This window comes from Schistocerca gregaria, chromosome 2, assembly GCF_023897955.1.
Source record: "Schistocerca gregaria isolate iqSchGreg1 chromosome 2, iqSchGreg1.2, whole genome shotgun sequence".
NCBI lineage: Eukaryota > Metazoa > Arthropoda > Insecta > Orthoptera > Acrididae > Schistocerca > Schistocerca gregaria.
Window position 1 is genome coordinate 954,607,956 of NC_064921.1, and position 1,122,290 is coordinate 955,730,245.

The 1,122,290-nt window shown below is 42.2% G+C and overlaps 2 protein-coding genes and 1 non-coding gene across 4 annotated transcripts; 2 read left to right on the top strand and 1 right to left on the bottom strand.

Annotated features, from left to right (window-relative positions):
* The first annotated feature begins 115,494 nt into the window (after window positions 1-115,494).
* LOC126335431 (clavesin-1-like) lies at window positions 115,495-853,180 on the top strand. 2 transcript variants are annotated; one of them, XM_049998711.1, is made up of 8 exons: window positions 115,495-115,598; window positions 678,757-678,907; window positions 730,078-730,172; window positions 772,925-773,075; window positions 818,230-818,423; window positions 823,334-823,444; window positions 850,339-850,483; window positions 852,325-853,180. In XM_049998711.1, exons 1-8 carry the CDS (start codon window positions 115,572-115,574, stop codon window positions 852,384-852,386), a joined length of 936 nt encoding a protein of 311 aa, XP_049854668.1. In that variant the 5' UTR covers window positions 115,495-115,571; the 3' UTR covers window positions 852,387-853,180. The 2 variants fall into 2 exon arrangements, with proteins under 2 accessions (XP_049854668.1, XP_049854669.1); XM_049998712.1 differs by lacking the exon at window positions 115,495-115,598 and adding an exon at window positions 625,165-625,287 and having other exon boundaries at window positions 852,325-853,072.
* A 36,491-nt stretch (window positions 853,181-889,671) lies between these two features.
* Window positions 889,672-1,039,450, bottom strand: LOC126335432 (clavesin-1-like). The gene is made up of 6 exons (XM_049998713.1): window positions 1,039,341-1,039,450; window positions 937,441-937,535; window positions 904,877-905,203; window positions 898,225-898,335; window positions 890,030-890,171; window positions 889,672-889,945 (listed from the first exon to the last, which is right to left on the bottom strand). Exons 1-6 carry the CDS (start codon window positions 1,039,429-1,039,431, stop codon window positions 889,899-889,901), a joined length of 813 nt encoding a protein of 270 aa, XP_049854670.1. The 5' UTR covers window positions 1,039,432-1,039,450; the 3' UTR covers window positions 889,672-889,898.
* Window positions 1,039,451-1,077,465: 38,015 nt separating this feature from the next.
* Window positions 1,077,466-1,077,540, top strand: Trnat-ugu (transfer RNA threonine (anticodon UGU)). The gene has a single exon. It is a non-coding gene; the product is annotated as a tRNA-Thr (tRNA).
* The last annotated feature ends 44,750 nt before the right edge of the window (window positions 1,077,541-1,122,290 follow it).

Sequence of the window (1,122,290 nt, forward strand, 5' to 3'; positions counted from 1 at the left end):
TCGCAATCAGTCACGCCAATCAGCTGAGGATATCACTGCGGTAGGTTGGTACCGTTGGGCCTTCAGAGGCCTGTTCGGACGGAGAGCCGGAGAGTATTTCCTGTCCCATTTTACAACATATCATGGTACTTCATATCTAATTAAACGAGATATCAATTTTAGCTGCTAAATTTGAAATAGAAAATGCAGAATTGTCAACAGACGTTGTTGTGAATTGTGACCTACACAGAATCATTTCAGGAAGACACTTAAAACGTGTTTTTGTTTCTCTTTGTTGAATAGATCGAAATAAATTTTTTGGTGAAGTACATAATATTTTAATTATTTTCCAACCAAAATGTGAAATGTGTGATTCACTTATCTTCCCACAACATCTAAATTGACAATCCTACATTCTTTGGATTTTTCACATCGTCATGGGCAAGGTATTCCGCATACACATACCATGAAATCTTAGGGTTTTGGGTTTTAGCTAATAGTCTGTCCAGTATTATTGCTATGGTTTTTTTTCTTTCTTACAAGGAATCCGAGCCCTCTCCGGTGCGGTTTTAAATACAGTGTTTTGCCAGTAGCAATGGCCTCCATTGTCGTATTATGTTTTTTAGTCTCCTGCAATTACTTCTGGTTTTGTGAATTCTTTTCTGCTTGAGTTATGGCCGCAGCTCCTCTTGCTAAAGAACCAATGACTGACAATCTGACATATGCAGGAATTAGGGATGAAATGATTCCACCGGATATATAGGTATTAGAGAAATCCAAGGCATTTCATTAAGTCTTTTTCTTCCTTCTCTTTGCCCCAAGGAACTTTACCCAAAGCCACCGCTGACTGGATGAAGCTTATTAAATATTCGATAAGTTTTTCTCTTCTTTATTGTACGATGAGGTGCAATCGTAATAAACCTGAAATATATTCCACGCCCAATTTCACTGTGGTACACATTGCTGTATCGATTGTGAATGCACCAATACATTGTCCTATACTAATGTACTTTCTTTGACGTATCTTCTTGGCTTTATCAGCTAATAATCGATCCATAGTATGACGATCTGCTAAACCTTGATTTTTAGCATGCGCAATATTGCGCTCCTTGCGTACATCGTCTAGTATATTAATTCCCTTATTGCCATGCGTACACACTTTCGCAGCTTCTTTCGATGTCGACAGAAGTTGTACCCAGGAGTATGAGAGGATACCGAGAATACCAGCCCCACTTGTACTGACGCATTTCATGCTACGAGACCTACATGTTCTACTACAAAGAAAACTGCGTGAGTTCACTCAACTGTTGTGCTTTAAAGGGACACCGAGCCATTAATGTAAGCCTGTATTTTGCTGCTTAAGTCGATTCTTAGCACTCCTTTTCAATCTTTGCTGGATCATTTTCTTTGCTATCCTCTTGTGCGTTTGTTGGTCAGGGGAAAAGCTAACTTTGATAACAGAGGTTCGCCAGTTGTTGTATTCCGAAGTATTTCTACTTGGGTCAAACCTGCACTCAAATGAGGTGACTAATTTATTATTGTTTCGAATTCAGGAATCTTTCTGCCAATTTATTATGGCAATCATTACAATGAATTCCACCGAAACAGAGCCTAGTTATTTCATAACTATTTTCACTGATTAGCTTTTAGAGTTAAATTTCGATATTTTTATGTACTTGATTTTAAATTCGTCCATAAACTTCTTAAATATTTACTTACAAAGTTGCCTACCATTGTCTGATTATAATTTTTTGGTATATGGCAGTCAACAAAGTAACCTGTTTCAAGGCATCTTGTAACGCTCTTAGCTGTAGTTGCCCTGGGAGGGTATCATTTTATGCGTTTCGACCAGTATCCTAATATAACAAAGATATATATTGCTCCTCCTCTGCCTAGAGTTAATGGACCATAGAAATCCTCAACAATTGAGTTCCACAATCCCTGATGAATTATTGGGTAGAGAATGTACTTATACTGTAGAACCAAATCTTTTGATTTTTGGCAAAGTGTGCACTGTCAAATATTTGCTCTAACCAAAGTTCTCATACTCGTCTATAGTAAAATTTGTTAATATGTGTTACCCTTCGTACACAGATGTGATCAATTTATGGACTGTCTGATGCAGAACACATAACCTACATTTCTTGTCGAATAACCTTCTTCTCCAATAAACAATTTCATTACACAGTCGCCAATATTTGCTGCTGCAGTACTTTCCACATACAGGTCACTATTCTGTTCCATCATAACTGTTTAAGCTACCGTTTTTCATGAAAATTAGATATCTGTGATTTCAAAAAATGGTTCAAATGGCTCTGAGCACTATGGGACTTAGCTTCTGAGGTCATCAGTCCCCTAGAACTTAGAACTACTTAAACCTAACTAACCTAAGGACGTCACACACATCCATGCCCGAGGCATGATTCGAACCTGCGACCGTAGCGGAAGCGCGGTTCAAGACTGTAGCGCCTAGAACCGCTTGGCCACTCTGGCAGGCTATCTGTGATTTCATGCAGTCGATGGCTTTCAACTCTCTGCAAGGTGACCCAGCTACAACAGCCATGGATCATGATCACCTCATCTGGGCCTGTCTGGCTATTGTCTCGGCCTAGCAGTAGCAGTCATCAAGCCCACCCTGTGAGTGAATGCCAGGTAAACCATGCAGTTGCATTAGACTACTCTCTGGTTGCTGGTACTTTTGGCGTAGGATCCTGAAATCGCTCACTTGTAACACTAATGCAGTATACCGATATCCAGGTAACTTTCTTCGTGCTTGTCGAGCAGTATAGGAAAGGGAACTGCCTAAAGTCATCAGCAACCTTTAATATCCTGTCACTGGGTGCAAACCAATTCTCTACCACAAGTTGCCGTTCCCTTCTCCCAAAAAGGCAGAAATGCTGCAGGGAAAAGCATTATAAAAAGCTTGAGGAAGGATGGTGGGATATCGTGGAGTCTAGTGCAGAGTGGTATCGAACTGTTACTGAGAGCATCATACTGAGCCATTTTTCAGTATACAGGAAAGATGGTCTGGCAAGGTGCTCAGCCATGTTGATGTATACTCACAAGTTTCTGATCCAGTTAATGGAGGGGAGCAGTTTCATCCCTCTTCCAGAAGATTCTGCTGTTAGAAAAGCACGTATTAATGACCCGAATCTAGGTGAGATGGATGAAATTGTTTTGTATGGTCACACACGGTTTGCAATAAAAATTATTCACCTCATCCACATCTTACAGATACATCCACGAGCACTACAACTTCAAAGTCATTTAATTCCCAGTCACGTTCCCAGAACTACCAAAATTCTAGAGATAGAACCCTAATTATTCGGTTCACATTTACACCTTGGCGGTAGATCAGAAAACAAAGCAAGCCAGGAAATGCAAAGAATAAAGTAGTAGGACCCATCTACTTTTCCACTGTAGCCAATAAGCGTCCCAAACACGTAGATTTACTGCCATTCATCACTACATCCGAATTAACAACATGTCCTGCCTACTTGCTTCCAAAATGAGTACAAATTAGCATAATCCTCTAGCGAGCCCACTGCATATCCTTCACATGACTATTTCCAACTTCCCTATTGGGTGGCACGGTGGTACCCCAAGTCGTCCTACTGTGAGCAACGTCTTGGAATAGCGTCCCCAGTAAGCAGTACCAGCAATGAGAACGTTACCCTAAGTAAACCACGTAGGCAGAGGACATCGAGTAACATCCGATACACATCTTCCCAGATCCATCCACTTTCTAATCACAGAATGCAGAACAGAAATCGTAAAATATAATTCAATAAAATTTGGCAAGAAAAACTCCTAAATCCTTCGGTTTCCCTCTTACTCTGGCTGCTCGCCATTCACACACTCTCGAGTGAATAGTGTGACAATTGGAGGATCGTGATCCCGTCTACACAGATGCATGTCATGCCATAACAGGGTGACTTTCAGTTGGAGTGCAATACGCTCCTCATGGCCGCAAAATCGAATCACTACTTCGTGCACCCTATGCAGAGATGCATCATCAATGTGCAGGCACTCTTTGAAGTCCTTGAGAGTGAAAGTCTGTGAGGCCATATGATGCACCCCCTTAGCTGCAGCCGGCTGCGGTGGTCTCGCGGTTCTAGGCGCGCAGTCCGGAACCGTGCGACTGCTACGGTCGCAGGTTCGAATCCTGCCTCGAGCATGGATGTATGTGATGTCCTTAGGTTAGTTAGGTTTAAGTAGTTCTAAGTTCTAGGGGACTAATGACCACAGCAGTTGAGTCCCAAGGTGCTCAGAGCCATTTGAACCTTAGCTGCATTTGGATGGCACGTGCATCTATACGCTGGGCATACATTTAGGATCAGAGCGCCATAAACTCCACAATCTTCGAGCCATTCGCCACATCTTTCATCTCTCCAATGACCTTCCTGTTCCAAGATATTATATTAGTACCATAACGATTAAGCCACAAATCCAGATGTGTCACATTCCTTTCATCCCACAGATGAAATTGTATTGATATTAAGTAACTTGGGATCAGTGAAGTTTTGATTTGCAATCTCATACTTGAATCACTACATACGGCAATTCGAGACGACTATTCCTTCTTTGAAGATCGTGGTCCATTTAAAATTTGGCCTGACACTGTAATCTCTTGCGTCGTAACGTCCATTTTAAGGCTAAACTAAATCCTTGGTGGGTTGCTTCTCTATGATTTTGCCGAAAACTGATTTATTCATTAAATTGTAAAAATCCTTTTTAAAATCATACATACCGAGAGCCCTCTTTTTGGTGTTAATATCAACCGGTGTCACTGGGTAAGGAGATGCTGTGGGTGATTCTAATAAGGCGCATCACAGTCTGAGACAATAATGGAGGTCTCTATAGTGAAGAATGTATCTTCACTTATTCCCTAGCGTTGTTATCAGTTTGGGGACGGAACCATTCCATGGGATGCACTGGGTCTGCCTGCAGGACATATCCCACACTAACATCTACAGCAATATCTTGGATCATTTTCCAAAGCTAACGATTTTCTCTCTGGACAGCCATCGGGACCCTACAAATGACAGAGTTTGTTGCATGGCATGTCCATAGAAATTGTTTACGTCAAAATCAACGACATAACGTAAATTGTCAATGGGCCTGTTCTCCTCCTCAGGCATCCTGCATTCGACAAAAATCAACATATCAACATCGGTCAACAGTTCAACGTTAATAAGTGTCTTTTTTTAAGATTGCACACTATAAAAGCCCTTTCGGTGTACTAGAAGGCAGGATCCAGAGTGTACATTCCCAGGCTTAAACACCAGAATTTCTCAAAATATCGAAGGAAAGTGCACATCTGTCTCCATGTACATATTTTCACATCCCTCTGAATCAGAGATGTGAAACTCCTGCTAAACAATTAGCACATGCCTATACTCTACATTCGTTAAGGCAGTGCCTCTAAGTTTGCTGGTGAATTTAATAATACTGAGCAATGTGGTTGTGCAGGGTCTCTCCATCGACTCCAAGTATTTGTATGGAAAACCCCCTTCTTCGTCACAAACTGAAACTTTGTATGATCGATATATGCAGCTCTAGCGGTATGCACTTCCTCCCGACACGTTGTCTCATCAAGCTTTAGAAGAGGTGTGTGCATGAATCGCAATGATCACGGAAGCAGAGTGCTAGTATTGACGTGATTCGCTTGGAGAACGAAATGTAGATTTCTACATCGTCATACATGACACTGACCTACTCATTTTTCAACGTGAAATCATCCAAGTGCTCAGCGAGAAAGTGAGCAACATTCCCACTCATATTATGGAGGAAGATGGGTAAGTGTCCTGGCAACTTATATTTGAAGTTGCATGTGAGCTGCACCGGAAAACTTTCCCTTTAGATGACGGAGATCTCTACGTGGAGGTTCCACTTTTCTATCCAACGGTAGCCCACAAATATGACTTTTTAAATGGTTCAAATGGCTCTGAACACTATGGGACTTGACATCTGAGGTCATCAGTCCCCTAGAACTTAGAACTACTTAAACCTAACTAAGCTAAGGAAACCACACACATCCATACCCGAGGCAGGATTCAAACCTGCGACCGTAGCAGTCAAGCGCTTCCGGACTGAAGCGCCTAGAACCGCTCGGCCACACCGGCCGGCTATGACTTTCTACCGGATGCTTCTATAAGGCATCATTCTCCTGCAATTTGGTCACTGAAATGTCGTTGCCATACAGAACACGAACACTCAATGTGAGTTTGTCACGCTGAGGAAGGAGCCATCTCACAGTATTATCCCTGACATATGATTCGAATTTAATTACATTGGATTCATATGAACACATAAGTTTATAGGCTGCCACATATAGCACGTACTATTCCGTGAAAGTTGTGTGAGGGGAATTGGGGTCAAATTCACAATACACCACAGGAAGTAGTAATACATCGTCAATGTTACACCTCGTACATGGTCGTGAGACGCTCCAATCACAGCAGGAAAAGAAAGTTTTATTTGTTAATGTAACTAACCCAAGTGACCTTAGTTTTGCCGACGATATTACAGAGTTCTTTGATAAAAGAACTTAAAACAGTTAGATTTAATGTACGTCTGATATTCAGTTACTCAGAAGTTTGTGAATACTCCCATACGTTTTTGCTGCATTCCATCATACAAAAAAAGACACAGAAAATGACCTAATACAATGTGGGGAGACAAAGTTAGCTAACATCCAGGAGCAACATGGGCGCCTACTACTGCAGGATGCAAGGCCAAGAAAAGACTACAGGTGTCTCTTATTCTTCAGTGGATTTTGAATAACTGTTGATGATGATAATAACCTATTTTGACCCTGTTGTATAATACAGACATAACTTCTGAAGCTAAAATTCTATGAAAACATATTATTGTATTTGGCTCTTAGCATTATGTATGATAAAGAACGTAAATTTGTGACGTGGAACTAAATAAGACAACACACAGTGAAAATGCGGAAAAACACGGAAAATTGTGTGGCTATTAGTTAAAACAGTATTTCACAAGCTAAAAGTGCAAATAAAGGAAAATACATCTAACAGTGTTTTATTCAACTGCACACAGTTGGAGATAGATATATAATATCTTACAAGGACCCACTTAATTCCACGAATCAGTTTCGAAGGAACGTCTTTGGAAAGGATGATGCTGTGCTACTTTTAAACGTGTTATCTAAGCCAGTTAGCGAAATAAGCTAAATTTCAGTGAAATTTAAAGGTGTACCCATTGAGTTCCTGTAACTTTGGTGACGACATGTTTTTCACTATTCATATACTTGGCAGTCCGTAGTTAAGCACTTCTGTGGATAACGAGATCGTGGACTTATTCAGTCAGATATTTCCCGCACTTAGCATTCGGGAAATAAACTGGATGACTTTTTTGTAATGCATACACCAATAGAAGCACAAAGGAGAAATGACACTGTAAAAATTAAGAAGGGACGCATTGCGGTTACCAAAAACATGGCTCTAATCTATATGGGAGTTAACATCTGAGGTCATCAGTCCCCTAGAACGTAGAACTACTTAAACCTAGCTAACGTAAGGACATCACACACATCCATGCCAGAAGCAGGATTCGAACCTGCGACCGTAGCGGTCGCGCGGTTCCAGACTGAAGCACCTAGAACCGCTCGGCCACAGCGGCCGGCTCGGTTTAACAGCTCTACCATTTTCACGCATCTGAACACCATCATAAGCTCTGCTATTCAGCTATCTGTACAGGAGTTCTGAGAAGCGTGCAACACAGAACGCAACATGGTCGGTGCAACAGCTACGCCACCCTCTAAATTAGTGGTGGGGAGTGCCTTTGGAACAGTAATGTATCGATAAAGAATTTGATACATGCCACAAATGGGAGAAAATATGCAGCCAGTCATCACCACCAACAGTACAAACGATCCAAACACCCACTCTAAGCCAGGAAACTCCATTTACCTCTGGTATCTGGAAGACTAATGATAGAATCCGCAGAAGCTACGGAGCATACGAGAAGTCTTCAAACCAAAAAAAGTTTTGCAGTCCACCGTAAAATTGTGGCAAGGGTTCCCAGACATTCCAACACATCGTGCAAGTGTGTACATTAACATCATAACCAGACACTGTGTAAGATTTCTTGACACTGAACCCAAATGCCATTGTTTGTATTGAGAAACGAAATTGAATGTTATTTAATGACCCTACTTAATCTGTTTCTCGTAGAATTCAGATGGAATAATGCGACGCGGAATTTTCATTAGACGGTGATCCACTCACCGTCCCCAAAGGCACGGTACAGACGTCCCCATTGACCTGCTGGGTACCCTTACGCTGGCGTGTGTCAAGAGTCTTCCCGAAGCAGCACTGAAGTAACCGTTATTCATACCTCCACCGTCAGATCGCAAAACGAGGCTGTAAATAGGCACGCTCGATGACGTACTGTACAGTGAAGAGTTCCGCGACAGAGCTGAGAATGCCAGCGCATCCCATCATACACCTTCGCTAGTAAGCAGACAGCCACGTTCACGGAGGTCCGGGGTTCGATGTCGCCAAACCATCCGTGGTTTCCGGCGAACTTGTCAGTCCTTGTCAAGTCGCCACCAGCTCAGCTAACGGCATCCGCTCCTGCCTACGAAGTCGCTGCCTATCCACCATTTGGCCGCCACCGCAGCGTTTCGTCATTTCGCCACTTTGTCTAATATGAGGGCTTTAGGCAGGGCCGCCTCCACTTGTAACGGTTTTTCTCGTTCTCGTCGATACGGTACCACAACGTTTAAGTTCTACCACTGTAAAGACGGAAGATCCGCGATTCTAAATGTCAGATCTGTGTAGTAAGTAGCGGCAGGAACACCACCACAAAATCACGCAGCACTGACACTCCAAACCAAGGACTCTCGGAGAGAGATTTTAACCGTGTTCAACCTAACGGTAAAGTATCGGAACTATTTTCTCCGAATTATACAGTTTGTGGGATAAGCAGTGAGAATAATTACCTTTGGAAACCTTTTATCAGACAAAGTCTGTTGTAACAATAAACTATTTCGCTTAATAAAACGGCCGCCAGCCCAAATCGGGCACAGTGTCTACACAAAAAGATGCAGTCAGTTTTCGACACTGAATAAATAACTACTTTCGCTCACTACGTTATTTAAACACAACCACTTAATTTCCATTTACTATAGTCACTTGGCTGTAAGTACTATTAACTCCACTTTCTGTTACTTATGGAATTTATCACTATACTTCAGTAATTATTTGAAGAAGACACACATATGTTTCAAGAAGGATACAAAAAATCTTAAACATACAGGGTGCTTGAAAAAGAATACCAAAACTTTAGGAATTTAAAACTCTGCAACGACAAAAGGCAGAGCTAAGCACTATCTGTCGGCGAATTAAGGGAGCTATAAAGTTTCATTTAGTTGTACATTTGTTCGCTTGAGGCGCTGTTGACTAGGCGTCAGCGTCAGTTGATGCTAAGATGGCGACCGCTCAACAGAAAGCTTTTTGTGTTATTGAGTACGGCAGAAGTGAATCGACGACAGTTGTTCAGCGTGCATTTCGAACGAAGTATGGTGTTAAACCTCCTGATAAGTGGTGTATTAAACGTTGGTATAAACAGTTTACAGAGAATGGGTGTTTGTGCAAATGGAAAAGTTCTGGACGGTCGAGAACGAGTGATGAAAATGTAGCACGCATTTGTTCGCAGCCTAGGAAAACCGACTAGCAGAGCTAGCAGAGAGCTGCAAATTCGACAATCAACTGTATGGAGGGTTATGAAACCTTATCGTCTGAAATTGGTTCAAGCACTGTCTGCAGCTGATAAGATTAAAAGAATCGATTTCTGTGATTTAATCGTTGCTCAAATGGAAACAGATGAATCTTTCGTTTCAAAGATTGTGTTTAGTGATGAAGCAATTTTCCACACTAACGGGAAAGTCAACCATCACAATGTCTGTATATGGTGCACTGAGAATCCGCGGGAAACAACTCAGTATGAATGTGACTCGCCTAAGGTGAACGTTTTCTGTGCCATTTCAGCCAATAAAGTTTTTGGTCCCTTTTTCTTCGAAGGTACTACTATAACTGGACTACAGTATCTGGAGATGTTAGAGAATTGGCTGTTCCCTCAGCTCGAACAAGAAGCACAACAATTCATATTTCAGCAGGATGGAGCGCCACCACATTGGCACTTATCTGTCCGTAACTACCTGAACGTCAACTACCCGAGGCGATGGATCGGCCGCCAGGCAGCCCGTGACAGAGCACTCCATCATTGGCCTCCAAGAAGCCCTGATCTTACCCCCTGCGATTTTTTCTTATGGGGGGGGGGGGGGATGTTAAGGATATGGTGTTTCGGCCACCTCTCCCAGCCACCATTGATGATATGAAACGAGAAATAACAGCAGCTATCCAAGCTGTTACGCCTGATACACTACAGAGAGTGTGGAACGACTTGGAGTATCAGGTTGATATTGCTCTAGTGTCTGGAGGGGGCGATATTGAACATCTCTGAACTTGTTTCTGAGTGAAAAAAAAACCTTTTTAAATACTCTTTGTAATGATGTATAACAGAAGGTTATATTATGTTTCTTTCATTAAATACACATTTTTAAAGTTGTGGTATTCTTTTTGAATCACCCTGTATATTAACAAAACAATTATTTAACGCGATTAAATTTCATTCCTTTAGGACTGTTATTTGATAATGTTTTACTAACACCAATATTTGTCTGGCTTTCTTTAACATGGAGAATCAACACGGACAATTACTGTTAACATTGTTGCAGTGAAACAGTTATGTTACTTTACTTTCAGAAATGCTATTGAAACCTGATCCTCATGGTCACGCAAAGCGGTGGCCCTTAAACTGATACGTGCGAACTTTAGTATTTAATTGTGATATTCAGAATTTACTACCAAAATAGTACTATTGCCAGTAATTTACCATTATTCAAGCTTCAATAAACATCAGGATACTCGGAATAAATTCGTTTAGGTAAGGACCCTACTGAGGTAAATGAAATAGGAAAATTACGGTTAAACACAAAGGTACATTTAGCACTTATATTCCACTGATTGAAGATGGATGGTTCATACTGTGATACACTTCTAAATAAAGTACTTTGCCTGTTACTGATGTCGAAGGCGGCGCGAGGCGGTGCTGCATAGTAACACTGCGCAGGTACGGCTCTTGATGTACATAGCTCTGTCTTCCTCTTGGTGCCGACGATAAAATTGCAAATTCCATTCCACCACAGAACGGAGTTCCGTTCTACCTATGATCCCTGCACCTTTTCAATTTACACTACTGCTTTCAAAAACCCTATGTATGAACCATCTACAATTGCATGACAGCATATACATACAAAATTGACATAATTAATTAGAGTTGTACTTCAAATACTACATAATTATTTATAAAATATGTTTTAATACATTTATTCCATCTACGTCAAAGAGGTTATTTTAAACAGATAAACTACACTTAAAAAAAAGCTTACTTTCTTTATAGTATTTTTTCAAAATTATTACGGACTTTTTTAAAATATACAGATTAATATGTGACTGTAGCCTTTCCCGCGTAAACTATTGATGAAGGTTTCTCGGGTCTCCAGTCCGGTGGTAGCGTTGATATCTACCGACGTTTCGGGAAGTGTCATACTACTGACTTCGCCAGAAGTTGGGTAGTATGACACTTCCCGAAACGTCGCGAGATATCAACGCTACCACCCGGCTGGAGACCCGATAAACCTTCATCTATACAGATCAATGGCAGTATTATCTTTACAATAGCATTACACACTACACTGAAGACGAAGACGCCATGGGTCGTCGCTAGGTGTATCCACCGGAGGACGGTCACCTATACCTTCACCAAATCGACATTCCTGCTTCGCTACTAATCCACGACGCATGGATGGAAGAGCGGCCAGCCACTCTTGGCCAAAACAAGCAGCACTCCTCCCGCTTCTCCTCGTCATGTCCTTGCACCTCTCTCCCTCCGACAGATTGTGGAAGTAGCCAGTTACATATTGTATAACATACACTTCAAGAAAAGAGAAACGATGTACCACGAAGGAATTAACCGAATGGGACAGAAATTGGTAGATTAGTTGTCATGTACAGACAGACAAATTATTACAATTGCAGAAAAATTTGATGATCTACTCAAGAGAAAGAGCTTCAGAAACTGAGCAAGTCAATAATGCGTTGGTCCACATTTGGTCCTCGTTTAACCAATTATCTGGCTTGGCACTGATTTGTAGAAATGTTGTACGTCCATCTGACAGATATCGTCCCAAATTCTGTGCCATTAACATGTTACATCGTCTGTTGTGGCGTACCAACACAAGAACAAGGATAGCGTACCAATAGGGACAAGAAAGGTGGCACGAAGGGCGCCAAAAACAGAAATAACAATCATCCATTTATTGCACCATTACACACGCACATCATGATATATGAGACAATATAATTGCCATACTCAAATCTATTATGACAAACAATATGTATCACGAAGGGCACACTCAATGGAGTTTAAGAAACTACAATGGCACATGAACTCCGCTATGGTAAACAGTGTGCATTATGGAGGCCGCACAATTTTACCAGTGTAAGAAATTAAAATAATACTAGCATAAAATTAACTAAAGTGGCTTGAAGGAAATATTGATGAGGAGACCACGACGGGGCCGCAAGGGAGGAGGCTACACAATACTCAACTCAGGTGCACCAAAACAAACAACGGACACCAGGCCGCGCCAACAACGGACACGTAAGGCACGCAACTACTCTCTCCGTTGCGGTTTCGCGCGTTCCACCCAAGTAATAGCTACCTGAAACGTTTTGATGCTTGGAACAGTACACCAGTGATCAGCAAATTAAAAAAAAAACAATAACATGACATAAAAATACAATAATTTAAGAACATCACATCATATGACTAAGAGCTTAAGGTTTTTCAATAATTAACAGATTACGAAACAGGTAAAGGGGCATGTGCCACTATTACATCTTCCGTATTTAGACTAATAAATTTCTCAGTACCCACGTTGCAATTAACGCAACAAGAATTAAATCATTTTAGTGATAATGTTACTTTAAAATAATAATAAAATCATTTCACACAGCAGAGGACCAACAATTGACCGATAGGGTACTCCCCAGTGAAGCAGTTCACACAAGTGGTACTCCACGGCTCCGAGCACACAGCCCCATACAAAATGCAACACAACCACTGCGACCCGGCGTACTACCAGAACCACCAGGCAGTAAACCAAAACCGTACTCAGCCAAAACAAGGACCGACTTTTAAAATAACGAGACCTACCCCTGGGCGGACAACAGACCAAAAGCCGGGAAAACCATAAGAAACCTCAGCCAGCTTAATACCAAAACACAATGTATGAACAATATGCCAAACACTTGACCTCTCAGTTTAAAGGCGCGAAGGTGGCTCCGACCCGCCTGCTGAGGTGCCAATCGTCGTACGGAGTGCCTCATCAAGCTTAACCTTCGTTAACGGAAAGCGGAAGCACCACAAGACAAAATAAACTCCAATCTAACTGCCAAGGCAAACTCTAAGGAGTGCCACTCGAAGACTACGCACTTGAAGATCAAACATAAAGCACCCAGACTTACGTGCCGCTGAACGACAAACTTCCATCACCAGCGTCTAGTACAGTACGGAGAGCAGCGTTGTTGTTGTTGTGGTCTTCAGTCCTGAGACTGGTTTGATGCAGCTCTCCATGCTACTCTATCCTGTGCCAGCATCTTCATCTCCCAGAACCCACTGCAACCCACATCCTTCTGAATCTGCTTAGTGTAGTCATCTCTCGGTCTCCCTCTACGATTTTTACCCTCTACGCTGCCCTCCAATACTAAATTGGTGATCCCTTGATGCCTCAGAACATGTCCTAGCAACCGATCCCTTCTTCTGGTCAAGTTGTGCCACAAACTTCTCTTCTCCCCAATCCTATTCAATACTTCCTCATTAGTTATGTGATCTACCCATCTAATCTTCAGCAGCGTACCCCATCAATATACATCCATGGGACGGTAAACGAGGATAGCAATCCCAGCCACGGAGGGACAGGAGGATGAAATGGCATCCCGCCGCACATTGAAGGTATTTCAAACTCAGGCTCGACAAACTACAACAGGCAAGATTTTGCTCCCCTTGCGAATCAAGTTAAACGGCACACCATGCCGCTGTCCACACTATTGACCGTAAAATCACGGTCCGGTCTTCCCATCGGGCCCCACTCGGCGTCCAGACGCAAACAACCCCAGCCGAGCCGAACTGTCTCCACGCCAAGGCAGACACCTCTTTCCTCCTCACACGCCTCCAGCTAAGCTCCGGCCAGCGATCACACACGGAAACAACCGCCTAACGCCAAAGCGCTGCCTGAGTGAAAACTCAGCACTAAGATCGATACGGACTTGGAAATAAGAGAGCATCGTAACAGGTCCTCATTCAAGCAGTTGTCGGGCTTGGCACTGATTTGTAGAAATGTTGTATGTCCATCTGAGAGATAAAGTCCCAAATTCTCTGCCATTGGCATGTTAGATTGTCAAAATCCGGGGTGGTTGGAGGGGCCAGGCCCATAATGCCCCTAAGGTTCTCAGTTGCGGAAAGATCCGGCGACCATGCTGGCCAAGGTAGGGTTTGACAAACACGAAGACAAGCAGTAGAAACTCACCCATCGTGTAGGCAGGCATTATCTTGCTGAAATGTAACCCTAGGTTGGCTTGCTATAGAGGGCAACAAATCAGAGCGTAGACTATCGTCGACTTACTGCTGCGCTGTAAGGGCGCAGCTGACGACACCCAAAGTGATTCTGCTATGAAGAGAAATGGAACGCCATATCATCATTCCTGGCAGTCACCCCACGTGGCGGCCGACTACTGCTGTCTGGAGCGCCTCCAACCACACCAACTTTGGCATGAGTCCCCCTTAGAATTGAGCCCAGATGACCAGCGAAAATGCGTCTCGAGACGCCTCAAACAGTGGTTCGTCCATCCTGACTGTAGCCCACTACACAGCACGACAGCCGGGGGATGTGGTGTGGGGTGCTATTTTTTTCTTTTCTTCTTTTTTCATAACAGGACCCCTTTGTTTGACAGCCACGTGACAGTGTCCACTCGCACACGGCGAGAATCTCTATGCTTGTCTTCGCGCCTGCCAAACCCTACCTTCGCCAGCTAGGACGCCGGATCTCTGCCAATTTCTCATTTGGAGCGTTATGGGCAGGGTCCTCCAATAATTTCGTGATTTTGACGATTTAACACTTCAGCTGGATGTAATTTCGCACAATATCCCTCAGGAGAACATCCAACAACTCTGTAAAACAATGCCAAGCTGTATAAGTGCTTGTATAGGAGACAGAAGTGGACCGACGATTTATTGACTTGCTAAGTTTGTGAATTTCCTTGTCTTGAATTTGTATTTTTTCTGAAATTGTAATCATTTATTTCTTTGTACATATACATTACATTTACCGATTTCCGTCCCATTCAGATCATTCCTTTAGGTGCCTTATTTTTTTGTCTTAGAATATATTTAAGATATTTAAATGTTTTATATATTTTTGTTAGTACCATTGATTTATGGTTTACATCTGTAACATAGTGTATAATAACCCCAGGTGGTCAGCCGTGCACTAAATAAATCACTCACTTCGCCATACTGCCAGAGTTATTTTAAAGACAGGAGCTCCTTTTATTCATGAAAACTTTACTTCGTGACGGATCTTTCAACAACCATGAAACCTTTCACACTTGTTGGCGTTTACTTGGGAAAGAGGATCTGAGGCTACCCTTTCGTCGACGTCGAAGTTACCAGAGATGTACTGAGGGTGGGACAAAGAAATAGTCTTGCTTTTTTTTAAAAAAAAATAAAGCCATTCGACATTAGTCTGAAATAATTTAGCGTAGCGTAGGACTTATATCAGGATTGCAGCACGTACACATAAATCTGTGGCTTCCTAAATAAAACTTCAGTCTTAACGTGTACACTCTCTTACTCGCTGATAACACCTGTCTACTGTACGCTTGTATCCATAGCCAACCGATTGCGTTCATCTTACGATTTTTATAGTACTATGATGTGTTTAAAATTTCCAGATTGTTACATTATAATGAAACGGCGAGGCATGTTTCAGAGGTACACTATGTGATCAACCCTATCTGGACACCTCGCTGGAAATGACTTCCAAGTTCGTGGCGCCTTCCATCGATAATGCTGGAATTCAATATGCTTTTGCCCCCCCCCCCCTCCCCCTTAGCCTTGATAACAGCTTCCACTCTCGCAGGCATACGTTCAATCAGCTGCTGGAAGGTTTCTTGGGGAATGGCAGCCCATTCCTTACGGAGTGCTGACCTAAGGAGAGGTATGGATGTCGGTCGGTGAGGCCTGGCACTAAGTCAGCATTCCAAAACATCCCAAAAGTGTTCTATAAACTTCAGGTCAGGACTCTGTGCAGGCCAGTCCATTTCAAGGCTGTTATTTTTGTGTAACCACTCCGCCACAGGTCGTGCGATATGAACAGGTGCTCGACCATGTTGAAAGATGCAGTCTTTCTCTTTAGCAGTGGGAAGCAAGAAGATGCTTAAAACATCAATGTAGGCCTGTGCTGTGATATTGCCACGCAAAACAACAAGGGGTGCAAGCCGCCGCCATGTAAAACACAACCACACCATAACACCAGCGCCTCCGTATTTTACTGTTGGCACTACATACGCTGGCAGATGACGTTCTTCTGGTATTCGCCATACCCACATCCTGTCATCGGATCGCAACATTGTGTACCGTGATTTGTCACTCCACACAACGTTTTTCCACTGTTCAATCATCCTATGTCTTTGCTCCTTACACCAAGCGAGGCGTCGTATGGCGTTTACCAGCGTCATGTGTGGCTTATGAGCAGCCGGTCGACCGTGAAATCCATATTTTCTCACCCACCGCCTAACTGTCATAGTACATGCAGTGGATCCTGACGCACTTTGGAATTCCTGTGTGATGATCTGGATAGATACCTGCCCATTACACATTACGACCCTCTTCAACTGTCGGCGGTCTCTGTCAGTCAACAGACGAGGTCGGCCAGTACGCTTTTGTGCTTTACGTGTCCCTTCACGTTTCCACTTCACCATTAACAGTGGACCTAGGGATGTTTAGGAGTGTGGAAATCTCGTGTACAGATATATGACACAAGTGACACCAAATCACCTGACTACGTTCGAAGTCCGTGAGTTCCGCAGAACGCCCCATTCTGCTGTCTCACTTTGTCTAATGACTACTGAGGTCGCTCATATGGAGCACCTGGCAGTAGGTGGCAGCGCAGTGCACCTAATATGAAAAACTTATATTTTGGGGGCGTCCAGATACTTTTGAACATATGAAGCTGTTAGCACATTTATGTGGTGATTTCTTCGTAACACTGGGACTTCATGGGGCGAAACGCTGTAAAAAATCTGCTCATTTCCTATGTTTCCTATTTATGCATAATATACGAAAGCGTCAGCAGTGATTTTATCTATTCTCCACAATGGCACTAACAAGTGCTTTTGAATGAAGTAAGAGAAGAAATGGTAAGAAATTGTTCTCGTCCTTAGGTTAGTTAGGTTTAAGTAGTTCTAAGTCTAGGGGACTGATGACCTCATGTGTTAAGTCCCATAGTGCTTAGAGCCATTTGAACCATTTTTTGGAGGGGGGGGGAGGGTTGAAAATGCGCAACTTTTGTATCAGGGGGTAATATTTTCGGTTTCTAGAAGATGAGACCATCAGCTTAGGCATTCATATGATTCACATGATCACTATTCTAAGACGATGTGCGCAGAAGTTGCGCCACATAAAATTAAATATCTGAATATTTAATATGTGTCCAATATAAATAAATTGTTCTCCCTAAATGTTACTGAAACTTTTATTGCAGCTGTGTTTTACACCTACACGCCTGCACTCAAAGAGTTTTCAACTTTCCGCTCGTAAAACTTTCTGAAGTTTGAAGGGTATGTGGTGATCTTTTGTAATACATCGTTTAGTTCTTTTTAGACACCCCTATCTCGAGCAAAAAATTTGTAAATGTTTGTCGTGATTGATTATTTCTCAAAAGGCAAATGAAAACGTTGATCATAAATGTAGTTGTAAATAACACTCCAAAGTTGCATGTAGATCCGTGTAAAAGAAAGAACCTTGAGAAGTCGGGTTGTTCTTTTTTCACTGCGGTTGCTTCGACAGTTAGTTAGTTAATTCTTGGTACACTGAAGAACGCTTCAACATATGAAGTACCTATTCTTACGAAGTACGTGGTAAGTTTCCTGGTGTCTATCTTGTTTCTTTTTCTTGTCAAACGCCGATGGTTGATCAATAATAACGACTACTCTCATTATTCCCTGAACTTTACGTCAGAGCAACAGCTTTACAGTTCGAGGAAGAGCAAAGAGGTGATCACATCATTACGAAGTTATTGATTAGAGGTGCCTCGAGTACATCATTTAAACTTTTTGTGCGTTGTTTTTCTCTCACATACTTTTAATGTTCGACCGAGAAGCCACAAAGTGACATTCCCTGAACGATTCATTACTTAAATGCTCATGAAAAAAGGAAAGAGTTCGTCTTACATATTTTCCATGACGGTAGCAGTAACAGGGAGGTATACTGGTAAACGTCTCAAGTTCTGATTTAATGCATAGCGTAATAATGTTCCCTTTGTGATTCCTCGGTGTTACGTAACTTTTCTTGTTGTCAGAGATCATTCTCTCTTGGTTTGTGATATCTTGTCTCTGGCTGGTTTATGTGTTATATGACTTATATCTATTTTACCTATTTATTCTCTTTTCAGACGAGCAGAATTTTTTGATTTTTTTTTTTTTTGCGCTTTTATCTAGCTGAATACGCGATTGATCTTTCATCTCCGCCTCAGAATAGCAACGCGCAGTTTATGTACACAGAAAAATAGGTTACATGACACGAGAGAATCCGGCCGCACTATTAAAAATATAGTAATTGCCATAATCGTATAGGGGGCAGAGGGCGTTATTATTCAACACTAGCCGATCCTGCTACCGTTAAAATGATTAGAGCTGCAAGCTGAAAGATTTTCCAACTATATCACCACCTCACCACATGCTCTTTTCTTTTCTACGACGAGTCCTTCAGGTTCAGTATTTGTTGCACGTAGCCAAAGGAACTGTTGTTATGATTACTGCATGCCATTCACTTACTGCAAGCATAAGCAATATGTGTGGCACTGCCATGAGCAGTTTGTGTGCACTTCATATTGATTGCCTGTTTGTTTCCATGCGACCATGTTCGTGAACAGGAAATCTTACAGCAACACTCCGAAGAGAAGTAGAAACTCTTTCATAATCCCTTCATATGTTGGGGCCCATTTCTTTGGCAATGAGCTTGTACACCCACGGAGAGTCGAATTTGAGATACCTATTGTGTTGCAAGAACAACGGCCACAAAATGAGCACGTCAACCTTCTCAAGGGATGCGATTAGTTTCAGCTAAACTTGGAGCAAAACAGGCTTGAACTCAAAATGTTCAGATGTGTGTGAAATCTCATGGGACTCAACTGCTAAGGTCATGAGTCCCTAAGCTTACACACTACTTAAACTAAATTATCCTAAGGACAAACACACACACCCCTGCCCGAGGGAGGACTCGAACCTCCGCCGGGACCAGCCGCACAGTCTGTGACTGCTGCGCCCTACACCGCTCGGCTAGTCCCGCACTGCAGGCTTGAACTGAAGGAAAAGAAATAACAGTAAATGAACAATGAAACTGATCACTTATAAAGTCAAATACTGTTCAGAGATATTTTCTGAATATTTTGCTTAATGGGACTCGTGGTCTCCACGGGATCGTTATGGATTAATTGTATTTGGTTTCATTTATTAGACCGATTAGTCTTAATCTCTGTATTGCACTAAAGCCAACCATTTCGGTCGACAGACCATCATGAGACAACATTAAAAGCAGCGGTGACGTGAGCTGGAAGAAATAGCTGTTGAACATGAGGCTGATAACCACTCAATGTGGTGTAATACGGTGTCGCTCTATGCTTTGTTTTGTGCAGTGCTTATTTAGAGCAGAAATAGCGATACTGTTTATTGGTCCTGACGTTTGTATCCAACATAATTAGGTCGACTACACGGGTCATCAGTCAACGCTCACACAGATTTTTATTTCTTGCCTGTACCGGTATGTACTTTTTAGTAACTTTCAATAGCTCATCACGTTTCTTCACCGGAAACTCAGTAAGCCTGGCAGAAGTGAAGATATCCGCTAGTAAGCCGTGAGGACATGTGCACTCTATCATACCCTTGGCTCAGCAAGGTACACACAAATTTGTGTAAGCATTGACTGATAACGTTTATAGTCAAATTTAACGAGCTCAAGGCGGCTCTCCGCTAGCAACATGGCAAGTGAACAAATAATTAGGTTGCAAATTCAACGGACTTTATTTTTCAACACTTATCACCTAGAGCAGAAGCAGTAAAAAGACACTACGCAATTCTTATTATTATTGATATTATTATTGTTACAGTATTAATTCATACAGAAGTCAATGAACAACAACATTTTGCTGTATTCCTGTTATCTTTCGCCAAGCCTCTCTATTCAGTGCCTCCTCCTTCCGTATCCATCGATGCTCCATTATTCCGTTGATGTGGTCATTCAAATGGTTCAAATGACTCTGAGTACTATGGTACTTAATATCTGAGGTCATCAGTCCCCTAGAACTACTTAAACCTAAGGACAACATACACATCCATGACCGAGGCAGGATTCGAACCTGCGGTCATAGCAGCAGCGCGATTCCGGACTGAAGCACCTAGAACCACTCGGCCACCGCGGCCGGCGATGTGGACATTCCTAGAAAGTCGTGGTCTCCCGCATTTACGTGAGTCAGGAGGTTTCCGTTCAAATGTGTTTTTTGGCCGTTAATGATCTGACATTCTCATTAGATGCCCATACTACTTTAGAGATTTTCTTTCCATTCTGTATGTCAATGTTTCATCTAACTTCATTCGAGCTCTCACTTCTTCATTAGTGATATTTCAGATTCTTCGTATTCTGGCACCTGGTCATAATGATCAATTTCCACAACTGTTATTCTTCTTTTCAGGTCAGCACTTTTTTTATACGATAAGACGATCTTTTACTGCATTACTTCACAAATTACAATGCTGTACAAAACTTAAGGACGAAAGTAACTTTCGTATGATGCGTCAATGCGAATTAACGTAACTTGATAATGTTTAGAGTAAATATGGAAACAACTGCTGCAGTATAGATCAAAACATAAATTCAAGAAATACGCAATGAGACAAACAAAAATGACCCCTTTCTTTATGAGGGTCCACTGGACAATACAAAAGGCGGGACGTGGTTCGTAACAAGGTTTTGTGATGACTGCGGACGGTACTGTTCAACATACTCCCAAGCGGCTAGTAACGTTGGTAAGGAGTTCTTGTGGTAGGGTGTTCCATTCCTCAACCAGCGTTGTTGCGAATTGCCGGATGTTCACTGGGCATATGGATGTGTTGCAGTATGTCTCCTCAACGTATGCGACACATATTCGATGAGAATTAAGTCGTGGAACGGGCAGGCCATTCCATTTGCCCAATATTCTCTCGTTGCAAGACCTCCTCCACCTGCTGTGTTGTATGCGGTCGCGCACTGTCACCCATAAAAACGAAGTCAGGCCCCAATGAACCCCTGGAAACACCCACGTGGGGAAGGAATACAATGTCACAATAACATTGACAGATGGGTGCACAGTCCTTAAAGATTTGTTGATCAAGACGGCCATGCAGTTTTATCGCTCTCCACAGCATGACATTTTCCGCTAATGCTCCTAGGTGCCTTACATGTTCCCACCTTGTAGATAACCAACAGTCTACAATCAACAAGAATGTGGAACATCACGTGAGAAGCTGTAGCCAGAATAGTGTAATAAAGCTCAGAAAGACACACAGGTGACCATTAATATTGTAACTCTAGGAAGGGTATAAAATAACAGAACTTTTCCCATACTTCATACACAGTACAGTAGGAATAATTTAGGGGATATCTTGGTGGCATACTGGGTGCGAGATTTGGTACACAGAGCTGCCACCTCTGGCAACAAGACTTGCTCTAACCTGGTTGGTCCTCGAGTTGGGCTGAACTTGGATGATTTATGAACCACGGACTGCTCAACCGTATGTTTCCAGTGACTGATAGATGAGGAGAACGTACTGACCAGAGAAACAATCGAATACCCTCTGCAGGAAGGTAGGACTGGACACAAGTGTTACAACTAATTTTGCGTTATCTTGTTGAAAGGTAACTTTATGAAGACCTCGAAGATACAGTACAACCACCGCCTTAACTCGTCGGGTATATCAACGGCTGTCCAAATTGACTCTCAGAGGTCATCGAGTTATTTGCCATGCGGTTTCACAAGCTGCGTCATAGCCGCGAATTGAAAAGTCATCCGAATGTAGAATACATTTCCTTTCCTTTACGTCTACGGTCACAATTTTTTTGTCATCGAGACACCGGTTTTAGTCTATAATGATCATCGGGTTTTATAATACTCCGGTGACAAAAAATTTGTGACCATAGGAGTAAAGAAAAGGAAATTTTTACCATATGGTTTTTGGTGGAGAAGACGTTGTAATTCTATTAGAGACAGCAAAGGAGTTGGAAGAACAGTTGAACGGAATGGATAGTGTCTTGAAAGGACAATATAATATCAACATCAACAAAAGCAAAACGAGGATAATGGAATGCAGTCGAAATCAAGTCGGGAGATGCTGAGGGTATTAGATTAGGAAATGAGACACTTAAAGTAGTAAAGGAGTTTTGCTATTTGGGGAGCAAACTGATGATGGTCGAAGTAGAGAGGATATAAAATGTAGACTGGCAATGGCAAGGAAAGCGTTTCTGAAGAAGAGAAATTTGTTAATATCGAGTATAGATTTAAGTGTCAGGACGTCATTTCTGAAAGTATTTGTATGGAGTGTAGCCATGTATGGAAGTGAAACATGGACGATAACTAGTTTGCACAAGAAGAGAATAGAAGCTTTCGAAATGTGGTGCTACAGAAGAATGCTGAAGATTAGATGGGTAGATCACATAACTAATGAGGAGGTATTGAATAGGATTGGGAAGAAGAGGAGTTTGTGACAAAACTTGACTAGAAGAAGGGATCGGTTGGTAGGACATGTTCTGAGGCATCAAGGGATCACCAATTTAGTACTGGAGGTCATCGTGGAGGGTAAAAATCGTAGTGGGAGACCAAGAGAGGAATACACTAAGCAGATTCAGAAGGATGTAGGTTGCAGTAGGTACTGGGAGATGAAGCGCACAGGATAGAGTAGCATGGAGAGCTGCATCAAATCAGTCTCAGGACTGAAGATCACAACAACAACAACAACGGTTCTTGGTACCAATATACCAGGTGATAACGAGCTCAGACATATTTCGTTGTCCTCGGAGCACCCATTTTGATGCTATATACATAACCAGGACTTATCTGAAAGACGTCGTGGCAATCCTGTGGTCATTGTCGCCATTGGGCGTACCACAGCCAGTGCCCCTTTCTCTCGTACCGCGTCAAGGGAGCCTCACCAGCGCTTAGCGTGCTGACGTTTGAAATGTACCATCTTTATAGTGTTGCTATATCAGTGGCCTGAAGTGTATCTTGATCCCCAATCGTGTTGCTCTCTGTGTATCAAGGAAAGAGGGTTCTTCTCTTAAATGAATATCGTTGGTGCCAATTCAGGCGTACTTTTGGTTCACAGAACATTTACTTCTGGTGATAATATTATGTGTGAAATGACAGGTTAGTAAAGTTGTCCAGCTGCTTGTTTGCTAGTTAGGACCAAACCTTGCAGCAGAGTCGAGCAGTCTGTGTTTGTCTTGACGCTTCTCGTTCGTACGTCAGATACGTTTTGTTCACGTATTGTGCAGTACAATTTGTCGACAATCGTTCTCTCTGTACATTTGTCGCGTATGGAACAGGAAGGGGAAGAATAATGGCAGTACCGTAAGTACCCTCCACCACACATGAACTATCAGATCTTCCCTTACTTTCGAACAATCAAAATTATTTTTTTCAGGCTTCAAATACTTTTTCAGTCTCTGTTATCAGTAATGGTGAAAATTCACAAGAAGTGAAAGAAGTTCGAGGGTTTTCGTCGAATTCTTTACAGACGGTGAGAATTAACGCCATTTGCTTATAAAGTAATGACATGTGTTAATTGAAGTTTTCCAACGGATCGGATAGTCCATAATCTTGTACAGTGCGTATCGTTTTTCTCATGTTGCACTGAACTGCAGCGGTACAACCGGCCTCTACAAGGCAACGAGTCTGCAGTGGCTTGTCATTGTCTTTCCACTGGAGATTCCGTGGATTACGGGGAAAGTTATCCTACTCGGATTAAGTGGTCAAGGAAGCTGTGGAAATACAATTAGCAGACAACCTGCTCAACCGAGACTAGGGTTTCCAGCTCGACAAATCATGGTAACCCCTCATTTCACGACCGAGCTCTGAAAGCTAAGATAGTTCTAACAAGGGACACCTTTGACCTCGAATGCCCAGAACCGCACGGAACCATGTTTAGACTAACATTCGATCATAAAAATAACAGTGGTATGTATCATTTCTATTCAACACTTGTCTGCTGGCGTCATCAGACGGTGGCATTCTGTAGCTGCATTAAAAAGTGCTCGAGCTGCGTGAATGGGTTACCTGCAGTAAGAATGTTTCCCTTGGAGTTTTCACTTGTGGGTTATCGTGTCAACTGTGTACATTGATATCATGAAGAAAATTAATCCTACGAATGGGGTCCAAATATTAGGGTTATCGTTACGACGTGCTGAATACAGAAATGAAATCGCTGCCGAGAATAGAGAGCTTGTAGCTATATTATACAACACAATAACCCAGAAATAAATGGAATATAATGGAAATAACACAGAAATACATGACGTTTGACCGGACAGCTACACTGATTTTGAAGGACACGAATTACCTGAACGTGTCTGTGCAAACAGTACACAGTGTTCATCTCCGGAGCAACAGGAACAGCCTATTAAAAGTCAATAAAAACTATCCCCACCCAAAAAGTACAGGTCCAGTGCATTAGAAGATATCGATGACAGCGTACCAGCGAACATTAATGAAGACTATAAAAATTGTGGCCTGAGTTCCTAAGCAGACTAATGAGACGCTATACGTGCATTAAAAGTAAATCAAATTGCGGATTAATTCTAAATTATGAGTGTAGCAGAAGGTATCAGGAGCCCGTTTGAAAGAAAACATACTGTCAGAATTACAAACTATAAAAGAACATGTAGTATCGCCATTTGATAGAACAAGGTCGTAAGGATCTACAGTCCACTAATGGCTTTTACAAATGTAGGGCTATAAATAAATAAAAATGGTTAGTTTGAACAATTTCAAAGCGTCGATTTCTTTTATCGACAAAGAGTGAAAACGGTATTTCTTCATCGTCAACACTGCCTCACAGAGGACAGAAAAGTACAGTTTGTTGCAGTCTGTACATAGATCTACCCACAGCTACACAACTGATGTGGCTTTATCAAAGACCTGTATACTAGCGATTGAGTTATACAACTGTTTTCAGGAGGTGTGAAAGGCATTTTCGGTCCCAGTATTTCAAACAAGCCTGAAAAAAACCTGCCTAAGGAACATTCAGGTGAAGGCAAGCAAAAGTGGAAAAATGACTAAAGAACACATGAAACGTTTTCTAACTCCAGTCCTTCGTGAACATGTAACAAGCGGAAAGAGCGTATTGCTGTGTGGTTCCTGGTCAGCTCATACAGATCGTACCCTACTAGACGCAAGTTTTCCAAACAAAGATGTTATGATGAAAATGATGCCATCAAAAACAACAAAACATTGCCAACCCCATGATGTTTACGTCTTTCGGCAATATAAGCTCTATTTCGTAAGGACTGCTGATTTTGTAAGATTACAATGTACCAAAGCTGCATGACCATTAGTCAACAGCAAGCTTCACTCTGTGATTTACAATTAATTTTCTGCTCTAAAGTATACGCCTATGTTGCAGCATGCTTGGCGAAAGTCAGATTACGACACTGACATACCCATATCATTATCTCAAAATGTAATTAGAGTGGGTTTTGATACTGGATTGCTTGAATGCGAATGTGATTTTGAATGTAGAAACATGGCGTCAGGGGTGGGCACACTGCTCTATTCCACTTTGTTTTTAACTACTTCATCGAAATCCTGCATCTGTAGTATGAGGACTAATACAAGCAATACCAAGTGTGAAGGATATGTGTATTTTGCACTATTATAATTAATTCAGTCTAAGGGCTTTTGCACTGTTAATTAAAAATACAATAAGACACTGACATCATTAAAATACATGTAATTTCCCTCCTATGGTACTGATATCTTACATTTTGTTTCTCTCTTAAAATGGCAGTTGTGGCAGAATTGCTACGTTTGACATGTAAATGACGTAGATTACTGTTTTTTTTATTATTATCGAGTCCTATTCTAAGCATCGTTTCGTGCGGTTCTAAGCGTTCGAGGTCAAAGGTGTCGCTTGTAAGTCTTCACTGCCTGGCATTCAGAAATATTACACATTTCATAATCACCCACATAATTGGCAAGCAATATTGATTCGCTGTCTGCATTTGTTTTGTTTTATTGTCAGATGCGTTAAGTTTTATCTGTGATTGACTCTGTCTTGACTATCACTGTCATCTCTGACACATGCACAATTACCTCACAGTATTATGCTTGAAAGCGACTCACCTTGAGAATAGCTGAAAGGTTGTCATTCGAAATATCGGAACAACAAGACCCCGGCTGCACTCCTGAAAGTTGATGGAATGACATGATTGGCAATCTGTGCCTATAATTGGCAAACAGTGGATTTAATTGACTTCAATTCATAATTCGTGATTCTCGTCGAATAAAGATGGTTTTCCAGTATTTTTCTGAAAAAAATATCTTCAGAGTGACTGATTTTTTTGTGTCTGGGCTGCAGATGAAAGGGATCCCGGAAGTTCTATACTGACGCAGTTTTCGAGGCCGACTATGTCACGAATGGAACTTGAACTGATGAATCAGCAGAAAACAGCTTGAGGTATCGTGCCACATTTATGCTGAATGATGAATCAGCAAAGAACTTGCAACAGAAAACTACTCTCCACAAATAACAAAGAACAGACGAGATCCATTTGCTTCCCGGAAGTGACCACGAAGATCAGGCAAGCGCAATCATTAGCTGCTTACTGATTATAAAGTCTGGCGTTCGGAAGAGTAATAGAGAAACGATTCGCGGAACTTCAGCAAACTGTTCTAATTGCATTCCTCGCTTTAAAAAGAAAACTGGTGGATATGATGTCTCCAACTGCCAGCTTCGAGAAGTCGAAGTAAATTGTGAGATACTTGGGTAAGTGTTTCTTAACGTACTAACCAGCAGGATGGAAGCAAGTGCAGAGAAATACATATGAACTGTCGAAAATGCCAATTATGCTGGGATACAGGTAATTCCGTGATCGAGCTTTATAATGTATTTCATGGATGTCTCCTAACTCAGTTTATTCCGTAAAGTGTCCCATGTGAATGGTTTAGCATGTTAACAGCGCTGTTCCTGCATTGTCAGCATACAGGAGTTCACGAGCGACTATCTGGCAGCGCTTTGTCTTACCTTTCAGCAGACTGACATTGAAAAGCCTTCCATCTTTCCTAGTATGCAGATGTACTCCAACATTGCAATTCTCGAAAGCCACTTGGAGCAGACCCGAGAGGAAAATTCCAAAAAGTGTAGGTGCCAACACACAGCCTTGTCTTACGCCACATACTGAATGGTTTAGATGATGCTGCAATTGTTGCGAACTCCGCAGAAGAGCTGCAACAGCTAGTATCAAGATTTAGTCACTCATTCCACATATTCTCGACGAGTGTAAACAGCAGTAAGACCGTAATTATGGTTCAGGGTACTAACACAAAGCCGAGTATCACACTAGATGGCACTACTCTGCAAGTCGTAGATAACTTCTGCTATCTTGGATCTACTATAGAATCAAATATGTCTGTTGACAAAGAAATTGATGCTCGCATTGGAAGAGCTGCGACAACTTTTGGCAAACTCTCTACACGTGTTTGGAAAAACAACAAACTGTCTTTGACCACCAAAATTCTTGGATATCAAACTTGCGTCTTCAGCATCCTTTTATATGCACCGGAAACATGGACTACCTATGCCAAACAAGAACGCCGCCTTAATACTTTCCACATGCGGTGCCTGAGATCCATTCTCGGAGTAACGTGGAGGGACCGAGTGACCAACGAAGCAGTGCTATCTAAAACTAACTGCAACAGCATTTCAGCTATCTTGAAGCAGAGGCGACTCCGCTGGCTGCGACACGTCCACCGTATGGATCGTGACAGATTACCACGTGAGGTGACGCTTGGAGAGATCTCCATAGCCAACAGACCTGTAGGACGTCCTGTATTGACGTCCAAGGACTCCTGTAAACGAGATAGGGAGAGCTTTGGAATCGACACAAGCAGATGGGAGGCACGGGCTAGCATGAGACCAGCGTGGCGTGATGATATATCATCTGGAATGTCGAAGCATGATGAAGGCTTGTTAGATAGAAAAGGCAGAAAACGCTTCGCAATGCTACCACTGCTCCTGCCTCAGCAGCCAGATACACTTGTGACAGTTGCGGAAAGAGATGCCGTGCTGCCATTGGCTTGACAAGTCATATGAAACAATGCAACTCATAAGCACACAGACACTACAACAATAATCTACCAAGATGTCGTGGCTAATATATATCCTGCATTGTTACTCGACGTCAAACAATTAAGGGAAGAGAGAGCGTAAAATTCGATGCTAGCATTTAGTGAACTCTTGTGTAAAACTAACGATAGCTTAAGGCTTCCACGTGGTGAATAGATCGCTAACAGCTATTCTAAATCTATTGACACATAAAAGAAATAATATAAATTTAGCCCACGAGTGGGAGAACATCTTATAATCAGGAATTCTAGATTAGTTTTCAGCTCTTACTCATGGAACACTGGTGAAAACAGTTCCTTTCACGACCACAATTCAAACCTGCTACTTTCGAGACGAGTAGTATTTGGCTAGCGTATGTTAAGAACCCCATCTACAGGAGCAGGCATTCGAATATTCGAATGGATTTAATATACAGAACTGAACACATTTTAGAATTTCTTGACACGCGTGTACACGTTTCATGTGGGCAACCTCTTCGGCCCGATTTATGTTTTCACCCATAGAGAGACGACAGTGTAAGGCAGGTGTTCCCGTTGATATAGGCAACAGCATCGTGCTCTTAGAGCGTCATCAAATATGCCTTGAGTGAAACTTAGGTGACACGTAATTGCCACAACAGAGCTTACTGGTATGAGTAATTAATTTTAATATTGTGACCTCTACGTTTAATCCAGTGTAGTTCCTGTGTGCTGTGGAGGACGTCATTAAATAATGTATTAAGGATGTTACGATGGCAGGAAACACGATATTACTATAACGTGGTTCGTTTTGATTTGAGGGGAGGGGACCAAACAGAGAAGTCATCCGTTCCATCGGATTAGGGAAGAATAGGAAAAGAAGTCGGCCGTAGCCGGCCGCGGTGGTCTAGCAGTTCTAGGCGCTCAGTCCGGAACCGCGCGACTGCTACTGTGATTTGCAGAGTATCCATGTAGATGTAGATGTAGATGTCTCGCTCTGTGTGTTTTTATTCTGTGGCCGGCTTTTAACATGAGTGTGACTCCGGTGTATTTTTAGTGCCCCACAAATTGCCAGCTGTGTTCTTTTAACTTTATGTCGACTTTTTTAACTGTCCTCCAGTGAATGTCTCCGTATTAGCGTATATTTCAACTTCCACCATCTCCAGTTAATGTTCTTCTGTATCTCCCTTTTCCGCCCTTTTTAGGTATGAGTTCCCTTTTTTTAAATTTTTTGTAACGCCTCTGCGCTGAAGAGCGGTGGGCTGTACTGCTGCCAGCCATCCCCTGCCCGTATGGGGCAGGGGCATGAAATTACAATAAAGGAAAAAAATGCGTCGGGCCATGGATATGAAGTTCTTATTTCTCCTGTTTTGATTTAATATCAGCCAGTGCTGGATTTCAGGAGGGGCTTAGCTGAAAACCTGCATCCCTGTTGATATGATTATATTCCTTATGGATATGCACAGCATCCTTAAGAGCACAGTCCCAGAAAGATGGCGCTGAGGATGAACCTTCAGTGTTATCGCGAAATATGTGATTCCTCGCGTCCAGGCAATGCTCCGCTAGCGCTGATTTATCGGTTTGCCCCAGGACGATGGTGATCAACACAACGCTTTTGCACGGATCCGCTTGCTTGTCCAGTATAAGATCTCCCACACTGGCGTGGGATCTTATATACGCCAGGTTTCCTAAGACCAAGGTCGTCCTTACCCCAACACAACAAATTCCTCAATTTTGCTTGTGGCCGAAAAACACATTTTATATCGTGTCTCTTGAGGATTCTTTCTATTTTTGAAAACTTGCCGTTATATTTCGTAATACGAGGTTGTTATCTATGGTTTTAGAGCTCAGAAATATCCCTTCATTTCTTCGTTTATTAGTATTATTATCATACATAATATGAGAATATTAACAAAGAGTAACTAAATTACCAAAAATTTCTTTTTGTCGCACACTTTGCTCAGGCCAAGTCATATCAGAGTCACCAAAAATTGGTGGACTAACGATGGAATTACTACTCTACATTAAAATAATATTAGAGGTAGAGGTGTAAATGTGGAAACCCAGTTTGTTTTTGCTGTATAAAAGAAATGTTTACACCTGTTTCAACTTCAAAAATTAGCCAAAGCTAATTCATAATGTTTTAGCAATGAATGAAATATTATGAAACACAAAAACTAAATATGTTAAAAATTAAAAACCTTTTTCTGTTTGCACAACAACTCACTAATTTTTCAAGAAGTGCGGGTAATGTGGAAACGCCTTAAAATTGTGGGAAACTGACTACTTCAAAAGAAAACTATTAAAATGGTAGAAACTATTTTATTTTATATTAAATTTAAATTATACAAAAGTATCTTTAAACGCAACTGCAATAGAAAAATGCTTCATAAGCGAAGTTCACTTGCAAAAATCCCAAATGTAATTATCTCCTTCATTTCCGGAACACAAAGAGTGATTCCACTCCTCACACACTACACATTTAATCCACAATTCTCCCCGAACGTCTTTGGAAAATGCGGCTCCATAAAAAATACAAATGGCATCTTCTTCAGTAGGTTTTTTTTCCTCAACGCGGAGATCCAAATTTGACTAGCCGCACGTGACAGTTGGTGCATTGGGTTCTTCATCCGAATCCTCATATAACTTAAGCTGTTTTTTGCATGGCTTTCTAGGAGGAGCTTTACGTTTTTTCTTGCTTTTGGCAGGTGCCTTAGGAAGCTTCTGTTTACCCTTCAGTAAGGAGTCTTCAAAGCTTGTTTTATAAGGCGAAGAAGTCAAGACAGCTGATGTACCTGGCTTACGACCTCTGTTGGAAACCTTCCTCCTTAGAGGAGGGATTGGCATGATATCTTGTGGGGTGGGGACACAAACGTGTTTGATGAGTTATTTGACAACGATGTTGATCTTCTGCTTTCTCTTTGGCCATCTTCACTTGGGATGTCAGCTGCTACAGGTCTGAATGCGTCCTGAGTGTCTTCTTGTCTGAGGTCCTTACTTCCATCTGGAGGTGCTGGATTCTCATAAGTTCCTCTCAGACTTCTGGCCTCATATAAGGCCGACGTGACAACTATAAAGTCGATTTCAGCAAAAACAATCGTGTTACATGGGAAAATACCAGTATCCAAAAATCCTTTTGCAGCAATAGAGCCAGTCTGGCACTTTAGGTAGGCTTTCCCAAACAACTTAGATATGTCATATGGTCCTAAGGGCCGGCTGATGTGCCGCTCCCAATGGCGAACATACTCAGCATAACAGGTTTTTAGAGTGCCCATGAAGGTCTTACCAAGTGGCTAAGTTTTATGAGAGGTGTGAGGCGGGATGCTCACGATTTCAACATGGTTCTCCCTTGCACATTCTATAACTTGAAGGTTCTGGCATGACTGTTATGCCCATCAAGAATTAACAACACTGGAGATTCTTTTGAGGGAGGTGCCTTAGAAATGAAGTGGTCAAACCACTCGGAGAAGAGCTTAGTTTGTATCCAGCCTGAAGGATGGCATTTACCAATTGTTCCAGGTGGTGATCCTTTCAGTAGAGTATCAGTCTAGTTCTTCCTGGAGAAGATCATCATTGGTGGTATGAAATTATCGCCAGCACTCGTGCAGCATATTACAGTCGCCAGGGATTCTAGCTGTGCTGATGTGCGGGCACCTACTTGACATTTACCTTTCGGTACAGTTACATGCTCTGGACGACAGAGAGCCCAGTATCGTCCACATTGTACACACGATCAACATTATAGGAGTGTTTACTGTACTCAACTTCCAAAATGTCAAAAAACTTGTCTACAACTTCTTTGTTGAACCCGTTTGATGTCGAGAATGAAGTCCCCATAGGTTTGTGGATTGTGAGTTTATTTCTGTATCTTCTAAGGAAAAGGTCAAACCAAGATCTACCCGCAGCATTTGAAGTAAAAGGCTCATTAATATTATTTCTTTCCGCTAGCTGGTATGCTATTTTCTTGACATCTAATCTGGTAAGGCCATAGAAGCGATTACCCACTTCAATCAGATACTGTACCAGCTGTTTCTCAGTAGCATCAGGTAGTACAGGCTTACGTTCAAGTCTCGAAGAAACACATTCTTCAGATGACATATCACTATGCACAAACGTTTGAAGTGTCGTCTGAAGTACACTGAAAGCTTTTACTGCTCTCCTTAACCCCATCTGCTTTTCCCTTAAGGCTATCGTAGCCTTAATCATGTTTTCAGCATCCCACTTCTTCACAATAGCTCTTAGCTTTCGATCAGTTAACTGTCGTGGCATCTAGGAACAGACGCAAAACGTATTATAATTAATGTATTTGATGTTGGTATTGTGCAAAAGTTTCCACAATGCCATCGTATGTATGCTTCCACATTACCTACACAATGACCATTTTAAATTTCGGTAGATTACATTAAGCAACTATCCATTTAAGGTTGACAAAGGACTGCAAAAACCTTCTATGCACCTCCCTTTGTAAGCTATCAGACGTAACGAAAGATAACTACAAAGTATGTAGATAAATATAATACCATAAATTGCCTCGAAAAAGGTTTAGAAAATGCGTGAACGTAAATTCCATCACTGTCACGGCGTCTGTTGCTCAACTGATTGCTAACCCTCTATAGGAATTATTGCAACAATTTCTGGCTTCCCCGACTAAAGTGCAGGCCAGATACTAGACGTTTCCACATTTCCCACATGCTTCCACATTTACACCCCTACCTCTACGTTTTTCAGGCATATACAGGGTGGTCCATTGATCGTGACTGGGCCAAATATCTCATGAAATGAGCGTCAAACGAAAAACCTACAAAGAACGAAACTTGTCTAGCTTGAAGGGTGGAAACCAGATGGCGTTATGGCTGGCCCGCTAGATGACGCTGCCATAGGTCAAACCGGTATCAGCTGCAGTTTTTAAGTAGGAACCCCCATTTTTATTACATATTCGTGTCGTACGTAAAGAAATATGAATGTTTTAGTTGGAGAATTTTTTTTCGCTTTGTGATACATGGCGCTGTAATAGTCACAAACGTATAAGTACTTTTTTCACTATCTCCATATGGGTCTGTCATCCTTGGATTTGCACAAATCGTTACTGAAAATCATTTTCCAGACACGAGCATCACAACCGGTACTGGTAGCCATGTTTTTGGCACTTCTCAGTGTTTGCATGCTTGCATCCTGACAGAGTAGACGTTAGTGAGAATTTGAAAATAAAGGTAGAGCTGCCATTTCTCAGTTTAGAATGAACTATCAACTAATATGAATAAAGCACGTCACGTTTCGTGTTTCACGTACAATGACTCAGTTTCTCATCGACTGTTACTAATACCATCGTTTACAGTCGAGACATTCATTTAAGGCGATTATAAGAGGAAGGCGAAGAAGAACTCTTCTTCTCGCGTTGACAAAAGGAGCCCCGTCACTACAAACTATAGAGTAAGTAGCAGAGCATGGAGTGCAAACACCAGTCTTTGCCTGAAGCAAAGATGTTCAGAGCCTCAGCTTCTACTGTAAGGTTGAGGAAAACAGAGTAGTTGGATATTAAAGGTCCACTGTTGATCAATGTACTCCTGAAGGTTGTAACGTAACACCTTAAATTAGCCCTAAAAATATAAAAAATTTAAAATTTATCTGTAACCCCCAAAGACAATTCAGTAATATCGACCAAACAGACAACCTATTACTCTCTGATACAACCTATATGCAGGAGTGTAAGTAACTGTTCGTTAATAACTGTCATATTATTATCATCTATGTTCAGAGTAGTAAATACGACTGTAATATTTTTTTGTCAATAATTGTGTATTATCATTTTGTAACACAACGTTAACGTGGCGGGTATCCAATCGGGGTACTACATCCATTTGTTTGAATGACCTTGCAGTGGCAAGTGAAATTTTAATAGTGCCAGTATTATGTCTACTTAAATAAGGTTTGGTGCGGCTGTTGTATTTATGACGCAAAAAGTCATATCTCAAAATTATGGATAACAGAATGCCAAATTATCGTCATAATTCGAAATGGAGTTTTGAAACAAGGCAACTCCTAGTACAATAGCTCCTACAGGCAACATGGTACGCTGGATATCATGCCATCAGCTTTGAGACTTGAAGAGCTTGGCTACTTATCAGCCAATAAAACTACAACATCTTCAATAACTAAGGCGCCAACGCTTCTGTAAATTTAATTGTGGTTAGAACTTTTCAGAATATTCCAGTCACTTAACAATATGCATCTTTTGAATGCAGGCTGGTAGTCAAAAAGCTTCTTAAATTCATTCTCCTAGTGTCACTTCGTTAATCCTATTTCCTGCTCATAAATTTATGAAATGCTTCTGCTTAAATCGATACGATCTAAAAAAATCGCGTTAGAATCCAAGTTATAGACAAAGGCTGTTTTCCAGAAATTCAAATTAAACTTAAATATAACTGTGTAGTAGCTTAAAGAATTAAATATTGTGGTCACTTCGATAACATGCTGACAGGTAGTAACTTCACAATTTTAAAATAATTGGTCGTAGTGGTCTTCAGTCCTGGGACTGATTTGATGCAGCTCTCCATGCTGCTCTATCCTGTGCAAGCTGCTTCATCTCCCAGTACCTACCGCAATCTACATCCTTCTGAATCTGTTTAGTGTATTCTTCTCTTGGTCTTCCTCTACGATTTTTACCCTCCACGCTGTCCTCCAATGCTAAATTTGTGATCTCTTGATGCCTCAGAACATATCCTGCCAACTTTAAGTAATTACTTTCTTCAAGTTCAATATTACCTTATTGCAAATTAACTTTGACCTAGAGACAAGACTCTGAAAGTAGTAGGCACGATAATGGCCATCATCTTTAAAGTTTTTGAATCATGTAATTAGTGAAAGTTTAAGTATTTACTTTCACTAATTACATGATTCAAAAACTTTAAAGATGATGGCCATTATCGTGCGTATTACTTTCACAGTCTTGTCTCTAAGTCAAAGTTAATTTGCAATAAGGTAATATTGAACTTCAAGAATAATAATAACATTATTCCTGAAATATTAAATTGCTCCTTCAGACTTGTCGACCGAAATGTTTGCACAATAACATCTTTTACGGGCGCCTGCCTCAAGGTGAGGCAACTTCAGTTTTTTTCAAGTCTTCAAACTACACACAGCTGTGATGGGGATAAAACCAAATTGTAAGAAATCAACTCATGTATATAGTGAAGTGGTCAATCTCTTGTGCACCAACATTATAAATAATAAACGCCAATACTAACCGACTGAGCGAAAGTATTAGCTTTCTTGGAAAGAGTGTGTGTCGTGAACAACAGCTTCGCAGACGAGCCAAGCGTCGCGCCGGCACAAGAAGAGAGGGTAGGGCGGCTCGTTTGCACGCAACTGCCAACGTGTGTACCACGCGATCTGTTACAAAATGATTTAGTGAATCGGTCCCACGAGAAATCAGTGGGTTTGGTTATTGGATCGAACACCTAATAGTGATCCCTAATGTGAGCTACTGTACGCCTCCGTTGTTGGGTGTTCAACGTGACTGGCTCTCATGCGGTTGGTCCAGATTCAGTCCCTGGTATTGCCAAGTAGTTTTCCTTGGTGGGAGGACTGGAACGGGGTCCACTCACCAGCCTCACGAAGCCAGCTGAGGAGCTACTGGAATGAGAAACAGCTGCTTCAAGATTTGCAAATCTGGCAACAGCCGGGAGAGCAGTGTGTTGACCGATGACCCTCCGTATTGCGTCCAAATGCGGCCATACGGTATAGGATGACACAGCGTCCAGTCGGCAATGCGCGGTCCTCTTGGTCTGATGGTGGAATTATCTACCTTTGATGAGAGCTGCTGCGAGATTTATTTATTTTTTCATAATCTATTTAGTTTTTCGTCATCTGACTGGTTTCTTGTGGCCCAACACAAATTCCTATCCAGCGTTAATCTGTTCATCTCAGAGCAGCACCCTACCAACAATTATTTGTTGAATGTATTCCATTCTCTGTCTACCACTACAACATTTTTATGCTCTGTAGCTCGTTCTGATACACGGAAGTTATTCCATAACTTCTTAACATGTGAGCTGTCATCTTGTCGCTGCCCCTTACAGTGTTTTCCACGTTTTCCTTTCGTCGCCGATTCTACATCTACATCTACATCCATACTCAGCAAGCTACCTAACGGTGCGTGGCGGAGGGTACCCTGAGTCCTCTATCAGTTCTCCCTTCTATTCCAGTCTAGTATTGTTCGTGGAAAGAAAGATTGTCGGTATGCCTCTGCGTGGGCTCTAATTTCTCTGACTTTATCCTCATGGTCTCTTCGCGAGATATACATAGGAGGGAGCAATATACTGTTTGACTCCTCGGTGTAGGTATGTTCTCCAAACTTCAACAAAATCCCGTACCGAGCTACTGAGCGTCTCTGTTGCAGAGTCTTCCACTGGTGTTTATCTATCATCTCCGTAAAGCTTTCGCGATTACGAAATGATCCTGTAACGAAGCGCGTTGCTCTCCGTTAGATCTTCTCTATCTCATCTATCAACCCTATATGGTACGCATCCCACACAGGTGAGCAGTATTCAAGCAGTAGGCGAAAAAGTTTACTGTAACCAACTTCCTTTGTTTTCTGACTGCATTTCCTTAGGATTCTTCCATGAATCCCAATCAGGCATCTGCTTTACCGGCGATTAATTTTATATGGTCATTCCATTTTAAGTCACTCCTAATGCCTACTCCCAGATAATTTATGGAATTAACTGCATCCAGTTGCTGACCTGCTGTATTATAGTTAAATGATAAACGATCTTTCTTTCTATGTCTTCGCAGCACATTACACGTGTCTACATTGAAATTCAATTGCTATTCCCTGCACCATGCGTCAATTCGTTGCAGATCCTCCTGCATTTCAGTACAATTTTCCATTCTTACAATCTCCCGATATACTACAGCATTATCCGCAAAAAGCCTCAGTGAACTTCCGATGTTATCTACAACGTCATTTATATATATATTGTGAATAGCAACGGTCCTACGACACTCCCCTGCGGCACACCTGAAATCACTCTTACTTCGGAAGACTTCTCTCCACTGAGAATGACATGCTGCGTTCTGTTATCTAGGAACTCTTCAGTCCAATCACACAATTGGTCTAATAGTCCATATGTTCTTACTTTGTTCATTAAACGACTGTGTGGAACTGTATCAAACGCCTTCCGGAAGTCTATGAAGTTCTATGAAGAACCTCCTCTTTCCCTATCTTAACAATCCACTTCATTTCCAATATTCTTCCATGGCCAATATATACACAATCAGAAATTTATTACTCAAATTAAGGCTTATGTTTGATACCAGTAGGCTTCTCCTGGTCAAGAATGTTCTCTTTGCCCGAGTTAGTCTGCTTTTTATGCCCTTCTTCCTTCGTCCATCATACCTTCCAGGACGGCATATTTCTGCTTTGTGATCACCCATTTTGTTGACTCCTCGCCATTCTCATTTCTGCGACTTCTTGTTACTTTTATCCCTCTCTGGTTGTGGTATCGATAGCTACGATGCCACAACGTAGGTGCGCTCTGCTAGGTTGACACTACGACACCGACACCGACGACAGCGCCCTCAAGCCGGCGCTGTGCAGCTCTACGAGCGTCGCTTCGGATTCAGCCCATTTGATTCCGAGTAGACGACCAAGCAACATAGTTTCTATTTCATAGTGGTGAGCCACTACAGATTTTGCCTTTGTGCCTTGTAGCCGATGTTCGATTGATGAACGGCCTCTTACCTATGTGCTCATCTGTACGCAAAGTTAAGTAAAAGAATTATAACCTAATTGCAGTACCAAGTGTTCTACCTCAATTACTCTTCCTAGCTTCATACATTCGGCCTACCCTTCAGTTTACAAGAGCAGACCTAGTCGCCTCCTGCCACGCGGGATACAGAACTGGTTTACTCTCAATCTATGTATGGCAAGAAACAAAACACTGAATCAAAACTACGACGAGATGAAAGTTTCTTAACATTGTTTTAGGAATATGTGAACTGTCATACAACAGATATCTTGGGTTTGTTTTTAAATAACTCATCTGCTACCAGTCACCATTTTCTGTATTTTATATTTCGCACGACCCGTTTGGGGAAATGATTCCCATTTTCAAGTGCGGTTTTTTTTGTATTTGTTATGTCATTCCTATGTTATCGATGTGTGAGATTCTGCTTCACTTCGCTGACTTCAAGTTTCCTTATGGTCTATTTGTGCGGAGTCTCACACCCACTAAACATCACACACACACCTGTTGTACAAAGAAACGTTCAAATGTGTGTGAAATCTTATGGGACGTAACTGCTAAGGTCATCAGTCCCTAAGCTTACACACTATTTAACCTAAATTATCCTAAGGACAAACTCACACACCTATGCCCGAGGGAGGATTCGAGCCTCCGCCGGGATCAGCCGCACAGTCCACGACTGCAGCGCCTGAGACCGCTCGGCTAATCCCCCGCGGCGCTTGTTGTACACTGTTAACCACCGATAACATCGAAAATGTTTTCGGTGTTTAAAAGTGTACAACAAGTTGTGTGTGATGTTTAGTGTGTGTGAGACTCTGCACAAATGGGCCATAAGGAAACTTGAAGTCAACGAAATGAAGCAGAATCTCACACATCGACAACATCACATTGGAATGACATAAACAAACACAAAAAATGCACTTGAAAATGGGAATCATTTCTCGAAACATGTCGTGCGGAAAATAAAATAAAGAAAATCGTGACTCGTAGCAGAGGAGTTATTCATAAACAAACCTACTGTTTTCACAGTCGCAGGCTTTCATAACCATTTATAATGGATAAAATCAGATTAACAGATATCTTGTTCATCTAGATTTCTGAACTTTTCTTTATGTAACCTGACCAGTAAACATTCACATGAACCATCCTCAGCTATGACATGAACCATCCTCATATATAACTGTACCGTTTCTAAAATGGTTCCAATGGCTCTGAGCACTATGGGACTTAACTGCTGAGGTTATCTGTCCCATAGAACTTAGAACTACTTAAACCTAACTAACCTAAGGACATCACACACATCCATGCCCGAGGCAGGATTCGAACCTGCGACTGTAGCGGTTGCGCGGTTCCGGACTGTAGCGCCGTTTGTAAAAGTATCCCGTGCAGTTTACCAATAAAATTTAGACGCGAGTGGAACAGGAAAGAGGGAAGTGATACTGGTATACAGGGCACCGTCCGTCACGTACCTTAAGGTGGCTTGCTGAGTATGGGTGTAGATGTGGGTTGGACTAACCAGGATACATCGCGTAATGAGGTCTAAGGCGAGCTTCTACTCTGTATAGGGAGTACCCGTATACATACCGTCACATTTAAGGTGAGCTGTCTACATAATTCGACTGAGCGGGCTTGCGCAGCGGTGAGACATTGGACTTGCGTTGGTACGCCAATTCTCGTACGCCAGCCCTTGGCTGACAGTCAGAAATACTCTTGTGAATCCTTCAACCAGATTAGGAGCCACAAACAAGTTTCAACAACACTTAATGTGGTCAACGAATGGATTGACTGAAGGGCCAAGGATAAATAAACAGCTATTACATGCTTCCTCGCTGTCCACATGCTTACCCTTCTTTGACGTATGTCAAATGAGACCACGTGACTCTCTTCTTACTGTCGGTGTCGGTGGTCAGCTTCGTCACTTGTGGAACTTTGCAGGCCATATCTTTCTAGAGAACAGGACTACGGGAGGATTGCGGTTCAAGTCCCTTGATTTACTTTTACTGTGCTTTCCCCAAATCGTCAAATGTGAATGCCGGTTCTCTTGAAAGGGAACAACCGAAGGCATGGGCTTCGTCTCTAATACCCTTGGCGTCGAGGATACGTTAAACCGCAGTCTTCGTTCTTTTAATCATAGAATGCTTCGATCATTGACAGTTCTCTTGCACCTAACTAACCTCTGTACCCTATGGCTTGTCCTCATCAGATGTTTCTGTACTTCTGATGGTATGACTGATCGATCACTTGTCGTTCCTCAGCTGTCAAGTGTCAAGCGATTGGCTGCTCAGTGTCCTCTCTACCTGCTGTTCCAGTCCGAGACAGTCGACGGCCATGCAGATGCACGTCTTCGACGCGCCACTGCAGACTGCAATTGATTCACCAAGCAGCAAGTTTAGAATATGATTAGACCTTAATGATATCACCGTTTCACACAAAAGAGCTATGGAACTCAAAATGCGGGCCCAAAGAATAACAATAATACCGTAATTCTATTAACACTTCTGATGATGCGAAAGTATGAAACACTTTATTACACTAAAATAACATCAGGGTGTTTCAAAAATATTCATCCGCTTTCACCCTCCACTTGAATGGAGGTAGAAACTATTTACAGAAGAGTCATCAGATTTTACAGAGGTGTATTTTTTATACGTAACAAGAGTAAGGATTACTGGACCAATTGAACTTTATGGTACCAATATATTTTGAGGAGCGTTACACATTCACATTAAAAAGATAACTGTTTTAACATGAGCGCGTACACTCCATAGCACAGTTTTTATGAACTGACAACGTAATTTATATTACGATACGATGAAAGTGTATTATTCATGGTTTTGTCACCTGACGATAACATTTTATATTTTAGCTAACTTGATTCTATCACTACCTTCATCGGTCAGGTGGTCAGTGATTGAGATTGACGTGAGTGTATAAGTAAAGAATTTTACAAGCAGCTCAAGTCGGAAGTAGGACATTTTCCCTTATGTTAGCACTTTCCGTTCGGCAGAATTTGGTCCAATCTCGGCCCTAAAACACGCGATTGACAATCTACTATACAAAAATACGCGATACACTGAATTATTTTCGAACTTTGCATTTCCCGTTTTTATAAATTACGTAATCGTTTTTCTGGGTTACAATGTGTAAACAAAAAATCGATAAATACTGGCCATCCTATTGATTTCACCTTAAAAACGATCAAAAAAGTAATTTGGTGGAAAATTTGTATCCGTAAAACATGTAATTGCTTTCATTCCGTTGATACAATTTACGACAAATGTCACTGTACTTACCAAATTTCCAAATTCTATGTAAACTATAGCAAATACTAACTGATAACTTATTAAGTAAATTCTATCCTGAAAACACAGTTCTTTTCATAGGAACTATTTCAGTTGGTACAAAAATGCAGTATTCTCAAATGTAAACAAACTTTTCTCTTTAAAATATTTCGTATTTTCTTATTTTTAATTTAGGTCCATATAAAATATCATTTGTAACTATTTTAATCTTCAGATTTTGATAACTATAGAAAGAAACATTTTCCTTAGATTTTTACTATTATTAAAACATAATGTCATCACTGTAATTAATTAGACAAACAAAATTCCAGAACACTCTAGTGGGAAGTCTAAGTTCACCCAACGCGCGTCAAAGAGTTAGTTCGTATTTTGCATTGGAATGAGACACTTGAGAGTTGGCATGTCTCTGTAAGAAACTCGGACTTAGACAGTCATGTTATCCAAAAATGCGCGGCATTGAAGTCCTTTGGTTCATCCAGGCACGTTGTTGTCGTAAGGTTCTTATGATGTAAATGTTTTATATGTTGAGTGCAAAATGTGAAATTTCTTTTAATTTGACGATTTAATGTGAACTACCGTTGATGATAATTAAGAAGACATGTCTGAAATAAATCAGAGACCGAGTACCTGCTTTATTCTACTAATTGTAGAAAATTAATTATGAATGATTCCTATACGTAAATACTAAAAACACGAAAATAGACAAAACATCCGGTAAATAAGAGCACGCTACTAGAAACAAGTGTATCTTCTTTACATTAAATGAAAAAGAGTGTCATTTCAGCGTTCATACAGCCTTGGAGTGAGGTACATTTTACAATTACATTTAGTATAGAAATTTTAATTTATCTTTCACGACTGTTCTGTATGCCCTCTAACGGAGGCACAATGAACATCCCAACTTCTGCGCTCACGTCTGGAGTTACTAGATTCACTGCTCTTTCTATGCATCGTTTCAGTGCCCCTAAGATTGACGGAAGAGCTCATATATAGACGGAGTCTCTCGCGAACTTGCGCTAAATGAGCATCACAACGGATCAGAAGGCCTTGGAGGCCAATGACGCATTTGAGATCTACACTGAAGAGCGAAAGAAACTGGTACACCTGCCCAATATCGTGTAGGGCCCCTGCCAGCACGCAGAAGTGCCGCAGCACGACATGGCATGGACTCGACTAATGTCTGAAGTAGTGCTGGAGGGAAATGGTGCCATGAATCCTACAGGGCGGTCCATAAATCCGTAAGCGTGCGAGGGGGTAGAGATCTCTTTTGAATGGTACGCTGCAAGGCATTCCAAGTGTTCTCAACAATGTTAATGTCTGGGGAGATTGGTGGCCAGCGGAAGTGTTTAAACTCAGAAGAGAGCTCCTGGAGCAACTCTGTAGTAGTTCTGGACGTGTGGGGTGTGGCATTGTCCTGGTGGAATTGCCCAAGTCCGTCGGAATGCACAATGGACACGAATCGACGCAGGTGATCAGACAGGATGCTTGTGTACGTGTCACCTGTCAGAGACGTATCTAGACATATCAGGGGTCCCATTTCACTCCAACTGCACACGCCCCACATCATTACAGAGCCTCCACCAGCCTGAACAATCCCCTGCTGACATGCAGGGTCCATGGATTCATGAGGTTGTCTCCATACCCGTACACGTCCATCCGCTCGATACAATTTAAAACGAGACTCGTCCGACGAGGCAACTTGTTTCGAGTCTTCAACAGTCCAATGTCGGTGTTGATGGGCCCTGGCGAGGCGCAAAGCTTGGTGTCGTAGAGTCATCAAGTGTACACAAGTGGGCCTTCGGTTCCGAAAGCTTGTATCGATGATGTTTCGTTGGATGGTCAGAACGCTGACATCTGTTGATGCAGGGTTGCACTTGTGTCACGTTGATGTATTCTCTTCAGCCGTCGTTGGTCCCGCTCTTGCAGGATCTTTTTCCGGCCGCAGATCTGTCTGAGATTTGATGTTTCACCGGATTCCTGATATTCACGGTACACTCGTGAAATGGTCGTACTGGAAAATCCCCACCTCATCGCTACCTCGGAGATGCTGTGTCCCATCGCTCTTGCGTTCAAACTCAACGTTCAAACTCACTTTAATCTTGAAATCCTGCCATTTTAGCTTGAGCAACCGATCTAACAACTGCGCCAGACATCTGTCCTGTCTCATACGCGTTGCCGACCGCAGTGCCGTTTTCTGACTGTTTACATACTTCGGTATTGGAACACGGATGCCTAATCAGTTTCTTCGGCGCCACTGTGTATTACTACAGTGGACGTAAACTGCAGCTCGCGGGCTGCCTGTGGCTTGAAATCAAGTACACTTAAGCTTTGTAATAATCTGCATCTAACAAGAAACTGCAGGATCCAAAATCGTCAACAAACCATCAGAAACTCTTAAAAGTATAGTTTTTCTTCTCAGTAACGAACAAAAATACTTTTAGTGACGGTAATATTTCAATAAGTGCTTAATTTTAATTCACGTCGGTGAGTTAGGTCATGACCTAAGTCAAGTTAGCCGCTTACCTCAGAAGCAGAGGGGTGAGTAGCTCGGCCACTAATTTTCTTCCAGTACTTTTACTTCCAGTACAGACAACTCACGGGCGGAAGCGACTCGTGAGCAGCTGTGGTATAAATTTCAAACACAAGGAACATGGATTCGTGAATGCGTATTATAGAGATTTGTCGTCTTCAGATTCAGTATATATTTGTAGCAAGGAATATGAAATTAAATTAATGTTGTTGTGATGCAACGTAATGAGTAGAAGAAAAAATACAATAAAAACATTTAGCAAACGCTTATGATCGTGTCTTATATTGCACAATACAGGTACAGTTACTTTTACTAATCAATCAATCATCCACTTTCTGAATAATCAATAGAATAGGCCCCAAACGTTTAATTGCTGCAAAAGACATTAAGAACAACATTTCTCTGTGTAAATAAATCTGCATAGTAAGGAGAAAAGGTCATGATTTAATAAAGGGGATGTATTGTTGTGCTGTTCTGTTAAAGAATATTCTACAGCAATGTTTATGTATCGAAACTTGATAAATGCTTTGTAAAGCAATTTGAGGCAGTCCCGTAATTTGTTTTGACTGTACAAAAGCAGAAGCTGTACTCCTTCTTTCTCTCTCTTTCTCCCTCCTTCCCCCCCCCTCTCTCTCTCTCTCTCTCTCTCTCTCTCTCTCTCTCTCTCTCTCTCTCTCTCTCTGTCTCTGCCGGCCGAAGTGGCCAAGTGGTTCTAGGCGCTACAGTCTGGAACCGCGCGGCAGCTATGGTCGCAGGTTCGAATCCTGCCTCGGGCATGGATGTGTGTGATGTCCTTAGGTTAATTAGGTTTAAGTAGATCTAAGTTCTAGGGGACTGATGACCTGAGAAGTCCCATAGTACTCAGAGCCATTTGAACCATTTTTTTCTCTCTCTCTCTCTCGTTTGTTTTCGATGGCTGTTTCGTAAAATGTAAGTTTTACTCTCGTATCTGTAACTTTTGGTTCAATAATTCGTTAACTTAATTATATAAGCCGTGTTCGAAAGAAGGAGTCTACATTCCCCTTCCCTTAATGTAACACCTCAAATTATTACGTTGTATTTCAGAACTTTTCAGGTTTCACGAATGAGAGTTGCCGACAAATTATGTGGTGGTGACAAATGAATGCAACTAGTTTTCAATTGGGATTTACTTTTTATCAAACATTCATTTCAGCGTCTCTGAGATCTCTTTTGCCCATCTTTTCTCCACTACTGGCCATTAAAGTTGCTACAGCAAGAAGAAATGCAGATGTTAAACCAGTATTCAAAGGACAAATATATTATACTAGAACTGACATGTGATTACATTTTCACGCAATTTGGGTGCATATAATCTGAGAAATCAGTACCCAGAACAACCACCTCTGGCCGTAATAACGGCCTTGATGCGCCTTGGCATTGAGTCAAACAGAGCTTGGATGGCGTGTACAGGTACAGCTTCCCATGCAGCTTCAACACGATAGCACAGTTCATCAAGAGTAGTGACTAGCGTATTCTGACGAGCCAGTTGCTCGACCACCATTGACCAGACGTTTTCAGTTGGTTAGATATCTGGAGAATGTGCTGGCCAGGGAAGCAGTCGAACAACTTCTGTATCCAGAAAGGCCATACAGGACGTGCAACATGCGGTCATGCATTATCCTGCTGAAATGTAGGGTTTCGCAGGGATCGAATGAAGGGTAGAGCCACATGTCGTACACATTTGAAATGTAACGTCCATTGTTCAAAGTGCCGTCAATGCGAACAAGAGGTGACCGAGATGTGTAACCAATGGCACCCAATACCATCACACCGGATGATACGCCATTATGGCGATGACGTATACACCCTTCCAATGTGCGTTCACTGCGATGTCACCAAACACGGCTGCGACCATCATAATGCTGTAAGTAGAACCTGGATTCATCCGAAAAAATGACGTTTTTCCGTCCGTGCACCCAGGTTCGTCGTTGAGTACACCATCGCAGGAACGCCTGTCTGTGATGCAGCGTCAAGTGTAACCGCAGCCATGGTCTCCGAGCTGATAGCCCATGCTGCTGCAAACGTCGTCGAACTGTTCGTGCAGATGGTTGTTGTCTTGGAAACGTCCCCATCTGTTGACTCAGGGATCGGGACGTGTCTGCACGATCCGTTACAGCCATGCGGATCAGATGCCTGTCATCTCGACTGGTAGTGATACGAGGCCGATGGTATCCAGCACGACGTTCCATATTACCCTCCTGAACCCACCGGTTCCATATTCTACTAACAGTCATTGGATCTCAACCAACGCGAGCAACAATGTCGCGATACGATAAACCGCAATCGCGATAGGCTACAATCCGACCTTTACCAAAGTCGAAAACGTGATGGTACGCATTTCTCCTCTTTACAGGAGGCACCACAACAACGTAACACCAGGCAACGCCGGTCAACTGCTGTTTGTACATGAGAAATCGGTTGGTAACTTTCCTCACGTCAGCACGTTGTAGGTGCCGCCACCGGCGCCAGCCTCGTGTGAATGCTCTGAAAAGCTAATCATTTGCATATCACAGCATCTTCTTCCTGTCGGTTAAATTTCGATCTGTAGCACGTCATATTCGTGGTGTAGCAATTTTAATGGCCAGTAGTGTATCAGTATCCGGGCAACGTAACTATGCAAATTGTGTAATTTTGAGATCGGTCACTGGCTACGAAAGAATACCGTCGGTCAGTGTTCACTTCGGTACGATGCCGTAGGGCGGAATGCAATTTCATTATTAACACGTAAAAATTTTCTATGCACCATTCTACCATTTCGGGAGCTTTGCCACCGGCACAACTGATTGGAAAGTCTTGTAATACTATCCAATTTTTCAAAAAATATCAGTAATATTACACTCCTGGAAATGGAAAAAAAGAACACATTGACACCGGTGTGTCAGACCCACCATACTTCCTCCAGACACTGCGAGAGGGCTGTACAAGCAATGATCACACGCACGGACACACCAGGAACCGCGGTGTTGGCCGTCGAATGGCGCTAGCTGCGCAGCATTTGTGCACCGCCGCCGTCAGTGTCAGCCGGTTTGCCGTGGCATACGGAGCTCCATCGCAGTCTTTAACACTGGTAGCATGCCGCGACAGCGTGGACGTGAACCGTATGTGCAGGTGACGGACTTTGAGCGAGGGCGTATAGTGGGCATGCGGGAGGCCGGGTGGACGTACCGCCGAATTGCTCAACACGTGGGGCGTGAGGTCTCCACAGTACATCGATGTTGTCGCCAGTGGTCGGCGGAAGGTGCACGTGCTCGTCGACCTGGGACCGGACCGCAGCGACGCACGGATGCACGCCAAGACCGTAGGATCCTACGCAGTGCCGTAGGGGACCGCACCGCCACTTCCCAGCAAATTAGGGACACTGTTGCTCCTGGGGTATCGGCGAGGACCATTCGCAACCGTCTCCATGAAGTTGGGCTACGGTCCCGCACACCGTTAGGCCGTCTTCCGCTCACGCCCCAACGTCGTGCAGCCCGCCTCCAGTGGTGTCGCGACAGGCGTGAATGGAGGGACGAATGGAGACGTGTCGTCTTCAGCGATGAGAGTCGCTTCTGCCTTGGTGCCAATGATGGTCGTATGCGTGTTTGGTGCCGTGCAGGTGAGCGCCACAATCAGGACTGCATACGACCGAGGCACACAGGGCCAACACCCGGCATCATGGTGTGGGGAGCGATCTCCTACACTGGCCGTACACCTCTGGTGATCGTCGAGGGGACACTGAATAGTGCACGGTACATCCAAACCGTCATCGAACCCATCGTTCTACCATTCCTAGACCGCCAAGGGAACTTGCTTTTCCAACAGGACAATGCACGTCCGCATGTATCCCGTGCACCCAACGTGCTCTAGAAGGTGTAAGTCAAGTACCCTGGCCAGCAAGATCTCCAGATCTGTCCCCCATTGAGCATGTTTGGGACTGGATGAAGCGTCGTCTCACGCGGTTTGCACGTCCAGCACGAACGCTGGTCCAACTGAGGCACCAGGTGGAAATGGCATGGCAAGCCGTTCCACAGGACTACATCCAGCATCTCTACGATCGTCTCCATGGGAGAATAGCAGCCTGCATTGCTGCGAAAGGTGGATATACACTGTACTAGTGCCGACATTGTGCATGCTCTGTTGCCTATGTCTGTGTGCCTGTGGTTCTGTCAGTGTGATCATGTGATGTATCTGACCCCAGGAATGTGTCAATAAAGTTTCCCCTTCCTGGGACAATGAATTCACGCTGTTCTTATTTCAATTTCCAGGAGTGTATAACCAGACAACTAATGTTCCGAATGGTGTCGGGTTTTAACTATCATTATCGCATCTTTAACTATAGGCAGCCTATTGGGAGGCCCAAATACTATCTTTTGTAGGTTACCAATTAATAATATGATCGGAGCTTACGCTGCCCGAGGTGCTGCACAACAATGGCGGTATTGGTTCTCGAGCAAAAGAAAGCTAGACGACCACTGGTCTAATGGTTACAGATGTAGGCGGTTCAGTGCCGTGCTGATGAAATTCACACCGTACAGTTTTAACTGAATTGTACCTGTTGAAACAGAGAGCTTAAGACGCATTTTGAAGCTGTGTTACTTCTATCTCCATTCAGCGCACATCCTGCAGAAGGATGCTGAAGATTACTCGGGTAGGTCGGATATCCAAGGGAACGAACGAATTGCTTGAATCAGGGAGACCCCTATCTTCGGTCACGTGGCGAGCCAACTTGTATCTTACGCCGACGTAAACTTTCAGTTTCGATATGCAATTTTAAATATACCCCAAATTTATAACTTCGTTCAAGTGGAAGACGTATTCTAGTGGAAGACGTATTCTTGGGAAATTATATAAACCTTTTTGAAACACCCTTACAACAAACGAATGATGGCCGTACTTTTACAGATAATTAAATGAGGAGAGTGTTCAGAGATCGGTTATTGACGGCGCGTTTGAGATGTGACGAATCAAGAACCTGGTTCTAAACAAGTCACGTAGATCACCGCGCATGTAGGCACGTAAGAGTTCACTGAAATGGCAGAGATACTAGCTGGTGTGCTGGCATTTTGTCAGCGTTACGTACGCCTTTCACCTGGTACAGTGACGGCGAACTAGACGAGAATTAGTGTGCGCAAAAAATCAAATAGAGTTGAGACAGAATCCGGACAGCGAACACTGACCTACATTCAGGTAATCAACGCTCCATTGGTCTCCAATGCAGACGGCCATTATGTCACGCGTCATGCTGTGGCAGTCCTGTTTTATCGTTACGACGTACGGCAGCCGCTATTCTCTTACTTAAGAAAAGAAGGGCGTCCAATCTCCGGCGCCAGATTCGAATTAGGTTTGCCGTACTTACCCAGAATTGTTTGAGTTTAGTACCAGGATAATTTCCTCATTTCCGATTATGATAGTCTCCCCACCCTTATCCAGTCCTTCCCTAACAATCTCGTCGTCGCCAGGATGGTAAAGTCCTTAGGTCCGGATGTTTAGAAGTTAGAGAATAATCGTCGCAAGAAGATTTGTTCTCAGAGACACATTCACGCTCAAGCCATCGTCTGATAACTTCTTCTCCTTACAAAATTCCCTACCAGCAGTTACCACGCACACCAAAACTTCGGTATTGCATTTCTCTAAACACTAACGTAAAGAAAATGAAACATAAGAAAATGAATAAAATTACGCCATTTCTGTACGCTGGCCAGCAGTAATCATACAGTAGTTACAAAGCCTAGTGTAAATTCCATACACTGAAAACACTTCAGACAACCTCGCAAAAAAGTTAAAGTCTCATAACTACAGACCTGCATTTTATAATACTAATAACGTATCAAAATTTTTGTTCAATAGTAAAGACAAACTGAAACCCTTGGCCCAGAATGGTGTATCTAAATTTACGGCAGTGAGCAGTATGAAAAAGTGTATACTGGTCATTCAAGGACAGCTGTGGCAAACAGGCCACGTGACCATAAGAGAAGATAGCGATTAAGGGAGAAATATTCGACCATTGCTGATTATGTTTTAGCAGAAAACCATTCGTCTCATGTAGAATGCAAAATTTTGCATTCTGTCAAGAAAAGCACGAAGATGACCATACTTGAAATCAACAAACACATTACGCAGAATGGTACTTAGTACTAAATAATCAGACTCACTTTCCATAGTCTCGATTGTTAAATTAAGTTTTCATTACCAATACTTGATTCAAACGGCAAAGATGCTAAATGTACTCCACATAAAATCTTGTTTTGCCCATTTTTTAGTTACTGTAATTATTGTTATGTTTTCCTACATCAAGACGTTGTTATTTTTGTAAGTTTTCTGCAAATAATATCTGTCTAAGGTCATTTCATGTTTATCTCTACATGCGACATTCAATTTTCACCTGAAGATGACCTGAGAAGCGGAAAGCCGTTTCGTGACCAAAGAAATACAATTTTGCAGAACATTACCACCGTTTTTAATACGATTATCGTGTTCTGCCAAGCACTGAAGGAAACTGTAGTTATTGTTAAAACCGTTCCCATTGTTTTTGCTGATTTCCATTGACAAAATTAAGTACCATTTCTCTAACCAGACCAGTCTCAAAATTATTGAGATGCTATAGTTGTGAAAAAGTATCAGCTGCTTCGACGAAATACATTCAGTCATAAAAACAAGCTTTGAATGGTTGGCAGGTTAATTAAGGCCGTCTGTTTCAGAAATGGTGCAGACACGGAAATCTCTCGTGCGCGTGTTACGACTGGCACCTACATTAATTTCTTGTTATTGACTCAGTAAAGAAAAATCATCTTCAGTAGGCTCTGGTTCGTTTTCTCAACTGACAGGACACTGAAGTTAGATGGATAAATTTATCAAGAGCAATAGTTTTTACACTGAGATTTTCACTCTACAGCGGAGTGTGCGCTGTTATGGAACTTCCTGCCAGATTAAAACTGTGTGCCCGACCGAGACTCGAACTCGGGACGTTTGCCTTTCGCGGGCAAGTGCTCTACCATCTGAGCAACCGAAGCACGACTCACGGCCGGTACTCACAACTCTACTTCTGCCAGTACCTCGTTTCCTACCTTCCAAACTTTACAGAAGCTCTTCTGCGAACATTTACACTGATCAGTCAGAACATTATCACCACCTATCTAATAGCCGGTACGTTCACTTTTGGCATGGATAACAGGGCGACGCATCGTAGGTTGTAAGCAACGAGGCCTTGGTAAGTAGCTGGAGAGAGTTGGCACCACACCTCCATACATAAGTCACCTAGCTCCCGTAAATTCAGGAGAGTGGAGCTATGAATTCTGACGCCACGGCCAGTCACATCCCAGAAGCATTGGACTGGGTTCAGGTCTGGCAAACTGTGGGTCCAGCACATCAATTGAAACTCACCACTACATTCCTCGGAGCACTCCATGGCACTCCTGGCCTTGTGACATTGTGCGTTATCCTGTTGGAAAATACCATTGCCGTCGGAAAACACGATTGTAATGAAGGAGTGCAACCAGTGTAAGATACTCCTTGGTCATAATGGTTCCTTGCACGAGCTCCACTGGAGCCGTGGATTCCCAAGCGAATGTTCCCCAGAGCGTAATGGAGCCGCCGCCAGCCTCCCTTCGTCAGACATTAAAGATATTAAGGGGGGACGTTGATGGAGTTAACCAAATATGTCAACTTTCGATTTATTTTTTATTTGTTAGTACAACTCATGGACAATACGTTCCCAGAGTTTCAATGTTGAAATCGCATCCGAAGTGCCTGAAAATTAATTAAAATTGTGACGCGGCCTCCCTGCCACGCCCACGTTTTGAAGCAGCACTTCAATACCAACTCAGTAAACAACGATTCTGTGTTTTACATTCAACCAAACGTGTGCGGGATACATCTAAAAGGCCGTAATACATACTCTTTGGTTTTACAGATCATCTTTGACTCTGTCCCGTATCTTATAAACAATAACAAACTAGCTGCATCTTTTATGACGAAGCAATTCTTTTTTTGCCTTTTGTGACTGACGGAGATTTATACAAGTGTTCGATTCTTTCTTCATTCAGTCATGCCACGATCACAAAGAGTGTATAAAAAACTGGATAAACTGCGTTTGAATAAGTTAGAGAATGGAAGAAGCGACAAACAAGAACAAACCAGCAATGAGTCTTCCTCCGAAGTAAGAACATCTGCTGAAAATGTGAACTCGTCTCCTAGTAGCTCCAAGCGAAAAATTGGTGGGGTGAATGGTGCATACTACAGCCAATCTGCATATTGTGTGCAAAACATGCGATGCTGATAGCTCATTCAAAACTTCTAAATGTAAAAACTGCAACTATGAAGATATTATGTTTACCTATGGCTTGATGTGACATGAAGAGCAAAAAGTTGGAAGATGGAAAGGACAATGGTGCACACAACATACTCACAAAGAAGACGAAAGACTCTCTTCAAGTGTATTACGGCAAGGCTATCAGACAAAACCCATCCAGTGTAAATGACATGAAAAGTCATTTCATATTTCCATATTCATTACATATTTCCACATATAGTCAACAGATGAACACCCTATTCATAATCTGTGCCACATTAGCTGGTGTATACAGGGTTTTACAAAAAGGTACGGCCAAACTTTCAGGAAACATTCCTCACATACAAATAAAGAAGAGATGTTATGTGGACAAGTGTCCGGAAACGCTTAATTTCCATGTTAGAGCTCATTTTAGTTTCGTCAGTATGTTCTTCCACCTACGATCAATGGAGCACGTTATCATGATTTCCTACGGCATGCTCTACCTGTGCTGCTAGAACATGTGCCTTTGCAAGTATGACACAACATGTAGTTCATGCACGATGGAGCTCGTGCACATTTCAGTCGAAGAGTTCGTACTTTCACAACAACAGATTCGGTGACCGATGGACCAATTCCATAGCCTCCACGCTGTCCTGACCTCAACCCTCTTGACTTTCATTTATGGGAGCGTTTGAAACCTCTTGTCTACGCAACCCCGGTGCCAAATGTAGAGACTCTTCGTGCTCGTGTTGTGGACGGCTGTGATACAATACGCCATTCTCCAGGGCTGCATCAGCGCATCAGGGATTCCATGCGACGGAGGATGGATGCATGTAGGATGGATGAAGGTATTAGAAAGACTGGGCTTCAAGATAGGAAATTTTACTCAAGACATCCTGAGAAAAACAGATTTACAGCGCGTCTCTGCAGCTGAAAAGTCAGTTGAAGACTTGGTAAAGGAAAGAAGACAGACAAACCAGAAGAGAAGCCTTGAAGAGAAAGACGACCCAGAGTACAAATGTGGTGCCTTCTGAAGAAGTGACATAAGGAAAAATGTTACGTTGAATTGCGTTTCCTGAAAAAAATTGTTTTTCAAAGTTTATGTACCTTTTCCTCAGATTCTATGAATGCTAGAATTGTGAAATTTTGTACACATATTTCTGCAAACCTAATAAACTTTGACTGGAGAGCAAATTTTGAAATTCTGATTACAAGCTGAGATATGGGACAAAGTTGGAATTTTGCATGAATTTAAAACCGTACTTGTGGCATTATAATCAAAAATTACGAAAATTCTCCTATTTGACATATTCTAAAAACCTCATGAGAGAAGCTTACAACATATAAAGAGATGAAGCAGAGAAATTTTTGTAGAAATCTCTTGAACACTTTCTGAGAAAAACTAACATACATTATTTTTTGAAAATAAAACTTCAAATTTCATTCAAAAAAAGTTGAATATATATAATCAAAGGATTCAATATGTAAATGTGTTAGTTTCATGTAAAGCGTGGTACAAAATTTCATAGCCGTATCTCCAAAATTGTGGATTTGCTGCATTTTTGAAATAGTGTGCGTGTTTCATCAACGTCCCCCCTTAAGGAGCTATTCTTCTGGAAGACGACGACGGATTGCCCCCACCCCCACCCAATCGGCATGATGAAGAAGGTATTGGGATTCATCAGAACATGCAACGCTAAACCACTGCGCCAACGTCCAGCGCCGATGGTCAGGTGCACATTTCAGACGTAGTACCCGATATCGTAGAGTTAACATTGGCACACGAATGTGTCGCCAGCTGCGGAGGCCCATCGTCTGGAGTGTTCGGTACACTGTGTGTTCAGACACACTTGTACTCTGCCCAGCATTCAAGTCTGATGTTAGTTTTGCTTTAGTTAAGTTTTAGTTATGTCATGTTCCGTCGATCATTTCCCCAGTTATTTTATCGATATGATGTGGAACAACTCAAATGGTTCAAATGGCTCTGAGCACCATGGGACTTAACATCTATGGTCATCAGTCCCCTAGAACATAAAACTACTTAAACCTAAGTAACCTAAGGACAGCACACAACACCCAGTCATCACGAGGCATATATAAATATACATACATGAATAGTGCTAATATTAATATTACTGAAATTTTTAGTTCTACACATGCAACTACATTTAGAGGTACAATTTCTTTTTTTACCATTTCTGAAACAGAAACTCGTCCATGGAGTAGAATGAGTTGTCCAAAAGAAATTATTTTAAGCTAGATTTAAAACTGGATCTGCTACCTGCCAAACACTTTATTTTGTTGGGCAAATGAACAAAGATTTTTGTTGCTGAATAATGTACTCCTTTCTAAACAACTGACAGCTTCAGTAACGGATAGGAGAGGTCATTTTTCCCTCTAGTGTTGTACATATGAACATCACTCTTCTTAGCGAATTGAGATTGATAATTTGTAACAAATTTCATTATCGAATATATGTACTCTGATGGCGCAGTTAACATATCTAACTCCTTAAAAAGGTGCCTGCATGACGTCCTTGGGTGAACACCACTAATTATTCTCACTGCTCTCTTTTGTGCAATAAATACTTTATGTCTAAGTAATGAGTTACCCAAGAAAACTATTCCATAAGACATTATTGAGTGGAAATATGCAAAGTTCGTTAGCACGCTGATCTGTTTATTACCAAGACAAGCGATTATACGAAGGGCGGAAGTTGTTTGAGATGCTCAGTAATATGCTTCTTCCTGTTCAAGTTGTCATCTATGTGAACACCCAAAAATTTGGAGAAATCTACCCTGTTAACTGAGCCCTGTTTGTATGATACATCAATTGTCGGTATGACTCTATTCGGTGTACAGAACTGGATATAGTAAGTTTTTAAAATTAAGGGAGAGTCCATTTTCTGAGAACCACTTAATAATTCTTTGAAAGACATCCTTAACAATATCTTCAGTTGCTTTTTCTGGAATGGGATTTATTGTAACACTCGTGTCATCTGCAAAAAGTACTAGTTCCACTGGCTGAACGTTAAGTGGGAGGTGATTCACGTGAATAAGGAACATCAGAGGACCTAAAATTGAACCCTGTGGGACTCCCTTTCTGATAACTCCCCATTCACTAGAATCTACCACCTTCCCAACATTATTTGTGCTATTCAGCACAACCTTTTGCTTTCTGTTCATTAGGTAGGATTCAAGCTAGCTGTGTGTGTAGCCTTCAGTTCCGTAAAACCTGAGTTTTTCTAAGAGTGTGACATGATACACACAGTCAAATATCTTGGAGAATTCACAAAAAATATCAACTGGCGATAATTTTTTATTTAGGGCTTGTGCTATTTGATGGGTAAATGTGTTAGATCCCTCACAGTTAGCCAACTGTCCTCTTTTATGAGCCTGTTTAGCCTACGATGTCCGGCATGTGTAATGAGAGGTGACATCCCAAGCCCACGACCTCTGGACGTGGTTTCACAACTATTGAAGGCATTCAGCGGAGCACCAAAGCGTTCGCCGAACAGGCGACAAGTCGTGCAGATTCCGAAATGCTCGTGCCGAGCCTCTGGGCCATCACACTGTACCCTCGGTGAAACTCAGATAGGCCACTTCCCATTCTACACATGGACAGCACGGTCACTGATACTGTATGCGCCATGAGTGTGACTAGCTGTCATTCCTCGCCTGGACGGGTTTATATCGATACTAGGTAGGTGGTCATAATGTTCTGGCTGATTATGCCTCTGTGCGATTACTAATTTGTGTTATATTCGTGGTTCTTACACGAAGTTTACATTGGCAGCAATGAAATCGTTCTGTACTCAGCTTCAGATGCGGGTTCTCTAAATTTTCCCAAATAGTGTTCCTGAGAATGAAATTCGCCTTTCCTCCAGAGGTTGCCAGTTGAGAATTTTTAACATCGTGCAGCCCCGTCAGCAACTGTGAAACTTAAACACATAAGATGTCAGGCTCAGTTGCAAATAGAAACCGGTCTTTACCTAGGATTCAGCCAAAATAATTTGGCCTTCTTCGGAAGTTATTGACACTAAGCTATTACATGCCAAAGTTTGGCCATGTCAGTATAAAACTAGAGCACCGTAGTACCCAGTCATAAATCTACATTTCTTAGCTGAAGAGAAACATCAGGCCCCAGCGCGGACGAAGTCGGTAGGCCGCGAGGGCTGCGCCGCAACAAATCGCAGCGAGCAGCTATGTACCGAGCACCGCTAACGGTCATGCGTGGAAATATAGATGCATAAACACTAGCTAACTTTACGTTAGGAACTGGACTAATATAACCATTAAAACTGTTAATGGCGTAATCTGTTACCGAACTTACTTCTGAGGAGAACGAGAACCTGAAACGTCCCCTTAGAAAAATTATACATGACTGTGCTTAAACTGACACAATATTTTATCGCATCGCAATCTGACTTTCAATAATCCCTACAAAAGAATGGCCCTGACTAACATTAACATATATCTTTCACAAATCACTTACCTCACAAAAATCTTCGTTACTCAAGCTACTGCAATTCAGGGAGCGCCACTACTGCCAGCTAAATAAAAGATTCGAACTACTGAAGGCACTAACTACTGATAGGCATAGTTAGCAAATGAAAGATTTTGATAGAGAACAAACAGTGTATTTACCTTACTAGTGTTCAAAAGTCATAATGTATACAGCACTTCATGACATCCAGTCTTACAAATTTCAAAACTCCGCCATCTCTCTCCCCACATCCACCACTGCTGGCGGCTCACCTCCAACTGAGCAACGCTACGCGCTGTTAACATCCACCTACCCAACACTACAATGGCAGATAACAATGCATACTAGCCACAGACTGCAGACAGCACAGCCAGTGATCTTCATACAGAGCGCTACGTGTCGTTACCAATTTAAAAAAAGCACACAGTCTACTTACAAACCCTATAAACGGATTCGGAGCCCGTAAGAAAGACTAGCTATTACTCGGCAAAAAAATTATTCCTCAATTTTTAATACATTACTATTCGACTAAAGAAATTGGAGCCAGGTGTCGGCGACTACAAAGGCACTGTAACATCAGGGCCGGTGAAGCAAAGATAGAAAACCTTCAGAAAATAGGGAGACTCTTAGTGGCATATTTTAAGAGTGTATATTCTACGAAAAACAGCCTCAAAAAGAACTTGCTCCAATCGTTCAAGAATACTAATGACAAATTATTTCGTTCTGGGGTGTACAAAATCACCTGTGGTGGTTCCCCGAGTTATTACACCTGCCCGACAGGGAGAGCCCTCTCAGCTACATGTAAAGAACACATACCCACGAAAAGCGGTGATGGCTTGCGTGGCTCGACTTTTGCCGAGCACCTTGTTCAGTTGGCCCGTGCTCAAAATCCACCAAACAACACAGAGCTGTTAAACTGCGAGGTTGAAGGCACTGGGCTCGGCATCCTTGAGGAGTTGCAAATCTTTAAACACCTGTTGCCTGAAAAAGAAAGCCTACCTAATGACCAGCTACATTTAAGAAATAAGAACTTTTTCGAAGGTTTTCAACCTTAGCTTCACCGGCCCTGATGTTACGGTGCCTTTGTAGTCGCCGATGCCTAACTTCACTTTCTTCAGTCGAAAAGTTATATACTCAAAATTGAGGAATAATTTTTTGCCGAGTCATAGCTAGTCTTTCTTGCGGGCTATGAATCCTTTTATAAGCTTCTCGTTCTCCTCAGAAGTAAGTTCGGTTACAGATTGCGCCATTACCAGTTTTAATGGTTATATTAGGTAGCTACTGTTTGTGCATCTATATTTCCACGCACGCATGTCGCATGAACATCGGCGGTGCTCGGTACATAGCTTCTCACCGTCCGCGCGGTGGGGCCTGATGTTTCTATTCAGCCCAAGTAATGTAGATTCAGGACTGGGTACTACGGTGCTGCGGTTTTATACTTGACATGGCCAAACTTTTCCATGCAATAGTTTAGTGGCAATAGCTTCTGAAGAAGGTCAAATAACTTTGGCTGAAACCCAGGTAAAGATTGATTTCTATTTGCAACTGAGGCTGACTTGTTATATGTTGCCATTTGAGTTTCCGAAGCATCTCCGTAGTAACTGCTTGTTTGCCACATCTACCGATAATAAATTTGTCAGTCTCCCTCTGAAATACTTCCTAGTCTTGCTTTAATCTGACCTGATGATAATGCCAAACAAGAATGGATGGCACTAGTGTTCTATACGCGATCTCCTTTACAGATGAATCATAGTTTCCTAATATATTTCTGGTTAATCGAAGTCGACCATTCGCTTCCCCTACGAGCTCGTTTCAAAAAATGGCTCTGAGCACTATGGGACTTAACGTCCGAGGTCATCAGTCCCCTAGAAGATGCTTACGGTAATTTGGTTTCGTAGGCCCGTTTCTTTCAAATGGGTCGAAGCACTATGGGACTTAACATGAGCTCATCAGTCCCCTAGACTTAGAACTACTTAAACCTACCGAGCGAGGTGGCGCAGCGGTTAGCACACTGGACTCGCTTTCGGGAGGACGACGGTTCAATCCCGTCTCCAGCCATCCTGATTTAGGTTATCCGTGATTTCCCTAAATCGTTTCAGGCAAATGCCGGGATAGTTCCTTTGAAAGGGCACGGCCGATTTCCTTCCCAATCCTTCCCTAACCGGAGCTTGCGCTCCGTCTCTAATGACCTCGTTGTCGACGGGACGTTAAACACTAACCACCATCACCACTTGAACCTGAGTAACCTAAGGACATCACACACACCGATGCCCGAGGCAGGATTCGAACTTGCGACCGTAACGGTCGCTCGGTTCCAGACTGTAGCACCTAGAACCGTTCGGTCACCTCGGCCAGCGAGCTCGTTCCATTTCACATCGCTTCGCAATGTTACGCTTAGATATTTGATAGACGTGGCTGCGTCAAACAGAACACTACTAACATTGTATTCGAATATTATCCTACTCATTTGCATTAGCTTATAGTTTCCTACAATTAGAGCTAGCTGCCACTTATCACACCAATTAGGAATTTTGTTTAAGTCATCTCTTCTCGTCCTACAGACAGTCAGCGATGACGCCTTCCCGTTCACTACAGTATCATCAGCGAATAGACGCAGATTTATGTACATGAATCGAAGACTGCAGAAAGGAAACAACTCCAAAACTGTCAAAATTCTTTTTGTTACATCAAAGGCGTTCAGTTGGATAGGCGTAACGTTTACTCGCCGGCACAGAACTTGTGCACAATCAATAAAGTGCCGATAGCAACGTGTACAAGGCAGTGTACTGCAGAAATGGATGGGGATTGTAGGTATTTTGTTATCATCAGGAGGAAAGTGAGAAAACAGGAACGATGTTACAGTGTTAGTGAGGTGATACACCTCACATTGGATTCTTCGCAGGAGAGAGGCAAATTGTTGTCGTGGAATAGAAGGCTTCACAGACTGCAATAATTTATGGCGAAAATTCTACAAAAAGAACTTGCATTTGTAACGATTCTTATGGGAAAGTTTTTCCAGAGGAAAATAAGATTTCTTTTGCTATCCATCAAAGTATCAAATGGTTCAAACGACTCTGAGCACTATGGGACTTGACATCTGAGGTATTCAGTCCGCTAGAACTTAGAACTACTTAAACCTAACTAACCTAAGGACATCACACACATCCATGCCCGAGGGAGGATTCGAACCTGCGACCGTAGCGCTCGGGCGGTTCCAGACTGAAGCGCCTAGAATATCAAAGTATCACGTATTTAGTTTCAGCGAAGTTGCACCAAAAATAACTCAGTGTAAGATAAACATCAATGGCTTGTGAACTGAAAGATGAATTCGGAACTTTCAAAGAAACGGGGCCAGACGTTGTGGCCCAGCGGTTCCAGGCGCTTCAGTCCGGAACTGCGTGGCTGCTACGGTGGCAGGTTCGAATCCTACCTCGGGCTTGGACGTGTGTGATGTCCTTAGGTTAGTTTTGTTTAAGTAGTTCTAACTCTAGCGGACTGATGACCTCATGTTAAGTCCCATAGTGCTTAGAGCCATTTGAAAGAGACAGGCCTATGAAACCAAATTAACGTAAGAATCTTAAAAATGGTTGGTATTACAAAATTAACTTTCATTCTGGAAGAAAATAAGCATTTTGGAATGAAATTTTGACATACTCGACAAGAAATGGTAATGAAACTGAAAATAACATTTAAGTCCATGAACTTATTTTCATGTAGTAATGTTTAAAATGTATTTAGTTTGAGTGAAATAAGTAAAATAAATTTATATTCTCAAAAGATAAGGCTTTTAATTTATATACGTATTGCTTGCCGCAAAAAGCGAACACGTCCAGAACTAAAAAGTTAAGCTAACTGTAACACAAAGTTCGGTAACAATTGTGGTGTTGTCCGAAGAATGAGGTCACATGTTACAGTTGGTACCTCGCAATGGCACCACAAGCTAAAGACAGTCGCTGCCAGACGCAGCAATGAGTGAGAAACGTCGGCGTAGATGCGCCCACAGGAACTTCCACACGCCGCCGCTGTCGGAAGATTAGTTACGCCAGCGCCAAGCCCCCCTCACGCTACACTGTAATCATCGCCTACGATGACAGCATCGTGTTAGCTCAAGTGCGGCTTAACACATCCGCGTCGGAAGTGTGTATCAAAGTTTGCAGTCAGTTGTACACTGAGATGTGACTATCGTTCAGTATTCAATCAAACGATAACAGTTAAAATGTCCAGCAACAGCAGCACAAACGTAGTGGCATTCCTATGGACATGGATTGTTTGTAAGTTAAGTATTTTTAGATTTCTCAAATTTTAATAAAGCATTCCAATATTCTGTGTCTATTGTCCTCCGGCAGTAAATCTTGGCTAGCTAATGTACATCACAAAAGTTACATAATCTAAAGCTGTGGTATTTTTCTCCATGTACGGACAAAGACGATTTTCCATTGCAGCTTGTACAGCTAGGTTAAGGCTCTAGACCTAGCCCTAGAGTTACCCTTATACATAAGCATATCCTAAACCGATTATAAAATCTATAACTTGTTAAATGCTACAAATCGGAGGATTATGCTATAAAAATGCAAAATAAATACATGAACTACCTTTCAGACAGCACACAGACACCAAAAAATTATATTAATTTTGTGTATCTTCCTGACCTATTAATTAGATGGCTGAACTTATTTTATGAACACCAGCTACTCTATTCGTGGCTGAATCTTCGTAAATGCGACTGTCAATAGGGATTTTGGATTCAAGCGATTTCTTTGTTTCGAATTTGATATCTGTCAAAATAGAGAAACTCTGCTCACACAATAAGTAGAGGCGAATAGAAGGAGGTGTAGCATGACAACGTTACTAAGTTCAGATTACTCTTTGCGTGCATTACACCAGAAATCACAAATTGATATGCTCGAACAGTCCACGAGTGTACTGCCAGTCCATAGTGTCCTACGGGCACAATATTTCGGGGATCAGACATGTCGCCATCGTCAGGTGCGTGACGAACTGAGCTCCTGAGGGCGTCGGTGTAATTGCCGCGTCCGCCCTGGTCGCTAGTTCGTTTCCTTTGCTGAGCGTCTTTTTAACTGGACTAAATGCTGGTTCCCATGCCTTGCTGAGGCTATAGCCGCAATCTCGATTGATGAGTCCGTCCCTGGTAAGAATTTCGAAAGCCTCTCTAACGAAGCTGGCCCAGTACTTAGATGTCTGTGCCAAGACCCTGGTATGTTGGTAGTTCAGATCGTGATTATCGGACAAACAGTGCTCTGCGACCGCCGACTTGTTGGGGTACCAGAGTCCATTGTGCCTCTGATGTTCTCCGCAAGTACCTTCGATGGTGCACACTGTCTGTCCAATATGAGTCTTCCCACACTGACACAGAACGTGGTATATGCCGGCCTCTCGCAAACCGAGATCGTCTTTGACACTTTCCACTAATGCTTGTGTTTTATTGGGTGAGCAAATGACAGTTCCTACTCGGTGTTTCCTCAATATTCGTCCTATTTTCCCCGATAGTGGGCCAGTGTACGATATATAGGCAGTGGCTACCTCCACACGCTGTACTGTAGAGGTGGGCGGAGAGCGCGTCTAATCTGCCATTCCGAGTATCCGAGTTTTGAGGTGTTCCAGCTCATGGAGCAGACTCTCTGCGTCAGAGATGGTGTGCGCCCTGTGCGGCAGTGTTTTTAGCACCCCATTCCTCTGGGAAGGGTGGTGGCCGCTATCCACATGCAAATACAGGTCGGTGTGCGTTTTCTTCCTGTATACCCCGTGGCCCAGGCTGTCATCCGCTCTTCTTTTGACCATGACATCCAGGAATGGTAATCTTCCTTCTGCTTCGGTCTCCATAGTGAATTTTATGTTCGGATGTATGGAGGTCAGGTGTGTAAGGACGTCTAGGAGCTTGTCGTTTCCTTGGGGCCAGATCACGAACGTGTCATCCACATAATGGAGAAAACAAGTAGGTTTCCATTTGGATGACGCCAACGCTTCCTCCTCGAAGTACTCCATATAGAAATTCGCGCCCACAAGCGAGAGTGGGCTCTCCATTGCGACTCCTTGTGTCTGTTCATAGTATTCCCCATTAAAGAGAAAATACGTGGAGGTCAGAACGTGCCTGAAAAGGTCGCTCGTCTTCTCGTCAAATTTCTGTGCGATAAGCTCAACTGACTCTCGAAGAGGCACACTGGTGAATAATTAAACAACGTCAAAACTCACCAGGGTATCTGAGTCGTTCACCTTGAAGTTGTCGAGACGTTTTACGAAATCCACAGATCTACCAAAGTGATGAGGGCATTTACCCACATAAGGGCTTGGTAATTCTGCCACGTATTTGGCCAGCAGAAAACGAAGAACCACATCACATACCTCTACGGGGAGGAGATGTATCGCAGCATGAAGAAATTCGACAAGTTGCGCCACCGAAGGAGCCATTTGCTGAGTGATCCTGCTTTTCTGAAGAGATGTGCCGATCAGGTTGTGCCAAACTTATCTAAGGTCACGCATCACGTCACATCAGATCAACGCTGACCCCACAAAGAAACACTTCTCAAAGACGCGGATTTACCAGATGGTGTCGCCAAGAAATTGACACATCAAGGACCTGTACCGCCAAGACTTTATGGACTCCCTAAAGTCCACAAAGAAGGGGTGCCGTTACGCCCAATTGTCAACTCTAATGTTTCCAAACAGCTTGCGTGATACATTTTTCTACGGCGCGGTCTAATGGCGCCTTGTCACGGTTCACGCGGCTTCCCCCGTCGGAGGTTCGAGTCCTCCCTCGGGCACGGGTGTGTGTGTTGTCCATAGCGTAAGTTAGTTTAAGTTAGATTAAGCATTGTGTAAGCTTAGGGACCGATGGCCTCAGAATTTGGTCCCATAGGCTCTTACCACAAACTTCCAAAAAAAAAATTATTGTGATACGTTTTTCAAGAAGTACAAGCAATATTTTTCCAGCTGGCTTCCCGGGCATGAAATGGGTTTTTAATCAGTACCAGCTATGAAATAATACAAGTTGTTCAGTCCTTTTTCAAAATACAAATTAAACTTTAATTATCACCTAAGCTAAATTTAATTATGGTGTATCTCCGGCACATAAATACTTGTGGTCCATTTCTCCCAAATAACACTGCTCCACCTCTCCTGATTGTCCGGGAAAGATGGTCTGCAGGGAGCGAAATTGCTGGACATTTTACGTTAGTTTGATGCCTAGACATCTGTCGAGCTCGCAGTAGAAGAACTGCATGGATATTGTGCAAACTATGCCTCAAAAGTAAAATTTCATGAACACATTATAAAACTTTTCGGCTTACCAGAACAGAGAATGGTACCGTCTCGAGAGCTAACACGAAAGTAATAGCAACCCTTTACACCACGTTCGTTCACAAAACAGCTTTCTCACAAGTAGCGAGAACTACTAACTACCGGTGCATTTGTGAAGTGTGCCACTGGTTCTCTGGTTACTTACTTGTATGGTTTTACCTGGCTGACAGATCATTGTGTTCCAGCACGGTAATAACTTTCTCATATCCATGTACATCTACATCTACTTGATTGCTTGTACATCTACATCTACATGATCGCTATGCGATTCACAGTAAAGCGCCTAGCACAGGGTTCATAGAGCCACCTTCAATCTATATCTCTACCATTCCACTCCCGAACAGCACGTGAGAAAAATGAGCTCTGATTTCTCTTATTTTATTACAATGACCATTTATCCGTATGTAGGTGAGCGTCGACAAAATATTTTCGTATCCGGAAGAGAAAATTGGTCATTAAAATATCGTGAAGGTATTACACCGAAACGAAAAGTGCCTTAGTTTTAATGACTGCCACCCCACTTCGTGTGTTATATCTATCGCACTCTCTCCTCTTTCGCGATAACGCAGAACGAGTTGCCTTCTTTGAACTTTTATGATGTTCTCCGTCAATCCAATCTGATGCGCATCCCACACCGCGCAACAATATTCGAGAAGCAGACGGACAAACACAGCGTAATCTGTCTCTTTAGGGAACAAGTTGCATCTTGTAAGTATTCTGCCGACAAACCGCAGTCTTTGGTATGCTTTACCCACAATATTATCTATGTGATCGTTCCAACTTAAGTTATTCGTAACTGTAATTCTTAAGTATTTAGTTGAATTCACAGCTTTTAGATTTGTCTGATTTCTCATGTAACCGTAATTTAGCGGATTCCTTTTAGTACTCACTGGATAACTTAATATTTTGGTTATTTGGAGTCACATTATCACCTTTCGCACCATATAGTTATTTTGTCGAAATGATTTTTCAATTCGCTTTCGTCATCTGATGACTTTAGAAGACAGTAAATCACAGTATCATCTTCAGACAATCTAAGAAGGCTGCTCAGATTGTCTCCTAGATCACTTATATAGATTAGGAACGGCAGAGAGCTTACATCACTTCCCTGGAGAACGCTAGGTATCACTGCTTGTGTTAGATAAGAAGGATACATTCTGAATCCATGTTGGCTATAGGTCAATAATTCTTTACGTTCGACGTAAATCGTAGTATATGTTCCACAATCCTACTGCAAATCAACGTTTGTGATATGGGTCTGTATTTCAACGGATTACTCTTATTTCCTCTATTGACTATTGGTGTGATCTGTGCAACATTGCAGTTTTTAGGTGCGGATCTTTCGTCGAGCGAGTGGTTGTATACAAATTGCTAAATATGGTGCTGTTATATCAGCATATTTTGAAAAAACCTAACTCGTATACCATCTGGACCGGAGATCTTGCCTTTATGAAGTGATTTAAGCTTCATCGCTGCACCGAAGATATGTACTTCTAAGATTACTCATGTCATCTACTCCGGTGCCTTTATTATTCCTGACTCGTCTGAACTGTGTTATTGATGTATTTGTGGTACTTTGTCAAAGTATACGTATTTAATATACGTATTTAACTGAATCTGTAGTCGACCCTTATTTAAATAATCGTGCTTCGCCTTTCCGACCTTAATCTACCATCACACTTCGTCTTGTCAATTGTGAATTTGAAGTAAGCTGCAGTAGTTGACTAATTCTATTCTTTATGCGCGGTTTATTATATTTTTAATTAATTAATTAATTTAAGAAATTTGTTTAAGAAAATTCTCTGCTTCTAATTCATTTTTTGTATTTTTGTTATGATTTGCAGTGATTTTATTTAGATTTTACTTCAATCTTTTAAAAGCTAAGTAATATGAGTCTTTGGTTTTAAATACCACAGGAGAGCTAGATATACGTCCCACAGCGTCGATCTCGCTGAACCTCGTCGGAACTGCTCCACCTGAAATCTCTAAAATGTTTATTTCGCTACGTAGATTGTTCGGCACAGCTAGGTGCTATGTTGTGTGATGCGTATGGATTGATGTGTCCAACTTTTTTTTCAACGAAAAGTGTATTGCTTCTGATATATTCTCTCGAATATTGACCGTGAAAAGATGCAGGCTCGCACCATCATTCCATATTGCACCTCCGATCGATCTACGTCTTGCGATATCTGAAGAATGTTTGTCAAATCTTTTATAAATTGATAAAAATACACCTTGAATGCGTATTATTTTATTGAATTTGTTTATTGAGCCATCGACTAACTAAACATTCACAACGGAGCTTAACAGCGTCGCACAACAATAGCAAAATCTCTCCAAAATAAAAATCGTCCGATCTCTGAGAAAAATGAAATGATTGTATGGCATTGTCGGCCAGGAAGCCCCATGCGGGGGAGTTCCACAGCCGTATTGTAAGTTCTTTTTAGCTGACGCCACTTCGGTGACTTGCGGGTCAATGATGATGAAAGACTCACAACACCCATTCCCCTGCCGGGAATCGAAGCCGGGCCCCTTGCGTGGAAGGCAGAAACGCTCCTGCTACGCTACGAATGCGGACTCCGATTTCTGTAATTGCTTCCGTAGCACGGAACGTCTAATTCTCGCAGGCAGTTTATACTACTCTTGTAATTAATAATTCGCCGCACCTTAGCCGAAGGCGTTTGCAATTTGCAATCCATTACAGCGGTCGGCGCAAGGAGTCGGTTAGTAGTTGGTCGTTCGAAGATACACAGCTGAATACGCAGTTTGTCCTATTCGCATCTTGACTCTGTCATCTTCCTTTTCAGTACTATTACTGTCGCTGGGGGCTGAACAGACGATTTCGAACCTCATTTTCTTAATAAAATGACTGAGTTGGTAAGTATAAACGGAACCCCGCCTTCTGTGTCACGTTTTAAGTACGGGCTGAAGAGTTCGTAAGTTGCTTCTAAATTTTTAGGATAGATTCAAATAAAGTTCATAAATTAGTTACGAGACATTACATTGAAATACACTTTTACTGTTGCTACGTTTCACTATCACGTTTTGTTCTGCAACACTTGGGGCACAGAGATGTATACTAGGTTTTGTTACCGAACTGCCCTGGTAGCACGCGATACACTTCGATACTAGCACGTGGCCACTACTCCGTTTCCTACCCCCTTCCCCCCCCCCCCCCCTCCCTCGTCGTGCCTGTTGAGTCATTTATCCTCACCTTGAAACGTGAGAGAAAAAAGTTTGGAGGAGCAGGAGCCAAGGGCGTCACCTGCGGTTTATACGTGGATCGTCATTTTGTGTGCAGATTAAGATTAAGCAGAAGACCGAAGAATAAAAACAAGTCACATATCTGCACTGTCACCTCGGGACAGGTTAAAATATTCAGCTTGTCTGGACAGCGCATACTCACGTGACAGATAGCAGTTCTCGGCCTTCTCTGTCATAGCAAAAAAGAGAAAGCAGCTCTCCATATAAGGATAAATATTTTAAAATGAGGTAAGAAGTGAGCATCGGGTATGTTTCGCTACTTTCAGTTTGATTTACTGAAACACAAATGCTATATTTCTTCAGCGCCTGACTTTTTTTTTGTCGGTTTTATTCAGCAGGTGCCTTAAACTGATAACCATATAGTGTATTCCTGAACCCACGACCTAAAGATTAGATCATATGTCAAAATGACACTAAAATGCAATTTTTACAATAATTGTGTACTCCAAGCACCCGAGGGAATTACTATTGTCAGGGAAATTGCTATAACATGACATTACAGAGCGAAACTTTATTCTGTATGTTAGAAGACTGACACGGTAATAACATTTTTTCGCTACAACAGTTGTAAATCTAGCCTTGCATCGTTTCTCTGGACTTCTTCTTCTGTATTTTTAAATATAATCCAGCAGTATGGCTTGCAGTGTAATTTGCACTGTGTATTTGTATATCTATGAAAGATCTTGTCCTCTTGCCTATTTAACAATCCTAGTATATGCAGGTTTGAAGAAAAACTGCGAACTCGAAGTTCACAGCGGTATACCTCGTATAGAGGTATACAAAAATGTACATCACAGATTTTCGCCGATGACGTATTTTCGGTGCAAAATAAAATTGAAATAATGAGAAGTTTGGTGACAGTGTGATCGCATGAGCGACAATTATATTGATTCAGTGTGTCACGACGGCGCTGTCCATTTAATGCAGTGGTTAGAGAGTTAGGTTAGAATATTTCAGGTGGAGATTCCAGGAGTAAAATCTTTACCGTACACCATTGTCACCATAGTAAATGAAACATTTGTTGCATAGTTGAGCAGGGACAGCGCTTGTTGAGTAGGAACAACATCCTCATCAAGTGCCTGGGGCCATGTCTTGATAGCATGAAGCATATCCCGCCGCCCCCCCCCCCCCCTCCTTCCTAACAAGCCTCGTTTTGGCGCCTACTTACTGAGCTAATGAGAGGTGCTGCAGTTCCCATTGTCCCATTGGAATGAGTAACGCTTCTCAATTTCAATGAAAACATTCGAACTATTTAAAAGAAGATGAAGAAAGTGGAGTAATGTGATATCCCATTTTCTAAATTAATTGGACAATGACCGCTCTAAAGACGAAATGACACGAAAGTAAGAAAATTATGTAAACGTAATCTTTGACTTTTCACTCTGAAGTAACGTCTTTTGAAACAAATGATTGTAGATTCTTTATCGAGGAGTCTTGTCTCCCTCACTCTCTTTTGTCTTAGCCTCCCATGTACGGAGAACACTATTTGTTAGGAGATACGATATTTTTAATACCTGCATATTTTATGTCAATAAATCAGTTAAACTCTGAAATTTTCTTATTTAAAATGAATTATTGTATCTACCTTGTCCTAACCAGTATTTACCTGTTTCTGCATTAATTTGAGTCGAGGCGGTGTGGAAACCGGCATGAGGTGATGCAATAGATCCGCCGCGATTGTAGCAGCTGACAAGCAAATTTGCTTTGATTATCCTTCATGATTTACGAGGTTCGATTGCAGTTTGTTGTACGCACTTTTGTTCACGCCAGCAGTGGCGATTAAAATCTTTATAATCGATAGAAGTCTAGCAGTGCCTTGTTAATGACTGAACATGAAAACCATAAAGGCCGATTTTACAGCAAACATTTTATTCGTTTCTTTTTCATTATCATAAGTCTCATATTCCCTTATAATATTGCTGCTCTCATCAGTTTCATTAGTAAACATTTTTAATTATTAACTCTGCACTGGTAGAGAAGTTTTATAATATGCACATGGTTAATAATTGCGTCAGCCGACTTTAATCAATTTAGGTATCCATCGAGATGCAGCCGAGACACTGAACATTGCCACCGGCTATGAGACGTGTTTGCCTTCTGCATGATGTGAATTTCGTATTTGACACGACCGTTTGTAAGCGACTAAGTGACCTAGATACTGGCAGAGAACTGTGATGAACCGGTTTTCGTAGTCTCTGAGCACATACAGCAGCGGACGCGTTAGTGTGTTAGGCTATTATGTAACTTTACGCAATAAACGGGAATGGATAGTCGTTCTACATTTTTAAAAGAAAAACATATATCGACAGTTGTATGTTCTTCATTGAAGTTTATTTTCGATATATTACATGGGAAGTGTGAATTTTTCTCTTAAAAGTCGGTGAGCAAAACGCACGACAAACGTCATCTATTGTTCACATAGCAAATGTTTAATATTTTTTGTTCTCTAGCGTCATCCATAGGGTACTGAGCTATAGGCCCAATAAAAATTAATCGCCAGCTCCCCGTCGCAAAAATATTCCGTTATTGAAGTTGGATTAACAGGACGAATTCCTCGTAAACAGGGCGAGGCGCCAAATTACTTCACCTCTAATTCCTTTTGACACGTTAAAAATATTTGTAATCTGTCTAATGTAGGTGAAAACCTAGCAGTGATCTGAACTCGTGAAGTAAACAGCACCGCCTTCTCGTAGCTTCAGTAATACCCGACATACATATATCAACTTTGTTTCCGTTTCTTTTACTCTCTATCTGTTCAGTAGTTGGATATATGTCTGTGACCCTTCATGCTTTGAAAATACTGTAAATATAATTAACTTACGATTTTTTCTCTGTGTTAAATATAGGCACATGTAATGTAAAAGGAAAAATGTTTTTCTGTGATGTAGTGCCACGTGTACGATAAATAAATAATAAATAAAAATTTACTTTTATTTATTTCAAATAAAAATTAAATTATTTCTTCCGTTTTTACATATGCTCTGTCAGTTCCGCCGGCAAAGAATCGTACATTAAAATAATAAATTAAATAAATGAGGCCAATAATTGTGGTCGACAACAAGAAAGACGTTATAAAGCGCCCACCGTTTCCCTTGTTGAATTTTTGAAACAGTTGAGAAACATTTGCACCATGTCACCATCGTACACGATCCAGCACTAATGAATTTGCTGCTGTAAACATATCTGGAGTCATTTTTTACACGCAGCAGCAATTCTCTTTCTCATGTCCTCCACAGTCTAAAGCACATTTGTGTGTGTGTGTGTGTTTGTTTTGTAAACGTGCTCAATGGCGAGATTGTCAGCTCCCTCACGAAAACTAGTAGAAGCGAATGTGGTTAAAACATCGAACATATTACAAAATAAAAAGAGGAAATCTGACATAAAACAGCACCCACTCTATGTGTTACCCACGGTCATCCGCACAGTCGCACTATCTCGCAAGCTATAAAATAGCGTAAAAATTGTCAGACAGTCTAAAACTGTCAATTAAAATACAAGTAATATAACTGGAAAGCTGAAATAATTACACGTGAAGGTGTGATTGTCTGATCCCTTAAAAAAGAGCATCGATGAGCCAGCCACGAGAGTAACATATTGGAAAATTCCTCCTTAAAATTTTAGGTAACAAGTCTGACATCTTGCAAAATCTTATAAGTCGTACCAGATTCGTTTCATTGTCAGATAAAGTAGAGGATACATCTCTATGTAAATTATCTGATGGCCTCTTGTCTGCATGTAAAACGTCGTCTACTAAACGGGTGCACTGTGATCTATGAGTCACAATCAGCAGACTTGGGAGGCTCCTCCTGCAGGAACAAGAAGCCTTACGTCTCAGTGTTGTGTCCTAAGTGAAGATGAGTGAGAAGGATCTCATTCAGCCAGTGGGCTTGACAGAAGGATCGCAATGGCCGAGCTGCTGACTTTACTTGGCGCAGGTTTTTGTATGTCACTTTCGTCCCCTCTCCTTCCGAAGTACGTATAACTCTGGACCTCAACAGTGAGGTGACAGCATGAACGGGGATGGCACACTGGAGTATCGGATTATCGCGACACGCCTCCTTGGCTGCTGCGTGTACTACATTTCCGTTGATACACAGGGACCGTGTTTCCCGGCAGAAAGACATCTCCTTCCACCGCCTTTGTAGGAGGAGAACGGCGCCCTAGATTTTCTGGACTAATTTATCTGCTGAACACAAGGGTCGCAGAGATCAAAGACACTCAGGGAGTCGGAACAGACAGAGAATTAGCACTTGCAGCACTTCCCATCTGCTACAGTGACCTGAAGATCACGAATAATTTAGCATCAAACACATTGAAGGCCTGAGGTAAGCGGATATTGAGGACACGATCAAGAAAAACAACAGAACAGTCTGCGGAGTCCTAGTGTTAAGAAACATCAGTAAATACAACAACATAGTAGGGGGTCTCAATTAAAATGTCGCAAAATACTGTATAAAACAGAGACAGGAGTGTAGCCTCTCCTGTACTGTACTGAATCTAAAATTATTCTAGGCCTCTGTAGTAATCAACACTGGATTTAAGTGTGAATTTGCCCCACATCAAGTGACTCCAGATCACGCGTCACGCAGATCCCAGATGGCGCTACTGCTCGTCGATAATTGGAGAAAAGGTGTTCCATACCTGGAAGAGCAACGGTATGGTATGCTGGTGGATTGGGAACGGCGACGATTTCTTACACTTGACGCCCCACATGAGACACCGCCGGATGGTGAGTGATGGTTCGACACCTCCAGCTCAGGGATAGATGGTCTTGCAAGCTTCCCTCATGGTGAATGGCATCAACGAACTTTAGGGAAGAAAGTTACGCTGATACACTATGTGATCAAAAGTACATGGACACCCCCCAAAAACATACGTTTTTCATATCTGTAAGAGATCCATGACTAAAGAATTTGTTGCTACACTCGAGCAGATGTAATTTCGATGGATTGCTCACGTGCTGCCTGCGATATGTAAGCTATAAGAGAATCTGAGACCAAAGAGCAGTGTTGACTGCAGTAGGAACTGTGTAGCAGTAGGAGTAAGTAGTTGCTAGCTAGCAGTCGTGTGTGTGGAGTTGGCTGGGCCGGTCGTGGGAGCGATGGCGGTGCCTGAGCGTATAATATAAGGTAAAAGCAGCCTCGCGCACATGTGGTATTGTTATATCATGTCCCATGTAAATGTTTCAAAAAAATCTCTTAATAATAATCTTTCTCATAAAAAGTAACTTTTGACAATCATTCACTTCAATTTAAAGATTTTACTAATTTCTCCAAGCCTTGGTCATCCTGATTATTGTAAAGAAAAATCAGTTCTTTCTTTTTATGCATGACAAATCTATCTTGCAGCATTGCACTGGGCTGCGCCAGAAAAGTTTAGTTTCATATAGGAGCAGATATATATGCGTTATCCGGCGACTAGACTGAGGTAAGAATTTTCAATTTATTCAGTATGATCTTTCAGAGCCATGACGCAGCACTGCTGAATTCCAAAATTTACCAGGTTAAATTGACAGTCAATTATTGAAAGGTTATAAGTGAGCGACAATTTTATCGAGAGGTTTGTCACATTGTATTATTGTTAGGTTACGCTAAATTTCAATGCTATACATATTTTCACTGTTGGGTAGTTACGCTAAATGCGAATATTATTCATATTATTTATTTTGTGGGGAGGTTACACTTGGCGACAACCAGCCAGGACCGTATTTTTGTGAATTTCTGAGAAGCAGTCAGTTATATATCTGCTGTTATTTACTTAATTTTAAATGTAATTTGCATCTGGCGCAACGCATTTACTAACTTGTCACTCTTTCTTTCACAGGTCATCGGCAATTTATTGCTCTTTGTTGTAATTGTATTTGTTCCATTTTTGCTTTGTCTCTGTTTCATTTTGTGCTTAACTTTGATTTGTGAAAATGCTGCGAAAAACTGCTAACAGTACATCGCGATGTGCAATGAGTGAAAAAGCTCACTCGAATAATTTCACCGATCATACTAGCGACAGTCAGAGTAATAATGAAAATCCTCTAATTACAGATAATCAGTGCGTGCCGATCACTAGTAATGATTTTAATGCTAATGATGAGCAAACAAATTCAATTGTGTCCTCTGTTAATTTAACGACAATTGATGACGCTGCACGTTCCGTTACAATGAACGCTGCCCAGTTTAACACTCCTGATTTGCAAAATTTACACAGTGAACAGATAAATTTTTCTCACGAAGATGAACAATGTAGTCAAAATACGTCAGATTTATTTGATTCCGAGGTAGTGACCCACAATGCACATCCAATTAGCAAACCTTTTCGTGAATCACACAGTGACCAAATGGTTTCACAAAAGGTGACAAATGCAGATACACCATCACACAGTACAGAGAATAGAGTCGGTACTTTTGGCTTCGATCAAGTTGTAGCATTATTGCTACAATTAAATGAAAAACAAGACGACAATTTCAAACGACTTTATGAATCGAACAAACAACTTAATGAATGTTTTAAGCAGTCGAATGAAAAACACGACAGGTCGATCAAACAAATTAATGAGAAAATTAAACAGATTAATGAACAGATTGCAGCCGTTGCCGTGCAACGTCATGATACTAAAGAACAATTACGTGAGGAAATTAAGGCTAGTGCTAGGAATAGTAGTGAAGAAATTAGATACGTTGAACAAGAGTTAAGTAATACACATGCAGCCACAACGAAATTACTTAGAGATGAAATTAGTGCAGTCGCTAAACAATGTTCTAAAAACTCATCACAGTTACGCGAAGAGTTTAAATTAATGTCATCAGAACTTTCACGCACACTGGATGCGAAAGTAGACACGAAATTTGACCAACAGAATAGCCAATTTGACGAATGTTTTAATCACCACCTACATAACAGTGAAACGCGTTACCGTAAATTTATACAAGAACAGAATAAAGTAAAGAAACAAGTCATGGAAACAATTACGGCACAGAGACAGGAAGATAGCGTAAGTTATTTACGAAAGCAAAAACATACGTAGACAACAACATTGCTACATTATCAGGCGAAATCGTACAGTTGGACACCGAATTGCGTGATGAAATCTCCGATCTTAAAACAAAAGCAGACAAACACACATTAGACTTTCAGATAATGACCAACAGACTTGAAAAGTTGGAACTAATATAGGATCCCGATGCCATCAAAGCAGACGTTAAGAAATTGAACAAAACCACACGTAAAATGCAAAAACAAATTAATGCTTGTGACACTAAAAACGACGATCACGTAAAAGCATTGCCTGAAAATTTTGATGAATTGGCCAGTCGTATTGATGTTATCGAAAATAACAATGACACCCAATCAGACGATACATCACCAATTTCGTTCAATCAAACACCCGAATTCTAACACTTACAGCAGACAATCAGTGAGATAGGTTCGTCCAATAATACATTACGTAGACAATTGTCATCTTTACAGCAAGAAATGACTGAAATGAAAAATGTTACAGCCTCTAGCACGACACAGCATACGCCATATTCCGATCATTTGTCACACTCACACAGCCAGTGTAACTTAGGTAATCTACAGAGAGTATGTGACTTGGATTCCGGGCAGACACAGACAAACGGATTATCATACAATCCTGAACCAGTTCACACATTCAGAGACGACAACGTTGATTATAAACAATTTTTATCCGTAAAAAAATCTAAGGTATTTAATAATGACAGAACACAAATACATCCTTTAGACTGGATACGACAATTTGCTTTCGTATTTTCATCAGCTTGGCCTGAAATGCAGAAACTAGAATTGGCCTGGATACAACAATTTGTTTTTGAATTTTCAACGGCATTGCCTGTAACGCAGAAGCTAAAATTTATTTGCAGTGCATAAGAGACCTCAGGGGATTCATTACACTTCGATGAATATGTGCCGTAGCGTGCACAGGGCCCCGAGCCGTAGTAGTGCTATTTCTTCTTTAGTTTTCTGCACTGCTGCCTACGCTTTTACTATCATTTATATCAATCAAAACAGCTCTTCAACTATCGATCTATCTCGAATTAGGAATGAGTAAAGAAAACCTGATATGACAAGTTTTACCTGAAGTGACAGTTTTCATTAGACACTCCCGAAATGGCAAGAACTAACAGCATAATTTTAATAACAGACTAAATTATAATTATCAGTATCGTCAAAATTATCAGCAACAGGAAACACATTTTGGTAACAATAAAGGTTTTTCCCTTCAACAACAACAAAACCAGTCGGTTAGCATACATAACCTACAATGTAGTCTGCACGGTCAACCAAGCTTTAATGTTTCGCCGCCTACATGCATAGCGTCGGCGCCGACAAATAGTAACGCACAGCAACAAGGAAATCACTACGTACATAAAACACACCATTTCAACTCATATCGCAATGCGCCGTATAGCAACGATTATTATGACAGACGTAAAAGTAAAGAGCTCAGTTTTCAGCGTATGTTTAATAACAGTCGGTCTTACCAACAGCAGAATCATCCGCAACAACAGATTGTCATGAATGAACCAGACAGTAGATATCATCCCGAACCTAAAACGTCAGGAAGAAATAACAGAACAGTACAAATAGTCGAGATGCCACGGCATCCTCCCGCAAATAACAGCACGTCAGAAAGAATTTGACTAGATACAGTACAGACTGAATCTTTCAGCAACGTAAGCAATACTTTTGACATACAGACTCTCGTTCACGAAAATGTTATTACGTTTGACGACATCCGAGACACTCTTTTGCATGAAAAACCAGTTATTCAAAAAACTATTTCCCACCCTGTCATTGTAGTAAGGATTGGATCATCCAAATTTTCAGCAGTAATCGATTCAGGATCACCTATGTCAGTTATAAATGAAGAAACCTTCAGCCAATGTAACAAAGAGAATATTTATCCTACGTTACCATTAGGCAAAACTAAAGTAAAAGGAGCATTATCTAGTGAAGGAGTAGATGTAAAATTACAGACACACTTATTATTTTGTATTGCAGGTCATACGTTCCATTCAAATTTTTGAATTGTTCCCTTATTCACAACAGACGTTATTTTAGGTACGAATTTTCTGGTACAACATGACGCAATTATTGACTTTCAAAATTCCTATTTAATGTTAAAGGATGAAAATGTGCAACTGGCATTAGAATTTCAGCACTCTTTACCTGCAGAAGAACAAACAATTAATCGGACAGAGGTCATTTCTGCATCACGTAATATAGACTGTCATTCCACATTGTTCACAGATACGTATGTTCACAACGACAGTACACCAGACGAAGCCGGCTATGACGTTCTGCAAATGATTTCTGATAAAGTAAAACAAAGCAGCGCAAATACAGACGACGAAGATACGCAACTACGCAAAATTCCTTTACAGCAAGCTCCAGTTTTTGACAACATCCCTGATACTATGTCTGGTGTTACGTAGGAATTTCAAGTTAAACAGCATGACACATTTAAAGCTAAACATTATCCTATTCCGTATATCCGAACACAAAATACTGTGGAAGACGCACTATGCCGTTCTCTCAGCAACAATCAGCAAGACATCGCAACCAACTTCTGCCAATCAAATTTCAGCGTCATGTATATTCAGCAAGTTGCATTTGAAAATTTCATTTCGTCGCCATTACGAGACACAGCACACGAGCAGAGCAAAGACAACGTATGGAAATAAATTAAACACTTTGGCAAGATAGGAATAACGTTAACATTAGAAACCATTATACTGTATGCAAGAATATTCTGTTTCGCCGCTCTTACCCTGACAGCAACAACTGGTTATTATGTATTCCTGACGAGCTTGTTAACAAATTAATTTGGTATACTCATTTGAGTTACGCACATTATGGAGCCAGAAAATGTTTTCTTATACTGAGACAGAATTGTTATTTTGCCAACATGGAGAAACGTATTCGACGAGTTTTAGCGTCATGTAAAATGTGCCAGAAAGCTAAATCAGACACGACTTCACATATTCCTCCGTTACATCCTATTGTACCCGTTAAATTAAGACACATGGCCGCTGTAGACATTTTTGGTCCGATTCCCAGAAGTAACAGAGGATTTTGCTATATCTTTGTCGCTGCTGAACTCACTTCGAAATTTGTTACCTTCAGTCCGTTACGCAAAGCTACTGCTAAATCTGTTTCGAATCCATTTGTAAAACATTTTCTGTTGCATGTAGGGCATGTATTGAAAGTAATTTCCGACAATGCGCCACAGTTTCGATTTGCGTTATGGAGACGTATGTTACGAGCTAGAAACATTTCTCCGATCTATATGTTCAAGTATCACGCTTCTTCGAACCCTTGTGACCGACTAATGAAAGAAATTGGTAAACTAAGTAGAATATACTGCCATAAAAAACATATTGATTGGGACACACACACATACTCTCGTTCTAGGATGTAATTAACTCCATACCAAATGAATCTACTATGCTATCTCCGACTGTTATATTGAAAAATATTGAACCACCTAACAAAATTAAAGGATTAGTATCTTTTCCTACAAAGCGTCGACTACGCCATCATGGAATAATTGACACTGCACTCAACAACATCAAACGTGCCGCAGAGCGCCGGAGAAGACAGCAAAAACAGGTTTGTACACGCCGTGACTTTCACATTGGACGGAAGATATTAGTACGCACCCATTATTTATCCAACAGAGGAAAGAGTAGATGCAGTAAATTTGAACTTCTATACGCAGGTCCATATAGAATTCGCAGCATTCCTCACCCTAATGTAGTGCACGTCGAAACTTTGACAACCAGACAAAGCAAGGGCAATCACCGTGTCTCCAATATTAAACCCTTTATTGAATGAACATACTTTATGATTTATCACACTGTAATGCCATTTCCAGATATATATATGACAACTTACTTATGATGATTATATTTTTTCTTGGTAAGGTAAGGTTAGCAGGTAGCTTTTCTTGTCGTTAGACATCAGACAGTGCGCGTTTTTCATTTGTTTATGTATGATTGTTTTTCTTTCGAAAGTAGAATTTTTCTCTGTATGCACTACGAAATCTTTAAGATGTAACAAACACCAATTGACATAGACATTTTATCTTATGATATCTCAACATCTTGACTATTTTACATTTTTTGCTACTACATTATGGTACTGTGTGTACATTTTTTGCACTTGAAAACTGTCTATGTTTTTATACGTTTTCTGTCATGCTATGTTGTATGCTTATTTTTTATATCACTAGAAACAAGTTTTTATTAAATGGATATATAAATTAAATGCAAGATATTAATCCATATTCATCATTTTCAGATAGCAATAACGTGTAAAAGAAATAAATTAAACAAACCACAGTGGCTTACTATGAAATGGAAATTTAACCATCGGAATGAACAAAAGAAAATGCAATATTTTGTCATGAAGAGTTAACTGGATCAGAATTAACAAGCATTAACACGAATATACTATATACATGGTACGATCGCAGTCTTAACTAATTATTTTTCTTTCAGAATACGAGGCGATTGATGCAAGCTGTCAGACAGAACTACACATGTTAATTTTAGTGATGAAATATGCTAGAAACAAGAAACTTTATAGTATGAATAGTTATATGAAGTAAATGATAATTTGAATAATGAATAATCATGTGTCTACTTTTTGCAGATGATAATAAATGATGATGAATAGTTATATGAAGAATATTACTATGAGTAATAAAGTTTTTCTTTGCAGGTGATGATAATGATGAAGTTATTGCAGATGAGAATAATGATGAAGTTTATATATTTACTATTAGTTAAGAGATGCTATGTAGCTATTTAAGTATTTGTTGCAGTTCCTTTTGACAGTATGTCTTATGTTGCATAGTATAATGATTGAATGTTTTGGGAAAGACAGCTAGAGTACATACATATTGAGTACACGTTTCATTACCTGTTAATTCGAAGTTCACTACTTTTCAGCATAACATGAATTTCTTCTTTCAGCTCAATAATCCATTTTGTATTTTTTCCAGAAACTTTTCATGGTATTAATATGCTATAAACACTTCGTTATGAAACCTATTCTAATGTTGCATTTTTTTACCCAGTTGTGTGTATCATTCATGAATATGATCACATATACATGATGTTTTGTAACAATGCATAAATGCTATGCCAATGATTACTGTAATAAGACGTATTATGAATGATATTGTAACACTGCATAAATGCTATACCAATTGTCACTGTTATAAGCTGACTTATGCATAAATGCCATGTCAATCATTACTGTAATGAGAGGACATGATGCGAATAATTACTGTAACGAGATGACTTATGTTTCCAATGATTACTGTAATAAGATGACTTATGCATAAATGCTTTGCCAATAATTTCTGTGAATAATATTTTATTGTACTCTATAAATTTTATGCCAATGATTACTGTAATGAGAAGACTGATGATGCCACTAATTACTGTAATTAGATGACTTATGAATAATGTTTTGTAATAATTACTGTAACGAGATGACTTATGAATAATGTTCTGTAATACTCCATACATAGTACAGAAATGTTTAGTAACTAACCAATGAGTGCCAATAATTATTCAAATCGGTTGATACACTAATGTAATTCTCAATGATGACTAGCATAAGACTTAATGTCCTTCACCTTCAGACCTTATTGCCAGTAATTACTGCAATATCCGTATGTCCTGTCCATTCTCATGATCATGGAGAACTATATTTGGTTTTTGCACTAATTTTCTGTTGATGTGAGAGTATGGATTCTACAAGAATGTGGTGTTGACATATCAAGCTGTCCATCACCTTGAACGATGGAGATGTCAATATGGTCCTACTGTTTGGTGTACCTAATGTACTGCCAAAATGATAACATTGAATATAATACAACATTTCAGTGTCTTGGCTACACTGATAAATACTTCAGGGAGAAGAACTTCAGAGTGGCTAACTTGGTGTTGTGCTTCTGTAGAAAGATATGGACTTTCAGTGCAGCTACGTGCCACCTACTGTGCTACAACCATGATGCAATCCTTCCCATTCCTTTCCTAGTTCTTATAAAATGGTAAAGACTTACACAGTGCGTTTAAATTCTTGCCAAATGATAAAGACGTATACAGTGGGTGAGCAATTCATTTCATTTGTTAATATGATCAGTTGTCCTAAATATGCTAGAGACTTCTACAGTGTGTGGACTTTATTTCATTTGTTAATGTTTTTATTCATGTAAATATGCTAAAGACTGTGTTTGTGCACTTTATTTCATCTGTTAATGTGATTAGTTCATGTAAAGATGCTAAACTTTTACAGTGCGTATGCACTTTATTTCACTCCCTGATATGTTTAATTCACGTAAAAATGCTAAAAACTTTTACAGTGCGTGTGCACTTTATGTTATTCGTTAATATATTTTCTACACCTTGTGTCATTTCTTGATATGTTCTGTACTCAGTGCGTGTGCACTCTATTTCATTTCGTTATATGTTCTGCACTTCTCAATAATGTATATACTCTGAGACTGTAGACTTAGTAACTAAATAGATTATAGAAAAAAATTGTTGCTCATGGCAAGTCCAATTGACTCACCATCGCTGCCAAATTTTTGACCCCCCCCCCCCCCCCAGTGGAGGGTTATGTAAGAGGTCCATGAATAAAGAATTTGTTGCTAGCGCACTCCAGCTGATGCAATTTCAATGGACTGCTCAGGTGCTGCCTGCGATATGTAAGCTATAAGAGAATCTGAGACCGAAGAGCAGTCTTGACTGCAGTAGGAACTGTGTAGCAGTAGGAGTAAGTAGTTGATAGCTAGCAGTCGTGTGTGTGGAGTTGGCTGGGCCGGTCGTGGGAGCGATGGCGGTGCCTGAACGGTATAATATAAGGTAAAAGCAGCCTCGCGCATATGTAGTATTGATATATCATGTCCCATGTAAATGTTTTTAAAAAAAATCTCTTAATGATAAGCATTCCCATAAAAAGTAACTTTTGACAATCATTCACTTCAATTTAAAGATTTTACTAATTTCTCCAAGCCTTGGTCATCTTGATTATTGTAAAGAAAAATCAGTTCTTTCTTTTTATACATGACAAATCTATCTGCCAGCATTGCACTGGGCTGCGCCAGAAAAGTTTAGTTTCATATAGGAGCAGATATATATGCGCCAACCGGCGACTAGACTGAGGTAAGAATTTTCAATTTATTCAGTATGATCTTTCAGGGCCATGACGCAGCACTGCTGACGTCCAAAATTTACCAGGTTAAATTGACAGTCAATTATTGAAAGGTTATAAGTGAGCGACAATTTTATCGAGAGGTTTGTCACATTGTATTATTGGTAGGGTACGCTAAATGTCAATTCTATACATATTTTCACTGTTGGGTAGTTACGCTAAATGAGAATATTATTTATATTATTTTTTGCTGTTGGGAGGTTTCGGAAGTTATTTTGTGGGGAGGTTACATATTGTGTGCATTGTGCTCCACCTTCTGCCAGGAACTCCATATCAGCAACCTCAGTAGTAATTAGACATCGTGAGGGAGCAGAATGGGACGCTCCACGGAATTCACGACTTTCGAACGTGGTCAAGTGATTGGAAATTTGCGGTAAGGAGTATGAGACCAAACTGTTGACGTCACCGGTCTCTAGGGTAAGGCACTTTTTAATCTAACTTAGACTTACGCTAAGGACAACACACGCACCCATGCAGGAGGGAGTACTCGAACCTCCTGTTCCAACATCTTCATTTCAGAGTAGCACTTGCGACCTAGGTCCTCAATTACCTGCTGGATGTATTCCAATCTCGGTCTTCCTATGCAGTTTTTGCTCTCCACGTCTCCCTATAGTGTCATGAAAATCATTCTCTGATGTCTCAACAGATGTCCTATCATTCTGTTCCTTCTTTTCAGCGTTTTCCACATATTCCTTTCGTCTCCAATCCTGCGCAGAACCTCCTCATTCTTTAACTTATCAGTCCGCCTAATTTTCAACATTCGTCTGTAGCACCACATCTCAAATGCTTCGACTCTTTTCTGTTCCGGTTTTCTCACAGTTCATGTTTCACTAACATACAGTGCTGTACCATTCTTAGAAACTTCCTCCTCAAATTAAAGCCTTTGTTTGCTTCTAGTACATTTCTCTTGGTCAGGAATGGCCTTTTTGCCAGTGCTAAGCTGCTTTTGGTGTGCTCCTAACTCCGTCTGTCATTTGTTACTTTGCTGCCTGGGTAGTAGAATTCCTTAACTTCATCTACTTCATGACCATCAATCCTGAATAGTTTCTCTCTGTTCTCATGTTACAACGATGATCGGACAATATTTACTTGGCGACACACTATTTTTCGGGTACCATATCACGTTGCAACGAGATCGCAGCAGATGGGAGGTTTAGGCCCCCCTAAAGTTGGCGCCAAGGCTTCTGCTTTATTGCTTCGCATCCCCCAATCACTTATAGCGGGCCTTTTTGCCCGTCTGCGACCTGCAGCACCTAATGCCTCCAGTGCATGTCGGTAAGATAAACAATACATTATGGCATGTTCGCGAATATTTTGTTGATGTCGGTTATTTGTGGATTGATATTCTTCCCCAGTCGAATCTCCCTGTCAAAAAGCTTTTACGTCGCTGGAGTTCCCAAATCGCGTTTCCTCTGTGGAGTCCCTGTCGCCAGAAGCAGACTGGAATGTTCGATCCAATGTCAGCCTACCTCTTTTTCCGATTGGCGTGGCGTCCTCATGGTTTGATGTCGTTCATAACCTTCTCCTCACGAACAATCGACTTTTTCGCATTGGATATAGTGGAACATATCGATACAGTCGTTGGCATGAAACGAATACATTACGTCATCGGTTAGTCGCCTGCGGCACAGACTCTGAAGTTGGCTCTGCTGACAATTGGCCTTTCTTGCCAGGACGACGGAAGCGGCAATCTCCAGTGAGATTTTCCAGCGTCCCGATTCAGCCTTCTTTCCCAGAACGAAGAACAGTTCGGTTAAGTGGCTTGTTGGACATTATGTTCATCTCGTGGTGCGGAACGGTATGACCCGAACTCTTATGCCTTGTATCAATATGTTGTTACAGTACCCTGGACATGGCAGAGAATGCCAAGCTATCGTGAGCTTTTGTGAGTATGCTGCACCTGGTATTTAGACGTCAAGGATTTGTATGAAGTGCAGAAGCTCTTTTCTGTTCGAATGTTTCATTGTTGTTGCTTTGCTTTTGGTAACGTTGACAAAAAGGAATATGTTGAGCTAACTGGTCGTCTTGGTATTTTTTTCACGGTCCCTTTTCACGTGTATTGTTAGTTTATTTCATTTTTGGTGGCCCTGGTTGTCTTTTTTGTTTAATTAATGAAAATAAAAATTGTTGCCGACGTCGACTAAAAATGATTATTTTCTTTTAAATGTCATAAACCACGTAAGTCCGATTTTGTTCCTTTCCTTTTTGAGAAGCAAGTTGGTTTCAACAAAAAATAAATAAATACATAAGGATAACAAATTAATGAAGTTTATTGCCGTAATTGAACTGACAGTGCTTAACTTTGTCTTTTTCCAAATGAAGTGTCGCAAGCGATTGGCGACACGCAAATAATCAATGTCCTTGGATATATACAATTTCCATGCAAGCAGTTGAATTGGATCACAAGTCTCAGCTAAACAGTTGGGATGACAGCTCGCGTTCGAGTGCGGCTCTTCTCGTGCGGTCGAGGGTATCTGGAAAGCGCTTATATTCTCTGCGGACAGAAGCCGCTCCTGTCGTGGTGCAGTCCTAGTCAGCGTACTATTGGCTGACGTCCTCTCACAACCTTCTCTGCGATTACCTTCCATGCCGACGTGCTGGCGCTTGATGTTCTGCTGGAACAAAAAAAAGGGCCAGTATCATGTACCAGTGACAGACATCGAGGATTCGACCCCTGTGCGCCTTGTCTCTACCAAATCTCAAGCTGACCATGTCCACCCTTTCCTTTAAAAAAATCACCGTCATTCTGCCAACAGTGTTGTTAGAGTTTTCGGAGGTGCAAATTGAGGTTCGGGGTTCCCTCTTGCCACTTAGATGAGAAATTGCCTTAAAAGGTGGAAGAATCAGCAATTATCAGTGGCATAAGGATACAAAAAGCACTGGAAATCACTGCACTAAAGACACACAATATGTATCCATAGGACATGTGACCTGTAATTGAAAAAGTGTCACGATGATCCCTCCATTGACAGGACGGCCAAGGGGAAAATGACCATAAGAAAAATATGGAATTACAGCAACGGGACAAAGTTCTGAACCGTGGCGCCACTGAGTTAGTAGACTCTTCTTTCTGGCGCTACTGCTTCAAGGGTAGTATCGACTATCCCTCTTGCGGCTACATTGTCAGCAAATATGAGGAAGAGTTGGTACCTGTGGGCTGTGCCATTAGAAGGTCTTTGCTTGCCGATGTATATATACGAGTTCGCCAGCCCGAAGGGGGGGGGGGGGGACATTCGAGGGTTGGATCCCCTCACTTCCTAATCTAGGACTAACACTGCCTGGGAAACACTCAGGGTATACCTTCGACTTGGAAGAGCCCCAACCGTGCCTGTCGTGTTGTCGCCCGTCTGCACGCCGTCACTGCTGCCCGTCGTCCGATCCTCACCACCGCCGCCGCCGCCGCCTCCCGGTGCTCGCTGCTGCTGTTGCTGCCGCCGCCGCCGCCGCCGCCTCCCGGTGCTCGCTGCTGCTGTTGCTGCCGCCGCCGCCTCCCGGTGCTCGCTGCTGCTGTTGCTGCCGCCGCCGCCGCCGCCGCCTCCCGGTGCTCGCTGCTGCTGTTGCTGCCGCCGCCGCCGCCGCCGCCTCCCGGTGCTCGCTGCTGCTGTTGCTGCCGCCGCCGCCGCCGCCGCCTCCCGGTGCTCGCTGCTGCTGTTGCTGCCGCCGCCGCCACCTTCTTCCGGTGCTCGCCGCCGCCCAGCGCTCGTCGCTGCCCCACGTTTAAGTTCCTTTCGTACTTCGGCGACTCCTGTCGCCCGTGGGCACTGCGTGCAATCATGGACACTCCCACAACCACCATCATCTACACCTCCCCTTCACCTGTAACACCGTGGAAACATCGTGGAGTGCTTCCTCTGGGAGTAACCCATCTCATCCACCTCCCCTACTCACAGTCTCCTCCACCTCTATCTCCTCCTCATCAGTGTATCCCCACCTGTATGTCACTCCTGCCCCTGCTCCTGCCCCTGCTCCTTCCCCTGCTCCTGCCCCCTCCCACTCAAGTCGCTGGCTGAGACGACATTCCTCCCCTCCCCCCTGCAACTACCTCTGCTTCCCCCACCTGAGTCACTGGCCGCTGCCTCACTGTCGCCACCAAAGAGTGCCATACCCTCTTAGCCAGTGCCACTGCCTCACAGGAAAGCCCTGCCTCCCACCACCTCCCCATCCATCCAGTCCCTCATCCCTTCTCCCAGACTACACCTGGCAAAAAATCTTCCAAACGCCCCAGTGGTGACCTCTCCTCCACCCTCTCATCCAAAAAACCACTGCCCACCCCACCTCCCTCTGACCCCGCCATGGATACCACCCCACCTCGCTCCTTCCACCCACTTCCCTGTATACCTTCATCCTAGCCAACCCTGATCCAAAATTCCTCAATGCCCACACCCTCACCCTTGAAATCCGGAAGTACATCTCCAGTGCACCCATCACACAACTCATCCCTCGCAGAGACTCTCTTCTCATCAAGTCCCCCTCTCCCTCTTTCCATACTGATCTCCTCCAGTGCCTTCCCCACATCACATTTGCCCCCCATGCCTCCCTCACCCCTTTCCTTATATCATTCTCTCCCCATCAGCTCCAACCCCCTCATCGTCCACCAACCCTCATCGCCGTGATCACAAAACTCAGCCCTGTGTTCACGGAGGCTGATGTGTAGGCGGAACTGAACGCCCACTCTCCCTGGAAACCTGCTTGGCCCAACCGTATTTACAAGTACTCTGGCCCTACTTTCCTCATGTGTACATTTACAGAGTCTGCTTCCACCATCAACTACCTGCTCATGCAGGCAGCCCTGATTTTCAGATGCCGCTACCCTATTGATCTGTCCCATTCTCCTCCTCAGTCCTACTGCTGCCAGTACTGTCTCCTGTATAACGACCACCTCACCCAAAACTGCAAGAACCCCCCCCCCCACATGCGCCAGTTGTAAAGCCTCCCACTTCCTTAAACAGTGTCCCAACCTCGCCTCCCCCCCCCCTTCCTGCAACACCTGCAACAAACCCCACCCCACCTATTCCTCCAAATCAAAGCCAAAACCCCTCCCACTAACCCTGAGCTCACTGTCCCACATTCACCCCATCGACCCGCCCATCCACCCCAACAATTCCCTCTGTCCTCCCCCCTACAGCAGCAGATATTATCCGATTCCTCACCATAGTCCTGCAGAACATACACCCCTTCCTGCGCCCCCACACACTTCAGCAGATTTCCCTTGCTCCCGGTCTGTTTTCCACTTAAACACCTATGCCCCCTACTCCCACAACCAGGCCCACTTTACCTTCATCTCTCTCCTCATCCCACTTCCTTCCCTCCTCCAACCACCTGGCACATCCCCAGTATTCTCTCCTCTACCTGAACATTCACTCACTCCCATCCATTGCCTTACAGGTCGAAAGCCACCCCCTCACCTTTCACGACCCCCACTGACATCACCCATGCCTCTTCCTTCCTTCAGAAGACCATCTCTGATGCTGTGGAGACTCATGTCCCTACCAAACTCGTCCACCGTCACCACCCTACGCTCTACCACCACATGCTCTACTGCTTCTTCCTCCACATCCGTGACTGGTATACACTCATCCACCAATGGCAATTACAGTGACACATCCGGAACCTCCTTACAACAAAGAAACGCCGTGACTAGTGCCAGACATGCACACACCTCAACTCCACCCTCCCTGCCAACTCCTCCAAGTATTGGTCAGTCTTCCACTGCCTTACTGGTAGCCATCTCACCCCACATTACCCAATCCTCCATGATGATCGACCGTTTCCTGACAACCCTAGTAAGGCTGACCATTTTCTTCCCACCTCTCCGAGGTCTTCTCCATTCCTGACAATTCCCATTTGGATTACTCCCTCTTCCCCATTGTCCTTGAGCGCACTGACACCAGTGTCCCTCCATTCGCCCCTAGCTTCCAGTACTTGGATCGGTTACCCCCCTCAGACGTCAACACACCTCTCTTCACACGCGACATCATACTCATCCCCCACTCCAAACGAAACATTGCCCCTTGTCAGGATGGTGTCACCTACTGCCACATCAAGGAATCCTCCCCATCCTTCCTGACTGTCCTTGCTTCCCTGTACCATGTCCTCCTCTCCATTGGATTTTACCTCGGACTGTGGAAGACTTCCCTTGTCCTTCTGTTCCCTAAACCCAACAAACCCTGCTCTAATACCTCTTCCTATCATCCCATCTGCATCACATACGTGTTCAGTGAGGTCTTCGAGGCCATCCTCTCTCACCATATTCACCGTCACCTTAGCCAGCACCATCTCCTTCTCCTTACCCAATATGGGTTCCAGCCTTCCTTCTCCACCAACGACAAGCTCCTTAACCTTACCACTCTTCTTTCCTTCCCAGTTACCTCCCGTCTCTCCACTATCTTTGCTTCCCTTGACCTCCAGAACTCCTATGACCATGTCTGGTATCCCGGGCTCCTCTTCGAACTACAGATCTATGCTCTCCCAATCAACTTCGTCCATCTAGTTTCTTCCTTCATTTACCATCGTCCCTCCTATGTTAATATCCACAATTCCAATTCCCACACTTTCTATCCCTCTGCCAGCGTGCCCCAAGGCTCTGTCCTTACCACTCTCCTCTATCTCCTGTACACTTCTGATATGCCCAAACCTCCCCCACCTGTTCATCTTCTCTAGTTTGCTGATGACACCACCTTCCTAGCCCGTCATCCTACCCTTCAACAGTCCCAACATACCCTCCAAACCCACCTTGACCAATTCACTAATTGGTGCAACCAGTGGTTCCTCCATATCAACCCCTCCAGGAGATCATCATAGGCCACACCACCCACCCCTTCCATCTCTATGATTTCTACTTCACCATTTATGGTCGGCCTATCCACCTCACTCCTACCCTCAAATACCTTGGCCTCACCCTCGACCACCACCTCTCCTAGACTCCCCATTTCCTTACCATCCAAAACAAAATTCACAATAGACTCCGCCTGCTGAAGCTCCTGTCCAGCCGAACATGGGGTCTGCATTCTTCCATCATCCTTCACACCTACAAATCCTTGATCTGCCCCATCCTCTGTTATGCCAGCATAGCTTGGATTTCCACCCCTCCCAGGTTCTATAAATCCCTACAAACCTCCTCAAACGCCATGCGCTCCACCTCGCCTTCCGCAACCGCCTTCCATCCCCCACACACATCCTCGACCTCATCCCCTTCCCCCACTTTCTCCTTTTCCTTGAACACATCTGCACACAATATATTGTCCGCCGCATTGATCCCCCTCACCCCCTGATGTCTCGCTTCCTCTCCACCCCAGACTGTTACAGCACCTTTACCATTGTGTCCCACCCTCTCTCCATCGCCACACCCTCCGCCTCCTTTCCCAACAGAACTTCCACCATCGACCCCTTCTGGATGATGAGCTTCCCCCTGACATCTATTCTTCCTACCAACTCTAACCCCATCTTCCTCCTGCCTCCTCCTCAGTGCTCCTCCCTCTCCTCTCCCTCCCTTCTCCTGAGCGGCTTTCCCCTCCTACTCCCCCTCCCTCTCTTGTGCTGCCTTGTCTTCCCTCTTTAACTCCTGCCTCTTAGTGAACCCACTGACACCCTTACTCTCTTCATCCTGCCCCCTCCCCATTTCCCCTTGCTCTCCCCTCCTTTTCCATCCTCTCTGGCTTCTTCCTCGGCAGGTCCCACCTCACAGGTTTATTCTTCATCGTGTGTGCTCCAAGTGGGTTTTAAGTGTGTTGTTCTGGAGTGCTTTTAATACTGTGGCCGACTTTAAACCCGTGTGTTTGCCTTCAGTGTCTTCTTTGTGTTTTAAGAATCGCCAACTGTGTTTTTTAACTTTATGTCTAGTTTTTTAATTGTCGCCCCATGAATGTCTCCATGTCAGTGTATTTTTACCTGCTTTATCTCCCCTTGCTCTGTTTTACGTTCCCCTTTTTATCGCCTTATATATGTAACATTTTATTCTTGTCTTAGTTGTCATGTCACTCGGCTGAAGAGTGGCGGATTGTGCCACTGACAGCCCTCCCCTGCCTATATGGGGCAGGGGAATGAAATCACAAGAAGGAAAAAAAGACGAGGGAGGAGGCACGAAGTTTGGGGATTGGCGGTAGCGTCGCGACAAGAGGCACTCACGAGGTCCAAGTGGCCTAAGCCATGAGCTGCGTAAGGAGGGTCTGCACGGAGGGTCCAGAATACTTCACCGGGGTCCGTGTCGACCATAAGCAGCAGTCCACCATCCCGTCGGTGGGTTGGCAACATTTGAGTCAGACGTCCGCTCGTGTCCTGGCTGCCTCCTTCTACTTGGCTTTCGTTGGCAGTACTCAGTAACTGCCATAACGCACCATGGATCCTTGGAGCTGCTTGACGATAACGGGGAGTAACACTCTGCAATATTCGTGGTGATTGGTGTCATTGTCTATCCGATCTCCTAATTATTTTTTGGTTTGTACCCACCTCTCAGAGTTTTAATCGGTCGGCTCATTGGTCATGAATATAGACCGTAGTATTGTGCTAGGCACTAGTTGTCGATTGAAAATTTGTTCTGACATTTTATCGCCCTTCCTTTCTAGTTAATACCTGGTCGTTAATGTTTTATTGAACCTGCTCCTAGCCGGAAATACAGTCAGAAAAATTGTACCAAGGCACTGGGGTCGTGCGGTTAGATTTAAATGTTAACCGATTCAATTCCTTGATTGTAATTGTATTTGAGATAATCTGAACTACCTATTGTACGTAGCTGTGCGTTCCTATCTTTGAAAGACTGGGTCTTTATTGGTATATTTTTAACTGGATCTTGTGGTTCCGCCGAGTGAGTTCTCTTGTAATAAGTGCTCATACTTAATGTTTTAAAACATTCCTTCAGAGCGGCGTTCATAAGTGAGCAGCAATTTAACTTTTGACATATTAATAGCCAACTGTCACCAGGGCTTTAGTCAGAATAAGACTGTCGTCAAAGTGCTGGGTTTTGACCCAGTCGCACCTTGTTGGTGATTGAAATGAAAAGGTTGCTCGCTTTGAAGCAAGCCTTATTATTGTCATAATTGTTTCCTTTAAGCATAGGTGCACATCTCAACCCCGAACTTTTCGACATACTGTCTCTAAATTTTAAAAAAAATTACGTCATTTGTTTGAGTAATTGAAGTGCTCTTCTCACCAATATTACTTATTTTCTTTTTGTGCTGCAGAAGGTCATTTCATAAGAGAAACTGTGTCCAGCTCGGTAGTAAACAGCGCTGTTTCACCCGATAACGGGCGGGCTACAGGTCTGGGCTATTTTAATTATTTTCATGTTGCTCTTGTTTTGATTTTTTGCTTGTAAAAGCTTATTCATCTCAGAAATTTGTTAATTTGTAAATAAAACCAATTTATGATTATATATTGTTAAATAAAGAGGTTGTGTGTAAGAAAGTTACATTTGTTGGTCCTCCCTTCCACGTTATCCTTACTACCTACGTCTCCCCCCCTCCAATCAGAAATTAGTGTTTTAGTCGCCATCTCGATGCTATTTTACGCATATATACACGTCAGTCCAATTGGTGCCTAAAACATCATTCTCAGCTCTAGAGTAAGTACACCAATATAGTTTCAATGCCTAAATGGTTACAAATAATAAAATAAATTAACTTTTGAGATTAGAAATTAGGCATAAGAGATCAATGTCTTGTAACTGCAGAAAATATGTGTTAGCTAAAATACTATCCTATGTAGACAAGCAACAAACAGACAGTCTGGTTTAATGAAGGAATTAATTAATTATGCATTCTCTTGGTGTAATTAAATGTTTCCTCATTTTAGTTATTCTGAGACACAATTTTAGGAGGTACAAAGACAACGTATAATGCAATACCCTACCAAAATATAAGGGTTTATACTGATTGATAGATATCGTTTTTATTACAAATGACTCAGGCCTATTACAGATTATATAAAATAAGAAGCTTTGATGAAGGTTGAAGTATTAAGCTATCGGAATAATGATGCCAGAGATCTTCAAACATTTACAGACTATATTCCCTATAAACTATAATTAAATAAAACCGGGATCTAAGAAAAGTGTGTGTTGTGGAAGCACACATTCATATGAACAACCTATTCAAAAGACAGACAAACATAGAGAACACTTTATTTGGAGGGAAGGAAGAAGCACGTGTTTTGACGAAGATATTCAGGTAGACTGTTATCGCAATATGCAAGAATAATTACAAATCTCTATGAAAAATCTAGCTTCGCAGAAAATTAAAATTGTAATGTTTCCAATACGATTTCACACACCGTATCATACAGTACCCTACCAAAATATAAGCGTTTATACTGACTGATAGTCATAATGAGACTTCACATTTAGTATTTCCACGTCTGACGGTATTACTTTTTTAAAATACATAAAACTCGTTTATTGGTGTAACCTAAAAATAAACCTTATAATCTTAACCCTTAATGTAAACCCTATAACCCATAATCAGTAACTCATAACCCATAATCTATAACGCATAACCTATTTATCAGAGACAAGGGTATCGTCAGGTGTGCACCAGGGAAGTGCGATAGGACATCTCTTCTTCTCTATATACTATATACGTAAATGACCTGATCGGCAGGGCTAGGAGAGATGTGCAATTGCTTGATGATGATGTCATAGTCTACAGGAAGTGTCACCGTTGTACGACTGAAGGAGGTTACAGATTAAAATAGGCAGAATTTCTGTTTCGTGTTACAAAAAAACTAGTGCTACCGCACGTTTTGCTCGATTCATTAACTGTGTGATACCACCAACATGCTGGCCGGATGTAAATTTGTTTCTTATGTAAATTTTGTAATCCACGTATGTGAATTCTTATAAACTGTTCTGGCTGCTTGGAACAATTTTTCCCTATATATAATTTTTCATTTAAATATCGATATAATTTTAAAACTTTGATCTTACACTATGAACAATAGTTTAAAAGTAAGTAATAACAAATACTTTAAAAACAGTTCTTCATTCTATTTTAAACATTCACTTTTAAATGCCAGTGGCTGGTGGGAGGACGACGTAACTTTCGTGGAAAACTACTGAGAAAATTCATAGAACCGCATTTACAGCCTGCTGCAGAACGATTCTATTGCCGCCAACGTATATTCCGCGTAAGAACTGAAAGGCAATAGAAATTACGGCACGTACGGAGACAAAGAGGCTGTCTATTGGAACACAAAGGAAATGACCATATGTAGAAGAAACGTGGTTTGAATCATATGTGTTAAATGAAAACAATGCGAACATTCAACTAGACGCATCTGGGAAACATCGCATCTCGTCCTCAATTTGGTCGGGAAATCTTAACAGCTAAGAACAACTGAAGTGATCAGATGTGACAGTCTACTATGCATCCATAGTAATGGGTTCGAAAGTGCGTAACTTTATGTCTGCATAGTGCACTGTATTCTACACCATAGTGATCGAGATGGTTATACAGAGGACTTTTTTATATTGAAATTTCATACTTTATTCCCTCTATTCGACTGTATAAAATAGTATTTTCTATATCCAACCATATGTGAAGCATAGTTGAAAACACCTGCAGTACAGCATGGCCATGTTCTTCAGAGTCTACTCCAACAGCTCTGCTGTGTCCAACTGGAAAGAGTCTCAGTAAGTCGTCACAGGTCTTCTTCGTACGCAAAAGAAGATAAACCACTGTGATGATTGAACTGTAAGTACTGGAAGTGCGGGGACGGAGTGTTCTTATGGGAACTAAAGAAGCATGATGGCCAGCTATACATTTTTTTTAGCAGTAATAACACTTGCACTCTACGGCCTCAATTATTTTCTGGATGTATTCCAGTCGCTTGATAACCAAAGATGTTGTAGCATCCTGTACCTTCTTCTCATCAATATTTTCTGCTTGTTCCTCTCTCCGTCAATTCTGCTGAGAACGTCCTCATTCCTTATGTGCCTAATTTTCAGCATCCTTCTGCTGGCATAACCCCTGTATCAAATGCTTCGATTCTCTTCTTTTTCGGTTCCCCCACAGTTCATTATCCACAAGCAGACAATGCTGTGCTCCAATCTTACATTATCAGAAATTTCATACTCAAATTAAGGCCGATGTTTGATTATAGTACATTCCTCTTGGCCACTAATGCTCTCTTTGCCTTTACTAGAAGACATTGGTGTTAATGTGGTGCTGGTGAAGGAAGAGTAATAGTAAGTTGAAGGGTGTTCTATAACCGCCCGTGCGGAATACCAGAACTACCTTGTGGCTATAATTAGACTTACTCTTGCCGGCCGCTGTGGCCGAGCGGTTCTAGGCGCTTCAGTCCGGAACCGCGTAACTGCTACGGTCGCAGGTTGGAATCCTGCCTCGGGCATGGATGTGCGTGATGTCCTTAGGTTAGTTAGGTTCAAGTAGTTCTATGTTCTAGGGGACTGATGACCTCAGCTCAGAGCCATTTGAACCATTTTTGAGACTCACTCTAATTAATACGTTATATCGAGGAAAATAATTACTGTATGAGTACCAAACCAGGTAGGATTAATGTCCAGAGTACGGGGTGCATGATTTCTATGCGTCACAGCGCCACCGTCCAGTTCCAATTATGGCCACCAGGTGCCATGGCCAGTCATCATGACTCTTAATCTCACACACTTGACCAGTCGCAGCGCACTTGTTGACGTGTCAACATCAGCTTGAACAAAAGGAGCAGGGCATTATTGGTGAAGCTCTATTAACAAAACATCAGTAATGCTGCAGCTGCACTTGGAGAATATCCCACGCTGAAAGGATTACAGAAGGGTCCTCTTTCTCCACCTGCTGTACGGAGCATGATGAAGAAGTTAGAATCAACTGGAGAACTCGACGGCGTTCCGGGAAGAGGCCGACGACCCGTTGCACCACAGGAGGTTGATTAAATCGCTCTTGCTATGGCAGACAACGCTGTGCGCAATTCCCAATTGTCAAACAGTGCGCGTGCTACGTCACGACAGTTGAACATTGCGTGGCCTACTGTACAGAAGGTGCTTCGAACCACTCTCAAATGATATCCGTACAAGGTCCATATCCTATAGCAGCTTGCACCACTGGACGCACAGCGACGTGATGATTTCGCTCTCCACAAGGATTGAAGTTGGTGAAGGCTGGCACTGGACCATTCTGTGGACAGAAGAAGCTCATTTTTCTCTGACGGTTGAGGTGAACACACAGAATTGCTGAGTAAGGGGATCTTCACCTCCAGTCTCTGTTCATGAAGTTCCTCTATATGGTGAAGGTGTAGCCGTATGGTGTGGCTTCACTGGCCATTCGTTTTGGAACAGATTAGCGATCAAGGACCGAAGACGTGCAGTGTTGTGTTGGCCGAAGAGCCAACACCGTGTTACTAGAGGAGACCGAAATGCACGCGTTTTAGCTCACGCAGGCTGGCGTGAGGAGGGAATATCTATACGGACGTGAGGTCTGGAACATGACAATGATTTAGAATTCAGAAAGCGGACGTAATTAGTTTGATACTTGACTTTAATCCATTAATGATTAACGTCGCTCTTGACGGTACATGATTCACAATATTATCTGTTCAGAATACATTCTTGAAGTTATTACCTATAGGAACAGAATATGGCGCCTTGCTAGGTCGTAGCAAATGACGTAGCTGAAGGCTATGCTAAACTGTCGTCTCTGCAAATGAGAACGTATGTAGACAGTGAACCATCGCTAGCAAAGTCTGCTGTACAATAGGCGCGAGTGCTAGGGAGTCTCTCTAGACTAGACCTGCCGTGTGGCGGCGCTCGGTCTGCAATCACTAATAGTGGCGCCACGCGGGTCCGACGTATACTAACGGACCGCGGCCGATTTAAAGGCTACCACCCAGCAAGTGTGGTGTCTGGCGGTGACACCACATGCAGTGTGACTGTCCAGCGTCACTGCGATATGCTTCGCCAGCATGTCATACCCGACACAGGAGAGAGACGCATTGAAGTAAATAGTTTTCATGCAAGATGGGGCCCTACTGCACATCGCTCGTGAAGTTCACCTGCTTCTCCGAAACACGTTTGGAAACGATCGAATTTTCAGCCTATCGTTTCCTATACTTGGCCTGAACGATCACCTGATCTCTCTCCCTGTGATTTCAGGTTGTTGGGCTACCTGAAGTACGGACTTTACCAGTGGAACATTCACACATGTGCTGATCTCAAGCGCAGCATATCAAGAGAGATAAGCATCATACCTACGGACATGCTTCGTTCTGCTGTGCAGAATGCAGTCCTGCGCTTTCAGACTCTTCTGGACACTGATGGGAGCCATAATGAGGCCCTTTTGTAGCAGTAACGGTACAGGTATGCAATGGTATGATGTAACGTAGCAGCATATTGGAAATATTTCAATTAAATTTATCCTGCACTACCTCCATGTCCTTGACATTAACGCTACCAAGTTTGGTACTCGTACGATAATTAGTTTCTGTATGGAGAAGTTTAATTATAGCCATCCAGTATAAGTTTTTCTGCTGCCTGAACGAGGTCGGTGTTGCCATTTCGACCACAACGTCGCCTGACAATAAGAGAAGTGCGGAACACGTTTTGTAAAATACTTCCTACTGCTAACTAGTACATCACAATAACTCACAGCATTTCTTAAAACTCCTCTTACCACAGAAACCAAACAGGACACGGTCATGACATTTTATGGATGGACGTAAATGATGTGTACTTTCATGTCAAAGGCGCTCAGTTTGTGTCCGCTTTAAATGCTGTGATTTTTAAGAGACGACGCTAGGCTAGAATCCTCCCTTACGTAACAGAAAATACACCTCAAATTTAAATTCTATCCCTAACGTTGATATTTTAACACACATCTGGATCAAAATTAGCAGCGTTTGAATATCTTCAGCGCCGCGTTGGTTTATGGGCTCATTTGACCCCATATACTGCACTCCTGTCGAAAGAAGTTAACCCTTTCCTCTATTTACTCGACATCAAAACTAAATGCCACTCGCCAAGGCTTCAGCTACTGAATATCGAACTAAGAGAGAACGTGGCTCTGATTGCGGTACAGTAGTAGGAGATTAACATGACTTAATAGTCAGCAATGAAGGCTTTATATAATATTCATTCTACAGTTGCCACATGTAATGCGAGACAACCACATTTTAACATGCCTGCGATTAAGGTGACTTGATAAGTGGTTGTGCTGACTTAAGAGCAGTCCTGCTGCAACCTACAATCGTTTACAATTAAACATGGAAAAAACACATTCTATTGCAAATTCTTCGCACAGGATGCTGGACAGTGCAATTAGCAAGCAAATAAAAAAGTCGCACGAACTATTCACAACACACGGGTGACCGAGGAACTGAGGAAAATTACACCGATAATGGCATCCATTTAAAGTATTTTAGCGTTGCGTGTGTAGTATTTACCACGGCCCATTCAATTTTACTGGATTTACAATCCACAACTGACCGCTCTACTTGTATCAGCTTTTCCTCTATTCACAAAAAAACTTTCCTCTCAATTTTATTATAGTTTTTATCTTTTCCACTAACAATGCTTCCCTACCGCTCGCAATATTGAATTTTCTATTAGCCTACTCATTGTTTGCTGGCCTCCTCAACCCAGTAACCATCAACGACCCCTTGTCACATCAGTAACACTCAAAACTGAAATATCTTAAATTGGTATGTAATGTTTTAGGAATGCGCCGACATATTAAGTATAATAATTTAGGAAACTTATTGCATCAACACAATACTCGAAATATTTTATAAAAGATGCAAAAATAAGGCCGATTTTCAAATGATCTTCGGATAATCACTAGTAACAAAACTTTTGTAAGGCCACTGAAACAGTGGCTGAAACGTTGCTTTGATACAGTGAGATTTATTTTACAATGTGACACTATGACACATATAACATGATGTGCAGAAAACATTTTTGTTCACCTACTCTAAGCTACCTAGCCAACGCACAATTAAATTTGAAACGTCCCCTTTGAACAATTATACATGACTGTGCTTAAACTGGCACACAATGTTTTTGGCTCAACGCAATCTGACTTTCAAAAATCCCTACAAAAGAATGGCCCTAACTAACATTAACCTATACCTTTCACAAATCACTTACCTCACAAAAATCTTCGTTACTCGAACTACTGCAATACGGCGAGCGCCACTACTGCCAGCTAAATAAAAGATTCAAACTACTAAAGGCACTAACTACTGATAGGCATAGTTAGCAAATGATAGATTTTGATAGAGAACAAACAATGTATTTACCTTAATAGTGTTCAAAAGTAGTAATATACACTCCTGGAAATGGAAAAAAGAACACATTGACACCGGTGTGTCAGACCCACCATACTTGCTCCGGACTCTGCGAGAGGGCTGTACAAGCAATGATCACACGCACGGCACAGCGGACACACCAGGAACCGCGGTGTTGGCCGTCGAATGGCGCTAGCTGCGCAGCATTTGTGCACCGCCGCCGTCAGTGTCAGCCAGTTTGCCGTGGCATACGGAGCTCCATCGCAGTCTTCAACACTGGTAGCATGCCGCGACAGCGTGGACGTGAACCGTATGTGCAGTTGACGGACTTTGAGCGAGGGCGTATAGTGGGCATGCGGGAGGCCGGGTGGACGTACCGCCGAATTGCTCAACACGTGGGGCGTGAGGTCTCCACAGTACATCGATGTTGTCGCCAGTGGTCGGCGGAAGGTGCACATGCCCGTCGACCTGGGACTGGACCGCAGCGACACACGGATGCACGCCAAAACCGTAGGATCCTACGCAGTGCCGTAGGGGACCGCACCGCCACTTCCCAGCAAATTAGGGACACAGTTGCTCCTGGGGTATCGGCGAGGACCATTCGCAACCGTCTCCATGAAGCTCGGCTACGGTCCCGCACACCGTTAGGCCGTCTTCCGCTCACGCCCCAACATCGTGCAGCCCGCATCCAGTGGTGTCGCGACAGGCGTGAATGGAGGGACGAATGGAGACGTGTCGTCTTCAGCGATGAGAGTCGCTTCTGCCTTGGTAACAATGATGGTCGTATGCGTGTTTGGCGCCGTGTAGGTGAGCGCCACAATCAGGACTGCATACGACCGAGGCACACAGGGCCAACACCCGGCACCATGATGTGGGGATCGATCTCCTACACTGGCCGTACACCTCTGGTGATCGTCGAGGGGACACTGAATAGTGCACGGTACATCCAAACCGTCATCGAACCTACCATTCCTAGACCGGCAAGGGAACTTGCTGTTCCAACAGGACAATGCACGTCCGCATGTATCCCGTGCCACCCAACGTGCTCTAGAAGGTGTAAGTCAACTACCCTGGCCAGCAAGATCTCCGGATCTGTCCCCCATTGAGCATGTTTGGGACTGGATGAAATGTCATCTCACGCGGTCTGCACGTCCAGCATGAACGCTGGTCCAACTGAGGCGCCAGGTGGAAATTGCATGGCAAGCCGTACCACAGGACTACATCCAGAATCTCTACGATCGTCTCCATGGGAGAATAGCAGCCTGCATTGCTGCGAATGGTGGATATACACTGTACTAGTGCCGACATTGTGCATGCTCTGTTGCCTATGTCTATGTGCCTGTGGTTCTGTCAGTGTGATCATGTGATGTATCTGACCCCAGGAATGTGTCAATAAAGTTTCCCCTTCCTGGGACAATGAATTCACGGTGTTCTTATTTCAATTTCCAGGAGTGTATATAGCAGTTCATGACATCCAGTCTTACAAATTAAAAAACTCCGCCATTTTTCTCCCCACATCCGCCACTGCTGGCGGTTCACCTCCAACTGCGCAACGCTACGTACTGTTCACATCTAACTGCCCAACACTCCAATGGCAGACAACAATGCAAACCAGCTACAGACTGCACACAGCACAGCCAGTGATCTTCATACAGGGCGCTTCGTGACGTTACCAATAAAAAACCCACACAGCCTACTTACAAATTAACCCAAAGACATTCTATGTGGGTGTACCCACATTTGCCATTAAATAAATGAAGAATGAAATTTAAACCTTAGAACACTACCGGATCGTTTTTGTAAAACATCTGTTTAGTTTATCAGAGCTATCAGCCATCAGTTTCTCTTTTGTGTCAACCTCTGCATCTCAGAGTAGCATTAACTGCCTACGTCCTCAGTTATCTGTTACATGTATTCCCACCTTCTTCATACCATGGAAGTTATTCCCTGGTGTCTTAACATGTGTCCCACCACCCTGTCCCTTCTTCTTGTCAGTGTTTCATATTTTTCTTTTCTTCGTCGATTCTGTGGAGAATCTCCTCGTGCCTTATCTTATCATTGCGCAGCACTACATTTGAAACACTAGAATTCTCTTCTGTTCCGGTCTTCCCACAGTCCATGTTTCACTACCATCCAATTCTGTGCTCCAGACGCACATTCTCAGAAATATCTTCCTTATATTAAGGAAAAGACTTCTTTTGGCCCGGAATGTCTCCGCTGGTCTGCTTTTTATGTCTTCCTTAATTCGTCTGTTAGTTGTTATTTTGCTTCCAAGGTGACAGAGTTCATCTATTTCGTGTTCGCCAGTTTTGATGTAGAGTTTATCGCTAATCTCAATTCTGTTACTGCTCATTATTTTCGTATCTTCGGATAACTCTCATTATGTATTCTGTACTCAGACTGGATTGTTGATTCCATTCAACAAGTCCTGTAATTCTTCTTCACTTTCACTGAGGAGTCCGCCCCGGTAGCTGAGTGGTCAGCGCGGCAGACTGTCAATCCAAAGGGCCCAGGATCGATTCCCGGCTGGGTCGGAGATTTTCTCCACTCAGGGACTGGGTGTTGTGTTGTCCTAATCATCTTCATTTCATCCCCATCTACGCGCAAGTCGCCGAAGTGGCGTCAAATCCAAATACTTGCACCAGGCGAACGGTCTACCCGACGGGAGGCGCTCGTCACACGAGGACAGCAATGTCATCAGAGAATCTAATCAGTGATATCCCTTCATTCTGAATTGTAAGCCAATTCTTGAGCCTTTCCTTTATTTCCGTCATTGCTTCTTCGATGTATGGATTGAGTAGTAGGGGTGAAAGACCCTTTTTAATCCGAGTTCTTCGTTCCTTGTCTTCCGTTCTTATTTTTCCCTCTTGGTTCTTGTACGTTTTGCATATTACATCTATTAGCATACATATTTTATATTAAACCCATTTTTCTTAGTATTTCGAACATCTTGCCTCATTTTCACATTACTGGAATATTTTTCTAGACTGAAAAATCCAATGAAGTGTTTTGCTTTTTCTTACTTTCTGCTTCCATTATGAAGCACATTGTCAGAACTGCCTGTAGGATTCCTTTACCGTTTACAAAGCCAAACTAACAATCTTGTAACAAATTCTCCAATTTCTTTTTCATTCTTCTGTATATTTTTCCTGTTAGCATCTTGGATGCAGGCCATAGTATCTCCCGTACTATATGTGGGACTGTGCGGATGATATTTTTCCAGTGTCTTAAATTTTACACACCAACTTGAATAATCGTTTGGTTAGCCTTCCCCTATGATTTTAGAATTTTCTTGGGGATGTTAGCTATCCATAGTACCGTATCAATACGGCACGTATAAGAGGTCCTCCAAAGCGCTGTTCAAACGCTACACTCTAATACTGGATCCCGCATGCCTACCATGTCGACTCCCTCGTCTTCTTCCATCACTTCATCACACAGTTCGTCCCTTCTTTTAGGCTTTCAGTATACCCTTGCTACCTATCCGCTCTTTCTCTGCGCTTAACAATGGAAGTCCTGTTGCTTCCTAGATCTTGACGTCCTTGCTTTTAATTCAACCGAAGGTTGTTTTGACTTTCGTACACGCTGTTATAGACCTTCCGACGATCACTTATTTTTCGATTTCTTCCCATTTTTCTGGAGTCACTTCACCTTGGCCTCTCTGCATTCCTGTTTATTTGAATCCTAAGTGACGACTGCCAAATTCCTGTTTTTTTTTTCTTAACATTTTAGAACTTCCGTCTTTTGTGAGCAAATTGAAGTATTTATTCTGTTACTCAAGAATTCCTCGCCGCTACCTTCCTTTACATATATTTCTCTGTCCAACTCCCATAACTGCTGTTTTTAGAGATGTCCATTCCTCTTCAAGTGAACACCCTGCCATGGCGTTCCTTATCGCAGTACCCCTCTTCTTTCGACATTGATTCTTCCAGACGATTCTCTTAAGTTTCAGTCTACTCGTCATTATTACTAAATTGTGGTCAGAGTCCATTTCTGCTTTTGTGCCCGCCTTACAGCCCAATATCAGATTTTGGCATCTCTATCTGATCATGAAGTAATCCATTTGGAATTTGCTCGTGGCTCCCTGTCTTTTCCACATATACCTTCCCCACTTGTAACTCTTGAACAGACTATTCGCTATTACCATGACATTCATTGCAGAAGTCCATTGATCTCTCTCATCTCTCATTCCTACAACCAAAGTCATACTCGTATTCTTCCGCAACCCTTTCTTCAATTTCTTCACCTACAATCGTGTTCCAGTTCCCCATAATTATTAGATTTACCTCTCGAATTACTCGATCATTATCCTTAGATACTTCCTCCGTCCCTTCACTTCCTGCTTGTGATGCCGGAATATATACGAACTATTGTTGTTGGCTTTAGTTAACTGTCGATTCTGTAGGAAATTGACGTACCCCTGAATTGCACGCAATATTTCACACTGTATTATACTTTCCTGTTCAAAACGAATCCTAATCCTTTATACCATTTTCTGCTTTTGTTGATACTACCCTATATTTGCCTTACCAGTAATCCTTATCATTTCTCCATTTCACTTGACTGACACCCACTATACCTATAACAGCCTTTGCATTTCTCTTTTCAGATTTTCTAGTTTCCTTACCACGCTAAACTTCTGATATTGCACGCTTTTACACTTAATATGCCGTGTCACTTGTCTCTTGGTTATTCAGTCTTTTTCTCTTGGTTACCTCCAGCCTTGGCAGTCCCGTCCAGGAGATCCGACTTGGGGCGCTAATTTGGATTATTTTTCAATGCAGAGATCATAATGACATTTTTAATTACATGCCATATGGCCTGTGGATACATGTTGTGGCTCTCTAACGCAGTTGTTTCCATTGCCTTCTGCATCCTCAAGTCAGTGACCACTGATGATTCTTCAGCCTCTTAAGGTCAGTTTCCTGCCCCAAGGACAATACGTTGTCCTGAACCTCTGTCCGCTCGTCCATCCTCTTTGTTGAGGCCCTTGGCATAACGACAGTGACTCCTTACACCAGAAATCTTTGACCGTGATTGCTGATGCTTTTATTCAAATAATAGCATCCAAAGAGGCTAACCCTGGACTACCGTTGCACGTCTGTACATCTGTTATTATGGAGGCATAAACGTTGAAGCAACAGTTGGCAAATAATAATCAGTCATATATTTCACGGCTGCGAATCATAATTTTCAGCCGTTAGCAGGAATCTTCTGAACTTTACAGATTTTACAGCTTAGGTACAGCGCAACACGTCAACTTTGACACTGTGCATTCGGCCACTATTGTTATATCTGCAGAGCTTAACTTCAGCACCTTCCACGCTACCACCTCAGAGTGTGTTTCCGCCACCCCTTCAAGCAGTACGTAAAATAATATTTGTACTATCCACGTCAGTACAAGGTGAGTGAAGAATGTCATATACCGTACCAGAAACATTTTCATCCCTTTCTGTATCCAGGGACTGCACACTACTAATATTTCTATTTTTCTCGGTCTTGTGAACGAACAGTTGTAGGTGAAGAAATTGAAGAAAGGGTTGCTGAAGAATACGAGTATGACTTTGGTTGTAGGAATGAGAGATGAGAGAGATCAATGGACTTCTGCAATGAATGTCATGGTAATAGCGAATAGTGGGTTTTACGTAATCTAAGATTGAGAAACCCAACTTATTCCTAAGGATGTTCGGTCTCTAAAAGAAAAGCCATCATACGCAAGCATAAAGTTCCTATAATTCTGTAACAAAATAACATCATTGAGATAGATGTATTGTTCGCTTGATGTGCCAAAATGACGTCACTGGGATAGACGTGTTGTTCGGTTCATCTGCCCTGAAGCCACGGTTAATGACTGGAACAACGTGGAACTTTTTTCCGTCGCTTGGGAATGTCCGTTGTTCCAGATATATGCGTTAAACTGTTGGCACAAGACAGTCCAGTTTTATCACGCATCGATATACAGGGTGTTGGGACATTGCCGTTACAAACTTCTAGAACTTGGATAGGGGGGTGAGTGCATAAAATTTTGAGTAGGAATCTGTGTCCGGAAAGGTACCGTTTCCATTCTACGACAGTGTAAATTCAGATGCTTATCTCATCCACTTCAGCTTGAAGAATTGTATTAGGCGTGACGCAGTAAAATTATCACGTAACATTTCGAAAGGATACATAATGAAACATCTATCACATAAGCACGTTTTTTGTATTACCTCTGAAATATTACGTGTTTACATTAGTCCAAAATAAAATAGAGCCCAGCATTATGTACGTGCAGAACAGTACTGATGCATTACAGCAGCGACTCGATGAGACGACCACCAAATTTGTTACAGACATTATATCTACGAAGTATGTTCTGATACACACTCTCCATCCACCTGGTGTCTCTTCAGTTTCTAGAGTTGCGCCCAGAACTCTTGCCAGCAGATCTTCTTCTGTCTCTACAGGAGTCTCGTAAATTACACTTTGCGCACGACCCCACAAGAAGTAGTCCATAGGAGTTAAATCCGGCGATAGTGGAGGCCACACAGTTGAACCATCTCGGCTTATCAGTATTTCACCGTATCATCTGTTGAGATGTCTCCGAACCGTACGTGACAATTGAGGTGGTGCACCAGCGTTCTGACATGTTGACGGGTATTTAGTGGCACCTGTAAAAGACATCATAAAATCTGCTGCCCTGCCCTGAAATCCCGAAAGATGAAAGAAATAATTTTAGTTCACTGTTACCTGTCCGCTTCTTTGCGGTATGACTGGTTTCATTTAATGAAGTTTGAATGCGCCGCGGTAGCGGCTCGTTCGTTCGTAGCGCAGCTCTGCACCACGAATAATATTTAAATAACTGAAAATGTCTTAAAGGGATGGGATAAAATAACAGGCAAGCTTATTACAAATCATAATGCAACTTTTCACTAAGTAACTCTATTCAAAACACTTAGACAGATTAAATTCTTACACACCTTACCAATCAATGACTAATGGCATCCTTCTCTCAATCTGGACAAAATAATGCTACACAAGCATACAATATAGCGTCACAGGCTGTTCCTACTCACCTAACTCCTCAAAGACTACAGAGAAATTAATGCTCGGTCGCTACTATTTATGCTCGGGCGGATCTCGGGCCACACATGGTCAAATACCTGTTGTCATAGGCAGGAAAAGTAGGTCTTTTTTAGGATAAATCCAGACAACAGGTTCCCCTGCCTAAAGAGTATCTCTAGCAGTTCAAAAAATACTGAAACAATCACTCACAAGACAGATTATAACACTTCAAAAATCACACATACCAGATGTCACAAAGAAAAACAAACCATCGGAAAGAGTAACATGGGGCATTTCACAGACTTAACAATCCTCCATCAAAACATGCAATCAATAAAAAATAAAATACAAGCATTAGAAGTTGAGCTCCAATCTTTGAACTGCACAGTAGTTTGTATTACTGAGCACTGGTGTAGAGACACAGAAATCCAACATGTAGTATTATCATTGTATGAAAGGGCAAACTCTTACTGCAGAACTACTTCAAGGGGTGGAGGATCATGCATTTATATCAGAAAAGGAACACAGTTCAAATCTAGACATGACCTCAGTACAGTAAGTGAAGACAAACACATTGAAATATCAGCTATTGAATTATCAGGGCTCGATATCACCAAGAAATTAATCATTTTGTGTGTGTATAGATCTCCCAGTGGTAGTGTGGACACTTTTTTCAATAAATTAACAGAAGTTCTAGATAAAGTCTCAAGTACAAAGGTCAACATAATTCTGTGTGGGGACATAAACATCAACACTAATATCATAAATGAATCCAGCAGCACCTTCATAAATATCCTTCAAAGTTTTGGCATGGACCTATTGGTCAATAGTGCAACAAGGGTTACTACAATGACTGCATCAGTAATTGACCATGTGGCCACAAATATAGACAGGGAAAAATGTGATGTAGCTGTAAAAGATCTCGGACTATCAGACCATCTCTGTCAAATAACAACAGTAAAATCAGGCATCGAATCATTCCCTAAACTACAAGCCTATAAACGACATCTATCAGAAATCAAAATAAAAGATTTTTCAAAAGAACTAGAAAAACAAAACTGGGATGAAGTGTATAAGGAAACCAATGTGAATATGAAATTCTCCAAATTCTCCACATTGTTTAAATTGAACTTTGAAACAGCATTTCCAAAAGTATGCATGACTGTATCAACATCTCACAAAAACAGATGGATAACAGCAGGTATTAAGAAGTCCTCCCAAACACTTAAACACCTCAGTTCCATGAAAAAGATTCACAATGATCCAGAATTCTTAAATTTCTATCATAGATACAAAAAGATTTATAGGAAGGTGCTGATTGCTGCAAAAAAGTCATTTAATGACAAAATAATATATAATGCAGAGAATAAAAGCAAAGCAGTCTTGGATGTTATAAAAAAGGAAACGGGGAGAGGCAAACAAACGCAGAATAACGTACTGCTAAGGGAGGGGGATAAGGTAATAAATGATCCACAACACTTAGCAAACTATGTAAACGAGCATTTTTCAAGTATTGCAGAGAAGTTACAGCAAAAATTCCCCAAAACAAATATAACACCTGCAAAAATTGTTGCACTAGATACAATGATGTTACTTCCAACCACAGAGAATGAAGTCAATAAAACTGTTCAAAAGCTAAAAAATAAAAAGTCAGAAGGCTGAGATGATGTACCAATGTGTGTACTGAAACAATGCATAGGGATTATACAAGGCCCATTAACAAATATAATAAATGAATCCTTCACATCAGGGACATTTCCAGAGCAGCTAAAACAGGCAAGAGTTGTACCTTTGCTTAAGAAAGGTAATGCAGAAGACATAGAAAATTACCGGCCCATTTCCCTGCTGTCAGCATTCTCAAAAATAATAGAAGCAATTATGAAAGACAGATTAATGAATTATCTGAATAAATACAATCTTTTAAGCAAATCACAGTTTGGTTTTCGAAGTGGCAAAAATACGGAGTCAGCCATAGTAGAATTCACAAAAGTTGTACTTAATGCTCTTGATAAAGATGAGTGTGTCACAGGCATATTTTTGGATCTTTCTAAGGCTTTTGATACAGTCGACCACAAAATTCTATTAAATAAATTAGAAGCATTAGGAATAAGAGGGGTAGCTAATGACTGGTTTCGATCATACCGAACAGATAGGGTATAAAGAGTAGAGATAACACATACTTCAAATAGATCTAAACATTTAGTAAAATACTTATCAGAACCAAAACATATTAATATAGGAGTTCCACAAGGTAGCATATTAGGACCAATACTATTCCTGATATACATCAATGACTTTCCCAGTAGTGTTACTCATGGTGAGAAAATTCTCTTCGCTGATGACAGCAATATTATAGTCACTGAGAGAACAAGAGAACTCCTTACCGAGAAAGCAAATGAAACTCTCAAGGAAGTTTACGATTGGTCAATAAGCAACAAATTGACATTAAACATAAAGAACACTAATGCCATGAACTTCAGTTTGAAGAGGAAAAATGACAATGTTAAATTAAATGTAGATGGCACCTCTATAGACTGTGTAACAAATGCAAAATTTCTAGGAATGAATATTGACTCTCAGCTGAAGTGGTGCGAACACACAAAGGTACTTGCAAACAGAATGTCATCAGCATGTTATGCCCTTAGAATTCTATCATCTGTGTGTAACATGCAGTGTCTTTTAGTTACATATTATTCATATGTACACTCAATTCTTAGCTATGGCATTCTTTTTTGGGGAACAAATCCACAAAATATGAACACAATTTTCAAACTCCAGAAAAGAGCCATAAGAATAATAACCAGAAATAGTAGTCAAGCTCATTGTAAAGATCTGTTCAAAACACTGGGAATTTTAACTGCTCCATGTGAACACATTTACCAGTCAGTTGTACACATCAAAAGTAACATTGGCAATTACTGCACAAACAGCTCTGTCCATGACCATGCAACAAGAGATAGACTCAACTTACATTTACCAAGAAAAAATAAACATAAAACTCAAAACAGCATTTTCTACCAAGGAATAAAACTGTACAATAAATTACCAAAAGAGATTAAAGAAATTTCAAAAATACACTTATTTAAGAAGGCAGCTAAAAAGTACCTGTTATGCAATACATTTTATACATTGAAGGATTACTTAGATAAAGCAGAGTAGGGGTTTGATAAAAAATGTTATACAAACAAATAATAATAATAATGATGATTATAAAACATCCAATATTAGACATAACACCTTCACTTTATTATTTTTCTTCTTTTTTCCTTTCTAGAGACACTCTCCCCTCAAGCTATGCATAGCACAATACTAACACCTCTTCCTCTTTCTGAGCTCAACATCTCACTCATTATGAAGGGATGCTGACTCAGTTTTTCAGGATAGCAAATGGGAACTTGCAGTACAGAAAATGGCCCATGAGTACTAAAAGAAACCAACTAAATTTCAATTACGCGATAAGTCACACAAATCTGAAGGCTGTAAATTCAGCTACATACTTAGGGATTACAATTACAAATAACGTAAATTATAACGATTACATAGATAATATTGTGGGTAGAGCCAACCAAAGACTGCGATTCATTGGCAGAACACTTAGAAGGTGCAACAGGTCTACTAAAGAGACTGCTTGCACCACGCCTGTCCGCCCTATTCTGTAGTATTACTGTGCGGTGTGGGATCCGCATCAGGTGGGACTGACGGATGACATCGAAAAAGTACAAAAAGGGAGTGGCAATCATTAAAACAAAGGCGTTTTTCGTTGCGATGGGAGCTTCTCATGAAATTTCAGTCACCAGTTTTCTCCCCAGATTGGGAAAGCGTTCTGTTGGCACCCACCTACATAGGGAGAAATGATAATCACGATAAAATAAGAAAAATCAGGGCACTTACAGAAAAATTAAAGCGCTCGTTTTTCCCGCGCGCCGTTCGAGAGTGGAACGGTAGAGAGACCGCTTGAAGGTGGTTCATTGAACACTCTGCGAGGCACTTTATTGTGAACAGCAGAGTAATCACGTAGATGTAGATGTAGAACAGGTAGAATAGTAATTTTAATTTCAAAATCTAAACGTAAATTTGTTTGAATCGTGTTGGTTGGATGTCAGTGACCAGTTACATGAGTGCCACTGTCATCTCACGTTTTTAATATTCCGCGAGCGCCACAAATCCCGATATTTCACCATCTCGTCGAAAAGCTACTCATTGATAGCCCTGCTAATCCGCTCTCTTAGGTACATACTGTAATTCTCCAAAGCATAATTATGTTGAGATGGCTTGGTAAGAAGGAAGGAAAGGTTAGTCACGAATAAATGTAAGAGACTTGCCATACCCTCAAATGTAAATGAGACGCGCTTTGTCTTCTAATAAATAGAAGTTACAGTAGCAATGGATTGATAGTTACAGTCGTGTTTGGCGCCTATTGCTTAAGACGAGAGCTCACGGAAGACAGTGGCATCAGACAAACGTCTTCTCTTGCGTACCTTGTATGCTCCCACGTTAAATATAATTCTTCTTACAAATCACGTACTCACTACGAAGACAATTTTTATTCACATTATCCATTTCTAGAACTCCAGAAATCTATATTAAGCACTTGTTAGTTTAACATAGTTACGACAGAGAAAAATAGTACGAGTGTGTAAAGAAACTATCACTTGCATTAATCAACTTTGCACTGCCACACGATTCTTTCAATAATGATTCTAAAGTATAATCTTTCTCGTCTGCCCAGAATAAACGGAATAAAGGAACGGGATTCAGTACTGCCATCATGTGACGGTCGGCCATCTACGTGTTTCAACTTTTCAAGACAAGGTCATCAGAGGTTTCGCATCATGTTTATGCAGCATAATGACTCGAGATCGCAATCCTATCGACATTCTAACAATTGTCACAATTGTAAATCATACTTGTGCACACATTCCAAGTCACTTCCTACTCGTAGACGTTACTGCGTATTATAATTGCGGAATAACCTTTCACTACTCAGGTGCCCTTTCGGACACTTTAAGCAGTGTCCGAAGAGCGACTGTACTTTGAAAGTATTATATTACACCATAAAATGAACTTTTGTCCCGCATTCATCTACGTGACCTCCCTCTCAGGCAGCCTAGTTGCGGTTTAATCTTAGGACTGCATCAACAGCTTAGCTGGTGTTCCCTCCACTGAACATATGCTTCCGTTCTCGTGAGACACAGTTGATGTATTCCTTTTTGAAAATGAATAAAAACGTATGAACCTGAAAGGTTAAGAACTCTTGGGACTATTTTATCTCTCTGTGTGATATCTCGATCTATTGTAGCAGGCCAATATGGGGATCCCCCTTTGGTATAGCCGTTCCGCGAGCTTTTAAGCTGATAGAATACTCTAGCTAAGTGAAGATCCTTCCAGAACAATCGAAACAGTTTCTATCTTCTCGCACAAACGCCACGCCCATATGACTTCCGCCTACTTCACACTCGCCCTCCTGTTTTAAGCAACCCATCCCTTCCATACGCAACGTTCAGGTGTTATCCTACCTAGTGTCATTACAAGTGCTCCCTCTTAATTTAATTGGAACACGAAGTTTTATTTCACGTCGGATTGTGGGTGACGTAAAACTATTCACTTCAGATTTTAGTGAAGCCTTTGGTTATTACTATTGTTGATAGGTGTCATGCATAATTTTCGTATCGGAATCGATTGTGAGCGAGCAGCGATGTTGTAAAGCAGTATCGCAGAAGTTAAGCTAGTATCTCTGATTTGCGTGAGGTGCAGTCGAGCCGAAAAAGTTAAGCTGTTTTAGAGTGAGGCAGACAATGTTAAGCTCTTTTAGACTGGGGTAGCAGTGATAATATTATGTTTCAAATTTAAAGTCTCAATTTATCAATTTGTTCAGTCCACATGATTGTATCAAGATTGTAAAGGAAACTGATGTGTGAAGGAAGAAGTCTAATGGAATGTGAAAGGTAAATATTATAATGACGTTACTTTGTTTTTCACTATTACTGCGTCCTCGGACTAATTTGGGTATTGTACTGAGAGTTGCTAGATATGAGAGATACGAAAGTGGATTTTTTGGGTGTTAAGAAATTCATTAAATTTAAAATCTGCCTTGAGCACTTTTTCTCAGTATACAGTGTAAAGTGGTGTCATTTATGCGCATATCTCATATTTTACCAACTTTTCTCTTACAGTTTTTAATAGATCTTGGAACCAAGTGTGTTCGCAAAACAGTTCGATTTGCAGTTATCAGAGAACTCATCAGCTTTGCAAAATCAATTACTCAAGTTTTCATATCAAAGTTTTTTATTCAGGCAGTTTATACTGTTCAAAATTCTTGCAGTCATAGTGACAACTTTCACAGTACGAAATATTTCCCTTTTTAATTACGACAATTAATTAGTATTAAAGTGCAGCTTTGATTTCACAATACGATAGTACAAGTTTCATTACGACAGTTCATATATTATTACAGCTTAGAGCTTACAATCATAAACAGTACTTCAGTCATATTTTTAATTATTTTAAAAGAGAACTTACACTATATATTATTTTCAATTATTTTAAAGAGCACTTTCATTATTATTAAGTGTAAGCTCTACAACGCTTCTTGAAACGGGAATGATCTACGGCTTTTTTCCGAGAAGATTGAGAATCGCTTCATACATTAAGCAGTATGCGTTCCATCCAACAAAGATGAACAATATTGATGAAACAATGCTGATGTCCGCCTACGTAGCGTTTCTTCCTACCACGCAGAGGGCCCGGGTTCGATTACCGGCAGGGAATCATTTTCATCATCATTGGCTCGCAAGTCGGCAGAGTGGCGTCAACTAAAAAGAACTTGAAAACAATACGGCGGCCGAACTCCCCCGCATAGCGCCTCCCGGCCAACAATGCCATATCGTCGGTGAAGAAACAGTACCGCGTAAGTAGCAAAATAAGAATTTTACACGAGAGACAAAAAACTGTCTAAAACGCCTAATACATTTCACAGCGGCGCTAAATTTGCATCGTAGCACTACAAGGAAATATTAAATCAAATAAAAATGTGAAACAAAAAAAATACGTTTTAGAAAGCTTAATTACGGCACATACGCGGAATTTTTTCGGTATTTATGCCATGATCTGCTACTCAAGCGGTATTTGTTTGCCAGTCTCCCGGCACTGCTTGACACTTTTACGTTGGTATTTGGTGCTGAGAGAGCTACTAAGAACACGTTTTGGAGCATTTATCATTTTTATTGAAAGACTTCATAGAAACATTTTAAATAAATATAGTGTTTACATAGTTGCGATAATGTCTGCACATTTCTTCAAGAGAAATCCTAAAATCCTAAACGTCATTCAAAGCAGAAACAGTGAATTAAACTGCAGTGATACTCATCACACAGTTACCTCCACGATAATTTTCATTCATAAGGAATGTTGTCATAATAACTATGACAATCTTTAGGAAGAACAGATTTAAGTTGTTGTAAATGATCCCATTTGGATTTCTTGATTTTCCGTCTTTCCTTGTATAGTTTCGGGAAGCAAACATTACCAAGAATTTTCCTCGGACGCCTCGGTAATTCTTGCCACACCTCGTTGAAACAGCACTTGTAGTAAATAATACCATTTGGGCGGTACTGTAGCGCCCTCAGATCGGTAACTGTAGGCTCATTTTTTACAGCTCTTCCGGGCCTAATTGAGTCGTATGGTTACAAACTTTTCTCTGCGTATTTGATGAAAAAGGAATAATCTTGGTAAAGGACTTCGTATGGCTTTGGCTTTTTTCTCGCTTCTTTAGATATCATAGCGTATTGGCTAGGAAGTGTAACTTCACGTCCCTTAAGCTTGCACTCAATGGAACTGTGAACTGAGTCACATTCCATCTGAGTATGGCCTTTCTACAAAAACTTTTGTGTAATCAATACTCCAGTATCAATTGCTAATCTTAAAAGAGCATTTGATGATATCATATTTCTATTCTGATATGTGCAGCCGTCAGAATACAGAATGACTTGAATGGAATTTTCCTTAATCGTTCAGGATAGGGTGTCCACGATGCATGAGGCAAAACATGATGCAACTAAATCACCTTGTGTTTCATCGAACCAGTAACATACTGCATCACGACTTTCTAAATTATACATTGTAAAGTTATGAACAGTTAATTTTGTTTTATAATAAACTGCACTTGCACTTAAAAATGGAGCTGCTTTCAGGGCCTGTTAAGTCCATGGTGTACACTGAGCAGAGCTTCTGTTGGGCTTCTTTCTTGTCAACATCTTTTTGCATCCCTGCCTGCTCTTTCCACACATCTCCAAGCCTGTAACTACAACACAAGTCGCACTGGTCTTTCTTGGGGGAAAATAAGCTAATATTACCATAATCTAAATTCAAGTTATACGAAGCTCAGCTTAATGGTGAAATCTTCTCCGCATGACATTTTTCCACATAGAGTCCATACAGATGTTGTTTGGGTTGTAGAATAGGCTCAAGGTACAACTTCAAGGAGGATTTCCTGCAGTAATGCAACGGAAGTTTCGGAAGAGAGTCCAGGAATTCTTTCATGAAGGTTCTCTCATCTTTCTTTTTCGACTGTTTGATTCGAGGTTGTGACGATTCTGTGTCAGGACTCATCCCATGTGTGGAATTACCCAGCCAATATCGGACTGTCCATTCTTTAATCCCAAGAGCATTGAGAAACATCTTTTTGCATACTTTATGTTTCCCCAGCTCATTTTTCAAATGATAATTGAGCCTCCCTTTCCTCCTGGATTCGCCAATGTTCTTCCCTGGACGTTCGGTTGGAATTACGTCTACAAGGTTGATAACGTAAATCTTTCTCTGATCCCATGACATCGTTTCCCAAAATGTGTTAAATACTACCTGCCTATCATCAGCAGAAAACTGATGACACTTCCTTTGAACGGATTTCAGGCACTTCTTCGAAGTACATGTTGGACCTAATTTTCTTGCCTCTCTTGGAGTATCATGAGTCATTATACCAATTCGACTTCTTTTGTATCCAATATACACCTGTCGACGCATTCTCAGAATTTTATTGCCATTTTTCTTCCAATCTTCAGGATGTGGTTTAGACTTCCGTTTCCTGTCACTGCTTACATCACTATAAAATTCTTGGCCTTCACTGTCGGCATCATTATTGCTCCCGTGATCTTACGATAATTTATGCAGAGTGTTTGGCAAACAATGAGTACCATCGTATAGCAATGAGTGTGACGTACTGTCGCCTTTAGTGGAAACAGTGACTGTGGTTTCATTTTGAGCATTGTTGGATACAGTCACTGAAGTTTCTAGATGGAAAAATATTTATATGTTAATTTAAGCTGACTAAGATGTAGCTCAACTCATGTATTTATGAGAATGACGGCATCATTAGCACTATTAATAATAATCCCAAGAAAATTTACCTGCGTCATTAGATGTTGCAGGAACAGTAACCGAGAACCCCATACACAAAATTAATTCTTCTTCGGTAAATGTAACTTCAGCGTTACGACTTTTCTTGCCGGTTGTTTGTTCTGCATTTACGGGAGATCCTACAAGAAAGTGGACTGTCTAGAAATCTTTGGCAGAAATGAATACAGCACAGAACAAGTGAAGAGGGGACGCTCTGATTTATATCAAAATAAGACACTTGCGGTGCTACTAACATTCAAAGGTGAATAATAAAACAATTTACTTACTGCTCTCAGTCACTCTCAGGAACGATTCTCCGCTTTCATAAGCTGATTTCAGCTGAGAAACAATTTCTTCTTCAGTAAAAAAGTCATATATATCGCTGTCCATTATCACGAATGAAGCTACAAGCATGGGACCACTTTCGAGCACTGTTAAATACGTAATAAGGCAGTAGAAATGTGCTGTGGCTGCGCGCGCTTTTGTATTTACGCGGTATTGTTTACAGTATCCATAGATTGTAGATACGCGGTATGTAATACTCTATAGATCCGTGGTATTGCCATCTATTTATTTGCTGAGTCACATACGCGGTATTGTTTTAGATAATTTTTTGTGGTAAATAATTATAAATTCGTCATTATGACGTTAAGAGCAGATGTGCGTATGGTCAACATCGTCTGACTGAAGAACGAAAAATCGCCAATTTGTCAGTTATGCGGTATTGTTTCTTCAGCGACGGTATGTTCATTTCATTTTTCATTGAGTGTATGACTCCCTTGCAATCCGTGCGTGAATGAGAGCATTGTGACACGCTGAACTGTAAACAGTACGAGGACAAAGAGCGTTAGCACACAGCGCAGCTGCTGAGAGGTCAGAGACGGGCTATCACAGGCGCTGCCGATAGCAGAGCCCTGTCTGCGCCAACAGCACGCGTCCGTGTGACAGTAGTGTGTGTGTCAGAGCACAGTGCAGCGGGTTTCGTCAGTGCAGCGGCGCGTACGTCCGAGACATCGCTACCATGGCAACTGCGGCGTCTGCGAGCGAGGTAAGGTCTCATCCGCCATTACCTGCGGTCAAGGAGACCGACTGTGGTCTGCACTCGGCATGTCGAGCCCCTAGACGGGTATTAACGCTCCGTGATGGCTGACGTGCCTCAACGGGGTCACGGGTCGTCACCCAGGAGCTCAGTGGCTGCCGAAAGCTGCAGCTGCATGGTCGCCTTCCTTTTGTGCCTGTCGCGCAGCGAGCACATAGTTTGCATATAGTTCTGCATACGGGACGAGGCGTTCTCCTGTGTCATTAAGCATTATTACGTCCCGCAGTTAACGTAATTACCTGAATGGCTGTTTCGTTTCGTAATACAGTAACCGCGGCCGAGTTCGCGAAACTCGAGTGTTCTTGACCGCAGTTTCGGCGGTTCACTCCCTTTTGTTCAGACAGTGGAAACAGTGACAGAATTATCTAACGCAATTGCAAATTTCTGTGGTAAATTTCTGCTCTATAAGTAGCGGGTCGTGGAGAGTGGGTAGAGTGTTGTACATAGAGAATAAGGTAAAAAGAACACACGATGTTTTTTGGTCAATTTTTCGAAATACTGATCGACGATTGCGCACTCGAGACCGGTACAACCATTTTCCGATATTTTCTACGGTTTTTGTTTGAGTTAGACGTGAGGTTGCGCTTTGTGCAGCTTTCGTAAACTTTTCGCGTTTTAAACATTTAAGTGCTGCGTGATATATTAAAGACATCTGTAATATATTGTTAATCGTTCAGATACAGAATTTCATGGTGAGTAATTATATACATAACTGTTTATACAGGGTCATTCAGGTGCCCCTACTGTTGTCATTCTACACAACCCGCTATGGTATATCTAGCCTTCAAGAACCACGCACGGGTTTTCATATTCTCCCGCTCGCTACGCGCAGACTACTAGCCCTGCACGCACCTCCTTCTCACTTATCCCTCAAGGCAGGACTTCTAGCGGCAATCGTGACATTACACTGTACAAAAATTTCAGACTAGACGAACTATTCCCGATATTATACCTTATTTGGTCTCTATTGATTGGGGTCTTACGCCACCCAGATAGTCGGCTATTTCATTAAAATTATTAATATAAATATGCCCGTGAGGGTAAAGAAATAAAAACCATTTTTTAAATGTTACTCTAGAACTAATTACGTTGACAACTCGAGCAAAATGTAAGCCCTTCCAAGCACAATAGTTTCGTAGTCAGCAGCCCTGACGAATTCAACGATGTAATTGTCTATTTTATGCTGTTAAAATCCACAAAATTGTCAGGTAAAATTTGCACAACCCGCAATGTTATATCTAGCCTTCAAGAATCACGCACGGGTTTTTCATATTGTCTCGCTCGCTAAGCGCAAACTACTAGTCCTACAGGAAAAGTGACCAGGACCTTGAGACGCACCTCATCGCCCAGACTCATCCCTCACGTCAATTTTACAATTTGTAACTGCTGGACGAAGCCGGTGCGTATTAAGTCCGCTCAATGCATATCAAAACAGGACGGATATAGGGAATAGTTCAAGTAATCGGAAATGCAAGGAGTGCCACAAACAACATACTAGAAATCCTGAAGTGAGGGATGAATGTGGGGATGAAGGTGTGTTTGATGGTCAATTTTATAAGTTTTTCTTGAATTACTCGCAGACCGTGGCCTCCAGTCAAAACATGTCCCAGTATAAAATTTAACGACATCAAATTTCCTACAAGAAAGGCCTTGTACATTTTTCTGCAGGACTAATGGCGAGCGAGAGAATATGAAAATGTCGCGCATGATTTTTGAGGAACAGATACATTGCGGGTTGCATGAAATGACAACGGCAGGGGCAGCTGAATCATCCAGTGTAACATGAGGACAGCTAAGGCATACTTCATCGGTCGTGCTCCATCGTGTACAAAGAAAGAGAAGGTATCTTACTATGGAACACATGATACTTGAAAATGTAAGGAACCCGAGACAGAAGCCAACAGATAAATTGAAATGAGTTTCGTTAACATATTAACAGTCCTTAGTATCTTGAAAATGAAAATTTGTGTTTATTTCCAGTAGCTTCTGTTTCAATATATATTTAACGTGTGAATGGTTTTTGATAATACTTCTGCCTAATTTGAATTAGTTTACTGATTATTGGTGTGTGTAGAGTAATAACGTAACACATAGAGAGTTATTGACAACATTTTCTCGATTTCAATGCTTTTAAATTTCAGTCCAATATTTGTTCCTAAGTACTTGGCCATGTCGTATCTTGGAACTTGTTTTCGCATTACGATAACCCTTAATTTTCAGGAGGAATTTTTTGTAATTTCAGAAGTAGACTGCGACACATAAAGAGATGAAAACCATCATTTAAAAATGGAATAATTAAATATATTAAGAGGCGAAGTCGTAAAAATGTATGAAGATACAACATTGTCTGCTACTGTTGATTGAGATCCTGTCCTCATTTCCAGAATACTAAGACAGGATCCCTCACTCACTCTTTTAGAGATAAGTATGCAACGGTCTGGCACCGAACTAATACGTCCTACCGTCCTGCAAATTATCAACAGAAACACGAATATGCCAATTACACACACCTCAGACTCTTACAAAGTACTTACGCTAAAGATTACGTGTGTCAAATACTATTCATAACTAATGGAGAAAATTTGCCATCGATTTCAGCTGTATAACAGAGTCTCGGGAAATTCCATCTCTACAGACCTTTTAATACTATTTCTTTTGCTTCCAGTTACTTTCATGTTTATTACAAGACCTGTTCATGTAGCATCAAACATGTACTCCTTACTTCAGAGATAGTAAAGTGAATCAGAGTCAGACTGAAATTGTTCTCGATTAACAACCATTGATATGCTTCACCATTCAGTCTGAGTGAGACTTTTAGACGATTTATCAAACCGGGAGAGTCCTCCATCACCGGCTCAGAAAGTCAACACGTGTGCCACGGGAATATACTCGCTTGAATCCTTGCGAACATCACTGGACACGGGAACGCCACTGTCTACAGCGTGACACTGGAACTAAACACTAATTGAATGGTGATGGATGTTAGAGGAATTCACGAATATTACTGTTCAGTAACAGCTTCTGCGTACCCATGATCGATCAAAGATCTCAATATGTTTCCAGGTGGAGCCAAATGAATGTAAGAATAAAATCTCCTCAAGAAACTTTGTTCACTTCCCTGTGCTACGCGCAAATTTCCAACAGTTGCATTACTAACATAAGAAGAGACAAAATTCAACACCTTTCATTTGATCCTTGAAGTTTATAGTGATTCACGAATAATTCAATACCTGTATTTACAAAGGTACTATGTAAGCCATTTTACAGTGTATGGCGGAGGGTACTTCTTACCAATATTAGAGATTTTGTTTCTTGTTCCATTCGCATATCCGGCAAGGGAAAAATGACTCTGTATGCCTCTGTACTCGTCCTTATCTCTGTATTCGGAAAGTAAGGACCGAATAGCCGTAGGTAATCGAAAGTCGCGTAAACTCTGAAACGTGCATACGCATCGCTTCCCGACGTGCCTTGTTCGTCATTCGACGTCATTTGCACGGGTATTGTAGCAGCGTACTATTTACAGTGGCAGTTAAAAGCGATTAAAACACTTGATCAGCCTAACGACTGTGAAATACGGTTAGTGATTTGCTTTTTGATTGCTAGGAACGTTACAGCAGTGGAAATTCATCGACAGATAAATGAGTCGCATGGTCTCAGTGCGATAAGTGACAGCAAACTGCGTAATACCGCGAGAGCTTTCAAGGACCGATGTCCATGATGAACAGCAATCAGACTGACCATCACCGATCTGAAAGGATCTGATCAAAACCGAGGACGAAAAGATTCGTGAAAACCCGTGATTAAAAATTTAATGTTTCGTGAGGGTGACGTATTTTTCATCCAAGCATTCCCATTTAAGTTCTCCGAGAGTTTCTGTTACACTCTCTATGGGTTATATCGAGTTTCTACGATCCTAGCAGGGCGTCTTCTCAAACGTTTTTGATCTTGTTCTTGTTGTGGTCTTCAGTCCAGAGACTGGTTTGAAGCAGCTCTCCATGCTAATTTATCCTCTGCAAGCTGCTTCATCTCCCAGTCGTGTGACGCCATTCCAGTGACATTCAGATTCTGAGGTGATGTGAGAGATCCTCGTTTCGTCCCTTGTGACAGTGTTCTCTAAAAATTGGTCACTTTGCTTCGATATTGTTCCGAAAAATCAAGCGCATAAGCCATTCTTTCCATTTTCTATTTCACTGTAAGCTGCCTGGGTTACTGGGAACCGAACATTCAGACAATTTACGAAATTACAATTATTCAGACACAATTTTGTACAAATTTGTTCCAGCCACACTCGGAAACTCCAATGTTAAATGTTAACATTGTGAATCGCGGGTTTTCACGAATCTTTTCGTCTGTTCTTCTGTAGCACCACATTTCGAAAGCTTCTATTCTCTTCTTGTCTAAACTATTGATCGTCCACGTTTCACTTCGAATACATGGCTACACTCCATACAAATGCTTTCAGAAACGACTTCCTTACACTTAAATCTATACTCGATGTTAGCAAATTCCTCTTCTCCAGAAACACTTTCCTTGCCATTGCCAGTCTACATTTTATATCCTCTCTACTTCGACCATCATTAGTTATTTTGCTCCCCAAATAGCAAAACTCATTTACTACTTTAAGTGCCTCGTTTCCTAATCTAATTCTCGTTTTGCTTTTGTTGATGTTCATCTTATATCCTCCTTTTAAGACACTGTCCATTCCGTTCAGCTGCTGTTCCTGTCCCTTTGCTGTGTTTGATAATGTCTCGAAATACTATGCGATTTCGCTACATGCGCACTGCATTTTTTCCGGAACCCTTTCAACAAATCTAAGTCTTCTACTCGCCTTCCCTAATACTGTTTTCCAATCTGGTATTGCTTCTTAGTATTATCCGCAAACACTAACACGAGGTCATATATATCAGATGTTCACCTCTAATCTTGTAACCGGATGCTATTTCTTTCTCTTTGTTACTGGAACTATCTTGCACATATCACTCTCTTTCAGCATTTCCATCGAGCAGCATTTTCTGTAGACAGAAGCACCGCCAGAGAAATACAGAACAGCACTGATGAGCCCTTCTGATATCTCTCTTACCTAAATTGAAAACATTAGAGATTACATTCTGCTGTCTCTGTGCGTATCGACGTTACTATCGCCTCTATGAAACATTCACCGTCCAGTATAACGTGCGGGTTCGATAATTAATATTTATTTATTGATCCAAACACGTATTTGCGAAGACATTGCCTATCACAATGTCTTGCCTGTAGTGGTCGTCACGAAAAATCATAACCGCTGCCTACAGCTTTGTTTGCCACACTGTTAGCAGTGCAATAGTTCAGCTCCACCTGCGTTTTCCGTCTCCCGTTGAACGGTGGGCTGACGTTTGGTAGAGAGCGAAATACAGGGTGATTCAAAAAGAATACCACAACTTTAAAAATGTATATTTAATGAAAGAAACATAATATAACCTTCTGTTGTACATCATTACAAAGAGTATTTAAAAACTTTTTTTTCACTCAAAAACAAGTTCAGAGATGTTCAATATGTCCCCCTCCAGACACTCGAGCAATATCAACCTGATACTCCAACTCGTTCCACACTATCTGTAGCATATCAGGCGTAACAGTTTGGATAGCTGCTGTTATTTCTCGTTTCAAATCATCAATGGTGGCTGGGAGAGGTGGCCGAAACACCATATCCTTAACATACCCCATAAGAAAAAATCGCAGGGCTTCTTGGAGGCCAGTGATGAAGTGCCCTGGCGGCCGATCCATCGCCTCGGGTAGTTGACGTTCAGGTAGTTATGGACAGATAAGTGCTAATGTGGTGGCGCTCCATCCTGCTCAAATATGAATTGTTGTGCTTCTTGTTCGAGCTGAGGGAACAGCCAATTCTCTAACATCTCCAGATACTGTAGTCCAGTTACAGTAGCACCTTCGAAGAAAAAGGGACCAAAAACTTTATTGGCTGAAATGGCACAGAAAACGTTCACCTTAGGCGAGTCACGTTCATACTGAGTTGTTTCCCGCGGATTCTCAGTGCCCCATATACAGACATTGTGACGGTTGACTTTCCCGTTAGTGTGGAAAGTTGCTTCATCGCTAAACACAATCTTTGAAACGAAAGATTCATCTGTTTCCATTTGAGCAAGGATAAAATCACAGAAATCGATTCTTTTAATCTTATCAGCTGCAGACAGTGCTTGAACCAATTTCAGACGATAAGGTTTCATAACTAACCTTTTTCGTAGGACTCTCCATACAGTTGATTGTGGAATTTGCAGCTCTCTGCTAGCTCTGCTAGTCGATTTTCCTGGGCTGCGAACAAATGCGTGCTACATTTTCATCACTCGTTCTCGGCCGTCCAGAACTTTTCCCTTTGCACAAACACCCATTCTCTGTAAACTGTTTATACCAACGTTTAATACACCACCTATCAGTAGGTTAAACACCATATTTCGTTCGAAATGCACGCTGAACAACTGTCGTCGATTCACTTCTGCCGAACTCAATAACACAAAAAGCTTTCTGTTGAGCGGTCGCCATCTTAGCATCAACTGACGCTGACGCCTAGTCAACAGCGCCTCAAGCGAACAAATGTACAACAAAATGAAACTTTATAGCTCCCTTAATTCGCCGACAGATAGTGCTTAGCTCTGCCTTTTGTCCTTGCAGAGTTTTAATTTCCTAAAGTTGTGGTATTCTTTTTCAATCACCCTGTACTTGGGCAGAGCCTACGTGTAATGCTACTCCAATTGGAGTGTGTAATGAGCGAAAAGACATACGAAAACAATCTAAAATTGTCGTACGAATATGCTGAAGATTTTTCTGATCTGGTAATACATATTTTTCGCAAGTTCATAAAATGACGACAAAGGCTTGTGGCATCTCGGAATAGATTCTATTCATATCAACAGGTCAGAATCTGCACATTTCGACATGTGTTTTGGTAGTACAAGAAGGGAATGTAAATGACAATGGAAATCTATGGAAACTGACGATTTTGATAAAAAATTAGTCCATAGAAGTGTACTTAATACTACGACAGATTAGAGTATCCAATAGCTACAAAAATAAAGGGTGATTTCAATGAAAAAAATTAGTCCATAGAAGTGTACTCAATACTATGACAGATGTGAGTATCCAATAGCTATAAAAATAAAGGGTGGTTTCAATGAAAAAATTAATTATTCTGGCTCAGAAACGTTCGTTCTCCATGGATCAAATGACTCTGAGCACTATGTCACTTAACATGTGAGGTCATCAGTCCCCTAGAACTTACAACTACTTAAACCTAACTAATTTAAGGACATCATACATATCCATGCCCGAGGCAGGATTCGAATTTGCGACAGTAGCGGTCGCGCGGTTCCAGACTTAAGCGCCTAAAACCGCTCGGCCACACCGGCCGGCTCCTTCTCTATCTCCAATCATATAGTATTTGATTCAGAAAGTGTAATGGTAGACGAAAACATTTAATGGAATACAGAAACATTGCAGCAGCAAGAATATAGTTTTGTGTACAATGCACTTATTGCTTGCTGAGACAATAGCCTTTTAGTACACTTTGCTAAAACTTGGGTTTCAAAAAACCAACACACGAATGAATTTCGTCGACTTCAACGAAGGTAGCGTCCTGAAAGTACGTACAGCTACTTTTGTATAGCGTATTCCGCGATTTGGGGAACGGGTGTTGTGACGAAGGGTCAGCAGGACATGATAATAAAATACTATCTGGAGGTAGGAAATATTCTCGCTCGTATTACGGCGAGTCCTCGTAACAGAACTCCTGACGGCGGCATACAAGTACCCGCGCGCTGCCGGGCATGGAGTCTGTCTTAGATAAAATGCGTTCATAAGGTGACACGATACAATAATGTATGATGTTAGCAAAATTAATTTTATAGTTTTGTTAATAACTTTCTCGCTGGGAGCTTCTACAAGGTCCAACAGAACGCAGATTCATCAGCGACGTCTTTGGTTAGCCGCTCGGAACAGTTTCACATCATTACTGTATTTTATTTTTATTTCGAAATACTTCCATGTTTTCACGATAAAATATTTATCACATGCATCTACAAACTTTCACAGTTTTCATACATTTTTCAGTCCAAATATGTCAGTGATTCTGTTTTATTAATAGATTGAACTAAAATAATTGTTCTTGAAAATTTCTTGCAATGTTGATTTTTTTTTTTTTAGAGCGAGTAAGAATTTTCTTTTGGAAAGTACTCTATCATATTGTAGAATAAAAATAGAAATCTCATATTTTTTTCGGAATTTGTCCCAACATTTGAAATTACCACTAAATGGCAATTGTCTTCTTCTTGCGGGAGTTCTACAGGTGTCGCCGCATCCAGCATCTCTCACCAAACACCTCGATCTCACCATTCTTCATCATCCTTCTCTATTCTTCTTCTCCCAGTCACTTCTTCGGTACCATTTAGCCACACTTTCCGTGGTCTCCCCCTTCTCTTTCCAGCACGTTGCCGTCAAAGTACTCTCTTGTGCCGACCAGAGTTGCCCTAGTGGTTCTAGGCGCTACAGTCTGGAACCGCGCGACCGCTACGTCTGCAGGTTCGAATCCTGCCTCGGGTGTGGATGTGTATGATGTCCCTAGGCTAGTTAGGTTTAAGTAGGTCTAATTTCTAGGCTACTGATGACCTTAGAAGTTAAGTCTCATAGTGCTCAGAGCCATTTGAACCATTTTTGTACTCTCTTGGAATATCTATCTTCAATCCATTCTTTTGACATGCCCAAACCGTCCTTGCTGGCTTTTTTCCATTCTACTCATAATACTAAAACAAGTCTCTTTCCTTTCTCTTACTGCCTCATTTTTTACGTGGTCAAGTCGTGAAATTATGCATGCTCTTCTCAAGTGATCCATTTCTGAAGCTTTTTTTCTATTTCTTTCTGCGGTTCATTATTAAAGCTTTAAGTCTCTTTATTTCTGTGAGTTGCCAGCTCTCACTCCTATAGTGCATAGGTTCCACGAAAGATTTGTAAAAATGCATTCTCTTTTCTGAGTACCGAAGTACGGGATTTAATTTTTGGACAGACGACCTTCGCTGAGTGATCGATTGTTGCATATCTCTGTAACATCGTCCATCACATGGCAGAGTGCTACCCAGTTCCTAATCTCTTTACACTTTAATAATATGTCCGTCAATGTCTAAGTTAATCTTATATTGCCCTAAACATCTACATTACATCTCCGCAAAATTTTTAGAGTTCGTTTTCTATACTCATACTCCTATAATCATACTCATTACTCAAGACACTACAACTACATGTCATAACTGAGTCTTTCCATAAAACTGAAACCACGGCTCACTCAGGCCGTGCATACACTGAAAGTGACCTGTTTTCACGAACAGCGAAGAGTAAGGTAATCACTGTTCCAGATTTGTAACATCGCTAGAATTATCAGCAAGCAGAGATAGCTATTACCAGCTCTTGCACGCGATGACCTGCTCAGTGTGTCTCGAAATCGATTAAGACGTGTTACACTATATGCAGAAAATTAAAATACGTACTTATTGCAAACATCAAGTATAGTCATCTGGGTGTATGACCCACTCCACACCACTTTTGCAAATATCTGTGATGGATGTTGTCTTTCCGCACGCTCCTGCGGCTGACTGACGAATGCTGTTCCCCTCAGGTGACAGTATGCAAAATTCCAAAATGATGGAGAAGGATAAATGTGTCAGTTTGAGGTAAGGGACGGTGGTCCAGAAACAGTCGAGTCGAAAGTTATGTGCGAAAATCCTGATCCGTCTGGCAGTGGAATACGTATTATGATATTGCGGTTGTTAAGACTGTAGGGGAGGCAACTTCCGTAGTAGCGTTCTTTCATCTTCGCTACTGTGAAACAAATCTCTTCTACTGAACAAGTATCTATATCTCTCAGGGAATGTATTTAAGAGTCCACATTTACTGGATACTTTTTTCTTGTTTTGGTCTGTACTGCATCCTCCAAAAATATGAAAATGAAGAGCTCGCAGTAGAAGAGCTGTGTTTCAGACCATCAAATACGAACGTTTGCTCATAGCAGTTAAGATACTTATTTTGTTTACTCAGCATATTTTTCTAGTTTTGGTCCATACCGTCACCTCTGAAAGTTGCCTACAGTACAGTCTTAGCAATCGCAGTACCGATGTATCTATTCCACTGTCAGACGTGTCAGAAGGATTTTAGTTTGTAACTTTCGACTCAGCTGTTTCCGTACTAGCATCCCTTACATCAAATCGATACGTTTATCCTTATCCATCATTCCTGCAAGTTTATAACGTCTTCACGGAATCATCCTGTATGTACCGTCTGTCTAGAAGGTTCAGAGACTGATTTTATTGCTGGTGAATAATTACGTCAGTGCAATCACTACAGTGACAGCTTGAATTAACATCTTTAAGCATTATTCGATTAATCAGTTTTAAGTAGAGGACGTGTGGCTGAAGTGATCAACGTTCTTGTGTCACAAACTGCAATGGAGCAGCAACTCTAAATAAAGTGTTAAAGACATTCTCTAGAATGTTTTGAAGAAGATAAGAGTGTGCGCTAAGTCTGTTCTGCACACGGAGACTTCAGATCAAAAACAAAGTTTCGTGAACGCTTACAGCGACTTGATTGAAATTCAAAATGCGGAAAATTCTATCCTGAAGGACAAAAATAATAATCACGGGTAACGATACTTTTGTGTTATCAGTACGAATCTACCACAAGCCGACAACAGAAATTCACATGCAGGGTAAATGCTTTGACGTGAAAGCTGAACAAATGAAATAAGATACCATTTCTCTTTATTGACTGTCGTGAAACCGATGCATACAACTTATTACAGACGAATTTTGTTACGTTAACTGCTCAGTTTAGCACTTAGTTTTACATAGGTGCGCAACCTTTGCTGATGGACAACTCTATAACTAACACAAAACACTCTATAAATTTTACATAGAGCGTTTAGGCAGTATAGGAAAGACGCTGAGCTATATCCGTTATATTTGTTGGACTACGCCTGAACAGCAGTCAGTTAACGAATGGATCACTGTCGACTTCCAAAATGATTCTTGTTATGAAGCAACAACCGAACCGCAGCAGATGTCTTAACACTCCCGCACCATTTGCCATCGTATGATGGTCTTGGAGAATAGCAACAGAAGTGCGGAATAGAATGAAACAGCGATACATGAAACCATGAACCACCTTAATGCGTGGCCGCGGTGGTCTAGCGGTTCTAGGCGCTCAGTCCGGAGCCGCGCGACTGCTACGGTCACAGGTTCGAATCCTGCCTCGGGCATGGATGTGTGTGCTGTCCTTAGGTTAGTTAGGTTTAAGTAGTTCTAAGTTCTAGGCGACTTATGACCTCAGAAGTTGAGTCCCTTAGTGCTCAGAGCCACCTTAATGCGTAACAACAGGAAATATTCATGCATTTATTTTGCTGGTAAAATTACGGACATAGCGCCAAACATCTAAGCAGACATTCTTCATATATTCTGCTAACATGAAATATGCTACTAGCTATCGATTAACTCAGACAACAATGAGACAAAACACAGTGAGTGCATCTCCGAACGTACTTCAAAGTTTAACATCTTGTCGACGTCGAAGTATCACAACCTGCTTAAAGGAATTAAACCAGAATTTGCACTAAGTTACTTATAGAAAACTATGACAAACCTAATAAGGACGAACTGACTGGTATGTGAACGTAGCAGCTCCGGAATACGAAGGCAGTCGCCTAACAAGTTCCCTACCTCGCTTGCTCATGAATTTCCAAAAGTTCTCTACAGATATGAAGAACGAAGGTGACTCACACAGGTTAAAGTCAAGGATGCCATTTTTCCACCGTCCAAAGTGCAAGAGGCCAGTGTGTCATCGCTGGCTAACCTGTTCAGCTTGTTTGTAAAACAGGTAAAGGGATATGTTTCCGCTCAGGGTCTGTGTTTGCTCTGGTCTTATACAGCAGAAGTGGCTTCAGTTTTCTTGAGTTACTTTTATTGCACATCTGTAAACATTCGTGTGGCTAATTTAGTGAGACTATCTTACCTTTATTCTACTGTATATGTTCCTTTAAACGGATGTGTGCCATAGGCCATACATATACAAGTAGTGAGAGAAAATGTGCAGTGTAAACATAAACACAATGAAGTCCCCGACAACTGCTGCTGTTGTCAGCAATGAGGTGGAATCATATCGAATTAAGAAGGCACAAGTAAACTGCTGATAGGAGGAGAAACTTTGATATCTGCAGGCATTCCCTGAATTACCCAAGGAGTGACGATGAGTTATTCTGTCATCGTTTATTCTTTATTTATTTGTATAATTGTTCTACCTGTCGATATTTAATTATATACGGGAATCGTAAGACACAATGGTTTCAATTAACGTATAAATAACTATCTTCCTGATACGCTGTTCACGACAACCTACTACTTCATTGATGTTGGAAGTTCCTGAACAGCAGCTAATGCATGGGCTTTGCTAACAGTAAGCCGAAGTGGGTCACGCCCTATATGGATTTTGGGAAAGCCAATAACTAAGTGGGAGTCTCTTGTAGCTCATGTTTGGCTGTGGGAGTTGTTGCGACTAATTGAGGCTGCGTTTAATCACGAATTAATTAACATATTCCACCTGTGTTATGTGCTTATGTCTTTTTATTTTACAACAAGTTCTTCTGACAATGTGGTCATGGATAGCTCTTTGTTCCCTGTTGTGTATAACCTTCTTTTATGTATGACTTCGAGGAACAAGTTCTTGAGTCTAAGGAATTTAAGCCTTCTTCCTTCTTTACAAATGTGGCTTTCCTTGTCAACTGGCCTCAAAACTATAGAAATTTGGCCCTCTTTGTGATGCATCTTATCTATGTCAACTGGAACGTTCCGTTTTCTCTAGAGATAAAAACGGGTATGTACCTTCCTTTCTCGCATCTCGTGGTCGTGCGGTAGCGTTCTCGCCTCCCGCGCCCGGGTTCCCGGGTTCGATTCCCGGCGGGATCAGCGATTTTCTCTGCCTCGTGATGGCTGGGTGTTGTGTGTTGTCCTTAGGTTAGTTAGGTTTAAGTAGTTCTAAGTTCTAGGGGACTGATGACCATAGATGTTAAGTCCCATAGTGCTCAGAGACATTTGAACCATTTGAACCTTCCTTTCTATGGCTTGTTGACTAGGAAGCAAGGTGGTGATACTCTAGAACCTGCTGTTTATATAAAGCCAACTGACAGACAATTTTAAATCCGCGCCCATAGTTGATACTATCTGACTAAACGAGAAAAGATGACCCCCCACAGTTTGCCAGTTGGGTCAGTTCATCTCTGGTACGCCTTCAGACAGTACGGTTACAGTTGGAGACAGACTGGGCAGAAGATGCGCTACCAGACAGCTGTAAATATGGGCAAAAGGGAGTGGGGGGTATGGGGGCAAGACTTTATCGAGAAGGTTCCTGTGAAGACAAGTTTTTTCCCTGTTTAAGTAGTATCACAAACAATAGAGATGGCGCAAAATGTGGTTTGTTTCGATTTCCCTATACAATTAGTGTATTTTAGGATCTGCAAGTTAGATGTATATCGGATTCCATGCAGCTGTGATTTGACACACAGGATGTAATAAAAAAATTGCCGATAATTTTCAGGGTGTTGCAGTGGGTGTTTTTAAGAAAAAATGAAAGACAAATGGAAATATTAACTAACGACGCTATGATACTTGTAGCCACGCCAGCCCTTCTGCGGAAACGTGAGTTTGTACGCGGACGAACTGCAATTTGTGTTGTTGCAATTGTGGATCATTCGTTTCCATCTAACAACATGAATGCTTTTCGGAACAATGGGAGAAGTTATGTTTACGGTCCGTGGGCGAAGAAACTTGCTGTTGCTACGGAAGTTACGGTCTAGCAGCAGGTGTTGGCCTTTTGTTATTGACAAGTTGTAGTATATTTCGATGACCCTTCCGGACAGGTGTTCGTATCTTCTGTTCTAAGTACCAAAACGAGGTTTGTCGACAATTGGTAATTGCCAGAGCAGCCTCTAATTTTGTAGTAATGTTGTAGTTGGCAAATATACGGTGACAATTATTGAACTACAGTTGTAAGTAGGCTGTTTAGGTTTTCTTATTGGTAACGCCGCTTAGCGCTCGGTATGAAAAATCACTGGCTGTGCTGTGCGCAGTCTGTGTTTAGTTTGCATTGTTGTCTGCCATTGTAGTGTTGGGCAGCGGCAGCTGGATGCTAACAGCGCGTAGCGTTGCGCAGTTGGAGGTGAGCCGCCAGCAGTGGTGGACGTGGGGAGAGAGATGGCGGAGTTTTGAAATTTGTAAGAATTGGTGTCATGAACTGCTATATATATTATGACTAGTGAGGTAAATACATTGTTTGTTCTCTATTGAAATCTTTCATTTGCTAACTGTGCCTATCAGTAGTTAGTGCCTTCAGTAGTTTGAATCTTTTATTTAGCTGGCAGTAGTGGCGCTCACTGTATTGCAGTAGCTTGAGTAACGAAGATTTTTGTGAGGTAAGTGATTTGTGAAACGTATAGGTTAATGTTAGTCAGGGCCATTCTTTGGTAGGGATTTTTGGAAGTCAGATTGCGTTGCGCTAAAAATATTGTGTGTCAGTTTAAGCACAGTCTTGTATAATTTTTCTAAGGGGACGTTTCATATGTCGACCCTTAGCCGAGGATACCTCACTGGAATCTTCTGATTTTTTCTTGTAGTTTGTGTAATTAATGTAGATTTTTTTACTGCTAGCGCGTAATCATAGAGAGAATTTCCTTTGTAGTTGTAGTCTTTCATTGTTGTACAGTACAACAGTTGTGGCATGCATGTAGAGTTGCACCAAGTATTTCGCAGCTGCGCTTGCAATTAACTAGATATTATTTTCAGTGCTATGTTAATGTGTTCTCTTATTTTTGTTCTTCAAACTGTGTTTCTCTGTGTTGTCATGTGAAAAATTGTGACAATAATGGCGTGTGAAAAACGTAACACTAGGCTCCAAAGTAAACTGAGAAATGACAGTGAAGACGAAAGCAATGTGTTAACGTCACCATGTAATGAATTCACTAATGTTCAAAGTAGTAATTTGGTAATAGCGCATAGGGAAATGGAGCGGGTTGCAAATAATGGTGTAGGCAGTGAAACTATTAGTGAACAGGGAAGCGTTATCGATCGATCGGTCGGCAACAGCTCGCCTCAGGATTCCGAAATGACAGGACACAATCTTGCAAATACTGTAGATTCAGATTTTGCGTCCTCACCGTTTTCTCAAATAAATCAAGATACATTTTCTGCTTTTCAAAATGCGAATATTGCCGGTTCAAATGCACTGCCGAAAAGCACTGAGGAACATGTTTCAGACACCAGTGCACTGTTATTACAGTTAATGCAACAAATGGGACAAAGGCTACAAAAGTTAGATACAACGCTTGAAAAAAATCAGAAACAAATGGGACAAAATCTTCAAAAGTTAGACACAGTGCAACAAAATCAGAGACAAACACAACAAAAGCTTCAAAAGTTAGACACAATGGAACAAAATCAGAGACAAACACAGCAACAGTTGGACACAATGGAACATAATCTTCAAAAGTTAGACACAATGGAACATAATCTTCAAAAGTTAGACACAATGGAACAAAATCAGAGACAAACACAGCAACAGTTGGACAGAATGGAACATAATCTTCGGAAGTTAGACACCACACTTGAACAAACATGTGAAGATTTAACTACTGAGTTACATAACATTGAATCGAAATGTCAAAAAATCTGTAATGACGTAAAAACACAAATTTGTGAGCATTTTCAACCTATTTTTTCGCTGCATGAAAACTCATTACAGAATCACGAAGCAGCCATAAAAGAATTGCAAACTGTTGTTCGTGAAAATCACGACACCTTGCAAGCTAAAATGGACTCAGTTGCATCCACCGATTCGGTTACGCAACTTGCAAGAACTCATGAAAACTTAAAGGACACAGTAGATTCGATTTCAACACAAATGGACACTCTGAAACTTGGTTCAGAAAAACACGCTGAGGAAATGTGTTCACTATCGGAGAAAGTAGCCGAACTTTCGGATCAGTTCACTAATTTATCTACGAAGGTAGATGATAATCTGAATGACACAAAACCGGTAGTCTTTAATGACACAGAAGAGTTCGAACAAATTAGGAAATTCAAACAAAATCAGAATCAAATTAATACGCAACACCAAAGAGAAATCCGGGAAGTACAAGATCAGTTGACACAGGTAATACAAGAATTACGTATTTCAGAGGACACTCGCACTCCAATACGGGAAGAGGGACATAAAAATACGGAACTGCCACAAAATAACAACACAGGGCACTTTGGAGATTATGAAAGAAATTGGCAAAGGACACTGAATTTTGAGATGGAACCGCCGAAACGACGTAACAATGACCGATATGCGACCCGCCGACACGATGATTTTGACTATAAGCTGTTCATTACTACACGTAAATTCAAAACATTTAAGAATTCTGGCAACGACATTCATCCACAAGCGTGGCTCCATCAATTCTCTCATTGTTTTCCTCCCAACTGGTCACTAGAGCACAGATTAGAATTTATGTGTGGCTACTTAGAGAATGAACCAGCTGTAAGAATGCGATCGGTCATTCACGATTGCCACAGTGAAGGAGAATTTTACCATGCCTTCCTCTCAGCATATTGGTCCCAAGCCACACAAGACCGAGTAAAACATGGCATCATGATGATGAAACATTTCGAACAATCTGAATTTTCCAGTCTTGTGAAATATTTTGAAGACATGTTGCACAAGAATCAGTACCTGTCAAACCCATAGAGCCCATCAGAACTCACCCGCATTTGCTTAATCAAATTGCCTGAACATTTAAGACAGATTATTTTAGCAGGACGATGCAAAGACGACATTGAAGCTTTTCAGGGACAGTTACAAGAACTGGAAATTGACACTGACAATCGCGGAACGCGAAAACAGGCGCACAACAATTACAGGTCACACCTGTCACAATTCCGCGATGACAGAAATAATACACGACAAGGCTATTCGTACAACGTAAATCGTGACCAAAACAGACACACCCGTATGACAACCGTTGGCAGAGTAGTAATTATTACAGGGAAAGATCACCTCTCCGCAGTAATGACTATCACAGAGACAATCAGAGAAACAGACAATATGGCAACCAGATCTATTATTATCACGGGAGACAGAATAACTTCAGACGCAAGGGTCCACAGCGAAGTGATAATTCAGGGAGAAATTCTCCACCACATGACCGACAAACAATTAATTACAGAAATTACCGACATGACGACAGACGATATGATCGTAACGACAGACCTGAATTGCATCAGAACTGGCAGGATTCAAACAAAGCAGGGCCCTCTCGGCAAGGTGAATTGGTAGAAGTTAGGTCTCCTAATCCCAATAACGACGCGCGACAACAAAAAAACAGACGATGACTCTCACCGCAGGCAGCCATGTGCGCCGGCTGGCTCAGAGAAAAATAATATAAGCTAACCTTGAGCAAAATTACAGTGTTCTTTACTGCTGTATACCACATGATGATTGACTTCAAGTTGATTTGCTGCATACTGAGGAAGAGTAAAGGTTTACACCACATTTCACATGTAAAACCGTTTATTGAAATATAATCTGATTTTTAACTTTGTCTTTGCCATAAACCATTTCACTTCACATTTCTAGTATGCTTTGTCACACTGAGAAACTGTTAACATGCAACAATGTTTGAAGTTTACTATCCAGTCTAGAACCTACGGAACATATTTAGACAGTATTTACGAGTGCATTGTTATAGTGAACAGACATCACTGTGTTATTGTGTGTGTACATTCTTGCTTGTTAGTTGCACGATTACGTAACGACTATAAGGCTCACATACTTAGAACATTTACCAGTATTGCTAATGAGATTTTAATGCAAAATTTTGGTTTACATGAAAATACATTCTGGATTTAAAGTACTTTCTGAGAGATACCAGATGACACAGTTGTTAGTTTATGTGACAGCTACACGATTTTATCACGACGCTACTAATGAGTGACAATTTACAATGTTGCTTTTGCGGTGTTTCTGTTTTATATCTGCGCAGTTTTCTGAATTCTTCTGGAAAGGAAAACATGTTTTAGTAGTAACTTTGTGGTATAGCTACAATGAGACAGCCTTTTCTGTGGCACAACAATATGTTACAGTACAGTACAGCATTTCACTTTTGTTTATCATGAGGTAAGTACATTGAATTCTGCAGAACTTAGCTTTCGGAGGACGATAACTACGACACTTCCACAGAGATTATCTTACAAGAAGACGCACAGTTTAGCGCTACAGTACACGTGTTTGAGTGATTAATTTTGTACTTAAAACATTTATTTTTAAAGATGTTTGAAATACAATGATACAAAGGTTTTCCGTGATACATTTCATTCCATTGCTGTAACCTGTAACATCTGAGGATACAATTACATTAATCCTCAGGGGGGTACACGCCTACTTTGTGTACCATGTGTTTGGCAAGCACAAGGAGCCCTAGCTAATATGGTATTTGCTTATACAACTTTACACATCAGTACCATATTTCTCTAACACATAAATTACACAGCTATCTGGTTACTTAACTGAGAGAGACAAACATTTACTTTACTACATCAGTGATAGATGTTTACGTAATTACACCATTGGATAACTTCACACTTACGAAGTTGTATTTTGTCTGTACTTTGTGAACTGTTCATATTTTTTCGGAACCATTGTGATACTATGAGAGCTTTGAATGACATATTTGGTATGGGATCACGATTTTTAAAGTACGTTTGAGGCAGATGACACTTTTGACATGAGCAGAGAATTTTTTTTTAGGTTTTGAAATTATTGGAGGAAGCTATAGAGATTTTGAGAATTTGACTGTGGTGTTATGATGTTATTATTACGACGACGATGTGAATTATGCTGCTGAGGTATGTTTAAGCTGATGCTATATGAGTTATTTGGTTATGCTACGTATCTGTTATGATGAAATATTGAAGAAGTGTCGACGAATATATATATGTCTACTAAGGTAAGAAATAAGTAGTAGTGGTTAGGGACTCTGATTTGTGAAAAAGGATGTTTCGAAACCAAGAATCGTACTTTAAGAGTTACGAAATGAGTGTATATGCGTGAATGTATCACTATGCTGGCGAAAATTTTTTGGACACAATTATATTTAAATGATTTTATTTCTACAGATTTGTAACGCAAATTCTTGACCTGTGAATTATTTTTTTATATGAGACTGCCACTATAGCGGAAACTAGTGTCGTTAATATTTCGATAAGACAGTTAAGAGACCACCTGCATGTAATGCGTCGTGGGCTCCCAGCTGCGCGACAACCACCTGACAAAAGAAGGCCATTAGTGTGTGCCTGTCAGAGGCACAGGTGGAAAAAAAAAGAAAAGAGGCCATTATCCTCGCTATTGAGATTCCTTTGTAGAAAGCATTGCAAATACTACACGCCCAAACTTGAAAACATATGATTACACTATGGAGCTCTTAATTTATGATAGTTACTAAAATGCCTAATGAAACGACGAGAAACATTTCATGGCTATTGTCCTGCTAGTTGAGAGAAATGCCACGTGGCTTGCTTTATGCATTTATTTACTCATTTTGTTTAATATCTAGTTTCTAACTGCACTGAAGCATTGGTTAAAATAAATTTTATGGATGTACTAATATAAATATTTTATGCCTACAGACCCAGTAAAGAATAATTTTATGATGTACTTAAAAAAAAATGAAGGAGCTCAAAAAGACATTTCCCTTCACAGGAATTGCATACAGAATTTTCTTTTCAAGTACATGGTAATATTTTTTTTTACAATAAATTTTTGTGGTGCACCACTTTAATTATATAGACATTAAGATGTGAATATACATTTCCGTTATCTGCGTTGTTGTCTTCAGTGTACTATTTTTTCTGCTTGTCGGTTTGTCATGTTTAGATATAAGTTATTACGTTTATTGCTGCTTGCTTTGCTTACCTGCACCTTTTTTTCATTGCTGTTTGTATTAATTGTTTTGATCTGCTGCATTGCCTCGTCCCTTAGTTAAGCATCTGAGCTCAGTAGATTTAAGTTAGCTTAAGAGGGGGTAGCCTATATAAGAGAATGAGTTGCGATGGATTTGAAGAAATGCACTGAGAGGTTATATGAGAAAAATACAGAAAGCAGGTATAGGTAGGATTTTCTTGGAAAATAAATGATGAAGTAAGAAATATGTGAACATATAAATACAGAAAGCATGCTTGGATAGGATTTTTTTGGTGGAAACAAATGTTGAAATAAGATGAAAGATCTAAGGAATGAAGTTTTGGGTTGGACTGCAGTACCAAATGTTACCCTGAAAACAAACCCTGTCCTTTCCTTTTGTATATCCCACTATATGTTTGTGTACCCTTGTGTATTTGTTTTCTTCCTGTCTCTGTGTACTGTTTCATAGAATTTTTTCTCTTCTAACACAAAGCTACATTCACTATGATGAGGAATACTGTCATCCTCAAATATAATTTGCATTAATAACATGTTATTTACTTGGTAAAGATTTTTACACATTATTTATTATGTTTTGTTCTAATGCTCATGTGTGAAGTTGATGTTTCAAAAGTTATTCTGATCTTTATGTATATACTTATGTCATAATTTTTGTAACACTGATGTGCATGTTTATTTCCATTCTTTCGTAAAGCCTGTTTTACTGCAAAAGTTATCTGTACTATTATGTTCTTTAATGATATATTTTGTGCCTTTGTTATTGTGTTCTCATGTTATAAAATTGTAATTGACACCAGTTCATCAAATTAAGTAACTTGTAAATTACATTTCACTGCACATGTTTCTGTTGGTCATAGTATATGGACAATATGTGAGAAGTAGGGGCTGATAGTGTTTGCAGGTGCGTTAATAATTCAGTAAGGGACTGGATAACAGCATTACTGGTTCTAAGGACATTTCAAAAACTATTTTTGTGAGTGCACAAGTGGCGGTTATGGACTTGCTATATTATACGCAAGACTCTTCAATGGTGATTGTGCACCTGCACAGTCAAACAGATGGCTGCTGGCCATCTCTACAAGGACTACAGTGGGTCTACACCTCTGATGACCCACCAATACCATTATTTCTACAAGGACTGCAGTGGGTCTGCACCTCTGGTGGCCCACCAATAGTAATCTCTACCAGGACTACAGTGGGTCTGCTCTGTGATGACCTACCTACCGATAGTCTTCAACGTCGACTGACTCTGCTGTGGCCCATTACCTGTCTGCATGTCAAGAGTCAGCACTGTCTTTCGTTGGAAGGACAACACTACTTCTTCAAGACTGCTTAGAAATCGACTACTTCCAAGTGCAATTTCTTTTATTGCTCAGACTTTGAAAAAAACACTGCAATTTTACTATGATGAACGATTAGGACTGTCTTTATGGACTGTGAGAGAATTTTAGCTTCTGACCAACATTGTATCAATAAGTGTGTGCATTTGATATCTTTGTTATAGTAATTATGAAAAATTTTATCAAATCATTAATGGCCACTGCCCAAAACAATTTGTAAAATTTTTTTGTGGGAACCACGGGGGCTATGTACGTAGGCTGTTTAGGTTTTCTTATTGGTAACGCCGCTTAGCGTTCGGTATGAAAAATCACTGGCTGTGCTGTGCGCAGTCTGTGTTTAGTTTGCATTGTTGTCTGCCATTGTAGTGTTGGGCAGTGGCAGCTGGATGCTAACAGCGCGTAGCGTTGCGCAGTTGGAGGTGAGCCGCCAGCAGTGGTGGATATGGGGAGAGAGATGGCGGAGTTTTGAAATTTGTAAGAATTGGTGTCATGAACTGCTATATATATTATGACTAGTGAGGTAAATACATTGTTTGTTCTCTATTAAAATCTTTCATTCGCTAACTGTGCCTATCAGTAGTTAGTGCCTTCAGTAGTTTGAATCTTTTATTTAGCTGGCAGTAGTGGCGCTCACTGTATTGCAGTAGCTTGAGTAACGAAGATTTTTGTGAGGTAAGTGATTTGTGAAACGTATAGGTTAATGCTAGTCAGGGCCATTCTTTGGTAGGGATTTTTGGAAGTCAGATTGCGTTGCACTAAAAATATTGTGTGTCAGTTTAAGCACAGTCTTGTATAATTTTTCTAAGGGGACGTTTCACAGTGAAGGGCGGAATAAATTGGTACACTGGCTAATATCGTGTAGGGCCCTCGCGGGCCAGCAGAAGTGCCGCATCACGGCGTGGCATGGATTCGACTAATGTCTTAAGTAGTGCCTCAGTGACCTGACACCATACATCCTGCAGCGCTGTCCATAAATCGGTAAGAATACAAGGGAGTGGAGATCTCTTCTGAACAGCACTTGGCAAGGCATCCCAAATATGCTCCATAATGTTCACGTTTGGGGAATTTGGTGGCCAGCGGAAGGTTTTAAACTCAGAAAAGTGTTCCTCGAGACACTCTGTAGCAATTCTAGACGTGTAGGGTGCCGCAATGTCCTGCTGGAATTGTCCGAAGTCCGTCGGGATGCACAATGGACATCAGTGGACAAAGGTGATCAGACAGGATGCTTATGTACGTATCACCTGTCAGAGTCGTATCTAGAGGTATCAGGGGTCCCATATCACTACAACAGCACCATACCATTAAAGAGTCTCCACCAAGTTGAACAGTCCCCTGCTAACATGCACTGTCCATGGATTCATGAAGTTGTCTCCATACCCGTACACGTCCGTCCGCTAGATACAATTTGAAACGAGACACGTCCAATCATCAGCAGTCCTATGTCGCTGTTGACAGGCCCAGGAGAGGTGTAAAGCTTTGTGTCGGGCAGTCATTTAGGGTCTTCGACTCCAAATGGTTCGCACGCTGACACTTGTTGATGGCCCACCACTGACATCTGCAGCAGTTTGCGGAAGGATGCACTTCTGTCACTGTGAACGATCTCTTCAGTCGTCGTTGGTCCCGTTCTTGCAGAATATTTTTCCGGATACAGCGATGTCGGAGATTTGATGTTTTACCGGATGCCTGATATTCGCGGTACACTCGCGAAATGGTCGTACCGAAAAATCCCCACTTCATCGATACCTCGGAGACGCTGTGCCCCATCGCTCGTGCGCCGACTATAACACCACATTCAAACTCACTTAAATCTTGATAACCTGCCATTGTAGCAGCAATAACCGATCTAACAACTATGCCAGACACGATTTGCGTTACGACTTTCAAACTGCACGGTTGGCAGCGGGGCATGATGGGAATTAGTATGCGTAAGTACGGTTTGCTTCAGTGACGAAGGCCACTTACATTTGGATTGTAAGTAGGCTGTTTAGGTTTTTATGTTGGTAACGCCACGTAGCGCTCTGTATGAAAATCACTGACTGTGCTTTGTGCAGTCTGTGGCTGGTTTGCATTGTTGGAATATTTGCTATTGTAGTGTTGGGCAGTTGGATGTGAACAGCGCATAGCATTGGGCAGTTGGAGGTGAGCCGCCAACAGTGGTAGATGTGGGGACAGATATGCCAGAGTTTTGAGAGCGGACGATATGGGCGTGTGTTGCCAGAAACAGTAAATTTGTAAGACTGGATGTCACGAAAAGAGATATATATATTATGACTTTTGAACACCATTAAGGTAAATACATTGTTTGTTCTCTATCAAAATCTTTCATTTGCTAACTATGCCTATCAGTAGTTAGTGCCTTCAGTAGTGAGAATCTTTTATTCAGCCGGCAGTATTGGCGCACGCTGTATTGCAGGAGTTTCAATAACGAAGATTTTTGAGAGGTGAGTGATACATGAAAGGTATAGGTTATTTTAGTCAGGGCCACTCTTTTGTAGGGATTATTGAAAGTCAGACTGCGTAGCGCTAAAAAAAAATATTGTGTGTAAGTTTAGTGACGATCAGAGTAAGCAAAGAGAGAAATGTCTGAGTACGTTCAGTTTTACTCAGCTGTTTGAAAATCAAATAACGCAGAGGTTTTCCAGCAGCTGTCATTTATAAAAATTTTCTAAGGGGATGTTTCAGGATGGGTTCGTTAATAAGTAGAACTGGCGCTTTTGGGGGATTGAGAACCCGCATATCGCGATCGGGAAGCCTCTTCACCCTTAATGGCTGACTTTTTGGTGTGCAATTTCCAGTCACGGAATAATCGGTGCGATATTCCTTGCACGGTGACTACTGAACGATACACGAAGGTTTTGGAAGATGATTTCCTCCTCATTATCCAAAGTGACCCAGATTTCGACAAGATGTGGTTCATGCAAGACAGAGCTCGATCGCATAGAAGCCACAGACTGATGGAGGAGCATTTCGGGAACCTTATCCTGGCTCTGAGGTAACCAGAGGCCACTGGGATGGGCGTCGATGGGGCACCGTATCCTCCGGATCTGAACACATACGACTCCATTTTATGGGGCTATATTAAAGAAAAGGTATACAGTAATAATACAAGAACCATTGCTGAGGCGAAAAGAGCCATTCAGGTGGTCTTCGACAGCATCGATGTTCCGACTCTTCAGCGGGTCATGCAGAATATCGCTATTCGTCTGCACCACATCATCGCCAATAATGGCAGGCATATCGAACATGTCATTACCTAAATCCGAATATCTGTAGTGACGTTTACATGTGGAATAAAGTGTGTGCACGCCTTAGTTTGCAACTAATTTACGTTTTTTTTTTTAATATATATTTCAGTAATGGTCACCTTGTAAGTTTGGCGAACGACATAAGGTTAATAGGAAGCGTACTCCCTGCTACAGAAAGTAGTGCTTTAACGAGGTGATGCGCTTGCACGCCTTAGCTGTCTCGTCGCGGGTCACAGTCGGGCACAACGAAAATAGTGTTGGCACACTATGAGCACTAATCAACAGTCGTTAATTACAAGGAATATTTATACAACACTCAGCTTTTGTGTGGTCATGGTATGAATATGTGGCACTGAGCTTAAAATTCTGAGTACTGGTCTAAACTTAATGAAGCGAAGGACGGATAACTAATCTAATGTTTGTAGTAGCTGCAGTCTAGCTCTACTGGGTGTGACAGTCTCTAACTTTTTGATTCTGTTAATAACACACACTGCGACACCCGCCAGCTACTTCGGCGCTGCGCGAGGATTGCTGGATAACTAATGGCAGCTACTAGCATAGGAGACAGCTGGCCGAGTGGAACTGTTCTTCCGCTTTTAACCACGAATACCAGATGAATGTTCGTTTGCGAACTGTTTGTGAGGTGGAATCAGCGCCTTCTGTGGCGTCGGAGCGTAATACGGCGGATAGATCGGACTATCTGTATGACTTATGGCGGAAGCACAACATGGTCTCGGTTATGTGCGCCATTTGTGTGGCTCCTACCCCTGACTATGTGAAGCCATGCTGGAGACTAGCCCTGCCGTGTGGAGCCCTCTGCGCATATAGCTGTGTACCGCGTCTAATGGCAGACATAGCAGGCAATGAAAGCTCTAGTATGAATCCAGATGTTGTTGCTGCTTTGGTCTGCAGTCCGAAGACTGGTTTAATGCAGCTCTGCATGCTGCTCTACCCTGTGCATCTCCGAGTACCTACTGCAGCCTAGACCCATCCTTCTAAGTCCGCTGTCTGTGTGAATCCCAGTATTGAAGCGTATATAGATTGTTTAAGTGGAACGATGACCTTTCTGTAATGGCATCCAAAGCTGTTGAGAAAACAATCTAACTGGGGTGAAATTACATTAGGCGTTCCACAAGGTTCGATCATGTCTCCCCTCCTGTTCTTGATATATGTGAATGACCTCCCTTCTTATGTGAAACAACATGCTGAACTTGTGGGGCGGCGAAGAAGTCGTTTAATGTTGAACGAAAGTTGAACATTGCCACCTTAAATCACGCGAGCCTGGCAACTAATTTGGTGGCCAGTCAGAAAGCGATGGGAAACTTACTGACCTTAGTTCCCAGTCTGCACGGCCACATTCCTGTACAGCCCAGCTAAACGAAAAATATCCATAGTTCTTCACGGGATTAGGGCTGCTTCAATAAAATTTAAAGTTCCAAACAAGATTTTATTATCTTAAAGGCTCACACAAATTACTCGAAACTTCTGAAAATGCTAAAGACATTAAATATTGTTAATTCAGCCAATCGTTTAATAGTTCAGAGGCGACTTCTACAGCAAGTTCCTCCCGAATAGTTCATTACTCTAACTAACGGTGCTCTATTAATAGTTCGCAATAATGTTAAAAAAAAAAGATTAATGGTCGCCTTGAAAGTGGAGTTAGTCACCACTTGCCACGCGGAATTATACTTCACACGGACGGCACAATAACAGTTTGTTACCGAAGTCTAAACGATCCAGGACGGTGTACAGTCCTCGCGATTTTCAATGTCCGTTTACATTGCTAAGTACGCGCATGTCACAGCCCGCTATGACGTCACCCGAGGCGAGGCGCGATCGGACGTTAAGCTCGCGTGGACTAGGCGTTGGTCTAATGCGGAGTGAGCTTACTACTGCCTCTGCCGCTCTTTTTATATAGCTCCGGCGCGTACCGCCAAGAGAGCATCTGTTCTTTCCGTTCCTATGCAGATGCCTGCAGCCTCCAAATGATCGCTATCTCAGGCACATAATCTTAAATATCACATTTAATAATAGCTTTACAAACTTCTCAATTTTTGTATACATACATCGGAGCCGTACAAAAGCACGTAGAAAATCTCAGCCCGCTAAAATTAAAACTTTACTCTCTAGAATTTTTACAATGGAACTAACGGTAGATTGTTACCTCTGAACTATAGCTTTATCAAGACTTGTATCAGCTGTTAATTATGCTACAAGACTAAAACTTGGTGTAGCTTTGTTAATTGTCTTATCTGATCATTGGTCTTAAAGAATTTGTTTTATCATTAAAATTTAAAGTACTTAATCTATAATGCTTATGTACATTTTACTCACAAAAGTAGTTTTTACTAAATTACTAAAAAACTAGAAGAGGTAACTGATTGTGGTATTTCCATTATTATTATTAGGGTGAACTGAAGCATCCTACCAATTTTCAATATTGTAGCTCTATTATTTCGCGCCTCTGATTTTTCCGAAAAACGCGGATTCTGGAGTCAATTTTAGTTTTATGGTTTTGGAAACCAGCACCACTCATTAATGACTTCTTACTGCACCTTCTCACCAAATTTTGGCTTCCTAGCGTCATTATTTAGCGCCTCCTATTTTTCTTTCAAAACGTGAATTTTACGTAAACTACTAATTTTATAACATTAAGATTTGTTACCTGAAACATTATTACATAGAACTATACTTTAACAAAGTTTTACACACAAATCTTAATTTTTACTTTTATGTTAAATGTGGTGCAATACTATATGCAGGCGCGTTACGATGACGTGACGCTACTAGCAGTGAACTAGGGTAAGTCCCGTGCACTCGCTCGCCTCTGTATCTTCTACATCTACATCTACATGACTACTCTGCAATTCACATTTAAGTGCTTGGCAGAGGGTTCATCGAACCACAATCATACTATCTCTCTACTATTCCACTCCCGAACAGCGAGCGGGAAAAACGAACACCTAAACCTTTCTGTTCGAGCTCTGATTTCTCTTATTTTATTTTGATGATCATTCCTACCTATGTAGGTTGGGCTCAACAAAATATTTTCGCATTCGGAAGAGAAAGTTGGTGACTGAAATTTCGTAAAAAGGTCTCGCCGCGACGAAAAACGTCTATGCTGTAATGACTTCCATCCCAACTCGTGTATCATATCTGCCACACTCTCTCCCCTATAACGCGATAATACAAAACGAGCTGCCCTTCTTTGCACCCTCTCGATGTCCTCCGTCAATCCCACCTGGTAAGGATCCCACACCGCGCAGCAATATTCTAACAGAGGACGAACGAGTGTAGTGTAAGCTGTCTCTTTAGTGGACTTGTTGCATCTTCTAAGTGTCCTGCCAATGAAACGCAACCTTTGGCTCGCCTTCCCGACAATATTATCTATGTGGTCCTTCCAACTGAAGTTGTTTGTAATTTTAACACCCAGGTACTTAGTTGAATTGACAGCCTTGAGAATTGTACTATTTATCGAGTAATCGAATTCCAACGGATTTCGTTTGGAACTCATGTGGATCATCTTACACTTTTCGTTATTTAGCGTCAACTGCCACCTGACACACCATACAGCAATCTTTTCTAAATCGCTTTGCAGCTGATACTGGTCTTCGGATGACCTTACTAGACGGTAAATTACAGCATCATCTGCGAACAACCTAAGAGAACTGCTCAGATTGTCACCCAGGTCATTTATATAGATCAGGAACAGTAGAGGTCCCAGGACGCTTCCCTGGGGAACACCTGATATCACTTCAGTTTTACTCGATGATTTGCCGTCTATTACTACGAACTGCGACCTTCCTGACAGGAAATCACGAATCCAGTCGCACAATTGAGACGATACCCCATAGCTCCGCAGCTTGATTAGAAGTCGCTTGTGAGGAACGGTGTCAAAAGCTTTCCGGAAATCTAGAAATACGGAATCAACTTGAGATCCCCTGTCGATAGCGGCCATTACTTCGTGCGAATAAAGAGCTAGCTGCGTTGCACAAGAGCGATGTTTTCTGAAGCCATGCTGATTACGTGTCAATAGATCGTTCCCTTCGAGGTGATTCATAATGTTTGAATACAGTATATGCTCCAAAACCCTACTGCAAACCGACGTCAATGATATAGGTCTGTAGTTAAATGGATTACTCCTACTACCCTTTTTGAACACTGGTGCGACCTGCGCAATTTTCCAATCTGTAGGTACAGATCTATCGGTGAGCGAGCGGTTGTATATGAGTGCTAAGTAGGGAGCTATAGTATCAGCGTAATCTGAAAGGAACCTAATCGGTATACAATCTGGACCTGAAGACTTGCCCGTATCAAGCGATTTGAGTTGCTTCGCAACCCCTAAGGTATCTACTTCTAAGAAACTCATGCTAGCAGATGTTCGTGTTTCAAATTCTGGAATATTCCATTCGTCTTCCCTGGTGAAGGAATTTCGGAAAACTGCGTTCAATAACTCCGCTTTAGCGGCGCAGTCGTCGATAACAGTACCATCGGCACTGCGCAGCGAAGGTATTGACTGCGTCTTGCCGCTTGTGTACTTTACATACGACCAGAATTTCTTCGGATTTTCTACCAAATTTCGAGACAATGTTTCGTTGTGGAACCTATTAAAGGCATCTCGCATCGAAGTACGTGCCAAATTTCGCGCGTCTGTAAATTTTAGCCCATCTTCAGGATTTCGCGTTCTTCTGAACTTCGCATGCTTTTTCCGTTGCCTCTGCAACAGCGTTCGGACCTTTTTTGTGTACCACGGGGGATCCGTTCCATCTCTTACCAATTTATGAGGTATGAATATCTCAATTGCTGTTGCTACTATATCTTTGAATTTGAGCCACATCTCGTCTACATTCGCATAGTCAGTTCGGAAGGAATGGAAATTGTCTTTTAGGAAGGCTTCTAGTGGTACTTTTTCCGCTTTTTTAAATAAAATTATTTTGCGTTTGTTTCTGATGGATTTGGAAGAAATGGTATTGAGCCTAGCTACAATGACCTTGTGATCACTAATCCCTGTATCAGTCATGATGCTCTCTATCAGCTCTGGATTGTTTGTGGCCAAGAGGTCAAGTGTGTTTTCGCAACCATTTACAATTCGCGTGGGTTCGTGGACTAACTGCTCTAAATAATTTTCGGAGAATGCATTTAGGACAATCTCGGAAGACGTTTTGTGCCTACCACCGGTTTTGAACAAGTATTTTTGCCAACATACCGAGGGTAGGTTGAAGTCCCCACCAACTATAACCGTATGAGTGGGGTATTTATTTGTTACGAGACTCAAACTTTCTCTGAACTGTTCCGCAACTGTATCATCGGAGTCTGGGGGTCGGTAGAAGGAGCCAATTATTAACTTAATTCGGCTGTTAAGTATAACCTCCACCCACACCAATTCGCACAGAGTATCTACTTCGACTTCACTACAAGATAAACCACTACTGACAGACACCAACACTCCACCACCAATTCTGCCTAATCTATCTTTCCTGAACACCGTCTGAGACTTCGTAAAAATTTCTGCAGAACTTATTTCAGGCTTTAGCCAGCTTTCTGTACCTATAACGATATCAGCTTCTGTGCTTTCTATTAGCGCTTGAAGCTCAGGGACTTTTCCAGCGCAACTACAACAATTTACAACTATAATTCCGACTGTTCCTTGATCCAAGCACGTCCTGTAATTGCCAAGCACCCTTTGACATTGCAGCCCATCCCGCACTTTCCCGAGGCCTTCTAACCTAAAAAACCGCCCAGTCCACGCCACACAGCCTCCGCTACCCGTGTAGCCGCCAGCTGAGTGTAGTGAACTCCTGACCTATTCAGCGGAACCCGAAACCCCACCACCCTATGGCGCAAGTCAAGGAATCTGCAGCCAATACGGTCGCAAAACCGTCTGAGCCTCTGATTCAGCTGATACAGCGCTTGCTTTGCTTCAAACTGACACTGTTTTCTCATGATACAAGCATAATTATTAATCCAGTAAAAGAAAGTCCGATAGAAAACGATACAAATAAGGTCTTTGGAAAAGTTGTTAATTGGTTGAAAAAACACAGTACATCCAGTTTTATGCTACAGAAAGTATAATTCCTTCAATAAACATAGCACATCAAAAGGAGTCAGTAGCCAGGGTAGAGCATACTAAGTTTCTGGGTGTACATATAGATAATCTTAACTGGAAAGTTCATACTTTGGATCTCCTAAAGCGACTAGGTTCGGCAACTTTTGCAATCAGAACAATTGACAATTTTGAGGATGTAGAAATTAGTAAGCTAACATACTTTGCATACTTCCACTCTCTGATGTCATACGGAATATAGTTCTGGGGCAACTCAACACTTAGACAAAAGGTATTCACTGCTCAAAAGAAAGTAGTTAGAATAATGTGTGGAGTTCATAGTCGCACATGTTGTAGGCATCTATTTAAAAGGTTTGGAATTTTCACAACTGCTTCACAGTACATTTACTTAGTAATGAAATTTTTTCTCAACAACATGGACCACTTTAAAATCAACAGCGACATTCATGATTATAATACCAGAAAACAGAAAGACCTGCACTATCCTTTACTTAACCTATCTTTGGCACAGAAAGGGGTAAAATATGCTGCTATAAAGCTTTTGGATAAATTACCAGATGAAGCAAAATGTCTGACAGACAGCAGCAAAAACAAATTGAAATCATACCTCCTTCACAACTCCTTCTATACCATAGATGAATTCTTTTTCACAACTCCTTCTATACCATAGATGAATTCTTGAACATGAGTAAATAAATCTGGAGATATAATATATGCATTTTGTGCCATTTAAGGCAATGGGATAGCTAATAGAAATATTTAGGTATAACATTATAATGTAAACAAAAAAAGAAAAAAGAAAACAAATACTTGTTTCCTGTGTGCATTTGACACGTTCCACATCATAACGGTTTTTCCGTGCTATTCATCAATGGAACACGTAACTAACAATTACGCTCTTTAATGTTGGCGTTGAACCTTTAAGCAAAAATATACGAAAAATGTGCTGGAACTGAATGTCAAGATGCCTATAACCTCCTATCACGGTATAAAGACCGCCAAATGACATGAAGTCTCTCTCTCTCTCTCTCTCTCTCTCTCTCTCTCTCTCTCTCTCTCTCTCTCTTCTCTTTTGATAGCTGTCGTTTGCTTTATCATAAATATTTGTCCAATTAATGCTAAATGTTATTATCTTTTCATAAAGAAAGGCATTATCTTCTCAGCAATCTTCAAATCGTGATCTACACCCTTATTTTTTTTATTTGAAATTAGTGCGTTTACTCATGGCACTTTTCTAGCCTTTGTCTGCGGTCACTTTCAAAACTTAAATTAATCATCGGTTTAACTAATTTAGTACGACTGTAATCTGAATTGCTAATAATCCATGTATGACCACAATGAAATAAAAAGAGTGAATGGCTGAAGCACAAATGAGAACAATTCAAGTCTACAAAAGTAATGTCATGTTTTTATTCGTCCTTTTATAGCCACTATCGAGCTGATAAATCTTACAACAAATGACGAACATAAATCAGGAAAGGAATGGTGCTTGATTAGCAAAGCATTCATTGGTGTGGAAACTATACAAGCTCCCCCCCGAATTAGGCCCTTTTACAAAGCAATCACACATAGTTTACTTGGTCCACTGTGAGGTCAAATTCCATTCAAATGGAATCAACTACGACAAGGTACACCGCAAACTATGGTTCACGGAGAACAGGAAACCGTGACATCATTTAACAATCATACGCCAGTGCAGCAATACTTTACCCTTTCACCTTGATTCAGGCAGCAGCAGAAAACGGCACGCTGTGGCCAAGGAGCGGAGTTCGTCAGCAGCTGTAATGTTCTGACGCGTCCACGAAAACTTGCAAACTGCGCGGATTGGTATTCTGATTATTAGAATTCGAGCCCTGAAATCCCGGCAGACTTCAACGTGAGATGCACCAATTCCATGGTCAGGCCAACCAATTTGACTCCTAGGCACGGCGGCGCATGCTGGAATTGTCGAACGTCAGACGACCGACTCAGGAATGATAAGTTCACCCTCGCGACACACGACATGTCCGAGATGATATGCAGTTCCACTGTCGGTACAGTTGGAAACTGCCACTGGCTCTTAGTCCATCCCAAGTTGCATACCACAAGTCTCACGCACTAGGGAAAGACCGGAAGTTCTCCTCCAGGGGAGGATCAGAAGACGAAAGAAAACAAAGAATCGCAAACACTTTTCACCTAGCCTCGTAAAGGAGCAGAATTACCAGTGAAAACCCACCTCCATGTTCTTCAAACCAATCGAATTTACTGAATCTCCCCTCCTTCGCTGTTCTGCTGATCTGGTAGCCAATCCAGACGCAGCACCGGGTTTCCCACGCTAGGGGATCACGCCTCTGCTTTGCATATCCTGAGGGGACCCAACCAGCGACTCAGAATCTCTTTTGTCTGAAAGAAAGAGAGATGTACATTAGGGAGCGTCATTCTCACGGTAAGAATGGCCATGTTTTGGCAAAATACGTCTACTTAGATGGAATCAAACTCCCTTATTTACGAAGACATATAATCTTTCCAGGCCGACTACTTCCAACACTCGAAAGAAGGCTATTAACCTTCCCAGACAGTCGTGCCTGTAAAATATATCTTTTTGTTTCGTTCGATAAAAGAACCTGGCGACTTCCTGGCGTTATGGGAGTTACAGTCATGCCTCCCCTAAACAAGTGCACCAGCTACTGTGATCGTCCCAGCTTCTAACATTTCTCCTGCATCTTAATTCCTACATCCAGATTCTCTCTTGCTTCCTCCAATACGCCCGGAATCCTTCTTCATAAAGAGTGCGCTCCAGTAGGTTCTATATACAATCTACTTTCCCCCAGTTATCAGAAGTTCCTATCAGTCATCGTCATTGTTTTCCTTATCAGAGATTTAAGAACGGCGTCACGACCACTCTAGACCGGCCTCCAACTCAGTGAATGTAATTCACAAATAAATAAAACAGATCGTGCTGCAGTTGGTACCTTGAGAATGACGTGCAGGTTGTATGTAGAAATATGTCTATTTGACAGTTTTTACCTGGCCGTATTCCTGTGAGATATTGGGACTGTGGGAAAAAGGTGAGAGTTTACAACTGTTAAAGTATTTAAGAGACCAATTAAAACCCAGATGAAACCCTGATACAAAATAAGTTCGTTGAGACTATTAGATAAGTGCACATATTGCCCACTTCTATTCCCGTGTTCCCTTGACATTTAGTCCAGTAGGTGTTCAGAGCAAATATGTACAGAAAATAAACATGAAAATGAAACGAAAGCCTAATTTATTTATTTATTTTTAAGAAGATTTTTTTTTTTTTGCTTACAGAACTTATCAACTGGAAATATCGAGAACATAGGTTAACAAGTTTTACTATCCACTAGCCCACTGTATGGTATACGCATGAAGTGTTGTTGAGAGGACAACATGTGGGTTATACACAACGAGACCATTGCGAATGAGGGTGGTGCCACATAACTGCTGGAAGAACTAGAATCGCTAGACACTCGACGAGATACCATAGCAGTTCGCGAAAGCTTGCTTATAAAACTTCAGGCCTGATATTGGGCATTATAAAACACATTCTGCTCTTGTGATGAGGGCCGCGCGGGATCAGCCGAGCGGTTTTGGGCGCTGCAGTCATGGACTGTGCGGCTGGTCCCGGTGGAGCTTCGAGTCCTCCATCGGGCATGGATGTGTGTGTTTTTCCTTAGGATAATTTAGGTTAAGTAGTATGTAAGCTTAGGGACTGATGACCTTAGCAGTTACGTCCCATAAGATTTTACACACATTTGAACATTTTTTCCTGAATTAACATCGAGATACAGTAGTGTCCAAAAGTGAAGCAACAAACCGCTATTTCCCGGCCCTGTGTCTAATTCATGATATGATTGTACAAACTGTCAACAGATGTCCATACGATCGTGTTCTGCACGAAAGGTGGCGTTCTGTTCAACGGACAACCACTCCAGCGATAACGCCAGGGCACCTACCAAACGTGGTAGTGTTTACTGGGTAGTCCCACATCCACAATCGCTGTTTACACAGTCACAGACGGCGCGATATGGCACAGAGAAAACGCCCACCAGACTCTCTCCGGTGGAGGGCCACAGGAAGAATGGAACCAGGACAGACACAAAGAGATGTGGTCCGATGGCTTAATGTGAATCGATCTGTTGTTTCTCCAATGTGGTAACAATTAATGGAGTCCGAGTCTGTATCCCAAAGACCAGGACAGGGCCTATCATGTGTGACATCAGAAAGAGAGGACCGTTATTTGGCTGCGAGGACATGACAGTACCACCTTAGTACTGCGCGGCAACTGGCATCTGACCTCGCAGCGTCAACTGGACGTGTTGTATCGAGGCAAACAATGTACAGAGCGCTTCTGTAGAGTGACCTCTATTGTCGGAGACGTGCTGTATGTGTACCTCTGACGCTTCTTCGCAGAAGTAAACATCTAGAGTGGAATCGTCATCATGCCGCCTGGACGGTCAAACAATGTGCCAATGTTCTTTTCAGAGACAAATTCCAATTTGGTCGGGAGAGAGATTCTCGATGAAATTAGAATCTGGAGGGGACTTGAAACACGATTTCGGGATTAAAACATTCTGGAAAGAGACTGGTATCGAGAAGGATCATTAATGCTATGGGCAGGGATTTTGTTGACCGTTACAACACCTCTTCACGAAATTGTATGAGTGAATCGGCAAGGTTTAACTGCTCTCAGGTATGGTGATGAGTTCTTGGGACCCCATGTGCAGTTTCTGCGAGGTGTTGTGAGCCCAGACTTCCTACTGATGGAGGACAATGCTCGACCTCATAGACCACTGGTGGTTGATGCTGTCTTGGAAACGGAAGATATTGCACGCCTCATAGACCACTGGTGGTTGATGCTGTCTTGGAAACGGAACATATTGCACGCATGGCGTGGTCTGCCCGCTCTGCCGATTTGAATCCCATAGAGAATGTTCGGGATGCACTAGGGAGACGGGATGCATCACGTCAGCATCCACCAACCACTCTCCAAGACTTGAGAGCAGTTCTGCGGGAAGAAAAAAATGGCTCTGAGCACTATGGGACTTAACATCTGAGGTCATCAGTCCCCTACAACTTAGAACTACTTAAACCTAACTAACCTAAGGACATCACACACATTCATGGCCGAGGCAGGATTCTAACCTGCAACCTTAGCGGTCGCGCCGTTCCAGACTGTAGCGCTTAGAACCGCTCGGCCACTCCGGCCGGCTCTGCGGGAAGAATGGGCGTTATTGCCTCAACATGTGATTGATGACATCATTTGAAGCATACCCTGTCGTTATCAGGCCGGTACTGCTGCCGGAAATTATTACACCGCATATTAAGCAGTTGTCGAAATGCGTGAATACAAATCCGTTAAGCTGGAAAAATGAACATTGGTGTCTACTGTTTTAGCATGTTGCAGTTGTTTACGTTCTGTATTCTTTACTTTGTTTCTTCTTCACTTTCTGGCAAAATCAATGTAACCTTGCAAAATTTCCGTTTGTTGCTTTAATTTTGGAGACCAGTATAGATTTGAACTAATAATGCTTTTGAGAACTGTCGCATGAGGACACATTCACCCCACGCTCAGGCAATTACCGCTCGTCTCCTCTTTACTCACTTCTCTCAGGTGCTGTGGGACCGTGTGAGTGAAAGCTACTCGCATACTGAACGACTTATTACTTCCTTCAGTATAAACTTACAAATAATTTGAGAATGGAAATAATTAAGAGAGACTGGAATTGACCAAAACAAAATATTTCCAAAGGCTGTTGACAAAATTTACGGGGATATTGAGGACTGTTTTCTTAGTATTTTGGTATAATGTATCCTTTCTCTCCTTTGACTCATTACAAGGTATAATTCAATTTTAACTTTTCCAGTGTGTTATTCCAGTCACGATAGTTTCTGAGAAAGCACCTTCTTAACAGTGAATAAGCAAGTAATATGCAGTTACCAAGCCGGCCGGAGTGGCCGAGCGGTTCTAGGCGCTACAGTCTGGAACCGCGCGACCGCTGCGGTCACAGGTACGAATCCTGCCTCGGGCATGGATGTGTGTGATGTCCTTAGGTTAGTTAGGTTTAAGTAGTTCTTAGTTCTAGGGGACTGATGACCTCAGCAGTTATCGCTTTATCATTGTACTTTAACTCTGTACAGTTAGCACTATCGCTGGCTGTAAGGGAATGTTGCGTAAACCCAAAATAAATAAAACATTAGTTAAATGCTTTCGTAGAACCAGGAATACCGGGTGCAGACAAGGTTCTACGCACAGCTCCGCTTCCCCTAGTTCGGTCTTACTCCTTGTTTGTTTAGCCGGTGGCCGACTGCTGTGTTGTAGTGTTTACACTACAGGATTATATATTTTTTCGATGTCATTCGAAAAAAGGACCTTCGAAGAGGACTTCAACTACGTAACCTGATCAGACAGTAACAAGATAACAGCGGTGTCCCTCCGTGAGGATAAGAAATTGCACAAAGGTCTGCCTATCTGTACCAAAAACGCAGAGAAACAAATAACTCATGTACTCCCCTACCACGATATCGCTGCACTTGGTCGTTATCGGAGACACACGGTGACGTTACAGTAAACAAGTAGAGTTCTGACTAAGGAAAACGCGTCGCTCTGTCACTACTTTCACGTCAGTTGCGTATTTAAGGTCGATCCCAATTACGCGCTGACTCGCGAGAAACCGACCGAAGCGCCCTCTCTCAAAGGTGCAGTGAAACTGCGGCCGACATACGCAATGCGTGTGTTTACCTGGTCACTCGAAGCCCTGCGGTCGGCACTCTGCTGTTGTAGTAACCAGGCAAGTTGTTCGCGGAGCTATTCAGACTTCCGCAATGCATGAAATAGTGGGTATGTTGCTTACATTAGTGATGGATGTTGCTCATTTACAGTTAGAACAGCAATGTAGTTGTATGCTTGAAGGTATCCTCATTGTGCGAAGCTTGGATGATCTCTGTTTGCAAGCATTATAGAAAAAGTACAGGGTACTGAATGTGTGAAGCATAAAATACGCCAAGGCAGAAGAACGTCAAGAGATGAGAGAAATACACCAAAGATCTGAGCAGCGGCAACGAACATCGACATGTAACTACGAGGCAGCTCGAATATGCGCGTGGGATATCCAAAGGAGCGTTCTGCGAATACCATATTCCAACGAATTTCAACCTTACAACATTCCACTCTATCAACAGCATCACAGCAAAGATCTTCATAATGGTTTACAGTTCTCCGAAAGATGACTACGAAAACTGAAGAGCACTGTGCCGTTTGTATGCAATATTTATTTTACAGGTTGTTAGACGTCTCTTCTATTAAATTCATACAATACTCTTGTAGTAGCCAGCAATACATGAAATCGATCCAAGTAACACAAACATGGCTTTATTCATAAACCTCTGAACAATAACGGAAATAAGCTTCTCGTGGCTCCACGCGTAAAAAGACAAAAGAATCATACGCAAGGTGCAACATAAGCGATACACAGAACAACTGATATGTGCGACACGAATTAAAAGAACGTAGTGAGACTGCGTGAGGGTCCCACCGCGCGTATGAAGGCGGGACTCGCCAATAGACGGCGCGGACGAGTCAGTGCCGTGTGCACGCTTCAAATACAGGCGACCTCTTAATGGGCGGCCAGCGCTGATTCAGACGGCGGTTGATTTAAATACATACACGTGGCGACACAACACTCCGCGCTGTCACACTCACGCACTAGTAGTAGGATACAGCATCTCTAAACGGACTTCCGTCACTTTTCTGAAAGAAGTGTAATTGAAGGGCAAGTTCACTTCACTAAAACACAAATGTTGTTTAGATGTATGTTTTTAGGAGAATGAAGAAAACCACAACAGTTGTCGAGCCAATAACTTCTTATTGTTTACGACCGGTTTTGGAGTAAAATAATTGAATTTTCTGGCGTATGAACCATGGACCTTGCCGTTGGTGGGGAGGCTTGCTTGCGTCAGCGATACAGATGGACGTACCGCAGGTGCAATCACAACGGAGCGGTATCTGTTGAGAGGCCAGACAAACGTGTGGTTCCTGAAGAGGGGCAGCAGTCTTTTCAGCAGTTGCAGGGGCAACAGTCTGGATGATTGACTAATCTGGCCTTGTAACCCTAACCAAAACGGCCTTGCCGTGCTGGTACTGCGAACGGCTGAAAGCAAGGGGAAACTACAGCCGTAATTTATCCCGAAGGCACGCACCTTTACTGTATGGTTAAATGATGATGGTGTCCTCTTGGGGAAAATGTTCCGGAGGTAAAATAGTCCCCCATTCGGATCTCGGACGGCGACTACTCAAGAGGACATCATTATCAGGAGAAAAATGACTAGCGTTCTACGGATCGGAGCATGGAATGTCAGATCCCTTAATCGGGCAGGTAGGTTAGAAAATTTAAAAAAGGGAAATGGATAGGTTAAAGTTAGATATAGTGGGAATTAGTGAAGTTCGGTGGCAGGAGGAACACAACTTTTGCTTAGGTGAATACAGGGTTATAAATACAAAATCAAATAGGGGTAATGTAGGAGTAGGTTTAATAATGAATAAAAAAGTAGGAGTGCGGGTAAGCTACTACAAACAACATAGTCAACGCATTATTGTGGCCAAGATAGACACAAAGCCCACGCCTACTACAGTAGTACAAGTTTATATGCCAACTAGCTCTGCAGATGATGAAGAAATTGATGAAATGTATGATGAGACAAAAGAAATTATTCAGGTAGTGAAGGGAGACGAAAATTTAATAGTCATGAGTGACTGGAAGTCAAGAATAGGAAAAAGGAGAGAAGAAAATATAGTAGCTGAATATGGATTGGGGATAAGAAGTGAAAGAAGAAGCTGCCTGGTCGAATTTTGCACAGAGCATAACTTAATCATAGTTAACACTTGGTTCAAGAATCATAAAAGAAGGTTGTATACATGGAAGAATCCTGGAGATACTAAAAGGTATCAGATAGATTATATAATGGTAAGACAGAGATTTAGGAACCAGGCTTTAAATTGTAGGACATTTTCAGGGGCAGATGTGGTGTCTGACCACAATGTATTGGTTATGAACTGCAGATTAAAACTGAAGAAACTGCAAAAAGATGGAAAATTGAGGAGATGGGACCTGGATAAACTGGTTAAACCAGAGGTTGTACAGAGTTTCAGGGAGAGCATAAGGGAACAATTGACAGGAATGGGGGAAAGAAATACAGTGGAAGAAGAATGGGTAGCTCTGAGGGATGAAGTAGTGAAGACAGCAAAGGAATAAGTAGGTAAAAAGACGAGGGCTAGTAGAAATCCTTGGGTAACAGAAGAAATATTGAATTTAATTGATGAAAGGAGAAAATATAAAAATTCAGTAAATGAAACAGGCAAAAAGGAATACAAGCGCCTAAAAAATGAGATCGACAGGAAGTACTAAATGGCTAAGCAGGGATGGCTAGAGGACAAATTTAAGGATGTACAGGCTTGTCTCACTAGGGGTAAGATAGAAACTGCTACAGGAAAATTAAAGAGACCTTTGGAGAAAAGAGAACCACTTGTATGAATATCAAGAGCTCAGATGGAAACCCGCATCTAAGCAAACGAGGGAAAGCAGAAAGATGGAAGGAGTATATAGAGGGCGATGTACTTGAGGACAATATAATGGAAATGTAAGAGGATGTAGATGAAAATGAAATGGGAGATACGATACTGTGTGAAGAGTTTGACAGAGCACTGAACGACCTTACGATTTATGTTAGATGAAAGATTACGGAAAGGCAAACCCGCGTTTCTAGCATTTGTAGACTTAGAGAAATCTTTTGACAATGTTGACTGGAACACTTTCTTTCAAATCTGAAGGTGGCAGGGGTAAAATACAGGGAGCGAAAGGCTGTTTACAATTTGTACAGAAACCAGATGGCAGTTACAAGCGTCGAAGAGCACGAAAGGGAAGCAGTGGTTGGGAAGGGAGTGAGACAGGGTTGTAGCCTCTCCCCGATGTTATTCAATCTGTGTATTGAGCAAGCAGTAAAGGAAACAAAAGAAAAATTCGGAGTAGGTATTAAAATCCATGGAGAAGAAATAAAAACTTTGAGGTTCGCCGATGACATTGTAATTCTGTCAGAGACAGCAAAGGACTTGGAAGAGCAGTTGAACGGAATGGACAGTGTCTTGAAAGGAGGATATAAGATGAGCATCAACAGAAGCAAAACGAGGATAATGGAATGTAGTCGAATTAAGTCAGGTGATGCTGAGCGAATTAGATTAGGAAATGAGACACCTAAAGTAGTGAAGGAGTTTAGCTATTTGGGGAGCAAAATAACTGATGATGGTCGAAATAAAGAGGATATAAAATGTAGACTGGCAATGGCAAGGAAAGTGTTTCTGAAGAAGAGAAATTTGTTAACATCGAGTGTAGATTTAAGTGTCAGGAAGCCGTTTCTGGAAGTATTTGTATGAAGTGTAGCCATGTATGGAAGTGAAAGGTGGACGATAAACAGTTTGGACAAGGAGAGAATAGAAGCTTTCGAAATGTGGTGCCACAGAAGAATGCTGAAGTTAGATGGGTAGATCACATAACTAATGAGAAGGCATTGAATAGAACTGCGGAGAAGAGAAATTTGTGGGGTCAGGGATTTTCTCTGCCTCGTGATGACTGAGTGTTGTGTGATGTCCTTAGGTTAGTTAGGTTTAAGTAGTTCGGAGTTCTAGGGGATTGATGAGCATAGATGTTAAGTCCCATAGTGCTCAGAGCCACTTTTGAGAAATTTGTGGCACAACTTGAATAGAAGAAGGGATCTTTTGGTAGGGCATATTCTGAGGCATCAAGGGATAACAAATTCAGCATTGGAGGGCAGCGTGGAGGGTAAAAACCGTAGAGTGAGACCAAGATATGAATACACAAAGCAGATTTAGAAGGATGTAGGTTGCAGTAAGTACTGGGAGATGAAGAAGCTTGCACAGGATAGAGTATCATGAAGAGCTGCATCAAACCAGTCTCAGGACTGAAGACCACAACAATAACAACTGGCCTATAACAAAGCATAAGGGAATTAAGCTTCTCTTCTACCAAATTAAATATTATTTGTTCAAGAACAGTTGCGGTTGGCTTCATTCTTTGAAAATGGACATGTACAGCTGCGGTTGCCCTATGAAAAAGAACTGTTAGCTGATTATCTTGAATTTGCCCCTGTTGTCTCCTTTCAGGGTAATTATGACCTCGTATACGTCCTATACGAAGAGATATACTATTTCTAGATTTTTCAGGTTGTTGGTTTTCTAAGTAGAAAATGAGCAGTTTCTCTATTACGTCTTCTGTGTTCACATATTCGTACATGATAGGCTCACAAAATATCTTGCAACCTGTTGATGCATAAACTGACATTTGAACATTACAAAATGCCAAATTACTTTATAAATCTTATATATTTGTGTCTGAGTCAATGTAATTCCACGAATGTTAAATATGTATTCAGTGAAATTGTATTTCACAAACTGTATAATGCTCGGTATTTATACAAATTTGCTATTTAAATTTATGTGAAGGCACCGGTACCCCTTGTTCTCGTAGATTTTATAATACATTTTAAGCTTGGTGACATCAGACGACGTAGCATAGTTCATAAACGATGGGCAAATCAATCTGCGTAATATAGTCTACTCGTCAACTACTAATCCACGTCATCTCATATATGTGGATAAACAATTATGTTGTGAAACGTCCCCTTTGAAAAACTGTACACGACTGTGCTTAAACTGACACACAATATCTTTAGCGCAACGCAATCTGACTTCCAAAAATCCCTACGAAAGAATGGCCCTGACTAGCATTAATCTATACCTTTCACAAATCACTTACCTCAGAAAAAATCTTCGTTACTCGAACTACTGCAATACAGCGAGCACCACTACTGCCAGCTAAATAAAAGATTCTAACTACGGAATGCACTAACTACTGATAGGTATAGTTAGCAAATGAAAGATTTTAATAGAGAACAAACAGTGTATTTACCTTAATAGTCAAAAAATATATGATAGTTCATGACATCCAGTCTTACAAATTACAAAACTCCGCCATCTCTCTCCCCACGTCCACCACTGCTGGCGGCTCACCTCCAACTGCGCAACGCTACGCGCTGTTAGCATCCAGCTGCCGCTGCCCAACACTACAATGGCAGACAACAATGCAAACTAAACACAGACTGCACACGGCACAGCCAGTGATTTTTTCATACCGAGCGCTATGTGGCGTTACCAATAAGAAGACCTAAACAGCCTACTCACATAGCCCCCATGCTCCCCACAAAAAATTTTTACAAATTGTTTTGGGCAGTGGCCAATAATGATTTGATAAAATTTTTCATAATTACTATAACAAAGATATCAAATACACACACTTATTGATACAATGTTGGTCAGAAGCTAAAACTTTCTCACAGTCCATAAAGACAGTCCTGATCGTTCATCATAGTAAAATAGCAGTTTTGTTGATCAATGTCTATGCAGTAAAAGAAAATGCACACTGAAGTAGTGGATTTCCATGCAGTCTTGAAGAAGTAGTGTTTTCCTTCCAACAGAAAGACAGTGCTGGCTCTTCAGATGCTGACAGGTAATGGGCCACCACAGAGCAAACCCACAGCAGAGTCAGCCCAAGTTTTGAAGAATATTGGTAGGTAGGTCGTCACAGAATAGGCCCATTGTAGTCCTGGTAGAGATTACGGTATTGGTGGGCCACCAGAGGTGCAGACCCATTGCAGTCCTTGTAGAAATAATGATATTGGTGAGTCATCAAAGGTGTAGACCCACTGTAGTCCTTGTAGAGATGGCCAGCAGCTATCTGTTTGACTGTGCAGGCGCACAATCACCATTGAAGAGTCTTGCGGATAATATAACAAGTCCATAACCACCACTTGTGCACTCAGAAAAATTGTTTTTGAATTGTCCTTAGAACCAGCAATGCTGTTATCCATTCCCTTACTGAGTTATTAACACACGTGCAAACACTATCAGTCCCTACTTCTCACATATTGTCCATATACTATGACCAACAGAAACGTGTGACGTGAAATGTAATTTACAAGTTACTTAATTTGATGAACTGGTGTCAATTACAATTTTATAACATAAGAATGCAATAACAAAGGTACAAAATACATCTTTAAAGAACATAACAATACAGATAACATTTGCAGTAGTACAGGCTTTACAAAAGAATCGAAATAGCAAATATATCAGTGTTACAAAAATTACAACATAAGTACATACATAAGGTTCAGAATAACTTTTGAAACATCAACTTCACACATGAGCATTAAAACAAAACACTATAAATAATGTCTGAACATATTTACAAAGAAAATGACATAGTATTTGAAAAATTCTACAACATAAATCTTATTAGCTAAACACATAAAGACAGGAAAAAGACAAATACACAAGGGTACATAAACACATAGAGGGATAATACGAAAGGAAAGGACAGGGTTTGTTTTACTGCAGTATTTTGCATAGAGATCTCCCTTAGTTCATCATTTTTCCAAAAAGTCCTATCTAAACCTGCTTTCTGTATTCGGTTCACATCCTCTTTCAAAAATAGTTTTTCTCCACTGTACACTACTTTTTTGGCCAAACCAGTTTCTTAAAGCTTCTCAACGCTTTTCTTCCAATTCATCATAGTTAGTTTCTTATATAGTCTACCCCCTCTTAAGCTAACTTAAATCTACTGAGCTCAGATGCTAAACTAAGGGATGAGGCAATGCAGCAGCACAAAACAATTTACACAAACAACAATGATAAAAAAAATGGAAATTGGCAAAAAAGGCAGCAATATCACAACTAATATAAGGCAATGCGCAGCAAACAAGAAAAATAAATCAGTAATAAAATTGGCTTATCCTAGTAATACAAAGTGACATTCAGCAGCACTATGAATGGCAAACAGCCGCAGCAAATGCTATAACTTATACCTAAACATGAAAAAGCTACAAGCAGAAAAAAATAGTACACTAAAGACAACAATGCAGATAAGGGAAAGATATAATCACATCTTAATGTCTATGTAATTAAAATGGTGCACCACTACTTATTCAATGAAATAAATTACCAAGTACTTGAAAAGAAAATTATGTATGCAGTTCCTGTGAAGGGCAATGTCTTTTTGTGCTCCCTCATTTTTTTGGAAGTATATCACGAAGTTATTCTTTACTGGGTCTGTAGGCATAAAATATTTATATTAGTACATCCATAAGATTTATTTTAACCAATGCTTCAGTGCAGTTAGAAACTAGATATTAAACAAAATGAGTAAATAAATGCATAAAGCAAGCCACATGGCATTTCTCTCAACTAGCAGGGCAATAGCCATGAAATGTTTCTCGTCGTTTCATTAGGCATTTTAGTAAATATCATAAATTAAGAGCTCCACAGTGTAATCATATGTTTTCAAGTTTGGGCGTGTAGTACTTGCGATGCTTTCTACAAAGGAATCTCAATAGCGAGGATAATGACCTCTTTTTTTTTTCTCCACCTGTGCCTCTGACAGGCACACACTAATGGCTTTCTTTTGTCAGGTGGTTGTTGCGCAGCTGGGTGCCCACGACGCATTACATGCAGGTGGTCACTTAACTGTCTTATCGAAATATTTACGACACCAGCTTCCGCTACAGTGGCAGTCTCATATAAAAAAATTCACAGGTCAAGAATTTGCGTTACAAATAAGTAGAAACAAAATCCTTTAAATAGAATAGTGTCCAAATAATTTTCGCCAGCATAGTGATACATTCACGCATATACACACATTTCATAACTCTTAAAGTACGATTCTCGGTTTCCAACATCCTTTTTCACAAATCAGAGTCCCTAACCACTACTCATTATTTCTTACCTTATTACACACATATATATTCGTCGACACTTCTTCAGTATTTCATCATAACAGGTACGTAGCATAACCAAATAACTCATATAGCATCAGCTTAAGCATACTTCAGCAGCATAATTCACATCGTCGTCGTAATAATAACATCATAACACCACAGTCAAATTCTCGAAATCTCCGTAGCTTCCTCCAATAATTTCAAAACCTAAAAAAAAAATCTCTGCTCATGTCAAAAGTGTCATCTGCCTCAAACGTACTTTAAAAATCATGATCCCATACCAAATATGTCATTCAAAGCTCTCATAGTATCACAATGGTTCCGAAAAAATGTGAACAGTTCACAAAGTACAGACAAAATACAATTTCGTAAGTGTGAAGTTATCCAACGGTGTAATTACGTAAACATCTGTCACTGATGAAGTAAAATAAATGTCTGTTTCTCTCAGTTAAATGATCAGATAGCTGTGTAATTTATGTGTTAGAGAAATATGGTACCGATGTGTAAAGTTGTATAAGCAAATACCATATTAGCTAGGGCTCCTTGTGCTTGCCATACACATGGTACACAAAGTAAGCGTGTACCCCCCTGAGGATTAATGTGATTATATCCTCAGGTGTTACAGATTACAGCAATGGGATGAAATGTATCACAGAAAACCTTTGTATCATTGTACTTCAAATATCTTTAAAAATAAATGTTTTAAGTACAAAATTAATCACTCAAATACGTGTACTGTAGCGATAAACTGTGCGTCTTGTTGCAAGATAATTATGTGGAAGTGTCGTAGTTATCGTCCTCTGCAAGCAAAGTTCTACTGAAGTCAATGTACCTACCTCGTAATAAAGGAAGTGAATTGCTTTGCGTATAAATATCTTAGTTATTACGCTTATTGCCGTGATGAAGACAGTACTATGCTGTAACGTATTGCTGTGGTATGGAAAAGGCTGTCTAATTGTAGCTATACCACAAAAGTTACCACTAAAACATGTTTTACTTTCCAGAAAAATTCAGAAAAACTGTGCTGATATAAAACAGATACACCGCAAAAGCAACAATGTAAATCATGTCACATATTAGTAGCGTCGTGATATAATCGTGAATCTATCAAAGAAATCAAATGCTAAGTCATCTTTAATCTCACAGAAAGAACTTTAAATCCAGAATTTATTTTCAAGTAAACCAAAATGTTGCATTAAAATCTCATTAGCAGTACTGGTAACTGTTCTAAGTATGTCAGCCTTATAGTCGTTACGTAATCGTGCAACTAACAAGCAAGAATGTACACACACAATAACACTGTGTCGTGTGTTCACTATGACAATGCATTCGTAATTTCTGTTTAAATAAGTTCTCTTGGTTCTTGACTGGATATTTAACTTCAAACATTGTTGCATGTTAACAGATTCTGAGTCTGACAAAGCATACTGGTAACGTGAAATGAAAAATTTTATAGCAAAGACTAAGTTAAAAAGCAGATTATCTTTCAATAAACGGTTTTACATGTGAAATGTGGTGTAAACCTTTACTCTTCCTAGTACGCAGAGTTTCAACTTCAACGCAATTATCATGTGGTATATGTCGGATTCTGTAAGGTCCACTGTAAACTAGAAAGAATTTGTGACTCAAGTGTTTCTTCTTATGTGACAATGGATGAGCCTTAATGAGAACTTTCTGACCAATATATAATTTCTTTGCATTTGCTTTACCATGTAATTTTTTTCTTTTGTCTGCAGCATAATTTATATTTTTAATAGCCAAATCAATTATGTCTTTGTGTCGAAGTTTACGTGTATTCGGAAAAGGTACAAGCTCTCTGATTCTGTTAGGTGGTTCTTTATTCTTCAGTACAAGAACAGGTGGTAAAGCAGTGGAGTCATGAGGCATTTCATTCAGCACGTTTTGAAATAAGTGTAAATATCTGTCCCAATGCTGATGCTTTCTGTGACAATAAAGTCTGCAAAGCTTATTGATTTCTTTCATAATCCGTTCAGACGGGTTACAATGTGGTGAGTACAATGAAATAAAAACAGATTTGATTTTATGGTTACGAAGCATGCGTGACCAAACAGCAGATCTGAATTGCGGTCCGTTATCTGAAATTACTTTACTAACGTGTCCAACTTCACGTAAGAAATTTCTAACAAAGGCGTTGGATACAGACCGTCCAGTGGCTTTACGTAACGGAGTGAAAGAAACAAATTTTGAAGTAAGTTCAACAGCGACTAGAACGTACGAAAATCCATTAGATGTTCTGACAAGCGGTCCCAAGAGATCAACAGCAGCAAATTCTTTTAATTTAGAAGGAATGATAGGAAACAATGGAGCACGATGAGTGACAGTAGATGGTTTCGCCTTTTGACAAAGTTTACAAATAGACAAGACTCTTCGAATTCTCTTTTCCATATTGTTAAAATAACAAGTCGTTCGAAGAATATGATAACATTTTCGTGGACCAAAATGTGCATAACTGAAATGAATGTACCAAATGAGCTTATTAACAAAATCGTCTGGAATGCAAAGTACCCATAGCTTGTCATCAACAGTGCATCGTTTGAACAGTATGTTGTTTCTAACCAGATAATAATGCCGAATCTGTGTGTGTGTCTTTTCATGCCATTTACTTTTGATGTCTTTCCAAATCGGATCTTTATCTTGTTCATGAGCAATGTCCTTTAAAGATGTGGTGATGAAGTTTTCAAAGGCGACTTTCTGGATGTAAAGAATACTAAAATTTCTCTCGAGGTTGCTTTCTGTGTTACTTTTCTCGAGCCCAGCCGGTGCGCGTGACAGTGCGTCCGCAACAATGTTCTCCTTGCCGGGAATGTAGACTATTGTGAAGTGGAATTCTTGCAGAAACAATGCCCAACGTTTTAACCTGTCATGATTTAATTTTGAAGACATAAGAAATTGTAATGCACGATGGTCACTGTATACTTTAACGTGCTTACCATAAAGAAAGAAACGGAATTTGTTAAATGCCCAAACGATAGCTAAAGCTTCTAATTCAGTAACGGAATAATTTTTTTCAGATTTTGTTAGCACTCGGCTAGCAAAAGCAATGGTTTTCTGAACAGTAATGTCATTTTCTGTGGCTTCTTGAAATAAATGGGCACCAAGACCGACTTTAGAAGAATCCGTGCTAAGGCAAAAATCTTGTGAGAGATCTGGATGAGCTAGTATTGGCGCGTTAAGTAACGATTCTTTCAAAGAATTGAATTCCAACTGTGCTTGGTCGTCCCAGTTCCAAATAGTATTTTTTTCCGTGAGGGAACAAAGTTTTGGTGTAACTAGAATTTGCATATTCAGAAAACGACGGTAAAAATTTACGAGACCTAGAAAACTGCGGACTTGTTTTTTTGTGGATGGAACTGGAATGGCTCTGATTGCTTCTAACTTTTCAGGATCCGGCTGGATGCCTTCAGAAGAAATAATATGTCCCAAAAACTTCACTTTTGTCCTACCGAATTCAGACTTTTCCAAGTTAACTGTAATTCCAGATTCTGCAAAGATATGTAACACGCTGTTGAGGATGCGATTATGTTGTTCCCATGAGGCTTCTGCTATCAGAATATCGTCCACATATAAGGTGATGTGACGTTTTAAGAGCTCAGGTAATATGGAATTTAGCCCGCGAATGAATGCTGCCGAGGAAATGTTCAAACCAAAAGGAAGTTTCCGAAACTGATAACAAACGCCGAAACAAAGGAAAGCTGTATATTTTCTACATTCTGGATGAAGTTCGATCTGATAAAAGCTGGATCTGAGATCAATGGAAGACAACACTTTTACACCATTAAAATTTTGAAGAAGTTCTTCCAACGTTTGCGGCCTGTCTGTTTCAGGAATAATGATAGTATTGATTTGTCTCGAATCTAAGACAAGCCTGATCGATCCATTTTTCTTCTCAACAACATGTAATGGATTGTTGTATGAGCTTACTGCAGGCTCAATAATGCCCTCGTCAAGCATAGATTGTATTTCTGTTCTAACACGGTCCCTATAATGTGCTGGAATTACGTATGGTCTAACACAAAATTTTGTATGCTCACGAACACGAAATTGGTATTGAAATCCCTTGATTGTTCCTGTTTTGTAAGTAAAAACTGTGGAATGTGCTTGTAAAATCTCAAAAAGGTCCTGCCTATCAGTGTCATTACAATTCTCAATTGTTTGAATTTTATTCTGAATTAACTCATTAGTTTCAATTGTGCCGTCGATATAATCCCTGTCAGTACTTGCAGAGCGACTGTTAGTGTCTAGTTCCGTAGAAAATTCCGAACTGTTGTCTAACAGAAGGTAAAGCCGATTAGTTTCCTCGTCATGGTTTGAGAGCCAATCTTTAAATTTCAAATCTATTGACTTACCTTCTTTCTCTAAACTTATTTCAGCATCGTGAAAGTTTAAGATTGCTTTGTTTTCATTCAAAAAGTCTACTCCCAGTATAATTTCCGTCGACAATAATGGAACAATAAGAAAATTCATAGAGAAGCTGTGGCTTTGACAAAAGAATTCTAAGTTGGTTTGTTGGCGTACATCTACACTTTTTCCAATGACTGCACCTTGTAATTTAATCTTGCGTAACGGAAGTGTGGGGCAATCTTTCGATTTGCTGCATTTACTAAAAGCTGTTTCACTAATTACTGAAATGGGACTGCCTGAGTCAAGTACTGCCGTAAATTTTACGTCATTTACTGTAATGTGAATCACAGGATATGCAATGTTGTTATGTTTTACGTCCTGTTCCTGGAGTAAGATGTCCCTAATGTCTTCCATTTTTACGTAATTACTAGCTACGGCAGCTGCGTCGTCAGTTTCAGATGTACGTTTTGTGGCTGCCAGCGGTATGAGTCATTGTCTATTGTGTCTTTGTTGGCGCGCGTCGTTATTGGGATTTGGAGACCTAACTTCTACAAATTCATCTTGTCGAGAAGGCCCTGCTCTGTTTGATTCCCGCCAGTTCTGCTGCAATTCAGGTCTGTCGTTACGATCATATCGTGTGTCGTCATGTCGGTAGATTCCATAGTTTCTTTCTTGTCGGTCACGTGGTGGAGAATTTCTCCCTGAATCGTAACTGCGCGCTGGACCGTTGCGTCTTAAGTTATTCCGTCTCCCTTGATAATAATTATTTTGGTTTCCATATTGTATGTTTCTCTGATTGTCTCTGTGATAGTCATTACCGCGGAGAGGTGATCTTTCCCTGTAATAATTACTACTCTGCCAACGGTTGTCATACGGGTGGTGTCTGTTTTGGTCACGATTTACGTTGTACGAATAGCCTTGTCGTGTATTATTTCTGTCATCGCGGAATTGTGACAGGTGTGACCTGTAATTGTTGTGCTTCTGCTTTCGCGTTCCGCGATTGTCAGTGTCAATTTCCAGTTCTTGTAACAGTCCCTGAAAAGCTTCAATGTCGTCTTTGCATCGTCCTGCTAAAATAATCTGTCGTAAATGTTCAGGTAATTTGATTAAGCAAATGCGGATGAGTTCTGAGGGGCTGTATGGGTTTGAAAGATACTGATTCTTATGTAACATGTCTTCAAAATATTTGACAAGACTGGAAAATTCAGATTGTTCGAAATGTTTCATCATTATGATGCTATGTTTTACTCGGTCTTGTGTAGCTTGAGACCAATATGCTGAGAGGAAGGCATGATAAAATTCTCCTTCACTATGACAATCGTGAATGACCGATCGCATTCTTACAGCTGGTTCATTCTCCAAGTAGCCACACATAAATTCTAATCTGTGCTCTAATGACCAGTTGGGAGGAAAACAATGAGAGAATTGATGGAGCCACGCTTGTGGATGAATGTCGTTGCCAGAATTCTTAAATGTTTTGAATTTACGTGCAGTAATGAACAGTTTATAGTCAAAATCATCGTGTCGGCGGGTAGCATATCGTTCATTGTTACGTCGTGTCGGCAGTTCCATCTCAAAATTCGGTGCACCTTGCCAATTTCTTTCACAATTTCCGAAATGCCCTGTGTTATTATTTTGTGGCTTTTCCGTATTTCTAAGTCCCTCTTCCCGTGTTGGAGCGCGACTGTCCTCTGAAATACGTAATTCTTGTATTACCTGTGTCAGCTGATCTTGCACTTCCCGAATTTCTCTTTGGTGTTGTGTATTAATTTGATTCTGATTTTGTTTGAATTTCATAATTTGTTCGCACCCTTCTGTATCATTCAGATCATCATCTACCTTTGTAGATAAGTTAGTGAACTGATCTGAAAGTTCGGCTACTTTCTCCGATAGTGAACACATTTCCTCAGTGTGTTTTTCTGAACCAAGTTTCAGAGTGTCCATTTGTGATGAAATCGAATCTACTGTGACCTTTAAGTTTTCCTGAGTTCTTGCAAGTTGCGTAACCGAATCGGTGGATGCAACTGAGTCCATTTTAGCTTGCAAGGTGTCGTGATTTTCACGAACAATAGTTTGCAGTTCTTTTATGGCTGCTTCATGATTCTGTAATGCATTTTCATGCCGCGAAAAAATAGGTTGAAAATGCTCACAAATTTGTGTTTTAACGTCATTACAGATTTTTTGGCATTTCGATTCAATGTTATGTAACTCAGTAGTTAAATCTTCACGTGTTTGTTCAAGTGTGGTGTCTAACTTTCGAAGATTTTGTTCCATTGTGTCTAACTTTTGAAGCTTTTGCTGTGTTTGTCTCTGATTTTGTTCCAAGGTGTCTAACTTTTGAAGATTTTGTTCCATTGTGTCTAACTTTTGAAGCTTTTGCTGTGTTTGTCTCTGATTTTGTTCCAAGGTGTCTAACTTTTGAAGATTTTGTTCCATTGTGTCTAACTTTTGAAGATTTTGTCCCATTTGTTTCTGATTTTGTTCAAGCGTTGTGTCTAACTTTTGTAGCCTTTGTCCCATTTGTTGCATTAACTGTAATAACAGTCCACTGGTGTCTGAAACATGTTCCTCAGTGCTATTCGGCAATGCATTTGAACCGGCAATATTCGCAGTTTGAAAAACAGAAAATGTGTCTTGACTTATTTGAGAAAACGGTGAGGACGCAAAATCTGAATCTACAGTATTTGCAAGATTGTGTCCTGTCATTTCGCAATCCTGAGGCGAGCTGTTGCCGACCGATCGATCGATAATACTTCCCTGTTCACTAATTGTTTCACTTCCTACACCATTATTTGCAACCCGCTCCATTTCCTTATGCGCTATTACCAAATTACTACTTTGAACTTTAGTGAATTCATTAGATGGTGACGCTAACACTCTGCTTTCGTCTTCACTGTCATTTCTCAGTTTACTTTGGAGCCTAGTGTTACGTTTTTCACACGCCATTATTGTCACAATTTTTCACACGACAACACAGAAAAACACAATTTGAAGAACAAAAATAAAAGAACACATTAACATAGCACTGAAAATAATATCTAATTAATTGCAAGCGCAGCTGCGAAATACTTCGTGCAAAACTACATGCATGCCACAACTATTTTACTGTACAACAATGAAAGACTGCAACTACAGAGGAAATTCTCTCTACAATTACGCGCTAGCAATAAACAAAAGCTACACTAACTACACAAACTACAAGGAAAAAAATCAGAAGATTCCAGTGAGGTATCCTCGGCTAAGGGTCGACATATGAAATGTCCCCTTTGAAAAATTATATAAGACTGGTCTATGTGAAACGTCCTCTTTGAACAATTATACACGACTGTGCTTAAACTGACACACAATATCTTTAGCGCAACGCAATCTGACTTCCAAAAATCCCTACGAAAGAATGGCCCTGACTAGCATTAATCTATACCTTTCACAAATCACTTACCTCAGAAAAAATCTTCGTTACTCGAACTACTGCAATACAGCGAGCACCACTACTGCCAGCTAAATAAAAGATTCTAACTACGGAATGCACTAACTACTGATAGGTATAGTTAGCAAATGAAAGATTTTAATAGAGAACAAACAGTGTATTTACCTTAATAGTCAAAAAATATATGATAGTTCATGACATCCAGTCTTACAAATTACAAAACTCCGCCATCTCTCTCCCCACGTCCACCACTGCTGGCGGCTCACCTCCAACTGCGCAACGCTACGCGCTGTTAGCATCCAGCTGCCGCTGCCCAACACTACAATGGCAGACAACAATGCAAACTAAACACAGACTGCACACGGCACAGCCAGTGATTTTTTCATACCGAGCGCTATGTGGCGTTACCAATAAGAAGACCTAAACAGCCTACTCACAGTTGGCCAGCCATTGTGTGGTGCAAGCGTTTCAAGAATCGCAGCATGAACCCTGTTTTACTTGTGAGACAATATAGCCATAACTATCTACAGTTCCTATTAATAATCTGCCGCCGTTATTCGACGATATTCAATGAACGTGAGGTTATACAGGTGGTATCAATATGCTGAATGTCCGGTCCCGCAGAGATAATTACAGACGCTCGTACAGATATGACCTTAGGAGTTTGTTGGAATGGTCGTTCGGGAAACACAAATGGTCTGCACTGACACCAGACTCCGTACCTCTGTACTTTTATATGCAGTAAAAATTAAAACAAAAGAACTACAAAGCAACACCGCCGGCTCCGTACGACATGAAATACCGTACAACACAAGTCGGAGTTTCGCAAAGTCCAGATGAAATGTATCCTGCGGTGTAGTCTGTTCAGAGACGCTTTGTACGATGTATCAGAGGTCCAGATTGAAATTTTGAGAATTTGATACGGAAGCCACTGTAATAAACCCACAAACCGTACCTGAGATACGTGTTTCCACAAGCTAGTACAAAGCTTCTATTGACTGCGGTACAAAGATTTCCGGGGTTGTAATCAGTTTACTATTTGATCAAATTCAATACATATTATCTTCTTCGAAGGTTGTTTCCAATGGCACAGAAAACGTATGTAGTTGTTTTATTAAAAGTGCGCTTTACATTATTATTAATAAGATTTACTGTTTCTGAAAATTCCCCACATTGTCATCAACTGCCAGGAAAAATGGGAAACGACTTCTTCCGGGCAACAGAGATTCGTATCTCAGATTACCGAAAACTGCTCCTCGATGTTGTTATGCGTCCTAGAGATATTAGTTGTTATCCAGCATACAACAACAGTTGCAAACACTAATTCACAGATGCGCCACAAATGTTTCAAGCAGCCAAGTAATGGGTAATAAAATGAGGATCCGTTTGCTCCACTACTTTCGTTTTCGTAATGTACAGATTAAACCGTCCCAAAAGACTACTGGATTCACGTGTCTCATTAGACACCTAGGGTAAGCATAAAACTCGATTTGTCTCATTACAGAAAAAAATTCTGCCAAAACTGTTATCTAGGTGCCCATTGTATAGGTTGGGCCAAAGACATCTGGAAATACTTAAGTTAACTTCGCTCTTGCGAAGTAGTGGAGAAATAGGGCAGCAGCTGTAGGTCCGATATTGGAACGATACATTACGTAAAATAGACCGTCGAGGACGTTGTGCATATTAGAGATTAAGGAGAAGAGTAATGACTGAAAAATGAAAAAAAATAAGAGCAGCTGATTTAGAAAGCAAGGCAGCAAGTGTTAATGCGAGATAATTATCGTTCCGCTACGGTTTCCACGCAGTAATAACCACAGCTGAGGAATGGAGATAAGAAAAAGGTTGGCAGAGTTGTTTTGGCGATGTTGCTGAGATATTATGCTAAGCAGGTGAGGCGATGAACCATCGATAATCAACTGGAAGGCGTGAAAATGGACGGACGTCTTTCGCAAGAAGATCCCGACGAAGCGTGAAATTCCGTACAGAGGAATCAGTACTTCGAAGCAGCACCTAGCATTTTGAAAGAGACACTGGAAGAACAAAGATTATCTGCTTGCCGGAGCCGATTGTTAAAAATAATTTCGAAAAGCAGATGTTCTTTGACAAATCAGTCCCAAAAAAATGTTAATAAGTATATCACTCGCTACTTGGCAGGACTAATTCGTATTTAAAAATGTTTGCAAGGAAACCCTTATCTACAGAATGAGTTTTCTTCTAAGGGGACCATCATGCGGTTTGTCTTCGTCAGAAGCTATAGTATGCAGGGAAATACAAAAATAAATTTAAAAAATAGCATGATTCACCAGGATGTGTTTTAAATTACTTTATTTCCACTACTACACTACTGGCCAATAAAATTGCTCCAATAAGAAGAAATGCAGATGATAAACAGGTATTCATTGGACAAATATATTATACTCGAACTGACATGTGATTACATTTTCAAGCAATTTGGGTGAATAGATCCTCAGAAATCAGTACCCAGGACCACCACCTCTGGCCGTAATAACGGCCTTCATACGCCTTGCCATTAAGTCAAACAGAGCTTGGATCGCGCGTACAGGTACAGGTGCCCATGCAGCTTCAACGCGATACCACAGTTCATCAATAGTAGTGACTGGCGTGTTGTGACGAGCCAGTTGTCCCGCGACCATCGACCAGACGTTTTCAGTTGGTGAGAGATATGGAGAATGTCCTGGCCAGGGCAGCAGTCGAACATTTTCTGTATCCGGAAAGGCCCGTACAGGACCTGCAACATGAGGTCGTGCATTATCTTGCTGAAATGTTTCGCAGGGATCGAATGAAGGGTAGAACTACGGGCCGTAACACATCTGAAACGTAACGTCCACTTTTCAAAGTGCCGGCAATGCCAACAAGAGGTGACCGAGACGTGTAACCAATGGAACCCCATACCATCACCCTGGGTGATACGCCAGTATGGCGATGACGAATACACGCTTCCAATGTGCGTTCATAGCGATGCCGCCAAACACGGATGCGACCATCATGACCCTGTAAACAGAACCTGGATTCATCCGAAAAAACGACGTTTTGCCATTCGTGCACCCAAGTTCGTCTTTGAGTACACCATCGTAGGCCCTCATGTTTGTGATGCAGCGTCAAGGGTAACCACAGTCATGGTCTCCGAGCTGATGGTCCATGCTGCTGCAAACGTCATCGAACTGTTCGTGCAGATGGTCGTTGTCTTGCACACGTCCCCATCTGTTGACTCAGGAATCGAGATGTGGCTGCACGATCCGTTACAGCCATGCGGAAAATATGCCTGTCATCTCGACTGCCAGTGATACGAGGCCGTTGGGATCCAACACGGCGTTTCGTATTAGCCTCCTGAACCCACCGATTCCATATTCTGCTAACAGTCATTGGATCTCGACCAACGCGAGCAGCAATGTCGCGACACGACAAACTGCAGTCGCGATAGGCTACAATCCGACCTTTATCAAAGTCGGAAACGTGATGGTACGCATTTCTCCTCCTTACACGAGGTATCACAACGACGTTTCACCAGGCAACGCCGGTCAACTGCTGTTTGTGTCTGAGAAATCGATTGGAAACTTTCCTCATTTTAGCACGTTGTAGGGGTCGCCACTGGCGCCAACCTTTTGTGAATGCTCTGAACAGCTAATCATTTGCATATCACAGGATCTTCTTCCTGTCGGTTAAATTTCGCATCTGTAGCAGGTCGTCTTGGGGGTGTAGCAATTTAACGGCCAGAAGTGTAGTTTCAGACATGGTCCATTCTGAAGCGCATCAGACATCAGAATAAACCGCTTATCTTTTCAATTGCACTGCTCAACAAAAGCTTGGAATACTTTCGTAATATGTATTTTCGATACTGGAGGTCTCATTTACCTAGGCAATTCATGAATTATCTAGTTATAGCCCCTATCCTGGATGGTGCTTTGTGTCCGTTTCAGAATGGTTCAAATGGCTCTGAGCACTATGGGACTTAACCTCAAAGGTCAACAGTCCTCTAGAACTTAGAACTACTTAAACCTAACTACCCTAAGGACAACACACACATCCATGACCGAGGCAGGTTTCGAACTTACGACCGTACCGGTCGCGCAGTTCCAGACTGTAGCGATTAGAACTGCTCGGCCACCACGGCCAGCTGTGGCTGTTCCCCAGTCGTGTATCCCAGTCATGTAAACTTACCGCTGCCGCTGCGGCACACCGCCAGCAGCACAGCTATGACAACAGCTTGATTCAGTTTGTGTTCAGCATTAAATACCACACCTTGTAGAGGCATACAACACTTTGACATAGTCAGGATTGTGGCATTGCTTTCTACATCTACATCTACATGACTACTCTGCAATTCACATTTAAGTGCTTGGCACAATCATACCATCTCTCTACCATTCCACTCCAGAACAGCGCGCGGGAAAAACGAACACCTAAACCTTTCTGTTCGAGCTCTGATTTCTCTTATTTTATTTTGATTATCATTCCTACCTATGTAGGCTGGACTCAACAAAATATTTTCGCATTCGGAAGAGAAAGTTGGTGACTGAAATTTCGTAAATAGATCTCGCCGCGACGAAAAACGTCTTTTCCTTTAATGACTTCCATCCCAACTCGCGTATCATATCTGCCACACTCTCTCCCCTATTACGTGATAATACAAAACGAGCTCCCCTTTTTTGCACCCTTTCGATGTCCTCCGTCAATCCCACCTGGTAGGGATCCCACACCGCGCAGCAATATTCTAACAGAGGACGAACGAGTGTAGTGTAAGCTGTCTCTTTAGTGGACTTTTTGCATCTTCTAAGTGTCCTGCCAATGAAACGCAACCTTTGGCTCCGCCTTCCCCTCTATATTATCTATATGGTCTTTCCAACTGAAGTTGTTCGTAATTTTAACAACCAGGTACTTAGTTGAACTGACAACCTTGAGAATTGTACGATCTATCGAGTAATCGAATTCCAACGGATTTCTTTTGGAACTCATGTGGATTACCTCACACTTTTCGTTATTTAGCGCCAACTGCCACCTGGCACACCATACAGCAATGTTTTCTAAGTCGCTTTGCAACTGATACTGGTCTTCGGATGACCTTACTAGACGGTAAATTACAGCATCATCTGCGAACAACCTAAAAGAACTGCTCAGATTGTCACCCAGGTCATTTATATAGATCAGGAACAGTAGAGGTCCCAGGACGCTTCCCTGGGGAACACCTGATATCACTTCAGTTTTACTCTATGATTTGCCGTCCATTACTACGAACTGCGACCTTCCTGACAGGAAATCACGAATCCAGTCGCACAACTGAGACGATACCCCATAGCTCCGCAGCTTGATTAGAAGTCGCTTGTGAGGAAAGGTGTCAAAAGCTTTCCAGAAATCTAGAAATACGGAATCAACTTGAGAACCCCTGTCGATAGCGGCCATTACTTCGTGCGAATAAAGAGCTAGCTGCGTTGCACAAGAGCGATGTTTTCTGAAGCTACGTTGATTACATATCAATAGATCGTTGCCTTCGAGGTGATTCATAATGTTTGAATACAGTATGTGTTCCAAAACTCTACTGCAAACCGACGTCAATGATATCGGTCTGTAGTTCGATGGATTACTCCTACTACTCTTCTTAAACACTGGTGCGACCTGCGCAATTTTCCAATCTGTAGGTACAGATCTATCGGTGAGCGAGCGGTTGTATATGATTGCTAAGTAGGGAGCTATTGTATCAGCGTAATCTGAAAGGAACCTAATCGGTATACAATCTGGACCTGAAGACTTGCCCGTATCAAGCGATTTGCGTTGCTTCGCAACCCCTAAGGTATCTACTTCTAAGAAACACATGCTAGCAGCTGTTCGTGTTTCAAATTCTGGAATATTCCATTCGTCTTCCCTGGTGAAAGAATTTCGGAAAACTGCGTTCAATAACTCCGCTTTAGCGGCACAGTCGTCGGTAACTGTACCATCGGCACTGCGCAGCGAAGGTATTGGCTGCGTCTTGCCGCTTGTGTACTTTACATACGACCAGAATTTCTTCGGATTTTCTACCAACGAGTCATACACAGAAAGATGTTCCAGATCGGTTATATGCCACTCAAATTGGTGTGTCTAAGATGTGGAGAAAGTACAGAGAGACGATAAATATGATTCATGGCCGTCGTATGACAACACCAATGCGGCATCGTTACCTCCAGTTGTCAGCATGCAGGCGCCCAACATCAACTGCCAGGAAAAATAGGAAATGACTTCTCCTGTTCAACAGGGATTCGTATCTCAGATTAACCAGTGCATCAAGGTGGTCCTCTATCCAGAAGTCCATAAGAACTTTTGCACTGAACCACCGCAACCGACGCAATCGAAGGACTTGGGATCTTGCACATCGGCACTGAACCATTGTAGAATGGAGTAATGGCATGATTGCTGACGAAACCAGGATTGGTTTGAGACTGGACACTATACTTGTTAGTGTTTGAAGAAGCGCTAGACGACACCAGGAACTCCGATACGTTCAGCAAGTCCATCCTTTTGCAAGTGGAAGTGTAATATCCTGGGCGCTAATAATGATGGGACGGTGGAGCCGTGCAATTCCCATCTACGGCATTTGATCGGTCCCCAATACCTCCAAGAGATTCTACAAACGATTGTAAGGCCCTACAGACGTGAAGCCGGTGACAACTGCATGCTGGTCGATGACAATGCTAGAGCGCTCCATACTCTAGCAGCGACTCGGTATCTTCAAAGCTGTAACATCAACCGAATGCATTGGCCAGCACAGTCCCCATACATGAATGCAATTGAGCATGCATCGGATCTGTTGAAGTTGGCCGATGCACAGTTTCCGAATTCGACTGACAATCTTCAGGCGCTCACCGAAGCTGCCATTGAGGTGTGGAACATCATACCCCAAGATAAACTCGGTGGTCTCATACAGAGCATGCCTTACGGAGTGGAAGAACTCATCCATATTCAGGGAGTACATACTCACTGCTAAAGACTGATAATCATCACCATGAGATAAAGATTTTCACTGCGTTTAGTTTCAAGATGTATACTTAGGAGAGAAACTGGTTTATTTCGTACTGACTTTTTGTAACCAACCAAAAATGTTCTCGTTTTGTTAATAAGGTATCGTATAAACCTCAATGGGTGTACTATAAGAAGTCGTAGTAATAAACTCTAGGACATTCCAAACTTTTCTTGAGGTATGTGTCTGTATCATGCATTTGTAGTCCCGGCTACGAGAAATTTAATGTATTACCGTCTCATGATGGGCACAAATTAGAATCTACCAGAAAATGTTAATGTGTTGCAAGCATTTCCTTTGAATCCATGCGGTGTTTTGGAAAAACACCAACATCAAAATGAAATACGAGTATAAACTGTGACAAGGAACGAAATGAAGTATTCGCTTCATTACAAGTTAACAACAAATTAGCTATAGAAAAAGGTGCAATGACTTGAAAATAAAATAATCTTAGAGCTGTATTTCTCATCGTAGCAATCATGGTTACTGACACTGGATGTATATTTAAACAACAAATAAAGGTGAATAAAGAACACAATAAGTTTAATGAACAAATGAAGTACAGGCAAACCAACCATGATGAAACAGTTTTCACTACTTTATTCTGTACCCGAATGAAGTATATGAAACATCACATTCGTTTCCTTCCAAAAAGAACGTTTATCTGTACACCAGATAAAATGTGTAGAATGACATAAGGCTAGCCATACAACATCAGATCATTGTAACCTGTGCTCCTTGTTACGTGTCATGTTAGGAGCTCTCTCTCTCTCTCTCTCTCTCTCTCTCTCTCTCTCTCTCTCTCACACACACACACACACATACATACACACAAAATCACACTCACGGTCACACATCCTTATGGGAATGCGGCCCACTAACTTTTTCCGTACTCACTGATATTTCGACAGGGTAACACCACATCCTTCTCAAGGCACAAAGAAATCGAGAAATTACCATGCATTACAACTTCAAGCTTGGGTGAATGAAGTGTACCAACCTGGAACCAAAACACCGTAAGCGTAAAGGCGACACAATCTTTAAACAACTAGTATCACCACACAATCAGATTTGACCGTGACATATTAATTAACTAAGAGTGAGGAAGTAACGCTCTGTCCCTCAATTGTTTGACGAGGGGTAGAGCAGGTTTCCAAGCCAAGTTTAAGCAAAATTCTACCCCACTACTTACAACCTCACTGGCACGTTTTACCCTCAACAGCAGCCTCAAACTGCAACTCCAGTAACTGGAAGTGTACACCAAAATCTCTGTGTTGCTATATTCCACCAGAGTGATCAGTACCAAGGAAGTGTTCTCCAGTCGCAGATTTGTCCGATTTTTGCAATCTTGTGTGGCGCCTGTGCACTAAACACCGGTCCACAACATTCCTGATGGTCTGACCAATGAAAGACATGCTACAGCTACAGGGAATTCGATGTACATCCTCTTATGCAAACCAAGATCATCCTTTACAGTTCCTTAAAAGGTCATTAATCTTAGATGGTGGTCCGAAACCACATTTTACACCCTGCTTCCTCAGAGTACGACCAGTTATGTTGGAAGTACTGCACGTTTAAGGCGAAAAAAGATATAGACTTAGGCACCACTTTCTTATTCCCACCATTCACCGGATTCACAGTTGGTCGGAGACATAGCTGCTCTGTAGAGCAGGATAGGCTGCGATCTGTGGCAAGTCTGACGACAGAGCACCGTACTGGTGCTGGCAGAAGGGCTTCGGAGCACACCGATCAGCGCACATTGTTCAACATGGGGCACCGCAGGAGATAACACCTATGTGTTCCCAAACTGACTCAACGACATCGTCATTTACAATTACTATGAGCATGGGATCATAGAGATTGGTTCGCGAATCAATGGAAAGTGTCGCTTGATTGGATAGATCACGTTTCAAGTCGATAATGGTGTCGGAGTATGGTGTCATCTGGTGAACAGCTCATCCAAACATACGCTATTCCACAGACGCAGGCTGTACAGGATAAAACACGGTTCAATCGCATTATTGTGACCACTGCCCACGTTAGCCGTCAACGTGCAATGACCAATTACAGATTACTGGTGGCAGCACAGGTGGTGGATGGTACATAAATCGTGCCGGCGGGACACGGAAAACAGTGAACTAGCTCTACTCATGCGGAAACGGAGTGATTTATCTGACGTCCAAAAGGGCAGGATAATCGGCTGTAGGGTCAAAGGCGGAAGCGTGAAACGCCTGAAAGCAAACGCACTCTAACAATCGTCGAAAGGGTCCAATCCGGAGAGCGTTCCCTTGGTGATTTCGTCCGCAGCTCGTGATCTAGTGGCTAACGTTGCTACCTCTGGATCCCTGGGTCCTGGGTTCGATTCCCGGTCGGGTTGCGGATTTTCTCCGCCCGGTGACTGGGTGTTTGTGTCGTCCTCATAATTTCATCATCATTCGCGCAAATGGCGAGATGGGACTGTGTAAAGCTTGGGAATTTGTACAGGTGCTGATAACCGCGCTTTTAAGCGCCCCACAAACCAAACATTATCATCGTCATAGGTGACTTCGACGTTCTGGAAGGCATAGTTAATCAATACAAGTATGCATGATGCATGCATTACTGCAGATCTTGTCCACCCGTACACGATGTCTGTTTTTCCTCGACACGATGGCATCTACCAGTAGGACAATGTAACGAGTCACAAACCTTGCAGTGTACGAGCATCAGGATTATTCTCCGCATTATCTTGGCACCTAACTCCCCGGATTTAAACCCAGTCGAAAATCTGTGAGATTGCTCCGACCGGGCTGTTCACGGCGTGGATCCTCAGCCGAGATAACCAGATAACCAGCACAGCGATATGGCTCCACATCCCTTTCGGTACCTTGCCGAACCTCATTGACCATCTCCCTGTATGTCTCGCAGCGGTACCCGCTGCAAAAGGTATTCACTGAAGCTTTTGATAGGTGGTCATTGTTACGTGACTGGGAAGTGCATTATGCAGTGGGGACATCCACCTGGGTTTTCATGGGGAGTTGTGGTAACAATAGATGTCACCATTGCACCTGTAGACTACGTGAACATTATTACGAGCAGCCCGCCTCGCTTTATGCTTGATTTCTTTCCTGACAGGGGTTCCATCTTTCAGCATGACAGCTGTTCGTGTCATAAGGCCAGAATAGAGTAACAGTGGTTTGAGGTGCATGATAGTGAACCTGTATTGGCCACTTAATTCCCCTGCTCGTAAACCGATGGGCGACACTTCGCATGCTATCGGGAGCCATCGGTAATTTCGTGACGTGTGCGTGCCCATCTGCTACCACATATCTCCGGAAACATATCGCGGACTTGCGGAATCCATGCCATGCAGAATCTACATCTACATCTACGTGGATGCTCTGAAAATCACATTCAAGTGTCTGGCAGAGGGTTCATCGAACCATCTTCTCAGTTCTCTATTATTCCGATCTCGTATAGTGCGGCTGAGGAGATACGCCTCGAACGGACCGATCGCTGTGGTCCCACAGATTTTCGATTGGGTTTAAATCCGGGGAAATCGGTGCCAGGATAATGCGGTAGAATCATCGTGGTGCTCTTTCCGCACTAGGCTCTGATTTCCCTTTTATATCGTGGTGATCGTTTCTACCTATGTAGGTCGGGGTCAACAAAATATTTTCGCATTCGGAGGAGAAAGTTGGTGGTTGAAATTTCGTCAGAAGCTTCCGTCGCAAGGAAAAACGCCCTTCTTTTAATGATGTACAGCCCAAATCCTGTATCATTTTAGCGAAATTCTCTCACATATTTCGCAATAATACAAAATGTGCTGCCCTTCTTTGAACTTTTTCGATGTACTCCGTCAGTCCTATCTTCTAAGGATCCCACACCGCACAGCAGTATTCTAAAAGAAGATGGACAAACGTGGTGTAGGCAGTCTCCTTAGTAAGTTTCCTGCGAATAAAATGCAGTCTTTCGTTAGCCTTTCTACAACATTTTCTGTGTGTTCCTTCCAATTTAAATTGTTCGTAATTGTAATTCCTAGGTATTTATGTGAATTTATGGCCTTTAGATTTGACGGTTCCACTAACATTCATGTGGATGACATCACACTTTTCGCCGCCGGCCGCGGTGGTCTCGCGGTTCTAGGCGCTCAGTCCGGAACCGCGCGACTGCTACGGTCGCACGTTCGAACCCTGCCTCGGGCATAGATGTGTGTGATGTCCTTAGGTTAGTTAGGCTTACGTAGTTCTAAGTTCTAGGGGACTGATGACGACAGATGTTAAGTCCCATAGTGCTCAGAGCCATTTGAACCATTTGTTGAACACTTTTCGCCGCTGTATTGAGTTCGAAACATGGCCCAACACGCTATTAAGCCGTCATAAAGTGGTGATCATAAAGTTTTGCCTCATCAGTGTAAGTTTTCGTCTTATTTCGATCTGCACTATACCATGTAGAGTTACGGGAAAATTTCTTCAAACATCCTGTGGTATGGTCTCGAATTAAACATATATGCATTCGGTCTAAACTTCTCAGTGGCCACACAGGAGGTAACACTACCCATCCTCTGCACTGGGAAATGTGTTCCTTGCACACATTTCAGATGCACCATGCTCTACGAGAGACGCGTAAAATTCCTCTTTTCTTACGTGGTATCATCTTCACCTTTTCTTTTTTAGGGCCCCTGTAATAACTGTATTAAAATTCAAAATATAAAACTATTTTGTAAATGATGGTTCGTATTATTCGGTACGTATATTTTGAGTTACGTATCTTTATAAACGATACCTTCTTTAGCAAGGAAATGTGTTTTATAATAGCTTTTTTTTTTAAATCTGATGTTAGCCTGGAGAGGAATAAGAAGAAGAGTTATCTGGCTAAAAATACTATTTTACGATCGAAGGAAAATAAATGGTGCTAAGCAGAAAACTTAAAAAAACGGAGACGTTAATGAATTAAAACCAAATTATCAAATGCACATGCTATATACAAAACATCAGAAGTGTCGAAGAGGATACTGGATACTGTAGATTAATGGTGGTCAACCTGTCTTGATCAAGTGCCTATACTGAAATTGTGGGGCAGCAAGCTGGGCAGCAAATGTACCGATCTTATTATTTATTAGTAACCTACATAAATTACTATGATATGAGCCCCAAAAGACTATCTGCAGTAATCCTGCGATAAGTTAACACCTGCTCATAAATACTGATCTTCAGAAGTCGACACCATTCGGGACACTTTTTGTCTACTGTTCTCACTTTCAGACTGCCGCCATACTCATCGACCCTACAGCTGTGACACTATAATTGCTTGACGAAGTCCTGTGTGTGTGAGCGGATGATTAACTGATTGATAACAGTAATTGTACTTATACTTAAATACATTATGAAATAGGAGACACCACAACGAACATTTACTATATGTCTTGAATGTCATTTTCTTCTACTCACCACACCTATCGCAACGTCCTTAATTTAATTTCATATTCTTGCAACAAATACGATTATATACTACATTTGAAGATGACCATCCCTGTATCGGGCTTTCATACGTCTATGTTACTTCCGTTTGAAATTTTTACAGTAGCTGATCGGCTCGAGGCGCACACACGCACATGAGTTGCCAGTACTCGAAGACAAACAGTGAAACATTCCCTCGCCTGTATCTTTTACCGCCGCAGTGGTCATGCTGCTTACCACTCCGCCCCTGAGGTGAGAGGTCAAGTTAGGTAGTGGCAGAATTCAACAATGTCAAATAAAATTAAGCACATGTTAAAATACTACCGCCCCGAAGTATTTCTGCTTCTTACTGAGCAGGAGAACGTTACTTGACGAGTTTGGATTCGGCTGTTAATTCATATTACAAAATAACACTGAGAAACGTGGCCTGACGGAAACTTGATGCGGGCCGCATGCGGCCAGCGGAATGCAATCTGACGAGTACTGCCGGTTACGATGAACCTTCAACATCAACAAACACCAAGTAAGTAAGGAAGAGTACCGTTGCGCTTACAGTCCTGAAACATTTGTTATGATATACTGTACACTCGCTTACAGCGGTAAAATGGATTCAGTATCAGATTTATATCGTTAGGGTAGTAGTTAAACTTACACAGGACAAACAGTTTAATATTTGAACTGTACCCCGGTTAAAGCACTTACAAAACTAGGACTGCTTTGAAAAGCAAACTGATTCACCTCATTTGGTAACAAGTATCAACGAAAAACAATACTTCATTAACTCAAATACGAGTCTGTGGCAGGTCACGAAATTGTCACCTGTCCTCGTATGCTTCCATATTTCGTGAAGCCTGCTTAACTGGCACTCCCAACAGTTATTACTGCAAAGAACAGTCCCTTGTAATGTTTCGCACGAGAATATAAGGAGAAATACTGACCAGTTCAGTCATTTCGTTTGATTTCTTCTAGTCCAAAAAACTTATAATCGATCTCTTCCTTCTAAAACTCTATGTCGACAGCGCGCCTTTGTAGGTTCGTGAAGTCGCGTGTGCCTCATTTCGTACGAGGTCGTCGCAGCGGGCATCAGTCACTTGGAAGGCTGGCACTCGCTCATCCGAAATGTGACCGCCGGCCTTTACTTGGCCGGACACCTCTTCCTTGGCATGATAATAGCGAACGTCATTGTCGCGTGCTGTCGCTGAAGACTTAGTACCTTGTGAGGGTCTTCGAGGCCAACAAACAGTGACGAAACGCACGATTTGTGTCGCTGAGGACACCGGGCATGGTCTCACGATAACGCGACACAGCGTTTCGTACTTTCCCTGTAAGGCGAACGCAAAAAGTGAGTTATTTTTCTAGTCTCAAACTGGCAGTCTCTCACGCATTTCTTGTCTACTGTAATCTAAGCACGCAGTCGTGAGTCACCTCCTTCGTTAGCGAATTCTTAAACGCTCTGTCGGGTTTCAAGGTCCTTACTCCGTTGTACTTTGTGTTTAATCACGCCGTGAAAACGTTTTCGTTCACGTAACTCTAGGCGCTGACTTGTATAACTGATTCACAGCTTCTGTTGAGGCTTAGTTCATAGTTCTAAAGCTCTAACCAACAGCTGATACCAGCAATTCCTTCTATTAGACAGAATACCTTTCACGTTTGACATAAGAAACAAGTAATAAGTTACACAACCGTCCGGCCTTCGCGTTATACATCAGGTGTTCTTATAACTGGCTTGCTGAGGCGGTTCACAAGTTGAAAAATAATCTCAAACAGCATGGTGCCTAAGAGAAATAAACACCCTTCGCAACGGCACTTGCTTAAAAGATCCTACCTGACCACTGTCTGTTACAATAAACAGTTAATTTTCTGATACTTTGACGATTTTGTGGTGATCATTTGCCTTACGACACATTATCGCCGAAAACAATGTTCTTGACACTTGAGCACCAGCAAGAACTGAGGCAGTCGGAATCTGTTTTCACAGGACAGAGCGGGTAAGGTTGTGAGGTTGTGGAAAGGGGCCAAGATCAGTTACTGTTAGTTACACAAGAGCACAGAACTTTATTCCTCGAAAACACAATGCACAGTTTTCTCTTTAAAACAACAAGGATCAATCCACGGCTGAGAGCCGAAGCATCCTCTCATAATAAGGTTTAAATAATTCTTTTTGAAAGCAAGGATTTAGAAAAACTGATGAAGGACTTACTAAAGTAAAATCAAAATATCCTTAAATACACTCCTGGAAATTGAAATAAGAACACCGTGAATTCATTGTCCCAGGAAGGGGAAACTTTATTGACACATTCCTGGGGTCAGATACATCACATGATCACACAGACAAAACCACAGGCACATAGACACAGGCAACAGAGCATGCACAATGTCGGCACTAGTACAGTGTATATCCACCTTTCGCACCCATGCAGGCTGCTATTCTCCCATGGAGACGGTCGTAGAGATGCTGGATGTAGTCCTGTGGAACGGCTTGCCATGCCATTTCCACCTGGCGCCTCAGTTGGACCAGCGTTCAAGCTGGACTTGTAGACCGCGTGAGACGACGCTTCATCCAGTCCCAAACATGCTCAATGGGGGACAGATCCGGAGATCTTGCTGGCCAGGGTAGTTGACTTACACCTCCTAGAGCACGTTGGGTGGCACGGGATACATGCGGACGTGCATTGTCCTGTTGGAACAGCAAGTTCCCTTGCCAGTCTAGGAATGGTAGAACGATGGGTTCGATGACGGTTTGGATGTACCGTGCACTATTCAGTGTCCCCTCGACGATCACCAGAGGTGTACGGCCAGTGTAGGAGATCGCTCCCCACACCATGATGCCGGGTGTTGGCCCTGTGTGCCTCGGTCGTATGCAGTCCTGATTGTGGCGCTCACCTGCACGGCGCCAAACACGCATACGACCATCATTGGCACCAAGGCAGAAGCGACTCTCATCGCTGAAGACGACACGTCTCCATTCGTCCGTCCATTCACGCCTGTCGCGACACCACTGGAGGTGGGGTGCACGATGTTGGGGCGTGAGCGGAAGGCGGCCTAACAGTGTGCGGGACCGTAACCCAGCTTCATGGAGACGGTTGCGAATGGTCCTCGCCGATATCCCAGGAGCAACAGGGTCCCTAATTTGCTGGGAAGTGGCGGTGCGGTCCCCTACGGCACTGCGTAGGATCCTACGGTCTTAGCGTGCATCCGTGCGTCGCTGCGGTCCGGTCCCAGGTCGACGGGCACGTGCACCTTCCGCCGACCACTGGCGACAACATCGATGTACTGTGGAGACCTCACGCCCCACGTGTTGAGCAATTCGGCGGTACGTCTACCCGGCCTCCCGCATGCCGACTATACGCCCTCGCTCAAAGTCCGTCAACTGCACATACGGTTCACGTCCACGCTGTCAGGGCATGCTACCAGTGTTAAAGACTGCGATGGAGCTCCGTATGCCACGGCAAACTGGCTGACACTGACGGCGGCGGTGCACAAATGCTGCGCAGCTAGCGCCATTCGACGACCAACACCGCGGTTCCTGGTGTGTCCGCTGTGCCGTGCGTGTGATCATTGCTTGTACAGCCCTCTCGCAGTGTCCGGAGCAAGTATGGTGGGTGTGACACACCGGTGTCAATGTGTTCTTTCTTCCATTTCCAGGAGTGTATTTCCTTTTAAGGCACAAGAATTTAGATAAACGGCTGAAGGCCTTACTTAAGTAAAATTAAAATATCTTCTCGGCTAAAGGCCAGAATAATATTTCAGATCAACAAGGAAATTCTTTAAAAGGTAAGCATTTACCAATTTCGGCTAAAAGCCATATTAAGGAAAATTTGAATTAATTCAGATGGTTCAAATGGCTCTGAGCACTATGCGACATAACTTCTGAGGTCATCCGTCGCCTAGAACTTAGAACTAATGAAACCTAACTAACCTAAGGACATCAGACACATCCATGCCCGAGGCAGGATTCGAAACTGCGACCGTAGCGGTCGCCCGGGTCCAGACTGCAGTGCCTAGAACCGCTCGGCCACAATGGCCGGCTTGAATTAATGCCTCGGCTGAAAGCCCAATAATATTTCAGCATCATAAAAGCAACAGTACAACAGACAACCTTCTTAGGAAAACTTGAAATATCTTAACGGCTGGAGGCCCAAAAATTATTCAAAATAATTCAAGAAAACTTTAAGATAAGCATTTACACAGTATGGCTGAAGGCCATTTTAAGAATTCAAGGTAATTAAAGAAGAACCTTACAGATAGGAATTGACACATTATGGCTAAAATGCACAAATTTTAAAACAAACGCGGCTGAATGCCTAAATACAGGGCAGACAAGAATTTTAAATAAAACACGGGTGAAGGCCTAACTTATAATACTTCACTGAAGGTCCAGCTGAAGGCAATATATTGAACACAGAACAGACAAAATTAATATACGGCTGAAAGCCTGGCACAGTACTTGCGACAAAAGAAAATCACAATCACAAACAACAGAACAGGGTGCTCAGAAGTGTTGCAAGGGTAGCCTGGGGAGGAAATTAACAACAGTTTAGGTGAGACAGGCAGCCAAGCGTGACACTAAATAATCAGGTGGCAGCACGATCTACACTGAAGAACCAACCAACAACCCAATCAATTCCCCTCCGTCGCAACCCACCAACTGGCTACTCCAATACGCAGAGAGCGTTCATCTGCTCAGCGAAAATCACAGAAGCAACACACAGTTCAACGTAAACACTTGCACCAAGAACTCCGACAATCCTAAAACCAATCACCGTGCAACAACAAGGACAAATAACAAGTGTCACACACACAGAGTGAGTTTCCATAAGCGGTTGGCGACCAAATACAATTGGTCCGATGAGACGACTGACTGAACGACCAACCAAGGTCGTTCCCACTCAAGTTATAAGTTCCGGCAATTGTCGGGCGAGTCTTGGCAGTCCGAAGCTGACTACAGCTCCAACCCAACTCAACTCCATGTCCGTTCGGAACTCGGAGACACGGCGATCCGGGCACACTGGCTCGGACCCAACCACGCAGAGGTAACTCTTGCCCACTGACCACGACATCTCTGCGCAAGGAAGGAACCAACCCACGTCCGGCAATATGCCCAACTGACGAGGCCCAGAAACGGTCAACAGAGCAAATACACTTCGCCCGATGAGACGAGCAATCGAAGGACCAACCGACGGTTGTCCCGCTCCAGTCTACTTCCGTCGGACAGATCATGAGTGTCGCCGGCGGTCGGCGAGCACTGGCTGTCCGCACCTTACTGCCGCTCCGTCCGCGACTGGTGCTCCGTCCCCAACTAAACTCCCTACAGACGGCGAGCCGGAAATACTCGCGGTCGCTCCAGAGATAGTACGACAGTGCACTTATCGATAAGCACTGCTGCTGCCACTCACGGGCAGGCAAACCAGCAACTTGGTGACGCCAGTAAATATAACAAGAAGGAGGAAACAGTACTGTAAAGACAAGGTGACAAGCAATAAACGTCATGAAGGCTAGCCACAAACGGCTCAGCAGCTATAAAGAAAAATATTCTGCAATCTTCTTCGCTCGCCAATCTTAACGTTCGTTGCAATCGATTTAGGTAAAACTGTATTTGTAAAGAGTGTAACACTCTGAAGCAATGGTGTGCAACACACCACGATAAGAGGATGTGTAGAACAACAGAACCATAATAACAGAGCTAAACGGCAGGGAGGTGACGTGCACGTAGGTCTAACAGCGTCCTCTTTTGCGTGATCGGATAGGTCAGTTTTACGCAACGCTTAGTCGATGCGGAGCCGTCTTAAGAAGTGGGAATGGGTAACCAAGTGCCACTATGCGTCGCCATCCAAACAGGAAAGCGTGCCGGTCTCTGGCACGAATACGCCCGAAGGCATTACTCTACCATGCAAATGTTGGGGTTACACTTGTCCGGTGTGAGACGTTCCGGAGGGGAGGGTCGAGGGTCCACTAGGGGCCGAACTGCACAATAACCCTGGGTTCGGTGTGGGGCGTCGGTATGGTTAGTGGACTGCTGTAGCCTGTTTTGGGGTTGTGTACCAATGCGGGCTATGGCGAGGAGAAAACCTCTCCGTCGTTTCTAGGTCTCCAATTGCATACAATACAACACAATGCCTCGCCAACATCACAGTGCGTTCTCTAATGGATCCGAATGATCTGTCGATGGGAGATGGGTCTGTCGTTCTGTGACACAGAAGCTCGTACAGGACATGCTGCTTTAACCGTGGACCGTATGAGGAACCAGTGGAGAGAAGAGGGCCGAACACAGTGTAAGACGTCGTGGTCTCCTGACCTTCATTGTTTACATTTCTGCCCTCACAATCATATTCTGCACATCAAGACCCTTCATTCGAACCCAAACTAGATAAGATAAAGTCAAAGTTTATGAATTCATGTAAACGATATGCAAATAACTAGTAAATTGCAAGTGCGCACCGAGATTGAAATAACCGAGGCTAGCGTACACACACACATTCAAGACACGAAGGTCGCAGGGGCTTTTAGTTCGGGAGAAGCAGACCGCACGCTGGGAGGCCGGTCCCTTCAAAGGATCAGTCAACCTATCTACGATGGACAGTGACTGTCCATTGAGGAGACAACGTTTGCCTGAGTGAAAGGAAGAATGACCCCGTGTTCGGCTTAAAAGCAGATTCCGCTACATTGTGTGGGAGCGCCCAGCCTACGCATTCTTTACAAACATAGCACGCAGTTTCAGAGGTCTTCACAGGGAGACAGCAAACGCCAAACGCCAATGCTACATATTTCCGGATTGGTCGCCTTAAACGAAACGTCATTCTCCCGTTTTAGAAGAGCAATGCTGATTAGCAGACGATATTCCTGACGCCTTGAGCTTAAGAAGTAACCGAAGAGACCGAAAGATATACCCCTTCACGTCTGGCGTGGAGAGGAGCCATTGCGTTGTCGCTCTTGGAGCGAGAACACATAACGAGAGTGTGTGCCCTCGTAAGTGTACTCAAAGAGCGAGGAACAAGTCTCTCGTCAGTACTTCACTGGAAGAGCACCTCTGTCGAGAGCGAATCGGAGTGCGACTCTATATTGAGTCCTTGCGATTAAGCGTTGTTCACTGTGTTGGGCGCCACACTTATTGTGTGGCGTGAACGGACAGAGTTATAGTTAAACGCCTGCGAGCGAACATATGAGTGACATCGCAGTGGACTGGTTATCTGACCGGTGTACCACGCCAATAGTTAAGACTAGGGGCGAATAGGATTCCTTGACTTCATCAAGGCGTAGGGAGAGTTTGATTGGTGAAGGACAATCCAGATAGAACGAGAGTTGTCTTATTTATCAGCAGCGAGCGGTACAGACAGCAGTCATCGCAGCTTACGGTACTGTGCGCTACAGCTCTTGCGAGCCCCATATTTCGTCCACAACAGTACACTTCACTGCATTTCACACGCGACAGCCTCGACCGTACCTAGCAACATTCTAAAGGATAATTATTCAAGTTGAGTAGGCCCGCCTCTCAGCCATTGTGCCAAGTCAATCTTAAACTTTGTATAGAAATTTCATTAGCGAATCCTATCCTTGAGAGGTAACTTATATTCCGAAATGAACCCAGAGATAACCATTGTGGTTTCTCAGAATTTTTGCAAAATAAATAATAATTTTCGTTAGTTTCATGTTTTTCTTACACTAATTAGCACTACACCAGTACCCTAGTATCCCACTAGTTACGTAAGAAATTTTGTGAATTTTTGTGTCATTTCCTTAGAGTGGACGACTCCAGAAGATATTTATTGCCGAAAGTTTTTCAGGCATTTCTCTTTAGAACGCTAGGAGCGTCTGTCTGACTTGTGTAGTAGTATGGGGGTGGAAATTGCATCTTGCAGGAGCCACAGGACAAAGGGTACATCTCAGATTAATCCGTTGCGCCGAATGACAGAATAGCACCCACACGCCCACAACAGTACCGCCAGGGTACTGGACGACACAATGTGACCACAGTGTGAAATAAGCATCCTCTTGTCCCCTTGGTCGTAACAGACAGAGTAGCATCATCCACCGTGCTGGCGCGACGTTGCAGCACAACGTATGGAGGCACGTGTGCGTGGACGGTTCGACGATGTCTCCTGCGGACTGGACTGGTGGCACGCATGCCACTGCGTCGGCTTTAATAGAACAGACTCCGCGCACACTGAAAACTGCAATGGGCACCTGAACGCCAAAAATATTGTGCTGAATGGCAATATGTAATGTTTTCAGACGAGTCCCACTTCAACTTCTCTTACAGAAAGGCCGCATACACGTTCGACACCGCCGTGGTGAATTCAGTCGAGCACTCCGCATGTTTGAGCGGCTTAGCGGCGCCATTGCGTGTAACATGTTATCACACTTCCTACGCCTTGAGGGCAATCTGAACAGCTACCGATACATCAGGACGTTTTACACCCTGAAGCACCGCCCCTCCAGCAGGTCGTTCCACATGCTGTGTTTCAACAGGACAACGCCCGGCCGCATGTGGCGACGAATGAGGAAGCCTTCTGCGAATAACGACGGATACCACTGCTACCTTGACCCGCCCGTTCGCCTGACATGTCACCCATCGAACACGTCTGGGATAAGGTTGGTCGGCACTTTGTTCGTTCAGGTCCTCTTGTAGCCGTAGATGATGCTTTGTGGACGCGCCTACAAACGGCGTGGCAGGGTATTCCCCAGCAGCATGTTCAGGTGCTCTTTCATTCCATGCCACGACGTCTAGCGGTTCTGACTATAGCATGTGATGATCTACTCCTTACTCAATAACCAAGAGATTACATTCAACAATTTAAAAAACTTTCTATCCAAGAGTGAGAAGGACTAGCGCACTGAGGGTTCCGTACACACTTTATTATGTATAGAGACAGTTCATCCATTCAGAGGATCGAGGATATTGAGAATTTTTGCCCATTATAGAAACTGGTACTCGCAGGATATAGGTCTCAAGGATTCCAAGACATCCCACAATGTTTTAATTCCGAGTCTGATGTCGGATAACAAATAACAAAAGAAATATTTTTTCGTGTGATTTAATTACAAATTAACAACTTCAAAATTTTCCCTTTACTTGTACTGTGAAAACTTGCTTCTTGCCAAATTTCATAACTTTAGATCAATGAGAAGTACCCTATAGGTTTTAATGACTGCGCTTTACGAGTATCAAAATATGTAACATAAATGACCGTACCTCGTGACTGGATTAACTTCTAAAGTTACAATTTCTACACGGCCAAGGAACCATAGACCTTAGTACGGAACATAAATTTGACCTTGATATGTCAGCTTCTTCCTGAGAAAAATGATTCTTAAACGTTGGGCAAACAGACAGACAGACGGACAACGACGCGATCCTATAAGGGTTCTGTTTTCACATACTGGGCCCCGCATCGCTACAAATGAAGAGGTATAGTACCACTGAACATCTCGTACACGTAACGGTATCATCGTTTTTGGTCTTAGTAACTCAGCGAAGACCTTTTCACGCTTCCGCGAACCTACACTACTGACCATTAAAACAGCTACACCAAGAAGAAATGAAGATGATAAACGGGTATTCATTGGACAAATTTAGTATACTAGAACTGTCATGTGACTACATTTTCACTCAGTTTGGGTGCATAGATTCTGAGAAATCAGTACCCAGAACAAGCACCTCTGGCCGTAATAACGGCCTTGATACGCCTGGGCATTAAGTCAAATGGCGTGTACAGGTACAGCTGCCCATGCAGCTTCAACACGATACCATAGTTTGTCAATAGTAGTGACTAGCGAATAGTGACGAGCCAGTTGCTCGACCACCATTGACCAGACGTTTTCAATTGGTGAGAGATCTGGAGAATGTGCTGCCCAGGGCAGCAGTCGAACATTTTGTGTGTCCAGAAATGCCCGAACAGGACCTGCAACATGCGGTCGTGCATTATCCTGCTGAAATGTAGGGTTTCTCAGGGATGGAATGAAGGGTAGAGCTTCAGGTCGTAACGCATCTGAAATATAACGTCCACTGTTCAAAATGCCGTCAATGCGAACAAGAGGTGTAACCAATGGCACCCCATACCATCACGCCGGGTGGTACGCCAGTATGGCGATGACGAATACGCGCTTCCAATGTGCGTTCACCGTGATGTCGCCAAACACGGATGCGACCATCATGATGCTGTAAACAAAACCTGGATTCATCCGAAAAAATGACGTTTTGACATTCGTGCACCCAGGTTCAACGGTGAGTACACCATCGCAGGTGCTCCTGTCTGTGATGCAGTGTCAAGGGTAACCGCAGCCATGGTGTCCGAGCTGATAGTCCATGCTGCTGCAAACATCGTCGAACTGTTCGTGCAGATGGTTGTTGTCTTGCAAACAGCCCCATCTGTTGTCTCAGGGTTCGAGACGTCGCTGCACGATCCGTTACAGCCATGGGGATAAGATGCCTGTCATCTCGACTGCTATGATACGAGGCCGTTGGGATCCAGCACGGCGTTCCGTATTACCCTCCTGAACCCACCGATTCCATATTCTGCTAACAGTCATTGGATCTCGACCAACGCCAGGGGAGTAAAAGCTTTGGAATGGCTTACATATAGAAAAATGGCGAAAAAGTACAAGGAAAGGGCAGAGTTGGTATAAAAGTATAAATCGATCAGATACCATATTGAGACTGAAGAAATGTGACAATCACAATTAAGGGTACAGAGATCTAATATTTAAAATTTCTATACTTTAACAAACTCTTTGGATGCAACAGCTTTTCTTTAAATTAAGGAAGTCACCTCTGCATGAAGTTCTGGAAAAGAGGATTAAGTAAGAAGAAGTAACAAACGTAGAATAGCAGCATAACTAAGTAATATGTAGCAGTCAATGTGAAGTAATTCCTTTAGTTTATAGAAGACGGTTCAAATGGCTCTGAGCACTATGGGACTTAACACCTATGGTCATCAGTCCCCTAGAACTTAGAACTACTTATACCTAACTAAGCTAAGGACAACACACAACACCCAGCCATCACGAGGCAGAGAAAATCCCTGACCCCGCCGGGAATCGAACCCGGGAACCCGGGCGCGGGAAGCGAGAACACTACCGCACAACCACGAGATGAGGGCTATAGAAGACGGTAACAGCGATCAACGTAATGAACGTTAATCTATATAATTTTGTATCAAACATTAGCCCACACATTACTGAAATATACAGCATTAAATTGTGATTCCGTTAAGGAGTTATCAGAAATGATTGACACTTCTCCCGATATGAGCTATAGTCATAGAATGAAATGGCTGTACGCACAGATCAGTAAAACTATATTTTCTGGCGAAAAAAAAAACTTACTGGGCGAGGATGTCTACTTCTTATTTTTATTGTGTGTTGACGTACATTGTGCTGTTCGAACACCGTTTCAGCAATATGCCTCCATTTCACTCTATGCCATCGCACTGAATATTCATTTGGTATAGCATTATGAAACGCGTTCGGAGGCGTGTTATTGCGTCGTATTTTTTATCTGTGATTCCTGTACTTCAAACTATAGCGACACAAACTGAAAAATACACTTCTACCAAACTGTATGCAACTATCTGATCTGCATAGTCCATGTAGATGCACACGAGTTTGCCGATTAAAATATATCATGAAACAAAATACATGCAGCCAATCTGTGTTTCACCGAAGTGGGGGAGCTGGAATAATGGGTGCAACACTTGACACAAAGCTCGACAGTCCAAAAATATCGTGTAAAAGAGGCCTCTGGCAACTGGTACTATTATTACTTTTCATTATTCACTGTAGGATTCAGCGTGTTACTGGCGCGCCATCGGAGTGAATCGTTCTCAGAGGTTCATCGGAAAGAGCAATAAAATAAGTAACCCAAAGAGAAGATTCAGTTTCTTCGGACACTCCCAACAAATGACTGCGAATACGCTAACGAATTAGATATTCCTGTAATTCTGGTAAACGACACCAGCAATATAGCAATAAGAAAAGAACAAGAAATAAAAAACAGAAAGAATCGGATATAATGTAAAGAGTTTTTAGAACAAAATATTACACTAACAAATCTTTAATTGCATAAAAATTCAGCTTACGTACGTTTGTGCTCGCTAAACTCGAAAAGTAGTAGATCGGTCGACTTGAAATTTTGACACAATGTTGCACCCGAATACTCGCATCTTTTTATGTAGCTACCGGAGCGCCGTATTCTATGTAAAGATATATATGGAGGGGATGGCAGTGTAGAAAAAATCTCATCTCATGTCCGCTTGTTCAAAAATCTCAAATTTCCGGATGTTCTTCACTGAATTTTTTGAAATTTTGTCACAACGCATTTTTAAAACCTATTTTTAGTATTGACACATACAATAAAAAATAAATAATCGTGTACTATATAAAAGGGAAATATTGTTATCAAAATTTTCGAAAAGTACTTGGCTGATTTACTTCAAATTTCTACACTATACTCTAATGAATATTCGGACAGACACAGGCTGTATTAATTTATATATATATCATTTCTAAATACGTATATAATACATACAGGGGAAACACTGTTACCAAAAATCTCCGATTTTTACATGCTTTTTAAGAAACTTTAGGAAGGACATAGGAGATATATTTCAAGTGTATGTAATATATGAATATAAATATGTGTGAAACATGAAATAGTGTAGCGTTGTTAGCAAAAACCTCGAAAAGTTCTTGACCGATTTACTTCAAAATTTAAACGATACTCTATGAAACATTCTGACAAACGATGACTGTATTCATGAACTTCCTAAATACTGTTCGAGGATAGGACTCGCAACTTGCGATAATAAATCTTTATCTTCTTTTAGTATCCATCACAGTTGTGGTAATAGTCTGATCACCACTTTTCAAATCATGGCCTTTGACGTAAGTGTAAGGATACAGTTTCCACCAACATACATGTGTGTATCCAAATATTAATTATTCATCACCAGTAATCAACACATAGATTCAAAATGATAAACTACGTCGAGCATACAATGTAATTTCTTTCCAATCGACGGCAGCGCAGCAAATTTATGCCACGGAGACGTCGCGAATTCATGATGATTCCATAGGCTACCAAACATTATGTCGATGTCTGTGATTACGTTACTATATTTTGAGCCACTTCAACAAATATAAGTTTATTGACAGGCTACTTACGCAGGCCATACTTTCTCCACAATGACAGAACTGATGTTATTTGTTTAGAGAAACAAAAAACAAACAAACAAATTAATGGACGACACAGCAGCGTGTCGTTCTTCCCACTCGGTGTACGAGATTGGAATAATAAAGAATTGTGAAGGTGGTGTGATGAACCCTCTGCCAGGCATTTAAATGTGATTTGCAGAGTATCAATATAGATGTAGATGTAGAACAGTAAAGGATATTCCCTGCCAAGGACGTATCAATGCAATGCAGAAAATAAATCACGAATACAGTTTCACTTTCCATCTAGATTGAAGTCCTTTAAATGCCTCACGAGATCGGATCTGACATGTATGAGTCATCCATAACCTTGTTTACAGCACAATACCGTCACAAATATTAATGTTATTAAAGAAAGGGTTAGATAATTTGAATGAGGGTGACGACATGGATATTAGAAGCCCACTACTTGGGAAAACGAATCGTTTTTAATTTCGCATATTGTGCTTTCCCTACAGATATGTCGAACCGAGAAAAATTTTGATTCCACTGAATAACAAACATGGGAATGTAACAAGTAAATCATGAGTTGTCATTTGTCGTTCTCACGGACAACATCACGAGTTCATCTCTGGATGTCTGTCTCTAACTGAGGGAGTAAAACGAGCGTAACAAGCGATTGACTGTCGATAGCTGATGTCTGTCAATATTCTGATAATTTCAAAGGAGACTGAATAAAATTTTTAGTTTAACAATGATTAATTTTCTGTAAAGGAAACATACATTGCATAAAGCACACTAAAATCGCAGATAATGAATGTGATAATAACATATGGGATAATAAATAATAAAACTAGGTACAGATCAAATTCCTAAATGACAAGCCACCAAAAAACTTACGAGAAGTCGAAATGTTAGACTTTTTAATTGAACTAGCAAAGGAAAGTTGGCATGTAGTAGATGCAGCGTAGAGGGAAATCAAAGTAAGTGAAATTCTCTGTTTATCAGTTTTACTCAAACTGAACTATAAAAACACATTTTCAAATGAATCCACAACAGTAGCAATGTCTCACAAACACAACAGAATAACAGCAAGTATTATAAAGTCCTCTCAGACCCTTATTCATCTCATTTTCAAGAAAAGTGTTCATACTAAGCCAAAGTTTTTAATTTTCTACCACATTCTCAAAAAATTCGTTTAATGACTAAATAATATTCAATGCAGAGGAGTTCTATTTTTCTGCTGCAAATTGCATTATAGTGCCCGAAAGACACAAACGAACACTTGGCAGAGAAAGTAAATGAGTCTTCAGTGCAGTTTACTGAAACAAAGCTATTTAAAAAAGCAGTTATGAAGTACGCGTTATGAAAAATATTCTTAGCAGGAAAGGATTAGCCAGATAACACAGAGTAGCAGTTTGGTTAAAACTCTAAGTAAATAATAAAAACTTCTATCATTTCACAACACTTCTCCATCACAAAGTTTTTTTTTAATCCTGAATTTCACGATAAAACTCAGGATTGGACAATACTAATATTTCATCTTCTTTCTAAGATCTCATTATGGAGGAATAGTGCTCAGGTTTTCAGGCAAGCAAACGATAAGTTCCAATACACGAAATGGATACCAGTCAGCTGATACTGTACGTATATAGGGTGCGTAGTGTGTGCGATGATTTGTGTTAAGAAATCGCGAACAGCATAATACTAGGTTTTAACTTTACAAAATAAAGTGTGAATAATGTGTACAGTGATCGGTACTAGGAAATGAACGAATAGTATGGAACTAGCTTTTCACCTCATTACGTGATTCCCTTGCTAGACTGTATAAACAAAACAGTATTGCACTCTACATATGAACAAAACGCGATTCCGATGTTTTGAACAGATTCGCTTTATATTGGGGAGCACAGAGGCTCTAGTTTCCATTTGGCCATTACGATTCACGTTTCCACAAACTGCTTCACACAAATGCCAAGATTATTTCTGCTCTAAGGCGAAGGACGAATACCTGTCGCCCGCATCTCGTGGTCGTGTGGTAGCGTTCTCGCTTCCCACGCCCGGGTTCGATTCCCGCCGGGGTCAGGGATTTTCTCTGCCTTGTGATGGCTGGGTGTTGTGTGATGTCTTTAGCTTAGTTGGTTTAAGTAGTTCTAAGTTCTAGGGGACTGATGACCATAGATGTTAAGTCCCATAGTGCTCAGTGCCATTTGAATGCCTGTCCTAACCCAGAAACACTTTAATCTGCGAGTCTGTAAATAACTGTATATATGAACTTTCTTTTTTTTCTTTTATTAATAAATAATATCATGACATGTTCTGTTTTGTTGTAAATGTGATCTGTGGTTTAAAGAAACTACTACAACGACTACTACTAGTGCTGCTGCGATTATTGCTTATTATGTATGCATAAAATTGTTTCGAGGTCTTGTAGTGTGTTGTGACCCATTGGTTGTGTATTTTTAAATTTTATGGATTACATAATTTTCTCTTACTCTCCTCATACGAATGCATTTTCTCTGACAGTCGTTGAAGCAATACCAGATCGTAGTTTTCGGAAAGACTAGCTACACTAGCGCACCTGATTGCCTGTACAAAAAATATTCCGCTAAAAACATGAAACGTCCCCTTATTAAAATTATAAATTGCTGTGCTGACAAACTTCTACATTATTTGATACAGAGACAGCTGAGTAAAAATGAATGTATTCAGACATTTCTCTCTATACTTATTCTGATCATCAATAAACTGACACACAATATTTTTAGCTCAACGCAGTCTGATTTCCAATAATCCCCAAAAACGAATGGCCCTGACTAACAATACCCTATACCTTTCATGAATAACTTACCTCGCAAAAATCTTCGTTACTCAAATTACTGCAATATAGCGAGCGCCAATACTGCCAGCTAAATAAAAGATTCTAACTACAGAAGGCACTAACTACTGATAGGCATAGTTAGCAAATGAAAGATTTTGACAGAGAACAAACAATGTACTTACCTTAATAATGTTGAAAAGTCATATCAGTTCATGACATCCAGTCTTACAAATTTCCTTTCTCTAACGGACACACGTCCAGATCGCCCGCTCTCAAAACTCTGGCATCTCTGTCCCCAAATCCACCACTGCTGGCGGCTCACCTCCAACTACCCAATGCTACGCGCTGTTCACATCCCACTGCCCAACACTGCAATAACGAATATTCCAACAATGCCAACCAGTCACACACTGCACACAGCCCAGCATTGATTTTCATACAGAGTGCTACGTGGCGTTAGCAACATGAAAACCTAAACAGCCTCCTTACAAACAGCGTAACAGAAAAACCAACACAACGAGAAACTACGCACGCCGTGCAATAGCGAGAGTTTGTAATGCGTAAATAGCAATCAAAGTTCGGCAACAGAAACACTTCAACTCCAATATAAACAGAGTTTAATTTTGTTCAAGAACTACATAATTTAATATGATTAATAACAATTATTCGTCTGACGATATAGTGCTCGCTTTGACCGACAAACAACTAAATTGATTACAGTAAGATCGTTCGGTTGAAATAGGAAATCGGTCTCGCCACGTCGCTCTCTCGCTGTGCAGTACGTGTTGAATCCTGCCTACTCGTCAAATATGGAGTGGCTAGGAAATCTGCTTTCCGGATCGCTAGACAACATTCAAACAAATGGTAGTAATGAGTTTTTATTACAAAATGAGCAATTGCAGTACTTAACTTTGACAATAACACAGAAGTGCCGCAAGCAAATGGTGACCTACGCAATAAACAAGCTTCCTCGGTATTAATACTTCCTAAGGCGCTGCTATAAAAGTGTATAATCTTGATGCTGCTGTTCAACTGGGCCGCCGTCTGTCGAGCGCGGCGCTTAATTTCTCTTTGCAAAGAGGTCGCTGCTGTCGCGTTGTCGTCCTGGAGAGCGGTCGCTCAGTGCGCGGTTGGCTGACGTCTTCACCGCCTTCTCTGTTCTCTCGTTTCCCACTGGCGTGCCAGCGCTTGACTTTAAGCCGTAACAGTTCGATTTTTGTTCTGACCGCCGAACTTACGAAAGAATTTGATTTGATCCATAATAAATGGTCTTTGAAAGCCTGCGACTGTAGAAACAATAGGTTTGTTTATGAATAAACAAATCTTCTGCTATCAGTCACGATTTTTCTTTATTTTGCTTTTCGCTCGACGCGTTTCGAGAAACAATTCCCATTTTCAAGTGCAACGTCTAAAGAAATGGCCTAATACACACAAAAAAAACGCACTTGAAAATGGGAATTATTTCTCGAAACGCGTCGTGCGAAAAGTAAAATAAAGAAAAATCGTGACTGGTAGCAGAATATTTATTTATTCATAAACAAACCTACGAATGAATTATTAAAGATTCTCGCAATTAGAGACTATTTGTGACTAGCAAGAATATAAATGTCATTGGTGCTCATTTCATAGGTAGCTATTTAAGCTGTACTCTTAGCTTCCTGCATAACCACACCAATGGAAGTCACAGCGTGTTCAGACAAAACAGTCACATATTTTTTTAGTCTGACTGAACTCACAAAGTCGAACAACCTCTCCTCTGAAAGAGATCGATATTCTGAACCATTAATAAGAATGTCCGAATATCATTTACAAATGTAAAGATGAAAAAAAGAATTAGAATATAACGAGAACACAGACCTGCTTCCTACAATTACATAGCTCCACGTCACTAACTACAACACGACAGTGAACACAAGCAACTTTCAACGACAATGTGTTTCATCTTAGGACCTCCTGAAGGCTTTCGCCACAGATGTGTCATTAACTGACATTTAGTTGTAACAAATCATACCATGACTGATATGTTCATGATAAATCTTCAGTACACCATTTTACTGATGCAGCCTGCTGTCATAACATACACATTAAGAGGTTTGTGAGAAAAGTAATGAGTTTTTTTCTTTTTCAGACAACAGTATTGTCCCCTTGTAAGCAGTTCCCTTCGGCAACTGTACATCGCCCAAATCGCTGTTCCCAGTCTTGGTACCAGCGCTGAATGGCTTCAACTGGCACCGCCTTTAAGATATCGGCCAAATTCTTTTGAATTTTCCCCAGAGTCCCAAAATCAGATCTGTTTAAGACATCTTTCAGTTTCAAGAAAAGAGAAAAGTCACAAGGACTTAGATATTGTGAGTAGGGGGATTGTGGAACAGCTGGCCAATGTGGCCGAGCGGTTCTAGGCGCTTCAGTCTGGAACCGCGCGACCGCTACGGTCGTAGGTTCGAATCCTGCCTCGGGCATGGATGTGTGTGATGTCCTTAGGTTAGTTAGGTTTAAGTAGTTCTAAGTTCTAGTGGACTGATGACCTCAGATGTTAAGTCCCATAGTGCTCAGAGCCATTAGAACCATTTATTTTTTGAACCATTTTTGATTGTGGAACAACAGGAACGAGTTTTGAGGTAAAAGATACCGTGATGGAAGTTGGCATGTGACATGAGACGTTGTGATGATCCAGCATCCGCTTGTCTACATAGACCAGTCGCACCAGATTGACACTTTCCCTCGGCCTTTCAAGGGAGTCTTTGTAAAACACTTGGTTGACTGTTTATCCTCGAGAAACAATCTCACAAGAGTATGCACAAGTACGATGTTATCGCCTATTTTTTTTTATATTTGAAGATCTTACTGAGCGAGGCTCAACTTCAACATGTTCTTGGTTTTCCACAAATGATTTGCGCCAGCGAAAACGTTGTGTTCTTGATAAGGAATGTTCCCCCTAGGCCTGTTTCAACTTTTCTGAGGTCACTCTCGCTTATTCCCCAAGTTTAACACAAACCTTGATGCCATACCGTTGCTCTAAATTCCGCTGTTCCATTTTCGTAACACACACAAAAACAAAACCCACTGATGGCGCTCTCAAAAATCGCGTAATGGCTGTACGGAACTGACACTCGTACTGGGCATGTACAGAAGCGGAACATTACAGCGTTGCCAGGTCGGTCGCAGTGTTGTCAGCTTCATTACTTTTCTCACATATCTCGTATAAGACAAAAACAGCTAAATACCCCGAAATCCAATACGGCGTTTCGAAAGTGAGCGATTTCCGATTTCACCCAAATAATATTGTAGAATACTCATTTCTGTTATTCGTCCAAAGTATATCACAGCCTATTAGTACAACAGACGCTGGGCTTGGTGATCTAGCGGTGAAGGAAAACCGGAGCGAGGGATTAGCCTAGCGGTCTAAGGCCAGAAAACAGGAGATGTTATATTTTGTTATATTTAATGTTATTCTAATAATTTATTTACCTTACACTCACTTGTATATTTTTAACTGGTACCTTGAAGAACTGTTGCTTTGTGTATATATATGTGCTCTCCGTTTGTCCTTAGGATAATTTAGGTTAAGTAGTGCGTAAGCTCAGGGACTCATGACCTTAGCAGTTAAATCCCATAAGATTTCACACACATTTGAGCATTATTTGAAGGAAAACCAGAGGTCGTGGGTTCAAATCCTGACCGGACTGTGAAAGTTTTCAGTCTGCCTTTAAACTAGCCTTCACCCTTCAATGATGCGAGCAGCTACCAGGAGCGACACGTAGTTCGGATTTCACAGTAAACTGGAAGTCTCCTTTCCCCCATTAAATGATGGGGTAGATTAGGTATATGCAAGTCATCGAAGTGCTGCCGAGGAGAAAGTAATTGTGATTGCGGTTGCGGATAAACGAGGTATACACTGTAGTGTGTTAATGTTATGCCTTTCATCAGATAGATTCAGGTTTAGCTTCCTGCCACGACGAGGTCATGGCAGATCGAGAACAAGCGCAGACTGAACTAGTTTTGGGAAGGTCAACAGCTGCGTCGTTTTCAAAGGAAACATTCCACCAGTCACCTTACGTAAGTAATCGAAATCACGGAAAATCTAAATCTGGATACAGAAAAATTAGGGCAACCACTGCTGTGGGTGATCATCTTGAGGATTAAGAAGCCTCTTCAGCTGTGTTTAATTTTTTTATTATCAGATCACAGCCTGTTTCGAGGCAATGAAATCCATATCGTCAGGTGACATCACAACTCGCATCTATGCGCACTCCCGTAACACGGAACGCGACAGCTTACTGTCAGTTTCACATGATGTGGTTTTCAGTGCCTTGAAACAGGCCGTAACTTGATAATACACGGTCCAGTCACATTAAAGTTACCACTGCTTATATTCGACGTCAGCGTGCAGTAACTACTCACAGACAGCAGGTGGTAGCACTAGCTATGAAGGGTATATATATATATATATATATATATATATATATATATATATAAGCACTAGCTATGAAGGGTATATATATATATATATATATATATATATATATATATATATATATAAAGCTCGCCGAGGCACACGGAAAAATCGTTGTCTTAATGCGGTCTTAATGCGGAGACAAGACGATTTGTTGGACGTACAAAAAAAAAAAAAAAAGAAACGGCTCTGAGCACTATGGGACTTAACTTCTGAGGTCATCAGTCCTCTAGGACCTAGAACTGCTTAAACCTAACTAACCTAAGGACATCACACACATCCATGCCCGATGCAGGATTCGAACCTGCGACCGTAGCGGCCGCGCAGGTCGAGACTGTAGCGCCTAGAACCGCTCGGCCACACCGGCCGGCGACGTGCAAAAGAGCATGATCATGGTGTAAGGTGGCAACGGTCTTGCACCTTACATGAGTCCATTTAACGTGACTGTAATCAGTTTGTGAGCATTTTAAGGTCAATAAAAACAACTGACAGCAGTGCAGCCGCTTTGTAGATAAGTAGTTGTTTGCTTATGTAATACTCTAAATAACAGTGTAGGAAATCTGTGAGGGAACGCATCGGCCCGCTGGCTAGGTAATACAGCAAGAATTACGTGATTTTGTAATTATAAGATTTTGCGGAGACGCAGCATGTGAGACAGAGCTGGGCTACCTCCCCGGCTAGCCGCCGAAGGCCACGCCTAACGGCTTGAATGGTGAACTGGGGAAGTTCTGTAATCCGTTTCGAGAGGCCACGGAGGCCGACAGCCTCTGAGGAACTGAGGGACGCGCGGCTGCAGGTGTTCAAGTGTTTACCAAAACAGAGCGGTGGATAGCTGGACGGGCTTTCCTGTGCGTGCTCTCGCCTATGTCCCACTAATTTTACGCCTTCGAATAACTCAAGTGGGGCAGGCCATGAGTTCTGAATAACAAACCTTTCAGTGCAAGGGTCTGTGTTCGCTACGACGTGGAATCTTAATGCGAAATTCTCGAGTAATCTCTTAGGAGGAAAATTCCAAAAATGGCTCTGAGCACTATGGGACTCAACTGCTGTGGTCATCAGTCCCCTAGAACTTAGAACTACTTAAACCTAACTAACCTAAGGACATCACACACATCCATGCCCGAGGCAGGATTCGAACCTGCGACCGTAGCAGTCGCACGGTTCCGGACTGCGCGCCTAGAACCGCGAGACCACCGCGGCCGGCAGGAAAATTCCAGTAAACGTGTTATTGCTCACAGCTGTGGTTCTTCCCATCCGGCGTGGGCGGAGTTTACTCGTGAAATTTTGTAGAAAGAGAAGAATTGTGGAAAAAAGTTCTATTCCCAGGCCGTAGATTGGTCGGCACTGGCAAACTGGGTATTTTGAGAGCTTCTAGTGATGTGATCGCTCGGTAAAAGTTGAGGTGGGAAAACAGAGGTGAAGAGCGATCTTGCTCGACTCGCTGTTAAGGTCTTCCGTTCTGGGCTCTCGTACTGAGATGACCTTAGCCAAGTCGTGTCCCGTCTTGGTCTTTCGTTCTGAGAGGACGTTAGCATCGCCAGCTCATTGCTGACGGAAAGATTGTCGCAATTAGAGAAGTTTATGGACAGCGGTCTGTTGTCCGAGTAGTGTAGGATCGTACTTTCCGAGACGCCACACGCCGACCGCACAGCCACGCCGTCGCCGTCGGAGACCGCCGCTGCAACAGGAATATTACGGTGAGATCGCTCCCGCTTCGGTCTGTGTTAGGAGTAGCGTTAAATAGTTGGACCACGTGTAGTTGCTGTTTCCACAGAGGTTTCACGGTACTTTGGGGTATAGTGGTTCTTCGTATTTTACGTATTGTGTCGATGTCAGCCGGTCAGCTAAGTTATAAGAGATCGCGTTCTGGACCGATTTTAACGCAGTTCACTGTCAGTACCTAGGATGGTAATTTGTGAATTGCTCATTGTGTTTTATTCAGCACTGATCTGAAGGTTATAATAAAATTATTGTGATTCAGTAGAGCCTTTACTTTCAGTAGTTGACCCTTTTGCTTTATTTTATTTTTGTGTATGTGTTTGATGTCATTGAACACCCTAAGTGTTCATGATCGCTCATATTTGGAAGTAAAAATAGGTGTGATTTATCATTAACACAACCACCGCAGATTAATTAGGGGTGACAGGGCCACATTTAAATCTGACGTTATCCATTTTTACGTACAGTTCCACTCCCAATTTGTCTTTAAGTTGTTTGTCAGGGGCGAACACACGCAAAATCGGACAAGCAACGGGTGGGGTGATACAATGGCTTTCGCGTCAGGGGAGCAAGCATTTCCGAACCGACCAAGTTTGTAAACCGTTCGTGTGCCGCCGTGATTTAAATGGCAAAATGACGATATCCAAAACTTGCGGCGCGGCAGTTATTTTGCACCACGACTATAAATGACAGCGGTGAACGACGGATGGGGGTATGTGTACAGCCGAATAGATGTTTAAATGTTGAGCAACTCGCTATCCAGATGATTCATGGGGCTGCCAACAGAGTCTCCCTCTACATCTACATCTACATACGTACTCCGCAATCCACCATACGGTGCGTGGCGGAGGGAACCTCGTACCACAACTAGCATTTTCTATCCCTGTTCCACTCCCAAACAGAACGAGGGAAAAATGACTGCCTATATGCCTCTGTACGAGCCCTGATCTCTCTTATCTTATCTTTGTGGTCTTTCCACGAAATGTAAGTTGGCGGCAGTATAATTGTACTGCACTCAGCCTCAAATGCTGGTTCTCTAAATTTCTTCAGTAGCGATTCACGAAAAGAACGCCTCCTTTCCTCTAGAGACTCCCACCCGAGTTCCTGAAGCATTTCCGTAACACTCGTGTGATGATGAAACCTACCAGTAGCAAATCTAGCAGCCCGCCTCTGAATTGCTTCTATGTCCTCCCTCAATCCGACCTGATGCGGATCCCAAACGCTCGAGCAGTACTCAAGAATAGGTCGTATTAGTGTTTTATAAGCGGTCTCCTTTACAGATGAACCACATCTTCCCAAAATTCTACCAACGAAACGAAGACAGACTATCCGCATTCCCCACAACTTCCATTACATCCTTCTCCCACTTCATATCACTCTGCAATGTTACGCCCAAATATTTAATCGACATGACTGAGTGAAGCGCCACACTATAAATGGAGTATTCAAACATTACAGGATCCTTTTTGCTATTCATTTGCATTAATTTACATTTATCTACATTTGGAGTTAGCTGCCATTCTTTTCACCAATCACAAATCCTGTCCAAGTCATCTTGTATCGTCCTCCTCAAGAGTTCAGCGGACATTGCTCTTTATGGACCCCCGCAATAACCGCCTGATTCATGCACCTCTGCTGACTGTTGTCCATTGGCGACGAAGGCTGAAATGTGCACGCTAATACCGCAAATGGACACCCACTGACCGGTGACAGATGACCGTTTCAGATGAGTAACGTTTTATGTTCCACCGGTGTGAAACGTCTGAAAACACGTACCCTGCAACAAACGCCGGAAGGGTCCGGTACGGTTGAGGGAGTGTTATTGTCTGGGTAATCTTTTCGTTCCATTTCCTGGTTATATTGCAATTGTGGAAGGCACAGTGGGTCTATCAAGTGTGGATCTATCTTTGGTATCCATGTCAACCACTACATCCAGTTTGTTTTTCCTCACCACAATGGTTTCTACCAGCAGGACAACCTAACATTTCACACAACTCGCAGTGTACGTGCATAGGTCGAAGAGCACCAGGATGAGTTTATTACAATACTAGCCATTAAAATTGTTACACCAAGAAAAAATGCAGATGATAAACGGGTATTCATTGGACAAATATATTATACTAGAACTGACATGTGATTACATTTTCCCGCAATTTGGGTGCATAGATCCTGAGAAATAAGTACCAAGAACAACCATCTCTGGCCGTAATAACGGCCTTGATACGCCTGGAGATTGAGTCAAACAGAGCTTGGATGACGTGTACAGGTTTAGCTGCCCATGCAGCTTCAACACTATACCACAGTTCATCAAGAGTAGTGACTGGCGTATTGTGATGAGCCAGTTGCTCGGCCACCATTGACCAGACGTTTTCAGTTGGTGATAGATATGTAGAATGTGTTGGCCAGGGCAGCAGTCGAACATTTTCGGTATCCAAAAAGCCCGTACAGGACCTGCAACATACGGTCGTGCATTATGCTGCTCAAATGCAGGGTTTCGCAGGGATCGAATGAAGGGTAGGGCCACGGATCGTAGCACTGTTCTAAGTGGCCGTCAATGCGAACAAGATGTGACCAAGAGGTGTAACCAATGGCACCCCATACCATCACGCCGGGTGATACGCCAGTATGGCGATGATGAATACACGATTCCAATGTGCGTTCACCGCGATGTCGCCAAACACGGATGCGACCATCGTGATGCTGTAAACAGAATCCGATTCATCTGAAAAAATGACGTTTTGCCATTCGTGGACCCAGGTTCGTCGCCGAGTACACCATCGCAGGCGCTTCTGTCTGTGATGCAGCTTCAAGGGTAACCTCAGCCATGGTCTCCGAGCTGATAGTCCATGCTGGTGCAAACATCGTCGAACTTCGTGCAGATGGTTGTTGTCTTGCAAACGTCCACATCTGCTGATTACGGGAGCGAGAAGTGGCTGCACGGTCCGTTACATGTGGATAAGATGCCTGTCATCTCGACTGCTAGTGATACGAGGCTGTTGGGATCCAGCATGGCGTTCCGTATTGCCCTCCTGAACCCACCGCTTCCATATTCTGCTAACAGTCATTGGATCTCGACCAACGCGAGCAGCAATGTCACGATACGATCAAATAGGCTACAATGCGACCTTTATCAAAGTCGGAAACGTGATAGTAAGCATTTCGCCTCCTTACACGAGACATCACAACAACGTTTCACCAGGCAACGCTGGTCAACTGCTGTTTGTGCATGCGAAATCGCTTGGAAACTTTCCTCATGTCAGCACGTTGTACGTGTCGCCACCGGCGCCAACCTTGTGTGAATGCTCTGAAAAGCTAATCATTTACATATCACAGCACCTTCTTCCTGTCGGTTAAATTTCGCGTCTGTAGCACGTCATCTTCGTGGTGTAGCAATTTTAATGGCCAGTAATGTACCTTGTCTGTGAGAAAGAATAGAAGTTTGGTATTTAAACCGAAACAGTTGGATATTCAGGGACTGTACTCTACGCCTACCACATCTAGCCTGGAAAGGAAAGCAGTTATGGTTATTAACATTCCTTCGAAGATTTGAAGTGTTCATTAGCGACTGAGTCATTAAAGAATCGAAACTATAAGATAAATAACTACTAGTATGCAACATATTTATTTTTAACAATATCTGAAGAAACAAACTACACAAGCTAATGTCAGGAAGATACATCGATTGCGAATAAATTTCACAAACTTATTACAGCTTCTATATCATCACCAATGTGTATTTCTTCAGACATTGTTAAAGATAGGTATTACATGCCTCAATGGGCAAAATAATGATCGTAAGATAAACGTTGAATATGTTTTGTCTCTTTGAAAATCTGTGGTGGAAATCCAAGTAAGGCTGAGAGCGATGGGGTCGTAGACAGTATGACACATTATGCAGGTTCGAGCCGGTCCTGGAAGCATGCCCGGATAGCCGAAGTTTTTAGGGCGACCACTCGGGACAAGCGGGAAATCGAAGTTAGAGTTCCGATCCGGCACAAATTTTCATGTGTCTGTAATAGGTAATATCCTCGTATCTAACGCAGTTTGTCAGAGAGACTCCTAAGTTGCGAATAAATTTCAAAAAATCGCATTATGTTATGGCAGAAGTTGTTGTTGTTGTGGTCTTCAGTCCTGAGACTGGTTTGATGCAGCTTTCCATGCTACTCTATCCTGTGAAAGCTTCTTCATCTCCCAGAACCCACTGTAACCCACATCCTTCTGAATCTGCTTAGTGTAGTCATCTCTTGGTCTCCCTCTACGAATTTTAACCTCTACGCTGCCCTCCAATACTTAATTGGTGATCCCTTGATGCCTCAGAACATGTCCTACCAACCGATCCCTTCTTCTGGTCAAGTCGTGCCACAAACTTCTCTTTTCCCCAATCCTATTCAATACTTCCTCATTAGTTATGTGATCTACCCATCTAATCTTCAGCATTCTTCTGTAGCACCACATTTCGAAAGCTTCTATTCTCTTCTTGTCTAAAATATGTATCCTTTACGCTTTCCTTGCCATTGCCAGTCTACATTTTATATCCTCTCTACTTCGGCCATCATCAGTTATTTTGCTCCCCAAATAGCAAAACTCCTTTACTACTTTAAGTGTCTCATTTCCTTATCTAATTCCCTCAGCATCACGTGACGTAATTCGACTACATTCCATTATCCTCGTTTTGCTTTTGTTGATGTTCATCTTTATCCTCCTTTCAAGACACTATCCATTCCGTTCAACTGCTCTTCCAAGTCCTTTGCTGTCTCTGACAGAATTACGATGTCATCGGCGAACCTCAAAGTTTTTATTTTTTCTCCATGGATTTTAATACCTACTCCAAATTTTTCTTCTGTATCCTTTACTGCTTGCTCAATATACAGATTGAATAACATCGGGGAGAGACTACAACCCTGTCTCACTCCCTTCCCAACCACTGCTTCCCTTTCATGTCCCTCGACTCTTATAACTGCCATCTGGTTTCTGTACAAATTGTAAATAGCCTTTATGGAACGGAAATAAAGTGCTTGTAGAAAGATCGGCACCTGATTTTTCTGACAATGTTAATTTTTCTGTATTAACGTTCTCTCCATCGTTTCCTTAGTTACAGAGAAAGAAAACTGTCCATTATCATACACGATCAAAATACATAAATGTGATGTACTAATAAAATGAGATAGTGCAGTGCCTTAAAAGTATTGGAAAGCATGTGGCAGATTTAGTCCTCGGACCTGGGTGGACTCATCTCTTACTTTGCTAGATAGGTGATTTCTACAAAGGTTGGACATATTTTACTTGAAATTTAATATATACTATGAATTCTAAGTTCGTTTTGGGGAGTATAAACGAAGCATAGCTGCAGCATATCAGTTTTCTATGGGCAATGTCTTTTTTCGTAAAACAAAACATTCTGATGCGGGTAATATGTGTATTTGTACTTCTGTTAACTGGCACGAAACAAGTGGACTGTATTTACAGCAGCAACTGAAATGGTGAAGATTAATAATTCTTTGAAGCGCTCTTTGTAAGTAGTTGCAGTAACGTCAGACTCTGTACGGTATATACGAGTAGGAAGCTAAGTTTCGTCTGCTACGTAGATCTAGGCAGTGGACTGGAGAATTTCATTTTCTTCCTCTTCCGTTAAGCGTTTGCTTTCGGTATTACATAATACAACCTTCCGTCTAGCCTAGAAGGTCTGTATCCTGTTTCATCATGCAGACAGCAACCGTTGCGATTTGCTCACTCAGGAAACTACAGAGCCGGCAAACTAGTATGTAACTTCACGAGCTATCTCAATTGCTAGTGTCTAGTTGCTCGGTGCTCACCTACATAATTTGACTGCGAGATGGAAGTGCTACCTCCCAGAACGATCTGGAGTTTTTGTGCACGTTTTTCCACTGTAAGTCGTGCTTCAGGTCGCGCATCGCTAATTTAAGTCAAGGCTATTTAGGTGAATGATGTTGGGAACCTGAAGACTGACGTTTATGGTCTGTAGTTTTTAAAATATATGTTTACAAAATGTATACGTTTAATAAACAGTCCGTTAAAGAATAAACTGAAGTCTCACTCTAACATAGTCTACAATTAACCCTGAATATAAAAAAAGTTTACTATCTCGAAGTTATATGCTCCAATTCGATACAAATATTTGTTAGGAGGACTCATTTCAGCGACTGCTCCATCGTGAAGCGAAAGATTTCAGTGAGGACCCAGTCTTTTTTTTTGGCTGTATTATTTCTCCACCGTATTTTTCAACAAGGTTTCTTATTCCCATACGATTATCATGAGGCCTTGTGTATAGTTACATTGGACTTCTTTCCTACGATGGATGGAGCGGGGATCTGCTGTTGCCTATGGCCGTTCCACCCTTGAATATCAGTCTGATAAAGTTTCTCATTCATGTCCCCATAGGAAACCAAAAATATTAACAGTTCATTGATTTAACTGTGGTGTAATGCCATGCTCAGCAGGAGAGTCATTACGAAGTATAAGTGGGTCATCGACAACACAGTGCGTCAGTTTCTACATTAAGAGAACCCAGAAGAAGGTCACTGCAACTGTGTCCAAGGCGTTGTTTCATCCATCTAGTTAAAATTTTATCCATACAGCCTGAGGTGATCCTACAAACAGAAAATTATTAGGCCAATATCAAGGACTATCCTACTGCACGTGCCTCAAGAAGTACGACCACAAGACCTATTGACATAGAACGTCAATCAGCTGACTTCCCGAATTAGCGTCAGAGTCTGACTAATGGACTTTAACACTGTTACAAAAAGTACTCAACTCATTGTTAGTGGCACACATTCTGAGTATCAAGAAATACAAGCAACCGCCTATGCTTCAACTTCTGACGTATGGCATACAGATTAACAATATCATGGTTAGAACTGTTCCTCTCAGAACGGTTAGCGAGCATGTTATTGTATTTGCCGACAACTACTATGAAGGCTTGTAGCAGTGCAATGGTGTTCATAAATAATTACGATAGAGACTAAATGAGGACAACAACAAAATCTGTGACTACAGCGGTAAAAAAAAAATCATTTGCATTTATATTTTAGGTAGTGAGGAAGCTTAACAACTTTTCCGGCAGAGAAACCATGGAACTTATTAACGGTGTTTCACTGATTGAGAAGTAATTAAGATCAACTGCAACCAGATACAAACGACCACATGAGTGTATGATATTTTTTATGCGAAGAATATGAAGCGTCAGACACACATCAGACAGAAAAGGAGCTAATGAATAAAGGAAACAAATTTCTGCCATGAGTTCGCGATCATTAACACTTCCATTACTAAATTAATAAAACAAACTCTGTTTTTTTGCGTTGTTCCACAAATTTTATTGGTAATGTTACAGCACGACTTAGGTTTCGGGTTATAAGCCAATTTTCAAGTATATTACTGATTTCCAAAGATGATAATGCACAGACAAACATGATGAGAAGGCAAAGCTAGGCATCTCAACTTCTTAAGATATCGATCCCAGAACATCTTTGAACAGGCCCAGTTAGTATGTCTCTTTCACAGTGATGAAACGTATGTGACATTCCTTAGTGAGCGGCTGGAAGAAATATGTAAGAAATAAAATTTACACTTAATAAGAAGTTAAAAGTGATCAAACCATCAACACATTCTGAAATATTCAAACGACTTGAAGTATCTGAATTTAAGTTATAACGTGTGACATGAAGAAGCTTGATGTCAGTTTGTTACAACAATGATTATTGGACAGTATCAAGAAAAACAGACAAACAACAATTAGTTTTAAACGCTTCTTCTTGTACATTACGTAAAAAGTGTACATTTAATTCAGCACTATTTGAATCTAATTCTCGTAGGAACTGTTCTTTTTTTTCTACTGAGGACGACTTTTGCACATCTGACTTGGATAAGGAGTTTAACACCAGTACCCCATCGGCGAGCTTCGTGAACAGTATGGCATCATAGGAAAGTATCTAAACTGTAGCACGTGTCGTCATCATTGTACTTCTCATGTGCATTGTCCGCACAATCGAACATATATACGACACCACACATTCCACTGACTCGTCTTGCAGAAATGCTAATATTTCATCTGCCACATCTTTCTCACTGTGCGAAATTCCTTGGGTTCCTTCGGCAACTATTGTTGTAGATGTAATGGGATATTTGCTTTGTTTATGGTTGCCTTCGCTCTACTTACAAGTGAACCTCCCCATCGCACCCCCCTCAGATTTAGTTATAAGTTGGCACAGTGGATAGGCCTTGAAAAACTGAACGCTGATCAATCGAGAAAACAGGAAGAAGTTGTGTGGAACTATAAAAAAATTAAGCAAAATGTACAAACTGTGTAGTCCATGCGCAGGATTGGCAACATCAAAGAGAAAATAAGTTCCGCACTGCCGTGGTCCCGTGGTTAGCCTGAGCAGCGGCGTAGCAAGGGGTCCTTGGTTCAAGCCTTCCTTGGAGTGAAAAGTTTAATTTTTTATTTTCAGACAATTATTATCTGTCCGTACGTCCGCTATATTTGCTGGACTCATATTGCCTACGGAATACATCTCACGTATTTAATGCACTCTCGTCCAAAGTAGCGAACAGTCAACTGCCAGCCAGGGAGCCTCGTTAGCAGGAATACTCTCTCTTCCGTGCGCTGTAGTCGACTGACGTCGTGTGTTTCGATGTTTGTTTAGGTGTAGCGTCCCCATACTACGGCACAGTTACCTCGCATCGGACGGACGGAATGACAGATAATAATTGTCTGAAAATAAAAAATTAAAATTTTCACTCGAGGGAGGCTTGAACCAAAGACCTTCCTTTCCGCGGCTGCTCACGCTAACTACGTGACCACGGCGATCCTAATCTCATATTATCCTTGATTTTGCCTATGTTAAGCATGAACTACTCAGTTTGTATATTTTGCTTATTTTTTTCATAGTTCCACACAACTTCTTTCTGTTTTCTCGATTGATCCACTGTGCCAACTTATAACTACATCTGAGGGGGGTGCGATGGGGAGGTTCCCTTGTTAGTACCAACACCACTAGCACTGCAGCACTGTAGTGAGTTACCCATTGACTACGAAATTTAACTACGCTCTGTAGCGCCGGCCGTTGTGGCAGAGCGGTTCTAGGCGCTTCAGTCTGGAAACGCTCTGTTGCTACGGTCTCAGGTTCAAATCCTGCCTCGGGCATGGATGGGTGTGCTGTCCTTAGGTTAGTTAGGTTTAAGTAGTTCTAAGTCTGGGGGACTGATGACCTCAGATGTTAAGTCCAATATTGCTTAGAGCCATTTGAACCATTTTTTTACGCTCCGTAGCCTCATGCTATGCTTACCTTTGGATGCCTCACATTCCGGCCCCCTGTTGCCATCAGCAGACATTGTTGTGGTTGCATTGCTAGACAATACCTCGAAAGCCACAAACTCTTCTATTCTCTGAAAGAGTTTAACGATTTGCATAGTCAAATACCTGGTGCAGATCACCAAAAATCACGGTACCCTCAGCCGTATGCTGAGGCCAGGTCTGTCATCTAACCTGACCACACCTGATATCTTCTTGTGTGGTCTCTACATCATACTCTGCAAGCCACCTAATGGTTTGTGGTGGAGGGTACGTTCGGTACCACTATCTGATTCCTCCAACCCTTTCCCACTCGCGAATAGCGCATGGGAAGAATTATTGTCGGTAAGCATCTGCGTTGGCTCTAATTTCTCGAATTTTCTCCTCGTGGTCAATACGCGAGTTATATGTGAGGGAAGTAATATGTTGTCAGACTCCTTCTGAAAAGTGCTGTCCAAAAATTTCAATAGAAAATCTGTCTGTGATGCACAACGCCTCTATTGTAACGTCTGCCAGTGGAGTTTGTTTAGCATCTCCGTAACGCTCTCTCGCCAGCTAAATGATACCGTGACGAAACGCGTCGTCCTTCATTGGATTTTCTCTATCTGTTCTATCAGTCCTACCTGATAGGGATCCCAGGTAGATGAACAATACTCAAGAACCGGGTGAACAAGCGCCTTATAAGCCACTTCTTTCGTGGATGAGTTACATTTCCGTAAAATTCGTCGGATGAATGTGAATCTGGTGTATGCTTTTCCCACCATCTGTCTGATATGGTCATTCCACTTAAGATCGCCCTGGATAGTTACACCTAGATAGTTTATGGCAGAGGCTGTCTCCAGCTGTTTGTGGTCCATAATGTAGCTGTACAGTAGTGGACTTCTCTTCCTAGGTACGCAGAATATGTGAAACGTCCCTTTAGAAAAATTATACATTACTGTACTTAAACTGACACACAATATTTTTAGCGCAACGCAATCTGATTTTCAAAAATCCCTACAAAAAATGGCCCTGACTAACATTAATCTATACGTTTCACAAATCGCTTACCTCACAAAAATCTTGGTTACTCGTACTACTGCAATACAGCGAGCGCCACTACTGCCAGCTAAATAAAAGATTCAAACTACGGAAGGCACTAACTACGGATAGGGATAGTTAGCAAATGAAAGATTTTAATAGAGAACAAACAATGTATTTACCTCAATATCATCAAAAGTCATAATACACTCCTGGAAATTGAAATAAGAACACGGTGAATTCATTGTCCCAGGAAGGGGAAACTTTATTGACACAGTCCTGGGGCCAGATACATCACATGATCACACTGACAGAACCACAGGCACATAGACACAGGTAACAGAGCATGCACAATGTCGGCACTAGTACAGTGTATATCCACCTTTCGCAGCAATGCAGGCTGCTATTCTCCCATGGAGACGATCGTAGAGATGCTGGATGTAGTCCTGTGGATCGGCTTGCCATGCCATTTCCACCTGGCGCCTCAGTTGGACCAGCGTTCGTGATGGACGTGCAGACCGCGTGAGACGACGCTTCATCCAGTCCTAAACATGCTCAATGGGGGACAGATCCGGAGATCTTGCTGGCCAGGGTAGTTGACTTACACCTTCTAGAGCACGTTGGGTGGCACGGGATACATGCGGACGTGCATTGTCCTGTTGGAACAGCAAGTTCCCTTGCCGGTCTAGGAATGGTAGAACGATGGGTTCGATGACGGTTTGGATGTACCGTGTACCATTCAGTGTCCCCTCGACGATCACCAGAGGTGTACGGCCAGTGTAGGAGATAACTCCCCACACCATGATGCCGGGTGTTGGCCCTGTGTGCCTCGGTCGTATGCAGTCCTGATTGTGGCGCTCACCTGCACGGCGCCAAACACGCATACGACCATCATTGGCACCAAGGCAGAAGCGACTCTCATCGCTGAAGACGACACGTCTCCATTCGTCCCTCCATTCACGCCTGTCGCGTCACCACTGGAGGTGGGCTGCACGATGTTGGGGCGTGAGCGGAAGACGGCCTAACGGTGTGCGGGACCGTAGCCCAGCTTCATGGAGACGGTTGCGAATGGTCCTCGCCGATACCCCAGGAGCAACAGTGTCCCTAATTTGCTGGGAAGTGGCGGTGCGGTCCCCTACGGCCTGCGTAGGATCCTACGGTCTTGGCGTCGACGGGCCCGTGCACCTTCCGCCGACCACTGGCGACAACATCGATGTACTGTGGAGACCTCACGCCCCACGTGTTGAGCAATTCGGCGGTACGTCTACCCGGCCTCCCGCATGCCCACTATACGCCCTCGCTCAAAGTCCGTCAACTGCACATACGGTTCACGTCCACGCTGTCGCGGCATGCTACCAGTGTTAACGACTGCGATGGAGCTCCGTATGCTACGGCCAACTGGCTGACACTGGCGGCGGCGGTGCACAAATGCTGCGCAGCTAGCGCCATTCGACGGCCAACACCGCGGTTCCTGGTGTGTCCGCTGTGCCGTGCGTGTGATCATTGCTTGTACAGCCCTCTCGCAGTGTCCAGAGCAAGTATGGTGGGTCTGACACACCGATGTCAATGTGTTCTTTTTTCCATTTCCAGGAGTGTATATAAAGCAGTTCATCACATCCAGTCTTACAAATTTCAAAACTCCGCCATCTCTCTCCCCACATCCACCACTGCTGGCGTCTCACCTCCAACTGCGCAACGATACGCGCTGTTAACATCCAGATGCCGCTGCCCAACACTACAATGGCAGACAACAATGCAAACCAGCCACAGACTGCACACAGCACAGCCAGTGATTTTCATACAGAGCGCTACGTGGCGTTACCAATAAGAAAACCTAAACAGCCTAGTTACGTATGTTATATTTGGTCGTGCGGTAGCGTTCTTGCTTCCCGCGCCCGGGTTCCCGGTTTCGATTCCCGGTGGGGCAGGGATTTTCTCTGCCTCGTGATTACTGGGTATTGTGTGAGGTCCTTAGGTTAGTTAGGTTTAAGTAGTTCTAAGTTTTTGGGGACTGATGACCATAGGTGTTAAGTCCCATAGTGCTCAGAGCCATTTTTTATGTTACATTTATTTACGTTCAAGGTCAAGTGTTAAAGCCTGCACCATTCATCAGTTCTCTGCAGGTCGTTCTGCAAATTCTTACTATCTTCTGGCTTTGCTACTTTGGTACAGATAACTGCATCATCTGCGAATAGCCTTAAAGAGCATCCGAAAAGTCTTAACATGAGACTCGAATCTGAAGAGGAACGGCAAGCAACTTCGCTACCTGTTCGAACAACACCAAGGTTGAGGTGTGTGAGAAGTGTATGAGATGATGCCATGTATGCATAGAAGCTGGGAACGTTACTTTTAAATATATCTACTTCAGTTGTTATCACCATCAGCAGACTAATGGCACAGTCGAGTTTTTCTCAAAAAAAAATGGTTCAAATGGCTCTAAGCACTATGGGACTTAACATCAGTCTCCTAGAGTTAGAACTACTGAAACCTAACTAACCTAAGGAAATCACTCACATCCATGCCCGAGGCAGGATTCGAATCTGTGACCGCAGCAGCAGCGTGGTTCCGGACTGGAGCGCCTAGAACCGCTCGGCCACAGCGGCCCGCAGTTTTTCTCATTTTCTCTCCAACTGTTATCTGGTTTCCTAATCTCAGACTGATAACCCTCTCCATCATCTCTATAATTTTTTTTATTATCAAAACAAAAACATCCTGTACCAGTCAGTTTGCGAAACACAGAACAGCTAAGCAATATTTTTTAGGATTTCCAAAAGATAATATGCTTCCAAAAGGTAATATGCTCTTTTCAATTATTTCAAGCCGTATTTTTGTCTCTCAGATCTAACAACGAAAGTGTTCTTTTTAGTTCTTCACCTATAAAGCTTTTGTAAATTCTCTCAGAATTTAATAGTGTTATTTTGTCTAACTGTTTTTTCGATATAGGACATTCGCAAGTGTCTGCAGTATTTTTATTGTATCACAACTCCAGTTCCACCAAATCTGGACATGATTGGTTTCACTCCTCAGATCATTTTTAGGTAGCGATAAGTAAACTGCAGGGGCCCCTCAGTCACTGTACCCAAAAATCTCAATCTTCACACCCTTTAGTTAGATACATAAGTAGTTTATAACCGTAGTGTTATGTCCTGTAGGACAGTACCCCTACTGCTTCTAGTAAGTAACAGGAAAAAAATTTATTCGGACGCCAACGCTGTTGATAACAAGTATGCCCCTGTTATCGCGTTGGATACAGCCCCATGAGTTGTGACGCCGCCAATTGTACCACACTTCGTTAATACGTAACAGGTATACATTCTGAAATCGAATACTTTATCTTTCTTGTTTTGTTATACCTAAACGCATTTTGGAAATGATAAACTGTGTTCGTTGAGAATTTTACTGAATATGGTGCAACTGAACTGACATGTGTTGGAGCCAAGTGCTAAACTTTCTAGTGTTATTTATATTGTATAATAAATCTTAGAATATGTCTTAAGTTTTACTTATCTGATGCTTCAAAATGTGTGGTAACTATTTTGTGACGCAAAGTTCGAAGCATATCTTGCTTTGTCTTATTTTTCTTTAGGTAAATGTGAAATAAAAAAGCTGTTTATTTTCTAAACTTCCTATTTTATATAGCATTTGCAAACACAAGTTTGTCATGTCACATGTTTCCAGCGTCTGTTCTACGAATGCACAACACCACATAACAGCAAACGAATTTCATTGTTCTCAGAAAGTAATAAAGAGGAATTACATCAGTTCTCAGAGCTTACTGGCGTCGCCTTGATTTGTATTGCGTAGATTTTATTTCTACTTTTCTGGGAAGTCTAAACAAGGACAGTTTGGTTTAAGAAAAAATGTGAACACAGCGAAAATTCAAATGCATTGATTAGCTGAAGTAAAATAAATCAGTCTACGGAACTCTTTCTAGAAATTATCTCTTTAAACACAGCTTACCATAACGGAATGCCTGTATGACAGGAGACTTCCTCTGTACATTTTCTTTGTTGCTACTCTCCTCTAAATTTTGGTGTTCATGTTGCTATATGAGAATTAAGCGACATTGTGAAGAAAATATAAAAACTACCTTTTTTGTAGATCTCTGCTTGAAAAATGCAAACCGTTTGTCAGCCATTTTTCTAACGTCGCTCCTACATTCAATAGTAAACATCGTATGAATGAATTACCTTTCTGTAATTTCAATTAATTTATGATTCTGATGTGTCAGTGGAGCATACATTTGCAACTTACGCAAGTCCACTGATAACAATTGTTACTCAGGAATTTCTGCACTTAAATTTGTGACAAGAAAAATAGCTTTAACGATAATAGTTAAATAAGATGGAATAGAACAACTACGCTGATTAAAGTGCCGTACGATCCCCGACCACGTTTCACACATATTGTAGGAAGACATACAATACTAAAACACTTGTTGAAATCTGTGACTTATTAGAGAGAACGTTATCGAGTTGGTATGGCAATTATAATCACTTATTATTAAATGTGTGTTAAATGTCGGAAATAAATTGTAAACTGCAGACTTTGTGAGAAGCTGAAAGGGAGAAAACATATCACACACCAGTTTTGGTATAGACTTCCGTCACATTTAGCCCTTAAGACATAATACAGTGAAACTTCACATTCATTGTTTCTTCTAGTCATGTGCACATGACTTCATAAGTAAATCTCTACATAATGATAGCAAATTTCAGTAACAGTCTGTAGCTTAGATGGCGAAAACAACACTGATCGAGTGATTCCAAATTCATGCGCTTCATAAATAATATCTTTATTTCCATAGATAGAGGTAGTCTCTTGCATTCGACGTTCTCATATTAACGAAACGCTTTCGATCCAATACCACACCGACACTTACGAGACTTGCTTATATAATCAGTATAGATGCAATGACATGAAATTATATCAGTGAAAACTGACCATAAATGAAGAAGCCACAAAGTAGTGAAAATGTCGTGAAAAATGGAAATTTGTGCCTCATCAGGATTCGAACCTGAATTTCCAGACTTTCGCAGGTGATTACCTTAACCGCCTAGACTATCTGAGCTCAGAAAGAAACAGATCTTCATTTGTCGCGAGATACTCGTTAAATGGATGTTCAGCAGTTTTCACTGGCACCACATCGTGTCTCTGTACTGCCAGTGATTTCATCCCCATAGATCCAGTGTGTATGTGTGTGTGTGTGTGTGTGTGTGTGTGTGTGTGTGTGTGTGAGTGTGTTTGTGTGTGTGATTGTGTATTAAAAACAAGTTTTCCATATATAAGGAGCAAAATAATACTAAAATATCCAGTAAATATGGGCTCTAAATGCACACATTAAGAGCTACTAGCAGTTGTTCATCTTCGCTGCTGTGAACCGTATCTCTTCTGCTACAAGCTCTTTGGTGTTACGAACGACCAGCAGAATGCAGTAGACAAATGAGGACAGAACCCTGTGTTAATGTCAAAAATGGCTCTGAGCACTATGGGACTTAACATCTGTGGTCATCAGTCCCCTAGAACTTAGAACTACTTAAACCTAACTAACCTAAGTACATCACACACACCCATGCCCGAGGCAGGATTCGAACCTGCGACCGTAGCATCGCGCGGTTCTGGACTGAGCGCCTAGAACCGCGAGACCACCGCGGCCGGCTGTTTTAATGTCCGTGGATACATCGCTCAGTAAACATCTGATGGTATTATTACAGTAAACTATTCACAGTTCTGGATAAAGGCAGCGCATACATTAATTCTAATGAAACTAGGTTGTGTTTTTATAAGTCTGCGAGAATCTTACACATTACTGTGTTATCTTTGCACTGATGGCATGATGGGACCCTATTGTTCCACACAGGACATGTCAGACATGGTCATCAGACAACAGAAGATCATGTTAGACATTTCCCGTTTGGTAGAACAAAATATAAGATCAAATCAGTCACCTTTACTACTCTTTCAGTCTTTCAGTTAGGCATTTTGGAAGATTATACCCCCATCATTTATTTCAACAGAGGACTAGATGATTTTTATGTGGGAAAACTGTCACACTGTCTTTCTGTGATTACATACTGCTTTTCGAGTCGTATTTATATTATGTACACTTTCTGAACTAAAATAAACAAAGCTGACGTATTAGTATAATCGGATGATTCGCAAGCTCTATGCTACGGTATCTCGAAGTAAAGTTTTATGATGTTACATATCTCTGTAGCTAGTTTACGCTGCTACCCTCGGAAAAAATGCTTTTACTGATAAAATACCCTGTTTTTATCATAGTAATTTTTGTTTAGACTATAGCATCGCTTTTGTTACCGCCAGATTCGATACACTTAATGTTAATTTTCCATTTGGCAGTTACTACGTGTTAACAAAGATAATTATACCACGCCACTTTGTAAATCTAAAATAAATAGATAAGTTTAAAAAAAATGAAACATCAATAAGTCGCGATTTGCGTTGTCCAGCTCCGTTAGTGTTATGGGTCTATTGCTGAACAGCTTTCACCTCCACTGTTACATCTCCGTCAGCTTTCAGTAAAATTTGGATTGAGCTTTAAGCCTTGTGTGGTGAAAGCTCCTTTCACTGTTCGTTACTTTTACACTATGTGATCAAAAGTATCCGGACACTCCCAAAAACATTATTTTTTCATATTAGCTGCATTGTGCTGCCACCTACTGCCAGGTACTCCATATTGGCGACCTCAGAAGTCATCACAAATCGTGAGAGAGCAGAATGGATCGCTCCGCGGGACTCACGGACTTCGAACGTGATCAGGTGATTGGGTGTCACTTGTGTCATACATCTGTACGCGAGATTTCCACACCCTGAACATCCCTAGGTCCACTGTTCCCAATATCATAGCGAAGTGGAAACGTGAAGGGACACGTGCAGCACAAAAGCATACAGGCTCACCTCATCAGTAGACTGACAGAGACCGTCGACAGTTGAAGAGGGTCGTAATGTGTAATAGGCAGATATCTAACCAGACCATCACACAGGAATTCCAAACTGCATCAGGATCCACTGCAAGTACAATGACAGTAAGGCGGGAGATGATAAACCTTGGATTTGATGGTCGAACGGCCGCTCATAAGCCACACATCATGCCAAACGACGCCTTGCTTGGTGTAAGGAGCAAAGACATTGAACGATTGAACAGTGAAAAAACGTTGTGTGGAGTGACGAGTCACGGTACACTATGTTGGGATCCGATGACAGGGTGTGGGTATGGCGAATGCCCGATGAACGTCATCTGCCAGCGTATGTAGTGCCAACAGTAAAATACGGAGGCGGTGGTGTTATGGTGTGGTTGTGTCTTTCATGCAGGCGGCTTGCACCCCTTGTTGTTTTGCGTGGCAATATCACAGCACAGGCCTACATTGATGTTTTAACACCTGTCTTGCTTCCCACTGTTGAAGAGCAATTCGAGGATGGCGATTGCATCTTTCAACATGATCGAGCACCTGTTCATAATACGCGGCCTGTGGTTACACGACAGTAGCATCCCTATAACGGACTTGCCTGTACAGAGTCCTGACCTGAGTTGTATAGAACACATTTGGGATGTTTTGGAAGCCTTACCGACCGACGTCGATACCTTTCCTCAGTGCAGCACTCCGTGAAGAATGGCCTACCAACCACCCTTCCAGCACCTGTTTGATCGTATGACTGCGAGAGTGGAAGCTGTCATCAAGGCTAAGGATGATCCAACACCATATTGAATTCCAACATTACCGATGGAGGGCGCCACGAACTTGTAAGTCATTCTCAACCAGGTGGCAGTGTACGTTTGATCACAGAGTGTATCTGCTCATCAAGGTAAACTGTTAATTATAACTGTACAGTGGTGCCACCTGCTAAGTGACAAAGTGACTGGCCGTCAAGAGTTGCATGTTTATGTTATTAAAAAAGTGCACGTTTTTCCTTATTTTTACAGATAACTGGATTTTCCCAAATCAGATGTTTTCTTCAGGTAACTGTCAGCAATTGATATACGTTTCAGATAACACATGACACTTGGTTCCAGTAAAAAAAAATTCATTTATTTGCTACTGGTTTCGGTCAACGACATCATCTGGTACGAAAAATAGGCTAATGCACGTGACATGCCAATCAATTTGAACTATAAAATTGTATATATGTCGAAGAAATTAACAATAACACAGAACACCGACCTTCGTCATGTACGTATGAGTTCTGTGACGTTGTGCAATTGACACCAATATAAGTTTAAGAAAAACAAAAAAAAATGTACAAAAATATATGCGCAGTAGAACTCCTTATTTTCTGATTAGAACCGAGTTCCAGTTACTTATATTCAAAGAAAAACGAAAGGTTATTCGTGGCCTCTTTGGACGTGTGACGTGAAAGTTCGATTCAATAAATGTGGAATCATACTCTCTCTCCAACGCGTTCACTGCCTGCACCTACCAAACAGCTCGCTTTCTCTCTCTCTCTCTTCTTTCTTCCTTTTCACAAATCGCTGCGTGAAAAACGTTTATGTTTTAATAGAGCGAAAGTATAAGGCGCACGAAGTGAAGGTCAAGAGAGGATGTGCTTAGGCAGGTACTGGTTCAGCTGGGACGAGGCTCAAGTGGATTAAATAAGAGAAAGGTGTACAATGTAAAGTAGCACGAAGCGTCTCAAGCAGAAGTAGCTTAAGCGTATTCCAACATAGTGAACAAAAAAACTCCCTGTCGAAGGCGACTAGAGTACGCTAATCGCAATGCAGAGCAGTCTTACGTTAGGGCAGTGAGTAGTTTTCAAGGCAAACATCTATACCTAACAAGTAGTTTCCTGCCTTACTACTGGTATTAAAGCAAAATCGCAAAATATTCAGCAGAGCCATGTCCAAAACCATCTCGCTCCCATATACGCTTGTATGTAAAGAGTCTGGAACACGTTATCACAAATCAAAATTTGATTCCATAAAAGAAAGCAAAAAAAAGAAACAAATCAAGATGGACAGTTCTATAAAATCAAAGCAACCTAGGATACGCAAATTTTACGCATTGTATGATGACTTGCTGATCAGACATCGATGATCTGTGTAAAGAATCTGCAGACAGAAGAAAGCTGTGTAAGTTAACGCACTTTTCTAATGGTAAATTGACATACTTTTCTGGTTAGTGTTATAACTGGATCGAAACACAGATTCTCTATCATGTCACCCCTAGTGGAAGCGAGAAAGCACTATATCAGTCATCTCTACAAATAATGCAACGATGAGGACGGTACAACGAACTAAAAATTTTTTGTTTAGGTGTTTGTATTACTCTTGCGCAATCGAAGAGGCAAAGACGGAAGCAAAAGGAACATTCAGTAGTGCAGTTAAAATATAAGGCCAATGAATATCAGTGATAGAATTCGCTGATGACATTGCTATCATCGTTGAATGTGAGGAAGAATTACAGGATCTGTTTAATGGGATTAACAATGTAATGAGGAAAGTATATGAAATGAGAGTAATTTAAAGAAGTAGCGAGGAGTAGCAGAAATCTGAACAGCGAGAAACTGCAGCCCAAGTAACACACGAAGGGAAAGAATTCTGCTACCTTGGTAAGGAAATCATGGAGACGGGCGAAGCAAGGATAATACATGTAGCAAACCAGGACAGGAAAAGACAGCATTATTCGGTAAATTAAGTCTACGTATATGAAACATAGGTCTGAATTTCGGAACGAAATTCCAAAGAATGTACGTCTATATGACAGCGAATCATATTTAAGACTACTTGTTGTTGCTTTTGGTACGTTTTCTTCAATTAATCATCTATCAAAAAGTAAAGACTATCACCGGTAGACACCTGGCGGCGATAAATGATCAAGTGATAGTAGATCAGTTATCTACCGGGGTTGAAAATTATTAAATTATCTGTACTAAAATCGCTATTAAAAATAGGGGTTGGTGGTAGAAGGGTGAAAATTTAGGGTTGCTTGTGTTTTGTAAAAATAAAAATAAAAGTTCTGTCCAAAAATTAAGAAAAGAATTTTGGGGTTGACCACCTTTATCACTTAGAAGTATGAAAAATAGATTATGACCGATTCTCAGACCTACCAAATATACAAGTAAAATTTCATCAGAATCGAACGAGCCGTTTCGGAGGAGTATGGCAACTAACACTGTGATACGAGAATTTTATGCATAAGAATGGATCCCGAACACTAAGGGGACTGCTAAGACAACAGCTGTAGAGATTCTATGCGGAATCGGTGAGGAATTTGTCGAAAACACACACTTGAATAAAGGACAGATCAATAGAACATGTGTAAGACGTAGGGAAGTAAACTCCGCGGTATACCTTTCTAGAGGAACCCCTAGAAAGGAAAAAGTGTAGGGGAAGGCAATAATTAATATATATTATGCAAGTAATTGAAGGCGTTAGTTGTAAGTGCTACTCTGAGATAAACTGGTTGGTTAAGCAGACGAGGTCGTGGCGGGCGTATGAAACCACTCAGAAGACTGATGACGGAAACAGCAGTTTTACTTTATTGACGCAGTGTTTTATGATTATTGTCTCATACTTCGTAGTTGACCTTCTAGTGTTTCTGACTGGAGTAAATACACTACTGGACGTTAAAATTGCTACACCAAGAATAAATACATATTACAAATGACATGTGATTACATTTTCACACAATTTGGGTGCATACATCCTGAGAAAACAGTAACCAGAACAACCACCTCTGGCTGTAAAACGGCCTTGATACGCCTGGGCATTGAGTCAAACAGAGCTTGGATGACGTGTACAGGTACAGCTGCCCATGCAGCTTCAACACGATACCACAGTTCGTCAAGAGTAGTGACAGGCGTAGTTTGACGAGCCAGTTGCTGGGTCACCATTGACCAGACGTTTTCAGTTGGTGAGAGATCTGGAGAATGTGCTTGCCAGGGCAGCAGTCGAACGTTTTCTGTATCCGGAAAGGCTCGTACAGGACTTGCAATATGCGGTCGTACATTATGCTGCTGAAATGTAGGATTTCGCAGGGATCGAATGAAGGGTAGAGCGGCGGGTCGTAACACATCTGAAATGTAACGTCCACTGTTCAAAGTGCCGTCAATGCGAACAAGAGGTGACCGAGACGTGTAACCAATGCCACGCCATACCATCACACTGGGTGATACACCAGTTAGGCGATGACGAATACACGTTCCAATGTGCGTTCACCGTGATGTCGCCAAACACGGATGCGACCATCATGACACTGTAAACAGAACCTGGATTCATCGGAAAAAATGACGTTTTGCCATTCGCGAACCCAGGTTCGTCGTTAAGTACACCATCGCATACGCTCCTGTCTGTGATGTAGCGTCAAGGGTAACCGCAGCCACGGTCTCCGAGCTGATAGTCCACGCTGCTGCAAACGTCGTCGAACTGTTCGTGCAGATGGTTGTTGTCTTGCACACGTCCCCATCTGTTGACTCAGGAATCGAGATGTGGCTGCACGATCCGTTACAGCCATGCGGATAAGATGCCTGTCATCTCGACTGCCAGTGATACGAGGCCGTTGGGATCCAACACGGCGTTTCGTATTAGCCTCCTGAACCCACCGATTCCATATTCTGCTAACAATGATTGGATCTCGACCAACGCGGGCAGCAGTGTCGCGATACGATAAACCGCAGTAGCGATGGGCTACAATCCGACCTTTATCAAAGTGATGGTACGCATTTCTCCTCCTTGCATGAGGCATCACAACAACATTTCACCAGGCAACGCCGGTCAACTGCTGTTTGTGTATGAGAAATCGATTGGAAACGTTCCTCATGTCAGCACGTTGTAGGTGTCACCACCGGCGCCAAACTTGATTGAATGCTCTGAAAAGCTAATCATTTGCATATCACAGCACCTTCTTCCTGTCGGTTAAATTTCGCGTCTGTAGCACGTCATCTCCGTGGTGGAGCAATTTTAATGGCCAGTAGTGTAGATTAGTCCGAAAATCATTACACAGTAGAATTATTTCAATGTAATCAAAGGAATCGGAAGTTCCATTCTCGTCGCATGATGTTTCGACTGCGTCTCTTGTTACTATGAGGCAACAAGTACGCGTTCACAGTCTGGAGTCCTAAAAATCACAGGAATTATTTGTCAGTTCGTTAGAAAATTGCATAGAAAAGTGTCACAACTGGTCGACAGATGAAACACAGAGACAGGTCAGCGCATGCCAAAACGACCGACATGCTTTACTGGAACCGGGCAGTGTCAAGACAATGCGAGACCACACATCTTTATGTCTTATTAAAGCTTTCCAATTTGCTAATGACAGTGGTCTTGCTTAGGGTACAGTGAAAATTACCAAGTTGGACAGAGATTTGTCAGTGTGATATGGCCATACATAATGCAGAAGCCTGTATAAGGGAACGGACTAGTAATCATGTTTAATCTGAAATACCCCGATACTCAGCGGTAATTACATTGTTCGCCGATTAGTGGATAACAGCCACTGGAGAGTGTGGTACCGCTGATTGCAATGACGTCCCGTGGAAACCAGTGGGGCAGATGGCTATCGATGCTGCCGCCAGTGGCTGGGAACTTTTCGCTGGGGGCGGCGGCGCGACGCCCAACACCCGTCCCTCCCTCCCAGATCCCGACCCAGCAGGTTTGCACTCGTCCGCCCGACTCTCACCTACACTCTTCCAACCTTCTTACCCCCTGCGGGTTTCCCAGAGCTCGTACAACCGACAAAGTGAAAACTGGGCTACCACCGCGCGATTAAAAACCGCAAGTGGCTGCATCCGCTCCGGATATCATGTTCGATGGGACGACTGGGCACGATTCGCACTTTGCAATAAACTAACACGACGAATTGGAATTTTTTTAATTCACAAATGTTTGGCGGTCCGTTGGCGTGGCTGTCTGTTTAAAATCTACGTAAGGAGCAGTGAATCTCAAGTTCGTTTTTGTTATAATTACTTTTATTTACGACACGGTACGGATGCTTTGCTCCATCATCAGGTGGCAACTCTGCCGTTAAATTTAGGTGCTTTGCGACTGCGAAATAAACGTCAATCTATCTGCAGACCTGAGGGTCTTCGTTATGTAATGTCCTCTAGAGGTGTTGCCGAGCGGTTCTAGGTGCTTCAGTCTGGAACCGCGCGACCGCTACAGTCGCAGGTTCGAATCCTGCCTCAGGCAAGGATGTGTGTGATGTCCTTAGGGTTAGTTAGGTTTAAGTAGTTTCAGGGGACTGATGACCTCAGATGTTAATGCTCAGAGCCATTTGCCCATTTTTTTTTCTTCCTCCAGACCACAGCAATAAAGCTTGACATCTTCACTTTCTATCAAAAGTATCACAGATGTTATAAGTACACTTACCATTTAGCTTGACACATTAACTTTTTGCGCACTTTGCCTGGGATTTATAAGCAAAAATTCGTAAAAACTGACTTTTTAAGCTCAATTATATTAACTTTTCCAAAATATATTTGACATGTTACAACTACACCTGTTTTATTTCAGGTAAATTTGTAAATCGTAAAGGTGTTAAGGAAAATTGTCCCAGTTCTTACAAATAACGACTCACTGCGCACGTTAGCCACATAAACAATAACAAAACTCATATTACATAATGTTGTTGTTGTGCTTCTCAGTCCAGAGACTGGTTTGATGCAGCTGTCCATGCTACTCTATCCTGTGCAAGCTCCTTCATCTCCCAGTACCTACTGCAACCTACATCCTTCTGAATCTGCTTAGTGTAGTCATCTCTTGGTCTCCCTCTACGATTTTTACACTCCACGCTGCCCTCCAATACTAAATTGGTGATCCAGTGATGCCTCAGAACATGTCCTACCAACCGATCCATTCTTCTAGTCAAGTTCTGCCCCAAACTCCTCTTCTCCCAAATTCTGTTCAATACCTCCTCATTAGTTATGCGATCTACCCATCTAATCTTCAGCATTCTTCTGTAGCACCACATTTCGAAAGCTTCTATTCTCTTCTTGTCCAAACTATTTATCGTCCATGTTTCACTTCTATACATGGCTACACTCCATACAAATACTTTCACAAACGACTTCCTGACTCTTAAATATATACCCGATGTTAACAAATTTCTCTTCCTCAGAAACGCTTTCCTTGCCATTGCGAGTCTACATTTTATATCCTCTCTACTTCGACCATCATCAGTTATTTTGCTGCCAAATAACAAAACTCCTTCACTACTTTAAGTGTCTCATTTCATAATCTAATTCCCTCAGAATCACCCGACTTAATTCGACTGCATTCCATTATACAAGTTGTGATTTTGCTGTCGTTCATTTTGTATCCTCCTTTCAAGACACTGTCCATTTCATTCAACTGCTATTCCAGGTCCTTTGCTGTCTCTGACAGAATTACAATGTCACCGGAGAACCTTAAAGTTTTTATTTCTTGTCCATGATTTTAATACCTACGTCTAATTTTTCTTTACTGCTTGCTCAATATACAGATTGAATGACATTTTTCTCCTTATAACGACGTCCTCTTGAGTAGTGCCCGCCCGGAGATCCGAATGGGGGACTATTTTACCTCCGGAATATTTTACCCAAGAGGACGCCATCATCATTTAATCATACAGTAAAGCTGCATGCCCTCGGGAAATATTACGGTGCCATTCGCAGTACCAGCACAGCAAGGCCGTTTTGTTTATTGTTACAAGGCCAGATCAATCAGTCATCCAGACTGTGGCCCCTGCAACTACTGAAAAGGCTGCTGCCCCTCTTCAGGAACCACACGTTTGTCTTGCCTCTCAACAGATACCCCTTCATTGTGGTTGCACCTACGGTACGGCTATCTGTATCCCTGAGGCACCGCAAGCGTCCCCACCAACGGCAAGGTCTCTCTCCCATAACAGACACATTCGTTAAAAAAAGTGCATTGTCTCCCCTGATTTCCATTTGTCCAGAGCATCGACTACCACACACAACACCACTCGCATCTACATTACAAACAAACAAATACCGAAATGCATACAGAGACAACAGCGCTAACGAAAGACAAGCTAAAACCACATGGCGACTGTTGGCAGCATTGTAAAGAACAAACACAAACCATCAACAGACAATTAAGAAAACACGCAAGGGGAAATGCTTCCGTGAAATGTGCTCGCAAACGCCGAAAATCAGACGTCCCGGTGTGTGCAGTACAACGAGATACAATTTTGCGTATGTGACAACAAGATCCCAAAAAAGTAAGTATAACAAAATAGCCATTTAACCTTACGAAAATTTGCGCTCTAAAAACTTGTATCGCAACTAAAAATAACATAATACAAACTGTAATCTCCACCTACACAATTGAAGTCCCTTACTCGTTTCCGTCTGTATGTTCCGGCTATTCTCGTTTTTACAAACAGGTAGTCTGATTTAGGAGGAAGCTTTATGTATATCATATTTAAATATTTCGTGCTAATTGGATAAACCACGACCCGTGCCGCCCCGAAAACGATGCTTTTGACATCTAGCGGTGATAGGCGCAAGGCTAACCGACTACCGCGCTACGCCGGTACGAGCATCGTACATCGTTTATGAACAGCGTTTTTTGTACAAAGTCCCCCTGAAATTTTATGCTGGTGATCCCTACGGTGTAATGTTTCGAAGAAAAGTAATCCTGGTAAACTGACGCAGGGCTGCACTTCGATCGTTCGGGATGAGGCTCAGACGTCCCGTAAAAATCCGCTGAGTCGTTCACAGGTGATAGTCCTATGGGCGGCTACACGTCTTTTTTTCGCAGCAGACTTCAGTCAGACCTTACCACTAATCGCTACACGAACGAGAGCGGACGAAATCAAGGCCTCCGCCATTGCCACCTACCGGTGAATTGCAGAACTTCTTGGAATCATCCATACGGAATACACATTACAGTCTCCCGCAGTGTTTCCCTGTCATTATGTGAAGGTTATGATTTCAAGAGCTTCACTGAAGCGTGACCGATGCTCACCCAAGTGTTCATTACATCCACAGCCTGGCCATAACATGTTTTCTCAGGCTGCTACTACCTATTACCAGCGCAATGCGAGTGTTTCCCTCGTAGCAGTTATACTCAGATTCATTATCATTACGATGACGTCTACTGGAACGCTTGCTCTTGGTGCCCTATCAAAAGCGTCCGTCTGATCTCCCTGCAGTTGTGAATGTTCCCCGCTCGACCCGAGACGCCGCTTTCCGGGTTATGTGCCCAATTGTTTCCCGTTTTGGGGTTCGTACATGCTCTGCTGCCTGCACGTCTCTACGGATCAAGTCAGTGTTGTCCAATAGGGAATTAACTGGAAGCCAGTGTGTCAGACAAAATAACTGTTGCCAGAATCTTTACATCTATACATATCTTGTTCTTCCACATCCAGCCGGCAAAGGTGGGTGAGCGGTTCTAGGCGCTACAGTCTGGAACTGCGCGACCGCTACGGTCGGAGGTTCGAATCCTGCGTCAGGAATGGATGTGTGTGATGTCCTTAGGTTAGTTAGGATTAAGTAGCTCTATGTTCTAGGGGACTGATGATCCCAGAAGTTAAGTCCCATAGTGCCCAGAGCCATTTGAACCATTCTTCTACATCTGCTTCTATATCTACATGGCTTCTCTCTAAATCACACTTAAGTGCTTAGGAGATGTTTCGCTGAACCACCTTCATAATTATTCTCTATTATGTCATTTTCGAACAGCGCGCGGAATAACGAACACCTGTATCTTTCTGTGTCAGTTCTGATTCCCTTATATTATTGTGATGCTCTTTTCTTCCTACGAAGGTCAGTGTAAACAAAATATTTTCGTATTCAGAGGGAAAATTTGGTGATTGAAATTGCGTGAGAAGATCCCACGGCAAGAAGAAACGCCTTTGTTTCAATTATATCCACGCCAAATACTGTATCATGACGGTGACATTCTGTTCCCTATTCCTAATGCAAAATGTGCTGCTGCTCTATGAACTTTCTTGACGCACTTCGTTAATCATATCTGGTAAGGATCCCACACCGCACAGTAATACTCCAGAAGAGGACAGACTTAGCATAGGTTGTCTCTTTAGTAGGTCTGTTGCATATTCTAACTGTTTTTCTGATACAAGGAAGTCTTTGGTTCACCTTCCCTAAAACATTATCTGTGTGTTCTTTTCAATTTAAGTTGTTCGTAATTGTAAATCCTAGGTATTTAGTTGAATCTACGGCCTTCAGATTTCACTGATTTACCGTGTACCCGAAGTTTAACGAATTCCTTCTAGCACTTAAAAAAAATCGTGTGACGAGGGCCCCCCGTCGGGTAGACCGCTCGCCTGGTGCAAGTCTTTCGGTTTGACGCCACTTCGGCGACTTGCGCGTCGATGGGGATGAAATGATGATGATTAGGACAACACAACACCCAGTCCTTGAGCGGAGAAAATCTCCGACCCAGTCGGGAATCGAACCCGGGTCGTTTGGAATGACAGTCTGTCGCGCTGACCACTTTTTTTTTTAAACCTCATTTTGTTCGATTTCGTTCGTTGTATCTGTTCTTGGCGGACGTCGAAAGACACCCGTTTCAGTTCGTTGTTGTTGCATTAACTCAGTTTTTTTTTATTACAGGGGGAAATGAGCCGTCTGACCGAATAGGCTGAGCTACCGTGCCGGCTAGCACTCATGTAGATGATTTCACACTTTCCATTTTTAGGACCAACTCCTGACTTTCGCACCATACAGGTATCTCTTCAAAATCGTTTGCCATTAATTTGATCTTCTGATGATTTAACTTGACGATAAACGACAGAATCATCTGCAAACAACCTATGACGGCTGCTCAGATAGTCTCCTAAATTGCTTATATCGATGAGAAACAGCAGAGGACGTATAACACTACTTTGTACCTTGAGGAAGGCCAGAAATCACTTCTGTTTTACTCGATGACTTTCCGTCAATTACTACGAACTGTGGCCTCTCTAACTTGAAATCACGAATCCAGTCGCACAACTGAGGTGGTATTCCACAAGCATGTAATTTTGGTTACAAGCCCCTTGTGAGGGACGGTACCAAAAAACTTCTGCAAACCTATAAATACAGAATTAATCTGAAATCCCTTGTCGATAGCATTCAACACTTCGTGTTAGTAACGAGCTAGTTGTGTTTCACAAAAATGATGTTTTCTACATCCGTGCAGCCTATGTGTCAATAGGCCATTCTCTTTGAGGCAATTCATAATGTTCGAACCCAACGTATGTTCCGAAACCCTTGCATCATACCGACATGGGCCTGTAGTTAGTGGATTATTCCTTAAGCCTTTGTTGAATATTGCGTGACCTATTTAACTTTTCAGTCTTTGGGTACGGATCTTTCGTCGAGCGAGCAATTGTATATGATTGTTAATTATGGATATATTGCATCAGCGTACTCTGAAAGGAATTTAACTGGTATACAGTGTGGTCCAGAAAACTTGCTTTTGTTAAGTGAGTTAAACTGTTTCCCGAGGATATCTGCTACTAACTTACTCATGTCGGCAACTGTCTTTGATTCGAAATCCGGAATATTTACTTCGTCTTCTTTGGTAAAGAAATTTCCTCTTCTTTAACAGCGCTGTCATCGATACTATTTCCACTGCTATTCTGTAGATGTTATAAATTAAAGTCTCGCACCACAGTTTCTGTTCTTATACTCAGGGTCATCTCAGGAACTTCTGTATACATTGTGGTGGAACCAGTTTGTAGAATTTCGTGGCTTTAATTACTTATAAATGATATTTCAGGTAGATCAAAAAATATATATAAAGCCAGTTACCTATTGTTGAGTGTAACATTTCGTTTGATCTCAAAAATGATTATTCCGGATAATATTTGTCACTCTGGTAAAGATATCTCCACTTGACGTTGTGTAGGAATGTTGTCTGTGAAGTCGTGTGAGTGGCACTAAATTGCATATCATTTATCAGGTTTTACACAACTGTTACTTAAGATGGAAGCACTTTTCTCTAGCAAAAGGAACAATTAGTCAAGAAATACTACCCGCGCACAGCACTGACGCATGTCTCCTATTAAGATATCTCATTTAAATCGTCCGAAACAACTAGGCTTCATACATAAGCAAATAAGAAATTGATTTACGTAACGTGCTGTGAGCACTATTTTTAAAGATTAAATCTGAGTTGAATTCTTTCTTTTCCAGTAGATTCGGGACCACCGGTGCACATTTATTTCCAATCATTTGTATGTAACAACATTTATGTTTGTTAAAATTCTCGATTCAAAACTGCCGCGGAGGTATTTTTGCTAAGATGGCGGCGGACACACGATAGTCAATTTGTCTATTGTTATTCTTGATTCTACATCTACATGACTACTCTGCAATTCACATTTAAGTGCTTGGCAGAGGGTTCATCGAACCACAATCATACTATCTCTCTACTATTCCACTCCCGAACAGCGAGCGGGAAAAACTAACACCTAAATCTTTCTGTTCGAGCTCTGATTTCTCTTGTTTTATTTTGATGATCATTCCTACCTGTGTAGGTTGGGCTCAACAAAATATTTTCGCATTCGGAAGAGAAAGTTTGTGACTGAAATTTCGTAAAAAGGTCTCGCCGCGACGAAAAACGTCTATGCTGTAATGACTTCCATCCCAACTCGTGTATCATATCTGCCACACTCTCAACCCTATAACGTGATAATACAAAACGAGCTGCCCTTTTTTGCACCCTTTCGATGTCCTCCGTCAATCCCACCTGGTAAGGATCCCACACCGCTTCTATATCAAGTTAATATATTCAGATAAAACTCTTCAAGCCTTTTATTCTCTATTCTTTAGCATTTAAAATTATTCTCAATGAAAAATGTTTCATATTTTTTATACCAGATGCCGATGGCATTGTAATTCTGTCAGAGACAGCAAAGGACTTGGAAGAGAAGTTGAACGGAATGGACAGTGTCTCGAAAGGATGATATAAGATGAACATCAAAAAAAGCAAAACGAGGATAATGGAATGTAGTCGAATTAAGTCAGGTGATGCTGGTTGAGGGAATTAGATTAGGAAATGAGACACTTGAAGTAGTAAAGGAGTTTTGCTATTTGGGGAGCAAAATAACTGATGATGGTCGAAGTAGAGAGGATATAAAATGTAAACTAGCAATGGCAAGAAGAGCGTTTCTGAGGAAGAGAAATTTGTTAACATCTAGTATAGATTTAAGTGTCAGGACGTCGTTTCTGAAAGTATTTGTATGGAGTGTAGCCATGTATGGAAGTGAAACATGAACGATAACTAGTTTGGACAAGAAGAGAATAGAAGCTTTCTAAATGTGGTGATACAGAAGAATGCTGAAGATTAGATGGGTATATCACATAAGTAATGAGGAGGTATTGAATAGGATTGGGGCGAAGAGAAGTCTGTGGCACAACTTGACTAGAAGGGATCGAATGGTTGGACATGTTCTGAGGCATCAAGGGATCACCAATTTAGTACTGGAGGGCAGCGTGGAGGGTAAAAATCGTAGAGGTAGAGCTAGAGATGAATACACTAAGCAGATTCCGAAGGATGTAGGCTGCAGTAGGTACTGGGAGATGAAAATGCTTGCACAGGATAGAGTAGCATGGAGAGCTGCATCAAACCAGTCTCCGGACTGAAGACCACAACAACATCTAGTAAACTCCTCTGTAAAGTTACTAGCGCTAATGGCTGCGCTCCTAGTTGCGGGGCTGAAATCTCAACACTTAAAAACATCAATTAGATTGGATTACAACTGAAATAAATACAAATTCAAGTCTAGACAACAGCGACTCTATTTTTCAAATAATAATGAACAATGTAGTTACAGGTTTTCTCTTTACAGACCTCCCACGTTTCACGTCCGAACAGTTCATCGGTTATCACAGGAAGAACAACTGAACCACAATTATCACAGATAAGAAAAATGATTATAATTGTCATTGTCTATGAATGTAGTTCTCTGATAATAGTTTTAATTCACACAGAAATTAAATTATTACAGAAATAATGAAATAATTATTTTCATTTTTAAACGATACAGTCTTTTTTATACGTAGTATCGATAATGTTTGTTGAAGTTTGTACACTTACAAGGGGAGGCCGCCAATTGTGAAATACAGATTCGATTCATACTGCGCACAGTAAAAGCTCATGGCCACAGGTGTAATGTGGTAAAGCACCAAGATGCACTTCTCAGCTGTTGTCGAGAAAATCGACAGTTAAAATAAAGCGTTACCTTGAAATACTCTCTACGATTAATTATTTTCAACAGCGTCGTGGCGCAGCGGTAAGCGCTCGGAGTCGTAATCCGAAGGTCGCCGGATCGAATGTCGTGCCTTGCAATTTTTTCTTTTTAGTATTTCTTTTTGTAATTCAAATGTGTGTATATACACACACACACACACACACACACACACACACACACACACACACATATATATATATATATATATATATATTCCAGGCAATCAGTTGCAACAATTATGCATATAATAAGTTGTTGAAAGTCGTTTGTCGTGGAAAAACTGGCGACTTTGAACATCATTATGTTTTCCGCAAACAAAGTTGTATTTCACAAATATTATTAATTGTCTTCATAATGTTAACCACGTATAGTCAACGGAAGACGTAGAAACGATATTCCGAAACGAATACGTATAGCGTAAGTCAAACGTTCGAATTAGAATAGAAACCCCACGAACACAAATTTGCTGTGGCAGGTATGAGATATAACCTCCGTTACTCGCTCGTTACACTTGAAGGACAGATGTTGAAAGGACCGAAACGAGCCGCCGCATAACAGCGTAGTTGCCTGCTAACTTCGATAGAAGGTAGATGCGGTCCCTAGCGCAACTTATAACATCGTCGAAAATCAGTGCGGACGTGAGAGCTTTGGTACACCCTGTGAAAGAAACGGAAAAATGCAGGCGGTACAATTGGAGAGCGATCCGCCTTCACCAACATGCATAAGGAATTCATTAATAGTTTGTATATATATATATATATATATATATATATATATATATATATATATATATATATATATATATTCCCGGCAATCAGTTGCAACAATTATGCATATAATAAGTTGTTGAAAGTCGTTTGTCGTGGAAAAACTGGCGACTTTGAACATCATTATGTTTTCCGCAAACAAAGTTGTATTTCACAAATATTATTAATTGTCTTCATAATGTTAACCACTTATAGTCAACGGAAGACGTAGAAACGATATTCCGAAACGAATACGTATAGCATAAGTCAAACGTTCGAATTAGAATAGAAACCCCACGAACACAAATTTGCTGTGGCAGGTATGAGATATAAACTCCGTTACTCGCTCGTTACACTTGAAGGACAGATGTTGAAAGGACCGAAACGAGCCTCCGCATAACAGCGTAGTTGCCTGCTAACTTCGATAGAAGGTAGATGCGGTCCCTAGCGCAACTTATAACATCGTCGAAAATCAGTGCGGACGTGAGAGCTTTGGTAAACCCTGTGAAACAAACGGAAAAATGCAGGCGGTACAATTGGAGAGCGATCCGCCTTCACCAACATGCATAAAGAATTCATTAATAGTATATATATATATATATATATATATATATATATATATATATATATATATATATATATAATTACAAAAAACTAATAATGAAAAAATGTTGGATGGAGCGAGATTCGATCCGGCCATCTTCTTCGAATTACGAACCCGAGCGCTTACCGCTGCGCCACGACGCTGTAGAAAATTATTAATCGTAGAGAGTATTTCACCGTAACGGTTTCTTTTAACTGTCGATTTTCTCGACTACGGCTGAGAAGTGCATCTTGGTGCTTTGCCACATTACACCTCTGGCCATGAGCTTTTATTATGCGCAGTATGAATCGAATCTGAATTTCACGATTGGCGGCCTCCCCTTGTTAGTTCATTTTAACGTCTTGTGGCTAGAACAAAGTGTTGTGGATATTACAGCAATCCGATACGGTTTTCAGTAACAGAATGATTCAGGCAGAACCGAGCGACGCTGCAGATAGCAGTTTCCAATACGTCCACGACGTGTCACTCCAAACGCCAATTTAATATGGTCCAGATAACATTCGTGTCTCTTCAGAATTTTCCTCGTACGCGCTGCGTACATCAGTTAAGTTATATGAATGTGATGACATTCTTTTACCTACTATTGTTTTCTGAATTTCAGTCATGAATCCATACAATGACTCATAGATAAAGCACCTGCTGTCCGAGACAAGTCGTTCCGCCGTACATATTTAGTGCCAGCAGTGCAGAGTCGAGTCGCGCACAAGGACAGAAGTAAGTTTCCTACCCCTATTACGTACCTTGGGCTCACAGAATTTTATTACATTTCAAATGGTCAGAACGAATAGGGTACTGAAATGAAATATTGCTATTTTCAGACTTATTTTATTACAAAGCCAACCCGTGAATTTCCAGAATTAGTATAAGATCAACGTACAAAAAACACGAATCAAAATACACAGGTCGATGTTGACAGCTGGCAAAGTTATTAAAGAAGAACGGGGTCAAGCTAGAACGATCCCTTCCTCAAGGTAATTGCAATAATGCTTTCTAACTACACGTGAGGTACTGGATTGTGAATCACTAGCTGATCACCGAAACGACACGGGTTGGTTGAAATAAAGGGCTGCAGACCAGATGGACTTTCTGCTGTTAAGACTGATTCCTCACACAAAGACTGCTAATAGTTCCGGGTTGCCGATATGCTCACCACTGAACTACCCCATGGGTGATGTGGAGACTGGCCGTTGATACGCAACAGCAAAGATAGCAACCGGCGTGCCGTTACGCAGAGATGTGAAGAGAATAATGGCTGGTGTGCTGCAAAATGAGAACTGTCCGCTGTGGCGACTCTCTGCCAATTTTCCAATGAGAAAGTTTGTCGCCAAAAACTGTGCTTTACCCCATTAATCTTGGCGCCAGATGAATGTGCGTGCATTCCACACCTGCGACGGACAATGCTCTCCTTCCCAGAGCAGACATAAAGCTCGGTACCAGTCTGTCGGACGCACACCCAATGTGGGTAATACGCAGGCCACTGGCCGTTGTCCTGCTGAAAACTGGCCGCCCTCGTGGGCCGACTTTCTAATGAGAGGCCACCGCCTGCGCACACAAGCAAAGTGGTGACGCTTTTGTAGAAGCCCAAGTGTTTTCCTGGAAGAGCCTAAGGCTGTTTCGTTGACTTCTGCCGCTCTGGACACATATCCCTGCTGTCCTCGCCTACACAGAAAAAATCTAGTGCCACAAATATTATTACTATCGGCAAACGGACTCTGTTGTTCCCTATCATGTCTACAGTTAACCATCCTGATGGCTCGCTACGTAGCTGAGATCGCTATAATGCCTCTACAGGGACTACAGAATTAGCAAGGAGTGAAAGATAGCATGCCCAAAGGGTGGCCACCTTTCACAGTAATATATCTGTAAACACATTTATTATATCCATACAGCAAACATATACTATAAGCCACTGAGGACGCTTCGAAAATAAAAAGAAACCAAACTCTTATGGAATTAAACCAATAGCTTTTCATTTAGCTGTGTAGTCAAACCATATCTCCAAGAAGATATTAATAATAATAAGCATATATACATCGAATGCAAATACACTTGTAACGTCTCTGGTGAAGTTTGTCAAAACTGGATGCGTTACAGTCAAATCCATGTTTACTTGTATCATCTCTGGAGATATTTGTAAACTATGATTGTATCAGTTTCAAAAACATTTGCTCTTCAACACGTTATCAGATACGTTACAAGTAAACAGAGCTACTATAAATAATTCATTCGTTTTCAAAGTTCTATATTTTCCAAAGGATCAAATGTATAAATATAATATTGTTGTTGTTGTTGTTGTCTTCAGTCCTGAGACTGGTTTGATGCAGCTCTCCATGCTACTCTATCCTGTGCAAGCTGCTTCATCTCCCAGTACCTACTGCAACCTACATCCTTCTGAATCTGCTTAGTGTATTCATCTCTTGCTCTACCTCTACGATTTTTACCCTCCACACTGCCCTCCAATGCTAAATTTGTGATCCCTTGATGCCTCAAAACATGTCCTACCAACCGATCCCTTCTGCTAGTCAAGTTGTGCCACAAACTTCTCTTCTCCCCAATCCTATTCAATACCTCCTCATTAGTTACGTGATCTATCCACCTTATCTTCAGTATTCTTCTGTAGCACCACATTTCGAAAGCTTCTATTCTCTTCTTGTCCAAACTAGTTATCGTCCATGTTTCACTTCCATACATGGCTACACTCCAAACAAATACTTTCAGAAACGACTTCCTGATACATAAATCTATATTCGATGTTAACAAATTTCTCTTCTTCAGAAACACTTTCCTTGCCATTGCCAGTCTACATTTTATATCCTCTCTACTTCGACCATCATCAGTTATTTTACTTCTTAAATAGCAAAACTCCTTTACTACTTTAAGTGTCTCATTTCCTAATCTAATCCCCTCAGCTACATTCCATTATCCTCGTTTTGCTTTTGTTAATGTTCATCTTATATCCTCCTTTCAAGACACTGTCCACTCCGTTCAACTGCTCTTCCAAGTCCTTTGCCGTCTCTGACAGAATTACAATGTCATCGGCGAACCTCAAAATATTTACTTCGTCTCCATGTATTTTAATACCTACTCCAAATTTTTCTTTTGTATCCTTTACTGCTTGCTCAATATACAGATTGAATAACATCGGGGAGAGGCTACAACCCTGTCTCACTCCTTTCCCAACCACTGCTTCCCTTTCATGCCCCTCGACTCTTATGACTGCCATCTGGTTTCTATACAAATTGTAAATAGCCTTTCGCTCCCTGTATTTTACCCCTGCCACCTTTAGAATTTGAAAAAGAGTATTCCAGTCAACATTGTCAAAAGCTTTTTCCAAGTCTACAAATGCTAGAAACGTAGGTTTGCCTTTTCTTAATCTTTCTTCTAAGATAAGTCGTAAGGTCAGTATTGCCTCACGTGTTCCAACATTTCGACGGAATCCAAACTGATCCTCCCCGAGGTCCGCATCTACCAGTTTTTCCATTCGTCTGTAAAGAATTCGCGTTAGTATTTTGCAGCCGTGGCTTATTAAACTGATAGTTCGGTAATTTTCACGTCTGTCAGCACCTGCTTTCTTTGGGATTGGAATTATTATATTCTTCTTGAAGTCTGAGGGTATTTCGCCTCTCTCATACATCTTGCTCACCAGCTGGTAGAGTTTTGTCATGACTGGCTCTCCCAAGGCCGTCAGTAGTTCTAATGGAATGTTGTCTACTCCGGGGGCCTTGTTTCGACTCAGGTCTTTCAGTGCTCTGTCAAACTCTTCACGCAGTATCGTATCTCCCATTTCGTCTTCATCTACATCCTCTTCCATTTCCATAATATTGTCCTCAAGTACATCGCCCTTGTATAAACCTTCTATATACTCCTTCCACCTTTCTGCCTTCCCTTCTTTGCTTACAACTGGGTTGCCATCTGAGCTCTTGATATTCATACACGTGGTTCTCTTCTCTCCAAAGGTCTCTTTAATTTTCCTGTAGGCTGTATCTATCTTACCCCTAGTGAGATAAGCTTCTACATCCTTACATTTGTTCTCTAGCCATCCCTGTTTAGCCATTTTGCACTTCCTGTCGATCTCATTTTTGAGACGTTTGTATTCCTTTTTGCCTGCTTCATTTACTGCATTTTTATATTTTCTCCTTTCATCAATTAAATTCAATATTTCTTCTGTTACCCAAGGATTTCTAGCAGCCCTCGTCTTTGTACCTACTTTATCCTCTGCTGCCTTCACTACTTCATCCCTCAGAGCTACCCATTCTTCTTCTACTGTATTTCTTTCCCCTATTCCTGTCAATTGTTCCCTTATGCTCTCCCTGAAACTCTGTACAACCTCTGGTTCTTTCAGTTTATCCAGGTCCCATCTCCTTAATTTCCCACATTTTTGCAGTTTCTTCAGTTTTAATCTACAGGTCATAACCAATAGATTGTGGTCAGAGTCCATATCGGCCCCTGGAAATGTCTTACAACTTAAAACCTGGTTCCTAAATCTCTGTCTTACCATTATATGATCTATCTGATACTTTTAGTATCGCCAGGGTTCTTGCACGTATACAACCTTCTTTCATGATTCTTAAACCAAGTGTTAGCTATGATTAAGTTGTGCTCTGTGCAAAATTCTACTAGGCGGCTTCCTCTTTCATTTCTTAGCCCCAATCCATATTCACCTACTATGTTTCCTTCTCTCCCTTTTCCTACACTCGAATTCCAGTCACCCATTACTATTAAATTTTCGTCTCCCTTCACTATCTGAATAATTTCTTTTATTTCATCGTACATTTCTTCAATTTCTTCATCATCTGCAGAGCTAGTTGGCATATAAACTTGTACTACTGTAGTAGATGTGGGCTTCGTATCTATCTTGGCCACAATAATGCGTTCACTATGCTGTTTGTAGTAGCTTACCCGCATTCCTATTTTCCTATTCATTATTAAACATACTCCTGCATTACCCCTATTTCATTTTGTGTTTATAACCCTGTAGTCACCTGACCAGAAGTCTTGTTCCTCCTGCCTCCGAACTTCACTAATTCCCACTATATCTAACTTTAACCTATCCATTTCCCTTTTTAAATTTTCTAACCTACCTGCCCGATTAAGGGATCTGACATTCCACGCTCCGATCCGTAGAACGCCAGTTTTCTTTCTCCTGATAACGACATCCTCCTGAGTAGTCCCCGCCCGGAGATCCGAATGGGGGACTATTTTACCTCCGGAATATTTTACCCAAGAGGATGCCATCATCATTTAATCATACAGTAAAGCTGCATGTCCTCGGGAAAAATTACGGCTGTAGTTTCCCCTTGCTTTCAGCCGTTCGCAGTACCAGCACAGCAAGGCCGTTTTGGTTAATGTTGCGAGGCCAGATCAGTCAATCATCCAAACTGTTGCCCCTGCAACTACTGAAAAGGCTGCTGCCCCTCTTCAGGAACCACACGTTTGTCTGGCCTCTCAACAGATACCCCTCCGTTGTGGTTGCACCTACGGTACGGCCATCTGTATCGCTGAGGCACGCAAGCCTCCCCACCAACGGCAAGGTCCATGGTTCATGGGAGGAAATATAATATGATAAGTTTAATTTACGTTACAAACGTTTTGTTAACAGATCGTTGGTTTCAGTCTACAATGACCATCATCAGATCTGCAGCGAAAAATGAATACATTCGCATATTGTCTACAGATTTAAAAAAAATAATAATGACGGCGTGTGACGAGGGCCTCCCGTCGGGTAGACCACTCGCCTGGTGCAGGTCTTTCGATTTGACGCCACTTAGGCGACTTGCGCGTCCATGGGAATGAAATGGGGATGATTAGAACAACACAACACTCAGTCCCTGAGAGGAGAAAATCTCCGACCCAGCCGGGAATCGAACCCGGGCCCTTAGGATTGACAGTCTGTCGCGCTGACCATTTTTTCTTTTTTTGCATTGTGTTCGTTGTTAATCGTTGTGTTTGGTCGTTGCGGACATCACATGATATCCATTCAAGTGCGTTGTTGATCCTTTCACTCAGTTTCTTTTATTACAGAGGCTAACCAGCTCTCCGACCGAACAAGCTGAGCTGTCGTGCCGGAGACCACTCAGCTTAAAGACCGCGTAATGAAAAGTACTACTGGAATATATATGCGTTTGTGCGCTTTAAGTATGAAGAGGCATACCTGTTTCATAGAAACAAAGTTCTAATGTACTGCAGCATCGTCAAATATTAAATGCAAAATCGGCACCAGCATCGTCAGATATACACTCCTGGAAATTGAAATAAGAACACCATGAATTCATTGTACCAGGAAGGGGAAACTTTATTGACACATTCCTGGGGTCAGATACATCACATGATCACACTGACAGAACCACAGGCACATAGACACAGGCAACAGAGCATGCACAATGTCGGCACTAGTACAGTGTATATCCACCTTTCGCAGCAATGCAGGCTGCTATTCTCCCATGGAGACGATCGTAGAGATGCTGGATGTAGTCCTGTGGAACGGCTTGCCAGGCCATTTCCACTTGGCGCCTCAGTTGGACCAGCGTTCGTGCTGGACGTGCAGACCGCGTGAGACGACGTTTCATCCAGTCCCAAACATGCTCAATGGGGGACAGATCTGGAGATCTTGCTGGCCAGGGTAGTTGACTTACACCTTCTAGAGCACGTTGGGTGGCACGGGATACATGCGGACGTGCATTGTCCTGTTGGAACAGCAAATTCCCTTGCCGGTCTAGGAATGGTAGAACGATGGGTTCGATGACGGTTTGTATGTACCGTGCACTATTCAGTGTCCCCTCAACGATCACCAGAGCTGTACGGCCAGTGTAGGAGATCACTCCCCACACCATGATGCCGGGTGTTGGCCCTGTGTGCCTCGGTCGTATGCAGTCCTGATTGTGGCGCTCACCTGCACGGCGCCAAACACGCATACGACCATCATTGGCACCAAGGCAGAAGCGACTCTCATCGCTGAAGACGACACGTCTCCATTCGTCCCTACATTCACGCCTGTCGCGACACCACTGGAGGCGGGCTGCACGATGTTGGGGCGTGAGCGGAAGACGGCCTAACGGTGTGCGGGACCGTAGCCCAGCTTCATGGAGACGGTTGCAAATGGTCCTCGCCGATACCCCAGGAGCAACAGTGTCCCTAATTTGCTGGGAAGTGGCGGTGCGGTCCCCTACGGCACTGCGTAGGATCCTACGGTCTTGGCGTGCATCCGTGCGTCGCTGCGGTCCGGTCCCAGGTCGACGGGCACGTGCACTTTCGCCGACCACTGGCGACAACATCGATGTACTGTGGAGACCTCACGCCCCACGTGTTGTGCAATTGGGCGGTACGTCCACCCGGCCTCCCGCATGCCCACTATACGCCCTCGCTCAAAGTCCGTCAACTGCACATACGGTTCACGTCCACGCTGTCGCGGCATGCTACCAGTGTTAAAGACTGCGATGGAGCTGCGTATGCCACGGCAAACTGGCTGACACTGACGGCGGCGGTGCACAAATGCTGCGCAGCTAGCGCCATTCGACGGCCAACACCGCGGTTCCTGGTGTGTCCGCTGTGCCGTGCGTGTGATCATTGCTTGTACAGCCCTCTCGCAGTGTCCGGAGCAAGTATGGTGGGTCTGACACACCGGTGTCAATGTGTTCTTGTTTCCATTTCCAGGAGTATATATATAAATAACACCACATGCACGAGCCATGTTGTCAGTAGCATTACTGTTCAAAACAAGCTGCCGTACAGTAGCCACAAGATGTGTGTTTCGTAAGTTCACGCCGCCCGTGGTGGCCGAGCGGTTCTAGGCGCTACAGTCTGGAACCGCGCGACCGCTACGGTCGGAGGTTCGAATCCTGACTCGGCCATGGATGTGTGAGATGTCCTTAGGTTACTTAGGTTTAAGTAGTTCTAAGTTCTAGGGGACTGATGGCCCCAGAAGTTAAGTCCCATAGTGCTCAGAGCCATTTGAACCATTTTGTAAGTTCAACAGATGTCGCTAACGTAGGCATATACTAGTTTTGAATGATTAATTGAACAGCGTAAAATAAAGGGGAATAGTTTTTTTTTAATATTATTCCGTGCACAATCAATCTAGAATATTGGCACTTGAGCATATGCCAACTACTATCTCTTAACTCTTCCTCTTTTTAACAATCTGACTTATTGGCGTGTTCTATTTCATCGCTTTTTATTAGAGTATTGCCTCTTATACGTTATAAGTTCATTACAGACTTCAACTATTGTATCCCTCTTTATTTTACGCTGTTCAATTGATCATTGAAAACTAGTGTATACCTACATTATCGATATGTGGTCAACTTACAACAAAACATCTTGTGGCTCCTGTGCTACTGACAACATGACTCGTGCATGTTGTATATATATATATATATATCTGACGATGCTGGTGCTGATTTTGCATTTAACATTTGACGATGCCACTATGGCTGCAGTACAGTAGGACTTCGTTTTTATAAAACAGGTGTGTCTTTTCATACTTACAGCGCACAACCGCATGTATACGACAGTAGTACTTTTCATTATGGTCTATTTATTGTTTTTAAACTGTAGACAATATGCGAGTGTATCTATGTTTTTCCAATTTTTTGCTGCAAACGTAATGATGGTCATTATAGACCGAAACCGGTAATCTGTTAACAAAACGTTTGAGACCATAGACGTAAATTAAAGGAAACTTATTGTTTATACGGGTCACTGTTTTATTCGCGACAATGTCGCAGCTTGTGATATGACTGATAAATCAACACGACTATAAGACTTAACCATTGAAATACGCAAGATGTTTATCAGTTACAACAATGCAGCGTGCATTCAGAAGGGATCATGGAACAGAACCGTCATTTAAACAGATCATTTTGCGTTGTATCGACAGTTTGGGAGACTGATTTTCCCTGTAAACGGAAAAGTACGTGTCGACCATGTGTGCCAGATGCAATCATGGAGATGGTGAGGGAAGTTTCGTATGCAGTCAAAAAGGAATCAACAGTCCACTCAAGCCACGTTCTAGGAATACGGCAGCAAACCATCCGCAAGGTTTTAAGACGGCGGTTACATTTCAAACCGCACCGTCTGTAGCTCGTGCAACAATTAAACCCGGAAGATTATGGCCGGCGCCTCCAATTTTGCAAAACAATTCAGGATGCTCTAGAGGCTGAACATTTTGCCTCCAAACTGACACTCAGCGACGAAACAATTTCCCATTTAGTTGGAAAGCATAAGCGTGAGGCACTGAAAATCCTCAATTATGGCACATGAACGAGATTTGGCGAAGGTTAATTATTTCTGTGGAATGTCACAGACGAAGCTGTATGGGCCGTTTTTCTTTGGTGAGAGGGCTGTGAAGAGTACCTCTTACCTTGATATGTTGCAGTTGCAGTTGTTTCCACAACTGATTGGTGATTCGGAGAATGTCATCTTCCAACAGGACGTGCACACCCTCATTAGACATCGATGCCGGTCACTACCTAAACGATGAACTTTATGTTGTGTAGGGAGTAATGATGAAGGCGATTTGGAACTGTTCTCTTGCCCCATCCTCTACCCCTCTCGTCCTCCCCACCCCAGGTCGACTGACCTAATGCCTTGTGAGTCTTTCCTTTGAGGGTACTTTAAGGACCGTGTTTACATACCGTCACTGCCAAGAACACTGGAACAGCTCAGAGAACTCATCAGTGCTAATTCGATGACCACTGACAGGATGTTGCTACATATAGGGCTATTCAAAAAGAAGGAACAGATTTCAAACATTTATTATATAAAATACATTTTAACCGTCAACTGCTTATTTGTCTCATTAGTCATCTATCAGTTTCTGTTTCTAACCATCGTCCAGGTTGTAGCGTACAGCAGATTAGTTAAAAGCAACTCATATTTCTTTAAAACTGAACACTGTCGGAATTAGCAAGTGAAATTGTACAAACACCTGATATAATTTATCTTACAATACTGACAGTCTATATTAATGGATATTATTCTAAGCGCTGGCTTTCATAAAAGCCTTTGTTCTTTTTGATCCTTTTTGGATTACCGATTAACTCAGATCCTTCAGCGTTTGCTGCAAGACAGGAGATACTTCGTCTGTCTCCAAGACAAGAAGAGTCGATGGAGAATTCAGAAAAAATGGTCTCCCTCAGGGAAGTGTGCTGTCTCCGCTGTTATATAATATCTATACATATGACCAGCCAATTAACTCTTCAACTAAGTCATTCACATACGTTGATGATACAGCACTCGCTGCTCAAGGTGAGACCTTTGAGGAAGTAGAGGTGAAACTGACAACAGTTCTTGAAAATTTGGACAAGTATTACGATGAAAACCGACTGAAACCGAACCCTGGAAAGTCTGTGCATTCCATCTTAGAAATAGGGAAGCCATAACGAAACTGAACATCACTTGGAGAGGAGAACAACTACTCCACTGCGAAATTCCTAAATACCTTGGGGTGAAGATGGACCGTTCCCGCACATTCAAAGCCCACTGTGAAGAAACGAGCTTCAGAGAAAAAGCGCGGAACAACATCATCCACAAACTTACAGGAACCACCTGGTGTGCCCAGCCAAAAGTGCTTAGAACATCTGCCTTGGCGCTTTGTTTCTCCGCCGCAGAATAGGCAGCACCCGTCTGGCAAAACTCTGCACATGCTAAACATGTAGATACACTCCTGAACGAGACAGGACGCATTGTTACAGGCTGCTTACGACCTACTACTGTCAATAAGCTGTACCAAATTGTGGGTATAGCACCGCCACGCATTCGAAGGCAAGCTGCAACAGAAGTGGAGAAGAAAAAAAAAACAAGAAATCGACTCTAGACATCCTTTGTTCGGACATGACCCTCAGCAGCCACGACTGAGGTTAAGAAAAAGCTTCCTACAGAAAACTATGGCAATTCGTTCATCTCCCAGAACTCGCAGAGAGGAGCTTTGGCGAGACTCCTTAGCTGAAGACAATCACATAACCGTCAAGGAGGAAATAGCCGAAGTTTCACACCTGTCATACGTGACCTGGAAGACTTTGAACAGACTGCAAGTTGGGGTGTGAAGGTGCAAAGCCGGCCTCAGGAAGTGGGGCTTCAGTAATGAGGAGGAAACTTGTCAGTGTGGAGACGTACAGGACGAATGACATCTACTAGTCTGCAGGAACCTACTGGCTACATGCACTGTTTCTGATCTTGCAGCAGCCAGCGAAACTACTGTGATAACCGCAAAATACTGGGGCCGTCAAAAAATGTGAGCGTCTTGTTGCTTGTTTATCTGCTGCTTGTTTGTATATATTATAGAATCAGTGTCATAAATACTACTAGACATATTTAATTTTGCAAATGTGTTATGTTAATCAATACTTATTAGTTTTTGCAATTGTTTTGTGTCCTGGACTCGAAAAACAAAAACAAAACAAAACTGACAGTCATATCTCAGTATTTTAAGACAAATTACATCTGGTTTTTGTACAATTTCACTCGACAATTTCGATATTATTCAGCCTCAAAGGATTATGAGATGTTTTTAACTAATATGTTGTACCCTGCATCCTGGATGATGGCTAATAGCGGAAAACGGTAGATATGTAATGGGACAAATAAACAGCTGATTGTTAAAATGCTTTTTATGAAATACTTTACGACTGTTGAGCCTCACCTTATGGAAACATTACAAACATTTGTTGCTTCCAAACTACAAAAGACATAAACACAATTTCAACGTTCCTGGAAAGAGAAAAGTTCGAATTTTTATAAATTCAATGTGGGTACCATGTGTTAAACGACAAATATCAAAACGGTGGCTCATTTCCTGACACACACGAAGCAGGTGGTCTCTCGTTATCAAATTCCCAGCATCAACAATGAGATGTTCCAGACTTTCAAGAGTGTTAGGCATAGGGGGATGAAAACGCGGTCTTTTGCGTAACCGCGCATACGAGAGTCACTACGTTTGAGGTCTTGAGACCTGGAAGGCGATCGGCGATGAAGTTCATCTTCTTCTCCTCCTCTTCCAATCCAACGTCTTGGAATGGTGTCATTCAAGTAACGTCCGACATGCTTAAAGAAATGACGCGAGGCACCGTCTTGCTTGAAGATGAAGTTATATGAATTTATTTTTCATTTTTATTTATTTGTTTATTGTTCCGTGGGACCAAATTAACGAGAAGTCTCCTTGGTCATGGAACGAGTCAATACATGAAATTATAACACGATAGTGGAAACAGATCAAATGAAATATAAAAAAAACATATTCAGGAGACAATTCGTAAGATTAAATAAAGAAAATCAACAATGTAACACTGGAATTTGCTTAATTTTTCAGCTCTTCCAGGAGCTCCTCGACAGAATAGAAGGAGTGAACCATGAGGAAACTCTTCAGTTTAGACTTAAAAGTGTTTGGGCTACTGCTAAGATTTTTGAGTTCTTGTGGTAGCTTATTGAAAATGGATGAAGCAGAATACTGTACTCCTTTCAGTAAAAGAGTCAAGGAAGTGCATTTCACATGCAGATTTGATTTCTGCCTAGTATTAACTGAGTGATGGCTGCTAACTCTTGAGAATACGTTAATATTGCTAACAACAAACGACATTAAAGAAAATATGTACTGTGAGGGCAATGTCAGAATTCCCAGACTATTAAATAAGGGTCGACAAGAGGTTCTCGAACTTACACCACACATAGCTCGAACAGCCCGTTTTTGAGCAAAAAAATACCCTTTTTGAATCAGAAGAATTACCCAAAAAAATAATACCATATAACATAAGCGAATGAAAATATGCGAAGTAGACTACTTTTTGTGTTAAACTGCCACTTATTTCAGATACTGTTAAAATGATAAATAAATCAGCATTTAGTTTCTGAACAAGATCCTGAACATGGGATTTCCACAACAGTTTACTGTCTATCCGAACGCCTAAGAACTTGAACTGTTCCGTCTCCTTAAAATATGCCCATTCTGTCTGATCAAAATATCAGTTCTTGTTGAATTGTGAGTTAGAAACTGTAAAAACTGAGTCTTACTGTGATTTAGCATCAAATTATTTTTCACAAACCACGAACTTATTTCATGAACTACATTGTTTGATACTGTTTCAATATTACACCCAAGATCCTTCACTACCAAGCTGGTGTCATCAGCAAACAGAAATATTTTTGAATCACCTGTAATACTAGAAGGCATATCATTTATATAAATAAGAAACAGCAGAGGCCCCCTCACCGACCCTTGGGCAACGCCCAACTTAACAGTGGCCCATTGGGACTGACCATCACTACCACTCTCAACATTGCGGAGAATTACCTTCTGCTTTCTGTTCTTCAAGTAAGATAGAAACAAATGTAAGCTACTCCCCTTACTCCATAATGGTCCAACTTCTGCAGTAATATTGAACTCAACACAGTCAAAAGCCTTCGTTAAATCAAAGAAAACACCTAGCGTTCGCAACCTTTTATTTAATCCGTCCAAAACCTCAGAGAGAAAAGAGAATATAGCATTTTCAGTTGTTGAACCATTTCTAAAACCAAACTGTACATTTGACAGCAAATTACGTGAATTTAAATGCTCCAGTAACCTTGTATATACAACCCTCTCAATAACTTTAGCAAACACCGATGGGACAGAAATAGGTCATTTTCACGTTGAGGAAATAACCAGGTTCGAAGCATGTCTAGATAGGTTAGTTCTGTTACAGTTTTCCCCATGAAGTAGAATGCAACAGCACCAATGCGCAATGCGGTCGTGATTTGAATGCCTAACTGGACTGTTCAAATTTTAAACTGTTGTCTGTCCAGTAACGTCGGAATTATGGTGCTACCTTTTGTAATTTGAAGATATAAATGTCTGAAATGTGTTTCTTCTTTTTGAATACGTTTGGAATGGACATAACTACCGCTTGCATGTGTGTCGTGTGAGTAGAGAGCAATCATAAAATATCTGCAGAGTCAAAAATGCAAACTTATTGAGTTTATGCATCTATTGATGCATCAATCATATTTGTACATATGATGCATTGAAAAATATAGAGCTCTGAAAACTAAAGAACCATTTGTAGTAGCCCCGTACTTATAATATCTCAAGTAAATTTAATAAAAAGTGAATATCTTAAGCTAAAATGGTAGTACTGCTTACGTGAACATCTCTGGTGAGGTTTGTAAAAAGTGACTGTGTTAACTGTGATAAAAAAATACACAATGAACGTTGGTTTCCCGCGACAGCGAAGCAGCTGCTGCCTGAAGACGGATTAAGGCGCCCGAAGCGCGTGGTAAATAAAAAATAAAAATTTAGTGATTGCTTATGTTGTGTTTGACTCCTAAAATATCACGTATTTCAGCGTCAGGTCACTCAGACACTATCATTACCGGTTTAATCACTGCCATCATATGATCTGCTCTAAAGATGCGAAAAAAGGGGACAATCAAACGTTAGGACAGTACGTTACAAATATACGTTTTTAGATACGTTAATCAGCAAAATCGTCTTCTTAACAGATCAGGACAGGCGCTCACAATGTAACCATAAATGCACCCCGATTTTGGAGCTGCAGGCAATAGTTAACTGCGTAATGGCATAGTGCTGAAAAATTTAAATTCCAAAATTGCCCACAAGATAAAATTGATTGTGAGATATTTCCTTTTTAAAGAGAAAACTAGTGAAAAATGTCGTACCTACGGGTGTAGGTAACCTAGACGTACATTAGAAGCGGGCTAACTGACGCTCGCTTACAGAAGCAATGCCAGAGTCGCCAACCGGTCCCACCCATTCGCAAGTGAACACTAAACAGCCGGTATAAAAGAACTGTTAAATCAAGCTATTTACAGAGCCGGTAAAGAAACTCCAGCAAAGACAAAAAAAACATTGTTCAGAATGAGATTTTCACTCTGCAGCGAAGTGTGCGCTGATATGAAACTTCCTGGCAGATTAAAACTATCTGCCGGACCGAGACCCGAACTCGGGTAGAGCACTTGCCCGCGAAAGGCAAAGGTCTCGAGTTCGAGTCTCGGTCCGGCAAACAGTTTTAATCTGCCAGAAAGTTTCAACATTGTTCATTTTACTGCACATGGTATTTCTTCTTAAATTCGTCAGAAATTCAACCTCTTCAAGTCAGTCCAAATGACGCCCGTTAGGAACATGACAAATATCACGATTTTTATCTGCCTGCCCTACTTTGTGTCAGCATTAAAGAAAAACGACAACCAAAAGCTGTTTTATTGCTACCTATGTAACCACGTTCTTAATAACAAACATCAAAAGACCTGGCCGTTTACCCTACGGCAGATTTCGGCTAGGTGCCACATGTTATCTCATACGTACCTCACGTTGATTATTTACTGTGAGCTACTGTTTCCTTGCCCCGTATTTTACATCAGATTGTCAAGGAAGAGGTGGTACTCGTAGAAGGAAGGATGAAAATTGACAATTATCGTCCCGTCGATGAGGAGGTCATTAGAAAGGGAGGTAAAAGCTCGGATAGGACACGAATGAGGAAGGAAATGCACCACCTTCTTTTCAAAAGCGTTTTCTCGGTTTTCGTTTTAATGGATGACGGTACTCACGTTTAACACGGAAAGCTAGCACCGTTCTTCTCTCAAATGTGGCACCAATGTCTTCACCAATATGCCATTTGGTTCGGCGCTCTTCGAAGAAGGCGTGCACGTTTTTCCCCCAATAACGAGAGAGTTTAAACATGAAACTATTGTGAGCGAAATATGTTTCCATGTTAAAATAAATTGGCGGTAAACGAAACATGCGAGAAATACTACTTTCGAGCTCGCCTAATTTGATTACACTGCATTAATTCCGTTTCCTTCTTACCGGTATTGTACATCGAACTGTATGTGCAGTATATTATTGTTTCTATGTAAAAATCTGTTTATGATTTTGTAGTGTCTTTTCCAGGATCAAATGTATATAATATTTTCGAAATAGCCCAATTTTTAACGCCTTACGGCATTTGAATGAGTATACTTTACATAATGTTCCGCATTTCTGTTATATTTGGGACAAGAATTGCAATGTTGATTTCATTGTCAAATTCGTCTTTGTGTTGCCCTTGACCAGTCTTTTGACTTATCTCCAAAAGTCATCTTCTCTCATAACCGTCGTCTTGCGCACATGATTATCATCATCATCATCAACTGTAACAAATCCATCCGGTGATACTTTAGAACAGTATCAAAGACTACAAGATTTTCTGCGATTGTAGACAAAAAAATTACAGTACCTACATTTTAAAACGAATATCCGTGCATATCGCTTTCACTGATCACTGCCTCGAATATAGTCATGACATTTGTAATAAAATTCACTGATTTCGCAGTACAATACACTGACTTCGACATGCGCATCATCGAATTCCAAAACTGAATTCTTGAAACAGAAAGGCTTTCAAAGTATTGTTTACATACACTGAAGAGCCAAAGTGTAGGGCCCCCGCGAGCACGCAGAAGTGCCGCAACACGACGTGGCATGGACTCGACTAATGTCTGAAGTAGTGATGGAGGGAACTGACACCATGAATCCTGCAGGGCTGTCCATAAATCCGTAAGAGTACTAGAGGGTGGAAATCTCTTCTGAACAGCACATTGCAAGGCACCCCAGATATGCTCTATACTGTTCATGCATGGGAAGCTTGGTGGCCAGCGGAAGTGTTTGAATTCAGAAGAGTGTTCTTGGAGCCACTCTGTAGCCATTCTGGGTGTGTGGAGTATCGCATTGTCGTGCTGGAATTGCCCAAGTCCGTCGGAATACACAATGGACATGAATGGCTGCAGGTGGTCAGACAGGGTGCTTACGTACGTGTCACCTGTCAGAGTAGTATACAGACGTATCAGGGGTCCTATATCACTCCAACTACACACGCCCCACACCATTACAGAGCCTCCACCAGCTTGATCAGGTCCCTGCTGGCAATCTGGGTCCATGGATTCATGAGGTTGTCCCCATACCCGTGCACGTCCATCCCCTCGATTCAATTTGAAACGAGACCAGTCCGACCAAGCAACATGTTTCCAGTCATCAACAGTCCAGTGTTGATGATGACGGGCCCACGCGAGACGTAAAGCTTTGTCTCGTGCAGTCATCAAGGGTACAGGAGTGGACCTTTGGCTCCGAAAGCCCATATCGATGATGTTTCGTTGAATGGTTCGCACGCTGACACTTGTTGATGGCCCAACATTGAAATCTGCTGCAATTTACCAAAGGGTTGCACTTCTGTCACATTGAACTATTGTGTTCAGTCGTCGTTTGACCCGTTCTTGCAGGATCGTTTTCCGGCCGGAACGATGCCGATGATTTGATGTTTTCCCGCGTTCCTGAATTTCACGGTGCACTCGTGAAATGCTCGTACGGGAAAAACCGCACTTCATCGCTACTCGGAGACACTGTGTCCCATAGCTCGTGCGCCGACCATAACATCACGTTGAAACTCACTTAAATCTGGAAAAGCTGCCATTGTAGCAGCAGTAGCCGATCTAACAATTGCGCCAAGCACTTGATGTCTAATACAGGCGTTGCCGACCGCAGTGGTGTATTCTGCCCGTTTACATATCTCTGTATTTGAATAAGCATGCCGATAACAGTTTCATTGGCGCTTGAGCGTATATCTTCACGCGTTTGTCAGTTCACTTTTTCCAGCATATCAGTGATGCTCTCCCATGCGTCAAACAAACCTCTTAACAATTTTGCATGATCTGTTTAGTACGATTTCCACTCAATTTTAAGCACTCCCCTTTGTAGACTGATTGCATTTCGCTAGTATTCTACCAATGAACCGAAGTCAGCCAGTTTCTTTACCTATGACTGTGCCTACGTGATCATTCCATTGCATATCACTATAGATTGTTACACCGAGCTATTTGTATACGTCGGCCGATTCCAACTGACTTATTAATAATGTAGTCATACAGGGATGTTGTAACTGAATGTTACTATTAATTCAGCCCAAACATCGACGATAGCAGATAACTTAATTCCTTCTTTGGTTCACTAAAGTGGGTGGCAGTTTTCACGTGAATACTATCAAATTAGACACTTGCTCGACCGGGCGGCACTTGAAATGAATTCGGGCAATGCAATAAGAAATAACAAGTAACATTCATTAAGAATAAGTTAAAAAAATTACTTAACTATGGAAACAGTTTTATGCATGTGCTTACATCCAGTACCTAACACAGAGAAATCTAAATAATTTTGATTAACGTCTTGTGGTCGGGGTTCATAGTTATGTAGAGTTTTTTAAAGAACATAATATTCGTCGTTGCCCTGTAGAAATGATGTATTTCACTATTGAGTTGCGGTATTCGGGCCATTTTCAGATAGCACTGCAAAATATTTTGCTTGGACGTATGTCAAGCTTTAAAATCCTCCGACACATATAGGAGTCATCCGCTTTTTTCATTTATTGTCATTTAATTCCCCGTGCGGGGGCGGGCTGCGGCAGCGAAATGTTCACTCTTCGGCCTGCACTTTTTTTGGACATAACTCAATTAATAGCATGGGAAGTAGGTTACAGTACACTAGTTCGTCCACTGTTCGAATACTGCTCAGCAGTGTGGGATCCGTACCAGATAGGGTTGATAGAAGAGATAGAGAAGATCCAACGGAGAGCAGCGCGCTTCGTTACAGGATCATTTAGTAATCACGAAAGCGTTACGGAGATGATAGATCGACTCCAGTGGAAGACTCTGCAGGAGAGACGCTCAGTACCTCGGTACGGGCTTTTGTCGAAGTTTCGAGAACATACCTTTACCGAGGAGTCAAGCAGTATATTGCTCCCTCCTACGTACATCTCGCGAAGAGACCATGAGGATAAAATCAGAGAGATTAGAGCCCACACAGGAGCATACCGACAGTCCTTCTTTCCACGAACATTACGAGACTGGAATAGAAGTGAGAACCGATAGAGGACTCAAGGTACCCTCCGCCACACACCGTCAGGTGGCTTGCGGAGTATGAATGTAGATGTAGAAATGTGAGCACTGAAGTTTCTGGGTGCTGCTGACACAGTGGATTCGGTGCTGAATTGCGGGTTGCTCAGATGCGACGAGTTGCAGATGATACTGATTTGGTTTCTGCTTGATGAGCACCTCCACACAATGGGAAGACGGAAGGGATCATGGTGGCACAGTGGTGAGTGAAATGAAGAATGGGGATGGGGAGCTGGCATTGATGTTGTAGAGGAGGGGACATGGTGTGGTTGTGAGGGGAGTCTTGTGGAGGAAAGGATATACGGTGCACAGGGGTTGGAGAGACTGCTGAAGGATGAGTGGAAATTTATTAGGCGAGAGTGTCTACTTGGGAAACGAGGAAGTGAGAGTGCTTTTGAGAATGTGTAGCAGTGGTGTTTAAGTGAAGTACCGAATGGGCTACCTGGGATGACATGATAGAGGATTTTTTTTCTGTTTGAGGACAGTTTTCAATGGTAGAGAAGGATGCAGGGAGTTGTTAGGGTGAAGTAGTATCGATAGGGCGGATTGGGACGGTCAGTTCATGTTTCGTGGGAGGGGATTTGGCTGTACACTTGCATGAGTAAGTGGGATGGGATGGGTAACAAGTGTTGCAGGTGGGTAGGGACTGAAGGTTGGGACAATGTTGGTACAGGTGGTTGGCTTTGCACTGGGGGCAGGTAGGAAGGTTTTTGCAGTGTGAATGAACAGTGTAAATAAGCCTTTTGTAACAATGGTTGGCTTCGGCTTGGGATCAGGAAGGCTGTACTTTGTGTTTACACTGATAGATGAAAGCTTCATTCTGAAGGAGATGGTGTATGGTTGAGGGATCTTCAAAAAAGATGAGAATGAGGAATGTAGGACCAGAAAATTAATGAATTCGAAGGGCAAATCCAGGAGTCAGTGTGGGCATTTAGCCCCCACTCAGCTCTCCTCATTGTTATCTCAGGGTCAACCAACTTGATCACAGCACATAGTTGTAAGAGTTGGTGGGTGGTGGGGAGGTTGGGGTTATCTGGGTTGTGGTAGGTTGAGTGGGAGCAGAGAGACATTTCGAGCAAATGTGACGGTAGTTATTGCATTAGGTACATTTGTAAATCAGGGTCAGAGGACTCAATGATTAAGGTGTATTTGCGGAGTATGAGTTGTGATATGTTGAGGTTTAGAAAATACTTGTCTCATTTCGAGGTAAAGCGTTTTGGGATTCAGGAATCTGACACCAGGATGCTTGATGACGAAGGAATGTATTGGAGATGTGTGGGGTGGGATGGCGGTGGTCGCCATAGTTTCTGATGTGTGCAGCTGATGGGAAAGGAACGGTTTAGTGTCAGAGACAGGTGGTATATCTGTGTTAGGTGGGTTGCAGGGATCGTTTGAGGATGGGGTGTCACAGGACATTCACTGTGGACCCGGACGGGATTTTGTACAACTTGTTAGGTGGAGCTGCTGGGACTGAAGCTGATCTTGAGGCAGATGTAACTGATGAGGTAACAGTTCAACCATATGTTGTTGGTGTGGGTTTGATTTTTGCTGGAGTAGCTATGGCTGATGCTTCTGTTTCTGTACCCAGACGCCATGATGATGGTGGTCACAAAGGAGCAGCAGTAAGGGCTGGTGGCACTGCTGACTGGTGCAGCTCTGACGCTGGTAGCAGTGGCGGCTGTGTCGACGGCAGCGGCGGTGGCAGTGGAGGTGCAGCACACGCTGGAGTGATGTTATCTGCAAATGAGAAGTCAGTTAAGTCTGGGAATCCAGTGTATGTGAGTGGGTAGATGGATTGAGTCATCCGGGTAGAAGGGAAGGAGGGAAAGGAGGGAAGAGAAGGCGAGGACACTGAGTAGTTGGTAAAGGAGTAAGTGGAGGTGAAAGTGGAGTACATGTAGCAGTAGATGATTGTGGATGTTGTAATTGCAGGTTGATATATGGCTGAATGAGGATGGTGATAAGCAAGCGATGTCAAGCTGATGCAGGCGAAGATAGGCAGCGAAGATGTGGGTTGGCGAGAAGTAGCGACGACCAGTGGAGAGGGCGAGAACTGATGGAAAATGTGGTGACTGACAGCGAGGACTATCAACAAAAGCGATGACTGGTAGCGAGGGCTGGCAGCGAAGGTGATGAGGAGTGATGAGGACTGGCAGCGATGGAGACGACATAGACGGCAACAGATGGAAACTTTTTTCTATCGAGATTGCAACCCTGAGAACAGCCTAGGCAGTTGTTGTTCCTGAGGGGAAAAGAGATTCCAGCGCTAGGATTCATGTCATCGTGAAAACCAAGTTTTTTCAGTATGTAATTACAGTAACATCAAACGTGTACAAAGCTCTGTACGTCGAGAAATCATGTAAATTACGTAAACTTTTACCATTGTTAACATCCTTCACATAAATCGCTCAAATCAATGTCTTCACACACTTTTTACGTGTGAAATAAGGCCGTTGGCCTCACACCATCAATATTCGTCACAAAGGAATTCGGTGCTAAAGACTCAAACATTTTCAGCTAAGGGGACCGCCGTCGAAGGATTACAGGGCGATGCAGTCAAAAGCAAGAACGCCTAAGAAAGAGGCTGAAACTGAGATAGAGGAAGAGAAGCTGCAAATTACTTATCTACCTTGTGTTGGCCCAGTATACACACATATTGGCCCAGTATACACACATATCTGTAGACTCCTATGGAAACATGGCATCCAGTGTATTCCGCTGCCTTCAAGTAAGAAAAACGTATTCTTTGTGTTGTTAAACATGATCTTGGTCTCCGAAAGCAGGTTGCACATCGCATTCCATGCGTACGTGGCGTGCTTTACGCGGGACAGAGCATCAGAGCAGTCAAGAAGAGATACAAGGAACACCAACGGCATATTCTACGGAAACTACAACGCAAATCAGCTGTCGCCGATCACTGCCTCGAATATAGTTGTGAAATGAAATACGATGAGACCAGTATCGTGATGTAAACGCACAGTTTTTTGGCACAGCATAATTAAGGAGTCCATGGAAATAAATATACCACAAAAACATGGATTACAGCAGATATTATTGAGCTTATAGAAAACAGAAGATTATACAAAAATGCAACTGAGGAACAAGGAAAAGCTGAATACAGAAGACTAAGGAATTTAGTTAATAGAGAAGCTAGGAAAGCAAAAGAAAATTTTCTTGGAGAAATGTGCAGGAAAGTAGAAGAAAATATGCAAAACGGAAGAACTGATTTAGCCTACAGAACTGCAAATCAATTTTTTTTAACAAACGTAAAACAGTACTCTCAGGCACAATAGAAAATAAAGAGGGGAAAATGCTGTTTGGTGAAGACATGCTGAAGAGATGGAAAGAATACATAGAGGAGTTGTATGCTGGAACACCTCTTTCGGAGGAAGTAATAGGAGGAGAAGAGGAAGTAGACGAAGATGACAAGGGAGATGACATTCTGCAAGAAGAATTTGACAGAGCTCTAAAATAACTACAGGACAACAAAGCAACGGGTATTGATGACATCCCTGCAGAACTAATAAAGAATGCTGGTGACGGCATGAAAATGATGCTGCTTAAACTTATTAGGTCCATCTATAACACAGGAGAGATACCGACAGACTTCCAGAAATGTATCATTGTTCCTATACCAAAGAAGGCAGCAGCTACAAAATGTGAACAGCACCGAACTCTTAGCCTAATATCACATGCATCAAAAATTCTCATAAAAATAGTTCTGAAGAGAATTGAAGAGAAGGTGGAGGATATGCTGAGTGAAGATCAGTTTGGTTTCAGAAGGGGATTGGGAACAAGAGAGGCGATTCTGGCACTAAGACTCATTATCGAAAAGCAATTACAGAAAAATAAACCAACTTATATTGCCTTTATAGACATGGAAAAGGCATTTGATAACGTTATCTGGCAAGAGATGTTCAGAGTGCTGAGGAAAATTGGAATAAAGTACAAAGACATCCGCGTGATACTCAGTTTCTATAAGAATGAGGTGGCAGTGATTAGGAACTGTCACTAGGAACAACAAGCAAATATTAGAAAAGGGGTAAGACAAGGATGTGCTCTCTCTCCTCTTATATTCAATGCTTACATCCAGGAAGCTATAGACCAAGTTCGAGAAACTACTGAGGTGGGGATCAAAATTAATGGGCAGAAGATAGACATGGTACATTATGCAGATGATATTGCTATAGTCACGGAGACAGAAGAAGATCTAGAGGAAGTCCTCAGAACAACGGAAAAAATTCTATACAATCAGTATGGAATGAGAATAAACAAGAAAAAGACTAAAGTGATGGTATGCAGTACAGGAGCAGAATATGAACCTCCGAGAATTAGAATTGGAAGAGAGGAGCTGGAAGTGATACAGGAATTTACTTACCTGGGAAGCAAAATCACAAGGGATGGTAGAAGCCGGAAAGAAATTGCGACCAGAATACAAAAGGCCAAAATTGCATTTAATCGGAGAAGGAACTTACTCACCAGCAACAACATCAGTCTGAAAATAAGGAAACGCATCATGAAAGGTTTCGTTTGGAGTGTGGCCCTATATGGATGTGAAACTTGGACAGTTGGAAGAGCAGAGAGAAGACAGCTAGAGGCCCTGGAGATGTGGTGCTATAGAAGGATGATGAAGAGCAGCTGGACAGACAAAGTAACAAATGAAGAGGTGCTTAGAAGAGTACAGGAAACCAGATCTCTGTGGAGGCACATCCAAACAAGAAGAGACAAACTTGTAGGGCACATCCTACGACACAACAATATCATTGGAACAATAGCAGAAGGAGTTATTGAGGGAAGGAATCGGCGGGGGCGACCAAGGATATCATACATGCAACAGATCATGAATGACGTTGGATGTAACACATATGTGGAAATGAAGAGGAAAGCAGACAGAAGAGAGGAATGGCGCTCTGCTGCAAACCAACCTCAGGGTTGAACACTAAAGAAGAAGACAAAACCTCATAAACAGGAACTGCACTTACAATTTACACAATGCTTTATACTCTCATCAGCCGCTACCTGCATGACGGTTGGAAAACGCTGAAAGAATTTGCGTTTCGCCGAATATTAGTGCTAGCTTCGAAAAACTAGAAAGCATCAAAGGCTGTAGAGGGCTTCGAAAATCGAACTCGGCTGTAAACAGACGTGTGTGACCAACATTAGTAGACATTCTCTTTGTAGTCCAGGCAGCGATTACACGTAACAATGGAAGTCGCAACAACTGCCTTGTTTGTCGAAATATTGTGCGGAAAATGAACACAACTAGGCAGAACACCCGGAAGCTCGCTATTAATCAATCATGCCAAGAAAACCTGAAACATGTACTTCAGTATTTGCATACCGGTGGGACACGTAGACTGAAATTTCAACCTTATGCGAGCTTATTTTTCGTGCAGGACGGACGCATTTCTACAGCTATTGGGTGTGTGTAACTTTTCAGGCTGAAATCACATCATGCACAGAGAATGTAAACATGCAGCTTATCACTATCTTTCCGGGTTTAAGAGAGTTCACATTATTAGCATGAGAGGCATGGGAGCATCATATCGACAGATCACACTGTCAGGTGGCAGATCAAAGCCAATGTGTCCGTAAGGGGCCTGTTGAAAGGTCACAGCAAGCAACAGTATTCGAGAGCCTCACCTATACAACTCCTAGAGTCAAGATGTGACGAGCTGCTGGATGTGCCAATAGGACTGATCCAATAAGGATTGAAGGGAGGCTGAATGTTCGCCAGTATGTGGCAAGTGTATGAAATCTAGAATTTACTTAATTTATGAAAATATTAATGAGCTTTTACATTTCGAACTTCATGTTTAAAAAAACTCAAATTTTATAGTTAATTATCTCAATTTTTACCACAGTTTTTAACAGATTCTGAAAATTTTGTAGTTTCATACACCTGTAAGCATGGTTTGTATTCTGCGCAAAATTCATCGAAGAATCTCTTACTTACTGAAGAAAAGTCTACCTATAGCAACAAATGTAGCCAATAGTAACTGAAAAAATGATGAAATTTTACATGTAAAAATATTTATTTTTTTATGTTTTTGAACTTCCACTGCCATGAATGTGAATCCTGAATCCTTCCTAGGCATGCTGACAAAGTTTTATAAATTTATTTGTAAAAGTATAGACAGTGGAAATTAAAATGTCATGTGGTGCCTCTCCTGCTCCAAGTCGGCCCGTTTAACGTCCTACCCCCCTTAAGGCGGCACTGAGTTTGAATGAGGTTCTGTAATAGAGCTGCGAGAAGCTGGATGTTCCTTCTGCGATACTGCAGAAAGACTTGGCGGAAATGTGGCCACTGTACATGACTGCTAGCAGCGGTGGTCACGAGAATGTACAGTCACAAGGAGACTGGTATCCGAAAGGTCACTTTACACTACTGAGAGAGAAGACCGCCATGTTCGGCGTATAGTTCCGGCGCATCGCACTGCACCTGCAGCAGCAGTCTGAGCGGCAGTTGGCACCACAGTGACACGATGAACAACTACAATTCGAAAATGTCAGGGACTTCTCCAGGCCAGAGGCCCTGTAGCGTACATTCCACCGACCCCGAACAACTGTCATTTGCGACTTCAGTAATGTCAAGCGAGGAGCTCACTGGAGGGCAGGGTAGAGATTTTTGGAGTCTGCTGATGAAATCTGGTTCTGTCTTGGTCCCAGTGATGGTTGTGTGTTGGTTAGTCCACCTGAGATCCTGCAAACAACCTATCTGCGTGCTACACACACTTGAAGTACACCTGGAGTTATGGTCCAGGGACCGATGTTTTATGACATCAGGAACATTCTCGGGGTTATGCCACACACCCTGAATGCAATATTGCACCTCAGTCTAGAGATTTGACCTGTTGTGCTGCCATTTACGAACAGCATTCCAGGGGGTGTTTTCCAATAGGATAACGCTCGCCCACATACCGCTATTGTAATCCAATATTCTCTAGTGTGTCGACATGTTGCCTTACTCTAATCGATCACCATATCTGAGCACATATGGGGCACCATCAGATGACAGCTCCAGCGTCATCGACAAACAGCATTAACCGTTCATGTACTGACCGACCAAGTGCAACAGGTTTGGAACTCCATCCCACAAACTGACATCCAGCAGATGTACAACACAATGCAAGCACGTTTTATTACTGGCATTCACCGTTCTGGCGTTTACTCTGGTTATTAATGTACCAGAATTTGACATTTGCAATGGCTTATCTCTCGTTTACGTTGAAACGTCCCCTTTTGAACAATTATACATGACTGTGCTTAAACTGACACACAATATTTTTAGCGCAAAGCAATCTGACTTTCAAAAATCCCTACGAAAGAATGGCCCTGACTAACATTAACCTATACCTTTCACAAATCACTTACCTCACAAAAATCTTCGTTACTCGAAGTACTGCAATACAGCGAGCGCCACTACTGCCAGCTAAATAAAAGATTCAAACTACTGAAGGCACTAACTACTGATGGGCATAGTTAGCAAATGAAAGATTTTGATAGAGAACAAACAATGTATTTACCTTAATATTGTTCAAAAGTCATATATATATATATATATATATATATATATATATATATATATATATATATATATATATATATATCAGTTCATGACATCCAGTCTTAACAAATTTACTCTTTCTTAATGAGACACTTCCAGATCATCCGCTCTCAAAATTCCGCCATCTCTCTCCCCACATCCACCACTGCTGGCGGCTCACCTCCAACTGCGCAACGCTACGCGCTGTTAACAACCAACCGCCCAACATTACAATAGCAAACAACAATGCAAACCAGCCACAGACTGGACACAGCACAGCCAGTCATTTTCATACAGAGCGCTACGTGGCGTTACCAATAAAAGAACCTAAACAGCCTAATTACAACGTTAACCTCGAATCTTGCAATGTTAGTTACTTAAACATAGTATGTTACCTAGACAAATGTATTCCCAAGTCTTCATTGCTCTACATTAATCATTTTTTGATGCTGTGATTTTTTCCGTAAGTCTATACAGGGTGTTTGAAAAAGAACTCCCTAAGTTTAAGTATAAATGGGGAAATTAATGAAATTACTGAAAAATAACATCGATGAGTAAATATCATGAAAGAGAATTTCTTCAAGTTTTGTTTAAAGTTAGTAGATTTCCACGTGAGACCCATTTGTTGCCCTGCACACGTCGAGACCCTATTCCAGTTTTCGCCACGTATTCGCCAACATTTCTGGTGTAACTGTCCCAACCGCCGCGATGATTATTTCTCGTAAATGATTGATGTCTCTGATCTGTCCACTGTACACAATATTATTTATATCTTTCGAATGTACCTGTAGGTTTTATTTCGTGTAACAGTTACAAATTGTAGGCGCGCAACTTCAGTGTTTTATGCACATCATACACAGCACCTTTAGGCACTCATAATTGTAGACTACGTCTGGCCAATGACTTCTTCGGGTTCCGAGCATACGAAACATGGATCTGTTCAGCAACACCTTCAGAAGTTCTCGGGCGACCTGGTGATTTTGCTTTTAAAACAATACCGGTTTCTTTGAAAGATTTTAGCCAATGACGGATAGTTTTTGCTGTAGGTTGTTCACCACCACACTGACGTCTAAAATTACGTTGCACTGATATAACTGACACAGTTTTCACAAGCCAAATAACACACTGAGCTTTCCGTTGCTGATTACACATCTATATCTACATGGATACTCTGCAAAATCACATTTAAGTGCCTGGCAGAGGGTTCATCGAACCACCTTCACAATTCTCTATTATTCCACTCTCGTATAGCGCGCGGAAAGAATGAACACCTATAACTTTCCGTACGAGCTCTGATTTCCATTATTTTATCGTGTTGATCGTTCCGCCCTATGTAGGTTGGTGTCAATAAAACATTTTCGCATTCGGAGGAGAAAGTTGGTGATTGGAATTTCGTGAGAAGATTCCGTCGCAACGAAAAACGCATTTCTTTTAATGATTTCCAACCAAAATCTTGTATCATTTCTGTGAATCTATCCCATATTTCGCGATAATACAAAACATGCTGTCTTTCTTCGAACTGCTTCAATGTACTGCGTCAGTCTTATCTGGTAAGGATCGCACACCGCGCAGCGCTATTCTAAAAGAGGACGGACAAACGTAGTGAAGGCAGTCTCTTTAGTAGATCTGTTACATTTTCCGAGTGTCCTGGCAATAAAACGCAGTCTTTGGTTAGCCTTCCCCACATTTTCAGTGTGTTTCTTCCAATTTAAGTTGTTCGTAATTGTAATACCTAGGTATTTAGTTGAATTTACGGATTTTAGATTAGACTGATTTATCGTGACACCGAAGTTTAACGAGTTCCTTTTAGCACTCATGTGTATGACCTCACACTTTTCGTTATTTGGGGTCAGCTGCCACTTTTCGCACCATTCAGATATTTTTTCTAAATCGTTTTGCAGTTTGTTTTGATCTTCTGATGACGTTGCTGAGTTGCTCTGCACTGCACTGCACGCACGCCTGGACTAAATTGTGGGAACAGAGGAAAAGAAAGTAGGACTGGTGCCGTCTCAACCTCAAGCAGACCTGCCAATTTCAGGGGAGCCAAACTTGGAGAGTTGATGAATCAAACACTACAAACTAGAGCAGTATATGTCACTTTGTACAGATTCTAGGACACACTACCACTAGGGAGATCTTTTTCAAACACTCTACATTGAATCCTTAGTGCACAATCCATGTTGATATTTGTAGAAGACATTTTCTTTCGCTAAGAACGTCGTAATACATGGGCATAAAACATGCTTCTGCAGACGGATGTCAGCCATGTAATGTACTGATTATGTGCGTCTGTAGTTTAATACCCATTATATGATGAACATCTCCAGAAAGTACGATAAATATAGAGCTGATACTTCGAGTTTCAACACTTACGGATTTCCGGTATTGTAGTACCCTGAAGACTTACAAGCTCGCACGTATCAACTGAAAGGCTATAGATATAGGGTGACCAAATTATTTTCGGTGAAAACCGGGACACATTCACCCGGGTGCCAATGGACACCTCATTCCACATGTACACAGGTTTCTAAATTTTAAATATTAATGTTCTGTTGATACACTTTGTTAACCCTATTATTATTACTAATAAGAGGATACGAAAGAAGATATAATCTAGTTTATCTGTATAATTAATGACATTTAATAAACGTATACAATAATAAAGAAATGTATTGCGATTTTACAAAATTTTACAGCCATTCCACATTTAATGAATTAATATTAACATGAGCTTTAATGTTACTGAGCACTTGTAGATGGAATTGACTGTTCTTGGAGAAAACGGTATTTTTCACTGCCTCCAGTCTTCTTGATTATGTCTTTGTTCTTTGACACACAGTGATAACACTGGGCACAATCCATTTTGTATTTGTACAGGATATGCAGGATTGCTTCAAGAGAGTCCACCTCCATTCTGTTTCTTTCATCAGCCCACTGGATATTCATGAACGAAAATGTTATTTCCACATTGGCATTATGGGCTGGGATTGCAAATAAATACCTTGCAATTATTACCAACGCAGAGTAATGCTGAAGAGAGTCACAGCTTTAAAAAAAAACTCACCCACTTCTCATGACATTCCAATGGTGTTTTTTTTTTTCATCATTGCACTTGTGAAGACTTTCTTCAACAAAGTTTGTCAGTATGCCGAACTGATCAAAGAGAATGGAATCATCGATTTCAATCTTTTTACTGCTCAAATAAGAAACTGTCTCTTCAACACTTTCCCATTTTGGCACTCTCTTCAGTAACATCCAATCAAACAATGGCGATGCGGGTAAATATGAGGCGCTTCACTTGCTGAGTTATTCTACACAAGTGTCATAAAACTTGTTAACTTCGTCTCTAAAACTCCTTTCCGCTGCTTCTGATACTTCTGCTCTTTTAAGGACAGATTTAACATTAAAAGAAATGAACTGTTGTTCTCTCCTCTTAGTAACAGTAACATCAAAGAGAATGGAATCATCGATTTCAATCAATTTACTCTTCAAATAAGAAACTGTCTCTTCAACACTTTCCCATTTTGGCACTCTCTTCAGTAACATCCAATCAAACAACGGCGACAAGGGTACATATGAGGCGCTTCACTTGCTGAGATATTCTACACAAGTGTCATAAAACTTGTTAACTTCGTCTCTAAAACTCCTTTCCGCTGCTTCTGATACTTCTGCTCTTTTAAGGACAGATTTAACATTAAAAGAAATGAACTGCTGTTCTCTCCTGTTAGTAACAGTTTCCAGAGTATTTGTCAAAACATCATTTACCTCTATTACAGTTTTCGTGCTTCCCTCAATTTCCTTTATCCCATGCTGCAAAGTGCTAAGCTGACTGTGAATGAACCATAAGTAGACTTCACTTAAAGGGTTACTGAAAAACTGAACAATATTTTGGGGCCTTTGTCTTCATTTTGGAAAAAAATCTTTTAATGGTTCAAACAGGCGGTTTACTCTTTCAACTGCTGGAAACAGTGATAACCAGTGACTTTTCGAGTGACACTTAGCAAAGTGCTAAGCTGACTGTGAATGAACCATAAGTAGACTTCACTTAAAGGGTTACTGAAAAACTGAACCAATATTTTGGGGCCTTTGTCTTCATTTTGGAAAAAAATCTTTTAATGGTTCAAACAGGCGGTTTACTCTTTCAACTGCTGGAAACAGTGATAACCAGTGACTTTTCGAGTGACACATTACATTGATATATTCAGTTCCCACATAATCACAGAACTCATTAAGCCTCTCTGTTCTAACAGTATATATATATAAAAGTGTGAGTATACCTTCATGACGATAGTTTCAACATCACAGCTTAAACAGTCAGCAGATGTCTGCACGCTATTGTGCCAGGGCGCCCTGTGCCTTCTCTGTTTTCATGCAATGTTGCCTTTAATTTGGTAAATACGTTACATTTGCCTTGTCTTTTTAAACCACCAAAGTTTGTGTTGGTGTTGTCTCCACAAAATGCCACACATTTATTTTTCTCAAGATCAAACATTTCTATAGTATTCATATAAAATCTTGAAATTTCGTCAGATGTTTCATTAGGTTGGGAACTCGCCTTCAAAAGTTTGGTCTGAATTCCCCGATTAATATCGAAAAACTGAACAACAAACTGAAATATTTTAGTGGCCTTATGATTGCTAGATCAGTGGATATCCCGTAGAAAGAACACTTTTTGATGTATTCAAGGTTTTCCTTTACACTCTGGGGAGCAATAACTCCTTTCAGTAAGGCTGACACTTTAGTTCTTGCTGAACTAAACTTTTTTGCAATGGAAGAATCATCAAACATAATACTGTTAAGCTTATTAGTACAATCACTAGATCTATAGGTCTGCTGATGTTGTACTGTGTGGTAGGCTAGTGTAAGCTCGGCTGCTCGAACTTTTGTCTCTTCACTTGACTGATGTTTCACAAAATAATTTTGTAGAGTTTTACTGCAGCTCGGTGCACTGTATCTGATAATGTGTTTCTTTGACCTGATGTGATCAACTATGTCGGAACGTCCACCATGACTTATACTAATAAAACAGTTACTTACGCAACACTCTGCTTCGTAATCAAAACGACCTTTTTTAATGAAATTCCATTCCTTGGAATAACAGTCACTGAACTTGCAGTTTGTCTGACAAAACATCAACTACTACACTGTTTTGACAATGAGTTTATGAGTAAGTGGGGCGACAATCGGACGGTTTCATAGCTCTGTTATAATAATACAACTTACTACTTGTTGGGAAAGTACCGCTCAAAGTAAATTATTGCCTGAGTGTATCAATACTGATACTGTGAATACTGGTATGTGACCATGGAGGTTTTAGACAAATAAGCTGAATCATATTAATTTCTTGTGTTGTATTTCCTTTAATATAGCGAAATCCCAAAAATTTGAGGAAGTTTACGAAATGTATTTAAAAACTGTATTCCGGGACTATCGATCGTCCCGAAACAAATTTTAGGAACACCGGAACACAGGGATGAAAACCGGGTCAAACACTGTTTTCCGGGACGTTAGGTCACCGTACTGTAGAACCACTCGTGTGCCGGGTGACCGCGCTGATTGGTGGTCCAGTGGCAGGTGGCCTCGCTTGTAGAGGAGCGAACACACAGACTTGCTTAAAACACGTGCAGACTGGATGGCCTCCATTAGCGACGCCCAGCGGTTGCGTGCCGCCCCACGGGCGAGCGCGCCCGCTCTGGAGCCAGCGCAGGTCCAGCGATGGTACGCGGCGCGCTGCTGGACTACGTCAAGGTAAGCGGGCGTGACGTGTGAACCGTGGCTGGCGCCCGTGCGCCTGCTCAACGCCTCCGTCCTTCGCAGGTCCCACCTAAATGGCTCGTCAGGGCCACGCAGTAATGTACCTACCAAACGCTACTTTTACATCGAACCGCACTTCCGTATACCAGCGGCACTTACAGCATGTTATAAATAGCTTTTACACTGTCGACCTTCTTGCTGCTATTGACAACTCGAGACAAGTGAGTCTACTGCAGCGCTCCTGCCATTTTAACCCTGAAGTGAATCTCATCTGTCTTCGACTGGTCATTTTTGTTTACACGTCGGCGCCGAGAATGGGTATGTGCTGAGAGCTGTCTGCTGCGCAATCTGGCACCGGAAAGGTGGAAATGAGGTTATGGGGGGCCATCCATTTCCACGAAAAAATCGAAATATAGTAACATATTTTTCAACAAGCAATCATAATAAAGTTTATTAATGACCAAGGTAGAGTTCATAGTGGATGTTCCTGTAGGAGGTCGTTTCGTAAATCCTCTATACTCATGATAACTAAAAGAATACGAAAAATGTTGTTCAGACATTTCAAAACACATAAATTTATTTGCTTATCAAATATATACTTGCAAACACAAAAACAATATCTACGGCTGTTCCCGGCGGAGGTTCGAGTCCCCCCTCGGGCATGGGTGCGTGTGTGTTCGTCCTTAGGATAATTTAGGTTAAGTAGTGCGTAAGCTGAGGGACTGATGACCTTGGCAGGTAAGTCCCATGAGATTTCACACACACACACACACACACAAACAATATCTAGAACGTAGTAAACTGCGCCTTTTTTGCATTAGCTTATGTATCTTGGTTCCTTTCTAAGTGGCAAATAACATCGAGCATTATTTTTCTTATCATATAATTTTGACTTTTATGTATTTAATTTCTGACTTATGCATAGTGTAGGCCTTTTCTCTGTGAAAGGTAAATACGTTTTTGCTTTGAGATATTTCGTTCCTCTTGTGGGAGAAAACTAGTAGGAAAAATACCAGGATCTCGTGCAGCATTTTCAGTGGGTCATGAAAACAAACCAAACAACACAGTAACGATTAAGAAGACGCGAAAGCGCTCAATCCATTTCTACGTAGAATGGGAGTGAGTTCGGCCGAAACAGATTAGCTTCTAATGACAGTAGACGTCGCTACAGTCCGCTGTTTTTGCGCATGCACAGTCTATGGCACAGTTGAAAATTCATAGACATCTACTGATTTACACGCAGGCACGAAAAGTACACGTACTTCGAGTAGACGATTCTCACCCGATAGTCTCTCGTATAAAACGAGTTTAAGTAAGAGCGACTTCTTTGTCTAAGTTGACTATTTGTGGTAGGTGCGCTTCACATGCCGCCGCGTAAAGCAGCCACCAATCACGTCACGGGTGGGTCGGTTACGTATTAAGCAGTTGATTGTGGCGAGTGTAGAGTTCTAGATACACGAGTCTGATCAAGAATGCACATGTGTAGGTACAGGGGATGGTAGCGCCTGGTAAAATTGGAAGTTATAACCAGTTATCGACGAGCTCACTCATATTACAGTAACAGATTTTTTGTGAACTTGGTCTTTATTGTCTTGCTTAATTTGTTTCCCTGACACTTCGGAAAGATTGTATGAGGATTGGGTATTTGTCCTATCAATGTTCTCCAACACCAGACACGAAAGTACGAATGAAAAGAGTTATTTAGGTTTACAAAATATGGAGAAAGGAAATCCTACGTTGGGCTTTAATCAGAATGTAAGCAAAAAACAAATATACCTATTCAAGAAAGCAAATAAAAATTCACTTGACGCCTTCCTGAGAGAATCTCCACCCATTCCAAATTAGTAATATAAGTGAAGACGAGATGTGGGTTGAATTCAAATAAATAGTATCGGCAGCAATTGAGAGATTGTAAGAGGTCCATGATTAAAGAATATATTGCTAGCGCACTCGAGCTGATGTAATTTCGATGTACTGCTCACGCGCTGCCTGCGATATGTAAGCTAGAAGAGAATCTGAGACCAAAGACCAGTATTGACTGCAGTAGGAACTTGTGTAGCAGTAGGAGTAAGTTGTTGCTAGCGAGCAGTCTGGTGTATCGTGTTGGCTGGGCCGGTCGTATGCAGCGATGGCGGAGCCTGAGCGTTGTAGGATAAGGTAAAAACAGCCTCGCGCATATGTAGTATTGTTACATCAAGTTCGATGTAAATGTTTTTAAAAAAATCTGTTAATAATAATCTTTCTCATAAAAAGTAACTTTTGACATTCATCTCAATTTAAAGAATTCACTAATTTCTCCAACCCTTGGCCATCCCGATTATTGAAAAGAAAAGTCAGTTCTTTCCTTTTATATAAGACAAATCTATCGGCCAGCATTGCACTTAGCAGGAAAATTTCTTATAGGAGCAGATATATACGCATTATCCGGCGATCTAATTAAGGTAAGATTTTTCAGTTTATTCAGAATGATGTATCAGGGCCATGACGCAGCATTGCTGACGTCCAAAATTTACCAGGTTAAATTGACTGTCAATTATTGAAAGGTTATAAGTGACCCACATTTTTTTAAATGAGACATTAGTCACATTTTATTATTGATACGTTACGCAATTTTCCTGTTGGTAGGTTATACTGAATGTGAACGACATAATTATATTTTTTTACTGTTGAGTGGTTTAGGAATTTTTCTGTTTTGAGGTTACACTAAATGAGAATATTATTCATATTATTTTATTTTGTGGGGAGGTTACAAGATTTATACCAAATAAACTAACAAACGACGGAGCTTATCCTCATTGGTACGCAAAACGGGTTATAACATGTTGCAGAAACAACGAAACAAACATGCCAAATTTAAACAGACCCAAAATCCCCAAGAGTGGCGATCTTTTACAGAAGATCGAAATTTAGCGCGGATTTCAATGCGAGATGATTATAACAGTTTCCACAACGAAGCTTTGTCTCGAAATCTGGCAGAAAATACAAAGAGATTCTGGTCGTATGTGAAGTAAGTTAGCTCATGAAAGAACTAATGGTTCAAATGGCTCTGAGCACTATGGCACTTAACATCTATGGTCATCAGTCCCCTAGAACTTAGAACTACTTAAACCTAACTAACCTAAGGACATCACACAACACCCAGCCATCCTAGCCATCCCTGACCCCGTAAACAATTAATGCCTTTACTGCGCGATAACCATGGAGATACTATCGAAGACAGTGCTGCCGAAGCAGAGTTACTAAACGTAGCCTTCCGAAATGCAATGCGTTCACACAAGAAGACGAAGTAAATAGTCCAGAATTCCAATCGAGAACAGCTACCAACATGAGTAACGTCGAAGTACATATCCTCGGAGTAGTGAAGAAACTTAAACCACTTAATAAAAGCAAGTCTTCTGGTCCAGACTGTATACCAATTAGGTTTCTTTCGGAGTATGCTGATGCATTAGCTACATACTTAACAATCATATACAACCGTTCGATCGATGGAAGATCCGTACCCAAAGACTGGAAAGTTGCACAAGTCACACCAATATTCAAGAAAGGTAGTTGGACTAATCCACGAAATTACAGGTCCATATCGTTCACGTCGATATGCAGCAGGATTTTGGAACATATTTTGTGTCCAAACATTTGAATTACCTCTAAGAAAACAGGCAACATTGGTTAAGAAATCATCGTTCCTGTGAAACACAACTAGCTCTTTATTCACATGAAGTGTTGAGTGCTATTGACAAGGGATTTCAGAATACTTCCGTATTTCTGGATTTCCAGAAGGCTTTTTGCACTGTATCACACAAGCGGCTCGTAGCGAAATTGCAGTGCTTTTTGGAATATCGTCTCAATTATGTGACTGGGTTTGTGATTTCCTATCAGAGAGGTCACAGTCCGTAGTAATTGACGGAAAGTCATCGAGTAAAACAGAAGTGATTTCTGGCGTTCCCCAAGGTACTATTATAGGCCCTTTGCTGTACCCTATCTATATAAATGATTTGGGAGACAATCTCAGCAGCCGTCTTCGGTTGTTTGCAGATGACGCTGTCGTTTATCGACTAATAAAGTCACCAGAAGATCAAAACAAACTGCAAAACGATTTAGAAGAAATATCGGAATGGTGCGAAAAGTGGCAGTTGACCTTAAATAACGAAAAGTGTAACGTCATCCACATGAGTGCTAAAAAGGAACTCGTTAAACTTCGGTGTCACGATAAATCAGTCTAATTTATAAGCCGTGAATTCAACGAAATACCTAGGTATTAAAATTACGAACAACTTAAATTGGAAGAAACACATTGAAAATGTGTGGAAGGCTAACCAAAGACTGCGTTTTATTGGAGGACACTTAGAAAATGTAACAGATCTACTAAAGAGACTGCCTTCACTACGCTTGTCCGTCCTCTTTTAGAATAGCGCTGCGCGGTGTGCGATCCTTACCAGATACGACTGACGGAGTATATTGAAGCAGTTCGAAGAAAGACAGCATGTTTTGTATTATCGCGAAATATGGGATAGAGTCACAGAAATGATACAAGATTTGGGCTGGAAATCATTAAAAGAAATGCGTTTTTCGTTGCGACGGAATCTTCTCACGAAATTCCAATTACCAACTTTCTCCTTCGAATGCGAAAATATTTTGTTGACATCGACCTACATAAGGAGAAGCGATCACCACGATAAAATAAGTGAAATCAGCGCTCGTAGGGAAAGACATAGTTGCTCATTCTTTCCGCGCGCTATACGAGATTGGAATAATAGAGAATTGTAAGGTTGTTCGATGAACGCTCTGCCAGGCGTGATTTGCAGAGTATCCATGTAGATGTAGATGTAGACGTACATAATTGAGTTCGTAGGGATTGCTCAGTGAGCGAATTCTACTTGCGCATGGTCAGTTCCTCCCCCTCCCTATGAGGCCGGAATAGAGCTGTGGCGGACGCTTACTTGGGCTTCCATGAGACCTGTAGTGCCGAGGTTACTGTGGCAGTTGTGAACTACGTGAACATTACTGCAGACCTCCTGCATCCCTTCATGATTGATTTCTTCCTCAAAGTGGTTCTAGGCGCTACAGTCTGGAACCACCCGACCGCTACGGTCACAGGTTCGAATCCTGCCTCGGGCATGGATGTGTGTGATGTCCTTAGGTTAGTTAGGTTTAAGTAGTTCAAAGTTCTAGGGCACTGATGACCTCAGAAATTAAGTCTTATAGTGCTGAGAGCCATTTGAACCATTTTTTTCTTCCACTTAAGGGGATGGCATCTTCTAGCAAAGTAACTGTGCCTACTATAAATCCAGAATTGTGTTATATTCGTTCGAAGAGCAAGCTAGTGAACTTCGGTTGACGTCTTGGGCATGAAATTCGCCTGTCGGCAATAAACGGGAATTGCCTGATCTGTAGGCAGACATGCTACTACCTACGGAACACTACCAACTACTTGTTGAATCTGTTCCACACAGACGCGCTGCTGCACTGCCTTTCAGAGGTGGACCAACACACCTATTAAACAGGTTGTCAGAATGATTTGACTAATCAGTGCGCGACACATGATCGCCTGGTTCCAGTTCTGTATGATCGACAGTGATCCATCTGACGCAAGGGACCCTACCACAGTTCAAAAATGTTCAAATGTGTGTGAAATCTTATGGCAGTTAACTTTTAAGGTCATCAGTCCCTAAGCTTACACACTACGTAACCTAAATTAACCTAAGGACAAACAGACACACCCATGCTCGAAGGAGGACTCGAACCTCCGCCGGGATCAGCCGCACAGTCCATGACTGCAGCGCCTAGACCGCTCGGCTAATCCCACGCAGCCCCTAGCACAGTCTAACAAGGTACATCCTGAGGGCGAGGCCTCGAGTTGAGTCTTGAAAGTGTTGTGTTAACAATTATGGCAGGAAAAATGTTAGCTGCTAATGTCTCACCATGTGCATCAGGAAGGCGACAGAAAATGTGCGTCTGGGAGGTGCAGATATCAAGCTTCTATGGGACGTATACACAGGGTAGAGGAGAGGAAACGCATGTTTTTCACTATTGAATGACTGGTACACCGTTTTATAAAAATAAAAAAACCAGCATTAAGTGATAGATTTTTTAATGCAATTTTGAGATATACGTACTTTAATTAGGTTCAAAAAATACTGTCTTAGAGATGAGGTCCTTCTTGCTGAATACAAATTTAGATCCTCTCCCGATAGTTGTGCATGGCTTTCTCCAACATTTCATTCTTCAGGTCATCGATTGTGCGAGGCTTGTTCATGTAGACTTTTGATTTTAAATATCCCCACAAAAAGAAGTCGTATATCGACAAATCGGGTGAGCGACGGGGCTAATAAACAACACCATATCTCGAAATAACATGTTCAGGGAACATCTGTCGAATCACTTCCATGGATGTTCTCGCCATGTGAGCTGTGGCACCGTCCTTCTGAAAGCGTATTTCTCTAATGTTCACCTGACGCCTTTCAACTTCTGGATGAAGAAAGTTGCTTAACATTTTAACGTAGAACGCTGATGTCACAGTAGCTGCAATTCCTTCGTCTTCAGAAAAATCCCCATCTTTGAAATGCAACACCACATTGTTACTTACACTTTGGTGTAATTCATGTGGGTTCTCTAGCGCCCAGTACCGACAATTTTGAACACTGACGTAACCGTCTACACGAAAATGTGCTTCATCACCCATGAAGACTGTAGCATCTGCATCTTCTGTAAACATTTCGCCCATTACGCGACAAAACTGTTTTCCTGCACAAAATCCCATTCACTAAGCTGCTGGACGATCATTATCTTGTACGGGTGAAACTTAAAATCATCGTGTAAGATGCAGTGAAGCGAATGAAATGACATACCCAGCGCTACAGCCAGTCGCCTAGCCGATCGTTTCGGACCAGCAAGAACTGCCGTTCTCACTAGGCATACATTTTCCGGAGCACGAACTGAACCGGGAAGACCAGGTGGTTTCTTTATCATCACAGATCCAGTACTTCTAAACGCTGCAGCCCATCGGAGTACAGTATTTCTATCAGGCACTGCACCTCGACATCCAACTCTAAAATTTTTACAGAAAAGACGTTGCACTGTGACTACGGAATCATTGTTTCTGAAGTACTGCTCGACAACGAGCACACGGTACTCTACGCTCCAACTCTCCATAGCGACTAAAGCTGCATTGTGTGGGCAGTCTGCCAGCATTCATTCAAGGTCAATACCCCCTCTCGTCGCCGCGTACTAGCGGATCAAAAAACATGCGTTTCCTCTGCTCCACCCTGTATTACACGTCACAAAATGGACATCGCAGGAAATGTTCAAAACAAACCATTAACGTACACCACGGACACCGAAAGAAAACTAGCATTCCACAGTAATCACGCACAATTAAGATAGGAGGTGAATTTCTTGTTAGTTACAAACTGTACGGGACGTTCAGCTAGATATCCACCGACATACAAGTTTTCTGGGTATGGTTTCGCGTCATAATGTAATAAAACTACTGGTCTGGATAAAAACCAACGTTTCGGCTACGGTTGCAGCGGTCTTCTTCTGGGTCTGTTGGTTTACCAGTTTTGTACATTACGACGTGGTACCATACCCAGAAAACTTTTATGTCGACTAACTCTGGCCGCGGATGCCCACGCAGTTGTATTCGTTGTCCACTTTTAAATGACTTATACAGAATCATATTGGTGTAACGGGGTGATGAGAACTGATGGAATGTGACGGCATGCAATGGAATGCTAAACAGTTTGTCGTGGAGCTTTTCGTGAAACTGGCTATTCTTCAATGCTTAGCTGCAATAATATGTTTTGTAGACTGAATTTGTCCAGTGGTTCCAGGTGGTTTGAAGTGTTACGTCACACACATTTCAGGAAGGATAGTTTGCTCTAAAGGAGTATGATTTTTATCCACAGGCCAGAAATCAAACAAAAGCAAGTTATTTTGACCAGCTATTGCCCAAAAGGACTGCTCATACCATAGCAGTAGTTCTCTTACGCCCATTTTCCCACTTTTGCTTGTTGTGACGTAAATATTCCCTACTGTCCTTTCAACATCACGCAAACCAGAAAGAATTGTAGGGGGCAGTGCACCTCTAACTTCTCGGAGCACAAGAAATAACTTTCTAGTCAATTTACCATCAGTGTGCCCCAACTATCTGCATCCAGTGTAAATCGGATGTGTTTCAAATGTCTGCGACGCGTGTAACTGAGGCAGAACGTGGGGACCAGCCCGGTATTCACCTAGCAGGATGAGGAAAACCGCCTAAAAACCCCATCCAGGCTGGCCGGCACACCGGCCCTCGTCGTTAATCCGACGGGCGGATTCGATCTGGAGCCGGCGCGCCCACCCTATTCCAGGAAGCAGCGCGTTAGCGCTCTCGGCTACCCTGGCAGGTACACATTCCACTGACTCACCTTGCAGAAAATCTAATATTTCATCTGCCGCTACTTTCTCACTCTGCGAAATTCCTTGGGTTTCTTTCTGACAAAATGTCAATTTCGTCAACTGTTGTTGTAGATATTATTCAATGTTTGCTTTGTTTATCGTTGCTATTGTTGTGCTTTATATCAACACTTGTAGCACTGCTTTGAGTTACTCGTCGACTAAGTAGTTTATCCACGCTCCGTGGCCTCATGCTGTGCTCACTATCGCATACCTCAAGTGCCGCCCGCTGTTGCCATTATCAGACTATATTATGGTTGCATGATACACCAACATGTGGGGCGTCGAATGTCGTAAAAGTCATTGGCCTTTTGTGACCTCGCACTCAAGAGGTTCCTTGTAAGATAACTATCCCAACAATCCGGCTTATCTTTGTTACCCACTGCAATCGCAGCGCGCAAAGCGGGCTACGAACTACACTTCTGAATACGATATCGAATAAGGACAAATTTTATGGTTTATATTGATTTGCAACATAGTTTTTACAGTACGGAGCGAATGCAGTGCCATAAAAATCCACAATAACTAAATGCTACCTTACAGGGCAGTTTGTGTACGATTGTCTTGTAACACGGAGGTATTTATTAAATAATGCCTTCTTCTTCTAAGAACGCGAAACAAAAATGCTAGTAAACAATAGAAGACCAGATCTTCTGAACAAAGACTTGGTATAACTATTCAACAACGTGGAGTTTTGTTCGCTACACTCCCAGTCAAATCACTGAATGAGGAACGCAGGAAACTTGTATGGAATGTAATACCTACATCATTTAACGTATGAAATAAACCACCTGAAGTGAAAATCATACAGACGTGATAACTGTTGCCCAACACAGAAGAAACCAATTCCACAATAATTGTTACATCTGCGCCACAACTGCCGGCCAGGGTGGCCGAGCGGTTCTAGGCGCTACAGTCTGGAACCGCGCGACTGCTACGGTCGTAGGTTCGAATCCTGCCTCGGGCATGGATGTGTGTGATGTCCTTAGGTTAGTTAGCTTTAAGTAGTTCTAAGTTCTAGGGGACTGATGATCTTAGAAATTAAGTCCCATAGTACTCAGAGCCATTTGAACCATTTTGAGCCACAAATGGTAAAACCTTCAACACTTTCGCTGTCGACGCAAAAGTAATTACATTTACGAAATAAATGTAAATGTTGTGTGACTAGGGCCTCCCGTCGGGTAGACCGTTCGCCGGGTGTAAGTCTTTCGATTTGACGCCACTTCGGCGACTTGCGCTTCGATGGAGATGAAATGATAATGATTAGGACAACACAACACCCAGTCCTTGAGCGGACAAAATCTCCGACCCGGCCGGGAAGCGATCCCGGGATTGACAGTCTGTCACTCTGACCGTTTTTTTTTTATTGATCTGATTTTGTTCGTTTTTGTTCCTTGTATCTGCTGGAGGCGTACGTCGCAAGACACCCGTTTCAGTTCGTCGTTGTCCATTAACTCAGTTTTTTTTATTACAGAAGGCAGCTAACCCTCTGACCGAACACGCTGAGTTACCGCGCCGGCAACCACTCAGCTACGGGGGACGGTCTATTCGGGTATTTGAAAGTCGAGTTTCTATAGCAAATGTTTACACGTCAAGGAAAGTCACTATCATAATAAGAACAGACATCAACGGAAATTCGAGTATATGCTTCTCGAGCATGACATATGTGTTTATATTCTCTCCTTTCAGAAGAGCAAACTGCAATTATGCACATATTCGTAAATATTTCTTCATGAATAAGTTGTAGGTTATATCATTGAATCAGTGAGATTGGGATGTTTTTATATTTATTTTCCAGTAATCATGTCTCTTCGTAGTTCACTAATGCACTGTTTCGGTCATTAAGGAGAAAAGAACTATAAACGAATATTATCATTAACGTATGTGACTGTCATCTTTCTCATCGCTTGGAGCGCTAGGGGCGCTGTACCATCAAATTGGAACAACTTTCGCAGCAGACAGTACGTGAGTCGTTTGTGTTACGGTGTCCCTACTGCATGCACAAATTGCATGCATCACTCGCAGTAGGTGCCGTGAAGTTCGCTTAGCGCGCCGCAGCAGGCGCAAGTATTACACCAGCGGTGTGAATGGCGCGCGTCCCAGAAACAGCTGCCGCCGAGGTCAGCGAACGTGATGACATAACGGTTCTGCTCCATCTGACGTCCGTCATCATAAACAAGTGATTGGTGGCCGCAGGAGCGTATGGCTCATTTTTCGTCACCGTACACACTACATCTTATTCAAATCTTCTGTTTTCGCTTGTAAAGGTATGTGTTGCCTGATTACATGTTTCACGTAAATTTTACTTTCGACACTGGTTTTGTTTATAATTTTTATGGCTCAGGACCTCAATCGGTAAAACGGAGCTCTTATAAGATCACCTTATTGCCAATTTTCTATCTGTCTGTCAGTCTTTATGTCCGACTGATCAAAACCTTTTGCCTCAGGAACGGATAGACGTGTCAAGTTGACATTTACGTCACATAATGGTGTCTACAGTTCCTTTATGGTCTAAAAGCCGAAGGTCAAAAGATACGGCTATTTATATCACATGTCTTGATACTGGCATTTACACGTCAAAACCTATAGGGTACTCTCCAGTGGTATAGAATCATGATATTTGACAAGAAACAAGGTTTCACTGTACAAGTAAAATTAAAATTCCGAACATTGTGAATTCGAAATCATATAACACGTAAAAAAATTTTGTCTTTTCCTATCTGGCAGTTTGCCTGCCCGTCCGTCTGTGAAGCCCCCTTTTTCCCAAGAACAGGCTGGCGTTCAAGTTGAAATTTATGCCAATTAGTAGGGTCTATAGTCACTTGGCGGTGTAATACAAGCAAGCTTCTAAGTCCATACAACCAAAAGTTTGATCATTTATGTCATATATTTTGATACTAACAAATTCACTCATTAAGGCCTATAGTGTCCTTCTCCTTGACGTAGAATCTTGAAATTTGGCAATAAGAATGATTTCACAGTACAATTAAAACACAAAATCAGAAAATTTTTAATTTGTTTCTACAACACATGAAAATGTATTTCTTTTGTCATTTGTTGTCCGACTTCAAACTAGAAATTATAACATTCATAAAAATCTTGGAATTCCTGAGACCAATATGTTACCTGAATCTATGTCGACAACAGAAAAAAATCTTCGAGACCCTCGATTGCTGGGATAGATGAACTGTCTATACACGTAATCAAGTTTGTACGGAACTCTCAGTGATTCAGTTCTAGTCGCACTTGGTCATTCTATTTGCTACATCGGCTTCAAAGGCGAAAATTCTTGTGAAATTAGCATCCACATATAAAATATTCATTCTGAACAAGAAACCAAAGGAAAAAAAACCTATTACACGATTTTAAACTGAGTAAGAAGAAGCTTGTACCAGGACGAAGAAACGCATTGCAGGGTTCATACACAGTGCCACAATTAATTATTTCTTAAATCAGTTAAGGCAGTTTCCAGTAGCATGGTCACGCAAATGAAGAATTTGAAACATGTTATTTCGACAGTATCAGCATGCTCTAATGGTGCGGTAACCGAATATACACTCCTGGAAATTGAAATAAGAACACCGTGAATTCATTGTCCCAGGAAGGGGAAACTTTATTGACACATTCCTGGGGCCAGATACATCACATGATCACACGGACAAAACCACAGGCACATAGACACAGGCAACAGAGCACGCACAATGTCGGCACTAGTACAGTGTATATCCACCTTTCGCAGCAATGCAGGCTGCTATTCTCCCATGGAGACGATCGTAGGGATGCTGGATTTAGTCCTGTGGAACGGCTTGCCATGCCATTTCCACCTGGCGCCTCAGTTGGACCAGCGTTCGTGCTGGACGTGCAGACCGCGTGAGACGACGCTTCATCCAGTCCCAAACATGCTCAATGGGGGACAGATCCGGAGATCTTGCTGGCCAGGGTAGTTGACTTAAACCTTCTAGAGCACGTTGGGTGGCACGGGATACATGCGGACGTGCATTGTCCTGTTGGAACAGCAAATTCCCTTGCCGGTCTAGGAATGGTAGAACGATGGATTCGACGACGGTTTGGATGTACCATGCACTATTCAGTGTCCCCTCGACGATCACCAGAGGTGTACGGCCAGTGTAGGAGATCGCTCCCCACACCATGATGCCGGGTGTTGGCCCTGTGTGCCTCGGTCGTATGCAGTCCTGATCGTGGCGCTCTCCTGCACGGCGCCAAACACGCATACGACCATCATTGGCACCAAGGCAGAAGCGACTCTCATCGCTGAAGACGACACGTCTCCATTCGTCCCTCCATTCACGCCTGTCGCGACACCACTGGAGGCGGGCTGCACGATGTTGGGGCGTGAGCGAAAGACGGCCCAACGGTGTGCGGGACCGTAGCCCAGCTTCATGGAGACGGTTGCGAATGGTCCTCGCCGATACCCCAGGAGCAACAGTGTCCCTAATTTGCTGGGAAGTGGCGGTGCGGTCCCCTACGGCACTGCGTAGGATCCTACGGTCTTGGCGTGCATCCGTGCGTCGCTGCGGTCCGGTCCCAGGTCGACGGGCACGTGCACCTTCCGCCGACCACTGGCGACAACATCGATGTACTGTGGAGACCTCACGCCCCACGTGTTGAGCAATTCGGCGGTACGTCCACCCGGCCTCCCGCATGACCACTATACGCCCTCGCTCAAAGTCCGTCAACTGCACATACGGTTCACTTCCACGCTGTCGCGGCATGCTACCAGTGTTAAAGACTGCGATGGAGCTCCGTATGCCACGGAAAACTGGCTGGCACTGACGGCGGCGGTGCACAAATGCTACGCAGCTAGCGCCATTCGACGGCCAACACTGCGGTTCCTGGTGTGTCCGCTGTGCCGTGCGTGTGATCATTGCTTGTACAGCCCTCTCGCAGTGTCCGGAGCGAGTATGGTGGGTCTGACACACCGGTGTCAATGTGTTCTTTTTTCCATTTCCAGGAGTGTATGTACACTGAAGAACCAAAGAAACTGGTACACCTTTCTGATATAGTGTAGAGCCCCAGCGAGTAAGCAGAACTGCCGCAACACGACATGGCACGGACACGACTAATATCTGAAGTAGTGTTGGAAGAACTGACACCACGAATCCTGCAGGTCCGTCCATAAATCCGTAAGAGTACAAGAGGTAGAGATCTCTTCTGAACAACACATCTCAGATATGCTCAGTAATGTTCATGTCTGGGGAGTTCGGCAGCCAGCGGAAGTGATTCAACTCAGACGATGTTCCTGGAACCATTCTGTAGCAATTCTGGGCGTGTAGGCTGTCGCATTGTCCTGCTGGAATTTCCCAAGTCCATCGGAATTCACAACGGACATGAATGGATGCAGATAACCAGACAGGATCCTTACGTACGTGTCACCTGTCACAGTTGTATCTAGACGTATCACTGGTCTCATATCGCTCCAACTGCACACGCCCAACACCATTGCAGAGCCTCCACCAGCTTGAACAGTATCCAGCTGACATGCAAGGTCCATGGAGCCATGAGGTTGTCTCCATACCCATACACGTCCATCCACTCGATAGAATTTAAAACGCGACTCGTCCGATCAGGCAACATGTTTCCAGTCATCAATAGTCCAATGTCGGAATGTCGGTATTGACAGGCCCAAGCGAGGCGGAAAACTTTGTCTCGTGCAGTCATAAAGAGTACACTAGTGCGTCTTCGGCTCCGAAACCCGATATCGACGATGCTTCGTTGCATGGTTGCTCCTCTAATCTACTTTCCTTTCTTCTGGATCCTGTTAACTTGCTTGACACTAGATTATTTAGTGGTTCTGAAACTCTAACCGTATTACGGGATATGGATAAACTTTCGTTTCCTATCACACTATATGACAGCTGTTCTCCAGCAATTATACCTTCGATTTACTGTCATGTATCTACCGCACATGTCAGATAGGAGGTTTAACATTCGCACATCTTAAGTACACAATCCTTTAGGTATCTAAAATTACGTTTTATCACTGTATACGCCACATCATTGTTTCCTAAAAAATGGAAGATATATATATCTTTCTCTCTCCTTTTTTGACGCATGTCTGTCGCTCAGTCTCGGTTATTCTCTTTTTCATTCCTGTTAATTTCATCCAAAAACACTCGGTCTCATCGCCGACAGAAGCGCTATACTTTCTTTCTTTCAAGGAGAAAGTTGAATGTTAACAGGGTTAGCTTTTATTTCTCGCATTTATTTACTCTCCCTCTTGCTAAACTGTCCTATCCTGGTCATTTCTTTCTTCGTGGCATTCTAGTCCCACTAATTTCATTGTGCAGGCCGTAGCACACTGCAACGGAAGATTTTCACTCCCTCTTGCCTGTCCCAGGTTTCCAACACCTTACTTGCTCGTATGTTGTAGTTCTTTCACTTTTTGATTTCACTCTTCTGTTCACCACTACTAGGATCCGAACCCATGACTTGCTTTGGTGCAGCTTTCACAGTTCGCTACTTGGTGTTTGACCTTTGTCTAACCAGTTTATAGTTCTGTATCTCTAGATCATTTTGAATTACACATCTTTCTGTTGTGATCTGGGAAGGAGGTATTCGCAACAACTAGTTGAAGTCTGACATAGATCTGAAAAAGCCTCTTTCGTCTTCAGCTACCTAAGCGTAATTTATGTGCGGACACCTGGAAAATCGCGCCTGCCCGTAAATCTAAAGTGCAGTAGGCGGTTCGCGCTCTGGAGTAGTGCAGTGCGTCAGAGCGCCCGTTTTAGCCTGCCCAGCTTGGCGCTGCTTCTGCGTCTGCTTCTCGTCTCATGCAACGTTTACGCAACAGCTGAGCCGCGCAGCACGGAATGCGACGCCAGCGGTCGCCTGTTTACAACTGGCGCTGTCCAGTCGCGGATGCTCCGCCACTAGATACACTGCTGGCCATTAAAACTGCTACACCAACAAGAAATGCAGATGATAAACGGGTATTCATTGGACAAATATATTATACAAGAACTGACATGTGATTACATTTTCACGCAATTTGGGTGCATAGATCCTGAGAAACCGGTACCCGCAACAACCACCTCTGGCCGTAATAACGGCCTTGATACGCCTGGGCATTGAGTCAAACAGAGCTTGGATAACGTGTACACGTACAGCTGACCATGCAGCTTCAGCACGATACCACAGTTCATCAAGAGTAGTGACTAGTGTATTGTGACGAGCCAGTTGCTAGGCCACCATTGACCAGACGTTTTCAGTTGGTGAGAGATCTGGAGAATGTGCTGGCCAGGGCAACAGTCGAACAGTTTCTGTATCCAGAAAGGCCTGTACAGGACTTGCAACATGCGGCCGTGCATTATCCTGCTGAAATATAGGGTTTCGCAGGGATCGAATGAGGTGTAGAGCCACGGGTCATAACATACCTGAAACGTAACGTCCACTGTTCAGAGTGTCGTCAATGCGAACAAGAGGTGACCGAGAGGTGTAACCAATGGCACCTCATACCATCACGCCGGGTGATACTCCAGTATTTCGAAGACAAATACACGCAGCCAATGTGCGTTCAGCGCGATGTCGCCAAACACGGATGCTACAATCATGATGCTGTACACAGAACCTAGATTCATCCGAAATAATGTCGAGGACACCATCGCAGGCGCCCCTGTCTGTGGTGCGCCGTCACGGATAACCGCGGCCGTGGTCTCCGAGCTGATAGTCGATGCAAACGTCGTCGAACTGTTCGTGCAGATGGTTGTTGTCTTGCATACGTCCCCATCTGTGGACTCAGGGATCAAGACGTGGCTGCACGATCCGTTACAGCCATGCGGATAAGATGCCTGTCATCTCGATTGCTAGTGATACGAGGCCGTTGGGATCCAGCACGGCGTTCCTTATTACCATTCTGAACCCACCGATTCCATATTCTGCTAACGCGCGATAAACCGCAATCGCGATAGGCTACAATCCGACCTTTATCAAAGTCGGAAACGTGATGGTACGCATTTCTCCTCCTTCCACGAGGCATCACAACAACGTTTCACCAAGCAACGCCGGTCAGCTTCTGTTTGTGTATGAGAAATCGGTTGGAAACTTTCCTCATGTCTGCACGTTGTAGGCGTCGCCACCGGCGATTAGTTTTGTTACTGCCGCGCTGAGTGGCCGCGCGGTTAGAGACGACATGTCACGGATTGCGCGGCCCCTTCCGCCGGAGACTCGAGTCCTCCCTCGGGCATGGGGGTGTGTGTTGTTCGTAGCATAAGTTAGTTGAAGCAGTGTGTAAGTATAGGAACCGATGACGTCTTCAGTTTGGTCCCATAGGAATTCACACACATTTCAACATTTGTTACTAAATAAACCGTATTCTCAGTTCTGAGTATGTGTAGCGCATTCATTGGAACTGATCTAATCATGCTGTGTTGTGATACGTTGTGAAATGCTTTCACATTGTACTTTCATATTTGCACTTATCAGTATAGTGGGAGTCTTTTAATCGACAGGGGAAGTGGCGGACACGGTCTGTTATGGTCTGGCAAATGAAAACAATCGTCAACCTCCGTCTCGCGTATGCTGAAAAATATCCAGTACGCAGGGCACTGACACAACGTAAAAGCATTTCACAAACTTATCAGATGACAGATTGATTCCATTACAACTAAAGTAGGCTCGCACCTACCAGAATGAATACCGTTTACAGTAACAAAGCTAACAGATAATTACTGCACGCTGGATGCATCAACAATAAGAGAGGAATGTGTCCTCGTTTATTTGCCACTCTCTGTAGGTCGCTCATAAGAGCAAAGAGTATGCAGTAGAAGAGTTGTGTTTCACAATGAACAAATGCTCATAGCTCTGAAGATATGTATTTTAGAGCCCATATTTACTGAATACTTTTTCCTTGTTTGGCGCGGTACTATCACCTCTAACAGTATGGAATACTTGTTAATAGCGACCGGCCGTTGTGGCCGAGCGATTCTAGGCGCTTCAGTCCGGAACCGCGCTGCTGCTACGGTTGCAGGTTCGAATCCCGCCTCGGGCATGGATGTGTGTGATGTCCTTAGGTTAGTCAGGTTTAAGTAGTTCTAAGTCTAGGGGACTGATGACCTCACATGTTAAGTCCCATAGTTTTTAGAGTCATTTGAATGATTTGTTATTAACATCCTGTATATTTTTCGTCTGAGGTGTACTTTATTGTGCTTGTTAAGCTGGGGGAAGTTGGTACTTTGTTATCGCTATTAAAAGGTCTGTTCAAAACATTCTGGAACATTCGTAATTTCACGCCAATGGTGTGTTGGAGCTAAATGCTGTTGGCATCCCTGCACACGCTTGTGTTTTAATGTGTAACTCTCTGAACTTTCATTGTTGTATTTCTGTTAGTTAACGTTCAGTGCTGTATTGAGCAGAACGTTGTTTTGCACAGTTTGCGAATTCCGAGATGCCAGAGTTTGAGGAGCACGGCGTCGGAATTAAATTTTGTGCGAAAGTCGGGTAAACAGCTACAGACACACAACAAATGATACAGGAAGCCTAGGTGAGAGTGCTTAAGCCGTACTCGGTGTTACGAATGGTTCACACGGTTTTGCCGGACGGAAGTTACAGATGACCGTAGTTCAGGACACCCTTCGACATCTACCAAGGACGCTCATATCAGAAACGTCAGCGAAATTGTGCGTCCCAATCGAAGACTTTCTGTCTGAGAGATTGGAGAAGAACGTAACATTTCAGTTGGATCATGTGATGAAATCCTGACACAGCATCTAGGAATGCATCGTGTTATCGTCAATTTCTTTCCACGGCTCATGAGTCAAGGCCAGAAAGACCTTAGCCTCACAGTCTATGAAGAGCTTTTGGATCGCCCAAATGAGAACGAGATTTTGCCTTAAGAGAACCATAACTGGTCATGAGACATGGGTCTACGGTTATGATGTTGAAACCAAGGATCAGTCTTCACGATGGGTCGGGGAAGGTTCCCCAAGACCAAAAAAGCCCGTCAGGTCAGGTGAAATGCCAGAGTCATGCTGATAGTCTTCTTTACTTTTTTTTTACATTGAGGGATCAGTTCGTTGTAAATTCGTGACACAGGGTATTATCGGGACGTATTGCGACGCCTGAGGGAAAATGTGAGAAGGAAACAGCCTAAAATGTGGCGAAACAACTCATAACTCTTCATCCCTGTTGGTGCGTGACTACTACACAAAAAACGAAAACACTGCGTGGCCTCATCCTCCATACTCTCCAAAAAAATGGCTCTGAGCACTATGCGACTTAACTTCTGAGGTCATCAGTCGCCTAGAACTTAGAACTAATTAAACCTAACTAACCTAAGGACATCACACACATCCATGCCCGAGGCAGGACTCGAACCTGCGGCCGTAGGGGTCATCGGCTCCAGACTGTAGCGCCTAGAACCGCACGGCCACTCCGGCCGGTCATACTCTCCAGATCTGGCCCCTGCGGATTCTTTTTTTTAATTTTCAGAGTTGAAAACCCCGTTGAAAGGACGAAGATTTGCAACGATAGACAAGAAAAAGAAAATTCGCGGACGCCACTTTGCGCGATCTAAAAAGAAACGTACCAATATTGCTTTTGAAAGTGGAAACGGCGTTGGGAGTGGTGTAGCAATTATGCAGGAGAGTATTTCAAAGAAGACCAAGCATAATAAGTATTGCCCATTTTGTCGCTGGAATGATCCATCGTTTGCCCCTGCTACACGCGTGTGTACTGTCCTTACCAGCCGGCCGCTGTGGCCGAGGGTTCTAGGCGCTTCAGTCCGGAACCGCGCTGCTGCTACGGTTGCAGGTTCGAATCGTGCCTCGGGCATGGATGTGTGTGATGTCCTTAGGTTAGTTAGGTTTAAGTAGTTCTAAGTCTAGGGTACTGATGACCTCAGATGTTGAGTCCCATAGTGCTCAGAGCCATCTGCACCATCGTTTCTTACCACGTTACTTCCGTCAACGCCACCTGGTGGCATTCAGTCTTGATGTTTTGCCATGTTAGTTCATACTTCTTCCTCCGCCACTGAAAAGGCCTTCCAACATGACTTCGAAGACTAAATTGTGTGGAAATAGCTCAAGTAGTAACAAGATAACACCGCAAACCACACTCTCGACGTCTGAAAACGAGGTAAACGATACAGAAATCTGATGTGCAATAAGATCCTCTTTCAGTTCGCCTGTAGCTGTTCGCAGATGACATGTAGCCCGACGACTTGCACCTTCAACAAGATAACGCACAACCCCATCGCACCTACAGTGTCATATAACACATCACGTGTTTAAGTTACGTTATGTTCCTCCCCCCTGGGGTGACGTCGAGTATCGAGAGGAAACAAGAAGTATCTATCACCGCAGAGATACTGCACAGTGAAACCTTCCCGTCTCTTCTATATGTCTTTTGTTAATGATAACCTTCCCTTAGGATTTCTATCTGTTGCTTAATAATAACAAATGAAATCTTCCCTTTGAAATTTATTCTCTTTCTCAATCTTCGCATACAAATTTAATTGCTGCTTATTAAAAGTGATTTGCTGATTATTTCGACGAAACATAGAATGTGTCGTCGTCGTGGCCCTCAGTCGTTATCTGCAATAACCCAAAACTGTTTCTTCTCTTATTTTTACTGTTACTGGATCGCCATCTGACTACTACATCGAACTGCGAAATGAATATACTTACTCTGGTTTACTATACTCTATTAACTGCTGGTGGGCTGTCATAATAAGTGGCTGTATTTATTACCAAAGCTGACGTTATTCTTTATTAGCAAAGCTGACGTTATTCTTTAATTAATTTGACTGAAGTTATGTAATTCATAGTTACACTTTCTCTTGACAACAATAACATTTTTGCAAAGTTTTATGTTGATAGTTTTTGGGATGGATTATAATCAGTAATGCAACATTGCCGGCAAAAATTAATTCTATTCTGAAAACGCTTCAAATACTTACTGTTCGTAATGAAATGATTTTACGAACCCTCAAATGGGACTTACTTTTTTACAATAATCTTACAACTAGCAATGTGCAAACATACCTTCAGTAGTCTTGAGTTTCTCAAAAAATTAATTCAATAATATTAGTTCCTCATATTATAATAGTTAACTGATGTCTCTGTACATCCGTTTATAATCTCTTGTAAATCATAGCTGGTGGCTGGCACGCACACTACTCCTGTCAACCTCTCGCTTCAGGTCTGCTACCAACTCGCTTCACATCTAGCTTACTACTTACTGACATCCTACGAACGCTAAAGTGCGGTCTCTCCTGCCAACAATGCTTTCTGGCGCAGACAATCCCTGCTGCCATCACAAAATGTATCAGTGCGCGGTCTTTCCCGCTCTTTCCTTAAAATGTATCCTTACGCGGTTTCTCCCGCCCTTTTTAAAATTATATGAAATTGCGGTCTCACTTGTCAACAATACTTTGGTGCAGACATTCCCTGCCACCACAATTATTTCCAACATGACAAATATAAATTATTCCTACTTAATCCTATTAATAAAACATAAACGTCTTTCATAAATTGTGATTTGACAATAGACAATAGAAATATACACGTCTTACAACAGCAAAGTAGTATCACGAGGTGCCAATGAAATGCGAGGAAGAAGCCGCGCCTCCTGTAGTTCCCAGGCGCCAACGCCGCGCCTCTACCCTGAAATGGTGTCGCCAGAGGCCAGGAGGGCAGTTCTCGTCCCGGTCGGATCCGATCCTGCCCACTTCTAGGAAGTTCCTGTGGGAGTCACGTCGAACTGCTGTCCACTCCCTTGACACAGACCGTGTCAACCGTCGTGGAGTGAAGAGACTTAGTCTCCTGTGAACTGTGCCTACCCGCCAACGCTACCAGAACTGTGTCAATAAGCGTCTACGAACTTTTGTTTTCTAGTGAATGTAGGGCAGTGATTCCCAATCTTTCTTAGACCATTAGCCCTGAGTGCAATTAGATATTAGTTAGTACCCCGCCATTACTCACCCGTTCCCACTGTCTGTTGCCAGCCCCACCTCCCTCACATTATCACCAACTTTAGTACGTAACAAAACTGAACAATGAAAAACGTTTCTTGGAATCATTTTATTTTTAAAATGATAAATGATTAATAATATTTAGTGTGTGTGTGTGTGTGTGTGTGTGTGTGTGTGTGTGTGTTAGAATGAATGACGAAGGAATTCGCGATGCATCGCAAGTGCTACTCACAACTCCTTCCCAGATAAGAAAGCTAATTATCCCGTGCATTACTCCTCTCCATTGCGGTACTTGTATGATCTGCACACTGCAACCACATTTAAAATCAACCAAGTTAATACGCGTATTAAAAGTATTCCACTACATTAAGAACAGTATAAAATTTCTCTGCAAACAGTTAACTACTTGAGTATTTGGCAATCGTTAGTGACAAATCGCTCATGCAGTAGGAGTCATGTGACAGAATTCAGTAATAATTATGTTCGTTCAGGTGTTTACATCATCACTTTATTCCAATGTTTGTTGCTGTTTACTGTCACACCATCATAAGCCCTTAGACGTACTTACTTATTACACATGTCTCCTTGCTACTTTGTCTTGTATCTATCATTACAGTATTTTATAGCACAGCCCCCCCACCCCCCACGCCAAGAACTGCTGTTCATATTTATGCATTATGTTGCAAGTTCCAGCACGTCGTTAATATTCGACGACGCTGTTAGACACAAGATGTGTTGCAGAAAACAACAGTAGTTTGTTTTTGTAGTATGTTTTCTTTATTGTATTTTTTTTTCTCATTGCTGTTTGCGACATGCTTCCGGGGCTGGGATGGCAGTATCGTTGAGTGATGTTCCAATCAGGACCCTTTTAAGGACAAAGATGTTGACTGATGCGCTGCACCTTTCCTTTCTGTTTTTCTTATTAACCATAGACTGGCTCATGCCGACGTGCATTTATAGTCCTGACAGTTCATACGGCCAGGCATAAATCTTGCTGGGTTTGGCGCAACACCCCCAATGCTCTGACTCGATTTCCTTCGTGGAAAAAGCAAAACCCCCGACAAAACATGTCCTACCCTAATGATTAAATTTATTTAGAACTGTTTCCAACATATAAACTGAAAAACAGCTTTCTAGTATAAAGTATTCTGAAAAATTTTAAAGTTATTTGTTATAGATATCTTTTATTTAAAATATTTTCTTTATTAACCTGTTGTGCCGCGAGGGACAGAAGAACGTATAAGCGTGTTGACAGTTACAACCTTGTAAAATATTCGCCACCTGTCGATGGCACTTTCTCCTTTAAATGCACGACTACGGTGGACTTACGGTAATGGAAAATTTCACTCACATCGCTGCCAGTATAGGAGTCGCGAATCGGTTTTTTTTCTGTACTGCTCGAAGTATCATTACTGCCTCCCGGATGTATAATTAATTTTCCCGGAGCACCTTCGTACCTGCCAACTCTCTGTTGGCTCCTACAGCGATGTTCACTATTTTACTGAGCCTTTCTTGTGACATTGTGCACAGCTTCCGCAAATAGCTTATCAACTACGTAGCTCATAAACTTTTATTTGAAGGAACTCATTGTTTTATTAGCACCGATGCACATTCAATATAACTCAAAATACTCCGTTAATAACAATGATAAAAAATTCTCTTCTTACTCGTTCACACGCTCGAGATGTAATCTCAAATTGTTTTTTTAGGCTTTTCCTTCTTAATCCAATCATTATTTCGTATACCAGAAGAGAAATTACTCTGTGTCGCTAAATTTTCAGTAATAAAATTTGAAATTCGATCACAGTCGCCAATTTTGTCATACGAATGTGCAAAAGCCAAGTACTTTTTTGCTGCGCCAGAACAAAGAAAAATTACAACGGAGTACTAGGTGCATTCAAGTTCTAAGGCCTCCGATTTTTTTTCTCTGGATTGGAAAGAGAGAGAAACATGCTCATTGTTTTAAAATGAGGCCGCGTTCATTGTCAATACGTCCCAGAGATGGCAGCACCGTACTGTCAGCGGCGAGAATGAGAACTGTTTTAAATACTTGAAATGGCGACGTTTTCCTTACTTGAACAGCATGCCATTATTCGTTTTCTGAATTTGCGTGGTGTGAAACCAATTGAAATTCATCGACATGTGGTGATGGAGTTATGGATGTGTCGAAAGTGCGTTCGTGGGTGCGACAGTTTAATGAAGGCAGAACATCGTGTGACAACAAACCGAAACAACCTCGGGCTCGCACAAGCCGGTCTGACGACATGATCGAGAAAGTGGAGAGAATTTTTTGGGGGGATCGCCGAATGACTGTTGAACAGATCGCCTCCAGAGTTGGCATTTCTGTGGGCTCTCTGCACACAATCCTGCATGACGACCTGAAAATGCGAAAAGTGTTATCCAGGTGGGTGCCACGAATGCTGACAGAGTGGCTGCCTGAGTGGCATGTTGCCAAGCAATGTTGACGCGCAACGACAGCATGAATGGGACTTTCTTTTCATCGGTTGTGACAATGGATGAGACATGGATGCCATTTTTCAATCCAGAAACAAAGCGCCAGTCAGCTCAATGGAAGCACACAGTTTCACCGCCACCAAAAAAATTTCGGGTAACCGCCAGTGCTGAAAAAATGATGGTGTCCATGTTCTCGGACAGCGAGGGCGTAATCCTTGACCATTGCGTTCCAAAGGGCACTACGGTAACAGGTGCATGCTATGAAAATGTTTTGAAGAACAAATTCCTTCCTGCACTGCAAAAAAAAAAAACGTCTGGGAAGGGCTGCGCGTGTGCTGTTTCACTAAGACAACGCACCCGCACATCGAGCTAACGTTACGCAACAGTTTCTTCGTGATAACCACTTTGAAGTGATTCCTCGTGCTCCCTACTCACCTGACCTGGCTACTAGTGACTTTCGGCTTTTTCCAACAATGAAAGACACTCTCCGTGGCCGCGCATTCACCAGCCGTGCTGCTATTGCCTCAGCGATTTTCCAGTGGTCAAAACAGACTCCCAAAGAAGCCTTCGCCGCTTCCATGGAATCATGGCGTCAGCGTTGTGAAAAATGTGTACGTCTGCAGGGCGATTACGTCGAGAAGTAACGCCAGTTTCATCGATTTCGGGTGAGTAGTTAGTTAGAAAAAAAAATCGGTGGCCTTAAGAACTTGAATGCACCTCGTAAATCGTAATTGGGAAGATTTGTGAAATAAAATTTTAAAAATGCCTGTGTGTAATTTATCATGCTGGGTTGAATGTCTGTAAACTACTAACTATATCACTCTATCCTTTTTTACGTCGTCCCGAGACCTTTGCGACCTGCTCGACAAAAACAGTGAAGATATGGTCGTATGGTAGAAACTTCGCACATGTACACGCCATCAGTGAGTGGTTGGAGTTGCAATTCTCCTTGACAGATAAAATGGTCATCAGAGTGCATTAATATTGTTCGTTTTATGTGATGTTACCAGCCTGATATGCTACATAAGAGGTGTGAGTAGTGTCGAATGTTGAGTTACTACTGTGTGTTACACAGATGTTCCACGTATCGTGAGAGAGAACGCAATCAGCCCCAGGCAGAATTTGAACGGGGTCTTATTGTGGTTTTCAGTTGAACGGCTAGTCCAGTCATGCCATATCCAAATTAGTAGGGCATTCTGATAGTAGTGACCAGATTTTAGAATCGCAAGAGCGGGCTTACTAGTCGACAAGATTCTAGATGACCAGAGACGATCACCACAAGGAAGAATCACCGCATTGGGCATCAAGCGCGAAGTATCCCCATTCACATCCGTGGCTGCCATTCGAGAAGAAGTAATGGACTTCCTGCAACATTCTGCGTCGGCCCGCACCATTCGACACACACTAGCAGCAGTCAGCCTGCAAAAATAACCGTCCTGTGCGTAAGCTACCGTTAACACTACACAAACGACTGTTTTTGGAGTGATGCCCTGACAAGGAGATGTAAAGTGCTGATGAATGGCTTCCAATTGCATTAAGAGACAAATTGCGGTTGTATGCTACCACAGAAGACCATCGTCAGCGAAAAGAGCGGCGACCTGGTGAGAAGTCCCGTTCTTCAATGTCGTCGTGTGAGGAGCCATAGGGTATAACTTGAGCTAACGGCAGGTACTGCCTGAGAGAACTCTTGAGGCGCAGCAGTACGTCACAGACATCTTGCGTCCCCATTTACTACCTCTCATGCAGCTGTACTGTCCATCAATACAGAGCTCGTTCACACATGGCACGTGTCTCTGTGAACTTTCCGTGTGATGTTGAGGTACTGCCGTGACAAGCTCAGACGTTAACTCCACCCTAGGGCTAGTATCCAGGATATCAAGGACTAGTTACAGCAGCTACAGGTCAGCTTGCCCCAGGAGAGGATACAGTGGCTTTAATTCACCTTTCCCGTGTGAATCAGTGCATGCATCTGCAAGGTGCAATATTTGTGGTTTACTTATACTAGGATTGAAGACAACCGTGTAAGTTGAAATGACGTGTTTAATGTCGCAATATTAGCACAAAAATGCACGCTTTTACACAGTTTTCAATGTGACAGCAAAAAACAGTTGTCAGGATAACGTATCTCATCTACATCAAAAAGTGAAATAATCCTAAACACAACAATATTAAATCTTACCCCTCAGAAAGTTAAATAATTCTAAACACAACAATATTAACTGTTTTAGCCTACAGTGTATGGTTAGTTATGCGACAAATTGGGCAAAAGATTAACTAAGGTCGCTCGAGTTTACAGTGGATACAAGCTGGTGAACCAACATGTTTTATGCCTCTGCACGTGGTATTTACCTTAAGCTGCGATGAGCTGTCGTCTGCTAGGCCGCTCTCTTCCGCTGAAATTCCTATGAACCTAATTAAAGCTTTGCTGAATTTCCCAGCAGAAACTTTCCCTATGTTTCTTGTTATGCAAGAAAACATGTACTCATCCCTAGTCTTAGAAAGTGGCGATATACATGCGCATGGTTGGAGCAGAGTGCATATTATAATGCCCTCTCAGTTCTCACAAGAATAATTAACTGGCTGGTTCGTTTTTCCGCAGTTGGAGCTAAACGATGCTACACCTAACTTTTAGCTGTATGTCAGCCGCTGTGAACGCAGTGTTCGCCCAAATTTCTTCTCTGCGTCGTACAGAGCGTTATGCGCTCCATTCTGCACTTGACGCCAGTTCAGAGAAGAGTCCTCCAAATTTCCGTCTTGTCTTACTCATAGCCGAACTGTCTCCCCACCTGGGTTCTTTCGTTCTTCACGTCACGGCTTTTTCGACCAGTAGGAGCGTTCCTCTTATTTTGTAGAGCCTCTCTCTAACAGTCACAGGGTCCCTACCATTAAATTGCTTCGAAACTTTGGATCTTTTCTCCTTCCTAGCGCGTTTCCGCGAATTGGACGTTTTGTGCGCGTTCCAGACGCCTAAATGCCTACATTGACTCTCTCATGTGTGTAGCACTCGCTGAACACGTGATCGAAAATGCCTCACTGGTTTCGTTCATATCCCTTTGGAATTCTGAAACAGTTTTTAAAAGCTTTCTTTCCTGTCCTCCCTCAGATGGGCCGTTATACTCGCTCTCCCCGTCTGAGTAACCTGGTCTGTCGTTGACCTGGCTTGGGACTCTCCTTTAAGTGGTTTCCTTGGTACCCCCAGCAGTGAGGCCTTGCCTTTGCTCGCCCCCTGAAATTCCAAACTAAAACGCCTCTCGCTGCTTGTTGCACCTTCTGCTCATAGACTTGCATTATATAGGAATGGTGTGTTAATTACTGTCGATTGAGTGTCATCCCTGTTTTGCATATTCACCTTCCCGTTGTGATGTATAAAGCTCTCATGTAAGGTGAGAATCTCATCTTCATTTATTCTGCCACCACACATCCAGGCCAGAGGGAGCACAACGTCATACTCATAAGTAGACCCACACTGTAGCGTTCACTAATCAGTGAAGGAAAAAAAAATTGCAGCACTAAGAAGAAATAGTGCAACATAGACGAAAATTAATAGAGGGAATAACAGTGGCGATAGTAGCGCCACTATAAGGTTCCACATCATTTTTGCCTGCACTGCAATGGTAGCTTCTTACCTTTGAGATTGAATGCAAGGAGTTGATGTCGGTTGTTAATGCTTCAGTAGTGACAAAAGCGCCTTTATCATCACTTCACTGAGTTTAAATCAGGTCGTGCTTGTAATAGGGCTGCGAGAAGCTGGATGTCCTTTCTGCTATATTGCAGAACGACTTGGAGGAATGTATGCATTGCACACGGACACGACTGCTGGAAGCGGTTGTCACGAGAGTGTACGATCACAAGAAGACCGTTCTACAGAAATCCATACGACACTATTGAGAAAAGAAACTGTCGTGTTTGACGTATGGCTCTGGCGCATCCAACTATATCAGCGGCAGCAATTTGAATGAGCGGCAGTTGGCACCACACTGACACAACGAACTGTCACAAATCGGTTACTTCAAGGACAGCTCTTAGCCAGACACCTTGCAGAGTGCATTCCACTGCCATTTGCGACTTCAGTGGTGTCAAGCGAGAGCTTATTTGAAAACAGGATGGAGGTCTTTTGTGTTTTCTGGTGGTATCTCGTTCCACCTTGGTGCCTGCGATGGCCATGTGTTGGGTCAAAGGACGCCAGTTGAGGGCCTCCAGCGAACCTGTATTCATGCTAGACACACTGGACGTACACCTGGAGTTACGGTCTGGACTGCCATTTCTTATGACAGCAGGAGCACTCTTGTGATTATTCCACGCACCCTAACTGCAAAATTGTTCATCAGTCTGGTGATTCGGCCAAGTCTGCTGCCACTCAAGCACAGCATTTCTAGGGGTGTTTTCCAATAGGATATTGCCGTGCGGGATTATCCGAGGGGTCTGAGGCGCTGCAGTCATGGACTGTGCGGCTGGTTCCGGCGGAGGTTCGATTCCTCCCTCGGGCATAGATACGTGTGTTTGTGCTTAGGATAATTTAGGTTAAGTAGTGTGTAAGCTTAGGGACTGATGACCTTAGCAGTTAAGTCCCATAAGATTTCACACACTCCAATAGGATAACGCTCCCCCACATACCGCTGTAGTAACCCAAGACATGACGCCTTGGCCTGCTCGATCACCAGACCTGTCTCTAATCGACATCATCGGACGACAACTCCAGTCTCATCCACAAACAGCATTAACCATCTCTTGTATTGACTGACCGAGCACAACAGGCATGGAATTCCGACCCAGAAACTGACATCGCGCATCAGTACAACACAATGCATACATGTTTGCATTCTTGCATGCAACATTGTGGCGGTTACACCCGTTATTAATATACCAGCATTTCACATTTGTAATGGCTTATATCGCACTTACATTAACCAATTTGGTAATCACTGAAATAACATCACACGCCTTTTCCCCTTCTAAGTACTTCACTTTTTTTTGTCAGGCCGTGTGTACTAGAGATAGAAATGGGCTACGTGTACTCACTTTAAACAAGTCAGCGGGTCCTATACATCATCTCCAAACTTACCGTCTACGTACACTCTGAGACATGAATTGTCAGCCTCTGCCACTGCCAATTACAGCCGCAAACTCGTTGTTTAGGTTTTACGGCTACAAGTGAAATCCACCAGTGTAGAAAGGAGGGATAGTATACGAGTTCACGAGTATAATCAATGACTCGCGGCATTGCCAATACATTAGCAACCATTGGGAATTTCTGACGAATTCCTCTCCTGTGCCAACTTCAAAATATGTTCAAATGTGTGTGAAATCTTATGGGACTTAACTGCTAAGGCCATCAGTCCCTAAGCTTACACACTACTTAACCTAAATTATCCTAAGGACAAACACACACACCCATGCCCGAGGGAGGACTCGGACCTAAGCCGGGACCAGCCGCACTGTCCATGACTGCAGTGTCAACTTCATCTCAGAGTAACACTTGCTACCTACGTTCTCAATTATTTGCTTGATGTGTTCCAATCTCTGTCTTCCTCTACAGCTCCCTCTAGTACCACGGAAGTCATTCCCTCGTCTCTCAACAGATATCATCCTGTCCCTTCTCCTGGTCAGTGTTTCCCACATTTTCCTTTCCTCTCCGACTCTGCACAGAACCTTCTCATTCCTTGCCTTATCAGTCCACTTATTTTTCAACATTCGTCTGTAGCACCATTATCTCAAATACTTCGATTCTCTTTTCTGCCGGATTTCCCACAGTCCATGTTTCACTACTCCAGACGTACATACCCAGAAACTTCTTCCTCAAATTAAGGCCTATGTTTGATACCACTAGCTTCTCTTGGTAGGGAATGCCGTTTTTGCCATTCCTAGTCTGCTTTTGACGACTTCCTTATTCCGACAGTCATTGATTATTTTACTCCCTAGGTAGCAGAAATCCTTAACTTCATCTACATCGTGACGATCAAGCCTCATGAATTTCTCACTGTTTTCATTTCTGCTGCTCCTCATTACTTTCTTCTTTCTTCGATTTACTCTCAATCCATATTCTGTACTCATTGGATCGTTCATTTCATTCAGCAGATCACGTAATTCTTCCTCACTCTGACTCAGCATAGCAATGTCATCAGCAAATCGCATCATAGACATCCCTTGACCTTGAATTTTAGTTCCACTATTAAACCTTTCTTTTATTTCCATCATTGCTTCTTCGATGTAGACATTGAACAGTAGGGTGAAAGACTAAGTCCCTGTCTTACACCCTTTTTAATACGAGCACTTCGTTCTTGGTCGTCCACTCTTTTCTCTGGTACATATTGTATATTACCCGTCTCTCCTCCCTATAGCTTATCACTATTTTTCTCATAGTTTCGAACATCTCGCAACATTTTACATTGTCGAACGCTTTTTCCACGTCGACAAATCCTACGAACGTGTCATGATTTTTCTTTAATCTTGCTTTCATTGTCAACCGCAACGTCAGAACTGCATCTCTCCTATGTTTACTTTTTCTAACGCTAAACTGATGGTCATCTAGCACATCCTCAATTTTCTTTTCCATTCTTCTGTGTATTATTCTTGCCAGCAACTTGGATGATTGTGCGATAATTCTCGCACTAGTCAGCTCTCGCAGTCTTCGAAATTGTGCGAAGGATATTTTTCCGAAAATCAGATGGTATGTAGCCAACTACACACCAACGTGAATAGTCGTTTTGTTGCCAATTCCCCAATTATTTTGGAAATTCTGATGGAATGTTGTCTATCCCTTCTGCCTTATTTCATATTCAGCCCCCCAAAGCTCTTTTAAATTCTAATTCTAGTACTGGACCTCTATCTCTTCTAAATCGACTACTGTTTCTTCTTCTATCGCGTCAGACAAATATTCTCCCTTTCAATGTATTCTTTGCAACTATGCGCTCTCATCTCTGCATTTGGCAGTGGAATTCCCTATGCACTCTTAATGCTACCACCATTGCTTTTAATGTTACCAAAGGTTGTTTTGACTTTCTTGTATGCTGAGTCTGTCCTTTCGACAATCATTTCTATTTCTTCACATGATCATGCAGCCATTTCCTCTTAGCTCCCGTGCACTTCCTATTTATTTTATTCCTCAGCAACTTGCATTTCTACATTCCTGAGTGTCATCGAAGATTTTTGTACTTCCTCGTTTCATCGATCAACTGAAATAATTCTTCTGTTACCCGTGTTTTCTTCGCAGTTACCTTGTTTTCACCTATGTTTTTCTTTCCAAATTCTGTGATGGCCCTTTATAGAGATGTCCATTCTTCTTCAATTGTACTGCCTTCTGGACTATTCCTTACTGCTGTATCTACAGCCTTAGATAACTTCGAGCGTATCTCGTCATTCCTTAGTACTTCAGTATTTGCTTATTGATTCTTCCTGACTAACGTCTTAAACTTCAGCCTACTATCACTGCTAAATTGTGATATGAGTCTATCTTCTACTGGTTACGTCTTACAATCCAGTATCTGATTTCGGAATCTCTGTCTGACCACGATGTAATCTAGCTGAAATCTCCCCGTATCACCCGGCCTTTTCCAGGTATACCTCCTCCTCTTGTGAATCTTGAACAGAGTATTCGCTATTAGTAGCTGAAATTTATTGCAGAACCCAATTAGTCTTTCTCCTCTCTCATTCCTTGTCCCAAGTCCATAATTCTCCTGTAACCTTTCCCTCTACTTCCCCTACAACTACATTCCAGTCCCCCTGACTATTAGATTTGCATCTCCCTTTACATATTTTATTGGCCTTTCAATATCCTTATATACTTTCTCTATCTCTTCATCTTCAGCTTGCGACGTTGGCATACCTGAACTATCGCTGTAGCTGTTGGTTTGCTCTCAATTCTGATAAGAACAACCCTGTCACTGAACTGTTCACAGTAACACACTTTCTACCCTACCTTCCTCTTCATAACGAATCCTACTCCCGTTATACCATTTTCTGCTGCTGTTGATATTATCCTATACTCATCTGACCAGAAATCCTTGTGTTCTTTACATTTCACTTCACTGAGCCCTTCTAAATCTAGATTGAGCCTTTCCATTTCCTTTGTCAGATTTTTAGGTTCCCTACTACGTTCAAGCTACTGACATTCCACGCCCCGACTCGTAGAACGTTATCCTTTCGTTGATTATTCACTCTTTTTCTCATTGTCACCTCCCACTTGGCAGTCCCCTCCCAGAGATCCGAATGGGGGACTTTTCCGGAATCTTTTGTCAATGGAAAGATCATCATTGCGCTGTTTCAATTACAGGCCACATCTCCTGTGGATACACATTATGAGTCTGTAATGCAGTGGTTTCCCATTGCCTTCTGCTTCCTCATGCCGCTAATAGTTTCTGATTCTTCCGCCTTTGGGGGCAGTTTCCCACCCCTAGGGCAAGAGAGTGTCATGAACCTTTGTCCACACCTCCGCCCTCTTTGACAAGGCCCTTGGAAGGATGAGGGTGACTTCTTATGCCGGAAGTCTTCGAACGCCACTGCTGATTAGTAATCTAAATTTAAGTAGTAACGCAATTCGAAGCCAGGACAGCGAATGTTCTGGTACCCAATCGAAGACACTACCCCTAGACTATGGGTGCATAGTTATGGTGTGTAATTATTATTAGCTGTGATCGGATCTTATAGGATCATGCGAAACCTTTACGTGTCAGTCTTCGGAGTTGCCAAGCATCTGTCAAATTTTTTTCTGCATGGTATATGTTCCTTTTTTTCAGATCACTTTGTTCTTGGCCTGGTGCTGACTTCATTCCCGGGCAGTACTTCCCAGTTGCTAATTTTTTTTAGTTTCTATTGAAAATGTAGAAAATACCTGGATATATGTACACATGGTGACAATTATTCAACTATATGAAAAAACCTAAGTTAATTACAAACTACGGTGTACACACACTTTATTCAACATGTAAAGGCCACTACAGATATTCGGATTTATGTTATGACAAGTACGACATGCCTGCCACTATTGGCGATGACATTGTGCATGGCCCGCTGAAGTGTCGGAACATCGATGCTGTCGATGACCTCCTGAATGGCTGTTTTCAGCTTAGCCAGCTTAGCAATGGTTTTGGGGTTATTGCTGTACACGTTGTCTTCAATATAGCACAGAAAGGAGTCGCATGTGTTCAGATCCGGAGAATATGGCGGCCAATCGAGGCACATGCCAGTGGCCTCTGACTACACCAGAGCCAGAATGCGGTCCCCAAAGTGCTCCTCCAGGACATTAATACGATTCTGCTTCGATGTAGTAGCGTTCCTTCTTGGATGAACCACATCTTGTAGAAATCCGGGTCCCATTATATAATAGGGATGAAATCATCTTCCAAAATCTCCATGTAACGTTCGGTAGTTACCGTGGCACCAAGGAATATCGCACCCACTCCTTGACTGGAACTGCACACCACCCAGATACCAATGGAGGGTGAAGAGACTTCTCAGTGAAACGCAGATTCTCAGCCCCCTAAATGTGCCATTTTTGCTTATTGACGAACCCATCCAAATGACAGAGGGCTTCGTCTTCGTCGCTAAACCAAATGAAGTCCCATCACACCCCACAACCAACCGTGCAGATTGAACTTCCTAATTTCTGTGTGTGTGTGTGTGTGTGTGTGTGTGTGTGTGTGTGTGTGTGTGTGAACGTTTCCGAAGACTGCTGTAAATTTTTTGTGGTATTAATCTCTATTCAGAAACTCTTTTCTGTTACGTTGTTATACACACATTTTTTGACACGTTACTAGTGTCTGATTAATTATTATAATAAATTTTGGAGCTGTCTTCGAGAGATTAACAGAAATGAACATCAAGCTTCAAACTCGCTATTACTCCATAAACGCAAGTTTCCATGACCAAAATAATGTGCGAATAGGGCGTCTTTCGGTTTCAGGGACATAATAGTGACATTACTGTGCACCTTGCTTTCGTTTGAGAGAGCACGTATGTTCTCTCGTCGTAGCGGTGGAATAAACTGGCATATAACTACACTCCTGGATAGGGATAGTTAGCAAATGAAAGATTTTAATAGAGAACAAACAATGTATTTACCTCAATATCATCAAAAGTCATAATACACTCCTGGAAATTGAAATAAGAACAGCGTGAATTCATTGTCCCAGGAAGGGGAAACTTTATTGACACATTCCTGGGGTCAGATACATCACATGATCACACTGACAGAGCCACAGGCACATAGACTCAGGCAACAGAGCATGCATAATGTCGTCACTAGTACAGTGTATATCCACCTTTCGCAGCAATGCAGGCTGCTATTCTCCCATGGAGACGATCGTAGAGATGCTGGATGTAGGCCTGTGGAACGACTTGCCATGCCATTTCCACCTGGCGCCTCAGCTGGACCAGCGTTCGTGCTGGACGTACAGACCACGTGAGACGACGCTTCATCCAGTCCCAAACATGCTCAATGGGGGACAGATCCGGAGATCTTGCTGGCCAGGGTAGTTGACTTACACCTTCTAGAGCACGTTGGGTGGCACGGGATACATGCGGACGTGCATTGTCCTGTTGGAACAGCAAGTTCCCTTGCCGGTCTAGGAATGGTAGAACGATGGGTTCAATGACGGTTTGGATGCACCGTGCACTATTCAGTGTCTCCTCGACGATCACCAGAGGTGTATGGCCAGTGTAGGAGATCGCTCCCCACACCATGATGCCGTGTGTTGGCCCTGTGTGCCTCGGTCGTATGCAGTCCTGATTGTGGCGCTCACCTGCACCACGCCAAACACGCATACGACCATCATTGGCACCAAGGCAGAAGCGACTCTCATCGCTGAAGACGACACGTCTCCATTCGTCCCTCCATTCACGCCTGTCGCGACACCCCTGGAGGCGGGCTGAACGATGTTGGGGCGTGAGCGGAAGACGGCCTAACGGTGTGCGGGACCGTAGCCCAGCTTCATGGAGACGGTTGCGAATGGTCCTCGCCGATACCCCAGGAGCAACAGTGTCCCTAATTTGCTGGGAAGTGGCGGTGCGGTCCCCTAGGGCACTGCGTTGGATCCTACGGTCTTGGCGTGCATCCGTGCGTCGCTGCGGTCCGGTCCCAGGTCGACGGGCACGTGCACCTTCCGCCGACCACTGGCGACAACATCGATGTACTGTGGAGACCTCACGCCCCACGTGTTGAGCAATTCGGCGGTACGTCCACCCGGCCTCCCGCATGCCCACTATACGCCCTCGCTCAAAGTCCGTCAACTGCACATATGGTTCACGTCCACGCTGCCGCGGCATGCTACCAGTGTTAAAGACTGCGATGGAGCTCCGTGTGCCACGGCAAACTAGCTGACACTGACGGCGGCGGTGCACAAATGCTGCGCAGCTAGCGCCATTCGACGGCCAACACCGCGGTTCCTGGTGTGTCCGCTGTGCCGTGCGTGTGATCATTGCTTGTACAGCCCTCTCGCAGTGTCAGGAGCAAGTATGGTGGGTCTGACACACCGGTGTCAATGTGTTCTTTTTTCCATTTCCAGGAGTGTATTTTGTTTGCGTTGAACGACCTTTAAATGTTTTTCAAAAGTGGTTCAAATGGCTCTAAGCACTATGGGACTTAACATCTGAGGTCATCAGTCCCCTATATTTAGAACTACTTAAACCTAACTAACCTAAGGACATCACACACATCCATGCCCGAGGCAGGATTCGAACCTGCGACCGCAGCAGCAGCGCGGTTCCGGACTGAAGCGCCTAGAACGGCTCGGCCACAGCGGCCGATTTTGTATGTTTTCGTTTGAATAGCATCGAACTTATTTTCAGAAATCACTCGTTTTGAAATGAAGCACATTATCAATTACATTTACCAATGGTATCCGCTGCATTACTTAATTTTGGCTTTGTAGCCTCCACAGTCTCACAAAACACACCTTCGTTAGAGGCCTTGTGGGAGAAAGAATGGCTGGCGGTGACGGCCAATAAACTGCGGTTGGTGAAGTCAACAACTCGGTCATGGCGTTGCTCAGGCCGGAAGAAGTGACGCTCACGTTTCTTCGAATTGGGCACTGTCCTCTCACTCATAGCTTTCTATTACGGCGGGAGGATTCCCCGTTTTGTGATGAATGTGGTGTGCACATCCCTGTCCGCCACATTTTATCAGACTGCATTTTATACCGTGATGCAAGGGCAGAAGCACAAGTTGATGGGGATCTGCCATGTGTTTTAGCTAATGATAAGACGTGTGTGTCTAGGGTTTTAAAGTTTTGTGATGTGTCTGGACTCTGGACTAAACTTTTAGGCTGGAGGTTTTAGGATATTGCAAAGTGGCTGGCTCCTCCCTTTTTTCCTTGGGGTCAGCCAGCCACTTCCATCTGATACATTGTTTTAGCTCCCTCTACCACTTTCTTCTTGTGTTGTCAATGTTTTACTGCTGGTGGCATGTTTCATCAAACGCTTCGGTGTGGGTAGGCCCATATTTTTCCAAGCTTGTTACCTGTGTTTTACATTCTGTTCTATCTTACTGTTCTGCGTGTTTTCTTGACACCCGTCTCAATCTGTTGCCGAGAGTGCGCTGAAGACCTTGCTGCCGTGCGCCCATACAACCCTCTCCATCCATCCGCACATGTGATCCCGACAATCGGTCATTTGGCCCTGTGAGCCCTGCACTACAATAGCAAGATCGTGCTCTCAAATTCTGTGCTGTCTCGACTTGCCTTTCTCAAAAATGGCTCAAATGGCTCTGAGCACTATGGGACTCATCTGCTGTGGTCTTCAGTCCCCTAGAACTTAGAACTACTTAAACCTAACTAACCTAAGGACATCACACACATCCATGCCCGAGGCAGGATTCGAACCTGCGATTTAGCAGTCGCGCGGCTCCGGACTGAGCGCCTTAGAACCGCTCGGCCACCACGGCCGGCTCTTGTTTGTTCTTTGCGATTATTTGGCGCCTGTCCTCAAGTGGTGCCCGGGGCCTGACAGACCCCTTTACCCCACCGCTCCCCCCCCCCCCCCCACCCCCCCTACCCACTTCGCTCAAAACCTGGATTTGCTATCCTAAATCGACGGCGCGAGCCGTTCACAGCTGGCTCAGTTCCAAGGCTGAGAACTTCTATGCAGGGGATTTGGAAAAGCTAGTATGGTCACAAAAAAGCTTTCAAGTGAGAGGCGATTACAGAACAAACGGAAATCAGCAACCGGAATAAAACAAAACGAAGGTGTGATCAGCGCTGCAGCGTTGACTTACAGCAACGACACGATCGCCGCGGTGCACTGCACCTTTTGTCGATCAAGGATAGCTGCACGCCGCTGTTGCAACAGGGCCACCTCTTACGTCATCGTGAGTCACTCGACCGCAGCTGCGTGGCACTTTGAGCAAACGCTACTACAGTCTCACACGTCACAAGCAGACAGCGCTCACTACGTCAGTAGCTGGGCTGTACGTATCAAACGGTTCAGACCAGCAATACCGCGTCTCCAACTTGAAAATTGGAGACATGGGTGACCTGCTTAAATTGCCTAATCTCAGTACAGCTGATTTTGAAGAATGGATTTACCTCTGAAAATGAATATTTATGCTAGTTGTGCTGTTAATACCGAGAATTCATAACACTTTAAATCTGTCGAGCAATGCAGAAAGGCCTGCAGCTGATCGATGCTGGGCGCAAGGGATTGTCTGCTGACATTGGGTATAAACAACTGTAATGTACAGGTGGCAAGACTCGTTATTTGTGGCACTGACAGCGTGGGTAATATGAAGAGGAGCGATCCCACTGTATAGCGGCCTGCACATGTTCTGCAAAACTATATTTATTCGATCAAGGAACCGTTTTTCGGCTTCTTAGGCCATCTTCAGGTTACCTCAAGGTGGCCTGAGAAGCCGCAGGCCGGTTGGTGACAAAATAAATAGTACTACTACAGTGGCACTCACCTGAGGATGGCCAGAAGACTCTGCGCCGAAATATCGTGGCAGGAAGTTACTGATATCCGGCTGTTCTCCCGTGTTTTTATGGAACAAAATAAATATAGTTTTCCAGAACATTAGGAAGTGTAATGAAGTAAATGTTCCGCAAGACAGCTGTGATTTGGAAATTCTGGGAATGTATGGTAAGGTCTTATGGCACCTAACTGCTGTGGTCATCGGTCCCTTAGCTTACACACTACTAGCGTACCTCAAACTACCTTGCGCTAAGGACAACACACACACCCATGCCCGGCGGACGACTCGAACCTCCGACGGGGGAAACTGCGCGAACCGTGACATGGCGCCTAAGACCACGCGGCTACCCCGCGCAGGAGCACTGATTTCTTTATTGTCACAACTGGTTTCGCTGTACTAAAACGGCGTCTTGAGGTGAAAACAATACCACATTAGCGTATAATTCGTAGTCAAAAATGAAACACATGAACATGGGAAGTCGTCAAAATAAGTACATTGGAGCGAGTAATGCGACGATGAACTTGTGGTAGTTGCAAGGATACAGCACAGAAGGCGCTTAGGTGTGTACTGACAAAAGAAGTTGACGTACGATCGGCTGACTGCCTTCCTGGATGTACTCCAGCAACCACCACAAGTGCGTCGTCGCATTTTTCGCCCCGATTTATTATTTAATTTAATTTGATGACTCCCTGTCTTCAAGGGTTTGATTTTTGGCTACGAACGTTGGGGGCGTCTTGGTGCGCTAATGTGACACTGTTTTCACCTGTGGATGCTGTTTTAATATAGGGAAAACGGTTATGACAATACAGAAAGCACCAATTACAGCTGTCTTGTGGATCATTTTACTTCCATTCATTATGATGTTAAACGGCTGTGGCTGTCCACCTTATAAAGTTCTATGTGACATTAGGAAGCGTTTTGATATGGTCATCATCATGTTCTGCCAAGCACTGACGAAAAATTCAGATCATTTTTTGTACATTATTATTATATGACGACGGACAACAATACTTGGAGTTATCTTTTGGGCGACAACTTTAAGTCTCTGTCGGTCCATTAAGGCCAAGGGACATCGGCTGGTACGTATTTGTCGATTCAAATAACTTAACCAACAGCCATATATTTTGGGTTATTTTATTCTATACATCAACTACTACCAGTTCGGCAATTCAGTGTTGCCATCTTCAGTCCCCATACGTTTATTTTGCTTTAACAAGCATATTGTATGATGCATAAAAGTTGAACCGTAAATCCGAGTTGGTGTCACACTTTGATATGAATCAGTTGCATAACGGATCGGATTTACGGTTCCAGTTTTATGGCATCATACGATATGCTTGTCAAAGGAAAAATAAGCGTATGGGGCCTGAAGATGGCAATATTTAATTGCCGAAACTGATAGCATTTGATATATAAAATAAAATAACCCAAATTAAACGACTGGTGGTGAAGTTCTTTGAATCGAGAAAAACTTCAAGTCGAGTCCCTCGAAATCCATACTTAACAAAACTGTAAACTGAGTTTGCTTAAATAAATAGCTCAGAAACGCAAAGAAGTAACATTTAGTCACTTGAGAACTGGGAAAACCCATTTAGATACCAAAGTTTCTGTACAATTCATGTTTGCAGCTATGAAACAAAATTCTCAAAAAGTACAAATTATAGAAAGTTAAGGAAATTCGTTTCTCAAAGAAACCATACAAATCATGATATCGCTCAACGTCAACTGAAAAAGAAAGCTAGCTCCCTCACGACTTCGGTAATGTTGCAATATGACGAATTTCGAAATGTACAGCTGTAAGGGGCAGTCAAACGGATGAAAGACAGATGGAAAGAAAGTAATGGTGGACAACACTGGACCTACCCTCATATGTAGAGAGAGGGGACACGTAAAGCACACCGGAAGATTGTTGAAGATGATCATTTTGGTGGGCTAGGTGTTATGGTGTGAGGGGGCACAACGTTACATGGGCCTATAGACCTCCAAATCTTTGTACTCGGTAAACTCACTGATCATTGTTGTTGTGACACTGTACTCCTCCTCGATGCGCGTTCAGGGATTCATTCGACCCTGTCTTCATTTTTAAGTATGACAGTGCGCGACCGTATCGAATACTGCATATATACCATGTATTGGCTAGAGTGATTTCTGAGGACTCGTTAAACTAACAGATGAAGGAAATTCCTCTGAGCACTATTGTTTTCATTATTTGTTTATCGTCTACTTACTCTTACCAGGTTAAATTCTCTGAACCTTTTCTCATACCCGACTACGAACTGTGCCACACAAACTTCACAATTTGCCATCATTTATTTAACTTTAACCTGGAAGATCATATGACACTATGGCCATGGTTTTTGCTACCCCTTAAGGTTATATCTAACTCACGTGTCTGACGCTGTCTGACTGTTATGACTGCAGTTCTGCAGCGGCAAGAACTGCTACAAGGTGCTAAGGAAGAAAGTGGAGTCAGCCAGAGTTAACCAAGACAAAAATTGAGTGAGGTGGCGCAGTGGTTAGCACACTGGACTCGCATTCGGGAGGACGACCGGTTCAAACCCGTGATTGGGCATCCGATTTCGCTTTTCCGTGATTTCCCTGAATTGCTTCAGGTAAATGCCGGGATGGTTCACCTAAAAGGGCACAGCCGACTTCCTACCCAATCCTTCCCTAATCTGAAGGAACCGATGATCTTGCTGTTTGGTCCCTTCCCCCAAATCAAGCAACCAAGACAAATCTGAAACTCTACATTTTTATTAAAATAATCCCAAAATATCTCTCCGTTATGTCTGATAGACATAATAATAATCCATCGAAACTTTTCGTGAAAATTTTTGTAGCTACCCAGTGGACTCTTCTATACTGCAACAATCACAAGTATTTCGTTTCTGAAGAATAATTTACAAGCAGAAACGTCTATACCCTGATCTACACAGAATTTACTTATTTTCACTTTTTATATTTATATTTCTTTTTTAATGACTGTGACAACTGTACATGAGTATGCCACTAATTTGTATGCACCTCCAGTATTTTAATGCTAAAAGTAAGAACGAGTCTGCTACGGTCGCAGCTTCAAATCCTGCCTCGGGCATGGATGTGTGTGATGTCCTTAGGTTAGTTAGGTTTAAGTTTATCTAAGTCTAGGGGACTGATGACCTCAGATTTCCTTCCCATAATGCTCAGAGCCATTTGGACCATATTTTTTTTGAACGAGTCATTATCCTTCCTGGAATATTTATAAGGATTAGCTGGCAGTGGTTTGTTTTGGATGCAGAGCCACGAACATAAATACTTGGTCTATTTCGGGAGTTGTGGTTAGTGATCGAGCAGCGACGGCCTTACTTTCGTAATGTACTGAAGTTTTGAAATAGCCTTCTTTGCATGGAGCCATTGAATGTCACTAGATCCTCTCACCTTGTTAGACGAGTGAGAGCGTCGTGCTGAAACACTGTTGCACACGAAGATGAAGAGAGTGAAGCTTCTTGAAATGTTACACGGTGAACTTGTTGTTCGACAGATAACACGATAAAGTCACTTGAATGAAATTCATCGACGACTTCTGCATTCTCACACGTTTAAGTTACTGTTGCGAGAAACGCTGTGGCAGACACTGGTTTAATCATTATTTATTTCGCATTTAGAAGCAGTGCAGAGACTGGCTTCATCATTATTTCTATCGCATTTAGAAGCAATCTATGTCTTCACCTGTAAATAACTTCATGCGTTAGGTGCTGTAAATTTGATATAGATACGAGTTTTATTTCATAAATAATGTCGAAGTCTTTACCATTTTCTTACAATAAACTCAATTACTGAACCAATTACTGGTTTTGGTCGTGACTGTGTAGTGCTGCATCCGTCTACGGTAATATGTAAAGTGAAGGTGGAGAGGGAGAAAGGAAAGGAAGAAAGGGAAGGAACTGATGACATCAGGTGTATCAGGACTTCATACGGGATTAGGTGGCGAGAAGTGAAAATTTATGCCACACCGGAATTCGAACCCAGGACCTCTTGCACAGGAGGCAGTTGCGTTATCTGAAGTGTGTTTCAAATGCAAAGAGTATCTTCGCACTCTCTCGAGTCGACCCACATTCCCATTCAGAGCTACCTATACGCAATTCCCGTCCATATTCTCCTCCATGATCGTTAATTTTAGATGCCAGCCGGAATTTGAACGATAGCGTACAACAGCGCAATAGATTGTGGATTCATTGAGCAACGACGCGACTCGTCTATATGAAAGCGTAGTGTCTGCTCTTTTTCGGACATGTCCGGAAGACGAGATATCACCTGGAATCCTCAGCTGTGATAGGCTACAGATTATTGAAGGTGCCTAGTAAGCAGGAAATACCGATTTCGACTCCCGGTCCGGCACACATTTTCACTAGTCTCTGCCGATTCTGCATAAAGTCTCGAAGCAGCTGATATGATTTCCTTCCCTTTCCTTTACTTTTCCCCTTCCACCTTCAGTTTACGTAATACGTATCACAGCTGCGGATTCCGAGTGATGTCTGTCCTTTCGAACATGCCAGAAAGAACAGTCACCACGCTTTCCTGTAATAATTTACGGTAAAGAGAGCAACAGACTAACAATACGAGTACCATACACACAATTAGAGATATATAGCTGTGTGAAACCCATTAATTGATGAAAGGAGAAAATACAAAAATGCAGTAAATGAAGCACGCAAAAAGGAATACAAACGTCTCAAAAATGAGATCGATAGGAAGTGCAAAATGGCTAAGCAGGGATGGCTAGAGTACAAATGAAAGGATGTAGAGGTGTATATCACTAGGTGTAAGATGGATACGCCTACAGGAAAATTAAACAGACCTTTGGAGACAAGAGAACCACTTGCATTAATATCAAGAGCTCAGATGGCAACCCAGTTCTAACCAAAGAAGGGAAAGCAGAAAGGTGGAAGGAATATATAGGGGTCTATATAAGAGCGATGTTCCTGAGGACAATATTATGGAAATGGAAAACGATGTAGATGAAGATTAAATGGGAGATATGATACAGTGTGAAGAGTGTGGCAGAACACTGAAAGACTTACGTCGAAACAAGGCGCCGGCAGTAGACAACATTCCATTAGAACTACCGATAGTCTTGGGAAAGCGAGCCCTGACAAAATTCTACCATCTGGTGAGCAAGATGTATGAGACAGGTGAAATATTCTCAGACTTCAAAAAGAATATAATAATCACAATCCCAAACAAAGCAGATGTTGACAGATGTGAAAATTACCGAACTATCAGTTTAATAAGTCACAGCTGCAAAATACTAACACGAATTCTTTACAGAAAATGGAAAAACTTGTAGAATCCGACCTCGGGAAAGATCAGTTTGGATTCCGTAGAAATGTTGGAACACGTGAGGCAATACTGACCGTACGACTTATCTTAGAAAATAGATTAAGGAAAGACAAAACTACGTTTCTAGCATTTGTAGACTTAGAGAAAGCTTTTGACAATGTTGACTGGAATATTCTCTTTCAAATTCTGAAGGTAGCAGGGGTAAAATACAGGGAGCGAAAGGCTATTTACAATTTGTACAGAAACCAGATGGCAGTTATAAGAGTCGAGGGGCATGAAAGGGAAGCAGTGGTTGGGAAAGGAGTGAGACAGGGTTGTAGCCTATCCCCGATGTTGTTCAATCTGTATATTGAGCAAGCAGTAAAGGAAACAAAAGAAAAATTCGGAGTAGGAATTAAAATCCATGGAGAAGAAATAAAAACTTTTGAGCTTCGCCGGTGACGTTGTTATTCTGTCAGAGACAGCAAAGGACCGGAAAGAGCAGCTGAATGGATTGGACAGTGTCGTGAAAGGAGGATATAAGATGAACAATCACAAAAGCAAAACGAGGATAATGAAATGTAGTCAAATTAACTGGGGTGATGCTGAGGGTATTAGATTAGGAAATGAGACACTTAAAGTAGTAAACGAGTTTTGCTATTTTGGGAGCAAAATAACTGATGATGGTCGGAGAGGATATGAAATGTGGATTGACAATGGCAAGAAAAGCGTTTCTGTAGAAGAGAAATTTGTTAACATCGAGTATAGATGTAAGGATCAGGAACTCGTTTCTGAAAGTATTTGTATGGAGTGTAGCCATGTATGGAAGCGGTACGAGGACGATAAATAGTTTAGACAAAACGAGAACAGAAGCTTTCTAATTGTGGTGCTGAAGATTAGATGGGTAGATCACATAACTAATGAGGAGGTATTGAATATAACTGGGGAGAAGAGAAATTTGTGGCACAACTTGATTAGAAGAAGGGATCGGTTGGTAGGACATATTCTGAGGCATCAAAGGATCACCAATTTAGTACTGGAGGGCAACCTGGAGGGTAAAAATCGTAGAGGTAGAGCAAGAGATGAATACAGTGAGCAGATTCAGAAGGATGTAGGCTGCAGTAGGTACTGGGAGATGAAGAAGCTTGCACAGGATAGAGTAGCATGGAGAGCTGCATCAAACCCGTCTCTGGACAGAAGACCACAACCACAACAGCCGTGTTGAAACGCAAGAGTTCACATAAAACTCGTTAGTCCTAAAGAAAAGAAATTTATTCTTCGTTTCCTTTCCTTTTTTAAAGAAAAGGGGCTATAATGTTGTCCGAATTTTTCCCGTCATATTTTCGCAAGAAGTCGCTACCTCCCATCCGTCGCTTTTAATTTCAGTAAATAGAGACTTGAATAGTTGCGCCTTTGACAGGGTGCATCTTGCTTTGCAAGCGACATTTAAGGCAGTTTACCTTCACCCAATGCAACTGTTTCGGCACAGGATATTTGCTTGGGAAGGCTCTAACAAGAAGCGTGAACAAACGCGTGCTTAATTCATCTTAATGGCTGCTTGTCTCATTGCGCAGAGTATTTATTTCTGTAGCGACGCCGTTGACGTCACTCGAGTGTCTGAGGGGAGTCGTGAGGAAAGCACTACATCTGCTTCATAGAAACTATTTTACACATGTGTGGGAGGTCTGAGAATTATTTACTGAGTGAAATTCTGATTAAATGTATCAACAGAAAATCAACCCATAACCTGTTACAGATTAATTAAAAGTAAACGAAATTTTAAAGATTATTTCATACGTATTTTAACTTGATGTCATGTAAACTCAAGATTTTTGCGCGGTAGTTGTGATAATTTCAACAGAAACCAATCTGCTAAACCCCTTTCCTTTGTTTCGATAATAATCTCTAAACGGCGTGAGCACGGGTAGCTGTTGCAGGGTTTTGTGTTCTTTTCTACCAAACCGCATAGAGCTCTGATTCACAATCTGGACACTGATTTCTAGTTCCAACATTTCGCTGAAATTTAGGAAAAGCTCACAAGTCCTGACTGACATATTCGCATTTTCTGTGGTGTTTCTGTAAAGAATATTCATTTTGGATTTTTTTTCGACCAGTTCAATTTTCATAAATCCTAACGATGTATTACAGCCAGAAACGTAGACATTTCGAAAATTAAGCTTTCAGTTATTCACTATAGCACGACCAACGATAGGCAGAATAAATGATTCAATACTTACGAATTAGTGTCACGAGTTTTTCCTATCATTTCTGTCAGTTTTCTCTCAGTTTTTCCGCAGGTCTCTTTTACAGCAAGAATTCGGAATTCTCTGTTTTCGCAGTATTTTCCAAATTGCACCATTAGTCTAAGGTGGGTCTTTCCCATCTTTTATGACTTTCTATGGTGCCTAATTATCTAAAGCAAGGTGTTTAATGTCTTTCACAATTGTTCGGCATTGACCAAATATGAACTTAATGCAGTCAGCTCGCCCCGTAAGTAGCTTGATGGAGACCGTCTATCGACGACAACTCTCCTTAGCATCATGATGAACCTTTTGCCTTTAGTGGTCATTGTTTCTGTAATAGCTTCATGGTCTCTAGCCCCTTTCGCACGTGTGACATTATAGAAAACATCGGAGCTATCTGTAGCTCAAACATCTAGAATGTTACTTCCGTGTTTATGTTGACGGACCAGTTGTTCGGGGTCAGATGTCACGCAGTGCATTCAACATTACTTCGAAAGGCTATTTGTCCTTACTGGTCCTAATCTGTGCAAAGTTCTTCCAGTCGATACTGGGGTATTAAGTCGCCACCTAATAGTACCGTATACTATGGATATTTTCGTACTTTCGGTTGTAGGTTGTCTTTGAATGACTACGACAGATTTGTCTGACCATTAGGAGCATCCGATTGTTAGGGTAAGCGGGGGCAAATTTGCGCACTAACACTTTTCTTTTTTTTTTTCTTCCGGTTTTCAGGTTGCATGACAATGAAAATTATACACACCTAGGATCATACTTTATACGATACCGTATGTTCGAGATTGCTTGTATGGTGTATTAAAGTTGCATTTAATAAAATGTTACAAATGAAGAAAATTGACAAAATCTCCTAGCTTGGGATAAACAACCTCTCGTTACGGGGAAAATTCCACACAAAAAGAAATTATTAAAATTATAGCATACTAAAGGAGAATTACAGTATTTCTTACCTGCTGCCATTATTAACTTGTAGTAATGTTTCACAATGCCAAAATAGTCACATCACAATCACCATCATAACTGTCTCTGTCATCTTGATCTTATTACACGTCACAAGATGACCCTGACATACCACTAATTTAAATACAAAATATGTTATTTATATTACATAGAGCCCCCCGTAGCTATGCAGTATTCTTCAATCGCAGATTTTGTTGCATACTTGAGTTTCACCATCACACGATACTGTATCCATATCTATCAAAGTTTTGACAACAGTCAGTTAAGATGGCTACCTATAAACAAACAACAAATCATTGCACCTGTTTTAGAGACTGTGATAATTGCTACAAGAATCACTCGAACAAGTCATGTCACTTAACCATATTCCGGCCATTTCGTAGATATCTGGCCGCCTATGAAATTCTACAGTTTGTCATACACAGGGGTTGGATGATAATATGGGAACACCAAAAACACAACACATACGGAGTAGGAACTCTATTGGCATGCGAAACAGCTTTCAGTTGTCTCTGAATGGACAAATACGAGTCTTGTATGATTATCGAGGGAAACTTATGCCGTTCTTCCTGCAAAGTACACTACTGCGCATTAAAATTGCTACACCACGAAGATGACGTGCTACAAGCGGAAGAAGATGCTGTGATATGCAAATGATTAGCTTTTCAGAGCATTCACACAACGTTGGCGCCGGTGGCGACACCTACAACGTGCTGACATGAGGAAAGTTTCCAACCGACTTCTCATACACAAACAGCAGTTGACCGGCGTTGCCTGGTGAAACGTTGATGCGATGCCCCGTGTAACGAGGAGAAATGCGTACCATCACGTTTCCGACTTTGATAAAGGTCGGATTGTAGCCTATCGCAATTGCGGTTTATCGTATCGCAACACTGCTGCTCGCGTTGGTCGAGATCCAAGAATGTTAGCAGAATATGGAATCGGTGGGTTCGGGAGGGTAATACGGAACGCCGTGCTGGATCCCAACGGCGTCGTATCAATAGCAGTCGAGATGACAGGCATCTTATCCACATGTAACGGATCGTGCAGCCACGTCTCGATCCCTGAGTCAACAGATGGGGACGTTTGCAAGACAACAATCATCTGCACGAATAGTTCGACGACGTTTGCACCAGCATGCACCGCAGCTCGTGGTCGTGCGGTAGCGTTCTCGCTTCCCGCGCCCGTGTTCCCGGGTTCGATTCCCGGCGGGGTCAGGGATTTTCTCTGCCTCGTGATGACTGGGTGTTGTGTGATGTCCTTAGGTTAGTTAGGTTTAAGTAGTTCTAAGTTCTAGTTCTAAGGGACTGATGCCCATAGCTGTTAAGTACCATAGTGCTCAGAGCCATTTGAACTTAACGGGAAATCTGGGTACACGAATGGCAAAACGTCATCTTTTCTCATGAATCCGGGTTCCGTTGACAGCATCATGATGGTCGCATACGTGTGGCGACATCGCGGTGAACGCACATTGGAAGCGTGTATTCGTCATCGCCATACTAGCGTATCACCCGGCGTGATGGTATGGGGTGCCACTGGTTACACGTCTCGGTCACTTCTTGATCGCATTGACGGTAGTTTGAACAGTGGACGTTACATTGCAGATGTGTTACGACCCGTGGCTCTACCCTTCATTCGATCCCTGCGAAACCCTACATTTCAGGAGGATAATGCACGACCGCATGTTGCAGGTCCTGTACGGGCCTTTGGTTGGTTGGTTTAAAGATTATAGGGACCAAACTGCAAAGGTCATCGGTGCCTTGTTTGATAAAAACACAGAGCATATTGAAACTATCCACCAGTCAGGCGAAGCACTAAAATAAAAATTCCGGGGGAAGAAAAGCCCCAAGGTTAATGTTAAGACAACATGGGAAACAGAGAACAGCAGAAAAAACAACATATAGAAGAAAGGCAGAAGGAATTAAAACTGTAGAGCAGAGGACTGAGGCTGGCTGATCACGAAAATAATAGGACGAGCCAGCCACTCTGCAACACGTGAAACCTGTAGCCTAAAAGTTTAGGGTGCAGTCGAATTACAACACAAAACTAAGTAAAATATACAGCACAAAAGAGGGTGACGCAATAAAATTAGAGGGACCTATAAAAGCCGCTTGCTCGAATAAAACTTAAAACACGATCTGCCATAGAGACATTGTCACTTAAAAGAGATGATAAATCACCCAGGAGATTCAAAGTTCGCCTGAGGGCTGTTAAAAGAGGGCATTCCAACAACACATGGGCCACCGTCATGGTTGCACCATAGCGACAATGAGGGGTGTCCTCTCGACGCAACAGATGACCATGCTTCAACCAAGAGAGACCAATGCGGAGCCTACACAGAACAACAGAATCCACGCGAGAGGCCCGCACTGAGGAACCCCACACAGGCGTGGTCTCCTTTACTCGCCGCAGCTTGTTGGGTCTTTCTGCATACAGAAAATGTTCGACTGCTGCCCTGGACAGCACATTCTCCAGATCTCTCACCAATTGTAAACGTCCGGTCAATGGTGGCCGAGCAACTGGCTCTTCACAATGCGTCAGAGACTACTCTTCATGAACTGTGGTATCGTGTTGAAGCTGCATTGGCAGCTGTAGCTGTACAAGCCATCCAAGCTTTGTTTGACTCAATGCCCACGCATATCAAGGACGTTATTACGGCCAGAGGTGGTTGTTCTGGGTACTGATTTCTCAGGATCTATGCACCCGAATTGCGTGAAAATGTAATCACATGTCAGTTCTAGTATAATATATTTGTCCATCTGCATTTCTTCTGGTGTAGCAATTTTAATGGCCAGTAGTGTAGTTGCAGCCTTCTCCCCACAGTAGACAACAAAGGCTATAAGAGACCTGGTGACGGTGATGCGAAATTTCATCCTCTTGCTCACAAAACCCCCCCATGAACCATGGACCTTGTCGGTGGTGGGGAGGCTTGCGTGCCTCAGCGATACAGATGGCCGTACCGTAGGTGCAACCACAACGGAGGGGTATCTGTTGAGAGGCCAGACAAACGTGTGGTTCCTGAAGAGGGGCAGCAGCCTTTTCAGTAGTTGCAGGGGCAACAGTCTGGATGATTGACTGATCTGGCCTTGCAACATTAACCAAAACGGCCTTGCTGTGCTGGTACTGCGAACGGCTGAAAGCAAGGGGAAACTACAGCCGTAATTTTTCCCGAGGACATGCAGCTTTACTGTATGATTAAATGATGATGGCATCCTCTTGGGTAAAATATTCCGGAGGTAAAATAGTCCCCCATTCGGATCTCCGGGCGGGGACTACTCAGGAGGATGTCGTTATCAGGAGAAAGAAAACTGGCGTTCTACGGATCGGAGCGTGGAATGTCAGATCCCTTAATCGGGCAGGTAGGTTAGAAAATTTAAAAAGGGAAATGGATAGGTTAAAGTTAGATATAGTGGGAATTAGTGAAGTTCGGTGGCAGGAGGAACAAGACTTCTGGTCAGGTGACTACAGGGTTATAAACACAAAATCAAATAGGGGTAATGCAGGAGTAGGTTTAATAATGAATAGGAAAATAGGAATGCGGGTAAGCTACTACAAACAGCATAGTGAACGCATTATTGTGGCCAAGATAGATACGAAGCCCACACCTACTACAGTAGTACAAGTTTATATGCCAACTAGCTCTGCAGATGATGAAGAAATTGAACAAATGTACGATGAAATAAAAGAAATTGTTCAGATAGTGAAGGGTGACGAAAATTTAATAGTAATGGGTGACTGGAATTCGAGTGTAGGAAAAGGGAGAGAAGGAAACATAGTAGGTGAATATGGATTGGGGCTAAGAAATGAAAGAGGAAGCCGCCTAGTAGAATTTTGCACGGAGCTCAACTTAATCATAGCTAACACTTGGTTTCAGAATCATGAAAGAAGGTTGTATACGTGGAAGAACCCTGGAGATACTAAAAGGTATCAAATAGATTATATAATGGTAAGACAGAGATTTAGGAACCAGGTTTTAAGTTGTAAGACATTTCCAGGGGCAGATGTGGACTCGGACCACAATCTATTGGTTATGACCTGTAGATTAAAACTGAAGAAACTGCAAAAATGTGGGAAATTGAGGAGATGGGACCTGGATAAACTGAAAGAACCAGAGGTTGTACAGAGTTTCAGGGAGAGCATAAGGGGACAATTGACAGGAATAGGGGAAAGAAATACAGTAGAAGAAGAATGGGTATCTCTGAGGGATGAAGTAGTGAAGGCAGCAGAGGATAAAGTAGGTAAAAAGACGAGGGCTGCTAGAAATCCTTGGGTAACAGAAGAAATATTGAATTTAATTGATGAAAGGAGAAAATATAAAAATGCAGTAAATGAAGCAGGCAAAAAGGAATACAGACGTCTCAAAAATGAGATCGACAGGAAGTGCAAAATGGCTAAACAGGGATGGCTAGAGGACAAATGTAAGGATGTAGAAGCTTATCTCACTAGGGGTAAGATAGATACTGCCTACAGGAAAATTAAAGAGACCTTTGGAGAGAAGAGAACCACGTGTATGAATATCAAGAGCTCAGATGGCAACCCAGTTCTAAGCAAAGAAGGGAAGGCAGAAAGGTGGAAGGAGTATATAGAAGCTTTATACAAGGGCGATGTACTTGAGGACAATATTATGGAAATGGAAGAGGATGTAGATGAAGACGAAATGGGAGATACGATACTGCGTGAAGAGTTTGACAGAGCACTGAAAGACCTGAGTCGAAACAAGGCCCCCGGAGTAGACAACAGTCCATTAGAACTGCTGACGGCCTTGGGAGAGCCAGTCATGACAAAACTCTACCAGCTGGTGAGCAAGATGTATGACACAGGCGAAATACCCTCAGACTTCAAGAAGAATATAATAATTCCAATCCCAAAGAAAGCAGGTGCTGACAGATGTGAAAATTACCGAACTATCAGTTTAATAAGTCACAGCTGCAAAATACTAACGCGAATTCTTTACAGACGAATGGAAAAACTGGTAGATGCGGACCTCGGGGAGGATCAGTTTGGATTCCGTCCAAATGTTGGAACACGTGAGGCAATACTGACCTTACGACTTATCTTAGAAGAAAGATTAAGAAAAGGCAAACCTACGTTTCTAGCATTTGTAGACTTAGAGAAAGCTTTTGACAATGTTGACTGGAATACTCTTTTTCAAATTCTAAAGGTGGCAGGGGTAAAATACAGGGAGCGAAAGGCTATTTACAATTTGTACAGAAACCAGATGGCAGTCATAAAAGTCGAGGGGCATGAAACGGAAGCAGTGGTTGGGAAAGGAGTGAGACAGGGTTGTAGCCTCTCCCCGATGTTATTGAATCTGTATATTGAGCAAGCAGTAAAGGAAACAAAAGAAAAATTTGGAGTAGGTATTAAAATTCATGGAGACGAAGTAAAAACTTTGAGGTTCGCCGATGACATTGTAATTCTGTCAGAGACGGCAAAGGACTTGGAAGAGCAGTTGAACGGAATGGACAGTGTCTTGAAAGGAGGATATAAGATGAACATCAACAAAAGCAAAACGAGGATAATGGAATGTAGTCAAATTAAATCGGGTGATGCTGAGGGAATTAGATTAGGAAATGAGACACTTAAAGTAGTAAAGGAGTTTTGCTATTTAGGAAGTAAAATAACTGATGATGGTCGAAGTAGAGAGGATATAAAATGTAGACTGGCAATGGCAAGGAAAGCGTTTCTGAAGAAGAGAAATTTGTTAACATCGAATATAGATTTATGTATCAGGAAGTCGTTTCTGAAAGTATTTGTTTGGAGTGTAGCCATGTATGGAAGTGAAATATGGACGACAAATAGTTTGGACAAGAAGAGAATAGAATCTTTCGAAATGTGGTGCTACAGAAGAATGCTGAAGATTAGATGGGTAGATCACATAACTAATGAGAAGGTATTGAATAGAATTGGGGAGGAGTTTGTGGCACAACTTGACAAGAAGAAGGGACTGGTTAGTAGGACATGTTCTGAGGCATCAAGGGATAACAAATTTAGCATAGGAGGGCAGCGTGGAGGGTAAAAATCGTAGAGGGAGACCAAGAGATGAATACACTAAGCAGATTCAGAAGGATGTAGGTTGCAGTAGGTACTGGGAGATGAAGCAGCTTGCACAGGATAGAGTAGCATGGAGAGCTGCATCAAACCAGTCTCAGGACTGAAGACAACAACAACAGCTCACAAAACCATCCCAGGGCGATGCAAGCTGAGTGATTAGGGGTCCTGCCATCTTGGAACGCAGCACAGCCATTGGGAAAGAAACATTGTACCATGGAATGCACCTGATCAGCCGAAATGGTCACATAATCCTTTGCAGTAATACGTATCGATCCCGCGCCGTGCTTCACTCTTAGAATGCAAGCTCGACCAGAAATTGGAAACAGTGTGAAAGAAGGCTGATCTGACCAAATGATTTACTTCTATTACTTTGTAGACCAGGTTTTACGGTTTCTGCACCAAGTTTCCCCGTTGCAGGCTTTTGCGTCGTTGAAAAATGGTTTTGAAATTCGAGCTCGTCCTGTAATTCCCTGGGTGTTACTGTGGTGCTGACAGTATTAGCGGGCGCGATATTCAGTTCTGCAGTGATGGTTCAAATGGTTCAGATGGTTCAGATGGTTCAAATGGTTCAAATGGCTCTGAGCACTATGGGACTTAACATCTATGGTCATCAGTCCCCTAGAACTTAGAACTACTTAAACCTAACTAACCTAAGGACATCATACATCACCCAGTCATCACGAGGCAGAGAAAATCCCTGACAACGCCTGGAACTGAAGCCGGGCGCGGGAAGCGAGAACGCTACCGCACGACCACGAGCTGCGGACTCTGCAGTGGTTTTAGCGCTTATAGTACCCTTCTTTTTCATCATAACCATCTTCAATGACTGTCTGTCTCGATCACTCAACACAACTTTCGGCTGCATTGTGACTTAGCGATAAAAATGTTCGAAACGTTTCTACGGATTGTGTCAGAACTCTCCATTACATTTAAAGCAATATAACCAACTTAACTCTGTTGTTTGCATTGTGTAAGCACTCAGATATCGATAATAACAATCTGAGGGCGAAACATGAGAGGGCGACTCCAAGCATTTTTGCAAGACGAGGTCTGCCTGTGAGAGTGGAAGTAGTAGTGTCGGCCGAGAGCTCAGAGACAGAAGACGTGTCACGCTGCCCCCACGTCGGTGATGGCAGATCTTACCACACTCAAGGCCTTATTTCATTTATATAGACAGGAGAGATTTAGATGGCTTAACTACGCTTGAGGATGGAATTCAAGGTAAAATTCGGAAGCTTAGCGCTAAAGCAATTGCGGGGTTAGGTTGGTTGGTTGGTTGGTTTGGGGAAGGAGACCAGACAGCGTGGTCATCGGTCTCATCGGATTAGGGGAGGATGGGGAAGGAAGTCGGCCGTGCCCTTTCAGAGGAACCATTCCGGCATTTGCCTGCAGTGATTTAGGGAAATCACGGAAAACCTAAATCAGGATGGCCGGACGCGGGATTGAACCGTCGTCCTCCCGAATGCGAGTCCAGTGTCTAACCACTGCGCCACATCGCTCGGTTGCGGGGTTAGGCTCGTGATTATTAGTAACTGGTGATTATTAGTAACTTGTAGCAGTTACTTCTGTAAAATATCTGGCAGTATGCTTGCGGAACGATTTGAAGTGGAATGATCGTATAGAATTACTTGTTGGTAAGGCGGGTACCAGGTTGGGATTCTTTGGGAGAGTCCTTAGAAAATGTAGTCCATCAACAAAGGAGGTGGCTTACAAAACACTCGTTCGACCTATACTTGAGTATTTCTCATCAGTGTGGGATTCGTACCAGCTCGGGTTGACATAGGAGATAGATAAGGTCCAAAGAAGAGCGGCGCATTTTGTCACAGCGTTATTTGGTAACCGTGATAGCGTTACGGAGATGTTTAGCAAACTCAAGAGGCAGACTCTGCAAGAGAGGCGCTCTGCATCGCGGTGTAGCTTGCTGTCCAGGTTTCGAGAGGGTGCATTTCTGGATAAGGTATCGAACATATTGGTTCCCCCTACTTTTACCTCTCGAGGAGATAACGAATGTAAAATTAGAGAGATTCGAGCGCGCACGGAGGCTTTCCGGCAGTCGTTCTTCCCGCGAACCATACGCGACTGGAACAGGAAAGGGAGGTAACGACAATGGCACGTAAAGTGCCCTCTGCCACACACCGTTGGGTGGCTTGCGGAGTGTAAATGTAGGTGTACATATAGATGTAGTCCGAGTTTGCATTAATCCCATGTTTTGCTTGTCAGTTAATAAATAATAAATAATAATAATTATTATTATTCATATTTAATCAATAAATATGCTGTGGTTATTAAATATTATTGTAACTTTGAAATTGACATAATTTTTTAACCGGTCACTCAGCCATTATTGATACCTATGTCATTATTATTGTCATTGTCTATTATTGGTTTCTGAAGTTTTAAATAGAGTTAATTAATGAAATCTCTGCCCACAAGTTATTTAGTAGTTAATAGATCCCAAGCAAACTCCTTTTTATTAAATACATTCTTCGTAACAATAAGCTTCAGCCGCTGCTGCTATATGCTGTTGCTAATTGTTCTAAAGAGGCAGTCATCTAAAGAGGTGAGTGCAAAACGTATGGTCAAAACAGAGACACAGACACACCACAACATGTCATGTATTCTAACCCAGTATATTCCATTGCACAAGACACATACTGTTTCACTCGTAAATTCCTATTCAAAAGCATTGTCAGATAGCTTAGGCATTGATTGTTACAAGTTCATTTGTTCCCGTAGCTTTTATATTCAAATTCGCAGTCAGATAGCTTACCCAAATGTTAGTTTTTAAGTTTTTCACGTAACGATCTGTTGAGGGCCTAAAGGAGAGTGAAACTGACAGTCATGCAACGCGCACACAGTGTTATGCAGGGTCAGATTCCGTTTACTGATAGCTCAGGTTGCTTATCGAGTCCGTTTTCAGAGACGTACATAGACATATTTGTTGTAGAAACGTCATGTATTGGTTGCATATACGTTACACGTTGTGCCTTCAAACACCAAACACTGCGGCTAGCTTGGTAATAACGGAAGCACCCACCATATCAGCACCGACAATTTACCACACTCGAATCCACTTAATGCACTCACAGCTACACGGAACACTCTTTTGGCCAACACTGACACATGCATCGTATTGAGGACGTAGCACAGGTGCCGTTCGTAGTCAAGTAACACAGGACAATCTTGAGGCTTGAGTAACGTCAGCATTTATGTTCAAGCACGGATTTCTCGCAGTGTCTCCCATTTTCTTTTGCAATCCTTACAAAAGAATTCTTGACCTCCATCACAAGTGAATTGTAGAAGTCTTAATTGGGATCATTCTTGCCCAAATTTAATACTTAGAATTCCTTACCTGCCAGTCAGTTCGAGGAACATAACGCGCTTGAGTTTGTGTGTTTGTGTGTGTGTGTGTGTGTGTGTGTGTGTGTAAAGAGATAGGCGAACCTTCATACGCAAGCTGTTGTGAAAGAGATAGGGTTAGCAAAGGCGTAATACCTTGTGAGACCTGCTAGTTGAACCGACGGCGCGCAGCAAAAAGTGGAACAGGACGTAGGCCAACGTCCGCTAAATTTGTAGTGTCTGCAGACTGGTGGGTTCAGTTGCGCATCGTTGGCTGTACCACGGCCTAAACACTCCTCTCGTGGGACAGTTTACACTCCTTCCGTCGTGTAGAAACCGGCACCGCCAAGCTAATTCCAGCGTTCTGCAACAGCTCCTTTGAGGGTTCAGGTTGCGTTGTGCCTGGCTCTCGTAACAGTGTGCGTATCCTAGACAACATCTATGATAGGAATTCTGTTTACAACGGCTTTACTTTACTTTTATTAATTTATTCACATTTCCTTTATACCTTCCATGCCATGGAGTCATCACAGTATGCGATGAAACACAATAGAAAACGAAGCGTTTTACATGATACACCTGTAAAATCAGAAGTTGTTACGTTGAAGTTGAAGGAACAGCAACAGCTAAGTCTAATTACTGGCTGTATCGCCGTCTTTTATGACAAGATAGAAATCAGTCTGCAAAACTTTAGTAATGAATTTCCATCACTGTACAGTCGGTAAAAGCAGTACTGTGTATTATCGCTTGATTTTGTTTACTCAATAAGCAGTCATTCATATTTTTAAACTTTTATTGGTGTTGTTCACCTCACGCAAATATCTCTGCGTCCAGTAAAAACTTGTACACGATATTTCTCGACTTAAAAATTGTGTAAAGAGGAACCGAACAAATCCCTAGCGACTCTAGTCTCTTTTACAATAAGATATGTATATGGGTATACTTAGTTCATTATTGTACACATTTTCGTTGCGTCTTCCCGAGTTCCAAACTTTTAATCTATATGAAAGCACCATGTTGTGTCCATGCTCCTACCTCTTACATATTATGTACTTCATCTGACGTTTACAGGAGGAAGGCAGATTACAGTTTAATGTCCCATCGGCGACACTGTCATTAAAAGACTGAACACATACTTGGATATAACAAAATTCGGGAAAGGAACCAGACACGTCTTTTCAAAGGAATCGTTCTGCGACTACTATAATCAAGGAAAGTCGTAGAATATTTACGAAGCATCAACGTGACAGGAATGCGGCAGCCAGTTGGTTGTGCACTGTGACGTAGTTCAGAACAGACAGCACGTACCATTCTAAAACCATTATCGTTAATGCAACTGTATCAGCATTGTGTGTTCAAATTCTTTGCATATAATCAACACAAATATCTCACCACAGCTTCTCAGCGTACTAACAATCCACGAATAACAGTGGTCAATTTCTTCATTCCTATGTCGGTTATGGGTAGCTCTATCAACAGTCTGTTTACTCCGATACTGTGCTAGTAATCACTGAAACATTTCATTTTTGTGTGTGTGTGTGTGTTTGTGTGTGTCACGGCACATGTTTTGTCTTATTTACACTGAGGTAACAAAAGTCATGGGCTAGTGATATGCACACGGTGGTAGTATCGCGTAAACAAGGTATAAAAGGGTAGTGCATTGGCCAAACTGCCATTTTTACTGAGGTGTTTCATGTGAAAAGGTTTGCGACGTGATTGTGGCCGCACAGAATTAACAGACTTTGAAAGTGAAATAGTAGTGGGAGGGGGGGAGGGTACACGCATAGGATATTCCATTTCGACAATCGTTAGGGAATTCAGTATTCCGAGATCCACCATGTCAAGTGTGTAGTGAGGATACTCAATTTCGGCCATAACCTCTCACCAAGGACAACACACTGGCCGACGACCTTCACTTAAGGGCCCAGAGCAGCGACGTTTTCATATGGTTGTTAGTTCCAACAGACAAGCAACACTGTGCGAAATAGCAGCAGAAATCAATGTGGAACCTACGACGATTGAATCCGTTACGACAGCGCCGCGAAATTTGTCGTCAATGGGCTTTGGCAGCATACGACCGCAGCGAGAGCCTTTGGTGACAGCACGACATCGCCTGCAGGCCTGTCCTAGGCTTGTGACCATATGTGTTGGACCTTACACGACTGGGAAACCGCGACCTTATCAGATGAGACCCGATTTCATTTGGTAAGAGCTGACGGTAGGGTTCAATAGTGGCACAGACCCCACGAAGGTATGGACCCAAGTTGTCAGCAAGGCACCGTGGTTCCATACTAGTGAGGACTTTGTTTGCGTGGAATGGACTGGGTCGTTTTGTCCAACTGAACCGATCATTGATTGCGAATGGTTATTTGTGGCTATTTTAAGACCATCTGCAGCCACTGGAGTTTATTTTGCCAAACAACGATGGAATTTTTGTGGATGACAATAGGCCGTGTCACCGGGTCACAGTTGTTAGCGATTGGGTTCAAGAACATTCTGGACAGTTCGAGGGAATGATTTGGTCACCAGACCGGCCAACATGAAGCCCATCGAACATTTATGGGACATAATCGAGAGATCATTTCATGCACAAAATCATGCACCGGTAACACTTTCGCAAGCATGGGTCAGTATTTCTGTAGGGGACTTCCAACGACTTGTTGAGTCCATGCCGAATCGCGCTGCTGCAATATTACCGGCAAAAGGAGCCCTGACACGATATTAGGAGGTATCCGATGACTTTTGTCACATGAGTGTAGTCCAAATATCAAGACAGGAATGGAGGTTTATAATGTTTCTTGCTTACAATGAGGATTTGATGTACACGAGCACGTTTTACAAGAATTACCACCTTTGGCACTGATGCCAAAAATGCAAAACGAGCAAGAAAACTAGAGTTAAACGTGCAAGGAGGTAATACATCCTCTCGTGTGGAGAGAACAGAAGATAGAACTCATCCACTGACAGGTTTTAAGTCAGGGATGCACAGACTGCGTCCAGCCATTAATCTGGCGGCGACCGTCCCTCGCCATCCGTACTTGTAAATTGACAAAAATTGAGCCAAACAGCAATCAAAGGGGTGTCGAGCTTCAATTTAATGTGTTAATAATGTTTCTGAAAGCATATATTTTTGCAGCTACATTTGTTAAACAAAAACTATATTTGTGAAGTAAATGATATTAACTAATTATGTATATGTTTTTTTTTTTTTCTTCTCTTGGGGATCTGACATGTTCAGTGACGGGCTTGCAACCCGCAGTACTAACTAGTCTGTACACCCTTGTTTTAGATGAGCAAGCAGCGACGTCTGTATCAACAAAAATTATTTTAGTTGTTGCGTACACAGCTACTGCTATGAATAACGCACTCATATCAGTCAGTGTGCAGTATGCATTGCCGTTTCGTGCAGATACTGATATAATGAAACAACTATTCACGGGGTAGCGGACTATGTAGACTTCCCGGCGTATATCAAATTCTTGTCGGGTTTCCAGCTGGATCACACTGCCGTCTGAGCACATTATTTCAGCGGCCCACCTGGCCGCCATCATCAGGCGAGAAAAGCTACGCTGCTCTCGCCGATAATTGATTCCACTCGTAAATGACTGCACCTTTATATGCATCGGACGTACAACAGCGCATGCGCTAGATACATTGCGCCCGCGCTCAATCATTGGACACAATGTTTACCGAAAACCGAAAGGTATTTACATGCTACCAGTTGCCATCCACCTTTAGACCTTGATTAAACGAGCATATGCTGTCCCGGATGCTGAAAATTTACCACAGGAGCTGCCACATCTTAAGGACGTGTTCAGTAATAATGGCTATACAGACCGACAAATTCGACGTGCTTTTGAGTTTGGACCTCTACCTGAACCTTCTGGAGACACCTTTAGGTCTGTGGCTTTTCTTCCGTATGCTGGGAATGTGTCCGCCAGGATAGGTAGACTTTTGAAGAAATACCGGATCAGATATGTTTTTCGTCCGTCAGCTAAGATTCGAGCACTTCTTGGCTCTGTTAAAGATGATTTAGGTTTGAGGAAGCCTGGAGTTTACAAAATACCGTGTGAGTGCGGGAAAATTTACATTTGCCAAACTATGTGTACCGTCAACGACAGGTGCATTGAACATCATCACCATACGCGATTATTACTAGCAGATAAATCTGCGGTGGCTGAGCATTGCCTTACAGAGGGACACAGGATGCTGTACAATGAGACGCCAGTAGTTGCAAATGCTTCTCGTACTGGGGTTGTGTTTTAAAAGAATCTATTGAGATCAGATTAGCGGATAATATCATTAATCGTGATATAGGATACCCGCTAAGTAGAACGTGGACTCCTGGCTTATCAGACATGAAGAAACAATGGGATCTGAATCGGCCGGCTATGAATAATCATGCCAGGGGACAGCAGGGATGATTGAGCACGTGCGCACCTGTCTATATCGCACGTCCGATGCATATAAAGGTGCAGTCATTTCCGAGTGGAATCAGTTATCGGCGAGAACTGCGTAGCCTTTCTCACATGATGATGGCGGCCAGGTGGAGCGCTGAAATATTGTGCTCAGACTACAGTTTGATCCGGCGTGAAACCCGACAAGAATATGATACGGGATAGCACAGATGGCAATGACGTCTACTGATAGGGGCAATATTTCTGACCACTGGCATTCGTCGGGGTGGTAGGGAGGGAGAAGAAGGACTGTTTTCGCCACCCCGCCTCACCGCTCGTATAAATTTTTCTTAGCTGCCTGCTCTACACCTGGATGGTCGGTTGAGGATCTGAACCTCTCTCTTCTCGAAGGTGAGACAGAGGCTTAACACGCTCGGTACCCCCGCCCCGTCAGGCTTTGTAGCTCAGGGAACGGTTGGTGGCCGACGCCATGCCTAGCGTATTCTGACCATCGACGCCGTCTAGCGTACGTTTTGTATACCGCGTGGGCCGTATTTGCCTCAGTCCGTGCCCGGGAACTCTGTAGTGAACGTCGATCGCGATTTAGCTGTTGGTTTATCTTGCTACCATTCTATGGTGAATCTTGTGCTGGTACATTTATTTGTTTTCAGTGTATCGTTCTTTATGAATAAAACAATAAAATGCCTCTGAGCACTTTGGGACTTAACATCTGAGGTCATCAGTCCCCTAGAACTTAGAATTACTTAAACTTAACTAACCTAAGGACATCACACACAACCATGCCCAAGGCAGGATTCGAACCTGCGACAGTAGCTGTCACGTGGTTCCAGACTGAAGCGCCTAGAACCGCTCGGCCATAACGGCCGGCAATAACAAAACAATTATTTTCATTGTAATTACACATGGATTTAGAAAACATCGTTCTTGTGAAACACAACTAGCTCTTTATTCACAATAAGTGCTGAGTATTATTGACAAGGAATGTCAGATCGATTCCGTATTTCTGGATTTCCGGAAGGTTTTTGACACTGTACTACACAAGCGGCTCGCAGTGAAATTGCGTGCTTATGGAATATCGTCTCAGTTATGTGACTGGATTTGTGATTTCCTGTCAGAGAGGTTACAGTTCGTAGTAACTGACGGAAAGTCATCGAGTAGAACAGTAGTGATTTCTGGCGTTCCCCAACGTAGTGTTATAGGCCCTTTGCTGTTCCTTATCTATATAAACGATTTGGGAGACAATGTGAGCAGCCGTCTTCGATGTTTGCAGATGACGCTGTCGTTTATCGACTAATAAAGTCATCAGAAGATCAAAACAAACTGCAAAACGATTTAGAATGGATATCTGAATGGTGCGAAAAGTGGCAGTTGACCATAAATAACGAAAAGTGTGAAGTCATCCACATGAGTGCTAAAAGGAACTCGTTAAACTTTGGTCATACGATAAATCAGTCTAATCTAAGAGCAGTAAATTCAACTAAATACCTAGTTATTACAATTACTAACAACTTAAATCGGAAGGAACACATAGAAAATGTTGTGGTGAAGGCTAACCAAAGACTGCGTTTTATTGCCAGGACACTCGGAAAATGTAACAGATCTACTAAAGAGACTGCCTTCACTACGCTTGTCCGTCCTCTTTTAGAATAGCGCCTGCGCGGTGTGCGATCCTTACCAGATAAGACTGACGCAGTACAGTGAAGCAGTTCGAAGAAAGACAGCATGTTTTGTATTATCGCGAAATATGGGATAGTGTCACAGAAATGATACAAGATTTGGGCTGGAAATCATTAAAAGAAATGCGTTTTTCGTTGCGACGGAATCTTCTCACGAAATTCCAATCACCAACTTTCTCCTACGAATGCGAAAATATTTTGTTGACACCGACCTACATAGGGAGGAACGATCGCCACGATAAAATAAGGGAAATCAGAGCTCGTACGGAAAGATGTAGGTGTTCATTCTTTCCGCGCGCTATACGAGATTGGAATAATAGAGAATTGTGAAGGTGGTTCGATGAATCCCCTGCCAGGCACTTAAGTGTGATTTGCAGAGTATACATGTAGATGTAGATGTATACACAAATTTTATTTTGATAGACATGTCTCAGAACACATTTTAATTTATAGTTACTATCTTCAAAAGGAAATAATGTCCTCTTAGTCCCCGCCTGTTGTAGGACATGTCTACAAAACTAAAATTAGTGCGTAATTATGCTGAAAATAGGTATTTTATATATCAAGAACGGCAAACTGAAAGAAAGGCATGTAACTGCACAAGTTATACCACAGAATGGTAGAAAGACAAACCAAAAGCTAAATCACAACCGACGTTCACTGCAGTGTAGCGACGGCCACCTGCCTTTCCGCCTCCAAGCCTGGCGAGGCGGCGCACCGAGCGTGTTAACCATCACTCCGATTAGCTCGCCCAATGCCTGAGAGGGTCAGAGACGGCGAAGGTCGTAAGCGTCCCATTCGTTTCTTTTCTTCACTTCATAAGACGTTGGGTAACAGTAGACGTTGGCAGTAAGTCGACCTTGTTTCCTTATCGACAATAGCACTTAGCGACAATCAGGAGGGAGTTTATAGCGAGAACACGAGTCCCTGGCACTCCTTCCTTGTATTTGTTAAAGCTTTCGACACTAGTCGTTTCCAGAGCCGGCCGTGTCTTGCGCGCTATGACGTACACGAATACCTCCACTGGTTTTAACTCTTTATAGGTTAGCAGTCGATATATTGCCCATCTACCATAAGTGCGAAACCGTGTACGTTTTCTATAGAAAAATGATCCTTAAAGATGCATCACGTGTTGCTAAATGGATGGTGTACTCTCAAGCGACCACTTTTTCTTTGCTTGGTAGAACATTCTTATTGAAATGGTAGTGGCTAGGCGACCACTGTCCACGTGAGGAGTGTCTTGGGTGGCGTTTTGTGTGTACGAGAGAAAATCGTCCCACTGGAGGCGCAATTAATGTGAGGATTTGTTAAAATGTAAGGTATGTATGAAATTTATTGAATTAATAGTTACGTGCTTTACATATACGTTTTAGGTACCTAAATAGAGACTACACGTAATAATAGAGAGATAGCTGAGAGCGTGGTAGCAAAACTTGAGTGTTGTTTATTACATTTTCTTAAAAGGGCTCTTTTATCAATATTTACGATATACCTCGATAACATGCGAGTAATTTACAATATCTATAAGCTAGTTTTAGTGTCTGGCAAACAAATTATTAGTAAATGAACAACGACAAAACGTAAACTGAAATAACCTCGCATTTCATTATTACAGATACACAGAACTAAGAACACCTTTACATTTCGAGAATTGGAAGAGATGTCATCACAAGACTTCGAGAGTTTGATAGGCGTTGATCAGGCTGTTGATTCCGAGTGTGGAGGTGATTCGGATGCCGAAAACGTATTGCCAAATACTCATCCCACTAACACCAGTAGGGGAGATAATTCATCCCTTGACTCTTGTAGCGATTTCATTCCTCCATCACCTCAACAAACATGTGTAATCCCTGAAAGTGATGAGAATGAAGTCGAAAGTGAAGAAGAGGATGAACGTGATGATGGTCATGTTAGGCCTACCATGCAGTACAATTTTTCAAAAAACGTTACTGATCCTGCCATATACAATTCAGTAAATTATTCACAGGGTTTTGGAACAAACATTGAAGTGGATTTAGAATCCCCTATAGCTATATTCTCGGAGTTTTTTCCTATCTTTACCTTAGAACATATTGTGGGAGAATCTAATCTTTACGCTAATCAGAAAGGTACTGATCTAAATGTGACCACAACTGAATTGAAAGCATTCCTTGGTGTAATTCTTATAATGGTTTTCCACAGACTTCCCAGCATAAGACATTACTGGTCATCTGATCCCAATTTATTTGTTAACAGAGTAGCTTCAGTTATGTCTGTCAGAAGATTTTTGAAGACAGTAAGGTTCTTGCATCCAAACGATTCACAAAAAATGCCAAAAAAGCGAGAATGTGGGTATGACAAAATGTATAAGCTTCGTCCACTTCTTACTCGTCTAAACCAATTTTTTTTTAAAAACTTTTAGACCGAGCCGATTTGTCAGTATTGATGAAAGCATAGTGGCTTTCAAAGGTAGGACTTCCCTAAAGTAGTATATGCCAATGAAGCTTACAAAACGAGGATTTAAAATTTGGGTTGCAGCCTGCAGTGTTACAGGGTACGTGTTATCTTTTCAAGTGTATGAAGGAAAATCTGAATTCAATGAAGAAGGTTCTCTAGGTGAAAAGGTCGTTTTGTCACTTTCAAAACCATTCCAGTTTTTAGGGTACTGCCTTTTTTTGACAGATTTTTTTACTAATTTACCATTGCTTTTTAAATTATCGACTAGAGGAACATTTGGTTGTGGAACAATGCTTCAAAATAGAAAATATTTTCCTAAAATGTTATTGAAAGCTGACAAGCACATGAAATTAGTGCAGCATGACTCTGTTATGGAAGATGATATTTCTATAACAGACTGGAAAGACAGAGGTACAAAATCAGTAGTAATTGGGAGCAACATGCATAACCCTAGTGAGATGTGTCAAGTGTCTAGTAAAAACAAGAAGGGTGAAAAGGAGAGTATTGAGTGTCACAAGGCTGTTGCTGACTATAATAGCTACATGGGATGGGTTGATAAATTTGATCAACTGATGTCTGCCTACAGTGTTTCATGGAAATCAAGAAAGTGGTGGATAAAATTATTGTGTTACTTTCTGGATGTTGTAGTTGTCAATTTCTTCATTCTTTATTATGAGACTGCAAAAATGGCACAGTCTTATAATGGAAGGCCACTTCCACATCTAAATTTCCGCAGTATCTTGGCCAATGAGTTAATTGGAACTTTTTCTAGCAGGAAGACATGTGGGCCACAAACTTTCCCAAAGGTTATTAGCACAAAAACAAAGTTTAAGGGCAAAAATGTTTCAAACGTCGATCCACAGATAGTAATTAATGTAGGGGCACATTGGCCACAGAAGGGTACGAGCAGGTGTGCTCATTGTAGCACAAAAAAGCAATCCAAAAGAAGTATTGTATCCAAGGAATGCAAAGTTGCGCTTTGCCTTCCTTGTTTTCACCAGTTTCATTCTAAATAACACGTTTACCACTGGAATTTATAGTATTTCATAGTGTTTTATTGTTTGAATAGTGAAATGTGTTCAGTTTTTGTACTTAAGTACATCAGTTAATAAACTGTATCTTACTTGCATTCAGAATGCCATGTTTTTATTGATCTATACCAGATATAAAGAGGTGGTCTTTGAAAATGACCACCATCCGAAGTAGTCTAAGCCCCACCCAAAATGGATAATGGTCTGTACATCAACCACCTATTTCTTCCTTTCAGTTCCAAGGCAAATGAACATAAAATAATGCTAAAAAATAATGCTAAGTATATTACATGCCTATGTAAGTCAAATGGGATGCAATAAAAATATTACCTTTCAAATTTTCAGAAAAAATTTTTTGTCCTATAAAGGGTTAACTGTATCATTGTATAAAAAGCTTCCAGTAATGGGCGTAGAGCATTGCTCCAAAGACATTGGGCATTATTAGAAATTAAGTGTATGAAAGCAAAGTACTCTTAATTTAGAGAGAAAAGGAAATCAAGAAATTTATACATAACATGCTTAAATTCAGCAGTAATCGATGAATGAGCAGCATTACAAAGTGTCGAAAACTCAGATGACATTGGAGTATTGTAACCAAAATGTCACAAATGCAACGTTCCTAAAATACAGATTTTCTGTTAAAAACGACTGCGAGGAAGAAAACAAAATAGCACATTGTTGCAGGTACAATTTTTGTTTAAAATTGTGTTTGCAGATAGCCAATATACATTGGATAGACTGTTTGTCTAATGGTTTAAACGCCCTGCTATCGCCGTTGAAACGGACTACAAGAAGCAAAATTAAACGCAGTTTTCATTTCAAAGCACAGTACAGCACTTCCTCACTTCAGTCAGTTTTTACACAACACCTATCCATTATTGTTTAAAAAATCCTAACAGTAAGTCATCGAAAATTTTTTAGATTTTGTAAGCACTAAATTGCGGTAAACCGAAGATGGACCTCAAAATTTAATGGAGTCTGCTTTTAGCAGCGAAATTTCAAAATGGTATAGTTCCTGTACTTCATTCCAGTCAAAAAAGCATTCCATCAAAAAGAATTGCCTTTTCGTGTTCTGATGTAGAGCAACATCTCTCAGGTCTAGATCCAGTGAGTACGGTTAATGACAGTATGCGTTCATTTTTTTATATAGTCAAAAACTTCCTGTCAAAAATGATCAAATGTGTGTGAATTTCTAAGGGACCAAACTGCTAAGGTCACACTCCTTAAACTAATTTATACTAACTTAACCATGCCAGAGGAAGAACTGGAACCTCCGGCGGTAGGGGAACAACTACGTGTCAATCAGCGCTGTAGTGTGTAGCCGTTGGGCAGATGTTAAACTGCTGATCACCCACCACAGTACAGGCCGTTTTCTCAGCATTGTCTCAGTAGTTCAGCATCTCCAGGTAATGAAGATAAGCCTGTACTATTTTGTTCAAAATTTTAATATACGTCAGCCGCTTCACCTCGTTAGCATGTTTTCCACGTTAGTTATCATCTGTTTTGCTTTCATCGCTTAGATTACGCAGCACTTAACTCGATCGTTGCTTGGATTCTGAGTCATATCTACATGCTCTCTTTGTCAGAAAAGTTCCACGACAGCTATTTTCATTTCTACGTTTGCAATACTAAAAATCAACCATGTTATTTTTCTGTTACCTGGTATCTGTGCGTTCTTGAAACGATTTTGACGATGTTTCCTCACAAAATCACTAAGCGGTAGGGCCGTGCTTGGCGACACACAGTTTGGGTTCTTGGCGGCTTATTTACGGTGACACAGTTGATGCTGATTGTGAGCGCAGAATAATAGTAAGTTCTGCTTTAAGCTCGTGAAAACCCCTAGTGAAACGTGGACAATGATTAGGCAAGCATATGCGGGCGAGGTACTTTCATGAAGTCGTGTTTTCGAGTAGCACAGGAAGTTTCGTGAAGGCAAACATTCAGTGAAGAACGATCCCGGAGCTGGCCGCCTGTCTGCAGCACATACCGATGTAAACGCGGACCGTGTATGGCAGTTATCACAAAATGACTGTCGTGTAACTCTATGTGCGATATCAGAAGAAACTACTTTCAGTTGTGATGTCTGTTATAAGATTTTACGCTACCTAGGTAGCAGATGTGCCTAACTTCGTCTACTTCGTGATCACCAATTCTAACGTTAAATTTCTCACTGTTCTCTTTTCTGCTACTTCTCATTACTTTCCTCTTTACTCGATTTACTCTCAGTACGTATTTTGTACTCATTAGACATTCAGCAGGTTCTGTAATTCTTCTTCACTCTCACTGAGGACAGCAATGTCATCAGTGAATCTTATCTTAGATATTCTATCACCTTGAGTTTTAGTCCCTCTCTTGAACATTTCTTTTATTTCCGTATTTCTTCTTGGGTATATAGATTGAACAGTAGCTGCGAAAGACTACACCCTTGTCTTACACCCTTTTCGATTCGAGCACTTCGTTCTTGGTCTTCCACTCTTGTTGTTCCCTATTGCTTCTTTTACATATTGCATGTTACACGTCTTTCACTGTAGCTTACTATTATTTTTCTTAGAATTTCGAATATCGTGCAGCATTTACATTATCTAACACCTTTTCCAGGTCGAAAAAGCCAAACTGATCGTCATCTAACACATCCTCAGTATTCTTTTACGTTCTTCTCTATATCATTTTTTCAGCAACTTGGATGAATGAGCTGTTAAACTGATTCTCACACTTTTCGGCTCTTGCTATCTTCGGAATTGTGGAGATGTTTTTCCGAACGTCTGAGGGTATATCGCCAGTTCAAAATTCTACATACCAACTTCAATAGCCGTTTGGTTGTCACTTCTCCAACGATTTTAGAAATTCCGATGGAGTATTAGCCATTCCTTCTGCCTTATTATTATTATTATTATTATTATTATTATTATTATTATGTAGTATTATGCCTAGTGGCAGGTCCATGTCTTCGTACGGAGAATTTCTGATTCCACTGTTTCCTGTCTTCAGCTTCTTTCTTCAGTCTGTATTATCTCCTTCCATCTTTCATGTCATCCAGATGTTGAATTCTTCTTCTTCTTCCTTGTCCTGCGTTTCCTCTGAGTTTCCCTTCGATGACCTCATGTATGAGTCCCTCGTGTCTAAGTACATGTCCAATCCAGTTGGTCTTTCTCTGAAGAATTGTACGCAGAATACTTTTCTCTCCTACTGTTCGCAGTACAATGTCATCGTCATTTTTTATGCGATCTGTCCACTTGATCTTTTCCATTCTCATCCAGCACCACATTTCAAAGCTCTCTAAGTATTTTTGGTCCTACTTTCTCATGGTCGATGTCTCTGCTCCATACTGTGCAATGCTCCAAATGTAGCACTTTATCACTTTTTTCCTCAATACCATCTAACATTCATGGTGGTGTCTGTTTGCTCTGTATCGTGTCTCCCTACCACTTTCGCGCAACGACGCTCTGACCGTGTTTTTTAGGGAATTGACTAGTTTGAACCTGGGACCTGTTGTTGGTAAGGAGACGCCAGACCACACATGACATGTAGAATTCAGAAGAGTTCAGTGAGACTAGCGATGATATAACCAAATACTTAATGATTTCAGCGTCAGCTCCACTGCACTCCCTGTAAAAGAATCTTAATACTAACTAAATTTAGTGGAAGGGGTTCAAGGCTTTCCTATTTTTAGTTAGCTGGTAAAATAACGTCGAAAAAGCAGTTAAGTTTACCATTGGAAATTTTATTCTACTCACAAAAACATCGTTTATAAATTGCACTATTGATAAGAGGAAGTGTTTTAATACAGGATGGTAAAACCCAACTGCGTTCAACAAAAATGTGAACGAATATTCCCTGAAAGGGTTTGCAAGCTCTACAATGGATCAAAGGATGACCTATGCCATATCACATCTATAATCTAGGTTTAAATTAAGTTTCACAAAAGAAAAAACTATCAAAATGGTCTACAGTGACCCTCAATTATCTTTAATTACTTATCTAACTTGTCGTAAATTACAGTGGCTGATGTGTCTGATGTGGCTTCTCAATAATTATATAACAGAAAAATCATCGCGTTTCAGATTTTTACTTCAACTGGGACATGTGAACACCATAAGCTTTAATTGACGATCGACACTAGTATTACGAAAAAAGGGGGTGTAACAGATGAGACTTCTGCAGTTCTGAGTGAAGCTTTATGCGCTGTTATGCAGCATCGGGTGCGTTCATTAGCTTGTTGGTGTTCGTCAGGAGGCGGCGGCCGGCGCAGCAAGCCATCCAGCTCGCCGTCTCGGAACTAACTAACTTCGCCTAACTTCTCCTTATTACCATTTACCGAAGTTGGTTAAAAAAAACTATCTGGCTGTGTTTTCATCTGAACAATCAGGGTCTCAATGTTAACCTTAAGCTGCGCCTACAAAAATTCTGTCTATCCAATGAGAAACGTTATACTTTTCGTGGTGGGGCAATGTTTTTAAAGTTTGCAACGTAACAGAGACGCGAAAAAGTCTCACGCTAAAACATGCAGCTAGTGTGGTCCTTTTAACGTTATCGTAAGATCTGTACTGTTCTTCTGGAGGGGTCTATCTTTTAACATGGGCTGGGGAGTGGTCCTAACGTAACAGACAAGCGAAAAAGACTCACGCTAAATCTTGCCGGTGGTGTGGCCGTTTTTGTGTTATCGTAAGATCTATACTGTTTTTCTGGAGGGCTCTAGCTTTTAACATGGGCAGGGGGGTGGTCCTTGACGTAACAGAGACGCGAAAAAGTTTCACGCTAAAACTTGCAGCTGGCGTTGTCCTAGTGGTTAGCTGGCGACGTGGGTCTCCAGTCCGTCCCTTATCGTAGGGCCTTCTAGCTTAACACGGTTCTGCTCTCTTCTTCTGTTTTCGTTTCTCCCCTCGGAACTGCGTCTGTCTCACGGTAGGAAGGTATGACATGTATTTAGGCGTTCTTGTGTTAGTCTGTGGTATTCCATTTGCTCACTCGTTACTCGTATTACTTTGGTTAATTTAATGCCACGATTTATTCGGAGCTATGTGACATACTACTGGATTTGCTTATCATGTCAGGGTTTTCATGGAAGGTGTTGGATTTGCCTGACACCTTACAACCAAACTGAACTTGCTGGTCAGCAGAGTACTCTTCTTATTGAAAGCACCCTTGGCCATGGTAATTCTTGCTCGGATTTCGTTGGTGCATTGGGCATCCTTTGTGATAAAACTTCCCAAGTACTTGAACTGATTCACATTTTCCAGTTCCCGATTGTCAACAGTTATCTTCAAGTGTTTCTCACGTTTTGATATGCTCATCACTTTTGATTTTTCGATGTTGATTCCCATGCCGTATTTTCTCTCCGTTTCCACCAAATTGTTCATCATGTGTTGCAGCTGTCTCTGAATTTTGGCGAGCACTACCAGGTCGTCTGCATACTTGATGGTGGTGATGAGACGTCCTCCTACTTTGAAGTTCCCGCATCCTTTCAGCGCTTCTCTCCAGCATTTCCCCATACAGGTTGAAGAGACTTGGCGACAGGCAATATCCTTGTCTCACTCCCCTTCCTATTTCCACGCTGTACGTTTCTCCATTGTTCAGTCGTACCTTTATCCTTTGTCCCAGGTACAAGTTCCTTATAAGTCTCCGATCTCTCCAGTTGATTCCCATTTCCTTAAGGATGCTCATCAATATATTCCAATTGACTCTGTCGAAGGCCTTCTGCCAGTCTATAAAACAAGCGCCAGAACTCACTCTGACAATATCCTCATCATGCCAATGGCGTCTCTGGTCCCTTTTCCTTTCCTGAAGCCAAATTGGTCTTCTCTCATCACTTCTTCAATTTTGTTTTCCAACCGTCTATTTAGTATTCTTGCAATGATCTTTGCCACATGCGATATCATACTAATTGTTCTATAATCACTACACTTCTTGGCTTGCTTTTTCTTCTCAAGAGTAACCATTGTGTCGTCCAGAAAGTCTTCAGACCATTCTCCAGTTTCATAGATGTTTATGAGTTGTGTCAGAACTTTCAAACTTTCGTTTGTAATTTCGTTAAGCAAATCCACTGGTATGTCGTCATCCCCTGTAGCTTTCCTACTCTTCATGTCCTTTATCGCCCTCTCTACTTCCCTTGTCAGTATAATGGGCCGTTTTTCATTTTCGTCAATAGCTTCCTCTGGCTCTATGTCGATGTCATCTGGGCGATGTTCTGTATCATATAGTTTTCTTATATATTCTTCCCATGTTTTCAGCACTTCCACTTGTTCAATAACCACTTGTCCTCCAGAACCTTCTATTCTGAACGTCCTTACATTTTTGTTCTAGCCTTCTCCCAGTTCCTTCATTTTCTGGTACATGAGGTCGTACATTCCTCTTCTTTGTAGTTCTTCTATTTCGTCATACATTTCTTCTAAGTGTTCACCACTACCAAATTATTTCTGTGACAGGATTCTACTAGCACTCCTCCTCTGTTGTTTCTTTTTTCTAACCCTTACAGTCCAACAATGTTTGTTTCATTGCGTTGTACAACCACACTATTCCAGTCACCCATGATTATGGTACTTACTTTTCCTGTTCCTTCAGACTGAATGATGTCTTCTATTTCATCATACATTTTCTCCGCTTCTTCGTCATCGTGAACTGATGTTGGCATGTTCACTTGGACTATTAGAATGTCTACTGGCTTTGCACTTATTTTCTCAAACATTAAACGGTGACTATGACACACGACTTTATTCACACTTTGCACTAATTGATTTCCCCATCACTACTGCTACGCCACGTTCAAAACTTTTGCCAAAGGAATAAAACATTGTGTAATTACCTGATACTATTTCACCACTATCTGTCCACCTCATTTCACTTAAACCCATTATGTTCACTTCACATTTGCCTTACTCGATCTTAAGTCTACCAAAGCTCTTTATCTCTTCTTCTATCACGTCTTATTCAATCACGTCGTTAGATAAGTCTTCCCCCCTCCCCCCCTCCCCCATAGAGGTCTCCAGTGTACTCTTTTCACCTATCCACTCACTTCTCTGCATTCAACAGTGGAATCCCCATTGAAATCTTAATGTAAGCGCCCTTTCCTTTTATTTCACAGGAAGTTTTATGGCCTTTTTTATATGACGAGTCAGTCTTAACGACAATAATTTCTTTTCCTTCTTCTTCACGTTCTTCATGCAGCCATTTTGCCTTGGCTTTCCTAAACTTCTTACTTATTTCATACTTAACAGACTTTTGTATTTCTGTGCTTCCGAATCTCTCTCAACAGTTTTTTATTCCCTCTTTCGTTGATCAACGTATTTCGTCTGTTACCCATGGTCTCTTTGCAGTTACCTTCCTGGTACCTACTGTTTTCTTTCCAACTTCTCTGAATCCCGTTTTAGAGATGTTCATTCCCCTTCAACTGAACTGTCTAGTGAACTACTCATTATCACAGTTTCTGTAGCTTCAGAGAACTGTCTTCATTCCTTAGTGCTTCCTTGCACACTGGCTCTTGCTGACTAGTCTCTTAAACACAAGCCCACTCTTCATTATTACTAATTTGTGAACTGAGTCTATATTTTCTTCCGGGTACGGCTTACAATCCACTATCTGATTTCGGAATCTCTGTCTGACCACGGAATTTTCCCAGATCTCCCGGCATTTATCAACTATACCTACTCCTCTCTTGATTTTTGAACAGAGTATTCGCTATTACTAGCTGAAAATTACTGCAGAACTCAATTAGTCTTCCTCCTCTCGCGAAATGCTGTACAACCTCATACAATTCGGCGAAATTATCTGAAAGATAACCGATGGTTTGTTGGGTCTCAGCCGCGCGGCATTAGCCGAGCGGTCTCAGGCGCTGCAGTCATGGACTGTGCGGCTGGTCCCGGCGGAGGTTCGAGTCCTTCCTCGGGCATGGGTGTGTGTGTCTGTCCTTAGGATCATTTAGGTTAAGTAGTGTGTAAGCTTAGGGACTGATGACCTTAGCAGTTAAGTCCCGTAGGATTTCACACACATTTGAACATTTTTTTGCTGTGTCTCATGGTAGTGCCTTCCGCATTAGTGAAAAAGTGTATCAGAGCCGTGCGTCGTCATTGTCTTTCTTGGAATAGGTGGTACATCGACGGATGTTCTGCAAGGACACGATTAGAAGTTCGAGATAAGACTACAGTCCCTTCCAGGTGACGGCGCATGAGCAAGGAGGCCTGCACCTTCCTTCAGTGAAACACCATTTGCTGGACTGGCAAAAAAGACATCGTCCCTGTCATGAAAAATGGAGTAATAAGAGTGCAATGTATTAATTTGCCATGTCTTGACTTCCTTTCCATATCTCATCAATGTTTTACTGAGGGTCGGCTTTGCACAGGGAAGTCACTAAGATAAAGTGGAATCATAGGTGTCGCGACGACGTCAGCATTGTTTCCACTCATCCTCGACCATATGGCCACAGTTTGCGGAGGTCAGGTGGGCAACAATGAATTCCCACACACCACGACCATGCCACACACACGCTGTCGGGCGAGAGTGACATCGCAGATATATGTGTCATGGACTGAGAAGTTCGTGGGCCAGACTTCTACAAGACGAGTGCCATCAGCAATGGAGCGGGTGAGGTAGATATGGTCTATGTGGCTTGACGAGTGAGCAGTGTAAAATTCGTAACACAGTTGGGTCGGCCGGCCGCTGTGACCGAGCGGTTCTAGGCGCTTCAGTCTGGAACCGCGCGACCGCTACGGTCGCAGGTTCGAATCCTGCCTCGGGCATGGATGTATGTGATGTTCTAAGTTCTAGAGGACTGATGACCTCAGATGTTAAGTCCCATAGTGCTCAGAGCCAGTTGGGTCCGTGGAGCTTCGTCCAGGTATCAATGAGTCGCAGGCGACCGATGACCACTGACAGACTTGCACAAGGTGAAACCACGGGAGTTAGTCAGTGGTGCTAGAGTCGCGTTGAAGTCCCCACCGAGCATCAAATCGTCTTGTGGGCCTGTGAAGTGCGGTGTGACGTCCTCAGTGAAGAATGTATGTCGGTCACGTTGGCGGCTAGAGCCAGATGTGGCGTAGATGTTAATGATAGGACGCCAAGTATGCTGCCGTACGGTGGGGAGGTATACGACATCCTCTACAGAGAGACCGTCGCGTAGGAGGATGGCGAAGCCGATGTCACTGTTCGGAGGCATGAAACACATGGGCACTTTAGCCGGTGGGCACTTGGAAGTCATCGAAGAATACCTCACGTAGGAGTGCAGTATCAACATTCGTAGAGTAGATGGTGTCTCGGAACTTGGCCAGTTTGTGAGGGGCTTGGATGGAGTCAAGACTCACTGTGGCAACACGGTAGTGCTGTGTACGGTCCCTTGCAGTCGATACAAAACGCGTGATGGAAGCATCCGGTGGGTGCAGTGGCCATGATTACGAGCATTGCGCCAGCTCATGCGCCTCTGTCGGGTGCTCCCGCTCATACACACTGGTAATCTGATCCGCTCCTTCTTCAACACCATCAGGATGGTGACGTCGAATATATGTGGCAGTCTTGTGCTGTCAGAGTGGGGGAAGTGAGTGCTACGGCGAAAACTGTGGGGAATCCATCGTTCTCTTGCAATGGCGATACTGAGCACGTGTTCTGGATTGAGAGAGGATCTGCCACACGAGGGGCGCCAGGGGTGGCTGCACCGTGTGACTGGACGTAATATGGAAGGTCACTATCACTCTTCTGGTCGTCATCTCGCGAGGCAATCTGAAGGAGGGCGTCGTCAGAGAGTGATCGTCGCGTTTCTTGCGCTTCCTGACGTGTTGTTCGGAATCAGAGTGTGGTCGCCCACCGTCTGATGCCGTACCCGCCTGGATAAATGGAGAAGTCGGCAGCAGAAGTCGGAACGACATCTAGTTCGAAGCCCATGGTTCGACTAGGGTCGTCTGTCATGGTCCTGAAATTGGATAGTCTCGGTTTGAGCATTGGAGGTGAGGAAATGCTGGTCCGCCGGCGCGTTCTGCTGTGGTGGGTGGAATTGGCGAGGTATCAGGTGTATCCTGTAGTGACGTGGCAGGGTTCTGTGCAACCGTCGCGTAGGTGATGGGTAGGGACAAGAGCGTCGATGCTGGGGTCACTTCATCCAGCTGTGCTGTTACAAACGTCGGAGTAAACATTCGGACTGGACATGTCCTTCCTGCCCACGTTCGTGACTGGCCATCGTACATGACGATAGTCCGCACACCACGAATCATCAGGTATGATGTGTTTCGTCAGCTCAGTTATGATCTGCCGGACGCCATTTAACCCGGGGTAGGTCGTAAATGTTTGCCACTTCTCCGCGAGGCGACCCAAGACGTTTCCATACTATTGGAAAGCGGCAATGACCACTTCCTGAGGTATTTAGAACGGGAGCTTACACGCCCTCAAGAACCGGACACCGAATCCAGTATGTTCCACCGTCACTGGCAGCAGAGTTGTAACTTCATGTCTAAAGTAAGGTGTGATGTTTATGTCTAACGAAGAACAGTTATATCAAGTGGTGTGCTGACTGCACATCTGATTATGTGTATCTGTGCATGTGGTATGCGTACTGTAAGACCTTCAGTACACACACCATCAGATTATTTGACTTGTCGTTCTAACGAAGTAGGCGAGTGTCAAGCAATACGTCTCGTGGTCTTATCGTGGCGTGTTTATCTTCTGCCGTTAGGTCACACGATAGAAATGCCACTTGCACGCTTAGAGCAGCAGATGACGGTGACCAACTTTAAACAGAACTTGATTAATTTTCACACATATTTATTAAAATAATAAAAATTATAGATATTACGTAAATTGATTCTGAATGCTGTTTACAATTGACAATCTGAAATTCCTTTGGTCTTGGTACGTCAATCTTACTCTCACATATCTCTGATACTTGACAAAGTGTCTATCCATTTATCTTCATGGCTATGTACAGGAATATGATAATCTTATTAGGTGCAGACTGATACTTGACTATAGACTGGTACAGACTGATGCAGACATATGCAGGCTGACTAATCGGAGGTCTGTACACTCGTTATAATACCTCGCGCGTTCGGGTATCACTGCGCGAGTGTGATCCGCGAGGAGAAAAGGTTCTACGTTAGTAGCAATCTCATTGGCTGCGTTACATATTAATACGCGGATCGGCGGAAGCAGAATTTGGCCAGTCTCTAAGACAGTGCCATCTCGTAGTACGGAGACGGACGAGCGCTGCGCCTGCGCTGTTGTGCTTAGCGGGGCGCACTCTATTGGGAAAGTTGTGTACGCGCTGACTACGCGGAACTATGTACACAACAGTACGTTTATCTGACCCTGTTCTAAACAATCTGTCTACTAGCAAGAAAGAAATACCAGTAAACCCAAACAAATTAAAACCTGTCAGCGAAATGACAAATCAGAGGTAAATACATTCAGATCTAATCGATCTTACTACGCTCCTGTAACTGTGAATAAGTGCAAAAGTGGTCCTTGTGCGAAAATCCATAAACTGTGTGAAAGAAGTTTCTTATCTTGTATTGGTGTCGCGTTGAATAGCGCTTTGCTCTGCTCTCACAACTCTAAACTAACTACAGTTACAAATACCAATAACAAGATTTTTGACTGAGACACATTTAGAATTTGTTTTAATAAAAACGACTTGGAAGGCGGAACACGAATGAGGGGAATGACTGAAATCCACTACTGGCCATTAAAATTGTTACACCACGAAAATGACTTGCTACAGACGCGAAATTTAACCGACAGGAAGAAGATGCTGTGATATGCAAATGATTAGCTATTCAGAGCATTCTCACAAGGTTGGCGCCGGTGGCGATACCTACAACATCCTGACATGACGAAAGTTTCCAACAGATTTCTCATACACAAACAGCAGTTGACCAGCGTTGCCTGGTGAAACGTTGTTGTGATGCCTCGTGTAATGAGGAGAAATGCGTAGCATCACGTTTCCGACTTTGATAAAGGTCGGATTGTAGCCCATTGCGATTGCGGTTTATCGTATCGCGACATTGCTGCTCAAATTGGTTGAGCTCCAATGACTGTTAGCAGAATATGGAATCAGTGGCTTCAGGAGGGTAATACGGAACGCCGTGCTGGATCCCAACGGCCTCGTATCACCAGTAGTCGAGATGACAGGCATCTTATCCGCATGGCTGTTGCGGATGGTGCACCCACGTCTCTATCCCTGAGTCAACAGATGGGGACGTTTGCAAGACAACAACCATCTGCACGAACAGTTCGACGACGTTTGCAGCAGAACGGACTATCAGCCCGGAGAACATGGCTGCGGTTACCCTTGACGCTGCATCACAGACATGAGCGCCTGCGATGGTGTACTCAGCGACGAACCTGGGTGCACTAATGACAAAACGCCATTTTTTCGGATGAATCCAGGTTCTGTTTACAGCATTATGATGGTCGTATCCGTGTTTCGCGACATTTCGCTGTACGGACATTGGAAGCGTGTATTCGTCATCGCCATACTGGCGTATCTCCCGGCGTGATGGTATGGGGTGCCATTGGTTACACGTCTCGGTCACTTCTTGTACGCATTTACGGTACTTTGAACAGTGGACGTTACATTTCAGATGTGTTACGACCCGTGGCTCTACCCTTCATTCGATCCCTGCGAAACCCTGAATTTCAGCAGGATAATGCACGACCGCATGTTGCAGGTCCTGCATGGGCCTTTCTGGATATAGAAAATGTTCGACTGCTGCCCTGGCCAGCACATTCTCCAGATCTCTCACCAATTGAAAACGTCTTCTCGATGGTGGCCGACCAACTGGCTCGTTACAATACGCCAGTCACTGCTCTTGATGGACTGTGGTATCGTGTTGAAGCTGCATGGGCAGCTGTACCTGTACACGCCATTCAAGCTCTGTTTGACTCAATGCGCAGGCGTATCAAGGCTGTTATTACGGCCAGAGGTGGTTGTTGCGGGTACTGATTTCACAGGATCTATGCAACCAAACTGCGCGAAAATGTAATCACATGTCAGTTCTAGCGTTATTTATTTGTCCAATGAATACCCGTTTATCATCTGCATTTCTTCTTCTTGTAGCAATTGTAATGGCCAGTAGAGTATGTTACTTGAAAAACTTACCATATTGCGAAATTGACTTGGAATAGTTAAGCCATATCTAAAAAATTACTTGGGGTTACATACAAAGCAGGTGTCATTCAATTTCGTTCTACATCAAAAGCGCATAATTACCTGAATTTGATTACTTTATTGTAGATCGATGTAACACTGTGTAGAAAGGTCTTTCATCAAAATTTCATAACAATATTTGTAGCGTTTTCTGAATTAATTTTACTTCAAACTTATTTCTTCCATAAATGTTTGCTACACAGCACTGAAATTATCACACTGAAGTTTTAATACTAAGCGACTGCCTACTGCGGAGCGTCGCAGCAGACACTGGCAGCCTCTGCCTCTGGCGCGCTACTCCTGCTACTCCAGAGCAACTGCCTACCACTGCGCGACCTAACTTAAGCTCTTTGTCACACCTACCCTGTCTCAGCGACAGCTGCCTCGCAGGGTTCTTTCAGACGTACATCTTTGTAATCAATAGATTGCTTATGCTCTTGGATAATAGAGGAAACGAGAGGCGTATGGTACACCAAATATTTGGGCGATGGTGATAGTAAGGCACACAACAATATGTTGAACTCTAAACCATACGGGGCCGGCCGGTGTGGCCGTGCGGTTCTAGGCGCTACAGTCTGGAGCCGCGTGCCCGCTACGGTCGCAGGTTCGAATCCTGCCTCGTGCATGGATGTGTGTGATGTCCTTAGGTTAGTTAGGTTTAAGTAGTTCTAAGTTCTAGGGGACTGATGGCCACAGATGTTAAGTCCCATAGTGCTCAGAGCCATTTTTTTCTAAGCCATATGGAGATTCCATTATTCGCAAAATATAATGTGTACGCCATGTTCAAAAACGTTTGGGAACAAGGCTGAAAAAAGTAACTGTTGATATGAGAGGAACAACGTTAGAAGATGGAAAATTGTTGACCGGACAAGCTCGGTTAACTAAAACTGAAATGCAGGTATAGTATGGTCAGACAATTAGGAGAAATAAAGAAAATCTGGAGGCAATGAAGAGAGCTGTTTGGCCCATATTCTTCCACAAGTCCTCTACGGATGATAAGCCATGTCATGGATTGTTTCCATCAGGAGAAAATTAGTGGTGCAAATACAATAGGGCTCAGGCAACAGGAGAATCTTATTGTCACCAGCATTCTCTTTCTGCTGCTGTTATTACAGCAGTTAAACCTATTTTCAGAGACTTGGCTCATCCTGACCTTCTAAGGAATTGTCTGCATGGGCAGAAACGGAACCCGAATGAATGTTTCAGCAGCATAATTTGGAACCGCCTTCCTAAAGCTGTATTTGTAGGTATGCATACAATGAAACTAGGATTTCATGATACAATTGTGGTAATATTGGAATGTGTTGGGTACTGAAAAAGCTGGGAATTAATCGTGGTGAAATTATGATCACTGGGCTGCAACCTGGGAATTAATCGTGGTGAAAATATGATCACTGGGCTACAACATTGCGATAAAATGAGGATAGCCGATGCAGACAGGTCATCATCTAATATGGCCAAGAAAACAAGACAAACATCCAGGAAGGTGAGAAAGAAGCTGGAAGACCTGCTAGAGGCCAAAGAAGGGCCATCATATGCAGCAGGATAGTTTGAATTTACTGTAAGTAACAAATTTCAAAAAGTGTTCTATAAAGTCAGTTTCCCGCAAACTAAAATTTTCAGTATATATGTCCCATTATATCAGAAACTATCATAGATAAATGAATGAAATTTTCAGAGACTCTGCATAACATAAAAAGCCACCTCTGGTACTACATTCATTAATATTCCCCCTTTATGAAGTTCACAAAAAATATTTTCTGCAGAAAAACTCTAATACTTTTTGTTAATAAATTTACAAAAGTACTTCATAAAAACTATGAAATGGATAAAGTAGATTTTAAAACAGTTGACTCTATTAGCATCGTGTAACACACAGTAAAAATATTAAGGTTCTGCATCAAATAGTTTTATCTGAAATGGGTCGAATACTTGCCTAAATTAACATGGGTCAGATAGGCAGGGTGTGGTCTCCTTAATCGTCGCACGGTGGTAAAGAGTGCGCCGTGAGGTACGTCATTAGGGGACTCTGTAAACACAAATAGCGCGACGCGGAAGTAAACAACTCCGAAAGCGGAATGCTGGCCGCCGCGCGGTGCAGTTCCACACGCTACCACGGCTCAGAGCCAACTGACGCATAGGCCATGGGTTACTTTTCAAACCCAAAGTGTAGGCAATAATTCTTAACACATCCCCATCGAAACCATCGCCAGTGAAATGCAGTACAAATTATATTGAAAACACAACTAGAGCTAGACCGCACTACCTCGAGACTGAAGAAACCAATTGCGCTTGGTGATGTGAATAACTTTTGCTGAAGATCGTCTCATGCGCACACAAATCACTCGCTGTGAAACACCAAACAGCTTTTAATAAGCTTCTCACAAAATTAATTGTCTTAGGTGCTCCACCGGCAGCACAGAATACGGATTCGCTTATAGCTAGATCTAGGTCCGTAGGCGCAGCTAGTCTCGTCTGTCACTAGTCCGACCCCGTCTCCTGCAACGGCCTGGTGTGAACAGCATGGCGCATCGCAGGGCCAGTGGTCAACTGTAGCACCGAGACGCCACGGCCCCAGAGGAGGAACTCAGACAGACCAAGAACGCACAGCCACGCTGTCCTAGGGTCCTTCCCACGGTTCGTGAGGCTCTCCCCGTAGGAAGTTTCAGTCCCCCTCGAGCACGGGTGTCTGTCTCGTCCTTAGCGTAAGTGAGTTTAAGTTAGATTCAGTAGTGTGTAAACCTAGGGACCAATAACCTCAGCAATTTGGTTTCATAGGAACTTACCACTAATTTCCAAATTTTCAGACTGCGCGGATTGCACTCTGAAAGCCGGCAGACGGAGAAGTTAAGCGCTCTACCGCGACGCCATAGCGCTTATTGCTATGTTACAGAATCAACAATAAGATAAACGGAAGAACCCTGCCAGCCGATGTGGCCGAGCGGTTCTAGGCGCTACAGTCAGGAACAACACCACTGTTACGGTCGCAGGTTCGAATCCTGTCTCGGGCATGGATGCGTGTGATGTCCTTAGGTTAGTTAGGTTTAAGTAGTTCTAAGTTCTAGGGGACTGATGACCTCAGAAGTTAAGTCCCTTAGTGCTCAGAGCCATTTGAACCTTTCCTCTGTTTTTCAGTATCCTACTTCTTTCCGCAGTGATTCTTCCGGATAATTCTCTTAAATTTCACTCTACTCTGCGCTGTTACTAAATTGTTATCTGAGTCTGTATCTAGCGGTGGATACATTCTGATATGCAATACGTGGTACTGGACTCTGGACCTGATCATCCAGCTGAAAACTTCCTATGTATCCAAGACTTTTCCAAGTTTGCGTTTTCCTCGTGTGATGCTTGACAGCGTAATTGCTTTAACTACTGACATTTATCACATGGCTTAATTCGGTTTTCTCCTCACTCATTCGTATTATCAAGTCCATATGGTCCTGTAACTGTCCATTCCCCAATTACCGTGCTTTCATTTCCCATGGATTTTAGATTTTCATTTCCCTTTACATACTGAATTACCCACGGATAATCCTCATATACACTCTCGATCTCTTCGTCTTCTGCTTGCATCATAGACATGGTTCAAATGGCTCTGAGCACTATGGGACTTAACTTCAGAGGTCATCAGTCCCCTAGAACTTACAACTACGTAAGCCTAACTAACCTAAGGACATGACAGACATCCATGCCCGAGGGAGTATTCGAACCTGCGACCGTAGCGGTCGCGCGCAACATAGACATGAATACGTCAGCTATGGATGTTAGTGTGGTTTGTTGTCAATTCTGAGGAGACCAATCCTATAACTGAATTTTTCATATTTACTCACTGTCTCCCTTATGTTCCTCTAAATTTCGTAGTAAAATGTTACTGAATGTCACAATAACATATCAGTTTTCTCTACATAAAAAGCACTGTCCCGTCTGTGTGATTCATTCACTGACTCATTAGCGCCCAGCTCAAACCGCTAAGAATAGAAACTTGAAATTTGGAGAGGGTGTGGATCTTTTACTGTACGTATCGCTTAAGAAGCGATTGTTCGAAATTCCACTCGTGAGGGGGTGAAATATGGGATGAAAGGCATTTGATAGTATGTAGCTATTAATACAATTTTGAAGACAGAACTATGAAAACTGGTATTTTGTTTCTCGATCAGAAATTAAAAATTCGCGTGTTTCAGCATTTTTGAAAATTCAACCATTATGGGGAGGGGGGGGGGGGGGGGTAAAATAATGGATGAAATTTTATTGGAAATAAATCACTACTAAAGAACTACTAAAGCATTTTTAAAGCAATGAGAACTGATATTCGAGTTCTCGGTTAGAAATGAAAAAATATGTATTTCAGTAATTTTGGAAATTCAGCGCTCTGTCACGAATGGGTCGCGGATGTGAGTAGAAATGCATAAGACTGCAGAAGATGAACATGTAGGAAAGCAACCTAATGTCAGCCAGGGCGCTGGGAAGCAGGAGACGTTGCGTTTTTGTGGCAAGGGGCGCTGGAGCTACATGACCAGCTACGACAAAATATTCTGAAAGGACTACAGGATACGGGAGACGCGCATGATCACGGGAGACTGCATCAGACGAGCCTATATAAGCAGGGCCGCTGGTGTTGCTAGAGAGATTCCTTCGACAGTTGCCTCAGACGCTGGACCTGAGTTACTGTCCAGTCGGGATGGGACTCAGTTTCTCATGGCACTTAGGTGCACAGGGTACATGGAGGTTTGCACAACTTACATTCAATGTGTTGGTGCCCCTTATGGTTCGACAGTGGTCTTATCCTACCTCGTGTTTCATCTCGGTTATTTCATCAGAAGTATACGTCCTTCATCTCCCCGAATTCCCTTATCTGCAAAGAATTTCCAGCTTGTTTTGCAGCTGATGAGCTCGAGCTGGACGAGCCAGCTCATTACTGGATTTAGCGTCTAGCTCCCATCTCGATCCGCTCGCAGGAAACTACAGAGGCGACACATGGTAGGGTTTTGCATACACCGAGAAAAGAAGTAGAAATTCTGACCGTGTGCGGGCGGGCATTATCTTCCTGAAATGATAATCCAGGAGAGCCTGCCAGAATGGGCAACAAAACGGGTCGTAAAATGGTTCAAATGGCTCTGAGCACTATGGGACTTAACATCTTAGGTCATCAGCCCCTAGAACTTAGAACTGCTTAAACCTAACTAACCTAAGGACATCACACACATCCATGCCCGAGGCAGAATTCGAACCTGCGACCGTAGCAGTCACGCGGTTCCTGACTGAAGCACTTAGAACCGCTCGGCCACCGCGGCCGGCAAAACGGGTCGTAGAATATCGTTGACGTACCGGTGTGTTGTGAGGGTGTCTCGTAGACAACTAGCGGCATCCTGCTGTATAAAGAAATGACACACCAGATCGTCACTCCTAGCTTAATCGGCGAATAGCTCAACACTAGAATAAAAGCGATGCTAATATTCGACGACGTTGAAGCAGGGCAAACGCACCGTCATGAGGGAAGTGGTCGACCTAGAGAGACGACAGAAGTTGAGAAACGTGCAATCGTTATCATCGATCTGATTTACAATCGGTGCTTCAGTGACCACAAGAGCCCTTAATAAGCGGCTTACAGAAAGTGGGCTGAGCTCAGGGCGTCTTTGCACCAACCACCATTCACCTCCGTACGCCAACGAGCCAGTTTCCAGTGGTGATGAGCACACTGGGCACATTCGGCCTGGTATCTCACTGACTGCAGTAGAATTGTCTTCAATGATAAATCCCGCTTCGAATTGACGACCGGTGAAGACGTGTCTAGCGACGCCCCAGACAGCGGTAGGTTACAATCCTGATTGTCGCCCGCCATACCGGCCAATAACCGGCAATGATGGTGTGGGATGCATTTCCTTTCATAAGGGAACCCCTTTGGTTGTCATACGCGGCACCTTTACAGTACAGCGGTAATCGAAATGGAAACGAGCGTTTGGCGTCATTGGCCGGGAGGCAACTTGCGGGGCACGTCCGACCCCCTTGGTGCAGGTCTTATTACTTTCGACGCCACATTTGGCGACCTGCGCGATGAATGGGGATGAAATGATGATGAATACAACACAACACACAGTCCCTGAACGGAGAAAATCCCTGATCTAGCCGGGTATCGAACCCGAGACCCGTAGGACGGCAGTCCGTCAAACTGACAGTTCAGCTATCGGGGCGGACTAGTACAGCGATACGTCGACGATATTCTACGCCCTTATTTTGTTGCCCTTCATCGCAAGCGAACCTGCGTTTACGTTTCAGCAAGATAATGCCCGCCCGAACATGGCAAGAGTTTCTACTGCTTGTCTTCGTTCTTTCCAAACACTACATTGGTCATCATGGTTGCCGGATTTTGGCGCATTACTGGGATGGTCCTCTAACCAGCTCAGGATTTTGACTATGTAACACGCCAGTTGGGCAGAATCTGGCACGATATCCCTCAGGACATCCAGCAACTCTATCAATAAATGCCAAGCCAAATAACTGTTTGCATAAGGGCTTGAGGGGGGCCAGCGTGGTATTGCCTTGCTCAATTTGTGAAGCTTTTTCTCTTGAATGAACCATCCATTTTTCTGAAATTATAAGCATTAGTTTGTCTGTACGTATCCATCACATCTACCGATTCTGATAATTCTTAGGTGGTGCGTAGCTTTTCTGTTATAGCTGTCTTTTTTTTCTTTATGAGTTTACGATATTCCTTTTTACAAATATTTCATCATTTAGGTCAAGTGTTCCCATAAACGTTCAGTCTGAGGCGCTCACTTTGAATGCCATAATGACTGAGTGAGAATGCCACGGAGTCATCCTTCGACGTTGCGCGGGTACAGGGTACGACAACACGCATTTTCCGGTTCGACGTGCATCTTTTTTGTGCCGTTTCCAAATAAATGCAGCGCCAGCATGACCACGCAACAATGTCGAACCCGTCTCACCGGCGGCATCTCGTGACGTGGGCCAAGGTCAGCGGGTGTTGCGCCAGCGGGGTCGGTGTTCGGAACAGGTTCCAACACCTGCAGGTCACAGGCGACGGCTGCAGCCTCTGCACTGACCCGATGGCCGTCGCGGGACGGCGGAATAGTTCTGCGGAATCTGCTGCTGTTCACCTCCCTGGAACGTTGGACACGTTCCTGCTAATATCTCTAAGTTCGTGTGTATCCTTCCTATTGGTAGTGCAAGTCACTGATAATGCCTGCGCTTAGCATAAAAGTATATGACGAATATATAGTACTGAAGTATACGTAAAATGATTATTGCCCTCTGAGACCGTCAGTATAATCGTAAAAGTTCGTAAAGTAATTTTCGGCGTAGAGTAAATACGTGACTGAAGAACCTCAGTCTTGAAGGCTCCACAAAGGAGCGATATGTCGTTTGCGGTCTAGGTAACAATAATGCCCGCTATTAGTCGCTCGCTTCGATCCCGCTATTTATCAAGGAATAGATGAGGAGCTGGTGACGTCACGGCTTGGAATTCCTCACTCCACTACACCGCGCAGAGTGAAATGAAGAACCTAACCTGTTGGATATTTGCCTCTTGGTGAGGGACGTGACCAGCGAGATGCGACATCTTTTTTAAGCCAAAAACGGAATTGCATTGAGTTAAGCTACCTACGTATGTGGTGGGATCTCTCAAAAGATAAATAATAATAAAATGACAGAAAACTACATACCAGTAGGTAAAGGCTTCACATGGTTAATGTTTTTTGTGTCATAGCTTGTGCACTACGACACAATGTTGACCCAAGGTAGCGCGTCTTTTAGGTGCAGGTTGCATATTAAATATTAAATAGTGAGAGTTATAGATACAGCCTGTAGACAGTGTGTGCCATACGCAGAGGATCAGTTAAAATGCTGAAGACCGGGATCATGACAGGAACGTGATGGAACGGCAATACCCGATTAGAGCCTGGCCCACGTTCTGGCGTTCTGTGCATCCCCCCTCCCTCGCCCCGTACTCGAACACGGCGGCTCGATCCTCATGACAAGTTCTTGTTAATCACAAGTACATGACACGGGCCAGCTTGCACGGAATGAACATGGTTGATTCACCTCGTTACACATATTTCGGGATGATGCACAGGGATGAACAGTGGAAAAGCAATGGTAGTGTGGACTCTGACAAGTCTGTAATTCTTTACCCAGATGTGACATACTTCCCGTGACAAAAAAATCAGTGCGATCAACTGCATCGCATGGATGGCGGTGAAATGGATATATGACTTCAATGGAATGAACGAGCTGCAATTTTGGGTTTGTGTACTTACACGAACAGGAAAAGAAGATACACTGCTGAACGAACTTTAGAACACGTTGCACCAATTTCTTAACGAGAATGTTTATCAATCCTCCCAACAGCTGGGGGTGTCCCAGTTCTGAGAATTTTTACTACGTAGATAATTTTGATTCGATACAGGAACGAAGCGTTACAGGCTGCGGATTTTTGAGAAACACACTGGCTCTCCTCTTTTGTAGGAAATAACGTACTTCTACACATCGATTTCAAGAGCGAGATTCGTTTCGCAGTTTCATTCGAATGGAATGAAATTTTTTTAGAAGCTGCTCACTATCAGTGAAATAGATATGTACAGGAACACACAAACATGAGCTAGTCCTTAATAGCAAAAATGTCACTGTGTAACTTGTGCTTAGTTTCAGACACAGACTGGCAGTCACGTCAGGATTTCTGGCTGCAGGAGAAACATTCCAGTCGTCGAGCATTGGAACAAGAATTTCAGCAAATACATCATTTATTGAATAACACGGACTTATAAGGTAATATTTCTATTAAATGAATAAGAATGAACTACAATCTGAAAGAAAACAAATAACGAAAAAAATTGTTGGAAAGAGATTGATACGAATCTCATACTTTTGACTTTAATACATCGCTATCAAGTAGAGCCACTGTATGTGACATACATTGTCTGAAGGCTGTATATACGAATATCGTTATTTGATATTTATAATGCTAAATGTACCAAAAAGACGCGCTTTTGATAGGTCACCATTGAGCCGTAGCACTGAAACGGCAAACTTTCGAAGCACGCAAGATTTTAACACTGCAAGCATGAACTACAAGAAGCCGTTTCCTACGGATGTGTAGTAGCGTGTCCTGTAATTATAACAAATCGTAACTAAAACGATGCGTTTTAGAGAGATTCTCAATTTGCTGATGCTTTGAAACAGTTTAGATTCGTATCACATACCCTGTCAGAAAGAAAACCCACCAAATACGATGTTTAACGCCATACAGTATGGCGGCTGCTATGTTCTGCTTGTGACGCAAAACCTGATCGCATCCTGTCCACAAGGCAAAAATCTAAAATACAAGATACATTATTTCACGTTCCGCTGTGTGATCTCATTTCCCCATAACCATAAACTGACTAAATAGTTTATAACAAATTCCCCGCTACGAATGACTTACATACACGTCATTCTCGAACATTCCTCGCGTGACCAATTACGTTGTTGTACGTTGTACGTTAACCAGGGACCTAGAAACGACGGAGAGGCTCCGTCCCCGCCGCAGCCGCAGTGGTTCACAACCCCACGAATACTGCCGCAGTCCACTTCACCCCTCCGCCGCCCCACACCGAACCCAGGGCTATTGTGCGGTTCAGCCCCCGTTGGACCCCCCCCCCCCCCTCCCCCCGGGGAACGTCTCACATCACACGAATGTTACCCCTAAGTTTTCGTGGTAGAGCGATGGTGGTGTACGCGTACGTTGAGAACTTGTTTGCGCAGTAATAACCGACATAGTTTGACTGAGGCGGAATAAGGGGAACCAGCCCGCATTCGCCGAGGCAGATGGAAAACCGGCCAAAAACCACCCACAGACCGGTCGGCTCACCGGACCTCGACACAAGTCCGCCGGGCGGATTCGTGCCGGGCACCAGGCGCTCCTTCCCAATTCGGAAAGCCGTGCGTTAGATCGTTCGTCTAACCGGACGGGCACCAATTACATCTACATCTACATTTATACTCCGCAAGCCACCCAACGGTGTGTGGCGGAGGGCACTTTACGTGCCACTGTCATTACCTCTCTTTCCTGTTCCAGTCTCGTATGGTTCGCGGGAAGAACGACTGTCTGAAAGCCTCCGCGCGCGCTCTAATCTCTGTAATTTTACATTCGTGATCCCCTCGGGAGGTATAAGTAGGGGGAAGCAATATATTCGATACCTCATCCAGAAACGCACACTCTCGAAACCTGGCGAGCAAGCTACACCGCGATGCAGAGCGCCTCTTTTGCAGAGTCTGCCACTTGAGTTTGTTAAACATCTCCGTAACGCTATCACGGTTACCAAATAACCCTGTGACGAAACGCGTCGCTCTTCTTTGGATCTTCTCTATCTCCTCCGTCAACCCGATCTGGTACGGATCCCACACTGATGAGCAATACTGACGTATAGGTGGAACGAGTGTTTTGTAAGCCACCTCCTTTGTTAATGGACTACATTTTCTAAGGACTCTCCCAATGAATCTCAACCTGGTACCTGCCTTACCAACAGTTAATTTTATATGATCATTCCACTTCAAATCGTTCCGCACGCATACTCCCAGATATTTTACAGAAGTAACTGCTACCAGTGTTTGTTCCGCTATCATAAAATCATACAATAAAGGATCCTTCTTTCTATGTATTCGCAGTACATTACATTTATCTAAAGTTGAAGTTTACGGTTTGCTGTTTAGTGTTATTTGAAATTTGAGCATTGATTAATTGCGTTCATGTTAGATATAGGAAGTGTTTTGATTGACCTGTCCCAGTTGCATTTATCTGTATATGTACATTAAGAAAGTAATGTTGACGATCATTTGCCACTCACTGCACCAAGTGCCTATCCGCTGCAGATCTTCCTGCATTTCTCTACAGTTTTCTAATGCTGCAACTTCTCTGTATACTACAGCATCATCCGCGAAAAGCCGCATGGAACTTCCGACACTATCTTCCTACTGTTACTGTATAGTAGAAAAACTTCACACGAATCAGTTTTCCATTCACACAGTCTTCCACTCTCATAACTAAGAACAATAATAATTGTAATTCATAAACAATTAGAAAATTAAAGGAATAAAACTGGAAGTAAATATGACACTATTTTGACTGCAGCCCAGTGTTCCTCAGGTAGTACTCCTATCATATCGCATAGAAACTACATACACTGGAGCCATCTGACGCCACCTGTCTTGCGTGTGACTCATACTGCACGTCTAACCACTGCTGTAATGTCCAACCTGAATAGGCATGATGCGAGGCGCTACGCCTTAGATGCTGCAGTAACTTCATTACTTGTTCTTGGATAGCAGGAGAATGTGAAGGTGTTACGACGTGTCTGATGCACAATACGGCTATTGTGGTGGTCAGATGTGGCCGATCGGAAACTAGACGATGCCGATGACAATACTTGCCTCACATTCCCATGCACTCCATCTAGTCAGTATCACATCCGAGTGCTTCAAAAATGCTGATATTGCACTGTTCGACCAGCCACTGAAATGCAGACCCACAAAAAAATGCACGTGTAATCATTTACTTTTCCGTCAATGGTGTGCAGGTGTACGTAGTTACGTTGACATCCGACCATGTTTTGTGGGTGCTTGATTGTTTTGGTGAGGCTGTGTGATTTGCTTTCGAGTTTCACTTGATTACTACAGCATTATATTTGTTGCACGCTTGCGTTGCCCCTGTTCCTTTCTGTCGACAACGCCAGCTTCATTAATGTTGGAGTGTTATTTTTGTAAAGAATAATTACGAACACAGCGACAAATAAGATTCAGCAGATTGCATTGCGAAAACTGAACACCTGCTAAATACGTTTATTACAGAAGTTATGTTCTTACGACAAGTTCGCTGTACGAAGACCGGCAACTACGTGTACTGTGCCACTTTGGGTTTTTTCCCTGTTTGTTCCCCTGTTTATATTCTTAGATTGCGGAGTAAAATAGTAATTACGTGCATCTGTTATTAAAAAGGAAGGAAGAAAAATCATGGTGTCATTTACGGCGCATCGTAAAACCTGACTGGACAAACAGAGGGGAAGACCTTGACCATGTCCTTTTTCAAAGTAATCATGCAGGTATTCATGTTAAGTGAATTAGAAAAGTAATGTAAAACCTGAATTTGGATGGCCTAACATGCATCTGAAGTCGGGCCCCTTGTCGTAATGCATGTCTCCTCGCTCGGTGTCATTTTTGTTATTATGTGATCATAAACACTAGCCTAATGTTTATTTTTTCAGTGATAACTCTGAAAGATATTAAATGTACTATTCACAGTGTTAAGCATAACACTTCCTACTTCGCTTATTAGAAGGAATTGCTTATATTGTTTATTAAACGACTATTTCAGCTACATTTTCGAATTGTTTATTAAAAACTCATAATGTAGTAAGAATCAACGGATGATTACAGTTGTCCGTTGCAGCCATTTTCTGGTCCACCACGCAGCTCTAACCTTCTCGTAAAACGGTCCTATGAGTTGTCATATGACGGGGCCTCGTTAGTAATGCCATTTTGTATACACCTCACTTACGTAATATGGTATCCAACACCAAGGATGAAACAAGTTTATTAAATTACTTTCACTAACTGTAATAAATTACATATTGGTAAAACATGCAGGGCTATAACAGCTAGGACGAGCATCAGCGTAGCTGGAGATTACGTAAGTCAGTCTCCACTGTTACTGACCATGTCATTAAGGAAGACAGATACAGAGTCTACACGGTAGGGCTACATGTAGCCAACAACGGAAAAAACAGTGTATTAGAAGCTCTTGAGGCAAATAAATACTTCGCTCAAAACTTCACCTGTTCAGTTACGGTTGAATACACAGCCGCTCTTACGCTTTACATGATCAAATCAACCAGCCACACACACTCAGCCCCCATCGTAATGATAACATGAGTTTCCACAAGGACTATCCGAATAGTACTGTCTTATTCCTTACGAGGTTTTTTCTCCCAGTCTTTAACATTACATTCATAACACCTGCACACTTTCGTTGTGTGCTCTGTTTGATATTATCCATTTTGCAAATTCTAATTTAATATTGTAATTTAATATGTTTTGAGCGTAACATGAGCAACGAGCGCTCAATTTGATTTTTTTTTTTACCTAATGTCACGGCAAAAGAGCATCTGTGTGTTGTCAGTTTCTTTGTTCCTAGTGTTAGTTTTGCTACGTACTACTGTCTCTTGTGGGCGCTAATCATCTGGTTCCTTAGCATTTTGAAATAAGTGGCCTATGATCTGAATCAGGCGATACGAGGTCTTTCATGAACTACACGTGTGAGGCACGCGTTTGTAAAACGTTTACATTTCTGCATCGTCCATGGTAACACTACCTCAAAAACAATAGCCTATTCAGTCGTCTGTGGTACGTCAGCGGTTTGTCCCCGTGTCCCTATGAGGTTACATGACGATGTTAGTGTTAGAAACAGTGCAAACTGATAAGAAAGTGGTTGTTATGCCTCGAGTTAGGTGTCTCTTTGTTAATAGGGATTGTTAACGGAGGAGGGGGAATTGCACTTTAAGGTGTACATCGAACCATAATGCTATTTGTCGTATTATGCATAGAAAGTTAGTTATACGAGGTGCATTCAAATTCTAAGGCCTCTGATTCTTTTTTCTCTTTACTGGAAAGAGATAGAAACATTCGCATTGTTTTAAAGTGAGGCCGCGTTCATTGTCAATACGTCCCAGAGATGGCAGCACCGTACGGCAGATGGAATTTTACCGCCAGCGGTGAGAATGAGAACTGTTTTAAATACTTAAAATGGCGACGTTTTCCTTACTTGAACAGCGTGCAATCATTCGTTTTCTGAATTTACATGCTGTGAAACCAATTGAAATTCATCGACAGTTGAAGGAGACATGTGGTGATGGAGTTATGGATGTGCCGAAAGTGCATTCGTGGGTGCGACAGTTTAATGTGTGACAACAAACCGAAACAACCTCGGCCTCGCACAATTTGGTCTGACGACATGATCGAGAAAGTGTAGAATTGTTTTGGGGGATCGCCGAATGACTGTTGAACAGATCGACTCCAGAGTTGGCATTTCTGTGGGTTCTGTGCACACAATCCTGCATGACGACCTGAAAATGCGAAAAGTGTCATCCAGGTGGGTGCCACAAATGCTGACAGACGACCACATGGCTGCCCGTGTGGCATGTTGCCAAGCAATGTTGACACGCAACGACAACATGAATGGGACTTCCTTTTCGTCGGTTGTGACAATGGATGAGACGTGGATGCCATTTTTCAATCCAGAAACAAAGCGCCAGTTAGCTCAATGGAAGCATACAGATTCACCGCCACCAAAAAAATTTCGGGTAACCGTCAGTGCTGAAAAAATGATTGTGTCCATGTTCTGGGACAGCGAGGGCGTAATCCTTACGTACTGCGTTCCAAAGGGCACTATGGTAACAGGTGCATCCTACGAAAATGTTATGAAGAACAAATTCCTTCCTGCACTGCAACAAAAACGTCCGGGAAAGGCTGCGCGTGTGCTGTTTCACCAAGACAACGCACCCGCACATCGAGCTAACGTTACGTAACAGTTTCTTCGTGATAACAACTGTGAAGTGATTCCTCATGCTCCCTACTCACCTGACCTGGCTCCTAGTGACTTTTGGCTTTTTCTACAATGAAAGACTCCGTTGCCGCACATTCACCAGCCGTGCTGCTATTGCCTCAGCGATTTTCCAGTGGTCAAAACAGACTCGTAAATAAGCCTTCGCCGCTGCCATGGAATCATGGCGTCAGCGTTGTGAAAAATGTGTACGTCTGCAGGGCGATTACGTCGAGAAGCAACGCCAGTTTCATCGATTTCGGGTGAGTAGTTAATTAGAAAAAAAATCGGAGGCCTTAAAACTTGAATGCACCTTGTATTAAAAGCTACAAAAATCGTAGGACCGATTGGGAATAAAATTTGTAACTTAAATATTATAAACAGGTTAAAATTTGACGTGTCGTCGGCTTAGAGTGAAACGGTAAACATTTGGTAAATTATGCGGAAGGTATTTGAATCACCACGTAACTGATTTGTAGTTTGACAAAAACATGCTGAGAGATAATGAAAGTAATTATCTCTGAGTGCAGCTGTTCGTTTAAGTTTCTTCCTCTTTAGATGGTATTCGTTGTTCGTAAGACATTTCACTCATGTAAAATTATTCTTTGTAACACGGCAATAGCGTCTGCTTCTTCAAGAATTACTTGAAACTACTGTGTTTTTACTTAAACTGCTGAGTGAAATAGAACCTACTGAATGTTTTGCTTGTTTTTCTAATTTCAACATTGACCTACAGAATTTTCCTTCCCAAATACAACTCAAACTTATTGATTTCATTTATGACCCACAATATAAAAACGCAACGCAATCTCACTGCAAATAATTAACACAAAAGAATGGCCCTGAATCAGAAGAAATCCTAACAATAACCCACACATATCATAAGTCGCTTACCTCATAGAAAACCTTCATGACACGAACTACAGCAAATACAGCAAGCAGGATCTGTAGCCAGCTAAATAAAACGGTTCTAACTACTGTAGGCTCTAACTACTAATAGGCATGTGGTTATAGGAAAGATTTTGTTGCAGAACAAACAATGTATTTAGCAGATTATACCTTATTCATGTGACAACCAGTTCCAAAAATTATATAATCGCCAATAGTGCCATTTCCCAAACATTTCCAGAAAAGAACTCCCTGATTTCAAAATTAAATATCTCGAAAACAACGATCGATAGAGCAATGCAGTAAACGGTATGTTTATTGTGAAAGCTGTAAGGAGTTTACACAGCAGTTTGAAATAATAGTTACAAAAGCTGCTAAGAGATGGCGCTGTAATTGCCATACGTAACGCCTAGTATAAATAGTGATCCGAAGCCCAGAGCGATCAGTTCCACTATTGAAACCTGAAAGGAGGTTAGCGTACCGAAGGAAGAGATTAAAACCATGTACTCCATTGATCAACGCGTGTTTCTGGTGCTGGAGTACCACAGGTTTGAAGAGAGTCCTACGGCAACACAGCGAAGTTCTCAACTACGATTTAATGTTCCAAAAGGACCCGATGCAAAAACCTTTCGTACGCTCTTCGCAAAATTTCAACGAACAGGCAGCGTAACTGATGATCTCATGGGACATGTTGGCTGCAACCAAACCGCAGTTACGCCTTAAAATAACGCCCCAGTTTCTGGAATTATTCAACGAAATCCAATGTCATCCGTCCGTAGAATTGCACTGAGAAAGAGCCTACACACGTTTCCATTCAAAATTCAAACGCACCAGGCCATACCCGTACGAGCTGTGCAACAAAGGGTTGTCTTTGCTAATCAGGTGCTCACAATGATTGATAGTGAAGGATTTGATGTTGGCTGCATCCGGTTTACAGATGAAGCACACTTCCACCTGAATGGATACGTGAATAAATATAACTGGCGATTTTGTGGTTCCGAAAAGCCATATTGATGTGAAGCGTAACCCCTGTATTCTCCTAAAGTTACTGTGTGGGCTGCAGTATGCAGCAGAGCCATTATTGGCCCTTTTTTCATTCGAGAAACAGTCACTGGTGCACGTTACGTTGCAGTTTTGGAACAATTTGTCGCCACACAGCAAGAGTTAGAGGATCGACCAGGTACTGAACGGTTTATCCAATATGGAGCCCGACCACATCGGACCGAACAAGTGTTTCGCTTTCTTGAGGAATACTTCGGGAATCAAGTCATTGCTTTGGAATATCCCAAATTTACTGGTGCAGGCATAGATTGGCCTTCATATTCGCCGGATTTGACTCCCAGTGACTATTTTTTTTGTGGGGCACAGTGAAAGACATGGTCTACCCGAAGCATCCCGCCACGCTGGACGAGCTTGAATCGGCGATCTCTGGGGCATGTGAATCCATTTCGGTTGACACACTACTAAATGTGATGGCGAATTTCATTCTTCGTTTGCGCCACCTCTGTAGTGCCAATGGTGAACATTTTGAAAACATTGTGATGTGATTGTTTGCAAAGATTGTTTTCATACGATTATTTCACTTATGTATGCTGATATGAGCTGTACAGCGTACAGCGCCATCTCTTAGCAGCTTATGTAACTATTACTTCAAACTGCTGTATAAACTTCTTACAGCTTTCACAATAAACATACCGTTTACTGCATTCCTCTATCGATCTTTGTTTTCGAGATATTTAATTTTGAAATCAGGGAGCCCTTTTCTGGACACCCTGTACATCCATCATCATTTACAATCCATGTCCAACCAATACTAAATCTCCATGACGGACACACGTCCAAATCGTCGGATCGCGCTAACACTGCTAACCTCCATCACTGCTAACTACATCCAGCATCTCTACGATCGTCTCCATGGGAGAATAGCAGCCTGCATCGCTGCGAAAGGTGGATATGCACTGTACTAGTGCCGACATTATGCATGCTCTGTTGCCTGTGTCTATGTGCCTGTGGTTCTGTCAGTGTGATCATGTGATGTATCTGACCCCAGGAATGTGTCAATAAAGTTTCCCCTTCCTGGGACAATGAATTCACGGTGTTCTTATTTCAATTTCCAGGAGTGTATAACCAGGCTACTTTCATACCAACCAGCTCTTGCGCTACCAGTGGATCGAGGTCAAGAATTTCAGTAAATAACATAACAGGCAGTGAAGCACCTTCTCTCGAATCGAGGTCAGTACTAACACTGTACATTTATCACTCATGAAGCTCCAATGCTTACCGTCTGATTAGCTGAGCGTAGCTGAAAGGAAAAGCATCTTCTCCTTCCTTTGGTAGTATTGAATGGTTGTCCGCAAAACAGTCCAGAAAAAAACATTATCCTTACTAAGTACCAGTATATTTTGATATACTATATTATTCGTTACTTGTTTAGAAGACACTGCCTGTCACATCTGAAGCGTGGCTTCGAATACTGAGCGCAGGAAGAGCGATGTTGTGGGAGCATAGGTCAATGAATGCTGGGAGGAAGTACTAATTAACTGCATCGTCCTGGGTTCCCTGACTCTTCGGGTACCGCACATGTAGAGCATTGCCTTTCACCAACAGAATATCGTAATGCGGCCAGTTTTATGCCTCTAAGTCTGCAAGCATATCGTGCAATTTGTTGTGAAATATTATTAAAAATTTATCTTAAACCAGCGACTTACTGGTTGCTCTCATTATTCGAGCGGTTTGAAAGAATAAAATAAATTGCTTTATCGAATCCTATCGCTCATTGGTTGAGTACCAGCTTGGCAATCGACAGGTCTAGGATTCAATTGATATTTGGTGCTTACTTACATGACGGATGTGTAGCTAGAGGTGTAACATTTCTCATTTCAGTAATGTAAGGGAGTTCTGTTACTTTATAGGTAATGCCTCAGGAAATACTTCATTTACTAATTTAAACTAGTTCAGATAGTTGAACAGCGTAGCATTATTGTGTTCTAACTGCGGAAATCAGCCACTACCTTTCGTGTCCCTCTTTTTGTGCGTGCCGAGCATTAGTTTAATAGGTCTTGTTACGGACTGTGAAGAATCGAAAAGTGATAACAAAGTCGCAGATCTGATCGTTAGACAGCTTTCTTGGCTGACAAATTCTATATCCAATTAGCGCCCTGTGATCTGTCATCCACATTACTGTCAGCGGTCCTTCCTCCTGTGGAAATGTTTCACTTCATATACCAGTGCGCTGTGATGTTAGCTATAAGTAGGTAATCAGTTCTGACTGTCAGTAATTAATAATTATCAGTATCATATTCCTCCTACGCACAACATTCTCGTACTTGTATGTGTACGACTAGTACGTTTTACAGCCTGAATTACTCTAAATCTGAAAGCAATCAGAGCGTAGCTGCGTGAAATCTAGTTCTATGTTTAAGTTCATATTTGGCAAATTTCTGGTTTCTCTGCAAAGCGGCTTCCGTATATCATTCATAATTAAACAAGAACAAGTGAAATTTTATTCCAGTTTTATGTCAAGAGGCGGCTCAGTCGCGAAGGTAGAGTACCCATGGACGACGCGAATCAGCAAAATTGTTGAACAATCAGTAATATCGCATTTGGCCTCGCTTATTATGGCTTTGCGATGTTTCTATGAATGACTACGCGAAAACTCAAATGATTCTCACAACAAAGTTGACCGAGATGACGAAGCAGTTAAGTTTCTATACTCGTATATTCAATAGGAGTGAGATTCAGATCTCAGTCCCGCAATTCAGATGTTTCCCGTGGTTTCTGTAAATCGCAAGTGCGGTGTTATCCTTTGGAAAGGACACGGCGACTTAAATCCCTTTCTTAGTCCAGTTGTTGCTCGTGCGTCATTCCCCAGAAGTCTCGTCGACAACAAAACGTTACACCAAAATCATTCATTCCTCCCACCTCCAGCCCCATTTACTTATGTGTCCTTATTGAATAGGAAGTTCTCTAACAATGAAACTGATTAATCTTAATTCTCACCTGTGCGTCGTACCACGGGTTATGATCACCCGTTTCCAAAAAGTGTTGCTCTAGAGCTATGTAAGAGTACCAACCAAAACAATACACACTCCAGGATACATCTTGTGAATACCCAGTAGCACCGCCTCTTCGCAGTAGTCTACATTCGGTGATAACGGGAGTGCATAAGAGCATAAGATCCTTCAGGTATACAATATCCAAATGAAGCGATTCATCGATGGTTAGATCTCGTAGCCACATGAAATGGGGGGAGAGCGGGGTGGAGGGGGGGGGGGGGGGGGCTGGCGATTGCCAAGTTTCGCCCGGTATTGCAAACAGTACTAGACATGGGATTAAAATCAGATTATTTAGCGGGCCAGTCGAGGAAGCTAGGAGACATCACTGTTTCTCAAACAAGGAACGTATGCATGCAGCCCAGTGAACACGGATGTTCTCAGACTGGAAGACGGAAGTGTCCACAGCATACCCACCATAAAGCTGTAGAAATAATGGTGACATTTGGCCACTAAGAAATTCGTTCTATTCCATTTTCATGGTATGTGAAAGTATAACCATACCATGGTATAAAAAACATTCCCACAACACCACAAAATCACATCCAGATTTAACTATACATTCCACACACTTCAGGTTAAATAGTTCATTGGTCCGTCCGGATAGTCGACGCAGCGTGTATATGAAAAGAAGAAAATCGCGACTCATCAGGCCACTCTACCCGGCCCCAGTCAGCTACTTTCAGGTTCAAGTACCGCTGTTAGCGATGGCCTTTTAAGAGGTCTCCGACTCCAAATATCCATGACATTCAGCTCCCTTCGCAATTTTCACCTGGAAACTGGTTGGGATACACCCTATGTACTTACGCCGTGTCACCCGAGTGTGAGCGGTTCACTATTCCCTGCGAACATAGGCAGTGCACACTGATACACCACTCCATCAAATTACCTTCCATTATGAATGTGGAATGCACTCAACGACTGTGGCACGATTTTCAAAACAGTGGGGCACTGCAATCAGTCGTCCTTTCCTTTCAGGCTTTACTAAAGCAAATCTAGATTTCTGATAGTAACTAGTCATTATCACTGCAGTATTTCAGAATTTTATTACATGCCCTAGTACTTCAGTCCCCTGTCGTTCGGGCTCCTGCCACTATTCATTTGTAGTAGGCTGTTTAGGTTTTTATATTGGTAACGCGGTAACGCCACGTAGCGCTTTGTATGAAAATCACTGGCTGTGCTGTGTGCAGTCAGTGGCTAGTATGCATTGTCATCTGCCATTGTAGTGTTGGGCAGTTGGCTGTTAACAGCGCGTAGCGTTGCGCAGTTGGAGGTGAGCCGCCAGCAGTGGTGGATGTGGGGCGAGAGATGGCGGAGTTTTGAAATTTGTAAGACTGGATGTCATGAACTGCTATATACATTATGACTTTTGAACACTATTGAGGTAAATACATTGTTTGTTCTCTATCAAAATCTTTCATTTGCTTACTATGCCTATCAGTAGTTAGTGCCTTCCGTAGTTTGAATCTTTTTATTTAGCTGGCAGTAGTGACGCTCGCTGTATTGCAGTAGTTTGAGTAACGAAGATTTTTGTGAGGTAAGTGATTTGTGAAACGTATAGGTTACTTTAGTCAGGGCCATTCTCTTGTAGGGATTACTGAAAGTCAGATGCGTTGCGCTAAAAAAAATATTGTGTGTCAGTTTAAGCACAGTCATGTATAATTTTTCTGAGGGGAAGTTTCACATTCGAGACTCATCTCGTAAATTATGCTACCGACAAGACAGAATAAATGCCTCTTCTGCGCGATAGCAATGGAAATGCTATCGATGACAGTGCTGCTAAAACAGTTTCTAAACACTGTCTTCCGAAATTCCTTCACCAAAAAAGATGAAATAAATATTCCAGAATTCGAATCAAGAACAGCTGCCAACAGGAGTAACTTAGAAGTAGATATTCTCGGTGTAGTGGAGCAACTTAAATCACTTAATAAAAGCAACTATTCCGGTCCAGACAGTATACCAAATAGGTTCCCTTCAGAATAAGCTGACGCAATAGTTCCATACTTCATAATCATATGCAACCGCTTGCTCAACGAAAGATCCGTACACAAAGACTGGAAAGTTGCACGGTCAAGAAAGGCAGTAGGCGTAATCTACTAAATTACAGGCCCATATCGTTAACGTCGATATGCAGCAGGATCCAGGAACATATATTGTGTTCGATCCTTACGAATTACTTCGAAGAGAACACAAAATCAAAATCAGCACGGATTTAGAAAACATCGTTCTTATGCAACACAACTAGTACTTTACTCACACAAAGTGTTGAGTGCTATCGAAAAGGTATTTCAAATGGATGACGTATTTCTAAGATTTCCAGAAGGCTTTTGTTACCGTGCCTCACAAGCGGCTTGTAATCAAGTTGCGTGCCCACGGAATAACGTATCAGTTATGTGACTAGATTTGTGATTTCCTGTCAAGAGAGGTCACAGTCCGTCGTAACTGACAGACACTTATCGAGTAAACCAGAAGTGATTTCTGGCGTTCCCCAAGGTAGTATTATAGGCCCTTTGCTGCTCTTTACCTACGTAAACGCTTTAGGACACAACCTGAGCAGCCGTCTTAAGTTGTTTGCAAATGATGTCGTCGTTTATCGTCTAGTAAAGTCATCAGAAGATCGAAACCAATTGCAAAACGATTTACATAAGATATCTGTATTTGGGAAGATAGGCAACTGTGAGTTTACCCAGAAGAGTGCTAACAATAATCCTATAAACTTCGGTTACACGATAGATCAGTCTGATCTAAAATCCGTAGATTCGACTAAATACCTAGAAATTACAGTTACGAAGAACTTAAATAGGAGAGAAGACTTACAATATGTTATGGGGTAGGCGAACCAAAGACTACGATTTATTGGCAGAACACTTCGAAGAAGCAACAGATCTCTAGAGAGTTTGTTTAACTACGCTTGTCCGTCCTCTTTTGAAGTACCGCTGTGCGGTGCGGGATCCTTACGGAGTGCATCGAGAAAGTTCAAAGGAGGGCAGCACATTTTGTACTATCGAGAAACGGGGGAAAGAGTGTCACGAACATGATACAGACTTTGCGGTGGAAATCATTAAAAGAAAGGATATTCTCAAGAAATTTCAGTCACCAACCTTCTCCTCCGAATGCGAAAATATTCTGTTGATGAGCATCATAATAAATGTATTGAAGAATGTTTCGTAAATTTGCATTGCAAAAATGGTTCTCGCATGTTTAGATTTCCAAGTAACTCCGAACGAAGAAAAAGATGGCCAATAACTTGCCGCAGAGACAACTAGGAACCAGGACCTGGCGCTCAGTAGTGTATTATATGTATATGTTAATAAAAGTAACTATAAACATGAAACCAGTTTTGTACAATTACGTTTCTTCTTCCATACGAAAACTATACGGGTTCGTCTCAAAATTTTTCGATTTCTGAAATATTTTGCATTGGCAAAGAGGAGAGGAATGTTTATTGCGACATATTTATACGTCATAAATATACATATACAAAGTGAATGACGCTTAAACCCATCTCTTACACAGATACGGTTGGACGAATAATAATCAAGATATTTTTAAAGCAGATTGATTATTGTGAGGGAATCTGTATAACTAACTTAACCTATCCTGGCGAACGCAAAATGAATACTGGTTAAATCATAGATGAAACTATTAATAAAAATTTTCTGTCGTGCAACATGAAACTATACATCTTCCCACTATGTACAATAAAAATGCTGCATTTCATAAAGTACTTACTTAGGATAAAAAATAAACACCACTATTGCAAATGCCTATATTTGGGCAAAAACAAATAAATAGGCACAGGCTGTTACTGCATAACAGCCTTGGTTGAAGATATTGGTATCTAGTTCTTACCTCATTACATTAAGTATTTACAATCTACCACGCAAGTTCTGAGCTTGTATTTGTGTATTGTATATTGTATAATTACTGTTAAAAACACTTCATACATGTATGAAATGTTGCAAAAACTTGCGTGAATACGTTAACTACCCACTAGGTAAATATTGGCAAATCTGTTTTCGAAATAAAAAACGCCTTCTCTTGCTGGACTGTACTTTATTCCCCCATAGGCGTTTCGCCTTTGTTTCACTTTAAGACACAGAGCAGTAAAAAAACGATATTGAATGATCAAGCACATACGCCAAACAACTCATTGTTTACACTATAGATAACAAATGTTTCATTACATGATAACTATAATAATAATAAAAAATAATACCACCCAACCTCCTTTGCACTCACTTGTCACGCACCTCTTTGTCTCTCTCTCTCTCTCTCTCTCTCTCTCTCTCTCTCTCCCTCTCCCGTCTTGAAGTTACCGTTTTCGATCAAATGTCTATATTAGTGACAGAAGACTGATAGTGCATCAGACTAACTTTCTTTCTTTCTTTCGCTTGTGCCTTTTTTCCCGCCCATACGCACTGTCGGCATAGTTAATCAGATGTGGCAGTATTTGTTTAAGGGATGGACGGATGCCCTTCCTGCCACCACCCCATACTCCCCGGGAAGGAATTAGTGTACCCCAACTGTCTGCGACTAGTGTAATCCATGGAATAGTGCGAAACTGTTCACATGTCTGCGAGCTGTGGAGCTGAGGCGGAATGTGGGGACTAGCGCGGTATTCACCTAGCGGGATGTGGAAAACCGCCTAAAACCCACATCCAGGCTGGCCGGCACACCGGCCCTCGTCGTTAATCCGCCGGGCGGATTCGGTCTGGGACTGGCGCGCCTACCAGAGTCCAGGAAGCTCTCGGCCAAACTGGCGGGTAGTGCATCCCACCAACAAGGGCAGACAAAATGAAAAGTGGGAAGAAAAATGTTCGAAACATAACAAAATGCTTATATTTCGTAAATAGAGCGGTTGTACGACCTCCAGCATGTGACCAGATGAGAGGAAATGCAGATGCCAACTAAAAACGCAAATCACTTATTTACAGATAAAGCGAGAAGTCAACTGTTTTATAATCTACGAATGATACATATCAAAACGAAAGTGTATCATAACGGTATCATAATAGAGCCCACCGATAATGCCTTAAAGTGAAAAGAGGCGAAATACGTCTGGGAGGATAACATACAGTGCAGCAAGAAAAGGCTCTTTTTCTTTATGTACAAAGCAAATGTTTCTGTACTTACTGCGGAGGATGGCCACGCAAGCAAACTCGTTATTGGCGAATCAGATTTGGGGAAAAATTGACTGACGATTCAGCCTATTATTTAGGAGCTGCCAGCCCCCATACCGTCAACAGCATTCCAAAGCGACCGGTGCGCTCCAATTTCTGTCCTGTTAGCTTATTACTTTCAGCTCAGGACAACTGGTGTAGCATTATGCCGACACACTAACCCAAGCCCTCTCCCCTGCCCCCCCCCCCCACCAGTCTCTCTCACGCTCTCTGTCCCTCACTCTCTGTCTCCCTCACTCTCTGTCTCCCTCACTCTCTGTCTCCCTCACTCTCTGTCTCCCTCACTCTCTGTCTCCCTCACTCTCTGTCTCCCTCACTCTCTATAGAAGATTCGTGACCGAAGTCGGTGAGGGGCGCCGATGAGTCATAATCGCAATGGCCCAAGGAAATAAGAAGGGATATGAAAAGTTTTAAAGAGTGTCATTAAGCCTAAGAACCAAATAAACTTGAAACAAGTTAAGCAAGCCGGACTTATTCGTAGAGCGTACCTCATGTTGCGCTGACTCACGAGACAGGGAATTGAGCCAAGCGCAATTAGAGTTTATGTGCGTGACTGACAACTTTTTACTTTGTTTACTTGGCAGCACGGGTGGGATTTTATGTTGTTATTGTGGTTTTCAGTGCGAAGACTGGTTTGATGCAGCTCACATTGGTACTCCATGCTGTGCAAGCTTTTTCATCTTCGAATAACTACTGCAACCTACATCCTTCTGGACCTGTTTATTATATTCATCTCTTGGTCACCCTCTACGATTTTTACCACCCACACTTCCCTCCAGTACTAATTTGGTGATCCCTTTATGCCCCAGAACGTTTTCTATCAACTTATCCGTTTTTAGTGAGGTTTTGTGATAGATTTCTTTTCGCCCTAATTCTGTTCAGTATCTATTCATTAGGTTCATGATCTGCCCATCTGACCATCATTTTTCTGTAGCACCACATTTCAAAAGTTTCTATTCTCTTCTTGTGTTAACTGTTTATCGTCCACATTTCACTTCCTTACAAGGCTATAATCCAGACAACTACCTTCAGAGAAGACTTCCTTAGACTTAAACCTATATTTCATGTTAAAAAATCTCTCCAGAAACGCTTTTCTTCTCATTGCCAGTCTATAACCTCTCTACTTGGGCCATCATCAGTTACTTTCCTGCCCAAATAAAATTAGTGTACTACTCTTAGCGTCTCGTTTCCTATGCTAATTCCCTGATTATTTCGATTACGCACCGTTACCATTGATTTACTTTTGTTGAAGATCATCACATATATTCCTTTCAAGACGGTGTCCACTCCTTTCAACTTCTCTTACAAGTCTGTTGCTGTCTCCGACAGAAGTAGAATGTCATCGGTAAACCTCAAAGTGTTTATTTCTTCTCTCTGGACTCGAATTCCTACTCCACATTTTCTTTGTTTCCTTTACTGCTTGCTAAATGTAGAGATTGAGTAATGTTAGGGTTATGCTACAACCCTACCTTACACCCTCCTCAACCACTGCTTCGGGTTTTATGTCCACTACGGGCCATTAAAATTGCTACACCACGGAATTTACGTGCTACAGACGCGAAATTTAACCGACAGTAAGAAGATGCTGTGATATGGAAATGATTACCTTTTCAGAGCATTCACACAAGGTTGGCGCCGGTGGCGACATCTACAACGTGCTGACATGAGGAAAGTTTCCAACCGATTTCTCGTACACAAACAGCAATTGACCGGCGTTGCCTGGCGAAACGTTGTTGTGATGCCTCGTGTAAGGAGGAGAAAAGCGTACCATCACGTTTCCGACTTTGATAAAGTTCCAATTGTAGCCTATCACGATTGCGGTTTATCGTATCGCGACATTGCTGCTCGCGTTGGTCCCGAGATCCAATGACTATAAGCGGAATATGGAATCGGTGGGTTCAGGAGTGTAATACGGAACGCTGTGCTGGATCCCAACGGCCTCGTATCACTAGCAATCGAGATGACAAACATCTTATCTTCATGGCTGTAACGGATCGTGCAGCCACCTCTCGATCCCTGAGTTAACAGATGGGGACGTTTGCAAGACAACAATCATCTCCACGAACAGTTCGATGACGTTTGCAGCAGCATGGACTATCAGCTCGGAGACCATGGCTGCGGTTACCCTTGACGGTGCATCACAGACAGGAGCGCCTGCGATGGTGTACTCAGCGTCGAACCTGGATGCACGAATGGCAAAACGTCATTTTTTCGGATGAATCCAGGTTCTGTTTACAGCATCATGATGGTCGGATCCGTGTTTGGCGACACCGCGGTGAATGCACACTGGAAGTGTGTTCGTCATCGCCATACTGGCGTATCACGCGGCGTGATGGTATGGGTTGCCATTGGTTACACGTCACAGACAACTCTTGTTCGCATTGACGGCACTTTGAACAGTGGACGTTACATTTCAGATGTGTTACGACCCGTGGCTCTACCCTTCATTCGATCCGGGCGAAACCCTACATTTCAGCAGGATAATGCACGACCGCATGTTGCAGGCCCTGTACGGGCCTTTCTGGATACAGAAAATGTTCGACTGCTGCCCTGGCCAGCACATTCTCCAGATCTCTCACCAACTGAAAACGTCTGGTCAATGGTGGCCGAGCAACTGGCTCGTCACAATACGCCAGTCAGTACTCTTGATGGACTGTGGTATCGTGATGAAGTTGCATGGGCAGCTGTACGTGTACACGCCATCCAAGCTCCGGTTGACTTAATGCCCAGGCGTATCAAGTCCGTTATTTCGGCCAGAGCTGGTTGTTCTGGGTACTGATTTCTCAGGATCTATACGCCCAAATTGCGTGAAAATGTAATCACAAGTCAGTTCTAGCATAATACATTTGTCCAATGAATACCCCTTTATCATCTGCATTTCTTCTTGGTGTAGCTTTTTTAATGGCCAGTGGTGTATTTTATTGTATTCGTTCAAGCGAACATCGTCTCATTCTCCAGTTCTGCCTCTAAAACCGTACATAAAAATTGTGAATACCTCAAAATTGCCAAACCTTAACTGCAGATCGATGCCATGTACTACGTTGCATAAAGGAGGAGAAAAGTCGGGAAGGACATCAAAGACGATACCGACAACTACAAAAAGTTTGCCTCTCTTCATATGACAATGACAAATATAAGCATGTGTGCAAGGATTTGAATTAATCACGCCGATGTGAAAAAACGTTTCATTGTCTACTACAGGACTCATTCTTCACGGTGCTGACAAGGATATATAGTTAAATGTACTTCACGACTCTTCTTTATGTTGCATGTTAACTTGAACTGTATGTCAAGGACAGCTGTTGGCAGCAACTCGTATCCTAGCAAGAGCAAACTCTCTTTCCTATTATTAGTATGCTGTTCAGTCTTCTAATTTGCATTAGCACAGCAGTTCCGTAATTCCACGATGCAGGACGACATTCGACGGTTATTATTATTCATCATTGTTCAATGGCAAAAAATGTTAAATTTTTTGATTATTATTATTCTTAATAAATATGGCAGTAACTGTCATTGATGTACTAACTTTCATTACCATGAACGTGCGGAAAACTAAGCTGAAGTTTATGTTCCGTATGCGCTTCTGAGACCATTTTGTTGCTTTGTAGCCTGCCGGAGTGGCCGTGCGGTTCTCGGCGTTACAGTCTGGAACCGAGCGACCACTACGGTCGCAGGTTCGAATCCTGCCCCGGGCATGGATGTGTGTGATGTCCTTAGGTTAGTTAGGTTTAATTAGTTCTAAGTTCTAGGCGACTGATGATCTCAGTCCCATAGTGCTCAGAGCCACTTGAACAATTTTGAACTAGATGTGTTAGTAGCAAAAATTAGTAAAAGAGAGAAAACTATACAACAATTCCAAGATATTTTAAAATGTTTGATAAGTTCTAGACATGAATCAGTAAATAATGGCAACCATGGAATTCTGAAAGTAATGAAGCTTGTAAAACTATTCGAGGTATGTAGAAAAAGAAGACGCCCTGAGAAGATAACATTTCAGAAGAAACTATCTGCAGAATGTTTGAGTAAAAAGAAAACTCTAAATCTGGAAGAATACTGTAACTATTCTACGTGATGAGAAAAGGGACAGGAAAGAGACAAAAAGCTCCCGTAATGTACAAGTTGCTTATTAAAATTATCGCCGGTACGTGAAGGAAAGGAACAAGCTGGTCTCAGAAGGAAATATAGCAAAATGTGCCAATTTCAACACCTAAAGGAAGTGACAGACACAAGTAATGCTTCGAAATCAGTTCCAATAAAGCTTTACTGAATGTAAGAGCCGTTGAGTAACAAGACTTAGATTCTGTTTGGTACAGTACTGAAGAATACAGAGAGCATATCAAAATTGGTACTACAAGGCGTCGTGGCTGGTAGAAAGTTACTATGTCGGCATACTGTGCTAATAAACGTATGTTCGAAAACGCTTCATTTGCTTGGTAGCATCACTAAAATGCGGAGGAGATCGCAGGCAGTTTGGAACACACAAGCCAGGCAAGGAGTAAAAGAGACAATGTACACAGCCGTTAAGTTAACACCAGTTTAATCCAGTTGCAACAGGTACTCAATGTGTACCATCGCCACCAACTTAGATACTTTTTTTTTTCCTCCATCGCCTGATGTCATGCCGGACTCTTGGTCTCCTCACTCACCACCCTTAACGCCATTCGATTTTAATTTCTGAGAATACATGAAAACCCAGTTTTACGAGACACATGTGGAGTCACCACAAGAGCTATTGGCACAAATACAGACAGCAGGCGGACTCATCAGTGCTACACCGGCAATATTTCCAACCGCTTGGCAAGACCTCATCAGGCGGAACACAAAAATTACCGAAGTCGGTGACGCTCTTATTTAGCACCTTCTGTAAGTGACAAACTGGCGTTTTCTGACAGTAATGTATATTCTCTCCTTTATTCACTGCGTAGCTTGTATGGTCCAGACTATCTAAATCCTCCTCTACTTTTCAGAGACGCTAGCACGCAAACGAAGCGTTTTCGAACGTATGTTTACTCGTAAAATATGTCCACTTGGTACCCATCTACAAACCACGACGCCTTGTAACATACCCTTTGATATACTCTGTATACGTCAGCGCTACAGATTCCAGTAGGCTTCATTTGGGTAGTGATAAATTCAGATATGAAAGAAGACTTCGGAAAAGAGATACTGTTTAACTAAATCCATTCTTAGAAAACTTAGAGGATTTTTCAGTTCCTTAAACTGGGAAAACGTAGAAAAAACACATGTTAATGGGACATAAACGAACCTCCATTGTCTTTCTGATGACGCTGTGCTATTTGCTTCTAGTTCAACTACAACAACGAAAATACAGGGTGTTTCAAAAATGACCGGTATATTTGAAACGCCAATACAAACTAAACGAGCAGCGATAGAAATACACCGTTTGTTGCAATATGCTTGGGACAACAGTACATTTTCAGGCAGACAAACTTTCGAAATTACAGTAGTTACAGTTGTCAACAACAGATGGCGCTGCGATCTCGGAAACTCTATAGTACGATATTTTCCACATATCCACCATGCGTAGCAATAATATGGCGTAGTCTCTGAATGAAATTACCCGAAAGCTTTGACAACGTGTCTGGCGGAATGGCTTCACATGCAGATGAGATGTACTGCTTCAGCTGTTCAATTGTTTCTGGATTCTGGCGGTACACCTGGTCTTTCAAGTGTCCCCACAGAAAGAAGTCACAGGGGTTCATGTCTGGCGAATACGGAGGCCAATCCACGCCGCCTCCTGTATGTTTCGGATAGCCCAAAGCAATCACACGATCATCGAAATATTCATTCAGGAAATTAAAAACGTCGGCCGTGCGATGTGGCCGGGCACCATCTTGCATAAACCACGAGGTGTTCGCAGTGTCGTCTAAGGCAGTTTGTACCACCACAAATTCACTAAGAATGTCCAGAGAGCGTGATGCAGTAATCGTTTCGGATCTGGAAAATGGGCCAATGATTCCTTTGGAAGAAATGGCTGCCCAGACCAGTACTTTTTGAGGATGCAGGGACGATGGGACTGCAACATGGGGCTTTTCGGTTCCCCATATGCGCCAGTTCTGTTTATTGACGAAGCCATCCACGTAAAAATAAGCTTCGTCAGTAAACCAAATGCTGCCCACATGCATATCGCCGTCATCAATCCTGTGCACTATATCGTTAGCGAATGTCTCTCGTGCAGCAATGGTAGCGGCGCTGAGGGGTTGCCGCGTTTGAATTTTGTATGGATAGAGGTGTAAACTCTGGCGCATGAAACGATACGTGGACGTTGGCGTCATTTGGACCGCAGCTGCAACATGGCGAACGGAAACCAGAGGCCGCTGTTGGATCACGTGCTGCACTAGCTGCGCGTTGCCCTCTGTGGTTGCCATACGCAGTCGCCCTACCTTTCCAGCACGTTCATCCGTCACGTTCCCAGTCCGTTGAAATTTTTCAAACAGATCCTTTATTGTATCGCTTTTCGGTCCTTGGGTTACATTAAACCTCCGTTAAAACTTCATCTTGTTGCAACAACACTGTGTTCTAGGCGGTGGAATTCCAACACCAGAAAAATCCTCTGTTCTAAGGAATAAACCATGTTGTCCACAGCACACTTGCACATTGTGAACAGCACAAGCTTACAGCAGAAAGACGACGTACAGAATGGCGCACCCACAGACTCCGTTGTCTTCTATATCTTTCACATCACTTGCAGCACCATCTGTTATTGAAAATTGTAACTACTATAATTTCGAAAGTTTGTCCGCCTGAAAATGTACTGTTCTCCCAAGCATATTGCAACAAACGGTGTATTTCTATCGCTGCTCGTTTAGTTTTTATTGCCGTTTCAAATATACTGGTCATTTTTGAAACACCCTGTATGATCTTAATAGAGTGTGTTAGAATTTAGTTCCGAAAATCAACTCCATTAGAACTAAAATAGAGCTTTTATCCATTATAGATGTGGTACAATGGGACTGTGATGCATAAATGTTTCCAGTAATTACTACTATATGTCGCCTTTTGTTTTATTCTTCACTTTTTATTTTCGTTCAACGGTCTCCATTGCCTAGCGGTTCATCAGATGGTATATATTTATCGCATGTTTGAAGCATTTGGGGGGGGGGGGGGGTCTCGTAGCTGTGGCAAAAGTTATAAACAGAACATGTGAGCACCGAATGTGGTGAGAATTATTCACATTATGAGATCGATTTAGTTGCACTACTTACAGTTATCAGTATGTGTTGGTTTGTTATTGGTGCACACATTGTTTTGGAGAACATACGTATATTTTCCACTGACATTAATTTTACACCATTTCATAAATTTCGCCATGCTAAACTCAAAATCATGATTATGTTCTAAGAGTTAGTGTTGAAGCAAAAAGTTTCTTTATTCAGCACTTGTATTGCACTTTGGCAACAGAAAGTATATATTTATTTGTGTTATATCTATTATTCCAAAAACAACGTTCACTTAAATTACAAACTTGACATGTGCTATTTACAAAATCCATTAAACGACTTTGGATGAAATTTCATATACAATTTAAGTGCTGAAGTTTTGTTTGAGATTTATCCTAATTTTAAGAAACATTGATCATTTCTTATGAAATAAATATTAGAGCTCCATATATATATCTAGTGCGCGCACACGCACACACACACACACACACACACACACACACACACACACACACACACACATATATATATATATATATATATATATATATATATATATATATATATATATGTGTGTGTGTGTGTGTGTGTGTGTGTGTGTGTGTGTGTGTGTGTGTGTGTGTGTGTGCGCACTAGAAGAAGAGGAAGAGTGATGAACAAGTGTGTCAAAGTGGAAAGGTAGTGAGATTTTTTGTTCTGTGTTGTTTAGTTTTTGAAGTTTAAAAATTCATTGAAGGTTTGAAAAGAATTGATTGATTGTTAAGTCAGTTTGTTCATTTAAGATGGTGTGGGGTGATTTGTCGTTATGAGTGAAAATCTCTAATTGTTCCAGGAAATCCACCGTTATTCCTTTGTCTGCAGTGTGTGGATATGAAAGTGTTTTTCTGTCTGTAATTGAATGACTTTTGTAGTAGGTGGGCTGGGAAACTTGATTTATATAAACTTTTTAAATGGAATGTATCTGTATGCTCTTAAATCGAACTGCAATATTTCTTCCTGTTTGTCCCATGTAGTAGCAGGAGCAGCTGTCACAGATATATTTATATATATACCAGATTTGCGAAAAGGTGGTTGGGCTGTTTTAGTGTTATGAACTATTTTTTTTGTATTTTTTTGGTTGTGTGAAAACTTATTTTGACTTTGTGTAGTTTAGTTTTACAAGTTGGTATGAGATGCTACTGATGAAAGGTATGGAGATACATTTACTTTCCCTCTCCCATTCAGGACTGTGTTGATGCTGTTTGGTTGCTTTTTAATTTTCATCTATTTTATCAACTATAGAAGAGTCATAAGTATGGTTGTGGGTTATTGTTTTTAAAATGTTTAGTTATTTGGGTTTTACATCAGGTTCAGCAAGAATTTGTTTCCAAGTTTGAAAATGAATGCCGCATGTCTGAAAAGGGTAACCAACGAACACGGGCCGGCATGAGTGGCCGAGCGGTTCTAGGCGCTACAGTCTGGAACCGCGCGACCGCTACGGTCTCAGGTTCGAATCCTGCCTCGGGCATGGATGTGTGTGATGTCCTTAGGTTAGGTAGGTTTAAGTAGTCCTAAGTGCTAGGGGACTGATGACCTCATAGTGCTCAGAGCCATTTGAACCAACGAACACGGAAGTTCCCTGAAACTCAACACGTCCAGTTCATTACCTTGTGTGCAAGCGTGAGTTTCTCCGCAAATACTGGCCGTGTAGTCACGTGAAACAGAGGTGCAAGAATATGCGTGGAAAGTAGTAATTTTCGGGGACGAAGATACGATATTTTGTTATCATTTCAGTGCACACAAACGTTTTGCTTAACCATTCACTCAGATAAACAAGCGAAGAGAATCATTCCGTCAACAAATGAACTCCACTCAGTGTCTGTGACTGCTGTGGAGCCAACAACTAAACTTTGACGGTATTATTAAAAGCTGGAAGAAAAGAACGTGATGAATTCCAAGTGTGTAGGTTATCAATATTTTATTCTTATTTATGCTTGTACAAAGAAGGCCACTGCATGATAACACAAGATAGAAGCCGGATCTGAAATCTCTGCGTCGATTTACAATGGCCAGCAACATCCTGCGCAAGGAATGTTGTCCGCGAAAGCCGAGCGGTGCCGCGATAACTGACAGGACAGTCGTGAGTTGGAATCCTGGCGCCGCCGTTTATCCTCACCCTGACACCAGCGGTAGCTTTCGCTTGTTAATTCACGAGTCTCCCACACTCTCTCGTTCCCGTCCATAACTCATTCTTGCGACTTCATTTGTCTTTAGCGATCGCTTCTGATGCGACCTTGAGATACGAGCAGTCTACTAATCATGCCGATGCGTTATGTGTCAAGAGGAAAAATCGCAACCTTTTCTTACAGCAAACAGATCTAGGCCGAAGAAAACAGCATGACTGCGGACTTGAAGGAATCCGTGTCTGGGCGTTATCTCTGTCATCTTGTCGTTGAAGCCATAACCCGAATATCAGTCACCCCTTGTGACTGAGAGAGAGCATGGCGAACACTGTTCTTCAGAACGTCTCTGACATGTATCTGCTACAGAAATCTTAAACATATTTTATATTTGAATATAGTGATACATCTGGAAAAATGGCAGGCATCATCAGGCAAAGAAACAATAACGTGAAATTCAAACTGTAGTTTAGACGTGCAATACTGTACAAGACACGATGCAAAGGAGCGTGGTGAATTTCACACTGTGCCCCTTGATTACCACGCTCCTCGTAATTACATTGAAATATTGCTGACAAACTGGTAGCAATTGAGCCATCCTGGACGGATAGTTACTACAAACAACAGAAGTAACTTGTTACATGTTTTACGAAAGCCAAACAGAGCTCTATGTTGGTAAGTCGGCACATCACATTACTCGTAGCCACAGAAATCTTCAAATGCCGAAGCTAACTATGCCAATTTTATCATCAAGAAATTACACAAATATTCATTTAGAGTTGATTAAGGTTTCAAGGAAGTGTAGAGCCTAATATATGGTTTTAAATACAAAGAAGGGAAGGAAAACGCAGAACATGCTCTGCTATGTATAAAGCAGGCTGAATGAGTCACTGCTACAACCAATTATGTCATCCAACACATATGAATAACGCCTGCGCGGAGAAAGGTGGAATGAAATTAGTAACGAGCTTCTTATTGTAAGGTTAAGTTGAACTGTAGTCCACCGAGATGTAAAAACTAGCTTCCGTCCTCGTAGTGACACATTAGGAAAAAAAAAAACTGGAGTAAAGTAGAACATGTAATTCTGAGTAGTAGTAAATGTACCGCAGACATCTTGTGCAAAATCTCATTACTGTTTCATCATTCACCGTCATTAAACGTGATCACCCCCGGCGCCCAGCTCCTAACGCAGGCCTGGATATAGTGAAACTTTCTAAAAATACGTTTTGATGTTTCCCATGCAGTGCATCAATTCGGCTATCAGATTACCCCGTAACCTGACTTACTAAAACCTAACATGAAATCTCAACAACTTAATGAAATGTGAATGAATAAGACTAGAAAACATGCAGCAGCAATATGGATGCGAAATATGATGACCATAATACTGGGACACATCAGGAGAAGGATTGCGTCCAGTAGCCAACAGTGAGTAGCGGATGTCAAATATCTGATGGCGATTGTGATGATGATGATGATGATGATGATGATGATGATGATGAAGATGAAGATGATGATGATGGTGATTACTTCTACCTAGAGATGTCAGATAATACACTGCAGTAATGCTGTTGTGATGCACAAAGGCTGTGCGCAGCTGTGTGACGTGACAGAAAGTTACACAATGACTAAATGCAAGAGTCGTAGGAATAGGACCTTTAGACGTAATAATTCGGAGCAAAGGACGACGATAAGTCATTGGGAATGATTTTAATGCAGGATTATCAGCTGAGTGGCCTTATAGCAGTAATAAGCCGGAACGAGACGTGTAAATCCTCCTAATTAACCAGGCCCCTTTTCACAGAGAAGTAGAAAATTAAAAATGCCTAAGCGACAACAGAATCAGTCATAAGTTTAATATACAGAAACCATCAAATGTTCAGAATAACACATCGAAAAATTAACTTTCACTATCCAAAAACAAATTTACGTCGCGTTGTTATTTACATAGGTCCGACACAAAAAAAGAATAAATCCACTGCAGCTTGATAATGGGAAATAAAATGTAGATTAATTGCTTTTTTATCATATAACCTGTATCTGACATTTGTCTCCTTTTGTTTCAGGTAAGTCCCTACGGGTAATCGACGAGACACACTACTGCGCCAGCTTATAGTAACCTACTTCTCTACAATTCCGAGAGTACTGTCTATCATCGAGGTAATGTATTTGAATGAATTCCGAGTCCTGGGCATTGATGAACTTCAACATGAAAGCTACGTCACCCCGAAACTCATTTTGGAGCATTTCGTGTGGCACAAACGTCCGCTCTGACTATAACTTAATGGAAATGCCTTGTGACTAGGGCCTCCCGTCGGTTAGACCTTTCGCCTGGTGCAAGTCTTTCGATTTGACGCCACTTCGGCGACTTGCGTGTCGATGGGGATGAGATAATGATGATAAGGGCAATACAAGACCCAGTCCCTGAGCGGAGAAAATCACCGAACCAGCTGGGAGTCGAACCCGGGCCGTTAGGTACGACATTCCGTTGCGCTGACCACTCAGCTACCAGCGGCTGACTATAACTTAATGAAAGACAAGAAGATACAGAAACATTTTCGTTCTTCGGTAGAAGAGTGATGGAAGTAAGGTAAAACTTTTGATCTCTTGCAAATCTTCTATGGGCATTGGAAGCAGTTCTTTGACAAACTCGTTACATATGATAAAACCCGGGTGTTTCATTTAGGTATCAACTTCAAAAGGCTGTCGACGAAAGAGAGCCATTCAGGATCTCTGTGCAGAAAAGTCACGAACTGCCTAGAACAAATTGATGGCAATAACGTGGGAGTCGTAGGCGGGAAGGAAGCGATTTTCATAGACTTCGCGACCATAAAGCAACTACTTACGGGAAGAACGCTATTGTTCATAGAAAAACTGCAACGTGTTTCACGAACAAAGGAACCTGCGGTACAGACAAGGGACAAACAAGCTGCTTCATGGAAAGCAAGGCCGCGAGCTGCAACTATGACCTCAGAGCACTAGACAGCTGGGCTAAACAGTGGTATAAGAATCCTGTACACGCCCGACTAACACCAAACGATTTGCACCTGTTTGCGATTCAAGACTTTTCAGTCTGAACAACAGCGTAGTGGTAAATAAATAAATACCGGGTGACTCGCTACCCGGTGCAAGCTCTCAGGTTTGACTTAACTTTGATGGCTTGCGTCTAAGTTTTGCTACTCGTTTTGTCAAGCAGTTTCTCATTTGATCTCGCGAGACTGTGTGACCCCACGATAAGCCGTTCGTATCACCTCGTGCGTAACTGTAGATTTCGTTCTTGTGTGCCTGCCGCTGTGGCCGAGCGGTTCTAGACGCTTTAGTCCAGAACCGCTCTGCTGCTACGATCGCAGATTCTAACCCTGCCTCGGGCATGGATGTGTTTTATGTCCTTAGGTTAGTTAGGTTTAAGTAGTTCTAAGTCTAGGGGACTCATGACCTCAGATGTTAAATCCCATAGCGCTTAGAGCCGATTGAACCATTTGAACCTTCTTGTCTCGAGGCTATCGAAGAGAAATTCAAGATTTAGGGAACCGTGAATGATCATTTTGTACATACTGCATGGAGTGATTTCCAGATTAAGAATAGCCTCGTCACAATTTTGACTTGAACTATACTCAACATTTAGTTCGTGTATGGAGATGTCAGTCTCGCGCTGCATCAAAAGAGTATTGGGCGCCGTCATGAAAGCTTAGCTCCTGGAGAACCTTTTGACAATGAATATTCAGAACTAATCCTTATGTCTGCTACGCAGGAAATTTTCTTACGGTTCGAGTCATTCAGACGAACGGTCAATATCATATCTACCATCTCACAGTGCTTCTCTTCTAGTTTTAACATCCACCTCCTGAATTCCTTCCTAGAGTAATAACCCTAGCAAGAGGGGCAAGGAGGGAATAGTTAACAGTAGCCTACGGATTGCTTCCAAATCGAATCATTCACTCTGTACATCAATAACTATGACTTTGAGCGCAGAGACTGTAATAGAAGTAAAGTACAAAGGAATAGGCTTCAACTTTAGACAATCTAGCGTTTGAAAGGTATTCGCAAACAATAATTAAAGTAGTCTACAACAGACTAATGGCTGCAAACAACAATTTCCCCATCGCAAAGCACAAGATATTTCTATGAACGCAATTCACATTTGTCGTTCCAAATGTCAGCTTTCAATTTTACAAGGCAATATCTCACAAAGTTCATATGTAACTCAGAATTCCGATAACCACTTTCAGGCATAATCGGTAAGTTTCTCACCCCACTGCAGAACTGCAACCCAACCGTGGAAGTGAAACCTTTTTACGAAATATTTTTTGCTGTTCGCAGAAATTTGAAGAAAAGTAGATCAAAAAAGTCGTACCGTTACTTTCATACAAATATTGTTTCAAATAAGTACTACCACCAATTTCAGTTTAAGAGATCTTGAGATTTGGTGAGAGAGACTAATTGGTCTTAAACTTGGCCTATATCAAGATTTATATTTAATGTACAAAAGCTATAACTCAGCGGAATGTATGAATTATTCAAGCTTCAGGTTCTGTGAGTATCGGCATGAAGGAAAAGTATCAGGTTTGTGGAAGCAGTCAGAAAGTGACTTACCTACAGGGAGTTTCAAATATGTCCGGCATATTTGAAACGCCAATACAAACTAAAGGAGCAGCGATAGAAATACACCGTTTGTTGCAATATGCTTGGGACAACAGTACATTTTCAGGCAGACAAACTTTCGAAATTACAGTAGTTACAATTGTCAACAACAGATGGCGCTGCGGTCTAGGAAACTCTATAGTACGATATTTTCCACATATCCTACATGCGTAGCAATAATATGGCGTAGTCTCTGAATGAAATTACCCAAAACCTTTGACAACGTGTCTGGCAGAATGGCTTCACATGCAGATGACATGTACTGCTTCAGCTGTTCAATTGTTTCTGGATTCTGGCGGTACACCTGGTCTTTCAAGTGTCCCCACAGAAAGAAGTCACAGGGGTTCATGTCTGGCGAATACGGAGGCCAATCCACGCCGCCTCCTGTATGTTTCGGGTAGCCCAAAGCAATCACACGATCATCGAAATATTCATTCAGGAAATTAAAGACGTCGGCCGTGCGATGTGGCCGGGCACCATCTTGCATAAACCACGAGGTGTTCGCAGTGTCGTCTAAGGCAGTTTGTACCGCCACAAATTCACGAAGAATGTCCAGATAGCGTGATGCAGTAATCGTTTCGGATCTGAAAAATGGGCCAATGATTCCTTTGGAAGAAATGGCTGCCGAGACCAGTACTTTTTGAGGATGCAGGGACGATGGGACTGCAACATGGGGCTTTTCGGTTCCCCATATGCGCCAGTTCTGTTTATTGACGAAGCCGTCCAGGTAAAAATAAGCTTCGTCAGTAAACCAAATGCTGCCCACATGCATATCGCCGTCATCAATTCTGTGCACTATATCGTTAGCGAATGTCTCTCGTGCAGAAATGGTAGCGGCGCTGAGGGGTTGCCGCGTTTGAATTTTGTATGGATAGAGGTGTAAACTCTGGCGCATGAGACGATACGTGGACGTTGGCGTCATTTGGACCGCAGCTGCAACATGGCGAACGGAAACCCGAGGCCGCTGTTGGATCACGTGCTGCACTAGCTGCGCGTTGCCCTCTGTGGTTGCTGTACGCGGTCGCCCTACCTTTCCAGCACGTTCATCCGTCACGTTCCCTGTCCGTCGAAATTTTTCAAACAAATCCTTTATTGTATCGCTTTTCGGTCCTTTGGTTACATTAAACCTCCGTTGAAAACTTCGTCTTGTTGCAACAACACTGTGTTCTAGGCGGTGGAATTCCAACACCAGAAAAATCCTCTGTTCTAAGGAATAAACCATGTTGTCCACAGCACACTTGCACGTTGTGAACAGCTCACGCTTACAGCAGAAAGACGACGTACAGAATGGCGCACCCACAGACTGCGATGTCTTCTATATCTTTCACATCACTTGCAGCGCCATCTGTTGTTGAAAATTGTAACTACTATAATTTCGAAAGTTTGTCCACCTGAAAATGTACTGTTCTCCCAAGCATATTGCAACAAACGGTGTATTTCTATCGCTGCTCTCTTCGTTTTTATTGCCATTTCAAATATAACGGTCATTTTTGAAACACCTTGTATTATAAGTATTTATGGGGCGGCGGGTTAAATATGAATGTTTGTGGTTGTTGAGTTGCCTTTGTTGTACGCCCTCTTTCTCACGCGAGTTTGGCGACTATTTTTGTGCCCAGCCACAAAGGGATGGAGAACTTACTGACCACAGTTTCCAGTGTGCATGGCCACATTTCGGTCCAGCCCACTGAAAGAAATATTTCTATTCTCTTTCTACTGATCGGGATCAGGACTGAGATTATAAATAAAAGTATGAAGGTGTAGTACATACATAGACACTCCTGGAAATGGAAAAAAGAACACATTGACACCGGTGTGTCAGACCCACCATACTTACTCCGGACACTGCGAGAGAGCTGTACAAGCAATGATCACACGCACGGCACAGCGGACACACCAGGAACCGCGGTGTTGGCCGTCGAATGGCGCTAGCTGTGCAGCATTTGTGCACCGCCGTCGTCAGTGTCAGCCAGTTTGCCGTGGCATACAGAGCTCCATCGCAGTCTTTAACACTGGTAGCATGCCGCGACAGCGTGGACGTGAACCGTATGTGCAGCTGACGGACTTTGAGCGAGGGCGTATAGTGGGCATGCGGGAGGCCGGGTGGACGTACCGCCGAAATGCTCAACACGTGGGGCGTGAGGTCTCCACAGTACATCGATGTTGTCGCCAGTGGTCGGCGGAAGGTGCACGTGCCCGTCGACCTGGGACCGGACCGCAGCGACGCACGGATGCACGCCAAAACCGTAGGATCCTACTCTGCCGTAGGGGACCGCACCGCCACTTCCCAGCAAATTAGGGACACTGTTGCTCCTGGGGTATCGGCCAGGACCATTCGCAACCGTCTCCATGAAGCTGGGCTACGGTCCCGCACACCGTTAGGCCGTCTTCCGCTCACGCCCCAACATCGTGCAGCCCGCCTCCAATGGTGTCGCGACAGGCGTGAATGGAGGGACGAATGGAGACGTGTCGTCTTCAGCGATGAGAGTCGCTTCTGCCTTGGTGCCAATGATGGCCGTATGCGTGTTTGGTGCCGGTCAGGTGAGCGCCACAATCAGGACTGCATACGACCGAGGCACACAGGGCCAACACCCGGCATCATGGTGTGGGGAGCGATCTCCTACACTGGCCGTACACCTCTAGTGATCGTCGAGGGGACACTGAATAGTGCACGGTACATCCAAACCGTCATCGAACCCATCGTTCTACCATTCCTAGACCGGCAAGGGAACTTGCTGTTCCAACAGGACAATGCACGTCCGCATGTATCCCGTGCCACCCAACGTGCTCTAGAAGGTGTAATCAACTACCCTGGCCAGCAAGATCTCCGGATCTGTCCCCCATTGAGCATGTTTGGGACTGGATGAAGCGTCGTCTCACGCGGTCTGCACGTCCAGCACGAACGCTGGTCCAACTGAGTCGCCAGGTGGAAATGGCATGGCAAGCCGTTTCACAGGACTACATCCAGCATCTCTACGATCGTCTCCATGGGAGAATAGCAGCCTGCATTGCTGCGAAAGGTGGATATACACTGTACTAGTGCCGACATTGTGCATGCTCTGTTGCCTGTGTCTATGTGCCTGTGGTTGTGTCAGTGTGATCATGTGATGTATCTGACCCCAGGAATGTGTCGATAAAGTTTCCCCTTCCTGGGACAATGAATTCACGGTGTTCTTATTTCAATTTCCAGGAGTGTATTTAGTAAAGTATCTCTAGCACAACACTTTGAATGTCAGTAAGTTCAATTGACAGTAAATCTTTCTAGCTCAAATGGTTCAAATGGCTCTGAGCACTATGGGACTTAACATCTGAGGTCGTCAGTCCCCTAGACTTAGAACTACTTAAACCTATCTAATCTAAGGACATCAACCACATCCATGCTTGGGGCAGGATTCGAACCTGCGACCATAGCAGCAGAGCGGTTCCGGACTGAAGCGCTCAACCGCTCGGTCACAGCGGCCGGCTCTTTCTAACCTAAACAGCACTATTATCAGTTCAGAGGCGACCTCTACGGTACGTTCCTACCAAATAGTTCTTCGCTTTGACTACCAATACTCAACTAAATGTTCAAAATAAATGCTCGCCACATAAGTGGAAATAATAGTAACCACTTCCCACGAGGATTTGTAACTATCACGGACTGCACACTAACAGTTACTTTAGCAAATATCTAAGCGGTCGAGGACGGTGTACAGTCGTCGCGAGTTCAATATCCGTTTTTACGGCAAATACGCGTTTTGTCACAGTCCCTCTCTGGCGTCATCCAAGGCAGAGCGCAATCCGACGTTTAACAGACACAGATCTTCAAAGTGGCTGAGTGCGAATTGACCCTTCTGACTGCCTCTCGGGCTGTATTTATATATGTGTGTCGCAGCGGACGGCCAAGGGAATATCTGTTGTCATCTGCCTTATGCACATGGCAGCAGCCTCTGAACGACCGCTTTCTCGGACACATAATCTTTAACAAGAAAGTTATGAATTAATTTAGAATCATTCTAGAATTTTTATAATGGAACTAACGGTAGATCGTTACCGCTGAACTATGACATTAATAGACACCGTATTGTTTAATTCAATGATTCTAAAATTTGGCATAGCTCTATTATTTAGTAGGTTTTATCAAGTGCTGTTAACAAAATTTTCTACCATTAAAATTACAAGCACTTACTCTGCCACAAATGGGTATATTTTACTTACAAAATTGGTTTTCATTAAATTACTCAAAAACTATAAGAGGTAGCTTAACGTAGCCTCTTAGTTATTATTTATAGGTTGACCTGAACTATCATAGGAATTTTTACGTTTCTAAGTTTAATATTTAGCACCTTCAAGTTTTCTTAAAACGTGGATTCAGACTGTAATTTTTATTCTATTATTTTGAAACTTACACCATTTGGCCGTGCGGTTGTAGGCGCCACAGTCTGGAGCCGAGCGACCGCTACGGTTGCAGGTTCGAATCCTGTCTCGGGCATCGATGTGTGTGATATCCTTAGATTAGTTAGGTTCAATTAGTTCTACGTTCTAGGAGACTGATGACCTCAGAAGTTAAGTCGCATAGTGTTCAGAGTCATTTGAACCATTTACACAATTTACTTATGACCTACATAGGTACATTCTGACCAAATTCTGGCTTTCCAGCTTTATTACTTAGCGCCATTTGTTTTTTCTTAGAAATGTATTTTATTGAGAACTATTGATTTAATTATTTTAAGACTTGATATATAAAACGTAATTACATTCAAGTATATGTTGACAAAGTTTGAATTTAAAATTGAATTTAAAATTTGACTTTTAATTTTATACTAATTATGGTGCAATATTTGTGCGCTACACATAGACGGCCGGCCGCTGTGGCCGAGCGGTTCTAGGCGCTTCAGTCTGGAACCGCGCGGCCGCTACGGTCGCAGGTTCGAATCCTGCCTTGGGCATGGTTGTGTCTGATGTCCTTAGGTTAGTTAGGTTTACGTAGTTCTAAGTTCTAGCGGACTGATGACTTCAGTTGTTAAGTCCCTTAGTGCTCACAGCCATTTTTACGCGCAGACGCGTCAAAGTGACGTGGCGCTACTAGCAGTGAACTGGGGTAAGTACCGGCACACTCGGTTGCCTCCGTGTCTCACCAACGAGACAGCGCTTGTATCGCTTCATACTTATGTATAATGAATAGTACTGGGTATCGCTAATAACTGCAACTGTTATACTCAGTTGCTACTACGGTTGTGCTTATCGTGTAAATAAGAATACATTTTAGACCTATTTGCAACTTAATGTTTCTTTCATTTTCAGTCAACTGTGTCTCACCTTTTCGCATCATCAATGAGCAATTAAATAAAAGATAATTGCTTAAGTACTCACATAGGCCTAGATATTAGTTCAGGAATATATTAATTATAATGTAACAGCTGCAACTCCAAATCTATTGCGATGGCTACAATAAATTTTAATATCAGATACAAACAACATATAAGGGCATTGAAGACTGAATGTACCTATTCCACATATGTAGAGCATTTAATACAACAAAATCATCACCACACTGCAATAAAAGCAGAAGTGTGAGAGTAATAAGATAACTCTCTACGATGAGCATTGCATGCACAAGGTCATCGAGAAAAATGAAAATATCCACAATGGCCCGAAAACCAAAAACGAAAGGACGATACTTTTACTAATTCACAGCCTACTATAGAACCAAGAACGAAATTCTCAGATTAAAAAGGGTGTTGGACAGGGATGTAGTCTTTCATATACATCGATGAGCCTGATGGAAGGAATGAACAGTCTAATGAGTGTACAATATGGACTGAGAATAAATCGAAGAAAGATGAATGTAGCAGAAATAAGATAAGAAAGAAACGTACCATTAAAATTAGTGACTACAAAGTAGATGTAATGAAGTAATGCTGCTACGTTGGAAGCAAACTAACTCGTGACGGAAATGAGATTAAAGAACTTGATGTTAGTACTGGAGACCAGGGGGCCTATCGTTCATATCGGTCTGTGTAGTAGCTTCGTTTCGGTAGTGACGTCATTTACGGTTCTTTATCGAAAGATCCTATTCAGTACGCTTCTGAGACCTGTTACCGAACGGTCCTCCCACCGATTTTACGACAATTGTACCGAGAGAAGGAGACGAAGGGATTATGCTCCCGATGAGGCAAAATAACACACGACGGACGAAGCAAGGCAGACCTGCACGGTGAGATAGAGCATTCCTCTCTAAACGTTCTTTGGTGTCAAACACAGGACCTAATTTGTGGAAGAAATTTCTGAAAAGGTATGTTTGGGGCATAGCATTATATAGCAATGAGTCACGAACTGTGGGGAAAGAGGAAAATAAGAGAATGGAACTCGTGGAGAAATGGTGCTATAAGCGAATTGTGAGAATCAGGTGAACTGGTAAAGGTAAGGAATGAGGACGTTCTCCTCCAGTGAGGAAAGGAACTTGAGGTAAACACGGAAAAGAAGAGACAGGACTATACTGTTTGTATTTGGACATCAAGAAATAATTTCCACAGTACTACAGGTAGGTGAAGACGGTAACAACTGTTGGGAAAGACAGATATGGACCCTAAATAATGAGAAGTGTTGATCATCCACATGAGTACCAAAAGAAAAACGTTAAATTTCAGTTAAAGGATAAATCATACAAAAGGCTATCAGTTCAGCTAAATACTTAGGGATTAAATTTACGGACAAGTTAAATTGGAACGACCACACAGATAACGAACCAAAAACTTCATTTTATTGCCAGACCGCTTAGAAGATACAATAAATCTACTAGACTGTCTACACTACGGTAGTACGCCCTTTTTCTAGAGTACCGCTATGCTGTATTGTATTCTTACCGGATAGGACTGACAGAGGACATCGAAAAAGTTCAAAGAAGAACAGCTCGTTTGTATTAGCGCGAAATAGGGACGAGGGTGTCGCGTGTATGATAAACGAGTTCGGGTAACAATCATTGAAACAAAGACGTTTGTCGTTGCGGCTAGATCTTTTCACAAATTTCAATCACCAATTTACTTCTCTGAGTACGAAAATATTTCTTGACGCTGCGGCGGCTCGGTACTTTCCGTCCCCTTACGACATACCTGCACCTACCTGTGAACATTGTCTCAGCATATCTGTAGGGAAGCCGAGCGAAACCTACTGTACTTCGACGTGAACCAGGATGCAATTAAAGTCACTAAATCTACGTTTCGGGAGAAGGTTCTCACACGAAATGAAAGGTTGGAAATTTTGTCCTTAATTAATATATTCCAAAAAATGCATTTGAGCACTATGGGACTGAACGTCTGAGGTAATATATTCTGAAACTTAGGTGAACAAGTATCACTGCCAAGCCCATGCTAGTCTTAACACAGTCACTCACAATCCCTTTCACGCACGTTAGCAAGTTTATGGTGTTGCATTTCCCGAAAATGTAATAGGTACAAAAATACATATTGTTTTTGGTTGAGAATGCTCGCCAAATATTAATTCTGTCGGTACCTAAAGCACTCACAGTTTCTAGCCACCGACCTGCTCAATATGCCAAGCGGAATTTATGTCTTTTCTCGTCACAAAACTCACTTAAAAATTCCGAAATTTCTACACACTGAATTAACTTTCCCTTTACCATGAACTTACTATACAAATCCATTCTACAAAAATCCCCTTTGTCCACATCCACACTTCTTCTAAATGTTCCCACACTAAATCCCACTACATAACTCGTTAAAAAATTATCTTCATATTAACCTTACACCACACTCACACATCATTCATACTGCTAAAACACCTTTGTAACATTTTACCTACACAAAAAGACATAATAACACTTTATGAAAATACTAGAACAGTTTATGAAAAACATTCTATTACTTTAGTGCACTCTAGTGGGCACAACCGAAACTAAATCAAAGTACCCTATCGAATACTGTCCTCTATCGGCTGATACATAAACTACGAGCTCGTCCACTCTCGCGTCACCATCTGTCACTACCCAGATCTGAGACACATCTCCTGCTCCATGGCAGGATCGGTATACGGCGCTACGCCTGAACGTCCATCTGCTTAGGGAGAAATGATCATTATAATAAATACGAGAAATCAAAGGTCGAAAGGACAGGTGTAGATATTGTAATACATCCAACAAATATTTGAGAAAGTGGAGTGCAAACAATACTCTGAGAAGAAGAGATTGCCACAGAACGGGAGAGGAATTCGTGACAGGCAGAATCAAAAGGAGAGGAATTCGTGATGGGTAGAAGCAAACCAATCACAAGAGCGACAATCCATCCCGTCCATCTTCCCAAAGAAGAAATCGAATTTAAAGAGTCGCGCGGGATTAGCCGAGCGGTCTAGGGCGCTGCAGTCATGGACTGTGCGGCTTGTCCCGGCGGAGGTTCAAATGATTCAAATGGCTCTGAGCACTATGGGACTTAGCTTCTGAGGTCATCAGTCCCCTAGAACATAGAACTACTTAAACCTAACGAACCTAAGGACATCACACACATCCATGCCCGAGGCAGGATTCGAACCTGCGACCGTAGCGGTCGCCCGGTTCAAAACTGCAGCGCCTAGAACAACTCGGCCACTCCGGCTGGCGGAGGTTCGAGTCCTCCCTCGGGCATGGGTGTGTGTGTTTGTCCTTAGGTTAGTTAGGTGTAAGCAGTTCTAAGTTCTAAGGGACTGATGACCACAGATGTTAAGTCCCGTAGTGCTCAGAGCCATTTGAACCATTTTTTTGTCCTTAGGATAATTTAGGTTAAGTAGTGTGTAAGCTTAGGGACTGATGACCTTAGCAGTTAAGTCCCATAAGATTTCTCACACATTTGAACATTTGAATTTAAAGAAACTATATCGGACCCCTCTCCTCACTACCCCAATATTCCATTCCACCGCTTCGCTCTACAGTCTCATGATCCTTTAGTCACCCCTGCAGCACTGTACAGCTAGCTAAGCTTTGTGAAATGAAATGCGTTATTGAGACACCGTCTACTGGAAACGTACACTTTGTTCATCTAATGCCTATACAAGAGCCAATAAGAACAGGAGAAGGACGAAAGACACCAAAGTGACCAGACACAATACTATAATTTGAAACAGTAAAATAACCTAAATGTGCTGCTAGGAAACATTACACGAATCATAATAAAATGTGCATAGCTAATATCTTTTAAATTTATAGACTACTGATGACTCCAAATACGAAAAAGATGAAACAGCTTTGGTTGAAAACAAATTAAACATTCAGTTGCAAATGATTGATAATATTATAATATTTATTCTTAGCTACGAAATGAACATAACACGGCGTGTACATAAAAGAATGTCCCAGTTATAACCGAGCGAGGTGGCACATTGGTTAGACACTGCACTCACATTCGGGAGGGGGGGGGGGGGGCGACGGTTCAATCCAGCGTCCGGCCATCCTGATTTAGGTTTCCCGTGATTTCCCTAAATCACTCCAGGCAAATGGCGGGATGGTTCCTCCGAAAGAGCACGGCCAACTTCCTTCCCCATCCTTCCTAATCCGATGAGACCGATGACCACGCTGTCTGGTCTCCTTCCCCAAACCAACCAACCAACCAACCCACTTATAAATTTTGATAACACCAACTGTAAGCGTTCTACGGTGGTGGCTCAAAGTTAGAATTAGAAAGTAAGTCAAACAGGTTAATACAAGCGCATGTGGTTACTACTTCGTTGTTTCCCACTTGCAACGCAACATACAATAAACTTCGACTTCTGTGCGCAAATCGATTTGTGTTCTGCAGTTTGCAAGAGTGAATCTGTAATTTCAATTCGTAGAGCGTTTTTTTTTTTTTAAAGTTCAATTGTGATGCTTTAGCCTATGGCATGGTCAGTTCGAAACGATCAGGTGTGTATGTAAAGGGAAAAGCATGGAAAGATCAGAGGTGTCTGAAGATGATGTTGACCCTGTCAGAGCATCTTAGCTCTACAGTCCTAAGAATTTTGTTCGGGAAGCAAATATGGAACATCATTTGCCAAATGCGGCAGCATGGAAGGTCTTTAGAAAACGTTTGCACATGCGCTCTTACCGGTTAAAATTGGTACATTCTCTAAAGCCAGACAACTTTTGTGCACGCTATAACATCGCAAATGAAATGTTGGGGCACTAAGTTCACTTTCTTGATTGTGTGATGGTTAGTGATGTTGCAACTTTTCATCTCTAAGCGAAAAGGTAAATACCCAGAATGTTCGCATCTGTGCATCAGAACATAGTCATGAACTAGTTGAATATCAGAGAGATTACCCACGTCAAGTGTACGGACAATTGTTCTTTCCGCTGAAGTTGCTGTACTGAGGTTGCGTAGTTGCATATGTTGCAAGAATAGGTCGTTCCCCTTTATAAGGTGAATCTGATATCTTTATTTGGAGACTAGATGTAGCCCCTCCCTACTGTCTCATCTCTTTGTACGAAGTCCCTGTCCGTTAGATTGGTCGTTATGGTCAATACGACGAAGCTCCTTTACGCTGGCGTTCTTATTCACCTGACCTTGCGCCATGCATTTTTTACTTTGGGACTTTATGAAAGATCGTGTCTACGTTCCGCCACTATCTAATGATTTTCCAGGGTTGAGACAAAGTATTGAGGTGGCTGTTGCTTCCATTACTCCGGACTTGTTAATGAAATTGTGGGAAGAATTGAATTTTAGGTCGGACGTGTGCACTTATGGAACATTTGCAAGAAATACTAGGTCAGTTTACCTTCAATTTGATGCATGGCTAGTTGTAAATAAGCTAAATTAAATTGTTGTAGTATTCCATTGAAACTGAGACATTCTATTATGGACACCATATGTTAATGGAGGTGGCTTAGTTATTTATCAACGGAATCTATATGTGCCGATGTGCCCGGTTTACACTTAAAAGGCTTTAAATTACCTTCACAAGACGTTCATCATATAACCTTGAACCCACATGATTTCTTAGATTAACAGCTTCATGTTAATGACCTCGAACTTTCCCTCGTCTTAATTCAGTTTTCCTCCAGTAAGTATGCTAATAGTCACGGGCTGCCTGTATTTGTCGATTGTGTTTCTAACGTAAGATTTATTTCTGTAAACCTGTTTCATTAAAGAAACACATCGGATGTCTGCCAACGGGTTGTGAATTATTCTTTATTTGTTCGTTTTCTGATTCTCGTTTTTCTCAAGTTATTATTCCAAAGTGCTTCTCGCATACCACACAATTCAATTTCCTCTTTGTATTCTTTCTTCTTCTTTATTTTTTCTTCAGACCACAAATGCCATGAAAACTTGAGTACTTAACAACGTATCCTGTGAGACTCGCAGTTACTATTATGGTAACTGCATTGTACGAGTATTTGTTACTTATTGCTCTGTTTCTCTGTTAAAGACCACAGTTTGTATGTTACGCAACTACTGCCTCTGACGAGGAACACGGTTAGTTGTTATTGCATCATCATCGTTGAGGCAGCATGTCTGAACCTCCCACGTTTAGCTACATGCCTGCCTTCCTAGCACATACGTTTAACTTAGTCGTGACGACATTAAATGAAAGCGGACATTCCTTTTAACGAAGTGCTCTTCTTTATTGTAAACAACAGGTGTGATCGATCAAGCATTTGTTAGCTTGGAGGTAACTAATTTTAACCTGACGACGAAAGAACTGGGCTAACAATGGGGAGACGAAGTGGAGGCATTCATTGTTCTTGTTGTGGTCTTCAGTCCGTAGACTGGTTTAACGTAGCTCTTCATGCAACTCTGTTCTGTGCAACGCTTCTCTTCCTGCATAACAAGCGTAACCTGTATCCTTCTGAATTTGCGTACTGTATTCACGTCTTGATCTCCCTCTACGATTTTTAATCCCCACATCTCCCACCAGCAGCAAACGGAAGATTCCCTGATGTCTCAGAACGTGTCCTATCAACCGATCCTTTCTTTTAGGCAAGATATGAGGCAGATTTATTGTCTCCCCAATTCCAATCAGCACCTCCTCATTAGTTACGCGATCTACCTGTCTAATCTTCAGAATTCTTGTGTTGCACCAAACGCCAAAATCTTCCATTCTTTTCTACTAAAATCTGCTTATCTTCCACGTTTCATTTACATACATACCTACACACTTAAATCTGAATTCGATGTTAACAAATTTATCTTCTTCAGAAACGCCTTTCTTCCCATTGGTAGTCTACATTTTATATCCTCTCCATTTCAGCCATTATCAGTTACTTTTCTCCCCAAATAGTGAAACTGATCTACCACTTTTGGTATTTCGTTTCCTTAGCTATCTACCTCAGAATCACCTGATTTCATTCGACTGCAGTCCATTAGAGTTGTTTTTTTCTTTTTCCGTTCAGCTGCTCTTCTACGTATATTGCTGTCTCAAGGCAGTATTGCAATGCCATCGGCAAACATGAAAGATTTTACTTCTTCTCCCTGATCTTTAATTCCTACTCCATACTTTTCTTTGGTTACCTTTACTGCTTACTCAGTGTATAGATTGAATAACATCGGGGTAGGCTACAGCTCTGTCTCACTCCTATCTCAACCACTGCTTCCCTTTCATATCCCTCAATGCCTGTAACTGCAGTCTAGATTTTGCACAAGTTGTCAATAGCCTATTGCTCACTGTATTGCATCCCTGCCATCTTCAGAATTTCAAAGATAGTATTCCAGTCAAAATTATCAAAAGCTTTCTCTAAATCTATAAATGCCACAAACGTAGGTTAACCTTCCCTTAACTTATTAAGAGAAGTCGAAAGGTCAGTATTGCCTTCCCTGTTGCCTCCATTTCTCTGTAATGCTGATTGATCTTTCCCGAGGTCGGTTTCTACCACTTTTTCCATACTTCTTTAAAGAATTCTTGTTAATATTTTGCAACCTTGACTCATTAAACTAACAATTCGGTACTATTCACACCTGTCAGCACCTTCTTTCTTTAGAATTGGAATTATGGAATTATAACATTCTACTTGAAGATAGAGGGTATTTCGATTGTTTCATACATCTTGCACACTAGATGGAATAGCTATGTCATGGCTGGCTCTCCCAAGGCTACCAATAGTTTTAACGGATATCATCTACTCCAGGAGCCTTGTTTCGGCATAGGTTTTTCACTGCTTTGTCAAATTCTGCCCACAATATCATAGCTCTCATCTCATCTTATTCTACGTCCTCTTCCCTATCTATAATATTGTATTCCAGTTCAGGTCCCTTGTACAGACCCCCTATATAATCCTTCAATCTTTCAGTTTTACCTTCTTTGCTTAGTACTGGTTTTCGATCTGAGCGCTTGATATTCATACAGATGCTTATTTTTTCTCCAAAGGCGTCTTTCATTTATCTTTGGGTGATATGTATATTTCCCCTAGTGACATAATCTTCTATACTCTTACATTTGTCCTCTAGCCATTTCTGCGTAACCATTTTGCACTGCCTATCAATCTCATTTTTTAGACGTTTGTATTCCCTTTCACCTGCTTTATTTGCTATATTTTTATATTTTCTCCTTTCATCAATCAAATTTAGTATGTCTTGTGATGTCTAAAAGGGCTTGTCTTTTTACATACTGGATATTCTACTTACTGCCTTCACTGTTTCATAGGTACCCATTGGTCTTCGACTGTATTTCTTTTCACTGTTCTAATCAATGTTGCCTAATGACCCCTCTGAAACCCTCAACAATTTCTGGTTCTGTCAACTTATCCAGGTCTCATCTGCTTAATTTCATACCTTTTTGGAATTTTTCCAGATTTAATCTATAATTCATTACCAATAAATTGTGGTCAAAGTACACAACTGCCTTACCAGTTGTACGTCTCATGTAAGTGATCAACAATACTCTCCCATGGTGTTGGTATTCCAGAGGCCGTCTTCCATCAGTTTGATGACGTGATGAAATCGATCAACTTGCTCACTTAAGTCATTTAAATTATTATTAAAGAAATAAAGATGGCTGTTCATTCAATCCTGGTGCTCATCAAACAGCCCAATTTCTTGGCCGTTTGCAGGAAGCTGGCTGCAACAGAAATATAATGCAAGTCCTTTCTGTGACTAAAGACTTTTTGCCGGCCGATGTGGCCAAACGGTTGTGGGCACGTCAGTGCGGAACCGCGCGACCGCTAAGGTCGCAGGTTCGAATCCTGCCTCGGGCATGGATGTGTGTGATGTCCTTAGGTTAGTTAAGTTTAAGTAGTTCTAAGAACTAGGGGACTGATGACCTTAGCTGTTGAGTCCCATAGTGCTCAGAGCCATTTTTTGAAAGACTTTTTACAGCCTCGTTGAATATTTCAAAGCTTTCTTCACACTCACATTCCGATCCAAATTAGAGTTCGCACATCGCTTCTCGAAATTCATGTCCAACAAATAAGCCAGCTTTCTATTTCGCATGTCATAGTACCACAGAACAAATACCAAAGGGCTTGTCTTAGTCGATGCAATTTCAGGGTGTTCCAAAAACACCGACAAACTTTAAGGACAGATTTCTTATACAGAAACATCGGTAAAGTGTTAGTAAACATGGGCTCTAAAATACATACATTAAGGACTATGAGCACTTTTCCGTTTTCGGTATTAGGAAACGGGTCTCTTCTACTGCACAATTTTTGCTTTCCGTGTTTTGGGAGGAGGAGGAAAACTGACCAAAACGTAAAACATGACTAGTAAACAGGGGTATGAAATGAATGCTTTAAGAGCTTTGAACACTTGTTCAGCTTCGCTCGTGTAAAACACGTCGCATCTAGTGGACAAGTGCTCACTCAAAGCTCTGAGGGTATGCAGTTTAGGGCCCATGTTTACTAGCCACTCTTTTCCTGCTTTGGTGCATAGTATCTCATCCTAAAATATGTAAAACAAAGAGGTTGCAGTAGAAGGGATGTGTTTCCTAGTAACGAAGAGGAACAAATGCTCATGTGTCTTAAGGTATGCGTCATAGAGCCCTTGTTTACTAGCCATTTTGTTCTTTTTTTTTTTTTGGTGAAAGGAATTTGCCGTTAAAGTTTGCTGGTTTTTATTTGGGACACCCTGTATGCCGACCAGTGCAACATCCGTTTTATGTCCATATGCTAAGTGAAACAGAGTGGGAAGTCTACAACATTAAAATTATTAAAAAGACATTTTTTAACAGTTGGTAATAATTTAAGAAGAGTGGTCATATGGTTTCTGTTATCATATTGAGATTGATGATGAGGTCCCATCTTCCGAGGAGCGTAGGGAACGATGCGGGAGACTCGCACAGCCGGACTAGGCAAGGTCCTGGTGGAGATGGTTTGCCATTGCCTTCCTCCGACTTTAATGATGATGATGAAGACGACACAACAGCACCCAGTCATCTCGAGGCAGGAAAAATTCCTGACCCCGCCGGAAATCGAACCTGGGACCCCGTGCGCGGGAAGCGAGAGCGCTACCGCAATACCACGAGCTGCGGGTTGACATTGAGATTCGCCATATTAAAAACGACGATGTTTCATTTCTCCGTTGAGCTGAAATGTTTTTTTTCGCTGGATATGTCTTTACGTGTTGCATTCATCGATGTTTGGTGACGTCTTCTGGGTACCTCGTGTTCACCATCGCCAGTGAAACTGACATGAAACAGACACAGTCTATGATTCACTGCCTAGACAACATTTGGAATTAAGCCGAGTACATCAATGTACAACGTAATGATCAGGAACTAGTTGCCACCAATTTTCCTGCTATTTATAGCTAGATGTTCGCGCTGAAAATTTACTCTGCCACCAGCCCTAAACTACATTCTACAGTACAGACTAACCGCTTTGCGTCCATACACCTACACTGTAGAACCTGATCTACTGCTCAGTGCAAAATAAGCGTTAATGGCTTAATACCTGACTCGCAGGTACTACCCAACCTAAAAACGTACCACTTTTAAAGTTAAAATTATTTGTGTACACCTGGAGTAAATACAGACGTAATATTGAACAGTCACCAATATAAATATCTCACTTATACCCATCACACACTGTATATAAAAAACCAGCTTAGCGCCCACTGCTATGCTCACGTATTCTGTATGGTGTGCACAATTTTTTTTCTTTAATCAAACTTTTTGTTTTTCACAAATTGCTATGCCTTCTAAGCTTTTCACGCTAATTAAGAGCATAGAAGGATAGTCTTTTTCAAATGTACTTCTGACCAAAAAGCGATTCTAGTTGCTGGAGCCCAAAGTTTTTTTTAATCATACGTTTCGCATTCCTATGGTGATATTTCCATGGGAGCTTTCATCCCCTAACATGTATTTCTTTATATCTAACAGAAGAGTTAAAATTCCAGTTTTCATAAATATGTAACGAAACATTTACTTTTAAATTTTCACTTCCTACTTCACCGCCTAAGGGATTGAATTTTCAAAAAAATAACAAAACATGTATTTTTTAAATTTCTAACAGAAAATCCAAAAAACCAATTTTGATAGATTTATCTTTGAAAGTGTTTTCATAAAGGAATAATTTCAGAAGACTTTTCATGCCCTATTTCACTTCCATAGAGCTGTAGTTTCCTGCGAGCGAATCAGGATGGGAGCTAGACGCTAAATGCAGTAATGAGGTGGCTCGTCCAACTCGAAGTCCTGGTGCTGGAAAACAAACTGGAAATTCTTTGCAGATACGGGAACTCGGTGGGATAAAGCACGTATAGTTCTGATGAAATAACTGAGATGAAACACGGGGTAGGATAAGACCACTGTCGAACCTCAAGAGGCACCAACACATTGAATGTAAGTTGGGCAATCCTGCACGTACCCTGTGCTGAGTCCCGTCCCGAGGGCAGAGTAACTCAGGTCCAGCGTCTGAGGCAACTGTCGAAGGAATCTCCCTAGCAGCACCAGCAGCCCTGCTTATAGAGGCTCGTCTGATGCAATCGCCCGCGATCACGCGCGTCTCCCATCTCCTGTCGTCCTTCCAGAACATTCAGTCGTAGCTGGTCATGTAGCTCCAGCATCCCTTGCCAGAAAAACGCAACCTCTCCTGCTTCCCAGCGCCCTGGCTGACGTTAGGTTGCTTTCCTACATGTTCGTCTTATGCAATCTTACGCATTTCTGCTCACATCCGCAACCCATTCGCGACAGAGCGCTGAATTTCCAAAATCACTGAAATACTTGAAACTTCCTGGCAGATTAAAACTGTGTGCCCGACCGAGACTCGAACTCGGGACCTTTGCCTTTCGCGGGCAAGTGCTCTACCATCTGAGCTACCGAAGCACGACTCACGCCCGGTACCCACAGCTTTAGTTCTGCCAGTATCTCGTCTCCTACCTTCTAAACTTTACAGAAGCTTCTGTAATCTGTCAGGAAGTTTCATATCAGCGCACACTCCGCTGCAGAGTGAAAATCTCATTCTGGAGACTGAAATACATATTTTTTCATTTCTAACCGAGAACTCAAATATTAGTTCTCATAGCTTTAAAAATGCTTTAGTAGTTCTTTAGTAGTGATTTATTTCCAATAAAATTTCATCCATTATTTTACCCCCTTAAAGGTTGAAATTTCAAAAATGCCGAAACACGTATTTTTTATTTTCTGATCGAGAAACAAAATACCAGTTTTCGTAGTTCTGTCTTCAAAATTGCCTTAATAGCTACACACTATCAAATGCATTTCATCCTCTGTTTCACCCCCTCAGAAGTGGAATTTCGAACAATCGCTTCTTAGGCTACGTACAGTAAAAGATCCACACACTCTCCAAATTTCATGTGTCTATTCTTAGCTGTTTGAGCTGGGCGGTGATGACTCAGTGAGTGAATCACACAGTGATTTTTATATAAAGAGAACTGATATCCTATTGTGACATTCAATAATAGATTAGTAAGAAATTTAGAGGAACATAAGAAGGACAGTGAGTCACTATGAAAAATTCAGTGATAGGATTACTCTCCTCAGAATCGACAGCAAACCACACTGACATCGATAGCTGACATATTCATGTCTATGTTGCAAGCAGAAGACGAAGAGATGGGGAAAGTATATGAGGATTGTCCATGGGTAATACAGTATGTAAAGAGAAATTAAAATCTAAAAGTCATGGGAGATTGAAACACGGTAATAGGGGAATGGAAAGTTACAGGACAATATGGGCTTGATAATAAGAATCAGTGAGGAGAAAACGGAATTGAATTTTGTGATAAATTTCAGTTAGTATACGCTGTCAAGAATCACACGAGGAGAACGCAAACTTGGAAAATGTTTGGAGACACAGGAAGTTTTCAGCTGGATGATGAGATACAGAGTCCAATACCAGGTACTGGATTGCAAAATGTATTCACCGGTAGATACAGACTCACATAACAATTTAGTAATAGTGAAGAGCAGACTGAAATTTAAGAGAATTGTCAGGAAGAATCACTGTGGAAAGAAGTAGGATATTGAAAAACAGAGAAATGATGCAACGGTTGTTGAGCTACCCAAGGCTGCAGGTATTTCGATAATGAGTAACACAGAACACGTTTCACTTGAAGAGGAATGAACATCTCCAAAAAAAAAAAAGCAATGACAGAAGCTGGGCAGGCAAAACACAGGTAAGGAAGGTATTGCGAAGAAACTGTGGAGTGTTCAGTTGATCAACGAAAAAAGAAAGTTTAAAAATGTTCAAGTAATTACAGGAATACAATTTAGGAATGCGACAAATAGGAAGTTCAGGGTAGGCAAGACGAAATGTCTGCTGAAAAACACGAAAACGGAATGGGCGTCGGAAGGACTGAATCAGTACATACGAAAGTCAAATTATTCTTCAGTAAAACTAAAAGAAAGAACAACAACATTCAAGCGAACAGGAATTCCATTATTAAGCTCGGAGGAGAGAGCGGAGAGGTGGAATGAGTATACTGAAAGCCTCTATGAGTGGGCTGACTTGCCTGATGATGTGATAAATGAAGAAATGGGAGTCGATATAAAAGACTTGGGCTTAAGAGAGCCAGTGACGGAGCCAGAGCTTAGCTGAACTTTGAAAGACATGAGATCAGATAAGGCAGACGGGATGGACTACATCCCTCCGTAATTTTTCACATCATTAGTCTGAAATGGCAAACAACGGCTATTCACGTTTGTGTATAGAATGTATGAAACGATATACGTACCATCAGACATTGGGAGAAATACCATCCACACAATTCCGAAGATAGCAGGAACAGATAAGTCCGAAAACTACCTCAGAATCAGAGGAACAACCCATGCGTTCAAGTTGCTGACGAGAATAATATACGGAAGAATGGATAAGAAAACTACGTAAAGGTAAATCCACCAGAGAGGCAGTTCTGATGTCCTGCTTGATAACGGAAGCAAGACTTAAGAAAGATCAAAACACGTTCACAGTATTTGTGGGCCTAGAAAAAGCATTCGACAATGAAAAGTTGCAAGGTGCAAATTCTGAGAAATGTAGGAGTAAACTGTGGGGAAATATACGATACGTACAAGAGGGACCAATAAGAATGGAAGACACAGGACGAAGTGATGGCATCATACATTGAGAAAGCAATGACGGAACTATAAAAAAGTTTGAAAGGTGGGATTAAAATTCAGGATGAAAGAGTATCAGTGGTAAGATTCGCTAATGACATTGCAATCCTCAGTGAAAGTGAAAAAGAATTACAGGACCTATTGCGTACAGAATGGAGACTGAGAGTAAATCGAAGAAATACGAAAATAATAAAGAGTTGGACAAATGAAATTATTGCCGGCCGTAGTGGCCGAGCGGTTCTAGGCGCTTCAGTCTGTAACCGCTACGGTCGTAGGTTCGAATCCTGGCTCGGACATGGATGTGTGTGATGTCCTTAGGTTAGTTAGGTTTAAGTAGTTCTAAGTTCTAGGGGACTGATGACCTCAGATGTTAAGTAGTTAAGTGCTCAGAGCCATTTGAACCATTTTTTTTATAGGAGGTTATTAAAAATTAGGTGGACTCATAAGAAATGAGAAGATTGTCAGTGGAATCAGCGAAGAAACGAACATATGAAAGACACGGGACGATAGTACATCTGTTAAGACAGTAAGGAGTAACTTTCATGGTGCTAGATGCAGCTGTAGTGTGTTAAAACTAAAGGGAAAGACAAGATTCGAATACATTCAACAAATAGTTGAGAATGCTGGTTGCAAGTGCTATTCCTAGATGTAGATATTAGCACAAGAGAGAAATTCCTGGTGAGCCCCATCAACCGAGTCGGTGGACTAATGTCTGAAAAAAACTGACATTTGTACAAATGATATTCCGTGTAAATGCAGCAAATAGTTGTACACAAAGAAGTGAGAGCCTCTTACTAGAATTCATTATTATAAATATTGAAGTCGGAAGACATGAAATTCTTGTAGCGTACAAATTATTCAAGTAACTTGCAGTAATACTGTTCTCTTACAGAGTTCTAATGAATAAAATATTTTTGTTGTGCTGGTGACGTACTGACAGCAAAATTAATATATTTTTTTTTATTAAGTTGTGAGCTACTATTTCTTCCTAGTTCAACGTCACTTAAACATCATAATTAAAACAAAATATACATATAAAAGATTTGGCGGAGCACTTACTGGTGGCACGTGTTTGGCTTGTCCAGAAGAAAACGTTCAGAACATAGCGCGGCTCTACGACATTTGTATTGGTGGAGCACACTCCCTGTCATTACCATGCCCAGCAGATCCGCGGAAATTTAATTCGGCGTTAAACACCGACAGTGAGTTGCAATTATCGTTCACCGAAGTCAATATTCACTGCGAAAGCGTCGCCTTGTGTAAGTCAAAGCGTCTTTGACATCTGTTTCCTGGTAAAGTAAACCACTTAGGAGACTCCACGAAGTCATCCCTGAAAACAGTCTCTGACGCAGATTCGAGAGCAATCGTCGGTTTTGTCTGAATTTTTGAGATAAGCGTTTGTTGTATATCCGTTCCCGGACGAAGCTACTCCGTAGATACCACCGTTTCCTGCTATTGCGTTTGAGAAATACGGCTGTATCCGGCGGATTCTGAGCGGGTATTATTCACCTTTAATAGCACACGTTCCTGCTTAGTCCAATAGCGTAAATGAAGTGCATTGAGTCAAAAAGGAGAGGCAACGAGGCATTTGATTAACCTTACAGCAATACCATGGTCTCCTATGCAAACAAGTTAACTTTACAAAATTTCGGGAAACTTCGAAATGAATTCCCCGTTTAAGAACGACGTCTTTGGGTTTAATATATTCCAACTGAGACACTCGTGGGAAATAAACTACCATGGTAAAAACAAATAGACCCACTGCATTATGTACTACATTATTGCTGTGTTGCAATGGATACTCACATAATGTTCTGAGTTCGGATTGCGAAGAAAAAAAAAAAAAAAAACTTTCACACAGCTTTGAATGACGCGTAAGAATGTGTGCAGAAGGAGGAGAGAGGGTGAGGTAACGTGCTTCAGTAAGTAAGAGCTACACTGCAACCAAAGCTGTGCGTCAGTATATCATACAAATATAGAAAGAGGTGAAGGAGTAACGCATGATCCATTGGAACTCGAAAATGGTAAACGAGTGCATGATGGGAGTGGTTCTATGGGTATCAGGCGGTAGACTAAGGCGTGATCTGTGTCTGAAGTTTCTTCCCCTACTCCAGCAGACATGTTCAGTGGCTATAAAGACACCGATATTTAAGTTTCAAATGGCTCTGAGCACTGTGGGTTTAACATAGGTCATCAGTCCCCTAGCACTTAGAACTACTTAAACCTAACTAGCCTAAGGACAGCACACACATCCATGCCCGTGGCAGGATTCCAACCTGCGATCCTAACAGTCGTTCGATTCCAGACTGAAGCTCCTGGAACCGCTCGGCCAGACCAGCCGGCCATTTGATTTTCAATCGTAAACTTATTACCTAGCAGTTTCTGCAAACCTATGAAAATTTGCGTTTAAAAAATAAATACTGCATATATATACATATCCTCTAAGAGTGTGTCACGCAGTAGTGGACGAAACTTTCGGCGCAGGAACATGCCTTAGAAAATAGTCTAACGTCTGTAAAACCAGTTATTCGTGAAAAGCTGCATTGTATATGACAACACAATGCGAGGCAATACAGTGAATTAAAGTTATACATTTCGATGATTTCGGAGATCAGGCCTAGCAATTGCTGGATCTGAGGCTATTAACATCACAACAGAAGAAAACGCGTGAAACGTTGATGAACTTATTCGTAACAAATTCAGATCATACTGTGCACGTGTGTGAGTAATGGAACCGTTTCAATTCTAACCAAATGATGGGGTTATATAAAAGTTGTTTCACTGGGTTCAGTGGCGCTTGGAATGGACCGCGATGCAATCCTGAAACAACGCGTGTTGTTACGTGGAGCTTTATGGATTCACCAAGTGTGATGAAGCCTGGCTCATTAGTTTCAGTTCTTGAAAACTAAAGCCAATCGATAAATTCGTGGGTTCAGTTCCTCCGCATTGAAATAAACCGTGGCTTTCCAGCTCATGAAGTGAAATTTAGTACCATGTGGAAGGATTGATCGTTTCACAGTTTTGTCGTGGAAAGCCATTACCGAAATAGCAATGTAGTTTGTCCTTAAACAAGTTGAAATATTCAATATAAGAATGTATACGAACGTGCATTCGTCTCACGGAAACACAAATAGATGCCGCGCAAACAATGGTTCATATGGCTCTGAGCACTATGGGAGTTTGAAGATACTGGTTGGGCAGCACTGTGATTCATCAAGTCGACAATGCCAATTTGGAAACAGTGCATACATGGTTGTTTACATCTTTGTGCGGTTTTAGTGACATCTCTGAACAGTCAAAAGGACTGTCTGTGGTACGAGATCCACAGTCAACGTCTATCTTTAGGAGTACTCGGGACTGGGGTGATGAAAAGCATTTTTTAATGTGTGTATTTGTAATAGTGGTTGTAGCTTGCTCCAACCGGCGCTCCACGTTGCAGATGCATTGTCCTAAATTAGTGAGTGAGGTTTGTATGGAATTCAGTATGGCACGCTGCTATGTACTGAACTGACCAGTTACTGTGGTAAAACCATTTGGTTATTTGTGCATACTGTATTCTATATAGTATTTTAACATACCGATCTTTTCAGATTATTTGTCTTTGTTATCATTAAATCAAGAGACGATTGTGAAGCGCGGTTGAAACTAGTCGCCTTTTTATAAAAGAAGTGTAGCGATCTGGACAGTGTAACAAAAATTTTGAACACCCTGTGTCTTTCTTCTTTCTTTTGCTAGTGCCTCGTCCCGCATTCTGCGCAGGGTCGGCTTGGTTGAGTCGGATTTGGCGTGGTTAATTTTAAGGGGTGGCCGGATGTCCTTCCTGCCGCCACCCCATACCCCCCAGGGCGGAATTAGTGTACCCCAGCTGTCTGCGTCTAATGTAAACCATGAATAAGTGCGAACGTGTTACAAATCTCTGCGAGGCGTGTAACTGAAGCGGGACGTGGGGATCAGCCTGGTATTCACTTAGTGGGATTTGGAAAATCGCCTAAAAACCAGATCCAGGCTGGCTGGCAGACCGGCAGACCGGCCCTCGTCGTTAATCGGCCGGCGGGATTCGATCCGGGGACTGCGAGCCTACCCGAGTCCAGGAAGCAGCGAATTAGCGCTCTCAGCTAACCTGGCGGGCTGTAAACACTCTGTGTATGTGGCTCAATGTTCATTCACGGTTGGTACTATAAATGTTGTTCCTTTTTTGTTGCAAATAATTGTTCCTCGTTTGTACAAATGGTTCGAATGGCTCTGAGCACTATGGGACTCAACTGCTGTGGTCATCAGTCCCATAGAACTTAGAACTACTTAAACCTAACTAACCTAAGGACATCACACTCACCCATGCCCGAGGCAGGATTTGAACCTGCGACAGTAGCGGTCACGCGGTTTCAGACTGAAGCACCTAGAACCGCTCGGCCATACACGCCGGCGTCAGATAATCGAGAAATATTTTGATTGCTCTCCAACCACTGAAACATTTTGTGGCAGGTGTGACAGTTTATATCAAGCTTTTTATATATTCGGATTCGAAACTTGTTTTGACAACAATGAAATCTATTACTGAAGTCAACTGAAGATAATACTGTTAGCGACTATGACAGCCCTTACTAAAGAAGTCCCAGTTAACATGTCACTGGAAAGAGGAGCCTTAACGAACGTTTAAGTGGGAGATCCTGTTTCGTATCTGTTGACACACCTGACACACGTCCTTGGGTATAGAGCAGCGATGTGGGACAGGTGAACGATTAAGGAACGATGAGATCTCCTTTCCGTCTTATAGTTTGGCGGAAGTTTCGAGAGCCTTTCTGACAAGTGTATTATGGCCCATTCCCAATACTGCCGCGTGTGGTACTGAAGTTGCTTATAAACGATGTCAAATGTGACTTTGCGTTATGTTTCGTATTTACTCGCTTTCACTCTGGACAATCACAGTGCTAAGGCGGCCGTGTCGAGTGTCTGTCAGTCATTTATGACATTCATTCTGGCTCAATGGAACGACCATTTCGCCCTTCCACTAACGGTTGCGCTACACTTGTTTGTTTCCTCATATTTGCGTAGTACTTTGCAAGTCAATATGCCAAGCTGCGATCGTTGTCGATAAACATCATGAAAGTTCTTTGAAAGATGAGACTGCGCTTTCAATCAGGCTGCTTCTATTTAAAAGAACAAGAGTTTTCCCGACTTACGACAGTTTCGTCATAGACCATCCAAAGAAAGACCTTATCATTTCCAACAGGCTATTTGGCTACAGTACCACTTAATCACAAGCTTCGGTCGGGTACTCATTTTCAAGAGCGCATATGAATGTGGACACTTTATCCTAACCTCTGTATTAGCATCTCTAACTAAAACTGATAATGTGGGCTGGTGACGTCGCAGTCTTGTTGGTCCAAGATATTTCCATCTCAAGTATTTTACCTAGAAAAGAGGGGCTGAGAAAGAAGGAGAAAAGGTGTAGTTTAGCTTACTGCCTACATTTACGCCTTTAGGTGAGGACAAAAGGTCAGACTGAACAACAAATGGTGTGATGAGAGGAGCGGAAGGAGATGGGTTTAAATATAAATCTCTATTTCTTTTCTGTACTATTTTGATATTATGTTACTGAATCTGTTCCCATGTACTATTTACTACTCATCTGAACAGTCGTAAAATATCGCCACCATCTTGCTTAAGTTCATCTAACATACTCTGATAAACAAACTTCTCTGTTACTGCACTGCACCGCGCTTGTACATTGACCACAAACATAAGCACTCATTTACACCTTCAAGCTCACTCACACACCGACATGTCAAGCATAGTTTTAAGTAGTGACAGTAGTGACTTATAATAATGATAATAATAATAATTACTAGTAACTAACGGAGTGTATGTTAAACTGATGATTAGTGTCTGTAATCCCATGGCATCATGAATCTTATTACGTCTCGACTTCCTTAATGTAAAATTACTGTGCAACAGCTGTCCTGTAATCAGTCTTCAACTTGTGTGAAGCTAACTGATTGTACAAATAACAACACTTGACTGTGAGAGAAATTACAGTGTCTATGTGATTCACTAAGTTGTACTGGCTACAGTTAACCTGCATCAGTTTGCAATGTTTTCCTTTTACCGCAGGTTTAATTTAGATTTTATTATTTAATTTCTTGTTGTAAAATAATATTTTAACGTTTAATTAACATTTCTAAACTGATTTAGGTATGATCGAGCTAATTTGGAGTAATCGTAAATACTTATTGTCATGGTCCTATGTGTTCTCTTCTAGAGATGTATATCTGAGATTTGCCTTCCTTCGGTTGTAGACAGTCGCTGGTTGCAGGAAGCATGCCATGTATCTCTGAACCGCTGTCGTGCCTGAACTGCGTTATCCTGTCTGCAAATGGCGTGTCCTCTTCCTCCAAATTTTAATAAATCTACTGAAAATTAATACAGCGAAGATTCCACTCCAAACAATAGAGCAAAGTACACTAAACGTCTTGTAGAACATTTCGGAGAATCCGGGATTGGTTTCAACGAGGTATTTTGTAGAAACACAACTTTTCACTTTCACCAATGAATACTGGGACAGTTGATGTATTTGATCACGAGATGCACTTTTATTTCAAAACTTCACTTTGAGCAAATCATATACTGTGCTCCTACAAGAAAATAAAAGTAATTCTGAACTATCTGTCATATACGTAAGTCCGCGTAACATTCGTTCGTTGGTAACCACAATTCCTTAGTCTGCTACAGTCCGTCTTCACGAAACAGTCCATGTAGATCTTCTGTTTTCCCGTGAAAGAAAATTTTACTAGTAACTGCACTTAACATACGCTCTTCTTTCGTCTTTTCTGACCCCACAACTACTCAGAGTCCAAAAAGCTACTCAGAAGTTCTTGAAGCACGATGTAGCTGTCTGCCATTTAATTAACCTTGATCTCTTCTCTCTTGCGATTTTCCGCCAGACAATTAATTACTTCCTTCCTCCGTCTCCAATCTGCTTCTCTTCTTTCTGTTACCCCCTCCCCCATCGATTAAATAATTTTTGGGGTTTCGTGCCTCAATCTGTAAAAACGGAACCGTTTTAGAATCGCATTGTTGTCTGTGTGTTTATCTGTCGGAATGTTAAGCACCCTTTTCCTCAGGAACGGGTAGACGTAACAAGTTCAGATTTACGTCACATATTAGGGATTATGGTCCCTTTGGAATGTAAAACTTTCAAGCTTTCAAGTCAATTTAGTCAAAATGTATGGTCATTTATACCAAATATTTTGATACTCTGAAAGTCACTCATCGAATCTTACAGGGACTTCCCGTTTACCTAGAATCATGAAATTTTGCTAGAAGCAAGATTACACAGTACAAGTGAAGTAAAAAGATCTCAAAATGGTTAAATTGTAATTATGTCACAAAAAAATATCTTTTTGCCGTTATAAATACATCGCATTCGTCATCCGTCACATTACTGCATCAAAACATAAAATTAAATTTTAGTCAAGTTTTAGTAAGTAAATACAAAATAAATCTTCTGTAGTACATACAGTATACAAGCTGAATAGTCCAGCTCGCTTCTTTTTTGTACGTACGAGCTATTCTGAGGAGCTACTGTAGAAATTTTGATACGGTCTCGGAATTCCCTGAGCCAATATCTTGCCACTATCTATATCGAAAACAGGCAAAAACTGTTTAGATTCTCGATTCCCAGGAAGGATGAACAGTGTTTATGTTAACGGCATTGTGTGAAATCCGCCATTCTATAGAATCCTTGAATCGAACGTCAAAGTATAAAAAGGCTGATATTTTATCATTGCCTAAGCATTGTATATTGCCAGATTGTCTGATGGCAAAGTATATAATACACCTAATCCCGCCATTTTTTTCCCACCACTACTGTTTGCGGTTGCGTTCGGCTCTTTGTTTGACGTTGCGAAGACAACGCATTGTTGTACGGTGTTCAATTATCACGCCACGAATATCGTCATTATAGCTCTCAAGCGTATAGCACCCGGCTGAAGTTCCACATACGCCCATCCGTCAACCTTTGCCGTTGTTCACATACCATGTCTGAGGGGGGTGTAGTGCCAAGACAGTAGTCACGCCATGGTGACGTGCAACTTCGGGTCTGCGATGAATTATCTCAAGTAAATAACTGTGTGTTCCTAACCGAAACCAGTTATCAAATGTTAGTCAACGCTGTAAATAAAAGGCTAAGACGAACAGGAAGAAGGAGCCATGGGGCTATTGGCTGCTGAAGCATTAGGACGCAATGATGGTCGAGAATAAGACTAAGTTGATCTCGTCTGTTTAAAGAAGGTACGAGTGCTATTCAATTTTGCGTCGCTGACTCCGAGTTATTTGACATTCTCTATAAGGCCCATTTGGCTATTGGTCATGGAGGACTGGACAGGATGTTGAAAGAACTTTCACCCAAGTATAAGAACATTACGCATTTGATACTTAGCTGTACATTTACCCTTGTGAGCCTTGCCAGAAAAAAAACAAAAAGGTGTTAAAAAAAAGGTGGCCTGTTCTAGCCAGTGGTTTCTTAGGTATTCAGTTCTCATTGTAAGGTCGATCTCATCGACTTTCGGTCCCATTCGGTCCGCCCCGGGAGCTGAGTGGTCAGCACGACAGAATGTCAATCGTAAGGGTCCAGGTTCGATTCCCGGCTGGGTCGGAGATTTTCTCCGCTTAGGGACTGTGTGTTGTGTTGTCCTACTCATCATCATTTCATCCCCATCGGCGCGCAAGTCGCCGAAGTGGCGTCAACTCGAAAGACCTGCAGCTGGCGAACGGTCTACCCAACGGGAGGTCCTCGCCAAAAGACATTTTATTTAGTCCCATTCTAATAGAGAGTATAAGTTTATAATGATCTACCAAGAACATCGCACTAAGGTTGTAGTTTTCAGGGCTCTGACGTATAAGAGAGCAGAAGAAGCAGCCTGCAAGCTCATCGACATACTTACGTTACTTGGTGCTCCAACGATTCTACAGACCGATAACGGCAGGGAATTTGAAAACAATGTGGTAAGCAGCCCAAGGGAGCACACCTTGAAGACCGTCCACGGTGAGCCTCGCCACTAACAAATTCAGGGGAGTGTGAAGGAGCCAATCATAACACTGTGCTCAGTGCTTGGATGCAAGATGGAAAAACTAGCTGCTGGAGTGACGGACTTCGATTCGTCCGATTTATGAAAAACAGAGCTTTTAATTCTGGGATTAACAGGTCACCATAGGAAGCTCCATTAGGCTACAAAGCAAGAGTATGTCTCTCAACTCCCGCATCTCGTGGTCGTGCGGTAGCGTTCTCGCTTCCCACGCCCGGGTTCCCGGGTTTGATTCCCGGCGGGGTCAGGGATTTTCTCTGCCTCGTGATGGCTGGGTGTTGTGTGCTGTCCTTGGGTTAGTTAGGTTTAAGTAGTTCTAAGTTCTAGGGGACTGATGACCATAGATTTAAGTCCCATAGTGCTCAGAGCCATTTGAACCATTTTGTCTCTCTACGTCGCCCGTACCTGACAACGTTTTACAAGAAATTAGTGCAAGAGGCATGGCTCCCTGCAGGAAACATAGAGGAGAATGTAGTCCATGATGAAGGAAACCAAAACAATGATGAAGCCATGGGTATCGAAGAGCCTACCATTTCTGTGGTTACCAAAAACCCTTCTTTTTCTGATCTCTGTTGCGGCTGTTTAAAACAAACGAGCGGTGCTCATATTTGTCAAAAGTGTGGCCGAATCGTTCATACCATCTGTGGACATTCTCCTCAAGAAAATGACGAAGATGAAGTACAAGGTTATGCGATTAACTTTCTGTGCAGTGTTTGCTTCAATACTGAGAAATACTAGAAATTGAACCCTGAGGTTCAGGCAAGAAAAAGAATGAAAAGGGATTCTGACAAAATACTTCCTCTTTGTCTTTCGGTGCCCCTATGCGTGTTCCTATTCCCAACGTTCGACAAAGGATGAACAGCTCATGCAAGATCAGAATTCAACATACGTCCAAAGAACTTAACGGGAATTGAAGGTGTTTCTGACCACGAAATACCTCTCCGATCTGCAACGACAGGGAGCTGCAAAGGATTCGTCAGGTGTTTGTACAACAAAAAAGGCCAAAATATGTGATGTCTCTGTGCCAAAAAGAAAATTAAGGCAATTTAAAATGTTACTCTTACCTACCTTGTTGCAACAAGTAGTTCACGCCAGTTCTGCGTTGTGTTTTACGGTAACAGGACTCTGTTAGCATTCTTCTCTAAGTCGTGAATTGTATTTACACGATCAAATTGCCAAAACGTAAAGTGTTTTTGTGATGAAGAAACGTAAGTACTTACTGCCAAGTACTTCATTCTCAGTTTTGATTCCATTACTTTCCAGTAAGAAAATCCTTCGCCTTATTTCGTAATTTTGTCCTTCAGTTTCAAATGCGTTTTAATTAATAAAGGCTTCTCATCTCATGACATTTTAACGCTTTGCGTAAATGGTACTGGTCATTCTGTAGAATGTCTAGGAATGGTATAGAATGCTTAGGAAAAGCATGTAACAGTTTCACAAAAAACTTATATTCCATAGTTTGCCTAAAACCATCCTATACATCAACTTGGCATGCTATATAATACCTGAATTCCACACAATGCCGGTAGTGTATATGAATACGTAATTCAGTTTGCACAGAATCCTCAGTGCGCAAGTCGTACTCGTACTTGGTTAATTTTTTTCTGACCGAATGTCTCAGCTTACAGTCTGTCTCCTAGAATCTAGCACATCGTAACTCACCGCCCGCAACACACTGTTCATTAGGTTTACGAATTCTCCTCAACAGCTTCACTCCTTCTCATTACCGTACTTGTTTCTACACCCTTCTCCGCTGTGTCTCTCTAAATGCTGCTCTAAAATACACGTTTCACCATAATAACATGAACGGTTCCTCAACTAAAGTACTGCTGTCATCTCACACTATCTTTCCACAGTTAATTGTCAGTTTTCTCATTTACAGAACGTAGATAAAAATTACAACCTAACGGACATAGCACTAGCGTACATACGTTTAATACATTAATATTACACAGAAGCACAAGAAAATGAATAAATTAATAAATCAAATTTCGCACATTCAGATATACACAGTTATATATTTGTATTATCAAAATCAGCAATATATGTAATAACTCTACTTTGGAAAAATAGTGAGTCAGCAAAACAGAGAATACTGTGAAATTCACAAAAAGCAGTTACAAATATAACGCTAGCCTGTTATACATCACTCTTCCCTAACAACCGAACCTTTAGTCATGTCACGGGAAAAGCCACGTATAACGCTAACTTGCCACGTAAACATGCACAAGCGTGGCGCGAAACAAGCTAACATTACCCTCTGAGAGGATTTCGAATTTTGACCGCGCGTGTATCTAATGGACAAAGGTTTCGGATTATAATTTTGAATATGGTGAAATTAACAGAAAAACTAAACGGACTTTAATCTTCGGAGTCAATGAAAGTGGTAAAAATCATATGTGAATGAAAACAATAAACGGTCGCCAGCCCAATTAGGCATATTAATTTGGAAATATATTTTTAAGAAAATTGAACATTGGTTATTACAGTTACTTTCGTTGATATTTCCCTTTCAATAGCGCACAGGATAAAAACTGACACAAGGCACTCTTAGCTGTGTGTAGCAGCAGTTATCAATAACGCACATACCATTAATTATGGAAAGCAAATTTGCACCAAGCTCATACTAAGAAAAACTTCAGTCAAGATCGTTAATTAAACCAGTACTGAAATGTTACTGTATGAAGTTCGAAACGAAATTTGGACATGAGGGGCTTCTATCTTAACTGACATGTAAAAACACAAATCAGATAAATAGTATCGTAAATACACTGTTTATACTCCTCCACATATATCAGTTTTCCTTAGCAGCAATAACAGTCCAATTATCTTTCTAATATGTGGAGAATTGATGAGGACTCATAAACTATTATAGTGTCACTAGTCAAGCTTTATGATAATTTCAGTAAAAAAAATCAACTAATTCAGACAAAGCTAATCCTTCACTTCACTTGGAGTAGTTCACAATTTACTTTGCAAGACAAAAAAATTCAACACTGAGCTCAAATAACTTCGAAAAAGGAATCATTCATGATAGGAATCGAAGCACCACTATTTTTGAAATGAGCTTAACTTATTTGTCTTTTTTACCACCTGTGAAGCAGGTATTTTAGACAAAAACATTTACACAATCTGACACTGTATTCCTGCAAAACTCTACTTTGCAATAAACTATGAGTACTTCAGCAAAATCCTATCTAACTTCACTTTTGTGGTTTTAACTTTTGTTACTCCTTTTACATTTGATGAACAAAAAAACCACTTTGAATCACTTGAATGCAAAAATTGTTAATTTAAGACAGGATACTCGATTTTAGTAGCACTTAGGAGAGGACCCTGCACAGGTTCGTGATCAGAATAGAACAAAAAAATGCTCCAATGTGTGTGAAATCTTGTGGGACTTAACTGCTAAGGTAATCAGTCCCTAAGCTTACACACTGCTTAACCTAAATTATCCTAAGGACAAACACACACACCCATGCTCGAGGGAGAACTCGAACCTCCGCCGGGACCAGCCGCACAAGATAGAACATGTGGTTTCGAACACAGATTTATAGCATTTGGATTATTATTAAAACCACACATACAATTTACTGGTCCATGCCCATATACACAGCTGTATGTATGAAGTTAGTAAAGCAGTGGCGAAGTTTTGGTGACAAGCGACGTGGAAGCTTAATGTACTCACGGCTCTTAAAGTACGAATGCTCTATAAAATCTCTGTTTGGCGTCGGATTTTCAACATATTAGAGCCATTCCTTTTTCCGAGAATACCAAATAATAGCCAGATCAACGACCGAGGCAAAAGTCCTTTGCAAAGCAGCTCCCAGTTGCCTCTCTTGACACCGTCGAAGTGTACCGTGCTACGGCTAGCCACATACTGCGTATTGTTCACACCAAGGAGCCGCCCAGTTACACCGCCAAAACCACCTTTTACATCGCGCCAAGCCACTTTCGTTGCGGAGGGATTTCCCTACGTCTTTTATGTATTACAAATGCAAGTGCCCTAAGCATGAATCAGCTTTCAACAAACATTTTTTTATGATCATACACATATTACAATAATTTATCCTTTAAACAATTCATTTTGCTTTTTCCATATACACATTACAAAGCTCTAATTTCCTGTCACAAATCAAGGACTTTAACTAACAAAGAATACACACTCAATAATTGCAGATACATAGTCAGTATAAACCTATTTCTGATGTATGTGTTACACAAAGGACGAAAATATTTCTCACACCGTGACGGTGTAGGAAATTATTTCAACGTTCACAACAGATTACTTTGCAAAACCATAGAAAAATTAGTTATATTGGTTGATTTTTGGAGTCCCGTCCCTTTGTTGTATACAACAGATGCACAAAGCTAACAGCATCTCTTATTCAGCCTTAGATAATGTCTGTCATCTCCGTCTTCCTAACTCCTTCCCATTGGAAGGGGGTCCACTTTTTGTGTCGGTGTACGCCATTTCTTACGATCTTGCGCTTTCCGTGGGTTTAGCCTTCTTGATCCCACATCTGGATTTGTATTGTCTACCCACCGTAAAGTAACTCTTCCACGCTGTGTCTGGCCCTCTACAGTCCGATGGTGGGATGAGCTGGTGGCTGAACTTGGTGGTACCAGTAAGGCGTGTACATGGATACCAACAAAGTCTCCATTCTTGCATATTCTCATTGATTGGAGCTGCTCCAGCTAGTTGTCGAATCACTGTGTGTTGATACGGTCGAGTAGAGAAATCCTTAACGATCTTCTCAATACTCACACTTCTTCGACACGTAGTGAGTACTCAGCACTTCTAGGTGCTAGATAAGGGAGCTCGACTCACCACTGTTCGGTGTAGTTTTGATTTTAGGCGAATTGCCATCTTATTATCACAAAGAATACCAGTGACGTCTCTCAATCACATCCACGTCGCTTTTATTCTTGCTTGTTTAGCCATCACTCTGTGGTAGTAAGTATTTACAGGTAGTACTAATACTCCATGAAGAAATAGGACGATCACGTCTAAATACACTACTGGTCATTAAAATTGCTACACCACAAAAATGACGTGCTACAGACGCGAAATTTAACCGACAGGAAAAAGGTACTATGATATGCAAATGATTAGCTTTTCAGAGCATTCACGCAAGGTTGACGCCGATGGCAACACCTACAACGTGCTGACATGAGGAAAGTTTCCAACCGATTTCTCATACACAAACAGCAGTTGACCGGCGTTGCCTGGTGAAACGTTGTCGTGATGCCTCGTGTAAAGAGAAGAAATGCGTAACATCACGTTTCCGACTTTGACAAAGGTCGAATTGTAGCCTGTCGCGACTGCGGTTTATCATATCGCGACGTTGCTGCTTGCAATGGTCCAGTGACTGTTAGCAGAATATGAAATCGGTGGGTTCAGGAGGGTAATACGGAACACCGTGCTGGATCCCAACGGCCTCGTATCACTAGCAGTCGAGATGACAGGCATCTTATCCGCATGGTTGTAACGGATCGTGCAGCCACGTCTCGATTCCTCAGTCAACAGATGGAGACGTTTGCAAGACAACAACCATCTGCACGAACAGTTCGATGACGTTTGCAGTAGCATGGTCTATCAGCTTGGAGACGATGGCTGCGTTTACCCTTGACGCCGCATCACAGACAGGAGCGCCTGCGATGGCGTAGTCAACGACGAACCTGGGTGCACGAAAGGAAAAACGTCATTTTTTCAGATGAATCCGGGTTCTGTTTACAGCATCATGATGGTCGCATCCGTGTTTGGTGACATCGCGGTGAACGCACATTGGAAGCGTGTATTCGTCATCGCCATACTGGCGTATCACCCGGCGTGATGGTATGGGGTGCCATTGGTTACACGTCACGGTCACCTCTCGTTCGCATTGACGGCACTTTGAACAGTGGACGCTACATTTTACCTGTGTTACGACCCGTGGTTCTACCTTTCATTCGTTTCCTGCTAAACTCTACATTTCAGCAGGGTAATGCACGACCGCATGATGCAGGTCCTGTAGGGGCCTTTCTGGATACAGAAAACATTCGACTGCTGCCCTGGCCAGCACATTCCCCAGATCTCTCACCAACTGAAAAGGCCTGGTCAGTGGTGGCCGAGCAACTGGCTCGTCATAATCCGCCAGTCACTACTCTTGATGAACTGTGGCATCGTGTTGAAGCTGCATGGGCAGCTGTACCTGCACAAGCCACCCAAGCTCTGTTTGACCCAATGCCAAGGCGTATCAAGGCCGTTATTACGGCCAGAGATTGTTGTTCTGGGTATTTATTTTTCAGTATCTATGCACCCAAATTGAGAGAAAATGTAATCACATGTCAGTTCTAGTATAATATATTTGTCGAATGAATACCCATTTGTCATCTGCATTTCTTCTTGGTGTAGCAATTTTAATGGCCAGTATTGTATTAAGGTCGGCGAATGGAAGGCTTCTGGCAAAATGCAACGCATCCGTAAAGAAACTCACAGATATGGCGCTGGTATGATCAATTTTAGTGTATTCTTAGAGTGACTGAAATCCGCATCAAGTGTGCATGAGAGAAACATCGAACGAATCACAGGTGCTCTGCTAGGAGCGTAAAGGGTCGATATGGCCAATACGTAAGTATACAGAGATACTCAGGGAACTTAAATGGGAAGTCTTGGAAGAAAGACGGCTTAGAAGTCGCTAAACCCGGATGAGACACTTTTAGAGAATATGTACTAGAACAATGCTACCATTATGCTGCCACTGTTGTATATCTTTCGTAGAGACATGTGAATAGCCATTGACCTGTCTCCACTGGAATGAATTACCGTCGTCACCTTTGGTGCGATTTTGTAATTGAATTTTCAAGTATTCATCTTAGTCAAGAAAACCCTTTCTCTGTATTTCGACGACAGTGAAACTTTTTTTTTCAGTTTGTTTAATCGATTGTGTCCAGTTACGTGGGTGTTTCACATGTCTGTTGAAAGTTTTCCGTTTTGTCGGTCTGTGAGATAAATCACACTCCATGTGGATGTGTCCAGAAATAAGAAATTTATGATCGATTAGTTACAAGGATGGGGACTTTTGAAGGGCAAACATGCACATCACTGCAGTATGGTTTTTGTTATTTTAACCTGGGCAGACGTTGGAATACATAATCAATGTTTTTATTTCTTGTTCGATATCCTGAAGTTTAGAGTAACTCGAAAGTAATGGTCTGTGTTTCGTAACGGATCTTTGCAGTTTCTTTATTAACAGTACTTAATGCTGCAAGCTGTATCAGCTGCCTCATGATGTCCTTTCATAGCTTCTGTTGTATTTTCTTTCATCATAGGTCGCAAATGTGTTAGTTTTCGGTTATTTTGTAGTGAGTTTCATCTTCCGTAACTCCTCACAAAGAAACCCCTTATGACGCATTACCATTAACCCCTATTTCTCCAGTATTCTCTTGATGTAGTGATATTATCGTAAGCTGTTGGGCTTTACTACAGTCTCTTCTTGAATAATGTCTCTCGTATTTTGGAATTTTCCTGAAAAATTTTCTGATACCGGCTCTAACACCTTCCTTTTTTCATTCTTGAGCCTATCAGTATTCCGTATATCTGAATTACTAACAAGGAACTGCTCTTCTTTTTTATTACTGTTTCCACGGATCTTCTTGATTCACCAAATAGAAACAAGAAACATGGTTTACGATGCTGCTCCTGCCTTGCAGCTGCGTTCTCCTGGTCTGAATTTTTTTTTTTTTTTGCCCTTGTTCTTTCTATGAGGCTTTACATGTACATTAATCGTCGATTGAAACCCTCCATTCCCCAGTATTCGTTAAACAATGTTTTACGTCTTTCAACTGCTAATTTTTCTGAACACCTGTTCCTGCACGATAGTAAAGGTTACGATTCTCTCTTTGAAGTACGTTTTGCTGACACCTCCCTTCATCTCATACTGCAAGTCCTCATTTGGAAGAATTTCACATGAATCTCTTTTTCTGCTGTGTCTCCCTCTACAGCCATCTCTTCCTGAGAGTCTCCTTTTCCATAAGATGTTTCGCTGGCTAATTACCGCTCACCTCGTCATTAGATTCGCTGATGATGGAATGATATAGTTCGTCTCCTTTTCTTATTATCGGGATACCATCATCAAAATCAAGGGATCGTATCAATATTTGATCTGCGGCTGGTACATGACTGGATGTGTTACGACCCAGAAAAAAGACACGAAATTCTTTACCTGCGAAGAAATAAGAATTGTTTGCTAATCTGTGGAAAAGTTGTTGCAAACACTATTACTCATATTGTCTGTTTTGAAAATAGATAATGAATTACCCTGGCACTTGAAATTGATGCACGGTAGCCACTCATTGATGGTCCACGTTTTTAATTAACCTCTGGTTTTCGATAGGTGTACCAAGGCAGGTAGTTGTGTATTGTGAATGCAATAGGTACCAAAATAAGAAAAAATGACGAACATTTACCTGGTTCTGCATTCTCAGCATGATTGTGAACGAGCTCCTGCTCTTGATGTTCATCGCTGGTCTCAAGTTACGATACATGTTGCACTTGGTAGCCTTTGTTCTTCACAAAACTCTAAGACTAGACTGACGACAGCACGACACGTAGCAGAGGTCAACGGACTTGACTCGTTATATACGCTCCCATCCACCATAAGCTTAGGGAAGAATGTTTAACGTCAGGATGGATGGACTTCACACCCTGTTCGCTGCACTAGGTCAACAATTTCGAATATAACCCACTATAAACGAATGCACTGCTCAGCAAAGGACGAAAGTCAGATCTAACAAAATGTTCCCAGATAAGAAGTGAAGTGCGTGCAAAGTAATTGTGAACTGAACTCGTTTTCGCTACTTTCGGACATAACACGCTATCAAATGGTAGCACAGATACACTCCTGGAAATGGAAAAAATAACACATTGACACCGGTGTGTCAGACCCACCATACTTGCTCCGGACACTGCGAGAGGGCTGTACAAGCAATGATCACACGCACGGCAGAGCGGACACACCAGGAACCGCGGTGTTGGCTGTCGAGTGGCGCTAGCTGCGCAGCATTCGTGCACCGCCGCCGTCAGTGTCAGCCAGTTTGCCGTGACATACGGAGCTCCATCGCAGTCTTTAACACTGGTAGCATGCCGCGACAGCGTGGACGTGAACCGTATGTGCAGTTGACGGACTTTGAGCCAGGGCGTATAGTGGGCATGCGGGAGACCGGGTGGACGTACCGCCGAATTGCTCAACACGTGGGGCGTGAGGTCTCCACAGTACATCGATGTTGTCGCCAGTGGTCGGCGGAAGGTGCACGTGCCCGTCGACCTGGGACCGGACCGCAGCGACGCACGGATGCACGCCAAGACCGTAGGATCCTACACAGTGCCGTAGGGGACCGCACCGCCACTTCCCAGCAAATTAGGGACACTGTTGCTCCTGGGGTATCGGCGAGGACCATTCGCAACCGTCTCCATGAAGCTGGGCTACGGCCCTGCACACCGTAAGGCCGTCTTCCGCTCACGCCCCAACATCGTGCACCCCGCCTCCAGTGGTGTCGCGACAGGCGTGAATGGAGGGACGAATGGAGCGATGAGAGTCGCTTCTGCCTTGGTGCCAATGATGGTCGTATGCGTGTTTGGCGCCGTGCAGGTGAGCGCCACAATCAGGACTGCATACGACCGAGGCACACAGGGCCAACACCCGGCATCATGGTGTGGGGAGCGATCTCCTACACTGGCCGTACACCTCTGGTGATCGTCGAGGGGACACTGAATAGTACACGGTACATCCAAACCGTCATCGAACCCATCGTTCTACCATTCCTAGACCGGCAAGGGAACTTGCTGTTCCAACAGGACAATGCACGTCCGCATGTATCCCGTGCAACCAACGTGCTCTAGAAGGTGTAAGTCAACACCCTGGCCTTCAAGATCTCCGGATCTTTCCCCCATTGAGCATGTTTGGGACTGGATGAAGCGTCGTCTCACGCGGTGTGCACGTCCAGCACGAACGCTGGTCCAACTGAGGCGCCAGGTGGAAATGGCATGGCAAGCCGTTCCACAGGACTACATCCAGCATCTCTACGATCGTATCCATGGGAGAATAGCAGCCTGCATTGCTGCGAAAGGTGGATATACACTGTACTAGTGCCGACATTGTGCATGCTCTGTTGCCTGTGTCTATGTGCCTGTGGTTCTGTCAGTGTGATCATGTGATGTATCTGACCCCAGGAATGTGTCAATAAAGTTTCCCTTTGCTGGGACAATGAATTCACGGTGTTCTTATTTCAATTTCCAGGAGTGTATATTAGATATACGAGGTGCATTCAAGTTCTAAGGCCTCCGATTTTATTTCTAATTAACTACTCACCCGAAATCGATGAAACTGGCGTTACTTCTCGACGTAATCGCCCTGCAGACTTACACATTTTCCAGAACGCTGACGCCGTGATTCCATGGCAGCGGCGAAGGCTTCTTTAGGTGTCTGTTTTGACCACTGGAAAATCGCTGAGGCAATAGTAGCACGGGTGGTGATTGCGCCGCCACGGAGAGTGTCTTTCATTGTTGGAAAAAGCCAAAAGTCACTAGGAGCCAGGTCAGGTGAGAAGGGAGCATGAGGAATCACTTAAAAGTTATCACGAAGAAACTGTTGCGTAACGTTAGCTCGATGTGCGGGTGCGTTGTCTTGGCGAAACAGCACACGCACAGCGTTTCCCGGACGTTTTTGTTGCAGTGCAGGAAGGAATTTGTTCTTCAAAACATTTTCGTAGGATGCACCTGTTACCGTAGTGCCCTTTGGAACGCAATGGGTAAGGATTACGTCCTCGCTGTCGCAGAACATGGACACCATTATTTTTTCAGCACTGGCGGTTACCCGAAATTTTTTTGGCGGCGGTGAATCTGTGTGCTTCCATTGTACTGACTGGCGCTTTGTTTCTGGATTGAAAAATGGCATACACATGTCATCCATTGTCACAACCGACGAAAGGAAAGTCCCATTGATGCTTTCGTTGCGCGTCAACATTGCTTGGCAACATGCCACACGGGCAGCTATGTGGTCGTCCGTCAGCATTCGTGGCACCCACCTGGATGACACTTTTCGCATTTTCAGGTCGTCATGCAGGATTGTGTGCAGAGAACCCACAGAAATGCCAACTCTGGAGGCGAACTGTTCAACAGTCATTCGGCGATCCCCCAAAACAATTTTCTCCACTTTCTCGATCATGTCGTCAGACGGGCTTGTGCGAGCCCGAGGTCGTTTCGGTTTGTTGTCACACGATGTTCTGCCTTCATTAAACTGTCGCACCCACGAACGCACTTTCGACACATCCATAACTCCATCACCACATGTGTCCTTCAACTGTCGATGAATTTCAATTGGTTTCATACCACGCAAATTCAGAAAACGAATGATTGCACGCTGTTCAAGTAAGTAAAACGTCGCCGTTTTAAGCATTTAAAACAGTTCTCATTCTCGCCTCTGGCGGTAAAATTCCATCTGCAATCTCTGGGACGTATTGACAATGAACGGGGCCTCATTTTAAAACAATTCCCATGTTTCTATGTCTTTCCAGTGCGGAGAAAAAACATGGGGGGCCTTAGAACTTGAATGCACCTCGTAAATGTAGTCGTAAGTCCAACAAAAGTCCACCAGATATTTTCCATGTTTGAAACTTCGTCGAGTCTGATCAAGATTTACGATTTTAAGTGTGTGTGTGTGTGTGTGTGTGTGTGTGTGTGTGTGTGTTACTCGGGGTGCAGAATAGCTCAGCATAGTAATTTTTTCACATGTTCCAAAATATTACAATGATTTAATCCATCACGGGCAACACCATTGCTACAAGTTCCTCGAATATAATCTATATTCTGAAATGCTTGTGTAACGGGATCTGAATAAAGTACTTTCAGTCAAGGATTTCTCAACACTTGCTTCTAGTTCGGAACATGCATATTACGACTACAAGAACTGGAAATGTAAGTCGTTCGGACGGTGAAATGAGCGTTGGCGGCCTTGGCGCATTCACTACTGTAAAATAAAACGTATCACGGCCACCGCCAGAAGAAAAGGAGAGCAGGTAGAGCTCTCAGGGAAATAAAATAGTCTCGTAAGCAACAACTTCTCAAGAGTTCTTGGACTGTAGGGCCATAATATAACGTACGGTACATTTCAGTGTCCAGAAACGTTAGTTTAATTATATTACTCAGATTAGGAAATGAGACGCTAAAATAGTAAATGAGTTTTGCTATATGGGGTGCAAAATAATAACTGATGATGGTAGAAGTAGAGAGGATATAAAATGTAGACTGGCAATGGCAAGGAAAGCGTTTCTGAAGAAGAGAAATTTGTTAACATCGAATATAGATTTGTCAGGAAGTCATTTCTGAAAGTATTTGTATGGAGTGTTGCCATGTATGGAAATGAAACGTGGATGATAAATAGTTTAGACAAGAAGAGAGCAGAAGCTTTCGAAATGTGGTGCTACAGAAGAATGCTGACGATTAGATGGGTAGATCAGATAACTAATGAGGAGGTATTGAATAGAATTGGATAGAGGAGAAATTTGTGGCACAACTTGACTAGAAAGAGGGATCGGTTGGTAGGGCATATTCTGAGGCATTAAAGGATCACCAGTTTGGTATTGGAGGGCAGTGTGGAGGGTAAAAATGGTAGGTGGAGACCAAGAGATGAATACACTAAGCAGATTCAGAAGGATGTAGGTTGCAGTAGGTACTGGGAGATGAAGAAGCTTGCACAGGATAGAGTAGCATGGAGAGCTGCATCAAACCAGTCTCTGGACTGAAGACCACAACAAGAACAATAGAACATAAAAACATATCAGCACCTGAATACCGATACATAAAACTTCTGGGGAACTATAAACAACCACACGGAATACCGTAAGCTAAATAGCATTGTAACGGAATTCCAGAGAAACGACTTTTTAACTGTTGGACAAAATGAAAAGGTATATGATACCGTTTCTACACTTGGATTCTTTCCCTTAATTATGTACGCCGGACCGGAGCGAAGCAACTTTATGTGTCACGCATGAGAACTAAAAGTACACACTGCGGCCTAAGTTGTACAGGAAGTGCAATGGACGGTGAAAAAAACCGTGGAACGAGAAAGAGATAATTTATTGAATCTGGAAGCAGTTTCTGTTGAAGGGCATACGGAAGGGAGCATTTTCTAAACGTGCAGGATGACGAACAAGGCACAACGCGGTGGACGGTGCAGGACGCCCCATCAAAGTGCTCAGTCACCGATCAACTATGATCACGATAACAGTGGGTGAGAAGGTAAAATATGCACACAGACTGAAAGCTAAGTACGCAGCCACTTAATATGAAAGGATATACAAACGGTGGAACAAAAAAGAATAATAGTAACGTAGCAAATACGCATACAAAGCCGGCCGGCCACGCAAAACAAGCTGTTCGAAGAAGGCGGACAGCGGCAAGAAGTCCGGCCAAAATCAGAAAGGAATTACGAAAGAGGCCTGCACTACTGCAGAGATAAGATACTAATCAGCGGGCAACGAATCATCGATGCGGTGCGTACTGTGTCCTTTGACACAGCGAAGCGTAAAAGATAAGCAGGAGAGAGAAAAAAGGCGCGGTTCAGCCGAAGAAGAATATGAAGAATGGAAGAGGAGAATGGTCGCAAGTCAACCAGCCGATGAGAACGCACAAACGTCCCGCTAGTTTCTCGAACAAAACCTGTACGATCATAAGCAGCTAGTAACATCCAATCAGTTTACGTCATTAGAACAGGATAATTTAAGTAATTTATTAGAAGAAGAAAATATAATAAATTATTTCTAATATTTACTCAAATTATTACAGTTAAACTTTGTGGGAGCCATAGCAAACAGCGTTTATAATGAAGAATTGAAGACAAGAACTTAGATTACAAGTTTACCCGTTAGTGGCTTTGAAAACAGTAGGCGCTGTTGTCATACCTAACGGAAAAAGAACAAAATGCCGAGTGTTTTTGAAATTTGAAATTAAAGAAGATGTGCATCGCGTGACCACAGTCGTCGTGCCGCTTCGCTAAAAGAAGATGTTGAAGATGAATAAAGAAGAAATAGGCAACAGTAGAAACGGGGTAAAATGCGGTTACTGCATCGATGATTTCAGCCGTAAATAGAAACATTAAAAAAGGTAGGACGATTTTTCTGTTTAGCAGAAGTGACAAAAAGCACATTACAGAGTACCTGACGGCTCAACACAAAAGTTTTGTCTCAAGTACAGATAGTGTTGTGGATCAGTGGACAAAGTTCAAAAACATCGTACAATATGCGTTAGATGAGTACGTGCCAAGCAAGATCGTAAGAGATGGAAAAGAGCCACCGTGGTACAACAACCGAGTTAGAAAACTGCTGCGGAAACAAAGGGAACTTCACAGCAAACATAAACATAGCCAAAGCCTTGCAGACAAACAAAAATTACGCGAAGCGAAATGTAGTGTGAGGAGGGCTATGCGAGAGGCGTTCAATGAATTCGAAAGTAAAGTTCTATGTACTGACTTGGCAGAAAATCCTAAGACATTTTGATCTTATGGCAAACCGGTAGGTGGATCAAAACAAAATGTCCAGACACTCTGTGACCAAAATGGTACTGAAACAGAGGATGACAGACTAAAGGCCGAAATACTAAATGTATTTTTCCAAAACTGTTTCACAGAGGAAGACAGCACAGCAGTTCCTTCTCTAGATTGTCGCACAGATGACAAAATGGTAGATATCGAAATAGACGACAGAGGGATAGAGAAACAATTAAAATCGCTCAAAAGAGGAAAGGCCGCTGGTCCTGATGGGATACCGGTTCGATTTTACACAGAGTATGCGAAGGAACTTGTCCCCCTTCTTGCAGCGGTGTACCGTAGGTCTCTAGAAGAGCGTAGCGTTCCAAAGGATTGGAAAAGGGCACAAGTCATCCCCGTTTTCAAGAAGCGACGTCGAACAGATGTGCAGAACTATAGGCCTATATCTCTAACGTCGATCAGTTGTAGAATTTTGGAACACGTACTATGTTCGAGTATATGACATTTTTGGAGACTAGAAATCTACTCTGTAGGAATCAGGATGGGTTTCGAAAAAGACGGTCGTGTGAAACCCAGCTCGCGCTATTCGTCCACGAGTTTCAGAGGGCCATAGACACAGGTTCACAGGTAGATGCCGTGTTTTTTGACTTCCGCAAGGCGTTCGATACAGTTCCCCACAGTTGTTTAATGAACAAAGTAAGAGCATATGGACTATCAGACCAATTGTGTGATTGGATTGAAAAGGTCCTAGATAACAGAACGCAGCATGTCATTCTCAATGGAGAGAAGTCTTCCGAAGTAAGAGTGATTTCAGGTGTGCCGCAGGGGGGTGTCATAGGAACGTTGCTATTCACAATATACATAAATGACCTTGTGGGTGACATCGGAAGTTCACTGAGGCTTTTTGCTCATGATGCTGTGGTGTATCGAAAGGTTGTAACAACGGAACATTGTACTGAAATGCAGGAGTATCTGCAGCGAATTGACGCATGGTGCAGGCAATGGCAATTCAATCTCAATGTAGACAAGTGTAATGTGCTACGAATACATAAAAGATACATCCCTTATCATTTACCTACAAAATAGCAGGTCAGCAACTGAAAGCAGTTAATTCCATAAATTATCTGGGAGTACGCATTATGAGTGATTTATTATGGAATGATCTTATAAAGTTGATCGTCGTTAAAGCAGATGCCAGACTGAGATTCATTGGAAGAATCCTAAGGAAATGCAATCCGAAAACAAAGGAAGTAGGTTACAGTACGCTTGTGCGCCCACTGCTTGAATACTGCTCAGCAGTGTGGAATCCGTACCAGATAGGGTTGATAGAAGCGATAGAGGAGATCCAACGGAGAGCAGCGCGCTTAGTTACAGGATCATTTAGTAATGGTGAAAGCTTTACGGAGATGATAGATAAACTCCAGTGGAAGACTCTGCAGGAGAGACGCTCAGTAGCTCGGTACGGCCTATTGTTAAATTTTCGAGAACATACCTTCACCGAAGAGTCAAGCAGTATATTGCTCCCTCCTACATATATCTTGCGAAGAGACCATGAGGATAAAATCAGAGAGATTAGAGCCCACACAGAAGCATACCGACAGTCCTTCTTTCCACGAACAATACGAGACTGGAATAGAAGGTAAAATCGATAGAGGTACTCAGGGTACCCTCCGCCAACCAACCGGTAGGTGGCTTGCGGAGTACGGATGTAGATGTAGATGTTGAAAGAGATACTAGTCGTAAGAAGCAGTACACTACGGAAGAAATGAGGTGGATTACGTGAAGAAGAAAGAGAAAGGACCATTAACACTGAAATACTTATAAACGTTCACTCACACCTACCAAGTAACTAAATATGCATTTACAGAGGTAGATATAACATTTCAAGATTTGCTTGGTGTTGTGAGAGCTGTCAAGTTAAACTGTCCGATGCCGAATCCAATACTACAGCAAACTAAAAAGCCAATATTCGACAAATCACATTAGTCTAAAACCATCGTGGGGCATTATAATAGAACCGACCGAGTGCCTTAGCTACTACGAGATCACGTACTACGTTTAAAAGCCAGTGCCGGTGTCACCAAATATCACATAAATTATGTTGAATAAATTGCTGATGAGTCCCAACTATCACCTCAAGGTAACGTCATGAGAAATGGCTACATATAAATACAATTACGTACATACACCGCAAATCACCGTATGGTGCATGGTGGAATATAGTGCACCATTATACACATACACTGTTGATAGGAATTTCCACTCGTAATCTTGCCATTTATAATTCTTGGTTGTAAGGTGTCAGGCAAATCCAACACCTTCCATGAAAACCCTGATATGATAAGCAAATCCAGTAGTATGTCACATAGCTCCGAATAAACCGTGACATTAAATTAACCAAAGTAATACGAGTAGCGAGTGAGCAAATGGAATACCACAGACTAACACAAAAATTCTTAAATGCATGTCATACCTTCCCACCGTAAGACAGACGCAGTTCCGAGGGGAGAAACGAGAACAGAAGCCGAGAGCAGAACCGTGTTAAATTAGAAGGCCCTACGATAAGGGACGGACACCCACGTTTCCAGCTAACCGCTAGGACCACACTCCAGCCGCAAGTTTTAGCGTGAGACTTTTTCGCGTCTCTGTTACGTTGCAAACTTTAAAAACATTGCCCCACCACGACAAGTATAACGTTTCTCATAGGATAGACAGAATTTTTGTAGCCGGAGCTTAAGGTTAACATTGAGACTCTGATTGGTTGGATGAAAACACAGCCAGATACCTTTTTAAACCAACTTCGGTTAATTTTAGTAAGGAGAAGTTAGGAGAGAGTTGCTTCCGAGACGGCGAGCTGAACGGAGCTGTGCTGCCCGCCGCCCCCTGACGAACACCAAGTTAATGAACGCACGCGATGCCGCATAACAGCGCATAAAGCTTCACTCAGAACTGCAGAAGTCTCAACTGTTACACCCCCTTTTTTGCGTAATACTAGTGTCGGTTGTCAATTAAAGCTCATGGTGTTCACATTTGCCACTTGAAGTAAAAATCTAAAACGTGATGATTTTTCTGTTATACAGTTATTGAGAAGCCACATCAGCCACTGTAATTTACGACAAGTTAGATAAGTAATTAAAGATAATTGAGGGTCACTGTAGACAATTTTGATAGTTTTCTCTTCTGTGAAACTTAATTTAAACGTATATTATAGATGTGATATGGCATAGGTCATCCTTCGATCCATTGTAGAACTTGGAAACCCATTCAGGGAATATTCGTTCATATTTTTGTTTAACGCAGTTGGTTTTTACCATCCTGTATTAAAACACTTCCTTTTATCAACAGTGCAATTTACAAATGATGTTTTGTGAGGAGAATAAAATTTCCAGTGGTAAAATTAACTGCTTTTTCGTCATTGTATTACCAGCTAACTAAAAATAGGAAAGCCTTGGACCTCTTCCACTAAATTTAGGTAGTATTAAGATTCTTTTACAGGGAGTGCAGTGGATCTGACTCTGAAATCATTAAGTATTCGGTTATATCATCGCTAGTCTCACTGAACTCTTCTGAATTCTACATGCCATGTGTGGTCTGATGTCGCCATGAGCTCCATGAGCCTATAACAATCATAGTTATTGAAACAAGTTCATAATTATTTTTGTAAGAAGTACGGAAACGTGTGTGACGATACATCTCTGAAAATACTAGTATATTGATTGGGTTCAAAACAAAAAAAAAGGAGCTCGAACAGAAAAAATTAATTATTCCTCCTACGAATTTGATTGGGTTCAAAACAAAAAAAAGGAGCTTGAACAGAAAAATTAACTATTTCTTCTACGAATTATAAAAAAATCAATTCTCAACCATTTGACTGCGAGTTTGAAAATATCCTCTAACGTCTCCTAACAACTGTTCTGCAATACTCCTTAGCCGGCCGAAGTGGCCGTGCGGTTAAAGGCGCTACAGTCTGAAACGGCAAGGCCGCTAAGGTCGCAGGTTCGAATCCTGCCTCGGGCATGGATGTGTGTGATTTCCTTAGGTTAGTTAGGTTTAACTAGTTGTAGGTTCTAGGGGACTAATGACCTCAGGAGTTGAGTCCCATAGTGCTCAGAGCCATTTGAACCATTTTGCAATACTCCTTACGTAACAGACAACTTACCTCGTCTTGCCGCAGCATCTGCGACATGCTAAAATATTTCAAAAAGCAATACTGCGATCTGTGCAGAGTGCATTGCATGGACTAATGGCAACAGTTACTGCCATACTTTTGTACCTAGAAACTGAATGTTCGGGAGGGGTTTCGTCAGCTAACCTTAACGATGTAAAGAAAACTGAAAGAAACCAATAAAAACTTCTAATTTACTATATTCAGAAAATTTATGCTTTAAATGTTGACAAACTTTACAGAAACTTTTAATTATTCCAGAATGTGTATACTCAATAAACACGTTTCTGGGCCCAACAAATTATTCCAAGTGTATCTGTTGTGGTTGGCAGGAGAGCCAATCGTGTTTGTCTAAAGGAGGCCGAAATGCACGCGTCTTAGCTCACGCAGGCAGGCGTGAGGTCTGAAACATGCCAAGGGAATTAGAATTGAGAAAAACGGACGTAGCTGGTGGAATACTTAACTTTAATCCATTAAGGCTGAACGTCGCTCTTTATGGTACATGATTTACAATATCAATAGTACGGATACTGGCGCCTTGCTAGGTCGTAGCAAAAACGTAGCTGAAGGCTATGCTAACTATCGTCTCGGCAAATGAGAGCGTAGAAGTCAGTGAACCATCGCTAGCAAAGTCGGCTGTACAACTGGGGCGAGTGCTAGGAAGTGTCTCTAGACCTGCCGTGTGGCGGCGCTCGGTCTGCAATCCCTGATAGTGGCGACACGCGGGTCCGACGTATACTACTACCGGACCGCGGCCGATTTAAAGGCTACCACCTAGCAAGTGTGGTGTCTGGCGGTGACACCACAGTATCCATACTCAATTATCACAAAATCCCAACAGTGCCCTAGCAACCAACGACTACTTGCAGCGAAAAGGCAAATTACCAAAAAATCCTCAGTAAATACGATCATGGCAGGCTGCGACCTCTCGTGTCGAGCAGTTTCTCTCCACCGCACCCTGCGACCGACCATTTCCGACTTCCCTCGACAGCAGCTCTCTCGCTACTACTCCCGATAATAATATCTCAGACTCAGAGTTTGTGTATGCACACAGCAGAATCATAGACGTACATATTTCATTATAAACTCTTCACGTACGCCAGTTAATTTCATGTATATTGTTTTCGTCGTGGTCTTCAGTCCAGAGACTGGTTTGATGCAGCTCTCCATGCTACTCTATCCTGTGCAATCTTATTCATCTCCCAGCACTTACTGCAACCTACATCCTTCTGTATCTGTTTAGTGTATTCATCTCTTGGTCGCCCTCTATGATTTTTACCCTCCACGCTGCCCTCCAATACTATTTCTCTTCTTCAGAAACGCTTTCCTTGCCATTGCCAGTATACATTATATATCCTCTCTACTTCGACCGTCAGCAGGTATTTTGCTCCCCAAATAGCAAAACTCATTTACTACTTTAAGCGTCTCATTTCTTAATCTAATTTCCGCAGCATCACCCGATTTAATTCGACTACATTCCATTATCCTCGGTTTGTTTTTGTTAATAAGTGTCAAAAAATCTTTGCGTTCTTTTAGAGATAAATGTAAATCACTTTGATTTATCTCCAGTCGGGCAAGAAGAAACTACCACCATCTTGAAAAATCATGCGCATCGAGGTAAATGTTCACATGCACCCAATCTCTATGTGGTGTAACTCAATTCATGCAATTTAATGTTCAAAGATAATCCTCTTGTCAAAGACTCGATGCGTTTCAGCCGCAAATTACTCCTTCTTTCATTTACAAACACAACTTCCGTTGAAAACTTATTGTCTGTTGCTTTGTATACCAGCAACTAAAGAGGCATTTCGTTCAAGTCGCTACCATTTTTTGTTGTAACTAAGGACATGTTTCGGTTGGTCCCCATTTCCAATAGCCCAACTTATTTCAAAGCAACATATTTTTACTAACAGAACTGTTTGTTATGCATAGAGTGCACCTTATGTTACATTCGTGCTAATTACATAAGACACGCCGGCTGGACTAGCCGAGCGGTTCTAACCGCTACAGTCTGGAACCGGACGACTGCTACGGTCGCAGGTTCGACTCCTGCCCCGGGCATGAATGTGTGTGATGTCCTTAGGTTAGTTATGTTTAATTAGTTCTAACTTCTAGGGGACTGGTAACCTCAGCAGTTAAGGCCCATAGTGCTCAGAGCCATTTGAACCATTTGAATTATATAAGACAAAGTGAAAATAACCTAGAAATCCTCACTGTAAAAAACACCTATTTAAAAATGTCGTTACAACCTATTAACAGCTATCGGTGTGATGTAACTTCACATATATGTTTACTTCTTTGACATACAATTTTATCTTATGTGGGTATTACATAGTAACTAAATGATCATTCATTATCTCAAAAAAGATGGTGTTTTTTAATGGTGACCGCTTTCAATCTACACGGACCCTCTTCAGGCTGTAAGACGTCTCTTTCAGTGATCCGAGCAGACGCTGAGCTGAGCCGAAACTGTATGCTAGAAGGTACAGTCGTTCGAGCTTCTGGCATATAGTTCGGCTCAGCTCAGCGTCTGTACGGATCACTGAAGGCAAATTCTTACAGTCTGAAGACGATATGTATAGATTGAAATCGGTCACCATTAATAAGACACCATATTTTTTGCGATCGCTGTTTCTTTCAAATATGTTGTCAAAAATCGTTAAGGTATTACATATTTCATACCTGTAACTGCTTGTATTTTCTACGACTTGTGCGCTACTCTTCATACACTATTGGCAAAATGTTACTTTTTCAATAATGCTGACTACTACAATATCTCTTTAAAAATAAACTGTGAAGTGAGCACTTCGTAGAGATAAAAAGGCAGATATTTCTATTGGTGACTAGGAAAGGTGTACTGAAGGACATTACATCAGTATTTCTTCATCTGCATACTAATAATTATAGATATTAGGAGTTTAGGTCCATTAGTGCCTGCAAGTACATGTGGTAAGGACAGGCCATTACTGCTTACTTTTCTCTGGGCAGCATATTAGGAGTTGACGTGTGGACAAGTAGATGCGAAACGGTTAGTATATGCTGACAGGCGTAATCCACTTAGTGGTGCAGTTATAGCCATGTGGAAAACATCAGTTTGCATAATTTGTGATGTGTTTGTGGGAAGACCTTTTGACACAAAAAGAAAAAAAACAACCATCACACTGTTTTGTGTATGCATTAAGGTACCACATATAGATGTATCTGCACTTATATCCGTTTCTCCCTTATATGTCACAGACAATGCTACTTTCAAAGATGGTGTCAAATGATACAAGATATCACATTTATCGACAATTGCTTTACTGACGCCCATTATCACAATCATTAGCGATGTTTCAAATTAATCTCATCATAAGACATGCATATAAAACTTATTTCATGTGCAGTCATACACAACATTTATACTCAAGTACTTAAACACACTAACTTCTTTATTATGTGTTGTACGAATTTGTACTTAAATAAGGTTGTGGAACTGTCACTTTCATTACTTAGGATTGGAAAGTAAACTTTATTTTATTCAGCAACCATCACAATAGAATTTGAATGACCGTGTCTCGCTAACCTTATGTCGCTGACCTTGTCTCGTTCTGAGGTGAGAACTAGTCACTAATGGGAATGATCTTGTCTCGTTGACCTTGTCTAATTGACCTTCTCTCGTCTGAGCTGAGAACTAGTCAGTAATTGGAAATATACAGTTTCACAGGGTATTTGAACAATAGTTTGACTGGACATTATTACGGGATGTACATAATTCAGAGGCAGAGGCGATTGTTATGCAAAGTGTTATGATCGACCGGTGATGGAACTCACAAATCTCGAAATTCAGATATAACTAACTTAGTATAAACTTAATTACTATAACTTTTTTATCCCCGGTTTTAATTCAAATATATTGGGTTCCCTACATTGTAACACGGGAGAAATCCATGCACACAGCCATTAATCTACTCTGGAAAACGAGTAATTTAAAAATTATTCAAACACGTTCCCATGATGTTTATTCATTTGCACCATGCACTCCTCGCTAAAAAAATTACTGATTGGTCTGGAGTAATTAATTCATATAGTAATAGGTTAAACATTGCATCATTTCAATAAAGACATCACTGAAGTCTCATGTATTTTAAAACTGTCTTCAAGTAAAGTTTGCATCCTTTTTTTTTGTAAGTTACAACCGAAACGCTCCATTACCGATTGTAGAATCATAGTAATTAGTAATACAGTTCATCAAAACAGCTTTATGTCACGGTTCTCTTGCCACATTTTGTACCCACATTAAATAAAACTGGCTTTACGAATTCAGACACAGCCGGTCAGCGAGTACTCGGAGATCCAGTATAATATTGATAGCCTTACTGAAGTGGCATAAATAATATAAGACCACAAGTGAAAATGGTAGCGGACTTTATGCGACAAGTAGAGGAGGCAGACGGCAAAGATATTAGCCAAGCTCACAACTGAATGTTCTAGTGAAATCCAATAACAAACTTAAAGCTCCAGTGAGAAGAGAGTGCGGAACTTTCAGGTGCATTTCATGTGCAGCTGATTTAGTTCAGTTGGTGCGGAGGAGAGATCGCGCTACTGTCGAAATGGTGAATAGCACACTTCGAGATGTCACATGGCTGAAACACAGTCGACGGTGCACCGGCTGTCTGCAGTGATAGACAACACGGGCGGCATCGAGTGCAGTTGTTTGCGGCTAGATCGTTTACGTCCAACTAATGAGGCCTTCAATCTCTTAGAGCTTGTGGGCATTGCGCTTTTCAAATGCCAGCTTTCCAGTGATGTGCCTCGATTCTGAGAACGTTCAACATACTGACCAGCTCCGCAACGAGGGCGCGGAGAGAAAGGCCCTTGCCCAGAGCGCAGCCACAAAGCGGCACAAAAACTGAGTGAAAAACTGAAAAAAGAAGGACTGCTTCAGAATTAACCGGAGGAAGTGCACAACACCTCGTATTATTGTCTTCTGCCAATGAGAAGGAGCCCTTATCTCGGCCCGTGATGGTATACCAGTGGTTTCCAAACTTTTTGAGATCATTTTCCCTGAGTGCAACCAGATACTTGCCAGTAACTGCCCTCCTACCTCCCCCCCTCCCCCCACCCCACGCCTCCCACAAAATTAAATTTTATTAAACCAAGAATTAGTGAGTCAGTGAGACAATTGTTGCTATTTATTTCTAAGAACGTTTTTAAAGAATGTTGAAGCAATTTCGAGTGCATCGCTAATGTTACCTGTAACTCCTTTTTATAAAAGAAACCTATCTATCTGCATTGAGGATTGGGACTTGCTACAAAGCATACTTCCTCTGCACCACTCCTCTTCCTAGCGACACTTGATTGGCCCAAACTCTGCACTCTGATTTAAAAGCAACCAAAGTAAAATGTGTGCACTATACTTACCCGTGCTGTTTGAACATCTCTTGACTGCTGGACCCCTTACTTCCGAACTGGCAGAAATTGGAAGACTTCAAGCTGCCATGCTTTGTGCCTCACCACTGACCACTACCACTATTATTATCATCATTATTATTATTATTAATAATAATACAGTGTAGGTCCTACAACAGATTAGTAACCATTACGTACATAGTTACTGTTATGTTATACTGTTTAATATTTCGTTTATTTTTATGAAGGGAATAAAGAAGCAATTTGTGACTATTGTCGGAGCTACCTACAATTAGGACTAGCTATTTTCATTAGATATGTAAGCATATGTTACATACACGTCTTAATTTTAGTGTCGTAGATGTAAGGCATAAAGTTTGTGTGTAGTGGATGGGCTGTGTGAGTAATATGTCATTCACACTTACGTTTCACAAGCTGTATTACATACTACATTATGTCATACATTAATGCTAGTATTTGAAAAGAAATGCAATTATTGGCAACTTACGTAATCATTATTACAGTCTAATCAAATACTGATAATAGTGATCTTAAACATAATTTAGTCTCATGACCGAAACTCAATCCCACCCTATTGTCTTTTCGTCTCTAAAAATTACATTTAACCCCTCAAAGGATAATTACCTCCAGGTTGGGAACCACGTCTGTAAACGAATTCGGTTTGTGGTTCGCGCTTTGTCATTTCTACTGTGTCATTAAGTCCAAGTAGTTTCGTTCACACAGTTGTCGCGTACACAGTTCTGTCAGTTTTAACAGTGGAGTTCTTGCTGTTACTGCGCTACGGTAATCGGCGACCGGATGCTGAAACCACAGAGCTCAATACTAAACTGGAGACACAACTCAAAGGCGTCTTTGTCTAGAAAACACTGATGGACTTTAGGGCAGTCGCCATGTTGGGAGGGGGCGATGAGAGGGAGGGGTACTCGTAGTTGTTAGTAGTGCTCGCTCTTACAACATTAGAATAACTCATGCAGTGAAGAGCTAACCAACCCTAGACATCATCACGTGATACCAGTTAACAGTAATTTCATTTCTCCCGTTTAGCAGAACGACTTGACAGCTGGCCTCGACCTAAAATGGCGATAGTGACGTCATCCGTCAAAGATTTGCTTTGTACATTAATTTCCCCAGTTTATATCGGCTGAAACAAATACTCCGTTCGACCGAAGACTTCCGAGTTCTGCCGATTCCTGCCGGCTGAGGGCAGGAGCTACTCTCGATCGTGAAAGAAGCAAGCAAAACAAGTGGAGGAGGTAAATAATTTACTTGCCCCTCCGGCCTGTATCTTTGCTCTCCGAAATATCGGCCGGTAGGATTCGCTGTGTAAATAACAAACATTTCGAGACTAAGCCTTCTGTGGCTGGTTAATAATATTACGGGACTTGTTAATCGTTGTGCCTATAGGCAGCTGTACTTCCCATTCAACAATCAGTTGGACCCTTACGTGCATCCATTTTTTTATGAACCCTTTTTAAACAAATTGTATACTCTGCCACGGGTAATCAGCTACACTGCTCATGCAAGTAATGCTTCGTTATGTGTAAGATATTTTTGTTATTCTAACGCGAATGGAAGTCTGACTCATGCTAAAGCATGGAAAGTCTTAAGTTTCTAAGCTAATCACTCTGCTAAAGTTTTAACCATTGTAGTTCTTACATGGACCTGGGAGGCTTTTCGGGCTTTCCACGAAAAACCTGTCTATGTGTGAAGAAAATGAATATCTTGATTTGAAAATCTTTCTCCTCACGTAACGTGTACTTTAGCTAATGTATTGAACTGCTGAGCAAAACTGATAGTCGGCTGCCCATGAGCCGCGTATGTGAAAAGTGTCTTGAAACAGAACTTTAAACTTTATGAAATGCAAATATTGAAATAAAGAAAATGGATCAATTAAATGCCAAAGGAAGCTAATTGTGTTCTCAATGAAAACAATATAACTAAAACTCAGTACCGAAAAATATTATGAACGTTGAGTGTTATGAAGTGCAATGTTTCACTTGTAATATCCTCAAAAATAAATTATTGCTCTACTCGCAAGAAAATAACTATTTGATTCACCATTACTGTTCACTGAAAACTAACCTGCTTGCTAGTACGACACCCAACAATCCTGACTACAAGCTGTATGATCAAGAATGCGAGGTAAGATCTCCCTTGAAATAAAAGCGACTTACCTCTTGCTCGGCATACTGTTTTTGTGACTGGAGTATTGACGTTATCGAAAGAAAATACAAACTGGCAGATGCAGCAGCTGAAGATAAATAATCTACTCTAAAGCTTTTGCTTGTCAGAAGCAATCTGTTGCTGCGTGTGGCGCATGGTGCAGTGCACACACGACAGAAAATTTAAAACTGTGTTATGTACCATGGAGGTAGATTTTGCCTTTAAAAAATCGTTTGTGAGAAATCAAACTCTGATTATTGACAAAAAGACTGCACCACATAAGTAGACTCTAATTCTCTCTTACAAAAGCACTGCAAACATAGCTTTACAATTCCTCCAAAATATTTACCGTCAATATAAAGAACAAGAAAGTATTATAAAAGAGTTTTCATCTTCATAATTAAGTATTCGAGATGGTTTCCCCAGATTCACAAATAATTCCCTAACAACTCAACTCTTCGCTACTGTGCCTCAAGTAAGAATGCCCAGCGCTGCGTAACTGACTGACTAGCAAATTAACCACGGGTAAAACTAAACACAGAGTCAAGAATCTTATTCACGACTGATGCACTGCGCTCATTAATCTTTGTCCCAGTACAGCAAAGGCGAATTATTTACAATAGTAGAAAACATGTGAGAACCTTACAGCTTCAAAGGAGACTTTTCGTGTATCGGCACTTGCACTGTTTTTTTTCGGCCGCATAGTATTGTGCTTCATTGTGGTTTACCACATCGATGCGGAGCTGAACATGACGCGCGTTGTTGCTAGTACAATCAGACCAATTCCTCTATCCTGTTTTCTCCTGCTAAGAAATATTTACATCTGTGGCTACCTACCACAAATTCGCATAACTGAGTCCCTGCTTAGAGATTACCACAAATACAAGGGAATAAGCAATTACCCATTCATCACGATACTCCTGTCTAACGAAGAAACAGGTTTCGTTCGAGTCATCGCCCACTACAGTACGGTACAAAGCTAGCTACAACTAACACCAAAGCAAGAGACCTCTAGAAAAAGATACGCCAACACATCAGAAATTACTAAGAACGGTAATGGCTCGAGAACATAACTGAGAATGCTGTTGTCGAACTTAACAGGAAACTGTGTGTCACATTAAATAGAATTCGCACTGGATGTGGTCGGACACATATGCTCATCCCGCACGCTATTCGTTCGTTTCCTTCGGCAGTCAACTCGACTGAATAGAGTTATCGAGTAGAGTAGTTGTACTTTCCTATGTAGCACGCGCGTCCGCGTCATGTTTCATACGTTTGTGTCTGGCACATAGATAGCTAACACATACCTACGAGAAACGTCGCGCTCATTCTAGTCATCTCGATAAGTTATTCTGTCTGGAATTTGTTCGAGAAATGTCACGAATATTCTACATTTTGTACAGAGAACATTCGAGGTCGACAATGCAGGAGGATCGACTTAAGGGGGGACGTTGCTGAAAAACACACACTATTTCAAAAATGCACCAAATCCACAATTTTGGAGATATGGCAATGAAATTTTGTACCACGCTTTACATGAAACTAACACATTTACATATAAAATCCTTTGATTATACAGGGTGATTCAGAAATGCATGTAAATATTTTAAGGGTGTATTTGTGAGGTAAATATGAGACAAAAATGTTCTATAAATGTTTTTTCATAAACGTTTAATTCCAGAGTTATCGTTAAAATACGAAAGTCAGGTCCGTATCAAAACGACGTCAGTGCAAGCATCAGGATGCCATATTCTGGTACGTAATGCACATACGTATCTCCCAACAGTTGATTCGAAACTGCATGAATAGTGTTTGTTTGTGTTTGCAATTGCTGTTTACTCCTACTGTACAGAAGATGGCGCTGATGTTGTTGGTAACGGAAACGTACTTCCTGTCGTTCATTCATCATCGGAAGGCTACAGGTTTCGTGCACATGATGTACTCAAACAGTGAGTATGCTGATATGCACCTTGTGTATGGTGCAGCAGATGGAAACGCACTTGCAGCAAGACGAAGGTACAGTGAGCTGTTTCCAAGACGACGGTTACCAAGTCATCAGACGTTTGTATCTGTGGACAGACGTATGCGGGAGTATGGCATTCGTCCTGGGCCTCATTCAGGTCGACCACTTGAGCATGCAGTGAACGTCGAGGAACATGTTTTGGACCTGGTAGACCAAGATCCAGCCATCAGTACGAGACAAATTAGTGCAGCTGTACGACTTCCACAATCTACTGTATGCGGCTGCTTCGGAGACAACAGTTGCATCCATTTCACCTGCACAAAGTGCACGAATTGACACCTGCAGACTATCCTCACCGTCAGCAATTCTGCCAGTGGTTACAAGAGCGTCATTTGAATGATCCAATGTTCATTCGGCGGATATTATTCACAGATGAGGCCATGTTTACTCGTGCGGGTGTAATCAATTCGCATAATATGCACCAGTGGGCTGTCGAGAATCCTGGCGCGAGAATTGTGCGTGGATATCAACATCAATTCTCCATAAACATTTGGTGTGGTATTGTGGGGAATGACTTACTCGGACCTCATGTTCTACCTCCTAGGCTGACTGGGCACGCTTACCGCGAATTTTTGGAGGGGGAATTGCCTGGATTGTTACAGGATGTCCCTCTTGCAACACGAGCCACCTTGTGGTTTATGCACGATGGTGTTCCTGCCCATTACAGCCGCAACGTAAGGGCGTACCTCAATGATGCGTATCCACATCGATGGATAGGTCGCGGAGGACCAATTGCTTGGCCAGCCAGATCACCTGACCTGAACCCTTTAGACTTTTATTTATGGGGCCGACTAAAGACATTGGTGTATTCTTCTGCAGTACCGAACAGAGAAGTGCTACAACAAAGAATTGAAGGTGGTTGTGAAATTATTCGTGGAGAGTTGAACGGACTGTGTAATGTGCAGAGATCATTGCGGCGACGAGCACGGGTCTGTCTGCAAGTTCAGGGACAGCATTTTGAACATGCATTGGATTAAGATTTGTGGAAATACAGTACAGTACTGTGTAAATTCTTCACGTATTTTCCTTAGTTATTTTGCATTGATTTAGTTCAATCAACAGGAACTAAAGTAATACAGTATTCGCGAGGAATTGTTTCAGTTTGTTACGTCACGTTTATTTACCAGTTTGCGTTTTTAGTCCAATTGCACTGTAATTAAACTGTGAACTCTGTGAAGTAAATACTTTACGTTGTATTGAATGTATTATCGTGTTTTGTTCATAACTCTGTAATAAGCCAAGTATAGCAAAAATTGTATAGAACATTTTTGTCTTATATTTACCTCACAAATACACCCTTAAAATATTTACATGCATTTTTGAATCACCCTGTATATCATTAAATACAATAGCTGCATCATAAGTTGCAGTTCTGCCAACTGTAGCAGATGCAAATGCGTTTTTAGGGCATCGTTTCCATACGAGTGGATTTAGAGACTCATTTGGATTTTGGATTTTGCCATCAACACACTTTTTGAGAAGTGCAGGATCGGCCAAAAATGATCTATAAAACCAAAGAGTATGTATCACGGCCTTCTAGATGTATCCCGCACATGTTCGGTTGAATATATTCAACATTATAAAATAAAATTTGAAGTTTTATTTTAAAAAAATAATGTATGTGCCTTTTTCTCAGAAAGTATTCAAGAGATTTCTACAAAAATTTCTGTGTTTCATCTCTTTATATGTTGTAAGCTACTCTCATGAGGCTTTTGGAATAGGTCAAATAGCAGAATTTTCATAATTTTTTAATTATAATTCCACAAGTACAATTTTAAGTTCATGCAAAATTCCAAGCACTTTGCCCCATATCTCTGCTTGCAATCAGAGTTTCAAAATTTTATCTTGAGAAAACGTTTATTAGGTTTACAGAAATATGTGTACAAAAATTCATAATTCTAGCATTCATAGAATCTGACGAAAAGGTACGTAAACATTAAAAAAAAACTTTTCAGGAAACGCAGTTTAATGTTCATCCTAACTGTTTTCATTGTGTCACTTTTTCAGAAGGGACCACATTTGTACTCCAGGTCGTCTTTCCCTTCACGGCCTTTCTTCTGGTTTTTTGTTGTCTGTCTTCTTCCCTTTACCAGGTCTTACACTGACTTTTCAGGTGCATAGACGCGCTGTAAATTTGTCTCAGGATGTCTTTAGTAAAATTGTCTATCTTGAGGCCCATTCTTTCTAATACCTTCATCCCCCCTACGTTCCCATCATTAAATATAATAGCTGCATCACAATTTGCAATTCTGACAACTGTAGCAGATGCAAATGTGTTTTTAGGGCATCGGTTCCATATGAGTGTATTTAGAGACTCATTTGGATTTTGGGCTTTTGCCATGAACACACTTTTAGAGAAGTGCAGGATCGGCCAAAGATGATCTTTAAAACCAAAGAGTATGTATCACGGCCTTCTAGATGTATCCAGCACACGTTTCGTTGAAAGTAATACACAGAATCGCTGTTCACTGAGCTGGTATTGAAGTGCTGCTCCAAAACGTGGGCGTGCCAGGGAGGCCGCGTCACACTTTTAATTAATTTTCAGGCATCTAGGATGCGATTTCAACATTGAAATTTATGACCTTATTGTTCATGAGTAGTACTAACAAATAAGAAACCGAAAACTGACATTTTTGGTCAATTTCAGCAACATCCCCCTTAATGGCTTAGCTCTGTTGAACACTCAACGCGACATTGATTGTGCTATTGACGATGTAATTTGTCAGGAAGAATACGAGCCTAGAAATCATCAAGAACCAGAATTGTAACTTTTTATATCATAAGAAGGGATTGGCTTGTATATGTGCGTAATGAGTTTAAATAAAAAAATTCATAAACTTTGCATGTGCCTTGATTATTTATTATCACGGTAAAAGTAAAGGTAGCTCAAGATATCTTTAGCGTCCCCTCCTTGAGGTTTTTCTGTATCCGCCACCGGCTCTGACTCACTCTGTATGTCGTGTATTGCATAGTCTAAGAGTTGTGACTGTGGAGCACTGAAACAGTCTGATGGCTATATAAGGGAGAAGTGTATTCTACGATGCTTTAAGGGCACGTGGAATTATTTTAAGAATGCCAGTGCCACAGCGTTGGAATGAATTGAAATCTACACTCATGCTCATAAATTAAGGATACTGCTGATACATGGTGAAACAACGCTCTGGTGGGCGTTTTGTGGGTTCAAATCACATCGAGGTGTGACCGTGCGTTGCATTTTACCTGCGGTCGTCGTACGGTGGCGCTAGCAGCAGTCCACATACGCAGAGGTGTGTTGGTGCATGTCAGAGTACGGTGCAGAGAGTAAGTGTGCACCCGTTTCCAGACGTGCTAATGGTGACTGTGTGTTGAAAATGGCTAAAAGAACACGTATTGATGACGTTATGAGGGGTAGAATACTACAGCGACTGGAGGCTGGTCGAACACAGCAGGTCGTACCAAGGGCCCTCCGTGTGCCACAACGCGTGAACTCAAGATTGTGGCAACGATTCCAGCAGACAGGAAACATGTCCAGACGCTACAGTACGGGACGTTCACAGTTTACAACACCACAAGAAGACCGATATCTCACCATCAGTGCCTGCAGACGGCCTCGGAGTATTGCAGGTAGCCTTGCTCGGGATCTTACCGCAGCCACTGTAACAGCTGTCTCCAGACACACAGTCTACAACCGACTGAACAGACATGGTTTATTCGCCCGGAGACCTGCAAGGTGCATTCCACTGACCCCTGGTCACAGGAGAGCTCGTAAAGCCTGGTGTCAAGAACACAGTAAATAGCCATAGGAACAGAGGTCCCAGATTATGTTCACGGAGGAGTCCAGATATAGTCTGAACAGTGATTCTCGCCGGGTTTTCATATGGCGTGAACCAGGAACCAGATACCAACCCCTTAATGTCCTTGAAATGGACCTGTAAGGAAGTCGTGGTTTGATGGGGTGGGATTATGATTGGTGCACGTACACCCCTGGATGTCTTTGACAGAGGACCTGTAACAGGTCAGGTGTATCGGGACGTCATTTTGCACTAGTATGTCCGCCTATTCAGTGGTGCAGTGGGTCCCACCTTCCTCCTGCTGGATGACAGCGCACGGCCCCACCGAGCTGCCATCGTGGAGAAGTACCATGAAACTGAAGATATCAGGCGAATGGAGTGGTCTGCCTGTTCTCCAGACCTAAACTACATCGAGCACGTCTGGAATGCTCTCGGTTGACGTATCGCTGCACGTCTTCAAACCCGCCGACACTTCAGGAGCTCCGACAGGCACTGGTGCGAGAACGGGAGGCTATACCCCAGCAGCTGCTCGACTTCAGATCCAGAGTATGCCAACCCGTTTCGCAGCCTGTGTACGTGTGCATGGTGATCATATCCCATATTGATGTCGGGGTACATGCGCAGGAAACAGTGGCGTTTTGTAGCACATGTGTGTCGGGACGATTTTCTCAACTTATCACCAATACCGTGGACTTATAGATCCGTGTCGTTGTGTGTTCCCTATGTGCCTATGCTATTAGTGTCAGTTTTGTGTGGTGCCACGTTGTGTGTTCCCTATGTGCCTATGCTATTAGCGCCAGTTTTGTGTGGTGCCACGTTGTGTGTTCCCTATGTGCCTATGCTATTAGTGCCAGTTTTGGGTTGTGCCACGTTGTGTGGCACCACATTCTGGTGGTGGTGGTGGTTAGTGTTTAACGTCCTGTCGTCAACGAGGTCATTAGAGACGGAGCGCAAGCTCGGGTTAGGGAAGGATTGGGAAGGAAATCGGCCGTGCCTGTTCAAAGGAACCATCCCGGCATTTTCCTGAAACGATTTAGGGAAATCACGGAAAACCTAAATGAGGATGGCTGGAGACGGGATTGAACCGTCGTCCTCCCGAATGCGAGTCCAGTGTGCTAACCACTGCGCCACCTCGCTCGGTCGGCACCACATTCTGCTATTATCCTTAATTTATGAGCATGAGTGTAGATACTGATATTTAGTCGACTTATTTTTGTTTTATACAACGACATTCATTACGTGTGTGCCATTCGAATGATGGTGATCACTACACAATCGTTTCTGCTGTGCTTGCCGGTGGTGTCTATATGCACGTATCGTTCGTAGACTCGCGCCCGAGTGTAGGAAAAAATTGAAGAATGGTTGTTTTAGGGGAGCGGGGGATGATGCAGCTGTGCCAACTGTATCATGGGTGCAGGATCAACTCGATACGGCTCAGCTCGAAACCGATGTAAGGTATCTCCGCTCAAACAGCGGATAGACGGACCAGAGCGCAAGTCATCATTCGTCAGTTTCCTGCTGAACAACAGCTGTACCATATAGAGGCACCTCATCGCTGTTTGGCACAGAAAGAAGAGAAAGAATCGTGTGACATTGTTGGCTTGGGGGTGTACAATTCTTCAAAGCAGAACGCCCTCTTTCCACTGGGAGTGAGAAAGTTGCATGTTAAGCGTACCTGTTGAGTGCAGGTGTGACAATTTAGCGGTGTGATGTTTGTGTGGTATGATGACAGGAGAGTGGTGAGTGTGGAATCCGGCCCACGGCTCCGAGGTAGCTGCAAGGGGGCCACCAAGACTGATGCCAATCCTCAGAACGATCACTACCAACGTTATCGCCTAAGTTTACGCGATCTTTTGTTTCATATTGTAACACTTGGTTACTTTCAAGTATTTGTATGATTTGACTGATTTCATTTGTTGTTCATTATCACGATGTTAGAGGCAGCTGTAAACTTACGTTACGTGAATTACAATACTTCCACTTCTGCTATTTGTATTATATTCAGTATACTATGCGATGTCGTTCAGACATGCATGCATGCCTGAAGGACATTGCATGATACACCCTAAAACACATACACTGCAAATAGATTTCGTGTCCAGACAAGGCCACGACAGTAGCAATGAAAGTATCTCGCTGTACTGGAATCACAACAACTGTGCGAGTGCAGGAGGTGGACGCAAAGTAACACTTCGAAGTTTGGATAGGTCTGGCAGGCGTGTTCGGACAAAACCGAAGGTGTTAAGGCGACTGCTCGCGATAAGCGAGTCCATGTCAGGCAAAATTTTCATTGCCTTTTCTTTAACTAATTGTCCTCCTGAAATGTAATCGTATTCGTAATTGCGAATACATTTCTTCCACATTCACTTTTGTCTGCATTATGTGGTAGTTTCCAGCCTTTTCGTAACTATTATTTGGCCTTAGGCATGGCTGCAACTTACAATGAGTTTCCAGCTTTTGCACCAGGGTGTTCGGATCTGAGTAAATAGTACTACAGCTGTTCCGGATAATGCTCCATAAATAAATGCTTCGTTTGGAACAATGCTAAACCGTAAATATTCCATTTTTCCGGCTCAGTGCCTTAGCCTGTACATGCTCTGTAAATCCGTATTTTATCCCTTGGCGGTATACTGACGGAAAATTTAAGATTTCCCAACTAAAAAAATGGCTCTGAGCACTATGGGACTTAACAGCTGTGGTCATCAGTCCCGTAGAACTTAGAACTACTTAAACCTAACTAACCTAAGGACATCACACACATCCATGCCCGAGGCAGGATTCGAACCTGCGACCGTAGCAGTCGCGCGGTTCCGGACTGCGCGCCTAGAACCGCGAGACCACCGCGGCCGGCATTTCCCAACTAAACCAATTATTGATCATCAAGCGTCCCAAACAACAATTGCTAACAATACTTTGAAGACTGAGAGATTCTTACATTTTACTTAGGCCGTAGATTCACTGTTAAACCACTGGGAAAACTGATCGCACGTCGCATACTGTAACCTCTCCAAGCATCTTTTTTTTGTGTTACGGACTGATTTCTCATAAATTTGAAATAATTTTTTTGTTGGTGACATGCACGGCTTGTAGAAGTGCGGCATGAACATGGTCACTTTCTTGTGGTTCTAACCAACTAATGTATACTCAGGTGACAAAAATCACGCGATAGTGATGGGTATACATACCAATGGCGGTAGTATAACGTACACAAGGTACAAAAGGGCAATGCATTGACGGAGCTGTGATTTGTATTCAGGTGATTCATGTGAAAAGATTTCCGCCGCGATCAGGGCCGCTCCCCGAGAATTAACAGGCTTTGAATACGAAATGGTAGTTCCAGACAGACGCATAACACATTAGATTTCGGATGTGGTTAAGGGTTTCGATATTCCGAGATCAACAGTGTCAAGTGTACGCCGAGAATACCAAATTGAGGGGAATCACCTCTCACCACGGACAACGCAGTGCCCGACGGTCATCACTGAACGATCGAGATCAGCAGCATTTGCGTGTTGTCAGTGCTTACAGACAGGCAAAACTACGTGAAACAGCCGCAGAAACCAGTGTGGAAAGTTCGACTAACATCCCGTTAGGACAGTGCGGCGAAACGTTGCGTTAATCGGCTATGGCACCAGACGACCGACGAGAGTGCCTTTGCTAATTCAACGACATCCCCTCTCCTGGGACCCTGACCATACCCATTGGAGCCTAGACGATTGGAAAACAGCGGTCTGGTCAGATGAGTTCCTATTTCTGTTGATAAGAGCTGACGGTAGGGTTCGATTGTGGCGCAGACGCTGCGAAACCTCGAAGCTGTGGACCCAAGTTGTCAACAAGGCACTGTGCAAGCTGATGGTGGCTCCATAGAAGGGTGGGTTGTGTTTACATGGAATGCACTGGGTCCTCCGGTCCAACTGAACCAATTGTTGATTGATTACAGCACTGGCCATTAAAATTGCTACAACGCGAAGATGACGTGCTACAGGCGCGAAATTTAACCGAGAGGAAGAAGATGCTGTGATATGCAAATGATTAGCTTTTCAGAGCATACACACAAGGTTGGAGTCGGTGGAGACACCTACAACGTGCTGACATGAGGAAAGTTTCCAACCGTCTTCTCATACACAAACAGCAGTTGACCGGCGATGTCTGGTGAAACGTTGATGTGATGCCTCGTGTAAAGAGGAGAAATGCGTACCATCACGTTTCCGACTTCGATAAAGGTCGGATTGTACCGTACTGCGATTGCGGTTTATCGTATCGCGACATTGCTGCTCGCTTTGATCGAGATCGAATGACTGTTAGCACAATATGGAATCAGTGGGTTCAGGAGGGTAATACGGAACACCATGCTACATCCCAACGGCCTCGTATCACTAGCAGTCGAGATGACAGGCATCTTATCCGTATGGCTGTAACGGATCGTGCAGGCACCTTTCGATCCCTGAGCCAACAGATGGGGACTTTTGCAAGACAACAACCATCTGCACGAACAGTTCGACGACGTTTGCAGCAGCATGGACTATCAGCTCGGAGACCACGGCTGCGGCTACCCTTGACGCTGCATCACAGACAGGAGCGCCTGCGATGGTGTACTCAACGAGGAACCTGGGTTCACGAATGGCAAACCGTCATTTTATCGGATGAATCCAGGTTCTGTTTACAGCATCATGATGGTCGCTTCCGTGTTTGGCGACATCGCAGTGAACCCACATTGGAAGCGTGTATTCGTCATCGTCATACTGGCGTATCATCCGGCGTGTTGGTATGGTGTGCCATTGGTTACACGTCTCGGTCACCTCTTGTTTGCATTGACGGCACTTTGAACAGTCGACGTTACATTTCAGATGTGTTACGACCCATGGCTCTACCCTTCATTCGATCCCTGTGAGACCCTACATTTCAGCAGAATAATGCACGACCGCATGTTGCAGGTCCTGTTGAGCCTTTCCGGATACAGAAAATGTTCGTCTGCTTCCTTGGCCTGCACATTCTCCAGATCTCTCACCAATTGAAAACGTCCCGCCAATGGTGGCCGAGCAACTGGCTCGTCACAATATGCCAGTCACTACTCTTGATGATCTGTGGTATAGTGTTGAAGCTGCATGGGCCGCTGTACCTGTACACGCCATCCAAACTCTGTCTGACTCAATGCCAAGGCGTATCAAGGCCGTTATTACGGCCAGAGGTGGTTGTTCTGGGTACTGATTTCTCAGGATCTATGCACCCAAATTTCGTGAAAATGTAATCACATATCAGTTCTAGTATAATATATTTGTCCAATGAATACCCGTTTATCATCTGCATTTCTTCTTGGTGTAGCAGTTTTAATTGCCAGTAGTGTATGTTCGACTACTTGCAGAACATTACAGTCATTTATGTTACTAGACAACGAAAAATGTATAGTCTAAACAAACAATAACCGTTAGTGTTTCCTGTATAAAATGAACAGGACATTGTCGTTGGAAAAATACGCCCTTTGGGCAGCTTCTCACAACTTCTTGTCTACACAGACTGCTGTAAATTGAATGTGAGAATGTCGTAGCATGCTCCTGTTCTGGTTTGCCCTGTATGAGCATAATTTTTCAGCACCACACTAACGCCGTCACAAGAATCGCGCAACATCTTCCCCGATGACCGTTCGGTAACACTGGAATTTGCTTAATTTTTTAGCTCTTCCAGGAGCTCCTCGACAGAGTAGAAGGAGTGAGCTATGAGGAAACTCTTCAGTTTAGACTTAAAAGTGTTTGGGCTACTGCTAAGATTTTTGAGTTCTTGTGGTAGCTTATTGAAAATGCATGCAGCAGAATACTGCACTACTTTCTGCACAAGAGTCAAGGAAGTGCATTCCACATGCAGATTTGATTTCTGCCTAGTATTAACTGAGTGAAAGCTGCTAATTCTTTGGAATAAGGTAATAGTCAGAATTCCCAGACTATTGAATAGGGGTCGACAAGAGGTTCTCGAACTTACACCGCATATAGCTCGAACAGCCCGTTTTTGAGCCAAAAATACGCTTTTTGAATCAGAAGAATTACCACAAAAAATAATACCATATGACATAAGTGTATGAAAATATGCGAAGTAGACTACTTTTCGCGTTGAACTGTCACTTATTTCAGATACTGTTCTAATGGTAAATAAAGCAGCATTTAGTTTCTGAACAAGGTCCTGAACATGGCCTTTCCACAACAGCTTACTATCTATCCGAACGCCTAGGAACTTGAACTGTTCCGTCTCGCTTATAATATGCCCATTCTGTCTGATCAAAATATCAGTTCTTGTTGAACTGTGAGTTATAAACTGTAAAAACTGAGTCTTACTGTGATTTAGCATCAAATTATTTTATACAAGCCACGAACTTATTTCATGAACTACATTATTTGATACTACATTATTTGATAACGTTTCAATATTACACACAAGAACCTTCACTACCAAGCTGGTGTCATTAGCAAACAGAAATATTTTTGAATCACCTGTAATACTAGAAGGCATATCATTTATACTGGGTGTTATAAAAAGGTACGGCCAAACTTTCAGGAAACATTCCTCACGCACAAAGAAAGAAAATATGTTATGTGGACATGTGTCCGGAAACGCTTACTTGCCATGTTAGAGATTATTTTATTACTTCTCTTCGAATCACATTAATCATGGAATGGAAACACACAACAACAGAACGTACCAGCGTGACTTCAAACACTTTGTTACAGGAAATGTTCAAAATGTCCTCCGTAAGTGAGGATACATGCATCCACCCTCCGTCGCATGGAATCCCTGATGCGCTGATGCAGCCCTGCAGAATGGCGTATTGTATCACAGCCGTCCACAATATGAGCACGAAGAGTCTCTACATTTGGTATCGGGGTTGCGTAGACAAGAGCTTTCAAATGCCCCCATAAATGAAAGTCAAGAGTGTTGAGGTCAGGAGAGCGTGGAGGCCATGGAATTGGTCCGCCACTACCAATCCAACGGTCACCGAATCTGTTGTTGAGAAGCGTACGAACACTTCGACTGAAACGTGCAGGAGCTCCAACGTGCATGAACCACATGTTATGTCCTACTTGTAAAGGCACATGTTCTAGCAGCTCAGGTAGAGTATCCCGTATGAAATCATGGCGGTGAATCGAGGAAGTACAGTACATACTGACGAAACTAAAATGAGCTCTAACATGGAAATTAAGCGTTTGCGGACACATGTCCATAAAACATCTTTTCTTTATTTGTGTGTGAGGAATGTTTCCTGAAAGTTTGGCCGCACCTTTTTGTAACACCCTGTATAAATACACTCCTGGAAATGGAAAAAAGAACACATTGACACCGGTGTGTCAGACCTACCGTACTTGCTCCGGACGCTGCGAGAGGGCTGTACAAGCAATGATCACAAGCACGGCACAGCGGACACACCAGGAACCGCGGTGTTGGCCGTCGAATGGCGCTAGCTGCGCAGCATTTATGCACCGCCGCCGTCAGTGTCAGCCAGTTTGCCGTGGCATACGGAGCTCCATCGCAGTCTTTTACACTGGTAGCATGCCGCGACAGCGTGGACGTGAACCGTATGTGCAGTTGACAACTTTGAGCGAGGGCGTATAGTGGGCATGTGGGAGGCCGGGTGGACGTACCGCCGAATTGCTCAACACGTGGGGCGTGAGGTCTCCACAGTACATAGATGTTGTCGCCAGTGGTCGGCGGAACGTGCACGTGCCCGTCGACCTGGAACCGGACCGCAGCAACGCACGGATGCACGCCAAGACCGCCACTTCCCAGCAAATTAGGGACACTGTTGCTCCTGGGGTATCGGCGAGGACCATTCGCAAACCGCCTCCATGAAGCTGGGCTACGGTCCCTCACACCGTTAGGCCGTCTTCCGCTCACGCCCCAACATCGTGCAGCCCGCCTCCAGTGGTGTCGCGACAGGCGTGAATGGAGGGACGAATGGAGACGTGTCGTCTTCAGCGATGAGAGTCGCTTCTGCCTTGGTGCCAATGATGGTCGTATGCGTGTTTGGCGCCGTGCAGGTGAGCGCCACAATCAGGACTGCATACGACCGAGGCACACAGGGCCAACACCCGGCATCATGGTGTGGGGAGCGATCTCCTACACTGGCCGCACACCTCTGGTGATAGTCGAGGGGACACTGAATAGTGCACGGTACATCCAAACCGTCATCGAACCCATCGTTCTACCATTCCTAGACCGGCAAGGGAACTTGCTGTTCCAACAGGACAATGCACGTCCGCATGTATCCCGTGCCACCCAACGTGCTCTAGAAGGTGTAAGTCAACTACCCTGGCCAGCAAGATCTCGGGATCTGTCCCCCATTGAGCATGTTTGGGACTGGATGAAGCGTCGTCTCACGCGGTCTGCACGTCCAGCACGAACGCTGGTCCAACTGAGGCGCCAGGTGGAAATGGCATGGCAAGCCGTTCCACAGGACTACATCCAGCATCTCTACGATCATCTCCATGGGAGAATAGCAGCCTGCATTGCTGCGAAAGGTGGATATACACTGTACTAGTGCCGACATTGTGCATGCTCTGTTGCCTGTGTCTATGTGCCTGTGGTTCTGTCAGTGTGATCATGTGATGTATCTGACCCCAGGAATGTGTCAATAAAGTTTCCCCTTCCTGGGACAATGAATTCACGGTGTTCTTATTTAAATTTCCAGGAGTGTAAGAAACAGCAGTGGCCCCAGCACCCAATCCTGCTACCTGCGCTTTCGGAGGCCTCTCTTATCCCCCTGCGGCACCACAGTCACGTGCGGAGTGTTGGGCCAACACGAGCTGCCGCTGGCTCGCTGCTCACGTGGTCCGCCTTTGCTTTCGCCGAGGCCTTGAACTCGCCCTTGCTTCAGGGTCAGCCACGGCCCACAGCGGAACGCCGCTGCTCCCACCACTACTACTGCTGACCGCTTCTGGGACTCCCACTGCTCCACCTCGCGTTTCTCGGACTCTCCCTCCCTGTGGTGGACCTACGCGCTGTGACGTCCCCTCTTCCCTTTTTGTTGTCGCTGTTGATGTTGAGCCGCTGCTGCTACAGCTCGGTCGGTGGAATGGAGACGCGACGCGCAGTGACGGTTGTTCCTGTCGGATAACTTGGAACACCACCTGAAAATCTCGAAAGAAAATTGTTCCTCGCGCAATGTATGAAAGTCCGTTTGCAAGTCCGCACAGTCTTCTCGCAAGGAAACCTCTCCATCGCACCCCCCTCAGATTTAGTTATAAGTTGGCACAGTGGATAGGCCTTGAAATACTGAACACAAATCAATCGAGAAAACAGTAAGAAGTTGTGTGGAACTATGAAAAAAATTAGCAAAATTTACAAAGTGAGTAGTCTACGCGGAAGATACACAACACAAGGCTAATCCAGGCCCAACAGCGCTGTGGTCCCGTGCTCAGCGTGAGCAGCTGCGGAACGAGATGTCCTTGGTTCAAATCTGCCCTCGAGTAAAAAGTTTACGTTTTGTTTTCGCAAAGTTATGATCTGTACCTTCGTTCATTGACTTCTTTGTTCACTGTAATAAGTTTAGCGTCTGTGTTTTGCGACCGACCGCACCGCAAAACCGTGCGATTAGCAAACGAAAGGACGTGCCTCTCCAATGGGAACCAAAAACATTTAATCGCAAGGTCATAGGTCAACCGATTCCTCTACAGGAAAACACGACTGATATATTCTAAACGACACTGGTGACGGCATGTGCGTCACATGACACGAATATGTTATTGACCCACCTAACTTGTGCACTTGGCGAATGGGTAAAAAGATTCTTCTTCCTTGCCCGATTTAGGTTTTCTTGTGGATGTGATGATCACTCCCAAAAAAGTGATGAAAACATAAGAGTTTGTCACATAAACTGCAACAAATGAATGCAACAGTTTCACACTCACACAGTTTTCCCTGTGCTCTGTCAAAACATATGTTTTTAACGTTTTGAAATTTTTCCGTGTGTAGACCGTCAAATCCTCCATATGTCCAAGCAAATCTGAACATGTCCTGGAATAATGGAGAGCGAAGTTGATTATGTGTGAGTGCCTGAACTTTGATAATTGACACACGATCACATAAACAATACTGCCCTGTGTACCTGTGCAGCTTCGCAAACTCATGCAATCTTTTCACAAAGTATTTCACTTGCCGAAAACCTCGCATCGGACGGACGGACGGACAGAAAATTTACAGTCGAGGGAAGACTTAAACCAAGGACCTTTTTGTTTCGCATCTGCTCACGCTAGCCACAGGGCCACGGCGCTCCTGAGCTCACCCTATCCTTGATGTTGTCTATTTTGCGCGTGGAATACTCAGTTTGTATATTTTGCTTATTTTTTTCATACTTCCATACAACTTCTTCTTGTTTTCTCGATTGATCTGTGTTCAGTTTTTTAAGGCCTATCCCACTGTGCCAACTTATAACTAAATCTGAGGGGGGTGCGATGGGGAGGTTGCCTTGTCAGCGATGCGAACTGCTGATTTTAAGTGTCTGTTATGGTTTTATGATGATTTGCTAGTCCCGGTTAGTTAGTTATTGCAGTATTGAATGAATCATTCATCACCGGCGTCGTTTCACACCACTGAAACGAGGAAAATTTCATTTGCGGTTCAATATCAGTGGTTGTTGTTACGTTGCTAGGCAGAATTCTTCACTACGCCACGACGCAAATACAGAGATAATTATAATGCTATCTTGCTTTCGTGCGTCGTGATATTATTTCGTCAAAACACTCCTTTCAATGCTCAATGTTCATCATGTCACTCTTTCAATTAAAATGTTCACAGTTAATTAATTTTGATCATCAACTATCACACAGTTGAATTAATGATGGAGCCAACACGTGATATTTCCGTTACTGACGAACAATTTTATTGTTCCTTCTTAGCAGTTAGTTTATAATCATCACACCACACGCACCACATGCTAATCAGGTATTGTAGTACTCGATACTGTGTCCATTCTTCGTAGTAACTGTTCACTTTGATGAAGGTTTAGTCCAACAATAATATCTCCAATAATTAAAGTTTATTTTAACTCGTCGTAAACTATCAGACTATCACTTCATTCAAGTCCTCAAGGAAGAATAACTGAGAACAAATACGCGCATCTCTATCACACAATATTACTTTTTTTTAAAAAAAAAAAAGAAACAATCTCGTAGCGTTCCGTTTGTAGTACTATAACAAACGATGCTCTCTCTCGACTTGATAGCAAGCGAGCTAGCAAGCTACTAACTTTTCCATGATCGAGCATTGTAGACGCATTGAATTTCCTTTTCACTGCGTTTACAACTCACTTTCACAATAAATGTTAACTCTGACCGACATATGACTTTGGACTTAACTTTCGTCGTACTGATCCGCAGTTATTATTTGAAAGCAAATTAAAAGTAACCTTTCTTTCTTTCTAGCTTTATATCACGACATTCTCAGTAATTATTGAAATTGGTGTTCATGAAAACTTTAAGGTGTTTTATTATTGTCAAAGTTGCCGTACCTGACAGAATAACACTGTTCCCTACTTTAAATTATCATAACATTCTTATTTGGGTTTTCGGGTTTCTTGGGGTGTTACAGCGCTTTGCAGAAAAATAGGGAATTTGTAGGTAAACGGTTCTACCGTCCTTTGCCTTGCGGACAACAGATGAAGGTAGTGCTGTCGTCTGAACTGAACTCTCTTTACCGGCGTAAAGTGTTAGAACTAATCGTAAGTGCTGTCAAGGGCCGCGGAGGAAGGCGAAAATCACGTGGCGTTCCGCAATTGACAGATGTAGTCTGTAAAGTGGGGTCCCTATCTCCGCATTGTACTGCCTATATAGCATTTCTTTTTATATTTCGTCTGCTACGTCTTTTCACTTATTTGGGTTTCTTCTAATACTTTTTGTACCTTGAATGTCCCATATGAATTAAATATCGGTAGTTCTGTACCACTGACTTCTGACTAGGCGTTTAACAATACACATTTTGTCGAAACTCTGTGGATACTGTTCTGAGAACATAAAATACTTTTGGGTTAAATGTACACAGAAGACACAGGACTGACGTTTCAAATTACGTTATTGTTTTATCGTCCTCTAAGCTCAAAATTATTCCAAGTATGCTCTCGCAATAAAAAATATGGTATTTTATTCTTTCATAATAACGTTTGGTATGCCACATTGCAGTAATGTTAATTACGGCATGTATAGTGGCAGGTATCTGATAATGACAGAGCAGTTAGCAAAAAGCGCCTTGCTGCTTCCAAGGACACACTAGAACTCACTTTTATCATAACGTCTCCGCGTTCGAAACGAGGGAGACAAAAGATGCTCACAGAGTAATGCGAATCTCTGCCATATTTTATCAGAGGCAACGAGATCTATTTAGTATTTGGATACCGATACAACTTGTTGCTCCATGGGGGACAGGAAAGAAAAGGTGGTACCACATCCACTGCGCATTAAAAGGAAGCGTGTGAACGCATCCAGCACCGAATAGAACAGCAGCCGCTGTTGCAGCCATGTTGCTTGTATTATATCGCTTCCTTCCATTTTCCATGTTCATCCTTTTTTTTCTTTTTCTTTTTCTTTTCTATTTATTATTTTTTTTTTAATCAATCTTCTGCCTGGTTCGATGTTGCCCGCCACGAATTCCTCTCCTGTGCCTACCTCCTCATCTCAAAGTAACACTTGTAAACTACGTCCTCAATTATTTGCTAAATGTATTTCAATCTTGTCTTCCTCTACAGTTTTTGCTCGCTGCAGCTCCCTCTAATACCATGGAAGTTATTCCCTGATGTCTTAACTGATGTTCTATAATCCTGTCCCTTCTTCTTGTCAGTGTTTTCCATGCATTACTTTCCTCGCCGATTCTGCGGATTAGTCCACCTAACTCTCAACATTCTTCTGTAGCACCACATCTCAAATGCTTCGAGTCTCTTTTGCTCCGGTTTTCCCACAGTCCAAGTTTCACTACTCAAATTAAGATCTATGCATGATACTAGTAGACTTCTCTTGCCCAGGAATGTCCTTTTTGTCAGTGCTCGTCTGCTTCTTACGTCCTCCTTGCTCCGACCGTCAATGATTATTTTGCTCCCTAGGTAGCAGAATTCCTTAACTTCATCTACTTGAAGATCACCAATTCTGATGTTTAGTTTCTCATTGTTCTTATTTCTGCTACTTCTCATTACTCTCCTCTTTCAAATTTACTCTCAGTCTACATTATGTACTCATTAGACTGTTCATTCTTTTCAGCAGATCCTGAAATTCTCCTTCAATTTCACTGAGAATAGCAATTTCACCAACGAATCATATCACTGATATCTTTTCACTTTCAATTTTAATTCCACTCTTCAACCTTTTCTTTTTTCCTTCACTGCTTCTTCGATGGACAGATTGAACAGCAAGGTCGACAGACTTTTACATCCCTGTCTTACACCCTGTTTAATGCGAGAATTTCGTACTTGGTCTTCCATTATTGTTATTCTTGGTCCTTGTACATATTGTATATTACCCGCCTTTTCCTTTAGGTTGCCACTATTTTTCTCAAAATTTCGAACACGTTACGCCATTTTACATTGCCAAACGCTTTTTCCAGGTCGACAAGTCCTAAGAACGTGTCTTGATTTTTTTCCATTGTTCTTGTCAGTAACTTGGATGCATTAGCTGTTAATCTAATGGTGCAATAATTCTCGCACTTGTCAGCTCTTCCAGTCATCGGAACCGAGCGAGGTGGCGCAGTGGTTAGCACACTGGACTCGCATTCGGGAGGACGACGGTTCAATCCCGTCTCCAGCCATCCTGATTTAGGTTTTCCGTGATTTCCCTAAATCGTTTCAGGCAAATGCCGGGATGGTTCCTTTGAACGGGCACGGCCGATTTCCTTTCACCTCCTTCCCTTACCCGAGCTTGCGCTCCGTCTCTAATGACCTCGCTGTCGACGGGACGTTAAACAGTAACCACCACCACCACCAGTCATCGGAATTGTGTGGATGATGTTTTTCTTCCGAAATTCAGATTGTATACAGCCCAGTCTCATACATTCTACGCACCAACGTGAGCGGTTGTTCTTTTGGCATTTCCCCCCAACGATTTAAGAAATTCAGATGGAATGTTCCCTTCTACCTTATTTGATTTTAAGTCTTCCAGAACACTTTTTAAATTTTTATTCTAATACTGGCTCCCATGTCTCTTCTTCTATCACGTCATCAGATAAGTCCTTCCCCCCCCCCCCCCCCCCCCCATAGAGGCCATCAATGTATCCTTTGCACCTATCCGCCCACTCCTCTACATTTAACAGTGGAATTTCCATTGCACTTTTAATGTTACCGCTCTTGCTTTTAGTTTCAGCGAAGGTTGTTTTGACTTTCCTACATACTGTGTCAGTACTTTCGACAATCATTTCGTTCTCGATTTATTCATTTTTTTCACGCAGTCATTTTGCCTTGACTTCCTTGCACTTCCCATTTATTTCGTTCCTAAGTCGCTTATATTTCTGTATTCTTGAATTTCTCTGAACATTTTTACAATTCCTTCTTTCGTCGATTAGCTGAAGTATTTCTTCTGTTGCCAATAGTTTCTTGCAGTTACCTTCTTTGTACCGACTGTTTTCTTACAAACTTCTGTGATTGCCTTTTTAGATATACCCATTCTTCTTCAACTTAACCGCCTACTGAGCCATTCCTTATCGCAAAATCTATAGCCTCAGAGAACTTCAAACGTACCTCTTCATTCCTTACCACTTCCGTATCCCAATCCTTCATTTCCTGAGTACGCTCTTAAATTTCAGCTTACTATTTATCTCTACTAAATTGTGATCTGAGTCTATATCTACTCCAGGATACGCCTCAGACCCCAGTACCTGATTTCGGAATCTTTGCGTTACTATTACTTAACCTAACGGAAATCTTCCCCTATCTGTCGGCATATTCCAAATTTACCTCCTCCCCTTGTGATTCTTGAACAGAGTATTCACTATTACTAGCTGCAAATTATTGCAGAACTCAGTTAGTATTTCTCCTCTTTCATTCCCAGTACGAAGCCCATATTCTCCCTAAACGTTTCTTCTACTCCCTCCCTTACATCCACAATCCAATCCCCCTTGACATCTCGCTTTACGTACAGAATTACCGGTTCAATATCATTATATACTTTCTCTATCTCTTCATCTTACGGCTTGCGACGTCGGCATGTATACCCGAATTATCGTTGTCAGCGTCGATTTTCTGTCGATTCAGATGAGAATCATCCTATCACTGAACTATTTTCAGTAACGCACTCTCTGCACTAACTTCCTATTCAAAACAATTGCTACTTTCGTCATACCATTTTCTGTCGCTGTTGATATTACCCTGTACTTTATGAACAGAAATCCTTATTTTCTTTGCGTTTTCACTTCACTGATCCCCACTACGTCTAGGTTGAACCTTTTCATTTCCCTTTTCAGGTTTCCTAGCTTCCCTACCACTTTCAAACTTCCGACATCCCACAGCCTGACTCGCAGAGCGTTATTCTTTCGTTGATTATTCAATCTTTTGTTCGTGGTCACTTTCCCCTTGGCACTCCCCTCCCGTAGATTTGAATGGGGAATGTTTTGTTGGCAGAAGAGCCAACACCGTGTTACTAGTGGAGGCCGAAATGCACGCGTTTTAGCTCACGCAGGCTGGTGTGAGGAGGGAAGAACTATACTGAGGTCTGGAAAATGACAAGGAATTAGAATTCAGAAAGCGGAGGTAATTAGCTTGATACTTAACTTTAATCCATTAATGAAGAACGTCGCTGTTGAAGGTACATGATTCAACATCTCAATATCTATAGTAACTGAATATGGCGCCTTGCTAGGTCGTAGCAAATGACGTAGCTGAAGGCTCAGCTAAACTGTTGTCTCTGCAAATGAGAGTGTATGTAGCCAGTGAACCATCGCTAGCAAAGTCGGCTGTCCAACTGGGGCGAGTGCTAGGAAGTCTCTCTAGACTAGACCTGCCGTGTGGCGGAGCTCGGTCTGCAATCACTGACAGTGGCGACACGCGGGTCCGCCATATACTAGCGGACCGCGGCCGATTTAAAGGCTACCACCTAGCAAGTGTGGTGTCTGGCGGTGACACCACAGGGAAGTAGTCCGGAATCTTTTACCAATTGAGAGATCATCATGATTCTTTTAAATCACAGACCACATGTCCCGTGGATGAACATTGTTGTTGTTGTTGTGGTCTTCAGTCCTGAGACTTGTTTGATGCAGCTCTCCATGCTACTCTATCCTGTTCTTCATCTCCTAGTACCTACTGCAACCTACATCGTTCTGAATCTGCTTAGTGTATTCATCTCTTGGTCTCCCTCTACGATTTTTACCCTCCACGCTGCCCTCCAATACTAAATTGGTGACCCCTTGATGCCTCAGAACGTGTCCTACCAACCGATCCCTTCTTCTTGTCAAGTTGTGCCACATACTTCTCTTCTCCTCAATTCTATTCAATACTTCCTCATAAGTTATGTGATCTACCCATCTAATCTTCAGCATTCTTCTGTAGCACCACATTTCGAAAGCTTCTATTCTCTTCTTGTACAAACTATTTATCGTCCATGTTTCATTTCCATACATGGCCACACTCCATACAAATACTTTCAGAAAAGACTTCCTGACACTTAAATCTATACTTAATGTTAACAAATTTCTCTTCTTCAAAAACGCTTTCCTTCCCATTTCCAGTCTACATTTTATATCCTCTCTACTTCGACCATCATCAGTTATTTTGCTCCCCAAATAGCAAAACTCCTTTACTACCTTAAGTGTCTCATTTCCTAATCTAATTCCCTCAGCGTCACTAAAATAATTCAACTACATTCCATTATCCTCGTTTTGCTTTTGTTGATGTTCATCTCATATACTCCTCTCAAGACACTGTCCATTCCATTCAGCTGTCTCTGACAGAATTACAATGTCATCGGCGAACCTCAAAGTTTTTATTTCTTCTCCATGAATTTTAATACCTACTCCGAATTTTTCTTTTGTTTCCTTCACTGCTTGCTCAATATACAGATTGAATAACATCAGTGAGAGGCTACAACCTTGTCACACTCCCTTCCCAACCACTGCTTCCCTTTCATGTCCCTCGACTCTTATAACTGCCATCTGATTTCTGTACAAATTGTAATTAGCCTTTCGCTCCCTGTATTTTACCCCTGCCACCTTTAGAATTTGAAAGAGAGTATTCCAATCAACATTGTCAAAAGCTTTCTCTAAGTCTACAAATGCTAGAAACGTAGGTTTGCCTTTCCGTAATCTTTCTTCTAAGGTAAGTCGTAAGGTCAGTATTGCCTCACGTGTTCCAGTATTTCTACGGAATCCAAACTGTTCTTCCCCGAGGTCGGCTTCTACTAGTTTTTCCATTCGTCTGTAAAGAATTCGTGTTAGTATTTTGCAGCTGTGGCTTATTAAACTGATAGTTCCGTAATTTTCACATCTGTCAACACCTGCTTTCTTTGGGATTGGAATTGTTATATTCTTCTTGAAGTCTGAGGGTATTTCGCCTGTTTCATACATCTTGCTCACCAGAGGGTAGAGTTTTGTCAGGACTGGCTCTCCCAAGGCCGTCAGTAGTTCTTCTAATGGAATGTTGTCTACTGCGGGGGCCTTTTTTCGACTCAGGTCTTTCAGTGCTCTGTCAAACTCTTCACGCAGAATCGTATCTCCCATTTCATCTTCATCTACATGCTCCTCCATTTCCATAATATTGTCCTCAAGTACATCGTCCTTGTATAGACCCTCTGTATACTCCTTCCACCTTTCTGCTTTCCCTTCTTTGCTTAGAACTGGGTTTCCATCTGAGCTCTTGATGTTCGTACAAGTGGTTCTCTTATCTCCAAAGATCTCTTTAATTTTCCTGTAGGCAGTATCTATCTTACCCCTTGTGAGATAAGCCTCTACATCCTTACATTTGTCCTCTAGCCATCCCTGCTTAGCCATTTTGCAATTCCTATCGAACTCATTTTTTAGACGTTTGTATTCCTTTTTGCCTGCTTCATTTATTGCATTTTTATATGTTCTCCTTTCATCAATTAAATTCAATATTTCTTCTGTTACACAAGGATTTCTACTAGCCCTTATCTTTTTACCTACTTGTTCCTCTGCTGCCTTCACTACTTCATCCCTCAAAGCTACCCATTCTTCTTCTACTGTATTTCTTTCCCCCATTCCTGTCAATTGTTCCCTTATGCTCTTCCTGAAACTCTGTACAACCTCTGGTTCTTTTAGGTTATCCAGGTCCCATCTCCTTAAATTCCCACCTTTTTGCAGTTTCTTCAGTTTTAATCTACAGGTCATAACCAATAGATTGTGGTCAGAGTCCACATCTGCCCCTGGAAATGTCTTACAATTTAAAACCTGGTTCCTAAATCTCTGTCTTACCATTATATAATCTATCTGATACCTTTTAGTATCTCCAGGGTTCTTCCATGTATACAACCTTCTTTTATGGTTCTTGAACCAAGTGTTACCTATGATTAAGTTGTGCTCTGTGCAAAATTCTACCAGGCAGCTTCCTCATTCATTTCTTTGCCCCTGTCCATATTCACCTACTACGTTTCCTTCTCTCCCTTTTCCTACTACCGAATTCCAGTCACCCATGACTATTAAATTTTCATCTTCCTTCACTATCTGAATAATTTCTTTTATTTGATCATACATTTCTTCAATTTCTTCGTCATCTGCAGAGCTAGTTGGTATATAAACTTGTACTACTGTAGTAGGTATGGGCTTCGTATCTATCTTGGCCACAATAATGCGTTCACCATGCTGTTTGTAGTAGCTTACCCGCATTCCTATTTTCCTATTCATTATTAAACCTACTCCAGCATTACCCCTATTTGATTTTGTGTATATAACCCTGTAGTCACCTTACCAAAAGTCTTGTTTCTCCTGTCACCGAACTTCACTAATTCCCACTATATCTAACTTTAACCTATCCATTTCCCTTTTTAAATTTTATTGCCTACCTGCCTGATTAAGGGATCTGACATTCCACGCTCCGATCCGTAGAAAACCAGTTTTCTTTCTCCTGATAACGACATCCTCTTGAGTAGTCCCCGCCCGGAGATCCGAATGGGGGACTATTTTACCTCCGGAATATTGGATTATGTGTCTTTAATGCAGTAGTTTCCATTGCCTGCTGCATCCCTATGCCATTGATCATTGCTGATTCTTCCGCCCTTAGGAGCAGTCCCCCCTCTCCCCAAGGGCAAGAAAGTCTTGAAACTCTCTCCGGTCCTCCGCCCTTCTTGACAAGGCCGTGAGCTGCTAATGCTTTTTATTCAAAATTTAAGCGGTGGCTGTGTTCCGAACGCGGAGCCGACGACATTTTGATCACTAATCAAAGACGCTACTCATAAGCCATGGGTCCCTTCCTTTTCTTCATCTGCTTCCAAACTGGCCTGCTTCCTCCCCTTTTGCTCTCCCTCCTCCCCGTTTGCCCTTCCTGTTCCACGCCCCTATTCCCCGCTCCCGGCCACGCTCGTTGACTACCATATCCAGTTATGCCACTGAGTCTGTAGACATTATTATGATATGCTAGTGGAAGCTAATTTGACTCGCATCTGCGTTGCAGAATGTTCGGTATTCAAACGTGACTGACCAACTGACCAGATTTTCCCAGTTGCCTCGCTAGCCTCTAAAAGTATCAATAAATTCTACAGTACAATAGTATTACACTCAAGGTACGAATTGCCTTCAGTCACAATTTTTCGTGTTTAATTCTGTACATGATGCATTTCGGACCCTGTGCGTCCATCTTCAGGTGTAATTCGTCTTAATACATGCTTTATTTGCTCTCTTGAATGAGATGAAATGCATATTCCTGTCACAAAAGCTTTGATGTTAGGTTATGAATTTCGTACGTCAGACGCGGAAAACATGTGCAAAATAGTGGAAAAGATGAACAGTGTAAACTTACCAAATAATCCAAGAAAAGCGTTTTTAACGTTTTAGGAACAGCATAAGTTTTTCCTCCATCGTTTTCAAGCATATCACTTCATTCAAGAGACACATTCGAAGACACATGTTTGTAAGCACTTCCCAGATGTTTTTGTACATGGTGTGGTCAAAAAATGAATTTTTCAAAGTGCTAAAGATATATAGCGTGTCCGAAAAGTCTTTCCCTGATTACATAAATTGATAACACAGTCTAGAAGTAAGAAACTGGTGTCTAATTGTTTACAAACCATCAAAGTTTTTTTCACGCATCAGTAAACTTCCACATGAGCACCCTTGGTAACACGTAGCACATCTAGGCAATATTCAGTTTCCGTCCACACATTAGCCAACATCACTGGAGGGATCGATTCAACGACTGTGGTTATCCGTTGCCGCAGGTTTTCAAGATCTGGTACACGTGTTCGGTAGACCACGTCCTTGACATAACCCCATAAAAAGAACTCTATTGGGGTTATGTTAGGAGAGCGCGGAGGCCAAAACCGTTGGCCCATCACGACCAACCCATCGCCCAGGAAAGGTCATATCGAGATAGGCACGGACGTCCAAACCCCAATGAGGCGATGCACCGTCTTCCTGAAACAAGACATCGGGGTGTTACTAAAGCAGCTGAGGAACAGCATACAGTTGCATCATGTCCAGATGTGATGGTAGCCTCAGCGTAGAAGAATGGCCCGATAATTCGATCGCTCAATAGCACGCACCAAACATTCACCTTTGGACCACCTCTGGTGCACTCCATGACCTCGTCAGGGGGTTATGAACCCCAAATGCGCACACTATGGCGATTCACTACTCCACTGACAAAAAAGGTCACTTCGTCGGAAAAGGCAGTTCGTCTGAGATAACCATCATAGTCCTCAATACGAAATAGCATTTCGACCGCAAAGTCATATCGGCGTGTACTGTCATTGGGCAACGAGGCCTGAACGATTTGCACTTTGTATGCACGAAACAGTGAACGTTTGTGTAAAATGTCATGGAGAGAGCTTTTTGGCATCTGTAATTCACGTGAGGCCCGATTTCTTCGGACTTCGCAGAAAGGACTGCCTTACAACTTCCACCCTGTCTGCTGAGGTTCTTGGTCGACTAGACCTCGGACCTTCTAGACCTTCTAGAACTTCTCATACCAGGCTTTAATGCTCTTGACCTCAGGTGGATTCCTTCCAAATGTTGTCTGGAAGTGTCTGTGCACTGTGGTTGGTGATCGTGTCTCATGGTACCACAGGACACACTGTGCCTTCTCCTGATTGGTTAACATGGCTTCTTGGGCACTGCACCTCACCCACTTCTTACGTACTGCGAAGCTAAAACAGAAAAAAAACTTTGATAGTTGTAAGCAATTCGACACAAGTTTCATATTTGTATCTTACTTCTAGCCTGTAATCAGAGAAAGACTTTTCGGACACCCTGTAATTATTAAACATTTGACATATGCAGGAAACAATTGACATATGCAAGAAATAACTTTAGAAGAGCTCTTTAAAAGTACTGAAATAGCTGTGGCTTGCGAAATCTGTTTGTTCATTTAACATTTCATTAAACTGATTTCATGCTGCAAAAAGCAGTCTAGATGTGATGCTTTAAGTCAGCGGTTTATATTTAGACACACTGTCGAAAGCATCAATGAAACTCTTACAGCTGTTAAGTGACACACTGCCTATCAAACCACATGTCTTCCTCACGTGGAGAGAGAAACAGGTTAACACCTAAGCAGAGCTCACCTTACGAGAACGTAGAAAGCAGATTAATGATGTCATAGGGAAACGCTGACCGGTTGAGAAGTCACGATCGTGGGCTGTACCGGCGAAAAATCCAAACACCACTTTCGCAGGGCCGGTTGGCTTAGTTTCCCTTCTGTTAAACGTATCCGGGGAAGCCTGTATTTGCGAAACTACAAGTACGTATTTTCTCTTTTGAAAGCTCAGCTGAGAGAACAGCTATCTGGTCAAACAACTTTGCGCAAAATGGAAGACCACCGCAGACGGCAAGGTCATGGCCATCTGCTCCGTTCTTGTGCGATCGTCGTACTCTAGTTAAATGACCCGCAGAGCTCGTGGGCAGATAATATGAAGAAGGTAGGGGCAGTCTACCTCTCTCGCCCAACCACTAAAAAAGATTTCTCCGCTCCAGTTGCTTGTGAGAAATAATGAACAAACAACTTCGCTCGCCAATCCTTTGCTGTACCGACTTTCACCGCGAAGGTGACGCGAAATGGTAACAAGTGGCCACGATGTCCGCGTGTGTAGAGAGTGCTTACACTATCTAACCAAAAGCATACGGACACCTATTAGTGCCCGTTAGTATGTGTTGTGTCTGGTTTTCACCTTTATGACGGGTTGAATTCGTCTGAGGGACAGTTTGAATGAGGTGTCTCAATGGTTCTGGAGGACGGGCAGCCCGTTCTTCCTCAAGAGCCAAACATTAGATTAGATTAGATTAGATTAGATTAGTACTTGTTCCATAGATCATGAATACGACACTTCGTAATGATGTGGAACGTGTCAGGTTCATAAAAGGTGTCTATACAAGATATTACATTACACAAAACATTACGTAACACTTAATATTTTTAATTTTTTTGGGCGGGGTGGTGGGGGTGGGGGGTGGCTAAATTACACACTTGTTGGTTTTGTGGTCTTCAGTCCTGAGACTGGTTTGATGCAGCTCTCCATGCTACTCTATCCTGTGCAAGCTTCATCTGCCAGTACTTATTGCAACCTACATCTTTCTGAATCTGTTTAATGTGTTCATCTCTTGGTATCCATCTACGATTTTTACCCTCCACGCTGCCCTCCAATACTAAATTGGTGATCCCTTGATGCCTCAACACACGTCCTACCAACCGATCCCTTCTTCTAGTCAAGTTGTGCCACAAACTCCTATTCCTCCCAGTCCTACTCAATACTTCCTCATTACTTATGTAATCAACCCAACTAATCTTCAGCATTCTTCTGTAGCACCACATTTCAAAAGCTTCTATTCTGTTATTGTCCAAACTATTTATTGTCCATGTTTCACTTCCATACATGGCTACACTCCATGCAAATACTTTCAGAAATGTTTTCCTGACACTTAAATCCATACTCGATGTTAAAAAATTTCTCTGTTTAAGAAACGCTTTCCTTGCCTTTGCCAGTCTACATTTTATATCCTCTCTACTTCGATCATCGTCAGTTATTTTGCTCCCCAATAGCAAAATTCCTTTACTACTTTAAGTGTCTCATTTCCTAATCTAATTCCCTCAGCATCACCTAACTTAATTCGACTACATTCCATTATCCTCGTTCATCTTATACCCTCCTTTCAAGACACTGTCCATTCCGTTCAACTGCTCTTCCAAGTCCTTTGCTGTCTCTGACATAATTACATTGTCATCGGCGAACCTCAAAGGTTTTATTTCTTCTCCATGGATTTTAATACCTACTCCAAATTTTTCTTTTGTTTCCTTCACTGCTTGCTCAATATACAGATTGAATAACATCGGGGAGAGACTGCAACCCTGTCTCACTCCCTTCCCAATCACTGCTTCCCTTTCATGTCCCTCGACTCTTATAACTGCCATCTGCTTTCTGTACAAACTGTAAATAGCTTTTCGGTCCCTGTATTTTACCCCTGCCACCTTCAGAATTTGAAAGAGAGTATTCCAGTCAACATTGTCAAAAGCTTTCTCTAAGTCTACAAATGCTAGAAACGTAGGTTTGCCTTTCCTTAATATAGCTTCTAAGATAAGTCGTAAGGTCAGTATTGCCTCACGTGTTCCAAAATTTCTACGGAATCCAGACTGATCTTACCCAATTACTATATCCAAATGTTTATCTTATGAGTAGAAGGAGTTGCCATTCAGAGAATTTTTAATTTCCTATTTTAATGCTATATGTCTATCTGTCAGACTTTTCCTTGGTCACTTCCCCAAGGACTTTTGTGGCAGTATAATTTACCCCCTTCTGAGCCCAAGTTAGATTTAACCTTGAGTAGTGAAGATCATCCTTTCTCCTAGTGTTGTAGCCATGTACACTGCTATTACTTTTGAATTCATTCGGATTGTTAATAACAAATTTCTTAGGTGAATGTATATATTGCGAGGCTACAGTGAAGATCCCTACCTCTTTAAATAAGTGTCTGTTTGATGATCTTGGATGAGCTCCTGCAGTTATTCTGATTACACGCTTTTGTGCAATGAACACTCTTTTACACAATGATGAGTTACCCCAGAATATGATGCCATACGAAAGCAGAGAATGAAAATAGGCGTGGTAAGCTACTTTACTGAGATGTATATCGCAAAAATTTGCAATGATCCTAATAGCATAAGTATCTGACTCAAACATTTCAGCAGATCTTCAGTGTGTTTTTTCCAGTTCAACCTCTCATCAATGCATACACCTAGAAATTTTGAATATTCTACCTTAGCTACCGATTTCTGATCGAAGTCTATATTTATTAGTGCTGTCATTCCATTTACTGTGTGGAACTGTTGTGAAAGTTTAATGAGAGTCCATTTGCGGAAAACCACTTAATAATTTTCTGAAAAACCTCGTTTACAATTTTATCAGTTAATTCTTATCTGTTGGGTGTGATAGCTATACTTGTATCATCGGCACATAGTACCAGCTTTGCATCTTTGTGAATATAGAATATCAAGTCATTAATATATATTAAGAACAGCAGAGGACCCAAGACCGATCCTTGCGGCACCCCATTCTTGATTGTTCCCCAGTTTGAGAAATCACCAGTTTTTTGCATATTATGTGAACTGCTTATTTCAACTTTCTGCACTCTTCCAGTTAGGTATGATTTAAACCATTTGAGCGCTGTCCCGTACATACCACAATACTTGAGCTTAAGTATACCGGAGGAAGTAGTGATGTGTGAAGCTAGAGTCTGGAGGAAAGTCGACAGTAGGTTCAGGCTGGGACTCTGGGCAGGTCAGTTTCAGGAATGTTATTGTCCACAAACCATGGCCTCTCTGATGCTGGTGATGCGAAGACTAATCGTCTTAGGATTGACCCTCTACTGAATGCAGTGAACGGGGTTGTAAAATGTGTTCTTATCGTTCCGTATTTAGTATTTCCTTAAGCTCAAGAAGGGGACCAAATTCCAGTCACGAAAATAACGCTCATGCCGTAAGACCACCTTCTCCGTTCTTTATAGCTGGCGCTAACCAGGATGGCATGTAACGTTATCCAGGCATTTTCCAAATCTAAACACTTCCACCGGGTTACCACTGTGTACACAGTGATTGATCACTCCAAATCACTCATTTCCAGTCATCCTCCGTCCACAGCCGCAATTCTTTACATCGCCTTACGCAACGCTTAGCACTGGCTACAGAAACCTGTGGCTCATGAGGAGATGGCCGATCACTGTACACCATTCTTATAACCCCCTACGCACAGCAACTGTGCCAGCTACATTGCTCATAGTACTTTGGAACTCACTAGTGATTCCCTTCTCCGAATGTATGCGATTTTTAAACCCACCGTCCGCAAAGCTCACTACATCAGATGTGCCTGATCTTCTTAGCTGGGGTTATTCCCTCGCGTTTTCAATTCACAATGACATCACCTACAATCGATTTGGACAGATTTAAAAGGACTGAAATGTCCATGATGGATCTGTTACTCAAGTAACATGCGGTAACTAATCCACGTTGAAAGTCGCTCTCTTGACCATCCCATTCCGCTGTAAATGTATCTCTACTGAGAATAGAGTACTCCCCGCCTCTTGTGACAAAGGCCTAGGGGTCAGTTCAGGGTTACCTATGGGCGTCCAGATACTTCTGATCAGATAGCGCGTGTACCTCTATTTTCTGGTGTGGCTTTTCTCTTCTTGTTTCGTTTCCTAAAATTCAAGAACGTATATTAAAATGCTGAGACAAGTGCATCCATTGTCACGCAGAGACACTAATTGTCCAAGTGATGTTTGTAAATTAAACAAACTCTCTATATGTGCGACGTTTGTCACCAAGGCATGTAAGACGATAATAAAGAAAGGATGAGTGGGCTCAAATGGCTCTAAGCACTGTGGGACTTAACATCTGAGGTCATCTGTCCCCTAGACTTAGAACTACTTAAACCTAACTAACCTAAGGACATCACACACATCCACGCCCGAGGCAGGATTCGAACCTGCGACCGTAGCAGCCACGCGGTTCTGGACTGAAGCGCCCAGAACCGCTCGGCCACAGCGGCCGGCGGATGAGTGGGGATTTGCATAATATTGACGACCTGTCATTTGAAAAGGTAGATAACTTGCTCCGGAAGAACCTAGGAAGGTAGATCAACAAGTTTCTTTTCTGAGTAGTCATGCAGCCATTCGCCTTTACTGATTTGCGGAAACAGTGAGAAACGTAATTTTGTTTTTCTCGCCATGAATCGAAACACATACCTATTGAATGTGACTCCACTTTCTCCACCACCGCTTCTCCTGACTCAAGACAACATACTCAGTATCTGATCACCTACTTGGGAAGCGAGAATTACTCAGTATCTGATGCACCTACTTGGGAAGCGAGCATCAATTCTGCACCTGAAGATGATACTCGGCGGCGAAATAGGTAGCCAGTAGGCAAAATAAAATATTGCGACTATATACTAAAGCAAATAATCTTTTTAACCTGAGTTGCACGAGGAAGATAAAAATGCGAATTGTTTAGAAGAGGCGTCAATGGCGTAACTACATACTAGGTCAAAGTGGATTTCTGGTGAAGTTTCCTGGTGTTCTGCGATAGGGAAGAATATAATTGTAGACTGCAGTCGATGTTTGATACTAGCAGACTTCTTTTGGCCACGAATGCCCTCTTCACATGTGGTAGTTTGCTTTTTATGTCCTTCTTCCTTCGTCTGTCACGTGTTAGTTAGCTTCCGATGTAGAAGAATTCCCTATTTCGTCTACTACGTGGTCCTCAGTTTTGTGAAGTTTATCGCTAGCCTCGTTTCTGTTTCTGTCTTTCTTCAGTTCATTCTCAACCGTACTGTGAGCTCATTAGGCTGTTCAATTTTTTCAACAGGTCCTGCAATTCTTCTTCACTTTCACTCAAGACAGAAAAGTCATCGGGGAAATTTAGCACTGATACCCTTTCATCATAAATTTTTAACCCAGACTCGAACTCTGCATTCACGAGGGTCAATCCAAAAGAAATGCACACTATTTTTGTAAAAATACAGTTTTCATTATGCATGTGTGAAAGTCTTACAGTGTATAGATACATCCTTCCCGCTTGTTTTCAAAGTTAGTTCAACCTGTTCCCGTTAGTGGCGCCGTCACAGCATTTCTTCAAGATGGCTGCTACACTTGACGATCGTCAGAAGCAACGTGCTGTCATAGAATTCCCGTGCTGTGAAAACGAGACAGTGGGAAACATCCACAAGAGGTCGAAAAAAGTGTATGGAGATGCTGCTGTCGATCGCAGTACAGTTAGTCGGTGGGCAAGCAGGTTACGTGATGAAAGTGGGCACGGCAATGTTGAGGACTGTCCTCGCAGCGGCAGGCCTCGTACTGCACACACTCAAGACAATGTGCAGAGTGTCAACGAATTGGACGCTGCTGACAGACGCATCACAGTGAACGAATTGTCACGCTACGTTGGGATAGGGGAAGGAAGTGTTTGCAGAATACTGAAAGTGTTGGAGTTAAAAAAGGTTTGTGCCAGGTGGGTTCCCTGGATATTGACAGTGGCTCACAAAGGAACAAGGAAAACGGCACGCAAGGAACTTTTGGAACAGTACGAGAATGGAGGAGACGCATTTCTTGACAGAAATGTGATAGGTGATGAAACACGGCTCCATCATTTTTCACCAGAGACGAAGTGGGAATCAATGAAGTGGCATCATGCAAATTCACCCAAGATTTAAAAAATTCAAAACCTCACCTTCTGCTGTAAAAGTTATGGCTACGGTGTTTTTAGATTCCGAAGGACTCTTGCTTGAGTACATCGTGCCAAGTGGAACCACCATAAATTCTTATGCATATGTGACGACACTGAAGAAACTTGAAGCTCGACTGAGTCGTGTTCGACACATCGGCAAAAGCAGGACGTTTTGTTGTTGCACGACAATGCACGGCCACATGTCAGTCAAAAAACCGTAGAAGCGATCACAAAACTTGGATGGACAACACTGAAACAGCCGCCTTACAGTCCTGACCTGGCTCCATATGATTATCATCTCTTTGGGAAAATGAAAGACTCTCTTCGTGGAAAAAGGTTTGAAGATGATGAGTCCCTTGTGCACGCTGTCAAACAGTGGCTCCAACAGGTAGGTCCAGAATTTTACCGTACGGTTATACAGGCGCTGGTTCCAAGAGGCGTAAGGCAGTTGGGAGGGATGGAAATTATGTGGAGAAATGAAAATATTGCTCCTAAAGGATGTATCTACACACTGTAAAACTTTCAAACATGTAGAATAAAAGATGGATTTAAAAAAAATAATGTGCATTTCTTTTGGAGTGACCCTCGTATTTCCACAATTACTTCTCCGAATAGAAATTGAAAAATAGGGACGAAAGATTGCATCTCTGTCTCTCACAGCTGTTAAATCAGGCACTTCGTTCTTTGTCTTTCAGTCTTATTGTTCCAACATGGTTTTTGTCCATATTGTACATTACTGTTTGCTCATGTCTAGATGGACAAATACAATGAACGTGTTCTCATTTGCCTTAAGTCTTGCTTCCATTATCAGTTGCAAGGCCAGAACGGACTTTCTGGTAACTTTATCTTTCCAAAAGTAAAAGTAATTGCATCTAACAGAAAATAGATTTTGTTTTCCACTCTTCTGTATATTATTTTTGTCAGCCATTCGGATGCATGAGGCGTTAAGCTGATTGTGCGATAGAATTGAACTGTCTTTCATGTGTCTTACCTCGGGAAATATTTGCACAAACATTTTTACACCCCGATTTTCAAGTTTCCTGTTTTGCATCACGTCTTCTGCTATCGTGACGCTGGTCTCCCCGTCATCATCTCTCACCTATACTTACAGTCCTCGCAGCCAGCACCATTTTACATACCTGCACTCGAAGTTAATAATTTACTGGTTTATAATACCTCCTGACCATGACGTGCTGTGTGACGCAAGGGGCAGTCGAAGTGTAGGAAAAAGGACGAACATGTGTTACGTCGAGTTCAGCTTACGCGCAAAATCCTCGGCGTGCGTCACGAGGTACTGGTCAAGCTGCTGTCCGGCGTCTCTTCCAGGCCGCTGCAACTGGAACGACCGGTCTCCGTGGCTTCTTTCAGGGTCATTGTGAGGCTGGCGGGAACAGAGGGAAGGTAGGCTCAACCAGTAGCAGCTAATTAATGGCATGAAAGTGTCCCGTGTAGCGGCGAGTACTAACTGAGTTTAGAACGTAGAACTATTAGTATGCGAAATTTGCAACATTTGCAAATCAGTTACGAACTGAGTGATCTCGGAAATTAGCACAGCTGGTAGACTCTCTCCGTAGAGCAAACGCCATTAGTGTACTCATCCGCGGATAACCGAGGTAGCTTAGGAGTGAGAAAAGTTTGATCTGTTATATATTACCACTTTCAGATACTGTATCTGGGGTAGCATGCTGCACAGGAGTTGTGCTCTCACCCAAGGGAGAGGAAGGGCGAATCCAGTGAACGGAGTTTTTCTTAGCAGTACTTAGCCGGAAAGGTGAGGAAAAAGAAAGATAGGAAGAGTATAGTTTAATACGATATTGCAGTGACTGTATTGTTTAGAAGAATGATGCAAAGTTCCTTCGGACATACACGAATGCCAGAAGGAATAGGCACTGCGGCGAGTGTAGCCGTTATGAAACACGTGAAACTCCTCGTCTAACTAAATTTAACTTAAAAAAATTTAACTTAAATCAAATCTACCCACACTTTGCCTCACCACTTTTAAGAAATCCCTCTTCATATGTTGCCTCTAATTGTTCCCAAAATTCTCCCGAGGCGATAGGATTCACGGTTCTATAATTTTTCTTTTTTTCATTTTTTAAAAATTTATTTATTTCTTTTATTGCCGGTCGCTGTGGCCGAGCGGTTCTAGACGCTTCAGTCCGGAACCGCGCTGTTGCTACGGTCGCAGGTTCGAATGCTGCCTCGGGCATGGATGTGTGTGATGTCCTTAGGTTAGTTAGGTTTAAGTAGTTCTACGTCTACGGGACTGATCACCTCAGATGTTAAGTCCCAAAGCGCTTAGAGCCATTTGAACCATTTCTTTTATTATATAACTATAATTAGTGAAAGTGAGGAAGGGAAAGTCCTATCAGACAATGCTACAAAGAAATGTTATTCAAAGGATAAACTAAAAAAGCTCGGTACAGTACTTGTGCTGCTTCAGCTAAAAGAATCTTTCTTGAAGAAATAATACGGCTCAAGATTTCTTGTCCACCACCACTGGTGTTTTCTATTTCCAACAATACCGCCTAAAATATCTACAACAAACACACATACTGCTTTGCTAATGCCTCAGTGAATGCGGCTTTCCATGTATCAGCCAATCTTTCTCTCGTCGCTGCTTACATTTCACGTCATTCTGTTTTGAATGTGATGTTACGCGGAACGCCACACTGAGCCTGCCTGTCCCGAATTGAGTGGACGTTTATGGAAAGACTGCGTAAATACTTGATAGAACGTACGGTACCTCGCTGTGCATTCAATAGCGTTGTGAGCGTTTGCCGAGTGCCACCAGTAATCAAGCTCCCCTTTCTCCGCTTCGCCGAACACGTAGTCGATGGTCAGTCTTTTGCATCATGTAAGTAAAAGTGATACGAAAACAGGGTGGTCCGAGGTTTAATCACGTTAGGAGTGACACGCAGGTAAATAAGCCAAGATAGTCAGTCGCCAAACGCCAAACGACTACCATTGGGCTATCTGATGTCGACTCACGGCCAGACCCGAACTATCATACATTGTCAACCATGTGTCTACAACCTCCACTAGTACGTGCATTTCGTATATTCCCGTGCAGGGGAGACATGCAAGCACGTCCGAAGAAAATTAGCATCGTACACTACTGCCCATTAAAATTGCTGCACCACGAAAATGACGTGCTACAGGCGCGAAATTTAACCGACAGGAACTAGATGCTGTGATATGCTAATTATTAGCTTTTCAGAGCATTCACACAAGGTTGGCGCCGGTGGAGACACCTACAAAGTGCTGACATGAAGAAAGTCTCCAACCGATTTCTCATATACAAACAGCACTTGACCGGCGTTGCCTGGTGAAACGTTGTCGTGATGCCTCGTGTAAGGAGGAGAAATGCGTACCATCACGTTTCCGACTTTGACAAAGGTCGGATTGTAGCCTGTCGCGACTGCGCTTTATCGTATCGCGACATTGCTGCTTGCAATGGTCGATATCCAGTGACTGTTAGCAGAATATGGAATCGGTGGGTTCAGGAGGGTAATACGGAACACCGTGCTGGATCCCAACGGCCTCGTATCACTAGCAGTCGAGATGACAGGCATCGTATCCGCATGGCTGTAACGGATCGTGCTGCCACGTCTCGATCCCTGAGTCAACAGATGGACGTTTCCAGGACAACAACCATCTGCACGAACAGTTCGACGACATTTGCAGCAGCATGGACTGTCAGCTCGGAGACCATGGCTGCGGTTACCCTTGACGCTGCATCACAGACAGGAGCGCCTGCGATGGTGTACTCACCGACGAACCTGGGTGCACGAATAGCAAAACGTCATTTTTCGGATGAATCCAGGTTCCGTTTACAGCATCATGATGGTCGAATTCGAGTTTGGCGACATCGCGGTGAACGCACACTGGAAGCGTGCATTCGTCATAGCCATACTGGCGTATCACCTGGCGTAATGGTATGGGGTGCCATTGGTTACACGTCTCGGTCACCTCTTGTTCGCATTGACGGCACTTTGAACAGTGGACGTTACATTTCAGATGTGTTACGACCCGTGGCTCTACCCTTCATTCGATCCCTGCGAAACCCTACATTTCAGCAGGATAATGCACGACCGCATGTTGCACATCCTGTACGGGCCTTTCTGGATACAGAAAATGTTCGACTGCTGCCCTGGTCATCACATTCCCCAGATCTCTCACTAATTGAAAACGTTTGGTCAATGGTGGCCGAGCAACTGGCTCGTCACAATACGCCAGTCACTACGCTTGATGAACTGTGGTATCGTGTTGAAGCTGCATGGGCAGCTGTACCTATACACGCCATCCAAGCTCTGTTTGACGCAATGCCCAGGCGTATCAAGGCCGTTATTATGGCCAGAGGTGGTTGTTCTGGGTACTGATTTCTCAGGATGTATGCACCCAAATTGCGTGAAAATGTAATCAACATGTCAGTTCCAGTATATTTGTCCAATGAATACCCGTTTATCATCTGCAGTTCTTCTTGGAGAAGCAATTTTAATGGCCAGTAGTGTACATAATGGATGTACGACCGCAGACAGTAGACGTATGATTGACGACATATGGAAGTTTGGGTCTGTTCATAGTTGTGCTCTGATAGCGTAACTCTTAGGCGACCGCTCTCGATAAGGAGGAAATCTGGGTTCAAGTGCCGGTCCAGTATAAGTTCTCATTGTCATCATTCTATCACCAAGCTCTTGGTTGTCCATATTAGCAACTGTGAATACATTTCATATATTATGGTTCAATGTCCTCTCGCCAGCGGGGTAATTGTACAAACTCAGATTACGAAATACTGTGAAAGTAATTCGGCCGTGCCTTTTTCAAAAGAATCCTCCTAGCATATGCCTGAAGCCAGTTAAGGAAGTTATGGAAAATTCTGGAGCTGGATGACCGGACGAGGATTTGAACTGGCGTCGTCCCGATGCGAATCTTTTGTGCTAATCACTGCGCTATCTCATTCAGTAAAGGGGAGTGAGACGGTGACATTAGGCCACCGACCACTACGCTATGTGCCAGTGGCCTGAGTCTGACATCACGCAGCAAGGCAATGAGAATTGTTCTGATCTGTTTGTGATACCTGGATGCTTGAGCTCAGCTATTCCTGGGGTATCCTTCGCACTGGCAACGAATGTCGTTATGTCTCTTACAGAACTTCACACATCTTTACAGCTAAACTCTCAGAAGATTCCAACTAACGTGCAATACGACTTACTTATTTTCGATGTCAAATGTTACAAAAAACTTTGAATCTGCTGTACGTGTACCGCTGGTGGATGTTGTGATGATGGATAGATCTGTCATTTGTTCTATTAGGTGTCGGGTGTGTAGCCGCAAGAATTCTCCTTCTTCTTCTAATATTTCGGCTGTATAACGTTCAGCCATCTTCAGAGTGAGCCGCAAGACTGCCACTCCAGTGCTCGCTTCGGGCGGGGTCGCCATGGGTGGCCAATTTATTTAGGGAAGACTTCGAGGAGAAGAGGCTTGAATCTGCTGACTTAAAACCCACGGTATTCTGGAGGTATGTTGATGATACCTTTTTTAGTTTGGCCCCATGGTGAACATAACTTGCAACACTTCTTGTTGTTGGTGTGGTCTTCAGTCCCGAGACTGGTTTGATGCAGCTCTCCATGCTACTCTATCCTGTGCAAGCTGCTTCATCTCCCAGTACCTACTGCAACCTACATCCTTTTGAATCTGTTTAGTGTACTCATCCCTTGATCTCCCTCTACGATTTTTACACTTCACGCTGCCCTCCTATACTAAATTGGTGATCCCTTGATGTCTCAGAATATGCCCTACCAACCTATCCCTTCTTCTAATCAAGTTGTGCCACAAATTTCTCTTCTCTCCAATTCTATTCAATACCTCCTCATTTGACTTCTTAAGACATCTGAACTCCCTCCACGACCACAATAGAAATTGAAAAGGAGGGATGCCTGCCATTCTGGGATGTTCTGGTTTGGCGCAGAGAGGATCGCACTTTGGGATATGAAGTGTATCGGAAGTCGACGCACACGGATTTGTATTTACGTGCAAATAGCTGTCACCATCCTGCCCATAGATCCATAGAGCGCATATTACTTTTGACGAAAGCAGTCTGCAAGATGAACTTTCCCACTTACAAAAAGTGCTTGAAGACAATGTGTACTCCCTCCCCACAGAAAATACAGGAGGCACTGAAAATGAAACAGAAAGAGGCCACAAAAAAGGAGAAGAAGACGAAGAAACCTTTAAATATATGGCCTTCTTGCCATATGTGGGTAGCCTCTCACCAAAAAATAGACCGGATTCTCAGCAGACACAAAGTAAAAGTGATTTTTCGTCCTCCACCCAAGACAGTTGCACTCGTGGGCTCCGTCAAAGATGGTTTGCTGCTCCGAAAATCTGGAGTTTACAAAATTCCTTGGCCTTTCTTACATTGAACAAACAACTCGTACCGTTCAAGAAAAATGAACAGAACACCGGAGGTACACACGACTTTTACAACCTAACAAGTCGGCAGTGGCAAAGAACTGTATAGAAGCTGGTCACAGTGTGTTGTACGACAACGTCGAAATTTTGGCAACTACATCATCTTTTTGGGACTCGATAGTGAAGGAGGCAGTTCAGATTCGCTTGAGGACGAATTTAATGATAGTGGTTTCAACCTTGATAAATCGTGGAATCCGGCACTTGGTGTAATAAACTCACAAAGACGTTGTCACACAGCAGCTCCTAATGATATATCGGCATGCCAACACAGATCGACTGCGGAGTCATAGATGTAACTCGCGCATTGTGCACATCTCTGCCGCCGACCAACGTCTCTGGCGCATTTGCATCTGTGGCCGCATGCGCGGTACACGAGTATAAGGGGGAAGCGAGCACTGGAGCGGTAGTCTTGCGGCTCACTCTGAAGATGGGTGAACGTTATACAGCCGAAGTATTAGAAGAAGAAGGAGAATTCTTGCGACTGCACACCCGAAGCTTAATGGAACAGTCTTTGCGCCGCCAAAACCTGAAGATTCACAACAGATCTCTCATTTGCTTCTTTCCTGCATCCACTGTGAAAAATTAGCTGTCTCGTACAGCAAACCATTATGATCGCCATAGTTTCATCGACAGTGCACGGTATCTCCGAACAGTTTAACAATGCAGCTTAGTAAGCCGTGGCGTTGCGTTTCACTGAACTCTACTGACTGATGTGGGCACGCTTAACGGATACAGAAGGTCCAAAGAAGAGCAGGGCGTTTCGTCACAGGATGTTTAGTCCGCGCAAGAGCGTTCCAGAGATGCTCAACATACTCCAGTGGCAGACGCTGGAAGAGAGGCGTTGTGCATTGCGAAGATGTTTACTATTGAAATTAGATAGAGTACGTTGCGGCAGAAGTCATGTTACGTCCTCCGTGTATGTCTCGTGAAATGTCCACAAGGAGAAAATTCGAGAAACTAGAGCTGATTCTTGCCATACACCATTCGTGAATGGAACGGGGTAGGGGGGGGGGGGGGGGGGGGGGAAATCACATAGTGCTATCAGCAGTGGTCTCCGCTACATACCGTCAGATATCTTGTGGGGTGTCGATGTAGATGTAGATAACATGTATCAAACTGGTTATACCGAATGTTGTGGAACGAAGACAAAGTGCCGGACTTGTATTCTAGATGAAAAGCAGGGCAGGCTACAGTTTCAAGTTCCAGCAATATCCAGTCGTCATAAGGTATGTACACTCCTGGAAATTGAAATAAGAACACCGTGAATTCATTGTCCCAGGAAGGGGAAACTTTATTGACACATTCCTGGGGTCAGATACATCACATGATCACACTGACAGAACCACAGGCACATAGACACAGGCAACAGAGCATGCACAATGTCGGCACTAGTACAGTGTATATCCACCTTTCGCAGCAATGCAGGCTGCTATTCTCCCATGGAGACGATCGTAGAGATGCTGGACGTAATCCTGTGGAACGGCTTGCCATGCCATTTCCACCTGGCGCCTCAGTTTGACCAGCGTTCGTGCTAGACGTGCAGACCGCGTGAGACGACGCTTCATCCAGTCCCAAACATGCTCAATGGGGGACAGATCCGGAGATCTTGCTGGCCAGGGTAGTTGACTTACACCTTGTAGAGCACGTTGGGTGGCACGGGATACATGCGGACGTGCATTGTCCTGTTGGAACAGCAAGTTCCCTTGCCGGTCTACGAATGGTAGAACGATGGGTTCGATGACGGTTTGGATGTACCGTGCACTATTCAGTGTCCCCTCGACGATCACCAGAGGTGTACGGCCAGTGTAGGAGATCGCTCCCCACACCATGATGCCGGGTGTTGGCCCTGTGTGCCTCGGTCGTATGCAGTCCTGATTGTGGCGCTCACCTGCACGGCGCCAAACACGCATACGACCATCATTGGCACCAAGGCAGAAGCGACTCTCATCGCTGAAGACGACACGTCTCCATTCGTCCCTCCATTCACGCCTGTCGCTACACCACTGGAGGCGGGCTGTACGATGTTGGGGCGTGAGCGGAAGACGGCCTAACGGGATGCGGGACCGTAGCCCAGCTTCATGGAGACGGTTGTGAATGGTCCTCGCCGATACCCCAGGAGCAACAGTGTCCCTAATTTGCTGGGAAGTGGCGGTGCGGTCCCCTACGGCACTGCGTAGGATCCTACGGTCTTGGCGTGCATCCGTGCGTCGCTGCGGTCCGGTCCCAGGTCGACGGGCACGTGCACCTTCCGCCGACCACTGGCGACAACATCGATGTACTGTGGAGACCTCACGCCCCACGTGTTGAGCAATTCGGCGGTACGTCCACCCGGCCTCCCGCATGCCCACTATACGCCCTCGCTCAAAGTCCGTCAACTGCACATACGGTTTACGTCCACACTGTCGCGGCATGCTACCAGTGTTAAAGACTGCGATGGAGCTCCGTATGCCACGGCAAACTGGCTGACAATGACGGCGGCGGTGCACAAATGCTGCGCAGCTAGCGCCATTCGACGGCCAACACCGCGGTTCCTGGTGTGTCCGCTGTGCCGTGCGTGTGATCATTGCTTGTACAGTCCTCTCGCAGTGTCCGGAGCAAGGATGGTGGGTCTGACACACCGGTGTCAATGTGTTCTTTTTTCCATTTCCAGGAGTGTAGTTGAAATAACAACGATTACTGTTCCCTCGAAGACAAATGAAAGTTCAGGGGTACCGCGCTAATTATATTCTTACACCATGACAAGTGATATAGGTGTTAATGCCAATAGTGTTGAGACACAGTTGAAACTGTTAAAATTGAACGAAGTTTTAGGGCTCCGTGGAATCCCTATCAGATTCTATACAGAATACGCGGTTGACTTACTTTCACTTTTAACCGTACTCTAACGTAAATCTTGCGAACAGAAAACTGTTCTTATTAGATGGAAGACAGGACATGTCCCACCCGTTTACAACAAGAGTAGCAGAAGTGACCCGCAAAACTGCCGTCCAGTGTCTTCGACATCCATTCGTTGTACAGTCTTTGAATGTATTCTGTGCTCAAACGTAATAAGATGTTTCGAACAGAATGCCCTCGTCTATACCACCCAGTACTGATTCCATAAACATCGCTAATGTCAAACCCAACACGCGCTCTTCTCACATGGCGTACGGAAAGGCATGGACCAATGCAGCAGTCAGGTAGATGAAATATTTCTCGATTTCCGAAAAGCATTTGACTCAGTAACACATCCACAGTTACTATCGAGAGAACGATAATATGGGTATCAGGCGAAATTTGTCATAGGATTGAGGATTTGTTTGTAGGGAGGACGCAGCGTGTTATCTTGGGTGGAAAATCAATAACTTTCGGTTGGGCCCCAGAGGAGAACATTAATGAACTTACAGACAATATTTATAGCAACCTTAGACTTTACTCAGATGACGCGGTTATCCATAATAAAGTACTGTCTGAAAAAAATTGTACAAATATTCAGACGGATCGTGATAAAGCTTCATTGTGGTGCAAAGATTGACAACTTGTTTTACATGTTGAGAAATGTAAAATTTTGCACTTCAGAAAAAGAAAAACGTAGTACCATATGACTACACTATAAACCATCTCAACTAGAATCCATCAGCTCGTATAAGTATCTGAGTGTAACAGTTTATAGGGATATGAAATAGAAAGATCACATAGGTTCAGTCATAGGTAAGACATGTCGCGGACTTCAGTTTATTGGTGGATAACAGAGAAGTGCAATTAGCCTACGAAGGAAATTGCTAACAAGTCACTCGTCCGACACATTCTAGAATTTTACTTAAGTGTATGAGACCCATACCAAGAGGGAATGTTGAACGAATACAGAGAATGGCTGCACCAATGGTCATGGGTACGTCTGACCTATGGGACAAAGTCACGGAGATGTTAAAGAAACTGAACTGGCAGACACTTGAAGATAGACGCAACCTATCCCGAGAAAGCGTACTTAGAATATTTCAAGAACCAGTCTTCAAACATGAATCTACAACTTGTTACCTGTAGCTCCCGTAAGAATCATGAGGACAAGATAAGGTGATTACGGCACATGAACATTATTCCCGCGCTCCATACGTGAACGGAACGTGAAGAAGCCCTAATAACTGTTATGAAGGGAAGCACCCACTGCAGTGCACTTAACTGTAGTTTGCAGAGTACGGAAGTAGATGAAGATGCAGACATCAGTTCACACGGAACACCAGTTTAGGAGGACAAGTACTAGGAAAGAATCGTGTCATGGCCTTGTTCAAGGAACTATTCACCTGAAGCAACTACGTGAAGCCATTGAAATAAGAGTAACAGGGCGTTTCAACCTCATTCGTTTTGAAAAAGAGTCCTCTGCCTTGGCCAAGGGATCATCTCAGTCTGTATATTTAGGAGAGACCAAATTCGAAATCGAGTTCGGCCATCCAATTTTAAGTACCCCCTGCACCTTTCGACACGAAATTTGGAAAAGTTATTCAGTAAAGTAACTCTTTCCGTCACCTCAGACCACCTGAGCCTACTTACTGTATTTAATTATTTTCTAGCCTTCGGAATGTTAAACTGAAGCTCCACTTTCGCAGTAACTCTCTCTAAAGCCTAAAGAAATGCCATAACACCTTCTCCTAGCATTTGTACTGCGTTTGAAAGCAGCGAAAACGCAATTTCTCAGCATCGTCATTCATCCATATGCAGTCCATATAGCTACGCTCTGCTTAAGGGATGTGGTAAGTTTCGAAGAGCGCTGGTGGTCTAATTCCAAATCGATACTTCTCCTCAGTCCACGAGCACCACATGATTTGCTCAGTTCATAGAGCACCATCGTGAAAAAATGACGCGGTTCATATTCCAGCTTAGCACACACAGTCTAATCAAAGGTATCCGGACACATATAAGTAGACATGAATACGGGGTATGTCCACCCTTCATCTTTATGAAGGCTTGAACAGTGCGGGGGCATCTTAAGTGAGGCATCAGTATACCTGTGGAGAAACTGCAGCCCATTCTCCCTCAACAGCCGAAACCAGAGAAGGTAGTGATGGACGCTTGGTCTCGAGCTAACTGGACTTTCTAACTCATACCATAGGTATTCCATTGGGTTCATGTCGGAACTCCGGACAGGCCATTTCTGTAATGCTATTGCCCACAAACCACTGCCTCACCTAAGATGCTGTATGACAAGGTGCATAGACATGCTGATAAAATCATCGTCTCCAAAATGTACTCAGTACACATTACTGTAAAATTTGTTCATATCGTTACGCATGTAGCATTTTCTTAAGAGCAATAAGGGTCCACGCCCTAACCACGGAAGCCACTACCATACCGTAGCACCACATTCTCCGTACGCCGCTGTTGCACTGCACATGATGGCAGGTAATGTTCTCCAGGCATTCTCCAAACCCAGACCCTTCCATCGGATTGCCACAGGGAATGGTAGGGTCATCAATCCAAATCACTCGTTTCCAGTCATACCACATCCAGCGCCGTCGTTTTTTGCATCACCTCATGCATCCCTTAACATTGACTGCAGAAATTTGTTATTTACAAGGATGAACTGTGAATCTACTTTCAAAACCTTTTCTTAAGAATGTACTTTATTTACTAGCGATTGATCAAGAACATTAACACATTTAATCACAGTATGTGAGCGTGGAAGTAGTTGCCAATGGGTAACTGATGAGACAAATTATTTTTTTTTTTCAATAAATGGAAATTTTATTCCTAAAAGTCCTTTTTTTCTAAACAGATTTAAAATTATAATCAGAAAGCACCCTGTACATATCAAGTTACAATTTATTCAGAGGCAGAAATAACAATTTTTTTATAGTATGGGCTTTCGGGCTGAGAAACTTGCCGCTCCCTTTCAATACGGCCGTAGTCACGACCGCTCACAACAACCTCTGAAAGACTACACTGGTGCAAATCTGGAACACACCAGATTCCTTTAAACTAAAAATTTTAACAGCTCAGACAAACACATAAACTATGCACCCGGTAAGAGGGATGGAAATGTTACACAACACTGACACTAAAAATTACTTGCCACCGAAAGAGCAACTTGTTTTTAAAAGAACTCTTACTGTGGAAGGGCGGCAACTTTATATACTAAAATGACCATTTAAATAAAATCCATGAAATGCAACTTTATATACTAAAATGACCATTAAAATAAAATCCATGAAATGCAGTTTTACATAAAATGTATCAACATGCTCTACGTTACACATATACCACCTCTGAAGTTGATAGGCAAGATAAAATCATATTTCAGGAATTCGGTCTTTACATCTGAAGCAATAAATTCGTTAACACCGAATCCGACAAACATGACAGAGGCACGAAACTTCCTGACAGATTAAAACTGTGTGCCCGACCGAGACTCGAACTCGGGTCCCGAGTTCGAGTCTCGGTCGGGCACACAGTTTTAATCTGTCAGGAAGTTTCATATCAGCGCACACTCCGCTGCAGAGTGAAAATCTCATTCTGAATGACAGAGGCAGATTAATGTATGGCAGATCGACAGGGGGGATTACTGAACAACCCGAACTGCAGATTGCTCTAACCAGCCCCAACTCCACAAGAGAAAACGGACGACCCAATTCATAAATAACCACCTTACCGCCGGTGGGCAAACGGAGAAGAATGGTGGGACGACCCCAAAACAAAGCGGCTTGTGACCCCACCAAGAAAACAAGTAGAATTTAACAAGTAAATGAAAAAAAAACATATCTCCAATAACTTAACTTCTAATAAACTGCGATTTCTGGCGAAGAACTGGCGCAGCAACGCCAACGCTCTCCCGAACCGTCCGCTGCGAGCCGCTTCAACGGACGCAGGAAGGCGAACCGATCTCGCGTCTCACGGCGTCGCAGCTCGCCCCGGCCAGCTCGATGCCGTGGTTTCGCTCCTGTTACTCTCGTGTGAATCGCGAAGCCACTACCCCTTTCTATACGGCGCGGCGCATTGGACTCACGTGGGGACCTCACATGCGCCGACGCTCAAGCCGGACCGGTCATCTTGTGTCTCAATGCGCAACCGACCAACCGACCGATCCAACCGCCAATGACCGTTGCCCAAGCATCTCGAGCAGACTGGCGACCTAACGCGCATACTCAGACGCAGGAACAGAGACAGACCAGCAACTGGTGACGCGAGGCTGACCCAGCCTCACTCGGACTCGCCAACCGCCGAGCTCATAGCTCCCCTTAAATGCACGTGAGCAGGCAACGTTTTCCCCTCTCCCACCAGAGGGAGACACCAAAGCTGCGATTGCCACAGCGGCGCCACCGCCAGAAACGGAAGGCGACTGCTTTACACTGCGCGCTCTTCAGAACAGCAAATTTTGCCACGGCTCAAAGGAGCTGCTCAGTCATTGTATACAATTCCTTGTAACTTCGTACACACATGGTAAAGACATTGTATATAATTCCTTGTAACTTCGTACACACAGTCACTGTGCTAGTTGGAGAGCTGGTAGCACTTTGGAATACACGAGTGATTCATTTCGGCGACTGCATGCGACTTTTTACAATCACACTCCGCATTGCCGCCTCGTCCGTCAGCACATTTGCCTGCCTGGTCTTGGTTTAACTGCGGCCGTTCGTTTGCGTTTCCAGTCCACAGCCACATCACCAAAAGCCGACTTTGGCAGCTTTAGAAGGGCTGGAATGTCCGTGATGCATTTTCCGCTCAAGTGACACGCAGTAACTGGTCTACCTTTGAAGTCAATGAGGTCTCATGGTCGACCCATTCTACTGTTTCTGCTTCTCCGCTGACGTCACAATACTTCCTGCCTCCTAATATACTGGCACGTCCGTCTCCCGTGACATCTAGTGGTCAGTTTCACATTACATAGCACTGTCCACATACTTTTGATCAGATAGAGTACTCGGGTAATTTAGTCAACTACGAGAGGAACAGTCGTCGTCAGTTTAAGGGTCACAGAACGTCACACTGCATCCAGTATGTGAGTCATGACATTGCATGGCAGCTTTCATCCTGTTGATTAGTAGGCTATTTTCTTGGAATACATACATATTATTATTATTATTATTATTATTATTTCTTTCCTTTCTGAGACGTTATGTCTGGTTAAAAATGGAAAGTGATGCGGACCTTGTTCAAGAGTGACTTCCTTTTAACTGTTCGGTATATGCTACATTGCATTTAGTAACTTTCGGGTAATAGAACATGTATCAATAATTACAGATTTCTGTAGTTGTGTATATACGTTTGGATGTAACTGTATTGCGATGATATACTGGTGGATACTATCTGGTATGACTCCTGTAGTTGATAGTATAATTGGTATAATGTCAACTTTATCCTGATGCCACATGTCCTTGACTTCCTCAGCCAGTTGGATGTATTTTCCAATTTTTTTCTCCTGTTCTCTTCTGTATGTTTGTTGTATTGGGTATGGATATTTCGATTAGTTGTGTTAATTTCTTCTTTTTATTGGTGAGTATGATGTCAGGTTTGTTATGTGGTGTTGTTTTATCTGTTATAATGGTTCTGTTCCAGTATAATTTGTATTCATCATTCTGCACTACATTTTGTGGTGCATAATTGTATGTGGGAACGTGTTGTTTTATTAGTTTATGTTGTATGGCAAGTTGTTGATGTATTATTTTTGCTACATTGTCATGTCTTCTGGGGTATTCTGTATTTGCTAGTATTGCACATCCGCTTGTGATGTGGTCTACTGTTTCTATTTGTTGTTTGCAAAGTCTGCATTTATCTGTTGTGCTATTGGGATCTTTAATAATATGCTTGCTGTAATATCTGGTGTCTATTGTTTGATCCTGTATTGCAATCATGAATCCTTCCGTCTCACTGTATATATTCCCTTTTGTTAGCCATGTGTTGGATGCGTCTTGATCGATGTGTGGCTGTGTTAGATGATACGGGTGCTTGCCATGTAGTGTTTTCTTTTTCCAATTTACTTTCTTTGTATCTGTTGATGTTATGTGACCTAAAGGGTTGTAGAAGTGGTTATGAAATTGCAATGGTGTAGCCCATGTATTTATATGAGTGATTGCTTTGTGTATTTTGCTAGTTTCTGCTCGTTCTATAAGGAATTTTCTTAAATTGTCTACCTGTCCATAATGCAGGTTTTTTATGTCGATAAATCCCCTTCCTCCTTCCTTTCTGCTTAATGTGAATCTTTCTGTTGCTGAATGAATGTGATGTATTCTATATTTGTGGCATTGTGATCGTGTAAGTGTATTGAGTGCTTCTAGGTCTGTGTTACTCCATTATTATTATTATTATTATTATTATGAGGGTAACCCCAAAAGTAAGGTCTCCTATTTTTTTACAAGTACATAGACCTGTTTATTGCTGCAATGGTTTACATCAATTTACAGCTTGAACATTTAGCTATTTTTCGACATAATCACCATTTCTGTCGATGCATTTTTGTAGACGCTGTGGCAGTTTTTGTATGCCCATGTCATACCAGCTCGCCGCAATGCTGTTCAGAAAGTTATGAATTCTTTCACCTCGTCATCGGAGCTGTATCGCTTTCCTGCCAAATGTTCCTTTAATCTAGGGAATAGGTGATACTCACTGGGCGCCAAGTCAGGACTTTAGGTTGCGTGGGTGATTATGTTCCCACTTAAACTGTTGCAGGAGAGCAACGGTTTGCCGAGCGATGTGTGGGCGAGCATTGTCATGGAGAATGTGTACGCCCTTGCTCAACATTCCTCTTCTCCAGTTCTGAATTGCCCGTTTGAGTTTTTTCAGGGTCTCACAGTACCTTTCAGCGTTAATTGTGGTCCCAGCGATTCAGCTCCGACGACGAGGTGAAGGAAGAGGTTCATAACTTTCTGAACAGCATGGCGGCGAGCTGGTATGACATGGGCATACAAAAACTGCCACTGCGTCTACAAAAATGCATCGACAGGAATGGCAATTATGTCGAAAAATAGCTAAATGTTCAAGCTGTAAACTGATGTAAACCATTGTACAAATGAAAAGATCTATGTACTTATAAAAAAAAATAGGAGACCTTACTTTACCCTCGTATTTACTCGTTGGGGCCATTTAGGACCACGTTAACTCTTATTGCACTTAGCACTCAGCCTGGCTTTTTTCTGAGCTCAGATTTCCCTCATTCGTTGTGACGAGGCCTGCTTGCCATCTTCTGTCCAAAGTACAACCGTCTCTTCTTTTCGGCTGATCGTCTCGGGTTATTCCGTTTGTCACTATCTTCTTTCGGAAAACAACTCTGTCAAAAGCGTCTTCGGGTTTGATATGTAGTTTGTGGAGGTCTTCTTTGGTGTCTTTAAACCATGTCATCGTAGGTTTTGGTTTTGAATCAAAAAAGATAAATATGCTTTTGATTAACCTATTTCTTGCCTTTCATTTAACGTGATCATAAAATCGTGCCCGTCCTTTATGGATAGTGTCTGTAATTTTTTCGAAGACTTCCTTTTTGGATCTGTTTTGATCAATGTCATTCTTGTACTAGGATCCTAGGATTCTTCTAATAATTTTGCGGTCTTAATTTCGTCGAGAAGTGTTTTATCAACGTTTAGGCATAAGGTTTTCGCAGCATACAAAACTGCTGGCTTCAAAACTGTTTCGTAGTTACGTATCTTTGTATTCCAGGAAAGGCATTTCTTTTTGCAGATCGTGCTGGATATATACGCTAGATAAGTTTCTTTCGTATCGGGTGCCACAGCCATTATTTATTTATAGATAATGCCAATCCCAAAGAAAGCAGGTGTTGGCAGATGTGAAAATTACCGAACTACCAGTTTAATAAGTCACGGCTGCAAAATACTAACACGAATTCTTTACAGACAAATGGAAAAACTGGTAGAAGCCGACCGCGGGGAGAATCAGTTTGGATTCCGTAGAAATGTTTGAACACGTGAGGCAATACTGACCCTATGACTTATCATAGAAAATAGAGTAAGGAAAGGCAAACCTTCGTTTCTAGCATTTGTAGACTTAGAGAAAGCTTTTGACAATGTTGACTGGAATACTCTCTGTCAAATTCTGAAAGTGGCAGGGGTAAAATACAGGGTGCGAAAGGCTATTTACAATTTGTACAGAAATCAGATGGTAGTTATAAGAGTCGAGGGACATGAAAGGGAAGCAATGGTTGGGAAGGGAGTGAGACAGGGTTGTAGTCTCTCCCCGATGTTATTCAATCTGTATATTGAGCAAGCAGTAAAGGAAACAAAAGAAAAATTCGGAGCAGGAATTAAAATCCATGGAGGAGAAACAAAAACTTTGAAGTTCGCCGATTACATTGCAATTCTGTCAGAGACAGCAAAGGACCTGGAAGAGCAGCTGAACGGAATGGACAGTGTCTTGAAAGGAGGATATAAGATGAACATTAACAAAAGCAAAACGAGGATAATGGAATAAAGTCGAATTAAATCGCTTGATGCTTCGGGAATTAGATTGGGAAATGAGACACTTAAAGTAGTAAAGGAGTTTTGCTATTTAGGGAGCAAAATAAGTGATGATGGTCGAAGTAGAGAGGATATAAATTGTAGACTGGCAATGGCGAGGAAAGCGTTTCTGAATAAGAGAAATTTGTTAACATCAATTATAGATTTAAGTGTCAGGAAGTCGTTTTTGAAAGTATTTGTATGATGTGTAGCCATGTATGGAAGTAAACGTGGACGATAAGTAGTTTGGGCAAGACGAGAATAGAAGCTTTCGAAATGTGGTGTTACAGAAGAATACTGAAGATTAGATGGGCAGATCACAAAACTAATGAGGAGGTATTGAATAGAATTGGGGAGAAGAGGAGTTTGTGGCACAACTTGACTAGAAGAAGGAATCGGTTGGTAGGACATGTTCTGAGGTATCAAGGGATCACCAGGTTAGTATTGGAGGGCTGTTTGGAGGGTAAAAATCGTAGAGGGAGACCAAGAAATGAATACACTAAACAGATTCAGAAGTATGTAGGTTCCAGTAAGTACTAGGAGATGAAGAAGCTTGCACAGGATAGAGTGGCTTGGAGAGCTGCATCTAACCAGTCTTTGGACTGAAGACCACAACAACAACAATTTCATCTTCACCTTCGCTGTATTTTGATCTTAGTCATTTATTTCATATGATCAGTTGATTTAGGCGATGTGCCATTTCCAATTGCTTACTCATATCCTCGTAATTTTATAGTCACCCTGTGTGGGAGTGTAAAATGCATGCCTGTTAATTAAATGTATAGCTACTACTACTACGCCACCAGTAATAATTTTAGAAGTCAGATATACGTTGTGTACATCCAGGCTGCGTAAAATTACGAGGATGTGAGTAAGCAGCAGGAACTGGCTCATGGTTAAAATAAGCTGGTCCCGTGAAATAAATTACTGTGATTTGTAGGTAATCAAAGCTTAATTCTCGACAATGTGCACGCCTGTAAAAATCATCGATCGTTTCGGCGAGCCGCGCGGGTTAGCCGTGCGGTCTAGGTGCCTTGCTACGGATCTCGCGTCTCCCCCCCATCGGAGTTTCGAGTCCTCCCTCGGTCATGTGTGTGTGTGTGTGTGTGTTGTCCTTAGCGTAAGTTAGTTTAAGTTAGATTACGTAGTGTGTAAACCAAGGGAACGATGACCTCAGCAGTTTGGTCCCATAGGAACTTACCACAAATTTCCACAATTTCGTTTCGTCAGTAACGTTAAGTCAACGATCACTTTTCTGTTGTGATTGCGTGCTTCACCATCGAATCAAGCTGAGATGTATTCATTGTTATGGGATGCCAAGCTTTTTCACATCCATATTACTAAACCGCTATCCCGGAACCGCCTTTACTTGCAAAAAATGGTTCAAGTGGCTCTGAGTACTATGGGACTCAACTTCTGAGGTCATCAGTCCCCTAGATCTTAGAACTACTTAAACCTATCTAACGTAAGGACATCACACACATCCATGCCCGAGGAAGGATTCGAACCTGCGACCATAGCGGTCGCGCGTTCCAGGCTGTAGCGCCTAGAACCGCACGGCCACTTCGGCCGGCTTTTAGTTGCAGCTTGCTTCTGTCATGACTTCCAGAGGCAACAAAAATCCGGTTTTTTTAAAAATTATTCATATTCAACTCAGTAACAGATATAATCTTACGTTGCAGGTTTGACACAACAGGGAAGTATTACATTCAGAATCTGTTTTTTTGAGGCTGCGTAACTTTCGGTTCGCAAAATCTGGAACTAATTGATCCAGTATTTCAATGTGTAGACTTAGCGACTCGTAGCAGACTTTAAGCGTACATTCTAACCTTTCCATACTCAAAGTGAACTGTTGAATGTAAAATAATCACTTTAATTCTTTTAAGAATCGGCGGTTTACCGGTTGTTTCATAACATTTTCGATTACTCCTTCCACACCTCTTTCAGGTGCTCCAGAGGCAACTTGCTGGATATAACAAAAATGTTTTTGACCTTTCCTTTGAGATACTGCTTCCTTTTAACTGAGTTCCTTACAACTTCCTTGGGCTTGCGATACCAGCTCGATTTTACACAGAGTACGCGAAGGAACTTGGCCCTCTTCTTGCAGCGGTGTACCGTAGGTCTCTAGAAGAGCGTAGCGTTCCAAAGGATTGGAAAAGGGCACAGGTCTTGCCCGTTTTCAAGAAGGGACGTCGAACAGATGTGCAGAACTATAGACCTATATCTCTAACGTCGATCAGTTGTAGAATTTTGAAACACGTATTATGTTCGAGTATAATGACTTTTCTGGAGATTAAAAATCTACTCTGTAGGAATCAGCATGGGTTTCGAAAAAGACGGTCGTGTGGAACCCAGCTCGCGCTATTCGTCCACGAGACTCAGAGGGCCATAGACACGGGTTCACAGGTAGATGCCGTGTTCTTGACTTCCGCAAGGCGTTCGATACAGTTTCTCACAGTCGTTTAATGAACAAAGTAAGAGCATATAGATAACAGAACGCAGCATGTCATTCTCAATGGAGAGAAGTCTTCCGAAGTAAGAGTGATTTCAGGTATGCCGCAGGGGAGTTTCATAGGACCGTTGCTATTTACAATATACATAAATGACCTGGTGGATGACATCGGAAGTTCACTGAGGCTTTTTGCAGATGATGCTGTGGTGTATCGAGAGGTTGTAACAATGGAAAATTGTACTGAAATGCAGGAGGATGTGCAGCGCATTGACGCATGGTGCAGGGAATGGCAATTGAATCTCAATGTAGACAAGTGTAATGTGTTGCGAATACATAGAAAGATAGATCCCTTATCATTTAGCTACAAAATAGCAGGTCAGCAACTGGAAGCAGTTAATTCCATAAATTATTTGGTAGTACTCATTAGGAATGATTTAAAATGGAATGATCATATAAAGTTGATCGTCGGTAAAGCAGATACCAGACTGAGATTCATTGGAAGAATCCTAAGGAAATGCAATCAGAAAACAAAGGAAGTAGGTTACAGTACGCTTGTTCGCCCACTGCTTGAATACTGCTCAGCAGTGTGGGATCGAACCAGATAGGGTTAATAGAAGAAATAGAGAACATCCAACGGAGGGCAGCGCGCTTCGTTACAGGATCATTTAGTAATCGCGAAAGCGTTACGGAGATGATAGATAAACTCCAGTGGAAGACTCTGCAGGAGAGACGCTCAGTAGCTCGGTACCGGCTTTTGTTTAAGTTTCGAGAACGTACCTTCACCGAAGAGTCAAGCAGTATATTGCTCCCTCCTACGTATATGTCGCGGAAAGACCATGAGGATAAAATGAGAGAGATTAGAGCCCACACAGAAGCATATCGACAATCCTTCATTGCAAGAACAATACGAGACTGGAATAGAAGTGAGAACCAATAGAGGTACTCAGGGTACCCTCCGCCACACACCGTCAGGTGGCCTGCGGAGTATGGATGCAGATGTAGATGTAGAACTAAATGCAACTCGCGATAGAAAAGGATTGTCCACATCATCGAAGAGTGTTTAAGTCGTAATTGGTCTTAAAATTCGACAATTTTCTAGGACTCATTTCCCTATTCAGTGACTAATTATGTATCTTCTTCTTATTTTGGCCTTTATTTCATATCTTCACGGGGTCACCATGTTAATTTTAAGATCTGACAACGTTGGTGGTAGAGGGCGGCCGGACGCTTCGTGTCGTCATAGTTAACTACACTCCTGGAAATGGAAAAAAGAACACATTGACACCGGCAAGGGAACTTGCTGTTCCAACAGGACAATGCACGTCCGCATGTATCCCGTGCCACCCAACGTGCTCTAGAAGGTGTAAGTCAACTACCCTGGCCAGCAAGATCTCCGGATCTGTCCCCCATTGAGCATGTTTGGGACTGGATGAAGCGTCGTCTCACGCGGTCTGCACGTCCAGCACGAACGCTGGTCCATCTGAGGCGCCAGGTGGAAATGGCATGGCAAGCCGTTCCACAGGACTACATCCAGCATCTCTACGATCGTCTCCATGGGAGAATAGCAGCCTGCATTGCTGCGAAAGGTGGATATACACTGTACTAGTGCCGACATTGTGCATGCTCTGTTGCCTGTGTCTATGTGCCTGTGGTTCTGTCAGTGTGATCATGTGATGTATCTGACCCCAGGAATGTGTCAATAAAGTTTCCCCTTCCTGGGACAATGAATTCACGGTGTTCTTATTTCAATTTCCAGGAGTGTATATACCGCAGGACACAAATGTTCACACGATCATGGCAAACGCAGATCGAGTGTAGACTTTTCCGATCACATTTACTGCAGACTCTTGATGACGCAGCTTGTATATTATTAGAAAAAATGGTTGAAATGGCTCTGGGCACTATGGAACTTAACGTCTGAGGTCATCAGTCCCCTAGAACTACTTAAACCTAACTAACCTAAGGACATCACACACATCCATGCCCGACGCAGGATTCGAACCTGCGACCGTAGCGGTCGCGCGGTTCCAGACCAAAGCGCCTAGAACTGCTCGGCCCTACCGGCCAGCTATTATTAGAAGTAGGGCAGCACTAAGCTAATGTGAGGAGAGGTAGAGACAGGGGAACGGGGTCTCCGCAAGGTAATTAGCGCTTGCTGTGTTACTATAAATCTTCGCTGCCACTAGTTTTGAAATCGGGTACTAAATGCGGTTATCTGATCTCAATTCAGGACGGCTCAAGCGACGTGGTAGGTGGCGGTTAGAGCGGACAGCGGGAGGCAACCAGCAGCTCTCCGATGTGGCTCTCTGATGCAAAGTAGTGTCCAGGCCGCTGGTATGTGGCCTTGTCCTCCTAATTGACTCACGCTGCCCTGTGGGAGAGCTACAGCGTTTGCGGACAGACAGCCTGCTCGTTAACACAGTAACACCTGACCTGCACGTGGAGTTCTAGTGGCTACCACTTGTCGCCAACGAAATGCAGTGTATCCGCCACCATTTTGTTTGATGTATCTCAACTTGCGGCTCCTGGATCTGCTGCTACCTTAAGGCCTACAGTTTCTGCTACACCACTAAGACGGAGACGGTGTACAGATTTACAATGGACGGTGGTAATCACATAAAGTAGCCGTAACCTTGAACGAAGAAACAATCCGATATGCGGCTTGAGCAAAATAATGTCGTAATCCAGATCTGGGATTAATCTTACTAATGACAATTCAACACATTTTAGCTTTGTGCAAATCTCGGATGTCCGCCTTGGCCACGTCATGAGTTCTCCATTATATTTCGGCAAACAGACTCGTTGCAGTCTTCGGGTGATTCCTAATGACTGCTGATCTGCCCGTGTCGGCGCCCTGCATACGTTGGCCGTTACCCCCGCCAACACTTTGCTGCTGCGGCTTTCGGTGTAGCCGCTGCGGTTGATGGTGGCAGTGGTGTAGATAGTGGAGCACGGCTGCAACCTACTGCCTCCAGCATCCGCGATATCGTCATCCATTTCGGAGCTCACTGTTTGGGAACGCCTTGCTTTTTCTCTGCTCAGTACAGGGTTCCGTGCCTGAGTTAATTGCAGGCCGCTTTATTAACTACACTGTGCAGCAAAATTAAAGAATAACTTTTTCGAAACCTCTTAATTGTCTCCCATTACATCGCATAAGTTTGAAATTTATCTAAAAAGTGGCTGCAAACTTCGTCTGCAGTGGTCCAAAAGACGTCACCCTCGGAATCGCTGTCGCTTCAAACACCAGTTTGCACATGCGAAGAAAAGGCCACTTCTGAAAAATTCATGTGAGCTGTAAGGGAGGTTAATGCTGTTACGTTTTCATCAGATTTCACCATAATTCTGCGCAACGCAGCTGTGGACGATTCAGCCGACGCCAGGAAAGTGACATCTCCCCTCTTACCCACATTTCACTCCTTGTTTTGACACCTCTGCGATGGATATCAGAACTGCGACAACCAGAGTTGAAATCACGTGTTTTCCGTATGGGTGGCTGAGAGTAGTGGGATGAAGCCGTTTGTAGCGCAATTTTGATATCAAATTGATATGTAAATTAATTAAATTGATCAATTAATCACCCCCGCCCCCGACCACGCCAACCCCCGTCCCCAGATAACGTCACGTGTTTTCCCAGCTACACAAATGCCCCAGTCCCTTCCTCCCCTCCTCCCTTCCCCTCAACCTACCCTGTTTGTGGTAATTTCGAATTTTGGCCGAAATTTCTTTGTCCCAGGGCTGTGCTGAGAAATACGAGTCGTTCAGATGGCTCTGAGCACTATGTGACTTAAAATATGAGGTCATCAGTCCCCAAGATCTTAGAACTACTTAAACCTAACTAATTTAAGGACATCACACACATCCATGCCCGAGGCAGCGGTCACGTGGTTCCAGACTGAAGTGCCTAGAACCGCTCGGCACAGCGGCCGGCCAAAGCCAGTGGACATTCGCGAGATCCTCTCCTGGGTATGCAGAATCTGCAGTAGAAACAAGTTAATAGAGGAGCAGGAGCGTAAGATCTGTGCCCTTCAGGTGGAGTTACAACGCGCGCAGGAGGAACTAGATAGGTTGAGGAGGGTTAAGGGTGGTGGGGAATGGGAACTGGCAGTTGACAAGAAGGCAGCTTGGAAGAGGAGGTATTCAGACAGTTATACTTTGCGTATATGTGATAGATTTGACCAACTGTCAGAATTGAGTGGAGAAGAACCTCGTGTAGCTGTAGATGTAGGGAACATGCAGCAGTCCTCAGCAGTCAGGAGGCCTAGGTCAGTTACAAAGTCTAACAGAAAGAACAAGGCTCTGCTGCTAGGTAGTTCGCATGGTAAAGGTGTGGGCCAGCAGTTGCAGGAAGTGTGAAGCCTAGTGCAGGGTTGGCTCAAGTGACTGACAGCGTAGGGGAGGTATGTAGGAATTTTACGTAGGAGGATCAAATAGTGATAGTGGGTGGAGCAGGGAACAGTCTTGGTAGGAACAGAAACTGGTAGCACTAATGTGCATTTTGTGCAACTATTCAGCGTCATGATTGGCCTCATCTCAATCCGGCTATCAGGCGCATTAACATGGGGCTGGGGAGGGCCCTGATGGCACATATCGGTGGTGTCAGTTGGGTCTATCAGTAAACTGGCTTTCACAAGGCATGGCCTGCAGCTCAATAGGTATGGGAAGGGGAGGGTGGCAAAGCTTATAGGTGACAGTGTAGTGGGTTAGTGGGTGATGGTCGTGGGATCGCTCATGGAAAAATTCCTTTAGTATTTGGTGTTAGAACTGATAGGTATCAGCTGATAGATATACCTGCTTAGAGGAAGTCCCTCTAACTAAGGGCTCACCTTCAGAGGATGTAATGTTTCCAAGTAGAGAAAAAATTAGCATATTTCATCAAAATATAAGAGGTATTAGAGAAGAAGTTAGCGTACTGCTTATCCATGTTGACTCTGAAAGTAAAGGTATATCAGAGTACCACTTAAATATTCTGACAATTCAGGTGCCTCCCTTACCAGGATACAGATAAGCTCGCTGTTTTTCAAGGAATTCCTTGTGGTGTGGAGGAGTGCCTATGTACGTAAAAAAAAAGAAAAGAAAAAACAGTATTCCATTTGAGTCCATAAACGTATCACAGTACTGCACTGAACTGATATTTTAATGTTGTGCAGGGGCAGTTCAATTTAGCGAAACTAAACTTCTAATTGTTGTTGTTTGTAGGCCCCTTACTCTGACTTCAGAGCATTTCTGCTCAAGCTTCGTGATTCGCTTTGTAGGAAGTACCAGATATTAGTTATATGTGGTGACTTCAATATTAATTTTGTATATGATGGCGCAAGAAAAAGGATGGCGGCAGATCTCATAAATTCATATGATCTAATTCAGACAGTGTTTCTTCCAACTAGGGTGCAGGGGAACAGTAGCGCAGCCATAGACAATATTTTTACTCATTCTTCATTACTAGACAGGCATTCTGTTAGTAAAAGGGTGAATGGCCTTTCAGACCAAGATGCACAAATTTTAACACTAAAAGGCTTTAGTACTCAAACAAATGTCGCATTTAATTACAAACTATGTAGGTAAGTAGTTAAAACTTCCGGGCTGAGAGGCCGTGGTCGAACAGTAGAACTTCTTCTCCCTGACGTTTCGTTGCCAGCTGCGGACAACATCTTCCGAGGCGAGTCTACGACTAGCTACCAAGCCGCGGAGGTCCTGTATATATAGAGCGGGTAGAGGGCACCACCACTCGTCACGTGATGTCAACAGTAAAACTATCTCTGACTGGCGTCATTACTCTCGATCGAAGGTAATCGATTGTCACATCTTTGATGCAAGGTTGATCGCCATATTTTATCTAACTTCAAACCTTCTTCTTTCTTGTTAAAATTATTGTGGTGTTTAAAAATCTCTATCGCCTCTCTATACATACGTGCATGATAATGCGATGTCTTAGCTAGCACGCTTGTCTCGCTAAATTTTATCTCATGGTCTCCGTCTTCGAAAACATGTTCTGCTACAGCTGACTTATCCGTGTGTCCCAATCGGCAGTTCCTCTTGTGTTCAGTCAGGCGAGTATTGATACTTCTTTTAGTTGTTCCAATGTAAACTTTCCCACAACTACACGGAATTTTGTAAACACCCGGAGTAGCTAAAGGGTGTCTTGCATCCTTCGCCGATCTTAATCATTCACTAATCTTCTTAGTTGGTCTGTAGATTGTTTCAATTCTAAACTTGGCTAGCACTTTTCCGATACGGTCCGTAATATTATGGATGTCAGGAAGAAAAACTTTCCCTGCTGAAGGTTGTTGTTTTTGCATGTTTTCGGACATTTTCTTTCTAGGGTGGAGTGCACGATCTATCTCCTTATCAGTATATCCATTTTTCCGAAAAACTGTCCGCAAATGATGTAGTTCCTCTTGTAAATACGCTGGCTCACAAATTCTATTGGCCCTGTCCACCAGTGTTTTTATGACACCTCTCTTCTGCCTGGGATGATGATTTGAACTCTTATGAAGATAACGATCGGTATGCGTATCTTTTCTGTATACTTTGTGACCAAGAGTACCATCTGCTCGTTTAATTACTGAAACGTCCAGAAAATTAATCTGTCCATTACTCTCTGTTCTCTCAAAAGGAGGAAACTTTGCAATTACTCCAATGAGGGTTCCAACGGAAGATATTGTAGCTAATATAGAGGCGGGGATTCGGTTGTTACCATCACACACTGCGGATGAAGTTAGGATGGAGACAGCAAGGATATTACGTAAAGCTAAGCCACCTAGCAGTAATTTGTCCCAAGGAGAAAAGAAGGCATTACGGGAGATTAATGAGGACAGGAGTATTATTGTACTTTCCGCTGACAAGGGAAACGCTACAGTGTTGATGAAGAGTGAGGATTACCACAGGAAGATCGACGATGTTTTGGATCCTACCATTTACAGGAAGCTGAACAAAGATCCTACAACAAAAGTGTTGACAGCTACTAACCAACTAATAAAAAAGTCTTCTATTCCTGCAGCAGATAAAAAAGATCTTTGTAAAACGGAAGCATTCCCTCCTAGATTATATGGGTTACCTAAGGTACATAAACCAAATGTCCCTCTTAGGCCGATTTTGAGTGCTATAGGATCCCCTACTCAAGAGTTGGCTAGATATCTTGCCTCATTGCTACAACCGTTTATCGGAAAGACTGATCATCATATTAAGAACTCCATGCACTTCATCGAAAAACTGAAGGGGATTACTATAAGCCCCAGTGATATCCTTGTTAGCTTTGATGTTGTATCCTTGTTTACTATGGTTCCGGTGAACGAAACTCTGGCTTACATATCTGACATATTTCCTACTGGTATAGTAGCCTTGTTCCGGCACTGCCTATCTACGACTTATTTCCAGTATAATAATGAGTTCTATGAACAAATTGATGGAGTGGCTATGGGTAGCCCCCTAAGTCCAGTCGCTGCTAATATTTTTATGGAATTTTTTGAGCAACAGGCACTTCAGTCAGCCAGAAAAAGTCCTTTGAAGTGGTATCGGTATGTGGACGATACTTTTGTGATATGGAATCACGGAGAAGAGCAACTGAACGAATTTCTGAAGCATTTGAACAGCATTAATTCAAAAATTCAATTTACCATGGAGACAGAGAGTAGTGGACAGATTAATTTTCTGGACGTTTCAGTAATTAAACGAGCAGATGGTACTCTTGGTCACAAAGTATACAGAAAAGATACGCATACCGATCGTTATCTTCATAAGAGTTCAAATCATCATCCCAGGCAGAAGAGAGGTGTCATAAAAACACTGGTGGACAGGGCCAATAGAATTTGTGAGCCAGCGTATTTACAAGAGGAACTACATCATTTGCGGACAGTTTTTCGGAAAAATGGATATACTGATAAGGAGATAGATCGTGCACTCCACCCTAGAAAGAAAATGTCCGAAAACATGCAAAAACAACAACCTTCAGCAGGGAAAGTTTTTCTTCCTGACATCCATAATATTACGGACCGTATCGGAAAAGTGCTAGCCAAGTTTAGAATTGAAACAATCTACAGACCAACTAAGAAGATTAGTGAATGATTAAGATCGGCGAAGGATGCACGACACCCTTTAGCTACTCCGGGTGTTTACAAAATTCCGTGTAGTTGTGGGAAAGTTTACATTGGAACAACTAAAAGAAGTATCAATACTCGCCTGACTGAACACAAGAGGAACTGCCGATTGGGACACACGGATAAGTCAGCTGTAGCAGAACATGTTTTCGAAGACGGAGACCATGAGATAAAATTTAGCGAGACAAGCGTGCTAGCTAAGACATCGCATTATCATGCACGTATGTATAGAGAGGCGATAGAGATTTTTAAACACCACAATAATTTTAACAAGAAAGAAGAAGGTTTGAAGTTAGATAAAATATGGCGATCAACCTTGCATCAAAGATGTGACAATCGATTACCTTCGATCGAGAGTAATGACGCCAGTCAGAGATAGTTTTACTGTTGACATCACGTGACGAGTGGTGGTGCCCTCTACCCGCTCTATATATACAGGACCTCCGCGGCTTGGTAGCTAGTCGTAGACTCGCCTCGGAAGATGTTGTCCGCAGCTGGCAACGAAACGTCAGGGAGAAGAAGTTCTACTGTTCGACCACGGCCTCTCAGCCCGGAAGTTTTAACTACTGACGATGCCGGCCGTGAAAGCCTACACGCTATGATTCTATGTAGGTAAGTTAATCCAACAGGAATAGAGCGTTTTTTAAACCTTGTCAAGGGACAAGAGTGGCAGGATGTTTATAAAGCCAACAACATAGATGATAAATATAATGCTTTCCTTATCACATTTCTCATGCTCTTTGAGAGTTTCTTTCCATTAGAACGTTCTAAACGTGGTACTAGCAGTAATAGGAAGCCGAGTGGCTGACTAGTGGGATAAGGATATCATGTAGAACAAATTGAGAATTAAATCAACATGTTGGAAGAAGTCACAATAAAGCTACAGTAGCCCATTAGAAACAGTACTGTAAGGTGCTTAAAAATGTTATTAGGAAGGCAAAGGGTATGTGGTGTGCAAACAGAATAGCTAAATCACAGGATAACATTAAAACCATGAGGTCAGTTGCGAAGGAAGTGTCTGGTCAGCAGCACAAGGTCGACGATATAAAGTCAGTTCGCAGTAAAAATATTTCTGTTACTGATAAATCAGGTATATGTACAGAATTTAACAATGATTTTCTGAGCACTGCTGGCGAATTAAATACAAATTTATTTTCTACCAACTTTCTTGGCAAATGTCTTTCCGACATTGATGTCTGAAAAACTTCTCTGTGATGCGGAAAAGATGGAGATTGAGTCACTGAAGACTAAGGACTCTCATGGTTATGATGGAGTGCCTAGCTGAATATTAAAGTACCGTGCTGCGTATCTTAGCCCTTTATTTAGCCATATTTGTAATTTTTCCTTTTGGAATGGCCAGTTTCCTGAGCGATTAAGGAACTCAGTAGTAAAGCCACTTTATAAAAATGAAGAAAGAGGTAATGTAGATAATTTCAGACCTATTTCTATGCCCTCAATCTTTGCTAAAGTTATTGAAAACGCTGTGTATGTAAGGATAATCGATCATTTTATATCACGCGATCTGCTACCAAATGTACAGTTCGGCCTTAGAAGTCGTTTAATAACTGAAAATGCTACTTCTCTTTTCTCTGTGAGTTACCAGATGGGTTAAATAAAAGATTTCGAACGGTAGGCATATTTTTTGATTTAACTAAGGCACTTGATTGCGTTGATCACAAAATATTGCTCCAGAAGTTGGACCATTACGGAATACAGGGAGTAGCTCACAATTGGTGCACCTCTTACTTTAGCAACAGACAACAAAAGGTCATTATTCGCAATGTTGAGAATGTCTGTGATGTGGGGTCTGAGGGGTACAGTCTAGTGCACCAGGGATCATTTTCAATAAGCTACCACTCGAATTCAAAATCTTAGCAGTAATTCACGCGCTTTAAAATCGAAGCTGAAGAGTTTCCTCGTGGGTCACTCCTCCTATTCTGTCAAGGCGTTCCTTGAATAATCAAGCTGGTTCTCGTTGTATTTTTGAGTGCGTTTACATAAACTTATGGACTGACTTTGTTCGGGTTCATAAACATTTATTTTTATCCGTAGTTACTTTTACGTTGTAATTTTATGTTCTGACACGTTGCAAGACCTTGGATATTTGCTCCTCAATTTGGTCTGGTCCTACGGAACTTGACGTGTAAATAAGAAATAAGTAAATAAATACATACGCACATTCCTTGAGCACGTTAAAAATGTACCTTCAGAGACTTCAACACCAATGCAGCCTAGCGGTTGCTCTAGAGCCTGAGGGCTAGGTAACCCCTTAGACACCTTTAGGTGGGGTTTGTCTAACACGGCTCTAGAGCGGGCGTGAGTCTGAACTGGCATCGAAGCTTCTGACACATATATTTTCAATGTGCTCAAGAAAGATGCGTGGGTGGGACGAAGAATGTTGGCGAACTAAGTGGTCTTAAGGGACACACTATCATTTTACTCACGCATGTGCCAATACCGAACCCCCCCGTCCCCCCGTGATCACGCCACAAGAGCCAGTGGAAGGGGAGCGATGAAAGAGCACAAAAACGCTGTTCTTGTTCGGATTACGTTCAAATTTATTCGAATGGTTTTTAACGGTCCCTAGTGGTATATAGCACAGCAAAACTTGGTGCCACGCCACACTCAAGAGGGGTGAGGTCACGTTCAGTGGGACTGCAACCCCGCAATGTCCATAGAGTAATGTTAAAACATCGCCTGGTGGCAGCAGTAACGATATTTGTCAAAAACATCGTTCTGTTGCTGATAGCACTGCGAATTGTCATTCTCGACAGCGAAACATGTGGGAGTCTTTGACCCCAAGGAAAGAGGTGGTTTCATTTAAGCCCATGCTTTTGCACCATCAGAGTGGAGTGCTGTAGGCATCTTTGAGACAAATTTCAAACTATGCCGTTGTAATGGGAGATCATTACGGGGTTTCGAAAAAGTTATTCTTTAACTTTGTCGCTCGGTATAGATCGCCGTGGATCCTAATTTCAATGTTGTCCTCGACCACGCCATCCCCCAAGGTTCAATACTGCCAAAGTATCTTCATTTTGTTGTGTTCTCTAGATCGGCCGGTTATTACACTACAGTCAGCCAAGGCTGGTTTGGCGGTCCAATGCAGTTCAGTGTTGCGTCTTTGTTCACGACACCTCTCTTCGGCTGTGTGAACTGTTTCCCTACGCAGCATTGGCAGGGGGTTTGATAGCCCATGGTGTACGAAGTCTTAGATCATCCTTTACTGAATCTACTAGTGTCAAGGTCTTAGGGTGGGCAAAATACACATTTGACATTATGTCGCCCCCAAGGTTCTGTTCACTTTCCTTGAGGTAGTGTCGTCAAACGGGACGCACGCTAATGTTGTCTGGGTACAACCCACCTGACCGCACGCTTTAAATGCAAGCTGTAGTATCCATTCCTTCGGAATGTAGTCTCCCGGCGCTTCAGGTCAGTTGGAGGGCTGTCTTTAGCACGCTGTGAACAAGTCTGCGTAAGACGCCTTCGGACTGGCAGTTACTGGAGGTGTGTAGATACTGTCAGTGCGTGTAGAGTTTCTGTTCACGCTATGTCCCAACTAGCCATCTGGCTTCCGTATCACTAGGATGTTAAGAAACAGGAGGACACTAATCCCGTTCCACTTCCATGGTAAACTATGTCTGGGGGTGAATCGAGGTCAGGTAACCAAGAAATTAACCTAAGCCCTCCCGTCCATGTGGCCAAACGACGAACGTTTCAACCACTTAATAGCAGAAAGAGGTTCGTTTCAACTGGGCTTGTTCCACGCCCTTCTCCTCAAATCATCCGTGAACACCTACTGCCACCTCGTAATAATTTCCATCGAACAGGAACTAAGTTGATAAAATGATGTGACTACAAAGTCAAAGAGCGTTGCCAGACTGAATTTATTGTTTATCAGTTCCACGGATTCCGTTAGTTGTACCCTGGTACCCTATATCAAAACTCACCAACAGACCGCTACCATTTAGACGAAGTTCTCGTAGATGTTGCACTCCGGATGTAATGTTACCATTTACTCCACAGATGGACTCTGGAAAACAGTTAGGTGTTTGGCCATTCCGTATCTTTCTAACTACATGGACACAAAAAGTTACACCCTTTTAGAGGTTTCCAATTCACTCAAGATTCGTTGTTGTAACAGTGCATATGGATTACAGATGAATAGCACAAGCGGTTGTGTGGAATCAGATATCGACTGATACCAGAACACCCATATCAGTAAGTGGTGTAGCCTCCACTGGACGGAGCGATCGTACAGATCGTGAATGCTATCCTGGGATACGTTACGTCACGCCAGTTCGAGCTGTTGTCGTACTTCAGTAAGAATTGTTGGCGAAGATTCGCACGAATCACTTCTCCTCTTTTCATATCCCACACATGCTCGATTGGAGACAAGTTCGGTGATCGTGCTGGCCAGGAAAGTTGATGTACGTCTTGTTGTAGAGCACGATGAGTTTCACGGACAGTGTGTAGGCGACCATTATCCTGCTGGAACAAAACATTGGTTTCTTGTTGCAAGAACGGCGAAAGAAAAGGGTCTGACAACATTCTGCACGTACCGAGCGCTGGTTAGCTTCCCCTCCAGAAAGACAAGAGTTGTTGCTTATCGTATTCCAGACGGTAGAGGTAGGGTTGGGGCCGATGTGTCTTGGACGAATGCACTCTACGAGACAGCGTTCATCAGTGTCTGTTAGTGCATTATGGCCAGGGGACATCGGGTGGTACGTACTTTTCAATTCAATAAACTTTACCAACAGCCGTACACTTTAAGAGACTTTATACGTAGGTTGGAACTTAAATAGTGGCAACACTGGTCTGGGGACACTATGCAATGGAATCTACTATTATCGCTGATAGCACACGTTGTTGACATACCTACCTTACCTCCGAGCAAATGGACTCGCCCCTCCCACGCCACCGTCGTTCGCACAATCGAGGGAAACATAGTCACTTGTGAGCGAGCGGGCTCACGTAACGGTTCACTATGTTTTAGAAACAGGAACAACGGAGTTGGATCAAGACTGAATGTGCCAGAGGTCGTACAGCCCAACAGTATCATCAAGGCCTTCAAGTGGCGTGCGGGAAATTGGAATTGCCGTACAGAACAGTGGCACATTGAGTAAAAGCCTTCAACAAAAGTTGGCAAACTGTGGTAGACATGCATCGGGCAGGTACTCCTAGCGTCTCTGAAGAAGAAGTGCCTGCTGTAGGGCATACTATTGTGCTTCGCATCCTGAAGGAACGCCTGGGCTTGCGAAAAATTGCATCATGACTTGACGGAAATGCAGAAATGGATGCGTTACGATTCTGCTCAGACGCACTTGGAGCGCAATGAGCGCGAAGGAGAGGCTTTCTTACGCCGTGTCGTAACGCTGGATGAGACATCGTACAAGCCAAAGGTAAGCCAACGAATGGCGTCATTATGGGTCGCCGCGAAAGTCAGAAGTGCGTCAGAGTCCCAGTACGGTGAAAGTTATGGTGGTTCTCGTGTACAACTGTGATGGTGTTATCCTTGTTGTGGTTGGCAGGAGAGCCAACACCGTGTTACTAGGGGATCCCGAAAGACACGCGATTTAGCTCACGCAGGCTGGCGTGAGGTCTGGAACAGGACAAGGAGATTATAATTTAGAAACAACGGACGTAGCTGGTCGAATACTTAACTTTAATCCATTAATGACGAATGTCGCTCTTGACGGTACATAATTCACAATATCGTTAGTAACTGATAATGGCGCCTTGCTAGGTCGTAGCAAATGACGTAGCTGAAGGCTATGCTAAACTATCTTCTCGGCAATTGAGAACGTAAGTAGGCAGTGAACCATCGCTAGCAAAGTCGGCTGTACAACTGGGGCGAGTGCTAGGAAGTCTCTCTAGACCTGCCGTGTGGCGGCGCTCGGTCTGCAATCACTGATAGTGGCGACACGCGGGTCCGACGTATACTACCGGACCGCGGCCGATTTAAAGGCTACCACCTAGCAAGCGTGGTGTCTGGCGGTGACACCGCAATCCTAACGCATTACGTTTCTCCATGGCAGACCGTCAATGCACAGTATTACTGTTCGTTTTTGGAGCGTCACCTGCGACCAGCTTTGCGAAAGAAGCGGCGAAACTTTCTGCGCAACCCACCCGTCATTTTGCACGACAATGCGCGGGCGCATACAACGCAAGCTGTGGCTGCTCTGTTCGGCCGATGGGGCTGTACCATCCACCATATCCCCCGGACTTAAGTCCTTGCGACTTTGATTTGATTCCGAAGATAAAGGAACCACTTCGTGGCATTCGCTTGAGTACTGTTCCAGAGATTCGACAGGCTCCATTCGTACCATCAAATGAACAGGCTCTGCTAACGGTACACCATGCCTTCCACATGACTGTCAACGGGTTCTACACAACGCTTGTCACTACTCTGAAGGACCCGAACAGGTGCAAACATGTAACTCTTTTGTGTCGGTTGTTAATAAATAGTTGCCACTATTTAAGTTCCAACCCTCGTGTACACCTTGCCAGTTGCTGTCACGCTCTCGTATGAATCAGCTGCACAACGATTGGGAATTACGAGATCCAGTTTTATGGAACTGTACGATAAGCTCATTGTTTCGAAGAAAGCGTACGGGTCCTGATGATGGCAAAATGAATTGCCGAAACTGGTTGCTTTCCAAATAAAATAAAATATCGTAAAGCGTACGGCTGTTGGTCACCAGGTCTACGTCTTGCGTGCAAGTGAATATCACTTACGTTCTGGCACAATCTGCTGTCATCGCAGAAGATCACGGAGCGCCATTCCATCTTCCAAGTGATCCTCTGATGGCACCAGCCGAGCCGTGCACGGTCGATGCTGTGCCCATAGAACCACTGCTAAAAACCAGTTCGCAACAGTTCGTGTTAACACGTCTGGGCTCACAAGGCCTCTTATCTGTGCTGCGATAGCTGTACAGTCTACCACTGCTGCCCTTACAGTACGACGATCCTGGCGGGCGTCTGTGCTGCGTGGATGCCCAGAGCCTCGTCTACAGGTATGAGAATGTTCACGTGACCACCATCGTCGCGCAGTTGATGCAGCACGTCCAACTTTTGGGGCAACCCTCCGAAAGGAAAATCCCGCCGCTCAGAAGACCACAATTCTTTCAAACTCCCTCGGTTGGCTGTAGGAAACGCGAGTGCGTTTCCGTGGCATGGTTGCCTGCGTGGTTCACCATTTTGTACGGTATCGAGTCGTCTGGCTGTGAGCGTTCCCTGTTAAAGAGTAGGCGCGGACGGCGCCCTGGTAGCTATGCCACTACTCTACTTGATGGATGACGAAGTTGAAACTGTCATCACCAAGTCTGCTATCCCCAAGATGGCATATGCCGTCATCTGACCGAAATCGTCGTCGTCTTGCCAGGTGTACTAATTTTTTTTTCCGGCAGTGTACAAGCCACAATGGGATACGCGCTTTCAGGACCTCTGGCAGCCCATATGCTTTTGGAAGAACAGCAGCTTGTGGTCGAAGATTATGGACAATTTGTGCATCGAAGGTACTACGAAGAATTTTCACAGCGAACTGAATTTTCGAACAAATTTCAGGCTTGCAGCTGGTCGTGATTTAATTTGGTTGAGTAGCCGAAAACAGCACATTTTTAATCTCAAAAATGGCTCTGAGCACTATGGGACTTAACTTCTGAGGTCATCAGTGCCTAGAACTTAGAACTACTTAAATCTACCTAACCTAAGGACGTCACACACATCCATGCCCGAAGCAGGATTCGAACCTGCGACCGGAGCGGTTGCGCGGTTCCAGACTGTAGCGCCTAGAACTGCTCGGTCATCCCGGCCGGCTGTTTAATCTCCTTCAAGGTCTTATTTGGGTAGGTGAAGGAAAGCCTGTGGGAAAGGCCGCCCGACTATCCCAACCGGTTCTCTCTCTCTCTCTCTCTCTCTCTCTCTCTCTCTTTCTCTCTTCTTTACCTGACGACGTTCATGAGAGATACGCAAACACTGACGCGAAAAGCCAACTGGAAAAATATTTACGTTAAAGCTAATGCATATACAGTACCTGTGGGTGTAAGTTCACAAGGGTCATTCATATTAATACTGTTAGTCTTTACGCTGAGTTTGTGTACAGAGAATAGAACCTACTGTTGTTGTCATCTCACCATTACCTCTCCCAAAATTTTATACCCATCACAGTGCCGACGTCTCATTGTCTAGTACAGATTTGTTGATGGGATAGGTGAGGAGTAAGGAAGTATACAGGAGTGCTCGTATTTAAAAGCGTGCGCCTGGCGGTAGGGGAGGCAATAGTCCAGCCAAAGGGACAGAGCCTAAGCCCGGTTACTGTCTTTCAGGTAAACGAGAAGGCGCGAGAGACACTGAACAAGCGTTGGATTTCCTTTCCGCCAAAATACGTCACATCCGCATGCACGGGACAGAAGGGGTGTCATGGCGGGAACAATCACTGAAGTGAGACATATATACGAGAAAAATCTTGGACATTTAGTATCACACGATATACAGGGTGATCAAAAAGTCAGTATAAATTTGAAAACTTAATAAACCACGGAATAATGTAGATAGAGAGCTAAAAATTAACACACATGCTTGGGACGATGTGGGGTTCTATTAGAACAAAAAAAAGTTCACAAAATGTCCGACAGATGGCGTTGGACAGCAAAACTGCTACCGTGACGGGTGAGAGGTACGCCGATATGTTACAGAATCGCATCATCCCCAGCCTGGCTGATAAACACCTGCTGGAACGCACGATGTTTATGCAGGATGGCGCTCCACCCCATATTGCTAGACACGTGAAAGATCTTTTGCGCGCGCCGTTTGGTGATGATCGTGTGTTGAGCCGCCACTTTGGTCATGCTTGGCCTCCCAGGTCCCCAGACCCCAGTCCGTGCGATTATTGGCTTTGGGGTTACCTGAAGTCGCAAATGTATCGTGATCGACCGGCATCTCTAGGGATGCTGAAAGACAACATCCGGTACCAATGCCTCACCATAACTCTGGACATACTTTACAGTGCTGTTCACAATATTATTCCTCGACTACAGATATTCTTGAGGAATGATGGTGGACATATTGAGCATTTCCTGTGAAGAACATCATCTTTGCTTTATCTTACTTTGTTATGCTAATTATTGCTATTCTGATCAGATGAAGCGCCATCTGTCGGACATTTTCTTGAACTTTTGTATTTTTTGGTTCTAATAAAACCCCATGTCATTCCAAGCATGGGTGTCAATTTGTACCTCTCTATCTACATTATTCTGTGATTTATTCAGTTTCCAAATTTATACTGACTTTTTGATCACCCGGTAGTTCAATTAGAAAGCTAGCAAACGTAGAGTATCGATGTGACAAGTCTATCGCCGCTTAGAGTGTTGTTATACTCCAAAAGACTATTCAATATTAATAATTGCCACTTACACTGATTCCTTAACAAATTAATTGTATGAGAACCTGAAGTGCTACGAACTCAAAAGAGGTGGCAAAAGAAATAACTTGTTTGTATTACAATCTGTGACTGCCATGATATGATAATCTTAATAGTTTTAACGTTACAAGCAACAAATAATTTTGCACTTAATCAAATTAAGCCAGTATACGCAAGTCTCCACAGTATCATATATTATGAAGATAGTACAGTGTACGTACATCCATTACTTGTTTCCTATCTGATTCATTTTATATAAAACGCATCTTTGGCCATCAGCTGCTTTTACTTTACTACCTCAGTAATTTTAATATCTATATTAAATTTATTTAAATCGGTCACATGAGCGTGGAGCTTGTATTTTTATGCTGAAGGCACTAGATGAAAGATCGTCGAAAGATGGTTCAGAAAAGCTGGCCTCTTTATTTTTACGTTAATTTATAAACGAGTTTTCTTTATGCAAACCAATATTGCAAAATAATTTCAATACGTATTTTTAATGACATGGAAACGGGTAGACGTGTAACCGAGTCTGAAGGCGGCAAATAACCACATGAAACAAGGCTATACTTACATATGTATAGTTTTAATGTTTTATTTGCAATAGTTGAATGGTGGCCAAAGAAGTAACGAACAGGGAAGTGTGACGCCAGCCATGCTGTATAAGAGAGACTCCTCAGTGGCGCGGGGCTTTTTAGTGCGGCAGCCGTTGTTGTGTCTGTCGGAATAGGAAGCGCTGGAGGTAGATTTTGCGCCGCGTTTCGGTCGCGCCGCATGTGGAAAGACCTCAAATTTTTCCGCTATGTGTTAAAGGTTCAACTTAATTTATCATCCAGGGGTGATAGTTACTGCCAGACAGTGAAAATTTCATCTTTCTGTGGGAGCTAAAAAGTGAGCTGAAAGGTTACGTTTTGCAATGTATGTCGCAACGTACTGCAGTGGAGTGCAAGGCCTGTTTAAATTAATTTCTCGCGAATTGGTCGCGCAAAACAGAAAGTAAGTAGATAAATGGACAGTTTTTTTACCGCTTGTCGATGACTACTGAATTGAGCAACGATCTATAATTTCCGATTTTCCTGCAGTTAAGGCGCTTCTGGACTTCGAAGCTGAGTGTTTGCTTGTGATGTTCGCTTGTCATGAGAGTTCTCTTTGTTCAGAAGTGTTGCCGGCTTTACTGAAGACGTATATGGAGCCAGCTGATGAAGTTTTGTTGTCAAAACTATTTTAATTTATCTCTTTTATTAAGAGGCCAGCATTTAGTAGTGAATTCAGGTTTATTGAATGAAATAAGCTTCATTAAATTTCAATTATATACACGTCTCGTTTTCAGTTACTTAAACCTTTCTATTTTGTGTAACTTCCCATGTCAGCTGGTCCCGGCGGAGGTTCGAGTCCTCCCTCGGGCATGGATGTGTGTGTGTTTGTCCTTAGGATAATTTAGGTTAAGTAGTGTGTAAGCTTAGGGACTGATGACCTTAGCAGTTAAGTCCCATAAGATTTCACGCACATCTGAAAACATAAACTTCCCATGTAAATGGTGCCGTATTTTTCAGTTATTATCAGTTGCTAGAAAACTCAGTAAAATCTAACAATTCTACAGCCGGGTTGGCCAAAGGGTGATATATACAGTGATTTCTAGGCCACTCCTTAGACCTGTTATCGAGTCAGAATTCTACTAGGTTGCACGTTTACCCAACCCTCTGTTATTTCGACCACTGTTTTTAACACTAACATTATCAGTCGAAAGAAAGAGTACAGCTGTCCTTCTGGCTCCTTTAATCGAATATGCCTTGTCAATTAAAGTGCTTCGTGTATCACCCATGATGTAGTCGTTTTGACTTGGAGCATGACATTAGTCCACTCTGACCAAACCCCGAAATTTTCACATACTGTATGATCAATTGCTTAGGTATGGTAAAAGTCTTACAACTAAATGTACGTTTACCACAACCAACAACAATTATATGCTGATTCACATTAGTTAATTTGCGCGATCTTGCTCCATTGTCGTTTCCTAAGTGACAAATGTTTCAGAAACTCGATCACAAACCCTAATAAATTGGTTTGAGTCGTTCCATTTCCTCAAAGGAGAAAGTGAGCGTCTAATGAAAAGCCACTGGAAAATAGTTAATTGTTAGTATACCATTATAAATCGACAGAGCATAATGAAATGAAGCCGTCAGTTCTGTGGACGTCACAGAAGTGTGACCAAAATAATAAAGCCATACTGAATGTAATTCACAAAATTTACGAAGGAATTACTGAAACTTGTATTGTGACAACAAAAAAGTTATCATATGATTCTCCACGGCATTCAGTTGATGAAAAAAATACTAAATGATACAAGAAAAGGAGATAGGATACATCTCCTACTGAGCTATAGAAACTACGTATTTAGTTATAAAAGCGAGTACTGAAAAAAAGGCACATTTACTGATAATTTTTCCTCATGTGCCGACAACAACCTTAATAAACGGGACTAACTTTATGAGCAATCGGCTGATTGTCGTTGTAGGGAACTATAAGCTACGGCACTTTGTATCGGCATTAGTATTAGCATTGCAGGATAAGGCCCAAGCCACCAAAAAGGTTCAAATAGCTCTGAGCAGTATGGGACTTAACATCTGAGGTCATCAGTCCCCTAGAACTTAGAACTACTTAAACCTAACTAACCTAACGACATCACACACATCCATGCCCGAGGCAGGATTCGAACCTGCGCACCAAAAAGGAAATAGCCATCATTTGTGGATTTATATTTTATCTTTACGTACCGATTAGGCCTAGTATAAGCTTGCAGTTAGCTAGTGATTCGAATTATTTTTAGGAGAATAGTTCTTGGAAATTATTTTGTCGTAAGACTTACACGCGTAAAAGTGATCAAATCACAGAGGTGGCATTTGCTAGCAGCATGGGTTTCCACAGTCGAAAAGGCAGAATTATAATGCTCATCTTGTCATCGTTTTACATTTTCCTCGGTATTCCCGAATCATCCATATTTCCGCTTCAGCTCGCGAACACAAGGTTTCCTCCGGAGCAACTGCTCCTACCCCGCATCTCCCCGCTGTTAAAGACTTGTGTGACTAAGCCAGCGTCAAGAATTCATTTGACATTAATGGCTGGAAGATCGCAAAAACTTCAGCAACAAAGCGGAAGGCTTTACGCTCTCTTGGACCGGGTAGGATGTGTCTGAGAGGAACTTCCCGCTGCAAGTGACCACACATTTACAGGAATTGGGCCCATCCGCATTTTGGCAAGACTTTTTCGAGTACGCTGCACAAATTTCGCTGGGAAGTCCTTAGACATCCTCCATACAATCGCAATCTCTCCCCCTGCGAATTCCGTAGCTTAGGAATCCCGAAGAAAAATATACGTGGCCTTGAATTAGCTTCGGACGAAGAAGTAAAAGTCTGAGTACTATCGTGTTTCCCCAGCAACCGCAAATATTTTTGCACAGAAGTACTGATTTTGTTGTCTCACACTGGAATTAACGTATTAACAGTTATAGCGATTTCTTTAGAAATAATAAACAGTTTACTTACTTTTTTAATCTGCCACTTTTTCAGCTGACTGCCCCTTATAACTGTGGTGACAGAAGTCATGGGATAGCGTTACGCACATAAACATATGGCGGTAGTATTACGTACACAAGGTATAAAAGGGTACTGCACAAACGGTCAACGATGATCTTGGCCTTGGTAAAGGTGGCATATACAGGGAGGTCCATTGATCGTGACCGGGCCAAGTATCTCACAAAATAAGCGTCACACGAAAAAACTACAAAGAACGAAACTCGTTTAGCTTGAAGGGGGAAACATGATGACGCTTTGGTTGCCCCGCTAGATGGCGCTGCCATAGGTCAAACGGATTCAACTGCGTTTTTTTAAATAGGAACCCCATTTTTATTACATATTCGTGTAGTAAAGAAGAAATATGAATGTTTTAGTTGGACCACTTTTTTCGCTTTGTTCAATTGGTTCAAGTGGCACTGAGTACTTGGGACTTAACATCTGAGGTCATCAGTCCCCTAGAACCTAGAACTACTTAAACCTAACTAACCTAAGGACATCATACACATCCATGCCCGAGGCAGGATTCGAAACTGCGACCGTAGTAGTCGCGCGGTTCGGGATTGAAGCGCCTAGAACCGCTCGGCCACCGCGGCCGGCTGTCCGCTTTGTGATAGATGGCGCTGTAATAGTCACGAACATATGGCTCACAAGTTTAGAGGAACAGTCGGTAACAGGTAGGTTTTTAAATTAAAATACAGAACCTAGGTACGTTTGGACATTTTATTTCGGTTGATCCAATGTGATACATGTACCTTTGTGAACTTATCATATCTGAGAACGCTTGCTGTTACACCGTGATTACCTGCAAATACCACAGTAATGCAATAAATGCTCAAAATGATGCCCGTCAACCTCAATGCATTTGGCAATACGTGTAACGACATTCCTCTCAACAGCGAGTAGTTCGCCTTCCGTATGTTCGCACATGCTTTTACAATGCGCTGACGCATGTTGTCCGGCGTTGTCGGTGGATCACGATAGTAAATATCCTTCAACTTTCCCCACAGAAAGAAATCCGGGGACGTCAGATCCGGTGAACGTGCAGGGCTCCAACTGCTTCGACGACCAGTCCACCTGCCATGAAATATGCTATTCAATACCGCTTCAACCGTACGCGAGCTATGTGCCAGACATCCATCATGTTGGAAGTACATCGCCATTCTGTCATGCAGTGAAACATCTTGTAGTAACATCGGTAAAACATGACGCAGGAAATCGGCATACATTGCACCATTTAGATTGCCATCGATAAAATGTGAGCCAATTATCCTTCCTCCCATAATGCCGCACCATACATTAACCCGCCAAGGTCGCTGATGTTCCACTTGTCGCAGCCATCGTGGATTTTGCGTTGCCCTGTAGTGTATATTATGCCGGTTTACATTACCGCTGTTGGTGAATGACGCTTGGTCGCTAAATAGAACGCGAGCAAAAAATCTGTCATCGTCCTGTAATTTCTCTTGTGCCCAGTGGCAGAACTGTACACGACGTTCAAAGTCGTCGCCATGCAATTCCTGGTGCAGAGAAATACAGTACGGGTGCAATCGATGCAGATCTAGCAACATTAAACCCCGACGGTTTTGAGATTCTCGATTCTCGCCTAATTTGTCTCCTACTGATGTGCGGATTAGCCGCGACAGTAGCTAAAACCCATACTTGGGCATCATTTGTTTCAGGTCGTGGTTGACATTTCACATGTGGCTGAACACTTCCTGTTTCCTTAAATAACGTAACTATCCTGCGAACGGTGCGGACACTTGAATGATTTCGCCCAGGATACCGAGCAGCATACACAGCACACGCCCGTTAGGCATTTTGATCATAATAGCCATACATCAACACGATATCGTCCTTTTCCGCAATTGGTAGACGGTCCATTTTAACACGGGTAATGTATCACGAAGCAAATACCGTCCGCACTGGCGGAATGTTACGTGGTACCACGTACTTATACGTTTGTGACTATTACAGCGCCATCTATCACAAAGCGAAAAAAGTGGTCCAACTAAAGCATTCATATTTCTTTACGTGCTACACGAATATGTAACAAAAAATGGGGGTTCCTACTTTCAAAAACCGCAGTTGATATCAGTTTGACCTATGGCAGCGCCATCTAGCGGGCCAACCATAGCACCATCTGGTTTCCCCCTTCAAGCAAGACAAGTTTCGTTCTTTGTAGTTTTTTCCTTTGACACTTATTTGGTGAGATACACTCCTGGAAATTGAAATAAGAACACCGTGAATTCATTGTCCCAGGAAGGGGAAACTTTATTGACACATTCCTGGGGTCACATACATCACATGATCACACCGACAGAACCGCAGGCACATAGACACAGGCAACAGAGCCTGCACAATGTCGGCACTACTACAGTGTATATCCACCTTTCGCAGCAATGCAGGCTGCTATTCTCCCATGGAGACGATCGTAGAGATGCTGGATGTAGTCCTGTGGAACGGCTTGCCATGCCATCTCCACCAGGCGCCTCAGTTGGACCAGCGTTCGTGCTGGACGTGCACACCGCGTGAGATGACGCTTCATCCAGTCCCAAACATGCTCAATGGGGGACAGATCCGGAGATCTTGCTGGCCAGGATAGTTGACTTACACCTTCTAGAGCACGTTGGGTGGCACGGGATACATGCGGACGTGCATTGTCCTGTTGGAACAGCAAGTTCCCCTGCCGGTCTAGGAATGGTAGAACGATGGGTTCGATGACGGTTTGGATGTACCGTGCACTATTCAGTGTCCCCTCGACGATCACCAGAGGTGTACGGCCATTGTAGGAGATCGCTCCCCACACCATCATGCCGGATGTTGGCCCTGTGTGCCTCGGTCCTATGCAGTCCTGATTGTGGCGCTCACCTGCACGGCGCCAAACACGCATACGACCATCATTGGCACCAAGGCAGAAGCGACTCTCATCGCTGAAGACGACACGTCTCCATTCGTCCGTCCATTCACGCCTGTCGCGACACCACTGGAGGTGGGCTGCACGATGTTGGGGCGTGAGCGGAAGACGGCCTAACGGTGTGCGGGACCGTAACCCAGCTTCATGGAGACGGTTGCGAATGGTCCTCGCCGATACCCCAGGAGCAACAGTGTCCCTAATTTGCTGGGAAGTGGCGGTGCGGTCCCCTACGGCACTGCGTAGGATCCTACGGTCTTGGCGTGCATCTGTGCGTCGCTGCGGTCCGGTCCCAGGTCGACGGGCACGTGCACCTTCCGACGACCACTGACGACAACATCGCTGTACTGTGGAGTCCTCACGTCCCACGTGTTAAGCAATTCGGCGGTACGTCCACCCGGCCTCCCGCATGCCCACTATACGCCCTCGCTCAAAGTCCGTCAACTGCACATACGGTTCACGTCCACGCTGTCGCGGCATGCTACCAGTATTAAAGACTGCGATGGAGCTCCGTATGCCACGGCAAACTGGCTGACACTGTGGGCGGCGGTGCACAAATGCTGCGCAGCTGGCGCCATTCGACGGCCAACACCGCGTTTCCTGGTGTGTCCGCTGTGCCGTGCGTGTGATCATTGCTTGTACAGCCCTCTCGCAGTGTCCGGAGCAAGTATGGTGGGTCTGACACACCGGTGTCAATGTGTTCTTTTTTCCATTTCCAGGAGTGTATTTTGTAAGGTCACGATCAATGGACGCTTCTGTATAAGATCCCATGCCAATGATGGAAATCGTATACTGGACAGACGTGCTGAACCGTGCAAGAACTTTTGTGTTGAACACCAGTGTCATATACGCCTGGAGCAATCTGATAAATCAGCGGTAGCGGAGCATTGTGTCGATAATGCCCATTGCATGTTTTCCAAGAAGACTGAAGTTTTATTCTCAACGTTATCTTTCCAGGACAGTGTTCTTAAGGAGGCCATACATATACGTAGGGCGGACAATCCTGTCAACAGGTATGGAGGTTTCCAGTTAAGCGCCGCCTGGAATCTACCAGTGGCAGCCAATAAACTGTAACGGTGAGAAACGAGAACTTCCGATTCAAGACCCGTCGCAGACTACTGCTAAAATTTAATTCAGCTCTTAACCAAAGGAGCGGCCGGCAGCACAGTCATTGCCCACGGCGCACGCGCGCAAGGAAGTTGCATATTCCGCGTAGGGGTCGGCTGTAGAGATGGGTCGTTCGCAAACTAACGGGTCGAAAGGAACGGTCCACTAAGATGCATGGAAGGAGCGAGGAACCGAGGAACGAATTCTAAGGAACGGTCTTTCAGTTCGGTCGCGGATTTCTACTTATAGTTCCCGGGAACGGGAAACGGTCGGTCTCATTCCCGCAACGGCACGTCGGCTGGTTTCGTTCCAGCCTCGATCCCGATCCATTCTGCCTCGGTCCCGGTCTCGCTCGGCCGGACTCGCCCTTCTTCGCGTGGCCACTCGTCGCAGATCCACTGCCGACTGCTCAGTTACTTCGGTATCGAGCCGTTCGTTTCGTTCACTGCGCACGCCCATTCTAGATCTGTTTCAAACCTTTTTTTTTGTACGCTGAACTTCTGGTTCTTTTTATATTCTATTCAGCGTCCACGACCGGTAATTAAAATGTATTTTATAATTCCGTAAATTACATAAAAATTACGTGGAATGTAATACATACATTTTTTCAGGCAGCAGAACGGCATATCAGCTTACTTCACTATTTCGATAAACAGCAGAAGAAATACTTGTAAAAAGGAAATTTTTTCTTGTTATTACACATGCGGAGGAAGTCGGCACTGCACACACGAGTGGCCATTATCCATCTTTTTTTGATCCATGGTAAAACAGCATGTTCATTGTTATTGAATGCAGACCGACTTGCAACCGAATCAAGTCCGCGCTCCATAATCGTGTGTCTGGTGTGACATTCTGTAAAGATAATATGATAACTTTTACAGTATTATTTCATGGGTACAGGGTAGCGCACGAAAAATCGGCCCCAAGTACTGGACTGCCCATTGTCGCCCAATAATTGTCATCTATTGTTTCGAAATTGTTGTTTGCATTAGCTTATTTGTTATTTCTTCACCGCCTAATTATTACAAGTTTATCTATTCTGCTCGTAGCGGTCAACAAATAGGGCGTAATTGGCGAACAGTCTGTACTCGGGGCCGTTTTTTCGTGCGCCCCCTTACACTGCGATCAGCCACATAACGCTATATTTGGCTTACTTAACAAGAGATTTTGCAGAATCACGAAAATTATAAGTGTGTGAGAATTCTGTTACGAATAAAAACTGTGAACTCCAGGGGGAAGGCAAGTGCCCCCTCTTGGCGCCTTCTATCTTCAGTCACCTGTGCTACTAATTTTCAATTCTTCATAGGAACCATATACGAAGCACAAATGAACGGTGAAAGAGTAAAAATGAACGGTTCCCAAAAATGAGCTATCATCAGTGGACTAGTTCCCAAGGATGAACGAGTTTGCCCATCTCTAGTCGGCTCCTCGCCATTTTGCGGTGCTTGCGCTGCCATCAGCCGCCCCGTCTACAACGACCATGGTCATTCAGGAAGGAAACTCGACTTCGATGACTCCCGCTGCGGACACGGCAAGTTCTGGAATGGCGCGAACGGACAACAACGGAAGGCTTCGGCCCTGGCCACGGCCAGAAAACGCGCGTCCTTCACGTCAACGATCGAGGTCTGGAATTCGCCACAGATCCACCGGAAGGACAGTCACACTGGGAACAACGCCACACTACTTATCAACATTCCACCGGCCGAAGACCATCGAGGACGGCGATCGAAGAAGACGGGACTAGCTGGCGCATGATATGGTCGTTTGACGCAGCAGAGTCACGCCGAGGCACCACCGTGATTACTCTTCTGATTCTGACCACGCACCAATAACAGCTACCGAACCTGATTCCGAACTCTCCCATGCGTCCGGCAACGACGAAGACGCAGGTTTTCAAAGTGTCCGAAACAAACGAACCGTATGTAAGAGGAAAAACTCGCAGGACATCACTGATATCACTACAAACCTCCAATCAATTCGCCTGCTTGCAAGTGGAGGGTGAATTGCTGAAATGACTCCTCAACCAAGAACGGAAGATGCACAACAACCTTCCACCAATACAACCACCTAAACTCCCACCGACGAAAATTCCTCCAATAACCATCCACCCTAAACAATAAACTCAAGAGACGTGAGGCTGTACCAGTCAAGCCATCTATAACGAGGAATCGATCAATTACAGCTTCGAAAAGATAGCGAACCAATGGACAGCGCTCCAGTTCTTCCAGAACGCAAAAGTTCCGTTCTACACTCACCAGCCCCCAAGTGAGAAGATGCTCAAGTTCGTCATTAAATATCTCACACATGATATTACAGAAAAGCAAATTGAGACTGACTTACACGCCACTGATTTTACGCAAGCTGTGGTGCACCATTACAGGAAGAGGGACACCAAGACGAATGCATTAGTAGCCCAACGAGTCTACTGTTTATCACTCCCTGCTGCCCCACGAGTGACTCCATTCACGACATACGTCATATCATGGACACAAAAGTGAAGATGGACACTTACAAACCTTAGGGGGGCCCTACACAGTGTAAATGCTGCCAGCACTATTTCCATACTGCAAATTACTGTTCACTCCCCGCCCGGTGCGCCAAATGTGGAGGCCCCCATCAGGCACAAGACTGCACGAAATCTCCAATTCAAAAACCAATTTACACAAATTACGTCGAAGAACACCCAGCCACTTGAAGAGGCTGCAGCGCGTTTCAACAAGGTCTGCACACCAACACGGGGGACTGATGGCCCTAGAAGTTTGGTCCCATCAGTCCCACAAACCAACCAACCAGTATGGCCCAAGGCCAAGCCGCGCGTTTACTGGAACCGCAAGCGGAAAAATAACTCGTCCACTGACTTTAAACAGTACGTAGGTCTTCCCAGCACTTGCAAACCGACAGGCTCTTTCACACTCCTCGAAAAACAGTCGATATGATAGCGAGGTCGACGACCGCCACTAACTCCTCTAGAACGGTCCTCCTTCGGTTACACAGAGCTTCTGAAGACCTTCTCAAGTATTTCTGACTTCCTCTCTAAGTTACAACAGAATATCTTTGCCATGGATACAACTTCGTTGAAGAATTTTAACAAAGCACTAAACATAATCTCCAAACTGATGGCCCTCTTTGACGGTGCCATCGGATTATTTGCACCTAGCTATGTCCAATAGACCCACCATGCTAAGGGACTTCCCACTCTGTATAATTAATTCCACAGGAGTTTTAAAGGGGAAGACTGAACTGGAAGACTTTATCCTTCGTTATCATGTGGACATTCTGTTTGTTACTGAAACACACCTCTGTAACAAAATTTTAAGTTGTGCAACATGGTTTGCTATAGGACAAAAAAAAATGGTTCAAATGGCTCTCACCACTATGGGACTTAACTGCTGTGTTCATCAGTCCCCTAGAACTTAGAACAACTTAAAACGAACTAACCTAAGGACATCACACACATCCATGCCCGAGGCAGGATTCGAACCTGCTATAGGACAGACCGTGCCAATGGCCGTGGGGGAGATACCGACATTTTTATCAAGAATTCCATCACTCATGCACCAATGAATCTCCAAGCACTGGGAACTCATGAATCCACGGCCTCCACCGATTCTACTGCCTATGGCAATATCGCACTTAACTCTGCGTGCCTCAGCGCTAACAGTCAATTCAAAAAATGTGTGTGAAATCTTATGGGACTTAACTACTAATGTCATCAGTCCCTAAACTTACACACTACTTAACGTAAATTATCCTAAGGACAAACACACACACCCATGCCCGAGGTAGGAGGACTCGAACCACCGCCGGGATCAGCCGCACAGTCCATGACTACAGCGCCTTACACCGCTCGGCTAATCCCGCGCGGCAACAGTCAATTCAGTGAAGAGGATTTCCTGGGGATATTTGACAGACTTGAGAAAATCTTCATCTGTTCAAATGGTTCAAATGGCTCTGAGCACTATGGGACTCAACTGCTGTGGTCATTAGTCCCCTAGAACTTAGAACTACTTAAACCTAACTAACCTAAGGACATCACACACATCCGTGCCCGAGGCAGGATTCGAACCTGCGACCGTAGCAGTCGCACGGTTCCGGACTGCGCGCCTAGAACCGCGAGACCACCGCGGCCGGCTCTTCATCTGTGGTGACCTCAACACAAAGCACTTTCCATGTCACTTCGACGCAAGAGTCCGAAGGGTAATGGATACTATGCTTTGGAAGAAAGACTTGATGCTATCACGTTTGCGCCTGAGGATCCAACGCACATTCCCTCGAACCCCTATCATAGACCGGATGTTGTGGACATGGCCATGCTTAAGAATCTGAGGCTGGATTTGCAGTTGCAGATGATCAACGACTTTAAATCCAACCACCAACCCGTCTTGGGTGTGTTCGCAGAGGCTTTGGACTCGATGCGACATGCATCACAAACGTTCACTAATTGATAACAGTTTGAGCAGTAGCTGCACAACCATGTCCGACCCACTACAGAAGTTTCATCTGCAGCCCGCATTGATGAAGCCGTTGAGAAACAGCATACAGACAGGTATCATTCACCACCATTTATCTTATACCTTATCAAGAGAACCTCTCTCCACTGACCCAATACTTAAAAACTCTCAAGGATAGGGGCAGGCGTCGCTGCCGGCGCCATTGAAACTCAGAAGATAGGAAGGAGATGAAACGCCTCTCGCGAGAACTTGGCCGGCGTGTCTCAGAACATCGAACACAGGTTTGTGAAGGCACAATGTCCATCTTCCTGCTCCAATCATGGAACGAGTGGAGTCTTTCCCACGCCATACGGAATTCACTGCCACTGAACCAATCACTCCAGGGTCCTGCAGGGCCGATGTACGACCCATTCGCCAAAGCAAAACATTTCGTTTAGAATTACGAAGCTCAGAACGATGTCGACACCCCAGAGTTTGATAGTGACGCGGATGGTATAAGGCAGAGAGCACACTTAATCAGGGAGACTGTCCAGAACGCAGAGCCACTTCTTAAGACCCCGGCGGAAATCCGACGAATAATACGCAAACATGGGGCTCACTCTGCTGCGGGACCAGATGGCATCACTCGTGACAATCTTAAGCACATCCCTCGGAAGCTACTTATTTTGCTCACACATATCTACAACATGTCGTTGAGATACTGAGACGTTACTACCATTACCTTTTCCGGTCGCAACTCTCCCACCTGTTGCATCTAGCAGTTAGGCCAACTAGATGCGTCCTGCCAAGCGAGTGCTTTTAATATTTGTGCATCGGAAACGTTGATATGACTTATCGTAGCCACTGCTACTGTACATTGATAGCAAAGCCCTACTGACAAACTGTCTCGATATAATTTTCTCTTTTTAATTACGTCAACGCAACGGAATTAAACGCATCTGACTAATAAATTTTAAATATGGCACTCTCTGTAAACATTTCCGATGGACTCTCACCACCTTGGCAAGACCACATTTCCATTATATAGCATTGCTTTTAATCAGAGCTTGGCTATTGTAGTAATAGAGAGCTTGTGGCAAAAATGTCTGAACAAAATGGCTACCTTCTAATAAAAGATGATGAGCCCTTCCACTACTACTACTACTACTACTACTCTCTCTCTCTCTCTCTCTCTCTCTCTCTCTCTCTCTCTCTCTATTTCACTCTCTCATAAACTCATTCAGTAATAACCTAGAGAATTTACTAGCGGTCACGCTATTGAAAGAAAATTCTTGCTTTTTGGCACAGTACTTGTAAATAAGTCGCCACATTCAAATTACAGAGGTTAAACATGTAAAATAAAACAGAACAACCGACTTTAGCCAGTACTTATCAAATTTTCCCAACAACAAAATTCAACCCAAATTAACAAGTCACTGACCTTCTCATTAAATTTCACACGTAACCTTTCCTACGGACCTACCACACACTCTGGAGGATTTATGCTCATCGCGCACTGCAATGTGACCCTCATTGTGTTGCTGGGCAGGTGGATAACTCACCTCTTTCTCTTTCAGAGTATCAAAATTTCTAACTTGCTTCAAACGAATGTAATCAATAGCGGTAATTTTGGTATCATGCTTACTTAATTATCTCACACATGGCTCCTCAACTGAAAGTTTGCACAAGCACGTCTGTTTTCCGTTGTCTCTTGGTCAGATTGAGACGAAGTTAGTACTCACCATGTGGAAGTGTTTGGTCCTAATTCAAATTCTACACACGCAATTCTTAAATATTCTCAGCTTAAATTTACACACTCAAGTATCTCAGCTTTAATTTACCACACGCAAGTATCTCAGCTTAAAATTACCACACATGGTTTTATAGTGACAGTTGGTCATTACCAAAGAATCCTAAGTTCCCCACGAGTTTCACCTGCCTACCTATACATGAATCTCCCACCAAAAAGTTTTGTTCTCATCCATATTCTGAAAAGGGAAATCATTATTTCTAGTTACTCGTAAATATTCCACGTGCATACCATCCCCATATTCTTTAGTTTTACGGAGCGCACTGGGAATAGGTGTTTCAACTCCAGGAACCAGAGACAGTGTCGTAACATGGCCGTTCACCAGCCATCCCACGATTCCTCAGAAGTGGGGGAGGATCCTGTTATCGCATTGGTCAGCCACATTCCAGGCCCTCTATTGCTGTGGAATACTTCCTTTGTCTGGTCCTGCTAAAGGTGACCAGAGGCCTGTTACAAAGATAATTACAGATTACAAAATTTTAAACATGGCTGAAGCAGCAACTGTTGAAAATCTTCTCGGCAAATAACAGCCAAACTGTTTGTAAGTAGGCTGTTTAAGTTTTTATGTTGGTAACGCCACGTAGCGCTCTGTATGAAGATCACTGACTGTGCTGTATGCAGTCTGAGGCTGGTCGGCATTGTTGAAATATTCTCTATTGTAGTGTTGGGCAGTTGGATGTGAACAGCGCGTAGCGTTGCGCAGTTGGAGGTGAGCCGCCAGCAGTGGCGGATGTGGGGAGAGAGATGACGGAGTTTTGAAAGCGGATGATCTGGACGTGTGTCCATCAGAGACAGTAAATTTGTAACACTGGATTCATGAACTTATATATACAGGAAGAGTCACCTAACATTACCGCTGGATATATTTCGTAAACCATATCAAATACTGACGAATCGATTCCACAGACCGAACTTGAGGAGAGGGGCTAGGGTAATTGGTCACTATTAAGGTAAATAAATTGTTTGTTCTAGTTAGCTTGATTGGCGCTCGCTGTATTGCAGTAGTTCCAGTAATGAACATTTTTGTGAGATAAGTGATTCATGAAAGGTATAGGTTATTGCTAGTCAGGGCCATTCTTTTGTGGGGATTATTGAAAGTCAGATTGCGTTGCGCTAAAAGTATTGTGTGTCAGCTTAATGATAATCAGAATACGTAAAGAGAGAAATGTCTGAGTATTTTCAGTTTTGCTCAGCTCTCTGAAAATCAAATAATGTAAGGGGTTTATCAGCAGTGTAATTCATAAATTTTTCTAGAGGGAGGTTTCAAGTTGCAGGATAAAGATTTATTGAAATCCTTGATTACAGTTTCGGTACATTTAAATATACCTTCATCAGAAGCAAAACACACACTCGACGTCGGTAGCTAAAATCAAAATATCACCTAAATCTGTACAACATAATTGAGAAGAGATGGTCGATAGCATACCATCAGTACTTAGCCTGTGAACTAGCGTGAAGAGAGTGTGGAAGCACTAGGGCAGGCAGTTTCACCGAGAGAGGGCACTTGTGGTATATACCATCTCTTCACAATTATGTTGTACAGATGGAGGTGATATTTTAATTTTAATTACTGACGACGCCTTTGGCACGATTTTTTTATGTATCTCCACTGCAGGGTATGATTTTAGTGCACTTTGGTTTCTTATGAAGGTATATTTAAATACATCGAAACCGTGGCCAAGGATTTCAAAAAATCTTTATCCTGCAACTGTTTGGCTGTTATCATTTACCGTGAATAATTACAGATTCTACATCCACTACTTATGGTCAGCAGACAACAAACCATTCACTCATTTCTCAAACATCCCAAAACTGGATATAGGGATCTATTAATAATTAAATATGCAAATTGCCCTTTTCTACATCAGTATCAGGTTTCAGTGTACTGAATTAAATTGTGTTACCATAAAACCACTGGTCTGACAAGAACAACGAAGTATGTTGTTGTAGTGTATTACGGGTATTACTGTACCCAATGAGGCAAATCTTTTCCGTGTACTGTACTCTTTCAATACTTCCTACAACCGTGCATGATTACTCAGCTGGTGCCTATTCCGAAGCGTAGAAAAGACCTAAGCCAGCCTTCCAACTATAAATCAATCAGTCTCTTCCCCACAATTAGATTCGAGCGCGCACGGAGGTTTTCCGGCAGTCGTTCTTCCCGCGAACCATACGCGACTGGAACAGGAAAGGGAGGTAAGGACAGTGGCACGTAAAGTGCCCTTCGCCACACACCGTTGAGTGGCTTGCGGAATATAAATGTAGGTGTAGATGTCCAAAATTCTTGAACGCTTGCTGCTCTACAGGATACGATCTGTAATCCTGGACCAGGATGTGCTAAGGCCGGATCAGTTGGCATTTCAACCTCGGCTTTCGGCGAAATTACAACTTCTACGCATCTCATAATACATCGCTTACAACAGTAGTAACATACTTAATTACACAGTCACCATTTTTTTGAATACAGAAAAGGGGTACGACCGCGTCTGGCGTGACAAAATGATCACTAAATTGTATGACCTCACTGACTAATGCATCAAGTCGATCATCAGCTTTCTCCAAACAGGAAGATAACGGTTAAAATAGGAGGACAACAATCCAGTCTCAAACACCTTTCGGAAGTCATTCCAGAGAGATCGGCGTTATCATCAGTTCTCTTTAACGACCTTCCAGTTGTGCCGCGGGTGGTTCTTGCCCAATTTGCTGATGATAGAGCTTTGTTGACGAGTAGCAGACGAATCACTGCAGTCATCAATCGTCTCCAGCGACAACTAACATTAACTGAACAATGGGTGGCGTAAAACCGTATTAAACTCAATACATAAAAGACAAAGGCCTTGATATTTACACAACGAGTTCTGATCTCCGTGATCGCGTGTTTCTGCACAATCGACCACTGAACTTGACGGACAGAGTTTAAAGCTTGGTAATGTTGTGGATAAGGAGCTGCTTTTTAACACACACGTACAAGAGAAACGACTCAAGCTGCTACACCGCCAGATCTGCCCTCTACTGGCCATCTTGAAACTACAGGACAGGACCAACCTTCGCCTTTATTCTGCATCAACCCTCCTGAACCTCCACCATGAACTTGACGTACCGCTTTTCAGGGAACAGATTCGAATCTCGATTGTGAAACCCCTCACCAAAGTTGAAGCATTACATCCGACATTTAGGCACCTTGAGTAGATCGGCTTTGTGGCACCTGCGCGGTGCCCCATGGTCAAGGTATCGCGAGCCTTCGTGGAAGATCTTCCATAAAGAAGCCAACCTGAAGCTGAGTGAAGAGAATACATATTAACTAAAAACAAAGAAATAGAAAGCTAAAATAAATAAACCAGGATCCACGACCTCAGTAGGGTCTACGACGCAGAGCCCAAGACCTTGTTTAAGACAAATAAAGTTGAAATTGAGCTATTTACCTTCACACCACAGACGTCCAGCGACATGGATGGTAGTGTTATGAACAACCCCCCCCCCCCCCCCCATACACGCACACACACACACACACACACAAAAGCGATTATCATGAGTTGCGTCTTTCGGCAGTGACAACAGCAGCTATCATCACCTGAAGTTCTCGAACAGATGTATCGACGAAATATTGTGGGATTTGCACAGTATGATCCGCTGACAAACCCGAGAAGTGTGTAACAGATCCGTCGGGAAAGCCTGAAAAGGCGTGTTCGTCACAGAGTTCATAAGACATCCAAGAATTTTTTTGGGCGCTCTAAAAACTGGAAGCGCACTTCGGCAGCATCCTTCAAGACTCGAGGTATTTTCGACTTCCGGGTTGACAGTGGGGGGGAGTCTACATCTGTCAGAAGCGTTTGATGCCAAAGAACAGTTCAGTTTTAATTTTGAGTTCGAGGGAAGCTAAGGATTTTGTGCGCAAGATCTTGAAATTAACAACCGTTTCTTCGGCATTGTAAATTTGGTCCTTAGTGTATACTGGCGTTTAATATTCAAATTCTGTTTTGAAAACATCAACCGCATCTGGGTCTGTAGATAACCTTTGTGCTCACGCGTTCAATTGACGAATGCCATATCTGATTTTAGACCTGTCCAATAACACAGAGCTTGAAAAAAAATCTTTCCTCACCAAACAACTCAACTAACAGTTCAGCTTTTTCTTGTCGTATCGTGCCAGTCAAAGGTGTTCTATTTTCCATTGTTGGGTGAACCACATATAAAGAGCTTCGCCTACTTTTTCAACGGCGAATATTGTCAGTGTGTTTATATGAGAAATTTAGATGTATTCTTCATCAGGTCTGAAATGAGACAAACTTTGTTCAAAATGGTTCAAATGGCTCTGAGCACTATGGGACTTAACATCTGAGGTCATCGGTGCCCTAGAACTTAGAACTACTTAAACTTAACCTAATCTAAGGACATCACACACTTCCATGCTCGGGGCAGGATTCGAACCTGCAACCGTAGGGGACGAGCGGATCCAGACTGAAGCGCCTAGAACCGCTCGGTCACTCCGGCCGGCACAAACTTAGTAATTAGCCGCAGTCATATTCAATAAACTTTCTTCGTCAACTTCTTTGATAGCAGCCAATTCAGCGAAAGTAGTCACAAAACGATTCCGCTCAGTCGCGATAAAACAAAAAGACACACACAGTGGAAATAAACAACCTCTTCAATGTGCTATTGTTGACAGTTCACAAATGAATCGGAGTCTGGGGACAAACTAAAGGATGGCCATTCACTTCTCCCCGTTTGCCACAGTCCAGCACACTCTCCTCCACAAATTATTTCCGTGCAGTACAGTATTATTTTTTGGATTTGCGGTTTTCGGAGACTTTTTGGATACCCTGTATTTCGGTCAAGGGAGGTCAGACGGTTTTATTATGATGATGATGAATGAGGAGAAAGTGCCAGAGTGCAGCCGTCTCATTTCTGAAAGGCCATCAAAAGTGGTTTTCTTGTTCGATGACTGGATGACCATCATTGCTCTGTGCTCATATTCTGTAACATACCACGGAATGGTACAGGTTCCAGCTCCTTTATGTCTCACACCTGCTACTCGAAAAGTTATGCGGCAGACTCTGCTCCAAGTGTAAGACAGAGTGATGTGATACCAAGTGATTATTCTGGAATCTCTTTGTACTTAGCGTGGTATGCAGCAGTATAAGAAAGTGACTATTCCGTTGTATGTTAACAATATGTGACAGACCTAAGCTTTGACTGTAACCAAAACGTGGGTACATCGCTTAAATTGTATGATACTGAAGATTAGAAAATAAATGGACATTTTAATGAATGTTAGAGCAACCAGTGTGGCAGATTATTGTCATTCAGAAAATGTGTTCTGGTTGTGAATCCCGTTGTAACTAAAATATGATAAATGAAATCCTTTCTCCAACAATTTTAGTCCTTTTTTTTAAGTTTTCTGTTATTTCCAGCAGCACTTCCTCTATACAGGGTGTTACAAAAAGTTACGGCCAAACTCTCAGGAAACATTCCTCACACACAAACAAAGAAGATATTTTATGTGGACATGTGTCCGGAAACGCTTACTTCCCAAGTTAGAGCTCATTTTATTACTTCTCTTCAAATCACATTAATCATGGAATGGAAACACACAGCAACAGAACGTACCAGCGTGACTTCAAACACTTTGTTACAGGAAATGTTCAAAATGTCCTCCGTTGGCGAGGATACATGCATCCACCCTCCGTCGCATCCTTGATGCGCTGATGCAGCCCTGGATAATGGCGTGTTGTATCACAGCCGTCCACAATACGAGCACGAAGAGTCTCTACATTTGGTACCGGGGTTGCGTAGACAGGAGCTTTCAAATGCCCCCATAAATGAAAGTCAAGAAGGTTGAGGTCAGGAGAGCGTGGAGGCCATGGAATTGGTCCGCCTCTACCAATCCATCGGTCACCGAATCTGTTGTTGAGAAGCGTACGAACACTTCGACTGAAATGTGCAGGAGCTCCATCGTGCATGAACCACATGTTGTGTCGTACTTGTAAAGGCACATGTTCTAGCAGCACAAATAGAGTATCCCCTATGAAATCATGATAACGTGCTCCATTGAGCGTAGGTGGAAGAACATGGGGCCCAATCAAGACATCACCAACAATGCCTGCCCAAACGTTCACCGAAAGTCTGTGTTGATGACTTGATTGCACAATTGCGTGCGGATTTTCGTCAGCCCACACATGTTGATTGTGAAAATTTATAATTTGATCACGTTGGAATGAAGCCTCATCCGTAAAGAGAACATTTGCACTGAAATGAGGATTGAAACATTGTTGGATGAACCATTCCAGAAGTGTGCCCGTGGAGGCCAATCATCTGCTGATAGTGCCCGCCCACGCTGTACATGGTACGGAAACAACTGGTTCTCCCGTAGCACTCTCCATACAGTGACGTGGTCAACGTTACCTTGTACAGCAGCAACTTCTCTGACGCTGACATTAGGGTTATCGTCAACCGCACGAAGAATTACCTCGTCCATTTCAGGTGTCCTCGTCGCTCTAGGTCTTCCCTAGTCGCGAGTCATAGGCTGGAATGTTCGGTGACCCCTAAGACGCCGATGAATTGCATCGAACGTCTTCCTGTCAGGACACCTTCGTTCTGGAAATCTGTCTCGATACATACGTATCGCGCCACCGCTATTGCCCCGTGCTAATCCATACATCAAATGGGCTCCTGCCAACTTCGCATTTGTAAACATTGCACTGACTGCAAAACCACGTTCGTGATGAACACTAACCTGTTGATGCCACGTACTGATGTGCTTGATGCTATTACTGTAGAGCAATGAGTCGCATGTCAACACAAGCACCGAAGTCAACATTACCTTCCTTCAATAGGGCCAACTGGCGGTGAATCGAGGAAATTTATTTGTGGGTGAGGAATGTTTCCTGAAAGTTTGGCCGTACCTTTTTGTAACACCCTGTATACAGAGTGAACAGTATGGAAGAAAGGCGGCATATTTGTGTTACTCCCCTTTTAATCCGATCATTTCTCTCTCGGTCTTGCATTGTTATTGTTTCCTCTTGCTTACTGTACAAGATAGGGATACTTATGCAGAACACAGCAATTTTAGAGGAAAAACATTTTTTTATCAAAACTTGTGGTAACTCCTTTTTCAAAGAATAAATAATTCATCATGAAGAAACAATAGTGGACCAAAACGAGGTGTAACTCTCTTCTCAAAGAATAAATTCTCCAAAAAATAAGTTGGTCAAGAAGAAATAATACTGGACTAAAAATAAATTGTGTCTGAATGCATAAACAACAATAGGAACTTAAATATCTAACAAACAACTAATTCTTAATGAAAAATAAGTTCTGCTTTTCTTATAGCTACATATAGTTATTCAAATAGAGTTAGCTCAATATATTAACCAAATATGAATGCACGAATTGGGCGCTCGTTTATTTAAACTGACGGCTTCAGTTTCTGTACAATTTTACGTTGGCCGTGTCAAATCACTCGTAAATTTCCTCGTCTGGCCGTATACTGTTTTTTTTCATTTTTTGGACATAGAGAACACTCGAATCTCGTTGCCATCGGTTTCGACAATCCTCCCAGGGTAATGACGGACATGATATTTCACTAAAACAAGTGAGAACCCTCACCATTGCCTTGGCAGGAGGCTGAGGGAGAAAGCACTTTGCCACTTTCAGCCTCCGAACTAGCATTAAAGAACGCCAAGCTGTCATCACTTTCGACACAGGTAATGCATGACACACAGTCATCAGAAACTGTAGAAGGAAATTCAAATGGACGTTTTCTGGGACGTTATTCTCTTTATTGACTTGTCAACCTAAGCCAGGTCGCCGTTCTTTATTAAACATGGCTTTTTCTTCCTGTTGGTCCTTTGAACTGCAAGTTATCTTTGATAGGACTGTCTGTTGGAATAGCACTAAACCTTCTTTTGGCCACGGTTGGATTGCTGTCATGGTCTTGCTTTGGGGAAAGGACGAATTTCTTCTGAGGTGATGTGTATTTGTTCAATTTTACAGAAATTCCTTCTTTTTAATTAACAATAATGGACGATTTCATCGGCATAGGTGTGCAGTGAGTATTCATAGTTATGGCAGCTGACCTTGTACCTGACGGAGCGAAGTCGCCCCACGGATATATCAAAAACAAAATGGAAACCACACAGTTAACCATAGTTAGCCACTCTTTCGAAAACTCCATTTGTAGTGAAACAATTCAGTCAACAGGTTCATCAGAAAAAGAAAATTTACGATGAAGAAATTTACTACCCAATCAGAAAAATGTCCAAGTGGACTGAAATTACGGTCGATGGTGGACTCATTATAGAGGGTTGCTGACTCAATTTTTCAGGATGTCGAATGGGAAGTTGTGGCACAGCAAATGGCCCAGAGATCACCAGCGTGTGTCTGTTTGTGTGTGTGTGTGTGTGTGTGTGTGTGTGTGTGTGTGTGTGTGTGTGTGTAGTGAGTGAAGTGTTATGAACAGTGTGTGTATAGTGCGTGCAGTGACTTATAGATATGAGTGAACAGTGTGGCATTACATTATTTAATAAGTTATTTTTAAAACAAGTGTTGTCTACCAGAAGTAAATCTAACGATTGTCTCTTACTAGAAATCTGTAAGTGTATGTGTATACGAATTAGCTTATCTTAAACTGCTCTAAACGTGTACAAACTTTGACATGTCATATATCATTGTAAAAAGAGATCTGCGGATGCAAAAAGGTACTACTATATTTAAGAAAAATAAAAGAGGCCCGCTGATGAGAGTAAAATTTCATTAAAACGTATATTGGCGCAAAGAGAAGATATATTTTTTTTATTTGAAAGTAAATACGGACACAAAATGTAAGCTTTTACTGAAAAATGACTATAGTTTCAATGTGCAAATTTATGCCATTTAAGATCATTCTTGAAGTCAGACTTCATAATGCTATAGATAGACAGTACATTACAAGAATAAAACAGTAATTTGACGTTTTACATTTTTAAATTGTAGAGTATTCCTCATTTTCTTCGTAAACCAAATGACAAGACACAAAAACTGGCACCAGTGTTTGTTTGTATGCTGACAGAGTGAGAGAGGAGAGGGAGGGAGAAGTGGATCGTTGTATCCGATGTTGGTACAACGACTTTGGAATCAGTTTCTGCTCTCTAAAGGAAATGCAGCAAACGATTTAGAAATTGTCGTCTACTTCCAAAGATTAGTAGCTGTAGTCACTTGTTCCAGTCACTGCCATCCACCCACCTCTCAGTAGGTCTTCCTAGTTCTCTCTTTCCAGTTCGCCGAGAGTTCGTCTTGTTTTTAAATTTATTTTTTATCATTTTATCAACATTTGTTCTGTCCTCTAGCATATTATTATTAACTGAGAAGATTACTAAATCTGATTTTATTGTTTCATTCGTAATTTTATCTTTTTTATTACAGTACCTTTCAGATCTCAATAGCTTGATTTCTGCTGACTATATACGTGACTCTTCTTTTTTTGTTACTGTCCAAGATTAGGAACCACATATAACCACATATAAGAGTAGTTACAGCCATAACTTCATAGAATTCCATTCGTGTTTTCTTTCTTCTTTTGCTCCCAAAATTTTTGCCGTTGTACCGCAGGTAGCTTGAAATTTATTAACTTCCTTCTCGATGTCTATGACATAGTTAAAGCTAATACCACATACTACTTGTTCTAATATTTTCCCATTATTATTATTTTCGGTCAAACTGGACTCCCTTTCAATGTTATTATCTTTGTCTTATCCCCAGATCTAGTTAAATTGTAGTATATTGCGTTTTTGCTCAATGTATACTCTGCTCCTTCTAAATTTCATTTTCTTTCATGTATAATTATATGCATATAAAAGAGTATTTAATGGTGTGTAGATACTATTTTAATTCTAACTGCATTTCATATTTCCATTTCATTATAGGGTCGTCAAATTATAAATTAAAGAGATGACACGACTGTCAAACTCTTTGGTGTATTAAAATTTTCATTCGACATTTTCGAAACTGTACTTATATGTCGTATTGACATATAGACTCTATATGGTATTCATAAGGTGTTCATGATAGCCTTCTATTTCTAATATTTTCCACAAAGGGGGAAATAAATGGTAAATGAGTTTTCTAACCAAATTCCCGACGTTTTTAAGTATTCGCGTTGCTATAAATACATTATCAAAATACGAATGTCCCTTACTGAACCCCGATCTGTGGTGAAACTAAGAAAATGCTTCATACAAAATGCATGTAGATTTGGCCATAGAATCGTAATCTGCAATAATAATGGGTGTTCCCACTGAAGATTTCAAAATTGCACCCTGCACTGGGTATCTCCTGAACTATGTATTGTATAATAATACAATTATGCAGGCAGTCCCAGTGGTACATGTGGCTCCTGGCTGCAGCACTTGTTGCGAATGAAGTTAATAGTAAAGAAGTATTAAATTAAAACTTCAAGCGCGGTGCGGCAGTTTTTCACGTATCTCAGTGTTTACGACGCCATATGTGTCGTCCAATGATATATTTATCTAGGTACATTCAACGACGTATGTGCATACTGTCTGCGAAATATATTGGGAATGGAGTTAGTAGACAAAAGTAATAAATTTAAACGTCATGCATGACACAGCAATTTTTCACTCATCCGTATTTGATGTCTTATCCCTTGAGCTATGTGTAGTACAATGACACATTTATCTAGGTACATTCAGCGACGTATGTGGATACTGTCTGTAATGTTTTGCTAATAGATTTAGTAGCAGCGAAGTAATAGATTTAAACGTCTTGCATGATGCGGCAGTTTTTCTCACACCTCTGTATTTAAGACGTCATATCGCCTGAGTATGTGTTATACAGTGATATAACTTTGCTGGTACATTCAGTTCTGTCGAGAACACTGTCTGCAAAGCATGTCACAATTAAAGGGAGTAGTGAATAAATAATAAATTAAAACGTTATGTCTTCATTTGGCAGCTGTACTGCTTGAACAGTGAAAACGTATTAAACGATAAACTTTTTTCGTTTCATCATTTTATGAGGTTGTCAGCGGGAAAATGTTTTATAAAGGTGTAATATTATGTGTAATTTTGTTTCAAGTAACTAAGTGAATGAATAAACCTCTACCGGTTTTAGGAATAGGGAGATCTGCCTCCATTTGGATCTGTTTTGTGTCGAGGTTGTCGCTCCTAGGGAAGTTGGCTTCGCTGTTCCTCTAGAACCCTCCCTGGCATATTTTGTTTCACACTCTTAAGAGAAACTGTTACGTCGGTTACTATACGCGGCAGTTTGGAAGGAGGTGCAGCTGGGTTGCGAATCCATGTACTGTCTCCTTTTGTTGAATTTTTTGATATCAAAACAACAGTTCTGATGACCGTTAGTTTCTCCCCTTTGCTTTATTTAAGTAGCGCGTTACACTACCATAAGGAAAAGCGATTAATGAAGTTTCACTTCCTGCTGTGCACTTTTCTCGGTGACCTTCGGGAGCCGATCAGTCTCTAACCTGAATGGGGCAGAAAATCACCTCGCCACTGTGCAAAGCTTCCGATACCGGTTTTCCTGCCTCCCTATATGGAAATAACTGCAGTGTCTTGCAAGCTGCGTTCATTGTCTCTTGACCACAGAGGCAGTAATTCATTCAGCCAGTTTCCATCCTCTTCTCCATTTATGTTTCGACAATCTCAATAATTACTTACAAGTTATTTGATTTTCGCCATGCTCTCAAATGGAAATCACTTATTTATGACGACTGTGTTGCAAATAAACGTTCTGAAAAATTAAGCGCAGCATACATTAGAAAGTGATATGTCATTCAAGAGCTCGTACCTCATGTGCATACTATAACTTACAAACCTGCGTTCACTGCAAGGTATAATTAAATCACCGTTATACATTACGCCAACCTATTGCACTGGCCGAGGTGATCAAAGGATGTCCATATGTATCACATACCCATTTATAATTACTGTGAGACTCCAGGCCTTCTTGGCGATTGCGGCTGACGATATTTTATCTTATCTCAGGCTGCCAGCTGAGTGTCATTGTCGTATTGAAGTAATATGTACGGAATTTCATAGTATAGCATTGTGCAAAAGACGAAAGTAACTCTCGAATATTGCGTCACTGTCGAGTAACATAGTTCGATGTAACTTGGACTATGCATAGAAAGAACTGCTGCAGTATAGAACAGAAGGTAACTGAAAGAAAAACATTATGAGATGTACAAAACTGACACTTTTTTTCAACGACAATAATAACACCGGAGAAACTGCGATTCGTGATGGTCCCGTCGGCGTTACAAAAGGCGGGACGTGGTTCTTAGTACGGCATCTCATCACCACGGACGGCAGTGCGTGCTCTGTAAAGCGCCCCCATGATGGCCAGAAGGTTCGTAAGGCATTCTTATGGTAGCGCTTTCAGTTCCTCCACCAGCGCGCTCTGTCAATTATTGGATGGTCGTTGAAGCATGTGGACGTGTGGCAATACGTCTCTCCAACGCATCCCACAGGCACCCGATGGGATTTAAGTCAGGGCAGCTGCGAGGCCAGTACATTCGCCAAATATCGTCTCATTCCTGGAGCTCCTCTACCTGTGCTGTTCGATGGGGTATGCCTTGTCATACATCAAAGTGGAGTTAGGGTCGAATGCACTCCACAAGAGGTGCACATGGGAGAGGAGCACAGTGCCACAGTGATAATGACACCCAAGTAAAATTATGCCTCCTCACACCAAAACACCTGGGCTACCCAAACGCTCAAGGTCGGCAGTGTTCCCGGGTGCGTAGGTGTTCTCACCTCTCTTCATATGAGAGTAAGTCCAGAATAACTACCGAGCCAGAATCTGTTCTCATACAAGCAGAGCACGAGACTCCATTCCTCCTTCGTGCAGTCCCTATGCTCTTGACACCATTGAAAATGATGCCGCAGATGTACGGGTGTACACAACGCACTTGTCGTCTGGCATATAGAGGACCCCCATACAATGGTCATGTCGGTATGGAACGTGAGTTTGCATGCCGCCGGGGGGTGTGGCCGTGCGGTTCTAGGCGCTTCAGTCTGGAACCACGTGACCGCTGACCGCTACGGTCGCAGGTTCGAATCCTGCCTCGGGCATGGATGTGTTTGATGTCCTTAGGTTAGTTAGGTTTAAGTAGTTTTAAGTTCTAGGGGACTGATGGCCACAGATGTTAAGTCCCATAGTGCTCAGAGCCATTTGAACCATTTGACATTTTGCATGCCGTGCTGTCATGCTAAATGCGGTTGTAATTGAACCCACTGTTTGATGTCGGTGCCTTCTTCCTTGTGGCACAATGTAGCGATCGTAGGCTGCTGTAGTTGACCATGACAGAAGGAGAGGGAGGGGGGGGGGGGGCTCTCCTTCGGTCAGCAGTATCCGTGGTTCGGAACGTTTCCTACGTACGTAAAATAATGCTGTGAGCAAAACGAAACTCCTGGGCTACACTCCTTCTTCCAGTTTCTCAATGTGAATCATCCAAATGTTGTCTCCGGGCCATGTTTTATTAAAGAAGTCCATCATAGTGGACCGCATCTGCTCACTGACACACGTTGTCTTTTGCTGTTCCTTCAACTTCCTCACCTGTCACTTTGCTCAGATTGACTTCAGTCACAGTGACGTGCAGCTTTCTGTGCTCGACTGGGAGACCCCCGACAACATGCACAGCTTTCATTCATTTCCAACCTTCCTTTTTATAGCTTCTCCTTAAATTTTGCTGACTGGTGTACTTCACATGAGATAGGAAACATTGCTTCGTCACCGTGCTACGCCACGGCTAATGCCTTGAAAATATTCTTACTTCAGTTGTTAGAAGACTGCTCATTCAGATGTTAATCTTCGTATGAGACATATATTTGCGCTCTTGTTCGTAAGTGTTGAGTGAAAGTAAGTGATATTCCGCATGCAAGACTCTGAGTAAACACCAAAACAGGTGGCGCACTAACACCTCAAATGTAATGTTTTCTCATCATTTTGTTTTAACACTCTCCTGTTCGCTGCAGCTCTGAATGTGCTTGCTTTCATACCAAACGTCCACTACTTTGAAAGGAACTTCGTAATAAGGCACTAAAGTTAACGCAGTGCTGTCCCTGGAGCCATTCTGTAGGCAATTCTAGACGTGTAGGGTGTCGCATTGTCCTGCTGGAATTGCCCAAGTCTGTAGGACTGCACAACAGACGTGAATTGATGCGGGTGATTAGACAGGATGGTTGCGTACGTGTCACTCATCAGAGTCGTATCTAGACGTATCAGGGGTCCCATATCACTCCAACTGTGCACGCCCCACACCATTACAGAGCTTCATCAGCTGCTGACATGCAGGGTCCATGGATTCATGACGCTGTCTCCATACCCGTACATGTCCATCTGCTTGATAAAACTTGAAATGAGACTCATCCAACCAGGCAACATGTTTCCAGTTATCAACAGTCCAATGTCACTTTTGATAGACCCAACCGAGGCATAAAGCATTGTCTTGCACAGCCATCAAGGGTATATGAGTGGGCCTTCAGCCCTGAGAGCTCGTATCAGTGATGTTTCGTAGAATGTTTCACATGGTGACACTTGTTGATGGCCCAGCGTTGAAATCTGCAGCAATTTGCGGAAGAGTTGCACTTCCGTCACATTGAATGATTCTCTTCAGTTGTCGTTGGTCACATTCTTGCAGGATTTTTTTCTGGCCGCAGCAGTCTTGGAGCTTAGATGTTTTACCGGGTTCTTGATATTCATGGTACAATCTTGAAATGGTCGTACAGGAAAATTCCCAGTTCATCGATACCTTGGACATTCTGTGTCCTATCGCTCGAGCGCCGACTATAACACTACAATCAGACTTACTTAAATCTTGATAACCTGCCATTCTAGCAGCAGTAACGGATCTAACAACTGTGCCAGACTCTTGCTGTCTTATATAGACGTTGCCGACTGCAGCACCGTATTCTGCCTGCTTACATATCTCTGTATTGTTCTTTGGTGCTTCAGTGTATTTATACTGCGAACAGTAATGGTTGTATATTGCGTCTTTGGTGTACATCTGCAATTTATACCGGACAAATTCTCTCTGTTAAGAATGATAAACATTGTTAGTATTTTTTCATCGAATTTTCTCCACAAGTCAAGAAACACTGCATCAACGTGGACGTTGGGTATCTGCCTTCTGGGTGTCTTAGATGGAGAGAAAGAGAGCTGAGTTTCACACGATCATTGTTTATAGAATCCACATTGATTCAGACTGACGTCAGTAATATAGGCTTGTAGTTATATGAGACCGTCCAAAGATCCTTCTGGTAAACAGAAACGACCTGCAACATTTTTAACGTCACTTGGAACACTTCGTTCTTCTGGTGACGTATGGTAAACTGCTGCTAGGGGAGAAATACACCCTCCATAGGTTCTACACACAAAGACTGTAAAACCCTAGAAGGTGGCGATGCTCCATACCAAACTAGTTAGCATCATGTTCAATGGATCAATTGCACAATAAATTAGAATATTCTGGAACCATTCATTTTGCGTTCACAATGCAAATTGATTTGTAAATATGTAACATGCTGAACATTTATCAGTGTGTGTGTGTGGGAGGGGGGGGGGGGGTGTTATGAGTTAGTAATTCCTATCCACCACTTGTTACATATTCAGTAACAGAAATTCTTGTACTGAACAGAAAGAGCTGTCGAGGAGTTACTTTTTCAGTTTAATTTCAAGTGTTACTTTTCTTTCTGATAGATATTTTATAACACTGGCTATGTGAGCAACAGTAGTTCAGCTGCAACACTGTGCACACCATTTTTGTGCTAATGATAACCTTAATGTGGAATAATGGATAACATTTTCCCTTCTGGAAACACTTGAGAGGGAAGCATAGTACTGTCGCAGGAAGCAGGTGGGATGAATGGTAAATACTGGGCACATTAAATCCAAAAACATAATTTAACACTCTTTATTAAAACATTCCTCCCCCCACGAACCATGGACCTTGCCGTTGGTGGGGAGGCTTGCGTGCCTCAGCGATACAGATAGCCGTGCCGTAGGTTCAACCACAACGGAGGGGTATCTGTTGAGAGGCCAGACCAACGTGTGGTTCCTGAAGAGGGGCAGCAGCCTTTTCAGTAGTTGCAGGGGCAACAGTCTGGATGATCGACTGATCTGGCCTTGTAACAATAACCAAAACGGCCTTGCTGTGCCGGTACTGCGAACGGCTGAAAGCAAGGGGAAACTACGGCCGTAATTTTTTCCGAGGGCATGCAGCTTTACTGTATGATTAAATGATGATGGCGTCCTCTTGGGTAAAATATTCCGGAAGTAAAATAGTCCCCCATTCGGATCTCCGGGCAGGGACTACTCAAGAGGATGTCGTTATCAGGAGAAAGAAAACTGGCATTCTACAGATAGGAGTGTGGAATGTCAGATCCCTTAATCGGGCAGGTAGGTTAGAAAATTTAAAAAGGGAAATGGATAGGTTAAAGTTAGATATAATGGGAATTAGTGAAGTTCGGTGGCAGGAGGAACAAGACTTCTGGTCAGGTGACTACAGGGTTATAAACACAAAATCAAATAGGGGTAATGCAGGAGTAGGTTTAATAATGAATAAGAAAATAGGAATGCGGGTAAGCTACTACAAACAGCATAGTGAACGCATTATTGTGGCCAAGATGGATACGAAGCCCACACCTACTACAGTAGTACAAGTTTATATGCCAACTAGCTCTGCACATGACGAGTAAATTGAAGAAATGTATGATCAAATAAAAGAAATTATTCAGATAGTGAAGGGAGATGAAAATTTAATAGTTATGGGTGACTGGAATTCGGTAGTAGGAAAAGGGAGAGAAGGAAACGTAGTAGGTGAATATGGACTGGGGCAAAGAAATGAATGAGGAAGCTCCCTGGTAGAATTTTGCACAGAGCACAACTTAATCATAGGTAACACTTGGTTCAAGAATCATAAGGCTGTATACATGGAAGAAGCCTGCAGATACTGACAGGTTTCAGATAGATTATATAACGGTAAGACAGAGATTTAGGAACCAGGTTTTAAATTGTAAGACATTTCCAGGGTCAGATGTGAACTCTGACCACAATCTATTGGTTATGACCTGTAGATTAAAACTGAAGAAACGGCAAAAAGGTGGAAATTTAAGGATACGGGACCTGGATAAACTGAAAGAACCAGAGGTTGTACAGAGTTTCAGGGAGAGCATAAGGGAGCAATTGACAAGAATGGGGGAAAGAAATACAGTAGAAGAAAAATGGGTAGCTTTGAGGGATGAAGTAGTGAAGGCAGCAGAGGATCAAGCAGGTAAAAAGACGAGGGCTAGTAGAAATCCTTGAGTAACAGAAGAAATATTGAATTTAATTGATGAAAGGAAAAAATATAAAAATGCAGTAAATGAAGCACGCAGAAAGGATTACAGACGTCTCAAAAATGAGATCGACAGGAAGTGCAAAATGGCTAAGCTGGAATGGCTAGAGGACAAATGTAAGGATGTAGAGGCTTATCTCACTAGGGGTAAGATAGATACTGCCTACAAGAAAATTAAAGAGACCTTTGGAGATAAGAGAACCACTTGTACGAACATCAAGAGCTCAGATGGAAACCCAGTTCTAAGCAAAGAAGGGAAAGCAGAAAGGTGGAAGGAGTATATAAAGGGTCTATACAAGGGCGATGTACTTGAGGACAATATTATGGAAATGGAAGAGGATGTAGATGAAGATGAAATGGGAGATACGATACTGCGTGTAGAGTTTGACACAGCACTGAAAGACCTGAGTCGAAACAAGGCCCCCGGAGTAGACAACATTCCATTGGAACTACTGACGGCCTTGGGAGAGCCAGTCCTGACAAAACTCTACCATCTGGTGAGCAAGATGTATGAGACAGGCGAAATACCCTCAGACTTCAAGAATAATATAATAATTCCAATCCGAAAGAAAGCAGGTGTTGACAGATGTGAAAATTACCGAACTATCAGTTTAATAAGTCACAGCTGCAAAATACTAACACGAATTCTTTACAGACGAATAGAAAAATTAGTGGAATCCGACCTCGGGGAAGATCAGTTTGGATTCTGTAGAAATGTTGGAACACGACTTATCTTAGAAGAAAGATAAAGGAAAGACAAACCTACGTTTCTAGCATTTGTAGACTTAGAGAAAGCTTTTGACAATGTTGACTGGAATACTCTCTTTCAAATTCTGAAGGTGGCAGGGGTAAAATACAGGGAGCGAAAGGCTATTTACAATTTGTACAGAAACCAGATGGCAGTTATAAGAGTCGAGGGACATGAAAGGGAAGCCGTGGTTGGGAAGGGAGTGAGACATGGTTGTAGCCTCTCCCCGATGTTATTCAATCCGTATATTGAGCAAGCAGTGAAGGAAACAAAAGAAAAGTTCGGAGTAGGTATTAAAATCTATGGAGAAGAAATAAAAACTTTGAGGTTCGCCGATGACATTGTAATTCTATCAGAGACAGCGAAGGACTTGGAAGAGCAGTTGAACGGAATGGATAGTGTCTTGAAAGGAGGATATAAAATGAACATCAACAAAAGCAAAACGAGGATAATGGAATGTAGTCGACTTAAGTCGGGAGATGGTGAGGGGATTAGATTAGGAAAGGAGAAACTTAAAGTAGTAAAGGAGTTTTGCTATTTGGGGAGCAAAATAACTGATGATGGTCGAAGTAGAGAGGATATAAAATGTAGACTGGCAATGGCAAGGAAAGCGTTTCTGAAGAAGAGAAATTTGTTAACATCGAATATAGATTTATGTATCAGGAAGTCGTTTCTGAAAGTATTTGTATGGAGTGTAGCCATGTATGGAAGTGAAACATGGACGATAAATAGTTTGGACAAGAAGAGAATAGAAGGTTTCGAAATGTGGTGCTATAGAAGAATGCTGAAGATTAGATGGGTAGATCACATTACTAATGAGGAAGTACTGAATAGGATTGGGGAGAAGAGAAGTTTGTGGCACAACTTGACCAGAAGAAGGGATCGGTTGGTAGGACATGTTCTGAGGCGTCAAGGTATCACCAATTTAGTATTGGAGGGCAGAGTGGAGGGTAAAAATCGTAGAGGGAGACCAAGAGATGACTAGACTACGCAGATTCAGAAGGATGTAGGTTGCAGTGGGTACTGGGAGATGAAGAGGCTTGCACAGGATAGAGTAACATGGAGAGGTGCATCAAACCAGTCTCAGGACTGAAAACCACAACAACAACATTAAAACATTAATTAAAGTACACTTAACCCAATACAATACAGGAATAATCAAGATGTAAAATTTAAAACAGTTGCTGTGTGGCCTGTACCAATATTGAAATCATGGAAACAATTATTATATGCTCATTAGGCAGAAAAAAATGGTTCAAATGGTTCTGAGCACTATGGGACTTAATGTCTCATGTCATCAGTCCCCTAGAACTTAGAACTACTTAACCCTTACTAACCTAAGGACATCACACACATCCATGCCCAAGGCAGGATTCGAACCCGCGACCGTAGTGGTTGCGCGGTTCTAGACTGTAGCGAGTAGAATCGCTCAGTCACTCCGGGCGGCTATTAGGCAGACGGTTAATTACTATGCTGAGATTCAAATTGTAGTAAACAATTTATCTACAAAATTTACGTTAAAATAACACCGTCTCAAGACTTACTGACCTTCAACAAGTTTGAAATATAGCACCATGACAATAAAATTCAGATGCAACTTAGTACAAAAAACAAGTCGACATAACACAGCCGCATCAATGATGGCACCACTTCATGGCCTGTATCGGAGGTATCACAGTAATAAAATAATTCGATGAAGTTCTAGACGAGTCTCCATTTCAGAACCAGAAGAAAGAAGCTTCAGGGTAAGTAACCATAGTTTAGAAAAATCCTGCATTTGCTTACATAATGTAAAACTAAACAGTACTAAGCTTTAATGTGATGCAAGTCACTTAAAGCAAACAATGCAATAGACAGGTAGCAGTACATAACAGTCATAATAACGGCCTAACTGCCCTTTATATAACGTGGTACTTGCCGGTTTTAATTTAGATGAAAGTAAGTGACCTAATATCATAAGTAATAACAGAATCTATTACAGCCATAAAGGAACAGATTATTGTTGATGATGCAGTCAGTAAGATTTCAGTAGATAACTGCGCCAACACAAGGTCAAGAAATTTGAGGCATTATTTACAATCCACAACCTTTGAAATGAAAGGTGCACAGTAGCATGCGAACATGTCAGGTGGAGGAAAACATGCCTCAGTAAAGCAGGTAATGGAATCGACAACAAATACATTTAATAATAATAATAATAATAATAATAATAATAATAATAATAATAATAATAATAATAATAATAATAATAATAATAATAATAATAATAGCAATAATCACAATAATAGTATGTATATGTAAACACAGCACCTGAGGACAACACAGTTTAGTCACAGAAATCAGCTAGTAATTTATTTTAAAATCTACCTAAGGACTTCACTAAACAAACAAGATTTAATAATAGTAAATGGTATAAAAACATCACCTCTTGAGATAGCATTAGAAGCAACAGGTAAATAGCTGCAAACCCCTGATGAACAAGAACATTCATTAAATATGTTCACAGCAAATGTTAAAGTCAGTGGTCCAAGTACAAACGGTTCCAGTAAAGGTTTTGATGGATTCCTGAGATTTATGACATGAATTTTACTCACGAAAGAAGCAACACAAAACTACTGCAAATAGACTGTAGCAAACAATACAATTGCCACACACATATGCACATGATATAACTGCTCACTACACTTACAGAGGTATTATAATAGCAAAAAAATTAATACATCCCAAAACACCGCTAAGGTCTACAGACCTCCTGTATTCAATGTACACAATAATGACATCTGATGAACAGAATGCTGAGTCATTACAAACCAACTACACTCCTGGAAATTGAAATAAGAACACCGTGAATTCATTGTCCCAGGAAGGGGAAACTTTATTGACACATTCCTGGGGTCAGATACATCACATGATCACACTGACAGAACCACAGGCACATAGACACAGGCAACAGAGCATGCACAATGTCGGCACTAGTACAGTGTATATCCACCTTTCGCAGCAATGCAGGCTGCTATTCTCCCATGGAGACGATCGTAGAGATGCTGGATGTAGTCCTGTGGAACGGCTTGCCATGCCATTTCCACCTGGCGCCTCAGTTGGACCAGCGTTCGTTCTGGACGTGCAGACCGCGTAAGACGACGCTTCATCCAGTCCCAAACATGCTCAATGGGGGACAGATCCGGAGATCTTGCTGGCCAGGGTAGTTGACTTACACCTTCTAGTGCACGTTGGGTGGCACGGGATACATGGGGACGTGCATTGTCCTGTTGGGACAGCAAGTTCCCTTGCCGGTCTAGGAATGGTAGAACGATGGGTTCGATGACGGTTTGGATGTACCGTGCACTATTCAGTGTCCCCTCGACGATCACCAGAGGTGTACGGCCAGTGTAGGAGATCGCTCCCCACACCATGATGCCGGGTGTTGGCCCTGTGTGCCTCGGTCGTGTGCAGTCCTGATTGTGGCGCTCACCTGCACGGCGCGAAACACGCACACGACCATCATTGGCACCAAGGCAGAAGCGATTCTCATCGCTGAAGACGACACGTCTCCATTCGTCCCTCCATTCACGCCTGTCGTGACACCACTGGAAGCGGGCTGTACGATGTTGGGTCGTGAGCGGAAGACGGCCTAACGGTGTGCGGGACCGTAGCCCAGCTTCATGGAGACGGTTGCGAATGGTCCTCGCCGATACCCCAGGAGCAACATTGACCCTAATTTGCTGGGAAGTGGCGGTGCGGTCCCCTACGGCACTGCGTAGGATCCTACGGTCTTGGCGTGCATCCGTGCGTCGCTGCGGTCCGGTCCCAGGTCGACGGGCACGTGCACCTTCCGCCGACCACTGGCGACTACATCGATGTACTGTGGAGACCTCACGCCCCACGTGTTGAGCAATTCGGTGGTACGTCCTCCCGGCCTCCCGCATGCCCACTATACGCCCTCGCTCAAAGTCCGTCAACTGCACATACGGTTCACGTACACGCTGTCGCGGCATGCTACCAGTGTTAAAGACTGCGATGGAGCTCCGTATGCCACGGCAAACTGGCTGACACTGACGGCGGCGGTGCACAAATGCTGCGCGGCTAGCGCCATTCGACGGCCAACACCGCGGTTCCTGGTGTGTCCGCTGTGCCGTGCGTGTGATCATTGCTTGTTCAGCCCTCTCGCAGTGTCCGGAGCAAGTATGGTGGGTCTGACACACCGGTGTCAATGTGTTCTTTTTTCCATTTCCAGGAGTGTATATCTAGAGGAAGTGCAGTTGTCGACGAATCCACAATGCGTCTGCTCGGTGGACCTTAATCCGAACTTGAGGGCCACCACAGACCACACAATTGCCAGCCTCGGCTGCCACCATCGGCAGTGGTCAGTAAGCATCGACTACCACGGTCCTGCACCTGCAGTCATGATCCACCTCAGCTGTTTATACTCATAGCATACCTCCGCTCCAACTCCACCTACACTCACTCGGCCTTACTCAAAATCTCCTTTCTATAGGTGGCAGTAAATAACGTAACTGATAGAAATAACCAGTTAGTGAGAAGTAACGGTTACTGTGATAACTGCTCATCTGATACCGGCAGTTATTTCAATAACTACCAACATGCCTCGCGCCATCTGTTGACCGAATATTGTACTACGCTTTTATTTCAACTCATTGGAGATCCAGCTATGAAGGAGAGGGATAGACCATTTGGAAGGCGTTCTATAGGTTATGGGAATAACTGTGAGACTGTGCGCCATCTGCTGATAAGAACTGTGTCCTATTTCGTGCGCCTTCGTTACTTTTAGTACAAATAATTAAATAAGGTTCATGTTAGAGTCGTAGCTGATAGGAGCTTCAGTACAGGCATTAACAAGAACTGTCGTTCCCTTATATGTCAATTTAGCTTGGTCGGGTAGTACAAAGAGAGTTACCACAAGGAATTCGATCGACTATGGAAATAACTGCCAGAGATCGGTATTTTTCTCTGGCATTTATCGTTATTGGCTCAGAGTTCTCATTCTTTGGCAGTTATCAAGCTACCCCTACAGATAACATAGAAGCTGGTAACAGAATAACTATGTGTCTGTGTTCCTGACTCGGTGACTCCAGTTAAACGTCGTAGACCCGGTGATATTACCAGAGAGGATAGTTACTGGAGTGAACAAATATTTTTGTACTGCATCAGAAGTAGCCACTGGTCATCATGAATGACAAATATGTCAGAAAGTATAAAATAAAACATTTGTATATAATAATTATTATCCTCATCATTTGTTAGTAGCTTGTCAAAATATGTGACTATACCAGTAACTGCTAATATTTACAGAACTTATACGTTGTCAGAATAAAGCATAGTTATGCACTTTTAATGACAAATAATGTCAGAAAGTATAACATAATACATTTGAATATAATAATTATTATCCTCATCATTTGTCAGGAGATTGTCAAAATATGTGAATATGTTACAGTAAATGCAAATATTTAAAAAATTTATACACTGTCAGAATAAAACAGTTATGCACTTTTAATAAAATTATCATACACAGAATACCTGATCTTGACTGTTGTGACCAAGTGCTGTCAAAACTGAAATATAGCAGAATTTTTACTTAAGCTGGTCTAACAGTCTCTGTTAAGAAATTCATCTATAGAGTAGGAGGAGGGGTCAATGGAAGCGCCTGATTCCTCCTGTCTGCTTTGACGTAAAGGTGTTGTGGTGTGGTAAGACGTTTAATGTGTGTATGTGTGTGAGGGATGGGAGGGGGGATTGGAGGTTGGGCTGATTGATCTAGTTTGCAGCGCCGGAATTTGCTGGTGGTAAGCAATGTTTTTTTTCTAATTGTGATATTTTGTGTATTTATGAAGTAGTGAATGTGTTTTAATTTATGTAGGTATGTACGATTTGTGGATTTTTGAGGTCGTGGTTTTGGTTTTAATTTTCGCAGTTGTAGGTGCTGGTTTTTTGGCATCAATAGTTGCTGTGGACCTATATAGGTCATGGAAATGACCGATTCTCATTTTCATAGTTTTAGGTGTTGTTTTGGTATCGTCATCTGTGGTTGAGCGATATAGGTCAAGAGAAATGTCCGATTCCAATTTTCGTAATTTTAGTTGTAGGTATTGGTGATTTGGTACCGTCACCTACGGTTGACCGAGTCCCATTTTCGTGGTTGTAGGCGTTTTTTGGTATCGTCATCTGTGGTTGACCTATATAGATCAAGGGAAATGTCTGATTACAATTTCTGTCGTTTTAGTTGTAAGTATTGGTGTTTTGGTATCGTCACCTGTGGTTGACCTTTATAGTTCAAGGGAAGTGTCCGATTCCTTAAGATTTTGTTGATGTAGTGGAATATTGTAAATTTTTCCCCGTCATTTTGTGTTTTGGGATCGTGGGGTGTTTTTTTACTATTGTATTTAGCTAGTCCTCACCTTAAAACCCCTAACTTCCCGCAGTTGTTCCGTTAGTTTGATTGTATTCTTGGAGGGGGATGTTTTTGTCTTACTTATATATTATGTTAGTGTTTGTTGCTGTGTGTATTTAGTGACGTCATAGGAGACACTTAGAATAGCCATTTCCGCCACATTTATGATGTCATGGGTCAAAGCAGACGGGTGGAATAGGACACTTCTCTACTAAAAAGTATTTCAAACTCTCTGTAAACCGTGCTTGATCTGAAATCAAGTTTTTAATGGTTCTGACTTGCTGTCAGTTTATTGAAAATGCTTGTTTCTGAATATTGGACCCCGTTTTTGACCAAGGTAAGTGATTTTAGGTCTTTATGTAGATTGCTAGTCCTATTTCTAGTATTGATATTATGCATTGAGCTATTGGTTAGAAATACTTGCAACAAATTTCATTAAGGAATGGTGATTTACCCTAGAATATGATTCCTTATGAAATAGTAGATTCAAAGTATGTAAGCATTTTTTTATATTTATGTCACCTGCATCTGACATCATTCTCACTGCAAATACAGAATTGTTTAGGTCCTTGATCAGTTCAGTGCTATGACCTTCCCAACTGAATTTATTTTGGAGTTGTAGTCCTGGAAATGTGACTCTGTCAGCCTTTTCAGTCTGCATGTCTTCACATGTTACACACATGCTGTAGCTGCAGAAATCGAGCAGTTTTCCAAATCTCACATAAAACTTGGATTAGTGTACTCACACTTTCCCCGGTAGGACTGTCTTGTACAGAATAGGAGTAAACGAACATGTCACATTCCGTATATTTTTTGGTTGTATTACAAGGCTGTACACTTATTCAATTAAGTGAGCAGCACAGAAATTAAGCTTCAAATTTAACCTACAGTATTCGGTTTACATATTACTTCATACTTAAAATCGCACATTTCTTTCATTTTATTTAAACAGCGCTGTGGCGAAGTTCTGCATACTTTCTGTTGCAGGTGCGAGGATAATATTTCTAATAGCGACCGATAACCTACATACTTATAATATGAAACAATAATAATCGTTCTAAACTTCAACTGAAATGTACCCAGAGTTAATTAGCTAAGGTTATGACACAATTCATACGACATTCCTGCCATTTCGCAATTCTCGCAGTTATGCTAATAACAAAACTGATGGATTTCAACGATGTCGTTATTTAACTGTAACCCCGTTGGAGTATTTGGTAGTGAACAATAACTTGACAGTTATTGACAACCGATAAAAATAACGGTTATCAAAGAATAACTCCAGAATACCCGTTTGGCCCACTGCTACTCATTTCTTTGCAAACTATCTGACATCTCGTAGCCGGCCATCCATCACAGATATTCCAGCCCACCGCTGTATCGATTCTAGCCTCCAAAGATATCGATATAGCTGGCGCACGACGAACATAGGTCTGTGTCCTCCTGCAATTCAATCACTTTTACTTACAAGCTCAATAAACACTTGTATGTGTACAGGGTTCGTAGTTCTTGCACCACCACTATAAAGACACTTCGTACCATTCTACTTTGGGGAATTCCCAAACTATACAGTTAAGCAATTTTATAGCTTATACGGAATTCATTTATGTCCCTTGATAACATCATAAACTTGCTACAGTTCACCACAATGTTAAAACAACAAATTTCAACAGCGCTCCTACTCTCCTGTAAATTAAGGTTGTAGAAATATTTTATTCTAGAAAATTTTCGTGCAATTCGACTTGTTGCAGTCGATTGTTAAGGACAGGAAAGTTACACAATTATATACACACTAAATTCTCAGGAAAACAAAATAGTTTCATGTTGATACGTATTTATAGGTTGGGAAGATTGGATGTCTCCGGTCTTCAGCAATATCCTGAATTGTTTTCTCGGAAAATGTATGTTTTTATAGATGTGCAGTTGCAGTACAAAAATTCTACCGTAATTCTCAACATCTTCTTTACGTGTGGAAGGGGGGGGGGGATTAGCATTTGAACATGGCAGGGAACATGCCTGATGCTGGGTTCAGGCCCCAAATACAGTATTTTCAGTGAGAGTGTAGGATCACATAGAAAAGATTCCACCTTATGAACAAGTAATGTAGAGGAAGTAGGATTATATCAAGGAAAATCACAAGTTATGGTACAGCACCAGTTACATTACATGAATAATCTGGAAAATCTGAAACTGACAGACTAACTAAGCAAGGTACACTGATTACACTTAGCTATTTACGTGCCACTTTTAAAGTATTCAAAACCACTTAGCTGAAATTCAGTAGTGTGTATCACTATACTCAATATGAACCACTTGAAAATTAAGGATGACATGATTTTGTTTGTTTCCACAGTAGAATTTCAGCAGAGGATGGCGACATCAATAGAAAAAGTATGAGATTCCTACTAAAAAGTCAGTAAAGTAAAAGCAGATTCAGCTTTCGTAACTCTTCTGAAAATAGGTTTTCGAAGATCAACAATGAAGTTAACGAAACTTCGACAAGTTCATGCCAACGAAAGTAATGCCACAAACTGTTGCGTATCTGCCTGCTTCTATGTTTATAGGATGAGCGCCCCCGTGAGACACCTTGAGAGGAAAATGTTACCACAGTGTTATACTGTACATTCTCGCAAATTCTAACATATGGGAAGACATGGTAGTAACTTCATTTGACCATGTCTGAAGTATTGTATACTCAACAGTTTTTAACAATTTTTACAGTCTGTACTGTGTATGTTCGTGCTTTGTCCTATGAGATGGCGTTCCATAGTCCGTCATGAAGCAGCCCTTTCCTGCGGTTGGCCACGCAACCGAAACAAATTGTTTCTACGTTTCGTGTGTAAATTCAGGTTCTCATGCAATTTCCTCACTCTTTTATGTATTATTACCGGAAGGACCTACAGCGCATGACGTACGAGCGATTCCGCAGTATATCGTTACCAGGATTCCTCTCCGACGTTTTAGGAAAGAGCTACTAGTGTTCAGTTTCAAGTTCAGCCAGTTAGGTGCAAGAAGCTATAGAAGCCTTTTACTGGAAAAATACGAAACTTTCCTCTGTCTGCATATCCACTTAGTGAAAGTTAACTATCCGAGATTATATGTAAAACATTCATCCTCGGTCGTAGTGGTTTCTTTGCTTATGTTTCTCCATATTTTTATTTTTTTCTTAGCAAAGAAACACCACGATTTTTGCGATCAGTAGATGATCATTTCTGTTTAGGTAACCCTAGTAAATTTATACTGTTTTTGTATAACCCTTCGAGTAATATTTTCTCACAATTTATTTTCATCAAATGGTTTTAACTTTGCAGCTTGTCGATGATGATGATGATATTGACATCATTGTAAATTGATGTTCTTATTGTTCATCTGTGATACAACGATTAGAATGGAAGATATAAACTTCATCGTGCAGTGTTAACAATTTTGACGGATCGCAGAATAAACATCTGACAGCGGTCGCACTGACAAATCCGCCCCGAGAGACAAAAATGATCGAAACGCGTCGAAGTCACAACTAAATCTTTCAAATAATGTACTGTTTTGCGGAATGTTTCGGTTTACGGGGCAAACAGTGTATAGTTGGGGATCATCAGATTGCAGTTGCAACTTTCCATTCGCGTGGTGATAGTAACAGAAGGTAACGCACTTCATAATGTCAGGATTTAGCTAACAACAACGGAAACGTGTAGAAACAGCACTGAAATAGACAGCCAATGAGCTTTCAACTTTGAAAGAAATAGGAAATACTACGAACAGATTAAAAAGATGTAACATTAGGACATAAAAAAATCAAAGACCAGTCAAATGAAGACTAGACAGGTAGAAGAAATCAAGTAAACTGTTTATTATTTGAAAAGTAATCACCGTATCTATTAATACATGTGAAATATTTGGGTCTGCCAACGAAACCATGAACGTACCCAGGCTCACTCCTCTTCGTCCGAAACAAATCAACGGCCGTGAAGTTCTTTCTGTAGGGCACCGAAATTATGATAAGAAATCGAGACTGTGGGGAAGATGTACAAGGGTTTCCCAACGACTTCTGCAGTGTACTCAAAGCATCTCTGGCAATATGTGAGGCAGCGCACAGTTGCCAATATTGTTGCAAGTACACTGCAGAAGTTTCGCTCGGAAGCCCTTACACATCATTTCGTGTGCTGAAGTGGTTTGGAAGCACCTTGAGGAACAGACACCAGCGTGTTGATTGCAAGTACGTGTGCAGGCATAAAATGTATTCCTGGAAGCAACTTCGTGGGAATGAGACTTCTTCCGCGGAGCGCCTGCGTTCAAGGTGTCCCATAGGGCTCAGTTCATGGCCCATTACGGTTTTCACTGTACTGAGGAGATTACGTCTCCCTGTAAATATCTACATCTACATCTACATAGATACTCCGCAATCCACCATACGGTGCGTGGCAGAGGGTACCTCGCACCACAACTAGCATCTTCTCTCCATGTTCCACTCCCAAACAGAACGAGGGAAAAATGACTGCTTGTATGTCTCTGTAAAAGCCCTAATCTCTCTTATCTTATCCTTGTGGTCTTTCCGCGAAATATAAGTTGGCGGCAGTAAAACTGTACTGCAGTCAGCCTCAAATGCTGGTTCTCTAAATTTCCTCAGTAGCGATTCACGAAAAGAACGCCTCCTTTCCTCCAAAGACTCGCACCCGAGTTCCTAAAGCTTACCGTAACACTCGCTTGATGATCAAACATAACGGTAACAAATCTAGCAGCCCGCCTCTCAATTGCTTCCACTCCTCCCTCAATTGACCTGATAGGGATCCCAAACGCTCGAGCAGTACTCAAAAATAGGTCGTATTAATGTTTTATAAGCAGTCTCCTTTACAGATGAACCACATCTTCCCAACATTCTACCAATGAAACGAAGACGACTATCCGCATTCCTCACAATTGCCATTATATGCTTGTCCCATTTCATATTGCTCTGCAATGTTACGCCCAAATATTTAATCGACGTGACAGTGCCAAGCGCTACACTACTAATGGAGTACTCAAACGTTACAGGATTCTTTTTCCCATTCATCTGCATTAATTTACATTTATCTATATTTAGAGTTAGTTGCCATTCTTTACACCAATCACAAATCCTGTCCAAGTCATCTATTACCCTCCTACAGTCTCTCAACGACGACACCTTCCCGTACACCACAGCATCATCAGCAAACAGCCGCACATCACTATCCACCCTGTCCAAAAGATCATTTATGTAGATAGAAAACAACAGCGGACCTACCACACTTCCTTGGGGCACTGCATATGATACCGTCACCTCCGATGAACACTCACCATCGAGGACAACGTACTGGGTTCTATTAAATAAGCATTCCTATGACAACGACCCCAGCTTTACTTAAATGACAGACTTGAAGGTATCCATACTGAACGACGATCTGTCTTCATCTGTCTGATGGGTAGCAAACTTAAGACTTAGACCAAATGCGCATAAGCACCAAATACTTTTAGTATGCCATTAAACTGAACTTCGCCAGATTCTCCTCCAGTTCTCCTCGACAGTATATACGAAGACGGTGAAGAACTTTGGTGTTGCTCTGGGTAAGCACCTCAACTGGGCACAATGCCGTTTGTTTTTAGTGCTCACCAGAAGGCTCGGAACATATTTCGGATAAATCCTAAGGTCCACTTCCACTCGTCGGCTTTGAACAATGACGTCATACCAGAGGCAAGTACGCCAGGTAGAAGCAATCTTTGAATGCAGCGGATGATATTCCTAAACAAAGGAATGTACTCTATAATAAAATTACCATTATAATGCATTCGATTATTTACTTAGCCGCGAATTACATCGAAACGAATGGAAGATAATGGAAATAACAAAGATCAAAACAAGAAAGAAATAGATACGTGTGAAATACATTGCTGTCGTAATTTACGGATGTAAGAACAGCACAGAAAATCTTTAAATTCCATTACAGTATAGCACGTGGTGAAGCTGTAATATTATAAATCAGCGTTAATTTACAATAAAAATTACTGAGTCCAATGGGACTACTTTGGGAATGCAGGGGTTTTACGCGAGGAGAAATTAAAATATAGCACAACACCGGTAAAATGAAATAAATAATAACGTATATGAAACAGTAGCGCGAAATGTGAAAAAACCTACACAGAAATCCTAAAACAAAAAGCCAGTACACAAATAACCGGAATTCACAAAAAGCAACAAATATTGGAATCGATAACTAGAAATAACGAATACATGCACTGACTCTAATTACCGATTCTAATGTTAGTTACTTTTTGACAGTATTCAGAGAGCAACTAAAAATGCAAAAACCATACTACATTTCAGTGCACATACCTACTGCAAAAACGATCTAAATAATGAACCATGCAATAGTTGGAATCGGAACTTGGAATGATCTCTTACGTTGCTTAATTCTTGTTACGGATTCCAATATTTTTCATTTTTCGCGGTAGTTTAGAGACCAGTTACAAATGAAAAAATCCTGTTACATTTCAGTGTACACACCTGCTGGAAGAACGATGTAAATAATGAACCAAGTAAACGTTGGAATCGGTAACTGGAATTTACCTATATAGCAGGTTAATTCTAGTTACCGATTCCAACCGCTCGATGGTTCAAAATTTTGGACCTGTCTGTATCAAGTGTGTTGACTCGGTTTTTATGGGATTTCTAGAGTTCTTATTGGTCTCTGAACTACAGGGAAGAAGTAACAAGTGTTGAAGGTACCGACTCCAAGTTTTATTCCTTTTTCGTAGTAGTGAAGAGAGTAATGCCAAATGTAGAAATCATAAACACTGTAGTGCATGCACTTGTGCAAAAACGGTCCAAGTAACCTTTATAGGTCATTTCTAGTTACCGATTCTAATAGCTATCCTTTTTCTTCGCAGTAGTTTAGAGAGCAATTAAAAGTGCTGAAATCCTATTACATGTCAGTACACACACCAGCTGGAAAAACGATCTAAATAATGATCCATGGAATGACTGGAATCGGAAACTACAATTAATCTTTGTAGCTTAAAATCGAGTTACCATTCAATATTTGTTACTTTTGTGAATTTTCGTTACTTGTATACTGGATTTTGTCTCAGGGTTTCCGTATTGCTTTCTCCAAATTTCGCATTACTGTTCTTTCCATGTTCCATATATGTTACTTATTTCATATGCCCGATGTGGTACATTTTAGTTTCACCACGCCGAAAATACCCACTTTCCGCGGTATTGCCATAGATTTGCCAATTATTATCTAAAATCAATGGTATTTCAGAATATTACCACATCACCACGCACTAGACTGTAATAGATTTAAACGTTACCGCGTTTTTTTTTTTTGTTTTTTTTTTTTGTCAAATGAACTTCGATAATAATTTGTTTCAAAGATAAATATTTCTCTTTTTCTGTTCTTATTTATTTTCTTTACCGTCATTTATTTTTGATATAATTCGTGGCTAAGCAATTAATCAAAATGAACTATGATTGCAATTTGATCGTATTCTAAATTCGTTTGTTTACGAATGTGATCAGCTGCTTTCAAAGATTGCCTCTATATAGCTTCTCTACCTCAGGTGTGACGTCATTGCTCAAAGCTGATCGATGGAATCGGAGACTAGAATTGACCCCATATTTCCACAGGATATAAACGCACACTTGTACGATCGTTCTTTCTGCCAAAACTCCACTGCTGCGATCTAATCCAATACGTCACGTGTAATAACACTAGACGGTTAAAACCCGCCTTGAATGTCTGTGCGCGTTACATCTGTAACATCTATCTGTCTGTTTGACAAAGTCAGTGCTTCAGCCAGCAACATGAGTTGCGGCCAGACAAGTTGAGCACACGTGTCTACGTCATCGGCTCATCAGGGCGCACGCCCAGTATCTATAATCATAATGATAATCTCACTTACGTAGTGCCCACCCACAAAACAAAAACATTCCAAACTGTTTCTCTATTACTGCTGTGCGCACAAAAATTCTTACTGACTGGATTCTGATCTAGGGAATTCTGAGAACCGGCGTGCACAGTAACGGTTGAGGTGATGTGCACAGCTACGTCACCACCTCCAGCGTATTTGTGCTAAAGATATACAGATAGGTACACTCGCAAAAAAACGGTCTTCCTTGATGAGAGTGTTTCATAAAAACAAATCAGATTTTACAACACTGCATCTTCCACGTAGTTGAAGATTGAAAATCTGGGTAAATTTTAACCTACGAGTATGATTACAAACTTTTTATTTTCAAAAGAAATGTCCAGTTTTACAAGGGCATATATTTTACACACCACATCACAAAAACTGACAACGGCAGAAAAAGTGGTGTGCTGACCCAGCGCCCCTAAATAACATAGCCAATGACGCCATTGGCGCAGGATGACACGGCGGTCGGTCGGTGCCGATGGGACCGCCAGGGCCTGTGGACATAGTCTATGTTCATATATTTTACGCGTGTGCATACACAACCTTGAGGTTATTGATGTAGTTACATCTGGATCAAAGATTTCATTTAGCTTTCGCAAGTAGTTTGTGCTCTCCATCGAACGCAAGTTAAACATCCAGACAGTAGTAAAACTTTCGCGATCTGGTCTGGACTTACTGTATTCATTTTGTTCCTATGCAACATTGTAGTCCATCCAGACTTGTTAGACTGGGAGATACATGGACGCAGTCTATCACGAACTACCGTAAAAAATTACATATTATGAAATTCAAATGGTTCAAATGGCTCTGAGCACTATGGGACTCAACATCTTAGGTCATAAGTCGCCTAGAACTCAGAACCAATTAAACCTAACTAACCTAAGGACATCACACACACCCATATCCGAGACAGGCTTCGAACCTGCGACCGTAGCGATCCCGCGGTTCCGGACTGCAGCGCCAGAACCGCACGGCCACCGCGGCCGGCTATTATGAAATCAGGCGACCTTGGAGGCCAATATTGCAATACGAGATTTGTACACGTCTTGCGGCCGATACATCGTTGAGGCTTCTCATAGTTAAAAATTCTCTTACAAGCTGGTCAGTGGTTTTCCACCCTGTTGAAGAACGAAATTTTCTTAATGTTCTTAAAATTGCAGGAAAAGACGAATTGCTAGTGACATTGTTGAGTGCTTTGTGCTGTAGGAGGCGCAGTATCGTCCAACTGACGAAAGCTACGCCGCACAATTGTAACCGAACTGCACTGGTTAACGGGATAATCGACGAGCGACCGAATGAGTTATCAGCGCTGCGAACACCACTACAGGCAACCACATTAACTGCCAACTCACAACTGACGCCAAGGTAAACTTTTCGTTTGTTTGTGAATTTTACAAGTTCCTAACATCATTCGTGCTTGTGAAATCGGATGAATATTTTTGGAACATCCTGAATAACTTGTAGTCGCAAATAAATAGTGGATTCCACACTTTCTCCTAAGTGTCTCGCCTGGTGAGGAAGCTATCGTCCAGTTTATGAGCTTAAGTCATCAGCCTTGTAATTTCCTTGTCAGTCTTCCTAGCTGAATGCTTTACATGCTATTCTCGGTGGTATTAATGTTAAATAAAAAACCGAAAAAAGGAAAATAAATAAATAAACCATTGATTGTACCTCTAGTCCACGTTCCCTAAGCTTTCCTTGGTTCCTGGAGGAAGGCTACGGGATATGTTGGCCAGGCCTTCGGTTGCGATCCATGCCCGCTTTACCCTCACCCTTCCCTTTGCGTGCCAGGTATGTCCGAAAAAAAAAAAACAACAACAACCGAGACGGTTAGCGTACATGGCTGCCATGCGGAGAATCTGGTTGCAATTCCCGGTAATGCCAAGGGTTTTTCTTGGTGGGAGGATTGATAAGGGTTGCAATCAGCTTTGTGATGCGAATTGAGGAGCTACTTGACCGATTAGTAGCGGCTTCAGGGTCTGGTAAATTGGCAAAACTGCCGGGGGAGCGGTGTGCTGAACAGTTGCCCCGCCACAAGGCATCCTCATGACATCCGCAAGGCAAAGAATGACACGACGACCGGTGTGCATCACTCGGGCCTTCAGGACCTCGACGAGGAGAAGCGCATTGTAATAGGTGGCTTGCAGTGGTAGTAGACACAGCAGGTGTAAACCAAGTGGAAAACTGTCCAGGACTTTGGATATGTGGCGAAAGAAATCGACACGACGTTCTGCTTTAAAGTTGGCAGGGTAATACAGGCAAATTGCAGAGTGTCACATTCGGCATAGTACGGAAGGCAGACAAGCGTGTAAAACCAGAGGCCGCGATTTAACACGTGACACCTGGAAAAACAGGTTGCTGGCAACTACAGCGCGATCTGATCACGGACCGGACAAACCAGTGACACTTCCTCTAAAGAGAGTCAAGTGTGCCTTCCTTTCGCAGTGCAGAGTCTCTTAAGCGTGCACTATGGGACTTAACATCTATGGTCATCAATCCCCCAGAACTTAGAACTACTTAAACCTAACTAACTTAAGGACAGCACACAACACCCAGTCATCACGAGGCAGAGAAAATCCCTGACCCCGCCGGAAATCGAACCCGGGCGTGGGAAGCGAAAACGCTACCGCACGACCACGAGCTGCGTACGTAAGCGTGCTACAGCTGGCGGTTATTTCCGGCAGACATTGCTGGCGCGGCTCTGTCAACTTGAGGGAGCCCGAAATAACCGACGGACGCAACCATTACTGACAGGCCAGGAAGTTACCGAGAACAGCTTATTCACTGGGAAACTGAGCAGCTGCTGTGACAATGAGCATGTATATATAATTCTGTCCTTCCAGGGCTAAGTTAACTTGTTTTGCCATTGGAGACATTTAACTGCTAGCGACGCATATCGTACCCTGCTAAGAACAGCGACACAACTCAAAAATAGAACACTTGAGAAAACTCGACTTAAAGTATTAATTCTTTAGCACCTATGTTGAAATAGTATAAGCTTCTTTAAATTTCTAGTAAGTATTGTTAACAGTAAATTCCACTTGTTCTAGGTACACATTGGGGCACTACATGTATTCTTCATTGCCTTAACGACACACACACACACACACACACACACACACACACACACACACACACATATATATATATATATATATATATATATATATATATAAGCTTGAACTATAGAACTACCAAATCTAAACATAAAAGAAGGCTGTATACATGGAAGAACCCTGGAGATACTAAAAGGTATCAGATAGATTATATAATTGTAAGACAGAGATTTAGGAACCAGGTTTTAAATTGTAAGACATTTCCAGGGGCAGATGTGGACCCTGACCACAATCTATTGGTTGTGACCTGTAGATTAAAACTGAAGAAACTGCAAAAAGGTGGGAATTTAAGGAGATGGGACCTGGATAAACTAAAAGAACCAGAGGTTGTACAGAGTTTCAGGGAGAGCATAAGGGAGCAATTGACAGGAATGGGGGAAAGAAATACAGTAGAAGAGGAATGGGTAGCTTTGAGGGATGAAGTAGTGAAGGCAGCAGAGGATCAAGTAGGTAAAAAGACGAGGGCTAGTAGAAATCCTTGGGTGACAGAAGAAATATTGAATTTAATTGATGAAAGGAGAAAATATAAAAATGCAGTAATTGAAGCAGGCAAAAAGGAATACAGACGTCTCAAAAGTGAGATTGACAGGAAATGCAAAATGGCTAAGCAGGGATGGCTAGAGGACAAATGTAAGGATGTAGAGGCTTGCCTCACCAGGGGTAAGATAGATACAGCCTACTGGAAAATTAAGAGACCTTTGGAGAAAAGAGAGCCACTTGTATGCATATCGTGAGCTCAGATGGAAATCCAGTTCTAAGCAAAAAATGGAAAGCAGAAAGGTGGAAGGAGTATATAGAGGGTCTATACAAGGCCGATGTACTTGAGGACAATATTATGGAAATGGAAGAGGATGTAGATGAAGACGAAATGGGAGATACGATACTGCGTGAAGAGTTTGACAGACTGAAAGACCTGAGTCGAAACAAGGCCCCCGGAGTAGACAACATTCCATTGGAACTACTGACGGCCTTGGGAGAGCCAGTCCTGACAAAACTCTACCATCTGGTGAGCAGGATGTATGAGACAGGCGAAATACCCACAGACTTCAAGAATAATATAATAATTCCAATCCCAAAGAAAGCAGGTGTTGACAGATGTGAAAATTACCGAACTATCAGTTTAATAAGTCACAGCTGCAAAATACTAACACGAATTCTTTACAGACGAATGGAAAAACTAGTAGAATCCGACCTCGGGAAGATCAGTTTGGATTCCATAGAAATGTTGGAACACGTGAGGCAATACTGACCCTACGACTTATCTTAGAAGAAAGATTAAGGAAAGGCAAACCTACGTTTCTAGCATTTGTAGACTTAGAGAAAGCTTTTGACAATGTTGACTGGAATACTCTCTTTCAATTTCTGAAGGTGGCAGGGGTAAAATACAGGGACCGAAAGGCTATTTACAATTTGTACAGAAACCAGATGGCAGTTATAAGAGTTGAGGGACATGAAAGGGAAGCTGTGGTTGGGAAAGGAGTGAGACAGGGTTGTAGTCTCTCCCCGATGTTATTCAATCTGTATATTGAGCAAGCAGTAAAGGAAACAAAAGAAAAATTTGGAGTAGGTATTAAAATCCATGGAGAAGAAATAAAAACTTTGAGGTTCGCCCATGACATCGTAATTCTGACAGAGACAGCAAAGGACTTGGAAGAGCAGTTGAACGGAATGGATAGTGTCTTGAAAGGAGGATATAAAATGAACATCAACAAAAGCAAAACGAGGATAATGGAATGTAGTCGAATGAAGTCGGGTGATGTTGAGGGTATTAGATTAGGAAATGAGACACTTAAAGTAGTAAAGGAGTTTTGCTATTTGGGGAGCAAAATAACTGATGATGTTCGAAGTAGAGAGGATATAAAATGTAGACTGGTAATGGCAAGGAAAGCGTTTCGAAAAAGAGAAATTTGTTAACATCGAGTATAGATTTAAGTGTCAGGAAGTCATTTCTGAAAGTATTTGTATGGAGTGTAGCCATGTATGGAAGTGAAACATGGACGATAAATAGTTTGGACAAGAAGAGATTAGAAGCTTTCGAAATGTGGTGCTACAGAAGAATGCTGAAGATTAAATGGGTAGATCACATAACTAATGAGGAAGTATTGAATAGGATTGGGGAGAAGAGAAGTTTGTGGCACAACTTGACCAGAAGAAGGGACCGGTTGGTAGGACATGTTCTGAGGCATCAAGGGATCACCAATTTAGTATTGGAGGGCACCGTGGAGGGTAAAAATCGTAGAGGGAGGCCAAGAGATGAATACAGTAAGCAGATTCAGAAGAACGTAGGTTTCAGTAGGTACTGGGAGATGAAGAAGCTTGTACAGAATAGAGTAGCATGGAGAGCTGCATCAAACCAGTCTCAGGACTGAAAACCATAACAACAACAACAAATGTAAACAACAGATGAGCATTTGACCTGTCGATTGTGGACAGGCACTATTAACTAGTGACGTGCAGTCGGAGTCTTCAACGTTGTTGCGTCAAAACCGCAGTGGAATAACATCTCTAAATCAAGTCTCCAGAATGTTTTGAAGAAGAGAGTCTAAAGTTTGTCGAGCACACCTTGACTCCAAAACAAAAATAACCACAGTGGACGCCAGGCGCGGCTTGATTGAAATGCGTAACGCATACAGTTTATTTCTGAAAAATCTCAGCACTGGTGACAAGACTCAGTGTTGTCAATATGATCCTTCCACAAAAAAACTAAGTGCAGAATTTCACATGAAGGGTGAACGCTTTGACGACTTAGCCGACATTCAGATCACTGTGACGCATGAGTTGAACAAGATCCGAAAGAAGAACTTTCCTGATTTAAAAAACGGTTATATGAACGTTCTGTGCGTTGTACCCAAGCGGGGGAAGACTATGTAGAACATATGAAGCATTCAAACCACCACCTTGACTTTTTCCTATTCTTTATTAATCTCGTCTCGCCAGATTTGGGACTGATAGGGTGTGTAGAGCGCGTCTGAAGTGCCAGGAGCTCGATTGTGGGATGTACATGTTTCAATGTTGTACCGAGAAATGAATACAGACGTGACCTACAAGGCTTCATGTGGGAATTTATCATAGTAATAACTTTATTAATATTGCTCATTGCTAGTAAAAGAAGCTTTCTTGTTTACCATTCGCCACCCTTGATGTGATTAAAGTGCCGGAACGTCTAACGAAACTGTTCGAAGATGTACATGTGCAGATTGCTAAACACGGATGTCTGAAACCTACTTGTGTATACTGGTAGAGAGGGGGAAATGAATTTTCGCTCGCCCTCGGATGAGAATACAGTGACTGTGATCGATCCTGGCCATTCATAAACTCCAGACCCGAAAAATCGTTCTTTGCGTATCCGCGCTTGCCTTCCATGAGTGAAAATGTTCAAAGTAAAGTCTGTTGGTGGGTATTTAAGAGAAACTTTAGATATGCTCTCACTCTACTTCATATCGTAGGTGCTGATGAAAGCCTTTTCAAAAAGTGGGTGGCTTTCAAGCAGTATATTCCGTCGAAAAGAAGTCGTTCGTAATAAAAACAGTTGTTTTGTGTATGAAACTGCGTTTGTATTAGATTTCTTAGTTTACAATGGTGCAACGGCTTTATATACAGTAGCTTTTGGAAGTTATTTCGAAATATCGGGCAGTATACGAGGTGTCTGAGAAAAGTAACGGTTTTTAAGTAACATTATAAAATCACTGATTGCTGTTATCCCATAACACATTATGTCTGTTTTTGCAAAAAATTATTTTTGAGAGCGTCATCACTGACGTGTTTCTGTTGTGTGTTACTTAATGGAACAGCGGCATGTAGAGCAACGTTAAGCCATCAAGTTTTGTGTTAAACTTGTGGAATCCGCGAGTGTGACTTTTAAAAGTTGAAACAGGTCAAAGGGGAACAATCCTTATCAAGAGCACAAGTTTTTCGCTGACACAATCATATTTGGAAGGCAAAGTGAGAACACATAGAAGATGAAAAAAAAATGGTTCAAATGGCTCTGAGCACTATGGGACTCAACTGTTGTGGTCATTAGTCCCCTAGAACTTAGAACTACTTAAACCTAACTAACCTAAAGACATTACACACATCCATGCCCGAGGCAGGATTCGAACGTGCGACCGTAGCAGTCGCACGGTTCCGGACTGCGCGCCTAGAACCGCGAGACCACCGCGGCCGGCGTAGAAGATGAACCTTCCACTTCAAATGTCCATGGAAACTTCGGACTTGTGCTTGATCTTACGATATCGGAGCGATGTTTAAAAATAAGGATGATGGGAGACCTGTTAAACTTAAAACACTTTCAATGTATATCAAATTTTGACCAAAGTTTTGCAGATACGAAAGGTTTGTGCTGCATCACAACGGCCCATGTCCCACAGCCGTTTTCATCACAGAATTTTGGACCTCAGAAGACTTTGCAGTTGTTCCACAGCCCCCCCCCCCCTCATTCAACAAATCTGAGTTATTGTGACTTTTTCTTTTTCTATTATTCAGAGTCCGCAGATGTAATCAGTGGCTATATATAAATAAAATTGTAATTTCATAGTTATAAAGCATGTTTTACCAGGAAACGTTATAACTACTAGTCATTTGCTTTCCTTTTCCCTTCGCAAATAAAGCGAGGGGAAAACGGACTGTCTGTATGCCTCCGTATGAGCGCTCATTTCTCGTATCCTATCTTCGCGGTCCTCACGCGCAATGTATGTTGGCTGCAGTAGAATGGTTCGGCAGTCAGCTTCAGATGCCCGGTTCTCTAAACTTTCTTAATAGTATTCCTCGAAAAGAACGTGGCCTTCTTCCAGGCACTCTCATTTAAGTTTCCGAAGCATTTCCGTAACACTTAAGTGATAATCAAACCTACTGGTAACAAATCTAGCAGCCTACCTCTAAACTGCTTCGATGTCTTCCTGTAATCCCACCTGGTACGGATCCCAAACACTCGAACTGTACGCAAGGCTAAGTCGCACCAGCGTCCGATATGCTGTCTCCATTGCAGATGAACCACACTTCCCTAAATTCTCCCAATAAACTTAAGTCGACCATTCGCCTTCTCTACCACAGTTCTCACATGCTCATTCCATTTCATATCGCTTTGCAACGTTACGCTCAGATATTTAAACGACTTTACCGTGGCAACCAGGACACTACTAACGCTGTATCCGAACATTACGGGTTTGTTTTTTCTACTCATTCGCATTAACTTGCATTTTTGCACATTTAGAGCTAGCTGCCATTCTTCACACCAAATAGGAACTTTTTAAAGTCATCTTGTATCTTCTTACAGTCACTCAACTTCGACACCTTACGCTACATCATAGTATCATCAACAAACCACAGCAAATTGTTGCCCACGCTGTCTGTCAAGTCATTTATATGTATAGAGAACTACAGCGGTCCCATCACACTTCCCTGGGGTACTCCTGACTATAACCTTGTCTCTGATGAACACTCGCTGTCGAGTACAACGTACTGCGTTCTATTATTTGAGAAGTCTTCGAGCCACTCACATATCTATGAACTTATTCCGTATGCTCGTACCTTCGTTAACATCCTGAAGTGGGGCACCGTATCAAATGCTTTCCGGAAATTTAGAAATATGGAATCTACCTGTTGCCCTTCATTCAGACTTTGCTGTGTATCTATGAGAAAAGAACAAGCCAAGTTTCGCAAGAGAGATACTTTCTAAAATCATGCTGATTCGTGGACATAAGCTTCTCAGTCTCAAGAAGGTTTGTTATATTCGAACTGAGTATGTTCAGGGATTCTGTATCAAACCGAAGTTAGGGATATTGATCTATAATTTTGCGGGTCCGTCCTTTTACCCTTCTCAATCACTGCGCTTTTTTTCCAGTGCCTTGGGACTGTATGTTGGGCGTAGGTTTCGTGATAAATGCAAGCTTGGAAGAAGCCAGAGCCATACAGTACTCTTTGTAAAATTGAATGGGATTCCATCCGTACGTAGTGACTTATTTGCTTTCAAATCGTTCGATTGTTCCTCTGCACCGGGGATGCTTACTACAAGGGTTGCCCAGAAAGTAATGCACCGCTTTTTTCTTCTTCAGAAGTTCTTTATTGAACATAATGAGAACTACGCATACGAAAGAATGGTGTTTTGTCTACACTACCCGTTTTGCCACGTAAGCTCCATGCCGTTCTATGGCCTTCCTCCAGCGTGAATCAAGGGCGTGTACGCCATGTCGGTACTAATTCTTGCCCTGGTAGCGGAGCCAGTGCTTCACTGTGTGATCATCTCCTCATAGTCATCAAAACGTCCTCCACGAATGGCATCCTTTAATGGCCCAAACAAGTGGAAGTCCAAGGGGGCTAGGTCAGGTGTGTCAGGTGTGACAGTTGTGGACTGTCTCACCGACCGCTGCAAATCGTGGAGCTCCACCGAACCGCCTTCTGATGGCCTCACCCTTCGTGCCCAGGGACTAACTGTACTTCTGACGACAGCATATGCTCCATAGACTTTACACAAGCGTTTATGAATATTCCCCACAGTTTCTTCCTCTGCAATGAGAAATTTAATAACGGCACATACCTTGTAACGTACATCACCTGCAAATACCATTTTGACACTGCCCTGCAGCTACGCTATTTGTCGGAAGTGACGGAAACTTGCCCGCTCACTCGGGAGACTTCAAATAATACATACGTAACGTTTCGCTTTAGTAGCATTGTTTTCACCTGAGAAAAAAATGCGGTGAATTACTTTCTGAGCAACCTTTGTACTATGTCTGTCCGATGGTCAAATGATGGATTTCATCCGTGCCTATTGAGTTATTTGCAAATCGTTCAGTTTATCTACACCAGGGATGCTAATTACGAGGGTTGCCCAAAAAGTAAAGCACCGCATTTTTTTCTTACACACACGAAAGATTGGCATTTTATTTACATATCCTATTTTTCCACGTATTATTCATCCCGTTCTATGGTGTTCCTCCAGCGAGAAACAAGGGCGTGTATGGCCTGTCAGTACCGATCCCTGTCCTGCCACCTGTTTGAATGATTTCTTGAAAGTGAAATTTGAAACATCGGCTTTCGTTTTGCTGTCTTCAACAGCCGCAGCAACAAGGGACTGGTCAAAAAATGTGACCGGCATGTTAAGAGCGCTATCAGTTGAAGCCTTTCAACGTTGCTGCCAAAACTGGGAATAACGGATCCACCGTAACTGCCGAAGGGAAGTACTTAAGGACGACAATAGTGATGTTTGAAATAAATAAAAGCTTAGGTAAATATAAAATCAGTCTCATTACTTTTGTCACACGCCTAGTAGGTACAACACTTCTAGAACCTTACTTACGAAGAGGATCAGCTCTCTACCAATACAACTGGAACACAAGTTCAGATCTGTTCCTGTATCTGGATGACAGAGGAACCAACGTAGTAGGCACAGATCGCGTAAAAAAAAAAAAAACCTTAATCTCGAACTCAGATTACAGTGAGGAGAACTGGAAATTAGCACGACGGGCTTACTAATGGCATTGACGTAGCGTGGCAGAAGAAACGTATGTATGTTGCCCACATGTTACACTGCTGAAATGGAGTCAACGGACCAGCGAAGAACTGTCGAAAAATAGAAACCTAAACGCTTGTTGGGCAACAATCAATTAATGTGAGAATTTGTGAAATGCGGCATGATACCATGGGCGACTGAGTGTTTAGATGAAACATTGAATGGCATAAACATTTCTTGACAGTAGATGTCTCATGTTATTTTCTACGTGAGGAAATGGTTTCAGTGTCCGAGTTCCATAGTGAAAAACAGTAATATCGACAGGTCGTCGATGGGAAGAGGAAAACCTCTTCCGACTACGCGGGAAGCACTTTTCAATGATTCTGAGTCTTCACGAAAAGAAATCCATTCTCTGAGAACATTCGTCTTTTGCTGTAAGAAAAACGAGTGTAAAAACCGCCATACTGTTATAGACAGTGTGATGTGGAAATACACTAGTCTCCAAAATTAAAGAAAAACAGGGAATTTTGCAACATTGCGTTTATTTTTCCACAAAACAGTATAAATGGATGATAGTAAAGTAAAAACAATGTAAAGAATGCAGAATGTAAACAACTGCAACATTCATAAAGGTAGACAAAAATGTTCTTCGTTTTTTCCAACTTAACAGATTTGCACGCACATTCAGACAACTCGTTAATGACCTTACTACGGCAACAATACAGGCCTGACGACGACAATCGCTGTATACACATCAATCTCATGTGGAGACAGTAACGCCCATTCTTCCTACAGATCTGTTTGCACGCCTTTGAGAGTGGTTGGTGGACGTTGATGTGATGCAACCGTCTCCCTAGTGCATCCCAGACATGCTCTACGGGATTCGTATAAGGAGAGCGAGCAGATCCCACCATGCGTGCAATATCTTCCGTTTCCAAGAAAACGTCAACATCCCGTGCTCTATGAGGTCTGAGTCCACGACACCTCGCAACAACCGCTGATGAGGTCCCAAGATCTCGTCATGATACCTGACAACAATTAAACCTTGTCGATTCAGCCATACAATTTCATGGAGAGGTGTTCGAGTGGTCAACATAATCCCTGCTCACACTATTAGGGATCCTCTTTGATACCGGTCTCTTTCCACAATGTCCCCCAGTCAGGGCTCATCTGTGAAATGGACATTGGTTCACTGCTCGATAGTCCCAGTGGCATGTGGACGACTTCAATATAGACGTTCCCTTCTATGAAGACGCGTCAGATGTGGACGTACAGCAGGTCTCCGAGAATAAAGACCACTCTTCCGAAGCCTTCTGTACACCGTTGGATTGTTACACAGCGTCCAACGGATGCTGCGAGGTCAAATGCCAGATGCTGTGCGGCACTAAGGCGGTACCACAGTGCTCTTACACCCAAATATTGGTCCACTCTTTCTGATGTCACACGCGGTCGGCCCTGTCCTGATCTTGGGGATACAGTTTCGACTTCTATAAACCTCCGCCACGTCTGAGAACCTACGGAACGATTCACATCAGACCATCGAGACACATCAGTTTCCGACTGTCCCGCTTCCATTCTTCCTATGGCCCTACACCGCAGAGCCGGCTTGAGTGCCCGAGCGGTTCTAGGCGCTACAGTCTGGAACCACACGACCGCTACCTCGCAGGTTCTAATCCTTCCTCGAGCATGGATGTATGTGATGTCCTTAGGTCAGTTAGGTTTACGTAGTTCTAAGTTCTAGGGGACTGATGAGCTCAGAAGTTAAGTCCCATAGTGCTCAGAGCTATTTGAAGCCTACACCGCAGAAAATCTGGAACGCTCATGTCTGTGCCACATTGCACCGTCTGTGGCTGTGTATACAGCGATAGTGGATGTGACACTATCCGGCAAACACTACCGCATCTGATAGGTGCCCTGACGTCATCGCTGGCGTGGTTGTCTGTGGGCTGGAATGCTGGCCATTAAAATTACTACACCACGAAGATGACGTGCTACAGACGCGAAATTTAACCGACGGGAAGAAGATGCTGTGATATGCAAATGATTAGCTTTTCAAAGTATTCACACACGGCTGCCGCCGGTGGCGACATCTGCAACGTGCTGACATGACGAAAGTTTCCAACCGATTCCTCATACACAAACAGCAGTTGACCGGCGTTGCCTGGTGAAACGTTGTTGTGATGCCTCGTTTAAGGAGGAGAAATGCGTACCATCAAGTTTCCGACTTTGATGAAGGTCGGATTGTAGCCTATCGCGAAGGCCGCTAATCATATCGCGACATTGTTCCTTGCGTAAGTCGAGATCCAATGATTGTTAGCAGAATATGGATTCGGTGGATTCAGGAGGGTAATACGGAACGCCGTGCTGGATCCCAACAGCCTCTTATCACTAGCAGTCGAGATGACAGGCGTCTTATCCGCATGGCTGTAACGTATCGTCCAGCCACGTCTCAATACCTGAGTCAACAGATAGGGACATTTGCAAGACGACAACCATCTGCACGAACAGTTCGGTGACGTTTGCAGCAGCATGGACTATCAGCTCGGAGACCATGGCTGCTGTTACCCTCGACGCTGCATCACAGACAGGAGCGCCTGCGGTGGTGTACTCGACGACGAATCTACGTGCACGAATGGCAAAACGTCATTTTTTCAGATGAATCCAGTTTCTGTTTACAGCATCACGATGGTCGCATCCGTGTTTAGCGACAACGCGGTGAACGCACATTAGAAGCGTGTATTCGCCATCGCCATTCTGGTATATTACCCGGCGTGATGCTATGGGGTGCCATTGGTTACACGTCTCGGTCACCTCTTGTTCGCATTGACGGCGCTTTGAACAGTGAACGTTACATTTAAGATGTGTTACGACTAGTGGCTCTACCCTTCATTCGATACCTGCGAAACCCTACATTTCAGCAGGAAACTGCACTACCGCATGTTGCAGCTCCTGTACGGGCCTTTCTGGATACATAAAATGTTCGACTGTTGCCCTGGCCAACACTTTCTCCAGATCTCTCACAAACTGTAAACGTCTGGTCAATGGTGGCCGAGCAACTGGCTCGTCACAATACGCCAGTCACTACTCTTGATTAACTGTGTGTGGTATGGTGTTGAAGCTGCATGGGCAGCTGTACCTGTGCACGCCATCCAAACTGTGTTTGACTCAATGCCCAGGCATATCAAGGCCGTTATTGCGGCCAGATGTGGTTCTTATGGGTACTGGTTTCTCAGGATCTATGTACCCAAATTGCGTGAAAACGTAATCACATGCCAGTTCTAGTATAATATATTTGTCCAATGAATACCCGTTTATCCTCTGCATTTCTTCATAGTGTAGAAATTTTAATGGTCAGTAGTGTATCTTCCGTGCAGAACACGATCGTAAGGACATCTGTTGACAGATTGTGTGATGACATCGTGAATTAGATAAAGGACGGGGAAATAGCGGTTTGTTGCTTGAATTTTGGACACCAGCGTATGTTTCGTTCCATCTTGCTAACTGTACGATGTTCAATAAGGCGAACCGCGCCGCACACGGCAGGCGCACTGCTGGCGAGAACTCAGCACCATGAGGGCTACCCGAACGTCACACTGTGTTCCCTTAGTTATTACTACCGTCCACACTTGCCACGCATTAAATGAAGGGGGAAAGGACGTTAACGTATTGAAATCGAGAGTTTTAGAGATGGATCAATGCGACGAATTTTCCTGATGTATTTGTTTATTTTTTGTTCAACTAATACTATCTGTGTTACTTTACTTATGGAAATACGTATGTACGTACGTGTTGAACATCTATATCTTCTGTTTTATGAGTGCTACGCGGCTAAAATCAGAGGAATGGAAGGACTGTGAGTAGAGAGGAAGTATTGGCAAGAGATTTTCTGGATATCGAATGGACAGAGTGATTATAATTAAAGTTAAAGAGTGATTATAATTAAACTTAAACTTTCAAACCGCTGCAGAAATAGCACCACTGGTCAGAATGACGTCAGGCAGCGGCCTTGCCGCAGTGGATACACCGGTTCTGTGAGATCACCGGAGTTAAGCGGTGTCGGGCGTGGCCGACACTTGGATGTGTGACCGTTTTTCGGGGTGCATTCAGCCTCGTGATGCCAACTGAGGAGCTGTTCGACCGAACAGTAGCGGCTTCGGTCAAAGACAACCATTTTAACGACCAGGAGAGCGGTGTCCTGACAACACGCCCCTCCTATCCGCATCCTCCTCTAAGGATGACACGGCGGTCGTATGGTCCCGATGGGCCACTGGTGGGCTGAAGACGGATTACATCAGAATGACGTCAGACTGCAACGGAATATTATCAGCGAAAAGGGAAAACGTACAGCAGAAGAAATGTAAATAGTTAGAAAAAGTAGCAATAGATGGCGCTGTAAGCATAATAATTTAATAGTGGTCGACTACAAATGATAAATGAATCATACAACAATACCTAAAGTGTACGTCTGACGTTAAACCAACTGTACTACTCAGTGTGCATGGGTGTTCAGGTGTGATACTGTTGGTTACGTGAGCCCATCCACCACGCCAAGCTAATATAAAATCGGGTGGGAAAAATCGGTTTTTAATTGTCCTGTGACCAAAAACGGCATAAAAAGCCTCAGTCAAGGTCAAATTGGGTTATTAATTTCCTTGCGACTGGCGCAAAACATGTTCAATATGCTGTTCATAGTTTTCTGCAACAAGTTGAAACCGAGAAACAGCATGTTCCACTACCGATCGAAGTGCTTCCGGGGTCACGTTCAGAATGCGATATACACTGCGTGCCTTCTATGCAGATAAGTTCGCCAATCGGAACACTGGACACAACATCTTTCAGATAGCCCCACAGCCAGAAGTCACTCGGTTTAAGATCAGGTGATCGGGATGGCCAGGATGGAGGGAAATGGCGGCTGATAATTCTAACTTCAGTAGCTGCTTAACTGGATTTGCAACGTGCAGAGGTGCGCTATCTTGCATAAAAATGATCCCATCCACACATCCACGCTGTTGGAGAACTGGAGTGACATGGTTGCGCAAAAGACGTTCATAGCGCTTAGCAGCGACGGTACAGGTATCAGAACGGGAAGCACCTGTCTCTTTGAAAAAATATGGCTCAATGATAAATTATGCCGTAAACCCGCACGACACAGTGACCTTTTCAGGATGAAGAGGCACTGGTTGATTTGCGTGTGGATTTTCCGTTGCCCATATTCGATAATTCTGTGTGTTGACATATCCTGTCAAATGGAAGTGGGCTTCATCTGTTTACAAAATCTTCCACGGCCAATCATTGTCCACTTCCATGCGAGCGAGGAATTCTAAAGCAGAGGTCTCTGTTGCTGGCAGGCCAACAGGAAGCAACGCATGCACATGGGTAATTTTGAATGGATAGCAAAGAAGGGTGTTTCGTAGGATTTCATGCACAGTGCTCACGTGTACGTCCAATGTTCGGGCAGTTCTCCGTGCACTACACGTTTGCACACCACCACTTGCGTTTCCTCCTGCACTGCTGTGGCCAGTTCTTCCACTGAGGTTGAACCAAATCGTTTCCTCCCTCTACCAGGTTTCACACCAAAAGAACCCGTCTCTTCGAATTTCCGAATCATTTTCTCCAGACACACGCCAGTCATCGGACCAAACGCTTCAGTGTCCGGAACTTCTGCAGAGCGACGTATGCACTGTCATCACTCTTGTAATAGAGCTTTACAAGCAGAGCGCGGTCCTGCGTTGAGACAGTCATGCCGAAGGTCGCCGACGCGAAAGAGGGACAAGCCGTGTACCCGGCGTGTTCATACCAACTTCAATGGGTCGTGCGCATGACAGGTGTTTTCATTTACGTATTCTAACACGTACAGCGCCATCTACCCATCAATTTGCTCACTATTTTATGATTTCTGCCATACGTTCTCTCCCTTCTCCGATAATATTCCGCCCGGCTGCGGTGGTCTCGCGGTTCTAGGCGCGCAGTCCGGAACCGTGCGACTGCTACGGTCGCAGGTTCGAATCCTGCCTCGGGCATGGATGTGTGTGATGTCCTTAGGTTAGTTAGGTTTAAGTAGTTCTACGTTCTAGGGGACTGGTAGCCACAGCAGTTGAGTCCCATAGTGCTCAGAGCCATTTGATAATATTCCGTCGCAGTTTGGCATCATTCTGACCAGTGATATTTCTACAGCGTTTTGAAAGTTACCTTTAATTATAATCACCCTGTACGAAAAACGAGGATTTGGACGACTCGAGGGCTAACAGTTAGTGAAAATACTGTATAGTGGTGGAGTACAGAGCGTGTGATTTCAAATTATTGAAGTTCTTGAAATTCTGTAAGCGCTTTCTGCGTCCGGCCTTCCCCCACCCTTCTTTCTTTGTCGTCTTCCCCCATCGGCACCCCCCCCCCTTTTCTTCGCCCCCCTTTCTTCCCCCTTATCAGTCCGGGTCCTCCCCCTGCCCCCATATGCCGTCGTGTCGCCCCTACAGTGCTGTTTGAAGTGAATGTTCTTTGCTGTGCGTCCCCTGACAGTGTTACGAACAGTCACCACTTTGTCGCTACTTGTGTTTGTTATCTCGTGCGAACAGAAACCAGTCTGTCGCCGTGTTTTTTAATTGTGCCTGTCTGCTTACTGTGTGTCTTCATCCGCATCATCAACGCCTTGTTTTTATATTTTAAATTCCACAACTTTCCTTCATTTTACAGTTTTTTACAGTGTCACCGTTTCATCACGGCAGTATCCCAGCACGCTGTTCACCCTGGTATGAGGCGAAGCGCCAATGCAACAACGGTGCTGAAATATTGGATGGCTTTTTTAACACCCACTTTAATCCCCTTCTGGGGAGACATTTTATTTAAAAGTCGCTTGCCCATTGCCGGCTGATAAATACGATATAATTCCGGCACAAATTTCCGTTCTCTTCATTCCATTATGCAGCTCATGGTAGTTCCTATTCGCAGTTGCAAATATATTCGATGTCTTTTATAACGGCTGTAGTCGATGCAGTGTCTATTCCTTCTTACATGTATGTATGTCTGAAGGAACTTTGCATCATAATTCGAAATAACATAGGCACTCCAATATCGTGTAAAATACAGTACATCGGCCAAACAGGCAGAAATTTCAGAACCCGATTCAAAGAACATATAGACTGCTACAGGCTTGATAAATGTGACAAATCAGAACTAGCAACTCACATTAAAGACACAGGCCACCCTCTGAAAATAGAAGACAACCTCGAAATCTTACACAAAATAGGAAAAAGTAAAAGAATGGATATCATGGAAGAAATGGAAATTTTCATACATAACACAGAGCGTGGAGATAACATTCTTAATGAAATAAACGTATTCAAAAACTCAAAAGTCTTCAACAGTCTTAAGCCAGTTCTAACTCAATAGATTCACGAAATGTCGATGTAAATAATCTACCAGAACCAAGAATATCGATACAAACCCTTGATAATCGATACAGACTCACATGCTACAGTCCGCCATCTAGTGTTGTGTGTGCAACATCGATGCAATTTGTGCAGTGACATTCAGTGACAAAATAATGTGCAATAGTGTGATGTCTATCAACAGCTCCGCCATTACACCAGTGATACAAGTGAAGCAGCAAGAGAATGTAACTGCTGTGAGATACATAACCAACAACAGACGCCGGCCGCAGTGGTCTCGCGGTTCTAGGCGCCCAGTCCGGAACCGTGCGATGCTACGGTCGCAGGTTCGAATCCTGCCTCGGGCATGGGTGTGTGTGATGTCCTTAGGTTAGTTAGGTTTAAGTAGTTCTAAGTTCTAGGCGACTGATGACCACAGCAGTTTAGTCCCATAGTGCTCAGAGCCATTTTGAACAACAGAGAAGAAAACCAGCAGAAGACATCACTGACTTCGATCTCTATATATACACTGCCCCCGTGCTTCCCCCCAAATGCCACACCAGCAGCTACAGTAAAAAACAAAGTGTTCTAGATTAATCTAATTTGAAATTGTTTATTTTAAGTAACATTTCTCGATGTCTATATGTATGTACAAACGCTTGAAAATGAACAAAATATGTTCGAAACGCGTTGCGTTATCTTAGATTGAACATAAAATAAAAAGTGACTGGTAGCAGAAACTTGAAATAAATAAAATACAGTAAAGTAGAATACTGGTGCATTTATAACACTAGCTCTAAGTGGACGAAGCTTGGGAAGGAGTGCAAGTTACCTGGTGTATGCAATTACCTTTGCGTCACTAAATGACTATCCAGCCGGAAGTTAAACGATGTACTCGTATTAATTTCATTCGTTTAAAGACTATAGTTCGCATATACTGTAAACATAGAAGTATCCATCTCAAGTATAGCATGCCAGAAAAGAAAGCTCGATCAGTTTCAAAAGAAAATCATAGCATTCACGTTTTCCAAACAACGTGAAAAAGTTGAAACTGGTAGAAAAAGAAGAATGATGCAAGACACAGAGCAAACACCCATGAAGTACATACCTTCACTTGTACGAGGTGCATTCAAGTTCTAAGGCCTCCGATTTTTTTTTCTAATTAACTACGTGGAAGAACCCTGGAGATACTAAAAGGTATCAGATAGATTATATAATGGTAAGACAGAGATTTAGAAACCAGGTTTTAAATTGTAAGACATTTCCAGGGGCAGATGTGGACTCTGACCACAATCTATTGGTTATGACCTGTAGATTAAAACTGAAGAAACTGCAAAAAGGTGGGAAATTAAGGAGATGGGACCTGGATAAACTGAAAGAACCAGAGGTTGTACAGAGTTTCAGAGAGAGCATAAGGGAACAATTGACATGAATAGGGGAAAGAAATACAGTAGAAGAAGAATGGGTAGCTCTGAGGGATGTAGTAGTGAAGGCAGCAGAGGATAAAGTAGGTACAAAGACGAGGGCTGCTAGAAATCCTTGGGTAACAGAAGAAATATTGAATTTAATTGATGAAAGGAGAAAATATAAAAATGCAGTAAATGAAGCAGGCAAAAAGGAATACAAACGTCTCAAAAATGAGATCGACAGGAAGTGCAAAATGGCTAAACAGGGATGGCTAGAGAACAAATGTAAGGATGTAGAAGCTTATCTCACTAGGGGTAAGATAGAAACTTCCTACAGGAAAATTAAAGAGACCTTTGGAGAGAAGACAACCACGTGTATGAATATCAAGAGCTCAGATGGCAGCCCAGTTCTAAGCAAAGAAGGGAAGGCAGAAAGGTGAAAGGAGTATATAGAAGGTTTATACAAGGGCGATGAACTTGAGGACAATATTATGGAAATGGAAGAGGATGTAGATGAAGACGAAATGGGAGATACGATACTGCGTGAAGAGTTTGACAGAGCACTGAAAGACCTGAGTCGAAACAAGGCCCCCGGAGTAGACAACATTCCATTAGAACTACTGACGGCCTTGGAACAACCAGTCCTGACAAAACTATACCACCTGGTGAGCAAGATGTATGAGACAGGCGAAATACCCTCAGACTTCAAGAAGAATATAATAATTCCAATCCCAAAGAAAGCAGGTGCTGACAGATGTGAAAATTACCGAACTATCAGTTTAATAAGCCACGGCTGCAAAATACTAACGCGGATTCTTTACAGACGAATGGAGAAACTGGTAGATGCAGACCTCGGGGAGGATCAGTTTGGATTCCGTCGAAATGTTGGAACACGTGAGGCAATACTGACCTTACGACTTATCTTAGAGGAAAGATTAAGAAAAGGCAAACCTACGTTTCTAGCATTTGTAGACTTAGAGAAAGCTTTTGACCATGTTGACTGGAATACCCTTTTTCAAATTCTAAAGGTGGTAGGGGTAAAATACAGGGAGCGAAAGGCTATTTATAATTTGTACAGAAACCAGATGGCAGTCATAAGAGTCGAGGGGCATGAAAGGGAAGCAGTGGTTGGGAAAGGAGTGAGACAGGGTTGTTGCCTCTCCCCGATGTTATTCAATCTGTATATTGAGCAAGCAGTAAAGGAAACAAAAGAAAAATTTGGAGTAGGTATTAAAATTCATGGAGACGAAGTAAAAACTTTGAGGTTCGCCGATGACATTGTAATTCTGTCAGAGACAGCAAAGGACTTGGAAGAGCAGTTGAACGGAATGGACAGTGTCTTGAAAGGAGGATATAAGATGAACATTAACAAAAGCAAAACGAGGATAATGGAATGTAGTCAAATTAAATCGGGTGATGCTGAGGGAATTAGATTAGGAAATGAGACACTTAAAGTAGTAAAGGAGTTTTGCTATTTAGGAAGTAAAATAACTGATGATGGTCGAAGTAGAGAGGATATAAAATGTAGACTGGCAATGGCAAGGAAAGCGTTTGTGAAGAAGAGAAATTTGTTAACATCGAATATAGATTTATGTATCAGGAAGTCGTTTCTGAAAGTATTTGTTTGGAGTGTAGCCATGTATGGAAGTGAAACATGGACGATAACTAATTTGGACAAGAAGAGAATAGAAGCTTTCGAAATGTGGTGCTACAGAAGAATACTGAAGATGAGATGGATAGATCACGTAACTAATGAGGAGGTATTGAATAGGATTGGGGAGAAGAGAAGTTTGTGGCACAACTTGACTAGAAGAAGGGATCGGTTGGTAGGACATGTTTTGAGGCATCAAGGGATCACAAATTTAGCATTGGAGGGCAGCGTGGAGGGTAAAAATCGTAGAGGGAGACCGAGAGATGAGTACACTAAGCAGATTCAGAAGGATGTAGGTTGCAGTAGGTACTGGGAGATGAAGCAGCTTGCACAGGATAGAGTAGCATGGAGAGCTGCATCAAACCAGTCTCAGGACTGAAGACAACAACAACAACAACAATTAACTACTGACCCGAAATCGATGAAACTGGCGGTACTTCTCGAAGTAATCGCCCTGTAGACGTACACATTTTTCACAACGCTGACGCCGTGATTCGATGGCAGCGGCGAAGGCTTCTTTAGGAGTCTGTTTGACCACTGGAAAATCGCTGAGGCAATAGCAGCACGGCTGGTGAATGTGCGGCCACGGAGAGTGTCTTTCATTGTTGGAAAAAGCCAAAAGTCGCTAGGAGCCAGGTCGGATGAATAGGGAGCATGTGAAGTAGTTATCACGAAGAAACTGTTGCGTAACGTTAGCGGGTGCGTTGTCTTGGTGAAACAGCAGACGCGCAGCCCTTCCCAGACGTTTTTGTTGCAGTGCAGGAAGGAATTTATTCTTTAAAACATTTTTGTAGGATGCACCTGTTACTGGAGTGCCCTTTGGAACGCAATGGGTAAGGATTACGCCCTCGCTTTCCCAGGACATGGACATAATCATTTTTTCACCACTGACGGTTACCCGAAATTTTTTTGGTAGCGGTGAATCTGCGTGCTTGCATTGCGCTGACTGGCACTTTGTTTCTGGATTGAAAAATGGCGTCCATGTCTCATCCATTGTCACAACCGACGAAAAGAAAGTCCCATTCATGCTGTCGTTGTGCGTCAACATTGCTTGGCAACATGCCACACGGGCAGCCATGTGGTCGTCCGTCAGCATTCGTGGCACCAACATGGATGACACTTTTCGCATTTTCAGGTCGTCATGCAGGATTGTGTGCACAGAACCCACAGAAATGCCGACTTCGGAGGCGAACTGTTCAACAATCATTCGGCGATCCCCCAAAACAATTCTCTCCACTTTCTCGACCATGTCGTCAGACCAGCTTGTGCGAGCCCGAGGTTTTTTCGGTTTGTTTCCACACGATGTTCTGCCTTCATTAAACTGTCGCACCCACGAACGCACTTTCGACACATCCATAACTCCATCACCACATGTCTCCTTCAACTGTAGATGAATTTCAATTGGTTTCACATCACCCAAATTCAGAAAACGAATGATTGCATGCTGTTCAAGTAAGGAAACGTCGCCATTTTAAGTATTTAAAACAGTTCTCATTCTCGCCACTGGCAGTAAATACGGTGCTGCCATCTCTGCGACGTATTGACAATGAACGCGGCCTCATTTTAAAACAATGCGCATGTTTCTATCTCTTTCCAGTGCGGAGAAAAAAAATCGGAGGCCTTAGAACTTGAATGCACCTCGTACTACCGCTTTACAAGAATGTTGATTAGAATAGTGCGTTAATATTCATATTCACAGTACACATGATACAATATTCCTTCATCGTCTGTCGTGCGTAACAATTCTTTCTTCCTACCACCTGGTCCCTTCCTCCCACTCCCCCCCCCCCCGCCCCCCCTCTCTCTCCGTGTGTGTGTGTGTGTGTGTGTGTGTGTGTGTGTGTGCATGAATCTCACCACTTCTGTGTGGATTATATTACTGTCGTGTAGTGTACTCCCACAGCACGTTAAGAGATTATCACCTGCAGCCAACTTCGAGTTGAGTTACAGTTACAGAAGAGGCAGTCGAAAAGCTAATTATTTTATGGAATACGATTCGGATGAATAATTGAATACCAACTGCCTTGTTCTCAGGGACCTCTAACGTCTGGTGGTTGGAAAACTTTTTAGGTCACAAGGAAAGAGATTGGCCAGGGTAGTCCCCCGACAAAAGTTCATCTCCTTTCCCTTTTAAAATCCGCACCACACTTTCTGCTCGCCGATTTCGCATCCACGATATAATAACAGCCTGCTTGACACGCTTTTCTGTACTGAAATTTTAGAAGGTGCCGCAGTTAATGTCAAAAATGCAGCGCTTCACTCTCTACCGCAATTTTTGTGCGTGATGGAAAGCTTTCTAAACGGAAACGGCTAATTATAGCGAATGGTCTGCCAAGGAACATCAAATTTTGTTCCTACCGAATAATTTACAGAAATGGCAATTTAACAGCTGAGACCCTGGAAGTTGCGCAGAAGTTCATATAGGACTTCGACGCTCATCTGTCTCACCTTCGCTGTGAAAAATGTACCGACGCTACAGAAAGATTTACAATTTTCCATGCTAGCTCAAAGGTGTAATTACTGATGCTACACACGTTTTCTTACGGCAGCCACAGATTAACTGAATGATAGAGAGAGGTTTTGAAATTACTCTTCATGGACAAGAAAATCACAAGTTGCTTTTGACATACCGTAAACTTCCTTAACCAGTAGCTGTGTCTTGTTTGTGTTAAGTTTACAGTAATCGCCTAACACACTTCACTATGGCCGGCCGGGGTGGTCGAGCGGTTCTAGGCGCTACAGTGTGGAACTGCGCGACCGCTACGGGCGCAGGTTCGAATCCTGCCTCGGGCATGAATGTGTGTGATGTCTGTAGGTTAGTTAGGTTTAAGTAGTTCTAAGTTCTAGGAGACTGATGACCTCAGAAGTTGTCCCATAGTGCTCAGAGCCATTTGAACCATTTTTTGAACACTTCACTAGCCATTCGCCATATATAAGCACTGGCTGTAAAGAATAAGCGACAGTTTCGGGCGTATGCTCCCCGTCTTATTTTCCTGTCTCCTGTTTTGAAAACACAACAATTTTATAGTTTCAGGCCATGAAAATTCAGCGGTCTGTCATAGACGCCAAAAAGCAGCAGCGCAGGTATAATTAACAGAAAAACATCAGCAAAATCAAACGGAAATTTCGAATATTTGTAAAATACACTGCACGAAATATGCTCGTTCCCGTACCTAATGGAAAAATTACAAATTATCATCAGTTGATATCCTATCGAGAAAAAAAATGGTTCAAATGACTCTGCGCACTATGGGACTTAACGTCTAAGGTCATCAGTCCCCTAGAACGTAGAACTACTTCAACCTAAGGACATCACTCACATCCATGCCCGGGGCAGGATTCTAACCTGCGACAGTAGTGGTCGCGCGGTTTTCGACTGAAGCGCCTAGAACCGATCGGAAACACCGGCTGGCGAGTATCGAGAAAGATATGAGATTTTTAAGACTCTGTGGTTGGAATTAACGGCTACAATTAAAGTCCCCAACGCATCCTTGACAAGCTCTGTGGGATTCATACCCGTAGATGTTGTTGGTCAGCCCATCTGCGAGCAATAAAAATAACCATCCATCTGATTACAAATATGTGGACGAGAAGTAATTCACGTATGGCACGACCATTGGAAAGTCGCATAAGTAACTGTAGCAGTCAATCTCTGTATTTTCAGCCGTTAACAGTATTCTTTGGACGATCAGCGAAAACGTTAAGCTCTTACCACCTTATAATTGTTTTCTTTCCTCTACAAAAAATGTGTGTGAAATCTTATTGGACTTAACTGCAAAGGTCATCAGTCCCTAAGCTTACACACTACTTAACCTACATTATCCTAAAGACAGACAAACACACCCATGTCCGAGGGAGGACTCGAACCTACGCCAGGACCAGCCGCACAGTCCATGAGTGCAGCGCCTTAGACCGCTCGGCTTTTCCTCTACATTTCTTCACTTTCATCGGGTACCATACTCCCTCAATAAGAATGTAGAACGAGAACAATTCTACAAACTACTGAAAAATTCGTCTGTAAAGAGAAGTTTCCTCCAATTCTTCCCACCCAATCTCGAGTTTTTTACGTCTTCACAATGCACTGAAGCGACAAAGTCAGGATATAACTCCTAATATCGCATCGGCCCTACTTTTTCCCGGCGCGTTGCAGCGACTCGACTCAACAAGTCGTTGGAAGTCGCCTGCAAAAGTATTCATCCATGCTGGTTCTATAGCCGCCCACAATTGGGAAAGTGTTGTCGGTGCAGTAGTTTGTGCACGATCTGGTTGGCCAAGTCATTCACTCGAACTGTCCGGAAAGTTCTCCAAACCAACTACGAACAATTGTGACCCAGTGACATGGCCATTATCATCCATAAAAATGCCATCGTTGTTTGCGAACATGGAGTCCACGAATGGCTGCAAATGGTCTCCTGGTAGCCGAACGTAACCGTTTCCAGTCAACGATGGGTTCAGTTGGACCGGAGGACCCAGTCCACATCATTGCCGAGGCATCGCCATCTCACACAGTGCCTTTTTGACAACTTGGCTCCATGGCTTCGTGGGGCCTGCGCCACTCTCGGACCCTACCATCAGCTCTTACCAGCTGAAATCTGGACTCGCCTGGCCAGGAAATTCGTGGTAAGGTCTTATGGGACTAAACTGCTAAGGTCATCGGTCCCCAAGTTTAGGCACAACTTAATCTAACGTAAACTAACTTAGGCTAAGGACAACGCACATACCCATGCCCGAAGGAGGACTCGAGCCTCCGACGGAGGGAGCTGCGCGGGCCGTGGCAAGACGCTTAAGACCGTGCGGCTACTCCGCGCGGCTCATCTGACCAGGCCTCGGTTTCCCAGTCATCAATGGTTCAACCGACAATGTCACTAGTAATTTCTAACATGTATAAAACATAAAGCATGAAATATACTGAGAGGCCCCGGAACGCCATTCTGGCCTAAATTAAGCCTTTCTCGGAGGTAAATATACTCCTGGAAATTGAAATAAGAACACCGTGAATTCATTGTCCCAGGAAGGGGAAACTTTATTGACACATTCCTGGGGTCAGCTACATCACATGATCACACTGACAGAACCACAGGCACATCGACACAGGCAACAGAGCATGCCCAATGTCGGCACTAGTACAGTGTATATCCACCTTTCTCAGCAATGCAGGCTGCTGTTCTCCCATGGAGACGATCGTAGAGATGCTGGATGTAGTCCTGTGGAACGGCTTGCCATGCCATTTCCACCTGGCGCCTCAGTTGGACCAGTGTTCGTGCTGGACGTGCAGACCGCGTGAGACGACGCTTCATCAAGTCCCAAACATGCTCAATGGGGGACAGATCCGGAGATCTTGCTGGCCAGGGTAGTTGACTTACACCTTCTGGAGCGCGTTGGGTGGCACGGGATACATGCGGACGTGCATTGTCCTGTTGGAACAGCAAGTTCCCTTGCCGGTCTAGGAATGGTAGAACGATGGGTTCGATGACGGTTTGGATGTACCGTGCACTATTCAGTGTCCCCTCGAAGATCACCAAAGGTGTACGGCCAGTGTAGGAGATCGCTCCCCACACCATGATGCCGGGTGTTGGCCCTGTGTGCCTCGGTCGTATACAGTCCTGATTGTGGCGCTCACCTGCACGGCGCCAAACACGCATACGACCATCATTGGCACCAAGGCAGAAGCGACTCTCATCGCTGAAGACGACACGTCTCCATTCATCCCTCCATTCACGCCTGTCGCGACACCACTGGAGGCGGGCTGCACGATGTTGGTGCGTGAGAGGAAGACGGCCTAACGGTGTGCGGGACCGTAGCCCAGCTTCATGGAGACGGTTGCGAATGGTCCTCGCCGATACCCCAGGAGCAACAGTGTCCCTAATTTGTTGGGAAGTGGCGGTGCGGTCCCCTACGGCACTGCGTAGGATCCTACGTTCTTGGCGTGCATCCGTGCGTCGCTACGGTCCGGTCCCAGGTCGACGAGCACGTGCACCTTCCGCCGACCACTGGCGACAACATCGATGTACTGTGGAGACCTCACGCCCCACGTGTTGAGCAATTCGGCGATACGTCCACCCGACCTTCCGCATGCCCACTATACGCCCTCGCTCAAAGTCCATCAACTGCACATACGGTTCACGTCCACGCTGTCGCGGCATGCTAGCAGTGTTAAAGACTGCGATGGAGCTTCGTATGCCACGGCAAACTGGCTGACACTGACGGCGGCGGTGCACAAATGCTGCGCAGCTAGCGCCATTCGACGGCCAACACCGCGGTTCCTGGTGTGCCCGCTGTGCCGTGCATGTGATCATTGCTTGTACAGCCCTCTCGCAGTGTCCGGAGCAAGTATGGTGGGTCTGACACACCGGTGTCAATGTGTTCTTTTTTCCATTTCCAGGAGTGTATGCTACATGACAAGCTCGACAATGAATCCATTAAGTTCCCAAATGTTTTTCTCGTATGCAGTAACTGTAATGGGCACAACATTATCATAATATTTCGAATATTTACTTTGCAGTGCTATTGAATTTCCTAACGATTTCCGAAATGAGGTGTCCCATGCGTCTAGCTCCATATACAATTCCACGTTCAAAGTCTGTTAAATCTCGCAGTGCGGCCACAGTCATGACGAAACCTTTTCACGTGAATTATTGGGTACAAATGACAGCTTCGCCAATGCAGTGTTCTTTTATACTTGGTATACACGATGCTACTGCCGTCTGTATAGGTGTATATCGCTATCCCACGACTTTTGTCACCTCAGTGCAAACGCGCCCATCTTCCCGCCTCCACGAACTGGACATTTACTCGTATCGAAGCCATAGAAATAACTCTGTAATAAGACATAGTGATACGTTCTGAGTCCGTGGGCTGTGTCTCACCTACTTCATGGCGTTCTAGGATCCTACCGTGTAAAACACAATCCTAATGGCGGTTTGTGGCACTACAGAGGGCTCCAAAAAATGTATCCACTGTTTAAAAGTCCATAATTGGCAAACTAAGTGACGAAGTTGTCTCATCTTTGGTAGTGTAATAGTTTGTAGTTCCGGCAGTCGCCACACAAGCATTGTATTGCGTTTGTTTTGTCAGACGACGGTCGCCCGATAGTGAGTGTTGTGTTCTTAGTTGCTCCTAGTTACTCGAGTAAATATGGCTGGCGCAAGGCTTACATTCGATGAAAGGAAATCAGTTTTGAAGTGGTATTTTAAGTACGACAACATTAATGAGGTTCATTCTCCCTAACTCAGAACGTCTGGAGACATGCTTACCCACAGACTGCGGGATGTTTTCAGAATTAGATTTTCACTTTGCCTTCCAAACTGGATGGTAAGAGACGAGGTCCTGGCAGAAGTAAAGCTGTGAGGAGGGGGCGTGAGTTCTGCTCGCTCACCACAGAAGTCTGTGAGACAGTGTTCCCGTGAAATTGGAGTGAGTCGCTCAAGTGTTCGGCGAATTTTGAAGACAGCAAAGTGAGATTGCTACATACTACGATTGCTACACGCAATGAACGAGACGACCCAGATCGTAGAATGGAGTACTGCGAGTGGTTTACTAACATGGTGCGCAACGATGAAGAGCTTGCAGAGATGATTGTGTGATCTAATGAGGCACAGTTCAAACTCAATGGTGCAGTAAATCGCCACAATTGCATCTACTGGGCCACCGAAAATCCGAACGTCCATGTAGACAAAGACGTGAATTTGCCAGGAGTAAATGTGTGGTGTGGGTTGTCTTACCGGAGTTGGTTGGGCCATTCTTCTTTGACGGCACAGTCATCGATGAGGTGTACCTTCAGAAGCTTCAGACGTCCATTTTACCTGTCATCGGTGACTTGTATGGAGACGGAAGAATTTACTTTCAACAAGATGGTGCCCCAGCCCACTACCAAAATCGTGTTAGGGCGTATCTCGACGAAAATCTACCAGGAAGATGAATAGGCCGTAGAGGTGCTGTGGAGTATCCACCACGTTTTCCAGACCTAACTCCTCTGGACATTTACCTGTGGGGAACACTAAAGGACGTCGTTTATCGACAAAAGCCACGCACATTGCATGAACTTCGAGAATCCATCGTACATTCGTGTGCAAATATCCAACTGAACACGTTGCAGTCAATAGTTCGTGCTGCAGTTCGGCAGCATCATTTGTGTGTGGATGTTAATGGTGACCATTTCGAACACCCACAGTGACATTTTTAAGCTGGACTTTAAGCTATACTTTCACCAAAAATGAGACAACTCCGTCAATTAGTTTGCAAGTTGTGGACTTTTAAACAGTGGGTAGATTTTTTTGGACCCCTATGTACTTGTAAACTTTATCAAGACACTACACCCTACCTATACGCAAGTGCAAATAAATCTGGCACCTAATGGATGTGATGAACTCTTAGCACTGAACATAAATGTGTTAGGAAGTCTTTTCTGGATGTGTTTGTCTGAGTGTAGCCTTCTACGGAAATGAGACGTGGGCTGTAAACAGTTTCGACAAGAAGACAAAAAAAAATGGCTCTGAGCACTATGGGACTTAACTACTGTTGTCATCAGTCCCCTAGAACTTAGAACTACTTAAACCTAACTAACCTAAGGACATCACACAACACCCAGCCATCACGAGGCAGAGAAAATCCCTGACACCGCCGGGAATCGAACCCGGGAACGGGAAGCGAGAACGCTACCGCACGACCACGAGATGCGGGCGACAAGAAGACTGTAAGAGATTTTTAAATGTGGTTCTGCAGAAGAACGCTTCAGACTGAAAGGGAAGATGTGATAAATAATGCAGAGGTACACAATATAATTGGGGAGAAAACTACTTTATGCCACAACTTGACAAACAAATCAAGAAACAATAAAGCAATCTTCAAGTTGGTGACGCAGGGGTAAATCTTGCAGAGGAAGATCAAGGCTTCAGTACAGTAAGCAGGTCCAAATGAATTTAGGTTGCAGTTGTTACGCAAAGATGAAGCGCTTTGCAGAGGATAGACTGGCGTGAAGAAATCCATCAGCAGTATATGGAAACGTAGATGCCGATGTTGTAGGATAGTATACTGAAGCGTCGAAAGTCATGGTATAGCGATAAGCAGATATACAGATGGCGGTAGTATCGCGCGCACTAGGTATGAAGGAGCAGTCCATTGACAGAACTGTAATTTGTACTCAGGTGATTCACGTGAAAAAGTTTCCGACGTGATTGTGGCCGCACGACGGGAATTAACAGGCGTTGAACGGGGAATGGTAGTTGGAGCCATACGAGAGGGACATTCTATTTCGGAAACCAGTAGGGAATTCAATATTCCGAGGTCAACAGCGTCAAGAGTGTTCCGAGAATACCAAATTGCAGGCATTACCTCTCACCACGGAAAAAACGGAATGGCGGTCGCCCTTCACTTTTAAAGAAAAGGACGACCGAGAGCAGCCGCGTTTGCGTAGAGTTGTCAGTGGTAACAGACAAGCAACTCTGCGTGAAATAACCACAAAAATGAATGTGGGAAGTACAACGAATGTATCCGTTAGGACACTGCGGCGTGATTTGGCGTTAATGGGCTATGGCACCAGGCCACCGACACGTCCGCCTTTGCTAAGCTAATAAAAGCTCGTTCCCGAGAAATAAGTGGTATTCTTAGCCACATATGTAATAGCTCTCTGAAGCAGGGTATTTTCCCAGATAGACTGAAGTATGCCATTGTTAAACCACTGCATAAAAAAGGGGATACGTCTGATGTCAACAACTACCACCCAATCTCTTCTGACTGCCTTATCCAAAATTCTTGAAAAAGTAATGTATTGAGCTTCATCCCTTTCTAAAAATAAAGTTTTAACAAAATGTCAGTTTGGTTTCCAGAAGGGTTTTTCAACGGAAACTGCTATATATACTTTCACTAATGAGATATTAAATGCTCTGAGTAACCGGAAGTCACCCGTTGGGATTTTTTGTGATCTATCAAAGGCTTTTGATTGTGTAAATCATGGAATACTTCTAGATACGCTCAAGTACTGTGGTATGAATGGGACAATGTTCAAATGGTTTAAATCACACCTAACTGGAAGAGTGCAGAAAGTTGAAATAAGTAGTTCACATTATATGCGAAAAACTGGTGATTTCTAAAACTGGGGAACAATCAAGAATGAGGTGCCGCAAGGATCGGTCTTGGGCCCTCTGCTGCTCTTAATATATATTAATGACTTGCCATTCTGTATTCACGAAGATGCAAAGCTGGTACTTTTTGCCGATGATACAAGTAACACCCGACAGACAACAATTAACTGGTGAAATTGTAAACGATGTTTTTCAGGAAATCATTAAGTGGTTCTCTGCAAATGAGCTCTCATTAAACTTTGAGAAAACACAGTATATACAGATCCACACAGTAAATGGAATGACACCATTAATAAATATAGAATTCGATCAGAAATCGGTAGCTAAGGTAGAATATTCAAAATTTCTAGGTGTATGCATTGATGAGGCATTGAACTGGAAAGAACACACTGAGGATCTGCTGAAACGTTTGAGTTCACCTGCTTATGCTATTAGGGTCATTGCAAGTTTTGGCGATATACATCTCAGTAAATTAGCTTACCACGCCTATTTTCATTCTCTTCTTTCGTATGGCATCATATTCTGGGGTAACTCATCATTGAGTGAAAGAGTGTTCATTGCACAGAAGCGCGTGGTCAGAATAATTGCTGGAGCTCATCCAAGATCATTCTGAGGACACTTATTTAAAGAGCTAGAGATCTTCTCTGTAGCCACACAATATATATATTCACTTGTGAAATTTGTTATTAACAATCCGAACGAATTCAAAAGTAATAGCAGTGTACATGGCTACAACACTAGGAGAAAGGTTGATCTTCACTACTCAGGGTTAAATCTAACTTTGGCTCAGAGGGGGGTAAATTATGCTGCCACAAAAGTCTTTGGTCACTTGCCTAATAGCACCAAAAGTCTGACAGATAGCCATATAGCATTTAAAAGGAAATTAAAAGAATTCCTTAATGGCAAGTCCTTCTACTCATTAGATCAATTTTTGGATATAGTAAGTGGGTAATTTCCCCAACCCCCACAAAAAAATTTGAAAATATTAAGTGTCATGTAATATTTTGTGTAATGTAATATCTTGTACAGACACCTTTTTTAACCTGACACCTTCCACATCATTACGAAGGGTCGTATTCATAATCTATGGAACAAGTACCAATCTAATCTAATCTCATCTCTAACCTGCTAAGGTGAGTCCCAGTTTTAGTAGATAAGAGCTGATGGTACGGTTAGTACTTGGCTCAGACGCGACGAAGGCGTGGACCCAAGTTGTCAACAAGACACTTTGCAAGCTGTTGGTGGCTCCATAATCATGTGGGCTGTGTTTAGATTGAATGGACTGCGCCTTCTGGTTAGACTGAACCGATCACTGACTGGAAATGCCTATATTCGACCACATGGAGACCATTAGAAGCCATTCGTGGACTTCATGTTCGCAAAGAACGATGGCATTTTTATGGATGACGATGCGCCATGTCAGCGGGTCACAATGTTCACATTTGGTTTGAGGACAACTCGAGCGAATGGTTTGGCGACTCAGGTCGTTCAACATGAATCCCATTGAACATTTATGGGAAATAGTCGATAGGTCAGTTCGATCACAAAATTTTGGACCGGTAGGAGTTCCGCAATTATCGATCGATATAGATGCAGTAAGATTCATTATTCCTGCAGTGGACTTCCAATGACTTGTTGAGTCCATACCACGTGGAGTTGCTGCACTACATAGGGCAGTAGGAGGTCTAATCTATATTAGGCGGTATCCCATGACTTTGGTCACCTTCGTGCATTCTTGTGGCTCCATCACGCAAACGTAAACACACTCGCAACACGCTCACGTTCGGTGACAATACAATACAAAGATATTGCACTAGTTTTACTTGCCAAACAGTTGGGAGAAGTCATAGGTGGACTGATAAAATAAGGAATGAGGAGATTCTCCGCCGGAATCGGTGAAGAAAGAAACATAGGGAAAACACTCACGAGAAGCAAGGACAGGAAGCGTTAAGACATCAGGGATTAACTACTACGGTACTAGAGGGAGCTGTAGAGGGTTAAAAAAATTGTTCAAATGGCTCTGAGCACTATGGGACTCAACTGCTGTGGTCATTAGTCCCCTAGAACTTAGAACTACTTAAACCTAACTGACCTAAGGATATCACACACATCCATGCCCGAGGCAGGATTCGAACCTGCGACCGTAGCAGTCGCACGGTTCCGGACTGCGCGCCTAGAACCGCGAGACCACCGCGGCCGGCGTAGAGGGTAAAAATTAAAGTGGAAGACACTAATTAGAACACATCAGACAAATAATTGAGAACGTTGGGTGCAAGTACTTCTCTGAGACAAAGAGGTTAGCACAAAAGAGGAATTCGTCGCACTCTGCAACAAACTGGTCAAAAGGCTGACGACAAAAAAAGGATCACGTTTGTTTTCCATCCGCCACTGCTGCGCGATACTTCTGTTAAAATGTACAGTCGTGGACAAAACGAGCGAGACCCCTCGCCTTTTCGATATGCTGAAGCGCACAGCTTTAGCGTCTACTACACAGCATAACAGGCAAGACGACGATGTGCTACCAACATACTATGCACAGGCATGAAATTGAAAAACTATTCGAAATTTTTCAGAATGTTTTCAATCATGTGTAAGACTATATTAATGCTGATTAGTGTGCCAACCACAATACCTAAATATGAGATATAAATGAAACGCTAATTAGTATGAACTGTACAAACAAAAATGAATTTCAGCATATCGAGATAACATAACTGTTTTAGTAAGACAAAGTACCCCAGATCGTTACGAATTAGTAAAATATTATGCGCATTCGGCCGCGAAATGGTCTGTGTCAACGTTCAGACCAGTCATACTGGATTACCATCGCTGACTTACCATAAAGTGTGCACATTACCGTGAAGATTCATAGCATAATTCAGTTAAAAATCATTGAGTGCCACACTTGAGTCAATTCAGTTATTGACAGGAGCGGAAAAAGAAGTCAGTAACAAGTATGAAATTGTACAAAAGTTTCATATCGACATCCACAGGGCGCCGGTACAGAAAAAAAAGGTAGCAATAAAACGTATTGGGGGCGCGAGGATTTCTTAAAATTCCTCTACTGATAGTCCACCTGCCTCCATCGAGATTAGAACCGAAAACAAACCAGACGTCCCTTGCAGTAGCAAACACCTTTCACTACGCTAGCAGCCAACCCAGGCAAACAGCCCTCTATTATTACCCCAGACATGAATAAGCTGCAAATTTCGCAATGAAAATGGCAAAATGATCTGCAGTTTCTGTTGCATAGAGCTTTCCGGACTCAAAAACATGAATTGTCTGCCTTCATGTCACCGCTTATGTGACAATCATTCGGGATGTTTATCGAAATAACAAAAAACTGTTATTAGCGAGTAAATTTAGTACGATAATTCTGCACCACCCAAGGAAATAAACGGCGACGTAGCTGTGAAACGTATTCTACAATGTTTCGAAGTCTTCATTAGACGTGCCACAGCCAGAAAACGTTCATTAGCCGAACTATTCCTTAAGGTAGCTAGCAATGGAAATGCTCGCACATCTAAAACGCTGTGGCATTAATAGTGGGATCTGAATTACCGCGTGTATAGGCAAATGGATTTTATTTGCGTTCCTGTAAACCTGATTTGGACCGGCAGCGTAGCTACGATTAATATGCTTATGTATCGACTGCAACTGGGACATTTCGAATAAAGAGTAGAGGAAATTATTATGCGGCCCTCATCTTCAGTAACTGTGGTAGCTATTTTCGGTGTTAGGATTTCGTCACATAAATCGGTAAAAATGGAACCCTACTAGCTCACTTTCTTTACCGTCTATCTGTCTACCCAGCCCTTAAAACGCGTTTACCTCGAGTGCGGGTGGACATAATAAGCGGAAATGTACCGCACTTCCTGCGGTATACGGTCCCTTGGTGGTGTAAAAAAGTGAGCTATGTTAACGTAATCTAAAGACACGGCTGTCTATGTAAAGAAAATTTACGCGATAGGTCAAAAAATGGCTCTAAGAACTATGCCACCAAACTGATTAGGTCATCAGTCCCATAGATCTAGAAACACTTCAACCTACATAACCTAACACACATCCATACCTGGGGAAGGATTCAAACTGACGGCGCCAGGAGCCGCGCGGTCCGCGATATGACGCCGTTGAGCGCACGGCTAACCCGCGCCGGCAAGCTGTTAATGTCATCTGGTGTTGCTAAAAAGGTTTTCAATTCTGGTGAATGATTTTCTGCTCAGTCCATTTAAGAAAGAATAACTAAAATATATTTGATTTTACGGATGAGGATGGACGCCTAATTCATTTCCACTTGTCTTTATTCATGATGTTAGATTCACAATCTGAGCATACGTACTATCCATAACCACACTTTAGATCCAAGTCATAGTCACAGATATGCGAATACAACACACTGGCTTATACTTGAGGTATTTCGTTTCCCACGAAGTGGTGGTAAAAGATGCTGTGGCGTCTTCGAAGCGCGAGTTTCTCCAGTGCTCTAGCTAGCTATATCACCACATCAGCTGAGCGAACTTGCATAGTACGTTGGTAGCACTTCGTCGCCTTGCCTGTTATGCTGTGTAGCAGACTTTAAAGCTGTGCGGATCAGCATAACGAAAAGGCGAGGGGTCTCGCTCGTTTTGTCCACGACTGTACAACAAACATTAATATTACAAAGATATTGATAAATCTTGCCCAGGCATATTCATGTGACTTACGCAATAAATTCGCAGTGATTGCAAATAATTCAGTTTGTACCGTGATAACTGAACAAGACATCGATAGTAACTACATTACAAATACATAAGGAAAATGCTTCACTTAACGCCTAGAGAAAACAAAAATAAAATAATAATTCTCAGGATTCAAAACTATAAATTCTGAATTCAAATTTTTAAAACACGTCCGAAGGAAACATCATAAAAATAGGCTTATCTGTGAACATAATGGATGTTTAACGCTAGAAGTTGTTAAATATTGACATGAAAGTGTTGTTTCAATTTGTATTTTTTTTTTATTTCAAGTCATATTCTTTCTCTCTCCCGCGTAATTCCTACTTCATAAAACAAATGATTAGCATCTCCCGTTCCCTGGTCACTATAGTCGTGTGCATCAGTATCACTTAATTCAAGCGATGAGGTGTTGCGGGAACAAGATGGTCTGTTTCAGTATACCACATTCTTTTTCATTTAAATTAAGATTTTACTACAAAAAAATTAGTGGCAATGACTATTTTTAAATACCAAGTAAGCTTTAAATTCAATGTCTTTTCTGTTACGCTGTGTGTGATCCTTATCCTGTGGTTACAGTAATTAAATACCAGTGCGATATAAATGTTCGAAAATTTGTATTTATAGATTCACTATATCTATTGTATTCGAACAAACATTTAGAAAGTTAATGGATTCACTATCGAGCTTGGATACGTATTTCGGAACAGGGCTTAATTTACGCCGGAACTCGTCGGAACGGCGTTCTGGCATCTTACAGGGACTTTTTTTAACTCATTGGAACAAGTCGGCACCGGAGATTTACACGTGTATTAAATCACAACGTAACTATAACTGGCGCTGCGGCGGCTCCAATGAACGTCACAATGGATGGGGATGCGATGGACCGGGGCATGGAATGTAGAGGGAGCAAGTGTGTGTGTGTGTGTGTGTGTGTGTGTGTGTGTGTGTGTGTGTGTGTGTGTGTGTGTGTAACCTTCGAGTCAACTGTCTTGCTTACGACAGCCAGCAAGCAACCTCAGCTACCTAATAGCATGGCGAGGTGCCGTGTTATGTGTGACAGTGAGAAATAACAATAAGTTTTTAAAAATCTAAACTTGTGATTTTTATGGCTGGGGAGCAGTTAGGGTCGTATGGTTGAACAGGTGCGTTCCAACACCTAAAATTTGAGAAATTAAACATCGTTTCCGATTTCTTACAACTAAAAAAATTTCCATCTGCTTGTGACGGGCGAAGAATTGTTTGCCGTGACGAGAATAATCGTCGCACCTTCTTAGGAGTCGATGAACGGTAAGGGAAAAGCCGTATTAATTTGTTGTTAGTAACATGAAGATTAATGTGGTAATATTTATATTTTATATAATCATGTGGTATGTAATGACAAAATGGGAGAAGCTGCGTCAATGCAGATCCTGATAGGAGCAAAACAAGCTGACGTTCCTTGGCCGTTACAGATGACTTGCAGTAGAGAAGCTGACTACGATGTTACCAACCGACAGCCAATTATTACAGTATATATATCGTTAAAAGGAATGTTAACGCTGTTCACATGTCGCTTTTAATGATTCCTAAACTGTATTAGTACGGTTTTAAAGGCAGATCACATTTTTTTGTGGAGTCGGACGAACGAGTCAGTCGGCTTTATAAAATTCCATAAATTCGCATCAGCAAAGCAAGACGATTTAGGTCAGTGGAGCAAAAAAGAATGTAACTCTAGCGCAGTTACGAAAAAAAGGAATGTTTGGTTCAACTACTCAGATAAAACGTGAGTGCGTTGCTGGTGGTAAATCGGTTGCTGCTATCGTGACAGCGGTAAGTGTGAGTTGCTTCGTGACTACTTTGAATAGTCAATGAAACTACCTTTAATAGTCGAATTATCCACCTTAGTACGTGGTCCTGTGGAACCATGAAAGTCAAAGGAACAGGATTATTATTTACTTAATACAGGTGCAGAATAGAGTTTCCATTTGTTAATGAAACCTATATGTGGGAAAATTAACATTATGAGAAGCCAACGCCTGAAGTACTTGAGCTTTATTTGAAATCGCATTAATTTATAGGGCAAAAGTGCGGTGGCAACAAACTTCCTTTTTTTTCTAGGGAAGGTCACGTTTAGGATTTGGGGAAACACTGTGGAACTCGAGTGCAGAACCTGTACTCAAAGAAAGAAAAATTAAACTGTGGCCTAACGTGCACTATTAAAACCAAACTTTGACTTGATTCTGTAGCTTACCTTATTATTATTCTGAAGAAATAATGAGAATGTGGGAATAGAAAGAGAAATAGATTTTTCTTCCATTTGATACGAAAGCTTTCAACTATCAAACATAAATGTAATATATAATCCAAAATAAGAATCAGTGAGTTAAATATAAAGATCGTAGCATCTACAGTATAAACTAGTAGCGTATTCTGGTATTGTAAAAAGAAGTAACAAAGATATTACAAGATCATAGTTAGGTGAAAGTTAATTCAATAAAAAATAATTTTGATGAAGTTTAAAGGAAAATAATTAGTTTTATGTCCTTTAAGCTCGTTAGAGAGAATCGCTGTAGTAAGTATAATCCAGAGTTTGTGAGTGTTCTCTGACTAGATACAATATCGCTGAGTTATTACTTAACTAATAAAACAAAAGATATTAGCTACGTGTAGAGCCATTAGCCTAACGCAATACTTGATTCTTCTTAGTGGAATGAAGGGTCTAAAGACGATCATGCAGCTGTAAGGTAAATAAAGAAAAGCAATTTCATTTTTTTTTAGATCAAGTTAACTACATTTATAAATAGTCAGCATATGTTAAGTGATGTTCGCAGTCAGAGATTTTTCATCGTATAACATAATGACAACCGTTTGGAAGCGTTTGCAGTGTCGTACTTAATTTTTGAACGTACAGCAATACATTTCTATAACACTTCCCTAAACTTGGTAGTGTAAACTGCATATTAATGAGAATAAGAGTATAGGAAAGTAATTTTAAGCAGAGTGGTGTGTCAAAATAATTTAGTTTACCAAAATCGTAGTAAATATTTAAGATAAAGTTTGTTCAATCTAATATAACGGATGTTACATTAGCAGTTATTACAGTCAAGAAACGTTTAATTCCATCTTAGTTGGATATATTCACTCCAAACGTTGAATGCTGATGGAAACACAGTTTGTTATGTATTGCTACCTGGAGATAAGAACTAAACACAAAAGCGTTAAATCCATTGCAAGAGACATTTGAAAGTGTTTTATTTCCTAAGATCTGCGATGTGTTTGTCAGTAGGTGTTAAGTGTTCCTTTTATGTATATTGCTGTGACTGTGCGTATCATTTACAGCTTCAGAAAGGTTTTTTCATGCGTTTTTCTAGATTCCTAAATTTGTAAACTTTTTTGTCTGCTTATGGTATGAGTTAATTTCTCATGTAGCTTATTCTGTGGACAACGCTATTTTCAGTTTACGTGACGGACGTAGTTTCGATTTTTTTTATTAACATAAAACTTAGCTACTAAATGAATACTGGCAACACTTTTTCTTGCGTCATTCATTTCTTTCACAGATTCAGTATTTTGTTCCATTTTACCTAGTGGCCTCTGCATTTTCTCTATCGTTAACTGGGTAGGTCATTAGCTACCGCTAATTTCCATTGCGATGTCCAGTGCCCTCTCTCTATTCTCTTTGTAAAATGGAAGTTTGTTGACTATGTATCATGGTTTTAGGCTTCCGTGTCCACTTGTGTAACTTGATGTGGCAGGTATTGTGATGTCGGCAGTTGTCTTTTTCCTGTATATCTCGGAGTTATGTCTGTTGTTATGATTTTATAGTTCATATTGCTGCTCAGGTAGATTCCTTTTATTTAAAATGATAACCCAGTAATTTTTCCGCTTCTTTGTTTTAAACAAATCGTAAGTTTAGCCTATTTTAAAATGTCTTAGCGTAATTTTAGATTTTGTTCAGCATCCATCGCTCAGTTCAGTTTAGTTAAAGGTATTTTCTTAATTCATGACATTAATTTATTCATGTTATTTGTGGCTGAGCTCCGTGATTGTGAGTATAATTAATCGAATAAATGCAGCAGTCATCCACTTGCAGGCTGTTCTATTTCTTCAAATAATGGATGACATTAAGGGTAAGTGTAGCTGTGTGGGGAATACACGTGATTGTGAAACAGCTTCCATCCACTAAACTTAATGTTTAAATTATTATTTTTCATTTTTGTTGTCAACAGTCTGTTAATCTTTATATGGCTACAATGCCTTTGTAAGGAGAAATGCGGATCGCCTATAACGTGCTTAGGTGCCTAGGTATCCTCTAGTAGAAAATACGACAGTGACTGGCTGTGAACATGAAGATAAACATCCCATTATATAATTAATTTTTTTTTACTCTCCTGCTTCAGTGCATGAAACAAAAAATGTAAGAGACGATCAACGTTCCCTCTTATAAATACACAGCAGCCGTCTGAATTTGAACATCCTGTTCGAAACAGGTAGTGTCATAAAGCAAGAAAATTACTTTATTGTGTCATCCGTTTGGTGGCTAACATCAGTTTAACAGTGAGTACGTATATTCCTGAGTGTTTGAGAAACACGATACTCCCTAAAAATAAGATCAAGATCCAAACAAAGCCTTGAATTAATAATTAGCTACGAGAACGCCAGTGGCTGTAGTTTGTGTTGCAAGGCCATTGGGACTCATGACAGCGTGTACGGTGCGGGAGTATAAAATCTACGGCAAATAAACCGACAGTTTAGTCCGCTGTGACACGAGCTTGGCACTGCTGCAGTTTACACTGTCATGAAACAGAGCGGACGCGTCACAAAAGACAAAAATATATGACGTTACGAGGTAACTACAATGTGATATGCCTTAACATTAGCTTGGTTTTATTCAGGAAACAGTCTGGCATATTGCTTAAGAAACCACCGAGATAATTTGACAAAAGAGTAAATTTTCAAATCTCACTAAAGCCAAATTAAAAATTACAATGAAACTGAAGAACAGTGGTTGTGAGGTTCGGTGGCAGACTGCTAATCTAAATCTTTCAGGTTCGATCCCCGATCAGTTGTAACCTCCCCCCTCACTTATCGACATTAATGACAGTGAAACATTAAACCGCGTTTACCTAATGGAAATTTGGGGAAAGCAATCGTCACCGAAGTTAATTTGTCGGTAAAGAGAGAGGAAAGAGTACATCTAAATGAAAGGAAAAATGCAAATGAAATTGGTGGAAATTAATTTTGAAAAAGGGTACAGTTAATAAAGAAAGTAAATGTGGTGTCGTTACGTTAACAATTAACTGGCGTTAATTACATATTTGAGATTTGGGGTAAATTACGGTCGCCAGTTCTATGGACAACTACTATAATAACTGAAAAAGAAAAGTTAATGCACATATAATTAGCACTAAAAGCGTGGCAACTGAAGGATGACACGTGTTGTGTGAAAACTGAATGTTTGTCAGAAGTATTAATTTTCGCTACACTCTGACTTAATTTAGCAAAAGAACTAACAAAATCGGAAAATTGAAAGTTAATTTGGTGACTGAAATTAAAAGTTAACTTTGTTTCTGAAGCACTACAAAATAAAATAAAATACGGTTAGTCTTGGGCTACCTCAACAATCATCTCAAAAGCTACTTGAATCTACGCAATTTAGAAATAAGAGATTCAACTTTGAACTTGAATTGACTAATTTTGAACAATTAACAATAGTAAAATTTAGTACGTACCAAGCTGAGCTGCAGTTACAGGTAAGTTAAAATATGGTAACAAAACTCGCACTCTTAATTTGTGCTTGTGTAATCTAAATATTGTAGCCAGCTATGAATACTTTAACTGAACTTTGAAATTAAAGCAGTGAAATGGAATGATATTACTTTAATGCTGCCGTTTGAATTTCAACGACACTCGGGCTCATTTCGGAAAAGGAAGAGACCCTCCTTGGTAATGCAATTGGGGCAATGAGCAAGAAAGGTTCATGCTAAGTTGCTGTATTTTAGTGCTGCAAATGGAACAGTTTGAAAAGATGAGGTCTGCCATACAGTTCTAAAACTTAACGTGCTTTCAGTCTTCCTTGTTGGGTGATTGAAGGTTTGAAGTCGTCGATTGGGGAGGTGGCGACAATCACTCATTGTCGGCCGTAGCTGTTGCAGAAGCTGGATGTTGGCGCCCCTTCTTCTCGACATGGTCACCAGGTGAAACGGGCTCTTGATATGTGCTAGCTAATGTTTCCCGACCGCGACTCCGTGACAGAAACTATCATAGCAAGTCGAGAGCAATTACATGCTGCCAAACCCCGAATTTGCGGCAACTCGCGGGAGCGTCACTCAACACATTTGTTCCACCGCCCTACTCCAGCCAGACTCTGCTTGCCCGAGCTCCACGCGGCAGAGTTAACAATACCAAAGATCCTCAACACTTTGCTTCTCCACACGACCTATCGATGTAATCGTTCGATAACATAGTTTTCCCTAGGCAAGACCCAGCGTAAAAATACAAATAACATTTACAAAACAAACCAATTACACATCGATGTAAAACAATTACCATATATAAAGACACAGAAATGTCATTTCTTCAGGTAACAAAATAAGGAAAAAAATTATAGTACAATAGATGGAAATAGGAGGATATGCATTTCCGGCGTTACTCAGTTCTGCGACTGTGTGTCTCGTATTAATTATTTCATCTCCGGGAAGGTTATTAATCTCAAAAAGACCGAGCTGCACCACTGACTTCCCTTTATAACTAGGGCGTACATTAAGTCGGTTGATAGGCTGGAGGAAGGTAACGACGTACGATCTCCAATGGGACTATGCCTACTACAACATTGTAGTGTTCCACCCAACCTTCGGGTTGATGACAGCTTTGCCTTTAGGAAAATATACCTGTTACATTTACTATGATATTTACATATTTTTGGATTCTTTCGAAAGTACGCCGGAAGCAAACGAAAACAGGAGTCAATAGAGGAAATGACGCAACACTTAGATACCACAAACTTCTAAATAAGACAAAGTATGATAACTGGCTAGCATAATGCCCTTCAGTGGCAAAAACCCCCCTCATCGTTAATTTGAAAGCGTATGGTCAGATTCGGAATTGCAATAATTTCAAAACATTCATAGCAAAAAGATTGGTGCTATTATTAATAATGATTTAAGTATTATTGAAATGTTATACAAAAACGGTATCTGGAAAGATCGTCGTACGTAACAATTGACAGTTACCTACTACTGGCATCAGCATGCGGGTTCGCGAGTAATTAAGATAATTGTAATTATTTATATGGACAAGTTGTTTACGTCTGTGAATGTAGCGACAGCGAATAATCACCAAGGAATGGGGCAACGTGATTAACGAAATGGCCGGCTGGAGTGGCAGTGCGGTTCTAGGCGCTACAGTCTGGAACCGAGCGACCGCTACGGTCGCAGGTTCGAATCCTGCCTCGGGTTTGGATGTGTGTGATGTCCTTAGGTTAGTTAGGTTTAAGTAGTTCTAAGTTCTAGGCGACTGATGACCTCAGAAGTTACGTCGCATAGTGCTCAGAGCCATTTGAACCATTTGATTAACGCAATGAATTCGTATGCTGGAGAACTGACAACCAAATCTCCATTCAGGAACTGTCTTTAGGTTTGCAATTGATTTCCTTAACTCAGGAAAATGCCCGAAATGGTCTTAATGGGTTCGGTCCATTTATTCTTGCATTATTTGTGAATATCAGTCAAACCGAGTTATTTCTCCGTTTCTAGGCCTTTGGATGCGATAAGCTGTTACACGCTAAACTTCATCACAGGTTTTTTTCTTAACTGGACAGGCCACTGCTAGAGTATATATGCGCCTTTTTTCCTGAACCGGACCTTAATAGATGATCATTTATCCCCCTTACTCTACCTGTTCACAGTAACGTAGTCTTTGTGCTGCTTGCCGATTCATGACGGATACCACTCTCGTTACACAATTTTCTGCTACTGTTGATTGTTCTGGGCCTCCGTTTGTCTATGGCGTATTATATAGATCTTTCTCCTCGTCCCTATTTTTAGCTGTCTTCTCTTAGATAGATTGGAACTGATGTGTAGTCGTTTTTAACTCCTCTCTTCGTGTTCTACAGTTTTGATATGGGCGCGTATGACCATAGTTGTTTTTGCTTCCTAAAACAAAACAAACAAGCAATATTACTCTGGCTTGAAATCCTTGTCTTCGTTCCATTTCACATATCTGAATCGCACGGCTTTGCATTTTCCTTTGTAGCTCACCAACCACATTAAGATTTCTGACATTCCATGCTCCAAATCATGGCATGTTATGCTTTCGTTAGTTATTCAGTTTTCTCATGGTCACTTCCCCCCTTGACAGCCCCGAATATCCGAATCGGAGACTTACCATGGATCATTTGCCAATGGAATTATCATCCTGGCAGTTCTTCAATCGCAGGCTACATGTCCTGATGATAAAAATTGTGTTTCTTTAATGTAGTCGATTATAACGCCTTCTGCATTTTCACACTGCCCATCATTGTTACCTGTTCCGCCTACGAGGGGCAGTTTTCCACCCGCCCACCCCAACAGCAAGAGGGCGCCCCAAACCTCCGTTCGCTTCTCTGTCCTCTCTGACAAGGCCGCTGGCAAAAAGAAGGTGAGTAGTCATACCGGAAATTTGGAGCTGCTGTTACTGATAATTTGTACACAAAATTGAAATAGTACCTGAGATCGAACAAGGGACCCACGATGTTTAGATTACTAGTCAAACAAGTCAGCCCGTAGACATACACAATTTCCTCTTTAAACTAACATCATTCCTTGTGTACAGTACTTTTTGTACTGATAATTCTAAAAACAAACTCTCATAAATAAGAAATTTTAATTTTACTCATAATACCAGGCAGCCATTGTAGTACCGAAGTATCTGATGGTGTCATGATGTTCATAAAATAACAGTTCCCATTTCCGTTAGTGTCCCTCTCCAGTCTAAGTCATTATATGGAGAATAGAAAACAGTAAGGGAAACAATCGACAGTACTGGTGTTAAAGTAGTCTACATTCGAGTATTTATCAAACATGAAATGAGTATACGTTTATATTTTGGTCTTCGTTGACAACAATCTATATACCTTTGCCATAAAATCAACATAGCATGCGCTCATGAACACAGATCCTCGTTGAAACTCGCTATGCTTAGCCTCAACAGCACTCAGCGATGGTTAGCTTCTTCTCGCATCCAGCGATGGTTAGCTTCTTCTCGCATCCGGCAAGCGTCATCTCTGGAGAGGCCGTCCATATTTCACCGTTTGATTGTATGCAGAGAGGAATTACCGCCGTCTCCAAGAGAGATGAATTACTTTGTTATTTTTGAGTTCGCAGGCTCACGCGCACGCAATAAAACACCGTTACGTAGGACCCCTACATCGACTTACAGAAGTAAGCAGTTTTCCAATATATATCTAAACACTGAGAATTGACAAATGGGGTTTTTACTCATATTTACGTTCTACTTTCATCGCTCTCCCGAACCCACTCTCTATAATTAGTCCTGCACAAATACGAGACGTGCTTATTTTGAACGTGACTTGGGGAAATACATAAAATCTAATTTAATTGAGTGGATGGGTATTTGGCCCTTGTTTCTCGTGTTTGCTTTAAGTCATGCACCGCCTCAGTCTGATAAGTTAAGACTTCCATCCGTGTGAAGGTTGATTTGAACAGCACAGTGCTTTACTAGGCACGGCTCTGTAGGATTTTGCATTCCCTTGCCATCCTACGACCTTAGAAGTGACTTAGCCAGTCAATTATAGGGGAACAGTGTTTTTTGCTTGTATTCACAGCCGCTGAAAATATATTGAATTAAGCAGTTTTCTTGCTGCAGGTAATTTCATTATTTGAGTTAAGCAGTTCATTTCATTTCATTTGCGATTAACTAATTTCGCCTCCTATAAATAAAGAGCGCGGTGCAAGCACACAGCGTTTCTTTCTCTTCTTTTTCTGTAACGTCACTTCGTAATGCACAAGGTCGTGAAATTATGAACTATTTATTTTAAAAAATTATCTTCGCGCATTAAAATACATTTTCCAAGGACAGTGGAAGTCGTTCAGTTGATATAGACTCTCAATTACGGTGCAACTGCATCCTGGCATTTTTCGTACATACACATCATCATAGTGACGAAAGAAATTAAAAGGAAAAGCTCCCAGCCCCAATTTGGGACTGAACCTTGGAATTCGGGAGCTATGTTCTGATACACGTTTACCCAAATTAATTCCAAAAACTCTTTTCAGTTCCATTGTTCCGGTGGCTGAAAAGGAGGTAGGATGGAAAATTAGGATTTAAAATCCCATCCCCCGTGGCTAGATACCTCCACAAGTTGAAGTTTTCAGTTAATGACAAAAATAGTCAGACGCTTGATTGAGAGGCAAGCTACGAAATACACTCTAAGAGAAGAAACGAGGCATCACGAAGGAATTATCCGAATGGGGTGGAAATCGGCAGACATCATCCAATTTTTGTGAAATTATAATCATTTGTTTGTCTGTCCATGTGAATCACTTCTATCGATTTCTGTTCAATTCGCATAGTTCCTTCGTGGCAAATTGATTTTCAATTTTCTTTTTTTACTTTGTTTATTTTTTCTTATAGTGTAAAATCAGCACGTCACCTAAGAATGTGACCGAGGCTACAAAATTTATTGCGCTCTCCATTCTCCTCCGGATTCATTCACCTTGATCCACTTCATATGATAGGAGGTTATCTCTGGACACCTAAAATGCAAAGGATGGGTTACACCAACAATAATCCCAGCAAATACTAGGGTATAGCTGAAGTGACGTAGAAACCTCTCATTTATTTGCTCGTTAGATTTTACGCCAATAATTAATCCAAACTGCTATACAGAGTTGCAAAATGCAGCATTGGACAATATTTATGCACACAAATTTGTGTGCATTAAGGAAAAAAGAGTGAATCATGTGGAATACTTGGTGCCACAAGACTGACTCGGCGTGATTGGTAAATTTCTGAACCACATGGGCTTTAGAGAAGAGACGGCTCATATCTCATGCCATAGTCACAAGTATTTTAATTTATCTGAGCATAAGAAGTTTTCCGTGATATTCTAGATGAAATGAAATGGAGTCCCATGCTGCTTGACAGAGCGTAGGAGAACGATGTCTGAGACCCGCACCGTCGTACTAGGCAAGTCCTAATGGAGGTGGTTTGCCGTTGCCTTCCTCCGACCGTGATACGGGTGAATGATGATGATGATAAAGACGACACAACAACGCTCAGTCATCTCGGGGCAGGTGAAAATCCCTGACTCCGCCGGGAATCGAACCCGGGACCCCGGCTCGGGAAGCGAGAACGCTACCGCGAGACCACGAGCGACGGATAATATTTTAGATAAATGTCGTTTTTGCCTCGGACATGAACTACAGACCCGATGCACGATATATAGACGGACGGCAGAAACCTGTTTTCCATACAAACGGGTTACTGCAACTACTCCGTTTCCATGCCGCCTCATCAGAAACAAGCTCTACGTCTGAGGCATTACATTATAAAACGTAATAACGGTTTACCTGGCGTCGGCGGAGACGCTGAATGGACGTCTTATAAACACCGTGACTCACGATAAGGTACATTGCGCAGGACCATCTGCGCTAGGAGACAAACAGAGGCTCCATGTGTGTAGGAGGAGTCGCGAATAATGCTGCTGACTGGCAAAAAGCCGGTAACTGGATTTCAGTCATCAGGATGACGCAGCATTGTTGCTGTGGTTTCTGCGTCACTCGGAACCATCAGCACTGTTTGTCAGCAGTCGAAGCAAATACGGCCCGCGCTAAGCAGTTGTGGGACGTGTTAAGAAGACAACCAGTAGCACAGCACAAAGAGGCCATTGACCAGTATGCCACTTGACAGAAATTCTGAACTCACCGATTCCGTGAGGAGAACGTCTTTCCATAAATTTTCACTATATATTCTGTCACTTTATCGCAAAAGCAAAATAATTCCAGTGCGCAGTCAAATACGTGCCATTTGTCAGAAAGCCAGAGGTCGCAAAACAAACATAAATCGTCATACACATACTTAACTCATATATATAAAATTGCTACTCAAAGAAGAAATGCAGATGATGAACGGGTATTCATTGGAAAAATATATTATACTAGAACTGAAGTGTGATTACATTTTCACGCAATTTGGGTGCATAGATCCTGAGAAATCAGTACCCAGAACAACCACCTCTGGCCGTAATAACGGCCTTGATACGCCTGGGCATTGACTCAAACAGAGCTTGGATGGAGTGCACAGGTGCAGCTGCCCATGCAACTTCAACACGATACCATAGTTCATCAAGAGTAGTGACTGGCGTAGTGTGACGAGCCAGTTGCTCGGCCACCATCGACCAGACGTTTTCAGTTGGTGAGAGATCTGGAGAATGTGCTGGCCAGGGCAGCATTCGACCATTTTCTGTCTCCAGAAAGGCCCGTACAGGACCTGCAAATATGCGGTCATGCGTTGTCCTGCTGAAATGTAGGGTTTTGTCAGAGATCGAATGAAGGGTAGAGCCACTGGTCGTAACACGTCTGAAATGTAATGTCCACTGTTCAGAGTGCCGTCAATGCGAACAAGAGGTGACCGAGGCGTGTAACCAATGGCACCCCATACCATCACTCCGGGCGATGACGAATACACGCTTCCAATGTGCGTTCACCGCGATGTCGCCAAACACGGATGCGACCACCATGATGCTGTAAACAGAACCTGGATTCATCCGAAAAAATGACGTTTGGCCATTCGTGCACCGAGGTTCGTCATTGAGTACACCATCTCAGGCGCTCCTGTCTGTGGTGCAGCGTCAAGGGTAACCGCAGCCATGGTCTCCGAGCTGATAGTCCATGCTGCTGCAAACGTCGTCGAACTGTTCGTGCAGATGGTTGTTGTCTTGCAAACGTTCCCATCTGTAGACTCAGGGATCGAGACGTAGCTGCACGATCCGCTACAGCCATACAGATAAGATGCCTGTCATCTCGACTGCTACTGATACGAGGCCGTTGGGATCCATCACGGCGTTCCGTATTATCGTCCTGAACCAACCGATTCCATATTGTGCTAACAGTCATTGGATCTCGACCAACGCGAGCAGCAATGACTCGATTCGATAAACCACAATCGCGATAGCCTACAATCCGACCTTTATCGAAGTCGGAAACGTGATGGTACGCATTTCTCCTCCCCACTCGAGGCATCACAACAACGCCGGTCAACTGGTGTTTGTGTATGAGAAATCGGTTGGAAACCTTCCTCATGTCAGCACGTTGTAGGTGTCGCCACCGGCGCCACATTGTGTGAATGCTCCGAAAAGCTAATCATTTGCATATCACAGCATCCTCTTCCTGTCGGTTAAATTTCGCGTCTGTAGCACGTCATCTTCGGTGTGTAGAAATTTTAATGGCCAGTAGTGTATATATCTTAGTAAGTGACGTATGCGTACAAACCGAATGTATAAATATCGCGTAGCAAAGGCCGAGAGAGCTACAGGTAATATTATTTGCCAACAACGTGTCCTCTAAAATCTGAAGTAAGTACAATGTGGCAGAAGAAGCTCCATTAATGTTTTCGCTGAATTTTAGGCACCAAAAAGAAACTAAACAAACATACAGCTGTGTTCAGAAATTAATCCGCGCTGTGAGGGAACAGTAACCCAACAATGAATACGTTAAATAAAATTCATGCACGTACCTTTATACTGAGGCTATCTGCGAAAACAGAGAAGAAAATATATATGCACTGACAGAAACGGAACGTTTTACACCAAAAAGCAGGCGAGATGCGAAGATATTCATCACCTAACCGGTGTTAATCTCTGCTCGGAATTGATTTCCATCACCATCACTACGGTACGACGTGGGGCATCGGCAAGGCACTACACTCGCTTTGGGGATGACCGCGGTTCGACGCCGTCTGGTTATCCTAAGGGGTTTTTCCGCGGTTTCCATGGTATACCAGCGTGGCCCCTTTAAAAGGCTGCGGACGATTGCCTTTTCCATGACTCCCCCAATCCGAGTTGATGCTTTTTCTTAAATGATCTCGTAGCTGTCAACACGTTAACCCTTTCGTGGTCGACTGAACATACATACTCTACTGAAGTAGTGCGTAGTTTTCAGAACTGGGATGTCTGAGTTCTATCTCTCTCTAGAGCTACCACCTAGCGAAAATCTTCTGGAAGTTGGAGAAAAATGCTGCAGACCATGGGCTAGACATAGAGAACGCTTTTTATCCAAATAACAATGTGTTTTTTGACTTGTCCTATATTACAGTACAATCTTTTGGTATTTGCGTTCAAGGATGCACAGGCTTGTACATGCATGCATAATCGAAATTCGATCAGACATGAAGTTTGTACATATGTGCTCGTCAAGCATACATTTACGTATATGGTGGCCTTATTCATTACAGACATTGTTTTGAAATAGTACTAGTCTCCAGAGCGAAATTTTCACTCTGCAGCGGAATGTGCGCTGATATGAAACTTCCTGGTAGATTAAAACTGTGTGCAGAACCGAGACTCGAACTCGGAATCTTTTCCTTTCGCGCCATGGAATGTAAATCACATTTTTCACGTACGTGGTATGTCAAGCCACGTCAAATTTTGTATGCAAATTTGTATGCGATGTTTCATGTTTTTGATTGCCAAGTGTTTGGCACAAATTTGTTATAATTTTTCCGTATTTATCATCCTGATAAACTCTCATTATTAACCAAAATTTTATGTTTAAAATCCTAGGTTCAAATGAAAAAATAGACCTAGATAAGTTTGTGGGACACATGAGTACAACCACACTGTTTCTCGAATTCGGAGGCGCTGATGACTTCGATGTTGAGCGCCCATAAGCCTCAACACACCATCGAATTCGGACAACAAAGAGTTCTTTTTTTAGTATTATAACGGTAGACAATTCTTGACTTTTTACTTCTGAATAAGTGTAAAGCTAGTTTTAAACACGATAGATTTAAATCAGAATCTCCCGCCCTTTCTTCCCTAATAACAAAGTGGCAGAAATAGGGGTTTTGAGGTAGGAAGAAAATCTCGATATATTTGTGGAACTCCAATTTTTCTGATGCACCTCATGTAGCAGGATCTCTTGGACAAGTACACCGCTGTACAAAACTTAAGGACGAAAGGAACTTCCACATGGTGCGTCACTGCCAAGCAGCAGACCTCGATGTAACTTACACTACACTCAGAAAGAACTGCTACAATATAATACAGAATGTAACTGAAAGAAACACGCAATGAGACTAAAAGAAATGACACTTTTCAAAGACAATAATTACCCTGCAGTACCGTGATATATATTTTGCCACCTGGACACTGCAAAAGGCAGGACATGGTTCTTAATAGTGTATGCGGTCACCACAGACGGCACAACGGCAGCAGTGCTACAACCACCATCTTTGAGTCATAACGTTCCTACACTCATTACACATTCAGCGGTGGTAGAGTGTGGTCTGTGTCTCTGGTAATTTGCCTTCTGTGACTTGTTAAAATGTGCACTGCAGTAGAAAATCCCGTCCTTGTGAGGTGTGTTCTATGATCATGTTTTTGTTGGCAAAATACTGCAAACGAATTGAAATTTGACAAAGAAAGACAAAGTTAAGGCGGGCGATACAAAACAAGTCCCAGGAGAAATTTAGCGTAAAACCTTTGTTTTTTCACGATAACGCACGTCCACATTTGGCCAACCATACCCAAGAGCTACTACATGGTTGTGGATGGGAGGTGTTTGAGCATCCACCATACTGCCCGGATTAGACGCCAAGCGACTACTACCTTTTCCCAGCAATGAACACATGGCCTGCTACACAACGCTTTGATGCTGACGCCGAACAGCGGGCCAGTATAAACCAGTGGTTGGAATCACAAGCGGCAGATTTCTAAAGATACGGTATTGAAAAGCTTGTGCCACAGTATGATAATTTCCTCAGTTTAAACGGCGATTATGTAGAAAAATAGCTTAAGTGTATCTTTAACTTGTATGTAATAAAATGTGGTTTTTCCATATTGTTAATTTTTTATTTCGAAAGTCCTGTTACTTTTAGGATAGCCCTCGTATTTACCTAAACCTCTGCGACATCTTACCTGTATGACCCCTTGCCCAGAGTTGAGTGTTTCAAAGTCTTCATTGAAATATAAACTACTGCATATTTACTTAGATGGCTGAAGATAGATTAGATTAGATTAATGCTAGTTCCATGGATCATTTTTTGTTTTTTTTATTTTTATTTCTTCATTTATATCTAAAAGTTCCTCTATGGAGTACAAGGAGTAGTCATTCAGAAATTCTTTTAATTTCTTCCTAAATACTTGTTGGTTATCTGTCAGACTTTTGATACTATTTGGTAAGTGACCAAAGACTTTAGTGGCAGTAAAATTCACCCCTTTTTGTGCCAAAGCTAGATTTAATCTTGAATAGTGAAGATCATCCTTTCTCCTAGTATTGTAGTTACGCACACTGCTATTACTTTTGAATTGGGTTTGGTTGTTAATAACAAATTTCATAAGAGAGTATATATACTGAGAAGCTACAGTGAATATCCCTAGATCCTTAAATAAATGTCTGCAGGATGATCTTGGGTGGACTCCAGCTATTATTCTGATTACATGCTTTTGTGCAATAAATACTTTATTCCTCAGTGATGAATTACCCTAAAATACGATGCCATATGCAAGCAATGAATGAATATAGGCGTAGTAAGCAAATTTACTAAGATGTTTATCACCAAAATTTGCAATGACCGTTATTGTATAAGTAGCTGAACTCAAACGTTTCAGCAGATCATCAATGTGTTTCTTCCAATTTAATCTCTCATCAATGGACACACCTAAAATTTTTGAATAGTCTGCCTTAGCTATATGCTACTGATTAATGTCTATATTTATTAATGGTGTCATACCATTTACTGTACGGAAGTGTATGTACTGTGTCTTATCAAAATTCAGTGAGAGTCCGTTTACAAGGAACCACTTAGTAATTTTCTGAAAGACATTATTGACAATTTCATCAGTTAATTCTTGTTTGTCAGGTGTGATTACTATACTTGTATCATCATCAAAGAGAACTACACTCCTGGAAATGGAAAAAAGAACACATTGACACCGGTGTGTCAGACCCACCATACTTGCTCCGGACACTGCGAGAGGGCTGTACAAGCAATGATCACACGCACGGCACAGCGGACACACCAGGAACCGCGGTGTTGGGCGTTGAATGGCGCTAGCTGCCCAGCATTTGTGCACCGCCGCCGTCAGTGTCAGCCAGTTTGCCGTGGCATACGGAGCTCCATCGCAGTCTTTAACACTGGTAGCATGGTGCCACAGCGTGGACATGAACCGTATGTGCAGTTGACGGACTTTGAGCGAGGGCGTATAGTGGGCATGCGGGAGGCCGGGTGGACGTACCGCCGAATTGCTCAACACGTGGGGCGTGAGGTCTCCACAGTACATCGATGTTGTCGCAAGTGGTCGGCGGAAGGTGCATGTGCCCGTCGACCTGGGACCGGACCGCAGCGACGCACGGATGCACGCCAAGACCGTAGGATCCTACCCAGTGCCGTAGGGGACCGCACCGCCACTTCCCAGCAAATTAGGGACACTGTTGCTCCTGGGGTATCGGCGAGGACCATTCGCAACCATCTCCATGAAGCTGGGCTACGGTCCCGAACACCGTTAGGCCGTCTTCCGCTCACGTCCCAACATCGTGCTACCCGCCTCCAGTAGTGTCGCGACATGCGTGAATGGAGGGACGAATGGAGACGTGTCGTCTTCAGCGATGAGAGTCGCTTCTGCCTTGGTGCCAATGATGGTCGTATGCGTGTTTGGCGCCGTGCAGGTGAGCGCCACAATCAGGACTGCATACGACCGAGGCACACAGGGCCAACACCCGGCATCGTGGTGTGGGGAGCGATCTCCTACACTGGCCGCACACCTCTGGTGATCGTCGAGGGGACACTGAATAGTGCACGGTACATCCAAACCGTCATCGAAACCATCGTTCTACCATTCCTAGACCGGCAAGGGAACTTGCTGTTCCAACAGGACAATGCACGTCCGCATGTATCCCGTGCCACCCAACGTTCTCTAGAAGGCGTAAGTCAACTACCCTGGCCAGCAAGATCTCCGGATCTGTCCCCCATTGAGCATGTTTGGGACTGGATGAAGCGTCGTCTCACGCGGTCTGCACGTCCATCACGAACGCTGGTCCAACTGAGGCACCAGGTGGAAATGGCATGGCAAGCCGTTCCACAGGACTACATCTAGCATCTCTACGATTGTCTCCATGGGAGAATAGCAGCCTGCATTGCTGCGTAAGGTGGATATACACTGTACTAGTGCCGACATTGTGCATGCTCTGTTGCCTGTGTCTATGTGCCTGTGGTTCTGTCAGTGTGATCATGTGATGTATCTGACCCCAGGAATGTGTGAATAAAGTTTCCCCTTCCTGGGACAATGAATTCACGGTGTTCTTATTTCAGTTTCCGGGAGTGTAACTTTGCCTCTTCATGAATATAGAATGGCAAGTCATTAATATATATTAAGAACAACAAAGGACCCAAGACCGTCCCTTGTGGAACCGCATTCTTGATAGTTCCCCACTTTGAGGAATGTGCTGATCTTTGCATATTTTGAAAACTGCTTACTTCAAATTTCTGCACTCTTCCAGTTAGGTACGAATTAAACCATTTGTGCACTGTCCCACTCATGCCACAATAAGTGAACTTGTCTAGCAGAATTTCATGATTTACACAATCAAAAGCCTTTGAGAGATCACAAAAAATCTCAATGGGTGGTGTTCGGTTATTCAGATCATTCAAAATTTATATTAATCCTTATACTCGTTGTTGCTACAATTAACTCATGATCACTGATTGCGTTTGCAACTTGGACTCTTGAAAGAAGTCACGTCTGTATGTTGCAGCAGGTCTATGAATTTCCGTCATGAATGGACTTCACAGAAGATACTTGCTACTGGTTGCGCGAAGTCTTGTGATGCACACAACTTACAAAGCTGTAATTTTTCCTAGTGATTTTTGCTGTTACTGCCTCTTACAACGTAAGTGAAACATACATACTAGAGAACTGAGATTTTCACTTCAGTTTTCAATTACATCTGAGGGATAGTCGTATGAGCATATGGCCATACTTGATATCGAATGTTGTTAAAACAATCTTATATGCAGTTTCAGTTTATGTCTCGGTGGATTTGGGTTTCTTATCTATTGCGACAAATACACCAACATTTCCCATTAGCTTATTGTTTCCCTATAGACTTAGATTTACAACCAATCTCACTGCTGTCAGTTTCAGGTTTTAGGCAATTTTCTGAAGCTAATATCATGTAAGCTCCTCTGCTTTTTAGGAGTGCTTCGAACTTTGGGTCGTTGTTGCGAATGCTTCGATAGTTATCACTAGGATTTTAGTAAGCTTTGGATTATACGACGGATCTGCTACGGGTAGCATTATCTGGACTACAGGGTGAGTCACCAGATCTATACAACACTTGTGTGGACGCCACACACCGTCAGCTAGCTGAGGTAGCAGTCTCTGATGTGTCGTGATCACCTTGTCAATTTAAGGGGATCTTACAGTTCTCAATCCTATCGCACAGATCCAGGCAGTCATAGTCTGGCACATCAAACGACTTTCCAAGTCTCTGGCTCGAGCTTTCCATTTCACTCGGAACACCTTCTTCAACACGCAAAACGAGGTCCTCAGGCACAGATAATGAGTGAAAAATGTAGTCCTTCCCATCCCTTGCTGCAGGTTTATTGAGACGTGCCATTATTCCTTTTATGTTTGGCTTTGGCTTACAGTGAACTTCCCAACAGATGAAGTGTATCTTACTGACTCAGTTGCAAAAAAAAAAAAAAGTGTGATATCTTATGTGACTTAACTGCATAGGTCATCAGTCCCTAAGCTTACACACTACTTAACCTAAATTATCCTAAGGACAAACACACACACCCATGTCCGAGGGAGGACTCGAACCTTCGCCGGAACAAGCCGCACAGTCCATGACTGTAGCGTCCTTAGACCGCTCGGCTAATCCCGCGCGGCGGCTCAGTTGCAGTTTCAGTTTCAGTTGAAGACAACAGTTCGAACTTCTTGGTTGGAGGATGGGTGAACCCCCCTGAATTCTACCTTGTCCCTGTCTCATCCATACACCACTGACAACCAAGTAGACGAGTGGTGTTAGAGCCTGTACTTCCTTTACAGGATGCTGTATTCTAGGAGAGGACAGTACTTGAGATATCTTCGGTATTTGTGGTACATGTCTCTTGGCAAACACATTCGAAGCAGCTTCCAATAGCTTAACGATAATAGCAAAGATTTACAGGTTAGTGATAGAGCAACCAGCTCATCTGGCGTCCAGGGACACCCCTCACGTGAAAATCTCTAGCACTTTGTATTACAGCCAAACCACTGTGAAGACATAGCCATTAATGATAGATAATTTTTTTACTCCATTTTTTGCCATTTCTTTCGCTTTCTGGGACTGAATATTCATGTCTTTGATCTACATCCACATCTACATCTACATCCGTACTCCGCAAGCCACCTGACGGTGTGTGGCGGAGGGTACCCTGAGTACCTCTACCGGTTCTCCCTTCTATTCCAGTCTCGTATTGTACGTGGAAAGAAGGATTGTCGGTATGCTTCTGTGTGGGCTCTAATCTCTCTGATTTTATCCTCATGGTCTCTTCGCGAGATATACGTAGGAGGGAGCAATATACTGTTTGACTCTTCGGTGAAGGTATGTTCTCGAAACTTTAACAAAAGCCCGTACCGAGCTACTGAGCGTCTCTCCTGCAGAGTCTTCCACTGGAGTTTATCTATCATCTCCGTAACGCTTTCGCAATTACTAAATGATCCTGTAACGAAGCGCGCTGCTCTCCGTTGGATCTTCTCTATCTCTTCTATCAACCCTACCTGGTGCGGATCCCACACTGCTGAGCAGTATTCAAGCATTGGGCGAACAAGCGTAGTGTAACCTACTTCCTTTGTTGTCGGATTGCATTTCCTTAGGATTCTTCCAATGAATCTCAGTCTGGCATCTGCTTTACCGACGATCAACTTTATATGATCATTCCATTTTAAATCACTCCTAATGCGTACTCCCAGATAATTTATGGAATTAGCTGCTTCCAGTTGCTGACCTGCTATTTTGTAGCTAAATGATAAGGGACCTATCTTTCTATGTATTCGCATCACATTACACTTCGCTACATTGAGATTCAATTGCCATTCCGTGCACCATGCGTCAATTCGCTGCAGATCCTCCTGCATTTCAGTACAATTTTCCATTGTTGCAACCTCTCGATACACCACAGCATCATCTGCAAAAAGCCTCAGTGAACTTCCGATGTCATCCACCAGGTCATTTATGTATATTGTGAATAGCAACGGTCCTATGACACTCCCCTGCGGCACACCTGAAATCACTCTTACTTCGGAAGACTTCTCTCCATTGAGAATGATATGCTGCGTTCTGTTATCTAGGAACTCCTCAATCCAATCACACAATTAATCTGATAGTCCGAATGCTCTTACTTTGTTCATTAAACGACTGTGGGGAACTGTGTCAAAGGCCTTGCGGAAGTCAAGAAACACGGCATCTACCTGTGAACCCGTGTCTAAGGCCCTCTGAGTCTCATGGACGAATAGCGCGAGCTGGGTTTCACACGATCGTCTTTTTCGAAACCCATGCTGATTCCTACAGAGTAGATTTCTAGACTCCAGAAAAGACATTATACTCGAACATAATACGTGTTCCAAAATTCTACAACTGATCGACGTTAGAGATATAGGTCTAAAGTTCTGCACATCTGTTCGACGTCCCTTCTTGAAAACGGGGATGACCTGTGCCCTTTTCCAATCCTTTGGAACGCTTCGCTCTTCTAGAGACCTACGGTAAACCGCTGCAAGAAGGGGGGCAAGTTCCTTCGCGTACTCTGTGTAAAATCGAACTGGTATCCCATCAGGACCAGCGACCTTTCCTCTTTTGAGCGATTTTAATTGTTTCTCTATCCCTCTGTCGTCTACTTCGATATCTACCATTTTGTCAACTGTGCGACAATCTAGAGAAGGAAGCACAGTGCAGTCTTCCTCTGTGAAACAGCTTTGGAAGAAGACATTTAGTATTTCGGCCTTTAGTCTGTCATCCTCTGTTTCAGTACCATTTTGGTCACAGAGTGTCTGGACATTTTGTTTTGATCCACCTACCGCTTTGACATAGGACCAAAATTTCTTAGGATTTTCTGCCAAGTCAGTACATAGAACTTTACTTTCGAATTCATTGAAAGCCTCTCGCATAACCCTCCTCACACTACATTTCGCTTCGCGTAATTTTTGTTTGTCTGCAAGGCTTTGGCTATGTTTATGTTTGCTGTGAAGTTCCCTTTGCTTCCGCAGCAGTTTTCTAACTCGGTTGTTGTACCACGGTGGCTCTTTCCCATCTCTTACGATCTTGCTTGGCACATACTCATCTAACGCATATTGTACGATGGTTTTGAACTTTGTCCACTGATCCTCAACACTATCTGCACTTGAGACAAAACTTTTGTGTTGAGCCGTCAGGTACTCTGTAATCTGCTTTTTGTCACTTTTGCTAAACAGAAAAATCTTCCTACCTTTTTTAATATTTCTATTTACGGCTGAAATCATCGATGCAGTAACCGCTTTATGATCGCTGATTCCCTGTTCTGCATTAACTGATTCAAATAGTTCGGGTCTGTTTGTCACCAGAAGGTCTAATATATTATCGCCACGAGTCGGTTTTCTGTTTAACTGCTCAAGGTAGTTTTCAGATAAAGCACTTAAAAATATTTCATTGGATTCTTTGTTCATGCCACCCGTTATGAACGTTTGAGTCTCCCAGTCTATATCCGGCAAATTAAAATCTCCACCCAGAACTATAACATGGTGGGGAAATCTACTCGAAATATTTTACAAATGATTCTTCAGGTGCTGAGCCACAACAGCTGCTGAGCCAGGGGGCCTATAGAGACATCCAATTACCATGTCTGAGCCTGCTTTAACCGTGACCTTCACCCAAATCATTTCACAATTCAAATCTCCGTCAATTTCCTTCGATACTATTGCACTTCTTATCGCTATAAACACGCCTCCCCCTTCACTGTCCAGCCTGTCTCTGCAGTATACATTCCAATCAGAGTTTAGGATTTCATTACTGTTTACGTCTGGTTTCAGCCAACTTTCTGTTCCTAGTACTATATGGGCGTTGTGACCGTTTATTAATGAGAGCAGTTCTGGGACCTTTCTATAGACGCTCCTGCAGTTTACTATTAGCACATTAATATTGTTATTCCTTGTTGCATTTTGCCTACTCCTGCCTTGCCGCGTCTCAGGAGGCGTCTTGTCGGGCCTAGGGAGGGAATTCTCTAACCTAAAAAAAACCCCATGTGCACTCCACACGTACTCCGCTACCCTCGTAGCACAGCTGTTTTTGGCAATAATGTTAAAAGGTAACTTAAGTTTATTTCTTTTTCTCTAAAGTATAAATCTGGATTCTTATTATTACCTGAATATGGAAAGACTTTTAATTCTTTGTTTATTTTACCTGCATTTGTAATATTAATTGTGATTTGAAGAACTGCTATACAAATCGCAGTCATGAAATGATTGAGACAAATATCGAGAGAGGCAGTGGAGCAGCGATATATAGTGAGGAAATGTTAATCAGAGAGTGCGCAACAATAAGGGGAGACATGCGTTGTTCATTTGAGAGGCAAGAAACGACTGAATACTGGCATTACAGTCGCAGAGCGTAATAAAAGTTGAAGTAATCATTATGAGCAGAAGGATCCTAAGGTTTGAGTAATGCTAAATTGAATGTACTGATGATGCTTTCGCGAGTAAACGCCAGTTATTGCTAACATGTGGCTGAAACTGTTTGTTCATTTAACCGCATCGCGAGTGCCAAGACTCCATAAAACTGTGTGTTGTTGTTGTCTTCTTAATGAGCAGCTTAGTGTTTTGAAGCCGTAATTGTCGCGGCGAATATAATTAGAATTATGAATCAGACGTGCATTTTGCTCTTACACTGGTTATGGGATTAGTTATAGAATTGTGTGTGATCTACATCGTTTCTTTATCAGGTGGAATCACATTCTCCATGTTCACACAATTCGGAAGTGAATCGAGTTCTTCTGGGATGAAATACGAGTAATCAGACATCGTCTCAATTAAGTTATTTCTAATAAAAGCTTGTGTAAGTACACGGTCTATAATCCCACGAACTACTTCCCTGGCAACCGTTTCCTCCGCACCAGCGGTCTCCAACCACAACCCATTTAGGATTACGAAAAGTGGAGCTTTGCATTTTGTGATCATCATTCTAAACATTCATGGTGGTGTCTGATTGTTTTATATCGTGTCTCCCTACCACTTTCGCGCAACGACGCTCTGAGCTTGTTTTTTAGGGAATTAACTAGTTTGAAACTGGGACCTGTTGCTGGTAAGGAGACGCCAGACCACACATGACATGTAGAATTCAGGAGAGTTCAGTGAGACTAGCGACGATATAACCTAATACTAAATGATCTCAGCGTCAGCTCCACTGCACTCCCTGTAAAAGAATCTTAATACTAACTAAATATAGTGGAAAGGGTTCAAGGCTTTCCTATTTTTAGTTAGCTGGTAAAATAACGTCGAAAAAGCAGTTAAGTTTACCATTGGAAATTTTATTCTACTCACAAAATATCGTTTATAAATTGCACTATTGATAAAAGGAAATGTTTTAATACAGGATGGTAAAAACCAACTGCGTTCAACAAAAATGTGAACGAATATTCCCTGAATGGGTTTCCAAGTTCTACAATCGATCGAAGGATGACCTATGCCATATCACATCTATAATCTAGGTTAAATTTAAGTTTCACAAAAGAAAAAACTATCAAAATGGTCTACAGTGACCCTCAATTATCTTTAATTACTTATCTAACTTGTCGTAAATTACAGTGGCTGATGTGGTTTCTCAATAACTATATAAAAGAAAAATCATCGCGTTTCAGATCTGTTCTTCAAGTGGTAAATGTGAACACCAAGAGTTTTAATTAACGATCGACACTAGTATTACGCAAAAAAGGGGTGTAACAGATGAGTCTTCTGCAGTTCTGAGTGAAGCCTTATGCGCTCAAAAATGCGGCATCGCGTGCGTTCATTACCTTGTCGGTGTTTAGGCAGCGTCAGGGCGACAGCGGCCGGCGCACCAGCCATCCAGCTCGCCGTCTCGTAACTAACTCTCCTTCTAACTTTTCGTTACTACAATTTACCGAAGTTGGTTTAAAAAAAACTATCTGGCTGTGTTTTCATCTGACCAATCAGGGTCTCAATGTTAACCTTAAGCTCCGCCTACAAAGAGTCTGTCTATCCAATGAGAAACGTTATACTTTTCGTGGTGGGGCAATGTTTTTAAAGTTTGCAACGTAACAAAGACGCTAAAAAGTCTCACGCTAAAACCTGCAGCTGGTGTGGTCCTTTTAGCGTTATCGTAAGATCTATACTGTTCTTCTGGAGGGCTCTATCTTTTAACATGGGCTGGGGGGTGGTCCTTGACGTACCTGAGACGCGAAAAAGTCTCACGCTAAAACTTGCAGGTGGTAGTGGCCCTTTTTGTGTTATCGTAAGATCTATACTGTTTTTCTGGAGGGCTCTAGCTTTTAACATGGGCTGGGGGTTGGTCCTTGACGTACCTGAGACGTGAAAATGTCTCACGCTAAAACGTGCGGGTGGTGAGCCCTAGTGGTTAGCTGGCGACGTGGGTGTCCCTTATCGTAGGGCCTTCTAGCTTAACACGGTTCTGCTCTCGGCTTCTGTCCTGGTTTCTCCCCTCAGAACTGCGTCGGTCTCACGGTGGGAAGGTACGACATGCGTTTAGGTATTCTTGTGTTAATCTGTGGTATTCCATTTGCTCACTCGTTACTCGTATTACTTTCGTTAATTTAATGTCACGATTTATTCGGAGCTATGTGACATACTAGTAGATTTGCTTATTATGTCAGGGTTTTCATGGAAGGTGTTGGATTTACCTGACACCTTACATCATTATTTTCAGAATGGAAAAACTCCCTCCACCGGCTACCGGAAACCGGCCTCCGGAGTCCACACCAGCCCAGAGGATGAGGCGAAATGCACCCGCAGATTTGCAAAACTCCACCCCATACTACAATGAAGCGCCAAAGAAACTGGTATAGGCAAGCGTATTCGAGTGCAGAGATATGTGAACAGGCAGAATAAGGTGCTGTGAGCGGCAACGCCTGTTCAAGACAAAAACCGTCTGGCGCAGTTGTTAGATCGGTAACTGCTGCTACAATCGCAGGTTATCATCATTTAAGTGAGTTTGAACGTGGTCTTATACCCCGCTCACGAACGATGGGGCACGGCATCTCCGAGGTAGTGATGAAGTGGGGATTTTCCCGTAGGACCATTTCAAATGGTTAAAATGGCTCTGAGCACTATGCGACTTAACTTCTGAGGTCATCAGTCGCCTAGAACTTAGAACTAATTAAACCTAACTAACCTAAGGACATCACACACATCCATGCCCGAGGCAGGATTCGAACCTGCGACCGTAGCGGTCGCTCGGGTCCAAACTGTAGCACCTAGAACCGCACGGCCACTCCGCCCGGCCCTAGGACCATTTAACGAGTGTACCGTGAATATTAGAATTCCAGTAAAACGTTAAGTCTGCGTCTGAAAAAAGATCCTGCAAGAACGGGACCAGCGAGAAATGAAGAGAATCGTTCAACGTGACAGAAATGCAACCCTTCTGCAAATTGCTGTAGATTTCAGTGCTCGGCCACCAGCAAGTATCAGCTTGCGAACCATTTAATGAAACATCATTGATATGGGCTTTCGGAGCCGAAAGCCCAGTCGCGTACCCTGGCTCAACACAAAGCTTTACGCCTCGCTTGGGCCCGCCAACATAGAAATATGACTGTTGATGACTGGAAGCATGTTGCCTGGTTGGACGAGTCACATTTCAAATTGTATCGAGCGGACGGACTTGTAGGGGTATGGGGACTGTTCAAGCTGGTGGGGGCTACCTAATGGTGTGGGGGATGTGCAGTTGGACTGATATGAAACCCCTGATAGGTCTAGATATGACAGGTGACATGTACGTGAGCATCCTGTCTGATCACCTGCATCCATTGTCTGGAACTGCGCGACCGCTACGGTCGCAGCTTCGAATCCTGCCAAGGGGATGGATGTGTGTGATGTCCTTAGGTCAGTTAGATTCAAGTAGTTCTAAGTTCTAGGGGACTGACCTCGGCAGTTAACTCCCATAGTGCTCAGAGCCATTTGAACCATTTGAATCTACATCCCTTCATGTCCATTGTGCATTCCGACGCACTTAGGCAATTGCAATAGGACAATGTGACACCCCACACATCCAGACATCCAGAATTGCTACAGAGTGGCTCTAGGAACTCTCTTCTGATTTTAGACACTTCCGCTGGCTACCAGACTCCCCAGACATGAGCATTATTGAGCACATCTGGGATGCTTGCAAAGTGCTCTTCGGAAGAGGTCTCCACCCACTATTACTTTTATGGATTTATGGACAGCCATGCAGGATTCATGGTGGCAGTTCCCTGCAGCCCTACTTCAGACATTAGTCGAGTCCATGCCACGTCGTTATTCGCCACTTCTGCGTGCTCGTGGGGGCCCTACACGACGTTAGGCAGGTTAATGTTGTTGTCGTCTTCAATCCTGAGGCTGGTTTGATGCAGCTCTCCATGCTACCCTATCCTGTGCAAGCTTCTTCATCTCCCAGTACATACTGCATCCTACATCCTTCTGAATCTGCTTAGTGTATTCATCTCTTTGTCCCATTCTACGATTTTTGCCCTCCACGCTGACCTCAAATACTAAATTGGTGATCCCTTGATGTCTCAGAACCTGTCCTACCAATTGATCCCGTCTTCTAGTCAAGTTGTGCCACAAACTCCTCCCCAATTGTATTCATACCGCCTCATTAATTATGTGATCTGCCCACCTAATCTTCAGCATTCTTCTGTAGCACCACATTTCGAAAGCTTCTATTCTCTTCTTCTCCATACTATTTATCGTGCATGTTTCACTTCCATACATGGCTACACTCCATACAAATACTTTCAGAAACGACTTCCTGACACTTAAATCTATACACGATGTTAACAAATTCCTCTTCGTCAGAAACGCTTTCCTTGCCATTGCCAGTGTACATTTCATATCTTCTCTACTTCGACCATCATCAGTTATTTTACTTCCTAAATAGCAAAACTCCTTTACTACTTTAAGTGTCTCATTTCCTAATCTAATTCCCTCAGCATCACCAGATTAAATTTGTCTGCATTCCATTATCCTCGTTTTGCTTTTGTTGATATTAATGTTATATCCTCCTTTCAAGACACTGTCCATTCCGTTCAACTTCTCTTCCAAGTCCTTTGCTGTCTCTGACAGAATTACAAAGTCATCGGCGAACCTTAAAGTTTTATGTCTTCTCCATGGATTTTAATACCTACTTCAAATTTTTCTTTTGTTTACTTTGTTGCTTGCTCAATATACAGATTGAATAACATCGGGGACAGACTACAACCTTGTCTCATTCCCTTCCCAATCACTGCTTCCCTTTCATGTCCCTCGACTCTTATAACTGCCATCTGGTTTCTGTACAAACTGTAAAAAGCCTTTTGCTCCCTGTATTGTACCCCTGGAACCTTCAGAATTTGAAATAGAGTATTCCTCTCAACACTGTCAAAAGCTTTCTCTAAGTCTACAAATGCTAGAAACGTAGGTTTGTCTTTCCTTAATCTTTCTTCTAAGATAAGTCGTAAGGTCGGTATTGCTCCACGTGTTCCAATATTTCTACGGATCCAAACTGATCTTCCTCGCGGTCGGCTTTTACCAGTTTTTCCATTCGCCTGTAAAGAATTTGTGTTTGTATTCTGTAGCTGTGCCTTAGTAAACTGATAGGTCAGTAATTTTCACATCTGTCAACAACTGCGGTCTTTGGAATTGGAATCAGTATATTCTTCTTGAAGTCTGAGGGTATTTCGCCTGTCTCATACATCTTGCTCACCAGATGGTAGAGTTTCGTCAGGACTGGATCTCCCAAGGCCTTCAGTAATTCTAATGGAATGTTGTCTACTTGCTTAGAACTGATTTCCATCTGAGCTCTTGGTATTCATACAAGTGGTTCTCTTTTCTCCAAAGGTCTCTTTAATTTTCCTGTAGGCAATATCTACCGTACCCCTAGTGACATAAGCCTCTACATCCTTACATTTGTCCTCTAGCCATCCCTTCTTAGCCATCTTGCACTACCTGTCGATCTCATTTTTGTGACGTTTGTATTCCCTTTTGCCATCTTCATTTTCTGCGTTTTTATATTTTCTCCTTTCATCAGTTAAATTCAGTATCTCTTGTGTTACACAACGATTTCTACTAGCCCTCGTCTTTTTACCTACTTGATCCTCTGCTGCCTCCACTATTTCATCCCTCAGAGCTACCCATTCTTTCTACTGTATTTCGTTCCCCCATTCATGTCAATTGTTCCATTATACCCTCCCTGAAACTCTGTACAACCTTTGGTTTAGTCAGTTTATCCAGGTCCCATCTCCTTAAATTCCCACCTTTTTGCAGTTTCTTCAGTTTTAATCTACAGTTCTTAACCAATAGATTGTGGTCAGAGTCCACATATGCCCCTGGAAATGTCGTACAATTTAAAACCTGGTTCCTAAATCTCTGTCTTACCATTATATAATCTATCTGATACCTTTTAGTATCTCCACGATTCTTCCATGTATACAACCTTCTTTTATGATTCTTGAACCAAGTGTTAGCTATGATTAAGTTATGCTCTGTGCAAAATTCTACAAGATGGCTTCCTCTTTCATTTCTCTCCCCCAATCCATATCCACCCACTATGTTTCCTTCTGTCCCTTTTCCTACTCTCGAATTCCAGTCACCCATGACTATTAAATTTTCGTCTCCCTTCACTACCTGAATAATCACACATTTCATCAATTCCTTCATCACCTGCAGAGCTAGTTGGCTTATAAACTTGTACTACTGTAGTAGGCATATGCTTCGTGCCTATCTTGGCCACAATAATGCATTCACTATGCTGTTTGCAGTAGCTTACCCGCACTCCTATTTTTTTTATTCATTATTAAACCTACTTCTGCATTACTCCTATTTGATTTTGTGTCTATAACCCTGCATTCTCCTGGCCAGAAGTCTTGTTTCTCCTGCCACCGATCTTCACTAATTCCCACTATATCTAACTTTAACCTATCCATTTCCCTTTTTAAATTTTCAAACCTACCTGCCCCATTAAGGTGGTGTGTTGGGGCTTATGGGCGCTCAACATCGATGTCATCAGCCCCCCCCCCCCCCCCCCCGATTAAGGGATCTGACATTCCACGCTCCATAGAACGCCAGTTTTCTTTCTCCTGATAATGACGTCCTCTTGAGTAGTCCCCGCCCGGAGATTCGCTTGGGGGACTATTTTACCTCCGGAATAGTATACCCAAGAGGACGCCATCATCATTTAACCATACAGTAAAGCTGCATGCCCTAGGGAATAATTACGGCTGTAGTTTCCCCTTGCTTTCAGCCGTTCGCAGTACCAGCACAGCAAAGCCGTTTTGGTTAGTGTTACAAGGCCAGATTAGTCAATCATCCAGACTGTTGCTCCTGCAACTACTGTAAAGGCTGCTGCCCCTCTTCAGGAACCACACGTTTGTCTGGCCTCTCAACAGATACCCCTCCGTTGTGGTTGCACCTACGGTACTCCCATCTGTATCGCTGAGGCACTCAAGCCTCCCCACCAACGGCAAGGTCCATGGTTCATGGGGGTAGGTGTCTTTAATTTTCCTGTAGGCAGTATATACCTTACCCTTAGTGAGATAAGCCTCTACATCCTTACATTTGTCTTCTAGCCATCGCTGCTTACTCATTTTGCACTTCCTGTCGATCTCATTTTTGAGACGTTTGTATTCCTTTTTGCCTGATTCATTAACTGCTTTAGGCAGGTGTACCAGTTTATTTGGGTGTTCAGTGTTAGCTCCGCCCCATACTACCTCCAGAATAAAACGAGAAACGCGTGTAGTGACGGTTGCGGGTGACCCTGAGGCGGAAGGCGAGCACGCGGCCGGTATTCCGCGTGAGTGCCGCGGCGAGGCGCGGCGCGACGTCGCAGATTCCTGCGAGTAGTGGGGGCAGAGAGGCCGGGCTGTGTGGTGGAGGCAGCGGCGGGCATTAGCGGCCAAAGCGCCCGCGGCTCACGCTCCGCAGTCGACAGTCGCGCGCCGGCCGCCGCCACGACCGCTACTTTGCACGCTGTCCCTGCCACCGCACAGCCACACCACGCCGTCTACAGGTAACCGTCGGCTCCCACCTCGAGGGCTCGTAAGCCCCTGATTGTCCATCAGCGTTGCCGTCGTTTCACTGGCATCGGTTACCACACGGGTCTGTACTGGATCCTTCGCTTTTCTAGACATGAAGCACTCCGTCTTCAGGCCACAAGTGGCCCATCGGGACCATCCGACTGCCGTGTCATCCTCAGCTGAGGATGCGGATAGGAGGGGTGTGTGGTCAGCACACGGCTCTCCCGGTCATTACGATGGTTTTCTTTGACCGGAGCCGCTACTACTCGTTCGAGTAGCCCCTCAATTGGCATCACGAGGCTGAGTGCACCCCGAAAAATGGCAACAGCGCATGGCGGCTGGATGGTCACCCATCGAAGCGCCGGCCACGTCCGCCAGTGCTTAACTTCGGTGATCTCACGGGAACCGCTGTATCCACTGCGGCAAGGCCGTTGCCCTAGATATGCAGGCTGTCTCAAAATCATACCGACTAATTTGTAGGAGATGTAGAAGGATGTTGGAGAATAAGGATAGGAACCCGTGTCCGGAAATGTAGTCCAACGTCGCTACAAAACGTCGACATAATAGGCACCGTCGCCTGTGTATGGGTGGCCGGTGTGGCCGTGCGGTTCTAGGCGCTTCAGTTTGGAAACGCGTGACCGCTACGGTCGCAGGTTCGAATCCTGACTCGGGCATGGAGGTGTGTGGTGTCCTTACGTTTGTTAGGTTTAAGTAGTTCTAAGTTTAGAGGCCTGATGACCTCAGCTGATAAGTCCCATAGTGATTAGAGCCATTTGAACATTTTTTCTGTTATTAAAGGTATCAGAACCATTTTCACTAACAAATTTCCACTCGTTCGTTTATGGACCAGCGTCCCTTTCATCAGTTTGATACATTTATCATTCTCCAGCAACCCAGAAAGTCTGTAGTATCACGGAATCTCCCTGTGTATACATAATATACAGGCGCCGGCGCCTATAACTTTGACGTTCTGTAGCGTCGTTGGATGACGATTCCTCACACATGTTCCTACCCGCATTTTCTTCCTTAAGAGACTTTCATGTCCCCTTGAGGTGTGTCGTTGTAATTTTCAAATACCTTCTACGTCATGATTTACCACTAAACACGAAAGATGACAAAGTCGTTCTGTTTGCAGATGACGCAAGTGTTGCTGTGAAAGGCGTGGAACATAATACAAAGGGTTGTCAGTGACATCAGTACTGGCTTTGAGAGAACATACTAACGCGTAACAGCAAAAGACAGAAAATTTGAGCATGCATTTTCTGATATAGGGTTCTTGTAAAAGCGAAGTTTTACTGTCCAAAGGTGATAAAACAATCACTGAAGGGTTGAGGGCAAATTGAAGGTTTCCTTGGAAGTCATATGTTCAAGATCTCGTGCAGAAACTAAATAATGCTGTCTTTACTATAACAATAATTTCCATTGTCTGGAACTAAAACGCAAAGGTTTGGTTACTTCACTTGCTTTCACTCTTCTACTTCGTGTGGTGTTATGTTTTGGGGCAAGTCGGTACACTTAGCAAGTATATTCTTAGCTCAGAAAAGAGCGGTCAGGCTGACCTGTGGTGTCAGTTCGCGAACTTTGTGAAGGCCGTTGTTTAGGTGTCTCAGAAATTTTGACTCTATCCCTGTAAATATATTCCATCGTGGGATTTCTTGTGGACAATATAGACTCTCATTTAGTGAACAGTTTGATAACACACTGTAAGCTGTTACACACACACACACACACACACACACACATATATATATATATATATATATATATATATATATATATATAATAACTGGTGAAGTTGCTATATACATGACGGTTCTGGTTTATATTGGATGAACCCGCTGTCCATGGTAAGAATTTCGTGGACATTTTATATTTTGGATCAGGTAACTCGTGATCTCCGGTGGCTAGCTATACAGCAATAACGTAATAATGATGCATTCGATATGGTACCCTATTTGCATTTGTTTCTGTGAAAATAACTTCAGGTCGGTGGAAAAGTCTGTAATACGCAATCATAAAAAAGTGCAGCGGCAGTACAGGATCCGGTTTCTCGTAGGCGCTATGTGCACATGGGAAAGAACTGGGACGTGCTTCCAGTCGCAGCAAGATTAGTCCAGAATGCGGCATTCTGATGTTTGATTGCATTCACTGACAGCGTACATGAGCTGCATGGTAGCCAACGTTTCATCAATAAGCCTATCCAAACTGTTGAATAACATTGTCAACATACAACAAACACCGCCTGAAGACCTAAGCGAGCCGTACCGAATGCAAGACTGAAGGCGAAGAGATAAAATATATGCGCGTGAGAGGGAGAACGAAATGCAATTACTCTGTAATCGGCCACGTGAGACCAGGGATCCCTTGTACCGAAATACTCAGAAAATATTCGTGAGTAACATACTAATTTTTATTGTCGGTGTTCTGGCTCACCCTGGACTTGACCTAACGGAAGAGGGATTTGTCGTTTAATACTATTATGCAAATGGCGGGGAGAAGCACTTAGTCGTTCGATGGAAACAAATCCTGCTCTACGTTTTTTCTGACAATTTTCTAGCTTTAAAGTAAGATCTTTTCGCAATTTACATATGTTTCTAATCCGAAAAACGAAAAACATATGAACAGCCAGGTAGTGCTCCCCGCCTCCACCTCCCCCTTTGCCCTATTACATTTTTCTTAGTTTACATAAAATATATGTAAATCATAATGACAATATACTTGCCAGAAATCCGTCTTACTTAACATAATTGTTTTCTCAATTTACCTTGACGCTTTAAATTTATGAACTAAATTCGTTAAATGTTGCGGGAACGTAGGCATCGGGTCACCCTATAGTTAAATTACCACAACCTTTACTCCGCATTGGCTTTGGTTGGATTCGCTAACTCTTAATCAAATTTCCACCTTGCGTCCTAATTTACACTCCGGGATGCATTAAAAATGCATCGTCACAACCTAGGTTTGAGGGTGGACCAGGCGCTATCATATTATGGCAAAGACTGTTTCGGCAGTTCGTGTTTGCAACCTATTTAAACGATTGACAGGATCACCAAGGCTAAATACGCGCCCATATAATGGGACGCTTTGTCAGAGCTGCCGCCGTAGTTCTAAACATAATGGTGGCATTCCACACGAAAAAACGGTTGATATTAACCGTTGATAATGTGTTCCGGTTCTGAGAGATCCCCCTCGTAATTGAAGTTGACATTTATTACTCTGTTTACACTTGTATGGATGTCGACTTAAGCTCTGTTCCTTAAAAAATGGAGGCAAAGCTTACTCGTATTTGTTGTTTTACAAGCTATGTCCTACACTGAAGAGCGAAGGAAACTTTTACACCTGCCTAATAACGTCTAGGGCCCGCGCGAGCACCGAGGAATGCCGAAACAAGACGTGGCATGGATTCGACTAATGTCTGAAGTAGCGCTGGAGGCGATTAACACCATGGATGCTGCAGGACTGTTCGTAAATCCGGTAAGAATACGACGGAGTGGAGATCTGTTTTGAAAAGCACGTTGCAAGACATCCCAGATATGCTCAATAATGTTCATGTCTGTTGCGGTTGGTTGCCAGCGGAACTGTTTGACTCAGAAGTGTGTTCCTGGAGCCTCTCTGTAGCAATTCTGCACGTTTGGGGCGTTGCATTGACCTCCTAGAATTGCCAAAGTGCGTCGAAGTGCACAATGGACATTAATGGATGCAGATGATCTGACAGGATGCTTACGTACATGTCACCTTTCAGAGTCGTATCTAGACGTATCAGGGGTCCCATATCACTCCAGCTGTGCACGTCCCACACCATTCCAGAGCCTCTACCAGCTTGAAAAATCCGCTGCTGACATGCAGAGTGTCTCCATACCCTTACACGTCCATCTGTTCGATAAAATTTTAAACGAGACTGGTTCGACGAGGCAACATGTTTCCAGTCATCAGCATTCCAATGTCTCTGTTCACGGGCCCAGTCGAGACGTAAAGCTTTGTGTCGTGCAGTCATCATGGGTACACGAGTGGGTCTTCTGCTCCCAGAACCCATATCGATGATCTTTCGTTGAATGGTTCGCACGCTGATTCTTGTTCGTGGCTCAGCATTGAAATCTGCAGCAGTTTGCGGAAGAGTTGCACTTCTGTCACGTTGAACAGATCTCTTCAGTCGTCGTTGGTCCCTTTCTTGCAGGATCTTTTCCCATTCTCAGCGAAGTCTGAGATTGGATGTTTTACCGGATGCCTGATATTTATGATACACTCGTGAAATAATTGTTCGGGAAAATCCCCACTTCATCGCTACCTCCGAGATGCTGTGTCTCATCGCTCATACGCCGGCTATAGCACCACGTTCAAACTCACTCACATGTTGATAACCTGCCATTGTAGCAGCAGTAACCCATCTATCAAATGCTGTGACGCTTGTTGTCTTATATAAGCGTTGCCGTCCGCAAAACCGTATTTTGCCTGTTTACATATATCTGTATTTTAAATCGCATGTCTGTACCACTTTCTCGCTTCAGTGTAAAGGGCATCAGTAAATGTCATATGCCACAATTAATGGCAACAAATCTTTGCAGTTGCTGTTGCACACCAACTCTTTTTAAATACACAACTTGTGATAATCCAGCAGTCATTGTGAATTAAGACCCAAAGGAATTAGACACGGGCTGCGATTAGGCATTGATTGAAATCAATGGGTACAAATTTTCAACTTTCCCCATTGATGTCAATCAATGCCTGCTTGTAGCTAATATCTGTAATTCTTTTGTGTCTTATGTATCTTTAAATTCATCAGCCGGCCAACAGTTCAGTCAGTAAAGAAGGAAACCTCTGTAACCACGAAACTTTTGCCTCCTAATAAATCAAGTTGTTGTATAACGAAGTTAAGCTGTTAACATAGTAATCAGTTACATAGAAGTAATTCGCTGCAGTTACCACTCTCTCAAGGAAAGACCGCTAAAATACTTTTTTTTTTTTTGACAGCGTTGATGTAAACTAAGATCATATCAACAAATAAATGTTACGGCGGTGAAAGACAAATTATTCTGAATTATCAGCCTTCTGAGAGATCGAAGAGCTAAATAATTTGATAATTCATGGAAGCTTTTCTAAAAATATATCTATAAAACAAGAAATCAACTTAATTTGTTTCATTTATCAGAACTGGCAGTACGCGTAGCTGTTCGTTTTTTTCTAATCGTCCAAGATAAAGCAATTCACTTATATCCCTATCTGAAAATTGTACGGAGTTTGATAATCTTGGACAAAGAACCTAGTAGATTACGCTGGATGGTGAATGTTCAACAAAACGGTAGTAGTACCAGAAAGCGTTAGAAAACGCAATAAAAACGCGAATGTTCTCAACATATTAAAGCGATTGGCAGGTGAAGTACATAGCACTATAATACTGCTTGCTGGTGATGCTCTTCTCTATAGTTCTTGGACGAGTGTAAGGCTCAAATGGCTTTGAGCACTAAGGGACAACAGCTGAGGTCATCAGTCCCCTAGAACTTAGAACTACTTAAACCTAACTAACCTAAGGACATCACACACATCCATGCCCGAGGCAGGATTCGAACCTGCGACCGTAGCTGTCACGCGGTTCCAGACTGAAGCGCCTAGAACCGCTCGGCCACTGCGGCCGGCCGATTGTAAGGAAGCGAACGACTTCCATAGTAATTAAATCTGGTATAACGAAAGGCAACTTCGATGAAGTGCAAGACAGCACCCGTAACAAAGAAAAGAACCAGGGAGTATCCAGGTAAGATCAGAGGTCAGCTTCTAAAAACTGGCACATAAGTTAGGGAACTGAAAATAACACTACGAAGCTGTCTGAAATGGAAATAGCACACTAATAGTGAAGCGGAATTAAATATTTATTGCGAGCATCCACCAAGGGGTCAGCATAAAAAACGATTGTGCCACATTTTAGAGATGTTAGTATTAGCGAAAATTTATCAATCACGCATGGCAGGAGCACACTAAACGGATCAAAGTCGTACTACGGGGATTGTAATAGGTCAGTGAGCCTCCTACGAAAATGTAATAGGGGTTCTCAATGAAAAAAAAAAATTCTGTTGAGTAAATTTAGACTCTCGGTATTGGAAAAAACTATACAATAGTTGTGCTACATCTATGGTATATTAGTTGTAAGAATCTTAATGGGTAGTAGGCCGTGTATTGACGCATACAACAGACGATCACTACAGAAATGAAAGAAGACGAAAAGTCGGTATCGATATGGAATACCCTCCGACATGCTCTAAGCAGTGACCTGTAGAGTATAGGCTATTGCGAGAGTTCACGTTGATTCTCGTTCAACTCCAGTGGCAGATGGCGTTGTGCTTTATGAAGTAGTTCGTTAAAATACCAAGAGCGAACGTTTCAAGTCAGGCAACATACTGCATCCTCCCATACACACCTCGCACAATAAAGATGATAAAATCCTATAAACTAGAGCTATAACAGACTTGTAAACAGTTCTTCCTCCCGAACACCTTTTGCGTATAGAATAGGAATGGGGGAAAATGCATATTGTCTATAACGTACACTCCGCCACAAAACATAAGGTGGCTTGCGGGTGTAGATGTGGATGTATTTCTGTATATGCTTCCTTCATGTTAAATACATGTCACCTCACCGCACTATGTGACCTTGCCCTAGTTTCTTTTCTTATGGAACATATGAGACGCAACAGCAATGATAGTTCTATTACGTGGAGTTCAAGACAAATCTGTTCATACGACAGTATTGAAACGCAAAATTTAGGTGTTCAAAAACTACTTTCTGGAACAGCAGAAAATATAACAATATTTTAAATGAGCTGTTTAGTCACACCAAAACTTCAGTGACTGCGTACATGGTTGTGATTGTTTCAAAGTAGGTTAACACTCTGGACTCAGGAGTAGCTGGGCTGGTACAAACCCCTCCGCCCGCTCCCCTCCCCCCCCCCCCCCCCCCCAACCATTTTTCCGTTAATTTTCTTCATTGAATGTTTAGGAGACTCAAGGTGACATTCAATGACTAAATTCGAAATTGTCCCTACGACTTTTTCCGTCATTTCTCGCTTCCTTCACTTACGAGCCAAAAACTGACAGAGTAAGTTGATATTCTTGAAGGAAAGTACGAGTTTACGACCACCCTATAACTCCTAGCACAGTTTTGCGTTGAATTAAGGAGTCTCTACTGGGGGGGGGGGGGGGGGGGGGGGAAGCATCTACTCTCTTATTTACAAGGTAAATTCAACGAACTCGTTTTACTAAACTGCTTGTCTGAATAATTCTCTCCGAACAAGTTACTAAATAATTCACTACTGGACTAAGTAATGACTACCGCGAACCAGCCTTTCTTCCAGACGCAAAAATTTTAGTGGAGAGAGTGCAAAAGCACTTGTCAAACAGATTATGGTTATATCCCGTGTGTGGAAGTACTGTAAGTATCTGAGTCGAAATCTGCCCTTGCGTAACAAATTAAAAATTAAAGTTTTGGGCATTGCTGGGACGTGAAACTGAATTTTAGACTTTCGCAGCTATTCTTCCTCGGAGGTCAACAAAACACGTCTCACGGCTGCATTGAGGAATTATCTTTTTCGCCGGCTAGAGTGGCCGCGCGGTTCTAGGCGCTACAGTCTGGTACCGCGCGACCGCTACGGTCGCAGGTTCGAATCCTGCCTCGGGCATTGATGTGTGTGATATCCTTAGGTTAGTTAGGTTTAAGTAGTTCTTAGTTCTAGGGGACTGATGACGTCGGTTGTTAAGTCCCATAGTGCTCAGAGGCATTTGAACCATTTTTGAATTATCATTTTCAACCCGAAAAGGAAGATTATTCTATCAACCCAGTAAGTGTGTGAACAGCTTACTCGTGTCTCAAAAACCAAACCTCCGATGTAGCCTTCATACAGCAGTGTCTTAATCGGCAGTAAAAGATCAGTAGCACTGGCCTCATAAATATGTTTGATAGAACCTTCTTTTCCTTTCCTTTTGGCCATCCAGATTTTTCTTGGTTTTTCTAAATTATCTTATGCAAAATCTACAACCACGAATTAAACGAGACACCAACAATTCCCTCTGCTAATCAGTTCAGTTGAGCTATTGTTCAGTTTCTAAAATTTTACTGTTGCCAAGATATTACATAGTAAGCTTCCTTATCCCCATTAATGCACTGAGAGAACTTAAAGCACTTCGTGCTGTAAAGTGGGCGTATGGAGCCTTATTACTTTCTCCGTCATTACAATTCTTGAGATAATGTGTCTTCGTTAACTCATGGTGGAAATGCACTGGACAGTCAACATTAATTCTGTTGAAATCAGCAATTCTGGCACGACGGGTGAAGAGTAACCTAAGGAAGGAAATAAGTCTTTCTTTATTCATCGAAATAAGACAGAATTGTTGGTTCTCTGTTGGTTATCCCTGCGATAAATTTGCTGTCTCCCCATTCTAAATCTCCAACAACGCTTACTGTCAGCGTTATAAAGAAATAATAAATGCCACACGGGAATAAACACATTCTATACTTTGTCGTTTCGTACACTCACACCCTGCCATTACTGAACCTAAACCTCGGCTAAGGCTACAGGTCACTAATAACGCAGATCAATTTTAAACTGTTTAAAATATACTGTACAATATTGAGTTAAAGTTCAAATTTGCAAGTCGCTCTTTCACCCATACATGTAACATTTCTTCAGTTTCTAATTTACACATTCTCCTTGAAGAGATAGACAAACGCGTATGGTATTAACTGTTTTAGCCTATGACAATACAAATGTTTTGAATGCTTTAATATCTAACGGGAAAAAAATACACAGCTCGTCAACAGCTCGTAAGTGCTGCTGTACTGATACCAAGCGTTATTCACATGGATCCCTGCTGGTTCGGCAAGTGGAATCCCCTGATGTCAGTCAGGGGCACGCTGTTCTGCACAATCTAAAGAGACGAAACGTGAAGAAAAAGAAACGAAAATAGCCCTTGAGTAAACCACATAATCAACTGACAAACGACAATTCTACAGCATTTGCAGTTGTCATAAGCTTTGTGTGTAAGACGAGGTATACGTTCCGTAAAAGCGCAAGTGGCAGGTGATCTATTCTACTGACTTTCAGCTGCGTTCGTTCCGCAGAGAAACGACACCTTATCGGATTGTCTCTGCCTCTAACATCACCAGTGCGGAAGCTGTTCGGTGAGTCCCATATTCGCCAATGTTGATTTTACCCACATGGCTGAGCACGCTCTCGCAGGCGTGTACGCTTCCAGTACCTCCCTACTCGAAGCAGGTAGGAACAGAGATTGTAGTGAGGCTGTTCTGAGAGTTCTCCGTGTTTTCCCTAAATCAAGGCTAATGCTGCGATGTTTCTTTTGAAAGGGACACGGCCGATTTCCTTCACCCTGTCAGGGACTGTGCCCTACCCCAAACTGCGTCGAAGGATATTGGGGGAAACGTAATGCACTCCTAAAAAAAAATACAGTGTGACAAATTTCAGAGTATTCTTCTAGTGAAACTTTCCGGCAAATTAAAACTGTGGCGTGTCGGAACCCGAACAAGGAACATTCCCTTTCGCTAGCAACGCTCTTACCCAGCACGACTCACAATCCACCTTCACCGCTTTTTTCCCCTTTCTTTTCTAACCTCTGTTACTTTTAGTGTTAGTCCATACCAAGCGAGCTCGACAACAAACTGAATGAATTCAGAGACGCCCTGCCAGGATTATAACGAACCGGTATAACGCACATGAAAGGCAACAGAGATGCTCGGTGTATTTTAATTGAAATCCATGGAAGAAAGACGTCGCTTTTCTCACGAAAAACTGATGGGTACTACAAAGAACATATATTCGAAGACCCTTATGTTGCCACCATCAAATACCTCGAGAAGGGATTAAGAGAACAAGATGAGAGAGATTAAATCTTGTACAAAGATGAATACATAATTTCCACTCGCTCAATACGCGAATGGAATGAGACAATAAGTCTAGAATACTGGTAATGTACACTCCGCCATGCCCTGTACTACAGCTGGTCAAATACATACGTATGTACTTTGTATCTATGTATGTACCTTGTCGTCGACCTGACTTTTGGCTGTAATCTACATTTTTTAAGGAAACCGGAACACAAAAAAAGGAAAAGCCTCGCAACGTTTGGGGAATTCATTACTCCAGAAAAAATCTTCGTGGGTGTGTCCCTCCATCTCCTTTTGCCGATAGCATTATTTTCATTGTTACTATTGGCTTATTCTTTGTCTGCATTGCACAGGAACTACTATCTACAGAACCAACCATAGCACCTAGGTTTCGTTCGATGTAAATGATGCAGTGGAGGTTTCTAGTATGTAATGTAGCGTTGATGGGAATGCCTTTCTTCAACACTCTCTACTCTGAGCACGGGTTGCAAAAATCATTTGTTTCAGAATTCTAATAAAAAATCATCGCATAATATTTTTGTTTCTAGGACATCCACAACTGTTCTGCAACATGTTCATGGTAAACATATCCACCACATTTGTAAAATTCTTTTATTGACCGAAGTCTAGCAAAACAGAAGTCGCTATATACCGCCGCGTTTCGTGATCTTAGCCCCATCCTCAAGTGCATCTGAAATTTAAAGTAAAAATTTGTCGTAACCTGTAGTGTTTAAAGTTGATTTGTGCTTTCCGCAGCGCAGGATCGGCACTTTACCTCTGATCTAGCGCGTGATTTCCACCTGATGTCCTATGGTGGCTTTATTTTTGTAGACCGTACGCATTCCTGTTGACAATTTTTGTGTAAGAGGCATTCTCCCAGAGCGGGCTTGAAAGTTAGCGTTACCTGCAGTTTGGGATGCTATTATGACGGTCCTCTTTCGGTACGTGTTTGCTAACTATTTGTATGGGTACTGACATGACGTCCTACTAGTATTAGGTAGACTATTTTTTAATCATTTTATTTCTTACTTTGTAAATTTTATTTCTTAATTTTTTAGTTGGTTGAAGGAGTAGATTACAACTACTGTTTTGCTTTAGATTACAAATGCACTTGATGAAAGACTTCCAGCAATAAAAAGCATTTTAGAACTGTGGCAGATTTGTTTACCATGAAAAAGCTTTGCGGTTTATAGAAAGAAAAGCAACTAAAGTAAAATTTTGAATTAACCTGGACGAATCATATGGAGAGATGTCCTTTTACGTAAGTTAAATGTAGAATTTTAAGATTCTTGCCAGAAACACTAAACATCTCCTATTTGAAAGTTCCTGATTGATTTCGTTTATCAGACCTGGACTCAAAATTGAATTGGCACAGTGTTTCAATTTACCAGTGACTTTCGTTGCAGCGCACAAGCGACTGCTCACGCCAGAGCTAGTAACCATTGTGACGCTTAGGAACAATGAAAAATGGGTGTCAAGTTGGAGTATTTAAAGGACAAAGCACCGTACGCAGAAGAGAGCGTCCCTCGCTGGAGCATTGTGGTCGTCGACCGCTTGCGAGCGGCGTTCTCTTCCGCGTCAGCTCCGCGGTGTTCAGTGAACCCTGACCGCAGCTCTCGCAGAACTCACGGGGGCGTCTGCTCGTGCTCTAACTCGCGCTGATAAGCAGAGAAACTTACTGTCTCGGCAGTTACATCTCTGTTCCCAGTTCTCACTATGTAAGCACTTAGCTCCATATTGAAGACATTAGTGAAGAGGGTAAAACCAGGGGCAAGAACAAAAAGAGACACGGGCGAATTCGTGGGATTGGTAATCACTGAGAAACGTCCGAGCGTGTGGATGGTCAAGTACTTAATTCTCAATCCTTAAAGATTTATTAGAACTGAAGATCTCAGATTTGTGGAGCTCAGCCTTTAACTTTCAATATTGCTGTCATATGTAAGAAGCTTGGCATTATTCTTTGTGGTTTACGTTGTGTTTGTGGAACAGAGTGGGTAGAGACCAACAATTGCACATCAGCATTACGAAATTTCCCATGTTCAAATCAGTGGAGCTGAACGGCCGTACAATTTAGAATGTAACATTTATGTAATTGTTAGTTTTACTCATGGCGGAGGCCGGCCGCTTTGGCCTAGCGCTTCTAGGCGCTTCATTCTGGAACCACGCGACCGCTACGGTCTCAAAAAAAAAAAATGGTTCAAATGGTTCTGAGCACTATAGGACTTAACTTCTGAGGTCATCAGTCCCCTAGAACTTAGAACTACTTAAACCTAACTAACCTAAGGACATCACACACAGCCATGCCAGAGGCAGGATTTGAACCTGCGACCGTAGTGGTTGCGTGGTTCCAGACTGTAGCGCCTAGAACCGCTCGACCACTTCGGCCGGCGCTACGGTCTCAGGTTCGGATCCTGTCTCGGGCATGGATGTGTGTGATGTCCTTAGGTTAGTTAGGTTTAAGTAGTTCTAACTTCTAGGGGACTGATGACCTCAGATGTTAAGTCCCGTGGTGTTCAGAGCCATTTGAACCACTTGAATGCATGGAGGTATATAAGATAGATATTTTGAACGGACCCCGTAAGTTTCAAATCTGGGAAACGACCTTCACGAACTTAACTTCTTATTTTCATTCGGAAAAAGCTCTGTTATAAGATATAAGCCAGAGGAAACGCTACTGCTCGAAAATTTGGGCCATAAATCTGGTAGTACGCAATTATGACCTTCAGAATGTACAGATTTTAAGCTACGCGCGCACTGACTCTTCGTCAATCGCTCTACCCCAACGAAGCCGCGTAATGCCCGAGAGCGAAGTATTGTACGGTAGAGGGAGTACGAGGTTTATGTTCATAATATCGATGAACCAGCAAGCGATAGAAATACGGAAACTGCAGGAGCAATACAGAATGACGTTTAAATTACAACGTCTTATCGTCAAAGAACGAGAGCTCCTGAAACTCGTGACCGATAAGCATATTTATAGGCCGCTGTTCGACTAATTTCTGTACATCGCGAACGAAAGCGAATGTGCTGTTACTTATCTGTTCCAGTTTCGTTGCAGCAGTCATAAACAACTTCACGAATGAAGACGTGCTCGATTATGAGCAATAGAGTAGATTGATGTTCGGTGCTTCTTTAAGTGACAATGACGATAATGAGGTTGCCCTCTCACCAGGTTGAATAGTCGAACAGCTTCACTGGTACAACGGGGCAAGGACGTAAATAAGAGGTAATTAGTTACAATGAAGCTTGCTGTGAAAGCGGCATATCGTCGGTTACGACTTTTCCTCTGTTCGTTGCAGATGACTATATGAGACGAGTCGCCGCCTTTTGGAAAATTGGAAAGAAATGATACCTGTCTTTCAGGACCGTCAAGAGGAACTTTGCGTATTAAAACACGCAGCAGAAGCCACTGAATCATCTGCATTATCAACACCGTCGTGTGGAATAAGATACTGTCAACCGCTGGATGTATCAAGGGTTTTTTGTCCATAGGTTTAACAACTCGGCACGACTTCTGGATGTCGATGCGGACTTCTGAAAGCACAATAATGTGCAATCTCTTCTTTAAAGACAGCATTGTTTCTGCCGGTCTTCCATTACGTATGGTATCGAAGCGGCTACGCCAGTGATCGTATAGAATTCTATGAAGATCCAGCGAAATACTTTTCTGACGTTGGTAATGTAGTTTGTTCATGATCAATTCGATATTTCTAATCTATAGCTGATGTCGGAAATTACTTTACTTTTAAACTTATGTAGCGATTCACAAATAGAGTGTAAATGAATGTCATTAAAGTAGTGGTGTAGCTCTAGTTAATTGTTAACATCGCTGTTTCGCGTTGTTTCCTTTCGATTGCAAAAGCTGACGCTGTTAAAATAAGTGCATTTGCAGGAGTTATATTTTCAACGAGAATGGCATGATTACATTGTAAATAAAAAACATTTTCGTTTCATAACGATTCATGAGTTGCTTATGTTTACTTTGATCTATACCTGCTGCAGAATACCGGTATGAGAATATTATTAAAATAATATTGAACGTATATGTGCGTGAGGTTCTCATGTGCTCATTTTACTCACCTGTTTTTCACGTTATGTAACATTTTTTCTCGAACAGTATTTCAGTAAACGTTAGACTGTTTTCTTCAACCACGGTCCTCTTCCGTCACCTTCAACATCTTGCGAATAGAAGGGCTCTGGTTGTCAGTCTGCTGCACAGTACTTAGCGCCCGGGCATTAAGCGGCTGCAGTGGAGCGGAGTAAGTGAGAAGTAGCCAGTGAGCGCCAAGTTTGAAAGCTCTACATTCAGGAGGTCATAACTGCGCACTATCAGAGCTATGGCCGAAATTTTCGGATAACTTGCTAGTGTGATGATTCCTCCTTAAAATATGAGGTCAAGTTGGTGATGTTTGTGAGAAAGTAGTTGACATCTACTAGCTGTGGAGAAAACATGTGTGAGACGTGATAACGTACAGGAAACTTGGTCTATCATCATCACTAAGTAATAATCAGAGAAATGGTCATTAACTAACGATATGGACAACTAAACATGTTTCATATGTTAAGCGCCGGCCGCTGTGACCGAGTGGTTCTAGTTGCTTTAGTCCGGAACCGCACGATTGCTACGGTCGCAGGTTCGAATCCTGTCTCGGGCATGGATGTGTGTGATGTCCTTAGGTTAGTTAGATTTAAGTAGTTCTATGTTCTAGGGGACTGATGACCTCAGATGTTAAGTCCCATAATGCTCAGAGCCATTTGAGCCATTTTATATGTTAAGCTAATCATCTTGCTTCGTGAAGATTTCTCTTCAGCGTTTAACTTCCTAAAGTTCTTCTACAAAAGCTCACTGCAACCGTTCTCTGCAGACCTGTATTTCTCTTTTTGTCTTCATGCTGCTTTCACGGCCACAGCGATTGTAGAAGAAAGCAGCTATGTTCATATTAAACGGTATCTTTGTAATCTGTGTTCTTCCACTTGACATGAGTCAGCTAACTGTATGTGTGTCTCCGCTGTCACTTGTGTGGTGGATTTTCTCTTAGTTTTATTTCAGACGAGTCTTCTTATAAACAGCCTTTGTCTCACCTATTCCTGCTACATGCGTGTTGTCTCAGTAATAGTGAAATCCCAAAAGCCGAGCTGAAGCACCTTGCCCTTGCCTCTCGCGACAGCTGTCCCCGCCTTCACTGCTTGCTTTGAGACGACTTGCACCACCTTTTACGGTACGCATTTTCTATTTCAGTAGTTAAAATGACTTGACACTTTCATGGATGACTTACTGTTGTGCACTTGTCAGGGTTTGTGAAATGTCTGTGCACGTCTTCACTTAGTTGACAGAGGACAATCTTTAGCCTGAGGCCCAGGTCATTCACACTCCGTCGCGTGGTTCCGGTGTAGCCGCAACTGCAGTTATAGAGAATGCTGTCCATGGGCAGCACTGCTTAACTAAGATTTCTAGTGTTTAGCAACTGTGTGCACTTAGTGGAGAGCGTAAGGGAGCGTAAGAGATCTAACGGTAAAAAGCGATGAGAGATAATGTCTGGGATAGTTGGTTACCATCGTCTTACTGAGATTGTTCTCTTTAGGTCGCATCATTTTCAGTGTCGTAACTTGCTAAGGCTCGATTAATTTCTCTTTTTACTTGGTCTTAATTAAGATCCACCTCCTGTTCGTAGTCATATGTTTAATTTGATGCTCTGACTATGCCAGATATGTTATCGGTTCATTCTTCTTTATGTTGTTATTGATACAAACTGGTCTTATGCACAAAAACTTAAACTGTGTGTCTACAAATGGAATTCCATAATAGCAAGATTTTCATTACCTTCATACGCCACCTCGCGTCAGGACTGATAACTCAGAAACTGACAGGCCAATGATACGATCTCTTTAGGTCGAGCCCTTGTTTTTGTTTTGCCTACCATCTAAAGTATTCCTTTGTGGCTGCCTTAAATTAGGGATCTCGTACGAAGCTACTGACAGCACGTTGCGCTCTTTTGCTATCGACTTCACCTGTTGCCTCTTCGTGTTCATTCCCTCTTTCTGAACATCTTACATAGATACTTCACTAGGTTGCTAAAGTCATACAGATTAGTTGTTAATTATATTGACGCATAGCCCATCATCAGCACATAATATAAAATGCCTTATGCATAGTATTACCAAACATTTAAATTCTCGAGATCGGTGCTCAAGAAGCCTTCTGCGCGACTTAATGTCGCAACTTAAGCCTTCCCTTCTCGTAGTCTGAGAGGCATTCACTCACGCCAGCGTGAACGCCGCAGAAGTCACACATATTTCCTCGTCTCTCTTTACTCGTTCCAGAAATGTATCCACTAGCCACATTTGGATTCACTCAGATTACGTGTCGACTCTATCGGTATTTCAAGGGCTGCTATGCAGGACTTCTCTCACGAACTGCAGAATTTAAATGTAGATGTAGGACAAATTGTTCGACTTGAAGACCTTGTCACTCCTTCATATAATCCGTAATCTGGGAATAAGAGAGATTTTTTTATATTCTGATAGTGTTCTGCCTTACTTTTCTTTCTAGAGCTTACATGAGGGCTGCGTCGGTACCATGGCTTGAGACCACGCATTCAGGTTATCATGCAAATGAATCAGGACGTTTGTTTCAACATTCTCGGTGGGCAAGTGTTTTTTTCTCTCCACATTTCCATGGTGATTGAAACAGCCGTGTTCACAGCGTTCCGAGCACACGTTCCCGTTTTGAACAACAATCGGGTACTTACCAGCGCCTCGACTGATACGCTAAACATCCTGTCTCAATCATCGGCGGATAAATCGTAGCAATCAGCTTCTCACTGATATGTCGTCACACCTGTGTGAATGCCTAATGTTTTCGTCTGCAGCCGATAGCGCTTCGCAGCTGAAAGGTGGGAACAGTGCTGCGACCTGGGATCATTTTACACCGTGTTGACTCTAGAGCGGTGATATTTTGTGTGTGTACGTGGGGGGGTGGGGGGGGGGGGGGGTGGGGGGGGTGTCGGCCTGCTAATGTTGTTCAAGTGTGGATACGAAACCTACCAGTTTGCTAAGTATCAAAATTAAACTCGTAAAGATCACGTGACAGGTACGAAACAAGGAACCATTGAAAAATAGAAGCGTAAACTGGAATCAATTAAAATTTGTGGCTGCATAAGGATGCCAAACAATACTGAGTCACTGTACGATGTCAGAGCTATTAGATTAGAGATTAGATTAGATTAGATTAGATTAGTTTTTCGTTCCATAGATCCGTGCTGAGGAGAGCCTCTTGGATGCGGAACATGTCAATTCCTTTTTTAAATCTGAAATATCAATTATAATAGTATGAATATATACAATACATCATTTGTTTCTATTAAAAAATTCGTCAATGGAGTAGAAGGAGTTGGCCACTAGTAAGTCTTTCAGGATCCTTTTAAATTGATCTTCATTTGTAAGTAAATTTTTTATATTTGCTGGCAAATGATTGAAGATGGGTGTTTCTCAGTAGTGGACCCCTTTCTGAACAAAAGGAAGTGCTTTTAAGTCCTTGTTCTGATCATTTTTGTTTCTGGTATTGTATGTATGATCTGAGCTGTTTGTTGGAAAAAGAGATATATTATTTAGGACAAATTTCATTAAGGAGTAAATATACTGAGAGACAGTAGTTAGTATACCCACTTCTTTGAAGAGGTTTCTACAGGACGTCCGTGAATTTACTCCACAAATAATACGTATTATACGCTTTTGGACACTGAAAACTTTTGTTTGACTTGAAGAGTTACCCCAAAAAATTATGCCATATGACATTATGGAGGTATGGCAACGTATGCAACTTTTTCATTTTTATGTCGCCTATGTCTACTAACACTCGAATTGCGAATACAGATTTGTTAAGGCATTTCTGCAGTTCTGTGGTGTGCTCATCCCAACTGAATTTATTATCAAGTTGTAACCCCAGGAATTTAAGACTGTCAACCTCTTCTATCTACTCTTCTTCGTACTTTATGCATATGCTGGGTGGAAACCTCTTACAGGTTCTGAATTGCATAAAGTGAGTCTTTTCGAAGTTTAGTGTCAGTGAGTTGGCTTTAAAACATTTATTAATATCCATGAAAATATCATTAGCAGATCTTTCTAGAACTACACTTGACATACTATTTATTGAAATACTTGTGTCATCTGCAAACAAAACGAACTCTGTTTCTGGCAGTGTAACTAATGAGAGATCATTAATGTACACAAGAAAAAGCAATGGCCCTAAGATGGATCCTTGTGGGACATCACATGTAATTTCTTCCCATTCTGATGATGACTGATGACTTAATTCACTAGTCCCTTGCACTGACACCCTTTGTTTCCTGTTAGCGAGGCATGACTTGAACCATTTTGCAGCACTGCCCCTGACACCATAGAATTCTAATTCATTTAAAAGGATGTTGTAGTTTACACAATCGAATGACTTTGACAAATCACAGAAAATACCTGCTGCTTGTAACATGTTCTTTAATGAATTAAGTACATTTTCACTGTAGGTGTAAATAGCCTTTTCGATATCAGAACCCTTCAGAAATCCAAACTGTGTTCTTGATAATATGTTATTTGTGGTCAGATGGTTGAGAAGCTGCCTGTACATTACTTTTTCTAAAATTTTTGAGAATGCTGGCAAAAGTGAAATCGGTGTGCAGTTTGATTGTATCTCTTTATTCCCTTTCTTGAATAGATGCTTAACATCTGCATATTTTAGCCAGTCAGGGAATGTCCCAGTTATAATTGACTGGTTACACAAGTAACTTAGAATTGTACTAAACTCACAAGAACATGCCTTAATTAACTTTGTTGATATTTCATCGTAACAACTAGAATGCTTTGTTTTTAAAGATTTTATTATGGAAGTTATTTCTTTTGGTGAAGTGGGTGACATATTCATGTACCTGAAGCTATTTGTAAAGACTAGTTTCAGATATTCAAGGGTATTATTTACTGATCCTTTCTATCAGTAACGGATATAAAGTACTTGTTAAATAAATTTGCCACACTATGCCCACCGGTTACTGATGTGTCATCTACCCTTAGTGCTATTTGCTCCTGTTCCTTTCTGGTTCTACCAGTCTCCTCTTTCACTATTCCCATATTGTTTTTATTTTGTTCCCTGACTTTGCTATCTTCTTCTCGTAGTGCATTTGTTTAGATGTCTGAATTACTTTTTTTAGTATTTTACAGTATTCCTTGTATTTAGCTAAATTATCAGCATTCGAGCTATTCTTGGTTGACAGATACATTTTCCTTTTTGTCTTACAGGAAATCTTTATTCCTTATGTAATCCATGCTTTTATTATAGACTTCCGTTTAATTTGAGTAACTTTTAGAAGAAAACAGTTTTCATACATGGTACTGACATTGTTCATGAATGTGTTATATTTTTCATTCATGTCATGAGCACTATAAACATCTTTCCAGTTCATATCTTTGAGCAGTTTTCTAAAACACTCAATTTTTGGTTGATTGAATACTCTCCTGTGTTCAGATTTAGCAGTCTTGATAATCTGCTTAGAATTTGCATCTAAAACAAGGAACTGCATGTCATGATCTGATAGTCCATTTATTACAGGTTTTATGATATGATTTTGTTCCTTTGATTTGTCTGAGGACGCAATTCTAAAGAACCCTTACACTCGAAGGAATAGTAACCTGTACAAAATCTACCTACTTATTTAGGACATTGGAAATGGTACGCACAGGGAGATGAACCGGGAAAAAGCTCACCATGTTACATCGCTGCACAACACTACGAAACAAGGATCCAATTGTTGCATGGTCTGTTTAGTCCTGCTGAATGTGTCAGTTAGTTAAACTATTTCCTGGTATATGTAGTCGCCTGCATGGCCTGTCATAAGCATGGTAAGGCGGCGTACAACAGGAGGAGTGTTCAGTTTTCATTAATTATGGAAAATATGCGTGAAGAGATTCGTAAATACTCCGATGGAAGATGACGGCAGAAAATGACGGACAATACATTCGCAGCAATAATTACTTGTTCAGCACTTTCATTCTCAACGAACCATTACCTTCCCCTTTTCTCACATTTCAGAATAACTGATGCCATTCCTACCTTGGTTGCCATCTAGAGCACTCGGAATTTTCACGCACAGCGCTCATACATCGCAGTTTTTTGAAACGGAGTAGACCTAATTTCAGTGTGTTGTAGATAGTGGTCCCATATAACTAACTTTGTTTCATAGGATTGTTACGGAGCAAATGAGTGGTGATGGAAGAGGTGGAGGTAAAGACTGAGGGACAAAAACTGAAAAACGTCTATCCCTGGTTTCATCAACAACCAGTCGCCTTGCTGGAATAACATTCTGACTTACAGCACTATTAAGTTTTTCCTGGCATCATTTATGCTTCGTAAAACCCTTTCGAAATCCCGTACTTTTAATGGTAATTGCACATCCACAGTGGTTACTGCATGTTACAAGCACTTTTCTGTGCACAAACAGTGGCTTGTTTTCCACTTACAAATAAGTAATTTTTCCATAAAGTTGTTATGTTGACACCTTTGGACGTCTCGCGTGACACAAACAATACTTGCGCAGTCTAGCTCCTGTTAATTGCATGTCACGCTGTCTGGCTTGGAAGTTACATTTTGCGCAAGCGCTGAGTGTTGCGGTGTTTTCATTACGTATGTTTACTATTGAATGTTTCGCCCCCTACCCTCCCCCACTTTCTCCCCCTCCCCTTACAGGTGGTCGTGAGACATTGCCTATGAAGTACGTACAGTGCAAGCGTAGGTCTTCCATTTTTTAAACTGGTACATAAATCTAAACACGATTTCCAATAGGAACTAAATTAGGAATCTGTGGTAAGGTCTTATGGGACCAAACTACTGAGGTCACCGGTCCCTAAGCTTACACACTACTTAATCTAACTTAAACTAACTTACGCTAAGGGCGACACACACACGCATGCCCGAGGAAGGACTCGAACCTCAAACGGGCGGAGCCGCTCTGACGGTGACAAGACCCCCTAGACCGCGCGGCTACCCCACGCGGCAATAGGAACTAAACCTGTATCTACGATTATACAGGATGTTCATAAATTCCAGTTAAAAACTTCTAGGTCTTGTCGAGTGGAGCGAGTGCATAATATTTTGAACAGTAACCTACGTCCGGAAGCGTACTGTTTCCGTTCTGCGATGGTTTCAGTTCGGGTATATGTAACCCGTTCACCTCTGCTGAGAGAGGGAGAGAATATTCAGAGAGAAAAGTCTCAGACATGCTTGCCCTGGAACGCAATAGGTCAGATACGATCAAGTGCACTACTTCTCATGAAACCATATGCAAAGTTTAATTTACGTCACTACTGTGGAGACAGAGGAAGATCTGCTGGTACGGGCTCTGGCCGGTACACTAGAAATTGAAGAGACGTCAAGTGAGGTGGAGTGTGTCAACACATGCTTCGCAGGTACAATGTCTGTAACAACGTTGGTGGTCACCACACCCAGCCGTTACTATAATGCATCGTTGCTGTTCTGTACGTACAACACGCTGTGTTCTTTTTTGTTTCGGAATACTGTAAACACATAATGTTTAAGTGTTAATACATGCAAACGTGCTTCAGTGATAAATGGACGTTTAGTCATGTTTCCTTTCGAACCGTTACCCAATAAATTCCTCGAGCAGAAGTGGAATTAAACATCTTAACTCAAACCGTCGATGAACGGAAACAGTATGTAGTCGGACATTTGTTCTTATTCAAAAAATTATGTACTCAGGCGCATTTGTAAGTCCTAGAAGTCTGTAACGGTATTTTCCGAATACCCTGTATAACAAACAAATGTGCACGCTAGATGTGGAGAATAATAGCACCAAAATTTAAACCCGTTTCTTGAAACAGCTCCAAGGCGTGTTCGACACTAAAATTCTATATATAATGAGTCCTGATAAATAGTCTACTGTATGTAGCGGAATCCTACAATGCAAGAACTATTTTCCTACTTCGTCTATTTCCTGACAAGAACAGCAGCCTTGTATCCATTGTTTTATTTGTCTTTCGTGTTGTGAGTGTTTGGAATGAGGCATTACTTTTAAATTAATAAACTTCAAAAACGGCTTGCACTTTTGAACTGAACACAAATAAATAGGGAATAAACTCCGTAGACAGTACTTGCGGCATTACTCAAATAGCCAGAAGCGCACTTACTCCCTACGATAAGATCACGAGTTTTTAAGTGTTTCACCTACGTCAGCTTCCACGTTTGAACTGGCCGAAGTTGTTTTTCAAAAAAGGCTACCACAATAAATATGACAAACTCCTTCTTTCGGATATTCTTTTGTATAATTCACTTCCACTACGATTCAAAAAATTTTACACAAGACAATGGAATTAGGCATTAAGGTCGTTGGACTACCAACACTTTAAAGTAGTATCTACAAACAAACCCATATTATTATTTTTGTTAAGTTTTGATCGAGGTAGTAGTCATACGACAATCTCGTTGGCTCACGACTCTCTTTTCCTAAGTGCTGGACAGTAGACTCGTCTTCAGGACAATGGAGGTTCATATCCAGCTACGGCTATCCCTATAAATGTTCCCTCTCATGCTCTAAATCGCTTGCGCCAAATGTCAGGATGGTCACTTTGAAAAAACACGACGAATTTTGTTGCTCAACATTACTCAGTGCTCCATCTCAAACCTCGCCGTCACGGGATGTTAAACTCTAAGCTGCCTTCCTTCTCTGTTACGTACTATCGGACTGTATGTGGAGAATAGATTACGTGCTGCCCATGTAGCAATTGGACGCCTTTGAAAGCGTGTCTTCCTGAATAAAGACCTAACACTGTACACCAAACTGATAGTCTACAAAGCTGTAGTCATTTCCACCCTGCTACATGGTTGCGAAACCTGGATGTTATATTGTTGTGATCTGAAGAAACTAGAACGCTTCAACCAAGAGAAGCTAAGATATATCATGAACCTGAAATGGGATGACTTCATATCCAACACGGCTGTTCTTGAGAAAGCAAAAATGTATAGCATGGAAACTCTTATAATTGGCCATCAACTCAGATGGGTCGGACATGTACAGCGGATGAAAAAAGACGGACTTCCATGCCAAATGCTGTACAGCGAAGTGAGCACAGGCAAGAGGCCACGAGGTGCCCCTCTCAAACGTTTTAAGCATCAGTACAAGAAAAATCTAAAAAACTTGAACATCAATCCGAGTAACTGGTCCACAATAGCAGAAGATCGAAGTCGCTGGCGCTCAGTTACCTCAAATGCTCTTCAAACCTTTGAGCTGGAACGTCGAAGAATGGAGAATGACAAACGCCGGAGACGTAAACTCCTCCAGGCTCAGCCACGTCCTCCACCTTCCATCAGCTGTAATGTCTGTGGCCGCCTGTTCCACGCCAGGATTGGATTGCTAAGCCATCACCGACACTTCCACGCCTGAACCGTGACAAAGGAAATCTCAGGAGAGAAATGAAAACTCGGATACGAGTATCAGCCGACGATCGGACTGTTTATTACGAAGCACGCGAAGAATTGTTAGAGACTGGGTGTGTCAGTGTATCAGCACTTTTAGCTACGGAGGGCTGTCGTAGGCTGTGGCCACTCTGTGTGTGGTATTACGAAGTGGCCGCGGCAGGCGCCAAGTTCGGTGTCGCAGCTGTGGGAAGGGGAGTAGTAGCCTCGTAACACGTGGCCGGGCTGCGGACGTAATCCCTCTTGCTGACTCCCACGTCCTCTCTTAGCTGGCTTCCCACGCCGTAAGGGCCTGAAATGCAAGCTCCGCAGCGTGTTAAGGTAAAATCCACCGTTCTTTTTCAATTTCTTAAATATCATATATTAAGGATACGAGATCTGGCTTGACTACAGCATCATACTTTTCTCGGGTTTCTTCGAGCCCTTTGTTATTTTTTAAATTTCCCCAAGAAATACTCTTTACGGTGATGACTACGTTAAAATGATCACGTTCGATCGAAATCCATATTTGTTTTTAAAAACCCTGTTTCAAAAAAATGGTTCAAATGGCTCTGAGCAATATGGGACGTAACCGCTGAGGTCATCAGTCCCCTAGAACTTAGAAATACTTAAACCTAACTAACCCAAGGACATCACACACAGCCATGCCCGAGGCAGGATTCGAACCTGCGACCGTAGCGGTCGCGCGGTTCCAGACTGTAGCGCCTAGAACCGCTCGGCCACCCCGGCCGGCAAACCTTGTTTCATATAGAATATTCCTACAGTTATTTACTGAATGTGTTTGGACGTACTTGTGAAACCAGTCGACATCCTAGCTTGAAAACGGGAACTGAATCTGGATTCCAGGCATCAGAGCTTTCCGCTGTCTGACAGTTCTGAATTTATGGTTGCATGATTTTATTTCTGCCGCAATCGCCATAATGTTAATGTTTAATAAAAATGGGAAAAATGACGAAAGGAAATGCAGCTTGTACTCTTTTCGTGTGGTTATGATTAATGACTTACATGAGTTCTAAATTTTATTACTGCAACAGTGTCGGAAGTAACTCGCAGCACCAAAACACGCCGCATAACTGTCTATTGAACGTCTGCGGAGTTAAAAGCCGCGAAGCAGGAAATCATGAAGACGTACCCGAAATGTTAGGACACCTGACCTGGTGGATAATGTGATCAATGCTGAGGAAAGCGACCGATCTGTCAGTACCAGGCAATCGGCCCGCCAGACGACCATGCGGAACATACTCCATGACAGTTGTTACTACCCTTATCACTCACATCGTGTGTAGTGCTTACTAGCGACAGAATTTCGACATTTAGAGCAGTTTCTTCATTAGGCAATCACGATTCCGGGATTTGTCATCCATCCTGTTCACAGATGAGGCCACCTTTACGTGGAGTGGTATCTTCAACTTTCATAAGTCATCTGTGGGATAGTATGCACAACAACCATGGTATGATAACAGCGAATCATCAGCATCGGTGCAGCCGCAATGTGTGGGCTGGGATAATTGGCGAGCGTATTTTGGGACGAGTCTTCCTTCCACGTCACTTAACAGGCCGGAAATATCTCCGTTTCTTACGGTTGACTATGCCTCCCCTGCTGGAAGAAGTGACAGTGATGATTCAAAGGACTGTGTGGCTGCTACATGGTTGTGCTCTAGCCCACTTCGCCGTTAACGTCCGGACGCATCTCAGTCGTGTCTTCCGTCGTCGACGGATCGGACGAGGGGTCCAGTTGAACGGCCCGCTAGTTCGCCGAATGTCAACCAGTGCGGTTCCCGGTTAGGGGGCCATCTCAAAACTATCGTGTGTGTAGGGACCATTCCAGATGTGGAGACACTGGAGAGGGCAGGGTATTCATGCTGCCTTCTACACTTAAACAAATAATGTAACTGTGGCTGCATAGTACAATGCGTATTAGACTTCAGTCTCTGTGACAATGTATGGCTGAACAAATGCCCTCTAGCGTGGAAACCATGCATTTCCGGAAATAACTCCATTGTGTGTGTGTGTGTGTGTGTGTGTGTGTGTGTGTGTGTGTGTGTGTGTGTGTCTGTCTGTTTTGAGATAGAAGATGCGTGATCAGTCACCAAGCTAGCAACTATTCAGAAATTGAGCGACACAGAAAGTCAGTACCATCCTGATGATCTCGCTAAAGGCATTGAAGATTGAAGCAGAGACCAACCACTCACAGGCAGGTTTAATAAGCTTTACTTTATTATCGTGACGGGTTTCTCGACACACTCGTTCCATAAGTGTCAGAATCGCCAGACCACAGGCTGTTGACGATACCGACACTGTACTGAGCCAAGTGTAGCTATATTCAGGGTATAATGGCTCGTGTCTGGTAATGGTAATTAAAGTTTCTTAAAAGTGTTTCTGGCTGGTGGTTCCGGTGTCATCAACAATACAGCCGAATGAAAAATGAAGAGTTTAACAAGATCCAGCTTGGATAAGGTAACAAAGGATTCTTTGCACAGATTTTCTGTCAGATACATATCATCAGCACCATTTCAATGAACTCGTAAAAAATCTCGAATAGATGACAGCCTCACGATATAAAGAAATAGAAAACAGTAAAAAATGTACATGTCGTATGACATTATTGGCTGGGCAGCCACGGGATGGGTTCCGTGCACATCGGCCCCTTTCCTTCGGGATGCGCGAATATTGTCGATTGTTTGTGTGTAGGTTACAGGTGAGTATAATCAATGCGTTTATAGTGCAGGGTAGTCCAGACCTTAACGGCTTTTCGGCGCCTCCCAGGGAACTTGTTTGAACTGGATGGGACAACAGGCACCGGAGATCTAAATAGTACACGTGTATTAAATTACAGTGTAACTACAGCTTGCCGCTGCGCCGCCACCAGAGAACGTGACAGGGTCGATTTTGTTTTATTTACGACTGCCAGCAACCTCACATCCACAGTATAAATGGTTCAAATGGCTCTGAGCACTATGGGACTTCACATCAGTCCCCTAGAACTTAGAACTACTTAAACCTAACTAACCTAAGGACATCACACAACACCCAGCCATCACGAGGTAGAGAAAATCCCTGACCCCGACGGGAATCAAACCCGGGAACCCGGGCGTGGGTATCCACAGTATAATCAGGATAAGTTGAGCTTCGTTCCGAAGTTGTAATTGGCACAAATCGTCTTCGTATGAAACATTATAGTTTCTAGTTTGAATTAACAACAGTATTGTGTAAAAAATATCTCACTCTAAGTTTTATAACAAGCTTCCAGAAACAGAGACGTGATTTTTATGGCGCGGGGAGGGGAGGACGTGTTGTGTGTCGTATGTTGAGGAGGTGCGTTCCAGCACCTGAAACTTTTCAAATTAAACACTGATGTAGTGTTAAGATTGTGTTGCTGATGATAACGACGACGGGGGCGGCAGTGAGAAAAGGAAAAGGATGAAACACGATGCCGGCACATAACCCGCTCTTCCCTGACAGCACCAAGGAGGTCCGTACCCGACGGACGGTCTTTAAGTGTCACAAGCCCTCGCTAAATGAAACACTGTGCAGAGGTTTCAAATTTAATCCAGAACACTGGAGCAAAGTCCAGCGATCAGGAACTTTGGCAACATCTCTCCTCCTCTTTCTGGCCAAATGCTGATAGTGAAAATTTCCCACCACCATATTGCATACTGATGTACCTCAAGAGTTCAGCGCCATCGCATAGACCTACGTATAAGCTACCTCACCCTTTACGACCGCTCGCGAGTTATATATTACGTAAATGTCTACATCTACATCTACATGGATACTCTGCAAATCACATTAATGTGCCTGGCAGAGGGTTAATCCAAAAAAATGGTTCAAATGGCTCTGGGCACTATGGACTTAACATCTGTTGTCATCAGTCCCCTAGAACTTAGAACTACTTAAACCTAACCAACCTGAGGACATCACACACATCCATGCCCGAGGCAGTATTCGAACCTGCGACCGTAGCAGCCGCACGGTTCCGGACTGCGCACCTAGAACCGCGAGACCACCGCGGCCGGCGGTTCATCCAACCATCTTCACAATTCTGTATTATTCCAATCTCGTATAGCGCGCGGAAAGAATGAGTACGTATGTCTTCCAGTACGAGCTCTGATTTCCCTTATTTTATCGTAGTGATCGTTCCTCACGTGGCGATAGTGCCTATAACGAATTGAGCATCAGTGCTTTCTATTAGTGCTTGGAGCTCTGGTACTTTCCCAACACAGCTACGACAATTTACAACTGTTATACCAATGGTTCCTGTATCTACGTTCTTCCTGTGTTCAGCCTGCACCCTATGTGACTGAAGCCCTTCTTGTGTTTTCCCGAGACCCTCTAACCTAAAAAAACCGCCCAGTCCACGCCACACAGCCCGTGCTATCAGTGTAGTCGTCTCCTGCGTGTAGTGGACACCTGACCTATTCAGCGGATCCCGAAACACAACCACCCTTTGGCGCAAGTGAGGAATCTGCAGCCTACATGGTCGCAGAACTGTCTGAGCCTCTGATTCAGACCCTCCACTCGGCTCTGTACCATAGGTCCGCAATCGGTCCTGTCGATTATGCTGTAAATGGTCAGCTCTGCTTTCATCTCGCAGCCTTTACCACTTCTGTTAGCCGCTCGAAACCAGAGAGAATCTCTTGTAATCCAAAGTGATACACATCATTGGTACCGACGTGAGCAACCACCTGCAGTTGGCTGCATCCTGTGCTCTTCATGGCATCCGGGAGGATGACTCCACACGGTATGCACACAGAGTGCACTTGGCAGACACATTAAGAGCATGATAAGCTGTTGTGTCAAATGGAAACACGTGCTTAAGAACCTGTTAGGAATACTTCGTTTCATGTGTGGAGAGGTGTCATCACGTGCAAGGAACAGTTTCACTTCCCCAGATTAATCTCTCCACGGGCAAAATGAGAATGAGCACAGCGGTAATCGTGTTGTCTTATTTCCGCCGTATAGCGGACAGGACTACCTCAATGCTGCTCGAAGTGCTTTTTCGCAAATGCAGACAGCGGCGCAGCGGCAGTTCACGGGAGCCAATCGGCCAAGGACGAAGATCGGAGCGTGACACTGCCCGGGCGGAGCTTTCACTCGCGCCAGGAACACACGTCCTGCTACCAACACAGCAGCACGAACTGGAACTGTCTGCTTGATGATAGTTCTGTGTGGAGCTTACAATTTTTTCGGCGTTGTGACCATTCGTTGTTGATTGGAGAGTGCAGCCGGTCGTCGTTTACTAGTGTTGTATCTGGGCACCTCCAGGACCAAGGGATTGGACATTTTAGAATTTTATAATTTCAATATTTTAGCTTTAGTATTTCAGGATTTTATAGGGTGACACGGAAGCATATTGTATTGAACTGAAAAAAATTGCGTCATGAGTTAATATACGAGGTGCGACAGTAAAGTAACGAGACTGATGTCAAAAAAAAAGTTTCTTACCGTTTTAGTCAAGTTTAGTGTTGTCACCTTCAAAGTAGTTCCCTTCTGATTGCACACACTTTTTCCAGCGCTTCTGCCATTGAAGGTAACATTTCTGGAACTCCGATACCCTTGTGTTGTTGGAAAGTGGTGTCCCCTGACTGCCGTTCTGATTCTTGGAAATAGAGAAAAGTAGCACGGAACGGTATCTGGTGAATAAGGTGGCTGTGGTAGTACTGAAATTTGTTTTGAGGTTAAGCATTGGTGTACTGACAGGGCAGTATGTGATGACGCATTATCGTGATGCAGAAGCCAATTATCAGCAATGTTGGCACGCACACGAAGAACTCTTTTTAAGAAGTCTTTCCAAAATTTCTTTGTAGTAATATTGGTTAAGTGTTTGTCCAGGATGCACCAACTCTTTATGAACAATTCCCTTGGAATCGAAGAAGCACACAAGCATGCATTTCACTTTTCACTTCGACATGCGAGCTTTCTTTTGGTCTGGATGATCCCTTTGAGCACCATTGCGGACTTTGGCGTTTTGTCTCTGGATCGTACTGAAAAAAAAAGCTACTTTCATCACCAGTGATAACACGGCTCAACAATTCTGGATTGATTTCAGTTTGCTCTAACAGATCGGCTGCCACATTTTTCCATGTTTCTCGCTGTTGTGGTGTGAGATTTTTGGGAACCATTTTTGCACAAATCTTTCACGTACCAAGATCTTCAGTTATTATTAGACGAACCGTTTCTCGATTGATGTTCAGTTCTTCTGCAATCATTTTCACGGATAATCTTCGATCAGATCGTAAGAGTTCACGCACCCTGGCCAAGTTGAAATATCTCCGTGAGGTTGATGGTCGTCCACTGCGGTCTTCATCTTCAACATTCGTTCTGCCTACACTAAACATTTTATGCCAATAAAAAACTTGAGCTCTTGACATAACCTCCTCTCCAAAAGCCCTCTGAAGCTTACCTTACGTTGTCGTCGCCTCTTCACCCAATTTAACGCAAAAAGAAATGGCATACCGTTGCGCAATATTATGCGGTTCCATCTCCGTGACGAGAGACACAAACAGATGTTAATTTATTACAGCACAACTCACGACCGAGCAGTTGCATCGATGTGCCGCTTGGACTAGAAGCAGCTTATAGAGCAAGGTCAAAGATATTGTGCCTACACAAGCCTGTAGGGTTGCCACATCTCGCAAAGAAAGTCAGTCGCATTACTTTATTGTCGCATCTCATATAAAGGCCCCAGGTTAGCTGCCAATATGTTGGGCGCAAAAAGTACTAAATTCAAGATATGGAGATTCAGATGAAACAAATTAATCAAAGGGTTAAAACATTCGATAAACGTACGCTTGTCATGTAATAAATACATTTATAAATCTTGGGACTGATTTCACTTGGCTTAGACATGAGTCAGTATTTGTCAAGTGGGAGCTGGAAATGGATCATCTCATGACTGGACGGGGTCCATTCTTGCGTGAAGGGAGTTTGACGTGGCGCGTCGAACGTTTCTTTGTTGTTTGGCGACGATTTGACAGCCAACAGCTTTCATCTTCGTTGTTCAGAGGCTTCGAGGCTACGTCCCGGAGTTGCTTCCACAGTGACTGACCTCCGTGCGCTATCCACTTCAGGTAGCACGCTCGGCTGCCGAGCGTGGCGTTCCTGGTCTGCACTTCCAGAGGCTATTGCCCGCGGTAATTGTCTCGCAGGAGCGGTGTTACTGCAGTGTTTGGAGGTGGACGTCAGACGAGGAAAACACAGTGCACAAGCACTGATCCGCAGGTTAAACCCGTTCACAGTAGAGCGAAAAGGAATATGTTACTAAATGACAATAAATATTAATGGAAGTAGTGATGTGAAACCGGAAAATGAGTAAGCAATGAATTGACAGGCTCCCATAAGGCGAGAGAACAGGTTGACTTTCAGACAGTCAGAGACAACCGGCATCATCCGTCAGGCTGGCATAGTCATGGGCGGGCCGAATTTACAGTTCCAACCAATGGCTGAGAGACGTTTCGTGACCAAGCCTCTGTCTTTGTCCAGAGCGAAAATTTCAGATCTCGTGGCGGCCGGTGTATGACTCGAGAACGCCGCTTGTTCTCATGTGTTCAGTGCCGTGCAGTTTCCAACACTCGCTGTGATGTCCTCCCCAGCACACTGTTTCGAATTCTCAGCTGCTTTCCTGACTTGTCCAGAGTGCATTGACAAACCAACCAACCTGCTCGCTGTAACGGGAAGCCTGTGTTTTGTGCAAGTGCCTGCAAGTGTCTCTAACTTACCGGGATCCTACTTGCCGTCCCTTCAGAAGTACGTGATTGAACTGTGAAAAGAACACGCGCCAGCTGCGAACATACCTTCTGCCTACAACGCCCAGCGGTGAGGTATTACAAAACCCAGAGTAATTTAGTTAGTCTAAGTACGGTAAGAACAAGAGGCTAAAATCTTATTTACTCTAGAGACTGAGAAGGTATAATGACACTTTTCTTAAGAATAATTTGTGTGCGGTGGCGCGTAATAAGCAGAGATGAGATTACAATTCTGAAGTTTAGAGTTGATTGCCATGTCGGTCTCCGGATATTTCTGCGCACTTAACGCGACTTTAACAAACCGTGAAACTACATGAAGTCAAAAAGCCACGTTGTAACCTCATCAGATTGCAAGATTGTCGGATGAAAGTTATGGTCGTCGAACAGGATGTGCGTTTAGATCAACTTTGGGTTAACTGCTACTGTACTTTTTAATTAAAGAGAACTTCACTCACTAGATTATGCTGGACGTAGGTAACATTTTCACTTTTTCTGTTGGCTCCACATTTGTTTCGCACTATCGAAACTTTTTTACCTGCCAACGCTGTTTAAACACTGTGAAGAATAAATCGCTCTCAAATTCCGAGAAGTTGTTTCAGACGACCTGTAGTCAATACCTTACTGCTGGATTGTGGTATCAGTACTCAGCACAAATCTTAGATTACTACTACATGTTCGTTGTCTATGGTTGCGTACTCGAGCTCTGCTAACAGTATCGTTTGAAACACTGTGTTCGATTCAGACGGGGCATCATGGAATGAAAACAAACACTTTCCACAGTGAGGATTCGTCTGTGTTCCTGACAAGCGAGTTATTTTGCCAATCGCCAAACCTGTTCTTAGTGAAACACACAAATCTCGATAACCTTCATAGAAGAGAAGCCAACTCCTCCCCTGGTTAACAAAGTTTTCTTCTTTTCTTCTTCTTCTTCTTCTTCTTCTTCTACTACTACTACTACTACTACTACTACTACTAGCAGCAGTAGTAGTAGTAGTAGTAGTACTGACGACGACGAAGCGGTATTCGACATCTCCAGCCCCAGTGTCCTAACATCACATTGAGCTGTCGATATGCATGCTACAGCATACGCCACCTAATATGTTCCAAAACGCCTCGCATAAAAAGGGGATTCTCCTGGCTCATACCTCGGGTTCTGTTGGTGATAGAAAGATACGGTCAAGTGTTTTGTATAGGCCTTGGGCTAGGGACCATTTGTATACCCAACGGAAGGATCATCTTAATGTTACTATACTACGGTACAGTGTCAAATTATGAATATTACACACTTCCTCCTGATTTAGCAAATGGAGCAAATCGTTTCGTTCTTTTTGCATTTCAGGTGGTCTGTGGTAGGCCTTAGGGTTTTATGGAAGCGCCGTTAGTTCATGGTCGGTTCCTTTAAAAACCCTAAGACATGGTTTATTTTTACCATTCTTTCGCATCAAAACCGAGCCGCGGATTGCAAGACGACTACGCACAGAAAATGACTGAAATTTTGCGATATATAAAGTTGATCGTCGGTAAAGCAGATGCCACACTGAGATTCATTGGAAGAATCCTAAGGAAATGCAATCCGACAACAAAGGAAGTAGGTTACACTACGCTTGTGCGCCCACTGCTTGAATACTGCTCAGCAGTGTGGGATCCGCACCAGATAGGGTTGATAGAAGAGATAGAGAAGATCCAACGGAGAGCAGCGCGCTTCGTTACAGGATCATTTAGTAATCGCGAAAGCGTTACGGAGATGATAGATAAACTCCAGTGGAAGACACTGCAGGAGAGATGCTCAGTAGCTCGGTACGGGCTTTTGTTAAAGTTTCAAGAACATACCTTCACCGAAGAATCAAGCAGTATATTGCTCCCTCCTACGTATATCTCGCGAAGAGACCATGAGGATAAAATCAGAGAGATTAGAGCCCACACAGAAGCATACAGACAATCCTTTTTTCCACGTACAATACGAGACTGGAATAGAAGGGAGAACCGATAGAGGTACTCAGGGTACCCTCCGCCACACACTGTCAGGTGGCTTGCGGAGTATGGATGTAGATGTAGATCCCGATCAACAAGCCTTAAAATTTTATTAATTTCTTTATTAGTTTTCGAGATAGAGGGGTTCAAAGTGACCCTACTTGTAAAACATCCACGTAATATCCTGTGTGAGACAAAAGCGTTATTTATAAAGTGATGTAGCACGAAACATGCTGTAAAATGTCTCCATTATCATCAGAAGGGTTCTGAGAAACCTATGTTGTGGTAGCAAAGCATGTGAAAAATTTTTCTGCACTTAAAATCCGGTCTGAATCGTAAAATTAGTTTTGGATTTTCAATATCATATAAGCATACTATCAAAATTTTACTGACCTCATAATTTTTTTTAAAGACTGGCATGCCCTGCTGTGGCAGAGAAACGAAGGAAGACAAAAAAGGCGAATATGTTGACGTTTAAAAGAATCTAACTGAAAAGTGGGATGCCAGCTACATCATTCTACCTTCCTCAGCAGCACTTTTAAAAATTCCCACCAACATTTTGGCATGCGAACTTATTCGCGCTAGTTATGCTGAGAGAGATGGAGACAGTGCCAGTAGGAAAAAGACAGAAATGTCATAAATACTGGAAAATAGTAGACAGTGGTTGTGTTATAGAAAGACCGAAGGAGACTGTGGCAGAGCGACAGAAATAGAGGGACACAGTGGCAGTGGAACATAGTGGACAGTGCTGGGGAAAGAGTGAAGGAGACAGTGCCAGTGGGAGAGGAATGAAGAGAGAAAGTGGAAATGGGTAAGAGATAGTGGTAATGAGACAGTGTATGGCAATAACAACGAGGAAGTGAGGTAATGACAGTGAGAAGAGACAGCAGCAGTGGGAAGGAACAAGAATAAATTAGATAATATCAATGGGAGAGAGAGAGAGAGAGAGAGAGAGAGAGAGAGAGAGAGAGAGATAGAGATAGAGAGCGCAAGAGGGATACAGTGACAGCGGGAGGAAACAGTAGTGGTAGGACAGAAAGGAAACTATGGCTGTGGAAGGGGTGACAGTGACAGAGAGACAAAAGAGATAATGACAAAGAGGTGGACTGAATGAATGAATGAAATGAATGAGTGAGTGAGAGTGAGAGAGAGATTGAGCAAGTGGGACTGGATGGGTATGAGCGACTAGTGGTTCAAAATGGTTCAAATGGCTCTGAGCACTATGGGACTTATCTTCTGAGGTCATCAGTCCCCTAGAACTTAGAACTACTTAAACCTAACTAACCTAAGGACATCACACACGTCCATGCCCGAGGCAGGATTCTAACCTACGACCGTAGCGGTCACGCGGTTCCAGACTGTAGCGCCTAGAACCGCTCGGCCAATCCGGCCGGCAGCGACTAGTGATTGTGAACGAGTTAGTAAGGGGAGCTTGTGGGAATGAGGTGAGTTGCATGTCAACAGCCGTGAAAATATGTTCACAAGCCAAAATTTTGGTGAAAAGTTTTGAAGGTGCTGAGGAAGACAGAATGAGGCAGCTGGTACCACACTTTTCAGTTACATTCTTTTAAACGGGAGCATTTCTGTCTTCCCTGTGTTCCGATAAGAGCATTTTTCCGTTGGTATAACATTGCTTAAGCTTACGGGAATGTGATCAATTTAATTAATTTACTTTTCACCTCAAGTTGAACGAGATGTAAGATTATTAGTTTTTAGAATACTTCAAAGTTGAGTTACAAAACGGTGGAAACGTTTCATTTGTTCAGCCGTTTTCCCTTCCTCTTATGCTCCACATTTGGTTACTCGTTCATATTGACTGTAGAACTTCTTTATTTCTTGTAACACAGTCACACGTTAAATATGTAGTGGGGGAAGGGGGTAGGAGAGCATGACATGAATACCATATATCAGCACAAATTGTTTTTGTACCTTTTCGTGATTTACACTTTGCAGCTGTATCTATGTATCGGATAGGATGCCTCACTCAGTCTCTTACTGAGACACATTAGACCCACAGCTAGTCTGGTCGGTGTACTAGATCAAGAGTCGTTAACCCACGTGCAGATTTAATCCAGGTATGACTCACCACCTCGTACTCAAGCAAGCTCCCTACTAGTTTCACTGTGTTGCTAGGTCCGCACCGAGCAATCTTGAACTGTAATCGCTTAAAAACCGTGTCGGAAGAGAGCTAGATCCGCCCCGGAGGCGCTGCAGCATGAGTCCGTACCGAGTGGCTTGTGCAATGCTACTTCTCGTACAGCCGGAGCGAGATAAAAAAAAAAAACATCTGTGTGGCGCAACGCAATGGAATATCACGCCGCTGTCCCAATTTGGCACGTGACCTTCGTCCAGCGCGCTGCTGTGGGGACCGCTCGCAAACTGCGATCAAAGTGGGTAAAGGTCGGCATTCGGATATCTGTGCCATCGTTACATCCAGATTATCACCCTCAGACATTGCGTAAGTAACAGTCACTTACACTGTTTACATTAAAGCGGGAAACGTCGACATGACTGTTAACTGTTTCACTTTTATCGGGTTCCGCCTAGCCATGCGAACCAAGACGTCTTTACCATGGAACGAGTCTGTACGTAGTTCAGTGGTTAGCTATTTTACAAACCAAAGAATTAAACGAAAGGAACCCTGAGTATACGAATAAAAAATAACTTACGAATAAGTTATCAACTACTGCGAGGAAGTCCTGTATAGAATCCTTATAGTGTACCTCAAGGTAACTATTGAACTTAGTCGACGGTTTGGGGTTAATCAATTAATTATTCATTTCTACTGGATGTGCTTATTGAAAATGAAACCTGTTGAGTAAAGAATTCCCCTCTGCACCACGCTTAATGGAGTTCTGTCAAAGTGCAAATTTATTCCTCATGTTAAAAAAGATGGAACGGTTTCCTTGAATGCACGAGGGTAGTTCAGAAAGTAAGTTACACCTGATTATAGCAGGCCGAGGAACGTTTTTTGCATGCTACAATGCGGCGCTGCTCTTGCTGCGCAGTGGTTCAAAAATGGTTCAAATGGCTCTGGGCACTATGGACTTAACATCTGAGGTCATCAGTCCCCTAGAACTTAGAACTACTTAAACCTAACTAACCTAAGGATATCACACACATCCATGCCCGAGGCAAGATTCGAACCTGCGACCTTAACGATCGCGCGGTTCCAGACTGAATCACCTAGAACCGCTCGGCCACCGCGGCCGGCTTGCGCAGTGGTCTTAGCGTGTAAGTATGTATTCAACTTACATCCTGAAGTCCCTTCGTATAAAATTGGCATATACTTCTTTCCTCGCAATTTACTTGTCAGACTTAGCGCTTCAGATATATATTGAATCAAAGACACCATTTTACGTGTTTTCACAATGATGATTTCCTTCGACCATGGATGTCGACAGTTACACAGCAATGAACGCATGGCGTTTCGTCCTTACCTTAAGTGTGCCCTGTAGACACTTCATTACTTGGGAATGACGATAGACTGCCAGTGGTGGTGGTGTGCTCCGTCCACAAAGCAGAGCAATTGCAGCAAATTCAGTACTTTCCAATCCTCCAGGTTTTCCGCCATACTTTTCATAGCTGTATTTATCTTGATGTTAGTTACCTAGTATCTTCTTCTTCTTCTGGCCCTCTTCTGTCACCATTCCTTCCAGTCTCTTCTGTTACTATTCCCCAGCCAGTTTATTTTCGTCCGCTTTATTGTTTCCAGTATTTTCTTTTCTCATACTCCTTCTGTAACACAATCATTTTCACTATTTTATCTCTTAATTCCACATCATCCATTCCTTTCTAAATTAACACCTCAAAATTCCTTACACGTTTATCCTCTACTTAGCAATATCCCTGTATCGGTACCAGACAGCGATGCACTCTATACAAAACAATTCATTAATATATTCCTTAATTGTTTGTGTACTGCACCACAGAAAATATTAGCGCCTCTGCAACACATTTTCAATAGCTACCCTCATTTTTATTTCATGGCAGAATGACACGCTACTGATAATTTTGCAGCCTACGTATCTGAAACTATTTCTTCCATTAACTCATCACAAATTTTAAGTTTATTTTCGTTACTTGGCTTGTAAAAATCATTTATCTTCGTACATTTTGCTCACAACTGGTGTTAAGTTCTTTTCATGTACTGTTAATTTTAATCTCACTATCCTCCTTCCTATTCAAATTCAAATGGCTCTGAGCACTATGGAACTTAACATCAGAGGTCATCAGTCCCCTAGAACTTAGAACTACTTAAACCTAACTAACCTAAGGTCATCACCCACATCCATGCCCGAGGTAGGATTCGAACCTGCGACCGCAGCAATCGCGCGGTTCCGGACTGAAGCGCATAGAACCGCTCGGCCACAGCGGCCGGCCCCACCTTCCTGTTGCCACATTCTTTTATTTGAAGCAGTTTTCGACTTATCGAAACAAATGTTAAATAGATTAGGGGAAACACGACGACCCTGTCTAAACCCTACCACAATTTAGATTGTCATTTTCTATTCCTACATACGTTCACTCTGTGTGTAACATACAGGTTACTTATTAGTCTTCTTTTCTTTCCAGTTAACTCAGATCTTCAGAAAATCTAAAAGCTTAGTCCAAAAGCACACTGTCAAACGCTAATTGTCCTACATGCCGCATGTTGTAGGATTTGTTTTCTTCGGTATTGGCACCATCAGTCTTCCTGTGACCACTCATCTTTCTTGTAAATGTTAATGTGCAACCGCAGTATTGACGGTGTTTAAAACACTTTGATATATCTTGACGTCTTTCTCATCTAATTTTCTACACACAAGTGTGAACTAACTCTACGTTGTTACGAACACATTGGTGTCTGATTATGTCATCTCCTTCTGGGTGTTTGTGATACCCGATGGCGGAACCACTATTAAAATGATCTTAACCTTGTCTTTCCGTATTTTCATATTCTATACTTCTCCATGGTGGCAATACTTCCCACACAGCTATAGATAAGACAGTTATTGGAAGGGATATTCTAAACTGTGTTATTAACCTTTCAACTGTTGTGTCTGCTTCTGGTGCGAGATGTTTTTCCAGTGTGCCCATAATAAATTATACTCTGCACTGAAAAGCAAAATTCAGTCTTTCAGCTCAAGAACCATACCTACATCCAGTTTCCTTGTCTTCAATTCTTGAACTGTTCATTATTTTGTTTTCACCAGTATCACATTTTATTTTATACTGAATGATCGTGCTTCCATTCCCATTACACAACAGCTTGTTTGCAGCTTTATAATTACAGCAACCTGAACAGCATTTCTTGGAACAACTTTTTCAATATTATAGCTTCATTCTTTTTGTGAGTGCCTTAGGAATGCAGTTTCATCTGCCGTTCAGAGAATTGTAGAAATCACAGGTCTGTCCTAGACGCCAATGACCTTCATTGAGCACTCTGATAGGCCGTTATAACTACTATGAGTTGCCAGTAACCCGAGATTCGGGTACTCGAATCCCGTAACTGGCGTTGAAGATGTTCATAATCTTTATGCCTGTTTCATGTCCTCGTGTCTTCTTACTGCGGCTATGCGCAATTCTTCAGGTACAGCAACTCCGTGCAAATCTATGCTAGCTTATTTGTCATTCCACACCTCTACAGAATAACGTTTACTTTACAAGTTTCAGTGATGGAGTCATGCTGCAATTTTGGTATATTCTTATCACATGTAAATTAAAATCGTGGTGTATTCCTGTCGCATGTAAAATACTAACATCAGTGAAACATTCAAAGTGGGGACCTCTGAAATTTGCGAAGATGACAGATGATTTAGACAATTTGCTGCGCGACATTTCTTCCCTTGTGGATGCACTGATTAATTTATCAGAAAAATGTGTTTATTAGACCAAACCTTAACCTCGCACTAAGAAAGGTTCACCTATATTTAGTTTAAACACGCGCAAATGTGAACGTTTGTCACAATTTGTAATACAACGGCCATTTTAAGAAAATAGTCTTGTAGTATCATTCGAAGTAAGTGCCTTAAAAACTAAAACATCACGAGTTAGGTAGCAGTCTCGACCAGTACAAGCTTTAAGTTCAGTACCTTTCACAGCTGCACTAATGCCATAAAGAGAGGACGCATTCAGTCATTGATTGTGAAGCTCGTAAACATAGACATTTTCTTTCTATCATGCATCGTTTTTGTGCTATGCATCTGCGACTGCCCCACCACGCATGTGGGCCATTGTGGAAAGTCAGCGACAAACTAGATCAGCATCCTGTAAGTGCTACGTCTGACCGGCACACTGTCTGCTGCTTTATGTAAGAAGTGGCTTGCCTCCGTAGCTCGACAGTGTCGACTCATTCCTGCCGGCAGCTGGTTTGTATCCCAACGGAATCTTCCGTCCCTGGCCTGCGAGAAAGGGGGAGTTGCTGGCGCACGGTCTCTGATCACCATACTGGTGCACAATTGTAGTTGTCTAAACATCTCCAAGCGTTTAATGGAGTTTTGATCTGTGACACTGTTGAAGGTGATCAGTTAGTTTAACGGCTACCTGGCTGCTGATGGAGAGAAGTCGGCAGCGTGCTGACAGTGAGTATTTTCATCTCTATTATTGAAACACGAGTGCGAAGAAAGATACGATCAGTCATCTGAGCAGTCTTCTGTTGTCTCGCAGTCAACAACGATGTCTGACCGGCTATAGGGTCCAGGAAAATACAAGAATACAAAATGTATCGTAATTTTACATAGACAGGACAAAGGCAAAAAGCTGGATCTACTATAACAGCTGGAAATTACGATACGTAGCGTGGATAATCAGAACACACAGAATGAACAGCTAACTGGAGATTCAAATAACTTTTTCAAACATTTCACTGGTTTCTTTTAGTAACTACATTTTTAGCAGTTGGTGAGATACCATCATTTCATGAGGTCCTTGGAACATGTATACGTTATCTGTTTGTATAGACATCTCTGTGACTTCCTTGTTTACTTGCGCGTGAGCTCACTCGCGTTTCAGTGTCGTGTTTGGCTACTTGGTGTGAGGTATCAACGAAGACGCACGGGCGGTTTTCGACGACAGAGGAGAGAGCCATGTGGTTAGACGCTGAACACCATAGGCGACACCATTTTAGAGATTTTTATATTTTGACGACTATGTGGAGATGCACCTTGGAAGAAACGTCTGCAACAAGGGAAGTAGCCACGATGTTTTAATTTTATTATCAATTTTATTGTGCCTGGTTCATGTTCCATTTTAGCGAGTTGTAACAGGTTCTTTTACTTTTTATTATTCTGATGATGTAAGCTTGACTTCCGAAACGCGTTAATCTTAGTGTTTTACACTATAAACAAGTGGTTGAGCCGACATATTTTTTAACATTGACATTCACAACCACGACCTCTCATCCAGTATGGATAAAATCAAAGTAGGTTATATTGTTTGTACTTCTGCCATATTCAGTTAAGTTGTGCAAATAGCAAAACTCCCCTACTTTGTAAATGTCAATAATGGCGTACCACACTTCGATGAGTGGCCTATACCTTCCACTCGAGGCGTATGACTCCCACATTCAACCTTCCAGATGCTGATTGCTCCTTTAGTTCACAAATTCGCCTCTGGTCAGACAAGCTACATGTAGAACGTGAGCGTATGAGGCATTTTATTTCCTCTCATTGTCTCCATTTTCATGAAAAATATTCACAGCATTTTGCCATTTACACCAAACGAATTTCCCTATATGAGATACTGAGAGGGATTCTTTCACCTCCCCCCCCCCCTAGCACCCCTTCACTTCATTTCCCCTCCTCCTTAATAAAACGAGAAATTCGCTAGTTGCTAATGAGTCTTCGAAACGCTATCGCAATCGTTCAGACTCCTTTAGCCATACAGTGACCGTAATAGTAGCTACATCTTTGCTATCTCGATCTTACGTCTTGCTGACGTGACTTCCATTGCAGTATATCAGCTCCTCGTTCAGACGCGTGCTAAGTTAAGTCGATAGAAGTTGGCGGCCAGGCGCTCCGCCTTAATGAGAGGCGGGAACGGCCGGTGGACGCGGTGGCCTGCCTGCAGCTGCCGTTCGCCTTGACTCCTCCGCAGCTGCCGGAGGCTGCGCCGCTGCTGGCGAAACGTCCTGCCGGACGCGTGGAATCGCTTCTCATGCCGCACGCGACACGTGCACGAACTGGTCGCACGTCACTCCCGACAGAAAATGAAAACAGAGCTTTGTGTGTCTGTAAACTAATAGTTAGTAACAATTACCCTCAGCTCACTGTACATTTTACCCGTTCCCTTTAGAAACTCTTGCCTTCCCGCAATCTTTCTTTTGACCGAACCACTCACTGGATGATACACTACTAGCCATTAAAATTGCCACACCAACAAGAAATGCAGATGATAAACGGGCATTCATTGGACAGATTTATTATACTAGAACTGACATGGGATTACATTTTCACGAAATTGGGGTGCTTAGATCCTGAGAAATCAGTACCCAGAATAACCACCTCTGGCCCTAATAACGGCCTTAATACGCCTGGGCATTGAGTCAAACAGAGCTTGGATGGCGTGTACAGGTACAGCTGCCCATGCAGCTTCAACACGATACCACAGCTCATCAAGAGTAGTGACTGGCGTATTGTGCCGAGCCAGTTGCTCGTTCACCATTGACCAGACGTTTTCAGTTGGTGAGAGATCTGGAGAAGGTGCTGGTCAGGGCAGCAGTCGAACATTTTCTGTATCCATTAAGGCCCGTACAGGACCTGCAACATGCGGTCCTGCAATATCCTGCTGAAATGTAGGGTTTCACAGGGATCGAATGAAGGGTAGAGCCACGGGTCGTAACACGTCTGAAATGTAACGTCCACTGTTCAAAGTGCCGTCAATGTGAACAAGAGGTGACCGAGACGTGTAACCACTGGCACTCCATACCATCACGCCGGGTGATACGTCAGTAAGGCGATGAAGAGTACACGCTTCCAATGTGCGTTCACCGCGATGTCGCCAAACACGGATGCGACCATCATGATGCTGTAAACAGAACCTGGATTCACGCGAAAAAATGACGTTTTGCCATTCGTGCACCCAGGTTCGTCGTTCAGTACACCATCGCAGGCGCTCCTGTCTGTGATGCAGCGTCAAGGGTGGCCGCAGACACGGTCTCCGAGCTGATAGTCCATGCTGCCGCAAACGTCGTCGAACTGTTCGTACAGGTGGTTGTTGTCTTGCAAACGTCCCCATCTGTTGACTCAGGGATCGAGACGTGGCTGCACGATCCGTTACAGCCATGCGGATAATATGCCTGTCGTCTCGACTGCTAGTGATACGAGGCCGTTGGGATCCAGCACGGCGTTCCGTATCACCCTCTTGAACCCACCGATTCCTTATTTTGGTAACAGTCATTTGATCTCGACCAACGCGAGCAGCAATGTCCCGATACGATAAACCGCAATCGCGATAGGCTGCAATCCGACCTTCATCAAAATCAGAAACGTGATGGTACGCATTTCTCCTCCTTACACGAGGCATCACAAGAACATTTCACCAGGCAACGCCGGTCAACTGCTGTTTGTCTATGAGAAATCGGTTGGAAATTTTCCTCATGTCAACACTTTGTAGGCGTCGCCACCGGCACCAACCTTGTCTGAATGCTCTGAAAAGCTAATCATTTGCATGTCACAGCATCTTCTTCCTGTCGGTTAAATTTCGCGTCTGTAGCACGTCATCTTCGTGGTGTAGCAATTTTAATGGCCAGTAGTGTATATGGTCTAACGTTAATTCCGAACGGCGGGTAACATAGTATTTTTCACATATGCAGACACAATCCATCGTCTGCCCTTTTTTTCACATCTGGTATTTCTGTGAACAATACCAACTTGCATTATGATTCATGGTTCACATTAGGCCGTGTGTCCGCCGGCGAACACAGACGTTGCTGGAACGCAACGGTCCACCAGACGCGTACCACTTCCAGTAGGAGCATGCCTAGTAAACCGCTGAAGTGTTCGCAGGAGCCTTAGGGTGTGAGTTTTGTGACATGACGGCTGCATATTTCTTTGTGATGTTCTTCCATTTTTCTGACACTGTTTCGTTCTTGTTTTCTTCAGAGTACGGAGTATTTTTGCTCGGAAGCAAATATTTTCGGTTTTCTCGCTCACTATCTGGCCAGGAAATATTGCTGCGTTCTCTCCAGAGTCTTCCAAATAATTTGGTACCCTTCCCCCTCCCCCCCCTACACTCACACAATGTATCATATTTTGCGAAGTTTTAATTGAGACCTTTGCTCTGTCAGTTTCGTTTATTTTGTGCATCATACAGAGCAAATAAAAATCTACATGTACGACAGGACAGTGGAGACTACCGGCGTGTGACAGTCCGAGAGTTAGGGTCGGACGGGAAGCGTGTCCGGAAGACAGAGGCGCTATGGCGACCGCTCACGTAAAGCGCGAAATCGGGGTTCGAGTCCTGGTCCTGCAAAAATTTTCAAATTTCACCGTTGAATTATTTCAGTGCACAATTGCGGGCGACGTGGGTCCCCCACTTGAATAAAAAATGTTATGCAGATACTTGACTTCGATTTAATGATCCCGTAATTACCCAACAACTTGTCCATGGTTCAGCGCCGCACCAGTAACAAAATCTGTTGTTTCCTTACGTTTTCGTTCGCACTGCGAAGGTGTTTTATTTGTATACAGTGGCCAAACATAACCAACTTTTGTTTGAAATTGAACCACTATAGACTCTTATATTTTAGTACGAAAAGCTTGAGAGGGATTCAAATGAGACCTTGCTCAGGACTAAGAGTAATACAAAGGTGTCCACAATCACTATTTTCAAATTTTATGTATATTTTTTGTAATGATATGACATACGTAGAACATTAAGTACTTGCTAGCACATCCTAGGTCCGCTCTAAGTCTTCTGCAGCCTCTGTGGCATTAGGTAGATATTTCATTTAGCTGCAGTAAATATTAGTGCTTTTTTGTGAAATGTAATACAAGGTAGCACACAAATAATATTCAGATCGGATAGTATCATATTAAAAGTATAAGGATGATGGCTCTGAGCACTATGCGACTTACCTTCAAAGGTCATCAGTCGCCTACAACTTAGAACTACTTAAACCTAACTAACCTAAGGACATCACACACATGCATGCTGAGGCAGGATTCGAACCTGCGACCGTAGCGGTCGCTTGGTTCCAGACTGTAGCGCCTAGAACCGCACGGTTACTCTGGCCGGCTATAAGGATGAGAATTTGAGCATGTCAATTAATTAATTAGGGGTAATACTAAGAACAAATGAAATGGCACACTCACTTACAGTCAGTGCTAGGGAAGTCCATTAGAAGACTTAGCTTTGCTGGAAGGGTTCTGCGAAGATACACTGAATATGTAAAGGAAATCACGAGTCAGTAGTGCTATCAATCCTTATCAGGTAGGCTTCACGATAAGCATTGAGTATGTCCAGACACGTGTTGCTACGGCCTTAATAGGTCGGTGTAACCCATGTCAAAGTGTAGCAGAAATATTCCTTGGGGGAACTATGATGTTCTCGCGAAACCCACCTGGGTAAATTAGAGAACTATAACTCGCAGCAGCCTTTTCAGTAGTTGCAGGGGCAACAGTCTGGATGATTGACTGATCTGGCCTTGCAACATTAACCAAAACGGCCTTGCTGTGCTGGTACTGCGAACGGCTGAAAGCAAGGGGAAACTACAGCCGTAATTTTTCCCGAGGACATGCAGCTTTACTGTATGATTAAATGATGATGGCATCCTCTTGGGTAAAATATTCCGGAGGTAAAATAGTCCCCCATTCGGATCTCCGGGCGGGGACTACTCAGGAGGATGTCGTTATCAGGAGAAAGAAAACTGGCATTCTACGGATCGGAGCGTGGAATGTCAGATCCCTTAATCGGGCAGGTAGGTTAGAAAATTTAAAAAGGGAAATGGATAGGTTAAAGTTAGATATAGTGGGAATTAGTGAGGTTCGGTGGCAGGAGGAACAAGACTTCTGGTCAGGTGACTACAGGGTTATAAACACACAATCAAATAGGGGTAATGCAGGAGTAGGTTTAATAATGAATAGGAAAATAGGAATGCGGGTAAGCTACTACAAACAGCATAGTGAACGCATTATTGTGGCCAAGATAGATACGAAGCCCACACCTACTACAGTAGTAAAAGTTTATATGCCAACTAGCTATGCAGATGATGAAGAAATTGAAGAAATGTACGATGAAATAAAAGAAATTATTCAGATAGTGAAGGGAGACGAAAATTTAATAGTAATGGGTGACTGGAATTCGAGTGTAGGAAAAGGGAGAGAAGGAAACATAGTAGGTGAATATGGATTGGGGCTAAGAAATGAAAGAGGAAGCCGCCTAGTAGAATTTTGCACAGAGCACAACTTAATCATAGCTAACACTTGGTTTAAGAATCATGAAAGAAGGTTGTATACGTGGAAGAATCCTGGAGATACTAAAAGGTATCAGATAGATTATATAATGGTAAGACAGAGATTTAGGAACCAGGTTTTAAGTTGTAAGACATTTCCAGGGGCAGATGTGGACTCTGACCACAATCTATTGGTTATGACCTGTAGATTAAAACTGAAGAAACTGCAAAAATGTGAGAAATTAAGGAGATGGGACCTGGATAAACTGAAAGAACCAGAGGTTGTACAGAGTTTCAGAGAGAGCATAAGGGAACAATTGACAGGAATAGGGGAAAGAAATACAGTAGAAGAAGAATGGGTAGCTCTGAGGGATGTAGTAGTGAAGGCAGCAGAGGATAAAGTAGGTAAAAAGACGAGGGCTGCTAGAAATCCTTGGGTAACAGAAGAAATATTGAGTTTAATTGATGAAAGGAGAAAATATAAAAATGCAGTAAATGAAGCAGGCAAAAAGGAATACAAACGTCTCAAAAATGAGATCGACAGGAAGTGCAAAATGGCTAAACAGGGATGGCTAGAGGACAAATGTAAGGATGTAGAAGCTTATCTCACTAGGGGTAAGATAGATACTGCCTACAGGAAAATTAAAGAGACCTTTGGAGAGAAGAGAACCACGTGTATGAATATCAAGAGCTCAGATGGCAACCCAGTTCTAAGCAAAGAAGGGAAGGCAGAAAGGTGGAAGGAGTATATAGAAGGCTTATACAAGGGCGATGTACTTGAGGAAATAGAAGAGGATGTAGATGAAGACGAAATGGGAGATACGATACTGCGTGAAGAGTTTGACAGAGCACTGAAAGACCTGAGTCGAAACAAGGCCCCCGGAGTAGACAACATTCCATTAGAACTACTGACGGCCTTGGGAGAGCCAGTCATGACAAAACTCTACCAGCTGGTGAGCCAGATGTATGAGACATGCGAAATACCCTCAGACTTCAAGAAGAATATAATAATTCCAATCCCAAAGAAAGCAGGTGCTGACAGATGTGAAAATTACCGAACTATCAGTTTAATAAGCCACGGCTGCAAAATACTAACGCGAATTCTTTACAGACGAATGGAAAAACTGGTAGATGCAGACCTCGGGGAGGATCAGTTTGGATTCCGTCGAAATGTTGGAACACGTGAGGCAATACTGACCTTACGACTTATCTTAGAAGAAAGATTAAGAAAAGGCAAACCTACGTTTCTAGCATTTGTAGACTTAGAGAAAGCTTTTGACAATGTTGACTGGAATACTCTTTTTCAAATTCTAAAGGTGGCAGGGGTAAAATACAGGGAGCGAAAGGCTATTTATAATTTGTACAGAAACCAGATGGCAGTCATAAGAGTCGAGGGGCTTGAAAGGGAAGCAGTGGTTGGGAAAGGAGTGAGACAGGGTTGTAGCCTCTCCCCGATGTTATTCAATCTGTATATTGAGCAAGCAGTAAAGGAAACAAAAGAAAAATTTGGAGTAGGTATTAAAATTCATGGAGACGAAGTAAAAACTTTGAGGTTCGCCGATGACATTGTAATTCTGTCAGAGACGGCAAAGGACTTGGAAGAGCAGTTGAACGGAATGGACAGTGTCTTGAAAGGAGGATATAAGATGAACATTAACAAAAGCAAAACGAGGATAATGGAATGTAGTCAAATTAAATCGGGTGATGCTAAGGGAATTAGATTAGGAAATGAGACACTTAAAGTAGTAAAGGAGTTCTGCTATTTAGGAAGTAAAATAACTGATGATGGTCGAAGTAGAGAGGATATAAAATGTAGACTGGCAATGGCGAGGAAAGCGTTTCTGAAGAAGAGAAATTTGTTAACATCGAATATAGATTTAAGTGTCAGGAAGTCATTTCTGAAAATATTTGTTTGGAGTGTAGCCATGTATGGAAGTGAAACATGGACGATAACTAGTTTGGACAAGAAGAGAATAGAAGCTTTCGAAATGTGGTGCTACAGAAGAATACTGAAGATAAGGTGGATAGATCACGTAACTAATGAGGAGGTATTGAATAGGATTGGGGAGAAGAGAAGTTTGTGGCACAACTTGACTAGAAGAAGGGATCGGTTGGTAGGACATGTTTTGAGGCATCAAGGGATCACAAATTTAGCATTGGAGGGCAGCGTGGAGGGTAAAAATCGTAGAGGGAGACCGAGAGATGAGTACACTAAGCAAATTCAGAAGGATGTAGGTTGCAGTAGGTACTGGGAGATGAAGCAGCTTGCACAGGATAGAGTAGCATGGAGAGCTGCATCAAACCAGTCTCAGGACTGAAGACAACAACAACAACAACAACTCGTGAGGACTCTTCACCTTGCCACCATCGAATATCACAAGTAGGTGTCACGAGATATGAGCGATTAGAGCACGTACAGACACTTGTAGACACACTCTCAGAACGTGCGTTTTGTAGGACAGAAAATAGCAAGCCACTCTACAGCGCATAGTGGAAAGCTCATCGTATCAACGTTATCGATTTTCTTTGCGGTTCGATCCAGAAAGCGAGTGTCCATCTCTAGAGATTTCGGCGTCTACGGTATGTTAGTCTCTTCCTTCTTTTCTCGTACTGAATGTGGCTGTCTACATTCCTATCTACATGCTTAAATCTCTCATCTTTTGATACATTCGAGAGATAGGTGGGTGATAGTGTAAGTCTTCTTCGAATAAAATGTGGCTATACTTACCCAACGGGATCCGTGAGAACTACATGCGGATGTAGCGTACCTCTTTCGGTGAACACTACCTTGACTCCACTGTACATTATTAGAAAAGGGTTACTATTTACCTAGATAGTGATGTGCTAGGATCTGCAACTGAAAAAAAGGTGTTTGAAAACTCTGCAACATTCCTCATTCCTAATGCGACTACGTACCGCCAGGAATGACCATTTACGATCACTGCTTCACTATCACAAAATATTCCGTCTAGGAACCACTAACATGTACTTAATTTTGGCTGTAGAGGACAAAAGGTGATGCTTATAAGGCTCATAATGTGCATGTATAACAGCTAATCAGTGAAGTGACAACTAGCAGAAAGTTCATGTGCTCCAACATTTGTTTTCGGTTCTCGTTCGCCAACGGATTCCTAAACTCCTCGTAGCTTATGTTTCTTGTCCTTACACGCTGCAATCACGGAATTAAAGCAGAACGATGGTGAAACTGTCCTCTAGACATCACGACCTAATTTTTTAGTACATTGTCGTTAATATTCAGTGCTGAAAATCATCTTTCCATTAGTTTTTGTACGTACAGGACATAAAATACGGCGTTAAATAGCGTAATAAATTATAATAAAGGAGGGTGCAATCTGCAGTGATCAGCGTAAAGGAACGCCACCCAGATCCAAGACTCACTCGCACGCCGCTCTATTAACGCACTACGAGCGAGCTCTTGCAAATGACTACAGCTGAGCTGTGCCCACCACACTGTTCTTTGAATCATTCACAGAATTTCCCAGCTCCTGGGCTCTGTTAATTCTCTCCAGAATTTCTACCCTTCCAGCTTCTGTTCTGTTGGTGTACATGTATCCCAATACGTTTTAAACCAAAATTTTAATTCCATTTATTTCAAGGAGAATGAGTTGATACTGGATGTAGATTTTTATCAAGTGTGCGTAGAGTTACCAAAACATAACACACGCTTTACACACCACCCACCTATCACTACTCCTCCTGCCCCCACCCCTATCATTTTCCCACAAGCCTTTGGCTTAATTGTAGACTGGAAATGAGAAACACTGTAAGAGCGAAATGTCAAACTGTAAGATAGATAACTGCAAAAAACCATGACAGATTAATATTAAAAACCATTTTATTTGAAGGACAACAAATTGTCATAGTTTCACGTAATTTGTAACGTCTGACAGAAAAAGTATTACAAAAGTGTAATAAGTTTCGAATTTAAAAATTATAAACATGAAAATTTAGATTTAGACGCTATATTTCCAAGGATTCACTGAATGTGCTCAGCCTCACCTCACTTATTTCTGAGCAATAACAAAGTACTTAGTACTGACAACATTGACAAATGCCCCCCCCCCCTTGTGTACTAACAACTGTTTTAAGAGTACGTGCTTGCAGTACTCCTTCCTTTTCCATGCTGCATGTCTGTCCTCATCCTTGGTCCGCCCCCGGTAGCTGAATGGTCAGCGCGACAGACTGTCAATCCGAAGGGCCCGGGTTCGATTCCCGGCTAAGTCGAGGATTTTCTCTGCTCAGGGACTGGGTGTTGTGTTGTTCTAATCATCATCATTTCATCCCCATCGACGCGCAGGTCGCCGAAGCGGCATCAAATCGAAAGACTTGCACCAGGGAACGGTCTACCCGACGGGAGGACCTCGTCACACGTCATTTCATTTCCCCTCCCTCGGGTATCATGTCTTGTGAACACTTGGGAAATAGAAACTTGTGAAGGTATTGCAAGACTTATGAAGGACCAAAGACAAAAATGAAATTCACCTGTGTGTGCCTAAAGGCGGGCTCATGCGTTTGAGGCATAAAGGGCGACTGGGTAAGGCGTAACTCCCAGCTCCCGGATCCAAAGGTAGGACTGTGTCAGGGCGCCGATGACCTAGACGTTGAGCGCCCGTAAGCCCCAACACATAGACACACACACACACACACACACACACACACACGACTCGATCCCTGTGTCTGGAGTTTGGGGTACGTGATATCAGGTGTGAACAATCACCTACGGCAGGTGTGCTCCTCTGTGCGGGCCTCCGGAAGGAAGGAGGGTGTCATCGGAGGCGCTGGCAATCGTGGGGGATTCACCCACGATGAGGACATAAACTCCATCAATGCAACCTCTGTCTCACAAACGGGAGTGGAATGAGGCGAAACATAACACGTATCTTCCAGTTGCAACTCGCTATCTCGTGGAAACACACATAGGAGGAGGTCATAACTTTTCCACAGTGAATCTGTTCATCATTCAGATAGGTGTGCATACAACTACTTGTCCACTAAAGTCCTGCACTCGTTTATGCAGTGAGACTTTGTTTCTAGAGATAGACAGTGCCTTTCAAGCTCAAAAACTGCTTAAAGCCACACTCCTCCACGGATACCCTGTTCGTGTAGAGCAGGGGTGGCCAAGATTTCGAGGCTCGCGGGCCGTGCCCGAGCCCAAATGCCAAAGCACTCTGCCTCGGTTCACGTTTCCCCCACTGGCACGTTGCGCTGTCTCAGAACGAGGAGGGAGAAGAGGGGAAAACAGCGAACGCGCCGAAATTAAATGGCCATACAGTCCTATTGCATACGACATGGTTTTATATTTCACATTTCACAGTAACACGGGTCACAAAAAAAAGTTTTCAGTACTGATTAATTATTTTCGGGGCGCTGAAGGCATAATATAATTATCTAGCACAAACTATCGACATACGACAGGCGAAGACAATTTCAGAGATTTTCGCACTCAATTTGCCATGTAATCATAACTTAGTTTCATAAACGAAGGAAGGCCAGTCACACAAATATGTCGATCAAAATATTGTAGCACTTTTGCAACCTCATTATGAAGACTTGGAAAATGTACCTGAGAAAAGCAATGTAAACCTACTGGGCAGTTTTAACATAAAAAGATTTGTAATTAAAACTGGAATTACCTTGGAGGTTAGTTAAATTCGCACATGTACAGGGATGCTTTGAACTGAAACGGCAAATGGTCTCAAAAACAGCTCGAAAACACATCCAAGATTGACAAAACTTTTATAAAACTATCACTGTCATTCTTGCAAGTACACAATGAATTGTTGAGACCTTGCGCTTTGTTTAACGCCAGTGAGCTAAGGGAATTGGAATGTGTCAGAAGGCGTCCCTTCCACAACGCGATTTTCTTTTTCAATGCATCCCCATCAAATCAGAAGTTAACGTGCAATGTGTTACTTTGGGCAGTGTGCAGTCAAGTCCACTTAAAAAACGAAGTTTGCAGTTCATTCCGAATGTTCCAATTTTTGTTCCTGCACTCCTTTTTCTCTCATAAGTTCAACAACTGCGAAATTTAAATCGAAAAATCGTTCGAGGCATGCTCCTTGACTTAAGCAACGTACTTCGCAGTAATATATGAACTCTGTACACTCTTTGTTTCCACTGAAACATGGTGCAGCTGGAACTGTAATAACGGGTCGGACTTCAACCCGTTTACATTTCGTACCACCAATCTTTTACAATGCTCCATGTCTGCAAATTTAGCACAAAATGCTTCATGTACAGAGCAATGAATCCGATTTCGGCGGCGCGGTTCGTTCCGTCCCTTTACGACGGACCTGCACCTACCTGTGAACATTGTCTCAGCAGATCATCAGTAGGGCAGCCGAGCGAAACCTACTCAACTTCGACGTGAACCAGGCTGCAATTAAAGTCACTAATCTACGTTTCGGGAGAAAGTTTCCACACGAAATGAAAGGTTGGAAATTTTGTCCTTAATTAATATATTCTGAAACGTAGGTGAAAAAGTATCACTGCCAAGCCCGTGCAAGTCTTAACACAGTCACTCACAATCCCTTTCACTCACGTTAGCAAGTTTATGGTGTTGGATTTCGCGAAAACATAATAGCTAAAAAATTACGGATTGTTTTTGATTGAGAATGCTCGCCAAATATTAAGTCTGTCGGTACCTAATGCAGTCACAGTTTTTAGCCACCGAACTGCTCAATACGCCACGCGGAATTTATGTTTTTTCTCGTCTCAAAATTCACTTAAAGATTCCATACTTTCTACACACCCATCGGAATAATTCTGCCGTCACTTTCCAACACTTTTAATGTATGAAACACTGCTAGATCCGGCAACTTATCATTTCCATCGGAACTACTACGGCACACGTCCGATCTGTTTCATGACTAGGCTTCGACTCCTCTCTAAAGTACTTTGTCTTCTCCTCCAGCAGAGAAAGGCGTGCGAAGAATATTGCTTTGCCATTGGTCAGTTTACTCAACAGCCAACAGCAAAACGACATTCTCCCGCATCAGTCCGCGATTTTCATCAATAACCAATCGCGAAATAGTAAACCAAACGACTGCACTTTTTACCGACGTAATTATCTAATACACTGAAGTTTTGCTTATGCATAAAGTTATTTACTGTTGTTATATATACCTTAATTTACTTTTCCTTTACCATAAACTTACTTTACAAATCTATTCTACAAAAATCCCCTTTGTCCACATCCATTCTTCTTCGAAATGTTCCCACACTAAATCCCACTACATAATTCGTTAAACAATTGTCCTCATATTAACGTTAAATCACACTCACGCATCATTCATACTGCTAAAACACATTTATAACATTTTACATACACAAAAAGACATAATGACACTTTATGAAAATACTAGGACAGTTTATGAAAAACATTCTATTACTTTAGTGCACTCTAGTGGGCACAATCAAAACTGAAATCTGATACATAAACTACGTGCGCGTCCAGTCTCGCGTCACCATCTGTCACTATCCAGCTCTGAGACACATCTCCCACTTAACCGCCTCCAATGGAAGATCGGTATACCGCGCTACGCCTCACCATCTGTTACTCGTTTCAATTTTTTGCTGAATCATTGTCATCTAAAAGTTAAAATTCCTTCTGCTTGGTACTGTAATGTCGTTTTATAGCAAATAAGCAGTACCCATCGCTTACGACAGCCTATATAATGTAACCCATTTTTCGTCTGTGTTAGTAAGCGCCTATCTTGGGGCACGGAACCCACACCCAGTTGCAGGTTGCGTATCTAAGGCTTCCAGGGACATGAAAATTTATTTTCAGTATTTCATATAAACAGTGAGCGAATTTAAACATTTTAAATTCTGACGGTATCCAGTCATTATACAGGGGTGTTAGAATCTTTAAAGAATCGGGGATTTACCCGTATTGCAGAAACAGGAAAGAAAGCGATAAGTGTGGTGTGTTTGTGTAGCCTTGTGCTGCGTGAGCGCTACAAGCTGCCGTGCAGTGAGCTCGTCTCTGTGCCCGCAGGATCGGGGCGCGATGCAGCCGGACGACGTGTCGTGCGAGCTGGACCTGGGCGAGCCGCCCGCGGAGCTCGTGGAGTACGCCAGGGAGGAGCTTGGGGAGTCCCCGGACACGAGGGCCGCCGCGCTCCAGGAGCTCAGAGACCTCATCTTTGGTGAGTTCCTGCTGTCCACGTTCGTGCACCCCTACACCAGCGAGGCGATGGCGCTCCGGACTTAAGTTGCACTTGGTTTCGAATGTGTACATGTACGAAATGAGCGTTAAGATACAAATGTGTCGATAGGAAACACTTGTTGTGAACGAGCTTTAATTTCTTTTTGTTGGTATGACATCTGTCAAGGATATTTAGTATACATCAAGTTATGGAACAAACATCATCATATGTTTTCATCGTGTGAACAATGTCGAATTTTGTACCAGAAAGTGATGATTTGCGGAAAGCATTAATGTTTTGAAGCTTCCTGGCAAATTAAAACTGTGCGCCGGGCCGAGACGAGGTACTGGCAGAAGTAAAGCTGTGAGGACGGAGCGTGAGTCGTGCTTGGGTAGCTCAGTTGAGGCACTCACCCACATCAGAGAGTTCTTGATTGACTTCAGCTACTTACGGTCGGAACTGCCGACGACAGGGAAGCCCAGCACGAAAGACTATTATCGCCTCTATCAACAGCAGCAACCTGTAAATACGATCGCCCATAGACATCCTGAAGTTGCCTGGAACACGGTGTGGCAAGCGGTAAACACGACGGTGCGTTTATTGTGGTACGTGGTTGTGAATGGGAAGTTCGCTACTCGTCAGAGGCTACATTCCATTCATCTGGCGGACGACCCCTTGTGTTCGACATGCTCAGTCGTTGACTCGGATGCACACGGTCTGACGTGTGCCGCGACCAGCGGGTGCTGGCTACTGAGGCAGCGCATGCTGGCGTTACTCTTGCGGCGGTTGCCGGAGTCTATCTCCCCTGATGATGTTCTGCGTTCCGACGGCGTATACTTTCCATCAACCAGAACGAACGCCGTTAACTGGCTGAAAGGCATGCCCGTATACTACATATTTCGCGATGCTCCCAAAGGCACACTCGACTTTTGGCCCCTATTGATGACGACACATGCAGCTTTCAGCCGCCACCCGAAGTACAGAACTCGTGTCGCAAATTATTTAGGTTCATTATTTGCGGATCCTCCTGCTCACTGGGGCGCTCCGGGTATGAGACGCTGAAAATGAAGAAGAATCCTGGAGCATATTGATCCTCTACGGACGGAATAGGGCGGAACCCCTCCCAACAGACGAGAAGACCACTCGGACGCTCGGCTACGGCAGTTGTAGGATCTTTCTTTGTAATGAAACAAAAATAAATCTATAAATACAATACAAAATGAATTTTTTTTAAAAAATAAACAACATCGACAAACCTACTATATCCTTTTCCTGATCCTTCGATCTTCGAACTCGAACACGTTGCTTGGGCGTGGCGGCGGGATGGCCAGGCTTCGGTGTCGATCCCTGCCCTACCCGTCGTCCTGCTCCAGCAGCGGTTCACTTAAAAAAAAAAAAAAAAAAAAAAAGTTGGTAGAGCACTTGCCCGCGAAAGGCGAAGGTCCCGAGTTCGAGTCTAGGTCTGGCACACAGTTTTAAAATCTGCCAGGAAGTTTCACATCAGCGCAGACTCCGCTGCAGAGTGAAAATCTCATTCTCATTAATTTTTTGTTTTCATTTAAAAAAAGTGCTGCAGAGTCGCATCCAATGCTTGTCGAGGCATATGGCGATCGTGCTCTATCAGAAGCAACATGCAAAAGATGGGTTCAACGGTTCAGCAATAATGATTTTGTTGTAAGAAATGAAGAACGTGGATGACCACCAAAAAAGTTCGAAGACGTCGAATTGCACGCAATATTGGATGAAGATGATACTTTTGAGTCAGAATCAAATGGCAGCAATGCTAAATGTCGCACAACAAACCATTTCTGACCGTTTTAAAGCTAATGGGAAAGATCTAAAAGTGTGGAAAATGGGTGCCACATGAATTGAATGAAAGACAGATGCAAAACCGAAAAACTATTGTCAAATTTTGCTTCAAAGACATGAAAGAAAATCAATTTTGCATCGAATTGTTACTGGCGATGAAAAATGGATTTATTTTAAGAATCCTAAACGGGAAAAATCATGGGTTAATCCGGGACAACCATCAACATCGACTGCGAAACCAGATCGATTCGGCAAGAAGACAATTCTCTGTGTTTGGTGGGATCAGAAAGGTGTGGTGTATCATGAGCTTCTAAAACCCGGTGAAACTGTGAATACTAATCGCTACAGACAACAAATGATCAATTTCAACTATGGAATGATCGAAAAAAGACCAGAATGGGCCAGAAGACATAGCAAAGTATTTTTTTACACCACAATGGACCTGCACAGAATGCAAAACTGGTTCAGGATACAATACAGACACTTGGCTAGGAGCTGCTACCCCATCATCAGACTTGGCCTCTTCCGACTACCAGTTGTTTTCATCAGTGGGACACGCATTGGCTGAGGAACACTTCGATTCCTACGAAGAAGTTGAAAATTGGGTGTCTAATTGGTTTGCTTCAAAGGACGAACATTTCTATTGGCGTGGTGTCCACATATTGCCAGAAAGGTGGTCAAAATGTATAGAAAGCAAAGGTCAGTACTTTGAATAAAATGTTTTTACTTTTCAATTCAAAATTAGTATTTCATTTTCACAAAAAAAGAAAAACGCTCATTTCATACCAGTACACCTGGTAATTAGTAAATGTCAAAACGCCTTCGTGAGTAATACAGTGCATTGCGTTTTTTGATGTTTTTCTGGTCATACATGCATGTTTAATCCAGTAACAGGATGCATTTCTAACTTTTCTGGTTAGGCTTTCGGGTAATGAAGAAGAGAAGTATGTGATGCGTAAAGACTGTCTTCGTAATTCAGCATTTTCCTAGATCCGGGATGACGATACTGATATTTGGTTTATGTCCTCTTCCCAAAAATGGCTTGAACATATTTCTCTGTGTTTGGTCGATTTCCGACCTTTCGTTCTCTGAGCGTTCACTCAGAGGGTTTTTCGAGTTGGATTAATAACGAATCTAAAGCCAACGAGAGAAATAAAACCACTACAGTAAAATTAAACAGCACCGAATTTAATGCATATAAAAGAAAAAATCACTTGAACAAATCCACTTACGAATGAATGACTCTTTTACGGTTTAGACCATATTATCACAACATTACTTCCATGTTAGATCAAAATACTTCCACCGGAAGATAATTTTTGGGACAATTGACATAGCGGACTTTGCCTTAGTGTGTGATGTCATGGCAACTCATTATACCTCTATTCGCCACATTCAGTCATTCATTTTTATCTTGTTTTCTTTGTATTCTTTAGACAAATGACACATGTCAACTAGGACGGATTCCCAGAAATATCAAATGTTCAAATGTGTGTGAAATCTTATGGGACTTAACTGCTAAGGTCATCAGTCCCTAAGCTTACACACTACTTAACCTAAACTATTCTAAGGACAAACACACCACCCATGCTCAAGGGAGGACTCGAACCTCCGCCGGGACCAGCCGCACAGTCCATGACTGCAGCGCCTGAGACTGCTTGGCTAATCCCGCGCTGCCCAGAAATATCGATCTTGTGAAATTCAGCTATTGATCAAGGCATTTTACTTTATTACGTCGCTTCTTGTCAGTGTGTCCGTTCCGTACCAACTTTGCAATTGATTTTAAACTAACTTCACGATTAGCTCAACACGTGACATTTTGAACATAGTCCAGAACTGAATTAGATTGCAATATCAACTCGCTTTCTTGTCTGCTGTATGGTGGAGGGAACTATCTGTAGCCCACTCATTTCTCCCTCTTTCTGTACCAACCCCGAAGGGTGAGTGAGAAGAATGATAGTAATCCTCTGAATCAGACCTAATTTCTCGAATTTTCTCGTCGGGGTCATTTCGCGAGAGCTATGTGGAAGGAACTAATGTGTTGTCAGAGCCTACCCGCCCCTGTAAATTTAAATAGGCCGTATACCCGTGGTCTAGGGGTAGCGTCTTTAATTCTTGAATTTTCTCGTCGGGGTCATTTCGCGAGAGCTATGTGGAAGGAACTAATATGTTGTCAGAACCTACCCGCCTCTGTAAGTTTAAATAGGCCGTGTACCCGTGGTCTAGGGGTAGCGTCTTTAATTCATAATCAAAAACGTCTTCGGTCCCGGGTTCGATCCCCGCCACTGCCTAAATTTTGATAAATAATCAGCATTGGCGGCCGAAGACTTCCGGCATAAGAAGTCAGCCTCATTCTGCCAACGGCCTTGTCAAAGAGGGCGGAGGAGCTGATAGAGGTTCTGGGCACTCTCTTGTCCTAGGGGTGGGAAACTGCCTCTAAAGGCGGAAGAATCAGCAATTATCAACGACATGAGGATGCAGAAGGCAATGGAAACCACTGCGTTAAAGACACGTAACGTAGCTGAAGAAGTTTCATGATGATCTCTCCATTGGCAAAAGATTCCGGAATAGTCCCCCATTCGGATCTCCGGGAGGGGACTGCCAAGGGGGAGGTTACCATGAGAAAAAGATTGAATAATCAACGAAAGGATAATGTTCTACGAGTCGGGGCGTGGAATGTCAGAAGCTTGAACGTGGTAGGGAAACTAGAAAATCTGAAAAGGGAAATGCAAAGGCTCAATCTAGATATAGTAGGGGTCAGTGAAGTGGAAGGAAGACAAGGATTTCTGGTCAGATGATTATCGGGTAATATCAACAGCAGCAGAAAATGGTATAACAGATGTAGGATTCGTTATGAATAGGAAGGTAGGACAGAGGTTGTGTTGCTGTGAACAGTTCAGTGACAGGGTTGTTCTAATCAGATTCGACAGCAGACCAACACCGACAACGATAGTTCAGGTATACATGCCGACGTCGCAAGTTGAAGATGAACGGATAGAGAAAGTGTATGAGGATATTGAAAGAGTAATGCAGTATGTAAAGGGGGACTGGAATGCAGTTGTAGGGGAAGGAGTAGAGGAAAAGGTTACAGGAGAATATGGGCTTGGGACAAGGAATGAAAGAGGAGAAAGACTAATTGAGTTCTGTAACAAGTTTCAGCTAGTAATAACGAATACCCTGTTCAAGAACCACAAGAGGAGGAGGTATACTTGGAAAAGGCCGGGAGATACGGGAAGATTTCAATTAGATTACATCATGGTCAGACAGAGATTCCGAAATCAGATACTGGATTGTAAGGCGTACCCAGGAGCAGATATAGACTCAGATCACAATTTAGTAGTGATGAAGAGTAGGCTGAAATTCAAGACATTAGTCAGGAAGAATCAATACGGTAAGAAGTGGAATACGGAAGTTCTAAGGAATGACGAGATACGTTTGAAGTTCTCTAACGCTATAGATACAGCAATAAGGAATAGCGCAGTAGGCAGCACAGTTGAAGAGGAATGGACATCTCTAAAAAGGGCCATCACAGAAGTTGGGAAGAAAAACATAGGTACAAAGAAGGTAGCTGCGAAGAAACCATGGGTAACAGAAGAAATACTTCAGTTGATTGATGAAAGGAGGAAGTACAAACATGTTCCGGGAAAATCAGGAATACAGAAATACAAGTCGATGAGGAATGAAATAAATAGGAAGTGCAGGGAAGATAAGACAAAACGGCTGCAGGAAAAATGTGAAGACATCGAAAAAGATATGATTGTCGGAAGGACAGACTCAGCATACAGGAAAGTCGCAAACAACCTTTGGTGACATTAAAAGCAACGGTGGTAACATTAAGAGTGCAACGGGAACTCCACTGTTAAATGCAGAGGAGAGAGCAGATAGGTGGAAACAATACATTGAAAGCCTCTATGAGGGTGAAGATTTGTCTGATGTGATAGAAGAAGAAACAGGAGTCGATTTAGAAGAGATAGGGGATCCAGAATTAGAATCGGAATTTAAAAGAGCTTTGGAGGACTTACGGTCAAATAAGGCAGAAGGGATAGATAACATTCCATCAGAATTTCTAAAATCATTAGGGGAGGTGGCAACAAAACGACTATTCACGTTGGTGTGTAGAATATATGAGTCTGGCGACATACCATATGACTTTCGGAAAAGCATCATCCACACAATTCTGAAGACGGCAAGAGCTGACAAGTGCGAGAATTATCGGACAATCAGCTTAACAGCTCATGCATCGAAGCTGCTTACAAGAATAATATACAGAAGAATGGAAAAGAAAATTGAGAATGCGCTAGGTGACGATCAGTTTGGCTTTAGGAAAAGTAAAGGCACGAGAGAGGCAATTCTGACGTTACGGCTAATAATGGAAGCAAGGCTAAAGAAAAATCAAGACATGTTCATAGGATTTGTCAACCTGGAAAAAGCGTTCGACAATATAAAATGTTGCAAGCTGTTCGAGAGTCTGAAAAAAGTAGGGGTAAGCTATAGGGAGAGACGGGTCATATACAATATGTACAACAACCAAGAGGGAATAATGAGAGTGGACGATCAAGAACGAAGTGCTCGTATTGAGAGGGGTGTAAGACAAGGCTGTAGCCTTTCGCCCCTACTCTTCAATCTGTACATCGAGGAAGCAATGATGGAAATAAAAGAAAGGTGAAAGGATATCAATGATACGATTCGCTGATGACATTGCTATCCTGAGTGAAAGTGAAGAAGAATTAAATGATCTGCTGAACGGAATGAACAGTCTAATGAGTACGCAGTATGGTTTGAGAGTAAATCGGAGAAAGACGAAGGTAATGAGAAGTAGTAGAAATGAGAACAGCGAGAAACTTAACATCAGGATTGATTGTCACGAAGTCAATGAAGTTAAGGAATTCTGCTACCTAGGCAGTAAAATAACCAATGACGGACGGAGCAAGGAGGACATCAAAAGCAGACTCGCTATGGCGAAAAAGGCATTTCTGGCCAAGAGAAGTCTACTAATATCAGATACCGGCCTTAATTTGAGGAAGAAATTTCTGGGAATGTAAGTCTGGAGTACAGCATTGTATGGTAGTGATACATGGACTGTGGGAAAACCGGAACAGAAGAGAATCGAAGCATTTGAGATGTGGTGCTATAGACGAATGTGGAAAATTAGGTGGACTGATAAGGTAAGAAATGAGGAGGTTCTACGCAGAATCGGAGAGGAAAGGAATATGTGGAAAACACTGATAAGGAGAAGGGACAGGATGATAGGACATCTGCTAAGACATGAGGGAATGACATCGATGGTACTAGAGGGAGCTGTAGAGGGCAAAAACTGTAGAGGAAGACAGAGATTGGAATACGCCAAGCAAATAATTGAGGACGTAGGTTGCAAGTGCTACTCTGAGATGAAGAGTTTAGCACAGGAAAGGAATTCGTGGTGGACCGCATCAAACCAGTCAGCAGACTGATGACAAAAAAAAAATATATTCGTTCAATCAGGTGAACAGAAAGTCAAATAAATCCGAACTTTATCACGTATCTCTGTCGTAATTTCACCAAAATGTTTGAAATTAATTGAAAAATATCACCCACACAAGACTAAAATGCAGCCTAATTTAAATACAAATGTATTCTAGCCCCCCTGCAGATTCCTTACCTAATGCACCTAGTCATGAATATGTGTGCTTTTGATTTTGTAATAGTTATGAAAATATTTGTAACATTTAACAGGAAAAACACGGGGCGCATGTAAAACCTAACCGATGCATGAATAGTTCACCCCCTTACTATTACAAGACTTACTAATTACCTATTGCATGCTCCCCACCCCAGTACGCTTCTAGTTTTAAACCTCAAAAATATTTTCATAGCTATTAAAAATTCCTAATCACAAATTTTCGGGACTATCTGTATGGTGGTGAGGAATCTGTATGGCGCTAGCAGAAAGTTTTTGAACTTGTTAGTCAAATTTAAACACTTGGTACACTGAAAATCATTTTCATTTAAGTGATTATTTCGATTTCAGAGAAACGACTGTCTCAGTGCCACACCAAAACTTACTAACGAAAGTACGGCTATACAGAACACCAAACTAAATTTGTGAATATTTTCTTGCTAGGGAAGACGCGTCGTGGTATGTAGGACGGTGTCATCGGCAGATGTAGAAGTACTGTCAATTGAGCCCCAGGCAAGTGCATTGTGACACTTGCTGTTCATGTGGTACGTTAATGGCATGGTAAATCAGGGTGTTCATATGTAATAGAGGGAGTAAGATTATAGTTTAACATTACGTTGACAGCGCAATCATAAGACGGAGCACACGTTTGGATTACGAAAGGATGGGAAAGGAAATCCTCCGTGCCCTTTTCAATCGAAACATCGCGACATTCGTCTGGAGCGATTTACGGAAACAACAGTAATTCTAAATCTTTATGGCCAGGAGGGAAATTGGAAACGACGTTCTCCCGAATGAGAGTTCAGTGTGCTAACCAATGCGCCACCTCGCCCGGTATCTAAGGAAATGGTACTTGAAAAAATCTGCACACATATGCGGTCGGACTTCATAAGACATCCGAGCGATACCAATACTGGCAACTTACTTTACACTACAAATGTAAAACTGAGCACTTTTCGAGAGGCAGTAAAATAGTATTCTAAGATTATAAAGGTGTGTCACACCTGGAATCAGTCAACTCTTATAGAAATACCTGGAATCAGTCAATTCTTATAGATATACCTGGGTGTAATGCTTTGTGGAGGGGTCACATAAAGTGGCCATCTTTAGGAAAAGCAGACAGAAGACATAGGTAAAGAGAAAAGGCAATCAATCCGCAAACTAGGCTGTTTACAAATTACTCGTGCGTTCCATTTCTCAAGTATGTGGGACACACGACAAATAAAAGCAATAAGGACATATTAGCTCATACAAAGAAGGGCAACACGAATGGCCATAGGCTTGTCTGGCTCGCAGAGGGTCATGGATAAGCAAAAACAAAGAACTTTCAGACACTCGCTACCTCCCAGCAGCTTAGCTATAAAATTTGAAGCTCCAGTAGTAAGTGACGAATGCAGAAAAGTACTAAAGCCTTCTATGTTTCACTACTGCAGGGACTGTGAAGACAAGATTATTTATCTACTGCACACACTGAAGCAGACAGTCTCTAACACATTGCACAACGGAAAACACCCTCATCCATGCAGCCCACAGTGTTTAGACGTGGATGTAGAAATAATCTAACCCTATGCAATATCAAAAACAATAAAACTTTCATTTTAGACACTACATTTCAAAACGAAAAATCCTCTTTTCCTGCCACACTCGCTGAGTAGTAGTGCCGTCTGACCTCGTACTCTGCTAACGAGCGAAAGGAGGGTACTCAGTGACACTCTAGAGCCTTCTTTCCCTTCCTTACCACAGGCTGTAAAATCCGCAGCAATAAACAAGAGTGGTGACAGGCAGTGCCATCGACATAGGAGACAGCTGGATGACACTTCAGGATCGGCTCTGCCAGTGACTTCGAAGTCAAGCTCTGGCCTTGTTTCGTTCCTTTCTTCCTTGTTATAGAGGTAACGTTGGGAACGATGACCTTAAACTGCAAAACCCAGTGGACATACTGACTCCAGTCCAGCCGCCATTGTTCCGCTTACGTAAGTAGGCAGGGTAAACTGGCCCGTTACGAAACACGACGGGTAACAGCTGTGCAAACTGGAAGAGTTCGGACAGGAGCAGCCAACAAGGTCCAGCAATGTCAGCTGCATAATAAGAGGCGATTTCTTATTGAAGGACACGCTGGACCGCATAACACCAAGGAACTCTGCAACAAGGCAGTCCAGCGTTACACTAGACTGGGATGGAGAAGGAAATTAAGGAGTTGGCAATACATCGTAATTCTACCATGTGAAAGATTTTTTTTTATTCTACGTGTACATCGTATCCTATGGTGAACTGTAGGGTTAAAGAATTTCGCATAATTCCTCTAGACAGCCAGGAATGCAAGTGAGCTGCTGTCTGGGAACTAGGTGGTTCTTTGTTTAGAGCTCAGAATATATTCACCCAGTGCATATGGACATTTGCGAATATCAAATTTTGGAGGACCAGACAAATTTGAACGTTTATACAAATTGATCAGTGTATCGTATTGCCACCCAGTCAGATTTCGTGAAGACAGATTTGCGCTGATGTCCATGTGTATTTAGCTGAAGATCAAAATTTCGAATTGAAATTCTTTCTTCTAAGACTATGAGGGACGAAGAAATTTATATTAGATTAATGTATTAGCGAGCTTCGTCCACTCCTGGAGAAAATAATTTCGTCCACTCATTTGCGTGCACGGTACAATACAAGAATGAAGTCAAAAAATAAAATGAGTTGGTTTGTAAAAATGGAACTTTTTCTTACGCGAAATTCGTAACTTGTGAATACTGTGCCCCAACTTTCATGGTTACGTATACTGCCCTCCATAAGTTTGTAAAGGCCATGCTGCGTATTGCAACGGAGCATGATGGAAGTGATCTATGTGAGTTATTGATTAGAATACGGAACAGCAAGCTCAAATAACGGTTAATAATGACAAGTACAGTATTGTACAGTTAATTATTGTACATATACATACATATTGGAACATACTAATAATGCTCAGTTTTACGTAAATCGACTGTCCAAGCAGTTCTACTAGACACGCCAGGTGGCGCGAGTAGACCGCATGGCTGTGTAGAGATACGATGTTTACATTTACGTTCACTTGTAGTTGCGTTTACATAAAGGCGCGAAAGTAATGCAGAATGGCCCAAAAATGCCAGATTCCTTATGAATAACGGGTAATGATAATCACTTTTCACCAAGAAGGCAATAGCGTCCGACAAATAGCAAAGAAACTGATGATTTCCATCAGCGGAGTTGTAAAAACCATACACCGGCATCGAGAAGCAGACTTCTATGGAGATCGTCCTCGCTCAGGAGCACCCAGGACAATATCAGAACGCCAGGAAAAGTATTTGGTAGTGACCTGTAAACGTAACAAATTAAAAACTGTCCGTGAATTGACTGCTGAACTGAACGCAACGAGGGATACACCGGTGAGTGAGTCAACAGTGAGACGACGCCTGGCAGACAACAACCTCCGAGGTTATGTAACAACAAGGAAACCACTGTTGCGCCCTGGTAACAAGAAGAAAAGGCTTCAGTGGGCTGAGATACACCAACAATGGACAGAGGGCGTTTGGGAAAGAGTCTTACTCAGTGATGAATCCAAGTTCGAAATATTTGGAAGTAAACGCTGTCAATTTGTACGCCGTTTACCCCATGAACACTTGAATCCTCAGTGCGTAATTCCAACTGTAAGGCATGGAGGGAGTTTTGTGATGGCATGGGGATCCTTTGGAGGGAATAAAGTCGGAGATTTGGTGAAAATAGATGGAAAACTGAACCAAAAGGATTATCATATCATTCTCCAACGACTTGCTAAGACATCTGGTTTGCGTCTATTTGGGAAAGAGTTTCTCTTGCAGCAAGACAACGACCCGAAACATACGTCTCGCTTGTGTCAGAACTATGTGAAGTCTCTGGAGGTTCGTAAAATATTGAAAAACATGGAATGGCCGCCCAAGTCCCCTGATTGTAACCCAATCGAGCTGCTATGGGATGAGTTGGACAGGAGCGTCCGAAAACGGGAAATCATGAGAGGTTCACAATTGTGGGAGGTCCTGCAGCAAGAATGGAGATTAATTCCAACTGAAACCTTGGCAAAACTTATGCAGGGCATGCCGAGAGTGTGCAAGGCAGTAATGAAAGCAATGGGTGGGTATTTTGAAGAATCGAAAATTTAATTTTTGCATCTTTCTGTGTATTATTTGAGCTTAATAAACATTTGGAAAACAACAAAATGCATTTTTATACTGTTTTTCTTTTCAATTGTCTATAATTTCTAGGTGTTTCCAAAATTACGGAGGGTGGTGTAGATAAGAAAACTTACTAGTAGCAAGTCATCAGATAAAACTCTTTTCACTCCTGTATCTGCCTCCGCAGACCTATAGTGTGCTACTGAAATCTCAAGCTATTCCTATTAAGCCATTTCTAGCTCGGGTGGTGAAAAAAAATATCACCACTATTCGTGTGACACGCCTACGAGAGCTTGTAGAGTAAGGTGCGCGGTAACCAGACTATGCGACAATGTCCAGCATTAAATCCAAAACCTCCCCACAGCGTCTTACGGAACGAGGATACATAAGACCGTTTCTGTTGAATCATGCCCGCCGCGGTTGCCAAGCGGTTCTAGGCGCTACAGTCCGGAACCGAGCGACTGCTACGATCGTAGGTTCGAATCCTGCCTCGGGCATAGATGTGTCTGATGTCCTTAGGTCGCTTCGATGCTATTTTGGGATACAGGATACGACAGGAGTTCAACAAGTATTACAACACTTTTTTTCGGAAAGCAGGTTGAATTTATTCATGATTCCAGGTCATCCTATTATTTCCCACTCTTTTGGCTACCAAACCCCATTTTTCAACATTATCTCTCTTCAGTGCGACCGCCTTACACCATGTTACTGGGAGGGTCAGTGCGACCGCCTTACACCATGTTACTGGGAGGGTCTGCATGCCCGCACGATACCACTTAACTGTTCGACGCCGGAGCCAATATTTTGCTGCTTCCCGCAGAGTGCATCCTTCATTGGGCCAAACAGATGGAAGGTGCGAGATCCAGGGTGTATGGTGGATGAAAATGAAGACTGAAGTGAAATTTTGTGATCTCCTCTCAGGTGCGCAGCCTTGTATGAGGTCTCGTGTTGTCATGAAGAAATAGTTCGTTTGAATTTTTGTGGCGACGAACGCGCTGAAGTCGTTTCTTCAATTCCCCGGCCGTAGCAAAATACACTTTAGTTGATCGTTGCACCTTGAGGGAAGGCATCAAACAGAATAACCCGTTCAGAGTGCCAAAGACGGTCAAGATGACTGTACCGGCTGACGATGGGGCTTCGAATTACCGAGGAGGAGAGGCGGTGCGGCGCCATTCCATGGACTGCCGTTTTGTTTCCAGTTCGAAATGAAGAACCCATGTCTCGTCACCTGTAACCATGTTCAGAAAACTGTCACGATCACCCAAGTACCAGTCAAGCAATTCCGCACAGTTGGTCCTGCGTTGCTCTTTATGGCCTTTTGTTAGGCGGCGATTCCCAGCGGCCGCACACCTTAGAGTGCTCCAATTGGTGGAAGAGTCTGCAGTACAAACAGAGAGGTTGAGTTGAGCAGCGAGGTGTCCGATTGTGGTCCGTCGATCACCTCGAATGAGTGTCCATATTTTCCAACACTGCAGTCACGCCGGCCGAAGTGGCCGAGCGGTTCTAGGCGCTACAGTCCGGATCCGCGAGACCGCTACTGTCGCCGGTTCGAATCCTGCCTCGGGCATGGATGTGTGTGACGACCGTAGGTTAGTTAGGTTTATGTAGTTCTAAGTTCTAGGGGACTGATGACCTAAGAAGTTAAGTCCCATAGTGCTCAGAGGCATTTGAACCATTTTTGAACTGGAGTCACAGCTGTGTGAGGCCGATCGGCACGCGGGTGGTAGGAGAGGTTTGCACGACCTTGAGATGATGACAGACAGTTAGTCCAACGATTCGCCGTGCTTTTGTTCACTGCCTGGTCTCCGTAGGCATTCTGCAAGCTCCTGTGAATATATGCGATGCTCTGGTTTTCCGCCAAAAAACAAAGCTCAGTGACAGCTCTCTGCTTCGAACGCAACTCCGTTGCACACCTCCGTTACACACTGCCGCCACCTGCCGGAACTTCATGAAACTGCAGGGGCTGAAGCAGGAATTACCATGATCCACCATGACAAAATTGCGCGCTTTCTCAACCGAAAACAGCTGAAAAAATGTTAGTTTACTTATTGAACGTCCCCTCGTGTTTTCCAGCAGCGAGTTCATTTTTGTAACATCATACTTCATTTCACAACTATAGAAGTACGAGACTTGATCCGCTACAAAACTACTTTGAGTGGAAAAAGCATTTGCTAGTACGTCGTATATTCCTGTTGCAGTGCGAAACAAGCTAGTCCATGATCGAAGACCATTGTCGACCTGTCGGCAAATGCCGCCAAACCATGCTGACGATGCTTGCTCTAGATGTGTGCTTTCACAGACTTCATCCACAGCTTCATATCAATATCTGATATCATTAGATGTTTTACAGTGTTAAGAAAGGTTTCCTTCGTCTGTATGCACTGATTTCTCATATCTTTTTAGCCTCCTAGCTAGATCTCTCTTCACATCTTACATTGATATTTCGGGGGATTCTCGGACATTCCACACGCGGAAGTTGCAGAGTCACGTACAATACGCAACTTTCCAGACAGGCGTGCCTCGATCACATGGTCAGGTGAGCTGGGGTGCAGGACTGAACTGACGCCGGCTAAATGGGCCCTGAAGCTTGTGCACATGACTGGGTAACGTAACAGCTTGCTGTAAGAGCGTCCTGAACAAGGCTTCGTAAGTCGCACGCAAGGCGCTCTACTCTTACGTTAAACTGTGGAAGGTCTAGGTGCCATAAAGTGCTTCATCATGTTCAGTTCAAGCTTTATGTTATCACACAATAGTAAAAAGGGATCAAGACCAGATGAGATATCTGTGAGGTTCTACAGAGATGTTGCGAAAGAACGTGGTCCCGTTCTAAGAGTATTTTCTCATTGGTCGCTGCAACAACGAAGAGCACCAAGCGATTGGAGAAAACACACGTCATTCTTGTTTTCAAGAAGAGTCGTGACGCACGTAATTATGGGCCTATATCGCTGGCATCAATCTATTGTAGAATTATGGAACATGTATTATGTTCACGCATTTCGACATCACTGGAGGCCGAAAACGTCTTACGTAAAAACTAACATCGATCCTATTAACAGGAATCTTGCGAAACACAGATCGCTGCGTTAATCCATCAAATCCAAGGTGCTGTAGATAAAGATGCCCACGTTGACACCGTGTTCCTTGATACTCGGAAGACATTAGATACAGTTTCGCACTACCGTTTATAGAGCAGAAAGCTGGGTTACAGAATATCCGATCAGATTTGTGACAGGACTGAGTATTTTGTAAGCCATAGAACTAAGTCCGTTATACGGGAGGCCGCTACTAGCAAGTTACATTGATGAACTTGCGGATAATGTCGGATGCTCCGGGGTCCTATCAACAGACGATGCTCCTGGATGATAATCATTTTGTTGTGTTAGTTCCTTTGTTGTGCTAGTTCCTTTGGTATCACTGCTTGTTATAGTGGTAGATCGTTTAGTCTATACATCATTATATGGAAATGTGTTTATGTGTTTTAAGGTGACATGATATTGCATTTATGACGTTGTCTGTCACTCAGCTCTATAAAACGGGCCAGATAAACACACAGTGACACTCACAAGGACCCAAAACCACTAAAAGAACAAGCAGTGAAACATAAAATGTTATACATATATACACACATACATAGGAAATAAATTCGACAAATAAAATAGGAGTAAAATGGGCCTGTTGAACCAAACATAAACTAAAACACAAATTCATTTATACAAAACAAAACTATCAGTCCTCAAAAATTCAAGCATATACAAAATCAAATGTCAAGGTTTGCGATAAATATTATACAGAGTGAGTCACCTAACATTACCGCTGGATATATTTCGTAAACTACATCAAATACTGACGAACCGATTCCACAGACCAAACGTGAGGAGAGGGGCTAGTGTAATTGGTTAATACAAACCATACAAAAATGCACGGAAGTATGTTTTTTAACACAAACCTACGTTTTTTTAAAATGGAACCCCGTTAGTTTTGTTAGCACATCTGAACATAGAAACAAATACGTAATCAGTGCCGTTTGTTGCATTGTAAAATGTTAATTATATCCGGAGATAATGTAACCTAAACTTGGTGCTTGAGTACCACTCCTCCGCTGTTCGACCGTGTGTATCGGAGAGCACCCAAATACGTAGGGATCCAAAGCGAACGGTGATGGACTTTAGGTACAGAAGAGACTGGAACAGCACATTACGTCCACATGCTAACACCTTTTTATTGGTCTTTTTCACTGACGCACATGTACATTACCATGAGGGGTGAGGTACACGTACACACGTGGTTCCCGTTTTCAATTACGGAGTGGAATAGTGTGTGTCCGGACATGTCAGGCCAATAGATGTTCAATGTGGTGGCCATCATTTGCTGCACACAATTGCAATCTCTGGCGTAATGAATGTCGTACACGCCGCAGTACATCTGGTGTAACGTCGCCGCAGGCTGCCACATTACGTTGTTTCATATCCTCTGGGGTTGTAGTCACATCACGGTACACATTCTTCTTTAACGTACCCCACAGAAAGAAGTCCAGAGGTGTAAGATCAGGAGAACGGGCTGGCCAATTTATGCGTCCTCCACGTCCTATGAAACGCCCATCGAACATCCTGTCAAGAGTCAGCCTAGTGTTAATTGCGGAGTGTGCAGGTGCACCATCATGCTGATACCACATACGTCGACGCGTTTCCAGTGGGACATTTTCGAGCAACGTTGGCAGATCATTCTGTAGAAACGCGAAGTATGTTGCAACTGTTTGGGCCCCTGCAATGAAGTGAGGACCAACGATGTGGTCGCCAATGATTCCGCACCATATGTTTACAGTCCACGGTCGCTGTCGCGCTACCTGTCTGAGCCAGCGAGGATTGTCCACGGACAAGAAGTGCATGTTCCGTAGATGCACTGCCCCGTGGTTTGTGAAACCTGCTTCATCAGTGAACAGGTAGAACTGCAACGCATTCACTGTTAATGGCCGTTGACAGAATTGCACTCGATGACTGAAGTCATCACCATGTAATTGCTGATGTAGCGACACATGAAACGGGTGAAAGCGGTGACGATGCAGTATGCGCATGACACTACTTTGACTCAGTCCACCGGCTCTCGCAGTGTCCCGTGTACTCATGTGTGGGTTCATGGCAACAGCAGCTAACACACCAATTGCACCTGCTTCTCCTGTGACAGGCCTGTTACGGACCCGTTTGCGTGCTACGACCATACCTGTTGCATACAGTTGGCGGTAGATGTTTTGCAATGTGCGGCACGTTGGATGCTCTCTGTCCGGGTACCGTTCTGCATACACCCTGCAGGCTTCACCTGCATTTCGTCGACACTCGCCATAGGTGAGTATCATTTCCGCCTTTTCAGAGTTCGAATACACCATGGTCACAGTTCCTACAACACTACACTATCACAGATGTCTGGTAACACGGTGTACTATAGTTGGTCTGCGTGCGGAGACGAATGCAGAATAACAATAGCAGCAAGCGCTACATGCGGACACTGCGACAGCTAGACCAAACCACAACAGTGCACTACAGCCACACTCGTAAACACGGTCGTCATCGTAAACATGTCCCTGCAGATGCTGCTCGCCGACCGTGGCCCGTGTTTGTTACAACACGCAACTGAACGTCGAAGGTTTCAAGCGTCAACTTTAGGTTACAGTATCTCCGGATGTAATTAACATTTTACAATGCAACAAACGACACTAATTACGTATTTGTTTATATGTTCAGATGTGCTAACAAAACTAACGGGGTTCCATTTTTTAAAAAACGTAGGTTTGTGTTAATAAACATACTTCCTTGCATTTTTGTATGGTTTGTATTAACCAATTACACTAGCCCCTCTCCTCACGTTCGGTCTGTGGAATCGGTTCGTCGGTATCTGATGTGGTTTACGAAATATATCCAGCGGTAACGTTAGGTGACTCACCCTGTATAAGACAACAAGGATGAAATGTCTGAATTAGACACCGAAAACATGCCAGAAATAGCGATAGAAATGTATCCACAACAAAGTAAACCAGACAGAATGAGCAGCAAAAATATTAGATATAATCCCGAAGGGACTAACCATGAATATCTTGTAAGAAATAGAAATTTATATGTACGCATATAGCTACCCACAGAGCATATTAGACAAGGAAACTAATCTGAGACGCACACATTAGAATGAAAATTTTATGGTAACCCAAAATGTATGTAACGGATAAACATACATAGCTAAAACATTTTACAAGAAAAGATAAAAGTAACGGCAAAATTCAGAACACTTATACATAGAAACGCATATTTTAATACATTAAAACGATTGTAAACATATAAAAATCATTGGTGTGCTGTCAAATGTACAATAATCAGCCGGTCGGTGTGGCCGTGTGGTTCTAGGCGCTTCAGTCTGGAACCGCGTGACCGCTACGGTCGCTGGTTCGAATCCTGCCTCGGGCATGGATGTGTGCGATGTCCTTTGGTTAGTTAGGTTTAAGTAGTTCTAAGTTCTAGGGGACTGATGACCACAGATGTTAAGTCCCATAGTGCTCAGAGCCATTTGAACCATACAATTATCAGTAAGCAGAACAAAAATGCCATAGCCAACGTAACATACCCTCTAAAACATTAACGATCGAGATATGGCAGTATAGCTGCAAGTCTTGTACACTGACATGACAATAGTCGCGGTACACCTCCTTACATCGTGTCAGACCACCTTTCGTCCGGCGTAGTGCGGTAACTCGACATACCATGGACTCAACAAGTCGGAAGTCTCCTACAGAAATATAGAGTCACTCTGCGTCTATAGCCTTCCGTAACTGCGAAAGTGTTACCGGTGCAGGATTTTGTGCACTATCTAACCTCTGGATTATGTCCCATAAGTGTTCGATGACATTCATGTCGGGTGATCTGGGTGGCCAAATCATTCGCTCGAATTTTCTAGAATACCATCGGTGTTTGGGAACACGAATTCCATGAACAGTTGCGAATGGTCTGAGAGTAGCTGAACACAACCATTTCCCCATTTCCAGTCAGTTATACGTCCAGTCTGACGAGAGGACAACCTCAATTCCATGTCAACTCAGTCCATATAAGGCCACCATCTGCTTGCTCAGTGTCTTGTTGACAACTTGGGTCCATGGCTTCGGGGGCTCTGCTCCACACTCAGACCCTACCATCAGCTCTTACCAACTGAAATCTAGACTCGTCTGATCAGGCCACAGTTTTCCAGTCGTCTAGGGTCGAGCTGATATGGTCACGAGCCCAGGAGAGGAGCTGCAGACGATTTTGTGCTGTTAGCTAAGGCACTCGCGTCGGTCGTCTGTTGACATAGCCCATTAACGCCAAATTTCTCCACACTGTCCTAACGGATACGTTCGTATATACCACATTTATGCGGTTATTGCATGCAGTGTTGCTTGCCTTTTAGCACTGACAACTCCAAGCAAACGGCGATGCTCTCGGCCGTAAAGTGAAGGCAGTCGGCCATTGTGTTGGCCGTTGTAAGAGGTAGTACCTCCAATTTCGTATCATCGACACACTGTAAAAACTGTGGATCTCGTAATATGCATTCCCATGCGTCCAGTCCCATTTGCGTTGAAAGTCGGTTAATTTCTGTTGTGTTGCAGTAGTCTCGTCGGAAATTTTTCACATGAATCACCTGAGAACAAATGCCATCTCTGCCAATGCGCTGCCCTTTAATACCTTGAGTACACGTTACTACCGCCATCACTAAATGTGCACATTGCTATCCCATGACTTCCAAACGTAATCACGCCATCTATAACACGTTGCTTGTTGTTGTGGTCTTCAGTCCTGAGACTGGTTTGATGCAGCTCTCCATGCTACTCTATCCTGTGCGAGCCTCTTCCTCTGAGTATCTAATGCAACTTGCATCCCCTTGAATCTGTATAGTGTATTCATCTCTTGGTCTCCCTCTACGATTTTTATCCTCCACGCTGCCCTCCAATACTAAACTGGTGATCCCTTCATGTCTCAGAACGTGTCCTGTCAACCTGGCAAGCTGTGCCAGAAATTCCTCTTCTCCCAATTCTGTTCAGTACTTCTTCATTAGTTGCGTGATCTATCCATCAAATCTTCAGCATTCTCCTGTAACATAACATTTCAAAAGCTTCTTATTATCTTCTTGTCTAAACTGTTTATCGTCCATGTTTCACTTCCATACATGGCTAAACTCCATACAAATTCCTTTAGGACAGACTTTCTGACACTTAAATCAACACTCGATGTCAGCAAATTTCTCTTCCTCAGAAATGTTTTCCTTGCCATTTTAAATCCTCTCTCTCTCCCTCTCTCTCTCTCGAGATTATATATATAGAGAGTCAGCAGTTATAGATAAAAATAGAAGCGAAGGTTGACGATGGTATGTATTACTCTCAAACACCTTCAAAATGACACTGTAGCCGAAATAGGCATTTTGAAAACTAAACAATAAAGCACTAAATAAACGTACCAGCGGTTTGGGTCGCTCTAGGTATATCTTCACAAGGCAATACAGTGCGTTGCAGATCCTTAAAAACACACACGTTGCTGTTCGATTACACTGTTGGTAAAAGCTCGATGGAAGCAATATCAACCGTAAAATACTTAGGAGGAACCGTCCGGAGCAATCTAAAGTGGAAAAACCAGTCTGACCACAAAGCTAATTGTTAATTGTAGGCACGGAAGAGGTCACGCTTTCGTTGAAAGAATGTGAAGGAAATGTAATTCATCCACGAAAGATGTGGCTTACAAAGCATTTGTTCGACAGATTGTTGAGTGATGTTAAACAAGGCGAGAGCGTTTCGGACATTCTCACTAAAGTGGCAGACGCTACAAGGGAAGAGCCGTGCATGGTGGAGAGTTTGTGTTGAAAATTAGACTGTGTACATTCCAAGAAGAAATGGGAAACTCATTGCTTTTTCTCACACACGTTTCGCGAAATAATCGCGACCGGCAAATCAGAGAAATTAATGTCTTACGGAGCTTCACCGACTGTCGTTCTTCCCACGCGCCATTCTTGAATAATACAGGAAAGCAGGAAAGAGACAATAATTAAACCGCAAGTATCCTTCGCCACATACCGTGATGGCTTGCGGAGTAGAGGCGTAATGTTGAATGTGGCGTGAATTATGAGCAGTGTGAGGGATGATAGTGTTACTGTCACCAGAATTTTTACCGATCGAAGTATGATTGCTCCCAGATCGTGTTGTTCAAAGTAGTTTCTTGAATCGCAACTCTTAATTGTTAGTAACTGTTCGTACTTTCTGATGCACAGCAAGTTACGCGACTAATTGTAACAGTGTACTGATATTTACCTGTGTACCAAATTCAGTTTCTAGCTGCTCAAGAATTTCCACTGCCATATTTTGACCGTTAAGGAAACGAGCTCCTGATAACGAAAATGTATTTTACAGATTGAATACGCATGACACTGTTCCCTAAGACTATTCTAATGGCCTCCTTACTAATATTATGGAGTAGAAACATCAAACAATGTTCCAGTAAACACCTTATCTTATACAATTTTAATTCAGAATCACCCCTTGATTACATTTATGCTCTTTGAATCAATTTTCATGTTATTGCATTTGCAGAGTGTATGGTGCAATTATCTTACAGTTGCTCTCAAACGTATCTTAAGTTTCAAAGTCTCACTATGCCAGAGATAAACTAGTTACTCTGTGTGATCGCTGGTTCATTAGCGAACAGACAAAAACTTGCATAGTACATACTGTAATCTCCGCCCTCCTTCCTGATTCGATCCATTGTCCAGATTAAACAATGTCCAGTACAAGTAATTAATAAGCAAAACCTTTTATGAAGATTCTAGAGGAGCGGAGATTACAATAAACTTTCAAGTTTACTTAGCTTGTCATGTTGAGTTGGCTCCACTTCTTCTTGTCTAGGGGTCTGATTCTTCAAGCTGAAAATCACACATCAGGTCCTCACGGTTAGTTTGAACTAAATAAATCTGAAGATTGTTGATGCACCATTTTCTACGTAAATATATTGTCTCACATTTTAGTGTATCATACAGAATTTTGATTTTTCACATTGACAAAGCCGAAATTATATTGTTCACGCAGAATTACGTCCGACCAATCACAGGCAAGCTTACGACTCTCACACTCTGCGGAAATAACAATATTCCAAAGAGTTCACATTTTTTCTTAGCAAATGAATTTCTACTAGTTTCCGTTAGATTATTAATTTTAATTATATTTCGTAAATAAATCAAGAAATAAATATAGCAAACAGTACAGGCTTGCGTAATTAATAATAGAAATTTTTAGTATGCCAATAACTAGTAATTTCAAATGTTTCTAAAGAAATAATTTTAACTGTACATTCAGGACTAGTACTTATCGATTATAACGTCGAAACTAAAATATTTTATAAAGTAATTCCTTTTTTCATCAATTTTAGCTTGAAATATGACATAATGTGTCTAAAATTGTACGAAAGGTTTCAGAAATTCCACTGAAATAATAATGACTTGTCCAAAATTCGAAAAGTAATAGTGGTATCCACAACTACTGTTGAACAAAAGTAATGCTAGAAGAGGGTGTCCCGTTACAATATCCAACAGATTTTTCACTGTCACAGCTGATTTAACATGCATTGCTAAAACTCAAATCACTTGACCAAAGACTCTTACTGCTGTAAATGCATCGCACATGAAATAATTTCTTTTAGATTGAAAGTGGTATTCGAAAAGATTCTTTAATTTACTGAATTGAGGTTCATTAAAAAAATATAACATAAGAAATCAATTTTTTCTGAACTGGTTCAAAGACTTAGTAATTGCTCTTAGCTACTCTGTTTCATTGTGATATAATAGTGATACTTCTTATGAATTACGTGCAGGATAATTCTGTGTCAAGACTTTGTCAGGGAGTGTGAGATTTCACATACCCATTACAAATTACTGTAGCGACTGAGAAATATGTAGTTTCGTGATTTACTTTATGGTATCTCTGAATATTTTAAATATTCAACGAAATTGTTTTTATTTGTTTTGCGAGGACCTCGGTAGTCTTCAGAATTTACCTGCCTTTCTAAACTTCTCGTGTCGAGTATTAGCTGCTTATACACAAGGCGGATTTTCGGCCGATGTGATAACTGAGATAAATCTGTTGTTTGTTTGCGGTGTTTAATGACGATAAAGCTGACAGTTTTATCTTTATAAAGATCAGATTTCTTTGTCTTTGTTATATATATACAACCAAGCCACAGTACCGTAAACATTGTTAGTAAATTTCATCAGCACCTATTCCTTTGTCCCAACTTCCTTCGCTCCTTTATGAAATTCTGTCCTAAAATTTGGATCTTCTGTTCTACTTTTGTATGACCATCCTTTTGACTGGAGGTCTGCGGAACCACGGCCATTCACTACTGTAAGAAAATGAAACGCCTATAGGCGTCCTTACGACCTTATTTGTTGTGTGTCTACCAGTTTCGGCGCTTCAACGCGCCATCTTCAGGCCTTAGTTGATGCTGAAGAGGTTATCACTATCCATAAACACGATGCATCAGTGGCCAGCATAACTGGTTTACGCCAACTGTAACTGTTACGTCGTCTCTCCAACCATCTGCTGTCAACTAACTCATTTGACAGTTACAGATAGTCCGCGTAAACCAGTTATGTTGGACACTGATGCTTAGTATATATGGATCGTGAGAACCCCTTCAGCATCAACTAAGATCTAAGAACTGATAGCTACACAATAAATAAAATCATAAGGACGGTTGTAGCCGTTTCATTTTCTTACTTCTATTCTACGTTCGCTACAGTGCTTTCTTTCTCAAACTATTCCTATATTCGGCTAACTTCTCAACTATTCGATTCACGTTTCCATTCGTATAGCCCTAGTTTATCAGCCAAAAGTACAACTGTTTAAACAATCCAAATCATCTATTTATTTATTCTCCATAAAAGTTGTCTGAAGTAGAAAAATTGTATATGCAGAATGTTATGTCTAGGCCGATGAAATGGATCAGATTCGTCGGTATGTCTCGAAGCACTGTGACTTGGCAAACAGAAGAATCTGGCGCGTTCTCTCATCGTTGCAAATAGACTGATATCTCGCCCGGGAAATCTTACGACACTACGTGCTAACGGAGATATCTGTGCCGATCTTGATCTCCCAGACTGATTACATCGGCGGATAAATCATGTCGTGTATAAGCACCTGTTGTCTACTGTCTGACGGCGATCAGTCCTTTGTCGGTTGTCAAGTCCCTGGTTATCCATTAACAAGGCTCTACTAGGCCACAGAAAACAGCTCGACAAAACGTACTCCACAAGATGGAAGAGCACTAGCCTGTGAACAGCTATTATTAAACCGCCGAACGGTGCCTGCGGGAAACCAAACTTACATTATGCCGCCGAATCATATAAATAGAATGGTGACCTAGGATCCGTGTTGCCCAAATTCGAGGTTATACGCACATCCTTATCTGCTGGAACTGCATTACGTGTCCCACTTAGTACGCGTTAATCCTACGTTTTATCCATGGAAACATTCGCCGACAGCGCCTGCTAGCTCCAAGGTGCTTAAGATTTCAAAGGAACAATTATAAAGTCATACACAAGCTCGTCTGTATCAAGACGCAGTTCATATTTTCACAATATACAGAAACAGGATACGGCCACTCCCGCCAGAGATTCGAGTCCTCCCTCGGGCTTGGGTGTATGTGTCGTTCTTAGCATAAGTTAGTTTAAGTAGTGTGTAAGACTAGGGACCGGTGACCTCAGCAGTTTGGTCCCTTAGGAATTCACACACACAGAAACAGGAAAGTGGTAAATCTCAGTAGCCGTTTCTCAGTTCGTGTCTTGTTGATGCAACGGAAATTCTGACTGCATGCTTAGAACGCAGCAGTTTCCATCCGTTTCCAGCTGATATCTATTGAACTGAAGAAGTTCTTACAAGCAATAGAGAAAACGTAGGGGGGGGGGGGGGAGCACAATTTAACATTTATTCCATCTCCATTGCGCTTTAATTTATTTTCCTTAGCTGATTTTTCTTCATATACCACGCCCTTTTAATTTCAAGAGGACGAGATGGTGGTGGTGGTGGTTATGATGTAGTCTTCACCGGGAAGTTTAACGTAGCTCCCCAGGCTAGTCAATCTTGTGCAAGCCCCTTTATCGCCACATAACTACTGCAACGCCAGTCCACTTCAGCCTCCTTAGAGTTGTCAAGACCTGGTCCTCTGCAATTTCCCCCCCCCCCCCCCATTTCCCGCCCACACATCACCGATAAGAAAGTGACAATATATTAGGATGTATCCCATCGAAAATTGCCTTCTTTCAGTGAAATTATACGATAAATTTATTTTCTTTTAATTCAACGCAATATCTCTTCATTACTTATTCAACTTAGCCGTGTAATCTCCAGCATTCTTCGTAACAACACATGAAAAGCTCGTAATTCTCTCCTTGTCACAGCTGCTTATTGGCCATGTTTCACTTCCGTATAAAGCTAGTCTCTACACAAATGTTTCCGGAATAGGCTTCCTAACATTTAGATTTATAGACTTACATTTGATGGCAACAAATTTCGCTTTTCAAGAAACACTTTCGATTGCCAGTAGCTATTTTATATCTTCAATTCGGCCATCGTCAGTAGTTTTACTACCCAAACAGAAAACCTCATCCATTAGGTTGAGTATCAACTTTCCTGATACAATTCCCTGAGAATCGTTTAATTCGACTACGTTCCACTACATTTTTCTCTTTTTTTGCTACTATTATATAATCTTTCCAGGACTCTATCCATTTCGTTCAACTGTTCTTCCATGTCCATTGCCATCCCTGAAAGAATTAAGCATTGTTTCTATGATAAACTCGATAAATACTCCGCTTTGTCAAAGAAATACGAACAATACAAAGTCTTAACTTTTCATAAATTCGGGTGGTGAATTCTGAGAGAAGAGACAATTATTTGTATTGGGTCGCTTGTTTTCGATGGAACACGGATAACATTGAGCAAACAACATTCCGCCAAACTCGACTCTTTAAACATTTCGTCAACTCGTTAGAGTAATAAACGGATATGGACTCTAGTGATGAGAACTCTGCGCCATTCTTTACTGTGGAAGATCCCTGTATTTCATGCTTCGTGTACTACTGGGAACAAGTGAACGGTAGGCATAAAATCAAAATGTCGTGCTTGGGTGACATAGTGGAACTGCTGTTCAGTGCTCCTTAGAAAGCACACATTAACTGAAGCAGTCAAACTGAAAGTTAACTAGAGCGAGTGCTTATGTTCGCTGCTGCAGTGGTCATCAGCCACATGTGCTCCTGTGGCAGCTATCGTCACGCACAGAGCTACAAACACATCAAAGTCTCATAAGGAAGTCACTATCTCGGCTTTATCTGGCGCAGCTCTCGCCACATCGCAGGGCTCTTCCGCAGAGAGAGAGGGAGAGAGAGAGAGAGAGAGAGATAGAGAGGGGGGGGGGGGGAGAGCAAGGTCGATAGATACAGGACAACACTAGCCAAATACTATTATTCACTGAGATGGTAAATCACGGCATAGCGATATGCACATAACAGGTGGTGGTGGTATTAGGTATGCAACGTGTAATAGCGCAGTGCATTAGCAGAGAAGTCATTTGTATTCAGATGATCGATTCATGTGAAAAGGTTTCCGACGTGATTAGGGCCGCACGGCGGGAATCAACAGACTTGGAACGTGTGATGCTAGTTAGAGATAGATTCACGGGACATTCTATTTAGTAAATCGTTAGGGACTTCAATGTTACGATATCCAGTCTCAAGAGTGTGCCTAGAGCACAACATTTAGGGCATGCCCTCTCACCACAGCCTAACGACCGCGAGCGACAATGGTAACATTGAGAGATGGACTGATGAGAATGTGTAAGTGTTTGTCGTTGCCAGATGATGATCTCGTGTTGGCGGCGTGACTGTTGCGCTTTGTCCAGGAAAGGTGCCTATTGATCAACACTTCAAATTCCTCACTTTGTATTATTGTCTTTCGTGTATCAAGAGACTGGTACACTATTGGCCATTAAAATTGCTTCACCAAGAAGAAAAGCAGATGATAAACGGATATTCATTGGACAAATATATTATACTAGAACTGACATGTGATTACATTTTCACGAAATTGGGGTACATAGATCCTGAGAAAACAGTACCCAGAACAACCACCTCTGGCCGTAATAACGGCCTTGATACGCCTGGGCATTGAGTCAAACAGAGCTTGGATGGCGTGTGCAGCTACAATACGATACCACAGTTCATCAAGGGTAGTGACTGGCGTATTGCGACGAGCCACTTACTCGGCCACCATTGACCAGACGTTTTCAATTGGTGAGAGATCTGGAGAGGGCAGCAGTCGAACATTTTCTATATCCAGAAAGGCCCGTACAGGACCTGCAACATGCGGTCGTGCATTAGCCTGCTGAAATGTAGGGTTTCGCAGGGATCGAATGAAGGGTAGAGTCACGGGTCCTAACACATCTGAAATGCAACGTCCACTGTTGAAAGTACTGTCAATGCGAACAAGAGGTGACCGAGACGTGTAACCAGTGGCACCCCATACCATCACGCCGGGTGATCCGCCACTATGGCGATGACGAATACACGCTTCCAATGTGTGTTCACCACTATGTCGCCAGACACTGATGCGATCATCATGATGCTGTAAACAGAACCTGGACTCATCCGAAAAAATGACGTTTTGCCATTCGTGCACCCAGGTGCGTCGTTGTGTACACTATCGCAGGCGCTCTTGTCTGTGATGCAGCATCAAGGGTAACCGCAGCCATGGTCTCGGAGCTGATACTCCATGCTGCTGCAAACGTCGTCGAACTGTTAGTGCAGATGGTTGTTGCCCCGCAAAAGTCCCCATCTGTTGACTCAGGGATCGAGACATGGCTGCACGATCCGTTAGAGCCATGCGGATAAGATGCCTGTCATCTCGACTGCTACTGATAAGAGGCCGTTGGGATCCAGCACGGCGTTCCGTATTACCCACGTGAACCCACCGATTCCATATTCTGCTAACAGTCATTGGATCTCGACCAACGCGAGCAGCAATGTCGCAATACTATAAACCGCAATCGCGATAGGCTTCAATCCGACCTTTATCAACGTCGGAAACGTGATGGTATGCATTTCTCCTCCTTACACGAGGTATCACAACAACGTTTCACTAGGAAACGCCTGTCAACTGCTGTTTGTGTATGAGAAATCGGTTGGAAACTTTCCTCATGTCAGCACGTTGTAGGTGTCACCACCGGCGCCAACATTGTGTGAATGCTCTCGAAAGGTAATCATTTGCATATCACAGCATCTTCTTCCTGCCGGTTAAATTTCGCGTCTGTAGCACGTCATCTTCGCGGTGTAGCAATTTTTATGGCCAATAGTGTATTTACTATAATCTATGAGATCCAGCTCTAGCAAGTTTCGACATATCGATACGAGATTGCCAAAAACCTCTTCGCTGCATCACTGTGATAAAGCTGTAGCCTTTGAGCACACGTTTGGTCTCTACCAATTTTCCTTCGTTTGCGGGCATGTGACGTGGGGTTTCTTTTCGTCTGAAAGCAGTTCGTGTGAGTTCGCCATTTATGGTAACCATTCTGGTGATAAATTGATATCGTGTAGACGAAGAGGTAGTTTGTGCCGTACCGTGTTTCTGAAGTCCAGAGGGCAATATCGTGTAGCCGAGGTCTAAACCACTGACCAGAGATTAGAATACATAAGGAGCACGTGGAATCTAATCCATTTATTTGAAGGTTAATTTTTCGAGGCGAGTTTAGTCTGTAAATATTTGCTAATGTTACTCTGTGCGGAGCAGGAAGATCAGGACATGATTTTTTAACGTCCCGTTGGCAACGAGGTCATAAGAGAGAGAGCACAAGCTCGGATTAGGGAAAGATGGAAAAACACAGCGGCCTTGGCCTTTCACAGGAACCATCCCAGCATTTGCCTTAAGCGATGTAGGGAAATCACAGAAAACCTAAATCACGATGAATGGACGTGGGTTTGAACCGTCGTCCTCCCGAATTCGAATCCAGGTCGCTAAACATTCCGCTACCTCGCTCGGTCCGGTGCGTAGAGGTAAATCTGCGTGTTTATACATTGTCTGATAGGCGTTTCGGAGTTCCTAACAAGACATGACTGGACGCTGGTTGTTGCATTTATTGACTGCTTGGTTCACTTCCATGCTATCTTGAATTCATAGATGTTAATTTTCATGGAGTGTAAGATAAGATTTTTCAGAACGCTAGAATCGCTTACTTCAGACTTCATAGATGTTAATTTTCATGGAGTGTAAGATAAGATTTTTCAGAACGCTAGAATCGCTTACTTCAGACAGTGTTGCATTGGTTTGTAAAGTTGAATATGGGCTGGGCGATCGCAACAAGATTTTACAATTTTTCCTTTTCTCCTTGCCTCACTGACCTTACGCAGCCATGTGCTAAAAGCGATTAACGTTAAAGTGATCATTCGCTTCCCTATTTTTCTGGCTTCTGATTTCATGCACACACAAATGGTTCGACTGACTCGTTGAACAGCTGCTGCTGATCTGTTGCAATTACGAACTTATTAATTTTAGTGATACACATGTAAGATACGCAAGCTCTCAATGTTCCCGATGAGCTAAATTGATGAAGTATGTGCTGTGACGGTCGGGGTGGCCGAGCGGTTCTAGGCGCTACAGTCTGGAACCGCGCGACCGCTACGGTCGAATCCTGCCTCGGGCATGGATGTGTGTGATGTCCTTAGTTAAGTTAGGTTTAAGTAGTTCTAAGTTCTAGGGCACTGATGACCTCATAAGTTATGTCCCATAGTGCTCAGAGCCATTTGAACCAACCATATGTGCTGTGTGACTATTTTCTGTACTTATTTTCGAATCAGATTGTGTTATTCGTTTCTTCTTTGGTATAATAAAGTTTATTTTCTGCATATCTTCAAATATCAAGGCTTATTTGCGACGACCTATATGGGTAGTTTGGCCAGCTTTCCTAACTCGTACACATCTTTCACCGTGCTGCACGCTGATGAAAGGCAGCCTCTGTGAGTGGTGCCTGTCTTTCAGCTGCGTCTCAGGGCTGGACATGAAAGGTAATTACCATATAACAGCCATGACTCTGCTAGCCATTGGGCTCAGAGCGATGTAATGACCGTTCTCCGAGCCCTGTATTCACATTTGCTCCAGCGTCCCAGTCAAGTCTCTTACACTGGCAAACTGTCTCCCCTAGCCTACTGCGAGGCTGCCTATGGGTGAGTATCTATGACTGATGGGCAAGGCCAGCTTTTTGTATTCGCCAGTTGTATTATTTGACAACTTTTGTAGATGCTGCATAACCAATTGTTTCCCCACGCTGAAAAGTCACACATACTCATGAAGAAAATGTTTCTCTGAAAGCATTGCATCGTCGGTGGACATACTCAGTTGTCATTTCCGTCTTTGAAAGGCACATTTATGCTGTAAACTGTGTATCCCTATAGCTCCAGGTACTGCGCCTTTTTGGACTCTGTATAGCCCGGAGGCCCTCCTGGTCAGATTTCGCTGATCTGTCTCTGATCTCCAGACGGCTCCTGGCGACTGTCTCCACTGTGTCCCTGGCAGAAATTCATTGCAAAGTAGTGGCTCATCGAGGACCGCGGCAGCTGTCGTTTTCAGGCAAATAGAACAACTTCTTTGTTTTCTGACAGGAACGATTCGTTGACAAACACTCTGGAAGAAATTCTGCTACTCCGTCTTCTTGCAAGATGACGCACCACTTGCCACAGTTTGCCCGCGCCAGACCGTTTATCACTGCATGGACGGTACGGTGATTACCATATCGACTTAGCGCTGCTGTTAACGACCATCAGAGTTGCTAGGAGTAACTTTTGTTCAGGGGTAAATGCCTTGAAAATATCCAGTATTCGCAGCGTACCTACACACATAATGAAGTCTCCATCCCCGCCCCCCCCCCCCCTCTTCTGTGTGGGAGGGCTAATTTCAGTTATATTATAAGGATTTTGATACGGATTTCATTAATAGGTAGACTTATTCACAGGGAAGGTATGTGTATAAACTATTACAGCTATGCCAGGTAATCTTGGCCGTAGATACTTAGTCGTTTGTGCGAAACCGAGGCAAGTCGCTAGTTACGTATTGCTAATTTCACTTCAGTCACTGACAATCTCAGTTAGTGCTTGCTATGAACATTTTATCGATTTTATCACATCTGTGACGTACATGATGTTTTGAGATGATCTCGGAAATAGAATAAACCGTGGTCATATCTTTTCATCTCACTAAGATGATAAAAAATTGCTTGCTCTCTTCGCCCTTAGGTATAAGAGGAATGGTAGAAAGTGAGCTGAAGCGGATTTTTTTTTTTTTTTTTTTTTTGTTGTTGTTGGAAAGCACATTGTGGTTCTACGATAACGTGTGAACTGTTATTTCTGTTAACAAGGCACGCCTCCATGTATTCTCTAGGATTACACTAAATAACAACATTGAGTACGAAAGGAGGAAACGGTCAGAAAAATAGCCACAGCATAACTTTAAGTTTTTCATTCGGTTGTATTTTACCCTCTACTACTGCTGACATGTTGACTTACTTACTGTACAGCTTCATTTTTGACACCATCACATTTTATGACTCAATCATAACCGTTTTCGGCCCTCAGTAGCCATCTTCAGATGCTATGCGGGGCATTTGGGTGAACAAACATCCATGTGTTGACAAACTGAACAATGTATGAGCGTGTGTTCACCAAATGCCGCCCATAGAATCCGAAAATGGCCAGGGAGTGCCGGAACTGGTTACGAGTGTGTCATAAAAAGCGGCTGTTATTAACCAAACACAACTTTATGGATGATAATCTGATAATCACTTTAGGGATCTTAAGGATTGTAGACGCAAATGGCTAAGAGAACGGAGCTTACCAAATATTTACAGAATTTTTATTCCCGCAGACAAAATCTCGTGAATTGGAAAAAAATGGCAGCCAGTTCGATCAGGTGTGGTATGTGGTAGGGAGAAATATGTTGGAAAGCCGTCTATAATTCGGACAGTGGAACGAAAACTTGTTCTACAAGGCACTCAAGTAAGACTAAGCACCAGACCAGTAGCCCATCAATAGTGCGTAAGCTGACGCACTGTGCTGGGTTTTAGTAGCATTGCTTCGTGCTCAGAGATCATCGCGTGCAGATATCCCTATGTACACTTTAAAACTAGTCACTACCATTTTCAGCTCTTTGTCCCCATTCGTTCAAACACTGAAGAGGCCACTTATAACATGACGTCGCATCACTAATCTAGACAGGTATTTCTGGCAGCACCTACTTTTATAAGTTACTTTCCCGCGACTTTCTGACGGGAAAAAGTATCTGGATTTTCTGCAAAACGTTTTGCTTCATCCACATGAGTTAAGCCACTACTGCTGTGTCAAAATGGGAGGATCGTTTATGACGGAGCTGTAGCTTTCACATATTCGTTCGTCTGTACCTCGACATCGTCCTCACGAAGGTGAACAGTGCGAACAATTGACTAACAGCAGCAACAAGATGGAAATGGGTTCGACAGACTAGTCGTTCATATGATAATCAGAACTGTCCGGCACCTACGTGCGTTGTCGGATGTAGGAAATTTCAGTAAGATAATACTGCTAACTCCATATCTTTTATGTCCTCCTGAGCACAAAAACTGCATTTTAATACATGGCATTGTTTCTGCTTGAATTTTTTACTTGCAAATGTCCCTAAGTGAAACTGGCATGTAGGTTTCTGGTGTCTTCGACCAGTAATATAGAAAAATACGTATTTCTTTTTGTAAGTCATAGTGATTTCCGGTGTAACTTAAAACTACAATTTTCTTGAGAAGTTGACAGAAAAATTGTTTAAAATGCTGCTGGTACAATATTTTATTAAATTTACCTTCCACTACTTTCTACACTGGTCATAATTCGAATTGGTATTCCTGTGTCCGCCACGAAGCAGAACGATACACAGAGAGGACGCCACGCAGCAAGGCCAGTATCCGGAGACGCAAAACATAGTTATGGGCATCGTAGAGGGTGCACACAGCATGACAGTTATGCCTACGCCTTACATCACACAAAGTACTTCCCAAATTAACAATCACCATCCAGACGCAGGTATAGGCAGACGCACAGTCCTGCTCATTGTGGATGGGTCAACATTTAGTCAAGCAGTGTCAACACAGTACCGCAAAGCAGCGTAGGACTTAAAATTAGTCGCCGTTAAGAAGAGCCCAATAGTCTACGTTCACTGGATACAGAGGTCTCAGGTGGATCAGTGGAAGTGAACTTTAAACACTAAAGAAACGTAATTCATAACTCCCTTTAATAAATTATTGTAAATTGTGTTACCATAATATCTGCCTTAGTTTGCCTAAACCTATTTGGCCCCGTGGCGAGACTGTATAATTACAACGTGCTAGAAAGCCACCTCCACAACAGCAACTACTTTAGGTGGTTGTTTGACAACAAGACGATTTGGTTAATATTCTTCTGTTCTGCATGGAATGGATAGAAAGAGTTTATCGTCACTTGCTCTGGTGAGTTCATCAAAACACAGGGAAACGAACAGTCGTTTACTTAAGTCCACAACAGAGTTCACAAAGTGATCGAAACACTAACAAGTTGGCTATTTTGAGGCGCCATCTTTATTTTCCTGTAACACTACCTCTGGTGCTAGCAGACGACGCCAACTCGGCTGACGTAGTGTAAAGTTTTGCCCGCGAAAGAAAGTGATTTCTTTACATCCCTGTAAGATAGGGCCTTTTGGCCTCATTGACCACCTGAGGGGTTGGAGGGCACCCTTCTCCCGTTTCTCCTCCTCCCCCCTCCTACCCTCGCCCTCCGTGTTTCCTTGACGGCCCTTGGTCGGCGACCCAGCCCGACATACTTTCCGCCTTTTTATTCTTTTTCATTTCTTGGTTTTAATGCCTTGTCTTCATTGATCTTTTAACGTCTTTTTTGGGGGCTTTTATCTTTCTTTTAAAATTGTTGGGCTTTATACGATTTGCCTTTCGGTCCCTTCCTTTGACGACCACTCCTGATTTGTCACTAATCTGTTGCAGGGACTCATGAGTTTGCAGTTTAGTCCTCTTCACACCAAACCAGTCAACCAACCAACCATCACTAAAAGGTCCAGGACCAAGCGAAATCAGCGTAGCAATTAAGAAAAGCTGGAAATTAGAAAACGCTATAGACCGGAATTAGCCAAGTTAACATGGCTCTACAGTGCCGCGATACAAACAGCTACAAAGGGCAGCCGCGCCGTGAGCCCGGGCCACAGGTTCAGCAGCTACCAATCGGCACCGGGTGGCGTCACGTGACACACATATCTCGGCGGTGACTCCCCGTAACGACGGCAGCCCGCAACCTTAGTTCCCCTGGCATGTACACGTCCTTGCAACGCGGGGAAGCCGAATCACAGTCAGATATAAAAAATAGAAATACATCGAGTTTGCTACTCAGGATGTATGCAGACAGTGAAATACTCGAATTGGTGTTCACTGAATTCCAAGAGCAGGGCTCCACTGAACTGACCTGTACCTAGATATTGCCACACACATTTCGCTGTAGCAATAGCAAAGGTTTAAAAAATATAATTCCTTACCTTCTATTTCTCATTTTACGACCGCGTGAAAAGATTATTCTGTCATATATTGTCGGAAATGTGTAGTACTGGACTCGCATTTACGAAATCAGTGCAAGATGATAGCATTAGAAGCCTTCTTCCACGATTCTTGTGTCTGTCAGTGAGCATACCAATTCTTGTCATCCATCTGCTAGACATTCCAGAATTCTCGTATTCTGACTCCACGTTTTTCTGACTCACTTATCTTTTGTTCTCTTTCAGTCAGTGATATTCACGTTGTCCGGCGAGAACACTGGATGTTTGAGATAATTCTGACTACTGGCTACTGATCTTTGACCAGTCGTCAGGTAACTCCATAAAGCATTTCTTTGTTTTGTGTTAGTGTCACAGCAATTACTCCTTATCTGCAGCACCACATTTTGTAAAACATTCTGAACTTCATCACAATTTATGCCTTTCATTGTACAACGTGTTTACGTTGCGTGACGTTTGCGTATGGAGTGCGGAAAAAATGAGCACTTAATTGCCTCTGTGGGGGCTGCAGTTAGTCTAACCTTCTCTTGACAGTAACCTTCGTTTTCTTTTGCTTTTTATCTTTTTAACTCATCAGACTTCTGACTGCTTTGATGTGAGTCGCCACGAATTCCTCTCCTGTGGCAACCTCTTCATCTCGAGGTAGCAGGTGCACTCTAATCCTCGGTTATTTGTTGAGTATATTTCATTCTCTCTTCCCCTATATATTTTACCCTTACCATGGAGGTTATTCCTTGATACCTCAACGCATCTGCTACCTTCCTGTCCCTTCTTCTTGTCAGTGTTCTCCATATTTCACTTTCTTCCCCAATTCTTCGGAGAACCTCCACAACACTCTCAAAGCCCTTCCGTAGCAGCGCAACTCAGTCGCTATGATTTGTTTCCGGTTTTCCCACATTTCTGTTTCAGGACGTCTCTGTGCTCCAAATGTATGTTCTCAGGAATTTTTCTTATTCCTTTGCTAGGAACACTGTCTTTGTCTATGGTGTGCTGCGTTTTATATCCTTGCCTCGCCCATCACGAACTTTACTTCCAAGATACCACATTTCCTTACCTTCGTCCATGTCGTGGTCGCCAGTTACAGTCTTGCGCTGCCACTGATCTCACTTCTGCTCTTTATTATTTAAGTTTTTCATCGCTTTATTCTCAGTTCATACGTACTCTATACTGCGTTACTCCGTAGACCGCTCATTTAATTCAACAAATCCCGTAAGTATACCAGTCTCACCAGCGATTCTTATCATCGCAACGTCTGAGCCCGAATTATCAAGCTCCTTAAAATTACTTGTATTGTCTTCAGTGTTCCTCCGATTAAACAGTAGTGGCGAAAGACTGCATCCTTTCATACACATTGTTTCATCTGAACAGTTGGTTCAAATGGTTCTGAGCACTATGGGACTTTAAACATCTGAGGTCATCAGTCCCCTAGAACTTAGAACTACTTAAACCTAACTAACCCAAGGACATCACATACATCCATGCCCGAGGCAGGATTCTAACGTGAGACCGTAGCAGTCTTGCTCTTCCGGACTAAAGCGCCTAGAACCACTCGGCCACGGCGGCCGGCAACAATTGGTTCTCGGTCATCCATTCTTCCATGGCTCCTTTGGGAACGATGCATAACGGGTAGTAGCATATTCCTAGTTTCCTCACATGTTGCTGATTTTTGAAAGTTTGAAAGTTTTCACGGAGTAGTTGGCGTCTGTTATGACGTCTGCCAGCTAAGGTTTTTCAGTATTTCCTTGACGCTCAGCCGGGAATGAAACAAACCATTCATGCTACCATCTTTGAAAGCATTCAGTTACTCTCACACGCCGTCTCATTACCCTATCTGGCACTTAAGAGCACTTAAGAGTTTTCAAGCAACTCCCTTTATGGATTTGACTGTATTTTCCATGTAGCCTACTACTCACTCGGAGTCTGCCACATGCTCTACCTCAGTCTCACACTGTCATTTTTCCATTTCGCATTCCATAGGAGCTGAGCTTTTTCAGTTGACTCATTTATTTTGTAGCCCTAAAACACTCGTGTTCTATGTTCTGTTAAGTGCACTGTTCCACAGATTTGCATATTTAAAGCATGTTTTGGATCTTTGCACCTCTTTCAAATCTTGTCAAGACCTGACTGGGTGTATCTACAGCTTTTTTCTTCATTATAGAGAGTGGTACTAATAAAAGTGGCCCGGATTACAGAGTTCCAGGATACAAAGGAACACCAGATGTAAGTAAATAAAGTACTAACGTGACTATAGCATATGTTGAATGTAACCATCATTCATTTCTTGGCATTTTTGAGCCCTGGTTAGCAAGTTGCTGAAGGCGGTTCCCAACTGGACTGCTGGAATTGCTGCATTCTCGTTCGAAATATTCTGCTGCAATTCTTGAAGACTATGAGGGTTGCTGCAATACACCTTAGACCTGAGGGCTCCCAACACACAGTAATCGCACATCGACAGATCAGGTGACTGACCCAGGTCAGGTGACCTGGGTTGCGACCAGACTGACCTCTGCTAACAACTCTGACAGGCATGAAGACGATGTAAATGTTCTCCAAGATTCTCCGAGCTTTATTGGTAGTTGCTCCATCCTGTTGGAATTAACTGCAGGTGTTTTCTTGCTCCGCTGATGCTGCCACAAATGGTTTCAAACTGTTGGCAATGTAACGCGCCGATGTCAGCGTCTCATGAAAGATGATGGAACCTGTAATGCTGCGTACAGACAACCTTTTGACCGTGCAATGGTGTTTCGTGGAAATTAAGCGGATTCCCCGGTGCCGAGAACCTGTGATTCTTTGAGTTGACTTAACCACTTAGATGAAATCAGTCTTCAGCAGACATAAAGATCAGATGCATGTTCAATCCATTCAGTGTTACCTCAGCGAACAGCCAGTCAGAAAATGGAGCCGCTGATGAGCATCTGCAGGTCTTAATGCATGAACAACATGCGCTCGGTAGGGTTGCATATGCAGGTCCAGGTGGAGTATTCAACCGCTTGATCGACGTGATATGCCAGACTCTTGCGACAGGCGTTGGGAAGATTCGGTAGGACTGTGAAGCAATTTCTCGTGAACTGCAGCCACATATTCCGGTGCGCGGGCACGTTTCAGAATGTTTTTTGACTTGTTCAAAACGGATCCTCCGTTTCCATGACTTTGTTGTCACGTGACTTTCTATAACAACACCTACAGCTCCACTGTACTATCGTCCCCTTTGCATTGCACTACTCATCCATTGCACAGCCCGCTCTACGCTCTAAACCGTGTGGATCACGTGCACGTCCAATCGTATCCAATCGACGGGACCGCTTTTATTTGCCCCACCCTCTACGTAGATAACTGCATATTTTGCATAAAGTATGAAGCTGCTGTTACTACCTGTCAACTCACTAATGTACAACATGAACAGCAAGCGTTCCCTTACGGTTTCCTCGGCCATGCTGGAAGTTATTTTGATAACTGCATGGAAGATAACTAGCCATGTCCTCCTTACGAATAAACTGTCAATTCATCAAAAATTTCCCTTGATACTCCACACGACCGTACTTTCTAAAACAGGCACTGGTAGATCATACTTATGTAAACTGGCATTGGTGTGTTACTGCGCCATATGCTTGTTAAAGTCACTAAGTTCTGTATCTTCCTGACAGTTTTGATCGCCGGCTTTCAGAATGTTGTGCGAGAAAATTGCGAACTGGCTCTCGCATAACAGACGTCTCAGAAATCTATACTGGTTGACATGGAGGTCATTCTGTTCGAGGTAGCTAATTACGTTTGAGCTCTGAGTATTTCCTAAGATTTTATAGCAGATCGACATCGAATATATTGTACAGCAGTTTTGTGGATAACTTTCTCTCCCCTTCTTCTAGACGTGCATGACTTGTCCTTGCTTCCAACTACTGGGCGAAGTTTTTTGTTTACGAGATCTAATTACAATGAAAGCAGGACACATATTCTGTATAGAATCTGACAGGAGTTCCATCCGGTCCCAGAAATTTGTTAAATGCTATCGATTTCAGCTCTTCGAATGTTGGGGTTACATTCCAGCCTTTCTATGACGCAGGAGGAGTTAACTTCCACGTATGTTATCATCATCATCATCATCGCCGACGTGATGCAAAGTTAAAAACATTTAAGGAAAATAAATAAGGAGTAATAATGGTCCTAAACGTACGGCAATAATAGCATATACACACATCCGACAAACTAATCACACCAGAATGCAACTTCCAAATACCACGTAACACTGCCTCTAGCCCATATAATGTCCTCAATCCTTCGAGGAAAAGGGTCAACATGTTTCTTCACGTATGCCACACATTGACGATTAGATCTAGTAAGGTTGCCAGATTGCAGGGACGTTGATTGTCACTCGCTTTTCCAAATAGTCTCAAACATTTTCTGTGAGATTTCATCGGATGATTTGCCAGGAGAGTCGAGATGCGTAAATGCGTCTTGAGTATTCGTCAGACCAGGAAAGAACGTGTGCTGTCCTGTTTTTTACATCACATCATACTAGCTGTGAAGAAGTTGAAGAAAGGGCAGCAATTGGTCATCAAGAAATTTTGAAATAAACATGCTCTTTCCCCTGTAACCACTATTAGTAGGCCCAAGTCGTACTACCAAAAACACCCCCGAAACATCACAGAACCACCTCCGACCTGAATTATATTCTCCACACACTGTTCGTGTAATTGGGTCGTCTGTGCACTCGACGGCTTCCATCGCTTGAAAAGAGACAAGATCGCGACTTGTCGGAAACACAACACGTCTCCAGTTTGTGTTGTTCGCTCATTGATGATACACTGCTCTATATGCCGCTGTGAGTGATGTTTTTTCCCATAGTATGCAGTTCTCTTCCCATTGAGCAACTTCAATCGCTCAACAGCTCTTTCGTCATTTAGTCACGTCTCGTTGTCCACCCACCTCACGGCCCTGATTCAGTTCAAGTGACTGATACATTCACACTGTTTCTCCGCCATGATTTACATCAGTGGTGGAGGATCAAAAAACCACCTGGCACCAATTACATATCGTCTAAACCACTTCAAAAGCGACCAATCTATCTCGTAATGGGAGACTTTGTCCTGTGACGGTTACTACTACAGATAGGCTGTCCCTTCATTCTCAAGCCCGGCCGTTACTTTCACCAACGTAAATTCTATAAGGTCTACTTGGAAACTGCTATTCTGCGTTATTTTTCTTTTCTTTTAGAAGTATTAGCACTGCACGCTGTCAAGGCTTCTTAGATTTGGCTAGAATCCTTCCCAGTGAATCCAAATTATTTGACAACGTACCTTGCAGTTAAGTAAATTTTGAGATGATAGCATCCCACCTCCGAGGTAGAAGTCAAGTCATCAAAGGCATTAAAAGCAAAAAGTTTAACTGCGTTGTTGCCACGGAGGTGTGCAGACTTGTGCTCAAGTAATAATACGGATATAGTAAAAGTCTGAATAATAGAGCTGAACACACCACAGTAAGAGCAGCTCATACGTCGGTGCAAAACTACTGAAGTGGCTGTTTAAGAGCTGAGACAGCAGCCGCGAAAGTGCCAGTATATACATGGGCTTAGTTGGTTGAATCGGCTAGAGACCACCCGTCACCTGGCTAAAAACTTGTTTGGTCACTACAGCCACCTGCCCGGTCGTCTCGCTTCACCTGGCGCGTGCAATCTCGCTCTCTCTCTCTCTCTCTCTCTCTCTCTCTTTCTTTTCCTTCTCTTGCAGCACAAGTGTCATACTCCAGTGTGCCAACGGTCACACACACAACATTCTTAGACAAGCTGTTGTTGTTGTTGTTGTTGTCTTCAGTCAAGAGACAGGTTTGATGCAGCTCTCCTTGCTACTGTGCAAGGTTCTTCATCTCCGAGTAACTACTGCAACCTACATCCTTCTGAATCTGCTTAGTGTATTCATCTCTTGGTCGCCCTCTACGTTCCAGAAAAAGACTTCCTGACACTTAAATGTATATTCGATGTTAACAAATTTCTCTTCTTTCCTTGCCATAGCTAGTGTACATTTTATACTTTTTAGCGTATAAAATTTAGCGTATTACATGTTTATAATTAGTCATACTAAAACTTTCAGTACATACGTTCGCAGGTATAAAGTCCATTCAATAAATAACCGGATACGTTGTATAAAAAAACACAAAATTCGACAAAAGTTGGTGCTTCTTTGCTACTTTTGGTGGTTTACTAGAACTATTACCAGATGGGCGTGGCAGGTCTACCTCGCGAACGGGGTGCTAGGAATCAGTGAAACAAGATGGCGGCAATCTTGCAGGTATGCACCAACGTGGAGCAGCGGAGTATCATTGGATTTTTGTTGGCTGATGGGTTAAACCCAATAGAAATTGACCGACGGATGACCGTGAAATATGGTGGAAGTTGAGTGAGTCAGACACAAGTGTATGAGTGGGCAGATAAGCTCAAAAGGGGTGTAATGAGTGTTATAGATTCGCCACATTCAGAAAGCAGTCACGGAAAAGAGAAGAGGTGATGAATTTTTACGGGAAAACGGGCGTATTATGGTTGAGTGATACTGCAGCAACGCTGAACATTGCCTGATGAGCCCACCATATTGTTCATTATGTACTGATGTTCAAGAAAGTGTCTGTGAAGTGGTTCCAAAACATGTGACGTGACAAATGAAAGAAAGGCGTATCATTGTGTGTAGGGAGCGTCTGCGACAGTACGGAGACATTGCTTCATCGTTTAACAGGAGATCCAAATTGGCTGCATTTTTACGAATCTGAATGAAAATGAGCTTCAGTGGAGTGGCGACATTCTTCCTCTCTAGAATTCAAGAGGTTGTGAACTGAAAGTTAAGTAATCCTGAGATGATGTTAACTTTGTTTTGGGATCATAAGGGAGAAATTGTTGAGCATTACATGCAGAATGTCCAAAAAGTGAACAGTGCGATGTATGAAACCCTTACGCGTGAAATTTGAAACTGTGATATCAGTCCATAAACAACACAAAGACAAAAATTTGCAAGACATAGAAGATGATTTCAAGAAAAACATTTCCCGAAATTTCTACAGAGTATTCAAACATAAATTAAAAAAGTACTCTTCGCCACCTCTCCAATTCAAAAGTGAACATGGGGAAATTGCCCATACCAAGACCAAAAACTGTAAAATTCTTGCAAAATACTTTTCTAAATTACTGAACTGTGGAAAGCCTGCAGAAAAATTTGAGTTCCGTCATACACAACGAAACATTGACTCAAAGCCACCAAGTTTACAGGAGATTAAAGAGATAATTCATTCACTGAAAAATACCAAAGCATCAGGAGAAGACCAAATCATCGCAGAATTATGGAAAAATGCAAGAGAAAATCTTATTGCAAAACTCAAAGAAATCATAGATGAAATCTGGAAAATTGAAAAAATCCCCACAGATTGGAAGACAGCAATCATACATCCTCTGTACAAAAAAGTAAGTAAAACAGACCCCAACAACTATCGTGGAATCTCTTTATTGTCAATAAAATACAATATTCTGTGTAAAGCCGTGCTAAACCGAGCAGAACCTCAGCTGGATTCAAAACTAGGCGAATACCAAGGTGGATTCAGAAAAGGTCGATCATGAGTAGAACAAATCCTTAACTTGGAAAACTCGATCCAAAGTAAAATTTATGGGAGAATTGAGCACAGAATTTGAAATAGACACAGGAGTACGACAAGGGTATGTATTGTCCCCAGTGCTCTTCAGTTGTGCTCTTGAAAAAGTTGTTGGAGAATGGAGGAAACCAGCTGCACCATCACACAGACTGGGACCAAGACGTAAGGGCCTAGAATTAGACTGTTTAGCGTTTACAGATGACGTGGCACTGATCGCACAGAACCTCACCGATGCACAGAAACAGCTAGAATTATTACAAGAGCAGGCAGCAAAAATAGGATTACAAATTTCATTTGAAAAAACAAAATTTATGACTGACATCGAAGATGCACCTTCTGATCTCAAAACTGGTAATAACTACATCTCGCGAGTAAAAGAATTTAAATATTTATGTGAATGTATTGCAGAAAATTGTAATGAAAAGAAATCTGTCAGATCAAGAATACAGAAAATGGAGACGGCGTTTCAGTTAGCACAAAACGTTTACAACAATATGAGTCTCACGTGGAACTGCAAAATACGACACTACGCAGCAGTAATTAAACCCGAAGCTCTCTACGCATCTGAGACACTAAATCTTCCACACAGAACACTAAAAAGGGAATCAGAAGTGAAAGAACGCAAAATAATGAGTAAAATCCTAGGGCCAAGAACTAAAGATGGTGTGCATTATCCAAAACCCAATGCAGAAATATATAAAAATATCTCCAAAATAAGACACAATGCCCTGAAACAGGTTAACGCACAAAATCAATACATTTTTAAAGAACAAAACTACAAGACCGCAACTGGCACAAACAGACTGAAAAAGACCTGAGAGAATTAGGGTATCCAAGTCTACATGACAGAAATGAAATCAGAAAATCACAAACACACAGGGTTTTGAGGAAGAAGAGAGAAAAACTAACCGACGTACGTGGTCTGAGCAGCGAAAACTAGCGCATTCGTTGCGTATGAAGAAATATTGGGCGAAAAGGAAGGCCAAAAAATGTCGATTACGCGTGGTCCAAAGTGATCCATCCGCGAAGAAGAAGAAGGAAGAGGATACCACCCCTACCGGCGTCTCGCCGTTGCCAACAGAAACGCACTTTGACAGATGCCGCTAGCGGTCTCGCGAGGGCCTGGCGGATCCAATAATGCGTGCCCACTGAGCCACGTTTTCAGCGGCTTCGAATATGAGCGGCCTCTGCCGCCGAGATACAGGAGGCCGGCGGCAGCTACAAGACCGCTTCAGTCGCAGTCTTCGATAGTCCTCAACCTGTCAACCTTCGTCAGTTCGCTTATGCATTAGCAGCAGGAGCTTCACTCTACACGATGCACCTTTGTTGCGTCTTGTAATAGCTGCACTTCACTACTATTTGTTCTTTTTTAAGGATTCTCCGAAAAGCTTGGAGAAAGCTACATGTGAAGTAAAACTTCTGCTTACCGCATTTACATGATCGCTAATCGTTTCTGCCCTGTCCAACTTTTCTACGACTGCATCTGCTGCACCAATCTGTAGCCCACCTCCCGTTACCGTTGTGTGTTAAGGAGTACACAAGAGAAGCCAGCAATTTTGAGGACACGTCGTGAACTTGTTAGTGCATGATAACGCTAGAGTACCCACTGCCTGAGTCACATTATATACCTTCAGAGACCTGAAGTTCGTCTGCTTATCCCACCCGCTTATTCCGCGTATCTGCCGCCTTCGCATTATCACAATTGTAACTCGCTGAAAGAAACTCTTAGTGGATGAAGATTCACGGATGATGAGGAAGACCAGGGAGAAGTTACGCACAAGCACCCAAAAATTCTTTGCACGTAGAATTGAGAACCTTGTCCAGTGATGGCATCAGTGCATAGACCTTGAAAAGTATTGCATTGAAAAATAAGTATTCCGTTCCATTTTCGTAATAGATTCTCTTAAATTACGGTTCTTTATTGAATTATTCTTGATATTCTCAGTTTTCGTCACCTTGTCGTAGACCCTTAGTATGAAATAGTTGTGTACTCTGCAATGACTTAATGACTTATAAATGTTACTAATTTTACATTTTATCTTTTTTCTGTCTTACATTGTTTCTGTGATAGAAATGTTTTTGCATCTTCACAAGGAAAAAATCTCCTCCGTAAATATGAACATGTGTTTCCGAAACAGGAATCTTGAAGTCAACTCGCTTTTTTCATTCGTTAGATACAAAACGCCATAGGCAACGGCGCACAGATTGATGCCGTATTCTCTGACTTGGGAAGGCATTCGATCATCTCCGTACTGTCATATCGCGAAAAAATACGATTTTGCCGATTACTGGACCTGCTGTTCTTAACGGGGGGAAATCCATAGATGTGAAAGTAATTTCTGGAGTATCAGGAATGTAATAAGATCTTTTTTTTTAGTCATTAGTTTTCTGACTGATTTGATGATGATGTCGTCAGAAACGCCTCACCTCTGTCACCCTCTACGGCTCAGGATAGCACGTGCATCCTACGTTCTCATTTAAAGTCTCTCCCTTTCTCTGCAGTTATTACCCTCTAAGGCCCCCTCTAGCACGTGGGACGTTATTCGTAAATGTTTTAGCACATCATGCTGTCGTGTCTTGCCTCGTCAATGCTTGCCATATGTTATTCTTCGCCGATTTTCCTTATTCGTCGTTGTTCGTTTCATAGTGCCAATTCTAGTAAAGCAACTATATTTCTTAACTTCATAATTTTTGCGACATTCGTAACCGTTTCAAAATACGAATGGAGTAACAGCACTTGGTAATGTTGAAACTCAAACTTTCCACAGAACTATCCTAGAAATGAACTAAAATTGAAACGAACGGCTGCTAGAACCGACTGTTGAGGCGTAACTCAGTGGGGTTCTGATCCAGTCTTTTTCGTTGTATACACTGGAGATGGCTGCTCCTGGATGAAGTCCTTTACAAGTTTTGGAGCGCCCAGAGATTCTCTCCCCACAGTCCCGTAACCCATGAGAATGCTTATTGACCATTACAGACATACCACATGTAGCTACGACGTCTTTCATGGCCGTGCCTAACGCAGCTGCCACAGTATAAAAGTGTAAAATAACAACAGCATGGAGTGCATGAAAAAGATACAGTAATCTCCATTTTCCACTTATTCTACTCAAACAACTTCTTGGTCTCCACCGCACCAAGAATGTTTTATCAGCACTTACATCTACACACATCAAGAAAAGTTTTCCAACACCCGGTTTCCCAGACGTCCTGAAAATAGCCGTTAACTGTGGATATTGTAACACAGACACAGCCCCTTTGATAGTTCATAGATGTCACTAAACGCGCCCAAAGATGTAAACAACCATGCATGAGCAGCGCCTGTTAGATGGGGGGGGGGGGGGGGTTCTGACAGCCGATTCCACTAGGAAGGAGGTACACGGCTCGTGTTGCCTGTAGTTCAACCATGCCTAGACGATCAATACCGCGGTTCGATCGCGTCCGCGTTGTTACTTTGTGCCAGGAAGGGCTCTCAACAAGGGGAGTGTCCAGGCGTCTCAGAGTAAACAAAAGCGACATGGAGGAGATCAGAGAAACAGGAACTGTCAATGACATTCCTCAATCAGGCCGCCCAAAAGCTACTACTGCAGTGGATGTCCGCTACCTACAGATTATGGCTCGGAGGAACCCTGAAGCAACGCCACCGTGTTGAATAATGATTTTCATGCAGCCACAGGACGTCGCGTTACGAGTCAGACTGTGCTCAGTAGGTTGGACGATGTGTAACTTCACTCCCGACGTCCATGGCGAGGTCCATCTTTGCAACCACGACACCACGTATGGACACCATGGATGGGCCCAGCAACATGCCGAATGGACCGCTCAGGATTGGGATCACGTTCTCTTCACCGATGAGTGTCGCATATGCCTTCAATCAGACAAACGTTGGAGACGTGTTTGAAGGCAACCCAGTGAAGATGAACGCCTTAGACACACTGACCAGCGAGTGCAGCAAGGTGGAGGTTCCCTGCTGTTTTGGGATAGCATTATGTGGGGCCGACGTACTGTTGTAACCGCAGAAAAACCAAGTCTAAATGCAGTTGTGCTCAGACGATACACCAGAAATCATACGGGGAGATAGAGTTAACAGGGGACGCCAGGCGTGTCAGAGGGGTCACAAAAGATAACGACGCAGCCAGATAGCCGAGGCGGCGGTCCAAGCGGCCAGGCAGCTGCGCGTGATAAGCAAGGAAGCAGACTCAGCTATTAAGATAAAAAGGGCGCTCTGGGCAGGTCCCTTAATAAGCAATAACTTACAGTATCAACACTCTTGGCTAGAGGGAGAAGTCTGGGAGCGGAGAGAGAAAGAAAGAGGGCCCTAGGTGGGGACCGCACTACGTCATGAGGAGCCAATGAAGGGCTCAGGACGCAGTGCGTGACCATATAGGGAGAGGCCCCTCTACTCCTCCACCCAGCTTCTGAAGAAAAGTACTGAAGTTAATACTAAAACAATCCCTAATAAGGAAAAGTTGCACTCGACGCTACGTCATGCCAAGCGCTGGCGGGGTCGAAGGGGAAGAGCTAACAAAACTCGGAGGCACGCCGCTCCGGGATCTCCCTCTCTCTCGGGTTTAGGCAGCGACGGTAGTCAGCGTGAGTAGCAGCCGACTTGGGCTGAGGGCGGGCTGCAGGCAGACAGTTGGAGATAGTCGCCGATGAGCGTTTAGGCAGCGACCGCGGGACTCTGACGTAGGGTGCTAGTGTGGGCAGCAAAGTGCTGGAAAGTTCTATCAGGCAGCCAGAACGGTGGAAGTCAGTCACCGTCTCTGTAATGGGCTTGGCTATTCTGTAGGTACAATCACTACGCAGTTAGGGTGATCTGTATTCTTTATGAATAAATTAGAACTTTTATAACGTCCATACGAGTTTACTTCTACCAACATCCTAGCCTTGTACCTTCACACCAGGGAATTTAACATCTTAGCCAGATCAAAAGTCTCCCTCTCAATTAGGTCAACCGGCTAATTCCCGTTTACGAACCGTGTCGCTCAATCTCTCGCAAAACCCACGCTTGGGACGCGACAGTACGCCGCTGGTGGTCATGGCCGTAAAGGCTGTATGATACGTGAGTGCCGTCCTCCGACCGATAGAGCAACCATATCGGCAGCATATTGGCGAGGCATTCGTCTTCATGGACGAAAGGTCACGCCTGCATTGTGCACAATTTGTGAATGACTTCCTTCAGAATAACGACACCGGTCGACTAGAGTGCCCAGCATGTTCTCCAGACATGAACCCTATCGAACATACTTGGTATAGGTTGAAAAGGGCTGTTTATGGACGGCGTGACCCACCAAACCCTCTGAGGGCTCTACGCCGAATCGCCATTGAGGAGTGGGAAAGGCTGGACCAACAGTACCTTGATGAACTTGTGGATAGTATGTCACGACGAGCGTGCTACTGTGTATTATGGGTACCGGTGTGTACAGCAGTCTGGACTACCACCTCTGCAGGTCTCGCTGTATGGTGGTACAACATGCTGTGTGTGGTTTTCATGTGCAATAAAAAGGGCGGAAATGATGTTTATGTTGATCCCTATTCCAATTTTCTGTACAGGTTCCGGAACTTTCGGAACCCAACTGATGCAAAACATTTTTTGATGTCTGTCTTTTTACACCTGTAAATAACTTCATCAGGAAACTACAGCGATCAGATATCACTAGGAGAAATTTTCGACTGTATATACCACTGACACAAAGAAACGTCTCGTTTCACAGTATTTTCAAAGAAAATGTATTCGGTTGTTTTTTAATAACTTGACAGTGTTCTACAACGCCAAGCCTGACACTTCAACAAATGTTAATTTTTTTATGAGAGCTAATAGCTCCAATGGGGTGACGGTTTTAACATCTAACATTTTTAATGATGCAAGCCTCTCATGCAGCTATTGAACATAAACTGAATATACTACGAACTTGGTAGTCGTTTCTTTGGTTTCTCTGTATGGTGGCCGATGCGAGAGAGCGTCACCGCTTACAGGAGAAAGACAACACGCACAGTGCCGGAACGTCGGAAGTCGCCATCAGGAGACCAGAATATCAGCGCGAATGTGCATCACTGAGCAGCGAGGACAGCTACAGGTGCTCCTGGGGGTGGCTAGCCGAGACTGAGCGCCGAATTCTGTCTCAGCCAACAGAAAAGGCATTAATCATACACCGGTAACTAAAGTATATACAGGGTGTTTCAAAAATGACCGGTATATTTGAAACGGCAATAAAAACTAAACGAGCAGCGATAGAAATACACCGGTTGTTGCAATATGCTTGGGACAACAGTACATTTTCAGGCAGACGGACTTTCGAAATTACAGTAGTTACAATTTTCAACAACAGATGGCGCTGCAAGTGATGTGAGAGATATAGAAGACAACGCAGTCTGAGGGTGCACCATTCTGTACGTCGTCTTTCTGCTGTAAGCGTGTGCTGTTCACAACGTGCAAGTGTGCTGTGGACAACATGGTTTATTCCTTAGAACAGAGGATTTTTCTGGTGTTGGAATTCCACCGCCTAGAACACAGTGTTGTTGCAACAAGACGAAGTTTTCAACGGAGGTTTAATGTAACCAAAGGACCGAAAAGCGATACAATAAAGGATCTGTTTGAAAAATTTCAACGGACTGGGAACGTGACGGATGAACGTGCTGGAAAGGTAGGGCGACTGCGTACGGCAACCACAGAGGGCAACGCGCAGCTAGTGCAGCAGGTGATCCAACAGCGGCCTCGCGTTTCCGTTCGCCGTGTTGCAGCTGCTGTCCAAATGACGCCAACGTCCACGTATCGTCTCATGCGCCAGAGTTTACGCCTCTATCCACATAAAATTCAAACGCGGCAACCCCTCAGCGCCGCTACCATTGCTGCACGAGAGACATTCGCTAACGATATAGTGCACAGGATTGATGACGGCGATTTGCATGTGGGCAGCATTTGGTTTACTGACGAAGCTTATTTTTATCTGGACGGCTTCGTCAATAAACAGAACTGGCGCATATGGGGAACCGAAAAGCCCCATGTTGAAGTCCCATCGTCCCTGCATCCTCAAAAAGTATTGGTCTGGGCCGCCATTTCTTCCAAAGGAATCATTGGCCCATTTTTCAGATCCGAAACGATTACTGCATCACGCTATCTGGACATTCTTCGTGAATTTGTGGCGGTACAAACTGCCTTAGACGACACTGCGAACACCTCGTGGTTTATGCAAGATGGTGCCCGGCCACATCGCACGGCCGACGTCTTTAATTTCCTGAATGAATATTTCGATGATCGTGTGATTGCTTTGGGCTATCCGAAACATACAGGAGGCGGCGTGGATTGGCCTCCTTATTCGCCAGACATGAACCCCTGTGACTTCTTTCTGTGGGGACACTTGAAAGACCAGGTGTACCTCCAGAAACAATTGAACAGCTGAAGCAGTACATCTCATCTGCATGTAAAGCCATTCCGGCAGACACGTTGTCAAAGGTTTCGGGTAATTTCATTCAGAGACTACGCCATATTATTGCTACGCATGGTGGATATGTGGAAAATATCGTACTATAGAGTTTCCCAGACCGCAGCGCCATCTGTTGTTGACAATTGTAGCTACTGTTATTTCGAAAGTCTGTCTGCCTGAAAATGTACTGTTGTCCCTAGCATATTGCAACAAACGGTGTATTTCTATCGCTGTTCGTTTAGTTTGTATTGCCGTTTCAAATATACCGGTCATTTTTGAAACACCCTGTAAGACAAATAGAAGGCTGAGCGACAGAAGTAGTACAAAGGACAAGATGGAGCGTGGCAAACGCGTGATTGGCTGGCGCTTCTCAAGAAGTGCTTGCTTAGCAGAATGTCCGGTCTACACTTCCAGCGTAGACATTGTACAGCTCGCTTGTCACGTAGATTTGGCGGCGTCCATTTCTAGTGGACGCGCAGCGGAATGCAGGTGACATACGAGTGAAAGGGTATGCCGTCTAGGTAACTGCTACAGATGTTCGAACAGCGATTTATATGTCAGTAAGAACTGTGAGATTGTTTTGAACTATCTTACTGTGAGACGTATGTTTTGTTAAGACTATCGTACTAAACACGCTCACACTTGCAGTAGGGCCTACTTACCTGAAGTTGTGCAAGAAGTATTTGTAAAATGTGACTGGTAACAGTAAATGTAACAGGCACAAGTATGTTGGAGTGTACAGACTGCTAGCGACCTGAGCATAATATTTGATTGCTCCGTAAGTTCGTAGCATTTTTTTTTTCCAGTTAGTATTCCGTGAGATGAGTGTTCATTTGTCGATTGTCATTTTTTTATTTCTGGTTCAGAATTGCTACTTCATATTGTCATTTGGATATAGTGAATGGAACTGTGGAAGCTAGAAAACGAAGTGCCAAGTGGAGAGTTCAAAAGAGGGGCTGACAGCAGTGAAAGCTGCCAGGGACATTTGCGCCGTGTATGGGGATAAAGCCACTCTACACAGCACGACAAGAAAATGGTTACCTCGTTTTAAGGAGGATCGCTTTGACTTTAGTCACTCCCCACGTTTAGGAAGACTGTTGTAAAAAGTGAAGGAGAATATATTAATGACGACTAAATTCTCGCCGAGCGGGATTAGCCGAGCGGTCTTGGGCGCTACAGACGTGGACTCTGCGGCTGATCCCGGCGAAGGCTCGAATCCTCCCTCGGGCATGTGTGTTTGTTCTTAGGATAATTTAGGTTCAAATGGTTCAAATGGTTCTGAGCACTAAGGGACTTAACATCTCAGGTCATCAGTCCCCTAGAACTTAGAACTACTTAAACCTAACTAACTTCAGGACATCACACACATCCATGGCCGAGGCAGGATTCGAACCTGCGCCCGGAGCGGTCGCGCGGGATAATTTAGGTTAAGTAGTCTGTCAGCCTAGGGGCTGATGACCTTAGCAGTTAAACTCCCATCAAATTTCACACACATTTGAACATTTGAACTAAATTCTATGTTATGTGCATCTGCTGTATTTATTAAACCTTGCGGAAAACGCTCCCAACTTACGCACCAACCCAGTATATTTTTGTCATTGTCGTATTTTCAGAAGTCTCGTTGATATGTACGCATATAGTATTGGGCACCAGACTTTTCCACCAGAGTAACTGATTTTATCTCTTGCACAACACCAGAATATGCAAAAAGCAAGTAGTACGAGCGACACTCGAGCGAAGCTTACCTCCTTGAAACGTCCGTAACCAAAACGCAGTAACTGTATGTAAATAGGGTATGACGTCAGTAGCTAGAGTGCAGCTGCGGGCGGTTTTTGTGACCCGGCGGCTCGGTGTTTCAGAGCGCGGAGAGGTGGAACCGCACCGCACGGACGACTTGTTCCTGCTGCGCTTCCTCAGGGCACGCTGTTTCCACGTGGAGCGCGCGCACAAGCTGGTGAGTACTGCAGCAGCCTCTGGGGCGATGCCGGGGCTCTGTTGCTGTTTCCCTACACTGTGCGCCTGTGTTGTGAGATTGTAATTAGCCTCGTTTAATTCTTCAGCTGCAGACTGCGCAAGAGAACCAATTAAGGATTGGAACGCAATGTTGATTTGCGTCATTTGACCCGCGCGGGATTAGCCGAGCAGTCTCGGGCGCTGCAGTCATGTACTGTACGGCTGGTCCCGGCGGAGGCTCGAGACCTCCCTCGGGCATGGGTGTGTGTGTTTGTCCTTAGGATAATTTAGGTTAAGTAGTGTGTAAGCTTAGGAACTGATGACCTTAGTAATTAAGTCCCATAAGATTTCACACACATTTGTTTTTTTTGCGTCATTTGGTGCAAAAATCAGCCTTTTCTTCAACTTTTGTTCACGTTCAAAATTCCTGTTTCCTGTCGCCATCTTTGAATAACATTATACATGTGATTTATTTACTTATTTATTTATATATTTTATTCAGCCTCACTATATTAGGGCATTAAGGCTCTATCTTACGTCAGATAAGGAACTGTACATGCAAAAAAATATTAAGTATCTACATCTACATCTACATCCATAGTCCGCAAGCCACCTGACGGTGTGTGGCGGAGGGTACCTTGTGTACCTCTATCGGTTCTCCCTTCTATTCCAGTCTCGTATTGTTCGTGGAAAGAAAGATTGTCGGTTTGCCTCTGTGGAGGCATCTCTGATTTTTTCCTCATTGTCTCTTCGCGAGATATACGTAGGAGGGAACAATATACTGCTTGACTCCTCGGTGAAGGTATGTTCTCGAAACTTCAACAAAAGCCCGTACCGAGCTACTGAGTGTCTCTCCTGCAGAGTCTTCCACTGGAGTTGATCTGTCATCTCCGTAACGCTTTCGCGATTACTAAATGATCCTGTAACAAAGCGCGCTGCTCTCCGTTGGATCTTCTCTATCTCTTCTATCAACCCTACCTGGTATGGATCCCACACTGCTGAGCTGTATTCAATCAGTGGGCGAACAAGCGTACTATAACCTACTTTCTTTGTTTTCGGATTACATTTCCTTAGGATTCTTCCAATGAATCTCAGTCTGGCATCTGCTTTACCGACGATTAATTTTACATGGTCATTCCATTTTAAATCTCTCCTAATGCGTACTTCCAGATAATTTATGGAATTAACTGCTTCCAGTTGCTGACCTGCTATATTGTAGCTAAAAGATAAGGGATCATTCTGTATTTCTGCCTGAACTTGTGTCCCTGTAAAGTTGATGAGAGATATTATAATTACCAACACTAAAATAGCTATTACTAATATTATTCTTATTACTATTATCGTTTCTTTCCTTTCTCAAACGTCATGTCTGGTTAAAAATGGAAAGTGACGCGGACCTTGATCAAGCGTGACTTCCTTTTAACTGTACGGTATATGTTACATTGCGTTTAGGAACTTTCGGGTAATTGAACATGTATCAATAATTACAGATTTCTGTAGTTGTATATATACGTTTCGATGTAGCTGTATTGCGTTGATGTACTGGTGGATATTGTGTGGTATGACTCCTGTAGTTGATAGTGTAATTGGTATAATGTCAACTTTATCCTGATGCCACATGTCCTTGACTTCCTCAGCCAGTTGGATGTATTTTTTAATTTTTTTCTCCTGTTTTCCTCTGTATTTTTGTATTGGATATGGATATTTAGATTAATTGTGTTAATTTCTTCTTTTTATTGGTGAGTATGATGTCAGGTTTGTTATGTGGGGTTGTTTTATTTGTTACAGTGGTTCTGTTCCAGTATAATTTGTATTCATCATTCTCCAGTACATTTTGTTTTATTAGTTTATGTTGTATGGCAAGTTGTTGATGTATTATTTTGCCACATTGTCGTGTCTTCTGGTGTATTCTGTATTTGCTAGTATTGTACATCCGCTTGTGATGTTATCTGTTATCATTATTATTATTATTCACGTTTTCGAGCCTCCGATGTACAACAAGGCCATTTTCAGAGTTCTGTTTTAGCTTTTCTTTGTGCCTATATTAGTTCCATTCTCTCTGAATGCGCTTCATCATCCTTATCTTCATTTACTGCACCGATCCGTTTAATTGTTTCAGTTTTAGCTTTACTGCCGATTTCCGCAAAATTTCACTACCCTGCAGGGATTTTTTCACATCCGAAAAAACTTTTCACTGTCTGTATTTGCTCTTTCTACATTCGAACTGTCTTCAGTTTTGATTTAAATTTCTTCAATGTGTTCACGTTTCAAACTAGTTTCCAGCCCCGTAATGAAACTCTGATCTGGTTACTGTGCCGTGGTGTTTGTTTTGTGTGTTTTAAGATGAATTTTCATGTGGCAGATATCTTTTTGCATTCCTGAAAACTGTTAGCAATTTTGTGGTGACGAATTTCATGATCAATTTTTTCTAGTCAAGTCTCCTGTATAGTTACTCCTAAAATGATTTGAACTGAGATCCTCACTCAGTTTTGAAGGATTATATTGTTAGGCGTGGCAACGGCCTTGCCGCAGTGGATACACCGGTTCCCGTCAGTTCATCGCAATTAAGCGCTGTCGGGTTGGCCGGTACTTGGATGTGTGACCATCCAGCCGCCATGCGCTGTTGCCATTTTTCTGGGTTCACTCAGCCTCGTGATGCCAATTGAGGAGCTACTCGACCGAATAGTAGCGGCTCTGATCAAAGAAAACCATCATAACGACCGGGAGAGCGGTGTGCTGACCACACGCCCCTCCTATCCGCTTCCTCAATGAGGATGACACGGCGGTCGGATGGTCCCGATCGGCCACTTGTGGCCTGAAGACGGAGTGCATATTGTTTGGTGTAAGAGTGCCAGATTATTGCCAGACATGTAATTTCTTAATGATATTTCGAGAACTGCTTTTATTTGAATATTGTCTTGTGCTGAGTGAAAGTCCTGGCGTAGAATCGTTAGGTCTCTACGGAAGCTAGGCAGTTTATCTTAATATCGGTTGTTTCTGATTAGATTGTTTCGTCAGTTTTAAGCATAATTTTACTTTCGTCGCTCTTGGGTTACGTCTCCTAAAACACATTTGGAAAGTAATGAAGAGAGTCCATAATCTTGTTTCACTCCTGTATTGATTTCAAAACGTTCCGAAATATCTCCCCTGATCTTTACCTTACATTTTGTTCTGTTCAGTGTTTCGCCAATAATCGAAGTGGTTTTGCTCTCTAAACCTTTTTCTTTGATAATATGGAATATAAACTTCCAAAACATTCAGTAAATAAACTGAAAAAAAAACATGCAAATCAAGTCTTCTGTTTAAAAGGAAATAGTTATATTTTCCTTTGCATAAGGGAAAAGTGAAGCCGTCACACAAAGAACAGAATCACAGAAGTCATGTTGCCTTGTGGAACTGAAAAGTCCAGATTTATGTTCTTTTCAGCTGCTAATGTGCTGCTGTGGCATTTAGGGACGCCTTTTCTCACAAGAAAGATTTTTATTACTCGCGTTCACACACAGACATCTAAGCTGCAGTCGTACATCGTTTTAATTCCCTGCCTAACCTTCATGACGCAGTCCTCGGCTTTGTCACGGTTGTCCTTCACACCCACAGCCTGGTGGTATTTTCCATTTTCCACGTAATGAGCCGGCACCTCCGCTACGCTCGAGGCTTTCCCAGTAACTGCAATTTATTTTTGAAGAGCTGCTTTATCAGACTAGTTTTGCAGCGGAATATCTTTCGGTTAAACTGTAAAATCACGAAGGAGACAGGTGATTTTTCCTCTTTTTTGTGGTTAATTGTTACCGTCCTTCAGCAGTCCTTTGGTTGTGATTATATTGAAAATGCTATGTTTGAGCCGGCCGAGGTGGCCGAGCGGTTCTAGGCGCTTCGGTCTGGAAACGCGCGACCGCTACGCTCGCAGGTTCAAATCCTGCCTCGGGCATGGATGTGTGTGATGTCCTTAGGTTAGTTAGGTTTAAGTAGTTCTAAGTTCTAGGGGACTGATGACTTCATATGTTCAGTCCCATAGTGCTCACAGCCATTTGAACCATTTTTTGCTATGTTTGAAATTTGGTTTCACACTGATGTCAACACTGCGCCCTCATTTCTATAAACGTGGTTACTATTTTTGTTCTTTGGAGCTTTTCTGCACTATATCAATAAACCATTTTGCGATGAAACAATAACTACTGACACTAATACTTGAAAACTGGTTGTAGAAATATTCGTATGGTTACAGTATTTTTTTTAATATGTTGTTCCAGTATTTGTATTACAATTCTTTTGTCGAGTGCCAGACAATGTGGAAAATGAGTTTTATGTACAGGATGTCAGGTGAGGGAGTCCCTGATTTCAAAATTAAGTTACTCGAAAATTAATATTGATAGATGAGTGCGTCAAACGGTACGTTGATTGAGAAGGCTTTAAGAATTTTATACAAAAGTTACGAAATAGTTCGAAAAGTTGCAAACAGATCGTGCTAGAATCACAATATGTAGCGCCTATAGACTGTGCGCCGCTGTTGAAATCCAGCAATTCCACCATTGAAACGTGAGATAAGGTTAACGTATCATTGAATTAGGTGTCCCTCTGGTACTGGAATCCCACAGATTAGAACACAGTCCTACAGCAACAAGGCGCAATTTTCAAACACTATTTAATGTTCTAAAATGACCCGATGGGAATACCATTAGCAAGATGTAACGTAAATTCCAACGAACAGGCAGCGTGGTTGGTGATGTGGAGTCGAATGTTGGCCTCAGGCAAACCGTAACTACTCCTGAAAATGTCTCCACAGTTTCTGGAATTATTGAGCAAAATCTAAGGAAATCTGTCGGAACAGCAGCAGAGCCTGGTTTGAAACCCTCCAGGACGCAGAAAATGGTGAGAAATAGGCCACACTTGTTTCAATCCAAAGCCACCAGACCATACGTACACGAGCTGTACGACAAAGGGCTGATATTGCGAACCAGATTATCGCAATGGTTGATAGTGATGGATTTGATATTGGCTGTATCTGGTCCAGAGATGAAACACTCTCCAACGTGAATAGTCGTTAGTAAACAAAACTGATGATTTTGGAGTTCCAAAAAATACCCATTTGTGTAAAGCGAAACCACTGTATTCTCCGAAAGTTCCTGTTCGTGCTGCTTTATGCAGCAGACGCATTATTAGCCCCTTTTTCAAGGGAGAAGCGATTTGCTAGTGAACTCTGCTTTCTAATTTTGGAACATTTTGTCTCCGAACTGCTAACGTCAGAAGATCGAGCAGGAACGGAGTGGTTCATGCAGGATGGGCCCAGACCACATCGCAGAGAACAGGTGTGTCGTGTTCTTGGTGAATAGGACTACTTCGGGAATAGAGTCACTGCGTCGGATTATTGCAAATTCACTGGCGCAGGGATGGATTGGACTGCATATTCGCTTGATTTGATTCCTTGTGCTCATTTTTTGTGGGGGCACATCGAAAGACACTATCTGCCGGAACCATCCCACCATGCTGGACGAACTTAAATTTCCATTGAGACACTACATGTAATGACAAATTTCATTGTTCGTTTGCTCCACCTCCGTTCTGCGAGTGATGGACTTGTCGAAAAGACTGCGATGTGATAGCAAAGATTTGCTTGCAGAGAACAAGTTTAATTACGTAAGAAGTGCACAGCATACAGCGCCGTCTATTAACTTTTCGAACTATTTCGAAACTTCTGCACAGCTTCTGTCTAAATTGTAACAGCTTTCACAGTAATCACGGTCTCCTTGGCTGGACACCCTGTGTTATGTACTGTGGGGATGGGTGAGTGGATGACAGATGGACAGGAACAAAATGCTTCAGACTTCAATGACGGAGCTCACCTCGTACATTACAATTTTAACTGGTGTAGCTGCATGGAGAAGAAATAAAAACTTTGAGGTTCGCCGATGACATTGTAATTCTGTCAGAGATAGCAAAGGACTTGGAAGAGCTGTTGAACGGAATGGACAGTGTCTTGAAAGGAGGATATAAGATGAACATCAACAAAAGCAAAACGAGGATAATGCAATGTAGTCGAATTAAGTCGGGTGATGCTGAGGTAATTAGATTAGGAAATGACGCTTAAAGTAGTAAAGGAGTTTTGCTATTTGGGGAGCAAAATAACTAATGATGGTCGAAGTACAGAGGATATAAAATGTAGACTGGCAATGGAAAGGAAAGCGTTTCTGAAGAAGAGAAATTTGTTAACATCGAGTATAGATTTAAGTGTCAGGAAGTCGTTCCTGAAAGTATTTGTATGGAGTGTAGCCATGTATGGAAGTGAAACATGGACGATAAATAATTTGGACAAGAAGAGAATAGAAGCTTTCGAAATGTGGTGCTACGGAAGAATGCTGAAGATTAGATGGGTAGATCACATAACTAATGAGGAGGGTTTGAGTAGAGTTGGGGAGAAGAGGAGTTTGTGGCAGAACTTGACAAGTAGAAGGGACCGGTTGGTAGGACATGTTCTGAGGCATCAAGGGATCACAAATTTAGCATTGGAGGGCAGCGTGGAGGGCAAAACTCGTAGACGGAGACCAAGACATGAATACACTAAGCAAATTCAGAAGGATGTAGGTTGCAGTAAGTGCTGGGAGATGAAGAAGCTTGCACAGGATAGAGTAGCACGGAGAGCTGCATCAAACCGCCGGCCGCGGTGGTCTAGCGGTTCTAGGCGCTCAGTTCGGAACCGCGCGACTGCCACGGTCGCAGGTTCGAATCCTGCCTCGGGCATGGATGTGTGTGATGTCCTTAGGTTAGTTAGGTTTAAGTAGTTCTACGTTCTAGGGAACTGGTGACCACAGATGTTAAGTCCCTTAGTGCACAGAGCGATTTTGCATCAAACCAATCTCAGGACTGAAGACCACAACAACGACAGTTGAGTTCGTCCCAATATATGGTGTAAGTGTGAAACGTCCCCTTAGAACAATAGGACATGATTGTGCTTAAACTGACACTCAATATTTTTAGCGCAACGCAATCTGACTTTCAAAAATCCCTAGAAAAGAATGGCCCTGACTAACATTAACCTATACGTTTCACAAATCACTTACCTCACAAAAATCTTCGTTACTCGAACTACTGCAATACAGCGAGCGCCATTACTGCCAGCTAAATAGAAGATTCAAACTTCGGAAGGCACTAACTACTGATAGGCATACTTAGCAAATGAAAGATTTTAATAGAGAAGAAACAATGTATTTACCTTAATAGTCATAATATATATATATCAGTTCATGACATCCAGTCTTACAAATTTCAAAACTCCGCCATCTCTCTCCCCATGTCCACCACTGCTGGCGGCTCACCTCCAACTGCGCAACGCTACGCGCTGTTAACATACAGCTGCCCAACACTACAATGGCGAGTATTACAACAATGCCAACCAGCCACGGACTGCACACAGCACAGCCAGTGATTTTCATACACAGGTGGTGTTACAAATAAAAAAACCTAAACAGCCTACTTACAAGTGGTGCTGGAGGCGTCGAGCGATAGTGAATATTTCACGAACAGAGACGTATTTTTGGTGTCTGACTGCTATTTACATCACAGATAGGATCCCGTCACAAACGATTCCATGTTAAAGACTCTGCGCCATAAAACTCGGACGCTTTCATATAGTCTTATACAGACTATAGAATTAACACCGGGATAGTGTTCCTAAGGAATAGGTTGTCAGATCGGTAAATTGAACGGGCGTTGCAGTCTAAATTAACGACGACCAACGAAGAGGAAAAGACCGAGAAAGAAAAAACCAAGGATAACTTATCTGCCTCAAGCTGGTGCAACCTTCAGCAAGATCGGTATATTTCTATGGAGTTCTAAATCTATACGGGGTATTCAGCAACAGTCCGAAAAGGTTGTAGGGTGTTGTAGGGGAGGTTGTGCTGAGAAGCAACTATTTCGAAACAAGCTTTGTGCGTTGCGCGGTTTGAGTTATTTAACATTGAAGTTAAACAAATTTAAGAAATTTAAGCTGCCTGCCAGAGACAGTGTTGTCAAACATGTTCTTTAGTTAAATTTCTTCAAACCGAACGAACGTACTTTACGTACATCTAGCTTAAAATTGACACTTTGGAAAACGACACATTTTTAACTGGTAATGAGCATTTGAACATGTGGTAACTCAGGGACCCACAGTTTCTGTGCATTACCGCATTTTAACGGCCAACGGCCTTGCCGCAGTGGTAACACCGGCTCACGTCAGATCGCCGAAGTTAAGTGCTGTCGGGCTGTGCTAGCACTTGGATGGGTGACCATCCGGTCTGCCAAGCGCTTTGGCAAGCGGTCTGCACTCAGCCCTTGTGAGGCAAACTGGGGAGTTACCTGACTGAGAAGTAGTGGCTCCCGTCTCGGAAACTGACATACGGCCAGGAGAGCGGTTTGCTGACCACATGCCCCTCCGTATCCTCACCCAGTGACGCCTGTGGGCTGAGGATGACACGGCAGCCGGTAGGTACCGTTGGGCCTTCCAAAGCCTGTTCGGACGGAGAGAGAGAGAGACCACATTTTAACGCATGAAAGTGCTTGAAATTTCGCTCGTGACAACCTGATTGCTTAACTTCATTGTTAATAACTCGGAAAATGGGCAAAGTATCGAATTTTTTTATTAAAAATTATTTCTCATCACAACGTCGGCTACAACACGCTTAAAAGCTTTGCAGACTGTTCGTGATCACCCTGTATGTCCGATTTAGGACATAATCTGAGTGGCTCTCTGTGTTGTTTACAGATGATGCTGTCGTTGACCGTCAAGTGGTCATCAGAACAACACAACGAATTAAAAAATTTTGTAAAAAAGATGTCTGCGTGGTCCGAAAAGTGGACATTGACCACGAACTATAAAAAGTGAGGTGGTCTTCATAAATACTAAAAATCCCCTTCAAATTAGGTTACACGGGAAATCCCACAAATTTCAAGGTGTCGATTCAACTGAACACTTAGGGATTACAGTTATGGGCAGTTAAAATTGGAGCAATTGTATAGGCGAGCCAAAGACTTTTTTTATTCACAGAATACTTAGAAGGTGCAACAAAACTACGAAACGGATGGCCTACGCTACGCTTGTCCGTCGTCTTCTGCAGTATTGCTGCACCAGATAGGACTGACGGAGTCTATCGAAAAATACACAGAAGTGCAGCTCGTTTTACGTTATCACGAAATAGGAGAAAGTGACAAGAATGTGATAAACAAGGTGGGGTGGCATTCATTAAAACAAAGACAGTTTTCATTGCCACTAGATTTTTTCAAACAATTTCAATCATGAAATATGCACTCCTAATGCCAAAATATTTGGGTGGCTCCTATCTACATAGGGAGAAATTAGGATTGTGATAAGAGAAACAACAGATCGTACGGAATTACTTGTGTATTTCCTTTTCTCACATGCTACTAGAGAGTAACGGTTGAGAAATGGTCTGAAACTGGTATTATACAGGCTGCATCAAATACCTAAGTCTAAACTGCAGACTAATTACGTAGTAACGTGGCACTGTATGTATTTTTCTCTGTGTTTACAATATGAGAGACTCCGTATGTCTCCGAAAGCTTGGCGTGTACCGCATTCGACGCGAGTGTGGCATGTCTTAGGTGAGATAGAATGTTACAACAGTTGAGGAGAGGTGCAGAAAGATCAGTGCCACATGGGACTAAGACAATGAAGAAAACTTTCTCACCAGTCATTTCTCAAAGTATAATCATGTATTCGAATTGTGAGGAGACAGAATCGTGGTGCAAATGCAAAGATTCTAGGACAACGCAATTAAATATTCTATCAAAACATACATCTCAGAAAAACTATTATTCAGTCTGGAACTGCGCGACCGCTGCGATCGAAGGTTCGAATCCTGCCTCGGGCATGGATGTGTCTGATGTCCTTAGGTTAGTTAGATTTAAGTAGTTCTAAGTTCTAGGGCACTGATGGCCTCAGGTGTTAAGTCCCATAGTGCTCAGAGCCATTTGAACCATCTGAAGCCAAACCTAATAAATGGGGAGCCCTTCAGTTTAAGAAAGGCTTGAAATTCGCCCTTCATTTTATTAAGATCTCGGCGACCATCTCATTCATCAGAGTTGCAACACACAGAATGCCCGTGGGTTTCTAGGAATTACAGTGCGGGTCTTTGAAAAACAGATTTTTCTGCGAATATGTATCAATGGGCGTAGTGCGCACCGGAAGTCATACTCGGCCATAAATAGCAGTGCGACGGTAGGATTACTTCAGTCTGGCTGGAGTCCAGTCAGCGGGTACGGTAGGCAGCTGATAAGAATGACTGCAAGGGTAATACGGGGAGCGGAGGAGAAAGTCCCTCCTATCGCTCTCTTCTCCGCCCGGCGACTGTCCATAGGCCTATCTGTGTTATTGGTCTCCTACAAAATATTGCTTTACGAGTAGACTTTGTCGTCAGCCTTGTTGTGTGTAATTCACTTTTTATTTACAACGCCAGACCTGAAACGGAATATTGTAGTGAAACGTGAATGCAGGTATCATCCACATTAAATAAAATAAATGGACGAGAAAAGCCTACCACTGGCCATTTTGAACTGACTCAAACGAAACATTCGTTGTTGTTGTTGTTGTTTGATGCAGCTCTCCATGCTAATCTATCCTGTGCAAGCGCTTTCATCTCCCAGTACCTACTGCAACCTACATCCTTCTGAAACTGCTTAGAGTATTCATCTCTTGGTCTCCATCTACGATTTTTACCCTCCTCGCTGCCCTCCAATACTAAATTGGTGATCCCTTGATGTCTCAGAACATGTCCTACCAATCGATTCCGTCTTCTTGTCACGTTGTGCCACAATCTCCTCTTCTCCCCAATCCAATTCAATACCTCCTCATTAGTAATGCGATCTACCCTTCTAATCGTCAGCATTCTTCTGTAGCACCACATTTCGAAAGCTTCTATTCTCTTCTTGTCTAAACTATTTATCGTCCACGTTTCCCTTCCATGTATGGCTACGCTCCATACAAATACTTTCAGAAACTACTTCCTGACACTTAAATCTATACTCGATGTTATTGCCCCACGTGTTCCAACATTTCTACGGAATCCAAGCTGATCTTCCCCGAGGGCCGCTTCTACCAGTTTTTCCATTCGTCTGTAAATAACTCGCGTTAGTATTTTGCAGCTGTGACTTATTAAACTGATAGTTCGGTATTTTTCACATCTGTCAACACCTGCTTTCTTTGGGATTGGAATTATTATATTCTTCTTGAAGTCTGAGGGTATTTCGCCTGTCTCGTACATCTTGCTCACCAGATGGTAGAGTTTTGTCAGGACTGGTTCTCCCAAGGCCGTCAGTAGTTCCAATGGAATGTTGTCTACTCCCGGGGCCTTGTTTCGACTCAGGTCTTTCAGTGCTCTGTCAAACTCTTCACGCTGTATCGTATCTCCCATTTCATCTTCATCTGCATCCTTTTCCATTTTCATAATTTTGTCCTCAAGTACATCGCCCTTGTATAGATCCTTCTACCTTTCTGCTTTCCTCTCTTTGCTTAGAACTGGGTTTCCATCTGAGCTCTTGATATGCATACAAGTGGCTCTCTTTTTTCCAAAGGTCTCTTAATTTTCCTGTAGGCTGTATCTATCTTACCCCTCGTGAGGCAAGCCTCTATATCCTTACATTTGTCCTCTAGCCATCCCTGCTTAGCCATTTTGCACTTCCTGCCGATCTCATTTTTGAGACGTTTGTATTCCTCTTTGCCTGCTTCATTTACTGCATTTTTATATTTTCTCCTTTCATCAATCACTCGTGACACAGTATGAACACATAATCATTATGGGCGACACAAACATCGACTTACAGTTAAAATCTCCCTCTGCCGAAAAACTAAGGCGACTGTTCCACTCCAATGATATGAGTTTAACACTGCTGGACCCAACTCATCACACGCCACACAACCACACAATCATAGATATAATAGCAACAAAGCGACCAGATAAAATAATCCGCGCCAATCAGACATCCGCTCCGGGACTCTCTGCTCATGACGTGATATTTTTAAATTACTCAATGCATACTACCAAAGAAAAATCTCACCTGGTAACCTACAGAAACTTAAAAAATGTTAACCATGACGCTCTTCAAAAGGATTGCTCAGACATCCCTTGGCATGATATAAACGATGAACCGACTTTAGACGAAAAAATTCGGCAATTATGTCGCAAAATTATTGCACTGTATGATAAACATGCTCCTCAACGCACTGTTAAGGTAAAGAGAGCTCCCGCTCCGTGGCTCACCACTGCATTACGTCAGTTAATGAATAAACGTGATGCTGCACATAGGGCCTTCAAGCGTAACCCAACTCCCGAGGCGTACGAAGCTTATAGGAAACTCCAAAACAGAACCAAGCAAAGCGTGAGGAATGCCAAAATCAGACATGCCCGCTCTGTCGTATGCGGCATATCAAAACCTGCTGCACTGTGGAAAAAGCTGCGCAGTTTCGGTGTAGGGAAGCGAAGATCTGACGCTGTTTATCAAGCGTCTGCAGAAGAATTAAACGATTTCTTCTCAACAGCTGCAAACTGCCACGCAGCGACAAATTACCAGCCCCAAGATATCAATCTCTCGAGAGACAAGTTTTTCCTAAAACATGTCACTACCGGCACAGTACACAAGGCAATTATGAGAATTTCTTCCGAGACAGTAGGAAATGATGGAGTGAGCATTGGCATGATTAAGAACGTCGTAGACACTATTATTCCAGTTATCACAGACATCTTCAACCTGTCTCTTGTCAGTAGTACATATCCTACTGAGTGGAAGCAAAGTTTAATTAAGCCTATACCCAAGACTGACAACCCTAAGTCGCCAGGTGACTACAGGCCGATCAGCATACTACCTGCAATTTCTAAAGCCCTAGAGCACATCGTCCATGAACAACTGACGGATTACCTCAAAACTCATAACATTCATGACGAATATCAGTCAGGCTTTCGAAAGCACCATAGTACAGCAACCGCATTAATCAAAGTAACTGATGACATTAAACATGCTATGGACAGGCGTGAAGCTACTATCCTAACACTGCTTGACTTTAGCAAGGCTTTTGACACAGTTGACTTCGATATATTACTAATTAAAATGAAACAGCTGAATTTCTCAAACAGCGCAATACAATGGTTCGACAGCTACCTCAAAAACAGAAGTCACCAAGTCATTTGTGGGTCGTAAAAGTCATCATGGAAAAGCGTGCGCTCTGGAGTTCCCCAAGGCTCCGTCCTTGGTCCACTACTCTTCTCACTGTACATTAATGATATTTCTTCAGTGATTCACTCCTGCAACTACCATCTTTATGCCGACGACATCCAACTGTACATAAGTGCAAGCCCCAAAAACATTGCTGGCGCAGTAGCGAGTATGAACGCAGATCTTTGTTCTGTTTCTCGATGGGCACAGAACCTAGGTCTGAAACTAAACCCCAAGAAATCCCAGGTCATACTTATATCTCATCCAAAGTTAATCAGCCGGTACTTTCGCGAAACAGTCCCTAAAATACTCCTCAATGGTACCCAACTACCATACCAAAAAACAGTAAAAGACCTTGGAATAATCTTGGATGAACACCTAAACTGGGAAGAACAAACAGTCACAGCTTGCCGGAAATCGCTCTCCTCCCTACATGCAATTCAAAAGTTTAGAAAAATATTTCCAACCCATGTTAAACAAAAATTAGTCCAAACACTAGTCTTGCCTAATCTTTACTACTGCGATGTAGTTCAACACGGCACAAATAGTGAAAATTCTAGATGCCTCGAGCTAGTGATGAATGCTTGCGTTAGATACGTGTGCAATATTCGGTTGTATGATCATATCAGTCCTTCAAACTCCCAGCTAGGTTGGATACGCCCACATACGGCACGCGATCTCCACACGATGTGCTTACTTCATCGATTTCTTAGCCACTGGTGCCCCCAATACTTATCTTCTCACATTAAACACCTATCATCATTCCACAATCCCAACACCAGATCGGATACGTCTATCATCTTGGCTGTACCTTTACATAACACAAAATCTTTCTCCGTGTCATTCTCCATCTCAGCCATACGACTATGGAACGCGCTCCCCTGTGATCTGCGTCTTATCCAGAACTACTCAACATTCAAGAGGGAACTCAAAGCTTACATATTAGGGACGGTATAACCACCATTCTTGTGCCCCTCCCATCTCTTTCTTTCTCCTCTCCATCACAGCTTCGAATTTTACCGTTCTATTTCTCTTCCTCTAACCTATCTACCTCTTATATATCTCTTTCACCCCATTCTATCGTCTTATGTCTCTGCTCGATGAGAATAACTCACAAGCTGCAAGAACATAACGACAAAATTCCCAACTAACAATGGGACTGACATTCAGAAAAGAAAAGTATGTTTACTTTTATATACATAGTCATTATTATTATTATTATTGCTATTATTATTATTATTATTATTATTACTATTATTATTATTATCATTGATTGTTATAATTATTTTTTATTGTTATAATTATCATTGTACTACTGTTATAATATCTATTTTTTTCTTTAACATCAATACTGCATAATAGGCTATATGTCCTTAATGTTAAGTAGAAACTGTAACTCGTTCAACCTGAGTATGCCGGGTTAGGTGTAAGAGAGGGCCTGAAGGCCCTAATCTTGCCAGGTAAAATAAATGCATAAATAAATAAATAAATTCAATATTTTTTCCGTTACCCGAGGATTTCTACTAGCCCTCGTCTTTTTACCTACTTGATCCTGTGCTGCCTTCACTACTTCATCCCTCAGAGCTACCCATTCTCCTTCTACTGTACTTCTTTCCCCCATTCCTGTCAATTGTTCCCTTATGCTCTCCTTGAAACTCTGTACAACCTCTGGTTTAGTGAGTTTATCCAAGTCCCACCTCCTTAAACTCCCACCTTTTTACAATTTCTTCAGATTTAATTTACAGTTCATAACCAATAGACTGTGGTCAGAGTCCATATCTGCCCCTGGAAATGTCCTACAATTTAAAACCTGGTTCCTAAATCTCTGTCTTACCATTACATAATCTATCTGATACCTTTTAGTATCTCCAGGATTCTTCCATGTATACAACCTTCTTTCATTTATCGTAGCGAAAAAATACATTTATGTAGTTGGCTACACAGTACCAGTATTAATAAAGTGTCGATGCTGCAGTTACTCATACCTATACATGTAACTAGAGGATTTGACTGACATATTTTCGGAAGTATTAGCGCGCTGAAGACTTAGCACAGCCTAATGCATTTGCGTCGGTCAAAACTGTTAGTTAGTCACAATTTTCAAGTAGTAGCGTTCATGAAAATGTTTTCAGAACAGCGCCTACTGTACTGTTCAGGCCACGCCACTCGACTCGCGGTCACATTCCTGCGTAACGCACAGTTTTCAGCACCTGATCATGCATAAAATTGGAATCGAACCAGCACTCTAGAAACTGTAGAGTGAGGTATGACCGTGCGGGCGAGATAGTCCTTTTGTGCTGTGCTCACGTAGTGATTCCAGTTTTCTGCCTTCCTCTCCCACACAGAATCCGTTGAAATACTGTTCACTGTTGTCAGTTACGTGCTATCTGACTACTGATACTCCGTAAACTTCCAACACGGACACAACGTTAATATGGCATCCAACGCAGTTTAAATTTCACAGACTCTCACTGTCGGGACCAATGCAGTCTAGTTCTTACTTGGAAAAGGCAAAAGTAGGCATTAGTCTCTCATCTCACTCTCCAACATCGTCTGCGCTAGCTGAAATGTCGGATATAACAAACCAGTTTGGTGAAGAACAATCATTCAGCCTCGTGCGAACTCCGTTTCGAAAATGTATTCTTAGCTGTTAATTTGTTACTTCACATTTACATAACATATAAGAGGTAACAAAATAAAACCACCTCTTTCCAGAATGAAATTTTCACACTGCAGCAGTGTGTGCGCTAATAGGTTTGGGTTGGGTTGAGTTGTCTAGGCCGGCCGCGGTGGTCTTGCGGTTCTAGGCGCTGCAGTCCGTAACCGTGGGACTGCAACGGTCGCAGGTTCGAATTCTGCCTCGGGCACGGATGTGTGTGATGTCCTTAGGTTAGATAGGTTTAAGTAGTTGTAAGTTCTAGGGGACTGATGACCTAAGATGTGAAGTCCCATAGTGCTCAGAGCCATTTGAACCATTTTTTTGAGTTGTCTAGGGGAAGAGACCAAACAGCGAGGTCATCGGTCTCTTCGGATAAGGGGGACGGGAAAGGAAGTCGGCCATGCTCTTTTAAAGGAACCATCCCGGCGTTTGCCTGGAGCGATTTAGGGAAAACCTAAATCAGGATGGCCGGACGCGGGATTGAACCGTCGTCCTCCCGAATGCGAGACCAGTGTGCTAACCACTGCGCCACCTCGCTCGGTGATGCGAAACTTCCCGACGGATTACAACTGTGTGCCGGACAGAGACTAGAACTCGGGACCTTTGCGTTTCGGTAGAGCACTTGCCCGCGAAAGGCAAAAGTCCCGAGTTCGAGTCTCTGTCCGGCACACAGTTTTAATCCGTCGGGAAGTTTCAACAGTTAGGCAGCCAGCTATTGAGTGTAATGATCACTAATGCAAAATAGACACTAACAGTACTTCCGTAGCACATAAGTTTTTCGCTTTCTCTCTTGGTCTTCGGAAAGGGGGATGAACTGGGTTTAATTTCCCGTCGACGTTGGGATCGTCAGGGACGAAGCACAAGCTCGGATTTTGGGGTTGGATGGAAATTTACAAAGGCCTTAAGCGGTTTTAAAGGAAATCCCAGAAAAACTAAATCTGCGTGGCCGGATGTGGAGCTGAATTACAGCCCTCCAAAATGTGTCCCCATGGCGTCAGCGTCTGCGCCCTGCCGCTCGATCTTCGTCTTCGGTTTTTCAATAAATGTTTCTTTGGCGAATATATTCTACAGAATAAAAATTAAGCTAATTGGTTTCAGACAGCAGAGATAGCTGTACAAATGTCACTGCTGAAAAACAGCAGTCTTACTTCCTTGTCCTAATTAGACATAAAAATGACGGAGAGCGACGAAGAGGCCCTCTGTTAAATCGCGCCCACACCCACTGCGGCCATGTAACTGATGCAAGTCTAGATTGCCCTCGGTGTGCTGAGTCATGCAATTACCGGGTGCTGCTCAAAAAGAGGTGATATAACCCTGCAATGCATGAGACAGCTGTTCCAAGCATGTTAGTTGTTCTGCGAAGTATATGATTACCTCATTGACTAACACGACCCATTTGATGTCTGAGGGGGGGGGGGGGGGGGGGGGGGGGGGGAAGACAGGGAATTTTAAACAAAATTGTAATCCATTTATGTGATCTTATTTTCAAATTAGTAAAATTTTTGAGAACGTCGTGTTATGGCTGGTCTAACATGCAGAATCGTCAATTAGCATCCGTCGGAAATAAACAGCCGAGAAATCGTGGCGTATAGAAGCGTTTTGTTCCAGGACACTACTTCGGCGTCAAGGTCAGATTCCAATGCAGCGGCCGTACTCAGCACAAGCCGTGCGGCAGTGGCCTCTGTGACCGAGCGGTTCTAGCCGTTTCAATCTGGAACCGCGCGACCGATACGGTCGCAGGTTCGAATCCTGCCTCGGGCATGAATGTGTGTGATGGCCTTAGGTTTAAGTAGTTCTACGTTCTAGGGGACTGATGACCCCAGATGTCAAGTCCCATAGTTCGCAGAGCCATTTGCACGTGCGGCAGGATCCGTGCACTTGTCCATTAGCGCTTCTTTACTGTAACTGACTGGAACCGTTTCCAATGGTGCGTCTCTAGTCGCTCGATAGGACACACACCAAATCGGGTAGCGATTTCCCTGCCCAGCGATTGTAAATACTCTATATTACACGTCCTTACGTCTATTTGTATCAGAATGTTGAACCTCCTGCATCATTTAACGTTGTCGAAGCTTTTTTCTAGGGTGACGAACCGTTTGTGTCACGATTTTTCTTAGGCATTGCTTGCATTATCAATCGCAACTTCAGAACTGCGTCTCTGATTCCATTACCTTTTCGGACAACAAAACTGATCGTCAAATAAAAGCCTCAGTTTTCTTTTCCATTCTTGTGTGTATTATTCTTCACACCAACTTGGATGCACGAGCTGTTAAGCTGATTGTGCGATAGTTCTCACACACCTCTGCCTTTGCAATCTCCTGCACTTCAAGAACGACATTTTTTCCTGGTGGTGTGTCTCTATACTCGTAGTACATTTTGGAAATTTGTGGTACAATCGTATGGGACCAAACTGCTGAGGTCATCGGACCCTAAGCTTACACACTATTTAATCGAAGTTAAACTAACTTACGCTAAGGAAAACACAAACACCCATGCCCGAGGGAGGACTCGAACCTCCGACGGGGGGCGCCTTAGTAGTGTCTACAAACAAATAGTCATTCGGTTGCCAATTCACCCAACGATTTTCGGGATTCTGATGGAATGTTTTCTGTCCCTTCTGCCTTATTTGAGCGCATGTCTTCCAATACTGTGTTAATCTTTGGCTCTAATACTGAACCCGGCTGTAGTGGCCGAGCGGTTCTAGGCGCTTCAGTCCGGAACCGCGCTGCTGCTACGGTCGCAGGCTCGAATCCTGCCCTGGTCATGGATGTGTGTGATGCCCTTAGGTTAGTTAGTTTTAAGTAGTTCTAAGTCTAGGGGACTGATGACCTCATATGTTAGGTCCCATAGTGCTCAGAGCCATTTGAATCATCTAATACTGGATCTCCCCATCTCTTCCACATTGTCTCCTATTCCCTCATCTATCACGTTATCAGTCAGTTCTTCCCCTTCGTAGAGGCAGTGTACTTTCCATATATATGATGCCCTTGTAAGAGATGTTCACTCCTCTTCAGCTGAACTGCTTGCTGTGATAATGAATATCAAAGTATTTACAGCCTTAGACAGCTTGAAAGACATCATAATTCTTCAGTGATATAGTATCCAATTCAGTTCAACGTTGATTCTTCCAGACTAATCTGTTAATCTTAGGTCTCCTCTTCGTTACTAAACTGTGATGTGAATCTATATCTGCTCCTGCTCACGCCTTTAAGTGCACTATCTGATGTCTCAATCTCTGCCTCATTTGGATATGATTCATCTCGAAACTTAACGTGTGTCCAGTTTGTTTCAAATTATACGTCGTCATTTTGTGATTTTGGAACGCTGTATTTGCTGTTAATAGCTGAAATTTATTGGAGAACTGAACCTTTCTCTCCTCTCTTATTCTTACTACCGTGCTCATATTCTCCCGAAATCCTTTCCTTTTCTCCTTCGCCTATAACCGCGTTCCCGTCCCCCAGGATTATTGAACTTTACTGAATTACCCGTTACATACTTTCTCTATCCGTTCACTTTCTGCTTGTGACGTCTCTAAGTATATCTGAACCGCTGTTGTTGGCGTCGGTTTGCAGCCGAATCTGATAACAACACTATTACTACACAGTCCACGATAACACTCTCTGCCCAATTCTCCTTTTTATAACGAATCCTGCGTCCATTATACCATTTTCTGTTGCTGTTGACATTACCCTATACTGATCTGACTTGAAATCCTTACCCTGTTCCCGTTTCACTTCACTGGCTCCCACTATATCTAGACTGAACGTTTGCATCTGCCGTTCAGATTTTCTAGCTTCTATACCAGATTGGCTCCTGGCGTTCCACGTTGCGATTCGTAGACCGTTAGCCTGTTACCGGTCATTCAGTTTTTCCCCCATTGTCACCTCCCCCTGACAACCCCTCCCACAGATCCGAGTGGGGGACTAGTCTGGAATGTTTCGCCAACAAAAAATCACAATGACACTTTCCAATTGCAGGCCACATGCTCTGCGGATACACAATATGGTATAGCACTTGCCTGCGAAAGGCAAAGGTCCCGAGTTCGAGTCTCGGTCTGGTACACAGTTTTAATCTGCCAGGAAGTTTCATATCAGCGAACACTCCGCTGCAGAGTGAAAATATCATTCTGGAATATGTACCTCAATTGTTTCCATTGCGGTTATGCATCTTCTAACAACCCTACCACAACAAAGGTCAAAATTTAATAATGATTGTGGTTTTGCTCACGCTGCTAAATACTGCGTTTTCGGGCAACAACAAAGTTATTATGTGGCAGGTGTCATTAGAGCACAGTTAATAAAGTCATTTCATGTAATAATAAATAAACTAGGCACTTATCTTTTCGTGTTTCCCACGCTGGTCTCGTTGTAAAATCATGGCTCAATCGTCGAAAATCTAGATGGTGATGATTCCAAGCTCGGATGCAAAGAGGCCTATGTTTTATTGTGCTATATTCAAAAGTTTTGTAGATGCGCTTCACAAACCATTCTTGAAGATTACACTTTTGCAGGACAATGGTGATGTAAAAAAAGTAATCAGCACTCCGGATTTAAGTTACACTTCTTTTTATTACTTTTGCTGCAATATCACGTAACACACAAAACATCACTTCACAATAGAAAACATACTTGAAAACATCTTCCTCACTGTTAAAGTTCACATTTCATAAGCTGACTACAATATGCGTCTTTTCAACATGATGATCGACTCTCTAACTGCTTACGCGCCCAACAATCAAGAGTTACAAGTACGTCGAAGAGTATAGAGACAAAAGAAAGAATACACACAAGAATAATATCATTGCAATATAAACATATCGATGAAGCCGGCCGCGGTGGCCGTGCGGTTCTGGCGCTGCAGTCCGGACCGCGGGACTGCTACGGTCGCAGGTTCGAATCCTGCCTCGGCCATTGGTGTGTGTGATGTCCTTAGGTTAGTTAGGTTTAAGTAGTTCTAAGTTCTAGGGGACTTATGACCTAAGATGTTGAGTCCTATAGTGCTCAGAGCCATTTGAACCATATCGATGAATCAAAGTACTTCCACATTAATGAAATAAAATCTGAATGTTGTCTCAGAAATATGTCAGTAGTTTACAGAAACACGGTAGAGTATTAATGGTATCGAGAGGTTCAGCTGAGGTGCCGTAATTGTTACGTTATTCAAGTACCATTACAATCTTCATGTCGTTGATCATTGCTTATTGTTCCGCCTTTTAGGGGCAGTTTCTCTCCGCAAGGGCTAAAAGCTGCCCTAAACCTCTGTTAGCTCCTTTGTCCTCTTCGATGAGGTCGTTGGCAGTAAGACGGTGCCGGAAGTCTTCGGCCGTCATTGCTGATGGTGTTACCCTTTCCTGCCACTGAAGCAGAATCCTCGTCGTAATACAGTACACCTGGGATACAAGCTACGTGTCACGCGTGGGAGAGCTCGGCACACGAGGTGTCGCAGCGGACGTCCGAACCGCACGTTGTGACGAATGGGACAGTGACCTTCGTATCTCTGCGCCGTTGCGGAGGGGTCAGCGAGTGTAGCGACCCGTGCGCTGTGCGCCGAGGTGCGGTCGGCAACGCAGGCAGGTTCCACACGCCCTCCGCGAGTTGGGCGACTGCTTTCTCCGCTGGCCGGTCGCTTCCTCCTGCTTCCGTCCACACTCCGCAGCCTCAGGACCGACTACAGAGGCGAGCCTCCTCCACACTTTCTCTCTGCCTCCCTTCCGGAAGTGTCAGTTTCTAACTTTTTGTGCGAGCAATTTGCTTCGCGCTGGACGCCTTGCATAAGCGGAAAATTACAGCACGTGCGCCATCTGTATGCATGGGTTGGCGCCCGAGCTGGGCATCTACAGGGTGACTCTGAACTCCACAGACAAAATATCGGAACTTTTTGACCTTTTCTGAATATTTTGGTACAAGCGAGTCGCAGTCTCCAGTGGCTCATTAACAGAAAAGTAAATTTTGTAACTGATTCATTCGATTTTTTCTTTGTTTCTTTGAAAATATCTTCACTAATGCAAAAAGGTCTGTTACGTGCAATCACAAATATGTACAAACGCAAAAGACAAAATACTGTGGCAACTCTCAGATGCAAAAGCACTGTAAAATATTTGCTGGCCATGCCTTTGTGCTCTTCGTGTGGCTGTAGTCTGAGGCGGAGTCGTTTGTGGGGGGAGGCTTCCTTCAGCCAGGAGTTGGTGGGCTGGTCTTTCCCCGATCCTCTTAAATGGATTGTGGCCTCAGCTTACGTGGCTGGCTTACAGGTCGAGTAACTTCCAGAGACGGCTGGTATGTTACAGTATCTTTGGCAAAGGAACTAAGAGGTGAAAATTCCTGGCAGATTAAAATTGTGTGCCAGGCCGAGAGTCGAACTCGGGACCGTTGCCTTTCGCGGGCAAGTGGTCTACCAACTGAGCTACCCAAGCATGACTCACGACCCGTCCTTACAATTTTGCTTCCTCCAGTACTTAGTCTCCTACCTTCCAAACTCCACAGAAGTTAGAGTCTCGGTCCGGCACACAGTTTTAATCTGCCAGGAAGTTTTATATCAGCGCACACTCCGCTGCAGAGTGAAAATCTCATTATGGAAACATCCCCCAAGCTGTGGCTAAGCCATGTCTCCGCAATATCCTTTCTTCCAGTAGTGTTAGTCCAGCAAGTTTCGCAGGAGAACTTCGTGAAGTTTCGAAGGTAGGAGACGAGATACTGGCAGAAGTAAAGCTGTGAGGATGGGGCGTGAGTCGTGCTTGGGTGGCTCAGCTGGTAGAGCACTTGCCCGCGAAAGGCAAAGGTCCCGAGTTCGAGTCTCGGTCCGGCTCACAGTTTCAATCTGCCAGGCACTTTCATATCAGCGCACACTCCGCTGAAGAGTGAAAATTTCATTCTGCAACTAAGAGGTGCATTCAAATTGTAACATCTTCGACTTTTGTTTTCAGGACTCGAAACACGAACTCGTTGTTTTGAAAACAGATACACGCTCGTTGTAAGTGCGTGGCAGAGGTGGCAGCACTGTACGACACAGAGATCTCTGGCGGCAGCGCCAAGAATAAGAATTGTTTCTTTATACCTAAAATAGTGACATTTTAGTTACAAGAACAGTGGATAGCGCATGGTTTTCTCCGCTTGCGTGGTGTGGCACTGATTGAAATTCGTAAATGAGAGCTGTAGGGACGGAGTCTTGGGTATGTCTGATGTAGGCCTACACTCGTGGGTGCAACAGTTTAAGAAAGGCAGCACGTCGTGTGAGAACAAACCAAGACAATCTTGGCTTCGCACCAACCGGTCTGACCACGAGATACAGCGAGTGGAGAAAGTTGTTCCTGAAGATTGCCGAAAGAGTGTGGAACACGTCGCTCGCAGCGCTGAAATTTCCGTGGCATCTGTGCACATAATCCAGCGGGAAGACGTGAAGATACGAAGTGTCCCCAGGTGGAACGTTGCAGTTTCTTCGTGACAACAGCTTTGAAGTGATTTCTCATGCTCTCTACTCACCTGATCTGGCTCCCAGTGACTTTTGGCTGTTTCCAACAATGAAAGGCAGTCTCCCTTCCCATACTATTGTGTCAGCGATTATCCAATGGTCAAACCAGACTCTTAAAATGCGTTCGGAGCGGTCATGTGATCACGACGTCTACGTTGTGAAAGATCTGTACGGCTGGAGGGGGACTAGATAGACAAGTGAGCCAAGTTTGTCTTCATGTGATTAGCACGTGAGAAAAAATATTGGAGGTGTTATAACTTGAACGCACCTCTTATTAAGTGCTACCAGGAAGCTGCATGATGCGGAAGCACTAGCGGGCATAGCAAATGGCCAGTAAAAAGACTCCATTCTGCTTGGAGCTCATGAGATCGAGAAGTGGGTTAGTAGCCCTCGTAGGGTGTGGAAGCAGTGTTGTGTGCCCTTGGTGGCGAAGCTGGTGTTCTCGTAGTGAATTTCTGAAGGCTAGAATAGCTGATCCTTCGTGATTAACCGAGTTACTTGCTGCAGTACAGCAGAAAGAGAACCTGAAGCATTTTCGCGGGGCGGGAGGAGAACTATGCAAAGGGACTTCATCGTCTTTCACAGAAAGCGTTGTGGACTACTGAGCTAGGACCTCTTCAGTAAAGGATACGCAGATTAGAGCAGTGTGCGAAGCCACTAGCAAGCTGTAGGTGGTGTTAACACGCTAAAAGTGACGGGTTAATTCAGGACAATAAATTCCATTTGTTTCCGTGCCCAAATGATAGTACTGTTTCTATATGGTTCTTTCCCTATTGACCCTGAACTGTGTTCCTGTTGTGCTGTTCTCGCGATTATCTGCGGAAGGTGCTAGGAGACAGTTTACGGCGATGTGTGAACTGTTAACGGTGTAAATGATCCAGTCAGTTTGTCCTGTCTCGGGATATTTCCAAAAGTAGCTAGAGTGCTACAGGCGTTCTAATTATTAACTTAGAAGTAATGAGAAGTTTAACTCTGTCTCCCTGGTCAAACCGAGAGTCGCGACCCCTATTTAAAACTGGTTGTGTGGTGTGATGGTGCAGACGATTAATCCGGGTCCACCAGTAATCTCCAGCGATTAACTCCACGGAGAAGTACGTCAAAGTTTGCTAATGCGGAGCACATCGCCAAGGGTGCGTGGATTCTAGCTGTGGCCGCGAGTGTGTTTCCGCACGACGCTACGCGAACTCCAAGTGCGGACGAAAGATACTTTATAGTACTTTGCTGTGATTGTAGTCACTGCAGAAACATATCACATGTCTCTAAATCTGGCAGAAAATCCAGAGAAGTTCTGGTGGTATGTAAAAGCTCACCAAACAATACCTTCACTGCATGGTAGCAATGGTAATTTTACTAATGGCAGTGCCGCTAAAGGAGAATTACTACACACGGTTTTCCGAAATTTTCACCAGAGGGGTTATAATTATGAAGAACTTAAATGAAAACGATTACATAGATGATGTTGTGTGGAAGTCAAATCAAAGACGAAGTTTCGTTTGCAGGGCACTTAGAAGGCGCGACAGATCTACTAAAGAGACTGCCTACACTACGCTTGTCCGTCCTCTCCCGGAGTATTGCTGTTCTGTATGGGATTTTCATCAGACAGAATTGACGGACGACGTCGAAAAAGTTCAAAAAAGTGCAGCTCGTTTTGTATTATCGCGAAACAGGAGTGACTCTGCCACGCATATGATACGTGAAATTAGACGGCACTCACTAAAACAAAGGTCTTTTCCGTTGCAGTAGGCTATTCTCAGGTAATTTCAGTCACAACGTTCTCCTCCGAATGCGAAAATACTTCGATGGCACCGATCTCCATAGCAAGAAACTATCACTAATATAAGAGCAATCAGAGATTTTACGGAAAGATTTAAGCGTTCCGTTTTCCGACACACTTTTAGAGAGTGGAACAATAGATCAATATCTTGCAGGTGGTTCGACGAACCATTTGCCCGGCATTTAATTGTGAATTGCAGAGTAGTCATAACATCAAGATATAGATACGTTACCGTCGTTCTGCCTCTGTCACTGCATTCAGTGAGGGCTTTGCGACAGGCGTTCAATGAATTCGAAAGCGAAGTTCTATGTACTGACTTGGCAGAAAATCCTAAGAAATTTTGGTCTTATTTCAAAGCGGTAGGTGGATCAAAACAAAATGTCCAGACACGCTGTGACCAAAATGGTACTGAAACAGAGGATGACAGACTAGAGGCCTAAATACTAAATGTCTTTTTCCAAACCTGTTTCACAGCTGTAGTTCCTTCTCTTCAGTGTTGCACAGATAAAGAACTGGTAGATATCGAAATAGATGACAGAGAGATAGAAAAACAATTAAAATCGCTCAAAAGAGGAAAGGCCTTTGGACTTGATGGGATACCAGTTCGATTTTACACAGAGTACGCGAAGGAACTTGTCCCCCTTCTTGCAGCGGTGTACCGTAGGTCTCTAGAAGAGCGTAGCGTTCCAAAGTATTGGAAAAGGGCACAGGTCATCCCCGTTTTCAAGAAGGGACGTCGAACACATGTGCAGACCTATACACCTATATCTCTAACGGCGATCAGTTGTAGAATTTTGGAACACGTATTATGTCCGACTACAATGACTTTTCTGGAGACTAGAAATCTACTTTGTAGGAATCAGCATGGGTTTCGAAAAAGACGATCGTGTGAAACCCAGCTCGCGCTATTCGTCCACGAGACTCAGAGGGCCATAGACACGGGTTCACAGGTAGATGCCGTGTTTCTTGACTTCCGCAAAGCGTTCGATACAGTTCCCCACAGTCGTTTAATGAACAAAGTAAGAGCATATGGACAATCATACGAATTGTGTGATTGGATTGAGGAGTTCCTAGATAACAGAAGGCAGCATGTCATTCTCAATGGAGAGAAGTCTTCCGAAGTGAGAGTGATTTCAGATGTGCCGCAGGGGAGTGTCATAGGACCGTTGCTATTCACAGTATACATAAATGACCTTGTGGATGACATCGGAAGTTCACTGAGGCTTTTTGCAGATGATGCTGTGGTGTATCGAGAGGTTGCAACAATGATAAATTGTACTGAAATTCAGGAGGATCTGCAGCGAATTGACGCATGGTGCAGGGAATAGCAATTGAATCTCAATGTAGACAAGTGTAATGTGCTGCGAATACATAGAAAAATCCCATATCATTTAGCTACAATATAGCACGTCAGCAACTGGAAGCAGTTAATTCCATAAATTATCTGGGAGTATGCATTAGGAGTGACTTAAAATGGAATGATCATATAAAGTTGCTCATCGGTAAATCAGATGCCATACTGAGATTCATTGGAAGAATCCTAAGGAAATGCAATCCGAAAACAAAGGAAGTAGGTTACTGTACGCTTGTTCGCCCACTGCTTGAATACTGCTCAGCAGTGTGGGATCCGTACCAGATAGGGTTGATAGAAGAGATAGAGAAGATCCAACGGAGAGAAGCGCGCTTCGTTACAGGATCATTTAGTGATCGTGAAAGCGTTACGGATATGATGGATAAATTCCAGTGGAAGACTCTGCAGGAGAGACGCTCAGTAGCTAGGTACGGGCTTTTGTTGAAGTTTAGAGAACATACCATCACCGAGGAGTCAAGCAGTATATTGCTCCGTCCTACGTATATCTCGCGAAGAGACCATGAGGATAAAATCAGAGAGATTAGAGCCCACACAGAGGCATACCGACGATCTTTCTTTCCACGAACAATACGAGTCTGGAATAGAAGGGAGAACCGATAGAGGTACTCAAGGTACCCTCCGCCATACACCGTCAGGTGGCTTGCGGGGTATAGATGTAGATGTAGATGTAGATGTAGATGTAGATGTAGAACCTATGCATGAGATCCATACCTGCCAAATATTCATCTGTATCCATACTGCTGAGCATCAGTGTTAACGGACAGCTGATACTGCCGGGGACATATACCCGACTAAGAAACGAACAGTACTAAAGATCAGTTTGAGGATGAAGAGTAAAATGAATATTACTGCTGGCAACAGCAAGTACTTTGAGTGAATGGAAAAAGTTCGGTTCCAAACAAGACACACACCGCACACTGTGTACATTCAAACTGATTTTGCATATTTTCTGTTTTGCAACTGGTTGTCTGATTTTTTCAGTCTCTTCAGATTTACACAGTTGCTGATTCGCAGTCATGATTAAGATTTTTAATCATAAAATATCTCTGAGTAAGTCATGAAATTTAGTCGGTGAAGTTAAAAAAAAATGGTTCAAATGGCTCTGAACACTATGGGACTTAACATCTATGGTCATCATCCCCCTAGAACTTAGAAATACTTTACGTAACTAACCTAAGGACATCACACAAACCCAGCCATCACGAGATAGGGAAAATCCCTGACCCCGCCGGGTATCGAACCCGCGAACCCGGGCGTGGGAAGCGAGAACGCTACCGCACGACCACGAGATGCGGGCGGTGAAGCTCATTTTCACCCTGTATGCTCAGCAAGCCAACGTAAGCTCGTGTCATGCAGAGTAGGACAGCACGGTTCGCGCGACGTCACTCAAGCAGTCGCCCTTGACAGCTAGGCTGCTTCCCTTCAGGGAACTTCTCAGGTTTTATGATGACAGCTCCGGTGCTATTTTCCTTGTAAGAGTCTTAGAGTGCTACTTCTGCTGGCGAGTCAGGCCGTTAGACTCCATATGAGGGGCAACGTTCATTGCTGTCGACAAAAATATTATCCATCGAGGTCAAAACTGAATATGCCTGAAGTATCTCGACAGGAGTAGCAGGCCTAGGTGAACTCAAATTAATTACTAAACGTTTCTACCGTCCACCCCAGCCCACCACAACAGTTATAGAATCAAAGTAAGTCTACACTCAGTAGCGCGGAAATACCCATATCGTGCGTATTAGTTGGAGCCGAATTCAGTCTGTCGAGTATAGAGAGCGACTCCTATGGATTCACGACAGGTGGTACGGGCAGTCTCGTGAAGTAATTTTGAACACGTTTTGCGAAAATGGCCTTGAACAGCTCGTTAGACAACCCAGAAGCCATGGAAATATTTTACACCTTATATTTACGATCAGGCTCGACCTTATCGATGGTGTCAGGTTAGAGACAGCGATTAGTGATCATGTCATCACAGGCGAAGAATACAACTGCTTCCAGTCATACTTTCCACAAAGATCTTGCCGAGAGTTCGAGAAAATTCTGATCACACGTAAAATCACTATGTAGTTCGAAGGCTTCTATCCAGTCACTCGTTGATCAGTCTGGCGCGGCAATAGAAGACAGCAAAAGAAAAGCTGAAAATTTAAAATTCACCTTTAACAAATGGTTTACACAGGAGGATCGCACATACACTATGAGATCAAAAGTATCCGGGCAACCCCAAAGCATAGGTTTTTCATATTAGGTGCATTGTGCTGCCACCTACTGCCACGTACTCCATATCAGCGACCTCAGTAGCCATTAGACATCGTGAGAGAGCAGAATGGGGGCGCTTCGCGGGACTCACGGACTTCAAACGTGGTCAGGTGATTGGGTGTCACTTGTGTCATATGTCTGTACTCGAGATTTCCACACTTCAAAACATCCCTACGTCCACTGTTTCCGATGTGATAGTTAAGTGGAAACGTGAAGGGACACGTGCAGCACAGAAGCGTACAGGCCGACCTCGTCTGCCGACTGACAGAGACCGCCCACAGTTGAAGAGGGTCGTAATGTGTAATAGGCAGACGTGTATCCACACCATCACACAGGAATTCCAAACTGCATTATGATCCACTACAAGTACTATGTCAGTTAGGTGGGAGGTGAGAAAACTTGGATTTCATGGTCCAGCAGCTGCTCATAAACAACGCATTACGCCGGTAAATGCCAAACGACGTTTCGCTTGGTGTAAGGATCGTAAACATTGGACGATTGAACAGTGGAAAAACGTTGTGCGGACTGGCGAATCACGGCACACGATGTGGCGATCCGATGGCAGGGTGTAGGTATAGCGAATGCCCAGTGAACGTCATCTGCCGCGTGTAGTGCCAACAATGAAATTCGGAGGTGGTGGTGTTATGGTGTGGCCGTGTTTTCACCCGTTGTTTTTCGTGGCCCTATCACATCACAGGCCTACACTGACGCTTTTAGCACCTTATTGCTTCCCATTGTTGAAAAGCAATTCGGGAATGGCGATTGCATCTTTCAACACCATCGAGCACTTATTCATAATGCATGGCCTGTGACGGAGTGGTTACACGATAATAACATCCCTGTAATGGACTGGCCTGCACAGGGTCCTGACCTGACTCCTATAGAACACCTGTGGGATGTTTTGGAACGACCGACATCGATACCTCTCCTCAGTGCAGCACTCCGTGAAGATTGGGCTGTCATTCTCCACGAAACCTTCCAGCACCTGATTGAACGTATGCCTGCGAGAATGGAAGCTGTCATCGAGGCTAAACGTGGGCCAAGACCATACTGAATTTCAGAAGTACCGATGGAGGGCGCCACGAACTTGTAAGTCATGTTCAGCCAGTGTCCGGATACTTTTGAACACATAGTGTACACACCGTCGTTCGACTGCCGCGCAGACTTGTGTATGGAGAACATTGTGGTAGGCGATGCTGGTGTTGAGAAGCAAGCCGCCGGGCCCAAGGTAACTGTGGTACGCAGTTACACAATGTTATCCTCTCATGTGGAAATTAAAATACTTCTTTCAGTGGTTTATTCGTTATTTGTATTCCGCATGTTCCTACAAATATTTCCACGAAGTGTCGTTGTCATACTACCACTCGTTTTTCATGAGGGCCCTTTCAAGTAGCGAAAGCTTAATTATAACCACTCTGAATGTTCTTCCGGTCTAACCAGATGTTTACAGTCTAAGTTATATAATTATTATATGAACCGTGTTTCCCATATATGATTAAGGTTCGACTTTAGAGCTGCAGCAGGCAAACAGAAATTTTCGTCTAGCTCTTCACTTTCTTGGCATGTGAAATCATAACACATAGAAGTCAGTAGCAATGAAATTTATGCACTAAAATAGAAAATGTTTGAACACTTGAACGACGATTCACTATTTATACCGCAACCACGCAAACAGCTTGTGCATTTCTTCTCGCCCACTACCATCTTCCACACTTTCAACTTTCAACTGTCTCTGAAGTGAACGGAAATTGCAGATAGAAAACAACGAGAAAAGCAGCGACTAGGGCCGGTGTCTCGACCGCAGGTAGTTCGCTGAGCCAGCGACGCAATGACTTCCGCATTGTTTACACTGCGGTCGTTAGTTCTGTAAGTGCCCATTTAAGACTGCTACCGTTTGACTCGGGGGAGCAACAAAATACTGTACTGCTACACGTTAGTCTTCCACCTGGAAACGCTGATGGCTGACTGGGTGAGCTTAGTCTTATTTACTGCCCAGACTGAGTAAAAATAATTACCACAAATACAGAAAAGATGGGTTTACGTCAAGTGTTTAGTAGCATGCGAGTCTAGTCTTGGACAAACCTTACGTGAAACTAAAAGTAAGTAGTAATAGTAACAACACAGACCCACTTACGAGACAACGGCCATGCTTGAGATTTGCAGAGGACAGTAGAGATCTTACGGCGATGCACTAGAGTGACATTATCAAGCCGTTCGCTACAATACACACTTTGTTATGTACGTCTACATTCACAACAATTTAATTTCCGCTAGTCGACGCATCTCGCATGCGATGCAGCAGAACGTTATCATCCTGTCTACCTGTTGTTCGTGTGATTCAGAATTGTCACCATATATAGTGAACAGGGCTGACAATGGCAAGTACGTTTAGAATGGACGCGTCAAAACTGCAAGACAATCTACAGACAGTGGCTAGAAGATTTACCTCTAAGGTCAGTACCAGCTGCAGATCATCACCATTGCAACTATTTTTGCCTTCATATTAATCGCTACTGTTGAGACGTAAAAATCAGTAAGTTGGCTTATTTTTCATAACGTCGTTTACTGATAACTTCTCTGAAAAAATATTCATATAACGCTTCAGTGACAAAATATATGCATTGCACTAAACAGAAGAATGGAAAAATTTGGTAGGTGATCGCGGGGTAAATGAGTTAAGGTTCCGGAGAAAAGTAGGAACAGACGAGGAAATACTGACCCTTTGGGTTACCATAGCACACATAATGAAGGAAGAATGGTTGCAGTTGACAGAAAACACTGTGGTAGCTTAAACCGACCACACAGGCATGGCGGACTTCGTCGGCCTCTCCACTGGAGGGAGGTTGTGCGCCTCTGACACGTGGGCGGAAGGATCCCCCACTCTACGAAGTTTGTGGTGTGCCACTTTCAGTTCGGAATGTTTTGGCAATGTGTGTCCTATACAACAATATTAGGGGAGACCTCAGTCTCGACGGAGATCTGCCCACCATCCTCACCGATACTAATTCCAGTGTTATAAGAGTGGTGAAATATTGTGAACTGTCAAGCCTTATCCCTGAATTGCTGGGGGAAGGAGGCAGATCTTATAAAATTACACTCTGCTCCGCATGCATCCCCACCCAAGAGACTGGCATGCTGACTTTTAGTCTGGGTGCTGATTACCTCGATGTTTAGTGCCCCTCACCTCAAATCACTTTCATCACAATGAAAAAAGACAAATCCAAGTTTATGGCAACTGTGGATTTTAAAGAATGTTCTGAAATTCTGAAGGTGTAAGGCATGGAATGTAAAGAGTGAGAGGTTACGTAAAACTTGTACAGAAACTATACAGCGGTTCTAAGATACGTAGGACATGAAAGGGAGCAGAGCTTGAGATGAGTGAGAGACAGGGTTTCAACCTATCTCCAATGTTTCTCTATCTGTAGATTGCGCAAACAGTAAGGGAAAACAACAACAGATTTGGAAAGTGAATTAAAGTACAGGGAGAAGTAATAAAAACCTCAACAATTGACGATGGCAATGTAGTTCTACCATAGATGGCCAAATAGTTGGAAGTGCAGTTGAACAGAAGGGATAATCTCTTGAAAAGATGTTATAAAATAAAGGCGAACAAAACAATAGAAGGTTAAATAAATGTTATCGAATTAAATCACACGGTTCTGAAGGAATTAAATCTGAAAATGAAACAATAAAAGTATATAAGTTTTGGTATTTGGATAGCAAAATAACTGATGATGGCCGAAGTAGGACGCATACAAAACGCAGACTAGCAATAAGAAAAAAGCGTTTCTGAAAAAGAGGTATGTGTTAACGTCTAGTATATCCTGAAGTGTCAAAATATATTTTAAGGCTTTTTTATGGAGTCTAGCCTAAGCGGAAACGAAACATTGACGATAAGCAGTTCAGACAGCAAGAGAACTGAAGCTTTGGAAATGTGATACTAAAGAAGAATGCGGAGAATGGATTGGTAGATCGAAAAACTCATGACGAGGTATTCAATCGAACTTGGGGAAAGAGGAATGTAGTACTTGTTAATCTGCAACGTCACTGATACCGCTATGTTTTGTGATAATATTCCAAAATAGTCTGTTCATGCCACCATTGTAAGTGCGAAAAATTGGAGCAACAAGCACAATAGAAGTCTGTTTTTAGCTATGCACCAGTTAAAGATTAAATACTTGTTACGTCACTGAAGATGGGTGAAAACTCGAAACACCTGTTGGCAAAAATAGAAATGTGGCTGGTGTTGTATTCCTTAAAATAATCCAGAGTTCAAAAACCAGTAAAATCGATAAATTAGTAAACAATAATTAGCGCCGTTTTGATACGCATGTGTAGGCTACATATAGTTCGCATTTAAGCAGTATATAATCTTGATTACGGTCTCACACCAATATTTTGCTGTGCTATACGTATATTAGAAAAAAAGATGGTTTAATGTCCCATCGACGAAAGTCATTAAGGACAGTGCAAGTACACACTGGGGAAGGATTATGACGGAAACCGACCGTGCTCCGTCAAAGAAACCATCCTGGCATTAGCATCAGGCGATTTAGGGAAATCACGGAAAACAGAACTAAGGATAGTCCAACAGGGATTTTAAATGCCGTCCCGAATAAGAATCCAGTGTCTTAATCAGACCACTAACAGCCGGCCGTTGTGGCCGAGCGGTTCTAGGCGCTACAGTCTGGAACCGCACGACCGCTACGGTCGCAGGTTTGAATCCTGCCTCGGGCATGGATGTGTGTGATGTCCTTAGGTTGGTTAGGTTTAAGTAGTTCTACGTTCTAGGGAACTGATGACCTCAGATGTTAAGTCCCATAGTGCTCAGAGCCATTTGAACCATTATTTTATTTATTTATTTATTACCACCAACATTATCGACAATGCATTTGAGATCTACCCAGGGTAACTGTAAAGCACTAACAAAGTGATTGTTTACAGTTGTTTGACCTTGACAACTATTACGTCACACATGAGTTACTGAATAAATGTAAGTAGCGTATTACATAACTGTAGATCAGTAGGGTACGTGAAACTGACGTATGGTGGAGCATATCTGCTACAGTAAATAATACGAAGCGCTCACAAGTCCGGTAATACCAGGTAACGTCGTTCAGAGTTTTCACATCGTTTGCAGTTAAATATAGCAGTCTTCCAAATCCCACCTTTCCGTCCATCAGACCATTCTTTTCCTTGGCGTAATAATTCATCCATCATGAACACTAAAAGCAAAAAATGGTGTTCTCCAGCACGAAGGCGACAATGAAAATGACAGCAGAATACTTACAAGAATAAGGCTAGGCTAATTAGCTTCTTCCTGGCTGATGTCAGGCATGCAGCGCTTCAAGGCTCGCAAGACAGGGCTCAAAACGCTTTCTGTCCTCGTCTTTTTACTGCGTCCTCTTTTCTGACGTTTCTCAAAGAGAAAAACTAGCTGAAGCACAAATCATGTCTGCCTCTCTCGCAGATAGAACTTGATTTTCTCATAAATGTAGTTCCAGACTACTGAAAAGTTTTCCATTTAAGTTGTGAAGCTGCTTCATCTGGTAGTTTACAGTTTTCTGCCTGCCTTTCTGACATCACCAAAGTAAAGTGCTTTGACTGTGAGGAATTTCTCACCTTCTCTACATAATAGGCTGTCAAAACCTCAAGAAATATAACGTCCAATTACTCCTGCAGTTGTGAGAATTGTGCGCGAGAACGAGTACATTCTACTTTCACGTGTTGCATCACGATTTTTTCCGCTCTGGTTGCCGTCATCAGCGATATCACTAGGTGTTCTGCCACTTACTAAATATCTTCTCTCCGCTAGAGTTTGTTTTATTTATTCGATAAATTTAACTGAGTGTATAACCTGTTACGTCTCCCCAGATAGAAAACAAGAGGCCTACTTTTGACGATGACGTGTATACATACCGTAGGATTTTAAAGTCTAACATGTGCTGAAGGAAAATCTTTCGCAGCACCACTTGGAAATGGCCCAAAGGCCGAAACTTCAACTACGAAATAAATAAATAATTTGACATGACTGTGAACTCCAACCATGAGAAGTTATTTTTAAAAATGTTTTCTTTTGCAGTACTGGTGCTCACATATTTGGCGGTACTGGTGTTTTGTAGAGAAGACACTCTAGACCTTAAGACACTTTCTGCAAAATTATCTGTAAAGGGGGTTGATGTCAGGTTGACGGATCCCGGAACTGGCACATTACCATGTAAATATGTTAACATGGCAGGGATTAAGCTTGAATGTGACGTCATTTACGCCTCAAATTCAGTATGCTTACAAACTGTTCGTAAAGTAAGTACCAGTGCGAACATTGGGGTGTCCCATGTCAAAGGATCGACCACACAGAAAATACTGGAAATTTTACATCTATGACTTTTTGACAACATTGTTTCGATATGTTCCATTATGACGGAAATGTTTTAAGTTAACAGCCTAACTGACACTCGCTTTATGAATAAAACAAATAGTGTTCGAAAAGTAGAAGCAGTTACCTATACGGAGACATGACATCGCTCCTTCCATGATGTAGCAGTAATTTAATGCTGAAGCTCATTCTTTATAAGAATCTTTGGTTGCTACGGCTTGCTATTGAAGGTAGCCCAGAGTGAATTTAATACCGGATTCTCCCCTCAAATTACGTGGATATCCTCGTAAACGAACTGGCCGACCATTTGGCTAGAGAAAAGATTCCTCGCCCAACATTTAATTTGATCATTACAGACGCGGATTTACGTTTGCAAATACGGCCTCTCTGTTCACTCGGAGATGGAAAATCTGATGCGCTACTGTTCCCTACTGTGGTGCTACAGAAGAATGCTGAAGATTAGATGGGTAGATCACATAACTAATGAGGAAGTATTGAATAGAATTGAGGAGAAGAGAAGTATGTGGCACAACTTGACAAGAAGAAGGGACCGGTTGGTAGGGCATGTTCTGAGGCATCAAGGGATCAGCAGTTTAGTATTGGAGGGCACCGTGGAGGGTAAAAATCGTAGAGGGAAACCAAGAGATGAAAACTATAAGCAGATACAGAAGGATGTAGGTTGCAGTAGGTACTGGGAGATGAAGAAGCTTGCACAGGATAGAGTAGCATGGAGAGCTGCATCAAACCAGTCTCAGGACTAAAGACAACAACAACAACAACAACTGTTCCCTCTGACAAAATACTCGCAATCAAGGATACGGGCTACGTGGCACTCCCTCCTTCCATTCCTCGCGGAAGGAATCCACCGTCGTGTATCACCACCCTATCGGCCATACCAGGTAAACCCATTAGTAATGAGTCACCTCATGTTGCTGTAGCGGAGCATTACAAGATATTACCTCATATCATGTTGGACTGCCCCTTCCTCCTTGCTCTACACGCCAGTCATGTTCTTCCGGATTACTTACCTCTGATGCTAGGTACGACTCTATCTCCTCCGCCAGTCGGACTGATTTCTCTTTCACTGTGTTTTAATTTCAGATTCTTAGCCCTTTCTTCGACTGCACTTTATTTTATTCCCACTGCATCCGGTCGGTCGCCGTCAGACGTGGAGTGGTGCCTTTCGCCGCAGTTGAGGCACTGAGTGGAGGGGGGCAGGTGTCGCAGACCAGCCCAACCCATATTTTTGCTCTCTTATCCCTAATTACATTTCACCTGCCTTCGGCAACTTGACTTCACCACTGCTGCGTACTATCACATTTCGATGATATTCCTGGTTGTTGTCACCAACTCCAGATATACTACCGGCATTACTTGAACGAGGGACTGCTGTTTAATCCGTTCATCTTCTCCCTCCACCTCCCCCCCCCCCCCCCCCCCCAGCCAACGAAGCAACACCAACTTCGAAGAGGAAAAAATTGTCCGTGGATACTACATCTACTAAAGTCAACTAGTGTTCAATGAGAACGTATGGTTCAAATGGCTCTGAGCACTATGGGACTTAACATCTGAGGTCATCAGTCCCCTAGAAATTAGAACTACTTAAACCTAACCAACCTAAGGACATCACACACATCCACGTCCGAGGCAGGATTCGAACCTGCGACCGTAGCGGTCGCGCGGTTCCAGGCTGAAGCGCCTAGAACCTCTCGGCCACGACGGTCGGCGAGAACGTGCACTGAGATCTGTAATATCTGATTTGACTATGCACTGTGTAAGTAGGCTGTTTAGGTTTTTATCTTGTTAACGCCACCTAGCGATTTGTATGAAAATCACTGACTGTGCTGTGTGCAGTCTGTGGTTGGTTTGCATTGTTGGAATTTGCTATTGCAGTGTTGGGCAGTTGGCTGTTAACAGCGCTTACCGTTGCGCAGTTGGAGGTGAGTCGTCGGCAGAAAGAGTAAATTTGTAATACTGGATATCATGAACTGATATATATATACTTTTGAACATTATTTAGGTAAATACATTGTTGGTGCACAAATGCTGCGCGGGTAGCGCCATTCGACGGCCAACACCGCGGTTCCTGTGCCGTGCGTTTGATCATTGCTTGTACAGCCCCCTCGCAGTGTCCGGAGCAGGTATGGTGGGTCTGACACACCGGTGTCAATGTGTTCTTTTTTCCATTTCTAGGAGTGTATATGATACATCTCACGAAGTATATTCCGTTAAGATAATCCGGAATCTCTGTTCTGAAAACTAGGAGTTCCCTTACTAGAGGACGCTGAGGTGCATTAGGAAGTTATACTTGCGGTACTGAATCACACCGGTACCATTGCTCAGTTCCTGAAGATAATGCAATAACTGATTCGAAGTGGATTACAAATAATTCAAAACAATAAACACGGCTGAGTGGAAAGGTAGCAACAGAGTAGTCTTCATTCTTCACACTAAAACTGTTCACAGCTGACTTACTCTATTTGCAGCGCCATGAAGCAACAACACTGGGAGATCGAGGTTTTTAGCTGGACGTTAATGAATATTCACATAGTTCACTCTGAGAGATTCTAGCCAGCTGTTGGTAGTGGTACGGATTGGACTTCAGGCTTGGCGTACAGTTTTAATCCATAGTGAAATTTTAGTATTGCAAGCAGTTTTACATTTGAGTGAGACACGCCTCTCTTCCCTCTCTGCGGAAAAAAAAATCGTTGCACATAGGAGGAGTTGTTCGACAAACGAGAGTTGGCAGGTGTATTTCTACAGCTGAAACATGTCTTTACAGATGTCGCGACAGTCGCATAAGAGTGGGGTTAGTAGCGCCAGTATGAGGTTGCAAATCAGGTTTGCTTTAAAAACGCGCTGTAGCGCTCGTAAGCGTTAGTTACCTTTGAAATGAGACATGGTGCGTTGATACTAGTCAAGAATGCCTTTCAGGCGATAAAGATGCCATTATGAACACGTCACTGAGTGTCAAAGAGTGCCGGCCGCGGTGGCCGAGCGGTTATAGGCGCTTCAGTCCGGAACCGCGCGACTGCTACGATCGCAGGTTCGAATCGTGCTTCGGGCATGGAAGTGTCTGATGTCTCTAGTTTAGTTAGGTTTAAGTAGTTCTAACTACTAGGGGACTGAGGACCTCAGATGTTAAGTCCCATAGTGCTCAGAGCCATTTGAACCATATTTTTGTGAAAGAGGTCATGTAATAGGACTACGGGAAGGGGGATGTTTTTTCTGCGATACTGGGCCGGCCGTTGTGGCCGAGCGGTCCTAGGCGCTTCTGTCCGGAACCGCGCTGCTGCTACGGTGGCAGGCTCGAATCCTGCCTCGGGCATGGGTGTGTGTGATGTCCTTAGGTTACGTAAGTTTAAGTAGTTCCTATGTTCTAGGGGACTGATGACCTCATGATGTTAAGTCCCATAGTAGTCAGACTCATTTTGCTGCAATATTGGAGGAATGCAGCAATCTGAGCAGGAGCTGGAACTGCTTTGACGCAACAAACTGTTATAGATGGGTTACTTGAAGGACTGCTCCTACCTAGAAGCGCTGTAACTTGCATTCCACTTATGCCGAACTAACCCCATATGCGATTTCAGTGGTGTCAATCGAGAGCTCACTACAGAGCAGGGTGGAGGTCTGTTGTGTTTTCTGATGAAACATGTTTCTGCCTCGGTGCCAGTAATTGCCGAGTATTTGTTAGGAGGAGGCCAGTAAAGGGCCTGAAACAAACCTGTCTGTGTGCTAGACACACTGTACCCACATCTGCCACATCTGGAGTTAGTCTGCGGTACGGTTTCGTATGACCGCAGAAGCACTCGTGGCTATCCCAAGCACCCTGACTGCAAATCTTTAGGTCAGTTTGGCGGTTCGACGTGATGTGCAGCCATTCGTGAACAGCATTACAAGTGGTGTTTTCCAACAGGATAAGTCCGCATACCGGTGTTGTAATACAACAAGCCTTACAGAGTGTCGACATTTTGGTTTGGCCTGCTCTGTTACCAGGTTTGTCTCCAATGGAGCACATGTGGGATATCATCGGACGACAACTCCGTCTTCCACAAACACCGTTAACCGTCCCTGTATTGGCTGACCAATTACGACAGGCATGGAACTCCGTCCCACAAACTGACGTCCGGCATATATGCAACACAATACATGCACGTTTCACCCTTGCACTCAACATTCCTTCGCTTACACCGGTTATTAATGTAAGAGCGTCTAACATCCGCAATGGCTTATCTCGGGCTTAGATTAAAATGTGATTTTGCAATGTTAATCACTTTAATCTGTTACCTAGACAAATGTATTCTCAAAATTTCTTTACACTACATTAATTATATTTTCCCATCAGTGTATTTAATGTGTCCACTTACTCGCTCTCGTACAGTGATTCCTAAACTTTCTTAGCACATTACCCTTGAGTGCTACCAGACATCAGCTAGTACCCCCTGCCCCCTCCTCCTTACGTCTGTTGCACCCCTCCCCCCTCTCCCACATTATTACCAACTTTAGCACCTAACTAAACTGTAGGATGAAAGATTTATCTTGTCGGAACACTTTTATTTTTAAAATGATGAAAGATACTTACTTTGTGTGTGTGTGTGTGTGTGTGTGTGTGTGTGTGTGTGTGTGTGTGTGTGCGTGTGTGTGTTTGGGGGGGGGGGGGTTAGAATGAAAGACGAAGGTACCCATGGTGCATCGCAAGTGCTACCCACAACTTCTTCTCAGATAGGAAAGCTGACTATCCACAGTGATGGTAGACAATTGTTAAAAAAGAAAAAAAAACAGCGTCCCACGCATTATTGCTCTCCGTTACGACACTTGCTTCAGATGCACCCTGCAATCCCATTTAAAATCACCCGAGTTAAAATGTGTGCACTATACTTAATGCTCATAAATCACGTGCTTGCTGCACTCCTTACTTCTTAACTGGAAGACTTCAGGCTGTTAATGCGACGCAGGGTAGCCGCGCGGTCTGAGGCGCCTTGTCACGGCTCTCGCGGCTTCCCCCGTCGGAGGTTCGAGTCCTCCCTCGGGCAGTTATTTTGACCTAGATTAAGTAGTGTGTAAACCTAGGCACCGATGACCTCAGCTGTTTGGTCCCATAGGAACTTACCACAAATTTCCAATTTCAGGCTGTTAATGCTTTGTACCTGCCCACAGCCACTAATAGCAGTAGTAGTAGTAGTAGTAGTAGTAGTAGTAGCAGTAGCAATAGTAATAGTAATACCACTGTGCTCACCATAGCACTATAATGGCCCTTATGTAGTTGCTGCAGTGTGGTGCTGTCAATTAATTCACCTATCTGTTTCGAAGCGAGTAATGAAGCAATTTTCTGGACTACTACAGGTTCTGTCTACAACTTGGAGAATACATTTTCCTAAGATATTTAGCATTTGCTTTCATCATCAACGATGTACGGGACAAAGTACAACATATGTCTGTACTGGGTGGACTATGTAAGAAACCCGTAACCTCCACCACATTAACGCTACCACTAGAGGAAAAGTAATTACTGATAACTTATATAACGCAAATTGGCAACGGCCTTGCCGCAGTGGATACACCGGTTCCCGTCAGATCATCGCAATTAAGCGCTTTAGGGCGTGGCCAGCTCGTGGATGAGTGACCATCCGGGCTGCCATGCGCTGTTGCCATTTTTCGGCGTACACTCAGCCACGTGATGCCACTTGAGGAGCTACTCGACCGAATAGTGGCGGCTCTGATCAAAGAAAACCATCATAACGACCGGGAGAGCGCTGTGCTGACCACACGCCCCTCCTATTCGCATACTCAGCCGAGGATGACACGGCGGTCGGACGGTCCCGATGGGCCAATTGTGGCCTGAAGACGGAGCGCTCATATATAACGCATATTAGAGTCTTGTTGTTGTTGTGGTCTTCAGTCCTGGGACTGGTTTGATGCAGCTCTCCATGCTACTCTGTCCTGTGCAAGCTTCTTCATCTCCCAGTACCTACTGCAGCCTACAACCTTCTGAATCTGCTTAGTGTATTCATCTCTTGGTCTCCGTCTACGATTTTTACCCTCCACGCTGCCCTCCAATACTAAATTGGTGATCCCTCGATGTCTCAGAACATGTCCTACCAACCGATCCCTTCTTCTAGTCAAGTTCTTCCACAAGCTCCTCTTCTCCCCAATTCTATTCAATACCTGCTCATTAGTTGTATGATCTACCCATCTAATCTTCAGCATTCTTCTGTCGCACCACATTTCGAAAGCTTCTATTCTCTTCTTGTCTAAACTATTTATCGTCCACGTTTCACTTCCATACATGGCTACACTCCATACAAATACTTTAAGAAACGACTTCGTAACGTTTAAATCTATGCTCGATATTAACAAATTTTTCTTCTTCAGAAACGCTTTCCTTGCCATTGCCAGTCTACATTTTATATCCTCTCTACTTCTACCATCGTCAGTTATTTTGCTCCCCAAATAGCTAAACTCCTTTACTACTTCAAGTGTCTCATTTCCTAATATAATTCCCTCAGCATCACCCGACTTCATTCGACTACATTCCATTATCCTCGTTTTTCTTTTGTTGATGTTCATCTTATACTCTCCTTTCAAGACACTGTCCATTCCGTTCAATTGCTCTTCCAAGTCCCTTGCTGTCTCTGACAGAATTACAAAGTCATCAGCGAACCTCAAAGTTTACCTACTCCGAACTTTTCTTTTGTTTCCTTTCTTGCTTGCTCAATATACAGATTGAATAACATCGGGGAGAGGCTACAACCCTGTCTCACTCCCTTCCCAACCATTGCTTCCCTTTCATACCCCAAGACTCTTATAACTGCCGTCTGGTTTCTGTACAAATTGTAAATAGCCTTTCGCTCCCTGTATTTTACCCCTGCCATCTTTAGAATTTGAAAGAGAGTATTCCAGTCAACATTGTCAAAAGCTTTCTCTAAGTCTACAAATGCTAGAAACGTAGGTTTGCCTTTCCTTAATCTTTCTTCTAAGATAAGTCGTAGGGTCAGTATTGCCTCACGTGTTCCAACATTTCTACGGAATCCAAACTGATCTTCCCCGAGGTCGGCTTCTACCAGTTTTTCCATTCGTCTGTAAAGAATTCGCGTTAGTATTTTGCAGCTGCGGCTTATTAAACTGATAGTTCGGTAATTTTCACATCTGTCAACACCTGCTCTCTTTGGGATTGGAATTATTTTATTCTTCTTGAAGTCTGAGGGAATTTCGCCTGTCTCGTACATCTTGCTCACTAGATGGTAGAGTTTTGTCAGGACTGGTTCTCCTAAGGCTGTCAGTAGTTCTAATGGAATGTTGTCTACTCCCGGGGCCTTGTTTCGACTCAGGTCTTTCAGTGCTCTGTCAAACTCTTCACGCAGTATCAATCTCCCATTTCATCTTCATCTACATCCTCTTCCATTTCCATAATATTGTCCTCAAGTACATCGCCCTTGTATAGACCCTCTATATACTCCTTCCACCTTTCTGCTTTCCCTTCTTTGCTTAGAGTCTTACAAAACTGTAATAATAGTAATGATCTTTTGAAAATAATTTAATTTCGTCACCGAAGCAGAATCGAATCGTTTAGTTTTTACCACTCAGAAAATTTCATTTGTGTCCTCAGGTTGGGAACCACTGCTCTGGTATATGACAAGCGGTTGGCTTTGTTGCAGCTGGTGAGCTACTACAAGTTCATCGAGGACAATCCGTACATCCAGAAGGGCGTGTCGCTGCTGGAGCTGGACTTCATCGGTGAGGACGACGTGCTGGGCGTGCTGCCGTATCGCGAGCAGACGGGCCGCCGCATCATGTATTACCGCATAGGTGAGCAGCTGATCCCAGGCGGATGCGCGCTTACTGCGCTGTGCGGCAGCGGAGCAAGGTTGTACGCATAGCCTGCTGCTGGCAGAACACTTTCCCTCGCTGGCCACGAGCCACGAGATGCACCTACAACACGGTCTGCTGCAATGCGCTCCTGATGTAAACACGCAGTAACGGGCGGGGAGGCCAAGTAGAAGAGTTAACGGAACGGGTCAGACCGCAGGAGAGGCGCTAGGTGCGAAAAATGTTCGGCTAGATTTCTAAACATTCATGGTGGTGTCTGATTGTTCTATATCGTGTCTCCCTACCACTGTCGCGCAACAACACTCTGAGCGTGTTTTTTAGGGAATTAACTAGTTTGAACCTGGGACCTGTTGCTGGTAAGGAGACGCCAGACCACACATGACATGTAGAATTCAGAAGAGTTCAGTGAGACTTGCGATGATATAACCAAATACTTAATGATCTCAGCGTCAGCTCCACTGCACTCCCTGTAAAAGAATCTTAATACTAACTAAATTTAGTGGAAAGGGTTCAAGGCTTTCCTATTTTTAGTTAGCTGGTAAAATAACGTCGAAAAAGCAGTTAAGTTTACCACTGGAAATTTTATTCTACTCACAAAACATCGTTTATAAATTGCACTATTGATAAAAGGAAATGTTTTAATACAGGATAGTAAAAACCAACTGCGTTCAACAAAAATTTGAACGAATATTCCCTAAATGGGTTTCCAAGTTCTACAATCGATCGAAGGATGACCTATGCCATATCACATCTATAATCTAGGTTTAATTTAAGTTTCACAAAAGAGAAAACTCTCAAAATGTTCTACAGTGACCCTCAATTAACTTTAATAACTTATCTAACTTGGGGTAAATTACAGTGGCTAATGTGGCTTCTCAATAACTATATAAAAGAAAAATCATCGCGTTTCAGATCTGTTCTTCAAGTGGCAAATGTGAACACCATGAGTTTTAATTAACGATCACCATTATTATTACGCAAAAAAGGGGTGCAACAGATGAGACTTCTGCAGTTCTGAGTGAAGCTTTATGCGCTCAAATATGCGGCATCGCGTGCGTTCGTTACCTTGTCGGTGTTTAGGCAGCGTCAGGGCGGCAGCGACCGGCGCAGCAGCCATCCAGCTCGCCGTCTCGGAAACAACCCCCTTAACTTCTCCTTACTACAATTTACCGAAGTTAGTTTAAAAAAACTATCTGGCTGTGTTTTCATCTGACCAATCAGGGTCTCAATGTTAACCTTAAGCTCCGCCTACAAAAATTCTGTCTTTCCAATGAGAAACGTTATACTTTTTGTGGTGGGGCAATGTTTTTAAAGTTTGCAACGTAACAGAGACGCGAAAAAGTCTCACGCTAAAACTTGCAGCTGGTGTGGTCCTTTTAGTGTTATCGTAAGATCTATACTGTTCTTCTGGAGGGCTCTATCTTTTAACATGTGCTGGGGGGTGGTCCTTGACGTACCTGAGACACGAAAAAGTCTCACGCTAAAACATGCGGGTGGTGAGCCCTAATGGTTAGCTGGCGACGTGGGTGTCCAGTCCGTCCCTTATCGTAGGACCTTCTAGCTCAACACGGTTCTGCTCTCGGCTTCTGTCCTCGTTTCTCCCCTCGGAACTGCGTCTGCCTCACGGTGGGAAGGTACGACATGCATTTAGGCATTCTTGTGTTAGTCTGTGGTATTCCATTTGCTCACTCGTTACTCGTATTACTTTGGTTAATTTAATGTCACGATTTATTCGGAGCTATGTGACATACTACTGGATTTGCTTATCATATCAGGGTTTTCATGTAAGGTGTTGGATTTGCCTGACACCTTACAGATTGTAAAAATAATTGCTTAACCTGGCATTGCTCCGTGATGGGTGACAGTTTGTGACATCAAGAAAAGAGAAGGTAACCTAATATTTTTTTTTAAATAAAGACTGTTACGTGAAATGCTCCTCCATGATACTGACAAGAGTTAATAATTAAATCACTAAAGACCAAGAACTCTCATGGATATGACGGGGTACCTAGCAGAATACTGAAATATTGTTCTGTGTATGTTAGCCCGGTACTTAGCCATATCTGTAACTTTTCCTTTAGGAGTGATCGGTTTCCTGACCGATTAAAGTACTCGCTAGTGAAGCCACTTTATAAAAAGGGAGACAGGGATAATGTTGACAACTTCAGACCTATTTCTATGCCATCGGTGTTTGCTAAAGTTATCGAGAAGGTTGTATATACAAGGTTACTGGAGCAAAAAATGGCTTTCAAATGGCTCTGAGCACTATGGGACTTAACATCTGTGGTCATCAGTCCCCTAGAACTTAGAACTACTTAAACCTAACTAACCCAAGGACATCACACAAATCCATGCCCGAGGCAGGATTCGAACCTGTGACCATAGCAGTCGCGCGGTTCCGGACTCAACGCCTAGAACCCCTAGACCACCGCGGCCGGCCGTTACTTGAGCATTTAAATTCACATAATTTGCTGTCAAATGTAGAGTTTGGTTTTAGAAATGGTTTTACAACAGAAAATGATATATTCTCTTTTCTCTGTGAAGTTCAGGACGGATTAAATAAACGGTTGCGAACGCAAGGTGTTTTCTTTGATTTAACGAAGGTTTTTGACTGTGTTGACCACAAACGATTACTGCAGAAGTTGGACCATTATGGAGAACTGTTCGCCTCTTACTTGAAGAACAGAAAGCAGAAGGTAATTCTCCGCAATATTGAGAGTGGTAGTGATGTTCAGTGCCATTTGGGGCACTGTTAAGTGGGGCGTTCCGCAAGGGTCGGTGCTGGGGCCACTGCTGTTTCTTATTTATATAAATGATATGCCTTCTAGTATTACTTGTGATTCAAAAATATTTCTGTTTGCTGATTACACCAGCTTGGTAGTGAAGGATCTTGTGTGTAATATTGAAACAGTATCAAATAATGTAGTTCATGAAATAAGTTCGTGGCTTGTGGAAAACAATTTGATGCTAAATCACAGTAAGACTCACTTTTTATAGTTTCTAACTCACAATTCAACAAGGACCGATATTTTGATCAGACAGAATGGGCATATTACAAGCGAGACAGAACAGTCCAAGTTCCTAGGCGTTCGGATAGATAGTAAGCTGTTTGTTCAGAAACTGAATGCTGCTTTATTTACCAATAGAGCAGTTCAACACGAAAAGTAGCCTACTTCTCATATTTTCATACGCTTATGTCGTATGGTATTATTTTTTGGGGTAATTCTTCTGATTCAAAAAGGGTATTTTTGGCCCAAAAACGGGCTGTTCGAGCTGTATGTGGTGTAAGTTCGAGAACCTCTTGTGGACCCCTATTCAATAGTTTGGGAATTCTGACACTGCCCTCACAGTATATATTTTCTTTGATGTCGTTTGTTGTTAGCAGTATTAGCTTATTTCCCAAGAGTTGGCAGCTTTCACTCAGTTAATAATAGGCAGAAATCAAATCTGCATGTGGAATGCACTTCCTTGACTCTTGTGCAGAAATGAGTGCAGTATTCTTCTGCATCCATTTTCAATAAGCTACCACAAAATCTTAGCAGTAGCCCAAACTCTTTTAAGTCCAAACTGAAGAGTTTCCTCATGGCTCACTCCTTCTATTCTGTCGAGAAGCTCCTGGAAGAGCTAAAAAATTAAGCAAATTCCAGTGTTACATTGTTGACTTTCTTTATTTTAACTTAAGACTTATCGCTTGAATATGTTTTTTTATATTTGATTTTATCTGTTTCTACTATCGTGTTATAATTCCATGTATTGACTCGTTCCATGACCATGGAGATTTCTCCTTAATTTGGTCCCACGGAACAATAAATAAATAAATAAAAGATGGCGCCCCGCCACGCCCGCACCAACGTGGTGACCAAACCAAAAGCTCTACTGTCACTTCCGTCAACATGTTAGTTATCTAGTAAGCGGATAACAGGATGCTGGGCTGTGGTGTTATCCTTGCGTCTGGGTAAGACTACGCATTAACACGGTCCATCAGGTGATAGACTGTGGACGAAACGCGAGTGAGGGTAGTGATTTGAAGAGCAGAGGGAAAAAAGTGCCAAGGCTCGTGCCGTAGGAAAAAAACCTCTGCGACAGTAGGATGTGTAGTAAGAGCAATAGTGGCTTACTAGCTGCGATAGTTCATTCAAGGTTGGGTTTGTTAGTGTGGGTATCATGCATCATTACCGTGGCAGGCAATGGCGATGTATCCAAGTTTGCTGCAGCCGCTGCATTCCTGGAACAATCAGGATCGGCCATAGATCTCACTATGTGCGAGGGTGGGGGACCTTGTCTGCATGTAGTGTACGGTACGGCTTCCCTGCGTGGTGACAGTTATTCGGCATGCCGGGTCATTATAATTAAATTGCAGCTGCTCAGAGAGGTTCAGGTGGGTTGTAATTATCTTATGGCAACGAAACTTGGTAGATATTATAATGCGGAACCGATTTATGTTGGATAAAATTAATTCGTATTGACCATCCGTTGCAAATCTGGCGCTGTGAATGCAAGAAAGACGTATTGGAACCGTTCCCATATGCTATGGATTAGGAATGGGACGTGGGCAGAAAAAGTCAGACAAGTGAAAAAGGCTTAATGCTAATTTTACTAGTAGCTGCCGCTTACACAGTTTATTCAGTACAAGCACCAGGGCCGTCTACGACATGCTGCGTTTGTAAAACGACGTGATGAACAGCTGCTCGCGTCAGTTCCGGTAAACCTGAGCACCGTGTTCCTGTGTACTGGCCTAACCGCAAACCCATAAGTCACATACTGTCGGATCGGGTGATCTTGCGGACCAAACGTCTGGAAAACCTCTGGGATAACATGTTCGTGAAACGTTGCATTAAGCAAATCTTCCACTGGGCGAGCAACGTGAGGCGTTGCGCCCTCTTGCTTGAAAACAACAGTTACCACACAGCTGTCCTCTTCCGAAGAAGTAATCTCATGCTGTACAAAGATGTCTCGATAACGTGGAGACGGCGCGGTACACCTGACAGGCTTTCTGGATGTATTCTCTACAAAGGAGGACAGATAAGAAAGGTGCCTGTGAATACAACCACGTGGTCACGTACTACGTGTGCAATGGCTCTTCGTGCACAAAAAGCTGTTTAACGGTGCCTCATATTCGGCAGTTCTGTGTTTTCGCTGTACGCCGTAGTACAAAATGTCTTGTCACGCCACAGAATGTTGCCTGGCTACTTGTCATCAAGTTCGATCCGTGCCAGAAACCGAAGAGTATATTCAGAGCGCTGCTGAGGATCATGAGGTTTCAGTTCATCTACATCTACATTTATACTCCGCAAGCCACACAGCGGTATGTGGCGGAGGGCACTTTACGTGCCACTCTCATTACCTCTCTTTCCTGTTCCAGTCGTGTATGGTTCGCAGGAAGAACGACTGACGGTATGCCTCTGTGCGTGCTTGAATCTCTCTAATTTTACATTCGTGATCTCTTCGGGAGGTATAAGTAGGGGGAAGCAATATATTCGATACTTCATCCAGAAACGCACCCTCTCGAAACCTGGACAGCAAGCTACACCACGATGCAGATTGCCTCTCTCGCAGAGTCTGTGACTCGAGTTTGCTAAACATCTCCGTAACGCTATTTCACTTACCAAATAAACCTGTGACGAAACACGCCGCTCTTCTTTGGATCTTCTCTATCTGCTCTGTCAACGCGATGTGGTACGGATCCCACACTGATGAGAAATACTCAAGTATAGGTCGAACGAGTGTTTTGTAAGCCACCTCCTTTGTTGATGGACTACATTTTCGAAGGACTCTCCCAGTGAATCTCAACCTGGTACCCGCCTTACCAACAATTAATTTTATATGATCATTCCACTTCCAATCGTTCCGCACGCATACTCCCAGATATTTTACAGAAGTAACTGCTACCAGTGTTTGTTCCGCTTTCATATAATCATACAATAAAGGATCCTTCTTTCTGTTGATGCTCCTTCTGGATCTTCTATGGGTACCACTGTAAAATAGACCGCAAAACGCTACGTACCGTTGACCATGTCATGGGCGATTCTCGTAACACTGCAACAGCACTAACACCGCCCGGGTCGTGGTCGGTCAGAGAAACAGCAGCCTTGTCAGTAACTTCCAACTGGAAAGCACGCCTTCCTGTTCCAGGTGCCACACCAAGCTCAACCGTGTTTTCGAATTTCATTATCATTTCCGTTAAAGCATTTGATGACATTGGACCTCTCAGTATACGATACTCCCTCAGCGCAGCACTGTGTTTGCTGTCGTCCACCTAAAACTGTTTCACTAAAAGCGCGCGGTCTCTCTTCTCGATATCCATACTGTTCACTCACTGGCTTGTCAAATGATAGCTTGGACGTCGAGCCGTCATACAAACAGTGTATTCCCCAGATTTGCAGGATAATACTGGAACTAATGTTTTCGGGGTAAATCGTTCCTCATTAACGCATTAACATATCTACTAAATTTCGCTGCCATACGATAATTACTGCCCACAGTGGACCTCCGTGAGTAGCTACACTTTAATGGTAACCAGTCTGTATTAAATCAAAACATTTGACCTATCAGCTGTGAGCCACATTCTGTAAAGTTTGGAAAGTAGGAGACGAGGTACTGGCAGAAGTAGGGCTGTGAGGACGGGCCGTGAGGCGTGCTTGCGTATCTCAGATGGTAGAAAACTTGCGCGAAAGGCAAAGGTCCCGAGTTCGAGTCTCAGTCCGACACACAGTTTTAATCTGCCAGGAAGTTTCATATCAGCGCACATTCCGCTGCAGAGTAAAAATCTCATTATGTCCAAATTGGTTTTAAAGGTGGCAGGAGAGCAGTACCTCCTCCCATTCTCCAGAAAATACTGGAGATACACTGGTCAGCCTGAACATGATCACGATGTAAACACGTCCAGGCGATAGCAGCGTCACCTGGATAGGAATGACTTCTAGGCAGACACGTAGCGTGCAGGTAGTATGAGTGAGCGGTGCTGTCCGTGCTTAGAAAGGAGAAGGTGAGTCCTCTATCTGAGTTTGACTGAGTGCAGATTATGATGGCCCGGAGTCTCGGAGAGAGCATTTCGGAAACTGCACGACTTGTCTAGTGTTCGAAGAGTGCTGCGGTGAATGTCTTCGACAGTGGCGAAACTAACATGAAACCACGTCTAGATGTCGTGTGGGTGGGTGGCCACCCCCTACCACAGATGTCGGACGCCGTAGGCTGGACAGACTTGTAAAACAGGACAGGCGGCAAACTGTGGCCGAACTAACACCAGACTTTAATACTGGCAGAGTACAAGTGTGTATGAACACACGGTGCACCGAACTCTCCTAACTACTGACCTGCGCAGCCGACGGCCCATGCATGTGCCAATGTGAGCACCACGACATCTGCAACGACGACTGAAATGGGCACGTGACAATCGGCACTGGACGTTAACGCAGTGGCAGAGCGTTGCATGGTGTGGTCTGATGATAATGATGATCATGATGTTTGGGTTGTAGACTGCTCAACTGCGCGGTCATCAGCGCCCATACAAAACACTCAATTCTTACACAGTCCATTTTTATTCACAATCCAACCCAGTCACTGTTACAAATGGATGATGATGATGATGAAATGACGAAGACAAAACAAACATCCTGTCGCCGGGCAGAGAAAATCCCCAACCCGTCCGGGAATCGAACCCGGGACTCCGTGATCCAGAGGTAGCAACGCCAGCCACTAGAAGTATGGTCTGATGAAACCCGATACCTTCTTCTTCATGCCTATGGGAGGGTGCGAATCCGTCGTCTTGCAGGGGAACAGTTCCTTGACAACTGTACTGCGAGACGGAGACAAAGCCGAGCGATTCTAGGCGCTTCAGTCTGGAGCCGCGCAACCGCCGCGGTCGCAGGTTCAAATCCTGCCTCGGGCATGGATGTGTGTGATGCCCTTAGGTTAGTTAGGTTTAAGTAGTTCTACGTTCTAGGGGACTGATGACCTCAGATGTTAAGTTCCATAGTACTCAGAGCCACTTGAACGGAGACAAGCTGGCGGCGGCTCCATTATGCTCTGGGATACATTAAAGTGGACATCCTTCAATCCTTTGGAACTAATGCAAGACACCATGACGACCAAGCAGTATCGTACACTGGTTGCAGATCTCGTATGCCCCTTCATGACGATAATTTTTCCCGACGGCAGTGGCATTTTTCAGCAAGACAATGCGCCATGCCGCAAGGCCAGGAGTGTGGAATGGTTCGAGGAACACAATGGCGAGTTCTAATTGATGTGCTGGGCCACCAACTCACCAGATCTAAACCTGATCGAACACGCCTGGAATATGACTGAACGTGGTGTCAGACCTCACCGCCCCCTTCTCTGGAATTTACCGGAATTAGGTGACTGTGTGTGTGTGTGTGTGTGTGTGTGTGTGTGTGTGTGTGTGTGTGAGAGAGAGAGAGAGAGAGAGAGAGAGAGAGAGAGAGAGAGAGAGACGGATGGAAAAAATTACTGTAATGAAAAGACATTCTCAATACGCCTCGAACTGAATTATATACCACTATTCCAAATTGAACAGTCTTCCCCTGTCCTGGCTTTACCAGTCTATAACCACTACTTATGTGTCTACCACCCTGAAATACCATAAGAGGTGTTTGTACAAAATATACACTTTCCATCTTTTTATCTTCCTTCACATATTTTCAGCAACTTACGGTATTGTAGTGAGTAGCTTCTCAGCGGGAGAAATAGCAAGTAGAAAATTTCTGTCCCGCTATGTCAGAGTAGCTTACTGTAGTTGCTCCAAAAGTAGAAACTGTCTGGACTCACACCGTAGAATTCGTGGAATGTGTGTTAAAGTGTGGAGAACTAACAGGAAGCCACATTGCTCAATGTTCGATATTTACATCATTGTACGTTTGCACCTAAAATTTCTTTTTCTTTCTCAATTTCTTGAGCTTTGAATAATAAGCCACAATAACGTCTTTTCAAAAGAGCTCATGGTTGTAACTGAAACTGACACCGAAACATGATTCGTGCTGTCTGTCTTGTTTCTTGTCATGTGGGGAACTGCATCGTATCGTATCCCATATAGTATCTTCCCAGTTTGGAAGATGATTGGTTTGCATGCATCATATTTCACCTTTAGGATGGAAGTTCGTGAACTTGATCTCATCCCCTGATATTAACAGGACAACCAACAATCCATCACGAGTTTCCTCGACAGTTTTCTAGTTTTTGATGAATGTTGGCCATAAAACAAACTATCACTTGCTACTGATTTCGGCGTTTCGTTAGATGATCAAGAAAATTCCATTTCCGCTGCAAACAAAGTGAGGGACGTGGCACAAGAAACCAACTCTACATTCTTCCAAGCATCAAATTAATAATGCCCAAAAAAATTGCATTGGCCTCGTGACTTATTTAAGCATTTACGCTTATTTAAGCATTTCCCCTTGTAACCTGCGGTATCTGACATTGATACACCAGTGAGAAATTTTCAGTAATGTAATTAAAAAAAAAAAAAAGAGCGAAACTTCGCCGAATCGCAGTGTTGAAATTCCACGCCCATACTGCTGGCAGAACTGTAATACGCGACCTTTCTGTCACCATGGGCACAACATCAGTCTGCTGGGAAGAACACTGGCTGTCGGTGGGTGCCATTTATGAGAAAGTCACAGTGAGCACTTGGTTGACATACTCTGTATAGCCCATCCTCAGCCTCGTTATGTAGGGCCATCCTCCGTCAAGATTTTAGCGCACGGTCTTTCTACACAATTACTCGAGGATAGGAGGGGAGGGGAGGGGGTGGGGTTGCAAAAGTGGGAACCTACCATTACAACTAGCAGTCAAGGCGCGCAAGTGAATTTATATAATAACAGGGGCAGTTTACTGCACTCGTCTCAGAACATATAATTTCCGAAATACTGCTACCGAGGTCGCTAGTTAACGGTAAATTGTGGCCATCTGTGTAACTACCACGCAACAGCAACGCTTGAAACGTGATTACGAGCACCGTCGCCGAATCTTTCGCAGTTTCTTGCGTTTTCGACGCTTTTGATGCTTTGCAGCCCTCTTCAAAGAAGACAGGGCACCACACAGACTATAATATTTCTGCTCCTGTTCACAGGTAACCATTAAAAAATATTCACAAATGGAATTGATAAGAGAAGCAGTATCATAAGGAAAGGCGACGTTCTGGTAAAGAAATGGAAAGGAATAAAATTTTACCATAAAATCGGCGTAGGTTGCTTTCGTTGTTAGTTAGGTACGAACTTATGACATTGGTGAACCATTGAAGTATCATGTATGAACATGTCTGAGAAACTAACTAATTGTTGTGATTATTTGAACATAGAAGAATTATGGAAACAGTGTTTTGTGATTTCATAGTGAGTTGTTTAAATGTAGAAGCTCAGCCTTCGCACCTCTACATTCGGAAAAAAATTCTGCGGCCAATGCGTGACAACATAAACAGAAAACAAGAAGGCGACTGGGAAATTCGGTGAAGGTAACTTATTACAGGAAACGAGTAAAGACTTGGCATCTCGCAATGTATCGATCACTTAAAATCAACCCACACAAAGAAAATACATTACTATGGTTTTAATTCACGATTTAAGATGTCGAGACAATTTTTTATTGTGCGTCAACGGGTCACACACCTGGAAAAACAAATAACACCATCAACAGTCATCGTGTTTTCTTTCACATTGAAAAATTAAAAATTTGCAGGAAATTACACACTGTTGTTAAAATATGTATTCACTTATGTACACTAATCTCTGCTGTTCACTGCGCCTAACACCTCCGCACACTACGACCGCCAAACTTTGCGTGTGTGCACGCTTTTTCGTCACCTTTGTAGGGACCTTTGTTTGTTCTTACTGATCCATTTGGAAGCCAGGAAAAAACCACGCATCATTAAAAGGTTATGCTAAATGTCTATTGTGGCATAAGTTCACTTCTATCACTAATGGGAGACAATTCCGCCTCCGTAACAGTGATCTGCGCAGCTGACTGCCATGCGGAGGAACCAGGTTTGATTCCCATCACTGCCAGGTAGTCTTCGACTGCCATGTGGAGGAACCGGGTTTGATTCCCGACACTGCCAGGGAGTCTTCCTTGGTGCGAGGACTGGAGCGGGCTGCTTTGTCTTGTAATGCCAGCTGTGGAGGTACTTGATGGAGATGTGGTATCTCCAAGTCTGGAAAACTGACGAGCGGGAAAGCAGTGTGCTGACCTCATGCACCTCCATGCTATATCCAATGACGTAATTGGCGAAGGATGACACAGCGGTCAGTCGATACCGATGGGCCAACGGGGGCTTGAGGGCGAAGTTTCATGTTTTTACGTTATGAGAGACAAGGAAACGTGTTGTTACTTTATAAGGCATTATCACAAATCTCACCACGTCGCATACCCCTGGAACAGTGAAAACCAGTGTCCAAAATATTGTGTTAAACACGCCTACCTCTGAACCAATTTGATTGCTCTAATTGACGTTGAGCTTGATGTAGTTTTTGCTCTCCAAAGTACCTTGAGTTTCGACCAGTCGAAATGATGGATAACGCACTCTAAAATATAATGCAACCCTGTACTGTTTCTCAAGTATACATGCAGAGTCTCTGCATGAACACTCCACTTGAAGTTCTACTACCCATTACAGTTATGTGGAGGAAGCGAGTAACACTTCTGTTGGCGTTAAATTAAGACTCATAAGGTTTACCGGTTTATAACGTCTACCACCTGCATCCGGTTTATGTGTAGTAGCATTACAACTTGTATTGGCTGCTATTCGCGATATTGTACACGCCATTTACAAAGGTCAATTATTCACTTCTGTACAAAGTTTGATACTTCCTAAAATGACTCCCTTCGGGATCGACGAACCAGAAAAACTTCTCGTGTTACGCCCACTACTAAACACATCAAGCGTCGTTCAGCACTCTTCAGTAGTTCTTTGTCGTAAAATGGACATTTTTGGCTATCTTAAGGTGTTTTCCAATCCTGGCATTGCATCTGTTTTTAATTCTGGCAGTTCAGAAGTCGTACCCCTCTTTCATCGATATCTAACTTCTATATCATTCGTATACTTCATTATGGTTTTACAGTTTCCACATCTTAAAGTGCAGAAATGATGCATATGACAATTTGTGAAGAATAAATGCCTTTAAAATCCCGCTCAAGTGATAGAATTTGGTTTAAAAAAAAGGTTCAGTGTTGGACAGCGTTTTATGTGAGAATATTTAACATACTTGCATTAGTTAACTGTTACTGTTAGGGTGACCATAGTTGCAGTACATTTTAATGTTACAGTCTGTTATCTTCATAGCCTTCGATTAAAAAATCTGGTGACCATGAATTCTCTCTTGAGCTGCATCGATTCAGTGTTTTCGTTTCATGCACTACTTGGTCTGTGCAATATAATTTCCCTTAATGGGATCGAAAAAAATTGCAATTTAAATGAATGACTGCAATGTACGTATAACACAAAACACTGGTTTGTTTGTGTAGAGTACTGCTTACATTATGGGGATGGGACTATTCTTATTATTATCAGTAGTAAGATATTTTTAGTTTCCTAAGCACTAAACTGTGTTGTAAAAAAAACTGTGACAAACATCGATTTGAAATATTCTTTAATGCGTCAAAACGTATGCTAGCAGCTAATAATTTTTTCGATAAGAGGCCACGGCTGTAAATGCAATAATACTGATTTTATGGTATGTTGAAATTTTAAAGAGTTTACGTGTTTCGCTTTTATATTTCACATTCTTTTGCACTAATTGTCTCCGAGTCAGCAGAGCGAATTATGCTAAATTATACTGGCAGTCGATAAACGCTTTAAGGGAATTAGCCCAGATCGTGGACAGGGTTGTCCACATGGCTTAAGCACATTCAGATGGTTCTGAGAGGCAAATTCACTCTCTAGACTGACCTGACGGCGTCAACAAAAATGGTTCAAATGGCTCTGAGTACTATGGGACTTAACATCTATGGTCATCAGTCCCCTAGAACTTAGAACCACTTAAACCTAACTAACCTAAGGACAACACACAACACCCAGTCATCACAAGGCAAAGGAAATCCCTGACCCCGCCGGGAATCGAACCCGGGAACCCGGGCGCGGGTAGGGAGAACGCTACGGCACGACCACGAGCTGCGGACTCGGCGTCAACACGTATTTTAAATTGGCCTTTGGGTCCTACGTCAGTTTCTAGTGTCTACCCTGTTCTTCTATTTATTCACTTGTTACGACTGATTCCCTCACTTTGAAATTTGCAGAACTTAGGGGAATGCAGCAGGATAACGCCATCGAGATCCGCCGGTATTTCGGCAATGTTAAAGGCACAAAAGAATTAAAGAAATAAACTAATGCGGTTGTCGAGGACATAACCAAGCTGCATTCCCGTTAAGTTATTTGGACATCCGATACACAGAGAGAAGCTCAGGTTATTTCTTCCTTCTTGATTTGGATGAGTACCATACAGAATTTCTCTATTTTACTTTTACAATCGATAGAATGCTGAATATGAAAAAACTCGTCCCATTTTTAAGTAGGGAGAAGAGCCCGTGACCGGGAGCGGGCCCTTTTATCGCTGATGGTAAATGCTTCCGCAGGATGACAACAGGTGGCTGAAGACACGTGTATGTCACATTAACAAAACGAGGAGTCCTTAGATCTGGCTTAAGTTGCAGCTGACACCGTTGTGACGAGTTAACGTACGTAGCACTGTGCATAACAGAGTATCAGATGTGGCACATTACGTCGTGGTTCAAATAAAAACTCGGGACTTTTAACACGACTTTCAGTCCAAGTTACAGGGCAACATCGTGACTGAAGATAATGATGCCCCGGCAAAAGGAAACTGGTAGTCTGAGAAGAAGAATATAGCGTGAGCCTGGTCCAACATACGATAAGTATTCTTTGACACACGTCCTCCAGTGGAAAAACTACTAAAAGTATTATTTCCTATTTCGATGCCAAACTGCTAGTTCTTTCGTCTCGTAACAGCGCTCCAGAGCATAAATCATGAATCTGGCACTATCCCCGCCCCCCTCCCTCACCCCCCACTTCGCTATATCCTTCTTCTGTTCTTGTAAAAAAAAATGGTTCAAATGGCTCCGAGCACTATGGGACTTAACATCTGTGGTCATCAGTCCCCTAGAACTTAGAACTACTTAAACCTAACTAACCTAAGGACATCACACACATCTAGGCCCCAGGCAGGATTCGAACCTGCGACCGTAGCGGTCGCTCGGTTTCATACTGTAGCGCCTAGAACCGTGCGGTCACTCTGGCCGGCCCTGTTATTGTAAGCAGGATCATCCACACCTCCTCCCAACAACATAGACTGGCTATGGCACCGCCATCTTTGAAGCAACTTGAAAACAGAGCCGCAATGTCTTGTAGCGTCAGTGTGCAGCCTACACGTCGTCTGCTAATACCAAATGTTGTTGTTGATTACTACGCATGTCGTAAAAAAAAGGCCAATCTGCACCGACAATCTGATTTTGCTACTGTAAAACATATAGCGATGAAGGCAAAAGAAATGAAACACACTTCTGACCTCGATTAATTGGAAAGTTTATTTCGAAATGTTGCAGCTCATTTCGCTGCAATGCCATATAGACTAGGTCAAAAACAATTTTAAATAGTTCAGTAGGTCCAAAAACGATCAATTGACAGCGCAGGACCTTTCACTGTCCCTTAAACAATATAAGTTTGTATATATTTGCCAAATGTGTTTCCCTCTTTCTTCCATTGGCCTGGTTTTTTGCACAAATGGTGTAACCTACAATTAAAATACTATTTTAACAGCATCCTGACTAGAAAAGCGTAATGTGACTCTTCTCCAAATTCAGTTGGCACCATTAGATGGTCAAAATCGAGTAAATAAATTCGACCTGTCACCCAACAATCTGAACAATTCCACACACAACTACAGAAGGAAGTTCTTCTTCCATATTAAGGTTTGAAAGTCCCTGAGAACCCTTTATGCCACTGTTAACAATTTTAATACACCCTCTGGAGCAGTATAAAAACTATTTTTGATGTATTTTATTGCAATGAAACCAGTTTTCCATCAGTTTCCTCCAATTTACGGAGGTACTGCTGCAGTAAATTAAGTTTCACACTTGCTGTTAAACCATTAAGAAAACAATAGCTAACAGGAATTTTCCAGCTCCTATTAATCCCAGTGACCATAAGCACTAGTGCCTCTTTTGCTATTTGGCTATCATCACTTTCCTCACATCCTTGCCCTAAGTCAACATAACCCCAGACCTTATTACCATCCCATATTAAGTCTTTTTTAAGAGCCACTTCATCGAACATAAGTGCAGTTAAAATAGGTCCTGAACTACATTGAACCTCATCTGCAAATTTTTTTAAGCTTTCTTCTGTAAATTCAGGACTGCCATTTACTGTAGTTGCCCACCTGGGGAGTGTTCGAAGATGGGGTAATTTAACAAACTTCCTCAAATAATTATAAGCTTTGGAGGGGTAAAAATTGAGTGTAAGGGCAAACTGTCTTATTTATTTAGGATATTCAGGAATTGAACATTTGTTTTGCATTGCAAAAAGTGATTCAGAATATCACTATTTTTGTCACATCCTGTCACTTCAGAAGCACAGTCTTGAAGTCTCTTATTTAGGCCCACAACCACTGTTTTATATGTCACAATTTGTTTCCTCTTTCTTGAAACACTTTGCCTTGCATCTTTCGCTTGCTTCCTGAGCTTCTCGGTCCTTTTCTGTAGTGCCTCATAATTCTGTTTCAATTTTTTCGGGCTAGGCAAACAATAAGAATTGTCTGTATGATCATTCTGATACTGTCTTTCACCTACAAAAATGAAGTTTATCATTAAGTTTTATTTTTCTTTAAACATACATTGATTAATAGTAAAATTCACCACAACCCATATAGCAAATAAATGACAGGAAAACTATTTTACCTGGTTCATTTCATAAGGAAGCTGATTCTTCACTGACAAGCCGTTTCCTTGGTTGTGTCTATACTATAGTTGTTTTCTGCAGATGGTCAGGAAACGTAAATATTGTCGATACTGCGTTTGCCAGAAGTCGCCTTTTCTCGTTTGTACTATACATGTATCTATCTTCAAAGTGAAACGAGCATATATTGAGTTGGCTGCCACTTATCTCGCCTCATATTGGCTACCCACCGACTTAACAGCTCTTTCTTTTTCAGTGGAAATCTAGAAATAAAGAGACGTGTATACAGTAGCTTATTTACATTTTGTATACAGCTTAAACACGAAAATGATGCACAAGACGCTAAGTACAACACGCATTTACATACTCACCTGAAATATGATATTCCAGTTGTTTTATCACTTCTATTAGCGCAATTGTACGCTGCACATACACTGAGCATGATTCGCGATCGGTCAATAAGACTTTTAAAATAAATTACAACCGGAAAACAGTGACTTTCTAATGCCATTACTATATACCAAATGTAAATATACTGCCATGTAGACGTTTCAAAAAATGGCGGCCGGTTTTGCTTTTTGCTGCCGCTGGGAGCGCTGTTACCTCACAGATAGCCACTCCATGTAATTTATATACCTCCTTGCCTCGTCCCAAAGAAAACAAAATCCGATTCCATTAACTGAACTTGAATTTAATAGTGGTCATTGGAATATAGGTCGGAATGGGGTAAGACGCCTACAAACTCCAATTGGAGACAATACCAAAAATACTATAAGCATTTCGCAAATGCCTTCTCGCATGAGTCCCAAAGCAAATATCCTAGACGAATTAAGAAATATAATACTTATTCCGACATTTCCCATGTAATGTATACAAAGTAATCACCTTCAGATATATGTGTAGATGTAACACAATATAGTAGATGCAGAAATTAGTTGGCGTGGTACTTAAGCAGGAGACTTTGTTAGCGCTTACGCCGTAGCCGCTTTCCTGCCGCGCTCTATCTTTTCAGACGCCACCTGCCAACAATAGAGGCCGCCTGTGACACATCTGCCCGCGTGGCGCTCAGCTGACTTGGCCTGGACAGTCAGACTCACGCGGACAGCTGCGGCTCAAGGCCGCTCGTTGTGCAGCCCGCCAGTGACGCACGCCGACAGCAAAGCTTCGCCGCTCAACTAGAGCGGTGTCCAGCATGCAATGTGGCGGCTAGAGTTCGGCAAGACCAATCTTTTTCCCGCTTCGATTCCTACGATTCAATCTCACATTGCGAATCGATTCCTACTATTCTTTCACGATTCATTCTAGTCTGCGATGGCACGATTCTTGCGCAATGCAAAAAGTTCTACATCTTACTCACAGATGGCAGGACATGTCTGAAATTGTCAATGGGGTTAGAATCGAACAATGTCATGATAAGATATGCCAGAAATAGTTTATTTATGAGTAAACATGCATATGACGTTACATGTGTGATTCACGATTTATACGTGTAGTGTCTTAATTGATGAGAGGTCACGTTTGATTTGATTGCATCTATTGTTTTATTTTAGTATGCGGGAAAGAGAAGTCGATTTGTGCGATATGTGGTGCAAAATTACATGGTACGCCAGTTTGGTTGTGCGGCTTGAACGTATCCAACTACAGACGTCTGTTTTATAGTAACAAAATCTAGCGGTGAGGCAGACGTGGTTTGACTCATATCATCCTATGTTTTTCTGTGCTAAGATGTCTTTCCAAGTTCACATCACAACGCAGCTGACAGCCCTCCCACAAGGCAAATTTAGCTTAACTTTCATTTCTTCTAAATACAAAGCATAGGTATTTTGCATTTAATTTGTCTGAGAACTTGCCGCTGTCACTACTATTTACGTGAGAAGACGATACCGCCAAGTGTCAGCTTGGTTTTCACGAGTAATATTACGGCGCATGAGCTTCGTTTGTTCTTTCCGAGCTTCCTTTGTTCACACGCATCCTCCACTTGACTGCCATCTGGCGGTCGTAATCATTCGGCACGACTCGGCATGATTCGGAAGTTGCCTTCGAAGCATAGCATACTAAGAATCGATGAATCGTTGGAACGTGGAATCGTTACTACCCGGAAACACGCAATCGTTCTTACGATTCTTTTGAACGACGATTCGTCCGTATCACAATTCGATTGTTACGAATCTTTATTTAGAGTCGTTCAAATGAATGACTCATTCACGAATCGCCACAACTCTAGCGGCGGCACCACGGCAGGAATTACTGCTGCGGTTTCGATCGTGTATTAACTAAGGGAGTTTTTGTGCAAGAGCGGTATATGGTGATCACAAATTATAACACACTTCCGCGAAGCTGTGCGTACACCAAGCTGAACACGTATTTCCATTTAGTCACAGAAGAAAACTACGATTAGATGTTTGTTTCCGTCAGACAGTTAGTAGGAAACATGTGAGGCGTTGTTATTGGTAGTGGGGCTGCAAAACGTTGTGAGATTCGTGGTGTGTGCAGATATACCGTGTGCGTTGTCAGGATAGAGAAGGTGTGGGGACATCTAAGGAGTGTTTATTTAGAAAACAAAGTTTTCCTGAAATAGCCGTTTGTGTGTTACAGTTGGGCGCGACCGGTTGGCAAGTCCTCCTCCAGCAAGCTTTTGCGGGACTGAGTCGTAACTAGAAATTTGGAACTAGGTCCACAGTGAAAGTAGGAAGGAAACACATATTAGGTAGCTAGGACACGGTTCTCGAGAGAGCTTGCTGTTTTGGTTGACTTCCATGCGGTAGCCAGCAGTCAGCAAATGATTCCAACCCACAGTCCCCTACTGGCTGTACACAGAGAATGCATCAGCATTTCAATAGAAAAAACCACATTTGCTGAGGCGACAACATTTCTTGGAACGTACATCACAATGAATTGTCGTTGTTGTTGTGATCTTCACTCCTGAGACTAGTTTGATGCAGTTCTCCATGCTACTCTATCCTGTGCAAGCTTCTTCATCTCCCAGTACCTACTGCAATCTACATCCTTCTCAATGTGCTTACTGTATTCATCTCTACGATTTTTACCCTCCACATTGCCCTCCAATACTAAACTGGTGATCCCTTGATGCCTCAGAACCTGTCCTACCAACCTATCCCTTCTTCTAGTCAAGTTGTGCCACAAACTCCTCTTCTCCCCAATCCTATTCAATACCTTCCCATTAGTTATGTGATCTACCCATCTAATCTCAGCATTCTTCTGTAGCACCATATTTCGAAAGCTTCTATTCTCTTCTTGTCCAAACTATTTCTCGTCCATGATTCACTTCCATACATGGCTACACTCCATACAAATACTTTCAGAAACGACTTCCTGACACTTAAATCTATACTCGATGTTAACAAATTCCTCTTCTTCAGAAACTCATTCCTTGTCATTGCCATTCTACATTTTATATCCTCTATACGTTGACCATCATCAGTTATTTTGTCCCCCAATAGCAAAACTCCTTTACTACTTTAAGTGTCTCATTTCCTAATCTAATTCCCTCAGCATCACCAGATTTAATTCGACTACATTCCATTATCGTCGTTTTGCTTTTGTTGATGTTCATCTTATATCCTCCTTTCAAGACACTGTCCATTCCGTTCAACAGCTCTTCCAAGTCCTTTGTTGTCTCTGACAGAATTACAATCCCATCGGCGAACCTCAAAGTTTTTATTTCTTCTCCATGGATTTTAATACCTACTCCAAATTTTCCTTTTGTTTCCTTTACTGCTTGCTCGATATACAGATTGAATAACATCGGGAAGAGGCTACAACCTTGTCGCACTCCCTTCCCAACCACTGCTTCCCTTTCATGTCCCTCGACTCTTATAACTGCCCATCTGGTTTCTGTACAAATTGTAAATAACCTTTCGCTCCCTGTATTTTATCCCTGCCACCTTTAGAATTTGAAAGAGAGTATTCCAGTCAACATTGACAAAAGCTTTCTCTAAGTCTACAAACGTTATAAACGTAGGTTTGTCTTTTCTTAATCTAGCTTCTAAGATATGTCGTAGGGTCAGTATTGCCTCACGTGTTCCAACATTTCTACGGAATCCAAACTGATCTTCCCCGAGGTCGGCTTGTACCAGTTTTTCCATTTGTCTGTAATGCATTATAACTGAATAACACAAGAAAATATTTTATAAAATATAAACGTATTTAGAATGGTTGGGCGACCTTCACACTTACTCTGCGTTTGAATACACACCAAGACACAGTGATGGTGCTGCATGACAGTCATGTCTGCAGTTAGCTTGTCTTGCAACGCTCGTCTGAAGATGACATATACACTCCTGGAAATTGAAATAAGAACACCGTGAATTCATTGTCCCAGGAAGGGGAAACTTTATTGACACATTCCTGGGGTCATATACATCACATGATCACACTGACAGAACCACAGGCACATAGACACAGGCAACAGAGCATGCACAATGTCGGCACTAGTACAGTGTATATCCACATTTCGCACCAATGCAGGCTGCTATTCTCCCATTGAGACGATCGTAGAGATGCTGGATGTAGTCCTGTGGAACGGCTTGCCATGCCATTTCCACCTGGCGCCTCAGTTGGACCAGCGTTCGTGCTGGACGTGCAGACCGCGTGAGACGACGCTTCATCCAGTCCCAAACATGCTCAATTGGGGACAGATCCGGAGATCTTGCTGGCCAGGGTAGTTGACTTACACCTTCTAGAGCACGTTGGGTGGCACGGGATACATGCGGACGTGCATTGTTCTGTTGGAACAGCCATTTCCCTTGCCGGTCTAGGAATGGTAGAACGATGGGTTCGATGACGGTTTGGATGTACCGTTCACTATTCAGTGTCCCCTCGACGATCAACAGATGTGTACGGCCAGTGTAGGAGATCGCTCCGCACACCATGATGGCGGGTGTTGGCCCTGTGTGCCTCGGTCGTATGCAGTCCTGATTGTGGCGCTCACCTGCACGGCGCCAAACACGCATACGACCATCATTGGCACCAAGGCAGAAGCGACTCTCATCGCTGAAGACGGCACGTCTCCATTCGTCCCTCCATTCACGCCTGTCGCGACACCACTGGAGGGTGGCTGCACGATGTTGGGGCGTGAGCGGAAGACGGCCTAACGGTGTGCGGGACCGTAGCTCAGCTTCATGGAGACGGTTGCGAATGGTCCTCGCCGATACCCCAGGAGCAACAGTGTCCCTAATTTGCTGGGAAGTGGCGGTGCGGTCCCCTACGGCACTGCATACGATCCTACGGTCTTGGCGTGCATCCGTGCGTCCCTGCGGTCCGGTCCCAGGTCGACGGGCACGTGCACCTTCCGCCGACCACTGGCGACAACATCGATGTACTGTGGAGACCTCACGCCCCACGTGTTGAGCAATTCGGCGGTACGTCCACCCGGCCTCCCGCATGCCCACCATACGCCCTCGCTCAAAGTCCGTCAACTGCACATACGGTTCACGTCCACGCTGTCGCGGCATGCTACCAGTGTTAAAGACTGCGATGGAGCTCCGTATGCCACGGTAAACTGGCTGACACTGACGGCGGCGGTGCACAAATGCTGCGCAGCTAGCGCCATTCGACGGCTAACACCGCGGTTCCTGGTGTGTCCGCTGTGCCGTGCGTGTGATCATTGCTTGTACAGCCCTCTCGCAGTGTCCGGAGCAAGTATGGTGGGTCTGACACACCGGTGTCAATGTGTTCTTTTTTCCATTTCCAGGAGTGTATTTCTTCGAGTTAAGTAGTCAAATACACTGGTGTGCAAAACTTGCGAACGAAAGTAACTTTCGCACGATGTGTTATGCCAAGTAACACAGCTCTATGGAACTTGGACCACACACGAAAGAACTGCTACATTAATGCACGAAAGGTAGCTGAAAGTGATACGCAATGAGTCAACCAGAAATGACAATTCTATCCAACAACAATAATTATTAAACTGAATTTACCACCATTCTTGCCTGGACATTACAAAAGGCGGGATATCGTTTTCAATAAAGTGATTGATCATACACGACAGTTCTTTTTCTACAGTGTGCTCCATTGCTGACCAGAAGGTGGTTGTTCAGTTCCTGTTGCATATATGAATGTATGGACATCTTCGACATTGTTCCTTGGGGCACTACGTACCCTCATATGGCGGAGGTGGTAGTACGTAATCCACTCAGGAACGCTGTCGAAAATGATGGTTTTGGTGGTCCAGGTGCTTTGGTGTGGGGAGCATAATGTTGTAGGACCGTACTGACCTCCAAATCTTTCGAACACGGTACACTCACTGTTCAATGTTATCCTGACACTGTACTCCCTATGTAATTCTGCAGGCTTTCGCGGCCGTTGTCACTGAAGTTCAAATCTTCTGGGTTATTAGGCCGCGTCATATTTCTACTAAACTTATCGACGTTTCGACCCCTCTGCTCGGATCTTCCTCGGGATCTTGTGGTGTCCACTACTGCTAGAAGACATTGTTGTAGTAGTAGACACCATAAGATCCCGAGGAAGATCCCAGCAGAGGGGTCGAAACGTCGATCATTTTAGTAGAAATATGACGCGGCCTAATAACCCAGAGGATATGAACTTCACTGTACTCCTTCCTCATGTGCATCTTTTCAGAGGTACATTAGGCCTCACTTCACTTTTATGGATGACTAAGCGTGACGCATCGAACTGCGCAGATGCAGGAGCTCAAAATGGTCAAATGTGTGTGAAATCCTCTGGGACTTAACTGCTAAGGTCATCAGTCCCTAAGCTTACACACTACTTAAACTAAATTATCCTACGGACAAACACACACACACCCATGCCCGAGGGAGGACTCGAACGTCCGCCTGGACCAACCGCACAGTCTATGACTGCAGCGCCTGAAACCGCTCGGCTAATCCCGCGCGGCGGTGCAGGAGCTGTCGGAACGAGAAGACACTCGGCGGATGCCCATTTCCCCGACTTTAAACCGATAGAGCACGTGTGGAAAGCATGGATAGAGGTATTGGAGCACGTTTACATGCACCAAGGCCCGTTCAGAAGTTGTAAACTGTGATGGTAGACGAACGAAACTCCCTACCAAACAACTCCGTACCAACCTTGTGGACAGGATGGGATCATAATACAGAGTTTCCATTGCTATCCATGGTGTCACACATCCTATTACTAATCATTTCCCGACTTACGCAAGTCCGCCGGCCGCGGTGGACTAGCGGTTCTAGGTGCGCAGTCCGGAACCGCGCGAGTTCTACGGTCAAAGGTTCGAATCCTGCCTCGGGCATGGGTGTGTGTGATGTCCTTAGATTAGTTAGGGTTAAGTAGTTCTAAGTTCTATGGGACTGATGACCACAGATGTTAAGTCCCATAGTGCTCAGAGCCAAGTCCAGGAAACCGTCATAAATGCTAAGAGACTTCAGTGTAGCAATTGGTTGCGCAAAAGTGTCGTTTCATGTTCATCTGAGTGCGTATTTCTTTGTTACCTTCTGTGCTGTGCTGCACTGTAACAATTCGTTCTTTGTGTGATCTAAGTATGATCAAGCTATGTTAATAGGCATTGCCACGTCATGCGAAAGTTGCTTTTTTGCCGGCCCCTGTGGCCGAGCGGTTCTAGGCGCTTCGCCGGCCGCTGGTGACCGAGCGGTTCTGGCGATACAGTCTGGAACCGCGCGACCACTACGGTCGCAGGCTCCAATCCTGCCTCGGGCATGGATGTGTGTGTTGTCCTTAGGTTAGTTAGGCTTAAGTAGTTCTAAGTTATAGGGGACTTATGACCTCAGCAGTTGAGTCCCATAGTGGTCAGAGCCATTTGAACCATTTCTAGGCGCTTCAGTCCTGACCCGCGCTGCTGCTACGGTCGCAGGTTCGAGTCCTGCCTCGGGCATGGATGTGTGTGATGTCCTTAGGTCAGTTAGGTTCAAGTAGTTCTAAGTTCTAGGTGACTGATGACCTAGAAGTTAAGTCCCATAATGCTCAGAGCCCTTTGAACCATTTTTTGAAAGTTGATTTCGTGCTAGCAGCGTATGGGTGAGTACATGGACGACAAAGAAAGTAAATGATTATGGAGTGTTACTGCGATTTAATTATGGTGCTAAGTCACTAAATGCTTCAGTCAAACAAACCATATATCGTGGTGTACAATGAAATGACTTGGCTTTCTTCCTGCTACATTGCCACCAACAGTTGCTGCTGATGGAACGGTAAGACTAGTATCGTCGAATCAAGCGAATGTGAATGATGTAATCCTTATATGCTTCTCATTTACGGAGAATGCCAACGAAATTCAGTGAGTGCTAGAGACTTACACGCTGAAAGATATCCTCAGCGTACTCACCCTGTGTCTTACACCTAAATATGTGTATGATAAACTGAGAACAAATGGATCTTTAACACATCGGAAATATATCGGTCAAAGGAAAGATACTAGCGAGGAAACGGAAGTTGTTACTCTTGCCACTGTGGTTCGAGATCCTTGTCAGTTCGCGTCAAATCCCAAGAGAGTCTGTCATGAGCCAGAGTAGTGTTGTTGGTGTTCTGCATCGCCATAAATATCATCCTTGCCATATCAGTCTTCACCAAGGATTAACTGGTACGCACGGTATGCATCGCATTGAATTGTGCCAATGGGCTCAACTTCAGATTCAGAGGGATTACACATTTATTAATTTGATTTTATTCACTGACGAGGCTACAGTCATGAACCATTAAAATGTTAATTTACGTAACATGCATTATTGGGCAGCTGAAAATCCATGTTGGCTAAGGCAAGTTGCACATCAAAAACCGTGGTCGGTGAATGTGTGGTGTGGGATTCTGGAAGACATAATTATAGGCCCGTATTTCATCGAAGGAAATCTTAATAGTAGGAAGTACATCACATTCCTGGAAGAAACATTAGGTCTGTTACTAGAAGAAATGCCTTTAGGAACAAGGAACAGTATGTGGTATCAACACGATGGGAACACGGCAGATTTTTCGCTGATGGCTAGAAATGAGTTGTAGAGACAATTCCCAAATCTTGGGATTATTGGACGTGCAGGAAATGTGTCGTGGCCGGTTCGTTCGCCAGACTTGACGCCTCTGGATTTTTTCTTGTAGGGATTCGTAAAAGACATTGTTTTAAAAACTTTCCAACTTCCCCTGAAGATATGCGACAGAATTGTCAGAGCATGTGCTTTGATAAGTGCCGATGTGATAAGGAATAGCACTCAGCCCATGATAAGGAGATTGCAGTACTTCACCGATACCAATGGTCATCACCTCGAACACCTTCTGTAAATGGACGTTCATGCTACCTTTGTGGCCTTTGTTGACGTTCAAAGACCTTATTGTTTCACATCATTGGATTCGTCTCGACATCTCGATAGCCACTATCAGAAGAAAATACCAGACTACAGCATCCCATTAAAAAAAAAAAAAAAAAACGAAGTTGACCTTCGTGTCTCTGAAGCGATCCCACCTAGCAACAAAAAACCGTCATATTATGGCCCCCGTTGTCCAATGCAACTTTGGTCCCACGAACTTTTCAGCTCCTATCGTACTTTGAGTTATTCTTTGTGGCAATAATTAGTGACTCACCCTGTATAATGGAAGGTGTTGGTGCTATAGCACTACCGCCTGAAGTTATTGTTGCGTCTGAAGACTTCTCTTGAAAATGACATGCTGTGCTCTGTTTGATAGTAACTTTTAAAGATACGCTAATGTGCAACCTCTTTAGTAGGACTTCGTTGGTACACTACAGAGTTCGGCAAGGATGGATTTCGTATACTGTATAAAAGGCTCACTGCACATATGTCCTCTCCTCCATTGCATTCTGTGTCATTTCTTAAGCTGCAAAAGACTTGTAGAGACGAACGTCTTAATGAAAGTCTGTCATTTTCCGGCCTCAGCCTTCACAGTTGAGGTTGCTGTTTAATCAATCACCACCATTGAAATCTCCTCACAAACTCACGGTACGGTAGGCACAGAAGAAAGAAGGTAAGTAGCAACTGTCGTTATTAACAGTTAGAGCACTACTGCTGTAACCATAGAGTCGGTCATGCAATGTACATAACATGCAATACGACAGATAATACTGGTCTCCACAGGTGCTGCGGGAACCTTGACCCTGAAGCTGGGGGGAAGCCATTGTTCGAGAAGCCAAGTGACGGAAAATCGTTGGTTCCGCCATTTATATAACGCATCCTTCAGAACACTTCGGCAAATTGTCGTCCGCCTCCAGATTACTGCGTGTTCCCGAGCTTCCGTGTTCCTCCAGCACAGCCAGCTGATTTCACGCTCCGGTCGTTTGCTAAGCGCCATGACCTTGGTCGTCGCCAAAGCAGACCCGAGTCATGCGATGGTTAGAGGAAAAGACAGCACATAGAAGTCTGAGAAGAACAGAAAATTGCTATTCGTATCCACATCCGAGGTTATTAATATTCTGGAAACCACCTTACCTGGTCGCTTCTGGGGTGCTCTGGCCTGAAATTCCGTGTGCTGAAGTTCGCTCTCGTAATAAACATTTCGTAACTAACTAAACAGAGGCTAGTCGCGACGACATGCTAGTACAACAGAGCTTGTCATACTCCTGATACGTTTCGTTAAGTCACTTCTCTTGAACGTGTTCTACCAGAAGATCGATGGATTACGTGAATTTTCTCGAAATGGCGTTTGGATGAAGTAATATTACCTTAAAAAGCAGCACCGTACTTGGCTCCAATGGCAGGAAGGAACTGTGCCTCTCCAAGAAAACCAAATACCACATGCAACTTCCCTAGGTAAAGTCTGCACTGACAAGGCTGATGAGCCCGCTTGTTCCTTTTTCTTTTCCTTTTTTTTTTACGTTAACACTTCTGTAAGAAATCCTAACAAATTTGAATTCCCAGTTTTTGTCGTCTCTGAGAATGCACATTTCTAGGCGTAAAACGAAAGACTCCTTGCCATCAAAAACGTAACGAGATCTCTATCAATTTGTTTCTTTATCTCACAGAAAACCTAATATAATGAAGCCAAAGTGGCATGGTCAATATTACGTATATAATCACTTAGCTTTATTACATTGGAAAATGTTTTTAAAAAATATGACGATAGTCACTAAAGACTGAAATCGATGATCCGCCGACAATTTTTTTTTTTTTTTGTAACAGACGGGAATAAAAGAATCAAATTCTATACTTTCTGTTTCATTGTCTACATTCCCGACTAAAGTCACTGATTGTAAGATTTCTGTCAAACCATGGTTTTCAATTTGGTATATTGCATTAGAAGTTATATCCATGCTCTTAATAATACGCTCCGACAAAAACCCTACGCGCCACGAAGGAATTATCCGAATGGGATGGAAATCGGCAGATGTGATGGACATGTACAGACATACAAATTATTATTATTTCAGAAAAATTGGATGATTTATTCAAAAGACTCAGTTTCGTAAATTGAACACGTCAATAACGCGTTGGTCCACTCCGACTCTTATGCAAGCAGTTATTCGGTTTGGCATTGAATGAAAAAGTTGTTGGATATCCTCCTGAGGGTATCGTGCCAAATTCTGTATATGAGGCGTGTTTTTTAAGTAAATAAAGCACTCTGTCTTCAGGCCACGAGTGGCCTACCGGGACCATCTGACCGCCGTGTCATCCTCAATGGAGGATGTGGATAGGAGGGACGTGGGATCAGCACACCGCACTCCCGGCCGTTATAATGGTATTCTTGACAGAAGCCGCTACTATTCGGTCGAGTAGCTCCTCAATTGGCATCACGAGGCTGAGTACACCCCGAAAAATGGCAATAGCTCATGGCGGCCTGGATGGTCACCCATCCAAGTGCCGATCACGTCCGACAGCGCTTAACTTCGGTGATCTCACGGGAACTGGTGTATCCACTGCGGCAATGCCGTTGCCTTTTTAAGTAAGTACCGTTTTGAAATTAAAAAAAGACGTGCTAAGATATCTCAATAATTTTATTTTTACATGAACGCCTGTACCTTAATCTACTTTTCTACATAATTTCCGTCAATATTGAGGCACTTGTCATAACGTTGTACCAGTTTTTTAATACATTCCTCATAGAAGTCTGCCGCCTGACTTGTAAACCACTGCATCACCACTGTTTTGACTTCGGCATCGTCTTGAAGACGCTAACCACCCAGGTGTTTCCTCAAGTGCAGGAACAGATGGTAGTCACTGGGCGCAAGATCGAGGCTGTACGGAGGAGGATCTAGAGTTTCCCATCGAAAAGATGAGATGAGATCTTTGGTCTGATTCGCCACATGCGGACGGGCATTGTCTTGCAACAAAACGATGCCATTGCTCAACCGCCATGGACTGTTGCTTTGATTATGGTGTGACGTAGGCCACCCGTGTTTCATCGCCCGTAACAATTTCGCATAAGAAATCATCACCGTCGTTGTGATGCCGCTCAAGGAAAGTCAATGCACTGTCTAAACGGTTGGTTTTGGGCACATGCGGCAACATTTTCGGTAGCCAACGTGTGCACAATTTTCGGTAATTTTAGGGCTCGGTCACAATGCCATACAAAACAGTACGAGAAACATTGGGAAAGCCATCCCGCAAGGAGAAAATCGTAAAGAGTCTGTTTTCCCTCACCTTATTGTCCACTTCCTGCACCAAACTTTCCTTAACGACCGAAGGACGCCCACTATGTTGTTCATCATGCACATTTGTGCGGCCATCTTTAAATGCTCCCACCCACTTTCTTATCATTCCATCACTCATAATGTTTTCTCCGTAAACTGCACAGATCTCACGATGAAAATCGATCGCTTTTAGGCCTTTAGCACTAAGAAATCTTATAACAGCCCGTAATTCACAGTCGGTGGAACTCACGATTATCGGAGACATCTTAAACACTCAGCACACAACGTAAACAAGGAAGAATCAGACTGTAATGGCGTCAGTGCGTAGATTAAGGTACAGGCTTTCATGTAAAAATAAAATTATTGAGATAGCTTAGCACGTCTTTTTTTAAATTTCCAAACGATTCTTACTTAAAAAAACAAGCCTCGTACCTCGGGAATTTGACGGTCTAGCGCGCCTGTTGGACAGAATTAGGCACGGTACCCAACAACTCCACAACCAACGACAAGCAGAACTACTGTTTGCATAAGGGCCGGAGGTAGAGCAAAGTGTTATTGACTTGCTCAATTTACGAAACTTGAGTTTCTTGAATAAAGCGTCCAATTTTTTCAATTTTACCTGAAACTGTAATCATTGATCAGCGCACGTACTTCACATCTACCAATTTCTTCCATTTGGATAATTCCGTCGTGGCATCTGTCTTTTCTCTTAGTGTGTAGTGATACACTATCAGTGGTTTTAACTACGATGCATGTCAACATCATATCAAACTATCGTAACTGAATAGCTTTGTCTTCCAGTCATCTTAAGAGTCCTCAGGTACTCAGTTTGCCACGGTGGTGACAGATGATCCCGGGTGGAGCAACTTCTATCCGCATCAGTATTTCCTTCTTTTTCCTACGACGCCTCCTGTCAGTCGCTTTTCGTCGGCTGTTCCCTTCAAAAAGAAGTCCCCTCGACGGACTTTGTGATCTCCAGGAGGAACTGCTGAGAGCTGAAGTGTCTGCGACGTTACATTCGTGGCTCCGATCCATAAACTTAGGAGAGAGTGACTTTTTCAATTAATCTGCCTGACCGGCTCGTATTTTCTCGCAGTGTGTAACCCCAGCTAAATCTTGAGTGAAAATCCGTCAGTTTCAGTTTGCAGTTAATTAGCAGATTCTTTCGTCTAAAGAGAATAAACTGGAGAACTGTTGCTTTCTTCTGTACGAGGCGTGTTTTGTAATTAAAAAAAAAGACGTTCTAAGATGTCTCAATAATTTTATTTTTGCATGAAAGCCTGCACCTTAATCTACGCACTGACACCATGACAGTTTGATTCTTTCTTGTTGGCGTTGTGTACTGAGTGTTTGAGATGCCTCTGATAATCGTGAGTTCCGCCGACTGTGAAGTACGGGCTGTTATAAGTTTTGTTAGTGCTAAAGGCCTAAAAGCGATCGACATTCATCGTGAGATCTGTGCAGTTTACGGAGAAAACATTATGAGTGATGGAATGGTCAAAAAGTGGGTGAGAGCATTCAAAGATGGCCGCACAAATGTGCATGATGAACAACGGAGTGGGCGTCCTTCGGTCGTTAAGGAAAGTTTGGTGCAGGAAGTGGACAATAAGGTGAGGGAAAACAGACTCTTTACGATTTTCTCCTTGCGGGATGGCTTTCCCAATGTTTCTCGTACTGTTTTGTATGGCATTGTGACCGAGCCCTAAAATTACCGAAAATTGTACACACGTTGGCTACCGAAAATGTTGCCGCATGTGCACAAAACTAAACGTTTAGACAGTGCACTGACTTTCCTTGAGCGGCATCACAACGACGGTGATGATTTCTTATGCCAAATTGTTACGGGCAATGAAACATGGGTGGCCTACGTCACACCATAATCAAAGCAACATTCCATGGAAGTTGAGCAATTGCATCGTTTTGCTGCAAGACAATACCCGTCCGCATGTCGCGAATCAGACCAAAGATCTCATCAGATCTTTTGCATGGGAAAAGGAGGCTATTCAAAAACTGGTACAGCGTTATGACAAGAGTCTCAATATTAACGAAAATTATGTAGAAAAGTAGATTAAGGTACAGGCTTTTATGTAAAAACAAAATTGAGATATCTTAGCACTTCTTTTCTTAATTTCAAAACGGTAATTACTTAAAAACACGCCTCGTATTTCTAAATTTGCTCATTTTGCAGGTACAGGTTAAATATATTGTCTATTCCTGAAAGTTGCTTGGATTCTATTGATCCCAAACTCGGATTTCAATCCTCGATACATTCACAACTCGTTGAATAATTTCATTCTTACTTAGAAAAACCCATATAACTCAGCACGTAAACATCCTTAAAAACGTTGCCCACACATTAATTAATATGTTCGAAATAAATTGCACTTGTATTAGAATCGTATAAAACACAAACGTCACATGGTAGATATTGACTGACAGATGACAAAATACTGTTTCACCATGTACGTGATTACATTCAGTCATTTTTTCTTTAAATACAGTTGTTGTATCAGTTTCATAAAGATATTCAAGGGAAACCACAGCTGCAGCATTATCTTTTTCTCGTTACTGGCTGTAACTAATGTTGCAGTAGAGGTCAGCGGAGCATCTGTGGCGGATTAGTGACTATAAGGTCGTTATAGCAAGACTAATACCGTAAAATCCTAACCAATCTGAAATAAACGTAAAATACTCGTAACAATTAGCTTGTCACTTTGCTAAGAGACAGTCTCTGTTCCTTCTGAACTATATAAAGGTAGATCAGATGTGCCTTGAATTCAAAGAAATAGTATACACAGCAGTTGAGAGATTTACTTCAAGTAAATTACTACGGGGAGGAACTGATCCCCCATGGTGCACACGATACTTCAGATCGCTGTTGCAGAACCAATGAAAAAAGCACGCAAAATTTAGAAGAATGCAAAATCCTCAAGGCTGGCTATGTTTTACAGGGGCTCTAAATTTATCGCGGACTTCAATGCTCGATACTTTTAATAGTTTCCACAGCGAAACTCTGTCTGGAAAACTGGCAGAAAATCCAGCGAGTCTGGCCGTGTGTACAGTACACCAGAGGCAACACTGTCAGCAGTTTCACTGCGCAATACAAATGGTAATATTACTGATGATAATGCAGCTAAAGCAGAGTTACTAAATAAGGTTTTCCGAAATTCTATCACGAAAGAAAACTAGTAAATATTCCAGAATTTGAATCAAGAACAGCTACCAACGTAACTTCGAAGAAAATAACCTTGGTGTAGCGAAACAACTCAGTTTAATAAAGGCAAGACTTCTAGTCCAGATCGTATATCAATTAGGTTCTTGTCAGAGTCTACTAATACAGTAGCTCCATACTTAGCAATTATATACAACAGCTCACACGACGAAAGATTCGTACTTGAAAGACAGTAAAGTTGCATAGGTCACAGAAATACTCAAGAACGGAAATGGGAGTAATCCGCTGAACTGCAGACCCGTATCACTAGCGTCGATTTGCTGTAGGATTTTAGAACATATACTGTGTTCGAACATTACGAATTAACTCTAAGGAAACGATGTATTGACTAATAGTCAGCAAGAGAAGACTCTAATTTGTCCAGTGAAATATCTCATTCGAACAGCAGCAGACGAAAATTACCAAACATAGTCTTCTATTTACAGTTATAAAACAATGATCAGCAGCCGAGCGAGTGGCAAACAATGGTCGTGGCCACAAATTTGTAGCTGTTTCTAGCAGTGGCAGAGTCCTAATTCTCCTTTGTGACTACAAAGCCTTCTACACTATCCAAACTTGTCTGAAGAGCTTCGACAGGATCATCAACGATACGAATTGGAGTTTTATTCGTTAGGCAGGACCCACGCCAAGGGAAGATATATGAAGTGAATATAGTTCCTGTATGCTAAATACTTGTAAAAGCATTTAGGCACCCCTGCAGACGTTTGCTGACACCGGAATTAGCAACTTCATTCCATTCTGGATAGGATCAAAAATGGGCAATTTTGCTGTTTTAAATCTAACTGAATACCTTGAATATCACTTTCGATTATCACGGCGTTTTCCGTGAATCCATACGTGGACATCAAAATGAGCTGCGCACCTGATTTTCTATAGAGTATGCAATGCAAGTTTATCGCATACGGTCAGAGTAAGGAGAGAAAAAAAAAAGACGACAGTAAAACACATTACACCGCAGCTGACGAAAACATGCGAATTCCTGACGATAGAACAGTATGAAAAGTCGCTACTAAAAGGAAAGGAAACAAAATATAAATCATTAATAATAACATTAAAGAACATAGAGATGCATTTCAATTGGCTTACAAACTGTAAAATGTTGAGCCCAACTCATGTCTTGCAAATTAGTGTAATAAAATGCTCATCATATAAAAAAGGATCGTCTGCCTCCATTGCTATTGAGCGTGAAATGAAAATCATAGACGTCTTTGTGGATCGTCACCCAACAACAGTACAGCATTTAATACTGTCCAAAGCTACGGTTGGAAGCTGGCGATTTCGACAAAGACAAAGGGAGCGCAGCACGTCAGCCGCAGCTGCTGCCAGGTGCTAGCAAATGTGTCCCAGAGAGCTGAGGCGCGCGTGGTGTTCAGAGAGAGAGACAGTTTGTTAAGATATCTATCGCAAAAATGTTATTCGATGGCACTGTTACTACCGGCGTGTCAGGAGGTGTAGTAAATTGTAGCTATGCTACAATTACACATAGGCGCTACGCTATAAAAAGTTAGGCAAAGAACGGTTTCGACCGAGAGATGCTCCATTCAAGGGACATGTGGTTTACCGCTTCACCACGGGCGCAGTTGTCGCAGAATACCTCGAACATAAGACAAGACTACCTCCAGAAACTGCCACAGCCTACAGTGTTGTCAGCTTCTGCAGACAGCCGGACTTAATTGGCGTGGCCATGTTTGTCTCGTGTCGCCATCGGCGCGGAGTCACTGTACCTCAATCGGACTGAGCTTTCTAGCAAAGGCCAACTTAGAAGTATGCTAATTACGTTGATAACGCTGTACCTATCTGTATGATTAAGTTTTAAAAAATTTGCTGTAAAAAGAAATGTTCTGTTGACTAATGACTTTGCTGACAACTGGTCTAGGTGAAAGTCGGAAGCCCGATGCGGTTATTCGGATGTGATGTGGCTGTCTATAAGAATGTAGCAACTCCAGAATACCAGCGAATTGCAAGAATAATTGCAGAGGATCGACGACCGGTGCAGGGATTGGAACATGACGCTGAACGTAAATAAATGTAATTACTGCGCATAAGTAGATGAAGAAATCCACTGTTGGCGACAAATCTCTGGAAACAAAAACTACAGCAAAATACTTAGGAGTAATTTTAAGGTGACCTAATATGGATTGACCACGTAAAATAGATCGTTGGAAAAACAACAGTTACCGGATCTTGTATGTATTGTATTGTATGTTAACCGGGGGCCTAGAAACGACGGAGAGGCTCCGTCCCCGCCGCAGCCGCAGTGGTCCACAACCCCCACAACGACCACCGCAGTCCACTTCACCCCTCCGCCGCTCTACACAGAACCCAGGGTTATTGAGCGGTTCGGCCCCTGGGGACCTCCCAGGGAACGTCTCACACCAGACGAGTGTAACCCCTATGTTTGTGTGGTAGAGTAATGGTGGTGCACGCGTACGTAGAGAACGCCGACATAGTGCAGCTGAGGCGGAATAAGGGGAACCAGCCCGCATTCGCCGAGGTAGATGGAAAACCGCCTAAAAACCATCCACAAACTGGCCGGCTCACCGGACCTCGACGCAACTCCGCCGGGCGAATTCGTGCCGGGGACCAGGCGCTCTTTCGCAGTCCGGAATGCCGTGCGTTAGACCGCACGGCTAACCGGGCGGGCTATAGGATCTTAAGGAAACGTAATTTAGCCACGAGATAAATGGCTTATAAAACACTTCTTCGATCGATCCTAGAGTATTGCCCATCAGTGTGGATTAATAGGACAGATAGAGAAGATCCAACCAAGAACGGCGCGTTTCATCGCAGGGTCGTTTAGTCTGCACGAAAGCGTTACGAAAATGCTAATCAAACTGCAGTGTCGGCCATACAAGACAGACATTGTGCATCGCGGAGAGGTTTGCTACTGTAATTCGAAGAGAGTACGTTCCGGGAGCAGTTGAGCAACATATTCCTTCTCAAAGAGTGAGGTAGCGCAGTGGTTAGCACACTGGACATGCATTCGGGACGACCAGGGTTCTAATCCGTGCGCGGCCATCCTGATTCAGGTTTTCCGTGATTTCCCTAAATCGCTCCAGGCAAATGCCGGGATGGTTCCTTTGAAAGGGCACGGTCGACTTCCTTCCCCAGCCTCCCTAATCCGATGGGACCGATGACCTCGCTTTTTGGTCCCCTCCCCCAAACAACCACTACTTCCTCTCGCATACGTCTCGCGAAATGAAAATACGAAAATCTGAGAATTTAGAGCTGGTACAAAGATTCAGTGACAATCATTTTTCTCACGCTCCATTCGCGATTGGAAGAGAGAAGAGAGGAAAAGACAGGGGGGACCAGACGTAACCTCTGCCACACGCCGTAAGGTTGCTTGCGGAATACAGATACGGACGCAGATGTTGCAACGAAAGTAACAAGCAGACACCGTTGAGAAACATCATATCGCACTTGACATTTCTTTACCAACATTCTTGCCTGTGACGGACCATTCGAACAGGACTACAGACTGAAACTTCCTGGCGAATTAAAACTGTGTGTTGGACCGAGACTCTAACTCGGGACCTTTGCCTTTCGCGGGCAAGTTTCATATCAGCGCACACTCCACTGCAGAGTGAAAATCTCATTCAGGACTACAGACTGTTGTTGAGTGCCACAGCGGCCGTGGAAACTGGCGTCGTTAAATGCCATGTCGAAATTTACAGCTGACGTTAGTCACCACTCCCAGAAAAACATTCAGGTGACCCATATGAGAAGCTTTCGAAATACTTACGGAATAATGACTGTGTTTTGATGAACTTGGATCCTACAGGGCGGTGTTGGCCTCTTAGGTGGTGTTGCTGCATTGTTAATCGCAAGTTGCGGTGTCTCGTCGCGCTTTCGAAATGAGTTCGTCAAAGAATGTTTCCAAAATACTGATGAGATTAAATGGCAGAAAACAGAGTGAATTTATTGATAATTATCCTTGCTCAATTTACGTATCAAAAACTATGAACTAGTTGTACGGCTATATTTGCAAAGGCAATTTGAGAATGGAATCAGAAGTGAGTATTGCTTAGATTCACAGAGTAAACCTGAACTACGTCGACAAAATCTGGATTTTTTTTTTCACCGATATTTTCTGAATATTTTGGTACAAGAGAGTTGGGGTCTCTGGTGGTTCGTTACGAAGCAAATTATTTAATTATATTCACTGACTGTTCCGTCGTTTCTCAGTAGGATATTTCATACGTTATGAATGAAACACACACAACACCGATGTAATGGTCTACAATGTTTATTATTTATATCGCAAACAGGTTTTTGGCCGTTACGCCATCATCAAATTCATCATATTAGCTAGAGTGTTAAATTACCTGATAAGACCAAACAAAGTTCAAACCTATTCATGGTATCCTTAGTTTAGTTCACTAAGTGAACAAGTTAAAAGACGTGCAAATCCACGCTAGCGCCAAACACAGTTTCTTTTGATACTGTTGTGCCTGGCAGCTAGCGATTTCTCAGTAGCTGTGGTAGCGAATAAGGGGGTTGTTGTTCGCCGTCCAGAAACAAAACTTCGAAGCCAGAGTGGAGTTAAGTGCATGTTTACAAAGCAAGCAGATATAACAACGGAACTGGCTTTGTGTAGTCTTTTAATACTGCAGCAGGGAAGAAAAGAAAGGAGGAGGGAGGAGGAACGGAGAGCTTACAAACATTAACATTAAGAATTAAACTCTTCGAACCAGTTCGATAATTTTGTGGTCCCCAAAAGAAAACTTCGTTGCTAACACTGCTATTTAAGGAGAGTGTAGACTTGAGGACAGAACTTTGAAACAACGGTTCTCTCTTTACTCTATTAAAGAAATCATGCAGTTGTAAGACTAACTTGTATGCGGAAGAACTACGCTTAAAATCCTTATTTGACCATTCAGATTTAAGATTTCGTTGGTTTCTCTAAGTTTTTTATAGCAGCTGCGGCAGGATTCCATGGAAAAGTACGTGGCCATATTCCTCTCCATACTTCTCCATCCTTCCCCATCCGAGCTTATGCTTGGTCTATAACGACCTACTCGTCGACGGGACGGTAATCCGAATTTTTCCTTCCTTCCTTCCTTCCACGTGATCCTCTTACTTGCTGCAAGCGACATGTCGCGTCCGACACCTCATCAGTACTACACGGGTCACCCTAATAAACATGCTCCTAACGCAGTTCTCCTGTCAGAACATTAGAACACTGAGCAGAGTTTACTCTTCGGTATAACTGCAAGTTCGTCGAGCCGACCGGGGTGGCCGAGCGGTTCTAGGCGCTACAGTCTGGAACCGCGCGACCGATACGGTCGCAGGTTCGAATCCTGCCTCGGGCATGGATGTGTGTGATGTCCTTGGGTTAGTTAGGTTTAAGTAGTTCTAAGTTCTAGGGGACTGATGACCTCAGAAGTTAAGTCCCATAGTACTCAGAGCCATCCAACGTCGAGCACATGAGGCTCAGTAGACCACGATACTAGCCATTCTACCACATAAGAATCTATGGTGACAGTTTGGCATCAGGCAACGATACAGTAGTATGAAACGCCGTCAATTACACTATGAAGCTTATCATAGCACAGTGTCAAGCAAGAGTACTCCACAGTCCCCTCAAGGATCAGCACGTCAGTAATTGTTCTGGAATGTGGATCAACCGATATTGGAACTTCCTAAGTGTGTGATTCAGTCACTTAGTAATTTGTATGCGCCAATCACAGCTGCTGTAATGTCTGCAGCGTAGGTCCAAAAAATTGTTACGCAACTGTATTCTAGATGCTGCGACAGTGTGGACTTCGTGCTCACTGTCAATGCCATAATTTAAACGAACTGTCACAGTCGCGTAAGACTACCAACTTTGATTCAGGTTCTTTTTTCACTTTACAGCTACAGGAAGATACTGGGCAACAATGCCGAATGTTATGTGCAACATAGACCAAAGGCAGTTTAGTGACACAGGGGAGCCATTGTCGATTGAAAGTCTGAATTCATTCTCCGAGAACAGTCTTAGCGTGATGTTTATGACTGAAAGTGATAAGTGAAAACTTACAGTAAATGTTTCCCTGCAGCAAACTCGAAATCTAAGTACTGTGCTTAAATTAAATGATGGAGTAAAACCCACGAACAAACATAAATAGAATAATGCGTAAATGTGAATGTATGCTTTCCCGGCGTATACAGCTGGCGAAGAGTTCTCGGGCTTCCAGTCGGGTGGCGGTGTCTTCAAACTGCGGCCTTTCGACGAGTGACATACTCGTCATCTTCTGTCCAGAAGATGACGAGTATGTCATTCGTCGAAACGTCGCAGTTTGAAGACACCGCCACCCGGCTGGAAGCCCGAGAACTCTTCGCCAGAATATTGCGTAGTCAGTAGTTCGAATCCAAAGTAAATGTTTCTCAAGGGTGTTCGTGGGAAGTACGTCAGTGTGTGTGTGTGTGTGTGTGTGTGTGTGTGTGTGTGTGTGTCGTTCTGTGGTCGGTTGTGATGAATGCTTCCCGAGTGTAAATCTGTAATCTTATAGATGACAGTAGAAGCGAAAGTGTATTAGGACTCAGTGCCAGCAATAGTGGTCACCATTGTGTCGGAACTGGCGTGATTTTGATTACCGATTCTAGTGTGAAAGTGAGTCTTACGTATGCCATGTTTCCAAAATGACTTTCTGCTTCAGGAATCCTACTTGGAAACGATCTTCCTCAAAATCTTAATCTCCGCTCTAACTTCAAGAGAGGGCTAATGGTCCACTTATCACAACAGCAGTCTCATCCACATATTCGGCTAACAGCTGACTCCAGTCTAAGCTGCTCCGCCTCTTCCTCCGTCCTACAATCTGACTACCTTGTCTACAGCGTCCTGTTTCGTAGTCATCGTCGTTTCAATTCAGTCACTAAACACTGCTTCAGAAGTGCTAAACTCTTCAGTATTAATTTACCCATGACAACTGGGCTGAGTTCCGTGGCTATGCATTAAATTAATTGAAGAAATACAACAACCAGCTAGTTTCAACATAACGCAATGTATGCCAAAATTTGTGTCAGGTATTCATCTTCAGCTGACACAAAACATTTACATCTTCATCAAAATTACGTTTCTGTTGACTGTTTAGAATGCTGAATGTGCCTTTCATTCTGTAACTTGTAGCTCATTGTTTCACACTTACGTAACACGCACACTTTAAATTTCGTTGATTCACTGATAAAGCACATCGGTCGGCCACATGTTAAACGCTGCGGTGCATCAGTAGGCCAATTAAAATGAAAGTCCTAAGGACAGACCATCAGCAACAGTAGCAGCTGTTCTCATTCCTGGAGGCGCGGCGGGTAGGTTTGTGGTTTAACCCGGGATATCAGTATACTGTCTAGAAAGCAGAGACTGCGTGCCACCGCATCTTTAAGCTCAAACTAGTTGCGATGCAAATCATCTAGGACTGGATCCACATATTCTCTGGTCAAGTGACAACACACTAAGATACGTAAGAAGCGACCTCATTTGCGGATCCAGATCTCAATATCAGATGGAAGAGCTGCACTTGGAATTTGCTTTCCTGACCTGGTTCACTTAAGAACTAATTTCTTAGTTTCGTTACATGGTCTCTGGATAATTTGCGCGATTCCTACGGAAAATGAGATGTAATGAGTTAGTTTACATGCCGCAATACGAGGGTCGTTCAATAAGTAATGTCCCACATGTCTTCACAGAACATATTTATTGTTATGAGTCAGCATTTGGTGACAACATACATCAACATGTCTTGTCCATGTCCTGTTTTTCTACGTAGTCTCCATCACGTTCAATGACCGTACGCCAACGTTGTGGAAGAGCATGTATTCCCTGCTGGTAAAAGCTCTTGTCCTGTAGGCGTAGCCATGTTTTCACCGCATGACTGATATTCTCGTCATCTTCAAAGTGTGTTTCCACTAAAGAATCTTTAAGCGGACTCAAGAGATTGAAGTCTGAGGGTGACAGCAATGATGAGGCAATGATATTCAACCCAATTTGGCGATGTGTTCCCGGGTTGTCAGAAATTTGTGTGGGTATGCTTTATCGTCATGGAGCAAGATTTATGCTGGATTCATGTCCTACCAAACACGTGGGAAACGGTTCTTGAGTTTATTCAGTCTTCACGCATGCCTCTGAATTGATGGTTGACCCTCTTGGCATCACATCCACGAGAATGACGCCATCACAATTGCAGAAGACTGTCACCATGACTTTTCCAGCAGAGGGGTTTTGTTGAATTTCTTCTTTTGTGATGAATGAGGATTATGCCACTGCATGAACTGCCATGTTGTTTCAGGCGCAAAGTGTTGCACCCAGCTTTCGTCTCCCGTAATGATACGTGACAGAAAGGCCTCTCCGTAGGTCTCAAAACGTTCCAACAATTCAGATGAAATGGCCTTTCTTTGAATCTTGTGGTCCGCTGTGAGCACTCTTGGAACCTATCGTAAGCACCTCTTTAAATATTCGAGAGCCTCGATCATTGCAGACTGACTTTCAATGCTGACCGAGAAATGCAGAGCCAATTGTCGAGTTGTGATGGGCCGTTCGGCACAAATAATGGCATCCGCACGATTCAGCACGTCTGGAGCGGTGGCTGTGACGGGATGTCCCGAGCGTGGCTGATCACGGAGCTCTGTTTCTCCATTTCCTGAAGCTGTAACTTTCTTTACGCTTCGGCCAACTGTACTCCTATCAACTGCAGTATCGCCACACACTGCACACAAACATTTATGGATGTTCACCACGATTTCTTTTTCTCCACACAAGAATTCAATAACAGCACGATGCTTGTAACTCGAGTCATATGTAAACGCCATTTTGACGCTGTACTACGGCTCTGCCATCTGTCAGAGCGGTTCGAAACTTCACCGGCGCACACAATAAACATCAAATGTGAAGCACCAACAAGGACGTTTGGCAGTCTATACTAATGACTTTTAAAAAAAAATAGCTGCATTACTTATTGAGTGACCCTCGTACACGATTGATTGTGGGTAGAGCCACATGCTAGCTATAAATAACTGCAAAATAGCACAACGGCATAACTTTAACAGGAAATGAACATATTAGTCTTGGTCATTATTCATAGTAAAAGTGAAACACAAATTCATTACTAAATACTGCCAGCGTTTAATTCAATATCCTACTGTTGGAAGAGAGTTCTCCAGAAGAAATAAATTGAGATTAAGTTAAAATTTGCTTTGCTACCCGACCGAACTATCAGTTTAATGAGTCACAGCTGCAAAATACTAACGCGAATTCTTTACAGACGAATGGAAAAACTGGTAGAAGTCGACATCGGGGAAGATCATTTTAGATTCCGTAGAAATGTTGGAACACGTGAGACAATACTGACCTTACGACTTATCTTAGAAGAAAGATTAAGGAAAGGCAATCCTACATTTCTAGCATTTGTAGACTTAGAGAAAGCTTTTGACAATGTTGACTGGAATACTCTCTTTCAAATTCTAAAGGTGGCAGGGGTAATATACAGGGAGCGAAAGGCTATTTACAATTTGTACAGAAACCAGATGGCAGTTATAAGAGTCGAGGGACATGAAAGGGAAGCAGTGGTTGGGAAAGGAGTGAGACAGGGTTGTAGCCTCTCCCCGATGTTATTCAATCTGTATATTGAGCAAGGAGTAAAGGAAACAAAAGGAAAATTTGAAATAGGTATTAAAATCCATGGAGAAGAAATTAAAACTTTGAGCTTCGCTGATGACATTGTAAGTCTGTCAGAGACTGCAAAGGACTTGGAAGAGCAGTTGAACGGAATGGACAGTGTCTTGAAACGAGGATATAAGATGAACATCTACAAAAGCAAAACGAGGATAATGGAATGTAGTCGAATTAAGTCGGGTGATGCTGAGGGAATTAGATTAGGAAATGAGACACTTAAAGTAGTAAAGGAGTTTTGCTATTGGGGGAGCAAAATAACTGATCATGGTCGAAGTAGAGAGGATATAAAATGTAGACTGACTATGGCAAGGAAATCGTTTCTGAAGAAGAGAAATTTGTTAACGTCGAGTATAGATTTAAATGTTAGGAAGTCGTTTCTTAAAGTATTTGTATGGTGTGTAGCCATGTATGGAAGTGAAACATGGACGATAAATAGTTTAGAAAAGAAGAGAATGGAAGCTTTCGAAATGTGGTGCTACAGAAGAATGCTGAAGATTAGATGGGTAGATCACAGAACTAATGAGGAGGTATTGACTAGAAGAAGGAATCGGTTGGTAGGACATGTTCTGATACATTGAGGGATCACCAATTTAGTATTGGAGGGCAGCGTGGAGGGTAAAAATCGTAGAGGGAGACTAAGAGATAAATACAATAAGCAGATTCAGAAAGATGTAGGTTGCAGTAAGTACTGGTACATGAAGAAGCTTGCACAGGATAGAGTAGCATGGAGAGCTGCATCAAACCAGATTCAGGACTGAAGATCACACAACACAACACAACAGCAAACCCGACAGGCATTTGATGTTGTTGCGACAATGATGAAAAAGATTTTTGAGCTTAATAATGACTCAGAGATCAGTTTTTCAAGAGTTGTATCTGTGAATATTAACATCCTTCTCAAATTTCGATGTATTATCTTATAACTAACTTCGTCAGCTACTACTTGCGCCTAATAAGAGAGGTCAGGCGCAGTTTCTTCCGTATTTGGCCGATATCTCAAATTTTTCTGCAATTCGTAGATCGTATCATCCCAAACAAATAATGCTCTTCTAGTGTTTCATCTGATGTTCCGTGTTAACTGAGAATGTCGGATGTCGATTTGTTTCTTGTTACGGCACTAAAAATGTGTCAATCAAATGTTTAGCTATATGAAGAGCGGCATAACACTAGAGCTAGTTTTTTTTTCAGGAGCTGAGTAAAATCCAGGAGATATCATCACGTTAGGAGTCGGGAAACTGAAACATCAGAACTCCGGTGGGCAAATACGGTATCTAGAGTTAAACTCTGTCGAGTGCTACGTTAATTCTCTCTCCATCACACTCTAATTCAGGTGATAATGACTGGTAAGCATTTGCTTTCGTATCCGACTTGTCCCTTCTCTCGTGTGCTGCGTCACATCGCATCGTCTGTCTTGCAACGGCGCTACTCAGTCGTTGCTGAAGCACTGGTCTTTTTTCGTGTTTTGTTGTCCTCTTCGCACACATCGTTAAACCGAATATAGTTCTTATTGAGGAAAGTGCTATCGAATTGATTGAAATTCTATCAAAAATATTTTGTTTGTAAGTGGAAAAAAAGCGACATTTTTCGCTGACCGTGGGCGTCACATGAAACGCATGATGAGAAATGTTTCTTTAGATGAGCTACATGCGCGCTTTACAAAAAAAAAAAAAAAAAAAAAAAAAAATGCTAAACTGAAAGTGTCTGCCGAAGTAGCAGAAAGAATGCATCAGGCGACCCTTAATACACATTGAGTGTATATTGTGAAGCTGCTAGCAGAACGCATAAAGTTGGAGAAGCAGCTGCCAGATAGTTGTTGATTAACACTTTATATTAATTCTCACTCTTCACCATTGCTCAATAAATACTACCTTCTTAAGTGATGACTTAAAGGTATAACAGGAAACCAATTCGTAAGACGCTGAGAGAAAATCTGTGAAGTATTACATAACTAGCTATTAAGCAGTAGGCAAAAGTTACTGAATTAAGCGTATTGAGAAACTTCTTATGTCCCATCCATTTCAGGGTTTCATCCATACATCCAAAACTTTGGCGCATTCTGCCCTATACACTGACCCCTCACATTAATTGTTATGTTATACCATTTCTTGTATGGAAGTGAACATACTAAGTCTTATCGAAATTAAGGGAAAATCTTTTTGCGGAGAAATGCTTATTAACTGTTTTAACTCTCAAAATATTAAAAATTTCTGTTATAGTAGTCCGTGTAAGCGAATTTTCTGTGTCAGTTGCTACCTGGAAAAAGTACCAAATAATTTACCTCTCTCAAAGTGAAACAAACTGCATCTGGTTGTGAACAATACGGCGAAACGTTGAATGACTATATTTTTTATTTTATTGCGTTACATCCACAGTCGCACAAATAATACATTTTTAATTTGTTGGCGAAATCACAATTGTTAATGTTCTCTAGCTTTTTATGTAAAACCAATATGCCTTGGGTCTAAATACAGACTTTCTTGCAGTTGCGAAAAGTTATAACTATTTTTCAGTTCTCTGCTCATTACCGTGGTTATCATCTTGTATATCCACTCATGCCACCTGGTGACATTAAATTCTGTCATAGCAAATCATCACCATACGCCATAGCTGTGAAGGGTGTACATAGGTTAGAAAAATAAACTGTATAGCCAGCAATGGCGTCCTGTAGGTCCTATCACAGTGATTTGCTTTGTTTCGACTGACTGGATTGAGTCCCTCAAATGGTCACACACCGTCAAAATAAGAATCGTGTGTTAATATTTACTTTAAAATGCTGCATTTCCAAAACGGATTTCAAGATAAGGAGTAAAAATTCTGTACATAACTACAAACTCCGAGTTTCTTCACGTCGTTGGATCATATATCAACCCACGGAGTGCTATTTTGCGTTGGCACATCAATTTGTGATCCTATGCTTGTCAATTTCTAATCTTCGATTCAAGGATTGTTTTCCACTTCTTACAGATGTGCCTATAATCAGAGAGGACGATTAAAGTACGCTTATCACTTAACAAATCTGTGGCATGTTCCTACACATTCATTTACACGTAGCTATGGGTTCACTAGGAAACTTTTATAAACTATATGCATTCATACCTGGAGCATATCGTTCGTGTATACCGTGTGTTTTACAATCATTATGATAATCTATTAAATGTTCAAATGTTAAACGTGACATTAATGAATGCTCATCTACAGAAGCCTATTGCTTTGCAGAGCTCACATTTTTTAAAAAAGGTCGGTCCTTTTTGTGTTCTAAAATGCTTACATATCGTCGCCATTTTTGAATTGGTTCAAGCACAGGTTAAGCACAATGTTTCAAACTTTGAGGGGCAATATGACGATTCGAACAAGTCTTTTGTACAAATAATACGACCGTGTAAGAAATTATCAAATAAACTGAATTGCTCTGCACAATACGTAATGAAAATGCAGTTACGGCGCTCAACATAAATTTTAGGCACTAGTAAATTAGAAGTGTATAATCTTGTGTTACCCACGTTTCTCCGCCCGGGTTGGCCGAGCGGTTCTAGGCACTTCAGTCCGAAACCGCGTGACTGATACGGTCGCAGGTTCGAATCCTGCCTCGGGCATGGATGTGTGTGATGTCCTTAGGTTAGTTAGGTTTAAGTAGTTCTAGGATCTAGGGGACTGTTGACCTCAGAAGTTAAGTGTCATAGTGCTCAGAGCCATTTGAACCGTTTGCCCACGTTTCGTCATGTATATCGGATAAGTACCGCTTGCAACAGCCCCGTTTGTTGAGTGGAGCGTGTAACGCGTGTTGTGTGTATCCAGGGAACTGGGACCCGGGCAGGTGTTCGGTGGAGGACCTGCTGAAGGCGTCGCTGGCGGTGCTCGAGCTGGGCATCCTGGAGCAGAGCGCGCAGATCCTGGGCGGCATCGCCATCTTCGACCTGGAGGGCCTCTCGCTGTCGCAGACGTGGTACCTCACGCCCTCCGTCGCCGCCAAAGTCATGGCTCTCATGGGGGTGCGTAAACGAAGGCTACGGCTGCCGGTGCTCCAGAACCAAATCAATTTCTGTATTTTCTAACCGCGATCAAAGAGACGAAATACAGACACGCTAACACCAATCATGTCACTGGTTTGCATAAATATCCCGATGTCACTTTTATCTGAAGTTTCAAAAATACACTACTGGCCATTAATTTTGCTATACCAAAAAGAAATGCAGATGATAAACGGGTATTCATTGGACATATATATTATACTAGAACTGACATGTGATTATATTTTCACGCAATTTGTGTGCATAGATCCCGAGAAATCAGTACCCAGAACAACCACTTCTGGCCGTAATAACGGCATTGATATGCTAGGGCATTGAGTCAAACAGAGCTTGGATGGCGTGTACAGGTACAGCTGCCAACGCAGCTTCAACACGATACCACGGTTCATCCAGAATAGTGACTAGCGTCTTGTGACGAGCCAGCTGCTCGGCCACCATTGACCAGACGTTTTCAGTTGGTGGAGAATGTGCTGGCCAGGGCAGCAGTCAAACATTTCCTGTATCCAGAAAGGCCCGTATAGGACTAGCAACATGCGGTTCTGCATTATCCTGCTGAAATGTAGCGTTTCGCAGGGATCGAATGAAGGGTAGAGCCATGAGTCGTAACACATTTGAAATAAATATAACGTCCACTGTTCAAAGTGCCGCCAATGCGAACAAGAGGTGACCGAGACGTGTAACCAATGGCACCGCATGCCATCACTCTGGGTGATACGCCAGTATGGCGATGACGAATACACACTTCCAATGTGCGTGCACTGTGATATTTCTAAACACGGATGCAACCATCATGATGCTGTAAACAGTACCTGGATTCATCCGAAAAAGTGACGTTTTGCCATTTGTGCACCCAGGTTCGTCGTTGAGTACACCATCGCAGGTGCTCCTGTCTGTGATCCAGCGTCAAGGGTAACCGCAGCCATGGTCTCCGAGATGATAGTCCACTCTGCTACAAACGTCGTCGAACTGTTTATGCAGATGGTTGTTGCCTTGCAAACGTCCCCATCTGTTGACTGAGGGATCGAGACGTGGCTGCACGATCCGTTACAGCCATGCGCATAAGATGCCTGTCATCTCGACTGCTAGTGATACGAGACCGTAGGGATCCAGCACGGTGTTCCTTATTACCCTCCTGAATCCACCGATTCCACATTCTGCTAACACTTATTGGATCTCAACCAACGCGAGCAGCAATGTCGCGGTACGATAAACCGCAATCGCGATAGGCTACAATCCGACCTTTATCAAAGTCGGATACGTGATGGTACGCATTTCTCCTTCTTGCACAAGGCATCACAACAACGTTTCACCAGGCATTGTACGATGTCCTTAGGTTAGTTAGGTTTAAGTAGTTCCCAGTTCTAGAATCTAGGAGAATGATGACCTCAGATGTTACGTCCCATTGTGCTCAGAGCCATTTGAACCATTTTATTCCAGGAGGGGAAAACAACAGTAGATGCTGTCTATAAATTTCTAGATACAACTCTCACTCTCATAGATATGAAATTAGCCAGCTGTGGGGTTGTTCTTACAAAGGCCTTCAGTACTGTAAACCACAGAATAGAGAAATCGGTTGGAAACTTTCCTTGTGTCAGAAGGTTGTAGGTGTCGCGATCGGCGCCAACCTTGTGTGAATGCTCTGAAAAGCTAATCATTTGCATATCACAGCATATTCTTCCTGTCGGTTAAATTTCGCGTCTGTAGCACGTCATCTTAGTGGTGTAGCAATTTTAAAGGCCAGTAGCGTACATCTCTTGCTTTATGTACACCAACATTTGTCCTTGTTGTTATCCTCAAGAATACTGTGATAAGTTATGTATAGCTACTGCAGCTTATGATCACTTAAACTTGCTTAAGGTAGTAGATCCTTGACTGCCTCCCGAAAATTTTACCCCCATACTTCTCCCCATAACCAAATCGACCCTTCCTAATCGGCCAACTGCATTGTGATGAAATTGACCGGGATCGCGTATGTGTAATGAAATTTTACAGTGAATAAGGCTATCGTTACTGAAGGAAAATAATTCCAGATAGTAGGAGGAAAGTGTACAACAGATCCATCTGAATGAAGAATCTATTCTAAACCTAACCTAAACAATGATGATTTGGAAATGGGTGGAAATTTAGTGCAGTCGCTCACGAGCCACATGGGGGAAAACGGTACCATGTAATATTTTTAATACAAAGAAAATACTGGTAATAAAAAAATACTGATTAGCAAAAGAGGGATAATTAAATGGTCGCCTGCCTACTACAGCAATGAATGTTCAAAATCCAAGGAAGAATAATAGTAAAGAAAATAAAGCAAATAATCACTGGCGTGGCAACAGAAGATTGTCACGCCTTTCCACAATACAACATTTCACGAAAAAATAAATGAATCCGAAAGCACTGAGCTTGCAGTTACTTATTCTGAAATACTACATTTTGAAAGTAAAGTTAAATGAAGTTGATGGTTAAATAAGTGATTGGATGTAACAGAAACTTGGTTTCGTAAAAATGATTTTCAGTAACCTCATCTTAACGTAATACAAAATTGGAAAAGGGCAAGCAATTTATTTTTTTGTTATTGAACTACTGAATTTAATTTACTTTAAGTAAATGGGCAACTGAATTAATATCAGAATAATAAGACACCAAGGCAACAGAAATCGCTCGATAAGCTAAACACAGACTAAATAAAATTGTGCACTCTTAATTTTTGCTTTATCTTTACTTTTAGTCTTGCCAGTGAAATTTTACCTTGCTTTAAGTGAGTGAAATTAAAACTGAAAATAAGTAGCGAAGCCTCTGTTATAGACTACAAGAGTGAACAGTTACTGAGGCGACAAAATTTAGGCTGAAACTGGTCATTAGCAAACAACAGTACTGGCAGTAAGTAGTTAATCAATGTTCATATTTTTACGACACTCGGTGACTGCATGGAAAAGAAAAGGACCCTGCTTGGTAATGGAAATGCCATGTGGCTAGAGCCTCCCGTCGGGTAGACCGTTCGCTGGGTGCAAGTCTTTCGAGTTGACGCCACTTCAGCGACTTGCGTGTTGATGTGGATGAAATAATGATGATAAGGACAACACAACACCCAGTCCCTTAGCGGAGAAAATCTCCGACCCAGCCGGGAATCGAACCCGAGCCATTAGGTATGACATTCCATCGCGCTGACCACTCAGCTACCAGCGGCGGACTGTTTGGTAATAACGTCTGAGGACAATAACACAAGAGCCCTACAAGATTTAACTATTTCTGGTTATTGTTAATTACAATTAGTCGAAAATTGTGAAAGAAATGCCACTGGGTAATGCCTCTACAATATTAGTTATACTTCGTACCTTAAATAGTATTACGATGCTGTAGCTGTGCGGACGACAACGCTGAGCTGCTATTGTTGTTGTTGTTGCTGCTGCTGCTGCTGCTGCTTATGAAGCACGAGTCATCTACAGAGCCACGGATAATTACGGGATAGGCAACAGAACTGCAGCTACTTCCGCCTGTCCACTCCTGCATCCGCGGGAGCGCCCAGGACACACTTTCGCACTCTTTCATGACTCAAGCTGCTGTCCTCCCTGTTCGCAGCGCGACAGACTCCCATAAGCAAAGATAAACAATGGCACAGCTACTGCCTTTTCATCGTTGCTGTCGATACTTTTAAATAAGATTCCCTTGCCTATTACCCAGCAATTTACAATAGTGACACTATAATTATAACCAATTATATATTGACAGAAATATCCTATTACATCCACTACATATTAACTACAGTTCCTGTAAAACAGTTTACATATGCACAATCAGATGTACATTATAAGTTATCAACTGTTATTAAACGGCGAAAAATTTTGGATGGTACGGCATGTATTTTATCTGCATTTTCGGTGTTACATAAGGATCCTTTCTCTTGAATTGATTCAGAACCTCTTTGATTCGTCATCCTATCTACCCCGTCTTATCTTCAGCATTCTTGTACACTTATCTTGTCCGTATTCCATCCTATACTGCTACATAAGGCTACACTCCAACCAAATACTTTCAGAAAAGACTTCCTAGCACTTACATTTATATTCGATATTAATATTTTTCGCTTTTTGGTATTGTCAGTCTGCATTTTACGTCCTATTTGGTTCTGTTGTCAGTTATTTTGCTGCTCAAATAGCGAAGCTCACCTACTGCTTTCAGTCTCTCTTACATCGATCTCTCTCACTCAGCATCGCCAAATCAGTTAGGATACACTCCATTACCATTTTTTACTTCAGTTTCTCGAAACTTATTAGATTCGAACCCTTCCGTTGATTTTATTTCCGACGTTCTTTGCCATCTCTGCTCTAATTAAAATATCGTCGGCAAACCTCAACGTCTTTATTTCTTCTCTATGAACTGTAAGGAGGATATAAAAAAGCAGACTATCAGTACCAGAAAACCCATTCCTGGCCTAGAGAAGTCTACTACTATCAAACAAAGACCTTAATTTGAGGAAGATATTTCTGAGAATTTACGTTTGGATCGCGGCATCGTTTAGAGGAAACAAACAAGTGGCTTGATTATTGGTATGATAGGTTATATGTTAAGACCTTAGGGAATAACGTTTTGGTCCTACAGGAAGCTATAGAAGCTAAAAAATGTAAGAGAAGACTGAGACTGAAACACATCCAACAAATAATTGAGGCCATCGGATGCAAGAGCTGCTCTGAGATGATGATGTTGGCACGATCGACCATTTGAAACCAGTCAGAAGACTGATGACACAAAATTCTTTATATTCTGCTGAGGTATTAAGCAATTACATTTGATGTGACAAATACTGACAACAGTTTACTTGCAGCAGACAGATATCTTTCTGTTCCTGCTCTAACTCGATATATTTTTATCTGTTGCAGATGGCCTTTCCTATGAGGATCCACGCCATCCATATAGTCAACCAGTCGTGGCTGTTTGACATAGTGTTCTCTATGTTTAAGCCATTCTTGCAAGAGAAGATGCGTGAGAGGGTAAGTATTTCGGTTATCACTAGTGAAATGCAATATTGATTGGAGCTGCTCCAGTAAGAGCATTATTTCAAATTATGTGACAGAGTAACGAACATAGTCTTAAAGATTACGGCAGTAACGCAAAAAAAATTGTGAAAAGTCATTATACTTGAAGTAATTAGATAGCACCCGCCCCCCTCAATTACTCAAACAATACCGCATCGTAGCATGCCGTAAATGGCATCTTGTAACAAGTGGGCCTTCGTATGAAATACGTATATGAGCCCTTCTAGAGATGATGAAATCGTCAGTTGCTATCAGTGTGAATATGGTGATTTTGAGATAAGACCATTGAACAGTGGAACGAGTTATCCAGCCATCCTCGTACAGCAACTCCATGATTGTTGGGATACCTCGTCAAGGACAACGTGTAAAACACTGACAGCGTGGGTAGATGCAGACGCGTATTGGCAGTATTATAGCACAAAAAAAACCTCAGCTGAATCTCCTTTGCTCTTCCCACAAAAGGTTATAAATTACGACAAGAACACTATCTGATCGCTTGTTTCCCTTGATGACCAATATCTACTTCACCACATACGCTGTTTTCGATTAGGGCAGATGTTCATACGACATGTCTAGAATTTTTATACACTACGTGAAACAGAAAAATGAGTCACAACTTGTCCAAGGGGCACTGAAATATGGAAGTAAATGCAGTTATTACTGAAAGCATCGTGACCAAGAGAGATAACGTGTGTTCCCGTGGCAACCATTTTGTAATCGTTCCTCGGACATGTATGCCTGTCGACATGATTTCCTCTTCTGTGCCAAACTCATCATCTCGCAGTTTCACTTACATCCTACAGCCTAAATTATGTCATGTATTTAGTCAAATCTACCTCTTTCCCTGACGTATTTACACGTTTCTCATCCTCTCCATAATTTTACTCAGTGTTTCCAATATCTTTCTTTTCCTCGCCGATTGTGCAGACAACTTTTCTTATAGAATGAGATTTTCACTCTGCAGCGGAGTGTGCGCTGATATGAAACTTGCTGGCAGATCAAAACTGTGTGCCCGACCGAGACTCGAACTCGGGACCTTTGCCTTTCGCGGGCAAGTGCTCTACCAACTGAGCTACCGAAGCACGACTCACGTCCGGTGCTCACAGCTTTACTTCTGCCAGTATCCGTCTCCTACCTTCCAAACTTTACAGAAGCTCTTCTGCGAACCTTGCAGAACTAGCACTCCTGAAAGAAAGGATACTGCGGAGACATGGCTTAGCCACAGCCTGGGGGATGTTTCCAGAATGAGATTTTCACTCTGCAGCGGAGTGTGCGCTGATATGAAACTTCCTGGCAGATTAAAACAGTGTGCCCCACCGAGCCTCGAACTCGGGACCTTTGCCTTTCGCGGGCAAGTGCTCTACCAACTGAGCTACCGAAGCACGACTCACGTCCGGTGCTCACAGCTTTACTTCTGCCAGTAGAGCACTTGCCCGCGAAAGGCAAAGGTCCCGAGTTCGAGTCTCGGTCGGGCACACAGTTTTAATCTGCCAGGAAGTTTCATATCAGCGCACACTCCGCTGCAGAGTGAAAATCTCATTCTGGAAACATCCCCCAGGCTGTGGCTAAGCCATGTCTCCGCAGTATCCTTTCTTTCAGGAGTGCTAGTTCTGCAAGGTTCGCAGAAGAGCTTCTGTAAAGTTTGGAAGGTAGGAGACGGATACTGGCAGAAGTAAAGCTGTGAGCACCAGACGTGAGTCGTGCTTCGGTAGCTCAGTTGGTAGAGCACTTGCCCGCGAAAGGCAAAGGTCCCGAGTTCGAGTCTCGGTCGGGCACACAGTTTTAATCTGCCAGGAAGTTTCAACTTTTCTTATCTTACCGCCGGCCGCTGTGGCCGAGCGATTCTAGGCGCTTTAGTCCGCAACCGCGCTGCTGCTACGGTCGCAGGTTCGAATCCTGCCTCGAGCATGTATGTGTGTGATGCCCTCAGGTTCGTTAGGTTTATGTAGTTCTAAGTTCTAGGGGACTGATGACCTCAGATGTTAAGTCCCATAGTGCTTAGAGCCATTTGAACCATTTCCTTATCTTACCCGTTGACTTAATTTTCAGCAGCTTTCCATAACACCTTACACGTTGCTTCTGTTCTCTTCTTTCTGATCTTCCTACAGGGCACTTAACTTGAATAAAACATTCTGCGCTCAACTTACAATCTAAATAACTTCTTTTCTAAATTAAGTCGGATTTTTTATACTAGTAGACTTCTTTCAGCGAGGAATGCTCTCTTTACCTGTGCAAGCCTGTTTCTTGTATCCTCCTCTATTCCTCCGTCACTCATAATTTTGCTTCCGAGGTAGAGGCATTCCTTCAGTTTCTCTAATTCGTGTTCTCCAGTTTGATAAGTTTCTCATTAATCTCGTTTATAGTACCCCTCAACAATTCCATCTTTCTTTGGATTATCTTCAAAACACATTCTGTGCTCAGCAGACCGTACATTCCACACAACAGATCCTATAATTCTTCCTGACTCTCACAGAGGACATCATGTTATTAGCGAATCTTACCATTAATGTACGTTTGCCTTTTAGTTTTATCCTACACCTGAATTTCTGTAAATTCCGTCATTGCTTCATCGATAAACAGGTTGAGCAGTAGTGAAGAATGACTGTATCCTTACCTTAAGCCCCTTTCGAATCCGAGCACTTCTCACTTTGGTCTTGTACACACTGAATTTACCCCCTAAAGTTTACCTGTTTTGCCGGCCGGAGTGGTCGAGCGGTTCTAGGCGCTACAGTCGCAGGTTCGAATCCTGCCTCGGGCATGGATGTGTGTGATGTCCTTAGGTTAGTTAGGTTTAAGTAGTTCTGAGTTCACGGGGACTGATGACCACAAAAGGTAAGTCCCATAGTGCTCTGAGCCACTTGAACCATCTACCTGTTTTTCTGGGGCTCTCAAGCATCTTGCCCCGTTTTACGAAATCTGGATCGAGAAATGCAAAGGGGACTTATTGATTTTTTCTTAGGTATTGCCTCCATTAAGCACAACGTCAGAACTGCCTCCCCCGTGTCGTCACATGCAGAGTGATAGTCATTTAACAGACCTTCAATGTTCCTTACCGTATTGTATGCTATTCTGCTCAGCAATTTGGATACTTCAGCTTCAAACCTGACGCTGTAGTTGCCGCATCTCCATTTGCACTCTTAGCGTTTGAAGTTCTTGCGTTCGAATTCTCAGAAAATTATTTGACTTATCGATACGCTGAATTTTTTTCCTTCAGACTACCATTTCTCTTTCGATATTGTCACGTTTCTCCTGAAGCCATTTCGCTTTACCTTTCTTGAATATCCTACAGATTTTCTTTCTCAATGCTACACTTCTTTCTTTTCGTCAGTCAACTGATATGTTTCTTCGGTTACTAAAAATTTACTTCCAGTTACCTTCTTCATATCTATTTTTTTCGGATCCAACTTTTTTGATGATGCCTTTCTAGAGTTTTCCGTGGCCTCTGATATTCGTTATCACTATATCTATTGTCTCAGTGACATTAGGGAACACATCATTATTCCTCAGTACTTCAGTATTTCTCTCCTTTGTTTGTTGACTCTTCCTGACTTTCCGCTGAAATTTCAGCCTACTAATTTCAGATCTGAGTGTGTATGTGATATGTGTAACATTAGTCTGTATTCATCTGACCACATTATTTTCTTTCTATTTCACTTCACTTACTGCAACTGGTAAGTCGCCCGGTCTTTTAACGATTTTATAACCTGTTCATTGGCTCACTATGTCTTTTAATCTGTTGGTTACTGTTGTATTGACTCGTTATCGAATCGATTGTAGACATCATTTCTGGATAACTTGCGTTCACCACGTATCAACTGTAATAATTTCCATAACAGAACGTCGAAGTATGCATTCTCCATCTGTTACTGCCACGCTTCAATATATCTAAATCAATTATCACAGTATGATGAAAGAACTTGAAATTAAACCATGTTATGATTAACACTGGGCTGCTTTCGTCTTGAGAGTATGAAAATGTCCCTGCGTCGATCTTATGTCAATTCAGGGTTCATGAACACGTACACCATTCCCATTCTCACTTGAGTTAATCATTGCCGTTTCTTACTGCGTTCGGCCGCCGTACTGATTGCTTGCGAGTGTGGAAGCAACGACATTGACGAACCTTGGCGTGCCCTTCAAACTGCAGTGCACGACACCAAAGGAACATCAAAATTCTAGAACTTGTGAAACCAGCAGTTGCTGAACAGTCTCCAATTAACGTTCCTCCGAGAAGGCTGGCATCACTTGTGCAGACAATCTCTGGCAGCATGACGTAATTACGACGTCCACTGATCAGTCACAAGCCGTCTGCGGCCTATACGAGTAAATGATTGTCACACAGCCACGACAGTCACTCGTTTCTGAGGAAGACTATGGAAGATTTCGCCGGAAGTTCGAGTTTTTGCGCAGATTTGAAGCGACAAGTAAAAAGAGGATGTTTTGAGAATACTGCACAGCAATAATCATAAAACAAGCACTTCGCGCCCCTATTCACTCCATCATATCCACGCCCCCTAGCCGCACTTGTTCACTCAGTGAGCACACCCCGAAGACAGGGGGCCTAACACGCCTTTCCCGCAACCGGCAGATGCTCGCTCCCTATTTCTGAGGCAAAGGGGCATCTATCTCCAAGTCAGTTGTGATCTTGGGTCCAACCGAGAAGGATAAAGATAAGATTCCGACATCGTATCGATATTGACATCTGTTCCTTTAGAAACTATGCTCAGGTTGAGCGTTTGTATGTCCCCTTCCAGACTTACTAGCTTCCATACCGCATTAAGGCTTTTCACATTCCACACTCCAACTGTAACAATGCTACCCTTTCGTTAGAACCGAGCAATTAACACATTGGACTCGCATTCGGGATGACGACAGTTCAGACCCGTACCCTGTCATTTAAGTTTTCCATGATTTCCCTAAGTCACTCCAGCAAATGCCGGGATGGTTCCTCTGAAAGGCCACGACCCATTTCCTTCCCCATCCTTGACAGAATCCGAGCTTGTGCTCGCTCTCAAATGACCTCGAAGTCGACGGGACGTTAAACCCTTCCTTCCTCCCTTCGTGTCGTTGCCATATGAGTCTTCCTCTATGAACACTTGCCTACTAGGAATTTCGCCCCTCTCCTTTTCTGGTGATGACCTAAATGGAAGACTCTTAGAGATACTGCCAACGGAGAGGACACCACAACACTTTTTCAGTTAGTGCCCACAAGTTCTGTATGTTTATTTACCAAGGAAAATTGGTCAACAGCCGTATGTTTTGGGAAGTTATTTTATTTAGACAACCAGTTTCGGCATGTCATTAATGCTATCTTCAGGTCCTTACACGTTAGTACTCGTTAATATTGTCGCATAAAACGCTGAGTAGCACCGTGGTGTAGTGGTTATGTTACTAAACTGTTGCATGGAGAGTCGAGAGTTCAAAACTCCGTGGAGTAAACAATTTTTAATTTCTATATTCGTTTCGAGTACATGCTAGAAGATCCACAAATGTGAAGAATCTTTGTACTGGAATGTTCTGTAACTGTATATATACTGTATGTGTTCTGGCCGGAGGCAGTTCGCTCCGCGCTCTTGTATGGGCAAGTGCTGAATAAACCTTCGTAAGTGAAGTTAGTGTTCGTCATTCATCTAATTCCACCTTCTACGTGACAATAAGCAGGGACCTGAAGATGGGTGTCTAAGTAAAACAACTTATCAAAACATACGTTTTTCCTTGGTAAATATTTGACCGGCCACTGTAGCTTATCCACAATGGATCAGTGGAGATGTCCTGTGTGTATATGCTTTCCCTATTCTTAATGCAGTAGTTTCCACACTTTCGTTTTGCATCCCAATGCTTCTGATCAGAAATGATTATTCCTTGTTTTAAGAGAATTTTTGCAACCATACGCATAACGAACCAAGTATTAACCTTTGATACACAAGGTTGTGAGTATGCCTTAATCTGGAAACTCAATAATGACAGATTGCCCCACGGACTAGTCCGAGCTAGGTGGCTCAGTAGTAAGACACAGGACACATCTTCTGGAGGAAAGTTGTTCATTTCCCCGTCTCGTCGTTCGGATGTGACTTATAAGTGATTTCCCTAACTCATTTTAGGTGAATGATCTTAACTTTCCTTCCTTCCTTCCTTCCTTCATTCATTCCTTCCCAACGTGCTTGATGTGGAGTACCAGCTGTGTATCACTGTTAGCACAATTGGTCCAAGGGAGCGGCATTAGATCGTTATTTTGGTTCCCGACTGTCGTGACATATAGTATCACACATGGAGGACCATAGTTCATCGCACGGCAACCGCAGCGCGGATTAGGACCAACGTGTTATCAAAGAATGTAAACTGCTTGCTCGCAGTTGGTCTTCGAGCAGGGACGCTTCTTTCCATACTCACTCTCAGCCCATCACTGTGTAGCCCGCTTCTAATGGTGTAACGAAACTGAAGGTACGAGTTGCGTGAAGCTGTGTTTGGGAGCAAAATAATGCGTAACGGACGAGCCAAGCAACGCTTAAGAAACAAACTAACAGCCAAAAGACATGGCTCCCACAAAAGAAGTTTACCAATGTCAAATATGAGCGTTAGCGTGAGAAACAATTTCTGATAATGTCCAGCTGGAAGTGAATAATGTGCCATGAGAAAACTGGAAAAGAAGAGAATCTAAACGTTTGAGATGTCAACTTACAAAAAGTCGCTGCAAGTTAATGCTTTGAGCCGCAGTGATTTCTGCTGCACTCCACCATTCTATTTATTTTATTCTGATATACCAGTGCCTTTAGCATGAAACCACCTATGTTACGGAAACCCATGCTAAAGCCACTGATACTTCAAAATAAAATAAATAGAGGTGAGTTGCGCCAGACTGTTAGACTGGTAAGAAATAGATAGGTTCTCGCCATAATAGGCAAAGCAAGGAATTAGTGTAAAATACTGATCAGAATAAAGAACAGGATTGTAGGACATGCGTTAAGACACCAGGCAATGACTTCGATGGTATTAGAGGTAGCCGTAAGACAGGACATCGTGGTGAGATGAATGAAACTTGTCTGAACATTGATGAGAGCACAGTATCACATGGAGACAGTAGTGGTCATTTGCGAGTGCAGCATAGTACACTCCAAGAGTGCAACTACCGGAGAGTTAGCAGACAGCGACATGCAGCATCGACGATGGAGAGGCATACGTGACAATACATATTGGGCGTTTGTTGAGGGATCACCAGAGAGTGTAAGACGCGTTATCACCACCATCTAGTCTAATCTGTTGCCGTCCCCACGACGTCAGGGTGACGTGCTGTTCCAGTGCAATGCTAGTCTACTTCCAAAGAGCATTCTGTAACGCAGTTTCGTGAACTACCGAGTTAAGATGATCACCAGACAAGACATGGTATCTGGCCCAGGAATATTGCTTTTTCAACTGCGGCAGCAGATGGAGTGTAGAATAATCACTTTCAAAATTGCACTGCATACGTCTGTGACTATCCCTACTGCATATATGGTCGCGGAACGAGATTGTAGTTACTGGATATTGTAAAAGAACATAAACTACTGTACGAGAATACTCTTCCCATATCTGGACACACCACTATGGCCTGTTCAGACTATAAGGGTTACCTTTCCGTCAACTTCTAAACAGTTTTCATTAACATTAATGATAACACTTAAACAAGTACAGCAGCCAAAGCTGTGTCTGTCTTAGATGAACTAAGAAACGAGTTTCTAAATAAATAAAACTCTCTCTCTCTCTCTCTCTCTCTCTCTCTCTCTCTCCTCTCTCTCTCTCTCTCTCTCTCTCTCTCTCTCTCTCCTCTCTCTCTCTCTCTCTCTCTCAATGTATTTTAATGACAGCTTTTAACAAGAATTCCTTAAGATATTTATAAATGTTGATAATCAATATCGTTAAGATTATCAACTCATTCGATGGAAATTTCTTGTTTCGGGTTTACCAGCTCGTTGAGTAGCATGTCCGATTCCTTTCCGTGTCTAGAGCAACCATAGTATATGCGCTTAACGTCATGGATCTCCCAACAATCGCAATGCTGTAATAGTATAGCTCGAATTTTTATGGAAGTGATGTCAATGATCATTACGAACCACTTCTCCCCTTTGGCAGTGGAGCTACGTTTCATACCCTACATTTCATTGAACCATTGTGCTTTCGGTATAGGTTAATGGATTTGCCTGTACCTGATGCCCATGTGTAGAGCTTAGGTCACGCACTGATCGTGGCCACGTATCTGACTAGAATATTTAGTTCATCTTCTGGAACAAATCTTCGTTTTATTCCATTTTTAGCTGCCTTCTTTACCAGCTGATAGATCTTCTCGTTCTCTGTAAACTGGCCTGCCTCTTGGCTCATTCAGATAACACTTCTCTACGTAGTTCTGATACACCGGTACCTATTCGCTATGGCATATAACAGCTTCTTTTCTCCTTAGCAGTGGATGTGTTTGCAGTTGATGAAAACTATATTCGTATGGTATTACTGCTTCAGATGGTTTATTTTGAAATTTCAAAATGCACAGTATTTCAAGGGAAAATTGGAGATGTCTTGGCCCCCACAATCTTCACGGATCAACTTCCAGGAAACTATTTGTGATTCCATAAAGTACATTCTGAGAGATCAAAAATTACTGCTGCTCTACAGGAATTGCTTAAATTGTCCGTGGAAAATTGTCGCATTTACCTCTGATAACTTATGAAAACTTGATAGTTCACAGCACGACTAACAACGCTTGCTTTCATGCCGGGCGCGTTCAACAAACCACTACAAGCACCTAAAGTTGTGGCTGAACTGTGCATATTAGTATCATCGTCCTCTTTGGCGGTAACTGTAACCTCTTCAATAGTTGCCAGACTACCTCCTAGTCACAGCCCAGTCTCCCATGCTGCAGCGATTCATCGGATAAATCTTGTCTGCTAAGCATTTCGGTTGCTTTCACTCGCCAAGTGTTACCCGGGCACTCTAACATTAATTCTCAGTGACGCAAAGTGAAAGGCTTGCGAGATTTGCCTCCGTGGCATGTAACAGAATGCTCCAACACTGTCGCAAATGTTACGTCTAAGGTCTAAGGAATGTATTCATGATTCCTTATTTCACATTGTGATCTATATGTTTGTTTTTCCATTCTCTTCTACATGTTTAGAGCTTCATATAAAAATGGTTCAAATGGCTCTAAGCACTATGGGACTGAGGTCATCAGTCCCCTAGAACTTAAAACTACTTAAACCTAACTAACCTAAGGATATGACACAGATCGATGCCCGAGGAAGGATTCGAACCTGCGACTGTAGCAGCATCGCGGTTCCGGACTGAAGCGTCTAGAACCGCTCGGCCACATCGACCGGCTGGGAACTTCATATAAACTTACCTGTTCTTTGCATACAACAATATTATAATGAAGTGTGCGTTTGTGGTCGTACGTGAAACTGTTGAAAGAACGAGAAGATTCCTAAAAAGTCTTAAAAATGTGCACTCTTTAGTGACCAAGATGGGGCTAGATCTCAGAAACGTTCGGCGACTGCTAAAAACTATATTTTACAGACTGTTTAATGAATGTTTTTCGTTAAAACTTTTCTTTTCTATCCTTAATTCATGTCATACAATTCTAGTGTCGGAGATTAAGGGCGTGGGGTTGTAGGAGAAAGGACAGAGTACAGAATAAAACAGTGAATCTGGACGATTAATGTGGAGCTTGGAAGAAGGAAAAGACGTAACAGGAAACACATGAAAACTTGGGAAAACTTCGGTACCAGATCATTGAGATTTTTGAAATGGATTGTCGTCATATTACTTTACAGACCTGCAAATACAATATTGTGGTTTCTTCTTCACTCGCGTCCGCAACCCTGCTGTGTTACGGAAACGACGTCTCACACTTGGACTGTTCGGTTGTAAGAGGCGTGATTTTTTTTTTTAAATAAGTACCGTTTTGAAATGAAAAAAGAGATGTGTTAAGATACCTCAATAATTTTATTTTTACATGAAGACCTGTACCTCAATCTACGCACTGACGTCATTACAGTTTAAGTCTTCCACGTTTACGTTGTGTACTGAGTGTTTAAGGTGCCTCCGATAATCGTGAGTCCCTCCGACTGTGAAGTACGGTCTGTTATAAGATTTCTTAGTGCTAAAGGCCTAAAAGCGATCGATATTCATCGTGAGATCTGTGCAGTTTACGGAGAAAACATTATGAGTGATGGAATGGTCAAAAAGTGGGCGAGAGCATTCAAAGATGGCCCCACAAATGTGCATGATGAACAACGGAGTGGGCGTCCTTCGGTCGTTAATGAAAGTTGGGTGCAGGAAGTGGACAATAAGGTGAGAGAAAACAGACGATTTACGATTTCCTCCTTGCGGGATTACTTTCCTAATGTTTCTCGTAGTGTTTTGTATGGCATTGTGACCGAGCACTTGAATCACCGAAAATTTTGGGCACATTGGGTATCGAAAATGTTGACGGATGTGCACAAAACCAACCGTTTAGACAGTGCATTGACTTTCCTTGAGCGATACCACAACGACGGTGATGATTTCTTATGCCAAATTGTTACGGGCGATGAAACATGGGTGGCCTACGTCACACCAAAATCAAAGCAACAGTCCATGGCAGTTGAGCAATGGCATCGTTTTCCTGCAAGACAATGCCCGTCCGCATTTTTTTGATGGGAAACCCTAGATCATCCGCCGTACAGCCCCGATCTTGTGCCCAGTGACTACCATCTGTTCCTGCACTTGAAGAAACACCTGGGCGGTCAGCGTCTTCAAGACGATGACGAAGTCAAAACAGTGGTGATGCAGTTGTTAACAAGTCAGGCGGCAGACTTCTACGAGGAGGGTATTCAAAAACTGGTACAACGTTATGACAAGTACCTCAATATTGACGAAAATTCTGTAGAAAAGTAGATTAACGTACAGGCTTTCATGTAAAAATAAAATTGAGATATCTTAGCTCGTCTTTTTTTAATTTCAAAACGGTAATCACTTAAAAAAACACGCCTCGCAACAACATAAATTGCTGGAAGACCATCTAAACATTAGTTTGGTGGTTAGACCACAGATTAAGAGAATTGCACATGACAGGCTAGCTCGACCGATCGATACAGTTGGTTGCGAAGCCAGAAACAATCCATCTCTCTCAGGCAGCTCTGGTGTCGGTATGAAACATAGTTAGTCACATCCTAGCTCTCAAACGAAGGAAAATCCCATGGCAGTCACCTGTTTCGGTCAGCCACCTTAACAGCTCAGCTGCGAATGAGTACAGTCTCAGAGACAATCAGCAAGGGTAGAGGAGACAATTGGCATCGTTTTTTTTTTTACAAAGAAACCGCGTAGGCTTTTGCCTTGAGCTATTTAGGAAAACTGTAGAAAACCTAAATCTGGACGACCGTACTGGTATTTGAACCACCGCCCTGCCGAATATGGATGAAGTGTATTATCATTGTGCCTCCTCATTAGATTGCAAGCATAAAGAATGAAGACGGAATAACTGCTAGAGCTCAGAGGTTATCGACGTAGAGGTCACTGGAGACGGAACTCTTACATAGTTGAAGGATTTGGGTCAAGCCGGAGCGGTCTGATAATATTCTCGTGATGTGAATCATTGAAACTGTGGAAGGCGTGAACTGGGACTGCAATTTTTTGAGTTCATAAATTTTTCGTTAGCTTTCAGTACCCGTATCTTCGTAGGTTCCCTGGTCAAACCCGCAGGACAATATTTTTTTTGGAGGAACTACTGCGAAGCAGTGCTTTGGTTTTTCTCCTGGGAGAGGCAGTCCTGTAGATGTAGAGGAGACTGTGGCCTTGTTTGGAAGGAAGGAGAATCGGTAATAGATCCAACCACTTGACTGGGTCTGATAACTGTGCTCTGACATCTGCGCAGGCATATTTCTGGGTGCGTTGTGTATTGAAGTCAAATCCAAAATGTTCATTGTGCAGCAATAGTACACTACAACAAATACTGCGTAGCTCTAAATAAAAAATATGACAAGGCTTGAGAGCAGAGTAAAATATTTTATTATGGGACTGTACGAAGTGGCAGATTGGTTTTCGAAGGAGGAGACAGAATTCCCTTCTGGACATACCGATGGCTTTCTCTGTTGCTTTCCTAAATTCCTAAATAACGTGCGGCGCATGACGGCGTGGTTCCATCGCCATGGCCGCTTCTGACCACCCTTTTTCCATTGAGCTAGAGCTTCGAGGGGTATTCAAGTCGATGGGGCGTTAAACTTCAGTCGGTGTTAATTTTCTTTACCTTTTTAACGTTTCTTCACCAAAATACAGTTCTCTGATTTCACTGAAAAATAACTTGAATTCAAAACTTGAAATGGGTCGTGGATTAATGAAAAACATTTTAGTAACTAAAACAGATATGTAATAAAACCATAATGATAAAACAGTGGTAAAATTCATCCATTAATGTAAATGAAACTACTGACGGCCTTGGGAGAGCCAGTCCTGACAAAACTCTACCATCTGGTGAACAAGATGTATGAAACAGGCGAAATACCCTCAGACTTCAAGAAGAATATAATAATTCCAATCCCAAAGAAAGCAGGTGTTGACAGATGTGAAAATTACCGAACAATCAGTTTAATAAGCCACAGCTGCAAAATACTAACACGAATTCTTTACAGACGAATGGAAAAACTAGTAGAAGCCGACCTCGGGGAAGATCAGTTTGGATTCCGTAGAAATGTTGGAACACGTGAGGCAATACTGACCTTACGACTTATCTTAGAAGAAAGATTAAGGAAAGGCAAACCTACGTTTCTAGAATTCGTAGACTTAGAGAAAGCTTTTGACAATGTTGACTGGAATACTCTCTTCCAAATTCTAAAGGTGGCAGGGGTAAAATACAGGGAGCGAAAGGCTATTTATAATTTGTACAGAAACCAGATGGCAGTTATAAGAGTCGAGGGACATGAAAGGGAAGTAATTGTTGGGAAGGGAGTAAGACAGGGTTGTAGCCTCTCCCCGATGTTATTCAATCTCTATATAGAGCAAGCAGTAAAGGAAACAAAAGAAAAATTCGGGCTAGGTATTAAAATCCATGGAGAAGAAATAAAAACTTTGAGGTTCGCCGATGACATCGTAATTCTGCCAGAGACAGCAAAGGACTTGGAAGAGCAGTTGAACGGAATGGATAGTGTCTTGAAAGGAGGATATAAGACGAACATCAACAAAAGCAAAACGAGGATAATGGAATGTAGTCGAATTAAGTCGGGTGATGCTGAGGGAATTAGATTAGGAAATGAGACACTTAAAGTAGTGAAGGAGTTTTGCTATTTGGGGAGTAAAATAACTGATGATGGTCGAAGTAGAGAGGATATAAAATGTAGACTGGCAATGGCAAGGAAAGCGTTTCTGAAGAAGAGAAATTTGGTAACATCGAGTATAGATTTAAGTGTCAGGAAGTCATTTCTGAAAGTATTTGTATGGAGTGTAGCCATGTATGGAAGTGAAACATGGACGGTAAATAGTTTGGACAAGAAGAAAATAGAAGCTTCCGAAATGTGGTGCTACATAAGAATGCTGAAGATTAGATGGGTAGATCACATAGCTAATGAGGAAGTATTAAATAGGATTGGGGAGAAGAGAAGTTTGTGGCACAACTTGACCAGAAGAAGGGATCGGTTGGTAGGACATGTTCTGAGGCATCAAGGGATCACCAATTTAGTATTGGAGGGCAGTGTGGAGGGTAAAAATCGTAGAGGGAGACCAAGAGATGAATACACTAAGCAGATTCAGAAGGATGTAGGTTGCACTAGGTACTGGGAGATGAAGAAGCTTGCACAGGATAGAGTAGCATGGAGAGCTGCATCAAACCAGTCTCAGGACTGAAGACCACAACAACAACACGTAAACGGAGAAGTTTTATTTTTGACATATTATTTACTTATTAGTTCTTTCTTTTCATGCACCAACTAGCGAACGATGCGGTTGTGCAGCTAATTCACAATAAAAAATTAGAAACACACATACGTAAGAAGTCAAGCTATAAACGATAATTATCACGAGGGAAATAAAATGCAAACAAGAAAAGTCACAACAGAAAACAAAGGACTCGCGAGGGGTCTGCAAGAAAGAATGCTAATAGTGTTTAAAATCACAGCCTGTTGAATATCTTTAACGTTCAATCGAGTAAACGTTTGTTCATTACAACATAATCGTGAGATTCGTCCTTTCTTCCGTTTTTACTGTGCAGGGCTGTACTATTTCTATTTAATTGGTTTTCTTTGAAGAGACGTAAAAAGAGTAAACTTCGAGAAAGATTTTGAATTAGCAATGAACAACAGATCGATTTTTTTCTATTCATGCCTTTAGTTTTGATCTACAATACTTCTGAATTACGTGCTTTCCTCCACTTACCTGGAAGCGCCTCGTGTAGTTTCCATATGAGAATACGAACTTGGGAACTGGCAGCTGGTAGGAGGATAGGAAGAAAGAGAACGCGATCTGATAGTTTTATCATCAACACCAAAAACAGGTATCTGCCACTGCCAGAGTTAAGTGGAGAAGAGCCTCAGGTAGAACGAGGAGCAGGAAATGTGCAGCACACTTCAACCGAGGCCAAGAAGCCTCGTAGGCCCTCAGTTACAGGAAAGTTTAGGGGCAGCGTACCAGGCCACCAGTATCTTCAAACCAAATGCAGGGCTAAGTCATGTGATAGAGGACCTATGGTCTTTATGTAAGGATTTTATAAAAGAGGACCATGTAGTGATAGTGGGTGGGGCGGGAAACAGTTTGGACAGGGATGGGGCATATGAAATAGGTGGTGACCTGGACAAGATAGCTTCCCTGACTCATGGCACCAATGTACACTTTGTTGAGCTGTTCCGGCGTCATGATCAGCCACTCCTTGATGGAGCTGTGAGGCGAATCAATGTGGGGCTGGGGATGGCACTGAGGACGGCCAACTTTGCTCATGTTTCTCTGGTGCCCGTCGGGACTATCAACAGATGGGGTTTCACTAGGCATGGCCTACACCTAAACAGGACTGGGAAGGGAAGATTGGTACAGCTGATTCATGAAAGTATAGGGGGTGGATCTCGGGCCACACATGGTCAAATACCTGTTGTCATAGGTAGGAAAAGTAGGTCTTTTTTAGAATAAATCCAGACAACAGGTTCCCCTGCCTAAAGAGTATCTCTAGCAGTTCAAAAAATACTGAAACAATCACTCACAAGACAGATTATAACACTTCAAAAATCACACATACCAGATGTCACAAAGAAAAACAAACCATCGGAAAGAGTAACATGGGGCATTTCACAGACTTAACAATCCTCCATCAAAACATGCAATCAATAAAAAATAAAATACAAGCATTAGAAGTTGAGCTCCAATCTTTGAACTGCACAGTAGTTTGTATTACTGAGCACTGGTGTAGAGACACAGAAATCCAACATGTAGTATTATCATTGTATGAAAGGGCAAACTCTTACTGCAGAACTACTTTAAGGGGTGGAGGATCATGCATTTATATCAGAAAAGGAACACAGTTCAAATCTAGACATGACCTCAGTACAGTAAGTGAAGACAAACACATTGAAATATCAGCTACTGAATTATCAGGGCTCGATATCACCAAGAAATTAATCATTTTGTGTGTGTATAGATCTCCCAGTGGTAGTGTGGACACTTTTTTCAATAAATTAACAGAAGTTCTAGATAAAGTCTCAAGTACAAAGGTCAACATAATTCTGTGTGGGGACATAAACATCAACACTAATATCATAAATGAATCCAGCAGCACCTTCATAAATATCCTTCAAAGTTTTGGCATGTCCCTATTGGTCAATAGTGCAACAAGGGTTACTACAATGACTGCATCAGTAATTGACCATGTGGCCACAACTATAGACAGGAAAAATTGTGATGTAGCTGTAAAAGATCTCGGACTATCAGACCATCTCTGTCAAATAACAACAGTAAAATCATTCCCTAAACTACAAGCCTATAAACGACATCTATCAGAAATCAAAATAAAAGATTTTTCAAAAGAACTAGAAAAACAAAGCTGGGATGAAGTGTATAAGGAAACCAATGTGAATATGAAATTCTCCAAATTCTCCACATTGTTTAAATTGAACTTTGAAACAGCATTTCCAAAAGTATGCATGACTGTATCAACATCTCACAAAAACAGATGGATAACAGCAGGTATTAAGAAGTCCTCCCAAACACTTAAACACCTCAGTTCCATGAAAAAGATTCACAATGATCCAGAATTCTTAAATTTCTATCATAGATACAAAAAGATTTATAGGAAGGTGCTGATTGCTGCAAAAAAGTCATTTAATGACAAAATAATATATAATGCAGAGAATAAAAGCAAAGCAGTCTGGGATGTTATAAAAAAGGAAACGGGGAGAGGCAAACAAACGCAGAATAACATACTGCTAAGGGAGGGGGATAAGGTAATAAATGATCCACAACACTTAGCAAACTATGTAAACGAGCATTTTTCAAGTATTGCAGAGAAGTTACAGCAAAAATTCCCCAAAACAAATATAACACCTGCAAAAATTGTTGCACTAGATACAATGATGTTACTTCCAACCACAGAGAATGAAGTCAATAAAACTGTTCAAAAGCTAAAAAATAAAAAGTCAGAAGGCTTAGATGATGTACCAATGTGTGTACTGAAACAATGCATAGGGATTATACAAGGCCCATTAACAAATATAATAAATGAATCCTTCACATCAGGGACATTTCCAGAGCAGCTAAAACAGGCAAGAGTTGTACCTTTGCTTAAGAAAGGTAATGCAGAAGACATAGAAAATTACCGGCCCATTTCCCTGCTGTCAGCAATCTCAAAAATAATAGAAGCAATTATGAAAGACAGATTAATGAATTATCTGAATAATTACAATCTTTTAAGCAAATCACAGTTTGGTTTTCGAAGTGGCAAAAATACGGAGTCAGCCATAGTAGAATTCACAAAAGTTGTACTTAATGCTCTTTATAAAGATGAGTGTGTCACAGGCATATTTTTGGATCTTTCTAAGGCTTTTGATACAGTCGACCACAAGATTCTATTAAATAAATTAGAAGCATTAGGAATAAGAGGGGTAGCTAATGACTGGTTTCGATCATACCTAACAGATAGGGTACAAAGAGTAGAGATAACACATACTTCAAATAGATCTAAACATTTAGTAAAATACTTATCAGAACCAAAACATATTAATATAGGGGTTCCACAAGGTAGCATATTAGGACCAATACTATTCCTGATATACATCAATGACTTTCCCAGTAGTGTTACTCATGGTGAGAAAATTCTCTTCGCTGATGACAGCAATATTATAGTCACTGTGAGAACAAGAGAACTCCTTACCGAGAAAGCAAATGAAACTCTCAAGGAAGTTGACGATTGGTCAATAAGCAACAAATTGACATTAAACATAAAGAAAACTAATGCCATGAACTTCAGTTTGAAGAGGAAAAATGACAATGTTAAATTAAATGTAGATGGCACCTCTATAGACTGTGTAACAAATGCAAAATTTCTAGGAATGAATATTGACTCTCAGCTGAAGTGGTGCGAACACACAAAGGTACTTGCAAACAGAATGTCATCAGCATGTTATGCCCTTAGAATTCTATCATCTGTGTGTAACATGCAGTGTCTTTTAGTTACATATTATTCATATGTACACTCAATTCTTAGCTATGGCATTCTTTTTTGGGGAACAAATCCACAAAATATGAACACAATTTTCAAACTCCAGAAAAGAGCCATAAGAATAATAACCAGAAATAGTAGTCGAGCTCATTGTAAAGATCTGTTCAAAACACTGGGAATTTTAACTGCTCCATGTGAACACATTTACCAGTCAGTTGTACACATCAAAAGTAACATTGGCAATTACTGCACAAACAGCTCTGTCCATGACCATGCAACAAGAGATAGACTCAACTTACATTTACCAAGAAAAAATAAACATAAAACTCAAAACAGCATTTTCTACCAAGGAATAAAACTGTACAATAAATTACCAAAAGAGATTAAAGAAATTTCAAAAATACACTTATTTAAGAAGGCATCTAAAAAGTACCTGTTATGCAATACATTTTATACATTGAATGATTACTTAGATAAAGCAGAGTAGGGGTTTGATAAAAAAATGTTATACAAACAAATAATAATAATAATGATGATTATAAAACATCCAATATTCCACATAACACCTTCACTTTATTATTTTTCTTCTTTTTTCCTTTCTAGAGACACTCTCCCCTCAAGCTATGCATAGCACAATACTAACACCTCTTCCTCTTTCTGAGCTCAACATCTCACTCATTATGAAGGGATGCTGACTCAGTTTTTCAGGATAGCAAATGGGAACTTGCAGTACATAAAATGGCCCAAGGATCACCTGTGTGTGTGTGTGTGTGTGTGTGTGTGTGTGTGTGTGTGTGTATGTGTGTATGTGTGTATGTAGTGAGTGAAGTGTTATGAAACAATGTGTGTATAGTGTGTGCAGTGACTGATAGTGAAATATGAGTGAATAGTGTGGCATTACATTATTTAATGAGTTATTTGTAAATAAATTATTGTATACCAGGAGTAAAATCTAATGATTGTCTCTAACTAGAAGTCTGTAAATATATGTGTATACGAATTAGCTTATTGTAAATTGATCTAAGCTTGTAAATACTTTGACATGTCCTATATCCTTGTAAAAAGAGATCTACGGATGAATAAAACTACTACTACTACTACTACTACTACATATTGTATACTTCCCTTCCAAAACTTCTTTTTGCAAGTATTTGTGAATAAATTGTGCAGGTAGGGGCTAATAACAGATGTAATTCTTTTTTGTGTAACATTTTAATTTACTTACTTACATTTTTTTTTCTTTCGGACATCTTTGTGTTAGTGAACCAGTCATATCGCAAAAGACAGAACAAGACAGAGTAACGAAACTTGAAAATGTGAGACGCCAAAAGTAAACTAAGTGTGAAAACGAGGATGCCGACAGTAACAGTAATAGGGATGATGATAGCAAACACAGTTTAAGAACTGAATTTTGTAAGTCCTAATAATGAGTAAGAAAAGAAGAAGACATTTATTTTGTATATTAATAGCACAATCCTGGCTTCCGCTTGGACTGATTCAGGTCAAGCTTGGGAACCTGTTACCAGATTTTTCAATAGTTTTTAAGTTCATTGATCTCTTTACATGTCATCTCGACTACAGCATCTAGATTAATATATTTATTAGCAGAATACTGGAGAAGTCTAATTAGTCTAGAAAGGAGATTGCTTACAATTCACCCGTGCAAATCCAATCTAGAATATTACTCAAGTGTGTGGGACCTGTATCAAATAGGACTGACAGGGCATATTGAACTATACAGGGACAGGATAGCACGAATATTTGATCTGCGGGTGTGTGTCACTGGGATACTGAACGAACAGAACTGGCTGATTCTTGAAGAAAGACATAAAATATCCCGAGAAAGCCTACTTACTGAGTTTAAGGAACCAGCTTTAAATGATGAAACTAGGAGTACACAAAAATCACCTCTGGATCATGAGGACAAGATTAGAATAATTACAGCACTCACAGAGGCATTCAAATAATCGTTCTTCCCGCGCTCCATACGTGAGTGGAATGGGAAGCAACCCTAGTAACTGGTACATAGGGACGTTCTGTCTGCCATGCACTTCACAGTGGGTTGCAGACTACAGATTAAGACACTTTAGTACCATAGATCAAAAGCGAGAAAATCCTTAAAGAAAGCATTGTACATAAGTTACAGGGTGACAATTATTTAACTATATGGGAAGAAAACGTGAATTAGGCTCGAACTACGACCCCACACTTTTTATTCAACATGTAAACGTGACTGCAGATATACCTGCTATCTTTGACAGTGATGTGGTGCAGACGAATAGTGAAATTCTGCATGACCCTATGAAGTGTCGGAACATCGATGGTGTCGATGACCTTCTGAATGGCTGTTTTCCGCTCAGCAATGGTTTCCAGAGTATGTTATGCTACACTTTAGGCTTGTCTTTGACACGTGTGCTAAATAATCATTGAAGGTTAATTGACATATGCCTGCAAAACTTTAAACAAATGCTGCTAAACAGTGTGTTTATAATTTGCTTTTCAAGGTCACCACGAATTGTGTCGAGAATGTAACAGAACGTTTCTCACGTCATCTCGTATATTCGTAAAATCTGCCTTGTTACTACGATAACTGAGGACAGAGTGTGTAGTATTATCCACGTTCTTTACGAGACAGGAAAGCTCATTCACATGCATTTGGCGCTTCAATAGCAGAAGCCGCTATGCAGCACTTCTATTCAAGGACAGAGGCCTCCTGGTATCCATCCCACACTAAGAGGTTTAAATCTAACCTACTTCATACATAAAATAGATTATAACGTAACCTGACCTAACCTAACCTCCTTGACCCTGCCGAAATCCGACGGCGATCAGATGCAATATGACCCTCATGACGGCCGACGTTTTCATTCGAACTTTGCCGACGGTGACGGCCGGTGTCGATGGCACCCAGAATCCTACGAGTTTTAGAGCCCCTCTTCTTCGTACAAGAGCGTAAGTGACCTGCCCTGTGGATCACATACATTTACGTCCAGATGGACCAGCACGAAAAGCATACGATGGGTCAGCGTCCCAAATACGCGAAACCTGCAGAGCAGGAAGCTGTGACGTCAGAGGCGAGGCGCCACGCCTGGGGCCAGAGTGTTGTAACGGGACTCGCAGGTAATAATGGGACCGGGCTGCAAGTGGTGTTATCTGGGCAAGTAGTCTCAGCATGACGTGCGTGTCGTATTCATAGACAAAACAAATGTGCGCCTGGATTACTTTGCGGCGTTGTGCGGGTTTAAGGCTCCGAGGTCGTTGACTCAGCTAGAACCGTTAATGAATACGGCTATTACGCGCGACCTCCTATTCGGTATGTTAATGCACTGCGTAACGCCATTACACTCTTCAATTAGCCACTTACGTCCAGGGACAGTTAAGGGTTATAGGACAAAGAGCTTGCGGGGCATGTTATTCACCAGAAAATTAGCACAAGTAAATATTCTGTCTTGTAGTAAGTGTCCACGCACAAGAATAGGAGCCTTGGAATGTCTTGGGAACAAACATTTTGACACACTTGCAAGCAGCCACAAAAAGGTCAACTACAAATAATGTGCAGTTTAAAATGAGCCTAAAGGAATTACTGGTGACCAGATCATCCATGGACGAGGTAGAACCGATTTATGTATATGTTATCAATAACAAGCAAAATAACTCTAGTATTACATAAAATGTGACTTCTGCAGATCTTCCGTACAGCAATGTGATTAGTACAAACGAGTGTTGTAAACCGATTGTCTGTCTGATGATGTGTGTCTGCTTAAACGTAAGTATTGTCATACGCACTCAGTGTATTCTAAGTTTACAACTTTTGTGACAAGTTTAATATTAAATCGTAAATAAAATGAACTTTAAGATCTTTTTGGTTACACAGACGGAAAAATATCGCAACATCAGAAAGTGATTAATGTAGGGTAATGAAGTTTCCGGAATACATTCTCTAGATAACATATTTAAGTGATTAACATTGAAAGATGACGGGTTAATGTAAAGGGGAGATAATCCACTGCAAATGTGAAGTGCTTGTACATTAGTAACTGGTGTAACGGCCAGAATGTTGAATGTGTTTCTTTTTGTGGTTGCAAATACTGGGTGACAATTATTGAGCCGTATGAAATAAAATCGTCATCACTTCTGAATGGTTTGCGTTCAAACTGCGCGGGTGAGTGCGGGAAATGATGGGAGTTAGTATGCACAACATGTTGTAGTTGAGCGGCACGCTCATCAGTAAGCAAAATTTGCGCCTTTGGGGGGACTGGGAACCTGCATTTCATGATTAAGAAGTCTCTTCACCCTCAACGGGTGACTGTGTGGTGTGCAATGTCCTGTCGCTGGACAATCGGTGGGATATTTCTTGATGGCATGGTGACTACCGAACAATATGTGAAGGTCTTGCAAGATGATTTCATCACCATTATCCAAAGTGACCCTGATTTCGACAAGTTGTTGTTCATGCAAGACCCCATCGAAGCAGGAGAATGTCTGATGTCCTGGATGAGCACTTAGCGGACCGCATTCTGGCTCTGGGGTACCCAGACGCCACGGGCATGGGCCTCGATAGGCCACCACAGTCTTCAAATTTGCAAACCACTTCATATAACAGAATCGATACGCTACTGGCATAAAATGCCAGTAAGCAATAGGCCTAGTAATAATTTGCAGACAACTAATGGCAACCTACCACAAAAAGATCCAGTACGGTTCAGTAGCGATGCACAAATGATATGTGACCCTTTTCTCTTGAACAAATTATTTTTTGAGGTCATAATCTACACCTAAAATTTCCAATAAAGATTTTGCCTATTTAAGGTTTCGAACAAACATGCGATTTTAGTCCGTAGATTCCAAGCTGTAACCTGATTATGGTATTTTCATTCTCAGGATACACAAACTCACTCTTTCTTAGACTAAAATTATCAGTTTCTCATGCTCCATATTTAGTGTGCGAGGACCTCTGTCAATTTGACTGAAGAAAACAAACTGCTTTGAATTTTGCTGATTGTCTTCCGAAGTCTGTACGTTCAGGAGATAAGATCAGGTACAGTGTGACTGCACACATAGTGGTGTACTGATGTGAAAACATCGGCTGTCTCCAGCCGATGTCAGCCATAGATGGAATCCACTGATATCGGAGCCACTATGACCACAGCCTTAGATCGTGAAGCTGTCTGACCTGCAGAATTGCTTTTGGAAACCTACATCTGTATATTCAGTGGACAGAGGTTTGTCTTCTTCTTTCTGGATGCATGTCCAGTTTTTAATGATTTATTTCTTCATTCCGTGTAGACGTATAATCAGTTTCGATTATTGCACTTGGTTTTCTCTATATTCTTCATGCATTTATATTCTATAATTGAATTCATTAATGCATAAACGCACCATATTCTGAAGGAGGTAGATCTAAAAGTTATTTTGCTGTGCTTTCTGTCTATAAGTGCATCAGTACTCAGCAGATCACTCTGAAATGCATGGCAGAGGGTACTTCCCACTTCCAACTGTACTAATTATTATGGCTTCCGTCCCATTCAACCATAGAGCACAGGAAGAACTGAATGTTTAAACTTCTCTATGTAGGTTGCAATTAATGTAATCCTCTTCTCGTGATCCCTACAGGAGTGGCATGTAGTGGGTCGTAGTATGCTTCTACATCAATTATTTAAAGCTGGTTCTTGAAACTTTGTAAGTAGGTTTTTTCGGGATAGTTTGCATCTGTCTTAGAGTATCTGCCAGTCTGGTTTCTTCAGTATCTGTCACTCTCTCCCAGGGGTCAAACAAACTTGTGACCTTCCACACTACTCTTCTCTATACGAGTTCAATATCCCCTGTTAGTCCTGTTTGGTATGGGTCCTACACTTTTGAGCAATGTTATAAGATGGGTCACCTGATTATCTTGTAAGCTATCTTCTTTATAGACTGGTTGCATCTTCGTAGTATTCTGGCAGTGGGCTGAAATCTACCACTTGCTTTAGCTACAACTGAACCTACGTGACTGTTCCATCCCTACAAATTGGAAAGCCAATTGCTTGAAAGAGTTAACAGATTCCACTGAAAAGGGTTTAAATGTGGATGTGATGACTAGCAGGAAAGATGCCACTCGGTAAAAAAAACAGCTGTTTCCTTAGCTGCATTAAGTAAGTGCTGCATACATATTGCCGAATACTGAAGGAAGGTACTGTGGTAGATGTAGAAGGCACAATTTTAGAGAGGTGACTGCAACTCACATTGGCCAAGAACAGGTATCAATCATGGATTTTTCAGTGGGACCCACCCTTTATTAGTTGAATGAGCACAATTGTAATTATCAGAGATTATTAGAGTTATCTACCTGCTGTATGGATACAAGCCTGTTGACAATGAGTTTTATCATTTGGTATTTTAATTAGTGTCTGACAATCAGGTAACTTATAGCAGTGACTGATGACTTATTTTCCTAATTGTATGTAAAGTTTGCGGAGATTCCTAATTTTCTGCACTGTCTTTTGGTATATTGTGGAAGGCAACTGTGTAATGAAGCAGAGCAACACTCTCACATGAGTATAATGAACTTCATGATCAGTTTATGCACATCTTGCGTCCATCATAGTTTTTCCATCTCAAAACCAGGAATTTTTATATGTAGGACTGTTATGACCAAGCGAAACCACTTTTGTCTGGCCATAACTAAGGGGTTTTTGATTACTTAGTGAGATGGCACATAAGAACTGAACTCCAGAAAGATTAGTTGACTTTATTACATTAATTAATAAATGATTTATTTAACTCTGATACAATTCTTTGCCACAGGAATACTGGATAATTTACAAATGTCATTGACTATGAATGTATCATTTGATGCACAGCTTAACAAACTGTTCTCTTGAGGTACAATGTCCAACATTTCCTAAACTAAAAGTTCATCAGAAACTTTAGCAACTTATTGGTCCTACACTATGATGAGTACGTCAGATGAGGTCGCAAACTGGACAGAGCTCTTGCATGCTAGAAACTTTATTGGCCTAAGCATGAAGCCACTGCTATACTGAGATGAAGGGCATGTCTTCAGGAGTGTCTCCATTTGGTTGTTTCTGATTGGTGTGGCATTGCAATCTCTGGTTGATGGCACATGGCTTTCATTTTGTGAAGAACAATGTTGTGTTGTTTGCATCTTCTGTCAGAAAACTGGTATGATGTACCTCTCCACAGTTGTCTATCCTACGCAAGCTTCATCTTCACATATCTACTGAAACCTACATTCATTTCAACTTGCTTACTGTTTTCAAGTCTTGGTCTCACTCTATAATTTGTACCCCCCACATTTCCATCCCTTGTCATATCAAAAATTCCATGATGCCTCAGTGTGTATCCTGTTGATTGATGCCTTCTTTCAGTCAAATTGTGCCACAAATTTATCTTCTCCCCAGTTTGATTCAGTATCTCCTCATTAATTATCTGATATACCTCTGTGGCCTCCTGCATTATTCTGTAGCATCACATTCAAAAAGCTTCCGGCCCATTCATGTCTGCTTATTGATGATGTTTCACTTTTGTGTAAAGTTACACATAATATAAATACCTTCAGAAAGGGCTTCTTAGCACCTAAATTTAAACAATATGTTAGCAGACTTCTCTTCTCCAGAGATGCTTTCCTTGCTATTTCCAGATATCATTTTATATTCTTTTAACTTCAGCCATTATCACTTATTTTGCTCCTTAAGGGCAAAACTCGTCTACTACTTGTAGATCAGTCCACCATAATGTATAATGATCAAATGATTACACATACTGGTGTTACAGGAACAGATTCAAGGTTCAGATCTGGAGGGGACGGTATTTGGCGATTCCAAGAAATTGTGTTTGCCCAAAAATTTGAAATGATGATGTCTCATGCACTTAGTTTAGGAACTACAAACTGACAAGCTCTTTTAACTTTGACAACATCATAATTTACACAGTATAAAATTGAAGTGTTCAATCAAAGTTATCAGTACTTCACTTGGTACCATGACTGTGAACACAGGTCTGAAGTCTACAGCTACATGAGCTTGTAATTAGAGAGAATGATGATTCTTTCAGTCCTTTGCACCTATGTTAAATAAGCCAGTCTTCTGTTTATTTTCTTAATTGAGGTTCTTTCTTTTTCTGTCTTTCCTCGCTCAACTTCCTATTGTTTGCTGGTTCTACCTGTGGACTTAGGAAATCACATTCCCTCTCCCCATCCTACATAGATGTGCATATGCTGTAGTACCAACCTTTAACTAGGCCTTACATGAAGTATGATTATAAATGTATTTTAAACTGTTGTAAAAGTAAAATATTGTCATCCCAGCAAAAGACAATGTTGGACAGTCAGTAGTTTTAGTACATCACACCAGTGAGTCTTATTGACCTCTGTCCATTATTATTTACATTTCACCTAAAATGATGTTATCCTCAACTATAATCAATGTTCTGTCACTTCTACTATCTTATCAAATTAACAGAAATAGCTGTCAACTCGGTACTATCTCTTTGCAATATCTCACTGAATTGGTTACCAAGTATTCTTTCCTACTCATCTGCCACACACAAAACAGTGTTATTACTGTCTCACATCTATCACCCTCTTGTATGTGTTCCTGTTCCTGCCCCAGGGAGTGTCACATTCCAGACATATTACTTACCAAGCCTTTCCTTAGACCTTTATCTAGTTTGCCACATAGTAATTTCCTCCTTAGCAATCCAGATGTCCCAATTACACTTCAAGTCTTCACTGATCATACTTCCGAGATTCTTAATTGCTCAAACATGCAGGAATTAATAAAATCAGTAATAACACATGAATTAACATGACAGTGAAAGCAAAAGTAATTAACAGAAACTAATAATTCTGCTAAATTGGTACTTATTAGTTGCAAGGAATGAAAATCTCCAGCCTACATTGTCATATTCTACAGGATAATTGTTCCTACTATTCTAGTGAACTAGGTATAAGAATCACAAGAGGCAGTAAGAAAAGCAATTAACTGCTGTTTAAGTGTTTCCTGAATCACAGCACTTCAAATTGCTCTAGACCAAATTTCACAACCTCATCACCACATAGTTGGTTTTGAACTGAATACATCTCACACCACTTGTTCATGACGTCTATATTTCATATACAGTGTAACAAACAATGGCCTTATGAGACATTCCCAACACCATCAAGCTCTTTAAGGGCCATAACCATGAATATTGAAGGAAGACTGTCTATTGGCTGTTACAGATCCACATACACGGATCCAATCTGGAGAGCCTACATGCGCACATTGACCCCAAGTTCCTGCCCGAGAAGTACGGCGGTACGAGGCCAGAGTACTCCTACCGACAGTGGATGGACTCACTCAGCCAAAACCCACTGATCATCAAGGGTAAGTTCTCTTCACACAACACTGCATCCATGTCTTCTCCCTCCCTTCTTCCTTGGAGATGACTTGAGGAACTCTCCACTGTAAGTGCTACAATCACAGAATAACATTTCATTTCTTGTTACTTTCTAAACTTATTTTAAAGAAAGAAAAATGAATAAATAGGTTAAGCTTAACTTCCTATCTCTTCTAATTGCATAATTAAGTGGAAACACAGCTATTAACAACTTCCAAAAATTGTAATTGTTTGGTACTAAAACATAATTTCCACTGCCACCATGGTCAAAATTTCTCTGGTTCTGAAGAAGAATCTTCTATCTTTTAATGTATTTAAAACCATTATTAATGTGGTTTGGATCATCTCTCGTGAATCAAAGTGCATCCTCAGAAAATCTAATTAAAATAACTACTGACACTTTTCTTTCAAATTAAATTATTCTTCACATAAAAACACACACTACAAGCAGCCAAAATACTTCTTTTCACACAATGAAGACATCAGATGTTACACATGATCACAAGAAAGGTTTTCATGCAACACATCTAAATAAAATCTTTTTCTAGTAACAGTAAGCATTTTTCTTAGCTGTCAGACTATTGGTACAATTGTTGGTCAGATTTGTTCTTCCAATCAGTGTGTGATTCCATGACTCCATGTCCATGTGTCTTCTACAGCTCTCTCAGATTTGACTATGGGCTTATATATAAACACAATTGGGATGTAAATGATAGAAATATTTCTAAATATATTTTAATAGCTCAATAAATTCAGGAGCCAAGTGTCTACTAAATTTACAAGTTTCCCTGTTATTACTTACGACACCTGTTATTATTAACGTCAAAGTACAGCTCCCTTGTAAGGTAGTTAGTATTTTGTGCATTACTAATTCTTAAGTACTGGAGAACATTTAGAAAAGTCTTTCTCAAAATTGAATTTTCAAAGGTCTGTACATGGGTAGAAATCAGTGAGACAATAAATAATAATAGTAATAGTTCATTGCTGCCGCTGCTGTTTTATAGCTACCTTGATTCCTTAGGCTATGAACACTTTTAGTTCTCAAGAAGACTGTTTGCTTAAAGCCAACTGCAGTCATCTTCAAAACAATGTCATCTGGAAGGCAAGTGGAGCGCTATTGTATGCTATAAAAATGTGAACAAACTTAAACTAAGTATTATTAAGTAATTTTTATTATTATTAAATTTTCTGAACTAATAAGATATGTTAGATGCAGATAATTGCAGTGAGTAGACGAAATCAGCTCAAATGAATATTCCTTATCACAAGTTCTATACAACACTAACTGTCAATGAGAAACATTGTTTTTCAGTTACAAATAACTATTTTGTAAATGGAATTTTGTGTGTCCATTTGAGAGTGGTCCAGAATTAGTTCATCACCAAATTAGATTTAAAAAAATATCCTTTAGCACTTATTAATTTGCCAAACATTTTTTCATCCTGTGTTGCTCGCCTAATTCACCCCATCTCTTTCCAGCACTGCCCATTCTACCCTGTCTCTGCTACTGTTAATCAACAGCAATACTCAGTCACTGCATGAGTGGTAGTCATTCTTCTTGTATTTCTCTTCAGTTAATACATATCACTAAACTGGATGCTGCACCATGTTAATATGAAATCTCTCCATCACTCACTCACTCACTCACACACACACACACACACACACACACACACACACACACACACACACACACACACAACACACACACGAAAAAATTATGGAGACAAAGATTTTTAAAATATGTAAATATTCCCAATAACAAGTACAATTATCCCCATTTCACATCATTGAACCTTAATTAACCACGGCGTAAATTGTGTTTCAGAGCTGAAGTCCCTTGGGTACACAAGAGGAGATGAGGAAGAACTCCCATCAGATTCTTCCTGAGTTCAACATGTTTTAGCAATGACTGTACAATAATCATTGCTGGCCAATGTTGAAGTGCCTTTAAGTAGTGCCTTATCTATATATCTTAGTCTTGCAACTGTTGTATATGAATCTTTTCCTGCATTGCCAAGAGTGCCTGATTTTTGTAAATTTAATTTTTGTATTATACTGAGTATAAGTAATTTTGTTACAAGTGTATTTTAATAAATATTTAATGAGAGTAAAAATCTGTTTGGATTGTAAATATACAGACTTCAACCCTACTTCCAAATTAATTTCTTAGTGATAGTTACCCCACAGCCATATTACATATTACATGATACGACCCCTGTAATGCATCATAATTCTTTGAATGGAATGTCAGTATATTACTGCACAGCAGTACACTGTCTGTGGAGGTAGACAGCATATGTACCAGGGAAAAAAGTTAAAATTTTGAAACATATTTGGTAATGATCCATAAGAATAATCCTTTATCTTAGGCTGAGTTAAATTGTTCTTTAAATAAAAAAAGTATTGCAGCCAAAAATCAGTTTTAGTTATTCATACCTTATATGGCATTATTACACCACCACCACCACCACCACCACCATCATAACAACAGGAAAACACTGTTTTTTATAGCAGTGGTTATTTTAGGGTTTTACGAATCAAAAATAATCTGTATTCAAGTACCAAAAAAAAAATTGTTCTCAAATGCTTCTACCTGAATACAAATGAAAAATGCTCTTTGCATTTGTTACTGTTTCATTTCCAGATTATCCCATACATATATAAAAATCAAATTAAAAAAATTAAATAATAGGTAGAGTATCACTGAAATATACTGAAAATTTATATTGCTTCTGCTGTTGTTAAGTAGTACAGTAAACTGTTCAATTATGTACACTACATTAGTGTGTCTCATACAGTTGCAGAGAAAGATTCACTCATGTTATAAAATGATTATATTGAAAATGAACCATTACACGTGATTTCAAATACCTCATTATTTCAGGGTGCCTGAAGAAACCAAGTAATGGTATGATAAGTAAGTGGAACAGCCCATTCTAAAAATTTATCCTTTAGAAATTTTAGACCTCATTTTCATATATCTCTGAACTTGCTTAACCACCACAAATCTCAATTTATACCATCTCAGGATTGGAAATATTCACCAGTTAATAGTTAAAAAGGTGCGCTTAGACTCACAAGTTGTGATGATAATATTATTTAAACATGAGCAAAGGACACCGCTCATCAAATAGTAGAAGCGTTGAGTTGTCAGCATGCACAAAAGAGAGAGAAAACTTGCCACATTTTGAATAAATCCTTTGCTTTTCTACTTCAGGGTCAACAAAGGAGTTATGCTGCAAGTTAGCAAGTTTTCTTTCTCTTTTGTGTGTGCCTGTTCATAACTCCATGCTTCTGCTATTTGGTGACTTGTCCCTTTTACTCCTAAATTATTTACATTCTATCGGAACTTTCCTATTGTAAATGTCAAATAGAATACACATCATCACAAGGACAACAAAGGTAAGTATTGTAGTAGTAATAGTTTCATTCATATGTGGATCACATTTCAAAGCATGCATGAATAGTTACGGAATTAGAGTTTAAAAACAAAAGAAATGTCATACATACAGACAATCAGATTACTGCAAATCCAGTTTGTCAAGAATGTCCAGATAGTCTGTGGGTCCTAATAGTAAGAAGCATCATCTCATTTACCTGAAGTAATTTATACAACCTTGTTGTTGTTGTTGTGGTCTTCAGTCCTGAGACTGGTTTGATGAAGCTCTCCATGCTACTCTATCCTGTGCAAGCTTCTTCATCTCCCAGTACCTACTGCAACCTACATCCTTCTGAATCTGCTTAGTGTACTCATCTCTCGGTCTCCCTCTACGATTTTTACCCTCCATACTGCCCTCCAATGCTAAATTTGTGATCCCTTGATGCCTCAAAACATGTCCTACCAACCGATCCCTTCTTCTAGTCAAGTTGTGCCACAAACTTCTCTTCTCCCCAATCCTATTCAATACCTCCTCATTAGTAACGTGATCTATCCACCTTATCTTCAGTATTCTTCTGTAGCACCACATTTCGAAAGCTTCTATTCTCTTCTTGTCCAAACTAGTTATCGTCCATGTTTCACTTCCATACATGGCTACACTCCAAACAAATATTTTCAGAAACGACTTCCTGACACTTAAATCTATATTCGATGTTAACAAATTTCTCTTCTTCAGAAACGCTTTCCTTGCCATTGCCAGTCTACATTTTATATCCTCTCTACTTCGACCATCATCAGTTATTTTACTTCCTAAATAGCAAAACTCCTTTACTACTTTAAGTGTCTCATTTCCTAATCTAATTCCCTCAGCATCACCCGATTTAATTTGACTACATTCCATTATCCTCGTTTTGCTTTTGTTGATGTTCATCTTATATCCTCCTTTCAAGACACTGTCCATTCCGTTCAACTGCTCTTCCAAGTCCTTTGCCGTCTCTGACAAAATTACAATGTCATCGGCGAACCTCAAAGTTTTTACTTCGTCTCCATGAATTTTAATACCTACTCCAAATTTTTCTTTTGTTTCCTTTACTGATTGCTCAATATACAGATTGAATAACATCGGGGAGAGGCTACAACCCTGTCTCACTCCTTTCCCAACCACTGCTTCCCTTTCATGCCCCTCGACTCTTATGACTGCCATCTGGTTTCTGTACAAATCGTAAATAGCCTTTCGCTCCCTGTATTTTACCCCTGCCACCTTTAGAATTTGAAAAAGAGTATTCCAGTCAACATTGTCAAAAGCTTTCTCTAAGTCTACAAATGCTAGAAACGTAGGTTTCCCTTTTCTTAATCTTTCTTCTAAGATAAGTCGTAAGGTCAGTATTGCCTCACGTGTTCCAACATTTCGACGGAATCGAAAATGATCTTCCCCGAGGTCCGCATCTACCAGTTTTTCCATTCGTCTGTAAAGAATTCGCGTTAGTATTTTGCAGCTGTGACTTATTAAACTTATTGTTCGGTAATTTTCACATCTGTCAGCACCTGCTTTCTTTGGGATTGGAATTATTATATTCTTCTTGAAGTCTGAGGGTATTTCGCCTGTCTCATACATCTTGCTCACCAGATGGTAGAGTTTTGTCATGACTGGCTCTCCCAAGGCCGTCAGCAGTTCTAATGGAATGTTGTCTACTCCGGGGGCCTTGTTTCGACTCAGGTCTTTCAGTGCTCTGTCAAACTCTTCACGCAGTATCGTATCACCCATTTCGTCTTCATCTACATCCTCTTCCATTTCCATAATATTGTTCTCAAGTACATCACCCTTGTATAAACCTTCTATATACTCCTTCCACCTTTCTGCCTTCCCTTCTTTGCTTAGAACTGGGTTGCCATCTGAGCTCTTGATATTCATACACGAGGTTCTCTTCTCTCCAAAGGTCTCTTTAATTTTCCTGTAGGCAGTATCTATCTTACCCCTAGTGAGATAAGCCTCTACATCCTTACATTTGTCCTCTAGCCATCCCTGTTTAGCCATTTTGCACTTCCTGTCGATCTCATTTTTGAGACGTTTGTATTCCTATTTGCCTGCTTCATTTACTGCATTTTTATATTTTCTCCTTTCATCAATTAAATTCAATATTTCTTCTGTTACCCAAGGATTTCTAGCAGCCCTCGTCTTTTTACCTACTTTATCCTCTGCTGCCTTCACTACTTCATCCCTCAGAGCTACCCATTCTTCTTCTACTGTATTTCTTTCCCCTATTCCTGTCAATTGTTCCCTTATGCTCTCCCTGAAACTCTGTACAACCTCTGCTTCTTTCAGTTTATCCAGGTCCCATCTCCTTAATTTCCCACATTTTTGCAGATTCTTCAGTTTTAATCCACAGGTCATAACCAATAGATTGTGGTCAGAGTCCACATCTGCCCCTGGAAATGTCTTACAACTTAAAACCTGGTTCCTAAATCTCTGTCTTACCATTATATAATCTATCTGATACCTTTTAGTATCTCCAGGGTTCTTCCACGTATACAACCTTCTTTCATGATTCTTATACCAAGTGTTACCTATGACTAAGTTGTGCTCTGTACAAAATTCTACTAGGCGGCTTCCTCTTTCATTTCTTAGCCCCAATCCATATTCACCTACTATGTTTCCTTCTCTCCCTTTTCCTACACTCGAATTCCAGTCACCCATTACTATTAAATTTTCGTCTCCCTTCACTATCTGAATAATTTCTTTTATTTCATCGTACATTTCTTCAATTTCTTCGTCATCTGCAGAGCTAGTTGGCATATAAACTTGTACTACTGTAGTAGGTGTCGGCTTCGTAACTATCTTGGCCACAATAATGCGTTCACTATGCTGTTTGTAGTAGCTTACCCGCATTCCTATTTTCCTATTCATTATTAAATCTACTCCTGCATTACCCCTATTTGATTTTGTGTTTATAACCCTGTAATCACCTGACCAGAAGTCTTGTTCCTCCTGCCACCGAACTTCACTAATTCCCACTATATCTAACTTTAACCTATCCATTTCCCTTTTTAAATTTTCTAACCTACCTGCCCGATTAAGGGATCTGACATTCCACGCTCCGATCCGTAGAACGCCAGTTTTCTTTCTCCTGATAACGACATCCTCCTGAGTAGTCCCCGCCCGGAGATCCGAATGGGGGACTATTTTACCTCCGGAATATTTTACCCAAGAGGATGCCATCATCATTTAATCATACAGTAAAGCTGCATGTCCTCGGGAAAAATTACGGCTGTAGTTTCCCCTTGCTTTCAGCCGTTCGCAGTACCAGCACAGCAACGCTGTTTTGGTTAATGTTGCAAGGCCAGATCAGTCAATCATCCAGACTGTTGCCCCTGCAACTACTGAAAAGTCTGCTGCCCCTCTTCAGGAACCACACGTTTGTCTGGCCTCTCAACAGATACCCCTCCGTTGCGGTTGCACCTACGGTACGGCCATCTGTATCGCTGAGGCACGCAAGCCTCCCCACCAACGGCAAGGTCCATGGTTCATGGGGGGGGGGGGGGGGGGGGGGTATACAACCTTAGAAGACATAAATTAAGGTGGCTGGATGGGGTTGGAGACCTCATCTTTCCAAATACAATATCATTCTCTTAAAAACAATACTACTTTTAAGTTTCCCTAATGTTGATTTTGATAAAGGGCTGATTTTTTATTCTCTTTTCATTCCAAGTAGGTAGAACACATTTTTTAAAGGATGTCATAGCAAGAAGACTTGTACCATCACTTTAATTTTGAAGACGTGTAAGTTAAGAGTGGAAACAATGTAATACAACTAGATATGTAATTTTTATTAATACTTTTTGTCACATTTTCAATTATTTGCCACTAAATAACTTTTTAAGAGTAAAGCAACTTTCCCCTCATTGTTTATGTTGGATGCACCACAGAGAGTGATTAAAACATTAACCCAAGAGCTTGCCAGGCCAAGACAACATCAGCAAAACAGCTTTAACAGAAGTGCCATTAGTGCAAAGTGCTAGCTGCCACCCACATACCCCGGAATTACTGATGCAGCAAGTTACTTCCCAATTGTTGTTGACACTAATTAATATTCTCTTCCATGCTATAAGGCTAAGTTATGTATCTTGTTTCAGAAATGGTGAAGTTCGTTAGCTGTTCTTGTGCTACTGTGGTACACATCTATGGAAACTGTCGAAGGCTGATGAAACGACAAGTAGCCAACAAGTTTTTGATGTCATTGCCTCATCACAGAATATGGAAGTCACAGGCTTGTCCACACTAATAAGCAGGGTAGGTGGCAGTCTGTAGCACATCTGATAAGAGTAAAATGTTTGTGCAAGTACAAGTCTTTCAGAGCACACCGTCCTATGTGCATTGTTGAACATGGAGATCTGCAGCAGACAATTTCTACATGTTCCCATGTTGACCCATTTACAAATGCAGTAGGCACAGAATCATTGAGATTGGCCTGTAGATCAATAGAAACGACTCCTTTTGGATGAATAGTGTTTCTTGTGCCAGCTCAATGATTTTCCTCAGAGATGCCATCGAAGCAAATGGCTGCTCAAAACGCACATCACTCTATGAACAAATTCTAGTGGGGGCAGTACTACACTAGGGGGAGGGGGAATAGTGATTCACCTCAGTTCCATGAGACCTGTGACAGCAATTAAAGGAACCACATCAGCTATGGGGTACATGAATATCATTGCAGATCACCTACATAACTTCGTGGTTGATGTGATCCCAGATGGAGATGATATCTTCCAGAAAGACAACCGTCTATTCTGCAAGGCCACAAACACGCTGCAGTAGTTTGAGGAATGTGTCAATGAATTTCTGCTGATGACTTGGCCACTAAATTTGCCTGATCTGAACCAAACAGAACACCTACAGAATGCTTTTGGGCACCAGCTCCATGCGCACAAACCATTAGCCTATGTCATGGGAACTGTGTGACTTGTGTAGTCATCTGATACTGATTACCTCCTGAAACTTACCAAGTACTTGTCAGATTCATGCTGCACAAATCTGCTGCTGTATTGAGATCCAAAGGTAGATCAACATGCCGTTAAGCAGAGGTTATAACGTTTTTGCTACCAGTGTATCAGCTTACCTCAAGTTTTAAATTTGCGTGCTGCAACTTGCCATTTGCTTTCCTGAAAAACTGAGTCAGCATCCCACCATAATGAGTGAGATGTTGAGTTCAGAAAGAGAATAAAACATTGTTATACATTGCAAGAATTTGGTGTAACGTTTCCCTAAGAAAAAAGTACAAAAGTAATAGTGTTCTGTATTCCATAAAGAGCTATTTGTAAAGAGAGTTGACAGCTTTCAGTTTATTTAGAGTATGAAAAATAAGTAACTGTGTTAATGTGTTTTACTGAAACGTTTGCACATGCTAAACTCGTGTTGGGAATACAACTTAACCAAATTCCAACCACTGGTGCACTGTCAGTTAAACACTTATATGAATTATCTTTCATTAAAAATACATAGTGGTCTGACATTTAATTGACTTGGTAAGATGCATACAACATGTAAATGTTTCTTTTATAAATAATACATTCCCTTTTGTTAAGTAGATGGCAAAAGGTCATGTAATACGTTTTTGTTAAACCTTAATTGCTAAATAATTTTTGTATACAAAAAAGATATTCGACAATGGACAAGGTCCAGTCTCATCAAAGCTGTATCCATTTCACACCAATGATTTCCAAAATGTTGTGTATGCCTTTTTAGGGTAAATTCTACATCCACATCTGAATGATGGAGCTGGAGAATAAATATGGTTAACATGTAGTTGCAAAACAAAAAGTTATAGTTTGAGCAAAGTCATGGGTAATAAGAAAATTCTTTTAAAGTCATCCATGAAGGTATCAGAATCCTTATGAATAAAAAGGAAGAACTTAATGAATCTGTACCAAAAAAATGATAAACGGAATGTGAGCAAAATACCACATAGAAATCAGATAATTTTTATAGATTCTTCTTGATGAATACAATCTAATATACTAATGTAAAACCAATAACAAGAAAGAGGGATTGGCTACATATGCAAAACAGGAGTGTGAAGTGCAAGGCCATTCTGATTGACGAAACAAAGACTTACACTACTGACATATAGGCCAAAAACTGGAAATATCTAAAGCTCCATAAAGAAGCTAGAAACAGTTTTAACACATTGACTGCAACAAATCAGCTGCTGGTCACAGCAAAGCCTCATGTTTGATGCCATATGTCTCTTGGTGGCCATAGTGATCAACATCTTAATACGGTTATGTAGATTCAACAGCAGCATCATTGCTTGTAAAGATTTGAATGCCGACTTTTCATGAATGCTGATCAAGGGTACCTAGAGTTGTGTATGTCCAACTTTGAATTATTACTCCCAGAAAAATTCCTGAGAAGGATTGAAGTACATCGTGTAACAGAGCATGATGGTGAAATGTTAATGACTGAATGATGTGCACACTTTATACAGTATTGTATTATAGAGTCACAAAATGACTTTAATATGGAGTTTAGAAAGACAGTATGGAAGAACGCAGAGGAGAAAAATATAAATCAGACAGAGTACATGGAAAATTTATCTCACTCCTCCATGTACCTCTAATAGCACATTGTCTTGTTTTCACTAAAACATACAAGAGAACAATCAAACAGTAGCAGGGGTACATCTACATCTACATCTACATCTACATGACTACTCTGCAATTCACATTTAAGTGCTTGGCAGAGGGTTCATCGAACCACAATCATACTATCTCTCTACTATTCCACTCCCGAACAGCGAGCGGGAAAAACGAACACCTAAACCTTTCTGTTCGAGCTCAGATTTCTCTTATTTTATTTTGATGATCTTTCCTACCTATGTAGGTTGGGCTCAACAAAATATTTTCGCATTCGGAAGAGAAAGTTGGTGACTGAAATTTCGTAAAAAGGTCTCGCCGCGACGAAAAACATGTATGCTGTAATGACTTCCATCCCAATTCGTGTATCATATCTGCCACACTCTCTCCCCTATAACGTGATAATACAAAACGAGCTGCCCTTTTTTGCACCCTTTCAATGTCCTCCATCAATCCCACCTGGTAAGGATCCCACACCACACAGCAATATGCTAACAGAGGACGAACGAGTGTAGTGTAAGCTGTCTCTTTAGTGGACTTGTTGCATCTTCTAAGTGTCCTGCCAATGAAACGCAACCTTTGGCTCGCCTTCCCGACAATATTATCTATGTGGTCCTTCCAACTGAAGTTGTTCTTAATTTTAACACCCAGGTACTTAGTTGAATTGACAGCCTTGAGAATTGTACTATTTATCGAGTAATCGAATTCCAATGGATTTCTTTTGGAACTCATGTGGATCATCTCACACTTTTCGTTATTTAGCGTCAACTGCCACCTGACACACCATACAGCAATCTTTTCTAAATCGCTTTGCAACTGATACTGGTCTTCGGATGACCTTACTAGACGGTAAATTACAGCATCATCTGCGAACAATCTAAGAGAACTGCTCAGATTGTCACCCAGGTCATTTATATAGATCAGGAACAGCAGAGGTCCCAGGACGCTTCCCTGGGGAACACCTGATATCACTTCAGTTTTACTCGATGATTTGCCGTCTATTACTACGAACTGCAACCTTCCTGACAGGAAATCACGAATCAGGTCGCACAACTGAGATGATACCCCATAGCTTGATTAGAAGTCGCTTGTGAGGAACGGTGTCAAAAGCTTTCCGGAAATCGGCTTCTACCAATTTATCCATTCATCTGTAAAAAATTCACGTTAGTATTTGGCAGCTGTGACTTATTAAACTTATAGTTTGGTAATTTTCATATCTGTCAACACCTGCTTTCTTTGGGATTGGAATTATTATATTATTCTTGAAATCTGAGGGTATTTCGCCTGTCTCATACATCTTGCTCAGCAGATGGTAGAGTTTTGTCAGGACTGGCTCTTCCAATGCTATCAGTAGTTCTAATGGAATGTTGTCTACTCCCGGGGCCTTGTTTCGACTCAGGTCTTTCAGTGCTCTGTCAAACTCTTCACACAGTATCGTATCTCCCATTTCATCTTCATCTACATCCTCTTTCATTTCCATAATATTGTCCTCAAGTACGTCATCCTTGTATAGACCCTCTATATACTCCTACCACCTTTCTGCTTTCCCCTCTTTCCTTAGAGCTGGGTTTCCATCTGAGCTATTGATATTCATACAAGTGGCTCTCTTTTCTGCAAAGGTCTCTTTAGTTTTCCTGTAGGCTGTATCTGTCTTACCCCTAGTGAGATAAGCCTCTACATCCTAACATTTGCCCTCTAGCCATCCCTGCTTAGCCATTTTGCACTTCCAGTCAATCTCATTTTTGAGACGTTTGTATTCCTTTTTGCCTGCTTCATTTTCTCCTTTCACCAATTAAATTCAATATTTCTTCTGTTACCCAAGGATTATTACTAGCCCTCATCTTTTTACCTGCTTGATCATCTGCTGCCTTCACTACTTCATTCCTCAGAACTACCCATTCTTCTTCTACTGTATTTCTTTCCCCCATTCCTGTCAATTGTTCCTGTATGCTCTCCCTGAAATTCTGTACAACCTCTGGTTTAGCCAGTTTATCCAAGTCCCATCTCCTTAAATTCCCACATTTTTTTTCAGTTTCTGCAGTTTTAATCTACAGTTCATAGCCAATAGATTGTGGTCAGAGACCACATCTGCCTCTGAAAATGTCTTACAATTTAAAACCTGGTTCCTAAATCTCTGTCTTACAATTATATAATCTATCTGATACCTCCTAGTATCTCCAGGTTTCTTACATGTATACAAACTTCTCTTATGATTCTTGAACCAAGTGTTAGCTATGATTAAGTTACGCTCTGTGGAAAATTCTACCAGCTGGCTACCTCTTCCATTTCTTACCCCCAATCCATATTCACCTACTATGTTTCTTTCTCTCCCTTTTCCTACTCTCGAATTCCAGTCACCCATGACTATTAAACGTTCATCCCCCTTCACTACCTGAATAATTTCTTTTATCTCATCATACATTTCATCAATTTCTTCATCATCTGCAGAGCTAGTTGGCATATAAACTTGTACTACTGTAGTAGGCATGGGCTTCGTGTCTATCTTGGCCACAATAATGCATTCACTATACTGTTTGTAGTAGCTTACCTGCACTTTTTTAAAAAAATTCATTATTAAACCGACTCCTGCATTATCCCTATTTGATTTTGTATTTATAACCCTGTATTCACCTGACCAGAAGTCTTGTTCCTCCTGCCACCGAACTTCACTAATTCCCACTATATCTAACTTTTAACCTGTCCATTCCCCTTTTTAAATTTTCTAACCTACCTGTCCGATTAAGGGATCTGACATTCCACACTCCAATCTGAAGAACACCAGTTTTCTTTCTCCTGATAACAATGTCCTCTTGAATAGTCCCTGCCCAGAGATCCAAATGGGGGACTATTTTACCTCTGGAATATTTTGCCCAAGAGGACATCATCATCATTTAACCATACAGTAAATGTGCATGCCCTCAGGAAAAATTACGGCTGTAGTTTCCCCTTGCTTTCAGCTGTTCACAGTACCAGCACAGCAAAACCGTTTTGGTTAGTGATCAGTCAATCATCCAGACTGTTGCCCCTGCAAGTACTGAAAAGGCTGCTGCCCCTCTTCAGGAACCATATGTTTGTCTGGCCTCTCAACAGATGCCCTTCCATTGTGGTTGCACCTTCGGTATGGCCATCTGAATCGCTGAGGCACACAGGCCTCCCACCAATGGCAAGGACCATGGTTCACGGGTGGGGGGGGGGGGGGGGGGGGGGTGTAAGGGTAAGGGATGGGTAACCTTGGAATCAAAATATCTTGAGATAAATTGATTTACCACTCTTTTATTAAGCCAGCAGAATAAAGATATCCATGCTCAGCTACCTCCATCACAACCTGTCAATTCTTTAATTGGTATCAATTGGATCACCACCCTCACCTCATAAGATAAATGCAATTTTCTAAATGCAAATCATCAGGCTATTTTATCTTGAGTAACCAGCATCAGTTCATATGTTCAGTGATGTCAACACTGGAAGACTGCCTAAACTGATGAACACCTTCTCCTTTCATGTATATCTGCCACATTCAAAGATTAAAGTGCTCACTAGAGATACAGGAACAATACATACTATCTGAAAACACTTACAGAGGAAAAGATTGTCAAAAAGGGCATGCCAATATTCAGGGTGACTCAAAATTCCATTAACATGTGAAAATGCACTAATTCAGAGAATATGTGATAGTTAGAGAGGTAAAAATTGATCACACGTGACTGAAATGACGTTGGGATTTATTGAAACTAAAAAGAGAGCAAAAGATGGCCAACAGATGTCACTCAAAGGCAACATCCACTTAATGCCACTTGAGAATCATGTATAAAATTAGACATAGTGAGAGACGGGGTCAGATCATTCCTATCCTGGCTGATAAACACCTGTTGAAAAGTACAAATTTTATGCAAGATGGTGCTCCAGTCCATGTTGTTACATGTGTGAAAGACCTCCTGTGCACCTCATTTGGTGAGGATCATGTGCTGAGCTGCCATGTTTGGCCTCCCAGGTCCCCAGACATCAATCCTTGTGATTATTGGTTGTGGAATTACCTGAAGTTACAAGTCTACCATGAGTATCCAACCTCTTTAGGGATGCTAAAACAACAGTGTCTCACAATGCCTACTAATATGCTGTACAGTGATAACAACGTTATCCCTTGCCAATGGGTATTGTTGATGAATGACTGCTTACACATTGAGTATTTGATATAAAGAACATCATCTTTGCTAAAAATCAATTATTATGCTAATTATTGCTATTGTATCATGTGAAGTGCTATCTGTTGGTCATTTTGTGTACTTTGTTTTGGTTTCAATAAAGCCCCATGTCATTTCAATATGTGCATCTTTATTTACCTCTCTATCTACATCATTCTGTGAAGTAGTGAATTTTCAGATGTTAATGAATTTTTGGGTCATCCTGTAAATTAAAAGAGAATCTCTGATAATAATACCTACTTCCACACTTTCTGAAATATGGTGTCACAACCATACTTAATGAACTGTCCTCCATATCAAGACAAATAATTACTAGATGACAGTGTCTAGAATGCGTAAGTGAAACAATATTTAATTTTCTTGGTTCCACCTTCAATGAAATGTAGCAGTGCACAAATATGGCAATTAGTAATGAGATTAAAAACTATGCAAATGTAATACAGTTAGAATATTATAGAAGGACATGTACAAAAAGCTCTCTTGCAGTCTTGTTCTCTTGCTATTAAGTCTTGGATGGAATTAGGTCTTTGTTGCTCAGCTGTATTACTAAATGTGACTCATACTTATGTTTGAAACTGACTGAATGTCCATTAAAAGAACTAAAAAAATATTTTATGGCATTAAGACTACGTCATTTAAAGAACATATTTTATTTTGTTTAAAAAGGAAAAGATCCATTTCATTCAGTGCTAGAGAGATAACTAAATACAGAAGCTTATATTTGGTATGTGACTATTTCAAAACCTATTTTATATGTGGTTACTAGTTGCACATTACACTAATTAGAAGCTGTAGTTACTTATTTTTCTAAAAAGTCTGATTTTTGTGATCAGCAAAATGCCAAACAAACTGTTTCCGAACTAAATGTGGGCCATAACTATTTTGCAATTTTGAAGTAAATGTTTTTATCCTTCTTCACTTCCACAAAAATAAATGAGATTAAATCAGACAGGGCACCCACAACATATTAACTATAATAGCCCACACTCCCCCATACTCCAGTAGTGTGACACTCTCTTGTGCCTTCTTACTCTTTTGATTTGTTCTCTCACCAAAATCTAAAAATCTGAGCTCCCATAGGTCATATAGCTCCTGTGCTGCTCCCCACTGCCTTCGTAAGCCCTCCTAGGAGCATTTCCTGTACAGCCATTGTCTAGAAAGAACAGATTGTATGTCTTGTGAAGAAGGCATGGTAATTACAATGATAAATCATCACTTGGTGAGGCAGTTGGTCTGCCAGTGATGGTCTCTGGGCTATCGATTGTTATGAAGTGCTCTGGGGCTGACACGAGCAGGTAGCTGTCAAAAGAAAGAGTGGATTTCAGACCTGCTATGTCGATCGTAGGTGGAAGGGGCATGGACTGCTCTAATTACCTCGAGACTGTGCTGTAGCCCAACTGTCTATTGTCAAATTTGGCCCTAACCATGAGTAGTGAGTCCTGCAATGTTATAGAAATGTCTTCTGGGAGGTAGTCTTGCAGGTCTAGGCTGACTGTAAATTGGCTTGATGGGCTTGGAGCTGGGGTTGATGGAGGGTAAACACTGGGTGTGTCCACTAAGGTCCACACCAGTTTTATGTTGTTCAGTGACAGTGTTGTTGTTTTTCAAGCTTGCAAGATATCAAAAGTGTTTGGCCCACACACATAGTGGAGGGTGGGTTTGATGGCAGCAGTTCTGAGTATGACATGTGTACATGATTGGAGGTCCTTGTGCACAGAGATGGTCAATTTGGCATGATGGGATGTGGATGTGGTGGATGTGATACCTCACACGTTTTACTAGGTCTGGTAGGTTGATATCCATGGGATCAGTGGTTTGTGATACAAAGTCTGCTAAGAGAGTGATCAGTTCCCCGTAGAGCACCTCTGTTGGTGAGTCATCCATATCTTCTTTGTAGGCAGTTCGTATACCCATCAGCAGCCAGAGGAGGGCCACCATTCACTCCTGGTCATGGAATATGAGCACTGTCTTGAGGGTGCAGTGCCACAGTTCCACAAGTCCACTGTATTGAGGATGGTAGGATGTTGTGTGGAACAGGTGGCACCCAGAGAGGTGGCAAAGCTTGGAGAACAGGGCCAACTCAAACTTCTGGCCCTCGTTAATTGTCAGGGACTCAGCAGCTGACGAGTGCAATCCATAGTGGAATGAAAAATCAGGTGATGGTGTTGGCCCAGATATCTGTCAGAGGTGTGGCCACTATCCATTGAGATGTCATTTCTATGGCTGACAAAATGTCCTTGTATCTGTTTGAATCTGGGAGCAGCCCCACCTGGTCTATGTGGGCATGCTCGAAATGGCCCTTCAGGATGGAGAATTTCTCAAAGGGTAGTTGGGCATGATGTCTAATTTGGCCCATTGGCACTGGATGCAGGCTCTCATCAACACAGCACATATCCTAATAAATCATATCTGTACTTCATAACCCAGGTATATTACTATACCCTAATGAATTCAGAAACCTCTTCATTCATGTGACCAACTGTCACTCAAAAGTATTTCATTAGTTTTACAGATAACATAGTAATACCATTGTGTGGGTAGATACTGAACAGACTTTAATTATTTATCAGCACAAATGTCCCAAATACATTGACTAACACTAAGTATAAAGGTGCAGGACATTTCATTTTAATGTACGTGACCCACAATACCCTTCCATGGGTTTGCCTACTCATTTCTACTTACTTTAATCCTAACGTGGGTGCACTTCACTTTATATCCCGTATCACCCACACCATAGTTACTTTATAACACTACATGAAGAAGTTCCTTTACTGTATCTAGATGCCAATCTAAATCTTCTGCCACTTCAGCTTTATTTGTTTTGTTTTGTTGGAGCCTGCCATGGATTCCTCTCCTGTGCCAACATTTTCATCTCCAAGTAAATTTCGCAACCTGCATCCTCAATTATTTGCTGTATGCATTCCAGTCTCTGTCTTCCACCAGAATTTTACCCTCTACAGCTCCCACTAGTACCATGGAAATTATTCCCTCTGACATTTTAACTGATGTCCTACCATCCTGACCCTTCTTCTTGTCATTGTTTTCCCTATATTCCTTTCCTCACCAATTCTGTGGAGAACCTGCACACCTCTTACCTTATCAGTCCACCTAATTTTAAACATTCTTTTGTAGCACCATGTCTCAAATGCTTCAAGTCTCTTGTTTTCCAGTTTTCACATGGACCATGTTTCACTACCATACAATGCTGTGCTCCAAACATACATTCCTAGAAATTTCTTCTTCAAATTAACGCCTATGTTTGATTCCAGTAGACTTATCTTGGCCAGGAATGCCCTTTTTGTTGTCTTATACCATATCACATATACTCAAGCTCACTTCCTCTAAATTAATTCAGTTACTTCACCTCTATGTATTAAAAATTTGTTTATCATAGCTGTGTAGATACATATTTCCCAAAAATATTTTACAACAATATGATACACTCATCAATAGTCACAAGGATAGTTTTTTAGTGTGGATAATTTTGTCAGTTTCTCAACTTCCAACCTGTCAATATCTACCTCATATCTCACTATGTCTCATTCTCCAATTATTTCTACTTCTTCTTTTGAATGGGCCAGCTAAGGACCACAATATCCAACTCTTCAGCCTGGTGAGGCACTTGATGTTTGCCCAGTAATCCCACATTCTCTGGCTATGTTTCTCCTTTCTCTCTCTTTTTACAGGGTGATCTGTCCTGAAACCTCTTTTCTATTAGTATCCTTCTGAGAACTGCTTGGTTTTGAATGTCCTTTCAGTTATGTTCAGTTCCTGGATGTCTTTCTTGACTTCTATAAGCCATGCTGTCTTGGTCTTCCTGCTCTTCTAGTAGTTGAGAAATCGGTTGGTCAGCCTTGTTTGGTTCATCCTTGTGATATGTCTGTAGAAAGTGACATGTCTCTTCCTGGCTACATCTGTGATTTTCTCAGTATGATTGTATAGCTCCTGGTTTGATTGTCTTCTGTACTCACCATCTGTTTTGATGAGTCCCAGAATTTTTCTCAGGATCTTCCTCTCCTGAATCTCTAGTTTATCTGTTAAGCCTTTCCTGTTCAGGTTCTGGCATTCTGAGGCATATAGGGCTTCAGGGTAGATAACTGTTTGGTAGTGTTTTAGTTTGTAATTGCAAGATAGGCATTTCTTATTATAGATGTTCTTGGTCAATTGATATGCTAATTGTAACTTATTAATCCAAGTTGTTAGTGCTGTTCATTCTGATAGGTTATGTTCCAACCATTCTCCTAGATACTTGAATCTGTCAAATTTCTCAATTTGAACTTTTTCAAGCTGTAGTTTCACTGGAAGTATCACTGATGTTGGTGAGATATTATGTCTTTTCTAGTGACAATTGAAGTCCTACCTTGGCAACCTGGAGTTTGAGTATATTGAGCTGATTTACTGTTACTTCCACTGAGCTTGCTATAAGTGCCAGATCATCTGCAAAAGCTAAACAGTCTACTACTAGTCCCTTCCATTTGTGTCCCAGGTAAATACCACTTGGTATATTTTGTACTTCCATTTTTTTTCACCAGCCTCTGATCACCTTGTCCTGTGCACAGCTGAAGAGAAGAGGTGAAAGTCCATCTCCCTGTCTTAACTCCTGTCTTTATCTCAAAGCTTTCTGAAAGTGCCCCTCAAACTTTGCTTGTGATTTAGTGTTACTCACGGTCTTTTGAATAAGGCTGTGGGTTTTCTGGTTCACGCCCATATCCTGCAAAATTCTCTGTCAACTGAATCGTATGCTATCTTGAAGTCAATGAAAGTAACTATATACTGTTTATTCATTGCTTTAATTTGACTTAATACTGACTTCAAGTTAAGGATCTGTTCAGCACAAGAATGTCCTTTTCTAAAAACACCCTGATAATCTCCAAGTTTTGGGTCCCGTTGAGGTTCAGCTCTGTTTAATAATGCCTTAGATAATATCTTGTAGGTGACTGGTACCAGTGAGATCCCTCTATAATTGTTGATGTCAGTCAGATCACCCTTCTTGTGTAAGGGGTGGATCAGAGCAAATGTCCAGTCATCTGGTAACTTCTCAGTACTTGATCTCAGTCACCTTGCTGATTGCTTTGTCTCTAGCCTGCTTCCAGAGCTCTGCAACTATAGCGTCTTCTGCTGCTTTGTTATTCTTCAGGGAATGATTGATATATTTCACTTCTTCTTCTGTTGGAGGGCGAGAGTTTGGTTGTCTGGGACTGTCTTGATAGATAAAGGAGGTTTTAGGGGACCCACAGTTGAGGGTATTCTCAAAATATTTGGCCAGTATGTGACAGTTGTCTTTGTCATTATAGGCTATGTTTCCATCTGGTTCTCTGAAGTGTAAGCTAGGTGGGGCATAGCTTCTAAGGTCTCACTTGAAAGTTTGGTAAAAGTTTCTAGTGTTATTCTTCTTGAAATCTTCATCTAATTGAGTCAATTGGTCCTGAGTGTATTGATGTTTAACCTGCCTGATGGTTTTGGCAGTTAGCTGGTGCTGTTCTATGAACTTCTCCTTATTTGCTTTGGACTTCTGTGAGCTCCATCTTAACCAAGCTGCTTGTCTCTTTGTGATCACTTGGTTGCACGTATTTGTCCACCACTCGTTTCTTCTGTTTCTTTAGTGGGGCAACTTCTGTTGTGGCTTTTACTAATTTGTCCCTTAGTTGGTCCCAGTTGTTGCATTCATGATCTAGTGTTTGCATTCTCTTTGCAAGTAAATTAAAGGTTTTCAGTTTTTCCAAGTTAAAGTTGGTAAGTTTGGGAGTTTGAGACTTTCTTGTATTCCTAGGTAGAAATTGGAACTTTATTTTTGAGAGGTAGTAATCTGAGTCCAGGTTCTCCCCTCTTAACACTCTCACATTCTGGACTTCTCTACAGGACTTTCTTGAAATGGCCACATGATCTATTTTAAACTCTCCTAGTAGTTTATTGGGTGAAGTCCATGTTGTCTGTTTTCTTGGTAGATTCTTAAAGGCCGTTGATTTGATTACAAGGTTAAGTGCATTACAGAGTCGCACAACTCGTTCTCCATTTCTGTAAGTGTGCTTGTGAGCTGGGTATTTCCCCACTACATATTTATTCTTCCACTCTTTCCCTAACTGGGCGTTAAAATCACCTAATAATATGTCAGTATTCTGCTCTGGTATCTGGCCAATAGTGTCCTTGAGTTCTTCCCAAAATTGGTCTGTGCCTTCAGTGTTTTTCTTGTTGTCCTAGTTAATAGGTTCATGTACATTCACAATGGTGTAGACCTCACTGGAGCATCAAAATGTTAATAGAGACACTCAACTATTAGGTGAATGGAAGTTGATAACTAAATCAAGTATTTTGTTACTGACAATGAATCCAGTTCCCAGGTGAGTGATGTTCTTCATCTTCCTACGTCCCACTTTTCCCTTGAAGATTCGATAACCCTGAGATTCAAAGGTATGTTTATCTGTATACCTGGTCTCTTGTACCACTGTGATAAGAATCTTATGTTGTGTCAGGGTGTCTGTCAGATGCTTCAACGTGCCCATCTTGAGCAAGGAGTTAACATTCAGCATGGTGAAGTAGTTGCATTGTTTATGCTGCATCTTTTTTCTAGGAGTTTCAGGATGCTCCAACTCATCCTTGTTGCATGTTGGTGTGGGCTCCCCAGAATCCAAAGGCCCACTAACAACATCCAAGGCAATGGTGGATTGAGTACCACCTGGGGCGATTATATCTGTAAGCTTGTCCTCCATGCTTTTGTTGAAAATGTTGTTGGGTGGATTAGGATTGTTACAGCCTAATCACGTTACTACCCAGGTTGTAAGCTCCAGTAGGTTTGATTTCAGGGTTTACTCCCTTAGATTAGTTGCCTTCCCAGGCTATAGAGACCAACCAATTATTTGTTACTGTTCTGATGCAAGTTAGTGTATCATTTCCTTTACCATTGTTGCATTTTGTGACTTGCTCTCCCCCTCGAAAACAGTGACCTGTCTAAATTATACTGGCAAAATGTTTGTCTAATTGTCAATGTCTTATTGTGAATTCTTCATTCTCCAGGATTCCTGTGAATACAAGTATAACAAGTCATGTTGTAGTTTCACCTTTAGAGCTCTGGAATAGAAGAAAGAGAAGTTCAACACAAGAAGAAAGAAAAAAATAGTTAACAGCAATTCATTATAGTCATCAGTTTGTCTATCATTCATCATATTTATTCTCCATCTATGCTACATTTCCTCTAGAAAAATAATACATACCCATTCAATACATATTATGTTGATAAAACATTAAAAAAATCCCTGTTAAGTATAAAACAGAAAATTTTCATATTACATATGTACTATGTAATACAGTTACAACATGTTAAAAATATGTATCTTCAGTACTTATACTAATTAGGAATTGTGAATTCATTCATGTTTAAAATATGATAATCATATACATTTTATTGCAGAACTTATTCTGGTCAGGATCTGAAATACATAAACAGTCGTAAATTTATTTTTTCTATATATTCATGATAAAAGACTTTCTCCATTTTTTATGTTACTATTACTAAGTATTTGTTTATACTCTATAACATGGTACCCTAGAGATATTCTTGTAAATATATTAATTCATAAAGGGCGAGCAACCAATGCAGATAAAATAAATATGGGATGTTGCATCACTTCACATAACTCTTAATCATATCAACATTACATAACCCTTTATTATGCCCATTGGCTGGATCTACCAGAAATACTGCCTTGGGGTGAGAAATATCATTTTTTTAGAAGGTCCTTCACAATAAAAAAAAATCCAGTCTCCTTTTACAAATTGTAGCTCTGATGGGATTTTACTAGGACAGGTATACACTCGCACACACACACATATCCATCCACACATATACAGACACAAACATATACATGTCTGTCTCTGTCTGTATATGTGTGGATGGATATGTGTGTGTGTGTGTGCGAGTGTATACCTGTCCTTTTTTCCCCCTAAGGTAAGTCTTTCCGCTCCTGGGATTGGAATAACTCCTTACCCTCTACCTTAAAACCCACATCCTTTCATCTTTCCCTCTCCTTCCCTCTTTCCTAATGAAGCAACCGTGGGTTGTGAAAGCTTGAATTTTGTGTGTGTGTTTGTGTTCGTTTGTGTGTCTATCAACATACCAACGCTTTTGTCTGGTCAGTTACATCATCTTTGTTTTTAGATATATTTATCCCACGTGGAATGTTTCCCTCTATTATGTTTAAATGATGTGTGACTGCATTCTAATTAATTTCTTTGACTCTAATTTCAGACTGACATTTTAACTATTTTTCTACTTGCTTTTGCATATCATCAAAGTTGATGTTTCCAGTGTCAGGCCTGGTGAAATATTTTAATAATGTTTCTCCAATAAATTGCTTATAAAGTACTTACATTGCCAAGAGTCCTGTAGGTAGGTGTGGAAGCTCATTTAGAATCACCTGGAACCCGGGGATCATCTGTATCCATGTAGTGTGTCTATGTGAACAATACATTCCATGTAGTCATCTGATTTCCTTCATTACTCTCTGTCAGGTACAACTGCAGATAGAATTTAGAAGGAGTAACATGTATAGTTCTATGTCTTGAACCAGCATTCTAGTAGCACAAGAATGTAGATTACACACCTCCTCTACCTTTTGGTAGTGGTCCATACAAACTTACCTTTTGGCACAGTTCACAAATTTGTAATATATTCAATATTTTCCTTCTCAGATTTTTAAAATAATAAAATTTTGTCATATGTTTAATGACTTTCTTTATTTCAAAGTGTTCAAAACCTCTGAGTAAAAACCATATCAGGTCCATCTCCATGGCTTCTGGGATGCAAATTCTCCAGTAACAATTCTCAATTAGTCTCCAAAACAAAGTATCCTTGCAAACAATCCACATTTCCTTTCATTTTCTGGTAAAATATTGTACTCTAATAATGACTCATTCATTTTATCTCCCTCCTCACTTCATTATTGGTGTAAATGATAGATAAAAAATTAATAGTAAAAACTAATTCCTGGTCCCTCTGTTCTAGTTAACATATTCATGGCAAGGGATAAACATGAAAGTGCATCAGCTACTGTGTTTAATTACCCTTCAATATGATGTACCTCTTTAGGAAACTTCTGCAAAAATCTTGTTAGTCTACTGTGAAGAAGTTTAGTCCCCATTACAAAACTCAAAGGTAATTGATGTATGTTACTATCTTTGATCCCCATATCAACATTTGAAACTTTTTGAACTCCATGCAATAGCTAGTATTTATTTTCCCATAGCTGATAATTTAATTCATTTTTATTAAGAATTCAGTTAGCAAAAGCTATGATATTGATTTCTCCTTGTGCCGTTCCCCCTGAATCAGTTCACAACCTAATCCATATTCTGAAGCATCCTTTGCTAACTGTGAATTGTGTTTTATTCATCTCATGACACACATTTGCAATTCATTAGGCTGATGTAACCTTGGATGCGTAAGTAGCTTAGCATCTAATAAAGAATGTTTAACTTTGTTAAGGGCTTCAGCACTCCCTCATTCTATTCCCATTTAGTTCTTTGCTTAAGAAATGTACCGAGCGAGGTGGTGCAGTGGCTAGCACATTGGACTCGCACTCAGGAGGACAATGGTTCAATCCCGAGTCCGGCCATCCTGATTTAGGTTTTCCGTGATTTCCCTAAATCGCTCCAGGAAAATGCTAGGATGGTTCCTTTGAAAGGGCACGGCTGACTTCCTTCCCCGTACTTCCCTAATCCGATGAGACCGATGACCTTGCTGTCTGGTCTCCTTCCCCAAACAACCCAAACCCTTAAGAAATGACAATAAGCATGGATCATTCATGAATTGACATTTTATGAAAAATCTGTAGAATCCAGCTAAATCCAAAAATGAACCTAACTGCTTGGCATTTCTTAGCTGTAGACAACCTTTGGTTGCTCATATTCTTTCAGGGTCAGGTTGTATCTCTTTTGCTCCTACCATATGCCCTAAAAAATTTTATTCATTTCTACCAAAGTGAGACTTTTTTAAGTTAACTGTAATACCCTTTGTAAGATTTCAGTTAATAATTCACAATCCTCCTCCCATGATTCTGATATTAATAGCAAATCATCTACACATATAATTAAATCTTGTATTAAATTATCTCTCAGCACTTTGTCCAATACTCTGATAAAAACAGGTACTGCAGGTACTGATACATTCAAACAAAATGGAAGAAATTGGAACTGGTGAAACTTCCCTTCAAACAGAAACTCCATATGTGGTCATGAGTATTCGTGCAATTTTGCTTGAATGTACCTGGCTATGAGATCTGTTGAACTAAAGAAATTGACTTGCTCAAATCTGCATAGTGATTCATCTGTTCCTAATGGTTGGTCTCTTTCTGTTTTGATGTGTTTCTTTAATATGCAAGCATCTAATACCAAGAACATTCCACCAGGCACTTTCCTTACTACCAATAATGGAAAATTGTACACACTCAGACTACTTTCAATTATCCCATTTTTTGATTATTTTGTGTATCTCTTACTCTTTTCATAAACTCACAGGAATAGCATATGGCTTGCAAAAAAAGTCCTTGTCGTTGTTGTGGTCTTCAGTCCTGAGACTGGGTTGATGCAGCTCTCCATGCTAAACTACCCTGTGCAACCTCCTTCATCTCCTAGTACCTACTGCAACCTACATCCTTCTGAATCTGCTTAGTGTATTCATCTCTTGGTCTACCTCTATGACTTTTACCCTCCACGCTGCCCTCCAATGCCAAATTTGTAATCCCTTGACGCCTCAGAACATGTCCTACCAACCGATCCCTTCTTCTAGTCAAGTTGTGCTACAAACTTCTCTTCTCCCCAATTCTATGCAATACCCCCACATTAGTTAAGTGATCTACCCACCTAATGTTCAACATTCTTTTGTAGCACCACATTTCGAAACCTTCTATTCTCTTCTTGTCCAAACTATTTATTGTCCATGTTTCACTTCCATACATGGCTACACTCCATACAAATACTTTCAGAAACGACTTGCTGACACTTAAATCTATACTCAATGTTAACAAATTTCTCTTTTTCAGAAACGCTTTCCTTGCCATTGCCAGTCTGCATATTATTTCGTCTCTACTTCGATCATTATCAGATATTTTGGCCCCAAATAGCAGAACTACTTTACTACTTTAAGCTTATCATTTCCTAATCTAATTCCCTTAGCATCACCCAATTTAATTCGACTACATTCCATTATCCATGTTTTGCTTTTGTTGATGTTCATCTTATATCCAACTTTCAAGACACTGTCCATTCCGTTCAGCTGCTCTTCCAGGTCCTTTGCTGTCTCTGACAGAATTACAATGTCATCGGCGAACCTCAAAGTTTTTATTTCTTCTCCATGGATTTTAATACCTACTCAAAATTTTCCTTTTGTTTCCTTTACTGCTTGCTCAATATACAGATTGAATAACATTGGGGAGAGGCTACTACCCTGTCTTACTCCTTTCCCAACCTCTGCTTCCCTTTCATGTCCCTCGACTCTAATGACTGCCATCTGGTTTCTGTACAAATTGTAAAAAGCCTTTTGCTTCCTGTATTTTACCCCTGCCATCTTTAGAATTTGAAAGAGAGTATTCCAGTCAACATTGTCAAAAGCTTTCTCTAGGTCTACAAATGCTAGAAACATAGGTTTGCCTTTCCTTAATCTAGTTTTTAAGATAAGTCGTAAGGTCAGTATTGCCTCACGTGTTCCAACATTTCTACGGAATCAAAACTGATCTTCGCCGAGGTCGGCTTCTACCAGTTTATCCATTCGTCTGTAAAAAATTCACATTAGTATTTGGCAGCTGTGACTTATTAAACTTATAGTTCGGTAATTTTCACATCTGTCAACACCTGCTTTCTTTGGGATTGGAATTATTATATTATTCTTGAAGTCTGAGGGTATTTCGCCTGTCTCATACATCTTGCTCACCAGATGGTAGAGTTTTGTCAGGACAGGCTCTCCCAAGGCCGTCAGTAGTTCTAATGGAATGGTGTCTACTCCCGAGGCCGTGTTTCGACTCAGGTCTTTCAGTGCTCTGTCAAACTCTTCACGCAGTATCGTATCTCTCATTTCATCTTCATCTACATCCTCTTTCATTTCCATAATATTGTCCTCAAGTATGTCGCCCTTGTATAGACCCTCTATACACTCCTTCCACCTTTCTGCTTTCCCCTCTTTCCTTAGAACTGGGTTTCCATCTGAGCTCTTGATATTCATACAAGTGGCTCTCTATTCTCCAAAGGTTTCTTTAGTTTTTCTGTAGGCTGTATCTGTCTTACCCCTAGTGAGATAAGCCTCTACATCCTTACATTTGTCCTCTAGCCATCCCTGCTTAGCCATTTTGCACTTCCAGTCAATCTCATTTTTGAGACGTTTGTATTCCTTTTTACCTGCTTCATTTACTGCATTTTTATATTTGCTCCTTTCATCAATTAAATTCAATATTTCTTCTGTTACCCAAGGATTTCTACTAGCCCTCATCTTTTTACCTACTTGATCCTCTCCTGCCTTCACTACTTCATCCCTCAGAGCTACCCATTCGTCTTCTACTATATTTCTTTCCCCCATTCCGGACAATTGTTCCCTTATGCTCTCCCTGAAACTCTGTACAACCTCTGGTTTAGTCAGTTTATCCAGGTCCCATCTGCTTAAATTCCCACCTTTTTGCAATTTTTTCAGTTTTAATCTACAATTCACAGCCAATAGATTGTGGTCAGAGACCACATCTGCCTCTGGAAATGTCTTACAATTTAAAACCTGGTTCCTAAATCTCTGTCTTACCATTATATAATCTATCTGATACCTTTTAGTATCTCCAGGATTCTTCCATGTATACAACCTTCTTTTATGATTCTTGAACCAAGTGTTAGCTATGATTAAGTTATCCTCTGTGCAGAATTCTACCAGACAGATACCTCTTTCATTTCTTAGCCCCAATCCATATTCACCTACTATGTTTCCTTCTCTCACTTTTCCTACTGTCGAATTCCAGTCATCCACGACTATTAAATTGTCATCTCCCTTCACTATCTGAATAATTTCTTTTATTTCATCATACATTTCTTCAATTTCTTCATAATCTGCAGAGCTAGTTGGAATATAAACTTGTACTACTGTAGTAGGCATGGGCTTCATGTCTATCTTGGCCACCATAATACATTCACTATGCTGTTTGTAGTAGCTTACCCGCACTCCAAATTGTTTATTCATTATTAAACCTACTCCTGCATTACCCCTATTTGTTTTTGTATTTATAACCCTGTATTCACTTGACCAGAAGTCTTGTTCCTCCTGCCACTGAACTTCACTACTTCCCACTATATCTAACTTTAACCTATCCATTTCCCTTTTTAAATTTTCTAACCTACCTGCCCAATTAAGGGATCTTACATTCCACGCTCCGATCCGTAGAATGCCAGTTTTGTTTCTCCTGATAACGGCGTCCTCTTGATTAGTCCCCGCCCGGAGATCCGAATGGGGGACTATTTTACCTCTGGAATATTTTACCCAAGAGGGCGCCATCATCATTTAACCATACAGTAAAGCTGCATGCCCTCGGGAAAAATTACGGCCGTAGTTTCCCCTTGCTTTCAGCTGTTCGCAGTACCAGCACAGCAAGGCCGTTTTGGTTATTGTTACAAGGCCAGATCAGTCAATCATCCAGATGGTTGCAACTGCAACTACTGAAAAGGCTGCTGCCCTTCTTCAGGAACCACACGTTTGCCTGGCGCCTCAACAGATACCCCTCCGTTGTGGCTGCACCTACGGTAGTGTTATCTGTATCGTTGAGGCACGGAAGACTTCCCACCAACGGCAAGGTCCATGGTTCATGGGGGGAGGAAAAAAAGTCCTATTATATAAAAAGTCCTATTATATTTTATTTTAAAATTACAGACATAATCTCCTATTGCTCTTGCCATAACAGAGAAAGCTATTTTATTTGTAATTAATATATCATCCATCAGTCTACAAATGCTAGAAACTGTAACGTTCCCTCTTTCTGTTTATTTAGGTTTGATTTGTTTGATTGTTATTCTTTATTTCTATTATTCGGAATCTTTTTTTTTTTTATTAAATTGAGCCTGAAACTTACTTAATAAATATTTCGCGTGAAGTACGATTTGCAGCATAAACAAAAATTAATTTCAGAAATGTAATCCACTGAATATTAAAAGTAAAGCTTTTGAACAATGCGCGTGACTGACTAGATACATTCAGAGGGTACGTACATTCGCGTGCGAGTGGTTGCGGTCTGATGAGAAATTTTCATTGTGAAATAATTTCGTCGTAACACACTCGGAGATTGCGAACGTACATTCAGAGTAGAGGCACGTACGTTCTATCATTCCCCGTGGCCTGGGTAAAAGAATGGCAATTATTTAAATCTAAGAGTATTTCTTTTGCACCGGACTAGTATTTTTATAAGAAAAAAAGATTGCAGGTTCTGAATGTCTCGGCAAAACGAATCGGAAGTAATTGTAGCGGCCGCGAAAGGAAAGTAGAGAGCACAATCACGTACCTCTATTGTTGAGCAGCGCCGTTTTGAAGATCTTCGGTTCCTTCTCTGCTTAACATAAATACTCCATAGGCATGGGAATAAGGCTTGTTGTGCGATGAAAATAACATAAAACACATCTTGCGTCTTTTAACTCATTCATTTACCACACACACACACACTAGTAATTAGACAGTACGACATCCCACCAGCCCATCAGAACAAAAAGTAGTCGTTCATACAAGAAATAAAAAACGAAGGGCGAAATTGTTCCTATGTCTCTCAAAGATAAAAAGTTTACCAGATATTTCTCTGGTGTGTCACTGGAACAATTTTTCAGCACCTCTGCGATTAAATCACAATATTTTCAGTTCCTTTACAAAACGTAGGTTTGGCTTTCCTTAATCTTTCTTCTAAGATAAGTCGTAAGGTCAGTATTGCCTCACGTGTTCCAGTAATTCTACAAAATCCAAACTGATCTTCCCCGAGGTCAGCTTCTACTAGTTTTTCCATTCGTCTGTAAAGAATTCATGTTAGTATGATGGTCGAAGTAGAGAGGATATAAAATGTAGACTGGCAATGGCAAGGAAAGCATTTCCGAAGAAGAGAAATTTGTTAACATCGAGTATAGATTTAAGTGTCAGGAAGTCATTTCTGAAAGTATTTGTATGGAGTGTAGCCATGTATGGAAGTGAAACATGGACAATAAATAGTTTAGACAAGAAGAGAATAGAAGGTTTCGAAATGTGGTGCTACAGAAGAATGCTGAAGATTAGATGGGTAGATCACATAACTAATGAGGAAGTATTGAATAGGATTGGGGAGAAGAGAAGTTTGTGGCACAACTTGACCAGAAGAAGGGATCGGTTGGTAGGACATGTTCTGAGGCATCAAGGGATCACCAATTTAGTATTGGAGGGCAGCGTGGAGGGTAAAAATCATAGAGGGAGACCAAGAGATGAATTCACTAAGCAGATTCAGAAGGATGTAGGTTGCAGTAGGTACTGGGAGATGAAGAAGCTTGCACAGGATAGAGTAGCATGGAGAGCTGCATCAAACCAGTCTCGGGACTGAAGACCACAACAACAATATCATACAATTCCTGCTTTTGTTCTTCTGTCAGATGTCTGATTCACAAGGTTCCCATTGTAGACTTTTGTGGATTGCAGCCATTTCAACTACAGCATTCTCCATTACTACTGTTTTAGTAGTGGCTACCAAATATATCTTGGCTACGTCTTTTCTGTCTGACTAACGGCTTTTGTTTTATTCTTAAATGGTACAATGTAAGAAATTGTTCAACTCCTCTATGATACTCTGTTAGTGTGACAATCAAGCATTACATCCATGTTGTAACCACCAATCAGTAATACATGCAAATTAAAATTAGGGATGACTAGTAAAGTTTGTTGACTGGAGGGTATCATCTCTCTAGGAAATCTGGCCTCTCTATTACAAGCAGAAATTACTGCAATCAGGGTATTTTTGGAGGAGAATATGTATAGGTGCTACAAGGACTGTAGCATCTACATCTATTCAGACAGTCAGACAGCCCTGAAATCATTTGCAGCTCCTGCAACAAGATCTAAGAATACCACAAGGCTCTCGTGGAACTATGGGGGAAGCAATAGGATAAACCTAGTGTGGGTCCCTGGCCACTCAGGGATCTGTGGCAATGAACAAGCTGACAGAATGGCTAGGATGGGGGGTAACAACTCCATTTATTGGACCGAAACCTGTCCTGACAATCACCAAGGCCATGATCCAATTATAACTACAGAACTGGCTTAGGAAACAGCACATAGGATGTTGGACCAAGGTCCATAAACAAACACATGGTAATGTAATGATGCTCAAGCCATGTTTTTAAAACATAAGCTCTGTAATCCTGGGATTGAACAGGAAAGAGATCAAACTCATGACCTTACTTACCATTTTCAGATCTTCATAAAGGTTGTGAAGATGTTCATAATAACCTTTATGAAGTCCTGAAGATGGTGATTTAGTTTTATCAAAACTGGTTATCTACAATAAAGTTGTTTTTATAACTACCTCAGCTACAAAGTAAGTAATAAAGTTTGTTAAAATGGAGAACCATTCACCATAATTGGTACTATTGTTTCTTCTTTGATAGGCTTACCTCTACTTCGGGCTATGCATGTTACGTAAACACCAATTACTGGTAGTACTGAACATTATCATTTTCATTTTCTATAATCAAGGTCATAAATTCCTGTTAAATTATTGATGTATTGCTACCTGAATCTTAGTGAATATCTTCCTCTATTTCAAAAATTTTATCCACAATTATAGGTTTTAATTGTTCCTCCTCTACTTATCCTTCTTCTTCTTCTTCTTCTTCTTCTAGCAGCCAGTCACGCCCTTCCTTTCATTGTTTAAATTATCTAACCCCTCCATTAATGTTAACAAATCACTAACACTTGTCCCTCCTTGATACAAGACTTCTTTATGTACATGATAAAGTAATCAGCTTACCAATACATCTGCTAAATGTCCTATTTTACTGTCTAAATATTTGATATGTGTAAGTTGCCATTCCATATATTTCTCTTGGGAACCCCAACTTTCATTATAATTCTTAGCATTGAGTAGGTCAAGTATTAATTTTTCCTAGATGCTAGCTGACCAGTATTTCCTCTTGAAACTACTTTTGAAATCTGCCCAAGATTTGAAGTTTTCAGAATGGGAACTGCTCCATTCTGCTGCATCTCCTATTAAATAGCCTAATGTAAAACCTATTTTTCTTGAGTCTTCCCACTTACTTGGTAATGACCTAGAAAATGCTCATAAGAGATAAATGGGGTGTACTTGCCTTTCCACTTTAGGTTTAGGAAATTACTTGGATGAGTTTAAACCTGATCATAACTGGAATTCCTCCAAGGATTCTTTAGACACCCTACATTAACACTGTTCCCTCCTTTTTAATACCTAACTGTGTTTTCCCTAAATTTTGAAATTTTGTTGTTGTTGTGCAGCACTACCCACAGAAGTGGTAAGTCCACTAAAAGATTCCACAGTGTCCTGTACCTTTTGCTCTACAAAATCTTGCAGTTGTTTCTTTAAACTGGTTAACACTACTCTCTTCAACCTCTGTAAAATGATCTATAAGTTTAGTCATCACTTTAGTGTCTATTGTTGCCGGTAGACTTTTAGTTAAAGTACCAACTTTATTTTCTAATGAACCTACTAGATTTTCTAGGATGGTTATGCATGACAGAAACTCTGTTTTAATGGTGTCCTCCACTTTCTTATTTATATTTTCCTCTAATTGCTTGATATATCCTTCTTGTAAAGTCAGTTTGGTATTTATTAATGTTTGTAATGTTTTACCATTAGCTTCTAAAGTGTTTTTAAGACTATTTGTTAAATCCTGAAGCCACTTAGGCATTTGCAATGCTGCTACAGATTCCACTGCTTTTGCTTCCATTGCATACTTAACTACAGTCACAAATTAAAGCTACTTTAATTTCAACTTGTATTAGAAATAAGTAACCATCAATAATTGAAATGAAATTATGAAACAAAATCTCACTGTTTCACTTGTCACGAAGTTTCACCATCATTACTGTGGAAATAAAATTTCCGTATTTATCTCACTTGATGAAGTGAACTGCATGCTGGTGTTCATTGACAGCAAACAGCCAATGCACTGGCAAAGTGCTGCTGATGATCAGTGTGCTATTTTGCTGATGGGCCACAGCTGGCTGTGATGCATTTTGGGGCTGTAGCTGGCTGCTGATGAGCTGATACCGCCAAGTTGGTGAAGCAGTTCTGTAATTCTGTAATTTTGGAGCGTACATCAGCTCACAACTAGATGCTAATTACAAACTCGAGTGTCTTCTTCTCCAAACCTGAACTGAATTTATTGTTATGTTGCAAAGTATGTAATATTTGCTCAATATTTGTCATGCATTTACTCAGTTGTAATAATTCTGGCTGGTATTTACAAGTTTACAGCACTATTGCACACTTCAAATTACAGATAACTTCTTGAGCTATTGTTGTAAAATAATATTGGATAACTTGTCTTCTCCAATGTGTTGAAATTTGTATTGCAATGTGTTGTGTGCACTTTGTAAGTTCTCTTGTTGATTTGTTGTTGCTTGTAGCAAAATATTGTTTCTTCTTAATGTTTTGTTGAAACCCCTTGAAAATTAGTTCAATCTTCTTTTTAAAGCTTCTTTTTTCAATCATACACCATGCTTCTGACTCATTGTGAGACCACAACATGGGTAGTTGTGTGTGAGCATGTAGCATCTGCACTGGATCTGTCACTCAAAGTCAGTGTTACCTTTTTGATAATTGTGGCAAACAATTACAGTCACTATTCTAAAAGTTCTCATGGTCTAGCTATTTCATACCATAGTTATGTACAAAGTTGATTTTGTTGGACTGCTACTTCCTACAGGGTGGCACTGAAAGAAAAGTCTTCACTACTCAACACTAAAGAAATAATCAGTTTACTCCTTTCTCTGATGATTCTTCTATATTTGATCAAATCAAGTCAAGCAAATCACAGAGCCATTTAACAATAATGACAATCACATAACTCAGCATACATCGAAGCACTGCAAGCAACGTCTACCGTCAGGGTAAGTCAGTTCGAAGACAGTGACCATAATGCTCTGAGGAGTTCACCACAACGTCCATATGTACTACCAAAGCACCACTCATCATCCACGGCCAATGATCTTCTTTTTTGTATTTGATTGCCTGTTTTGGTAATCACATGTGCATATAATGTCTGCACCATCTGCACATGCAGATATGAGGCTGCACACAGTACACGTTTACTCATTTACACTACACCAAATTAATATAGAACATGATCACCTTTGGCTACTGCAAGAAACCACAGTGGAACAGGCTGTTCCAAGAAACATCACGTTGCACATCTCTTAGAACACATAAATTTTACATATAGTTGGGTTGAACCATTCTTGACAAACAGCATTCAAAAAGTTGTGATGAATAATTCCAACAATGTTGCATCAAGAGAAAAATTTAATTACTACAGAGAAATCATATAGTCCCATAGGGTAGAATTTTTAGTCTACTTTTATGTCTTATATCTGTGATGTCTTGCAAACAATATGAGGAGGAGAGAGGGGACTAAAAAATTTAACTCTTTGTAATGCAATAATTTTTGAACAAATTTGCTTACTGTTACAGTAAGCGGAAATGTAGTGTAGCTATTAAATTTGTTGTGTATGAAAGCAGGATGATCTGATCATGTATAAGACACATTCTTGAGGATACAAAGGGAACGTGTACATTCCAAGACTACTACACATAATCACTGAGAATAGCCTGCATCAAAGGATTGACCGTATTTACTTGAATCTAAGCCGCACTCGAATCTAAGCCACACCTGGAAAATGAGACTCGAAATCGAGGAAAAAAATTTTCCCGAATCTAAGCCGCACCTGAAAGTTGAGACTTGAAATTCAAGGGGAGAGAAAAGTTTGAGGCCGCACCTCCAAATCAAAACAAAGTTGGTCCATTCAAATATGAGACACAATTTAGGTCGAATGGTAGTTTGGTTCGAGTCGTAAGCTCAGCAGTTAAGCTTTACCAGGTAGCCATTGCTATGCGTCAGGTGCTCCGTCCGTATTTATACAGGTACCCTCCCCTTTTCACGTGATTCATCTGGTTTAAATTGATTGCTTTTTTTCCCCTTTGATCTGATAAGTGCCGTTCTTTGTTACAGGTGGTTTCGTCACTTAAATCTGAAAATGCATTACTGTACTGTGTCATGCATTGTTTGTCGCATTCAGATAATGAGTAGGTTATTAGGCAGACAGGATTTAAATGAGATAGCAGCAAACACGAAAGAATACATGGCAAATGAAGAGAATATTGCATGTGATTCACAATTCATAAAAGTTCCTATTAGCAACCGCGTCTTCTCACAGGTAGGAAAAAATTCAGAATGTAGAGTTGGCCATATTGACAAACATCCCAAACAGTCTTGCCAGTCAGATTTTCGTAGTACATCAAAATGCCGCTACATTCGAAGATGAACAATATGGAATTTGTATTTACTTCATTGGATAATGTATGAAAATGCAGTGGTCGAAACTCGGGGCAGAGAAAATAGATTGTCTTCCACGTTTTTTTTTTTACTGATGCAGAGGTTTTGGCAGCAGAATTTATGAATTTATCTTTGTGCCTGAAAAGCATGCCTGTGTAGTGCTACATATAAAGTTAGTTGTGGCAGCACCTACCAACATTTTTCAGAACTTCCACTTACTTTGCACTCGATTGTAAGCCGCAGGTGGTTTGTTGGATTACAAAAACCGGAAAAAAGTGTGGCATAGATTCGAGTAAATATGGTGAATACTGTGTATGGTAGCCGAGGATGAGGTACGAGGGTTGTCGATAAAGTAAGGTCTCCAACGTGCTCCCATTTGGACAAAGCAAGGTAGCTTAAATCTGACAACAGCACCATGTTCCTGGCTTCCCACACCAATATTCTTGCAGTCCCCACCTCTCTGTGACACTCATTCTTGGTGTAGCAGCCATTAATGAGGGAAGATCAATGTTCCCACTAAGTGTAATTGTGTTCAGTGGTTAGATTTTGAAATATCACAACGTGTGCTGTGTTGTTCAAATAAAACACAGCCATTGCAAATGCACCACAGGTGCAAAGATGCTAGCTGGTGCCAGTGCCATAGAGACTCACCACTTGTATGAGTTCCACCAGCTCCAGCAGCTCTTACCCTCTTAGTTATAGATCATCGTCCAGTGCTGGCTTAGACAGAGAACATCATCTAGTGAACTCTTAGAAGTAAACAGACATTTGTTGTAAAGTGCATTTGCTATTTACAGTGAAGTTTAACTACAATTATTTGCCCTTAGCCATTGAGGGCCCTTTTTGCGTTATATTAGTGTAGGTTCACTGACTTCATTATACGACAAGTCACAAAGATACGTAAAATTTCTTAACTCACTTGTGTGACTTTGTTACTAACTTGTTGAAGTGTTGTGGAACCTTTGTTCTCCTATCCTGTTGCCTGACCCTGGGGCATAGCTGTGCAATAATGGCAGGGAGAAATTGTCTTAGGAGCATACTGCACCAGAAGCCATTTCATGAACTCACAAACTCGGCCTACCATAACAACAGCGGCAACTCAGCCTCCACAGCAGTAGTGACAAGGCCTTTACAAAAGGGAGTGTGCCAGCTGGGTCCCACGGATGATCATTTATGAACACAAAAAGAAGTTTCTGCGCCATTACTGGGAAGAGGGTGAGGAATTTCTGGATTCAGTTGTAACTAGGGACTTGGGTCCACAACTTGATGCCAGAGACTAAGGAACAATCAAAAGATTGGCAGCACTCTGGTTCTCCAAATGTCAAGAAGTTCAAGCAAACACTGTCTGCGGGATAGGTGATGGCTTTGGTATTCTGAGATAGGAAAGGCGTTCTGCTGGTTGGCTAACTGGAAAGATGAACAACACTCAACGCTAACAAAGATAAGCTGGGCTATACAGAACAAAAGAAGGGGTCGGCTGACAAAGAGAGTTCATTTACAACATGACAATAAGCGTAAATGAAAAAGTTGCCGTATTAGAAAAGAAATTTATTGTTTTGGAAAATGAGTTCATGGCCCAATCTGCACAACAGGAGAAGAATGTTGATGATGTCAGACTTTAACAGAGAGCCGCAGCAGAAAGAATGGAATGCTACTGTAGTGGTTTAGATAAAAAAAAAATTAAATGTTGAAAATAGTATGCTAACTAATGTAAATGTTTTAGACCAAATAATTTTAGTAGTTCAGGAAATTTGTATTCACAACAATTTGAATTTAAATAATGGTATTGCATGGTCCAACATTCCAATCAGACATTTCCCATCAGACAATTTACATCCAGTGGATTTTCTACACCACTGTAGAGATAGTTTTGTGTCAGGCATGAGTGATGACCGAAAGATTAAATTTGTTAAAAGATTTCTTGAAGGCGAAGCTCTGTCTTGGGTAAACCTAAATTTAAGTCAGTGGGAAACATATCTGTGTTTCGAAAGAAGTTTTTTAAATAAATTTTAGTCAGGAGCTGAACAAGGGAGAATATAAGAGAGCTTCTGAATGATCTAAATTATAGGAATAGGGACAGTACAGTGAAAGAATTTTGTAAGAATCAACTTTGGAAATCAGCACACCTTGATAGGCCATTTGATGAAATGACATTGACTGACACACTCAAAAGGAGATTACCAGAGAGCTTGCAGTGAGATTTAATACATCAACCTGATGATTGCCTTGAACAATTTTTATGATATGTTGACAGGCTGAACAGGGCAGTAGAAAGAAGCATGTACCATAACAATCATAATGATAGAGATCACAATGGTAATAATTACAGAAACAGATATAGTGGTAATTTTTATCAGGGTCAAAATGGTAATAGAGACAGAAATTTTGAACGTCAGCAGAATAGGAATAATGGTAATAATCATGGGTGAATTTATAGGAGAAACAATCATAGACATGGCTATTCAGGAAATGGCAATGCAGCTCAATGAACGTCCACAGTTTTGGGGCGAGGTAGCATAACAAGTACAGGACCCCCAATTAACAACTGCAATTAGATAATAAAAACAGTATTAAAATGTGGCATAGATATCTGAAGTTGAACACAAGGAATGACAGATTTCTCAATTATATATTGATCAAAAGTTTTGAAATACTATGATCAATTATAAAGATGTAGATGTTAATCACAAACCAGGATGTGAGAGTAATGAAAATTTTGATGTAGTGTGTATGTGTTTACTAATAATTTCTTCTCTTGGTCAGAAAACAGTGTTATTGATGTATGTGAAACAGGTAATAACTGTATTGTATCTGAATTAGGTCATATTTTTGATGAAGATGTGAATGAGATCTGTGAAATTGCTGAGGGAAGTAAGTCTGAGACTGGTAGCTTATTGCAAATAAATGTAGGTGAGGTGTGTTGATGGTGATGAGACTTGTGGTGTTAATGATGTTATTGATCAAGTAATTTTGGAAGAAAATGATGATGATGATGATGATGATGATGATGATCACGTTTTTGTGGAGTTTAAGAATAGTGAAGTTCCAGAGTTATTTGTGAATATAGGTATAGAGTATGATTTTTATAGTAGATATTTTTCTTATGTTCTCTGTAATATGTTATGTATCAGATACTTCTACACATCCATCTTCTATCCTGGGCATCATTTTATACACCGTTTGGCAAACGTTATAGGCTGTCACAAAATATTGCAAACATTTTGTTTTCAGATATTGTAAGGGGGATATTATAATGGGTCACCCTCCTCTAACAGCACCTTTTTTTTCTTTTCTTTTTTTTTTTTTTTTTTTTTTTTTTTTTTAAATAACCGATACCATGCATATTATCGACTCTTGCATAGGCGGTCATTACATCAGCTGTCTAACTGAATGAACTTCATATGGTTTTGTATACAATGTGTTTTGCTTTGGGCTAAAATATGTAAAAAGAAATTAATTTGTCAGTACTCTGTATGTACAGTTAACAATACTCTTCTTTTAAAAATATTTGAAATTACAAAATTTCAGGTATACTTAAAATTTATATTATTAATTGCAGAATCTAACACGAATTATTAAATTTATTTCCAGGCTCATTTATAAAATAATGTTATATCTTGCTTGGGATTCTTTTTTGTAAAGAAAGTCTGTAAACTCTTTTTGCTTTGTAAACTCTTTAGAATTTTGTGAGTCCATTAGAATGTAGGTAGTAGTGGGCATCCTTCAGATGGAAGTAGACGTTTTTCTAAGTTTGTCAACAACGATGTAATTTGTGGTGAGATAGAAGTGAAAATTGTAAAGTCAGTGTGATTTAGAAGAATGCGATAAAATAAAAAGATGTTCATAATGACAGGCAAATTTTCATCAGTTATTCAGTTCAACAAGAACCCGTAATGTTATAAAATGACAGCCTCAAGTATGTACCCCTAGACAAGACCTGGAGCCAACAACAGCAACCACAAAATAGTGAAATGTTTTTCTTTTGTATATCTTACACCTCTTGAAGCTTTCCAAATTTGTACAAAGACACAGAATTTTAATAGTGATATATGTGAGGGTAAGATTACATGGCAGAATGTTATTTCTGAAGTGCTTTTCACCTCCAGGAGTCTAAATGACTTCTCTCTATAGTGTAACATAATTATCATAATTTAATGACCTCAGTCACCAAAAAGTGTTTTGCAAAATAACAATTTTGATGGTGGTGTTAAATACATACCCACCCTTGACTCTTTAAGATGGATCTCTGCAGTATTTTATTGCCAAACAACTGTAATGTACCTAGAACTTGAGTACATACAGGTCACAACAAACAGAATATTAGGTGCTTCTATATAAGTTCACAACTTCCTAATTACTGAAGTAGGAGGATAAAAATGACAGCAGTTGACATATAAAATGAGCAACAACACTACAGTTTGCATTTGTATAAAAATGCCATTACAGTATTTTTTTCCAATGTAGGCATTGTGAGAAAATACATGGATATAGATACAAAACTATATTATACACAAAGCTTTAGCTATCTTGTACAAACATGATAAAACCAGACCACTTTCTTTTACTGTACAAAAATATTTTACTCAATACAGAAAATGCATATAACTATGACAGTGATGCTTTTTTCAAGTTATCTGTCTTCTTCTAAGTAATCACATCATCTTCAAAAATGTAACCAACTTTCTTCAGCCCTAGAAAGAGAGAAATAAACTCATGTAAGAAACAGTAACTTCTCCATGATAGTAAAATCATAATGTTTCACTATGAACACTCACCTAATACCACAGGTTGACTGAGAACATAGGAAAGCCACTCATTTAGATCTGTTTCTTTTCCAGAGCCTCCCAGGTCAGGGGGCAACCAGTCAGGAGTTATGTGGCTATGTAGTGATTCCATGTCATGTCCATGTAAGAACAGCTAAACAGAAAATATTTCAAACTAACAAGTAATCACATGTATCTTTTTGATATGGCTAACATCTGTTTAAAGATATTCTCTTTCGCAAATAAAAATATAATAGCTGAGCCAGTGCAAGAAGATCCCTCACATTTGCAGTGGGTGGAGTGCTGCAGTTCACGCACCTACCTCAATCAGTCATGCAACATGTTTTTGTTAACAGCTCTATGAGAAAGTTATGAAGTGAACCACTTGCAGAAAATATTCTGTGGTGATTATTAGGATTCATAAAACTTTCAGAAAAAAGGTTTTTTGTCAACTAGATGCAAAGCAATCAAAGTATTTGACTCAGATCGTAACATAAGAACAATGAAGAGAAAAAGAGGCAGTCTGTTAGAATATGGGATTCTGACAATTTCATTTATGGGGGAATGAATTAGAAAATTTCAAGTCCGTGGCCACAACAGGGTTGCTTTTATGCATATATAATCCAAGACGAAACCTAGGAGTCTGCAACTTGAAAGGGCACATGCCACAACATTTAGAGTATTACATGGAATAATGTACAAACTAATCTCAATAAAATGGGAGAGTAGTTTAAAAACAGAAGTTCCAAATGAAAATTCTTTTCCTTTTCTTAATCTCCTCAAGTCATTAAATTTTCATTTGTTTAGTAAATTGTTATACATGTAAATAACAATCCTTAAACATTGCATTATGGGTTTTTAGTTTGAATTTTGCCCTAAAATGAGTTATCATAAAATCTAAAATTTCACTTCACGTCGCCTGAACATTCAGTGTAGCAATCTGTAGATTTTGACTACTGTCCTGAGCCACAAGACTGGGCACACACATTGATATGAGTAAACAGAAGATGCAGTAATGTAATAATAATAAACATTGATGCTGCGGCAATCATATGAAATATAGAGACAAAAATTGTGGATACCTGAAGAAATATTCTGAGTTCTGAGTTAAATAATCAGTGCAAATTTGTGTGAGATGTCAAAGGGTACTGACTGTGTGTAAATTGACTACAGATATTGTCAATTTATGTTTGAAGAAAGAGGTTCAAAAGGAAAGTAGTGTCAGAAAGAGAAATGTGAAGGAACTGAGAGTAACCATTATTAGAAGAAATAATTCAGCACAGAGGAATATTGAGGCCAGTGGCATGCATCCAATGGATGTGAAGTAAGCACTGCTTACACAGCCTAAACTGGAAACAATAGTGAAACTAATGCAAACAATGAAGTTCAAAAGCATTCCTAACATAGGCTGGCAAACTTTTAGTTAGCACTGCCGATTTTTCATGAGTCTCACCAAAATTTGTAAGATTGTGCTCACTACAAGTTACAGTCTGGGTAAGGTCTGAATGTTCCCTGAATGGGTTGTACAACTGGAAACAAAGCTTTTGGAGGATGGTTACCTGCTACCTCCAGCCACCAGCTCCCATGGTGAACTGACTGCAGGCACTGGTATAAGGTTATAACTACTAAACATAATAATTTCTTTTCAACTGCTGCAGAAAATGTGCTCATTGTTAGTAAAAAAAAACTATTTATGTATGTAGTATACAGTTTTGTATTATCTCAACACCATAAACAGAGCTAACAGTTTCTTCTATTGGTGGGAAGGTAATCAACCAAGTACATTGCTTATCACACTGCTGAGCAGCAAATTTGTGAAAGTTGGAGCAGGGCAGCACCAGAGGGAATGCTGGACTCTGCTGCACAACTTTGTTGCCAGTAGTTTCAGAGACAAGAAGAACGTAATACAACTGGGTAGACCTATAACTGAATCACACATCACAACTATAAATCCATATCACAGTTAAATATGCATCTATACAAGAGCAACAAGTGGTTATCAGGATGCCTAATACTTTAAAGCTGAAATATGCAATCATTCAGAACTCATACATCTTCTCAGTGAATGTGACAAAAAGCTGAAATTTCATTCAATAGGTTCTTCTGTGTTTACAGGAGCATCATCTCTAATAGAAAATGGCTTGACTGCATCTATTTCAAACACATTCATGAATAAAATAACAAAGGAGAATAATGAATTTTGTCTAATTTATTCTGGGTAATGTAACTGATATGTACAATTTCTCGCAGGACTTCTTGATGCTAGCTGTCATAGCTGTTAGTCACTTAAATTAAAGGTTTATAAAATCCTCGAAAGAGCTCAGAGTTTTGACGGAAATGCAAATGGATGGTCATTTCAATGGATTCCAGTCAAGAGTGATAAACATGTTTCTTGTCCAATGGTCATTCATCATTTCACTGAATGCAGTTCTATTGCAAGCTGTGCCAAAGATCAAAGGATGCAGGTTTTTTTCCTCTCTTCCACTAGTCTACCTACCTTTGTTTCCAAGTAAACAAAAAGAACTGGGTTCTACACTGAAGAGCCAAAGGAACTGTTACACCTCCCTAATATCATATAGGGCACCCGCGGGCAAGCAGAGGTGCTGCAACACGGTATGACAAGGACTCGACTAATGTCTGAAGTAGTACTAGAGGGAAATGACTCCATTAATCCTGCAGCACTGTTCATAAATCCATAGAGTATGAGAGGGTGGACATCTCTTCTGAACAGCACAATGCAAGGCATCCCAGATATGTTCAATAATGTTCATGTATGGGAGTATGGCGTCCAGCAGAAGTGTTTAAACTCAGAAGAGTGTTACTGTAGTTATTCTGTAGCAATTACGGATGTATGGGGTGTCACATTGTCCTGCTGGAATTGACAAGTCTGTCGGAATGCACAATGGACAGAATGGATGCAGGTGATCAGACAGGATGCCTACATACATGTCACCTGTCAGAGTCATATTTAGATGATTCAGGGGTCTCATATCACTCCAACTGCACAAGCCCTACGCCATTACAGAGCCTTCACCAGCTTGAACAGTCCCCTGCTGACATGCAGGGACTATGGATTCATGAGGTTGTCTCCATACCTGTAGATGTCCATCCCCACGATACAATTTGAAATGAGACTCTTCTGATCAGGCAGCATGATGTTTCATTGAATGGTTCACATGCTGACACTTGTTGATGGTCCAGCATTGCAATTTGCAGCTCTTCTGTCATGTTGAATGCTTCTCCTCAGTTGTTGTTGGTCCTGTTCTTGTAGAATCTTTTCCATCTGCAGAAATACTGAGATTAGCTTTTTTACCAGATTCCTGATATTCATGGTACACTCGTGAAATGGTCGTACAGGAAAATCCCTGCTTGATCACTACCTCAGAGATACTGTGTCCCATCACTTGCACATTGGCTATAACAGCACATTCAAACTCACTTAAATCATGATAACCTGCCATTGTAGCAGCATTAACTGATCTGACAACTGTGCCAGACACTTTTTGTCTTATATAGGCATAGCCAACCACAGCATCATATTCTGCTTGTTTCCATATCTCCGTATTTGAATACGCATGCATATACCAGTTCTTCGGTGCTTCAGTGTAGATGAGGAAGTAAAGAAATGGCTGTCTAAAGTGTCAGCTATGTGGTGGAGTTTTGCATTCTCTGTGTGAGAACCTTAAACTGCAGTCACTTGTTTCGTGAAAAGCCTATACTGCTGTGCAGGGATTTGAAATCATGATGCAAGAATTCATTTCAGTTTCATTCAACATACTTTAGCAGACTGTTTCCCTTTCACTGACACATTATTTGATATATTTCAATCTGGAATTTATGACATTAGCTAATGTATGATAAAATTAATGAATTTGAAGAACTGTTGAAAATTAAACACGACGGACTTGTGAGAATATGGGAAAAACTAATTCATGGCCATCATACACATTAACAGGTAATTAAATGTCATAAGAATAATACTTCTGTCATTTTGGTAACAATCTTTGGAATAAACTAGTAGAAATTTTTTTACACAGTTGTTTTTTATTGTTTAAGAATAAAGATAATGGTGGCGTACATTTCCTGAAAAATGCATAATGAAAATGTTGATGAATTCTTGAATTTTGTTGTCAAATGGGCTCTAGACTGCATGCTATGAAATTATAAACCTCTTTGAACTTATTTAGACTACTCTTGCATCCAGTGCCTCAGCCAAGAGAAACCTCTCAGTTATGAAAAAGGTAAAAAAAACTATGTATGCACTTCATACCCTCAAGAACAGCTTACAATGTTAGCTCTATTATTAATTGAAAATGATTTCCTATGGAAGCTGATGTCTTGAGTTTTAAGGCCCACCGAGCGAGGTGGCGCAGTGGTTAGCACACAGGACTCGCATTCGGGAGAATGACGTTTCAATCCTGTCTCCGGCCATCCTGATATAGGTTTTCCATGATTTCTCTAAATTGCTTCAGGCAAATGCTGGGATGGTTCCTTTGAAAGGGCATGGCCAATTTCCTTCCCCATACTTCCCTCACCTGAGCTTGCACTCCGTCTCTAATGACCTCGTTGTCAACAGGACATTAAACACTAATCTCCTCCTTCTTTTATGGCCCAGTGAGCAACAAAATTGGTAGAAATGTATTACCATATTTAAAAATGAAATTTTATTCTATTGTAACTGCTTATCCTGACAATAAGTTCAGTACATACCACTGATCAAAGATATGGATCCCAACTCCCCTGGTGTAGATCCACCAAGTATCTAGGCGGGTAGGCGGGACCCTGGACTCAAGAATAAGGTGGAAACCCCACATAGACAACGTCCACAGGAAGGTCTGTGCCAGGATATCTATCCTATATCCTATACCCAGTCCTCAACACAACCATCTCCCTTCCCTGCTCTGTAGGAGTAAATGTCAATCAGGCCCCTATACGGCCAGCAACAGAGTATGTGTGCCCTGTCTGGGGATACGCAGCAAAGCAGCATCTGGACAAACTCCAGAGGCTGCAGACCCACACCCTCAGGAGGGCACTGCATCTACCCATGGGACTCCCCACCAACGATCTGCACACTGCTGCCAAAATCCCCCTCCTCAAAGAAAGATTCCAAGATCTGGCAAGGACTTTCTATGAGAACTCTTCCAGATCTGGAAATAACCTCATCCACTGCTTAGGTCAGCATGACATGTCCCATGATAAGCACAAATGCACGATAATGATCTTCAATGATTAAGTTGATGAGAAAAATCCCAAAATTTCCATGTCCTAATACCAATCCTTAATCCTTAAAATACCCAACATCTCACCAACCTCAGGCAAGTACAAGGCAGGTTTTTCTCAGTGATAATTTTGTCTGGTCAGTAATGAAAGATAAATTTGCCTTAGCATAAGGATTTGTTCCTGTGGAGTGTTTTTCAGTAGAGTAAATTGGGCATTAAATAAGCAGAGCAGGTGTTTATTTATTACATAATGAAACAATAATGAAATAAGAAAGAGAGCCTGTCTCTGCAATAGGGATATTATTTGACAATGCACTCCACTTGTTAATTAAATGAGAAAGGTTAGTAAAATAATGGTGGTGACAGACATGACCGACAAGGGAACCTCCCCATCGCACCCCCCCCCCCCCCCCCCCGCCTCCCTTAGATTTAGTTAAAAGTTGCCACAGTGGATAGTCCTTGAAAAACTGAACACAGATCAATCGAGAAAACAGGAAGAAGTTGTGTGGAACTATGAAAAAATGAAAAAATAAGAAAAATATACAAACTGAGTAGTCCATGAACAAGACAGGCAACATCAAGGATAGTTTGACCTCAGGACCACCGTGGTCCCGTGGTTAACGTGAGCCGCTGAAGAACGAAAGGTCCTTGGTTCAAGTCTTCCTTCAAATGAAAACTTTAATTTTTTATTTTCAGAGAATTATCAAAGATCAGGCACCCACACATAATCAACTTCACTCTCCAAAATTCCAGGACATGTTCAGATTTGGTTTGGCGTAGGCAGGATTTGACGGTCTACACACAGAAAAATTTGAAAACGTTAAAAACATATGTTTTGACATAGCACAGGGAAAAGTGGGCGACTGTGAAACTGTTGGATTCATTTGTTGCAGTTTATGTGACAAACTCTTATGTTTTCATCAGTTTTTTGGGAGTAATTATCACATCCACAAGAAAACCTAAATCGAGCAACGTAGAAGAATGTTTTTACCCATTCGCCAAGTGTACAAGTTAGGGGGGTGGACAACGTATTCCTGTCATGTGACGCACATGCCGTCACCAGTGTCGTACAGAATATATCAGACGTGTTTTCCTGTGGAGGAATCGGCAATCAAATGTTTTCGGTTCCCATTGGAGAGGCACGTCCTTTCGTCTACTAATCGCACGGTTTTGCAGTGCGGTCGCAAAACACAGACACTGAACTTATTACAGAGGCGTCAATGAACGAATGGACTGATTATAACTTTGTGAAAATAAAGAAAAACTTCTTGCTCGAGGGGAGACTTGAACCAAGGACCTCTCGTTCCGCAGTTGCTCATGCTAACCATGGGACCACGGCGCTCCTGAGATCAGATTATCCTTGATGTTGCCTATCTTCGCATGGACTACTCAATTTGTATATTTTGCTTATTTTTTCATAGTTCAACATAACTTCTTCCTGTTTTCTCGATTCATCTGTGTTCAGTTTTTCAAGGCCTAGCCACTGTGCCAACTTATAACTAAATCTGAGGGGGGGTGCAATGGGGAGGTTCCCTTGTGAGTAGTGACCAATGGTGTGCTCTGAAGTTGTTTTTTTGGGGCATCAGCAGTACCAGGACTGGACGTGATGGCCCGGCAAATCTGCTTTTTAAGTAGGCTGGCGGGGTAACTACGTCCAGTAGAGGCTGAGGTGAGAATGGTGGTGTATTGCTGTAAAGAGTCTGCACCTGGACAAATATGTTTGCCTCAAATGCCAGGGCTGTACAGGAGGGAACATTTGACATGCAAAGGATGGCAACTGTCAAAAATTAAGTACTGTTGTTTGTTAGTAGGTTTAATGTGAACAGAAATATGTAGCTGGCCTTTGGTAAGGATGAGACCAACATCAAGAAAAGAGGTTCTAGATTCAGAATAGGACCATGTGAAATTTATTTGGGAGAAGGTGCTAAGAGAGTCCAGGAATTTTAACAGGTCAGCCTCACCATCTCCACAATATTCTTCTCAGACCTTATGCTATTCATGCAGCCATCTCCCTAAAGTATGGCTCCTATTCCTGCGATCATCCCTGCTGCAAGAATTGCCCAATGCACACTCCTACCACTACCTATACCAGCCCTGTAGCTGAGAAAACATATAATTTCTAAGGTACAGCCACCTGTGAAATGACACATGCCGTATACCAGTTGTTATGTAAACACTGCTCAGCCTTTTATATTGGCATGACTACCACCAAATTACAGTTAGGATGAATGGGCATAGGCAGAGGGCATATACAGGCAAAACAAAATATCCTGCTGCAGGGCCACAAGTAGAACTAAGGCTGCAACACATCCTTGGTTCATTCCACCCACCTTGCCTTAATTTACATTAATTCATCCTGTCTCAGCATTCCTTCACAGTTTTCTACATCTTTCATTTCTTATCTGTCTATTTTCTGCTCCCTCCCACCTGTGTTATGTACAATGCACTTAGCTTTTCTCTCTTATTAACTCATGCATAATGTTTAAGTGGTAATCTCTGTCTTGCATATTACCCTGTCTTCCACCTTCAAGCTCTCAGGTTTTCAGATCTCTTCCAGTACAGTCCCCAATGATAAGTCTTTCCTTCTCATCCCATTTGGTAAGTCTCTTCTGAGCCGCAGTTCTGGGTGACTTTCCTGAAATCTGCACCTTTTCCTAGACCTCCCCAGTCCTTTTCCTACCACTTCAACCCTTCTGTCTGAAGAAGGAGTCACTGGATCCAAAGGCTTGCCTAATTACAACCTTCTTTTAAGCATGTGTTTGGTGCCTTTTATCTTAAGTAATAATATTGTTGGTCTGTAGTTTATTTTTAAAGCTATAGACGCCCAACTGTGTGTCTATTAGGAGCCTACAAGACATCTGACATGTGAGAGTATCGAAAAGGAGGAAGCAAAGTGCATTAATAAAATGTGAATGCATCCTGATAACTTATAAGTAAATTAAATTTTAATACATTATAAAAACTATGTAATAGTATTTGGAAACTTACCCTTTTCTGCATACGTTCATTAAGGAAACTCTTGAATAGTGAAAATACCAGACCAAAAATTGCTGGTTCATTTACAACATGGACTCCATTTATTCGTATAGGAAAGCAATTCTGTAAATGAAAAATTTTGCTTTACCAGTGTTATTATAGTGCTAATATATTATTAATAATATACTCAGTAGAATGACCCCATTCAGTGATCTATTATCTGACAAAAATAAAGAAAGAAAGGAAAGACATTCTCTCAGCAGTCAAATATTGAATCTTTTCATCCTCTGTCCTCTACGCTCAATACCACACAGTATAGAAAACAAGCAATGTGCTTTTCTACTGATTATATTATGCAATCCTGACAACTCTGTGTTGGAATTTTAATGTAAACATATCGCCAGAATTTCACAGTGCTGCTACAATAGTGTATTTATGACAAAAGTTTACAGCTATACTCTAACCAGTATGCAAATACAAAGGAAGCGATAGCACAGTGTGTGGCCACAGATCGGGTAGACAAACAAAGGAAACATCATCATCATAAGGTGTATTTAAATTCTGGGACAACAACAGAGTAATAGTAGTTGGCAGAGGAGCAAATGATTGCCAAATTAATACCAGATTTAAAGCCCTGGTTCACAAATGGCATAATTACCATAAATATGAACATATGAAAATTGTAAATTTAGCAATACATAGTAAAATATTCTTATAAATTAAAATTTGGAAGAGTAAATTATTGCACAGCGATACAAAAGAGTGACCTTCTGGTATACTTTTGACATTATATTGACAATCTTGGTAACAACAATATTCATGAGCTAATAAAATAAATGAATAATATGTATTTGATCATATCCTTATATGATTCAGTGCAAGCATCAGCACACTGAATCATTTGTTTGGATAGTTTTCCCAGTCTAAATAGCATAAGAGTAAGGCAATGTACATTCTCTCATAATGCATGTGATTTCAGAGAGCGTGTCCATACAGTTCACAGCCCTGCTTATAGAGGCCGCCTGGGTCAGCCAGCCGGTGTGCTCTGGTGAGCTCCCAAAGAACAGCATTATTCAAGCAATCACAAATTAGTGCTAGGCTTATTCTTTCTGTTGTATTACTGTTGTCCAGTCAATGTGCTCAGTGCTACACAGTGCTATCAGAATATTATGTGTTACTCTATAAAGTATTGTGTTCCATAAAGCATGTTTTTTCATGGTATAAACAGTAAATTCATTTATTACTCAGAAAGGTGCTGATGCAATTGCTGGCCCTGCTAAATCCTGCTCTCATTTATGGAATGGCACTTTGATTTTGGAGACTACTTCCGATTCACAGGCACAACAATTGTGTGTCACCTCGCTTCTCCATGGCTGTCCTGTTCATGTCGAGGCCCATAGAACTCTGAATTCTTGCTGTCATGCTATGTACATTAGACTGCTTGATGGTCTGACCAAGGTTGAAATTTAATCATACCTTTCTGATTAGGGTGTCATTGCCATTCATCATGTAATGAAAAATGTAGATTCCTCCTTAGTGCCCACCTGCACCCTTTTTCTCACCTTTGATGGAGGGGTGCTTCTGTCCAAGATCAAAGCAGGCTATGAAATTATCACAGTCTTCCAAACCCGATGCACTGCTACCATGCTAGAACGTCTTGTTGACACCCAGCCAAATATGTAAACCACGGTAAGGATGCACACGAAGACAAATATCCACCTCCTTCTCCCCGCTGTATCAATTGCAGTGGCGGCCATGCTGCCTCCTCTCGGGCTTGTCCCATGTATCTTGATGAGAGGGCTGTCCAAGAGATCCAGGTAAAGGAAAAAAATGCCTTACTCAGCCACTCGCAAGCTATTGGATAGTCACAAACCTGTGTTCTCCCACCTGACACTTATAGTTCTGTTCTTGCTACCTCTCGCTCCATGAAGGACATGACCACGCAGACATGCGACCTCAAATTCAGCTCTGAGGTTGTGAAATAGCCCAGTGTCGAGGTAGCATCACCATCCCCTCATACAGCTGTGCAACAACCCATCAAACTCTCGCCTCAAGGGGCGAAGCCACCAGCTACACAACCAGTAGGCCAGAATGGACAGAAGGAGTGCTCCTGTCAAGACTTCTTATATCCCTCCAGCCAAACAGCATCTGAGTCCTCCTCTCCTAACTGGAAAGGCTCAAAGAAGTCCAACAAAGGCAAACGATCTTCTCCTTCATCGAATCAAAGATGCTCTTTGATGGTGTTGCCATGTGATACCTTAGCCTGACCAGTCCCCATGTCGCTGGTGTGCACCACCGACTCTTTTTCTGCGCTGGACTCCACAGACCAACAGCACAAGCAAGCTGATGCTTCTGTAGACCTCATGGAGCATGATCCTCCTGCTTCTGTGCCCTGTAGGAGCAGTTCTTTGCAGGCTGTCACTCGGCAGCCGCCAAGGTGACACCACTGCATTTCTTCACCGTCATGACTCTCCTCCAATGGAATGTTCATGGGCTTTGATCCCACATATAGGATTTATGGCTGCTTTTAGCATTGCCATGTCCCCTTGTACTCTGCCTTCAGAAAACAAAATTGCATCCTCATAACTTCTTTGAGCTTTCACATTTCTTCCCAGTTTGTTTTGATCTTCCCCCTGAGGTCGGCATTCTGTCTCATGGGAAAGTCATGCTGCTCATAAGGGATTACGTTCGTAGCCAACCCATCTCCCTGACTACCCATCTTCAAGCTGTTGCACTTCACCTTTTCCTTCCTCACCTGACTTTTTCCCTCTGTACCATTTATGTCCCTCCATCATTCAGTGTCACCGGGGCAGACTTCCTTCAGCTTATTGGCAGCTACCTCCCCCATTTCTGCTACTCAGTGACTTTAATGCACATCATCCCCTTTGGGGTTCTCTCAGGACCTGTCAGAGAGGAGCCCTCTTGGCTGATCTTAATCAACTAAACCTCTCCTGTCTTAACACTGGAGCACCCACATTCCTTTCTGACTCCTTGCACACCTATCCCCATTTTGACCTATCATTCTGCACTGCCCAACTTGCCCATCGTCTTGAGTGGTCAGTTCTTTCTGACACCTGCTCGAGCGACCATTCATTTCCCATGTGCTGTCCATTTGCTGACTCCAACCCCACCTGCGTGCATATCCATACCCAAATGGCAGCTTACTAAGGCTGACTGGCAGCTTTACTCCTCCCTGGCGACCTTCTAAGAACAAGATTTCCCAAGTAGTGATGACCAGGTGAACTATCTCACAAACATTATTCTTACTGCTGCAGAACATTCCATTCCTCGCACTTCCACTTTACCACGCCCTGTCCCAGTCCCATGGTGGACTGAGGCACATTGCGACGCAATTCGCGCTTGGAGACGTGCTCTCCGCATTTTTAACCGTCATCCTTCGATGGCAAACTGCATTCATTATAAACATATGCGTGCAAAGTGACGTTCCGTTCTTCGGGACAGCAAAACAACTAGCTGGATTTCATTCACAGTTCCATCCCTTCCTCTTCTGTGTGTGCCAACTTCTGACGGCTCTCTGGGACCAAGATCCATTCGCCAATTTCCGGCCTGACAGTAGCAGACAATGTCATTATGGACCCTATTGCTATCTCCAACTCCTTGAGCCGCCATTTTGCGAAAATTTCGAGCTCTTCCCACTATCACCCTGCCTTCCCCCACCGGAAACGAAGGGAGGAGGCTCAGGCGATACCCCTCTCTTCTTAGAATTACGAGTGCTACAACGCCGTCTTTACTATGAGGGAGCTGGATCATGCTCTCAGTTCATCCCGATCCTCCACCCCAAGGCCAGATGCTGTCCACATTCAGATGCTGCAGCACCTTTCTCTTGTGGCAAGCACTTTCTGCTTAATACATACACCCGCATCTGGGTAGAGGGCACGTTTCCAGGACGTTGGCGTGAAGCCACCGTCATACCTATACCTAAACCAGTAAGGACAAAAACCTTCCTTCTAGCTACCCACCCCCCACCCCCCCCCCCCCCCCCCCCAAAAAAATCTCTCTACCAGCTGCATTTGCAAGGTGATGGAACATATTATTCATGACCGGCTGACATGGTGACTCGAGTCTCGCAATTTACTAATGCCTGCACAGTGTGGATTTCGAGCGCGCCATTCTGCAGTTGACCATCTCATTTCTTTGTCCACCCATGTCATGAATGGTCTTCTTCGTAAATCCTAGACTGTGGCTGTCGTTTTCGATTTGGAGGTCTACGACACCTACACAATGGACATGAATGGATGCACGTTATCAGACAGGACGCTTACGTAAGTGTCACGTGTCAGAGTCGTATCTAGACGTATCAGGGGTCCACACCATTACAGAGCCTCCACCAGCTTGAGCAGCTCCCTGCTAACATGTAGGGTCGATGGATTCATGAGGTTGTCTCCATACCTGTACACGTCCATCCGTTCGACACAATTTGAAACTAGAGTCGTCGGACCAGGCAACGTGTCGAGCTGGTCGCTTAGAAACTGGCCACAAATTTCCAAATTTCGAGACAAATGTTTCCAGTCATCAGCAGTCCAATGTCGGTGTTGACGGGCCCAGGTGAGGCGTAAAGCTTTGTGTCGCTCAGTCACTAAGGATACAAGAGTTGGCCTTCAGCTCCGAAAGCCCATATGGATGATGTTTCGTTGAATGGTTCAAACGCTGACTCTTCTTGATAGCCCAGCATCGAAATCTGTAGCAATTTGTGGAAGGGTTGCACTTTACGTGCCACTGTCATTACCTCCCTTTTCTGTTCCAGTCGTGTATGGTTCGCGAGAAGAACGACTGTCTGAAAGCCTCCGTACGTGCTCGAATCTCTCTAATTTTACATTCGTGGTATCCTGTGTAAGTAGGGGGAAGCAATATATTCGATACCTCATCCAGAAACGCACCCTCTTGAAACCTGGCGAGAAAGCTATACCGCGATGCAAAACGCCTCTTTTGCAGAGTCTGCCACTTGAGTTGACTAAACATCTCCGTAACGCTATCACGCTTACCAAATAACTCTGTGACGAAACGCGCCGCTCTTCTTTAAATCTTCTCTATCTTCTCCGTCAACCCGACCTGGGACGGATCCCACACTGATGAGCAATACTCAAGTATAGGTCGGACGAGTGTTTTGTAAGCCACCTCCTTTGTTGATGGACTACTTTTTCTAAGGGCTCTCCCAATGAATCTCAACCTGCCACCCGCCTTACCAAGAATTAATTTCGTATGATCATTACACTTCAAATCGTTCCGTACGCATACTCCCAGATATTTTACAGGAGTAACTGCTACCAGTGTTTGTTCCGATATCATATAATCATACAATAATCTATGTTAAGGATCAGTTGCCACTCCCTGCACCAAGTGCCTATCCGCTGCAGATCTTCCTGCATTTCGCTGCAATTTTCTAATGCTGAAACTTCTCTGTGTACTACAGCATCATCCGCGAAAAGCCGCATGGAACTTCCGACACTATCTACTAAGTCATTTACATATACTGTGAAGAGCAATGGTCCCATAACACTCCTCTGTGGCACGCCAGAGGTTGCTTTAACGTCTGTAGACGTCTCTCCATTGAGAACAACATGCTGTGTTCTGTTTGTTGAAAACTCTTCAGTCCAGCCACACAGCTGGTGTGATATCCCGTAAGCTCTTACTTTGTTTATCAGGCGACAGTGCGGAAGTGTATCGAACGCCTTCCGGAAGTAAAGGAAAATGGAATCTACCTGGGAGCCTGTATCTAATATTTTTTGGGTCTCATGAACAAATAAAGCAAGTTGGGTCTCACCCTTCGCTGTTTCCGGGATCCATGTTGATTTCTACAGAGTATTTTCTGGGTTTCCGGAAATGACATGATACGCGAGCAAAAAATATGATCTAAAATTCTACAACAGATCGATGTCAGAGATATAGGCCTATAGTTTTGCGCATCTGCTCGACGACCCTTCTTGAAAACTAGAACTACCTGTGCTCTTTTCCAATCATTTGGAACCTTCTTTTCCTCTAGAGACTTGTGGCACACGGCTGTTAGAAAGGGGGCAAGTTCTTTCGCGTAAGCCGACTATAACACCATGTTGAAACTCACTTAAATCTTGGTAACCTGCCATTGTAGGAGCAGTAACCGATTTAACAACTGCGCAGGACACTTGTCGTCTTATATAGGTGTTGCCGACCGCAGCGCCGTGTTCTGCCTGCTTACATGCGTACCTCTGTGTTTGAATACGTATGGCAATGCCAGTTTCTTTGACGTTTCAGTGTAGAATGAATGTGAGACACAAATTAAAGTGGTTACTCCTAGAAACCATTTGGTGATTTCTATGTTGCGGATATTTTGTCAGCAGAAGATTAGTAGAAATCTCGCGGCACACCTGACATTATTGGCGGCACGCACCAATGTGTCGCTACACGGCAGTTGAGAAAAGCTGCACTAGACCGTAAGCTGCGGACAAACCTACGATGAATAAAGTATAGTATTCAGAATGAGATTTTCACTCTGCAGCGGAGTGTGCGCTGATATGAAACTTCCTGGCAGATTCAAAATGTGTGCCGGACCGACTCGAACTGCCAGGAAGTTTCAAAGTATTGTATTCACGAAGAGTGAAGGAAGTGAGTGAAACAAGAGCGTGGAAGAGTACTGAAGGCGTCGACCTCGGCGCAGCTGAGCACTCACCGCGAGGTAGTGGACCATGGTGCGCGCGAAGCCTGGCGAGAGCGCGCGCAGCTGCTCGAGGCCCAGCCCGCGCAGGTCGAACACGGCCTGCACGCCCGACAGCTGCGCCGCCGGCTCCAGCGCCGCCACCTCGCCGCACAGCCCGGCCGCCTGCAGCAGCTCCTCGGCCTGCCAGCCTGCGGGCCGCCACCGGCCGAGGCGCAGCAGCAGCAGCCGGCGCGCGCGCACCTCCAGCACGCCAGAGGTCATGCAGCGCCGCACCCACGGCCGACTCGGGCGCCGCCAGCCGGGCCCGCGCTGCCGCACGAACTCCTCGTACAGCTGCGCCTGCGCAACAACGGTCACCTCACTCAGGGAGGCGGCTGCGAGCATTGAAGTCGCGCGGAAGGCGTGCGTCGGTGCTGGGATACCAGAAAGTATTAGTCTTAGTCAAAGTGGCTACGTTTGGGAATCGTGACTGTGTGGAATAATTAGTGATTTGTATTTTCCGTTACCAGTCGCTTTTATTTGATTCATGTTTAATATATTGCAATGCAAAATTTGAAATTTTCCCTGCAAATCAACTGTTGAAAAATATTTCGGGCTTGCAGCCGGTCGTCGTAAACTTCATTACAAGATATTTCGGCTGGACAACTGCCAGCCATCTTCAGGTGATCCGAACGAGAACTGACAAACATGTTTTTTTTTTCTTTTTTTCCTTTATTGTTATTTTTATATCTGTTACAGGTAGGCCATCAGCGGCACAGTACGCCGCTCTTTGGCCACAGAGAAAACAAAAGATACAAATGAAGACAATTATAGAATAAATATGGTGGATACATAAAAGGAGACATTGTTGTTGTTGTGGTCTTCAGTCCTGAGACTGGTCTGATGCAGCTCTCCATGCTACTCTATCCTGTGCAAGCTTCTTCATCTCCCAGTACTTACTGCAACCTACATCCTTCTGAATCTGCTTAGTGTATTCATCTCTTGGTCTCCCTCTACGATTTTTACCCTCCACGCTGCCTCCAATGTTAAATTTGTGATCCCTTGATGCCTCAAAACATGTCCTACCAACCGGTCCCTTCTTTTTGTCAAGTTGTGCCACAAACTCCTCCCCAATTCTTTTCAATGCCTCCTCATTAGTTATGTGATCTACCCATCTAATCTTCAGCATTCTTCTGTAGCACCACATTTCGAAAGCTTCTATTCTCTTCTTGTCCAAACTAGTTATCGTCCATGTTTCACTTCCATACATGGCTACACTCCAAACAAATACTTTCAGAAACGACTTCCTGATACATAAATCTATATTCGATGTTAACAAATTTCTCTTCAGGAACGCTTTCCTTGCCATTGCCAGTCTACATTTTATATCCTCTCTACTTCGACCATCATCAGCTATTTTACTCCCCAAATAACAAAACTCCTTTACTACTTTAAGTGTCTCATTTCCTAATCTAATTCCCTCAGCATCACCCGATTTAATTTGACTACATTCCATTATCCTCGTTTTGCGTTTTTTGATACATACACTTTTAAAATACATGGAGCCGTTCACATGCGTAGAGTACAAGATAAAACTGTACAGATACGCGAATGTTGGAGCACAAAATGAATAACACTGGAACACTTGAGCACAAACAACACCACACACAGAAACACAAGGCGATGATCTCCGGCGCGCAAATGTCTACTGAGCGCGTACGAGTCCAGGGACCTGCCAAGAGAGGAGGAGGGGGGTAGGAGAGGGAGAGAGGAGAGCAGAGAGCAGAGATGTCAATGGCAGGGGAGATAGGGGGGAGGAAAGAAGGGAGGAGGGGGGTAGGGGAAGCCCCTGGGGAAGAGGGGTGGAGAAAGGGGGGATGGAGGGAAAAGGAGGGAGGGTGCTCAAAGGAAAAAACATAGGAATGAGGAGAGGAGGATCAAAGTTGGTAGGAGGGGTAGATGGAGGGGAGGAGGGCATCATCAGGGAGGGGGAGCTGGCGGAAGCCACCTTGGGAGAGGGTAAGGAAGGTGGAGAGATGGAGAGCAGATGGGACGTGGAGATACAGACGCGGCAGCAGGTGGGGGTGGGAGAATATGGGTGACACAAGCGGGTGAGGAGGATCGAGTTTACGGGAGGTGTAGAGGATCCGTATCCGTTCGAGGAAAAGGAGGAAGTGGGGGAACGGAATTAGGTCGTACAGGATCCGCGTGAGGGTGGGGAGACGAATGCGATAGGCGAGGCGGAGAGCATGGCGTTCAAGGATCTGAAGGGATTTGCAAAACGTAGGAGGGGGCGGGGCGGAGATCCAGGCAGCATGGGCGTAACAGAGCATAGGGCGGATGAGGGATTAATAGGTATGGAGTATGGTGGAGGGGTCCAGACCCCACATACGGCGGGACGACGACGTTCTCCGCTCCGTCTTAGGTAGTGCGCTAATAGTACGGCAGCGTATGCATTGCAGCCACGGAGACAGAAGGACCACACCGCCCAGCGACAGCGCCCTCGCTGGCGGAACTGCAACACTCAGCTGCCGTCGGTATTGTCGCTGGCCGCAGCTATCGAAGTCTTCTGGCGTCTTCGTCTCGAGCAAATTTCGGAGATGACGGGATTCCATGCGTTACTCAATTGGTAACCACTTTCGTGGTTCATTAGATTTCCCGCAATGCGTGTTTCAACGGATTCTTTGATAATGGAGTCCCAGAAAGTTGTTGCTGTGGCCGAAATCGAAGTTTTGTCGTACTCCATTGAATTTCCGTTAGAAATACAATGCTCAGCAACTGCCGACTTACTGGGTTGAAGTAAGGGAGGGGGGGGCAACGTTGATGTTCCGCACAACGCTTTTCCACTGTACGGGTTGTCTGTCCTATATAGGCCATGCCACATTGACGCGGTATTTTGTAAATTCCCGCCTTCCGCAGTAACAAATCATCCTTCACCGATCACAGCAAATCCGAAATCTTAGAAGGCGGACGAAAAACCACTTTCACATGAAAATTATTCAGAATCCTCTCTATCTTGAAGAAGGTATTTCCAACGGAGGGAAGAAAAGCTAGGGAGTTGGCTGGAGCGTTCTCCTCTTTATCCACTTCCCTGTTCCTGGCTCTAGTTGAGAAGGCCCTGTTAATTTGTCGGGTCGAGTATCCATTGTCTCTGAACACCGTCCTTAAATGTGCAAGTTCCCCAGGCAAATTCTCTGTATCCGACACCGTATGTGCCATGTGCACTAGGGTTTTAAGTACAATCATGGTCTGGGATGGACGATGGCAACTTGAAGAAAGCAAATACCAATCAGTGTGAGTGGGCTTACCATAGACAGAACGTCCCACCGAGCCGTCTCTCTTCCGTTCAACCAAAACATCCAGGAATGGAAGGCAGCCATCTTTCTCTAGTTCCATAGTAAATGTAATGTTGTCATGGATGGAGTTAAGTTGATGAAAAAGCTCCGAAATATCGTGCAGTGCAGTTCACGACGACAGGCCGCAAGGCCGAAATCTTTTTGAACATATTGCAATGCGTTTCGAGGATGTTCTGCTAACTTCAGGCTTTTATACGTACGGAAGATTATTACTTAAAAACAAAATTTTGATATGGCTCCACGCTGATGAATAATCGGAGCTACGTGTATTGTCAACTTATTTTTTTAAATAAACGGCACTGAACTGTAGTTGTTATACACTGAAGAGCCAAAGAAACTGGCACACCTGCCTAGTATCGTCTAGGGCTCCCGTCAGCACGCAGAAGTGCCGCAACACGACGTAGCATGGACTCCACTAATGTTTGAAGTAGCTCTGGCGAGTATTAACAACATGAATCCTGCAGGGCTGTCCAGACATCCGCAAGATTACGAGAGGATGTAAATCTCTTCTGAACAGCACGTTGAAAGGCGTCCCAGATATGCTCAATAATGTTCATGTGGGGGGGGGGGGGGTGGCCCGTGAAAGTGGTGGCCACTCCTTAGCAATTCTAGACTGCACTGTCCTGCTGGAATTGTTGCCCAAATCCATCGGAACTGACAATGGACATGAATGGATGCAGGTGATCAGACAGGATGCTTATGTGCGTGTCACCTGTCAGGGTCGTATCTAGACGTATCAGAGGTCCCATATCACTCCAACTGCACACACCCCACTCCATTACAGAGCCTCCACGATGTTGAACAGCCCCCTGCTGACATGCAGGCTCTTTGGGGACATGAGGTTGTCTCCATAACCGTACAAGTCCATCCACTGGATACAATTTGAAACGAGACTCGTCCGACAAGACAACATCTTTCCAGTCATCAACAGTCCAATGTCGGTGTTGACAGGCGCAGGCGAGGCGTGAAGCTTTATGTCGTGCAGTCATCAAGGGTACACGAGGGGGCCTTCGGTTCCGAAAGCCCATACCAATGATGTTTCGTTGAATGATTCGAGCGCTCACATTTGTTGATGACACAGCATTGAAATCTGCAGCAATTTGCCGAAAGACTGTGTTTCTGTCACGTTGAACGATTCTCTTCAGACGTCGTTGGTACCGTTCTTGCAGAATCTTTTTCCGGCCGCAGCGATGTCGGAGATTTGATGTTTTACCGGATTCCTGACATTCACGGTACACTCGTGAAATGGTCGTATGAGAAAATCACCACTTCGTCGTTACCTCGCAGATGCTGTGTCCCATAGCTCGTGCGCCGACTGTAACACGACGTTCAAACTCACTCAAATCTTGATAACCTGCATTGGCCGACCACAGCGCCATATTCTGCCTGTTTACATGTCTCTGTACTTGAATACACGTGCCTTTACAAGTTTGTTTAGTGCTTCAGTGTAGGTTTACACGTAAAGGATAGTGAGAGGTGCGAGGTCATCCACATGAGTGCTAAAACGAATTCGTAAAATATCGGCTACATGATATATATGTCTAATATCAAGGCCGTAAATTCAATTAAATAGCTAGGAATTGCAATTACGAAAAATTTAAATTGGAAAGAAACATAGAAAATGTTGTGGGGAAGGCAAACCAAAGACAGCGTTTTATTGGCAGGACGCTTAGAATATGTAACAGATCTACAAAGAGACTGCCAGCACTACCCTTGTCCGTCCTCTTTTGGAGTACTGCTGCACTGTCTGGGATCCTTACCAGGTAAGATTAAAGGAGTACATCGAGAAAGTTCAATGAATTACAGCACGCTGTATATTATCGCGAAATAGGGTAGAGAGTCTCAAGGACATGATGACGATTTGGGATGGGCACCATTAAAACAAAGACTTTATCGTTGCTGCGGAATTTTCTCACGAAATGTCGATCACTAACTTTTTTCCTCCGAATTCGAACATATTTTGTTGACGCCGACCTACACAGTGAGAAACGATCATTATAATAAAGCAAGAGAAATCAGATATACGTGTTCGTTTTTCCGTGCTCTGTTCGGGAGTGGAATAATAGAGAACTGTTTTGAAGGTGGTTCGATGAACCCTCTGCCCAGCACTTAAGTGTGACTTGCAGAGTATCCGAGTAGATGTAGATGTTGATTTCACTGTAAATTTCATATTTTTTAAAAATGGAAGTGTATATACTCAAAACACAATGTTATTTTAAATCTCACAAATAATTTTAATGAGACTGGAGAGAAGACATAATTCCAGTGTGGCACATGTATCGAAACTTATCAATTTTCAGGCACCACTATGTAAACAAACGTATACTTGGCTATCTGTGAAAACACTGTACTAGCTAAATCGCCATTGTTGTATCAAGGGACCACGCTGGGACATCAGCACATGTTGTAAGTTTTAATTGTGTGATGTTTTATTTGCGACATGCTAATGTAAGACCTAAGTCTAAACAAGGCCCCGGGAGTAGACAACATTCAATTAGAAGTATTGATAGCCTCGGAAGAGCCAGCCCTGACAAAACTACAATCTGGTGAGCAAGATGTATGAGACAGGCGAAATACCCTCACACTTCAAGAAAAAATATAATAATTCCAATCCCAAAGAAAGCAGGAGTTGACAGATGTGAAAATTACCGAACTATCAGTTTAATAAGCCACGGCTACAAAATACTAACACGAATTCTTTACAGACGAATGGAAAAACTGATAGAAGCCGACCTCGGGGAATATCAATTTGGATTCCGTAGAAATGTTGGAACAAGTGAGGCAATACTGACCCTACGACTTATCTTAGGAAATAGGTTAAGGAAAGGCAAACCTACGTTTCTAGCATTTGTAGGCTTAGAGAAAGTTTTTGACAATGTTGACTGGAATACTCTCTTTCAAATTCTGAAGGTGGCAGGGGTAAAATAAAAAGAGCGAAAGGCTATTCACAATTTGTACAGAAACCAGATGGCAGTTATAAGAGTCGAGGGACATGAAAGGGAAGCAGTGGTTGGGAAGGGAGTAAGACAAGGTTCTGGCCTCTCCCCGATGTTATTCAATCTGTAAAGGAAATAAAAGAAAAATTTGGAGTAGGTATTAAAATTCATGGAGAGGAAATAAAAACTTTGAGGTTCGCCGATGACATTGTAATTCTGTCAGAGACAGCAAATGACCTGGAAGAGCAGTTGAACGGAATGGACAGTGTCTTCAAAGGAGGATATAAGAGTAACATCAACAAAAGCAAAACGAGAATAATGGAAATGAGACTCTTAAAGTAGTAAATGAGTTTTGCTATTTTGGGAGCAAAATAACTGATGATGGTCGAAGTAGAGAGGATATAAAATGTAGACTGTCAATGGCAAGGAAAGCGTTTCTGAAGAAGAGAAGTTCGTTAACATCGAGTATAGATTTAAGTGTCAGGAAGTCGTTTCTGAAAGTATTTATATGGAGTGTAGCCATGTATGGAAGTGAAATGTGGACGATAAATAGTTTAGAAAAGGAGAAAATAGAAGCCTTCGAAATGTGATGCTACAGAAGAATGCTAAAGATTATATAGGTAGATCACATAACTAATGAGGAGGTATTGAGTAGAATTGGGGACAAGAGAAATTTGTGGCTAAACGTGACTAGGAGAAGGGATCGGCTGGCACGACATGTTCTGAGGCATCAAGGGATCACCAATTTAGTTTTGGAGGGCAGCGTGGGGAGTAAAAATTGTAGAGGGAGACAAAAACAGATGAATACACAAAGCAGATTCAGAAGGATGTAGGTTGCAGTAGGTACTGGGAGATGAAGAAGCTTGCACTGGATAGAGAAGCGTGCAGAGCTGCATCAAACCAGTCTCTGGACTGAAGGCCACAACAACAACAAGAATGCTAATGTACCCTGCCACGTTTTATTACAATGTGACGCAACATCACTGTGTGACTTTCAGTGTTGAAAGCATGCACATCTAATAACGTAACGAGGTACGTTCTAATGTTACAGTAGTGTACACAGTGATTATATGAAATCGTGTATGTTTGAGGCACCATTACTTGAGATGCTTGTTTTTATAACTGTTAGATCCGATGATGACACCGTACATCTGTAGAAAGTAATAATAGCTATAAAGAGATTTCCTAGCGATCTTGGTAAACTTGATTCTTCAAGAGTAATATAAAAAGTAAAACATCTTAATCTAAATTAGCATACGACTTTTTGTTTTTTGTTCGCTGTTGGTGTGGTATTTGGATGGAGGACGAGGAGGAGGGGGGGGGGGGGGGGGGGGGAGGGGCAGGCAGTGGTTGGCCGGAAATTGATGTCCGGTGATGCCTTCTGCTGATGTGGAGCTTCCTCATTGTTTATTATTATTGACGCCACAGCTTCTGTATGATGCAGATCAGTGCTTACGGTGCGAGAATCTGCCTGTACACTCTTTTTACTTATGCACTCCGTCTTCAGGCCACAGGTGGCCCATCAGGACCATCCGACCGCCGTTTCATCCACACTGAGAATGTGGAAAGGAGGTGCATGTGGTCAGCACACGCCTCTCCCGGTCGTTATGATGGTTTTCTTTGACAGGAGCCGCTATTATTCTGTCGAGTAGCTCCTCAGTTGGCATCACGAGGCTGAGTGCACCCCGAAAAATGGCAACAGCGCACGGTGACCCCGACGGTCACCCATCCAAGTGCCGACCATACCCGACAGCGCTTAACTTCGGTGATCCGACGGGAGCCGGCGTATCCACTGTTAATTTACGATTTTGTTGTCCCAAAACCAATTTGCATCATTGGTACACTGGAAGAGATGTTGTGAGACTTTACAGTATTGTACTATTTATTTTGGCACTGTTTTTTGACGCAGTTGACTGCACTGTCCTCCTGAGGGATATTGTGCCAAATTCTGTCCTAGCGGCGCGTTAGACTGTCAAACTCCTGAGCTGGTTGGAACGCCCTGCCAATACAATTTCAAACGTTTTCAACTGGGGAGAGATCCAGCAACCTTGCTGGCCATGGCAGTATTTGGCATGCAGGAAGACAATCAGTAGGCACTATAGCCACGTGTGGGCGGACAATATCTTGCTGATATGAACGTCCAGGATGACTTGTCATGAAGGGCAACAAAATGGGGCGTAAAACATCGTCAACGTACCGTTGCGCTGTAAGAGTAAAACGTGGGATACCTGCCTGACTGTCACACATCATAACGACATGAGAACCACGTATGATGATCTGAGGCGCAATTTCTTTTCATTGCGGGACCCCTTTGGTGGTCGACGGTGGCACTGCGGTTTGTCGATGATATTCTACGCTCCGTTTTGTTGCCCTTCATGGCAAGCCATTCTGGGCATACGTTTCAGCTAGATAATGCCAGCCTGCACACGGCGAGAGTTTCTACAAATCATGCCTTGGCCAGCAAGGTCGCTGTATCTCTCCCCAATAGAGAAAGACCTTGCAACCAGCTCGTGATTTTGACGATCTAACGCCCCAGTTGGACAGAATCTGTCACGATGTGCCTCAGGAACACGTCCAACAACTCTGTCAATCAACGTCAAGCCAAATAAGTGCTTGCAAAAGTGTCAAAAGTGGACTAATGCGTTACTGACTAGCTCTATATCTAAAGCTGAAGCTTTTTCTCTTTAATGAATCATCCAGTTTTTCTGAAATTGTAATCATTCCTTTGTCTGCATTTGAACATTACATCCATCGATTTCCGTCCCATTCGGATAGGTCGCAGGCTCGAATCCTGCCTCGGGCATGGATGTGTGTGATGTCATTACGTTAGTTAGGTTTAAGTAGTTTTAAGTTCTAGGGGACTGATAACCTCAAATGTTAAGTCCCATAGTGCTCAGAGTCCATTCGGATAATTTCTTCGTGGGGCGTCGGTCTTTTCCTTTTTTCTTGGAGTGTATCAGTGTTCCTCCTTAAATATTAAAACAAGCAGTTTTTCTATAGGTCAGTACATAGAAGAGAATGCTTGTGAGTTGTTATTGCAGAATACTTCACTTCTTGTTTTAATACACTACCGATCCCCTATGGGAAACTTTCCACAATTTATGAGAAATCTAGATCCGTTACTGATGTTCCTGTCAGACAAGAAGAAACAGTTAGTAGTTTATGGAGATTTCGATGTAGATTTCTCAATGGAATCTGATTGGAAGATTGAACTTTAAGTATTATTTGGCTGCTTCAACCTGATTTTAGTGAATTTTCCAACTCGGTTTCAGTAAGGTAGCAGACCATAACTGATAGACAGTGCTCAAGCTGATACAGTTAATGTTACTCATTTGCTAACGGACTATCTGATCATGATGTACAATGTAGCACCTTACAGCTTTGAGGCACGTTGATACAAAGCAGAGACACTTATTAAAGATACAGGAAGCGATTTTTTAAGAATAACTTAAAAAAATTGAAATGGGATGAGGTATACGTGGAAAGACACGCTAATGTGATATCCAATATATTTCATAGTAAATCTGTGTCAGTATTTGAAATTAGCTTTCTTAAGAAGTTATTCAGAAATTTCATTAAATAAAAGTAAGCCATGCATGACTAAAAGGATTAAAATATCATGTAAGAGGGAAGGGGAAACCTATATGTAGACATAAGAAGTCCAGATCTACTGTTACTCGGATTCTGCATAAAAGTACGGCAATATTTTGAGGAAACCATTAATGTGTCCAGAAATAGGAACATCTTGACAGAAATTAATAAGTAGGTAATGAGATTAAACCTGAAGTACAAGGGATATTGTGAAACAAGAAACAGGACAACCGACCAGTATAACAGTCACAATGAAATTGAGACAGTGTTGTAACTCATCATTCACAAATTGCGATAAATGTGTCACTGGCACAGGAAAATTTTCCAGATAGATTAAAGTATTCCTTTATAAGGAAGAGGACAAGAAAGACTTAAGTAATTATTGTCCAGTTTCTTTACAGACATATTTTTCTACAATATTCTAAAAAGGTGATGAACTCAACAATAGTCTGATATTTTAGCAGAAACTCTTTACTTAACACGTTGGGAGTTTGAATTCCAGAAGGGCTGTTTCACTGGGAATACTATTCATATATTATGAATTTTAAGTAACGTAATATCGGCAGTTAGTCTTTTTGTGATCTGTCCAAGGCGCTGGTTAGGTCACGTTATTCTCTTTGAAAAACTTAATGTTATGGACTTGAAGACTTTATGGACAACTGGTATAAATAAACCATACTTAACAGGCAGAAAACAAACAATTGTGCTGAATATTTCAAATAACGTTGGAGAGAAAATTTAGTTAGTGGGGAGGAATCACGTAGAGAATTGCACAGGGTTCAGTTTTAAGTCCACTCATATTCCTTATGTTATATGTGAACGCTCTCCCACTTAACATTCCTCAAGCAGAGTTGGTGCTTTTGCAGACATTATTAATGTTATAATAAATGCCATTGGAGAGAAAATAGCACAAGAAATTATTGTTCATGATGTTTTTTCGAAGAATTATTAAGAGCTTTTCCGAAAATGTTCTATCCCTTAATTTGGAGAAAATTCATTATTTTCAGTCTGTAAGTAGGCTGTCTAGGTTTTTATATTGGTAACGCCACGTAGCGCTCTGTATGAAAAATCACTGGCTGTGCTGTGTGCAGTCTGTGGCTAGCTTGCATTGTTGTCTGCCATTGTAGTGTTGGGCAGCTGGATGTTAGCGCGTAGCGTTGCGCAGTTGGAGGTGAGCCGCCAGCAGTTGTGGATGTGGGGAGAGAGATGGTGGAGTTTTGAAATTTGTAAGACTGGATGTCATGAACTGCTATATACATTATGACTTTTAAACACTATTGAGGTAAATACATTGTTTGTTCTCTATTAAAATCTTTCATTTGCTAACTATGTCTATCAGTAGTTAGTGCCTTCTGTAGTTTGAATCTTTTATTTAGCTGGCAGTAGTGGCGCTCGCTGTATTGCAGTAGTTCGAGTAACGAAGATTTTTGGTGAGGTAAGTGATTTGTGCAAGGTATAGGTTAATGTTAGTCAGGGCCATTCTATTGTAGGGATTTTTGAAAGTCAGATTGCGTTGCGCTAAAAAATACTGCGTGTCAGTTTAAGCACAGTCATGTATAATTTTTCTAAGGGGACGTTTCAAGTCCCGTAAAACAAATAGAGTCTTACCATCGGGTGACCTAGCACATGAACAGTAATCAGTGTAAAGGATAGCATGCTCCAAATTGTTGGGTCTACATATGGATCAAAACGTGAACTGGTTGAAGTGCATTACTGAGCTGCTCAAACAATTACAGACCAACGAGTAACGTGCTCATTAATGCGAAATTTTTGGTCATAGACACATTCAGGAACTTGTAAATGGCCAGCATGTTGCCATCCTTTGAAACTAATGATGTATACACATTCTGTAAACTCACACGTTCCACATCATTTTGATAAAATCATTGATCAATTTGTCTAGGGAACATGTATCGAACTAACTCAAAGAACACACTGTTCGCCTTTCGTGCTGTAAAAGCTGTAAAACTGGTGCCAGGAACTCCTGTGACCACCCAAATTGAGACGTTTCTTTAGGAAATATACATTTTTATATTAAGGGTGGAGCCTAGTGGAGTACGTATGTACACCTTCTGTCCTTAATTCCGTAAACATAAATTTTGTTTAAATCGATTGTAAAACGCAGATGTCATATGAATGATACCAGCGATCTGCCTTTCAAATCAGAACTTTCCAGACGTTCAGAGACATGCGGAATTCGTTTGCTGAAGCAAGAAAATGTAAAGCTATTTCGTTTGTTTTATGAGTGTTGGCTCACTTCTATCTTGCCTTCCATCCACGGTGTTGCAGATTTGATTTACTTGTGCCTGCTCGTGTACGCGTTTCTCGCTGGCATTAAATTATATTAAACTTGTGTATCTAATTTACACGATTGTTATCATTTATAGAGTAATTTCCTTTCGTAGAACTCTGATATGTGTGTGTATTTATTCACTTTTCTTCAGAATATTCAATGGCTGGAACAGCGAATTTGGTAAGGAATTGTTGGGAGAGGAAATGAGCAAACACGTCTCGTGTTCAATTTGCCTTTGAACCAGATACAATGCGGCCCTGAGATGCAAGTTATGCTGTGAATGATTCGTCCCCTGGTCTCCAATCAATGATGTTATCGATCTTCAATATCAGTCCGACAAAGGTGCGCTGTACTATTTTAGTCGACTGTCTACAAAAAAAAGGTTAATGTTCTTATACAGCACTATGTACTGAACATAAGTACTTTCTCTACAAGCACGAGCCCCGTGCGATAATATAATCAACACAATCAAAAAAGTGTTATTCTCTCATGACCGTTGTCTGTATCTGTTACGCAGGGTAAGATAGGGTGAGAGTATGCAGTGACTTTTTCTCTACATTGGCCACACTGACCGGTAACGAAAAACTACATTCATTTGTTTCTTCCATAACGACGCGATCACATGTAATCTTGAAGAGGTTTGCCGGTTTCATTGCTTGTAGCAGGTAAATATAAATTTATGTTTCAAATTATGTATGTTGAAGTTGTATATCGTAAACAATAAGCACTATCTAGGTATGCACTAGAAAATAAAATTGCAGTAAGCACTATCTAGGTAAGCATTAGAAAATAAAATTATTTGCCAAAAGAATCGCCGTTCTGTGAGGAACAAACGACAGCACGACAAACAGCGGAACCAAGCAGTGACTAGCATTTGTGATTTTTTTTTAACTCTTTGGCGCATCAGTTAAAAAGTGCGCTCTAAGGTAGTGGGAAAGACTAAGCGCATACTCTTTACCCCCACCTCTCCCTCTTTGTTTCTAACGGTCACTAATCCAGGAAAACCCATTAGGTAGACAGGAGTGAGGGCTTTGTTTCGAGCTGCATATTCTCAGTGGCCGATATCCACACAGTTGAGAAATCCTTCTAGTCAATGGGAATATTCCCGTTCAATTTGGATGTCTTCGCAGCAGGAGATTTTGTTCCATCAAAATGACTGAGAGATCTGGATTTCCAACATCCAAAGAAGGCAAAGGAGTTCAATAGGAGCCCACGGACAAATGCTACTCATCAGTGACAGATGAGCTCTCCACTCGAGAAAAACACAGTGTCCACTTGATTCCCGTAGTGTTCCGTTAATGTCTGCTCTTGCATTGGCTCATGGCCATCCCCACCAAAAATACATTGTTCTTACGTGATAAAGACATCATTTGACTCAAAAATGATTTAAATGGCTCGGAGCACTATAGGACGTAACTTCTGAGGTCATCAGTCCCCTAGAACTTAGAACTACTGAAACCTAACTAACCAAAGGACATCACACATCCATGCCCGAGACAGGATTCGAACCTGCCACCGTATCGGTCGCGCGGTTCCAAACTGTAGCACCTAGAACCGTTCGGCCGCTCCGGCCGGCTCATTTGACTCATCTTGACAACTTTTCGCCCTAAATTAATACATTACAACAAATATTTAAGTAAAGAAATGTTATGAACATTCGGTCACAGAACATTCACAATAAACATAAATACAGGTCTTGTGCAAGTGCACTCAAGTTAAATGACAGCGAATTGTCGTTAAACATGATTTAAACAGTCACTTATCCCTTCTTGCTTCTTGACAAACGTCATTTGGTTCTCTCTCCATTTTTGGTGTCTGCTAACACTAGAAATCGACCACTTTTAAATTAGCACAGCTTTTCAGTGGCACTTACAATCAAGACTTAAATAAAGTTACTGGCAGAACAGTAAACTGTTCATTAGATAACGAAACAAGTATAAAATGTATGAGATATTCATACTGTACTCATTTGTTGTGTAAGTGTGGAGAATATGATGTTCTGACAAACACTTGCATACTAAAAAATAAATATAAGACATTATAAGGCAATAAATAAAATAGATACAGGTGAGTGGCTTTCTGAGAAGATAGCTACTGTGCAGTGCTATCATCTGAGATATCGTTTGTTGAAATCAGATGAAGCGCTTAAAAGTTGAACTGACTGGCAGATTAAAACTGTGTGCCGGACCGAGCCTCGAACTCGGGACCTTTGCCTTTTGCGGGCAAGTGCTCTTTTTAAAAACTGGTAATTCAGAAGTTCATTGTGAAAATGTTTATTCGTTGCGAAATATTATTTTCTGTAGTTTTAAAGATACTGAAATATTGTTAAGTCATTGGATGTGCATCGTTTTTCTGAGATCGCAGATGTATTCAGATTTGCATTAATATTTGACTGTGAGTTATTGTCGAATCTCAAAGAGCTGTATGAAGCCATCTTTCAACTTGGATCGTCGTTTGTCCTCTTAAGTGCCAAAATTCCCAGTACAGGGATTTTCCCATTTACGGTCAATCGTTTGTGCCAGCACCTGGACTCACCACCAACGATCTCTGCCTCTGAACCGACAGCGGCGCTTTGACGACTCCAGGGCTGATGGACAGCCATCACTCCTACAAAATATTTATCATACCTAGAACCTTTTCTAGGCCACCTATTAGCTCGCCTACATACGCGTAACGTTACACGCTCCAGGTGCTGTTTCCTGGAAGTTTGTTAAGCGAAAACGGGCTAGAGAACTGCATCGTTCTCAATAATCGTGTAAAGACAGTTGTTGTTGTAGGTATACTGTTCGTTACGTCACAGGATCCTCGTCGAAATCTTATATCTTACTGACCGTCTTACGCGAGTTCTCGTGGGTCCTATATAGAACCGCTGACAGTCGGATTGTTACATATAGTAACTTCGTTAATTACAATCACCGAAGTTGTTCAGAATTGCAGAAAATATTATAATACGGTAGTTATAATTGAAATACATGAAATAGGATACAAGGTCAAATATGTATCTGTCGCCTCAATGGAAAAATAAGTGAAATTATTCAAATTAACAATGCTGATTACATTTTTGTTAATTACACAGAAACTACTGCATACTAAATCTTCCTAACCTGTTTATGGGTTCAAATATGTGTACATTAGTTTTCGGTTTGATTAGTATTTCAATAAGTATTACAGTAGTCGTAATAATTGCTTTGTTTACATCATAAATAAGATTTCGTTTTATGAGTGTCTGTAATTACTAAATAATTATGAGTTGGTATGATTAACATTTGGATAGTAAGCTGACGATATAGTAGTCAGAGATGTTACAGGTTTCAGACATCCACAAAACAGTATTTTTGGTGTCTCTTTCATTATCTGATTGTAAGTAACTGAACGGTTCTAGCTGTAATTAGTTAAATTGATTGTATGTGTCTTTAGCAGTGAATGGATGTAATACTGCCGAGCACTTTAACGTGATGTTATTGAGAATTATATTTCAATGTTGAAAATGTGAAATTATCTACATGGATACTACCGAATAACCTAACAGTTAGTCAAGCAACGAGAATTAGCTTTAGTGTCGAGTGAAAGATAAGCTAACTTAGTTGCTGAAATCATATGAAGAATGAACTGTAACGTTTCATGATGTTTTTCTTGCCATTCAGACGAACATGACTCAGATTCTCGATAACCAAGTGTTTCCCTTTCCCCTGCGTCTTCATGATTATCCTGTGAACGTTCCCTCCTTCCTAGATGACAGCAGCCGTGTTCCTTGTTTGATTAATTCTTAGGCAGACAACCATACCACGACTGGCGCACTAAATCACCCGAACTTAATCCTGCATAAAATGTCTGGGACTATTTGGAACGGTGTGTTTAACTAGGCAATCATCATCGCCATCAATGGCAGCTCCGCTGGACCTGACGATCGATGTGTGGCTTCAGCTAGATATGGTAAACGTGAAGAAACTAGTCGAAATTAGGCCATTATCAAGTCTGGAGACCATGTTACACGGCATAGACCAAGCATTCTGTCACAGCCCAATGTTAAATTTACAGACATTATTATCTGGAAACAAAAAAATAAGAGCATATAGGAAATTAAATTTTAAACAAAGTTCCTTTTTCTTGAAACTCGATCCAAGATGGCGAACATAGCCAGGAAAATCCGTAAACTTGTTCTTAAATAAATATAAAACCTATAGGTCCGATTGAAAGATCGGAAACGAGAAAGTTGTAACGCTTAAAAATCCAAACAAACACTGTTTTTTGACTTTTTTCACAAATTTTATTACTGCAAAACCTAGGTTTCGAGTTGTAAGCCCATTTTCAGGTACACTACTGATACTCAAAGACGATAATGATGATAAGGCGAAAATAGTCGTCTCCACTTCTTAATGTGCTGATGCATGGCTTAATGTAAAATTACTTCAATGACCAATTTTCAACAAATTACATATGGAAGTAAACAATTCAGCAATTACAATAACATGACGGGACTGAATTTATGCATCTTATCTACTGATGCACTGAGGCCCAAAGTCTTACTTAATAAAAACCTTATTTTGCAACTTTGCATATTTTGTGGCCATGTTAGCCATCTTGGATCGAGTTTCATCAAAAAGAAAGTGCATTTGAAATTTAAGTTCCCAAATGCTATTTTTTTTGCCTTCAGGTAATATTTTTTGCAATCACTTCTCAATAATACTTGGACTAGTATTAGCGCGATGTATCCCAGGGGTAATTTTTTTTTGTCCGTTGTGTTTTTAGTAACTGACAGACAGATAACCAGCTACTCAAACAAATGATGAAAACCGCTATGTATAATATAATCTTCATTATATACAAAAGGACACAATTAAATGAAGACAGTCTAGTGTCGATAATGATATCCATCCCCCCGTATGCTCTGTCGTGCTGCTTCGCCCTAGGATTCAGTGATTTAAACTGCACTTCGAAACCACTGTAGAAACATATGCAGTCTTTTGAGATCTCGATCGAAACTGGGCGAGTAAGTAATCCTTCCACCAAAAGACAACAATTTATAAAGTTGTACGGCAAAGCAGCACTGTCACTAAGTGAGTGCTTAAAGTTACACTGAGATGTCAGAAGTCACGGGGTACCTCCTAATATTGTGTCGGGCCTCCTACTGCCCGGCGTAGTGCAGTGGCTTGGAGTCAACAGGTCGTTGGAAGTCCTCTGCAGAAATATTGAGCCCACCCTGCCTCTATAGCCGTAGATAATTGCGGAAGTGTTGCCATTGCAAGATTTTGTACACGAACTGACCTGTCTGCTATGTCCCATCAATGTTCGACAGGATTCATGTCAGGCGATCTGGGTGGTCAAATAATTCGCTCGAATTGTCCAGGATGTTCTTCAAACCAATCGCGAACAACTGTGACCCGGTTAGATGGCCTATTGTCATCCACAAAAATTCCATCGTTAAGTGGCTGCAAATAGTCTCTAAGTAGCAGAACATAAAAACCATTTCCAGCCAATGGTCGGTTCAGGTCGACCAGGAGACCACGTCCATTCCACGTAAATGCAATCCACACTATTATGGAGCCACCACCAGCTTGCACAGTGCAGTGTTTACAAAATGAGTCCAGGGATTCTTGGGGTCTGCGCCGCACTCGGTTTTCCTGTCGTCTATTAGAGTCCAAGTGATATGTCACGAGCCCAGGAGAGGCGCTGCTGGCGATGTCGCGCTGTTAGTAAAGTCACTCGCCGTCGCCTGCTTACAGATCCCATCAACGCCAGATTTCGCTGCAGTCCTAACTGATACGTTCGCCATACGTCACACATCGACTTCTGCGGTTATTTCACACAGCGTTGTTTGTCTGTTAGCACTAACAGCTCTAAGCAAACGCCGCTGTTCTCGGTCGTTAAGAGAAAGACTTCGGCCAGTGCATTGTCCGTGGTGACAGTTAAGGCCTGAAATTTGGTATTCTCGGCACACACTTGACGCTGTGGATCTCTGATTACTGAACCCCCTAACGATTTCCGAAACAGAATGTCCCATGCGTCTATTCCTCATTCAGAGTCTGTTAATTCCCTAATTGCAGCCGTAATCACTTCGCAGACCTTTTCACAAAAATCACCTGATAACAAATAAGAGCTCCGCCAGTGCACTGCACTTTAAAAACCCGCCATCTGCACAGGGTGTCCCAAAAAGAATGACCCGATTTTAAATAGATTTTTTTATTAGAAAGAAGGGCTTGACACCAACAAATTGTATACTAAATTACTCTGAAAAGACAGAAGTTTATAAAAAACCATCGTAAATGTTCAATATGTCCTCCATTGGCTGCCCGGACGACATCTAGCCGATAGCCAAATTCATCCCAAACTGAGCGTGAGGTGTCTTTGTCACTGAAGCTACAGCAGCTCATATTCTGGTTTTTAGTTCCTCAGTGTCGCGAGATAAGGGAGGAACGTAAACACATTGCTTAACATATCCCCATAGGAAGAAATCACATTGTGTTAAGCCAAGGGCCGGCTGGAGTGGCCGAGCGGTTCTAGGCGCTTCGGTCTGGAACCGCGCGACCGCTACGGTCGCAGGTTCGAATCCTGCTTCGGGCATGGATGTGTGTGATGTCCTTAGGTCATTTAGGTTTAAGTAGTTCTAAGTTCTAGGGGACTGATGACCTCAGATGTTAAGTCCCGTAGTGCTCAGAGCCATTTTTGTTAAACCAGGGGACCTAGGAGGCCAAGAGTGTGGTCTCGCGGTCCTGTACGCCTTGTCCAACGTTGAGGCACGTTGGCATTGAGGAAACTGCGCATATTGTTGTGCCAGTGCAGTGGTGTTCCATCTTGCTGATAAGTGAAATTGTCAGAGTCAAGTTGTGGGAATCACCAGTTCCGTCGCATTACAAGACATGGTTGCCCTGTTACGGTTTCTTCCTCAAAAAAGTAGGGTCCATAAAGCCTGCTTTGCGAAACAGCGCAAAAAGAATTCACTTTTGGTGAATCACGTTTGTGTTCAATTGTTTCATGAGGATTTTCGAGCCCCCATATACGCACATTATGACGGTAAACCTTACTGCTAGTATGGAAAGTTGCCTCATCGCTGAATATCAACCGAGACATAAAAGTGTCGTCTTCCATGTCCTCTAGAACAGCATTGCAGAAGTCCACTCGCTTCTCTTTGTTAATATCTCGAAGAGCTTGTACCAGATGTAATCAGTATGGTTTGAGGGCTAAACGACGCCATAACACACGCTACACTGTCATGCGCGGTAACGCAAGTTCTCGGCTAGCACGACGCGTAGACTCGCTGCGGCTCCGCTCAAATGCTCGTCGCATGTGTTCCACTGTTTATTCAAGAACGCGTGGCCGTCCAGGACTTTTGCCTTTACAGAGGCACGCTCTTTCTTCAAACTGTTTATACCACCGTCGAATGTTTTTTGGTGATGGTGGTTTAGCACGAAATCGAATGTAAAACGCCGCTGAATTGCGTTCACTGATTGAGTGAGATTAAATTCAATAACAAAACACGCCTTCTGTTGCGCGGACGCCATATTGCGCGAGATTGGCTGCACGCTCCAGGTCAGCGCTCGTAGCGACATCTAGCGCATTTTTTTATGGAACTCTAGACCATGCCGATTACATCTAGCGCTGTTTTAGTTATGTTGTTGTTGTGGACTTCAGTCCTGAGCTGGTTTGATGCAGCTTTCCATGCTACTCTATCCTGTGCAAGCTGCGTCATCTCCCAGTACGTACTGCAGCCTGCATCCTTCTGAATCTGCTTAGTGTACTTATCTCTTGGACTCCCTCTACGATTTTTACCCTCCACACTGCCCTCCAGTACTAAATTCGTGATCCCTTGATGCCTCAGAACATGTCCTACCAACCGATCCCTTCTTCTAGTCAAGTTGTGCCACAAACTCCTCCCCAATTCTATTCAATACCTCCTCATTAGTTATGTGATCTACCCATCTAAACTTCAGCATTCTTCTGTAGCACCACATTTCAAAAGCTTATATTCTCTTCTTGTCCGAACTATTTATCGTCCATGTTTCACTTCCAAACATGGCTACACTCCATACAAAAACTGTCAGAAACGACTTCCTGACACTTAAATCTATACTGCATGTTAACAAATTTCTGTTCTTCAGAAAGGCTTTCCTTGCCATTGCCAGTCTACATTTCATATCCTCTCTACTTCGACCATCATCAATTATTTTGCTCCCCAAATAGCAAAACTACTTTACTACTGTAATTGTCTCATTCCCTAATCTAATTCCCTCAGCATCACCCGAGATAACTCGACTACATTCCATTATCCTCGTGTTGGTTTTGTTGATGTTCATCTTATATCCTCCTTTCAAGACACTGTCCACTCTGTTCAACTGCTCTTCCAACTCCTTTGGTGTCTCTGACAGAACTACAATGTCATCGACAAACCTTAAAGTTTTTATTTCTTCTCCATGGATTTTAATACCTACTCCAAATTTTTCTTTTGTTTCCGTTACTGCTTGCTCAATATACAGATTGAATAACATCGGGGATAGGCTACAACCCTGTCTCACTCCCTTCCCAACCACTGCTTCCCTTTCATGTACCTAGTGACATTTGCCTCAATATTATTACAAGTTAAAATCGGGTCATTCTTTTCGGGACACGCTGTATATGAGCATATCGCTATCCGACCACTTTTGTCGCCTCATTGTAGACAGTGGATGGATGGAACTGTTGGTCTTGCCTACGTTATTGATCAGTTAAGTGTTGAACGACGCCATGTGCCATATTTCAAGGAATGAAGTGACAGGAGACGCGTCACTGCCGCTAAGCAGATTCCAAACACGAGGGAGGCGGTTGCTGCGGCCAAGGGCGGCCGCGCGGCTGTTCTGCAGACGCCGAAGGCCATCAGCGAGCAGCTCATCACGTCTCGTGCCTCTGGACGTGCCCTCCGCTCTTGCCAACGGCTCTTCAGACTGCCGCGGCCACGACCGACCGCCACAAGGCTCTGGACCGCGAGACCTATGCCCTCTGACGAGTTTTTAAGGGGTGCACCATCCTGCTGGAGCAAATGTAATCTCGATGTATTGCTCATAACGACAATTCACAGGCGCTGTCTGAGACGTAAAATATCTTTGCCCCTGCTAAAAGAGAGCTGCCATAGAATCGCAGGTCAGAGCAGTCTACCGCAGTCGCTCGCTGCTACAATGTAGTTGTAGTCTGTCGCTGGTACAGCGTAGTTTATAGTTAGTAGTTGTTGAAGTCACAGTGCAGAACAAATTGTAAACTTTTGCTACATGGAACTGAATGATAATTGTGATCAGCGGCAGAGCTGCACGAAACCAGGGAATGAGATGATGATAAACAAATGAATAATAGTTAATATAATGAAAATCAACAGTGTAATTAAGTCAACCATTTATTGTAGGCCCTAAGGTAAAAATTATTATTTTTATTGGCATGCGCGTAGTTAAGTCACTTGTCTGAGATGTGAATATACATTTTTTTCAGTCTTTTGTTTCGTGATTCGCCGGCCGCTGTGGCCGATCGGTTCTAGGTGCTTCAGTTTGGAACCGCGCGACCGCTACGGTCGCAGGTTCGAATCCTGCCTCGGGCATGGATGTGTGTGATGTCCTTAGGTTAGTTAGGTTTAAGTAGTTCTAAGTTCTAGAGGACTGATGACCTCAGATGTTAAGTACCATAGTGCTCAGAGTCATTTTTTCGTGATTCGTCAGCACCAGTTGACGCAGTTGTGTAAAATCTTCAATTTTCACGTGTAGTGGATTGTAGATCTTTATCAATAACGTAAAAAAATTTCAGAGTATAATTGTTTTTACCAGTCAACTATAAAAGTATAATTTCCCCTTAAATCATTGTCAGTCCCGATCCAGTCATTTATCTAAATTAAAATATTCCACAATTTTTGGCAGGTCATAGCCATGTGCTCTTTAGTAATCAGACGACCAGCTGTGCAGCTGTGTCACTAAGTAAAGTCAGTTTTTGTAGTAATTCAGATCTCAGACAAATGTTATCCAGTATTAGTATATAGGCCAGCACTGCAGTAAGCTGTGCCATTTAGGAGCAGATATATAGACAGTGTTATCCAGGTTAGTCGAGAGCGCTAATGCGCTGCTTCCTGGACGCGGGTAGGTGCGCTGGCCCCCGATCGGTTCCACCCGGGGACTTAACGACGGAGGCTGGTTTGCCGGCCAGCCTTGCTGTGGTTTTTAGGCGGTTTTCCACATCCCACTAGGTGAATACCGGGCTGGTCCCCACGTCCTGCCTCAGTTACATGGCTCGCAGACATCCGAACACATTCGCACTATTCCATGGAGTACACTCGACGCAGACAGTTGAGGTACACTAATTCCGTCCCGGGAGGTACGGGGTGGTGGCAGGAAGGGCACCCAGCCACCCCTTAACTTAAACTTGCCACATCCGGTTAACCTGCCGACCCTGCATCTTTGCGAGAAAACGGCACAAGCAAAAGAAAGAAAGAAAGAGTATAGACAGTGTTATCCGGCGACACCATCACAAGGTAAGAGTTTTTCACTTTATTTCTCACGGAAAGATTCAGATTGATTTCACAGGGCCATGGCGTAGTGCTGCTTACATCAAAATTTATCAGTTTTTTATTGGTTAACATTAATCAGTTTTCATACGTCAGAATTTAATCATTTTTATTTTTTTATTTACACCGGAAGGTTACGCTACATTATTTTACATTTTTTATTTATACCGGAAGGTTACAAGTTCTCGTCCCTTCCACTGCATCACGCTACACCGATAACGCCAATGTGAGGGCTATTTTTTTTCCAACCTCCGATCGGTCGCGAAATGGAAACCACAGCGAAAATCTAAAATGTTACACAATAGTGGAAATTAGTATAAAGGAGTGGGTATTTGCAGAAAAATTAACAATGTCTGTTGGAAATAATGTCGTGTGGCGATAGCCTCCTGGCGGGTAGACCGATCGCCTGGTGCACGTCTCTTGAGTTGACACCACTTCGGCGACTTGCGTGTCGATGACGATGATATGATGATGAATGCAACACAGCACACAGTGTCCGAGTGGGGAAAATCTCCGACATAGCCGGGGCCCTCGCATGGCATTCTGCCGCGCTGACCACTATGGAGGCAGACGTTGGTTGGAATAGTTGCGCCCAATGTATGTGCACTACCATGAAATCCGACAAATGCAGTCAAATGGAATCGCCTTTGATGTCAGTAGTACAGTACTTAAGAACATCTCAACGTATGAGGTGGTGGAAGTGGAACTCGGTATAAAGACAGTCGGCTTTCTGCAGTGTTAGTGTGTGCGTATGAGCGTTTCATTACTAGCGATAGGGAACAGATACCATTAGTGACAGTGCGTGTTGTGTACATAAACCACCATTGTGACAATGCCACAGGGAAATTAGTTATCGTGCGACGGAAAAGCAAAAATCTGCATGTACAAGGAAATGGGACTGTAATCGTCAAATTGCCAAGAAGTTGAACCGTACAAGTACAGTGATTGATAATTTCGTCATACTGAGTGCACGATATGGACAGAACGGAAAATATGAGCAAAACAAGAAATTATCTGAGCCACAGAAAGGGCTACTTTTGCGCACAGTAAGGTCCGCAAAAAGTTATTCTTCTCAAGTTGTTGCTAATTTACAGTTGCCAGTAACTGCCAGTCGCGTACGACAAATTTTGTCTCGTGATGAACATCTTGCGTTCAAAAAACAAGAGCAGAAACCCGTTCTACACCCAAACATAAATAGGCTAGATTGGAGTTTCCTGAAAAACATATGCCATTGACTTAAGAATCACTTCTTCAGTGATGAGAAGAAATTTAATTTAGATGGGCAGGATGGATTGGAATATTATTGGCATGATCTGAGAACAGAGCAACAGGTAAGAATGAACAGAAACTTTGGCTGCAGAAGTGTTATGATTCGTGCAGCGTTCTGCGCTAAAGTTGTTATGCATTGCTTAGTTGAACAAAAAAACGAACTCTTAACACGTACAGAGAGATGCTAGAGACATATTGATTAGGGGAAAAAAGTCTGACGTTTCAACCTTCAACAAGATGATGCATCTGTGGATGTTTTGGTTACAACCAAAAAGTGGTCTGAAGCTTGTCTAGGCCTGGATTTGAACCCAATGGAAAAGCTATCGGAAATACTGGCAGCGCACGGTTGTCGCAACGGAAGGCAATTTGAGACAGTATATGAGCTGAAAAGAGCTATACGACAAGAGTGGGCGACAATTTCACTGCAAGAACTACAAACTCTAACAGAATCAATGTCGAAGAGAATTCTTGAGGTAATTTAGAAGGACAGAGGCTATACAAAGTACTAACAGTACAAAAACACAACAGGACAGCGAGTGCCGTTGTATCAATTTCCATCCAGGAAAAGCAAACGCCTTATTTTATTAATCGTGTTATGGAAGAAACAATGTAATTACGGTATGGTTGTTCATGACTTATATGTATCTACTGCTTCCATAGAAAATTGGATACATGTATGCTTCATACATTGTACTGTTACTTTCGTGGAAACCTGTCTTTATACTGATTTCCACTACTGTATTTGCAACTTTTAGCTAATCCTGTAGATACTCCTTTAGACAGACATTGCTCCAACTTAGTCTCTTCAGACTCAAGGAAAACGTTTGTATTACTTCAAATATTTTTTGATAATACCGTGGTATATGGATGTCTTAAATGAGCAGTGCAACAACAGTTCTTTGTTACTGTTCATTCGGAAAGAGATTTTCCTTTGTCCAGCTGGATGGACAGTGGGAGTCTAAAGTTATTATTCACGATATGCGATCATGAAATTGATAACACAAGTAAATATTTATTTAACGTTTAGAAACATTATTTTCAGAGCACTACAGAACTAAGAGACAGAAAAAGCAGTTACAGTCATAAATATTTCTGAAATTGGGGCAGTACATCATAATCACTTCTCAGTTGTGGAACTCTAAGAAACATTTTCTCTCTTCAGTGATACACAAATATATTTACCATTCGGAGCACATAACCTCGGTTCTAGCTTTGCAGCCCTTGTTTTGACATCTCATCCATTTATTTTTGTCCGCAGTCGGCCAGAGAGGCAAATGTCAGCTCGCACTTTTCCTAACATCTCTCTTTGGAACTTTCACTACCTTTGCGTCTTTCGTAGGAGCTACTTCAAGAGATTCAGATTGAGAGTCTGAAGAGTAAACATGTCCTGTCATGCTGCAGTTGCAGCCGAAATCATGGATTTACCGATACAAATCTTAAAATCCACTAAATCCATAACTGATTCGTTGTTAGCCTCTAGTGTCTTCTGATCCTTTCTGTACTCATTCCACGAGTTCACAGTCGCCATGTAAACGAAATGGTAGAAAACTTTTATAGGCCATTTCTTTGCGTGTGTAGATATTCCATAATAAGAAATCACTCGGTCGCATAGATCCACACTGCCCATTGGTTTGCTATAATCACAGATACATTTGGGCTGTGACTCTCCAATGAATTCTGTTGTGTTCGTATGTCACCTTTTTACTATACTAGTTGGAGAAGCATCAGAGATAGTAGACGCTACAGAATACTGTAACACTTAACTATTGTCTGTTGTGGACTGAGGACATCCACTTTGATGAAATCTCGCTGCCGCTGAAAAAGACTAATAAAGGTGTCCTGGTAGAGCACTTGCCCGTGAAAGGCAAAGGTCCCGAGTTCGAGTCTCGGTCCGGCACACAGTTTTAATCTGCCAGGAGGTTTCATATCAGCGCACACTCCTCTGCAGAGTGAAAATCTCGTTCTGGATACACGCTACCAGTTTTCAAATGGCAACTCTTCGATGAAATAGAAGAAGTTGTCCATCAGGAGAAATGATTGTAAGTTAGAGTTAAAACTTGCTTTACTCCCTGCCAGCCACTTTATGTTATTGGACAAATAATAAAAAAAATCTTGTTGCATATTGAACTCTTTTTCTAAGCCACTGACCGCTCTTATAATGGGTTACAATATGTTGCAGATACGGATATTACCGTATTCTCAAATTATGATGCATTCTTTATGACGAATTTAATTAGCGAATGTTTGTAATGGAATGGTGTAGTTAAGATGCCTAACTCTTAAATGACAAATGTGAGTAAACACGTTAAACATGCTGTCATATTATTTTTGCTGCTTGCCTTTGTGTAATCAATACTTCCTTTTTAAGTGACGAGATATTCCAGAAAATTAATCCATAAGAAATTGTCGAGTTGAACTACGCAAAATATTCCAGGTGATTGATTCGTTTGTTTGCAAGACTTGCAGTTATACTAAAAGCAAAAGTAGCTGACATTAATTGTTTGGAAAACCCAGTAATATGCTTCTTCCAGCTCAAGTTTTCATCAGCATGTACACCCAAACATTTGGAGCATTCTACCCTATTTGCTGACTACTCTTTATGCGCTACATGAGTCGTTGGTATGGCTATTAACTGTACAGAATTGAACACAGTGTTTTTTTTTTTTCAAAATTTAGGGAGAGTCCATTTTCAAAGGACCTATTAAAAATTCTCTAAAAAACAAGCTTAACGATCTATTCTGTTGCTTTCTCTATAATGGGGTTTATAATAAAACTGGTATCGTCTGTAAAAAGTATCGATTCTGCATGGAGGCTGTTAACCTGAAAGTCATTCACATATGTAAGGAATAGGAACCGATCCAAAATTGAAACCTATGGGACTCCCTTTGTGGTTTCTCCCCAGCCGCTACATTTTTCTAACTCTCCAGCAACGTTTGAATTATTCAGCACACTTTTTTGCATTCTACTTGTTAAGTACAATTTATTCCAGTCGTCCAAGAAACCATCTGTTCCATAAAACTTAAGTTTTTCTAAGAGAGTAACATGATCTACGCGATCAAACACCTTGGAAAGATCACAAAAAATATCGACTGGCTATATTTTATTATTTATAGCTTGCAATATTTGGTGGGTGAATGTATAAATATAATTTTCGGTGGAGCAACCCTTGTAGAGTCCAAACTGTGATGTGGTAAGTAAGTAGTTTCCACTTAAATATGAGACTTAAATATGTCACTTTTTCAGAATTTGGGGAACATACGTTAGTAAAGTAACTAATGGATGATAATTAGTTAAGTCTTTCTTGTTACCTTCCTTATAAAAAGGTTTAATTATTGACATTTTAGTCTGGAAAAATTCCCTGTGTCAGTGATGGATAACATATATAACTAAGGACATTACTTATTTAATTAGAACAACGTTACAGAATCTGTCTGAAATTTCAGCAACACCATATCATCTTTCGTTTTTTAGAATGTTTATGATACCATTAATTTCAGTGAAGGGTGTTGGTGCTACTTCTGGTTGCTTAAGGTTTTGTGGAACTGCTTTATTAATATATTCTCTTGCCACTTAAGTAGAATCATAATCTTATTTTTGCTGCTATATTTAGAAAGTAATTGTTAATAGTATTCGCAGCTTGTGATTTATCAGTCACAACTTCGTCGTTTAATTAATTGAGTAATTAAAATTGTTGTACGATCATTAACTAGTCAATGATCCATGCTCCAACAAAATGTGATGAGATGAAGTTTTAAGTGGAAGCTGCAACAAAGACCACGAACTGCAAGTTTTGTCTGCTACTCTTATAATTTCAAAAACTGTGTTATAGATTGTGATAGCGATCAATAACAGTACGAACAATAAAGAATGACCAACTTTTGTGCCAACGTAGATCAAACTAACTTCAGTGTGCTAAGGCTATCCACACCGGTGAATTCAAAATTAGCAAATCCACTATTGTAAATTCTTTGAATAGATGTTTATATCGAATGAATTTGCTTCCTTTTGCCAAAATATGAAAGACTATGGCAATACCTTTTCTTTTTATGGCGCAATTCATTCACCGCTTGCGAGCGATCTGTCAGTTGAAAATCAACTCAAAAGATGATGCGGAATTATTCTTCTTTGTCGTCCCAACGACTTGTAAACACGTTTACATCGTCCACCACGAGAGACGTTTCTATTACAGAAGGGAATGAGGAATCATCGTTATATTGTGTCGCGAGTGTACCAGTGTAAAGTACAGTAGCTTAATTGTTGACGATAACCAGCACTGTTTATTAGAAGTAAACGTACTACATATGGTCTCAGTTAGGAGGGAATTTGCCATCTCATTCAGGATTAGTGTTTTTATGAAACCATAGGAGAACAGGCAGTAGAAGCGTTGATATAAACCAAGAAATTCTATAAGTCATCAGTTATTGTTTAAGCAAACGTACTGCTTCCTTTTCTTTGTGTTCGGCCGCTGATGGGAGTCCATGACTTTGTTTTGTGACTCATTACCATCGCATTTCCAGCTCGCCAGTTTATGAAGTGCAATGAAACAGAGCACGCATATATATTACACGTCTCAAAGTCGAAGGCCTCAGCATTGTCTTCGCAGTCTTTGTGTGCAAACTAGGATGGGAATTTTCCCATTTTAACTGCTCATAGAATGAGTCATGCTGAGGGCCCGGGAAGCAACAGGGAGATGTGTTTTACTTTGCATATCTTTTGTCTGTTTCATTAGATCCGTTTTCTGTAAGCGCGATGTTTTGCAAGAATATTGTCCTGCTGTGAAATTAGAAGAGACAACAAAATAATTTTGAAAAAATCCGTTTAATGTTTCGTAAAATGATTCGCCTAAACGTAAGAAATGAACTAAAAGTAAGAAATGAAACAGATTAGAGAAATGCTTGCCTTACCTCTTTTGCTGTAAATACGTTCGAGCATCATGTTCTTCTAACCTGTTTTATTCCTTGGTTTTAGCCAAATCATTTGACCAGTTCATAACTATTTTTTGTTTTCAGGTTTCGTTCAGAAATTGTGATCGTATTAACACCTCACTTGCTTCCGTAACGCCTTCTATTCTCGAAGTGTCCTGAATTTACTGCTTGATTGGAATAAAACCATTTTCACAGTAAAATATCACAATTTTTAAGAGCAAGAATTTTTGACACTTCATTTATGTAGCTAGCAACAGGTATTCGTGAAATGTTTACATTTCCCCTCAAAGCACTAATTTTTTGTGATTACCACTACCTGAAGATGGTCAGTTTAACGCCCATTTGTCCATTTGCCACCCTTCGTTTGGCTATGAAAATTCGGGCAAAAACTCATTGCGTAATTTATAGGGAGTCATGTGTTTGTTCCGTTGATGCCATCCAGAGATAAGACACAAAAGCTAAATCAATACGTCTAGATAGAGATTTGACTATCTTCCCTATTGTATATAAGTTCGGCCCATTGAATGTAGCGGAAAGAAGTTAGAGATGATAAGTTCTCTTTCTCCACTAAATATAAAATGATAAGGGCACAAAAATGTCACTGATGGAAAAGCGAATATTGTCACATTCTTACAATTCCCAACAATGTGTGAGTTAACTCTCGTGTTGACCCCGTACCGAGTTAAATGTTTGCTTACTGTGAAAGTAACAATCGTATCGTTGGTGTCGAAGCTCTCGGCAAACATTAAATGCCATAAAAAACGAATCGATGCAGTAAGAGTAAATTTATCTAGAACAGTCTATAACGTTGGCCAAACTCAAATGTACTGATAAAGTTAGCAAATTGACTTATAAATAAATTAATGCAGTAATGAAACTGTCAAGTGGTTTTAGTTGGCTGAAAGTTTTTACATCGTACTATTCCGCTGATTCTGTTAAGCTGTATTGTTACCTCAGTACTACGTATACAAAAGTACGTACTACTGCAACTTCAAAGCACATCACTGTAGGCACTTTTATCCTCTGTTCGTTAAAAGTTACATAGCAGAGCTGGTATGCATTCTACTGTACATTAAGGCTTCATCGCCGATGCCTTGACCGATGTAGTGTGGATTTAAAGTTTCTTCTGTACGAGTAAGTAGTGAAACTTGATCATATCCCTACAATCTGTGTAACATCAATAGATAAGAAGCTGAAGTCTATTCGTAGATAATCACTGAAGGCGATCCCATAAATATTGTAAGTTTTTATGAGGCATGGGCTTATTCGCACGTTTCTGTAATATTACTCCGCAAATTACGAGGTCTTTTTAATTATTTTTTTTGGAGGGAGGGGGGGGGGGGGTTCTCGTCTCACTCAAACCGGTTGCTAATAAGGATCCCATACATCTGAATAGTATATCAGTATAAATCGTCTTAGTGGCTTTATAGAGACTCATTTATTAGCATATAAAAACCTCCGAAGCGACGTAGATGACGTTGAGACACATAGAGCCACAAATCTCGGGAAATAATGTTGTACATGTGACTTCACCGGCTGACGTACCTTGCCGCACGTGCAACGGCTGTCTCTGTCGGTCAGTCCCACGTAATCAGGCCAACCAAAGTCAAGTATTCACTTCGGTACCGCTCCGTGCCTGCGCGCGCTACTTTAGACCCGGGGGGGGGGGGGGGGGGGGGGAGGCGAAGTCAGGGTTCGAGTGATGCGTCTATCAGGCAGTATTTTTTCGACAATTACGTGCTTACATTGACCTATTAATTTATTAATGTATTTATTGGTCTCGCGGTCTCCGCTGGTTTATTGCAAAGTACAGTATTGCGTCACAAGTAAACGGAACTGAGGCACTGCCAATAAATGACCTACGTTTTCTTTATTACATAATGTCTGTAAACAAAAAAAGACAGGAAGAAAGGTTACAGCGAGGACAACAACTTTGTAACTTCCACGTTTACAACTTATTATATTTGAAAGAAGGTGTCCGAAATTTGCACCGTCCGCTCAAATGTAATTATTGCATCGCTGAGTCATCCCTTCACGCACGCCTCGACAATACTGGTCTTAGCATCGTCTACGTCGCTACGAGGGGTTTTAAAAGTTAATAAGAATCGTCCTGTATAATGTCTCTCCTAGGTGATGCAACTGGAATGAAGGCTGCCGTCTGCTTTAGATGAAGGATTTTGAGTGGATTTTCAATTGCATGCCACTTTACATTAGTGTTTACAAGTGCTTATATGTCTTGAGTGACTCCATCTGTGTCTCAACAGTCATTCTGTTCCTCTAGTGGTAACTGTCAGTGTTTCCATTGCGTGAAATCTTGTTCGATGAAATTCCGGGCGAACTGCCGGGTGTCTGGTATTTACTGCCACGATATTCCGGTGTAAAGCCTTCCGACCTTTACGTGGTATGCCCAGTTATCGCAGCACATGCGCAGCTTGAGTGGACGCGCTTCTGCTGCAGTTGAGCACACTACGGTACGCTGCGCCGCGCCCCTCCGTAATGACTACCTCATCTAATCGACATCAAATCGTACAATCGCAGAGCTCGAAGTTTTTCTACAACAAGAATCCACGCAGAACCCAAATGGAAGCCGCCATTCCGACTGGTGGAGTTCCAAAATTTCAACGTGTGGATTACAATTTTTGCTTTACAGTATTTCATCGAATAAGAAGTAGAAATACAGTGTTCGGCGATAGCAGACTCTCTGGCTTGGAGAAGGCGAGTGTGCTGCTTGTGTTCCACACTGCGATCCTGAGCGGTCCGCGTCTTCTCCCTATACAGTGGAGGATCAAAGTGCATACCTTTTAATTACAAATCTAGCAACATTTTCTGTATGTGCTCGTGACTTCTGTCATCCGTGTTTCTGACGAGGCAAAATAATACCATGTTATTCGCCTAAAGGGGTGAAAGAGGAAGCCCCACGAAAACCACAATCACATTGACCGACCAGGCAACCAAATGTTAGCAAGTCCTTCCTAGCAGACTGTGTCTGCTCTTGTCCCTCCTCCGTGTCTGACAGGCAGCAACGCAGAAGACAGCATCGATTTGCAGAATGACTTGCAGAGGATTGATGAATGGTGCAGGATCTGGCTTGGCTGTTGTGCCTGAACGTCAATAAATGTAACATATTGCGCATACATAGGAAAAGAAAAAGCGATCTTAAGTGGAATGAGCACGTAAAACAAATAGCAGGAAAATCAAATGCCAAACTGAGATCCATAGGAAGAATCTTAAGGAAATGTAAGTCATTCACGATGGAAGTGGCTTATAAGGCGCTTGTTCGGCCGATTCTTGAGTACTGTTCATCAACATGGGATTCTTACCAGGTAGGATTGAAGAGAGAGAGAATATCGAACGAAGAGCGGCGTGTTACGTCAGAGGATCTTTTAGTCGGCACGGAAGCGTTACCGAGATACTCAACCAACTCCCATGGTAGATGTTACAAGAGAGGCATTGTGCATCACGGAGAAGTCTACTGATGAAATTTGGAGAGAGCACTTTCCATGAAGAGTCAGATAACTTACTACCTCCTCCTACATACATCTCACGTAATGAATACGAAGAGAAAATTAGAGAAATAAGAACAAAAGCTTACCGACAGCTATTCCTCGTAAGCGACATTCGTGAGCGGAACAGGGTAGGGGGGTCTGTTAACTGCATCCAGCACACACCATTAGATGGCTTGCGGAGTATAATTTAGATGTAGATTGCTGTACTCACCAGACGGAGAGCCTGTGTGGGGTCGTACAGCTTGCAGCGCAGGAAACGCAGTAGGTACCAGTCCTCCAGGATGCTGAGTTCCACGTCGGGACGCTCTGCAACGAGCAAGACACAGACGTCAGAACCACGACAACATAAAAATGGTGCAGCATTTTTGTCTGGAAGGTTCAGAGTCCTTAGTTCCTTCGCGCACACTAAGTGGTTTTACCTGTTGGGTCTAAAACAGTGGTCGCCCAATTTTGCTCTAAGGCCAATATCGCATTATGTGGTGACACGGGGCACCATGTGTACTGACCTAATTATTAACTGGTAAACTACATAAATTAGTGTGTTACCGGCTCTCTATATAATAGCTATGGTAAGGACGCGATAAGCTAGCCGCCGGCCGACCAAGTGCTGATCGTTAAAAGTCGACACCATTCTCAACACTTCGTGTGGACTAGAGATGCGTCATTCGTGAACTTACGGGCCCAAAGGAACGGTTCATCAAGACGAACGGAACGAGCGATGAACGAAGTCTAAGCAACGGTCTTTCATAGTTCACTTCGGTCATGGCTTTCCACTTACTGTTCCTGGGAACGGAAAAGGGTCGGTCTCGTTCCCGCAACGACACGTCGGCCGGTCTTGTTCCAGCCTCGGTCCCGTTCCCATCTGTCTCGGTCTCGCTCGACCGGACTCGTCGTTCTTCGCATGGCCACTCATTGCAGTTCCACTGTCGACTGCTCATTGTTAGTTCAGTTGTAAGTAGGCTGTTTAGGTTGTTTCATTGGTAACGCCACGTAGCGCTCTGTTTGAAAATCACTGGCTGTGCCGTGTGCAGTCTGTGGCTGGTTGGCATTGTTGTAATACTCGCCATTGTAGTGTTGGGCAGCTGGATGTTAACAGCTCGTAGCGTTGCGCAGTTGGAGGTGAGCCGCCAGCAGTGGTGGATGTGGGGAGAGAAATGGCGGAGTTTTGAAATTTGTAAGACTGGATGTCATGAACTGCAATATATATGATGACTATTAAGGTAAATACATTGTTTGTTCTCTATTAAAATCTTTCATTCACTAACTATGCCTATCAGTAGTTAGTGCCTTCCATAGTTTGAATCTTTTATTTAGCTGGCAGTAATGGCGCTCGCTGTATTGCAGTAGTTCGAGTAACGAAGATTTTTGTGAGGTAAGTGATTTGTGAAACGTATAGGTTAATGTTAGTCAGGGCCATTCTTTTGTAGGGATTTTTGACAGTCAGATTGCGTTGCGCTAAAATTATTGTGTGTCAGTTTAAGCACAGTTATGTATAATTTTTCCAAGGGGACGTTTCATATGTCGACCCTCAGCCGAGGATACCTCACTGGAATCTTCTGATTTTTTTTTGTAGTTTGTGCAATTAGTGTAGCTTTTGTTTATTGCTAGCGCGTAATTATAGAGAGAATTTCCTTTGTAGTTGTAGTTTTTCATTTTTGTACAGTAAAACAGTTGTGGCGTGCATGTAGATTTGCACCAATTATTTCGCAGCTGCGCTTGCAATTAACTAGATATTATTTTCAATGCTATGTGAATGTGTTTTGTTATTTTGCTCTTCAAATTGTGCTTTTCTGTGTTATCGTGTGAAATATGGTGACAATAATGGCGTGTGAAAAACGTAATACTAGGCTCCAAAGTAAACTGAGAAATGACAGTGAAGACGAAAGCAGTGTGTTAGCGGCGCCGAGCAATGAGTTAACTAATGTTCAAAGTAGTAATTTGGTAATTGTGCATAGGGAAATGGAGCGGGCAGCAAATAATGGTGTAGGCAGTGAAACAATTAGTGAACAGGGAAGCATTATCGATCGATCGGTCAACAACAGCTTGCCTCAGGAATCCGAAATGACAGGACACAATCTTGCAAATACTGTACATTCAGGTTTTGCGTCCTCACTGTTTTCTCAAACAAGTCAAGACACATTTTCTGCTTGTCAAAATGTGAATGTTGCCGGTGCAAATGCACTGCCGAAAAGCATAAAGGAACAGATTCCAGATACTAATTCATTATTATTGCAATTAATGCAACAAATGAAACTAAATCAGAGACAAACACAGCAACAGTTAGACACAATGGAACAAAATCCTCAAAAGTTCGACACAGTGGAACAAAATCTTCGGAAGTTAGACACCACACTTGAATAAACACGTGAAGCTTTAACTACTGAGTTACATAACATTGAATCGAAATGTCAAAAAATCTGTAATGATGTAAAAACACAAATTTGTGAGCATTTGCAACCTATTTTTTCGCGGCATGAAAATGCATTACAGAATTACGAAGCAGTCACAAAAGAACTACAAACTACTGTTCGTGAAAATCAGGACACCTTGCAAGCTAAAATGGACTCAGTTGCATCCACCGATTAGGTTAGGCAACTTGCAAAACTCAGGAAAACTTAAAGGACACAGTAGATTCGATTTCGACACAAATGGACACGCTGAAACTTGGTTCAGGAAAACACACTGAGGAAATGTGTTCACTATCGGAGAAAGTAGCCGAACTTTCGGATCAGTTCACCAACTTATCTATGAAGGTAGATGATAATCTGAATGACACAAAACCGGTAGTCTTTAATGACACAGAAGAGTTCGAACAAATTAGGAAATTCAAACAAAATCAGACTCAAATTAATACGCAACACCAAAGAGAAATACGGGAAGTACAAGATCAGTTGACGCAGGTAATACAAAAATTACGTATTTCAGAGTACACTCGCGCTCCAATACGGTAAGAGGGACATAGAAATACGGAACAGCCACAAAATAATAACACAGGGCAATTCGGAAATTATGAAAGAAATTGGCAAGGTACACCGAATTTTGAGATGGAACCGCCGAAACGACGTAACAATGACCGACATGAGACTCGCCAAAATGATGATTTTGACTATAAGTTGTTCATTACTACAAGTAAATTCTAAACATTTAAGAATTCTGGCAACGACATTTATCCACAAGAATGGTTCCATCAATTCTCTCATTGTTTTCCTCCCAACTGGTCATTAGAGCACATATTAGAATTTATGTGTGGCTACTTAGAGAATGAACCAACTGTAAGAATGCGATCGGTCATTCACGATTGCCACAGTGAAGGAGAATTTTATCATGCCTTCCTCTCAGCATATTGGTCTCAAGCTACACAAGACCGAGTAAAACATAGCATCATAATGATGAAACATTTCGAACAATATGAATTCTCCAGTCTTGTGAAATATTTTGAAGACATGTTGCACAAGAATCAGTACCTGTTAAACCCATACAGCCCCTAAGAACTCATCTGCATTTGCTTAGTCAAATTACTTGAACATTTAAGACATTTTATTTTGGCAGGACGTTGCAAAGACGACATTGAAGCTTTTCAGGGACTCTTACAAGAATTAGAAATTGACACTGACAATCGCGGAACGCAAAAAAAGGAACACAACAATTACAGATCACATCTGTCGCAGTTCCGCGATGAAAGAAATAATAACTGAACACGACAAGGCTATTCTCACAACACAAATCGTGACCAAAACAGATACCACTCGAACGACAACCGTTGGCAGAGTAGTAATAATTACAGGGAAAGATCACCCCTCAGCGGTAGTGACTATCACAGGGACAATCAGAGAAACAGACAATATGGGAACCAAAATAATTATTATCAAGGGAGACAGAACAAATTTAGACGCAACGGTCCAGCGCGCAGTTACGTTTCAGGGAGAAATTCTCGACCACGTGACCGACAAGAAAGAAACTATGGAATCTACCGATATGACGACAGACGATATGATCGTAACGACAGACCTGAATTGCATCAGAACTGGCGGGATTTAAACAGGGCGGAGTCCTCTTGACAAGGTGAATTTGTAGAAGTTAGGTCTCCAAATCCCAATAACGACGCACGCCAACAAAGGGATAACAGACAATGACTCGTATGGCAGGCAGCCACGTGCGCCGGCTGGCTCAGAGAAAAATAACATAGACGCTAACCTTGAGCAAATTTTAGCATTCCTTACCGACGTATACAACATGATAATTGCTTCGAAGTTGAAACTCTGCGCACTAGAAAGGGTAAAAGATTGCACCACATTTCACAGATAAAACCGCTTATTGAGAGATAATCTGTTTCTTTAACTTAGTCGTTGCTATAAAATTTTTCACTATACATTCTAGGATGATTCGTCACACATAGAATCTGTTAACATGCAACAATGTTTGAAGTTAAATAGCCAGTTAAGAACCAAGAGAATTTATTTAAACAGAAATTACGAATGCATTGTTATAGTGAATAGACGACACAGTGTTGTTGTATGTGTACATTCTTGCTTGTTCGTTGCACGATTACGTAATGACTATAAGGCTTACATACTTAGAACATACACTGTTAATGAGATTTTAATGCAACATTTCGGTTTAGTTGAAAAGACATTCTTTATTTGAAGTACTTTCTGTGAGATTAAAGATGACTTAGCATTTGGTTTCTTTGCTACACGATTATATCACAACGCTACTAATGTGTGACACAATTTACATTGTGCTTTTGCGGTGTATCTGTTTTATATCTGCACAGTTTTTCTGAGTTCTTCTGGAAAGGAAAACATGTTTTAGTAGTAACTTTTGTGGTATAGCTACAATGAGACAGCCTTTTCCGTAGCACAACAATACGTTACATTATAGTACTTTCTTGATCACGATAAGGTACGTAATAACTACGATATCTATACGCATAGCATTTCACTTTTGTTTATCGTGAGGTAAGTACATTGACTTCTGCAGAACTTAGCTTTCGGAGGGCGATAACTACGACACTTCCACAGAGATTATCTTACAACAAGACGCACAGTTTAGCACCACAGTACACGTATTTGAGTGATTAATTTTGTACTTAAACATTTATTTTTAAAGATATTTGAAGTACAATGATACAAAGGTTTTCCGTGATACATTTCATTCCATTGCTGTAATCTGCAACACCTGAGGATATAATTACATTAATCCTCAGGGGGTACAAGCTTACTTTGTGTACCATGTGTATGGAAAGCACAAGGAGCCCTAGCTAATATGGTATTTGCTTATACAACTTTACACATCGGTACCATATTTCTCTAACACAGAATTACACAGCTATCTGATTATTTGACACAAACATCTGTTTACTACGTCACTGACACATGTTTACACAGTTACGCAAGTGGATAACTTCACACTTATGAAATTGTATTTTGTCTGTACTTTATGAACTGTTCATACTTTTTCGGAACCATTGTGATACTATGAGAGCTTTGAATGATGTATTTGGTATGGGATCACGATTTTTAAAGTACGTTTGAGGTAGATGAAACTATTGAAATGAGCAGAGAATTTTTTTAGGTTTTGAAATTATTGCAGAAAGCTATGATGATTTTGAGATTTGACTGAGGTTTTATGATGTTATGATGACGATATGTATTATGCTGTTGCGGTATGTTTATGATCAATAAGCTGATGCTATATGAGGAATTTGCTTATGCTGCGTATTTATTATGATGAAATATTGAAGAAGTGTCTACGAATATGTATATGTGTAATAAAGCAAGGAATAATGAGTAGTGGTTAGGGACTCTGGTTTGTGAAAAAGGTTGTTGGAAACCAAGAATCGTACTTTAAGAGTTATGAAATGTAAGTAAATGCGTGAATGTATTACAAAGCCGACGAAATTTTTTTGGACACTGTTATATCAATAGGATTTTGTTTCTACAGATGTGTAACGCAAATTCTTGACCTGTGAAATTTTTCATATGAGACTGCCACTGTAGCGGAAACTGGTGTCGTAAATATTTCGGTAAGACAGTTAAGTGACCACCTGCACGTAATGCGTCGTGGGCACCCAGCTGCGCGACAGCCACCTGACAAAAGATAGCCATTAGGTGAAAAAAAAGAGAGACCATTATTCTCGCTATTGATATTTCTTTGTAGAAAGCATCGCAAAAACGACACGCTCCTTACTTGGAAAAGATACTTATTTACTTCTGCACACCTGATAATGACAAGCGTCTTTCTACGAGAGTTGAGAGAATTTGTACAAACTTATGAAATGTCACATGACTATTGAATGATATTTTTATGCTTTGCCTTTCATAGTTGCTTATTTCATTTGATATCTGCTTTCCAGCTGTGTTGCAGCATTGGTTTTATAAAAAAAAATTAAATGCATTTGCTAATGTGAACACTTTCTGTCAACAGATCTATTAAATAATCATTTTATGATCCACGTTCTTCGAAAAAGGAGCACTTGGAAAGGAAAGAACAATAAGAAGGGATTAATAACAGTTACTGCATACTTAATTTTCTTTTCAACTACTTGGTAATATCTTTTGTAGAATTAGTTTTGTAGTGCACCACTTTAATGACATAGATATTAATATGTGAATAGACATTTCCCTTTTCTGCATTGTTGTCTTTACTGTAATATTTTCTCTGCTTGAGCTTTGTCATGCTTAGATATAAGTTATTGCATTTGCTGCTGCTGTTTGCCAGGTATAGTGTTACTGAATTTCACTTTGTATTACTCTGTTAAGCCAGTTTTACTACTGATTTATTTTTCTTGTTGCTGTTCATTGCTTCATATTAGTTGTAATGTTGTATTTGCTTTGCTAAGCCCTATATTGGTGCCTTTTTTGCCAATTTGCATTTTTTATCATTGCTGTTTGTGTTAATTGTTTTGTTCTGCTGCGGTGCGTCGTCCCTTAGTTTAGCATCTGAGCTCAGTAGGTTTAAGTTAGCTTAAGAGGGGGTAGACTATATAAGAAACTAACTATGATGAATTGGAAGAAAAGCATTGAGAAGCTATAAGAAAATGGTTTGGCCAAAAAAAGTAGTGTACAGTGGAGAAAAACTATTTTTGAAAGATGATGTGAACAGAATACAGAAAGCATGCTTGGATAGGATTTTTTTTTGGCTGGAGCAAATGTTGAAATAAGAGGGATGATCTATGGAATGAAGTTTTGGGTTGGACTGCAGTACCAAATGCTACACTGAAAACAAACTCTGTCCTGTATTTCGTGTTATTACACTATGTGAATTTGTGTTTTTCCTGTCTGTATGTGTTGTAGAATTTTTCTGATAATATGTTATTTACTTAGTAAAGATGTTTAGACATTATTTGTTATGTTTTGTTTTAATGCACACATGTGAAGTTCATTTTTCGAAAGTTATTCAGACCTTTTTTGTATTTACTTATGTCATAATTCCTGTAACACTGATGTATATCTTTATTTCTATTCTTTTGTAAAGTCTGTGTTATTACAAATGTTATCTGTACTGTTATGTTCTGTAATGATGTATTTTGTACCTTTGTAATTGTATTCTTATGTAGTAAATTTATAATTGTATAGACACCAGTTCTTCAAATTAAGTTACATTTCACTACACACGTTTCTGTTGGTCATAGTATATGGACAATATGTGAGAAGAGGGGACTGATAGTGTTTGCATGCGTGTTAATAATTCAGCAAGGGACTGGATAACAGTTTTGCTGGTTCTAAAAACGTTACAAAAAAAAATTTGTGAGTGCACAGGTGGTGGTTCATGGGCTTGCTATTTGTCCACAAGACTCTTTTATGGCGATTGTGCACCTGCATAGTTGCAACGGATGGCTGCTAGCCATCTCTACAAGGACTACAGTGGGTCTGCATCTTTGATGGCCCACGAATACCATTATTTCTACAAGGACTGCAGTGGGACTGCACCTCTGGTGGCCCACCAATACCACAATCTCTACCACGACTACAGTGGGTCTGCACCTCTGGTGGCCCACCAATACCATAATCTCTATTAGGACTACAGTGGGTCTGCTCTGTGATGACCTACCTACCAATATTCTTCAAAACTTCGACTGACTCTGCTGTGGGTTTGCTCTGTTGTGGCCCATTACCTGTCAGCATGTCTAGAGTCAACACTGTGTTTCCGTTGGAAGGACAACACTACTTCTTTAAGACTGCATCGAAATCCACTACTTCCGTGTGCATTTTCTTTTACTGCTCAGACATTGAGCAAAAACACTGCTATTTTACTACGATGAACGATCAGAACTGTCTTTATGGACTGTGAGAAAATTTTAGCTTTTGACTAACATTGTATCGATAAGTGTGTGCATTTAATTTCTTTGTTATTGTAATTATGAAAAAAATTTTCAAATCTGTATTGGCCACTGCCCAAAACAATTTGTAAATTTTTTTGTGGTGAGAATGGGGGCTATGTAAGTTCATCAAGACGAATGGAACGAGCGATGAACGAAGTCTAAGGAACGGTCTTTCGTGGTTCACTTCGGTCATGGCTTTCCACTTACTGTTCCTGGGAACGGAAAAGGGTCGGTCTCGTTCCCGCAACGACACATCGGCCAGTCTTGTTCCAGCCTCGGTCCCGTTCCCATCTGTCTCGGTCTCGCTCGACCGGAGTCGTCGTTCTTCGCATGGCCACTCATTGCAGTTCCACTGCCGACTGCTCATAGTTAGTTCAGTTGTAAGTAGGCTGTTTAGGTTGTTTTATTGGTAACGCCACATAGCGCTCTGTATGAAAAATCACTGGCTGTACTGTGTGCAGTCAGTGGCTGGTTGGCATTGTTGTAACACTCGCCATTGTAGTGTTGGGCAGCTGGATGTTAACAGCGCGTAGCGTTGCGCAATTGGAGGTGAGCCGCCAGCAGTGGTGGATGTGGGGAGAGAAATGGCGGAGTTTTGAAATTTGTAAGACTGGATGTCATGAACTGCTATATATATTATGTCTATTGAGGTAAATACATTGTTTGTTCTCTATTAAAATCTTTCATTTGCTAACTATGCCTATCAGTAGTTAGTGCCTTCTTTTATTTACCTGGCAGTAGTGGCGCTCGCTGTATTGCAGTAGTTCGAGTAACGAAGATTTTTGTGAGGTAAGTGATTTGTGAAACGTATAGGTTAATGTTAGTCAGGGCCATTCTTTTGTAGGGATTTTTGAAAGTCAGATTGCGTTGCGCTAAAATAATTATACATAACTGTCAGTTTAAGCACAATAATGTATAATTGTTCAAAGGGGACGTTTCACAGTATAGAGTTGTTCGCCTCGTTCGCTGCGCACGCCCATTCTAGATCTGTTTCAAACCTTTTTTGACTTCTTAACTTCTAGTTCTGTTCGTATTCTATTCAGCGTCCATGACCGATGATTAAAATGTATATTATAATTACGTAAGTTTCATAAAACTACGTGGTGTGTAATACATACATATTTTCAGGTAACAAAACGGCATATCAGCTTACTTCACTATTTCGATAACAGCAGAAGAAATAGTTGTAAAAAGGCAAGAGTTTTTGTTATTACATATGCAAAGGAAGTCATCACGGCACATATGAGTGACCATTTTCCGTCTTTTTTTGATACAGGGTAAAAGAACATTTCCATTGTTATGGAAGACAGACCGACTTACAACCGAATGAAGGCCGCGTTCCATAATCGAATGTCTGGTGTCACATTTTGTTAAGAGAATATGATAACTTCTACAATATTATTTCAGTGGTACAGTGTGGCGCACGAAAAATCGGCCTTGTCGCCTACCAATCGTCATCTATTATTCTGAAGTTGCTGTTTGCATTAGCTTATTTGTTATTTTTACTTGTTTATCTATTCTGCTCGTGCTGGCCAGAGTGGCCGAGCGGTTCTAGGCGCTTCAGTCTGGAAACGCGCGACCGCTGCGGCCGCAGGTTCGAATCCTGCCTCGGGCATGGATGTGTGTGATGTCCTTAGGTTAGTTAGGTTTAAGTAGTTCTAAGTTCTAGGGGACTGATGACCTCAGATGTTAAGTCCCATAGTGCTCAGAGCCATATGAACCATATTCTGCTCGTAGCAATCAACAAATCCTGAGTAACTGCCGAGCAGTCTGTACTCGGGGCCGGTTTTTCGTACGCCATCTTATATCAGTTCACTGCAATCAGCCACATACCGCTACAGTTGGATAAAAGAGAGGTTTTGCAGAATTCCGAAAATTACACGTGTGCGAGAATTCCGTGGGGGATGTTAGGTTGATGAGAGTGACCTGCACGAAGAGATAGCTATTGTGACAGAAGATGGGCCGTTAGCTGTCTTTTGAAGTTTTAAAGTATTTTAATTTCTCTAATATTTTGAGGAAGATTGTTCCAAAGTCGGGTTCCTGTTACAGAAAATGATTTAGAGAACATGGCAATGTTGTGCAGAGCTGCAAAGAGGATTTTACGTTGTTGAAAACGAGTATTTATGCTGTATTGTTCAGATAGTGGCGTAAGGGTTGAAGATAAATAGGAAGTGAAATGATTGAGAAGACGATGCAACAAAAACAGGGTGTGATAATTGTTGATAGGCAGGAGTGATACAGTCGAAGTAGTGTACATCACAAATGTATCACTCACAAGCATTCATCACCACTTCTAGTCGACGTGAGCTCTCAAACGAAAGTCCTTGGAGAACACGATCACCATAATCAAGGATGGGGAGTGTTAGGAACTTTACGAGTTTCTTTTTAAGCTCGCAAACGGCTCGCTTGCGGATCCAAATGCACTGGAAGATTCTTGCTTTGATTATCATATGATTTCACTCGCGTCAGTTTTCGTTATTACATCTATATCCATACTCCGCAAGCCACCTGACGGTGTGTGGCGGAGGGTACCTTGAGTACCTCTATCGGTTCTCCCTTCTATTCCAGTCTCTTATTGTTCGTGGAAAGAAGGATTGTCGGTATGCCTCTGTGTGGGCTCTAATCTCTCTGATTTTATCCTCATGGTCTCTTCGCGAGATATACGTAGGAGGGAGCAATATACTGCTTGACTCTTCAGCGAAGGTATGTTGTCGAAACTTTAACAAAAGCCCGTACCGAGCTACTGAGCGTCTCTCCTGCAGAGTCTTCCACTGGAGTTTATCTATCGTCTCCGTAAAGCTTTCGCGATTACTAAATGATCCTGTAACAAAGCGCGCTGCTCTCCGTTGGATCTTCTCTATCTCTTCTATCAACCCTATCTGGTACGGATCCCACACTGTTGAGCAGTATTCAAGCAGTGGGCGAACAAGTGTACTGTAACCTACTTCCTTTGTTTTCGGATTGCATTTCCTTAGGATTCTTCCAATGAATCTCAGTCTGGCATCTGCTTTACCGACGATCAACTTTATATGATCATTCCATTTTAAATCACTACTGATGCCTACTCCCAGATAATTTATGGAATTAACTGCTTCCAGTTGCTGACCTGCTGTATTGTAGCTAAATGATAAGGGATCTTCCTTTCTATGTAGTCGCAGCACATTACACTTGTTTACATTGAGATTCACTTGACATTCCCTGCACCATGTGTCAATTCGCTGCAGATCCTCCTGCATTTCAGTACAATTTTTCATTGTTACAACTTCTCGATATACCACAGCATCGTCCGCAAAAAGCCTCAGTGAACTTCCGATGTTGTCCACCAGGTCATTTATGTATATTGTGGATAGCAACGGTCCTATGAAACTCCCCTTCGGCACACCTGAAATCACTCTCACTTCGGAAGACTTCTCTCCGTTGAGAATGACATGCTGCGTTCTGTTATCTAGGAACTCTTCAATCCAATCACACAATTGGTCAGATAGTTCATATGCTCTTACTTTGTTCATCAAACGACTGTGGGGAACTGTATCGAACGCCTTGCGCAAGTCAAGAAACACGGCATCTACCTGTGAACCCGTGTCTATGGCCCTCCGAGTCTCGTGGACTTATAGCGCGAGCTGGGTTTCATACGATCGTTTTTTTCGAAACCCATGCTGATTCCTACAGAGTAGATTTCTAGTCTCCAGAAAATTATTATTAATTATGATACAGCCTGTGTGCTGCCAAAGAGGAACGACTGTGTAACAGTCACTTGGGATACTACCGAAATTACCCATAACAGTAGATTGTGTCCCAAGAACAACGTCTTGAGTTCTATCTGCTAGGAAGTTCTGAATCTAGTTACAAATCTGATAAAATAATCGATAAGATTGCATTTTGTTCACTAGATGACAACGTGGAACTGTGTCGAAAGCTGTCAAAAAGTCAAGGAACACAGAATCAACTTGGACGCCTTTGTCTTAGACGCCCTGCGCCTCATAGGCGACATCTCTGTGGAATCCAAGTTGATTTTTATAGAGGAGATTTTTCTTCTCCTACCGTCATAATGCGTGAACTAAAAACATTTGCCACTGTGGAACAACAGAATGACATCAGCGATATAGTCGTATAATTATGTGCATGTGCCCGAAGAACCTTCTTCAAAATGGGAATGGACTGACCATTTTCCCAGTCGCTTAGTGTCTTTGGTTGCTCTATCGAAGTCCATAAACTGCTGCAAGAATGAGAGTAAACTCTTTCTCATCCAGTCCAGATGCCTTTCCATTGTTGTGCATTTACAGTTTATTTTCTCTTCCGCGTTCACTTATGCTATCTCAGTATCTGCCATTTTCGAGTTCGTGCGGTGATTGTGCGGTCTTCCACAGTGAAACAATTTCGGAAGACTGAATTCAGTATTCCGATCATCTCCGTACGACCTTACGTGTTGGTGCCAGAATGGTCACTGAGCGACTGAAGAGTACGTTTCGATGCGCTTACTGACTTTACGTAAGACGTATGATCTCGACGCCGACGGGAATCCTATCTACCTTTAGGTCCTTTACTTACCAAATGGCTCGTTCAAATGGCTCTGAGCACTATGGGACTTAACTTCTATGGTCATCAGTACCCTAGAACTTAGAACTACTTAAACATAACTAACCTAAGGACAGCACACAACACCCAGAAGTCACGAGGCAGAGAAAATCCCTGACCCCGCCGGGAATCGAACACGGACTTTACTTACCAAGCATATCGCCCAAACGCAACGAATGACATTAAACTATCAGCTGAGCTTTATATCACCATTCCAACTGATCATATTAATGAATAGTCTGATGATCAGAAAAGGTAAGTCACCTCCCCCCCCCTCCAAATCCCTCTCTCCTCCATACATAGACATGTACACACAAGAAATCTCACTGGAGTTATGTAACGGTGACGAAATTCTCGACTACCACTAAGATTCGCAAGAAGGAAGTAAGATTGTAGTTTAATGTTCCGTCGACGACGTGGTCATTAGCGACGGCGCACAAACTCGAAAGAAAGATCCCGGAATTTCCCTCAAGCGGTTTAAGGAAACCACAGAGTATTTAAAAAGCTGTGGCTAAACTGAGATTTAAACCGCCGACCTCCCGGATGCGAGTCTAATTTCTTAACAACAGCGCCACCTCCAAGAACCGGTGAAGATAGCGTTCAGCGGCATCCTCTAGCACAGAAACAGGTTGACCTTAAACTTCTCCTTGCCGAAACGTGTTTGTCACACCGACCAAAGCTAACTCTAATTACGATCAAACTGCCAGCTACCTATGTGACAAAAAAATACATTAAATCAGAGAAAACATTTGTTCCACTTTTCAAGATCCGTTGCGCAACGGTGGATGAGAGATCGTTCTATTTGCTGCTGGAAATAATCTTGCGGATGTCTTTTTTTCTTTTTTTTAAGTCATCAGTCTTCTGGATGGTTTATTGCGGCCAAGCACGAATTCTTCTTTTGTGCCAGCCTTTTCATCTTACAGTGGCAGCCGGCCGCGGTGGTCTCGCGGTTCTAGGCGCTCAGTCCGGAACCGTGCGACTGCTACGGTCGCAGGTTCGAATCCTGCCTCGGGCATGGACTTGTGTGATGTCCTTAGGTTAGTTAGGTTTAAGTAGTTCTAAGTTATGGGACTTAACATCTACGGTCATCAGTCCCCTAGAACTTAGAACTACTTAAACCTAACTAACATAAGGACATCACACAACACCCCGTCATCACGAGGCAGAGAAAATCCCTGGCTCCGCCGGGAATCGAACCCGGGAACCTGGGCGTGGGAAGCGAGAACGCTACCGCACGACCACGAGCTGCGGACTCTTACTTTCTATCAGCAAATAAAAATTTATTGTTCACTTACAAATCGAATCAACATCATTAACATTATTTCACATCATTTAACCGTAATTAACAGAAAATTATAATTAGCTAGAAAACCTGATGTTGTGAACTAACATACTGCCGTAAACTTGAGCAAAACTTATAATTTCATTCTCGTGATTGCTTTATTACATTCCCATAGAATGTCAGAGAAATATCTATGCCGTAATTAAACCAATAGTTAATTAGAAAAAAATCGTCAATTTCAACTACCTGAAAAGAGACTTTTGGGACATTTGTTAGTCATCTGTTGTATTTAATGTGACTTGTGTACTTTATGTATCATGTCAATAACGAAAACGCAATTAGATCAGTTGTATTTAACCTTATCATTGACGATTCTCGAACATGCTGATGTAAACACTATTGAATTTCCGGCATTTTGATACTACGAAATTATCTGACAGAACTTTAACATAAAATTCCGCTTTAGCATTTTATATTACACCTCAGTTAACGTTAGGAATTAAATCCAACGTGAAATCAAACTGTAATTAATGATTTTACGCAGATATTGTTATTGTAACTTCATAACCAGATTTCCACACAAATGTCAAAAGAACAGTATTTAGAAATGTGCTCCGAATTAATCAGCACTTACTGTCTTTAAAACCGTACCAACAGTTTGTTGCAAATCATTAACTTTGCATTATAAATCAGTAAATGTAATTGTTTTTGACAATAAACAAAGAACATACAATGTAAAGATAGGGTATATACTGAGCGGTGCAAAGCGCTTCAAGTCAGTCGCAGTTTGCTCAATGTAGGCTACTGACGTAAAATGTCTTCTCGGTCATGTTAGTAGAAAGCAGTTTATGTGTGAACATCCTAGTAAATGCTTACGGAAAACACATTTGCTGATAAAAGGATTCATCAGCGTGTTCGAAAATATTATATTAACATCTAAGTTTTCATCACGTCCGAAATCAAGTCATTTCTGCAATATGCATCCCCTAATGGGCGTTATTGGTGGAGGAGATTCGACGGTTCCCAGCTAATATTCTACTGCAAATACTACATCACTTCATAATACGATGAATTTCTCGCAATGAGAAGTATTTTAGCCAGAGTCGCAGTTGGAGGAATGTTAGAAGCACCACAACTGAAAGGCTTCGATTGTCTTCGTTTTCGGATTTCTCACAGTCCATGATTCACTACCACACAATGCTGTGCTCCAAAAGTACATTCTCAGAAATTTCTTCCTCAAATTACCGCCCATGTTTGATACCAGTAGATTTCTCTTGGCCAGGACTGCCCTCTTTGTCTCCTGTAATTTGCTTTTTACGTTCTCCTTGCTTGCCCGTCAAATTTTATTTTGCTTTCAAGGTACAGAATTCTGTCACCTGATCTACTTCGTGGTCCTCAGTTTTGATGCTAAGTTTATCGCTAATGTCATTCTGCTTCTTCTCTTTACTCTTTTGGTTTACTCTCAACTCATATTCTGCATTGATTAGGTCCTCCTTCTTCATTTTCGCTGCTTATAGCAATGACATCAGCAAACATTACCCGTGATATCCTTTGATCTGGTGCCCCTATCTTTCCGAAAGCCAAACAGATCATCATCTGACAGATCCTCAGTTTTCTTTTCCATTCTTTTGTAAGTTATTCTTGTCAGTAATTTGGTTTCTTGAGCCATTAAACTGATTGTACGATAGCTTTCGCACTTGCCTGCTCTTCCTGTTTTATCGATTGTTTGGATCATATTTTCCCAATTGTCCGATGGTTTGTCTCTAGAATCATATGTTCAACACACCAACTAGAATAACTGCTTGATTGTCACTTCTCCTAATAATTTAAAAAATTCCGAACGAATGGTGTCTATCCTTTATGCCTTACTAGCTGCAGTGCCCGACGTTGCCCAGGATATTTAATACCTGGACCTGTGCTTCGTTCAACTCATTGCGAATGCAAGCTGCATGGGGAACTACAATCGCTTTAAATGTAACTTTTATTGTTTCAGCTCAGTTTTCACTGTTTCAAGTAGGGCTGTGTCCGAGCACGACTCGTAACTGTTGGAATAGCTTACGTCACAGTTCGGGAAATCTCGGGCTCCGTCCGATCTTTTGATCGACCCGCGATCTAGGAACTTTTGTTAGTACTATACCTGCCTTAGGCTTAGTATGGCGCTGTGGATTTTGATAATAAAAATTACTGAGAAACATGGACTAACATATCTTCTATGGTATACGTCATATGTAACGACGGCAACTAAGCAATCGATGTAGTGACGCCTGATAGTGCAGTCCCCAAGACGGGTATTGCTGCTGTAATTTATTCTCGCTATAACAATTACAGTCAGTTTACCCTTAAGGCCAAGAACTTTGAAGTAAATTCGAGAGGTTTGGTAACAACGTCTCTATAAGCTTGAAAGAAAAGAGTACAAAATTTATACAAGATCTGTATTGACTCAAATTTCTTCCTCAAATCACATCATTTTGTGTGAATTCCTCAAATAGTTTAAAGCGAATGCCAGGATTGTTCCTTTGGAATAGCACGGCCGATTTCCTTCCCAATTCTCTCTAATATGAGCTTCTGCTCCGCCACTAATGAGTTCGTTGTTGACGAGACGCTAATATCTCATCTTCCTTTTCCTTCATGAAGCAAGACCTCCTCCCCTCCTAGAGACGTTCAATGTCTAAGTAAATTTTTTAAACGACACGCGAGTAGCTCACTTTGTCAAGTGCAGCCAGTTTCATCAAAATAACAGAAACCCTGGTTTTTCTGTTTGTACATGTGTATGACTTAATTAATTCGGATATTCTATGTCGCACTTACATGAACTCGTCTTTCAAAGTTAACGCACTAATAGACTTCGTGTCAGCTCGCAGTGATACCGTTTGCACCAATGAAATCCACAGCACCCCTCCGCTTTCAGACTAAACATAATTGTATCCTTTCACCTCCAAAGTCTTTCTTCGTGATACTTCAGCTAGCCTACCCTAACCTCACGCCTATACTTCCCCAAAGAGTCCCTCACCAATGTCACCTTTTCCTACCTATCCTTCAATCCATCTCAAATACGCCACAGCTAACCTTCCTCCATATCAAAAGAAAAAAAAAGTTCAGACGCCAGCTTTAATCAATGGAATGAGGAAATTTCGTAGACGGTGTTCAATAAAAAAAACATTGAAAATTACAAGATTTCAACTGCTACGGAACGCCTTAAGACCGACTTATGGCACTAACCATGAGCTCAAGACATAATGAACCAGGTGGTAATGATGAACCGTTTAATTTTAAAATTCCTTTTCATCACAGTTGACCTATGTTGATTGACTCCGTTATATTGAAGATTGCCAGTAGAAGTTAGGGAGGACATGTTACATAGGCACATGGTAGCGGAGTTCTTAAAGTGGTACAAGTAGATCGCGTTTAAATTGTTCGAAAATGCTGTCTACAAACAGTCCGATGCCGAATTAATGTGCAGCAAACTCCTGCAATTTATGTAAAGCTCCTGCGAAGAATGGTCACAACAAGAAACTTGTTAAATGAATTATTATTATGAAATTTCTTCATCACAGTTTGGATATATGTTCCGCTGGTTACCGAAAGAGATGTTTGCTGTGAGATGAGGAACGTCAGACTCATGTAGGGTTGAGCCTTTGCAGAAAACCCTATAAAGTGTGCAGAATGGTTCTTTCGACCACGAAGCTGTGAAATTAAAATTATTTCATTTCAACCTCCATAACTTGATTTCATTGTAATCCGCAGCTACTGAATAGTTCTGTATCTGTTTCAGCCAGATTCATATTAACGTTCGTTTCTTCAACTTGGAAATTAATTACGAACTGCGAACCAACAGTAGGACTCTAAATTACCATCAGTTTACAAAGAGTTAAAGAGCAGTTCACAATTTCAGTGCGATATAAGGTACAGTAGCTTCGAAGCGGAACTGTAAGTTACGCCACATTACCCAGACCGGTTTGAAGAAACCAATGTTTGAACGGCGTACAGCAGAGAATAAGTGTGAAACGCGTTCTGTAGTCAAATGAAAGCTGTGTAAACGTGGATATTTGCATGACGAGTTGTATTAGATTTTTCCTGTGGTTGCCAGAAATGGCTCTCTGTTGCGAATGGAACGAGTACACAGCTGTTGTTGATGACGTCAAGCTGAAACTTTACTGAGAAAATCGCGTCCGTATGACGAGATATTCTTGGCAGATTTTCTTTCATCTGCCGCTTCCCGGAGCCCAGTTGTTGGGTTTACTGCGTTTTACCACTGTATCAATATTTCAATTTTTAGGGACTGTTAGACGATGTTTTTAAAATAAGCGCTTGAGTTTGTGTATCAAGACTGACACATTAGGAACTGAGTAGTAAGGAATATAGCCACATAATTTCTTATGATCTTTCAGTACATCGTATTGTGCAGAACATTGTAGATTACGTTCAGCTTGTTCACCTTTCACTGATACAGGTTGTACAGAGTATGTACCTTGAAGCCAATAAATAAATCACTGAACAAAAATTTTGCACTATCCCCACGGGCCAATAAAATTAATATGACCACTGCCTATGTTCGATGTCAACGTGGAATAACCACTCACATACGCAAATGGCATCAATAGCAGTGGAGGGTATATAATGCGTGTCGGGAAGACGCGCACAACAGTGAAGTCGTTGTCGCAAAGCGGAAACGGAGCGATTTACCTGGTTTGGGAGTGATGATTGGCTTTCAGGCCAAGGGTGGAAACATTTCCGAAACTGCTGAGTTTGTTAACTGTTGGCGTGTCGCAGTGGATAAAGTGTACCGTGCACGCCAAACCCGGCACCGAGGCAGCTTGGGGTGGGTGGGGGGGGGGGGGGGGGGGGCGGCCTTATGACAGGGGTGAACAACGGCTGCGGAAGCGTCTGAGGGAGAATAGGCGTCCAACTGGTGAGCAACTGACCACCCACGCGAACCAAGGGGCTGCCAACAGTGTCTTCTCAATAACCGTTTAGCGAACGTTGCAGCGTACAGGCCTCCGCAGTAAGCGCTTGGTTCAGGCACCCATGCCGTCCGATGTTCAGGAGCGACGAAGGCTGAAATATGGGCGCCTGTATCGCAAATGGACGTCCACTGAGTGATAAAAGATGGCCTTTTCAGATGAATCACGTTTTAGGCTCCAGCGGATAGAAGGCCGTTGGCGTGTACAGCGTGGAACGTCTGTAAACAAACACCCTGCAACAATTGTCGGAAGGGTCCAGGCCGGAGAGGGGAGGGGGAGGGGGAGCGTTATGGTCTGCGGAATGTTTTCGTGGCATTCCTTAGGTGATCTTATCATTCCGGAAAGCACAATGGATCAACACAAGTATGTATATATCCTTGGGAACCAGTCCATGCCGCAGCTTGTGATACATGCAGTTTGTTTTCCGTCGGAACGATGGCACCTACCAGCAGGACGGTGCAGTGTCTCACGCAGTTATCGGTGTGCGTGCGTTGTTCGAAGAGCGTCAGGATAAGTTTACCGTAGTCCCATTGCCACCAAACTCCCCGGCTTTAAACCGAATCGAGAATCTGTGGGAATACCTAGATAGGGCCGGATTCTCAACCGACACTGGAGTGGGCATGGCTGCACATCCCTGTTGTTATCTTCCAGAACCTCACTGACCCTCCTTCTGCAGTCTCGTAGCAGTCCACGATGTCAACAGTTGTTATTCAGGCTTTTGACAGGTGGTGATCACGTTAATGTGAGTGGACAGTATACAGGGTGATCAGAAAATGACTGAAACGCTTGTAGGGATGTTACAGGCCAGGTTGTACTGAGACATAAATGTTACGAAAAAATTTCGATACGTTGCACCGTTTCCGAGTTATTGAAGTTAGCCCATCAGGTCTTCGTGTGGGCAAATTCAAATTCCAGCTATCCAAAGAAAACATTCGTTGGGCAACACCGCCCCTGGCAGGCCGCTTGAATGTGAGTGTGCGACGATCTGATTGGCTAACTTCAATGCTAAATAACTCGGATGCGGCGCAAATTATCTAAATTTTTTCTTAATATTTATGTCTCAATACAACATGCCCTGCAACATCCCTACAAGCGTTTTAGACATTTTCGACCACTCTGTATGTACATATATATCTCGAAAACCTCATAATCAACGTGTTTTGGCTACGTAGAGCCCTGTTTGCGATTATGATTAAAGTAAATCTGCATCCTCCTTGTTCTTCAGTGCAGAGTGCTGTGCCTCCAAACAGTTTCATTTAAAGGTTGTTTAAAGTTTAGACCTTGGGGACAAAGTTAATGACTACAGTGAGACACTAAATATTGAAGATCTGATTCGTACTGATCGTCTGCATTCGACAACACCAGTTAATAGCCAATGTCTATAAGGAGCAATCAAATGAAAACGATACCGATTGATAAAAAGTAAGAAAACTGTTTATTATTTGAATAATGGGCACTTAGTGCAGTGAGTGGCAACTGAGCCTTAACATAGACAAATGTAATGTATTGCGAATACATAGAAAGAAGGATCCTTTATTCTATGATTATATGATAGCGGAACAAACACTGGTAGCAGTAAAAGATATGGGAGCATGCGTACGGAACGATTTGAAGTGGAATGATCATACAAAATTATTTGTTGGTAAGGCGTGTGCCAGGTTGAGATTCATTGGGAGAGTCCTTAGAAAATATAGTCCATCAATAAAGAAGGTGGCTTACAAAACACTCGTTCGACCTATACTTGAGTGTTGCCCTTCAGTGTGGGATCCGTACCAGGTCGGGTTGACAGAGGAGATAGGAAAGATCCAAAGAAGAGCGGCGTGTTTCGTCACAGGGTTATTTCGTAAGCGTGATAGCGTTACGGAGATGTTTAGCAAACTCAGTTGGCAGATCTCTGCATGAGAGGCGCTCTGCATCGCGGTGTAGTTTGCTGTCCAGGTTTCGAGGGGGTGCGTTTCTGGATGAGGTATCGAATATATTGCTTCCCCCTACTTATACCTCCCGAGGAGATCACGAATGTAAAATTAGAGAGATTCGAGCGCTCACGGAGGCTTTCCAGCAGTCGTTCTTCCCGCGAACCATACACGACTAGATCAGGAAATTGAGGTAATGACGGTGGCACGTAAAGTGCCCTCCGCCACACACCGTTGGGTGGCTTGTGGAGTATAAATGTAGATGTTGATGTAGATATCTTGATATCGTCAAACTCACTCATCAGAATCTACAGGATTCTTCCCTTTGAGCTGTAATTATGAAATTTGGCAGGAAGAAAGGTCCATTTTCCAAGTAAAAAAAAGATACCTTGATATCGGCAAACTCACTCATCAGAATCTACAGGATTCTTCCCTTTGAGCTGTAATTATGAAATTTGGCAGGAAGAAAGGTCCATTTTCCAAGTAAAAAAAAAGATATCTTGATATCGGCAAACTCACTCATCAGAATCTACAGGATTCTTCCCTTTGAGCTGTAATTATGAAATTTGGCAGGAAGAAAGGTCCATTTTCCAAGTAAAAAAAAGATATCTTGATATCGGCAAACTCACTCATCAGAATCTACAGGATTCTTCCCTTTGAGCCGTAATTATGAAATTTGGCAGGAAGAAAGGTCCATTTTCCAAGTAAAAAAAAAAAGACGAAAACTGTTAATTTCTAATTTAATCATTCGAAAGAAATATTCTTTTGTCATTTGTTGTCCGACTTGAAATTAAAACAGTCAGAGGTTCTGCGTCTGGGCTGACTGGGTCGCAATAGTTAAAGTCATTTCTTGTCTGTTGTTTGAATTTTACTATTAGGACCCAGTTATCCTGAATGGAGAACTACTGATTATTATAATAAAGGTCGCCTGCCTGCTGCATGCTTTATGTCACATTTATATCATTGAAATTAAAACATTCTCGAAAACCTTGGAATCCTTGACAACGATATCTTGCCAGTTTCAATCTCGATGACGGGCAAAAATGGTCGAGATTCAAGATTCCCGATGAACTACCTGTACACTTAATTAAGTTTGAGCGGAACACCCAGTGCGCGGGTCCTACCCGCACCTGGCCACTTGTTTCCTTTTCTCTAGCCCTTCTATTTCTCCATCCGTCTCATTTTCATTCGACAGCCCCTTATACAAATGAAGATCCGAAGGTACATCGAAAAGAATGCAACAGAACTGCGCACTGCGTTTATGGGGATGAATTGAAGGATTTTGTCGACGCAGATGGTCTACACACAATGAAAATGGCCTCCAGCCGTTCATTACGAACAGCCACATGAACCTATCAGCATCATGGCGCGCGCAGAAGGCAGGAAACAGAACACCTGAGATGGAACCTCTGGTTCTCTTCACCGAGGATTTGCCTGACACCCGACTGATTGTCGCAGGGCAGTTGAAGGACGCAAGACACCAATGCACGTTTCAGATATGCATTCTCGTAAGTTCTGCACCTGTCATGTTTCGGACTAGCAACATATACAGATGTCGAACAACTTTCTTGACTGTTGACAGACTTTTGCCGTGTCCTCTAATACACCATACGGCCCTATAGTCAGCTTTTCGGCGATAGGATTAGACTTTCGCTATAATAGTGAACGAGTACACGCCCTGAACTCCTTCCTTGGGGAAACAGTTATCTACTGACTGGAATACCTGCAGCATATACGTACTGACAACAGACCAATACCGCATATTTGGGACCAACAATCCAGCGCTGCAGAGTCTTTTAGCTCACACTGCTGGTCCCAGGAGGGGAACAGGTTTGGCAGCCACATCTCCGTCACTTTCTGGTTAGAATGCCAAGGAGGATCGAAGCCGGCGACAATGCACGGGGTGGAGCGACATTGCATTCATATTAACCGCCAATACAGTCCGATTTCACAGATGTGTTCTTTCTAATACACTACCTTTATTTTTATTTTTAACAATGTCTGAAGGACCAGACAACGATAACGACCTTGCAGCCGTACATTATTTTCATTATGTTTTCCTTTTTATTCGGCAATAAAGCTACATTTTTAAGTTTCTTACTGGGTGTTGTTGTGTCGTCTTCATCATCATCATCATTCATCCCCATTACGGTCGGAGGAAGGCAATGGCAAACCACCTCCGCTTGGACCTTGCCTAATACAGCAGTGCGGGCCTCCCGCATCGTCCCCTACGTTCTGTAAAGGAGTATGGGACTTCATCATCATCAAGATTTATTTTGCATTCGTTATATCCTTTGACACCGAAAGAAGTAGCGCAATGGTTAGCACACCGGACTCGCATTCTGGAGTACGACGGTTCCGTATTTTCCCTAAATCACTTAAGTCAAATGCCGACATGGTTCTTCCGAAAGGGCGCGGCCGATTTCCTTCTCTGTCTTGCCCTAATCCGAGCTCGTACCCTGTCTCTAATAACATCGTTGTCGACGGGGCGTTAAACACTATCTCCTCCTTCTCCTCCTCCACCAGAGAGCTCCCAAACGTTCAGAGATATTCAGGTGGCGCAAAACTATTAGGTAGGTGCATAAGTCGCAGCGTTTTTCCAGAAGTTTAAGATAACCCAACAGATACACATAACGGACACTTTACTCACCAATAATATATTTTCTTTCACTATTTACCACAATCTGACAACTCTTCTGTAACCGGAATACCAACATTGTAAGGTGTCAGGCAAATCCAACACCTTCCATGAAAACCCTGACATGATAAGCAAATCCAGTAGTATGTCGCATAGCTCTGAATAAATCGTGACATTAAATTAACCAAAGTAATACGAGTAACGAGTGAGCAAATGGAATACCACAGACTAAGTCTCATCTGTTACATCCCCTTTTTGCTTAATACTAGTGTCGGTCGTCAGTTAAAGCTCATGGTGATCACATTTGCCACTTGAAGTAAAAATCTGAAGCGCGTTGATTTTTCTGTTATATAGTTATTGAGAAGCCACATCAGCCACTGTAATTTACGAGAAGTTAGATAAGTAATTATAGATAATTCAGGGTCACTGTTCACCATTTTGATAGTTTTCTCTCTTCTGAAACTTAATTTAAAAATAGATTATAGATGTGACATGGCATAGGTCATCCTTCGATCCATTGTAGAACTTGGAAACCCATTCAAGGAATAGTCGTTCACATTTTTGTTGAACGCAGTTGGTTTTTACCATCCTGTATTAAAACATTTCCTTTTATCAATAGTGCAATTTATAAACGATGTTTTGTGATTAGAAAAATTTTCCAATGGTAAACTTAACTGCTTTTTCGACGTTATTTTACCAGCTAACTAAAAATAGGAAAGTCTTGAACCCCTTCCACTAAATTTAGTTAGTATTAAGATTCTTTTACAGGGAGTGCAGTGGAGCTGACGCTGAAATCATTAATTTGATATTTGGTTATATCATCGCTAGTCTCACTCAACTCTTCTGAATTCTACATGTCATGTGTGGTTTGGCGTCTCCTTACCAGCAACAGGTCCCAGGTTCAAACTAGTCAATTCCTTAAAAAACACGCTCAGAGCGTCGTTGCGCGAAAGTGGTAGGGAGACACGATATAGAACAAACAGACACCACGCAGAATGTTAGAACATCCAAAACAAAATCTCTATGAAGTTATGCGCCAAATTTACACTTAAATCGCAGTCTTACAGAGCAGTGGTTACAGACTGAAACAGTACATCGCTGTCGTTGAAAAGAAAGTAGTTGACATGAAAGTAGTCGCCGACAAACATTGAGAATATTTTTCTATAGGTAAACTTTAGAAGATAAGGAGAAAAACCAGTAGATTACTTTTTATTTATTTTTTGTTTTGTCTCTTCGACATCAGTTATTTTGATTACAACTGAAACCTCTGCTATCCAATTACGGCATTGTGTGTATCAGAAAAAGCGTTAAAACCTTATTCGATAATTGCGATTTACGTTTCCCAGAATAGTGTCAACCAAATGCTTAGACGATGTCGTTGTTGAGGTCAATCCCTGCCCTTACCGAACAGAGGTTGTGATTGCCTACAAAGAACGTGACAGACACGTGACACCATAGCGTGTCACATCTCAGAGATCTATAAACCACTTTCCACTCAGTTCCGTTATCTTCATATACAACACAAACATTGCATTGCAGCAGCAAGCATACATTGCAGTCGCCAAACAGCGCAGTCAGAAACTTTAAACACTACGCCGAGAAAAGTCCTGGGGACGCTGCCTCATCCGTGACAATGATTACAACTATTAAGGTTGCTAGTAATGATGCGGTAGCTCAAAGGTCGCACTGTTGAGGGCTTCATCGCCTAACCGAAAACTGTGTCTCGACTTGATGCATCTGATTTTCACTACTTGCTGAAAATTGGGCCCGCACATATGAAAAAACCTTAAAAATGTCTTTTCTGAAGGCGTTTGTTTGTAGTTCAGCATTTTACGGAAGTGAAACGTGGTCGACAACAGTGCAGACAGGAATTCAACAGAAATTTTTGAAATGGATGCTACCGAAGAAGGCTGGATGTTAGGTAGATTGGATAACTAATGATAAAGTACTAAATCGAAATGGAGAAAAAATAAATGTGTGACAATTTGATTAAAAGGAGGGCCAGTTGATACGACACATACTGAGGCGCCAAGGAATTATCGTTTTGGTAATCGAGTAATATATGGGCAGTAAACTGTAGAGTTACATAAAAAATTGGTTAAAGTAAGCACGTTAAACTTATCACACGCAACTGAATAGATCTGTACAGGACAGAATAGCGTAGAGGTGCATGAAATCAGTCTCCGGAATGAAGATGACAACAACAGCAACTATATAAACATTTATTATTAAAAATTTCCAATAATGCGCCGTCTAGTGTGTTATCGTACCCTTCCAAAACACATGATACAGGGTTTTGTAAGGTTGGTTGTGCTTAGAAATAATTGTTAAGAAAAAATTCTATATGTTGCCCACTTTCTGAGATAATTAGCATTGAAGTTAGCCAGTTAGGCCACAGCGTGCGCAAATTCAAGCGGCCGCCATATTTGAGTCAGTGTTCCCATAGCGTAGATGACAGCACACGACACTGCTCAGCCTCTGGTTCAGGTTCGATCCCTACTACTGTCCCATGACCAATTTTTGTATCGCTAGCTCAGTTTTAGGGACGCAATCTAAGAATACGTTTCGTGACACCACCTCTGCGCTCATAACAGCCTGGTTGCCTAACTTCAATACTAATTAACTCGGAAACGGCGCAACGTATCGAATCTTTTTCTTAAGAGTTATTTCTCAGCTCATCCTACCATGCAACATCCTTATGAGCTTTCCAGACTGTGCATCCTAAGTTAAAACTTCAAAAGTGATTTCTTTCAGTGTACTTGTCCAGCCGAGCTGGTGCTCTGTTTCTGTTGATCAGGCCGTTGACGAAGCGGTTAAATCTGTAGTTTTTCACTTCCTTGCCGGCCTGGGTGGCCGAGCGGTTCTAGGCGTTTCAGTCTGGAACTGCGCGACCGCTACGGTAGCAGGTTCGAATCCTGCCTCGCGCATGGATGTGTGTGATGTCCTTAGGTTAGTTAGTTAGGTTTAAGTAGTTCTGAGTTCTAGGGGACTGATGACCTCAGCAGTTAAGTCCCACAGTGCTCAGAGCCATTTTTTCACTTCCTTGTTCGATGTAACCTTTGACACTAGAAGACTATGGAACGCGTTTTTCCTTGTTTGTATTGTGTATAGTAAACTGTTTCCTTACTTTAAAAAACAGTTAATCTGCAGATGAATTGATTGGAACAGGACTGCGAGAGGAAGCGGTGGAGGTACTTTAGTTTTGGCTATGCTAATGACTCCGTTCCGAGGGACTTCTACACTCAAGTATGTATGCTGTGTAGGCCGTGCCAGCAAATACAGCGTTCAGGTGTTGTTGCCCGAGTCATTGCTTACATTTCGCAGTGAGTCGGGAAGTTACCTCACCGTGTTTCAACTTATCCTTGGGTTGACATTGCAGGGAGGACCAATCCGGGATTGCACAACAACATTTTTCGGCCAAAAACATGGAAAAGAGCTTGTTCAGCCCGTCTAGTCCTCTAACCACTGTGGTAAAGCTATGCGATATGTAACAATTCCGCTCTCTTTCCACGGGAATAGTTAAATAAAATGTAAATGTCGTGTGACTAGGGCCTCCCGTACGGTAGACCGTTCGCCAGGTGCAAGTCTTTCGATTTGACGCAACTTCGGCGACTTGTTGGTCAATGGGGATGAACTGCTGATGATTAGAACAACACAACATCCAGTCCCTGAGCGGAGAAAATCTCCGACCCAGCCGGAAATCGAACCCGGGCCCTTAGGATTGATATTCTGTCACGCAGACCACTTTTTTGTTTTATTTTGAATTGTTCGTTGAATTTGTTTGTGGTGGTCGTCCGATGAGACTTGTTCAGGTTGTTCGTTGATCCGTTCACTCAGGTTTTTTTTATTTATTTATTTATTTATTTTTTATACAGAGGGCAGCTAAACCCTCTGACCGAACACGCTGAGCTACCGTGCCGGCTACCAGTCAGTCACGGGGAGCGGACGCGAGAATAGTTAAATTAAAAGAAAAGAAACTGAAGAACACCGCACGTAAATACGGAAATGATGAATTACCTGACCTACAGCTTTAAGGTATCGCTGAAGAACCTCAGTCTTTGTAGGGAGAATGGCGCTCGATATTTGCTTTGTTCTATTATTTTATTTTATCACGAACCATAATAACGCGAGGAATTTTTCTTGCCGCTAAGTAATTGCGGTTTTAGCGGCTTGTAGACTGTTACGTCCACTGTGATGAAAATCACGCTGCCACGAGAAAGACTAATAAAGTTCTCCAGCTAGGACAGATGATTGGATCCTAGGGCAGCACCCTCACACAATGTGACACAGAATAATGAATAGTAAAATCTGCTACTCAAATTTGGTAACGCTGGTTACAGCAGTTGCAGAATGCAGGTGTAGCCAATCTGTCCGGCGTTGATTACAGTTTCATGAACGCAAACTAAATAATGTTCTCTGAACTAAAGTCGGAAGAAAACTAATCTTTCTTGGTGTACTGTTCGAAATTAAATATCTAGGAAGATGGCCTCTGTCCACACACGCCAATTCTGTTCACTTTTCTGTTTCTAGTGAAGACTAACCACTGTCTACCTATCGGCCATTGTTTCTGTCTGACTCGACGACCTGGAGACTTGAAGACACGACGAACGTTATGCCCGAACTCCCTAGCAAAATGGTTCAGATGGCTCTAAGCACTATGGGACTTAACATCTGAGGTCATCAGTCCCCTAGACTTAGAACTAATTAAACCTAACTAACCTAAGGACAACACACACAACCGTGCCCGAGGCAGGATTCGAACCTGCGATCGTAGCAGGAGCGCGGTTCCGGACTGAAGCGCCTAGAACCGCTCGGTCACAGAAGCCGGCTCCCTAGCAAGACTCGGACTGCCTTACACTTAACAACTTCTGCCCGTACACGGTTTCCGAAGCGTGCATCTCTCTTTCCCTGGTTGCACTGCCGCTCCCGGAAGCGTGATTCTCGCCGGCGGCGTAACAGGTTTTGCACGCAGAGATTTGGCTGCTGCGAACGGACTTCCACGGCCAAGTCCGCTCAGGATACGGTGGCCGATCTGCATGAGCAATGTTCGTCCAAAGCGCTCGGCGAGTTCATTCGTTTCTTCAGAAGGGGAGGCCGACAGTGTTTGCCACCCTTTGGACTGTCAGCGATGACAGAATCGATGCGCACGCCGTGCAATCTTTATCAAACAATTTTGCAGAAACTAATCGGTAAAATTTCATTTTTGCGTTACTTATAGCTTTATATGGCAGGTTCATCGTGATGTGTTCATCATTTCGTTAATGGTTGTAGTTATTGTGACAGTAACACGGAAGTAAGACACTGCGAGAAATCCGAAAAAGTTTGCAATGAAAAATAGCGGTCTCTGTGAATTTGCGTTTGGTGCATATTGCGCAATACCTCTAATTACCTCTATTCCTCGACCACGATGGAATTTTAAAAAAGCCAATTGGACTTGGTTCTCCACAGACCTGGACAAATGTTTGGGATGGATACCACCTACTAGCAAAAATTACCAAAGATTTCTTGGTGCCATGATAAGCACGACCAAGAAGCACATACCAAGAGGGTACCGCAAAGAATACATCCCTGGATGGTCCCAAACCAGCGAAGAACTATACCAGAGCTTCCTTGAATCCGGAGATCAGGAAATAGTGGATGAACTGCTTCACAGCTTGGATGGTGCCAGAAGACAAAAATGGACGGAAACTGTGGAAAGCCTCAATTTCTAAACGGTCACTGCTGAGAAAACTAGGGAGCGGCTCACTAGCGCAACGACAAAAAGCAGCTGTAAGACCAAATGTCATAGCTGCACATCTAGTTAACACGCCTAGGAGACCGAGGGATAAAACACATACAATCCAAATGAAGCGAGAACTCAAAATCTTAAACAATGAAGCCACAGAAACTGAACGCTCTCGCCCTTTCTGTGGCGAAGACATAGAAAAAGCTCTGATAGATGTCAAGCCAACAAAGGCACCAGGTTTCGACAACGTTCACCCTGAATTCATAATAAACTGTGGCAAATATGCAAAAGTATGGCTGGCTCGATTTTTCACAAACATCATGCAAACTGGCATTATCCAACAAGAACTCAAACGCTCTAAGGTAATAGCTATTCTAAAGCCTGGGAAGCCAGCTGACAACCCAAAAAGCTAAAGACCAATTACCCTGCTGTCTGTAATTTACAAATTACTAGAGAGGCTTATATGTAACAGGATTAGTCCAGAATTATTCAGGGTGATCCCAGTTGAACAGGCAGGCTTTCGGCCAGGAAAAAATTGTACTGACCAGGTGTTGTCACTCACTACTTACATTGAGGCGGGATTCCAGAGAAAATTAAAAATGTCAGTGGCCTTTATTGACCTCTTAGCAACTTACGACACTGTGTGGAGAGAAGGCATCATGTACAAAATGCTCCGAGTAATTCCTTACAAATCTGTAATACGTTTAATAGACAGCATGCTCAATGATAGGCTGTTCCAAATAAGTATGGGCATTGACTACAACTCCGTCAAAAAACTAAAGAATGGCTTACCACAAGGATCAGTGTTCGCACCACTGCTGCTTAGCCTCTATATTGCAGACCTGATGGAAACACAATCAATAAAGTTCGGGTATGCTGACGATTGGGCCCTCGCTACAAGATGTAGCACAATTGCAGCATCTGAGGACATGGGCATGGGCATGACGCTGGACATAACACTACCTTTTAAAGAGAACCTAACCAAGACTGCCAAGAAACAACATTATTTAAAAGCTCTGTGGTACTACCTGGGGAGCAACGGCATCCACTCTCCGCACCTCTGCTTTAGCAATTGTATTCTAGGCTGTCGAATACTGTGCTCCGACTTGGCTAAACAGCCTATATTTAAAAAAAAGGTGGATGTCCAGTTGTATAACACTCTAAGGATGATTTCTGGAGTAATTAAACCCATCCAAACGCATTGGCTCCCAATATTAAGCCACATCCCGCCTCCACACCGGCGATGTACTGACGTCCTTGTACGTGAACACAAAAACATCATGGGAAATCGAATCCACCAAGACATTGCGGCTACTAACACTAATAGGCTTCGATCTAGGAATCCACCAACAAGACCAGCAAGGGCCTGTGTACAAGAAGGTTTCAGTATCACAAACGCTGATCTGAAAAATGGAAAGCATGGCAAAATCATAACATGCCTTGCATCACACAAAAGCCACCTGGTTTTGACCTACCACGAAAAACGTGGTTATCTCTAAATAGGATTAAAAATCGTCATGGCAGATGTGCTTACTCCCTGTATAAGTAGGGTAAAATACCATCCCCTCAGTGTGACTGCGAAGAAAATCAGACCATCAGCCACATTGTTGAAGAGTGACCTATAATGGGAGCCCCAACGACTCCCTACTCGCAACTCCAGAGTCGATAGATTATATTAATAGACTTTATGTTTGTTTGTAATCCTTAAACTTTGTTATATTAGTGACGTTTGTTTGCAATTATTAACGTTTTTTATATTAGTGATTTGTCTGTTTCTTTCTTATGTGGCTGTATTGCCATACGATAAATAAATAATACATAATTCGCTTCTGCATATGATATTTAGTTAGCACATGGAATGTTTCTTTAGAATTGGGTGATGGGTGGATGTCTATACCTGTCACCAGTCTCGAGAAAATTGATCTGATGTAGCGCACTCATTTGTGATCGCTCTGCAAGCTGCGCCAGCGATAAAGCCAGAGTGAAATATTCACAACACTTCTCATACTTCATAAACAGTTTGAGATATAGAAAAGAAATTTGGGCGAATGGTAGCATACAAAGAGGAGAGTATTTTGCCTTATAGTTACTATGCAAAAATTCATTATTTACCGTGTTATTCGACCAACTACATATCTTCTTCAATGAAAGAATGTAATTTTTAAGGGCCATGCTATGGTTTTTGGGATAACCTAGGTGAAGGCATCACACGTTTAGTTTGTAATGAGGATATGCTTTTTCATAAGCTACTGACCTTACTTTTCCTCAGTTCCTCCCTGCACATCTTTCGGCCATGTTATCCTGCGTAAACTCTACTTCTGGTACCAACTGTTGCAAAAAATATTCTTGTGTGCTATTTCAGTACACCAATATAGATCCCTTTTGTCTGCCCACGGTGCAGGATTGTTGTTGTACATATTACTAATAACAATGAATAAATGCGCCCTGGATGGCTGATAACTATCCGTACTCATCGAAGAATGGAAGGGAAAAGTGTAAGAAGATTCGGAGAAGGACAGTTTCGCTTTAGGAGAAATAGCAGCTTTCGAGAAGGAATCTGAGCTCTGAAGCTGATAACAGAGAGCCGATTTGGGAAGTGCAAGGTGACACACCCTGTCGTCATGAATTTGGTCTATGCTTTTCATAATATGGAATGTTATAAAATGTTTTCCTTTAATAGTTAGCAGAAGGGTAATTTCTTCTCTCCAGGTGAAACAGATTTCGATAGTTAGCATTGACAGTGTTACAACAGACCGAAATCAGGAAAAGTGTAAAACTGCTTTTCTCATTGTCTCCACCGGTACTTAGGTTATATACTAAGGAGGCACAGAGTGAAGGACTATATCAAAACAGGAATGGTCTGTCATTGACAGAAAATCAGTATGATACAGCAGTGGTCGCTGAAAATGAGCACGAATTGTGATGCTTGATAATTGAAATGGAACATGTCACAGCTCATGGCTATAATTATGTTCATAAATAAAAATAAGCCTAAGATAATAGTGTGTGAAGCAGGTGGAAAAATATAGTGTAGTCAGGTGTTTTCCTTTCAAGAAAATTATATAAAAATCGGCAATACGCAGGTTTTTAATAGGTTCAGAAATTGATCTTTTTTATGGCTACTTACAAGTCACCATTCATCTTCCCAAATATTAACAATACTCCACACCTCCAGTTCTAGTCTCCCCCCCTCCCCCCCCCCCCCTCAAACTATCGTATTAGAGCCTTTGTTCGGCGGCCAATTGTTGAACTTGAGGAGCTGGATGTAATTTACTTTCTCGGATCAGAACAGATAAAGAAGAAAAACATAAAATTCGGAACAGAAAAATATCCTTGAGTAACAAGTGTATTTATTTGACATATACCTCAGTCCACATTTGAAAATAATAGATACGAATGTTTCTCGCTCAGGAATTGCATCTCTTTTCAGTGGATACTCTTAACTTCGCTGGACTGTCAAATCGACATCTAATAATATTTTGGTTAAGTCTCTTGGCAAGCGTCCTGAGAAGCTCAGTCTCAGTGAATTGCGGGCACATTGAATAAGGTCGAATGACGTGGCGTAGTGTTAAGGCCTTGGACTCCTTTACGGAAGAAACGGTGTTTAATTACTGTAGACTCATCCCCATTTAGATTAGTCGAGGTACTTACGGACATAATAGCCCAACTACTATACTTTACTATCGCACTACTCGTCACACAACATGTCTCATATCATGTTCAAATGGTTCAAATGCCTCTGAGCACTATGGGACTTAACTGCTGAGGTCATCAGTCCCCTGGGACTTAGAACTACTTAAACCTAAATAACCTAAGGACATGACACACATCCATGACGGGGTAGGATTCGAACCTGCGACCGTAGCGGTCGCGCGGTTCCAGAATGTAGCACCTGGAACTGCTCGGCCACTTCGGCCGGCTCTCATATCATGTCTAACTACTCATTGCTCCACTGGTCGAAGGGGTGATGGCAGAAGAAAAACCGCTAGTATGAAACGAAACATTCGAGAGGAAAACTGAAGAGGCTGGCTGCTTACTAAACGGCAATCCATTAACAGAGAGATCGTCCTTCCAAAAACCACTGCAAATCTGAATTCAAAGCCCCGGCCATCCCTCCTCCTCGCTCTCCCCGACAAAGAAGGCAATAGCAGATAACATCAGATAGTTTAAAAGCAACTGATCACCTGGTAAAGACGCATTACTGCTGAGATGTGGAGGTTTGGAGGAGGCGAGTTATTAAAGAGAATACAAACATGTTTAATAGAGATCTGGAAAACTGAAACGATTGCGCACGACTGAAAATCTGCATTGATACACCCACAGCATAATAAAGGTGAGAAGAGAGACTCGACTAATTATAGAGGCTTGCCACATACGTAGTTCTAAACCGTTTGGAACAACAGCCTGACCAGCTGACAGATGACTACCAGGCAGGTTTCAGAAATAGTCGATGGTGTGCATAACAGATATTTAACCAAACGACGATATTAAGGACCTGCCGATGTACCACATAAATTGTCATCTTTGTTGACTTCTTAAGACCAACGACACTATCGACGGACAGACTGCTTCTGACATTATAAAAGAGCTCTGAGTAGACAGGAAGACTAGAGAATTCTTCTGCCAGATTCTTAGAAATTTGAAAAGTAAAATTCCTACCTGAAATTTCGGAGTCTTTTGAAATACATACAGTGCTCAACAAGGTGACTCTTCGCATCCTGTGCTCTAGATACAGTTACAAGAGAGTGGGAGACAGACATCAAGGGCATAAACATTGGAAATTTTGGATACAGAATCTATATTAAATACTTATCTATCGTTAGCAAGCACTAAGCCTACAAAAAATTAAATATGGCTGTATAAACTACACAGAATAGCGGCGTAGGCAGATAAAACATATTACATGGAGAATCAGCATCAGAACAATAGCAAAGTTCCGTTAAAAATGGAATATGGCACTATTTTGCAAGTATCCTCTTTCAAAGATCTCGGAGAGGTCATACTGCCCTCAAGGTACGGCAGTAGCGCAAACCTAGAAACAGCCGTTAAACTTCTAAGATCACCCAGAATCACGTGCGACCAATGCAGTAAAAAAGCGATTTCGAGTAATATGAACTTGCGACCTTACCGGAAGTATTATATGTATCATGTACCATAGTTGCAGGAGGGCACTATAAAGTAGCAGAAAGAGAAAAGTAGGAGAGAGAAATGCATAGGAAAGCTTACAAACCCGCAAAAAAGGGGAAAGAGGGACTTGGATGAAGAGGCGAACATATGACCTGTATAGTGTAATAGGTACGTTCATTACTAACACCGAGTGCAACAGACACTTCAAACTCAATGGTCGTATTCTTATAATAGACACCAGTAAACTCATCAAGGGACTACTCAACATTATTAATTAAAAGAATATCATTCAGAAGAAACTCGAGAAGATATACAAAACATAGCCATCACGAAAGAAATGATGATAAATTGTCTATTTTTTGGGATACTAGTAATAAAGCACAGATTCAGGAGAAAGTTTGAAAAGAAGACTGCCAAGAAATTGTAAGAAGCAGGGAAAAAGAAACATTTCCAATTCATGAAGAGATTTATGGAGGAGAAGAAGCCAAATACCACGAAGTTAACAACCAATTTTAAACGCATTGAGAGGGCAAAAGGAAGAGAGAAAGAAGAAAAACAAGTAAGTTAAACATTTCATCTTCTGTCATAACAACTCACAGAATAAATTGAACTACATCTGCATGCATTAGTGAGCTTTTATTGACATGTTGTGTCTGTCGTATGATTCACTTGTGTGTCCTTCATTAGTTTCGACACGTGGCAGAAGCTATGTTGTAATTTGGCGTTAGTACGTCTCTTAGTTTCGAAACTACTTACATGTGAAAGAACATTCTCCAGTCCGACATATAACCAGAAATATACTAAATGAATCTACAGTAACTATGTGACCAACACTAAACGGTCATCCCTGGGTAATGTGGAATTCACCGCTAGATGTCATGAGCGAAGGACCCACAGCATAAAAGAAGGCGGGGAGTAGGCCTATTGTGTTGCCAATAACGAAACAGGAACAGGAGAATGAGTATTTTACGAGAGATCAGTGACTTCGAACAAATCCATCACGGAGATTTCAACCCTCCTACAGCTACCCAAATCAAATGTTGGTGAGGCGACTGTGAAGTGGAAACGCGAAGATACACGCACAGGCTAAACGAGAACCAGCCAGACCTCATGTACCGACGGACGGACACAGTCGAACATCGCGGAGGATTATAACGTCCCCATACCACTATGTAATAATAATAATAATTTTTGCAAGTGAAGTGAGACATACAAAAACTATAGAAAAGTCGTGTGAGTATGAAATGCTAAAGACATTGTTTTATGCGAACAGTTACGAAAATTAATAGTTTAAAAAAGCAAAGACATGATAAGGATGTATTTGAAAAATAAACGATATCATTCTGCTCATAAGAGTTCATCTGCGGTCTTCAACCGATTTATATATGTAAAGGTTCTCTCTCTCTCTCTCTCTCTCTCACTCTCTCTCTCTCTCTGTGTGTGTGTGTGTGTGTGTGTTCCGAAGCGTTATTACAATGATGTAATGTTATGTAATTTACTGAGCTGATGTCTAGAAGATAATAAGTTAAAATGTTGGTTGAGTTTTATTTACAGTGGTGTTATACGTTTGTCAAATAATCCTAGTTTTCAGAATTACAGTATTGTCTGCAGCGGAGCGAAAACAGCATCGCTATCGCTGGAGCGCTGCAGTCACCCACGATTACGTGGCATATTTACAGGAGCTTTGCTATCAGCACAGATAGTTGAATAATTTTTCTTCTAGCAAAGCTGGAGACTTCGACCAGGCAGTTTCATTGACGAATTTGCCAGTCATTTTAAGGCACTGTGAGGAATTGGGCCCCGGTCTGTACTACATCTGAAGGACAACAACTTTCGTTGCAAAGAGTGAACATTATACAGGGTGTTTCAAAAATTACCGGTATATTTGAAACGGCAATAAAAACTAAACGAGCAGCGATAGAAATACACCGTTTGTTGCAATATGCTTGGGACAACAGTACATTTTCAGGCAGACAAACTTTCGAAATTACAGTAGTTACAATTGTCAACAACAGATGGCGCTGCGGTCTGGGAAACTCTATAGTATGATATTTTCCACATATCCACCATGCGTAGCAATAATATGGCGTAGTCTCTGAATGAAATTACCGCAAACCTTTGACAACGTGTCTGGCGGAATGGCTTCACATGCAGATGAGATGTACTGCTTCAGCTGTTCAATTGTTTCTGGATTCTGGCGGTACACCTGGTCTTTCAAGTGTCCCCACAGAAAGAAGTCACAGGGGTTCATGTCTGGCGAATAAGGAGGCCAATCCACGCCGTCTCCTGTATGTTTCGGATAGCCCAAAGCAATCACACGATCATCGAAATATTCATTCAGGAAATTAAAGACGTCGGCCGTGCGATGTAGCCGGGCACCATATTGCATAAACCACGAGGTGTTCGCAGTGTCGTCTAAGGCAGTTTGTGCCGCCACAAATTCACGAAGAATGTCCAGATAGCGTGATGCAGTAATCGTTTCGGATCTGAAAAATGGGCCAATGATTCCTTTGGAAGAAATGGCGGCCCAGACCAGTACTTTTTGAGGATGCAGGGACGATGGGACTGCAACATGCGGCTTTTCGGTTCCCCATATGCGCCAGTTCTGTTTATTGACGAAGCCGTCCAGGTAAAAATAAGCTTTGTCGGTAAACCAAATGCTGCCCACATGCATATCGCCGTCATCAATCCTGTGCACTATATCGTTAGCGAATGTCTCTCGTGCAGCAATGGTAGCGGCGCTGAGGGGTTGCCGCGTTTGAATTTTGTATGGATAGAGGTGTAAACTCTGGCGCATGAGACGATACGTGGACGTTGGCGTCATTTGGACCGCAGCTGCAACACGGCGAACGGAAACCCGAGGCCGCTGTTGGATCACCTGGTGCACTAGCTGCGCGTTGGCCTCTGTGGTTGCTGTACGCGGTCGCCCTACCTTTCCAGCACATTCATCCGTCACGTTCCCAGTCCGTTGAAATTTTTCAAACAGATCCTCTATTGTATCGCTTTTCGGTCCTTTGGTTACATTAAACCTCCGTTGAAAACTTCGTCTTGTTGCAACAACACTGTGTTCTAGGCGATGGAATTTCAACACCAGAAAAATCCTCTGTTCTAGGGAATAAACCATGTTGTCCACAGCACACTTGCACGTTGTGAACAGCACACGCTTACAACAGAAAGACGACGTACAGAATGGCGCACCCACAAACTGCATTCTTGAAACACCCTGTATTTGCCCTAGCGCGTTGAAAAGCAAAGTGACATCTAAAAGTATATTTATTATCATGAATAATCATCTAGATGAATTTGGTTGTGTTTTAATGTACTCGCAAGATACCAATCGTATATGGATAGAATTTGCGTAGCGTTGCTAAATTGTGGTTACCGTTTTATCAATTGTAGCAATATTGCGCCACATACAATTTCCATGAAATAGTAATATTTAATTAACATAATAACATTTTCAAGAAATTTACAAAACTTAATTTAAACAGGGTACGGTCGCATTAAATGATGGCTGTAAAAAAATCGCATGAAATCAGTTTAAGGAATCACTCTAGAGTTGCAAAGTGCTACCAGTCTAATTAGCACGCTGACTGTGCTTAGGGAATTAAAAAATATGGGGATACAGGGGTCGAGTTGCTCCTCATGAATCACACATTTCTGCAGTTAGTACATCGGACTAGTCGCACACTACAACTATTACGCGCCTTTTTTCGTTCCTAGGAACGATATAGAAAACCAGACAAATGTATTTCATTCTTGGAGCGTTATCATACGTCAATCAATGAGAAATAAGACGCGGTAAGAAACACGACAAAAATTTTACAGGAGAACAGCTACGTCAACGACACTGCATGATAGTGGTAGTAACAGGCGATCATAACACCCCAGAGTACATAGATGAATATTTTATGAGTGGTAATGGAATATTTAACAGAAGTTAAGGAAAAGAAATGAGTATATACGAACTGAAAGTAGGGGCTGTAAATTCAAACGTCTGTAAGTGGGCTGTTTAGGTTTTCTTATTGGTAACGCCACGTAGCGCTCTGTATGAAAATCACTGGCTGTGCTGTGTGCAGTCTGAGGCTAGTTGGCATTGTTGTAATACTCGCCATTGTAGCGTTGGGCAGTTGGCTGTTAGCGGCGCGTAGCGTTGCGCAGTTGGAGGTGAGCCGCCAGCAGTGGTGGACGTAGGGAGAGAGATGGCGGAGTTTTGAAATTTGTAAGAATGGATGTCATGAACTGATATATATTAAGACTATTAAGGTAAATACATTGTTTGTTCTCTATTAAAATCTTTCATTTGCTAACTATACCTATCAGTAGTTAGTGCCTTCCGTAGTTTGAATCTTTTATTTAGCTAGCAGTAGTGGTGCTCGCTGTATTGCAGTAGTTCGAGTAACCAAGATTTTTGCGAGGTAAGTGATTTGTGAAACGTATAGGTTAATGTTCGTCAGAGCAATTCTCTTGTAGGGATTACTGAAAGTCAGATTGCGTTGCGCTAAAAAAATATTGTGTGTCAGTTTAAGCAGAGTCATGTATAATTGTTCAAAGGGGACATTTCAAGTCCAAGAATATAAGAGATGATGGCTTCAACAAACAAAAATTTACTTATTATCTCTTAGATTTCTGAATTTTTCTATTTACAATCTTCACTTTCAATCGCCACCGTACGTCCTCATTTCTTTTCTTTCATTTATTTTTCTCCAAAAGAGCCCTTAATTATCGATTACACAGAGGTAGTGATTTAGGAAAACACAAGAAGATACGGCAGGAGATTCTGTGAAGATGGAATAGGCAAATACGTTTACTGTGAAAGAGGCGAGAAAGAAATTAATCTACAAAAGAAGAGGAACAGCAGTAACATGTTTCATAAGGTCGTAGAAGAAAGGAGCCCGATTTCATCACAAACAATCTGTCTCTTTAACAGACCACAGAAAAAATCCGAAACTTCACAAATGCTTTAAAATTTTGTAACACCGATACAACCACATGTAGTGGTTTGACAGACCGTGGTTTGAAGTTAGTCACTGCGAAATTAAAAATTATTTTCTAAAACATTTTTAGTTGGTTGTTGATTATCTGTAATTAGACAACAGCCACGCCGTTCAGAGAGATCCACTATGGATAAAGTAACTTCATAATTGTTTTTCTATTTCACACTTCTCCAACTAGCTTTAGCTTATCAAGCCTCAGTATCTCTTTTCAAGTGGAAAACAAAGACCTTGTACGCTTACTGCCAATCTGCACTTCTTGCAGGCACGTATGACTTTTAACGTTAGTGGAAAACAATTGTGTCAAAACTGGTCACGTTCCATTGGCTCGTCTCACACATGCCGATTCGAGACATGCTGCTTCGGGATGGTAGGTCCGCTACGGTATAGTATTTTTTTTTTGTTTCTCTATCGCAGTTGCATGAATATACAGTTCATTGCTGCAGCAGTAACCGGTTTCGGACTAACTCGTCCATTCTCAAACCACACCCCTTGTTGTTAACCGTAGCTAGTTATACACCATGATTCCAAAAGACACAAGTAGCTTTGTAAAAGCTGCGAGCAACTATTACTCTCATTGAGCAGACAGTCTATGTGTCTAATGTTGCACCTGAGCGACACAAATGGTTCAAATGGCTCTGAGCACTATGGGACTTAACTTCTGTGGTCATCAGTCCCCTAGAACTTAGAACTACTTAAACCTAACCAACCTAAGGACATCACACACATCCACGCTCGAGGCAGGATTCGAACCTGCGACCGAGCTGAGCGACACAAACAGATTGGTTGTCCTGCATAACCCCCCACATTGTTACGGAACTTCACGGATTTTCACCTTCCGTAATAGCAGAGCAGCCTTCAAAGATCTCACAACAGATGCCGTCTTGGCTGGTGGGTGAAAGGCCACATACATTTTGTGCTTGTTCACGATTCCGACAGTTTTCGAAGAAACATTTCCCACATACGACGACATTTCGTAGAATTTGCATCTCTTTCATCTTCCACTTCTTTTTCGTTTCATTTGTCCGGCATTTTGCTAGTAGACATCTTCATGATGTCGTTTACAGCCATTTCTCTTAATAAATGGTTCAAATGGCTCTGAGCACTATGGGACTTAACATCTTAGGTCATCAGTCGCCTAGAACTTAGAACTAGTTGAACCTACCTAACCTAAGGACATCACACACATCCATGCCCGAGGCAGGATTCGAACCTGCGACCGTAGCAGTCGCTCTCTTAACACTGCCTCTAGATGTACCAGTTCGTCCTATAGGCTATCAGCGTCAGACACTACATGGATCTTGAGTACTTCAGTTTTGAGTATGCTCACTGTTTACGAAGGATGGGTAGGCTTACGGCACACGCACTGTCATAGAAACCCTTCGTCTTTTCGACGAACTCGTACACTCGGAAACGGTAGTCATTTACTCTTCTCTCGCTTTGCGTTGAACCTGATATTGTTACGAACTGAGCTCGGGTGCTCAAAAAATTCTACGAGTTTTTCCTCATTGTGGGGCAACGCTTCCGTACTATAGGTAACAAATGTGCATGGAACAGCAACGGTACACCCACCTTTTACAGACATATAAATCTGCGGTGGCCGAACATTATATTTCCATTGGACATTTCACGGGTCTCGGAGAAACCCGCCACGTTAGCCGAGAGTGCTAATGCGCTGCTTCTTCGATTCGGGTAGGCGCGCCGGCCCCGGATAGAATCCGCCCGGCGGATTAACGACGAGGGCCGATGTGCCGGCCAGCCTGGATGTGAGTTTTAGGCAGTTTTCCACATCCCGCTAGGTGAATACCAGGCTGGTCCCCATGTCCCGCCTCGGCTACACGTTCGCACTGTCTCATGGCTTGCACTAGATGCAGACAGTGGGGTACACTAATTCCGTCCCGAGGAGTACGGGGTGGCGACAGGAAGGGTATCTGGTCACTCTGTGACACTAACATAGCCAAATCCATAGTTACAGGGCCGATCCCGCTAACCACGTAACTGATGAACATGTTGATGTCTAGCGGTTCTATGCTTGTTTAGACTTGGCGCTTGCGCCATTTCCATCTTCAGCGCGAGCGTTTCAACTATGACTGCCGCTTCTGTGCCTACTGTGTTACCGTAGAGTAGAAGTAGCCTATCTACGGAGAGAGTCTTAAGATGTACTGGACTTTTGCCATCAAAACACGTTATCCTACAAGTCACGTGACTGTAGGCACGAGGCTGTCTAGAACAAAACTGCGCAGACTGTCAGCAGTTTAAAAAAATTAATTTTATTTCCAGGCATAGTTAGCAATACGCGCTGTTGGAGGTGAGCCGCCAGCAGTGGTGGACGTGGGGAGAGAGATGGCGGAGTTTTGAAATTTGTAAGACTGGATGTCATGAACTGCTATATACATTATGACTTTTAAACACTATTGAGGTAAATACATTGTTTGTTCTCTATTAAAATCTTTCATTTGCTAACTGTGCTCATCAGTAGTTAGTGCCTTCAGTAGTTTGAATCTTTTATTTAGTTGGCAGTAGTGGCGCTCGCTGTACTGCAGTAGTTCGAGTAACCAAGATTTTTGTTAGGTAAGTGATATGTGAAACGTATAGGTTAATGTTAGTCAGGGCCATTCTTTTGTAGGGATTATTCAAAGTCAGATTGCGTTGCGCTAAAAATGTTGTGTGTCAGTTCAAGCACAGTCATGTATAATTTTTCTAAGGGGACGTTTCAGGATTCGAACCTGCGACCGCAGCAGCCGCATGGTTCCGGCCGGCAGTGGATTACTCCTGTACCTTTCTTTCTTGAATAGCGTTCGGCATACTATTAGGCTGATGCATAATTTCGTATCGGTTTTGTTTTACATGCTGGTATTCCGGTTGCTATGGTCTCGATGGCCCACTTATGGCCTGAAGTCGGAGTGCTCGTACGGTTGCAATACGTTTATTTATCGATAGCCATTTTTTATTTGTATTTCACTGTTGCTGTCTGAGTTTGCGTGTTGTTATTCGTCATTTTGATATAGTGAGTGAAGCTGTGGACGCTTGTAAATGGAGTGCCAAGTGGAGAAATTCGGACATGTTTTCTGTTTGAGACCAAGAGAGCGGTAACAGCAGCGGAAGCAGCCAGAAACATCTGCGCCGTCTTTGGTGATATGTCATTGAACAAGGCACGGCAATAAAATGGTTTTCTCGTTTTTAGGACGATTGTTTTGAAATTAGTAACTATCCACGATCAGGAAGACCTTCAGGATTTGCTGAAGATCATTTAAGCCCACTAGTCCTCAATGATCTACATCGGCGTATTCGAGAACTGGCAAATGTGATACACAGCGACCATTCCACCATGATGCATCATTTGCACGCAGTGGGGAAGATTAAAAAATCGGGTGTATAGGTACCGCATACTCTAAGCCAAAATCACAAAAGTCGGTAGGTGACCATTTGTACATCTCTGCTTGCTCGTCACCAATTGATTCGTGAACAACACCGACCATTCCCATACTGTATCGTTACTGGAGACGATAAACGTCATCTTTATCCTAATAAAGAAAAATAAAGGAATCGTAGAGCCCGAACAATGCAGCAATTCCTCGTACAAAGACCTGCGCCCGTCCACAAATGTAATGTCATGCATCTGGTGGAACAGGACAGTGTGTTGTACTACGTACGAATTGCTTCCCCGAGGCGTAACCATCACTGTTGACATTTATTGTCAACAGTTCAGATGTCTTGCAGACGCAATCAAAGAAGATGAACGAAAGACTGCATGAAGTGATGCTACTCCACGATAATACCCGCCCGCATACTAAAAAAATAGTTCTAATGGCTCTGAGCACTATGGGACTTAACATCTGTGGTCATCAGTCCCCTAGAACTTAGAACTACTTAAACCTAACTACATCCATGCCTGAGGCAGGATTCGAACCTGCGACCGTAGCAGTCGCGCGGTTCCCGACTGAGCGCCTAGAACAGCTCGGCCACCGCAGCCGGCCGCCCGCATTCTGCTGGACTGACAAAAAACGCTATAAAGCAGTTGGACTGTAAAGTCATTCCGCACCTACCTTATTCACTTGATCTTGCTCCCTCAGATTTTCATTTTTTCCGCTCTCTTTCGAACAGCCTTCAAGGAACCAACTTCCGAATGAAAATGCGCTCGATACATAGTTCGACAAGTTCTTCGGCTCAAAATAACGAGAGTTCTACAGTGGCGGAATCGATAAGTTATCTCAGCTATGGCAGTTTGTTGTAAACTGTGAACGGTAATATATTACTGACGACTAAATTTTCTGTTATGTGTATTTGGTGTGTTTATTAAACTTATGGGAAAACTCTGCGTACTTATGCACGAACCTAATAATAGGTGTTTTTTACCAAATAGGTTTAGTTGTGCTACAGCAGTTAAAAGAAGTCGTTTATTTTTGCCAGTATCAAGGTTAAGTGTCTCAGCTACACAAGTAAATTTGGGAAGGACTCTTCTAGAGGAAGTCAAACATATGCAATACACAGGGTGGTCCATTGATCGTGACCGGGCCAAATATCTCACGAAATGAGCGTCAAACGAAAACATTACAAAGAACGAAACTTGTCTAGCTTGAAGGGGGAAACCAGATGGCGCTATGGTTGGCCCGCTAGATGGTGCTGCCATAGGTCATACGGATATCAACTGCGTTTTTTAAAATATGAACCCCTATTTTTTATTACATATTCGTGAATGTTTTAGTTGGACCACTTTTTTCGCTTTGTGATAGGTGGCGCTGTAATATTCACAAACATACGACTCACATTTTTAGACGAACAGTTGGTAACAGGTAGGTTTATTAAATTAAAATACATAACGTAGGTACGTTTGAACATTTTATTTCGGTTGTTCCAATCTGATACAAGTACCTTTGTGAATTTATCATTTATGAGAACGCGTGCTGTTACAGCGTGATTACCTGTAAATACCACATCGATGCAATAAATGCTCTAAATGATGTCCGTCATCCTCAGTGCATTTGGCAATACGTGTAACGACATTCCTCTCAACAGCTAGTAGTTCGCCTTCCGTAATGTTCGAACATGCATTGACAATGCGCTGACGCATGTTGTCAGGCGTTGTCGGTGGATCACGATAGCATATATCCTTCAACTTTCCCCACAGAAAGGATTCCGGGGACGTCAGATCCGGTGAACGTGCGTGCCATGGTATGGTGCTTCGACGACCAGTCCACCTGTCATGAAATATGCTATTCAATACCGCTTCAACCGCAGGCGAGCTATGTGCCGGACATCCATCATGTTGGAAGTACATCACCATTCTGTCATGCAGTGAAACATCTTGTAATAACATCGGTAGAACTTTACGTAGAAAAACAGCATACATTGCAGCATTTAGATTGCAATCGATAAAGTGGGGGCCAATTATCCTTTCTCCTATAATTCCGCACCATACATTAAGCCGCCAAGGTCGCTGATGTTCCACTTGTCGCAACCATCGTGGATTTTCCGTTACCCAATAGTGCATATTATGCCGGTTTACGTTACCGCTGTTGGTGAATGACGCTTCGTCACTAAATAGAACGCGTGCAAAAAATCTGTCATCGTCCGGTAATTTCTCTTGTGCCCCGTGGCAGAACTGTACACGACGTTCAAAGTCGCCGCCATGAAATTTCTGGTGCATACAAAAATGGTACGGGTGCAGTCGATGTTGATGTAGCATTCTCAACACCAACGTTTTTGAGATTGCCGATTCTCGCGCAGTTTGTCCGCTACTGAAGTGCGGATTAGCCGTGACAGTAGCTAAAACACCTACTTGGGCATCATAATTTGTTGCAGGTCGTGGTTGACGTTTCACATGTGGCTGAACACTTGCTGTTTTTGTTAAATAACGTAACTATCCGGCGAACGGTCCGGACACTTGGATGATGTTGTGCAGGATACAGAGCAGCATACATAGCACAAGCCCGTTGGGCATTTTGATCACAATAGCCATACATCAACACGATATCGACCTTTTCCGCAATTGGTAAACGGTCTATTTTAACACGGGTAATGTATCACGAAGCAAATACCGTTCGCACTGGCGGAATGTTACGTGATACCAAGTACCTATACGTTTGTGACTATTACAGCGCCATCTGTCACAAAGCCAAAACAGAGTTCGAACTAAAACATTCATATTTCTTTACGTACTACACGAATACTTAATTTAAAAAATGGGAGTTCCTATAGTAAAAAAAAAAAAAAAACGCAGTTGATATCCGTTTGACCTATGGCAGCGCCATGTAGCGGGCCAAGCATAGCGCCATCTGGTTTTTCCCCTTCAAGGTAGACGAGTTTCGTTCGTTGTAGTTTTTTCGTTTGATGCTTATTTCGTGAGATATCTGGCCCGGTCACTATCAATGGACCACCTTGTATCAATATTCTTGTTGGTGTCCACAGACAATACGTTGTCAAACAATAGTATACTAAGAGAAAATGTGTGTTCACCGTTTTTAGTGGGAAAGATGTGCGACGTTGCTGATTTTTTCAGAAATATTCCTGTGGAAGGTTTCCATCGCGGTAATATTGAATTCACTCAGGGCAACACGATTTTTCCCGTCCTGAGGATGGGATTTGTGGCTGGCGGATTAAATAACAAAAACAGTCAACTACAAGAAAAGCTGTTTTCGGTGTTGTTGTTGAACATACAGTGGCGCCATTACATCAGAAGACGCGAACGTCGCATTGTAAACATTGCGGCGGACACGACCAAGGTCAGAAAAGGCGAAGCGCGCTTAGCCGCCCGCTCTTGAGCCACGTCGCTCAGACCGCACGCCACTCGGCACAGGGACGCCGGAAAAGCGAGGTCAGCTGTTTGCTGACAGCCGCTGGTTACGGCTGTGAGGCAAGGGCCCTGCGCGGGTTGACGAAACAGCCGCTTGCGGCGGATTTCCAGGCACGGCTGCGCTGTCGTGTCCAAATAACGCCACACGAGCGGAATTCCACGGCCGCCGCTGTTTACGTCGAGCGATGCGAATAAACAGCTGTCAGCTACGACGAACGTGGACGCAATACCCAAAGAAGCCAGACCACTGCATGCCCTGGCCGCAATCAGCTGTACACGAGCGCTTCGAGAATTACTTGCACGTAAACATTTCGCGGCCAGCTAGTACGCTTAGCTTTCACAGCACGCGGCTCTTGCCGTCTTCGTTTCTACACTGCACGTCAGTGTCCCGTCTCTTTGCCCGTATACCAAGCATTTAACATATCAACTTTACAACAGAATCAACATAAATTCCTTGTAGCTGTGTTTTATGATGTGCTCTCTCTTGGTTACAAACACCAATTATGACGTACAGTGGTCAAAAAAGTATTCATCCAATTGAAGATCTCGGCTGTAAACAATGGTAAAGACGTCCTCCAAGGGACTATGCGGCTAACGTGGACGCAGACCGGATATCCGACCTCACGAGAGAGAACTACGTCGGCACACGGGACGAGCTCGTTAACGTGATTTACACTCCCAGTACTCTCCAGCGCCAGTTGTCAGCTTTATTTGGCTCGCAAACCACAAAATTCCATTACGAAAATGGACGCTCGAAAAAAAAGCTGCGTCAAATCTGTTAGTGACTGTCGAAGAAGAGCGGAGAAAATCTTGAAGAAGATTTTGGACTCGTCGATGGCTTGAACGGCGAATTACTGGCAGAGAAACACTAAATAATGCTGTACAACGATCTGAGATACAGACTAGTAAAAATTATTCGTTAACTCAATTGAATTTTCAATCCATTTCCGGTTTTAAATCGAATATAGTTAAACTATAGTGTATAATGTCAGTTTGCACATGCAAAATATCCATATCTCGACGTTGCATTGGAAAAGATATTTACCGGCAAGATATAAACACGAGGCAATCCATAAAACGAAGGGATAGTATAGATATTTTACGCAAAGTTTTGTAAGAGCAACAGCTTCTAGTGTGTAACTTGTGTTTGCTTTCCGGGATAGACCTGCAGACACGATGTAATTTCTGGCCGCTGGTGAAACATTCCAGTCGTTGGGCCATGCATCAAGAATTGCACCAAAAACATTATTTGTAACAAATAATCTCTACTTTGCTCATAACATTTCCGTTAAATGAAAAAAAAGCAATACCCACAACCTTTTAGTAAATAATAGATCTACGAGGCTATTAACTACGCTACTAGCCGGCCGGAATGACCGAGAGGTTCTAGGCGCTTCAGTCTGCAACTGCGCGACCACTACGGTCGCAGGTTCAAATCCTGCCTCGGGCATGGATGTGCGTGATGTCCTTAGGTTAGTTAGGTTTAATTAGTTCTAAGTTCTAGGAGACTGATGACCTCAGATGTTAAGTCCCATAGTGCTCAGAGCCATTTGAACCATTTTTGAATACGCTACTCCTTCAACACGGCAGCCAAGTCTCAGTATACGGCATGCAGTGTGTAAGGGATGTGTCTAAAGACGTAGTTATTTGATATTTAAGGATGACAAATGGTACCAATACGATATTGTTTTCACAGGTTATCATTGTGCCGTAGCACTGAAATGGTATATTTTCACAGCACACAAGTTATAAGAATAAAAACATTAAACGTGAAAAGTCGAGGTGTACTCGTAGTTTCCTATTATTTCATTACAGCAAATCGTGTCTAAAACGACGCGCTTTCGAGAGATCCTCAATTTTTTTGATGTCCTGAACCAGTTTGTGTTCATACCACGTGAACCATAATGAAACAAATCCACCAATTACGAAGTACGTACAATATGGCGGCTCCGAAGTTCTGCTTGTGACGTTAAAAACGATGTCACATCTCATTGGCAATGTTCCTCTCCACGAGGCAAAAGTTTGACATGCCCCATTCTACATTTCATGCTTCGCAGTGAGGTGGAACGTGGAATTCCACGCTGTGGTGTCACCAGCCCGTGGTCCGCCTGCGTTTTCATGTCGCTTGAGAGAACGGCTTAAGAGACAAGTTGGTTGTTTTGAGAAATTGCGCAGTAAAATTTTCAAAAACTCATACGTAAGGTGTTTCGAGTACATGGCATGTGAAGTTTTATTCAAATCACTCATTGTTATCAAACATCTGATTAAAACGGTGAATTCTACCGGTAATTTTATTTTTGAAAATTCTTCAGTGGGTACTTGATATTAGTTACTTGTAAACTGAGTGCACTTAGGCTGGATTAGTATTGACTTGTCAGTGTTTACTTTGCTTGGCGAATTTTCGAAACATTACTACGAAACCAGTCAAAAATACAAATTTAAAAAGTCCTAACTGTTTCTGTTTTTGCTACTAACATTTAAATTAACATTTTTGCAATAATAAAGTACAAAAATCCCGACAATTAACCTACGATTCTCTACAATATAAAATAATTTTACCAATCATCTTAGTACAGCGCTTAAGCAATGTTAGGGCCCTTAACGATTCTCGTAAGTTCACGTAAACTGTAGTAAGGGACACAACATTGTATACTTGCTTAAGTAATTTTCACATAGCTAATTAGCAACCACTTTTGAATCGCATTTGAATTCGGGAACATATTCGCTATTTTTATGCGTGTCGTAGTTCTCCATATCATTCTCATATTCATAAAAATCGTCCCTGAAAAGCATTTTCCTAGCATGAACACCGCGAAGATTGCTGGCAGCCACGTTTTCGGCATGTAGCACTGTCCACATGCACACGGTCTGACGAAGTTGCCTTTAGCGAGAATATGTATCAGAAATAAAGGTCTGTTTCTCATCGACTGTGCCTTACCACTGTTTACAGCCGAGGTCTTCAATTATCCTTTATCATACCTTTTTATTTTTTGAATCCATCTAAAAACTAGTCGTTCATTAAATACACGTCCGAAACACGAAGGGGGGACAGAAAAGCATGTTTTGAGAAATTGCGCAGAAAAATTTCAAAAACTCATACTTAAGGTATATGCGAGTATTGTTCATTCCTTTACTAATAATATTGTTATAATATTTATTATAATGTTATTACCGTATGGCCTACTGAATTTAACAACGTATTTACAGAATAGTTATAAATCTGACTACCAGATTACAGCGTTCGGTGTCACTTCATTCGACTTTATCAACCTTAAAAAGCGCGCAGTTCTCCATATTGGTCCGCAGCTTGCGGTGCCGTCCTCGCTTCCAGCCCACGGCGTGCCGGGTTCGATTCCCGGCGGGGTCAGGGATTTTTCCTGCCTCGAGATGACTGGGTATTGTTGTATCGTCTTAATCATCATCATTCATCCCCATTACGGTCGGAAGAAGGCAATGGCAAACCACCTCCACTAGGGCCTTGCCTAGTACAGCGGTGCGGGTCTCCCGAATCGTCCCCTACTCTCCTCGGAGTATGGGACCTCATCATTCGTCTCCATATTGTCCTAGCGGCTGTTTCTCCGCACCGCAGTCACGTGCAGAACTTTGACAATTATTCCACTTCTTCAAGATGGGTTCAGAGATCCCCTGACCCGTTTCGATGCAGTTTCGATCATTTACGAAAGAGATCAGTCCATGCAACCTTAGTGTTATAATTAGATGGGAGTTCTGAGGAGGATGTTCATTCCTGTTTCCTATCTACCTCTCCGTGGCATCGAAGACGACTGTGATGCATAGACCGATCCAAGGTGACCTGTGTAACTTTAGGCATATAAAAGATGTATTGATGAAAGCGCTATTTAGAACTGAGTTAAAACGGGACTCACGTCTTTTTAAGAATCTGCACTATGGCAGCTTTTATTCTGAGATCTGGGGAAGGAGTACTGGACAGAACAGGCAGAATCTGGCAGCACCGCTGATGGTACACATGTCCTCATTCGGAAATCTTATTTGTATGTGTACTGTTTTCCCATTCAGGAATACAATTGTCAGCAACTGAAAACACAAGTGAAATTGAAGCGTTGTGTACTGTATCTGTAATTGCTTGCCAGTTATATCCGGCTATTTTGTGAGTAGTCCGCCTCCGAAGCGTAGCGGTAGCGTAACCGCCTACCACGCAGGGGGCCCGGGTTCGATTCCCGGCAGAGGACTGGGTGTTGTGTGCCCTTCATCATCACTGACTCGCAAGTCGCCGAGGTGGCGTCACGACTTGCAATACGGCGGCCGAGCTCCCCCGAATGGGACCTCCCGCCCAACAATGTCATATGATCATTTCAGTTTTTTGGGTAGTTGTGTAATGGATTTTCTGTTGAGACACGATTCCTCGATCAGCGAAGTGCCATTATTTTGTCACAAAAAAGGGGGGGTCCGATTTGTCAAATAGGACCTTAAAAAAAACACCTGCCTGTCATTTATTCTGAAAATTTCCATAAAGAACAAGAAACCATTTTATTCGACAGTGACCTCGAAGTTTTCACGAAACAGAGATATAATCTTGTTACTTAAGAGTGCTGTATTTTGGTAAACCACTAAGAAGCACTCATGCTCCAATCTCCCTTCAGCTCCAAGGTAATTTTATACGTTGCTTCTTTACATCTGGATTTGAGCCCAGGAAATGATCAGAAATGCACGAGCAAATCTTTTGGGAGACCGTGAATATTACCGACAGGGCTTTTGGAATAGAGGGATCTCTGTTCGACACAGAAGCTAAAATAATTTTTGGTGGTGAAAATGCGAAGGATCTGGAGCTATTCAACCACTCAATTTCCAAAATTTTCTAATTTAAGTATGCGTCGCAAGAAGTAAAGGAAACAAAAGAAAAAGTCGGAGTAGGAATTAAAATCCACAGAGAAGAAATAAAAACTTTGAGGTTTGCCGATGACATTGTATTTCTTTCAGAGACAGCAAAGGACCTGGAAGAGCAGTTGCACGGAATGGACAGTATCTTGAAAGGAGGATATAAGATGAACGTCAACAAAAGCAAAACGAGAATAATGGAATGTAGTCGAATTAAGTCGGGTGATGCTGAGGGAATTAGATTAGGAAATGAGACACTTAAAGTAGTAGATGAGTTATGCTATTTGGGGAGCAAAATAACTGATGATGGTAGAAGTAGAGTGGATGTAAGATGTAGACTGGCTATGGCAAGGAAAGCGTTTCTGAAGAAGAGAAATTTGTTAACGTCGAGTATAGAATTAAGTGTCAGGAAGTCGTTTCTGAAAGTATTTGTATGGAGTGTAGCCATGTATGGAAGTGAAACGTGGACGATAAATAGTTTGGACAAGAAGAGAATAGAAGCTTTCGAAATGTGGTGCTACAGAAGAATGCTGAAGATTAGATGGGTAGATCACATAACTAATGATGAGGTATTGAATTGAATTGGAGAGAAGAGAAATTTGTGGCACAACTTGACTAGAGGAAGGGATCGGTTGGTAATACACGTGCTGAGGCATCAAGGGATCATCAATTTAGCATTGGAGGGCAGCGTGGAGGGTAAAAATCGTAGAGGGAGACCAAGAGATGAATACACTAAGCAGATTCAGAAGGATGTAGGCTGCAGTAGGTACTGGGAGATGAAGAAGCTTGCACAGGATAGAGTAGCACGGAGAGCTGCATAAAACCAGTCTCTGGACTTAAGACCACAACAAGTATGCGTCTGTCATTTCTTGCAATGCAAGAAAGATCGTTTTCTGCATTAAAGAATGTGCCGGCAGACAAATGCTTGAGCCTAAATGAGGAGAATTTGGATTATTATTTATTTACCGTATGGCTTTCAATGCCAGGAGTCTCCGAAGTGAAGCTCGACCTGCATTCGATGCAGCTCTTTTCACTTAAGCAGAGTTGCTTCATCTTTAAGGGAATCGGATTCTGTAAGGAAAAAAAGTATTTGACTGCGGTCTTTAGTAAGGGACCAACTTCAGTATTTCCCTAAATTGAAAATGGGAATTCGTAGGTTGCAGCGGAAACTATCTCGCCTCCCGAGTCCAGGGACTGCTAGCTCAGCTGCTCAACACACATAGCTACTTCAAACCGTTGGAGAATTCCGAGTAATTGGTTGTTATACACTGTTATAAAATAAAATGAAATGCACCAGAATAAAAGGTTGAATTCTGATAGTGCATGTTTTTCCTTTAATCGTGTGCGATTAGTAATTTGATAGCTCCTGAATGCATGCTTATTTTAAGATTTAAATGTTCATGGAATTGGTGGCGTCAGTTATTAAAGTATCACAAAAACGTAAATACGAAAGATTTTGGACAAACGGGGGAGGGAGGGGTGCAGGTCGCAGTCTGCTCGGACGAATTCAAGCAGTCCGCTGAAAAAAATCTTTTAGGAACTAACGAAGTACAGAATGTTCTCTCATAACTCCACTCACCACAGACCCCTCTCCATCGTTCCGCACCTGCCGCTGTGGCCGAGGGTAGAATATTGAATAATTTTTTTAAAGAAATGTAACCATCGGCTTTTGGATGATGATTTGTTGATAAACGCGAGCCGTGCTGGATTAGCCGAGCGGTCTGGGGTGCTGCAGTCATGGACTGTGCGGCTGGTCCCGGCGAAGGTTCGAGTCCCCCCTCGGGCATGGGTGTGTGTGTTTGTCCTTAGGATAATTTAGGTTAAGTAGTGTGTAAGCTTAGGGACTGATGACCTTAGCAGTTAAGTCCTTTAAGATTTCACACACATTTGAACATTTGATAAACACGATTTTTGGGCTACAAAAACAAATCCAGGTGTGTTTTTGTGTAGTAATTTTGATTTAATGTTATTTATAATGAAATTTGCCGCTCCCATACCTTATTAAATACTGAAATATTGCAACCTCAAGGTTCTACCATCCTCCAAATAACGATTCCAGTACTAACATTAAACTGCTATAGATAGGTAAATAGGTGAACATATTTTCAACTTAACATGACGCTAACGGTCGAACCAAAATCTTTTTGCTCTTCTTTCTTGTTACAAACTTATCCATAATTAGAAAATATCACAACAGCACACAGCACTAAAACATTAAACCATAGCACTTACATTAAAATAAACAGCAAATAAGGACTGAACTGACTAACAAAACAACAACTGAGCTCAACCAAGGCCGACAATTGATCTTGACTAAAATAGGGATGAGCGATAGCCGATAGTGCACTGAATTTATAGATAGCTGAAATGTATCGTTGACCTTGCTGATTATCGATAGCGCATATCCCTTCTCGTGACATGATTGAAAGTAAAAAGTCTTTAAATTTCACTCCACAGCACCTAAGTCGTTTACAATTTCATTTAGGTGATGGGAAGAGGCGGGTTGGGGGAGTCCGAACTCCCTGGACCTCTCCTTTGGCTAAATTACAGTGTCTGATTGATGGTGACTGTTAGGTATTTAGGATAACTACGGGAAACTTCAGCCGAATCCAGTAAGGCCTATAAGGTCCTATATGTCCTTTATTATGGAGATGGAACACTGTGACTTCAGTTTTACGTGGTTAGTCAGGAGTCTCCATTTTTGTAAATGCTCATTTATTAGGGTAACGCTATTTGAGAGCGTACTCTCGCATTCCTTGATGTCTTTGCTTTGAAACATTAATGCCAGGTGATAGGCATACTGTATTTTCTTTCAGGTATAGCTGGAAGGTCGTGGACGTACAAATTAGACAGAATGGGAGCCAGGACTATTCCGTGAGGCAGACCATTGTTCAAGGTTCTCCATCTGCTCACTTTTACACACTCATAAACTGAAGAGAACTTCGATTAGAGAGCATTTTTTTGAGTAAACTTGCTAGCTTCTGGCATGGAACAGCGTCAATAAACCTGATTATCGGGTCTGCTCACCATTGTGAAGCGAAAGCTGCAGTCATATTCGCTAACGCTGCAGTCGAGTGGAGGGCTCTCTGAAAACCATCGTCGTTAAGTGTTACCACCTGATCGCAGCAACTCCGGTTAGTTCTAAAGCCACCCTGATGGAATGGGATTATTTTATCTCTAGCTTCATGAATGCGGCTGAAAATTAAACTCTCCAGTAATTCCGTATACTGAAGTAGTTAGCCACATCAGTTCCTTCTTTGCTTGCTTTTAGAACTACCATTACTTTAGCTTTATTAAACATCTTAGGCAGTTTTTAAGTTCGCAGTAGTTCATGTCCCCATCTTAGTGTATATTTAAACTTCCATCATCTCCATTTACTGTGTTTTGTATGTCCCCTTTTTTATCCCCCCCTTTTTATGTAATCCCCCTTCTATATTTCTGTAAAGCCAATTGGCTGAAGGGCGGTGGACTGTGCGGCTCTACCAGCCCTCCCATGCCCATATGGGGCAGGGGAATGAAATTACAATAAAGCCAAGAAAAGAAAGTGGAGCTGTTACTTGTACTCAGGCGATTCATTTGAAAAGGTTTCCGCCGTGATTATGGCCGCATGACGGAGATTAACAGACTTTGATTAGGGAATGGTAGTTGGAGCTAGACACATGAGACTTTCCATTTCGGAAACCGTTAGGGAATTCAATATTCCGAGATACACAGTGTCAATATTGGGCCGAGAATACCAAATTTTACGCATTGCCTCTCACCACTGACAACACATAATAATAATGCGATATTCTGCGCACTAGTAAAGGAACCAACAATATACAGCAGAAGAATGTCTGCACCCCGTACCAGTCCTCCCACCAAGGGAACAATCCTTGGCAGCACAAGGGAATCGAACCCGGGTCGCCTGCATGGCAGCCTTCTGTGCTGACAACTCGCCTACAGAGGCGGACGGAGACTGTACTACTCTGGGTATAAGGCCGGAACACCTCCAAAGAAGCAGTTATGAGAAAAATTAAGATCTCTGGCTGGATTTCATATAAACGCATCCAAATAAATCGATTTGGGAGAAATTTGCTTTTCGTGGGTGAAAATCAGTATTCGGCTTCGACATGCGCCAGTGGTGTGAAGAAAGCTAGATGAAGGACTGAACGCTCTCACGGAGCAGCGTAAAAGGCGGGGGCCATCTTTTCTAGTAAAAGAATTTAAAAAATGAAAAGTGAAAGAATTTTTTTGTTACAAATTGCTTTTGTTTTTTCTCAAAATATTTGACTGTAATAAGTTACATGGGTGCGAACAATTTCTGGAAGTATTTTTTACCTCAAAACATGGTTCACGATTTGTGCGGTAGCGTCTTGAAATGACGACAATCGCTTTACAAATACTGAGGTCGTTAGGCTGTAAATTGTGTGAAAGAGATATTACTTCAGTGTTTTTGTCTGTCAAATGATCGACCGTTTGACGTAGTATGTATAGGCGCCGCTGTCGTTGTTATGACCAGACGAAACTACAGTTATCCGCCATAGCTGTGGGTTCTTTGAATTCTCTCGGAGATGACTCATTGTAACTACAACATATGAAAGAAATACTAGTTCACTTTATTACATGAATAATAAAAGGATTTACTTAAAGTGATACAGTGCTTTGCCAAAGGGGTGCCTGATAATTTACAACTCTAATTGACTATTAAAGCATCGCCTGGTGCACAAATTAAGAATAATTTTCAACATTTGCAATAGTACATTTCCATCTGAGATCTGAATAACTCTTTACTCCTATTCGATGATGGTGATAGCTTCAGCTGAGGTCACGAACTGGGACAGAGTGCTTCAGTGCACGGCTCTATATTTGACTTGCTGATATCTGATTTCACTCAGGGGGGATGGTCTCAGAAAAGATGAGAACAGGTCTCAGAAAGCTTAGGAACACTGCCCTTCAGGGCAACATGTCCAGTGTAACCAAAGAATCAATCGATCGCATTTTTGGAATTGCTTCCCAAATTAACGCACTTTTATCTGTTTCGGTTCATTTTGGAACGCCTACACATTTCACTGCCGTTTAGTTTCCCACTCATACGAATATAATCAACTTTCGTCTGCTGTTGCGTTGTTTGCCGCAGGGGATTAACCCTTTCGCGGCTACGGGCATACATGTATGCCCGGCAGTTAGAAGACCAGACGGCTACGGGCGTAGATGTATGCCCAGCCGGCGGGAAGTCCAGGCGGCTACGGGCATACATCTACGCCCGGCAGGCGGGAATACCAGACGGCTAATGGCATACATATACGCCCGGGCTCGGGAACAGGTAAACGTTCACAATAGAGCGGCTGCTGGCTGTTGTCCACTTTTCAGACAACACTTTCATTGTCTGGTCTTCTTTGTAAAGTGAGAAAGCACTTTAGTTTTCCCCTCCCCTGCACACTTTCTGCTTACGAGTCTAACAATCGTCCAGTCCGTTTTTCGCTTCTGGTGAGACGACAGCGTTCGCGTGTGTAGACTTTGCCATGTCGGGACACAGTTTATCGGACAAGGAAATCATGGATATCCTCATGAATAGCAGTGACGAAGATTGTAGTGATACTTCGGAGCTTTCTTCCGATGAAGAGTTGGATGCTCCTGGACTTATTGCTGAATCCTCGGTATCACGAACAGAAGATTCTTCCTCTGAAGACGGAAAAGAAGATAGAGTAAGTGAAACTTCGTCAGGAAAAAGAAAGTATGACTGGACGGAGAATCATCCTGTGACGAAACGACACCGTTTTGTGAACACATTTAGCGGCTTAAAGGTGGACTTCGAAGAGTCAGCAAGTCATTTAGATTTCTTTTTGTACTTCATGTCCATGGAATTTGTTTCTGCCATTTGTACACAGATCAATAATTATTATAAATTTATTACTGAAAAAATGACGACAGTGCCCAGTAGATTAGCACGCTGGAAGCATATAGAGCCATCAGAATTTTATTGTTTCCTAGCATGTTCTCTGCTTATGCCTAGAAGTAAAAAGTTAGAAGTGAATGAATATTGGTCGACAGATTCTTTGCTTCAGACACCAATATTTTCTAACATAATGGCCAGGGACCGGTACAAATTGATTCTGCGTTTATTGCACTTCTGTGACAATTCCACCGCGTCTCAAGATATTCTTGTAAAGATACGTCTCATTGTAGGTCACACAAGAAATAAATTCCGCGAGGCAGTAGTACCCTTTGAAAACCTAGTGATCGACGAAAGTTTGCTACTTTTCAAGGGAAGGCTCCGATTCAAGCAGTACATACCAAATAAACGTAGTCGTTTCGGCATTAAAATTTTCGTCCTTTGTGACGTAGAAACGAATTATATTCTGGATTATATTATCTACACTGGTGCTGCCACGGAAATAGAATCTGGAAATTCTGATTGGGGAAAATCAGGCGATGTTGTTGTGAGTTTGTTATTGCCATACCTCAACAAAGGTCATACCATTTATTTGGACAATTGGTACTCGAGCCCAGAATTATTTCTATGGCTCCACAAAAAATGTACAAACGCCGTCGGAACAGTACGAAAAAACAGGAAACATCTACCACCGTTACCAGACAAGCTGAAAAAAGGGGAAGTACAGTTCAAATCTTGTGGAACATTAATGGCACTAAAATGGATGGACAAGAAAGAAGTGTGGATGCTTTCGACCGTAAATGGACCAGAGTTTGTGGAGACACAGAAGAAAGAACATAGAACAGGCCAAAACAAATTGAAACCCACCTGTGTCGTCAGCTATAATAAGTCAATGGGTGCAGTGGATAAGACAGACATGCTATTATCTTCTGTACAGTGCATCCGAAAGACACTGAAGTGGTACAAGAAAGTATTCTTTCATTTGACTGACTTGTGTGTGCTGAACGCAAAAACTGTTTTTGAAATACAAAAGCAACAGAAGATACCACTAGCGAAATACCACTTGGAGCTAATCCGTCAATTGCTTGACAGATTTCATAGTCAAACGTGTAAAAGTGCGATCCCACGGACAACCAAAGAAGAAAGCCCTTTCCGACTGCAGAATAAAGAGGGACATTATCCAGGGTTCCTCGTAGCAACGGAGAAAAAGGAGATTCCCCAGAGACGCTGTGCAGGATGCACTGCTCATTCACAACGAAAAATGACACGCATAAGATGCAAAAAGTGCGATGTGGCTCTCTGCATAGTGCCATGTTTCGAAAATTACCACACGCTAAAGAAATATTAGCACGTTTTAGTAACTTTGTACGTTTCAAATAGATAAAAGTAAAAAATAAAAAAATAAAAAGCAGATGATGATGATGAGTCCCATACTCCGTTTACCGAGCGTAGGGGAGCGACGCGGGAGACCCGCGCCGCCATACTAGGCAAGGTCCTAGTGGAGGTGGTTTGCCATTGCCTTCCTCCGACCGTAATGGGGATGATTGATGATGATGATGAAGACGACACAAACACCCAGTCATCACGAGGCAGGTGAAAAATCCCTGACCCCGCCGGGAATCGAACCCGGGACCCCGTGCTCGGGAAGCGAGAACGCTACCGCGAGACCACGAGCTGCGGACAAAAATAAAGCAGATAAAAGTAAAAAAAATGGTTTTTAACTCAGCCAGCGGCAGTCCAAAGCCTGCGTCGAAAATGAGGATGGGAAACCATTAAAGTAAACCGTACTGAACGTGACGGGCTGAAAAAGAAGACAGCGAGCTAGAAGAAGGTAGGCGTTTACTATCCAATTTCTTACTGTGGAGAATCGACTTTAGGTTTTAATTACAAACGAAGGCAAGGGCCTATCGCAAAATGAGTTATGCAGATATATTCCTTGTTTAACTTTTAGTCCGATTGCATGACAAAATTAGGTTTTAAATTTCTGTAATTATTATCTATTTAAGACCGTAGTAAGAATATTGTTCGAGATTTGGGCGTTTTCGCTACGCACAACTCTATTTAAAACTATATATCTTGAAATACATTCATGTGATGATAGTGGAATTTTAATATGTTTTAGGCACATACATCGACGGTGTAAATCTCTAGTTAGAGGATTTTGGAATTACTATTAAAAAAGTTCCTATCATTTTTCTAAACCAACCATTTTTCAGCCCATAATAAACATATAACTGAAAGTGTTGGCTATTTTCGAAGCTCTCTTTCGTTGTTATCAGAAACTATAACCAAAGTGACCATACAGAGTATAGTGTTTTTTTAAGGCGCTGCTGAACAGTGGTTCTGTGCACGCGGCAACACGCGGGAAGCCTGCGGCGGCCGTAGCCTGCAGCGGCCACAGGGCTGCGACAGCCGCCGCCGGCCAGGCGCGCAGTGCGCTCGTCCCTGTCACCCGGCCAGGCAGGCAGGACGCTCAGCCTTCCAGCCGCGAAAGGGTTAGCGGAGCGGTCTTAGGCGCTGCAGACATGAGCTGTGTTCTCGCGGAGGTTCGACTCCTCCGTCGGGCACGGGTGTGTGTGTTTGTCCTTCGAATAATTTAGGTTACGTAGTGTATAAGCTTAGGGTCTGATGACCTTAGCAGTTAAGCCCCATAAGATTTCACACACATTTGAACATTTTTTGTTGCGTTGTTTAATGGACCTTGTTTTCTCCATATTGTCTAGTTACATGGCGGTATTTCAACCAGGAATTTGTGGCATCCGCGGATATCCCTCTAAACACGAATAGTCTGGACTTCGCTTCTAAATGCAGATTCGCATGTTAAAACTGAACTACATATAGTTGAAAATCTGAGGTTTATCGCTAAAATTTTTCAGTTCTGCTAAAGGTGCATTGATAGTGAACCCTGCAAAGTGTAAACACCTGTCTGTACATATGCATCTAATTCGTATTCCAAAATCCCACTCTTACCACATATTAAGATTTCGTTCTATTCGCGAATGGAGGGTGGAAAAAACGACTGGTTAAACGCCAGACAAGTGGAAGACTCATGGGTTCTAACAAATTTCAGTAGCTCTGTGACGAAATCTATTGTTCCAGTTTTCGGAGTCCTTAATGACATACGACATCGAAAAAATTCAGAGACGTGCTGATGGAATCGCAGCAGGCTGATACAGCTCACATGAAAATGTAACAGTTACGTTTGGGGAACTTAAATGGAAATCCCTGAAAGAAAGAGAACGTAGTTCTCGCGAAATCCTGTGGGAAATGTTAAGAGAACCTGCATTCGAAGAAAACTGTGCGGCTATTACGCTGCCAACACTATGTATCACGCGTGGGAGTCATGAGAGTTGTGAAAGATTATGGTACGCACAGAGGCCTATAGATACTCATCTTTCATTCGCTCAATACGCTAATGGAGTAGCGCAGAAAATCACTATTACTGGTACGCAGTACCCTCTACCATACACTGTACAGTAGCTTTCGAAGCGTGGATGTGGACGTAGACGTAGATGCAAATGTAAGATATAATATCTAATGTCATTAGTTTCGGAATACAGCTGTATCTGCTCGAAGGCAAGGGAATTCACTGATGCAAAATTGTCAAAGAGTCGTCGTAATTGAGAGATATCGTAGATAAACTAAATCTGTAATGCTGAATTAAATCCTGAACTACTCGCTAAAGCCGTATTTCACACATAAAAGGCTTTAATAACGCTTTTAAGAAAAGTTATATCACTTATACACAGACATAAAATACCCAAAAGACATAAAAAGTAAATTTCAGAAACAATATTTTTTTCTAATAACCCAAGACGTTCTGAAGGTAAAATTTTGTTTAGAAAACTTTTATCATATTCTTATGTTGAACTATCCAAATCATCTGCAGACACTAGGAACTCATTATACATTCTTGGTGGGGGGGGGGGGGGGGGGAGAGGGAGGAGAAGGGAGGGGGGGCGAAGGAGGGGATTTACGTTTTAGACTGCAGTGGTTCCCATCCTATTGACACAATTACGCCTTGATTAGAGACGATCAGGTTATTACCCCAACATAGTTGGACACCTAACTGGACAATAGACTGGAAAACACTAACATCGGTTTTTTATAGCGAGAAATGGTAAATAATACTTCGTTAACGCGTAAACATATAAAACTCACATATTTTTGAAGTTTCATTAAATCAAGAAATAGTGAATCAGTAAAACATTTTATACTGCTTATTTCTAAAAATAATTTTTATTTTGAGCTTCATGTCGAATAATACTCATAATGGGTCATGCTGAAATTTCGTTAGGGTCACCGCTTTTCTTTTCATTGCTACCTTAGCCGATCGTCTATTTTCACACCTGTAAGTACGTCAGTAGTACATTAAAGTGCTATCCTTAAGATCTTTTCTGATGGTAGTGGGTACTAGCCACGGACCATTCGCTAAAAGAATGATAGTTATGTTTTATCGAAATCCGTTTTTTGTCTTCGCGGAGTCCACGATATTGTACTTTGACTAGAATTACAGTATTTAAAATTATTCCTTCCTTCATTCCAAATCGTCTTAGTCCCTAGACATTTACTTGTCGATTTATAAAAAATCAGGAAAATAGTAGCTAATATAATTTACTAGAGGCGGCGAGTGATGCAAACTAGACTGGATTTACAGCAAAAGAAATAAACATAAGCATAAAACAGTCCAGGAGCACTTTTAGTAAGGGAAATCGGTTTTCGAAACGTAGCTTCCAATGAGTCTGAAACAGAAAATTTATAATCGATGTGTGTTAACAGTTTTAACGATAGCTGTGACACAGGGGCTGTAAGTGTTAACAGTTTTAACGACAGCTGTGACACAGGGGCTGTAATGGAAATTATTTGAAATCTTGTTCAGTTATCAATGGGGAGGTGTATGTTGCGGATTATAGGGAGAGACAGGGAAACAAACATACTGATCAGGGAACAAACTGGACAAAAGACGTAATTATGACTAATGATAATGACGAGGAAGTGAGTAGGACGTAAATGAATGAGAGATGAGACAGGAAATCCTTTGTTAGATGCTAAGACACAAGAGACAACCGAGATGAGGACCTAATGAAGGGTGGGTATATCTTGAAACGTCCCCTTAGAAAAATTAGTGAATTTCTGTGCTGGTAAACCCCTTACGTTATTTGATTTTCAAACAGCTGAGCAAAACTGAACGTACTCAGACATTTCTCTCTTTACTTATTCTGATCATCACTAAACTGACACACAATATCTTTAGCGCAACGCCGGCCGCGGTGGTCTCGCGGTTCTAGGCGCTCAGTCCGGAACCGCGTGACTGCTACGGTCGCAGGTTCGAATCCTGCTCGGGCATGGATGTGTGTGATGTCCTTAGGTTAGTTAGGTTTAAGTAGTTCTAAGTTCTAGGGGACTGATGACCATAGATGTTAAGTCCCATAGTGCTCAGAGCCATTTGAACCATTTTAGCGCAACGCAATCTGACTTTTAATAATCCCTACAAAACAATGGCCCTGACTGACATTAACCTATACCTTTCATGAAACACTTACCTCACAAAAATCTTCATGACACGAACTACTGCAACACAGTGAGCGCCACTACTGCCAGCTAAATAAAAGATTTTAGCTACTGAAGCCACTAACTACTGATAGGCATAGTCAGCAAATGAAACATTTTGATAAAGAACAAACAATGTATTTACCTTAATAGTGCTCAAAAGTCATAAGATATATACATATCAGTTCATGACATCCAGTCTTACAAATTTACTGTCTCTGATGGACACACGTCCAGATCATCTGCTCTCAAAACTCCGCCACCTCTATCCGTACATCCATCACTGCTGGCGGCCCACCTCCAACTGCGCAACGCTACGCGCTGTTAACAGCCAACTGCCCAACACTACAATAGCGAATATTTCAACAATGTCCACCAGCCACAGACTGCACACAGCACAGCCAGTGATTTTCATACAGAGCGCTAGGTGACGTTACCAACATAAAAACCTAAACAGCCTACTTACAATCTCTTATATGAAATAAACTGAAGATCCGTTTGTGTCTGCAGACTAATATCAGGAAATGCCTTAAGTATTTTGATATGGTTGTGACTAACATATAGACTGAGGAACGAAGAAGGTTCGTGTGCATAGTTAATAAATAACTACTATGAATTAAAGTCCCTCGCCGCGTTTTTGCTGTCTGTTTACTCTCGGTTCGCAGTGTTAGCGGCTTGCAGTGGGGCAGCCCGCTCACGGCTTGAGGTGCTGCAGTAGTCCGGCGAACGGCGTGTGCTGCGTAAATCGTTCTATTCGTATAAAAGAGATGACATGCAGTTGCCTAATGTTGTTCTCCAATTTTTAATCATAACTCTATCCGGTGCCTCATAAGCAAAATTTCCGCTATGCCAGACAAATCGTCCAGCTATAGATTCTTAGTGCTACCCTAGCGAAGCACGGCCGGGTTATTAATAAATACACTACTTGCTATTAAAACTGCACCACCAAGGAAGAGTGCAAGTAACTAAGTTTTACTTTCTGTGAGTGCACACTCAAATATGACGAATACATGATTAAATTTGTAGGTAATTTGGGGCTATGTACGTGCCACCTCTCGCACCAACAACAGCTCTAACCTGGCTGGTCATCGAGAGCACACCATTCATTCCATGCTGCTTCATATTCACGCGAGAGTTCATCATTAGCAGTGACTGGCAGGTGGTGGTGTGCCAGTGTCTCGGAAACCCATGTACAGAGAATTTCGGTGGGTGAGAGATCTGGTGAACATGCTGTCTAGGGCAATAGAACGACATTTGCCGTATCAAAAGAGGTCTTGTATCGTCTTGATGACAGGTAACCTCACGGTGACTCACTATGTCCTCCAGACAAGAGCACAACCACCGGCATTAATACATCAGAAATGCACCAGTTGCTGTCCAGGTTAGCAGTTATCCTCGTCAGTCCCTTGGTACCATATATGATACCTCCAGGTCTTATTTTCCTCTAGGGCGCGTACGCAGCTGAACCTTTTCTGACCTGTGGTATCTTGTACGACACACATTGCACTTGCCACAGTTCACTTTTTCATCTTTTTGCGGAGCACCACGAGGTCGCTACACAGTCTCGGCGAAATGAAGGTAAAGACGTATGTTTTCCTCATTACAAGTGATTTCGCACGCATTAATAACTTATGAAAGCTGTAAAGACCTTCCTCAATTACTAGATAACTACAGGGTGGCGCACGAAATGTGTTACCAATTGTTTCTTTTACAATTTACGACGCACATTAGATATCCCGCTGGGATCTCTATAGCAGTACCAGCAGAGCGTGGAAAAACAAATGATTTACGAACTGACGTGTAATTCACGAACTGCCGCTAGGAGACTACTAAGCAGCAATGGCTGACAATGGATGACTGAGGACACAGCAACGATCGGCAATTGTGTTACTTTTTCATGAAACGAAAAGCCTTGTTGTGACTCGGAGGCGTTTTCGGCAAAAGTTAACAACAATGGGTCCCTTGCAAGAAGACCATCCACAGGTTGTACGATAAATTTGTACAGGGAGGGACAGTATTGGAAGCGAGGCGACCTCGGCCCAAGCATGTTTGTTTTCCAGAGAATGTTGAAGCGGTACGAGTTGCTGTACAGAGAAGTCCCGGGAAATCGAGTAGAAAGGCAGCAGTGCAACTGGGAATATCCAGACGCTCCGTTCAACGCATTCTTAAAAGTGACGTCCATATGTACCCATACGAGATGACCTGTGCACAGAAGCTCACTGAAGAACACAAGCAGCAGAGCCTACTATTTGCTCAGTGGGCGGCTGATAGGGAAGAAACTCTCAATAACCTTTGGTTTTCAAACGAGGCGCATTTTCATTTAGACGGTGTTGTTAACAAAGAAAATGTACGCTTTTGGGCCACTGAAAGCCCGCAAGTGCGTCATGAACCACAACATTATGCTCCGAGGATTACAGCGTGTGCAGCAATTTCCAGTCACAGACTTATTCGACCCTTTTTCTTTGAAGAAACTGTGAACAACGAGCGTTATTTGAGCATGCTTCGCAATAGCTTCATTCCACACCTTCTTGTTACTGCCTTGCCCATCAACACGCAGTGGTTCATGCCAGATGGAGCAAGGCCACATACTGCATGCACTGTGTTGGAGTTTTTACACGAGTATTTCGACATGCGGATCATTTCACTCAGGTTTCCAGGTCGCTACAATGACGGACAAAATTGGCCCCCCCAGTAGTCCAGAACTCAATCCATGTGACTTTTTTCTTTGGGGGTACCTAAAGGAAAAAATTTTCCACAATCGTCCACGTGATTTAATGGAGCTCAGAAGACTTATTCTTCAAGCTTACAGTGAAATTACGGAAGACATATGCCATAGGGTAATCACTAACTTCAGTGTTCGTCTGAAGGAAGTTAGGAAACGAAATGGTGGAGGTATTGAGCATGTGCTGAGTTAGAACAAATCTCCATGGACGGCTCTTCATTGTAGTATATGTTCCTTTCAGATTATTTTGACAATATATATTCAAAAACAAAATGCTAACACATTTCGTGCGCCTCCCTGTATAAATTAATGTTATAACGGACTTATAAGCTGTAAACTTTTGGAATTCAGTGCCAATTTTGTTTACGTCAGTGGAAGAGGGGTTATATTTTTTTAGTTTGATCAACAGGCTTGAGTTCCACGTTCAGAAGAACAGGTCAAAATGCCGCTGCAGCTGCAGAGGTTCTACTTTTGTATGGCGTGAACAGTGCAAAGTGTTCCTTTGCTTCACAACTGATGGCAGGTTCCACAAAAAATTAAAGTAAGGTTAGAAATATGTGTCATGTGTACGAGGTGCATTCAAGTTCTAAGGCCTCCGATTTTTTTTCTCCGGACTGGAAAGAGATAGAAACATGCGCATTGTTTTAAAATAAGGCCACATTCATTGTCAATACGTCCCAGAGATGGCTGCACCGTGCGGCAGATGGAATTTTACCACCAGCGGAGAGAATGAGAACTGTTTTAAATACTTAAAATGGCGACGTTTTCCTTACTTGAACAGAGTGCAATCATTCGTTCTCTGAATTTCCGTGGTGTGAAACCAATTGAAATTCATCGACAGTTGAAGGAGACATGTGGTGATGGAGTTATGGATGTGTCGAAAGTGCGTTGGTGGGTGCGACAGCATAATGAAGGCAGAACATCGTGTGACAACAAACCGAAACAACCTCAGGCTCCTACAAGCCGGTCTGACGACATGATCGAGAAAGTGGAGAGAATTGTTTTGGGAGATCGCCGAATGATTGTTGAACAGATCGCCTCCAGAGTTGGCATTTCTGTGGGTTCTGTGCACACAATCCTGCATGACGACCTGAAAATGAGGAAAGTGTCATCCAGGTGGGTGCCACGAATGCTGACGGACGACCACATGGTTGCCCGTGTGGCATGTTGCCAAGCAATGTTGACGCACAACGACAGCATAAATGGGACTTTCTTTTCGTCGGTTGTGACAAAGGATGAGACGTGGATGCCATTTTTCAATCCAGAAACAAAGCGCCAGTCAGCTCAATGGAAGCACACAGATTCACCGCCACCAAAAAAATTTCGGGTAACCGCCCAGTTCTGAAAAAATGATGGTGTCTATGTTCTGGGACAGCGAGGGCGTAATCCTTACGCATTGCGTTCCAAAGGGCACTACGGTAACAGGTGTATCCTACGAAAATGTTTTGAAGAACAAATTCGTTCCTGCACTGCAACAAAAACGTCTGGGAAGGGCTGCGTGTGTGCTGTTTCACCAAGACAACGCACCTGCACATCGAGCTAACGTTACGCAACAGTTTCTTCGAGATAACAAATTTGAAGTGATTCCTCATGCTCCCTACTCACCTGACCTGGCTCTCAGTGACGTTTGGCCTTATCCAACAATGAAAGACACTCTCGTGGCCGCACATTCACCAGCCGTGCTGCTATTGCCTCAGCGATTTTCCAGTGGTCAAAACAGACTCCCAAAGAAGCCTTCGCCGCTGCCATGGAATCATGGCGTCAGCGTTGTGAAAAATGTGTACGTCTGCAGGGCGATTACGTCGAGAAGTAACGCCAATTTCATCGATTTCGGGTGAGTAGTTAATTAGAAAAAGAATCGGAGGCCTTAGAACTTGAATGCACCTCGTACACGGTGTTTCAAAAATGACCGGTATATTTGAAACGGCAATAAAAACTAAACGAGCAGCGATAGAAATACACCGTTTGTTGCAATATGCTTGGGACAACAGTACATTTTCAGGCGGACAAACTTTCGAAATTACAGTAGTTACAATTTTCAACAACAGATGGCGCTGCAAGTGATGTGAAAGATATAGAAGACAACGCAGTCTGTGGGTGCGCCATTCTGTACGTCGTCTTTCTGCTGTAAGCGTGTGCTGTTCACAACGTGCAAGTGTGCTGTGGACAACATGGTTTATTCCTTAGAACAGAGGATTTTTCTGGTGTTGGAATTCCACCGCCTAGAACACAGTATTGTTGTAATAAGAAGAAGTTTTCAACGGAGGTTTAATGTAACCAAAGGACCGAAAAGCGATACAATAAAAGATGTGTTTGAAAAATTTCAACGGACTGGGACCGTGACGGATGAACGTGCTGGAAAGGTAGGGCGACCGCGTACGGCAACCACAGAAGGCAACGTGCAGCTAGTGCAGCAGGTGATCCGACAGCGGCCTCGGGTTTCCGTTCGCCGTGTTGCAGCTGCGGTCCAATTGACGCCAACGTCCACGTATCGTCTCATGCGCCAGAGTTTACACCTCTATCCATACAAAATTCAAACACGGCATCCCCTCAGCGCCGCTACCATTGCTGCACGAGAGACATTCGCTAACGATATAGTGCAAAGGATTGATGACGGCGATATGCATGTGGGCAGCTTTTGGTTACTGACGAAGCTTATTTTTACCTGGACGGCTTCGTCAATAAACAGAACTGGCACATATGGGGAACTGTAAAGCCCCATGTTGCAGTCCCATCGTCCCTGCATCCTCAAAAAGTGCTGGTCTGGGCCGCCATTTCTTCCAAAGGAATCATTGGCCCATTTTTCAGATCCGAAACGATTACTGCATCACGCTATCTGGACATTCTTCGTGAATTTGTGGCGGTACAAACTGCCTTAGACGACACTGCGAACACCTCGTGGTTTATGCAAGATGGTGTCCGGCCACATCGCACGGCCGACGTCTTTAATTTCCTGAATGAATATTTCGATGATCGTGTGATTGCTTTGGGCTATCCGAAACATACAGGAGGCGGCGTTGATTGGCCTCCCTGTTCGCCAGACATGAACCCCTGTGACTTCTTTCTGTGGGGACACTTGAAAGACCAGGTATAACGCCAGAATCCAGAAACAATTGAACAGCTGAAGCAGTACATCTCATCTGCATGTGAAGCCAATCCTGCCAGACACGTTGTCAAAGGTTTCGGGTAATTTCATTCAGAGACTACGCCATATTATTGCTACGCATGGTGGATATGTGGAAAATATCGTACTATAGAGTTCCCAGACCGCAGCGCCATCTGTTGTTGACAATTGTAACTACTGTAATTTCGAAAGTTTGTCTGCCTAAAAATGTACTGTTGTCCCAAGAATATTGCAACAAACGGCGTGTTTCTATCGCTGCTCGTTTAGTTTGTATTACTGTTTCAAATATACCGGTCATTTTTGAAACACCCTGTATGATTGGTTTCTTTTTTTCCTCTTTTTAAGCTGCAAAGTTGTGTGTATCATTGTCCTGTTTAAGCCTGAGGTATCTTATGTGATACACGGCCTTTGTAGTTACCGGTCTCACTGCAAACAAGCCCATTCCCTGAATCGAGGTACATCAGGGCCAACGAGATACATGGGCTTTGTGGTCCGCATCACGGCACGTGGCACTACAGGTCTTATGACTTTTAGCGACTTTTGCCAGCGAGGAGCGAGTTACCAGTTTCACACCAATCTAATGCTTCATTGCTGTGTGTTTAAATACGATCGAACTCGCGATAACATATGACAAAGTTAAAGGCTTTATTTAAGGATGCAACCATGATTTTGACAAGGACGGAGTCTAATTTGTTAAAGAGGACCTTTAAAACGATCATATTTTTCATTTATTCTGGAATCAGATTGTTTTTAATTTTATGTACATAATGTGCTTTTGATATATATATTGTGCACCATCTGTCACACGGCACACATCAAGTCTACAGCCAAGCACTGGATAGGCCGCAAGGGGCCCAATGACAGGGTTTGCTTTGCATGGCCTCCACGTTCACCCGACCTAATGCCATGTGATTCTTTTTTCCTTTGGGGCTTCATCAAGGATCGTTTGTACGTGCCTCCGCTACCAGCAGACCTCCCTGAATTAAGAAACCGGATTGAAGCAGCTGTTGCTACAATCACTGAACGTTTGGGAAGAACTCGGCTATAGACTCGATGTGTACCGTGTTTGAAATGGTGCTTACATTGAACGTTTATAAGGTTCTTGGTAAAACTGTTTGAGTTGCTCTTTCATTTGACGTATCATTTATAACTGTAAGTTTAATATAATAAATATTATAAAGCGTTAAAACCCCGATATTCATTTATAAACACCCTGTATAATGAGAAATACTCAAATGAACAATTAAATATTTCTTCTTTTGGCAGTATGATAATTTCACTTTATTACCAAACGAATTAAAATCCCAATTCACACTGGTCAGCCAGAACGTTATGACCACCTACCTGACAGTCGGTATGTCCGTCATTGGAGGTGGCCGTTGTGGCCGAGCGGTTCTAGGCGCTACAGTCCGGAACCGCTCTGCTGCTACGGTCGCAGGTTCGAATTTTGCCTCTGGCGTCGTTGTGTGTGATGTCCTTAGGTTAGTTAGGTTTAAGTAGTTCTAAGTCTAGGGGACTGATGACCTCAGATGTTAAGTCCCATAGTGCTCAGAGTCATTTGAACCATTTGAACAGATGCGGCAGCCATAGTTGAAACGCTTGCGCTGAAGATGAAAATGGCGCAAGCGCCGACTCTAAACAAGCCATTTGAACCATCCATCATTGGCATGGATAACAGCGGCGGCGCGTCGTGGCGTGGAAGCAGTGAGGTCTTGGTAGGTCGCTGGATGCACTTTGCATCATGTCTATACACAAAAGCCACCTAATTCCCGTAAATTCCGAGGAGGGGGAGGGGGGATGATGAGCTCTAACACCATGTTCAGTCACATCCCAGATGTGTTCGATCGGGTTCAGATCTAGTGAGTTGGGGGACCAGCACATTGACTGGAACTCACTCCTGTGTCCCTCGAACCACTCCATCGTACTCCTGGTCTTGTGACATGGCACACTATCTTCCTGAAAAGTGCACTGTCGTCGGGAAACATGATCCTCATGAAGTAGCGTACGTCGTCTGCAACCAGTGTACGATGCTCCGTGGCCGTCATGGTGCCCCCATGAGCTCCACTGACTCATGGATGCCCACGTAATGTTCCCCGCAGCATGGTGGAACCACTGGCAGCTTGTCTCCGTCCTGCAGTACAGGTGTCAAGGAGCTGTTCTCCTCGAAGACGACGGATTCGCACCTTCCCATCGCCACAGTGAGAAAGGTATTGAAATTTATTAGACCACGCAACGCTCTGCTACTGAGCTAACGTCCAGTACCGATTGTCACTTGCCCATTTCAGTCAAAGTGGCCGATGTCGTGGTGTTAACATTGGAACATGCATGGTCCGTCGGCTGAGGAGATAGGAATGTTCAGTGTAGCGTATGTTCAGACACGCTTGTACTCTGTTTAAATCTCTGTTAAAATCTGAAGTTAGTTCCGTCACAGTTCGCCGAATGTCCTGTTTCACCGGTCTGCCAGCTTACGATGTCCAACATCTGTTAAGACTAGTGGCCACCCAAACCCATGATGTCTGGACGTGGTTTCACCTTGGTTTCGCCACGTGCTGAAGACACTGACGATAGCACTCCTCCAACACCCGACAAGTCGTGCAGTGTCCGAAATGCTCGTGCCGAGCCTCTGGGCCAGTACAATCTGCCCTCGGTCAAACTCAGATTGCGCCCCTTCCCCATTCTACACACGGACAGTACACTCACTGACAATACACTCACCGTGCCTGAGTCTGACTAGCGGTCATTCCTCGTCAGGTGATGCTGATATCGTCTGGACGGGTTTATATCGGTAGTACGTCGGTGGCCATAATATTCTGGCTCAACAGCATATTGCCTCTTTGGTAAAAAAAAACACAGTTCAGTCTTCTAGTCTAGGGTTCACTATGGCAGAGCGTAAGAATCTTAATTCTGGGTTGCATAACTTATAAAATTAAATGGGTTCAAACTTGTTTTGACAAGAGCTGTATTTCTCCTACTATGATCTTGTATTTAGATTTGCCACCTAGCTGAAATCAAGTCAGATTTCCTTTAGCACATCACAAGTTTCTCAATTCAGCTTCATATATCATTAAGTGACCAAGAACTTTATAGAATGAGATTTTCACTCTGCAGCGGAGTGTGCGCTGATATGAAACTTCCTGACAGATTAAAACTGTGTGCCTGACCGAGACTCGAACTCGGGACCTTTGCCTTTGCCCGCGAAAGGCAAAGGTCCCGAGTTCGAGTCTCGGTCAGGCACACAGTTTTAATCTGCCAGGAAGTTTCAAGAACTTTATAAATTATTATTTCAACAGTCAAGCAGCAGCAGCAGGCAGTGCTGCTAGCATGAAAAAAAAATTCACGAGCGGTCTGGCGCGACCAATAACCACCACAACAGCCTTCTATATTGAAGGCGCGAGCTACGCGCGCACTAAGAGGCTAGATAAGTGGATCAATGCTTTTCGTTGGTTTAGAGATAAGAAATTAGGAAAGGGAGATAAGGAATTTATATTTATTGTCTACGCAGCATACAGTCACCAACTACTTTTATTTTACAGTTTCCATTGCCTGCTTCGGACCATATAAACAGGTACTCTTCAGCATTCTTCTTTCTTCTTGTTAACAGTACAAAGGGCTTATCTGGAATCAACGTACCATATGAGAACTTAGCAAGTATGCCTGAAGTCTCTGTTATACTCCAGGTCTTCCATGCAAGTATATTTGCACAAGGGAAAGCTTCAAGGCCACCATAGTCTGCAAGATTTCCCCACACTACAGCAAGAGTCAACCATGTACTACCTCCAAACACAGCAGTAACTTCACGCGTGAACTGCAATCTCAGTCCACGACATACGTTTAGATCTCCAATAAACTGCTGCTTATAGAACTGCCCAGCAAGGTCAATGTCCATGGCTTTCAAAGCCTTGTTCAGAGGCACCATGCTCCGCCAACGGCGACGAACAGTTTTATACTTTTTTTCTTATAGATGTTTCGCAATAACTGGCACACTGCTTCCATCTCTTATGTGCTTTATTGTAATGTGATAGTTGACAGCTTAATGATGTTATCTATTCTCCTAGGATTTAAATTTCTTCTTTATCTTCTTATTTCGTACTTTGTGATATTGATGTTCGGTCTGTTTTGCTATGTATCATAATTTCTGTCTTTCCGTTAGATATTTGTAATCCTACTTTTCATCTCTCATTTCATATATTTAAATTCCTATCTTGACCGTTTCTAACTCTTCTTCCAGTATTGGTACATCATTTTAAAATAAAAGACATTCTAGTTTTAATTTACATCTCCGTAATGTTATTACGTTTTTTACTTCAATTTCTATCATATTCTTTCTGCGCTACTTGACCAGTTTTTCAAGTATATTGTTAAACAGTTTTATAATCACATTTCCGAAATTCTATCAGCTTCACTCGTCAGACAGCTATACAGTAAAGTATAATCAGCCGTTTTCTTTGCTCAAAGTGAGGACGAAGCTCAATGTTACCAAGAACAAGTCTCTACTGGTTCGGCAAGTAAGGGCTTCCTGCTCTCTCTAAATGACTGTGTGTAAGGCAAACGTCATCTGGCGAGTACCAAGGACACACAGTGTCTATGTGTTAACCTGCCGCTCCAACTGTCTTATTCTGTCTCCGTCCTTCGACGATCAAATCAGATTAGTTGTCAATATTAAGTTACAAAACTGAACGGTGTAACAAACTGTTCGCTTTGTCGTTATTCATAATACGGTACGATGGCTTGTGTTTCTCCCTCTACATTCTAAACCGACGTACATATATATATTACTTTGTGTATCAATAATTACATTTTTTTCATCTGCGTCTTAATGACCAAACAAGAGTGCATGAGTAATGCGTGCGATAGAGCAGAATACGATTTTATCAATTTCACAAATACGTCAAGGTATTTCATGATCATCATTTAAAACGTTTTCATGCATGGTTATATCGTTTTATCCTACCTTTAGTTTCCACTATTTATAAAACTTTTTTCTCTCTGTCCCCTGCCTCACCCTTTCTTAACCACTCTCTTTCCCTCTGTCTCGATATTTTTTATCGCTTTATTTAGATATACAGAATCCCAATAGTCGCTAACTATAAGTCAAGTCATGTATATCGCCATTTGGATTAATTTTTATTCTCTAAGAACTGTTTATTAAATCGTTTATCCTTGCTGTTATGCTTTCCTCTTTTCTCATCCTTCTACTACTTCTTTTCAATTCTACAGGTGTGCTTGCGACTACACTGTCTCGTGTCCAGGCGTCTTCAGAAATCAAACTAAGTCAATACCAGATTTCTTCAGTATCTTCACTACCATGGTCCATTCATATCGACGCATGCATATCTCATCAATAATTACACCCACCATCTCGTGCATCCCCCTCCGCCCCCCTCTAGGATACTCTTTTGGTTTCTTTGTCTCGAAAACTCAAGTCAATAATATTGTGCTCTCGTGAATATTAGGATAAGGTACACAGAATAGGAGCTCAAACACTCTGACGCGTGGAACATAGGCGCCGGCTGGAGTGGCCGAGCGGTTCTAGGCGCTACAGTCTGGAACCGCGTGACCGCTACGGTCGCAAGTTCGAATCCTGCCTCCGGCATGGATGTGAGTGCTGTCCTTAGGTTAGTTAGGTTTAATTAGTTCTAAGTTGTAGGGGGCTGGTGACTTGAGCAGTTGAGTCCCATAGTGCTCAGAGCCATTTGAACCATTTTTTTAACGTAGGCTGATGGTTTTTAATGCGATATGATATAATTTTTCGCGTGATTTTCTTAGCCCATTGTTGTTGGAAGATGGTACAAAATCGCATCTTTCCATTCTTGAAAAAATAGAATGTCCCTCTGCGTTGATTGACATATTCCACTTTCTGCATTGTAGCTATTTTTTTGGCCTCCAAAATTCCAAGATATTAACACAAAGGAGAATGGCCGTGTTTAGACCTACACACAATAATGCTACATTGAACTTTCACCACATATCGTACAATAGTTTTTTTTTTTATTTCTGTGTTGATCGTTTGGTGCCAGAAAACTGTAACGTCATTTCAGGGCAATACTGGATGGCCAGGAGTCTTGTAGTTGTGAGTGTTGCAAAAGGATAATCTTCAGGTTATTAGGTTGGCTACTCCAACAACGTGTGGAGGTCTCGCAGTGAGCAGGATTCTGGTTGACTCTGAGCACTATGGGACTCAACTGCTGTGGTCATTAGTCCCCTAGAACTTAGAACTACTTAAACCTAACTAACCTAAGGACATCATACACATCCATGCCCGAGGCAGGATTCGAACCTGTGACCGTAGCAGTCCCACGGTTCCGGACTGCGCGCCCAGAACCGCGAGACCACCGCGGCCGGCCAGGATTCTGGGCTCGCACTAGGAAGGGCATGAGTAGCCTTCTGGCTGTCGAAATTTATCGTTTAGATTGTTTCCGTAAACGCTACCCTGTTGATTCCATTGTAAAAGATACGACTGATTTTTTTACTATCCTATCTAATCAGAGCATGTGATCGGTATTTAATTAACTCGACGTCTCCCTCTTCCTTCCATTAATGTGACTGACTGATAGGCATAGCATTATGATCACCAACCTAATAGTGTGCTAGTCAATGACTCGAGAGCAAAATAATTGTAGTTCCTGATGTTATCTACTGTAAGAGTTCTTGGTACGTGGATGGACTTAAGTAAATCCAGCAGTCCGCAAATATGTCACAATTCCTGTAGACAATGCGGCACCATTCGTCAACACTCCGCGATTCCCGATCACAGCACCACGCCAAACGCAACCGTTTGTGTTGTTATGTTAACGACAGGCTCCGCATGAGCGGTATTTCCAAAGTTCAGTTACTGCTAGTCTCCTGCACGAGATGACACAGAATATTGTAGGGAGGCCTTACATGTTCTCGGATCGCAGACGCATATGTGAAGGGGTTACGATGTACTTGGTCCAAAATACGGAGTTCCTCCCTGGCTGAGGGAGACATGATCGTCCGAATCTTGACGACGAGTACGTTCCCATGCACTTCTACGCCGGGCCGCTGTCACATTCGACTGCCCCAAAATATGGATATTGCTCATTGCATAATCCGATCAGCCGGCGAAATGGAGACCGACAGTGAGGTCCCTTTCGAACTACATCAGATGCTGATAACGCTGCCTCACAAGAGTACGTGGCGTTTCCGTATTCTTCATAGTGATCATTCAACATCGATGCCGTACACGCCTCTTATATACCCTATCAGGCCTGCTAACAACACTAAACACGAAAAACACCAAAGCATTATGGTGACCGTAGTATCTGCCACAGAAAACTGCAACTGTAACCTTTACATGCCCTCCGCTAGTGTGAATGTGTATGAAGTTATGTTGACATCCAACCATTTCTTCTTCTGTACGCAACTGCTGTTGTAGTTGATGTATGGAAGGTTGTACTACATCTACATCTACATTTATACTCCGCAGGCCACCCAACGGTGTGTGGCAGAGGGCACTTAACGTGCCACTGTCATTACCTCCCTTTTCTGTTCCAGTCGCGTATGGTTCGCGGGAAGAACGACTGCCGGAAAGTCCCCGTGCGCGCTCTAATCTCTCTAATTTTACACTCGTGATCTCCTCGGGAGGTATAAGTAGGGGGAAGCAATATATTCGATACGTCATCCAGAAACGCACCCTCTCGAAACCTGGCGAGAAAGCTACACCGCGATGCACAGCGCTTCTCTTGCAGAGTCTGCCACGTGAGTTTGCTAAACATCTCCGTAACGCTATCACGCTTAGCAAATAACCCTGTGACGAAACGCGTCGCTCTTCTTTGGATCTTCTCCATCTCGTCTGTCAACCCGACCTGGTACGGATCTCACACTTATGAGCAATACTAAAGTATAGGTCGAACGAGTGTTTTGTAAGCCACCTCCTTTGTTGATGGACTACATTTTCTAAGAACTCTCCCAATGAATCTCAACCTGGCACCCGCCTTAGCAACGATTAATTTTATATGATCATTCCACTTCAACTCGTTCCGCACGCATACTCCCAGATATTTTACAGAAGTAACTGCTGCTAGTGTTTGTTTCGCTCTCATATAATCATACAATAAAGGATCCTTCTTTCTATGTATTCGCAATACATTACATTTGTCTATGTTAAGGGTCAGTTGCCACTCCCTGCACCAAGTGCCTATCCGTTTCAGATTTTCCTGTATTTCGCTTCAATTTTCTAATGCTGCAACTTCTCTGTATACTACAGCATCATCCGCGAAAAGCCGCATGGAACTTCCGACACTATCTACTATGTCTCACTGAAATCTACACGACTGCAGTTACATATTTAAATGACAAACGGACATTTGTATACATCCACAGAGGGCGACTGTGTAAAATTACGAGGATATGAATAAGCGCTAGAAAATAGCTCATCGCCGAATTCAGCTGATCTTGTGAAATAAATGACTATCAGTGTAATGCAGCGGTCACAATGGCACGATATCGGTGGATTCCACGACGACCGATTTTGCAAACTATTACGCCACTCTGAGTCCGGTCACGCTGCAGCCGATCTCATCGCCCGCACATAAACACTTCGGACGACAATCCGTGAAATTCAAATCAGTTTGTTTTCTTCGTTCAAATCGACCGACATTCTCGTATATGGACTGTGAGACACAGGTAAGTTTAACCCAAGAGAGAGAGCGAGTTTGTGGCATTCTGAGGATAAAAATATCGTATTCGGGATATACTTTGGAATCTGCGGATTGAAAATGCAGGTTTATTAGAAACTACAAGTAGACAAAGTCTTTGTCGGAAATTTTGGGTGTAAATTATAACCTCAAAAAATAATTTGTTCTAGTGAGAAGACGGGCTTATCTTGTGCTTAAAGATACTGCAGTGCATCTTTTTTGCAGTCTGGTAGGTGGTCATGTGTATACAGTCCGCCCCATTAGCTGAATGGTCAGTGCGTTGGATTGCCACGCACCGGGGCTCGGGTTCCATTCTCGGCTGGGTGTTGTTCTGTCCTCATCATCATTTCATCCCCACTGTCGGCGCGCGGGTCGCTCAGTGTGGCATCGTACTCAATAAGACATGCACTTGTCTGCCAAACTTCCCGTCTGGGAACACGCGGCCACTGACGCGAGACGCTCATTTCCATTTCCATTATCTGTATACAGATTATTATTACTGCTTGCTGGTGATTTAATGCCGCAAGGGTGGTGATTCTGTTACATGGAGTGGTTTGCAGATGTGATGTAATGTGTTTCCACTTTTCAGTGTTTTACATGTTCAGAGTGTGTTATTCTAAATCTAAACTTCAGTTATCTTTCCCTTGCATGCAAAATGACAGTCAGTGAATGCTAATTAACGCACTTCTGAACAGCTTCAGATAAATTCAGGAAAAAAGAGTGTTTGCAATCTTCTTTTTCAAGGTCACCACCAATCATGTTGAATACGTAAAACCAAAGACACACAGGTGAAACGCTTTCGGATAACGAAAACTAATTTCGAGTACTTTTGAAGAGGTGTGATTCGAACTCTATTAAAAAGACCGATACTCCCATTAAAGATGCAGTTCTGGACGTGACTAGACGTGACTCTTTTGTATTTGACATCTAGCGATTACATCTTTTCAATATTCAGACCGGTATCATGTTCTGAAAAGTATACATTTTTTGTGTGATATATTGGATGTTATTTAGGATGCCCTGAAGACTAATTTAGAAGCTAATGTCTCACTCTTTCACCTTAAATACTATAAACTATCAGATCTAATCTACACCGAATTTTCTACATCTACATATATACTCCGCTAGCCACCAATCAGTGTGTGGCGGAGGGCACAATTCGCGCCTAAGTCATATCCCTCCCACCCTCTGTTCCACTCGCGGATCGCGCGAGGGAAAAACCACTGTCTGAACGCCTCAGTACGAGCTCTTATTTCCCTTATCTTTGAGTGATGGTCATTACGCGATTTGAAGGTTGGCGGTGATAATATATGCTCTACATCCTCAGTGAAGATTGGATTTCGGAATTTAGTGAGCAGCCCCTTCTGTTTAGCGCGTCGTATATCTGCAAGTGTGTCCCACTTCAAACATTCTATGAGATTTGTAACGCTCTCGCGATGGCTAAATGTACCAGTCACGAATCTTGCCGCTCTTCTTCGGACCTTCTCAATATCTTGAATCAGACCCAACTGCTAAGGGTCCCACACAGACGAACGATACTCTGAGTGGACGAACTAACGTATTGTAAGCTATTTCCTTTGTTGAAGGACTGCATCGCTTCAGGATTCTATCAACAAAGCGCAGTCTAGTGTTCGCCTTACCCGTTACTTGTGTAATCTGATCATTCCATTTGAGATCATTTCGAGTAGTCACACCCAGACACTTGACGGATGTTACCGCTTCCAAAGACTGATCATTCATTTTGTACTCATACATTAATGGGGATTTTCGCCTTGTTATACGCGTTAGGTTACACTTACTAATATTGAGAGATAACTGCCAGTCATTACACCACGCATTTATTTTCTGCAAATCCTCATTGGTTTGTTTACAACTTTCCTGTGATACTACTTTCCTATAGATTACAGCATCATCGGCAAACAGTCTAAGGCCGCTGTCAATACCATCAACCATATCGTTTATGTAAATTGTAAAGAGCAGAGGACCTATTACGCTGCCCTGGGGCACACCTGAAGTTACTCTTATTTCTGTTGAAGTTACCCCGTTCAGGACGACATACTGCTCCCTGTCTGTTATAAAACTTTCTATCCAACCGCATATGTCCTTGGATAGACCGTAACCGCGCACTTTCTGTAGCAAGCAACAGTGCGGAACTGAGTCGAACGCCTTTCGAAAGTAGAGAAATAAGGCATCAACCTGGGAGCCGGTATCTAGAGCCTTTTGAAGCTCTTGTGCGAGTACACTAAAAAGACACTGTGATATATATGATTTCTTTTATTAAAAGCTACACTCAATGTGATACAATACTGGAACTGGAAATCTTGTTACTTTCTTTCTCAAATCCACCAAGTAAGTGTTTAAAGAGCATTGAAGTTTCCAGTACTAGAATCTGATTGTTTGAACATTCGGCCAGTACTGTGTCTGGGAGAGATCCTTAATGCGGTGACCATTGAAACTACATATTTTTGTAATATACATGTATAAATACGAAAAATAATTGGAATAAAGTGAGCCGCTGTGAAACTACAAATCTATTTTTCATTAACTAAATAATACTTTCTTACTCATATACGAATCATATCAGTCCATCAAGTAACAGAAACAGCATCTACTTCCACCACATGACTTAACCATCATGTCCTCCTAATCACATTGGCGAAACCATTATGAACCGAAGTCACACATCCTATCACTTTAGGATAATAAACCGTACTCGGAACGTGTTTGGGAGAGATCCGTAATGTAATGACAATTGAAACTACATATGTTTTAACATACTCGTATAAACACGAAAAACAGCAACAGCGACATGCTCCATCCAAAGGCAGTCGCTCCTCCTGACGCTAATCGGTGGTGGGAGAAGGAAAGCGGTGTCTCAGAGTTAAAGCATTTTTAACGTTTGTGGCATGGCGTGCTTCTCTTCCTCTCATATATTCGTAAAACTTGTCTGGTAATTCCAAAAATTGATGACCGAGTGTACGGTACTCGCCATGTTCTTTTCGGGACAGATGCATCATATTTACATGCATTCGGAATCTTTTTAGTAGCAAACGCCGCACTGCGGCACTCTTCTCCAAGCACAGACGCGGCTTGGTATCCATCCCACACTTCAAGGCTAAAATCTAAACTACTTCCTCCATGGAACAGATTGTAACGTAATGTAACCTAACCTCCTAGACCGTGTCACAAACTAACGAAGGACATCGGACGCACCATGACCAAACTATCGGCAGATGTTGCCGGGCGACGTCTGGCGACGGCGACTGACGACTGACGTCGGTGCCATTGTGAACGCAGCCTAATAAAGTTAAGGTGGAACATGGAAGCGTCTCTTTAAACGATATCAGCATGCAACCAGATACCCTCAAGTTTTCAAGCTATGAGGCTACCACGTATAAGTATGTTAAGGCGATTTACGTATTTTTGGCAGCGCATCAGACAAAGTGTACAGACTTCCCACGTTGTTGCAGTGAGTTACGAATACGCAACAATTTAGTCTACAGAGAGCATACTCACTCTCATACTTTCCCCAGCCATACTAGTGCCGACTGTTTTAAACCACCGACTTCCCGTAATCTAACAGAAAGAAGTTGCATGGTTTTAAGTCAGAGCAGTGTGGAGGTCAAAGTCTAAATTGCCCTTTACACTGATCAGATAAATGTTATTTAAGATGAGCTGTTGGGTAAACACATTGAAATGCGTGGGGTAGTCGTTGTGCACAAAGTAGATTCCTCGAATGGGAGCTACAGGTATATTGTCCAGGTAATCAGCACACACTACATTTCATGGACTCCCAAGAAGCGACCGAAGTTCACCCCATTATTCACGTAACAGCTTGCAAACAAAACATTTCCGAGGCCACGTTGATGTAACCATTAACATTAATTCCGTTTATACGTACGGTGTCCTGCCCTTAAGTACTGACTCGTACTTTAAATACGAGGTGCATTCAAGTTATAAGGCCTCCAATTTTTTTTCTAATTAACAAGTCACCCGAAATCGATGAAACTGGCGTTACTTCTCGACGCAATCGCCCTGTAGACGTACACATTTTTCACAACGCTGACGACATGATTCCATGGCAGCGGCGAAGGCTTCTTTAGGGGTCTGTTTTGACCACTGGAAAATCGCCGAGGCAATAGCAGCACGGCTGGTGAATGTGTGGCCACGGAGAGTGTCTTTCATTGTTGGAAAAAGCCAATAGTCACTAGGAGCCAGGTCAGGTGAGTAGCGAGCATGAAGAATAACTTCAAAGTTGTTATCACGAAGAAACTGTTGGGTAACGTTAGCTCGGTGTGAAACAACACACGCGCAGCCCTTCCCGGACGTTTTTGTTGCAGTGCAGGAAGGAATTTGTTCTTCAAAACATTTTCGTAGGACGCACTTGTTACCGTAGTGCCCTTTGGAACGCAATGGATAAGGATTACGCCCTCGCAGTCCCAGAACATGGACACCATCATTTTTTCAGCACTGGCGTTTACCCGAAATTTTTTTGGTGGTTGTGAATCTGTGTGCTTCCATTGAGCTGACTGGCACTTTGTTTCTGGATTGAAAAATGGCATCCACGTCTCATTCATTGTCACAACCGACGAAAAGAAAGTCCCATTCATGCTGTCGTTGCGCGTCAACATTGCTTGGCGACATGCCACACGGGCAGCCATGTGGTCGTCCGTCAGCATTCGCGGCACCCACCTGGATGACACTTTTAGCATTTTCAGGTCGTCATGCAGGATTGTGTGCACAGAACCCACAGAAATGCCAACTCTGGAGGCGATCTGTTCAACAGTCATTCGGCGATCCCCCAAAACAATTGGTTCAAATGGTTCAAATGGCTCTGAGCACTATGGGACTTAACTACTGTGGTCATCAGCCCGCTAGAACTTAGAACTACTTAAACCTAACTAACCTAAGGACATCACACACATCCATGCCCGAGGCAGGGTTCGAACCTGAGACCGTAGCAGTCGCGCGGTTCCGGACTGCGCGCCTAGAACCGCTAGACCACCGCGGCCGGCCAAAAAAACAATTCTCTTTACTTTCTCAATCATGTCGTCAGACTGGCTTGTGCGAGCCCGAGGTTGTTTCGGTTTGTTGTCACACGATGTTCTGCCTTCATTTAACTGTCGCACCCACGAACACACTTTCGACACGTCCATAACTCCATCACGTGTCTCCTTCAACTGTCGATGAATTTCAATTGGTTCCACGCCACGCAAATTCAGAAAACGAATGATTGCACGCTGTTCAAGTAAGGAAAACTTCGCCATTTTAAGTATTTAAAACAGTTCTCATTCTCGACGCTGGCGGTAAAATTCCATCTGCCGTACGGTGCTGCCATCTCTGGGACGTATTGACAATGAACGCGGCCTCATTTTAAAACAATGTGCATGTTTCTATCTCTTTCCAGTCCGGAGAAAAAAAATCGGAGGCCTTAGAACTTGAACGCACCTCGTATATCCTGCATAGCAGGAGCTTACTACTTAAGGTAGGTGAACCAGTTCTCATACCACGTACGTCAGGCAAGTGTACCGCTTGCCCAACAGGCCTCAGTAGTGCTCAGACTAACCTTCAGGTTGGGGAATGCTTCACTTTTACGGTTACGGCAGTACGAGGAAGCAGACAAGTGGAGTAGTCGTTCTTCGTTTTGCCGGTGTCCTTCGGCATTACCGAACTGCTGCGGCCTTTCAAGTATCAAGTTCGACAAGGCAGACACACTCGTCTGTGTGGCCGAGGTCACGAAGTAGTCGCAGCGCGGCGACACCCGACTGGGTTCGTTCACTCGGTCCGAAACTCTGGTGCTGGGAGAAACTGCCACCAGCTGAAAAAGGAGAGGTGACGCTATGCAGTTACTGACCTTCAGACTGCTCGGAATCAATTTCGATTAAACCTTACAAATCTTGACAGTTCCTTATGGAGTGAGAGTGTAAGAACATGCTGATTGAGATTCGTCCGTCAAATGCGTACGTTAAACTCATCTAGCCCTCTTGGTGTAATGAGAAAATAATAGTCTGTACGTGCGCTCCTAGTTCGCACTCTCTCTCTCTCTCTCTCTCTCTCTCTCTCTCTCTCTCTCTCTGTCACATTTTGTACTCCTCTGTAATGACACAGACGCAGCGTTACCATGTAGACGCGCCCTCTGAGACCACATTCCACATTCCACAGTTGAGCACTGGAGAGAGCACCTAATCAACACACGAAAGGAAACCACTGAACAGACGTTATCCTGGACAGCAATGCAGAAATGTTAGGTAGTGAATGCGCATTCTATGAGACTTCTGATTTTTGCTTTTAGTTTCAAGACGAAGTTAGGGAAATACGAGGCGCTTTCAATAAGCAGTACAACATATTTTATTCTCGGCCTTTTTCGGTTGAAACAATGCGTAATTTTTTTGTGAGACGTTGTGGAATATTCCCGCTTCAGCCCCTACAGTTTAATGGAATTCAGGAGTTATACTTAGCCTTCAAAATGGCGTCTGTAACGGAGGTTCGTTCCATGCACAGAATTAGCACTGAGTCGACGGATCACTATGAAACACCACGCTACCCAACAGAACGTCTGTGTTGGCAGTGCTGGCACACTCGTCCTCCACCTCGGATACTGAAAGATGAGTGGCTGCAACGTTAATCGTCGCCTATAGGAAATCCACAAAGACCAATGAAGGACCATCCGTGCGGAATTGCTTGCGGTTTACTAACCTGATCGTGACAATTTTTCGCCAGACAAACATGGATTCACCACTGCGAACAAGAAACAAAACGGAAATCAATGGAGTCGCGCCACACCATCAAAAGTTCAAAGCTGCACCCTCAGCCTTTAAGTCATGGCGACGACCTTCTGGGGCTCTGAGTGGGTTACTCTGATATCATCTTTCATGGTGCAACGATCATGGTGCAGTGGGTCCCACCTTCCTGAAGATTGATGACAACGCCCGGCCCCACCGAGCTGTCATCGTGGAGGAGTACCTTGAAACATAAGATGTCAGGCGAATGGAGTGGCCTGCCTGTTCTCCAGACCTAAACCCCATCGAGCATGTCTGGAATGCTCTCGGTCGACGTATTGCTGCACGTCTTCAAACCCCTACGACACTTCAGGAGCTCCGACAGGCACTGGTGCAAGAACGGGAGGCTATACCCCAGCAGCAGCTCGACCACCTGATCCACAGTATGCCAACCCGTTGTGCGGCCTGTGTACGCGTGCATGGTGATCATATTCCGTATTGATGTCGGGATACAACATGTGCAGGAAACAGTGGCCTTTTTGTAGCACATGTGTTTCGAGACGGTCTGCTCAATTTATCACCTATACCGTGGACTTAAAGATGTGTGTCGTGTGTGTTCCCTATGTGTCTATGCTATTAGCGCCAGTTTTGTGTAGTGCCACGTTGTGTGGCACCACATTCTGTAATTATCCTTAATTTATGAGCATGAGTGTATATTGCGCTACCCTCAGACAACGAGTTCGTCGCCACAAGAACGCAAACCATCTCCTCCATGGCACGACAACACAAGGCCTCACATCAGTCTGCGCTCCTGAGGGGAGTTTACAGAACTTCATTGGACTGTTCTTCTTCACCCACCCTACAGCCCAGATCACGCACCTTCCGACTTCCACCTGTTTGATCCAGTGAAAGATGAACTCCGCGGGAAGCAGTACGTGGTTAGTGGGGAGGTTATTGATACAACGACGTTGGCCAGTAGTGGGGTATCATGTCGGAATACTGACCTTTCCGGCAAGACGGCGTAAGGCCTTCGCACTGAACAAAAAATTATGTTGAAAAATAGCCAAAAGACTGGGGAATAATCGAGTGTTTTGGAATCCCGAATAAAGCCAACCTGTTTTCAGAACAATGCGTTGCACTACTTATAGAATGCCCCTCGTAGTAAAGCAACTGCAGTTACTTTGAACGCAAATGACGCATGTATATATTTGCACAATGAGGAATATGAGTGGTCGACAGTACGTGAAAAACAGTCTTTAAATCGCATAGCTCTTCTGGGTGACAATGTTACAATTGAAAATCATATTCAACAGATTGTTTCAGGAGATTCGTCCGATTTCATAAGATGGCATCTTTTAATGAATGAAGGTAGAAACTTGATGTAAATTTTCACAAACGGATCGAAAATAAAAGCTTACTTTGGCACCAGCTGTAAGTTATCGCCTCATGTAGTTGCCGTTCGGGGCGTCCCTGGTGCAACTAGCTAGCTCGTTCATTGCCCGCTTTGTGTCGAGTCGAGAGAGCAGTAATACAGCAACAAAATGCATTTGGCGTTTTCCTTTCCAACAGATGGAATTCAGTCACAACTGTGGGCTGTGATTTTTGTCTCGAGTACCGCACTGCATCTTTTACAGGTGCAAAGAATCAATGACAGCAGTAGCAGTTTCAAGACGCTGGATATTTACGTATGGGGAAATCCATTGTTCAAGACATACAGTGCAGTATTCTCCTAAATAAGTTCACGTTTTATGGGATTAATGGTATAGCCAACCAATCAATAATGCTGTGTCTAACGAAAAGAACGAAGGAAGTTGTACTGGTAAATCAACCAATATAGTCCAAGGACGTAATTCTGATTGTGAAGAAATCACGTAAGGGGTTCTCCAAGGCTCAGTCTTAGGTCGACTACCGTTTCTCATCTCTGTAAACGATCTTCCGTCTAATATACAAACAGAATTAGTTCTTTTTGCAGAAGACACTAGTATTGTAATCAGTCCAAAAAGGCATACAGAAACAGAGGAAACAGTAAACAGTGTTCTTAAAAGTATTGTTGACTATTCTTTTCGAATGCTCTCACCCTCAATTTGAGTAAGACACTGCATATTCAGTTGTGCACATTTAGCGGAACTACATCAATGATACGTGTAACACCGATGACGAAATAATAAATAGGGCGGAAACTTCAAAATTCGTAGCTGTCGTATTGATGAGAATTTAAACTGGAAAAAAGACATTTTGTAAATCATAAAACAACTCAGTTCAGCCACAACTGCATTTAGAATTACTTCAAATCTTGGGGACAGGCAAATCAGTAAGTTGACGTATTGTACATATTTTCATTCAATAATAACATATGGAATAACGGTCTGAGGCAACTTATCGTTCAGAAAGAATGACGTAATTGCTCAAAAACGTGCTGCGAGAATAGTATGTGCTACTCACCCACGATCATCTTATAGATATTTGTTTAAGGACTTGGGGATTTTGACTACTGCTTCACACTGTATTTATTCCTTTGAAACCGTGCGGTTCTAGGCGCTGCAGTCTGGAACCGCGAGACCGCTACGGTCGCAGGTTCGAATCCTGCCTCGGGCATGGATGTGTGTGATGTCCTTAGGTTAGTTAGGTTTAACTAGTTCTAAGTTCTATGGGACTAATGACCTCAGAAGTTGAGTCCCATAGTGCTCAGAGCCATTTGAACCATTTTTCCCCTTGAAAGCTTGTAAATAATCCACTACACTTCAAAAGGAACAATGATGTACATATGTACAACACCAAAAGGAAAAATGACATTCATTACTCGGCCTTACGGTTGTCTTTACCACAAAATGGGGTGCGCAATGCTGAAACAAGAATTTTTGATCACTTATCCGGTGGTATGAAATGTCTGGCAGACAGCAAAGTAAAATTTGAAAACAAACTGAAAAAGTCTGTTCTTGACATTTCCTTCTATTCCGTAGAAGAATTTCTGTTACTATAATATGTAAAACCTGGTGGGTAGGTATTATTAACTCACACCTGTTACTAAAAAACAATAAAAAAGCTTGCAAATGTTCAGTATGTAGCCATATTTAGTAATTAATTTGCGGGGTGAGTGTAAAATGACTCGTTGCACATCATTACGATTTTTCGTGCAAAATGATGCCCGTAACATGAAACTAACTAACACTGAACAAAATTCTCCAAGGCGTCTACTCGTCGTGCCAGCCAAAAGCTATTCATTTCTCGTACGACGACTGTCCGACGTGTTTTGCGGGGTCGTTTGTGCTTCGAATCATGCAGGATTCAGTTCCTACAAGCCCTTCATGATGACGATAAACAAAACCGTGTAGCGTTTTGTGAATTTATTCTGGGCGTGGATGTGGAAGATAATTTCCTTTCACATTTAGTGTTCGGCGAGAAGGCTAGCTCCCCGCAGTGATAAAGCGAGCAATAGCAGCGTGGTAATACGGAGTGCACAGCAGCCAAACACCATAGTCGAGCAGTAGCGATACTCGTAAGATTAATGTGCCTTGCGTCATTTACAATGAAAAGATTTATGGCTCGTTCTTCTTCGTGCAAAATACTGTTACGGTAACCACGTACCTATTGCAGACCCCACTTTTTATGCAGTTCGAAGAGCTTGCAGAAAATACAGGACACAGCAACACCACACTGGCACCTGAATGTAAGAGCATTACTTAACAACGGTCTCGATGACGGATCAACCGTAACGGCGGTACGGACCTCGCATTGGACCATTGGCGTTGAAGGTCGCCTAATTTCACAGTACATTAACATTTTTTTTCTTTTTTGTGGACTACACCGCTTATGTGTCTCTCCTTCAAACAAGTTTGAGTTAACTGCGACATCGAATAGCAACAGCAGTGAATTTAGTTAGCTCCACACATGCTCGCAAAAGTATGAGGCGAATTTGACCATCTGGATGTTTTTCGTTTGTATGGTGGAGGGCACATTGAGCATCTGTGGAAAGTAAATGGGAACCTCGACCCCAAGAGTAATTGTAAGAAGTACTGCAAGGTTGTACTCGCATACATGGGAAAAAATACATCCCTGTATAACAGCATAGTCCTCTTGATAATAAAAACGCTGTACTCCTATATGTAACTGAAAATTAACCCTAAAGCAGTACATGTAATACAGTCTTGTAGAATGGGATAAATCTTTTTGAAACACCCTGTATTAAAACACTACCTTCTCAACGCCCAGCCCGAATCTGACATGCTGAAGAATCGTACTGTTTGCGATCAATTTGTAATTCTTCGTTTAACATCAAATTAATAAAAAAAACAGTCTGATAAAAAGGATTACTGAATTAATGTTCAACACATGTGTGACATTGGTTAAAAGGTTCGATCTCGTAATAATTCAAACTGTTATTCGCAATGTAGAAGGAACTTGCAACTGTGTTCACTTGTGTGTCACGCTATAGCTGCAACCAATGCCCAGGTACATAAATACGTTGCGGAACAGTAAGAAGAGTCGGGAACGTGGCGAGTATGAGCTCTTCATTAACGACCGTTGTTCTGGTGCCCAGTCATCCTGGGTCAGATCTGATTCTCTGTCTCCACTTGAGGCTGACAAAACACAAACAGCTGCAGTACAAAAACTCATAGAAAAGACGACATTTATCGATCTTTACTGTGCAGACTGCAATGCTTATACAGGGTGTTTCAAAAATGACTGGTATACTTGAAACGGCAATAAAAACTAAACGAGCAGCGATAGAAATACACCGTTTGTTGCAATATGCTTGGGACAACAGTACATTTTCAGGCGGACAAACTTTCGAAATTACAGTAGTTACAATTTTCAGCAAAAGATGGCGCTGCAAGTGATGTGAAAGATATAGAAGACAACGCAGTCTGTGGGTGCGCCATTCTGTACGTCGTCTTTCTGCTCTGAGCGTGTGCTGTTCACAACGTGCAAGTGTGCTGTGGACAACATGGTTTATTCCTTAGAACAGAGGATTTTTCTGGTGTTGGAATTCCACCGCCTAGAACACAGTGTTGTTGTAACAAGACGATGTTTTCAACGGAGGTTTAATGTAACCAAAGGACCGAAAAGCGATACAATAAAAGATGTGTTTGAAAAATTTCAACGGACTGCGACCGCGACGGATGAACGTGCTGGGAAGGTAGGGCGATCGCGTACGGCAACCAGAGAGGGCAACGCGCAGCTAGTGCAGCAGGTGATCCAAAAGTGGCCTCGGGTTTCCGTTTGCCGTGTTGCAGCTGCGGTCCAAATGACGCCAACGTCCACGTATCGTCTCATGCGCCAGAGTTTACACCTCTATCCATACAAAATTCAAATGCGGCAACCCCTCAGCGTCGCTACCATTGCTGCACGAGAGACATTCGCTAACGATATAGTGCACAGGATTGATGACGGCGAAATGCATGTGGGCAGCATTTGGTTTACTGACGAAGCTTATTTTTACCTGGACGGCTTCGTCAATAAACAGAACTGGCGCATAGGGGAACTGAAAAGCCCCATGTTGCAGTCCCATCGTCCCTGCATCCTCAAAAAGTACTGGTCTGGGCCGCCATTTCTTCCAAAGGAATCATTGGCCCATTTTTCAGATCCTAAACGATTACTGCATGAAGCTATCTGGACATTCTTCGTGAATTTGTGGCGGTACAAACTGCCTTAGACGACACTGCGAACACTTCGTGGTTTATGCAAGATGGTGCCCGGCCACATCGCACGGCCGACGTCTTTAATTTCCTGAATGAATATTTCGATGATCGTGTGATTGCTTTGGACTATCCGAAACATACAGGAGGCGGCGTGGATTGGCCCCCTGTGACTTCTTTCGGTGGGGACACTTGAAAGACCAGGTGTACCGCCAGAATCCAGAAACAATTGAACAGCTGAAGCAGTACATCTCATCTGCATGTGAAGCCATTCCGCCAGACACGTTGTCAAAGGTTTCGGGTAATTTCATTCAGAGACTACGCCATATTATTGCTACGCATGGTGGATATGTGGAAAATATCGTACTATAGAGTTTCCCAGACCCCAGCGCCATCTGTTGTTGACAATTGTAACTACATAATTTCGAAAGTTTGTGTGCCTGAAAATGTACTGTTGGCCCAAGCATATTGCAACAAACGGTGTATTTCTGTCGCTGCTCGTTTAGTTTGTATTGCCGTTTCAAATATACCTGTCATTTTTGAAACACCCTGTGTGTGATAATGTAAAACTGTGTGTTGGTCCGTGAAACACTCATTTTTCGTTTAATGCACTACACGCACGAAAACTCGTCACGCATTCATCTTCTGAATTTTCAAAGGAATGAAGACAAACAACTCCCAGAAAAGCAACACTGTTACTTTACTTCCAACTGGCGTCTACCAAATCCTTTCAAACTCTGCAAAGGTTCTCCCACTAAGCTTTGCTTCTACAGAGCCTCATTACATTAATTACGCGACGTGTTCACTGTGCATAACAATTCTACGCTGAACAGTGCCAATTACGTTCACACGACACAGAAAAAATGCATCCGATACGCATACAATGAAGTGCAAGAATGACAAAGTGAACTCTAATAGGTACCGCGGAAAACCGGGAACTTTACAAACAAAACGAAATGAATAGCGTGATGAGATAGTACCTGTTAATATTTCATTGGGATAATAAGGACAGGGCAGCCTTTCATGATATCAGAAGGCCTTACTTCAGGGGACTACCAACATTGAAAATAGCACCATCTAGAACGATCAAGAGTTTTAGCATAAAACTGAAAGTCTGAGTGTGTGCCTTCCAGGTTTTCAAATAATCCTACAATCAACGTCACTATTCGCGTGGTTTACAGCAGTGACGTCTGAACTTTCAAAACAAAAACAAAAATAGCTACTTATTGAGATATCTCGAAAGTGTGAAAAGTAAATTTACGGGTTGCAGGTAACCGCAGCATTCCCCTGGAATGATTTAGTGGTACAGAAAACCGAAAACTGAATGGCCGGTTCCGAATTGGTTCAAATGGCTCTGAGCAGTATGGGACTTAACATCTGAGGTCATCAGTCCCCTAGAACTTAGAACTACTTAAACCTAACTAACCTAAGTACATCACATACATCCATGCCGGAGACAGGATTCGAACTAGCGACCGTAGCGGTCGCGCGATTCCAGACTGAAGCGCCTAGAACCGCTCGGCCACACCGGCCGGCAACTGTGAATCCAAATCTCGATCCTTCGGAATGTGAAGTCACCTCACTCAATTGTCGAAAGTTGTAGCAGTATTTCTACAGCTCTTCACAGTGCTGGGAACATATTACTGATAACGGCGTGCACATTAAATCCGAGAGAAGTAGAAGTAACTTTTGAAAAATGCTCCAAATCTGTATAAATACTGAAGAATCAGTCGCATTTCACAGAAATAAGAGCATTTTCTGTTTTAGAAAGTGATTTAAAACGCAAGCGCTTTTCCCATTTTCATGTGCAATGGTTTCTCTTGTTGTAAAACACGACACATGACAATAAGTTACTGTAAACAATTTTTAAACCTATTTGGCATAAAAGAACGATTCAAATGGCTCTGAGCACTATGGGGCTTAACATCTATGGTTATCAGTCCCCTAGAACTTAGAACTACACAAACCTAACTAACCTAAGGACATCACACAACAGTCAGTCATCTCGAGACAGAGAAAATCCCTGACCCCGCCGGGAATCGAACCCGGGAACCCGGGCGCGGGAATCGAGAACGCTACCGCACGACCACGAGATGCGGACGTTTTTGGCATTAAAAAATCTACTTCAAAGTGTCATATCTGTCTACTTTCTCAGAATTAGTCTTCCGTTTCACTGACAGAAATACCTTATTCATTTTAAAATACGTGTTGGAATGTATCTCTTACTGTACCGTGCACTAAGAATTGTCCCTGTTTCATTCAAGGAAGTAGAGAGGGGAGAATGTTTGGTTATACGCCTCTGCGTGACCTGTTATTAGTCTAATTTGATCCCCGCGGTCTCTACAGGGAATGAAGACATTCGTGAACCCCATTTCTTGAAAGTTTCTTGTGAGGTTTTGTGGAAATGTAATAGGTCTCTGTACAACTTTTACAAAGTGAGTCTTCAGCATTTCTGCTATATTGTCTCGCCAATTAGGCAAGTCTAGGACCATTCACGGCCCCCATCCCTGAAACACTCGATATTACCGGTCAGTCTGATATGGGACTTACATATTTACGCAGTGATACAGAGTATAGCAGGTCGTTTAAATATGCTGTAAGCTATGTTTCCTGCAGATAATCTAAATTGCTATTTCTTTGACAATAGATAGCGCTGGCAGCTTACACCTTTCTACATTACAGGTAAGTCATAACAGTCTTTTCGCCTACGAGATGTTTTCTCAAAACTTTACTGGAGGTTCCTGTAAGTTTTATTCGATAGAACTTCTTCGTACAAAACCTCACAGTTGGGACTTAAATATTTACGCAGTGATATTGAGTACAGCAGGTCGTTTAAATATGCTGTAAGCTATGTTTCCTGTACATAATCTAAATTGCTATTTCTATGACAATAGATAGCGCTGGCAGCTTACACCTTTCTACATTAAGTCATAACAGTCTTTTCGCCTATGTGATGTTTTCTCAAAGCCTTACTGGAGGTTCCTATAAGTTTTATTCGATAGAACGTCTTCGTACAAAACCTCACAGTTTAGGAAAGGGAAAAAGAAGATAGATTAGACTTTAAAGTCCCACTGATTTGGAGATATTTAGAGACCTAACAAAATCTCGGACGGGATACTATTAGGAACGGAAGTCGGCTATGTCCTTTTCAAATGACTCATGGCGGCATTTACTTCACTCGATTCCGAAACAGTACAACTAAACATGAATGGGCAAAGGAGGATTCGATCCTCGCTCATCTCAAAGGCGAGTCCAGTGCCGTAAGAGGGTTGTAAGCTTTTAAAATTTCAACAAATTTATTTTTTTGGCTAAAAATGTTCTCTGTGATGTCTGTTTTATTGTACTGTTCATTTCAAGTTGGCCAGAAACTTCTTTACCGCACTACAAAGTGATTTGTGAAAAAGTGTCTCCGAAAACCATTCACAGCAGGGAAAAAATAGTCGACGTCTCGGCCATTGTGGCAACGTGTAATTTCAACGACGGCTGAACCAGCGTTATGGAAATTACGAAAGTGCTCGAACTTGAGATATAACCAGCCTGTCACAACTTCTGCACAAAAGCGGACGAAACACGTATCGAGCGAGCTGAGCAGTGGATGACAGAAGCTGCCATCATTGCCACCAGGGCCACCATGGCCGCGAAAAAGATGGAGGAGGAGGACACGCTTTTGAATTTGTAAGGACTGCTGTATTGTCCATGGATCGCTGACTAGAGATACGTCTAATGAACTTCAAAAAAGTGGCCCAAAACATTAAACGCGTTTTTCTCAAAACCATATTTTTGATAGTGGCGGGAAACGTAACCTGAGAGCGGCGCATAAAATTTTATCGGAATTTGGTGCCGGCATTCTAAATTGAGTTCTTATCAGCGTACGTAACCCTTTTAAGATATCTTCAAAAGTCTGTCTTGATTTTGTGGGCGAAGAAAATGACATTTGTTTCAACATGTCAGCATTTTACTAGAACTTAATATCTTTCAATTATCCTTTGTATTGTGACAGAAAATATATTGAAAACGCCTTATGCAAAATTATTTAGTATTCTGTTACATGTACAATAGGAGGACTTCGGAAATTCCCGCCGATGGCCAAGGTTCGAGGGTGCAATTGTTTCACTGGTTCCAAGGAGCGTCCGATTTGGACACAAAAATGATTTCTTAAAAACAAAAGTGAAAGGAACAAAACTATATCATCAGATTTTCTATTTTACTTGAAAAAAAGGTATATGTCCTATTTTTCATTTGTTCAAAGAGGGATACCCCATCAAGCTGCACCACCTGCCCCGATGATTGCGAAAATTCTGAAATTTTCAGGAGCATTATCCGTTCAGTGACTAATATCAACAATTTAATTGCTTAAGACGCCTATATCCGTCATGAATTTGCGCTTACTCTGTGCTGTTGCTTTATATATGTGGCAGGTGCCAACAGCGTCAGTAGCAAGAATGCAAAACATCTACATGTCGATGTTTTATCACAACACGAGTACATGGCATGACCTACAGCGATTCATGAGGTGGTGTCATACAATGTTTATTATGGCACATATAAGGCAGTGGAAGCTTTATTCGCCTTTCGCTCCTATATACGGGACTACTCTGCAGAAGCATCTTACAAGGCTGTTTAAACTTGTGCAAGAGCGTACTGCAAAACGCGGAAGTACGAAGGTTATTTGAGGACTGAGATGGAGACGATGAATTTAGTTTTCTTTCATCTTCGTATGAGTGTACTTTGGCTATTGTCAACCTTGCGCATTCAATATCTCTAGGCCAAGCAATCGTTCTTCGTAGTTCTCGCGCTCGACTTTCAAGAGCGAGGAAGCTCAAGATTAGGTCTATTGGTGGGTTAAGCTGTGAACTTCGGTCCGATGACTGGTTTGATGCAGCTCTCCATCCTACTTTATCCTGTGCAAACCTCTTCATCTCCGAATAACTACTACAATCTATGTTGTTGTTGTTGTGGTCTTCAGTCCTGAGACTGGTTTGATGCAGCTCTCCATGCTACTCTATCCTGTGCAAGCTTCTTCATCTCCCAGTACCTACTGCAACCTACGTCCTTCTGAATCTGCTTAATGTAGTCATCTCTTGGTCTCCCTCTACGATTTTTACCCTCCACGCTGCCCTCCAATACTAAATTGGTGATCCCTTGATGCCTCAGAACATGTCCTACCAACCGATCCCTTCTTCTAGTCAAGTTGTGCCACAAACTTCTCTTCTCCCCAATCCGATTCAATACTTCCTCATTAGTTATGTGATCTACCCATCTAATCGTCAGCATTCTTCTGTAGCACCACATTTCGAAAGCTTCTATTCTCTTCTTGTCCAAACTATTTATCGTCCATGATTCACTTCCATACATGGCTACACTCCATGCAAATACTTTCAGAAATGACTTCCTGACACTTAAATCTATACTCGATGTTAACAAACTTCTCTTCTTCAGAAACGCTTTTCTTGCCATTGCCAGTCTACATTTAATATCCTCTCTACTTCGACCATCATCAGTTATTTTGCTCCCCAAATAGCAAAACTCCTTTACTACTTTAAGTGTCTCACTTCCTAATCTAATTCCCTCAGCATCAAACGACTTAATTCGACTACATTCCATTATCCTCGTTTTGCTTTTGTTGATGGTCATCTTATATCCTCCTTTCAAGACACTATCCATTCCGTTCAACTGCTCTTCCAAGTCCTTTGCTGTCTCTGACAGAATTACGATGTCATCGGCGAACCTCAAAGTTTTTATTTCTACTCCATGGATTTTAATACCTACTCCGAATTTTTCTTTTGTTTCCTTTACTGCTTGCTCAATATACAAATTGAATAACATCGGGGATAGGCTACAACCCTGTCTTACTCCCTTCCCCACCACTGCTTCCCTTTCATGTCCCTCGACTCTTATAACTGCCATCTGGTTTCTGTACAAATTGTAAATAGCCTTTAGCTCCCTGCATTTTACCCCTTCCACCTTCAGAATTTGAAAGAGAGTATTCCAGTCAACATTGTCAATAGCTTTCTCTAAGTCTACAAATGCTAGAAACGTGGTTTGCCTTTTCTTAATCTAGCTTCTAAGATATGTCGTAGGGTCAGTATTGCCTCACGTGTTCCAACATTTCTACGGAATCCAAACTGATCTTCCCCGAGGTCGGCTTCTACCAGTTTTTCCATTCGTCTGTAAAGAACTCGCGTTAGTATTTTACAGCTGTGACTTATTAAACTGATAGTTCGGTAATTTTCACATCTGTCAACACCTGCTTTCTTTGGGATTGGAATTATTATATTCTTCTTGAAGTCTGAGGGTATTTCGCCTGTCTCATACATCTTGCTCACCAGATGGTAGAGTTTTGTCAGGACTGGCTCTCCCAAGGCCGTCAGTAGTTCCAATGGAATGTTGTCGACTCGGGGGGCCTTGTTTCGACTCAGGTCCTTCAGTGCTCTGTCAAACTCTTCACGCAGTATCGTATCTCCCATTTCATCTTCATCTACATCCTCTTCCATTTTCATAATATTGTCCTCAAGTACATCGCCCTTGTATAGACCCTCTATATACTCCTTCCACCTTTCTGCTTTCCCTTCTTTGGTTAGAACTGGGTTTCCATCTGAGCTCTTAATATTCATATAAGTGGTCCTCTTTTCTCCAAAGGTCTCTTTAATTTTCCTGTAGGCAGTATCTATCTTACCTCTAGTGAGATAAGCCTCTACATCCTTACATTTGTCCTCTAGCCATCCCTGCTTAGCCATTTTGCACTTCCTGTCGATCTCATTTTTGAGACGTTTGTATTCCTTTTTGCCTGCTTCTTTCTGAATCTACTTACTGTATTCATGTCTTGGTCTCCCTCTACGATTTTTACCCCCTACGGTCCCGTGCAGTAGTACACTATTGCTCCCTTGATGTCTCAGCATGTCCTAACAACCGATCCTTCGTCCAGACCCCTTCGGACGTTCGAGTCCTCCCTCGGCCATGGCTGTGTGTGTGTTGTCCTCAGCGCAAGTTAGTTTAAGTTAGATTAAGCAGTATTTAAGCCTAGGGACCGACGACCTCAGCAGTTTGGTGCCATACGAACTTACCACAAATTTCCTTCGTCCATTCAAGTTGTGCTACAAATTTCTTTGCTCCCCAATGCTTCCCAGTACTGCCTCATTAGTTACGTGATCTACCCAGCTAATCAACAGCATTCTTCTGCAGCACAATATTTCAAAGCGTCTGTTCTATCTAAACTGTTTATCGTCCAAGTTTCGCTTCCATATACGGCTGAACTCAGTACAAATACTTTCAGAAAAGACTTCCTTGTACTTAAATCAATACCTGATGTTAGCAAATTTCCCTTCTTCAGAAACGCTTTTCTTGCAATTGCCAATCTACATTTTATATCTTCTCTACTTCGGCCATCATTTTATTGCTCAAATAGCAAAATTCATCTACTTCTATAAATGTCCCAATTTCTAATCAGATTCCCTCGACATCACCTGATTTAATTCGACTACATTATATTATCCTCGTTCTCCTTTTCTATGTTCATCTTACATATCTCTTTCACGGCTCTGTCCAATCCGTTCAACTTCTCTTTCAAGTCCTTTGTTGCCTCTGGCAGAATTACAGTGTCATCGGCAAAGCTCAAAGTTTTCATTTCTTCTCCCTGTACTTTAATTCCCACTCCAAATTTTTCTTTTGTTTCCTTTACTGCTTGTTCGTTATACAGATTGAATAACATTGGGGACAGGCTACAACCTCGTCTCTCTCCCTTCTCAACCATTTCGTGCCCCTCGACCCTTGTAACTGCTAACTGGTTTCTGTAAAAGTTGTAAATAGCCTTTTTCTCCCTGTATTTTACCTCTTCTACGCTCAGAATTTCAAAGAGTATTCCAGTCAACACTGTCAAAAACTTTCTTCATGTCTGCATATGCCATAAGTGTAGCTTTACCTTTCATTAACCTTTCTTCTATGATAAATGGTAGGGTCAGCATTGCCTTTCGTGTTCTTACATTTATCCGGAATCCTGACTGATCTTTCACGAAGTCAGCTTTTACCACTTCTTCCATTCTTCTGTAAAGAATTCGCGTTAGCATTTTGCAACCATGACTCAATAAACTGACAGTTCGGTAATATTCATCCTGTCAGCACCTGCTTTCTTTGAAGTCTGGGGTTATTTCGCCTGTCTCATACATTTTGCTCACCAGATGGGGAGTATGAAACAGAAAAATTCAGATGCACACTCATTTCATTTCAGAACGTTTTTACTGACGTAATTTTCTCGTTAAAGGGTGCCTCGCTACTAGCCGGTATATTCCGAAGAAAGAAAGTCGTTTTGATATAAACACCTTTGTTATGTGTGTTATTCAACTGGATTTGTAATGGATTTCTTAGTATAGCGGGTGCAGTGATACGTATAATTAGTGAAGGTTGTCTAACAAAAATCGAGCAAATCATTAAGAACGCTTCTGGTACGTTATTTGGGAAGAAAATGTTCACTATCCTGACAAGTGGTACACAAGTCGATCTATTCCAGTATTCGAATTTACTAACTGGGTGAAAATAATGAGGCCTTGTAAGCCGAAAACCGGTTAACAATAAAAGTAATATTGTAGAACAAAAGCAAACTGGTGCTTTTCGTTTATTATAATGTTGTTCTACCAAGAACCGACGGAAGATCCTGTTAAGTTAGTGAGACAGAATATACATACGTACGTTTTTCACATCTGATACAGCTCAATTGGTTTCATCGGGAAAAAATGCGGCCGAAGCAGTCTCGAGAAATTGAAACTGAAATACGTATTGGACTACAGTCAACCAATGAAAGCGGTAGACATGGTACTGGTTCTGAGTGAGACATAGTACTGAGTGAGTTCGAAAAAAACGTGGAGTTGTTTAAAAATTGTTTGTTCACACATTGAGCACATGTGTAATAGGGTCCTATACAGCTTACCAACAAGGGGACAATAAGGACTGTCCCTCTTTTGAGTTTTTTTATACCTAAGAGTCAGTGCTTTGATATAAATTTCGTAAGGCAGTATACACTATTGTCAAAAAATCGCCTTTGAAATTTGGAATTTTGGAAACTATTGACTACAAAATATTTCGAGTTCATTAACATAGCTACCGGTAGTTTAATGCGTAACGTAAAAGTAAAGTGTGAAGTCGTTGGATCGAATCTCATTGGAAGGAACATTTTTGTTTTACTTTACTGTTTTGTTTTACTTTACTGTTTATTAAGAAATTGGAATGTTTATTGACAAATAATGTACGGCAATCTTTGGTAAAATTTGAGGGCTTTTTGTGAAATGACAAATTTGAGTCGGGTAGACCGTTACAAATATGAGTAAATCAATAATACTGTACAATTTCTACAAATGAGAAAGTATTTAATTTAATTTCGTATTTGTGTACTAAAATTTGATTTATCCTAATTACTCGCATTTTCATGCGATTAGTAATGAAAAATAGAAAGACAGTTCACTTTAAATTTTTCTTTAGTTTACTTATGTCAAGGACCTTGTCGACCATACGTCAGCTCTGCGAGCCCCTCCGTTTCTTTCAGTGGAGTGCTCTGTGTCGATTTGGTGTCAATGTTCATCGTAGCAGTGGCTATCTCAATGTTATCTCGACACCTAATTCTCCGTCTTCTTCTTTTCTTCTCCTTTCATCTATTGTCCTCTTATGTTATGTTCATTTAAAAAAATGTGATCCAATATTTGTTAATTAACATTTCCATTTGTTAATAAACGTGGAATAAAAAAAATAAAAAAGTCGATTTCAACGAGATTCGAACCAACAGCTTTACTATTAATAGACTTTCATGCTACACTCTTTTCTTCAGTTACCAGCAACTACGTTAATAGCACCAAAAACGTTAATAAGTTCGAAATGTTATTTCATTAAGAGTGGTCAGAAATCTTCTAACTTTCAAAGGCCTATACGTGGAATGAATCAATCAATGTCTGAGTTTCTCCCTGCTATTGTACGTGTAGTTATGGAGAACATCACCGAGAAAGAACGGAATCAAAGGTCTCCGATCGAAGAGGAAAATCAATTGCGTCTACGAGGAAAGTCTTTTCCCGGAATTTTTAATCGTCTAGAAAATAAAGCAACTCTCTGAGAAGATCATGTCGTTCGCAGTAGAAGAAATCGCGACTTGTTGTAGACGCACCGCGCTGTGCGACAGAAATGACCATCACAGTAGCACAAGCGCACTAGTAGACGTGAACACAGTAGCGAAAGGGGTAACGTGTACAGTAATGGCACGGTTTTATGGCTCTGGGGAACACAAGAAATTAGTTCACTTGTATTCGCCCGCTATATGAATAAATTCACTAACATATCGCAACGTTCTATGCAATGACAGCCATACTATACTGCCCTGGGGAACATCAGAAATTAGTTCATGTATGTTCGCCGGCTGTCTGAGAAGATCACTAATATATCGCCAACGTTCTGCACGGCAGTGGGCCGATAATACTTCCCTCGGAAACACTACAGATTAATTTATTTTTGAGCGCCAGCTATACGAAAAAATTCACTAGCAAGTAAACCTACCCAAGGGATACACGTCGATTTTGATCGGCTCCGAATATTACGTAGCGTAGACAAAATAACAGAGACTTATTTTTTACGCGATTAACATGAATACTGTTTAAAAGGTAACAGATGTAAAAAAAAAGAACTTAAAGTAAAAGGTCTATGGTTTTTAATGTGCGTTACGACGGTGCGCCCACATTTGTCGAAAAAGTCACTATTTTCGAAATCTCCCCCATCCCACTATTTTGTTTTTCGTTTCGATATGTGGCCAATAGCAAAATATGTAACATCGTTAATATCAAATTCAGTCATATATGATGAAGTGTTAGTCCGAAGACGTATTTGTCAGAAATGAGCTAGAAATATCTCTGCATTGTTGTACACGCGCTCGAAGAAAACACAAATGCTCTATTGGGTGTATTTATCTGGGAAAGACTTATTAAGCAACCCAGCATGACAGCTGGAACTGAAGCGTAGCAATATGTGTACAGTAATTGTACGATTGTACTACCCTGGGGAAGACCAGAAATTGGTTTATCTGTGTTCGCATGCTATCTGAGAAGTACATTTCTAGCTTATTTCTAACGAATGAATCTTCGGAATATAAGTTCATCATATATGACTAGGTTTGGCATTAACGAGCACTACGTTTTGCTATTAGTCAAATGTCAAAATGAAAAATAAAATATTGGGGAGAGCGGATTTCGAAAATTATTACTCTTGCGATAGGTCTGGGTGCACCGTTGTAATGTACATTAAAAACCATAGAACTTTTATCTGAACTTCTTTTTTATACCTGTTATCGTTTCAACGGTATTGATTCAGAATTATTAAACTCAATTTTTTCCGAGTGGTGTTTCGCCCTCTTAGGCCGTATGGGCAGGTATAAAAAAATACATGCCTCTTGTTTTGGAACCTTCAACATCGCAGCGCGTCAGCAATCGTTGCTTAATATATTAAAAAACTAAAAAGCCGCCTAGATTGCGAATCGAAGCCGACTTAGAGCAGGAGAGGCACCACAGGACATTTTAATTTCCACTGTCTATACTTTTACAAATAAATTCATAAAACTTCAACAGCATGACCAGGAAGGATTCATACTCATAGCAGTGGAAACTCAAAAAAGTAACAAAACAATTTTTTTTTGCATGTGAAATTTCATCAATTTTTCACTTACTGTCGGCCGGGGTAGCAGAGCGGTTCTAGGCGCTACAGTCTGGAACCGCGCGACCACTACGGTCGCAGGTTCGAATCCTGCTTAGGGCATGGATGTGTGGGATGTCCTTAAGTTAGTTAGGTTTAAGTAGTTCTAAGTTCTAGGGGACTGATGACCACAGTAGTTAAGTCCCATAGTGCTCAGAGCCATTTGAACCATTTCACTTACTACTAGCTGCATTTGTTGCTATAGGTAGACTTTTCTTCCTAAGTAAGAGAGATTCTTCGATGACTTTTGCATAGCATACAAACCATAGTTACAGGTGTATGAAACTCTAGAAGTTATTAATTTATGAAAAAATGAATGAACTGTTACAGTTTAAACTTCATGTTTAAAAAAATTCATGTTTTATAGTTAATTATCTCAATTTTTCCATGGTTTTTTAATAGATTAGGAAAATTCTAGAGTTTCATACACCTGTAACTACTGTTTGTATGCTATGAAAAATTCATCGAAGAATCTCTCTTACTTAGTAAGAAATGTGTACCTATAGCAACAAATGCGGCCAGTAATAAGTGAAAAAATGATGAAATTTCACACGTAAAAAAAAGGTATTTTGCTACGTTTTTGAACTTTCACTGCGATGAAAGTGAGTCCTCAAGTCTTCCTGGTCATGGTGACGAAGTTTTATGAATATATTTGTAAAAGTATAGACAGTAGAAATTAAAACGTCCTGTGGTGACTCTCCTGCTCCAAGTCGGTCCGTTTGACGTCCTACCCCTCTTAATACCTCTTATTTGCCCTACACTACAACATGTTCAAAGCCAAGTGTAACCCTTGTGAAGGTTTACTTGTAAGATTCCGCCGGAGTTCTTTCCGATAGAACCACCCCTCCGAGCGGCAGTGACTAGATAGGAATTAAATGAAGAGCCTGCTAGGTGAATTATGGAAGCTAGGTATGGAGGAGAGCGCGGTTACCTGCGAGTAGCGCTCGCATCTGCCGCAGAGCTTTGCTGGCGCTGGCGGCGTTCTCCTCTAGCGGCGATGCGTGCAGCTGCGGCGGCTCCATGTTGCGCTCTGAGCGGTAGGTCAGCGGCGCGCACAGTAGTCGGACTGTGCGTGACGTCACACGGTACCCACGGCTGCAGCTGACGGGGCGGTAAGGTGGCAGCGGCGGGGAACAGCTCGTGGACAGCGTGGTAGGAAACCGGGCCGTACCGACCGAGCGAGGCGGCACAGTCGATAGCACAGTTAACTCGCATTCGGCAGGACGACAACTCAAATTTCCAGCCGACCATTCAGGTTTAGGTTTACCGTGGCGCCGAGAAACAGCTGAAATCGTTAAAACTGAACGTAGCTCCAGGCACGATGGAATCCCTACGTCATCCTGTACCCAATTTTCGCTGAGTTAACAGGTCTTCTAACTACAATCTACCGCAGATCCCTCGAACAAAAATCCGAGCCCAGTTGTTGGAAGAAAGCAGAAGACATACACCCGTCTGCAAGATGGGCAGCAGAAGCGATCCACAAAACTACCACCCAATATCCTTAACATCCTTTTGTTGTAGAATCTTAGAGGCAGTGCCTGATCCGTAAAAAAAAAAAAAAGTATTCATACTGTGACCTTCCGGGAGTGGGGGAGGGATTGGAATTAAGACTTTTTGAAACGTCATTTTAACGCTTTTCTGCTCATTTTAAAAATGCTAAAACAGGGCTAAGCCATGTCTCCACAATATCCTTTCTTCCAGGAGTGCTAGTTATGCAAGGTTTGCAGAAGAGCTTCTGTGAAGTTTGGAAGGTAGGAGACGAGGTACTGGCAGAATTGTAGCTGTGAGGAGGGATCGGGAGTCGTGCTTGGGTAGCTCAGATGGTTGCCGGCATGGTAGCTCAGCGTGTTCGAAAAATGGTTCAAATGGCTCTGAGCACTATTCGACTTAACATCTGTGGTCATCAGTCGCCTAGAACTTAGAACTAATTAAACCTAAGGACACCACACACATCCATGCCCGAGGCAGGATTCGAACCTGCGACCGTACCAGTCGCGCGGTTCCGGACTGAGCGCCTAGAACCGCGAGACCACCGCGGCCGGCTCAGCGTGTTCGGTCAGACGGTTACGTGCCCTCTGTAATAAAAAAAACTGAGCTAATCGATCATCAACGAACTTAAACGGATGTCTTACGACGTCCGCCCCGAGCAGACGCAACGAGCAAGAGCGAACAAAATGAGATTAATAAAAATAAAAAAATAAGAAAAAAAGATGGTAGGGCACTTGCCCGCGAAATCAAAGGTCCCGAGTTCGGGTCTCGGTCCGACACACAGTTGTAATCTGCCACGAAGTTTCATATCAGCGCATTCTCCACTGCAGAGTGAAAATCTCATTCTGGAAACTTTTGTACTAGCATAAAATAAAGTTCTATAGTACCACATCTCAAAATTTGCGGTTCTGATTTTGTTCTTCATCAGAGGTACCGTTACGGGGTACCGGTGCTCACCGGTACAAGTCAACAATTGTTGGAACGTATTCTGACCTCAAACGCAATATGGTGCATCGAACGTAATGGTTCAAATGGCTCTGAGCACTGTGGCACTTAACATCTATAGTCATCAGTCCCCTAGAACTTAGAACTACTTAAACCTAACTAACCTAAGGACATCACACAACACCCAGCCATCACGACGCAGAGAAAATTCCTGACCCCGCCGGGAATCGAACCCGGCAACCAGGGCGTGGGAAGCGAGAACGCTACCGCACGACCACGAGATGCGGGCTCGAACGTAATGATTTATTCCATGCTAACCAGGGTGGATATCGAAAACATCTATCATATGGCAGCCAATTCACACTTTTCTCACATGACATGTTAGCTACGAATCAAGTGTTTGGTTCTTTGTCTGATCTGGGGGAAGGGGACCAAACAGCGAGATCATCGGTTCCAGCGGATGAGAGAAGGATGGATAAGGAAATTGGGTGTGCCATTTCAAAAGAACAAATCCCGGCTTTTGCCTGAGGTGATTTAGAGAAACCTAAAACAGGATGGCCGAACGCGGGATTGAACTCTCGTCCTTCCAAATCCGAGTCCAGTGCGCTAACAACTGCGCCACCCCCTCGGTCATGGATCGACGCAGTCACGTAAATGCAATATTTCTTGATTCCCGAAAATCATTTGACTCAGTGCCACATCTACCGTTATTATCAAAATTACGATCTTATGAGGTTGGTACGCGTCTTTCGTGCCTAGCTGCATTCGTGGCACGGAAAAGTTTTAAAATACATTTATTGAACACACATCAAGCAAATAGGTTAAAACACTAGGCTTTCCTCCACAATGATTATAAGGACTAACACAATGTTTGTTGTTGTTGTCTTCAGTCCTGAGACTGGTTTGATGCAGCTCTCCATGCTACTCTATCCTGTGCAAGCTTCTTCATCTCCCAGTACTTACTGCAACCTACATCCTTCTGAATCTGCTTGGTGTATTCATCTCTTGGTCTCCCTCTACGATTTTTACCCTCCACGCTGCCCTCCAATACTAAATTGGTGATCCCTTGATGCCTCAGAACATGTCCTACCAACCGATCCCTTCTTCTGGTCAAGTTGTGCCACAAAATTCTCTTCTCCCCAATCCTATTCAATACCTCCTCATTAGTTACATGATCATTCCACCTTATCTTCAGTATTCTTCTGTAACACCATATTTCGAAAGCTTCTATTCTCTTCTTGTCCAAACTATTTATCGTCCATGTTTCACTTCCATACATGGCTACACTCCATATAAATACTTTCAGAAATGACTTCCTGACACTTAAATCTATACTCGATGTTAACAAATTTCTCTTCTTCAGAAACGCTTTCCTTCCCATTTCCAGTCTACATTTTATATCCTCTCTACTTCGACCATCATCAGTTATTTTGCTCCCCAAATAGCAAAACTCATCTACTACTTTAAGTGTCTCATTTCCTAATCTAATTTCCTCAGAATCACCCGACTTAATTCGACTACATTCCATTACTCTCGTTTTGCTTTTGTTGATGTTCATCTTATATCCTCCTTTCAAGACACTGTTCATTCCGTTCAACTGCTCTTCCAAGTCCTTTGCTGTCTCTGACAGAATTACAATGTCATCGGAGAACCTCGAAGTTTTTATTTCTTCTCCATGGATTTTAATACCTACTCCAAATTTTTCTTTTGTTTCCTTTACTGCTTGCTCAATATACAGATTGAATAATATCAGGGAGAGGCTGCAACCCTGTCTTACTCCCTTCCCAACCACTGCTTCCCTTTCATGTCCCTCGACTCTTATAACTGCCATCTGGTTTCTGTACAAATTGTAAATAGCCTTTCGCTCCCTGTATTTTACCCCTGCCACCTCCATAATTTGAAAAAGAGTATTCCAGTCAACATTGTCAAAAGCTTTCTCTAAGTCTACAAATCCTAGAACCTTAGGTTTGCCTTTTCTTAATCTTTCTTCTAAGATAAGTCGTAAGGTCAGTATTGCCTCACGTGTTCCAACATTTCTACGGAATCCAAACTGATCCTCCCCGAGGTCCGCATCTACCAGTTTTTCCATTCGTCTGTAAAGAATTCGTGTTAGTATTTTGCAGCTGTGACTTATTAAACTGATAGTTCGGTAATTTTCACATCTGTCAGCACCTGCTTTCTTTAGGGTTGGAATTATTATATTCTTCTTGAAGTCTGAAGAAGAGGGTATTCCAGTCAACGGATCTCAAATACAGAAGTATGAAAGCGTGTTTCACATCAAATCACAAAACCAACGCTTTTATTTAAAATGATTATTAAAGGAAAATTATTCAAAAAGTTAATACTTGCGTGAGCAACTAGTGTTCTTAACATTTGCGTAAGAAAAATCACTGGAAACGTTACTGGGCACAACAAGTTATCGAAGTTAGCAAAGCAAAGAGCAAGAACAGGAAAAATATGTACATAAGTAAATTCTGCTTGCGAGTGAGCCACAGAATAGTTAATAACATGACCCGACGTCGCCCAAACTGTCTTGCAGTCGCACAATTAGCTTTAAGCGACAATAAGCAATGAAAGCTCTACAGTCGGCAAGTTTTCCTTAGCTCCAGACGGAAAAATTATTTCCGACCTGATTAAATGTCTGGAAGATATTTACAACTACAAGGCCCAGACTCTAAACCTTACGAGACCCCGCAATAACGGAGTTAACACAACACTTGCAAATGATAAAGACAAAACATAGTAATAACTACTATTGCAAAATGTAATAACTCATTAAACAAAGGAGAGCTTAAAGATGGGCGCCACATGCACAAAAAAGGTGAGATCACTTCATTAATAATTGTGGGCGTGAAATCTCATGGGACTTAACTGCTAAGGTCATCAGTCCCTAAGCTTACACACTAGTTAACCTAAATTATCCTAAGGACAAACACACACACCAATGTCCGAGGGAGGACTCGAAACTCCGCCTGGATCAGCCGCACAGTCTATGACTGCAGCGCCTGAGACCGCTCGGCTAATCCTGTGCGGCCATTAACAATTAGCTTAAGCCTGGGGCAGGAGCAGTTCGTTTCACAAATTTAGCGCCTGAGAGATGTACTACAGACAAGAAACAATTATCAATTCTTGTCAAAGTTTACGATCATAAATGACGACATGAGCGCTGGCCAGCCTACGAGGCAACACAGGAAAATAGTTCACTGAAAGGCTTCAAGCATCTATTAACTGCTTTGTACAAATCCGCACAAGGCGACACGCAAGACAACCAAACAGTTACAGAACTTGGGCTCGGGCACGAGTACGCAGAGATCGAGTAGCGACAAGCTACTCGCAATTAAATCCAAACCATGTTTACGGAAACGTTACCAACGTTACCGGAAACTACAAAGGAAATACTTCCTGAGATGCAACGATTGACCAAACACACAATCCGCGAATCAACGGTTCCTCTCCTAAAAAAGGAAACTCTCTAAAAGTAACCTCTGCAAATACGTACGTCAATACCACATCAAGTTAGGAAGTCTGAGCAGTGATTGCAGTTCGACCGTTAATGTTGTTCCCTCGAACTCTAGGCAACATGGAGTCACCATTTACAAAAAGCGGAGGTGATGGTGCTGCAAACGACCACTTGCGAAGGAATACACACAAGCGTACAGCGATACCGTTTCAGACGGCTTAACGCCAAACATGAACATTTACAACGGAGATTGTTGTCGAAGTTGTTCACCCATCGTAAAAACCAAAAAGTTCAAAAACGTCTAAACCAAAAATGTTACTTGTCGTCCAAGAGCTGACTACTTGCAGGGTTAGTTGCCGAGCTACATTCTTATACCTAGGTTGGACAACGATGCGGCCCTGCAATGGCAACGACTGGCTACTGTGCATGACCACTAGTAGTAGCACTAAGTATGTGCCACCCCACTCTCCATTGTTGCCAAATTTATTCAAGATGGCGGCAATGACGTCATCCAAGATGGCGGCATGTAGACATGGCAACATCGCATGACGTCATCCAAGATGGCGTCTTTAGGTGGGAAAATAGGCCAATTGTGCTACATCCACTAACCTAACCTCAAGAAAAAATGGCGGGAATTTTGAATTTTGGCGTGAAAATAGCCCAATTGTGCTATGTCCACTAACCGAAGCCACCAGAAGAAAAAATGGTGGGAAGCTTGAATTCCAACAGGATAATGCATGCAAAAACCGTACTTTTCTTTATTATTATTGATTATCATTTATTAACATTCATTTTCATTCATTGTCATTTATTATCATTCATTATCATTTATTATTATAGGTCTACCTCTACTAGAAAATTGTGCCAAATTCAAATTCCAACACGATATTGTCTCGAAAACTGTTCTTCTATTTACTATTATCATTTATTATTTATTCAAGATGTCCGATTTTCTTGGTGAGAAAGACATTTTCCTTACATCCATAACAAAAATCTATCACAAATTCAAATCCCAACACCGTAACTAATCACACGTATGAGCTTTCCCCGTCACTTTTCTTTTTTCAGTGGTAGCCTATCATAAACGCGTCAAATAATAAACTGCACTTATACTAACGTAAACCACGTCCTTTGATTTTGCAGGGGGGAAGGGGCTGAAGACTTTATTTTAGGCATTGTTCTCCAACACAGTCAGCACACACATCTTTGATATCGCGGTACAGTCACCACGACGTCTGCACTTCAACTGAATTAGTTCAAATCCTCGCCACCCCCTGGCCAGCGCGCAGAGACACTGCCAACGCGTGTCACGTGAGGTGGCCGGCCACTCGCGCTGGGGGCGAGCCCAGCAATCGCTCCAACGTCGTAAACATGTTTTCGCTGGACACGCTGGAACTTGCAGAATTGGACGTCACAGCGGCCTCTTGTCTGCTCACCACGTGTATTCGTCGCCTCCGCAAGTTTACCGCCAAAATTGTTTGCCTTGGAGCTGAATCACACAACAGTCGACTGTTCCCCACCTCACTTTTGGTGCCAAAGCTGTTTTCCTGGGCACGTTCAAATCTGTCGATGCCGACCGCTCACTGTCCACCACGTGTCCCTGTGCGAGTGAGAGTGCAGTGCTACACTTTTGGCGGCAAAGTTTGCTCTACAGTGGAACCCTCCATGACTATATAACAGCACGTTTGGACCGGACTAAGACACTCGCTAATTGACTCTCTCTCGTGCGTGCATAATAACTGTACAATTGCTGTGCCACCGCCCCGCGTACGCCACACACCCACCATACACGCGGCGGACCAAGTCTTCTGTAAATACCTAACAACTTAATTCCATTTTGTTTTTACTCATATTAAATAATTCAATTTGCAATTTCATATACGTATGCAAAGGTGTTCAACTACCTAATTTCAACTACTTTTCGAGGACCAGACAGCCACCTCTTCCTAGGAACCAGCGCCGAGTTTGAATTCTGGCACTAAAGAAAGTGCATTTGTACCAACCTCCTAGGAACGAGCGCCAAGTTTGAAATCTTTCAGTAAACAAAGCTCACTTGAGCTCCCGCCACCAACTTAAGAAAATAGTTGCAAACGAAGCTCATCACCACTAAACTAAGCCACCAGCATTCAACCTCTTCCTACGTATTTGGCTAAAAGGACTCGCCCTGCACTAGGCCCATGGATGGAGGAACCCATTTACTTTATTTAGGAATGGAGTGTATGTATCACACCGACATGTTCCACACCATAAAGACCTGCAAAACACTACTACATAATTCATTTATAATGCTCTAGACAAACGCTTGCTAATTGTAAACAGTTAAAAATAACTCATAGGACAGCCTACACACATGCAAACTGCTCGTAAATAATGCATAACATTTACGTCCAAATAGCCAAACAACTGCTAATTTTCTGCAATAATTTCAGTGCATAGGCTGATGGAAGGAGGAACGAGTGTACTTTATTTACACTCATGGAAATGGAAAAAAGAACACATTGACACCGGTGTGTCAGACCCACCATACTTGCTCCGGACACTGCGAGAGGGCTGTACAAGCAATGATCACACGCACGGCACAGCGGACACACCAGGAACCGCGGTGTTGGCCGTCGAATGGCGCTAGCTGCGCAGCATTTGTGCACCGCCGCCGTCAGTGTCAGCCAGTTTGCCGTGGCATATCGCAGTCTTTAACACTGGTAGCATGCCGCGACAGCGTGGACGTGAACCGTATGTGCAGTTGACGGACTTTGAGCGAGGGCGTATAGTGGGCATGCGGGAGGCCGGGTGGACGTACCGCCGAATTGCTCAACACGTGGGGCGTGAGGTCTCCACAGTACATCGATGTTGTCGCCAGTGGTCGGCGGAAGGTGCACGTGCCCGTCGACCTGGGACCGGACCGCAGCGACGCACGGATTCACGCCAAGACCGTAGGATCCTACGCAGTGCCGTAGGGGACCGCACCGGCACTTCCCAGGAAATTAGGGACACTGTTGCTCCTGGGGTATCGGCGAGGACCATTCGCAACCGTCTCCATGAAGCTGGGCTACGGTCCCCCACACCGTTAGGCCGTCTTCCGCTCACGCCCCAACATCGTGCAGCCCGCCTCCAGTGGTGTCGCGACAGGCGTGAATGGAGGGACGAATAGTGACGTGTCGTCTTCAGCGATGAGAGTCGCTTCTGCATTGGTGCCAATGATGGTCGTATGCGTGTTTGGCGCCGTGCAGGTGAGCGCCACAATCAGGACTGCATACGACCGAGGCACACAGGGCCAACACCCGGCATCATGGTGTGGGGAGCGATCTCCTACACTGGCCGTACACCTCTGGTGATCGTCGAGGGGACACTGAATAGTGCACGGTATTCCAAACCGTCATTGAACCCATCGTTCTACCATTCCTAGACCGGCAAGGGAACTTGCTGTTCCAACAGGACAATGCACGTCCGCATGTATCCCGTGCCACCCAACGTGCTCTAGAAGGTGTAAGTCAACTACCCTGGCCAGCAAGATCTCCGGATCTGTCCCCCATTGAGCATGTTTGGTACTGGATGAAGCGTCGTCTCACGCGGTCTGCACGTCCAGCACGAACGCTGGTCCAACTGAGGCGCCAGGTGGAAATGGCATGGCAAGCCGTTCCACAGGACTACATCCAGCATCTCTACGATCGTCTCCATGGGAGAATAGCAGCCTGCATTGCTGCGAAAGGTGGATATACACTGTACTAGTGCCGACATTGTGCATGCTCTGTTGCCTGTGTCTATGTGCCTGTGGTTCTGTCAGTGTGATCATGTGATGTATCTGACCCCAGTAATTGGTCAATAAAGTTTCCCCTTCCTGGGACAATGGTGTTCTTATTTCAATTTCCAGGAGTGTATTTGGGGCATATCCTTTTGAACCTTTTGCATCTCATAGGTATCGATATGTAAGACTGACATAAGACATTTTCTGAACTCCAGTAGTGCACTACACCCTAACCTGCAAGAAAATGGCGGTAATTTTGAATTTTGGCGTGAAAATAGACCAATTAGGCTACATCCACTAACCTAAGCCTCCAGAAAAAACAGGCGGGAAGTTTGAATTCCAACAGGATACTGCATGCAAAACCGTACATGTCTTTATTATTATTCATTATTATTGATTATCATTTGTTATCATTCATTATCATTTATTATTATTTATTATTATTGGCCTACCTTCACGAGAAAATTCACCCCAAATTCCAATTCGAATACAGTAATGGTTTCTAAATCATTGTTGTCTTTATTATTATTAATTATCATTTATTATTTATTAATAATTATTATTTATTATCATTTATTATTATTTATTATTGTTGGCCTACCTCCACTAAAATAGAAAATCGCGCCATGTTGAAATTCACACTCCACAATCTCTTCACGAGAAAATTCACCCCAAATTCCAATTCCAATACAGTAATGGTTTCTAAATCATTGTTGTCTTTATTATTATTCATTATCATTTATTATTTATTAATAATTATTATTTATTATTATTTATTATTATTGGCCTACCTCCTCTAACATAGAAAATCGCGCCATGTTCAAATTCACACTCCAGAATCTCTGGATAACCGTACTTCTATTTTTTATTATTACCATTTACTATTATTTATTAGCATTTATTATTATTTATTCAAGATGGTCGATTTTGGCGGCAAGAAAGCCAAGTCCCATACTTCCGTAACAAAAAATCCCCCACAAATTCAAATTCAAACACGAGAATCTGTCACACCTACGAAAAAAAGAGACCAACGGGGCCATGTGCACTAACCTAAGTCCACCTCATCCTACGAAGTTTGAATTTTTCGCAGTCACTTATTGTTTCACTCCTAAGCTATGAAAATCGCGTCAAATAATAATAAAGTGCACGTAAGTCACCTCCTGTGAATTCGTGGGTAAAGGACTGAAATCTTTATTTCAAACAGTACCGTCATCACTTGTTCTCCAACAGAGTTAGCACACATTCAAGAGGTCGCAGTCCAACCGCCACGAGGTCCCCAGTCCAACTGAATTAGTTCATATGGTCACCGCCGACCCGCACCGGACCGCGCGCCACCAGCAAGCGAGCGGTCGCCTCACGTGACGGCCGCCCGGATGCGTCAGTGCCCGCTGCCGGTCCAGCCGCCGCTCACGTCACAGCCTACTGCCGCCGGCTCGATTCGCAGGCCCGCGTTGGTCCAGCGACGTAAACATGTTTTCCTGGACAGTGGAGTCCGCCCCCACCGACCAGTTGGCGCCAAAGTTTTTCGAGGGACAGGTTGGAACCTGCCGATCCAGCCTTCATAACGGTCGGTCAGTTGATCCGGCACCTGGTTGACAAAGTTTGCTCGAGAGTGGAATCCTCCATGACGTCACAACAAGTGGTCCAGCACAGACGCTCTCCACGACGTCCTTCGCTAAGTTAATTGATCAACCCACTCTCATTATTCAATCCACATTCTGCACTTACCTAATCGGAGATTATCGCGAAAACACACGCCCGTACACGTGTGCCTACGCTCGCACCGAGCTTAGTACCTCCGCAAGTGAATGTAACAAAGTTCCCATGACTACTTAATCAAAGTGATCAATTAATTAACCTCACCGATGCGGAAACTTCCACCTCCACCTAGACCGAGAATCAATTTTCACCATTGCCACCCCCACCTGTGCTTGGAATGAAATAGTTAAAGTCCCTACCGACCACCACGGCCCCTTACCGACCCATGTTCGTCGGCTAACATGTACTAACGTGTACTGCCGTTTACTAATGTGCACCAACCTACATTAACGTATATCACATTTTTTCTGTACAAATAAGCCAAATTTGAATTCTGATGGTCAGTTCGTGTTTCGCTACCAACACAAGAAAATTGGGGCAAACGAAGTCACTAACCTAAGTCACCTGTGATGATTCAAAATCGTCTGCTTTGCCTCTCTCACACACCACGAGCGCGAGACCACCCACGTCACAGCCTGGACATGCTCCTCTGTAAATATTCTAGCTAAACTATGGCCCGAATACTGTTGTTCAATCCACACGGTCTAGGACACGGCCAGAGCACACCCCCAGTACCTAAGCCGAGAACATGGCTCGCCCCACCTAGTTAACCGCTGAGAGGCGGAGATACGCTGTAATCACATCCCTCGCGCTCTCGTAGCTACTTGCCTCAGCAATTCGGTCTAACAAAACCTTCAAGTAGAAAAAATAATAACCAACTCGAACTCTCTCATATTCTATATCGTCTCACAAATACTTAACGTACATTTTATTTAGGCATCGAGATATATATCACTCTCAAACAAAAAACACTCGCCCTGACGGACCTGGTGTCATGTTACACAGTCGGCATACACGCAAACAGCTCCTATTCAGTGCACAATATTAAACTGCTCCTAAATAATGCCGTACACATAACTTTAAACATCATCAGTACTCGTAATCTGTCCAAATAACGCACAGCAAAATAACTCAACAGACGCGCGCAGTCAACCTGTCCCACACTTAGTCACACGTCCGACAGCTCTCAATTCACTCAAAGGTTTCTGTTCGACCCCTCAAACATGACTTGATGACAGCCGCATTCACACCTAACACCTGAGAAATTCATATCACCTACACGCCGAACATGACTATCCAAGCCAGGACGCTCGCGTCGTCTGTCACCTTCCTAGCTCAGTGCGGTCCAACACACATGTTAAGGTTCAAATGGCTCTGAGCACTATGGGACTTAACGTCTATGGTCATCAGTCCCCTAGAACTTAGAACTACTTAAACCTAACTAACCTAAGGACAACACACAACACCCACCCAGCCATCACGAGACAGAGAAAATCCCTGACCCAACCGGGAATCGAACCCGGGAACCCGGGCGCGGGAAGCGAGTACGCTACCGCACGACCACGAGGTGCGGGCACACATGTTAAGGCCGCATTCCATTGCTTGCCGGCCTATTTGCGACACATCTCCACCTCTACGTCTGTTGTCAGAAGAGCCGAGAGCGAGTTCACACACACATCCCAGTGCTGCCCTCCCCTTACAATCTAAAACGATCATCATACTATTTAAAAACCTCTCCAAAATTGTATAGTTCTTCCCCCCCCCCCCCCCAGAAATAGTTAACGTTCGATTTCGTGTTTTCTCAGCTTATTTGTAAATTCAAATTCTTACCCTAACAGAACTTGTTCACCAAAATAATACTGCATGCACTCCTAACCTCATACCCTTCCAGCTCTCAACATACGCAATAGTTCTCAACCCTCCTATATCCCAGAACAACCGATTAATCATTCCTATTACTTTCTATCGAATTTACAGGCCTAATTTCCTAAGGACCCGTTATCGAAGTACCATCGTGCTTTTTTTTCTAGGCTTTATGTGCTTATTTTTACAGAGATCGCTAAATTACCTCCACAGCCCCTCAGTTTACACACACACACACACACACACACACACACACACACACACACACACACAGATAGAGAGAGAGAGAGAGAGAGAGAGACACGGTCATCCTCTCTAGTCATTCCATAACATAAGCAATATTAACTTTACAATCCATTACATACAGACCCTACACAATGTAAGCCACAGTAACTTTACAATATCGACTATATGCCCCAATGTTCTCCATTCCTAAGGAAGCGCTGTGAACCTGCTCTTTCTTTTTACACACGTGACACTCAGCGGTAATCAGCCCTTCTACATCAACGGACATAAGTCCCTCTCATAACTGGTCCACAATTTCGGCAATCGCTTCCCCTCAACACAAATGCGGCACTTTCTCTTCTTCCTTGCCTTCTCTCCACACTCAGACTACAAGAACACACCAAAATTTTTCGAAGTACAGCATCCTGTAAACCACTGAGTAACTAGAAACAAACAGACCAAAAAATGATATTCTCGAATACCGAAGTCGTTGATGTCATTATACTTACAGTTAAGTGTTACGATCACGGTCTCAATTGACTGGCATTCGACAATGAGCAAGTATCGGAAATACACTCTCTTGACCCCTGTTACTCTGGAAATATCTCTACCGTCCTTACGACTTCCTCTCTACTCATCACATAACATAAACAATATTAACTTTACAGTACCATATATATAGGCGCTACACAATGTGTACCACATTAACTTTACAATACAGTATTCATACATTTGACACAAAACAGTGTACTTATCCAGTATGTCTCTACAGCATGCGAAAAACATTTCCTATTCCTACAGTGTCTATATACCCCAATGCGCTCCAATCTCAGGAAAGCACCGTCAATCTGCTCTTTCCCTCTACAGACTCGACACTCAGAGCTAATCTTCCCTCTTACATCAACGAATCTAAGTCACCCTCAGAACTCTTTTTACAAATTCAGTATCATCCCCTTCCTCAGTACAAACACCTTACTGTCTCTCCTTCCTTGTCTGTTCGCTTTTCTACAAACAACCGCAGACTCATAGGCTGCAAGAAAACATGTACTTCTCCATACTATTACACGATTTTAGGTGTACTTCTCAATATCATGCACTAGGCTACATCCTACCGATCACTAGTTCATCATAATTCCCATGATATAGAGTTCAAATTAATTCTCTACAAACGCCGAACTTTATCTGTGCGCAGCATGCTGTAAACCACTGACTAACTAGAAACAAACATACGCAAAATGATATTTCCACTCTCGAATACCGGTCCCAGTCATGTAATATATTCGAGATCTTGGCTATAATTTACACGTCAACTAAGGTCTGTTCCATGTCTAGAGAACAGACAAGCGTGTATCCAACACGCCACAATCGATCTTCACTCAACGAAATAAAGGAAGCAAATGTGCAGAAGTAGTCAACCGAACAATCTACATCCCATCGAATAACACTCCAACCCAAATCAATCATCTCAAATTCTGACTTGATCAGCAAAGCTGCCCAGCACATACTGTTAATTCGCTATTCAGCCGTCTAGAGGACAACAGAATTAACTCTTACAGATCGATACACTCCAACAGGTCTCTGCATTCGGACAGCTGCTCCAGTTATTTATTATCATTTATGATCATTTATTATTATTTATTATAATTTATTATTTATTATTATTTATATGATGCGTGTGTGTTCGCGATGAGGTCTGGAGTCCAACTGGGTAAGTACACATCGCCACCAGCAGAAGGCCTCATTCAAGATGTACGATTTTGGTAGGCTTAAGTACTGGGAGTGTGCTCTGGCCATGTCCTAGACTGTGTGTATTGAACAAAACTATTCGGTCCATAGTTTAGCTAGAATATTCACAGAGGACTATATCCGACGCGAGTATAAAGGTCCAGGCTGCGACGTGATTGGTCTCGCGCTCGTGGTGTGTGAGAGAGGCAAAGCAGACGATTTTGAATCATCACAGGTGACTTAGGTTAGTGGCTTCGGTTTGGCCCAATTTTCTTGTGCTGGTAGCGAAACACGAACTGACCATCAGAATTCAAACTTGGCTTATTTGTACAGAAAAAATGTGATATACGTTAATGTAGGTTGGTGCACGTTAGTAAACGGCAGAACACATTAGTACATGTTAGCCGACGAACATGGGTCGGTAAGGGGCCGTGGTGGTCGGTAGGGACTTTAACAATTTCGTTCCAAGCCCAGGTGGGGGTGGCAATGGTGAAAATTGATTGCCGGTCTAGGTGGAGGTGGAAGTTTCTGCATCAGTGAGGTTAATTAATTGATCAATTTGATTAAGTAGTCATGGGAACTTTGTTATATTCACTTGCGGAGGTACTAAGCTCGGCGCGCGGGAAGGCTCACGTGTACGGGCGTGTGTTTTCGCGATAATCTCCGATTAGGTAAGTGCAGAATGTGGATTGAATAATGAGAGTGGGTTGATCAATGAACTTAGCGAAGGACGTCGTGGAGAGCGTCTGTGCTGGACCACTTGTTGTGACGTCATGGAGGATTCCACTCTCGAGCAAATTTTCTCGCCAAACGCGCGGCAGGGCATTCTTTGTCAACCAGGTGCCGGATCAACCGACGGACCGTTATGAAGGCAGGTTCCAACCTGTCCAGCGAACAGCTTTGGCGCCAACTGGTCGGTGGGGGCGGTCTCCACTGTCCAGGAAAACATGTTTACATCGCTGGACAAATGCGGGCCTGCGAATCGAGCCGGCGGCTGACGTGAGCGGCCGCTGGACCGGCAGCGGGCACTGACGCATCTGCTCGCTTGCTGGTGGCGCGCTGTCCGGTGCGGGTCGGCGGTGACCATATGAACTAATTCAGTTGGACTGGGGACCTCGTGGCGGTTGGACTGCGACCTCTTGAAGGTGTACTAACTCTGTTGGAGAACAAGTGATGACGGTACTGTTTGAAATAAAGACTTCAGTCCTCTTCCCACGAATTCACAGGAGGCGATTTACGTGCACTTTATTATTATTTGACCCGATTTTCATGGCTTAGGAGTTGGTCTCTTTTTTTTCGTAGATGTGACAGATTATCGTGTTTGAATTTGAATTTGTGAGGGATTTTTTGTTATGGAAGTAAGGGAATTGGCTTTCTTCCCGCAAAAATCGACCATCTTGAATAAATGATAATAAATGCTAATAAATAATAGTAAATGGTAATAATAATAAATAGATGTACGGTTTTCCAGAGATTCTGGAGTGTGAATTTCAACATGGCGCAATATTCTATGTTAGTGGATGTAGTTCCACTATAGAGCAAACTTTGCCGCCAAAAGTGTAGCACTGCGTTCTCGCTCACAGAGGGACACGTGGTGGACGGTGAGGAGTCAGCATCGACAGGTTTGAACGTGTTCAGGAAAACAGCTTTGGCACCAAAAGTGTGGTGGGGAAGAGCCGACTGTTGTGTGATTCAGCTCCAAGGCAAACAATTTTGGCGGGAAACGTGCGGAGGTGACGAATACACATGGTGGGCGGACAAGGGGCCGCTGTGACGTCCAACTGTGCAAGTTCCAGTGTGTCCAGCGAAAACATGTTTACGACGTGGGAGCGATTGCTGGGCTCGCCCCCAGCGCGAGTGGCCGGCCACCTCACGTGACACGCGTTGGCAGTGTCTCTGCGCGCTGGCCAGGGGGTGGCGAGGATTTGAACTAATTCAGTTGGAGTGCGGACGTCGTGGTGACTGTACCGCGATATCAAAGATGTGTGTGCTGACTGTGTTGGAGAACAATGCCTGAAATAAAGTCTTCAGCCCATTACAAGGCCCTGCAAAATCAAAGGACGCGGTTTACGTTAGTGTAAGTGCAGTTTATTATTTGATGCGATTATGATAGGCTACCACTGAAAAAAGAAAAGTCACGAGGGAAGCTCATATGTGTGATCAATTATGGTGTTGGGATTTGTATTTGTGACAGATTTTTGTTATGGATGTAAGGAAAATGTCTTTCTCACCAAGAAAATCGGACATCTTGAATAAATAATAAATGATAATAATAAATAGAAGTACAGTTTTTGAGACAATATTGTATTGGAATTTGAATTTGGCGCAATTTTCTAGTGAAGGTAGACCTATAATAATAAATGATTATGAATGATATAAATGTCAATGAATGATAATCAATGTTAATAAATGATAATCAATAATAATAAAGAATAGTACGGTTTCTGCATGCATTATCCCGTTGGAATTCAAGCTTCCACCATTTTTTCTTCTGGTGGATGCGGTTAGTGGACGTAGCACTACTGGGCTATTTTCACGCCAAAATTCAAAATTCCCGCCATTTTTTCTTGAGGTTAGGTTAGTGGATGTAGCACAATTGGCCTATTTTCCCGCCTAAAGCCGCAATCTTGGATGACATCATGCGATGTTACCTAGTCTACATGCTGCCATCTTGGATGACGTCATTGCCGCCATCTTGAATAAATTTGCCAACAATGGAGAGTGGGGTGAAACATACTTAGTCCTACTACTGCCACTTTCCGCTGAGGACACTGCAACTACCGGAAGCCAATGCGCTGGTACGTGTCCAGATTAATCAGAGAAACAGCTGCGCCTGTGTACAAATGGAAATCCGCCATTGTCTCATTAATGTCCAGCTGCAACATGAGACACTGTGTCGTGCCTGCTGTTGCTATGAGCACCAGGAATGTAGCGTGTAGCGTCCTGACAGCCCATGTGATTGATGCACACCGGCCAAGGTGAACACTCACTAGGTGCCCAGGTTTGTGGTATGCAGAACACATGACATCACGAAAAGGGCAGTGACACCGCTGATGCTAATGGCCGCAATCTGGACATGATTTGACACCAATGGGAAGAAAAACGTTGAGTGAGCCTCCTCTCGCTTTACGACATGCTGATGGCGATCAAAGCGCTTCCGTTTGTACGTGTGTACCGACGATTCGGGTGGGAGATTGCTAACTACTCAACTATCTGCTGAATCTCGCATCGTGAGACTATCGGATAAACGAATGCTCGATAGATTGGATGTTGACGTTGACTGGAAGTCATCAGTTGATCATAGAGCACAATGGCGGAAATAGGAGTAACCCACTGAATTACAGACCCCTATCAATGACCTCAATTTGTACCCGCCAGGGTAGCCGAGAGCACTAACCCCCTGCTTCCTGGACTCGGGTAGGTGCGACTGCCCCGGATCGAATCCGCCCGGCGGATTAACGATGAGGGCCGATGTGCCGGCCAGCCTGGATGTGGTTATTAGGCGGTTTTCCACATCCCGCTAGGTGAATACCGGGCTGGTCCCCATGTTCCGCCTCCGTTCATTGGCTCATAGACATCTGAACACTTTCGGACTATTGCATGGATTACACTCGACACAGACAGTTGGGGTACACTAATTCCGTCCTGGGGGGTACGGGGTAGCGGCAGGAAGGACATCCGGCCACTCCTTAAACATTAACATGCCAAATCTGATTAACGATGGCTGACCTTATGTGACTGTGGGACAAGGCTCAAGCGATAGATAGACAGATACATCACTGTACTCGTACATTATGAATCACCTTGAAGAAAATGACTTATTGATACATAACCAACACGGATTCAGAAAATATCATTCTTGAGCAACACAGCTAGCTCTTTGTTCCCATGAAGTAATAAGTGCTTTCGACAAGGGATCTCAGATCGATTCCATATTCCTAGATTTCCAGAAGGCTTTTGATACTGTTTCTAGCAAGCGACTATTAATCAGACTGCATGCATATGGAGTATTGTCTCAGTTGCGTGACTGGATTCGTGATTTCCTCTCAGGGAGGTTACAGTTCGTAGTGATGGACGGTAAATCATCGAGTAAAACAGAAGTGATATCTAGCGTTCTGCAAAGTAGTGTCATAGGCCCTCTGCTGTTCCTGATTTACATAAATGATCTAGGTTATAATCTGAGCAGACCCCTTAGATTGTTTACAGATGACGCTGTAATATACCGTCTAGTAAAATCATCAGACGATCAATTCCAATTAGAAAATGATCTAGAGAGAATTTCTGTATGGCGCGAAAAGTGGCAATTAGAACTAAACAAAGAAAAGGGCGAGGTCATCCACATGGGTACTAAAATAAATCCGATAAATTTTGGGTATACGATAAATTGTACAAATCTAAGGGCTGTCAATTCGACTAAATACCTAGGAATTACAATTACGAGAAACGTAAATTGGAAAGATCACATGTTAGAAGACGTGACAAACCCACTGAAGAGACAGCCTACATTACACTTGTCTGTCCTCTGCTGGAATACTGCTGCGCGGTGTGGGATCATTACCAGGTAGGATTGACAGAGGGCTTCGAAAAAGTGCAAATTACGGCAGCTCGTTATGTGTTATCGCGCAATAGGGGTGAAGGTGCCACTGATACGACGCGCGCGTTGGGATGGCAGTCACTGAAACAAAGGCAATTTACTTTGCTGCGAGATCTATTTACGAAATTTCAATCGCAAACTTCCTCTTCTGAATGCGAAAATATTTTGTTGACACCCACCTACGTAGGGAGAAATGATCATCATAATACAATAAAAGAAATCAGAGCTCGAACTAAAAGATTTAGGTGTTCCTTTTTCCCACTCGCAGTTCGAGAGTGGAATGGTAGAGAAGTAGTATGAAAGTACACTACTGGCCATTAAAATTGCTACACCAAGGAGAAATGCAGATGATAAACGGGTTTTCATTGGACAAATACACTCATGGAAATTGAAATAAGAACACCGTGAATTCATTGTCCCAGGAAGGGGAAACTTTATTGACACATTCCTGGGGTCAGATACATCACATGATCACACTGACAGAACCACAGGCACATAGACACAGGCAACAGAGCATGCACAATGTCGGCACTAGTACAGTGTATATCCACCTTTCGCAGCAATGCAGGCTGCTATTCTCCCATGAAGACGATCGTAGAGATGCTGGATGTAGTCCTGTGCAACGGCTTGCCATGCCATTTCCACCTGGCGCCTCAGTTGGACCAGCGTTCGTGCTGGACGTGCAGACCGCGTGAGACGACGCTTCATCCAGTCCCAAACATGCTCAATGGGAGACAGATCCGGAGATCTTGCTGGCCAGGGTAGTTGACTTACACCTCCTAGAGCACGTTGGGTGGCACGGGATACATGCGGACGTGCATTGTCCTGTTGGAACAGCAAGTTCCCTTGCCGGTCTAGGAATGGTAGAACGATGGGTTCGATGACGGTTTGGATGTACCGTGCACTATTCAGTGTCCCCTCGACGATCACCAGAGGCGTACGGCCAGTGTAGGAGATCGCTCCCCACACCATGACGCCGGGTGTTGGCCGTGTGTGCCTAGGTCGTATGCAGCCCTGATTGTGGCGCTCACGTGCACGGCGCCAAACACGCATACGACCATCATTGGCACCAAGGCAGAAGCGACTCTCATCGCTGAAGACGACATGTCTCCATTCGTCCCTCCATTCACGCCTGTCGCGACACCACTGGAGGTGGGCTGCACGATGTTGGGGCGTGAGCGGAAGACGGCCTAACGGTGTGCGGGACCGTAGCCCAGCTTCATGGAGACGGTTGCGAATGGTCCTCGCCGATACCCCAGGAGCAACAGCGTCCCTAATTTCCTGGGAAGTGGCGATGCGGTCCCCTACGGCACTGCGTAGGATCCTACGGTCTTGGCGTGCATCCGTGCGTCGCTGCGGTCCGGTCCCAGGTCGACGGGCACGTGCACCTTCCGCCGACCAATGGCGAAAACATCGATGTACTGTGGAGACCTCACGCCCCACGTGTTGAGCAATTCGGCGGTACGTCCACCCGGCCTCCCGCATGCCCACTATACGCCCTAGCTCAAAGTCCGTCAACTGCAATTACGGTTCACGTCCACGCTGTCGCGGCATGCTACCAGTGTTAAAGACTGCAATGGAGCTCAGTATGCCACGGCAAACTGGCTGACACTGACGGCGGCGGTGCACAAATGCTGCGCAGCTAGCGCCATTCGACGGCCAACACCGCGGTTCCTGGTGTGTCCGCTGTGCCGTGCGTGTGATCATTGCTTGTACAGCCCTCTCGCAGCGTCCGGAGCAAGTATGGTGGGTCTGACACACCGGTGTCAATGTGTTCTTTTTTCCATTTCCAGGAGTGTATATTATACTAGAACTGACATGTTATTACATTTTCACGGAATTTGGGTGCATAGATCCTGAGAAATAAGTACGAAGAACAACCACCTCTGACCGTAATAACGGCCTTGATACGACTGGGCATTGAGTCAAACAGAGCTTGGATGGCTTGTACAGGTACAGCTGCCCATGCAACTTCAACACTACAGTTCATCAAGGGTAGTGACTGGCGTATTGTGACCAGCCAGTTGCTCGGCCACCATTGACCAGACGTTTTCAATTAGTGAGAGATCTGGAGAATGTGGTGGCGAGGGCAGCAGTCGAACATTTTCTGTATCCAGAAAGGCCCGTACAGGACCTGCAACGTGCAGTCGTGCATTATCCTGCTGAAATGTAGGGTTTCACAGGGATCGAATGAAGGGCAGAGACACAAGTCGTAACACATCTGAAATGTAACGTCCACTGTTCAAAGTGCCGTCAATGCGAACAAGAGGTGACCGAGTCGTGTAACCAATGGCACCCCATACCATCACGCCGGGTGATACGCCAGTATGGCGATGACGAATACACTCTTAGGATGTTCGTTCATCGCGATGTCGCCAAATACGGAAGCGACTATCATGATGCTGTAAACAGAACCTGGATTCTTCTGAAAAATGACGTTGTGCCATTCGTGCACCCAGGTTCGTCGTTGAGTACACCATCACAGGCGCTCCTGTCTGTGATGGAGCGTCAAGGGTAACCGCAGCCATGGCCTCCGAGGTGATAGTCAATGCCGCTGCAAACGTTATCAAACTGTACGTGCAGATGGTTGTCGTCTTGCAAACGTCCCCATCTGTTGACTCAGGGATCGATACGTGGCTGCACGATCCGTTACAGCCATGCGGATAAGATGTCTGTCATCTCGACTGCTAGTGACACGAGGACGTAGGGATCCAGCACGGCGTTCCGTATTACCCTCCTGAACCCACCGATTCCATATTCTGCTAACAGTCATTGGATCTCGACCAACGCGAGCAGCAATGTCGCGATACGATAAACCGCAATCGCGACAGGCTACATTCCGACCTTTATCAAAGTCGGAAACGTGATGGTACGCATTTCTCCTCCTTACACGAGGCATCACAACAACGTTTCACCAGGCAACGCCGGTCACCGCTGTTGGTGTATGAGAAATCGGTTGAAAACTTTCCTCATGTTAGCACGTTGTAGGTGTCGCCACCAGCGCCAACGTTGTGTTAATGCTCTGAAAAGCTAATCATTTGCATATCACAGCCTCTTCTTCCTGTCGGTTAAATTTCGTGTTTGTAGCACGTCATCTTCGTGGTGTAGCAATTTTAATGGTCAGTAGTGTAGCTCGATGAACCCTCTCCCAGGCACTTAAGTGTGAATTGCAAAGTAACCATGTAGATGTAGATGTAGAACAATGCCGGCCGGAGTGGCCGAGCGGTTCTAGGCACTTCAGTCTGGGGGTTAGTTAGGTTTAAGTAGTTCTAAGTAGTGGACTGACGACCTCAGATGGTAAATTCCATAGTGCTCAGAGCCATTTGAACCATTTGTAGAACAGTACTAGCAGTGTCGAACCAGACGAATCGTGAAACAGCTTGCGCTGGCACAGTTACTCCTTGAGCTCTGTCAATTTTTGACACATATCTGAAGGTGACATCGGGCACCTTTAAAGCTCTCGCACTAATTTCTCGAGTAGGAGTAAGACAAATAACATCATAGATCAAGAAGCCCGCATAAGACATGTCATACCGTTTACAGGAAAAACCGTACTTTCGTGCCAAGCCCTGTAAATCAAGAGACCACACTGCGCAGGATTGATTACTTTGCTTAACAGCTTTTGTGGCTTCGGGTATACTGGTACATGTATGCCTGGCAGATTGGACGATCAGTCGGTAAGGGCATTAATTTACGCCCGGCGGGTAAGATAGCCTGACGACTAGGTGCGGGATCAGATAAACGTGCACAAAAGAATAGCGAGTCGCTATTGTCCGTATTCCAACATTCCTGCCAACGCCACTGCTAATTGCACTTCTTTGTAATGTCAGAAGGCGCTACAGCTTTCATCTGCTCCTGGTTCCTTTCTACTTGCGAGTCCATCTAATACACATAATTTTATTTCCCAAGGCAAATGACACAAGCATATAAAATCTAAAACGCACGAATTATACTAATGAACTTATATAACAGATGTTACGAAAGGAGACCAGTGCAGCAGATACGTGCGGTTTCTCAGCAACACTCGCTGCCAGGCAGAACAGCAGACAGTCGAGTTTTCGGCGTCTTCACTAGGTGCTGGTCGCTTTAAAACTTTACGTCTCGTAACGTATTGAGCCGATATTAATGAGTTTTTATAGGTTACAGGCAGATATATTTCTAGCGTAAATCTCAAGTTACACAAACCCTGGAATAGTTTTGATGTTCTATTTCGTTTTTACCAAAAACAGCAATCTATGTGACTGTAGAGAGTGGCACTGATTTTAGAATGATTGATACTTCAGAGTGGTTCTACGCGCACTGGAAAGAGCGACTCGCTTACAGAGGCCGAAGTCTGCAGCGAGGCGCACAATAGCTCCATATGGAGATGGTATCTGTTCTTTCAGACATGTCCGAAACAACAGATACCATCTCCATATATAGTTCAGGTTAACTGGCCATGACCTTCTTCTGCGCTGACGCTCACGCATTTCCCGAACTCTTACGGGACTCGGTCAGATTGCCGCGAGTAATCAGCGTAGTCGGTATGGGCACTACTAATGTGGGTGTGGACATTAAGCTGGGAATATGGATCTAACGGGAAGCGTGCAAGGGATGTAGCTCAGCGGTAGCTCAGCGTGTTCGGTCAGAGGGTTATGCTCTCTGTAGCAGCAAAAAAAAAAAAAAAAAAAAAAAAAAAAAAAAAAAAAGACGGGCCTGAGTTAATCGATCGGTCGCGCGGGATTAGCCGAGCGGTTTAAGGCGCTGCAGTCGTGGGCTGTGCGGCTGGTTCCGGCGGAGGTTCGAGTCCTCCCTCGGGCGTGGGTGTGTGTGTTTGTCCTTAGGGTAATTTGGGTTAAGTAGTGCGTAAGCTTAGGGACTAATGACCTTAGCAGTCACGTCCCATAAGATTTCACACACTTTCATTTCAGTTCATCGATCAACAACGAACTTAGACGGATATCTTAGGACGTCCGCCCCGAGCAGATGCAACGAACAAAAGCGAACAAAATGAGATTAAAAAAAAAAAAGGATGGTGAGAGCGTCTGCCATATATGCAGGAGACCCCGGGTTCGATACCCGGTCGGGACACACTTTTTAACTGTCGCCGTTGATATATATCAACCACTGACGACAGCGTAGGGTCTTGATTTAACTATCATTTCACAATAGCTTCGTCCGTTTTAGCCGGTCGGGCAGTCAGGACGCTCGGTCCTGGCAGCCGCGAGAAGGTTAACACACTGATTAAACTTGAGTCTGGCTACAGCGACGTGAGTTTGGTGACCGTAATAGCCAATCAGCAAAAAAGAAATGTCAGGAAAAGTCGAGCTACTAAGATCCGAGAGTGGGCGTAATTTTCGCACCACTTCGTAAAGTTTACAGCTGGAAGAGAGTAAGAGCGCACCCTGAAGGTCGAAGTTCGTTATTTGATTTTTCTTGTACTGAAGAACATAACACGGCAAATGGACCTCACAACTCTAGTTATCTCGTCTAAACAAGCAAATGATGAAGGGGGATGCGAACAAACTGCAGACGCCGACTATTGTTGGTTTTGCAGAAGCTATAACAGCTGTCTCTGCTGTTGCTGGTGGGTGACACACAGTTAATGATAACTCGCGCTGGTGGTGACCTAGACACCAGTGCAACGAAACAGGCGTTTCTGAAGGTAAATGATAGTGAAGATCACGTAGTGAACGAATAACCGAATCAAGCCCAGAGGGTCGCAAAGTTGTCGCATATAGAACAATGCAGGGGGCAATCCAAACTACAAACGTAAATCTGGCAGAGACGAAATTTTGATGTTCAATGACTCGTAACTAAAGGCTTCAGTGATCGGCGAGAGACTGCTTAGCAACATCCAGGCTGCAGTTCGTAGAGCTAAACAATCGGTCAGAGAGTGGCGCCATCACAAGTACTTAGGCTGGAGCCCGAGTACCTCTGAAGCGTTCTCCTTATCGATACTCGGGCTAGGAAATGAATCCGGTTCGCCGTCGGATCTTTAGTTATAAGCAAGAGAAATCAAGAACTGCGACAAGGACTGAGTTACGATATAGCGGAATGTTCATTAGTGGTACCACCTGTGACAACGGGTACTACAATCCGTCTCTCAGCTGAAGTCACTGGAACAGCTGTCGTAAATCTGACTCAACCAGTGATTTACTGGACGGAGAAGCCTGTAGATGTGTTGTTAGCCTAGAACCTAGCCTTCCGGAAAGAGACCTGAAACCTCCTACATTCCATAGACGAATTCATAGCATCGTAAAAGGGACAAATCACTGTGGAGCAAATGGTTCAACACATACAACAGTATTGCGAGATCAACGCCAGACTGTTTTCACTATAACTGGCACAGCCTCTAGCGCTGTGAGTGTACTGGTTGGGCTTTGTGTTGCCTACATCTATCGTATGCGAAAGACAGTACCCTCTCATGAACCACCTGTCCACCAAATACAAGCATAATGGTTTATTAACGGAATAAGTATAGTTACGAAACAATTAGATTAATGAATTATCTGTTAAGTGAGGAAGATTACACGAGATAGTGAATTACAGTATGATTACTAGTGATACAGGGAAAGCGATTGTATTTGTGTATAAATAGTAACTTGGGCGAAATGTGTTCGGCTCTAGGGATAGTGTCTTTGACTAGTAATCACAACATTCTCCGTCCCGGGATCGACCTTCACCCCTGCTTAAATTTTGGATACAAATAATCAGAATGGGGCCCGAAGACATCCGCTAAAAGAAGTTACCCTCGTTCCGCCAACGGCCTTGTCAAAGATGGCTGAGGAGTAAACAGAGTTTCGGGGCACTTTCTTGCCCTTGGGGTGGGAAACTGCCCCTAAGAGGCGGAAGAATCAGCAATGATAAACGGCATGAGGATGCAGAATACTATGGAAACAATTGAATTAAAGACACACAATGTGTATCCACAGGACATGGTGCCTGTAATTGAAAAAGTGTCATGATGATCTCTTCATTGACAAAAGATTCCGGACTGGTCACCCATTCGGATCTCCTGTAAGGGACCGTCAATGGGGATGTGGCAGTGACAAAAATATTGAATAACAAACGATGGGCGCGGAATGTCGGAAGTTTGAATGTGATAGGGAAGCCAGAAAATATGAAAAGGGGAATGCAGAGGCTCAACCTAGATGTACCAGGAGTCAGTGAAATGAAATGTAAAGTGGACAAGGATTTCTGGTCAGAAGAGTATAGGGTAATATCAGCAGTAGCAGAAAATGGTATAACGAGAATAGGATGAATAGTAAGGTAGGGCATAGAGTGAGTCACTGTGAACAGTTCAGTGACAGGACAGTTCTCATCAGAATCGACAGAAAACCAACACCGGCATCACAATCGCATCAGGGTCAGGCAGAGATTCAGATGTCAGATATTGGATTACAAGGTGTACCCAAGAGCAGACTAGTCTCAAATTACAATTTAGTATTGTGAAATGTAGTCTGAAGCCGGAGAGACTAAGCAGGAAGAATCAGACCACGAAGAAGTGGGATGTGGAAGTACTAAGGAACGAAGAGATATCATTGAAGTTCTTTGAGGCTATAGATACCGTGATAATTAATGGCTCAGTAGGCAGCTCAATTGAAGAGGAATGAACATCTCTAAAAAGGGGTATCACAGAAGTTGGAAAGAAAAACGTGGGTACAAGAAAGGTAACTGCGAAGAAACCATTGTAACAGAAGAAAGACTCCAGATGATTGGCGAAAAAGGAAGTACAAAAAGCGCAGGAAAATTCAGGAAAACAGAGATACAAGTCATTTATGAACGAAATAAACAGGAAATGTAGGGAAGCTGGGCGAAATGGCTGTATCAGAAATGCGAAGTAATGAAAACGAAATGGTTGTCGGAGAGACTGACACGTCAAATAGAAATGGCAAAAGAAGGCCGGTAACATTAAGAGTGCAATAGGAAATCCACTGTCAAATGCAAAAGAGAGAGCGGGTGGATGGAAAGAGTAAATCGAAGGCCTTCGAAGGAGGAGGACTTGTCTAATGACTTGATGCTAGAAGAAACAGGATTCGACAGATAAGAGAGAGGGGATCGAGTATTATAACAGAATTAAAAAGAATTTTGGAAAAAATAAGATCAAATAAGGCAGAAGGGTTGAATAACATTCGGAATTTCTAAAACCATTCGGAAAAGTGGCAACAAAACGACTATTCACGTTGTTGTTTAGAACATATGAGACTGGTGATGCACTATCAGACACTCGAAAAAACATCATCCACACAGTACACAAGATTATAAGAGTAAACAAGTGGGAGAATTGCCGCACAGTCAGGTTAACAGCTCATGCATCGAGGCTGCTGACAGGAATAATTTACAGGAGAATCGAAAAGAAATTTGAAGATCTGTTAGATATAGATCAGTTAGGCTTTAGGAAAGATAAAGACACTAGAGAGGCAGTCTGGACGCAAGACTACAGAAAAATCAAGACATGTTCATAAGATCTGTCGACCTGGAAAAAGCGTTCGACAATGTAAATTCTGAGAAAAGTAGGGTAAGCTATAGGAACAGACGGGTAATATAAAATAAGACAAAAATCAAGGCGAGCAATAAGAGTGGGACACCAAGAATAAAGCGCTCAGATTAAAAAGGATTATTCAATCTGTACATCGAAGAAGAAATGACGAAAATATACGGAAGGTTCAAGATTGGAATTAAAATTCAGGGTGTAAGGATATTGAAACGTCCCCTCCGAAAAATTTATGAATTACTGTGCTGGTAAACCTCTTACGTTATTTGATTTTCAAACAGCTGAGCAAAACTGAACGTACTCAGACGTTTCTCTCTTTACTTATTCTGATCATCACTAAACTGACACACAATATTTTTAGCGCAACGCAATCTGACTTTCAAAAGTCCCTACAAAAGAATGGCTGTGATTAACAATAACCTATACCTTTCATGAATCACTTACCTCACAAAAATTTTCATTACTCGAAATACTGTAATACAGCGAGCGCCAATACTGCCACCTAAATAAAAGATTCTAACTACTGAAGGCACTAAATACTGATAGGCATAGTTAGCAAATTAAAGATTTTGATAGAGAACAAACAATGTATTTACCTTAATAATCAGTTCACGACATCCAGTCTCATAAATTTCCATTTTCTGGCGGACACACGTCCAGATCGCCGGCTCTCAAAATTCTGCCATCTCTCTCCCCACATCCACCACTGCTGGCGACTCACCTCCAATTGCACAATACTATGTGCTGTTCACACCCAACTGCCCGACACTACAATAGCAAATATTCCAACAATGCAATTCAGCCACAGACTGCACACAGCACAGTCAGTGATTTTCATACAGAGTGCTACGTGGCGTCACCAACATAACAACCTTAACAGCCTACTTACAATATCTGTGATAACATTCGCTGATTAAATTGCTATCATCAATGAAAGCGATGAACTACTGGGTTTGTTAAATGGAATGAACACTCTAATGAGTCCGGAATATGGACTGAGAGTAAATCGAAGAAAGACGAAAGAAATAAGAAGTGGCAGAAATGAGAACATAGAGAAACATAACTTCAGCAACGGTGATCACAAAATAGATGAAATTAAGGAATTCGGCTACCTATGCAGCAAAATAATCCAAGATGGACGGAGCGAGGAGGATATAAAAAGCTGATTAGTATTGACAAAAAGCGCATCACGGCCAAGAGAAGCATACTAACATGAAACATAGTCCTTAATTTGAGGAAGTAATTTCTGAGAATGCACTTTTGGAGCACGCTATTGTATGGTAGTGAAGCATGGACTGTGAGAAAAACTGAACAGAAGAGACGAAGTATTTGAGCCTTGGTGCTGCATAAGAATGTTGAATACTAGGTGAACGGATAAGGTAATGAATGAGGAGGAATATATGGAAAACACTGGGAAGAAGAAGGGACAGAATGATGAGTAATTTGTTAAGACATCTAAGGTTAACTTCTATGGAATTAGTGGAAGCTGCTGAAGATAAAACTTGTAGAGGAAGACAGAGACTGGAATATGTGAAACAAATAGTTGAAGATGTAGGTTTGCAATTGCTACTCTGAGATGAAAAGGTTGGCACAGGAGATAAATTCGTGGTTGGCCACATCAAACCAATCAGAAGACTGATGACTCAGATACACTGGACTGAGTGTAAGAAAATAAGATTTTACTGTTAAGAGCCTAACTGACGAACCTTGCAATTCGAATTGGACGGACTGAGTGAGGAATCTGGAGCATTGTATAATCATATTCTGTGCATGTGTGTCAAACCTGTTTGCGTTATCTCAGAGAAATCATGGTGGATTTCTTAAAAATGTTGCACAGGAGAGTAGTATATTTGGTGCAGCCAGAAAAATTTTAAATTTATCCTCTTGCAACCCCAGAGACAAGTAACGTTAGTCAATAGCCAGGTGGAAGGCCACCGAGAAAGGACCGCTGATGGAGCAGCAATGAACACAGATGTTGTTCCAGCTTCATAAATTGGCTCAGTGCTTGAGGAAGAAATGTAGCAAAAAGGAGTCATAGCAATGGAAGGATATTGTCATAATTGTGACTATACAAAATTTTGCAAGAAGGCTTAAGTCAGATGCAAAAGCAGCAGTTCAGTTTACTGAACTAGCTGAAAGAGAATCTGAAAGACAAAGGTATGAAATCCTGAAGCCACCATGGTAGCTGACCAAATAGAAAAAACAGATTGCACGATGTCACTGCTGCCTCGTACGAGAGCACAGACCACACGAACTCATCATGTATAAGAACTTCATCTGTTCTTAGTGAGTTCTATTCTGTTTCTATTCAGTTGTCAGGAGGGGGGCCCTATGTTGTTTGATCCTCTACTCATCTAGTCTCCTTCGATCTTGAGTCATGTCTGGAGGTACTCGGTCTTTGTGAGCTGCAGTGCCAACTAACCAGCTGCTGAGGGGAGCTGTGGCTGAGCTGTGGCTGTCAACATCTGACAAGTCTTCTGGTGGCCCAAGCAGCATCTGACATCATGCAGGCCAGCCACTGCTGCTGCTTACCACCTTTTCTGTGGCAGGCTGACTTTTGACAGGCTCTCTCTTTTGACAAGGGGCCACAGCACTTCCCAGCATGACTTGAAATGTACTTCAAGCAGAGCTGGTAGTGCTTTCCAGTGTGCAGTCTATGATGAAGTTATGGTGGCCATCGTTTTACATAGGCTCCCAGCAACCTTACTTTGCACAGACTTGGCTGAGCATTAATGCAGGTGAGGTGGCTCACCTCATGACGTCATGGCTGCTGATCTGATATGCAACAAACTGTGTGCTGAGTGGTGACTAGTGCATTCCATGGCAGTGAGCTAGCACCAGCTGTGCCCCCACTGGCTTCTTGTATGTCAAAGCATCAACTGTTGTATTTTGTGCACAATAATTGTTTAACATTCTAATATTGTTTTAATACTGTCTTCAGTCATCAGACAGGCATCTTACCTCCGAGACTGTGTAGTGACATCTCTTGGGTGGTCACCTGTTAGACATGTCTTGATCTCAACCTGATGCCTCTACACTATGCACCATAGTGTCCTCACCCCAGGATGCTACAAAACTAATAAAGTATGTTACTACATCAAATATTCTTAGTCTGAGATTAGTGTATGTTTTCATCACATCACATGTGCTCCCTGCCGCCGTTGGATAAGCAGCTGCAGCAGCAAGTCGTATAACCCTAGCTTACTTATTTGTTAGATAGTTTAATTAATTTCTTTGCGTGTTTTTGGGTACTTGCATTGTTTAATTCATATATTTCTGGCGTATTATAGTATTTGAGGGTTGTAGCATCGCGCCTTAGTACCTGAATAGTGCAAATTCGCGTAGTCGTCTGTCTTCTGTTTTTGTTGTGAACGGCCAGTGTCGGTTGGCCAGTCATTGTGCTCCCTGCCGCCGTTGGATAAGCAGCTGCAGCAGCAAGTCGTATAACCCTAGCTTACTTATTTGTTAGATAGTTTAATTAATTTCTTTGCGTGTTTTTGAGTACTTGCATTGTTTAATTCATATATTTCGGGCGTATTATAGTATTGGTCAGTCGTAGCATCGCGCTTTAGTGTTTACTTCGTAGATTCTTATTTAAATTGCGTGTGAGTTTCGTATAGGAGGTGCAATTTCGAGTTTTAGTTAATGTAATCGTAAATTCAGCAGATTGTAGCGCAGTCGTTAGGCATTTGTACAGCTTAGTTGATACATTCTTTGCGTGTTCCGCTTGCGTTATCTAGGCACGGACTCGTGTTTCGGTAACTGTTGTTAAACATCGATTAGAATGGACAGGGACTGCGATTGCTGTGTTCGGATGAGGGCTGACTTGGCATCCCTTCGCTCACAGCTGCAATCGGCGCTGACTTCGGTCGCGCAGCTTGAGGCTGTTGCCAATGGGCACCACTGTGGGGAGCCGGACTCTGGTATCACGGGGATGTCAACCTCGTCCCGTCTGTCCTCAGATCGGTCTGCCGCTGTGGTTGCCCCGGTTGCTGCCCGCGGTGGTGCTGAGCCCTCGCCTGTGGTTGATTGGGAGGTCGTTCCAAGGCGTGGCAGGCAGCGAAAGGCGTCCCCGGAGGCTGATCAGAAAGCCTCCCCGGTGCGTCTGACAAACCGGTTTCAGGCACTGTCTCTGGCTGAGCCAGATGCAGCTGCCTGCCCTGTTTCAGTGGATCATTCTCAGCCTTCAAGGTCCGGGCAATCGCAGAGGGTGGGCTTACTGGTAGTTGGGAGCTCCAATGTTAGGCGCGTAATGGGGCCCCTTAGGGATACGGCGGCTAAAGAGGGGAAGAAATCCAGTGTGAACTCCGTGTGCATTCCGGGAGGAGTCATTCCTGATGTGGAAAGGGTCCTTCCGGATGCCATGAAGAGCACAGGGTGCAGCCAGCTGCAGGTGGTGGCACATGTCGGCACTAATGACGTGTGTCGCTTTGGATCTGAGGAAATTCTCTCTGGATTCCAGCGGCTATCTGATTTGGTGAAGGCTGCCGGTCTTGCTTACGAGATGAAGGCAGAGCTCACCATCTGCAGCATCGTTGACAGAACCGACTGCGGACCTTTGGTGCAGAGCCGGGTGGAGGGTCTGAATCAGAGGCTCAGACGGTTTTGCGACCGTATTGGCTGTAGATTCCTAGACTTGCGCCATAGGGTGTTGGGGTTTCAGGTTCCGCTGAATAGGTCAGGAGTTCACTACACTCAGCTGGCGGCTACACGGGTAGCGGAGGCTGTGTGGCGTGGACTGGGCGGTTTTTTTAGGTTAGAAGGCCTCGGGAAAGTGCGGGATGGGCTGCAATGTCAAAGGGTGCTTGGCAATTACAGGACGTGCTTGGATCAAGGAACAGTCGGAATTTTAGTTGTAAATTGTTGTAGTTGCGCTGGAAAAGTCCCTGAGCTTCAAGCGCTAATAGAAAGCACAGAAGCTGATATCGTTATAGGTACAGAAAGCTGGCTAAAGCCTGAAATAAGTTCTGCAGAAATTTTTACGAAGTCTCAGACGGTGTTCAGGAAAGACAGATTAGGCAGAATTGGTGGTGGAGTGTTTGTGTCTGTCAGTAGTGGTTTATCTTGTAATGAAGTCGAAGTAGATACTCCGTGCGAATTAGTGTGGGTGGAGGTTATACTTAACAGCCGAATTAAGTTAATAATTGGCTCCTTCTACCGACCCCCAGACTCCGATGATACAGTTGCGGAACAGTTCAGAGAAAGTTTGAGTCTCGTAACAAATAAAAACCCCACTCATACGGTTATAGTTGGTGGGGACTTCAACCTATCCTCGGTATGTTGGCAAAAATACTTGTTCAAAACCGGTGGTAGGCAGAAAACGTCTTCCGAGATTGTCCTAAATGCATTCTCCGAAAATTATTTCGAGCAGTTAGTCCACGAACACACGCGAATTGTAAATGGTTGCGAAAACACACTTGACCTCTTGGCCACAAACAATGGCAGAGCTGATAGAGAGCATCATGACTGATACAGGGATTTGTGATCACAAGGTCATTGTAGCTAGGCTCAATACCATTTCTTCCAAATCCATCAGAAACAAACGCAAAATAATTTTATTTAAAAAAGCGGATAAAGTGCCACTAGAAGCCTCCCTAAAAGACAATTTCCATTCCTTCCGAACTGACTATGCGAATGTAGACGAGATGTGGCTCAAATTCAAAGATATAGTAGCAACAGCAATTGAGATATTCATACCTCATAAATTGGTAAGAGATGGAACGGATCCCCCGTGGTACACAAAAAAGGTCCGAACGCTGTTGCAGAGGCAACGGAAAAAGCATGCGAAGTTCAGAAGAACGCGAAATCCTGAAGATGGGCTAAAATTTACAGACGCGCGAAATTTGGCACGTACTTCGATGCGAGATGCCTTTAATAGGTTCCACAACGAAACATTGTCTCGAAATTTGGTAGAAAATCCGAAGAAATTCTGGTCGTATGTAAAGTACACAAGCGGCAAGACGCAGTCAATACCTTCGCTGCGCAGTGCCGATGGTACTGTTATCGACGACTGTGCCGCTAAAGCGGAGTTATTGAACGCAGTTTTCCGAAATTCCTTCACCAGGGAAGACGAATGGAATATTCCAGAATTTGAAACACGAACATCTGCTAGCATGAGTTTCTTAGAAGTAGATACCTTAGGGGTTGCGAAGCAACTCAAATCGCTTGATACGGGCAAGTCTTCAGGTCCAGATTGTATACCGATTAGGTTCCTTTCAGATTACGCTGATACTATAGCTCCCTACTTAGCACTCATATACAACCGCTCGCTCACCGATAGATCTGTACCTACAGATTGGAAAATTGCGCAGGTCGCACCAGTGTTCAAGAAGGGTAGTAGGAGTAATCCATTTAACTACAGACCTATATCATTGACGTCGGTTTGCAATAGGGTTTTGGAGCATATACTGTATTCAAACATTATGAATCACCTCGAAGGGAACGATCTATTGACACGTAATCAGCATGGCTTCAGAAAACATCGCTCTTGTGCAACGCAGCTAGCTCTTTATTCGCACGAAGTAAAGGCCGCTATCGTCAGGGGATCTCAAGTTGATTCCGTATTTCTAGATTTCCGGAAAGCTTTTGACACCGTTCCTCACAAGCGACTTCTAATCAAGCTGCGGAGCTATGGGGTATCGTCTCAGTTGTGCGACTGGATTCGTGATTTCCTGTCAGGAAGGTCGCAGTTCGTAGTAATAGACGGCAAATCATCGAGTAAAACTGAAGTGATATCAGGTGTTCCCCAGGGAAGCGTCCTGGGACCTCTGCTGTTCCTGATCTATATAAATGACCTGGGTGACAATCTGAGCAGTTCTCTTAGACTGTTCGCGGATGATGCTGTAATTTACCGTCTAGTAAGGTCATCCAAAGACCAGTATCAGCTGCAAAGCGATTTAGAAAAGATTGCTGTATGGTGTGTCAGGTGGCAGTTGACGCTAAATAACGAAAAGTGTGAGATGATCCACATGAGTTCCAAAAGAACTCCGTTGGAATTCGATTATTCGATAAATAGTACAATTCTCAAGGCTGTCAATTCAACTAAGTACCTGGGTGTTAAAATTACGAACAACTTCAGTTGGAAGGACCACATAGATAATATTGTCGGGAAGGCGAGCCAAAGGTTGCGTTTCATTGGCAGGACACTTAGAAGATGCAACAAGTCCACTAAAGAGACAGCTTACACTACACTCGTTCGTCCTCTGTTAGAATATTGCTGCGCGGTGTGGGATCCTTACCAGGTGGGATTGACGGAGGACATCGAGAGGGTGCAAAGAAGGGCAGCTCGTTTTGTATTATCATGTAATAGGGGAGAGAGTGTGGCAGATATGATACACGAGTTGGGATGGAAGTCATTACAGCATAGACGTTTTTCGTCGCGGCAAGACCTTTTTACGAAATTTCAGTCACCAACTTTCTCTTCCGAATGCGAAAATGTTTTGTTGAGCCCAACCTACATAGGTAGGAATGATCATCAAAATAAAATAAGAGAAATCAGAGCTCGAACAGAAAGGTTTAGGTGTTCGTTTTTCCCGCTCGCTGTTCGGGAGTGGAATAGTAGAGAGAGATAGTATGATTATGATTCGATGAACCCTCTGCCAAGCACTTAAATGTGAATTGCAGAGAGGTCATGTAGATGTAGATGTAGATGTCACATCATCTAACATCAATACACTGTACCATTTGTACTATACCACAATATACTTCTTTGTATATCACAATTATCAAAATTTGCATGTCAAAAATGATTCCGAAGTTCAAAAAGAAATAATAATAACACAATTTATGGGTCCAAGGAAATATATGAAAACGAAGAATATAGTGAATGCAGCATCCATCAACCTGTTGCTAAACACCCTATTACAACTTACGTAGAGGTGTCAAGAATAGAGAAACGTCAGCACCTGACAAAAAAGCAGGATATATTTTTATCTGACAATTCTGTGAAGTCACCAGTTATCAATGACAGCACAATCTTCTGTAGAATATTTAACTGACAAAGCTTGATATGAACATTGTATGTCATTCTATTGTAATGATGTTCACTCTAAATGCTGTTGTAATAACTGAAGTTTGGAATTTTCTAATTGTTTGGAGTCTGACATGTGCTATGAACTGACCTTAATCCAAATGTAAGGAAGAGGTTTCTGTATCTAGGAACTGTAACAAAAATAAGAAATACAATCAGTAAATCAAAAAATAACTCACCTTGCAGCCTCCTGGAGAGGGTCATTTAATAACAGTTCCTCAGATAACTAATATCATCAATGTTTTCTCCATTTGATAATATTCTTTACAAATCAAAACTATCAGTAGGTAGTAAAGTTAATTCATAAAGCGGATTATCCATATGATACACAAAAGTTTAGGATATTGGTATTTTATCAGGCACTGTAAGGAGAACTGAAAATCATATTTAAAAAAATTGTACAACTTTTCTTAATAATAATAGGATTCTTGTATGCACTCAAGATGTGTTTAGGAGAAACAGATCACCTATGACAGCTGCCTGTCATATCCTGCAGTAAGCTGTTACTTGTGGATTTATGCTTCAAGGCAGTCTTGGAAGTTATGTTATCTAAAGCGAACCAAGGAAGATGGTTTAATCCCTCATCAAGAACAATGTCATTAAAGAAGGGAAACAAGATTGGGTTGGCGAAGGACAGGGTACTAACTTTGGTGTGGTATGTTAAAGGAATCATCCTGGCAGTCACCTTAAGCAATTTAGGACACTCACAGAAAACCTAAATCTTGTTGGCTGGATGAGTTTTTGAAGACAGGCGTCGTTTATTGTAAGGTTGGGTTGTAGTCGTGTTTACGTTTTGGCACAGTTAATTCAAAGAATCCAATTCATTTTTTCTGTTTTCCTTTCCACCAGTTTAATTTGATTGTTCCTATTTATTATTAATTTCATATTTTCCTGAAAGCAGCGTAAATCTCAAGTTGTTTGATTTAGAATCTTTCTCTGTAGTTGTTTGTGGATGAGCAGTTTGAGAATGCTAAAGTTACTTTCTGTTACAATTCAATTAATGAACGGATACTGCAGTTAAGTGAGTGCCAAGTTCTTGTTGTAAGCGAATATAAGTAACTTTTTACGTTATATTATACACCTGAAACACTAACCTGTAGCTCTGACTTTTGCTGCTATAAATAACGAAAATTCGTGTAGGGTAAATCGCTTTAAGTGATTCAGTTCTATTATTAGGAGTGTAAACTGTATTGCAAAGCATGATAAATGTGAATGCTGCAATAGGATAGTCAAAGAGGGTGTCATATGTGTAGGCTGTGGGTTGGTATTTCGTTGGGATGACAGTAGTGGCGAATTGAATGGGGAACTCATCGAGGCTTTCCTGTGTAACAGTAAGCTGTGCAAAAAATACAAGAGAATGGCTGACAGGAGGCAAAGATTCGTGTCCTTCAGGCTGTATTAGATTGTGCGAACTTTGCACTAGATAGGTTGAAAAGGGGGGGGGGGGGGGGGAGAGTCAACGGAGTAAAGGTAACAAGCAATGGGCGAACGGCGAACAGCTCTTCAACTTCATCTGCATTTGAACTATCAGTATTGAATAAGGTTAACTTGTTACCTGAAGTAGAAGGGGAAGAGCATCATACAGCTGTAGGTCACAGTTGGGTGCAGTAGATTTCCAGCAAAGAAATTCAATGTACGTCAGTATCAAAAAGAGAGTAGGAGTAAAAGAATCTTGCTGCTAGGTGTAGAGCCATGGGAGAGGTGTAGCCAGATTGTACAGCAAAAATTAGGAACAGGGAACCAGGTTCCAGTATTGCTAAGCCAAATGGAAACCTTAGCCAGATGACAGAGGACATAGGGAAATTATAAAAAGGTTTTGGCAAAAAGGATCAGGTTATGATAGTAGGTGGAGCAAGGAACAGCCTGGTTAAGAACAGTAACTGCAGTATTATTGGTGACGTGGATGAAATAGGAGTTGCAACTACACACACTAGTGCGAGTTTTGTGGAGGTCCTGCAGCACCGTGAAAAGCCCAGGGTTAACGCTGATATTGAGCCATGTGAACACTGAGTTGAGCAGGTTGTTGCTAACTGAAATGAAATTTCATATGAGTGCAGTGCCAGTTGCTACAATTGGGAGGTGGGAATACTTTTATACTATACATGGCCTACGCCTGAATAGGAGGGGGAAAGATAGGTTGGCTTAACTTCTTGTAGGTAATATACAGGGGGCCACCATCACACATAGCAAGATTCCTGTGGCTACTGGTGTCAAAGAGGCATCTTTTTTAGGTTATAATCAGGGTTCAGCCAACCTGTGAAAATAACTAAAGAGCCACACAAAATATTTAACAGCGCATTTAAAAGTAAGGTTAGCTTATTTCATCAAAATATTAGGGGAGTGAGTAATAAGGTAGAACAGCTTCTTCTCTGCTTGGAAAATTTAAATAGCTCTGAAAAGATAAACATCATTTGACTGTTTAAGCACCACATAATCACAGTGTTAGATTACACTAAGGCAGCTAACCCATAAAGAACTAATATGAGAAAAGAATCAGTAGTTGCATATATTTAAGATGAAACACAAGTTTAGGAACATTGAAGCTCCTAGATTTTGTAGTGATCATCACATATCAATGTATGCTTGTGAATTAACACTCGATAACAGTTCACTTTTAATTGTAACTGTATGTAGATCCCCACTGGGAAGTTTTGTACTGTTTATAAGGAATCTGGATTCCTTACTGTGATATGTCAGACATCAGCAAGCAGTCGATAGTGTGTGGTGACTTCAATGTAGTTTTCATACTCATTGCTCGGGACTTGGTAGATTAATCTGCCACGAGTAATGAGTATGATGGGCAAACATCTCTTAGGTGCACTACGAATGTAGTGGTGTGGACATGTTGGGAATGTGGGTCTCACTGGGGGCGTGCAAGGGATAAGTCAGTGCAGTCGCACTATCCTCTGTGCCCTCGGTGGCTCAGATGGATAGAGCGTCTGCCATGTAAGCAGGAGATCCCGGGTTCGAGTCCCGGTCGGGGCACACATTTTCAACATGTCCCTAATGAAGTACATCAACGCCTGTTTGCAGCTAGGGTGTCCATCTAATTATCGTTTCTCTCTCTGATTATGATGTACAATTAGCACAGTTAGTAGGGCCTAACAGTATGGATACTACAGGTCAAACTTTGAAGAATATTTTACAGAAGATGTAGTGGAATGAAATTTATAATGAACCAAATGGTAACATAAAATTTAATCTATTCCATGATAAATTCATATTTTTATTTTTATTTTTTTAGCTTTTCCTCATTACAGAGGCTTATCTCCAACATAATAATTTACTTGGAAATTACAGTACAAACAATAAACGTTCTTAGACTATATTTTCAAAATATTCCTCCAGGTGTTTCAGCCTTGTGTGTCCTCTTCCTCACCCATTCTCCTCATTATGTGCTGCACATTTTGGAGCCAGGTGGTCATAGGTCGTCGTCTTCTTCTTCTCCCCTCCGCTTTCCACTCCAGTATCAATTTTGATACTCTGGTTTTCCCCATTTGTTGTACATGCCCAAACCACTGTAATTTCTTCCTATCCATTTACCACTGTAATTTCTTCCTATCCATTACGTTATATATTGTTTCTTTTATTTCCATTCTCCTTATTTTTCGGTGTTGCTTATCTTTTCCTTCCTGGAGATTTTTGCCAATCTTCTCCAGAAGTCCATCTCTGGAGCTTCTAATTTTTTAATGTGCTTCATGTTAATTGTCCAGATCTCCGTTCCATACAGAACCACACTCTCTAATAATAATTTGTATATTAATTTTTTAGTTCTGCTCATTACATCCCTGCTCCATAAGACTGAGTTAAGCATTCCCAATGACCCTCCGTCCGCTACTAATTTTTTATTGATTCCTGACTTCGATTTTCCCTCGATTTATAAAATGGACCCCAAATAACGGAAAGTGTTTATCTTCTTGATTTTCTTTCCTTCAATATATAGCTCATCTGAATCATTAGTCAAGTATTCTGTTTTTTGATAATTAATCTTCAAACCCCATGTTTTGTATTCTACTGCTAGTTGATTGCACATATAGTTAGCATCCTCTACATCTTCTGCTATGACTACTTGATCATCAGCAAACAATAAATGATTTATTTCTAATCCCATACTGTTACATGTACGAGACCATGTTCTAATGCTAATATCTATATAGATTTTAAATAATGACGGTGACATGGGGCAGCCCTGTAAAAGGCCTTTACTTGTTCTAAATTTCTGTAAAAGTTTGTTACCAACCTTCACTTGGCAAATGTGTAACCTAGCTTCATCTAGTTGGGTATTGAATCTCCATGTATCATTTTGTTGAAGAGCTGTGTTATCAGTTTCACACTTTTGTCACCACCATATTTCAGACACTCCAGATTGATATTGCCCGGTCCCAGTGATTTACCATTCTTTCCTGTTCTCAGCGCCTGAACTACTTCAATTTCTAAAACCTGGATCTCATCATCTTCATGTCCTTTTTCTTCCACTGTTCCTTCTTCTAGATATTCTTCTCTGTCCTCATTTAATAATTTTTGGAAACTCTCTTCTCATTCCTTTTGTGTTATCAGTTGGAGATTAATTTTGCTTTTTGTATCCTGTTGAGGCCCTTTTAATACTGATCATTCTTCTTTTGCTCTCCCAAATCCTAATTTGCTATTCACCTTGGCACATGTTCTTTCCCATGCTTCATTTTTTGCCATCCTTATTTTTTTCATCACTTCATTCTTCTTTTCCTTGTATGTTGATGTTGTTTCTTCTGATTTATCATTCAACCACTGAAGGAATGCATTTCGTTTTTCTCTAATGAGGACCTCTAGTTCCTCTGACCACCACTCTGCTGTACAGTTGTGGTTGCTATCTTTTTTACCCAACACCTCTGTTGCTATGACTTTCACGTTAGTTTTTATATAGTCATATATTTCCTCTGTACTTCCTTCACATGATTCGTCTTGTAGGCTGTCAATATTAAAAGGTAAATTTTCATCTTTCTCAGTCTGGTTTGTTTTATTTATGTTACTTGTATCATTCCTTGCGTTCTTCCATGGCCAGAAAGACTTCATTTTTACTAGATAGTGAGTGGTCTGATCCACACTTGGCTCCTCATATGATCTGGTGTCTACTGCCTTGAAACTACTTGTTTGCTTAATGATAATATAATCTATTATAGAATGATGTTATTTAGTGTTATGTTGTCAAGTGTATTTATGAATGTCCTTATGTTTGAAAAATATGTTGGTAATTTTTAGATCAAATTGTTCTCAAATTGAAATCAGTCATCCCCCATATTCATTCTATTCGTCCTCTCCATGTTTTCCTATTATTCTACAGGATTCTCTAATTCCTACCCTTCCATTCAGATCGCCCATGATAATCAGCTCCTTTCTTCTTGGGATTTTTTTCAATAGTCTCCCTGAGGGTGGCCCAGAATGTATCATTCTCCTTATCTTTTGTGTCGCTCGTGCATGCATATACGCCAATAATCACAACTTCCCTAGCAAATATGTCATTTCAACAGTTATAATACGTTGATTGATGAATGTCCAATTTGTGATTCTTTCTTGCCATGATTTCTTTATCATAATGGAGACTCCTGCTTTGGCTCGTACTGCTTTTGATACCCCACTCCATATATGAACATAATTATCCAGTTCTTCTTCTCCTTGGCCTTTATTCTCTGTTGCAGAGAGTACGACAACATCCATGTTGAACACGTCAAGTTCTGCAGGCAGTAAATTTCTTTTAGTAGAAATTTTCCGTTTCTCATCGCCAGTTTGTCGTCCAAAGTTACAATTTTTCCGAGGCATATTGTTAGGTTTTTTAGCATTTTTAGGTTTTAATGTGAGTGAGGAGCTGGCCCACTGCACAACCCCCAACCTGGAGGACCAAGCAATTTTTACTCAAGGTTTTCTTCCTTTAGCCTTTGATAAGCCAATATCATACTACAAGGCAGCAGTAGCTAGTTTTGGTCGCCCCGGGTATTTTATTTCCCCGGTACCCACCATATCTGGTGAGCATTCCCCTATCTGCCACCTGGGGAGGCGCCCGATGGGAGACCAGCAAACTCCATATTATTATATTATTATTTGAAAATAGATTTCCACATAAGCTAACCAGAAAGGCCACTAAACAGCCACCTAAAACAACCATTGATCTCTAGAGACGATAAAGTATCTTGGAATTGTATCTCTTTGGAAGAGCAATTACAGTTCCAGCAGTAGTTGTGAGCTACAAAACTACTCAAAGTTGCTGAGAAAGATTAATAAAAAAATCAAGGAACATCCACATAACGCCAGAAATCAAAACTTCTGACCACAGACTTAAGGCTATGGGAATGTTGTGAAATGAGAGACAAGACAACCAGTCACAGAAAAGGATAACATCCATATTGAACGGAATAGAGTGCAGTAATTAATGTTTTACAGGTAGCAAATTTGTTTACTAATCATTTCTTAAATATGGTGGAAAATACAGACAAACAGTCGAAGAGAAAAATCGCAATGGTTTGTGATTTGTAGTTAGAATCATTACAAAACTTTGGGAGAGACAAATCAGTAAGCTGGCATATTTTACCTATTGTCTTTCAATGTTGTCACATAGAATAATGTTATGGGGTAACTCATCTTTAAGAAAGAAAATCTTCATTGTGCAGAAATGCGCTGTAAGAATAACATGTAGTGCTCTCCCGTGATCATCTTGTAGACATCAATTAAAGGAGTTGGGCATTGTGACTCTTGCTTCACAGTATATTCATTCTCTCATGTAGTTTGTTATAAACAATCAACTACAGTTCAAAAGGAACAGTGATGTACATAATTACAGTACCAAAAGGAAATATGTCATTCATTAATTCATATTAAGGTTGTCTTTAGCACAAAAAGGAGTGCACAACAAAAATATTTTAACACTTATCCAGTGATATAAAATGTCTGACACACAGTAAAGTAAAATTTGAAAACAAACTGAGAAAGTTTCTCCTTGAAAATTCCTCCTATTCTGTAGCAGAATTTCTATAATTGCGATAAGTAAAAGGTGGTGAGTAGGAATCACTCTCTCGCAACAACTGTATATCATTCTTCTTCTTGGAAAAATCTTAGAAATCTTCAGAATGTAACCATATGTACAAATTAATTTGCAATTTGAGTGTGTAATAAGTCATTCCACACCATACAATCTGTAATACCAAATGATTCATGGAACATGAAACAAACTAACAAACCATTCCCTTCCCAAGTATGAGTGTAGTGTCATCACTGTGTAGCCTCACAAGGTGTGTCAAAACAGAAGGAACTAGGTGTTTGCAGGAGTGGTCCCCACTAGGGGCGCAAGAGCAAGGGGGGCGCAAATTCCAAAGTCGGCAGACGATGACGTGACGGAGCGCCACGCCGCTTCTGAGAAAATAACGGTGCGCCGCGACCAATCTGATACGAGAAACTGTGAAAACGTTTGCTACAGAACGGAGAAGAGATAGTAAAGGAAGATGCTCTGGTGAGAAAATACTCTTCACTTTACTGGGAGGCACTTTCCTCATGTCACTCCAAGTGACTAGCCCAAGAAACGCAGACAATCGCGTAGATGTGCAGTCTGTTCGAAACAGAATGTGCGCCATGGTATTATCTTTTTGGATAAGCTTTTGAAAAATACTACTACTACTACTACTACTACTACTACTACTAATTTATTCTTAATTTTTTGGCAGTGCTCAGCTAGTATATATTACCCAAGCTGAACCTCGTTACTCCATGAACTTTTTTATCAGAGCACAAGAGCTCATAACCTTGCAAATTAGTTTTGACATCTTCATCTTCCTGCAAATGCATAAAGTGCGATTGTGGTCAGATCCAGTTGACATATTTCTTATTTAATTGGGCAAGTAAACGTATACTCTATCTCCATGATCAGTAAATATTATTTGCTTGTTATATTAGCTTATAGCAACAGTTGAATAATATTACCTTAACAAAGTACCCAGAAAGACCTATTCAATAACAGTTATCACATACACCTATGAACAAGATACACTGTCAATATTACTGGTCTCATTAATTTTGCTATGGTAATTGCCATATCAAATCTTTTTACTTTATTCTTTTCTCTCCACTGAGTCGACAATTTATTAGCAGATTTGAAGTTTTGAAGGAACGTAGATCCTTTTGTCTTAATTGTACTGTCGCCAGGTCAGGCCTTACGAGAGTGACGTAGAACAAGTCATGCTGAACGCACCATGTACACTTTCGGCATTACCTGGTTATCACATTAAGAAATAATTTAGCACTTAAAAGTTCATTGGCAGTGACGACTCGCCTACCTCCCCATCCCGGTCGGCTTTCCATCAGGTTTCAAAATCGCCACCCACCTTCATAGCGGTAGGTGTTTGTGTTAGCCGGCGAGCGGAATTAACCCAGACCAGACATGCACCCCCATGTTGTCTGTCGCCAATTCGCAGAAGGACCTCGGTGCTAACATTAATCCTGCCGACGGTGAGGCAGACTGACCCCTCAAAGGCTCGCCGAAGCTGCATTCACAGTTACATGGCCCTGCAAAACTCAACAGTTACCAGTTCACCTGTGGCTGTGATGCAAGAGAAAGCACTCGGTTGTACGTCAAGGAAAGTGAGTCATGTGTTCTGTAATAGCAATATGATTCCTGTGCTCTTGCTCATGGTTCATAAGCAGCTACAATTCATTCATGTTTGAATGAAACTCTTATTTTGTTTTATCAGGCAGTTAAATATTTTCCCTGTTTTTCTCGTAGTAGAATCGCACTGTTTATTATTTGACGCTTCTTATGTATATCTGCTTAATTTATGGACCGTTTTTTTTTGCAGTCATTTTTTTTATTTTAAATACATAGCAGTAGGCAAAACTACATTATAACAACATATACATATCAAAATCTGTGGAAAGTCATGCATTTGTCACTATAAGTTTCAATCAACATAGGTGTTGCCAAAAGCATCCCTAGGGAAGACACTAAAATTATTAGCCTTGTTGTTAACGAGTACATAAAAAAACAGAGTTTAACTTTTGATTATTCAAAATAATATGAACTCATTCACCTACAATGCCAGTCATACATTTTGTTCTTTATCACAACTACATTTCATTTACTAAATTTAATAAACATGAACATACTCATGTTTGATAATTGTAGCACCTTTATTGTTTATTTCAGTAACATTTGATATGCTATCTAAGGGGATCTGGCTGTTTGGCATATTGTTTACAACAGACATACCAGTTAAAATTACACATAACATATAAAAGTATTGAAGATGAAATCAGTTGGTTTGTCCTAAATGTCATCACATTCGTTAAGTATCAAAGTGGCGCTAATTTCATTATAATCTCAGATGAATGTTTTTGATAAAAGCAAGCAGTGTTAAAGAAGCAGCTTTGATGTACGTGCCAAGTAGAAGCGAGATATTCATAGTATCTCTGAATTTTTTCCACTGTGCTACTGTCTGCAGTTTTGCCACATGAGGCATGAAGTATCCTTTCGTGCATTCAATGGGAGTCTCTGGGATAATCCAGCAGAATTTTCTTGCATTTCTCAAAGCATTTCTATGGAATACAGAACACAGAATGACAACAATAACTTTCTTTAAAACGAAAATAAAGCCTGACGTGTGAAAAATGCTAGAAGTTTATTTCTCTCTTCAACAGTGTTTCTTTTTTTTCCCTCCAGACATCAATCATCCCTTCACAACTTTTTCTGTGCGTAAAGCTGGTATTATCAGGCATGAACCAAAGTTTCTGGTCCATTCACACAGGTAACAATGAACCATCCAGATTAATAATGGTCATTATTGTGTAAAAATGTGTCAATAGCAGCCGTTGAATGCAAAGTCGCCTTTGCATTTTTCACCTTTGACTGAAAGTGTCCTTCTAACGCTCAATCCCTTTTTAATATCAGATCTACGTGCATTGCGCATTCAAGGTTCACTAAAACTGGTGATACCACACTAGTCAATTTGCATTCGTAAAACAAGCTCTGAGCACTTCACTTTCGGTCATATCTGGTTGTGATATGTTTCTTGATACACATTGTATCTCTCTATGGGAAATTTATTTGAAACAAATAGGCTAACTCTAAATTCTCTAGCTCTTACCTTGTTAGTATTGTCTACTCTAAACCAACATCATGTGCACCATGTGGTTGCCTGGCAATAACATTTGTTTGAATTCAAAGAAATACTAAAAAGTCAAACATTTATTGTCACCATTATTTCTGATGTGTTGTGGTCTTCAGTTCTGAGACTGGTTCTTCATCTCCCAGTACCTACTGCAACCAACATCCTTCTGAATCTGCTTAGTGCATTCATCTCTTGGTCTCTCTCTACGATTTTTACCCTCCACGCTGCCCTCCAATACTAAATTGGTGATCCCTTGATGCCTCAACACTTGTCCTACCGACTGATCCCTTCTTCTAGTCAAGTTGTGCCACAATCTTCTCTTCTCCCCATTCCTATTCAATACTTCCTCATTAGTTTTGTGATCTAGCCATCTAATCTTCAGCATTCTTCTGTAGCACCACATTTCAAAAGCATCTATTCTCTTCTTGTCCAAACTATTTATCGTCCATGTTTCACTTCCATACATGGCTACACTCCATACAAATACTTTCAGAAATGACTTCCTGACACTTAAATCTATACTCAATGTTAACAAATTTCTCTTCTTCAGAAACGCTTTCCTTCCCATTGCCAGTCTACATTTTATATCCCCTCTACTTCGACCATCATCAGTTATTTTTCTCCCCAAATAGCAAAATTCCTTTACTACTTTAAGTGTGTCATTTCCTAATCTAATTCCCTCAGCATCACCCGACTTAATTCGACTACATTCTATTTATGATATACTTCTATATTGTTTTGCTGCTTTGGTTTTTTACCTTGATATTTGACATTCAGAACAAATCAAAGAGTCGATGGATAAGTGTTCTCTATAGCTTACTCCTATTCTCTTCAGAATTTCGAACATCTTGCACCATTTTAAATTGTCGAACGCTTTTTCTAGGACGACAAATCCTGTGAAAGTGTCTTGATTTTTCTTCAGTCTTGCACCCGTTATCAGTCTCAGTGTCATGACGGCCTCTCTGGTGCCTTTACCTTCCTTAAAGCCAGGCTAATCGTCTCCTAACAGATCCTCAATTTTCTTTTCCATTCTTATATATATATATTATTCTCGCCAGTGTCTTCGATGCATGAGATGTTAATCTGATTGTACGGTAGTTCTCACATCTATCTGCCTTTGCTATCTTTGGAATCGCGTGCATGATATTTTTCTGAAAGTCTGATGGTATGTCGCCAGTCTCGTAGATTCTACTCACCTAATTGAACAGTCGCTTGGTTGCTACTTCTCCCAATGACTTCAGAAATTCCGATGGAATATTACCTACCCCCTCATCCTTATTTGATTTCAAGTCCTCCAAAGCCCTCTTAAATTCTGCCTCTGATACTGTATCCCCTGTGTCTTCCATGTCAACACTTGTCTCTTATTCTAGCACTCCATCTGACATGTCTTCCCCCCTAAAAGAGTTCATCAGTGTATTCTTCCCATCAATCCGCCCTCTCCTTTGCACTCAGCACTGGAATTCCCACTGCACTCTTAATATTACACCATTGCTTTTAACCAAGCAGTGAATGCGTCTGGAAACTGGACGCACAAATGTCAAACATATAGCTGTTCTTTCAGACCCTTACACATTACATCGATTTTTAATTACCATCAGATGACTCTTATTGTCATCTTTATATGTACCGACAAGATGGCTGATTGCTTCTTTTAACCAATTTTCAGACATTGAATTAACGTGAAGATTTCTTCATGGTCTGACAGAACAGCTGAGTTTACTGGCGGGGTAATTTCTCAAATGTTGTTTTCACTCTTCTATATGCTGAATCAGTCTTACTGACTTTCATTTCATTTTCAGTTTCTTCACATTTTTTCTTCAGCCATTTTGCCTTAGCTTACCTGCATTTTCTACTTGTTTCGTTTGTACGTGACTTGTATTTCTGTATTCCTGAATTTCCCTGAACATTTTTATACTTCCTTCTTTCATCGATTGCACTATCCACAGCCTTCGCGAACTTCAAACGCGTTTCATCGTTCCTCAGAGCTATGGTATCCCATTTACTTATCGACTGGTTCTTTCGGACAGTTCTCTTAAACTTAAGCCTGCTCTTTATCATTACTAAATTGTCATCTGAGTCTACAGGGAGTTACAAAAAGATACGCCCAAACTTTCAGGAAACATTCCTCATACACAAAGAAAGAAAATAAGTTATGTGGACATGTGTCCAGAAACGCTTACTTTCCATGTTAGAGCTCATTTTATTACTTCTCTTCAAATCACAATAATCAAGTAATGGAAACACACAGCAACAGAACGTACCAGCGTGACTTCAAACACTTTGTTACAGGAAATGTTCAAAATGTCCTCTGTTAGCGAGGATACATGCATCCACCCTCCGCATGGAATCACTGATGCGCTGGTGCAGTCCTGGAGAGTGGCGTATTGCATCACAGCCGTTCACAATACGAGCACAAAGAGTCTCTACATTTGGTACCGGGGTTGCATAGACAAGAGCTTTCAAATGCCCCCATAAATGAAAGTCAAGAGGGTTGAGGTCAGGAGAGCGTGGAGGCCATGGAATTGGTCCGCCTCTATCAATCCATCGGTCACCGAATCTGTTGTTAAGAAGCGTACGAACACTTCGACTGAAATGTGCAGGAGCTCCATCATGTATGAACCACATGTTGTGTCGCACTTGTAAAGACACATGTTCTAGCAGCACAGGTAGAATATCCCGTAAGAAATCATTATAACGTGCTCCATTGATCGTAGGTGGAAGAACACGGGGCCCAATCAAGACATCACCAACAATGCCTGCCCAAACGTTCACAGAAAATCTGTGTTGATGACGTGATTGCACAATTGCGTGCGGATTCTCGTCAGCTCACACATGTTGATTGTGACAATTTATAATTTGATCACATTGGAATGAAGCCTCATCCGTAAAGGGAACATTTGCACTGAAATGAGGATTGACACACTGTTGGATGAACCATTCGCAGAAGTGTACCCGTGGAGGCCAATCAGCTGCTGATAGTACCTGACCACGCTGTACATGGTACGGAAACAACTTGTTCTCCCGTAGCACTCTCCATACAGTGACGTGGTCAACGTTGCCTTGTACAGCAGCAACTTCTCTGACGCTGACATTAGGCCTATCGTCAACTGCACGAAGAACTGCCTCGTCCATTGCAGGTGTCCTCGTCGTTCCAGGTCTTCCCCAGTCCCGAGTCATAGGCTGGAATGTTCCGTGCTCCCTAAGACGCCGATCAATTACTTCCAACGTCTTCCTGTCGAGACACCTTCGTTCTGGAAATCTGTCTCGATACAAACGTACCGCGCCAAGGCTATTGCCCCGTGCCAATCCATACATCAGATGGGCATCTGCCAACTCCGCCATTTGTAAACACTGCACTGACTGCAAAACCACGTTCGTGATGAACACTAACCTGTTGATGCTACGTACTGATGTGCTTGATGCTAGTACTGTAGAGCAATGAGTCGCATGTCAACACAAGCACCGAAGTCAACATTGCCTTCCTTCAATTGGGCCAACTGGCCGTGAATCGAGGAAGTACAGTACATTCTGACGAAACTAAAATGAGCTCTAACATGGAAATTAATCGTTTCCGGACACATGTCCACATAACATCTTTTCTTTATTTGTGTGTGAGGAATGTTTCCTGAAAGTTTGGCCGTACCTTTTTGTAACACCCTGTATATTGGCTCCTAGGTACGCTCTACAATCTAATATCTGATTTGCGGCGATCTTTTGTATGCACACACAGTTGCGCAGATATCTGTGCAGACAAATCGTAACGTGTGGACGGGCCTTTTCTTGTAAGCACCAACACACTAAATAAATGCTTTCGTGATTTCTCTTAGGTAACTTCCACTGTGTCTCAGCAGCTGAAATTTGGCATGGTGGTTTATGTGACGTCAACTACAAGTGGCAGAAGTCAAGGCAAGTTTCGACATGATAAGTCTGATTGTCTCGTCTAGATTTGGCGTGACCTGGGGAGAGTACTTGAGCCAATTGGTGGTACTTGAGCCCAGAGGGTTCTTTTGTGTGTGGCCCATTATAAATTATTCATATGTTATTGTTGTTATTACATGTATAGGTTTATTTTTCATTTATATTTCATTCCAGGTTAAAACATTTCCTTTTATACAACAAAGAAAAGCACTCCATCTTCAGCCCAAAAGTGGGCAATCCAGACCACCCAACCGCCATGTCCTCCTCAGTGAGGATGCGGATAGGAAGGGCATGTGGTCAGCACACCGCTCTCGGTCGTTATGATGGTTTTCTTTGACCAGAGCCGAGTAGCTCCTCAATTGGCATCACGAGGCTGAGTGCACCCCGAAAAATGGCAACAGCGCATGTCGGCCTGGATGTCCACCCATCCGAATGCTGGTCACACCTGACAGTGGTTAACCTTGGTGACCTGCTGGGAACCGGTGTATCCACTGCGGCAAGGCTGTTGCCTTCATACAACAAAGAGATGGGACCTAAAAAAAACTATCTGGAAGTGCATTTAAAAAACTAAGAAAAGAAAAGGAAAGAACTGCAGTTCTCCTTTAGGAGACTTGAAAAATTGGCTAAAACCCAACAAGGAGGGGGACACATGTAACACTGCACCAGATCAAGATGAGAGTAATGCCGATTTCGAATCTGATGATATGGAAACACATCTACATACAAATGATGACAACCAACCACAACGATGAACTTCGCATCATATAGCCCCACCAGCTTCAGAAAACAACTATGAAAAGTACGACTCTTCCACACGTAGTTCTTTAGATAAGGAAGGATCAGCAGTTGGTTGTCATGATTTATCTCCACTAGAAGAAGGCTGTTCACCAGAAATAGGTGAAATAGTTTATAATGATCCAAAAAAGTGGCCTAGCTATCCATTGATTACTGATAATATTCGAATTGTGCTGGTTGAACGTGACCCTCAAATAAGTGACGTATCAACCTTCAAGTTTCCCATGTCAGATGGAGATAGACATTTAGATGGCAAGTGGTTTTACAAAAAGCTCCAAATGGCGAATGTGTGCGAAGACAATGATTACTTTATAGCCAGTTGGAAGCTTGTCTATTTTGTTTTCCCTGTCTCCTTTGGGATGGATCATCATGGAAAGCCATCTTCATTTTCAGATTTTAATAAAGGCTTCGATGAGTGGGAACACCTAAACCCTCTCATTTACGATCACGAAAACTCGTCCAGGCACAGGTTGTGCTGCATGCAGTGGAAACCTTTGCAAAGCCGACTAAAACAAAAGAAAACTGTAGATGATGAAATTCAAGAAAGTATTCAGAAGGCGGTGTGACCGAGCGGTTCTAGGGGCGTCATTCTGGATCCGCGCGACCGCTACGGTCGTAGTTTCGAATCCTGCCTCAGGCGTGAATGTGTGTGATGTCCTTAGGTTAGTTAGGTTTAAGCAGTTCTGCGTTCTAGGGGACTGATGACCTCAGATGTTAAGACCCATACTGGACAGAGCCATTCGAGCCATTATTCAGAAGGAGGTAGAGAAGTGGAGGAACATACTGAAAGTTGTCATAGGTGTAATTATATTTTCTGCTAAGAATAATCTACCACTTTGAGGAACAGCAAAGAAAGAAATCATTGGCAAGTCAAGTAGTGGAGTGTTTTTAAACACATTAGAACTAATAAATCACTATCAACCTAAACTAGCAGAACATATAGCATTTCTTGAATCAAATAAAAAATGGAAAATACTTTTAGATCATCTTTTACTGCAAACCAGACAGTGCTCACATTGAGCAAATGAGCCAAGTTATTAAATTTGTTAACTTGTCACATGGGAAGTGTCAAGTTAAAGAAAGTTTCATTGACTTTATCAATAATAATGAAAAAAAGGTGAAGGCATTTCAGTGGACATTCTTAAAAACTTAAAGAAGTGGTGCTGTTGTTGTTGTTGTTGTGGTGTTCAGTCCTCAGACTGGTTCGATGCAGCTCTCCATGCTTAAGTATCCTGTGCAAGCTCCTTCATCTCCCACTACCTACTGCAACCTACATCCTTCTGAATCTGCTTAGTGTATTCATCCCCTATCCTATTCAATACTTCCTCGTTAGTTACGTGATCTACCCACCTGATCTTCAACATTCTTGTGTAGCAACACATTTCGAAAGCTTCTATTCTCTTCTTGTCCAAACTATTAGGTATTGATAATTTCAGAGTTCAGGGTTATGATAATAGCAGCAATTTGAAAATATATCGGTGTACAAGCTCAGATCTTCAAACAAAATGATAGTGCTCGGTTTTTACCATGTGCTGCATGTAGTTCAAACTTTATTGGATCGCAATGTTTCGCTTTTAATGATTACTTTTGTAAGTAGGCTGTTTAGGTTTTCTTGTTGGTAACGCCACATAGCGCTCGGTATGAAAAAATCACTGGCTGTACCGTGTGCAGTCTGTGTTTAGTTTGCATTGTTGTCTGCCATTGTAGTGTTGGGCAGCGGCAGCTGGATGCTAACAGCGCGTAGTGTTGCGCAGTTGGAGGTGAGCCGCCAGCAGTGGTGGACGTGGGGAGAGAGATGGCGGAGATTTTAAATTTGTAAGAATTGGTGTCATGAACTGATATATATATATATATATATATATATATATATATATATATATATATATATATATATATATATATATATTACGACTATTAAGGTAAATACATTGTTTGTTCTCTATTAAAATCTTTCATTTGCTAACTGTGCCTCTGTAGTTAGTGACTTCCGTAGTTTGAATCTTTTAGTTAGCTGGTGGTAGTGGCGCTCGCTGTATTGCAGTAGTTCGAGTAACGAAGATTTTTGTGAGGTAAGTGATTTGTGAAACATATAGGTTAACGTTAGTCAGGGCCATTCTTTTGTAGGGATTATTGAAAGTCAGATTGCGTTGCGCTAAAAACTATTGTGTGTCAGTTTAAGCACATTCGTGTATAATTGTTCAAAGAGGACGTTTCACATAGTACAGTCTTGTATAAATTGTTCAAAGGGGACGTTTCATATGTCGACCCTTAGCCAAGGATACCTCACTGGAATCTTCTGATTTTTTTCTTGTAGTTTGTGTAATTAGTGTAGCTTTTGTTTATTGCTAGCGCGTAATCATAGAATTTCCTTTGTAGTTGCAGTCTTTCATTGTTGTACAGTAAAACAGTTGTGGCATGCATGTAGTTTTGCACAAAGTATTTCGCAGCTGCGCTTGCAATTAACTAGATATTATTTTCAGTGATATGTTAATGTGTTCTCTTATTTTTGCTTTTCAAATTGTGCTTTTTTTGTGTTGTCGTGTGAAATATTGTGACAATAATGGCGTGTGAAAAACGTAATACTAGGCTCCAAAGTAAACTGAGAAATGTCAGTGAAGACGAAAGCAGTGTGTTAGCGACACCATGTAATGAATTAACTAATGTTCAAAGTAGTAATTTGGTAATTGTGCATAGGGAAATGGAGCGGGTTGCAAATAATGGTGTGGGCAGTGAAACAATTAGTGAACAGGGAAGCATTATCGATCGATTGGTCGGCAACAGCTCGCGTCAGGAATCCGAAATGACAGGACACAATCTTGCAAATACTGTACATTCAGGTTTTGCGTCCTCACCGTTTTCTCAAATAAGCCGAGACACATTTTCTGCTTGTCAAACTGTGAATGTTGCCGGTGCAAATGCACTGCCGAAAAGCATAGATGATCAGATTCCAGACACTAATACATTATTATTGCAATTAATGCAACAAATGAAACAAAACCAGAGACAAACACAGCAACAGTTAGACACAATGGAACAAAATCTTCAAAAGTTAGACACAATGGAACAAAATCAGAGACAAACACAACAAAAGCTTCAAAAATTAGACACAGTGGAACAAAATCAGAGACAAACAGCAAAAGTTGGACACAATGGAACAAAATCAGAGACAAACACAGCAAAAGCTTCAAAAGTTAGACACAGTGGAACATATGCTTGAACAAACACGTGAAGATTTAACTACTGAATTACATAAAATCGAATCGAAATGTCAAAAAGTCTGTAATGACGTAAAAACACAAATTTGTGAGCATTTCCAACCTATTTTTTCGCGGCATGAAAATGCATTACAGAATCACGAAGCAGCCATAAAAGAACTGCAAACAATTGTTCATGAAAATCATGAGACCTTGCAAGCTAAAATGGACTCAGTTGCATCCACCGATTCGGTTACGCAACTTGCAAGAACTCAGGAAAACTTAAAGGTCACAGTAGATTCGATTTCAATACAAATGGACACTCTGAAACTTGGTTCAGAAAAACACACTGAGGAAATGTGTTCACTATCGGAGAAAGTAGCCGAACTTTCAGATCAGTTCACTAACTTATCTACGAAGGTAGATGATGATCTGAATGACACAAAACCTGTAGCCTTCACTGACACTGAAGAGCATGAACAAATTAGGAAATTCAAACAGAATCAATATCAAATCAACACACAGTACAAAAGAGAAATGCGGGAAGTACAAGATCAGTTGGCTCAAGTAATACAAGAATTACATATTTCAGAGGACACTCGCGCCCCAGTATGGGAAGAGGGACATAGCAATACAGAACAACCACAAAATAATAACACAGGGCATTTCGGAAATCATGAAAGTAATTGGCAAAATACACCGGATTTTGAGATGGAACCGCCGAAACGACGTAACAATGACCGATATGCGACCCGCCGACACGATGATTTTGACTATAAGCTGTTCATTACTACACGTAAATTCAAAACATTTAAGAATTCTGGTAACGACATTCATCCACAAGCGTGGCTCCATCAATTCTCTCATTGTTTTCCTCGCAACTGGTCATTAGAGCACAGATTAGAATTTATGTGTGGCTACTTGGAGAATGAACCAGCTGTAAGAATGCGATCGGTCATTCACGATTGTCATAGTGAAGGAGAATTTTATCATGCCTTCCTCTCAGCATATTGGTCTCAAGCTACATAAGACCGAGTAAAACATAGCATCATAATGATGAAACATTTCGAACAATCTGAATTTTCCAGTCTTGTCAAATATTTTGAAGACATGTTACATAAGAATCAGTATCTTTCAAACCCATACAGCCCCTCAGAACTCATCCGCATTTGCTTAATCAAATTACCTGAACATTTACGACAGATTATTTTAGCAGGACAATGCAAAGACGACATTGAAGCTTTTCAGGGACTGTTACAAGAACTGGAAATTGACACTGACAATCGCGGAACGCGAAAACAGGAGCACAACAATTACAGTTCACACCTGTCACAAGTCCGCGATGACAGAAATAATACACGACAAGGCTATTCGTACAACGTAAATCGTGACCAAAACAGACACCACCCGTATGACAACCGTTGGCAGAGTAGTAATTATTACAGGGAAAGATCACCTCTCCGCGGTAATGACTATCACAGAGACAATGAGAGAAACAGACAATATGGAAACCAAAATAATTATTATCAAGGGAGACGGAATAACTTAAGACGCAACGGTCCAGCGCGCAGTTACGATTCAGGGAGAAATTCTCCACCACGTGACCGGCAAGAAAGAAACTATGGAATCTACCGACATGACGACACACGATATGATCGTAACGACAGACCTGAATTGCAGCAGAACTGGCGGGATTCAAACAGAGCAGGGCCCTCTCGACAAGGTGAATTTGTAGAAGTTAGGTCTCCAAATCCCAATAATGACGCGCGCCAACAAAGACATACTCGTAATAGGCAATGACTCGCACCGCAGGCAGCCACGTGCGCCCGCTGGCTCCAAAAAAAATAACATAGACTCTAACCTTGAGAAAAATTTTAGCATTCTTTACCGACTTATACAACATGATAATTGCTTTGCAGTTTTGTGAGATTAAAGATGACTTTGCATTTGGTTTCTTTGATAGCTACACGATTATATCGCGACGCTACTATTGTGTGACACAATTTACATTGTGCTTTTGCGGTGTATCTGTTTTATATCTGCACAGTTTTTCTGAATTATTCTGGAAAGTAAAACATTTTTACTATTAACTTTTGTGGTATAGCTTCAGTGAGACAGCCATTTCCATAGCACAAAAATGCGTTACATTATAGTACTTTCTTGATCACGGTAAGGTACGTAATAACTACGATATCTATACGGAAAGCATTTCACCTTCGTTTATGATGAGGTAAGTACATTGACTTCAGCAGAACTTTGCTTACAGAGGACGATAACTACGACAGTTCCACAGAATTATCTTACAGCAAAACGCACATTTAGCAACACAAAGCACGCATTTGAGTGATTAATTTGGTACTTAAACCATTTATTTATTAATATTGTTGAATTAAAAAGAAAGCTTTTTGTGATACATTTCATTCCATTGCTGTAATCTGTAACACCTGAGGGTATAATTACATTAACCCTATGGGGCTACACGTCTACTTTGTGTACCATGTGTTTGGCAAGCACAAGGAGCCCTAGCTAATATGGTATTTGTTTATACAACTTTACACATCGGTACCATATTTCTCTAACACATAAATTACACAGCTATCTGATCATTTAACTGAGGGAGACAAACATTTACTTTACTATATCAGTGACAGATGTTTACGTAATTACACCATTGGATAACTTCACACTTACGAAGTTGTATTTTGTCTGTACTTTGTGAACTGTTCATATTTTTTCGGAACCATTGTGATACTATGAGAGCTTTGAATGACATATTTGGTATGGGATCACGATTTTTAAAGTACGTTTGATGTAGATGACACGTTTGACATGAGCAGAGAATTCTTTTAGGTTTTGAAATTATTGGAGGAAGCTACGACGATTTTGAGAGTTGGCTGAGGTGTTATGATATTATTACAATGACTATGTGTATTACGCTGTTGCGGTATGTTTGTGATCAATAGGCTGATGCTATGGGAGGAATTTGATTATGCTATGTATTTCTTATGATTAAATATTGAAGAAGTGTCGACAAATATGTATATGTGTAATAAAGCAAGGAATAATGAGTAGTGGCTAGGGACTCTGGTTTGTGCAAAAGGTTGTTGGAAACCAAGAATCGTACTTTAAGAGTTATGAAATGTATGTAAATGCGTGAATGTATTACAATGCCGACGGAACTTTTTTGGACACTGTTATATCAATAGGATTTTGTTTCTACAGATTTGTAACGCAAGTTCTTGGCCTGTGAAATTTTTTATATGAGACTGCCTCTGTAGCGGAAACTGGTGTCGTAAATATTTCGATAAGACAGTTAAGTGACCACCTGCACGTAATGCGTCGTGGGCACCCAGCTGCGCGACAACCACCTGACAAAAGAGAGCCATTAGTGTGTGCCTTTCAGAGGCACAGGTAAAAAAAAGGGCCATTATCCTCTCTATTGACATTCCTTTGTAGAAAGCACCGCAAATACGACACGCTCATTACTGGGAAAGATACTTACATCTGACACCTGATTATAACAAACGTCTTTCTATGAGAGTTGAGAGAATTCTACTAACTTACGAAATGTCTCATGACTATTGAATGATATTTTTATGCTTTCTCTATAGTTGCTTATTTCATTTGATATCTGTTTTCCAGCTGTGTTGCAGCATTGATTTTATAAAATTAAATGCATTTGCTAATGTGAACACTTTCTGTCGACAGATCTATTAAATAATTATTTTATGATCCACATTCTGCGAAAAAGGAGCTCTTGGAATGGAAAGAGCAATAAGAAGCGACTAATAACAGTAACTGTATATATAATTTTCTTTTCAAGTACTTGGTAATTTATTTCATTGAATAAGTAGTGGTGCACCATTTTAATTATATAGACATTAAGATGTGAATATACATTTCCCTTATCTGCATTGTTGTCTTTACTGTAATATTCTTTCTGCTTGAGCTTTGTCATGTTTAGGTATAATTTATAGCATTTGCTGCTGCTGCTATGTGCCAGGCATAGTGCTACTGAATGTCACTTTGTATTACTAGGTTAAGCCAGTTTTATTACTGATTTATTTTTCTTGTTTGCTGCGCATATTAGTTGTAATATTGCTGCCTTTTTTTACCAATTTCCATTTTTTTATCATTGCTGTTTGTGTAAATTGTTTTGTGCTGCTGCATTGCCTCGTCCCTTAGTTAAGCATCTGAGCTCAGTAGATTTAGGTTAGCTTAAGAGGGGGTAGCCTATATAACAGAATGAGTTGCGATGGATTTGAAGAAATGCGCTGAGAGGTTATATGAGAAAAGTACAGAAAGCAGGTTTAGATAGGACTTTTTGAGAATAATGATGAACTAAGGGAGATCTGTATGCAAAATACTGCAGTAAAACAAACCCTGTCCTTTCCTTTCGTATTATCCCTCTATGTGTTTATGTACCCTTGTGTATTTGTCTTTTTCCTGTCTTTATGTGTTTAGCTAATAAGATTTATGTTGTAGAATTTTTCAAATACTATGTTATTTTCTTTGTAAATATGTTCAGACATTATTTATTGTGTTTTGTTTTAATGCTCATGTGTGAAGTTGATGTTTCAAGAGTTATTCTGATCTTTTGTGTATGTACTTATGTCGTAATTTTTGTAACACTGATGTATTTGTTGTTTCGATTCTTTTGTAAAGCCTGTATTACTGCAAATGTTACCTGTACTATTATGTTCTTTAATAATGTATTTTATACCTTTGTTATTGTATTCTTATGTTATAAAATTGTAATTGACACCAGTTCATCAAATTAAGTAACTTGTAAATTACATTTCACTGCACACGTTTCTGTTGGTCATAGTATATGGACAATATGTGAGAAGTAGGGACTGATAGTGTTTGCACGTGTGTTAATAACTCAGTAAGGGACTGGATAACAGCATTGCTGGTTCTAAGGACATTTCAAAAACAATTTTTCTGAGTGCACAAATGGTGGTTATGGACTTGCTATATTATCCGCAAGACTCTTCAATGGTGATTGTGCGCCTGCACAGTCAAACAGATGGCTGCTGGCCATCTCTACAAGGACTACAGTGGGTCTACACCTTTGATGACCCACCAATACCATTATTTCTACAAGGACTGCAGTGGGTCTGCCCACCAGTAGTAATCTCTACCAGGACTACAGTGGGTCTGCTCTGTGATGACCTACCTACCGATAGTCTTCAATGTTGATTGACTCTGCTGTGGCCCATTACCTGTCTGCATGTCAAGAGTCAGCACTGCCTTTCCGTTGAAAGAACAACACTAATTTTTCAATACTGCATGGAAATCCACTACTTCCATGTGCATTTTCTTTTACTACTCAGACTTTGAGAAAAATACTGCAATTTTACTTTGATGAATGATCATGACTGTCTTTATGGACTGTGAGAAAATTTTAGCTTCTGACCAACATTGTATCAATAAGTGTGTGTATTTGATATCTTTGTTATAGTAATTATGAAAAATTTTATCAAATCATTATTGGCCACTGCCCAAAACAATTTGTAAAATTTTTTGTGGGGAGCATGGGGGCTATGTAAGTAGGCTGTTTAGGTTTTCTTGTTGGTAACGCCACATAGCGCTCGGTATGAAAAAATCACTGGCTGTGCCGTGTGCAGTCTGTGTTTAGTTTGCATTGTTGTCTGCCATTGTAGTGTTGGGCAGCAGCAGCTGGATGCTAACAGCGCGTAGTGTTGCGCAGTTGGAGGTGAGCCGCCAGCAGTGGTGGACGTGGGGAGAGAGATGGCGGAGATTTTAAATTTGTAAGAATTGGTGTCATGAACTGATATATATATATATATTACGACTATTAAGGTAAATACATTGTTTGTTCTCTATTAAAATCTTTCATTTGCTAACTGTGCCTCTGTAGTTAGTGACTTCCGTAGTTTGAATCTAGCTGGCGGTAGTGGCGCTCGCTGTATTGCAGTAGTTCGAGTAACGAAGATTTTTGTGAGGTAAGTGATTTGTGAAACATATAGGTTAACGTTAGTCAGGGCCATTCTTTTGTAGGGATTATTGAAAGTCAGATTGCGTTGCGCTAAAAACTATTGTGTGTCAGTTTAAGCACATTCGTGTATAATTGTACAAAGAGGACGTTTCACATAGTACAGTCTTGTATAAATTGTTCAAAGGGGACGTTTCACTTTCTTTGGAACAGTTTAAAATATATTTACTTTCTTCAGTGGCTCTGCAGGTAGGTGGCTAGCTGTCTTAAGTAACTTTGACATTACATTGAAGGGTGATTGTGACACTAGGTGGTCAACAAAACGAAGAGCAGTCACCGCTTTAAAAAGAACACTGCACGAACTGTATGCAAGTCTGGAGGAAATGTCTGATATTAACCAAGAGAATGGAACCTGCAAACGTCAGTGGAGGCTTAAGGACTCATCAAGAAAATTGACTTCAAATTCCTGCATCTTTTGCATCTGTTGGAAAGGATGCTAGTCTTGACTGATAAAATCAGCAAGTCACTTCAGAAAGAGACTGTTGAAGTCGACAAGGCTAGCAAAATGATAAACGGATTGTCAAATGCGGCTCAGGAAATTCGAGATGAAGGTATTGGTCCAGGAATCGACTACACAACAAAGCAACTGCAAGAAATAGATATCGATGATAATTTTGCTGAAAAAAGAGGGCAGATCATAAGCCAACGTCTTTCATATTCAAACAAACAAGTGCATGATGACTATCTCGACTCAAAACGGGAGTTTTCAAGGGAAATAAATTTGGTTTATGATCAAGTCCTGACAGAACTCAGTAAGAGGTATGAGGCAATGACTTCAGTATCTCCAGAATTTTATTTTCTAACTTGAGAAGCTGTAAAAAAAAGAGCAAATTGATGTTCTTCTCAAACATGTTGCAAATTTTGGGATTAAATATTCACATGACGTAGATGTAGTTGAGCAGTCACAAGAATTGGAAATTTTTCGAATGGAAGCTAAAGAACTCATTAACGATGTTGAAAAAGCCACACCAGTTGACATTCTTAAAAAGATTCAGGAGCTTTCTTTAGAAGATATATATACCCGAATATCAAAAAAGCTCTTAGAATTTTTCTAACACTTCCTGTTATGCTGGCCTCTTGTGAGTAAGCTTCAGTAAAATGAAGCTGATTAAGAATTGTTTAAAATCATCCATGGGAAAGGAACGTTTGCCAAATTTAGCCATTTTATCGATTAAACATAAAGAGGTAGCGAAACTTAATTTAGAGGAATTAATTTATAATTTTGCGAAAATCAAAGCCAGGAAAGTAGCATTTAAGTAGATTAACTGAGATTAATAACAGTGTTAAGTTAAATTTGATATAGGTATTCCTAGCAACTCAATGTATTTTGAAATAGACTTTGTAAAATATAATAAGATTTTGTATTTAAATATGTGTATGTTTCTTAATCCATCATAATACTTTTGATTCTGGGCTGTAAATTAGCTTCATTCTGTCTTAAATTTATATAAATTAATATTACTGCATATATATATGCCAAGAAACCCCTTCACATTTTCTTTGGATAAGGGAAAATATCAATCTGTCTATATTGGTAAGTGGGTGCCTTCTTTGCTTCCTGGGGGTTCTTTAGAGAGCGCCATTTTAAATTCTTGCCAGAGGCGCCACATACCTAAGGTACATCACTGGTCAGTATTAACATTGTAAGATTCTAACTAAAACTGATTTGCTGAAAAAAAATATTTTTATAATTCTCAAACATCAGGAACGAAAAAGCAATAAGAAGGCTGAAACACTACTGTCAACACTGGACAATAAAATTACAAAATATTTCTCTGCTTTCTTGTAATATGGAGGCTGGTTAGTAAAGCCGCAGCCAAAATTAATAACTGAAGAGTAAAAGATTGCTACGTCTATCCAACTCTGTAATAAAACAAATAAGAAAGGAAATTTTAATGACATTAACCAAAGTCATTAACAAGAAACAGAGTGAGAGAATCTATGAAGACTGTCTGAACGTATCTGTAATGAAAGCTATTCATACTTGTTTATTACTGTCTTGTATCTCTTTTACCACTAATCTCTAAGATAGCTCTGGTGTATCCAGTAAAAGATTAATAAATATTTTAATAGTAGATTCACTATTTGCTTCACAGTATGGCTTCAGGCTGAATTATTTTAGCACCAAAACAGCATACAATATAGCAGCAAAAATTATAATATACCCCTGAGAAGAAAGCAACGGACAGTGTGAAACCTTTGAGCTGGATCAAAGTATTAGATGCTGTTTGCCACAAAGTCTTAATCAAAGACTTCAGCATTGAGAATAGGCGAGAATGCTCTTCACCTGTTGATGCCTACATAAGCAACAGAACACAACTAATGGGTGAAAATAAAGAAGTCAGTTTGCCTATCAAGCACAAAAAAGGTACAAGAAGACTTTTTCTTAAATCTTTTTTGTTCATTGTACATGTGGATGATCTGCCTTCTGTCTTGTCTTGTGATCCATTTGTACCTATAGATGACACAGTGTTAATTACTATATTCAAAATGCCAGTCATAATGAGTTACCTCCTTCCTGTTTCCTAAGCTCAACATCTAGTTCGCATGTAAGGGGACGCAGACTCAGTTCTTCACACAGAACAGATGGAAAACCTGAAGAATATAAGTGCAGAAGTATTGCCACAGTCCTTACATCAGCTCAAAATATTATTTAGATTATCACTAACTTGTTTATGAATAGGTATATGTAAAAGAAAGCATCGTATATGCTTTATAAATTCTGTATAAGAACATCCATACCTGGGGGCAAGGGGGCAACACAGTCCCCCCCTCCCCTCCCCTCCACCTCCCAGAAAAACATAAAATGTAGTGTAGTCTGGTCTTTTTCTTTCAAGAAAATGATTTCAAAGTCAATATTATGCAGGTGTTTGACAGGAGAACTTTTATGGCTACTTACAAGTCGCCATTTGTCTTCAAAAATATTAAAAACACTCGATGCTGCCAGGTCTAGCCCCACCTCCCCCTACAGACTATCACATGTCTACCATTGATTCTGTGTGATGTAAATCTATCTGTAATAAAACTGAGTATATTTTTATTATGTATGACTTTGTGTGAAAGTCATACGTGAAACACCATTTTGTAAATGACCTGTAGATAGATAACTTAGGTAACTAAAACACAAAAAACATAGTGGCGGCAATGGCTGCTTGTGCCTTGTTATTTAAAGTAAGGTTTTTAGTGATAAAAAATAAAATTGAAGCCGTCTTCAGTTTAATTTATATAAAAAAGACACTAAATCAGTACATCATATTGCTTTCTACACTGATCAGTGACTCAGCTAGAATGTGCTATTGTTTAATAAACTCCCTAAAAGTACCTACTTAGTATTTTTGAACAAATGCATGGCAGCAACATTGATTCATTGTAAGTAAAATCACATTATTCCAGAACTTCAGGAAGATTCATTAGATGATATGAGTTCTAAATCTATATTGTACCAATAATAGATTCCAATAGTACTCAATATTATTTATTGTGATCTGGCTATTAAAAATTAGTGTTTTACCAACTGCAGTGTTAAGAATTTAATGAATAATAAATTCTAGAGTAAAAACAGTCTTGGCTTAGAAGTTATTTAATATCAATAATCCGATTCCCCATTTTGGGCCATCATCAGATTGTGTAAAAGTAGCAGCATGTGTAACCCACCCACCACAAAGTCAAATAAAATGGAAAATGGACAGTAAAGTAACTAGATATGTAATGCATCAATCATAAAAAGTGTAAAATGTAAAGTAGACCTGATATAACAAATTTTTGTATCATGAACTGTCATTTAAGGTAAAATTTAATACACTATTAACAGAATTGAGTCACCTTTTGAGTTTTGTACAGCTTTACTAGGTTATGTGCTATTTAAACACACTGTGAACATGTGTCATCAAAGTTGTGTACTATGTAATGACACTGATTACATGTAAATTTATCCAGAATTTAAAAAGTCCTATTCTGTTAATGAACCACTGAATTTATTCCGATGAGCAATGTTTTCTGATAAACAAAACTACAGTGGAACTTTGCATAGCGAGTATAATTCATTCCAGAATATTACTCATACTCAGAAACACTCATTAAGTGAAACAATTTATCCCATATAAATTAATGTAAAATACGATAAGTGTTCCATGCAGAAAAAGTACTGAAAGTTTTATCTTATTCACGCCATTTATTGAAAAAAATTATACATACAGTATTATGTGCTTAAATATTCAGGGTACAAAACTAATTCTTTTTACTAGGAAGCTGTGTGCTGCCTTTACTTTCTGCTAAGGCTTCAACAGTTGGTAAAAATTGCGACACTGCATTATTGTCAAATAAATTTGATACATGTGTAGCCACTGATTTATTGGGGTAATGATTTTCAATGTACAATGTAACTGATTCCTATGCTTTCAGCATTTTTCTTATTGAGCCAAAAGATTGCTGCTTTGCTGTTACTTCCTCCTCCTCCTTGTCTGAAGAACTTCCTGTTCTGAAACCTACTGGAACTCCATAAGCTCTTCGATGGTAATTTCTTGGCTGGTAATTTCATCGATCCCATTGTTATCACACCTAGTCCCATGATCTTGGTCAAAGGCACAATCTCATTGACTATGGGATCTACAGGTACGGACTCAAGTACCTCACAGTCACATTCGACAATGCACTCTGCCCACAGCTTTTTCCAAGCAGAAGTGAGAGTTCGCTCGGTAAGCCCTTCCTGTGCATTTTTTATCATCTTGATGCAGGCAACTGTGTTGAGGTGATATTTCCAAAATTCTCTGAGAGTGAGAATGGTAGCTTCAGCCAACTCAAAGCAGTGCTCAAAGAGTGCTTTAGTGTAGAGCTTCTTAAAGTTAGAAATACTCTGCTGGTCCATTATTCTAATATGGATTAAAAATATGTTTATTCGACAAAGAATTGAAAAAAGGCAAGTCTCTAATAGTTTCTGCAGCATTGAGGAGCGATTTCATTATTCACATGAGACAGACACCCCATTTCGTTGAACAGATATAATCACATACAGGATTACAGCTGACGGAATCAGGCCATCAAATACTTACTGCTGCCAGTAAGTGTCAACCTCAGTGAATATTCTTACCAAGACTTTGGTCCTAAGGCCTAGTATACTCACACTAGGTTGAGCAATTTATTTATCTAGAGAGTGTTTGTAAACAATAGAGGACTTTTATATATAGACAACTGATAAACATTTCTTGTCTATAGGCATGCTTTTGAAACAAAATTGCAGAACTTTCGACTCCTATTTGAAATAGGACACCATTCTTCGACATTTTGTAGTATGGACAATAATGATAGACATAGCTTCCAGGTATTCTCTTTGTTCTGTGCTATATATTTCTGCAGTTTTTTATTTGTGTTATTTTCCTCATAGTTAAACGCAACTTAAGAAGATGTGGCCAATGAAGAAGATTTTGCAGATGATTGAATGTTTTCATACTGAATCACATTTGTGGGAAGGTAGTAGTTCTGAACACAATAATCGCAAGAGGAAGAAGCTAGTTATTGAAAAGCTGGCCAAAAAATATGAAGTATCAAGGAGTGATATTGAAGAAAAATGCACAATTTGAAAACAGATTTTCATCAGGAGCATAAAATGATTATCCCAGTGAAGAAGAGTAGGATACCTCCTGTAAACAATGTTTGGTTTGCATCTGACCACTTTTATTTCTAATGCAAGTTTCACAGTCAAGAAGCAGCAGAAACACTGACTGCAATGAGGGAAAAAGCAGTGAATCAGGGCAATATATGTACTTTACATATATATTTTTGTTTAATTTTTATACATGGTTATAAAGCATGAAACAGTACTAATAAAAGGCAGAAATTAAAATTATTAACTATAGTTATTACTTGCAGCTGCACTCTCATATCAGTAGTTTTATTACGACTATGAGTAAATGTTTTTCCATAATTTACATAATATCCTTCAATCCAATAAGTATGTTTTACTGGACACTTTCTAAAGCTGCCTATGTTCTTCCTTAGTGTTCAACCTATCTCCATACCAAATTTCATGGAAATTGGGTTGATGGGTAAAACTTTTAATTACAATATATTTTTTTATGAAATGAAGCCTATACAGTTCCCCAAGCTGTGCTCAAGTTACCTGTGCAAACTCCACAAAAATTTGTGTAGCAATTTCAGAGATTAGCAAGTTCAAACAAAGAAACAGACATATATTGCGAATTTAGATAAAACTTTACATTATGATATCTTTTTTCCATGATCCAATTTTGATGAAATAAATCCAATACAGTGTCTCTAGACATATTCAAGTTCCTTGCAAAAACTCAATATAAAGGCACCTAGTAGTTTTGGAGAAATGTTTTCAGACAGACAGAGACCCCAGTTATGTATAATACCTTATAATTAGAAAATATTTACTTAGGGTGTTTTAAAGACATTTTCAAAATGATTGTTTTAAATATTCGACGCTATCTGAACTCATAATTTACTAAACACCTTATTGCCCTAGAACCTCTTCCCCCATCATATTGTAATCATTAGTGGAGAATTTAATCATCCATCAATCAACAGAGAAAATTACAGTTTTGTTAGTGGTGGGTGTGATAAGACATTCTGTGAAACATTACTAAATGCTCTCTCTGAAAACTACCTAGAACAGACAGTTAGGAGTGGCACCCATGTTGGAAATATGTTGGATCTAATCCTCAACCCACAGAGCTGACATCTTTGACGGTGCCCACACAGAAACCGGTATCAGTGACCATGACACAGCTGTGGCAGCAATGATTAACAAAGTACAAATGACAACTAAAATATGCAGAAAGACATATGCTCAGTGAACCATATAAAAAATCGATAGTGTCATATCTCTTTGAGTAACTTGAAACTTTCAGCACAGGACAGGAGCATGAAAAGGAACTACAGCTCACTTTTAAAAGAATAACTAACGATGGAAAAACTGGTAGAAGCCGACCTCGGGGAAGATCAGTTTGGATTCATTAGAAATATTCGAACACGTCAGGCAATTTTGACCTTATGACTTATCTTAGAAGAGAGATTAAGGAAAGGAAAACCTACATTCCTAGCATTTGTAAACTTAGAGAAAGATTTTGACAATATTGACTGGAATGCTCTCTTTCAAATTCTAAAAGTGGCAGGGGTAAAATACAGGGATCGAAAGGCTATTTACAATTTGTACAGAAAGCAGATGGCAGTTATAAGAGTCGAGGGGCATGAAAGGGAAACATTGGTTGGGAAGGGAGTGAGACAGGATTGCTGCCTCTCCCTGATGTCATTCAATCTGTATATTGAGCACGTAGTAAAGGAAACAAAAGAAAAATTCGGAGTAGGTATTAAAATCCATGGAGAAGAAATAAAAAATTGTAATTCTGTCAGAGACAGCAAAGGACTTGAAAGAGCAGTTGAACAGAATGGACAGTGTCCTGAAAGGAAGATATAAGATGAACATCAACAAAAGCAAAATGAGAATAACGGAATGTAGTCGAATTAAGTCGGGTGATGCTGAGGGAATTAGATTAGGAAATGAGACACTTAAAGTAGTAAAGGAGTTTTGCTATTTGGGGAGCAAAATAACTGATATATGTGCACACTGGCAATTTTCAAGGAAAGCGTTTCTGGAGAAGAGAAATTTGTTAACATAGAGTATAGATTTAAGTGTCAGGAAGTCATTTCTGAAAGTATTTGTATGGAGTGTAGCCCTGCATGGAAGTGTAACATGGACGATAAATAGTTTGGATAAGAAGACAATAGAGGCTTTCGAAATGTGGTGCTACAAAAGAATGCCAAAGATAGATGGGTAGATCACTTAACTAAAGAGGAGGTATTGAGTAGAACTGGGGAGGAGTTTGTGGCACAACTTGACAAGAAGAAGGGATTCGTTATTAGGACATGTTCTGAGGCATCAAGGGATCACCAGTTTAGTACTGGACGGCAGTATGGAGGGTAAAAATCGTAGAGGGAGACCAAGAGATAAATACACTAAGCAGATTCAGAAGGATGTAGGTTGCAGTAGGTACAGGGAGATGAAGAAGCTTGCACTGGATAGAGTAGCATGGAGAGCTGCCTCAAACCAGTCTCAGGATTGAAGACCACAACAACAACAACAACAACAACTGACGATACACCATATAGGTATTTACTCAATAGAACAGTTCATAAAGGGAGAGAACCACTATGGTTCACAGTTGCTGTAAAGAAACTTCTAAGGACACAGAGAATGCTACTTGATAGGCGCAAAACAAAGTGGAGGACTATAGGCAGAGAAACGTTGAATGAAATGTGTTTGACTGTCTTGGGAGCAATGCATGATACCTTCAATGATTATCACAGCAAAATATTGTCAAATGATATTTCACAAAGCACAAAGAAATTGTGGTCATGTGTAAAGGCTGTTGGTGGCACCAAAGGTAGTATACAGTTACTAGCGAACGAGATGGGAAATGAAATTGAGGGTAGTAAAGCAAAAACTAAAATGCTGAATTCAGTTTTCAAAAATTATTTCACAAACCCAGGAAATTGCCTCAATCCTTGTACCACTGAAAAGATGAATGAGATATGCATTAGTTTCTGTGGTGCTGAGAAACAGCCGAAATCTTTAAAACTGAACAAATCTCCAGGGCTTCATGAAATCTGTATCAGATTTTTCATTGAATTTGTGGCTGAGTTAGCCCATCTTCTAATTACAATGCACTGTAGATCCCTGGAACAAAAAACAGTGTCAATTTCTTGGGAAAAAGCAGAGGTCACACCTGTCTACAATAGTGGTAGTAGAAGTGATCCACAGAACACCCGTCCAATATCCTTCACATAAATTTATTATAGAATTTTTTTGAACATCTTCTGTACTCAGTCATAATGAGGTATCTTGAAGAGTATAACCTCCTCAGTGCCATCCAGCATCGATTCCGGAAACATTGCTCATGTGAAACGCAACTCACACTTTTCTCTCATTACATACTGAAAACTTTAAGCCAAGGCAGTCGGGTAATGCGGTATTGCAGTATTTCTTGATTTTCTAAAAGCATTTGACTCAGTATCACACCTATGCTTCTTGTCAAAAGTATGACCATGTGGGGGGAATCAAATGAAGTGCTTATTTCAATAGCAGTACAAGTTCATTACCTCCATTTCTGTCTATAATGCTTCTTGAATTAATGATCCAAATAACAGAAAGAAAGGTTCATGTCTAGCAAGAAGCCATCTACTTGAATATTTATGGTATGTCAACTGCAGATTTTTCTGCGCTCATTTAACTTTAGTACTCTTTATCTCAAAATGAACAAAAATGGATGTCTTACCAATATTGAAATAAGCCCTTCAAATGAAATTTGCAACTGGATTGAGGACTTTCTGGTAGGGAGGATGCAGCATGTTATCTTGAATGGAGAGTCATTGTCAGATGCAGGAGTGACTTCAGGTGTCCCTAAAATAGTGGATTGGGACCTTTTCTGTACATGTTGTATATTAATGATCTTGCAGATAATATTAATAGTAGTCCATTAAATTTTAGCCATGCAGCTGTGCAAATAAAATTTCTTCCACTGATATTTCAGCTACGTATTCAGTCTTGTCATTCAATCTGTGGATGGCTGGATGATACCTGGCCGAAATATCAGTGGTCGAAATTTTATTTGCTCATCTGCATGCCCGAAGTGTAATGGGCTACTCATTGTGCAGTGAAAAGCTGAAATTGCACAATATTAATAGTAATTTCAGACTTTATGAATTATGCAGTTATCTGTAATTAAGTAGTTAGAAAGCAGCTGCTTAAATATACTGTCAGATTATGGTAACATTTAAAAGTGTGGAAATATTGGAAAGTTGCTTTACATGTTCAGCAATGTAAAATTATACACATCACAAAACAAAACAAAAGACATAGTGTCCTATGACTAAAATATCAGTGAGTCACTGTTGGAATTGGCCAACTCATAAAAATACGTTTGCAGAGATGTGACTGGGATTATCGCATGGGCTCAGTTGTAGGTGAAGCAGAGGGTAGACTCTGATTTATTAGTAGAATATTGGGGAAGTGCAATCAGTCTACAAAGGAGATCGCTTACAAATTACTCTTATGACCTGTTCTAGAATATTGCTCAAGTGTGAGATATTGAACATATACAGAGAAGGGCAGTAGAGATAGTCACAGGTGCGTTTGATTCATAGGAGGGTGTTACAAAGATACTGAACTGAAACATTCTTGAAGATAGATGTAAAGTACCCTGAGAAAGCCTATTAACAAAGTTTCAAGAACTGACTTTAAATGACGACTCTGGGAATATACTGCAGCCCCCTACGTGTATTTTACATAAGAATAATGATATAAGATTAGAATAATTACTGCATGCACATAGGCAGTCAAACAATTATTCTTCCTGCGCTCAATACGTGAACGGAATGACAAGACACCCTACTAACTGCTGCAATAGGACGCAGCCTCTGCTACGCACCTCACAGCGATTTGTAGAGAACAGATAGAGATGTAGAAATTATCTCTCAGTTCATTTCGAATTTCATGACAGTTTGTTGCTGACTTTCGAAGCAGATTTTGCAGATTGATCACAGTGTTATTCCCGTCCAGTTCTGTCCTCCAGGGCCCCTCAATCAAGCTTCCATCTGTATCATATGAATCAAAAATACGAGCTGGAGTATTGAATACACTGTTTATGCACAAAAATTTGTGCAGATAAATACAGGATAAAACAATGGCCTCTCCTTTTTGTCGATCTAGAGCTAGCCATAAAACATAAGATGAAATTGTGGAAACTGTGCTACTAAACACGTTTTGAGCTATTGCATGCTTACTGAGCCAATAACATGTCTCTCTAGAGCTATTTACACTATCATTACCTGGAGTTTAACACAGTGAATGTAAAAAAAATATTTATGCAGACATTGCGAAAGATAACTCAGTCTCTTAATTTAGCTAGCAAACCTGCATATGTGCTATATCTTGAGATTACAGACCTCATAGTGTAAAGTATTGACAAGGCGTTTTGCTAAGCAAAATATCTTCAGGTGGTGCATACTTACAACAAACAGTGCTATAGCAACCACCCAGAAACACACACAAAAAGTGCCCATAATTTACCCATATCAGCAGTCAGCGGCAATGCTGAAACAAACCCGAGTGTTCTGGAGCTTGATAGAGTGAAAATGAAACTTTGCATTTCCAGCAACGATTAGGAGATAAAACCTTCATAAAGTCTGGTGGTCATATGCGAATAATTTTTGTGGAAATGCAGTCCATCAAATGCTCAATACGTTTCATACATGAATCGATCATTTTAGAAACAGCACAACTCTATAAATTCATGTTTTTCAGGAAACACAAAAAACTACATTCGAGAGAAAGTTCACCATGTATCAAAAGTTGCTTTGTCGTTTTTAAAGAGTGTAGTCAGGTGAATAATTTAAGATACGATATAATCTCCAGCTCCTTGTAGAGCCAGCCAAAATAGTGATGAAAGTGATTGGAGTTATATTTTTTCTAAAATTAACTCAAATGCTTGTGAAAATTTATCACTGAAATGTGCTATTGTAATCAGCCTAGTAATAATGTTAATTTCAAAAGTTGTAAAACGTATAAAAATTGATTTGTACAGCAAACTTACAAGGATGTATGAAGCTAGTAATATAATGCCTTTAACATTGGCATTAATTTGAGGCATCTAACATATTTTTAAATTATACAGCAAACTAATCTTATAATACTATGACTTGGCACTGCAAATGCAAGATTGAAAATAAATACTTCAAATTATCAATGACTGTCCAGAATTTCAATGAAAATTGCTGATATGCTTCACAAATATACTGCAAGATGCTCTTCAGGTCAGCAGCTTTAGTTTCAGTGATTGACAACTGTCAATTGTATGCCTTTGTTCGCATTAAACACGCATTTTGCTTGCCAGTACCCTGCAGGATGAATGTATGTTCCACTGCTATGTTGATGAATGGTGATGCAACTAGCGCCCTTGGATGCTGAGATGAGTGTTGAAATGCCTTAATGCTGATATCTGGAATGTAGTACGCCTGTGTCTCGAAAGATGTTAGCTTTCCAATGAATTTAGTATCTTCTTATGAGAGGTGGCCACCAGTTATTGAAGTCAATTACATCTTCAATGCACGTGATAGTAACCATGAAGTTTATACGGAATCTTGACTGTTCTATTACCTCAAATACTTCTTTAGGAATATAAATACGATCGTTATTTGACAAAAGCATCATCACAACACCAAAATCATGGTCAATGGGAAGAAGAGAGCATCCTCTCAGAGGAAAGAAGTGCTGGATTTTATCAAAATGCTTTGCTTCTGCAAGAGCCATTTAAAATCTTACTATAGTGTGATTCCTGTTTTGACCACCACAGCTATCACTAAGGACATGTATTTCCTTCACATCCTTCACATTTTCTATGTAATGCAGAACAAAAGAAGCTACTTCTTTTGGTCTTTGTTACCTTGGGTTTCATCATAGATGTAAAAATGATCTTCTCCTGATGTTGCATTACGAATTTCAAAAACGTTAAAGGTGAAACGTCCCCTTAGAAAAATTAATGAATTACTATGCTGATAAACCTGTTACATCATTTGATTTCCAAATAGCTGAACGTACTCAGACATTTCGCTCTTTATCTATTCTGATCAACACCAAACTGACAGCCAATATTTTTTAGCGCAACGCAATTTGACTTTCAATAATCCCTACAAGAGAATGGCCCTGACTAAGATTAATCTATATGTTTTAAAAATCACTTACCTCACAAAAATCTTCGTTACTCGAACTACTGCAATACAGCGGGCGCCACTACTGCCAGCTAAATAAAAGGTTCAAATTACTGAAGGCACTAACTACTGATAGGCATAATTGGCAAATGAAAGATTTTGATAGAGAACAAACAATGTATTTACCTTAATACTGTTCAAAAGTCATATTATATATATATATATATATATATATATATATATATATATATATATATATATATATAAGTGCATATCAGTGCATGACATCCAGTCTTACAAATTTACTGTCTCTGTCCAGATCATCCGCTCTCAAAACTCTGCCATCTCACTCCCCACATCCACCACTGCTGGCAGCTCACCTCCAACTGCGCAATGCTACATGCTGTTAACATCCAGCTGCCCAACACTACAATAGCAAACAACAATGCAAACCAGTCACAGACTGCACACAGCACAGCCAGTGATTTTCATACAGAGCGCTACATGGCGTTACCAATATAAAAACCTAAACAGCCCATTTACATAGCTCCCATGCTCCCCACAAAAAATTTACAAATTGCTTTGGGTAGTGGCCAATACAGATTTGAAAAAAATTTTCATAATTACAATAACAAAGAAATCAAATGCACACACTTATCGATACAATGTTGGTCAAAAGCTAAAATTTGATCACAGTCCATTAAGACAGTCCTCATCATTCATCACCGTCAAACTGCGGTGTTTTTCTCAAAGTTTGAGCAGTAAAAGAAAATGCACACGAAAGTAGTGGAGTTCCATGCTTTCTTGAAGAAGTAGTGTTGTCCTTTCAATGGAAAGACAGTGCTGACTCTTGACATGCAGACAGGTAATGGGCCACAACAGAGCAAACCCACAGCAGAGTCAGTCGAAGTTTTGAAGAATATTGGTAGTTAGGTCATCATAGAGCAGACCCACTGTAGTCCTGGTAGAGGGTATGGTATTGGTGGGCCATCAAAGGTGCAGACCCACTGCAGTCCTTGTAGAAATAATGGTATCGGTGGGTCATCAAAGGTGCAGACCCATTGCAGTCCTTGTAGAGATGGCCAGCAGCCATCTGCTGCGAATGTGCAGGTGCACAGTCACCATCAAAGAGTCTTGCAGACAATATAGCAAGTCCATAAACCACCACTTGTGTACTCACAAAGTTTTTGAAATTGTCCTTAGAACCAGCAATTCTGTTAACCAGTCCCTTGCTGAATTATTAACACATGTGCAAACACTAACAGTTCCAACTTCTCACATATTGTGCATATACTATGACCAACACAAACGTGTGCAGCGAAATGTAACTTAATTTGAAGAACTAGTGTACATACAATTATAAATTTATAACATTAGAATACAATTACAAAGGTACAAAATTCGTCATTAAAGAACATAACAATACAGATAACATTTATGGTAATGCAGGCTTTACAACAGAATAGAAATAAACATATACATCAGTGTTACAGGAATTATGACATAAGTAAATACATAAAAGGTCTGAATAACTTTCGAAACATCAACTTCACGTGTGAGCATTAAAACAAAACAGAATAAATAATGTCCAAACATCTTTACAAAGTAAATAACATATTATAAATGCAAATTATGTTTGAGGATAACAGTATTCCTCATCATAGTGATTGTAGCTGAGTATTAGAAAAATTCTACAACATAAGTCTTATCAGATAAACACATAAAGACAGGAAGAACACAAATACACAAGGTACACAGACACATAGTGGAATGACACAAAAGGACAGGACAGGGTTTGTTTTCAGCGTGACATTTGGTACTGCAGTCCAACCCAGTACTTCATTTCATAGATGTTTCCTCTTATTTCACTTTTTTATACCTTGTCATTGCATTACTTCCAATTCATCACAACTCATTCTCTTGTATAGCCTACCCCCTCTTAAGCTAACGTAAATCTACTGAGCTCAGATATATATACTAAGGGACGAGGCAATGCAGCAGCACAAAGCAATTGACACAAACAGCAATGACAAAAAATGGATATTGGCCAAGCAAGGAGCAGTATATCTAAATTAGCAAAGCAAATGCAACATTACAACTAATATGAGCCAACGTGCAGCGACAAGAAAAATGAATCAGTAGTAAAACTGGCTTAACAGAGTAATACAAAGTCAAATTCAGTAACACTATGCCTGGCAAACAACAGCAGCAAATGCTACAACTTATACCTAAACATGACAAAGCTCAAGCAGAAAAAATATTACAGTAAAAATGGCCATGTTTAATACCTATGTCACTCTTTAACACCAGAGTGATGCATCACGATAACTTACTCTAGCAGACAAGTTACCAAATCGTAAAAACATTATTTATGCAATTCCTGTGAAGGGAAGTGTCTTTTCGTGCATCCTCGTTTTTTTGGAAGTAGATCATAAAATTATTATTTACTGTATCTGTAGGCATAAAAATCTATATTAGTACATCTATTAAATTTTATTCTAACCAATGATGCAGGGCAGCTAGAAACTAGATATTATACAAAATGAGCAATCTCTCAAGTAGAAAGACAATAGATGTAAAATGTTTCTCATCATTTCATTAGGCCTTTTAGTAAATATCATAAATTAAGAGCTCCACAGTGTAATCATATGTTTTCAAGTTTGAGCGTGTTGTATTTGCGATGCTTTCTACAAAGAAATGTCAATAGTGATGATAATGGCCTCCTTTTTTCTCCGCCTGTGCCTCTGAATGGCACACACTAATGGCTTTTTTCCAGGCGACTGTTGCGTAGCTGGGTGCTTACAGTGCATTACGTCAAAGTGACCTACCTTCCTTTACAGAAATATTGACGACAGCAGTTTCCGATACAGTGACAGTCTCATATAAAAATTTCATAGGTCAAGCATTTGTGTTACAAATGTGTAGAAACAAAATCCTATAAATATACAGTCTCCAAATATGTTCGCCGGCATTGTGATACATTCACGCATTTACACCCATTTCATAACTCTTGAAGTACGATTCTTAGTTTCCAACATCCTTTTTCACAAATAAGAGTCCCTAACCACTACTCGTTATTACTTACATTATTACACATATACATATTTGTCGACACTTCTTCAATATTTCATCATAATAAATATGTAGCATAACCATATTCCTCATATAGCATCAGCTTATTGATCACAAACATACCTCAACAGCATAATACACACCATCATCATAATAATAACATCATAACAGATCAATCACACCTCAAAATCGTCACAGCTAATTTCAATAATTTCAAGACCTAAGAAATATTCTCTGTTCATTTCAGTAGTGTCATCTATCTCAAACATACTTTAAAAATCATGATCCCATACCAAATACATCATTCAAAGCTCTCATAATATCACAATGGTTCCCAAAAAATATGAACTATTCACAAAGTACAAACAAAATACAATTTCATAAGTGTGAAATTATCCAACTGTTTAATTGCGTAAACATCTGTAACTGACATAGTAAAAAAACATGTTTGTCTCTCTCACTTGAATGATCAGACAGCTGTGTAAGTTATGTTTTAGAGAAATATGGTACCGATGTGTAAAGTTGTACAACCAAATACCATATTAGCTAGGGCCCCTTGTGCTTGCCACACATGGTACACAAAGTAAGCGTGTACCCCCCTGAGGATTAATGTAATTATACCCTCAGGTGTTACAGATTACAGCAATCGAATGAAATGTATCACCGAAAACTTTCTTTGTATCTTTGTGACTCAAAAATCTTTAAACATAAATGTTTTAAGTACAAAATCATTCACTCATATACATGTACTGTAGTGCTAAACTGTGCGTCTTGTTGTAAGACAATCTCTGTCATTACTTAAGGGTAAAAATGTGCCAAGTGTCGTAATTATCGTCATCCATAAGCGAAGTTCTGTAGAAGTCAATGTACTTACCTCGTGATAAACAGAAGTGAAATGCCAAGCATATAGATATCTTATTTATTACGCTTATTCCCGTGATGAAGTAAGTACTGTACTGTAACGTGTTGTTGTGCTATAGAAAAGGCTGTCTCATTGCAGCTATACCACAAAGTTACTACTAAAACATGTATTCCTTTCAGAAGAGCTGTGCAGACATAAAACAGATACACCACAAAAGCGACAACGTAAATTGTGTCATTGGGCGAACCCCAATGCAGAATCCTGGCAGGGTCGCCATATGAAACGTCTCCTTAGAAAGGTTAATGAGTTACTGTGCTGATAAACTTGTTACATTATTTTATATTCAAACAGCTGAGCAGAACTGAACGTACTCAGACATTTCGCTCTTTACCTATTCTGATCAACACTAAACTGACAGCCAATATGTTTAGCGCAATGCAGTCTGACTTTCAATAATCCCTACAAGAGAATGGCCTTGACTATCATTAATCTATACGTTTCACAATTCTCTTACCTCACAAAAATCTTCGTTACTTGAACTACTGCAATACAGCGAGTGCCAGTACTGCCAGCTAAATAAAAGATTCAAACTACTGAAGGCACTAACTACTGGTAGGCATAGTTAGCAAATGAAAGATTTTGATAGAGAACATACAATATATTTACCTTAATACTGTTCAAAAGTAATTTATATATATATATATATATATATATATATATATATATATATATATATATATATATATGTATCAGTAGTTCATGACATCCAGTCTTACAAATTTACTGTCTCTGTCCAGATCATCCGCTCTCAAAACTCCACCATCTCATTCCCCACATCCACCACTGCTGGCGGCTCACCTCCAACTGTGCAACGCTATGTGCTGTTAACATCCAGCTGCCCAACACTACAATAGCAAACAACAATGTGAACCAGCCACAGACTGCACACAGCACAGCCAGTGATTTTCATACAGAGCACTACATGGCATTACCAATAAAAACAAAGGTTAACTGTTAACTGTCGAAGATAAAGTAACTCTTACTCCAGAATTTTAGGCAGTGAAATATCCTACTGTAGTCAAACGTTTTAACAGCCAGATCCTCGCCGGCCGGGGTGGCCGAGCGGTTCTAGGCGCTACAGTCTGGAACCGCGCGACCGCTATGGTCGCAGGTTCGAATCCTGCCTCAGGCATGGACGTGTGTGTTGTCCTTAGGTCAGTTAGGTTTAAGTAGTTGTAAGTTCTAGGGGACTGATGACCTCAGAAGTTAAGTCCATAGTGCTCAGAGCCATTTGAACCACTTGAACCAGATCCTCCCTTTCTTTGCACAGATTCGTTGAAGCTTTAAGAGTATTGAAAAAATTTTTAGTACTTCTTTTGTAGATCATTAATTCTGCTTCACCAACCTTCTCTGCATTCTCATTAAGAAATGGGTACTTCCATTTCTGTTTCATAACTTCCCATGTACAGCAGATATATACCCGAGACCTCCAAAAATCAAGGTGAAAATGGTATTTGGACAATTTTACATAGCACTGAATTTAATGTCTATGGCAGGTTGTTTTTCCTTAAACATCTAATTTTCACATTTAACATTGCATCAAGGTAACTTTCCACGCTGGAGGAACAGTGTTTCTGTTTTCTTGGAAAAGACTCAATATGTTGATGAATGGGCATTTTAATTTTGGCAGATTTTGAATTTGCTGTGGGTTTTTTTCCTGTTAAATCAACTCTAGATGTACTGGCTATCAACAATTCACGTAGACAGTGGAGTCTTCAGTCAGCCTTAGGATCATGGAATGCTATAAATGCCTTCTGGCAGACCTCTTCCTTTCGTCATTGAGTATGAACTTAAAATTGTGACTATTGGATGACACATTGTTCGGTGGATGAGGTCTTTGTACATTATCTTTGCTCTTCAAATTATTAAGTCTATCTGACAAAGATGTGTGATGAAATATATCAATATTAGAATAACACACTTTCTTACATTTGCATTTCTCACCTGTTTTCATTTATGAAATCTTTTTTCCTGGATAGTTAATGAATACACTTCTTTGAAAATGTGCTCTTTTAATTACCTCACTCTTGTATTCAGCTTCATTCCTCACACCTCTATTTCGTTTTGCAGAGTTTCCCATCATAACAGAATTTTACAATAAAACTTCTGACAATCTGCACCATGTAATCACAGAAGATAGCCAGGACCAAGAATGCTCTGTTCTGTCTAAAAGACAATCAACTGTGCAACAATGACAAATATTATTTTTACAATAAACAGAACACACAGCACTGCCAATAGAATCAACAGTTCTATGACATTAGGATTAGAAACACCAGAACTCCAGCACTTGATACAAACCTTCTAGGCACAAAAGACATACACAGTTAGATGGAAATTACCTCTTTTCTCTATGGATTGCTGTCGCTACCCTTAAAGAAGGCCTGGACATAAGTAATGTATTTTGCGTAAAATGTGGAATTAGATCGTTTCTAAAATGACTGATTTAATTGGTGGAACAATTGATGTTTACGAAACAAACTAACATAGTCATATAAAACTTTGAGAATCACTGTGAGTAGAGTGAAAAGGCAAATAAGTATCATCACAAACATCCCTCATTGTACTCGTCTAATAAAATCCAGTACATAAAAGTAATTCAAAAGGGTGTACATTGTCTATAGAAAAATCTACATGTCAACTGCAAATACATTTTCCTGGCCATTTTATAGCTCCTCTGTTTACTGCTAATGGCATTAAGCTTATGCTTTCTTTGTTCTGTGGAGAAACAAGTATACAAAATGCACCAATATTACGGATGAATTTTCCTGGCAGATTAATCTGGTTTTAACCTATGAGAAGCTTCACTTCGATGCACATTATGTTGCAGAGTGTAAATTCATTCTGGGGTATTACTGGTATATGTAAATCATTTCAGATGTTTGTGTTATATTTTAATTTGTTTCATATGACCCATAATTGAAAATAAAATGATGTTATTTTCATTAGAAAATTATGATTCACTATTTGGTTATTATAATTTCTGTTTGACAGAAAATGTAAAAATTAAGGAAAAGTAAACTCAATTGCAATAAATGAGACTTGTACCAGAGACTCTTCTATCACCAGAATTCGACACTATGCATTCACTCCAGGAACATATATTTTGCGCTTATCAGTGCTTAGAAATCTTCTTATTTTGAGAGGCAATTTTTCGAATTTTTCTTTTTTAAAATTATTTTTTTTTAAATTTTTTAAAAATTATTATCACTGCTTTAGGAAATTGATGTCTGAAGATAGAATTAAAAATCCGGTAAATATAAAGAAAATCGATTTGGGAAGTCTGTAAGGTCGCCTTGTCAGATTTACACTCACGGGCGTGCAATCTATGCAATCACCAGCCTGAGTAGAGTGCAAACATACAGAGTTCATAACAAATCTGACAATAACCCAGATATGTTGAAGTCATTTCCTCAAGTCTTGAAAAGGACAGCTCGCTGAGTGTGCCATCTACTGGCAACATTAGGTACCTGCTTGGGCTCACCATGTTTTTTTGGATCCAACCCAGGATACATTATCATATTTAATTGGGTGCAAACCAGTTATTATTTCTGAAAGTACTTAAAAGTCTTAAGAGTTTATTGCCACATTAAACTTTATTTACTCAATTACGTTTTTCACTACCCATTACTTTCTTTAGAAATAGTTTGAGTACAGTGTATGGTGAACTATGACTTTCTAAAATAGACCAATCTAAATCACTTAGAACTTTTCTGTACTTAGTTTCATTCTGTTTTCTCTTCACATCACCAGAATTACTGTTAGCGTTCTCAGCAGTATAACAAACCAACGTTTCTTCACAAACTGCAAAAGTACTACTACTACTACCATGCATCTACAAGTTTCCTCCTCCACTGTATTCTGTCCATTGCTGCTATCCGCCACTCGTCCACGTCTATTGATACTTGGTTTAAATCTTCATGGAGTCCATCCCTCCAACGCTTCTTCGGTCTCCCTGGTGGTCGTTTTCCTGTAGGTGTGAAATCCAGGAGCTTCCGAGGCCATCTGTGATCCTCCATCCGGGCCACATGGCGGGCCCACTGCATTCGATTGGCTTTGACAGTTCCTACTATGTTCGGCTGCTGGTATAGTTCCTCAAGCTCTTGGTTGTATCTGATCCCCCATTTCCCCTGTATCTGCATCCAGAAAGATCTTCCGAAGCACTTTTCTCTCAAAAACAAAGAGCTTATGGAAGTCCTGTTCCTGGATACTCCATGTCTCACAGCCATATAGAACAACAGGCTGGATCAGGGTTTTGTAAAATTGAATCTTGAACTGTCTGGAGAAATATTTGGACCGAAGCAGTTGTGCTAGGCTGTGGTGAGATCGGTTTCCTGCTTGTATTCTGGCATTGATCTCTGCTTCACACGACGAGTTCTCAGTGAAAACTGCCCCTAGGTATTTGAATTCTTGCACTCTCTTGTAGGAATGGTCCCCAACGTGCAGTGATTGTAGATGATCAGCAGTCTGACAATGACCAAGCGTCATAACGAGGTACTCTGTCTTGGCTTCGTTTATGTTCAGCCCAAATTTGCTGGCAGCCTCCTTTAGTGCTTTGGTCATTTGCTCCAGCTCCTCTTCCGACCCAGAGAGTAAACAGATGTCGTCTGCATAGACTAAGTGTGAGAATCTCTTTCCATCGATTTCAATCCCTTTACTCTCTTGGAAGGTCTCGTGTATGATCTTCTCGAGGGCAAAGTTAAACAGGATAGGGGACAACCAATCTCCTTGCCTGAGTCCGGTCACAATTTCAAACTCATCAGTTACGCGATTTCCCATCTTCACCTGAGTAAAGTACTGAGTAAAAATTGTAGCAGTTGCACCTGACACTTCATTAAAATTTATAACTTGAATTCCCTCCTCCAGATCAAAATATCTTACAAGGATATGAACAAATTTCACTTCATATTTGTTTCGGCTATCCATTGTAATAGTCAAATAATTAATTTTGCCAAAGAAAGTAACACATCATCAAATAGAAACGGCGAAATAACGTTAATCACTGCCTCTGTTTTGGTTTTGGTTCTAGTAAATGAAAATTTTGTATCATACAAGTTTTTCACCGGTTTGGATCTGCATCTGATGTTTTGCAACTCAATTCGTGTCTAGCACTGTGTTGCAAATATGTGGCACATTCCAATCACGATTTCCTAAAGAAATCTCTTGTACTTCACACATTACAATAAAATAAACACATTGCCCTTGTCGAGTTGTCAAATGAATAATAGTAAGAGAAAAGCTGTGATGGGAATAGTAGGCACGTTTCCTCACTGATGTCATGTCCATGGTTGACTGTGGGAGACATGACCATAAGGAAATGTCTAAAAACGTTATGTCGAACGTATGTATCTGACTTATGGTAACCCTATACTTACTGGCCTAATATTACCAGACGCGGCCCCAGAAAGCTCGGGATTTAACGTCGAGTGTATGATTATTTTCGATACACACAAATCCCCTTGGGTGGTCCCTGTAGAATGAACAACACGGAGGAAATGTCAATGCAATTGCGCAAAATTCTTATGTGACTAGATAACTAATGAGATTAAGATACCAGTTTTTATTAATACTTATCGTCGATAATTGTTGTTTGCTTTTAGATGCAGTCATGTTTTGTGCAATATCCTATCCTTATGTATTCTCAGTACTTGCATCCCTGTGTATGTTACTCACAAGAGAGAGCAAATTTTTAATTGATGATCTCACGAATAATTTGTTGTAAATTAAGTGTAAAATTCCATTCTTGGCGTTACAATGTCCACAGAAATCGAAATTCCATCTGTTGACAAAGAGCACGTTTCAGGTTCACTTAAGCCCGGTCCACACGCAACGATCTGTCTGCGCAGACATTGGCGCAGATGTCTGTACATGCAAAAGATCGCTGCAAATGTGGTATGTTCACACGACACAAACCCCAATCTACTACTCGCCCGCCATCTGTCGGTGTAGATAAGAAATATCCGTGGCAAGCGACTACGCTCCCCGTAAACGTCAAAAATTTAATTCAGTTATTTTGAAGTGGAGGAAGTTCTGTTGTGGTCTGTGTTCGCAACTTGTGTTGCAAAAAACATTCAGGAAACAGAGAAGGTGGACACAATGGTGTAGACAGTGGTTGCTAAAGCGAAAGCTGTTTTCTCGCGTACATTTACTGCGAGAGTTGCAGGGCGAACCTGTTTTGTTTTACATTACCTCGTGTTCCATTTCCTGGCACATTGACACTCCAATTTCATCTTCATTTGTTCTCCTGCTTGGTCTTGGCGTTTCTTGATCACTAAGAAAGCCAAGCAGATCAAAATACCATAATGTTGGCTGGTATACTTGATCTACTCTTACACCAGATCTTCTAGATTTCTGAACTTTGGATAACCCTTTTCGGTTAACAGTTCGCCGACAGACTTAATTTACTTGACTTGCCTTCATGAACTCATCCTTCAGGACAGCGTAAATAGCTTCACATGTGTTGGGTATTATTTTACTCAACGCTTGTTCCGATACTGCAGTTGAAAATTCCAAATCCTTGTAGCTCCTTCCTGTTGCTAGGAATCTTAATGTTACTGCCAGCCGTTCATGAGGAGAAATTGCTCTTCTCATACAAGTATTTTTTCTCAGAATATGAGGGGTTACAAGCTTTAAGAGATAATTATAAGTTTCTACATCCATCCTCAAATAATTTCGCCAGTTAGCAACGAACTTTTTTTTTTATTACCGTTTCTCTGTTTGCCGAGGTGTCAACTGCCCGCAATTTTTCAATTAGAGCATTGTTTGCTGCTGTCTTTTTGTATCGGTCACTACATTCTTTACTTTTAATCTTCCACAAACGTAGGTGGTTTCTATATATTTCAATGAATTCACTTGCAAACTCTTGAGAACACTGACGAGTATCAGCCATTTTAATGCCCTATGCGCACAAATACAAACACTAGAGTGAGCAAACAGCTGTTTTGCGCCAGATTTGCTGCGATCTCCTGTCC

Coding starts and splice junctions, on each gene's coding strand:
- LOC126335432 (XM_049998713.1), bottom strand. CDS start 1,039,431: ATGGAGCCGCCGCAGCTGCACGCATCGCCGCTAGAGGAGAACGCCGCC. Junction 905,204..937,440: donor CCACACAGGCTCTCCGTCTG/GTGAGTACAGCA, acceptor GTTGTTGCGCAG/GCGCAGCTGTACGAGGAGTT. Junction 898,336..904,876: donor CCATGGTCCACTACCTCGCG/GTGAGTGCTCAG, acceptor TTTCATTTACAG/AATTGCTTTCCTATACGAAT.
- LOC126335431 (XM_049998711.1), top strand. CDS start 115,572: ATGGCAACTGCGGCGTCTGCGAGCGAG. Junction 730,173..772,924: donor TGGAGCGCGCGCACAAGCTG/GTGAGTACTGCA, acceptor GCTTTGTTGCAG/CTGGTGAGCTACTACAAGTT. Junction 823,445..850,338: donor AAGAGAAGATGCGTGAGAGG/GTAAGTATTTCG, acceptor TGGCTGTTACAG/ATCCACATACACGGATCCAA.